Raw genomic sequence first — 1,153,433 nt, 5'->3', positions numbered from 1 at the left:
TACATTGTTTGGCACAGTATGATATTGGACCTACCAGGAGGAGGGTCAGCACTGATGTCAACACCTGTGAGTCCGTCTGGTTCGCCAAGCTGCATGGGCTGTGGAGGGGCTGAGATCCGTGCTACAGATGAACAAATTGCAGGTTGGGGAAAACAAAAAAAGGACAATTGGAAGGGCAAGTATCACATTCTCTTAATGTCACACATAGGATAGTAGTTAATCTTTTCCAAACAACTCACACAATTGACATCCAAGATAATATCCTACCTCGGTGCAAAGCATCCGAATCTAAGTCCTCTCTGGGAAAGATGGTATCGGGTCCTATGATGTTCAAGAAAGGTAATTGATAATCCCAGAGAGAACTTCGTGCACGTTCATCCAGCCGACCTTGACGGTCATAAAGACCCTCCGCAGCCCATGCAATTAGCTTCTTCCGAACGGACCCACAGATGTCGTTGACCTTCTTCCGCACACTGTCACGGTGGCGAGGTGCTTCACCCAGTGCATTTACAGCATCCCGGATTTCATCCCACAATCTGTTCTTCTCTGTTACTGAGTAAGACGCGGCCCTGGTCCCATGTATCGCCTGATATCTGGCCATATAGGCGTGGACCAGGGCACAGCACTGATTGTGGGTGAAACGGGGAAGCCGGGGTAATGTGGACAAGCTGACTCTGGTGGACGGACCCGCTCCAGGACTACTGTCAGAAGAGCCAGCTTGTCCACTTGGTGTGTTAACACCTCCCCCGGCTTCCTCCTCCGGGATGGGGATGGTGGACTCCCTCATGGATACAGCTGGAGCCTCCCTCACACCAGAGCCAGACGATCTGCCCACCCTGCCCCCCCTGCCCCCCCTGCCCCCCCTGGCCCCCCTGGCCCCCCTGGCCCTTCTCATCCTTCCAGTGGGTGGGGCCATGGGAGCACGAGGTGGGCAGAGAATCTGGCTGTCCAGCAGCAGCAAAGAGCCCCAAACTCCTAAATCTGAAATGACAAAAGAGAAAACAGAAAAAACAGGATTTGCAGATTGCTCTTCATATACAGTATAATTAGTGAACAGTTACAGAACACACTTACCTAATGGCACAAACAGACTTGGTGGTGGTGGTGGTGGTAGTAGTGGGCAAAGAGCAGAAGAGGCTGCAAAGAAAAAGGAAAAAAAAAAACACATAAGAGATCGCATATGGGTACAAATCACACAAGGCCCTCCAAACACTTACCTAATGGCACAAACACAGTGGTGGTGGTGGTGGTGGTGGTGGTGGCAAAGAGCAGAAGAGGCTGCAAAGAAATGGAAAAAAAAAACACATAAGAAAACGCATATGGGTACAAATCACACAAGGCCCTCCAAACACTTACCTAATGGCACAAACAGACTTGGTGGAGGGGGGGTGGTGTAATCCTTTATAGGCAAAAGGAGGCTGCAAACATTAAACATACATGAGAAATCGCATGACCTACATACGTGCACATAATAAATTACAGTTATCAGGAAAGCAAAAATGGTGTCTTTGGAAGCTGGGAAGGTAAGGGGGCAGGTTTAGATGCCAAATCTAGACTGCACACCTTTAACAAACATGAGAAAACACATGTCCAAACCACATGCACATGGGGCCAACTGCCAATGATTAAAAGACACTTGAGGGGTTCCCAAACTATTGTGGGTTGGAGGGGATTCACCATAGACAACTTAAGCACACCCAAGATAAGTACAAATTCTCTCCTTCCTTTTTTTTGGGAGAGAGAGATACAATTGTCTTACCTCCAGATAATGTAGGTTGTGGGTCACAGGGTCTTGCTAGCACATAAGAAACATCGATCTATAACATCCAGCAGCCATATTGGCCATGTGCTCCTTTTATAGCTGGCTCACAGGTGTGATAATTAGCGGCCGTTTCTATATATATCTGCGCATTCGCGAATTTGCGCGTTCAAAATGGAGGACGATATCCCAGACGCATTAGATGGTGCAATGCTGGCATTTATCGGTGCCTTGTTTGAGGAGGCCCTGGCACAGGAGGCAGCAGAAGGTGGGGAAGCTGCAGCTGCAGCAGCAGCACCTCCAGCAGCAGCACCTCCAGTCCGTGTGCCCTTACCTCGCCAGCCACGCATTTTTGCTCCAAGGATCTATTTGGACAAGCTGCGGGATTCTGATGTCAGGAGGAAGTTCCGGCTCGAGCGAGGAACTATTCTACACCTCTACCAGCTCATAGCAGAGAAAATTGACCCGGACACACAGCGCGGCCATGCGGTGCCCGGCATGGCCAGATTGCTGGCCACTTTGTATATTTTAGGGCGTGGCAGCTTCCAAGCCACTTCGGGAAGTATCATGGGCATTAGCCAGCCCACAGTTTCAAGGGTGTTCATGTTGGTCATTAATGCCATAGTGGATATAGTGCCCAATTTTATCCACTGGCCACAGAATGAAAATGAGTGGAATGAAGTCAAGTTGGGTTTCTACCGGCGGGCACACATGCCGCAAATCCTAGGGGCAATCGATGGCACCCACATAGCCATTAGGCCCCCAAGGAGCCACGAAAGTGAATACCGGAACCGCAAGCAGTACCACTCCGTGAACGTCCAATTAGTGTGTGACGCCAAACAGCGCATCATGAGTGTCAACACTGGTCACCCAGGGTCGTGCCATGATTCCAGTATGTTAAGAACAAGTACTCTGTACGAGGTGTTTGAAAGTGGACAAATGCCCGAAGGGTGGCTTATTGGTAAAGTATTTTGTCTTAACAACATAAACTGTAAGATTACATAGACATAGGAATAAGCTACATCGGTGTACACCCTGATTTAAGCAAAGCCTACCTAAAATGGATGTGTTAGGAGTTGTCAGGCTGTTCACACACAACCAGATCAGCAGCTTAGCAGCTCACAAAAGAAAGATTTGCAAAGTTGTCTTTGAGTCCAATGAAGGTGGTTAACCAATGTGTAAATTGTGTCCTCTAGCCACCCAAAGAAAACCTACAAATGATTCCAATGGTATTGCCATATCCCCAAAGTACTTTGCATAAGTGAGTCAATATTGGTTTCCTCACTCTAGTTGCAGATATATTCCAGAAGTAAGACCTAGGCTAATGTAATAGGAACAAAATAGGGGCCAAGTTGGAACTTGCAAGAGAAACCCACCACTTTGTGTGTCCTTTTTCCCATTTGTATTAGTGATTTAGGCAGTTAGACAGAGTTGAGATGTTTCATATGATTTTTTGCAAACAGACGAGCAGGTTGTTTAGTAAAATGCCTAATTGTCTCCCATTTTGAGGAGTCATCTAAAGTCACATGATATGAATAACTAATGTATATTTTTCTTATTTTTCAGGGGATGCTGGTTACCCGCAGCTGACGTGGCTGATGGCTCCAATCAGGTACCCCCAGGGCCCAGCAGAGAGGAATTACAACAGGGCCTTGCGGAGAAGCCGGAGTATCATTGAGTTGACCATAGGTCTTCTCAAGTCCCGGTTTCTCTGCTTGGCCCGGCCTGGGGGTGAACTCCTGTACTCTCCTACAAAGGCTTCCAAGATCATCCTGGCGTGCTGCGTGTTGCACAACATGTGCGTTGCCCGGGATGATTCTTGGGAGCTGACGGAGGAGAGGGAGCCAGAGGTCCGTCAGCCGGCGGCCCCCAGGCGGCGGAGCACCGCTGCCGGTATGGCCACCCGGAATACCCTGGTTGCTAGCCACTTTACATGTAAGTACTGTAACCGGTCAAGATAGGGCATGTGTATTAATTAGCTAGTTAGCAGAGGTGCCACTCACAGGGAGACAGAGGGTGATTATCATCTGCCAATGACACTTGCCATTGTAGATAAAGTGTAGTCAACATTGGTAAAATTGTGTTACTTGAGCAAAAACATGCACCTCTAACCATAAACATGTTGGTATTGTGAATAGTGTAAAGGGCTGAGAAGAGCTGGCAGGTGTTTATTTGTGTCTATGCCACCTGTGTAGTTATTGATAACATGAACGGCTGCTTGGTATCTTATGGTGTTGTAATTTTCCAGAACATCAACATCTTGGAATCATGGCACGTACCATGGGAAGCCTGTGGTGATGGGCTGTCTGGCGTCACAGGTGTGTATTCAAATGTTTACATTAATGATTTCTGGTTTGTGTAAGTTGGCATAAAATGTGTTATTTCACTCGTGATGTCGAAATTAAATGAAGTTCAGAATGAAGCAAACAGGCATTAAGATGTGATTTTCATTATGAAATGTCTTATCCTTTGTTTTATTTTTCCAGGAGTGGTACTGCTTGCGGGTGTAGGTGGTAGAAACCCACCTTGATGGACTCCACTCATTTTCTTTTGTGGTCAGTGGATATTTGGTAAGGCACATGGCCAATGACCAACATGAACACCCTGGAACTTCGAAAGTGGCTTGGAAGCTGCCCAGCAACCTTGCCATGCCTGTCCCCTATGAGCTGGTAGAGGTGCAGAATGGATTCTGAACTCTGCCGGAAGTTGTGGAAGACATCAGAATCCCGTAGCCATGGAGCAAAGATCGTGGTCTGGCGCTGTAAAGGCACACGGACTGGAGAGTGACAATATTCTTTTGCTGCATCCCTCCTTCTGCTGTCATTCTCAAATAAATAAATACATTAGAATTGAACATGTGTTTTTTTGTTTTGTGTGGGTGCCTACAGACAAAAGGGCCATCCACACTGTAAGATTTAGAGAAGACTTTATCCTTCCGATTGACATTTTCTATGTAGTGCAAGGGCCTGCCTGATTGCATCCAAATTGAAAGTGTTGAGGTTTGAGCTTCTATTATATGGTTTGGTTAAGTCTACAGGAAAAAGTCTAGACAAATTGTTAGTGTATGGCCCATTAAGCTGCCAAGGCCGGAGTTTTGCACTTTGCATGCTGCTTGTACTGGTGATGTGAGGGGTTGTAATGTAGAGTAGGGATGTGACAGTGTTGTGTTGAGGTGTGAGGCAAATGTAGTGTTGGACTATGAGGGCCTGTGTTGTTGAAATATGGAGAGAGTCCAATATCAGACACCTATGTTTATTGGTCAAGAAATTGTAAGAACCATGGTAAATATGTAAAGAATTGCATCTCGATAAAACTAGGACCACACTCATAAAATCAAAATTGTGTTGTTTCCATTGATGTGCTTGAAATTTGGGTAGGACACCCCCCTCCCCCCCCAAATTCAAGATAGTTTAAAAAAACTGTTTAAAAAAATGAGAGTGAAAAGAGATCCCAAGTGTAGTGATGTGATTTGAACCCATGACGTTGTGAACTGCAGTGAAGTTGCAAAGCACTTAGCTATTGTGCAGAATAAAGCTGTATGGTGGAAAAAATGGAGTGTGTTAAGGCTAAAAAGCACATATAGCTAAAGAACTAAACATTGTATGGAATGTGGGAAGAAGACCATGGTAAAATTGTGAGGTTTCATCTTGCCCTGAAGTAGGGTAGGGGTTTGGTCACTTGCCTTTGGTACTTTCCTTCATAAGATCGATTCGACACACAGACAAGATCAAAAAAACACTTAAAATGGTGTAAGCTTGCAAGCGCTTCTGAGTGTAACATTATTTAGCAATATATATGATGTAATCCGTTACATTTTAGCAATATAAACAAAAAAAGAAAATAAAAAAAGTAGGTGGAGATGGTAAGCCTCGAACCTACAGCAGAGGGAGATGAATTACAGACATGTGATGTGTGCACTAATCCACTAGCCCACATCACTATGTGAAACTGCTATAAGCACGAAGACATAAGTTTGCGAATTGGCGAAGCCGCGATCGTAAGTGAATCCCGCTGACGGCGGAATTCATTATTGCTGTTTTACTCGCCAATTCGCCGCAGCGCCAGTTAATTGATTTGAACGCGGCGAAACTGAAACACGTCATAGATGTTTGAAGCTGCAGTTTCTTTAAATCCGGCCCCCCGAGACCAAAATACAGTCATTTTGACCCAAAAATTTTTTTCAGACCTTTGTTGACCAAATGCAGTTATTTCGACTAAAAAAGGCTTTTCATACACCTGGAGACCAAAATACAGTCATTTTGACCCCAAAAAAATTTCCGGCCATTGGAGACCAAATGCAGTTATCTTGTCTAAAACCGGCTTTTTAAGACTAAAAGACAAATATACAGTCATTTTGACTTAAAATTTTTTTTCATACCTTTAGTTACCAAATGCAGTTATTTCAAATAAAAAGGCTTTTCATACACCTGGAGACCAAAATACAGTCATTTTGACCCCCAAAAATTTCCGGCCATTGGAGACAAAATGCATTTATCTTGTCTAAAACCGGCCTTTTAAGACTCTAAAAGCCAAAAATAGTCACTTTGACTAAAAAAAATTCAGACCTTTGGTGGCCAAATGCAGTTATTTTGACTAAAAAAAGGCTTTTTAGACACTTGAAGACCAAAATACAGTCATTGTGACCCAAATAGTTTTTTCAGGCCATTGAAGACAAAATGCAGTTATCTTGTCTAAACCGGCTTTTTAAGAATCTAAAAGACAAAAATAGTCACTTTGACTAAAAAAAATTCAGACCTTTGGTGGCCAAATGCAGTTATTTTGACTAAAAAAGGCTTTTTAGATACTTGGAGACCAAAACAGAGTTATTTTGGCCAAAAAATAACATTTCAGGCCATTGGAGACCAAATGCAGTTATATTGTCTAATACAAGCGTTTTAAGACTCTAAAAGACAAAAATACAGTCATTTTGACTAATAAAGGCTTTTTAGACACTTGGAGACCAAAATAGAGTCATTTTGACCAAAAATATTTTTTCAGGCTATTGGTTACCAAATGCAGTTATCGTCTAAAACCGGCTTTTTAAGACTGTAAAAGACAAAAATACAGTCATTTTGACTAAATTTTTTTCCAGACCTTTGGCGACCAAATGCAGTTATTTTGACTAAAAAGGCTTTTTAGACAATTGGAGACCAAAATACAGTCATTTTGACCCCAAAAAATTTCTGGCCATTGGAGACAAAATGTAGTTATCTTGTCTAAAACCGGCTTTTTAAGACTCTAAAAGCCAAAAATATAGTCATTTTGACTAAAAAATGTTTTCAGACCTTTGGTGACCAAATGCAGTTCTTTTGACCAAAAAAGGCTTTTTAGACACTTGAAGATCAAAATACAGTCATTTTGACCCAAATAGTTTTTTCAGGCCATTGAAGACAAAATGCAGTTATCTTGTCTAAACCGGCTTTTTAAGAATCTAAAAGACAAAAATAGTTATTTTGACTAAATTTTTTTCAGACCTTTGGTGACCAAATGCAGTTATTTTGACTAAAAAATGCTTTTTAGACACTTGAAGACCAAAATACAGTCATTTTGACCCAAAAAATTTTCAGGCCATTGTAGACAAAATGCAGTTATCTTGTCTAAAACCGGCTTTTTAAGACTCTAAAAGCCAAAAATGCAGTCATTTTGACTAAAAAATGTTTTCAGACCTTTGGTGACCAAATGCAGTTCTTTTGACTAAAAAAGGCTTTTTAGACACTTGAAGACCAAAATACAATCATTTTGACCCAAAAAATTTGTTCAGGCCATTGGAGACAAACTGCAGATTTCTTGTCTAAAACCGGCTTTTTAAGACTGTAAAAGACAAAAATACAGTCATTTAGACAAAAAACAATTTTCAGACCTTTGGTGACCAAATGCAGCTATTTTGACTAAAAAAGGCTTTTTTTGATACTTGGAGACCAAAACAGAGTCATTTTGACCAAAAAATAAAATTTCAGGCCATTGGAGAGCAAATGCAGTTATCATGTCTAATACAAGCGTTTTAAGACTCTAAAAGACAAAAATACAGTCATTTTGACTAAAAGTTTTTTCACACCTTTGGTGATCAAATAAAGTTATTTTGACTAAAAAAAGGCTTTTTAGACACTTGGAGACCAAAATAGAGTCATTTTGACCAAAAACATTTTTTCAGGCCATTGGTTACCAAATGCAGTTATCGTCTAAAACCGGCTTTTTAAGACTGTAAAAGACAAAAATACAGTTATTTTGACTAAATTTTTTCCAGACCTTTGGTGACCAAATGCAGTTATTTTGACTAAAAAAGGCCTTTTAGACAATTGGAGACCAAAATACAGTCATTTTGACCCAAAAAATTTTTTCAGGCAATTGGAGACCAAATGCAGTTATCTTGTCTAAAACGGGCTTTTTAAGACTAAAAGACAAAAATACAGTCATTTTGACATAAAATTTTTTTTCAGACCTTTGGTAACAAAATGCAGTTATTTTGACTAAAAAGGCTTTTTAGACACTTGAAGACCAAAATACAATCATTTTGACCCAAATAGTTTTTTTCAGGCCATTGAAGACAAAATGCAGTTATCTTGTCTAAACCGACTTTTTAAGAATCTAAAAGACAAAAATAGTCACTTTGACTAAAAAAATTCAGACCTTTGGTGGCCAAATGCAGTTATTTTGACTAAAAAAGGCTTTTTAGATACTTGGAGACCAAAACAGAGTTATTTTGGCCAAAAAATAACATTTCAGGCCATTGGAGACCAAATGCAGTTATCTTGTCTAATACAAGCGTTTTAAGACTCTAAAAGACAAAAATAGTCATTTTGACTAATAAAGGCTTTTTAGACACTTGGAGACCAAAATAGAGTCATTTTGACCAAAAATATTTTTTCAGGCTATTGGTTACCAAATGCAGTTATCGTCTAAAACCGGCTTTTTAAGACTGTAAAAGACAAAAATACAGTCATTTTGACTACATTTTTTTCCAGACCTTTGGCGACCAAATGCAGTTATTTTGACTAAAAAGGCTTTTTAGACAATTGGAGACCAAAATACAGTCATTTTGACCCCAAAAAATTTATGGCCATTGGAGACAAAATTTAGTTATCTTGTCTAAAACCGGCTTTTTAAGACTCTAAAAGCCAAAAATATAGTCATTTTGACTAAAAAATGTTTTCAGACCTTTGGTGACCAAATGCAGTTCTTTTGACCAAAAAAGGCTTTTTAGACACTTGAAGATCAAAATACAGTCATTTTGACCCAAAAAAATTTTCAGGCCATTGTAGACAAAATGCAGTTATCTTGTCTAAACCGGCTTTTTAAGAATCTAAAAGACAAAAATAGTCATTTTGACTAAATTGTTTTCAGACCTTTGGTGACCAAATGCAGTTATTTTGACTAAAAAAGGCTTTTTAGACACTTGAAGACCAAAATACAGTCATTTTGACCCAAAAAAATTTTCAGGCCATTGTAGACAAAATGCAGTTATCTTGTCTAAAACCGGCTTTTTAAGACTCTAAAAGCCAAAAATACAGTCATTTTGACTAAAAAATGTTTTCAGACCTTTGGTGACCAAATGCAGTTCTTTTGACTAAAAAAGGCTTTTTAGACACTTGAAGACCAAAATACAATCATTTTGACCCAAAAAATTTGTTCAGGCCATTGGAGACAAACTGCAGATTTCTTGTCTAAAACCGTCTTTTTAAGACTGTAAAAGACAAAAATACAGTCATTTAGACAAAAAACAATTTTCAGACCTTTGGTGACCAAATGCAGCTATTTTGACTAAAAAAGGCTTTTTTTGATACTTGGTGACCAAAACAGAGTCATTTTGACCAAAAAATAAAATTTCAGGCCATTGGAGAGCAAATGCAGTTATCATGTCTAATACAAGCGTTTTAAGACTCTAAAAGACAAAAATAAAGTCATTTTGACTAAAAGTTTTTTCACACCTTTGGTGATCAAATAAAGTTATTTTGACTAAAAAATGGCTTTTTAGACACTTGGAGACCAAAATAGAGTCATTTTGACCAAAAACATTTTTTCAGGCCATTGGTTACCAAATGCAGTTATCGTCTAAAACCGGCTTTTTAAGACTGTAAAAGACAAAAATACAGTTATTTTGACTAAATTTTTTCCAGACCTTTGGTGACCAAATGCAGTTATTTTGACTAAAAAAGGCTTTTTAGACAATTGGAGACCAAAATACAGTCATTTCGACCCAAAATTTTTTTTCAGGCCATTGGAGACCAAATGCAGTTATCTTGTCTAAAACGGGCTTTTTAAGACTAAAAGACAAAAATACAGTCATTTTGACATAAAATTTTTTTTCAGACCTTTGGTAACCAAATGCAGTTATTTTGACTAAAAAGGCTTTTTAGACACTTGAAGACCAAAATACAATCATTTTGACCCAAATAGTTTTTTTCAGGCCATTGAAGACAAAATGCAGTTATCTTGTCTAAACCGTCTTTTTAAGAATCTAAAAGACAAAAATAGTCATTTTGACTACATTTTTTTTCAGACCTTTTGTGACCAAATGCAGTTATTTTGACTAAAAAAAGGCTTTTTAGACACTTAGAGACCAAAATACAGTCATTTTGACCGAAGAAAATATTTTCAGGCCATTGGAGACCAAATGCAGTTATCTTGTCTAAAACCCTCTTTTTAAGACTAAAAGACAAAAATACAGTCATTTTGACTTAAAATTTTTTTTCAGACCTTTGGTGACCAAATGCAGTTATTTTGAATGAAAAATGCTTTTTATACACCTGGAGACCAAAATACAGTAATTTTGACCCAAAAAATGTCAGGCCATTGGAGACAAAATGCTGTTATCTTGTCTAAAACCGGCTTTTTAAGACTCTAAAAGCCAAAAATGCAGTCATTTTGACTAAAAAATGTTTTCAGACCTTTGGTGACCAAATGCAGTTCTTTTGACTAAAAAAGGCTTTTTAGACACTTGAAGACCAAAATACAATCATTTTGACCCAAAACAATTTTCAGGCCGTTGTAGAAAAAATGCAGTTATCTTGTCTAAAACCGGCTTTTTAGGACTCTAAAAAACAAAAATACAGTCATTTTGACTAAATTTTTTTTCCAGACCTTTGGTGACCAAATGCAGTTATTTTGACCAAAAAAGGCTTTTTAGACCTTTGGAGACCAAAATACAGTCATTTTGACCCAAAAAATTTTTTCAGACCTTTGTTGACCAAATGCAGTTATTTCGACTAAAAAAGGCTTTTCATACACCTGGAGACCAAAATACAGTCATTTTGACCCCAAAAAAATTTCCGGCCATTGGAGACCAAATGCAGTTATCTTGTCTAAAACCGGCTTTTTAAGACTAAAAGACAAATATACAGTCATTTTGACTTAAAATTTTTTTTCATACCTTTAGTTACCAAATGCAGTTATTTCAAATAAAAAGGCTTTTCATACACCTGGAGACCAAAATACAGTCATTTTGACCCCCAAAAATTTCCGGCCATTGGAGACAAAATGCATTTATCTTGTCTAAAACCGGCCTTTTAAGACTCTAAAAGCCAAAAATAGTCACTTTGACTAAAAAAAATTCAGACCTTTGGTGGCCAAATGCAGTTATTTTGACTAAAAAAAGGCTTTTTAGACACTTGAAGACCAAAATACAGTCATTGTGACCCAAATAGTTTTTTCAGGCCATTGAAGACAAAATGCAGTTATCTTGTCTAAACCGGCTTTTTAAGAATCTAAAAGACAAAAATAGTCACTTTGACTAAAAAAAATTCAGACCTTTGGTGGCCAAATGCAGTTATTTTGACTAAAAAAGGCTTTTTAGATACTTGGAGACCAAAACAGAGTTATTTTGGCCAAAAAATAACATTTCAGGCCATTGGAGACCAAATGCAGTTATCTTGTCTAATACAAGCGTTTTAAGACTCTAAAAGACAAAAATACAGTCATTTTGACTAATAAAGGCTTTTTAGACACTTGGAGACCAAAATAGAGTCATTTTGACCAAAAATATTTTTTCAGGCTATTGGTTACCAAATGCAGTTATCGTCTAAAACCGGCTTTTTAAGACTGTAAAAGACAAAAATACAGTCATTTTGACTAAATTTTTTTCCAGACCTTTGGCGACCAAATGCAGCTATTTTGACTAAAAAGGCTTTTTAGACAATTGGAGACCAAAATACAGTCATTTTGACCCCAAAAAATTTCTGGCCATTGGAGACAAAATGTAGTTATCTTGTCTAAAACCGGCTTTTTAAGACTCTAAAAGCCAAAAATATAGTCATTTTGACTAAAAAATGTTTTCAGACCTTTGGTGACCAAATGCAGTTCTTTTGACCAAAAAAGGCTTTTTAGACACTTGAAGATCAAAATACAGTCATTTTGACCCAAATAGTTTTTTCAGGCCATTGAAGACAAAATGCAGTTATCTTGTCTAAACCGGCTTTTTAAGAATCTAAAAGACAAAAATAGTTATTTTGACTAAATTTTTTTCAGACCTTTGGTGACCAAATGCAGTTATTTTGACTAAAAAATGCTTTTTAGACACTTGAAGACCAAAATACAGTCATTTTGACCCAAAAAATTTTCAGGCCATTGTAGACAAAATGCAGTTATCTTGTCTAAAACCGGCTTTTTAAGACTCTAAAAGCCAAAAATGCAGTCATTTTGACTAAAAAATGTTTTCAGACCTTTGGTGACCAAATGCAGTTCTTTTGACTAAAAAAGGCTTTTTAGACACTTGAAGACCAAAATACAATCATTTTGACCCAAAAAATTTGTTCAGGCCATTGGAGACAAACTGCAGATTTCTTGTCTAAAACCGGCTTTTTAAGACTGTAAAAGACAAAAATACAGTCATTTAGACAAAAAACAATTTTCAGACCTTTGGTGACCAAATGCAGCTATTTTGACTAAAAAAGGCTTTTTTTGATACTTGGAGACCAAAACAGAGTCATTTTGACCAAAAAATAAAATTTCAGGCCATTGGAGAGCAAATGCAGTTATCATGTCTAATACAAGCGTTTTAAGACTCTAAAAGACAAAAATACAGTCATTTTGACTAAAAGTTTTTTCACACCTTTGGTGATCAAATAAAGTTATTTTGACTAAAAAAAGGCTTTTTAGACACTTGGAGACCAAAATAGAGTCATTTTGACCAAAAACATTTTTTCAGGCCATTGGTTACCAAATGAAGTTATCGTCTAAAACCGGCTTTTTAAGACTGTAAAAGACAAAAATACAGTTATTTTGACTAAATTTTTTCCAGACCTTTGGTGACCAAATGCAGTTATTTTGACTAAAAAAGGCCTTTTAGACAATTGGAGACCAAAATACAGTCATTTTGACCCAAAAATTTTTTTCAGGCCATTGGAGACCAAATGCAGTTATCTTGTCTAAAACGGGCTTTTTAAGACTAAAAGACAAAAATACAGTCATTTTGACATAAAAAATTTTTTCAGACCTTTGGTAACAAAATGCAGTTATTTTGACTAAAAAGGCTTTTTAGACACTTGAAGACCAAAATACAATCATTTTGACCCAAATAGTTTTTTTCAGGCCATTGAAGACAAAATGCAGTTATCTTGTCTAAACCGACTTTTTAAGAATCTAAAAGACAATAATAGTCACTTTGACTAAAAAAAATTCAGACCTTTGGTGGCCAAATGCAGTTATTTTGACTAAAAAAGGCTTTTTAGATACTTGGAGACCAAAACAGAGTTATTTTGGCCAAAAAATAACATTTCAGGCCATTGGAGACCAAATGCAGTTATCTTGTCTAATACAAGCGTTTTAAGACTCTAAAAGACAAAAATAGTCATTTTGACTAATAAAGGCTTTTTAGACACTTGGAGACCAAAATAGAGTCATTTTGACCAAAAATATTTTTTCAGGCTATTGGTTACCAAATGCAGTTATCGTCTAAAACCGGCTTTTTAAGACTGTAAAAGACAAAAATACAGTCATTTTGACTACATTTTTTTCCAGACCTTTGGCGACCAAATGCAGTTATTTTGACTAAAAAGGCTTTTTAGACAATTGGAGACCAAAATACAGTCATTTTGACCCCAAAAAATTTATGGCCATTGGAGACAAAATGTAGTTATCTTGTCTAAAACCGGCTTTTTAAGACTCTAAAAGCCAAAAATATAGTCATTTTGACTAAAAAATGTTTTCAGACCTTTGGTGACCAAATGCAGTTCTTTTGACCAAAAAAGGCTTTTTAGACACTTGAAGATCAAAATACAGTCATTTTGACCCAAAAAAATTTTCAGGCCATTGTAGACAAAATGCAGTTATCTTGTCTAAACCGGCTTTTTAAGAATCTAAAAGACAAAAATAGTCATTTTGACTAAATTGTTTTCAGACCTTTGGTGACCAAATGCAGTTATTTTGACTAAAAAAGGCTTTTTAGACACTTGAAGACCAAAATACAGTCATTTTGACCCAAAAAAATTTTCAGGCCATTGTAGACAAAATGCAGTTATCTTGTCTAAAACCGGCTTTTTAAGACTCTAAAAGCCAAAAATACAGTCATTTTGACTAAAAAATGTTTTCAGACCTTTGGTGACCAAATGCAGTTCTTTTGACTAAAAAAGGCTTTTTAGACACTTGAAGACCAAAATACAATCATTTTGACCCAAAAAATTTGTTCAGGCCATTGGAGACAAACTGCAGATTTCTTGTCTAAAACCGTCTTTTTAAGACTGTAAAAGACAAAAATACAGTCATTTAGACAAAAAACAATTTTCAGACCTTTGGTGACCAAATGCAGCTATTTTGACTAAAAAAGGCTTTTTTTGATACTTGGTGACCAAAACAGAGTCATTTTGACCAAAAAATAAAATTTCAGGCCATTGGAGAGCAAATGCAGTTATCATGTCTAATACAAGCGTTTTAAGACTCTAAAAGACAAAAATACAGTCATTTTGACTAAAAGTTTTTTCACACCTTTGGTGATCAAATAAAGTTATTTTGACTAAAAAAAGGCTTTTTAGACACTTGGAGACCAAAATAGAGTCATTTTGACCAAAAACATTTTTTCAGGCCATTGGTTACCAAATGCAGTTATCGTCTAAAACCGGCTTTTTAAGACTGTAAAAGACAAAAATACAGTTATTTTGACTAAATTTTTTCCAGACCTTTGGTGACCAAATGCAGTTATTTTGACTAAAAAAGGCTTTTTAGACAATTGGAGACCAAAATACAGTCATTTCGACCCAAAATTTTTTTTCAGGCCATTGGAGACCAAATGCAGTTATCTTGTCTAAAACGGGCTTTTTAAGACTAAAAGACAAAAATACAGTCATTTTGACATAAAATTTTTTTTCAGACCTTTGGTAACCAAATGCAGTTATTTTGACTAAAAAGGCTTTTTAGACACTTGAAGACCAAAATACAATCATTTTGACCCAAATAGTTTTTTTCAGGCCATTGAAGACAAAATGCAGTTATCTTGTCTAAACCGTCTTTTTAAGAATCTAAAAGACAAAAATAGTCATTTTGACTACATTTTTTTTTCAGACCTTTTGTGACCAAATGCAGTTATTTTGACTAAAAAAAGGCTTTTTAGACACTTAGAGACCAAAATACAGTCATTTTGACCGAAGAAAATATTTTCAGGCCATTGGAGACCAAATGCAGTTATCTTGTCTAAAACCCTCTTTTTAAGACTAAAAGACAAAAATACAGTCATTTTGACTTAAAATTTTTTTTCAGACCTTTGGTGACCAAATGCAGTTATTTTGACTGAAAAATGCTTTTTATACACCTGGAGACCAAAATACAGTAATTTTGACCCAAAAAATGTCAGGCCATTGGAGACAAAATGCAGTTATCTTGTCTAAAACCGGCTTTTTAAGACTCTAAAAGCCAAAAATACAGTCATTTTGACTAAAAAATGTTTTCAGACCTTTGGTGACCAAATGCAGTTCTTTTGACTAAAAAAGGCTTTATATACACTTGGAGACCAAAATACAGTCATTTTGACCCAAAAAAATTTTCAGGCCGTTGTAGACAAAATGCAGTTGTCTAAAACCGGCTTTTTAGGACTCTAAAAGACAAAAATACAGTCATTTTGACTAAATTTTTTTTCCAGACCTTTGGTGACCAAATGCAGTTATTTTGACCAAAAAAGGCTTTTTAGACACTTGGAGACCAAAATACAGTCATTTTGACCCAAAAAAATTTTTTCAGACCTTTGTTGACCAAATGCAGTTATTTCGACTAAAAAAGGCTTTTCATACACCTGGAGACCAAAATACAGTCATTTTGACCCCCAAAAATTTCCGGCCATTGGAGACAAAAAGCATTTATCTTGTCTAAAACCGGCCTTTTAAGACTCTAAAAGCCAAAAATACAGTCATTTTGACTAAAAAATGTTTTCAGACCTTTGGTGACCAAAAGCAGTTCTTTTGACTAAAAAAGGATTTTTAGACTCTTGGAGACCAAAATACAATGATTTTGACCCAAATAATTTGTTCAGGCCATTGGAGACAAAATGCAGTTTTCTTGTCTAAAACCGGCTTTTTAAGACTGTAAAAGACAAAAATACAGTCATTTAGACAAAAAAACAATTTTCAGACCTTTGGTGACCAAATGCAGCTATTTTGACTAAAAAAGGCTTTTTTTGATACTTGGAGACCAAAACAGAGTCATTTTGACCAAAAAATAAAATTTCAGGCCATTGGAGAGCAAATGCAGTTATCGTGTCTAGTGTTGAGCGAACACGGACTGTATTATTCGTGTTCGTACCGAATAATTGGATTTTTGTTACCCGAACACGAGCACGGACACTTTACTGTATATTCGGGTAAAAATCCGTGTTCGGTCGTTTTATTTCCGGGTTTTGCATGCTTTGGCGCTCTTTTCATGGCGGGCTTTTAACAGCCAATCAACAATCGTTTAACTGGTGTGCCTTAAGCCATCCCAGCCATGCCTGCAAATGTCTCAGTAGCTGTGATTGGCCGTCTGAAGCATGTGACCAAGTCTTTATAAGTTCGAGGCAGCCGCAGCGGCGTCATTATGCTGCTTAGATCAGGGACAGAGCACACATCAACGTGCTGGCTGCTGATTAGGGAAAGATAGGCAGGAAAAAACCATTTGTGTCCGGATAGAATTGAGGGACAGGTCGGAGTGTTTAGGCAGGGCGAGTTGTAGGCATTTTAGGGATAGAGTCTGCTGAATTATAGGGTCAGTGTGTTCTACAAACTACAATCGATATTGCTGTGTGGGGGGTGGGGTCTGCACTCAATCCTGATCTACGATCTCTTCTCAATCCTGTTAGGGACAGAGTCTGCTGAATTTTAGGGAAAGTGTGTTCTACAAACTACAATCGATATTGCTGTGTGGTGTGGGATAGGAGATAGGCAGGTGTCAGTGATCCACATCCATTTTTCTGTGTGTGGGCTGCAGTGAACACAATCTTTTTGGGGTGCAGTGAACACAATCCTTTTGGAGTGCAGTGAACAAAATCTTTGTGGGGTGCAGTGAACAAAACCTTTGTGGGGGTACAGTGAACACAATCTTTGTGGGGTGCAGTGAAGACAATCCTTGTGGGGTGCAGTGAAGACAATCCTTGTGGGGTGCAGTGAACAAAATCTTTGGGGGGTACAGTGAACACAATCTTTGTGGGGTGCAGAGAAGACAATCCTTGTGGGGTGCAGTGAACAAAATCTTTGGGGGGTACAGTGAACACAATCTTTGTGGGGTGCAGTGAACAAAACCTTTGTGGGGTGCAGTGAACACAATCTTTGTGGGGTGCAGTGAAGACAATCCTTGTGGGGTGCAGTGAACAAAATCTTTGGGGGGTACAGTGAACACAATCTTTGTGGGGTGCAGTGAACAAAACCTTTGTGGGGTACAGTGAACACAATCTTTGTGGGGTGCAGTGAACAAAACCTTTGTGGGGTACAGTGAACACAATCTTTGTGGGGTGCAGTGAAGACAATCCTTTTGGAGTGCAGTGAACACAATCTTTGTGGGGTACAGTGAACACAATCTTTGTGGGGTGCAGTGAACAAAACCTTTGTGGGGTACAGTGAACACAATCTTTGTGGGGTGCAGTGAACACAATCTTTGTGGGGTGCAGTGAACAAAACCTTTGTGGGGTGCAGTGAACACAACCTTTGTGGGGTACAGTGAACACAATCTTTGTGGGGTGCAGTGAACAAAACCTTTGTGGGGTACAGTGAACACAATCTTTGTGGGGTACAGTGAACACAATCTTTGTGGGGTGCAGTGAACAAAACCTTTGTGGGGTACAGTGAACACAATCTTTGTGGGGTGCAGTGAACAAAACCTTTGTGGGGTACAGTGAACACAATCTTTGTGGGGTGCAGTGAAGACAATCCTTTTGGAGTGCAGTGAACAAAATCTTTGTGGGGTACAGTGAACACAATCTTTGTGGGGTGCAGTGAACAAAATCTTTGTGGGGTACAGTGAACACAATCTTTGTGGGGTGCAGTGAAGACAATCCTTGTGGGGTGCAGTGAAGACAATCCTTGTGGGGTGCAGTGAACAAAATCTTTGGGGGGTACAGTGAACACAATCTTTGTGGGGTGCAGTGAACACAATCTTTGTGGGGTGCAGTGAAGACAATCCTTTTGGAGTGCAGTGAACACAATCTTTGTGGGGTACAGTGAACACAATCTTTGTGGGGTGCAGTGAAGACAATCCTTGTGGGGTGCAGTGAAGACAATCCTTGTGGGGTGCAGTGAACAAAATCTTTGGGGGGTACAGTGAACACAATCTTTGTGGGGTGCAGTGAACAAAACCTTTGTGGGGTACAGTGAACACAATCTTTGTGGGGTGCAGTGAAGACAATCCTTTTGGAGTGCAGTGAACACAATCTTTGTGGGGTACAGTGAACACAATCTTTGTGGGGTGCAGTGAACAAAACCTTTGTGGGGTGCAGTGAACAAAACCTTTGTGGGGTACAGTGAACACAATCTTTGTGGGGTGCAGTGAACACAATCTTTGTGGGGTGCAGTGAACACAACCTTTGTGGGGTACAGTGAACACAATCTTTGTGGGGTGCAGTGAACAAAACCTTTGTGGGGTACAGTGAACACAATCTTTGTGGGGTACAGTGAACACAATCTTTGTGGGGTGCAGTGAACAAAACCTTTGTGGGGTACAGTGAACACAATCTTTGTGGGGTGCAGTGAACAAAACCTTTGTGGGGTACAGTGAACACAATCTTTGTGGGGTGCAGAGAAGACAATCCTTTTGGGGTGCAGTGAACACAATCTTTGTGGGGTACAGTGAACACAATCTTTGTGGGGTGCAGTGAACACAATCTTTGTGGGGTGCAGTGAACAAAACCTTTGTGGGGTGCAGTGAACACAATCTTTGTGGGGTGCAGTGAAGACAATCCTTGTGGGGTGCAGTGAAGACAATCCTTGTGGGGTGCAGTGAAGACAAACAATCCTTGTGGGGTGCAGTGAACAAAATCTTTGGGGGGTACAGTGAACACAATCTTTGTGGGGTGCAGTGAACAAAACCTTTGTGGGGTACAGTGAACACAATCTTTGTGGGGTGCAGTGAACAAAACCTTTGTGGGGTACAGTGAACACAATCTTTGTGGGGTGCAGTGAAGAAAATCCTTTTGGAGTGCAGTGAACACAATCTTTGTGGGGTACAGTGAACAAAACCATTGTGGGGTACAGTGAACACAATCTTTGTGGGGTGCAGAGAAGACAATCCTTTTGGGGTGCAGTGAACACAATCTTTGTGGGTAACAGTGAACACAATCTTTGTGGGGTGCAGTGAACAAAACCTTTGTGGGGTACAGTGAACACAATCTTTGTGGGGTGCAGTGAACAAAACCTTTGTGGGGTACAGTGAACACAATCTTTGTGGGGTACAGTGAACACAATCTTTGTGGGGTACAGTGAACACAATCTCATACTTCTGAAGCTTTGAGGGTGCTGCCTGTTCTATACTCCTCCTCCTCATCCATCCTTTTAGGTGTACAAACAATAGTAATTGGGGCCTAGTGTGCTTCTGTACGTGTGAAAAACATACACTTTTTTTGATCATATTTCCTATTCCGTTATTCAATAAAAACCTTTGGGGCTCAATTAAATTGCGGAATAGTCTGTGTCGGTACGTGTGAGATCCACCTTTCCAAGTTTTGGGGTTCATCTCATACTTCTGAAGCTTTGAGGGTGCTGCCTGTTCTATACTCCTCCTCCTCCTCTTCCTCATCCATCCTTTTAGGTGTACAAACAATAGTAATTGGGGCCTAGTGTGCTTCTGTACGTGTGAAAAACATACACTTTTTTTTGATCATATTTCCTATTCCGCTATTCAATAAAAACCTTTGGGGCTCAATTAGATTGCGGAATAGTCTGTGTCGGTACGTGTGAGATCCACCTTTCCAAGTTTTTGGGGTTCATCTCATACTTCTGAAGCTTTGAGGGTGCTGCCTGTTCTATACTCCTCCTCCTCCTCCTCCTCATCCATCCTTTTAGGTGTACAAACAATAGTAATTGGGGCCTAGTGTGCTTCTGTACGTGAGAAAAAAATACACTTTTTTTTGATCATATTTCCTATTCCGCTATACAATAAAAACCTTTGGGGCTCAATTAAATTGCGGAATAGTCTGTGTCGGTACGTGTGAGATCCACCTTTCCAAGTTTTTGGGGTTCATCTCATACTTCTGAAGCTTTGAGGGTGCTGCCTGTTCTATACTCCTCCTCCTCCTCTTCCTCATCCATCCTTTTAGGTGTACAAACAATAGTAATTGGGGCCTAGTGTGCTTCTGTACGTGTGAAAAACATACACTTTTTTTTGATCATATTTCCTATTCCGCTATTCAATAAAAACCTTTGGGGCTCAATTAAATTGCGGAATAGTCTGTGTCGGTACGTGTGAGATCCACCTTTCCAAGTTTTTGGGGTTCATCTTATACTTCTGAAGCTTTGAGGGTGCTGCCTGTTCTATACTCCTCCTCCTCCTCCTCCTCATCCATCCTTTTAGGTGTACAAACAATAGTAATTGGGGCCTAGTGTGCTTCTGTACGTGTGAAAAACATACACTTTTTTTGATCATATTTCCTATTCCGTTATTCAATAAAAACCTTTGGGGCTCAATTCAATTGCGGAATAGTCTGTGTCGGTACGTGTGAGATCCACCTTTCCAAGTTTTTGGGGTTCATCTCATACTTCTGAAGCTTTGAGGGTGCTGCCTGTTCTATACTCCTCCTCCTCCTCTTCCTCATCCATCCTTTTAGTTGTACAAACAATAGTAATTGGGGCCTAGTGTGCTTCTGTACGTGTGAAAAACATACACTTTTTTTTGATCATATTTCCTATTCCGCTATTCAATAAAAACCTTTGGGGCTCAATTAAATTGCGGAATAGTCTGTGTCGGTACGTGTGAGATCCACCTTTCCAAGTTTTTGGGGTTCATCTCATACTTCTGAAGCTTTGAGGGTGCTGCCTGTTCTATACTCCTCCTCCTCCTTATCCATCCTTTTAGGTGTACAAACAATAGTAATTGGGGCCTAGTGTGCTTCTGTACGTGTGAAAAACATACACTTTTTTTGATCATATTTCCTATTCCGCTATTCCATAAAAACCTTTGGGGCTCAATTAAATTGCGGAATAGTCTGTGTCGGTACGTGTGAGATCCACCTTTCCAAGTTTTTGGGGTTCATCTCATACTTCTGAAGCTTTGAGGGTGCTGCCTTTTCTATACTCCTCCTCCTCCTCTTCCTCATCCATCCTTTTAGGTGTACAAACAATAGTAATTGGGGCCTAGTGTGCTTCTGTACGTGTGAAAAACATACACTTTTTTTTGATCATATTTCCTATTCCGCTATTCAATAAAAACCTTTGGGGCTCAATTAAATTGCGGAATAGTCTGTGTCGGTACGTGTGAGATCCACCTTTCCAAGTTTTTGGGGTTCATCTCATACTTCTGAAGCTTTGAGGGTGCTGCCTGTTCTATACTCCTCCTCCTCCTCTTCCTCATCCATCCTTTTAGGTGTACAAACAATAGTAATTGGGGCCTAGTGTGCTTCTGTACGTGTGAAAAACATACACTTTTTTTTGATCATATTTCCTATTCCGCTATTCAATAAAAACCTTTGGGGCTCAATTAAATTGCGGAATAGTCTGTGTCGGTACGTGTGAGATCCACCTTTCCAAGTTTTTGGAGTTCATCTCATACTTCTGAAGCTTTGAGGGTGCTGCCTGTTCTATACTCCTCCTCCTCCTCTTCCTCATCCATCCTTTTAGGTGTACAAACAATAGTAATTGGGGCCTAGTGTGCTTCTGTACGTGTGAAAAACATACACTTTTTTTGATCATATTTCCTATTCCGCTATTCAATAAAAACCTTTGGGGCTCAATTAAATTGCGGAATAGTCTGTGTCGGTACGTGTGAGATCCACCTTTCCAAGTTTTTGGGGTTCATCTCATACTTCTGAAGCTTTGAGGGTGCTGCCTGTTCTATACTCCTCCTCCTCCTCCTCCTCATCCATCCTTTTAGGTGTACAAACAATAGTAATTGGGGCCTAGTGTGCTTCTGTACGTGTGAAAAACATACACTTTTTTTTGATCATATTTCCTATTCCGCTACTCAATAAAAACCTTTGTGGCTCAATTAAATTGCGGAATAGTCTGTGTCGGTACGTGTGAGATCCACCTTTCCAAGTTTTTGGGGTTCATCTCATACTTCTGAAGATTTGAGGGTGCTGCCTGTTCCATACTCCTCTTCCTCATCCTCCCTTTAGGGTAGGAAAAAATTTTATCGGGCCTAGTCTGTGTTTGTACGTGTGAGATACACAGTTTTTTATCCTATTCTGCTATTCAATACACACCCTTTTGGTGTAAAAAACATTAAATTGCGGCATAGTTTGCATATTTGACTGTGAGATACACCCGTGCGATACTGTTGTTCTTTTGTTCCGCTATTCAATAAAGACCTTTCTAGGTCAAGATCTTAAATTTCAGAAATATGAGGAGAGCGTCAAATAGGGGCCGTGGCCTGGGTCGTGGTGGTGCTGCTGCTAGAGCTCCTGTTGCAAGGAGAGGACGTGGTCGATCTGTGCCAGCTACACGCACAAGTGAAACACCTTCCTCAAGTGTGAGTAGGCGACAGAACCTGCATCAGTATTTTCTAGGGCATCATACGCCTCTAGAAGTGATGAGGCCAGAACACAGAGAGGCGATAGTAGATTGGTTTGCTGCTGACAGTGCCTCCAGTTCCTTCACATTGTCTCCCACCCAGTCTACTGCAGAAAGGTCAGAGTTGGCACCTGCAGCCAATGTCCAATCGTCTTTCACCTCACCCCCTTGCAAATCAGGCAAGCAGTCTGAGCCCCAAGCCATAGAGCAGTCTCTTATTCTTTTTGAGGACTCTGTCAGCAGGGTTTCCCAGGGCCATCCACCTAGCCCTGCCCCAGAAGTGGAAGAGATTGAGTGCAGCGATGCCCAACCACTTATTTCTCAAGATGAGTACATGGAAGGACCATCACAGCACGTCTCCGATGATGACGAAACGCAGGTGCCAACTGCTGCGGCGTTCAGCATTGTGGAGACCGACAGGGAGGGCAGGGGTGAAGACTGGGTGGAAGATGATGTGGAGGACGATGAGGTCCTCGACCCCACATGGAATGAAGGTCATGCAGGTGACCTGAGTAGTATGGAGGAAGAGGCGGTGGTCGCACAGAGCCACCAGCACAGCAGAAGAGGGAGCAGGGTGCAGAAGCGGAGCGGCCGTGCCCTAGACACTACGCCTGCTACTGCCGAACGCAGCAAGGGAACGAGCGCACCAAAGTCAGCTCAAAAGAGTTCTCTAGCGTGGAAGTTCTTTAGAAAATGTGCTGATGACAGGACACGAGTGGTTTGCACCCTGTGCAATCAGAGCCTGAAGCGAGGCATAAACCTTCTCAACCTGAGCACAACCTGCATGATCAGGCATCTAAGTGCAAAGCACGAGCTGCAGTGGAGTACACACCTTCAAAACCAAGAAACGTCTCTGGCTCATCCTGCTTCCTCTTCTGCTGCAGTCTCGGCTGCTCCAGCCACCTCTGTAGTCATACCGGCACCTGCCACCCCGCAAACAGACGATCTGTCAGCAACACCACCACCTGGGTCACCAACAACCATCTCCACAATGTCCCGTGGAAGCGTTCAGCTTTCCATCTCCCAAACACTTGAGAGGAAGAGGAAGTACCCCCCTACCCACCCGCGATCCCTGGCCCTGAATGCCAGCATTTCACAATTATTGGCCTTTGAAATGCTGTCATTCCGTCTGGTGGAGACGCCCAGTTTTAAAAAGCTTATGTCGGTGGCTGTCCCACAGTACGTCGTGCCCAGCCGCCACTACTTTTCCAGGCAAGCCATCCCTTCCCTGCACAACCAAGTGGGGGAAAAAATCAGGTGTGCACTGCGCAACGCCATCTGTGCCAAGGTCCACCTAACTACCGATACGTGGACCAGTAAGCACGGTCAGGGGCGTTATATCTCCCTAACGGCACACTGGGTAAATGCAGTGGCGGATGGGCCTGAGGCGGATAGCAATTTGGCACATGTCCTTCCACCACCGAGGATTGCAGGGCGCTTCAGTTTGCCTCCTGTTCCTAACTCATCCTACTCCGCTACCTCATCCTCTACCGCCTCCTCATCCGGACAGCGTAATACCTTCACCACCAACTTCAGCACGGCCAGGGCTAAACGACAGCAGGCAGTTTTACAACTTGCCTGTTTGGGGGACAAACCACACACCGCGCAGGAGTTGTGGAGGAGCATGGAACAGCAGACAAATGAGTGGTTGCTGCCAGCGAGCCTCAAGCCCGGCCTGGTGGTGTGCGATAACGGGTGAAATCTCATAGCAGCTCTGGGCCTAGCCGGTTTGACGCACATCCCTTGCCTGGCGCATGTGCTGAATTTGGTGGTGCAGAGGTTCCTTAAAAACTACCCCGATATGTCAGAGCTGCTGCAGAAAGTGCGGGCCGTCTGTGCGCACTTTCGGCGTTCTCACTCTGCTGCTGCTCGCCTGGCAGGGCTGCAGCGTAACTTCGGCCTTCCCGCTCACCGCCTCATATGTGACGTGCCCACAAGGTGGAACTCCACCTTGCACATGCTGCAAAGACTGTGCGAGCAGCAGCAGGCCATAGTGGAGTTTCAGCTGCAGCACGCACGCGTGAGTCGCTCTGCGGAACAGCACCACTTCACCACCAATAACTGGGCCTCCATGCGAGACCTGTGTGCCTTGTTGCGCTGTTTTGAGTACTCCACCAACATGGCCAGTGGCAATGACGCCGTTCTCAGCTTAACTATCCCACTTCTATGCCTCCTTGAAAAAACAATTCGGGCGATGATGGAAGAGGATGTGCCACAGGATGAGGAGGAGGAGGAGGAGGATGAAGAGGTAACATTTCAAAGGCTTTCAGGGCAGTCATTCGCAAGGGGCTCCGAGGGTGGGTCCCTGCACACACAAACGCCAGGGACACAATTGTCCAGCAGGGGCACAGTTCTGGAGGATGAGGAGGATGAGGAGGAGGAGGAGCTGGAGGAGGAGATGGAACCATGTTCACAGCAGGGTGGCACCCAGGCCAGCTCATGGCCATCACTGGTGCGTGGCTGGGGGGATACAGAGGACACGGACGATACACCTCCCACAGAGGACAGCCTTTCGTCGCCTCTGGGCAGCCTGGCACACATGAGCGATTACATGCTGCAGTGTCTCCACAACGACCGCCGAGTTGCCCACATTCTGACTTGTGCTGATTACTGGGTGGCCATGCTGCTGGATCCCCGTTACAAGGACAACGTACCGTCCTTAATTCACTCACTGGAGCGCGATCGCAAGATGCGCGAGTACAAGCGCACGCTGGTAGACGCGATGCTGCTGGCATTCCCATCTGACAGCGGGGCCACAGTGGAAGCACAAGGCAGAGGAGGAGGAGGAGGAGGTCGCCAACTCAACCAGGGCACCGCCAGCACCTCAGAAGGCAGGGTTAGCATGGCCGAAATGTGGAAAAACTTTGTCAGCACGCCACAACAAACAGCAGCACCAGCAGCTCAGATGGAACGTCTTAGCAGGAGGCAGCATTTTACCAACATGGTGGAGCAGTATGTGTGCACACGCCTACATGTAGTGAATGAGGGGTCTGCCCCCTTCAACTTCTGGGTCTCCAAATTGGGCACATGGCCTGAGCTTGCCCTTTACGCCTTGGAGGTGCTGGCGTGCCCTGCAGCCAGTGTATTATCTGAACGGGTATTTAGCACGGCTGGGGGTGTTATAACAGACAAGCGCAGCCGCCTGTCCAGAGACAATGTGGACAAGCTCACGTTCATTAAAATGAACCAGGCATGGATCCCACGGGACTTTTCCGTACCTTGTGCAGAATAGCAATGGATACTGACCTTACCCAGCCATTGTTCCATTTTTGCTCTTTCTCACTCTTTTGGGGTGTACCCTCATTTAAAATTTGTGAAAAGAAGCAGTGTTGGCTACCTCGTCCTCCTCCTCAGGGCCAGATTAACGTAGGGGCTATTGGAGCTGCAGCTCCATGCAGGCCCCTACCTTTTATATAGGCCCCGGGTTGGCCATATTCACTGTGACCGCTCTTCTGTCACTTGTAAACACAGAAGTCTGGCTTCTATGCTCGCTTCCCCAGGCAGCACCCTCAGAACCTCCCCACACAGCGCGAAGGCCGGACAAGGAGGGACAGTTGCCAATGCATGGATGTGTTTATGGGCTTCAGAGACAGCATCCCATGTTGAATTAGGCATGCATGGCTGCACCCTTCCTCCTCTGGGTGCATGCCAAGGCACGGCCCTTAAGGCTCTTCAAAATCCTCAGCACCAAGACCATGATGCTCTTAATCCGGCCCTGGTCCTCCTCCACCGCCACTTCCACCTACACCGCCCATAGGTGTGCGCAGCCTATTGCATTAGGGTGTGCACCCCAAAGTTGAAATACACATGCATGTGTTTGCCTACATGTACATGGCCCCGATACATTACTCTCCCTGCTGGCAAAGAGAAATAGAGCAGAGCAGGTGCGAGGGAGATCTTTCCCATCTCCTCACTGGCAAACAGAGCGATAATGCTATGTGCCCTAGGTGATTAGGGTGTGCCCAGGTACACCAGGCACACCCTGTGCGCACGCCTATGACACCGCCACATCCACCACCACCTCAACCTCCCTCCTACTCCATATGGGCCTCGTCCTTCAGAGATGAAGAACATTGTTTTATTTTTCTGTTTTTTTTTGTTGTTTTAAGTTATTTCCCTATCCACATTTGTTTGCAGAGCACTTGCCATGCTCTTAACTACGTTTTGCTGCCATTTGCAGCACTCTAGCCCTTTCCATTGGTGTTTTAGAGCCATTTTAGTGCCTTAAAGTTCGGGTCCCCATTGACTTCAATGGGGTTCGGTGTCCGGGAAAAGTTCGGTAAAAGTCCGGGACACGGACCCGGACTTTTTTTTAAAGTTCGGCCGAACCCGTCGAACACGGACATCTAGGTGTCCGCTCAACCCTAATCGTGTCTAATACAAGCGTTTTAAGACTCTAAAAGACAAAAATACAGTCATTTTGACTAAAAGTTTTTTCACACCTTTGGTGATCAAATAAAGTTATTTTGACTAAAAAAAGGCTTTTTAGACACTTGGAGACCAAAATAGAGTCATTTTGACCCAAAACATTTTTTCAGGCCATTGGAGACCAAATGCAGTTATCTTGTCTAAAACCGTCTTTTTAAGACTTAAAGACAAAAATACAGTCATTTTGACTTAAAAAAACTTTTTTCAGACCTTTGGTGACCAAATGCAGTTATTTTGACTAAAAAGGCTTTTTAGACACTTGAAGAACAAAATACAATCCTTATGACCCAAATAGTTTTTTCAGGCCATTGAAGACAAAATGCAGTTATCTTGTCTAAACCGGCTTTTTAAGAATCTAAAAGACAAAAATAGTCATTTTGACTACTTTTTTTTTTCAGACCTTTGGTGACCAAATGCAGTTATTTTGACTGAAAAAAGGCTTTTTAGACACTTAGAGACAAAAATACAGTCATTTTGACCGAAGAAAATATTTTCAGGCCATTGGAGACCAAATGCAGTTATCTTGTCTAAAACCAGCTTTTTAAGACTAAAAGACAAAAATACAGTCATTTTGACTTAAAATTTTTTTTTCAGACCTTTGGTGACCAAATGCAGTTATGTTGACTAAAAAAGGCTTTTTAGACACTTGAAGACCCAAAATACAGTCATTTTGACCCAAAAAAATTTTCAGGCCATTGTAGACAAAATGTTGTTATCTTGTCTATAACCGGCTTTTTAAGACTCTAAAAGACAAAAATAAAGTCATTTTGACAAATTCTTTTTTTCCAGGCCTTTGGTGACCAGATGCAGTTATTTTGACTAAAAAAGGCTTTTTAGACACTTGGAGACCAAAATAGTCATTTTGACCCAAATTTGTTTTCAGGCCATTGGAGACCAAATGCAGTTATCTTGTCTAAAACCGGCTTTTTAAGACTAAAAGACAAAAATACAGTCATTTTGACTTAACTTTTTTTAGACCTTTGGTGACCAAAAGCAGTTATTTTGACTAGAAAGGCTTTGTATACACCTGGAGAACAAAATATAGTCATTTTGACCCAAAACATTTTTTTAGGCCATTGGAGACAAAATGCAGTTATCTTGTCTAAAACCGGCTTTTTAAGACTCTAAAAGCCAAAAATACAGTCATTTTGACTAAAAAATGTTTTCAGACCTTTGGTGACCAAATGCAGTTCTTTTGACTAAAAAAGGCTTTTTAGACACTTGAAGACCAAAATACAATCATTTTGACCCAAAAAATATTTTTTAGGCCATTGGAGACAAGCTGCAGTTATCTTGTCTAAAACCGTCTTTATAAGACCCTAAAAAACAAAAATACAGTCATTTTGACTAAAAAATGTTTTCAGACCTTTGGTGACCAAATGCAGTTCTTTTGACTAAAAAAGGCTTTTTAGACACTTGAAGACCAAAATACAATCATTTTGACCCAAAAAATTTGTTCAGGCCATTGGAGACAAAATGCAGATTTCTTGTCTAAAACCGGCTTTTTAAGACTGTAAAAGACAAAAATACAGTCATTTAGACAAAAAACAATTTTCAGACCTTTGGTGACCAAATGCAGCTATTTTGACTAAAAAAAGGCTTTTTTTGATACTTGGAGACCAAAACAGAGTCATTTTGACCAAAAAATAAAATTTCAGGCCATTGGAGAGCAAATGCAGTTATCGTGTCTAATACAAGCGTTTTAAGACTCTAAAAGACAAAAATACAGTCATTTTGACTAAAAGTTTTTTCACACCTTTGGTGATCAAATAAAGTTATTTTGACTAAAAAAAGGCTTTTTAGACACTTGGAGACCAAAATAGAGTAATTTTGACCAAAAACATTTTTTCAGGCCATTGGAGACCAAATGCAGTTATCTTGTCTAAAACCGTCCTTTTAAGACTTAAAGACAAAAATACAGTCATTTTGACTTAAAAAAACTTTTTTCAGACCTTTGGTGACCAAATGCAGTTATTTTGACTAAAAAGGCTTTTTAGACACTTGAAGACCAAAATACAATCATTTTGACCCAAATAGTTTTTTCAGGCCATTGAAGACAAAATGCAGTTATCTTGTCTAAACCGGCTTTTTAAGAATCTAAAAGACAAAAATAGTCATTTTGACTACATTTTTTTTCAGACCTTTGGTGACCAAATGCAGTTATTTTGACTGAAAAAAGGCTTTTTAGACACTTAGAGACAAAAATACAGTCATTTTGACCGAAGAAAATATTTTCAGGCCATTGGAGACCAAATGCAGTTATCTTGTCTAAAACCAGCTTTTTAAGACTAAAAGACAAAAATACAGTCATTTTGACTTAAAAAATTTTTTTCAGACCTTTGGTGACCAAATGCAGTTATTTTGACTGAAAATGCTTTTTATACACCTGGAGACCAAAATACAGTAATTTTGACCCAAAAAAATGTCAGGCCATTGGAGACAAAATGCAGTTATCTTGTCTAAAACCGGCTTTTTAAGACTCTAAAAGCCAAAAATACAGTCATTTTGACTAAAAAATGTTTTCAGACCTTTGGTGACCAAAGGCAGTTCTTTTGACTAAAAAAGGCTTTTTAGACACTTGAAGACCAAAATACAGTCATTGTGACCCAAATAGTTTTTTCAGGCCATTGAAGACAAAATGCAGTTATCTTCTCTAAACCGGCTTTTTAAGAATCTAAAAGACAAAAATAGTCACTTTGACTAAAAAAAATTCAGACCTTTGGTGGCCAAATGCAGTTATTTTGACTAAAAAAGGCTTTTTAGATACTTGGAGACCAAAACAGAGTTATTTTGGCCAAAAAATAACATTTCAGGCCATTGGAGACCAAATGCAGTTATCTTGTCTAATACAAGCGTTTTAAGACTCTAAAAGACAAAAATACAGTCATTTTGACTAATAAAGGCTTTTTAGACACTTGGAGACCAAAATAGAGTCATTTTGACCAAAAATATTTTTTCAGGCTATTGGTTACCAAATGCAGTTATCGTCTAAAACCGGCTTTTTAAGACTGTAAAAGACAAAAATACAGTCATTTTGACTAAATTTTTTTCCAGACCTTTGGCGACCAAATGCAGTTATTTTGACTAAAAAGGCTTTTTAGACAATTGGAGACCAAAATACAGTCATTTTGACCCCAAAAAATTTCTGGCCATTGGAGACAAAATGTAGTTATCTTGTCAAAAACCGGCTTTTTAAGACTCTAAAAGCCAAAAATATAGTCATTTTGACTAAAAAATGTTTTCAGACCTTTGGTGACCAAATGCAGTTCTTTTGACCAAAAAAGGCTTTTTAGACACTTGAAGATCAAAATACAGTCATTTTGACCCAAATAGTTTTTTCAGGCCATTGAAGACAAAATGCAGTTATCTTGTCTAAACCGGCTTTTTAAGAATCTAAAAGACAAAAATAGTTATTTTGACTAAATTTTTTTCAGACCTTTGGTGACCAAATGCAGTTATTTTGACTAAAAAAGGCTTTTTAGACACTTGAAGACCAAAATACAGTCATTTTGACCCCAAAAAATTTTCAGGCCATTGTAGACAAAATGCAGTTATCTTGTCTAAAACCGGCTTTTTAAGACTCTAAAAGCCAAAAATGCAGTCATTTTGACTAAAAAATGTTTTCAGACCTTTGGTGACCAAATGCAGTTCTTTTGACTAAAAAAGGCTTTTTAGACACTTGAAGACCAAAATACAATCATTTTGACCCAAAAAATTTGTTCAGGCCATTGGAGACAAACTGCAGATTTCTTGTCTAAAACCGGCTTTTTAAGACTGTAAAAGACAAAAATACAGTCATTTAGACAAAAAACAATTTTCAGACCTTTGGTGACCAAATGCAGCTATTTTGACTAAAAAAGGCTTTTTTTGATACTTGGAGACCAAAACAGAGTCATTTTGACCAAAAAAATAAAATTTCAGGCCATTGGAGAGCAAATGCAGTTATCATGTCTAATACAAGCGTTTTAAGACTCTAAAAGACAAAAATACAGTCATTTTGACTAAAAGTTTTTTCACACCTTTGGTGATCAAATAAAGTTATTTTGACTAAAAAAAGGCTTTTTAGACACTTGGAGACCAAAATAGAGTCATTTTGACCAAAAACATTTTTTCAGGCCATTGGTTACCAAATGCAGTTATCGTCTAAAACCGGCTTTTTAAGACTGTAAAAGACAAAAATACAGTTATTTTGACTAAATTTTTTCCAGACCTTTGGTGACCAAATGCAGTTATTTTGACTAAAAAAGGCTTTTTAGACAATTGGAGACCAAAATACAGTCATTTTGACCCAAAATTTTTTTTCAGGCCATTGGAGACCAAATGCAGTTATCTTGTCTAAAACGGGCTTTTTAAGACTAAAAGACAAAAATACAGTCATTTTGACATAAATTTTTTTTTCAGACCTTTGGTAACAAAATGCAGTTATTTTGACTAAAAAGGCTTTTTAGACACTTGAAGACCAAAATACAATCATTTTGACCCAAATAGTTTTTTTCAGGCCATTGAAGACAAAATGCAGTTATCTTGTCTAAACCGGCTTTTTAAGAATCTAAAAGACAAAAATAGTCGCTTTGACTAAAAAAAATTCAGACCTTTGGTGGCCAAATGCAGTTATTTTGACTAAAAAAGGCTTTTTAGATACTTGGAGACCAAAACAGAGTTATTTTGGCCAAAAAATAACATTTCAGGCCATTGGAGACCAAATGCAGTTATCTTGTCTAATACAAGCGTTTTAAGACTCTAAAAGACAAAAATACAGTCATTTTGACTAATAAAGGCTTTTTAGACACTTGGAGACCAAAATAGAGTCATTTTGACCAAAAATATTTTTTCAGGCTATTGGTTACCAAATGCAGTTATCGTCTAAAACCGGCTTTTTAAGACTGTAAAAGACAAAAATACAGTCATTTTGACTAAATTTTTTTCCAGACCTTTGGCGACCAAATGCAGTTATTTTGACTAAAAAGGCTTTTTAGACAATTGGAGACCAAAATACAGTCATTTTGACCCCAAAAAATTTCTGGCCATTGGAGACAAAATGTAGTTATCTTGTCTAAAACCGGCTTTTTAAGACTCTAAAAGCCAAAAATATAGTCATTCTGACTAAAAAATGTTTTCAGACCTTTGGTGACCAAATGCAGTTCTTTTGACCAAAAAAGGCTTTTTAGACACTTGAAGATCAAAATACAGTCATTTTGACCCAGAAAATTTTTCAGGCCATTGTAGACAAAATGCAGTTATCTTGTCTAAACCGGCTTTTTAAGAATCTAAAAGACAAAAATAGTCATTTTGACTAAATTGTTTTCAGACCTTTGGTGACCAAATGCAGTTATTTTGACTAAAAAAGGCTTTATAGACACTTGAAGACCAAAATACAGTCATTTTGACCCAAAAAAATTTTCAGGCCATTGTAGACAAAATGCAGTTATCTTGTCTAAAACCGGCTTTTTAAGACTCTAAAAGCCAAAAATACAGTCATTTTGACTAAAAAATGTTTTCAGACCTTTGGTGACCAAATGCAGTTCTTTTGACTAAAAAAGGCTTTTTAGACACTTGAAGACCAAAATACAATCATTTTGACCCAAAAAATTTGTTCAGGCCATTGGAGACAAACTGCAGATTTCTTGTCTAAAACCGGCTTTTTAAGACTGTAAAAGACAAAAATACAGTCATTTAGACAAAAAACAATTTTCAGACCTTTGGTGACCAAATGCAGCTATTTTGACTAAAAAAGGCTTTTTTTGATACTTGGTGACCAAAACAGAGTCATTTTGACCAAAAAATAAAATTTCAGGCCATTGGAGAGCAAATGCAGTTATCATGTCTAATACAAGCGTTTTAAGACTCTAAAAGACAAAAATACAGTCATTTTGACTAAAAGTTTTTTCACACCTTTGGTGATCAAATAAAGTTATTTTGACTAAAAAAAGGCTTTTTAGACACTTGGAGACCAAAATAGAGTCATTTTGACCAAAAACATTTTTTCAGGCCATTGGTTACCAAATGCAGTTATCGTCTAAAACCGGCTTTTTAAGACTGTAAAAGACAAAAATACAGTTATTTTGACTAAATTTTTTCCAGACCTTTGGTGACCAAATGCAGTTATTTTGACTAAAAAAGGCTTTTTAGACAATTGGAGACCAAAATACAGTCATTTCGACCCAAACATTTTTTTCAGGCCATTGGAGACCAAATGCAGTTATCTTGTCTAAAACGGGCTTTTTAAGACTAAAAGACAAAAATACAGTCATTTTGACATAAAATTTTTTTTCAGACCTTTGGTAACCAAATGCAGTTATTTTGACTAAAAAGGCTTTTTAGACACTTGAAGACCAAAATACAATCATTTTGACCCAAATAGTTTTTTTCAGGCCATTGAAGACAAAATGCAGTTATCTTGTCTAAACCGTCTTTTTAAGAATCTAAAAGACAAAAATAGTAATTTTGACTACATTTTTTTTTCAGACCTTTTGTGACCAAATGCAGTTATTTTGACTAAAAAAAGGCTTTTTAGACACTTAGAGACCAAAATACAGTCATTTTGACCGAAGAAAATATTTTCAGGCCATTGGAGACCAAATGCAGTTATCTTGTCTAAAACCCTCTTTTTAAGACTAAAAGACAAAAATACAGTCATTTTGACTTAAAAATTTTTTTCAGACCTTTGGTGACCAAATGCAGTTATTTTGACTGAAAAATGCTTTTTATACACCTGGAGACCAAAATACAGTAATTTTGACCCAAAAAATGTCAGGCCATTGGAGACAAAATGCAGTTATCTTGTCTAAAACCGGCTTTTTAAGACTCTAAAAGCCAAAAATACAGTCATTTTGACTAAAAAATGTTTTCAGACCTTTGGTGACCAAATGCAGTTCTTTTGACTAAAAAAGGCTTTATATACACTTGGAGACCAAAATACAGTCATTTTGACCCAAAAAAATTTTCAGGCCGTTGTAGACAAAATGCAGTTATCTTGTCTAAAACCGGCTTTTTAGGACTCTAAAAAACAAAAATACAGTCATTTTGACTAAATTTTTTTTCCAGACCTTTGGTGACCAAATGCAGTTATTTTGACCAAAAAAGGCTTTTTAGACACTTGGAGACCAAAATACAGTCATTTTGACCCAAAAATTTTTTTCAGACCTTTGTTGACCAAATGCAGTTATTTCGACTAAAAAAGGCTTTTCATACACCTGGAGACCAAAATACAGTCATTTTGACCCCAAAAAAATTTCCGGCCATTGGAGACCAAATGCAGTTATCTTGTCTAAAACCGGCTTTTTAAGACTAAAAGACAAATATACAGTCATTTTGACTTAAAATTTTTTTTCATACCTTTAGTTACCAAATGCAGTTATTTCAAATAAAAAGGCTTTTCATACACCTGGAGACCAAAATACAGTCATTTTGACCCCCAAAAATTTCCGGCCATTGGAGACAAAATGCATTTATCTTGTCTAAAACCGGCCTTTTAAGACTCTAAAAGCCAAAAATAGTCACTTTGACTAAAAAAAATTCAGACCTTTGGTGGCCAAATGCAGTTATTTTGACTAAAAAAAGGCTTTTTAGACACTTGAAGACCAAAATACAGTCATTGTGACCCAAATAGTTTTTTCAGGCCATTGAAGACAAAATGCAGTTATCTTCTCTAAACCGGCTTTTTAAGAATCTAAAAGACAAAAATAGTCACTTTGACTAAAAAAAATTCAGACCTTTGGTGGCCAAATGCAGTTATTTTGACTAAAAAAGGCTTTTTAGATACTTGGAGACCAAAACAGAGTTATTTTGGCCAAAAAATAACATTTCAGGCCATTGGAGACCAAATGCAGTTATCTTGTCTAATACAAGCGTTTTAAGACTCTAAAAGACAAAAATACAGTCATTTTGACTAATAAAGGCTTTTTAGACACTTGGAGACCAAAATAGAGTCATTTTGACCAAAAATATTTTTTCAGGCTATTGGTTACCAAATGCAGTTATCGTCTAAAACCGGCTTTTTAAGACTGTAAAAGACAAAAATACAGTCATTTTGACTACATTTTTTTCCAGACCTTTGGCGACCAAATGCAGTTATTTTGACTAAAAAGGCTTTTTAGACAATTGGAGACCAAAATACAGTCATTTTGACCCCAAAAAATTTCTGGCCATTGGAGACAAAATGTAGTTATCTTGTCTAAAACCGGCTTTTTAAGACTCTAAAAGCCAAAAATATAGTCATTTTGACTAAAAAATGTTTTCAGACCTTTGGTGACCAAATGCAGTTCTTTTGACCAAAAAAGGCTTTTTAGACACTTGAAGATCAAAATACAGTCATTTTGACCCAAATAGTTTTTTCAGGCCATTGAAGACAAAATGCAGTTATCTTGTCTAAACCGGCTTTTTAAGAATCTAAAAGACAAAAATAGTTATTTTGACTAAATTTTTTTCAGACCTTTGGTGACCAAATGCAGTTATTTTGACTAAAAAAGGCTTTTTAGACACTTGAAGACCAAAATACAGTCATTTTGACCCAAAAAATTTTTCAGGCCATTGTAGACAAAATGCAGTTATCTTGTCTAAAACCGGCTTTTTAAGACTCTAAAAGCCAAAAATGCAGTCATTTTGACTAAAAAATGTTTTCAGACCTTTGGTGACCAAATGCAGTTCTTTTGACTAAAAAAGGCTTTTTAGACACTTGAAGACCAAAATACAGTCATTGTGACCCAAATAGTTTTTTCAGGCCATTGAAGACAAAATGCAGTTATCTTGTCTAAACCGACTTTTTAAGAATCTAAAAGACAAAAATAGTCACTTTGACTAAAAAAAATTCAGACCTTTGGTGGCCAAATGCAGTTATTTTGACTAAAAAAGGCTTTTTAGAAACTTGGAGACCAAAACAGAGTTATTTTGGCCAAAAAATAACATTTCAGGCCATTGGAGACCAAATGCAGTTATCTTGTCTAATACAAGCGTTTTAAGACTCTAAAAGACAAAAATACAGTCATTTTGACTAATAAAGGCTTTTTAGACACTTGGAGACCAAAATAGAGTCATTTTGACCAAAAATATTTTTTCAGGCTATTGGTTACCAAATGCAGTTATCGTCTAAAACCGGCTTTTTAAGACTGTAAAAGACAAAAATACAGTCATTTTGACTACATTTTTTTCCAGACCTTTGGCGACCAAATGCAGTTATTTTGATTAAAAAGGCTTTTTAGACAATTGGAGACCAAAATACAGTCATTTTGACCCCAAAAAATTTCTGGCCATTGGAGACAAAATGTAGTTATCTTGTCTAAAACCGGCTTTTTAAGACTCTAAAAGCCAAAAATATAGTCATTTTGACTAAAAAATGTTTTCAGACCTTTGGTGACCAAATGCAGTTCTTTTGACCAAAAAAGGCTTTTTAGACACTTGAAGATCAAAATACAGTCATTTTGACCCAAATAGTTTTTTCAGGCCATTGAAGACAAAATGCAGTTATCTTGTCTAAACCGGCTTTTTTAGAATCTAAAAGACAAAAATAGTTATTTTGACTAAATTTTTTTCAGACCTTTGGTCACCAAATGCAGTTATTTTGACTAAAAAAGGCTTTTTAGACACTTGAAGACCAAAATACAGTCATTTTGACCCCAAAAAATTTTCAGGCCATTGTAGACAAAATGCAGTTATCTTGTCTAAAACCGGCTTTTTAAGACTCTAAAAGCCAAAAATGCAGTCATTTTGACTAAAAAATGTTTTCAGACCTTTGGTGACCAAATGCAGTTCTTTTGACTAAAAAAGGCTTTTTAGACACTTGAAGACCAAAATACAATCATTTTGACCCAAAAAATTTGTTCAGGCCATTGGAGACAAACTGCAGATTTCTTGTCTAAAACCGGCTTTTTAAGACTGTAAAAGACAAAAATACAGTCATTTAGACAAAAAACAATTTTCAGACCTTTGGTGACCAAATGCAGCTATTTTGACTAAAAAACTCTTTTTTGATACTTGGAGACCAAAACAGAGTCATTTTGACCAAAAAAAATAAAATTTCAGGCCATTGGAGAGCAAATGCAGTTATCATGTCTAATACAAGCGTTTTAAGACTCTAAAAGACAAAAATACAGTCATTTTGACTAAAAGTTTTTTCACACCTTTGGTGATCAAATAAAGTTATTTTGACTAAAAAAAGGCTTTTTAGACACTTGGAGACCAAAATAGAGTCATTTTGACCAAAAACATTTTTTCAGGCCATTGGTTACCAAATGCAGTTATCGTCTAAAACCGGCTTTTTAAGACTGTAAAAGACAAAAATACAGTTATTTTGACTAAATTTTTTCCAGACCTTTGGTGACCAAATGCAGTTATTTTGACTAAAAAAGGCTTTTTAGACAATTGGAGACCAAAATACAGTCATTTTGACCCAAAATTTTTTTTCAGGCCATTGGAGACCAAATGCAGTTATCTTGTCTAAAACGGGCTTTTTAAGACTAAAAGACAAAAATACAGTCATTTTGACATAAATTTTTTTTTCAGACCTTTGGTAACAAAATGCAGTTATTTTGACTAAAAAGGCTTTTTAGACACTTGAAGACCAAAATACAATCATTTTGACCCAAATAGTTTTTTTTAAGCCATTGAAGACAAAATGCAGTTATCTAGTCTAAACCGGCTTTTTAAGAATCTAAAAGACAAAAATAGTCACTTTGACTAAAAAAAATTCAGACCTTTTGTGGCCAAATGCAGTTATTTTGACTAAAAAAGGCTTTCTAGATACTTGGAGACCAAAACAGAGTTATTTTGGCCAAAAAATAACATTTCAGGCCATTGGAGACCAAATGTAGTTATCTTGTCTAATACAAGCGTTTTAAGACTCTAAAAGACAAAAATACAGTCATTTTGACTAATAAAGGCTTTTTAGACACTTGGAGACCAAAATAGAGTCATTTTGACCAAAAATATTTTTTCAGGCTATTGGTTACCAAATGCAGTTATCGTCTAAAACCGGCTTTTTAAGACTGTAAAAGACAAAAATACAGTCATTTTGACTAAATTTTTTTCCAGACCTTTGGCGACCAAATGCAGTTATTTTGACTAAAAAGGCTTTTTAGACAATTGGAGACCAAAATACAGTCATTTTGACCCCAAAAAATTTCTGGCCATTGGAGACAAAATGTAGTTATCTTGTCTAAAACCGGCTTTTTAAGACTCTAAAAGCCAAAAATATAGTCATTTTGACTAAAAAATGTTTTCAGACCTTTGGTGACCAAATGCAGTTCTTTTGACCAAAAAAGGCTTTGAAGATCAAAATACAGTCATTTTGACCCAGAAAATTTTTCAGGCCATTGTAGACAAAATGCAGTTATCTTGTCTAAACCGGCTTTTTAAGAATCTAAAAGACAAAAATAGTCATTTTGACTAAATTGTTTTCAGACCTTTGGTGACCAAATGCAGTTATTTTGACTAAAAAAGGCTTTATAGACACTTGAAGACCAAAATACAGTCATTTTGACCCAAAAAAATTTTCAGGCCATTGTAGACAAAATGCAGTTATCTTGTCTAAAACCGGCTTTTTAAGACTCTAAAAGCCAAAAATACAGTCATTTTGACTAAAAAATGTTTTCAGACCTTTGGTGACCAAATGCAGTTCTTTTGACTAAAAAAGGCTTTTTAGACACTTGAAGACCAAAATACAATCATTTTGACCCAAAAAATTTGTTCAGGCCATTGGAGACAAACTGCAGATTTCTTGTCTAAAACCGGCTTTTTAAGACTGTAAAAGACAAAAATACAGTCATTTAGACAAAAAACAATTTTCAGACCTTTGGTGACCAAATGCAGCTATTTTGACTAAAAAAGGCTTTTTTTGATACTTGGTGACCAAAACAGAGTCATTTTGACCAAAAAATAAAATTTCAGGCCATTGGAGAGCAAATGCAGTTATCATGTCTAATACAAGCGTTTTAAGACTCTAAAAGACAAAAATACAGTCATTTTGACTAAAAGTTTTTTCACACCTTTGGTGATCAAATAAAGTTATTTTGACTAAAAAAAGGCTTTTTAGACACTTGGAGACCAAAATAGTCATTTTGACCAAAAACATTTTTTCAGGCCATTGGTTACCAAATGCAGTTATCGTCTAAAACCGGCTTTTTAAGACTGTAAAAGACAAAAATACAGTTATTTTGACTAAATTTTTTCCAGACCTTTGGTGACCAAATGCAGTTATTTTGACTAAAAAAGGCTTTTTAGACAATTGGAGACCAAAATACAGTCATTTCGACCCAAAAATTTTTTTCAGGCCATTGGAGACCAAATGCAGTTATCTTGTCTAAAACGGGCTTTTTAAGACTAAAAGACAAAAATACAGTCATTTTGACATAAAAATTTTTTTCAGACCTTTGGTAACCAAATGCAGTTATTTTGACTAAAAAGGCTTTTTAGACACTTGAAGACCAAAATACAATCATTTTGACCCAAATAGTTTTTTTCAGGCCATTGAAGACAAAATGCAGTTATCTTGTCTAAACCGTCTTTTTAAGAATCTAAAAGACAAAAATAGTCATTTTGACTACATTTTTTTTTCAGACCTTTTGTGACCAAATGCAGTTATTTTGACTAAAAAAAGGCTTTTTAGACACTTAGAGACCAAAATACAGTCATTTTGACCGAAGAAAATATTTTCAGGCCATTGGAGACCAAATGCAGTTATCTTGTCTAAAACCCTCTTTTTAAGACTAAAAGACAAAAATACAGTCATTTTGACTTAAAATTTTTTTCAGACCTTTGGTGACCAAATGCAGTTATTTTGACTGAAAAATGCTTTTTATACACCTGGAGACCAAAATACAGTAATTTTGACCCAAAAAATGTCAGGCCATTGGAGACAAAATGCAGTTATCTTGTCTAAAACCGGCTTTTTAAGACTCTAAAAGCCAAAAATACAGTCATTTTGACTAAAAAATGTTTTCAGACCTTTGGTGACCAAATGCAGTTCTTTTGACTAAAAAAGGCTTTATATACACTTGAAGACCAAAATACAGTCATTTTGACCCAAAAAAATTTTCAGGCCGTTGTAGACAAAATGCAGTTATCTTGTCTAAAACCGGCTTTTTAGGACTCTAAAAAACAAAAATACAGTCATTTTGACTAAATTTTTTTTCCAGACCTTTGGTGACCAAATGCAGTTATTTTGACCAAAAAAGGCTTTTTAGACACTTGGAGACCAAAATACAGTCATTTTGACCCAAAATTTTTTTTCAGACCTTTGTTGACCAAATGCAGTTATTTCGACTAAAAAAGGCTTTTCATACACTTGGAGACCAAAATACAGTCATTTTGACCCCAAAAAAATTTCCGGCCATTGGAGACCAAATGCAGTTATCTTGTCTAAAACCGGCCTTTTAAGACTCTAAAAGCCAAAAATAGTCACTTTGACTAAAAAAAATTCAGACCTTTGGTGGCCAAATGCAGTTATTTTGACTAAAAAAAGGCTTTTTAGACACTTGAAGACCAAAATACAGTCATTGTGACCCAAATAGTTTTTTCAGGCCATTGAAGACAAAATGCAGTTATCTTGTCTAAACCGGCTTTTTAAGAATCTAAAAGACAAAAATAGTCACTTTGACTAAAAAAAATTCAGACCTTTGGTGGCCAAATGCAGTTATTTTGACTAAAAAAGGCTTTTTAGATACTTGGAGACCAAAACAGAGTTATTTTGGCCAAAAAATAACATTTCAGGCCATTGGAGACCAAATGCAGTTATCTTGTCTAAAACCGGCTTTTTAAGACTAAAAGACAAATATACAGTCATTTTGACTTAAAAATTTTTTTCATACCTTTAGTTACCAAATGCAGTTATTTCAAATAAAAAGGCTTTTCATACACCTGGAGACCAAAATACAGTCATTTTGACCCCCAAAAATTTCCGGCCATTGGAGACAAAATGCATTTATCTTGTCTAAAACCGGCCTTTTAAGACTCTAAAAGCCAAAAATAGTCACTTTGACTAAAAAAAATTCAGACCTTTGGTGGCCAAATGCAGTTATTTTGACTAAAAAAAGGCTTTTTAGACACTTGAAGACCAAAATACAGTCATTGTGACCCAAATAGTTTTTTCAGGCCATTGAAGACAAAATGCAGTTATCTTGTCTAAACCGGCTTTTTAAGAATCTAAAAGACAAAAATAGTCACTTTGACTAAAAAAAATTCAGACCTTTGGTGGCCAAATGCAGTTATTTTGACTAAAAAAGGCTTTTTAGATACTTGGAGACCAAAACAGAGTTATTTTGGCCAAAAAATAACATTTCAGGCCATTGGAGACCAAATGCAGTTATCTTGTCTAATACAAGCGTTTTAAGACTCTAAAAGACAAAAATACAGTCATTTTGACTAATAAAGGCTTTTTAGACACTTGGAGACCAAAATAGAGTCATTTTGACCAAAAATATTTTTTCAGGCTATTGGTTACCAAATGCAGTTATAGTCTAAAACCGGCTTTTTAAGACTGTAAAAGACAAAAATACAGTCATTTTGACTAAATTTTTTTCCAGACCTTTGGCGACCAAATGCAGTTATTTTGACTAAAAAGGCTTTTTAGACAATTGGAGACCAAAATACAGTCATTTTGACCCCAAAAAATTTCTGGCCATTGGAGACAAAATGTAGTTATCTTGTCTAAAACCGGCTTTTTAAGACTCTAAAAGCCAAAAATATAGTCATTTTGACTAAAAAATGTTTTCAGACCTTTGGTGACCAAATGCAGTTCTTTTGACCAAAAAAGGCTTTTTAGACACTTGAAGATCAAAATACAGTCATTTTGACCCAAATAGTTTTTTCAGGCCATTGAAGACAAAATGCAGTTATCTTGTCTAAACCGGCTTTTTAAGAATCTAAAAGACAAAAATAGTTATTTTGACTAAATTTTTTTCAGACCTTTGGTGACCAAATGCAGTTATTTTGACTAAAAAATGCTTTTTAGACACTTGAAGACCAAAATACAGTCATTTTGACCCAAAAAAATTTTCAGGCCATTGTAGACAAAATGCAGTTATCTTGTCTAAAACCGGCTTTTTAAGACTCTAAAAGCCAAAAATGCAGTCATTTTGACTAAAAAATGTTTTCAGACCTTTGGTGACCAAATGCAGTTCTTTTGACTAAAAAAGGCTTTTTAGACACTTGAAGACCAAAATACAATCATTTTGACCCAAAAAATTTGTTCAGGCCATTGGAGACAAACTGCAGATTTCTTGTCTAAAACCGGCTTTTTAAGACTGTAAAAGACAAAAATACAGTCATTTAGACAAAAAACAATTTTCAGACCTTTGGTGACCAAATGCAGCTATTTTGACTAAAAAAGGCTTTTTTTGATACTTGGAGACCAAAACAGAGTCATTTTGACCAAAAAATAAAATTTCAGGCCATTGGAGAGCAAATGCAGTTATCATGTCTAATACAAGCGTTTTAAGACTCTAAAAGACAAAAATACAGTCATTTTGACTAAAAGTTTTTTCACACCTTTGGTGATCAAATAAAGTTATTTTGACTAAAAAAAGGCTTTTTAGACACTTGGAGACCAAAATAGAGTCATTTTGACCAAAAACATTTTTTCAGGCCATTGGTTACCAAATGCAGTTATCGTCTAAAACCGGCTTTTTAAGACTGTAAAAGACAAAAATACAGTTATTTTGACTAAATTTTTTCCAGACCTTTGGTGACCAAATGCAGTTATTTTGACTAAAAAAGGCCTTTTAGACAATTGGAGACCAAAATACAGTCATTTTGACCCAAAAATTTTTTTCAGGCCATTGGAGACCAAATGCAGTTATCTTGTCTAAAACGGGCTTTTTAAGACTAAAAGACAAAAATACAGTCATTTTGACATAAAATTTTTTTTCAGACCTTTGGTAACAAAATGCAGTTATTTTGACTAAAAAGGCTTTTTAGACACTCGAAGACCAAAATACAATCATTTTGACCCAAATAGTTTTTTTCAGGCCATTGAAGACAAAATGCAGTTATCTTGTCTAAACCGACTTTTTAAGAATCTAAAAGACAAAAATAGTCACTTTGACTAAAAAAATTCAGACCTTTGGTGGCCAAATGCAGTTATTTTGACTAAAAAAGGCTTTTTAGATACTTGGAGACCAAAACAGAGTTATTTTGGCCAAAAAATAACATTTCAGGCCATTGGAGACCAAATGCAGTTATCTTGTCTAATACAAGCGTTTTAAGACTCTAAAAGACAAAAATAGTCATTTTGACTAATAAAGGCTTTTTAGACACTTGGAGACCAAAATAGAGTCATTTTGACCAAAAATATTTTTTCAGGCTATTGGTTACCAAATGCAGTTATCGTCTAAAACCGGCCTTTTAAGACTGTAAAAGACAAAAATACAGTCATTTTGACTACATTTTTTTCCAGACCTTTGGCGACCAAATGCAGTTATTTTGACTAAAAAGGCTTTTTAGACAATTGGAGACCAAAATACAGTCATTTTGACCCCAAAAAATTTATGGCCATTGGAGACAAAATGTAGTTATCTTGTCTAAAACCGGCTTTTTAAGACTCTAAAAGCCAAAAATATAGTCATTTTGACTAAAAAATGTTTTCAGACCTTTGGTGACCAAATGCAGTTCTTTTGACCAAAAAAGGCTTTTTAGACACTTGAAGATCAAAATACAGTCATTTTGACCCAAAAAAATTTTCAGGCCATTGTAGACAAAATGCAGTTATCTTGTCTAAACCGGCTTTTTAAGAATCTAAAAGACAAAAATAGTCATTTTGACTAAATTGTTTTCAGACCTTTGGTGACCAAATGCAGTTATTTTGACTAAAAAAGGCTTTTTAGACACTTGAAGACCAAAATACAGTCATTTTGACCCAAAAAATTTTCAGGCCATTGTAGACAAAATGCAGTTATCTTGTCTAAAACCGGCTTTTTAAGACTCTAAAAGCCAAAAATACAGTCATTTTGACTAAAAAATGTTTTCAGACCTTTGGTGACCAAATGCAGTTCTTTTGACTAAAAAAGGCTTTTTAGACACTTGAAGACCAAAATACAATCATTTTGACCCAAAAAATTTGTTCAGGCCATTGGAGACAAACTGCAGATTTCTTGTCTAAAACCGTCTTTTTAAGACTGTAAAAGACAAAAATACAGTCATTTAGACAAAAAACAATTTTCAGACCTTTGGTGACCAAATGCAGCTATTTTGACTAAAAAAGGCTTTTTTTGATACTTGGTGACCAAAACAGAGTCATTTTGACCAAAAAATAAAATTTCAGGCCATTGGAGAGCAAATGCAGTTATCATGTCTAATACAAGCGTTTTAAGACTCTAAAAGACAAAAATACAGTCATTTTGACTAAAAGTTTTTTCACACCTTTGGTGATCAAATAAAGTTATTTTGACTAAAAAAAGGCTTTTTAGACACTTGGAGACCAAAATAGAGTCATTTTGACCAAAAACATTTTTTCAGGCCATTGGTTACCAAATGCAGTTATCGTCTAAAACCGGCTTTTTAAGACTGTAAAAGACAAAAATACAGTTATTTTGACTAAATTTTTTCCAGACCTTTGGTGACCAAATGCAGTTATTTTGACTAAAAAAGGCCTTTTAGACAATTGGAGACCAAAATACAGTCATTTTGACCCAAAAAATTTTTTCAGGCCATTGGAGACCAAATGCAGTTATCTTGTCTAAAACGGGCTTTTTAAGACTAAAAGACAAAAATACAGTCATTTTGACATAAAATTTTTTTTCAGACCTTTGGTAACAAAATGCAGTTATTTTGACTAAAAAGGCTTTTTAGACACTCGAAGACCAAAATACAATCATTTTGACCCAAATAGTTTTTTTCAGGCCATTGAAGACAAAATGCAGTTATCTTGTCTAAACCGACTTTTTAAGAATCTAAAAGACAAAAATAGTCACTTTGACTAAAAAAAATTCAGACCTTTGGTGGCCAAATGCAGTTATTTTGACTAAAAAAGGCTTTTTAGATACTTGGAGACCAAAACAGAGTTATTTTGGCCAAAAAATAACATTTCAGGCCATTGGAGACCAAATGCAGTTATCTTGTCTAATACAAGCGTTTTAAGACTCTAAAAGACAAAAATAGTCATTTTGACTAATAAAGGCTTTTTAGACACTTGGAGACCAAAATAGAGTCATTTTGACCAAAAATATTTTTTCAGGCTATTGGTTACCAAATGCAGTTATCGTCTAAAACCGGCCTTTTAAGACTGTAAAAGACAAAAATACAGTCATTTTGACTACATTTTTTTCCAGACCTTTGGCGACCAAATGCAGTTATTTTGACTAAAAAGGCTTTTTAGACAATTGGAGACCAAAATACAGTCATTTTGACCCCAAAAAATTTATGGCCATTGGAGACAAAATGTAGTTATCTTGTCTAAAACCGGCTTTTTAAGACTCTAAAAGCCAAAAATATAGTCATTTTGACTAAAAAATGTTTTCAGACCTTTGGTGACCAAATGCAGTTCTTTTGACCAAAAAAGGCTTTTTAGACACTTGAAGATCAAAATACAGTCATTTTGACCCAAAAAAATTTTCAGGCCATTGTAGACAAAATGCAGTTATCTTGTCTAAACCGGCTTTTTAAGAATCTAAAAGACAAAAATAGTCATTTTGACTAAATTGTTTTCAGACCTTTGGTGACCAAATGCAGTTATTTTGACTAAAAAAGGCTTTTTAGACACTTGAAGACCAAAATACAGTCATTTTGACCCAAAAAATTTTCAGGCCATTGTAGACAAAATGCAGTTATCTTGTCTAAAACCGGCTTTTTAAGACTCTAAAAGCCAAAAATACAGTCATTTTGACTAAAAAATGTTTTCAGACCTTTGGTGACCAAATGCAGTTCTTTTGACTAAAAAAGGCTTTTTAGACACTTGAAGACCAAAATACAATCATTTTGACCCAAAAAATTTGTTCAGGCCATTGGAGACAAACTGCAGATTTCTTGTCTAAAACCGTCTTTTTAAGACTGTAAAAGACAAAAATACAGTCATTTAGACAAAAAACAATTTTCAGACCTTTGGTGACCAAATGCAGCTATTTTGACTAAAAAAGGCTTTTTTTGATACTTGGTGACCAAAACAGAGTCATTTTGACCAAAAAATAAAATTTCAGGCCATTGGAGAGCAAATGCAGTTATCATGTCTAATACAAGCGTTTTAAGACTCTAAAAGACAAAAATACAGTCATTTTGACTAAAAGTTTTTTCACACCTTTGGTGATCAAATAAAGTTATTTTGACTAAAAAAAGGCTTTTTAGACACTTGGAGACCAAAATAGAGTCATTTTGACCAAAAACATTTTTTCAGGCCATTGGTTACCAAATGCAGTTATCGTCTAAAACCGGCTTTTTAAGACTGTAAAAGACAAAAATACAGTTATTTTGACTAAATTTTTTCCAGACCTTTGGTGACCAAATGCAGTTATTTTGACTAAAAAAGGCTTTTTAGACAATTGGAGACCAAAATACAGTCATTTCGACCCAAAATTTTTTTTCAGGCCATTGGAGACCAAATGCAGTTATCTTGTCTAAAACGGGCTTTTTAAGACTAAAAGACAAAAATACAGTCATTTTGACATAAAATTTTTTTCAGACCTTTGGTAACCAAATGCAGTTATTTTGACTAAAAAGGCTTTTTAGACACTTGAAGACCAAAATACAATCATTTTGACCCAAATAGTTTTTTTCAGGCCATTGAAGACAAAATGCAGTTATCTTGTCTAAACCGTCTTTTTAAGAATCTAAAAGACAAAAATAGTCATTTTGACTACATTTTTTTTTCAGACCTTTTGTGACCAAATGCAGTTATTTTGACTAAAAAAAGGCTTTTTAGACACTTAGAGACCAAAATACAGTCATTTTGACCGAAGAAAATATTTTCAGGCCATTGGAGACCAAATGCAGTTATCTTGTCTAAAACCCTCTTTTTAAGACTAAAAGACAAAAATACAGTCATTTTGACTTAAAAATTTTTTTCAGACCTTTGGTGACCAAATGCAGTTATTTTGACTGAAAAATGCTTTTTATACACCTGGAGACCAAAATACAGTAATTTTGACCCAAAAAATGTCAGGCCATTGGAGACAAAATGCAGTTATCTTGTCTAAAACCGGCTTTTTAAGACTCTAAAAGCCAAAAATACAGTCATTTTGACTAAAAAATGTTTTCAGACCTTTGGTGACCAAATGCAGTTCTTTTGACTAAAAAAGGCTTTATATACACTTGGAGACCAAAATACAGTCATTTTGACCCAAAAAAATTTTCAGGCCGTTGTAGACAAAATGCAGTTATCTTGTCTAAAACCGGCTTTTTAGGACTCTAAAAGACAAAAATACAGTCATTTTGACTAAATTTTTTTTCCAGACCTTTGGTGACCAAATGCAGTTATTTTGACCAAAAAAGGCTTTTTAGACACTTGGAGACCAAAATACAGTCATTTTGACCCAAAAATTTTTTTTCAGACCTTTGTTGACCAAATGCAGTTATTTCGACTAAAAAAGGCTTTTCATACACCTGGAGACCAAAATACAGTCATTTTGACCCCCAAAAATTTCCGGCCATTGGAGACAAAATGCATTTATCTTGTCTAAAACCGGCCTTTTAAGACTCTAAAAGCCAAAAATACAGTCATTTTGACTAAAAAATGTTTTCAGACCTTTGGTGACCAAAGGCAGTTCTTTTGACTAAAAAAGGCTTTTTAGACACTTGAAGACCAAAATACAGTCATTGTGACCCAAATAGTTTTTTCAGGCCATTGAAGACAAAATGCAGTTATCTTGTCTAAACCGGCTTTTTAAGAATCTAAAAGACAAAAATAGTCACTTTGACTAAAAAAAATTCAGACCTTTGGTGGCCAAATGCAGTTATTTTGACTAAAAAAGGCTTTTTAGATACTTGGAGACCAAAACAGAGTTATTTTGGCCAAAAAATAACATTTCAGGCCATTGGAGACCAAATGCAGTTATCTTGTCTAATACAAGCGTTTTAAGACTCTAAAAGACAAAAATACAGTCATTTTGACTAATAAAGGCTTTTTAGACACTTGAAGACCAAAATACAGTCATTTTGACCCAAATAGTTTTTTCAGGCCATTGAAGACAAAATGCAGTTATCTTGTCTAAACCGGCTTTTTAAGAATCTAAAAGACAAAAATAGTTATTTTGACTAAATTTTTTTCAGACCTTTGGTGACCAAATGCAGTTATTTTGACTAAAAAAGGCTTTTTAGACACTTGAAGACCAAAATACAGTCATTTTGACCCCAAAAAATTTTCAGGCCATTGTAGACAAAATGCAGTTATCTTGTCTAAAACCGGCTTTTTAAGACTCTAAAAGCCAAAAATGCAGTCATTTTGACTAAAAAATGTTTTCAGACCTTTGGTGACCAAATGCAGTTCTTTTGACTAAAAAAGGCTTTTTAGACACTTGAAGACCAAAATACAATCATTTTGACCCAAAAAATTTGTTCAGGCCATTGGAGACAAACTGCAGATTTCTTGTCTAAAACCGGCTTTTTAAGACTGTAAAAGACAAAAATACAGTCATTTAGACAAAAAACAATTTTCAGACCTTTGGTGACCAAATGCAGCTATTTTGACTAAAAAAGGCTTTTTTTGATACTTGGAGACCAAAACAGAGTCATTTTGACCAAAAAAATAAAATTTCAGGCCATTGGAGAGCAAATGCAGTTATCATGTCTAATACAAGCGTTTTAAGACTCTAAAAGACAAAAATACAGTCATTTTGACTAAAAGTTTTTTCACACCTTTGGTGATCAAATAAAGTTATTTTGACTAAAAAAAGGCTTTTTAGACACTTGGAGACCAAAATAGAGTCATTTTGACCAAAAACATTTTTTCAGGCCATTGGTTACCAAATGCAGTTATCGTCTAAAACCGGCTTTTTAAGACTGTAAAAGACAAAAATACAGTTATTTTGACTAAATTTTTTCCAGACCTTTGGTGACCAAATGCAGTTATTTTGACTAAAAAAGGCTTTTTAGACAATTGGAGACCAAAATACAGTCATTTTGACCCAAAATTTTTTTTCAGGCCATTGGAGACCAAATGCAGTTATCTTGTCTAAAACGGGCTTTTTAAGACTAAAAGACAAAAATACAGTCATTTTGACATAAAATTTTTTTTCAGACCTTTGGTAACAAAATGCAGTTATTTTGACTAAAAAGGCTTTTTAGACACTTGAAGACCAAAATACAATCATTTTGACCCAAATAGTTTTTTTCAGGCCATTGAAGACAAAATGCAGTTATCTTGTCTAAACCGGCTTTTTAAGAATCTAAAAGACAAAAATAGTCACTTTGACTAAAAAAAATTCAGACCTTTGGTGGCCAAATGCAGTTATTTTGACTAAAAAATGGCTTTTTAGATACTTGGAGACCAAAACAGAGTTATTTTGGCCAAAAAATAACATTTCAGGCCATTGGAGACCAAATGCAGTTATCTTGTCTAATACAAGCGTTTTAAGACTCTAAAAGACAAAAATACAGTCATTTTGACTAATAAAGGCTTTTTAGACAATTGGAGACCAAAATAGAGTCATTTTGACCCAAAATATTTTTTCAGGCTATTGGTTACCAAATGCAGTTATCGTCTAAAACCGGCTTTTTAAGACTGTAAAAGACAAAAATACAGTCATTTTGACTAAATTTTTTTCCAGACCTTTGGCGACCAAATGCAGTTATTTTGACTAAAAAGGCTTTTTAGACAATTGGAGACCAAAATACAGTCATTTTGACCCCAAAAAATTTCTGGCCATTGGAGACAAAATGTAGTTATCTTGTCTAAAACCGGCTTTTTAAGACTCTAAAAGCCAAAAATATAGTCATTTTGACTAAAAAATGTTTTCAGACCTTTGGTGACCAAATGCAGTTCTTTTGACCAAAAAAGGCTTTTTAGACACTTGAAGATCAAAATACAGTCATTTTGACCCAGAAAATTTTTCAGGCCATTGTAGACAAAATGCAGTTATCTTGTCTAAACCGGCTTTTTAAGAATCTAAAAGACAAAAATAGTCATTTTGACTAAATTGTTTTCAGACCTTTGGTGACCAAATGCAGTTATTTTGACTAAAAAAGGCTTTATAGACAAAATGTAGTTATCTTGTCTAAAACCGGCTTTTTAAGACTCTAAAAGCCAAAAATATAGTCATTTTGACTAAAAAATGTTTTCAGACCTTTGGTGACCAAATGCAGTTCTTTTGACCAAAAAAGGCTTTTTAGACACTTGAAGATCAAAATACAGTCATTTTGACCCAAATAGTTTTTTCAGGCCATTGAAGACAAAATGCAGTTATCTTGTCTAAACCGGCTTTTTAAGAATCTAAAAGACAAAAATAGTTATTTTGACTAAATTTTTTTCAGACCTTTGGTGACCAAATGCAGTTATTTTGAGTAAAAAAGGCTTTTTAGACACTTGAAGACCAAAATACAGTCATTTTGACCCAAAAAAATTTTCAGGCCATTGTAGACAAAATGCAGTTATCTTGTCTAAAACCGGCTTTTTAAGACTCTAAAAGCCAAAAATGCAGTCATTTTGACTAAAAAATGTTTTCAGACCTTTGGTGACCAAATGCAGTTCTTTTGACTAAAAAAGGCTTTTTAGACACTTGAAGACCAAAATACAGTCATTGTGACCCAAATAGTTTTTTCAGGCCATTGAAGACAAAATGCAGTTATCTTGTCTAAACCGGCTTTTTAAGAATCTAAAAGACAAAAATAGTCACTTTGACTAAAAAAAATTCAGACCTTTGGTGGCCAAATGCAGTTATTTTGACTAAAAAAGGCTTTTTAGATACTTGGAGACCAAAACAGAGTTATTTTGGCCAAAAAATAACATTTCAGGCCATTGGAGACCAAATGCAGTTATCTTGTCTAATACAAGCGTTTTAAGACTCTAAAAGACAAAAATACAGTCATTTTGACTAATAAAGGCTTTTTAGACAATTGGAGACCAAAATAGAGTAATTTTGACCAAAAATATTTTTTCAGGCTATTGGTTACCAAATGCAGTTATCGTCTAAAACCGGCTTTTTAAGACTGTAAAAGACAAAAATACAGTCATTTTGACTAAATTTTTTTCCAGACCTTTGGCGACCAAATGCAGTTATTTTGACTAAAAAGGCTTTTTTAGACAATTGGAGACCAAAATACAGTCATTTTGACCCCAAAAAATTTCTGGCCATTGGAGACAAAATGTAGTTATCTTGTCTAAAACCGGCTTTTTAAGACTCTAAAAGCCAAAAATATAGTCATTTTGACTAAAAAATGTTTTCAGACCTTTGGTGACCAAATGCAGTTCTTTTGACCAAAAAAGGCTTTTTAGACACTTGAAGATCAAAATACAGTCATTTTGACCCAGAAAATTTTTCAGGCCATTGTAGACAAAATGCAGTTATCTTGTCTAAACCGGCTTTTTAAGAATCTAAAAGACAAAAATAGTCATTTTGACTAAATTGTTTTCAGACCTTTGGTGACCAAATGCAGTTATTTTGACTAAAAAAGGCTTTATAGACACTTGAAGACCAAAATACAGTCATTTTGACCCAAAAAAATTTTCAGGCCATTGTAGACAAAATGCAGTTATCTTGTCTAAAACCGGCTTTTTAAGACTCTAAAAGCCAAAAATACAGTCATTTTGACTAAAAAATGTTTTCAGACCTTTGGTGACCAAATGCAGTTATTTTGACTAAAAAAGGCTTTTTAGACACTTGAAGACCAAAATACAATCATTTTGACCCAAAAAATTTGTTCAGGCCATTGGAGACAAACTGCAGATTTCTTGTCTAAAACCGGCTTTTTAAGACTGTAAAAGACAAAAATACAGTCATTTAGACAAAAAACAATTTTCAGACCTTTGGTGACCAAATGCAGCTATTTTGACTAAAAAAGGCTTTTTTTGATACTTGGTGACCAAAACAGAGTCATTTTGACCAAAAAATAAAATTTCAGGCCATTGGAGAGCAAATGCAGTTATCATGTCTAATACAAGCGTTTTAAGACTCTAAAAGACAAAAATACAGTCATTTTGACTAAAAGTTTTTTCACACCTTTGGTGACCAAATAAAGTTATTTTGACTAAAAAAAGGCTTTTTAGACACTTGGAGACCAAAATAGAGTCATTTTGACCAAAAACATTTTTTCAGGCCATTGGTTACCAAATGCAGTTATCGTCTAAAACCGGCTTTTTAAGACTGTAAAAGACAAAAATACAGTTATTTTGACTAAATTTTTTCCAGACCTTTGGTGACCAAATGCAGTTATTTTGACTAAAAAAGGCTTTTTAGACAATTGGAGACCAAAATACAGTAATTTTGACCCAAAATTTTTTTTCAGGCCATTGGAGACCAAATGCAGTTATCTTGTCTAAAACGGGCTTTTTAAGACTAAAAGACAAAAATACAGTCATTTTGACATAAAATTTTTTTTCAGACCTTTGGTAACAAAATGCAGTTATTTTGACTAAAAAGGCTTTTTAGACACTTGAAGACCAAAATACAATCATTTTGACCCAAATAGTTTTTTTCAGGTCATTGAAGACAAAATGCAGTTATCTTGTCTAAACCGGCTTTTTAAGAATCTAAAAGACAAAAATAGTCACTTTGACTAAAAAAAATTCAGACCTTTGGTGGCCAAATGCAGTTATTTTGACTAAAAAAGGCTTTTTAGATACTTGGAGACCAAAACAGAGTTATTTTGGCCAAAAAATAACATTTCAGGCCATTGGAGACCAAATGCAGTTATCTTGTCTAATACAAGCGTTTTAAGACTCTAAAAGACAAAAATACAGTCATTTTGACTAATAAAGGCTTTTTAGACACTTGGAGACCAAAATAGAGTCATTTTGACCAAAAATATTTTTTCAGGCTATTGGTTACCAAATGCAGTTATCGTCTAAAACCGGCTTTTTAAGACTGTAAAAGACAAAAATACAGTCATTTTGACTAAATTTTTTTCCAGACCTTTGGCGACCGAATGCAGTTATTTTGACTAAAAAGGCTTTTTAGACAATTGGAGACCAAAATACAGTCATTTTGACCCCAAAAAATTTCTGGCCATTGGAGACAAAATGTAGTTATCTTGTCTAAAACCGGCTTTTTAAGACTCTAAAAGCCAAAAATATAGTCATTCTGACTAAAAAATGTTTTCAGACCTTTGGTGACCAAATGCAGTTCTTTTGACCAAAAAAGGCTTTTTAGACACTTGAAGATCAAAATACAGTCATTTTGACCCAGAAAATTTTTCAGGCCATTGTAGACAAAATGCAGTTATCTTGTCTAAACCAGCTTTTTAAGAATCTAAAAGACAAAAATAGTCATTTTGACTAAATTGTTTTCAGACCTTTGGTGACCAAATGCAGTTATTTTGACTAAAAAAGGCTTTATAGACACTTGAAGACCAAAATACAGTCATTTTGACCCAAAAAAATTTTCAGGCCATTGTAGACAAAATGCAGTTATCTTGTCTAAAACCGGCTTTTTAAGACTCTAAAAGCCAAAAATGCAGTCATTTTGACTAAAAAATGTTTTCAGACCTTTGGTGACCAAATGCAGTTCTTTTGACTAAAAAAGGCTTTTTAGACACTTGAAGACCAAAATACAATCATTTTGACCCAAAAAATTTGTTCAGGCCATTGGAGACAAACTGCAGATTTCTTGTCTAAAACCGGCTTTTTAAGACTGTAAAAGACAAAAATACAGTCATTTAGACAAAAAACAATTTTCAGACCTTTGGTGACCAAATGCAGCTATTTTGACTAAAAAAGGCTTTTTTTGATACTTGGTGACCAAAACAGAGTCATTTTGACCAAAAAATAAAATTTCAGGCCATTGGAGAGCAAATGCAGTTATCATGTCTAATACAAGCGTTTTAAGACTCTAAAAGACAAAAATACAGTCATTTTGACTAAAAGTTTTTTCACACCTTTGGTGATCAAATAAAGTTATTTTGACTAAAAAAAAGGCTTTTTAGACACTTGGAGACCAAAATAGAGTCATTTTGACCAAAAACATTTTTTCAGGCCATTGGTTACCAAATGCAGTTATCGTCTAAAACCGGCTTTTTAAGACTGTAAAAGACAAAAATACAGTTATTTTGACTAAATTTTTTCCAGACCTTTGGTGACCAAATGCAGTTATTTTGACTAAAAAAGGCTTTTTAGACAATTGGAGACCAAAATACAGTCATTTCGACCCAAAATTTTTTTTCAGGCCATTGGAGACCAAATGCAGTTATCTTGTCTAAAACGGGCTTTTTAAGACTAAAAGACAAAAATACAGTCATTTTGACATAAAATTTTTTTTCAGACCTTTGGTAACCAAATGCAGTTATTTTGACTAAAAAGGCTTTTTAGACACTTGAAGACCAAAATACAATCATTTTGACCCAAATAGTTTTTTTCAGGCCATTGAAGACAAAATGCAGTTATCTTGTCTAAACCGTCTTTTTAAGAATCTAAAAGACAAAAATAGTCATTTTGACTACATTTTTTTTTCAGACCTTTTGTGACCAAATGCAGTTATTTTGACTAAAAAAAGGCTTTTTAGACACTTAGAGACCAAAATACAGTCATTTTGACCGAAGAAAATATTTTCAGGCCATTGGAGACCAAATGCAGTTATCTTGTCTAAAACCCTCTTTTTAAGACTAAAAGACAAAAATACAGTCATTTTGACTTAAAATTTTTTTTCAGACCTTTGGTGACCAAATGCAGTTATTTTGACTGAAAAATGCTTTTTATACACCTGGAGACCAAAATACAGTAATTTTGACCCAAAAAATGTCAGGCCATTGGAGACAAAATGCAGTTATCTTGTCTAAAACCGGCTTTTTAAGACTCTAAAAGCCAAAAATACAGTCATTTTGACTAAAAAATGTTTTCAGACCTTTGGTGACCAAATGCAGTTCTTTTGACTAAAAAAGGCTTTATATACACTTGGAGACCAAAATACAGTCATTTTGACCCAAAAAAATTTTCAGGCCGTTGTAGACAAAATGCAGTTATCTTGTCTAAAACCGGCTTTTTAGGACTCTAAAAAACAAAAATACAGTCATTTTGACTAAATTTTTTTTCCAGACCTTTGGTGACCAAATGCAGTTATTTTGACCAAAAAAGGCTTTTTAGACACTTGGAGACCAAAATACAGTCATTTTGACCCAAAAATTTTTTTCAGACCTTTGTTGACCAAATGCAGTTATTTCGACTAAAAAAGGCTTTTCATACACCTGGAGACCAAAATACAGTCATTTTGACCCCAAAAAAATTTCCGGCCATTGGAGACCAAATGCAGTTATCTTGTCTAAAACCGGCTTTTTAAGACTAAAAGACAAATATACAGTCATTTTGACTTAAAAATTTTTTTCATACCTTTAGTTACCAAATGCAGCTATTTCAAATAAAAAGGCTTTTCATACACCTGGAGACCAAAATACAGTCATTTTGACCCCCAAAAATTTCCGGCCATTGGAGACAAAATGCATTTATCTTGTCTAAAACCGGCCTTTTAAGACTCTAAAAGCCAAAAATAGTCACTTTGACTAAAAAAAATTCAGACCTTTGGTGGCCAAATGCAGTTATTTTGACTAAAAAAAGGCTTTTTAGACACTTGAAGACCAAAATACAGTCATTGTGACCCAAATAGTTTTTTCAGGCCATTGAAGACAAAATGCAGTTATCTTGTCTAAACCGGCTTTTTAAGAATCTAAAAGACAAAAATAGTCACTTTGACTAAAAAAATTCAGACCTTTGGTGGCCAAATGCAGTTATTTTGACTAAAAAAGGCTTTTTAGATACTTGGAGACCAAAACAGAGTTATTTTGGCCAAAAAATAACATTTCAGGCCATTGGAGACCAAATGCAGTTATCTTGTCTAATACAAGCGTTTTAAGACTCTAAAAGACAAAAATACAGTCATTTTGACTAATAAAGGCTTTTTAGACACTTGGAGACCAAAATAGAGTCATTTTGACCAAAAATATTTTTTCAGGCTATTGGTTACCAAATGCAGTTATCGTCTAAAACCGGCTTTTTAAGACTGTAAAAGACAAAAATACAGTCATTTTGACTAAATTTTTTTCCAGACCTTTGGCGACCAAATGCAGTTATTTTGACTAAAAAGGCTTTTTAGACAATTGGAGACCAAAATACAGTCATTTTGACCCCAAAAAATTTCTGGCCATTGGAGACAAAATGTAGTTATCTTGTCTAAAACCGGCTTTTAAGACTCTAAAAGCCAAAAATATAGTCATTTTGACTAAAAAATGTTTTCAGACCTTTGGTGACCAAATGCAGTTCTTTTGACCAAAAAAGGCTTTTTAGACACTTGAAGATCAAAATACAGTCATTTTGACCCAAATAGTTTTTTCAGGCCATTGAAGACAAAATGCAGTTATCTTGTCTAAACCGGCTTTTTAAGAATCTAAAAGACAAAAATAGTTATTTTGACTAAATTTTTTTCAGACCTTTGGTGACCAAATGCAGTTATTTTGACTAAAAAAGGCTTTTTAGACACTTGAAGACCAAAATACAGTCATTTTGACCCAAAAAAATTTTCAGGCCATTGTAGACAAAATGCAGTTATCTTGTCTAAAACCGGCTTTTTAAGACTCTAAAAGCCAAAAATGCAGTCATTTTGACTAAAAAATGTTTTCAGACCTTTGGTGACCAAATGCAGTTCTTTTGACTAAAAAAGGCTTTTTAGACACTTGAAGACCAAAATACAGTCATTGTGACCCAAATAGTTTTTTCAGGCCATTGAAGACAAAATGCAGTTATCTTGTCTAAACCGGCTTTTTAAGAATCTAAAAGACAAAAATAGTCACTTTGACTAAAAAAATTCAGACCTTTGGTGGCCAAATGCAGTTATTTTAACTAAAAAAGGCTTTTTAGATACTTGGAGACCAAAACAGAGTTATTTTGGCCAAAAAATAACATTTCAGGCCATTGGAGACCAAATGCAGTTATCTTGTCTAATACAAGCGTTTTAAGACTCTAAAAGACAAAAATACAGTCATTTTGACTAATAAAGGCTTTTTAGACACTTGGAGACCAAAATAGAGTCATTTTGACCAAAAATATTTTTTCAGGCTATTGGTTACCAAATGCAGTTATCGTCTAAAACCGGCTTTTTAAGACTGTAAAAGACAAAAATACAGTCATTTTGACTAAATTTTTTTCCAGACCTTTGGCGACCAAATGCAGTTATTTTGACTAAAAAGGCTTTTTAGACAATTGGAGACCAAAATACAGTCATTTTGACCCCAAAAAATTTCTGGCCATTGGAGACAAAATGTAGTTATCTTGTCTAAAACCGGCTTTTTAAGACTCTAAAAGCCAAAAATATAGTCATTTTGACTAAAAAATGTTTTCAGACCTTTGGTGACCAAATGCAGTTCTTTTGACCAAAAAAGGCTTTTTAGACACTTGAAGATCAAAATACAGTCATTTTGACCCAAATAGTTTTTTCAGGCCATTGAAGACAAAATGCAGTTATCTTGTCTAAACCGGCTTTTTAAGAATCTAAAAGACAAAAATAGTTATTTTGACTAAATTTTTTTCATACCTTTGGTGACCAAATGCAGTTATTTTGACTAAAAAAGGCTTTTTAGACACTTGAAGACCAAAATACAGTCATTTTGACCCCAAAAAATTTTCAGGCCATTGTAGACAAAATGCAGTTATCTTGTCTAAAACCGGCTTTTTAAGACTCTAAAAGCCAAAAATGCAGTCATTTTGACTAAAAAATGTTTTCAGACCTTTGGTGACCAAATGCAGTTCTTTTGACTAAAAAAGGCTTTTTAGACACTTGAAGACCAAAATACAATCATTTTGACCCAAAAAATTTGTTCAGGCCATTGGAGACAAACTGCAGATTTCTTGTCTAAAACCGGCTTTTTAAGACTGTAAAAGACAAAAATACAGTCATTTAGACAAAAAACAATTTTCAGACCTTTGGTGACCAAATGCAGCTATTTTGACTAAAAAAGGCTTTTTTTGATACTTGGAGACCAAAACAGAGTCATTTTGACCAAAAAAATAAAATTTCAGGCCATTGGAGAGCAAATGCAGTTATCATGTCTAATACAAGCGTTTTAAGACTCTAAAAGACAAAAATACAGTCATTTTGACTAAAAGTTTTTTCACACCTTTGGTGATCAAATAAAGTTATTTTGACTAAAAAAAGGCTTTTTAGACACTTGGAGACCAAAATAGAGTCATTTTGACCAAAAACATTTTTTCAGGCCATTGGTTACCAAATGCAGTTATCGTCTAATACCGGCTTTTTAAGACTGTAAAAGACAAAAATACAGTTATTTTGACTAAATTTTTTCCAGACCTTTGGTGACCAAATGCAGTTATTTTGACTAAAAAAGGCTTTTTAGACAATTGGAGACCAAAATACAGTCATTTTGACCCAAAATTTTTTTTCAGGCCATTGGAGACCAAATGCAGTTATCTTGTCTAAAACGGGCTTTTTAAGACTAAAAGACAAAAATACAGTCATTTTGACATAAAATTTTTTTTCAGACCTTTGGTAACAAAATGCAGTTATTTTGACTAAAAAGGCTTTTTAGACACTTGAAGACCAAAATACAATCATTTTGACCCAAATAGTTTTTTTCAGGCCATTGAAGACAAAATGCAGTTATCTAGTCTAAACCGGCTTTTTAAGAATCTAAAAGACAAAAATAGTCACTTTGACTAAAAAAAATTCAGACCTTTGGTGGCCAAATGCAGTTATTTTGACTAAAAAAGGCTTTCTAGATACTTGGAGACCAAAACAGAGTTATTTTGGCCAAAAAATAACATTTCAGGCCATTGGAGACCAAATGCAGTTATCTTGTCTAATACAAGCGTTTTAAGACTCTAAAAGACAAAAATACAGTCATTTTGACTAATAAAGGCTTTTTAGACACTTGGAGACCAAAATAGAGTCATTTTGATCAAAAATATTTTTTCAGGCTATTGGTTACCAAATGCAGTTATCGTCTAAAACCGGCTTTTTAAGACTGTAAAAGACAAAAATACAGTCATTTTGACTAAATTTTTTTCCAGACCTTTGGCGACCAAATGCAGTTATTTTGACTAAAAAGGCTTTTTAGACAATTGGAGACCAAAATACAGTCATTTTGACCCCAAAAAATTTCTGGCCATTGGAGACAAAATGTAGTTATCTTGTCTAAAACCGGCTTTTTAAGACTCTAAAAGCCAAAAATATAGTCATTTTGACTAAAAAATGTTTTCAGACCTTTGGTGACCAAATGCAGTTCTTTTGACCAAAAAAGGCTTTTTAGACACTTGAAGATCAAAATACAGTCATTTTGACCAGGAAAATTTTTCAGGCCATTGTAGACAAAATGCAGTTATCTTGTCTAAACCGGCTTTTTAAGAATCTAAAAGACAAAAATAGTCATTTTGACTAAATTGTTTTCAGACCTTTGGTGACCAAATGCAGTTATTTTGACTAAAAAAGGCTTTATAGACACTTGAAGACCAAAATACAGTCATTTTGACCCAAAAAAATTTTCAGGCCATTGTAGACAAAATGCAGTTATCTTGTCTAAAACCGGCTTTTTAAGACTCTAAAAGCCAAAAATACAGTCATTTTGACTAAAAAATGTTTTCAGACCTTTGGTGACCAAATGCAGTTATTTTGACTAAAAAAGGCTTTTTAGACACTTGAAGACCAAAATACAATCATTTTGACCCAAAAAATTTGTTCAGGCCATTGGAGACAAACTGCAGATTTCTTGTCTAAAACCGGCTTTTTAAGACTGTAAAAGACAAAAATACAGTCATTTAGACAAAAAACAATTTTCAGACCTTTGGTGACCAAATGCAGCTATTTTGACTAAAAAAGGCTTTTTTTGATACTTGGTGACCAAAACAGAGTCATTTTGACCAAAAAATAAAATTTCAGGCCATTGGAGAGCAAATGCAGTTATCATGTCTAATACAAGCGTTTTAAACTCTAAAAGACAAAAATACAGTCATTTTGACTAAAAGTTTTTTCACACCTTTGGTGATCAAATAAAGTTATTTTGACTAAAAAAAGGCTTTTTAGACACTTGGAGACCAAAATAGAGTCATTTTGACCAAAAACATTTTTTCAGGCCATTGGTTACCAAATGCAGTTATCGTCTAAAACCGGCTTTTTAAGACTGTAAAAGACAAAAATACAGTTATTTTGACTAAATTTTTTCCAGACCTTTGGTGACCAAATGCAGTTATTTTGACTAAAAAAGGCTTTTTAGACAATTGGAGACCAAAATACAGTCATTTCGACCCAAAATTTTTTTTCAGGCCATTGGAGACCAAATGCAGTTATCTTGTCTAAAACGGGCTTTTTAAGACTAAAAGACAAAAATACAGTCATTTTGACATAAAAATGTTTTTCAGACCTTTGGTAACCAAATGCAGTTATTTTGACTAAAAAGGCTTTTTAGACACTTGAAGACCAAAATACAATCATTTTGACCCAAATAGTTTTTTTCAGGCCATTGAAGACAAAATGCAGTTATCTTGTCTAAACCGTCTTTTTAAGAATCTAAAAGACAAAAATAGTCATTTTGACTACATTTTTTTTTCAGACCTTTTGTGACCAAATGCAGTTATTTTGACTAAAAAAAGGCTTTTTAGACACTTAGAGACCAAAATACAGTCATTTTGACCGAAGAAAATATTTTCAGGCCATTGGAGACCAAATGCAGTTATCTTGTCTAAAACCCTCTTTTTAAGACTAAAAGACAAAAATACAGTCATTTTGACTTAAAATTTTTTTCAGACCTTTGGTGACCAAATGCAGTTATTTTGACTGAAAAATGCTTTTTATACACCTGGAGACCAAAATACAGTAATTTTGACCCAAAAAATGTCAGGCCATTGGAGACAAAATGCAGTTATCTTGTCTAAAACCGGCTTTTTAAGACTCTAAAAGCCAAAAATACAGTCATTTTGACTAAAAAATGTTTTCAGACCTTTGGTGACCAAATGCAGTTCTTTTGACTAAAAAAGGCTTTATATACACTTGGAGACCAAAATACAGTCATTTTGACCCAAAAAAATTTTCAGGCCGTTGTAGACAAAATGCAGTTATCTTGTCTAAAACCGGCTTTTTAGGACTCTAAAAAACAAAAATACAGTCATTTTGACTAAATTTTTTTTCCAGACCTTTGGTGACCAAATGCAGTTATTTTGACCAAAAAAGGCTTTTTAGACACTTGGAGACCAAAATACAGTCATTTTGACCCAAAAATTTTTTTCAGACCTTTGTTGACCAAATGCAGTTATTTCGACTAAAAAAGGCTTTTCATACACTTGGAGACCAAAATACAGTCATTTTGACCCCAAAAAAATTTCCGGCCATTGGAGACCAAATGCAGTTATCTTGTCTAAAACCGGCTTTTTAAGACTAAAAGACAAATATACAGTCATTTTGACTTAAAAATTTTTTTCATACCTTTAGTTACCAAATGCAGTTATTTCAAATAAAAAGGCTTTTCATACACCTGGAGACCAAAATACAGTCATTTTGACCCCCAAAAATTTCCGGCCATTGGAGACAAAATGCATTTATCTTGTCTAAAACCGGCCTTTTAAGACTCTAAAAGCCAAAAATAGTCACTTTGACTAAAAAAATTCAGACCTTTGGTGGCCAAATGCAGTTATTTTGACTAAAAAAAGGCTTTTTAGACACTTGAAGACCAAAATACAGTCATTGTGACCCAAATAGTTTTTTCAGGCCATTGAAGACAAAATGCAGTTATCTTGTCTAAACCGGCTTTTTAAGAATCTAAAAGACAAAAATAGTCACTTTGACTAAAAAAAATTCAGACCTTTGGTGGCCAAATGCAGTTATTTTGACTAAAAAAGGCTTTTTAGATACTTGGAGACCAAAACAGAGTTATTTTGGCCAAAAAATAACATTTCAGGCCATTGGAGACCAAATGCAGTTATCTTGTCTAATACAAGCGTTTTAAGACTCTAAAAGACAAAAATACAGTCATTTTGACTAATAAAGGCTTTTTAGACACTTGGAGACCAAAATAGAGTCATTTTGACCAAAAATATTTTTTCAGGCTATTGGTTACCAAATGCAGTTATAGTCTAAAACCGGCTTTTTAAGACTGTAAAAGACAAAAATACAGTCATTTTGACTAAATTTTTTTCCAGACCTTTGGCGACCAAATGCAGTTATTTTGACTAAAAAGGCTTTTTAGACAATTGGAGACCAAAATACAGTCATTTTGACCCCAAAAAATTTCTGGCCATTGGAGACAAAATGTAGTTATCTTGTCTAAAACCGGCTTTTTAAGACTCTAAAAGCCAAAAATATAGTCATTTTGACTAAAAAATGTTTTCAGACCTTTGGTGACCAAATGCAGTTCTTTTGACCAAAAAAGGCTTTTTAGACACTTGAAGATCAAAATACAGTCATTTTGACCCAAATAGTTTTTTCAGGCCATTGAAGACAAAATGCAGTTATCTTGTCTAAACCGGCTTTTTAAGAATCTAAAAGACAAAAATAGTTATTTTGACTAAATTTTTTTCAGACCTTTGGTGACCAAATGCAGTTATTTTGACTAAAAAAGGCTTTTTAGACACTTGAAGACCAAAATACAGTCATTTTGACCCCAAAAAATTTTCAGGCCATTGTAGACAAAATGCAGTTATCTTGTCTAAAACCGGCTTTTTAAGACTCTAAAAGCCAAAAATGCAGTCATTTTGACTAAAAAATGTTTTCAGACCTTTGGTGACCAAATGCAGTTCTTTTGACTAAAAAAGGCTTTTTAGACACTTGAAGACCAAAATACAATCATTTTGACCCAAAAAATTTGTTCAGGCCATTGGAGACAAACTGCAGATTTCTTGTCTAAAACCGGCTTTTTAAGACTGTAAAAGACAAAAATACAGTCATTTAGACAAAAAACAATTTTCAGACCTTTGGTGACCAAATGCAGCTATTTTGACTAAAAAAGGCTTTTTTTGATACTTGGAGACCAAAACAGAGTCATTTTGACCAAAAAAATAAAATTTCAGGCCATTGGAGAGCAAATGCAGTTATCATGTCTAATACAAGCGTTTTAAGACTCTAAAAGACAAAAATACAGTCATTTTGACTAAAAGTTTTTTCACACCTTTGGTGATCAAATAAAGTTATTTTGACTAAAAAAAGGCTTTTTAGACACTTGGAGACCAAAATAGAGTCATTTTGACCAAAAACATTTTTTCAGGCCATTGGTTACCAAATGCAGTTATCGTCTAAAACCAGCTTTTTAAGACTGTAAAAGACAAAAATACAGTTATTTTGACTAAATTTTTTCCAGACCTTTGGTGACCAAATGCAGTTATTTTGACTAAAAAAGGCTTTTTAGACAATTGGAGACCAAAATACAGTCATTTTGACCCAAAATTTTTTTTCAGGCCATTGGAGACCAAATGCAGTTATCTTGTCTAAAACGGGCTTTTTAAGACTAAAAGACAAAAATACAGTCATTTTGACATAAAATTTTTTTTCAGACCTTTGGTAACAAAATGCAGTTATTTTGACTAAAAAGGCTTTTTAGACACTTGAAGACCAAAATACAATCATTTTGACCCAAATAGTTTTTTTCAGGCCATTGAAGACAAAATGCAGTTATCTAGTCTAAACCGGCTTTTTAAGAATCTAAAAGACAAAAATAGTCACTTTGACTAAAAAAAATTCAGACCTTTGGTGGCCAAATGCAGTTATTTTGACTAAAAAAGGCTTTCTAGATACTTGGAGACCAAAACAGAGTTATTTTGGCCAAAAAATAACATTTCAGGCCATTGGAGACCAAATGCAGTTATCTTGTCTAATACAAGCGTTTTAAGACTCTAAAAGACAAAAATACAGTCATTTTGACTAATAAAGGCTTTTTAGACACTTGGAGACCAAAATAGAGTCATTTTGATCAAAAATATTTTTTCAGGCTATTGGTTACCAAATGCAGTTATCGTCTAAAACCGGCTTTTTAAGACTGTAAAAGACAAAAATACAGTCATTTTGACTAAATTTTTTTCCAGACCTTTGGCGACCAAATGCAGTTATTTTGACTAAAAAGGCTTTTTAGACAATTGGAGACCAAAATACAGTCATTTTGACCCCAAAAAATTTCTGGCCATTGGAGACAAAATGTAGTTATCTTGTCTAAAACCGGCTTTTTAAGACTCTAAAAGCCAAAAATATAGTCATTTTGACTAAAAAATGTTTTCAGACCTTTGGTGACCAAATGCAGTTCTTTTGACCAAAAAAGGCTTTTTAGACACTTGAAGATCAAAATACAGTCATTTTGACCAGGAAAATTTTTCAGGCCATTGTAGACAAAATGCAGTTATCTTGTCTAAACCGGCTTTTTAAGAATCTAAAAGACAAAAATAGTCATTTTGACTAAATTGTTTTCAGACCTTTGGTGACCAAATGCAGTTATTTTGACTAAAAAGGCTTTATAGACACTTGAAGACCAAAATACAGTCATTTTGACCCAAAAAAATTTTCAGGCCATTGTAGACAAAATGCAGTTATCTTGTCTAAAACCGGCTTTTTAAGACTCTAAAAGCCAAAAATACAGTCATTTTGACTAAAAAATGTTTTCAGACCTTTGGTGACCAAATGCAGTTATTTTGACTAAAAAAGGCTTTTTAGACACTTGAAGACCAAAATACAATCATTTTGACCCAAAAAATTTGTTCAGGGCATTGGAGACAAACTGCAGATTTCTTGTCTAAAACCGGCTTTTTAAGACTGTAAAAGACAAAAATACAGTCATTTAGACAAAAAACAATTTTCAGACCTTTGGTGACCAAATGCAGCTATTTTGACTAAAAAAGGCTTTTTTTGATACTTGGTGACCAAAACAGAGTCATTTTGACCAAAAAATAAAATTTCAGGCCATTGGAGAGCAAATGCAGTTATCATGTCTAATACAAGCGTTTTAAACTCTAAAAGACAAAAATACAGTCATTTTGACTAAAAGTTTTTTCACACCTTTGGTGATCAAATAAAGTTATTTTGACTAAAAAAAGGCTTTTTAGACACTTGGAGACCAAAATAGAGTCATTTTGACCAAAAACATTTTTTCAGGCCATTGGTTACCAAATGCAGTTATCGTCTAAAACCGGCTTTTTAAGACTGTAAAAGACAAAAATACAGTTATTTTGACTAAATTTTTTCCAGACCTTTGGTGACCAAATGCAGTTATTTTGACTAAAAAAGGCTTTTTAGACAATTGGAGACCAAAATACAGTCATTTCGACCCAAAATTTTTTTTCAGGCCATTGGAGACCAAATGCAGTTATCTTGTCTAAAACGGGCTTTTTAAGACTAAAAGACAAAAATACAGTCATTTTGACATAAAAATGTTTTTCAGACCTTTGGTAACCAAATGCAGTTATTTTGACTAAAAAGGCTTTTTAGACACTTGAAGACCAAAATACAATCATTTTGACCCAAATAGTTTTTTTCAGGCCATTGAAGACAAAATGCAGTTATCTTGTCTAAACCGTCTTTTTAAGAATCTAAAAGACAAAAATAGTCATTTTGACTACATTTTTTTTTCAGACCTTTTGTGACCAAATGCAGTTATTTTGACTAAAAAAAGGCTTTTTAGACACTTAGAGACCAAAATACAGTCATTTTGACCGAAGAAAATATTTTCAGGCCATTGGAGACCAAATGCAGTTATCTTGTCTAAAACCCTCTTTTTAAGACTAAAAGACAAAAATACAGTCATTTTGACTTAAAAATTTTTTTCAGACCTTTGGTGACCAAATGCAGTTATTTTGACTGAAAAATGCTTTTTATACACCTGGAGACCAAAATACAGTAATTTTGACCCAAAAAATGTCAGGCCATTGGAGACAAAATGCAGTTATCTTGTCTAAAACCGGCTTTTTAAGACTCTAAAAGCCAAAAATACAGTCATTTTGACTAAAAAAATGTTTTCAGACCTTTGGTGACCAAATGCAGTTCTTTTGACTAAAAAAGGCTTTATATACACTTGGAGACCAAAATACAGTCATTTTGACCCAAAAAAATTTTCAGGCCGTTGTAGACAAAATGCAGTTATCTTGTCTAAAACCGGCTTTTTAGGACTCTAAAAGACAAAAATACAGTCATTTTGACTAAATTTTTTTTCCAGACCTTTGGTGACCAAATGCAGTTATTTTGACCAAAAAAGGCTTTTTAGACACTTGGAGACCAAAATACAGTCATTTTGACCCAAAAAATTTTTTTCAGACCTTTGTTGACCAAATGCAGTTATTTCGACTAAAAAAGGCTTTTCATACACCTGGAGACCAAAATACAGTCATTTTGACCCCCAAAAATTTCCGGCCATTGGAGACAAAATGCATTTATCTTGTCTAAAACCGGCCTTTTAAGACTCTAAAAGCCAAAAATACAGTCATTTTGACTAAAAAATGTTTTCAGACCTTTGGTGACCAAAGGCAGTTCTTTTGACTAAAAAAGGCTTTTTAGACACTTGAAGACCAAAATACAGTCATTGTGACCCAAATAGTTTTTTTCAGGCCATTGAAGACAAAATGCAGTTATCTTGTCTAAACCGGCTTTTTAAGAATCTAAAAGACAAAAATAGTCACTTTGACTAAAAAAAATTCAGACCTTTGGTGGCCAAATGCAGTTATTTTGACTAAAAAAGGCTTTTTAGATACTTGGAGACCAAAACAGAGTTATTTTGGCCAAAAAATAACATTTCAGGCCATTGGAGACCAAATGCAGTTATCTTGTCTAATACAAGCGTTTTAAGACTCTAAAAGACAAAAATACAGTCATTTTGACTAATAAAGGCTTTTTAGACACTTGGAGACCAAAATAGAGTCATTTTGACCAAAAATATTTTTTCAGGCTATTGGTTACCAAATGCAGTTATCGTCTAAAACCGGCTTTTTAAGACTGTAAAAGACAAAAATACAGTCATTTTGACTAAATTTTTTTCCAGACCTTTGGCGACCAAATGCAGTTATTTTGACTAAAAAGGCTTTTTAGACAATTGGAGACCAAAATACAGTCATTTTGACCCCAAAAAATTTCTGGCCATTGGAGACAAAATGTAGTTATCTTGTCTAAAACCGGCTTTTTAAGACTCTAAAAGCCAAAAATATAGTCATTTTGACTAAAAAATGTTTTCAGACCTTTGGTGACCAAATGCAGTTCTTTTGACCAAAAAAGGCTTTTTAGACACTTGAAGATCAAAATACAGTCATTTTGACCCAAATAGTTTTTTCAGGCCATTGAAGACAAAATGCAGTTATCTTGTCTAAACCGGCTTTTTAAGAATCTAAAAGACAAAAATAGTTATTTTGACTAAATTTTTTTCAGACCTTTGGTGACCAAATGCAGTTATTTTGACTAAAAAAGGCTTTTTAGACACTTGAAGACCAAAATACAGTCATTTTGACCCCAAAAAATTTTCAGGCCATTGTAGACAAAATGCAGTTATCTTGTCTAAAACCGGCTTTTTAAGACTCTAAAAGCCAAAAATGCAGTCATTTTGACTAAAAAATGTTTTCAGACCTTTGGTGACCAAATGCAGTTCTTTTGACTAAAAAAGGCTTTTTAGACACTTGAAGACCAAAATACAATCATTTTGACCCAAAAAATTTGTTCAGGCCATTGGAGACAAACTGCAGATTTCTTGTCTAAAACCGGCTTTTTAAGACTGTAAAAGACAAAAATACAGTCATTTAGACAAAAAACAATTTTCAGACCTTTGGTGACCAAATGCAGCTATTTTGACTAAAAAAGGCTTTTTTTGATACTTGGAGACCAAAACAGAGTCATTTTGACCAAAAAAACAAAATTTCAGGCCATTGGAGAGCAAATGCAGTTATCATGTCTAATACAAGCGTTTTAAGACTCTAAAAGACAAAAATACAGTCATTTTGACTAAAAGTTTTTTCACACCTTTGGTGATCAAATAAAGTTATTTTGACTAAAAAAAGGCTTTTTAGACACTTGGAGACCAAAATAGAGTCATTTTGACCAAAAATATTTTTTCAGGCTATTGGTTACCAAATGCAGTTATCGTCTAAAACCGGCTTTTTAAGACTGTAAAAGACAAAAATACAGTCATTTTGACTAAATTTTTTTCCAGACCTTTGGCGACCAAATGCAGTTATTTTGACTAAAAAGGCTTTTTAGACAATTGGAGACCAAAATACAGTCATTTTGACCCCAAAAAATTTCTGGCCATTGGAGACAAAATGTAGTTATCTTGTCTAAAACCGGCTTTTTAAGACTCTAAAAGCCAAAAATATAGTCATTTTGACTAAAAAATGTTTTCAGACCTTTGGTGACCAAATGCAGTTCTTTTGACCAAAAAAGGCTTTTTAGACACTTGAAGATCAAAATACAGTCATTTTGACCCAAATAGTTTTTTCAGGCCATTGAAGACAAAATGCAGTTATCTTGTCTAAACCGGCTTTTTAAGAATCTAAAAGACAAAAATAGTTATTTTGACTAAATTTTTTTCAGACCTTTGGTGACCAAATGCAGTTATTTTGACTAAAAAAGGCTTTTTAGACACTTGAAGACCAAAATACAGTCATTTTGACCCAAAAAAATTTTCAGGCCATTGTAGACAAAATGCAGTTATCTTGTCTAAAACCGGCTTTTTAAGACTCTAAAAGCCAAAAATGCAGTCATTTTGACTAAAAAATGTTTTCAGACCTTTGGTGACCAAATGCAGTTCTTTTGACTAAAAAAGGCTTTTTAGACACTTGAAGACCAAAATACAGTCATTGTGACCCAAATAGTTTTTTCAGGCCATTGAAGACAAAATGCAGTTATCTTGTCTAAACCGGCTTTTTAAGAATCTAAAAGACAAAAATAGTCACTTTGACTAAAAAAAATTCAGACCTTTGGTGGCCAAATGCAGTTATTTTGACTAAAAAAGGCTTTTTAGATACTTGGAGACCAAAACAGAGTTATTTTGGCCAAAAAATAACATTTCAGGCCATTGGAGACCAAATGCAGTTATCTTGTCTAATACAAGCGTTTTAAGACTCTAAAAGACAAAAATACAGTCATTTTGACTAATAAAGGCTTTTTAGACACTTGGAGACCAAAATAGAGTCATTTTGACCAAAAATATTTTTTCAGGCTATTGGTTACCAAATGCAGTTATCGTCTAAAACTGGCTTTTTAAGACTGTAAAAGACAAAAATACAGTCATTTTGACTAAATTTTTTTCCAGACCTTTGGCGACCAAATGCAGTTATTTTGACTAAAAAGGCTTTTTAGACAATTGGAGACCAAAATACAGTCATTTTGACCCCAAAAAATTTCTGGCCATTGGAGACAAAATGTAGTTATCTTGTCTAAAACCGGCTTTTTAAGACTCTAAAAGCCAAAAATATAGTCATTTTGACTAAAATATGTTTTCAGACCTTTGGTGACCAAATGCAGTTCTTTTGACCAAAAAAGGCTTTTTAGACACTTGAAGATCAAAATACAGTCATTTTGACCCAAATAGTTTTTTCAGGCCATTGAAGACAAAATGCAGTTATCTTGTCTAAACCGGCTTTTTAAGAATCTAAAAGACAAAAATAGTTATTTTGACTAAATTTTTTTCAGACCTTTGGTGACCAAATGCAGTTATTTTGACTAAAAAAGGCTTTTTAGACACTTGAAGACCAAAATACAGTCATTTTGACCCCAAAAAATTTTCAGGCCATTGTAGACAAAATGCAGTTATCTTGTCTAAAACCGGCTTTTTAAGACTCTAAAAGCCAAAAATGCAGTCATTTTGACTAAAAAATGTTTTCAGACCTTTGGTGACCAAATGCAGTTCTTTTGACTAAAAAAGGCTTTTTAGACACTTGAAGACCAAAATACAATCATTTTGACCCAAAAAATTTGTTCAGGCCATTGGAGACAAACTGCAGTTATCTTGTCTAAACCGGCTTTTTAAGAATCTAAAAGACAAAAATAGTTATTTTGACTAAATTTTTTTCAGACCTTTGGTGACCAAATGCAGTTATTTTGACTAAAAAAGGCTTTTTAGACACTTGAAGACCAAAATACAGTCATTTTGACCCCAAAAAATTTTCAGGCCATTGTAGACAAAATGCAGTTATCTTGTCTAAAACCGGCTTTTTAAGACTCTAAAAGACAAAAATACAGTCATTTAGACAAAAAACAATTTTCAGACCTTTGGTGACCAAATGCAGCTATTTTGACTAAAAAAGGCTTTTTTTGATACTTGGAGACCAAAACAGAGTCATTTTGACCAAAAAAAATAAAATTTCAGGCCATTGGAGAGCAAATGCAGTTATCATGTCTAATACAAGCGTTTTAAGACTCTAAAAGACAAAAATACAGTCATTTTGACTAAAAGTTTTTTCACACCTTTGGTGATCAAATAAAGTTATTTTGACTAAAAAAAGGCTTTTTAGACACTTGGAGACCAAAATAGAGTCATTTTGACCAAAAACATTTTTTCAGGCCATTGGTTACCAAATGCAGTTATCGTCTAAAACCGGCTTTTTAAGACTGTAAAAGACAAAAATACAGTTATTTTGACTAAATTTTTTCCAGACCTTTGGTGACCAAATGCAGTTATTTTGACTAAAAAAGGCTTTTTAGACAATTGGAGACCAAAATACAGTCATTTTGACCCAAAAATTTTTTTCAGGCCATTGGAGACCAAATGCAGTTATCTTGTCTAAAACGGGCTTTTTAAGACTAAAAGACAAAAATACAGTCATTTTGACATAAAAAATTTTTTCAGACCTTTGGTAACAAAATGCAGTTATTTTGACTAAAAAGGCTTTTTAGACACTTGAAGACCAAAATACAATCATTTTGACCCAAATAGTTTTTTTCAGGCCATTGAAGACAAAATGCAGTTATCTAGTCTAAACCGGCTTTTTAAGAATCTAAAAGACAAAAATAGTCACTTTGACTAAAAAAAATTCAGACCTTTGGTGGCCAAATGCAGTTATTTTGACTAAAAAAGGCTTTTTAGATACTTGGAGACCAAAACAGAGTTATTTTGGCCAAAAAATAACATTTCAGGCCATTGGAGACCAAATGCAGTTATCTTGTCTAATACAAGCGTTTTAAGACTCTAAAAGACAAAAATACAGTCATTTTGACTAATAAAGGCTTTTTAGACACTTGGAGACCAAAATAGAGTCATTTTGACCAAAAATATTTTTTCAGGCTATTGGTTACCAAATGCAGTTATCGTCTAAAACAGGCTTTTTAAGACTGTAAAAGACAAAAATACAGTCATTTTGACTAAATTTTTTTCCAGACCTTTGGCGACCAAATGCAGTTATTTTGACTAAAAAGGCTTTTTAGACAATTGGAGACCAAAATACAGTCATTTTGACCCCAAAAAATTTCTGGCCATTGGAGACAAAATGTAGTTATCTTGTCTAAAACCGGCTTTTTAAGACTCTAAAAGCCAAAAATATAGTCATTTTGACTAAAAAATGTTTTCAGACCTTTGGTGACCAAATGCAGTTCTTTTGACCAAAAAAGGCTTTTTAGACACTTGAAGATCAAAATACAGTCATTTTGACCCAAATAGTTTTTTCAGGCCATTGAAGACAAAATGCAGTTATCTTGTCTAAACCGGCTTTTTAAGAATCTAAAAGACAAAAATAGTTATTTTGACTAAATTTTTTTCAGACCTTTGGTGACCAAATGCAGTTATTTTGACTAAAAAAGGCTTTTTAGACACTTGAAGACCAAAATACAGTCATTTTGACCCCAAAAAATTTTCAGGCCATTGTAGACAAAATGCAGTTATCTTGTCTAAAACCGGCTTTTTAAGACTCTAAAAGCCAAAAATGCAGTCATTTTGACTAAAAAATGTTTTCAGACCTTTGGTGACCAAATGCAGTTCTTTTGACTAAAAAAGGCTTTTTAGACACTTGAAGACCAAAATACAATCATTTTGACCCAAAAAATTTGTTCAGGCCATTGGAGACAAACTGCAGATTTCTTGTCTAAAACCGGCTTTTTAAGACTGTAAAAGACAAAAATACAGTCATTTAGACAAAAAACAATTTTCAGACCTTTGGTGACCAAATGCAGCTATTTTGACTAAAAAAGGCTTTTTTTGATACTTGGAGACCAAAACAGAGTCATTTTGACCAAAAAAATAAAATTTCAGGCCATTGGAGAGCAAATGCAGTTATCATGTCTAATATAAGCGTTTTAAGACTCTAAAAGACAAAAATACAGTCATTTTGACTAAAAGTTTTTTCACACCTTTGGTGATCAAATAAAGTTATTTTGACTAAAAAAAGGCTTTTTAGACACTTGGAGACCAAAATAGAGTCATTTTGACCAAAAACATTTTTTCAGGCCATTGGTTACCAAATGCAGTTATCGTCTAAAACCGGATTTTTAAGACTGTAAAAGACAAAAATACAGTTATTTTGACTAAATTTTTTCCAGACCTTTGGCGACCAAATGCAGTTATTTTGACTAAAAAAGGCTTTTTAGACAATTGGAGACCAAAATACAGTCATTTTGACCCCAAAAAATTTCTGGCCATTGGAGACAAAATGTAGTTATCTTGTCTAAAACCGGCTTTTTAAGACTCTAAAAGCCAAAAATATAGTCATTTTGACTAAAAAATGTTTTCAGACCTTTGGTGACCAAATGCAGTTCTTTTGACCAAAAAAGGCTTTTTAGACACTTGAAGATCAAAATACAGTCATTTTGACCCAGAAAATTTTTCAGGCCATTGTAGACAAAATGCAGTTATCTTGTCTAAACCGGCTTTTTAAGAATCTAAAAGACAAAAATAGTCATTTTGACTAAATTGTTTTCAGACCTTTGGTGACCAAATGCAGTTATTTTGACTAAAAAAGGCTTTATAGACACTTGAAGACCAAAATACAGTCATTTTGACCCAAAAAATTTTTCAGGCCATTGTAGACAAAATGCAGTTATCTTGTCTAAAACCGGCTTTTTAAGACTCTAAAAGCCAAAAATACAGTCATTTTGACTAAAAAATGTTTTCAGACCTTTGGTGACCAAATGCAGTTCTTTTGACTAAAAAAGGCTTTTTAGACACTTGAAGACCAAAATACAATCATTTTGACCCAAAAAATTTGTTCAGGCCATTGGAGACAAACTGCAGATTTCTTGTCTAAAACCGGCTTTTTAAGACTGTAAAAGACAAAAATACAGTCATTTAGACAAAAAACAATTTTCAGACCTTTGGTGACCAAATGCAGCTATTTTGACTAAAAAAGGCTTTTTTTGATACTTGGTGACCAAAACAGAGTCATTTTGACCAAAAAATAAAATTTCAGGCCATTGGAGAGCAAATGCAGTTATCATGTCTAATACAAGCGTTTTAAACTCTAAAAGACAAAAATACAGTCATTTTGACTAAAAGTTTTTTCACACCTTTGGTGATCAAATAAAGTTATTTTGACTAAAAAAAGGCTTTTTAGACACTTGGAGACCAAAATAGAGTCATTTTGACCAAAAACATTTTTTCAGGCCATTGGTTACCAAATGCAGTTATCGTCTAAAACCGGCTTTTTAAGACTGTAAAAGACAAAAATACAGTTATTTTGACTAAATTTTTTCCAGACCTTTGGTGACCAAATGCAGTTATTTTGACTAAAAAAGGCTTTTTAGACAATTGGAGACCAAAATACAGTCATTTCGACCCAAAATTTTTTTTCAGGCCATTGGAGACCAAATGCAGTTATCTTGTCTAAAACGGGCTTTTTAAGACTAAAAGACAAAAATACAGTCATTTTGACATAAAAATGTTTTTCAGACCTTTGGTAACCAAATGCAGTTATTTTGACTAAAAAGGCTTTTTAGACACTTGAAGACCAAAATACAATCATTTTGACCCAAATAGTTTTTTTCAGGCCATTGAAGACAAAATGCAGTTATCTTGTCTAAACCGTCTTTTTAAGAATCTAAAAGACAAAAATAGTCATTTTGACTACATTTTTTTTTCAGACCTTTTGTGACCAAATGCAGTTATTTTGACTAAAAAAAGGCTTTTTAGACACTTAGAGACCAAAATACAGTCATTTTGACCGAAGAAAATATTTTCAGGCCATTGGAGACCAAATGCAGTTATCTTGTCTAAAACCCTCTTTTTAAGACTAAAAGACAAAAATACAGTCATTTTGACTTAAAATTTTTTTCAGACCTTTGGTGACCAAATGCAGTTATTTTGACTGAAAAATGCTTTTTATACACCTGGAGACCAAAATACAGTAATTTTGACCCAAAAAATGTCAGGCCATTGGAGACAAAATGCAGTTATCTTGTCTAAAACCGGCTTTTTAAGACTCTAAAAGCCAAAAATACAGTCATTTTGACTAAAAAATGTTTTCAGACCTTTGGTGACCAAATGCAGTTCTTTTGACTAAAAAAGGCTTTATATACACTTGGAGACCAAAATACAGTCATTTTGACCCAAAAAAATTTTCAGGCCGTTGTAGACAAAATGCAGTTATCTTGTCTAAAACCGGCTTTTTAGGACTCTAAAAAACAAAAATACAGTCATTTTGACTAAATTTTTTTTCCAGACCTTTGGTGACCAAATGCAGTTATTTTGACCAAAAAAGGCTTTTTAGACACTTGGAGACCAAAATACAGTCATTTTGACCCAAAAATTTTTTTCAGACCTTTGTTGACCAAATGCAGTTATTTCGACTAAAAAAGGCTTTTCATACACTTGGAGACCAAAATACAGTCATTTTGACCCCAAAAAAATTTCCGGCCATTGGAGACCAAATGCAGTTATCTTGTCTAAAACCGGCTTTTTAAGACTAAAAGACAAATATACAGTCATTTTGACTTAAAAATTTTTTTCATACCTTTAGTTACCAAATGCAGTTATTTCAAATAAAAAGGCTTTTCATACACCTGGAGACCAAAATACAGTCATTTTGACCCCCAAAAATTTCCGGCCATTGGAGACAAAATGCATTTATCTTGTCTAAAACCGGCCTTTTAAGACTCTAAAAGCCAAAAATAGTCACTTTGACTAAAAAAATTCAGACCTTTGGTGGCCAAATGCAGTTATTTTGACTAAAAAAAAGGCTTTTTAGACACTTGAAGACCAAAATACAGTCATTGTGACCCAAATAGTTTTTTCAGGCCATTGAAGACAAAATGCAGTTATCTTGTCTAAACCGGCTTTTTAAGAATCTAAAAGACAAAAATAGTCACTTTGACTAAAAAAAATTCAGACCTTTGGTGGCCAAATGCAGTTATTTTGACTAAAAAAGGCTTTTTAGATACTTGGAGACCAAAACAGAGTTATTTTGGCCAAAAAATAACATTTCAGGCCATTGGAGACCAAATGCAGTTATCTTGTCTAATACAAGCGTTTTAAGACTCTAAAAGACAAAAATACAGTCATTTTGACTAATAAAGGCTTTTTAGACACTTGGAGACCAAAATAGAGTCATTTTGACCAAAAATATTTTTTCAGGCTATTGGTTACCAAATGCAGTTATAGTCTAAAACCGGCTTTTTAAGACTGTAAAAGACAAAAATACAGTCATTTTGACTAAATTTTTTTCCAGACCTTTGGCGACCAAATGCAGTTATTTTGACTAAAAAGGCTTTTTAGACAATTGGAGACCAAAATACAGTCATTTTGACCCCAAAAAATTTCTGGCCATTGGAGACAAAATGTAGTTATCTTGTCTAAAACCGGCTTTTTAAGACTCTAAAAGCCAAAAATATAGTCATTTTGACTAAAAAATGTTTTCAGACCTTTGGTGACCAAATGCAGTTCTTTTGACCAAAAAAGGCTTTTTAGACACTTGAAGATCAAAATACAGTCATTTTGACCCAAATAGTTTTTTCAGGCCATTGAAGACAAAATGCAGTTATCTTGTCTAAACCGGCTTTTTAAGAATCTAAAAGACAAAAATAGTTATTTTGACTAAATTTTTTTCAGACCTTTGGTGACCAAATGCAGTTATTTTGACTAAAAAAGGCTTTTTAGACACTTGAAGACCAAAATACAGTCATTTTGACCCCAAAAAATTTTCAGGCCATTGTAGACAAAATGCAGTTATCTTGTCTAAAACCGGCTTTTTAAGACTCTAAAAGCCAAAAATGCAGTCATTTTGACTAAAAAATGTTTTCAGACCTTTGGTGACCAAATGCAGTTCTTTTGACTAAAAAAGGCTTTTTAGACACTTGAAGACCAAAATACAATCATTTTGACCCAAAAAATTTGTTCAGGCCATTGGAGACAAACTGCAGATTTCTTGTCTAAAACCGGCTTTTTAAGACTGTAAAAGACAAAAATACAGTCATTTAGACAAAAAACAATTTTCAGACCTTTGGTGACCAAATGCAGCTATTTTGACTAAAAAAGGCTTTTTTTGATACTTGGAGACCAAAACAGAGTCATTTTGACCAAAAAAATAAAATTTCAGGCCATTGGAGAGCAAATGCAGTTATCATGTCTAATACAAGCGTTTTAAGACTCTAAAAGACAAAAATACAGTCATTTTGACTAAAAGTTTTTTCACACCTTTGGTGATCAAATAAAGTTATTTTGACTAAAAAAAGGCTTTTTAGACACTTGGAGACCAAAATAGAGTCATTTTGACCAAAAACATTTTTTCAGGCCATTGGTTACCAAATGCAGTTATCGTCTAAAACCGGCTTTTTAAGACTGTAAAAGACAAAAATACAGTTATTTTGACTAAATTTTTTCCAGACCTTTGGTGACCAAATGCAGTTATTTTGACTAAAAAAGGCTTTTTAGACAATTGGAGACCAAAATACAGTCATTTTGACCCAAAATTTTTTTTCAGGCCATTGGAGACCAAATGCAGTTATCTTGTCTAAAACGGGCTTTTTAAGACTAAAAGACAAAAATACAGTCATTTTGACATAAAATTTTTTTTCAGACCTTTGGTAACAAAATGCAGTTATTTTGACTAAAAAGGCTTTTTAGACACTTGAAGACCAAAATACAATCATTTTGACCCAAATAGTTTTTTTCAGGCCATTGAAGACAAAATGCAGTTATCTAGTCTAAACCGGCTTTTTAAGAATCTAAAAGACAAAAATAGTCACTTTGACTAAAAAAAATTCAGACCTTTGGTGGCCAAATGCAGTTATTTTGACTAAAAAAGGCTTTCTAGATACTTGGAGACCAAAACAGAGTTATTTTGGCCAAAAAATAACATTTCAGGCCATTGGAGACCAAATGCAGTTATCTTGTCTAATACAAGCGTTTTAAGACTCTAAAAGACAAAAATACAGTCATTTTGACTAATAAAGGCTTTTTAGACACTTGGAGACCAAAATAGAGTCATTTTGATCAAAAATATTTTTTCAGGCTATTGGTTACCAAATGCAGTTATCGTCTAAAACCGGCTTTTTAAGACTGTAAAAGACAAAAATACAGTCATTTTGACTAAATTTTTTTCCAGACCTTTGGCGACCAAATGCAGTTATTTTGACTAAAAAGGCTTTTTAGACAATTGGAGACCAAAATACAGTCATTTTGACCCCAAAAAATTTCTGGCCATTGGAGACAAAATGTAGTTATCTTGTCTAAAACCGGCTTTTTAAGACTCTAAAAGCCAAAAATATAGTCATTTTGACTAAAAAATGTTTTCAGACCTTTGGTGACCAAATGCAGTTCTTTTGACCAAAAAAGGCTTTTTAGACACTTGAAGATCAAAATACAGTCATTTTGACCAGGAAAATTTTTCAGGCCATTGTAGACAAAATGCAGTTATCTTGTCTAAACCGGCTTTTTAAGAATCTAAAAGACAAAAATAGTCATTTTGACTAAATTGTTTTCAGACCTTTGGTGACCAAATGCAGTTATTTTGACTAAAAAAGGCTTTATAGACACTTGAAGACCAAAATACAGTCATTTTGACCCAAAAAAATTTTCAGGCCATTGTAGACAAAATGCAGTTATCTTGTCTAAAACCGGCTTTTTAAGACTCTAAAAGCCAAAAATACAGTCATTTTGACTAAAAAATGTTTTCAGACCTTTGGTGACCAAATGCAGTTATTTTGACTAAAAAAGGCTTTTTAGACACTTGAAGACCAAAATACAATCATTTTGACCCAAAAAATTTGTTCAGGCCATTGGAGACAAACTGCAGATTTCTTGTCTAAAACCGGCTTTTTAAGACTGTAAAAGACAAAAATACAGTCATTTAGACAAAAAACAATTTTCAGACCTTTGGTGACCAAATGCAGCTATTTTGACTAAAAAAGGCTTTTTTTGATACTTGGTGACCAAAACAGAGTCATTTTGACCAAAAAATAAAATTTCAGGCCATTGGAGAGCAAATGCAGTTATCATGTCTAATACAAGCGTTTTAAACTCTAAAAGACAAAAATACAGTCATTTTGACTAAAAGTTTTTTCACACCTTTGGTGATCAAATAAAGTTATTTTGACTAAAAAAAGGCTTTTTAGACACTTGGAGACCAAAATAGAGTCATTTTGACCAAAAACATTTTTTCAGGCCATTGGTTACCAAATGCAGTTATCGTCTAAAACCGGCTTTTTAAGACTGTAAAAGACAAAAATACAGTTATTTTGACTAAATTTTTTCCAGACCTTTGGTGACCAAATGCAGTTATTTTGACTAAAAAAGGCTTTTTAGACAATTGGAGACCAAAATACAGTCATTTCGACCCAAAATTTTTTTTCAGGCCATTGGAGACCAAATGCAGTTATCTTGTCTAAAACGGGCTTTTTAAGACTAAAAGACAAAAATACAGTCATTTTGACATAAAAATGTTTTTCAGACCTTTGGTAACCAAATGCAGTTATTTTGACTAAAAAGGCTTTTTAGACACTTGAAGACCAAAATACAATCATTTTGACCCAAATAGTTTTTTTCAGGCCATTGAAGACAAAATGCAGTTATCTTGTCTAAACCGTCTTTTTAAGAATCTAAAAGACAAAAATAGTCATTTTGACTACATTTTTTTTTCAGACCTTTTGTGACCAAATGCAGTTATTTTGACTAAAAAAAGGCTTTTTAGACACTTAGAGACCAAAATACAGTCATTTTGACCGAAGAAAATATTTTCAGGCCATTGGAGACCAAATGCAGTTATCTTGTCTAAAACCCTCTTTTTAAGACTAAAAGACAAAAATACAGTCATTTTGACTTAAAAATTTTTTTCAGACCTTTGGTGACCAAATGCAGTTATTTTGACTGAAAAATGCTTTTTATACACCTGGAGACCAAAATACAGTAATTTTGACCCAAAAAATGTCAGGCCATTGGAGACAAAATGCAGTTATCTTGTCTAAAACCGGCTTTTTAAGACTCTAAAAGCCAAAAATACAGTCATTTTGACTAAAAAAATGTTTTCAGACCTTTGGTGACCAAATGCAGTTCTTTTGACTAAAAAAGGCTTTATATACACTTGGAGACCAAAATACAGTCATTTTGACCCAAAAAAATTTTCAGGCCGTTGTAGACAAAATGCAGTTATCTTGTCTAAAACCGGCTTTTTAGGACTCTAAAAGACAAAAATACAGTCATTTTGACTAAATTTTTTTTCCAGACCTTTGGTGACCAAATGCAGTTATTTTGACCAAAAAAGGCTTTTTAGACACTTGGAGACCAAAATACAGTCATTTTGACCCAAAAAATTTTTTTCAGACCTTTGTTGACCAAATGCAGTTATTTCGACTAAAAAAGGCTTTTCATACACCTGGAGACCAAAATACAGTCATTTTGACCCCCAAAAATTTCCGGCCATTGGAGACAAAATGCATTTATCTTGTCTAAAACCGGCCTTTTAAGACTCTAAAAGCCAAAAATACAGTCATTTTGACTAAAAAATGTTTTCAGACCTTTGGTGACCAAAGGCAGTTCTTTTGACTAAAAAAGGCTTTTTAGACACTTGAAGACCAAAATACAGTCATTGTGACCCAAATAGTTTTTTTCAGGCCATTGAAGACAAAATGCAGTTATCTTGTCTAAACCGGCTTTTTAAGAATCTAAAAGACAAAAATAGTCACTTTGACTAAAAAAAATTCAGACCTTTGGTGGCCAAATGCAGTTATTTTGACTAAAAAAGGCTTTTTAGATACTTGGAGACCAAAACAGAGTTATTTTGGCCAAAAAATAACATTTCAGGCCATTGGAGACCAAATGCAGTTATCTTGTCTAATACAAGCGTTTTAAGACTCTAAAAGACAAAAATACAGTCATTTTGACTAATAAAGGCTTTTTAGACACTTGGAGACCAAAATAGAGTCATTTTGACCAAAAATATTTTTTCAGGCTATTGGTTACCAAATGCAGTTATCGTCTAAAACCGGCTTTTTAAGACTGTAAAAGACAAAAATACAGTCATTTTGACTAAATTTTTTTCCAGACCTTTGGCGACCAAATGCAGTTATTTTGACTAAAAAGGCTTTTTAGACAATTGGAGACCAAAATACAGTCATTTTGACCCCAAAAAATTTCTGGCCATTGGAGACAAAATGTAGTTATCTTGTCTAAAACCGGCTTTTTAAGACTCTAAAAGCCAAAAATATAGTCATTTTGACTAAAAAATGTTTTCAGACCTTTGGTGACCAAATGCAGTTCTTTTGACCAAAAAAGGCTTTTTAGACACTTGAAGATCAAAATACAGTCATTTTGACCCAAATAGTTTTTTCAGGCCATTGAAGACAAAATGCAGTTATCTTGTCTAAACCGGCTTTTTAAGAATCTAAAAGACAAAAATAGTTATTTTGACTAAATTTTTTTCAGACCTTTGGTGACCAAATGCAGTTATTTTGACTAAAAAAGGCTTTTTAGACACTTGAAGACCAAAATACAGTCATTTTGACCCCAAAAAATTTTCAGGCCATTGTAGACAAAATGCAGTTATCTTGTCTAAAACCGGCTTTTTAAGACTCTAAAAGCCAAAAATGCAGTCATTTTGACTAAAAAATGTTTTCAGACCTTTGGTGACCAAATGCAGTTCTTTTGACTAAAAAAGGCTTTTTAGACACTTGAAGACCAAAATACAATCATTTTGACCCAAAAAATTTGTTCAGGCCATTGGAGACAAACTGCAGATTTCTTGTCTAAAACCGGCTTTTTAAGACTGTAAAAGACAAAAATACAGTCATTTAGACAAAAAACAATTTTCAGACCTTTGGTGACCAAATGCAGCTATTTTGACTAAAAAAGGCTTTTTTTGATACTTGGAGACCAAAACAGAGTCATTTTGACCAAAAAAATAAAATTTCAGGCCATTGGAGAGCAAATGCAGTTATCATGTCTAATACAAGCGTTTTAAGACTCTAAAAGACAAAAATACAGTCATTTTGACTAAAAGTTTTTTCACACCTTTGGTGATCAAATAAAGTTATTTTGACTAAAAAAAGGCTTTTTAGACACTTGGAGACCAAAATAGAGTCATTTTGACCAAAAACATTTTTTCAGGCCATTGGTTACCAAATGCAGTTATCGTCTAAAACCGGCTTTTTAAGACTGTAAAAGACAAAAATACAGTTATTTTGACTAAATTTTTTCCAGACCTTTGGTGACCAAATGCAGTTATTTTGACTAAAAAAGGCTTTTTAGACAATTGGAGACCAAAATACAGTCATTTTGACCCAAAATTTTTTTTCAGGCCATTGGAGACCAAATGCAGTTATCTTGTCTAAAACGGGCTTTTTAAGACTAAAAGACAAAAATACAGTCATTTTGACATAAAATTTTTTTTCAGACCTTTGGTAACAAAATGCAGTTATTTTGACTAAAAAGGCTTTTTAGACACTTGAAGACCAAAATACAATCATTTTGACCCAAATAGTTTTTTTCAGGCCATTGAAGACAAAATGCAGTTATCTTGTCTAAACCGGCTTTTTAAGAATCTAAAAGACAAAAATAGTCACTTTGACTAAAAAAAATTCAGACCTTTGGTGGCCAAATGCAGTTATTTTGACTAAAAAAGGCTTTTTAGATACTTGGAGACCAAAACAGAGTTATTTTGGCCAAAAAATAACATTTCAGGCCATTGGAGACCAAATGCAGTTATCTTGTCTAATACAAGCGTTTTAAGACTCTAAAAGACAAAAATACAGTCATTTTGACTAATAAAGGCTTTTTAGACAATTGGAGACCAAAATAGAGTCATTTTGACCAAAAATATTTTTTCAGGCTATTGGTTACCAAATGCAGTTATCGTCTAAAACCGGCTTTTTAAGACTGTAAAAGACAAAAATACAGTCATTTTGACTAAATTTTTTTCCAGACCTTTGGCGACCAAATGCAGTTATTTTGACTAAAAAGGCTTTTTAGACAATTGGAGACCAAAATACAGTCATTTTGACACCAAAAAATTTCTGGCCATTGGAGACAAAATGTAGTTATCTTGTCTAAAACCGGCTTTTTAAGACTCTAAAAGCCAAAAATATAGTCATTTTGACTAAAAAATGTTTTCAGACCTTTGGTGACCAAATGCAGTTCTTTTGACCAAAAAAGGCTTTTTAGACACTTGAAGATCAAAATACAGTCATTTTGACCCAGAAAATTTTTCAGGCCATTGTAGACAAAATGCAGTTATCTTGTCTAAACCGGCTTTTTAAGAATCTAAAAGACAAAAATAGTCATTTTGACTAAATTGTTTTCAGACCTTTGGTGACCAAATGCAGTTATTTTGACTAAAAAAGGCTTTATAGACACTTGAAGACCAAAATACAGTCATTTTGACCCAAAAAAATTTTCAGGCCATTGTAGACAAAATGCAGTTATCTTGTCTAAAACCGGCTTTTTAAGACTCTAAAAGCCAAAAATACAGTCATTTTGACTAAAAAATGTTTTCAGACCTTTGGTGACCAAATGCAGTTCTTTTGACTAAAAAAGGCTTTTTAGACACTTGAAGACCAAAATACAATCATTTTGACCCAAAAAATTTGTTCAGGCCATTGGAGACAAACTGCAGATTTCTTGTCTAAAACCGGCTTTTTAAGACTGTAAAAGACAAAAATACAGTCATTTAGACAAAAAACAATTTTCAGACCTTTGGTGACCAAATGCAGCTATTTTGACTAAAAAAGGCTTTTTTTGATACTTGGTGACCAAAACAGAGTCATTTTGACCAAAAAATAAAATTTCAGGCCATTGGAGAGCAAATGCAGTTATCATGTCTAATACAAGCGTTTTAAGACTCTAAAAGACAAAAATACAGTCATTTTGACTAAAAGTTTTTTCACACCTTTGGTGATCAAATAAAGTTATTTTGACTAAAAAAAGGCTTTTTAGACACTTGGAGACCAAAATAGAGTCATTTTGACCAAAAACATTTTTTCAGGCCATTGGTTACCAAATGCAGTTATCGTCTAAAACCGGCTTTTTAAGACTGTAAAAGACAAAAATACAGTTATTTTGACTAAATTTTTTCCAGACCTCTGGTGACCAAATGCAGTTATTTTGACTAAAAAAGGCTTTTTAGACAATTGGAGACCAAAATACAGTCATTTCGACCCAAAAATTTTTTTTTCAGGCCATTGGAGACCAAATGCAGTTATCTTGTCTAAAACGGGCTTTTTAAGACTAAAAGACAAAAATACAGTCATTTTGACATAAAATTGTTTTTCAGACCTTTGGTAACCAAATGCAGTTATTTTGACTAAAAAGGCTTTTTAGACACTTGAAGACCAAAATACAATCATTTTGACCCAAATAGTTTTTTTCAGGCCATTGAAGACAAAATGCAGTTATCTTGTCTAAACCGTCTTTTTAAGAATCTAAAAGACACAAATAGTCATTTTGACTACATTTTTTTTTCAGACCTTTTGTGACCAAATGCAGTTATTTTGACTAAAAAAAGGCTTTTTAGACACTTAGAGACCAAAATACAGTCATTTTGACCGAAGAAAATATTTTCAGGCCATTGGAGACCAAATGCAGTTATCTTGTCTAAAACCCTCTTTTTAAGACTAAAAGACAAAAATACAGTCATTTTGACTTAAAATTTTTTTTCAGACCTTTGGTGACCAAATGCAGTTATTTTGACTGAAAAATGCTTTTTATACACCTGGAGACCAAAATACAGTAATTTTGACCCAAAAATGTCAGGCCATTGGAGACAAAATGCAGTTATCTTGTCTAAAACCGGCTTTTTAAGACTCTAAAAGCCAAAAATACAGTCATTTTGACTAAAAAATGTTTTCAGACCTTTGGTGACCAAATGCAGTTCTTTTGACTAAAAAAGGCTTTATATACACTTGGAGACCAAAATACAGTCATTTTGACCCAAAAAAATTTTCAGGCCGTTGTAGACAAAATGCAGTTATCTTGTCTAAAACCGGCTTTTTAGGACTCTAAAAAACAAAAATACAGTCATTTTGACTAAATTTTTTTTCCAGACCTTTGGTGACCAAATGCAGTTATTTTGACCAAAAAAGGCTTTTTAGACACTTGGAGACCAAAATACAGTCATTTTGACCCAAAAAATTTTTTCAGACCTTTGTTGACCAAATGCAGTTATTTCGACTAAAAAAGGCTTTTCATACACCTGGAGACCAAAATACAGTCATTTTGAGCCCAAAAAAAATTCCGGCCATTGGAGACCAAATGCAGTTATCTTGTCTAAAACCGGCTTTTTAAGACTAAAAGACAAATATACAGTCATTTTGACTTAAAATTTTTTTTCATACCTTTAGTTACCAAATGCAGTTATTTCAAATAAAAAGGCTTTTCATACACCTGGAGACCAAAATACAGTCATTTTGACCCCCAAAAATTTCCGGCCATTGGAGACAAAATGCATTTATCTTGTCTAAAACCGGCCTTTTAAGACTCTAAAAGCCAAAAATAGTCACTTTGACTAAAAAAAATTCAGACCTTTGGTGGCCAAATGCAGTTATTTTGACTAAAAAAAGGCTTTTTAGACACTTGAAGACCAAAATACAGTCATTGTGACCCAAATAGTTTTTTCAGGCCATTGAAGACAAAATGCAGTTATCTTGTCTAAACCGGCTTTTTAAGAATCTAAAAGACAAAAATAGTCACTTTGACTAAAAAAAATTCAGACCTTTGGTGGCCAAATGCAGTTATTTTGACTAAAAAAGGCTTTTTAGATACTTGGAGACCAAAACAGAGTTATTTTGGCCAAAAAATAACATTTCAGGCCATTGGAGACCAAATGCAGTTATCTTGTCTAATACAAGCGTTTTAAGACTCTAAAAGACAAAAATACAGTCATTTTGACTAATAAAGGCTTTTTAGACACTTGGAGACCAAAATAGAGTCATTTTGACCAAAAATATTTTTTCAGGCTATTGGTTACCAAATGCAGTTATCGTCTAAAACCGGCTTTTTAAGACTGTAAAAGACAAAAATACAGTCATTTTGACTAAATTTTTTTCCAGACCTTTGGCGACCAAATGCAGTTATTTTGACTAAAAAGGCTTTTTAGACAATTGGAGACCAAAATACAGTCATTTTGACCCCAAAAAATTTCTGGCCATTGGAGACAAAATGTAGTTATCTTGTCTAAAACCGGCTTTTTAAGACTCTAAAAGCCAAAAATATAGTCATTTTGACTAAAAAATGTTTTCAGACCTTTGGTGACCAAATGCAGTTCTTTTGACCAAAAAAGGCTTTTTAGACACTTGAAGATCAAAATACAGTCATTTTGACCCAAATAGTTTTTTCAGGCCATTGAAGACAAAATGCAGTTATCTTGTCTAAACCGGCTTTTTAAGAATCTAAAAGACAAAAATAGTTATTTTGACTAAATTTTTTTCAGACCTTTGGTGACCAAATGCAGTTATTTTGACTAAAAAAGGCTTTTTAGACACTTGAAGACCAAAATACAGTCATTTTGACCCAAAAAAATTTTCAGGCCATTGTAGACAAAATGCAGTTATCTTGTCTAAAACCGGCTTTTTAAGACTCTAAAAGCCAAAAATGCAGTCATTTTGACTAAAAAATGTTTTCAGACCTTTGGTGACCAAATGCAGTTCTTTTGACTAAAAAAGGCTTTTTAGACACTTGAAGACCAAAATACAGTCATTGTGACCCAAATAGTTTTTTCAGGCCATTGAAGACAAAATGCAGTTATCTTGTCTAAACCGGCTTTTTAAGAATCTAAAAGACAAAAATAGTCACTTTGACTAAAAAAAATTCAGACCTTTGGTGGCCAAATGCAGTTATTTTGACTAAAAAAGGCTTTTTAGATACTTGGAGACCAAAACAGAGTTATTTTGGCCAAAAAATAACATTTCAGGCCATTGGAGACCAAATGCAGTTATCTTGTCTAATACAAGCGTTTTAAGACTCTAAAAGACAAAAATACAGTCATTTTGACTAATAAAGGCTTTTTAGACACTTGGAGACCAAAATAGAGTCATTTTGACCAAAAATATTTTTTCAGGCTATTGGTTACCAAATGCAGTTATCGTCTAAAACTGGCTTTTTAAGACTGTAAAAGACAAAAATACAGTCATTTTGACTAAATTTTTTTCCAGACCTTTGGCGACCAAATGCAGTTATTTTGACTAAAAAGGCTTTTTAGACAATTGGAGACCAAAATACAGTCATTTTGACCCCAAAAAATTTCTGGCCATTGGAGACAAAATGTAGTTATCTTGTCTAAAACCGGCTTTTTAAGACTCTAAAAGCCAAAAATATAGTCATTTTGACTAAAATATGTTTTCAGACCTTTGGTGACCAAATGCAGTTCTTTTGACCAAAAAAGGCTTTTTAGACACTTGAAGATCAAAATACAGTCATTTTGACCCAAATAGTTTTTTCAGGCCATTGAAGACAAAATGCAGTTATCTTGTCTAAACCGGCTTTTTAAGAATCTAAAAGACAAAAATAGTTATTTTGACTAAATTTTTTTCAGACCTTTGGTGACCAAATGCAGTTATTTTGACTAAAAAAGGCTTTTTAGACACTTGAAGACCAAAATACAGTCATTTTGACCCCAAAAAATTTTCAGGCCATTGTAGACAAAATGCAGTTATCTTGTCTAAAACCGGCTTTTTAAGACTCTAAAAGCCAAAAATGCAGTCATTTTGACTAAAAAATGTTTTCAGACCTTTGGTGACCAAATGCAGTTCTTTTGACTAAAAAAGGCTTTTTAGACACTTGAAGACCAAAATACAATCATTTTGACCCAAAAAATTTGTTCAGGCCATTGGAGACAAACTGCAGTTATCTTGTCTAAACCGGCTTTTTAAGAATCTAAAAGACAAAAATAGTTATTTTGACTAAATTTTTTTCAGACCTTTGGTGACCAAATGCAGTTATTTTGACTAAAAAAGGCTTTTTAGACACTTGAAGACCAAAATACAGTCATTTTGACCCCAAAAAATTTTCAGGCCATTGTAGACAAAATGCAGTTATCTTGTCTAAAACCGGCTTTTTAAGACTCTAAAAGACAAAAATACAGTCATTTAGACAAAAAACAATTTTCAGACCTTTGGTGACCAAATGCAGCTATTTTGACTAAAAAAGGCTTTTTTTGATACTTGGAGACCAAAACAGAGTCATTTTGACCAAAAAAAATAAAATTTCAGGCCATTGGAGAGCAAATGCAGTTATCATGTCTAATACAAGCGTTTTAAGACTCTAAAAGACAAAAATACAGTCATTTTGACTAAAAGTTTTTTCACACCTTTGGTGATCAAATAAAGTTATTTTGACTAAAAAAAGGCTTTTTAGACACTTGGAGACCAAAATAGAGTCATTTTGACCAAAAACATTTTTTCAGGCCATTGGTTACCAAATGCAGTTATCGTCTAAAACCGGCTTTTTAAGACTGTAAAAGACAAAAATACAGTTATTTTGACTAAATTTTTTCCAGACCTTTGGTGACCAAATGCAGTTATTTTGACTAAAAAAGGCTTTTTAGACAATTGGAGACCAAAATACAGTCATTTTGACCCAAAATTTTTTTTCAGGCCATTGGAGACCAAATGCAGTTATCTTGTCTAAAACGGGCTTTTTAAGACTAAAAGACAAAAATACAGTCATTTTGACATAAAAAATTTTTTCAGACCTTTGGTAACAAAATGCAGTTATTTTGACTAAAAAGGCTTTTTAGACACTTGAAGACCAAAATACAATCATTTTGACCCAAATAGTTTTTTTCAGGCCATTGAAGACAAAATGCAGTTATCTAGTCTAAACCGGCTTTTTAAGAATCTAAAAGACAAAAATAGTCACTTTGACTAAAAAAAATTCAGACCTTTGGTGGCCAAATGCAGTTATTTTGACTAAAAAAGGCTTTTTAGATACTTGGAGACCAAAACAGAGTTATTTTGGCCAAAAAATAACATTTCAGGCCATTGGAGACCAAATGCAGTTATCTTGTCTAATACAAGCGTTTTAAGACTCTAAAAGACAAAAATACAGTCATTTTGACTAATAAAGGCTTTTTAGACACTTGGAGACCAAAATAGAGTCATTTTGACCAAAAATATTTTTTCAGGCTATTGGTTACCAAATGCAGTTATCGTCTAAAACAGGCTTTTTAAGACTGTAAAAGACAAAAATACAGTCATTTTGACTAAATTTTTTTCCAGACCTTTGGCGACCAAATGCAGTTATTTTGACTAAAAAGGCTTTTTAGACAATTGGAGACCAAAATACAGTCATTTTGACCCCAAAAAATTTCTGGCCATTGGAGACAAAATGTAGTTATCTTGTCTAAAACCGGCTTTTTAAGACTCTAAAAGCCAAAAATATAGTCATTTTGACTAAAAAATGTTTTCAGACCTTTGGTGACCAAATGCAGTTCTTTTGACCAAAAAAGGCTTTTTAGACACTTGAAGATCAAAATACAGTCATTTTGACCCAAATAGTTTTTTCAGGCCATTGAAGACAAAATGCAGTTATCTTGTCTAAACCGGCTTTTTAAGAATCTAAAAGACAAAAATAGTTATTTTGACTAAATTTTTTTCAGACCTTTGGTGACCAAATGCAGTTATTTTGACTAAAAAAGGCTTTTTAGACACTTGAAGACCAAAATACAGTCATTTTGACCCCAAAAAATTTTCAGGCCATTGTAGACAAAATGCAGTTATCTTGTCTAAAACCGGCTTTTTAAGACTCTAAAAGCCAAAAATGCAGTCATTTTGACTAAAAAATGTTTTCAGACCTTTGGTGACCAAATGCAGTTCTTTTGACTAAAAAAGGCTTTTTAGACACTTGAAGACCAAAATACAATCATTTTGACCCAAAAAATTTGTTCAGGCCATTGGAGACAAACTGCAGATTTCTTGTCTAAAACCGGCTTTTTAAGACTGTAAAAGACAAAAATACAGTCATTTAGACAAAAAACAATTTTCAGACCTTTGGTGACCAAATGCAGCTATTTTGACTAAAAAAGGCTTTTTTTGATACTTGGAGACCAAAACAGAGTCATTTTGACCAAAAAAATAAAATTTCAGGCCATTGGAGAGCAAATGCAGTTATCATGTCTAATACAAGCGTTTTAAGACTCTAAAAGACAAAAATACAGTCATTTTGACTAAAAGTTTTTTCACACCTTTGGTGATCAAATAAAGTTATTTTGACTAAAAAAAGGCTTTTTAGACACTTGGAGACCAAAATAGAGTCATTTTGACCAAAAACATTTTTTCAGGCCATTGGTTACCAAATGCAGTTATCGTCTAAAACCGGATTTTTAAGACTGTAAAAGACAAAAATACAGTTATTTTGACTAAATTTTTTCCAGACCTTTGGCGACCAAATGCAGTTATTTTGACTAAAAAAGGCTTTTTAGACAATTGGAGACCAAAATACAGTCATTTTGACCCCAAAAAATTTCTGGCCATTGGAGACAAAATGTAGTTATCTTGTCTAAAACCGGCTTTTTAAGACTCTAAAAGCCAAAAATATAGTCATTTTGACTAAAAAATGTTTTCAGACCTTTGGTGACCAAATGCAGTTCTTTTGACCAAAAAAGGCTTTTTAGACACTTGAAGATCAAAATACAGTCATTTTGACCCAGAAAATTTTTCAGGCCATTGTAGACAAAATGCAGTTATCTTGTCTAAACCGGCTTTTTAAGAATCTAAAAGACAAAAATAGTCATTTTGACTAAATTGTTTTCAGACCTTTGGTGACCAAATGCAGTTATTTTGACTAAAAAAGGCTTTATAGACACTTGAAGACCAAAATACAGTCATTTTGACCCAAAAAAATTTTCAGGCCATTGTAGACAAAATGCAGTTATCTTGTCTAAAACCGGCTTTTTAAGACTCTAAAAGCCAAAAATACAGTCATTTTGACTAAAAAATGTTTTCAGACCTTTGGTGACCAAATGCAGTTCTTTTGACTAAAAAAGGCTTTTTAGACACTTGAAGACCAAAATACAATCATTTTGACCCAAAAAATTTGTTCAGGCCATTGGAGACAAACTGCAGATTTCTTGTCTAAAACCGGCTTTTTAAGACTGTAAAAGACAAAAATACAGTCATTTAGACAAAAAACAATTTTCAGACCTTTGGTGACCAAATGCAGCTATTTTGACTAAAAAAGGCTTTTTTTGATACTTGGTGACCAAAACAGAGTCATTTTGACCAAAAAATAAAATTTCAGGCCATTGGAGAGCAAATGCAGTTATCATGTCTAATACAAGCGTTTTAAGACTCTAAAAGACAAAAATACAGTCATTTTGACTAAAAGTTTTTTCACACCTTTGGTGATCAAATAAAGTTATTTTGACTAAAAAAAGGCTTTTTAGACACTTGGAGACCAAAATAGTCATTTTGACCAAAAACATTTTTTCAGGCCATTGGTTACCAAATGCAGTTATCGTCTAAAACCGGCTTTTTAAGACTGTAAAAGACAAAAATACAGTCATTTTGACTAAAAAATGTTTTCAGACCTTTGGTGACCAAATGCAGTTCTTTTGACTAAAAAAGGCTTTTTAGACACTTGAAGACCAAAATACAATCATTTTGACCCAAAAAATTTGTTCAGGCCATTGGAGACAAACTGCAGATTTCTTGTCTAAAACCGGCTTTTTAAGACTGTAAAAGACAAAAATACAGTCATTTAGACAAAAAACAATTTTCAGACCTTTGGTGACCAAATGCAGCTATTTTGACTAAAAAAGGCTTTTTTTGATACTTGGTGACCAAAACAGAGTCATTTTGACCAAAAAATAAAATTTCAGGCCATTGGAGAGCAAATGCAGTTATCATGTCTAATACAAGCGTTTTAAGACTCTAAAAGACAAAAATACAGTCATTTTGACTAAAAGTTTTTTCACACCTTTGGTGATCAAATAAAGTTATTTTGACTAAAAAAAGGCTTTTTAGACACTTGGAGACCAAAATAGTCATTTTGACCAAAAACATTTTTTCAGGCCATTGGTTACCAAATGCAGTTATCGTCTAAAACCGGCTTTTTAAGACTGTAAAAGACAAAAATACAGTTATTTTGACTAAATTTTTTCCAGACCTTTGGTGACCAAATGCAGTTATTTTGACTAAAAAAGGCTTTTTAGACAATTGTAAACCAAAATACAGTCATTTCGACCCAAAATTTTTTTTCAGGCCATTGGAGACCAAATGCAGTTATCTTGTCTAAAACGGGCTTTTTAAGACTAAAAGACAAAAATACAGTCATTTTGACATAAAAATTTTTTTCAGACCTTTGGTAACCAAATGCAGTTATTTTGACTAAAAAGGCTTTTTAGACACTTGAAGACCAAAATACAATCATTTTGACCCAAATAGTTTTTTTCAGGCCATTGAAGACAAAATGCAGTTATCTTGTCTAAACCGTCTTTTTAAGAATCTAAAAGACAAAAATAGTCATTTTGACTACATTTTTTTTTCAGACCTTTTGTGACCAAATGCAGTTATTTTGACTAAAAAAAAGGCTTTTTAGACACTTAGAGACCAAAATACAGTCATTTTGACCGAAGAAAATATTTTCAGGCCATTGGAGACCAAATGCAGTTATCTTGTCTAAAACCCTCTTTTTAAGACTAAAAGACAAAAATACAGTCATTTTGACTTAAAAATTTTTTTCAGACCTTTGGTGACCAAATGCAGTTATTTTGACTGAAAAATGCTTTTTATACACCTGGAGACCAAAATACAGTAATTTTGACCCAAAAAATGTCAGGCCATTGGAGACAAAATGCAGTTATCTTGTCTAAAACCGGCTTTTTAAGACTCTAAAAGCCAAAAATACAGTCATTTTGACTAAAAAATGTTTTCAGACCTTTGGTGACCAAATGCAGTTCTTTTGACTAAAAAAGGCTTTATATACACTTGGAGACCAAAATACAGTCATTTTGACCCAAAAAAATTTTCAGGCCGTTGTAGACAAAATGCAGTTATCTTGTCTAAAACCGGCTTTTTAGGACTCTAAAAAACAAAAATACAGTCATTTTGACTAAATTTTTTTTCCAGACCTTTGGTGACCAAATGCAGTTATTTTGACCAAAAAAGGCTTTTTAGACACTTGGAGACCAAAATACAGTCATTTTGACCCAAAATTTTTTTTCAGACCTTTGTTGACCAAATGCAGTTATTTCGACTAAAAAAGGCTTTTCATACACCTGGAGACCAAAATACAGTCATTTTGACCCCAAAAAAATTTCCGACCATTGGAGACCAAATGCAGTTATCTTGTCTAAAACCGGCTTTTTAAGACTAAAAGACAAATATACAGTCATTTTGACTTAAAATTTTTTTTCATACCTTTAGTTACCAAATGCAGTTATTTCAAATAAAAAGGCTTTTCATACACCTGGAGACCAAAATACAGTCATTTTGACCCCCAAAAATTTCCGGCCATTGGAGACAAAATGCATTTATCTTGTCTAAAACCGGCCTTTTAAGACTCTAAAAGCCAAAAATAGTCACTTTGACTAAAAAAAATTCTGACCTTTGGTGGCCAAATGCAGTTATTTTGACTAAAAAAAGGCTTTTTAGACACTTGAAGACCAAAATACAGTCATTGTGACCCAAATAGTTTTTTCAGGCCATTGAAGACAAAATGCAGTTATCTTGTCTAAACCGGCTTTTTAAGAATCTAAAAGACAAAAATAGTCACTTTGACTAAAAAAAATTCAGACCTTTGGTGGCCAAATGCAGTTATTTTGACTAAAAAAGGCTTTTTAGATACTTGGAGACCAAAACAGAGTTATTTTGGCCAAAAAATAACATTTCAGGCCATTGGAGACCAAATGCAGTTATCTTGTCTAATACAAGCGTTTTAAGACTCTAAAAGACAAAAATACAGTCATTTTGACTAATAAAGGCTTTTTAGACACTTGGAGACCAAAATAGAGTCATTTTGACCAAAAATATTTTTTCAGGCTATTGGTTACCAAATGCAGTTATCGTCTAAAACCGGCTTTTTAAGACTGTAAAAGACAAAAATACAGTCATTTTGACTACATTTTTTTCCAGACCTTTGGCGACCAAATGCAGTTATTTTGACTAAAAAGGCTTTTTAGACAATTGGAGACCAAAATACAGTCATTTTGACCCCAAAAAATTTCTGGCCATTGGAGACAAAATGTGGTTATCTTGTCTAAAACCGGCTTTTTAAGACTCTAAAAGCCAAAAATATAGTCATTTTGACTAAAAAATGTTTTCAGACCTTTGGTGACCAAATGCAGTTCTTTTGACCAAAAAAGGCTTTTTAGACACTTGAAGATCAAAATACAGTCATTTTGACCCAAATAGTTTTTTCAGGCCATTGAAGACAAAATGCAGTTATCTTGTCTAAACCGGCTTTTTAAGAATCTAAAAGACAAAAATAGTTATTTTGACTAAATTTTTTTCAGACCTTTGGTGACCAAATGCAGTTATTTTGACTAAAAAATGCTTTTTAGACACTTGAAGACCAAAATACAGTCATTTTGACCCAAAAAAATTTTCAGGCCATTGTAGACAAAATGCAGTTATCTTGTCTAAAACCGGCTTTTTAAGACTCTAAAAGCCAAAAATGCAGTCATTTTGACTAAAAAATGTTTTCAGACCTTTGGTGACCAAATGCAGTTCTTTTGACTAAAAAAGGCTTTTTAGACACTTGAAGACCAAAATACAATCATTTTGACCCAAAAAATTTGTTCAGGCCATTGGAGACAAACTGCAGATTTCTTGTCTAAAACCGGCTTTTTAAGACTGTAAAAGACAAAAATACAGTCATTTAGACAAAAAACAATTTTCAGACCTTTGGTGACCAAATGCAGCTATTTTGACTAAAAAAGGCTTTTTTGATACTTGGAGACCAAAACAGAGTCATTTTGACCAAAAAATAAAATTTCAGGCCATTGGAGAGCAAATGCAGTTATCATGTCTAATACAAGCGTTTTAAGACTCTAAAAGACAAAAATACAGTCATTTTGACTAAAAGTTTTTTCACACCTTTGGTGATCAAATAAAGTTATTTTGACTAAAAAAAGGCTTTTTAGACACTTGGAGACCAAAATAGAGTCATTTTGACCAAAAACATTTTTTCAGGCCATTGGTTACCAAATGCAGTTATCGTCTAAAACCGGCTTTTTAAGACTGTAAAAGACAAAAATACAGTTATTTTGACTAAATTTTTTCCAGACCTTTGGTGACCAAATGCAGTTATTTTGACTAAAAAAGGCCTTTTAGACAATTGGAGACCAAAATACAGTCATTTTGACCCAAAAATTTTTTTCAGGCCATTGGAGACCAAATGCAGTTATCTTGTCTAAAACGGGCTTTTTAAGACTAAAAGACAAAAATACAGTCATTTTGACATAAAATTTTTTTTCAGACCTTTGGTAACAAAATGCAGTTATTTTGACTAAAAAGGCTTTTTAGACACTTGAAGACCAAAATACAATCATTTTGACCCAAATAGTTTTTTTCAGGCCATTGAAGACAAAATGCAGTTATCTTGTCTAAACCAACTTTTTAAGAATCTAAAAGACAAAAATAGTCACTTTGACTAAAAAAAATTCAGACCTTTGGTGGCCAAATGCAGTTATTTTGACTAAAAAAGGCTTTTTAGATACTTGGAGACCAAAACAGAGTTATTTTGGCCAAAAAATAACATTTCAGGCCATTGGAGACCAAATGCAGTTATCTTGTCTAATACAAGCGTTTTAAGACTCTAAAAGACAAAAATAGTCATTTTGACTAATAAAGGCTTTTTAGACACTTGGAGACCAAAATAGAGTCATTTTGACCAAAAATATTTTTTCAGGCTATTGGTTACCAAATGCAGTTATCGTCTAAAACCGGCTTTTTAAGACTGTAAAAGACAAAAATACAGTCATTTTGACTACATTTTTTTCCAGACCTTTGGCGACCAAATGCAGTTATTTTGACTAAAAAGGCTTTTTAGACAATTGGAGACCAAAATACAGTCATTTTGACCCCAAAAAATTTATGGCCATTGGAGACAAAATGTAGTTATCTTGTCTAAAACCGGCTTTTTAAGACTCTAAAAGCCAAAAATATAGTCATTTTGACTAAAAAATGTTTTCAGACCTTTGGTGACCAAATGCAGTTCTTTTGACCAAAAAAGGCTTTTTAGACACTTGAAGATCAAAATACAGTCATTTTGACCCAAAAAAATTTTCAGGCCATTGTAGACAAAATGCAGTTATCTTGTCTAAACCGGCTTTTTAAGAATCTAAAAGACAAAAATAGTCATTTTGACTAAATTGTTTTCAGACCTTTGGTGACCAAATGCAGTTATTTTGACTAAAAAAGGCTTTTTAGACACTTGAAGACCAAAATACAGTCATTTTGACCCAAAAAAATTTTCAGGCCATTGTAGACAAAATGCAGTTATCTTGTCTAAAACCGGCTTTTTAAGACTCTAAAAGCCAAAAATACAGTCATTTTGACTAAAAAATGTTTTCAGACCTTTGGTGACCAAATGCAGTTCTTTTGACTAAAAAAGGCTTTTTAGACACTTGAAGACCAAAATACAATCATTTTGACCCAAAAAATTTGTTCAGGCCATTGGAGACAAACTGCAGATTTCTTGTCTAAAACCGTCTTTTTAAGACTGTAAAAGACAAAAATACAGTCATTTAGACAAAAAACAATTTTCAGACCTTTGGTGACCAAATGCAGCTATTTTGACTAAAAAAGGCTTTTTTTGATACTTGGTGACCAAAACAGAGTCATTTTGACCAAAAAATAAAATTTCAGGCCATTGGAGAGCAAATTCAGTTATCATGTCTAATACAAGCGTTTTAAGACTCTAAAAGACAAAAATAAAGTCATTTTGACTAAAAGTTTTTTCACACCTTTGGTGATCAAATAAAGTTATTTTGACTAAAAAAAGGCTTTTTAGACACTTGGAGACCAAAATAGAGTCATTTTGACCAAAAACATTTTTTCAGGCCATTGGTTACCAAATGCAGTTATCGTCTAAAACCGGCTTTTTAAGACTGTAAAAGACAAAAATACAGTTATTTTGACTAAATTTTTTCCAGACCTTTGGTGACCAAATGCAGTTATTTTGACTAAAAAAGGCTTTTTAGACAATTGGAGACCAAAATACAGTCATTTCGACCCAAAATTTTTTTTCAGGCCATTGGAGACCAAATGCAGTTATCTTGTCTAAAACGGGCTTTTTAAGACTAAAAGACAAAAATACAGTCATTTTGACATAAAATTTTTTTTCAGACCTTTGGTAACCAAATGCAGTTATTTTGACTAAAAAGGCTTTTTAGACACTTGAAGACCAAAATACAATCATTTTGACCCAAATAGTTTTTTTCAGGCCATTGAAGACAAAATGCAGTTATCTTGTCTAAACCGTCTTTTTAAGAATCTAAAAGACAAAAATAGTCATTTTGACTACATTTTTTTTCAGACCTTTTGTGACCAAATGCAGTTATTTTGACTAAAAAAAGGCTTTTTAGACACTTAGAGACCAAAATACAGTCATTTTGACCGAAGAAAATATTTTCAGGCCATTGGAGACCAAATGCAGTTATCTTGTCTAAAACCCTCTTTTTAAGACTAAAAGACAAAAATACAGTCATTTTGACTTAAAATTTTTTTTCAGACCTTTGGTGACCAAATGCAGTTATTTTGACTGAAAAATGCTTTTTATACACCTGGAGACCAAAATACAGTAATTTTGACCCAAAAAATGTCAGGCCATTGGAGACAAAATGCAGTTATCTTGTCTAAAACCGGCTTTTTAAGACTCTAAAAGCCAAAAATACAGTCATTTTGACTAAAAAATGTTTTCAGACCTTTGGTGACCAAATGCAGTTCTTTTGACTAAAAAAGGCTTTATATACACTTGGAGACCAAAATACAGTCATTTTGACCCAAAACAATTTTCAGGCCGTTGTAGACAAAATGCAGTTATCTTGTCTAAAACCGGCTTTTTAGGACTCTAAAAAACAAAAATACAGTCATTTTGACTAAATTTTTTTTCCAGACCTTTGGTGACCAAATGCAGTTATTTTGACCAAAAAAGGCTTTTTAGACACTTGGAGACCAAAATACAGTCATTTTGACCCAAACATTTTTTTCAGACCTTTGTTGACCAAATGCAGTTATTTCGACTAAAAAAGGCTTTTCATACACCTGGAGACCAAAATACAGTCATTTTGACCCCAAAAAAATTTCCGGCCATTGGAGACCAAATGCAGTTATCTTGTCTAAAACCGGCTTTTTAAGACTAAAAGACAAATATACAGTCATTTTGACTTAAAATTTTTTTTCATACCTTTAGTTACCAAATGCAGTTATTTCAAATAAAAAGGCTTTTCATACACCTGGAGACCAAAATACAGTCATTTTGACCCCCAAAAATTTCCGGCCATTGGAGACAAAATGCATTTATCTTGTCTAAAACCGGCCTTTTAAGACTCTAAAAGCCAAAAATAGTCACTTTGACTAAAAAAAATTCAGACCTTTGGTGGCCAAATGCAGTTATTTTGACTAAAAAAAGGCTTTTTAGACACTTGAAGACCAAAATACAGTCATTGTGACCCAAATAGTTTTTTCAGGCCATTGAAGACAAAATGCAGTTATCTTGTCTAAACCGGCTTTTTAAGAATCTAAAAGACAAAAATAGTCACTTTGACTAAAAAAAATTCAGACCTTTGGTGGCCAAATGCAGTTATTTTGACTAAAAAAGGCTTTTTAGATACTTGGAGACCAAAACAGAGTTATTTTGGCCAAAAAATAACATTTCAGGCCATTGGAGACCAAATGCAGTTATCTTGTCTAATACAAGCGTTTTAAGACTCTAAAAGACAAAAATACAGTCATTTTGACTAATAAAGGCTTTTTAGACACTTGGAGACCAAAATAGAGTCATTTTGACCAAAAATATTTTTTCAGGCTATTGGTTACCAAATGCAGTTATCGTCTAAAACCGGCTTTTTAAGACTGTAAAAGACAAAAATACAGTCATTTTGACTAAATTTTTTTCCAGACCTTTGGCGACCAAATGCAGCTATTTTGACTAAAAAGGCTTTTTAGACAATTGGAGACCAAAATACAGTCATTTTGACCCCAAAAAATTTCTGGCCATTGGAGACAAAATGTAGTTATCTTGTCTAAAACCGGCTTTTTAAGACTCTAAAAGCCAAAAATATAGTCATTTTGACTAAAAAATGTTTTCAGACCTTTGGTGACCAAATGCAGTTCTTTTGACCAAAAAAGGCTTTTTAGACACTTGAAGATCAAAATACAGTCATTTTGACCCAAATAGTTTTTTCAGGCCATTGAAGACAAAATGCAGTTATCTTGTCTAAACCGGCTTTTTAAGAATCTAAAAGACAAAAATAGTTATTTTGACTAAATTTTTTTCAGACCTTTGGTGACCAAATGCAGTTATTTTGACTAAAAAAGGCTTTTTAGACACTTGAAGACCAAAATACAGTCATTTTGACCCAAAAAAATTTTCAGGCCATTGTAGACAAAATGCAGTTATCTTGTCTAAAACCGGCTTTTTAAGACTCTAAAAGCCAAAAATACAGTCATTTTGACTAAAAAATGTTTTCAGACCTTTGGTGACCAAATGCAGTTCTTTTGACTAAAAAAGGCTTTTTAGACACTTGAAGACCAAAATACAATCATTTTGACCCAAAAAATTTGTTCAGGCCATTGGAGACAAACTGCAGATTTCTTGTCTAAAACCGTCTTTTTAAGACTGTAAAAGACAAAAATACAGTCATTTAGACAAAAAACAATTTTCAGACCTTTGGTGACCAAATGCAGCTATTTTGACTAAAAAAGGCTTTTTTTGATACTTGGTGACCAAAACAGAGTCATTTTGACCAAAAAATAAAATTTCAGGCCATTGGAGAGCAAATTCAGTTATCATGTCTAATACAAGCGTTTTAAGACTCTAAAAGACAAAAATAAAGTCATTTTGACTAAAAGTTTTTTCACACCTTTGGTGATCAAATAAAGTTATTTTGACTAAAAAAAGGCTTTTTAGACACTTGGAGACCAAAATAGAGTCATTTTGACCAAAAACATTTTTTCAGGCCATTGGTTACCAAATGCAGTTATCGTCTAAAACCGGCTTTTTAAGACTGTAAAAGACAAAAATACAGTTATTTTGACTAAATTTTTTCCAGACCTTTGGTGACCAAATGCAGTTATTTTGACTAAAAAAGGCTTTTTAGACAATTGGAGACCAAAATACAGTCATTTCGACCCAAAATTTTTTTTCAGGCCATTGGAGACCAAATGCAGTTATCTTGTCTAAAACGGGCTTTTTAAGACTAAAAGACAAAAATACAGTCATTTTGACATAAAATTTTTTTTCAGACCTTTGGTAACCAAATGCAGTTATTTTGACTAAAAAGGCTTTTTAGACACTTGAAGACCAAAATACAATCATTTTGACCCAAATAGTTTTTTCAGGCCATTGAAGACAAAATGCAGTTATCTTGTCTAAACCGTCTTTTTAAGAATCTAAAAGACAAAAATAGTCATTTTGACTACATTTTTTTTTCAGACCTTTTGTGACCAAATGCAGTTATTTTGACTAAAAAAAGGCTTTTTAGACACTTAGAGACCAAAATACAGTCATTTTGACCGAAGAAAATATTTTCAGGCCATTGGAGACCAAATGCAGTTATCTTGTCTAAAACCCTCTTTTTAAGACTAAAAGACAAAAATACAGTCATTTTGACTTAAAATTCTTTTTCAGACCTTTGGTGACCAAATGCAGTTATTTTGACTGAAAAATGCTTTTTATACACCTGGAGACCAAAATACAGTAATTTTGACCCAAAAAATGTCAGGCCATTGGAGACAAAATGCAGTTATCTTGTCTAAAACCGGCTTTTTAAGACTCTAAAAGCCAAAAATACAGTCATTTTGACTAAAAAATGTTTTCAGACCTTTGGTGACCAAATGCAGTTCTTTTGACTAAAAAAGGCTTTATATACACTTGGAGACCAAAATACAGTCATTTTGACCCAAAACAATTTTCAGGCCGTTGTAGACAAAATGCAGTTATCTTGTCTAAAACCGGCTTTTTAGGACTCTAAAAAACAAAAATACAGTCATTTTGACTAAATTTTTTTTCCAGACCTTTGGTGACCAAATGCAGTTATTTTGACCAAAAAAGGCTTTTTAGACACTTGGAGACCAAAATACAGTCATTTTGACCCAAACATTTTTTTCAGACCTTTGTTGACCAAATGCAGTTATTTCGACTAAAAAAGGCTTTTCATACACCTGGAGACCAAAATACAGTCATTTTGACCCCAAAAAAATTTCCGGCCATTGGAGACCAAATGCAGTTATCTTGTCTAAAACCGGCTTTTTAAGACTAAAAGACAAATATACAGTCATTTTGACTTAAAATTTTTTTTCATACCTTTAGTTACCAAATGCAGTTATTTCAAATAAAAAGGCTTTTCATACACCTGGAGACCAAAATACAGTCATTTTGACCCCCAAAAATTTCCGGCCATTGGAGACAAAATGCATTTATCTTGTCTAAAACCGGCCTTTTAAGACTCTAAAAGCCAAAAATAGTCACTTTGACTAAAAAAAATTCAGACCTTTGGTGGCCAAATGCAGTTATTTTGACTAAAAAAAGGCTTTTTAGACACTTGAAGACCAAAATACAGTCATTGTGACCCAAATAGTTTTTTCAGGCCATTGAAGACAAAATGCAGTTATCTTGTCTAAACCGGCTTTTTAAGAATCTAAAAGACAAAAATAGTCACTTTGACTAAAAAAAATTCAGACCTTTGGTGGCCAAATGCAGTTATTTTGACTAAAAAAGGCTTTTTAGATACTTGGAGACCAAAACAGAGTTATTTTGGCCAAAAAATAACATTTCAGGCCATTGGAGACCAAATGCAGTTATCTTGTCTAATACAAGCGTTTTAAGACTCTAAAAGACAAAAATACAGTCATTTTGACTAATAAAGGCTTTTTAGACACTTGGAGACCAAAATAGAGTCATTTTGACCAAAAATATTTTTTCAGGCTATTGGTTACCAAATGCAGTTATCGTCTAAAACCGGCTTTTTAAGACTGTAAAAGACAAAAATACAGTCATTTTGACTAAATTTTTTTCCAGACCTTTGGCGACCAAATGCAGCTATTTTGACTAAAAAGGCTTTTTAGACAATTGGAGACCAAAATACAGTCATTTTGACCCCAAAAAATTTCTGGCCATTGGAGACAAAATGTAGTTATCTTGTCTAAAACCGGCTTTTTAAGACTCTAAAAGCCAAAAATATAGTCATTTTGACTAAAAAATGTTTTCAGACCTTTGGTGACCAAATGCAGTTCTTTTGACCAAAAAAGGCTTTTTAGACACTTGAAGATCAAAATACAGTCATTTTGACCCAAATAGTTTTTTCAGGCCATTGAAGACAAAATGCAGTTATCTTGTCTAAACCGGCTTTTTAAGAATCTAAAAGACAAAAATAGTTATTTTGACTAAATTTTTTTCAGACCTTTGGTGACCAAATGCAGTTATTTTGACTAAAAAATGCTTTTTAGACACTTGAAGACCAAAATACAGTCATTTTGACCCAAAAAAATTTTCAGGCCATTGTAGACAAAATGTAGTTATCTTGTCTAAAACCGGCTTTTTAAGACTCTAAAAGCCAAAAATGCAGTCATTTTGACTAAAAAATGTTTTCAGACCTTTGGTGACCAAATGCAGTTCTTTTGACTAAAAATGGCTTTTTAGACACTTGAAGACCAAAATACAATCATTTTGACCCAAAAAATTTGTTCAGGCCATTGGAGACAAACTGCAGATTTCTTGTCTAAAACCGGCTTTTTAAGACTGTAAAAGACAAAAATACAGTCATTTAGACAAAAAACAATTTTCAGACCTTTGGTGACCAAATGCAGCTATTTTGACTAAAAAAGGCTTTTTTTGATACTTGGAGACCAAAACAGAGTCATTTTGACCAAAAAATAAAATTTCAGGCCATTGGAGAGCAAATGCAGTTATCATGTCTAATACAAGCGTTTTAAGACTCTAAAAGACAAAAATACAGTCATTTTGACTAAAAGTTTTTTCACACCTTTGGTGATCAAATAAAGTTATTTTGACTAAAAAAAGGCTTTTTAGACACTTGGAGACCAAAATAGAGTCATTTTGACCAAAAACATTTTTTCAGGCCATTGGTTACCAAATGCAGTTATCGTCTAAAACCGGCTTTTTAAGACTGTAAAAGACAAAAATACAGTTATTTTGACTAAATTTTTTCCAGACCTTTGGTGACCAAATGCAGTTATTTTGACTAAAAAAGGCCTTTTAGACAATTGGAGACCAAAATACAGTCATTTTGACCCAAAAATTTTTTTCAGGCCATTGGAGACCAAATGCAGTTATCTTGTCTAAAACGGGCTTTTTAAGACTAAAAGACAAAAATACAGTCATTTTGACATAAAAATTTTTTTCAGACCTTTGGTAACAAAATGCAGTTATTTTGACTAAAAAGGCTTTTTAGACACTTGAAGACCAAAATACAATCATTTTGACCCAAATAGTTTTTTTCAGGCCATTGAAGACAAAATGCAGTTATCTTGTCTAAACCGACTTTTTAAGAATCTAAAAGACAAAAATAGTCACTTTGACTAAAAAAAATTCAGACCTTTGGTGGCCAAATGCAGTTATTTTGACTAAAAAAGGCTTTTTAGATACTTGGAGACCAAAACAGAGTTATTTTGGCCAAAAAATAACATTTCAGGCCATTGGAGACCAAATGCAGTTATCTTGTCTAATACAAGCGTTTTAAGACTCTAAAAGACAAAAATAGTCATTTTGACTAATAAAGGCTTTTTAGACACTTGGAGACCAAAATAGAGTCATTTTGACCAAAAATATTTTTTCAGGCTATTGGTTACCAAATGCAGTTATCGTCTAAAACCGGCTTTTTAAGACTGTAAAAGACAAAAATACAGTCATTTTGACTACATTTTTTTCCAGACCTTTGGCGACCAAATGCAGTTATTTTGACTAAAAAGGCTTTTTAGACAATTGGAGACCAAAATACAGTCATTTTGACCCCAAAAAATTTATGGCCATTGGAGACAAAATGTAGTTATCTTGTCTAAAACCGGCTTTTTAAGACTCTAAAAGCCAAAAATATAGTCATTTTGACTAAAAAATGTTTTCAGACCTTTGGTGACCAAATGCAGTTCTTTTGACCAAAAAAGGCTTTTTAGACACTTGAAGATCAAAATACAGTCATTTTGACCCAAAAAAATTTTCAGGCCATTGTAGACAAAATGCAGTTATCTTGTCTAAACCGGCTTTTTAAGAATCTAAAAGACAAAAATAGTCATTTTGACTAAATTGTTTTCAGACCTTTGGTGACCAAATGCAGTTATTTTGACTAAAAAAGGCTTTTTAGACACTTGAAGACCAAAATACAGTCATTTTGACCCAAAAAAATTTTCAGGCCATTGTAGACAAAATGCAGTTATCTTGTCTAAAACCGGCTTTTTAAGACTCTAAAAGCCAAAAATACAGTCATTTTGACTAAAAAATGTTTTCAGACCTTTGGTGACCAAATGCAGTTCTTTTGACTAAAAAAGGCTTTTTAGACACTTGAAGACCAAAATACAATCATTTTGACCCAAAAAATTTGTTCAGGCCATTGGAGACAAACTGCAGATTTCTTGTCTAAAACCGTCTTTTTAAGACTGTAAAAGACAAAAATACAGTCATTTAGACAAAAAACAATTTTCAGACCTTTGGTGACCAAATGCAGCTATTTTGACTAAAAAAGGCTTTTTTTGATACTTGGTGACCAAAACAGAGTCATTTTGACCAAAAAATAAAATTTCAGGCCATTGGAGAGCAAATGCAGTTATCATGTCTAATACAAGCGTTTTAAGACTCTAAAAGACAAAAATACAGTCATTTTGACTAAAAGTTTTTTCACACCTTTGGTGATCAAATAAAGTTATTTTGACAAAAAAAAGGCTTTTTAGACACTTGGAGACCAAAATAGAGTCATTTTGACCAAAAACATTTTTTCAGGCCATTGGTTACCAAATGCAGTTATCGTCTAAAACCGGCTTTTTAAGACTGTAAAAGACAAAAATACAGTTATTTTGACTAAATTTTTTCCAGACCTTTGGTGACCAAATGCAGTTATTTTGACTAAAAAAGGCTTTTTAGACAATTGGAGACCAAAATACAGTCATTTCGACCCAAAATTTTTTTTCAGGCCATTGGAGACCAAATGCAGTTATCTTGTCTAAAACGGGCTTTTTAAGACTAAAAGACAAAAATACAGTCATTTTGACATAAAAATTTTTTTCAGACCTTTGGTAACCAAATGCAGTTATTTTGACTAAAAAGGCTTTTTAGACACTTGAAGACCAAAATACAATCATTTTGACCCAAATAGTTTTTTTCAGGCCATTGAAGACAAAATGCAGTTATCTTGTCTAAACCGTCTTTTTAAGAATCTAAAAGACAAAAATAGTCATTTTGACTACATTTTTTTTTCAGACCTTTTGTGACCAAATGCAGTTATTTTGACTAAAAAAAGGCTTTTTAGACACTTAGAGACCAAAATACAGTCATTTTGACCGAAGAAAATATTTTCAGGCCATTGGAGACCAAATGCAGTTATCTTGTCTAAAACCCTCTTTTTAAGACTAAAAGACAAAAATACAGTCATTTTGACTTAAAATTTTTTTTCAGACCTTTGGTGACCAAATGCAGTTATTTTGACTGAAAAATGCTTTTTATACACCTGGAGACCAAAATACAGTAATTTTGACCCAAAAAATGTCAGGCCATTGGAGACAAAATGCAGTTATCTTGTCTAAAACCGGCTTTTTAAGACTCTAAAAGCCAAAAATACAGTCATTTTGACTAAAAAATGTTTTCAGACCTTTGGTGACCAAATGCAGTTCTTTTGACTAAAAAAGGCTTTATATACACTTGGAGACCAAAATACAGTCATTTTGACCCAAAAAAATTTTCAGGCCGTTGTAGACAAAATGCAGTTGTCTAAAACCGGCTTTTTAGGACTCTAAAAGACAAAAATACAGTCATTTTGACTAAATTTTTTTTCCAGACCTTTGGTGACCAAATGCAGTTATTTTGACCAAAAAAGGCTTTTTAGACACTTGGAGACCAAAATACAGTCATTTTGACCCAAAAAATTTTTTTCAGACCTTTGTTGACCAAATGCAGTTATTTCGACTAAAAAAGGCTTTTCATACACCTGGAGACCAAAATACAGTCATTTTGACCCCCAAAAATTTCCGGCCATTGGAGACAAAAAGCATTTATCTTGTCTAAAACCGGCCTTTTAAGACTCTAAAAGCCAAAAATACAGTCATTTTGACTAAAAAATGTTTTCAGACCTTTGGTGACCAAAAGCAGTTCTTTTGACTAAAAAAGGATTTTTAGACACTTGGAGACCAAAATACAATGATTTTGACCCAAATAATTTGTTCAGGCCATTGGAGACAAAATGCAGTTTTCTTGTCTAAAACCGGCTTTTTAAGACTGTAAAAGACAAAAATACAGTCATTTAGACAAAAAAACAATTTTCAGACCTTTGGTGACCAAATGCAGCTATTTTGACTAAAAAAGGCTTTTTTTGATACTTGGAGACCAAAACAGAGTCATTTTGACCAAAAAATAAAATTTCAGGCCATTGGAGAGCAAATGCAGTTATCGTGTCTAGTGTTGAGCGAACACGGACTGTATTATTCGTGTTCGTACCGAATAATTGGATTTTTGTTACCCGAACACGAGCACGGACACTTTACTGTATATTCGGGTAAAAATCCGTGTTCGGTCGTTTTATTTCCGGGTTTTGCATGCTTTGGCGCTCTTTTCATGGCGGGCTTTTAACAGCCAATCAACAATCGTTTAACTGGTGTGCCTTAAGCCATCCCAGCCATGCCTGCAAATGTCTCAGTAGCTGTGATTGGCCGTCTGAAGCATGTGACCAAGTCTTTATAAGTTCGAGGCAGCCGCAGCGGCGTCATTATGCTGCTTAGATCAGGGACAGAGCACACATCAACGTGCTGGCTGCTGATTAGGGAAAGATAGGCAGGAAAAAACCATTTGTGTCCGGATAGAATTGAGGGACAGGTCGGAGTGTTTAGGCAGGGCGAGTTGTAGGCATTTTAGGGATAGAGTCTGCTGAATTATAGGGTCAGTGTGTTCTACAAACTACAATCGATATTGCTGTGTGGGGGGTGGGGTCTGCACTCAATCCTGATCTACGATCTCTTCTCAATCCTGTTAGGGACAGAGTCTGCTGAATTTTAGGGAAAGTGTGTTCTACAAACTACAATCGATATTGCTGTGTGGTGTGGGATAGGAGATAGGCAGGTGTCAGTGATCCACATCCATTTTTCTGTGTGTGGGCTGCAGTGAACACAATCTTTTTGGGGTGCAGTGAACACAATCCTTTTGGAGTGCAGTGAACAAAATCTTTGTGGGGTGCAGTGAACAAAACCTTTGTGGGGGTACAGTGAACACAATCTTTGTGGGGTGCAGTGAAGACAATCCTTGTGGGGTGCAGTGAATACAATCCTTGTGGGGTGCAGTGAACAAAATCTTTGGGGGGTACAGTGAACACAATCTTTGTGGGGTGCAGAGAAGACAATCCTTGTGGGGTGCAGTGAACAAAATCTTTGGGGGGTACAGTGAACACAATCTTTGTGGGGTGCAGTGAACAAAACCTTTGTGGGGTGCAGTGAACACAATCTTTGTGGGGTGCAGTGAAGACAATCCTTGTGGGGTGCAGTGAACAAAATCTTTGGGGGGTACAGTGAACACAATCTTTGTGGGGTGCAGTGAACAAAACCTTTGTGGGGTACAGTGAACACAATCTTTGTGGGGTGCAGTGAACAAAACCTTTGTGGGGTACAGTGAACACAATCTTTGTGGGGTGCAGTGAAGACAATCCTTTTGGAGTGCAGTGAACACAATCTTTGTGGGGTACAGTGAACACAATCTTTGTGGGGTGCAGTGAACAAAACCTTTGTGGGGTACAGTGAACACAATCTTTGTGGGGTGCAGTGAACACAATCTTTGTGGGGTGCAGTGAACAAAACCTTTGTGGGGTGCAGTGAACACAACCTTTGTGGGGTACAGTGAACACAATCTTTGTGGGGTGCAGTGAACAAAACCTTTGTGGGGTACAGTGAACACAATCTTTGTGGGGTACAGTGAACACAATCTTTGTGGGGTGCAGTGAACAAAACCTTTGTGGGGTACAGTGAACACAATCTTTGTGGGGTGCAGTGAACAAAACCTTTGTGGGGTACAGTGAACACAATCTTTGTGGGGTGCAGTGAAGACAATCCTTTTGGAGTGCAGTGAACAAAATCTTTGTGGGGTACAGTGAACACAATCTTTGTGGGGTGCAGTGAACAAAATCTTTGTGGGGTACAGTGAACACAATCTTTGTGGGGTGCAGTGAAGACAATCCTTGTGGGGTGCAGTGAAGACAATCCTTGTGGGGTGCAGTGAACAAAATCTTTGGGGGGTACAGTGAACACAATCTTTGTGGGGTGCAGTGAACACAATCTTTGTGGGGTGCAGTGAAGACAATCCTTTTGGAGTGCAGTGAACACAATCTTTGTGGGGTACAGTGAACACAATCTTTGTGGGGTGCAGTGAAGACAATCCTTGTGGGGTGCAGTGAAGACAATCCTTGTGGGGTGCAGTGAACAAAATCTTTGGGGGGTACAGTGAACACAATCTTTGTGGGGTGCAGTGAACAAAACCTTTGTGGGGTACAGTGAACACAATCTTTGTGGGGTGCAGTGAAGACAATCCTTTTGGAGTGCAGTGAACACAATCTTTGTGGGGTACAGTGAACACAATCTTTGTGGGGTGCAGTGAACAAAACCTTTGTGGGGTGCAGTGAACAAAACCTTTGTGGGGTACAGTGAACACAATCTTTGTGGGGTGCAGTGAACACAATCTTTGTGGGGTGCAGTGAACACAACCTTTGTGGGGTACAGTGAACACAATCTTTGTGGGGTGCAGTGAACAAAACCTTTGTGGGGTACAGTGAACACAATCTTTGTGGGGTACAGTGAACACAATCTTTGTGGGGTGCAGTGAACAAAACCTTTGTGGGGTACAGTGAACACAATCTTTGTGGGGTGCAGTGAACAAAACCTTTGTGGGGTACAGTGAACACAATCTTTGTGGGGTGCAGAGAAGACAATCCTTTTGGGGTGCAGTGAACACAATCTTTGTGGGGTACAGTGAACACAATCTTTGTGGGGTGCAGTGAACACAATCTTTGTGGGGTGCAGTGAACAAAACCTTTGTGGGGTGCAGTGAACACAATCTTTGTGGGGTGCAGTGAAGACAATCCTTGTGGGGTGCAGTGAAGACAATCCTTGTGGGGTGCAGTGAAGACAAACAATCCTTGTGGGGTGCAGTGAACAAAATCTTTGGGGGGTACAGTGAACACAATCTTTGTGGGGTGCAGTGAACAAAACCTTTGTGGGGTACAGTGAACACAATCTTTGTGGGGTGCAGTGAACAAAACCTTTGTGGGGTACAGTGAACACAATCTTTGTGGGGTGCAGTGAAGAAAATCCTTTTGGAGTGCAGTGAACACAATCTTTGTGGGGTACAGTGAACAAAGCCATTGTGGGGTACAGTGAACACAATCTTTGTGGGGTGCAGAGAAGACAATCCTTTTGGGGTGCAGTGAACACAATCTTTGTGGGTAACAGTGAACACAATCTTTGTGGGGTGCAGTGAACAAAACCTTTGTGGGGTACAGTGAACACAATCTTTGTGGGGTGCAGTGAACAAAACCTTTGTGGGGTACAGTGAACACAATCTTTGTGGGGTACAGTGAACACAATCTTTGTGGGGTACAGTGAACACAATCTCATACTTCTGAAGCTTTGAGGGTGCTGCCTGTTCTATACTCCTCCTCCTCATCCATCCTTTTAGGTGTACAAACAATAGTAATTGGGGCCTAGTGTGCTTCTGTACGTGTGAAAAACATACACTTTTTTTGATCATATTTCCTATTCCGTTATTCAATAAAAACCTTTGGGGCTCAATTAAATTGCGGAATAGTCTGTGTCGGTACGTGTGAGATCCACCTTTCCAAGTTTTGGGGTTCATCTCATACTTCTGAAGCTTTGAGGGTGCTGCCTGTTCTATACTCCTCCTCCTCCTCTTCCTCATCCATCCTTTTAGGTGTACAAACAATAGTAATTGGGGCCTAGTGTGCTTCTGTACGTGTGAAAAACATACACTTTTTTTTGATCATATTTCCTATTCCGCTATTCAATAAAAACCTTTGGGGCTCAATTAGATTGCGGAATAGTCTGTGTCGGTACGTGTGAGATCCACCTTTCCAAGTTTTTGGGGTTCATCTCATACTTCTGAAGCTTTGAGGGTGCTGCCTGTTCTATACTCCTCCTCCTCCTCCTCCTCATCCATCCTTTTAGGTGTACAAACAATAGTAATTGGGGCCTAGTGTGCTTCTGTACGTGTGAAAAACATACACTTTTTTTTGATCATATTTCCTATTCCGCTATACAATAAAAACCTTTGGGGCTCAATTAAATTGCGGAATAGTCTGTGTCGGTACGTGTGAGATCCACCTTTCCAAGTTTTTGGGGTTCATCTCATACTTCTGAAGCTTTGAGGGTGCTGCCTGTTCTATACTCCTCCTCCTCCTCTTCCTCATCCATCCTTTTAGGTGTACAAACAATAGTAATTGGGGCCTAGTGTGCTTCTGTACGTGTGAAAAACATACACTTTTTTTTGATCATATTTCCTATTCCGCTATTCAATAAAAACCTTTGGGGCTCAATTAAATTGCGGAATAGTCTGTGTCGGTACGTGTGAGATCCACCTTTCCAAGTTTTTGGGGTTCATCTTATACTTCTGAAGCTTTGAGGGTGCTGCCTGTTCTATACTCCTCCTCCTCCTCCTCCTTATCCATCCTTTTAGGTGTACAAACAATAGTAATTGGGGCCTAGTGTGCTTCTGTACGTGTGAAAAACATACACTTTTTTTGATCATATTTCCTATTCCGCTATTCCATAAAAACCTTTGGGGCTCAATTAAATTGCGGAATAGTCTGTGTCGGTACGTGTGAGATCCACCTTTCCAAGTTTTTGGGGTTCATCTCATACTTCTGAAGCTTTGAGGGTGCTGCCTTTTCTATACTCCTCCTCCTCCTCTTCCTCATCCATCCTTTTAGGTGTACAAACAATAGTAATTGGGGCCTAGTGTGCTTCTGTACGTGTGAAAAACATACACTTTTTTTTGATCATATTTCCTATTCCGCTATTCAATAAAAACCTTTGGGGCTCAATTAAATTGCGGAATAGTCTGTGTCGGTACGTGTGAGATCCACCTTTCCAAGTTTTTGGGGTTCATCTCATACTTCTGAAGCTTTGAGGGTGCTGCCTGTTCTATACTCCTCCTCCTCCTCTTCCTCATCCATCCTTTTAGGTGTACAAACAATAGTAATTGGGGCCTAGTGTGCTTCTGTACGTGTGAAAAACATACACTTTTTTTTGATCATATTTCCTATTCCGCTATTCAATAAAAACCTTTGGGGCTCAATTAAATTGCGGAATAGTCTGTGTCGGTACGTGTGAGATCCACCTTTCCAAGTTTTTGGAGTTCATCTCATACTTCTGAAGCTTTGAGGGTGCTGCCTGTTCTATACTCCTCCTCCTCCTCTTCCTCATCCATCCTTTTAGGTGTACAAACAATAGTAATTGGGGCCTAGTGTGCTTCTGTACGTGTGAAAAACATACACTTTTTTTGATCATATTTCCTATTCCGCTATTCAATAAAAACCTTTGGGGCTCAATTAAATTGCGGAATAGTCTGTGTCGGTACGTGTGAGATCCACCTTTCCAAGTTTTTGGGGTTCATCTCATACTTCTGAAGCTTTGAGGGTGCTGCCTGTTCTATACTCCTCCTCCTCCTCCTCCTCATCCATCCTTTTAGGTGTACAAACAATAGTAATTGGGGCCTAGTGTGCTTCTGTACGTGTGAAAAACATACACTTTTTTTTGATCATATTTCCTATTCCGCTACTCAATAAAAACCTTTGTGGCTCAATTAAATTGCGGAATAGTCTGTGTCGGTACGTGTGAGATCCACCTTTCCAAGTTTTTGGGGTTCATCTCATACTTCTGAAGATTTGAGGGTGCTGCCTGTTCCATACTCCTCTTCCTCATCCTCCCTTTAGGGTAGGAAAAAATTTTATCGGGCCTAGTCTGTGTTTGTATGTGTGAGATACACAGTTTTTTATCCTATTCTGCTATTCAATACACACCCTTTTGGTGTAAAAAACATTAAATTGCGGCATAGTTTGCATATTTGACTGTGAGATACACCCGTGCGATACTGTTGTTCTTTTGTTCCGCTATTCAATAAAGACCTTTCTAGGTCAAGATCTTAAATTTCAGAAATATGAGGAGAGCGTCAAATAGGGGCCGTGGCCTGGGTCGTGGTGGTGCTGCTGCTAGAGCTCCTGTTGCAAGGAGAGGACGTGGTCGATCTGTGCCAGCTACACGCACAAGTGAAACACCTTCCTCAAGTGTGAGTAGGCGACAGAACCTGCATCAGTATTTTCTAGGGCATCATACGCCTCTAGAAGTGATGAGGCCAGAACACAGAGAGGCGATAGTAGATTGGTTTGCTGCTGACAGTGCCTCCAGTTCCTTCACATTGTCTCCCACCCAGTCTACTGCAGAAAGGTCAGAGTTGGCACCTGCAGCCAATGTCCAACCGTCTTTCACCTCACCCCCTTGCAAATCAGGCAAGCAGTCTGAGCCCCAAGCCATAGAGCAGTCTCTTATTCTTTTTGAGGACTCTGTCAGCAGGGTTTCCCAGGGCCATCCACCTAGCCCTGCCCCAGAAGTGGAAGAGATTGAGTGCAGCGATGCCCAACCACTTATTTCTCAAGATGAGTACATGGAAGGACCATCACAGCACGTCTCCGATGATGACGAAACGCAGGTGCCAACTGCTGCGGCGTTCAGCATTGTGGAGACCGACAGGGAGGGCAGGGGTGAAGACTGGGTGGAAGATGATGTGGAGGACGATGAGGTCCTCGACCCCACATGGAATGAAGGTCATGCAGGTGACCTGAGTAGTATGGAGGAAGAGGCGGTGGTCGCACAGAGCCACCAGCACAGCAGAAGAGGGAGCAGGGTGCAGAAGCGGAGCGGCCGTGCCCTAGACACTACGCCTGCTACTGCCGAACGCAGCAAGGGAACGAGCGCACCAAAGTCAGCTCAAAAGAGTTCTCTAGCGTGGAAGTTCTTTAGAAAATGTGCTGATGACAGGACACGAGTGGTTTGCACCCTGTGCAATCAGAGCCTGAAGCGAGGCATAAACCTTCTCAACCTGAGCACAACCTGCATGATCAGGCATCTAAGTGCAAAGCACGAGCTGCAGTGGAGTACACACCTTCAAAACCAAGAAACGTCTCTGGCTCATCCTGCTTCCTCTTCTGCTGCAGTCTCGGCTGCTCCAGCCACCTCTGTAGTCATACCGGCACCTGCCACCCCGCAAACAGACGATCTGTCAGCAACACCACCACCTGGGTCACCAACAACCATCTCCACAATGTCCCGTGGAAGCGTTCAGCTTTCCATCTCCCAAACACTTGAGAGGAAGAGGAAGTACCCCCCTACCCACCCGCGATCCCTGGCCCTGAATGCCAGCATTTCACAATTATTGGCCTTTGAAATGCTGTCATTCCGTCTGGTGGAGACGCCCAGTTTTAAAAAGCTTATGTCGGTGGCTGTCCCACAGTACGTCGTGCCCAGCCGCCACTACTTTTCCAGGCAAGCCATCCCTTCCCTGCACAACCAAGTGGGGGAAAAAATCAGGTGTGCACTGCGCAACGCCATCTGTGCCAAGGTCCACCTAACTACCGATACGTGGACCAGTAAGCACGGTCAGGGGCGTTATATCTCCCTAACGGCACACTGGGTAAATGCAGTGGCGGATGGGCCTGAGGCGGATAGCAATTTGGCACATGTCCTTCCACCACCGAGGATTGCAGGGCGCTTCAGTTTGCCTCCTGTTCCTAACTCATCCTACTCCGCTACCTCATCCTCTACCGCCTCCTCATCCGGACAGCGTAATACCTTCACCACCAACTTCAGCACGGCCAGGGCTAAACGACAGCAGGCAGTTTTACAACTTGCCTGTTTGGGGGACAAACCACACACCGCGCAGGAGTTGTGGAGGAGCATGGAACAGCAGACAAATGAGTGGTTGCTGCCAGCGAGCCTCAAGCCCGGCCTGGTGGTGTGCGATAACGGGTGAAATCTCATAGCAGCTCTGGGCCTAGCCGGTTTGACGCACATCCCTTGCCTGGCGCATGTGCTGAATTTGGTGGTGCAGAGGTTCCTTAAAAACTACCCCGATATGTCAGAGCTGCTGCAGAAAGTGCGGGCCGTCTGTGCGCACTTTCGGCGTTCTCACTCTGCTGCTGCTCGCCTGGCAGGGCTGCAGCGTAACTTCGGCCTTCCCGCTCACCGCCTCATATGTGACGTGCCCACAAGGTGGAACTCCACCTTGCACATGCTGCAAAGACTGTGCGAGCAGCAGCAGGCCATAGTGGAGTTTCAGCTGCAGCACGCACGCGTGAGTCGCTCTGCGGAACAGCACCACTTCACCACCAATAACTGGGCCTCCATGCGAGACCTGTGTGCCTTGTTGCGCTGTTTTGAGTACTCCACCAACATGGCCAGTGGCAATGACGCCGTTCTCAGCTTAACTATCCCACTTCTATGCCTCCTTGAAAAAACAATTCGGGCGATGATGGAAGAGGATGTGCCACAGGATGAGGAGGAGGAGGAGGAGGATGAAGAGGTAACATTTCAAAGGCTTTCAGGGCAGTCATTCGCAAGGGGCTCCGAGGGTGGGTCCCTGCACACACAAACGCCAGGGACACAATTGTCCAGCAGGGGCACAGTTCTGGAGGATGAGGAGGATGAGGAGGAGGAGGAGCTGGAGGAGGAGATGGAACCATGTTCACAGCAGGGTGGCACCCAGGCCAGCTCATGGCCATCACTGGTGCGTGGCTGGGGGGATACAGAGGACACGGACGATACACCTCCCACAGAGGACAGCCTTTCGTCACCTCTGGGCAGCCTGGCACACATGAGCGATTACATGCTGCAGTGTCTCCACAACGACCGCCGAGTTGCCCACATTCTGACTTGTGCTGATTACTGGGTGGCCATGCTGCTGGATCCCCGTTACAAGGACAACGTACCGTCCTTAATTCACTCACTGGAGCGCGATCGCAAGATGCGCGAGTACAAGCGCACGCTGGTAGACGCGATGCTGCTGGCATTCCCATCTGACAGCGGGGCCACAGTGGAAGCACAAGGCAGAGGAGGAGGAGGAGGAGGTCGCCAACTCAACCAGGGCACCGCCAGCACCTCAGAAGGCAGGGTTAGCATGGCCGAAATGTGGAAAAACTTTGTCAGCACGCCACAACAAACAGCAGCACCAGCAGCTCAGATGGAACGTCTTAGCAGGAGGCAGCATTTTACCAACATGGTGGAGCAGTATGTGTGCACACGCCTACATGTAGTGAATGAGGGGTCTGCCCCCTTCAACTTCTGGGTCTCCAAATTGGGCACATGGCCTGAGCTTGCCCTTTACGCCTTGGAGGTGCTGGCGTGCCCTGCAGCCAGTGTATTATCTGAACGGGTATTTAGCACGGCTGGGGGTGTTATAACAGACAAGCGCAGCCGCCTGTCCAGAGACAATGTGGACAAGCTCACGTTCATTAAAATGAACCAGGCATGGATCCCACGGGACTTTTCCGTACCTTGTGCAGAATAGCAATGGATACTGACCTTACCCAGCCATTGTTCCATTTTTGCTCTTTCTCACTCTTTTGGGGTGTACCCTCATTTAAAATTTGTGAAAAGAAGCAGTGTTGGCTACCTCGTCCTCCTCCTCAGGGCCAGATTAACGTAGGGGCTATTGGAGCTGCAGCTCCATGCAGGCCCCTACCTTTTATATAGGCCCCGGGTTGGCCATATTCACTGTGACTGCTCTTCTGTCACTTGTAAACACAGAAGTCTGGCTTCTATGCTCGCTTCCCCAGGCAGCACCCTCAGAACCTCCCCACACAGCGCGAAGGCCGGACAAGGAGGGACAGTTGCCAATGCATGGATGTGTTTATGGGCTTCAGAGACAGCATCCCATGTTGAATTAGGCATGCATGGCTGCACCCTTCCTCCTCTGGGTGCATGCCAAGGCACGGCCCTTAAGGCTCTTCAAAATCCTCAGCACCAAGACCATGATGCTCTTAATCCGGCCCTGGTCCTCCTCCACCGCCACTTCCACCTACACCGCCCATAGGTGTGCGCAGCCTATTGCATTAGGGTGTGCACCCCAAAGTTGAAATACACATGCATGTGTTTGCCTACATGTACATGGCCCCGATACATTACTCTCCCTGCTGGCAAAGAGAAATAGAGCAGAGCAGGTGCGAGGGAGATCTTTCCCATCTCCTCACTGGCAAACAGAGCGATAATGCTATGTGCCCTAGGTGATTAGGGTGTGCCCAGGTACACCAGGCACACCCTGTGCGCACGCCTATGACACCGCCACATCCACCACCACCTCAACCTCCCTCCTACTCCATATGGGCCTCGTCCTTCAGAGATGAAGAACATTGTTTTATTTTTCTGTTTTTTTTGTTGTTTTAAGTTATTTCCCTATCCACATTTGTTTGCAGAGCACTTGCCATGCTCTTAACTACGTTTTGCTGCCATTTGCAGCACTCTAGCCCTTTCCATTGGTGTTTTAGAGCCATTTTAGTGCCTTAAAGTTCGGGTCCCCATTGACTTCAATGGGGTTCGGTGTCCGGGAAAAGTTCGGTAAAAGTCCGGGACACGGACCCGGACTTTTTTTTAAAGTTCGGCCGAACCCGTCGAACACGGACATCTAGGTGTCCGCTCAACCCTAATCGTGTCTAATACAAGCGTTTTAAGACTCTAAAAGACAAAAATACAGTCATTTTGACTAAAAGTTTTTTCACACCTTTGGTGATCAAATAAAGTTATTTTGACTAAAAAAAGGCTTTTTAGACACTTGGAGACCAAAATAGAGTCATTTTGACCCAAAACATTTTTTCAGGCCATTGGAGACCAAATGCAGTTATCTTGTCTAAAACCGTCTTTTTAAGACTTAAAGACAAAAATACAGTCATTTTGACTTAAAAAAACTTTTTTCAGACCTTTGGTGACCAAATGCAGTTATTTTGACTAAAAAGGCTTTTTAGACACTTGAAGAACAAAATACAATCATTATGACCCAAATAGTTTTTTCAGGCCATTGAAGACAAAATGCAGTTATCTTGTCTAAACCGGCTTTTTAAGAATCTAAAAGACAAAAATAGTCATTTTGACTACTTTTTTTTTTCAGACCTTTGGTGACCAAATGCAGTTATTTTGACTGAAAAAAGGCTTTTTAGACACTTAGAGACAAAAATACAGTCATTTTGACCGAAGAAAATATTTTCAGGCCATTGGAGACCAAATGCAGTTATCTTGTCTAAAACCAGCTTTTTAAGACTAAAAGACAAAAATACAGTCATTTTGACTTAAAATTTTTTTTTCAGACCTTTGGTGACCAAATGCAGTTATTTTGACTAAAAAAGGCTTTTTAGACACTTGAAGACCCAAAATACAGTCATTTTGACCCAAAAAAATTTTCAGGCCATTGTAGACAAAATGTTGTTATCTTGTCTATAACCGGCTTTTTAAGACTCTAAAAGACAAAAATAAAGTCATTTTGACAAATTCTTTTTTTCCAGGCCTTTGGTGACCAGATGCAGTTATTTTGACTAAAAAAGGCTTTTTAGACACTTGGAGACCAAAATAGTCATTTTGACCCAAATTTGTTTTCAGGCCATTGGAGACCAAATGCAGTTATCTTGTCTAAAACCGGCTTTTTAAGACTAAAAGACAAAAATACAGTCATTTTGACTTAACTTTTTTTAGACCTTTGGTGACCAAAAGCAGTTATTTTGACTAGAAAGGCTTTGTATACACCTGGAGAACAAAATATAGTCATTTTGACCCAAAACATTTTTTTAGGCCATTGGAGACAAAATGCAGTTATCTTGTCTAAAACCGGCTTTTTAAGACTCTAAAAGCCAAAAATACAGTCATTTTGACTAAAAAATGTTTTCAGACCTTTGGTGACCAAATGCAGTTCTTTTGACTAAAAAAGGCTTTTTAGACACTTGAAGACCAAAATACAATCATTTTGACCCAAAAAATATTTTTTAGGCCATTGGAGACAAGCTGCAGTTATCTTGTCTAAAACCGTCTTTATAAGACCCTAAAAAACAAAAATACAGTCATTTTGACTAAAAAATGTTTTCAGACCTTTGGTGACCAAATGCAGTTCTTTTGACTAAAAAAGGCTTTTTAGACACTTGAAGACCAAAATACAATCATTTTGACCCAAAAAATTTGTTCAGGCCATTGGAGACAAAATGCAGATTTCTTGTCTAAAACCGGCTTTTTAAGACTGTAAAAGACAAAAATACAGTCATTTAGACAAAAAACAATTTTCAGACCTTTGGTGACCAAATGCAGCTATTTTGACTAAAAAAAGGCTTTTTTTGATACTTGGAGACCAAAACAGAGTCATTTTGACCAAAAAATAAAATTTCAGGCCATTGGAGAGCAAATGCAGTTATCGTGTCTAATACAAGCGTTTTAAGACTCTAAAAGACAAAAATACAGTCATTTTGACTAAAAGTTTTTTCACACCTTTGGTGATCAAATAAAGTTATTTTGACTAAAAAAAGGCTTTTTAGACACTTGGAGACCAAAATAGAGTAATTTTGACCAAAAACATTTTTTCAGGCCATTGGAGACCAAATGCAGTTATCTTGTCTAAAACCGTCCTTTTAAGACTTAAAGACAAAAATACAGTCATTTTGACTTAAAAAAACTTTTTTCAGACCTTTGGTGACCAAATGCAGTTATTTTGACTAAAAAGGCTTTTTAGACACTTGAAGACCAAAATACAATCATTTTGACCCAAATAGTTTTTTCAGGCCATTGAAGACAAAATGCAGTTATCTTGTCTAAACCGGCTTTTTAAGAATCTAAAAGACAAAAATAGTCATTTTGACTACATTTTTTTTCAGACCTTTGGTGACCAAATGCAGTTATTTTGACTGAAAAAAGGCTTTTTAGACACTTAGAGACAAAAATACAGTCATTTTGACCGAAGAAAATATTTTCAGGCCATTGGAGACCAAATGCAGTTATCTTGTCTAAAACCAGCTTTTTAAGACTAAAAGACAAAAATACAGTCATTTTGACTTAAAAAATTTTTTTCAGACCTTTGGTGACCAAATGCAGTTATTTTGACTGAAAATGCTTTTTATACACCTGGAGACCAAAATACAGTAATTTTGACCCAAAAAAATGTCAGGCCATTGGAGACAAAATGCAGTTATCTTGTCTAAAACCGGCTTTTTAAGACTCTAAAAGCCAAAAATACAGTCATTTTGACTAAAAAATGTTTTCAGACCTTTGGTGACCAAAGGCAGTTCTTTTGACTAAAAAAGGCTTTTTAGACACTTGAAGACCAAAATACAGTCATTGTGACCCAAATAGTTTTTTCAGGCCATTGAAGACAAAATGCAGTTATCTTGTCTAAACCGGCTTTTTAAGAATCTAAAAGACAAAAATAGTCACTTTGACTACTTTTTTTTTTCAGACCTTTGGTGACCAAATGCAGTTATTTTGACTGAAAAAAGGCTTTTTAGACACTTAGAGACAAAAATACAGTCATTTTGACCGAAGAAAATATTTTCAGGCCATTGGAGACCAAATGCAGTTATCTTGTCTAAAACCAGCTTTTTAAGACTAAAAGACAAAAATACAGTCATTTTGACTTAAAATTTTTTTTTCAGACCTTTGGTGACCAAATGCAGTTATTTTGACTAAAAAAGGCTTTTTAGACACTTGAAGACCCAAAATACAGTCATTTTGACCCAAAAAAATTTTCAGGCCATTGTAGACAAAATGTTGTTATCTTGTCTATAACCGGCTTTTTAAGACTCTAAAAGACAAAAATAAAGTCATTTTGACAAATTCTTTTTTTCCAGGCCTTTGGTGACCAGATGCAGTTATTTTGACTAAAAAAGGCTTTTTAGACACTTGGAGACCAAAATAGTCATTTTGACCCAAATTTGTTTTCAGGCCATTGGAGACCAAATGCAGTTATCTTGTCTAAAACCGGCTTTTTAAGACTAAAAGACAAAAATACAGTCATTTTGACTTAACTTTTTTTAGACCTTTGGTGACCAAAAGTAGTTATTTTGACTAGAAAGGCTTTGTATACACCTGGAGAACAAAATATAGTCATTTTGACCCAAAACATTTTTTTAGGCCATTGGAGACAAAATGCAGTTATCTTGTCTAAAACCGGCTTTTTAAGACTCTAAAAGCCAAAAATACAGTCATTTTGACTAAAAAATGTTTTCAGACCTTTGGTGACCAAATGCAGTTCTTTTGACTAAAAAAGGCTTTTTAGACACTTGAAGACCAAAATACAATCATTTTGACCCAAAAAATATTTTTTAGGCCATTGGAGACAAGCTGCAGTTATCTTGTCTAAAACCGTCTTTATAAGACCCTAAAAAACAAAAATACAGTCATTTTGACTAAAAAATGTTTTCAGACCTTTGGTGACCAAATGCAGTTCTTTTGACTAAAAAAGGCTTTTTAGACACTTGAAGACCAAAATACAATCATTTTGACCCAAAAAATTTGTTCAGGCCATTGGAGACAAAATGCAGATTTCTTGTCTAAAACCGGCTTTTTAAGACTGTAAAAGACAAAAATACAGTCATTTAGACAAAAAACAATTTTCAGACCTTTGGTGACCAAATGCAGCTATTTTGACTAAAAAAAGGCTTTTTTTGATACTTGGAGACCAAAACAGAGTCATTTTGACCAAAAAATAAAATTTCAGGCCATTGGAGAGCAAATGCAGTTATCGTGTCTAATACAAGCGTTTTAAGACTCTAAAAGACAAAAATACAGTCATTTTGACTAAAAGTTTTTTCACACCTTTGGTGATCAAATAAAGTTATTTTGACTAAAAAAAGGCTTTTTAGACACTTGGAGACCAAAATAGAGTAATTTTGACCAAAAACATTTTTTCAGGCCATTGGAGACCAAATGCAGTTATCTTGTCTAAAACCGTCCTTTTAAGACTTAAAGACAAAAATACAGTCATTTTGACTTAAAAAAACTTTTTTCAGACCTTTGGTGACCAAATGCAGTTATTTTGACTAAAAAGGCTTTTTAGACACTTGAAGACCAAAATACAATCATTTTGACCCAAATAGTTTTTTCAGGCCATTGAAGACAAAATGCAGTTATCTTGTCTAAACCGGCTTTTTAAGAATCTAAAAGACAAAAATAGTCATTTTGACTACATTTTTTTTCAGACCTTTGGTGACCAAATGCAGTTATTTTGACTGAAAAAAGGCTTTTTAGACACTTAGAGACAAAAATACAGTCATTTTGACCGAAGAAAATATTTTCAGGCCATTGGAGACCAAATGCAGTTATCTTGTCTAAAACCAGCTTTTTAAGACTAAAAGACAAAAATACAGTCATTTTGACTTAAAAAATTTTTTTCAGACCTTTGGTGACCAAATGCAGTTATTTTGACTGAAAATGCTTTTTATACACCTGGAGACCAAAATACAGTAATTTTGACCCAAAAAAATGTCAGGCCATTGGAGACAAAATGCAGTTATCTTGTCTAAAACCGGCTTTTTAAGACTCTAAAAGCCAAAAATACAGTCATTTTGACTAAAAAATGTTTTCAGACCTTTGGTGACCAAAGGCAGTTCTTTTGACTAAAAAAGGCTTTTTAGACACTTGAAGACCAAAATACAGTCATTGTGACCCAAATAGTTTTTTCAGGCCATTGAAGACAAAATGCAGTTATCTTGTCTAAACCGGCTTTTTAACCACTTAAGCCCCGGAGGATTTGGCTGCTAAACGACCAGAGGGCATTTTGCGATTCGGCACTGCGTGACTTTAACGGACAATTGCGCGGTCGTGCGACGCTGTACCGAAACGAATTTGGCGTCCTTTTTTTCCCACAAACAGAGCTTTCTTTTGGTGGTATTTGATCACCTGTGCGATTTTTTGATCACGCGCTATAAACAAAAAAAGAGCGTAAATTTTGCAAAAATAGCAATATTTTTCCCTTTTTTTTATATGAAATTCCCCCAAAAAAAAATGTAAAAATCAAAATTTTTTAATATTTTCGGCCAATTTGTTTTATGCTACCTATGTTTGGTAAAAAAAATCGCAAAAAGCGTATTTTGATTGGTTTGCGCAAAAGTTATTGCGTTTACTAACAAAGGGAAAGATTTTTGTCATTTTTGTTGTTTTTTTTTTTAACGCGTAATGGCGGCGATCTGCGATTTTTTTTGCGGTACTGCGACATTGCGGCGGACAGATCGGACCCTTGACTGACATTTCTGACACTTTTGGGGTTACCAGTGACATTTCTACAGTAATCAGTGCTATACATATGCACTGTTACTGTAAAAATGCACTGGTAGTGAAGGGGTTAACTTTATTTGAGAGGGAGGGGCTGTGTGTGTCCCTAGGGGCGTGATTCTAACTGTGATTGGCTGTGGCTTCAACTGTATGCAGAGTGATCAATGGATCTACATAGTAGATCCATGTGATCAGCTCTCATACAGAGAGGAGAATGACAGGCAGCTTGTTTACACAAGCTGCCTGACTATCTCCCTCTCCCCCGCCGATCGCAGAGTGGCCGGCGGCGATCGGGTCCGCCGGTCACACGCGCGGGGGGGTCCGTGACCACGCGGGAGCGGGAGCGCGCCTCCGGCGGCGCGCGCTCGCTCCCTAAACCCTCACAGGCGAGCGACGTAGACCTACGTCACTTTGCCTGTGAGGGGCTGACCGCCGCCGTAGATAGTCGTGCGGCGGTCGGCAAGTGGTTAAGAATCTAAAAGACAAAAATAGTCACTTTGACTAAAAAAAATTCAGACCTTTGGTGGCCAAATGCAGTTATTTTGACTAAAAAAGGCTTTTTAGATACTTGGAGACCAAAACAGAGTTATTTTGGCCAAAAAATAACATTTCAGGCCATTGGAGACCAAATGCAGTTATCTTGTCTAATACAAGCGTTTTAAGACTCTAAAAGACAAAAATACAGTCATTTTGACTAATAAAGGCTTTTTAGACACTTGGAGACCAAAATAGAGTCATTTTGACCAAAAATATTTTTTCAGGCTATTGGTTACCAAATGCAGTTATCGTCTAAAACCGGCTTTTTAAGACTGTAAAAGACAAAAATACAGTCATTTTGACTAAATTTTTTTCCAGACCTTTGGCGACCAAATGCAGTTATTTTGACTAAAAAGGCTTTTTAGACAATTGGAGACCAAAATACAGTCATTTTGACCCCAAAAAATTTCTGGCCATTGGAGACAAAATGTAGTTATCTTGTCAAAAACCGGCTTTTTAAGACTCTAAAAGCCAAAAATATAGTCATTTTGACTAAAAAATGTTTTCAGACCTTTGGTGACCAAATGCAGTTCTTTTGACCAAAAAAGGCTTTTTAGACACTTGAAGATCAAAATACAGTCATTTTGACCCAAATAGTTTTTTCAGGCCATTGAAGACAAAATGCAGTTATCTTGTCTAAACCGGCTTTTTAAGAATCTAAAAGACAAAAATAGTTATTTTGACTAAATTTTTTTCAGACCTTTGGTGACCAAATGCAGTTATTTTGACTAAAAAAGGCTTTTTAGACACTTGAAGACCAAAATACAGTCATTTTGACCCCAAAAAATTTTCAGGCCATTGTAGACAAAATGCAGTTATCTTGTCTAAAACCGGCTTTTTAAGACTCTAAAAGCCAAAAATGCAGTCATTTTGACTAAAAAATGTTTTCAGACCTTTGGTGACCAAATGCAGTTCTTTTGACTAAAAAAGGCTTTTTAGACACTTGAAGACCAAAATACAATCATTTTGACCCAAAAAATTTGTTCAGGCCATTGGAGACAAACTGCAGATTTCTTGTCTAAAACCGGCTTTTTAAGACTGTAAAAGACAAAAATACAGTCATTTAGACAAAAAACAATTTTCAGACCTTTGGTGACCAAATGCAGCTATTTTGACTAAAAAAGGCTTTTTTTGATACTTGGAGACCAAAACAGAGTCATTTTGACCAAAAAAATAAAATTTCAGGCCATTGGAGAGCAAATGCAGTTATCATGTCTAATACAAGCGTTTTAAGACTCTAAAAGACAAAAATACAGTCATTTTGACTAAAAGTTTTTTCACACCTTTGGTGATCAAATAAAGTTATTTTGACTAAAAAAAGGCTTTTTAGACACTTGGAGACCAAAATAGAGTCATTTTGACCAAAAACATTTTTTCAGGCCATTGGTTACCAAATGCAGTTATCGTCTAAAACCGGCTTTTTAAGACTGTAAAAGACAAAAATACAGTTATTTTGACTAAATTTTTTCCAGACCTTTGGTGACCAAATGCAGTTATTTTGACTAAAAAAGGCTTTTTAGACAATTGGAGACCAAAATACAGTCATTTTGACCCAAAATTTTTTTTCAGGCCATTGGAGACCAAATGCAGTTATCTTGTCTAAAACGGGCTTTTTAAGACTAAAAGACAAAAATACAGTCATTTTGACATAAAATTTTTTTTCAGACCTTTGGTAACAAAATGCAGTTATTTTGACTAAAAAGGCTTTTTAGACACTTGAAGACCAAAATACAATCATTTTGACCCAAATAGTTTTTTTCAGGCCATTGAAGACAAAATGCAGTTATCTTGTCTAAACCGGCTTTTTAAGAATCTAAAAGACAAAAATAGTCGCTTTGACTAAAAAAAATTCAGACCTTTGGTGGCCAAATGCAGTTATTTTGACTAAAAAAGGCTTTTTAGATACTTGGAGACCAAAACAGAGTTATTTTGGCCAAAAAATAACATTTCAGGCCATTGGAGACCAAATGCAGTTATCTTGTCTAATACAAGCGTTTTAAGACTCTAAAAGACAAAAATACAGTCATTTTGACTAATAAAGGCTTTTTAGACACTTGGAGACCAAAATAGAGTCATTTTGACCAAAAATATTTTTTCAGGCTATTGGTTACCAAATGCAGTTATCGTCTAAAACCGGCTTTTTAAGACTGTAAAAGACAAAAATACAGTCATTTTGACTAAATTTTTTTCCAGACCTTTGGCGACCAAATGCAGTTATTTTGACTAAAAAGGCTTTTTAGACAATTGGAGACCAAAATACAGTCATTTTGACCCCAAAAAATTTCTGGCCATTGGAGACAAAATGTAGTTATCTTGTCTAAAACCGGCTTTTTAAGACTCTAAAAGCCAAAAATATAGTCATTCTGACTAAAAAATGTTTTCAGACCTTTGGTGACCAAATGCAGTTCTTTTGACCAAAAAAGGCTTTTTAGACACTTGAAGATCAAAATACAGTCATTTTGACCCAGAAAATTTTTCAGGCCATTGTAGACAAAATGCAGTTATCTTGTCTAAACCGGCTTTTTAAGAATCTAAAAGACAAAAATAGTCATTTTGACTAAATTGTTTTCAGACCTTTGGTGACCAAATGCAGTTATTTTGACTAAAAAAGGCTTTATAGACACTTGAAGACCAAAATACAGTCATTTTGACCCAAAAAAATTTTCAGGCCATTGTAGACAAAATGCAGTTATCTTGTCTAAAACCGGCTTTTTAAGACTCTAAAAGCCAAAAATACAGTCATTTTGACTAAAAAATGTTTTCAGACCTTTGGTGACCAAATGCAGTTCTTTTGACTAAAAAAGGCTTTTTAGACACTTGAAGACCAAAATACAATCATTTTGACCCAAAAAATTTGTTCAGGCCATTGGAGACAAACTGCAGATTTCTTGTCTAAAACCGGCTTTTTAAGACTGTAAAAGACAAAAATACAGTCATTTAGACAAAAAACAATTTTCAGACCTTTGGTGACCAAATGCAGCTATTTTGACTAAAAAAGGCTTTTTTTGATACTTGGTGACCAAAACAGAGTCATTTTGACCAAAAAATAAAATTTCAGGCCATTGGAGAGCAAATGCAGTTATCATGTCTAATACAAGCGTTTTAAGACTCTAAAAGACAAAAATACAGTCATTTTGACTAAAAGTTTTTTCACACCTTTGGTGATCAAATAAAGTTATTTTGACTAAAAAAAGGCTTTTTAGACACTTGGAGACCAAAATAGAGTCATTTTGACCAAAAACATTTTTTCAGGCCATTGGTTACCAAATGCAGTTATCGTCTAAAACCGGCTTTTTAAGACTGTAAAAGACAAAAATACAGTTATTTTGACTAAATTTTTTCCAGACCTTTGGTGACCAAATGCAGTTATTTTGACTAAAAAAGGCTTTTTAGACAATTGGAGACCAAAATACAGTCATTTCGACCCAAAAATTTTTTTCAGGCCATTGGAGACCAAATGCAGTTATCTTGTCTAAAACGGGCTTTTTAAGACAAAAATACAGTCATTTTGACATAAATTTTTTTTTCAGACCTTTGGTAACCAAATGCAGTTATTTTGACTAAAAAGGCTTTTTAGACACTTGAAGACCAAAATACAATCATTTTGACCCAAATAGTTTTTTTCAGGCCATTGAAGACAAAATGCAGTTATCTTGTCTAAACCGTCTTTTTAAGAATCTAAAAGACAAAAATAGTCATTTTGACTACATTTTTTTTTTCAGACCTTTTGTGACCAAATGCAGTTATTTTGACTAAAAAAAGGCTTTTTAGACACTTAGAGACCAAAATACAGTCATTTTGACCGAAGAAAATATTTTCAGGCCATTGGAGACCAAATGCAGTTATCTTGTCTAAAACCCTCTTTTTAAGACTAAAAGACAAAAATACAGTCATTTTGACTTAAAAATTTTTTTCAGACCTTTGGTGACCAAATGCAGTTATTTTGACTGAAAAATGCTTTTTATACACCTGGAGACCAAAATACAGTAATTTTGACCCAAAAAATGTCAGGCCATTGGAGACAAAATGCAGTTATCTTGTCTAAAACCGGCTTTTTAAGACTCTAAAAGCCAAAAATACAGTCATTTTGACTAAAAAATGTTTTCAGACCTTTGGTGACCAAAGGCAGTTCTTTTGACTAAAAAAGGCTTTTTAGACACTTGAAGACCAAAATACAGTCATTGTGACCCAAATAGTTTTTTCAGGCCATTGAAGACAAAATGCAGTTATCTTGTCTAAACCGGCTTTTTAAGAATCTAAAAGACAAAAATAGTCACTTTGACTACTTTTTTTTTCAGACCTTTGGTGACCAAATGCAGTTATTTTGACTGAAAAAAGGCTTTTTAGACACTTAGAGACAAAAATACAGTCATTTTGACCGAAGAAAATATTTTCAGGCCATTGGAGACCAAATGCAGTTATCTTGTCTAAAACCAGCTTTTTAAGACTAAAAGACAAAAATACAGTCATTTTGACTTAAAATTTTTTTTTCAGACCTTTGGTGACCAAATGCAGTTATTTTGACTAAAAAAGGCTTTTTAGACACTTGAAGACCCAAAATACAGTCATTTTGACCCAAAAAAATTTTCAGGCCATTGTAGACAAAATGTTGTTATCTTGTCTATAACCGGCTTTTTAAGACTCTAAAAGACAAAAATAAAGTCATTTTGACAAATTCTTTTTTTCCAGGCCTTTGGTGACCAGATGCAGTTATTTTGACTAAAAAAGGCTTTTTAGACACTTGGAGACCAAAATAGTCATTTTGACCCAAATTTGTTTTCAGGCCATTGGAGACCAAATGCAGTTATCTTGTCTAAAACCGGCTTTTTAAGACTAAAAGACAAAAATACAGTCATTTTGACTTAACTTTTTTTAGACCTTTGGTGACCAAAAGCAGTTATTTTGACTAGAAAGGCTTTGTATACACCTGGAGAACAAAATATAGTCATTTTGACCCAAAACATTTTTTTAGGCCATTGGAGACAAAATGCAGTTATCTTGTCTAAAACCGGCTTTTTAAGACTCTAAAAGCCAAAAATACAGTCATTTTGACTAAAAAATGTTTTCAGACCTTTGGTGACCAAATGCAGTTCTTTTGACTAAAAAAGGCTTTTTAGACACTTGAAGACCAAAATACAATCATTTTGACCCAAAAAATATTTTTTAGGCCATTGGAGACAAGCTGCAGTTATCTTGTCTAAAACCGTCTTTATAAGACCCTAAAAAACAAAAATACAGTCATTTTGACTAAAAAATGTTTTCAGACCTTTGGTGACCAAATGCAGTTCTTTTGACTAAAAAAGGCTTTTTAGACACTTGAAGACCAAAATACAATCATTTTGACCCAAAAAATTTGTTCAGGCCATTGGAGACAAAATGCAGATTTCTTGTCTAAAACCGGCTTTTTAAGACTGTAAAAGACAAAAATACAGTCATTTAGACAAAAAACAATTTTCAGACCTTTGGTGACCAAATGCAGCTATTTTGACTAAAAAAAGGCTTTTTTTGATACTTGGAGACCAAAACAGAGTCATTTTGACCAAAAAATAAAATTTCAGGCCATTGGAGAGCAAATGCAGTTATCGTGTCTAATACAAGCGTTTTAAGACTCTAAAAGACAAAAATACAGTCATTTTGACTAAAAGTTTTTTCACACCTTTGGTGATCAAATAAAGTTATTTTGACTAAAAAAAAGGCTTTTTAGACACTTGGAGACCAAAATAGAGTAATTTTGACCAAAAACATTTTTTCAGGCCATTGGAGACCAAATGCAGTTATCTTGTCTAAAACCGTCCTTTTAAGACTTAAAGACAAAAATACAGTCATTTTGACTTAAAAAAACTTTTTTCAGACCTTTGGTGACCAAATGCAGTTATTTTGACTAAAAAGGCTTTTTAGACACTTGAAGACCAAAATACAATCATTTTGACCCAAATAGTTTTTTCAGGCCATTGAAGACAAAATGCAGTTATCTTGTCTAAACCGGCTTTTTAAGAATCTAAAAGACAAAAATAGTCATTTTGACTACATTTTTTTTCAGACCTTTGGTGACCAAATGCAGTTATTTTGACTGAAAAAAGGCTTTTTAGACACTTAGAGACAAAAATACAGTCATTTTGACCGAAGAAAATATTTTCAGGCCATTGGAGACCAAATGCAGTTATCTTGTCTAAAACCAGCTTTTTAAGACTAAAAGACAAAAATACAGTCATTTTGACTTAAAAAATTTTTTTCAGACCTTTGGTGACCAAATGCAGTTATTTTGACTGAAAATGCTTTTTATACACCTGGAGACCAAAATACAGTAATTTTGACCCAAAAAAATGTCAGGCCATTGGAGACAAAATGCAGTTATCTTGTCTAAAACCGGCTTTTTAAGACTCTAAAAGCCAAAAATACAGTCATTTTGACTAAAAAATGTTTTCAGACCTTTGGTGACCAAAGGCAGTTCTTTTGACTAAAAAAGGCTTTTTAGACACTTGAAGACCAAAATACAGTCATTGTGACCCAAATAGTTTTTTCAGGCCATTGAAGACAAAATGCAGTTATCTTGTCTAAACCGGCTTTTTAAGAATCTAAAAGACAAAAATAGTCACTTTGACTAAAAAAAATTCAGACCTTTGGTGGCCAAATGCAGTTATTTTGACTAAAAAAGGCTTTTTAGATACTTGGAGACCAAAACAGAGTTATTTTGGCCAAAAAATAACATTTCAGGCCATTGGAGACCAAATGCAGTTATCTTGTCTAATACAAGCGTTTTAAGACTCTAAAAGACAAAAATACAGTCATTTTGACTAATAAAGGCTTTTTAGACACTTGGAGACCAAAATAGAGTCATTTTGACCAAAAATATTTTTTCAGGCTATTGGTTACCAAATGCAGTTATCGTCTAAAACCGGCTTTTTAAGACTGTAAAAGACAAAAATACAGTCATTTTGACTAAATTTTTTTCCAGACCTTTGGCGACCAAATGCAGTTATTTTGACTAAAAAGGCTTTTTAGACAATTGGAGACCAAAATACAGTCATTTTGACCCCAAAAAATTTCTGGCCATTGGAGACAAAATGTAGTTATCTTGTCAAAAACCGGCTTTTTAAGACTCTAAAAGCCAAAAATATAGTCATTTTGACTAAAAAATGTTTTCAGACCTTTGGTAAACAAATGCAGTTCTTTTGACCAAAAAAGGCTTTTTAGACACTTGAAGATCAAAATACAGTCATTTTGACCCAAATAGTTTTTTCAGGCCATTGAAGACAAAATGCAGTTATCTTGTCTAAACCGGCTTTTTAAGAATCTAAAAGACAAAAATAGTTATTTTGACTAAATTTTTTTCAGACCTTTGGTGACCAAATGCAGTTATTTTGACTAAAAAAGGCTTTTTAGACACTTGAAGACCAAAATACAGTCATTTTGACCCCAAAAAATTTTCAGGCCATTGTAGACAAAATGCAGTTATCTTGTCTAAAACCGGCTTTTTAAGACTCTAAAAGCCAAAAATGCAGTCATTTTGACTAAAAAATGTTTTCAGACCTTTGGTGACCAAATGCAGTTCTTTTGACTAAAAAAGGCTTTTTAGACACTTGAAGACCAAAATACAATCATTTTGACCCAAAAAATTTGTTCAGGCCATTGGAGACAAACTGCAGATTTCTTGTCTAAAACCGGCTTTTTAAGACTGTAAAAGACAAAAATACAGTCATTTTGACTAAAAGTTTTTTCACACCTTTGGTGATCAAATAAAGTTATTTTGACTAAAAAAAGGCTTTTTAGACACTTGGAGACCAAAATAGAGTCATTTTGACCAAAAACATTTTTTCAGGCCATTGGTTACCAAATGCAGTTATCGTCTAAAACCGGCTTTTTAAGACTGTAAAAGACAAAAATACAGTTATTTTGACTAAATTTTTTCCAGACCTTTGGTGACCAAATGCAGTTATTTTGACTAAAAAAGGCTTTTTAGACAATTGGAGACCAAAATACAGTCATTTTGACCCAAAATTTTTTTTCAGGCCATTGGAGACCAAATGCAGTTATCTTGTCTAAAACGGGCTTTTTAAGACTAAAAGACAAAAATACAGTCATTTTGACATAAAATTTTTTTTCAGACCTTTGGTAACAAAATGCAGTTATTTTGACTAAAAAGGCTTTTTAGACACTTGAAGACCAAAATACAATCATTTTGACCCAAATAGTTTTTTTCAGGCCATTGAAGACAAAATGCAGTTATCTTGTCTAAACCGGCTTTTTAAGAATCTAAAAGACAAAAATAGTCGCTTTGACTAAAAAAAATTCAGACCTTTGGTGGCCAAATGCAGTTATTTTGACTAAAAAAGGCTTTTTAGATACTTGGAGACCAAAACAGAGTTATTTTGGCCAAAAAATAACATTTCAGGCCATTGGAGACCAAATGCAGTTATCTTGTCTAATACAAGCGTTTTAAGACTCTAAAAGACAAAAATACAGTCATTTTGACTAATAAAGGCTTTTTAGACACTTGGAGACCAAAATAGAGTCATTTTGACCAAAAATATTTTTTCAGGCTATTGGTTACCAAATGCAGTTATCGTCTAAAACCGGCTTTTTAAGACTGTAAAAGACAAAAATACAGTCATTTTGACTAAATTTTTTTCCAGACCTTTGGCGACCAAATGCAGTTATTTTGACTAAAAAGGCTTTTTAGACAATTGGAGACCAAAATACAGTCATTTTGACCCCAAAAAATTTCTGGCCATTGGAGACAAAATGTAGTTATCTTGTCTAAAACCGGCTTTTTAAGACTCTAAAAGCCAAAAATATAGTCATTCTGACTAAAAAATGTTTTCAGACCTTTGGTGACCAAATGCAGTTCTTTTGACCAAAAAAGGCTTTTTAGACACTTGAAGATCAAAATACAGTCATTTTGACCCAGAAAATTTTTCAGGCCATTGTAGACAAAATGCAGTTATCTTGTCTAAACCGGCTTTTTAAGAATCTAAAAGACAAAAATAGTCATTTTGACTAAATTGTTTTCAGACCTTTGGTGACCAAATGCAGTTATTTTGACTAAAAAAGGCTTTATAGACACTTGAAGACCAAAATACAGTCATTTTGACCCAAAAAAATTTTCAGGCCATTGTAGACAAAATGCAGTTATCTTGTCTAAAACCGGCTTTTTAAGACTCTAAAAGCCAAAAATACAGTCATTTTGACTAAAAAATGTTTTCAGACCTTTGGTGACCAAATGCAGTTCTTTTGACTAAAAAAGGCTTTTTAGACACTTGAAGACCAAAATACAATCATTTTGACCCAAAAAATTTGTTCAGGCCATTGGAGACAAACTGCAGATTTCTTGTCTAAAACCGGCTTTTTAAGACTGTAAAAGACAAAAATACAGTCATTTAGACAAAAAACAATTTTCAGACCTTTGGTGACCAAATGCAGCTATTTTGACTAAAAAAGGCTTTTTTTGATACTTGGTGACCAAAACAGAGTCATTTTGACCAAAAAATAAAATTTCAGGCCATTGGAGAGCAAATGCAGTTATCATGTCTAATACAAGCGTTTTAAGACTCTAAAAGACAAAAATACAGTCATTTTGACTAAAAGTTTTTTCACACCTTTGGTGATCAAATAAAGTTATTTTGACTAAAAAAAGGCTTTTTAGACACTTGGAGACCAAAATAGAGTCATTTTGACCAAAAACATTTTTTCAGGCCATTGGTTACCAAATGCAGTTATCGTCTAAAACCGGCTTTTTAAGACTGTAAAAGACAAAAATACAGTTATTTTGACTAAATTTTTTCCAGACCTTTGGTGACCAAATGCAGTTATTTTGACTAAAAAAGGCTTTTTAGACAATTGGAGACCAAAATACAGTCATTTCGACCCAAAAATTTTTTTCAGGCCATTGGAGACCAAATGCAGTTATCTTGTCTAAAACGGGCTTTTTAAGACAAAAATACAGTCATTTTGACATAAATTTTTTTTTCAGACCTTTGGTAACCAAATGCAGTTATTTTGACTAAAAAGGCTTTTTAGACACTTGAAGACCAAAATACAATCATTTTGACCCAAATAGTTTTTTTCAGGCCATTGAAGACAAAATGCAGTTATCTTGTCTAAACCGTCTTTTTAAGAATCTAAAAGACAAAAATAGTCATTTTGACTACATTTTTTTTTTCAGACCTTTTGTGACCAAATGCAGTTATTTTGACTAAAAAAAGGCTTTTTAGACACTTAGAGACCAAAATACAGTCATTTTGACCGAAGAAAATATTTTCAGGCCATTGGAGACCAAATGCAGTTATCTTGTCTAAAACCCTCTTTTTAAGACTAAAAGACAAAAATACAGTCATTTTGACTTAAAAATTTTTTTCAGACCTTTGGTGACCAAATGCAGTTATTTTGACTGAAAAATGCTTTTTATACACCTGGAGACCAAAATACAGTAATTTTGACCCAAAAAATGTCAGGCCATTGGAGACAAAATGCAGTTATCTTGTCTAAAACCGGCTTTTTAAGACTCTAAAAGCCAAAAATACAGTCATTTTGACTAAAAAATGTTTTCAGACCTTTGGTGACCAAATGCAGTTCTTTTGACTAAAAAAGGCTTTATATACACTTGGAGACCAAAATACAGTCATTTTGACCCAAAAAAATTTTCAGGCCGTTGTAGACAAAATGCAGTTATCTTGTCTAAAACCGGCTTTTTAGGACTCTAAAAAACAAAAATACAGTCATTTTGACTAAATTTTTTTTCCAGACCTTTGGTGACCAAATGCAGTTATTTTGACCAAAAAAGGCTTTTTAGACACTTGGAGACCAAAATACAGTCATTTTGACCCAAAATTTTTTTTCAGACCTTTGTTGACCAAATGCAGTTATTTCGACTAAAAAAGGCTTTTCATACACCTGGAGACCAAAATACAGTCATTTTGACCCCAAAAAAATTTCCGGCCATTGGAGACCAAATGCAGTTATCTTGTCTAAAACCGGCTTTTTAAGACTAAAAGACAAATATACAGTCATTTTGACTTAAAAATTTTTTTCATACCTTTAGTTACCAAATGCAGTTATTTCAAATAAAAAGGCTTTTCATACACCTGGAGACCAAAATACAGTCATTTTGACCCCCAAAAATTTCCGGCCATTGGAGACAAAATGCATTTATCTTGTCTAAAACCGGCCTTTTAAGACTCTAAAAGCCAAAAATAGTCACTTTGACTAAAAAAAATTCAGACCTTTGGTGGCCAAATGCAGTTATTTTGACTAAAAAAAGGCTTTTTAGACACTTGAAGACCAAAATACAGTCATTGTGACCCAAATAGTTTTTTCAGGCCATTGAAGACAAAATGCAGTTATCTTGTCTAAACCGGCTTTTTAAGAATCTAAAAGACAAAAATAGTCACTTTGACTAAAAAAAATTCAGACCTTTGGTGGCCAAATGCAGTTATTTTGACTAAAAAAGGCTTTTTAGATACTTGGAGACCAAAACAGAGTTATTTTGGCCAAAAAATAACATTTCAGGCCATTGGAGACCAAATGCAGTTATCTTGTCTAATACAAGCGTTTTAAGACTCTAAAAGACAAAAATACAGTCATTTTGACTAATAAAGGCTTTTTAGACACTTGGAGACCAAAATAGAGTCATTTTGACCAAAAATATTTTTTCAGGCTATTGGTTACCAAATGCAGTTATCGTCTAAAACCGGCTTTTTAAGACTGTAAAAGACAAAAATACAGTCATTTTGACTACATTTTTTTCCAGACCTTTGGCGACCAAATGCAGTTATTTTGACTAAAAAGGCTTTTTAGACAATTGGAGACCAAAATACAGTCATTTTGACCCCAAAAAATTTCTGGCCATTGGAGACAAAATGTAGTTATCTTGTCTAAAACCGGCTTTTTAAGACTCTAAAAGCCAAAAATATAGTCATTTTGACTAAAAAATGTTTTCAGACCTTTGGTGACCAAATGCAGTTCTTTTGACCAAAAAAGGCTTTTTAGACACTTGAAGATCAAAATACAGTCATTTTGACCCAAATAGTTTTTTCAGGCCATTGAAGACAAAATGCAGTTATCTTGTCTAAACCGGCTTTTTAAGAATCTAAAAGACAAAAATAGTTATTTTGACTAAATTTTTTTCAGACCTTTGGTGACCAAATGCAGTTATTTTGACTAAAAAAGGCTTTTTAGACACTTGAAGACCAAAATACAGTCATTTTGACCCAAAAAAATTTTCAGGCCATTGTAGACAAAATGCAGTTATCTTGTCTAAAACCGGCTTTTTAAGACTCTAAAAGCCAAAAATGCAGTCATTTTGACTAAAAAATGTTTTCAGACCTTTGGTGACCAAATGCAGTTCTTTTGACTAAAAAAGGCTTTTTAGACACTTGAAGACCAAAATACAGTCATTGTGACCCAAATAGTTTTTTCAGGCCATTGAAGACAAAATGCAGTTATCTTGTCTAAACCGACTTTTTAAGAATCTAAAAGACAAAAATAGTCACTTTGACTAAAAAAAATTCAGACCTTTGGTGGCCAAATGCAGTTATTTTGACTAAAAAAGGCTTTTTAGATACTTGGAGACCAAAACAGAGTTATTTTGGCCAAAAAATAACATTTCAGGCCATTGGAGACCAAATGCAGTTATCTTGTCTAATACAAGCGTTTTAAGACTCTAAAAGACAAAAATACAGTCATTTTGACTAATAAAGGCTTTTTAGACACTTGGAGACCAAAATAGAGTCATTTTGACCAAAAATATTTTTTCAGGCTATTGGTTACCAAATGCAGTTATCGTCTAAAACCGGCTTTTTAAGACTGTAAAAGACAAAAATACAGTCATTTTGACTAAATTTTTTTCCAGACCTTTGGCGACCAAATGCAGTTATTTTGACTAAAAAGGCTTTTTAGACAATTGGAGACCAAAATACAGTCATTTTGACCCCAAAAAATTTCTGGCCATTGGAGACAAAATGTAGTTATCTTGTCTAAAACCGGCTTTTTAAGACTCTAAAAGCCAAAAATATAGTCATTTTGACTAAAAAATGTTTTCAGACCTTTGGTGACCAAATGCAGTTCTTTTGACCAAAAAAGGCTTTTTAGACACTTGAAGATCAAAATACAGTCATTTTGACCCAAATAGTTTTTTCAGGCCATTGAAGACAAAATGCAGTTATCTTGTCTAAACCGGCTTTTTAAGAATCTAAAAGACAAAAATAGTTATTTTGACTAAATTTTTTTCAGACCTTTGGTGACCAAATGCAGTTATTTTGACTAAAAAAGGCTTTTTAGACACTTGAAGACCAAAATACAGTCATTTTGACCCCAAAAAATTTTCAGGCCATTGTAGACAAAATGCAGTTATCTTGTCTAAAACCGGCTTTTTAAGACTCTAAAAGCCAAAAATGCAGTCATTTTGACTAAAAAATGTTTTCAGACCTTTGGTGACCAAATGCAGTTCTTTTGACTAAAAAAGGCTTTTTAGACACTTGAAGACCAAAATACAATCATTTTGACCCAAAAAATTTGTTCAGGCCATTGGAGACAAACTGCAGATTTCTTGTCTAAAACCGGCTTTTTAAGACTGTAAAAGACAAAAATACAGTCATTTAGACAAAAAACAATTTTCAGACCTTTGGTGACCAAATGCAGCTATTTTGACTAAAAAAGGCTTTTTTTGATACTTGGAGACCAAAACAGAGTCATTTTGACCAAAAAAAATAAAATTTCAGGCCATTGGAGAGCAAATGCAGTTATCATGTCTAATACAAGCGTTTTAAGACTCTAAAAGACAAAAATACAGTCATTTTGACTAAAAGTTTTTTCACACCTTTGGTGATCAAATAAAGTTATTTTGACTAAAAAAAGGCTTTTTAGACACTTGGAGACCAAAATAGAGTCATTTTGACCAAAAACATTTTTTCAGGCCATTGGTTACCAAATGCAGTTATCGTCTAAAACCGGCTTTTTAAGACTGTAAAAGACAAAAATACAGTTATTTTGACTAAATTTTTTCCAGACCTTTGGTGACCAAATGCAGTTATTTTGACTAAAAAAGGCTTTTTAGACAATTGGAGACCAAAATACAGTCATTTTGACCCAAAATTTTTTTTCAGGCCATTGGAGACCAAATGCAGTTATCTTGTCTAAAACGGGCTTTTTAAGACTAAAAGACAAAAATACAGTCATTTTGACATAAAAATTTTTTTCAGACCTTTGGTAACAAAATGCAGTTATTTTGACTAAAAAGGCTTTTTAGACACTTGAAGACCAAAATACAATCATTTTGACCCAAATAGTTTTTTTCAGGCCATTGAAGACAAAATGCAGTTATCTAGTCTAAACCGGCTTTTTAAGAATCTAAAAGACAAAAATAGTCACTTTGACTAAAAAAAATTCAGACCTTTTGTGGCCAAATGCAGTTATTTTGACTAAAAAAGGCTTTCTAGATACTTGGAGACCAAAACAGAGTTATTTTGGCCAAAAAATAACATTTCAGGCCATTGGAGACCAAATGCAGTTATCTTGTCTAATACAAGCGTTTTAAGACTCTAAAAGACAAAAATACAGTCATTTTGACTAATAAAGGCTTTTTAGACACTTGGAGACCAAAATAGAGTCATTTTGACCAAAAATATTTTTTCAGGCTATTGGTTACCAAATGCAGTTATCGTCTAAAACCGGCTTTTTAAGACTGTAAAAGACAAAAATACAGTCATTTTGACTAAATTTTTTTCCAGACCTTTGGCGACCAAATGCAGTTATTTTGACTAAAAAGGCTTTTTAGACAATTGGAGACCAAAATACAGTCATTTTGACCCCAAAAAATGTAGTTATCTTGTCTAAAACCGGCTTTTTAAGACTCTAAAAGCCAAAAATATAGTCATTTTGACTAAAAAATGTTTTCAGACCTTTGGTGACCAAATGCAGTTCTTTTGACCAAAAAAGGCTTTGAAGATCAAAATACAGTCATTTTGACCCAGAAAATTTTTCAGGCCATTGTAGACAAAATGCAGTTATCTTGTCTAAACCGGCTTTTTAAGAATCTAAAAGACAAAAATAGTCATTTTGACTAAATTGTTTTCAGACCTTTGGTGACCAAATGCAGTTATTTTGACTAAAAAAGGCTTTATAGACACTTGAAGACCAAAATACAGTCATTTTGACCCAAAAAAATTTTCAGGCCATTGTAGACAAAATGCAGTTATCTTGTCTAAAACCGGCTTTTTAAGACTCTAAAAGCCAAAAATGCAGTCATTTTGACTAAAAAATGTTTTCAGACCTTTGGTGACCAAATGCAGTTCTTTTGACTAAAAAAGGCTTTTTAGACACTTGAAGACCAAAATACAATCATTTTGACCCAAAAAATTTGTTCAGGCCATTGGAGACAAACTGCAGATTTCTTGTCTAAAACCGGCTTTTTAAGACTGTAAAAGACAAAAATACAGTCATTTAGACAAAAAACAATTTTCAGACCTTTGGTGACCAAATGCAGCTATTTTGACTAAAAAAGGCTTTTTTTGATACTTGGTGACCAAAACAGAGTCATTTTGACCAAAAAATAAAATTTCAGGCCATTGGAGAGCAAATGCAGTTATCATGTCTAATACAAGAGTTTTAAGACTCTAAAAGTCAAAAATACAGTCATTTTGACTAAAAGTTTTTTCACACCTTTGGTGATCAAATAAAGTTATTTTGACTAAAAAAAGGCTTTTTAGACACTTGGAGACCAAAATAGAGTCATTTTGACCAAAAACATTTTTTCAGGCCATTGGTTACCAAATGCAGTTATCGTCTAAAACCGGCTTTTTAAGACTGTAAAAGACAAAAATACAGTTATTTTGACTAAATTTTTTCCAGACCTTTGGTGACCAAATGCAGTTATTTTGACTAAAAAAGGCTTTTTAGACAATTGGAGACCAAAATACAGTCATTTCGACCCAAAATTTTTTTTCAGGCCATTGGAGACCAAATGCAGTTATCTTGTCTAAAACGGGCTTTTTAAGACTAAAAGACAAAAATACAGTCATTTTGACATAAAATTTTTTTTCAGACCTTTGGTAACCAAATGCAGTTATTTTGACTAAAAAGGCTTTTTAGACACTTGAAGACCAAAATACAATCATTTTGACCCAAATAGTTTTTTTCAGGCCATTGAAGACAAAATGCAGTTATCTTGTCTAAACCGTCTTTTTAAGAATCTAAAAGACAAAAATAGTCATTTTGACTACATTTTTTTTTCAGACCTTTTGTGACCAAATGCAGTTATTTTGACTAAAAAAAGGCTTTTTAGACACTTAGAGACCAAAATACAGTCATTTTGACCGAAGAAAATATTTTCAGGCCATTGGAGACCAAATGCAGTTATCTTGTCTAAAACCCTCTTTTTAAGACTAAAAGACAAAAATACAGTCATTTTGACTTAAAATTTTTTTCAGACCTTTGGTGACCAAATGCAGTTATTTTGACTGAAAAATGCTTTTTATACACCTGGAGACCAAAATACAGTAATTTTGACCCAAAAAATGTCAGGCCATTGGAGGCAAAATGCAGTTATCTTGTCTAAAACCGGCTTTTTAAGACTCTAAAAGCCAAAAATACAGTCATTTTGACTAAAAAATGTTTTCAGACCTTTGGTGACCAAATGCAGTTCTTTTGACTAAAAAAGGCTTTATATACACTTGGAGACCAAAATACAGTCATTTTGACCCAAAAAAATTTTCAGGCCGTTGTAGACAAAATGCAGATATCTTGTCTAAAACCGGCTTTTTAGGACTCTAAAAAACAAAAATACAGTCATTTTGACTAAATTTTTTTCCAGACCTTTGGTGACCAAATGCAGTTATTTTGACCAAAAAAGGCTTTTTAGACACTTGGAGACCAAAATACAGTCATTTTGACCCAAAATTTTTTTTCAGACCTTTGTTGACCAAATGCAGTTATTTCGACTAAAAAAGGCTTTTCATACACTTGGAGACCAAAATACAGTCATTTTGACCCCAAAAAAATTTCCGGCCATTGGAGACCAAATGCAGTTATCTTGTCTAAAACCGGCTTTTTAAGACTAAAAGACAAATATACAGTCATTTTGACTTAAAAATTTTTTTCATACCTTTAGTTACCAAATGCAGTTATTTCAAATAAAAAGGCTTTTCATACACCTGGAGACCAAAATACAGTCATTTTGACCCCCAAAAATTTCCGGCCATTGGAGACAAAATGCATTTATCTTGTCTAAAACCGGCCTTTTAAGACTCTAAAAGCCAAAAATAGTCACTTTGACTAAAAAAAATTCAGACCTTTGGTGGCCAAATGCAGTTATTTTGACTAAAAAAAGGCTTTTTAGACACTTGAAGACCAAAATACAGTCATTGTGACCCAAATAGTTTTTTCAGGCCATTGAAGACAAAATGCAGTTATCTTGTCTAAACCGGCTTTTTAAGAATCTAAAAGACAAAAATAGTCACTTTGACTAAAAAAAATTCAGACCTTTGGTGGCCAAATGCAGTTATTTTGACTAAAAAAGGCTTTTTAGATACTTGGAGACCAAAACAGAGTTATTTTGGCCAAAAAATAACATTTCAGGCCATTGGAGACCAAATGCAGTTATCTTGTCTAATACAAGCGTTTTAAGACTCTAAAAGACAAAAATACAGTCATTTTGACTAATAAAGGCTTTTTAGACACTTGGAGACCAAAATAGAGTCATTTTGACCAAAAATATTTTTTCAGGCTATTGGTTACCAAATGCAGTTATAGTCTAAAACCGGCTTTTTAAGACTGTAAAAGACAAAAATACAGTCATTTTGACTAAATTTTTTTCCAGACCTTTGGCGACCAAATGCAGTTATTTTGACTAAAAAGGCTTTTTAGACAATTGGAGACCAAAATACAGTCATTTTGACCCCAAAAAATTTCTGGCCATTGGAGACAAAATGTAGTTATCTTGTCTAAAACCGGCTTTTTAAGACTCTAAAAGCCAAAAATATAGTCATTTTGACTAAAAAATGTTTTCAGACCTTTGGTGACCAAATGCAGTTCTTTTGACCAAAAAAGGCTTTTTAGACACTTGAAGATCAAAATACAGTCATTTTGACCCAAATAGTTTTTTCAGGCCATTGAAGACAAAATGCAGTTATCTTGTCTAAACCGGCTTTTTAAGAATCTAAAAGACAAAAATAGTTATTTTGACTAAATTTTTTTCAGACCTTTGGTGACCAAATGCAGTTATTTTGACTAAAAAATGCTTTTTAGACACTTGAAGACCAAAAAACAGTCATTTTGACCCAAAAAAATTTTCAGGCCATTGTAGACAAAATGCAGTTATCTTGTCTAAAACCGGCTTTTTAAGACTCTAAAAGCCAAAAATGCAGTCATTTTGACTAAAAAATGTTTTCAGACCTTTGGTGACCAAATGCAGTTCTTTTGACTAAAAAAGGCTTTTTAGACACTTGAAGACCAAAATACAATCATTTTGACCCAAAAAATTTGTTCAGGCCATTGGAGACAAACTGCAGATTTCTTGTCTAAAACCGGCTTTTTAAGACTGTAAAAGACAAAAATACAGTCATTTAGACAAAAAACAATTTTCAGACCTTTGGTGACCAAATGCAGCTATTTTGACTAAAAAAGGCTTTTTTGATACTTGGAGACCAAAACAGAGTCATTTTGACCAAAAAATAAAATTTCAGGCCATTGGAGAGCAAATGCAGTTATCATGTCTAATACAAGCGTTTTAAGACTCTAAAAGACAAAAATACAGTCATTTTGACTAAAAGTTTTTTCACACCTTTGGTGATCAAATAAAGTTATTTTGACTAAAAAAAGGCTTTTTAGACACTTGGAGACCAAAATAGAGTCATTTTGACCAAAAACATTTTTTCAGGCCATTGGTTACCAAATGCAGTTATCGTCTAAAACCGGCTTTTTAAGACTGTAAAAGACAAAAATACAGTTATTTTGACTAAATTTTTTCCAGACCTTTGGTGACCAAATGCAGTTATTTTGACTAAAAAAGGCTTTTTAGACAATTGGAGACCAAAATACAGTCATTTCGACCCAAAAATTTTTTTCAGGCCATTGGAGACCAAATGCAGTTATCTTGTCTAAAACGGGCTTTTTAAGACAAAAATACAGTCATTTTGACATAAATTTTTTTTTCAGACCTTTGGTAACCAAATGCAGTTATTTTGACTAAAAAGGCTTTTTAGACACTTGAAGACCAAAATACAATCATTTTGACCCAAATAGTTTTTTTCAGGCCATTGAAGACAAAATGCAGTTATCTTGTCTAAACCGTCTTTTTAAGAATCTAAAAGACAAAAATAGTCATTTTGACTACATTTTTTTTTTCAGACCTTTTGTGACCAAATGCAGTTATTTTGACTAAAAAAAGGCTTTTTAGACACTTAGAGACCAAAATACAGTCATTTTGACCGAAGAAAATATTTTCAGGCCATTGGAGACCAAATGCAGTTATCTTGTCTAAAACCCTCTTTTTAAGACTAAAAGACAAAAATACAGTCATTTTGACTTAAAAAATTTTTTCAGACCTTTGGTGACCAAATGCAGTTATTTTGACTGAAAAATGCTTTTTATACACCTGGAGACCAAAATACAGTAATTTTGACCCAAAAAATGTCAGGCCATTGGAGACAAAATGCAGTTATCTTGTCTAAAACCGGCTTTTTAAGACTCTAAAAGCCAAAAATACAGTCATTTTGACTAAAAAATGTTTTCAGACCTTTGGTGACCAAATGCAGTTCTTTTGACTAAAAAAGGCTTTATATACACTTGGAGACCAAAATACAGTCATTTTGACCCAAAAAAATTTTCAGGCCGTTGTAGACAAAATGCAGTTATCTTGTCTAAAACCGGCTTTTTAGGACTCTAAAAAACAAAAATACAGTCATTTTGACTAAATTTTTTTTCCAGACCTTTGGTGACCAAATGCAGTTATTTTGACCAAAAAAGGCTTTTTAGACACTTGGAGACCAAAATACAGTCATTTTGACCCAAAATTTTTTTTCAGACCTTTGTTGACCAAATGCAGTTATTTCGACTAAAAAAGGCTTTTCATACACCTGGAGACCAAAATACAGTCATTTTGACCCCAAAAAAATTTCCGGCCATTGGAGACCAAATGCAGTTATCTTGTCTAAAACCGGCTTTTTAAGACTAAAAGACAAATATACAGTCATTTTGACTTAAAAATTTTTTTCATACCTTTAGTTACCAAATGCAGTTATTTCAAATAAAAAGGCTTTTCATACACCTGGAGACCAAAATACAGTCATTTTGACCCCCAAAAATTTCCGGCCATTGGAGACAAAATGCATTTATCTTGTCTAAAACCGGCCTTTTAAGACTCTAAAAGCCAAAAATAGTCACTTTGACTAAAAAAAATTCAGACCTTTGGTGGCCAAATGCAGTTATTTTGACTAAAAAAAGGCTTTTTAGACACTTGAAGACCAAAATACAGTCATTGTGACCCAAATAGTTTTTTCAGGCCATTGAAGACAAAATGCAGTTATCTTGTCTAAACCGGCTTTTTAAGAATCTAAAAGACAAAAATAGTCACTTTGACTAAAAAAAATTCAGACCTTTGGTGGCCAAATGCAGTTATTTTGACTAAAAAAGGCTTTTTAGATACTTGGAGACCAAAACAGAGTTATTTTGGCCAAAAAATAACATTTCAGGCCATTGGAGACCAAATGCAGTTATCTTGTCTAATACAAGCGTTTTAAGACTCTAAAAGACAAAAATACAGTCATTTTGACTAATAAAGGCTTTTTAGACACTTGGAGACCAAAATAGAGTCATTTTGACCAAAAATATTTTTTCAGGCTATTGGTTACCAAATGCAGTTATCGTCTAAAACCGGCTTTTTAAGACTGTAAAAGACAAAAATACAGTCATTTTGACTAAATTTTTTTCCAGACCTTTGGCGACCAAATGCAGTTATTTTGACTAAAAAGGCTTTTTAGACAATTGGAGACCAAAATACAGTCATTTTGACCCCAAAAAATTTCTGGCCATTGGAGACAAAATGTAGTTATCTTGTCTAAAACCGGCTTTTTAAGACTCTAAAAGCCAAAAATATAGTCATTTTGACTAAAAAATGTTTTCAGACCTTTGGTGACCAAATGCAGTTCTTTTGACCAAAAAAGGCTTTTTAGACACTTGAAGATCAAAATACAGTCATTTTGACCCAAATAGTTTTTTCAGGCCATTGAAGACAAAATGCAGTTATCTTGTCTAAACCGGCTTTTTAAGAATCTAAAAGACAAAAATAGTTATTTTGACTAAATTTTTTTCAGACCTTTGGTGACCAAATGCAGTTATTTTGACTAAAAAAGGCTTTTTAGACACTTGAAGACCAAAATACAGTCATTTTGACCCCAAAAAATTTTCAGGCCATTGTAGACAAAATGCAGTTATCTTGTCTAAAACCGGCTTTTTAAGACTCTAAAAGCCAAAAATGCAGTCATTTTGACTAAAAAATGTTTTCAGACCTTTGGTGACCAAATGCAGTTCTTTTGACTAAAAAAGGCTTTTTAGACACTTGAAGACCAAAATACAATCATTTTGACCCAAAAAATTTGTTCAGGCCATTGGAGACAAACTGCAGATTTCTTGTCTAAAACCGGCTTTTTAAGACTGTAAAAGACAAAAATACAGTCATTTAGACAAAAAACAATTTTCAGACCTTTGGTGACCAAATGCAGCTATTTTGACTAAAAAAGGCTTTTTTTGATACTTGGAGACCAAAACAGAGTCATTTTGACCAAAAAAAATAAAATTTCAGGCCATTGGAGAGCAAATGCAGTTATCATGTCTAATACAAGCGTTTTAAGACTCTAAAAGACAAAAATACAGTCATTTTGACTAAAAGTTTTTTCACACCTTTGGTGATCAAATAAAGTTATTTTGACTAAAAAAAGGCTTTTTAGACACTTGGAGACCAAAATAGAGTCATTTTGACCAAAAACATTTTTTCAGGCCATTGGTTACCAAATGCAGTTATCGTCTAAAACCGGCTTTTTAAGACTGTAAAAGACAAAAATACAGTTATTTTGACTAAATTTTTTCCAGACCTTTGGTGACCAAATGCAGTTATTTTGACTAAAAAAGGCTTTTTAGACAATTGGAGACCAAAATACAGTCATTTTGACCCAAAATTTTTTTTCAGGCCATTGGAGACCAAATGCAGTTATCTTGTCTAAAACGGGCTTTTTAAGACTAAAAGACAAAAATACAGTCATTTTGACATAAAAATTTTTTTCAGACCTTTGGTAACAAAATGCAGTTATTTTGACTAAAAAGGCTTTTTAGACACTTGAAGACCAAAATACAATCATTTTGACCCAAATAGTTTTTTTCAGGCCATTGAAGACAAAATGCAGTTATCTAGTCTAAACCGGCTTTTTAAGAATCTAAAAGACAAAAATAGTCACTTTGACTAAAAAAAATTCAGACCTTTTGTGGCCAAATGCAGTTATTTTGACTAAAAAAGGCTTTCTAGATACTTGGAGACCAAAACAGAGTTATTTTGGCCAAAAAATAACATTTCAGGCCATTGGAGACCAAATGCAGTTATCTTGTCTAATACAAGCGTTTTAAGACTCTAAAAGACAAAAATACAGTCATTTTGACTAATAAAGGCTTTTTAGACACTTGGAGACCAAAATAGAGTCATTTTGACCAAAAATATTTTTTCAGGCTATTGGTTACCAAATGCAGTTATCGTCTAAAACCGGCTTTTTAAGACTGTAAAAGACAAAAATACAGTCATTTTGACTAAATTTTTTTCCAGACCTTTGGCGACCAAATGCAGTTATTTTGACTAAAAAGGCTTTTTAGACAATTGGAGACCAAAATACAGTCATTTTGACCCCAAAAAATGTAGTTATCTTGTCTAAAACCGGCTTTTTAAGACTCTAAAAGCCAAAAATATAGTCATTTTGACTAAAAAATGTTTTCAGACCTTTGGTGACCAAATGCAGTTCTTTTGACCAAAAAAGGCTTTGAAGATCAAAATACAGTCATTTTGACCCAGAAAATTTTTCAGGCCATTGTAGACAAAATGCAGTTATCTTGTCTAAACCGGCTTTTTAAGAATCTAAAAGACAAAAATAGTCATTTTGACTAAATTGTTTTCAGACCTTTGGTGACCAAATGCAGTTATTTTGACTAAAAAAGGCTTTATAGACACTTGAAGACCAAAATACAGTCATTTTGACCCAAAAAAATTTTCAGGCCATTGTAGACAAAATGCAGTTATCTTGTCTAAAACCGGCTTTTTAAGACTCTAAAAGCCAAAAATGCAGTCATTTTGACTAAAAAATGTTTTCAGACCTTTGGTGACCAAATGCAGTTCTTTTGACTAAAAAAGGCTTTTTAGACACTTGAAGACCAAAATACAATCATTTTGACCCAAAAAATTTGTTCAGGCCATTGGAGACAAACTGCAGATTTCTTGTCTAAAACCGGCTTTTTAAGACTGTAAAAGACAAAAATACAGTCATTTAGACAAAAAACAATTTTCAGACCTTTGGTGACCAAATGCAGCTATTTTGACTAAAAAAGGCTTTTTTTGATACTTGGTGACCAAAACAGAGTCATTTTGACCAAAAAATAAAATTTCAGGCCATTGGAGAGCAAATGCAGTTATCATGTCTAATACAAGAGTTTTAAGACTCTAAAAGTCAAAAATACAGTCATTTTGACTAAAAGTTTTTTCACACCTTTGGTGATCAAATAAAGTTATTTTGACTAAAAAAAGGCTTTTTAGACACTTGGAGACCAAAATAGAGTCATTTTGACCAAAAACATTTTTTCAGGCCATTGGTTACCAAATGCAGTTATCGTCTAAAACCGGCTTTTTAAGACTGTAAAAGACAAAAATACAGTTATTTTGACTAAATTTTTTCCAGACCTTTGGTGACCAAATGCAGTTATTTTGACTAAAAAAGGCTTTTTAGACAATTGGAGACCAAAATACAGTCATTTCGACCCAAAATTTTTTTTCAGGCCATTGGAGACCAAATGCAGTTATCTTGTCTAAAACGGGCTTTTTAAGACTAAAAGACAAAAATACAGTCATTTTGACATAAAATTTTTTTTCAGACCTTTGGTAACCAAATGCAGTTATTTTGACTAAAAAGGCTTTTTAGACACTTGAAGACCAAAATACAATCATTTTGACCCAAATAGTTTTTTTCAGGCCATTGAAGACAAAATGCAGTTATCTTGTCTAAACCGTCTTTTTAAGAATCTAAAAGACAAAAATAGTCATTTTGACTACATTTTTTTTTCAGACCTTTTGTGACCAAATGCAGTTATTTTGACTAAAAAAAGGCTTTTTAGACACTTAGAGACCAAAATACAGTCATTTTGACCGAAGAAAATATTTTCAGGCCATTGGAGACCAAATGCAGTTATCTTGTCTAAAACCCTCTTTTTAAGACTAAAAGACAAAAATACAGTCATTTTGACTTAAAATTTTTTTCAGACCTTTGGTGACCAAATGCAGTTATTTTGACTGAAAAATGCTTTTTATACACCTGGAGACCAAAATACAGTAATTTTGACCCAAAAAATGTCAGGCCATTGGAGGCAAAATGCAGTTATCTTGTCTAAAACCGGCTTTTTAAGACTCTAAAAGCCAAAAATACAGTCATTTTGACTAAAAAATGTTTTCAGACCTTTGGTGACCAAATGCAGTTCTTTTGACTAAAAAAGGCTTTATATACACTTGGAGACCAAAATACAGTCATTTTGACCCAAAAAAATTTTCAGGCCGTTGTAGACAAAATGCAGATATCTTGTCTAAAACCGGCTTTTTAGGACTCTAAAAAACAAAAATACAGTCATTTTGACTAAATTTTTTTCCAGACCTTTGGTGACCAAATGCAGTTATTTTGACCAAAAAAGGCTTTTTAGACACTTGGAGACCAAAATACAGTCATTTTGACCCAAAATTTTTTTTCAGACCTTTGTTGACCAAATGCAGTTATTTCGACTAAAAAAGGCTTTTCATACACTTGGAGACCAAAATACAGTCATTTTGACCCCAAAAAAATTTCCGGCCATTGGAGACCAAATGCAGTTATCTTGTCTAAAACCGGCTTTTTAAGACTAAAAGACAAATATACAGTCATTTTGACTTAAAAATTTTTTTCATACCTTTAGTTACCAAATGCAGTTATTTCAAATAAAAAGGCTTTTCATACACCTGGAGACCAAAATACAGTCATTTTGACCCCCAAAAATTTCCGGCCATTGGAGACAAAATGCATTTATCTTGTCTAAAACCGGCCTTTTAAGACTCTAAAAGCCAAAAATAGTCACTTTGACTAAAAAAAATTCAGACCTTTGGTGGCCAAATGCAGTTATTTTGACTAAAAAAAGGCTTTTTAGACACTTGAAGACCAAAATACAGTCATTGTGACCCAAATAGTTTTTTCAGGCCATTGAAGACAAAATGCAGTTATCTTGTCTAAACCGGCTTTTTAAGAATCTAAAAGACAAAAATAGTCACTTTGACTAAAAAAAATTCAGACCTTTGGTGGCCAAATGCAGTTATTTTGACTAAAAAAGGCTTTTTAGATACTTGGAGACCAAAACAGAGTTATTTTGGCCAAAAAATAACATTTCAGGCCATTGGAGACCAAATGCAGTTATCTTGTCTAATACAAGCGTTTTAAGACTCTAAAAGACAAAAATACAGTCATTTTGACTAATAAAGGCTTTTTAGACACTTGGAGACCAAAATAGAGTCATTTTGACCAAAAATATTTTTTCAGGCTATTGGTTACCAAATGCAGTTATAGTCTAAAACCGGCTTTTTAAGACTGTAAAAGACAAAAATACAGTCATTTTGACTAAATTTTTTTCCAGACCTTTGGCGACCAAATGCAGTTATTTTGACTAAAAAGGCTTTTTAGACAATTGGAGACCAAAATACAGTCATTTTGACCCCAAAAAATTTCTGGCCATTGGAGACAAAATGTAGTTATCTTGTCTAAAACCGGCTTTTTAAGACTCTAAAAGCCAAAAATATAGTCATTTTGACTAAAAAATGTTTTCAGACCTTTGGTGACCAAATGCAGTTCTTTTGACCAAAAAAGGCTTTTTAGACACTTGAAGATCAAAATACAGTCATTTTGACCCAAATAGTTTTTTCAGGCCATTGAAGACAAAATGCAGTTATCTTGTCTAAACCGGCTTTTTAAGAATCTAAAAGACAAAAATAGTTATTTTGACTAAATTTTTTTCAGACCTTTGGTGACCAAATGCAGTTATTTTGACTAAAAAATGCTTTTTAGACACTTGAAGACCAAAAAACAGTCATTTTGACCCAAAAAAATTTTCAGGCCATTGTAGACAAAATGCAGTTATCTTGTCTAAAACCGGCTTTTTAAGACTCTAAAAGCCAAAAATGCAGTCATTTTGACTAAAAAATGTTTTCAGACCTTTGGTGACCAAATGCAGTTCTTTTGACTAAAAAAGGCTTTTTAGACACTTGAAGACCAAAATACAATCATTTTGACCCAAAAAATTTGTTCAGGCCATTGGAGACAAACTGCAGATTTCTTGTCTAAAACCGGCTTTTTAAGACTGTAAAAGACAAAAATACAGTCATTTAGACAAAAAACAATTTTCAGACCTTTGGTGACCAAATGCAGCTATTTTGACTAAAAAAGGCTTTTTTGATACTTGGAGACCAAAACAGAGTCATTTTGACCAAAAAATAAAATTTCAGGCCATTGGAGAGCAAATGCAGTTATCATGTCTAATACAAGCGTTTTAAGACTCTAAAAGACAAAAATACAGTCATTTTGACTAAAAGTTTTTTCACACCTTTGGTGATCAAATAAAGTTATTTTGACTAAAAAAAAGGCTTTTTAGACACTTGGAGACCAAAATAGAGTCATTTTGACCAAAAATATTTTTTCAGGCCATTGGTTACCAAATGCAGTTATCGTCTAAAACCGGCTTTTTAAGACTGTAAAAGACAAAAATACAGTTATTTTGACTAAATTTTTTCCAGACCTTTGGTGACCAAATGCAGTTATTTTGACTAAAAAAGGCCTTTTAGACAATTGGAGACCAAAATACAGTCATTTTGACCCAAAATTTTTTTTCAGGCCATTGGAGACCAAATGCAGTTATCTTGTCTAAAACGGGCTTTTTAAGACTAAAAGACAAAAATAGTCATTTTGACATAAAATTTTTTTTCAGACCTTTGGTAACAAAATGCAGTTATTTTGACTAAAAAGGCTTTTTAGACACTTGAAGACCAAAATACAATCATTTTGACCCAAATAGTTTTTTTCAGGCCATTGAAGACAAAATGCAGTTATCTTGTCTAAACCGACTTTTTAAGAATCTAAAAGACAAAAATAGTCACTTTGACTAAAAAAAATTCAGACCTTTGGTGGCCAAATGCAGTTATTTTGACTAAAAAAGGCTTTTTAGATACTTGGAGACCAAAACAGAGTTATTTTGGCCAAAAAATAACATTTCAGGCCATTGGAGACCAAATGCAGTTATCTTGTCTAATACAAGCGTTTTAAGACTCTAAAAGACAAAAATAGTCATTTTGACTAATAAAGGCTTTTTAGACACTTGGAGACCAAAATAGAGTCATTTTGACCAAAAATATTTTTTCAGGCTATTGGTTACCAAATGCAGTTATCGTCTAAAACCGGCTTTTTAAGACTGTAAAAGACAAAAATACAGTCATTTTGACTACATTTTTTTCCAGACCTTTGGCGACCAAATGCAGTTATTTTGACTAAAAAGGCTTTTTAGACAATTGGAGACCAAAATACAGTCATTTTGACCCCAAAAAATTTATGGCCATTGGAGACAAAATGTAGTTATCTTGTCTAAAACCGGCTTTTTAAGACTCTAAAAGCCAAAAATATAGTCATTTTGACTAAAAAATGTTTTCAGACCTTTGGTGACCAAATGCAGTTCTTTTGACCAAAAAAGGCTTTTTAGACACTTGAAGATCAAAATACAGTCATTTTGACCCAAAAAAATTTTCAGGCCATTGTAGACAAAATGCAGTTATCTTGTCTAAACCGGCTTTTTAAGAATCTAAAAGACAAAAATAGTCATTTTGACTAAATTGTTTTCAGACCTTTGGTGACCAAATGCAGTTCTTTTGACCAAAAAAGGCTTTTTAGACACTTGAAGACCAAAATACAGTCATTTTGACCCAAAAAATTTTTCAGGCCATTGTAGACAAAATGCAGTTATCTTGTCTAAAACCGGCTTTTTAAGACTCTAAAAGCCAAAAATACAGTCATTTTGACTAAAAAATGTTTTCAGACCTTTGGTGACCAAATGCAGTTCTTTTGACTAAAAAAGGCTTTTTAGACACTTGAAGACCAAAATACAATCATTTTGACCCAAAAAATTTGTTCAGGCCATTGGAGACAAACTGCAGATTTCTTGTCTAAAACCGTCTTTTTAAGACTGTAAAAGACAAAAATACAGTCATTTAGACAAAAAACAATTTTCAGACCTTTGGTGACCAAATGCAGCTATTTTGACTAAAAAAGGCTTTTTTTGATACTTGGTGACCAAAACAGAGTCATTTTGACCAAAAAATAAAATTTCAGGCCATTGGAGAGCAAATGCAGTTATCATGTCTAATACAAGCGTTTTAAGACTCTAAAAGACAAAAATACAGTCATTTTGACTAAAAGTTTTTTCACACCTTTGGTGATCAAATAAAGTTATTTTGACTAAAAAAAGGCTTTTTAGACACTTGGAGACCAAAATAGAGTCATTTTGACCAAAAACATTTTTTCAGGCCATTGGTTACCAAATGCAGTTATCGTCTAAAACCGGCTTTTTAAGACTGTAAAAGACAAAAATACAGTTATTTTGACTAAATTTTTTCCAGACCTTTGGTGACCAAATGCAGTTATTTTGACTAAAAAAGGCTTTTTAGACAATTGGAGACCAAAATACAGTCATTTCGACCCAAAATTTTTTTTCAGGCCATTGGAGACCAAATGCAGTTATCTTGTCTAAAACGGGCTTTTTAAGACTAAAAGACAAAAATACAGTCATTTTGACATAAAATTTTTTTTCAGACCTTTGGTAACCAAATGCAGTTATTTTGACTAAAAAGGCTTTTTAGACACTTGAAGACCAAAATACAATCATTTTGACCCAAATAGTTTTTTTCAGGCCATTGAAGACAAAATGCAGTTATCTTGTCTAAACCGTCTTTTTAAGAATCTAAAAGACAAAAATAGTAATTTTGACTACATTTTTTTTTTCAGACCTTTTGTGACCAAATGCAGTTATTTTGACTAAAAAAAGGCTTTTTAGACACTTAGAGACCAAAATACAGTCATTTTGACCGAAGAAAATATTTTCAGGCCATTGGAGACCAAATGCAGTTATCTTGTCTAAAACCCTCTTTTTAAGACTAAAAGACAAAAATACAGTCATTTTGACTTAAAAATTTTTTTCAGACCTTTGGTGACCAAATGCAGTTATTTTGACTGAAAAATGCTTTTTATACACCTGGAGACCAAAATACAGTAATTTTGACCCAAAAAATGTCAGGCCATTGGAGACAAAATGCAGTTATCTTGTCTAAAACCAGCTTTTTAAGACTCTAAAAGCCAAAAATACAGTCATTTTGACTAAAAAATGTTTTCAGACCTTTGGTGACCAAATGCAGTTCTTTTGACTAAAAAAGGCTTTATATACACTTGGAGACCAAAATACAGTCATTTTGACCCAAAAAAATTTTCAGGCCGTTGTAGACAAAATGCAGTTATCTTGTCTAAAACCGGCTTTTTAGGACTCTAAAAGACAAAAATACAGTCATTTTGACTAAATTTTTTTTCCAGACCTTTGGTGACCAAATGCAGTTATTTTGACCAAAAAAGGCTTTTTAGACACTTGGAGACCAAAATACAGTCATTTTGACCCAAAAAATTTTTTTCAGACCTTTGTTGACCAAATGCAGTTATTTCGACTAAAAAAGGCTTTTCATACACCTGGAGACCAAAATACAGTCATTTTGACCCCCAAAAATTTCCGGCCATTGGAGACAAAATGCATTTATCTTGTCTAAAACCGGCCTTTTAAGACTCTAAAAGCCAAAAATACAGTCATTTTGACTAAAAAATGTTTTCAGACCTTTGGTGACCAAAGGCAGTTCTTTTGACTAAAAAAGGCTTTTTAGACACTTGAAGACCAAAATACAGTCATTGTGACCCAAATAGTTTTTTCAGGCCATTGAAGACAAAATGCAGTTATCTTGTCTAAACCGGCTTTTTAAGAATCTAAAAGACAAAAATAGTCACTTTGACTAAAAAAAATTCAGACCTTTGGTGGCCAAATGCAGTTATTTTGACTAAAAAAGGCTTTTTAGATACTTGGAGACCAAAACAGAGTTATTTTGGCCAAAAAATAACATTTCAGGCCATTGGAGACCAAATGCAGTTATCTTGTCTAATACAAGCGTTTTAAGACTCTAAAAGACAAAAATACAGTCATTTTGACTAATAAAGGCTTTTTAGACACTTGGAGACCAAAATAGAGTCATTTTGACCAAAAATATTTTTTCAGGCTATTGGTTACCAAATGCAGTTATCGTCTAAAACCGGCTTTTTAAGACTGTAAAAGACAAAAATACAGTCATTTTGACTAAATTTTTTTCCAGACCTTTGGCGACCAAATGCAGTTATTTTGACTAAAAAGGCTTTTTAGACAATTGGAGACCAAAATACAGTCATTTTGACCCCAAAAAATTTCTGGCCATTGGAGACAAAATGTAGTTATCTTGTCTAAAACCGGCTTTTTAAGACTCTAAAAGCCAAAAATATAGTCATTTTGACTAAAAAATGTTTTCAGACCTTTGGTGACCAAATGCAGTTCTTTTGACCAAAAAAGGCTTTTTAGACACTTGAAGATCAAAATACAGTCATTTTGACCCAAATAGTTTTTTCAGGCCATTGAAGACAAAATGCAGTTATCTTGTCTAAACCGGCTTTTTAAGAATCTAAAAGACAAAAATAGTTATTTTGACTAAATTTTTTTCAGACCTTTGGTGACCAAATGCAGTTATTTTGACTAAAAAAGGCTTTTTAGACACTTGAAGACCAAAATACAGTCATTTTGACCCCAAAAAATTTTCAGGCCATTGTAGACAAAATGCAGTTATCTTGTCTAAAACCGGCTTTTTAAGACTCTAAAAGCCAAAAATGCAGTCATTTTGACTAAAAAATGTTTTCAGACCTTTGGTGACCAAATGCAGTTCTTTTGACTAAAAAAGGCTTTTTAGACACTTGAAGACCAAAATACAATCATTTTGACCCAAAAAATTTGTTCAGGCCATTGGAGACAAACTGCAGATTTCTTGTCTAAAACCGGCTTTTTAAGACTGTAAAAGACAAAAATACAGTCATTTAGACAAAAAACAATTTTCAGACCTTTGGTGACCAAATGCAGCTATTTTGACTAAAAAAGGCTTTTTTTGATACTTGGAGACCAAAACAGAGTCATTTTGACCAAAAAAATAAAATTTCAGGCCATTGGAGAGCAAATGCAGTTATCATGTCTAATACAAGCGTTTTAAGACTCTAAAAGACAAAAATACAGTCATTTTGACTAAAAGTTTTTTCACACCTTTGGTGATCAAATAAAGTTATTTTGACTAAAAAAAGGCTTTTTAGACACTTGGAGACCAAAATAGAGTCATTTTGACCAAAAACATTTTTTCAGGCCATTGGTTACCAAATGCAGTTATCGTCTAAAACCGGCTTTTTAAGACTGTAAAAGACAAAAATACAGTTATTTTGACTAAATTTTTTCCAGACCTTTGGTGACCAAATGCAGTTATTTTGACTAAAAAAGGCTTTTTAGACAATTGGAGACCAAAATACAGTCATTTTGACCCAAAATTTTTTTTCAGGCCATTGGAGACCAAATGCAGTTATCTTGTCTAAAACGGGCTTTTTAAGACTAAAAGACAAAAATACAGTCATTTTGACATAAAATTTTTTTTCAGACCTTTGGTAACAAAATGCAGTTATTTTGACTAAAAAGGCTTTTTAGACACTTGAAGACCAAAATACAATCATTTTGACCCAAATAGTTTTTTTCAGGCCATTGAAGACAAAATGCAGTTATCTTGTCTAAACCGGCTTTTTAAGAATCTAAAAGACAAAAATAGTCACTTTGACTAAAAAAAATTCAGACCTTTGGTTGCCAAATGCAGTTATTTTGACTAAAAAAGGCTTTTTAGATACTTGGAGACCAAAACAGAGTTATTTTGGCCAAAAAATAACATTTCAGGCCATTGGAGACCAAATGCAGTTATCTTGTCTAATACAAGCGTTTTAAGACTCTAAAAGACAAAAATACAGTCATTTTGACTAATAAAGGCTTTTTAGACAATTGGAGACCAAAATAGAGTCATTTTGACCAAAAATATTTTTTCAGGCTATTGGTTACCAAATGCAGTTATCGTCTAAAACCGGCTTTTTAAGACTGTAAAAGACAAAAATACAGTCATTTTGACTAAATTTTTTTCCAGACCTTTGGCGACCAAATGCAGTTATTTTGACTAAAAAGGCTTTTTAGACAATTGGAGACCAAAATACAGTCATTTTGACCCCAAAAAAATTCTGGCCATTGGAGACAAAATGTAGTTATCTTGTCTAAAACCGGCTTTTTAAGACTCTAAAAGCCAAAAATATAGTCATTTTGACTAAAAAATGTTTTCAGACCTTTGGTGACCAAATGCAGTTCTTTTGACCAAAAAAGGCTTTTTAGACACTTGAAGATCAAAATACAGTCATTTTGACCCAGAAAATTTTTCAGGCCATTGTAGACAAAATGCAGTTATCTTGTCTAAACCGGCTTTTTAAGAATCTAAAAGACAAAAATAGTCATTTTGACTAAATTGTTTTCAGACCTTTGGTGACCAAATGCAGTTATTTTGACTAAAAAAGGCTTTATAGACACTTGAAGACCAAAATACAGTCATTTTGACACAAAAAAATTTTCAGGCCATTGTAGACAAAATGCAGTTATCTTGTCTAAAACCGGCTTTTTAAGACTCTAAAAGCCAAAAATACAGTCATTTTGACTAAAAAATGTTTTCAGACCTTTGGTGACCAAATGCAGTTCTTTTGACTAAAAAAGGCTTTTTAGACACTTGAAGACCAAAATACAATCATTTTGACCCAAAAAATTTGTTCAGGCCATTGGAGACAAACTGCAGATTTCTTGTCTAAAACCGGCTTTTTAAGACTGTAAAAGACAAAAATACAGTCATTTAGACAAAAAACAATTTTCAGACCTTTGGTGACCAAATGCAGCTATTTTGACTAAAAAAGGCTTTTTTTGATACTTGGTGACCAAAACAGAGTCATTTTGACCAAAAAATAAAATTTCAGGCCATTGGAGAGCAAATGCAGTTATCATGTCTAATACAAGCGTTTTAAGACTCTAAAAGACAAAAATACAGTCATTTTGACTAAAAGTTTTTTCACACCTTTGGTGATCAAATAAAGTTATTTTGACTAAAAAAAGGCTTTTTAGACACTTGGAGACCAAAATAGAGTCATTTTGACCAAAAACATTTTTTCAGGCCATTGGTTACCAAATGCAGTTATCGTCTAAAACCGGCTTTTTAAGACTGTAAAAGACAAAAATACAGTTATTTTGACTAAATTTTTTCCAGACCTTTGGTGACCAAATGCAGTTATTTTGACTAAAAAAGGCTTTTTAGACAATTGGAGACCAAAATACAGTCATTTCGACCCAAAATTTTTTTTCAGGCCATTGGAGACCAAATGCAGTTATCTTGTCTAAAACGGGCTTTTTAAGACTAAAAGACAAAAATACAGTCATTTTGACATAAAATTTTTTTTCAGACCTTTGGTAACCAAATGCAGTTATTTTGACTAAAAAGGCTTTTTAGACACTTGAAGACCAAAATACAATCATTTTGACCCAAATAGTTTTTTTCAGGCCATTGAAGACAAAATGCAGTTATCTTGTCTAAACCGTCTTTTTAAGAATCTAAAAGACACAAATAGTCATTTTGACTACATTTTTTTTCAGACCTTTTGTGACCAAATGCAGTTATTTTGACTAAAAAAAAGGCTTTTTAGACACTTAGAGACCAAAATACAGTCATTTTGACCGAAGAAAATATTTTCAGGCCATTGGAGACCAAATGCAGTTATCTTGTCTAAAACCCTCTTTTTAAGACTAAAAGACAAAAATACAGTCATTTTGACTTAAAATTTTTTTTCAGACCTTTGGTGACCAAATGCAGTTATTTTGACTGAAAAATGCTTTTTATACACCTGGAGACCAAAATACAGTAATTTTGACCCAAAAAATGTCAGGCCATTGGAGACAAAATGCAGTTATCTTGTCTAAAACCGGCTTTTTAAGACTCTAAAAGCCAAAAATACAGTCATTTTGACTAAAAAATGTTTTCAGACCTTTGGTGACCAAATGCAGTTCTTTTGACTAAAAAAGGCTTTATATACACTTGGAGACCAAAATACAGTCATTTTGACCCAAAAAAATTTTCAGGCCGTTGTAGACAAAATGCAGTTATCTTGTCTAAAACCGGCTTTTTAGGACTCTAAAAAACAAAAATACAGTCATTTTGACTAAATTTTTTTTCCAGACCTTTGGTGACCAAATGCAGTTATTTTGACCAAAAAAGGCTTTTTAGACACTTGGAGACCAAAATACAGTCATTTTGACCCAAAATTTTTTTTCAGACCTTTGTTGACCAAATGCAGTTATTTCGACTAAAAAAGGCTTTTCATACACCTGGAGACCAAAATACAGTCATTTTGACCCCAAAAAAATTTCCGGCCATTGGAGACCAAATGCAGTTATCTTGTCTAAAACCGGCTTTTTAAGACTAAAAGACAAATATACAGTCATTTTGACTTAAAAATTTTTTTCATACCTTTAGTTACCAAATGCAGTTATTTCAAATAAAAAGGCTTTTCATACACCTGGAGACCAAAATACAGTCATTTTGACCCCCAAAAATTTCCGGCCATTGGAGACAAAATGCATTTATCTTGTCTAAAACCGGCCTTTTAAGACTCTAAAAGCCAAAAATAGTCACTTTGACTAAAAAAAATTCAGACCTTTGGTGGCCAAATGCAGTTATTTTGACTAAAAAAAGGCTTTTTAGACACTTGAAGACCAAAATACAGTCATTGTGACCCAAATAGTTTTTTCAGGCCATTGAAGACAAAATGCAGTTATCTTGTCTAAACCGGCTTTTTAAGAATCTAAAAGACAAAAATAGTCACTTTGACTAAAAAAAATTCAGACCTTTGGTGGCCAAATGCAGTTATTTTGACTAAAAAAGGCTTTTTAGATACTTGGAGACCAAAACAGAGTTATTTTGGCCAAAAAATAACATTTCAGGCCATTGGAGACCAAATGCAGTTATCTTGTCTAATACAAGCGTTTTAAGACTCTAAAAGACAAAAATACAGTCATTTTGACTAATAAAGGCTTTTTAGACACTTGGAGACCAAAATAGAGTCATTTTGACCAAAAATATTTTTTCAGGCTATTGGTTACCAAATGCAGTTATCGTCTAAAACCGGCTTTTTAAGACTGTAAAAGACAAAAATACAGTCATTTTGACTAAATTTTTTTCCAGACCTTTGGCGACCAAATGCAGTTATTTTGACTAAAAAGGCTTTTTAGACAATTGGAGACCAAAATACAGTCATTTTGACCCCAAAAAATTTCTGGCCATTGGAGACAAAATGTAGTTATCTTGTCTAAAACCGGCTTTTTAAGACTCTAAAAGCCAAAAATATAGTCATTTTGACTAAAAAATGTTTTCAGACCTTTGGTGACCAAATGCAGTTCTTTTGACCAAAAAAGGCTTTTTAGACACTTGAAGATCAAAATACAGTCATTTTGACCCAAATAGTTTTTTCAGGCCATTGAAGACAAAATGCAGTTATCTTGTCTAAACCGGCTTTTTAAGAATCTAAAAGACAAAAATAGTTATTTTGACTAAATTTTTTTCAGACCTTTGGTGACCAAATGCAGTTATTTTGACTAAAAAAGGCTTTTTAGACACTTGAAGACCAAAATACAGTCATTTTGACCCCAAAAAATTTTCAGGCCATTGTAGACAAAATGCAGTTATCTTGTCTAAAACCGGCTTTTTAAGACTCTAAAAGCCAAAAATGCAGTCATTTTGACTAAAAAATGTTTTCAGACCTTTGGTGACCAAATGCAGTTCTTTTGACTAAAAAAGGCTTTTTAGACACTTGAAGACCAAAATACAATCATTTTGACCCAAAAAATTTGTTCAGGCCATTGGAGACAAACTGCAGATTTCTTGTCTAAAACCGGCTTTTTAAGACTGTAAAAGACAAAAATACAGTCATTTAGACAAAAAACAATTTTCAGACCTTTGGTGACCAAATGCAGCTATTTTGACTAAAAAAGGCTTTTTTTGATACTTGGAGACCAAAACAGAGTCATTTTGACCAAAAAAAATAAAATTTCAGGCCATTGGAGAGCAAATGCAGTTATCATGTCTAATACAAGCGTTTTAAGACTCTAAAAGACAAAAATACAGTCATTTTGACTAAAAGTTTTTTCACACCTTTGGTGATCAAATAAAGTTATTTTGACTAAAAAAAGGCTTTTTAGACACTTGGAGACCAAAATAGAGTCATTTTGACCAAAAACATTTTTTCAGGCCATTGGTTACCAAATGCAGTTATCGTCTAAAACCGGCTTTTTAAGACTGTAAAAGACAAAAATACAGTTATTTTGACTAAATTTTTTCCAGACCTTTGGTGACCAAATGCAGTTATTTTGACTAAAAAAGGCTTTTTAGACAATTGGAGACCAAAATACAGTCATTTTGACCCAAAATTTTTTTTCAGGCCATTGGAGACCAAATGCAGTTATCTTGTCTAAAACGGGCTTTTTAAGACTAAAAGACAAAAATACAGTCATTTTGACATAAAAATTTTTTTCAGACCTTTGGTAACAAAATGCAGTTATTTTGACTAAAAAGGCTTTTTAGACACTTGAAGACCAAAATACAATCATTTTGACCCAAATAGTTTTTTTCAGGCCATTGAAGACAAAATGCAGTTATCTAGTCTAAACCGGCTTTTTAAGAATCTAAAAGACAAAAATAGTCACTTTGACTAAAAAAAATTCAGACCTTTTGTGGCCAAATGCAGTTATTTTGACTAAAAAAGGCTTTCTAGATACTTGGAGACCAAAACAGAGTTATTTTGGCCAAAAAATAACATTTCAGGCCATTGGAGACCAAATGCAGTTATCTTGTCTAATACAAGCGTTTTAAGACTCTAAAAGACAAAAATACAGTCATTTTGACTAATAAAGGCTTTTTAGACACTTGGAGACCAAAATAGAGTCATTTTGACCAAAAATATTTTTTCAGGCTATTGGTTACCAAATGCAGTTATCGTCTAAAACCGGCTTTTTAAGACTGTAAAAGACAAAAATACAGTCATTTTGACTAAATTTTTTTCCAGACCTTTGGCGACCAAATGCAGTTATTTTGACTAAAAAGGCTTTTTAGACAATTGGAGACCAAAATACAGTCATTTTGACCCCAAAAAATGTAGTTATCTTGTCTAAAACCGGCTTTTTAAGACTCTAAAAGCCAAAAATATAGTCATTTTGACTAAAAAATGTTTTCAGACCTTTGGTGACCAAATGCAGTTCTTTTGACCAAAAAAGGCTTTGAAGATCAAAATACAGTCATTTTGACCCAGAAAATTTTTCAGGCCATTGTAGACAAAATGCAGTTATCTTGTCTAAACCGGCTTTTTAAGAATCTAAAAGACAAAAATAGTCATTTTGACTAAATTGTTTTCAGACCTTTGGTGACCAAATGCAGTTATTTTGACTAAAAAAGGCTTTATAGACACTTGAAGACCAAAATACAGTCATTTTGACCCAAAAAAATTTTCAGGCCATTGTAGACAAAATGCAGTTATCTTGTCTAAAACCGGCTTTTTAAGACTCTAAAAGCCAAAAATGCAGTCATTTTGACTAAAAAATGTTTTCAGACCTTTGGTGACCAAATGCAGTTCTTTTGACTAAAAAAGGCTTTTTAGACACTTGAAGACCAAAATACAATCATTTTGACCCAAAAAATTTGTTCAGGCCATTGGAGACAAACTGCAGATTTCTTGTCTAAAACCGGCTTTTTAAGACTGTAAAAGACAAAAATACAGTCATTTAGACAAAAAACAATTTTCAGACCTTTGGTGACCAAATGCAGCTATTTTGACTAAAAAAGGCTTTTTTTGATACTTGGTGACCAAAACAGAGTCATTTTGACCAAAAAATAAAATTTCAGGCCATTGGAGAGCAAATGCAGTTATCATGTCTAATACAAGAGTTTTAAGACTCTAAAAGTCAAAAATACAGTCATTTTGACTAAAAGTTTTTTCACACCTTTGGTGATCAAATAAAGTTATTTTGACTAAAAAAAGGCTTTTTAGACACTTGGAGACCAAAATAGAGTCATTTTGACCAAAAACATTTTTTCAGGCCATTGGTTACCAAATGCAGTTATCGTCTAAAACCGGCTTTTTAAGACTGTAAAAGACAAAAATACAGTTATTTTGACTAAATTTTTTCCAGACCTTTGGTGACCAAATGCAGTTATTTTGACTAAAAAAGGCTTTTTAGACAATTGGAGACCAAAATACAGTCATTTCGACCCAAAATTTTTTTTCAGGCCATTGGAGACCAAATGCAGTTATCTTGTCTAAAACGGGCTTTTTAAGACTAAAAGACAAAAATACAGTCATTTTGACATAAAATTTTTTTTCAGACCTTTGGTAACCAAATGCAGTTATTTTGACTAAAAAGGCTTTTTAGACACTTGAAGACCAAAATACAATCATTTTGACCCAAATAGTTTTTTTCAGGCCATTGAAGACAAAATGCAGTTATCTTGTCTAAACCGTCTTTTTAAGAATCTAAAAGACAAAAATAGTCATTTTGACTACATTTTTTTTTCAGACCTTTTGTGACCAAATGCAGTTATTTTGACTAAAAAAAGGCTTTTTAGACACTTAGAGACCAAAATACAGTCATTTTGACCGAAGAAAATATTTTCAGGCCATTGGAGACCAAATGCAGTTATCTTGTCTAAAACCCTCTTTTTAAGACTAAAAGACAAAAATACAGTCATTTTGACTTAAAATTTTTTTCAGACCTTTGGTGACCAAATGCAGTTATTTTGACTGAAAAATGCTTTTTATACACCTGGAGACCAAAATACAGTAATTTTGACCCAAAAAATGTCAGGCCATTGGAGGCAAAATGCAGTTATCTTGTCTAAAACCGGCTTTTTAAGACTCTAAAAGCCAAAAATACAGTCATTTTGACTAAAAAATGTTTTCAGACCTTTGGTGACCAAATGCAGTTCTTTTGACTAAAAAAGGCTTTATATACACTTGGAGACCAAAATACAGTCATTTTGACCCAAAAAAATTTTCAGGCCGTTGTAGACAAAATGCAGATATCTTGTCTAAAACCGGCTTTTTAGGACTCTAAAAAACAAAAATACAGTCATTTTGACTAAATTTTTTTCCAGACCTTTGGTGACCAAATGCAGTTATTTTGACCAAAAAAGGCTTTTTAGACACTTGGAGACCAAAATACAGTCATTTTGACCCAAAATTTTTTTTCAGACCTTTGTTGACCAAATGCAGTTATTTCGACTAAAAAAGGCTTTTCATACACTTGGAGACCAAAATACAGTCATTTTGACCCCAAAAAAATTTCCGGCCATTGGAGACCAAATGCAGTTATCTTGTCTAAAACCGGCTTTTTAAGACTAAAAGACAAATATACAGTCATTTTGACTTAAAAATTTTTTTCATACCTTTAGTTACCAAATGCAGTTATTTCAAATAAAAAGGCTTTTCATACACCTGGAGACCAAAATACAGTCATTTTGACCCCCAAAAATTTCCGGCCATTGGAGACAAAATGCATTTATCTTGTCTAAAACCGGCCTTTTAAGACTCTAAAAGCCAAAAATAGTCACTTTGACTAAAAAAAATTCAGACCTTTGGTGGCCAAATGCAGTTATTTTGACTAAAAAAAGGCTTTTTAGACACTTGAAGACCAAAATACAGTCATTGTGACCCAAATAGTTTTTTCAGGCCATTGAAGACAAAATGCAGTTATCTTGTCTAAACCGGCTTTTTAAGAATCTAAAAGACAAAAATAGTCACTTTGACTAAAAAAAATTCAGACCTTTGGTGGCCAAATGCAGTTATTTTGACTAAAAAAGGCTTTTTAGATACTTGGAGACCAAAACAGAGTTATTTTGGCCAAAAAATAACATTTCAGGCCATTGGAGACCAAATGCAGTTATCTTGTCTAATACAAGCGTTTTAAGACTCTAAAAGACAAAAATACAGTCATTTTGACTAATAAAGGCTTTTTAGACACTTGGAGACCAAAATAGAGTCATTTTGACCAAAAATATTTTTTCAGGCTATTGGTTACCAAATGCAGTTATAGTCTAAAACCGGCTTTTTAAGACTGTAAAAGACAAAAATACAGTCATTTTGACTAAATTTTTTTCCAGACCTTTGGCGACCAAATGCAGTTATTTTGACTAAAAAGGCTTTTTAGACAATTGGAGACCAAAATACAGTCATTTTGACCCCAAAAAATTTCTGGCCATTGGAGACAAAATGTAGTTATCTTGTCTAAAACCGGCTTTTTAAGACTCTAAAAGCCAAAAATATAGTCATTTTGACTAAAAAATGTTTTCAGACCTTTGGTGACCAAATGCAGTTCTTTTGACCAAAAAAGGCTTTTTAGACACTTGAAGATCAAAATACAGTCATTTTGACCCAAATAGTTTTTTCAGGCCATTGAAGACAAAATGCAGTTATCTTGTCTAAACCGGCTTTTTAAGAATCTAAAAGACAAAAATAGTTATTTTGACTAAATTTTTTTCAGACCTTTGGTGACCAAATGCAGTTATTTTGACTAAAAAATGCTTTTTAGACACTTGAAGACCAAAAAACAGTCATTTTGACCCAAAAAAATTTTCAGGCCATTGTAGACAAAATGCAGTTATCTTGTCTAAAACCGGCTTTTTAAGACTCTAAAAGCCAAAAATGCAGTCATTTTGACTAAAAAATGTTTTCAGACCTTTGGTGACCAAATGCAGTTCTTTTGACTAAAAAAGGCTTTTTAGACACTTGAAGACCAAAATACAATCATTTTGACCCAAAAAATTTGTTCAGGCCATTGGAGACAAACTGCAGATTTCTTGTCTAAAACCGGCTTTTTAAGACTGTAAAAGACAAAAATACAGTCATTTAGACAAAAAACAATTTTCAGACCTTTGGTGACCAAATGCAGCTATTTTGACTAAAAAAGGCTTTTTTGATACTTGGAGACCAAAACAGAGTCATTTTGACCAAAAAATAAAATTTCAGGCCATTGGAGAGCAAATGCAGTTATCATGTCTAATACAAGCGTTTTAAGACTCTAAAAGACAAAAATACAGTCATTTTGACTAAAAGTTTTTTCACACCTTTGGTGATCAAATAAAGTTATTTTGACTAAAAAAAAGGCTTTTTAGACACTTGGAGACCAAAATAGAGTCATTTTGACCAAAAATATTTTTTCAGGCCATTGGTTACCAAATGCAGTTATCGTCTAAAACCGGCTTTTTAAGACTGTAAAAGACAAAAATACAGTTATTTTGACTAAATTTTTTCCAGACCTTTGGTGACCAAATGCAGTTATTTTGACTAAAAAAGGCCTTTTAGACAATTGGAGACCAAAATACAGTCATTTTGACCCAAAATTTTTTTTCAGGCCATTGGAGACCAAATGCAGTTATCTTGTCTAAAACGGGCTTTTTAAGACTAAAAGACAAAAATAGTCATTTTGACATAAAATTTTTTTTCAGACCTTTGGTAACAAAATGCAGTTATTTTGACTAAAAAGGCTTTTTAGACACTTGAAGACCAAAATACAATCATTTTGACCCAAATAGTTTTTTTCAGGCCATTGAAGACAAAATGCAGTTATCTTGTCTAAACCGACTTTTTAAGAATCTAAAAGACAAAAATAGTCACTTTGACTAAAAAAAATTCAGACCTTTGGTGGCCAAATGCAGTTATTTTGACTAAAAAAGGCTTTTTAGATACTTGGAGACCAAAACAGAGTTATTTTGGCCAAAAAATAACATTTCAGGCCATTGGAGACCAAATGCAGTTATCTTGTCTAATACAAGCGTTTTAAGACTCTAAAAGACAAAAATAGTCATTTTGACTAATAAAGGCTTTTTAGACACTTGGAGACCAAAATAGAGTCATTTTGACCAAAAATATTTTTTCAGGCTATTGGTTACCAAATGCAGTTATCGTCTAAAACCGGCTTTTTAAGACTGTAAAAGACAAAAATACAGTCATTTTGACTACATTTTTTTCCAGACCTTTGGCGACCAAATGCAGTTATTTTGACTAAAAAGGCTTTTTAGACAATTGGAGACCAAAATACAGTCATTTTGACCCCAAAAAATTTATGGCCATTGGAGACAAAATGTAGTTATCTTGTCTAAAACCGGCTTTTTAAGACTCTAAAAGCCAAAAATATAGTCATTTTGACTAAAAAATGTTTTCAGACCTTTGGTGACCAAATGCAGTTCTTTTGACCAAAAAAGGCTTTTTAGACACTTGAAGATCAAAATACAGTCATTTTGACCCAAAAAAATTTTCAGGCCATTGTAGACAAAATGCAGTTATCTTGTCTAAACCGGCTTTTTAAGAATCTAAAAGACAAAAATAGTCATTTTGACTAAATTGTTTTCAGACCTTTGGTGACCAAATGCAGTTCTTTTGACCAAAAAAGGCTTTTTAGACACTTGAAGACCAAAATACAGTCATTTTGACCCAAAAAATTTTTCAGGCCATTGTAGACAAAATGCAGTTATCTTGTCTAAAACCGGCTTTTTAAGACTCTAAAAGCCAAAAATACAGTCATTTTGACTAAAAAATGTTTTCAGACCTTTGGTGACCAAATGCAGTTCTTTTGACTAAAAAAGGCTTTTTAGACACTTGAAGACCAAAATACAATCATTTTGACCCAAAAAATTTGTTCAGGCCATTGGAGACAAACTGCAGATTTCTTGTCTAAAACCGTCTTTTTAAGACTGTAAAAGACAAAAATACAGTCATTTAGACAAAAAACAATTTTCAGACCTTTGGTGACCAAATGCAGCTATTTTGACTAAAAAAGGCTTTTTTTGATACTTGGTGACCAAAACAGAGTCATTTTGACCAAAAAATAAAATTTCAGGCCATTGGAGAGCAAATGCAGTTATCATGTCTAATACAAGCGTTTTAAGACTCTAAAAGACAAAAATACAGTCATTTTGACTAAAAGTTTTTTCACACCTTTGGTGATCAAATAAAGTTATTTTGACTAAAAAAAGGCTTTTTAGACACTTGGAGACCAAAATAGAGTCATTTTGACCAAAAACATTTTTTCAGGCCATTGGTTACCAAATGCAGTTATCGTCTAAAACCGGCTTTTTAAGACTGTAAAAGACAAAAATACAGTTATTTTGACTAAATTTTTTCCAGACCTTTGGTGACCAAATGCAGTTATTTTGACTAAAAAAGGCTTTTTAGACAATTGGAGACCAAAATACAGTCATTTCGACCCAAAATTTTTTTTCAGGCCATTGGAGACCAAATGCAGTTATCTTGTCTAAAACGGGCTTTTTAAGACTAAAAGACAAAAATACAGTCATTTTGACATAAAATTTTTTTTCAGACCTTTGGTAACCAAATGCAGTTATTTTGACTAAAAAGGCTTTTTAGACACTTGAAGACCAAAATACAATCATTTTGACCCAAATAGTTTTTTTCAGGCCATTGAAGACAAAATGCAGTTATCTTGTCTAAACCGTCTTTTTAAGAATCTAAAAGACAAAAATAGTAATTTTGACTACATTTTTTTTTTCAGACCTTTTGTGACCAAATGCAGTTATTTTGACTAAAAAAAGGCTTTTTAGACACTTAGAGACCAAAATACAGTCATTTTGACCGAAGAAAATATTTTCAGGCCATTGGAGACCAAATGCAGTTATCTTGTCTAAAACCCTCTTTTTAAGACTAAAAGACAAAAATACAGTCATTTTGACTTAAAAATTTTTTTCAGACCTTTGGTGACCAAATGCAGTTATTTTGACTGAAAAATGCTTTTTATACACCTGGAGACCAAAATACAGTAATTTTGACCCAAAAAATGTCAGGCCATTGGAGACAAAATGCAGTTATCTTGTCTAAAACCAGCTTTTTAAGACTCTAAAAGCCAAAAATACAGTCATTTTGACTAAAAAATGTTTTCAGACCTTTGGTGACCAAATGCAGTTCTTTTGACTAAAAAAGGCTTTATATACACTTGGAGACCAAAATACAGTCATTTTGACCCAAAAAAATTTTCAGGCCGTTGTAGACAAAATGCAGTTATCTTGTCTAAAACCGGCTTTTTAGGACTCTAAAAGACAAAAATACAGTCATTTTGACTAAATTTTTTTTCCAGACCTTTGGTGACCAAATGCAGTTATTTTGACCAAAAAAGGCTTTTTAGACACTTGGAGACCAAAATACAGTCATTTTGACCCAAAAAATTTTTTTCAGACCTTTGTTGACCAAATGCAGTTATTTCGACTAAAAAAGGCTTTTCATACACCTGGAGACCAAAATACAGTCATTTTGACCCCCAAAAATTTCCGGCCATTGGAGACAAAATGCATTTATCTTGTCTAAAACCGGCCTTTTAAGACTCTAAAAGCCAAAAATACAGTCATTTTGACTAAAAAATGTTTTCAGACCTTTGGTGACCAAAGGCAGTTCTTTTGACTAAAAAAGGCTTTTTAGACACTTGAAGACCAAAATACAGTCATTGTGACCCAAATAGTTTTTTCAGGCCATTGAAGACAAAATGCAGTTATCTTGTCTAAACCGGCTTTTTAAGAATCTAAAAGACAAAAATAGTCACTTTGACTAAAAAAAATTCAGACCTTTGGTGGCCAAATGCAGTTATTTTGACTAAAAAAGGCTTTTTAGATACTTGGAGACCAAAACAGAGTTATTTTGGCCAAAAAATAACATTTCAGGCCATTGGAGACCAAATGCAGTTATCTTGTCTAATACAAGCGTTTTAAGACTCTAAAAGACAAAAATACAGTCATTTTGACTAATAAAGGCTTTTTAGACACTTGGAGACCAAAATAGAGTCATTTTGACCAAAAATATTTTTTCAGGCTATTGGTTACCAAATGCAGTTATCGTCTAAAACCGGCTTTTTAAGACTGTAAAAGACAAAAATACAGTCATTTTGACTAAATTTTTTTCCAGACCTTTGGCGACCAAATGCAGTTATTTTGACTAAAAAGGCTTTTTAGACAATTGGAGACCAAAATACAGTCATTTTGACCCCAAAAAATTTCTGGCCATTGGAGACAAAATGTAGTTATCTTGTCTAAAACCGGCTTTTTAAGACTCTAAAAGCCAAAAATATAGTCATTTTGACTAAAAAATGTTTTCAGACCTTTGGTGACCAAATGCAGTTCTTTTGACCAAAAAAGGCTTTTTAGACACTTGAAGATCAAAATACAGTCATTTTGACCCAAATAGTTTTTTCAGGCCATTGAAGACAAAATGCAGTTATCTTGTCTAAACCGGCTTTTTAAGAATCTAAAAGACAAAAATAGTTATTTTGACTAAATTTTTTTCAGACCTTTGGTGACCAAATGCAGTTATTTTGACTAAAAAAGGCTTTTTAGACACTTGAAGACCAAAATACAGTCATTTTGACCCCAAAAAATTTTCAGGCCATTGTAGACAAAATGCAGTTATCTTGTCTAAAACCGGCTTTTTAAGACTCTAAAAGCCAAAAATGCAGTCATTTTGACTAAAAAATGTTTTCAGACCTTTGGTGACCAAATGCAGTTCTTTTGACTAAAAAAGGCTTTTTAGACACTTGAAGACCAAAATACAATCATTTTGACCCAAAAAATTTGTTCAGGCCATTGGAGACAAACTGCAGATTTCTTGTCTAAAACCGGCTTTTTAAGACTGTAAAAGACAAAAATACAGTCATTTAGACAAAAAACAATTTTCAGACCTTTGGTGACCAAATGCAGCTATTTTGACTAAAAAAGGCTTTTTTTGATACTTGGAGACCAAAACAGAGTCATTTTGACCAAAAAAATAAAATTTCAGGCCATTGGAGAGCAAATGCAGTTATCATGTCTAATACAAGCGTTTTAAGACTCTAAAAGACAAAAATACAGTCATTTTGACTAAAAGTTTTTTCACACCTTTGGTGATCAAATAAAGTTATTTTGACTAAAAAAAGGCTTTTTAGACACTTGGAGACCAAAATAGAGTCATTTTGACCAAAAACATTTTTTCAGGCCATTGGTTACCAAATGCAGTTATCGTCTAAAACCGGCTTTTTAAGACTGTAAAAGACAAAAATACAGTTATTTTGACTAAATTTTTTCCAGACCTTTGGTGACCAAATGCAGTTATTTTGACTAAAAAAGGCTTTTTAGACAATTGGAGACCAAAATACAGTCATTTTGACCCAAAATTTTTTTTCAGGCCATTGGAGACCAAATGCAGTTATCTTGTCTAAAACGGGCTTTTTAAGACTAAAAGACAAAAATACAGTCATTTTGACATAAAATTTTTTTTCAGACCTTTGGTAACAAAATGCAGTTATTTTGACTAAAAAGGCTTTTTAGACACTTGAAGACCAAAATACAATCATTTTGACCCAAATAGTTTTTTTCAGGCCATTGAAGACAAAATGCAGTTATCTTGTCTAAACCGGCTTTTTAAGAATCTAAAAGACAAAAATAGTCACTTTGACTAAAAAAAATTCAGACCTTTGGTTGCCAAATGCAGTTATTTTGACTAAAAAAGGCTTTTTAGATACTTGGAGACCAAAACAGAGTTATTTTGGCCAAAAAATAACATTTCAGGCCATTGGAGACCAAATGCAGTTATCTTGTCTAATACAAGCGTTTTAAGACTCTAAAAGACAAAAATACAGTCATTTTGACTAATAAAGGCTTTTTAGACAATTGGAGACCAAAATAGAGTCATTTTGACCAAAAATATTTTTTCAGGCTATTGGTTACCAAATGCAGTTATCGTCTAAAACCGGCTTTTTAAGACTGTAAAAGACAAAAATACAGTCATTTTGACTAAATTTTTTTCCAGACCTTTGGCGACCAAATGCAGTTATTTTGACTAAAAAGGCTTTTTAGACAATTGGAGACCAAAATACAGTCATTTTGACCCCAAAAAAATTCTGGCCATTGGAGACAAAATGTAGTTATCTTGTCTAAAACCGGCTTTTTAAGACTCTAAAAGCCAAAAATATAGTCATTTTGACTAAAAAATGTTTTCAGACCTTTGGTGACCAAATGCAGTTCTTTTGACCAAAAAAGGCTTTTTAGACACTTGAAGATCAAAATACAGTCATTTTGACCCAGAAAATTTTTCAGGCCATTGTAGACAAAATGCAGTTATCTTGTCTAAACCGGCTTTTTAAGAATCTAAAAGACAAAAATAGTCATTTTGACTAAATTGTTTTCAGACCTTTGGTGACCAAATGCAGTTATTTTGACTAAAAAAGGCTTTATAGACACTTGAAGACCAAAATACAGTCATTTTGACACAAAAAAATTTTCAGGCCATTGTAGACAAAATGCAGTTATCTTGTCTAAAACCGGCTTTTTAAGACTCTAAAAGCCAAAAATACAGTCATTTTGACTAAAAAATGTTTTCAGACCTTTGGTGACCAAATGCAGTTCTTTTGACTAAAAAAGGCTTTTTAGACACTTGAAGACCAAAATACAATCATTTTGACCCAAAAAATTTGTTCAGGCCATTGGAGACAAACTGCAGATTTCTTGTCTAAAACCGGCTTTTTAAGACTGTAAAAGACAAAAATACAGTCATTTAGACAAAAAACAATTTTCAGACCTTTGGTGACCAAATGCAGCTATTTTGACTAAAAAAGGCTTTTTTTGATACTTGGTGACCAAAACAGAGTCATTTTGACCAAAAAATAAAATTTCAGGCCATTGGAGAGCAAATGCAGTTATCATGTCTAATACAAGCGTTTTAAGACTCTAAAAGACAAAAATACAGTCATTTTGACTAAAAGTTTTTTCACACCTTTGGTGATCAAATAAAGTTATTTTGACTAAAAAAAGGCTTTTTAGACACTTGGAGACCAAAATAGAGTCATTTTGACCAAAAACATTTTTTCAGGCCATTGGTTACCAAATGCAGTTATCGTCTAAAACCGGCTTTTTAAGACTGTAAAAGACAAAAATACAGTTATTTTGACTAAATTTTTTCCAGACCTTTGGTGACCAAATGCAGTTATTTTGACTAAAAAAGGCTTTTTAGACAATTGGAGACCAAAATACAGTCATTTCGACCCAAAATTTTTTTTCAGGCCATTGGAGACCAAATGCAGTTATCTTGTCTAAAACGGGCTTTTTAAGACTAAAAGACAAAAATACAGTCATTTTGACATAAAATTTTTTTTCAGACCTTTGGTAACCAAATGCAGTTATTTTGACTAAAAAGGCTTTTTAGACACTTGAAGACCAAAATACAATCATTTTGACCCAAATAGTTTTTTTCAGGCCATTGAAGACAAAATGCAGTTATCTTGTCTAAACCGTCTTTTTAAGAATCTAAAAGACACAAATAGTCATTTTGACTACATTTTTTTTCAGACCTTTTGTGACCAAATGCAGTTATTTTGACTAAAAAAAAGGCTTTTTAGACACTTAGAGACCAAAATACAGTCATTTTGACCGAAGAAAATATTTTCAGGCCATTGGAGACCAAATGCAGTTATCTTGTCTAAAACCCTCTTTTTAAGACTAAAAGACAAAAATACAGTCATTTTGACTTAAAATTTTTTTTCAGACCTTTGGTGACCAAATGCAGTTATTTTGACTGAAAAATGCTTTTTATACACCTGGAGACCAAAATACAGTAATTTTGACCCAAAAAATGTCAGGCCATTGGAGACAAAATGCAGTTATCTTGTCTAAAACCGGCTTTTTAAGACTCTAAAAGCCAAAAATACAGTCATTTTGACTAAAAAATGTTTTCAGACCTTTGGTGACCAAATGCAGTTCTTTTGACTAAAAAAGGCTTTATATACACTTGGAGACCAAAATACAGTCATTTTGACCCAAAAAAATTTTCAGGCCGTTGTAGACAAAATGCAGTTATCTTGTCTAAAACCGGCTTTTTAGGACTCTAAAAAACAAAAATACAGTCATTTTGACTAAATTTTTTTTCCATACCTTTGGTGACCAAATGCAGTTATTTTGACCAAAAAAGGCTTTTTAGACACTTGGAGACCAAAATATAGTCATTTTGACCCAAAAGTTTTTTTTCAGACCTTTGTTGACCAAATGCAGTTATTTCGACTAAAAAAGGCTTTTCATACACCTGGAGACCAAAATACAGTCATTTTGAGCCCAAAAAAATTTCCGGCCATTGGAGACCAAATGCAGTTATCTTGTCTAAAACCGGCTTTTTAAGACTAAAAGACAAATATACAGTCATTTTGACTTAAAAATTTTTTTCATACCTTTAGTTACCAAATGCAGTTATTTCAAATAAAAAGGCTTTTCATACACCTGGAGACCAAAATACAGTCATTTTGACCCCCAAAAATTTCCGGCCATTGGAGACAAAATGCATTTATCTTGTCTAAAACCGGCCTTTTAAGACTCTAAAAGCCAAAAATAGTCACTTTGACTAAAAAAAATTCAGACCTTTGGTGGCCAAATGCAGTTATTTTGACTAAAAAAAGGCTTTTTAGACACTTGAAGACCAAAATACAGTCATTGTGACCCAAATAGTTTTTCAGGCCATTGAAGACAAAATGCAGTTATCTTGTCTAAACCGGCTTTTTAAGAATCTAAAAGACAAAAATAGTCACTTTGACTAAAAAAAATTCAGACCTTTGGTGGCCAAATGCAGTTATTTTGACTAAAAAAGGCTTTTTAGATACTTGGAGACCAAAACAGAGTTATTTTGGCCAAAAAATAACATTTCAGGCCATTGGAGACCAAATGCAGTTATCTTGTCTAATACAAGCGTTTTAAGACTCTAAAAGACAAAAATACAGTCATTTTGACTAATAAAGGCTTTTTAGACACTTGTAGACCAAAATAGAGTCATTTTGACCAAAAATATTTTTTCAGGCTATTGGTTACCAAATGCAGTTATCGTCTAAAACCGGCTTTTTAAGACTGTAAAAGACAAAAATACAGTCATTTTGACTAAATTTTTTTCCAGACCTTTGGCGACCAAATGCAGTTATTTTGACTAAAAAGGCTTTTTAGACAATTGGAGACCAAAATACAGTCATTTTGACCCCAAAAAATTTCTGGCCATTGGAGACAAAATGTAGTTATCTTGTCTAAAACCGGCTTTTTAAGACTCTAAAAGCCAAAAATATAGTCATTTTGACTAAAAAATGTTTTCAGACCTTTGGTGACCAAATGCAGTTCTTTTGACCAAAAAAGGCTTTTTAGACACTTGAAGATCAAAATACAGTCATTTTGACCCAAATAGTTTTTTCAGGCCATTGAAGACAAAATGCAGTTATCTTGTCTAAACCGGCTTTTTAAGAATCTAAAAGACAAAAATAGTTATTTTGACTAAATTTTTTTCAGACCTTTGGTGACCAAATGCAGTTATTTTGACTAAAAAAGGCTTTTTAGACACTTGAAGACCAAAATACAGTCATTTTGACCCAAAAAAATTTTCAGGCCATTGTAGACAAAATGCAGTTATCTTGTCTAAAACCGGCTTTTTAAGACTCTAAAAGCCAAAAATGCAGTCATTTTGACTATAAAATGTTTTCAGACCTTTGGTGACCAAATGCAGTTCTTTTGACTAAAAAAGGCTTTTTAGACACTTGAAGACCAAAATACAGTCATTGTGACCCAAATAGTTTTTTCAGGCCATTGAAGACAAAATGCAGTTATCTTGTCTAAACCGGCTTTTTAAGAATCTAAAAGACAAAAATAGTCACTTTGACTAAAAAAATTCAGACCTTTGGTGGCCAAATGCAGTTATTTTGACTAAAAAGGGCTTTTTAGATACTTGGAGACCAAAACAGAGTTATTTTGGCCAAAAAATAACATTTCAGGCCATTGGAGACCAAATGCATTTATTTTGTCTAATACAAGCGTTTTAAGACTCTAAAAGACAAAAATACAGTCATTTTGACTAATAAAGGCTTTTTAGACACTTGGAGACCAAAATAGAGTCATTTTGACCAAAAATATTTTTTCAGGCTATTGGTTACCAAATGCAGTTATCGTCTAAAACCGGCTTTTTAAGACTGTAAAAGACAAAAATACAGTCATTTTGACTAAATTTTTTTCCAGACCTTTGGCGACCAAATGCAGTTATGTTGACTAAAAAGGCTTTTTAGACAATTGGAGACCAAAATACAGTCATTTTGACCCCAAAAAATTTCTGGCCATTGGAGACAAAATGTAGTTATCTTGTCTAAAACCGGCTTTTTAAGACTCTAAAAGCCAAAAATATAGTCATTTTGACTAAAAAATGTTTTCAGACCTTTGGTGACCAAATGCAGTTCTTTTGACCAAAAAAGGCTTTTTAGACACTTGAAGATCAAAATACAGTCATTTTGACCCAGAAAATTTTTCAGGCCATTGTAGACAAAATGCAGTTATCTTGTCTAAACCGGCTTTTTAAGAATCTAAAAGACAAAAATAGTTATTTTGACTAAATTTTTTTCAGACCTTTGGTGACCAAATGCAGTTATTTTGACTAAAAAATGCTTTTTAGACACTTGAAGACCAAAATACAGTCATTTTGACCCAAAAAAATTTTCAGGCCATTGTAGACAAAATGCAGTTATCTTGTCTAAAACCGGCTTTTTAAGACTCTAAAAGCCAAAAATGCAGTCATTTTGACTAAAAAATGTTTTCAGACCTTTGGTGACCAAATGCAGTTCTTTTGACTAAAAAAGGCTTTTTAGACACTTGAAGACCAAAATACAATCATTTTGACCCAAAAAATTTGTTCAGGCCATTGGAGACAAACTGCAGATTTCTTGTCTAAAACCGGCTTTTTAAGACTGTAAAAGACAAAAATACAGTCATTTAGACAAAAAACAATTTTCAGACCTTTGGTGACCAAATGCAGCTATTTTGACTAAAAAAGGCTTTTTTTGATACTTGGTGACCAAAACAGAGTCATTTTGACCAAAAAATAAAATTTCAGGCCATTGGAGAGCAAATGCAGTTATCATGTCTAATACAAGCGTTTTAAGACTCTAAAAGACAAAAATACAGTCATTTTGACTAAAAGTTTTTTCACACCTTTGGTGATCAAATAAAGTTATTTTGACTAAAAAAAGGCTTTTTAGACACTTGGAGACCAAAATAGAGTCATTTTGACCAAAAACATTTTTTCAGGCCATTGGTTACCAAATGCAGTTATCGTCTAAAACCGGCTTTTTAAGACTGTAAAAGACAAAAATACAGTTATTTTGACTAAATTTTTTCCAGACCTTTGGTGACCAAATGCAGTTATTTTGACTAAAAAAGGCTTTTTAGACAATTGGAGACCAAAATACAGTCATTTCGACCCAAAATTTTTTTTCAGGCCATTGGAGACCAAATGCAGTTATCTTGTCTAAAACGGGCTTTTTAAGACTAAAAGACAAAAATACAGTCATTTTGACATAAAAATTTTTTTCAGACCTTTGGTAACCAAATGCAGTTATTTTGACTAAAAAGGCTTTTTAGACACTTGAAGACCAAAATACAATCATTTTGACCCAAATAGTTTTTTTCAGGCCATTGAAGACAAAATGCAGTTATCTTGTCTAAACCGTCTTTTTAAGAATCTAAAAGACAAAAATAGTCATTTTGACTACATTTTTTTTTCAGACCTTTTGTGACCAAATGCAGTTATTTTGACTTAAAAAAGGCTTTTTAGACACTTAGAGACCAAAATACAGTCATTTTGACCGAAGAAAATATTTTCAGGCCATTGGAGACCAAATGCAGTTATCTTGTCTAAAACCCTCTTTTTAAGACTAAAAGACAAAAATACAGTCATTTTGACTTAAAATTTTTTTTCAGACCTTTGGTGACCAAATGCAGTTATTTTGACTGAAAAATGCTTTTTAAACACCTGGAGACCAAAATACAGTAATTTTGACCCAAAAAATGTCAGGCCATTGGAGACAAAATGCAGTTATCTTGTCTAAAACCGGCTTTTTAAGACTCTAAAAGCCAAAAATACAGTCATTTTGACTAAATTTTTTTTCCAGACCTTTGGTGACCAAATGCAGTTATTTTGACCAAAAAAGGCTTTTTAGACACTTGGAGACCAAAATACAGTCATTTTGACCCAAAAAATTTTTTCAGACCTTTGTTGACCAAATGCAGTTATTTCGACTAAAAAAGGCTTTTCATACACCTGGAGACCAAAATACAGTCATTTTGACCCCAAAAAAATTTCCGGCCATTGGAGACCAAATGCAGTTATCTTGTCTAAAACCGGCTTTTTAAGACTAAAAGACAAATATACAGTCATTTTGACTTAAAAATTTTTTTCATACCTTTAGTTACCAAATGCAGTTATTTCAAATAAAAAGGCTTTTCATACACCTGGAGACCAAAATACAGTCATTTTGACCCCCAAAAATTTCCGGCCATTGGAGACAAAATGCATTTATCTTGTCTAAAACCGGCCTTTTAAGACTCTAAAAGCCAAAAATAGTCACTTTGACTAAAAAAAATTCAGACCTTTGGTGGCCAAATGCAGTTATTTTGACTAAAAAAAGGCTTTTTAGACACTTGAAGACCAAAATACAGTCATTGTGACCCAAATAGTTTTTTCAGGCCATTGAAGACAAAATGCAGTTATCTTGTCTAAACCGGCTTTTTAAGAATCTAAAAGACAAAAATAGTCACTTTGACTAAAAAAAATCAGACCTTTGGTGGCCAAATGCAGTTATTTTGACTAAAAAAGGCTTTTTAGATACTTGGAGACCAAAACAGAGTTATTTTGGCCAAAAAATAACATTTCAGGCCATTGGAGACCAAATGCAGTTATCTTGTCTAATACAAGCGTTTTAAGACTCTAAAAGACAAAAATACAGTCATTTTGACTAATAAAGGCTTTTTAGACACTTGGAGACCAAAATAGAGTCATTTTGACCAAAAATATTTTTTCAGGCTATTGGTTACCAAATGCAGTTATCGTCTAAAACCGGCTTTTTAAGACTGTAAAAGACAAAAATACAGTCATTTTGACTAAATTTTTTTCCAGACCTTTGGCGACCAAATGCAGTTATTTTGACTAAAAAGGCTTTTTAGACAATTGGAGACCAAAATACAGTCATTTTGACCCCAAAAAATTTCTGGCCATTGGAGACAAAATGTAGTTATCTTGTCTAAAACCGGCTTTTTAAGACTCTAAAAGCCAAAAATATAGTCATTTTGACTAAAAAATGTTTTCAGACCTTTGGTGACCAAATGCAGTTCTTTTGACCAAAAAAGGCTTTTTAGACACTTGAAGATCAAAATACAGTCATTTTGACCCAAATAGTTTTTTCAGGCCATTGAAGACAAAATGCAGTTATCTTGTCTAAACCGGCTTTTTAAGAATCTAAAAGACAAAAATAGTTATTTTGACTAAATTTTTTTCAGACCTTTGGTGACCAAATGCAGTTATTTTGACTAAAAAATGCTTTTTAGACACTTGAAGACCAAAATACAGTCATTTTGACCCAAAAAAATTTTCAGGCCATTGTAGACAAAATGCAGTTATCTTGTCTAAAACCGGCTTTTTAAGACTCTAAAAGCCAAAAATGCAGTCATTTTGACTAAAAAATGTTTTCAGACCTTTGGTGACCAAATGCAGTTCTTTTGACTAAAAAAGGCTTTTTAGACACTTGAAGACCAAAATACAATCATTTTGACCCAAAAAATTTGTTCAGGCCATTGGAGACAAACTGCAGATTTCTTGTCTAAAACCGGCTTTTTAAGACTGTAAAAGACAAAAATACAGTCATTTAGACAAAAAACAATTTTCAGACCTTTGGTGACCAAATGCAGCTATTTTGACTAAAAAAGGCTTTTTTTGATACTTGGAGACCAAAACAGAGTCATTTTGACCAAAAAATAAAATTTCAGGCCATTGGAGAGCAAATGCAGTTATCATGTCTAATACAAGCGTTTTAAGACTCTAAAAGACAAAAATACAGTCATTTTGACTAAAAGTTTTTTCACACCTTTGGTGATCAAATAAAGTTATTTTGACTAAAAAAAGGCTTTTTAGACACTTGGAGACCAAAATAGAGTCATTTTGACCAAAAATATTTTTTCAGGCTATTGGTTACCAAATGCAGTTATCGTCTAAAACCGGCTTTTTAAGACTGTAAAAGACAAAAATACAGTCATTTTGACTACATTTTTTTCCAGACCTTTGGCGACCAAATGCAGTTATTTTGACTAAAAAGGCTTTTTAGACAATTGGAGACCAAAATACAGTCATTTTGACCCCAAAAAATTTATGGCCATTGGAGACAAAATGTAGTTATCTTTAGTGTTGAGCGAACACGGACTGTATTATTCGTGTTCGTACCGAATAATTGGATTTTTTGTACCCGAACACGGACACGGACACTTTACTGTATGTTCGGGTAAAAATCCGTGTTCGGTCGTTTTATTTCCGGGTTTTGCATGCTTTGGCGCTCTTTTCATGGCGGGCTTTCAACAGCCAATCAACAATCGTTTAACTGGTGTGCCTTAAGCCATCCCAGCCATGCCTGCAAATGTCTCAGTAGCTGTGATTGGCCGTCTGAAGCATGTGACCAAGTCTTTATAAGTTCGAGGCAGCCGCAGCGGCGTCATTATGCTGCTTAGATTCAGGGACAGAGCACACATCAACGTGCTGGCTGCTGATTAGGGAAAGATAGGCAGGAAAAAACCATTTGTGTCCGGATAGAATTGAGGGACAGGTCGGAGTGTTTAGGCAGGGCGAGTTGTAGGCATTTTAGGGATAGAGTCTGCTGAATTATATAGGGTCAGTGTCTTCTACAAACTACAATCGATATTGCTGTGTGGGGGGTGGGGTCTGCACTCAATCCTGATCTACGATCTCTCCTCAATCCTGTTAGGGACAGAGTCTGCTGAATTTTAGGGAAACTGTGTTCTACAAACTACAATCGATATTGCTGTGTGGTGTGGGATTGGAGATAGGCAGGTGTCAGTGATCCACATCCATTTTTCTGTGTGTGAGCTGCAGTGAACACAATCTTTTTGGGCTGCAGTGAACACAATCTTTTTGGGCTGCAGTGAACACAATCTTTTTGGGCTGCAGTGAACACAATCTTTTTGGGCTGCAGTGAACACAATCTTTTTGGGCTGCAGTGAACACAATCTTTTTGGGGTGCAGTGAACAAAATCTTTTTGGGGTGCAGTGAACACAATCCTTTTTGGTGTGCAGTGAACACAATCTTTGTGGGGTGCAGTGAACAAAATCCTTTGTGGGGTGCAGTGAACACAATCTTTTTGGGGTGCAGTGAACAAAATCCTTTTTGGGGTGCAGTGAACAACATCCTTTTTGGGGTGCAGTGAACACAATCTTTTTGGGGTGCAGTGAACAAAATCCTTTGTGGGGTGCAGTGAACACAATCTTTTTGGGGTGCAGTGAACACAATCTTTTTGGGGTGGAGTGAACAACATCCTTTTTGGGGTGCAGTGAACAAAATCCTTTTTGGGGTGCAGTGAACAAAATCATTTTTGGGGTGCAGTGAACACAATCTTTTTGGGGTGCAGTGAACACAATCTTTGTGGGGTGCAGTGAACACAATCTTTTTGGGGTGGAGTGAACAACATCCTTTTTGGGGTGCAGTGAACAACATCCTTTTTGGGGTGCAGTGAACACAATCTTTTTGGGGTGCAGTGAACACAATCTTTGTGGGGTACAGTGAACAGAATCTTTGTGGGGTGCAGTGAACACAATCTTTGGGGGGTACAGTGAACACAATCTTTGTGAGGTGCAGTGAACACAATCTTTGTGGGGTGCAGTGAACACAATCATTGTGGGGTGCAGTGAACTCAATCTTTGTGGGGTACAGTGAACACAATCTCATACTGAAGGTTTGAGGGTGCTGCCTGTTCCATACTCCCCCTACTCCTCATCTAGCCTTTTAGGGGTACAAACAATAGTAATTGGGGCCTAGTGTGGTTGTGTACGTGTGATATACATACACTTTTTTGGGATCATATTTTCTATTCCGCTATTTAATCAAAAACCTTTGGGGATCAGTTAAATTGGGGGATAGTCTGTGTTGGTACGTGTGAGAGAGATCCACCTTTCCAAGTTGTTGGGGTTCATCTCATACTTCTGAAGGTTTGAGGGTGCTGCCTGTTCCATACTCCCCCTACTCCTAGCCTTTTAGGGGTACAAACAATAGTAATTGGGGCCTAGTGTGGTTGTGTACGTGTGATATACATACACTTTTTTGGGATCATATTTTCTATTCCGCTATTTAATCAAAAACCTTTGGGGATCAGTTAAATTGGGGGATAGTCTGTGTTGGTACGTGTGAGAGAGATCCACCTTTCCAAGTTGTTGGGGTTCATCTCATACTTCTGAAGGTTTGAGGGTGCTGCCTGTTCCATACTCCCCCTACTCCTAGCCTTTTAGGGGTACAAACAATAGTAATTGGGGCCTAGTGTGGTTGTGTACGTGTGATATACATACACTTTTTTGGGATCATATTTTCTATTCCGCTATTTAATCAAAAACCTTTGGGGATCAGTTAAATTGGGGGATAGTCTGTGTTGGTACGTGTGAGAGAGATCCACCTTTCCAAGTTGTTGAGGTTCATCTCATACTTCTGAAGGTTTGAGGGTGCTGCCTGTTCCATACTCCCCCTACTCCTAGCCTTTTAGGGGTACAAACAATAGTAATTGGGGCCTAGTGTGGTTGTGTACGTGTGATATACATACACTTTTTTGGGATCATATTTTCTATTCCGCTATTTAATCAAAAACCTTTGGGGATCAGTTAAATTGGGGGATAGTCTGTGTTGGTACGTGTGAGAGAGATCCACCTTTCCAAGTTGTTGGGGTTCATCTCATACTTCTGAAGGTTTGAGGGTGCTGCCTGTTCCATACTCCCCCTACTCCTAGCCTTTTAGGGGTACAAACAATAGTAATTGGGGCCTAGTGTGGTTGTGTACGTGTGATATACATACACTTTTTTGGGATCATATTTTCTATTCCGCTATTTAATCAAAAACCTTTGGGGATCAGTTAAATTGGGGGATAGTCTGTGTTGGTACGTGTGAGAGAGATCCACCTTTCCAAGTTGTTGGGGTTCATCTCATACTTCTGAAGGTTTGAGGGTGCTGCCTGTTCCATACTCCCCCTACTCCTAGCCTTTTAGGGGTACAAACAATAGTAATTGGGGCCTAGTGTGGTTGTGTACGTGTGATATACATACACTTTTTTGGGATCATATTTTCTATTCCGCTATTTAATCAAAAACCTTTGGGGATCAGTTAAATTGGGGGATAGTCTGTGTTGGTACGTGTGAGAGAGATCCACCTTTCCAAGTTGTTGGGGTTCATCTCATACTTCTGAAGGTTTGAGGGTGCTGCCTGTTCCATACCCCCCCTACTCCTAGCCTTTTAGGGGTACAAACAATAGTAATTGGGGCCTAGTGTGGTTGTGTACGTGTGATATACATACACTTTTTTGGGATCATATTTTCTATTCCGCTATTTAATCAAAAACCTTTGGGGATCAGTTAAATTGGGGGATAGTCTGTGTTGGTACGTGTGAGAGAGATCCACCTTTCCAAGTTGTTGAGGTTCATCTCATACTTCTGAAGGTTTGAGGGTGCTGCCTGTTCCATACTCCCCCTACTCCTAGCCTTTTAGGGGTACAAACAATAGTAATTGGGGCCTAGTGTGGTTGTGTACGTGTGATATACATACACTTTTTTGGGATCATATTTTCTATTCCGCTATTTAATCAAAAACCTTTGGGGATCAGTTAAATTGGGGGATAGTCTGTGTTGGTACGTGTGAGAGAGATCCACCTTTCCAAGTTGTTGGGGTTCATCTCATACTTCTGAAGGTTTGAGGGTGCTGCCTGTTCCATACTCCCCCTACTCCTAGCCTTTTAGGGGTACAAACAATAGTAATTGGGGCCTAGTGTGGTTGTGTACGTGTGATATACATACACTTTTTTGGGATCATATTTTCTATTCCGCTATTTAATCAAAAACCTTTGGGGATCAGTTAAATTGGGGGATAGTCTGTGTTGGTACGTGTGAGAGAGATCCACCTTTCCAAGTTGTTGGGGTTCATCTCATACTTCTGAAGGTTTGAGGGTGCTGCCTGTTCCATACCCCCCCTACTCCTAGCCTTTTAGGGGTACAAACAATAGTAATTGGGGCCTAGTGTGGTTGTGTACGTGTGATATACATACACTTTTTTGGGATCATATTTTCTATTCCGCTATTTAATCAAAAACCTTTGGGGATCAGTTAAATTGGGGGATAGTCTGTGTTGGTACGTGTGAGAGAGATCCACCTTTCCAAGTTGTTGGGGTTCATCTCATACTTCTGAAGGTTTGAGGGTGCTGCCTGTTCCATACTCCCCCTACTCCTAGCCTTTTAGGGGTACAAACAATAGTAATTGGGGCCTAGTGTGGTTGTGTACGTGTGATATACATACACTTTTTTGGGATCATATTTTCTATTCCGCTATTTAATCAAAAACCTTTGGGGATCAGTTAAATTGGGGGATAGTCTGTGTTGGTACGTGTGAGAGAGATCCACCTTTCCAAGTTGTTGGGGTTCATCTCATACTTCTGAAGGTTTGAGGGTGCTGCCTGTTCCATACTCCCCCTACTCCTAGCCTTTTAGGGGTACAAACAATAGTAATTGGGGCCTAGTGTGGTTGTGTACGTGTGATATACATACACTTTTTTGGGATCATATTTTCTATTCCGCTATTTAATCAAAAACCTTTGGGGATCAGTTAAATTGGGGGATAGTCTGTGTTGGTACGTGTGAGAGAGATCCACCTTTCCAAGTTGTTGGGGTTCATCTCATACTTCTGAAGGTTTGAGGGTGCTGCCTGTTCCATACTCCCCCTACTCCTAGCCTTTTAGGGGTACAAACAATAGTAATTGGGGCCTAGTGTGGTTGTGTACGTGTGATATACATACACTTTTTTGGGATCATATTTTCTATTCCGCTATTTAATCAAAAACCTTTGGGGATCAGTTAAATTGGGGGATAGTCTGTGTTGGTACGTGTGAGAGAGATCCACCTTTCCAAGTTGTTGGGGTTCATCTCATACTTCTGAAGGTTTGAGGGTGCTGCCTGTTCCATACTCCCCCTACTCCTAGCCTTTTAGGGGTACAAACAATAGTAATTGGGGCCTAGTGTGGTTGTGTACGTGTGATATACATACACTTTTTTGGGATCATATTTTCTATTCCGCTATTTAATCAAAAACCTTTGGGGATCAGTTAAATTGGGGGATAGTCTGTGTTGGTACGTGTGAGAGAGATCCACCTTTCCAAGTTGTTGGGGTTCATCTCATACTTCTGAAGGTTTGAGGGTGCTGCCTGTTCCATACCCCCCCTACTCCTAGCCTTTTAGGGGTACAAACAATAGTAATTGGGGCCTAGTGTGGTTGTGTACGTGTGATATACATACACTTTTTTGGGATCATATTTTCTATTCCGCTATTTAATCAAAAACCTTTGGGGATCAGTTAAATTGGGGGATAGTCTGTGTTGGTACGTGTGAGAGAGATCCACCTTTCCAAGTTGTTGGGGTTCATCTCATACTTCTGAAGGTTTGAGGGTGCTGCCTGTTCCATACTCCCCCTACTCCTAGCCTTTTAGGGGTACAAACAATAGTAATTGGGGCCTAGTGTGGTTGTGTACGTGTGATATACATACACTTTTTTGGGATCATATTTTCTATTCCGCTATTTAATCAAAAACCTTTGGGGATCAGTTAAATTGGGGGATAGTCTGTGTTGGTACGTGTGAGAGAGATCCACCTTTCCAAGTTGTTGGGGTTCATCTCATACTTCTGAAGGTTTGAGGGTGCTGCCTGTTCCATACTCCCCCTACTCCTAGCCTTTTAGGGGTACAAACAATAGTAATTGGGGCCTAGTGTGGTTGTGTACGTGTGATATACATACACTTTTTTGGGATCATATTTTCTATTCCGCTATTTAATCAAAAACCTTTGGGGATCAGTTAAATTGGGGGATAGTCTGTGTTGGTACGTGTGAGAGAGATCCACCTTTCCAAGTTGTTGGGGTTCATCTCATACTTCTGAAGGTTTGAGGGTGCTGCCTGTTCCATACTCCCCCTACTCCTAGCCTTTTAGGGGTACAAACAATAGTAATTGGGGCCTAGTGTGGTTGTGTACGTGTGATATACATACACTTTTTTGGGATCATATTTTCTATTCCGCTATTTAATCAAAAACCTTTGGGGATCAGTTAAATTGGGGGATAGTCTGTGTTGGTACGTGTGAGAGAGATCCACCTTTCCAAGTTGTTGGGGTTCATCTCATACTTCTGAAGGTTTGAGGGTGCTGCCTGTTCCATACCCCCCCTACTCCTAGCCTTTTAGGGGTACAAACAATAGTAATTGGGGCCTAGTGTGGTTGTGTACGTGTGATATACATACACTTTTTTGGGATCATATTTTCTATTCCGCTATTTAATCAAAAACCTTTGGGGATCAGTTAAATTGGGGGATAGTCTGTGTTGGTACGTGTGAGAGAGATCCACCTTTCCAAGTTGTTGGGGTTCATCTCATACTTCTGAAGGTTTGAGGGTGCTGCCTGTTCCATACTCCCCCTACTCCTAGCCTTTTAGGGGTACAAACAATAGTAATTGGGGCCTAGTGTGGTTGTGTACGTGTGATATACATACACTTTTTTGGGATCATATTTTCTATTCCGCTATTTAATCAAAAACCTTTGGGGATCAGTTAAATTGGGGGATAGTCTGTGTTGGTACGTGTGAGAGAGATCCACCTTTCCAAGTTGTTGGGGTTCATCTCATACTTCTGAAGGTTTGAGGGTGCTGCCTGTTCCATACTCCCCCTACTCCTAGCCTTTTAGGGGTACAAACAATAGTAATTGGGGCCTAGTGTGGTTGTGTACGTGTGATATACATACACTTTTTTGGGATCATATTTTCTATTCCGCTATTTAATCAAAAACCTTTGGGGATCAGTTAAATTGGGGGATAGTCTGTGTTGGTACGTGTGAGAGAGATCCACCTTTCCAAGTTGTTGGGGTTCATCTCATACTTCTGAAGGTTTGAGGGTGCTGCCTGTTCCATACCCCCCCTACTCCTAGCCTTTTAGGGGTACAAACAATAGTAATTGGGGCCTAGTGTGGTTGTGTACGTGTGATATACATACACTTTTTTGGGATCATATTTTCTATTCCGCTATTTAATCAAAAACCTTTGGGGATCAGTTAAATTGGGGGATAGTCTGTGTTGGTACGTGTGAGAGAGATCCACCTTTCCAAGTTGTTGGGGTTCATCTCATACTTCTGAAGGTTTGAGGGTGCTGCCTGTTCCATACCCCCCCTACTCCTCATCTAGCCTTTTAGGGGTACAAACAATAGTAATTGGGGCCTAGTGTGGTTGTGTACGTGCGAGATACATACACTTTTTTTGATCATATTTCCTATTCCGCTATTCAATAAAAACCTTTGAGGATCAATTGAATTGCGGGATAGTCTGTGTCGGTACGTGTGAGAGAGATCCACCTTTCCAAGTTGTTGGGGTTCATCTCATACTTCTGAAGGTTTGAGGGTGCTGCCTGTTCCATACCCCCCCTACTCCTCATCTAGCCTTTTAGGGGTACAAACAATAGTAATTGGGGCCTAGTGTGGTTGTGTACGTGCGAGATACATACACTTTTTTTGATCATATTTCCTATTCCGCTATTCAATAAAAACCTTTGAGGATCAATTGAATTGCGGGATAGTCTGTGTCGGTACGTGTGAGAGAGATCCACCTTTCCAAGTTGTTGGGGTTCATCTCATACTTCTGAAGGTTTGAGGGTGCTGCCTGTTCCATACCCCCCCTACTCCTCATCTAGCCTTTTAGGGGTACAAACAATAGTAATTGGGGCCTAGTGTGGTTGTGTACGTGCGAGATACATACACTTTTTTTGATCATATTTCCTATTCCGCTATTCAATAAAAACCTTTGAGGATCAATTGAATTGCGGGATAGTCTGTGTCGGTACGTGTGAGAGAGATCCACCTTTCCAAGTTGTTGGGGTTCATCTCATACTTCTGAAGGTTTGAGGGTGCTGCCTGTTCCATACTCCCCCTACTCCTCATCTAGCCTTTTAGGGGTACAAACAATAGTAATTGGGGCCTAGTGTGGTTGTGTACGTGTGATATACATACACTTTTTTTGGATCATATTTTCTATTCCGCTATTCAATAAAAACCTTTCTAGGGCAAGATCTTAAATTACAGAAATATGAGGAGACCGTCAAATAAGGGCCGTGGCCTGGGTCGTGGTGCTGCTGGTAGAGCTCCTGTTGCAAGGAGAGGACATGGTCGATCTGTGCCAGCTACACGCACAAGTGAAACACCTTCCTCAAGTGTGAGTAGGCGACAGAACCTGCATCAGTATTTGGTAGGGCATCAAACGCCCCTAGAAGTGATGAGGCCAGAACAAGTTGAGGCGATAGTAGATTGGTTTGCTGCTGACAGTGCCTCCAGTTCCTTCACATTGTCTCCCACCCAGTCTACTGCAGAAAGGTCAGAGTTGGCACCTGCAGCCAATGTCCAACCGTCTTTCACCTCACCCCCTTGCAAATCAGGCCAGCAGTCTGAGCCCCAAGCCATACAGCAGTCTCTTATTCTTTTTGAGGACTCTGTCAGCAGGGTTTCCCAGGGCCATCCACCTAGCCCTGCCCCAGAAGTGGAAGAGATTGAGTGCAGCGATGCCCAACCACTTATTTCTCAAGATGAGTACATGCAAGGATCATCGCAGCACGTCTCCGATGATGACGAAACGCAGGTGCCAACTGCTGCGGCGTTCAGCATTGTGGAGACCGACAAGGAGGGCAGGGGTGAAGACTGGGTGGAAGATGATGTGGAGGACGATGAGGTCCTCGACCCCACATGGAATGAACGTCATGCAGGTGAACTGAGTAGTTTGGAGGAAGAGGCGGTGGTCGCACAGAGCCACCAGCACAGCAGAAGAGGGAGCAGGGTGCAGAAGCGGAGCGGCCGTGCCCTAGACACTACGCCCGCTACTGCCCAACGCAGCAAGGGAACGAGCGCACCAAAGTCAGCTCAAAGGAGTTCTCTAGCGTGGAAGTTCTTTAGAAAATGTGCTGATGACAGGACACGAGTGGTTTGCACCCTGTGCAATCAGAGCTTGAAGCGAGGCATGAACCTTCTCAACCTGAGCACAACCTGCATGATCAGGCATCTAAGTGCAAAGCACGAGCTGCAGTGGAGTACACACCTTCAAAACCAAGAAACGTCTCTGGCTCATCCTGCTTCCTCTTCTGCTGCAGTCTCGGCCGCTCCAGCCACATCTGTAGTGATACCGGCACCTGCCACCCCGCAAACAGACGATCTGTCAGCAACACCACCACCTGGGTCACCAACAACCATCTCCACAATGTCCCGTGGAAGCGTTCAGCTTTCCATCTCCCAAACACTTGAGAGGAAGAGGAAGTACCCCCCTACCCACCCGCGATCCCTGGCCCTGAATGCCAGCATTTCAAAATTATTGGCCTTTGAAATGCTGTCATTCCGTCTGGTGGAGACGCACAGTTTTAAAAACCTTATGTCGGTGGCTGTCCCACAGTACGTCGTGCCCAGCCGCCACTACTTTTCCAGGCAAGCCATCCCTTCCCTGCACAACCAAGTGGGGGAAAAAATCAGGTGTGCACTGCGCAACGCCATCTGTGCCAAGGTCCACCTAACTACGGATACGTGGACCAGTAAGCACGGTCAGGGGCGTTATATCTCCCTAACGGCACACTGGGTAAATGCAGTGGCGGATGGGCCTGAGGCGGATAGCAATTTGGCGCATGTCCTTCCACCACCGAGGATTGCAGGGCGCTTCAGTTTGCCTCCTGTTCCTAACTCCTCCTACTCCGCTTCCTCATCCTCTACCGCCTCCTCATCCGGACAGCGTAACACCTTCACCACCAACTTCAGCACGGCCAGGGGTAAACGACAGCAGGCAGTTTTACAACTTGCCTGTTTGGGGGACAAACCACACACCGCGCAGGAGTTGTGGAGGAGCATGGAACAGCAGACAAATGAGTGGTTGCTGCCAGCGAGCCTCAAGCCCGGCCTGGTGGTGTGCGATAACGGGCGAAATCTCATAGCAGCTCTGGGCCTAGCCGGTTTGACGCACATCCCTTGCCTGGCGCATGTGCTGAATTTGGTGGTGCAGAGGTTCCTTAAAAACTACCCCGATATGTCAGAGCTGCTGCAGAAAGTGCGGGCCGTTTGTGCGCACTTTCGGCGTTCTCACCCTGCTGCTGCTCGCCTGGCAGCGCTGCAGCGTAACTTCGGCCTTCCCGCTCACCGCCTCATATGTGACGTGCCCACAAGGTGGAACTCCACCTTGCACATGCTGGAAAGACTGTGCGAGCAGCAGCAGGCCATAGTGGAGTTTCAGCTGCAGCACGCACGCGTGAGTCGCTCTGCGGAACAGCACCACTTCACCACCAATAACTGGGCCTCCATGCGAGACCTGTGTGCCTTGTTGCGCTGTTTTGAGTACTCCACCAACATGGCCAGTGGCAATGACGCCGTTCTCAGCTTAACTATCCCACTTCTATGCCTCCTTGAAAAAACAATTCGGGCGATGATGGAAGAGGATGTGGCACAGGATGAGGAGGAGGAGGAGGATGAAGAGGTAACATTTCCAAGGCTTTCAGGGCAGTCATTCGCAAGGGGCTCCGAGGGTGGGTTCCTGCACACGCAAACGCCAGGGACGCAATTGTCCAGCAGGGGCACAGTTCTGGAGGATGAGGAGGATGAGGAGGAGGAGGAGCTGGAGGAGGAGATGGAACCATGTTCACAGCAGGGTGGCACCCAGGCCAGCTCATGGCCATCACTGGTGCGTGGCTGGGGGGATACAGAGGACACGGACCATACACCTCCCACAGAGGACAGCCTTTCGTTGCCTCTGGGCAGCCTGGCACACATGAGCGATTACATGCTGCAGTGTCTCCACAACGACCGCCGAGTTGCCCACATTCTAACTTGTGCTGATTACTGGGTGGCCACGCTGCTGGATCCCCGTTACAAGGACAACGTACCGTCCTTAATTCACTCACTGGAGCGCGATCGCAAGATGCGCGAGTACAAGCGCACGCTGGTAGACGCCATGCTGCTGGCATTCCCATCTGACAGCGGGGCCACAGTGGAAGCACAAGGCAGAGGAGGAGGAGGAGGAGGTCGCCAACGCAACCAGGGCACCGCCAGCACCTCAGAAGGCAGGGTTAGCATGGCCGAAATGTGGAAAAGCTTTGTCAGCACGCCACAACAAACAGCAGCACCAGCAGCTCAGATGGAACGTCTTAGCAGGAGGCAGCATTTTACCAACATGGTGGAGCAGTATGTGTGCACACGCCTACATGTAGTGAATGACGGGTCTGCCCCCTTCAACTTCTGGGTCTCCAAATTGGGCACATGGCCTGAGCTTGCCCTTTACGCCTTGGAGGTGCTGGCGTGCCCTGCAGCCAGTGTATTATCTGAACGGGTATTTAGCACGGCTGGGGGCGTTATAACAGACAAGCGCAGCCGCCTGTCCAGAGACAATGTGGACAAGCTCACGTTCATTAAAATGAACCAGGCATGGATCCCACGGGACTTTTCCGTACCTTGTGCAGAATAGCAATGGATACCGACCTTACCCACCCATTGTTCCATTTTTGCTCTTTCTCACTCTTTTGGGGTGTACCCTCATTTAAAATTTGTGAAAAGAAGCAGTGTTGGCTACCTCGTCCTCCTCCTCAGGGCCAGATTAATGTAGGGGCTATTGGAGCTGCAGCTCCAGGCCCCTACCTTTTATATAGGCCCCGGGTTGGCCATATTCACTGTTACCGCTCTTCTGTCACTTGTAAACACAGAAGTCTGGCTTCTATGCTCGCTTCCCCAGGCAGCACCCTCAGAACCTCCCCACACAGCGTGAAGGCCGGACAAGGAGGGACAGTTGGCGATGCATGGATGTGTTTATGGGCTTCAGAGACAGCATCCCATGTTGAATTAGGCATGCATGGCTGCACCCTTCCTCCTCTGGGTGCATGGCAAGGCACGGCCCTAAGGCCCTTCAAAATCCTCAGCACCAAGCCCATGATGCTGTTAATCCGGCCCTGGTCCTCCTCCACCGCCGCTTCCACCTACACCGCCCATAGGTGTGCGCAGCCTATTGCATTAAGGTGTGCACCCCAAAGTTGAAATACACATGCATGTGTTTGCCAGCAGGGAGAGTAATGTATCGGGGCCATGTACCTGTAGGCAAGGAGAAATAGAGCAGAGCAGGTCCCAGGGAGATCTTTCCCATCTCCTCACTGGCAATGCTATGTGCCCTAGGTGATTAGGGTGTGCCCAGGCACACCCAGCACACCCTGTGCGCACGCCTATGTCACCGCCACATCCACCACCACCTCAACCTCCCTCCTACTCCATATGGGCCTCGTCCTTCAGAGATGAAGAAGAACATTGTTTTATTTTTCTGTTTTTTTTGTTGTTTTAAGTTATTTCCCTATCCACATTTGTTTGCAGAGCACTTGCCATGCTCTTAATTACGTTTTGCTGCCATTTGCAGCACTCTAGCCCTTTCCTTTGGTGTTTTAGAGCCATTTTAGTGCCTTAAAGTTCGGGTCCCCATTGACTTCAATGGGGTTCGGTGTCCGGGAAAAGTTCGGTAAAAGTCCGGGACACGGACCCGGACTTTTTTTTAAAGTTCGGCCGAACCCGTCGAACACGGACATCTAGGTGTCCGCTCAACCCTAGTTATCTTGTCTAAAACCGGCTTTTTAAGACTCTAAAAGCCAAAAATATAGTCATTTTGACTAAAAAATGTTTTCAGACCTTTGGTGACCAAATGCAGTTCTTTTGACCAAAAAAGGCTTTTTAGACACTTGAAGATCAAAATACAGTCATTCTGACCCAAAAAAATTTTCAGGCCATTGTAGACAAAATGCAGTTATCTTGTCTAAACCGGCTTTTTAAGAATCTAAAAGACAAAAATAGTCATTTTGACTAAATTGTTTTCAGACCTTTGGTGACCAAATGCAGTTATTTTGACTAAAAAAGGCTTTTTAGACACTTGAAGACCAAAATACAGTCATTTTGACCCAAAAAAATTTTCAGGCCATTGTAGACAAAATGCAGTTATCTTGTCTAAAACCGGCTTTTTAAGACTCTAAAAGCCAAAAATACAGTCATTTTGACTAAAAAATGTTTTCAGACCTTTGGTGACCAAATGCAGTTCTTTTGACTAAAAAAGGCTTTTTAGACACTTGAAGACCAAAATACAATCATTTTGACCCAAAAAATTTGTTCAGGCCATTGGAGACAAACTGCAGATTTCTTGTCTAAAACCGTCTTTTTAAGACTGTAAAAGACAAAAATACAGTCATTTAGACAAAAAACAATTTTCAGACCTTTGGTGACCAAATGCAGCTATTTTGACTAAAAAAGGCTTTTTTTGATACTTGGTGACCAAAACAGAGTCATTTTGACCAAAAAAATAAAATTTCAGGCCATTGGAGAGCAAATGCAGTTATCGTGTCTAATACAAGCGTTTTAAGACTCTAAAAGACAAAAATACAGTCATTTTGACTAAAAGTTTTTTCACACCTTTGGTGATCAAATAAAGTTATTTTGACTAAAAAAAGGCTTTTTAGACACTTGGAGACCAAAATAGAGTCATTTTGACCAAAAACATTTTTTCAGGCCATTGGTTACCAAATGCAGTTATCGTCTAAAACCGGCTTTTTAAGACTGTAAAAGACAAAAATACAGTTATTTTGACTAAATTTTTTCCAGACCTCTGGTGACCAAATGCAGTTATTTTGACTAAAAAAGGCTTTTTAGACAATTGGAGACCAAAATACAGTCATTTCGACCCAAAATTTTTTTTCAGGCCATTGGAGACCAAATGCAGTTATCTTGTCTAAAACGGGCTTTTTAAGACTAAAAGACAAAAATACAGTCATTTTGACATAAAAATTTTTTTCAGACCTTTGGTAACCAAATGCAGTTATTTTGACTAAAAAGGCTTTTTAGACACTTGAAGACCAAAATACAATCATTTTGACCCAAATAGTTTTTTTCAGGCCATTGAAGACAAAATGCAGTTATCTTGTCTAAACCGTCTTTTTAAGAATCGAAAAGACAAAAATAGTCATTTTGACTACATTTTTTTTCAGACCTTTTGTGACCAAATGCAGTTATTTTGACTAAAAAAAAGGCTTTTTAGACACTTAGAGACCAAAATACAGTCATTTTGACCGAGGAAAATATTTTCAGGCCATTGGAGACCAAATGCAGTTATCTTGTCTAAAACCCTCTTTTTAAGACTAAAAGACAAAAATACAGTCATTTTGACTTAAAATTTTTTTTCAGACCTTTGGTGACCAAATGCAGTTATTTTGACTGAAAAATGCTTTTTATACACCTGGAGACCAAAATACAGTAATTTTGACCCAAAAAATGTCAGGCCATTGGAGACAAAATGCAGTTATCTTGTCTAAAACCGGCTTTTTAAGACTCTAAAAGCCAAAAATACAGTCATTTTGACTAAAAAATGTTTTCAGACCTTTGGTGACCAAATGCAGTTCTTTTGACTAAAAAAGGCTTTATATACACTTGGAGACCAAAATACAGTCATTTTGACCCAAAAAAATTTTCAGGCCGTTGTAGACAAAATGCAGTTGTCTAAAACCGGCTTTTTAGGACTCTAAAAGACAAAAATACAGTCATTTTGACTAAATTTTTTTTCCAGACCTTTGGTGACCAAATGCAGTAATTTTGACCAAAAAAGGCTTTTTAGACACTTGGAGACCAAAATACAGTCATTTTGACCCAAAAAATTTTTTTCAGACCTTTGTTGACCAAATGCAGTTATTTCGACTAAAAAAGGCTTTTCATACACCTGGAGACCAAAATACAGTCATTTTGACCCCCAAAAATTTCCGGCCATTGGAGACAAAAAGCATTTATCTTGTCTAAAACCGGCCTTTTAAGACTCTAAAAGCCAAAAATACAGTCATTTTGACTAAAAAATGTTTTCAGACCTTTGGTGACCAAAAGCAGTTCTTTTGACTAAAAAAGGATTTTTAGACACTTGGAGACCAAAATACAATGATTTTGACCCAAATAATTTGTTCAGGCCATTGGAGACAAAATGCAGTTTTCTTGTCTAAAACCGGCTTTTTAAGACTGTAAAAGACAAAAATACAGTCATTTAGACAAAAAAACAATTTTCAGACCTTTGGTGACCAAATGCAGCTATTTTGACTAAAAAAGGCTTTTTTTGATACTTGGAGACCAAAACAGAGTCATTTTGACCAAAAAATAAAATTTCAGGCCATTGGAGAGCAAATGCAGTTATCGTGTCTAGTGTTGAGCGAACACGGACTGTATTATTCGTGTTCGTACCGAATAATTGGATTTTTGTTACCCGAACACGAACACGGACACTTTACTGTATATTCGGGTAAAAATCCGTGTTCGGTCGTTTTATTTCCGGGTTTTGCATGCTTTGGCGCTCTTTTCATGGCGGGCTTTCAACAGCCAATCAACAATCGTTTAACTGGTGTGCCTTAAGCCATCCCAGCCATGCCTGCAAATGTCTCAGTAGCTGTGATTGGCCGTCTGAAGCATGTGACCAAGTCTTTATAAGTTCGAGGCAGCCGCAGCGGCGTCATTATGCTGCTTAGATCAGGGACAGAGCACACATCAACGTGCTGGCTGCTGATTAGGGAAAGATAGGCAGGAAAAAACCATTTGTGTCCGGATAGAATTGAGGGACAGGTCGGAGTGTTTAGGCAGGGCGAGTTGTAGGCATTTTAGGGATAGAGTCTGCTGAATTATAGGGTCAGTGTGTTCTACAAACTACAATCGATATTGCTGTGTGGGGGGTGGGGGGTGGGGTCTGCACTCAATCCTGATCTACGATCTCTTCTCAATCCTGTTAGGGACAGAGTCTGCTGAATTTTAGGGAAAGTGTGTTCTACAAACTACAATCGATATTGCTGTGTGGTGCGGGATAGGAGATAGGCAGGTGTCAGTGATCCACATCCATTTTTCTGTGTGTGGGCTGCAGTGAACACAATCTTTTTGGGGTGCAGTGAACACAATCCTTTTGGAGTGCAGTGAACAAAATCTTTGTGGGGTGCAGTGAACAAAACCTTTGTGGGGGTACAGTGAACACAATCTTTGTGGGGTGCAGTGAAGACAATCCTTGTGGGGTGCAGTGAAGATAATCCTTGTGGGGTGCAGTGAACAAAATCTTTGGGGGGTACAGTGAACACAATCTTTGTGGGGTGCAGAGAAGACAATCCTTGTGGGGTGCAGTGAACAAAATCTTTGGGGGGTACAGTGAACACAATCTTTGTGGGGTGCAGTGAACAAAACCTTTGTGGGGTGCAGTGAACACAATCTTTGTGGGGTGCAGTGAAGACAATCCTTGTGGGGTGCAGTGAACAAAATCTTTGGGGGGTACAGTGAACACAATCTTTGTGGGGTGCAGTGAACAAAACCTTTGTGGGGTACAGTGAACACAATCTTTGTGGGGTGCAGTGAACAAAACCTTTGTGGGGTACAGTGAACACAATCTTTGTGGGGTGCAGTGAAGACAATCCTTTTGAAGTGCAGTGAACACAATCTTTGTGGGGTACAGTGAACACAATCTTTGTGGGGTGCAGTGAACAAAACCTTTGTGGGGTACAGTGAACACAATCTTTGTGGGGTGCAGTGAACACAATCTTTGTGGGGTGCAGTGAACAAAACCTTTGTGGGGTACAGTGAACACAATCTTTGTGGGGTACAGTGAACACAATCTTTGTGGGGTGCAGTGAACAAAACCTTTGTGGGGTACAGTGAACACAATCTTTGTGGGGTGCAGTGAACAAAACCTTTGTGGGGTACAGTGAACACAATCTTTGTGGGGTGCAGTGAAGACAATCCTTTTGGAGTGCAGTGAACAAAATCTTTGTGGGGTACAGTGAACACAATCTTTGTGGGGTGCAGTGAACAAAATCTTTGTGGGGTACAGTGAACACAATCTTTGTGGGGTGCAGTGAAGACAATCCTTGTGGGGTGCAGTGAAGACAATCCTTGTGGGGTGCAGTGAAGACAATCCTTGTGGGGTGCAGTGAACAAAATCTTTGGGGGGTACAGTGAACACAATCTTTGTGGGGTGCAGTGAACACAATCTTTGTGGGGTGCAGTGAAGACAATCCTTTTGGAGTGCAGTGAACACAATCTTTGTGGGGTACAGTGAACACAATCTTTGTGGGGTGCAGTGAAGACAATCCTTGTGGGGTGCAGTGAAGACAATCCTTGTGGGGTGCAGTGAACAAAATCTTTGGGGGGTACAGTGAACACAATCTTTGTGGGGTGCAGTGAACAAAACCTTTGTGGGGTACAGTGAACACAATCTTTGTGGGGTGCAGTGAAGACAATCCTTTTGGAGTGCAGTGAACACAATCTTTGTGGGGTACAGTGAACACAATCTTTGTGGGGTGCAGTGAACAAAACCTTTGTGGGGTGCAGTGAACAAAACCTTTGTGGGGTACAGTGAACATAATCTTTGTGGGGTGCAGTGAACAAAACCTTTGTGGGGTGCAGTGAACAAAACCTTTGTGGGGTACAGTGAACACAATCTTTGTGGGGTGCAGTGAACACAATCTTTGTGGGGTGCAGTGAACACAACCTTTGTGGGGTACAGTGAACACAATCTTTGTGGGGTGCAGTGAACAAAACCTTTGTGGGGTACAGTGAACACAATCTTTGTGGGGTACAGTGAACACAATCTTTGTGGGGTGCAGTGAACAAAACCTTTGTGGGGTACAGTGAACACAATCTTTGTGGGGTGCAGTGAACAAAACCTTTGTGGGGTACAGTGAACACAATCTTTGTGGGGTGCAGAGAAGACAATCCTTTTGGGGTGCAGTGAACACAATCTTTGTGGGGTACAGTGAACACAATCTTTGTGGGGTGCAGTGAACACAATCTTTGTGGGGTGCAGTGAACAAAACCTTTGTGGGGTGCAGTGAACACAATATTTGTGGGGTGCAGTGAAGACAATCCTTGTGGGGTGCAGTGAAGACAATCCTTGTGGGGTGCAGTGAAGACAAACAATCCTTGTGGGGTGCAGTGAACAAAATCTTTGGGGGGTACAGTGAACACAATCTTTGTGGGGTGCAGTGAACAAAACCTTTGTGGGGTACAGTGAACACAATCTTTGTGGGGTGCAGTGAACAAAACCTTTGTGGGGTACAGTGAACACAATCTTTGTGGGGTGCAGTGAAGAAAATCCTTTTGGAGTGCAGTGAACACAATCTTTGTGGGGTACAGTGAACAAAACCATTGTGGGGTACAGTGAACACAATCTTTGTGGGGTGCAGAGAAGACAATCCTTTTGGGGTGCAGTGAACACAATCTTTGTGGGTAACAGTGAACACAATCTTTGTGGGGTGCAGTGAACAAAACCTTTGTGGGGTACAGTGAACACAATCTTTGTGGGGTGCAGTGAACAAAACCTTTGTGGGGTACAGTGAACACAATCTTTGTGGGGTACAGTGAACACAATCTTTGTGGGGTACAGTGAACACAATCTCATACTTCTGAAGCTTTGAGGGTGCTGCCTGTTCTATACTCCTCCTCCTCATCCATCCTTTTAGGTGTACAAACAATAGTAATTGGGGCCTAGTGTGCTTCTGTACGTGTGAAAAACATACACTTTTTTTGATCATATTTCCTATTCCGTTATTCAATAAAAACCTTTGGGGCTCAATTAAATTGCGGAATAGTCTGTGTCGGTACGTGTGAGATCCACCTTTCCAAGTTTTGGGGTTCATCTCATACTTCTGAAGCTTTGAGGGTGCTGCCTGTTCTATACTCCTCCTCCTCCTCTTCCTCATCCATCCTTTTAGGTGTACAAACAATAGTAATTGGGGCCTAGTGTGCTTCTGTACGTGTGAAAAACATACACTTTTTTTTGATCATATTTCCTATTCCGCTATTCAATAAAAACCTTTGGGGCTCAATTAGATTGCGGAATAGTCTGTGTCGGTACGTGTGAGATCCACCTTTCCAAGTTTTTGGGGTTCATCTCATACTTCTGAAGCTTTGAGGGTGCTGCCTGTTCTATACTCCTCCTCCTCCTCCTCCTCATCCATCCTTTTAGGTGTACAAACAATAGTAATTGGGGCCTAGTGTGCTTCTGTACGTGTGAAAAACATACACTTTTTTTTGATCATATTTCCTATTCCGCTATACAATAAAAACCTTTGGGGCTCAATTAAATTGCGGAATAGTCTGTGTCGGTACGTGTGAGATCCACCTTTCCAAGTTTTTGGGGTTCATCTCATACTTCTGAAGCTTTGAGGGTGCTGCCTGTTCTATACTCCTCCTCCTCCTCTTCCTCATCCATCCTTTTAGGTGTACAAACAATAGTAATTGGGGCCTAGTGTGCTTCTGTACGTGTGAAAAACATACACGTTTTTTGATCATATTTCCTATTCCGCTATTCAATAAAAACCTTTGGGGCTCAATTAAATTGCGGAATAGTCTGTTTCGGTACGTGTGAGATCCACCTTTCCAAGTTTTTGGGGTTCATCTTATACTTCTGAAGCTTTGAGGGTGCTGCCTGTTCTATACTCCTCCTCCTCCTCCTCCTCATCCATCCTTTTAGGTGTACAAACAATAGTAATTGGGGCCTAGTGTGCTTCTGTACGTGTAAAAAACATACACTTTTTTTGATCATATTTCCTATTCCGTTATTCAATAAAAACCTTTGGGGCTCAATTCAATTGCGGAATAGTCTGTGTCGGTACGTGTGAGATCCACCTTTCCAAGTTTTTGGGGTTCATCTCATACTTCTGAAGCTTTGAGGGTGCTGCCTGTTCTATACTCCTCCTCCTCCTCTTCCTCATCCATCCTTTTAGTTGTACAAACAATAGTAATTGGGGCCTAGTGTGCTTCTGTACGTGTGAAAAACATACACTTTTTTTTGATCATATTTCCTATTCCGCTATTCAATAAAAACCTTTGGGGCTCAATTAAATTGCGGAATAGTCTGTGTCGGTACGTGTGAGATCAACCTTTCCAAGTTTTTGGGGTTCATCTCATACTTCTGAAGCTTTGAGGGTGCTGCCTGTTCTATACTCCTCCTCCTCCTCCTCCTTATCCATCCTTTTAGGTGTACAAACAATAGTAATTGGGGCCTAGTGTGCTTCTGTACGTGTGAAAAACATACACTTTTTTTGATCATATTTCCTATTCCGCTATTCCATAAAAACCTTTGGGGCTCAATTAAATTGCGGAATAGTCTGTGTCGGTACGTGTGAGATCCACCTTTCCAAGTTTTTGGGGTTCATCTCATACTTCTGAAGCTTTGAGGGTGCTGCCTTTTCTATACTCCTCCTCCTCCTCTTCCTCATCCATCCTTTTAGGTGTACAAACAATAGTAATTGGGGCCTAGTGTGCTTCTGTACGTGTGAAAAACATACACTTTTTTTGATCATATTTCCTATTCCGCTATTCAATAAAAACCTTTGGGGCTCAATTAAATTGCGGAATAGTCTGTGTCGGTACGTGTGAGATCCACCTTTCCAAGTTTTTGGGGTTCATCTCATACTTCTGAAGCTTTGAGGGTGCTGCCTGTTCTATACTCCTCCTCCTCCTCTTCCTCATCCATCCTTTTAGGTGTACAAACAATAGTAATTGGGGCCTAGTGTGCTTCTGTACGTGTGAAAAACATACACTTTTTTTTGATCATATTTCCTATTCCGCTATTCAATAAAAACCTTTGGGGCTCAATTAAATTGCGGAATAGTCTGTGTCGGTACGTGTGAGATCCACCTTTCCAAGTTTTTGGGGTTCATCTCATACTTCTGAAGCTTTGAGGGTGCTGCCTGTTCTATACTCCTCCTCCTCCTCCTCCTCTTCCTCATCCATCCTTTTAGGTGTACAAACAATAGTAATTGGGGCCTAGTGTGCTTCTGTACGTGTGAAAAACATACACTTTTTTGATCATATTTCCTATTCCGCTATTCAATAAAAACCTTTGGGGCTCAATTAAATTGCGGAATAGTCTGTGTCGGTACGTGTGAGATCCACCTTTCCAAGTTTTTGGGGTTCATCTCATACTTCTGAAGCTTTGAGGGTGCTGCCTGTTCTATACTCCTCCTCCTCCTCCTCCTCATCCATCCTTTTAGGTGTACAAACAATAGTAATTGGGGCCTAGTGTGCTTCTGTACGTGTGAAAAACATACACTTTTTTTTGATCATATTTCCTATTCCGCTACTCAATAAAAACCTTTGTGGCTCAATTAAATTGCGGAATAGTCTGTGTCGGTACGTGTGAGATCCACCTTTCCAAGTTTTTGGGGTTCATCTCATACTTCTGAAGAGTTGAGGGTGCTGCCTGTTCCATACTCCTCTTCCTCATCCTCCCTTTAGGGTAGGAAAAAATTTTATCGGACCTAGTCTGTGTTTGTACGTGTGAGATACACAGTTTTTTATCCTATTCTGCTATTCAATACACACCCTTTTGGTGTAAAAAACATTAAATTGCGGCATAGTTTGCATATTTGACTGTGAGATACACCCGTGCGATACTGTTGTTCTTTTGTTCCGCTATTCAATAAAGACCTTTCTAGGTCAAGATCTTAAATTTCAGAAATATGAGGAGAGCGTCAAATAGGGGCCGTGGCCTGGGTCGTGGTGGTGCTGCTGCTAGAGCTCCTGTTGCAAGGAGAGGACGTGGTCGATCTGTGCCAGCTACACGCACAAGTGAAACACCTTCCTCAAGTGTGAGTAGGCGACAGAACCTGCATCAGTATTTTCTAGGGCATCATACGCCTCTAGAAGTGATGAGGCCAGAACACAGAGAGGCGATAGTAGATTGGTTTGCTGCTGACAGTGCCTCCAGTTCCTTCACATTGTCTCCCACCCAGTCTACTGCAGAAAGGTCAGAGTTGGCACCTGCAGCCAATGTCCAACCATCTTTCACCTCACCCCCTTGCAAATCAGGCAAGCAGTCTGAGCCCCAAGCCATAGAGCAGTCTCTTATTCTTTTTGAGGACTCTGTCAGCAGGGTTTCCCAGGGCCATCCACCTAGCCCTGCCCCAGAAGTGGAAGAGATTGAGTGCAGCGATGCCCAACCACTTATTTCTCAAGATGAGTACATGGAAGGACCATCACAGCACGTCTCCGATGATGACGAAACGCAGGTGCCAACTGCTGCGGCGTTCAGCATTGTGGAGACCGACAGGGAGGGCAGGGGTGAAGACTGGGTGGAAGATGATGTGGAGGACGATGAGGTCCTCGACCCCACATGGAATGAAGGTCATGCAGGTGACCTGAGTAGTATGGAGGAAGAGGCGGTGGTCGCACAGAGCCACCAGCACAGCAGAAGAGGGAGCAGGGTGCAGAAGCGGAGCGGCCGTGCCCTAGACACTACGCCTGCTACTGCCGAACGCAGCAAGGGAACGAGCGCACCAAAGTCAGCTCAAAAGAGTTCTCTAGCGTGGAAGTTCTTTAGAAAATGTGCTGATGACAGGACACGAGTGGTTTGCACCCTGTGCAATCAGAGCCTGAAGCGAGGCATAAACCTTCTCAACCTGAGCACAACCTGCATGATCAGGCATCTAAGTGCAAAGCACGAGCTGCAGTGGAGTACACACCTTCAAAACCAAGAAACGTCTCTGGCTCATCCTGCTTCCTCTTCTGCTGCAGTCTCGGCTGCTCCAGCCACCTCTGTAGTCATACCGGCACCTGCCACCCCGCAAACAGACGATCTGTCAGCAACACCACCACCTGGGTCACCAACAACCATCTCCACAATGTCCCGTGGAAGCGTTCAGCTTTCCATCTCCCAAACACTTGAGAGGAAGAGGAAGTACCCTTCTACCCACCCGCGATCCCTGGCCCTGAATGCCAGCATTTCACAATTATTGGCCTTTGAAATGCTGTCATTCCGTCTGGTGGAGACGCCCAGTTTTAAAAAGCTTATGTCGGTGGCTGTCCCACAGTACGTCGTGCCCAGCCGCCACTACTTTTCCAGGCAAGCCATCCCTTCCCTGCACAACCAAGTGGGGGAAAAAATCAGGTGTGCACTGCGCAACGCCATCTGTGCCAAGGTCCACCTAACTACCGATACGTGGACCAGTAAGCACGGTCAGGGGCGTTATATCTCCCTAACGGCACACTGGGTAAATGCAGTGGCGGATGGGCCTGAGGCGGATAGCAATTTGGCACATGTCCTTCCACCACCGAGGATTGCAGGGCGCTTCAGTTTGCCTCCTGTTCCTAACTCATCCTACTCCGCTACCTCATCCTCTACCGCCTCCTCATCCGGACAGCGTAATACCTTCACCACCAACTTCAGCACGGCCAGGGCTAAACGACAGCAGGCAGTTTTACAACTTGCCTGTTTGGGGGACAAACCACACACCGCGCAGGAGTTGTGGAGGAGCATGGAACAGCAGACAAATGAGTGGTTGCTGCCAGCGAGCCTCAAGCCCGGCCTGGTGGTGTGCGATAACGGGTGAAATCTCATAGCAGCTCTGGGCCTAGCCGGTTTGACGCACATCCCTTGCCTGGCGCATGTGCTGAATTTGGTGGTGCAGAGGTTCCTTAAAAACTACCCCGATATGTCAGAGCTGCTGCAGAAAGTGCGGGCCGTCTGTGCGCACTTTCGGCGTTCTCACTCTGCTGCTGCTCGCCTGGCAGGGCTGCAGCGTAACTTCGGCCTTCCCGCTCACCGCCTCATATGTGACGTGCCCACAAGGTGGAACTCCACCTTGCACATGCTGCAAAGACTGTGCGAGCAGCAGCAGGCCATAGTGGAGTTTCAGCTGCAGCACGCACGCGTGAGTCGCTCTGCGGAACAGCACCACTTCACCACCAATAACTGGGCCTCCATGCGAGACCTGTGTGCCTTGTTGCGCTGTTTTGAGTACTCCACCAACATGGCCAGTGGCAATGACGCCGTTCTCAGCTTAACTATCCCACTTCTATGCCTCCTTGAAAAAACAATTCGGGCGATGATGGAAGAGGATGTGCCACAGGATGAGGAGGAGGAGGAGGAGGATGAAGAGGTAACATTTCAAAGGCTTTCAGGGCAGTCATTCGCAAGGGGCTCCGAGGGTGGGTCCCTGCACACACAAACGCCAGGGACACAATTGTCCAGCAGGGGCACAGTTCTGGAGGATGAGGAGGATGAGGAGGAGGAGGAGCTGGAGGAGGAGATGGAACCATGTTCACAGCAGGGTGGCACCCAGGCCAGCTCATGGCCATCACTGGTGCGTGGCTGGGGGGATACAGAGGACACGGACGATACACCTCCCACAGAGGACAGCCTTTCGTCGCCTCTGGGCAGCCTGGCACACATGAGCGATTACATGCTGCAGTGTCTCCACAACGACCGCCGAGTTGCCCACATTCTGACTTGTGCTGATTACTGGGTGGCCATGCTGCTGGATCCCCGTTACAAGGACAACGTACCGTCCTTAATTCACTCACTGGAGCGCGATCGCAAGATGCGCGAGTACAAGCGCACGCTGGTAGACGCGATGCTGCTGGCATTCCCATCTGACAGCGGGGCCACAGTGGAAGCACAAGGCAGAGGAGGAGGAGGAGGAGGTCGCCAACTCAACCAGGGCACCGCCAGCACCTCAGAAGGCAGGGTTAGCATGGCCGAAATGTGGAAAAACTTTGTCAGCACGCCACAACAAACAGCAGCACCAGCAGCTCAGATGGAACGTCTTAGCAGGAGGCAGCATTTTACCAACATGGTGGAGCAGTATGTGTGCACACGCCTACATGTAGTGAATGAGGGGTCTGCCCCCTTCAACTTCTGGGTCTCCAAATTGGGCACATGGCCTGAGCTTGCCCTTTACGCCTTGGAGGTGCTGGCGTGCCCTGCAGCCAGTGTATTATCTGAACGGGTATTTAGCACGGCTGGGGGTGTTATAACAGACAAGCGCAGCCGCCTGTCCAGAGACAATGTGGACAAGCTCACGTTCATTAAAATGAACCAGGCATGGATCCCACGGGACTTTTCCGTACCTTGTGCAGAATAGCAATGGATACTGACCTTACCCAGCCATTGTTCCATTTTTGCTCTTTCTCACTCTTTTGGGGTGTACCCTCATTTAAAATTTGTGAAAAGAAGCAGTGTTGGCTACCTCGTCCTCCTCCTCAGGGCCAGATTAACGTAGGGGCTATTGGAGCTGCAGCTCCATGCAGGCCCCTACCTTTTATATAGGCCCCGGGTTGGCCATATTCACTGTGACCGCTCTTCTGTCACTTGTAAACACAGAAGTCTGGCTTCTATGCTCGCTTCCCCAGGCAGCACCCTCAGAACCTCCCCACACAGCGCGAAGGCCGGACAAGGAGGGACAGTTGCCGATGCATGGATGTGTTTATGGGCTTCAGAGACAGCATCCCATGTTGAATTAGGCATGCATGGCTGCACCCTTCCTCCTCTGGGTGCATGCCAAGGCACGGCCCTTAAGGCTCTTCAAAATCCTCAGCACCAAGACCATGATGCTCTTAATCCGGCCCTGGTCCTCCTCCACCGCCACTTCCACCTACACCGCCCATAGGTGTGCGCAGCCTATTGCATTAGGGTGTGCACCCCAAAGTTGAAATACACATGCATGTGTTTGCCTACATGTACATGGCCCCGATACATTACTCTCCCTGCTGGCAAAGAGAAATAGAGCAGAGCAGGTGCGAGGGAGATCTTTCCCATCTCCTCACTGGCAAACAGAGCGATAATGCTATGTGCCCTAGGTGATTAGGGTGTGCCCAGGTACACCAGGCACACCCTGTGCGCACGCCTATGACACCGCCACATCCACCACCACCTCAACCTCCCTCCTACTCCATATGGGCCTCGTCCTTCAGAGATGAAGAACATTGTTTTATTTTTCTGTTTTTTTTGTTGTTTTAAGTTATTTCCCTATCCACATTTGTTTGCAGAGCACTTGCCATGCTCTTAACTACGTTTTGCTGCCATTTGCAGCACTCTAGCCCTTTCCATTGGTGTTTTAGAGCCATTTTAGTGCCTTAAAGTTCGGGTCCCCATTGACTTCAATGGGGTTCGGTGTCCGGGAAAAGTTCGGTAAAAGTCCGGGACACGGACCCGGACTTTTTTTTAAAGTTCGGCCGAACCCGTCGAACACGGACATCTAGGTGTCCGCTCAACCCTAATCGTGTCTAATACAAGCGTTTTAAGACTCTAAAAGACAAAAATACAGTCATTTTGACTAAAAGTTTTTTCACACCTTTGGTGATCAAATAAAGTTATTTTGACTAAAAAAAGGCTTTTTAGACACTTGGAGACAAAAATAGAGTCATTTTGACCCAAAACATTTTTTCAGGCCATTGGAGACCAAATGCAGTTATCTTGTCTAAAACCGTCTTTTTAAGACTTAAAGACAAAAATACAGTCATTTTGACTTAAAAAAACTTTTTTCAGACCTTTGGTGACCAAATGCAGTTATTTTGACTAAAAAGGCTTTTTAGACACTTGAAGAACAAAATACAATCATTATGACCCAAATAGTTTTTTCAGGCCATTGAAGACAAAATGCAGTTATCTTGTCTAAACCGGCTTTTTAAGAATCTAAAAGACAAAAATAGTCATTTTGACTACTTTTTTTTTCAGACCTTTGGTGACCAAATGCAGTTATTTTGACTGAAAAAAGGCTTTTTAGACACTTAGAGACAAAAATACAGTCATTTTGACCGAAGAAAATATTTTCAGGCCATTGGAGACCAAATGCAGTTATCTTGTCTAAAACCAGCTATTTAAGACTAAAAGACAAAAATACAGTCATTTTGACTTAAAATTTTTTTTTCAGACCTTTGGTGACCAAATGCAGTTATTTTGACTAAAAAAGGCTTTTTAGACACTTGAAGACCCAAAATACAGTCATTTTGACCCAAAAAAATTTTCAGGCCATTGTAGACAAAATGTTGTTATCTTGTCTATAACCGGCTTTTTAAGACTCTAAAAGACAAAAATAAAGTCATTTTGACAAATTCTTTTTTTCCAGGCCTTTGGTGACCAGATGCAGTTATTTTGACTAAAAAAGGCTTTTTAGACACTTGGAGACCAAAATAGTCATTTTGACCCAAATTTGTTTTCAGGCCATTGGAGACCAAATGCAGTTATCTTGTCTAAAACCGGCTTTTTAAGACTAAAAGACAAAAATACAGTCATTTTGACTTAACTTTTTTTAGACCTTTGGTGACCAAAAGCAGTTATTTTGACTAGAAAGGCTTTGTATACACCTGGAGAACAAAATATAGTCATTTTGACCCAAAACATTTTTTTAGGCCATTGGAGACCAAATGCAGTTATCTTGTCTAAAACCGGCTTTTTAAGACTAAAAGACAAAAATACAGTCATTTTGACTTAACTTTTTTTAGACCTTTGGTGACCAAAAGCAGTTATTTTGACTAGAAAGGCTTTGTATACACCTGGAGAACAAAATATAGTCATTTTGACCCAAAACATTTTTTTAGGCCATTGGAGACAAAATGCAGTTATCTTGTCTAAAACCAGCTTTTTAAGACTAAAAGACAAAAATACAGTCATTTTGACTTAAAATTTTTTTTTCAGACCTTTGGTGACCAAATGCAGTTATTTTGACTAAAAAAGGCTTTTTAGACACTTGAAGACCCAAAATACAGTCATTTTGACCCAAAAAAATTTTCAGGCCATTGTAGACAAAATGTTGTTATCTTGTCTATAACCGGCTTTTTAAGACTCTAAAAGACAAAAATAAAGTCATTTTGACAAATTCTTTTTTTCCAGGCCTTTGGTGACCAGATGCAGTTATTTTGACTAAAAAAGGCTTTTTAGACACTTGGAGACCAAAATAGTCATTTTGACCCAAATTTGTTTTCAGGCCATTGGAGACCAAATGCAGTTATCTTGTCTAAAACCGGCTTTTTAAGACTAAAAGACAAAAATACAGTCATTTTGACTTAACTTTTTTTAGACCTTTGGTGACCAAAAGCAGTTATTTTGACTAGAAAGGCTTTGTATACACCTGGAGAACAAAATATAGTCATTTTGACCCAAAACATTTTTTTAGGCCATTGGAGACAAAATGCAGTTATCTTGTCTAAAACCGGCTTTTTAAGACTCTAAAAGCCAAAAATACAGTCATTTTGACTAAAAAATGTTTTCAGACCTTTGGTGACCAAATGCAGTTCTTTTGACTAAAAAAGGCTTTTTAGACACTTGAAGACCAAAATACAATCATTTTGACCCAAAAAATATTTTTTAGGCCATTGGAGACAAGCTGCAGTTATCTTGTCTAAAACCGTCTTTATAAGACCCTAAAAAACAAAAATACAGTCATTTTGACTAAAAAATGTTTTCAGACCTTTGGTGACCAAATGCAGTTCTTTTGACTAAAAAAGGCTTTTTAGACACTTGAAGACCAAAATACAATCATTTTGACCCAAAAAATTTGTTCAGGCCATTGGAGACAAAATGCAGATTTCTTGTCTAAAACCGGCTTTTTAAGACTGTAAAAGACAAAAATACAGTCATTTAGACAAAAAACAATTTTCAGACCTTTGGTGACCAAATGCAGCTATTTTGACTAAAAAAGGCTTTTTTTGATACTTGGAGACCAAAACAGAGTCATTTTGACCAAAAAATAAAATTTCAGGCCATTGGAGAGCAAATGCAGTTATCGTGTCTAATACAAGCGTTTTAAGACTCTAAAAGACAAAAATACAGTCATTTTGACTAAAAGTTTTTTCACACCTTTGGTGATCAAATAAAGTTATTTTGACTAAAAAAAGGCTTTTTAGACACTTGGAGACCAAAATAGAGTAATTTTGACCAAAAACATTTTTTCAGGCCATTGGAGACCAAATGCAGTTATCTTGTCTAAAACCGTCCTTTTAAGACTTAAAGACAAAAATACAGTCATTTTGACTTAAAAAAACTTTTTTCAGACCTTTGGTGACCAAATGCAGTTATTTTGACTAAAAAGGCTTTTTAGACACTTGAAGACCAAAATACAATCATTTTGACCCAAATAGTTTTTTCAGGCCATTGAAGACAAAATGCAGTTATCTTGTCTAAACCGGCTTTTTAAGAATCTAAAAGACAAAAATAGTCATTTTGACTACATTTTTTTTCAGACCTTTGGTGACCAAATGCAGTTATTTTGACTGAAAAAAGGCTTTTTAGACACTTAGAGACAAAAATACAGTCATTTTGACCGAAGAAAATATTTTCAGGCCATTGGAGACCAAATGCAGTTATCTTGTCTAAAACCAGCTTTTTAAGACTAAAAGACAAAAATACAGTCATTTTGACTTAAAAAATTTTTTTCAGACCTTTGGTGACCAAATGCAGTTATTTTGACTGAAAATGCTTTTTATACACCTGGAGACCAAAATACAGTAATTTTGACCCAAAAAAATGTCAGGCCATTGGAGACAAAATGCAGTTATCTTGTCTAAAACCGGCTTTTTAAGACTCTAAAAGCCAAAAATACAGTCATTTTGACTAAAAAATGTTTTCAGACCTTTGGTGACCAAAGGCAGTTCTTTTGACTAAAAAAGGCTTTTTAGACACTTGAAGACCAAAATACAGTCATTGTGACCCAAATAGTTTTTTCAGGCCATTGAAGACAAAATGCAGTTATCTTGTCTAAACCGGCTTTTTAAGAATCTAAAAGACAAAAATAGTCACTTTGACTAAAAAAAATTCAGACCTTTGGTGGCCAAATGCAGTTATTTTGACTAAAAAAGGCTTTTTAGATACTTGGAGACCAAAACAGAGTTATTTTGGCCAAAAAATAACATTTCAGGCCATTGGAGACCAAATGCAGTTATCTTGTCTAATACAAGCGTTTTAAGACTCTAAAAGACAAAAATACAGTCATTTTGACTAATAAAGGCTTTTTAGACACTTGGAGACCAAAATAGAGTCATTTTGACCAAAAATATTTTTTCAGGCTATTGGTTACCAAATGCAGTTATCGTCTAAAACCGGCTTTTTAAGACTGTAAAAGACAAAAATACAGTCATTTTGACTAAATTTTTTTCCAGACCTTTGGCGACCAAATGCAGTTATTTTGACTAAAAAGGCTTTTTAGACAATTGGAGACCAAAATACAGTCATTTTGACCCCAAAAAATTTCTGGCCATTGGAGACAAAATGTAGTTATCTTGTCAAAAACCGGCTTTTTAAGACTCTAAAAGCCAAAAATATAGTCATTTTGACTAAAAAATGTTTTCAGACCTTTGGTGACCAAATGCAGTTCTTTTGACCAAAAAAGGCTTTTTAGACACTTGAAGATCAAAATACAGTCATTTTGACCCAAATAGTTTTTTCAGGCCATTGAAGACAAAATGCAGTTATCTTGTCTAAACCGGCTTTTTAAGAATCTAAAAGACAAAAATAGTTATTTTGACTAAATTTTTTTCAGACCTTTGGTGACCAAATGCAGTTATTTTGACTAAAAAAGGCTTTTTAGACACTTGAAGACCAAAATACAGTCATTTTGACCCCCAAAAATTTTCAGGCCATTGTAGACAAAATGCAGTTATCTTGTCTAAAACCGGCTTTTTAAGACTCTAAAAGCCAAAAATGCAGTCATTTTGACTAAAAAATGTTTTCAGACCTTTGGTGACCAAATGCAGTTCTTTTGACTAAAAAAGGCTTTTTAGACACTTGAAGACCAAAATACAATCATTTTGACCCAAAAAATTTGTTCAGGCCATTGGAGACAAACTGCAGATTTCTTGTCTAAAACCGGCTTTTTAAGACTGTAAAAGACAAAAATACAGTCATTTAGACAAAAAACAATTTTCAGACCTTTGGTGACCAAATGCAGCTATTTTGACTAAAAAAGGCTTTTTTTGATACTTGGAGACCAAAACAGAGTCATTTTGACCAAAAAAATAAAATTTCAGGCCATTGGAGAGCAAATGCAGTTATCATGTCTAATACAAGCGTTTTAAGACTCTAAAGGCAAAAATACAGTCATTTTGACTAAAAGTTTTTTCACACCTTTGGTGATCAAATAAAGTTATTTTGACTAAAAAAAGGCTTTTTAGACACTTGGAGACCAAAATAGAGTCATTTTGACCAAAAACATTTTTTCAGGCCATTGGTTACCAAATGCAGTTATCGTCTAAAACCGGCTTTTTAAGACTGTAAAAGACAAAAATACAGTTATTTTGACTAAATTTTTTCCAGACCTTTGGTGACCAAATGCAGTTATTTTGACTAAAAAAGGCTTTTTAGACAATTGGAGACCAAAATACAGTCATTTTGACCCAAAAATTTTTTTCAGGCCATTGGAGACCAAATGCAGTTATCTTGTCTAAAACGGGCTTTTTAAGACTAAAAGACAAAAATACAGTCATTTTGACATAAAATTTTTTTTCAGACCTTTGGTAACAAAATGCAGTTATTTTGACTAAAAAGGCTTTTTAGACACTTGAAGACCAAAATACAATCATTTTGACCCAAATAGTTTTTTTCAGGCCATTGAAGACAAAATGCAGTTATCTTGTCTAAACCGGCTTTTTAAGAATCTAAAAGACAAAAATAGTCACTTTGACTAAAAAAAATTCAGACCTTTGGTGGCCAAATGCAGTTATTTTGACTAAAAAGGCTTTTTAGATACTTGGAGACCAAAACAGAGTTATTTTGGCCAAAAAATAACATTTCAGGCCATTGGAGACCAAATGCAGTTATCTTGTCTAATACAAGCGTTTTAAGACTCTAAAAGACAAAAATACAGTCATTTTGACTAATAAAGGCTTTTTAGACACTTGGAGACCAAAATAGAGTCATTTTGACCAAAAATATTTTTTCAGGCTATTGGTTACCAAATGCAGTTATCGTCTAAAACCGGCTTTTTAAGACTGTAAAAGACAAAAATACAGTCATTTTGACTAAATTTTTTTCCAGACCTTTGGCGACCAAATGCAGTTATTTTGACTAAAAAGGCTTTTTAGACAATTGGAGACCAAAATACAGTCATTTTGACCCCAAAAAATTTCTGGCCATTGGAGACAAAATGTAGTTATCTTGTCTAAAACCGGCTTTTTAAGACTCTAAAAGCCAAAAATGCAGTCATTTTGACTAAAAAATGTTTTCAGACCTTTGGTGACCAAATGCAGTTCTTTTGACTAAAAAAGGCTTTTTAGACACTTGAAGACCAAAATACAATCATTTTGACCCAAAAAATTTGTTCAGGCCATTGGAGACAAACTGCAGATTTCTTGTCTAAAACCGGCTTTTTAAGACTGTAAAAGACAAAAATACAGTCATTTAGACAAAAAACAATTTTCAGACCTTTGGTGACCAAATGCAGCTATTTTGACTAAAAAAGGCTTTTTTTGATACTTGGAGACCAAAACAGAGTCATTTTGACCAAAAAAATAAAATTTCAGGCCATTGGAGAGCAAATGCAGTTATCATGTCTAATACAAGCGTTTTAAGACTCTAAAAGACAAAAATACAGTCATTTTGACTAAAAGTTTTTTCACACCTTTGGTGATCAAATAAAGTTATTTTGACTAAAAAAAGGCCTTTTAGACACTTGGAGACCAAAATAGAGTCATTTTGACCAAAAACATTTTTTCAGGCCATTGGTTACCAAATGCAGTTATCGTCTAAAACCGGCTTTTTAAGACTGTAAAAGACAAAAATACAGTTATTTTGACTAAATTTTTTCCAGACCTTTGGTGACCAAATGCAGTTATTTTGACTAAAAAAGGCTTTTTAGACAATTGGAGACCAAAATACAGTCATTTTGACCCAAAATTTTTTTTCAGGCCATTGGAGACCAAATGCAGTTATCTTGTCTAAAACGGGCTTTTTAAGACTAAAAGACAAAAATACAGTCATTTTGACATAAAATTTTTTTTCAGACCTTTGGTAACAAAATGCAGTTATTTTGACTAAAAAGGCTTTTTAGACACTTGAAGACCAAAATACAATCATTTTGACCCAAATAGTTTTTTTCAGGCCATTGAAGACAAAATGCAGTTATCTTGTCTAAACCGGCTTTTTAAGAATCTAAAAGACAAAAATAGTCACTTTGACTAAAAAAAATTCAGACCTTTGGTGGCCAAATGCAGTTATTTTGACTAAAAAGGCTTTTTAGATACTTGGAGACCAAAACAGAGTTATTTTGGCCAAAAAATAACATTTCAGGCCATTGGAGACCAAATGCAGTTATCTTGTCTAATACAAGCGTTTTAAGACTCTAAAAGACAAAAATACAGTCATTTTGACTAATAAAGGCTTTTTAGACACTTGGAGACCAAAATAGAGTCATTTTGACCAAAAATATTTTTTCAGGCTATTGGTTACCAAATGCAGTTATCGTCTAAAACCGGCTTTTTAAGACTGTAAAAGACAAAAATACAGTCATTTTGACTAAATTTTTTTCCAGACCTTTGGCGACCAAATGCAGTTATTTTGACTAAAAAGGCTTTTTAGACAATTGGAGACCAAAATACAGTCATTTTGACCCCAAAAAATTTCTGGCCATTGGAGACAAAATGTAGTTATCTTGTCTAAAACCGGCTTTTTAAGACTCTAAAAGCCAAAAATATAGTCATTTTGACTAAAAAATGTTTTCAGACCTTTGGTGACCAAATGCAGTTCTTTTGAACAAAAAAGGCTTTTTAGACACTTGAAGATCAAAATACAGTCATTTTGACCCAGAAAAATTTTCAGGCCATTGTAGACAAAATGCAGTTATCTTGTCTAAACCGGCTTTTTAAGAATCTAAAAGACAAAAATAGTCATTTTGACTAAATTGTTTTCAGACCTTTGGTGACCAAATGCAGTTATTTTGACTAAAAAAGGCTTTATAGACACTTGAAGACCAAAATACAGTCATTTTGACCCAAAAAAATTTTCAGGCCATTGTAGACAAAATGCAGTTATCTTGTCTAAAACCGGCTTTTTAAGACTCTAAAAGCCAAAAATACAGTCATTTTGACTAAAAAATGTTTTCAGACCTTTGGTGACCAAATGCAGTTCTTTTGACTAAAAAAGGCTTTTTAGACACTTGAAGACCAAAATACAATCATTTTGACCCAAAAAATGTGTTCAGGCCATTGGAGACAAACTGCAGATTTCTTGTCTAAAACCGGCTTTTTAAGACTGTAAAAGACAAAAATACAGTCATTTAGACAAAAAACAATTTTCAGACCTTTGGTGACCAAATGCAGCTATTTTGACTAAAAAAGGCTTTTTTTGATACTTGGTGACCAAAACAGAGTCATTTTGACCAAAAAATAAAATTTCAGGCCATTGGAGAGCAAATGCAGTTATCATGTCTAATACAAGCGTTTTAAGACTCTAAAAGACAAAAATACAGTCATTTTGACTAAAAGTTTTTTCACACCTTTGGTGATCAAATAAAGTTATTTTGACTAAAAAAAGGCTTTTTAGACACTTGGAGACCAAAATAGAGTCATTTTGACCAAAAACATTTTTTCAGGCCATTGGTTACCAAATGCAGTTATCGTCTAAAACCGGCTTTTTAAGACTGTAAAAGACAAAAATACAGTTATTTTGACTAAATTTTTTCCAGACCTTTGGTGACCAAATGCAGTTATTTTGACTAAAAAAGGCTTTTTAGACAATTGGAGACCAAAATACAGTCATTTCGACCCAAAATTTTTTTTCAGGCCATTGGAGACCAAATGCAGTTATCTTGTCTAAAACGGGCTTTTTAAGACTAAAAGACAAAAATACAGTCATTTTGACATAAAAAAATTTTTCAGACCTTTGGTAACCAAATGCAGTTATTTTGACTAAAAAGGCTTTTTAGACACTTGAAGACCAAAATACAATCATTTTGACCCAAATAGTTTTTTTCAGGCCATTGAAGACAAAATGCAGTTATCTTGTCTAAACCGTCTTTTTAAGAATCTAAAAGACAAAAATAGTCATTTTGACTACATTTTTTTTCAGACCTTTTGTGACCAAATGCAGTTATTTTGACTAAAAAAAGGCTTTTTAGACACTTAGAGACCAAAATACAGTCATTTTGACCGAAGAAAATATTTTCAGGCCATTGGAGACCAAATGCAGTTATCTTGTCTAAAACCCTCTTTTTAAGACTAAAAGACAAAAATACAGTCATTTTGACTTAAAATTTTTTTTCAGACCTTTGGTGACCAAATGCAGTTATTTTGACTGAAAAATGCTTTTTATACACCTGGAGACCAAAATACAGTAATTTTGACCCAAAAAATGTCAGGCCATTGGAGACAAAATGCAGTTATCTTGTCTAAAACCGGCTTTTTAAGACTCTAAAAGCCAAAAATACAGTCATTTTGACTAAAAAATGTTTTCAGACCTTTGGTGACCAAATGCAGTTCTTTTGACTAAAAAAGGCTTTATATACACTTGGAGACCAAAATACAGTCATTTTGACCCCAAAAAATTTCCGGCCATTGGAGACCAAATGCAGTTATCTTGTCTAAAACCGGCTTTTTAAGACTAAAAGACAAATATACAGTCATTTTGACTTAAAATTTTTTTTCATACCTTTAGTTACCAAATGCAGTTATTTCAAATAAAAAGGCTTTTCATACACCTGGAGACCAAAATACAGTCATTTTGACCCCCAAAAATTTCCGGCCATTGGAGACAAAATGCATTTATCTTGTCTAAAACCGGCCTTTTAAGACTCTAAAAGCCAAAAATAGTCACTTTGACTAAAAAAATTCAGACCTTTGGTGGCCAAATGCAGTTATTTTGACTAAAAAAAGGCTTTTTAGACACTTGAAGACCAAAATACAGTCATTGTGACCCAAATAGTTTTTTCAGGCCATTGAAGACAAAATGCAGTTATCTTGTCTAAACCGCCTTTTTAAGAATCTAAAAGACAAAAATAGTCACTTTGACTAAAAAAAATTCAGACCTTTGGTGGCCAAATGCAGTTATTTTGACTAAAAAAGGCTTTTTAGATACTTGGAGACCAAAACAGAGTTATTTTGGCCAAAAAATAACATTTCAGGCCATTGGAGACCAAATGCAGTTATCTTGTCTAATACAAGCGTTTTAAGACTCTAAAAGACAAAAATACAGTCATTTTGACTAATAAAGGCTTTTTAGACACTTGGAGACCAAAATAGAGTCATTTTGACCAAAAATATTTTTTCAGGCTATTGGTTACCAAATGCAGTTATCGTCTAAAACCGGCTTTTTAAGACTGTAAAAGACAAAAATACAGTCATTTTGACTAAATTTTTTTCCAGACCTTTGGCGACCAAATGCAGTTATTTTGACTAAAAAGGCTTTTTAGACAATTGGAGACCAAAATACAGTCATTTTGACCCCAAAAAATTTCTGGCCATTGGAGACAAAATGTAGTTATCTTGTCTAAAACCGGCTTTTTAAGACTCTAAAAGCCAAAAATATAGTCATTTTGACTAAAAAATGTTTTCAGACCTTTGGTGACCAAATGCAGTTCTTTTGACCAAAAAAGGCTTTTTAGACACTTGAAGATCAAAATACAGTCATTTTGACCCAAAAAAATTTTCAGGCCATTGTAGACAAAATGCAGTTATCTTGTCTAAACCGGCTTTTTAAGAATCTAAAAGACAAAAATAGTCATTTTGACTAAATTGTTTTCAGACCTTTGGTGACCAAATGCAGTTATTTTGACTAAAAAAGGCTTTTTAGACACTTGAAGACCAAAATACAGTCATTTTGACCCAAAAAAATTTTCAGGCCATTGTAGACAAAATGCAGTTATCTTGTCTAAAACCGGTTTTTTAAGACTCTAAAAGCCAAAAATACAGTCATTTTGACTAAAAAATGTTTTCAGACCTTTGGTGACCAAATGCAGTTCTTTTGACTAAAAAAGGCTTTTTAGACACTTGAAGACCAAAATACAATCATTTTGACCCAAAAAATTTGTTCAGGCCATTGGAGACAAACTGCAGATTTCTTGTCTAAAACCGGCTTTTTAAGACTGTAAAAGACAAAAATACAGTCATTTAGACAAAAAACAATTTTCAGACCTTTGGTGACCAAATGCAGTTATTTTGACTAAAAAAGGCTTTTTAGACACTTGAAGAACAAAATACAGTCATTTTGACCCCAAAGAATTTTTCAGGCCATTGGAAACCAAATGCAGTTATCTTGTCTAAAACCGGCTTTTTAAGACTAAAAGACAAAAATACAGTCATTTTGACTTAAAAAAAATTTCAGACCTTTGGAAACCAAATGCAGTTATTTTGACTAAAAAAGGCTTTTTAGACACTTGGAGACCAAAATACAGTCATTTTACCCAAAAATTTTTTCAGGCCATTGGAGACAAACTGCAGTTATCTTGCCTAAAACCGTCTTTATAAGACTCTAAAAAACAAAATTCAGTTATTTTGACTAAAAAATGTTTTCAGACCTTTGGTGAACAAAATGCAGTTCTTTTGACTAAAAAAGGATTTTTAGACACTTGAAGGCCAAAATACAGTCGTTGTGACCCACATAGTTTTGTAGGCCATTAGAGACCAAATGCAGTTATCTTATCTAAAACCGGCTTTTTAAGACTCTAAAAGACAAAAATACAGTCATTTTGACTAAAAAATGTTTTCAGACCTTTGGTGACCAAATGCAGTTCTTTTGACTAAAAAAGGCTTTTTAGACAATTGGAGACCAAAATACTGAAAAAATATTTTCAGGCCATTAGAGACCAAATGCAGTTATCTTGTCTAAAACCGGCTTTTTAAGACTAAAAGACAAAAATACAGTCATTTTGACTTAAAATTTTTTTTCAGACCTTTGGTGACCAAATGCAGTAATTTTGACTAAAAAAAAGGCTTTTTAGACACTTGAAGACCAAAATACAGTGATTGTGACCCACATAGTTTTGTAGACCATTGGAGACCACATGCAGTTATCTTGTCTAAAACCGGCTTTTTAAGACTAAAAGACAAAAATACAGTCATTTTGACTTAAAAAAATTTTTCAGACCTTTGGTGACCAAATGCAGTTCTTTTGACTAAAAAAAAGGCTTTTTAGACACTTGAAGACCAAAATACAGTCATTGTGACCCACAGTTTTTCAGGCCATTGAAGACTAAATGCAGTTATCTTGTCTAAACCGACTTTTTAAAGAATCTAAAAGACAAAAATAGTAATTTTGAGTAAAAAACAAATTTCAGACCTTTGGTGACCAAATGCAGTTATTTTGACTAAAAAAGGCTTTTTAGACAATTGGAGACCAAAATACTGAAAAAATATTTTCAGGCCATTAGAGACCAAATGCAGTTATCTTGTCTAAAACCGGCTTTTTAAGACTAAAAGACAAAAATACAGTCATTTTGACTTAAAATTTTTTTTCAGACCTTTGGTGACCAAATGCAGTTATTTTGACTAAAAAATATAGAGAGACCAAAATACAGTCATTTTGACCCAAAACATTTTTTGAGGCCATTGGAGACAAAATGCAGATTTCTTGTCTAAAACCGGCTTTTTAAGACTGTAAAAGACAAAAATACAGTCATTTAGACAAAAAAAACAATTTTCAGACCTTTGGTGACCAAATGCAGCTATTTTGACTAAAAAATGCTTTTTTGATACTTGGAGACCAAAACAGAGTCATTTTGACCAAAAAATAAAATTTCAGGCCATTGGAGAGCAAATGCAGTTATCGTGTCTAATACAAGCGTTTTAAGACTTTAAAAGACATAAATATAGTCATTTTGACTAAAAGTTTTTTCACACCTTTGGTGATCAAATAAAGTTATTTTGACTAAAAAAAGGCTTTTTAGACACTTGGAGACCAAAATAGAGTCATTTTGACCCCAAAAAAATTTTCAGGCCATTAGTTACCAAATGCAGTTATCGTCTAAAACCGGCTTTTTAAGACTGTAAAAGACAAAAATACAGTTATTTTGACTAAATTTTTTCCAGACCTTTGGTGACCAAATGCAGTTATTTTGACGAAAAAAGGCTTTTTAGACAATTGGAGACCAAAATACAGTCATTTTGACTAAAAAAATTTTTTCAGGCCATTGGAGACCAAATGCAGTTATCTTGTCTAAAACCGGCTTTTTAAGACTAAAAGACAAAAATACATTAATTTTGACTTAAAAAAAATTTTCAGACCTTTGGTGACCAAATGCAGTTATTTTGACTATAAAATATAGAGAGACCAAAATACAGTCATTTTGACCCAAAATATTTTTTCAGGCCATTGCAGACAAAATGCAGATTTCTTGTCTAAAACCGGCTTTTTAAGACTGTAAAAGACAAAAATACAGTCATTTAGACAAAAAAACAATTTTCAGACCTTTGGTGACCAAATGCAGCTATTTTGACTATAAAAGGCTTTTTTCATACTTGGAGACCAAAACAGAGTCATTTTGACCAAAAAATAAAATTTCAGGCCATTGGAGAGCAAATGCAGTTATCGTGTCTAATACAAGCGTTTTAAGACTTTAAAAGACAAAAATACAGTCATTTTGACTAAAAGTTTTTTCACACCTTTGGTGATCAAATAAAGTTATTTTGACTAAAAAAAAAGCTTTTTAGACACTTGGAGACCAAAATAGAGTCATTTTGACCAAAAACATTTTTTTAGGCCATTGGTTACCAAATGCAGTTATTGTCTAAAACCGGCTTTTTAAGACTGTAAAAGACAAAAATAGTTATTTTGACTAAATTTTTTTCCCAACCTTTGGTGACCAAATGCAGTTATTTTGACTAAAAAAGGCTTTTTAGACAATTGGAGACCAAAATACAGTCATTTTGACCCCAAAAAATTTTTCAGGCCATTGGAGACCAAATGCAGTTATCTTGTCTAAAACCGGCTTTTTAAGACTAAAAGACAAAAATACAGTCATTTTGACTTAAAAAAATTTCAGACCTTTGGTGACCAAATGCAGTTATTTTGACAAAAAAAGGCTTTTTAGACACTTGAAGAATAAAATACAGTCATTTTGACCCAAATAGTTTTTTCAGGGCATTGAAGACAAAATGCAGTTATTTTGTCTAAACCGGCTTTATAAGAATCTAAAAGACAAAAATATTAATTTTGACTAAAAAAAATTTCAGACCTTTGGTGACCAAATGCAGTTATTTTGACTAAAAAGGCTTTTTAAACAATTGGAGACCAAAATACAGTCATTTTGACCCCAAATATTTTTTCAGGCCATTGGAGACCAAATGCAGTTATTTTGTCTAAACCGGCTTTATAAGAATCTAAAAGACAAAAATATTCATTTTGACTAAAAAAAATTTCAGACCTTTGGTGACCAAATGCAGTTATTTTGACTAAAAAGGCTTTTTAAACAATTGGAGACCAAAATACAGTCATTTTGACCCCAAATATTTTTTCAGGCCATTGGAGACCAAATGCAGTTATCTTGTCTAAAACCGGCTTTTTAAGACTCTAAAAGCCAAAAATACAGTCATTTTGACTAAAAAATGATTTCCGACCTTTGGTGACCAAATGCAGTTCTTTTGACTAAAAAAGGCTTTTTAGACACTTGGAGACCAAAATACAGTCATTTTACCCAAAAAGTTTTTTCAGGCCATTGGAGACAAACTGCAGTTATCTTGCCTAAAACCGTCTTTATAAGGCTCTAAAAAACAAAATTCAGTCATTTTGACTAAAAAAATGTTTTCAGACCTTTGGTGAACAAAATGCAGTTCTTTTGACTAAAAAAGGCTTTTTAGACACTTGAAGACCAAAATACAGTCATTGTGACCCACATAGTTTTGTAGGCCATTGGAGACCACATGCAGTTATCTTATCTAAAACCGGCTTTTTAAGACTGTAAAAGACAAAAATACAGTCATTTAGACAAAAAAATAATTTTCAGACCTTTGGTGACCAAATGCAGCTATTTTGACTAAAAAAATGCTTTTTTGATACTTGGAGACCAAAACAGAGTCATTTTGACCAAAAAATAAAATTTCAGGCCATTGGAGAGCAAATGCAGTTATCGTGTCTAATACAAGCGTTTTAAGACTTTAAAAGACATAAATACAGTCATTTTGACTAAAAGTTTTTTCACACCTTTGGTGATCAAATAAAGTTATTTTGACTAAAAAAAGGCTTTTTAGACACTTGGAGACCAAAATAGAGTCATTTTGACGCAAAAAAATTTTTCAGGCCATTAGTTACCAAATGCAGCTATCGTCTAAAACCGGCTTTTTAAGACTGTAAAAGACAAAAATACAGTTATTTTGACTAAATTTTTTCCAGACCTTTGGTGACCAAATGCAGTTATTTTGACGAAAAAAGGCTTTTTAGACAATTGGAGACCAAAATACAGTCATTTTGACTAAAAAAAATTTTTCAGGCCATTGGAGACCAAATGCAGTTATCTTGTCTAAAACCGGCTTTTTAAGACTAAAAGACAAAAATACATTAATTTTGACTTAAAAATTTTTTTTCAGACCTTTCGTGACCAAATGCAGTTATTTTGACTAAAAAATATAGAGACCAAAATACAGTCATTTTGACCCAAAACATTTTTTCAGGCCATTGGAGACAAAATGCAGATTTCTTGTCTAAAACCGGCTTTTTAAGACTGTAAAAGACAAAAATACAGTCATTTAGACAAAAAAAACTATTTTCAGACCTTTGGTGACCAAATGCAGCTATTTTGACTATAAAAGGCTTTTTTCATACTTGGAGACCAAAACAGAGTCATTTTGACCAAAAAATAAAATTTCAGGCCATTGGAGAGCAAATGCAGTTATCGTGTCTAATACAAGCGTTTTAAGACTTTAAAAGACAAAAATACAGTCATTTTGACTAAAAGTTTTTTCACACCTTTGGTGATCAAATAAAGTTATTTTGACTAAAAAAAGGCTTTTTAGACACTTGGAGACCAAAATAGAGTCATTTTGACAAAAAACATTTTTTCAGGCCATTGGTTACCAAATGCAGTTATTGTCTAAAACCGGCTTTTTAAGACTGTAAAAGACAAAAATATTTATTTTGACTAAATTTTTTCCAGACCTTTGGTGACCAAATGCAGTTATTTTGACTAAAAATGGCTTTTTAGACAATTGGAGACCAAAATACAGTCATTTTGACCCCAAAAATTTTTTCAGGCCATTGGAGACCAAATGCAGTTATCTTGTCTAAAACCGGCTTTTTAAGACTAAAAGACAAAAATACAGTCATTTTGACTTACAAAAAATTTCAGACCTTTGGTGACCAAATGCAGTTATTTTGACTAAAAAAGGCTTTTTAGACACTTGAAGAACAAAATACAGTCATTTTGACCCCAAAGATTTTTTCAGGCCATTGGAGACCAAATGCAGTTATCTTGTCTAAAACCGGCTTTTTAAGACTAAAAGACAAAAATACAGTCATTTTGACTTAAAAAAAATTTCAGACCTTTGGAAACCAAATGCAGTTATTTTGACTATAAAAGGCTTTTTAGACACTTGGAGACCAAAATACAGTCATTTTACCCAAAATTTTTTTCAGGCCATTGGAGACAAACTGCAGTTATCTTGCCTAAAACCGTCTTTATAAGACTCTAAAAAACAAAATTCAGTTATTTTGACTAAAAAATGTTTTCAGACCTTTGGTGAACAAAATGCAGTTCTTTTGACTAAAAAAGGATTTTTAGACACTTGAAGGCCAAAATACAGTCGTTGTGACCCACATAGTTTTGTAGGCCATTAGAGACCAAATGCAGTTATCTTATCTAAAACCGGCTTTTTAAGACTCTAAAAGACAAAAATACAGTCATTTTGACTAAAAAATGTTTTCAGACCTTTGGTGACCAAATGCAGTTCTTTTGACTAAAAAAGGCTTTTTAGACAATTGGAGACCAAAATACTGAAAAAATATTTTCAGGCCATTAGAGACCAAATGCAGTTATCTTGTCTAAAACCGGCTTTTTAAGACTAAAAGACAAAAATACAGTCATTTTGACTTAAAATTTTTTTTCAGACCTTTGGTGACCAAATGCAGTTCTTTTGACTAAAAAAAAGGCTTTTTAGACACTTGAAGACCAAAATACAGTGATTGTGACCCACATAGTTTTGTAGACCATTGGAGACCACATGCAGTTATCTTGTCTAAAACCGGCTTTTTAAGACTAAAAGACAAAAATACAGTAATTTTGACTTAAAAAAATTTTTCAGACCTTTGGTGACCAAATGCAGTTCTTTTGACTAAAAAAAAGGCTTTTTAGACACTTGAAGACCAAAATACAGTCATTGTGACCCACAGTTTTTCAGGCCATTGAAGACAAAATGCAGTTATCTTGTCTAAACCGACTTTTTAAAGAATCTAAAAGACAAAAATAGTAATTTTGAGTAAAAAACAAATTTCAGACCTTTGGTGACCAAATGCAGTTATTTTGACTAAAAAAGGCTTTTTAGACAATTGGAGACCAAAATACTGAAAAAATATTTTCAGGCCATTAGAGACCAAATGCAGTTATCTTGTCTAAAACCGGCTTTTTAAGACTAAAAGACAAAAATACAGTCATTTTGACTTAAAAATTTTTTTCAGACCTTTGGTGACCAAATGCAGTTATTTTGACTAAAAAATATAGAGAGACCAAAATACAGTCATTTTGACCCAAAACATTTTTTGAGGCCATTGGAGACAAAATGCAGATTTCTTGTCTAAAACCGGCTTTTTAAGACTGTAAAAGACAAAAATACAGTCATTTAGACAAAAAAACAATTTTCAGACCTTTGGTGACCAAATGCAGCTATTTTGACTAAAAAATGCTTTTTTGATACTTGGAGACCAAAACAGAGTCATTTTGACCAAAAAATAAAATTTCAGGCCATTGGAGAGCAAATGCAGTTATCGTGTCTAATACAAGCGTTTTAAGACTTTAAAAGACATAAATACAGTCATTTTGACTAAAAGTTTTTTCACACCTTTGGTGATCAAATAAAGTTATTTTGACTAAAAAAAGGCTTTTTAGACACTTGGAGACCAAAATAGAGTCATTTTGACCCAAAAAAAATTTTCAGGCCATTAGTTACCAAATGCAGTTATCGTCTAAAACCGGCTTTTTAAGACTGTAAAAGACAAAAATACAGTTATTTTGACTAAATTTTTTCCAGACCTTTGGTGACCAAATGCAGTTATTTTGACGAAAAAAGGCTTTTTAGACAATTGGAGACCAAAATACAGTCATTTTGACTAAAAAAATTTTTTCAGGCCATTGGAGACCAAATGCAGTTATCTTGTCTAAAACCGGCTTTTTAAGACTAAAAGACAAAAATACATTAATTTTGACTTAAAAAAAATTTTCAGACCTTTGGTGACCAAATGCAGTTATTTTGACTATAAAATATAGAGAGACCAAAATACAGTCATTTTGACCCAAAATATTTTTTCAGGCCATTGCAGACAAAATGCAGATTTCTTGTCTAAAACCGGCTTTTTAAGACTGTAAAAGACAAAAATACAGTCATTTAGACAAAAAAACAATTTTCAGACCTTTGGTGACCAAATGCAGCTATTTTGACTATAAAAGGCTTTTTTCATACTTGGAGACCAAAACAGAGTCATTTTGACCAAAAAATAAAATTTCAGGCCATTGGAGAGCAAATGCAGTTATCGTGTCTAATACAAGCGTTTTAAGACTTTAAAAGACAAAAATACAGTCATTTTGACTAAAAGTTTTTTCACACCTTTGGTGATCAAATAAAGTTATTTTGACTAAAAAAAAAGCTTTTTAGACACTTGGAGACCAAAATAGAGTCATTTTGACCAAAAACATTTTTTTAGGCCATTGGTTACCAAATGCAGTTATTGTCTAAAACCGGCTTTTTAAGACTGTAAAAGACAAAAATAGTTATTTTGACTAAATTTTTTCCAGACCTTTGGTGACCAAATGCAGTTATTTTGACTAAAAAAGGCTTTTTAGACAATTGGAGACCAAAATACAGTCATTTTGACCCCCAAAAATTTTTCAGGCAATTGGAGACCAAATGCAGTTATCTTTTCTAAAACTTGCTTTTTAAGACTAAAAGACAAAAATACAGTCATTTTGACTTAAAAAAAATTTCAGACCTTTGGTGACCAAATGCAGTTATTTTGACTAAAAAAGGCTTTTTAGACACTTGGAGACCAAAATACAGTCATTTACCCAAAAAGTTTTTTCAGGCCATTGGAGACAAACTGCAGTTATCTTGCCTAAAACCGTCTTTATAAGACTCTAAAAAACAAAATTCAGTTATTTTGACTAAAAAATGTTTTCAGACCTTTGGTGAACAAAATGCAGTTCTTTTGACTAAAAAAGGATTTTTAGACACTTGAAGACCAAAATACAGTCATTGTGACCCACATAGTTTTGTAGGCCATTGGAGACCAAATGCAGTTATCTTATCTAAAACCGGCTTTTTAAGACTCTAAAAGACAAAAATACAGTCATTTTGACTAAAAAATGTTTTCAGACCTTTGGTGACCAAATGCAGTTCTTTTGACTAAAAAAGGCTTTTTAGACACTTGAAGACCAAAATACAGTCATTGTGACCCACATAGTTTTGTAGGCCATTGGAGACCAAATGCAGTTATCTTATCTAAAACCGGCTTTTTAAGACTCTAAAAGACAAAAATACAGTCATTTTGACTAAAAAATGTTTTCAGACCTTTGGTGACCAAATGCAGTTCTTTTGACTAAAAAAGGCTTTTTAGACACTTGAAGACCAAAATACAGTCATTGTGACCCACATAGTTTTGTAGACCATTGGAGACCACATGCAGTTATCTTGTCTAAAACCGGCTTTTTAAGACTGTAAAAGACAAAAATATTTTTTTTTGACTAAATTTTTTTCCAGACCTTTGGTGACCAAATGCAGTTATTTTGACTAAAAAAGGCTTTTTAGACAATTGGAGACCAAAATACAGTCATTTTGACCCCAAAAATTTTTTCAGGCCATTGGAGACCAAATGCAGTTATCTTGTCTAAAACCGTTTTTTTAAGACTCTAAAAGCCAAAAATACAGTCATTTTGACTAAAAAATTATTTCCAACCTTTGGTGAACAAAATGCAGTTCTTTTGACTAAAAAAGGATTTTTAGACACTTGAAGACCAAAATACAGTCATTGTGACCCACATAGTTTTGTAGGCCATTGGAGACCAAATGCAGTTATCTTGTCTAAAACCGGCTTTTTAAGACTCTAAAAGACAAAAATACAGTCATTTTGACTAAAAAATGTTTTCAGACCTTTGGTGACCAAATGCAGTTCTTTTGACTAAAAAAGGCTTTATAGACACTTGAAGACCAAAATACAGTCATTGTGACCCACATAGTTTTGTAGGCCATTGGAGACCACATGCAGTTATCTTGTCTAAAACCGGCTTTTTAAGACTAAAAGACAAAAATACAGTCATTTTGACTTAAAAAAATTTTCAGACCTTTGGTGACCAAATGCAGTTCTTTTGACTAAAAAAAGGCTTTTTAGACACTTGAAGACCAAAATACAGTCATTGTGACCCACAGTTTTTCAGGCCATTGAAGACAAAATGCAGTTATCTTGTCTAAACCGACTTTTTTAAGAATCTAAAAGACAAAAATAGTCATTTTGACTAAATTTTTTTTCAGACCTTTGGTGACCAAATGCAGTTATTTTGACTAAAAAAGGCTTTTTAGACACTTGGAGACCAAAATACAGTCATTTTACCCAAAAAGTTTTTTCAGGCCATTGGAGACAAACTGCAGTTATCTTGCCTAAAACCGTCTTTATAAGACTCTAAAAAACAAAATTCAGTTATTTTGACTAAAAAATGTTTTCAGACCTTTGGTGAACAAAATGCAGTTCTTTTGACTAAAAAAGGATTTTTAGACACTTGAAGACCAAAATACAGTCATTGTGACCCACATAGTTTTGTAGGCCATTGGAGACCAAATGCAGTTATCTTATCTAAAACCGGCTTTTTAAGACTCTAAAAGACAAAAATACAGTCATTTTGACTAAAAAATGTTTTCAGACCTTTGGTGACCAAATGCAGTTCTTTTGACTAAAAAAGGCTTTATAGACACTTGAAGACCAAAATACAGTCATTGTGACCCACATAGTTTTGTAGGCCATTGGAGACCACATGCAGTTATCTTGTCTAAAACCGGCTTTTTAAGACTAAAAGACAAAAAAACATTAATTTTGACTTAAAAATTTTTTTCAGGCCTTTGGTGACCAAATGCAGTTATTTTGACTAAAAAATATAGAGACCAAAATACAGTCATTTTGACCCAAAACATTTTTTCAGGCCATTGGAGACAAAATGCAGATTTCTTGTCTAAAACCGGCTTTTTAAGACTGTAAAAGACAAAAATACAGTCATTTAGACAAAAAAACAATTTTCAGACCTTTGGTGACCAAATGCAGCTATTTTGACTAAAAACGGCTTTTTTGATACTTGGAGACTAAAACAGGCCATTGGAGACCAAATGCAGTTATCTTGTCTAAAACCGGCTTTTTAAGACTAAAAGACAAAAATATAGTCATTTTGACTTAAAAAACAATTTTCAGACCTTTGGTGACCAAATGCAGCTATTTTGACTAAAAACGGCTTTTTTGATACTTGGAGACTAAAACAGAGTAATTTTGACCAAAAAATAAAATTTCATTCTCTTGGGGAGCAAATGCAGATATCGTGTCTAATTCAAGCGTTTTAAGACTTTAAAAGACAAAAATACAGTCATTTTGACTAAAAGTTTTTTCACACCTTTGGTGATCAAATAAAGTTATTTTGACTAAAAAAAGGCTTTTTAGACACTTGGAGACCAAAATAGAGTCATTTTGACCAAAAACATTTTTTCAGGCCATTAGTTACCAAATGCAGTTATCGTCTAAAATCGGGTTTTTAAGACTGTAAAAGACAAAAATACAGTTATTTTGACTAAATTGTTTTCCAGACCTTTGGTGACCAAATGCAGTTATTTTGACTAAAAAAGGCTTTTTAGACAATAGGAGACCAAAATACAGTCATTTTGACCAAAATTTTTTTTTCAGGCCATTGGAGACCAAATGCAGTTATCTTGTCTAAAACCGGCTTTTTAAGACTGTAAAAGACAAAAATACAGTTATTTTGACTAAATTTTTTTCCAGACCTTTGGTGACCAAATGCAGTTATTTTGACAAAAAAAGTCTTTTTAGGCACTTGAAGAACAAAATACAGTCATTTTGACCCAAATAGTTTTTTCAGGGCATTGAAGACAAAATGCAGTTATTTTGTCTAAACCGGCTTTATAAGAATCTAAAAGACAAAAATATTCATTTTGACTAAAAAAAATTTCAGACCTTTGGTGACCAAATGCAGTTATATTGACTAAAAAGGCTTTTTAAACAATTGGAGACCAAAATACAGTAATTTTGACCCCAAATATTTTTTCAGGCCATTGGAGACCAAATGCAGTTATCTTGTCTAAAACCGTCTTTTAAGACTGTAAAAGACAAAAATATAGTCATTTAGACAAAAAAACAATTTTCAGACCTTTGGTGACCAAATGCAGCTATTTTGACTAAAAAAGGCTTTTTTGATACTTGGAGACCAAAACAGAGTCATTTTGACCAAAAAATAAAATTTCAGGCCATTGGAGAGCAAATGCAGTTATCGTGTCTAATACAAGGGTTTTAAGACTTTAAAAGACAAAAATACAGTCATTTTGACTAAAAGTTTTTTCACACCTTTGGTGATCAAATAAAGTTATTTTGACTAAAAAAGGCTTTTTAGACACTTGGAGACCAAAATAGAGTCATTTTGACCAAAAACATTTTTTCAGGCCATTAGTTACCAAATGCAGTTATCGTCTAAAATCGGGTTTTTAAGACTGTAAAAGACAAAAATACAGTTATTTTGACTAAATTTTTTTCCAGACCTTTGGTGACCAAATGCAGTTATTTTGACTAAAAAAGGCTTTTTAGACAATTGGAGACCAAAATACAGTCATTTTGACCAAAATTTTTTTTTCAGGCCATTGGAGACCAAATGCAGTTATCTTGTCTAAAACCGGCTTTTTAAGACTGTAAAAGACAAAAATACAGTTATTTTGACTAAATTTTTTTCCAGACCTTTGGTGACCAAATGCAGTTATTTTGACAAAAAAAGGCTTTTTAGGCACTTGAAGAACAAAATACAGTCATTTTGACCCAAATAGTTTTTTCAGGGCATTGAAGACAAAATGCAGTTATTTTGCCTAAACCGGCTTTATAAGAATCTAAAAGACAAAAATATTCATTTTGACTAAAAAAAATTTCAGACCTTTGGTGACCAAATGCAGTTATATTGACTAAAAAGGCTTTTTAAACAATTGGAGACCAAAATACAGTCATTTTGACCCCAAATATTTTTTCAGGCCATTGGAGACCAAATGCAGTTATCTTGTCTAAAACCGGCTTTTTAAGACTAAAAGACAAAAATACAGTCATTTTGACTTAAAAAAAATTTCAGACCTTTGGAAACCAAATGCAGTTATTTTGACTAAAAAAGGCTTTTTAGACACTTGGAGACCAAAATACAGTCATTTTACCCAAAATTTTTTTCAGGCCATTGGAGACAAACTGCAGTTATCTTGCCTAAAACCGTCTTTATAAGACTCTAAAAAACAAAATTCAGTTATTTTGACTAAAAAATGTTTTCAGACCTTTGGTGAACAAAATGCAGTTCTTTTGACTAAAAAAGGATTTTTAGACACTTGAAGGCCAAAATACAGTCGTTGTGACCCACATAGTTTTGTAGGCCATTAGAGACCAAATGCAGTTATCTTATCTAAAACCGGCTTTTTAAGACTCTAAAAGACAAAAATACAGTCATTTTGACTAAAAAATGTTTTCAGACCTTTGGTGACCAAATGCAGTTCTTTTGACTAAAAAAGGCTTTTTAGACAATTGGAGACCAAAATACTGAAAAAATATTTTCAGGCCATTAGAGACCAAATGCAGTTATCTTGTCTAAAACCGGCTTTTTAAGACTAAAAGACAAAAATACAGTCATTTTGACTTAAAATTTTTTTCAGACCTTTGGTGACCAAATGCAGTTCTTTTGACTAAAAAAAGGCTTTTTAGACACTTGAAGACCAAAATACATTGATTGTGACCCACATAGTTTTGTAGACCATTGGAGACCACATGCAGTTATCTTGTCTAAAACCGGCTTTTTAAGACTAAAAGACAAAAATACAGTCATTTTGACTTAAAAAAAATTTCAGACCTTTGGTGACCAAATGCAGTTCTTTTGACTAAAAAAAGGCTTTTTAGACACTTGAAGACCAAAATACAGTCATTGTGACCCACAGTTTTTCAGGCCATTGAAGACAAAATGCAGTTATCTTGTCTAAACCGACTTTTTAAAGAATCTAAAAGACAAAAATAGTAATTTTGACTAAAAAACAAATTTCAGACCTTTGGTGACCAAATGCAGTTATTTTGACTAAAAAAGGCTTTTTAGACAATTGGAGACCAAAATACTGAAAAAATATTTTCAGGCCATTAGAGACCAAATGCAGTTATCTTGTCTAAAACCGGCTTTTTAAGACTAAAAGACAAAAATACAGTCATTTTGACTTAAAAAAATGTTTCAGACCTTTGGTGACCAAATGCAGTTATTTTGACTAAAAAATATAGAGAAACCAAAATACAGTCATTTTGACCCAAAACATTTTTTGAGGCCATTGGAGACAAAATGCAGATTTCTTGTCTAAAACCGGCTTTTTAAGACTGTAAAAGACAAAAATACAGTCATTTAGACAAAAAAACTATTTTCAGACCTTTGGTGACCAAATGCAGCTATTTTGACTAAAAAATGCTTTTTTGATACTTGGAGACCAAAACAGAGTCATTTTGACCAAAAAATAAAATTTCAGGCCATTGGAGAGCAAATGCAGTTATCGTGTCTAATACAAGCGTTTTAAGACTTTAAAAGACATAAATACAGTCATTTTGACTAAAAGTTTTTTCACACCTTTGGTGATCAAATAAAGTTATTTTGACTAAAAAAAGGGCTTTTTAGACACTTGGAGACCAAAATAGAGTCATTTTGACCCAAAAAAAATTTTCAGGCCATTAGTTACCAAATGCAGTTATCGTCTAAAACCGGCTTTTTAAGACTGTAAAAGACAAAAATACAGTTATTTTGACTAAATTTTTTCCAGACCTTTGGTGACCAAATGCAGTTATTTTGACGAAAAAAGGCTTTTTAGACAATTGGAGACCAAAATACAGTCATTTTGACTAAAAAATTTTTTTCAGGCCATTGGAGACCAAATGCAGTTATCTTGTCTAAAACCGGCTTTTTAAGACTAAAAGACAAAAATACATTAATTTTGACTTAAAAAAAATTTTTCAGACCTTTGGTGACCAAATGCAGTTATTTTGACTATAAAATATAGAGAGACCAAAATACAGTCATTTTGACCCAAAATATTTTTTCAGGCCATTGCAGACAAAATGCAGATTTCTTGTCTAAAACCGGCTTTTTAAGACTGTAAAAAACAAAAATACAGTCATTTAGACAAAAAAACAATTTTCAGACCTTTGGTGACCAAATGCAGCTATTTTGACTATAAAAGGCTTTTTTCATACTTGGAGACCAAAACAGAGTCATTTTGACCAAAAAATAAAATTTCAGGCCATTGGAGAGCAAATGCAGTTATCGTGTCTAATACAAGCGTTTTAAGACTTTAAAAGACAAAAATACAGTCATTTTGACTAAAAGTTTTTTCACACCTTTGGTGATCAAATAAAGTTATTTTGACTAAAAAAAAAGCTTTTTAGACACTTGGAGACCAAAATAGAGTCATTTTGACCAAAAACATTTTTTTAGGCCATTGGTTACCAAATGCAGTTATTGTCTAAAACCGGCTTTTTAAGACTGTAAAAGACAAAAATAGTTATTTTGACTAAATTTTTTCCAGACCTTTGGTGACCAAATGCAGTTATTTTGACTAAAAAAGGCTTTTTAGACAATTGGAGACCAAAATACAGTCATTTTGACCCCAAAAAATTTTTCAGGCAATTGGAGACCAAATGCAGTTATCTTTTCTAAAACTTGCTTTTTAAGACTAAAAGACAAAAATACAGTCATTTTGACTTAAAAAAAATTTCAGACCTTTGGTGACCAAATGCAGTTATTTTGACTAAAAAAGGCTTTTTAGACACTTGGAGACCAAAATACAGTCATTTTACCCAAAAAGTTTTTTCAGGCCATTGGAGACAAACTGCAGTTATCTTGCCTAAAACCGTCTTTATAAGACTCTAAAAAACAAAATTCAGTTATTTTGACTAAAAAATTTTTTCAGACCTTTGGTGAACAAAATGCAGTTCTTTTGACTAAAAAAGGATTTTTAGACACTTGAAGACCAAAATACAGTCATTGTGACCCACATAGTTTTGTAGGCCATTGGAGACCAAATGCAGTTATCTTATCTAAAACCGGCTTTTTAAGACTCTAAAAGACAAAAATACAGTCATTTTGACTAAAAAATGTTTTCAGACCTTTGGTGACCAAATGCAGTTCTTTTGACTAAAAAAGGCTTTTTAGACACTTGAAGACCAAAATACAGTCATTGTGACCCACATAGTTTTGTAGGCCATTGGAGACCAAATGCAGTTATCTTATCTAAAACCGGCTTTTTAAGACTCTAAAAGACAAAAATACAGTCATTTTGACTAAAAAATGTTTTCAGACCTTTGGTGACCAAATGCAGTTCTTTTGACTAAAAAAGGCTTTTTAGACACTTGAAGACCAAAATACAGTCATTGTGACCCACATAGTTTTGTAGACCATTGGAGACCACATGCAGTTATCTTGTCTAAAACCGGCTTTTTAAGACTGTAAAAGACAAAAATATTTTTTTTTGACTAAATTTTTTTCCAGACCTTTGGTGACCAAATGCAGTTATTTTGACTAAAAAAGGCTTTTTAGACAATTGGAGACCAAAATACAGTCATTTTGACCCCAAAAATTTTTTCAGGCCATTGGAGACCAAATGCAGTTATCTTGTCTAAAACCGTTTTTTTAAGACTCTAAAAGCCAAAAATACAGTCATTTTGACTAAAAAATTATTTCCAACCTTTGGTGAACAAAATGCAGTTCTTTTGACTAAAAAAGGATTTTTAGACACTTGAAGACCAAAATACAGTCATTGTGACCCACATAGTTTTGTAGGCCATTGGAGACCAAATGCAGTTATCTTGTCTAAAACCGGCTTTTTAAGACTCTAAAAGACAAAAATACAGTCATTTTGACTAAAAAATGTTTTCAGACCTTTGGTGACCAAATGCAGTTCTTTTGACTAAAAAAGGCTTTATAGACACTTGAAGACCAAAATACAGTCATTGTGACCCACATAGTTTTGTAGGCCATTGGAGACCACATGCAGTTATCTTGTCTAAAACCGGCTTTTTAAGACTAAAAGACAAAAATACAGTCATTTTGACTTAAAAAAATTTTCAGACCTTTGGTGACCAAATGCAGTTCTTTTGACTAAAAAAAGGCTTTTTAGACACTTGAAGACCAAAATACAGTCATTGTGACCCACAGTTTTTCAGGCCATTGAAGACAAAATGCAGTTATCTTGTCTAAACCGACTTTTTTAAGAATCTAAAAGACAAAAATAGTCATTTTGACTAAATTTTTTTTCAGACCTTTGGTGACCAAATGCAGTTATTTTGACTAAAAAAGGCTTTTTAGACACTTGGAGACCAAAATACAGTCATTTTACCCAAAAAGTTTTTTCAGGCCATTGGAGACAAACTGCAGTTATCTTGCCTAAAACCGTCTTTATAAGACTCTAAAAAACAAAATTCAGTTATTTTGACTAAAAAATGTTTTCAGACCTTTGGTGAACAAAATGCAGTTCTTTTGACTAAAAAAGGATTTTTAGACACTTGAAGACCAAAATACAGTCATTGTGACCCACATAGTTTTGTAGGCCATTGGAGACCAAATGCAGTTATCTTATCTAAAACCGGCTTTTTAAGACTCTAAAAGACAAAAATACAGTCATTTTGACTAAAAAATGTTTTCAGACCTTTGGTGACCAAATGCAGTTCTTTTGACTAAAAAAGGCTTTTTAGACACTTGAAGACCAAAATACAGTCATTGTGACCCACATAGTTTTGTAGGCCATTGGAGACCAAATGCAGTTATCTTATCTAAAACCGGCTTTTTAAGACTCTAAAAGACAAAAATACAGTCATTTTGACTAAAAAATGTTTTCAGACCTTTGGTGACCAAATGCAGTTCTTTTGACTAAAAAAGGCTTTTTAGACACTTGAAGACCAAAATACAGTCATTGTGACCCACATAGTTTTGTAGACCATTGGAGACCACATGCAGTTATCTTGTCTAAAACCGGCTTTTTAAGACTGTAAAAGACAAAAATATTTTTTTTTGACTAAATTTTTTTCCAGACCTTTGGTGACCAAATGCAGTTATTTTGACTAAAAAAGGCTTTTTAGACAATTGGAGACCAAAATACAGTCATTTTGACCCCAAAAATTTTTTCAGGCCATTGGAGACCAAATGCAGTTATCTTGTCTAAAACCGTTTTTTTAAGACTCTAAAAGCCAAAAATACAGTCATTTTGACTAAAAAATTATTTCCAACCTTTGGTGAACAAAATGCAGTTCTTTTGACTAAAAAAGGATTTTTAGACACTTGAAGACCAAAATACAGTCATTGTGACCCACATAGTTTTGTAGGCCATTGGAGACCAAATGCAGTTATCTTGTCTAAAACCGGCTTTTTAAGACTCTAAAAGACAAAAATACAGTCATTTTGACTAAAAAATGTTTTCAGACCTTTGGTGACCAAATGCAGTTCTTTTGACTAAAAAAGGCTTTATAGACACTTGAAGACCAAAATACAGTCATTGTGACCCACATAGTTTTGTAGGCCATTGGAGACCACATGCAGTTATCTTGTCTAAAACCGGCTTTTTAAGACTAAAAGACAAAAATACAGTCATTTTGACTTAAAAAAATTTTCAGACCTTTGGTGACCAAATGCAGTTCTTTTGACTAAAAAAAGGCTTTTTAGACACTTGAAGACCAAAATACAGTCATTGTGACCCACAGTTTTTCAGGCCATTGAAGACAAAATGCAGTTATCTTGTCTAAACCGACTTTTTTAAGAATCTAAAAGACAAAAATAGTCATTTTGACTAAATTTTTTTTCAGACCTTTGGTGACCAAATGCAGTTATTTTGACTAAAAAAGGCTTTTTAGACACTTGGAGACCAAAATACAGTCATTTTACCCAAAAAGTTTTTTCAGGCCATTGGAGACAAACTGCAGTTATCTTGCCTAAAACCGTCTTTATAAGACTCTAAAAAACAAAATTCAGTTATTTTGACTAAAAAATGTTTTCAGACCTTTGGTGAACAAAATGCAGTTCTTTTGACTAAAAAAGGATTTTTAGACACTTGAAGACCAAAATACAGTCATTGTGACCCACATAGTTTTGTAGGCCATTGGAGACCAAATGCAGTTATCTTATCTAAAACCGGCTTTTTAAGACTCTAAAAGACAAAAATACAGTCATTTTGACTAAAAAATGTTTTCAGACCTTTGGTGACCAAATGCAGTTCTTTTGACTAAAAAAGGCTTTATAGACACTTGAAGACCAAAATACAGTCATTGTGACCCACATAGTTTTGTAGGCCATTGGAGACCACATGCAGTTATCTTGTCTAAAACCGGCTTTTTAAGACTCTAAAAGACAAAAATACAGTCATTTTGACTAAAAAATGTTTTCAGACCTTTGGTGACCAAATGCAGTTCTTTTGACTAAAAAAGGCTTTATAGACACTTGAAGACCAAAATACAGTCATTGTGACCCACATAGTTTTGTAGGCCATTGGAGACCACATGCAGTTATCTTGTCTAAAACCGGCTTTTTAAGACTAAAAGACAAAAATACAGTCATTTTGACTTAAAAAAATTTTCAGACCTTTGGTGACCAAATGCAGTTCTTTTGACTAAAAAAAGGCTTTTTAGACACTTGAAGACCAAAATACAGTCATTGTGACCCACAGTTTTTCAGGCCATTGAAGACAAAATGCAGTTATCTTGTCTAAACCGACTTTTTTAAGAATCTAAAAGACAAAAATAGTCATTTTGACTAAATTTTTTTTCAGACCTTTGGTGACCAAATGCAGTTATTTTGACTAAAAAAGGCTTTTTAGACACTTGGAGACCAAAATACAGTCATTTTACCCAAAAAGTTTTTTCAGGCCATTGGAGACAAACTGCAGTTATCTTGCCTAAAACCGTCTTTATAAGACTCTAAAAAACAAAATTCAGTTATTTTGACTAAAAAATGTTTTCAGACCTTTGGTGAACAAAATGCAGTTCTTTTGACTAAAAAAGGATTTTTAGACACTTGAAGACCAAAATACAGTCATTGTGACCCACATAGTTTTGTAGGCCATTGGAGACCAAATGCAGTTATCTTATCTAAAACCGGCTTTTTAAGACTCTAAAAGACAAAAATACAGTCATTTTGACTAAAAAATGTTTTCAGACCTTTGGTGACCAAATGCAGTTCTTTTGACTAAAAAAGGCTTTATAGACACTTGAAGACCAAAATACAGTCATTGTGACCCACATAGTTTTGTAGGCCATTGGAGACCACATGCAGTTATCTTGTCTAAAACCGGCTTTTTAAGACTAAAAGACAAAAAAACATTAATTTTGACTTAAAAATTTTTTTCAGGCCTTTGGTGACCAAATGCAGTTATTTTGACTAAAAAATATAGAGACCAAAATACAGTCATTTTGACCCAAAACATTTTTTCAGGCCATTGGAGACAAAATGCAGATTTCTTGTCTAAAACCGGCTTTTTAAGACTGTAAAAGACAAAAATACAGTCATTTAAACAAAAAAACAATTTTCAGACCTTTGGTGACCAAATGCAGCTATTTTGACTAAAAACGGCTTTTTTGATACTTGGAGACTAAAACAGGCCATTGGAGACCAAATGCAGTTATCTTGTCTAAAACCGGCTTTTTAAGACTAAAAGACAAAAATATAGTCATTTTGACTTAAAAAACAATTTTCAGACCTTTGGTGACCAAATGCAGCTATTTTGACTAAAAACGGCTTTTTTGATACTTGGAGACTAAAACAGAGTAATTTTGACCAAAAAATAAAATTTCATTCTATTGAGGAGCAAATGCAGATATCGTGTCTAATTCAAGCGTTTTAAGACTTTAAAAGACAAAAATACAGTCATTTTGACTAAAAGTTTTTTCACACCTTTGGTGATCAAATAAAGTTATTTTGACTAAAAAAAGGCTTTTTAGACACTTGGAGACCAAAATAGAGTCATTTTGACCAAAAACATTTTTTCAGGCCATAAGTTACCAAATGCAGTTATCGTCTAAAATCGGGTTTTTAAGACTGTAAAAGACAAAAATACAGTTATTTTGACTAAATTGTTTTCCAGACCTTTGGTGACCAAATGCAGTTATTTTGACTAAAAAAGGCTTTTTAGACAATTGGAGACCAAAATACAGTCATTTTGACCAAAATTTTTTTTTCAGGCCATTGGAGACCAAATGCAGTTATCTTGTCTAAAACCGGCTTTTTAAAACTGTAAAAGACAAAAATACAGTTATTTTGACTAAATTTTTTTCCAGACCTTTGGTGACCAAATGCAGTTATTTTGACAAAAAAAAGGCTTTTTAGGCACTTGAAGAACAAAATACAGTCATTTTGACCCAAATAGTCTTTTCAGGGCATTGAAGACAAAATGCAGTTATTTTGTCTAAACCGGCTTTATAAGAATCTAAAAGACAAAAATATTCATTTTGACTAAAAAAATTTCAGACCTTTGGTGACCAAATGCAGTTATATTGACTAAAAAGGCTTTTTAAACAATTGGAGACCAAAATACAGTCATTTTGACCCCAAATATTTTTTCAGGACATTGGAGACCAAATGCAGTTATCTTGTCTAAAACCGTCTTTTAAGACTGTAAAAGACAAAAATATAGTCATTTAGACAAAAAAACAATTTTCAGACCTTTGGTGACCAAATGCAGCTATTTTGACTAAAAAAGGCTTTTTTGATACTTGGAGACCAAAACAGAGTCATTTTGACCAAAAAATAAAATTTCAGGCCATTGGAGAGCAAATGCAGTTATCGTGTCTAATACAAGGGTTTTAAGACTTTAAAAGACAAAAATACAGTCATTTTGACTAAAAGTTTTTTCACACCTTTGGTGATCAAATAAAGTTATTTTGACTAAAAAAAGGCTTTTTAGACACTTGGAGACCAAAATAGAGTCATTTTGACCAAAAACATTTTTTCAGGCCATTAGTTACCAAATGCAGTTATCGTCTAAAATCGGGTTTTTAAGACTGTAAAAGACAAAAATACAGTTATTTTGACTAAATTTTTTTCCAGACCTTTGGTGACCAAATGCAGTTATTTTGACTAAAAAAGGCTTTTTAGACAATTGGAGACCAAAATACAGTCATTTTGACCAAAATTTTTTTTTCAGGCCATTGGAGACCAAATGCAGTTATCTTGTCTAAAACCGGCTTTTTAAGACTGTAAAAGACAAAAATACAGTTATTTTGACTAAATTTTTTTCCAGACCTTTGGTGACCAAATGCAGTTATTTTGACAAAAAAAGGCTTTTTAGGCACTTGAAGAACAAAATACAGTCATTTTGACCCAAATAGTTTTTTCAGGGCATTGAAGACAAAATGCAGTTATTTTGTCTAAACCGGCTTTATAAGAATCTAAAAGACAAAAATATTCATTTTGACTAAAAAAATTTCAGACCTTTGGTGACCAAATGCAGTTATATTGACTAAAAAGGCTTTTTAAACAATTGGAGACCAAAATACAGTCATTTTGACCCCAAATATTTTTTCAGGCCATTGGAGACCAAATGCAGTTATCTTGTCTAAAACCGGCTTTTTAAGACTGTAAAAGACAAAAATACAGTCATTTAGACAAAAAACAATTTTCAGACCTTTGGTGACCAAATGCAGCTATTTTGACTAAAAAAGGCTTTTTTGATACTTGGAGACCAAAACAGAGTCATTTTGACCAAAAAATAAAATTTCAGGCCATTGGAGAGCAAATGCAGTTATCGTGTCTAATACAAGCGTTTTAAGACTTTCAAAGACAAAAATACAGTCATTTTGACTAAAAGTTTTTTCACACCTTTGGTGATCAAATAAAGTTATTTTGACTAAAAAAAGGCTTTTTAGACACTTGGAGACCAAAATAGAGTCATTTTGGCCAAAAACATTTTTTTAGGCCATTAGTTACCAAATGCAGTTATCGTCTAAAACCGGCTTTTTAAGACTGTAAAAGACAAAAATACAGTTATTTTGACTAAATTTTTTTCCAGACCTTTGATGACCAAATGCAGTTATTTTGACAAAAAAGGCTTTTTAGACAATTGGAGACCAAAATACAGTCATTTTGACCAAAAAATTTTTTTCAGGCCATTGGAGACCAAATGCAGATTTCTTGTCTAAAACCGGCTTTTTAAGACAAAGACAAAAATACAGTCATTTTGACTTAAAAAACAATTTTCAGACCTTTGGTGACCAAATGCAGCTATTTTGACTAAAACGGCTTTTTTGATACTTGGAGACTAAAACAGAGTCATTTTGACCAAAAAATAAAATTTCAGGCCATTGGAGAGCAAATGCAGATATCGTGTCTAATTCAAGCGTTTTAAGACTTTAAAAGACAAAAATACAGTCATTTTGACTAAAAGTTTTTTCACACCTTTGGTGATCAAATAAAGTTATTTTGACTAAAAAAAGGCTTTTTAGACACTTTCAGACCAAAATAGAGTCATTTTGACCAAAAACATTTTTTCAGGCCATTAGTTACCAAATGCAGTTATCGTCTAAAACCGGCTTTTTAAGACTGTAAAAGACAAAAATACAGTTATTTTGACAAAATTTTTTTCCAGACCTTTGGTGACCAAATGCAGTTATTTTGACTAAAAAAGGCTTTTTAGACAATTGGAGACCAAAATACAGTCATTTTGACCAAAAAATTTTTTTCAGGCCATTGGAGACCAAATGCAGTTATCTTGTCTAAAACCGGCTTTTTAAGACTAAAAGACAAAAAAACATTAATTTTGACTTAAAAATTTTTTTCAGGCCTTTGGTGACCAAATGCAGTTATTTTGACTAAAAAATATAGAGAGACCAAAATACAGTCATTTTGACCCAAAACATTTTTTCAGGCCATTGGAGACAAAATGCAGATTTCTTGTCTAAAACCGGCTTTTTAAGACTGTAAAAGACAAAAATACAGTCATTTAGACAAAAAAACAATTTTCAGACCTTTGGTGACCAAATGCAGCTATTTTGACAATAAAAGGCTTTTTTCATACTTGGAGACCAAAACAGAGTCATTTTGACCAAAAAATAACATTTCAGGCCATTGGAGAGCAAATGCAGTTATCGTGTCTAATACAAGAGTTTTAAGACTTTGAAAGACAAAAATACAGTCATTTTGACTAAAAGTTTTTTCACACCTTTGGTGATCAAATAAAGTTATTTTGACTAAAAAAAGGCTTTTTAGACACTTAGAGACCAAAATAGAGTCATTTTGACCAAAAACATTTTTTCAGGCCATTGGTTACCAAATGCAGTTATTGTCTAAAACCGGCTTTTTAAGACTGTAAAAGACAAAAATAGTTATTTTGACTAAATTTTTTTCCCAACCTTTGGTGACCAAATGCAGTTATTTTGACTAAAAAAGGCTTTTTAGACAATTGGAGACCAAAATACAGTCATTTTGACCCCAAAAATTTTTTCAGGCCATTGGAGACCAAATGCAGTTATCTTGTCTAAAACCGGCTTTTTAAGACTAAAAGACAAAAATACAGTCATTTTGACTTAAAAAAATTTCAGACCTTTGGTGACCAAATGCAGTTATTTTGACAAAAAAAGGCTTTTTAGACACTTGAAGAATAAAATACAGTCATTTTGACCCAAATAGTTTTTTCAGGGCATTGAAGACAAAATGCAGTTATTTTGTCTAAACCGGCTTTATAAGAATCTAAAAGACAAAAATATTAATTTTGACTAAAAAAAATTTCAGACCTTTGGTGACCAAATGCAGTTATTTTGACTAAAAAGGCTTTTTAAACAATTGGAGACCAAAATACAGTTATTTTGACCCCAAATATTTTTTCAGGCCATTGGAGACCAAATGCAGTTATTTTGTCTAAACCGGCTTTATAAGAATCTAAAAGACAAAAATATTCATTTTGACTAAAAAAAATTTCAGACCTTTGGTGACCAAATGCAGTTATTTTGACTAAAAAGGCTTTTTAAACAATTGGAGACCAAAATACAGTCATTTTGACCCCAAATATTTTTTCAGGCCATTGGAGACCAAATGCAGTTATCTTGTCTAAAACCGGCTTTTTAAGACTCTAAAAGCCAAAAATACAGTCATTTTGACTAAAAAATGATTTCCGACCTTTGGTGACCAAATGCAGTTCTTTTGACTAAAAAAGGCTTTTTAGACACTTGGAGACCAAAATACAGTCATTTTACCCAAAAAGTTTTTTCAGGCCATTGGAGACAAACTGCAGTTATCTTGCCTAAAACCGTCTTTATAAGGCTCTAAAAAACAAAATTCAGTCATTTTGACTAAAAAAATGTTTTCAGACCTTTGGTGAACAAAATGCAGTTCTTTTGACTAAAAAAGGCTTTTTAGACACTTGAAGACCAAAATACAGTCATTGTGACCCACATAGTTTTGTAGGCCATTGGAGACCACATGCAGTTATCTTATCTAAAACCGGCTTTTTAAGACTGTAAAAGACAAAAATACAGTCATTTAGACAAAAAAATAATTTTCAGACCTTTGGTGACCAAATGCAGCTATTTTGACTAAAAAATGCTTTTTTGATACTTGGAGACCAAAACAGAGTCATTTTGATCAAAAAATAAAATTTCAGGCCATTGGAGAGCAAATGCAGTTATCGTGTCTAATACAAGCGTTTTAAGACTTTAAAAGACATAAATACAGTCATTTTGACTAAAAGTTTTTTCACACCTTTGGTGATCAAATAAAGTTATTTTGACTAAAAAAAGGCTTTTTAGACACTTGGAGACCAAAATAGAGTCATTTTGACCCTAAAAAATTTTTCAGGCCATTAGTTACCAAATGCAGTTATCGTCTAAAACCGGCTTTTTAAGACTGTAAAAGACAAAAATACAGTTATTTTGACTAAATTTTTTCCAGACCTTTGGTGACCAAATGCAGTTATTTTGACTAAAAAGGCTTTTTAGACAATTGGAGACCAAAATACAGTCATTTTGACTAAAAAATTTTTTTCAGGCCATTGGAGACCAAATGCAGTTATCTTGTCTAAAACCGGCTTTTTAAGACTAAAAGACAAAAATACATTAATTTTGACTTAAAAAATTTTTTTCAGACCTTTCGTGACCAAATGCAGTTATTTTGACTAAAAAATATAGAGACCAAAATACAGTCATTTTGACCCAAAACATTTTTTCAGGCCATTGGAGACAAAATGCAGATTTCTTGTCTAAAACCGGCTTTTTAAGACTGTAAAAGACAAAAATACAGTCATTTAGACAAAAAAACTATTTTCAGACCTTTGGTGACCAAATGCAGCTATTTTGACTATAAAAGGCTTTTTTCATACTTGGAGACCAAAACAGAGTCATTTTGACCAAAAAATAAAATTTCAGGCCATTGGAGAGCAAATGCAGTTATCGTGTCTAATACAAGCGTTTTAAGACTTTAAAAGACAAAAATACAGTCATTTTGACCAAAAGTTTTTTCACACCTTTGGTGATCAAATAAAGTTATTTTGACTAAAAAAAGGCTTTTTAGACACTTGGAGACCAAAATAGAGTCATTTTGACAAAAACATTTTTTCAGGCCATTGGTTACCAAATGCAGTTATTGTCTAAAACCGGCTTTTTAAGACTGTAAAAGACAAAAATATTTATTTTGACTAAATTTTTTCCAGACCTTTGGTGACCAAATGCAGTTATTTTGACTAAAAATGGCTTTTTAGACAATTGGAGACCAAAATACAGTCATTTTGACCCCAAAAATTTTTTCAGGCCATTGGAGACCAAATGCAGTTATCTTGTCTAAAACCGGCTTTTTAAGACTAAAAGACAAAAATATAGTCATTTTGACTTAAAAAAAATTTCAGACCTTTGGTGACCAAATGCAGTTATTTTGACTAAAAAAGGCTTTTTAGACACTTGAAGAACAAAATACAGTCATTTTCACCCCAAAGAATTTTTCAGGCCATTGGAAACCAAATGCAGTTATCTTGTCTAAAACCGGCTTTTTAAGACTAAAAGACAAAAATACAGTCATTTTGACTTAAAAAAATTTCAGACCTTTGGAAACCAAATGCAGTTATTTTGACTAAAAAAGGCTTTTTAGACACTTGGAGACCAAAATACAGTCATTTTACCCAAAATTTTTTTCAGGCCATTGGAGACAAACTGCAGTTATCTTGCCTAAAACCGTCTTTATAAGACTCTAAAAAACAAAATTCAGTTATTTTGACTAAAAAATGTTTTCAGACCTTTGGTGAACAAAATGCAGTTCTTTTGACTAAAAAAGGATTTTTAGACACTTGAAGACCAAAATACAGTCGTTGTGACCCACATAGTTTTGTAGGCCATTAGAGACCAAATGCAGTTATCTTATCTAAAACCGGCTTTTTAAGACTCTAAAAGACAAAAATACAGTCATTTTGACTAAAAAATGTTTCAGACCTTTGGTGACCAAATGCAGTTCTTTTGACTAAAAAAGGCTTTTTAGACAATTGGAGACCAAAATACTGAAAAAATATTTTCAGGCCATTAGAGACCAAATGCAGTTATCTTGTCTAAAACCGGCTTTTTAAGACTAAAAGACAAAAATACAGTCATTTTGACTTAAAATTTTTTTTCAGACCTTTGGTGACCAAATGCAGTTCTTTTGACTAAAAAAAAGGCTTTTTAGACACTTGAAGACCAAAATACAGTGATTGTGACCCACATAGTTTTGTAGACCATTGGAGACCACATGCAGTTATCTTGTCTAAAACCGGCTTTTTAAGACTAAAAGACAAAAATACAGTCATTTTGACTTAAAAAAAATTTTCAGACCTTTGGTGACCAAATGCAGTTCTTTTGACTAAAAAAAAGGCTTTTTAGACACTTCAAGACCAAAATACAGTCATTGTGACCCACAGTTTTTCAGGCCATTGAAGACAAAATGCAGTTATCTTGTCTAAACCGACTTTTTAAAGAATCTAAAAGACAAAAATAGTAATTTTGAGTAAAAAACAAATTTCAGACCTTTGGTGACCAAATGCAGTTATTTTGACTAAAAAAGGCTTTTTAGACAATTGGAGACCAAAATACTGAAAAAATATTTTCAGGCCATTAGAGACCAAATGCAGTTATCTTGTCTAAAACCGGCTTTTTAAGACTAAAAGACAAAAATACAGTCATTTTGACTTAAAAAATTTTTTCAGACCTTTGGTGACCAAATGCAGTTATTTTGACTAAAAAATATAGAGAGACCAAAATACAGTCATTTTGACCCAAAACATTTTTTGAGGCCATTGGAGACAAAATGCAGATTTCTTGTCTAAAACCGGCTTTTTAAGACTGTAAAAGACAAAAATACAGTCATTTAGACAAAAAAACAATTTTCAGACCTTTGGTGACCAAATGCAGCTATTTTGACTAAAAAATGCTTTTTCGATACTTGGAGACCAAAACAGAGTCATTTTGACCAAAAAATAAAATTTCAGGCCATTGGAGAGCAAATGCAGTTATCGTGTCTAATACAAGCGTTTTAAGACTTTAAAAGACATAAATACAGTCATTTTGACTAAAAGTTTTTTCACACCTTTGGTGATCAAATAAAGTTATTTTGACTAAAAAAAGGCTTTTTAGACACTTGGAGACCAAAATAGAGTCATTTTGACCCCAAAAAAATTTTCAGGCCATTAGTTACCAAATGCAGTTATCGTCTAAAACCGGCTTTTTAAGACTGTAAAAGACAAAAATACAGTTATTTTGACTAAATTTTTTCCAGACCTTTGGTGACCAAATGCAGTTATTTTGACGAAAAAAGGCTTTTTAGACAATTGGAGACCAAAATACAGTCATTTTGACTAAAAAATTTTTTTCAGGCCATTGGAGACCAAATGCAGTTATCTTGTCTAAAACCGGCTTTTTAAGACTAAAAGACAAAAATACATTAATTTTGACTTAAAAAATTTTTTTCAGACCTTTGGTGACCAAATGCAGTTATTTTGACTATAAAATATAGAGAGACCAAAATACAGTCATTTTGACCCAAAATATTTTTTCAGGCCATTGCAGACAAAATGCAGATTTCTTGTCTAAAACCGGCTTTTTAAGACTGTAAAAGACAAAAATACAGTCATTTAGACAAAAAAACAATTTTCAGACCTTTGGTGACCAAATGCAGCTATTTTGACTATAAAAGGCTTTTTTCATACTTGGAGACCAAAACAGAGTCATTTTGACCAAAAAATAAAATTTCAGGCCATTGGAGAGCAAATGCAGTTATCGTGTCTAATACAAGCGTTTTAAGACTTTAAAAGACAAAAATACAGTCATTTTGACTAAAAGTTTTTTCACACCTTTGGTGATCAAATAAAGTTATTTTGACTAAAAAAAAAGCTTTTTAGACACTTGGAGACCAAAATAGAGTCATTTTGACCAAAAACATTTTTTTAGGCCATTGGTTACCAAATGCAGTTATTGTCTAAAACCGGCTTTTTAAGACTGTAAAAGACAAAAATAGTTATTTTGACTAAATTTTTTCCAGACCTTTGGTGACCAAATGCAGTTATTTTGACTAAAAAAGGCTTTTTAGACAATTGGAGACCAAAATACAGTCATTTTGACCCCAAAAATTTTTTCAGGCCATTGGAGACCAAATGCAGTTATCTTGTCTAAAACCGGCTTTTTAAGACTAAAAGACAAAAATACAGTCATTTTGACTTAAAAAAATTTCAGACCTTTGGTGACCAAATGCAGTTATTTTGACAAAAAAAGGCTTTTTAGACACTTGAAGAATAAAATACAGTCATTTCGACCCAAATAGTTTTTTCAGGGCATTGAAGACAAAATGCAGTTATTTTGTCTAAACCGGCTTTATAAGAATCTAAAAGACAAAAATATTAATTTTGACTAAAAAAAATTTCAGACCTTTGGTGACCAAATGCAGTTATTTTGACTAAAAAGGCTTTTTAAACAATTGGAGACCAAAATACAGTCATTTTGACCCCAAATATTTTTTCAGGCCATTGGAGACCAAATGCAGTTATTTTGTCTAAACCGGCTTTATAAGAATCTAAAAGACAAAAATATTCATTTTGACTAAAAAAAATTTCAGACCTTTGGTGACCAAATGCAGTTATTTTGACTAAAAAGGCTTTTTAAACAATTGGAGACCAAAATACAGTCATTTTGACCCCAAATATTTTTTCAGGCCATTGGAGACCAAATGCAGTTATCTTGTCTAAAACCGGCTTTTTAAGACTCTAAAAGCCAAAAATACAGTCATTTTGACTAAGAAAAGATTTCCGACCTTTGGTGACCAAATGCAGTTCTTTTGACTAAAAAAGGCTTTTTAGACACTTGGAGACCAAAATACAGTCATTTTACCCAAAAAGTTTTTTCAGGCCATTGGAGACAAACTGCAGTTATCTTGCCTAAAACCGTCTTTATAAGGCTCTAAAAAACAAAATTCAGTCATTTTGACTAAAAAAATGTTTTCAGACCTTTGGTGAACAAAATGCAGTTCTTTTGACTAAAAAAGGATTTTTAGACACTTGAAGACCAAAATACAGTCATTGTGACCCACATAGTTTTGTAGGCCATTGGAGACCACATGCAGTTATCTTATCTAAAACCGGCTTTTTAAGACTGTAAAAGACAAAAATACAGTCATTTAGACAAAAAAATAATTTTCAGACCTTTGGTGACCAAATGCAGCTATTTTGACTAAAAAAATGCTTTTTTGATACTTGGAGACCAAAACAGAGTCATTTTGACCAAAAAATAAAATTTCAGGCCATTGGAGAGCAAATGCAGTTATCGTGTCTAATACAAGAGTTTTAAGACTTTAAAAGACATAAATACAGTCATTTTGACTAAAAGTTTTTTCACACCTTTGGTGATCAAATAAAGTTATTTTGACTAAAAAAAGGCTTTTTAGACACTTGGAGACCAAAATAGAGTCATTTTGACGCAAAAAAATTTTTCAGGCCATTAGTTACCAAATGCAGCTATCGTCTAAAACCGGCTTTTTAAGACTGTAAAAGACAAAAATACAGTTATTTTGACTAAATTTTTTCCAGACCTTTGGTGACCAAATGCAGTTATTTTGACGAAAAAAGGCTTTTTAGACAATTGGAGACCAAAATACAGTCATTTTGACTAAAAAAATTTTTTCAGGCCATTGGAGACCAAATGCAGTTATCTTGTCTAAAACCGGCTTTTTAAGACTAAAAGACAAAAATACATTAATTTTGACTTAAAAATTTTTTTTCAGACCTTTCGTGACCAAATGCAGTTATTTTGACTAAAAAATATAGAGACCAAAATACAGTCATTTTGACCCAAAACATTTTTTCAGGCCATTGGAGACAAAATGCAGATTTCTTGTCTAAAACCGGCTTTTTAAGACTGTAAAAGACAAAAATACAGTCATTTAGACAAAAAAACTATTTTCAGACCTTTGGTGACCAAATGCAGCTATTTTGACTATAAAAGGCTTTTTTCATACTTGGAGACCAAAACAGAGTCATTTTGACCAAAAAATAAAATTTCAGGCCATTGGAGAGCAAATGCAGTTATCGTGTCTAATACAAGCGTTTTAAGACTTTAAAAGACAAAAATACAGTCATTTTGACTAAAAGTTTTTTCACACCTTTGGTGATCAAATAAAGTTATTTTGACTACAAAAAGGCGTTTTAGACACTTGGAGACCAAAATAGAGTCATTTTGACAAAAAACATTTTTTCAGGCCATTGGTTACCAAATGCAGTTATTGTCTAAAACCGGCTTTTTAAGACTGTAAAAGACAAAAATATTTATTTTGACTAAATTTTTTCCAGACCTTTGGTGACCAAATGCAGTTATTTTGACTAAAAATGGCTTTTTAGACAATTGGAGACCAAAATACAGTCATTTTGACCCCAAAAATTTTTTCAGGCCATTGGAGACCAAATGCAGTTATCTTGTCTAAAACCGGCTTTTTAAGACTAAAAGACAAAAATACAGTCATTTTGACTTACAAAAAATTTCAGACCTTTGGTGACCAAATGCAGTTATTTTGACTAAAAAAGGCTTTTTAGACACTTGAAGAACAAAATACAGTCATTTTGACCCCAAAGATTTTTTCAGGCCATTGGAGACCAAATGCAGTTATCTTGTCTAAAACCGGCTTTTTAAGACTAAAAGACAAAAATACAGTCATTTTGACTTAAAAAAAATTTCAGACCTTTGGAAACCAAATGCAGTTATTTTGACTAAAAAAGGCTTTTTAGACACTTGGAGACCAAAATACAGTCATTTTACCCAAAATTTTTTTCAGGCCATTGGAGACAAACTGCAGTTATCTTGCCTAAAACCGTCTTTATAAGACTTTAAAAAACAAAATTCAGTTATTTTGACTAAAAAATGTTTTCAGACCTTTGGTGAACAAAATGCAGTTCTTTTGACTAAAAAAGGATTTTTAGACACTTGAAGGCCAAAATACAGTCGTTGTGACCCACATAGTTTTGTAGGCCATTAGAGACCAAATGCAGTTATCTTATCTAAAACCGGCTTTTTAAGACTCTAAAAGACAAAAATACAGTCATTTTGACTAAAAAATGTTTTCAGACCTTTGGTGACCAAATGCAGTTCTTTTGACTAAAAAAGGCTTTTTAGACAATTGGAGACCAAAATACTGAAAAAATATTTTCAGGCCATTAGAGACCAAATGCAGTTATCTTGTCTAAAACCGGCTTTTTAAGACTAAAAGACAAAAATACAGTCATTTTGACTTAAAATTTTTTTTCAGACCTTTGGTGACCAAATGCAGTTCTTTTGACTAAAAAAAAGGCTTTTTAGACACTTGAAGACCAAAATACAGTGATTGTGACCCACATAGTTTTGTAGACCATTGGAGACCACATGCAGTTATCTTGTCTAAAACCGGCTTTTTAAGACTAAAAGACAAAAATACAGTAATTTTGACTTAAAAAAATTTTTCAGACCTTTGGTGACCAAATGCAGTTCTTTTGACTAAAAAAAAGGCTTTTTAGACACTTGAAGACCAAAATACAGTCATTGTGACCCACAGTTTTTCAGGCCATTGAAGACAAAATGCAGTTATCTTGTCTAAACCGACTTTTTAAAGAATCTAAAAGACAAAAATAGTAATTTTGAGTAAAAAACAAATTTCAGACCTTTGGTGACCAAATGCAGTTATTTTGACTAAAAAAGGCTTTTTAGACAATTGGAGACCAAAATACTGAAAAAATATTTTCAGGCCATTAGAGACCAAATGCAGTTATCTTGTCTAAAACCGGCTTTTTAAGACTAAAAGACAAAAATACAGTCATTTTGACTTAAAAATTTTTTTCAGACCTTTGGTGACCAAATGCAGTTATTTTGACTAAAAAATATAGAGAGACCAAAATACAGTCATTTTGACCCAAAACATTTTTTGAGGCCATTGGAGACAAAATGCAGATTTCTTGTCTACAACCGGCTTTTTAAGACTGTAAAAGACAAAAATACAGTCATTTAGACAAAAAAAACAATTTTCAGACCTTTGGTGACCAAATGCAGCTATTTTGACTAAAAAATGCTTTTTTGATACTTGGAGACCAAAACAGAGTCATTTTGACCAAAAAATAAAATTTCAGGCCATTGGAGAGCAAATGCAGTTATCGTGTCTAATACAAGCGTTTTAAGACTTTAAAAGACATAAATACAGTCATTTTGACTAAAAGTTTTTTCACACCTTTGGTGATCAAATAAAGTTATTTTGACTAAAAAAAGGCTTTTTAGACACTTGGAGACCAAAATAGAGTCATTTTGACCCAAAAAAAATTTTCAGGCCATTAGTTACCAAATGCAGTTATCGTCTAAAACCGGCTTTTTAAGACTGTAAAAGACAAAAATACAGTTATTTTGACTAAATTTTTTCCAGACCTTTGGTGACCAAATGCAGTTATTTTGACGAAAAAAGGCTTTTTAGACAATTGGAGACCAAAATACAGTCATTTTGACTAAAAAAATTTTTTCAGGCCATTGGAGACCAAATGCAGTTATCTTGTCTAAAACCGGCTTTTTAAGACTAAAAGTCAAAAATACATTAATTTTGACTTAAAAAAAATTTTCAGACCTTTGGTGACCAAATGCAGTTATTTTGACTATAAAATATAGAGAGACCAAAATACAGTCATTTTGACCCAAAATATTTTTTCAGGCCATTGCAGACAAAATGCAGATTTCTTGTCTAAAACCGGCTTTTTAAGACTGTAAAAGACAAAAATACAGTCATTTAGACAAAAAAACAATTTTCAGACCTTTGGTGACCAAATGCAGCTATTTTGACTATAAAAGGCTTTTTTCATACTTGGAGACCAAAACAGAGTCATTTTGACCAAAAAATAAAATTTCAGGCCATTGGAGAGCAAATGCAGTTATCGTGTCTAATACAAGCGTTTTAAGACTTTAAAAGACAAAAATACAGTCATTTTGACTAAAAGTTTTTTCACACCTTTGGTGATCAAATAAAGTTATTTTGACTAAAAAAAAAGCTTTTTAGACACTTGGAGACCAAAATAGAGTCATTTTGACCAAAAACATTTTTTTAGGCCATTGGTTACCAAATGCAGTTATTGTCTAAAACCGGCTTTTTAAGACTGTAAAAGACAAAAATAGTTATTTTGACTAAATTTTTTCCAGACCTTTGGTGACCAAATGCAGTTATTTTGACTAAAAAAGGCTTTTTAGACAATTGGAGACCAAAATACAGTCATTTTGACCCCCAAAAATTTTTCAGGCAATTGGAGACCAAATGCAGTTATCTTTTCTAAAACTTGCTTTTTAAGACTAAAAGACAAAAATACAGTCATTTTGACTTAAAAAAAATTTCAGACCTTTGGTGACCAAATGCAGTTATTTTGACTAAAAAAGGCTTTTTAGACACTTGGAGACCAAAATACAGTCATTTTACCCAAAAAGTTTTTTCAGGCCATTGGAGACAAACTGCAGTTATCTTGCCTAAAACCGTCTTTATAAGACTCTAAAAAACAAAATTCAGTTATTTTGACTAAAAAATGTTTTCAGACCTTTGGTGAACAAAATGCAGTTCTTTTGACTAAAAAAGGATTTTTAGACACTTGAAGACCAAAATACAGTCATTGTGACCCACATAGTTTTGTAGGCCATTGGAGACCAAATGCAGTTATCTTATCTAAAACCGGCTTTTTAAGACTCTAAAAGACAAAAATACAGTCATTTTGACTAAAAAATGTTTTCAGACCTTTGGTGACCAAATGCAGTTCTTTTGACTAAAAAAGGCTTTTTAGACACTTGAAGACCAAAATACAGTCATTGTGACCCACATAGTTTTGTAGGCCATTGGAGACCAAATGCAGTTATCTTATCTAAAACCGGCTTTTTAAGACTCTAAAAGACAAAAATACAGTCATTTTGACTAAAAAATGTTTTCAGACCTTTGGTGACCAAATGCAGTTCTTTTGACTAAAAAAGGCTTTTTAGACACTTGAAGACCAAAATACAGTCATTGTGACCCACATAGTTTTGTAGACCATTGGAGACCACATGCAGTTATCTTGTCTAAAACCGGCTTTTTAAGACTGTAAAAGACAAAAATATTTTTTTTTGACTAAATTTTTTTCCAGACCTTTGGTGACCAAATGCAGTTATTTTGACTAAAAAAGGCTTTTTAGACAATTGGAGACCAAAATACAGTCATTTTGACCCCAAAAATTTTTTCAGGCCATTGGAGACCAAATGCAGTTATCTTGTCTAAAACCGTTTTTTTAAGACTCTAAAAGCCAAAAATACAGTCATTTTGACTAAAAAATTATTTCCAACCTTTGGTGAACAAAATGCAGTTCTTTTGACTAAAAAAGGATTTTTAGACACTTGAAGACCAAAATACAGTCATTGTGACCCACATAGTTTTGTAGGCCATTGGAGACCAAATGCAGTTATCTTGTCTAAAACCGGCTTTTTAAGACTCTAAAAGACAAAAATACAGTCATTTTGACTAAAAAATGTTTTCAGACCTTTGGTGACCAAATGCAGTTCTTTTGACTAAAAAAGGCTTTATAGACACTTGAAGACCAAAATACAGTCATTGTGACCCACATAGTTTTGTAGGCCATTGGAGACCACATGCAGTTATCTTGTCTAAAACCGGCTTTTTAAGACTAAAAGACAAAAATACAGTCATTTTGACTTAAAAAAATTTTCAGACCTTTGGTGACCAAATGCAGTTCTTTTGACTAAAAAAAGGCTTTTTAGACACTTGAAGACCAAAATACAGTCATTGTGACCCACAGTTTTTCAGGCCATTGAAGACAAAATGCAGTTATCTTGTCTAAACCGACTTTTTTAAGAATCTAAAAGACAAAAATAGTCATTTTGACTAAATTTTTTTTCAGACCTTTGGTGACCAAATGCAGTTATTTTGACTAAAAAAGGCTTTTTAGACACTTGGAGACCAAAATACAGTCATTTTACCCAAAAAGTTTTTTCAGGCCATTGGAGACAAACTGCAGTTATCTTGCCTAAAACCGTCTTTATAAGACTCTAAAAAACAAAATTTAGTTATTTTGACTAAAAAATGTTTTCAGACCTTTGGTGAACTAAATGCAGTTCTTTTGACTAAAAAAGGATTTTTAGACACTTGAAGACCAAAATACAGTCATTGTGACCCACATAGTTTTGTAGGCCATTGGAGACCAAATGCAGTTATCTTATCTAAAACCGGCTTTTTAAGACTCTAAAAGACAAAAATACAGTCATTTTGACTAAAAAATGTTTTCAGACCTTTGGTGACCAAATGCAGTTCTTTTGACTAAAAAAGGCTTTATAGACACTTGAAGACCAAAATACAGTCATTGTGACCCACATAGTTTTGTAGGCCATTGGAGACCACATGCAGTTATCTTGTCTAAAACCGGCTTTTTAAGACTAAAAGACAAAAAAACATTAATTTTGACTTAAAAAATTTTTTCAGGCCTTTGGTGACCAAATGCAGTTATTTTGACTAAAAAATATAGAGACCAAAATACAGTCATTTTGACCCAAAACATTTTTTCAGGCCATTGGAGACAAAATGCAGATTTCTTGTCTAAAACCGGCTTTTTAAGACTGTAAAAGACAAAAATACAGTCATTTAGACAAAAAAACAATTTTCAGACCTTTGGTGACCAAATGCAGCTATTTTGACTAAAAACGGCTTTTTTGATACTTGGAGACTAAAACAGGCCATTGGAGACCAAATGCAGTTATCTTGTCTAAAACCGGCTTTTTAAGACTAAAAGACAAAAATATAGTCATTTTGACTTAAAAAACAATTTTCAGACCTTTGGTGACCAAATGCAGCTATTTTGACTAAAAACGGCTTTTTTGATACTTGGAGACTAAAACAGAGTAATTTTGACCAAAAAATAAAATTTCATTCTCTTGGGGAGCAAATGCAGATATCGTGTCTAATTCAAGCGTTTTAAGACTTTAAAAGACAAAAATACAGTCATTTTGACTAAAAGTTTTTTCACACCTTTGGTGATCAAATAAAGTTATTTTGACTAAAAAAAGGCTTTTTAGACACTTGGAGACCAAAATAGAGTCATTTTGACCAAAAACATTTTTTCAGACCATTAGTTACCAAATGCAGTTATCGTCTAAAATCGGGTTTTTAAGACTGTAAAAGACAAAAATACAGTTATTTTGACTAAATTGTTTTCCAGACCTTTGGTGACCAAATGCAGTTATTTTGACTAAAAAAGGCTTTTTAGACAATAGGAGACCAAAATACAGTCATTTTGACCAAAATTTTTTTTTCAGGCCATTGGAGACCAAATGCAGTTATCTTGTCTAAAACCGGCTTTTTAAGACTGTAAAAGACAAAAATACAGTTATTTTGACTAAATTTTTTTCCAGACCTTTGGTGACCAAATGCAGTTATTTTGACAAAAAAAGGCTTTTTAGGCACTTGAAGAACAAAATACAGTCATTTTGACCCAAATAGTTTTTTCAGGGCATTGAAGACAAAATGCAGTTATTTTGTCTAAACCGGCTTTATAAGAATCTAAAAGACAAAAATATTCATTTTGACTAAAAAAAATTTCAGACCTTTGGTGACCAAATGCAGTTATATTGACTAAAAAGGCTTTTTAAACAATTGGAGACCAAAATACAGTAATTTTGACCCCAAATATTTTTTCAGGCCATTGGAGACCAAATGCAGTTATCTTGTCTAAAACCGTCTTTTAAGACTGTAAAAGACAAAAATATAGTCATTTAGACAAAAAAACAATTTTCAGACCTTTGGTGACCAAATGCAGCTATTTTGACTAAAAAAGGCTTTTTTGATACTTGGAGACCAAAACAGAGTCATTTTGACCAAAAAATAAAATTTCAGGCCATTGGAGAGCAAATGCAGTTATCGTGTCTAATACAAGGGTTTTAAGACTTTAAAAGACAAAAATACAGTCATTTTGACTAAAAGTTTTTTCACACCTTTGGTGATCAAATAAAGTTATTTTGACTAAAAAAAGGCTTTTTAGACACTTGGAGACCAAAATAGAGTCATTTTGACCAAAAACATTTTTTCAGGCCATTAGTTACCAAATGCAGTTATCGTCTAAAATCGGGTTTTTAAGACTGTAAAAGACAAAAATACAGTTATTTTGACTAAATTTTTTTCCAGACCTTTGGTGACCAAATGCAGTTATTTTGACTAAAAAAGGCTTTTTAGACAATTGGAGACCAAAATACAGTCATTTTGACCAAAATTTTTTTTTCAGGCCATTGGAGACCAAATGCAGTTATCTTGTCTAAAACCGGCTTTTTAAGACTGTAAAAGACAAAAATACAGTTATTTTGACTAAATTTTTTTCCAGACCTTTGGTGACCAAATGCAGTTATTTTGACAAAAAAAGGCTTTTTAGGCACTTGAAGAACAAAATACAGTCATTTTGACCCAAATAGTTTTTTCAGGGCATTGAAGACAAAATGCAGTTATTTTGTCTAAACCGGCTTTATAAGAATCTAAAAGACAAAAATATTCATTTTGACTAAAAAAAATTTCAGACCTTTGGTGACCAAATGCAGTTATATTGACTAAAAAGGCTTTTTAAACAATTGGAGACCAAAATACAGTCATTTTGACCCCAAATATTTTTTCAGGCCATTGGAGACCAAATGCAGTTATCTTGTCTAAAACCGGCTTTTTAAGACTAAAAGACAAAAATACAGTCATTTTGACTTAAAAAAAATTTCAGACCTTTGGAAACCAAATGCAGTTATTTTGACTAAAAAAGGCTTTTTAGACACTTGGAGACCAAAATACAGTCATTTTACCCAAAAATTTTTTCAGGCCATTGGAGACAAACTGCAGTTATCTTGCCTAAAACCATCTTTATAAGACTCTAAAAAACAAAATTCAGTTATTTTGACTAAAAAATGTTTTCAGACCTTTGGTGAACAAAATGCAGTTCTTTTGACTAAAAAAGGATTTTTAGACACTTGAAGGCCAAAATACAGTCGTTGTGACCCACATAGTTTTGTAGGCCATTAGAGACCAAATGCAGTTATCTTATCTAAAACCGGCTTTTTAAGACTCTAAAAGACAAAAATACAGTCATTTTGACTAAAAAATGTTTTCAGACCTTTGGTGACCAAATGCAGTTCTTTTGACTAAAAAAGGCTTTTTAGACAATTGGAGACCAAAATACTGAAAAAATATTTTCAGGCCATTAGAGACCAAATGCAGTTATCTTGTCTAAAACCGGCTTTTTAAGACTAAAAGACAAAAATACAGTCATTTTGACTTAAAATTTTTTTCAGACCTTTGGTGACCAAATGCAGTTCTTTTGACTAAAAAAAGGCTTTTTAGACACTTGAAGACCAAAATACATTGATTGTGACCCACATAGTTTTGTAGACCATTGGAGACCACATGCAGTTATCTTGTCTAAAACCGGCTTTTTAAGACTAAAAGACAAAAATACAGTCATTTTGACTTAAAAAAAATTTTCAGACCTTTGGTGACCAAATGCAGTTCTTTTGACTAAAAAAAAGGCTTTTTAGACACTTGAAGACCAAAATACAGTCATTGTGACCCACAGTTTTTCAGGCCATTGAAGACAAAATGCAGTTATCTTGTCTAAACCGACTTTTTAAAGAATCTAAAAGACAAAAATAGTAATTTTGACTAAAAAACAAATTTCAGACCTTTGGTGACCAAATGCAGTTATTTTGACTAAAAAAGGCTTTTTAGACAATTGGAGACCAAAATACTGAAAAAATATTTTCAGGCCATTAGAGACCAAATGCAGTTATCTTGTCTAAAACCGGCTTTTTAAGACTAAAAGACAAAAATACAGTCATTTTGACTTAAAAAAATGTTTCAGACCTTTGGTGACCAAATGCAGTTATTTTGACTAAAAAATATAGAGAAACCAAAATACAGTCATTTTGACCCAAAACATTTTTTGAGGCCATTGGAGACAAAATGCAGATTTCTTGTCTAAAACCGGCTTTTTAAGACTGTAAAAGACAAAAATACAGTCATTTAGACAAAAAAACAATTTTCAGACCTTTGGTGACCAAATGCAGCTATTTTGACTAAAAAATGCTTTTTTGATACTTGGAGACCAAAACAGAGTCATTTTGACCAAAAAATAAAATTTCAGGCCATTGGAGAGCAAATGCAGTTATCGTGTCTAATACAAGCGTTTTAAGACTTTAAAAGACATAAATACAGTCATTTTGACTAAAAGTTTTTTCACACCTTTGGTGATCAAATAAAGTTATTTTGACTAAAAAAAGGGCTTTTTAGACACTTGGAGACCAAAATAGAGTCATTTTGACCCAAAAAAAATTTTCAGGCCATTAGTTACCAAATGCAGTTATCGTCTAAAACCGGCTTTTTAAGACTGTAAAAGACAAAAATACAGTTATTTTGACTAAATTTTTTCCAGACCTTTGGTGACCAAATGCAGTTATTTTGACGAAAAAAGGCTTTTTAGACAATTGGAGACCAAAATACAGTCATTTTGACTAAAAAATTTTTTTCAGGCCATTGGAGACCAAATGCAGTTATCTTGTCTAAAACCGGCTTTTTAAGACTAAAAGACAAAAATACATTAATTTTGACTTAAAAAAAATTTTCAGACCTTTGGTGACCAAATGCAGTTATTTTGACTATGAAATATAGAGAGACCAAAATACAGTCATTTTGACCCAAAATATTTTTTCAGGCCATTGCAGACAAAATGCAGATTTCTTGTCTAAAACCGGCTTTTTAAGACTGTAAAAAACAAAAATACAGTCATTTAGACAAAAAAACAATTTTCAGACCTTTGGTGACCAAATGCAGCTATTTTGACTATAAAAGGCTTTTTTCATACTTGGAGACCAAAACAGAGTCATTTTGACCAAAAAATAAAATTTCAGGCCATTGGAGAGCAAATGCAGTTATCGTGTCTAATACAAGCGTTTTAAGACTTTAAAAGACAAAAATACAGTCATTTTGACTAAAAGTTTTTTCACACCTTTGGTGATCAAATAAAGTTATTTTGACTAAAAAAAAAGCTTTTTAGACACTTGGAGACCAAAATAGAGTCATTTTGACCAAAAACATTTTTTTAGGCCATTGGTTACCAAATGCAGTTATTGTCTAAAACCGGCTTTTTAAGACTGTAAAAGACAAAAATAGTTATTTTGACTAAATTTTTTCCAGACCTTTGGTGACCAAATGCAGTTATTTTGACTAAAAAAGGCTTTTTAGACAATTGGAGACCAAAATACAGTCATTTTGACCCCAAAAAATTTTTCAGGCAATTGGAGACCAAATGCAGTTATCTTTTCTAAAACTTGCTTTTTAAGACTAAAAGACAAAAATACAGTCATTTTGACTTAAAAAAAATTTCAGACCTTTGGTGACCAAATGCAGTTATTTTGACTAAAAAAGGCTTTTTAGACACTTGGAGACCAAAATACAGTCATTTTACCCAAAAAGTTTTTTCAGGCCATTGGAGACAAACTGCAGTTATCTTGCCTAAAACCGTCTTTATAAGACTCTAAAAAACAAAATTCAGTTATTTTGACTAAAAAATGTTTTCAGACCTTTGGTGAACAAAATGCAGTTCTTTTGACTAAAAAAGGATTTTTAGACACTTGAAGACCAAAATACAGTCATTGTGACCCACATAGTTTTGTAGGCCATTGGAGACCAAATGCAGTTATCTTATCTAAAACCGGCTTTTTAAGACTCTAAAAGACAAAAATACAGTCATTTTGACTAAAAAATGTTTTCAGACCTTTGGTGACCAAATGCAGTTCTTTTGACTAAAAAAGGCTTTTTAGACACTTGAAGACCAAAATACAGTCATTGTGACCCACATAGTTTTGTAGGCCATTGGAGACCAAATGCAGTTATCTTATCTAAAACCGGCTTTTTAAGACTCTAAAAGACAAAAATACAGTCATTTTGACTAAAAAATGTTTTCAGACCTTTGGTGACCAAATGCAGTTCTTTTGACTAAAAAAGGCTTTTTAGACACTTGAAGACCAAAATACAGTCATTGTGACCCACATAGTTTTGTAGACCATTGGAGACCACATGCAGTTATCTTGTCTAAAACCGGCTTTTTAAGACTGTAAAAGACAAAAATATTTTTTTTTGACTAAATTTTTTTCCAGACCTTTGGTGACCAAATGCAGTTATTTTGACTAAAAAAGGCTTTTTAGACAATTGGAGACCAAAATACAGTCATTTTGACCCCAAAAATTTTTTCAGGCCATTGGAGACCAAATGCAGTTATCTTGTCTAAAACCGTTTTTTTAAGACTCTAAAAGCCAAAAATACAGTCATTTTGACTAAAAAATTATTTCCAACCTTTGGTGAACAAAATGCAGTTCTTTTGACTAAAAAAGGATTTTTAGACACTTGAAGACCAAAATACAGTCATTGTGACCCACATAGTTTTGTAGGCCATTGGAGACCAAATGCAGTTATCTTGTCTAAAACCGGCTTTTTAAGACTCTAAAAGACAAAAATACAGTCATTTTGACTAAAAAATGTTTTCAGACCTTTGGTGACCAAATGCAGTTCTTTTGACTAAAAAAGGCTTTATAGACACTTGAAGACCAAAATACAGTCATTGTGACCCACATAGTTTTGTAGGCCATTGGAGACCACATGCAGTTATCTTGTCTAAAACCGGCTTTTTAAGACTAAAAGACAAAAATACAGTCATTTTGACTTAAAAAAATTTTCAGACCTTTGGTGACCAAATGCAGTTCTTTTGACTAAAAAAAGGCTTTTTAGACACTTGAAGACCAAAATACAGTCATTGTGACCCACAGTTTTTCAGGCCATTGAAGACAAAATGCAGTTATCTTGTCTAAACCGACTTTTTTAAGAATCTAAAAGACAAAAATAGTCATTTTGACTAAATTTTTTTTCAGACCTTTGGTGACCAAATGCAGTTATTTTGACTAAAAAAGGCTTTTTAGACACTTGGAGACCAAAATACAGTCATTTTACCCAAAAAGTTTTTTCAGGCCATTGGAGACAAACTGCAGTTATCTTGCCTAAAACCGTCTTTATAAGACTCTAAAAAACAAAATTCAGTTATTTTGACTAAAAAATGTTTTCAGACCTTTGGTGAACAAAATGCAGTTCTTTTGACTAAAAAAGGATTTTTAGACACTTGAAGACCAAAATACAGTCATTGTGACCCACATAGTTTTGTAGGCCATTGGAGACCAAATGCAGTTATCTTATCTAAAACCGGCTTTTTAAGACTCTAAAAGACAAAAATACAGTCATTTTGACTAAAAAATGTTTTCAGACCTTTGGTGACCAAATGCAGTTCTTTTGACTAAAAAAGGCTTTTTAGACACTTGAAGACCAAAATACAGTCATTGTGACCCACATAGTTTTGTAGGCCATTGGAGACCAAATGCAGTTATCTTATCTAAAACCGGCTTTTTAAGACTCTAAAAGACAAAAATACAGTCATTTTGACTAAAAAATGTTTTCAGACCTTTGGTGACCAAATGCAGTTCTTTTGACTAAAAAAGGCTTTTTAGACACTTGAAGACCAAAATACAGTCATTGTGACCCACATAGTTTTGTAGACCATTGGAGACCACATGCAGTTATCTTGTCTAAAACCGGCTTTTTAAGACTGTAAAAGACAAAAATATTTTTTTTTGACTAAATTTTTTTCCAGACCTTTGGTGACCAAATGCAGTTATTTTGACTAAAAAAGGCTTTTTAGACAATTGGAGACCAAAATACAGTCATTTTGACCCCAAAAATTTTTTCAGGCCATTGGAGACCAAATGCAGTTATCTTGTCTAAAACCGTTTTTTTAAGACTCTAAAAGCCAAAAATACAGTCATTTTGACTAAAAAATTATTTCCAACCTTTGGTGAACAAAATGCAGTTCTTTTGACTAAAAAAGGATTTTTAGACACTTGAAGACCAAAATACAGTCATTGTGACCCACATAGTTTTGTAGGCCATTGGAGACCAAATGCAGTTATCTTGTCTAAAACCGGCTTTTTAAGACTCTAAAAGACAAAAATACAGTCATTTTGACTAAAAAATGTTTTCAGACCTTTGGTGACCAAATGCAGTTCTTTTGACTAAAAAAGGCTTTATAGACACTTGAAGACCAAAATACAGTCATTGTGACCCACATAGTTTTGTAGGCCATTGGAGACCACATGCAGTTATCTTGTCTAAAACCGGCTTTTTAAGACTAAAAGACAAAAATACAGTCATTTTGACTTAAAAAAATTTTCAGACCTTTGGTGACCAAATGCAGTTCTTTTGACTAAAAAAAGGCTTTTTAGACACTTGAAGACCAAAATACAGTCATTGTGACCCACAGTTTTTCAGGCCATTGAAGACAAAATGCAGTTATCTTGTCTAAACCGACTTTTTTAAGAATCTAAAAGACAAAAATAGTCATTTTGACTAAATTTTTTTTCAGACCTTTGGTGACCAAATGCAGTTATTTTGACTAAAAAAGGCTTTTTAGACACTTGGAGACCAAAATACAGTCATTTTACCCAAAAAGTTTTTTCAGGCCATTGGAGACAAACTGCAGTTATCTTGCCTAAAACCGTCTTTATAAGACTCTAAAAAACAAAATTCAGTTATTTTGACTAAAAAATGTTTTCAGACCTTTGGTGAACAAAATGCAGTTCTTTTGACTAAAAAAGGATTTTTAGACACTTGAAGACCAAAATACAGTCATTGTGACCCACATAGTTTTGTAGGCCATTGGAGACCAAATGCAGTTATCTTATCTAAAACCGGCTTTTTAAGACTCTAAAAGACAAAAATACAGTCATTTTGACTAAAAAATGTTTTCAGACCTTTGGTGACCAAATGCAGTTCTTTTGACTAAAAAAGGCTTTATAGACACTTAAAGACCAAAATACAGTCATTGTGACCCACATAGTTTTGTAGGCCATTGGAGACCACATGCAGTTATCTTGTCTAAAACCGGCTTTTTAAGACTAAAAGACAAAAAAACATTAATTTTGACTTAAAAATTTTTTTCAGGCCTTTGGTGACCAAATGCAGTTATTTTGACTAAAAAATATAGAGACCAAAATACAGTCATTTTGACCCAAAACATTTTTTCAGGCCATTGGAGACAAAATGCAGATTTCTTGTCTAAAACCGGCTTTTTAAGACTGTAAAAGACAAAAATACAGTCATTTAAACAAAAAAACAATTTTCAGACCTTTGGTGACCAAATGCAGCTATTTTGACTAAAAACGGCTTTTTTGATACTTGGAGACTAAAACAGGCCATTGGAGACCAAATGCAGTTATCTTGTCTAAAACCGGCTTTTTAAGACTAAAAGACAAAAATATAGTCATTTTGACTTAAAAAACAATTTTCAGACCTTTGGTGACCAAATGCAGCTATTTTGACTAAAAACGGCTTTTTTGATACTTGGAGACTAAAACAGAGTAATTTTGACCAAAAAATAAAATTTCATTCTATTGAGGAGCAAATGCAGATATCGTGTCTAATTCAAGCGTTTTAAGACTTTAAAAGACAAAAATATAGTCATTTTGACTAAAAGTTTTTTCACACCTTTGGTGATCAAATAAAGTTATTTTGACTAAAAAAAGGCTTTTTAGACACTTGGAGACCAAAATAGAGTCATTTTGACCAAAAACATTTTTTCAGGCCATAAGTTACCAAATGCAGTTATCGTCTAAAATCGGGTTTTTAAGACTGTAAAAGACAAAAATACAGTTATTTTGACTAAATTGTTTTCCAGACCTTTGGTGACCAAATGCAGTTATTTTGACTAAAAAAGGCTTTTTAGACAATTGGAGACCAAAATACAGTCATTTTGACCAAAATTTTTTTTCAGGCCATTGGAGACCAAATGCAGTTATCTTGTCTAAAACCGGCTTTTTAAAACTGTAAAAGACAAAAATACAGTTATTTTGACTAAATTTTTTTCCAGACCTTTGGTGACCAAATGCAGTTATTTTGACAAAAAAAGGCTTTTTAGGCACTTGAAGAACAAAATACAGTCATTTTGACCCAAATAGTCTTTTCAGGGCATTGAAGACAAAATGCAGTTATTTTGTCTAAACCGGCTTTATAAGAATCTAAAAGACAAAAATATTCATTTTGACTAAAAAAATTTCAGACCTTTGGTGACCAAATGCAGTTATATTGACTAAAAAGGCTTTTTAAACAATTGGAGACCAAAATACAGTCATTTTGACCCCAAATATTTTTTCAGGACATTGGAAACCAAATGCAGTTATCTTGTCTAAAACCGTCTTTTAAGACTGTAAAAGACAAAAATATAGTCATTTAGACAAAAAAACAATTTTCAGACCTTTGGTGACCAAATGCAGCTATTTTGACTAAAAAAGGCTTTTTTGATACTTGGAGACCAAAACAGAGTCATTTTGACCAAAAAATAAAATTTCAGGCCATTGGAGAGCAAATGCAGTTATCGTGTCTAATACAAGGGTTTTAAGACTTTAAAAGACAAAAATACAGTCATTTTGACTAAAAGTTTTTTCACACCTTTGGTGATCAAATAAAGTTATTTTGACTAAAAAAAGGCTTTTTAGACACTTGGAGACCAAAATAGAGTCATTTTGACCAAAAACATTTTTTCAGGCCATTAGTTACCAAATGCAGTTATCGTCTAAAATCGGGTTTTTAAGACTGTAAAAGACAAAAATACAGTTATTTTGACTAAATTTTTTTCCAGACCTTTGGTGACCAAATGCAGTTATTTTGACTAAAAAAGGCTTTTTAGACAATTGGAGACCAAAATACAGTCATTTTGACCAAAATTTTTTTTTCAGGCCATTGGAGACCAAATGCAGTTATCTTGTCTAAAACCGGCTTTTTAAGACTGTAAAAGACAAAAATACAGTTATTTTGACTAAATTTTTTTCCAGACCTTTGGTGACCAAATGCAGTTATTTTGACAAAAAAAGGCTTTTTAGGCACTTGAAGAACAAAATACAGTCATTTTGACCCAAATAGTTTTTTCAGGGCATTGAAGACAAAATGCAGTTATTTTGTCTAAACCGGCTTTATAAGAATCTAAAAGACAAAAATATTCATTTTGACTAAAAAAATTTCAGACCTTTGGTGACCAAATGCAGTTATATTGACTAAAAAGGCTTTTTAAACAATTGGAGACCAAAATACAGTCATTTTGACCCCAAATATTTTTTCAGGCCATTGGAGACCAAATGCAGTTATCTTGTCTAAAACCGGCTTTTTAAGACTGTAAAAGACAAAAATACAGTCATTTAGACAAAAAACAATTTTCACACCTTTGGTGACCAAATGCAGCTATTTTGACTAAAAAAGGCTTTTTTGATACTTGGAGACCAAAACAGAGTCATTTTGACCAAAAAATAAAATTTCAGGCCATTGGAGAGCAAATGCAGTTATCGTGTCTAATACAAGCGTTTTAAGACTTTCAAAGACAAAAATACAGTCATTTTGACTAAAAGTTTTTTCACACCTTTGGTGATCAAATAAAGTTATTTTGACTAAAAAAAGGCTTTTTAGACACTTGGAGACCAAAATAGAGTCATTTTGGCCAAAAACATTTTTTTAGGCCATTAGTTACCAAATGCAGTTATCGTCTAAAACCGGCTTTTTAAGACTGTAAAAGACAAAAATACAGTTATTTTGACTAAATTTTTTTCCAGACCTTTGATGACCAAATGCAGTTATTTTGACAAAAAAGGCTTTTTAGACAATTGGAGACCAAAATACAGTCATTTTGACCAAAAAATTTTTTTCAGGCCATTGGAGACCAAATGCAGATTTCTTGTCTAAAACCGGCTTTTTAAGACAAAGACAAAAATACAGTCATTTTGACTTAAAAAACAATTTTCAGACCTTTGGTGACCAAATGCAGCTATTTTGACTAAAACGGCTTTTTTGATACTTGGAGACTAAAACAGAGTCATTTTGACCAAAAAATAAAATTTCAGGCCATTGGAGAGCAAATGCAGATATCGTGTCTAATTCAAGCGTTTTAAGACTTTAAAAGACAAAAATACAGTCATTTTGGCTAAAAGTTTTTTCACACCTTTGGTGATCAAATAAAGTTATTTTGACTAAAAAAAGGCTTTTTAGACACTTGGAGACCAAAATAGAGTCATTTTGACCAAAAACATTTTTTCAGGCCATTAGTTACCAAATGCAGTTATCGTCTAAAACCGGCTTTTTAAGACTGTAAAAGACAAAAATACAGTTATTTTGACAAAATTTTTTTCCAGACCTTTGGTGACCAAATGCAGTTATTTTGACTAAAAAAGGCTTTTTAGACAATTGGAGACCAAAATACAGTCATTTTGACCAAAAAATTTTTTTCAGGCCATTGGAGACCAAATGCAGTTATCTTGTCTAAAACCGGCTTTTTAAGACTAAAAGACAAAAAAACATTAATTTTGACTTAAAAATTTTTTTCAGGCCTTTGGTGACCAAATGCAGTTATTTTGACTAAAAAATATAGAGAGACCAAAATACAGTCATTTTGACCCAAAACATTTTTTCAGGCCATTGGAGACAAAATGCAGATTTCTTGTCTAAAACCGGCTTTTTAAGACTGTAAAAGACAAAAATACAGTCATTTAGACAAAAAAACAATTTTCAGACCTTTGGTGACCAAATGCAGCTATTTTGACAATAAAAGGCTTTTTTCATACTTGGAGACCAAAACAGAGTCATTTTGACCAAAAAATAACATTTCAGGCCATTGGAGAGCAAATGCAGTTATCGTGTCTAATACAAGAGTTTTAAGACTTTGAAAGACAAAAATACAGTCATTTTGACTAAAAGTTTTTTCACACCTTTGGTGATCAAATAAAGTTATTTTGACTAAAAAAAGGCTTTTTAGACACTTAGAGACCAAAATAGAGTCATTTTGACCAAAAACATTTTTTCAGGCCATTGGTTACCAAATGCAGTTATTGTCTAAAACCGGCTTTTTAAGACTGTAAAAGACAAAAATAGTTATTTTGACTAAATTTTTTTCCCAACCTTTGGTGACCAAATGCAGTTATTTTGACTAAAAAAGGCTTTTTAGACAATTGGAGACCAAAATACAGTCATTTTGACCCCAAAAAATTTTTCAGGCCATTGGAGACCAAATGCAGTTATCTTGTCTAAAACCGGCTTTTTAAGACTAAAAGACAAAAATACAGTCATTTTGACTTAAAAAAATTTCAGACCTTTGGTGACCAAATGCAGTTATTTTGACAAAAAAAGGCTTTTTAGACACTTGAAGAATAAAATACAGTCATTTTGACCCAAATAGTTTTTTCAGGGCATTGAAGACAAAATGCAGTTATTTTGTCTAAACCGGCTTTATAAGAATCTAAAAGACAAAAATATTAATTTTGACTAAAAAAAATTTCAGACCTTTGGTGACCAAATGCAGTTATTTTGACTAAAAAGGCTTTTTAAACAATTGGAGACCAAAATACAGTTATTTTGACCCCAAATATTTTTTCAGGCCATTGGAGACCAAATGCAGTTATTTTGTCTAAACCGGCTTTATAAGAATCTAAAAGACAAAAATATTCATTTTGACTAAAAAAAATTTCAGACCTTTGGTGACCAAATGCAGTTATTTTGACTAAAAAGGCTTTTTAAACAATTGGAGACCAAAATACAGTCATTTTGACCCCAAATATTTTTTCAGGCCATTGGAGACCAAATGCAGTTATCTTGTCTAAAACCGGCTTTTTAAGACTCTAAAAGCCAAAAATACAGTCATTTTGACTAAAAAATGATTTCCGACCTTTGGTGACCAAATGCAGTTCTTTTGACTAAAAAAGGCTTTTTAGACACTTGGAGACCAAAATACAGTCATTTTACCCAAAAAGTTTTTTCAGGCCATTGGAGACAAACTGCAGTTATCTTGCCTAAAACCGTCTTTATAAGGCTCTAAAAAACAAAATTCAGTCATTTTGACTAAAAAAATGTTTTCAGACCTTTGGTGAACAAAATGCAGTTCTTTTGACTAAAAAAGGCTTTTTAGACACTTGAAGACCAAAATACAGTCATTGTGACCCACATAGTTTTGTAGGCCATTGGAGACCACATGCAGTTATCTTATCTAAAACCGGCTTTTTAAGACTGTAAAAGACAAAAATACAGTCATTTAGACAAAAAAATAATTTTCAGACCTTTGGTGACCAAATGCAGCTATTTTGACTAAAAAATGCTTTTTTGATACTTGGAGACCAAAACAGAGTCATTTTGATCAAAAAATAAAATTTCAGGCCATTGGAGAGCAAATGCAGTTATCGTGTCTAATACAAGCGTTTTAAGACTTTAAAAGACATAAATACAGTCATTTTGACTAAAAGTTTTTTCACACCTTTGGTGATCAAATAAAGTTATTTTGACTAAAAAAAGGCTTTTTAGACACTTGGAGACCAAAATAGAGTCATTTTGACCCAAAAAAATTTTTCAGGCCATTAGTTACCAAATGCAGTTATCGTCTAAAACCGGCTTTTTAAGACTGTAAAAGACAAAAATACAGTTATTTTGACTAAATTTTTTCCAGACCTTTGGTGACCAAATGCAGTTATTTTGACTAAAAAGGCTTTTTAGACAATTGGAGACCAAAATACAGTCATTTTGACTAAAAAATTTTTTTCAGGCCATTGGAGACCAAATGCAGTTATCTTGTCTAAAACCGGCTTTTTAAGACTAAAAGACAAAAATACATTAATTTTGACTTAAAAATTTTTTTTCAGACCTTTCGTGACCAAATGCAGTTATTTTGACTAAAAAATATAGAGACCAAAATACAGTCATTTTGACCCAAAACATTTTTTCAGGCCATTGGAGACAAAATGCAGATTTCTTGTCTAAAACCGGCTTTTTAAGACTGTAAAAGACAAAAATACAGTCATTTAGACAAAAAAACTATTTTCAGACCTTTGGTGACCAAATGCAGCTATTTTGACTATAAAAGGCTTTTTTCATACTTGGAGACCAAAACAGAGTCATTTTGACCAAAAAATAAAATTTCAGGCCATTGGAGAGCAAATGCAGTTATCGTGTCTAATACAAGCGTTTTAAGACTTTAAAAGACAAAAATACAGTCATTTTGACCAAAAGTTTTTTCACACCTTTGGTGATCAAATAAAGTTATTTTGACTAAAAAAAGGCTTTTTAGACACTTGGAGACCAAAATAGAGTCATTTTGACAAAAACATTTTTTCAGGCCATTGGTTACCAAATGCAGTTATTGTCTAAAACCGGCTTTTTAAGACTGTAAAAGACAAAAATATTTATTTTGACTAAATTTTTTCCAGACCTTTGGTGACCAAATGCAGTTATTTTGACTAAAAATGGCTTTTTAGACAATTGGAGACCAAAATACAGTCATTTTGACCCCAAAAATTTTTTCAGGCCATTGGAGACCAAATGCAGTTATCTTGTCTAAAACCGGCTTTTTAAGACTAAAAGACAAAAATATAGTCATTTTGACTTAAAAAAAATTTCAGACCTTTGGTGACCAAATGCAGTTATTTTGACTAAAAAAGGCTTTTTAGACACTTGAAGAACAAAATACAGTCATTTTCACCCCAAAGAATTTTTCAGGCCATTGGAAACCAAATGCAGTTATCTTGTCTAAAACCGGCTTTTTAAGACTAAAAGACAAAAATACAGTCATTTTGACTTAAAAATAATTTCAGACCTTTGGAAACCAAATGCAGTTATTTTGACTAAAAAAGGCTTTTTAGACACTTGGAGACCAAAATACAGTCATTTTACCCAAAATTTTTTTCAGGCCATTGGAGACAAACTGCAGTTATCTTGCCTAAAACCGTCTTTATAAGACTCTAAAAAACAAAATTCAGTTATTTTGACTAAAAAATGTTTTCAGACCTTTGGTGAACAAAATGCAGTTCTTTTGACTAAAAAAGGATTTTTAGACACTTGAAGACCAAAATACAGTCGTTGTGACCCACATAGTTTTGTAGGCCATTAGAGACCAAATGCAGTTATCTTATCTAAAACCGGCTTTTTAAGACTCTAAAAGACAAAAATACAGTCATTTTGACTAAAAAATGTTTCAGACCTTTGGTGACCAAATGCAGTTCTTTTGACTAAAAAAGGCTTTTTAGACAATTGGAGACCAAAATACTGAAAAAATATTTTCAGGCCATTAGAGACCAAATGCAGTTATCTTGTCTAAAACCGGCTTTTTAAGACTAAAAGACAAAAATACAGTCATTTTGACTTAAAATTTTTTTTCAGACCTTTGGTGACCAAATGCAGTTCTTTTGACTAAAAAAAAGGCTTTTTAGACACTTGAAGACCAAAATACAGTGATTGTGACCCACATAGTTTTGTAGACCATTGGAGACCACATGCAGTTATCTTGTCTAAAACCGGCTTTTTAAGACTAAAAGACAAAAATACAGTCATTTTGACTTAAAAAAATTTTTCAGACCTTTGGTGACCAAATGCAGTTCTTTTGACTAAAAAAAAGGCTTTTTAGACACTTCAAGACCAAAATACAGTCATTGTGACCCACAGTTTTTCAGGCCATTGAAGACAAAATGCAGTTATCTTGTCTAAACCGACTTTTTAAAGAATCTAAAAGACAAAAATAGTAATTTTGACTAAAAAACAAATTTCAGACCTTTGGTGACCAAATGCAGTTATTTTGACTAAAAAAGGCTTTTTAGACAATTGGAGACCAAAATACTGAAAAAATATTTTCAGGCCATTAGAGACCAAATGCAGTTATCTTGTCTAAAACCGGCTTTTTAAGACTAAAAGACAAAAATACAGTCATTTTGACTTAAAAATTTTTTTCAGACCTTTGGTGACCAAATGCAGTTATTTTGACTAAAAAATATAGAGAGACCAAAATACAGTCATTTTGACCCAAAACATTTTTTGAGGCCATTGGAGACAAAATGCAGATTTCTTGTCTAAAACCGGCTTTTTAAGACTGTAAAAGACAAAAATACAGTCATTTAGACAAAAAAACAATTTTCAGACCTTTGGTGACCAAATGCAGCTATTTTGACTAAAAAATGCTTTTTTGATACTTGGAGACCAAAACAGAGTCATTTTGACCAAAAAATAAAATTTCAGGCCATTGGAGAGCAAATGCAGTTATCGTGTCTAATACAAGCGTTTTAAGACTTTAAAAGACATAAATACAGTCATTTTGACTAAAAGTTTTTTCACACCTTTGGTGATCAAATAAAGTTATTTTGACTAAAAAAAGGCTTTTTAGACACTTGGAGACCAAAATAGAGTCATTTTGACCCCAAAAAAATTTTCAGGCCATTAGTTACCAAATGCAGTTATCGTCTAAAACCGGCTGTTTAAGACTGTAAAAGACAAAAATACAGTTATTTTGACTAAATTTTTTCCAGACCTTTGGTGACCAAATGCAGTTATTTTGACGAAAAAAGGCTTTTTAGACAATTGGAGACCAAAATACAGTCATTTTGACTAAAAAATTTTTTTCAGGCCATTGGAGACCAAATGCAGTTATCTTGTCTAAAACCGGCTTTTTAAGACTAAAAGACAAAAATACATTAATTTTGACTTAAAAAAAATTTTTCAGACCTTTGGTGACCAAATGCAGTTATTTTGACTATAAAATATAGAGAGACCAAAATACAGTCATTTTGACCCAAAATATTTTTTCAGGCCATTGCAGACAAAATGCAGATTTCTTGTCTAAAACCGGCTTTTTAAGACTGTAAAAGACAAAAATACAGTCATTTAGACAAAAAAACAATTTTCAGACCTTTGGTGACCAAATGCAGCTATTTTGACTATAAAAGGCTTTTTTCATACTTGGAGACCAAAACAGAGTCATTTTGACCAAAAAATAAAATTTCAGGCCATTGGAGAGCAAATGCAGTTATCGTGTCTAATACAAGCGTTTTAAGACTTTAAAAGACAAAAATACAGTCATTTTGACTAAAAGTTTTTTCACACCTTTGGTGATCAAATAAAGTTATTTTGACTAAAAAAAAAGCTTTTTAGACACTTGGAGACCAAAATAGAGTCATTTTGACCAAAAACATTTTTTTAGGCCATTGGTTACCAAATGCAGTTATTGTCTAAAACCGGCTTTTTAAGACTGTAAAAGACAAAAATAGTTATTTTGACTAAATTTTTTCCAGACCTTTGGTGACCAAATGCAGTTATTTTGACTAAAAAAGGCTTTTTAGACAATTGGAGACCAAAATACAGTCATTTTGACCCCAAAAAATTTTTCAGGCAATTGGAGACCAAATGCAGTTATCTTTTCTAAAACTTGCTTTTTAAGACTAAAAGACAAAAATACAGTCATTTTGACTTAAAAAAAATTTCAGACCTTTGGTGACCAAATGCAGTTCTTTTGACTAAAAAAGGCTTTTTAGACACTTGGAGACCAAAATACAGTCATTTTACCCAAAAAGTTTTTTCAGGCCATTGGAGACAAACTGCAGTTATCTTGCCTAAAACCGTCTTTATAAGACTCTAAAAAACAAAATTCAGTTATTTTGACTAAAAAATGTTTTCAGACCTTTGGTGAACAAAATGCAGTTCTTTTGACTAAAAAAGGATTTTTAGACACTTGAAGACCAAAATACAGTCATTGTGACCCACATAGTTTTGTAGGCCATTGGAGACCAAATGCAGTTATCTTATCTAAAACCGGCTTTTTAAGACTCTAAAAGACAAAAATACAGTCATTTTGGCTAAAAAATGTTTTCAGACCTTTGGTGACCAAATGCAGTTCTTTTGACTAAAAAAGGCTTTTTAGACACTTGAAGACCAAAATACAGTCATTGTGACCCACATAGTTTTGTAGGCCATTGGAGACCAAATGCAGTTATCTTATCTAAAACCGGCTTTTTAAGACTCTAAAAGACAAAAATACAGTCATTTTGACTAAAAAATGTTTTCAGACCTTTGGTGACCAAATGCAGTTCTTTTGACTAAAAAAGGCTTTTTAGACACTTGAAGACCAAAATACAGTCATTGTGACCCACATAGTTTTGTAGACCATTGGAGACCACATGCAGTTATCTTGTCTAAAACCGGCTTTTTAACCTTCCTAGCGGTATTCCCGAGTGTGACTCGGGGTAAGATTTTAGTGCCAAAAGCGGTAACCCCGAGTCACACTCGGGGTAGCGCTAGGAAGATCGCTGGATGCTGGAGGAGGTTTTACTTACCTTTTCTCCGGGATCCAGCGATGTCTGCGAGCGGTGTGCGGCGGCGGAGCTTCCTCCCGATCGTCTGCGAGCCCCGGCTTCCGTCTCCGGCGACGTGACGTCCGCCGGGGGGTGGAACCGGCGGCAAATTCGAATGTAAAATGCACCAAACACACTGATATCGTTCAAAATAAAATAAAATCACATTACATTACCCCCCAGTGCCCTTTCCTGCAGTTTTACTGTACTTTTTATGTAAATATATGTATATATATATATATATATATATACATATATATACAGTATATATATATATATATATATATACATATATATACACAGTATATATATATATATATATACGTATATATATATACACATATATATATATATATATATATATATATATATATATATATATATATATATATATATATACACACACACATATTATATATATATATATATATATACATATATATGTATATATATATATATATATATATATATATATATATATACACACGTAATTCTTGTGAATGAGCAGCCCAAACCAACTGTATACATTATATATATATATATATATATATATATATATATATATATATATATATATACGTATATATATATATATATATAATATATGTATACATAATATATGTATACATATATATATATATATATATATATATATATATATATAATATGTATAATAAATGTATACAGTTGGTTTGGGCTGCTCATTCACAAGAATTACATGCTTTCAGCACCTAAAATAATGGTACCGCTTTCAGCACCTAAAATCCAAAAGAATCATACCGCCAGGAAGGTTAAGACTGTAAAAGACAAAAATATTTTTTTTTACTAAATTTTTTTCCAGACCTTTGGTGACCAAATGCAGTTATTTTGACTAAAAAAGGCTTTTTAGACAATTGGAGACCAAAATACAGTCATTTTGACCCCAAAAATTTTTTCAGGCCATTGGAGACCAAATGCAGTTATCTTGTCTAAAACCGTTTTTTTAAGACTCTAAAAGCCAAAAATACAGTCATTTTGACTAAAAAATTATTTCCAACCTTTGGTGAACAAAATGCAGTTCTTTTGACTAAAAAAGGATTTTTAGACACTTGAAGACCAAAATACAGTCATTGTGACCCACATAGTTTTGTAGGCCATTGGAGACCAAATGCAGTTATCTTGTCTAAAACCGGCTTTTTAAGACTCTAAAAGACAAAAATACAGTCATTTTGACTAAAAAATGTTTTCAGACCTTTGGTGACCAAATGCAGTTCTTTTGACTAAAAAAGGCTTTATAGACACTTGAAGACCAAAATACAGTCATTGTGACCCACATAGTTTTGTAGGCCATTGGAGACCACATGCAGTTATCTTGTCTAAAACCGGCTTTTTAAGACTAAAAGACAAAAATACAGTCATTTTGACTTAAAAAAATTTTCAGACCTTTGGTGACCAAATGCAGTTCTTTTGACTAAAAAAAGGCTTTTTAGACACTTGAAGACCAAAATACAGTCATTGTGACCCACAGTTTTTCAGGCCATTGAAGACAAAATGCAGTTATCTTGTCTAAACCGACTTTTTTAAGAATCTAAAAGACAAAAATAGTCATTTTGACTAAATTTTTTTTCAGACCTTTGGTGACCAAATGCAGTTATTTTGACTAAAAAAGGCTTTTTAGACACTTGGAGACCAAAATACAGTCATTTTACCCAAAAAGTTTTTTCAGGCCATTGGAGACAAACTGCAGTTATCTTGCCTAAAACCGTCTTTATAAGACTCTAAAAAACAAAATTCAGTTATTTTGACTAAAAAATGTTTTCAGACCTTTGGTGAACAAAATGCAGTTCTTTTGACTAAAAAAGGATTTTTAGACACTTGAAGACCAAAATACAGTCATTGTGACCCACATAGTTTTGTAGGCCATTGGAGACCAAATGCAGTTATCTTATCTAAAACCGGATTTTTAAGACTCTAAAAGACAAAAATAGTCATTTTGACTAAAAAATGTTTTCAGACCTTTGGTGACCAAATGCAGTTCTTTTGACTAAAAAAGGCTTTATAGACACTTGAAGACCAAAATACAGTCATTGTGACCCACATAGTTTTGTAGGCCATTGGAGACCACATGCAGTTATCTTGTCTAAAACCGGCATTAAAAGACTGTAAAAGACAAAAATACAGTCATTTAGACAAAAAAACTATTTTCAGACCTTTGGTGACCAAATGCAGCTATTTTGACTATAAAAGGCTTTTTTCATACTTGGAGACCAAAACAGAGTCATTTTGACCAAAAAATAAAATTTCAGGCCATTGGAGAGCAAATGCAGTTATCGTGTCTAATACAAGCGTTTTAAGACTTTAAAAGACAAAAATACAGTCATTTTGACTAAAAGTTTTTTCACACCTTTGGTGATCAAATAAAGTTATTTTGACTAAAAAAAGGCTTTTTAGACACTTGGAGACCAAAATAGAGTCATTTTGACAAAAAACATTTTTTCAGGCCATTGGTTACCAAATGCAGTTATTGTCTAAAACCGGCTTTTTAAGACTGTAAAAGACAAAAATATTTATTTTGACTAAATTTTTTCCAGACCTTTGGTGACCAAATGCAGTTATTTTGACTAAAAATGGCTTTTTAGACAATTGGAGACCAAAATACAGTCATTTTGACCCCAAAAATTTTTTCAGGCCATTGGAGACCAAATGCAGTTATCTTGTCTAAAACCGGCTTTTTAAGACTAAAAGACAAAAATACAGTCATTTTGACTTAAAAAAAATTTCAGACCTTTGGTGACCAAATGCAGTTATTTTGACTAAAAAAGGCTTTTTAGACACTTGAAGAACAAAATACAGTCATTTTCACCCCAAAGAATTTTTCAGGCCATTGGAAACCAAATGCAGTTATCTTGTCTAAAACCGGCTTTTTAAGACTAAAAGACAAAAATACAGTCATTTTGACTTAAAAAAAATTTCAGACCTTTGGAAACCAAATGCAGTTATTTTGACTAAAAAAGGCTTTTTAGACACTTGGAGACCAAAATACAGTCATTTTACCCAAAATTTTTTTCAGGCCATTGGAGACAAACTGCAGTTATCTTGCCTAAAACCGTCTTTATAAGACTCTAAAAAACAAAATTCAGTTATTTTGACTAAAAAATGTTTTCAGACCTTTGGTGAACAAAATGCAGTTCTTTTGACTAAAAAAGGATTTTTAGACACTTGAAGACCAAAATACAGTCGTTGTGACCCACATAGTTTTGTAGGCCATTAGAGACCAAATGCAGTTATCTTATCTAAAACCGGCTTTTTAAGACTCTAAAAGACAAAAATACAGTCATTTTGACTAAAAAATGTTTCAGACCTTTGGTGACCAAATGCAGTTCTTTTGACTAAAAAAGGCTTTTTAGACAATTGGAGACCAAAATACTGAAAAAATATTTTCAGGCCATTAGAGACCAAATGCAGTTATCTTGTCTAAAACCGGCTTTTTAAGACTAAAAGACAAAAATACAGTCATTTTGACTTAAAAATTTTTTTCAGACCTTTGGTGACCAAATGCAGTTCTTTTGACTAAAAAAAAGGCTTTTTAGACACTTGAAGACCAAAATACAGTGATTGTGACCCACATAGTTTTGTAGACCATTGGAGACCACATGCAGTTATCTTGTCTAAAACCGGCTTTTTAAGACTAAAAGAAAAAAATACAGTCATTTTGACTTAAAAAAAATTTTCAGACCTTTGGTGACCAAATGCAGTTCTTTTGACTAAAAAAAAGGCTTTTTAGACACTTCAAGACCAAAATACAGTCATTGTGACCCACAGTTTTTCAGGCCATTGAAGACAAAATGCAGTTATCTTGTCTAAACCGACTTTTTAAAGAATCTAAAAGACAAAAATAGTAATTTTGACTAAAAAACAAATTTCAGACCTTTGGTGACCAAATGCAGTTATTTTGACTAAAAAAGGCTTTTTAGACAATTGGAGACCAAAATACTGAAAAAATATTTTCAGGCCATTAGAGACCAAATGCAGTTATCTTGTCTAAAACCGGCTTTTTAAGACTAAAAGACAAAAATACAGTCATTTTGACTTAAAAAATTTTTTCAGACCTTTGGTGACCAAATGCAGTTATTTTGACTAAAAAATATAGAGAGACCAAAATACAGTCATTTTGACCCAAAACATTTTTTGAGGCCATTGGAGACAAAATGCAGATTTCTTGTCTAAAACCGGCTTTTTAAGACTGTAAAAGACAAAAATACAGTCATTTAGACAAAAAAACAATTTTCAGACCTTTGGTGACCAAATGCAGCTATTTTGACTAAAAAATGCTTTTTTGATACTTGGAGACCAAAACAGAGTCATTTTGACAAAAAAATAAAATTTCAGGCCATTGGAGAGCAAATGCAGTTATCGTGTCTAATACAAGCGTTTTAAGACTTTAAAAGACATAAATACAGTCATTTTGACTAAAAGTTTTTTCACACCTTTGGTGATCAAATAAAGTTATTTTGACTAAAAAAAGGCTTTTTAGACACTTGGAGACCAAAATAGAGTCATTTTGACCCCAAAAAAATTTTCAGGCCATTAGTTACCAAATGCAGTTATCGTCTAAAACCGGCTTTTTAAGACTGTAAAAGACAAAAATACAGTTATTTTGACTAAATTTTTTCCAGACCTTTGGTGACCAAATGCAGTTATTTTGACGAAAAAAGGCTTTTTAGACAATTGGAGACCAAAATACAGTCATTTTGACTAAAAAATTTTTTTCAGGCCATTGGAGACCAAATGCAGTTATCTTGTCTAAAACCGGCTTTTTAAGACTAAAAGACAAAAATACATTAATTTTGACTTAAAAATTTTTTTTCAGACCTTTGGTGACCAAATGCAGTTATTTTGACTAAAAAAGGCTTTTTAGACACTTGAAGACCAAAATACAGTCATTGTGACCCACATAGTTTTGTAGGCCATTGGAGACCACATGCAGTTATCTTATCTAAAACCGGCTTTTTAAGACTGTAAAAGACAAAAATACAGTCATTTAGACAAAAAAACAATTTTCAGACCTTTGGTGACCAAATGCAGCTATTTTGACTATAAAAGGCTTTTTTCATACTTGGAGACCAAAACAGAGTCATTTTGACCAAAAAATAAAATTTCAGGCCATTGGAGAGCAAATGCAGTTATCGTGTCTAATACAAGCGTTTTAAGACTTTAAAAGACAAAAATACAGTCATTTTGACTAAAAGTTTTTTCACACCTTTGGTGATCAAATAAAGTTATTTTGACTAAAAAAAAAGCTTTTTAGACACTTGGAGACCAAAATAGAGTCATTTTGACCAAAAACATTTTTTTAGGCCATTGGTTACCAAATGCAGTTATTGTCTAAAACCGGCTTTTTAAGACTGTAAAAGACAAAAATAGTTATTTTGACTAAATTTTTTCCAGACCTTTGGTGACCAAATGCAGTTATTTTGACTAAAAAAGGCTTTTTAGACAATTGGAGACCAAAATACAGTCATTTTGACCCCAAAAAATTTTTCAGGCAATTGGAGACCAAATGCAGTTATCTTTTCTAAAACTTGCTTTTTAAGACTAAAAGACAAAAATACAGTCATTTTGACTTAAAAAAAATTTCAGACCTTTGGTGACCAAATGCAGTTATTTTGACTAAAAAAGGCTTTTTAGACACTTGGAGACCAAAATACAGTCATTTTACCCAAAAAGTTTTTTCAGGCCATTGGAGACAAACTGCAGTTATCTTGCCTAAAACCGTCTTTATAAGACTCTAAAAAACAAAATTCAGTTATTTTGACTAAAAAATGTTTTCAGACCTTTGGTGAACAAAATGCAGTTCTTTTGACTAAAAAAGGATTTTTAGACACTTGAAGACCAAAATACAGTCATTGTGACCCACATAGTTTTGTAGGCCATTGGAGACCAAATGCAGTTATCTTATCTAAAACCGGCTTTTTAAGACTCTAAAAGACAAAAATACAGTCATTTTGACTAAAAAATGTTTTCAGACCTTTGGTGACCAAATGCAGTTCTTTTGACTAAAAAAGGCTTTTTAGACACTTGAAGACCAAAATACAGTCATTGTGACCCACATAGTTTTGTAGACCATTGGAGACCACATGCAGTTATCTTGTCTAAAACCGGCTTTTTAAGACTGTAAAAGACAAAAATATTTTTTTTTGACTAAATTTTTTTCCAGACCTTTGGTGACCAAATGCAGTTATTTTGACTAAAAAAGGCTTTTTAGACAATTGGAGACCAAAATACAGTCATTTTGACCCCAAAAATTTTTTCAGGCCATTGGAGACCAAATGCAGTTATCTTGTCTAAAACCGTTTTTTTAAGACTCTAAAAGCCAAAAATACAGTCATTTTGACTAAAAAATTATTTCCAACCTTTGGTGAACAAAATGCAGTTCTTTTGACTAAAAAAGGATTTTTAGACACTTGAAGACCAAAATACAGTCATTGTGACCCACATAGTTTTGTAGGCCATTGGAGACCAAATGCAGTTATCTTGTCTAAAACCGGCTTTTTAAGACTCTAAAAGACAAAAATACAGTCATTTTGACTAAAAAATGTTTTCAGACCTTTGGTGACCAAATGCAGTTCTTTTGACTAAAAAAGGCTTTATAGACACTTGAAGACCAAAATACAGTCATTGTGACCCACATAGTTTTGTAGGCCATTGGAGACCACATGCAGTTATCTTGTCTAAAACCGGCTTTTTAAGACTAAAAGACAAAAATACAGTCATTTTGACTTAAAAAAATTTTCAGACCTTTGGTGACCAAATGCAGTTCTTTTGACTAAAAAAAGGCTTTTTAGACACTTGAAGACCAAAATACAGTCATTGTGACCCACAGTTTTTCAGGCCATTGAAGACAAAATGCAGTTATCTTGTCTAAACCGACTTTTTTAAGAATCTAAAAGACAAAAATAGTCATTTTGACTAAATTTTTTTTCAGACCTTTGGTGACCAAATGCAGTTATTTTGACTAAAAAAGGCTTTTTAGACAATTGGAGATCAAAATACTGAAAAAATATTTTCAGGCCATTAGAGACCAAATGCAGTTATCTTGTCTAAAACCGGCTTTTTAAGACTAAAAGACAAAAATACAGTAATTTTGACTTAAAAAAATTTTTCAGACCTTTGGTGACCAAATGCAGTTATTTTGACTAAAAAATATAGAGAGACCAAAATACAGTCATTTTGACCCAAAACATTTTTTGAGGCCATTGGAGACAAAATGCAGATTTCTTGTCTAAAACCGGCTTTTTAAGACTGTAAAAGACAAAAATACAGTCATTTAGACAAAAAAACTATTTTCAGACCTTTGGTGACCAAATGCAGCTATTGTGACTAAAAAAGGCTTTTTTGATACTTGGAGACCAAAACAGAGTCATTTTGACCAAAAAATAAAATTTCAGGCCATTGGAGAGCAGATGCAGTTATCGTGTCTAATACAAGCGTTTTAAGACTTTAAAAGACATAAATACAGTCATTTTGACTAAAAGTTTTTTCACACCTTTGGTGATCAAATAAAGTTATTTTGACTAAAAAGGCTTTTTAGACACTTGGAGACCAAAATAGAGTCATTTTGACCCAAAAAAATTTTTCAGGCCATTAGTTACCAAATGCAGTTATTGTCTAAAACCGGCTTTTTAAGACTGTAAAAGACAAAAATACAGTTATTTTGACTAAATTTTTTCCAGACCTTTGGTGACCAAATGCAGTTATTTTGACGAAAAAAGGCTTTTTAGACAATTGGAGACCAAAATACAGTCATTTTGACTAAAAAAATTTTTTCAGGCCATTGGAGACCAAATGCAGTTATCTTGTCTAAAACCGGCTTTTTAAGACTAAAAGACAAAAATACATTAATTTTGACTTAAAAATTTTTTTTCAGACCTTTCGTGACCAAATGCAGTTATTTTGACTAAAAAATATAGAGAGACCAAAATACAGTCATTTTGACCCAAAACATTTTTTCAGGCCATTGGAGACAAAATGCAGATTTCTTGTCTAAAACCGGCTTTTTAAGACTGTAAAAGACAAAAATACAGTCATTTAGACAAAAAAACTATTTTCAGACCTTTGGTGACCAAATGCAGCTATTTTGACTATAAAAGGCTTTTTTCATACTTGGAGACCAAAACAGAGTAATTTTGACCAAAAAATAAAATTTCAGGCCATTGGAGAGCAAATGCAGTTATCGTGTCTAATACAAGCGTTTTAAGACTGTAAAAGACAAAAATATTTATTTTGACTAAATTTTTTCCAGACCTTTGGTGACCAAATGCAGTTATTTTGACTAAAAAAGGCTTTTTAGACAATTGGAGACCAAAATACAGTCATTTTGACCCCAAAAATTTTTTCAGGCCATTGGAGACCAAATGCAGTTATCTTGTCTAAAACCGGCTTTTTAAGACTAAAAGACAAAAATACCAGACCTTTGGTGACCAAATGCAGTTATTTTGACTAAAAAAGGCTTTTTAGACGCTTGAAGAACAAAATAAAGTCATTTTGACCAAAATAGTTTTTTCAGGCCATTGAAGACAAAATGCAGTTATTTTGTCTAAACCGGCTTTATAAGAATGTAAAAGACAAAAATATTCATTTTGACTAAATTTTTTTCCAGACCTTTGGTGACCAAATGCAGTTATTTTGACTAAAAAAGGCTTTTTAGACAATTGGAGTTCAAAATACAGTAATTTTGACCCCCAAAAATTTTTCAGGCCATTGGAGACCAAATGCAGTTATCTTGTCTAAAACCGGCTTTTTAAGACTAAAAGACAAAAATACAGTCATTTTGACTTAAAAAAAATTTCAGACCTTTGGTGACCAAATGCAGTTATTTTGACTAAAAAAGGCTTTTTAGACACTTGGAGACCAAAATACAGTCATTTTACCCAAAAAGTTTTTTCAGGCCATTGGAGACAAACTGCAGTTATCTTGCCTAAAACCGTCTTTATAAGACTCTAAAAAAACAAAATTCAGTTATTTTGACTAAAAAATGTTTTCAGACCTTTGGTGAACAAAATGCAGTTCTTTTGACTAAAAAAGGATTTTTAGACACTTGAAGACCAAAATACAGTCATTGTGACCCACATAGTTTTGTAGGCCATTGGAGACCAAATGCAGTTATCTTATCTAAAACCGGCTTTTTAAGACTCTAAAAGACAAAAATACAGTCATTTTGACTAAAAAATGTTTTCAGACCTTTGGTGACCAAATGCAGTTCTTTTGACTAAAAAAGGCTTTGTAGACACTTGAAGACCAAAATACAGTCATTGTGACCCACATAGTTTTGTAGGCCATTGGAGACCAAATGCAGTTATCTTATCTAAAACCGGCTTTTTAAGACTCTAAAAGACAAAAATACAGTCATTTTGACTAAAAAATGTTTTCAGACCTTTGGTGACCAAATGCAGTTCTTTTGACTAAAAAAGGCTTTTTAGACACTTGAAGACCAAAATACAGTCATTGTGACCCACATAGTTTTGTAGACCATTGGAGACCACATGCAGTTATCTTGTCTAAAACCGGCTTTTTAAGACTGTAAAAGACAAAAATATTTTTTTTTGACTAAATTTTTTCCAGACCTTTGGTGACCAAATGCAGTTATTTTGACTAAAAAAGGCTTTTTAGACAATTGGAGACCAAAATACAGTCATTTTGACCCCAAAAAATTTTTCAGGCCATTGGAGACCAAATGCAGTTATCTTGTCTAAAACCGTTTTTTTAAGACTCTAAAAGCCAAAAATACAGTCATTTTGACTAAAAAATTATTTCCAACCTTTGGTGAACAAAATGCAGTTCTTTTGACTAAAAAAGGATTTTTAGACACTTGAAGACCAAAATACAGTCATTGTGACCCACATAGTTTTGTAGGCCATTGGAGACCAAATGCAGTTATCTTGTCTAAAACCGACTTTTTAAGACTCTAAAAGACAAAAATACAGTCATTTTGACTAAAAAATGTTTTCAGACCTTTGGTGACCAAATGCAGTTCTTTTGACTAAAAAAGGCTTTATAGACACTTGAAGACCAAAATACAGTCATTGTGACCCACATAGTTTTGTAGGCCATTGGAGACCACATGCAGTTATCTTGTCTAAAACCGGCTTTTTAAGACTAAAAGACAAAAATACAGTCATTTTGACTTAAAAAAATTTTCAGACCTTTGGTGACCAAATGCAGTTCTTTTGACTAAAAAAAGGCTTTTTAGACACTTGAAGACCAAAATACAGTCATTGTGACCCACAGTTTTTCAGGCCATTGAAGACAAAATGCAGTTATCTTGTCTAAACCGACTTTTTTTAAGAATCTAAAAGACAAAAATAGTCATTTTGACTAAATTTTTTTTCAGACCTTTGGTGACCAAATGCAGTTATTTTGACTAAAAAAGGCTTTTTAGACAATTGGAGACCAAAATACTGAAAAAGTATTTTCAGGCCATTAGAGACCAAATGCAGTTATCTTGTCTAAAACCGGCTTTTTAAGACTAAAAGACAAAAATACAGTCATTTTGACTTAAAAAATTTTTTTTAGACCTGTGGTGACCAAATGCAGTTATTTTGACTAAAAAATATAGAGAGACCAAAACACAGTCATTTTGACCCAAAACATTTTTTGAGGCCATTGGAGACAAGATGCAGATTTCTTGTCTAAAACCGGCTTTTTAAGACTGTAGAAGACAAAAATACAGTCATTTAGACAAAAAAACAATTTTCAGACCTTTGGTGACCAAATGCAGCTATTTTGACTAAAAAAGGCTTTTTTGATACTTGGAGACCAAAACAGAGTCATTTTGACCAAAAAATAAAATTTCAGGCCATTGGAGAGCAAATGCAGTTATCGTGTCTAATACAAGCGTTTTAAGACTTTAAAAGACAAAAATACAGTCATTTTGACTAAAAGTTTTTTCACACCTTTGGTGATCAAATAAAGTTATTTTGACTAAAAAAAGGATTTTTAGACACTTGGAGACCAAAATAGAGTCATTTTGACCAAAAACATTTTTTCAGGCCATTAGTTACCAAATGCAGTTATCGTCTAAAACCGGCTTTTTAAGACTGTAAAAGACAAAAATACAGTTATTTTGACTAAATTTTTTCCAGACCTTTGGTGACCAAATGCAGTTATTTTGACGAAAAAAGGCTTTTTAGACAATTGGAGACCAAAATACAGTCATTTTGACTAAAAAATTTTTTTCAGGCCATTGGAGACCAAATGCAGTTATCTTGTCTAAAACCGGCTTTTTAAGACTAAAAGACAAAAATACATTAATTTTGACTTAAAAATTTTTTTTCAGACCTTTCATGACCAAATGCAGTTATTTTGACTAAAAAATATAGAGAGACCAAAATACAGTCATTTTGACCCAAAACATTTTTTCAGGCCATTGGAGACAAAATGCAGATTTCTTGTCTAAAACCGGCTTTTTAAGACTGTAAAAGACAAAAATACAGTCATTTAGACAAAAAAACAATTTTCAGACCTTTGGTTACCAAATGCAGCTATTTTGACTATAAAAGGCTTTTTTCATACTTGGAGACCAAAACAGAGTCATTTTGACCAAAAAATAAAATTTCAGGCCATTGGAGAGCAAATGCAGTTATCGTGTCTAATACAAGCGTTTTAAGACTTTAAAAGACAAAAATACAGTCATTTTGACTAAAAGTTTTTTCACACCTTTGGTGATCAAATAAAGTTATTTTGACTAAAAAAAGGCTTTTTAGACAATTGGAGACCAAAATACAGTCATTTTGACCCCAAAGAATTTTTCAGGCCATTGGAAACCAAATGCAGTTATTGTCTAAAACCGGCTTTTTAAGACTGTAAAAGACAAAAATATTTATTTTGACTAAATTTTTTCCAGACCTTTGGTGACCAAATGCAGTTATTTTGACTAAAAATGGCTTTTTAGACAATTGGAGACCAAAATACAGTCATTTTGACCCCAAAGAATTTTTCAGGCCATTGGAAACCAAATGCAGTTATCTTGTCTAAAACCGGCTTTTTAAGACTAAAAGACAAAAATACAGTCATTTTGACTTAAAAAAAATTTCAGACCTTTGGTGACCAAATGCAGTTATTTTGACTAAAAAAGGCTTTTTAGACACTTGGAAACCAAAATACAGTCATTTTACCCAAAAATTTTTTCAGGCCATTGGAGACAAACTGCAGTTATCTTGCCTAAAACCGTCTTTATAAGACTCTAAAAAACAAAATTCAGTTATTTTGACTAAAAAATGTTTTCAGACCTTTGGTGAACAAAATGCAGTTCTTTTGACTAAAAAGGGATTTTTAGACACTTGAAGACCAAAATACAGTCGTTGTGACCCACATAGTTTTGTAGGCCATTAGAGACCAAATGCAGTTATCTTATCTAAAACCGGCTTTTTAAGACTCTAAAAGACAAAAATACAGTCATTTTGACTAAAAAATGTTTTCAGACCTTTGGTGACCAAATGCAGTTCTTTTGACTAAAAAAGGCTTTTTAGACAATTGGAGACCAAAATACTGAAAAAATATTTTCAGGCCATTAGAGACCAAATGCAGTTATCTTGTCTAAAACCGGCTTTTTAAGACTAAAAGACAAAAATACAGTCATTTTGACTTAAAAATTTTTTTCAGACCTTTGGTGACCAAATGCAGTTCTTTTGACTAAAAAAAAGGCTTTTTAGACACTTGAAGACCAAAATACAGTCATTGTGACCCACATAGTTTTGTAGACCATTGGAGACCACATGCAGTTATCTTGTCTAAAACCGGCTTTTTAAGACTGTAAAAGACAAAAATATTTTTTTTTGACTAAATTTTTTCCAGACCTTTGGTGACCAAATGCAGTTATTTTGACTAAAAAAGGCTTTTTAGACAATTGGAGACCAAAATACAGTCATTTTGACCCCAAAAAATTTTTCAGGCCATTGGAGACCAAATGCAGTTATCTTGTCTAAAACCGTTTTTTTAAGACTCTAAAAGCCAAAAATACAGTCATTTTGACTAAAAAATTATTTCCAACCTTTGGTGAACAAAATGCAGTTCTTTTGACTAAAAAAGGATTTTTAGACACTTGAAGACCAAAATACAGTCATTGTGACCCACATAGTTTTGTAGGCCATTGGAGACCAAATGCAGTTATCTTGTCTAAAACCGACTTTTTAAGACTCTAAAAGACAAAAATACAGTCATTTTGACTAAAAAATGTTTTCAGACCTTTGGTGACCAAATGCAGTTCTTTTGACTAAAAAAGGCTTTATAGACACTTGAAGACCAAAATACAGTCATTGTGACCCACATAGTTTTGTAGGCCATTGGAGACCACATGCAGTTATCTTGTCTAAAACCGGCTTTTTAAGACTAAAAGACAAAAATACAGTCATTTTGACTTAAAAAAATTTTCAGACCTTTGGTGACCAAATGCAGTTCTTTTGACTAAAAAAAGGCTTTTTAGACACTTGAAGACCAAAATACAGTCATTGTGACCCACAGTTTTTCAGGCCATTGAAGACAAAATGCAGTTATCTTGTCTAAACCGACTTTTTTAAGAATCTAAAAGACAAAAATAGTCATTTTGACTAAATTTTTTTTCAGACCTTTGGTGACCAAATGCAGTTATTTTGACTAAAAAAGGCTTTTTAGACAATTGGAGACCAAAATACTGAAAAAATATTTTCAGGCCATTAGAGACCAAATGCAGTTATCTTGTCTAAAACCGGCTTTTTAAGACTAAAAGACAAAAATACAGTCATTTTGACTTAAAAAAAAATTTTCAGACCTGTGGTGACCAAATGCAGTTATTTTGACTAAAAAATATAGAGAGACCAAAACACAGTCATTTTGACCCAAAACATTTTTTGAGGCCATTGGAGACAAAATGCAGATTTCTTGTCTAAAACCGGCTTTTTAAGACTGTAGAAGACAAAAATACAGTCATTTAGACAAAAAAACAATTTTCAGACCTTTGGTGACCAAATGCAGCTATTTTGACTAAAAAAGGCTTTTTTGATACTTGGAGACCAAAACAGAGTCATTTTGACCAAAAAATAAAATTTCAGGCCATTGGAGAGCAAATGCAGTTATCGTGTCTAATACAAGCGTTTTAAGACTTTAAAAGACAAAAATACAGTCATTTTGACTAAAAGTTTTTTCACAGCTTTGGTGATCAAATAAAGTTATTTTGACTAAAAAAAGGATTTTTAGACACTTGGAGACCAAAATAGAGTCATTTTGACCAAAAACATTTTTTTCAGGCCATTAGTTACCAAATGCAGTTATCGTCTAAAACCGGCTTTTTAAGACTGTAAAAGACAAAAATACAGTTATTTTGACTAAATTTTTTCCAGACCTTTGGTGACCAAATGCAGTTATTTTGACGAAAAAAGGCTTTTTAGACAATTGGAGACCAAAATACAGTCATTTTGACTAAAAAATTTTTTTCAGGCCATTGGAGACCAAATGCAGTTATCTTGTCTAAAACCGGCTTTTTAAGACTAAAAGACAAAAATACATTAATTTTGACTTAAAAATTTTTTTTCAGACCTTTCGTGACCAAATGCAGTTATTTTGACTAAAAAATATAGAGAGACCAAAATACAGTCATTTTGACCCAAAACATTTTTTCAGGCCATTGGAGACAAAATGCAGATTTCTTGTCTAAAACCGGCTTTTTAAGACTGTAAAAGACAAAAATACAGTCATTTAGACAAAAAAACTATTTTCAGACCTTTGGTGACCAAATGCAGCTATTTTGACTATAAAAGGCTTTTTTCATACTTGGAGACCAAAACAGAGTCATTTTGACCAAAAAATAAAATTTCAGGCCATTGGAGAGCAAATGCAGTTATCGTGTCTAATACAAGCGTTTTAAGACTTTAAAAGACAAAAATACAGTCATTTTGACTAAAAGTTTTTTCACACCTTTGGTGATCAAATAAAGTTATTTTGACTAAAAAAAGGCTTTTTAGACACTTGGAGACCAAAATAGAGTCATTTTGACCAAAAACATTTTTTCAGGCCATTGGTTACCAAATGCAGTTATTGTCTAAAACCGGCTTTTTAAGACTGTAAAAGACAAAAATATTTATTTTGACTAAATTTTTTCCAGACCTTTGGTGACCAAATGCAGTTATTTTGACTAAAAATGGCTTTTTAGACAATTGGAGACCAAAATACAGTCATTTTGACCCCAAAAATTTTTTCAGGCCATTGGAGACCAAATGCAGTTATCTTGTCTAAAAGTGGCTTTTTAAGACTAAAAGACAAAAATACAGTCATTTTGACTTAAAAAAATATCAGACCTTTGGTGACCAAATGCAGTTATTTTGACTAAAAAAGGCTTTTTAGACACTTGAAGAACAAAATACAGTCATTTTGACCCCAAAGAATTTTTCAGGCCATTGGAAACCAAATGCAGTTATCTTATCTAAAACCGGCTTTTTAAGACTCTAAAAGACAAAAATACAGTCATTTTGACTAAAAAATGTTTTCAGACCTTTGGTGACCAAATGCAGTTATTTTGACTAAAAAAGGCTTTTTAGACACTTGGAGACCAAAATACTGAAAAAATATTTTCAAGCCATTAGAGACCAAATGCAGTTATCTTGTCTAAAACCGGCTTTTTAAGACTAAAAGACAAAAATACAGTCATTTTGACTTAAAATTTTTTTTCAGACCTTTGGTGACCAAATGCAGTTCTTTTGACTAAAAAAAAGGCTTTTTAGACACTTGAAGACCAAAATACAGTGATTGTGACCCACATAGTTTTGTAGACCATTGGAGACCACATGCAGTTATCTTGTCTAAAACCGGCTTTTTAAGACTAAAAGACAAAAATACAGTCATTTTGACTAAAAAATGTTTTCAGACCTTTGGTGACCAAATGCAGTTCTTTTGACTAAAAAAGGCTTTTTAGACACTTGAAGACCAAAATACAGTCATTGTGACCCACATAGTTTTGTAGGCCATTGGAGACCAAATGCAGTTATCTTATCTAAAACCGGCTTTTTAAGACTCTAAAAGACAAAAATACAGTCATTTTGACTAAAAAATGTTTTCAGACCTTTGGTGACCAAATGCAGTTATTTTGACTAAAAAAGGATTTTTAGACACTTGAAGACCAAAATACAGTCATTGTGACCCACAGTTTTTCAGGCCATTGAAGACAAAATGCAGTTATCTTGTCTAAACCGACTTTTTAAAGAATCTAAAAGACAAAAATAGTAATTTTGACTAAAAAACAAATTTCAGACCTTTGGTGACCAAATGCAGTTATTTTGACTAAAAAAGGCTTTTTAGACAATTGGAGACCAAAATACTGAAAAAATATTTTCAGGCCATTGGAGACCAAATGCAGTTATCTTGTCTAAAACCGGCTTTTTAAGACTAAAAGACAAAAATACAGTCATTTTGACTTAAAAAATTTTTTCAGACCTTTGGTGACCAAATGCAGTTATTTTGACTAAAAAATATAGAGAGACCAAAATACAGTCATTTTGACCCAAAACATTTTTTGAGGCCATTGGAGACAAAATGCAGATTTCTTGTCTAAAACCGGCTTTTTAAGACTGTAAAAGACAAAAATACAGTCATTTAGACAAAAAAACAATTTTCAGACCTTTGGTGACCAAATGCAGCTATTTTGACTAAAAAATGCTTTTTTGATACTTGGAGACCAAAACAGAGTCATTTTGACCAAAAAATAAAATTTCAGGCCATTGGAGAGCAAATGCAGTTATCGTGTCTAATACAAGCGTTTTAAGACTTTAAAAGACATAAATACAGTCATTTTGACTAAAAGTTTTTTCACACCTTTGGTGATCAAATAAAGTTATTTTGACTAAAAAAAGGCTTTTTAGACACTCGGAGACCAAAATAGAGTCATTTTGACCCAAAAAAATTTTTCAGGCCATTAGTTACGAAATGCAGTTATCGTCTAAAACCGGCTTTTTAAGACTGTAAAAGACAAAAATACAGTTATTTTGACTAAATTTTTTCCAGACCTTTGGTGACCAAATGCAGTTATTTTGACGAAAAAAGGCTTTTTAGACAATTGGAGACCAAAATACAGTCATTTTGACTAAAAAAATTTTTTCAGGCCATTGGAGACCAAATGCAGTTATCTTGTCTAAAACCGGCTTTTTAAGACTAAAAGACAAAAATACAGTCATTTTGACTTAAAAAAAATTCAGACCTTTGGTGACCAAATGCAGTTATTTTGACTAAAAAAGGCTTTTTAGACGCTTGAAGAACAAAATAAAGTCATTTTGACCAAAATAGTTTTTTCAGGCCATTGAAGACAAAATGCAGTTATTTTGTCTAAACCGGCTTTATAAGAATCTAAAAGACAAAAATATTCATTTTGACTAAATTTTTTTCCAGACCTTTGGTGACCAAATGCAGTTATTTTGACTAAAAAAGGCTTTTTAGACAATTGGAGACCAAAATACAGTAATTTTGACCCCCAAAAATTTTTCAGGCCATTGGAGACCAAATGCAGTTATCTTGTCTAAAATCGGCTTTTTAAGACTAAAAGACAAAAATACAGTCATTTTGACCTAAAAAAAATTTCAGACCTTTGGTGACCAAATGCAGTTATTTTGACTAAAAAAGGCTTTTTAGACACTTGGAGACCAAAATACAGTCATTTTACCCAAAAAGTTTTTTCAGGCCATTGGAGACAAACTGCAGTTATCTTGCCTAAAACCGTCTTTATAAGACTCTAAAAAACAAAATTCAGTTATTTTGACAAAAAAATGTTTTCAGACCTTTGGTGAACAAAATGCAGTTCTTTTGACTAAAAAAGGATTTTTAGACACTTGAAGACCAAAATACAGTCATTGTGACCCACATAGTTTTGTAGGCCATTGGAGACCAAATGCAGTTATCTTATCTAAAACTGGCTTTTTAAGACTCTAAAAGACAAAAATACAGTCATTTTGACTAAAAAATGTTTTCAGACCTTTGGTGACCAAATGCAGTTCTTTTGACTAAAAAAGGCTTTTTAGACAATTGGAGACCAAAATACTGAAAAAATATTTTCAGGCCATTAGAGACCAAATGCAGTTATCTTGTCTAAAACCGGCTTTTTAAGACTCTAAAAGACAAAAATACAGTCATTTTGACTAAATTTTTTCCAGACCTTTGGTGACCAAATGCAGTTATTTTGACGAAAAAAGGCTTTTTAGACAATTGGAGACCAAAATACAGTCATTTTGACTAAAAAATAAAATTTCAGGCCATTGGAGAGCAAATGCAGTTATCGTGTCTAATACAAGCGTTTTAAGACTTTAAAAGACAAAAATACAGTCATTTTGACTAAAAGTTTTTTCACACCTTTGGTGATCAAATAAAGTTATTTTGACTAAAAAAAGGCTTTTTAGACACTTGGAGACCAAAATAGAGTCATTTTGACCAAAAACATTTTTTCAGGCCATTGGTTACCAAATGCAGTTATTGTCTAAAACCGGCTTTTTAAGACTGTAAAAGACAAAAATATTTATTTTGACTAAATTTTTTCCAGACCTTTGGTGACCAAATGCAGTTATTTTGACTAAAAATGGCTTTTTAGACAATTGGAGACCAAAATACAGTCATTTTGACCCCAAAAATTTTTTCAGGCCATTGGAGACCAAATGCAGTTATCTTGTCTAAAACCGGCTTTTTAAGACTAAAAGACAAAAATACAGTCATTTTGACTTAAAAAAATATCAGACCTTTGGTGACCAAATGCAGTTATTTTGACTAAAAAAGGCTTTTTAGACACTTGAAGAACAAAATACAGTCATTTTGACCCCAAAGAATTTTTCAGGCCATTGGAAACCAAATGCAGTTATCTTGTCTAAAACCGGCCTTTTAAGACTAAAAGACAAAAATACAGTCATTTTGACTTAAAAAAAATTTCAGACCTTTGGTGACCAAATGCAGTTATTTTGACTAAAAAAGGCTTTTTAGACACTTGGAGACCAAAATACGGTCATTTTACCCAAAAAAATTTTCAGGCCATTGGAGACAAACTGCAGTTATCTTGCCTAAAACCGTCTTTATAAGACTCTAAAAAACAAAATTCAGTTATTTTGACTAAAAAATGTTTTCAGACCTTTGGTGAACAAAATGCAGTTCTTTTGACTAAAAAAGGATTTTTAGACACTTGAAGACCAAAATACAGTCGTTGTGACCCACATAGTTTTGTAGGCCATTAGAGACCAAATGCAGTTATCTTGTCTAAAACCGGCTTTTTAAGACTCTAAAAGACAAAAATACAGTCATTTTGACTAAAAAATGTTTTCAGACCTTTGGTGACCAAATGCAGTTCTTTTGACTAAAAAAGGCTTTTTAGACAATTGGAGACCAAAATACTGAAAAAATATTTTCAGGCCATTAGAGACCAAATGCAGTTATCTTGTCTAAAACCGGCTTTTTAAGACTAAAAGACAAAAATACAGTCATTTTGACTTAAAAATTTTTTTCGGACCTTTGGTGACCAAATGCAGTTCTTTTGACTAAAAAAAGGCTTTTTAGACACTTGAAGACCAAAATACAGTCATTGTGACCCACATAGTTTTGTAGACCATTGGAGACCACATGCAGTTATCTTGTCTAAAACCGGCTTTTTAAGACTAAAAGACAAAAATACAGTCATTTTGACTTAAAAAAATTTTTCAGACCTTTGGTGACCAAATGCAGTTCTTTTAACTAAAAAAAAAGGCTTTTTAGACACTTGAAGACCAAAATACAGTCATTGTGACCCACAGTTTTTCAGGCCATTGAAGACAAAATGCAGTTATCTTGTCTAAACCGACTTTTTAAAGAATCTAAAAGACAAAAATAGTAATTTTGACTAAAAAACAAATTTCAGACCTTTGGTGACCAAATGCAGTTATTTTGATTAAAAAAGGCTTTTTAGACAATTGGAGACCAAAATACTGAAAAAATATTTTCAGGCCATTAGAGACCAAATGCAGTTATCTTGTCTAAAACCGGCTTTTTAAGACTAAAAGACAAAAATACAGTCATTTTGACTTAAAAAATTTTTTCAGACCTTTGGTGACCAAATGCAGTTATTTTGACTAAAAAATACAGAGAGACCAAAATACAGTCATTTTGACCCAAAACATTTTTTGAGGCCATTGGAGACAAAATGCAGATTTCTTGTCTAAAACCGGCTTTTTAAGACTGTAAAAGACAAAAATACAGTCATTTAGACAAAAAAACAATTTTCAGACCTTTGGTGACCAAATGCAGCTATTTTGACTAAAAAATGCTTTTGATACTTGGAGACCAAAACAGAGTCATTTTGACCAAAAAATAAAATTTCAGGCCATTGGAGAGCAAATGCAGTTATCGTGTCTAATACAAGCGTTTTAAGACTTTAAAAGACATAAATACAGTCATTTTGACTAAAAGTTTTTTCACACCTTTGGTGATCAAATAAAGTTATTTTGACTAAAAAAAGGCTTTTTAGACACTTGGAGACCAAAATAGAGTCATTTTGACCCAAAAAAAATTTTCAGGCCATTAGTTACCAAATGCAGTTATCGTCTAAAACCGGCTTTTTAAGACTGTAAAAGACAAAAATACAGTTATTTTGACCAAATTTATTCCAGACCTTTGGTGACCAAATGCAGTTATTTTGACGAAAAAAGGCTTTTTAGACAATTGGAGACCAAAATACAGTCATTTTGACTAAAAAAATTTTTTCAGGCCATTGGAGACCAAATGCAGTTATCTTGTCTAAAACCGGCTTTTTAAGACTAAAAGACAAAAATACATTAATTTTGACTTAAAAATTTTTTTCAGACCTTTCGTGACCAAATGCAGTTATTTTGACTAAAAAATATAGAGAGACCAAAATACAGTCATTTTGACCCAAAACATTTTTTCAGGCCATTGGAGACAAAATGCAGATTTCTTGTCTAAAACCGGCTTTTTAAGACTGTAAAAGACAAAAATACAGTTATTTAGACAAAAAAACTATTTTCAGACCTTTGGTGAACAAAATGCAGTTCTTTTGACTAAAAAAGGATTTTTAGACACTTGAAGACCAAAATACAGTCGTTGTGACCCACATAGTTTTGTAGGCCATTAGAGACCAAATGCAGTTATCTTATCTAAAACCGGCTTTTTAAGACTCTAAAAGACAAAAATACAGTCATTTTGACTAAAAAATGTTTTCAGACCTTTGGTGACCAAATGCAGTTCTTTTGACTAAAAAAGGCTTTTTAGACAATTGGAGACCAAAATACTGAAAAAATATTTTCAGGCCATTAGAGACCAAATGCAGTTATCTTGTCTAAAACCGGCTTTTTAAGACTAAAAGACAAAAATACAGTCATTTTGACTTAAAATTTTTTTTCAGACCTTTGGTGACCAAATGCAGTTCTTTTGACTAAAAAAAAGGCTTTTTAGACACTTGAAGACCAAAATACAGTGATTGTGACCCACATAGTTTTGTAGACCATTGGAGACCACATGCAGTTATCTTGTCTAAAACCGGCTTTTTAAGACTAAAAGACAAAAATACAGTCATTTTGACTTAAAAAATTTTTTCAGACCTTTGGTGACCAAATGCAGTTATTTTGACTAAAAAAAGGCTTTTTAGACACTTGAAGACCAAAATACAGTCATTGTGACCCACAGTTTTTCAGGCCATTGAAGACAAAATGCAGTTATCTTGTCTAAACCGACTTTTTAAAGAATCTAAAAGACAAAAATAGTAATTTTGACTAAAAAACAAATTTCAGACCTTTGGTGACCAAATGCAGTTATTTTGACTAAAAAAGGCTTTTTAGACAATTGGAGACCAAAATACTGAAAAAATATTTTCAGGCCATTAGAGACCAAATGCAGTTATCTTGTCTAAAACCGGCTTTTTAAGACTAAAAGACAAAAATACAGTCATTTTGACTTAAAAAATTTTTTCAGACCTTTGGTGACCAAATGCAGTTATTTTGACTAAAAAATATAGAGAGACCAAAATACAGTCATTTTGACCCAAAACATTTTTTGAGGCCATTGGAGACAAAATGCAGATTTCTTGTCTAAAACCGGCTTTTTAAGACTGTAAAAGACAAAAATACAGTCATTTAGACAAAAAAACAATTTTCAGACCTTTGGTGACCAAATGCAGCTATTTTGACAAAAAAATGCTTTTTTGATACTTGGAGACCAAAACAGAGTCATTTTGACCAAAAAATAAAATTTCAGGCCATTGGAGAGCAAATGCAGTTATCGTGTCTAATACAAGCGTTTTAAGATTTTAAAAGACATAAATACAGTCATTTTGACTAAAAGTTTTTTCACACCTTTGGTGATCAAATAAAGTTATTTTGACTAAAAAAAGGCTTTTTAGACACTTGGAGACCAAAATAGAGTCATTTTGACCAAAAACATTTTTTCAGGCCATTGGTTACCAAATGCAGTTATTGTCTAAAACCGGCTTTTTAAGACTGTAAAAGACAAAAATATTTATTTTGACTAAATTTTTTCCAGACCTTTGGTGACCAAATGCAGTTATTTTGACGAAAAAAGGCTTTTTAGACAATTGGAGACCAAAATACAGTCATTTTGACTAAAAAAATTTTTTCAGGCCATTGGAGACCAAATGCAGTTATCTTGTCTAAAACCGGCTTTTTAAGACTAAAAGACAAAAATACAGTCATTTTGACTTAAAAAAAATTCAGACCTTTGGTGACCAAATGCAGTTATTTTGACTAAAAAAGGCTTTTTAGACGCTTGAAGAACAAAATAAAGTCATTTTGACCAAAATAGTTTTTTCAGGCCATTGAAGACAAAATGCAGTTATTTTGTCTAAACCGGCTTTATAAGAATCTTAAAGACAAAAATATCCATTTTGACTAAATTTTTTTCCAGACCTTTGGTGACCAAATGCAGTTATTTTGACTAAAAAAGGCTTTTTAGACAATTGGAGACCAAAATACAGTAATTTTGACCCCCAAAAATTTTTCAGGCCATTGGAGACCAAATGCAGTTATCTTGTCTAAAACCGGCTTTTTAAGACTAAAAGACAAAATACAGTCATTTTGACTTAAAAAAAATTTCAGACCTTTGGTGACCAAATGCAGTTATTTTGACTAAAAAAGGCTTTTTAGACACTTGGAGACCAAAATACAGTCATTTTACCCAAAAAGTTTTTTCAGGCCATTGGAGACAAACTGCAGTTATCTTGCCTAAAACCGTCTTTATAAGACTCTAAAAAACAAAATTCAGTTATTTTGACTAAAAAATGTTTTCAGACCTTTGGTGAACAAAATGCAGTTCTTTTGACTAAAAAAGGATTTTTAGACACTTGAAGACCAAAATACAGTCATTGTGACCCACATAGTTTTGTAGGCCATTGGAGACCAAATGCAGTTATCTTATCTAAAACCGGCTTTTTAAGACTCTAAAAGACAAAAATACAGTCATTTTGACTAAAAAATGATTTCAGATCTTTGGTGACCAAATGCAGTTCTTTTGACTAAAAAAGGCTTTTTAGACAATTGGAGACCAAAATACTGAAAAAATATTTTCAGGCCATTAGAGACCAAATGCAGTTATCTTGTCTAAAACCGGCTTTTTAAGACTCTAAAAGACAAAAATACAGTCATTTTGACTAAATTTTTTCCAGACCTTTGGTGACCAAATGCAGTTATTTTGACGAAAAAAGGCTTTTTAGACAATTGGAGACCAAAATACAGTAATTTTGACTAAAAAAATTTTTTCAAGCCATTGGAGACCAAATGCAGTTATCTTGTCTAAAACCGGCTTTTTAAGACTAAAAGACAACAATACAGTCATTTTGACTTAAAAAAAAATTCAGACCTTTGGTGACCAAATGCAGTTATTTTGACTAAAAAAGGCTTTTTAGACGCTTGAAGAACAAAATAAAGTCATTTTGACCAAAATAGTTTTTTCAGGCCATTGAAGACAAAATGCAGTTATTTTGTCTAAACCGGCTTTATAAGAATCTAAAAGACAAAAATATTCATTTTGACTAAATTTTTTTCCAGACCTTTTGTGACCAAATGCAGTTATTTTGACTAAAAAAGGCTTTTTAGACAATTGGAGACCAAAATACAGTAATTTTGACCCCCAAAAATTTTTCAGGCCATTGGAGACCAAATGCAGTTATCTTGTCTAAAACCGGCTTTTTAAGACTAAAAGACAAAAATACAGTCATTTTGACTTAAAAAAAATTTCAGACCTTTGGTGACCAAATGCAGTTATTTTGACTAAAAAAGGCTTTTTAGACACTTGGAGACCAAAATACAGTCATTTTACCCAAAAAGTTTTTTCAGGCCATTGGAGACAAACTGCAGTTATCTTGCCTAAAACCGTCTTTATAAGACTCTAAAAAACAAAATTCAGTTATTTTGACTAAAAAATGTTTTCAGACCTTTGGTGAACAAAATGCAGTTCTTTTGACTAAAAAAGGATTTTTAGACACTTGAAGACCAAAATACAGTCATTGTGACCCACATAGCTTTGTAGGCCATTGGAGACCAAATGCAGTTATCTTATCTAAAACCGGCTTTTTAAGACTCTAAAAGACAAAAATACAGTCATTTTGACTAAAAAATGTTTTCAGACCTTTGGTGACCAAATGCAGTTCTTTTGACTAAAAAAGGCTTTTTAGACACTTGAAGACCAAAATACAGTCATTGTGACCCACATAGTTTTGTAGGCCATTGGAGACCAAATGCAGTTATCTTATCTAAAACCGGCTTTTTAAGACTCTAAAAGACAAAAATACAGTCATTTTGACTAAAAAATGTTTTCAGACCTTTGGTGACCAAATGCAGTTCTTTTGACTAAAAAAGGCTTTTTAGACACTTGAAGACCAAAATACAGTCATTGTGACCCACATAGTTTTGTAGACCATTGGAGACCACATGCAGTTATCTTGTCTAAAACCGGCTTTTTAAGACTGTAAAAGACAAAAATATTTTTTTTTGACTAAATTTTTTTCCAGACCTTTGGTGACCAAATGCAGTTATTTTGACTAAAAAAGGCTTTTTAGACAATTGGAGACCAAAATACAGTCATTTTGACCCCAAAAAATTTTTCAGGCCATTGGAGACCAAATGCAGTTATCTTGTCTAAAACCGTTTTTTTAAGACTCTAAAAGCCAAAAATACAGTCATTTTGACTAAAAAATGTTTTCAGACCTTTGGTGACCAAATGCAGTTCTTTTGACTAAAAAAGGCTTTATAGACACTTGAAGACCAAAATACAGTCATTGTGACCCACATAGTTTTGCAGGCCATTGGAGACCACATGCAGTTATCTTGTCTAAAACCGGCTTTTTAAGACTAAAAGACAAAAATACAGTCATTTTGACTTAAAAAATTTTTCAGACCTTTGGTGACCAAATGCAGTTCTTTTGACTAAAAAAAGGCTTTTTAGACACTTGAAGACCAAAATACAGTCATTGTGACCCACAGTTTTTCAGGCCATTGAAGACAAAATGCAGTTATCTTGTCTAAACCGACTTTTTTAAGAATCTAAAAGACAAAAATAGTCATTTTGACTAAATTTTTTTTCAGACCTTTGGTGACCAAATGCAGTTATTTTGACTAAAAAAGGCTTTTTAGACAATTGGAGACCAAAATACTGAAAAAATATTTTCAGGCCATTAGAGACCAAATGCAGTTATCTTGTCTAAAACCGGCTTTTTAAGACTAAAAGACAAAAATACAGTCATTTTGACTTAAAAAAAGATTTTCAGACCTGTGGTGACCAAATGCAGTTATTTTGACTAAAAAATATAGAGAGACCAAAACACAGTCATTTTGACCCAAAACATTTTTTGAGGCCATTGGAGACAAAATGCAGATTTCTTGTCTAAAACCGGCTTTTTAAGACTGTAGAAGACAAAAATACAGTCATTTAGACAAAAAAACAATTTTCAGACCTTTGGTGACCAAATGCAGCTATTTTGACTAAAAAAGGCTTTTTTGATACTTGGAGACCAAAACAGAGTCATTTTGACCAAAAAATAAAATTTCAGGCCATTGGAGAGCAAATGCAGTTATCGTGTCTAATACAAGCGTTTTAAGACTTTAAAAGACAAAAATACAGTCATTTTGACTAAAAGTTTTTTCACACCTTTGGTGATCAAATAAAGTTATTTTGACTAAAAAAAGGATTTTTAGACACTTGGAGACCAAAATAGAGTCATTTTGACCAAAAACATTTTTTCAGGCCATTAGTTACCAAATGCAGTTATCGTCTAAAACCGGCTTTTTAAGACTGTAAAAGACAAAAATACAGTTATTTTGACTAAATTTTTTCCAGACCTTTGGTGACCAAATGCAGTTATTTTGACGAAAAAAGGCTTTTTAGACAATTGGAGACCAAAATACAGTCATTTTGACTAAAAAAAATTTTTCAGGCCATTGGAGACCAAATGCAGTTATCTTGTCTAAAACCGGCTTTTTAAGACTAAAAGACAAAAATACATTAATTTTGACTTAAAAATTTTTTTTCAGACCTTTCGTGACCAAATGCAGTTATTTTGACTAAAAAATATAGAGAGACCAAAATACAGTCATTTTGACCCAAAACATTTTTTCAGGCCATTGGAGACAAAATGCAGATTTCTTGTCTAAAACCGGCTTTTTAAGACTGTAAAAGACAAAAATACAGTCATTTAGACAAAAAAACTATTTTCAGACCTTTGGTGACCAAATGCAGCTATTTTGACTATAAAAGGCTTTTTTCATACTTGGAGACCAAAACAGAGTCATTTTGACCAAAAAATAAAATTTCAGGCCATTGGAGAGCAAATGCAGTTATCGTGTCTAATACAAGCGTTTTAAGACTTTAAAAGACAAAAATACAGTCATTTTGACTAAAAGTTTTTTCACACCTTTGGTGATCAAATAAAGTTATTTTGACTAAAAAAAAGGCTTTTTAGACACTTGGAGACCAAAATAGAGTCATTTTGACCAAAAACATTTTTTCAGGCCATTGGTTACCAAATGCAGTTATTGTCTAAAACCGGCTTTTTAAGACTGTAAAAGACAAAATATTTATTTTGACTTAATTTTTTCCAGACCTTTGGTGACCAAATGCAGTTATTTTGACTAAAAATGGCTTTTTAGACAATTGGAGACCAAAATACAGTCATTTTGACCCCAAAAATTTTTTCAGGCCATTGGAGACCAAATGCAGTTATCTTGTCTAAAACCGGCTTTTTAAGACTAAAAGACAAAAATACAGTCATTTTGACTTAAAAAAAATATCAGACCTTTGGTGACCAAATGCAGTTATTTTGACTAAAAAAGGCTTTTTAGACACTTGAAGAACAAAATACAGTCATTTTGACCCCAAAGAATTTTTCAGGCCATTGGAAACCAAATGCAGTTATCTTGTCTAAAACCGGCTTTTTAAGACTAAAAGACAAAAATACAGTCATTTTGACTTAAAAAAAATTTCAGACCTTTGGTGACCAAATGCAGTTATTTTGACTAAAAAAGGCTTTTTAGACACTTGGAGACCAAAATACAGTCATTTTACCCAAAAAAATTTTCAGGCCATTGGAGACAAACTGCAGTTATCTTGCCTAAAACCGTCTTTATAAGACTCTAAAAAACAAAATTCAGTCATTTTGACTAAAAAACAATTTTCAGACCTTTGGTGAACAAAATGCAGTTCTTTTGACTAAAAAAGGATTTTTAGACACTTGAAGACCAAAATACAGTCGTTGTGACCCACATAGTTTTGTAGGCCATTAGAGACCAAATGCAGTTATCTTATCTAAAACCGGCTTTTTAAGACTCTAAAAGACAAAAATACAGTCATTTTGACTAAAAAATGTTTTCAGACCTTTGGTGACCAAATGCAGTTCTTTTGACTAAAAAAGGCTTTTTAGACACTTGAAGACCAAAATACAGTCATTGTGACCTACAGTTTTTCAGGCCATTGAAGACAAAATGCAGTTATCTTGTCTAAACCGACTTTTTAAAGAATCTAAAAGACAAAAATAGTAATTTTGACTAAAAAACAAATTTCAGACCTTTGGTGACCAAATGCAGTTATTTTGACTAAAAAAGGCTTTTTAGACAATTGGAGACCAAAATACTGAAAAAATATTTTCAGGCCATTAGAGACCAAATGCAGTTATCTTGTCTAAAACCGGCTTTTTAAGACTAAAAGACAAAAATACAGTCATTTTGACTTAAAAAATTTTTTCAGACCTTTGGTGACCAAATGCAGTTATTTTGACTAAAAAATATAGAGAGACCAAAATACAGTCATTTTGACCCAAAACATTTTTTGAGGCCATTGGAGACAAAATGCAGATTTCTTGTCTAAAACCGGCTTTTTAAGACTGTAAAAGACAAAAATACAGTCATTTAGACAAAAAAACAATTTTCAGACCTTTGGTGACCAAATGCAGCTATTTTGACTAAAAAATGCTTTTTTGATACTTGGAGACCAAAACAGAGTCATTTTGACCAAAAAATAAATTTTCAGGCCATTGCAGTTATCGTGTCTAATACAAGCGTTTTAAGACTTTAAAAGACATAAATACAGTCATTTTGACTAAAAGTTTTTTCACACCTTTGGTGATCAAATAAAGTTATTTTGACTAAAAAAAGGCTTTTTAGACACTTGGAGACCAAAATAGAGTCATTTTGACCCAAAAAATTTTTTCAGGCCATTAGTTACCAAATGCAGTTATCGTCTAAAACCGGCTTTTTAAGACTGTAAAAGACAAAAATACAGTTATTTTGACTAAATTTTTTCCAGACCTTTGGTGACCAAATGCAGTTATTTTGACGAAAAAAGGCTTTTTAGACAAATGGAGACCAAAATACAGTCATTTTGACTAAAAAAATTTTTTCAGGCCATTGGAGACCAAATGCAGTTATCTTGTCTAAAACTGGCTTTTTAAGACTAAAAGACAAAAATACATTAATTTTGACTTAAAAATTTTTTTTCAGACCTTTCGTGACCAAATGCAGTTATTTTGACTAAAAAATATAGAGAGACCAAAATACAGTCATTTTGACCCAAAACATTTTTTCAGGCCATTGGAGACAAAATGCAGATTTCTTGTCTAAAACCGGCTTTTTAAGACTGTAAAAGACAAAAATACAGTCATTTAGACAAAAAAACAATTTTCAGACCTTTGGTGAACAAAATGCAGTTCTTTTGACTAAAAAAGGATTTTTAGACACTTGAAGACCAAAATACAGTCGTTGTGACCCACATAGTTTTGTAGGCCATTAGAGACCAAATGCAGTTATCTTATCTAAAACCGGCTTTTTAAGACTCTAAAAGACAAAAATACAGTCATTTTGACTAAAAAATGTTTTCAGACCTTTGGTGACCAAATGCAGTTCTTTTGACTAAAAAAGGCTTTTTAGACAATTGGAGACCAAAATACTGAAAAAATATTTTCAGGCCATTAGAGACCAAATGCAGTTATCTTGTCTAAAACCGGCTTTTTAAGACTAAAAGACAAAAATACAGTCATTTTGACTTAAAAATTTTTTTCAGACCTTTGGTGACCAAATGCAGTTCTTTTGACTAAAAAAAAGGCTTTTTAGACACTTGAAGACCAAAATACAGTCATTGTGACCCACATAGTTTTGTAGACCATTGGAGACCACATGCAGTTATCTTGTCTAAAACCGGCTTTTTAAGACTAAAAGACAAAAATACAGTCATTTTGACTTAAAAAAAATTTTCAGACCTTTGGTGACCAAATGCAGTTCTTTTGACTAAAAAAAAGGCTTTTTAGACACTTGAAGACCAAAATACAGTCATTGTGACCCACAGTTTTTCAGGCCATTGAAGACAAAATGCCGTTATCTTGTCTAAACCGACTTTTTAAAGAATCTAAAAGACAAAAATAGTAATTTTGACTAAAAAACAAATTTCAGACCTTTGGTGACCAAATGCAGTTATTTTGACTAAAAAAGGCTTTTTAGACAATTGGAGACCAAAATACTGAAAAAATATTTTCAGGCCATTAGAGACCAAATGCAGTTATCTTGTCTAAAACCGGCTTTTTAAGACTAAAAGACAAAAATACAGTCATTTTGACTTAAAAATTTTTTTCAGACCTTTGGTGACCAAATGCAGTTATTTTGACTAAAAAATATAGAGAGACCAAAATACAGTCATTTTGACCCAAAACATTTTTTGAGGCCATTGGAGACAAAATGCAGATTTCTTGTCTAAAACCGGCTTTTTAAGACTGTAAAAGACAAAAATACAGTCATTTAGACAAAAAAACAATTTTCAGACCTTTGGTGACCAAATGCAGCTATTTTGACTAAAAAATGCTTTTTTGATACTTGGAGACCAAAACAGAGTCATTTTGACCAAAAAATAAAATTTCAGGCCATTGGAGAGCAAATGCAGTTATCGTGTCTAATACAAGCGTTTTAAGACTTTAAAAGACATAAATACAGTCATTTTGACTAAAAGTTTTTTCACACCTTTGGTGATCAAATAAAGTTATTTTGACTAAAAAAAGGCTTTTTAGACACTTGGAGACCAAAATAGAGTCATTTTGACCCAAAAAAATTTTCAGGCCATTAGTTACCAAATGCAGTTATCGTCTAAAACCGGCTTTTTAAGACTGTAAAAGACAAAAATACAGTTATTTTGACTAAATTTTTTCCAGACCTTTGGTGACCAAATGCAGTTATTTTGACGAAAAAAGGCTTTTTAGACAATTGGAGACCAAAATACAGTCATTTTGACTAAAAAAATTTTTTCAGGCCATTGGAGACCAAATGCAGTTATCTTGTCTAAAACCGGCTTTTTAAGACTAAAAGACAAAAATACAGTCATTTTGACTTAAAAAAAAATTCAGACCTTTGGTGACCAAATGCAGTTATTTTGACTAAAAAAGGCTTTTTAGACGCTTGAAGAACAAAATAAAGTCATTTTGACCAAAATAGTTTTTTCAGGCCATTGAAGACAAAATGCAGTTATTTTGTCTAAACCGGCTTTATAAGAATCTAAAAGACAAAAATATTCATTTTGACTAAATTTTTTTCCAGACCTTTGGTGACCAAATGCAGTTATTTTGACTAAAAAAGGCTTTTTAGACAATTGGAGACCAAAATACAGTAATTTTGACCCCCAAAAATTTTTCAGGCCATTGGAGACCAAATGCAGTTATCTTGTCTAAAACCGGCTTTTTAAGACTAAAAGACAAAAATACAGTCATTTTGACTTAAAAAAAAATTCAGACCTTTGGTGACCAAATGCAGTTATTTTGACTAAAAAAGGCTTTTTAGACGCTTGAAGAACAAAATAAAGTCATTTTGACCAAAATAGTTTTTTCAGGCCATTGAAGACAAAATGCAGTTATTTTGTCTAAACCGGCTTTATAAGAATCTAAAAGACAAAAATATTCATTTTGACTAAATTTTTTTCCAGACCTTTGGTGACCAAATGCAGTTATTTTGACTAAAAAAGGCTTTTTAGACAATTGGAGACCAAAATACAGTAATTTTGACCCCCAAAAATTTTTCAGGCCATTGGAGACCAAATGCAGTTATCTTGTCTAAAACCGGCTTTTTAAGACTAAAAGACAAAAATACAGTCATTTTGACTTAAAAAAAATTTCAGACCTTTGGTGACCAAATGCAGTTATTTTGACTAAAAAAGGCTTTTTAGACACTTGGAGACCAAAATACAGTCATTTTACCCAAAAAGTTTTTTTAGGCCATTGGAGACAAACTGCAGTTATCTTGCCTAAAACCGTCTTTATAAGACTCTAAAAAACAAAATTCAGTTATTTTGACTAAAAAATGTTTTCAGACCTTTGGTGAACAAAATGCAGTTCTTTTGACTAAAAAAGGATTTTTAGACACTTGAAGACCAAAATACAGTCATTGTGACCCACATAGTTTTGTAGGCCATTGGAGACCAAATGCAGTTATCTTATCTAAAACCGGCTTTTTAAGACTCTAAAAGACAAAAATACAGTCATTTTGACTAAAAAATGTTTTCAGACCTTTGGTGACCAAATGCAGTTCTTTTGACTAAAAAAGGCTTTTTAGACAATTGGAGACCAAAATACTGAAAAAATATTTTCAGGCCATTAGAGACCAAATGCAGTTATCTTGTCTAAAACCGGCTTTTTAAGACTCTAAAAGACAAAAATACAGTCATTTTGACTAAATTTTTTCCAGACCTTTGGTGACCAAATGCAGTTATTTTGACGAAAAAAGGCTTTTTAGACAATTGGAGACCAAAATACAGTCATTTTGACTAAAAAATTTTTTTCAGGCCATTGGAGACCAAATGCAGTTATCTTGTCTAAAACCGGCTTTTTAAGACTAAAAGACAAAAATACAGTCATTTTGACTTAAAAAAAAATTCAGACCTTTGGTGACCAAATGCAGTTATTTTGACTAAAAAAGGCTTTTTAGACGCTTGAAGAACAAAATAAAGTCATTTTGACCAAAATAGTTTTTTCAGGCCATTGAAGACAAAATGCAGTTATTTTGTCTAAACCGGCTTTATAAGAATCTAAAAGACAAAAATATTCATTTTGACTAAATTTTTTTCCAGACCTTTGGTGACCAAATGCAGTTATTTTGACTAAAAAAGGCTTTTTAGACAATTGGAGACCAAAATACAGTAATTTTGACCCCCAAAAATTTTTCAGGCCATTGGAGACCAAATGCAGTTATCTTGTCTAAAACCGGCTTTTTAAGACTAAAAGACAAAAATACAGTCATTTTGACTTAAAAAAAATTTCAGACCTTTGGTGACCAAATGCAGTTATTTTGACTAAAAAAGGCTTTTTAGACACTTGGAGACCAAAATACAGTCATTTTACCCAAAAAGTTTTTTCAGGCCATTGGAGACAAACTGCAGTTATCTTGCCTAAAACCGTCTTTATAAGACTCTAAAAAACAAAATTCAGTTATTTTGACTAAAAAATGTTTTCAGACCTTTGGTGAACAAAATGCAGTTCTTTTGACTAAAAAAGGATTTTTAGACACTTGAAGACCAAAATACAGTCATTGTGACCCACATAGTTTTGTAGGCCATTGGAGACCAAATGCAGTTATCTTATCTAAAACCGGCTTTTTAAGACTCTAAAAGACAAAAATACAGTCATTTTGACTAAAAAATGTTTTCAGACCTTTGGTGACCAAATGCAGTTCTTTTGACTAAAAAAGGCTTTTTAGACACTTGAAGACCAAAATACAGTCATTGTGACCCACATAGTTTTGTAGGCCATTGGAGACCAAATGCAGTTATCTTATCTAAAACCGGCTTTTTAAGACTCTAAAAGACAAAAATACAGTCATTTTGACTAAAAAATGTTTTCAGACCTTTGGTGACCAAATGCAGTTCTTTTGACTAAAAAAGGCTTTTTAGACACTTGAAGACCAAAATACAGTCATTGTGACCCACATAGTTTTGTAGACCATTGGAGACCACATGCAGTTATCTTGTCTAAAACCGGCTTTTTAAGACTGTAAAAGACAAAAATATTTTTTTTTGACTAAATTTTTTTCCAGACCTTTGGTGACCAAATGCAGTTATTTTGACTAAAAAAGGCTTTTTAGACAATTGGAGACCAAAATACAGTCATTTTGACCCCAAAAAATTTTTCAGGCCATTGGAGACCAAATGCAGTTATCTTGTCTAAAACCGTTTTTTTAAGACTCTAAAAGCCAAAAATACAGTCATTTTGACTAAAAAATTATTTCCAACCTTTGGTGAACAAAATGCAGTTCTTTTGACTAAAAAAGGATTTTTAGACACTTGAAGACCAAAATACAGTCATTGTGACCCACATAGTTTTGTAGGCCATTGGAGACCAAATGCAGTTATCTTGTCTAAAACCGGCTTTTTAAGACTCTAAAAGACAAAAATACAGTCATTTTGACTAAAAAATGTTTTCAGACCTTTGGTGACCAAATGCAGTTCTTTTGACTAAAAAAGGCTTTATAGACACTTGAAGACCAAAATACAGTCATTGTGACCCACATAGTTTTGTAGGCCATTGGAGACCACATGCAGTTATCTTGTCTAAAACCGGCTTTTTAAGACTAAAAGACAAAAATACAGTCATTTTGACTTAAAAAAATTTTCAGACCTTTGGTGACCAAATGCAGTTCTTTTGACTAAAAAAAGGCTTTTTAGACACTTGAAGACCAAAATACAGTCATTGTGACCCACAGTTTTTCAGGCCATTGAAGACAAAATGCAGTTATCTTGTCTAAACCGACTTTTTTAAGAATCTAAAAGACAAAAATAGTCATTTTGACTAAATTTTTTTTCAGACCTTTGGTGACCAAATGCAGTTATTTTGACTAAAAAAGGCTTTTTAGACAATTGGAGACCAAAATACTGAAAAAATATTTTCAGGCCATTAGAGACCAAATGCAGTTATCTTGTCTAAAACCGGCTTTTTAAGACTAAAAGACAAAAATACAGTCATTTTGACTTAAAAAAAATTTTCAGACCTGTGGTGACCAAATGCAGTTATTTTGACTAAAAAATATAGAGAGACCAAAACACAGTCATTTTGACCCAAAACATTTTTTGAGGCCATTGGAGACAAAATGCAGATTTCTTGTCTAAAACCGGCTTTTTAAGACTGTAGAAGACAAAAATACAGTCATTTAGACAAAAAAACAATTTTCAGACCTTTGGTGACCAAATGCAGCTATTTTGACTAAAAAAGGCTTTTTTGATACTTGGAGACCAAAACAGAGTCATTTTGACCAAAAAATAAAATTTCAGGCCATTGGAGAGCAAATGCAGTTATCGTGTCTAATACAAGCGTTTTAAGACTTTAAAAGACAAAAACACAGTCATTTTGACTAAAAGTTTTTTCACACCTTTGGTGATCAAATAAAGTTATTTTGACTAAAAAAAGGATTTTTAGACACTTGGAGACCAAAATAGAGTCATTTTGACCAAAAACATTTTTTCAGGCCATTAGTTACCAAATGCAGTTATCGTCTAAAACCGGCTTTTTAACCGCTTCCAAACAGAGCAGTTAGACACCCTTCCTGCCCAGACCAATTTTCAGCTTTCAGCACTCTCACACTTTGAATGACAATTGCTCAGTCATGCTACACTATAACCAAACAAAATTTTTATCATTTTTTTCACACAAATAGAGCTTTCTTTTGGTGGTATTTGATCACAACTGGGGTTTTTTTTTCGTGATATATGCAAAAAAAGAGCAAAAATTTTGAAAAAAAAACACTTTTTTTAGTTTCAATTATGAAATTTTGCAAAAAATTAATTTTTCTTCATACATTTGGGCCAAAATGTATACTGCTACATGTCTCTGGTAAAATTAACCCAAATTAGTGTATATTATTTAGTCTGTGTGAAAGTTATTGAGTCTAGAAGCTATGGTACCAATTACTGAAAATTGATCACACCAGATGTACTGACTGCCTATCTCCTTTCTTGAGGCCCTGAAATGTCAGGACAGTACAAATACCGACCAAATGACCCCTTTTTGTAAAGTAGACAGTCCAAGGTATTTAGTAAGAGGCATGGTGAGTTTTTTGAAGTTGTAATTTTTTCCCACAATTCTTGGGAAAATGAAGAAAAAAATTTTTTTTTCTTTTTTTTCCCACAAAGTTGTCAATTTATAAGCTATTTCTAACACATAGCATGTACACAGCAAAAATTACACCCAAAAATACATTCTGCTACTCCTTCCGAGTATGGCGATACCACATGTGTGAGACTTTTACACAGCCTGGCCACAAAAAGAGACTCCACGTCCAAGAAGCACATTCAGGCGTTCTAGGAGCATAAATACACATAAAACTTTCTTACTACCTATCACACTTTTCAAGACCCTAGAGCACCAATACAATGGAAAAGTCCACAAAATGACCCCATTTTGGAAAGCAAACACTCCAACGTATATTCTATGAGGCATTATGGGTCGTTTGAACATATCATTTTTTTCCACAGGTTTTTGGAAAATGTGGGAAAAAAATGAAAACTTTTTTTTTTTACACAAAGTTGTCAATTTATAGGATATTCCTAACACATAGCATGTACACAGCAAAAATGACACCCCAAAATACATTCTGCCACTCCTCCTGAGTATGGCAATACCACATGTGTGAGACTTTTTCACAGCCTAGCCATATAGAGGGGCCGAACATCCAAGGAGCATCATCATGCATCCTAGCCACTTGCCTAGGCCTATTTTTGACATTTGGTGTTTACAAGCTAAAATCAGTTGTTTTGCTAGAAAACTGCTTAGAACCCCCAAACATTATATATTTTTTTTTAGCAGAGACCCTAGAGAATAAAATGGAGATTATTGCACTATTTTTTATCACACCGTATTTGCGTAGCGGTCTTCCAAACGCAATTTTTTTGGAAAAAATTCACTTTTTTTAATTAAAAAATAAGAAACCAGTAAAGTTAGCCCAATTTTTTTCCATAATGTGAAAGATAATGTTACGCCGAGTAAATAGATACCCAACATGTCATGTTTCAAAATTGCGCACGCTCACGGAATGGTGACAAACTTTGGTACTTAAAAATCCCCATAGGCGACAATTTAAAAATTTCTACAGGTTGCCATCTTTGAGTTACAGAGGAGGTCTAGGGCTCAAATTATTCCCCTTGCTCTAACGATCGCGGCGATACCTCACATGTGTGGTTTGAACACCGTTTACATATGTGGGCGGGGTTTCTGTATGCATTCGCTTCTGCGCTCGAGCTAACGGGGACAGGGCGCTTTAATTTTTTTTTTTTTTTTTTTTTACTATTTATTTTATTTATTATTTTTTATTTTTACACCGTTTAAAAAAAAAAAAAATTGATCATTTTTATTTCCATTAAAAGAAATGTAAATATTCCTCGTAATAGAAATAGGCACGACAGGACCTCTTTTTTGTGAGATCTGGGGTCAAAAAGTCCTCAGATCTCACAAGTACACTAAAAGATAGAAAAAAAAAAATAATAATTATAATATAAAATGAAAAAAAAAAAAAGGACCTTTAACCGGTTGCTAGGCAACAACATTTTCCGTAGCTCCGGTCCTCCAAGACCATAGAGTCAAGTGAGGGCAAGCTTGCCCTCACTCGACATCCTGTCTGTGAGGATTCAGGACCGGATCGTTTTCCCCGCTGCCGGCGGGTCCGGTAAGCGGGGAAAAGGACCGGAACGCGTCGGGAGGGGGGGGGCGCCTCTTCCGCCATCCCGGAAGGGTGATCCCACGGTGAATCCGCCGCTGGGACCACCCTTATAGGAAAGCCAACCGTCCACCGTTTAAAAAAATACCAGGGTTATGGCAGCTATCTGCTGCCATAACACCGGTATTTAGGTTTAAACGGACGACGTATATAAACCTTTTTGGACTTGGACATGGTGGCTGTATGAAGGGTGACAGGTACTCGGGTACTTTGTTGGGCAGGTGACAGGTACTCTGGTACTGATGAGCAGGTGGCAGGTACTCGGGTACTCCGATAGGCAGGTGACAGGTACTCGGGTACTCTGATGGGCAGGTGACAGGCAGGTGATAGGTACTGATGAGTAGTACTCACTGACTGATAGGTGATAGGTGATACTGTACTGATGGGTACTGATGATCAGTACTGATACGTGATAGGTACTGATGAGTACTGATGAGTAGTGATGGGTACTGATGAGCAGGCGGCAAGTACTTGGGTACTTCAGGCGTCAGGTACTCTGATGAGCAGGTGGAAGGTACTCGGGTACTCTGATGGGTAGGTGACAGGTACTCAGGTACTCTGATGACGGGTACTCCGTTGACAGGTACTCAAAGTACCCGAGTACCTGTCATCAGAGTACCCGAGTACCTGTCATCAGAGTACCCGAGTACCCGTCATCAGAGTACCCGAGTACCTGTCATCAGAGTACCCGAGTACCCGTCATCAGAGTACCCGAGTACCTGTCATCAGAGTACCCGAGTACCTGTCAGAGTACCCGAGTACCCGTCATCAGAGTACCCGAGTACCCGTCATCAGAGTACTCGAGTACCTGTCATCAGAGTACCCGAGTACCTGTCATCAGAGTACCCGAGTACCCGTCATCAGAGTACCCGAGTACCTGTCATCAGAGTACCCGAGTACCCGTCATCAGAGTACCCGAGTACCCGTCAGAGTACCCGAGTACCTGTCATCAGAGTATCCGTCATCAGAGTAACCGAGTACCTGTCATCAGAATACCCGAATACCTGTCACCAGCCCATCAGAGTACCCGAGTACCTGTCATCTGAGTACCTGATGACAGGTACTCGGGTACTTTGATGGGCTAGTGACAGGTGCTCTTTATTGGGGGGGGGCAATCAGTGTGGTTGGGGTGCACTGTAGTTGGTAACTAGCTGTTACCACAATCTCCTCCTCACACAGGATCAGTGTGTGAGGAGGAGAACACGGTGACAGCTAGTTACCGTGTTCTCTGTTGACATTTGTGACCGGCTGTGATTGGACACAGCCGGTCACGTGGTAAAGAGCCAATTTCATTGGCTCTTTACCTAGATCGGGGATCGACTCTGTCCGAGGGACGAGCCTCGTCCCCGATCGCTGCTCTGCGCGCCCCCGGGGGCGCGCATTGCAGAGAGAACGAGCGGCTCGTGCTGGAGCCGCTCATGTGATCGGCTGTGATTGACACAGCCGATCACGTGGTAAACAGCCAATTTCTATTGGCTGTTTACCTTGATCAGTGATGGGCTACGTCCGAGGGACGAGCCTCATCCCTGATCGCGCCGCTGCGCGCCGCCGGGGGCGCGCAGTAGCAGCTAGAACGGGCCGACGTCATATGACGGCGGCCCGGATCTAGACAACCACGTTGCCGACGTCATTTTACATGACTCGGTAAGGAAGTGGTTAAGACTGTAAAAGACAAAAATACAGTTATTTTGACTAAATTTTTTCCAGACCTTTGGTGACCAAATGCAGTTATTTTGACTAAAAAAGGCTTTTTAGACAATTGGAGACCAAAATACAGTCATTTTGACTAAAAAAAATTTTCAGGCCATTGGAGACCAAATGCAGTAATCTTGTCTAAAACCGGCTTTTAAAGACTAAAAGACAAAAATACATTAATTTTGACTTAAAAATTTTTTTTCAGACCTTTGGTGACCAAATGCAGTTATTTTGACTAAAAAATATAGAGAGACCAAAATACAGTCATTTTGACCCAAAACATTTTTTGAGGCCATTGGAGACAAAATGCAGATTTCTTGTCTAAAACCGGCTTTTTAAGACTGTAAAAGACAAAAATACAGTCATTTAGACAAAAAAACAATTTTCAGACCTTTGGTGACCAAATGCAGCTATTTTGACTATAAAAGGCTTTTTTCATACTTGGAGACCAAAACAGAGTCATTTTGACCAAAAAATAAAATTTCAGGCCATTGGAGAGCAAATGCAGTTATCGTGTCTAATACAAGCGTTTTAAGACTTTAAAAGACAAAAATACAGTCATTTTGACCCCAAATATTTTTTCAGGCCATTGGAGACCAAATGCAGTTATCTTGTCTAAAACCGGCTTTTTAAGACTGTAAAAGACAAAAATACAGTCATTTAGACAAAAAAACAATTTTCAGACCTTTGGTGACCAAATGCAGCTATTTTGACTAAAAAAGGCTTTTTTGATACTTGGAGACCAAAACAGAGTCATTTTGACCAAAAAATAAAATTTCAGGCCATTGGAGAGCAAATGCAGTTATCGTGTCTAATACAAGCGTTTTAAGACTTTCAAAGACAAAAATACAGTCATTTTGACTAAAAGTTTTTTCACACCTTTGGTGATCAAATAAAGATATTTTGACTAAAAAAAGGCTTTTTAGACACTTGGAGACCAAAATAGAGTCATTTTGACCAAAAACATTTTTTAGGCCATTGGTTACCAAATGCAGTTATTGTCTAAAACCGGCTTTTTAAGACTGTAAAAGACAAAAATAGTTATTTTGACTAAATTTTTTTCCAGACCTTTGGTGACCAAATGCAGTTATTTTGACTAAAAAAGGCTTTTTAGACAATTGGAGACCAAAATACAGTCATTTTGACCCCAAAGAATTTTTCAGGCCATTGGAAACCAAATGCAGTTATCTTGTCTAAAACCGGCTTTTTAAGACTAAAAGACAAAAATACAGTCATTTTGACTTAAAAAAAATTTCAGACCTTTGGTGACCAAATGCAGTTATTTTGACTAAAAAAGGCTTTTTAGACACTTGGAGACCAAAATACAGTCATTTTACCCAAAAAGTTTTTTCAGGCCATTGGAGACAAACTGCAGTTATCTTGCCTAAAACCGTCTTTATAAGACTCTAAAAAATAAAATTCAGTTATTTTGACTAAAAAATGTTTTCAGACCTTTGGTGAACAAAATGCAGTTCTTTTGACTAAAAAAGGATTTTTAGACACTTGAAGACCAAAATACAGTCATTGTGACCCACATAGTTTTGTAGGCCATTGGAGACCAAAATGCAGTTATCTTATCTAAAACCGGCTTTTTAAGACTCTAAAAGACAAAAATACAGTCATTTTGACTAAAAAATGTTTTCAGACCTTTGGTGACCAAATGCAGTTCTTTTGACTAAAAAAGGCTTTTTAGACAATTGGAGACCAAAATACTGAAAAAATATTTTCAGGCCATTAGAGACCAAATGCAGTTATCCTGTCTAAAACCGGCTTTTTAAGACTAAAAGACAAAAATACAGTCATTTTGACGTAAAAATTTTTTTCAGACCTTTGGTGACCAAATGCAGTTCTTTTGACTAAAAAAAAGGCTTTTTAGACACTTGAAGACCAAAATACAGTCATTGTGACCCACATAGTTTTGTAGACCATTGGAGACCACATGCAGTTATCTTGTCTAAAACCGGCTTTTTAAGACTAAAAGACAAAAATACAGTCATTTTGACTTAAAAAATTTTTTCAGACCTTTGGTGACCAAATGCAGTTCTTTTGACTAAAAAAAGGCTTTTTAGACACTTGAAGACCAAAATACAGTCATTGCGACCCACAGTTTTTCAGGCCATTGAAGACAAACTGCAGTTATCTTGCCTAAAACCGTCTTTATAAGACTCTGAAAAACAAAATTCAGTTATTTTGACTAAAAAATGTTTTCAGACCTTTGGTGAACAAAATGCAGTTCTTTTGACTAAAAAAGGATTTTTAGACACTTGAAGACCAAAATACAGTCATTGTGACCCACATAGTTTTGTAGGCCATTGGAGACCAAATGCAGTTATCTTATCTAAAACTGGCTTTTTAAGACTCTAAAAGACAAAAATACAGTCATTTTGACTAACAAATATTTTCAGACCTTTGGTGACCAAATGCAGTTCTTTTGACTAAAAAAGGCTTTTTAGACAATTGGAGACCAAAATACTGAAAAAATATTTTCAGGCCATTAAAGACCAAATGCAGTTATCTTGTCTAAAACCGGCTTTTTAAGACTAAAAGACAAAAATACAGTCATTTTGACTTAAAAATTTTTTTCAGACCTTTGGTGACCAAATGCAGTTCTTTTGACTAAAAAAAAGGCTTTTTAGACACTTGAAGACCAAAATGCAGTCATTGTGACCCACAGTTTTTCAGGCCATTGAAGACAAAATGCAGTTATCTTGTCTAAACCGACTTTTTTAAGAATCTAAAAGACAAAAATAGTCATTTTGACTAAAAAAAATTTCAGACCTTTGGTGACCAAATGCAGTTATTTTGACTAAAAAAGGCTTTTTAGACAATTGGAGACCAAAATACTGAAAAAATATTTTCAGGCCATTAGAGACCAAATGCAGTTATCTTGTCTAAAACCAGCTTTTTAAGACTAAAAGACAAAAATACAGTCATTTTGACTTAAAAAAATTTTTCAGACCTTTGGTGACCAAATGCAGTTATTTTGACTAAAAAATATAGAGAGACCAAAATACAGTCATTTTGACCCAAAACATTTTTTGAGGCCATTGGAGACAAAATGCAGATTTCTTGTCTAAAACCGGCTTTTTAAGACTGTAAAAGACAAAAATACAGTCATTTAGACAAAAAAACAATTTTCAGACCTTTGGTGACCAAATGCAGCTATTTTGACTAAAAAAGGCTTTTTTGATACTTGGAGACCAAAACAGAGTCATTTTGACCAAAAAATAAAATTTCAGGCCATTGGAGAGCAAATGCAGTTATCGTGTCTAATACAAGCGTTTTAAGACTTTAAAAGACATAAATACAGTCATTTTGACTAAAAGTTTTTTCACACCTTTGGTGATCAAATAAAGTTATTTTGACTAAAAAAAGGCTTTTTAGACACTTGGAGACCAAAATAGAGTCATTTTGACCCCAAAAAATTTTTCAGGCCATTAGTTACCAAATGCAGTTATCGTCTAAAACCGGCTTTTTAAGACTGTAAAAGACAAAAATACAGTTATTTTGACTAAATTTTTTCCAGACCTTTGGTGACCAAATGCAGTTATTTTGACGAAAAAAGGCTTTTTAGACAATTGGAGACCAAAATACAGTCATTTTGACTAAAAAAAATTTTTCAGGCCATTGGAGACCAAATGCAGTTATCTTGTCTAAAACCGGCTTTTTTAAGACTAAAAGACAAAAATACATTAATTTTGACTTAAAAATTTTTTTTCAGACCTTTGGTGACCAAATGCAGTTATTTTGACTAAAAAATATAGAGAGACCAAAATACAGTCATTTTGACCCAAAACATTTTTTCAGGCCATTGGAGACAAAATGCAGATTTCTTGTCTAAAACCGGCTTTTTAAGACTGTAAAAGACAAAAATATAGTCATTTAGACAAAAAAACAATTTTCAGACCTTTGGTGACCAAATGCAGCTATTTTGACTATAAACGGCTTTTTTCATACTTGGAGACCAAAACAGAGTCATTTTGACCAAAAAATTTAATTTCAGGCCATTGGAGAGCAAATGCAGGTATCGTGTCTAATACAAGTGTTTTAAGACTTTAAAAGACAAAAATACAGTCATTTTGACTAAAAGTTTTTTCACACCTTTGGTGATCAAATAAAGTTATTTTGACTAAAAAAAGGTTTTTAGACACTTGGAGACCAAAATAGAGTCATTTTGACCAAAAACATTTTTTCAGGCCATTGGTTACCAAATGCAGTTATTGTCTAAAACCGGCTTTTTAAGACTGTAAAAGACAAAAATATTTATTTTGACTAAATTTTTTTCCAGACCTTTGGTGACCAAATGCAGTTATTTTGACTAAAAAAGGCTTTTTAGACAATTGGAGACCAAAATACAGTCATTTTGACCCCAAAATTTTTTTCAGGCCATTGGAGACCAAATGCAGTTATCTTGTCTAAAACCGGCTTTTTAAGACTAAAAGACAAAAATACAGTCATTTTGACTTAAAAAAATTTCAGACCTTTGGTGACCAAATGCAGTTATTTTGACTAAAAAAGGCTTTTTAGACACTTGAAGAACAAAATACAGTCATTTTGACCCCAAAGAATTTTTCAGGCCATTGGAAACCAAATGCAGTTATCTTGTCTAAAACCGGCTTTTTAAGACTAAAAGACAAAAATACAGTCATTTTGACTTAAAAAAAATTTCAGACCTTTGGTGACCAAATGCAGTTATTTTGACTAAAAAAGGCTTTTTAGACACTTGGAGACCAAAATACAGTCATTTTACCCAAAAAGTTTTTTCAGGCCATTGGAGACAAACTGCAGTTATCTTGCCTAAAACCGTCTTTATAAGACTCTAAAAAACAAAATTCAGTTATTTTGACTAAAAAATGTTTTCAGACCTTTGGTGAACAAAATGCAGTTCTTTTGACTAAGAAAGGATTTTTGGACACTTGAAGACCAAAATACAGTCATTGTGACCCACATAGTTTTGTAGGCCATTGGAGACCAAATGCAGTTATCTTATCTAAAACCGGCTTTTTAAGACTCTAAAAGACAAAAATACAGTCATTTTGACTAAAAAATGTTTTCAGACCTTTGGTGACCAAATGCAGTTCTTTTGACTAAAAAAGGCTTTTTAGACAATTGGAGACCAAAATACTGAAAAAATATTTTCAGGCCATTAGAGACCAAATGCAGTTATCTTGTCTAAAACCGGCTTTTTAAGACTAAAAGACAAAAATACAGTCATTTTGACTTAAAAATTTTTTTCAGACCTTTGGTGACCAAATGCAGTTCTTTTGACTAAAAAAAGGCTTTTTAGACACTTGAAGACCAAAATACAGTCATTGTGACCCACATAGTTTTGTAGACCATTGGAGACCACATGCAGTTATCTTGTCTAAAACCGGCTTTTTAAGACTAAAAGACAAAAATACAGTCATTTTGACTTAAAAAATTTTTTCAGACCTTTGATGACCAAATGCAGTTCTTTTGACTAAAAAAAAAGGCTTTTTAGACACTTGAAGACCAAAATACAGTCATTGTGACCCACAGTTTTTCAGGCCATTGAAGACAAAATGCAGTTATCTTGTCTAAACCGACTTTTTAAAAAATCTAAAAGACAAAAATAGTCATTTTGACTAAAAAAATTTTCAGACCTTTGGTGACCAAATGCAGTTCTTTTGACTAAAAAAAAAGGCTTTTTAGACACTTGAAGACCAAAATACAGTCATTGTGACCCACAGTTTTTCAGGCCATTGAAGACAAAATGCAGTTATCTTGTCTAAACCGACTTTTTTAAGAATCTAAAAGACAAAAATAGTCATTTTGACTAAAAAAATTTTCAGACCTTTGGTGACCAAATGCAGTTATTTTGACTAAAAAAGGCTTTTTAGACAATTGGAGACTAAAATACTGAAAAAAATATTTTCAGGCCATTAGAGACCAAATGCAGTTATCTTGTCTAAAACCGGCTTTTTAAGACTAAAAGACAAAAATACAGTCATTTTGACTTAAAAAAATTTTTCAGACCTTTGGTGACCAAATGCAGTTATTTTGACTAAAAAACATAGAGAGACCAAAATACAGTCATTTTGACCCAAAACATTTTTTGAGGCCATTGGAGACAAAATGCAGATTTCTTGTCTAGAACCGGCTTTTTAAGACTGTAAAAGACAAAAATAGTCATTTAGACAAAAAAACAATTTTCAGACCTTTGGTGACCAAATGCAGCTATTTTGACTAAAAAAGGCTTTTTTGATACTTGGAGACCAAAACAGAGTCATTTTGACCTAAAAATAAAATTTCAGGCCAGTGGAGAGAAAATGCAGTTATCGTGTCTAATACAAGCGTTTTAAGACTTTAAAAGACATAAATACAGTCATTTTGACTAAAAGTTTTTTCACACCTTTGGTGATCAAATAAAGTTATTTTGACTAAAAAAAGGCTTTTTAGACACTTGGAGACCAAAATAGAGTTATTTTGACCCAAAAAATTTTTTCAGGCCATTAGTTACCAAATGCAATTATCGTCTAAAACCGGCTTTTTAAGACTGTAAAAGACAAAAATACAGTTATTTTGACTAAATTTTTTCCAGACCTTTGGTGACCAAATGCAGTTATTTTGACGAAAAAAGGCTTTTTAGACAATTGGAGACCAAAATACAGTCATTTTGACTAAAAAAAATTTTTCAGGCCATTGGAGACCAAATGCAGTTATCTTGTCTAAAACCGGCTTTTTAAGACTAAAAGACAAAAATACATTAATTTTGACTTAAAAATTTTTTTCAGACCTTTGGTGACCAAATGCAGTTATTTTGACTAAAAAATATAGAGAGACCAAAATACAGTCATTTTGACCCAAAACATTTTTTCAGGCCATTGGAGACAAAATGCAGATTTCTTGTCTAAAATCGGCTTTTTAAGACTGTAAAAGACAAAAATACAGTCATTTAGACAAAAAAACAATTTTCAGACCTTTGGTGACCAAATGCAGCTATTTTGACTATAAAAGGCTTTTTTCATACTTGGAGACCAAAACAGAGTCATTTTGACCAAAAAATAAAATTTCAGGCCATTGGAGAGCAAATGCAGTTATCGTGTCTAATACAAGCGTTTTAAGACTTTAAAAGACAAAAATACAGTCATTTTGACTAAAAGTTTTTTCACACCTTTGGTGATCAAATAAAGTTATTTTGACTAAAAAAAGGCTTTTTAGACACTTGGAGACCAAAATAGAGTCATTTTGACCAAAAACATTTTTTTAGGCCATTGGTTACCAAATGCAGTTATTGTCTAAAACCGGCTTTTTAAGACTGTAAAAGACAAAAATAGTTATTTTGACTAAATTTTTTCCAGACCTTTGGTGACCAAATGCAGTTATTTTGACTAAAAAAGGCTTTTTAGACAATTGGAGACCAAAATACAGTCATTTTGACCCCAAAAAAATTTTCAGGCAATTGGAGACCAAATGCAGTTATCTTTTCTAAAACTTGCTTTTTAAGACTAAAAGACAAAAATACAGTCATTTTGACTTAAAAAAAATTTCAGACCTTTGGTGACCAAATGCAGTTATTTTGACTAAAAAAGGCTTTTTAGACACTTGGAGACCAAAATACAGTCATTTTACCCAAAAAGTTTTTTCAGGCCATTGGAGACAAACTGCAGTTATCTTGCCTAAAACCGTCTTTATAAGACTCTAAAAAACAAAATTCAGTTATTTTGACTAAAAAATGTTTTCAGACCTTTGGTGAACAAAATGCAGTTCTTTTGACTAAAAAAGGATTTTTAGACACTTGAAGACCAAAATACAGTCATTGTGACCCACATAGTTTTGTAGGCCATTGGAGACCAAATGCAGTTATCTTATCTAAAACCGGCTTTTTAAGACTCTAAAAGACAAAAATACAGTCATTTTGACTAAAAAATGTTTTCAGACCTTTGGTGACCAAATGCAGTTCTTTTGACTAAAAAAGGCTTTTTAGACACTTGAAGACCAAAATACAGTCATTGTGACCCACATAGTTTTGTAGACCATTGGAGACCACATGCAGTTATCTTGTCTAAAACCGGCTTTTTAAGACTGTAAAAGACAAAAATATTTTTTTTTGACTAAATTTTTTTCCAGACCTTTGGTGACCAAATGCAGTTATTTTGACTAAAAAAGGCTTTTTAGACAATTGGAGACCAAAATACAGTCATTTTGACCGAAAAAATTTTTTTCAGGCCATTGGAGACCAAATGCAGTTATCTTGTCTAAAACCGTTTTTTTAAGACTCTAAAAGCCAAAAATACAGTCATTTTGACTAAAAAATTATTTCCAACCTTTGGTGAACAAAATGCAGTTCTTTTGACTAAAAAAGGATTTTTAGACACTTGAAGACCAAAATACAGTCATTGTGACCCACATAGTTTTGTAGGCCATTGGAGACCAAATGCAGTTATCTTGTCTAAAACCGGCTTTTTAAGACTCTAAAAGACAAAAATACAGTCATTTTGACTAAAAAATGTTTTCAGACCTTTGGTGACCAAATGCAGTTCTTTTGACTAAAAAAGGCTTTTTAGACACTTGAAGACCAAAATACAGTCATTGTGACCCACATAGTTTTGTAGGCCATTGGAGACCACATGCAGTTATCTTGTCTAAAACCGGCTTTTTAAGACTAAAAGACAAAAATACAGTCATTTTGACTTAAAAAAAATTTTCAGACCTTTGGTGACCAAATGCAGTTCTTTTGACTAAAAAAAAGGCTTTTTAGACACTTGAAGACCAAAATACAGTCATTGTGACCCACAGTTTTTCAGGCCATTGAAGACAAAATGCAGTTATCTTGTCTAAACTGACTTTTCTAAGAATCTAAAAGACAAAAATAGTCATTTTGACTAAATTTTTTTTCAGACCTTTGGTGACCAAATGCAGTTATTTTGACTAAAAAAGGCTTTTTAGACAATTGGAGACCAAAATACAGTCATTTTGACCAAAAACATTTTTTCAGGCCATTAGTTACCAAATGCAGTTATCGCCTAAAACCGGCTTTTTAAGACTGTAAAAGACAAAAATACAGTTATTTTGACTAAATTTTTTTCCAGACCTTTGGTGACCAAATGCAGTTATTTTGACTAAAAAAGGCTTTTTAGACAATTGGAGACCAAAATACAGTCATTTTGACCAAAACATTTTTTTCAGGCCATTGGAGACCAAATGCAGTTATCTTGTCTAAAACCGGCTTTTTAAGATTAAAAGACAAAAATACAGTCATTTTGACTTAAAAATTTTTTTTCAGACCTTTGTTGACCAAATGCAGTTATTTTGACTAAAAAATATAGAGACCAAAATACAGTCATTTTGACCCAAAACATTTTTTCAGGCCATTGGAGACAAAATGCAGATTTCTTGTCTAAAACCGGCTTTTTAAGACTGTAAAAGACAAAAATACAGTCATTTAGACAATAAACAATTTTCAGACCTTTGGTGACCAAATGCAGCTATTTTGACTATAAAAGGCTTTTTTCATACTTGGAGACCAAAACAGAGTCATTTTGACCAAAAAAATAAAATTTCAGGCCATTGGAGAGCAAATGCAGTTATCGTGTCTAATACAAGCGTTTTAAGACTTTAAAAGACAAAAATACAGTCATTTTGACTAAAAGTTTTTTCACACCTTTGGTGATCAAATACAGTTATTTTGACTAAAAAAGGCTTTTTAGACACTTGGAGACCAAAATAGAGTCATTTTGACAAAAAACATTTTTTCAGGCCATTGGTTACTAAATGCAGTTATCGTCTAAAACCGGCTTTTTAAGACTGTAAAAGACAAAAATACAGTTATTTTGACTAAATTTTTTTCCAGACCTTTGGTGACCAAATGCAGTTATTTTGACTAAAAAAGGCTTTTTAGACAATTGGAGACCAAAATACAGTCATTTTGACCAAAAAATTTTTTCAGGCCATTGGAGACCAAATGCAGTTATCTTGTCTAAAACCGGCTTTTTAAGACTCTAAAAGCCAAAAATACAGTCATTTTGACTAAAAAATGATTTTCGACCTTTGGTGACCATATGCAGTTCTTTTGACTAAAAAAGGCTTTTTAGACACTTGGAGACCAAAATACAGTCATTTTACCCAAAAAGTTTTTTCAGGCCATTGGAGACAAACTGCAGTTATCTTGCCTAAAACCGTCTTTATAAGACTCTAAAAAAACAAAATTCAGTCATTTTGACTAAAAAATGTTTTCAGACCTTTGGTGAACAAAATGCAGTTCTTTTGACTAAAAAAGGATTTTTAGACACTTGAAGACCAAAATACAGTCATTGTGACCCACATAGTTTTGTAGGCCATTGGAGACCAAATGCAGTTATCTTGTCTAAAACCGGCTTTTTAAGACTCTAAAAGACAAAAATACAGTCATTTTGACTAAAAAATGTTTTCAGACCTTTGGTGACCAAATGCAGTTCTTTTGACTAAAAAAGGCTTTTTAGACACTTGAAGACCAAAATACAGTCATTGTGACCCACATAGTTTTGTAGGCCATTGGAGACCACATGCAGTTATCTTGTCTAAAACCGGCTTTTTAAGACTAAAAGACAAAAATACAGTCATTTTGACTTAAAAAAAAATTTTCAGACCTTTGGTGACCAAATGCAGTTCTTTTGACTAAAAAAAAGGCTTTTTAGACACTTGAAGACCAAAATACAGTCATTGTGACCCACAGTTTTTCAGGCCATTGAAGACAAAATGCAGTTATCTTGTCTAAACTGACTTTTCTAAGAATCTAAAAGACAAAAATAGTCATTTTGACTAAATTTTTTTTCAGACCTTTGGTGACCAAATGCAGTTATTTTGACTAGAAAAGGCTTTTTAGACAGTTGGAGACCAAAATACAGTCATTTTGACCAAAAACATTTTTTCAGGCCATTAGTTACCAAATGCAGTTATCGCCTAAAACCGGCTTTTTAAGACTGTAAAAGACAAAAATACAGTTATTTTGACTAAATTTTTTTCCAGACCTTTGGTGACCAAATGCAGTTATTTTGACTAAAAAAGGCTTTTTAGACAATTGGAGACCAAAATACAGTCATTTTGACCAAAACATTTTTTTCAGGCCATTGGAGACCAAATGCAGTTATCTTGTCTAAAACCGGCTTTTTAAGACTAAAAGACAAAAATACAGTCATTTTGACTTAAAATTTTTTTTTCAGACCTTTGTTGACCAAATGCAGTTATTTTGACTAAAAAATATAGAGACCAAAATACAGTCATTTTGACCCAAAACATTTTTTCAGGCCATTGGAGACAAAATGCAGATTTCTTGTCTAAAACCGGCTTTTTAAGACTGTAAAAGACAAAAATACAGTCATTTAGACAAAAAACAATTTTCAGACCTTTGGTGACCAAATGCAGCTATTTTGACTATAAAAGGCTTTTTCATACTTGGAGACGAAACAGAGTCATTTTGACCAATAAATAAAATTTCAGGCCATTGGAGAGCAAAAGCAGTTATCGTGTCTAATACAAGCGTTTTAAGACTTTAAAAGACAAAAATACAGTCATTTTGACTAAAAGTTTTTTCACACCTTTGGTGATCAAATAAAGTTATTTTGACTAAAAAAAGGCTTTTTAGACACTTGGAGACCAAAATAGAGTCATTTTGACCAAAAACATTTTTTCAGGCCATTGGTTACTAAATGCAGTTATCGTCTAAAACCGGCTTTTTAAGACTGTAAAAGACAAAAATAGTTATTTTGACTAAATTTTTTTCCAGACCTTTGGTGACCAAATGCAGTTATTTTGTCTAAACCGGCTTTATAAGAATCTAAAAGACAAAAATATTCATTTTGACTAAATTTTTTTCAGACCTTTGGTGACCAAATGCAGTTATTTTGACTAAAAAGGCTTTTTAAACAATTGGAGACCAAAATACAGTCATTTTGACCACAAATTTTTTTTCAGGCCATTGGAGACCAAATGCAGTTATCTTGTCTAAAACCGGCTTTTTAAGACTCTAAAAGCCAAAAATACAGTCATTTTGACTAAAAAATGATTTTCGACCTTTGGTGACCATATGCAGTTCTTTTGACTAAAAAAGGCTTTTTAGACACTTGGAGACCAAAATACAGTCATTTTACCCAAAAAGTTTTTTCAGGCCATTGGAGACAAACTGCAGTTATCTTGCCTAAAACCGTCTTTATAAGACTCTAAAAAACAAAATTCAGTCATTTTGACTAAAAAATGTTTTCAGACCTTTGGTGACCAAATGCAGTTCTTTTGACTAAAAAAGGATTTTTAGACACTTGAAGACCAAAATACAGTCATTGTGACCCACATAGTTTTGTAGGCCATTGGAGACCAAATGCAGTTATCTTGTCTAAAACCGGCTTTTTAAGACTCTAAAAGACAAAAATACAGTCATTTTGACTAAAAAATGTTTTCAGACCTTTGGTGACCAAATGCAGTTCTTTTGACTAAAAAAGGCTTTTTAGACACTTGAAGACCAAAATACAGTCATTGTGACCCACATAGTTTTGTAGACCATTGGAGACCACATGCAGTTATCTTGTCTAAAACCGGCATTTTAAGACTAAAAGACAAAAATACAGTCATTTTGACTTAAACAATTTTTTTCAGACCTTTGGTGACCAAATGCAGTTCTTTTGACTAAAAAAAGGCTTTTTAGACACTTGAAGACCAAAATACAGTCATTGTGACCCACAGTTTTTCAGGCCATTGAAGACAAAATGCAGTTATCTTGTCTAAACCGACTTTTTTAAGAATCTAAAAGACAAAAATAGTCATTTTGACTAAAAAATTTTTTTAGACCTTTGGTGACCAAATGCAGTTATTTTGACTAAAAAAGGCTTTTTAGACAATTGGAGACCAAAATACTGAAAAAATATTTTAAGGCCATTAGAGACCAAATGCAGTTATCTTGTCTAAAACCGGCTTTTTAAGACTAAAAGACAAAAATACAGTCATTTTGACTTAAAAAATTTTTTTCAGACCTTTGGTGACCAAATGCAGTAGTTTTGATTAAAAAATATAGAGAGACCAAAATACAGTCATTTTGACCCAAAACATTTTTTTGAGGCCATTGGAGACAAAATGCAGATTTCTTGTCTAAAACTGGCTTTTTAAGACTGTAAAAGACAAAAATACAGTCATTTAGACAAAAAACAATTTTCAGACCTTTGGTGACCAAATGCAGCTATTTTGACTAAAAACGGCTTTTTTGATACTTGGAGACTAAAACAGGCCATTGGAGACCAAATGCAGTTATCTTGTCTAAAACCGGCTTTTTAAGACTAAAAGACAAAAATACAGTCATTTTGACTTAAAAAACAATTTTCAGACCTTTGGTGACCAAATGCAGCTATTTTGACTAAAAACGGCTTTTTTGATACTTGGAGACTAAAACAGAGTCATTTTGACCAAAAAAAAATTTCAGGCCATTGGAGAGCAAATGCAGATATCGTGTCTAATTCAAGCGTTTTAAGACTTTAAAAGACAAAAATACAGTCATTTTGACTAAAAGTTTTTTCACACCTTTGGTGATTAAATAAAGTTATTTTGACTAAAAAAGGCTTTTTAGACACTTGGAGACCAAAATAGAGTCATTTTGACCAAAAACATTTTTTCAGGCCATTAGTTACCAAATGCAGTTATCGTCTAAAATCGGCTTTTTAAGACTGTAAAAGACAAAAATACAGTTATTTTGACTAAATTTTTTTCCAGACCTTTGGTGACCAAATGCAGTTATTTTGACTTAAAAAAAGGCTTTTAAGACAATTGGAGACCAAAATACAGTCATTTTGACCAAAAAATTTTTTTCAGGCCATTGGAGACCAAATGCAGTTATCTTGTCTAAAACCGGCTTTTTAAGACTGTAAAAGACAAAAATACAGTTATTTTGACTAAATTTTTTTCCAGACCTTTGGTGACCAAATGCAGTTATTTTGACAAAAAAGGCTTTTTAGACACTTGAAGAACAAAATACAGTCATTTTGACCCAAATAGTTTTTTCAGGGCATTGAAGACAAAATGCAGTTATTTTGTCTAAACCGGCTTTATAAGAATCTAAAAGACAAAAATATTCATTTTGACTAAAAAAAATTTCAGACCTTTGGTGACCAAATGCAGTTATATTGACTAAAAAGGCTTTTTAAACAATTGGAGACCAAAATACAGTCATTTTGACCCCAAATATTTTTTCAGGCCATTGGAGACCAAATGCAGTTATCTTGTCTAAAACCGGCTTTTTAAGACTGTAAAAGACAAAAATACAGTTATTTTGACTAAATTTTTTTCCAGACCTTTGGTGACCAAATGCAGTTATTTTGACAAAAAAGGCTTTTTAGACAATTGGAGACCAAAATACAGTCATTTTCACCAAAAAATTTTTTTCAGGCCATTGGAGACCAAATGCAGATTTCTTGTCTAAAACCGGCTTTTTAAGACTTAAAGACAAAAATACAGTCATTTTGACTTAAAAAACAATTTTCAGACCTTTGGTGACCAAATGCAGCTATTTTGACTAAAACGGCTTTTTTGATACTTGGAGACTAAAACAGAGTCATTTTGACCAAAAAATAAAATTTCAGGCCATTGGAGAGCAAATGCAGATATCGTGTCTAATTCAAGCGTTTTAAGACTTTAAAAGACAAAAATACAGTCATTTTGACTAAAAGTTTTTTCACACCTTTGGTGATCAAATAAAGTTATTTTGACTAAAAAAAGGCTTTTTAGACACTTGGAGACCAAAATAGAGTCATTTTGACCAAAAACATTTTTTCAGGCCATTAGTTACCAAATGCAGTTATCGTCTAAAACCGGCTTTTTAAGACTGTAAAAGACAAAAATACAGTTATTTTGACAAAAAATTTTTTCCAGACCTTTGGTGACCAAATGCAGTTATTTTGACTAAAAAAGGCTTTTTAGACAATTGGAGACCAAAATACAGTCATTTTGACCCAAAAAATTTTTTCAGGCCATTGGAGACCAAATGCAGTTATCTTGTCTAAAACCGGCTTTTTAAGACTAAAAGACAAAAAAACATTAATTTTGACTTAAAATTTTTTTTCAGGCCTTTGGTGACCAAATGCAGTTATTTTGACTAAAAAATATAGAGAGACCAAAATACAGTCATTTTGACCCAAAACATTTTTTCAGGCCATTGGAGACAAAATGCAGATTTCTTGTCTAAAACCGGCTTTTTAAGACTGTAAAAGACAAAAATACAGTCATTTAGACAAAAAAACAATTTTCAGACCTTTGGTGACCAAATGCAGCTATTTTGACAATAAAAGGCTTTTTTCATACTTGGAGACCAAAACAGAGTCATTTTGACCAAAAAATAACATTTCAGGCCATTGGAGAGCAAATGCAGTTATCGTGTCTAATACAAGAGTTTTAAGACTTTAAAAGACAAAAATACAGTCATTTTGACTAAAAGTTTTTTCACACCTTTGGTGATCAAATAAAGTTATTTTGACTAAAAAAAGGCTTTTTAGACACTTAGAGACCAAAATAGAGTCATTTTGACCAAAAACATTTTTTCAGGCCATTGGTTACCAAATGCAGTTATTGTCTAAAACCGGCTTTTTAAGACTGTAAAAGACAAAAATAGTTATTTTGACTAAATTTTTTTCCCAACCTTTGGTGACCAAATGCAGTTATTTTGACTAAAAAAGGCTTTTTAGACAATTGGAGACCAAAATACAGTCATTTTGACCCCAAAAAATTTTTCAGGCCATTGGAGACCAAATGCAGTTATCTTGTCTAAAACCGGCTTTTTAAGACTAAAAGACAAAAATACAGTCATTTTGACTTAAAAAAATTTCAGACCTTTGGTGACCAAATGCAGTTATTTTGACAAAAAAAGGCTTTTTAGACACTTGAAGAATAAAATACAGTCATTTTGACCCAAATAGTTTTTTCAGGGCATTGAAGACAAAATGCAGTTATTTTGTCTAAACCGGCTTTATAAGAATCTAAAAGACAAAAATATTAATTTTGACTAAAAAAAATTTCAGACCTTTGGTGACCAAATGCAGTTATTTTGACTAAAAAGGCTTTTTAAACAATTGGAGACCAAAATACAGTCATTTTGACCCCAAATATTTTTTCAGGCCATTGGAGACCAAATGCAGTTATTTTGTCTAAACCGGCTTTATAAGAATCTAAAAGACAAAAATATTCATTTTGACTAAAAAAATTTCAGACCTTTGGTGACCAAATGCAGTTATTTTGACTAAAAAGGCTTTTTAAACAATTGGAGACCAAAATACAGTCATTTTGACCCCAAATATTTTTTCAGGCCATTGGAGACCAAATGCAGTTATCTTGTCTAAAACCGGCTTTTTAAGACTCTAAAAGCCTAAAATACAGTCATTTTGACTAAAAAATGATTTCCGACCTTTGGTGACCAAATGCAGTTCTTTTGACTAAAAAAGGCTTTTTAGACACTTGGAGACCAAAATACAGTCATTTTACCCAAAAAGTTTTTTCAGGCCATTGGAGACAAACTGCAGTTATCTTGCCTAAAACCGTCTTTATAAGGCTCTAAAAAACAAAATTCAGTCATTTTGACTAAAAAAATGTTTTCAGACCTTTGGTGAACAAAATGCAGTTCTTTTGACTAAAAAAGGCTTTTTAGACACTTGAAGACCAAAATACAGTCATTGTGACCCACATAGTTTTGTAGGCCATTGGAGACCACATGCAGTTATCTTATCTAAAACCGGCTTTTTAAGACTGTAAAAGACAAAAATACAGTCATTTAGACAAAAAAATTTTCAGACCTTTGGTGACCAAATGCAGCTATTTTGACTAAAAAATGCTTTTTTGATACTTAGAGACCAAAACAGAGTCATTTTGACCAAAAAATAAAATTTCAGGCCATTGGAGAGCAAATGCAGTTATCGTGTCTAATACAAGCGTTTTAAGACTTTAAGAGACATAAATACAGTCATTTTGACTAAAAGTTTTTTCACACCTTTGGTGATCAAATAAAGTTATTTTGACTAAAAAAAGGCTTTTTAGACACTTGGAGACCAAAATAGAGTCATTTTGACCCAAAAAATTTTTTCAGGCCATTAGTTACCAAATGCAGTTATCGTCTAAAACCGGCTTTTTAAGACTGTAAAAGACAAAAATACAGTTATTTTGACTAAATTTTTTCCAGACCTTTGGTGACCAAATGCAGTTATTTTGACGAAAAAAGGCTTTTTAGACAATTGGAGACCAAAATACAGTCATTTTGACTAAAAAATTTTTTTCAGGCCATTGGAGACCAAATGCAGTTATCTTGTCTAAAACCGGCTTTTTAAGACTAAAAGACAAAAATACATTAATTTTGACTTAAAAATTTTTTTCAGACCTTTCGTGACCAAATGCAGTTATTTTGACTAAAAAATATAGAAACCAAAATACAGTCATTTTGACCCAAAACATTTTTTCAGGCCATTGGAGACAAAATGCAGATTTCTTGTCTAAAACCGGCTTTTTAAGACTGTAAAAGACAAAAATACAGTCATTTAGACAAAAAAACTATTTTCAGACCTTTGGTGACCAAATGCAGCTATTTTGACTATAAAAGGCTTTTTTCATACTGGGAGACCAAAACAGAGTCATTTTGACCAAAAAATAAAATTTCAGGCCATTGGAGAGCAAATGCAGTTATCGTGTCTAATACAAGCGTTTTAAGACTTTAAAAGACAAAAATACAGTCATTTTGACTAAAAGTTTTTTCACACCTTTGGTGATCAAATAAAGTTATTTTGACTAAAAAAAGGCTTTTTAGACACTTGGAGACCAAAATAGAGTCATTTTGACAAAAAACATTTTTTCAGGCCATTGGTTACCAAATGCAGTTATTGTCTAAAACCGGCTTTTTAAGACTGTAAAAGACAAAAATATTTATTTTGACTAAATTTTTTCCAGACCTTTGGTGACCAAATGCAGTTATTTTGACTAAAAAAAGGCTTTTTAGACACTTGGAGACCAAAATAGAGTCATTTTGGCCAAAAACATTTTTTCAGGCCATTAGTTACCAAATGCAGTTATCGTCTAAAACCGGCTTTTTAAGACTGTAAAAGACAAAAATACAGTTATTTTGACTAAATTTTTTTCCAGACCTTTGGTGACCAAATGCAGTTATTTTGACAAAAAAGGCTTTTTAGACAATTGGAGACCAAAATACAGTCATTTTCACCAAAAAAATTTTTTCAGGCCATTGGAGACCAAATGCAGATTTCTTGTCTAAAACCGGCTTTTTAAGACTTAAAGACAAAAATACAGTCATTTTGACTTAAAAAACAATTTTCAGACCTTTGGTGACCAAATGCAGCTATTTTGACTAAAACGGCTTTTTTGATACTTGGAGACTAAAACAGAGTCATTTTGACCAAAAAATAAAATTTCAGGCCATTGGAGAGCAAATGCAGATATCGTGTCTAATTCAAGCGTTTTAAGACTTTAAAAGACAAAAATACAGTCATTTTGACTAAAAGTTTTTTCACACCTTTGGTGATCAAATAAAGTTATTTTGACTAAAAAAAGGCTTTTTAGACACTTGGAGACCAAAATAGAGTCATTTTGACCAAAAACATTTTTTCAGGCCATTAGTTACCAAATGCAGTTATCGTCTAAAACCGGCTTTTTAAGACTGTAAAAGACAAAAATACAGTTATTTTGACAAAAAAATTTTTCCAGACCTTTGGTGACCAAATGCAGTTATTTTGACTAAAAAAGGCTTTTTAGACAATTGGAGACCAAAATACAGTCATTTTGACCCAAAAAATTTTTTCAGGCCATTGGAGACCAAATGCAGTTATCTTGTCTAAAACCGGCTTTTTAAGACTAAAAGACAAAAAAACATTAATTTTGACTTAAAATTTTTTTTCAGGCCTTTGGTGACCAAATGCAGTTATTTTGACTAAAAAATATAGAGAGACCAAAATACAGTCATTTTGACCCAAAACATTTTTTCAGGCCATTGGAGACAAAATGCAGATTTCTTGTCTAAAACCGGCTTTTTAAGACTGTAAAAGACAAAAATACAGTCATTTAGACAAAAAAACAATTTTCAGACCTTTGGTGACCAAATGCAGCTATTTTGACAATAAAAGGCTTTTTTCATACTTGGAGACCAAAACAGAGTCATTTTGACCAAAAAATAACATTTCAGGCCATTGGAGAGCAAATGCAGTTATCGTGTCTAATACAAGAGTTTTAAGACTTTAAAAGACAAAAATACAGTCATTTTGACTAAAAGTTTTTTCACACCTTTGGTGATCAAATAAAGTTATTTTGACTAAAAAAAGGCTTTTTAGACACTTAGAGACCAAAATAGAGTCATTTTGACCAAAAACATTTTTTCAGGCCATTGGTTACCAAATGCAGTTATTGTCTAAAACCGGCTTTTTAAGACTGTAAAAGACAAAAATAGTTATTTTGACTAAATTTTTTTCCCAACCTTTGGTGACCAAATGCAGTTATTTTGACTAAAAAAGGCTTTTTAGACAATTGGAGACCAAAATACAGTCATTTTGACCCCAAAAAATTTTTCAGGCCATTGGAGACCAAATGCAGTTATCTTGTCTAAAACCGGCTTTTTAAGACTAAAAGACAAAAATACAGTCATTTTGACTTAAAAAAATTTCAGACCTTTGGTGACCAAATGCAGTTATTTTGACAAAAAAAGGCTTTTTAGACACTTGAAGAATAAAATACAGTCATTTTGACCCAAATAGTTTTTTCAGGGCATTGAAGACAAAATGCAGTTATTTTGTCTAAACCGGCTTTATAAGAATCTAAAAGACAAAAATATTAATTTTGACTAAAAAAAATTTCAGACCTTTGGTGACCAAATGCAGTTATTTTGACTAAAAAGGCTTTTTAAACAATTGGAGACCAAAATACAGTCATTTTGACCCCAAATATTTTTTCAGGCCATTGGAGACCAAATGCAGTTATTTTGTCTAAACCGGCTTTATAAGAATCTAAAAGACAAAAATATTCATTTTGACTAAAAAAAATTTCAGACCTTTGGTGACCAAATGCAGTTATTTTGGCTAAAAAGGCTTTTTAAACAATTGGAGACCAAAATACAGTCATTTTGACCCCAAATATTTTTTCAGGCCATTGGAGACCAAATGCAGTTATCTTGTCTAAAACCGGCTTTTTAAGACTCTAAAAGCCAAAAGTACAGTCATTTTGACTAAAAAATGATTTCCGACCTTTGGTGACCAAATGCAGTTCTTTTGACTAAAAAAGGCTTTTTAGACACTTGGAGACCAAAATACAGTCATTTTACCCAAAAAGTTTTTTCAGGCCATTGGAGACAAACTGCAGTTATCTTGCCTAAAACCGTCTTTATAAGGCTCTAAAAAACAAAATTCAGTCATTTTGACTAAAAAAATGTTTTCAGACCTTTGGTGAACAAAATGCAGTTCTTTTGACTAAAAAAGGCTTTTTAGACACTTGAAGACCAAAATACAGTCATTGTGACCCACATAGTTTTGTAGGCCATTGGAGACCACATGCAGTTATCTTATCTAAAACCGGCTTTTTAAGACTGTAAAAGACAAAAATACAGTCATTTAGACAAAAAAATTTTCAGACCTTTGGTGACCAAATGCAGCTATTTTGACTAAAAAATGCTTTTTTGATACTTGGAGACCAAAACAGAGTCATTTTGACCAAAAAATAAAATTTCAGGCCATTGGAGAGCAAATGCAGTTATCGTGTCTAATACAAGCGTTTTAAGACTTTAAGAGACATAAATACAGTCATTTTGACTAAAAGTTTTTTCACACCTTTGGTGATCAAATAAAGTTATTTTGACTAAAAAAAGGCTTTTTAGACACTTGGAGACCAAAATAGAGTCATTTTGACCCAAAAAATTTTTTCAGGCCATTAGTTACCAAATGCAGTTATCGTCTAAAACCGGCTTTTTAAGACTGTAAAAGACAAAAATACAGTTATTTTGACTAAATTTTTTCCAGACCTTTGGTGACCAAATGCAGTTATTTTGACGAAAAAAGGCTTTTTAGACAATTGGAGACCAAAATACAGTCATTTTGACTAAAAAAATTTTTTCAGGCCATTGGAGACCAAATGCAGTTATCTTGTCTAAAACCGGCTTTTTAAGACTAAAAGACAAAAATACATTAATTTTGACTTAAAAATTTTTTTCAGACCTTTCGTGACCAAATGCAGTTATTTTGACTAAAAAATATAGAGACCAAAATACAGTCATTTTGACCCAAAACATTTTTTCAGGCCATTGGAGACAAAATGCAGATTTCTTGTCTAAAACCGGCTTTTTAAGACTTTAAAAGACAAAAATACAGTCATTTTGACTAAAAGTTTTTTCACACCTTTGGTGATCAAATAAAGTTATTTTGACTAAAAAAAGGCTTTTTAGACACTTGGAGACCAAAATAGAGTCATTTTGACAAAAAACATTTTTTCAGGCCATTGGTTACCAAATGCAGTTATTGTCTAAAACCGGCTTTTTAAGACTGTAAAAGACAAAAATATTTATTTTGACTAAATTTTTTCCAGACCTTTGGTGACCAAATGCAGTTATTTTGACTAAAAATGGCTTTTTAGACAATTGGAGACCAAAATACAGTCATTTTGACCCCAAAAATTTTTTCAGGCCATTGGAGACCAAATGCAGTTATCTTGTCTAAAACCGGCTTTTTAAGACTAAAAGACAAAAATATAGTCATTTTGACTTAAAAAAAATTTCAGACCTTTGGTGACCAAATGCAGTTATTTTGACTAAAAAAGGCTTTTTAGACACTTGAAGAACAAAATACAGTCATTTTGACCCCAAAGAATTTTTCAGGCCATTGGAAACCAAATGCAGTTATCTTGTCTAAAACCGGCTTTTTAAGACTAAAAGACAAAAATACAGTCATTTTGACTTAAAAAAAATTTCAGACCTTTGGAAACCAAATGCAGTTATTTTGACTAAAAAAGGCTTTTTAGACACTTGGAGACCAAAATACAGTCATTTTACCCAAAATTTTTTTCAGGCCATTGGAGACAAACTGCAGTTATCTTGCCTAAAACCGTCTTTATAAGACTCTAAAAAACAAAATTCAGTTATTTTGACTAAAAAATGTTTTCAGACCTTTGGTGAACAAAATGCAGTTCTTTTGACTAAAAAAGGATTTTTAGACACTTGAAGACCAAAATACAGTCGTTGTGACCCACATAGTTTTGTAGGCCATTAGAGACCAAATGCAGTTATCTTATCTAAAACCGGCTTTTTAAGACTCTAAAAGACAAAAATACAGTCATTTTGACTAAAAAATGTTTTCAGACCTTTGGTGACCAAATGCAGTTCTTTTGACTAAAAAAGGCTTTTTAGACAATTGGAGACCAAAATACTGAAAAAATATTTCCAGGCCATTAGAGACCAAATGCAGTTATCTTGTCTAAAACCGGCTTTTTAAGACTAAAAGACAAAAATACAGTCATTTTGACTTAAAATTTTTTTTCAGACCTTTGGTGACAAAATGCAGTTCTTTTGACTAAAAAAAAGGCTTTTTAGACACTTGAAGACCAAAATACAGTGATTGTAACCCACATAGTTTTGTAGACCATTGGAGACCACATGCAGTTATCTTGTCTAAAACCGGCTTTTTAAGACTAAAAGACAAAAATACAGTCATTTTGACTTAAAAAAAATTTTCAGACCTTTGGTGACCAAATGCAGTTCTTTTGACTAAAAAAAAGGCTTTTTAGACACTTGAAGACCAAAATACAGTCATTGTGACCCACAGTTTTTCAGGCCATTGAAGACAAAATGCAGTTATCTTGTCTAAACCGACTTTTTAAAGAATCTAAAAGACAAAAATAGTAATTTTGACTAAAAAACAAATTTCAGACCTTTGGTGACCAAATGCAGTTATTTTGACTAAAAAAGGCTTTTTAGACAATTGGAGACCAAAATACTGAAAAAATATTTTCAGGCCATTAGAGACCAAATGCAGTTATCTTGTCTAAAACCGGCTTTTTAAGACTAAAAGACAAAAATACAGTCATTTTGACTTAAAAAATTTTTTCAGACCTTTGGTGACCAAATGCAGTTATTTTGACTAAAAAATATAGAGACCAAAATACAGTCATTTTGACCCAAAACATTTTTTGAGGCCATTGGAGACAAAATGCAGATTTCTTGTCTAAAACCGGCTTTTTAAGACTGTAAAAGACAAAAATACAGTCATTTAGACAAAAAAACAATGTTCAGACCTTTGGTGACCAAATGCAGCTATTTTGACTAAAAAATGCTTTTTTGATACTTGGAGACCAAAACAGAGTCATTTTGACCAAAAAATAAAATTTCAGGCCATTGGAGAGCAAATGCAGTTATCGTGTCTAATACAAGCGTTTTAAGACTTTAAAAGACATAAATACAGTCATTTTGACTAAAAGTTTTTTCACACCTTTGGTGATCAAATAAAGTTATTTTGACTAAAAAAAGGCTTTTTAGACACTTGGAGACCAAAATAGAGTCATTTTGACCCAAAAAAAATTTTCAGGCCATTAGTTACCAAATGCAGTTATCGTCTAAAACCGGCTTTTTAAGACTGTAAAAGACAAAAATACAGTTATTTTGACTAAATTTTTTCCAGACTTTGGTGACCAAATGCAGTTATTTTGACGAAAAAAGGCTTTTTAGACAATTGGAGACCAAAATACAGTTATTTTGACTAAAAAATTTTTTTCAGGCCATTGGAGACCAAATGCAGTTATCTTGTCTAAAACCGGCTTTTTAAGACTAAAAGACAAAAATACATTAATTTTGACTTAAAAATTTTTTTTCAGACCTTTCGTGACCAAATGCAGTTATTTTGACTAAAAAATATAGAGACCAAAATACAGTCATTTTGACCCAAAACATTTTTTCAGGCCATTGGAGACAAAATGCAGATTTCTTGTCTAAAACCGGCTTTTTAAGACTGTAAAAGACAAAAATACAGTCATTTAGACAAAAAAAACTATTTTCAGACCTTTGGTGACCAAATGCAGCTATTTTGACTATAAAAGGCTTTTTTCATACTGGGAGACCAAAACAGAGTCATTTTGACCAAAAAATAAAATTTCAGGCCATTGGAGAGCAAATGCAGTTATCGTGTCTAATACAAGCGTTTTAAGACTTTAAAAGACAAAAATACAGTCATTTTGACTAAAAGTTTTTTCACACCTTTGGTGATCAAATAAAGTTATTTTGACTAAAAAAAGGCTTTTTAGACACTTGGAGACCAAAATAGAGTCATTTTGACAAAAAACATTTTTTCAGGCCATTGGTTACCAAATGCAGTTATTGTCTAAAACCGGCTTTTTAAGACTGTAAAAGACAAAAATATTTATTTTGACTAAATTTTTTCCAGACCTTTGGTGACCAAATGCAGTTATTTTGACTAAAAATGGCTTTTTAGACAATTGGAGACCAAAATACAGTCATTTTGACCCCAAAAATTTTTTCAGGCCATTGGAGACCAAATGCAGTTATCTTGTCTAAAACCGGCTTTTTAAGACTAAAAGACAAAAATACAGTCATTTTGACTTAAAAAAAATTTCAGACCTTTGGTGACCAAATGCAGTTATTTTGACTAAAAAAGGCTTTTTAGACACTTGAAGAACAAAATACAGTCATTTTGACCCCAAAGAATTTTTCAGGCCATTGGAAACCAAATGCAGTTATCTTGTCTAAAACCGGCTTTTTAAGACTAAAAGACAAAAATACAGTCATTTTGACTTAAAAAAAATTTCAGACCTTTGGAAACCAAATGCAGTTATTTTGACTAAAAAAGGCTTTTTAGACACTTGGAGACCAAAATACAGTCATTTTACCCAAAATTTTTTTCAGGCCATTGGAGACAAACTGCAGTTATCTTGCCTAAAACCGTCTTTATAAGACTCTAAAAAACAAAATTCAGTTATTTTGACTAAAAAATGTTTTCAGACCTTTGGTGAACAAAATGCAGTTCTTTTGACTAAAAAAGGATTTTAGACACTTGAAGACCAAAATACAGTCGTTGTGACCCACATAGTTTTGTAGGCCATTAGAGACCAAATGCAGTTATCTTATCTAAAACCGGCTTTTTAAGACTCTAAAAGACAAAAATACAGTCATTTTGACTAAAAAATGTTTTCAGACCTTTGGTGACCAAATGCAGTTCTTTTGACTAAAAAAGGCTTTTTAGACAATTGGAGACCAAAATACTGAAAAAATATTTTCAGGCCATTAGAGACCAAATGCAGTTATCTTGTCTAAAACCGGCTTTTTAAGACTAAAAGACAAAAATACAGTCATTTTGACTTAAAATTTTTTTTCAGACCTTTGGTGACAAAATGCAGTTCTTTTGACTAAAAAAAAGGCTTTTTAGACACTTGAAGACCAAAATACAGTGATTGTAACCCACATAGTTTTGTAGACCATTGGAGACCACATGCAGTTATCTTGTCTAAAACCGGCTTTTTAAGACTAAAAGACAAAAATACAGTCATTTTGACTTAAAAAAAATTTTCAGACCTTTGGTGACCAAATGCAGTTCTTTTGACTAAAAAAAAGGCTTTTTAGACACTTGAAGACCAAAATACAGTCATTGTGACCCACAGTTTTTCAGGCCATTGAAGACAAAATGCAGTTATCTTGTCTAAACCGACTTTTTAAAGAATCTAAAAGACAAAAATAGTAATTTTGACTAAAAAACAAATTTCAGACCTTTGGTGACCAAATGCAGTTATTTTGACTAAAAAAGGCTTTTTAGACAATTGGAGACCAAAATACTGAAAAAATATTTTCAGGCCATTAGAGACCAAATGCAGTTATCTTGTCTAAAACCGGCTTTTTAAGACTAAAAGACAAAAATACAGTCATTTTGACTTAAAAAATTTTTTCAGACCTTTGGTGACCAAATGCAGTTATTTTGACTAAAAAATATAGAGACCAAAATACAGTCATTTTGACCCAAAACATTTTTTGAGGCCATTGGAGACAAAATGCAGATTTCTTGTCTAAAACCGGCTTTTTAAGACTGTAAAAGACAAAAATACAGTCATTTAGACAAAAAAACAATGTTCAGACCTTTGGTGACCAAATGCAGCTATTTTGACTAAAAAATGCTTTTTTGATACTTGGAGACCAAAACAGAGTCATTTTGACCAAAAAATAAAATTTCAGGCCATTGGAGAGCAAATGCAGTTATCGTGTCTAATACAAGCGTTTTAAGACTTTAAAAGACATAAATACAGTCATTTTGACTAAAAGTTTTTTCACACCTTTGGTGATCAAATAAAGTTATTTTGACTAAAAAAAGGCTTTTTAGACACTTGGAGACCAAAATAGAGTCATTTTGACCCAAAAAAAATTTTCAGGCCATTAGTTACCAAATGCAGTTATCGTCTAAAACCGGCTTTTTAAGACTGTAAAAGACAAAAATACAGTTATTTTGACTAAATTTTTTCCAGACTTTGGTGACCAAATGCAGTTATTTTGACGAAAAAAGGCTTTTTAGACAATTGGAGACCAAAATACAGTCATTTTGACTAAAAAATTTTTTTCAGGCCATTGGAGACCAAATGCAGTTATCTTGTCTAAAACCGGCTTTTTAAGACTAAAAGACAAAAATACATTAATTTTGAGTTAAAAAAATTTTTTCAGACCTTTGATGACCAAATGCAGTTATTTTGACTATAAAATATAGAGAGACCAAAATACAGTCATTTTGACCCAAAATATTTTTTCAGGCCATTGCAGACAAAATGCAGATTTCTTGTCTAAAACCGGCTTTTTAAGACTGTAAAAGACAAAAATACAGTCATTTAGACAAAAAAACAATTTTCAGACCTTTGGTGACCAAATGCAGCTATTTTGACTATAAAAGGCTTTTTTCATACTTGGAGACCAAAACAGAGTCATTTTGACCAAAAAATAAAATTTCAGGCCATTGGAGAGCAAATGCAGTTATCGTGTCTAATACAAGCGTTTTAAGACTTTAAAAGACAAAAATACAGTCATTTTGACTAAAAGTTTTTTCACACCTTTGGTGATCAAATAAAGTTATTTTGACTAAAAAAAAAGCTTTTTAGACACTTGGAGACCAAAATAGAGTCATTTTGACCAAAAACATTTTTTTAGGCCATTGGTTACCAAATGCAGTTATTGTCTAAAACCGGCTTTTTAAGACTGTAAAAGACAAAAATAGTTATTTTGACTAAATTTTTTCCAGACCTTTGGTGACCAAATGCAGTTATTTTGACTAAAAAAGGCTTTTTAGACAATTGGAGACCAAAATACAGTCATTTTGACCCCAAAAAATTTTTCAGGCAATTGGAGACCAAATGCAGTTATCTTTTCTAAAACTTGCTTTTTAAGACTAAAAGACAAAAATACAGTCATTTTGACTTAAAAAAAATTTCAGACCTTTGGTGACCAAATGCAGTTATTTTGACTAAAAAAGGCTTTTTAGACACTTGGAGACCAAAATACAGTCATTTTACCCAAAAAGTTTTTTCAATCCATTGGAGACAAACTGCAGTTATCTTGCCTAAAACCGTCTTTATAAGACTCTAAAAAACAAAATTCAGTTATTTTGACTAAAAAATGTTTTCAGACCTTTGGTGAACAAAATGCAGTTCTTTTGACTAAAAAAGGATTTTTAGACACTTGAAGACCAAAATACAGTCATTGTGACCCACATAGTTTTGTAGGCCATTGGAGACCAAATGCAGTTATCTTATCTAAAACCGGCTTTTTAAGACTCTAAAAGACAAAAATACAGTCATTTTGACTAAAAAATGTTTTCAGACCTTTGGTGACCAAATGCAGTTCTTTTGACTAAAAAAGGCTTTTTAGACACTTGAAGACCAAAATACAGTCATTGTGACCCACATAGTTTTGTAGGCCATTGGAGACCAAATGCAGTTATCTTATCTAAAACCGGCTTTTTAAGACTCTAAAAGACAAAAATACAGTCATTTTGACTAAAAAATGTTTTCAGACCTTTGGTGACCAAATGCAGTTCTTTTGACTAAAAAAGGCTTTTTAGACACTTGAAGACCAAAAATACAGTCATTGTGACCCACATAGTTTTGTAGACCATTGGAGACCACATGCAGTTATCTTGTCTAAAACCGGCTTTTTAAGACTGTAAAAGACAAAAATATTTTTTTTTTACTAAATTTTTTTCCAGACCTTTGGTGACCAAATGCAGTTATTTTGACTAAAAAAGGCTTTTTAGACAATTGGAGACCAAAATACAGTCATTTTGACCCCAAAAATTTTTTCAGGCCATTGGAGACCAAATGCAGTTATCTTGTCTAAAACCGTTTTTTTAAGACTCTAAAAGCCAAAAATACAGTCATTTTGACTAAAAAATTATTTCCAACCTTTGGTGAACAAAATGCAGTTCTTTTGACTAAAAAAGGATTTTTAGACACTTGAAGACCAAAATACAGTCATTGTGACCCACATAGTTTTGTAGGCCATTGGAGACCAAATGCAGTTATCTTGTCTAAAATCGGCTTTTTAAGACTCTAAAAGACAAAAATACAGTCATTTTGACTAAAAAATGTTTTCAGACCTTTGGTGACCAAATGCAGTTCTTTTGACTAAAAAAGGCTTTATAGACACTTGAAGACCAAAATACAGTCATTGTGACCCACATAGTTTTGTAGGCCATTGGAGACCACATGCAGTTATCTTGTCTAAAACCGGCTTTTTAAGACTAAAAGACAAAAATACAGTCATTTTGACTTAAAAATTTTTTCAGACCTTTGGTGACCAAATGCAGTTCTTTTGACTAAAAAAGGCTTTTTAGACACTTGGAGACCAAAATACAGTCATTTTACCCAAAAAGTTTTTTCAGGCCATTGGAGACAAACTGCAGTTATCTTGCCTAAAACCGTCTTTATAAGACTCTAAAAAACAAAATTCAGTTATTTTGACTAAAAAATGTTTTCAGACCTTTGGTGAACAAAATGCAGTTCTTTTGACTAAAAAAGGATTTTTAGACACTTGAAGACCAAATTACAGTCATTGTGACCCACATAGTTTTGTAGGCCATTGGAGACCAAATGCAGTTATCTTATCTAAAACCGGCTTTTTAAGACTCTAAAAGACAAAAATATAGTCATTTTGACTAAAAAATGTTTTCAGACCTTTGGTGACCAAATGCAGTTCTTTTGACTAAAAAAGGCTTTTTAGACACTTGAAGACCAAAATACAGTCATTGTGACCCACATAGTTTTGTAGGCCATTGGAGACCAAATGCAGTTATCTTATCTAAAACCGGCTTTTTAAGACTCTAAAAGACAAAAATACAGTCATTTTGACTAAAAAATGTTTTCAGACCTTTGGTGAACAAAATGCAGTTCTTTTGACTAAAAAAGGATTTTTAGACACTTGAAGACCAAATTACAGTCATTGTGACCCACATAGTTTTGTAGGCCATTGGAGACCAAATGCAGTTATCTTATCTAAAACCGGCTTTTTAAGACTCTAAAAGACAAAAATACAGTCATTTTGACTAAAAAATGTTTTCAGACCTTTGGTGACCAAATGCAGTTCTTTTGACTAAAAAAGGCTTTTTAGACACTTGAAGACCAAAATACAGTCATTGTGACCCACATAGTTTTGTAGACCATTGGAGACCACATGCAGTTATCTTGTCTAAAACCGGCTTTTTAAGACTGTAAAAGACAAAAATATTTTTTTTTTACTAAATTTTTTTCCAGACCTTTGGTGACCAAATGAAGTTATTTTGACTAAAAAAGGCTTTTTAGACAATTGGAGACCAAAATACAGTCATTTTGACCCCAAAAAATTTTTCAGGCCATTGGAGACCAAATGCAGTTATCTTGTCTAAAACCGTTTTTTTAAGACTCTAAAAGCCAAAAATACAGTCATTTTGACTAAAAAATTATTTCCAACCTTTGGTGAACAAAATGCAGTTCTTTTGACTAAAAAAGGATTTTTAGACACTTGAAGACCAAAATACAGTCATTGTGACCCACATAGTTTTGTAGGCCATTGGAGACCAAATGCAGTTATCTTGTCTAAAACCGGCTTTTTAAGACTCTAAAAGACAAAAATACAGTCATTTTGACTAAAAAATGTTTTCAGACCTTTGGTGACCAAATGCAGTTCTTTTGACTAAAAAAGGCTTTATAGACACTTGAAGACCAAAATACAGTCATTGTGACCCACATAGTTTTGTAGGCCATTGGAGACCAAATGCAGTTATCTTATCTAAAACCGGCTTTTTAAGACTAAAAGACAAAAATACAGTCATTTTGACTTAAAAAAATTTTCAGACCTTTGGTGACCAAATGCAGTTCTTTTGACTAAAAAAAGGCTTTTTAGACACTTGAAGACCAAAATACAGTCATTGTGACCCACAGTTTTTCAGGCCATTGAAGACAAAATGCAGTTATCTTGTCTAAACCGACTTTTTTAAGAATCTAAAAGACAAAAATAGTCATTTTGACTAAATTTTTTTTCAGACCTTTGGTGACCAAATGCAGTTATTTTGACTAAAAAAGGCTTTTTAGACAATTGGAGACCAAAATACTGAAAAAATATTTTCAGGCCATTAGAGACCAAATGCAGTTATCTTGTCTAAAACCGGCTTTTTAAGACTAAAAGACAAAAATACAGTCATTTTGACTTAAAAAAATTTTTCAGACCTTTGGTGACCAAATGCAGTTATTTTGACTAAAAAATATAGAGAGACCAAAATACAGTCATTTTGACCCAAAACATTTTTTGAGGCCATTGGAGACAAAATGCAGATTTCTTGACTAAAACCGGCTTTTTAAGACTGTAAAAGACAAAAATACAGTCATTTAGACAAAAAAACAATTTTCAGACCTTTGGTGACCAAATGCAGCTATTTTGACTAAAAAAGGCTTTTTTGATACTTGGAGACCAAAACAGAGTCATTTTGACCAAAAAATAAAATTTCAGGCCATTGGAGAGCAAATGCAGTTATCGTGTCTAATACAAGCGTTTTAAGACTTTAAAAGACATAAATACAGTCATTTTGACTAAAAGTTTTTTCACACCTTTGGTGATCAAATAAAGTTATTTTGACTAAAAAAAGGCTTTTTAGACACTTGGAGACCAAAATAGAGTCATTTTGACCCAAAAAAATTTTTCAGGCCATTAGTTACCAAATGCAGTTATCGTCTAAAACAGGCTTTTTAAGACAGTAAAAGACAAAAATACAGTTATTTTGACTAAATTTTTTCCAGACCTTTAGTGACCAAATGCAGTTATTTTGACGAAAAAAGGCTTTTTAGACAATTGGAGACCAAAATACAGTCATTTTGACTAAAAAAAATTTTTCAGGCCATTGGAGACCAAATGCAGTTATCTTGTCTAAAACCGGCTTTTTAAGAATGTAAAAGACAAAAATGCAGTTATTTTGACTAAATTTTTTTCCAGACCTTTGGTGACCAAATGCAGTTATTTTGACAAAAAAAGGCCTTTTAGACACTTGAAGAACAAAATACAGTCATTTTGTCCCAAATAGTTTTTTCAGGGCATTGAAGACAAAATGCAGTTATTTTGTCTAAACCGGCTTTATAAGAATCTAAAAGACAAAAATATTCATTTTGACTAAAAAAAATTTCAGACCTTTGGTGACCAAATGCAGTTATATTGACTAAAAAGGCTTTTTAAACAATTGGAGACCAAAATACAGTCATTTTGACCCCAAATATTTTTTCAGGCCATTGGAGACCAAATGCAGTTATCTTGTCTAAAACCGTCTTTTAAGACTGTAAAAGACAAAAATACAGTCATTTAGACAAAAAAACAATTTTCAGACCTTTGGTGACCAAATGCAGCTATTTTGACTAAAAAAAGGCTTTTTTGATACTTGGAGACCAAAACAGAGTCATTTTGACCAAAAAATAAAATTTCAGGCCATTGGAGAGCAAATGCAGTTATCGTGTCTAATACAAGGGTTTTAAGACTTTAAAAGACAAAAATACAGTCATTTTGACTAAAAGTTTTTTCACACCTTTGGTGATCAAATAAAGTTATTTTGACTAAAAAAGGCTTTTTAGACACTTGGAGACCAAAATAGAGTCATTTTGACCAAAAACATTTTTTCAGGCCATTAGTTACCAAATGCAGTTATCGTCTAAAACCGGCTTTTTAAGACTGTAAAAGACAAAAATACAGGTATTTTGAATAATTTTTTTTCCAGACCTTTGGTGACCAAATGCAGTTATTTTGACCAAAAAAGGCTTTTTAGACAATTGGAGACCAAAATACAGTCATTTTGACCAAAAAATTTTTTTCAGGCCATTGGAGACCAAATGCAGTTATCTTGTCTAAAACCGGCTTTTTAAGACTAAAAGACAAAAAAACATTAATTTTGACTTAAAAATTTTTTTTCAGGCCTTTGGTGACCAAATGCAGTTATTTTGACTAAAAAATATAGAGACCAAAATACAGTCATTTTGACCCAAAACATTTTTTCAGGCCATTGGAGACAAAATGCAGATTTCTTGTCTAAAACCGGCTTTTTAAGACTGTAAAAGACAAAAATACAGTCATTTAGACAAAAAAACAATTTTCAGACCTTTGGTGACCAAATGCAGCTATTTTGACTAAAAACGGCTTTTTTGATACTTGGAGACTAAAACAGGCCATTGGAGACCAAATGCAGTTATCTTGTCTAAAACCGGCTTTTTAAGACTAAAAGACAAAAATACAGTCATTTTGACTTAAAAAACAATTTTCAGACCTTTGGTGACCAAATGCAGCTATTTTGACTAAAAACGGCTTTTTTGATACTTGGAGACTAAAACAGAGTAATTTTGACCAAAAAATAAAATTTCATTCTATTGGGGAGCAAATGCAGATATCGTGTCTAATTCAAGCGTTTTAAGACTTTAAAAGACAAAAATACAGTCATTTTGACTAAAAGTTTTTTCACACCTTTGGTGATCAAATAAAGTTATTTTGACTAAAAAAAGGCTTTTTAGACACTTGGAGACCAAAATAGAGTCATTTTGACCAAAAACATTTTTTCAGGCCATTAGTTACCAAATGCAGTTATCGTCTAAAATCGGGTTTTTAAGACTGTAAAAGACAAAAATTCAGTTATTTTGACTAAATTTTTTTCCAGACCTTTGGTGACCAAATGCAGTTATTTTGACTAAAAAAGGCTTTTTAGACAATTGGAGACCAAAATACAGTCATTTTGACCAAAAAATTTTTTCAGGCCATTGGAGACCAAATGCAGTTATCTTGTCTAAAACCGGCTTTTTAAGACTGTAAAAGACAAAAATACAGTTATTTTGACTAAATTGTTTTCCAGACCTTTGGTGACCAAATGCAGTTATTTTGACCAAAAAAGGCTTTTTAGGCACTTGAAGAACAAAATACAGTCATTTTGACCCAAATAGTTTTTTCAGGGCATTGAAGACAAAATGCAGTTATTTTGTCTAAACCGGCTTTATAAGAATCTAAAAGACAAAAATATTCATTTTGACTAAAAAAAATTTCAGACCTTTGGTGACCAAATGCAGTTATATTGACTAAAAAGGCTTTTTAAACAATTGGAGACCAAAATACAGTCATTTTGACCCCAAATATTTTTTCAGGCCATTGGAGACCAAATGCAGTTATCTTGTCTAAAACCGGCTTTTTAAGACTGTAAAAGACAAAAATACAGTCATTTAGACAAAAAAACAATTTTCAGACCTTTGGTGACCAAATGCAGCTATTTTGACTAAAAAAGGCTTTTTTGATACTTGGAGACCAAAACAGAGTCATTTTGACCAAAAAATAAAATTTCAGGCCATTGGAGAGCAAATGCAGTTATCGTGTCTAATACAAGCGTTTTAAGACTTTAAAAGACAAAAATACAGTCATTTTGACTAAAAGTTTTTTCACACCTTTGGTGATCAAATAAAGTTATTTTGACTAAAAAAAGGATTTTTAGACACTTGGAGACCAAAATAGAGTCATTTTGACCAAAAACATTTTTTCAGGCCATTAGTTACCAAATGCAGTTATCGTCTAAAACCGGCTTTTTAAGACTGTAAAAGACAAAAATACAGTTATTTTGACTAAATTTTTTCCAGACCTTTGGTGACCAAATGCAGTTATTTTGACAAAAAAGGCTTTTTAGACAATTGGAGACCAAAATACAGTCATTTTGACCAAAAAAAATTTTTCAGGCCATTGGAGACCAAATGCAGATTTCTTGTCTAAAACCGGCTTTTTAAGACTTAAAGACAAAAATACAGTCATTTTGACTTAAAAAACAATTTTCAGACCTTTGGTGACCAAATGCAGCTATTTTGACTAAAACGGCTTTTTTGATACTTGGAGACTAAAACAGAGTCATTTTGACCAAAAAATAAAATTTCAGGCCATTGGAGAGCAAATGCAGATATCGTGTCTAATTCAAGCGTTTTAAGACTTTAAAAGACAAAAATACAGTCATTTTGACTAAAAGTTTTTTCACACCTTTGGTGATCAAATAAAGTTATTTTGACTAAAAAAAGGCTTTTTAGACACTTGGAGACCAAAATAGAGTCATTTTGACCAAAAACATTTTTTCAGGCCATTAGTTACCAAATGCAGTTATCGTCTAAAACCGGCTTTTTAAGACTGTAAAAGACAAAAATACAGTTATTTTGACACAATTTTTTTCCAGACCTTTGGTGACCAAATGCAGTTATTTTGACTAAAAAAGGCTTTTTAGACAATTGGAGACCAAAATACAGTCATTTTGACCAAAAAAATTTTTTTCAGGCCATTGGAGACCAAATGCAGTTATCTTGTCTAAAACCGGCTTTTTAAGACTAAAAGACAAAAAAACATTAGTTTTGACTTAAAAATTTTTTTCAGGCCTTTGGTGACCAAATGCAGTTATTTTGACTAAAAAATATAGAGAGACCAAAATACAGTCATTTTGACCCAAAACATTTTTTCAGGCCATTGGAGACAAAATGCAGATTTCTTGTCTAAAACCGGCTTTTTAAGACTGTAAAAGACAAAAATACAGTCATTTAGACAAAAAAACAATTTTCAGACCTTTGGTGACCAAATGCAGCTATTTTGACAATAAAAGGCTTTTTTCATACTTGGAGACCAAAACAGAGTCATTTTGACCAAAAAATAACATTTCAGGCCATTGGAGAGCAAATGCAGTTATCGTGTCTAATACAAGAGTTTTAAGACTTTAAAAGACAAAAATACAGTCATTTTGACTAAAAGTTTTTTCACACCTTTGGTGATCAAATAAAGTTATTTTGACTAAAAAAAGGCTTTTTAGACACTTAGAGACCAAAATAGAGTCATTTTGACCAAAAACATTTTTTCAGGCCATTGGTTACCAAATGCAGTTATTGTCTAAAACCGGCTTTTTAAGACTGTAAAAGACAAAAATAGTTATTTTGACTAAATTTTTTTCCCAACCTTTGGTGACCAAATGCAGTTATTTTGACTAAAAAAGGCTTTTTAGACAATTGGAGACCAAAATACAGTCATTTTGACCCCAAAAAATTTTTCAGGCCATTGGAGACCAAATGCAGTTATCTTGTCTAAAACCGGCTTTTTAAGACTAAAAGACAAAAATACAGTCATTTTGACTTAAAAAAATTTCAGACCTTTGGTGACCAAATGCAGTTATTTTGACAAAAAAAAGGCTTTTTAGACACTTGAAGAATAAAATACAGTCATTTTGACCCAAATAGTTTTTTCAGGGCATTGAAGACAAAATGCAGTTATTTTGTCTAAACCGGCTTTATAAGAATCTAAAAGACAAAAATATTAATTTTGACTAAAAAAAATTTCAGACCTTTGGTGACCAAATGCAGTTATTTTGACTAAAAAGGCTTTTTAAACAATTGGAGACCAAAATACAGTCATTTTGACCCCAAATATTTTTTCAGGCCATTGGAGACCAAATGCAGTTATTTTGTCTAAACCGGCTTTATAAGAATCTAAAAGACAAAAATATTCATTTTGACTAAAAAAAAATTTCCGACCTTTGGTGACCAAATGCAGTTATTTTGACTAAAAAGGCTTTTTAAACAATTGGAGACCAAAATACAGTCATTTTGACCCCAAATATTTTTTCAGGCCATTGGAGACCAAATGCAGTTATCTTGTCTAAAACCGGCTTTTTAAGACTCTAAAAGCCAAAAATACAGTCATTTTGACTAAAAAATGATTTCCGACCTTTGGTGACCAAATGCAGTTCTTTTGACTAAAAAAGGCTTTTTAGACACTTGGAGACCAAAATACAGTCATTTTACCCAAAAAGTTTTTTCAGGCCATTGGAGACAAACTGCAGTTATCTTGCCTAAAACCGTCTTTATAAGGCTCTAAAAAACAAAATTCAGTCATTTTGACTAAAAAAATGTTTTCAGACCTTTGGTGAACAAAATGCAGTTCTTTTGACTAAAAAAGGCTTTTTAGACACTTGAAGACCAAAATACAGTCATTGTGACCCACATAGTTTTGTAGGCCATTGGAGACCACATGCAGTTATCTTATCTAAAACCGGCTTTTTAAGACTGTAAAAGACAAAAATACAGTCATTTAGACAAAAAAATAATTTTCAGACCTTTGGTGACCAAATGCAGCTATTTTGACTAAAAAATGCTTTTTTGATACTTGGAGACCAAAACAGAGTCATTTTGACCAAAAAATAAAATTTCAGGCCATTGGAGAGCAAATGCAGTTATCGTGTCTAATACAAGCGTTTTAAGACTTTAAAAGACATAAATACAGTCATTTTGACTAAAAGTTTTTTCACACCTTTGGTGATCAAATAAAGTTATTTTGACTAAAAAAAGGCTTTTTAGACACTTGGAGACCAAAATAGAGTCATTTTGACCCAAAAAAAATTTTCAGGCCATTAGTTACCAAATGCAGTTATCGTCTAAAACCGGCTTTTTAAGACTGTAAAAGACAAAAATACAGTTATTTTGACTAAATTTTTTCCAGACCTTTGGTGACCAAATGCAGTTATTTTGACGAAAAAAGGCTTTTTAGACAATTGGAGACCAAAATACAGTCATTTTGACTAAAAAAATTTTTCAGGCCATTGGAGACCAAATGCAGTTATCTTGTCTAAAACCGGCTTTTTAAGACTAAAAGACAAAAATACATTAATTTTGACTTAAAAATTTTTTTTCAGACCTTTCGTGACCAAATGCAGTTATTTTGACTAAAACATATAGAGACCAAAATACAGTCATTTTGACCCATAACATTTTTTCAGGCCATTGGAGACAAAATGCAGATTTCTTGTCTAAAACCGGCTTTTTAAGACTGTAAAAGACAAAAATACAGTCATTTAGACAAAAAAACTATTTTCAGACCTTTGGTGACCAAATGCAGCTATTTTGACTATAAAAGGCTTTTTTCATACTTGGAGACCAAAACAGAGTCATTTTGACCAAAAAATAAAATTTCAGGCCATTGGAGAGCAAATGCAGTTATCGTGTCTAATACAAGCGTTTTAAGACTTTAAAAGACAAAAATACAGTCATTTTGACTAAAAGTTTTTTCACACCTTTGGTGATCAAATAAAGTTATTTTGACTAAAAAAAGGCATTTTAGACACTTGGAGACCAAAATAGAGTCATTTTGACAAAAAACATTTTTTCAGGCCATTGGTTACCAAATGCAGTTATTGTCTAAAACCGGCTTTTTAAGACTGTAAAAGACAAAAATATTTATTTTGACTAAATTTTTTCCAGACCTTTGGTGACCAAATGCAGTTATTTTGACTAAAAATGGCTTTTTAGACAATTGGAGACCAAAATACAGTCATTTTGACCCCAAAAATTTTTTCAGGCCATTGGAGACCAAATGCAGTTATCTTGTCTAAAACCGGCTTTTTAAGACTAAAAGACAAAAATACAGTCATTTTGACTTACAAAAAATTTCAGACCTTTGGTGACCAAATGCAGTTATTTTGACTAAAAAAGGCTTTTTAGACACTTGAAGAACAAAATACAGTCATTTTGACCCCAAAGAATTTTTCAGGCCATTGGAAACCAAATGCAGTTATCTTGTCTAAAACCGGCTTTTTAAGACTAAAAGACAAAAATACAGTCATTTTGACTTAAAAAAAATTTCAGACCTTTGGAAACCAAATGCAGTTATTTTGACTAAAAAAGGCTTTTTAGACACTTGGAGACCAAAATACAGTCATTTTACCCAAAAATTTTTTCAGGCCATTGGAGACAAACTGCAGTTATCTTGCCTAAAACCGTCTTTATAAGACTCTAAAAAACAAAATAAAGTTATTTTGACTAAAAAATGTTTTCAGACCTTTGGTGAACAAAATGCAGTTCTTTTGACTAAAAAAGGATTTTTAGACACTTGAAGGCCAAAATACAGTCGTTGTGACCCACATAGTTTTGTAGGCCATTAGAGACCAAATGCAGTTATCTTATCTAAAACCGGCTTTTTAAGACTCTAAAAGACAAAAATACAGTCATTTTGACTAGTGTTGAGCGAACACGGACTGTATTATTCGTGTTCGTACCGAATAATTGGATTTTTTGTACCCGAACACGGACACGGACACTTTACTGTATGTTCGGGTAAAAATCCGTGTTCGGTCGTTTTATTTCCGGGTTTTGCATGCTTTGGCGCTCTTTTCATGGCGGGCTTTCAACAGCCAATCAACAATCGTTTAACTGGTGTGCCTTAAGCCATCCCAGCCATGCCTGCAAATGTCTCAGTAGCTGTGATTGGCCGTCTGAAGCATGTGACCAAGTCTTTATAAGTTCGAGGCAGCCGCAGCGGCGTCATTATGCTGCTTAGATTCAGGGACAGAGCACACATCAACGTGCTGGCTGCTGATTAGGGAAAGATAGGCAGGAAAAAACCATTTGTGTCCGGATAGAATTGAGGGACAGGTCGGAGTGTTTAGGCAGGGCGAGTTGTAGGCATTTTAGGGATAGAGTCTGCTGAATTATAGGGTCAGTGTCTTCTACAAACTACAATCGATATTGCTGTGTGGGGGGTGGGGTGAATCTGCACTCAATCCTGATCTACGATCTCTTCTCAATCCTGTTAGGGACAGAGTCTGCTGAATTTTAGGGAAACTGTGTTCTACAAACTACAATCGATATTGCTGTGTGGTGTGGGATTGGAGATAGGCAGGTGTCAGTGATCCACATCCATTTTTCTGTGTGTGAGCTGCAGTGAACACAATCTTTTTGGGCTGCAGTGAACACAATCTTTTTGGGCTGCAGTGAACACAATCTTTTTGGGCTGCAGTGAACACAATCTTTTTGGGCTGCAGTGAACACAATCTTTTTGGGGTGCAGTGAACAAAATCTTTTTGGGGTGCAGTGAACACAATCCTTTTTGGTGTGCAGTGAACACAATCTTTGTGGGGTGCAGTGAACAAAATCCTTTGTGGGGTGCAGTGAACACAATCTTTTTGGGGTGCAGTGAACAAAATCCTTTTTGGGGTGCAGTGAACAACATCCTTTTTGGGGTGCAGTGAACACAATCTTTTTGGGGTGCAGTGAACAAAATCCTTTGTGGGGTGCAGTGAACACAATCTTTTTGGGGTGGAGTGAACAACATCCTTTTTGGGCTGCAGTGAACAAAATCCTTTTTGGGGTGCAGTGAACAAAATCATTTTTGGGGTGCAGTGAACACAATCTTTTTGGGGTGCAGTGAACACAATCTTTGTGGGGTGCAGTGAACACAATCTTTTTGGGGTGGAGTGAACAACATCCTTTTTGGGGTGCAGTGAACAACATCCTTTTTGGGGTGCAGTGAACACAATCTTTTTGGGGTGCAGTGAACACAATCTTTGTGGGGTACAGTGAACAGAATCTTTGTGGGGTGCAGTGAACACAATCTTTGGGGGGTACAGTGAACACAATCTTTGTGAGGTGCAGTGAACACAATCTTTGTGGGGTGCAGTGAACACAATCATTGTGGGGTGCAGTGAACTCAATCTTTGTGGGGTACAGTGAACACAATCTCATACTTCTGAAGGTTTGAGGGTGCTGCCTGTTCCATACTCCCCCTACTCCTCATCTAGCCTTTTAGGGGTACAAACAATAGTAATTGGGGCCTAGTGTGGTTGTGTACGTGTGATATACATACACTTTTTTGGGATCATATTTTCTATTCCGCTATTTAATCAAAAACCTTTGGGGATCAGTTAAATTGGGGGATAGTCTGTGTTGGTACGTGTGAGAGAGATCCACCTTTCCAAGTTGTTGGGGTTCATCTCATACTTCTGAAGGTTTGAGGGTGCTGCCTGTTCCATACTCCCCCTACTCCTAGCCTTTTAGGGGTACAAACAATAGTAATTGGGGCCTAGTGTGGTTGTGTACGTGTGATATACATACACTTTTTTGGGATCATATTTTCTATTCCGCTATTTAATCAAAAACCTTTGGGGATCAGTTAAATTGGGGGATAGTCTGTGTTGGTACGTGTGAGAGAGATCCACCTTTCCAAGTTGTTGGGGTTCATCTCATACTTCTGAAGGTTTGAGGGTGCTGCCTGTTCCATACTCCCCCTACTCCTAGCCTTTTAGGGGTACAAACAATAGTAATTGGGGCCTAGTGTGGTTGTGTACGTGTGATATACATACACTTTTTTGGGATCATATTTTCTATTCCGCTATTTAATCAAAAACCTTTGGGGATCAGTTAAATTGGGGGATAGTCTGTGTTGGTACGTGTGAGAGAGATCCACCTTTCCAAGTTGTTGGGGTTCATCTCATACTTCTGAAGGTTTGAGGGTGCTGCCTGTTTCATACTCCCCCCTACTCCTAGCCTTTTAGGGGTACAAACAATAGTAATTGGGGCCTAGTGTGGTTGTGTACGTGTGATATACATACACTTTTTTGGGATCATATTTTCTATTCCGCTATTTAATCAAAAACCTTTGGGGATCAGTTAAATTGGGGGATAGTCTGTGTTGGTACGTGTGAGAGAGATCCACCTTTCCAAGTTGTTGGGGTTCATCTCATACTTCTGAAGGTTTGAGGGTGCTGCCTGTTCCATACCCCCCCTACTCCTCATCTAGCCTTTTAGGGGTACAAACAATAGTAATTGGGGCCTAGTGTGGTTGTGTACGTGTGATATACATACACTTTTTTTGGATCATATTTTCTATTCCGCTATTTAATCAAAAACCTTTGGGGATCAGTTAAATTGGGGGATAGTCTGTGTTGGTACGTGTGAGAGAGATCCACCTTTCCAAGTTTTTGGGGTTCATCTCATACTTCTGAAGATTTGAGGGTGCTGCATGTTCCATACTCCTCTTCCTCATCCTCCCTTTAGGGTAGGAAAAAATTTAATCGGGCCTAGTCTGTGTTTGTACGTGTGAGATACACAGTTTTTTATCCTATTCCGCTATTCAATACACACCCTTTTGGTGTAAAAAACATTAAATTGCGGCATAGTTTGCATATTTGACATTTGCATATATTGTGCCTTGTTGCGCTGTTTTGGGTACTCCACCAACATGGCCAGTGGCAATGACGCCATTCTCAGCTTAACTATCCCACTTCTATGCCTCCTTGAAAAAACAATTTGGGCGATGATGGAAGAGGATGTGGCACAGGATGAGGAGGAGGAGGAGGAGGATGAAGAGGTAACATTTCAAAGGCTTTCAGGGCAGTCATTCGCAAGGGGCTCCGAGGGTGGGTTCCTGCACACACAAACGCCAGGGACACAATTGTCCAGCAGGGGCACAGTTCTGGAGGATGAGGAGGATGAGGAGGAGGAGGAGCTGGAGGAGGAGATGGAACCATGTTCACAGCAGGGTGGCACCCAGGCCAGCTCATGGCCATCACTGGTGCGTGGCTGGGGGGATACAGAGGACACGGACGATACACCTCCCACAGAGGACAGCCTTTCGTCGCCTCTGGGCAGCCTGGCACACATGAGCGATTACATGCTGCAGTGTCTCCACAACGACCGCCGAGTTGCCCACATTCTAACTTGTGCTGATTACTGGGTGGCCACGCTGCTGGATCCCCGTTACAAGGACAACGTACCGTCCTTAATTCACTCACTGGAGCGCGATCGCAAGATGCGCGAGTACAAGCGCACGCTGGTAGACGCCATGCTGCTGGCATTCCCATCTGACAGCGGGGCCACAGTGGAAGCACAAGGCAGAGGAGGAGGAGGAGGAGGTCGCCAACGCAACCAGGGCACCGCCAGCACCTCAGAAGGCAGGGTTAGCATGGCCGAAATGTGGAAAAGCTTTGTCAGCACGCCACAACAAACAGCAGCACCAGCAGCTCAGATGGAACGTCTTAGCAGGAGGCAGCATTTTACCAACATGGTGGAGCAGTATGTGTGCACACGCCTACATGTAGTGAATGACGGGTCTGCCCCCTTCAACTTCTGGGTCTCCAAATTGGGCACATGGCCTGAGCTTGCCCTTTACGCCTTGGAGGTGCTGGCGTGCCCTGCAGCCAGTGTATTATCTGAACGGGTATTTAGCACGGCTGGGGACGTTATAACAGACAAGCGCAGCCGCCTGTCCAGAGACAATGTGGACAAGCTCACGTTCATTAAAATGAACCAGGCATGGATCCCACGGGACTTTTCCGTACCTTATGCAGAATAGCAATGGATACCGACCTTACCCACCCATTGTTCCATTTTTGCTCTTTCTCACTCTTTTGGGGTGTACCCTCATTTAAAATTTTTGAAAAGAAGCAGTGTTGGCTACCTCGTCCTCCTCCTCAGGGCCAGATTAATGTAGGGGCTATTGGAGCTGCAGCTCCAGGCCCCTACCTTTTATATAGGCCCCGGGTTGGCCATATTCACTGTTACCGCTCTTCTGTCACTTGTAAACACAGAAGTCTGGCTTCTATGCTCGCTTCCCCAGGCAGCACCCTCAGAACCTCCCCACACAGCGTGAAGGCCGGACAAGGAGGGACAGTTGGCGATGCATGGATGTGTTTATGGGCTTCAGAGACAGCATCCCATGTTGAATTAGGCATGCATGGCTGCACCCTTCCTCCTCTGGGTGCATGGCAAGGCACGGCCCTTAAGGCCCTTCAAAATCCTCAGCACCAAGCCCATGATGCTGTTAATCCGGCCCTGGTCCTCCTCCACCGCCGCTTCCACCTACACCGCCCATAGGTGTGCGCAGCCTATTGCATTAAGGTGTGCACCCCAAAGTTGAAATACACATGCATGTGTTTGCCAGCAGGGAGAGTAATGTATCGGGGCCATGTACCTTTAGGCAAGGAGAAATAGAGCAGAGCAGGTCCCAGGGAGATCTTTCCCATCTCCTCACTGGCAATGCTATGTGCCCTAGGTGATTAGGGTGTGCCCAGGCACACCCAGCACACACTGTGCGCACGCCTATGTCACCGCCACATCCACCACCACCTCAACCTCCCTCCTACTCCATATGGGCCTCGTCCTTCAGAGATGAAGAAGAACATTGTTTTATTTTTCTGTTTTTTTTTGTTGTTTTAAGTTATTTCCCTATCCACATTTGTTTGCAGAGCACTTGCCATGCTCTTAATTACGTTTTGCTGCCATTTGCAGCACTCTAGCCCTTTCCTTTGGTGTTTTAGAGCCATTTTAGTGCCTTAAAGTTCGGGTCCCCATTGACTTCAATGGGGTTCGGTGTCCGGGAAAAGTTCGGTAAAAGTCCGGGACACGGACCCGGACTTTTTTTTAAAGTTCGGCCGAACCCGTCGAACACGGACATCTAGGTGTCCGCTCAACCCTAATTTTGACTAAAAGTTTTTTCACACCTTTGGTGATCAAATAAAGTTATTTTGACTAAAAAAAGGCTTTTTAGACACTTGGAGACCAAAATAGAGTCATTTTGACCCAAAAAAATTTTTCAGGCCATTAGTTACCAAATGCAGTTATCGTCTAAAACCGGCTTTTTAAGACAGTAAAAGACAAAAATACAGTTATTTTGACTAAATTTTTTCCAGACCTTTGGTGACCAAATGCAGTTATTTTGACGAAAAAAGGCTTTTTAGACAATTGGAGACCAAAATACAGTCATTTTGACTAAAAAAAATTTTTCAGGCCATTGGAGACCAAATGCAGTTATCTTGTCTAAAACCGGCTTTTTAAGACTAAAAGACAAAAATACATTAATTTTGACTTAAAAATTTTTTTTCAGACCTTTGGTGACCAAATGCAGTTATTTTGACTAAAAAATATAGAGAGACCAAAATACAGTCATTTTGACCCAAAACATTTTTTCAGGCCATTGGAGACAAAATGCAGATTTCTTGTCTAAAACCAGATTTTTAAGACTGTAAAAGACAAAAATACAGTCATTTAGACAAAAAAACAATTTTCAGACCTTTGGTGACCAAATGCAGCTATTTTGACTATAAAAGGCTTTTTTCATACTTGGAGACCAAAACAGAGTCATTTTGACCAAAAAATAAAATTTCAGGCCATTGGAGAGCAAATGCAGTTATCGTGTCTAATACAAGCGTTTTAAGACTTTAAAAGACAAAAATACAGTCATTTTGACTAAAAGTTTTTTCACACCTTTGGTGATCAAATAAAGTTATTTTGACTAAAAAAAGGCTTTTTAAACACTTGGAGACCAAAATAGAGTCATTTTGACCAAAAACATTTTTTCAGGCCATTGGTTACCAAATGCAATTATTGTCTAAAACCGGCTTTTTAAGACTGTAAAAGACAAAAATATTTATTTTGACTACATTTTTTTCCAGACCTTTGGTGACCAAATGCAGTTATTTTGACTAAAAAAGGCTTTTTAGACAATTGGAGACCAAAATACAGTCATTTTGACCCCAAAAAAATTTTCAGGCCATTGGAGACCAAATGCAGTTATCTTGTCTAAAACCGGCTTTTTAAGACTAAAAGACAAAAATACAGTCATTTTGACTTAAAAAAATTTCAGACCTTTGGTGACCAAATGCAGTTATTTTGACTAAAAAAGGCTTTTTAGACAATTGGAGACCAAAATACTGAAAAAATATTTTCAGGCCATTAGAGACCAAATGCAGTTATCTTGTCTAAAACCGGCTTTTTAAGACTAAAAGACAAAAATACAGTCATTTTGACTTAAAAAATTTTTTCAGACCTTTGGTGACCAAATGCAGTTCTTTTGACTAAAAAAAAAGGCTTTTTAGACACTTGAAGACCAAAATACAGTCATTGTGACCCACATAGTTTTGTAGACCATTTGAGACCACATGCAGTTATCTTGTCTAAAACCGGCTTTTTAAGACTAAAAGACAAAAATACAGTCATTTTGACTTAAAAACATTTTTCAGACCTTTGGTGACCAAATGCAGTTCTTTTGACTAAAAAAAGGCTTTTTAGACACTTGAAGACCAAAATACAGTCATTGTGACCCACAGTTTTTCAGGCCATTGAAGACAAAATGCAGTTATCTTGTCTAAACCGACTTTTTAAAGAATCTAAAAGACAAAAATAGTAATTTTGACTAAAAAAAATTTTCAGACCTTTGGTGACCAAATGCAGTTATTTTGACTAAAAAAGGCTTTTTAGACAATTGGAGATCAAAATACTGAAAAAATATTTTCAGGCCATTAGAGACCAAATGCAGTTATCTTGTCTAAAACCGGCTTTTTAAGACTAAAAGACAAAAATACAGTCATTTTGACTTAAAAAAATATTTTTCAGACCTTTGGTGACCAAATGCAGTTATTTTGACTAAAAAATATAGAGAGACCAAAATACAGTCATTTTGACCCAAAACATTTTTTTGAGGCCATTGGAGACAAAATGCAGATTTCTTGTCTAAAACCGGCTTTTTAAGACTGTAAAAGACAAAAATACAGTCATTTAGACAAAAAAATAATTTTCAGACCTTTGGTGACCAAATGCAGCTATTTTGACTAAAAAATGCTTTTTTGATACTTGGAGACCAAAACAGAGTCATTTTGACCAAAAAATAAAATTTCAGGCCATTGGAGAGCAAATGCAGTTATCGTGTCTAATACAAGCGTTTTAAGACTTTAAAAGACATAAATACAGTCATTTTGACTAAAAGTTTTTTCACACCTTTGGTGATCAAATAAAGTTATTTTGACTAAAAAAAGGCTTTTTAGACACTTGGAGACCAAAATAGAGTCATTTTGACCCAAAAATTTTTTTCAGGCCATTAGTTACCAAATGCAGTTATTGTCTAAAACCGGCTTTTTAAGACTGTAAAAGACAAAAATACAGTTATTTTGACTAAATTTTTTCCAGACCTTTGGTGACCAAATGCAGTTATTTTGACGAAAAAAGGCTTTTTAGACAATTGGAGACCAAAATACAGTCATTTTGACTAAAAAAATTTTTTCAGGCCATTGGAGACCAAATGCAGTTATCTTGTCTAAAACCGGCTTTTTAAGACTAAAAGACAAAAATACATTAATTTTGACTTAAAAAATTTTTTTCAGACCTTTCCTGACCAAATGCAGTTATTTTGACTAAAAAATATAGAGAGACCAAAATACAGTCATTTTGACCCAAAACATTTTTTCAGGCCATTGGAGACAAAATGCAGATTTCTTGTCTAAAACCGGCTTTTTAAGACTGTAAAAGACAAAAATACAGTCATTTAGACAAAAAAACTATTTTCAGACCTTTGGTGACCAAATGCAGCTATTTTGACTATAAAAGGCTTTTTTCATACTTGGAGACCAAAACAGAGTCATTTTGACCAAAAAATAAAATTTCAGGCCATTGGAGAGCAAATGCAGTTATCGTGTCTAATACAAGCGTTTTAAGACTTTAAAAGACAAAAATACAGTCATTTTGACTAAAAGTTTTTTCACACCTTTGGTGATCAAATAAAGTTATTTTGACTAAAAAAAGGCTTTTTAGACACTTGGAGACCAAAATAGAGTCATTTTGACCAAAAACATTTTTTCAGGCCATTGGTTACCAAATGCAGTTATTGTCTAAAACCGGCTTTTTAAGACTGTAAAAGACAAAAATATTTATTTTGACTAAATTTTTTCCAGACCTTTGGTGACCAAATGCAGTTATTTTGACTAAAAAAGGCTTTTTAGACAATTGGAGACCAAAATACAGTCATTTTGACCCCAAAAATTTTTTCAGGCCATTGGAGACCAAATGCAGTTATCTTGTCTAAAACCGGCTTTTTAAGACTAAAAGACAAAAATACCAGACCTTTGGTGACCAAATGCAGTTATTTTGACTAAAAAAGGCTTTTTAGACGCTTGAAGAACAAAATAAAGTCATTTTGACCAAAATAGTTTTTTCAGGCCATTGAAGACAAAATGCAGTTATTTTGTCTAAACCGGCTTTATAAGAATCTAAAAGACAAAAATATTCATTTTGACTAAATTTTTTTCCAGACCTTTGGTGACCAAATGCAGTTATTTTGACTAAAAAAGGCTTTTTAGACAATTGGAGACCAAAATACAGTAATTTTGACCCCCAAAAATTTTTCAGGCCATTGGAGACCAAATGCAGTTATCTTGTCTAAAACCGGCTTTTTAAGACTAAAAGACAAAAATACAGTCATTTTGACTTAAAAAAAATTTCAGACCTTTGGTGACCAAATGCAGTTATTTTGACTAAAAAAGGCTTTTTAGACACTTGGAGACCAAAATACAGTCATTTTACCCAAAAAGTTTTTTCAGGCCATTGGAGACAAACTGCAGTTATCTTGCCTAAAACCGTCTTTATAAGACTCTAAAAAACAAAATTCAGTTATTTTGACTAAAAAATGTTTTCAGACCTTTGGTGAACAAAATGCAGTTCTTTTGACTAAAAAAGGATTTTTAGACACTTGAAGACCAAAATACAGTCATTGTGACCCACATAGTTTTGTAGGCCATTGGAGACCAAATGCAGTTATCTTATCTAAAACCGGCTTTTTAAGACTCTAAAAGACAAAAATACAGTCATTTTGACTAAAAAATGTTTTCAGACCTTTGGTGACCAAATGCAGTTCTTTTGACTAAAAAAGGCTTTTTAGACACTTGAAGACCAAAATACAGTCATTGTGACCCACATAGTTTTGTAGGCCATTGGAGACCAAATGCAGTTATCTTATCTAAAACCGGCTTTTTAAGACTCTAAAAGACAAAAATACAGTCATTTTGACTAAAAAATGTTTTCAGACCTTTGGTGACCAAATGCAGTTCTTTTGACTAAAAAAGGCTTTTTAGACACTTGAAGACCAAAATACAGTCATTGTGACCCACATAGTTTTGTAGACCATTGGAGACCACATGCAGTTATCTTGTCTAAAACCGGCTTTTTAAGACTGTAAAAGACAAAAATATTTTTTTTTTACTAAATTTTTTCCAGACCTTTGGTGACCAAATGCAGTTATTTTGACTAAAAAAGGCTTTTTAGACAATTGGAGACCAAAATACAGTCATTTTGACCCCAAAAAATTTTTCAGGCCATTGGAGACCAAATGCAGTTATCTTGTCTAAAACCGTTTTTTTAAGACTCTAAAAGCCAAAAATACAGTCATTTTGACTAAAAAATTATTTCCAACCTTTGGTGAACAAAATGCAGTTCTTTTGACTAAAAAAGGATTTTTAGACACTTGAAGACCAAAATACAGTCATTGTGACCCACATAGTTTTGTAGGCCATTGGAGACCAAATGCAGTTATCTTGTCTAAAACCGACTTTTTAAGACTCTAAAAGACAAAAATACAGTCATTTTGACTAAAAAATGTTTTCAGACCTTTGGTGACCAAATGCAGTTCTTTTGACTAAAAAAGGCTTTATAGATAGTGTTGAGCGAACACGGACTGTATTATTCGTGTTCGTACCGAATAATTGGATTTTTTTTACCCGAACACGGACACGGACACTTTACTGTATGTTCGGGTAAAAATCCGTGTTCGGTCGTTTTATTTCCGGGTTTTGCATGCTTTGGCGCTCTTTTCATGGCGGGCTTTCAACAGCCAATCAACAATCGTTTAACTGGTGTGCCTTAAGCCATCCCAGCCATGCCTGCAAATGTCTTAGTAGCTGTGATTGGCCGTCTGAAGCATGTGACCAAGTCTTTATAAGTTCGAGGCAGCCGCCGCAGCAGCGTCATTCTGCTGCTTAGCTAAGGGACAGAGCACACATCAATGTGCTGGCTGCTGATTAGGGAAAGATAGGCAGGAAAAAACCATTTGTGTCCGGATAGAATTGAGGGACAGGTCGGAGTGTTTAGGCAGGGCGAGTTGTAGGCATTTTAGGGATAGAGTCTGCTGAATTATAGGGTCAGTGTCTTCTACAAACTACAATCGATATTGCTGTGTGGGGTGAATCTGCACTCAATCCTGATCTACGATCTCTTCTCAATCCTGTTAGGGACAGAGTCTGCTGAATTTTAGGGAAACTGTGTTCTACAAACTACAATCGATATTGCTGTGTGGTGTGGGATTGGAGATAGGCAGGTGTCAGTGATCCACATCCATTTTTCTGTGTGTGAGCTGCAGTGAACACAATCTTTTTGGGCTGCAGTGAACACAATCTTTTTGGGCTGCAGTGAACACAATCTTTTTGGGCTGCAGTGAACACAATCTTTTTGGGCTGCAGTGAACACAATCTTTTTGGGGTGCAGTGAACAAAATCTTTTTGGGGTGCAGTGAACACAATCCTTTTTGGTGTGCAGTGAACACAATCTTTGTGGGGTGCAGTGAACAAAATCCTTTGTGGGGTGCAGTGAACACAATCTTTTTGGGGTGCAGTGAACAAAATCCTTTTTGGGGTGCAGTGAACAACATCCTTTTTGGGGTGCAGTGAACACAATCTTTTTGGGGTGCAGTGAACAAAATCCTTTGTGGGGTGCAGTGAACACAATCTTTTTGGGGTGCAGTGAACACAATCTTTTTGGGGTGGAGTGAACAACATCCTTTTTGGGGTGCAGTGAACAAAATCCTTTTTGGGGTGCAGTGAACAAAATCATTTTTGGGGTGCAGTGAACACAATCTTTTTGGGGTGCAGTGAACACAATCTTTGTGGGGTGCAGTGAACACAATCTTTTTGGGGTGGAGTGAACAACATCCTTTTTGGGGTGCAGTGAACAACATCCTTTTTGGGGTGCAGTGAACACAATCTTTTTGGGGTGCAGTGAACACAATCTTTGTGGGGTACAGTGAACAGAATCTTTGTGGGGTGCAGTGAACACAATCTTTGGGGGGTACAGTGAACACAATCTTTTTGGGGTGCAGTGAACACAATCTTTGTGGGGTGCAGTGAACACAATCTTTTTGGGGTGGAGTGAACAAAATCATTTTTGGGGTGCAGTGAACAACATCCTTTTTGGGGTGCAGTGATCAAAATCCTTTTTGGGGTGCAGTGAACACAATCTTTTTGGGGTGCAGTGAACAAAATCCTTTGTGGGGTGCAGTGAACAGAATCTTTGTGGGGTGCAGTGAACACAATCTTTGGGGGGGTACAGTGAACACAATCTTTTTGGGGTGCAGTGAACACAATCTTTGTGGGGTACAGTGAACAGAATCTTTGTGGGGTGCAGTGAACACAATCTTTGGGGGGTACAGTGAACACAATCTTTTTGGGGTGCAGTGAACACAATCTTTGGGGGGTACAGTGAACACAATCTTTTTGGGGTGCAGTGAACACAATCTTTGTGGGGTGCAGTGAACACAATCTTTGGGGGGGTACAGTGAACACAATCTTTTTGGGGTGCAGTGAACAACATCCTTTTAGGGTGCAGTGAACACAATCTTTGTGGGGTGCAGTGAACAACATCCTTTAGGGTGCAGTGAACACAATCTTTGTGGGGTACAGTGAACAGAATCTTTGTGGGGTGCAGTGAACACAATCTTTGGGGGGTACAGTGAACACAATCTTTGTGAGGTGCAGTGAACACAATCTTTGTGGGGTGCAGTGAACAAAATCATTGTGGGGTGCAGTGAACTCAATCTTTGTGGGGTACAGTGAACACAATCTCATACTTCTGAAGATTTGAGAAAGCTGCCTGTTCCATACTCCCCCTACTCCTCATCTAGCCTTTTAGGGGTACAAACAATAGTAATTGGGGCCTAGTGTGGTTGTGTACGTGTGATATACATACACTTTTTTTGGATCATATTTTCTATTCCGCTATTTAATCAAAAACCTTTGGGGATCAGTTAAATTGGGGGATAGTCTGTGTTGGTACGTGTGAGAGAGATCCACCTTTCCAAGTTGTTGGGGTTCATCTCATACTTCTGAAGGTTTGAGGGTGCTGCCTGTTCCATACTCCCCCTACTCCTAGCCTTTTAGGGGTACAAACAATAGTAATTGGGGCCTAGTGTGGTTGTGTACGTGTGATATACATACACTTTTTTGGATCATATTTTCTATTCCGCTATTTAATCAAAAACCTTTGGGGATCAGTTAAATTGGGGGATAGTCTGTGTTGGTACGTGTGAGAGAGATCCACCTTTCCAAGTTGTTGGGGTTCATCTCATACTTCTGAAGGTTTGAGGGTGCTGCCTGTTCCATACCCCCCCTACTCCTCATCTAGCCTTTTAGGGGTACAAACAATAGTAATTGGGGCCTAGTGTGGTTGTGTACGTGTGATATACATACACTTTTTTTGGATCATATTTTCTATTCCGCTATTTAATCAAAAACCTTTGGGGATCAGTTAAATTGGGGGATAGTCTGTGTTGGTACGTGTGAGAGAGATCCACCTTTCCAAGTTGTTGGGGTTCATCTCATACTTCTGAAGGTTTGAGGGTGCTGCCTGTTCCATACCCCCCCTACTCCTCATCTAGCCTTTTAGGGGTACAAACAATAGTAATTGGGGCCCAGTGTGGTTGTGTACGTGTGATATACATACACTTTTTTTGGATCATATTTTCTATTCCGCTATTTAATCAAAAACCTTTGGGGATCAGTTAAATTGGGGGATAGTCTGTGTTGGTACGTGTGAGAGAGATCCACCTTTCCAAGTTGTTGGGGTTCATCTCATACTTCTGAAGGTTTGAGGGTGCTGCCTGTTCCAAACCCCCCCTACTCCTCATCTAGCCTTTTAGGGGTACAAACAATAGTAATTGGGGCCTAGTGTGGTTGTGTACGTGTGATATACATACACTTTTTTTGGATCATATTTTCTATTCCGCTATTTAATCAAAAACCTTTGGGGATCAGTTAAATTGGGGGATAGTCTGTGTTGGTACGTGTGAGAGAGATCCACCTTTCCAAGTTCTTGGGGTTCATCTCATACTTCTGAAGGTTTGAGGGTGCTGCCTGTTCCATACCCCCCCTACTCCTCATCTAGCCTTTTAGGGGTACAAACAATAGTAATTGGGGCCTAGTGTGGTTGTGTACGTGTGATATACATACACTTTTTTTGGATCATATTTTCTATTCCGCTATTTAATCAAAAACCTTTGGGGATCAGTTAAATTGGGGGATAGTCTGTGTTGGTACGTGTGAGAGAGATCCACCTTTCCAAGTTTTTGGGGTTCATCTCATACTTCTGAAGATTTGAGGGTGCTGCCTGTTCCATACCCCCCCTACTCCTCATCTAGCCTTTTAGGGGTACAAACAATAGTAATTGGGGCCTAGTGTGGTTGTGTACGTGTGATATACATACACTTTTTTTGGATCATATTTTCTATTCCGCTATTTAATCAAAAACCTTTGGGGATCAGTTAAAGTGGGGGATAGTCTGTGTTGGTACGTGTGAGAGAGATCCACCTTTCCAAGTTGTTGGGGTTCATCTCATACTTCTGAAGGTTTGAGGGTGCTGCCTGTTCCATACCCCCCCTACTCCTCATCTAGCCTTTTAGGGGTACAAACAATAGTAATTGGGGCCTAGTGTGGTTGTGTACGTGTGATATACATACACTTTTTTTGGATCATATTTTCTATTCCGCTATTTAATCAAAAACCTTTGGGGATCAGTTAAATTGGGGGATAGTCTGTGTTGGTACGTGTGAGAGAGATCCACCTTTCCAAGTTGTTGGGGTTCATCTCATACTTCTGAAGGTTTGAGGGTGCTGCCTGTTCCATACTCCCCCTACTCCTCATCTAGCCTTTTAGGGGTACAAACAATAGTAATTGGGGCCCAGTGTGGTTGTGTACGTGTGATATACATACACTTTTTTTGGATCATATTTTCTATTCCGCTATTTAATCAAAAACCTTTGGGGATCAGTTAAATTGGGGGATAGTCTGTGTTGGTACGTGTGAGAGAGATCCACCTTTCCAAGTTGTTGGGGTTCATCTCATACTTCTGAAGGTTTGAGGGTGCTGCCTGTTCCATACCCCCCCTACTCCTCATCTAGCCTTTTAGGGGTACAAACAATAGTAATTGGGGCCTAGTGTGGTTGTGTACGTGTGATATACATACACTTTTTTTGGATCATATTTTCTATTCCGCTATTTAATCAAAAACCTTTGGGGATCAGTTAAATTGGGGGATAGTCTGTGTTGGTACGTGTGAGAGAGATCCACCTTTCCAAGTTGTTGGGGTTCATCTCATACTTCTGAAGGTTTGAGGGTGCTGCCTGTTCCATACCCCCCCTACTCCTCATCTAGCCTTTTAGGGGTACAAACAATAGTAATTGGGGCCTAGTGTGGTTGTGTACGTGTGATATACATACACTTTTTTTGGATCATATTTTCTATTCCGCTATTTAATCAAAAACCTTTGGGGATCAGTTAAATTGGGGGATAGTCTGTGTTGGTACGTGTGAGAGAGATCCACCTTTCCAAGTTGTTGGGGTTCATCTCATACTTCTGAAGGTTTGAGGGTGCTGCCTGTTCCATACCCCCCCTACTCCTCATCTAGCCTTTTAGGGGTACAAACAATAGTAATTGGGGCCTAGTGTGGTTGTGTACGTGTGATATACATACACTTTTTTTGGATCATATTTTCTATTCCGCTATTTAATCAAAAACCTTTGGGGATCAGTTAAATTGGGGGATAGTCTGTGTTGGTACGTGTGAGAGAGATCCACCTTTCCAAGTTGTTGGGGTTCATCTCATACTTCTGAAGGTTTGAGGGTGCTGCCTGTTCCATACCCCCCCTACTCCTCATCTAGCCTTTTAGGGGTACAAACAATAGTAATTGGGGCCTAGTGTGGTTGTGTACGTGTGATATACATACACTTTTTTTGGATCATATTTTCTATTCCGCTATTTAATCAAAAACCTTTGGGGATCAGTTAAATTGGGGGATAGTCTGTGTTGGTACGTGTGAGAGAGATCCACCTTTCCAAGTTGTTGGGGTTCATCTCATACTTCTGAAGGTTTGAGGGTGCTGCCTGTTCCATACTCCCCCTACTCCTCATCTAGCCTTTTAGGGGTACAAACAATAGTAATTGGGGCCCAGTGTGGTTGTGTACGTGTGATATACATACACTTTTTTTGGATCATATTTTCTATTCCGCTATTTAATTTAACTGGGCCTCCATGCGAGACCTGTGTGCCTTGTTGCGCTGTTTTGAGTACTCCACCAACATGGCCAGTGGCAATGACGCCGTTCTCAGCTTAACTATCCCACTTCTATGCCTCCTTGAAAAAACAATTCGGGCGATGATGGAAGAGGATGTGGCACAGGATGAGGAGGAGGAGGAGGATGAAGAGGTAACATTTCCAAGGCTTTCAGGGCAGTCATTCGCAAGGGGCTCCGAGGGTGGGTTCCTGCACACGCAAACGCCAGGGACGCAATTGTCCAGCAGGGGCACAGTTCTGGAGGATGAGGAGGATGAGGAGGAGGAGGAGCTGGAGGAGGAGATGGAACCATGTTCACAGCAGGGTGGCACCCAGGCCAGCTCATGGCCATCACTGGTGCGTGGCTGGGGGGATACAGAGGACACGGACGATACACCTCTCACAGAGGACAGCCTTTCGTTGCCTCTGGGCAGCCTGGCACACATGAGCGATTACATGCTGCAGTGTCTCCACAACGACCGCCGAGTTGCCCACATTCTAACTTGTGCTGATTACTGGGTGGCCACGCTGCTGGATCCCCGTTACAAGGACAACGTACCGTCCTTAATTCACTCACTGGAGCGCGATCGCAAGATGCGCGAGTACAAGCGCACGCTGGTAGACGCCATGCTGCTGGCATTCCCATCTGACAGCGGGGCCACAGTGGAAGCACAAGGCAGAGGAGGAGGAGGTCGCCAACGCAACCAGGGCACCGCCAGCACCTCAGAAGGCAGGGTTAGCATGGCCGAAATGTGGAAAAGCTTTGTCAGCACGCCACAACAAACAGCAGCACCAGCAGCTCAGATGGAACGTCTTAGCAGGAGGCAGCATTTTACCAACATGGTGGAGCAGTATGTGTGCACACGCCTACATGTAGTGAATGACGGGTCTGCCCCCTTCAACTTCTGGGTCTCCAAATTGGGCACATGGCCTGAGCTTGCCCTTTACGCCTTGGAGGTGCTGGCGTGCCCTGCAGCCAGTGTATTATCTGAACGGGTATTTAGCACGGCTGGGGGCGTTATAACAGACAAGCGCAGCCGCCTGTCCAGAGACAATGTGGACAAGCTCACGTTCATTAAAATGAACCAGGCATGGATCCCACGGGACTTTTCCGTACCTTATGCAGAATAGCAATGGATACCGACCTTACCCACCCATTGTTCCATTTTTGCTCTTTCTCACTCTTTTGGGGTGTACCCTCATTTAAAATTTTTGAAAAGAAGCAGTGTTGGCTACCTCGTCCTCCTCCTCAGGGCCAGATTAATGTAGGGGCTATTGGAGCTGCAGCTCCAGGCCCCTACCTTTTATATAGGCCCCGGGTTGGCCATATTCACTGTTACCGCTCTTCTGTCACTTGTAAACACAGAAGTCTGGCTTCTATGCTCGCTTCCCCAGGCAGCACCCTCAGAACCTCCCCACACAGCGTGAAGGCCGGACAAGGAGGGACAGTTGGCGATGCATGGATGTGTTTATGGGCTTCAGAGACAGCATCCCATGTTGAATTAGGCATGCATGGCTGCACCCTTCCTCCTCTGGGTGCATGGCAAGGCACGGCCCTTAAGGCCCTTCAAAATCCTCAGCACCAAGCCCATGATGCTGTTAATCCGGCCCTGGTCCTCCTCCACCGCCGCTTCCACCTACACCGCCCATAGGTGTGCGCAGCCTATTGCATTAAGGTGTGCACCCCAAAGTTGAAATACACATGCATGTGTTTGCCAGCAGGGAGAGTAATGTATCGGGGCCATGTACCTGTAGGCAAGGAGAAATAGAGCAGAGCAGGTCCCAGGGAGATCTTTCCCATCTCCTCACTGGCAATGCTATGTGCCCTAGGTGATTAGGGTGTGCCCAGGCACACCCAGCACACCCTGTGCGCACGCCTATGTCACCGCCACATCCACCACCACCTCAACCTCCCTCCTACTCCATATGGGCCTCGTCCTTCAGAGATGAAGAAGAACATTGTTTTATTTTTCTGTTTTTTTTTGTTGTTTTAAGTTATTTCCCTATCCACATTTGTTTGCAGAGCACTTGCCATGCTCTTAATTACGTTTTGCTGCCATTTGCAGCACTCTAGCCCTTTCCTTTGGTGTTTTAGAGCCATTTTAGTGCCTTAAAGTTCGGGTCCCCATTGACTTCAATGGGGTTCGGTGTCCGGGAAAAGTTCGGTAAAAGTCCGGGACACGGACCCGGACTTTTTTTTAAAGTTCGGCCGAACCCGTCGAACACGGACATCTAGGTGTCCGCTCAACCCTATTTATAGACACTTGAAGACCAAAATACAGTCATTGTGACCCACATAGTTTTGTAGGCCATTGGAGACCACATGCAGTTATCTTGTCTAAAACCGGCTTTTTAAGACTAAAAGACAAAAATACAGTCATTTTGACTTAAAAAAATTTTCAGACCTTTGGTGACCAAATGCAGTTCTTTTGACTAAAAAAAGGCTTTTTAGACACTTGAAGACCAAAATACAGTCATTGTGACCCACAGTTTTTCAGGCCATTGAAGACAAAATGCAGTTATCTTGTCTAAACCGACTTTTTTAAGAATCTAAAAGACAAAAATAGTCATTTTGACTAAATTATTTTTCAGACCTTTGGTGACCAAATGCAGTTATTTTGACTAAAAAATGCTTTTTAGACAATTGGAGACCAAAATACTGAAAAAATATTTTCAGGCCATTAGAGACCAAATGCAGTTATCTTGTCTAAAACCGGCTTTTTAAGACTAAAAGACAAAAATACAGTCATTTTGACTTAAAAAAAATTTTTCAGACCTGTGGTGACCAAATGCAGTTATTTTGACTAAAAAATATAGAGAGACCAAAACACAGTCATTTTGACCCAAAACATTTTTTGAGGCCATTGGAGACAAAATGCAGATTTCTTGTCTAAAACCGGCTTTTTAAGACTGTAGAAGACAAAAATACAGTCATTTAGACAAAAAAACAATTTTCAGACCTTTGGTGACCAAATGCAGCTATTTTGACTATAAAAGGCTTTTTTCATACTTGGAGACCAAAACAGAGTCATTTTGACCAAAAAATAAAATTTCAGGCCATTAGAGAGCAAATGCAGTTATCGTGTCTAATACAAGCGTTTTAAGACTTTAAAAGACAAAAAAACAGTCATTTTGACTAAAAGTTTTTTCACACCTTTGGTGATCAAATAAAGTTATTTTGACTAACAAAAGGCTTTTTAGACACTTGGAGACCAAAATAGAGTCATTTTGACCAAAAACATTTTTTCAGGCCATTGGTTACCAAATGCAGTTATTGTCTAAAACCGGCTTTTTAAGACTGTAAAAGACAAAAATATTTATTTTGACTAAATTTTTTCCAGACCTTTGGTGACCAAATGCAGTTATTTTGACTAAAAAAGGCTTTTTAGACAATTGGAGACCAAATTACAGTCATTTTGACCCCAAAAATTTTTTCAGGCCATTGGAGACCAAATGCAGTTATCTTGTCTAAAACCGGCTTTTTAAGACTAAAAGACAAAAATACCAGACCTTTGGTGACCAAATGCAGTTATTTTGACTAAAAAAGGCTTTTTAGACGCTTGAAGAACAAAATAATGTCATTTTGACCAAAATAGTTTTTTCAGGCCATTGAAGACAAAATGCAGTTATTTTGTCTAAACCGGCTTTATAAGAATCTAAAAGACAAAAATATTCATTTTGACTAAATTTTTTTCCAGACCTTTGGTGACCAAATGCAGTTATTTTGACTAAAAAAGGCTTTTTAGACAATTGGAGACCAAAATACAGTAATTTTGACCCCCAAAAATTTTTCAGGCCATTGGAGACCAAATGCAGTTATCTTGTCTAAAACCGGCTTTTTAAGACTAAAAGACAAAAATACAGTCATTTTGACTTAAAAAAAATTTCAGACCTTTGGTGACCAAATGCAGTTATTTTGACTAAAAAAGGCTTTTTAGACACTTGGAGACCAAAATACAGTCATTTTACCCAAAAAGTTTTTTCAGGCCATTGGAGACAAACTGCAGTTATCTTGCCTAAAACCGTCTTTATAAGACTCTAAAAAACAAAATTCAGTTATTTTGACTAAAAAATGTTTTCAGACCTTTGGTGAACAAAATGCAGTTCTTTTGACTAAAAAAGGATTTTTAGACACTTGAAGACCAAAATACAGTCATTGTGACCCACATAGTTTTGTAGGCCATTGGAGACCAAATGCAGTTATCTTATCTAAAACCGGCTTTTTAAGACTCTAAAAGACAAAAATACAGTCATTTTGACTAAAAAATGTTTTCAGACCTTTGGTGACCAAATGCAGTTCTTTTGACTAAAAAAGGCTTTTTAGACACTTGAAGACCAAAATACAGTCATTGTGACCCACATAGTTTTGTAGGCCATTGGAGACCAAATGCAGTTATCTTATCTAAAACCGGCTTTTTAAGACTCTAAAAGACAAAAATACAGTCATTTTGACTAAAAAATGTTTTCAGACCTTTGGTGACCAAATGCAGTTCTTTTGACTAAAAAAGGCTTTTTAGACACTTGAAGACCAAAATACAGTCATTGTGACCCACATAGTTTTGTAGACCATTGGAGACCACATGCAGTTATCTTGTCTAAAACCGGCTTTTTAAGACTGTAAAAGACAAAAATATTTTTTTTTGACTAAATTTTTTCCAGACCTTTGGTGACCAAATGCAGTTATTTTGACTAAAAAAGGCTTTTTAGACAATTGGAGACCAAAATACAGTCATTTTGACCCCAAAAAATTTTTCAGGCCATTGGAGACCAAATGCAGTTATCTTGTCTAAAACCGTTTTTTTAAGACTCTAAAAGCCAAAAATACAGTCATTTTGACTAAAAAATTATTTCCAACCTTTGGTGAACAAAATGCAGTTCTTTTGACTAAAAAAGGATTTTTAGACACTTGAAGACCAAAATACAGTCATTGTGACCCACATAGTTTTGTAGGCCATTGGAGACCAAATGCAGTTATCTTGTCTAAAACCGACTTTTTAAGACTCTAAAAGACAAAAATACAGTCATTTTGACTAAAAAATGTTTTCAGACCTTTGGTGACCAAATGCAGTTCTTTTGACTAAAAAAGGCTTTATAGACACTTGAAGACCAAAATACAGTCATTGTGACCCACATAGTTTTGTAGGCCATTGGAGACCACATGCAGTTATCTTGTCTAAAACCGGCTTTTTAAGACTAAAAGACAAAAATACAGTCATTTTGACTTAAAAAAATTTTCAGACCTTTGGTGACCAAATGCAGTTCTTTTGACTAAAAAAAGGCTTTTTAGACACTTGAAGACCAAAATACAGTCATTGTGACCCACAGTTTTTCAGGCCATTGAAGACAAAATGCAGTTATCTTGTCTAAACCGACTTTTTTAAGAATCTAAAAGACAAAAATAGTCATTTTGACTAAATTTTTTTTCAGACCTTTGGTGACCAAATGCAGTTATTTTGACTAAAAAAGGCTTTTTAGACAATTGGAGACCAAAATACTGAAAAAATATTTTCAGGCCATTAGAGACCAAATGCAGTTATCTTGTCTAAAACCGGCTTTTTAAGACTAAAAGACAAAAATACAGTCATTTTGACTTAAAAAAAATTTTCAGACCTGTGGTGACCAAATGCAGTTATTTTGACTAAAAAATATAGAGAGACCAAAACACAGTCATTTTGACCCAAAACATTTTTGAGGCCATTGGAGACAAAATGCAGATTTCTTGTCTAAAACCGGCTTTTTAAGACTGTAGAAGACAAAAATACAGTCATTTAGACAAAAAAACAATTTTCAGACCTTTGGTGACCAAATGCAGCTATTTTGACTAAAAAAGGCTTTTTTGATACTTGGAGACCAAAACAGTCATTTTGACCAAAAAATAAAATTTCAGGCCATTGGAGAGCAAATGCAGTTATCGTGTCTAATACAAGCGTTTTAAGACTTTAAAAGACAAAAATACAGTCATTTTGACTAAAAGTTTTTTCACACCTTTGGTGATCAAATAAAGTTATTTTGACTAAAAAAAGGATTTTTAGACACTTGGAGACCAAAATAGAGTCATTTTGACCAAAAACATTTTTTCAGGCCATTAGTTACCAAATGCAGTTATCGTCTAAAACCGGCTTTTTAAGACTGTAAAAGACAAAAATACAGTTATTTTGACTAAATTTTTTCCAGACCTTTGGTGACCAAATGCAGTTATTTTGACGAAAAAAGGCTTTTTAGACAATTGGAGACCAAAATACAGTCATTTTGACTAAAAAAATTTTTTCAGGCCATTGGAGACCAAATGCAGTTATCTTGTCTAAAACCGGCTTTTTAAGACTAAAAGACAAAAATACATTAATTTTGACTTAAAAATTTTTTTTCAGACCTTTCGTGACCAAATGCAGTTATTTTGACTAAAAAATATAGAGAGACCAAAATACAGTCATTTTGACCCAAAACATTTTTTCAGGCCATTGGAGACAAAATGCAGATTTCTTGTCTAAAATCGGCTTTTTAAGACTGTAAAAGACAAAAATACAGTCATTTAGACAAAAAAACTATTTTCAGACCTTTGGTGACCAAATGCAGCTATTTTGACTATAAAAGGCTTTTTTCATACTTGGAGACCAAAACAGAGTCATTTTGACCAAAAAATAAAATTTCAGGCCATTGGAGAGCAAATGCAGTTATCGTGTCTAATACAAGCGTTTTAAGACTTTAAAAGACAAAAATACAGTCATTTTGACTAAAAGTTTTTTCACACCTTTGGTGATCAAATAAAGTTATTTTGACTAAAAAAAGGCTTTTTAGACACTTGGAGACCAAAATAGAGTCATTTTGACCAAAAACATTTTTTCAGGCCATTGGTTACCAAATGCAGTTATTGTCTAAAACCGGCTTTTTAAGACTGTAAAAGACAAAAATATTTATTTTGACTAAATTTTTTCCAGACCTTTGGTGACCAAATGCAGTTATTTTGACTAAAAATGGCTTTTTAGACAATTGGAGACCAAAATACAGTCATTTTGACCCCAAAAATTTTTTCAGGCCATTGGAGACCAAATGCAGTTATCTTGTCTAAAACCGGCTTTTTAAGACTAAAAGACAAAAATACAGTCATTTTGACTTAAAAAAATATCAGACCTTTGGTGACCAAATGCAGTTATTTTGACTAAAAAAGGCTTTTTAGACACTTGAAGAACAAAATACAGTCATTTTGACCCCAAAGAATTTTTCAGGCCATTGGAAACCAAATGCAGTTATCTTGTCTAAAACCGGCTTTTTAAGACTAAAAGACAAAAATACAGTCATTTTGACTTAAAAAAAATTTCAGACCTTTGGTGACCAAATGCAGTTATTTTGACTAAAAAAGGCTTTTTAGACACTTGGAGACCAAAATACAGTCATTTTACCCAAAAAATTTTTCAGGCCATTGGAGACAAACTGCAGTTATCTTGCCTAAAACCGTCTTTATAAGACTCTAAAAAACAAAATTCAGTTATTTTGACTAAAAAATGTTTTCAGACCTTTGGTGAACAAAATGCAGTTCTTTTGACTAAAAAAGGATTTTTAGACACTTGAAGACCAAAATACAGTCGTTGTGACCCACATAGTTTTGTAGGCCATTAGAGACCAAATGCAGTTATCTTATCTAAAACCGGCTTTTTAAGACTCTAAAAGACAAAAATACAGTCATTTTGACTAAAAAATGTTTTCAGACCTTTGGTGACCAAATGCAGTTCTTTTGACTAAAAAAGGCTTTTTAGACAATTGGAGACCAAAATACTGAAAAAATATTTTCAGGCCATTAGAGACCAAATGCAGTTATCTTGTCTAAAACCGGCTTTTTAAGACTAAAAGACAAAAATACAGTCATTTTGACTTAAAATTTTTTTTCAGACCTTTGGTGACCAAATGCAGTTCTTTTGACTAAAAAAAAGGCTTTTTAGACACTTGAAGACCAAAATACAGTCATTGTGACCCACATAGTTTTGTAGACCATTGGAGACCACATGCAGTTATCTTGTCTAAAACCGGCTTTTTAAGACTAAAAGACAAAAATACAGTCATTTTGACTTAAAAAAATTTTTCAGACCTTTGGTGACCAAATGCAGTTCTTTTGACTAAAAAAAAGGCTTTTTAGACACTTGAAGACCAAAATACAGTCATTGTGACCCACAGTTTTTCAGGCCATTGAAGACAAAATGCAGTTATCTTGTCTAAACCGACTTTTTAAAGAATCTAAAAGACAAAAATAGTAATTTTGACTAAAAAACAAATTTCAGACCTTTGGTGACCAAATGCAGTTATTTTGACTAAAAAAGGCTTTTTAGACAATTGGAGACCAAAATACTGAAAAAATATTTTCAGGCCATTAGAGACCAAATGCAGTTATCTTGTCTAAAACCGGCTTTTTAAGACTAAAAGACAAAAATACAGTCATTTTGACTTAAAAATTTTTTTCAGACCTTTGGTGACCAAATGCAGTTATTTTGACTAAAAAATATAGAGAGACCAAAATACAGTCATTTTGACCCAAAACATTTTTTGAGGCCATTGGAGACAAAATGCAGATTTCTTGTCTAAAACCGGCTTTTTAAGACTGTAAAAGACAAAAATACAGTCATTTAGACAAAAAAACAATTTTCAGACCTTTGGTGACCAAATGCAGCTATTTTGACTAAAAAATGCTTTTTTGATACTTGGAGACCAAAACAGAGTCATTTTGACCAAAAAATAAAATTTTAGGCCATTGGAGAGCAAATGCAGTTATCGTGTCTAATACAAGCGTTTTAAGACTTTAAAAGACATAAATACAGTCATTTTGACTAAAAGTTTTTTCACACCTTTGGTGATCAAATAAAGTTATTTTGACTAAAAAAAGGCTTTTTAGACACTTGGAGACCAAAATAGAGTCATTTTGACCCAAAAAAAATTTTCAGGCCATTAGTTACCAAATGCAGTTATCGTCTAAAACCGGCTTTTTAAGACTGTAAAAGACAAAAATACAGTTATTTTGACTAAATTTTTTCCAGACCTTTGGTGACCAAATGCAGTTATTTTGACGAAAAAAGGCTTTTTAGACAATTGGAGACCAAAATACAGTCATTTTGACTAAAAAAAATTTTTCAGGCCATTGGAGACCAAATGCAGTTATCTTGTCTAAAACCGGCTTTTTAAGACTAAAAGACAAAAATACATTAATTTTGACTTCAAAATTTTTTTCAGACCTTTCGTGACCAAATGCAGTTATTTTGACTAAAAAATATAGAGAGACCAAAATACAGTCATTTTGACCCAAAACATTTTTTCAGGCCATTGGAGACAAAATGCAGATTTCTTATCTAAAACCGGCTTTTTAAGACTCTAAAAGACAAAAATACAGTCATTTTGACTAAAAAATGTTTTCAGACCTTTGGTGACCAAATGCAGTTCTTTTGACTAAAAAAGGCTTTTTAGACAATTGGAGACCAAAATACTGAAAAAATATTTTCAGGCCATTAGAGACCAAATGCAGTTATCTTGTCTAAAACCGGCTTTTTAAGACTAAAAGACAAAAATACAGTCATTTTGACTTAAAATTTTTTTTCAGACCTTTGGTGACCAAATGCAGTTCTTTTGACTAAAAAAAAGGCTTTTTAGACACTTGAAGACCAAAATACAGTGATTGTGACCCACATAGTTTTGTAGACCATTGGAGACCACATGCAGTTATCTTGTCTAAAACCGGCTTTTTAAGACTAAAAGACAAAAATACAGTCATTTTGACTTAAAAAAAATTTTCAGACCTTTGGTGACCAAATGCAGTTCTTTTGACTAAAAAAAAGGCTTTTTAGACACTTGAAGACCAAAATACAGTCATTGTGACCCACAGTTTTTCAGGCCATTGAAGACAAAATGCAGTTATCTTGTCTAAACCGACTTTTTAAAGAATCTAAAAGACAATAATAGTAATTTTGACTAAAAAACAAATTTCAGACCTTTGGTGACCAAATGCAGTTATTTTGACTAAAAAAGGCTTTTTAGACAATTGGAGACCAAAATACTGAAAAAATATTTTCAGGCCATTAGAGACCAAATGCAGTTATCTTGTCTAAAACCGGCTTTTTAAGACTAAAAGACAAAAATACAGTCATTTTGACTTAAAAATTTTTTTCAGACCTTTGGTGACCAAATGCAGTTATTTTGACTAAAAAATATAGAGAGACCAAAATACAGTCATTTTGACCCAAAACATTTTTTGAGGCCATTGGAGACAAAATGCAGATTTCTTGTCTAAAACCGGCTTTTTAAGACTGTAAAAGACAAAAATACAGTCATTTAGACAAAAAAACAATTTTCAGACCTTTGGTGACCAAATGCAGCTATTTTGACTAAAAAATGCTTTTTTGATACTTGGAGACCAAAACAGAGTCATTTTGACCAAAAAATAAAATTTCAGGCCATTGGAGAGCAAATGCAGTTATCGTGTCTAATACAAGCGTTTTAAGACTTTAAAAGACATAAATACAGTCATTTTGACTAAAAGTTTTTTCACACCTTTGGTGATCAAATAAAGTTATTTTGACTAAAAAAAGGCTTTTTAGACACTTGGAGACCAAAATAGAGTCATTTTGACCCAAAAAGATTTTTCAGGCCATTAGTTACCAAATGCAGTTATCGTCTAAAACCGGCTTTTTAAGACTGTAAAAGACAAAAATACAGTTATTTTGACTAAATTTTTTCCAGACCTTTGGTGACCAAATGCAGTTATTTTGACGAAAAAAGGCTTTTTAGACAATTGGAGACCAAAATACAGTCATTTTGACTAAAAAAAATTTTTCAGGCCATTGGAGACCAAATGCAGTTATCTTGTCTAAAACCGGCTTTTTAAGACTAAAAGACAAAAATACAGTCATTTTGACTTAAAAAAAATTCAGACCTTTGGTGACCAAATGCAGTTATTTTGACTAAAAAAGGCTTTTTAGACGCTTGAAGAACAAAATAAAGTCATTTTGACCAAAATAGTTTTTTCAGGCCATTGAAGACAAAATGCAGTTATTTTGTCTAAACCGGCTTTATAAGAATCTAAAAGACAAAAATATTCATTTTGACTAAATTTTTTTCCAGACCTTTGGTGACCAAATGCAGTTATTTTGACTAAAAAAGGCTTTTTAGACAATTGGAGACCAAAATACAGTAATTTTGACCCCCAAAAATTTTTCAGGCCATTGGAGACCAAATGCAGTTATCTTGTCTAAAACCGGCTTTTTAAGACTAAAAGACAAAAATACAGTCATTTTGACTTAAAAAACATTTCAGACCTTTGGTGACCAAATGCAGTTATTTTGACTAAAAAAGGCTTTTTAGACACTTGGAGACCAAAATACAGTCATTTTACCCAAAAAGTTTTTTCAGGCCATTGGAGACAAACTGCAGTTATCTTGCCTAAAACCGTCTTTATAAGACTCTAAAAAACAAAATTCAGTTATTTTGACTAAAAAATGTTTTCAGACCTTTGGTGAACAAAATGCAGTTCTTTTGACTAAAAAAGGATTTTTAGACACTTGAAGACCAAAATACAGTCATTGTGACCCACATAGTTTTGTAGGCCATTGGAGACCAAATGCAGTTATCTTATCTAAAACCGGCTTTTTAAGACTCTAAAAGACAAAAATACAGTCATTTTGACTAAAAAATGTTTTCAGACCTTTGGTGACCAAATGCAGTTCTTTTGACTAAAAAAGGCTTTTTAGACAATTGGAGACCAAAATACTGAAAAAATATTTTCAGGCCATTAGAGACCAAATGCAGTTATCTTGTCTAAAACCGGCTTTTTAAGACTCTAAAAGACAAAAATACAGTCATTTTGACTAAATTTTTTCCAGACCATTGGTGACCAAATGCAGTTATTTTGACGAAAAAAGGCTTTTTAGACAATTGGAGACCAAAATACAGTCATTTTGACTAAAAAATAAAATTTCAGGCCATTGGAGAGCAAATGCAGTTATCGTGTCTAATACAAGCGTTTTAAGACTTTAAAAGACATAAATACAGTCATTTTGACTAAAAGTTTTTTCACACCTTTGGTGATCAAATAAAGTTATTTTGACTAAAAAAAGGCTTTTTAGACACTTGGAGACCAAAATAGAGTCATTTTGACCCAAAAAATTTTTTCAGGCCATTAGTTACCAAATGCAGTTATCGTCTAAAACCGGCTTTTTAAGACAGTAAAAGACAAAAATACAGTTATTTTGACTAAATTTTTTCCAGACCTTTGGTGACCAAATGCAGTTATTTTGACGAAAAAAGGCTTTTTAGACAATTGGAGACCAAAATACAGTCATTTTGACTAAAAAAAATTTTTCAGGCCATTGGAGACCAAATGCAGTTATCTTGTCTAAAACCGGCTTTTTAAGACTAAAAGACAAAAATACATTAATTTTGACTTAAAAATTTTTTTTCAGACCTTTGGTGACCAAATGCAGTTATTTTGACTAAAAAATATAGAGAGACCAAAATACAGTCATTTTGACCCAAAACATTTTTTCAGGCCATTGGAGACAAAATGAAGATTTCTTGGCTAAAACCGGATTTTTAAGACTGTAAAAGACAAAAATACAGTCATTTAGACAAAAAAACAATTTTCAGACCTTTGGTGACCAAATGCAGCTATTTTGACTATAAAAGGCTTTTTTCATACTTGGAGACCAAAACAGAGTCATTTTGACCAAAAAATAAAATTTCAGGCCATTGGAGAGCAAATGCAGTTATCGTGTCTAATACAAGCGTTTTAAGACTTTAAAAGACAAAAATACAGTCATTTTGACTAAAAGTTTTTTCACACCTTTGGTGATCAAATAAAGTTATTTCGACTAAAAAAAGGCTTTTTAGACACTTGGAGACCAAAATAGAGTCATTTTGACCAAAAACATTTTTTCAGGCCAAATGCAATTATTGTCTAAAACCGGCTTTTTAAGACTGTAAAAGACAAAAATATTTATTTTGACTACATTTTTTTCCAGACCTTTGGTGACCAAATGCAGTTATTTTGACTAAAAAAGGCTTTTTAGACAATTGGAGACCAAAATACAGTCATTTTGACCCCAAAAATTTTTTCAGGCCATTGGAGACCAAATGCAGTTATCTTGTCTAAAACCGGCTTTTTAAGACTAAAAGACAAAAATACAGTCATTTTGACTTAAAAAAATATCAGACCTTTGGTGACCAAATGCAGTTATTTTGACTAAAAAAGGCTTTTTAGACACTTGAAGAACAAAATACAGTCATTTTGACCCCAAAGAATATTTCAGGCCATTGGAAACCAAATGCAGTTATCTTGTCTAAAACCGTCTTTTTAAGACTAAAAGACAAAAATACAGTCATTTTGACTTAAAAAAAATTTCAGACCTTTGGTGACCAAATGCAGTTATTTTGACTAAAAAAGGCTTTTTAGACACTTGGAGACCAAAATACAGTCATTTTACCCAAAAAAAATTTCAGGCCATTGGAGACAAACTGCAGTTATCTTGCCTAAAACCGTCTTTATAAGACTCTAAAAAACAAAATTCAGTTATTTTGACTAAAAAATGTTTTCAGACCTTTGGTGAACAAAATGCAGTTCTTTTGACTAAAAAAGGATTTTTAGACACTTGAAGACCAAAATACAGTCGTTGTGACCCACATAGTTTTGTAGGCCATTAGAGACCAAATGCAGTTATCTTATCTAAAACCGGCTTTTTAAGACTCTAAAAGACAAAAATACAGTCATTTTGACTAAAAAATGTTTTCAGACCTTTGGTGACCAAATGCAGTTCTTTTGACTAAAAAAGGCTTTTTAGACAATTGGAGACCAAAATACTGAAAAAATATTTTCAGGCCATTAGAGACCAAATGCAGTTATCTTGTCTAAAACCGGCTTTTTAAGACTAAAAGACAAAAATACAGTCATTTTGACTTAAAAATTTTTTTCAGACCTTTGGTGACCAAATGCAGTTCTTTTGACTAAAAAAAAGGCTTTTTAGACACTTGAAGACCAAAATACAGTCATTGTGACCCACATAGTTTTGTAGACCATTGGAGACCACATGCAGTTATCTTGTCTAAAACCGGCTTTTTAAGACTAAAAGACAAAAATACAGTCATTTTGACTTAAAAAAATTTTTCAGACCTTTGGTGACCAAATGCAGTTCTTTTGACTAAAAAAAAGGCTTTTTAGACACTTGAAGACCAAAATACAGTCATTGTGACCCACAGTTTTTCAGGCCATTGAAGACAAAATGCAGTTATCTTGTCTAAACCGACTTTTTAAAGAATCTAAAAGACAAAAAGAGTAATTTTGACTAAAAAACAAATTTCAGACCTTTGGTGACCAAATGCAGTTATTTTGACTAAAAAAGGCTTTTTAGACAATTGGAGACCAAAATACTGAAAAAATATTTTCAGGCCATTAGAGACCAAATGCAGTTATCTTGTCTAAAACCGGCTTTTTAAGACTAAAAGACAAAAATACAGTCATTTTGACTTAAAAATTTTTTTCAGACCTTTGGTGACCAAATGCAGTTATTTTGACTAAAAAATATAGAGAGACCAAAATACAGTCATTTTGACCCAAAACATTTTTTGAGGCCATTGGAGACAAAATGCAGATTTCTTGTCTAAAACCGGCTTTTTAAGACTGTAAAAGACAAAAATACAGTCATTTAGACAAAAAAACAATTTTCAGACCTTTGGTGACCAAATGCAGCTATTTTGACTAAAAAATGCTTTTTTGATACTTGGAGACCAAAACAGAGTCATTTTGACCAAAAAATAAAATTTTAGGCCATTGGAGAGCAAATGCAGTTATCGTGTCTAATACAAGCGTTTTAAGACTTTAAAAGACATAAATACAGTCATTTTGACTAAAAGTTTTTTCACACCTTTGGTGATCAAATAAAGTTATTTTGACTAAAAAAAGGCTTTTTAGACACTTGGAGACCAAAATAGAGTCATTTTGACCCAAAAAAATTTTTCAGGCCATTAGTTACCAAATGCAGTTATCGTCTAAAACCGGCTTTTTAAGACTGTAAAAGACAAAAATACAGTTATTTTGACTAAATTTTTTCCAGACCTTTGGTGACCAAATGCAGTTATTTTGACGAAAAAAGGCTTTTTAGACAATTGGAGACCAAAATACAGTCATTTTGACTAAAAAAAAATTTTCAGGCCATTGGAGACCAAATGCAGTTATCTTGTCTAAAACCGGCTTTTTAAGACTAAAAGACAAAAATACATTAATTTTGACTTAAAAATTTTTTTCAGACCTTTCGTGACCAAATGCAGTTATTTTGACTAAAAAATATAGAGAGACCAAAATACAGTCATTTTGACCCAAAACATTTTTTCAGGCCATTGGAGACAAAATGCAGATTTCTTGTCTAAAACAAGAAAGACTTTTTAAGACTGTAAAAGACAAAAATACAGTCATTTAGACAAAAAAACAATTTTCAGACCTTTGGTGAACAAAATGCAGTTCTTTTGACTAAAAAAGGATTTTTAGACACTTGAAGACCAAAATACAGTCGTTGTGACCCACATAGTTTTGTAGGCCATTAGAGACCAAATGCAGTTATCTTATCTAAAACCGGCTTTTTAAGACTCTAAAAGACAAAAATACAGTCATTTTGACTAAAAAATGTTTTCAGACCTTTGGTGACCAAATGCAGTTCTTTTGACTAAAAAGGCTTTTTAGACAATTGGAGACCAAAATACTGAAAAAATATTTTCAGGCCATTAGAGACCAAATGCAGTTATCTTGTCTAAAACCGGCTTTTTAAGACTAAAAGACAAAAATACAGTCATTTTGACTTAAAAAAATTTTCAGACCTTTGGTGACCAAATGCAGTTCTTTTGACTAAAAAAAAGGCTTTTTAGACACTTGAAGACCAAAATACAGTCATTGTGACCCACAGTTTTTCAGGCCATTGAAGACAAAATGCAGTTATCTTGTCTAAACCGACTTTTTAAAGAATCTAAAAGACAAAAATAGTAATTTTGACTAAAAAACAAATTTCAGACCTTTGGTGACCAAATGCAGTTATTTTGACTAAAAAAGGCTTTTTAGACAATTGGAGACCAAAATACTGAAAAAATATTTTCAGGCCATTAGAGACCAAATGCAGTTATCTTGTCTAAAACCGGCTTTTTAAGACTAAAAGACAAAAATACAGTCATTTTGACTTAAAAAATTTTTTCAGACCTTTGGTGACCAAATGCAGTTATTTTGACTAAAAAATATAGAGAGACCAAAATACAGTCATTTTGACCCAAAACATTTTTTGAGGCCATTGGAGACAAAATGCAGATTTCTTGTCTAAAACCGGCTTTTTAAGACTGTAAAAGACAAAAATACAGTCATTTAGACAAAAAAACAATTTTCAGACCTTTGGTGACCAAATGCAGCTATGTTGACTAAAAAATGCTTTTTTGATACTTGGAGACCAAAACAGAGTCATTTTGACCAAAAAATAAAATTTCAGGCCATTGGAGAGCAAATGCAGTTATCGTGTCTAATACAAGCGTTTTAAGACTTTAAAAGACATAAATACAGTCATTTTGACTAAAAGTTTTTTCACACCTTTGGTGATCAAATAAAGTTATTTTGACTAAAAAAAGGCTTTTTAGACACTTGGAGACCAAAATAGAGTCATTTTGACCCAAAAAGATTTTTCAGGCCATTAGTTACCAAATGCAGTTATCGTCTAAAACCGGCTTTTTAAGACTGTAAAAGACAAAAATACAGTTATTTTGACTAAATTTTTTCCAGACCTTTGGTGACCAAATGCAGTTATTTTGACGAAAAAAGGCTTTTTAGACAATTGGAGACCAAAATACAGTCATTTTGACTAAAAAATTTTTTTCAGGCCATTGGAGACCAAATGCAGTTATCTTGTCTAAAACCGGCTTTTTAAGACTAAAAGACAAAAATACAGTCATTTTGACTTAAAAAAAATTCAGACCTTTGGTGACCAAATGCAGTTATTTTGACTAAAAAAGGCTTTTTAGACGCTTGAAGAACAAAATAAAGTCATTTTGACCAAAATAGTTTTTTCAGGCCATTGAAGACAAAATGCAGTTATTTTGTCTAAACCGGCTTTATAAGAATCTAAAAGACAAAAATATTCATTTTGACTAAATTTTTTTCCACACCTTTGGTGACCAAATGCAGTTATTTTGACTAAAAAAGGCTTTTTAGACAATTGGAGACCAAAATACAGTAATTTTGACCCCCAAAAATTTTTCAGGCCATTGGAGACCAAATGCAGTTATCTTGTCTAAAACCGGCTTTTTAAGACTAAAAGACAAAAATACAGTCATTTTGACTTAAAAAAAATTTCAGACCTTTGGTGACCAAATGCAGTTATTTTGACTAAAAAAGGCTTTTTAGACACTTGGAGACCAAAATACAGTCATTTTACCCAAAAAGTTTTTTCAGGCCATTGGAGACAAACTGCAGTTATCTTGCCTAAAACCGTCTTTATAAGACTCTAAAAAACAAAATTCAGTTATTTTGACTAAAAAATGTTTTCAGACCTTTGGTGAACAAAATGCAGTTCTTTTGACTAAAAAAGGATTTTTAGACACTTGAAGACCAAAATACAGTCATTGTGACCCACATAGTTTTGTAGGCCATTGGAGACCAAATGCAGTTATCTTATCTAAAACCGGCTTTTTAAGACTCTAAAAGACAAAAATACAGTCATTTTGACTAAAAAATGTTTTCAGACCTTTGGTGACCAAATGCAGTTCTTTTGACTAAAAAAGGCTTTTTAGACAATTGGAGACCAAAATACTGAAAAAATATTTTCAGGCCATTAGAGACCAAATGCAGTTATCTTGTCTAAAACCGGCTTTTTAAGACTCTAAAAGACAAAAATACAGTCATTTTGACTAAATTTTTTCCAGACCATTGGTGACCAAATGCAGTTATTTTGACGAAAAAAGGCTTTTTAGACAATTGGAGACCAAAATACAGTCATTTTGACTAAAAAATAAAATTTCAGGCCATTGGAGAGCAAATGCAGTTATCGTGTCTAATACAAGCGTTTTAAGACTTTAAAAGACATAAATACAGTCATTTTGACTAAAAGTTTTTTCACACCTTTGGTGATCAAATAAAGTTATTTTGACTAAAAAAAGGCTTTTTAGACACTTGGAGACCAAAATAGAGTCATTTTGACCCAAAAAAATTTTTCAGGCCATTAGTTACCAAATGCAGTTATCGTCTAAAACCGGCTTTTTAAGACAGTAAAAGACAAAAATACAGTTATTTTGACTAAATTTTTTCCAGACCTTTGGTGACCAAATGCAGTTATTTTGACGAAAAAAGGCTTTTTAGACAATTGGAGACCAAAATACAGTCATTTTGACTAAAAAAAATTTTTCAGGCCATTGGAGACCAAATGCAGTTATCTTGTCTAAAACCGGCTTTTTAAGACTAAAAGACAAAAATACATTAATTTTGACTTAAAAATTTTTTTTCAGACCTTTGGTGACCAAATGCAGTTATTTTGACTAAAAAATATAGAGAGACCAAAATACAGTCATTTTGACCCAAAACATTTTTTCAGGCCATTGGAGACAAAATGCAGATTTCTTGTCTAAAACCGGATTTTTAAGACTGTAAAAGACAAAAATACAGTCATTTAGACAAAAAAACAATTTTCAGACCTTTGGTGACCAAATGCAGCTATTTTGACTATAAAAGGCTTTTTTCATACTTGGAGACCAAAACAGAGTCATTTTGACCAAAAAATAAAATTTCAGGCCATTGGAGAGCAAATGCAGTTATCGTGTCTAATACAAGCGTTTTAAGACTTTAAAAGACAAAAATACAGTCATTTTGACTAAAAGTTTTTTCACACCTTTGGTGATCAAATAAAGTTATTTTGACTAAAAAAAGGCTTTTTAGACACTTGGAGACCAAAATAGAGTCATTTTGACCAAAAACATTTTTTCAGGCCATTGGTTACCAAATGCAATTATTGTCTAAAACCGGCTTTTTAAGACTGTAAAAGACAAAAATATTTATTTTGACTACATTTTTTTCCAGACCTTTGGTGACCAAATGCAGTTATTTTGACTAAAAAAGGCTTTTTAGACAATTGGAGACCAAAATACAGTCATTTTGACCCCAAAAAAATTTTCAGGCCATTGGAGACCAAATGCAGTTATCTTGTCTAAAACCGGCTTTTTAAGACTAAAAGACAAAAATACAGTCATTTTGACTTAAAAAAATTTCAGACCTTTGGTGACCAAATGCAGTTATTTTGACTAGGGTTGAGCGGACACCTAGATGTCCGTGTTCGACGGGTTCGGCCGAACTTTAAAAAAAAGTCCGGGTCCGTGTCCCGGACTTTTACCGAACTTTTCCCGGACACCGAACCCCATTGAAGTCAATGGGGACCCGAACTTTAAGGCACTAAAATGGCTCTAAAACACCAAAGGAAAGGGCTAGAGTGCTGCAAATGGCAGCAAAACGTAATTAAGAGCATGGCAAGTGCTCTGCAAACAAATGTGGATAGGGAAATAACTTAAAACAACAAAAAAAAACAGAAAAATAAAACAATGTTCTTCTTCATCTCTGAAGGACGAGGCCCATATGGAGTAGGAGGGAGGTTGAGGTGGTGGTGGATGTGGCGGTGACATAGGCGTGCGCACAGGGTGTGCTGGGTGTGCCTGGGCACACCCTAATCACCTAGGGCACATAGCATTGCCAGTGAGGAGATGGGAAAGATCTCCCTGGGACCTGCTCTGCTCTATTTCTCCTTGCCTACAGGTACATGGCCCCGATACATTACTCTCCCTGCTGGCAAACACATGCATGTGTATTTCAACTTTGGGGTGCACACCTTAATGCAATAGGCTGCGCACACCTATGGGCGGTGTAGGTGGAAGCGGCGGTGGAGGAGGACCAGGGCCGGATTAACAGCATCATGGGCTTGGTGCTGAGGATTTTGAAGGGCCTTAGGGCCGTGCCTTGCCATGCACCCAGAGGAGGAAGGGTGCAGCCATGCATGCCTAATTCAACATGGGATGCTGTCTCTGAAGCCCATAAACACATCCATGCATCGCCAACTGTCCCTCCTTGTCCGGCCTTCACGCTGTGTGGGGAGGTTCTGAGGGTGCTGCCTGGGGAAGCGAGCATAGAAGCCAGACTTCTGTGTTTACAAGTGACAGAAGAGCGGTAACAGTGAATATGGCCAACCCGGGGCCTATATAAAAGGTAGGGGCCTGGAGCTGCAGCTCCAATAGACCCTACATTAATCTGGCCCTGAGGAGGAGGACGAGGTAGCCAACACTGCTTCTTTTCACAAATTTTAAATGAGGGTACACCCCAAAAGAGTGAGAAAGAGCAAAAATGGAACAATGGGTGGGTAAGGTCGGTATCCATTGCTATTCTGCATAAGGTACGGAAAAGTCCAGTGGGATCCATGCCTGGTTCATTTTAATGAACGTGAGCTTGTCCACATTGTCTCTGGACAGGCGGCTGCGCTTGTCTGTTATAACGCCCCCAGCCGTGCTAAATACCCGTTCAGATAATACACTGGCTGCAGGGCACGCCAGCACCTCCAAGGCGTAAAGGGCAAGCTCAGGCCATGTGCCCAATTTGGAGACCCAGAAGTTGAAGGGGGCAGACCCGTCATTCACTACATGTAGGCGTGTGCACACATACTGCTCCACCATGTTGGTAAAATGCTGCCTCCTGCTAAGACGTTCCATCTGAGCTGCTGGTGCTGCTGTTTGTTGTGGCGTGCTGACAAAGCTTTTCCACATTTCGGCCATGCTAACCCTGCCTTCTGAGGTGCTGGCGGTGCCCTGGTTGCGTTGGCGACCTCCTCCTCCTCCTCCTCTGCCTTGTGCTTCCACTGTGGCCCCGCTGTCAGATGGGAATGCCAGCAGCATGGCGTCTACCAGCGTGCGCTTGTACTCGCGCATCTTGCGATCGCGCTCCAGTGAGTGAATTAAGGACGGTACGTTGTCCTTGTAACGGGGATCCAGCAGCGTGGCCACCCAGTAATCAGCACAAGTTAGAATGTGGGCAACTCGGCGGTCGTTGTGGAGACACTGCAGCATGTAATCGCTCATGTGTGCCAGGCTGCCCAGAGGCGACGAAAGGCTGTCCTCTGTGGGAGGTGTATGGTCCGTGTCCTCTGTATCCCCCCAGCCACGCACCAGTGATGGCCATGAGCTGGCCTGGGTGCCACCCTGCTGTGAACATGGTTCCATCTCCTCCTCCAGCTCCTCCTCCTCCTCATCCTCCTCATCCTCCAGAACTGTGCCCCTGCTGGACAATTGCGTCCCTGGCGTTTGCGTGTGCAGGAACCCACCCTCGGAGCCCCTTGCGAATGACTGCCCTGAAAGCCTTGGAAATGTTACCTCTTCATCCTCCTCCTCCTCCTCATCCTGTGCCACATCCTCTTCCATCATCGCCCGAATTGTTTTTTCAAGGAGGCATAGAAGTGGGATAGTTAAGCTGAGAACGGCGTCATTGCCACTGGCCATGTTGGTGGAGTACTCAAAACAGCGCAACAAGGCACACAGGTCTCGCATGGAGGCCCAGTTATTGGTGGTGAAGTGGTGCTGTTCCGCAGAGCGACTCACGCGTGCGTGCTGCAGCTGAAACTCCACTATGGCCTGCTGCTGCTCGCACAGTCTTTCCAGCATGTGCAAGGTGGAGTTCCACCTTGTGGGCACGTCACATATGAGGCGGTGAGCGGGAAGGCCGAAGTTACGCTGCAGCGCTGCCAGGCGAGCAGCAGCAGGGTGAGAACGCCGAAAGTGCGCACAAACGGCCCGCACTTTCTGCAGCAGCTCTGACATATCGGGGTAGTTTTTAAGGAACCTCTGCACCACCAAATTCAGCACATGCGCCAGGCAAGGGATGTGCGTCAAACCGGCTAGGCCCAGAGCTGCTATGAGATTTCGCCCGTTATCGCACACCACCAGGCCGGGCTTGAGGCTCGCTGGCAGCAACCACTCATTTGTCTGCTGTTCCATGCTCCTCCACAACTCCTGCGCGGTGTGTGGTTTGTCCCCCAAACAGGCAAGTTGTAAAACTGCCTGCTGTCGTTTACCCCTGGCCGTGCTGAAGTTGGTGGTGAAGGTGTTACGCTGTCCGGATGAGGAGGCGGTAGAGGATGAGGAAGCGGAGTAGGAGGAGTTAGGAACAGGAGGCAAACTGAAGCGCCCTGCAATCCTCGGTGGTGGAAGGACATGCGCCAAATTGCTATCCGCCTCAGGCCCATCCGCCACTGCATTTACCCAGTGTGCCGTTAGGGAGATATAACGCCCCTGACCGTGCTTACTGGTCCACGTATCCGTAGTTAGGTGGACCTTGGCACAGATGGCGTTGCGCAGTGCACACCTGATTTTTTCCCCCACTTGGTTGTGCAGGGAAGGGATGGCTTGCCTGGAAAAGTAGTGGCGGCTGGGCACGACGTACTGTGGGACAGCCACCGACATAAGGTTTTTAAAACTGTGCGTCTCCACCAGACGGAATGACAGCATTTCAAAGGCCAATAATTTTGAAATGCTGGCATTCAGGGCCAGGGATCGCGGGTGGGTAGGGGGGTACTTCCTCTTCCTCTCAAGTGTTTGGGAGATGGAAAGCTGAACGCTTCCACGGGACATTGTGGAGATGGTTGTTGGTGACCCAGGTGGTGGTGTTGCTGACAGATCGTCTGTTTGCGGGGTGGCAGGTGTCGGTATCACTACAGATGTGGCTGGAGCGGCCGAGACTGCAGCAGAAGAGGAAGCAGGATGAGCCAGAGACGTTTCTTGGTTTTGAAGGTGTGTACTCCACTGCAGCTCGTGCTTTGCACTTAGATGCCTGATCATGCAGGTTGTGCTCAGGTTGAGAAGGTTCATGCCTCGCTTCAAGCTCTGATTGCACAGGGTGCAAACCACTCGTGTCCTGTCATCAGCACATTTTCTAAAGAACTTCCACGCTAGAGAACTCCTTTGAGCTGACTTTGGTGCGCTCGTTCCCTTGCTGCGTTGGGCAGTAGCGGGCGTAGTGTCTAGGGCACGGCCGCTCCGCTTCTGCACCCTGCTCCCTCTTCTGCTGTGCTGGTGGCTCTGTGCGACCACCGCCTCTTCCTCCAAACTACTCAGTTCACCTGCATGACGTTCATTCCATGTGGGGTCGAGGACCTCATCGTCCTCCACATCATCTTCCACCCAGTCTTCACCCCTGCCCTCCTTGTCGGTCTCCACAATGCTGAACGCCGCAGCAGTTGGCACCTGCGTTTCGTCATCATCGGAGACGTGCTGCGATGATCCTTGCATGTACTCATCTTGAGGAATAAGTGGTTGGGCATCGCTGCACTCAATCTCTTCCACTTCTGGGGCAGGGCTAGGTGGATGGCCCTGGGAAACCCTGCTGACAGAGTCCTCAAAAAGAATAAGAGACTGCTGTATGGCTTGGGGCTCAGACTGCTGGCCTGATTTGCAAGGGGGTGAGGTGAAAGACGGTTGGACATTGGCTGCAGGTGCCAACTCTGACCTTTCTGCAGTAGACTGGGTGGGAGACAATGTGAAGGAACTGGAGGCACTGTCAGCAGCAAACCAATCTACTATCGCCTCAACTTGTTCTGGCCTCATCACTTCTAGGGGCGTTTGATGCCCTACCAAATACTGATGCAGGTTCTGTCGCCTACTCACACTTGAGGAAGGTGTTTCACTTGTGCGTGTAGCTGGCACAGATCGACCATGTCCTCTCCTTGCAACAGGAGCTCTACCAGCAGCACCACGACCCAGGCCACGGCCCTTATTTGACGGTCTCCTCATATTTCTGTAATTTAAGATCTTGCCCTAGAAAGGTTTTTATTGAATAGCGGAATAGAAAATATGATCCAAAAAAAGTGTATGTATATCACACGTACACAACCACACTAGGCCCCAATTACTATTGTTTGTACCCCTAAAAGGCTAGATGAGGAGTAGGGGGAGTATGGAACAGGCAGCACCCTCAAACCTTCAGAAGTATGAGATGAACCCCAACAACTTGGAAAGGTGGATCTCTCTCACACGTACCGACACAGACTATCCCGCAATTCAATTGATCCTCAAAGGTTTTTATTGAATAGCGGAATAGGAAATATGATCAAAAAAAGTGTATGTATCTCGCACGTACACAACCACACTAGGCCCCAATTACTATTGTTTGTACCCCTAAAAGGCTAGATGAGGAGTAGGGGGGGTATGGAACAGGCAGCACCCTCAAACCTTCAGAAGTATGAGATGAACCCCAACAACTTGGAAAGGTGGATCTCTCTCACACGTACCGACACAGACTATCCCGCAATTCAATTGATCCCCAAAGGTTTTTATTGAATAGCGGAATAGGAAATATGATCAAAAAAAGTGTATGTATCTCACACGTACAGAAACACACTAGGCCCCAATTACTATTGTTTGTACACCTAAAAGGATGGATGAGGAGGAGGAGGAGTATGGAACAGGCAGCACCCTCAAAGCTTCAGAAGTATGAGATGAACCCCAAAAACTTGGAAAGGTGGATCTCACACGTACCGACACAGACTATTCCGCAATTTAATTGATCCCCAAAGGTTTTTATTGAATAGCGGAATAGGAAATATGATCAAAAAATGTGTATGTATCTCACACGTACAGAAGCACACTAGGCCCCAATTACTATTGTTTGTACACCTAAAAGGATGGATGAGGAGGAGGAGGAGTATGGAACAGGCAGCACCCTCAAAGCTTCAGAAGTATGAGATGAACCCCAAAAACTTGGAAAGGTGGATCTCACACGTACCGACACAGACTATCCCGCAATTTAATTGATCCCCAAAGGTTTTTATTGAATAGCGGAATAGGAAATATGATCAAAAAAAGTGTATGTATCTCGCACGTACACAACCACACTAGGCCCCAATTACTATTGTTTGTACCCCTAAAAGGCTAGATGAGGAGTAGGGGGGGTATGGAACAGGCAGCACCCTCAAACCTTCAGAAGTATGAGATGAACCCCAACAACTTGGAAAGGTGGATCTCTCTCACACGTACCGACACAGACTATCCCGCAATTCAATTGATCCTCAAAGGTTTTTATTGAATAGCGGAATAGGAAATATGATCAAAAAAAGTGTATGTATCTCGCACGTACACAACCACACTAGGCCCCAATTACTATTGTTTGTACCCCTAAAAGGCTAGATGAGGAGTAGGGGGGGTATGGAACAGGCAGCACCCTCAAACCTTCAGAAGTATGAGATGAACCCCAACAACTTGGAAAGGTGGATCTCTCTCACACGTACCAACACAGACTATCCCCCAATTTAACTGATCCCCAAAGGTTTTTGATTAAATAGCGGAATAGAAAATATGATCCCAAAAAAGTGTATGTATATCACACGTACACAACCACACTAGGCCCCAATTACTATTGTTTGTACCCCTAAAAGGCTAGGAGTAGGGGGGAGTATGGAACAGGCAGCACCCTCAAACCTTCAGAAGTATGAGATGAACCCCAACAACTTGGAAAGGTGGATCTCTCTCACACGTACCAACACAGACTATCCCCCAATTTAACTGATCCCCAGAGGTTTTTGATTAAATAGCGGAATAGAAAATATGATCCCAAAAAAGTGTATGTATATCACACGTACACAACCACACTAGGCCCCAATTACTATTGTTTGTACCCCTAAAAGGCTAGGAGTAGGGGGAGTATGGAACAGGCAGCACCCTCAAACCTTCAGAAGTATGAGATGAACCCCAACAACTTGGAAAGGTGGATCTCTCTCACACGTACCAACACAGACTATCCCGCAATTCAATTGATCCCCAAAGGTTTTTATTGAATAGCGGAATAGGAAATATGATCAAAAAAAGTGTATGTATCTCACACGTACAGAAACACACTAGGCCCCAATTACTATTGTTTGTACACCTAAAAGGATGGATGAGGAGGAGGAGGAGTATGGAACAGGCAGCACCCTCAAAGCTTCAGAAGTATGAGATGAACCCCAAAAACTTGGAAAGGTGGATCTCACACGTACCGACACAGACTATTCCGCAATTTAATTGATCCCCAAAGGTTTTTATTGAATAGCGGAATAGGAAATATGATCAAAAAATGTGTATGTATCTCACACGTACAGAAGCACACTAGGCCCCAATTACTATTGTTTGTACACCTAAAAGGATGGATGAGGAGGAGGAGGAGTATGGAACAGGCAGCACCCTCAAAGCTTCAGAAGTATGAGATGAACCCCAAAAACTTGGAAAGGTGGATCTCACACGTACCGACACAGACTATCCCGCAATTTAATTGATCCCCAAAGGTTTTTATTGAATAGCGGAATAGGAAATATGATCAAAAAAAGTGTATGTATCTCGCACGTACACAACCACACTAGGCCCCAATTACTATTGTTTGTACCCCTAAAAGGCTAGATGAGGAGTAGGGGGGGTATGGAACAGGCAGCACCCTCAAACCTTCAGAAGTATGAGATGAACCCCAACAACTTGGAAAGGTGGATCTCTCTCACACGTACCGACACAGACTATCCCGCAATTCAATTGATCCTCAAAGGTTTTTATTGAATAGCGGAATAGGAAATATGATCAAAAAAAGTGTATGTATCTCGCACGTACACAACCACACTAGGCCCCAATTACTATTGTTTGTACCCCTAAAAGGCTAGATGAGGAGTAGGGGGGGTATGGAACAGGCAGCACCCTCAAACCTTCAGAAGTATGAGATGAACCCCAACAACTTGGAAAGGTGGATCTCTCTCACACGTACCAACACAGACTATCCCCCAATTTAACTGATCCCCAAAGGTTTTTGATTAAATAGCGGAATAGAAAATATGATCCCAAAAAAGTGTATGTATATCACACGTACACAACCACACTAGGCCCCAATTACTATTGTTTGTACCCCTAAAAGGCTAGGAGTAGGGGGGAGTATGGAACAGGCAGCACCCTCAAACCTTCAGAAGTATGAGATGTACCCCAACAACTTGGAAAGGTGGATCTCTCTCACACGTACCAACACAGACTATCCCCCAATTTAACTGATCCCCAGAGGTTTTTGATTAAATAGCGGAATAGAAAATATGATCCCAAAAAAGTGTATGTATATCACACGTACACAACCACACTAGGCCCCAATTACTATTGTTTGTACCCCTAAAAGGCTAGGAGTAGGGGGAGTATGGAACAGGCAGCACCCTCAAACCTTCAGAAGTATGAGATGAACCCCAACAACTTGGAAAGGTGGATCTCTCTCACACGTACCAACACAGACTATCCCCCAATTTAACTGATCCCCAAAGGTTTTTGATTAAATAGCGGAATAGAAAATATGATCCCAAAAAAGTGTATGTATATCACACGTACACAACCACACTAGGCCCCAATTACTATTGTTTGTACCCCTAAAAGGCTAGGAGTAGGGGGAGTATGGAACAGGCAGCACCCTCAAACCTTCAGAAGTATGAGATGAACCCCAACAACTTGGAAAGGTGGATCTCTCTCACACGTACCAACACAGACTATCCCCCAATTTAACTGATCCCCAGAGGTTTTTGATTAAATAGCGGAATAGAAAATATGATCCCAAAAAAGTGTATGTATATCACACGTACACAACCACACTAGGCCCCAATTACTATTGTTTGTACCCCTAAAAGGCTAGGAGTAGGGGGAGTATGGAACAGGCAGCACCCTCAAACCTTCAGAAGTATGAGATGAACCCCAACAACTTGGAAAGGTGGATCTCTCTCACACGTACCAACACAGACTATCCCCCAATTTAACTGATCCCCAGAGGTTTTTGATTAAATAGCGGAATAGAAAATATGATCCCAAAAAAGTGTATGTATATCACACGTACACAACCACACTAGGCCCCAATTACTATTGTTTGTACCCCTAAAAGGCTAGGAGTAGGGGGAGTATGGAACAGGCAGCACCCTCAAACCTTCAGAAGTATGAGATGAACCCCAACAACTTGGAAAGGTGGATCTCTCTCACACGTACCAACACAGACTATCCCCCAATTTAACTGATCCCCAAAGGTTTTTGATTAAATAGCGGAATAGAAAATATGATCCCAAAAAAGTGTATGTATATCACACGTACACAACCACACTAGGCCCCAATTACTATTGTTTGTACCCCTAAAAGGCTAGGAGTAGGGGGAGTATGGAACAGGCAGCACCCTCAAACCTTCAGAAGTATGAGATGAACCCCAACAACTTGGAAAGGTGGATCTCTCTCACACGTACCAACACAGACTATCCCCCAATTTAACTGATCCCCAGAGGTTTTTGATTAAATAGCGGAATAGAAAATATGATCCCAAAAAAGTGTATGTATATCACACGTACACAACCACACTAGGCCCCAATTACTATTGTTTGTACCCCTAAAAGGCTAGGAGTAGGGGGAGTATGGAACAGGCAGCACCCTCAAACCTTCAGAAGTATGAGATGAACCCCAACAACTTGGAAAGGTGGATCTCTCTCACACGTACCAACACAGACTATCCCCCAATTTAACTGATCCCCAGAGGTTTTTGATTAAATAGCGGAATAGAAAATATGATCCCAAAAAAGTGTATGTATATCACACGTACACAACCACACTAGGCCCCAATTACTATTGTTTGTACCCCTAAAAGGCTAGGAGTAGGGGGAGTATGGAACAGGCAGCACCCTCAAACCTTCAGAAGTATGAGATGAACCCCAACAACTTGGAAAGGTGGATCTCTCTCACACGTACCAACACAGACTATCCCCCAATTTAACTGATCCCCAAAGGTTTTTGATTAAATAGCGGAATAGAAAATATGATCCCAAAAAAGTGTATGTATATCACACGTACACAACCACACTAGGCCCCAATTACTATTGTTTGTACCCCTAAAAGGCTAGGAGTAGGGGGAGTATGGAACAGGCAGCACCCTCAAACCTTCAGAAGTATGAGATGAACCCCAACAACTTGGAAAGGTGGATCTCTCTCACACGTACCAACACAGACTATCCCCCAATTTAACTGATCCCCAGAGGTTTTTGATTAAATAGCGGAATAGAAAATATGATCCCAAAAAAGTGTATGTATATCACACGTACACAACCACACTAGGCCCCAATTACTATTGTTTGTACCCCTAAAAGGCTAGGAGTAGGGGGAGTATGGAACAGGCAGCACCCTCAAACCTTCAGAAGTATGAGATGAACCCCAACAACTTGGAAAGGTGGATCTCTCTCACACGTACCAACACAGACTATCCCCCAATTTAACTGATCCCCAGAGGTTTTTGATTAAATAGCGGAATAGAAAATATGATCCCAAAAAAGTGTATGTATATCACACGTACACAACCACACTAGGCCCCAATTACTATTGTTTGTACCCCTAAAAGGCTAGGAGTAGGGGGAGTATGGAACAGGCAGCACCCTCAAACCTTCAGAAGTATGAGATGAACCCCAACAACTTGGAAAGGTGGATCTCTCTCACACGTACCAACACAGACTATCCCCCAATTTAACTGATCCCCAGAGGTTTTTGATTAAATAGCGGAATAGAAAATATGATCCCAAAAAAGTGTATGTATATCACACGTACACAACCACACTAGGCCCCAATTACTATTGTTTGTACCCCTAAAAGGCTAGGAGTAGGGGGAGTATGGAACAGGCAGCACCCTCAAACCTTCAGAAGTATGAGATGAACCCCAACAACTTGGAAAGGTGGATCTCTCTCACACGTACCAACACAGACTATCCCCCAATTTAACTGATCCCCAGAGGTTTTTGATTAAATAGCGGAATAGAAAATATGATCCCAAAAAAGTGTATGTATATCACACGTACACAACCACACTAGGCCCCAATTACTATTGTTTGTACCCCTAAAAGGCTAGGAGTAGGGGGGAGTATGGAACAGGCAGCACCCTCAAACCTTCAGAAGTATGAGATGAACCCCAACAACTTGGAAAGGTGGATCTCTCTCACACGTACCAACACAGACTATCCCCCAATTTAACTGATCCCCAAAGGTTTTTGATTAAATAGCGGAATAGAAAATATGATCCCAAAAAAGTGTATGTATATCACACGTACACAACCACACTAGGCCCCAATTACTATTGTTTGTACCCCTAAAAGGCTAGGAGTAGGGGGAGTATGGAACAGGCAGCACCCTCAAACCTTCAGAAGTATGAGATGAACCCCAACAACTTGGAAAGGTGGATCTCTCTCACACGTACCAACACAGACTATCCCCCAATTTAACTGATCCCCAGAGGTTTTTGATTAAATAGCGGAATAGAAAATATGATCCCAAAAAAGTGTATGTATATCACACGTACACAACCACACTAGGCCCCAATTACTATTGTTTGTACCCCTAAAAGGCTAGGAGTAGGGGGAGTATGGAACAGGCAGCACCCTCAAACCTTCAGAAGTATGAGATGAACCCCAACAACTTGGAAAGGTGGATCTCTCTCACACGTACCAACACAGACTATCCCCCAATTTAACTGATCCCCAGAGGTTTTTGATTAAATAGCGGAATAGAAAATATGATCCCAAAAAAGTGTATGTATATCACACGTACACAACCACACTAGGCCCCAATTACTATTGTTTGTACCCCTAAAAGGCTAGGAGTAGGGGGAGTATGGAACAGGCAGCACCCTCAAACCTTCAGAAGTATGAGATGAACCCCAACAACTTGGAAAGGTGGATCTCTCTCACACGTACCAACACAGACTATCCCCCAATTTAACTGATCCCCAAAGGTTTTTGATTAAATAGCGGAATAGAAAATATGATCCCAAAAAAGTGTATGTATATCACACGTACACAACCACACTAGGCCCCAATTACTATTGTTTGTACCCCTAAAAGGCTAGGAGTAGGGGGGAGTATGGAACAGGCAGCACCCTCAAACCTTCAGAAGTATGAGATGAACCCCAACAACTTGGAAAGGTGGATCTCTCTCACACGTACCAACACAGACTATCCCCCAATTTAACTGATCCCCAGAGGTTTTTGATTAAATAGCGGAATAGAAAATATGATCCCAAAAAAGTGTATGTATATCACACGTACACAACCACACTAGGCCCCAATTACTATTGTTTGTACCCCTAAAAGGCTAGGAGTAGGGGGAGTATGGAACAGGCAGCACCCTCAAACCTTCAGAAGTATGAGATGAACCCCAACGACTTGGAAAGGTGGATCTCTCTCACACGTACCAACACAGACTATCCCCCAATTTAACTGATCCCCAAAGGTTTTTGATTAAATAGCGGAATAGAAAATATGATCCCAAAAAAGTGTATGTATATCACACGTACACAACCACACTAGGCCCCAATTACTATTGTTTGTACCCCTAAAAGGCTAGGAGTAGGGGGAGTATGGAACAGGCAGCACCCTCAAACCTTCAGAAGTATGAGATGAACCCCAACAACTTGGAAAGGTGGATCTCTCTCACACGTACCAACACAGACTATCCCCCAATTTAACTGATCCCCAAAGGTTTTTGATTAAATAGCGGAATAGAAAATATGATCCCAAAAAAGTGTATGTATATCACACGTACACAACCACACTAGGCCCCAATTACTATTGTTTGTACCCCTAAAAGGCTAGGAGTAGGGGGAGTATGGAACAGGCAGCACCCTCAAACCTTCAGAAGTATGAGATGAACCCCAACAACTTGGAAAGGTGGATCTCTCTCACACGTACCAACACAGACTATCCCCCAATTTAACTGATCCCCAGAGGTTTTTGATTAAATAGCGGAATAGAAAATATGATCCCAAAAAAGTGTATGTATATCACACGTACACAACCACACTAGGCCCCAATTACTATTGTTTGTACCCCTAAAAGGCTAGGAGTAGGGGGAGTATGGAACAGGCAGCACCCTCAAACCTTCAGAAGTATGAGATGAACCCCAACAACTTGGAAAGGTGGATCTCTCTCACACGTACCAACACAGACTATCCCCCAATTTAACTGATCCCCAGAGGTTTTTGATTAAATAGCGGAATAGAAAATATGATCCCAAAAAAGTGTATGTATATCACACGTACACAACCACACTAGGCCCCAATTACTATTGTTTGTACCCCTAAAAGGCTAGGAGTAGGGGGAGTATGGAACAGGCAGCACCCTCAAACCTTCAGAAGTATGAGATGAACCCCAACAACTTGGAAAGGTGGATCTCTCTCACACGTACCAACACAGACTATCCCCCAATTTAACTGATCCCCAAAGGTTTTTGATTAAATAGCGGAATAGAAAATATGATCCCAAAAAAGTGTATGTATATCACACGTACACAACCACACTAGGCCCCAATTACTATTGTTTGTACCCCTAAAAGGCTAGGAGTAGGGGGAGTATGGAACAGGCAGCACCCTCAAACCTTCAGAAGTATGAGATGAACCCCAACAACTTGGAAAGGTGGATCTCTCTCACACGTACCAACACAGACTATCCCCCAATTTAACTGATCCCCAGAGGTTTTTGATTAAATAGCGGAATAGAAAATATGATCCCAAAAAAGTGTATGTATATCACACGTACACAACCACACTAGGCCCCAATTACTATTGTTTGTACCCCTAAAAGGCTAGGAGTAGGGGGAGTATGGAACAGGCAGCACCCTCAAACCTTCAGAAGTATGAGATGAACCCCAACAACTTGGAAAGGTGGATCTCTCTCACACGTACCAACACAGACTATCCCCCAATTTAACTGATCCCCAGAGGTTTTTGATTAAATAGCGGAATAGAAAATATGATCCCAAAAAAGTGTATGTATATCACACGTACACAACCACACTAGGCCCCAATTACTATTGTTTGTACCCCTAAAAGGCTAGGAGTAGGGGGAGTATGGAACAGGCAGCACCCTCAAACCTTCAGAAGTATGAGATGAACCCCAACAACTTGGAAAGGTGGATCTCTCTCACACGTACCAACACAGACTATCCCCCAATTTAACTGATCCCCAGAGGTTTTTGATTAAATAGCGGAATAGAAAATATGATCCCAAAAAAGTGTATGTATATCACACGTACACAACCACACTAGGCCCCAATTACTATTGTTTGTACCCCTAAAAGGCTAGGAGTAGGGGGGAGTATGGAACAGGCAGCACCCTCAAACCTTCAGAAGTATGAGATGAACCCCAACAACTTGGAAAGGTGGATCTCTCTCACACGTACCAACACAGACTATCCCCCAATTTAACTGATCCCCAAAGGTTTTTGATTAAATAGCGGAATAGAAAATATGATCCCAAAAAAGTGTATGTATATCACACGTACACAACCACACTAGGCCCCAATTACTATTGTTTGTACCCCTAAAAGGCTAGATGAGGAGTAGGGGGAGTATGGAACAGGCAGCACCCTCAAACCTTCAGTATGAGATTGTGTTCACTGTACCCCACAAAGATTGAGTTCACTGCACCCCACAATGATTGTGTTCACTGCACCCCACAAAGATTGTGTTCACTGCACCTCACAAAGATTGTGTTCACTGTACCCCCCAAAGATTTTGTTCACTGCACCCCACAAAGATTCTGTTCACTGTACCCCACAAAGATTGTGTTCACTGCACCCCAAAAAGATTGTGTTCACTGCACCCCAAAAAGGATGTTGTTCACTGCACCCCAAAAAGGATGTTGTTCACTCCACCCCAAAAAGATTGTGTTCACTGCACCCCACAAAGATTGTGTTCACTGCACCCCAAAAATGATTTTGTTCACTGCACCCCAAAAAGGATTTTGTTCACTGCACCCCAAAAAGGATGTTGTTCACTCCACCCCAAAAAGATTGTGTTCACTGCACCCCAAAAAGATTGTGTTCACTGCACCCCACAAAGGATTTTGTTCACTGCACCCCAAAAAGATTGTGTTCACTGCACCCCAAAAAGGATGTTGTTCACTGCACCCCAAAAAGGATTTTGTTCACTGCACCCCAAAAAGATTGTGTTCACTGCACCCCACAAAGGATTTTGTTCACTGCACCCCACAAAGATTGTGTTCACTGCACACCAAAAAGGATTGTGTTCACTGCACCCCAAAAAGATTTTGTTCACTGCACCCCAAAAAGATTGTGTTCACTGCAGCCCAAAAAGATTGTGTTCACTGCAGCCCAAAAAGATTGTGTTCACTGCAGCCCAAAAAGATTGTGTTCACTGCAGCCCAAAAAGATTGTGTTCACTGCAGCCCAAAAAGATTGTGTTCACTGCAGCTCACACACAGAAAAATGGATGTGGATCACTGACACCTGCCTATCTCCAATCCCACACCACACAGCAATATCGATTGTAGTTTGTAGAACACAGTTTCCCTAAAATTCAGCAGACTCTGTCCCTAACAGGATTGAGAAGAGATCGTAGATCAGGATTGAGTGCAGATTCACCCCACCCCCCACACAGCAATATCGATTGTAGTTTGTAGAACACAGTTTCCCTAAAATTCAGCAGACTCTGTCCCTAACAGGATTGAGAAGAGATCGTAGATCAGGATTGAGTGCAGATTCACCCCACCCCCCACACAGCAATATCGATTGTAGTTTGTAGAACACAGTTTCCCTAAAATTCAGCAGACTCTGTCCCTAACAGGATTGAGAAGAGATCGTAGATCAGGATTGAGTGCAGATTCACCCCACCCCCCACACAGCAATATCGATTGTAGTTTGTAGAAGACACTGACCCTATATAATTCAGCAGACTCTATCCCTAAAATGCCTACAACTCGCCCTGCCTAAACACTCCGACCTGTCCCTCAATTCTATCCGGACACAAATGGTTTTTTCCTGCCTATCTTTCCCTAATCAGCAGCCAGCACGTTGATGTGTGCTCTCTGTCCCTGAATCTAAGCAGCATAATGACGCCGCTGCGGCTGCCTCGAACTTATAAAGACTTGGTCACATGCTTCAGACGGCCAATCACAGCTACTGAGACATTTGCAGGCATGGCTGGGATGGCTTAAGGCACACCAGTTAAACGATTGTTGATTGGCTGTTGAAAGCCCGCCATGAAAAGAGCGCCAAAGCATGCAAAACCCGGAAATAAAACGACCGAACACGGAGTTTTACCCGAACATACAGTAAAGTGTCCGTGTCCGTGTTCGGGTACAAAAAATCCAATTATTCGGTACGAACACGAATAATACAGTCCGTGTTCGCTCAACACTAATTTTGACTAAAAAAGGCTTTTTAGACAATTGGAGACCAAAATACTGAAAAAATATTTTCAGGCCATTAGAGACCAAATGCAGTTATCTTGTCTAAAACCGGCTTTTTAAGACTAAAAGACAAAAATACAGTCATTTTGACTTAAAAAAATTTTTTCAGACCTGTGGTGACCAAATGCAGTTATTTTGACTAAAAAATATAGAGAGACCAAAACACAGTCATTTTGACCCAAAACATTTTTTTGAGGCCATTGGAGACAAAATGCAGATTTCTTGTCTAAAACCGGCTTTTTAAGACTGTAGAAGACAAAAATACAGTCATTTAGACAAAAAAACAATTTTCAGACCTTTGGTGACCAAATGCAGCTATTTTGACTAAAAAAGGCTTTTTTGATACTTGGAGACCAAAACAGAGTCATTTTGACCAAAAAATAAAATTTCAGGCCATTGGAGAGCAAATGCAGTTATCGTGTCTAATACAAGCGTTTTAAGACTTTAAAAGACAAAAATACAGTCATTTTGACTAAAAGTTTTTTCACACCTTTGGTGATCAAATAAAGTTATTTTGACTAAAAAATAGGATTTTTAGACACTTGGAGACCAAAATAGAGTAATTTTGACCAAAAACATTTTTTCAGGCCATTAGTTACCAAATGCAGTTATCGTCTAAAACCGGCTTTTTAAGACTGTAAAAGACAAAAATACAGTTATTTTGACTAAATTTTTTCCAGACCTTTGGTGACCAAATGCAGTTATTTTGACGAAAAAAGGCTTTTTAGACAATTGGAGACCAAAATACAGTCATTTTGACTAAAAAAAATTTTTCAGGCCATTGGAGACCAAATGCAGTTATCTTGTCTAAAACCGGCTTTTTAAGACTAAAAGACAAAAATACATTAATTTTGACTTAAAAATTTTTTTTCAGACCTTTCGTGACCAAATGCAGTTATTTTGACTAAAAAATATAGAGAGACCAAAATACAGTCATTTTGACCCAAAACATTTTTTCAGGCCATTGGAGACAAAATGCAGATTTCTTGTCTAAAACCGGCTTTTTAAGACTGTAAAAGACAAAAATACAGTCATTTAGACAAAAAAACTATTTTCAGACCTTTGGTGACCAAATGCAGCTATTTTGACTATAAAAGGCTTTTTTCATACTTGGAGACCAAAACAGAGTCATTTTGACCAAAAAATAAAATTTCAGGCCATTGGAGAGCAAATGCAGTTATCGTGTCTAATACAAGCGTTTTAAGACTTTAAAAGACAAAAATACAGTCATTTTGACTAAAAGTTTTTTCACACCTTTGGTGATCAAATAAAGCTATTTTGACTATAAAAGGCTTTTTTCATACTTGGAGACCAAAACAGAGTCATTTTGACCAAAAAATAAAATTTCAGGCCATTGGAGAGCAAATGCAGTTATCGTGTCTAATACAAGCGTTTTAAGACTTTAAAAGACAAAAATACAGTCATTTTGACTAAAAGTTTTTTCACACCTTTGGTGATCAAATAAAGTTATTTTGACTAAAAAAAGGCTTTTTAGACACTTGGAGACCAAAATAGAGTCATTTTGACCAAAAACATTTTTTCAGGCCATTGGTTACCAAATGCAGTTATTGTCTAAAACCGGCTTTTTAAGACTGTAAAAGACAAAAATATTTATTTTGACTAAATTTTTTCCAGACCTTTGGTGACCAAATGCAGTTATTTTGACTAAAAAAGGCTTTTTAGACAATTGGAGACCAAAATACAGTCATTTTGACCCCAAAAATTTTTTCAGGCCATTGGAGACCAAATGCAGTTATCTTGTCTAAAACCGGCTTTTTAAGACTAAAAGACAAAAATACAGTCATTTTGACTTAAAAAAAAATTCAGACCTTTGGTGACCAAATGCAGTTATTTTGACTAAAAAAGGCTTTGTAGACGCTTGAAGAACAAAATAAAGTCATTTTGACCAAAATAGTTTTTTCAGGCCATTGAAGACAAAATGCAGTTATTTTGTCTAAACCGGCTTTATAAGAATCTAAAAGACAAAAATATTCATTTTGACTAAATTTTTTTCCAGACCTTTGGTGACCAAATGCAGTTATTTTGACTAAAAAAGGCTTTTTAGACAATTGGAGACCAAAATACAGTAATTTTGACCCCCAAAAATTTTTCAGGCCATTGGAGACCAAATGCAGTTATCTTGTCTAAAACCGGCTTTTTAAGACTAAAAGACAAAAATACAGTCATTTTGACTTAAAAAAAATTTCAGACCTTTGGTGACCAAATGCAGTTATTTTGACTAAAAAAGGCTTTTTAGACACTTGGAGACCAAAATACAGTCATTTTACCCAAAAAGTTTTTTCAGGCCATTGGAGACAAACTGCAGTTATCTTGCCTAAAACCGTCTTTATAAGACTCTAAAAAACAAAATTCAGTTATTTTGACTAAAAAATGTTTTCAGACCTTTGGTGAACAAAATGCAGTTCTTTTGACTAAAAAAGGATTTTTAGACACTTGAAGACCAAAATACAGTCATTGTGACCCACATAGTTTTGTAGGCCATTGGAGACCAAATGCAGTTATCTTATCTAAAACCGGCTTTTTAAGACTCTAAAAGACAAAAATACAGTCATTTTGACTAAAAAATGTTTTCAGACCTTTGGTGACCAAATGCAGTTCTTTTGACTAAAAAAGGCTTTTTAGACACTTGAAGACCAAAATACAGTCATTGTGACCCACATAGTTTTGTAGGCCATTGGAGACCAAATGCAGTTATCTTATCTAAAACCGGCTTTTTAAGACTCTAAAAGACAAAAATACAGTCATTTTGACTAAAAAATGTTTTCAGACCTTTGGTGACTAAATGCAGTTCTTTTGACTAAAAAAGGCTTTTTAGACACTTGAAGACCAAAATACAGTCATTGTGACCCACATAGTTTTGTAGACCATTGGAGACCACATGCAGTTATCTTGTCTAAAACCGGCTTTTTAAGACTGTAAAAGACAAAAATATTTTTTTTTTACTAAATTTTTTCCAGACCTTTGGTGACCAAATGCAGTTATTTTGACTAAAAAAGGCTTTTTAGACAATTGGAGACCAAAATACAGTCATTTTGACCCCAAAAAATTTTTCAGGCCATTGGAGACCAAATGCAGTTATCTTGTCTAAAACCGTTTTTTTAAGACTCTAAAAGCCAAAAATACAGTCATTTTGACTAAAAAATTATTTCCAACCTTTGGTGAACAAAATGCAGTTCTTTTGACTAAAAAAGGATTTTTAGACACTTGAAGACCAAAATACAGTCATTGTGACCCACATAGTTTTGTAGGCCATTGGAGACCAAATGCAGTTATCTTGTCTAAAACCGACTTTTTAAGACTCTAAAAGACAAAAATACAGTCATTTTGACTAAAAAATGTTTTCAGACCTTTGGTGACCAAATGCAGTTCTTTTGACTAAAAAAGGCTTTATAGACACTTGAAGACCAAAATACAGTCATTGTGACCCACATAGTTTTGTAGGCCATTGGAGACCACATGCAGTTATCTTGTCTAAAACCAGCTTTTTAAGACTAAAAGACAAAAATACAGTCATTTTGACTTAAAAAAATTTTCAGACCTTTGGTGACCAAATGCAGTTCTTTTGACTAAAAAAAGGCTTTTTAGACACTTGAAGACCAAAATACAGTCATTGTGACCCACAGTTTTTCAGGCCATTGAAGACAAAATGCAGTTATCTTGTCTAAACCGACTTTTTTAAGAATCTAAAAGACAAAAATAGTCATTTTGACTAAATTTTTTTTCAGACCTTTGGTGACCAAATGCAGTTATTTTGACTAAAAAAGGCTTTTTAGACAATTGGAGACCAAAATACTGAAAAAATATTTTCAGGCCATTAGAGACCAAATGCAGTTATCTTGTCTAAAACCGGCTTTTTAAGACTAAAAGACAAAAATACAGTCATTTTGACTTAAAAAAATTTTTTCAGACCTGTGGTGACCAAATGCAGTTATTTTGACTAAAAAATATAGAGAGACCAAAACACAGTCATTTTGACCCAAAACATTTTTTTGAGGCCATTGGAGACAAAATGCAGATTTCTTGTCTAAAACCGGCTTTTTAAGACTGTAGAAGACAAAAATACAGTCATTTAGACAAAAAAACAATTTTCAGACCTTTGGTGACCAAATGCAGCTATTTTGACTAAAAAAGGCTTTTTTGATACTTGGAGACCAAAACAGAGTCATTTTGACCAAAAAATAAAATTTCAGGCCATTGGAGAGCAAATGCAGTTATCGTGTCTAATACAAGCGTTTTAAGACTTTAAAAGACAAAAATACAGTCATTTTGACTAAAAGTTTTTTCACACCTTTGGTGATCAAATAAAGTTATTTTGACTAAAAAATAGGATTTTTAGACACTTGGAGACCAAAATAGAGTCATTTTGACCAAAAACATTTTTTCAGGCCATTAGTTACCAAATGCAGTTATCGTCTAAAACCGGCTTTTTAAGACTGTAAAAGACAAAAATACAGTTATTTTGACTAAATTTTTTCCAGACCTTTGGTGACCAAATGCAGTTATTTTGACGAAAAAAGGCTTTTTAGACAATTGGAGACCAAAATACAGTCATTTTGACTAAAAAAAATTTTTCAGGCCATTGGAGACCAAATGCAGTTATCTTGTCTAAAACCGGCTTTTTAAGACTAAAAGACAAAAATACATTAATTTTGACTTAAAAATTTTTTTTCAGACCTTTCGTGACCAAATGCAGTTATTTTGACTAAAAAATATAGAGAGACCAAAATACAGTCATTTTGACCCAAAACATTTTTTCAGGCCATTGGAGACAAAATGCAGATTTCTTGTCTAAAACCGGCTTTTTAAGACTGTAAAAGACAAAAATACAGTCATTTAGACAAAAAAACTATTTTCAGACCTTTGGTGACCAAATGCAGCTATTTTGACTATAAAAGGCTTTTTTCATACTTGGAGACCAAAACAGAGTCATTTTGACCAAAAAATAAAATTTCAGGCCATTGGAGAGCAAATGCAGTTATCGTGTCTAATACAAGCGTTTTAAGACTTTAAAAGACAAAAATACAGTCATTTTGACTAAAAGTTTTTTCACACCTTTGGTGATCAAATAAAGCTATTTTGACTATAAAAGGCTTTTTTCATACTTGGAGACCAAAACAGAGTCATTTTGACCAAAAAATAAAATTTCAGGCCATTGGAGAGCAAATGCAGTTATCGTGTCTAATACAAGCGTTTTAAGACTTTAAAAGACAAAAATACAGTCATTTTGACTAAAAGTTTTTTCACACCTTTGGTGATCAAATAAAGTTATTTTGACTAAAAAAAGGCTTTTTAGACACTTGGAGACCAAAATAGAGTCATTTTGACCAAAAACATTTTTTCAGGCCATTGGTTACCAAATGCAGTTATTGTCTAAAACCGGCTTTTTAAGACTGTAAAAGACAAAAATATTTATTTTGACTAAATTTTTTCCAGACCTTTGGTGACCAAATGCAGTTATTTTGACTAAAAAAGGCTTTTTAGACAATTGGAGACCAAAATACAGTCATTTTGACCCCAAAAATTTTTTCAGGCCATTGGAGACCAAATGCAGTTATCTTGTCTAAAACCGGCTTTTTAAGACTAAAAGACAAAAATACAGTCATTTTGACTTAAAAAAAAATTCAGACCTTTGGTGACCAAATGCAGTTATTTTGACTAAAAAAGGCTTTGTAGACGCTTGAAGAACAAAATAAAGTCATTTTGACCAAAATAGTTTTTTCAGGCCATTGAAGACAAAATGCAGTTATTTTGTCTAAACCGGCTTTATAAGAATCTAAAAGACAAAAATATTCATTTTGACTAAATTTTTTTCCAGACCTTTGGTGACCAAATGCAGTTATTTTGACTAAAAAAGGCTTTTTAGACAATTGGAGACCAAAATACAGTAATTTTGACCCCCAAAAATTTTTCAGGCCATTGGAGACCAAATGCAGTTATCTTGTCTAAAACCGGCTTTTTAAGACTAAAAGACAAAAATACAGTCATTTTGACTTAAAAAAAATTTCAGACCTTTGGTGACCAAATGCAGTTATTTTGACTAAAAAAGGCTTTTTAGACACTTGGAGACCAAAATACAGTCATTTTACCCAAAAAGTTTTTTCAGGCCATTGGAGACAAACTGCAGTTATCTTGCCTAAAACCGTCTTTATAAGACTCTAAAAAACAAAATTCAGTTATTTTGACTAAAAAATGTTTTCAGACCTTTGGTGAACAAAATGCAGTTCTTTTGACTAAAAAAGGATTTTTAGACACTTGAAGACCAAAATACAGTCATTGTGACCCACATAGTTTTGTAGGCCATTGGAGACCAAATGCAGTTATCTTATCTAAAACCGGCTTTTTAAGACTCTAAAAGACAAAAATACAGTCATTTTGACTAAAAAATGTTTTCAGACCTTTGGTGACCAAATGCAGTTCTTTTGACTAAAAAAGGCTTTTTAGACACTTGAAGACCAAAATACAGTCATTGTGACCCACATAGTTTTGTAGGCCATTGGAGACCAAATGCAGTTATCTTATCTAAAACCGGCTTTTTAAGACTCTAAAAGACAAAAATACAGTCATTTTGACTAAAAAATGTTTTCAGACCTTTGGTGACTAAATGCAGTTCTTTTGACTAAAAAAGGCTTTTTAGACACTTGAAGACCAAAATACAGTCATTGTGACCCACATAGTTTTGTAGACCATTGGAGACCACATGCAGTTATCTTGTCTAAAACCGGCTTTTTAAGACTGTAAAAGACAAAAATATTTTTTTTTTACTAAATTTTTTCCAGACCTTTGGTGACCAAATGCAGTTATTTTGACTAAAAAAGGCTTTTTAGACAATTGGAGACCAAAATACAGTCATTTTGACCCCAAAAAATTTTTCAGGCCATTGGAGACCACATGCAGTTATCTTGTCTAAAACCGGCTTTTTAAGACTCTAAAAGACAAAAATACAGTCATTTTGACTAAAAAATTATTTCCAACCTTTGGTGAACAAAATGCAGTTCTTTTGACTAAAAAAGGATTTTTAGACACTTGAAGACCAAAATACAGTCATTGTGACCCACATAGTTTTGTAGGCCATTGGAGACCAAATGCAGTTATCTTGTCTAAAACCGACTTTTTAAGACTCTAAAAGACAAAAATACAGTCATTTTGACTAAAAAATGTTTTCAGACCTTTGGTGACCAAATGCAGTTCTTTTGACTAAAAAAGGCTTTATAGACACTTGAAGACCAAAATACAGTCATTGTGACCCACATAGTTTTGTAGGCCATTGGAGACCACATGCAGTTATCTTGTCTAAAACCAGCTTTTTAAGACTAAAAGACAAAAATACAGTCATTTTGACTTAAAAAAATTTTCAGACCTTTGGTGACCAAATGCAGTTCTTTTGACTAAAAAAAGGCTTTTTAGACACTTGAAGACCAAAATACAGTCATTGTGACCCACAGTTTTTCAGGCCATTGAAGACAAAATGCAGTTATCTTGTCTAAACCGACTTTTTTAAGAATCTAAAAGACAAAAATAGTCATTTTGACTAAATTTTTTTTCAGACCTTTGGTGACCAAATGCAGTTATTTTGACTAAAAAAGGCTTTTTAGACAATTGGAGACCAAAATACTGAAAAAATATTTTCAGGCCATTAGAGACCAAATGCAGTTATCTTGTCTAAAACCGGCTTTTTAAGACTAAAAGACAAAAATACAGTCATTTTGACTTAAAAAAATTTTTTCAGACCTGTGGTGACCAAATGCAGTTATTTTGACTAAAAAATATAGAGAGACCAAAACACAGTCATTTTGACCCAAAACATTTTTTTGAGGCCATTGGAGACAAAATGCAGATTTCTTGTCTAAAACCGGCTTTTTAAGACTGTAGAAGACAAAAATACAGTCATTTAGACAAAAAAACAATTTTCAGACCTTTGGTGACCAAATGCAGCTATTTTGACTAAAAAAGGCTTTTTTGATACTTGGAGACCAAAACAGAGTCATTTTGACCAAAAAATAAAATTTCAGGCCATTGGAGAGCAAATGCAGTTATCGTGTCTAATACAAGCGTTTTAAGACTTTAAAAGACAAAAATACAGTCATTTTGACTAAAAGTTTTTTCACACCTTTGGTGATCAAATAAAGTTATTTTGACTAAAAAATAGGATTTTTAGACACTTGGAGACCAAAATAGAGTCATTTTGACCAAAAACATTTTTTCAGGCCATTAGTTACCAAATGCAGTTATCGTCTAAAACCGGCTTTTTAAGACTGTAAAAGACAAAAATACAGTTATTTTGACTAAATTTTTTCCAGACCTTTGGTGACCAAATGCAGTTATTTTGACGAAAAAAGGCTTTTTAGACAATTGGAGACCAAAATACAGTCATTTTGACTAAAAAAAATTTTTCAGGCCATTGGAGACCAAATGCAGTTATCTTGTCTAAAACCGGCTTTTTAAGACTAAAAGACAAAAATACATTAATTTTGACTTAAAAATTTTTTTTCAGACCTTTCGTGACCAAATGCAGTTATTTTGACTAAAAAATATAGAGAGACCAAAATACAGTCATTTTGACCCAAAACATTTTTTCAGGCCATTGGAGACAAAATGCAGATTTCTTGTCTAAAACCGGCTTTTTAAGACTGTAAAAGACAAAAATACAGTCATTTAGACAAAAAAACTATTTTCAGACCTTTGGTGACCAAATGCAGCTATTTTGACTATAAAAGGCTTTTTTCATACTTGGAGACCAAAACAGAGTCATTTTGACCAAAAAATAAAATTTCAGGCCATTGGAGAGCAAATGCAGTTATCGTGTCTAATACAAGCGTTTTAAGACTTTAAAAGACAAAAATACAGTCATTTTGACTAAAAGTTTTTTCACACCTTTGGTGATCAAATAAAGCTATTTTGACTATAAAAGGCTTTTTTCATACTTGGAGACCAAAACAGAGTCATTTTGACCAAAAAATAAAATTTCAGGCCATTGGAGAGCAAATGCAGTTATCGTGTCTAATACAAGCGTTTTAAGACTTTAAAAGACAAAAATACAGTCATTTTGACTAAAAGTTTTTTCACACCTTTGGTGATCAAATAAAGTTATTTTGACTAAAAAAAGGCTTTTTAGACACTTGGAGACCAAAATAGAGTCATTTTGACCAAAAACATTTTTTCAGGCCATTGGTTACCAAATGCAGTTATTGTCTAAAACCGGCTTTTTAAGACTGTAAAAGACAAAAATATTTATTTTGACTAAATTTTTTCCAGACCTTTGGTGACCAAATGCAGTTATTTTGACTAAAAAAGGCTTTTTAGACAATTGGAGACCAAAATACAGTCATTTTGACCCCAAAAATTTTTTCAGGCCATTGGAGACCAAATGCAGTTATCTTGTCTAAAACCGGCTTTTTAAGACTAAAAGACAAAAATACAGTCATTTTGACTTAAAAAAAAATTCAGACCTTTGGTGACCAAATGCAGTTATTTTGACTAAAAAAGGCTTTGTAGACGCTTGAAGAACAAAATAAAGTCATTTTGACCAAAATAGTTTTTTCAGGCCATTGAAGACAAAATGCAGTTATTTTGTCTAAACCGGCTTTATAAGAATCTAAAAGACAAAAATATTCATTTTGACTAAATTTTTTTCCAGACCTTTGGTGACCAAATGCAGTTATTTTGACTAAAAAAGGCTTTTTAGACAATTGGAGACCAAAATACAGTAATTTTGACCCCCAAAAATTTTTCAGGCCATTGGAGACCAAATGCAGTTATCTTGTCTAAAACCGGCTTTTTAAGACTAAAAGACAAAAATACAGTCATTTTGACTTAAAAAAAATTTCAGACCTTTGGTGACCAAATGCAGTTATTTTGACTAAAAAAGGCTTTTTAGACACTTGGAGACCAAAATACAGTCATTTTACCCAAAAAGTTTTTTCAGGCCATTGGAGACAAACTGCAGTTATCTTGCCTAAAACCGTCTTTATAAGACTCTAAAAAACAAAATTCAGTTATTTTGACTAAAAAATGTTTTCAGACCTTTGGTGAACAAAATGCAGTTCTTTTGACTAAAAAAGGATTTTTAGACACTTGAAGACCAAAATACAGTCATTGTGACCCACATAGTTTTGTAGGCCATTGGAGACCAAATGCAGTTATCTTATCTAAAACCGGCTTTTTAAGACTCTAAAAGACAAAAATACAGTCATTTTGACTAAAAAATGTTTTCAGACCTTTGGTGACCAAATGCAGTTCTTTTGACTAAAAAAGGCTTTTTAGACACTTGAAGACCAAAATACAGTCATTGTGACCCACATAGTTTTGTAGGCCATTGGAGACCAAATGCAGTTATCTTATCTAAAACCGGCTTTTTAAGACTCTAAAAGACAAAAATACAGTCATTTTGACTAAAAAATGTTTTCAGACCTTTGGTGACTAAATGCAGTTCTTTTGACTAAAAAAGGCTTTTTAGACACTTGAAGACCAAAATACAGTCATTGTGACCCACATAGTTTTGTAGACCATTGGAGACCACATGCAGTTATCTTGTCTAAAACCGGCTTTTTAAGACTGTAAAAGACAAAAATATTTTTTTTTTACTAAATTTTTTCCAGACCTTTGGTGACCAAATGCAGTTATTTTGACTAAAAAAGGCTTTTTAGACAATTGGAGACCAAAATACAGTCATTTTGACCCCAAAAAATTTTTCAGGCCATTGGAGACCAAATGCAGTTATCTTGTCTAAAACCGTTTTTTTAAGACTCTAAAAGCCAAAAATACAGTCATTTTGACTAAAAAATTATTTCCAACCTTTGGTGAACAAAATGCAGTTCTTTTGACTAAAAAAGGATTTTTAGACACTTGAAGACCAAAATACAGTCATTGTGACCCACATAGTTTTGTAGGCCATTGGAGACCAAATGCAGTTATCTTGTCTAAAACCGACTTTTTAAGACTCTAAAAGACAAAAATACAGTCATTTTGACTAAAAAATGTTTTCAGACCTTTGGTGACCAAATGCAGTTCTTTTGACTAAAAAAGGCTTTATAGACACTTGAAGACCAAAATACAGTCATTGTGACCCACATAGTTTTGTAGGCCATTGGAGACCACATGCAGTTATCTTGTCTAAAACCAGCTTTTTAAGACTAAAAGACAAAAATACAGTCATTTTGACTTAAAAAAATTTTCAGACCTTTGGTGACCAAATGCAGTTCTTTTGACTAAAAAAAGGCTTTTTAGACACTTGAAGACCAAAATACAGTCATTGTGACCCACAGTTTTTCAGGCCATTGAAGACAAAATGCAGTTATCTTGTCTAAACCGACTTTTTTAAGAATCTAAAAGACAAAAATAGTCATTTTGACTAAATTTTTTTTCAGACCTTTGGTGACCAAATGCAGTTATTTTGACTAAAAAAGGCTTTTTAGACAATTGGAGACCAAAATACTGAAAAAATATTTTCAGGCCATTAGAGACCAAATGCAGTTATCTTGTCTAAAACCGGCTTTTTAAGACTAAAAGACAAAAATACAGTCATTTTGACTTAAAAAAATTTTTTCAGACCTGTGGTGACCAAATGCAGTTATTTTGACTAAAAAATATAGAGAGACCAAAACACAGTCATTTTGACCCAAAACATTTTTTTGAGGCCATTGGAGACAAAATGCAGATTTCTTGTCTAAAACCGGCTTTTTAAGACTGTAGAAGACAAAAATACAGTCATTTAGACAAAAAAACAATTTTCAGACCTTTGGTGACCAAATGCAGCTATTTTGACTAAAAAAGGCTTTTTTGATACTTGGAGACCAAAACAGAGTCATTTTGACCAAAAAATAAAATTTCAGGCCATTGGAGAGCAAATGCAGTTATCGTGTCTAATACAAGCGTTTTAAGACTTTAAAAGACAAAAATACAGTCATTTTGACTAAAAGTTTTTTCACACCTTTGGTGATCAAATAAAGTTATTTTGACTAAAAAATAGGATTTTTAGACACTTGGAGACCAAAATAGAGTCATTTTGACCAAAAACATTTTTTCAGGCCATTAGTTACCAAATGCAGTTATCGTCTAAAACCGGCTTTTTAAGACTGTAAAAGACAAAAATACAGTTATTTTGACTAAATTTTTTCCAGACCTTTGGTGACCAAATGCAGTTATTTTGACGAAAAAAGGCTTTTTAGACAATTGGAGACCAAAATACAGTCATTTTGACTAAAAAAAATTTTTCAGGCCATTGGAGACCAAATGCAGTTATCTTGTCTAAAACCGGCTTTTTAAGACTAAAAGACAAAAATACATTAATTTTGACTTAAAAATTTTTTTTCAGACCTTTCGTGACCAAATGCAGTTATTTTGACTAAAAAATATAGAGAGACCAAAATACAGTCATTTTGACCCAAAACATTTTTTCAGGCCATTGGAGACAAAATGCAGATTTCTTGTCTAAAACCGGCTTTTTAAGACTGTAAAAGACAAAAATACAGTCATTTAGACAAAAAAACTATTTTCAGACCTTTGGTGACCAAATGCAGCTATTTTGACTATAAAAGGCTTTTTTCATACTTGGAGACCAAAACAGAGTCATTTTGACCAAAAAATAAAATTTCAGGCCATTGGAGAGCAAATGCAGTTATCGTGTCTAATACAAGCGTTTTAAGACTTTAAAAGACAAAAATACAGTCATTTTGACTAAAAGTTTTTTCACACCTTTGGTGATCAAATAAAGTTATTTTGACTAAAAAAAAGGCTTTTTAGACACTTGGAGACCAAAATAGAGTCATTTTGACCAAAAACATTTTTTCAGGCCATTGGTTACCAAATGCAGTTATTGTCTAAAACCGGCTTTTTAAGACTGTAAAAGACAAAATATTTATTTTGACTTAATTTTTTCCAGACCTTTGGTGACCAAATGCAGTTATTTTGACTAAAAATGGCTTTTTAGACAATTGGAGACCAAAATACAGTCATTTTGACCCCAAAAATTTTTTCAGGCCATTGGAGACCAAATGCAGTTATCTTGTCTAAAACCGGCTTTTTAAGACTAAAAGACAAAAATACAGTCATTTTGACTTAAAAAAAATATCAGACCTTTGGTGACCAAATGCAGTTATTTTGACTAAAAAAGGCTTTTTAGACACTTGAAGAACAAAATACAGTCATTTTGACCCCAAAGAATTTTTCAGGCCATTGGAAACCAAATGCAGTTATCTTGTCTAAAACCGGCTTTTTAAGACTAAAAGACAAAAATACAGTCATTTTGACTTAAAAAAAATTTCAGACCTTTGGTGACCAAATGCAGTTATTTTGACTAAAAAAGGCTTTTTAGACACTTGGAGACCAAAATACAGTCATTTTACCCAAAAATTTTTTCAGGCCATTGGAGACAAACTGCAGTTATCTTGCCTAAAACCGTCTTTATAAGACTCTAAAAAACAAAATTCAGTCATTTTGACTAAAAAACAATTTTCAGACCTTTGGTGAACAAAATGCAGTTCTTTTGACTAAAAAAGGATTTTTAGACATTTGAAGACCAAAATACAGTCGTTGTGACCCACATAGTTTTGTAGGCCATTAGAGACCAAATGCAGTTATCTTATCTAAAACCGGCTTTTTAAGACTCTAAAAGACAAAAATACAGTCATTTTGACTAAAAAATGTTTTCAGACCTTTGGTGACCAAATGCAGTTCTTTTGACTAAAAAAGGCTTTTTAGACACTTGAAGACCAAAATACAGTCATTGTGACCCACAGTTTTTCAGGCCATTGAAGACAAAATGCAGTTATCTTGTCTAAACCGACTTTTTAAAGAATCTAAAAGACAAAAATAGTAATTTTGACTAAAAAACAAATTTCAGACCTTTGGTGACCAAATGCAGTTATTTTGACTAAAAAAGGCTTTTTAGACAATTGGAGACCAAAATACTGAAAAAATATTTTCAGGCCATTAGAGACCAAATGCAGTTATCTTGTCTAAAACCGGCTTTTTAAGACTAAAAGACAAAAATACAGTCATTTTGACTTAAAAAATTTTTTCAGACCTTTGGTGACCAAATGCAGTTATTTTGACTAAAAAATATAGAGAGACCAAAATACAGTCATTTTGACCCAAAACATTTTTTGAGGCCATTGGAGACAAAATGCAGATTTCTTGTCTAAAACCGGCTTTTTAAGACTGTAAAAGACAAAAATACAGTCATTTAGACAAAAAAACAATTTTCAGACCTTTGGTGACCAAATGCAGCTATTTTGACTAAAAAATGCTTTTTTGATACTTGGAGACCAAAACAGAGTCATTTTGACCAAAAAATAAAATTTCAGGCCATTGCAGTTATCGTGTCTAATACAAGCGTTTTAAGACTTTAAAAGACATAAATACAGTCATTTTGACTAAAAGTTTTTTCACACCTTTGGTGATCAAATAAAGTTATTTTGACTAAAAAAAGGCTTTTTAGACACTTGGAGACCAAAATAGAGTCATTTTGACCCAAAAAATTTTTTCAGGCCATTAGTTACCAAATGCAGTTATCGTCTAAAACCGGCTTTTTAAGACTGTAAAAGACAAAAATACAGTTATTTTGACTAAATTTTTTCCAGACCTTTGGTGACCAAATGCAGTTATTTTGACGAAAAAAGGCTTTTTAGACAAATGGAGACCAAAATACAGTCATTTTGACTAAAAAAATTTTTTCAGGCCATTGGAGACCAAATGCAGTTATCTTGTCTAAAACTGGCTTTTTAAGACTAAAAGACAAAAATACATTAATTTTGACTTAAAAATTTTTTTTCAGACCTTTCGTGACCAAATGCAGTTATTTTGACTAAAAAATATAGAGAGACCAAAATACAGTCATTTTGACCCAAAACATTTTTTCAGGCCATTGGAGACAAAATGCAGATTTCTTGTCTAAAACCGGCTTTTTAAGACTGTAAAAGACAAAAATACAGTCATTTAGACAAAAAAACAATTTTCAGACCTTTGGTGAACAAAATGCAGTTCTTTTGACTAAAAAAGGATTTTTAGACACTTGAAGACCAAAATACAGTCGTTGTGACCCACATAGTTTTGTAGGCCATTAGAGACCAAATGCAGTTATCTTATCTAAAACCGGCTTTTTAAGACTCTAAAAGACAAAAATACAGTCATTTTGACTAAAAAATGTTTTCAGACCTTTGGTGACCAAATGCAGTTCTTTTGACTAAAAAAGGCTTTTTAGACAATTGGAGACCAAAATACTGAAAAAATATTTTCAGGCCATTAGAGACCAAATGCAGTTATCTTGTCTAAAACCGGCTTTTTAAGACTAAAAGACAAAAATACAGTCATTTTGACTTAAAAATTTTTTTCAGACCTTTGGTGACCAAATGCAGTTCTTTTGACTAAAAAAAAGGCTTTTTAGACACTTGAAGACCAAAATACAGTCATTGTGACCCACATAGTTTTGTAGACCATTGGAGACCACATGCAGTTATCTTGTCTAAAACCGGCTTTTTAAGACTAAAAGACAAAAATACAGTCATTTTGACTTAAAAAAAATTTTCAGACCTTTGGTGACCAAATGCAGTTCTTTTGACTAAAAAAAAGGCTTTTTAGACACTTGAAGACCAAAATACAGTCATTGTGACCCACAGTTTTTCAGGCCATTGAAGACAAAATGCCGTTATCTTGTCTAAACCGACTTTTTAAAGAATCTAAAAGACAAAAATAGTAATTTTGACTAAAAAACAAATTTCAGACCTTTGGTGACCAAATGCAGTTATTTTGACTAAAAAAGGCTTTTTAGACAATTGGAGACCAAAATACTGAAAAAATATTTTCAGGCCATTAGAGACCAAATGCAGTTATCTTGTCTAAAACCGGCTTTTTAAGACTAAAAGACAAAAATACAGTCATTTTGACTTAAAAATTTTTTTCAGACCTTTGGTGACCAAATGCAGTTATTTTGACTAAAAAATATAGAGAGACCAAAATACAGTCATTTTGACCCAAAACATTTTTTGAGGCCATTGGAGACAAAATGCAGATTTCTTGTCTAAAACCGGCTTTTTAAGACTGTAAAAGACAAAAATACAGTCATTTAGACAAAAAAACAATTTTCAGACCTTTGGTGACCAAATGCAGCTATTTTGACTAAAAAATGCTTTTTTGATACTTGGAGACCAAAACAGAGTCATTTTGACCAAAAAATAAAATTTCAGGCCATTGGAGAGCAAATGCAGTTATCGTGTCTAATACAAGCGTTTTAAGACTTTAAAAGACATAAATACAGTCATTTTGACTAAAAGTTTTTTCACACCTTTGGTGATCAAATAAAGTTATTTTGACTAAAAAAAGGCTTTTTAGACACTTGGAGACCAAAATAGAGTCATTTTGACCCAAAAAAATTTTTCAGGCCATTAGTTACCAAATGCAGTTATCGTCTAAAACCGGCTTTTTAAGACTGTAAAAGACAAAAATACAGTTATTTTGACTAAATTTTTTCCAGACCTTTGGTGACCAAATGCAGTTATTTTGACGAAAAAAGGCTTTTTAGACAATTGGAGACCAAAATACAGTCATTTTGACTAAAAAAAATTTTTCAGGCCATTGGAGACCAAATGCAGTTATCTTGTCTAAAACCGGCTTTTTAAGACTAAAAGACAAAAATACATTAATTTTGACTTAAAAATTTTTTTCAGACCTTTCGTGACCAAATGCAGTTATTTTGACTAAAAAATATAGAGAGACCAAAATACAGTCATTTTGACCCAAAACATTTTTTCAGGCCATTGGAGACAAAATGCAGATTTCTTGTCTAAAACAAGAAAGACTTTTTAAGACTGTAAAAGACAAAAATACAGTCATTTAGACAAAAAAACAATTTTCAGACCTTTGGTGAACAAAATGCAGTTCTTTTGACTAAAAAAGGATTTTTAGACACTTGAAGACCAAAATACAGTCGTTGTGACCCACATAGTTTTGTAGGCCATTAGAGACCAAATGCAGTTATCTTATCTAAAACCGGCTTTTTAAGACTCTAAAAGACAAAAATACAGTCATTTTGACTAAAAAATGTTTTCAGACCTTTGGTGACCAAATGCAGTTCTTTTGACTAAAAAGGCTTTTTAGACAATTGGAGACCAAAATACTGAAAAAATATTTTCAGGCCATTAGAGACCAAATGCAGTTATCTTGTCTAAAACCGGCTTTTTAAGACTAAAAGACAAAAATACAGTCATTTTGACTTAAAAAAAATTTTCAGACCTTTGGTGACCAAATGCAGTTCTTTTGACTAAAAAAAAGGCTTTTTAGACACTTGAAGACCAAAATACAGTCATTGTGACCCACAGTTTTTCAGGCCATTGAAGACAAAATGCAGTTATCTTGTCTAAACCGACTTTTTAAAGAATCTAAAAGACAAAAATAGTAATTTTGACTAAAAAACAAATTTCAGACCTTTGGTGACCAAATGCAGTTATTTTGACTAAAAAAGGCTTTTTAGACAATTGGAGACCAAAATACTGAAAAAATATTTTCAGGCCATTAGAGACCAAATGCAGTTATCTTGTCTAAAACCGGCTTTTTAAGACTAAAAGACAAAAATACAGTCATTTTGACTTAAAAAATTTTTTCAGACCTTTGGTGACCAAATGCAGTTATTTTGACTAAAAAATATAGAGAGACCAAAATACAGTCATTTTGACCCAAAACATTTTTTGAGGCCATTGGAGACAAAATGCAGATTTCTTGTCTAAAACCGGCTTTTTAAGACTGTAAAAGACAAAAATACAGTCATTTAGACAAAAAAACAATTTTCAGACCTTTGGTGACCAAATGCAGCTATGTTGACTAAAAAATGCTTTTTTGATACTTGGAGACCAAAACAGAGTCATTTTGACCAAAAAATAAAATTTCAGGCCATTGGAGAGCAAATGCAGTTATCGTGTCTAATACAAGCGTTTTAAGACTTTAAAAGACATAAATACAGTCATTTTGACTAAAAGTTTTTTCACACCTTTGGTGATCAAATAAAGTTATTTTGACTAAAAAAAGGCTTTTTAGACACTTGGAGACCAAAATAGAGTCATTTTGACCCAAAAAGATTTTTCAGGCCATTAGTTACCAAATGCAGTTATCGTCTAAAACCGGCTTTTTAAGACTGTAAAAGACAAAAATACAGTTATTTTGACTAAATTTTTTCCAGACCTTTGGTGACCAAATGCAGTTATTTTGACGAAAAAAGGCTTTTTAGACAATTGGAGACCAAAATACAGTCATTTTGACTAAAAAATTTTTTTCAGGCCATTGGAGACCAAATGCAGTTATCTTGTCTAAAACCGGCTTTTTAAGACTAAAAGACAAAAATACAGTCATTTTGACTTAAAAAAAATTCAGACCTTTGGTGACCAAATGCAGTTATTTTGACTAAAAAAGGCTTTTTAGACGCTTGAAGAACAAAATAAAGTCATTTTGACCAAAATAGTTTTTTCAGGCCATTGAAGACAAAATGCAGTTATTTTGTCTAAACCGGCTTTATAAGAATCTAAAAGACAAAAATATTCATTTTGACTAAATTTTTTTCCACACCTTTGGTGACCAAATGCAGTTATTTTGACTAAAAAAGGCTTTTTAGACAATTGGAGACCAAAATACAGTAATTTTGACCCCCAAAAATTTTTCAGGCCATTGGAGACCAAATGCAGTTATCTTGTCTAAAACCGGCTTTTTAAGACTAAAAGACAAAAATACAGTCATTTTGACTTAAAAAAAATTTCAGACCTTTGGTGACCAAATGCAGTTATTTTGACTAAAAAAGGCTTTTTAGACACTTGGAGACCAAAATACAGTCATTTTACCCAAAAAGTTTTTTCAGGCCATTGGAGACAAACTGCAGTTATCTTGCCTAAAACCGTCTTTATAAGACTCTAAAAAACAAAATTCAGTTATTTTGACTAAAAAATGTTTTCAGACCTTTGGTGAACAAAATGCAGTTCTTTTGACTAAAAAAGGATTTTTAGACACTTGAAGACCAAAATACAGTCATTGTGACCCACATAGTTTTGTAGGCCATTGGAGACCAAATGCAGTTATCTTATCTAAAACCGGCTTTTTAAGACTCTAAAAGACAAAAATACAGTCATTTTGACTAAAAAATGTTTTCAGACCTTTGGTGACCAAATGCAGTTCTTTTGACTAAAAAAGGCTTTTTAGACAATTGGAGACCAAAATACTGAAAAAATATTTTCAGGCCATTAGAGACCAAATGCAGTTATCTTGTCTAAAACCGGCTTTTTAAGACTCTAAAAGACAAAAATACAGTCATTTTGACTAAATTTTTTCCAGACCATTGGTGACCAAATGCAGTTATTTTGACGAAAAAAGGCTTTTTAGACAATTGGAGACCAAAATACAGTCATTTTGACTAAAAAATAAAATTTCAGGCCATTGGAGAGCAAATGCAGTTATCGTGTCTAATACAAGCGTTTTAAGACTTTAAAAGACATAAATACAGTCATTTTGACTAAAAGTTTTTTCACACCTTTGGTGATCAAATAAAGTTATTTTGACTAAAAAAAGGCTTTTTAGACACTTGGAGACCAAAATAGAGTCATTTTGACCCAAAAAAATTTTTCAGGCCATTAGTTACCAAATGCAGTTATCGTCTAAAACCGGCTTTTTAAGACAGTAAAAGACAAAAATACAGTTATTTTGACTAAATTTTTTCCAGACCTTTGGTGACCAAATGCAGTTATTTTGACGAAAAAAGGCTTTTTAGACAATTGGAGACCAAAATACAGTCATTTTGACTAAAAAAAATTTTTCAGGCCATTGGAGACCAAATGCAGTTATCTTGTCTAAAACCGGCTTTTTAAGACTAAAAGACAAAAATACATTAATTTTGACTTAAAAATTTTTTTTCAGACCTTTGGTGACCAAATGCAGTTATTTTGACTAAAAAATATAGAGAGACCAAAATACAGTCATTTTGACCCAAAACATTTTTTCAGGCCATTGGAGACAAAATGCAGATTTCTTGTCTAAAACCGGATTTTTAAGACTGTAAAAGACAAAAATACAGTCATTTAGACAAAAAAACAATTTTCAGACCTTTGGTGACCAAATGCAGCTATTTTGACTATAAAAGGCTTTTTTCATACTTGGAGACCAAAACAGAGTCATTTTGACCAAAAAATAAAATTTCAGGCCATTGGAGAGCAAATGCAGTTATCGTGTCTAATACAAGCGTTTTAAGACTTTAAAAGACAAAAATACAGTCATTTTGACTAAAAGTTTTTTCACACCTTTGGTGATCAAATAAAGTTATTTTGACTAAAAAAAGGCTTTTTAGACACTTGGAGACCAAAATAGAGTCATTTTGACCAAAAACATTTTTTCAGGCCATTGGTTACCAAATGCAATTATTGTCTAAAACCGGCTTTTTAAGACTGTAAAAGACAAAAATATTTATTTTGACTACATTTTTTTCCAGACCTTTGGTGACCAAATGCAGTTATTTTGACTAAAAAAGGCTTTTTAGACAATTGGAGACCAAAATACAGTCATTTTGACCCCAAAAAAATTTTCAGGCCATTGGAGACCAAATGCAGTTATCTTGTCTAAAACCGGCTTTTTAAGACTAAAAGACAAAAATACAGTCATTTTGACTTAAAAAAATTTCAGACCTTTGGTGACCAAATGCAGTTATTTTGACTAGGGTTGAGCGGACACCTAGATGTCCGTGTTCGACGGGTTCGGCCGAACTTTAAAAAAAAGTCCGGGTCCGTGTCCCGGACTTTTACCGAACTTTTCCCGGACACCGAACCCCATTGAAGTCAATGGGGACCCGAACTTTAAGGCACTAAAATGGCTCTAAAACACCAAAGGAAAGGGCTAGAGTGCTGCAAATGGCAGCAAAACGTAATTAAGAGCATGGCAAGTGCTCTGCAAACAAATGTGGATAGGGAAATAACTTAAAACAACAAAAAAAAACAGAAAAATAAAACAATGTTCTTCTTCATCTCTGAAGGACGAGGCCCATATGGAGTAGGAGGGAGGTTGAGGTGGTGGTGGATGTGGCGGTGACATAGGCGTGCGCACAGGGTGTGCTGGGTGTGCCTGGGCACACCCTAATCACCTAGGGCACATAGCATTGCCAGTGAGGAGATGGGAAAGATCTCCCTGGGACCTGCTCTGCTCTATTTCTCCTTGCCTACAGGTACATGGCCCCGATACATTACTCTCCCTGCTGGCAAACACATGCATGTGTATTTCAACTTTGGGGTGCACACCTTAATGCAATAGGCTGCGCACACCTATGGGCGGTGTAGGTGGAAGCGGCGGTGGAGGAGGACCAGGGCCGGATTAACAGCATCATGGGCTTGGTGCTGAGGATTTTGAAGGGCCTTAGGGCCGTGCCTTGCCATGCACCCAGAGGAGGAAGGGTGCAGCCATGCATGCCTAATTCAACATGGGATGCTGTCTCTGAAGCCCATAAACACATCCATGCATCGCCAACTGTCCCTCCTTGTCCGGCCTTCACGCTGTGTGGGGAGGTTCTGAGGGTGCTGCCTGGGGAAGCGAGCATAGAAGCCAGACTTCTGTGTTTACAAGTGACAGAAGAGCGGTAACAGTGAATATGGCCAACCCGGGGCCTATATAAAAGGTAGGGGCCTGGAGCTGCAGCTCCAATAGACCCTACATTAATCTGGCCCTGAGGAGGAGGACGAGGTAGCCAACACTGCTTCTTTTCACAAATTTTAAATGAGGGTACACCCCAAAAGAGTGAGAAAGAGCAAAAATGGAACAATGGGTGGGTAAGGTCGGTATCCATTGCTATTCTGCATAAGGTACGGAAAAGTCCAGTGGGATCCATGCCTGGTTCATTTTAATGAACGTGAGCTTGTCCACATTGTCTCTGGACAGGCGGCTGCGCTTGTCTGTTATAACGCCCCCAGCCGTGCTAAATACCCGTTCAGATAATACACTGGCTGCAGGGCACGCCAGCACCTCCAAGGCGTAAAGGGCAAGCTCAGGCCATGTGCCCAATTTGGAGACCCAGAAGTTGAAGGGGGCAGACCCGTCATTCACTACATGTAGGCGTGTGCACACATACTGCTCCACCATGTTGGTAAAATGCTGCCTCCTGCTAAGACGTTCCATCTGAGCTGCTGGTGCTGCTGTTTGTTGTGGCGTGCTGACAAAGCTTTTCCACATTTCGGCCATGCTAACCCTGCCTTCTGAGGTGCTGGCGGTGCCCTGGTTGCGTTGGCGACCTCCTCCTCCTCCTCCTCTGCCTTGTGCTTCCACTGTGGCCCCGCTGTCAGATGGGAATGCCAGCAGCATGGCGTCTACCAGCGTGCGCTTGTACTCGCGCATCTTGCGATCGCGCTCCAGTGAGTGAATTAAGGACGGTACGTTGTCCTTGTAACGGGGATCCAGCAGCGTGGCCACCCAGTAATCAGCACAAGTTAGAATGTGGGCAACTCGGCGGTCGTTGTGGAGACACTGCAGCATGTAATCGCTCATGTGTGCCAGGCTGCCCAGAGGCGACGAAAGGCTGTCCTCTGTGGGAGGTGTATGGTCCGTGTCCTCTGTATCCCCCCAGCCACGCACCAGTGATGGCCATGAGCTGGCCTGGGTGCCACCCTGCTGTGAACATGGTTCCATCTCCTCCTCCAGCTCCTCCTCCTCCTCATCCTCCTCATCCTCCAGAACTGTGCCCCTGCTGGACAATTGCGTCCCTGGCGTTTGCGTGTGCAGGAACCCACCCTCGGAGCCCCTTGCGAATGACTGCCCTGAAAGCCTTGGAAATGTTACCTCTTCATCCTCCTCCTCCTCCTCATCCTGTGCCACATCCTCTTCCATCATCGCCCGAATTGTTTTTTCAAGGAGGCATAGAAGTGGGATAGTTAAGCTGAGAACGGCGTCATTGCCACTGGCCATGTTGGTGGAGTACTCAAAACAGCGCAACAAGGCACACAGGTCTCGCATGGAGGCCCAGTTATTGGTGGTGAAGTGGTGCTGTTCCGCAGAGCGACTCACGCGTGCGTGCTGCAGCTGAAACTCCACTATGGCCTGCTGCTGCTCGCACAGTCTTTCCAGCATGTGCAAGGTGGAGTTCCACCTTGTGGGCACGTCACATATGAGGCGGTGAGCGGGAAGGCCGAAGTTACGCTGCAGCGCTGCCAGGCGAGCAGCAGCAGGGTGAGAACGCCGAAAGTGCGCACAAACGGCCCGCACTTTCTGCAGCAGCTCTGACATATCGGGGTAGTTTTTAAGGAACCTCTGCACCACCAAATTCAGCACATGCGCCAGGCAAGGGATGTGCGTCAAACCGGCTAGGCCCAGAGCTGCTATGAGATTTCGCCCGTTATCGCACACCACCAGGCCGGGCTTGAGGCTCGCTGGCAGCAACCACTCATTTGTCTGCTGTTCCATGCTCCTCCACAACTCCTGCGCGGTGTGTGGTTTGTCCCCCAAACAGGCAAGTTGTAAAACTGCCTGCTGTCGTTTACCCCTGGCCGTGCTGAAGTTGGTGGTGAAGGTGTTACGCTGTCCGGATGAGGAGGCGGTAGAGGATGAGGAAGCGGAGTAGGAGGAGTTAGGAACAGGAGGCAAACTGAAGCGCCCTGCAATCCTCGGTGGTGGAAGGACATGCGCCAAATTGCTATCCGCCTCAGGCCCATCCGCCACTGCATTTACCCAGTGTGCCGTTAGGGAGATATAACGCCCCTGACCGTGCTTACTGGTCCACGTATCCGTAGTTAGGTGGACCTTGGCACAGATGGCGTTGCGCAGTGCACACCTGATTTTTTCCCCCACTTGGTTGTGCAGGGAAGGGATGGCTTGCCTGGAAAAGTAGTGGCGGCTGGGCACGACGTACTGTGGGACAGCCACCGACATAAGGTTTTTAAAACTGTGCGTCTCCACCAGACGGAATGACAGCATTTCAAAGGCCAATAATTTTGAAATGCTGGCATTCAGGGCCAGGGATCGCGGGTGGGTAGGGGGGTACTTCCTCTTCCTCTCAAGTGTTTGGGAGATGGAAAGCTGAACGCTTCCACGGGACATTGTGGAGATGGTTGTTGGTGACCCAGGTGGTGGTGTTGCTGACAGATCGTCTGTTTGCGGGGTGGCAGGTGTCGGTATCACTACAGATGTGGCTGGAGCGGCCGAGACTGCAGCAGAAGAGGAAGCAGGATGAGCCAGAGACGTTTCTTGGTTTTGAAGGTGTGTACTCCACTGCAGCTCGTGCTTTGCACTTAGATGCCTGATCATGCAGGTTGTGCTCAGGTTGAGAAGGTTCATGCCTCGCTTCAAGCTCTGATTGCACAGGGTGCAAACCACTCGTGTCCTGTCATCAGCACATTTTCTAAAGAACTTCCACGCTAGAGAACTCCTTTGAGCTGACTTTGGTGCGCTCGTTCCCTTGCTGCGTTGGGCAGTAGCGGGCGTAGTGTCTAGGGCACGGCCGCTCCGCTTCTGCACCCTGCTCCCTCTTCTGCTGTGCTGGTGGCTCTGTGCGACCACCGCCTCTTCCTCCAAACTACTCAGTTCACCTGCATGACGTTCATTCCATGTGGGGTCGAGGACCTCATCGTCCTCCACATCATCTTCCACCCAGTCTTCACCCCTGCCCTCCTTGTCGGTCTCCACAATGCTGAACGCCGCAGCAGTTGGCACCTGCGTTTCGTCATCATCGGAGACGTGCTGCGATGATCCTTGCATGTACTCATCTTGAGGAATAAGTGGTTGGGCATCGCTGCACTCAATCTCTTCCACTTCTGGGGCAGGGCTAGGTGGATGGCCCTGGGAAACCCTGCTGACAGAGTCCTCAAAAAGAATAAGAGACTGCTGTATGGCTTGGGGCTCAGACTGCTGGCCTGATTTGCAAGGGGGTGAGGTGAAAGACGGTTGGACATTGGCTGCAGGTGCCAACTCTGACCTTTCTGCAGTAGACTGGGTGGGAGACAATGTGAAGGAACTGGAGGCACTGTCAGCAGCAAACCAATCTACTATCGCCTCAACTTGTTCTGGCCTCATCACTTCTAGGGGCGTTTGATGCCCTACCAAATACTGATGCAGGTTCTGTCGCCTACTCACACTTGAGGAAGGTGTTTCACTTGTGCGTGTAGCTGGCACAGATCGACCATGTCCTCTCCTTGCAACAGGAGCTCTACCAGCAGCACCACGACCCAGGCCACGGCCCTTATTTGACGGTCTCCTCATATTTCTGTAATTTAAGATCTTGCCCTAGAAAGGTTTTTATTGAATAGCGGAATAGAAAATATGATCCAAAAAAAGTGTATGTATATCACACGTACACAACCACACTAGGCCCCAATTACTATTGTTTGTACCCCTAAAAGGCTAGATGAGGAGTAGGGGGAGTATGGAACAGGCAGCACCCTCAAACCTTCAGAAGTATGAGATGAACCCCAACAACTTGGAAAGGTGGATCTCTCTCACACGTACCGACACAGACTATCCCGCAATTCAATTGATCCTCAAAGGTTTTTATTGAATAGCGGAATAGGAAATATGATCAAAAAAAGTGTATGTATCTCGCACGTACACAACCACACTAGGCCCCAATTACTATTGTTTGTACCCCTAAAAGGCTAGATGAGGAGTAGGGGGGGTATGGAACAGGCAGCACCCTCAAACCTTCAGAAGTATGAGATGAACCCCAACAACTTGGAAAGGTGGATCTCTCTCACACGTACCGACACAGACTATCCCGCAATTCAATTGATCCCCAAAGGTTTTTATTGAATAGCGGAATAGGAAATATGATCAAAAAAAGTGTATGTATCTCACACGTACAGAAACACACTAGGCCCCAATTACTATTGTTTGTACACCTAAAAGGATGGATGAGGAGGAGGAGGAGTATGGAACAGGCAGCACCCTCAAAGCTTCAGAAGTATGAGATGAACCCCAAAAACTTGGAAAGGTGGATCTCACACGTACCGACACAGACTATTCCGCAATTTAATTGATCCCCAAAGGTTTTTATTGAATAGCGGAATAGGAAATATGATCAAAAAATGTGTATGTATCTCACACGTACAGAAGCACACTAGGCCCCAATTACTATTGTTTGTACACCTAAAAGGATGGATGAGGAGGAGGAGGAGTATGGAACAGGCAGCACCCTCAAAGCTTCAGAAGTATGAGATGAACCCCAAAAACTTGGAAAGGTGGATCTCACACGTACCGACACAGACTATCCCGCAATTTAATTGATCCCCAAAGGTTTTTATTGAATAGCGGAATAGGAAATATGATCAAAAAAAGTGTATGTATCTCGCACGTACACAACCACACTAGGCCCCAATTACTATTGTTTGTACCCCTAAAAGGCTAGATGAGGAGTAGGGGGGGTATGGAACAGGCAGCACCCTCAAACCTTCAGAAGTATGAGATGAACCCCAACAACTTGGAAAGGTGGATCTCTCTCACACGTACCGACACAGACTATCCCGCAATTCAATTGATCCTCAAAGGTTTTTATTGAATAGCGGAATAGGAAATATGATCAAAAAAAGTGTATGTATCTCGCACGTACACAACCACACTAGGCCCCAATTACTATTGTTTGTACCCCTAAAAGGCTAGATGAGGAGTAGGGGGGGTATGGAACAGGCAGCACCCTCAAACCTTCAGAAGTATGAGATGAACCCCAACAACTTGGAAAGGTGGATCTCTCTCACACGTACCAACACAGACTATCCCCCAATTTAACTGATCCCCAAAGGTTTTTGATTAAATAGCGGAATAGAAAATATGATCCCAAAAAAGTGTATGTATATCACACGTACACAACCACACTAGGCCCCAATTACTATTGTTTGTACCCCTAAAAGGCTAGGAGTAGGGGGGAGTATGGAACAGGCAGCACCCTCAAACCTTCAGAAGTATGAGATGAACCCCAACAACTTGGAAAGGTGGATCTCTCTCACACGTACCAACACAGACTATCCCCCAATTTAACTGATCCCCAGAGGTTTTTGATTAAATAGCGGAATAGAAAATATGATCCCAAAAAAGTGTATGTATATCACACGTACACAACCACACTAGGCCCCAATTACTATTGTTTGTACCCCTAAAAGGCTAGGAGTAGGGGGAGTATGGAACAGGCAGCACCCTCAAACCTTCAGAAGTATGAGATGAACCCCAACAACTTGGAAAGGTGGATCTCTCTCACACGTACCAACACAGACTATCCCGCAATTCAATTGATCCCCAAAGGTTTTTATTGAATAGCGGAATAGGAAATATGATCAAAAAAAGTGTATGTATCTCACACGTACAGAAACACACTAGGCCCCAATTACTATTGTTTGTACACCTAAAAGGATGGATGAGGAGGAGGAGGAGTATGGAACAGGCAGCACCCTCAAAGCTTCAGAAGTATGAGATGAACCCCAAAAACTTGGAAAGGTGGATCTCACACGTACCGACACAGACTATTCCGCAATTTAATTGATCCCCAAAGGTTTTTATTGAATAGCGGAATAGGAAATATGATCAAAAAATGTGTATGTATCTCACACGTACAGAAGCACACTAGGCCCCAATTACTATTGTTTGTACACCTAAAAGGATGGATGAGGAGGAGGAGGAGTATGGAACAGGCAGCACCCTCAAAGCTTCAGAAGTATGAGATGAACCCCAAAAACTTGGAAAGGTGGATCTCACACGTACCGACACAGACTGTCGGGCCTGTTGGGGGTTATTAAAATAATAATAGGTAAAAAGAAAAATGATTTTAAAAGCCATGTATATTTCATATTATGCATATAAGAGATTCTGAACAGGATGGCGTCCATCTTGTTTTTAAGGTGAAACAAAGTTCATATATATATACTTGTTAAACAAATTGTCTCTCACAGGCTTACAAAGGGTCTATGGTTTCAACAGAGATCTTTGTATTTCTATGTAATCGTAAATAAGATTTCTTTTGACATCTCGATCAGATAAAACTTAGTCAGTCTGACGCTATGTTAAGGGGGGATATCTCAGTCTGTCTATAAGTATATAACAATGGACAATACCCCAGTATATTCTAGCAGACATTTAAAGATGAACCATATAAGTTTTTATAGATACATTATCATATGTGAGAAGATATTAGCCATAATTATGTCATTATATTATGTAAGGCATATACATATATATTTAGGAATGTTATATCACATTTTGGGTTTATATTCTCAGTAATAATCTTACTTAGAATTCTTTTTCTAATAAGTGTAAGGACATATGTATCTCGTCACTAGTTACCTCATTTCAGAGAAGTCTAGTCTAAGTGCTCAAGGTGTTGTAAATCCTACAGGCCAGACATCTTAATTGACAGTGTAAGACGTGGTCAAATAATTAATTGCTTCTCACTAGCCGACAGGTCAGTAGGTCATCAGATAACATGGTGGAAATTATGTTACATACAGAATCTAATGAACGGTACGATACTGCCCTCTGGAGGCGAAATACCAGGTGCAGTCTTGAGATAATTTTAGATATTCCAATATAAAAATATTATATTGTGTTAAATAATATAATTATTGGAATGGCATTACTTGCCCAGGTGAATTATGGAGATACAGGTGGACATTTATGTATGTACTGGGAGTCTAGACAAAGTTTTATGTTGTGTTATATGATTAATCTCACATATAGAGAAATCATTTAACTTTATTATCCAAATATGGGGTTAATTATCAAAAGAGGTGTGTCTATGATCTCACTAGTTTAGGTATAGAATATCCCGACCAATTGGGATAATGTTTCATCCCTCTGGGTTTTACTTATGGTAATTTTTATAGCTCTTTGTTCTTACCATACAAAAGACCAACCCAGATATGAGATAGGGACACATCACTTTACACTACTGACAACACACCTCACACTTACACCACACACGCTATTAGATTCCTTAACAGACTCATCCAGACATACTCCATATTTGTCCAATCATTCATCTGAAACTTGGAGGAAACTCCTCCCTCACTGGCATCCATCTTAGGACTCTGGTAACACCATCTTAAGTGTGGTAATTATGCCTTGCTGTATTATTTGATTTTATTCAACAATTGTTTATTCCTTCCTTATATGTTTTATATTGCATATTTAAAGGGTAATGAGATTACAATCCCAGCCGTATAAGCCATGGTAGATTTTTCTCTAAAAAGCTGATTTTTGTTTTTATACATTATTATTAATATCAGATTAAGTGCATTATTTGCAATTTTAAGTCTTCCGTTTTGCATGGCTTATTCTCATTCCTTCTGCAGTGGAATGACTTTGGGCCCTGTGATTCGCAGACCATTGTAGTCTGTTTATATAGAACATTAATTTATGGCTTATACTATACCTGGGAAGAAATGGTAATCTTGCTTTCGTTTTGCTTTCACTTTAACTTTGTTTTAGTTTCACTTTCATTATTGAGCTAAACATCACATTGCATTGATTATTTGAAGTTAGTATTTTCTGTAAGAGTTATCTTTTTGTGTCACTTCTTGTTTGATCATATATTGTGTTTACATGTCTGGCGAATAAATATTTTTATATATATTCCACACTGTAGACTGTACTCACTAAGATTGGTATATGCTTTTAAAAAGAAATTAATCAATTAAAAAGAATTCACGACATTGATTTATGGCAATAGGTGAAGACTCTCCTTTTTCACAGATCTTTGCTTATTAACCATAAATAAATACACTGCTATATTCAGAGCAGTATAAATATTCTGACATAAGTACGAGCGCGAGATATTTATTATTAAATATTCTTACATATAATGGAGGCCCCAGCGAGATAATTATTGATTTCTTACATATGCCAATCATAAATATTGATCAGGTGACATAATCAATAACTTAAAAAAAAAAAAAAAAGAATTTTTTTTTTGGATTTTTTTTTTATTAATTGTAATGTGATAGAAATGCCTTTAAAATGTCTACAGCAGGTAATGTTCATGCTGCCAACTCTGGCAAGGTGTCAGTCCCTAATGGTAATGCCACAACTCCAGTAGATTTGGCACATATCATAAATGTGTGGAAACACCTCTCTGAGTCTGAAATGGTGGAATATGTAAATGCTGGTTAGAGTCATATATCAAAATCCTCAGAAAGTCGGGCCAATAAAGGGCATCTGACATGGGTAGAGGACAACCTGTATGTATGAACTCACCAATAAGCTTATCTAACACCAAAAGACGTCAGGAAGTGTGGTCACATACTTTTAGAGTCATGGCCAATCTTACTATGTCTGTGTGAGGAACTGCACCACAAGGCTCAGCAAAAAGGAGTTTAGTAAAGTTTCAATCTCCACTCCAAATAAATGAGAGAATGAGATTAGGAACCTCCTTGAGCAGGTGAAAGTAACCTCTATTGGGACACCTCAGTTAAGAGAATGTAGCGTGAAACTGAAAAATGAAGTAGAACTGTGGCAGAAATTTTATCAAGGAAGCTGTAATGAAAGTAACCATGTGAAAGTGAAATGTAAATGATTAATGCAATAATTAGGAAGTTTTGAGCAAGGAAAAATGTTTTCTAGCAAAAAGTTGCCGAGTAACCAGCAGTGGAAAATTAAAAAAAAAAAAAATGTAACAGTTCAAATTCATGACAGGAACTCATAAGTAAATAAATAAGAGAGTTCCATAAAGGTCATGGTGTCCATGTAAAAGGGCAATGCTTAATTAGTCCTGCATTATAAATATGAAATAATTATTCACAGACCCAGATATGACTCCCAGTCTGTTGGTTATGACCCAGACAAAGGGGGGAGTCAGGCATAGAGTCCATGTCCTACCCCAGCCATCTTCTAATATAGGAGGGCAGAAATTGGGCAGCCATGCATAAATAGGTATGAGTCATATCAGGTCATTGCAAAAAGACTAGCACCCCTAAAAAGACACCATACACCTCCAGAATTTAAATAAGTTTTTAAAAAGAGCACTGTCCTGATTTTTGTTAAGAAAGGGTCCTTAAACATTATTGATTACCCTGAGGCCTATGAAAACAAGTTTCTGTGTTGTGCCTGCAGGATGAAAAAAAAAAAAAAATCAGCCCATATAAAACTTTACTGCTGCTAGAGCTGTTATCTACAATTTAAAATGTACACAGCACCAAAGCCATTAAATTTTTTCTGCTGTACTCAAAAGTGCCTAACACCCTTCAATGAAGGAGCCTGAGTACAATCACCTGCAATTTAAATCCCTGTGCTTTGAGGCATTGCCCATGCACATAAAAATAAAAAGTTTGGCAAAGGAGCAAGTTATGCCACCTAGGCCCCAAGGGGACACCGGATACCTTAAAGAGGACACCGGACATCCCATTAACAAGGGGGGGGGGACACCCACAAATAAATAGGGATTTGCCCCATCCTAGGGTTCCCCAAAATCCTCGGGAAGTTAAAGTGACATTAAGGCCCAGACCTCACGCCAGAACCGAGCCACTGGTTCTGATGGGGATCTGTCCCATATGTCTGAACCCGAGAGACATAGGCACCGCAGGAGGCGGAGCCAATAATTCAATTCTGTAAAAAGGTTTTCAGCTGAATAGAAGCCAAATTGATCGGCTGATCAATTGGTTCACTCAGGGCACTGCAGCCCAGAATTAAAATAATTCCTCTTTAGGAACAAATCCAATGGCCAGCCAAAGGCCACAAAATCTTTTAATGCCCAAGTGGCAGGAATCAAAGGGATACACTGAATAGAGGCATAGGATGCAGAGGTTCTAACACCCTTTTATCCCAGGTCACAGCATTGAGGATCCTGAAATCCCTGTCAGGGGGGGATCTTGGTTGTGAGATACTAACTACCCTCCTATTTTTCAGTGGTCACTTCATCCCTCTGACTCAAACAGGTCGCTTAAAGCGGACACATTTTGAAAAATCGCCAATGACGGTGATACCAAGGAGGATCAAACCCTTATGACGTAATGCAGTCAAGAGGTTAAAGGTTGTATACGGTAACCAAGAAGGAATCCTCAATGCCAGGTAGTTTTATTGCCTCCAATAAATTGCATTGATGCCCCATAGGGGGAGATATCATATTTTTTTTTCCTAAGTAGTAGGTAAACTTTAAACAAAGTATTGTATCATTGTATAATTGTCCAATGTGTAGTATCCATGGCGATGGATACATCTCCATGTTAATAAGCCCCAGAAGTCAGTCGCCCTAGGAAAGGTCGCATATATAGTTTCTTCTTCTATGGTCAGAAAAAGGACTGATCATACAGTGGATTAAAGGAGAACTCTGAGAAAGCTTAGGGTACCAACATCGCATTGAAATGTCAATTGATAAGAATGTATATTCATACTATATGTTTCATTCAATAGGAAGAGATTAACCTTCCATGCCAGGTCGTTGATTGGTACAGACGATGATGTTTGCCAAAAGACACAGCGATCGGATGGGTCATCTCTCCCTAGAGCACAGCTCTGGATGGAACACCTCATTGAATTGGATCCCTCTTCAGGAATCAAGCTGCGAGACGCCCCAGATTCTTGTTGACGGAGAGGAAGATTTGTTTCTACAGATCTTTGTGCATTTGATCCGAGGAAATCCATTGAGAGAAATCGCACTACCTCCTGTTTTCAGTTGGAGGAGATGTGAGAATGGTGCATTGCACATATGAGCAAACCTCAGTCTGGGTGTATGACACTCTAGACCATGCTGAAACCATTCATTATCCAACCAACATCCTAGGTTGAATGTCCAAACCGATTTCTCTGATTCCTGATTGCCAACATTGTTTTACTGCGCTTTGAATGGTAGTTGCCAATGCCATTGCAGCAGTTAATTTCTGTCTCCATCAAGACTTTACAAGCTGGAGATGCAGATTTCAAGGAACATTTGAGTTTCTTTACTAGGAGATCAGAAGTCAAAGAGACTAACAAGGAACAGTTGGTGACATAGCTAACATTGCAAAGTCGCTACGAACTGACATTTTGAACTGATTGTTTTTTTTTCTCTTCTCATTTTTTTTTTATTTTACCGATTTACTTAAAAGTTATGAGCAATTCCCAATATGAACTATTCTCTTACAAAATGAGAACAAGACATTTTTTTTTTTTTCCACTACTCCTTAAAAAGCTTTCTTTCCAGATAGGCCTAAGTTGCTCACTTGTCTACTGGGAAGAAAGGGGGGGGATATGTCGGGCCTGTTGGGGGTTATTAAAATAATAATAGGTAAAAAGAAAAATGATTTTAAAAGCCATGTATATTTCATATTATGCATATAAGAGATTCTGAACAGGATGGCGTCCATCTTGTTTTTAAGGTGAAACAAAGTTCATATATATATACTTGTTAAACAAATTGTCTCTCACAGGCTTACAAAGGGTCTATGGTTTCAACAGAGATCTTTGTATTTCTATGTAATCGTAAATAAGATTTCTTTTGACATCTCGATCAGATAAAACTTAGTCAGTCTGACGCTATGTTAAGGGGGGATATCTCAGTCTGTCTATAAGTATATAACAATGGACAATACCCCAGTATATTCTAGCAGACATTTAAAGATGAACCATATAAGTTTTTATAGATACATTATCATATGTGAGAAGATATTAGCCATAATTATGTCATTATATTATGTAAGGCATATACATATATATTTAGGAATGTTATATCACATTTTGGGTTTATATTCTCAGTAATAATCTTACTTAGAATTCTTTTTCTAATAAGTGTAAGGACATATGTATCTCGTCACTAGTTACCTCATTTCAGAGAAGTCTAGTCTAAGTGCTCAAGGTGTTGTAAATCCTACAGGCCAGACATCTTAATTGACAGTGTAAGACGTGGTCAAATAATTAATTGCTTCTCACTAGCCGACAGGTCAGTAGGTCATCAGATAACATGGTGGAAATTATGTTACATACAGAATCTAATGAACGGTACGATACTGCCCTCTGGAGGCGAAATACCAGGTGCAGTCTTGAGATAATTTTAGATATTCCAATATAAAAATATTATATTGTGTTAAATAATATAATTATTGGAATGGCATTACTTGCCCAGGTGAATTATGGAGATACAGGTGGACATTTATGTATGTACTGGGAGTCTAGACAAAGTTTTATGTTGTGTTATATGATTAATCTCACATATAGAGAAATCATTTAACTTTATTATCCAAATATGGGGTTAATTATCAAAAGAGGTGTGTCTATGATCTCACTAGTTTAGGTATAGAATATCCCGACCAATTGGGATAATGTTTCATCCCTCTGGGTTTTACTTATGGTAATTTTTATAGCTCTTTGTTCTTACCATACAAAAGACCAACCCAGATATGAGATAGGGACACATCACTTTACACTACTGACAACACACCTCACACTTACACCACACACGCTATTAGATTCCTTAACAGACTCATCCAGACATACTCCATATTTGTCCAATCATTCATCTGAAACTTGGAGGAAACTCCTCCCTCACTGGCATCCATCTTAGGACTCTGGTAACACCATCTTAAGTGTGGTAATTATGCCTTGCTGTATTATTTGATTTTATTCAACAATTGTTTATTCCTTCCTTATATGTTTTATATTGCATATTTAAAGGGTAATGAGATTACAATCCCAGCCGTATAAGCCATGGTAGATTTTTCTCTAAAAAGCTGATTTTTGTTTTTATACATTATTATTAATATCAGATTAAGTGCATTATTTGCAATTTTAAGTCTTCCGTTTTGCATGGCTTATTCTCATTCCTTCTGCAGTGGAATGACTTTGGGCCCTGTGATTCGCAGACCATTGTAGTCTGTTTATATAGAACATTAATTTATGGCTTATACTATACCTGGGAAGAAATGGTAATCTTGCTTTCGTTTTGCTTTCACTTTAACTTTGTTTTAGTTTCACTTTCATTATTGAGCTAAACATCACATTGCATTGATTATTTGAAGTTAGTATTTTCTGTAAGAGTTATCTTTTTGTGTCACTTCTTGTTTGATCATATATTGTGTTTACATGTCTGGCGAATAAATATTTTTATATATATTCCACACTGTAGACTGTACTCACTAAGATTGGTATATGCTTTTAAAAAGAAATTAATCAATTAAAAAGAATTCACGACATTGATTTATGGCAATAGGTGAAGACTCTCCTTTTTCACAGATCTTTGCTTATTAACCATAAATAAATACACTGCTATATTCAGAGCAGTATAAATATTCTGACATAAGTACGAGCGCGAGATATTTATTATTAAATATTCTTACAAGACTATCCCGCAATTTAATTGATCCCCAAAGGTTTTTATTGAATAGCGGAATAGGAAATATGATCAAAAAAAGTGTATGTATCTCGCACGTACACAACCACACTAGGCCCCAATTACTATTGTTTGTACCCCTAAAAGGCTAGATGAGGAGTAGGGGGGGTATGGAACAGGCAGCACCCTCAAACCTTCAGAAGTATGAGATGAACCCCAACAACTTGGAAAGGTGGATCTCTCTCACACGTACCGACACAGACTATCCCGCAATTCAATTGATCCTCAAAGGTTTTTATTGAATAGCGGAATAGGAAATATGATCAAAAAAAGTGTATGTATCTCGCACGTACACAACCACACTAGGCCCCAATTACTATTGTTTGTACCCCTAAAAGGCTAGATGAGGAGTAGGGGGGGTATGGAACAGGCAGCACCCTCAAACCTTCAGAAGTATGAGATGAACCCCAACAACTTGGAAAGGTGGATCTCTCTCACACGTACCAACACAGACTATCCCCCAATTTAACTGATCCCCAAAGGTTTTTGATTAAATAGCGGAATAGAAAATATGATCCCAAAAAAGTGTATGTATATCACACGTACACAACCACACTAGGCCCCAATTACTATTGTTTGTACCCCTAAAAGGCTAGGAGTAGGGGGGAGTATGGAACAGGCAGCACCCTCAAACCTTCAGAAGTATGAGATGTACCCCAACAACTTGGAAAGGTGGATCTCTCTCACACGTACCAACACAGACTATCCCCCAATTTAACTGATCCCCAGAGGTTTTTGATTAAATAGCGGAATAGAAAATATGATCCCAAAAAAGTGTATGTATATCACACGTACACAACCACACTAGGCCCCAATTACTATTGTTTGTACCCCTAAAAGGCTAGGAGTAGGGGGAGTATGGAACAGGCAGCACCCTCAAACCTTCAGAAGTATGAGATGAACCCCAACAACTTGGAAAGGTGGATCTCTCTCACACGTACCAACACAGACTATCCCCCAATTTAACTGATCCCCAAAGGTTTTTGATTAAATAGCGGAATAGAAAATATGATCCCAAAAAAGTGTATGTATATCACACGTACACAACCACACTAGGCCCCAATTACTATTGTTTGTACCCCTAAAAGGCTAGGAGTAGGGGGAGTATGGAACAGGCAGCACCCTCAAACCTTCAGAAGTATGAGATGAACCCCAACAACTTGGAAAGGTGGATCTCTCTCACACGTACCAACACAGACTATCCCCCAATTTAACTGATCCCCAGAGGTTTTTGATTAAATAGCGGAATAGAAAATATGATCCCAAAAAAGTGTATGTATATCACACGTACACAACCACACTAGGCCCCAATTACTATTGTTTGTACCCCTAAAAGGCTAGGAGTAGGGGGAGTATGGAACAGGCAGCACCCTCAAACCTTCAGAAGTATGAGATGAACCCCAACAACTTGGAAAGGTGGATCTCTCTCACACGTACCAACACAGACTATCCCCCAATTTAACTGATCCCCAGAGGTTTTTGATTAAATAGCGGAATAGAAAATATGATCCCAAAAAAGTGTATGTATATCACACGTACACAACCACACTAGGCCCCAATTACTATTGTTTGTACCCCTAAAAGGCTAGGAGTAGGGGGAGTATGGAACAGGCAGCACCCTCAAACCTTCAGAAGTATGAGATGAACCCCAACAACTTGGAAAGGTGGATCTCTCTCACACGTACCAACACAGACTATCCCCCAATTTAACTGATCCCCAAAGGTTTTTGATTAAATAGCGGAATAGAAAATATGATCCCAAAAAAGTGTATGTATATCACACGTACACAACCACACTAGGCCCCAATTACTATTGTTTGTACCCCTAAAAGGCTAGGAGTAGGGGGAGTATGGAACAGGCAGCACCCTCAAACCTTCAGAAGTATGAGATGAACCCCAACAACTTGGAAAGGTGGATCTCTCTCACACGTACCAACACAGACTATCCCCCAATTTAACTGATCCCCAGAGGTTTTTGATTAAATAGCGGAATAGAAAATATGATCCCAAAAAAGTGTATGTATATCACACGTACACAACCACACTAGGCCCCAATTACTATTGTTTGTACCCCTAAAAGGCTAGGAGTAGGGGGAGTATGGAACAGGCAGCACCCTCAAACCTTCAGAAGTATGAGATGAACCCCAACAACTTGGAAAGGTGGATCTCTCTCACACGTACCAACACAGACTATCCCCCAATTTAACTGATCCCCAGAGGTTTTTGATTAAATAGCGGAATAGAAAATATGATCCCAAAAAAGTGTATGTATATCACACGTACACAACCACACTAGGCCCCAATTACTATTGTTTGTACCCCTAAAAGGCTAGGAGTAGGGGGAGTATGGAACAGGCAGCACCCTCAAACCTTCAGAAGTATGAGATGAACCCCAACAACTTGGAAAGGTGGATCTCTCTCACACGTACCAACACAGACTATCCCCCAATTTAACTGATCCCCAAAGGTTTTTGATTAAATAGCGGAATAGAAAATATGATCCCAAAAAAGTGTATGTATATCACACGTACACAACCACACTAGGCCCCAATTACTATTGTTTGTACCCCTAAAAGGCTAGGAGTAGGGGGAGTATGGAACAGGCAGCACCCTCAAACCTTCAGAAGTATGAGATGAACCCCAACAACTTGGAAAGGTGGATCTCTCTCACACGTACCAACACAGACTATCCCCCAATTTAACTGATCCCCAGAGGTTTTTGATTAAATAGCGGAATAGAAAATATGATCCCAAAAAAGTGTATGTATATCACACGTACACAACCACACTAGGCCCCAATTACTATTGTTTGTACCCCTAAAAGGCTAGGAGTAGGGGGAGTATGGAACAGGCAGCACCCTCAAACCTTCAGAAGTATGAGATGAACCCCAACAACTTGGAAAGGTGGATCTCTCTCACACGTACCAACACAGACTATCCCCCAATTTAACTGATCCCCAGAGGTTTTTGATTAAATAGCGGAATAGAAAATATGATCCCAAAAAAGTGTATGTATATCACACGTACACAACCACACTAGGCCCCAATTACTATTGTTTGTACCCCTAAAAGGCTAGGAGTAGGGGGAGTATGGAACAGGCAGCACCCTCAAACCTTCAGAAGTATGAGATGAACCCCAACAACTTGGAAAGGTGGATCTCTCTCACACGTACCAACACAGACTATCCCCCAATTTAACTGATCCCCAGAGGTTTTTGATTAAATAGCGGAATAGAAAATATGATCCCAAAAAAGTGTATGTATATCACACGTACACAACCACACTAGGCCCCAATTACTATTGTTTGTACCCCTAAAAGGCTAGGAGTAGGGGGAGTATGGAACAGGCAGCACCCTCAAACCTTCAGAAGTATGAGATGAACCCCAACAACTTGGAAAGGTGGATCTCTCTCACACGTACCAACACAGACTATCCCCCAATTTAACTGATCCCCAGAGGTTTTTGATTAAATAGCGGAATAGAAAATATGATCCCAAAAAAGTGTATGTATATCACACGTACACAACCACACTAGGCCCCAATTACTATTGTTTGTACCCCTAAAAGGCTAGGAGTAGGGGGGAGTATGGAACAGGCAGCACCCTCAAACCTTCAGAAGTATGAGATGAACCCCAACAACTTGGAAAGGTGGATCTCTCTCACACGTACCAACACAGACTATCCCCCAATTTAACTGATCCCCAAAGGTTTTTGATTAAATAGCGGAATAGAAAATATGATCCCAAAAAAGTGTATGTATATCACACGTACACAACCACACTAGGCCCCAATTACTATTGTTTGTACCCCTAAAAGGCTAGGAGTAGGGGGAGTATGGAACAGGCAGCACCCTCAAACCTTCAGAAGTATGAGATGAACCCCAACAACTTGGAAAGGTGGATCTCTCTCACACGTACCAACACAGACTATCCCCCAATTTAACTGATCCCCAGAGGTTTTTGATTAAATAGCGGAATAGAAAATATGATCCCAAAAAAGTGTATGTATATCACACGTACACAACCACACTAGGCCCCAATTACTATTGTTTGTACCCCTAAAAGGCTAGGAGTAGGGGGAGTATGGAACAGGCAGCACCCTCAAACCTTCAGAAGTATGAGATGAACCCCAACAACTTGGAAAGGTGGATCTCTCTCACACGTACCAACACAGACTATCCCCCAATTTAACTGATCCCCAGAGGTTTTTGATTAAATAGCGGAATAGAAAATATGATCCCAAAAAAGTGTATGTATATCACACGTACACAACCACACTAGGCCCCAATTACTATTGTTTGTACCCCTAAAAGGCTAGGAGTAGGGGGAGTATGGAACAGGCAGCACCCTCAAACCTTCAGAAGTATGAGATGAACCCCAACAACTTGGAAAGGTGGATCTCTCTCACACGTACCAACACAGACTATCCCCCAATTTAACTGATCCCCAAAGGTTTTTGATTAAATAGCGGAATAGAAAATATGATCCCAAAAAAGTGTATGTATATCACACGTACACAACCACACTAGGCCCCAATTACTATTGTTTGTACCCCTAAAAGGCTAGGAGTAGGGGGGAGTATGGAACAGGCAGCACCCTCAAACCTTCAGAAGTATGAGATGAACCCCAACAACTTGGAAAGGTGGATCTCTCTCACACGTACCAACACAGACTATCCCCCAATTTAACTGATCCCCAGAGGTTTTTGATTAAATAGCGGAATAGAAAATATGATCCCAAAAAAGTGTATGTATATCACACGTACACAACCACACTAGGCCCCAATTACTATTGTTTGTACCCCTAAAAGGCTAGGAGTAGGGGGAGTATGGAACAGGCAGCACCCTCAAACCTTCAGAAGTATGAGATGAACCCCAACGACTTGGAAAGGTGGATCTCTCTCACACGTACCAACACAGACTATCCCCCAATTTAACTGATCCCCAAAGGTTTTTGATTAAATAGCGGAATAGAAAATATGATCCCAAAAAAGTGTATGTATATCACACGTACACAACCACACTAGGCCCCAATTACTATTGTTTGTACCCCTAAAAGGCTAGGAGTAGGGGGAGTATGGAACAGGCAGCACCCTCAAACCTTCAGAAGTATGAGATGAACCCCAACAACTTGGAAAGGTGGATCTCTCTCACACGTACCAACACAGACTATCCCCCAATTTAACTGATCCCCAAAGGTTTTTGATTAAATAGCGGAATAGAAAATATGATCCCAAAAAAGTGTATGTATATCACACGTACACAACCACACTAGGCCCCAATTACTATTGTTTGTACCCCTAAAAGGCTAGGAGTAGGGGGAGTATGGAACAGGCAGCACCCTCAAACCTTCAGAAGTATGAGATGAACCCCAACAACTTGGAAAGGTGGATCTCTCTCACACGTACCAACACAGACTATCCCCCAATTTAACTGATCCCCAGAGGTTTTTGATTAAATAGCGGAATAGAAAATATGATCCCAAAAAAGTGTATGTATATCACACGTACACAACCACACTAGGCCCCAATTACTATTGTTTGTACCCCTAAAAGGCTAGGAGTAGGGGGAGTATGGAACAGGCAGCACCCTCAAACCTTCAGAAGTATGAGATGAACCCCAACAACTTGGAAAGGTGGATCTCTCTCACACGTACCAACACAGACTATCCCCCAATTTAACTGATCCCCAGAGGTTTTTGATTAAATAGCGGAATAGAAAATATGATCCCAAAAAAGTGTATGTATATCACACGTACACAACCACACTAGGCCCCAATTACTATTGTTTGTACCCCTAAAAGGCTAGGAGTAGGGGGAGTATGGAACAGGCAGCACCCTCAAACCTTCAGAAGTATGAGATGAACCCCAACAACTTGGAAAGGTGGATCTCTCTCACACGTACCAACACAGACTATCCCCCAATTTAACTGATCCCCAAAGGTTTTTGATTAAATAGCGGAATAGAAAATATGATCCCAAAAAAGTGTATGTATATCACACGTACACAACCACACTAGGCCCCAATTACTATTGTTTGTACCCCTAAAAGGCTAGGAGTAGGGGGAGTATGGAACAGGCAGCACCCTCAAACCTTCAGAAGTATGAGATGAACCCCAACGACTTGGAAAGGTGGATCTCTCTCACACGTACCAACACAGACTATCCCCCAATTTAACTGATCCCCAAAGGTTTTTGATTAAATAGCGGAATAGAAAATATGATCCCAAAAAAGTGTATGTATATCACACGTACACAACCACACTAGGCCCCAATTACTATTGTTTGTACCCCTAAAAGGCTAGGAGTAGGGGGAGTATGGAACAGGCAGCACCCTCAAACCTTCAGAAGTATGAGATGAACCCCAACAACTTGGAAAGGTGGATCTCTCTCACACGTACCAACACAGACTATCCCCCAATTTAACTGATCCCCAAAGGTTTTTGATTAAATAGCGGAATAGAAAATATGATCCCAAAAAAGTGTATGTATATCACACGTACACAACCACACTAGGCCCCAATTACTATTGTTTGTACCCCTAAAAGGCTAGGAGTAGGGGGAGTATGGAACAGGCAGCACCCTCAAACCTTCAGAAGTATGAGATGAACCCCAACAACTTGGAAAGGTGGATCTCTCTCACACGTACCAACACAGACTATCCCCCAATTTAACTGATCCCCAGAGGTTTTTGATTAAATAGCGGAATAGAAAATATGATCCCAAAAAAGTGTATGTATATCACACGTACACAACCACACTAGGCCCCAATTACTATTGTTTGTACCCCTAAAAGGCTAGGAGTAGGGGGAGTATGGAACAGGCAGCACCCTCAAACCTTCAGAAGTATGAGATGAACCCCAACAACTTGGAAAGGTGGATCTCTCTCACACGTACCAACACAGACTATCCCCCAATTTAACTGATCCCCAGAGGTTTTTGATTAAATAGCGGAATAGAAAATATGATCCCAAAAAAGTGTATGTATATCACACGTACACAACCACACTAGGCCCCAATTACTATTGTTTGTACCCCTAAAAGGCTAGGAGTAGGGGGAGTATGGAACAGGCAGCACCCTCAAACCTTCAGAAGTATGAGATGAACCCCAACAACTTGGAAAGGTGGATCTCTCTCACACGTACCAACACAGACTATCCCCCAATTTAACTGATCCCCAAAGGTTTTTGATTAAATAGCGGAATAGAAAATATGATCCCAAAAAAGTGTATGTATATCACACGTACACAACCACACTAGGCCCCAATTACTATTGTTTGTACCCCTAAAAGGCTAGGAGTAGGGGGAGTATGGAACAGGCAGCACCCTCAAACCTTCAGAAGTATGAGATGAACCCCAACAACTTGGAAAGGTGGATCTCTCTCACACGTACCAACACAGACTATCCCCCAATTTAACTGATCCCCAGAGGTTTTTGATTAAATAGCGGAATAGAAAATATGATCCCAAAAAAGTGTATGTATATCACACGTACACAACCACACTAGGCCCCAATTACTATTGTTTGTACCCCTAAAAGGCTAGGAGTAGGGGGAGTATGGAACAGGCAGCACCCTCAAACCTTCAGAAGTATGAGATGAACCCCAACAACTTGGAAAGGTGGATCTCTCTCACACGTACCAACACAGACTATCCCCCAATTTAACTGATCCCCAGAGGTTTTTGATTAAATAGCGGAATAGAAAATATGATCCCAAAAAAGTGTATGTATATCACACGTACACAACCACACTAGGCCCCAATTACTATTGTTTGTACCCCTAAAAGGCTAGGAGTAGGGGGAGTATGGAACAGGCAGCACCCTCAAACCTTCAGAAGTATGAGATGAACCCCAACAACTTGGAAAGGTGGATCTCTCTCACACGTACCAACACAGACTATCCCCCAATTTAACTGATCCCCAGAGGTTTTTGATTAAATAGCGGAATAGAAAATATGATCCCAAAAAAGTGTATGTATATCACACGTACACAACCACACTAGGCCCCAATTACTATTGTTTGTACCCCTAAAAGGCTAGGAGTAGGGGGGAGTATGGAACAGGCAGCACCCTCAAACCTTCAGAAGTATGAGATGAACCCCAACAACTTGGAAAGGTGGATCTCTCTCACACGTACCAACACAGACTATCCCCCAATTTAACTGATCCCCAAAGGTTTTTGATTAAATAGCGGAATAGAAAATATGATCCCAAAAAAGTGTATGTATATCACACGTACACAACCACACTAGGCCCCAATTACTATTGTTTGTACCCCTAAAAGGCTAGATGAGGAGTAGGGGGAGTATGGAACAGGCAGCACCCTCAAACCTTCAGTATGAGATTGTGTTCACTGTACCCCACAAAGATTGAGTTCACTGCACCCCACAATGATTGTGTTCACTGCACCCCACAAAGATTGTGTTCACTGCACCTCACAAAGATTGTGTTCACTGTACCCCCCAAAGATTTTGTTCACTGCACCCCACAAAGATTCTGTTCACTGTACCCCACAAAGATTGTGTTCACTGCACCCCAAAAAGATTGTGTTCACTGCACCCCAAAAAGGATGTTGTTCACTGCACCCCAAAAAGGATGTTGTTCACTCCACCCCAAAAAGATTGTGTTCACTGCACCCCACAAAGATTGTGTTCACTGCACCCCAAAAATGATTTTGTTCACTGCACCCCAAAAAGGATTTTGTTCACTGCACCCCAAAAAGGATGTTGTTCACTCCACCCCAAAAAGATTGTGTTCACTGCACCCCAAAAAGATTGTGTTCACTGCACCCCACAAAGGATTTTGTTCACTGCACCCCAAAAAGATTGTGTTCACTGCACCCCAAAAAGGATGTTGTTCACTGCACCCCAAAAAGGATTTTGTTCACTGCACCCCAAAAAGATTGTGTTCACTGCACCCCACAAAGGATTTTGTTCACTGCACCCCACAAAGATTGTGTTCACTGCACACCAAAAAGGATTGTGTTCACTGCACCCCAAAAAGATTTTGTTCACTGCACCCCAAAAAGATTGTGTTCACTGCAGCCCAAAAAGATTGTGTTCACTGCAGCCCAAAAAGATTGTGTTCACTGCAGCCCAAAAAGATTGTGTTCACTGCAGCCCAAAAAGATTGTGTTCACTGCAGCCCAAAAAGATTGTGTTCACTGCAGCTCACACACAGAAAAATGGATGTGGATCACTGACACCTGCCTATCTCCAATCCCACACCACACAGCAATATCGATTGTAGTTTGTAGAACACAGTTTCCCTAAAATTCAGCAGACTCTGTCCCTAACAGGATTGAGAAGAGATCGTAGATCAGGATTGAGTGCAGATTCACCCCACCCCCCACACAGCAATATCGATTGTAGTTTGTAGAACACAGTTTCCCTAAAATTCAGCAGACTCTGTCCCTAACAGGATTGAGAAGAGATCGTAGATCAGGATTGAGTGCAGATTCACCCCACCCCCCACACAGCAATATCGATTGTAGTTTGTAGAACACAGTTTCCCTAAAATTCAGCAGACTCTGTCCCTAACAGGATTGAGAAGAGATCGTAGATCAGGATTGAGTGCAGATTCACCCCACCCCCCACACAGCAATATCGATTGTAGTTTGTAGAAGACACTGACCCTATATAATTCAGCAGACTCTATCCCTAAAATGCCTACAACTCGCCCTGCCTAAACACTCCGACCTGTCCCTCAATTCTATCCGGACACAAATGGTTTTTTCCTGCCTATCTTTCCCTAATCAGCAGCCAGCACGTTGATGTGTGCTCTCTGTCCCTGAATCTAAGCAGCATAATGACGCCGCTGCGGCTGCCTCGAACTTATAAAGACTTGGTCACATGCTTCAGACGGCCAATCACAGCTACTGAGACATTTGCAGGCATGGCTGGGATGGCTTAAGGCACACCAGTTAAACGATTGTTGATTGGCTGTTGAAAGCCCGCCATGAAAAGAGCGCCAAAGCATGCAAAACCCGGAAATAAAACGACCGAACACGGAGTTTTACCCGAACATACAGTAAAGTGTCCGTGTCCGTGTTCGGGTACAAAAAATCCAATTATTCGGTACGAACACGAATAATACAGTCCGTGTTCGCTCAACACTAATTTTGACTAAAAAAGGCTTTTTAGACAATTGGAGACCAAAATACTGAAAAAATATTTTCAGGCCATTAGAGACCAAATGCAGTTATCTTGTCTAAAACCGGCTTTTTAAGACTAAAAGACAAAAATACAGTCATTTTGACTTAAAAAATTTTTTCAGACCTTTGGTGACCAAATGCAGTTCTTTTGACTAAAAAAAAAGGCTTTTTAGACACTTGAAGACCAAAATACAGTCATTGTGACCCACATAGTTTTGTAGACCATTGGAGACCACATGCAGTTATCTTGTCTAAAACCGGCTTTTTAAGACTAAAAGACAAAAATACAGTCATTTTGACTTAAAAAAATTTTTCAGACCTTTGGTGACCAAATGCAGTTCTTTTGACTAAAAAAAGGCTTTTTAGACACTTGAAGACCAAAATACAGTCATTGTGACCCACAGTTTTTCAGGCCATTGAAGACAAAATGCAGTTATCTTGTCTAAACCGACTTTTTAAAGAATCTAAAAGACAAAAATAGTCATTTTGACTAAAAAAACATTTTCAGACCTTTGGTGACCAAATGCAGTTATTTTGACTAAAAAAGGCTTTTTAGACAATTGGAGATCAAAATACTGAAAAAATATTTTCAGGCCATTAGAGACCAAATGCAGTTATCTTGTCTAAAACCGGCTTTTTAAGACTAAAAGACAAAAATACAGTCATTTTGACTTAAAAAATTTTTTCAGACCTTTGGTGACCAAATGCAGTTATTTTGACTAAAAAATATAGAGAGACCAAAATACAGTCATTTTGACCCAAAACATTTTTTGAGGCCATTGGAGACAAAATGCAGATTTCTTGTCTAAAACCGGCTTTTTAAGACTGTAAAAGACAAAAATACAGTCATTTAGACAAAAAAATAATTTTCAGACCTTTGGTGACCAAATGCAGCTATTTTGACTAAAAAATGCTTTTTTGATACTTGGAGACCAAAACAGAGTCATTTTGACCAAAAAATAAAATTTCAGGCCATTGGAGAGCAAATGCAGTTATCGTGTCTAATACAAGCGTTTTAAGACTTTAAAAGACATAAATACAGTCATTTTGACTAAAAGTTTTTTCACACCTTTGGTGATCAAATAAAGTTATTTTGACTAAAAAAAGGCTTTTTAGACACTTGGAGACCAAAATAGAGTCATTTTGACCCAAAAAAATTTTTCAGGCCATTAGTTACCAAATGCAGTTATTGTCTAAAACCGGCTTTTTAAGACTGTAAAAGACAAAAATACAGTTATTTTGACTAAATTTTTTCCAGACCTTTGGTGACCAAATGCAGTTATTTTGACGAAAAAAGGCTTTTTAGACAATTGGAGACCAAAATACAGTCATTTTGACTAAAAAATTTTTTTCAGGCCATTGGAGACCAAATGCAGTTATCTTGTCTAAAACCGGCTTTTTAAGACTAAAAGACAAAAATACATTAATTTTGACTTAAAAATTTTTTTTCAGACCTTTCGTGACCAAATGCAGTTATTTTGACTAAAAAATATAGAGAGACCAAAATACAGTCATTTTGACCCAAAACATTTTTTCAGGCCATTGGAGACAAAATGCAGATTTCTTGTCTAAAACCGGCTTTTTAAGACTGTAAAAGACAAAAATACAGTCATTTAGACAAAAAAACTATTTTCAGACCTTTGGTGACCAAATGCAGCTATTTTGACTATAAAAGGCTTTTTTCATACTTGGAGACCAAAACAGAGTCATTTTGACCAAAAAATAAAATTTCAGGCCATTGGAGAGCAAATGCAGTTATCGTGTCTAATACAAGCGTTTTAAGACTTTAAAAGACAAAAATACAGTCATTTTGACTAAAAGTTTTTTCACACCTTTGGTGATCAAATAAAGCTATTTTGACTATAAAAGGCTTTTTTCATACTTGGAGACCAAAACAGAGTCATTTTGACCAAAAAATAAAATTTCAGGCCATTGGAGAGCAAATGCAGTTATCGTGTCTAATACAAGCGTTTTAAGACTTTAAAAGACAAAAATACAGTCATTTTGACTAAAAGTTTTTTCACACCTTTGGTGATCAAATAAAGTTATTTTGACTAAAAAAAGGCTTTTTAGACACTTGGAGACCAAAATAGAGTCATTTTGACCAAAAACATTTTTTCAGGCCATTGGTTACCAAATGCAGTTATTGTCTAAAACCGGCTTTTTAAGACTGTAAAAGACAAAAATATTTATTTTGACTAAATTTTTTCCAGACCTTTGGTGACCAAATGCAGTTATTTTGACTAAAAAAGGCTTTTTAGACAATTGGAGACCAAAATACAGTCATTTTGACCCCAAAAATTTTTTCAGGCCATTGGAGACCAAATGCAGTTATCTTGTCTAAAACCGGCTTTTTAAGACTAAAAGACAAAAATACAGTCATTTTGACTTAAAAAAAAATTCAGACCTTTGGTGACCAAATGCAGTTATTTTGACTAAAAAAGGCTTTGTAGACGCTTGAAGAACAAAATAAAGTCATTTTGACCAAAATAGTTTTTTCAGGCCATTGAAGACAAAATGCAGTTATTTTGTCTAAACCGGCTTTATAAGAATCTAAAAGACAAAAATATTCATTTTGACTAAATTTTTTTCCAGACCTTTGGTGACCAAATGCAGTTATTTTGACTAAAAAAGGCTTTTTAGACAATTGGAGACCAAAATACAGTAATTTTGACCCCCAAAAATTTTTCAGGCCATTGGAGACCAAATGCAGTTATCTTGTCTAAAACCGGCTTTTTAAGACTAAAAGACAAAAATACAGTCATTTTGACTTAAAAAAAATTTCAGACCTTTGGTGACCAAATGCAGTTATTTTGACTAAAAAAGGCTTTTTAGACACTTGGAGACCAAAATACAGTCATTTTACCCAAAAAGTTTTTTCAGGCCATTGGAGACAAACTGCAGTTATCTTGCCTAAAACCGTCTTTATAAGACTCTAAAAAACAAAATTCAGTTATTTTGACTAAAAAATGTTTTCAGACCTTTGGTGAACAAAATGCAGTTCTTTTGACTAAAAAAGGATTTTTAGACACTTGAAGACCAAAATACAGTCATTGTGACCCACATAGTTTTGTAGGCCATTGGAGACCAAATGCAGTTATCTTATCTAAAACCGGCTTTTTAAGACTCTAAAAGACAAAAATACAGTCATTTTGACTAAAAAATGTTTTCAGACCTTTGGTGACCAAATGCAGTTCTTTTGACTAAAAAAGGCTTTTTAGACACTTGAAGACCAAAATACAGTCATTGTGACCCACATAGTTTTGTAGGCCATTGGAGACCAAATGCAGTTATCTTATCTAAAACCGGCTTTTTAAGACTCTAAAAGACAAAAATACAGTCATTTTGACTAAAAAATGTTTTCAGACCTTTGGTGACTAAATGCAGTTCTTTTGACTAAAAAAGGCTTTTTAGACACTTGAAGACCAAAATACAGTCATTGTGACCCACATAGTTTTGTAGACCATTGGAGACCACATGCAGTTATCTTGTCTAAAACCGGCTTTTTAAGACTGTAAAAGACAAAAATATTTTTTTTTTACTAAATTTTTTCCAGACCTTTGGTGACCAAATGCAGTTATTTTGACTAAAAAAGGCTTTTTAGACAATTGGAGACCAAAATACAGTCATTTTGACCCCAAAAAATTTTTCAGGCCATTGGAGACCAAATGCAGTTATCTTGTCTAAAACCGTTTTTTTAAGACTCTAAAAGCCAAAAATACAGTCATTTTGACTAAAAAATTATTTCCAACCTTTGGTGAACAAAATGCAGTTCTTTTGACTAAAAAAGGATTTTTAGACACTTGAAGACCAAAATACAGTCATTGTGACCCACATAGTTTTGTAGGCCATTGGAGACCAAATGCAGTTATCTTGTCTAAAACCGACTTTTTAAGACTCTAAAAGACAAAAATACAGTCATTTTGACTAAAAAATGTTTTCAGACCTTTGGTGACCAAATGCAGTTCTTTTGACTAAAAAAGGCTTTATAGACACTTGAAGACCAAAATACAGTCATTGTGACCCACATAGTTTTGTAGGCCATTGGAGACCACATGCAGTTATCTTGTCTAAAACCAGCTTTTTAAGACTAAAAGACAAAAATACAGTCATTTTGACTTAAAAAAATTTTCAGACCTTTGGTGACCAAATGCAGTTCTTTTGACTAAAAAAAGGCTTTTTAGACACTTGAAGACCAAAATACAGTCATTGTGACCCACAGTTTTTCAGGCCATTGAAGACAAAATGCAGTTATCTTGTCTAAACCGACTTTTTTAAGAATCTAAAAGACAAAAATAGTCATTTTGACTAAATTTTTTTTCAGACCTTTGGTGACCAAATGCAGTTATTTTGACTAAAAAAGGCTTTTTAGACAATTGGAGACCAAAATACTGAAAAAATATTTTCAGGCCATTAGAGACCAAATGCAGTTATCTTGTCTAAAACCGGCTTTTTAAGACTAAAAGACAAAAATACAGTCATTTTGACTTAAAAAAATTTTTTCAGACCTGTGGTGACCAAATGCAGTTATTTTGACTAAAAAATATAGAGAGACCAAAACACAGTCATTTTGACCCAAAACATTTTTTTGAGGCCATTGGAGACAAAATGCAGATTTCTTGTCTAAAACCGGCTTTTTAAGACTGTAGAAGACAAAAATACAGTCATTTAGACAAAAAAACAATTTTCAGACCTTTGGTGACCAAATGCAGCTATTTTGACTAAAAAAGGCTTTTTTGATACTTGGAGACCAAAACAGAGTCATTTTGACCAAAAAATAAAATTTCAGGCCATTGGAGAGCAAATGCAGTTATCGTGTCTAATACAAGCGTTTTAAGACTTTAAAAGACAAAAATACAGTCATTTTGACTAAAAGTTTTTTCACACCTTTGGTGATCAAATAAAGTTATTTTGACTAAAAAATAGGATTTTTAGACACTTGGAGACCAAAATAGAGTCATTTTGACCAAAAACATTTTTTCAGGCCATTAGTTACCAAATGCAGTTATCGTCTAAAACCGGCTTTTTAAGACTGTAAAAGACAAAAATACAGTTATTTTGACTAAATTTTTTCCAGACCTTTGGTGACCAAATGCAGTTATTTTGACGAAAAAAGGCTTTTTAGACAATTGGAGACCAAAATAGTCATTTTGACTAAAAAAATTTTTTCAGGCCATTGGAGACCAAATGCAGTTATCTTGTCTAAAACCGGCTTTTTAAGACTAAAAGACAAAAATACATTAATTTTGACTTAAAAATTTTTTTTCAGACCTTTTGTGACCAAATGCAGTTATTTTGACTAAAAAATAGAGAGAGACCAAAATACAGTCATTTTGACCCAAAACATTTTTTCAGGCCATTGGAGACAAAATGCAGATTTCTTGTCTAAAACCGGCTTTTTAAGACTGTAAAAGACAAAAATACAGTCATTTAGACAAAAAAACTATTTTCAGACCTTTGGTGACCAAATGCAGCTATTTTGACTATAAAAGGCTTTTTTCATACTTGGAGACCAAAACAGAGTCATTTTGACCAAAAAATAAAATTTCAGGCCATTGGAGAGCAAATGCAGTTATCGTGTCTAATACAAGCGTTTTAAGACTTTAAAAGACAAAAATACAGTCATTTTGACTAAAAGTTTTTTCACACCTTTGGTGATCAAATAAAGTTATTTTGACTAAAAAAAGGCTTTTTAGACACTTGGAGACCAAAATAGAGTCATTTTGACCAAAAACATTTTTTCAGGCCATTGGTTACCAAATGCAGTTATTGTCTAAAACCGGCTTTTTAAGACTGTAAAAGACAAAAATATTTATTTTGACTAAATTTTTTCCAGACCTTTGGTGACCAAATGCAGTTATTTTGACTAAAAATGGCTTTTTAGACAATTGGAGACCAAAATACAGTCATTTTGACCCCAAAAATTTTTTCAGGCCATTGGAGACCAAATGCAGTTATCTTGTCTAAAACCGGCTTTTTAAGACTAAAAGACAAAAATACAGTCATTTTGACTTAAAAAAAATATCAGACCTTTGGTGACCAAATGCAGTTATTTTGACTAAAAAAGGCTTTTTAGACACTTGAAGAACAAAATACAGTCATTTTGACCCCAAAGAATTTTTCAGGCCATTGGAAACCAAATGCAGTTATCTTGTCTAAAACAGGCTTTTTAAGACTAAAAGACAAAAATACAGTCATTTTGACTTAAAAAAAATTTCAGACCTTTGGTGACCAAATGCAGTTATTTTGACTAAAAAAGGCTTTTTAGACACTTGGAGACCAAAATACGGTCATTTTACCCAAAAAAATTTTCAGGCCATTGGAGACAAACTGCAGTTATCTTGCCTAAAACCGTCTTTATAAGACTCTAAAAAACAAAATTCAGTTATTTTGACTAAAAAATGTTTTCAGACCTTTGGTGAACAAAATGCAGTTCTTTTGACTAAAAAAGGATTTTTAGACACTTGAAGACCAAAATACAGTCGTTGTGACCCACATAGTTTTGTAGGCCATTAGAGACCAAATGCAGTTATCTTATCTAAAACCGGCTTTTTAAGACTCTAAAAGACAAAAATACAGTCATTTTGACTAAAAAATGTTTTCAGACCTTTGGTGACCAAATGCAGTTCTTTTGACTAAAAAAGGATTTTTAGACACTTGAAGACCAAAATACAGTCATTGTGACCCACATAGTTTTGTAGACCATTGGAGACCACATGCAGTTATCTTGTCTAAAACCGGCTTTTTAAGACTAAAAGACAAAAATACAGTCATTTTGACTTAAAAAAATTTTTCAGACCTTTGGTGACCAAATGCAGTTCTTTTGACTAAAAAAAAGGCTTTTTAGACACTTGAAGACCAAAATACAGTCATTGTGACCCACAGTTTTTCAGGCCATTGAAGACAAAATGCAGTTATCTTGTCTAAACCGACTTTTTAAAGAATCTAAAAGACAAAAATAGTAATTTTGACTAAAAAACAAATTTCAGACCTTTGGTGACCAAATGCAGTTATTTTGATTAAAAAAGGCTTTTTAGACAATTGGAGACCAAAATACTGAAAAAATATTTTCAGGCCATTAGAGACCAAATGCAGTTATCTTGTCTAAAACCGGCTTTTTAAGACTAAAAGACAAAAATACAGTCATTTTGACTTAAAATTTTTTTTCAGACCTTTGGTGACCAAATGCAGTTATTTTGACTAAAAAATATAGAGAGACCAAAATACAGTCATTTTGACCCAAAACATTTTTTCAGGCCATTTTAAGACTGTAAAAGACAAAAATACAGTCATTTAGACAAAAAAACAATTTTCAGACCTTTGGTGACCAAATGCAGCTATTTTGACTAAAAAATGCTTTTTTGATACTTGGAGACCAAAACAGAGTCATTTTGACCAAAAAATAAAATTTCAGGCCATTGGAGAGCAAATGCAGTTATCGTGTCTAATACAAGCGTTTTAAGACTTTAAAAGGCATAAATACAGTCATTTTGACTAAAAGTTTTTTCACACCTTTGGTGATCAAATAAAGTTATTTTGACTAAAAAAAGGCTTTTTAGACACTTGGAGACCAAAATAGAGTCATTTTGACCCAAAAAAATTTTTCAGGCCATTAGTTACCAAATGCAGTTATCGTCTAAAACCGGCTTTTTAAGACTGTAAAAGACAAAAATACAGTTATTTTGACTAAATTTTTTCCAGACCTTTGGTGACCAAATGCAGTTATTTTGACGAAAAAAGGCTTTTTAGACAATTGGAGACCAAAATACAGTCATTTTGACTAAAAAAAATTTTTCAGGCCATTGGAGACCAAATGCAGTTATCTTGTCTAAAACCGGCTTTTTAAGACTAAAAGACAAAAATACATTAATTTTGACTTAAAAATTTTTTTCAGACCTTTCGTGACCAAATGCAGTTATTTTGACTAAAAAATATAGAGAGACCAAAATACAGTCATTTTGACCCAAAACATTTTTTCAGGCCATTGGAGACAAAATGCAGATTTCTTGTCTAAAACCGGCTTTTTAAGACTGTAAAAGACAAAAATACAGTCATTTAGACAAAAAAACAATTTTCAGACCTTTGGTGAACAAAATGCAGTTCTTTTGACTAAAAAAGGATTTTTAGACACTTGAAGACCAAAATACAGTCGTTGTGACCCACATAGTTTTGTAGGCCATTAGAGACCAAATGCAGTTATCTTATCTAAAACCGGCTTTTTAAGACTCTAAAAGACAAAAATACAGTCATTTTGACTAAAAAATGTTTTCAGACCTTTGGTGACCAAATGCAGTTCTTTTGACTAAAAAAGGCTTTTTAGACAATTGGAGACCAAAATACTGAAAAAATATTTTCAGGCCATTAGAGACCAAATGCAGTTATCTTGTCTAAAACCGGCTTTTTAAGACTAAAAGACAAAAATACAGTCATTTTGACTTAAAATTTTTTTTCAGACCTTTGGTGACCAAATGCAGTTCTTTTGACTAAAAAAAAGGCTTTTTAGACACTTGAAGACCAAAATACAGTGATTGTGACCCACATAGTTTTGTAGACCATTGGAGACCACATGCAGTTATCTTGTCTAAAACCGGCTTTTTAAGACTAAAAGACAAAAATACAGTCATTTTGACTTAAAAAATTTTTTCAGACCTTTGGTGACCAAATGCAGTTCTTTTGACTAAAAAAAAGGCTTTTTAGACACTTGAAGACCAAAATACAGTCATTGTGACCCACAGTTTTTCAGGCCATTGAAGACAAAATGCAGTTATCTTGTCTAAACCGACTTTTTAAAGAATCTAAAAGACAAAAATAGTAATTTTGACTAAAAAACAAATTTCAGACCTTTGGTGACCAAATGCAGTTATTTTGACTAAAAAAGGCTTTTTAGACAATTGGAGACCAAAATACTGAAAAAATATTTTCAGGCCATTAGAGACCAAATGCAGTTATCTTGTCTAAAACCGGCTTTTTAAGACTAAAAGACAAAAATACAGTCATTTTGACTTAAAAATTTTTTTCAGACCTTTGGTGACCAAATGCAGTTATTTTGACTAAAAAATATAGAGAGACCAAAATACAGTCATTTTGACCCAAAACATTTTTTCAGGCCATTGGAGACAAAATGCAGATTTCTTGTCTAAAACCGGCTTTTTAAGACTGTAAAAGACAAAAATACAGTCATTTAGACAAAAAAACAATTTTCAGACCTTTGGTGACCAAATGCAGCTATTTTGACTAAAAAATGCTTTTTTGATACTTGGAGACCAAAACAGAGTCATTTTGACCAAAAAATAAAATTTCAGGCCATTGGAGAGCAAATGCAGTTATCGTGTCTAATACAAGCGTTTTCAGACTTTAAAAGACATAAATACAGTCATTTTGACTAAAAGTTTTTTCACACCTTTGGTGATCAAATAAAGTTATTTTGACTAAAAAAAGGCTTTTTAGACACTTGGAGACCAAAATAGAGTCATTTTGACCAAAAACATTTTTTCAGGCCATTGGTTACCAAATGCAGTTATTGTCTAAAACCGGCTTTTTAAGACTGTAAAAGACAAAAATATTTATTTTGACTACATTTTTTCCAGACCTTTGGTGACCAAATGCAGTTATTTTGACGAAAAAAGGCTTTTTAGACAATTGGAGACCAAAATACAGTCATTTTGACTAAAAAATTTTTTTCAGGCCATTGGAGACCAAATGCAGTTATCTTGTCTAAAACCGGCTTTTTAAGACTAAAAGACAAAAATACAGTCATTTTGACTTAAAAAAAATTCAGACCTTTGGTGACCAAATGCAGTTATTTTGACTAAAAAAGGCTTTTTAGACGCTTGAAGAACAAAATAAAGTCATTTTGACCAAAATAGTTTTTTCAGGCCATTGAAGACAAAATGCAGTTATTTTGTCTAAACCGGCTTTATAAGAATCTTAAAGACAAAAATATTCATTTTGACTAAATTTTTTTCCAGACCTTTGGTGACCAAATGCAGTTATTTTGACTAAAAAAGGCTTTTTAGACAATTGGAGACCAAAATACAGTAATTTTGACCCCCAAAAATTTTTCAGGCCATTAGAGACCAAATGCAGTTATCTTGTCTAAAACCGGCTTTTTAAGACTAAAAGACAAAAATACAGTCATTTTGACTTAAAAAAAATTTCAGACCTTTGGTGACCAAATGCAGTTATTTTGACTAAAAAAGGCTTTTTAGACACTTGGAGACCAAAATACAGTCATTTTACCCAAAAAGTTTTTTCAGGCCATTGGAGACAAACTGCAGTTATCTTGCCTAAAACCGTCTTTATAAGACTCTAAAAAACAAAATTCAGTTATTTTGACTAAAAAATGTTTTCAGACCTTTGGTGAACAAAATGCAGTTCTTTTGACTAAAAAAGGATTTTTAGACACTTGAAGACCAAAATACAGTCATTGTGACCCACATAGTTTTGTAGGCCATTGGAGACCAAATGCAGTTATCTTATCTAAAACTGGCTTTTTAAGACTCTAAAAGACAAAAATACAGTCATTTTGACTAAAAAATGTTTTCAGATCTTTGGTGACCAAATGCAGTTCTTTTGACTAAAAAAGGCTTTTTAGACAATTGGAGACCAAAATACTGAAAAAATATTTTCAGGCCATTAGAGACCAAATGCAGTTATCTTGTCTAAAACCGGCTTTTTAAGACTCTAAAAGACAAAAATACAGTCATTTTGACTAAATTTTTTCCAGACCTTTGGTGACCAAATGCAGTTATTTTGACGAAAAAAGGCTTTTTAGACAATTGGAGACCAAAATACAGTCATTTTGACTAAAAAAAATTTTTCAGGCCATTGGAGACCAAATGCAGTTATCTTGTCTAAAACCGGCTTTTTAAGACTAAAAGACAAAAATACAGTCATTTTGACTTAAAAAAAAATTCAGACCTTTGGTGACCAAATGCAGTTATTTTGACTAAAAAAGGCTTTTTAGACGCTTGAAGAACAAAATAAAGTCATTTTGACCAAAATAGTTTTTTCAGGCCATTGAAGACAAAATGCAGTTATTTTGTCTAAACCGGCTTTATAAGAATCTAAAAGACAAAAATATTCATTTTGACTAAATTTTTTTCCAGACCTTTGGTGACCAAATGCAGTTATTTTGACTAAAAAAGGCTTTTTAGACAATTGGAGACCAAAATACAGTAATTTTGACCCCCAAAAATTTTTCAGGCCATTGGAGACCAAATGCAGTTATCTTGTCTAAAACCGGCTTTTTAAGACTAAAAGACAAAAATACAGTCATTTTGACTTAAAAAAAATTTCAGACCTTTGGTGACCAAATGCAGTTATTTTGACTAAAAAAGGCTTTTTAGACACTTGGAGACCAAAATACAGTCATTTTACCCAAAAAGTTTTTTCAGGCCATTGGAGACAAACTGCAGTTATCTTGCCTAAAACCGTCTTTATAAGACTCTAAAAAACAAAATTCAGTTATTTTGACTAAAAAATGTTTTCAGACCTTTGGTGAACAAAATGCAGTTCTTTTGACTAAAAAAGGATTTTTAGACACTTGAAGACCAAAATACAGTCATTGTGACCCACATAGTTTTGTAGGCCATTGGAGACCAAATGCAGTTATCTTATCTAAAACCGGCTTTTTAAGACTCTAAAAGACAAAAATACAGTCATTTTGACTAAAAAATGTTTTCAGACCTTTGGTGACCAAATGCAGTTCTTTTGACTAAAAAAGGCTTTTTAGACACTTGAAGACCAAAATACAGTCATTGTGACCCACATAGTTTTGTAGGCCATTGGAGACCAAATGCAGTTATCTTATCTAAAACCGGCTTTTTAAGACTCTAAAAGACAAAAATACAGTCATTTTGACTAAAAAATGTTTTCAGACCTTTGGTGACCAAATGCAGTTCTTTTGACTAAAAAAGGCTTTTTAGACACTTGAAGACCAAAATACAGTCATTGTGACCCACATAGTTTTGTAGACCATTGGAGACCACATGCAGTTATCTTGTCTAAAACCGGCTTTTTAAGACTCTAAAAGACAAAAATACAGTCATTTTGACTAAAAAATGTTTTCAGACCTTTGGTGACCAAATGCAGTTATTTTGACTAAAAAAGGATTTTTAGACAATTGGAGACCAAAATACAGTCATTGTGACCCAAATAGTTTTTTTTCAGGCCATTGAAGACAAAATGCAGTTATCTTGTCTAAACCGGCTTTTTAAGAATCTAAAAGACAAAAATAGTCATTTTGACTAAAAAAAATTTTTCAGACCTTTGGTGACCAAATGCAGTTATTTTGACTAAAAAAGGCTTTGTATACACCTGGAGACCAAAATACAGTCATTTTGACTGCAAAACTTTTTTCAGGCCATTGGAGACAAAATGCAGTTATCTTGTCTAAACCGGCTTTTTTAAGAATCTAAAAGACAAAAAGTCATTTTGACTAAATTTTTTTTCAGACCTTTGGTGACCAAATGCAGTTATTTTGACTAAAAAAGGCTTTTTAGACAATTGGAGACCAAAATACTGAAAAAATATTTTCAGGCCATTAGAGACCAAATGCAGTTATCTTGTCTAAAACCGGCTTTTTAAGACTAAAAGACAAAAATACAGCCATTTTGACCTAAAATTTGTTTTTTCAGACCTTTGGTGACCAAATGCAGTTATTTTGACTAAAAAAGGCTTTTTATACACCTGGAGACCAAAATACAGTAATTTAATTTTGACCCAACAAAAATTTCAGGCCATTGGAGACAAAATGCAGTTATCTTGTGTAAAACCGGCTTTTTAAGACTCCAAAAGACAAAAATAGTCATTTTGACTAAAAAATGTTTTCAGACCTTTGGTGACCAAATGCAGTTCTTTTGACTAAAAAAGGCTTTTTAGACACTTGAAGACCAAAATACAGTCATTATGACCCAAATAGTTTTTCAGGCCATTGAAGACAAAATGCAGTTATCTTGTCTAATCCGGCTTTTTAAGAATCTAAAATACAAAAATAGTCATTTTGACTAAAGTTTTTTTTCAGACCTTTGGTGACCAGATGCAGTTATTTTGACTAAAAAAGGCTTTTTAGACAATTGGAGACCAAAATACAGTCATTTTGACCCAAATGTTTTTTTTCAGGCCATTGGAGACCAAATGCAGTTATCTTATCTAAAACCGGCTTTTTAAGACTAAAAGACAAAAATACAGCCATTTTGACCAAAAATTTGTTTTTTTCAGACCTTTGGTGACCAAATGCAGTTATTTTGACTAAAAAAGGCTTTTTATACACCTGGAGACCAAAATACAGTAATTTTGACCCAAAAAATTCAGGCCATTGGAGAAAAAACACAGTTATCTTGTGTAAAACCGGCTTTTTAAGACTGTAAAAGACAAAAATAGTCATTTTGACTAAAAAAGGTTTTCAGACCTTTGGTGACCAAATGCAGTTCTTTTGACTAAAAAATATAGAGACCAAAACATTTTTTCAGGCCATTGGAGACAAAATGCAGATTTCTTGTATAAAACCGGCTTTTTTAAGACTAAAAGACAAAAATACAGTCATTTTGACTTAAAAAATTTTTTTCAGACCTTTGGTGACCAAATGCAGTTATTTTGACTAAAAAAGGCTTTTTAGACACTTGAAGACCAAAATACAGTCATTTTGACCCAAATAGTTTTTTCAGGACATTGAAGACAAAATGCAGTTATCTTGTCTAAACCGGCTTTTCTAAGAATCTAAAAGACAAAAATAGTAATTTTGACTAAAAAATGTTTTCAGACCTTTGGTGACCAAATACAGTTATTTTGACTAAAAAAGGCTTTTTATACACCTGGAGACCAGAATACAGTAATTTTGACCCAAAAAATTTCAGGCCATTAGAGACCAAATGCAGTTATCTTGTCTAAAACCAGCGTTTTAAGAATAAAAGACAAAAATACAGCCATTTTGACCTAAAATTTGTTTTTCAGACCTTTGGTGACCAAATACAGTTATTTTGACTAAAAAAGGCTTTTTATACACTTGAAGACCAAAATACAGTCATTGTGACCCACAGTTTTTCAGGCCATTGAAGACAAAATGCAGTTATCTTGTCTAAACCGACTTTTTTAAGAATCTAGAAGACAAAAATAGTCATTTTGACTACATTTTTTTTCAGACCTTTGGTGACCAAATGCAGTTATTTTGACTAAAAAAGGCTTTTTAGACAATTGGAGACCAAAATACTGAAAAAATATTTTCAGGCCATTAGAGACCAACTGCAGTTATCTTGTCTAAAACCGGCTTTTTAAGACTAAAAGACAAACATACAGTCATTTTGACTTAATAAATTTTTTTCAGACCTTTGGTGACCAAATGCAGTTATTTTGACTAAAAAATATAGAGACCAAAATACAGTCATTTTGACCTAAAACATTTTTTCAGGCCATTGGAGACCAAATGCAACTGCATTGTCTAAAACCGGCTTTTTAAGACTCTTAAAGACAAAAATACAGTCATTTTGACTTAAAAAAATTTTTCCAGACCTTTGGTGACCAAATACAGTTTTTTTGACTAAAAAGGCTTTTTAGACACTTGGAGACCAAAATACAGTCATTTTGACTTAAAATTTTTTTTCAGACCTTTGGTGACCAAATGCAGTTATTTTGACTAAAAAATATAGAGACCAAAATACAGTCATTTTGACACAAAACATTTTTTCAGGCCATTGGAGACAAAATGCAGATTTCTTGTCTAAAACTGGCTTTTTAAGACTGTAAAAGACAAAAATACAGTCATTTAGACAAAAAAACTATTTTCAGACCTTTGGTGACCAAATGCAGCTATTTTGACTATAAAAGGCTTTTTTCATACTTGGAGACCAAAACAGAGTCATTTTGACCAAAAAATTAAATTTCAGGCCATTGGAGAGCAAATGCAGTTATCGTGTCTAATTCAAGCGTTTTAAGACTTTAAAAGACAAAAATACAGACATTTTGACTAAAAGTTTTTTCACACCTTTGGTGATCAAATAAAGTTATTTTGACTAAAAAAGGCTTTTTAGACACTTGGAGACCAAAATAGAGTCATTTTGACCAAAAACATTTTTTCAGGCCATTGGTTACCAAATGCAGTTATCGTCTAAAACCGGCTTTTTAAGACTATAAAAGACAAAAATACAGTTATTTTGACTAAATTTTTTTCCAGACCTTTGGTGACCAAATGCAGTTATTTTGACTAAAAAAGGCTTTTTAGACAATTGGAGACCAAAATACAGTCATTTTGACCAAAACCTTTTTTTCAGGCCATTGGAGACCAAATGCAGTTATCTTGTCTAAAACCGGCTTTTTAAGACTAAAAGACAAAAATACAGTCATTTTGACTTAAAAATTTTTTTTCAGACCTTTGGTGACCAAATGCAGTTATTTTGACTAAAAAATATAGAGACCAAAATACAGTCATTTTGACCCAAAACATTTTTTCAGGCCATTGGAGACCAAATGCAACTGCATTGTCTAAAACCGGATTTTTAAGACTCTTAAAGACAAAAATACAGTCATTTTGACTTAAAAAATTTTTCCAGACCTTTGGTGACCAAATACAGTTTTTTTGACTAAAAAGGCTTTTTAGACACTTGGAGACCAAAATACAGTCATTTTACCCAAAAAGTTTTTTCAGGCCATTGGAGACAAACTGCAGTTATCTTGCCTAAAACCGTCTTTATAAGACTCTAAAAAACAAAATTCAGTCATTTTGACTAAAAAATGTTTTCAGACCTTTGGTGAACAAAATGCAGTTCTTTTGACTAAAAAAGGATTTTTAGACACTTGAAGACCAAAATACAGTCATTGTGACCCACATAGTTTTGTAGACCATTGGAGACCACATCCAGTTATCTTGTCTAAAACCGGCTTTTTAAGACTAAAAGACAAAAATACAGTCATTTTGACTTAAAAAATTTTTTCCAGACCTTTGGTGACCAAATACAGTTTTTTTGACTAAAAAGGCTTTTTAGACACTTGGAGACCAAAATACAGTCATTTTGACTTAAAATTTTTTTTCAGACCTTTGGTGACCAAATGCAGTTATTTTGACTAAAAAATATAGAGACCAAAATACAGTCATTTTGACACAAAACATTTTTTCAGGCCATTGGAGACAAAATGCAGATTTCTTGTCTAAAACTGGCTTTTTAAGACTGTAAAAGACAAAAATACAGTCATTTAGACAAAAAAACAATTTTCAGACCTTTGGTGACCAAATGCAGCTATTTTGACTATAAAAGGCTTTTTTCATACTTGGAGACCAAAACAGAGTCATTTTGACCAAAAAATTAAATTTCAGGCCATTGGAGAGCAAATGCAGTTATCGTGTCTAATTCAAGCGTTTTAAAACTTTAAAAGACAAAAATACAGTCATTTTGACTAAAAGTTTTTTCACACCTTTGGTGATCAAATAAAGTTATTTTGACTAAAAAAGGCTTTTAAGACACTTGGAGACCAAAATAGAGTCATTTTGACCAAAAACATTTTTTCAGGCCATTGGTTACCAAATGCAGTTATCGTCTAAAACCGGCTTTTTAAGACTATAAAAGACAAAAATACAGTTATTTTGACTAAATTTTTTTCCAGACCTTTGGTGACCAAATGCAGTTATTTTGACTAAAAAAGGCTTTTTAGACAATTGGAGACCAAAATACAGTCATTTTGACCAAAACCTTTTTTTCAGGCCATTGGAGACCAAATGCAGTTATCTTGTCTAAAACCGGCTTTTTAAGACTAAAAGACAAAAATACAGTCATTTTGACTTAAAAAATTTTTTTCAGACCTTTGGTGACCAAATGCAGTTATTTTGACTAAAAAATATAGAGACCAAAATACAGTCATTTTGACCCAAAACATTTTTTCAGGCCATTGGAGACCAAATGCAACTGCATTGTCTAAAACCGGATTTTTAAGACTCTTAAAGACTAAAATACAGTCATTTTGACTTAAAAAAATTTTCCAGACCTTTGGTGACCAAATACAGTTTTTTTGACTAAAAAGGCTTTTTAGACACTTGGAGACCAAAATACAGTCATTTTACCCAAAAAGTTTTTTCAGGCCATTGGAGACAAACTGCAGTTATCTTGCCTAAAACCGTCTTTATAAGACTCTAAAAAACAAAATTCAGTCATTTTGACTAAAAAATGTTTTCAGACCTTTGGTGAACAAAATGCAGTTCTTTTGACTAAAAAAGGATTTTTAGACACTTGAAGACCAAAATACAGTCATTGTGACCCACATAGTTTTGTAGACCATTGGAGACCACATGCAGTTATCTTGTCTAAAACCGGCTTTTTAAGACTAAAAGACAAAAATACAGTCATTTTGACTTAAAAATTTTTTTCAGACCTTTGGTGACCAAATGCAGTTCTTTTGACTAAAAAAAGGCTTTTTAGACACTTGAAGACCAAAATACAGTCATTGTGACCCACAGTTTTTCAGGCCATTGAAGACAAAATGCAGTTATCTTGTCTAAACCGACTTTTTTAAGAATCTAAAAGACAAAAATAGTCATTTTGACTAAATTTTTTTTCAGACCTTTGGTGACCAAATGCAGTTATTTTGACTAAAAAAAGGCTTTTTAGACACTTGGAGACCAAAATAGTCATTTTCACCAAAAACATTTTTTCAGGCCTTTGGTTACCAAATGCAGTTATCTTGTCTAAAACCGGCGTTTTAAGACTCTAAAAGACGAAAATACAGTCATTTTGACTAAAAAAATTCTCAGACCTTTGGTGACCAAATGCAGTTATTTTGACTAAAAAAGGCTTTTTAGACACTTGGAGACCAAAATAGAGTCATTTAGACCAAAATAGAGTCATTTTGACCAAAAAAACTCAGTATGTCATCTACGTCAATGTATGGTTAAGATACATTGACAATGTGTTTATTGTATGGTCCGGTTCTCCGGAGACCTTGACTGAGTTTATTGAGCGTCTCAATGTGAACAATTTCAATCTGAAATTCACGTTTTCATTTCACCCTTGTGAAGTCAATTTTTTAGATCTAACCATTATGAAGGATTCCGAGGGCCAGGTAACCACCAACCTATTTTGCAAACCAACGGCAGGCAATACGATCTTACACGCCTCTAGCGCACACCCACCAGCTTTACTGCGGAGCATACCTTACGCCCAGTATATCAGGCTGAGACTCAACTGTACATCCAATACTGATTTAGTTAAACAAGCTGTTTTTTTGTGAGACCGTCTCCTCCAGAGAGGCTACACTAAGAGCACTTTACGTAAGGCGTATAACCAAGCTCGCTTTAAGAGTAGAACCGATCTTCTCTATAAACCTAATCTTATTCCATCCAAACCGACGGTTAGACTCAGCACCCAGTTCTCCAGCCATCAGGGCCTTTTGAGAAATATATTAAACCGGCATTGGCATATGCTTTACGAGGATCCCATCATTCGTAAACATATAAGCAGTGCCCCACAAGTAACGTTTAAGCGGACGAGATCTCTGCATGACCGGTTAACAACCAGTTTTTACCAACCTAATAAATCCCCTCTCCCGAGATCTCGTGGCACATATAGATGTCACCAATGTGCGTTTTGTCCCTGGGTGGCGGAGGGCAAAAAATTCCATCTTCCTAATGGTGAGATCTTGTCTCCCACCTTTAGAGCTGACTGCAGCACTCAAGGGGTTATATACCTGATGTATTGTGACTGCTGGGTTTTTTACGTGGGGAAGACGATACGTCAATTTAGGCGTCTAATTAACGACCACGTCTATTACTCCTCTAAGGGTAAAATGATTACCCCAGTCACAAGGCATCTAGACTTGTATCATAGGTTCAACACAAAGTGTGCCCATTTTTTCATACTTGAAGTCATTCCTCAAGACACTCGCGGGGGGGACTGAAATAGGCACATTCTACAGAGGGAATCCCTCTGGATTATACGCCTTAATGCTAACAGTCGACCTGGCCTCAATGAGGCTCAATCCTTTAAATCATTTTTATAGGAGCCCCATTGGGGACTTAGGTGTCAGATCAAAAAAGGTAATAATGCGTGGACACCAAAGTGTAGGGCTTCCCCTCTGGGATACTCTCTTTTCTCCCTTCTCCTCCCCCCTCCCCCCTTTCCTCTTAATTTGCTCTTTTCTTCCTATTTCTCGATTTTCCTTTATGTCAACTCTGATTCAGACACTCCATCCTTCTTGAACTGCCTGTATATTGTGCTTGTAATAATCCATGTATAATGTATGACTTTGTTGTCTGCTTACTTTCAAATCTAGTTTTGCTATTATTGATGAACGGTCTGGCACATTATGTCTGGCCTTGGTGCAGCTCTGATGTGCCTCACTGCTCATCTACACCTATTCCCCGAGTACCCTCTGTGACTTTTTACTATGGGCTGAGTGTATACACCATATGGCTGACCCCACACGGTGGCGCTGTTGTGCTTCGACCCTTTGGCTGAGCATTGTTTCTGGGGACCGCTGTGCGGCCAGGTAGCCACATACGGCGCCTCCACCTCTGGATGGCGCTGTGTGCCCATCGGAGCACCCTTCGGTGTTCCTCCTGGGCTCCTCCTCTTCCACGTCTCACTGTCCGGGCGGTTCCTATCCCCTTGTGCGCCCGTGTTCGGCGCATGCGTGGAAGTGACGGCCGGGGTGAGTTTGACGTCACCTCCGGTGACTCACTACCCGGGAACGGTGGCCTTTAAAAGGGGCACTTCCTATGCCCATTTTATGGTGGTTTATCCCCATCCGGGGGAGTCAATCTGCTGACCTGTGAGCCTGATTTTCTGATGACACCTGCATGGTAAATATATCTATGTTCTCTGTTTGCCATTGGCAGCCTTTTTTTCTCTGTACCTGCCTAAATTACTAGCCGATACTAATATACCACCCACTGATAGTTTGTTTTTATCAGAGGGATCTGTTACATATCGGACTGAGCCATACATTTCTGGCTTTCTGCTCTGTATTGGTAAGTGCTTATTTAATGGCTGCACTGGCTGGCTCACACCTATGTCCTCTATCAACTCACAAGGTGTTACCTTTCATGCTATTAATTTCCTTCCTTGGTGTGGGATATTGGGCCTTGTACTGGTTCTTCTTCTTTTTATGTCTGAGGGCTTTGGTACCACTTACATGCCCCTGTAGGGCATACATTCCCCTCTGGGCTTTCCTGCATGCCTTTTACGCTTATACTTTCCCAAGAGGTGCCCCTGTCCGGCCTTTATTACCTGTAACCATCATTATTACACTTATTCTTTGCTACTGCTCTTTCTACCTTAGGTTACCGCCGTTTGGTCCCTGTTCTCATTAAGACAAGCATCTTGCCTAACCTGTCTACAGTGACATCAGTTATCAGACTCACTTCAGCAGAATATCCCCGTATTTGCTGTATATTTTTTTATCTCTCCTTTGTCTAAATTCTGGCTATTGTGATCACACATCCGCCTTTATAGGGGTAGGTATAACTTTATACATGATTTTTACTATGTTTTATCATATATATGCTTTTCCGTTCCCCACATCGGCCCCTGTATGCTCTTATGTCGCATTGTTGCATTCTTAGTCACCAGTTACTCTCTGGGTCCCTTTGGTGATAAACATCTCCCACTCTCCCCTCTCTCCCCCTTATTTTTGCCATTTTATTATACTTTGGTTTGTTTTGACTGAGTGTTTATGTCATCATTATCATTTTGTTTTAATTTTTGCCGAACTTTGAATATTTTGTGTTCTGTATGAAATATAATTGTTATTAAATCTACCCAAAAGATTTAGATTTGCGATAATTGCAGATATATGCTTTGTTATTAACAATGGTTCATTTTGCCACACAGAACTTGTATACCAGTAGCTCCGGAAGAAGCTTGAATTTTTAAGCGAAACATGTAGGGCATCTGGCTACATGAACCTCCCCTTACGTTTAGAGTTGTATTAACTACACTCTAGAGGACGTTCTACGTTATCCTTGACATCGTCCTCGAGTCATGTAGGATGTAACGTATAGTATCCTCATATCACCACTCTTCATGTGTCATGCAATTATTGTAAACCATTTTGTATGTCTATGCCTTATTGATAAGGAATATTTTGTTGTGTTTTTCTTTCTCTTTTATGTATTTTGTTAAACCACCATCCCCCTGTGATAGGGGGTTTCCTTCCCTTGATTTTATGTCAATCAATAAAAAAGTTTTTTACTCTATTCCAATTGTGCCTAGAAAGTCCATTCCATTTTTTCCAATTTTCGATAACTATTAGGATGTGGCACACTGTCCCTTTACCTTGTTGCGCTCCTATTTTGCTGCTATAGTGTTGGCGCAATAGACCTGTTTAACCAGAAAGTGCACTGTAGGCAAGTGGTTAAGGGGACAGGCCACCCGCAGCAGCTGGGCTTTTTGGCCAAGGTGAATGTCAGAAGAATCTTCATCCCTGCCCCATACCCCGCAACAGCTGGGGCTTATTGGAGAACTCAAGACCCGAATGGTCGAGACATCCATCTCCTGGGATACATCTTCAGGTAGGATACAGGTAATCCATTAGGACGACAAAAAAGGAACACGTGTGCCGAACAGGTGCAAAGATTTATGGGAGTGATGTCCTATGGGTAGGGTTGGAGACGGGGCCAAACCCAATACGTATGCTGCCATGGAGTCTGTCAGGAAATATATATTTTGGCGGTGTAAAATAGGCTTGGTGGATCAGGATGACCACTTTTTTTTAACTAAAATACACTGATGCACTATTTGATATCTGAAATGCAATATATGGTTTAGTGCATTGTATACACAAGTGCTCTGTTGTGCATTGTATACACAAGTGCTCTGTGGCACCACAGATCTCAGGCTAGTGATGTGCGGCAGTTTTTGACTCCAGCTTACAAAGAGGCTGGGTCACATGCTGCACTCAGCCAATCACAGCCATGCCATTAGTAGGCATGGCTGTGATGGCTTCTTAGGGCAAGAAGTAAAACGCTTGCTGATTGACTGCTGCGCAGCCCTTCAGAAAACCTGAAGAAATCGAACAACGGACCCGAACCCAAACGTTTTTGAAAATGTTCGGGTTTGGGTCTGTGTCCCTAACACTCCGAAATTAGGTACGAACCCGAACTATACAGTTCGGGTTCGCTCAACTCTAATTACAACTCATCTGTGTGATCTGTCATCCCATGTGTGAGAGTGCTAAAGATGCTTCTTCAAGAGGATGAAGGACCCAACACACGTGGCACTAAAACAGGTAGGAAAGCCATGAGGGATAGCCTCGCCAAACGTTTTGAGAAGCATGAGGAGAATAAAAATGTTGTGCTTGCATGTCTTTTGGATCCTTGATACAAGAACCATCCTTTCTATTCTGATGATGAATTGGCAAAGGCAAAACAAACAATGGCTGACAGAAGATCTTTAACAGGAGGTTCCTGCCAAAAAGTAAAGTCAAGAAGAGCAGGTTTCTAATGTGGAAGAGCAGGATTAGGGATGCACCGAAATGAAATTCTTGGCCGAAGCCGAATAATAATGAAATGCTTGGCCGAAGGCCGAATACCGAACGCGGTGTTTCGCATTTTTTCCATTTATTTTGCCAATTTTTTTCACCATTACAATAATTAAATGGTAAAAATTTGCTTTTTACTATTTTGTGTTGCTTTTCAGATAAATAAATCAAATAACAAAAATACAATTTCAAAATATTTATTTAACACTGAACATTTTTGAACATTCCAGCAAATATTAAAGCACAATATAACTTGAAATAAATAAATTAGTAAAAAAAAAAAAAAATTTCTGCCATCTTTGAAGCCCTTTTCTTGAATAGCCTACGTTAGGCCTATAACTGACTGCTGAAAGAATGTAACTCTGTATGTCTACAACAACAAATGTGCATTGAATAGTGCAAAAACTGTGGATGAACCCAAAACAAATGAATAACTGTCCTAGACATAAGCCTACTTAGCCTACTTCTTCAGGAAAAGTGGCAGGTTCTTCTTTATGAAAAGTAGTTTCTCTGCTTTCTCACATGAAAGTCGGTTCCTCTTCTCATCGATGACATGAGATGCAGCACTAAACAGTCTCTCACTGTCAGTGCTTGTGCATGGAGCAGACAAGTACCTGCAGAAATCAGAATAGTTGAAAATTTTATTGCAGTTTTCTGACAGTTGCTCATTTCAAAACGAACAATGTCTCCCATACAAGTAGCCTACCTGCGTGCCATCTTCGCCAAGTCGGGAAAGCGGCCTTGATTGGTCCTCCAAAATTCGAGAGGGTTATTGCTCCTGGGGATGGGGACTTCTGAGAGATACCCATCTAACTGTTGAGCGGTCGAGCTTGTCCTCTGTCTTGCAAATGGGTTATTCTCTTGGAGGATCTCATCGAACAGGTCAGACAGCGAGACTGTGCGCGGCTCATCTGTAGTACGAGCCTGTTTACTCTCTGCGCTGTTTTCATCTCCTGCACTGTGCATCACCTGACCGTCTCCATCACCTAGCGGCTTTCCCAAATCCAACTCGGCCTGGATCATTTCTCGTGTGCGCATCTTTTTCCCCACATCCAAGTAATGATCTTTATATCGTGGATCAAGCACAGTCGCGATGCAGTACAGGGGTTCTGAGTCCGCCTGACAGCTGTGCTGACAGCTTCTAAGAGCGCACTTTTAGTTGTTTTCACTCCGTGGTCTGTTTCAGCCTCTTTGTTTAAAAGACGCTTTAATTCCGCAAGTAAGGGTATGACGTCTGCCACAGATGCATCAGATGAGCTTATCTCTTTTGTTATCTGCTCAAAGGGGGCGAGAAGAGAGAGAACATTCTCGATTAACACCCACTGGTGTGCGGTGAATGTCGCGGGCAGGTCATGATCTGCTATGTATGTAGCCAAGACTCGCTTTTGCGCAAAAAGGCTTTCCAGCATATAATATGTACTGTTCCACCTTGTGCTCACATCTTGTTGGAAACGTTTTTGTGGCATTCCGAACTGTTCTTGGATAGATTGTAGGCGCGCATAGGCAAGCGGTGAATGTTTAAAATGGCCAACAATTTTCCTGCCTATCGCTATCACATCTGCTATACTGCGCTGACTCAACAATCCCTCGTTGACCGCCAGTTGAATTGTGTGTGCCATACACCGTATGCCTTTCAGATTGCTATCTTCCATGGCTTTAGCCATATTTCTTGCGTTGTCACTGACTACCGCATGCACTTTAGATCGGTCGATACGCCAAGTGTCAAACATGTTGGCGAATGCCTCGGATATGGCTACAGCTGTATGGGACCCTCTAAACTCTTGTGAGTGAAGCACAATCGTTTGTAGCTTGAAATCTGTGTCGATCCACTGTGCAGTTAAACTCAGCATACTAGTGGGGCTCATATCCGAGCTCCAAATATCAGTCGTGAAGCTGAGGGCTGCAATATCTGTGGCCAAAAGCTCATGGACGTTAGTTGAAACGACGTTATACATCTCAGGTAAGCACACGTCTGAGAAATGCCGTCTACTAGGGGTGGTGTAACGGGGCTCAATATGGTCTATAAGCCTGCGAAATCCAACATCCTCTACAACAGAGAATGGTTGATCATCCAATGCGATGAATTCCATTATCCTTGTAGTAATACCTTTAGCTTTGGCACTGTCATTGGCAAACTTTTTTGCCTTTTCTAAGAAGTCAGCCACAGATGGAGTGGGTGTCCTAGGACTGGGAGCTACTTTTCTTTTCGCTGCTGCTGTTGCCGTAGCCGCCGCCATGTCTTTCTCGTACTCTGCATGATGTTCGGGGTGTCTTGATTTTAAGTGATAAATTAAACTTGAAGTGCTGTACGTTTTTGCAGATGCACCCCCTCTGGACAATTCAGCAGAACAATGTCTGCAAACGGCCGTTTTTGCCTCTTTCTCTGACACTTTAAAGTGCTTCCACACTGCTGACATGTTTGCTGCATAAAGCGCGCGCCTCTCACTCTACGCGGGTTATTTGATTGCGTCCAGGGGTCAAGTCCTGGGAAATAAAGTGTGGGAAACTCACCCAAGATTACCACACCCAACCTCAAAAATAAAAAAAGTGTGTGTTCATGTATACCGTATATACCTCTCTGTCTCTCATGTCTCTCTCTCTCTCTCATGTCTCTCTCCTCTCGTGTCTCTCTCTCTTGTCCTGGTATGTCTCTCTCTTGTCCTCTCATGTCTCTCTCTCTCTTGTCCTCTCACTCTCTCTCTCTTGTCCTCTCACTCTCTCTCTCTCTTGTCCTCTCACTCTCTCTCTCTTGTCCTCTCTCTCTCTCTCTCTTGTCCTCTCATGTCTCTCTCTCTTGTCCTCTCATGTCTCTCTCTCTTGTCCTCTCACTCTCTTGTCCTCTCACTCTCTCTCTTGTCCTCTCACGTCTCTCTCTTGTCCTCTCACTCTCTCTCTTGTCCTCTCGTGTCTCTCTCTCTTGTCCTCTCGTGTCTCTCTCTCTTGTCCTCTCGTGTCTCTCTCTCTTGTCCTCTCACTCTCTTGTCCTCTCATGTCTCTCTCTCTCTCTTGTCCTCTCATGTCTCTCTCTCTCTTGTCCTCTCACTCTCTCTTTCTTGTCCTCTCATGTCTCTCTCTCTCTTGTCCTCTCATGTCTCTCTCTCTCTTGTCCTCTCTCTCTCTCTCTTGCCCCTTAACATAAAATGTGTCCATCAGCGTGACCCTTAGCATAAAATTTTCCCATCAGTGTGACCCTTAACATAAAATAAGGGGCACGCTGATGGGCACATTTTATGTTAGGGGCACTCTGATGGGCACATTTTATGTTAGGGGGCACGCTGATGGGCACATTTTATGTTAGGGGGCACGCTGATGGGCACATTTTATGTTAGGGGGCACTCTGATGGGCAAAACAAAACATTTAAATCAGCGTTGCTCTTAACATAAAATATGCCCATTAGCGTGCCCCTTAACATAAAATATGCCCATCAGAGTGCCCCTTAACATAAAATATGCTCATCAGCATGTCCCTTAGCATAAAATAAGGGGCACGCTGATGGCCACATTTTATGTCAAGGGAGCACTCTGTTGGGCACATTTTTTTTCTTTTTTTTTAAGGGGCACTTTATAGGGCACTCTAATGAGCATGGCAACATATGGCAAAATATGCCAGTCTGCACACTAATGCTTGTGCAGCTACCGTATTCTCCCCCAAATGTGCTCCACATACCTGAACTGCAGCCAGGTCGGAGCCAAAAGCCGCGAACAGGGGGGCGGGGCGTGCACATAGTGTCACGTCCTAGCTCGCTGGACCGAGTGTGAAGGAGCCGCGGTCAGGAGCAGGGGGCAGGACGCGCGCGTCACGTCACACCCCCTACTCGCGGCCGGACAGGACACCGGCGGCGTGTGAGCAGGGAGCCGCAGTGAGGAAGGGGACTGAAGGACTCCTAGGTAGCGGGCTCGCGGTCCGGGCGGAAGCATCGCGCGGGCCGCCATTTAGTGACCACCGCTGACATTGTTCGGCACAAATTTATTCAGCCTTTTTACTTATTCGGCCGAACACTGAAAGTGCGTTTTTTGCTATTTTCGGCCGAATAATGTTCGGTTGCCGAACATTCGGTGCATCCCTAAGCAGGATGTTTTTAAAAGAGAAAAATGTCCAAAAAGACAACAGACAGAAGAGAAACCTCATCGTGGTCAAATAGATGACATGTTCAGTGTTTTAATGGGTCCTTATGCGGAGGATTCTCCTGAATCTGCAATGAGTCTGGATGATGAGCTTCAACTCTATTTGAAGGAACCAGTAATTGACAGAAGAAGTGGTGATCCTCTTCAGCAGTGGAAAGAAAATGAGGCAGGCTACAAAAGACTTGCTTCTCATGCTAGAAGATACCTTTCTGCTCCTCCTTCCTCGGTACCAAGTGAGCCTGTTTTTAGTGAAGTGACAACAATTTATGAGAAAAAAAGAAGCCGTTTAACTGGTGAACATGCTAAAATGTTATGCTTTCTGCACTATAATATTGTTCTACTTAACTGGGAGTATTGAAAGTGTAGTAGTATAGTGCTAGTCCACTCCATTCCACTGTCTGGCTTTTTTTTTTTAAATCATTGCAGTGAGTGCACTACTGCAGCAGTAGTCCACTGACTCCTCCAATCCACTGTCTAGCTGTTTGTTGTTGTCTAGCTTTTTTTTCTAGCAGTTAAATTTGCACTGACTGCAGTAGTGAAAATCATTGCAGTGATTGCGCTACTGCAGCAGTAGTCCACTGACTCCTCCAATCCACTGTCTAGCTGTTTGTTGTTGTCTAGGTTTTTTTCTAGCAGTTTAATTTGCACTGACTGCAGTGTTAAAAATGTTAATAAACAAACAGTAACATGTTCAGTAACAGATTTGTGTCGAAAATAGTTTTTATTTTACAAAATTTTAAATGTTCAAAATATCGGCCCATATCGGCCGATACCGATATGCAATGGCCAAAATATCGGTATTGGTATCGGCAACGAAAAACCAATATTGGTCGATCACTACTAGATACCGTTCTAAAGGATATGCTAGTATCCCTAAGGAGCTCCTTGCAATCAGATATGATGTCATTTGTACATAGATTTGGCTTACAATTACAATGTTTCTTCTATAGTAGAACACATAGAAACAAAGATGGGAGAATATGTGTCCACTATAAATGATCTGGTAGATGCCAATGACAGTCATGAAGAAGATATGGAGAAGATAAAGGCCAAACTAGCACACATGGAGGATAGCTCTAGAAGGAACAATGTCAAAATCAGGGGGATCCCTGAAACTGTTCAGCAGCATGAGCTTCGGCAATATGCAGCTCAACTATTTGACTCACTTATGCCAGCCCTGTCTGCAATGGATATCACAGTGGATAGAATTCACAGTCTACCCTAACCCTCTTACCTTTCTGCTAGTGTACCCAGAAATGTTATTTTAAGGCTTAATTTCTTCCATGTCAAGGAGAGATTGATGGTGTTATCGCGACGCAAGGAACAGGTCCCCGCTCCCTACTCAGAGCTACAATTCTTTGCTGATTTGTCACAATACACACTCCAAAAACACAAAAAGGTCAACACTATATCTAAAACGCTAAGGAATCATAAAATGACCTATAAATGGGGATTCCTAACAAAACTGACCAAGAATGGTACAGACCACATAGTGGACTCTGTGGATAAGGGAATGGCTCTTTTAAAGATGTAGGGTATAATCCCTGGGACCCTTACTCACCCTAACAAACCGAGAAGCCCACATGCAGTAGATTCTGGATGGCGTACAGTAACAGCCAAAAATGCTCGCTCTCACATGTAGACATCCAGCGGGTATGAATAGTCCCTGCTTAGGAGGATTTCCTCTAATCCGAACCTTGGTTCTTCCTCCCCCCCCTCCCCAACTACACCTATCAGTGACAATGCATCGCACCCAATATAACCCCATTATAGCCCGGTAACTTGCCGTGGTTGAAGGTTATATATGTTGCGTTAACCTTTGTTTACTTTTGTCTACAGTCAGAAGTTTTTCTTTTTGCTTTTCTGCACTTGGATGCAGCAGAACATCATTGTCGCCAGACTGTGAATTGGGTCCACAAACAGACTTCATCTCTGAGGAGCACCCCAAGCTGACCGCAGTGAGTGATACTAACGCACCATACACTGAGCACCTTCACTTCTTCAATCCAAAATGGCAGTTGAAAAAAGGAAACCGCCTTCTCTGCTCCTAGCTTTGGATGCAGAGAAGGTGTTTGACAGGATTCATTGGGTATCCCTGGCGCAAGTACTCTCCAAATTTGGCTTTACATGTTCAATATACTGGGCCATTATGGCATTGTATTCTAAACCCTCAGCCCAAGTATATATAGCTGGTACCATGTCCACATCGTTTGAGATTTCCAATGGGATGCGTCAGGGGTGTCCTCTTCCACCACTAATTTTTAACTTGCTGATGGAACCTTTGGCAACGTATCTACGACCCCATCCCCTAGTGATCAATAATACAAACCATGTTATCAGGCTATTTGCGGATGATATCATACTGATACTTACTAAGATCAAGTCCACCCTGGCTTTGGTTCATAAGGCGTTGGACAGATTTAATGGTGTTTCATATTATAAAGTTAATGCAACACAAACCTACTTTCTCAATCTGGGTATCCCAAATATCACCAAACAGCGGTTAGAACAATAATTCCCATACAAATGGAAGGAGACTGGAATTGGCTATTTGGGTATTACTTTACCCTCTACAACCAAAGCCCTATTTATAGCAAACTTTATAACATTTAGGGATACCTTTGGGTCTAGATTAGACAACTTAGCCAAGGTAGAACTAAGATGAAAAAAAGCCTCATACCTATCTCCAAAAATAATCAAATAGTACAAAGACTTTTTTTCACTATTTGATTATTTTTGGAGATAGGTATGAGGCTTTTTTTCATCTTAGTTTATGTGACTTCCCTTGTGTGATATATGTCATTTGTTTTTATGTAGGCCTGGACTGTGACATCTATTGTTAATTACTGTTCTTGTTCCTCTGTTCATACTTTATCCATATCCACTTTCTGGTTTCATTTATAGAATGGAATATTTATTATTTTCTTATCTGTGTTTATTCAGAGTTGATCCCACCATTAATCAGTTTGTGACTCAAGCCCTCCATTTACATAAATATCTAGCAGTTGTTATGTGGGTGGATTAATGTATAATGATCGTCGTGTATCAACTTTCATGGTTACTTATTATCATGAGTCCTGGTTTCCATTACAGAAGGCTGGGGTAATATACTATATGTCTCCTGTTGGATTTCCGGTTTCTGTCTCTGAAAATGATGTGTGATATACAGCTTACAATTGTGTAAAGGTTTGGCTCCTCCCGGATGTTTTCCGAGCCGCATGTGTTATGTTCCGGCCGCACCGCTTCTGATTCTCGTTTCCGGAAGTGACGCTTGTGGTAAGGTTGGTTCCAGGTTGATATTGAAGCTTGAGCTGCACGCCGCCGCCATCTCGGATGACGCGGTGGTGTGTATTCAGGTGGGATCAATTCCTGAATATTTTACCCTCTATATATACACTGGTTATGATTATTTTACTTGGCAACTTCCTATGATTATGTCAACTGTGATAAAACACGTCAGAAACATTATAATTACCATCTGATTGCATTCCTTGTGCTGTTTCATGGATGTTTGTAAGTGTGCTTCTTCATTTTAATAACATTTTTTGAAGCGGTTTTACACTATGTTCGTGTTGTCTGGCTTATCCCTATACATGTACATCTGAGTGGGAGATCCGGGCATCCTCATTTAAGACTCCACGGCCACCCATTTGAACATCCGGTGATCCAGTTACATTTGGGGATATCTATGATCATTATCCAGTCTGTATGACCCATTTGCTATATGGTAACTTGGGTCCATACCCTCTGGTGAGCGCATTCATTTTTATTCTGCTGGAGTGGGGATCTATCTACAATCTACTATCACCTTTATGAATTTGGATGCTTCACCTTCCCTTGAGACTCACGTTATATGAACTTTAATCCATATATATTGCATTCATCTGCTTTCAACATATAGACAGAGGCCGTTTTGAATATATGTTAGCGGGTGGGAGACTGTCTGGAGTTCCGTGGCCGGTTGGCCACATAACCTGCGTTACCGCAGGTTGGACATGCCTGATCTAGATCCTCTCCTTAACCGATTAAAAAACAATCTGAAATTGGGGGCTAACCTCACATTCAACATACTGGGTAGAATCAATATTTTTTAAAATGATCTTCTTGCCACGTTTTCTTTATGTTCTGAGTAACTCTCCAGTGTATATTCCTAAACACAGATTTTGTGAGATTGATTCTATCCTTACATCTTTTATATGGGTGGGTAAGTCAGTTAGAATTGCCAAGAATACACTCCAGCTACAGGTTTGGGAAGGCGGCCTAGCAGCACCTAATCTCCATAAATACTACATTGCTTCCCAGTTGGCTCATGCTCATTGGTGGTTTTACCTGGAACAGAATAATGCAGCCGTTGCTTTGGAGGCAACAATTCTCACATCCTATGAATCTCATTCATCGTCAATCCACTCGGGGTAGAGACAGTACAAGCATCTTCTCCATGACACTACAGATCTTTAAAGCATCAAATCTGCTGTGGTCAAATACTACTCCGTCCCACTCTCCTAATGCCCCCTTATGGCACAACCCGCAGTTGCGAGAATTTTTCCGGCAAACAGATGGGGCACATTGGTCCAGGCGGAGAGTAAAGCTAATATCCCATTTATTTACCACAGAGACGTTTCACTCATTCACAGAGTTCAAGACAGAATATGGCTTCCCCCAAACTGCATACTTTAGATATCTTCAACTGCGACCTACAGCTGAAACTCAATTTAGCTTGCGTAATATCTCTATACAGCCCTCTCCTTTAGAGCATCTTCAATACTACACTCCAAAACTGACAGACTCAATCTCACTGAATCCAAATGGCGTACAGATATACCGGAGCTTATAGAGGAAATATGGCAAGACGTGCTTCCATTGCAAAAATCTACTGTTATTTCCTCCAGGGACAAGGTTATTCAAGCAACATTTTTATATAGAGCATATTACACTCCCTATCTTTTATTTAAGCTGAATAGACTATCATCGGCATTGTGCTCTTGATGCTCCATAGCTGATGGCACTTTTAGCATATAATATGGGAATGCCCACTTGTCATGGCGTTCTGGTAGGAGGTGACGGCACTTATTAGCTCTATTTCCCCGATGCCTAACATATGCAATCCCTTGAGATGCCTTCTAGGGTATATTTATGATAAATTATTATCTAAAAACGTTCAGCTTTTTTTTGTTTTGAGGCTAGTGTTATACTATGCTAAGAAATCCATACTTATGCAGTGGAAATCCTCTACTCCTCCTACCGTAGCCTTTTGGCTGACATTGGTCAATCAGGCAATTCCACTATACAAATTAAACGTATAAAGCTAGAGGTTGCCCTCGTAAATTCCATAAAGTTTGGGAACTCTGATCAGGGCTGTCTTTTCCAATGGGTATGCCCGACGGTTGGCCGGGGGCCCCACTTGCCAAGGGGCCCCACACACAGGGTGGTAATTACACTGTCCCCCCCAGGCCAGATTAGTTTACCTGGTGGTCTATGCCCCCCCCCCCCGTTGTCAGCCGGTGGTTCTGAGTCTCCACTGCACACTGGTTGCTAGGAAGGCCAGCCGATTGGCATCTAGCAACCAGTGACGTTCTGAGAGCAGACCCATCATACACAGCGGAGGAGGATCCTCCTTGTCGGTTCATCCTCCTCTCCGCGCCTAGAAGAATGGCTCCACCCACCTCCTCCCTTCATGTGCTGCAGCAGCCGTTGTGTAAGGCAAGGCAGGCTGCTTGCTTGATTTTCTTTTTTTCTCACTCTCTCTCCATCGACTGACTAGCTCTTCCATAAACATGAATTTGTGCTTCATGGGAAAGGAATGCACTGACACTACTGACACAGGCTTAATATATGAGTCACAGCAGCCACTGAAACAGGTTTCCTAAATTTTCTAATTGTTTGTGTAGCCTCATGGCCGGAATACACGATAAGAATATCGGACGAAAATTTCCGTTCAGCGAGCGATCGGCCGATATTCTACTCGTTAATGTCCAGCCATCAATGAGCGATATCGATATTGTGAACAAAAAATACCGTTTGAAAAACCCGAAAAATTCTGTCTCGTTTGCGAAAGAACGATATTCTATACGTTGATGTTGAGGTCGTTCAGTTTAACCTCATCACGCATGCCCGAAAATATTTTCCCGGAAATGTTTGTTGACCCGGAGGCATTGTACAATGTCAAGAAGTTTCGTAAACACTCATGAAAAAAAGCTAAAGAAGTTGCAGCAACACATGCTTTTTTTATCAGGCAGTACTAAGCCTGCTTTGACCGGCAAATGAAGCAACCCCAACAGATCTAAATGACAAAGAAAACTTGTCGCTTAAATAAATGACAATAAAACCAGATATAGCTTTACAAAACTTGGCCAGTAGCAGTTTTATGACATAGTTTGTAAGCTACTTTTTAATACAGCACCTCACTGCATTGTAGGGATGTAACGATATTACCGCTATCGCGGTGTTTTACATGGCCCGACATCGTCGTGGTGGGTGCACGGTCTGGCCGCCGTCTGTGTCTCGTCGGCTCCTGTCTGTCACTCACTCACCTCTATGCTGCAGTGCTGCTTGCTTACTGGCCGAGCCGAGGGGCTGTCAGTTGGTTTGGAGCAGTGTGGGGATGGGCAGGCTTGTGGGGCAGAGGCGGAGCCAGCGCACGAGAGCGGCGGACTCGGCGGAGCAGAGCCAGCTTCCACCAGGCAGGCACCACGGCAAGACAGTGACACCGGACCTCCGGTGAGTAATGTGTAAGAAATTAAATGAAAAAAAAAAAACACTGACGCCACTCATGTACTTTACTACTGGATTGGATTTACACAGAAAGAGAGGATAGTTCTCAGAGTAAGCACATTGAGAAGACACTGACAGTGCTAAGAGAAGAGGTATCATAGTAGGTGCTAGTGAGGACATTAGCATGAGGCCCAAAATGTGGTGTCTTCTTAGAGAGAAGGTAGTGAGTGACTGAGTAATGTATATATTTCAAAGTGATTTTTTATGTGGCTTTGCTTTCACATATTTGCAAACTTATTTCTTCAATACAGTATTAGAGATTTGTTCTAATAGTCCTGCAGGCCTCATTGATGATGATCCCTGCCCTCAGGCTGAATGTTTTCTCACTCTGGGCGTGGGCAACTCTGCAAAGTGAAAGTATAACTACTACTTTAAGGTGGGGCATTCTTCTCACTGACCATCAATGACGTTAGGGGCATTTTTGTCTGACACACAACTGTTGAGGGGGTCACTGAAGGCCCATAAAGGACAGAGAGAAGCCATTACACTCAAGCACTCTTTCAGTGAACTCAGCACATTTTATATTTGCTGCCTGCCTGGTGATGTTGGAGCCGAGACTTGGAGCCACATGCTGTTTCTGCCTAATCCATGAGTGTGGTCAGGCATGGTGGTGATCTGGTGAGCTTTTTGGCCATACCCAACCCCAGCAGTGCCAGCACTGGTGGTGGTGTTATCACTTATCAGACATATGGTGGTCCTATCAGCACGGATCCTCTACAGAGTGTGGTTTAATAGAGACTTTTTGATGACATTGATTTGATTAGACAGCACTTTGTTTGCACTCTCCTTTAGGAGGTTTATCCTTCTATTGCGCTACTAAAGTTCTATAGAAATACCTATGGACATCTATAGTATTTATATATTTTTACATTGGAATTAAATTGGAAGTAGCAGCATATCTTGATTTTATTGTATATTGTACATCCTGCCAGCGCAGAGGATCGCATTTACCTACTGAGAGGTTTTATTCTGTGTTATTTATTTATTTAAGGATTGCACGCTGCACGCTGTCCAGTCCACACAAGCTCACAGTCAGCAAGACAGCATGGCCAACAGCAATACAAGTTGTAAGGATGAAAACAACAACCCCGAATTTGAGATTGTGCCAGCCCCTGCAGCTTTTAAATCAGATGTCTGGAAACATTTTGGTTTCGCCGTGTCAAAAAACGCAAAAGGAGAGAAGGTGGTGGACAAACAATGGACTATGTGCAAGCACTGCCACAGTAAACTGCGATACAACACAGGAAACACAAGCAACATGCGAAGTCATCTGACGACCCATCATCCCGAAAAGTTTGCAGATTCTTCTCTCACAAAAAAAGTCCTGTCCGGCGGTCAAAAAACCCTGAAGGAGGCATTTTCAACAACTATGCCAATGCCACACAACAGCGCAAGGGCTCAAGAAATCATGAGGTACATCGCGGAATACATAGCGTGGGATTTACGTCCCTTTAGTGCAGTAGATGGCAAAGGATTTAAAAGGTTAGTGGCCAAGCTTGCGCTGAAGTATCAAATGCCGTCGCGGGCTCATTTTAGTCAAACTGTGTTCCCTGCTCTTTACCGTGAGACAAAAGAACGTGTCATGTTGAACCTTAAACAGTCTGAGTGCATTGCTATTACCACTGATGGGTGGACTTCCAGAGCGACTCACAGTTACATCACTATTACGGCACATGTTTTGACGAGTGAATGGGAAATGCAGTGTTACGTTTTACAAACTAGACAGCTTAGCGAATCACACACTGGCGTAAACATAGGCGAAGTCCTTAAACCTGCAGTCAAAGAGTGGGGGCTGGACAAAATTGGAACAAGGATCGCTGTTGTTACTGACAACGCAAGCAACATGCGAGTAGCAGTAAAGAAAGCCGAACTGTCCCCTCACATACGGTGCTTTGCGCACACACTAAACCTGGCCTCCCAAGCAGGTTTAAAGATCAACGCAGTGAGCCGCCTCCTCGGTAGAGTCAGACATGTAGCAAGTTTTTTTCACCGCAGTTCTACAGCCACAGCCGTGCTGACCACCAAACAAAAACTACTCAATCTCCCTGTACATAAACTCATTGATGTAGTGACAAGATGGAATAGCTCTCTGGACATGGTGGAGCGCTACCTTGAACAGCAACAAGCTGTTGCTGCAGCCCTACTGAGTGATGGACTGAGACACAAGTCACGTGAAATTGACACTTTGGACACATCTGACATTGCAAATGCAGAGGATCTTGTGAAGATACTTTTACCAATAAAAAAGGCCACAACTGTTCTCTGTGATGAGTTGCAACCAACAATATCTCTCATTTCACCACTAAAACAAATGATTCAAGACAGCATGGCCACAGATAATCATGACTCAAATGTCATTGCTCAGATGAAGGTAGCCATTCTGAAGGATCTTACTGACAGATACCAAGGAGAGGATGAAAAGTTCATGCAGGAGAGCAGTGCTTTGGATCCACGCTTTCGGACCTTGCAACATCTAGGCAGTGGAGAGAGAGAGGACGTCTTTGAAAGAATAAAGTTCAAAGCATCACAGATGGAACAACAGGTAAAAAATGTTAACGCTGTGCCATAGAGAAAATTGAGAGAAATACAATAAAATGTAACAAAATGCTGATATAATGTCTTTTTATCATTTATGAACCAGGACCAAGATGATGTGCTGCCCAGCAGCCCACATCCAGCACCAGCAGATCTGGACGACAGCAGCGCGAGCTATGTGCCTCCTCTTAAGAAGCATGCCCTTGAGGACCTCCTTGGCTCTTCTTTTAGCAGTAATCAAGTCACAGGTGGGATTCAGGCAGAAGTTGACTCTTACTGCAAAGAAGCATTAGTTTCTCTGTCTGCTTGCCCTCTTAAGTGGTGGAGAGACAATGCAGGGAGGTCTTCTGTCTTCATTAGCAAAGACCTACCTGTGTATACCCACTACCTCAGTGCCCAGTGAAAGGGTATTTTCAACAGCAGGGGATATTGTAAATGCCCAGAGGTCTCTTCTTCTCCCTTGCAATGTAGATCTTTTGATTTTTCTAAAGAAAAACTTGAACATTAGCTAAAGGATAGTTCAGTGTTTTTCAGAAGGCTTTTTGCCAGACAGTTTAAGGATTTTTTTACTGTTCTAATCTTTTTTCTAAAGGCTGCCTTTATTTGCCTTGCACATTTCCTGACTTAACTTGATCTTTGTTTGCACTTAAAGGGCATTGCCTAATGTTGTTTACTAGTTTACAATTGTTCTAGCTGCTTCTTAACTTGAACATTGCACAGAAGAATCAGTTATGCAACCAAATATTACTATAATATATTGATGTTCCTGACTACAACTTGCACTTTAAGCAAGCACTATGTGATCAGTGTTTTTGTTTTATGTTGTCATGGATCCATAAATACAAATAATAAATTGCCTGTTGACTGGCAAAAGCAGAATAAATGTCGGTATTTTTTCGCTATTATCATCACAAACACTATCGTGGGCTATTTAATAATACCGTGAGCTTTTCCACAATATCGCAATAAATATCGTACCGCGAGGTCAATATCGAAATTGTATCGTACCGTGAGATTTTGATATCGTTAAATCCCTACTGCATTGCATCTTGCTAATAAAATCAAGCCTAGTGATAGAAAAGCTGCTGCTTAAGCTACTTTTTTTTAACTAAACTGAATCAGACTCAAGAGCTGTTGCTGTTAGTGAGCGAAGATCATTGTACAAAAAAGAACAGATAAAGACAGCTAAAATTTCACTCTGTGCTGCAGTCCTTGGGGCAGTCCATTCAAATCATAATGTTCTGTAACATCAGACAACTCTGTGCTGCGGCACAGAGGGTGGACTTTAGCGCCAATATGCCACACATATCTGTATCAATGACCAAGGTTTCTGTGCCGAGATTGTGCTCACTGCATGCTCCTAGTGCAGTGACTGAGTTGTCATAGACAGCTCCCAGTCTCTAATACTGAGTGAGAACCAGCAGAACTCCCCTGGGTGTCACAACCGAGTTAAAGAGCTAGGTGAGAAGGGGTTAAAAAAAATGTCTATTTTCGTGGTCATCCTCTATTCCAATGTCTTTTATTTGCCACCATTCTGTTTAGCAGCCATGCAAATGGCCAGAACTGCATAACCAGATCTTCTCCCTGTATACTTCAAAAGGGTTCACCACAGAGTCTTTGTGAACGGCTTTGTAAATCTTTCTTGAAATTCAAACTCAACCCACCAAATGTTTGCCCATGCATTAGGGTGAAGTCAGACAGGCAATTGTGCCACTGGTGACATATTACCAGTGGTAAATTCACAAAGGCAAGGCAGGGCCATCTTACCGAATGGGCACACTGGGCAGTTGCCCGGGGGGCCCCACCTGCCCAGCCACCCAGCATTAGTCCCGATTCCCGTGTGCATCCCGCTGCCGAACTGTCGGCCCTACGCTACTGTCAAGCCACTTGGGCCGTAGGGGGGGAGCCGACAACTGCAGGAATGCCTGTCCGTCTCTATGGGAACAGGCGCGCACACAGGACTTTCAAGTCTGACTCCCATCCGTGTGTGTGTTCACCGGACCCTGCCGCCGAACTTGGAATTAGCCTGGCACTGCTGTACCAAAAAATATCGCCTTATTGATAATTTGCATTTTTATTCTCGTGAGTCATTGTGTATGCAGGGCCCCAGTGCACTGCATTGCCCGGGGCCCTTTAATGTCTTAAGATGGCACTGACTCTGATCACACTATATCTCATAGACAGCGCTGAGATACTATGAATAAAAGTATGACATTAGTTTTGCCATAATACTGTTAGTGCTGGACAACCTGTTCGCAGTTTACATGACCTTTGCTGTTATAAATGATTATTATGATGAATCCCTCACTTTCACATATGCACTGACTGGACTATTTGTTGTTCTTTTTCTATGCAATACTTTTGATGGTACGTTTTGTATTTCTTTATATTTGTCCAATAAAGTTAACCTTTAAAAAAAATATGGGCCCCTCGGACTCATTTGGGGTCCAAGCTGGGGTCCCCTCAAATTTCCAGACTAAGACCCTGCCATAGATTAACATAGCAGGCCAAGCTACTATAAATGTAGAGCCCAAACCACGGGGGTTCAGGGCGCCATACTTGGCAAACTTATACTAGAGGACCTTCAGTAGCCACACCAATTTTTGGGGGCAATGGCTAATTTTCACAGGGGCTGGCATGGTGATCGTCTTTGGCCAAATACTGCAGAACATAGGTAATGCAAAGCCCCACTTCACAGGTACTATCGGATAGCTAAGACTATTGGGATTAACTACTTGCCGACCAGGGCATAGCTCAATGACGGCTACAGCATGGTCAGCATATTCTGGGAGGGCATACAGGGAAGTTCTCCCAGAATCACATTTCCCACAGATTGTGGTAAAAGGCCAACAACAGGGGCCCTTTACTACGTGATCGCTTCATCTAATGTTTGTCAACAAACCGCTGCATGTACAGTTCAGCTCTCTCCTCGCACGCTGTACACCCTGATCGGCACCACCCCTGCCTCATTCATACTCATCTCTGCAACATCAGTGTGTCCCTCATCATCCAGCCCGTGTCCCCCGTCATGCACCCTGTCTCTGCGCTGTTCACAATTGTTTTTTTTTTGAGAAAGCATGTACTTTCTGGCTTAGCTCAGCTAACTCCCGCCTGTGTCTCTGCCCATTCAAACAGCGCATAGGGACGCTCACAATTGTAAAAGGAATGTGGGGTATAGCACTGTGCACTGGTTTTTATTTGCCAAAAGCTCCAAATGTCAGGCACTGTGGACCAGCGGGCGCATGCGCAATAGTATTGAATTGTGCTACCGAGAACCCCAACTCTCATGCACTGCGTTGGAGTTCTCTATGCACGGGCATTGTCTTTCACGCATGTGCAGTAGCGGCAATTTGACAAGCTCTCTGACCGGCAGTGACGTGGGTTGGAGTTCTCGGCGAGTTGGAACTTTCGGCAGAACACTGCGCTTCTGACTGATTGGGCGCCATCTTGGCTGTAGCATGGCATTTGTCTGAAGTAGCTTAAAAGAGTGATCAGGTCACTAGAACGGTAGCCGCCGCCCCTGGGGGGCTGAGAAGATGTGCTGACTCGCCCAGGGAGACAGTAAGAAAGGCCGCAGAAGCAATGTAATGCCAGGGGTAGAAGAAGCTCCAAGTCCAAGCATCTTCACTCCATTTGCGGTCAGGCCACGCCTCCCTTAATTGCTCATTTAATGCTACTGAATTGTCTAGCACAGTGGTTCTCAACTCCGGTCCTCGGGACCCACCAACAGGCCAGGTTTGCAAGATAACTAAATTACATCACAGGTGATCCCATTTGCTGCTCTGTGATTGCAGTATTCTAGTCTGCATCTCCCCACGGTAATACTTAAAATCTGGCCTGTTAGTGGGTCCCGAGGACCGGAATTGAGAACCACTGGTCTAGCATATGGTCCACCACCAAGTCTGCTTCTTCTAATGTTGTTGCTTTGGAAACTAACTTTAAGGTGCTAACCTGTTGGTATTTGGTCCCCCGCTAGAATATTGAAATATGCTTCTGATTACCCTGGAACTCGTTTTTGCGGCTGTTCAGAGTCTGGCACTCAGCTTCATATTTAGTGGGATTGCCCAATTGCCCAAAAATTCTGGAAGGCAGTTTTTGACTTTGCCTCCAAAATCTTTGGTACACCTATACATCCCCAATCCTGCTACAGCCCTATTAAACCTGAAACCTGATAGGAGCTCTAAAAGAAGGCAAAATTGATTCTGTGTGATCCCAACATAAACCATTGCTAAGGCATGGAAAACTCAATATTTAATTCTAGCTGAAAACAGAACGAATAAAGCTATTTTTCATGCTAAAATGGAAACAATTGAAAGCGATCGAATTGGTCAATTTGAGAAACTCTGGCTTTGCAGAAAAAATGGATTTTGTAAGAACTTACCGTAAAATCCTTTTCTCTTAAGCTCATTGACAGACGTAGTCTTCTTGATTCTCAAGAGCTGGGTTATGTTGTCTCCGCAGGAGTAGGACTAGGCAGAATGACAAAACGTTCTGGCTCCACCCTAGGGGGCAGTCCCTGAGGGTATATCCTCCCTCTCTCTGCTACAGGGAATCAGTTCTGTTTAAAGCAGTACAGAGAAATTAACCCAACCCAACTCAATGATAGAGGGGCGGGTACTACGTCTGTCAATGAGCTTAAGAGAAAAGGATTTTACGGTAAGTTCTTACAAAAATCCATTTTTCTCTATCGCTCATTGACAGACGTAGTCTTCTTGATTCTCAAGAGCTGGGACATCCAGAAGCAGTGCCACAAATGAGGGGTGGGATTGACAAAATCAAATCCAATCTAGTAGGCCCAACCGGTGCCAAACTAGAAGTTTTAAAGGCTCATTATAAACAAAGAATGAGACTAAAGAAAAATTTTCCAACGGAAAAAACCCTCGAGGTAGACCACTGGTCTCCTCAAATTGCGGCCTGCAAAACCTTGCGGCCAAATGAGGCATCAGACGATGCCATTACATCAACTTTATAATGTTTAGAGAAGGTATGCACCGACGACCAGGTAGCCGCCTTGCACACCTGGACCACTGACGCCTGATGGCGAAAGGCCCATGACGCACTAAGTGCCCGAGTGGAGTGCGCCTTAACAGGGAACGGGGGCTCCCGACCCTTAATAGAATAAGCCTGCACTACCGTCTGTCTGATCCATCTGGAAATGGTCGCGGCAGATGCAGGCAACCCCTTTTTGGGTCCATCTGGGATCACAAAAAATGAATCCGTCTTGCGAAACGAGTCTGACGTTTTCAAGTATACCCTGATCGCCCGGACCACATCCAAGGAGTGCAAAGCAAATTCCCGAGGATGACTGGGCTTAGGACACAGGGAAGGTAATACAATTTCTTCATTCAGATGAAATTCTGAAACTACTTTTGGTAGGAAGGATGGATTCGGACGAAGAACCACCTTATCTCTATGAACCACCAGATATGGTGAACGACAAGATAATGCGGCCAGTTCTGACACCCTGCGTGCAGAAGTAATAGCCACCAAGAAGGCCACCTTCTGGGACAACGTGGGTAGAGGAATCTCCCTAATATCTTCAAAGGGAGGTTTCTGAAGAACCGACAACACTAAATTAAGATCCCAGGGGGGTAACGGCGCGTGCACTGGCGGAGCCAGATGTCGCACCCCCTGGATGAAATTCCGCACCAAGGAATGAGTAGCCAAAGGCTTCTGAAAGAAGATGGCTAATGCTGAGACCTGACCCTTGATAGTACTCAAGGCCAGTTTCTGCTCAACCCCTTGTTGCAGAAAAGCCAATATTCGACTAATCGAATAAGACCGAGGACGGAACCCCAAAGGTTCACACCATGCAATGTAGGACTTCCATGTGTGATGATAAATCTTTCTGGAAGTCGCTTTCCTTGCTTCAACTAGAGTAGGAATAACTGAAGCTGACAAACCTTTGTCCTTCAGCACCTGGGTCTCAATAGCCAGGCCGTTAAAGCCAGCGATCGTAAAGCAGGATGGAAGATCAGTCCCTGAGACAGTAGATCCTCTCTGAGAGGAAGTCTCCACGGGACGTCCGCCACCAGTCTGACCATGTCGGCGTACCAAGCTCGACGAGGCCAGTCCGGAGCTACCAGGATTACTGGGATTCCTTCCTCCTCTACCCTGCGAAGAAGTCTTGGCAGTAACGCGAGAGGAGGGAAGGCATATATTAGCTGGTATTGCCCCCACGGGGCGATCAGTGCATCTGCGGTTTCTGCTAGAGGATCGCGGGAGCGAGCCACGAATCTCTGAACTTTCCTGTTGAATCGTGATGCCAACAGATCCACATCCGGGGTGCCCCACCGTAGGCACAACTGGTGGAAAACGTCTGGATGGAGGGACCATTCCCCCTGATCCAGGGTCTGACGGCTGAGATAATCTGCCTGCCAATTCTCCACCCCCGGAATGAACACCGCAGAGATTGCTGGAACAAATCGTTCCGCCCAGCGCAGAATGCAAGCCACTTCTTTGGCCGCTCGGACACTCTTGGTGCCCCCCTGATGATTGACATAAGCCACGGCCGTGGCATTGTCCGACTGGATCCGAACCGGGCTGCCCTGGAGCTGCTCGGTCCAGTGAATCAGACAAAGTCTGATCGCTCTCAGTTCCAATACATTTATCGGTAATCTGGATTCTTCCGGGAACCAAAGTCCCTGGGCAGATAATCGACCGAGAATTCCTCCCCATCCGGATAGACTGGCATCCGTGGTCACTATCGTCCAATATATTGGCAGAAATGACTTTCCCTGGCTGAGCATTGGAGACCGAAGCCACCAAACCAGAGACTCTCTGGTCTGTTTGCTCAATCGTATCTGATTGTCCAGGGATTCCAGATTCCGATTCCATCTGAGAAGAATCTCTTGCTGAAGAATTCGGGTATGGGACTGGGCAAATGGGACTGCTTCGAAGGAAGCCACCATCAATCCCAGAACCCTCATGCACGTCCGAAGGGAAGACCAGCTGTTGGACAGTAACAACTGGACTGCTGATTGAATCTTTCGAAGTTTCCCTACCGGAAGGAAAACTCTCGTCCTGACTGTGTCTAGAATTAGACCCAGATATTCGAGCCTCTGGGTGGGAACCAGAAATGACTTTTGCTGGTTCACCAGCCACCCGAATTCCTGTAAAGAAATCATAGTAATCTCTATGTTTTGTAGCAAGGTCTGAGGAGATTCTGCATGAAGCAGAAGATCGTCTAGGTAACCTAGAATCGATACACCTCTTTGGTGCAGAAGTGCCAACATAGGGGCCAACACCTTTGTGAAGACCCGCGGAGCCGTGGCGAGAACGAAAGGTAACGCCACAAACTGATAGTGGTTCTCCTCTACGGAAAAGCGTAGAAAACGCTGATGTCCTGCGAAAATGGGAATGTGAAGATAGGCGTCCTTGATGTCTATGGACGCTAGGACATCCCCTGGATGCAGGAAGGCTGCTACCGTGCGAATGGACTCCATTCTGAATCTTCTTATGTTGACGAAAGAATTGAGCGCTCTTAAGTCCAGAATTGGACGCACTTTGCCCTCTTTCCTGGGTATTGTAAACAGGTTTGAATAAAACCCTTGAAACCGTTCTGTCCCAAGGAACGTGGACTACCACTCCTTGTTGTTGTAGATCTGTGACTGCTCTCCGCAGATCTTCTAGACGATCCGGAGATAGTCGGATATTGGAAGGGAAGAATCGCGCCGGTGGGAGAGATCGAAACTCGATCTTGTACCCTGACTTTATGACTTCGCAAACCCATTTGTCCGGGATTCTGGAAAGCCATGGATCCGGGAACCGGCGAAGACGTCCCCCCACCCCAGTTATGGGTGGGGGCGCACCTTCAGGCTTTGGATGGTTTATCTTCAGGTCTGGAGGGGGCGGGCTTTTGCTTGCCCGACCAACGACCCCTGACGCCTCCTGCAGGAGCTTTGGAGGACTTAGTTTTTTCACCCGCTGGACGAAAAAACCTCTTGTGAGCAGAAAAAGAAGGCCCTCGTCTTTGACGAGTTCCTCTACCTTTAAAATTTTGCGGTAAAAAGGTGCTTTTTCCACCGGTGAGATCCTTAATGATCTCATCTAAGTTGGCTCCAAATAGACGTTCTCCTGAAAAGGGGATATTAGCCAATGCTTTTTTGGAACCTTGGTCGGCTATCCAACCTTTTAGCCACAGTGTACGCCTGAGAACCACTGCTGAGACAGATGCTCGCGCCATTAATGGAGTGGCGTCTAACGCCGCATCGCATACAAACTGTAACCCCTGTATCATTTGTTCCAACAAATCTGATACCGCCTGAGGGACTTCTTCTAAGTCCCGGCGTAACCACTTGGTCCATTCAGTTACAGCCTGCGAAACCAGACCAATAGCAATTATTGGCCTGAAAGCTGATCCAATCAAGGAAAACATGGTGCGAGACATAGCTTCTATCTTGCGATCCACTGGATCTTTAAAAGACGGAGCGTCTTCTAAAGGAATAACCGTGGCTTTATTCAATCTAGCAATTGGTGAATCCACCACAGGTGGTTCTGTCCATTTCTTAATAAGGGTTTCCTCAAACGGATAACGCCTGTCAATGCGTTTGGAAATATTAAAAGTGCGTTTTGGCAGACGCCATTCTTCATCGATTGGATTGCCAAAACATTTGGGCAATGGAAAAACCTTTGCCACTTTGATGCGCTTTTTAGTCCCAAAGGGGATCTCAGTTTCAGCTATTTCTGATGGAATACCCTGTAACCTTAAAGTCTCTTGAACAGATACAATGAGTGCGTTTACCAACGCTTCCTCTCGGGCTATGGCAGATGCCGAAACATCCTCCTCACTGTCTGAAGAGACAGGACCCGAGACACCAATACCAGATGAAGTACCTGCAACTGCGGAAATAGGCTCAGAGTCTGAATCCGAGGTTTCAGATAATAAGGGGTTAGGCGGGGGTCGCTTTCTTGCGCCCTGTCCCTGACAAGCCACTTCCACCCGGGACACAAAAGTTTCCATAATGGCTGACAAAGATTCAATTGTCAATGGGGTGCTGGAGGATCCCGCAGACCCCTCGAGGGGATCCGGAGGAGATACATGAGTGGCAGGGTCCATGTTAATACAGGACACTTTTGCCAGCAATAAACAAAAAAACTTTTTTTTTTTTTTTTTTTTGTGTGTCTCCCCCTAGCGCAATAGCGCCCCTCAGAGTACCTGCTTCTCGATCCCAGAGAGAGAGAGAGGGACCCCCAAGGCTCACCAACCGATGCAGTGCAGTTTCCAACAAACTGCAGCCAGCGTCTGTCTTACACAGACTGGAAGAAGCTGTTTGCTCTTTTCCCGGGCAGAAGGCGTGGCTCCGCCCCCTGTGTACGCCTTCCGGCATTCCCAGCCCTCCACGAGGAAGCTGGGCTCACAAAACATGGCCGCCCCCATAGAAGAGACAAAAGACTCCAAAAACATGGCGGCCGACGTGACCTGAGGACATACATGCATTCGGTCTACGGCAAAATGGCGGCGGACCGCCGATATCGTCTTCCCAGCACATCCACCTGCACTCTGCTGAGAGGTGACATATGGATCTACAGAGATACACTGCACATAAGGTAGGATTATACCTCCTATGTTTGCTGTAATGTTACAGTCTGCTGGGTAGAGTGTTAGCTCTTGAACCAAGTCCACTTCCCACAAACACATGCTGTATTACAAAGGGGACTTGTAAGTGTCAGATATATACTGACCATATATGGAGGGGCCCATAATATATACTGCCTCATAAATGAGGAAAAAAGGGAACGTTTTACTCACCATACCGAACCGACAGGCACCCTCTCTTCATAATACCCTCTCCACCGAGGTGGGGGTTTGTGGACGCCTCGACTCTCTGGTCCTGGCGTCCAAGCGAGCTTTTAACTCGTAAAGTCAGTCCCTTTACTGGGACTCCGTCGCTGGCCGACTCAGCGCACTGGTCTGCACGCGCTTTTAGGCAGAAACCGGGGTGACCACTGGATCTCACATCCAGCCCGTCGCCCGGCCCCGCATACTTACTTGAATATGTCGCGGCCGACCAAGCGCAATGCCTGGTCTGCACGCGCTCGTAGGCCGGCTGGGGTGACCACAAGTGTCGCCCAGTCCGGCATTTTTGCTTGAAGATCTCACAGGAAAAAAACACTGGAGAAAACTACCTAAAAAATGTCTTTTTCTTAAAGAAAAAAAGTCTTGCCAGGACCAAAAGATCCCAGCAAGGAACTTAGGTCCTTACTCCTGACTAGACAGAAAAAAACTGATTCCCTGTAGCAGAGAGAGGGAGGATATACCCTCAGGGACTGCCCCCTAGGGTGGAGCCAGAACGTTTTGTCATTCTGCCTAGTCCTACTCCTGCGGAGACAACATAACCCAGCTCTTGAGAATCAAGAAGACTACGTCTGTCAATGAGCGATAGAGAAAGCATTGTTTACCTCCAGGACACACTGTTATTGCCTTGGTAATTTTACTCTATTTGCCTTGAATATACTTTCTATTTGGGATCGCATCACCACTTGTAAACCCCCCCCCCACCCCCACCTTCCCCCCTTTTTTCTACCCTCTTCTATCTACTCCTATTTTTTGTTTTCTACCTTTCTTTTAATATTGTGTGGTAATTAAAAACAGATGAGATCATGTGTTTATAACATATACCTATTAGATTGATCTCTTCATTACTGCTCTTGCAAAATGAACCAAAAGGCACTAGCTCACTTTTTCCTTCTGATGGAATTTTCGAATACTTTCAATGTAATACGTATTGGTTTACTTGTTGCTCTACTCGTTACATTTTTACATTGGTATGTACTCATCCTGTTTATAAATCGATGTTTAACTTTATTGCTATTTGAATATTGTACCACCATCCTTGTATGTACTCAATCTGTAAATCTTTGTTATATTTAAAAAATAAAACAAATTTGATGAGGAATGGAAGAAGGTGGCCTGGTTTGAGGACTCCCGTTTGCCTTTACATCATTGTGGATGGCTGGGTGCATCGCTTACCTGGGGAAGTGATGGCACCAGGATACACTAGGCAAGCTAGCAAAGACAGTGTGATGTTTTGGACAATGTTCTGTTAGGAAACCTTGGGTCATGCCATTCATGTGGATGTTACTTTGGAATCCATGCCTCAACAGATCAAGGCTGTTTTTGTCAGAAAAGGGGGGACCTACTTATTATGAGTGTTCATAATGTTATGGTGGGTGGTCAAAATGTTACAGCTGATTAGTGTGTGCTGATCTTCAAGACCTTTTTTTGATCTATAACTGCCATGTTCAGTATTTTCTTAACTGGCATATCTTTACACCTATTTTTTACACTATAAATCAGGAAGAGTTTTAGATCATCGTACATACATATCAGCTGTATGTACATCTTGTAATCTATTGGTTGACTAGGAGCACTATCTAGCATAACCTTCACAATCTAACATCACACCAATCCCTTACCTGTTTCAAGCTTGCATTATAATTTCAGAAAATAAATATTGAGAAGGCGTGTATATGTAACATGGGAAAGCAGAACGCAGACACTATAGAGTGGCATGTATTAACAAAAGTTCACAATACAAGTATATTCTACAAATCAAACAAATCTCGAATCTCCAATTAATTGTGATCATCAGTATAAACACCAGCAGATGTAAAAATGACTTGCGTATTATGGATATTACATTATACCCTCAAAATCTCAATATCTCAGAACAGCAACAAATCTATTTTTAGGTACACACATTATGTTACTGAATTAAGAACTCAAAAGTATGAACATTAAGACAAAACGCTTAGTTGCCTCTGATATGAAACAAATAATGTCTTGCTGTGGGAAGGACTGGCAGATATAAATGAGACAACTAAAATGGTCAATGCAATTTCTGTGGCTAGTAACCACAAAGGGTGGTATATACTCAACTGTGCAATTATACCCTGAAGAGGTTCTTTTCACAACTACTGTCAAACATCTCCACAACAGCTAGTCTGGTTAACAGCCATCATATAATCATTTTCCTCAAAAGTCTCTAGTTTCATCAATGCATTGATTAAAAAGGAAGCAAACTCCCAACTCTGTTGATTCATCAGGCATTTGTTATTCTTTTCAGAGCTTGATCTTGAATGCAGTTGGTTGGACGACGGAAGAGGACCCTGAAGATTTAAACAGGGCTTTTAGGATAGTTTCTGGATCAACTTCAGCCACTGGGTTAGAATTACGGGAGGATGAAAAATTCCTTCTCATTTCCACATCCATCTTTGCTGATGATGGGGTATCACTTAATCGCCTAAAAATAATAGAAGTTACAAAAAAAAAATAAAATAGGTTAATACTACATCATGAGTTTCCCATACACTAAAGATATTGTTTGTGTAAACAGTAAACATATTTTTGGTCAGGCTCCAGCATCACATTAGGCAGTGAACCCTTGATAGTATTTTTAAAAAAGAAAAAAAAAAAAAAAAAAAAAAAAAAGGATTTTGGAGTATCAGTTACTTCCACACTAGTCCAACTTTTACAGTTACATAGTAACATAGTGAGGTTGATAAAAGACATCAGTCCATCGCACGACCGCGAGTTCAAGCTCTGGTTGGTGTGTGTGTGTGTGTGAAGTTACCCATACATTGTATACCCCTTTGTGTTGTGGTCTTTAAGGTGTCCATCTAATAGTTTTTTGAAACCATCGATGCTACCCATTGATATCACTGCTTGTGGAAGAGAATTCCACATCCCCACTGCTCTGACAGTAAAGAACCCCCTACGTGTTTCAACCTCCCTGGCAGTATTCCTGAGTGTGGCTCGGGGTGGAATTTCAGTGCCATTAGTGGTAACCCTGAGCCACACTCGGGGTACCGCCAGGGAGAAATCGCTGGATTCTGGAAGAGGTTACTTACCTTGTCCCTAGGATCCCGCGATGTATTCCGTTAGTGTGCGGCGGCCGGATCTTCCGCCTGACACACATATATATATATATATATACACACACACTGAAAATATATATATATATTTACTTTAACTTATTTATAGTTATTTATTATATTATAATTTATGATTTTGGGTTTCATACTTTATCATACCCAAGATGTTATAAAGAAGAACGCACAGTAAAAAAAAATCATATGTAAATAGTTGATTTGGGCTGCTCGTCCTTAAGAATTACATGCAAAATAATTGTACCGCTTTCAGCACCTAAAATCTGAAATAATCATACCGCAAGGGAGGTTAAGGTTAAACTATTTTTCCTCTAGTTTTAGTGAGTGGCCACGTGTCTTATTGTATTCCCTTTCTCTGAAAATGTTGTGCCTTATGCTTGGGTCACCGGTACAATATTTGTACATTGATATCATATCCCCTCTCAAGCGTCTCTTCTCCAGAGAGAACAAGTTCAATGCCTGCAATCTTTCCTCATAGTGGAGATCCTCCATTCCCCTAATTATTTTTGTTGCCCTTCTCTGGACTCTCTCCAGTTCCAGCACATCCTTCCTGAGGACCGGTGCCCAGAATTGGACAGCATACTCCAAGTGTAGGCAGACCAGTCTTGTAAAGTGGGAGAATAATTTCTTTATTTCTGGAGTGAATCCCCTTTTTTATACATGCCAGTATTCTGTTGGCTTTGCATGCCACTGCCAAGCTTGTTGTCCACTTGGACCCCCAGGTCCTTTTCCATCTTCGATTCACCAAGAGGTTCCCCCCCTAGTGAGTACCTTGCATTCGTATTTCTTACGCCCAAGTGTATTACCTTACATTTTTCAACATTAAACCTCATCTGCCATGTAGTTACCCACCCCATTATTTTGTTCAGGTCTGCTTGTAAGGTTTTCACATCCTGCATAGAAGTTATTGCCCTGCTTAGTTTAGTATAATCCGCAAATACAGAGGTTGTGCTGGATATCCCCTCCTCTAGATCCTTTATGAATAAATCAAACAGGATTGGTCCCAGGACAGAACCTTGGGGGACCCCACTTTCCACACCCACCCAATCCGAGTACTCCCCCATTTATCACCACCCTCTGGACTCTTCCCTGGAGCCAGTTCTCAATCCAGGTACTCACCTATGGTCCATACCTACCTACCTTAGTTTGTACAGTAAGCATTTGTGGGGAACTGTGTCAAATGCCTTTGCAAAGTCCAGATACACCACATCCACAGGCCTTCCTTTATATAGATGGCAACTCACTTCATTGTAGAAGGTTAATAGATTGGTCTGGCATGACTGATTTTTCATGAAACCATGCTGATTACTACGAATACCGTTTTCATTACTAAAGTCTTGTCTATAGTCCCTTAACATCCCCTCCAAAATCTTGCAGACTACAGATGTTAGACTGACCGGCCTATAGTTACCCGGGATACATGTCGGCCCTTTTTTAAATATTGGTACCACGTTGGCTTTTTTCCAATTAGCTGGCACCATTCCCGTCTGCAGACTATCCGTAAAGATCAAGAATAATGGTCTGGCTATCTCCTGGCTGAGTTCCTTAAGAACCCTCGGGTGCAAGCCATCCGGTCCTGGTGATTTATTTATGTTAAGTTTCTCTAGTTTAGTTCTAAGTCTATCTTCTGTTAACCATGGAGGTACTTCCTGAGGTGTATTATTTAATTTATCATTACAAGCTGGGTTGGTGTAGCCCCCCAATTCTTTTGTGAAGACTGAAGAGAAGAAATGATTTAACATTTTCACCTTCTCTGTCCTGTGGCCAGATTCCCTTTGTCATCTTTTATGGGGCCAATGTGTTCTGGCCTCGCTTTCTTACTCTTTATATACTTAAAAGAATTTCTTGGGTTTTTTTTTTTTTTTACTCTTTTCCGCTATATGTCTCTCATGCTCTATTTTAGCCACTTGGTTTCACCTTTACATTTCTTATTGCACTCTTTGTAATGTTGGAATGCTGCCAATGACCCCTCAGCCTTGTATTTTTTGAATGCCCTTTCTTTAACCACTTTCCGACTGCCTCACGACTATTTACGTCGGCAGTCAGCCCCTCACAGGCAGAGCGACGTAGTACTACGTCGCTAGCCTGTGAGGGTCAGGGAGTGACGCTCCCGCGCGCCCCCGGAGGCGCGCTCCCGCGCGGTCACGGACCCCCCCGCATGTGTGACCGCCGGTCACTCGGCAATCGTCGGTGCAGAGGGAGAAAGGCAGGCGGCTGATGTAAACAAGCCACCTGTCATTCTCCCCTGTGTAGGAATAGTGATCATACGGTTCTACTATGTAGGACCGTTGATCACTGTTCCTACACCTCACGCCACAGCCAATCACAGTTAGAATCACGCCCCTAGGGAAACACATAACCCTTCCCTCTCAAAAAAAGTTAACCCCTTCACTGACAGTGTAATTTTACAGTAACAGTGCATATGTATAGCACTGATTACTGTAGAAATGTCACTGGTAACCCCAAAAGTGTCAAAAATGTCAGTCAAGGGTCCGATCTGTCCGCCGCAATGTCGCAGTACCGTTTCCCTTTGTTAGTAAACGCGATAACTTTTGCGCAAACCAATCAAAATACGCTTTTTGCGATTTTTTTTACCAACCATATGCAGCAGAAAACAAATTGGCCGAAAATGTTTAAAAATTTTGATTTTTACATTTTTTGGGGGGGGGCGGGGGAATTTCATATAAAAAAATTTAAAAAATATTGTTATTTTTGCAAAATTGACGCTTTTTTTGTTTATAGCACATGATCAAAAAATCGCACAGGTGATCAAATACCACCAAAAGAAAGCTCTGTTTGTGGGGAAAAAAAGGACATCAATTTCATTTGGGTACAGCGTCACACGACCACGCAATTGTCCGTTTAAGTCACGCAGTGCCGAATCGCAAAATAGGCCCTGGTCAGGAAGGAGGTAAAATCTTCCGGGGCTTAAGTGGTTAATATTAATATGTCTATTTATGTTGAAGCTTAGCCACCCAGGGTTTGCTTTTGCTCTTTTAAATGTATTCCCTTTTGAAATGCACTGGCCAATCCCTTTGTTTAGTATGCTCTTGAAGCACTCCCATTTTTCCTCCATGTTCTTTGTTCCCAGGGTTCTATCCCATTTGATATTTTCTAGCAAAGAGCACAGTTTTGGGAAATTGGCTCTTTTGAAAATCAGTGTCCTTATATTATACCCTTGTGTTTACCATTACTATGATTTATACTGAAACTAATTGACCTATGGTCACTGTTTCCTAAGTTGCCCCGTATTTCTATTTACGTGAACAGGTTTGTATTGTTGGTAATCAGTAGGTCAAATACCGCATTGTTTCTTTTCGGGCATTTACCATCTGACCCATGAAATCATCCTGCAAAACATTTAGGAACTTCAGTGCCTTGGATGAATGCGCAGTTCCTTCTGCCCAGTCTATATCTGAATAACCAAAGTCCCCCATTATAATTACATTTCCCATCCGTGCTGCTATTCCAGTCTGTGAAAGGAGGTCCGCCTCCCCCTCCTCCCTCTGGTTTGGGGGCCTATAGCATATGCCCAATATTACTTTCCCCATAGTGCCTTCCCTTTGAAGTTCTACCCATAGGGATTCTACCTCCTCCTTAGCTACATTATTAATATTGTCCCTCCTATTTACCTGTACACTGTTCTTAATATACAGACATACCCCTCCCCCTTTCTTTTTTTACCTTCTCTATCTCTGCGATAAAGGGAATACCCCTGAATGGTCGCCAACCAATCATGAGAGCTGTCAAACCAAGTCTCTGAAATCCCCACAAAATCTAAGTCCTACTCATACATCAGCAGCGCCAGCTCTCCAATCTTGTTGGCCAGGCTTCTAGCATTGGTATACAAACCTCGTAATTTTGTCTGGTTGCCTACTATATCCCCGTTCTGTGTTTTTAGGCTGCTCTTGCGATTTTTCCCCATACCCAACTTGGGTTTATGAACTTAACACCCTACCGCTAATGTCCCCATTTGTGCCCGGTGAACCTTGCTCCCTGCTGGCTAATTCTACATCTGTACCTGTCCCCCCATCACCTAGTTTAAAAGCCCCTCTAACTTGTTGTCCATCTTCTCACCCAGTACGGTTGCACCCTCCCCATTTAGGTGCATTCTGTCCCTACTAAAGAGCCGGAAGCTGACTGAGAAGTCGGACCAGTTCTCCAGGAACCCTCCTTAATACACCAGCTCCTCAGCCACTTGTTAACTTCCCTAATCTTCTGCTGCCTCTCTGGTGTGGCTAGAGGTACAGGTAGTATTTCAGAAAATACTACCTTGGAGGTTCTACTCCTCAATTTAGCTCCTAAGTCCCGGAAATCATTTTTAAAGCCTCTCCCTCTGACTTTGTCATTGGTACCCACATGGACCATGACAGCTGAGTCTTCCCAAGCCCCACCCAATAATCTGTCCACCAGATCTGTGATGTGCCGAGCGCCCGGTAAACAACAGACAGTTCAGCACTTACGGTCTTTTTGACAGATTGCCCTCTCTGCAGTGGCGGCTGGTCAATAGGGGGCGCAGGGGCGCCGCCCCCCTCAGGCTAGTCATCGTAACATCAGCATTAAAAAAAAAAAAAAAAGTGCACCTTTAATGCAGCGGGGCGCCGGACACATTGCTGCTATGGAGAGGGGTGGAGATTTTCCTATCATGTGCCTGTTTTTGGTGTGCTGATTGGCGGCTCTTTAGAGTGTCCTCGGGGAGAAGATCGATGCGCCCGGAACACTACCACTCCGATTGCCATCCTGTGGTTGGATGCCTCCTGTGAATGGATGTCATAGGGGCGGTGCTTGGGCGTCACTGTCTGCTTCCTGCCTGAGTCCGCACAGACGTCTTTCCATCGTCTTCCTGCTGCCCTGATACACAGGAGGATACCATAGCTGTGTGAGGGAGGGAGAGAACTTTCTGTCTGGATCGGGACACTGCTGAGCTGACTGGCTGCGAGTATGAGAGGATCTGTGTGCTGTCTGGATCGGGACACTGCTGATACACAGGAGGATGCCATAGCTGTGTGAGAGGGAGAGAACTTTCTGACTGGACTGGGACACTGCTGAGCTGACTGGCTGTGAGTATTGAACTGGAGGATCTGTGTGCTGTCTGCATCGGGACACTGCTGATGAGACCTGAGTAAGGGTGGGGGGGGGGGGGGGGGTGAGAGTAAACAGAGGAGTTTGGCCATGCCTGCACACAGAGGAGGGGGAGGGAACAGGGATCACACTGAACAGAGAGGGAGGACATGTTCGCCCAGGTCCTAGAGCTGCCTGTGTACACTTATCTGCTAAACCTCCCCCTCTACAAAGATGTAAAGGGAGAAGCATCCATCAACACAGTGCCTGCACCATGTCTGCAGTCTCTGGCCATTTACTGATTTACTGTACCATCAGTGACTGTCTCCTGTGCCATGCCTGCAGTCTGATTGTCCCCTGTGCCACCATGCCTGCAGTCTAATTGTCCCCTGTGCCACCATGCCTGCAGTTTGACTGTCTACTGTGCCACCATGCCTGCAGTCTAACTGTCTCCTGTGCCACCATGCCTGCAGTCTGTCTCCTGTGCCACCATGCCTGCAGTCTAACTGTCTCCTGTGCCACCATGCCTGCAATTTGACTGTCTCCTGTGCCACCATGCCTTCAGTCTAACTGTCTCCTGTGCCACCATGCCTGCAGTTTGACTGTCTCCTGTGCCACCATGCCTGCAGTCTGTCTCCTGTGCCACCATGCCTGCAGTCTGTCTCCTGTGCCACCATGCCTGCAGTCTAACTGTCTCCTGTGCCACCATGCCTGCAGTCTAACTGTCTCCTGTGCCACCATGCCTGCAATTTGACTGTCTCCTGTGCCACCATGCCTGCAGTCTAACTGTCTCCTGTGCCACCATGCCTGCAGTTTGACTGTCTCCTGTGCCACCATGCCTGCAGTCTAACTGTCTCCTGTGCCACCATGCCTGCAGTCTAACAGTCTCCTGTGCCACCATGCCTGCAATTTGACTGTCTCCTGTGCCACCATGCCTGCAGTCTAACTGTCTCCTGTGCCACCATGCCTGCAGTTTGACTGTCTACTGTGCCACCATGCCTGCAGTCTAACTGTCTCCTGTGCCACCATGCCTGCAGTCTAACTGTCTCCTGTGCCACCATGCCTGCAATTTGACTGTCTCCTGTGCCACCATGCCTGCAGTTTGACTGTCTCCTGTGCCACCATGCCTGCAGTCTAACTGTTTCCTGTGCCACCATGCCTGCAGTCTGTCTCCTGTGCCACCATGCCTGCAATTTGACTGTCTCCTGTGCCACCATGCCTGCAGTCTAACTGTCTCCTGTGCCACCATGCCTGCAGTCTAACTGTCTCCTGTGCCACCATGCCTGCAATTTGACTGTCTCCTGTGCCACCATGCCTGCAGTCTAACTGTCTCCTGTGCCACCATGCCTGCAGTTTGACTGTCTCCTGTGCCACCATGCCTGCAGTCTAACTGTCTCCTCTGCCATTATGCCTGCAGTTTGACTGTCTCCTGTGCCACCATGCCTGCAGACTAACTGTCTCCTGTGCCACCATGCCTGCAGTCTAACTGTCTCCTGTGCCACCATGCCTGCAATTTGACTGTCTACTGTGCCACCATGCCTGCAGTCTAACTGTCTCCTGTGCCACCATGCCTGCAGTCTAACTGTCTCCTGTGCCACCATGCCTGCAATTTGACTGTCTCCTGTGCCACCATGCCTGCAGTCTGTGTCCTGTGCCACCATGCCTGCAGTTTGACTGTCTCCTGTGCCACCATGCCTGCAGTCTAACTGTTTCCTGTGCCACCATGCCTGCAGTCTAACTGTCTCCTGTGCCACCATGCCTGCAATTTGACTGTCTCCTGTGCCACCATGCCTGCAATTTGACTGTCTCCTGTGCCACCATGCCTGCAATTTGACTGTCTCCTGTGCCACCATGCCTGCAATTTGACTGTCTCCTGTGCCACCATGCCTGCAATTTGACTGTCTCCTGTGCCACCATGCCTGCAGTCTGTCTCCTGTGCCACCATGCCTGCAGTTTGACTGTCTCCTGTGCCACCATGCCTGCAGTCTAACTGTCTCCTGTGCCACCATGCCTGCAATTTGACTGTCTCCTGTGCCACCATGCCTGCAGTCTAACTGTCTCCTGTGCCACCATGCCTGCAGTCTAACTGTTTCCTGTGCCACCATGCCTGCAATTTGACTGTCTCCTGTGCCACCATGCCTGCAGTCTAACTGTCTCCTGTGCCACCATGCCTGCAGTCTAACTGTTTCCTGTGCCACCATGCCTGCAGTCTAACTGTCTCCTGTGCCACCATGCCTGCAATTTGACTGTCTCCTGTGCCACCATGCCTGCAATTTGACTGTCTCCTGTGCCACCATGCCTGCAGTCTAACTGTCTCCTGTGCCACCATGCCTGCAGTTTGACTGTCTACTGTGCCACCATGCCTGCAGTCTAACTGTCTCCTGTGCCACCATGCCTGCAATTTGACTGTCTCCTGTGCCACCATGCCTGCAGTTTGACTGTCTCCTGTGCCACCATGCCTGCAGTCTAACTGTTTCCTGTGCCACCATGCCTGCAGTCTAACTGTCTCCTGTGCCACCATGCCTGCAATTTGACTGTCTCCTGTGCCACCATGCCTGCAGTCTAACTGTCTCCTGTGCCACCATGCCTGCAGTCTAACTGTCTCCTGTGCCACCATGCCTGCAATTTGACTGTCTCCTGTGCCACCATGCCTGCAGTCTAACTGTCTCCTGTGCCACCATGCCTGCAGTTTGACTGTCTCCTGTGCCACCATGCCTGCAGTCTAACTGTCTCCTCTGCCATTATGCCTGCAGTTTGACTGTCTCCTGTGCCACCATGCCTGCAGACTAACTGTCTCCTGTGCCACCATGCCTGCAGTCTAACTGTCTCCTGTGCCACCATGCCTGCAATTTGACTGTCTCCTGTGCCACCATGCCTGCAATTTGACTGTCTACTGTGCCACCATGCCTGCAGTCTAACTGTCTCCTGTGCCACCATGCCTGCAGTCTAACTGTCTCCTGTGCCACCATGCCTGCAATTTGACTGTCTCCTGTGCCACCATGCCTGCAGTTTGACTGTCTCCTGTGCCACCATGCCTGCAGTTTGACTGTCTCCTGTGCCACCATGCCTGCAGTCTAACTGTCTCCTGTACCACCATGCCTGCAATTTGACTGTCTCCTGTGCCACCATGCCTGCAGTCTGTCTCCTGTGCCACCATGCCTGCAGTTTGACTGTCTCCTGTGCCACCATGCCTGCAGTCTAACTGTCTCCTGTGCCACCATGCCTGCAGTCTAACTGTCTCCTGTGCCACCATGCCTGCAATTTGACTGTCTCCTGTGCCACCATGCCTGCAGTCTAACTGTCTCCTGTGCCACCATGCCTGCAGTTTGACTGTCTCCTGTGCCACCATGCCTGCAGTCTAACTGTCTCCTCTGCCACCATGCCTGCAATTTGACTGTCTACTGTGCCACCATGCCTGCAGTCTAACTGTCTCCTGTGCCACCATGCCTGCAGTCTAACTGTCTCCTGTGCCACCATGCCTGCAATTTGACTGTCTCCTGTGCCACCATGCCTGCAGTTTGACTGTCTCCTGTGCCACCATGCCTGCAATTTGACTGTCTCCTGTGCCACCATGCCTGCAGTCTGTCTCCTGTGCCACCATGCCTGCAGTTTGACTGTCTCCTGTGCCACCATGCCTGCAGTCTAACTGTCTCCTGTGCCACCATGCCTGCAGTCTAACTGTCTCCTGTGCCACCATGCCTGCAATTTGACTGTCTCCTGTGCCACCATGCCTGCAGTCTAACTGTCTCCTGTGCCACCATGCCTGCAGTTTGACTGTCTCCTGTGCCACCATGCCTGCAGTCTAACTGTCTCCTCTGCCACCATGCCTGCAGTTTGACTGTCTCCTGTGCCACCATGCCTGCAGTCTAACTGTCTCCTGTGCCACCATGCCTGCAGACTAACTGTCTCCTGTGCCACCATGCCTGCAGTCTAACTGTCTCCTGTGCCACCATGCCTGCAATTTGACTGTCTACTGTGCCACCATGCCTGCAGTCTAACTGTCTCCTGTGCCACCATGCCTGCAGTCTAACTGTCTCCTGTGCCACCATGCCTGCAATTTGACTGTCTCCTGTGCCACCATGCCTGCAGTTTGACTGTCTCCTGTGCCACCATGCCTGCAGTCTAACTGTTTCCTGTGCCACCATGCCTGCAGTCTAACTGTCTCCTGTGCCACCATGCCTGCAGTCTGTCTCCTGTGCCACCATGCCTGCAGTTTGACTGTCTCCTGTGCCACCATGCCTGCAGTCTAACTGTCTCCTGTGCCACCATGCCTGCAGTCTAACTGTCTCCTGTGCCACCATGCCTGCAATTTGACTGTCTCCTGTGCCACCATGCCTGCAGTCTAACTGTCTCCTGTGCCACCATGCCTGCAGTTTGACTGTCTCCTGTGCCACCATGCCTGCAGTCTAACTGTCTCCTCTGCCACCATGCCTGCAGTTTGACTGTCTCCTGTGCCACCATGCCTGCAGTCTAACTGTCTCCTGTGCCACCATGCCTGCAGTCTAACTGTCTCCTGTGCCACCATGCCTGCAATTTGACTGTCTCCTGTGCCACCATGCCTGCAGTCTAACTGTCTCCTGTGCCACCATGCCTGCAGTTTGACTGTCTCCTGTGCCACCATGCCTGCAGTCTAACTGTTTCCTGTGCCACCATGCCTGCAGTCTAACTGTCTCCTGTGCCACCATGCCTGCAATTTGACTGTCTCCTGTGCCACCATGCCTGCAATTTGACTGTCTCCTGTGCCACCATGCCTGCAATTTGACTGTCTCCTGTGCCACCATGCCTGCAATTTGACTGTCTCCTGTGCCACCATGCCTGCAGTCTGTCTCCTGTGCCACCATGCCTGCAGTTTGACTGTCTCCTGTGCCACCATGCCTGCAGTCTAACTGTCTCCTGTGCCACCATGCCTGCAATTTGACTATCTCCTGTGCCACCATGCCTGCAGTCTGTCTCCTGTGCCACCATGCCTGCAGTCTAACTGTTTCCTGTGCCACCATGCCTGCAATTTGACTGTCTCCTGTGCCACCATGCCTGCAGTCTAACTGTCTCCTGTGCCACCATGCCTGCAGTCTAACTGTTTCCTGTGCCACCATGCCTGCAGTCTAACTGTCTCCTGTGCCACCATGCCTGCAATTTGACTGTCTCCTGTGCCACCATGCCTGCAATTTGACTGTCTCCTGTGCCACCATGCCTGCAATTTGACTGTCTCCTGTGCCACCATGCCTGCAGTCTAACTGTCTCCTGTGCCACCATGCCTGCAATTTGACTGTCTCCTGTGCCACCATGCCTGCAGTCTAACTGTTTCCTGTGCCACCATGCCTGCAGTCTAACTGTCTCCTGTGCCACCATGCCTGCAATTTGACTGTCTCCTGTGCCACCATGCCTGCAATTTGACTGTCTCCTGTGCCACCATGCCTGCAATTTGACTGTCTCCTGTGCCACCATGCCTGCAATTTGACTGTCTCCTGTGCCACCATGCCTGCAGTCTGTCTCCTGTGCCACCATGCCTGCAGTCTATCTATCCCCTGTGCCACCATGCCTGCAGTCTAACTGTCCCCTGTGCCACCATGCCTGCAATTTGGCTGTCTCCTGTGCCACCATGCCTGCAATTTGGCTGTCTCCTGTGCCACCATGCCTGCAGTCTGTCTCCTGTGCCACCATGCCTGCAGTCTGTCTCCTGTGCCACCATGCCTGCAATTTGACTGTCTCCTGTGCCACCATGCCTGCAGTCTAACTGTCTCCTGTGCCACCATGCCTGCAGTCTGACTGTCTCCTGTGCCACCATGCCTGCAGTTTGACTGTCTCCTGTGCCACCATGCCTGCAGTCTAACTGTCCCCTGTGCCACCATGCCTGCAGTCTAACTGTCCCCTGTGCCACCATGCCTGCAGTCTAACTGTCCCCTGTGCCACCATACCTGCAGTCTGTCCCCTGTGCCACCATGCCTGCAGTCTGTCCCCTGTGCCACCATGCCTGCAGTCTGTCTCCTGTGCCACCATGCCTGCAGTCTGTCTCCTGTGCCACCATGCCTGCAGTCTGTCTCCTGTGCCACCATGCCTGCAGTCTGTCTCCTGTGCCACCATGCCTGCAGTCTGTCTCCTGTGCCACCATGCCTGCAGTCTGTCTCCTGTGCCACCATGCCTGCAGTCTGTCTCCTGTGCCACCATACCTGCAATTTGCCTGTCTCCTGTGCCACCATGCCTGCAGTCTAACTGTCTCCTGTGCCACCATACCTGCAATTTGACTGTCTCCTGTGCCACCATGCCTGCAGTCTGACTGTCTCCTGTGCCACCATGCCTGCAGTTTGACTGTCTCCTGTGCCACCATGCCTGCAGTCTAACTGTCCCCTGTGCCACCATGCCTGCAGTCTAACTGTCCCCTGTGCCACCATGCCTGCAGTCTGTCCTGTGCCACCATGCCTGCAGTCTGTCCCCTGTGCCACCATGCCTGCAGTCTGTCTCCTGTGCCACCATGCCTGCAGTCTGTCTCCTGTGCCACCATGCCTGCAGTCTGTCTCCTGTGCCACCATGCCTGCAGTCTGTCTCCTGTGCCACCATGCCTGCAGTCTGTCTCCTGTGCCACCATGCCTGCAGTCTGTCTCCTGTGTCACCATGCCTGCATTCTAACTATCCCCTGTGCCACCATGCCTGCAGTCTAACTGTCCCCTGTGCCACCATGCCTGCAATTTGGCTGTCTCCTGTGCCACCATGCCTGCAGTCTAACTGTCCCCTGTGCCACCATGCCTGCAGTCTGTCTCCTGTGCCACCATGCCTGCAGTCTAACTGTCTCCTGTGCCACCATACCTGCAGTCTGACTGTCCCCTGTGCCACCATGCCTGCAATTTGGCTGTCTCCTGTGCCACCATGCCTGCAGTTTGTCTCCTGTGCCACCATGCCTGCAGTCTGTCTCCTGTGCCACCATACCTGCAGTCTGACTGTCCCCTGTGCCACCATGCCTGCAATTTGACTGTCTCCTGTGCCACCATGCCTGCAGTCTGACTGTCCCCTGTGCCACCATGCCTGCAGTCTGTCTCCTGTGCCACCATGCCTGCAGTCTGTCTCCTGTGCCACCATGCCTGCAGTCTGTCTCCTGTGCCACCATGCCTGCAGTTTGACTGTAACCTGTCCCACCATGCCTGCAGTCTGACTGTCCCCTGTGCCACCATGCCTGCAGTCTAACTGTCCCCTGTGCCACCATGCCTGCAGTCTGTCTCCTGTGCCACCATGCCTGCAGTCTGTCTCCTGTGCCACCATGCCTGCAGTCTAACTGTCCCCTGTGCCACCATGCCTGCAGTCTGTCCCCTGTGCCACCATGCCTGCAGTCTGTCTCCTGTGCCACCATGCCTGCAGTCTGACTGTCTCCTGTGCCACCATGCCTGCAATTTGACTGTCTCCTATGCCACCATGCCTGCAGTCTGACTGTCCCCTGTGCCACCATGCCTGCAGTCTGTCTCCTGTGCCACCATGCCTGCAGTCTAACTGTCCCCTGTGCCACCATGCCTGCAATTTGACTGTCTCCTGTGCCACCATGCCTGCAGTCTGTCTCATGTGCCACCATGCCTGCAGCCTGTCTCCTGTGCCACCATGCCTGCAGTCTAACTGTCCTCTGTGCCACCATGCCTGCAGTCTAACTGTCTCCTGTGCCACCATGCCTGCAGTCTAACTGTCCCCTGTGCCACCATGCCTGCAGTCTAACTGTCTCCTGTGCCACCATGCCTGCAGTCTAACTGTCTCCTGTGCCACCATGCCTGCAGTCTGTCTCCTGTGCCACCATGCCTGCAGTCTGTCTCCTGTGCCACCATGCCTGCAGTCTGTCTCCTGTGCCACCATGCCTGCAGTCTGTCTCCTGTGCCACCATGCCTGCAGTCTAACTGTAACCTGTCCCACCATGCCTGCAGTCTAACTGTCTCCTGTGGCACCATGCCTGCAGTCTGACTGTCCCTTGTGCCACCATGCCTGCAGTCTGACTGTCCCTTGTGCCACCATGCCTGCAGTCTAACTGTCCCCTGTGCCACCATGCCTGCAATTTGACTGTCTCCTGTGCCACCATGCCTGCAGTCTGACTGTCCCCTGTGCCACCATGCCTGCAGTCTGTCTCCTGTGCCACCATGCCTGCAGTCTAACTGTCTCCTGTGCCACCATGCCTGCAGTCTGTCTCCTGTGCCACCATGCCTGCAGTCTAACTGTCCCCTGTGCCACTATGCCTGCAGTCTGTCTCCTGTGCCACCATGCCTGCAATTTGACTGTCTCCTATGCCACCATGCCTGCAGTCTGTCTCCTGTGCCACCATGCCTGCTGTCTGTCTCCTGTGCCACCATGCCTGCTGTCTTGTCTCCTGTGCCACCATGCCTGCAGCCTGTCTCCTGTGTCACCATGCCTGCAGTCTAACTGTCTCCTGTGCCACCATGCCTGCAGTCTAACTGTCTCCTGTGCCACCATACCTGCAGTCTGACTGTCTCCTGTGCCACCATGCCTGCAGTCTAACTGTCTCCTGTGCCACCATGCCTGCAGTCTGTCTCCTGTGCCACCATGCCTGCAGTCTAACTGTCCCCTGTGCCACTATGCCTGCAGTCTGTCTCCTGTGCCACCATGCCTGCAATTTGACTGTCTCCTATGCCACCATGCCTGCAGTCTGTCTCCTGTGCCACCATGCCTGCAGTCTGTCTCCTGTGCCACCATGCCTGCAGTCTGTCTCCTGTGCCACCATGCCTGCAGTCTAACTGTCTCCTGTGCCACCATGCCTGCAGTCTGTCTCCTGTGCCACCATGCCTGCAGTCTAACTGTCCCCTGTGCCACTATGCCTGCAGTCTGTCTCCTGTGCCACCATGCCTGCAATTTGACTGTCTCCTATGCCACCATGCCTGCAGTCTGTCTCCTGTGCCACCATGCCTGCTGTCTTGTCTCCTGTGCCACCATGCCTGCAGCCTGTCTCCTGTGTCACCATGCCTGCAGTCTAACTGTCTCCTGTGCCACCATGCCTGCAGTCTAACTGTCTCCTGTGCCACCATACCTGCAGTCTGACTGTCTCCTGTGCCACCATGCCTGCAGTCTAACTGTTTCCTGTGCCACCATGCCTGCAGTCTAACTGTCTCCTGTGCCACCATGCCTGCAGTCTGACTGTCTCCTGTGCCACCATGCCTGCAGTCTAACTGTCCCCTGTGCCACCATGCCTGCAGTCTGTCTCCTGTGCCACCATGCCTGCAGTCTAACTGTCTTCTGTGCCACCATGCCTGCAGTCTGACTGTCCCCTGTGCCACCATGCCTGCAGTCTGTCTCCTGTGCCACCATGCCTGCAGTCTAACTGTCCCCTGTGCCACCATGCCTGCAATTTGACTGTCTACTGTGCCACCATGCCTGCAGTCTGTCTCCTGTGCCACCATGCCTGCAGTCTGTCTCATGTTCCACCATGCCTGCAGCCTGTCTCCTGTGATACCATGCCTGCAGTCTAACTGTCTCCTGTGCCACCATGCCTGCAGTCTAACTGTAACCTGTCCCACCATGCCTGCAGTCTAACTGTCTCCTGTGGCACCATGCCTGCAGTCTGACTGTCCCCTGTGCCACCATGCCTGCAGTCTAACTGTCCCCTGTGCCACCATGCCTGCAATTTGACTGTCTCCTGTGCCACCATGCCTGCAGTCTGACTGTCCCCTGTGCCACCATGCCTGCAGTCTGTCTCCTGTGCCACCATGCCTGCAGTCTAACTGTCCCCTGTGCCACCATGCCTGCAATTTGACTGTCTCCTGTGCCACCATGCCTGCAGTCTAACTGTCTCCTGTGCCACCATGCCTGCAGTCTAACTGTCTCCTGTGCCACCATGCCTGCAGTCTGACTGTCTCCTGTGCCACCATGCCTGCAGTTTGACTGTCTCCTGTGCCACCATGCCTGCAGTTTGACTGTCTCCTGTGCCACCATGCCTGCAGTTTGACTGTCTCCTGTGCCACCATGCCTGCAGTCTGTCTCCTGTGCCACCATGCCTGCAGTCTGTCTCCTGTGCCACCATGCCTACAGTCTAACTGTCTCCTGTGCCACCATGCCTGCAGTCTAACTGTCTCCTGTGGCACCATGCCTGCAGTCTGTCTCCTGTGGCACCATGCCTGCAGTCTGTCTCCTGTGCCACCATGCCTGCAGTCTGTCTCCTGTGCCACCATGCCTGCAGTCTGACTGTCCCCTGTGCCACCATGCCTGCAATCTGTCTCCTGTGCCACCATGCCTGCAGTCTGACTGTCTCCTGTGCCACCATGCCTGCAGTTTGACTGTCTCCTGTGCCACCATGCCTGCAGTCTGACTGTCTCCTGTGACACCATACCTGCAGTCTGACTGTCTCCTGTGCCACCATGCCTGCAGTTTGACTGTCTCCTGTGCCACCATGCCTGCAGTCTGATTGTCTCCTGTGCCACCATGCCAGCAAGTCTCTGACTGTCTGCCTGACACCCTTTCCATCCCAGATTACTTGTTATCTCTTCCAACAGTTCAGCAGCTCAGGTCATTTTCTGCAGTCATTTAAGGTGGCTGTAGCAGGAATGAAATAAAAGAGAATCATCTATTCCACACACACCTTAAGAGCCGGTTCACACATATGCGATGACAGACATCGCATGTGAGTCGGAGCACACTGCTCTGCAAATCAATCAATTTTTTTGGTCCTCACCAGAATCGAATCGCATGGGTGTTCACACCTATGTGATCCGATTAATGTCCGAATTGACAGTTCACACTGGGATATGCAAACTAATGTGGCGGTGTCATTAACTTGTATCGACACCCCCAGTGATTGGCATATGGCAGTGTGAACTGCCTGGGAGTCAAGTGCGATGCAGGAACCTGCAGTTGATTTGCAGGGTTTCCGCATCGCATATGTGTGTGTGAACCAACACTTAGTGACTGCAGATAATGAACTGAGCTGCTGAACAGTTGGAAGAGATGAATACTTTTTTAAGGCACTGTTCCTTGATTACTGAAGGCCCCTTTCACACTTGTGTGACCTCATAGTCACGCAATTTTTTACCGCGTTTTTTGCCACGAAGCAATGCCTATTACATTTTTCTGTTTGCTCCCCCCCAAAAATTTTGAGCACCAGCTGCCACTGCCTCTCTGTCCTTCTGATAATTGAGTCCCCTTTCCTTTCCCTTGCTCCCGTCCTCACTGGAGGAGTTCTTCTCCTGGCAGCAAGGGGCGTCCCTCTGCTCCAGCAATGCTGGTCCCTGACTGGTTTCCCCAACATCACGCAACAGGGTGTATTTATTGGGGTGCTCCAGCCCAGGACCAGCCTCCATGCTTTGTTCCCTTCTAGCCTTCCTGTCACCCAACTACTCTGTTCTGATGCCTGCACCCTTGTATCTCCACCCTCCTCTGTGCAGACCCCTGCCTGCACCTGACGGGTACGTTCCTAGCTCTCCTTCGGTATGGAGATTCTTCTCAGTGTTGCCAGTTGCTTCCCTAGATTCATAGTTACATAGTAGTTGAGGTTGAATAAAGACAATAGTCCATCCAGTTCAACCTGTGTAGGTGTGTGTGGCTGTAATCATCTCTCATATCCCTTAATGTTCTGATCCTTGAGATGTAGGTCCAAGAGTCTTTTGAAAGTAGCCATACTTCCCGCAGAAACTACCTCTTGTGGTAGAGAATGCCACAATCTTGTAACCCTAACAGTAAAGAACCTCCTGCGTTGCCTGAGGTTAAAATGCTTCTCCTCTAATTGCATTATATGCCCTTGCGTCCGCATGCAATCCTTGCGACTGAATAGCTTTTTTTCTATGCTGAGATCACCATTGAGGTAATTGTAAATTGCCATCATGTCCCCTCTCAGGCGTCTCTTCTCCAGGGAGAATAAATTAAGCGATTGTAGACACTCTTCGTAATTAAGGTCCTACAATCCCCTAATTAGTTTAGTTGCCCTTCTTTGGACTCTCTCTAGCTCCAACACATCCCTCTTGAGGACTGGCGACCAGAACTGGACAGAATACTCCAGATGCGGTCAGAGCAGAGTTTTATAAAGTGGTAGGATTATAATTTTATCTCTGGAATACATCCCCTTCTTTATGCATGCTAATATTCTGCCGGCTTTGGCAGCTGCCGCTTGACATTGCATGCTATTGCCTAGTCTATCCTCTATCAAGACTCCCAGATCTTTCTCCATTTTTGATTCCCCCAAAGGTTCCCCCCCCCCCTAAAATGTATTGTGCTTTTATGTTTTTAGTCCCCAAGTGCAAAACCTTACACTTCGCCACATTAGACCTCATTTGCCATGTCGTTGCCTACTCTGTTATTTTGTTCAGGTCATTTTGTAAGATATCTGCCTCATGCTGTGCAGTTATTGCCCTGCCCAATTTTGTGTCATCTGCAAAAACTGATATAGAACTAATGATCCCGTCCTCAATGCTGTTTATGAATAAATTGAACAAGGTTGGTCCCAGGACTGAGCCTTAGGGGACCCCACTTACCACCCCAGACCAGTCAGAGTATGCGCGGTTTATTACCACCCTTCAGACACGCCCTTTTAGCCAGTTCCGTATCCAAGAGCAAACCTTGTTGTCGATGCCTACAGACCTTATTTTATAAATGAAGCGCTTGTGGGGAACTGTATCAAATGCCTTAGCAAAATCCAGGTACACCACATCCACTGGTCTCCCCCTATCTAGCTCACCTCCTCGTAGAATGTTAACAGATTGGTTTGACAAGAACGCCCATTTGTAAACCTGTGCTGATTACTGCTGATGATGTTGTTGTCTTTAGCAAACTCTACGATATAGTCCCTTATCCCCTCCAGAAGCTTACATACTATCAATGTCAGGCTGAACGGCCTATAATTTCCTGGGACATGCCTCTGCCCTTTTGAATATCGGTATCACGTTCACTTTCTTCCACTCCCCTGGTACATTTCCTGTTATAATACTGTCAGCAAAGATCAGGAACAGTGGTGTAGATATAACCTTACTGAGTTCTTTGAGTACTCGCAGATGTACGCCATCCTGGTCTGGTGATTTATTTGAGTTAATTTTATCTAGCCTTTCCCTGATTTCACCCTCTGTTAGCCATAGCGGCAAGTCCTGTGAATTACTGCTAACCATGCAGTCATGGTCAGTGTACCCCTCCTTTTCCTGTGCAAAGACTGAGGAGAAAAAAAGCATTAAGCACAGTTGCCTTATCAGTGTCCTCTGTAATCATCCCCCCCTCATTGTTAATTATGTGTGCAACATGCTCTATCCTAGTTTTTTTTGCTGTTGATATATTTAAAGAATTTCTTAGGGTTGTTTTTACTACCCTTCGCTATTTTTCTCTCTAGGTTGCTTTTAGCCATTTTGATTTCTTATTTACTTTTCTTATTTGCCTCTTTGTATTGCTGGAAAGCCGATAATGTGCTCTCAGATTTATATTTCTTGAAGACCATTTTTTTCCCAATAACTTTTTTAACATCACGGTTTAGCCAGCCAGGTTTAGCTTTGTCTCTTCTAAATGTATTTCCCATAGGAATGCACTGCAAGATGCATTTGTTTAATATGTTCCTAAAGCATTACCATTTGTGGTCAGTGTTCCTAGGGTTTGGTCCCAGTTTACCTTTTCTATCATCGAGCACAATTTGGGAAAGTTTGCCCTTCTGAAGTTTAGGGTTCTTATGTACCCCTCTTCCCTTATTATATTGTTATTTACGTTAAATGTGATCATCCTGTGATCGCTAGAGCCCAGGTTGTCCTGGACTCCTAAATCTGAGATTAGGTCTGGTTCATTAGCGATCAATAGATCCAGCACTGCATTTTCTCTAGTAGGAGAATCCACCAACTGAGACATGTAGTTGTCCTGTAAGGTTTCCATGAAGAGACGGGCCTTCTGTGAGTGTGTAGTCCCCTCTTCCCAGTCAATGTCGGGATAATTGAAGTCCCCTAATATGATGACTGATCCCAGCTTTGCCACTTTACCCAACAGTGATATAAATTCCAGCTCTACCTCCTCCCTTTGGTTGGGTGGCCTATAACAAACCCCCACAATTACTTTTCCCTTTACTTGTTCCCTATGGAGTTCTACCCACACGGATTCTAACTCCGTACTCATCCCTTCCATAATATCACTCCTCTCTATCACCCTTACATTATTCTTGACAGAGACATACCCCTCCCCCTCTTTTTTCCTACCCTGTCCTTCCGGTACACAGAATACTCTTGAATATTGGCCAGCCAGTCATGTGAGGGGGTCAAACCAAGTTTCTGTTATTCCCACAAGGTCTATGTCCTCCTCATGTACCATCATTTCCAACTCATCCATTTTTTTCCTGGCATTTGTCTATACCCCTCTTAGATCTGTGGAAGTTGATAGTGGATGGTGATTATTTTTATTCCTGTTCAGTCTGAGCTTTGCCCGCACAGACCCCCCAATTGACGTTTGGGATCTACTGTCGCTGCTGACCCTAATAATACCTTCTGTCCTTTGCTCCCTCCTGACTGACTCTACTTCTTCTGAGCCCCCCCCCCCCCGTTTCCTAGTATAAAATCTCCTCCAACTTGGTGGCCATCTTTCTCCCCAAAAGAGCTGTACCGTCCCCATTAAGGTGCAGCCCGTCCTTACTAAAGAGCCAGTAGCCGACTGAGAAGTCAGCCCAGTTCTCCAGGAACCCAAACCCCTCCTTCCTACACCAGTTCCTCAGCCACTTGTTAAGTTGCCTAATCTCCTTCTGCCTCTCTTGTGTGGCGAGGTACCGGCAGTATTTCAGAGAAAACCACCTTGGAGGTCCTATTCCTCAATCTATTCCCCAAGTCCCTGAATTCTTTAGGATCTTTCACCTTCCTCTTACTTGGTCATTGGTGCCCACATGCACCATGACTGCTGGGTCGTCCCCAGCCCCCCCAATATTCGGTCTACCCGATCCGCGATGTGCCGAACTCGAGCGCTCCGTAAACAACATACTGTTCGGCTACCACGATCGTTTCCACAGATTGCCCTCTGTCCTCTTGATAATTGAGTCCCCCACTACCACAGCCTGTCTAACCTTTCCTGAGTCTCAGGCCCCCTCCTTCCTGGAGCCGCTGCTCCCCTGGCAGCTTGGGGAGGACGCATTCTCCAGCACTGCCACACTGAGCTGATATCCCCATCAACATGCAACTTGGCAAATTTGTTAGGATGTACCAACTCAGGAAGGGTAGAGGGAAGAGTGCCAGGGAGGCTCAGGTACTCACAGGTACTCAAGTACTCACCGACCCTCAGACACTCCGGTACTCACAGACCCTCAGGTACTCAAGTACTTACAGGCACTCACAGTCACTTAGGTACTCTCTGACACAGACCCTCAGGTACTCACAGACCCTCAGGCACTCAAGTACTCACAGACACTTAGGTACACACAGGTACTCAAGTACTCACAGCCACCCAGGTACTCCTCCACACACTCAGTCAGTTTTCAATCACAGTCACCAGTCTTTACTTACCAAGTGTGTGTCCCTTTAAACCGATGCTTGCAGATCCTGACAGCAATTCCTACCTCCTCCCTCAGTCGGTCAGTCTTCTTCTCTGCTCCTGCCTCCCTCCTCTGTCATAGAGATGATCGAACGGTTCGGGTCGACCATCGGTTCGACCCGAACATTGGCTGTTCGAGGTTCGGCCGAATTCCGAACTTTTTGCTGAAAAAGTTCGGAATTCAGCAACCAGAACCGACCAAAATGCAATGGGACAGAAAATGGGCTTTAAAAGCCCGTGATTGGACCAGAATCATCAGTAAAAGCCAATTGAGAGGGCAGGAGAATGCTAGGAATGTGATTGGAGTGACTAAGGGGTCCATAGGCCAATCATTAGTGAATACACCCCCCAGTATATAAGATAGCCCCCGCCAAATTCCTAGCATTGTAATACAGGGACGTGGAAGAGAGTGGAAGCAGTTCTGTGACTTCTGCTTCAAAGTGTCATTTAGCAATTTTTAGTGTGAGGAAAGGGATATCTAGTGTAGTTAGGGTGCTATTTTCCACTATAGTTAGATTTAATAATCTAGTTTCTGACTGACTGCTATGGCAGGGTGACAAAACCCTTCCATGTCAGGGTGACAGCTATAGAGAAAAGATTGTTTCTCTTAGGTCACTTACAGAACAGGGATATGGCTTCTCGCCTGTCTCCCTGCTTTTTGCTGCAGGCGTTTATAGGGCTTTTTTGAGGACATGTTTGGAGTCAGGCATGACATCTGAACTTCTGTGTAGGGGTATATATACATACACCCATTTATGTATATATATACACATACACATATATAGGTGTGAAAGTAGCAGAAACCTATGGTTGCTCTAATGAAATAATTAACACCCATATGGCTTCTCTGCTATCACACCTATATGTGTGTATGTGTATAAATACATATAAGTGTGTGTATATATACCCCTATACAGAAGTTCAGATGTTTTGCCTTCCTCCAAAGACCCACAAAAAATGCCCAAAAAAAAACCGCCTGCAACAACACACCTGGGCATTTTTTTGGGCATTTTTTGTGGGTCTTTGGAGGCAGGCAAAACATCTGAAATTCTGTATAGGGGTATATATACACACACTTATATGTATTTATACACATACACACATATAGGTGTGATAGGAGAGAAGCCATATGGGTGTTAATTATTTCATTAGCGCAAGCATAGGTATCTGCTATTTTCACACCTATATATGTGTATGTGTATATATACATACATGGGTGTATGTATATATACCCCTACACGGCAGCTTGCGATACATACCGGGCAATATGAGTAAGGAGACAAGTAGGGAACGTCCCGCTACGGCAACAGAACGTTTCAAGGAGTTTGTGCGGACCGAGAAGCAGGAAGTAGGTCGGAGCCCACCAAACACACGGAGTGGAGGAAGCAGCAGCAATACACAGAGCAACATGCAGGCGGAGAAACCAGCAAAACTCTCACTTGAACAGGTACATTCTCAACTTATGGCTGCTATAACTGCAAGTAATACTATGTTGACTGGTAAAATGGAGGAAATTAGAATGGATAATGATTTAATACACCAAGATCTGCAGGCTATGAGAGAGCGGATGGCAGAGGCTGAAAAAAGGATATCCTCATTAGAGGATAATTACACTCCAGTGCCAAATCGTATATTAGCAGCTGAAAAGCAAGTAACATACCTTAATCATACAGTTGATGAATTAGAAAACAGATGAAGATGCAATAATATCAGATTTGTGGGCTTACCGGAGAGGGCTGAGGGGAAGAATCCTGGAGAATTTGTGGAGACATGGATTAAAACCCTATTTCTTGATACTACTTTCTCCACAGCTATTTGCAGTAGAAAGAGCCCATAGAATTATTGCAAAACCACCAGCCCCTGGAGCCCCTGCAAGTCCTTTACTTGCACAATTTTTGAAATGTAAAGATCGGGATCTTATACTACGGAAAGCAAGACCGAAGGGCACCATTTAATATGAAAACGCACAAGTGTTTTTTTTCCCCTGATTTTTCAATAGATCTACAAAAATTAGAGCTACCTTTTTTGAAGTTAAAAAAAAAAATTAAGAGAAAGACACATTATCTACTCCATGGCATACCCTGCGAGGATGAGGGTGGAGGAAGATGGGAAAATATATTTCTTCAATACTCCGGAGAGTGTACAAGAATGGCTTTGCTCGAAAGGAACTATAAAGTGAAAGGAAAGAAGAATCTTGCCATTTTCCTTTGTTTTTCCTTGTAATGAAAACTATTTTTTCCTGGTGAAGGATAAAGAAAAAAAAAAAAGCATGTGGATGATGGAATGACGAGGTGGGGGGGAGTGAAGGGAAATGGGAGTCAAGGAACTATGGTTGTTTTTTTGTTTATATTTTTATTTTTTTGGTGCGTTTTTTTTTTTCGGGGTCCCTCTCCCCCTACCACCACTGGTAATTCTTTGAGCCATTTTTTTTTTTTTTTTTGATGGCTTAGCAAAATTCCTTTTTTATTCCTTAGAAGAAAACGTGACATTTTTCTGAGAGTAAGGTGGGAGCTTGAGTGGAGGCCGCAGCTATATTGTCCTTGCATGCAAATGATTGTATACTCTGGCAATGTCCCATTGGTTTTTTTTTTTGGAGTAAGACTTATTGTTCAAAATTTTGCTATATGTGCATGATGATTTTTCTTTTTAAAAAAATAAAACATTTTTTTGGTAATTTTGTTTGCGATTTTTTTTTTCTTCTCTTTTTCATATTTTTTCTTGTTACTTTTGAAGATCGCTGTGTCCTGGTGTGCCCAACTGACCTCAATAATTATATTGGTATAAAATATAAGGAGTGATAAATGTCATAGACAGTTAGATATATGGGATCCCTTTTGGGAAGTGAACCTGCAGCTATGTATAGAAAAAAACCTCTAAGATGACTACACTCTCACCTGTGCTACCAGCCCTGAGAATCCTCCAGCCTCTAACCTGTGTTACCAGCCCTGAGACTTCTCCAGCCTCTTGCCTGTGTTACCAGCCCTGAGACTCCTCCAGACTCTCGCCTGTGTTATCAGCCCTTAGACTCCTCCAGCTGCTCGCCTGTGTTAGCAGCTCTGAGACTCCTCCAGCCTCTCACCTGTGTTACCAGCTCTGAGACTCTTCCAGCCTCTCACCTGTGTTATCAGCTCTGAGAATCCTACAGCCTTTCCCCTGTGTTATCAGCCCTGACACCCCTCCAGCTGTTTGCTTGGCCTAGTTGATTACAGCATTTTCCTTTTGTTGGTAGGGGTGAGATCTTATCTGAAATATTACTGAATGTAGCACGTTGCTGAAAAAAGTTCAATAAAATGTGTTTGCAGAGAAAAAAAGATGACTACACAATGTAGGTTCCTATCATGGAATGTTAGGGGTCTAGGGACCCCCCAGAAGAGATTCCAGGTAATTACAAATATATTACAAGCTAAAGCACAAATTATATGCCTGCAAGAGGCACATATGATTCCAGATACAACAAACCAATTGTGTAAACCCTGGATCCAATGGTCAATGCACTCAAGCTATTCAACATATGCAAGGGGACTTTCACTGCTTGTCCATAGGTCGGTACCATGGAAGTGCTTTCAAAAAAAGGTAGACCCTGAAGGGCAATAAGTAATTGTACGAGCTCAAGTGCATGATATACCATTTGCTTTTTTAGGTATATATAATCCACCACCTGCTACATTAAGTGTAATTAAAGAAGCTATGCTATTTGCAAGTTTATACCCAGAGGCATTAGTGATATGCCTGGGAGACTTTAATCTTCTGTGGGACCCGCTGGTGGACAGGCATGGACCCCCCCTAAAAAACTCGAAAACCACTTATGTTTCGTGAGTTAGGGGAAGAATTTGGATGGAGAGATTTGTGGTGAATGCTTAATCCCAGGACCAGGGCTTATTTCTGGGCCATCCCAGGAAGGGGATGTCTGTCAAGAACAGATCTGGCGCTGGGATTATAAAATTATTTCTAGGGTTGTCTCTGTTGAATATTTGATTAGAGGAGTGTCTGATCACTCACCACTCCTGGTAAATATAGCAATAGGAATTGAGGGAATGAAGCAAAACTGGAAATTTCAGCCATATTGGTTATCACAGATTGGAACACACAATCGTATACCTGAACAATTGCAGATATTTTTAGAAATACATGGATCCCAAAGAGATTTGATCTTTTGGGATACCTTGAAAGCATATCTACAGGGGGCACTTAGATCAACAATATCATATATTAAAAGAGCCACCAGGCAGGAAACGGAAGATCTAGAAGAGCAATGTAGAGATACAGAAGCTGCGTTTTTATAATTGTATGGCTTTTTAACCAAGGCCATACAATTATATAGAGGCACCGGCAGGGATGCCCTCTATCACCACTCTTATTTTCAGTAGCTATTGAATCTTTGGCACTTTGACTTAGGCAAACCCCTTCTGTACGGGGCATTACATTGGCAGAAAGGATAGATATAGTGGGACTGTATGCTGATGATCTTGTTTTATATTTAAATGATGCACATGGATCATTGGAAGCAGCTATGCATATAATATAACTATTTGGTTCTTATTCAGGCCTTTAAATTAATTGGCAAAAATCCTCCCTTATGCCATTGCAACCACAACTACTCACACTAAGCAAGGATTCGAGTTTATTAAAGGTAGTGTCCAATTTCAAATACCTGGGAATAAATATTACAAGATTACCACAAGCAGCTTTACAGGCTAACCTTAATCCACGCATGACAACAATTAAAACTAAATTAGCTACTTGGGCTAAATTATCACTTTCAGTTGCAGGGAGAATAAATTTAATCAAGATGGTTCTATTACCGAAAAGTTTATACATTTTTTCACATGTCGGTTATAGTCCCTAAAATGATTTTTTAAAAAAAATAGATGCTCTATTTACCACATTTATTTGGGGAAAGGGTAGAAATAGAATAAAGTTAACCACACTTCAGAGAGCTAAAACAGAAGCAGTTATGGCACTTCCTAATATATACAGATACTATCTCGCTGGACAAATTAAACATCTTACAGGATGGATAGTACCAGTAACACCACAGATGGTAGAATCACACCTGGCTCATGTTTTACAAACCGATAATTTACTTATAGCCCTAGAAGCACCTTGGAATAAATTAAAATATAAGCAAATACCAATGTTGACATTAGCTCGTACAATATGGAGAGAGGCAAAACGTATAGAGGGAAACACACAAATAAACATGGATCTCCCACTATGGCGAAACCCAATGTTTAATCAACTGAAACAAATGGTAGAGTATCAGTTCTGGGAACAAAAAGGGATATCAGTCCTTGCAGACGTATATGACATAACACATATGTACTCTTTTTTAGATATGCAAATGAAATATGATATACCACATACCTCATTATATAGATACTTACAGTTGCGACATGCGTTACAAGCGCAATTTGGAGTTTTGGGACCTGGGATCTCTGGATATCCAATGATTGGTATTCTTAGGTCCCAGGGCCCTAAAGGATTAATCTCTAAAATATATGCACATTTAACCAGGATTAATTCAGGAATGAATCCCTTGGCAAATGAACAAAATGGCAGGAAATAATTCCCAATTTAACCAACGAAGATTGGGAAGATATGAAAGGGTTAAATACCAGCGCTATGGAGTTTTCAGTACCTTAACTGGACTAGGATAGTGGTTATTGTGGTGTAATCTGCCCCCAACCTACCTCTGAGGTAGTGAATTGGAAAAAAGTGCAAGAAATGTTGGGACCGGCGCTACCACTTTAAATCCAAAAATGTGTGTTTGTGCGGATTCATAAACTGTATAAATCATACGTATTTATAAAGTGCATATAGTGCGTTTATAAATACAAAGTGCTGCGTGCTAGTAAAAACTTCAGTAAAATAGCATGGGCTGTGCTCAGTGTACCATACCATATATCACATATACATATACAAAGTGCTGAGTGCTACTGATACCATTAACCACGTGAGTGATTATGTGCTTATAACAATATATGGCGCCAGTGGATCCCCACCGATTGCACCGCTGCTTACTGCACTTATAAGACAGGTGGCTCAGCACCTTTCTATATGTATATGTGATATATGGTATGGTACACTGAGCACAGCCCATGCTATTTTACTGAAGTTTTTACTAGCACGCAGCACTTTGTATTTATAAACGCACTATATGCACCATATGCACTTTATAAATACGTATGATTTATACAGTTTATGAATCCGCACAAACACACATTTTTGGATTTAAAGTGGTAGCGCCGGTCCCAACATTTCTTGCACTTTTTTCGAAGATTGGGAAGAAGCTTGCTCTTCCCATTTATATGTATCGCCAGCAGCAAACAATAGGTTAATACAATTATATATGCTACATCAATCGTAGCTCTCTCCAAGTAGACTTTATGCAATGCACAGCATTGTATCTCCTAAATGCTTGAGATGCAGTGCTAAGCGGGCAGACTTTATACATATTATGTGGTTTTGTCCAGTGATATCAAGATTCTGGCAGGAAATAATTAAAATATTATCCTCTGTTCTGAATATGCCTATACCTTTGACCCCAGAAACTGGTTTGCTGGGTATATTAGATGAAATAACATGGTCTAGATATCACAAGATAATGCTTAGAGAAACGCTGTTTATGGCAAGGAAAACAATCACAGTTAAGTGGATTCAAGTGAAGCCCCCTGCTATTAAGAACTGGATAAGAGCGGTAAATCAGATTTTACCATTTGAAAAAGTATTGTATATGCATAGAGGATGCTCAACGAAATATAATAAAATTTGGGATAATTGGTGTCAATCAACATTAACCAATCATTTCGAGCCGGAAGTGGGAGGAGCAAGCAGCAGCGAGCAGCCGGAGGAGTGTGTGTAGAGGAGAGCGTGGAGGAGAGCCGGGTGACACGTGCGGGGGAGCCGCACTAGGTCACCAGAAGCCGGCGCGAGTGCAGGGGACAGGGGACAGAGAGACCGGAACAGAGAGCGGGACCGGGACGTGAAGGACCGGGACTGGAAGCCGCGGCCGTAGACGGCGGAGCGGCGGCTGCGGCGGTGAACGGACACCACACAGTATTGAGGAGGGAGGTTCACGGAAGCAGGGGAGGAGGAGCAGCGGCGACTGGTGAGTATCTCCCTGCAGCTGTGTGACGTGCTTTGGGGACCTGTGACTGACGGACTGACAGACCATCCTGTGACTGACTGACCATAGGGATCTGTGACTGACTGACCATAGGGATCTGTGACTGACTGACCTTGCTTGCGACCGTCAACGACTGACAAGACTGTTCTGCGACTGACAAGACTGTTCTGCGACCGACAAGACTGTTCTGCGACCGACAAGACTGTTCTGCGACCGACAAGACTGTTCTGCGACCGACAAGACTGTTCTGCGACCGACAAGACTGTTCTGCGACCGACAAGACTCTTCTGCGACCGACAAGACTCTTCTGCGACCGACAAGACTCTTCTGCGACCGACAAGACTCTTCTGCGACCGACAAGACTCTTCTGCGACCGACAAGACTCTTCTGCGACCGACAAGACTCTTCTGCGACCGACAAGACTGTTCTGCGACTGACAAGACTGTTCTGCGACTGACAAGACTGTTCTGCGACCGACAAGACTGCTCTGCGACCGACAAGACCGTTCTGCGACCGACAAGACCGTTCTGCGACCGACAAGACCGTTCTGCGACCGACAAGACCGTTCTGCGACCGACAAGACCGTTCTGCGACCGACAAGACTGTTCTGCGACCGACAAGACTGTTCTGCGACCGACAAGACTGTTCTGCGACCGACAAGACTGTTCTGCGACCGACCGACGGCGCTCTTGACTGATCGACCGTGAGTATTTTAGAGACTGGTGAGTATCTTAGCGACTAGTGAGCATCTTGCGAGGGTTAGCATCTTGCGAGGGTTAGCATCTTGCGACTGGTGAGTATATTTGCAACTGGTGTGTATCGGGTGAGTATCTTGCGACTGGTGAGATTCTTTGCGACTGGTGAGTATCTTTGCGACTGGTGAGTATCCTTGCGACTGGTGAGTATCCTTGCGACTGGTGAGTATCTTTGCGACTGGTGAGTATCTTTGCGACTGGTGAGTATCTTTGCGACTGGTGAGTATCTTGTGTCTGTTGGATCTTTGCGACTGGTGAGTATCGTTGCGGTTAGTGAGTATCGTTGCGACTGGTGAGTATCGTTGCGACTGGTGAGTATCTTTGAGTCTGTTGGATCTTTGCGACTAGTGAGTATCTTTGCGTCTGTTGGATCTTTGCGACTGGTGAGTATCTTGCGTCTGTTGGATCTTTGCGACTGGTGAGTATCTTAGCGACTGGTTAGTATATTAGCGACTGGTGAGTACCCCAGGTTCAGTACCAGGGAAGTTAGAGGTAGTGTAGGTTAGGAAGAGCAGTTCGTTAATATTATCCCCATAGAGTAGTGGGTAATAATGTCCGACAGGATTGCGGATGCCACTCAGTGCACTTCTTGCTGCATGTATGCGTTCCTTGATGAACCATTCGAGGGCGAATACTGCTGTGCAAGATGTGAGCAACTTGTTGCTCTGGTAGACCAGATCCTGGACCTACAGAACACAGTGGCAACACTGCGTGGCATCAACAACCTGGAAAGGAGCTTGGACATTACCTATCAGGCGCTGGTAGGGGCCAGCATAGAGGAGGGAGGAACAGAGGAGACGCAAGAAGCAGAGGTACGCAGCTGGGTGACTGTTAGGAAGGGTAGAGGGAGGAGAGCCAGGGAGGCCAATCCTGAGTTGGTACACCCTAACAAATCTGTCGAGTTGCAGGTTGAGGGGGATATCAGCTCAGGGGTGGCAGAGCTGGAGCATGCACCCTCCCCCAGCTGCCAGGGGAGGGACGGCTCCAGGAAGAAGGGGGGCCGTAACTCAGGAAAGGTTAGAAAGGTTGTGGTAGTGGGGGACTCAATTATCAAGAGGACAGAGAGGGAAATCTGTAAAAAAGATCTCGTGAACCGAACAGTTTGCTGTTTACCGGGCGCCCGAGTTCGGCACATCGCAGATCTGGCAGACAGATTGTTGTGCGGGGCTGGGGATGACCCAGCGGTCATGGTGCACGTGGGCACTAATGACAAAGTTAAAGGTAGGTGGAGGATCCTTAAGAACGATTTCAGGGACTTAGGTAATAGATTGAGGAAAAGGACCTCCAAGGTGGTTTTCTCTGAAATACTGCCTGTACCTCGAGCCACACAGGAGAGGCAGAAGGAGCTTAGGGAAGTTAACAAGTGGCTGAGGAATTGGTGTAGGAAGGAGGGGTTTGGGTTCCTGGAGAACTGGGCTGACTTCTCAGTCGGCTACCGGCTCTTTAGTAAGGATGGGCTGCACCTTAATGGGGACGGTACAGCTCTTTTGGGGAGAAAGATGGCCACCAAGTTGGAGGGGCTTTTAAACTAGGAGGCGGGGGGGAGGGCTCAGAAGTAGAGTCAGTCAGGAGGAAGCAGAGGACTGAAGGCAGCTGTAGTGTCAGCAGCGACAGTAGGTCCACAAGGTCAATTGGCAGGTCTGTGCGGGAGAACCTCAGACCAAACAGGAATAAACATAGCCGCCAATTGCGCTTAACTTCCTTAAAACTAAGAGGTGTATATGCTAATGCCAGGAGCCTAGCTAATAAAATGGATGAGTTGGAAATGTTAGTACATGAGGAGGACATAGACCTTGTGGGAATAACAGAGACTTGGTTCGACCCCTCACATGACTGGCTGGCCAATATCCAAGGGTATTCGGTGTACCGGAAGGACAGGGTAGGAAAAAGAGGGGGAGGGGTATGTCTCTATGTCAAGAACAATATAAAGGTGACAGAAAGGAGTGACATTACGGATGGGATGAGCATGGATTTAGAATCTGTGTGGGTTGAACTCCATAGGGAAGGAGAAAAGGGGAAAGTAATTGTGGGGGTTTGCTATAGGCCACCTAACCAAGGGGAGGAGGTAGAGCTGGAATTTTTAGCACTAATGGGTAAAGTGGCAAAATTGGGATCAGTCATCGTATTGGGGGACTTCAATTACCCCGACATTGACTGGGAAGAGGGGACTGCACACTCACAGAAGGCCCGCCTATTCACGGAAACCTTACTGGATAATTACATGTCACAGTTGGTGGATTCCCCCACCAGAGAAAACGCAGTCCTGGATCTATTGCTCACTAATGACCCAGACATAATCTCGGAGGTAGGAGTCCAGGACAACCTGGGCTCTAGCGATCACAGGATGATCACATTTAGTGTAAATAACATCATAACAAGACAAGTGGGGAACATAAGAACCCTAAACTTCAGAAGGGCAAACTTTCCAAAATTGTACTCAATGATGGAAAAGGTAAACTGGGACCAAACCCTGGGATCCCTGACCACAGAGGAAAAATGGGAATGCTTTAGGAACATATTAGGCAAAGGCATCTTGCAGTGCATTCCTATGGGAAATAAATTTAGAAGAGACAAAGCCAAACCTGGCTGGCTAAACTGTAGCGTCATAAAACTTATTAGGGGGAAAAAATTGGCCTTCAAGAAGTATAAATCAGAGGGCACAGTATCGGCTTTCGAGCAATACAAGGAGGCAAATAAGAAAAGTAAACAAGAAATCAAGATGGCTAAAATCAACTTTGAGAGACAAATAGCGGAGGATAGTAAAAAAAACCCAAAGAAATTCTTTAAATATATCAACAGCAAAAAAACTAGGGCAGAGCATATTGCACACATAATTAACAATGATGGGAGGATGGTTACAGAGGACACTGAAAAAGCAACCGTGCTAAATGCTTTTTTCTCGTCAGTCTTTACACAGGAAAAGGAGGGGTACACTGACCATGACTGTATGGTTAGTAGTAATAAACAGGACTTGCCACCATGGCTAACAGAGGGGGAAATCAGGGAAAGGCTGGATAAACTTAACACAAACAAATCACCAGGACCGGATGGCATACATCCGAGAGTACTCAAGGAACTCAGTAAAGTTATATCGAGACCACTGTTCCTGATCTTTGCTGACAGTATTAGGACAGGAGATGTACCAGGGGATTGGAAGAAAGCTAACGTGATTCCAATATTCAAAAAGGGCCAGAGGCATATCCCGGGAAATTATAGGCCTGTCAGTTTGACATCAGTAGTATGTAAACTTCTGGAGGGGATGATAAGGGACTATATTGTAGAGTTTGCTAAGGACAACAACATCATCAGCAGTAATCAGCACGGGTTTACAAATGGGCGTTCTTGTCAAACCAATCTCCTTACATTCTACGAGGAGGTGAGCTGTGAGCTAGATAGGGGGAGACCAGTGGATGTGGTGTACTTGGATTTCGCTAAGGCGTTTGATACAGTTCCCCACAAGCGCTTAATTTATAAAATAAGGTCTGCAGGTAGGTCTGCAGGTATCGATAGCAGGGTTTGCTCTTGGATACGGAACTGGCTAAAAAGGCGGGTCCAAAGGGTAGTAATAAACAGCGCTTACTCAGACTGGTCTGAGGTGGTAAGCGGGGTCCCCCAAGGCTCAGTCCTGGGACCAACCTTGTTCAATTTATTCATAAACAACATTGAGGTCGGGATCAGTAGTTCGATATCAGTTTTTGCAGATGACACAAAATTGGGCAGGGCAATAACTTCACAACATGAAGCAGATATCCTGCAGAATGACCTGGACAAAATAACAGAGTGGGCAACGACATGGCAAATGAGGTTTAACGTAGAGAAGTGTAAGGTTTTGCACTTGGGGACTAAAAACATAAAATCACAATACACGTTAGGAGGGGAGCCCTTGGGGGAATCAAAAATGGAGAAGGATCTGGGAGTATTGGTTGATGATAGATTAGGAAACAGCATGCAATGTCAAGCAGCAGCTTCCAAAGCCAACAGAATATTAGCATGCATAAAGAAAGGGATGCATTCCAGAAATAAGACTATAATCCTTCCACTTTATAAAACTCTGGTCCGACCGCATCTGGAGTATTCCGTCCAGTTCTGGTCGCCAGTCCTCAGGAGGGATGTGTTGGAGCTGGAGAGAGTCCAGAGAAGGGCAACTAAACTAATTAGGGGATTGGAGGACCTTGACTATGAAGAGCGTCTACAATCGCTCGATTTATTCTCCCTGGAGAAGAGACGTCTGAGGGGGGACATGATAGCAATTTATAAATATCTTAATGGGGATCCCAGCTTAGAAAAAAAGCTGTTCATTCGAAGGGATTGCATGAGGACTCGAGGGCATACAATGCGATTAGAGGAGAAGCGTTTTAACCTCAGGCAACGCGGGGGGTTCTTTACTGTTAGGGCAACAAGATTGTGGAATTCTCTACCACAAGAGGTGGTTTCTGCGGGTAGTATGGTGGCTTTCAAAAGACTCTTAGACTTACATCTCAAGGATCAGAACATTCAGGGGTATGGGAGATGATTACAGCCACACATGCCTACACAGGTTGAACTGGATGGACTATTGTCTTTATTCAACCTCACCTACTATGTAACTATGTAATATAAGGAGATAACCAAGAGGATATAGAGGGATGCACATAAAATGATGAGGTAATAAATCTATGATTGCAATGGAGCAAGGGGTTGGGGCACACCAGGACAACGGCGATCAATTAAGCTAAATGGATATACATTGGCATAAAGAGATTATGAATACTAAGTAAACAGATAATTATTTGGATATTGTATAATTTTTTATTATTTAATATTGTTTTGTCCTTTTGTTGAAGGGACGTTTGGAATGCTCATTTTTATGCACATATTGGTGCTTCCCTCTGTGTATGACCTGCACATTATTGTATCTAGTCACTAGTGCACCATTCTCAAGCTCCATGTTTAACTCCCTCAGCACCAGAATGTTTCTTAATTTCCAAACAATGATGGCAAAAAACTGGATTTTTTTCTCTGATGTTCATTGATGAACACAGCTCAATATTTTCTTTGACCCTTGGGTTATATGCTGCTCTTCATAGGAGTAATGAGATAGGGGGGGGGAAGGGGGTGGGACTTTAAATGAGGCGCATGATGGGAAAGTCATGCGTCTCCATCCCTGTTGATTAGAAAATAAAATAGAGGTTGGGACTTTATATGAGAGACACGACACTACTGCCATGGTAATAATAACATATTTATTTACACATATGATATGAAACACATGACATGGCATGTACATTGTATAAAACAGTATAAGTAGCAGAGCTGGTACATGATCCCCAAATCCAGATGCATGACAATCACATAATGGAGTATAAAGGAGTAAATATTGATTAAATGAAATCATAACAACATCAAACTCGATGCGTTTCGTGGACTTAGTATTGCCACTTCTTCAGGCGTAGTTGTATGATATAAATCTATAAAAGATATATGTATATCAGTATAAGTAAATGACATCAAATGGAGATTGGTAGGAGCTGGAAGGGGAAGTAAAGGAGGAAAAAGGGGGAGAGAAAAAAACAAAAACCCCCAATATCCTAGAACTTACATGTCAGCTCTGACTGCAATTGGAACTGGAGGTAAGACCTGACCCTAGGTGTCTCCCACGGGAGCCGAGGGCGTACAGAGGCAGGCATACCGGGCAAACCACGCCGCACACCAGAGGGAGCATCAATGGAAATGCATGAAGTAAAGCTGGTATCAGCATGAAAGAGAATCTAAAATAAATAGAGGGGTTGTAGGGTAAATATATAATTAGATGTTATATGGGTATACGTATATGTTCAATATGTGATAGGAAATGTATGAGGTAAAGATGGTGGTCATGTAAAAATCTAGATTAGATAAGTAAGAATATTTACTGATTGTGTATATATATATATATATATATATATATATATATATATATATATAGTAGGTATACTACTTTTTTGGATGCATGGTATAAATGCCTAGAGTAAAACTAGTAAGAGTATATATAGTAAATGAGTATATATATATATATATATATATATATATATATATATATATATATATATATATATACACACACACTAAATAACGTTCATAATGATGAATTATATAGTGAATATTGTCTGAGTGTAAATATCTAGTCAATGTATGATAGAGGATATATGAGGTGAAGCTGAGTAAGCCACGTTTTTTCTCTCCCCCTTTTTCCTCCTTTACTTCCCCTTCCAGCTCCTACCAATCTCCATTTGATGTAATTTACTTATACTGATATACATATATCTTTTATAGATCTATATCATACAACTACTCCTGAAGAAGTGGCAATACTAAGTCCACGAAACGCGTCGAGTTTGATGTTATGATTTCATTTAATCAATGTATACTCCTTTATACTCCATTATGTGATTGTCATGAATCTGGATTTGGGGATCATGTACCAGCTCTGCTACTTATACTGTTTTATACAATGTACATGCCATGTCATGTGTTTCATATCATATGTGTAAATAAATATGTTATTGTTACCATGGCAGTAGTGTCGTGTCTCTCATATAAAGTCCCAACCTCTATTTTATTTTCTCTTCATAGGAGTAGGACACTAGGCAGTAAAAAGTTGGACTATGTTCATAGGGCAGTACCAGGGGGTATACTCCCACTTCCTGCTCTAGCTATTCAGTTTTGTAACAAGCAGTGTCAGAAGAACATAAACCCCAACTCATTAGAGGGGCGGGTGCTGTGTCTGTCAATGATCCGAGAAAAGGATATTACGTTAAGACATTAAAATGGATTTTTGTTTTACCGTAAAATCCTTTTCTCTGAGGTTCACTGATGGACACAGCTCCATATCTTCTTAGGTCCCAGCAAGGGATAAACATAGCCAACCAGGAGCTCACCACAAGGAAAAAATACACCCTCGATAGGCAGGAGCCTCTGCAACCGCAGTCTGCAAAACTTTACGGCTGAACGCGACATCTGAGGATGCAAGAACATCCACCTTATAAAACTTTGTAAATGTGCGCACAGACGACCATGAAGCCTCCTTGCACACCTGAACCAATGACGCCTGATGACAGAAGGCCCAGGAAGCACTAAATGCCCTCGTAGAATACGCCTTGACAGGAAAAGGAGGAACCTGACCCTTAATAGAAAATGCCTGCACCACCATCTGTCTGATCCATCTGGAAATGGTCACAGCAGATGCAGCCTGCCCCTTACGAGATCCATTCATAAGGACAAAGAATCTGATTTACGAATCAACTTAGTCGCCGCCAGATACACTCTGATTGCCCGAACCACATCCAAGGAGTGTAGGACAATTTTTTTAGGATGTTTAAGCTGAGGGACACAAAGACGGCAACACAATATTCTCATTTAAATTAAACCCTGAGACGACCTTAGAAAGGAACGCCTGACAAGGTTGTGACACCAGTTTGTCCCTGTGAACCACCAAGTAAGGTGACCGACAGGACAACGCAGCCAACTCTGACACCCTACGCGCAGAAGTAATAGCCACCAAAAAATGCCAACTTCTGTGACAAAGTGAGCAGAGGAAGTTCACAAATATTTTCAAAAGGAGGCTTTTGAAGTACTGACAGTACTGAATTGAGATCCCACGAAGGTACCAGGGATCTCACTGGAGGAGCCAGATGACGAACCCCCTGCACGAAAGTGTGAACCAAAGAATTCCCAGCCAATGGCCTTTGAAAAAATATGGCCAAGGTGGAAATCTGGCCCTTGATGGTGCCCAGAACAAAACATTGATATACACCTAGTTGTAGGAACACCAGCAGACGAGGGACAGAAAAGGAACGAGTAGAAACCCCCAGAGACTCACACCAAGTAATGCAGGGCTCAAAATTTAAAGTCCTGAGCTACTACCCAGGCCTTAAGGGTTACTTGCCACCAGTTGCCCCACCCAACTCCTACCCTGCCCCGCCCCTAAACACGCCCTCATAAATTATCTAAAAAAATTACACTGTTAAATGTTTTTCCATTAATGCAGAAGTTACAAAAATAAATATTAATAACAACGTTTTTCAGTGCCCATCAGTGCAGCCTAATCAGTGCCCATCAAGGGTCTGGAGGGCAGCGGGCTGAAGAGCACTGGGGGGCTGAAGGGGGGCTTAAGAGCACTGGGGGGCTGGAGGGGGGAGCTTAAGAGAACTGGGGGGCTGGAGAGGGGGACCTGAAGAGCACTGGGAGGGCTGAAGAGCACTAAGGGGCTGGAGGGGGGGGGGGCTGTACAGCACTGGGGGGCCAGCAAAAGAAAAAAAGAAGTTGGATAGGAGGAGCGGTGGGGCGGCTGCATATAGAGGAATTGATCTTTCCATATTACTCCTGCAGAGAGGAGAATCAGGCATCCAACAGCTGCAGGAGTAATATGGAAAGATCAATTCCTCTATATGCAGCCGCCCCACCGCTCCTCCTATCCAGTCACACAGGGAGGCTGCTAAATCCTTGGACACTCACCTGCTTCCAGCCCCTGCGAGCAGCGCAGCACAGACCGAGGGAGCAGCTGCCTTAACCAGAGCCGGGACAAGGCCATCCAGCGCCCAGGGCGAAGACACCAAACTGCCCCCCCCCCCCCCCCACAAGATGTAGGAGCATAATGTTTTATCAAAATAAAAAATAATAAAAAAAATTGAGCACCAATTGGCACACTTAGCCCTAAGCATACATTCCCTTTCCAAGCCAAATATTTCCACAAACAAAAATTCTCCCTCCTCCCTGTACACATCTCTCACTGCTGAAATCCCCCTCCCAGCACAAATCTCCCCCCCCCCATCCTCTCTAAACTCAAAGCCTCTCTCTTCCCAAATGTTCCCTGCTAGCACAACTATCCCTCCTCAAAAAAGCACCGTTGGCGCACATTCTCACCCCTCAAATTTCCCCTCCAAGCACAAATTCTCCCCTCTCCAAATCCCCCCTCCCAGCACAACTCTTCTCCTCCCCCAAATGTACCCATCAATTTTCCTACTACCACAAATCCTCTCCCCCAAATCCCCCCCGCAAGAAAATGTTTTCCCTTCTTGCACAAATCCCCCCTCCTAGCACAAATCCTCTTCCCCATCCCCCCAGCACAAACCCCCCAAATTCCTCCTCCTAGCAAATCCCACCAAATTCCCTCTCCTAGCACAAATACCCCCAATCATCTCTACTAGCATAAATCTCCCCATCCCCATTTCCAACAGTCCAAACATTCCCCATCCTGGCACAAATCCCCCCATCACCTCTTCTAAACACAACACCCCCCCAAATACCCTCCTAGCCCAAATCCCCCCATCCCACCAGCAAAAATCCCCCCTCCTGGCAAAAATCCTATTCCCTCCATCCCCAAAGCAAAAATCCCCCCTCCTGGCACAAATCCTCTCCCCCCCTTCCCACAACACAAATATCCCTCCTGGCACAAATTCTCTTACCTCCATCCATCCCCACAGAAAAAATCCCCCCTCCTGGCACAAATCCTCTCCCGCCCCCATATCCCAGCAGCACAAATCCCCCCTCCTAGCACAAATCCTCTTCCCCCATCTCCCCAGCACATATCCCCCCCTCCTGGCACAAATCCTCCCCCCCACCACCCCCCCCCAAATCACCCTCCTAGTACCCCCCCAAATTTCACCTCCTAGAACAAATCCTACCCGTCAAATCCTCCCCCCATCAAAATGTTTCCCCTAGCACAAAAAAACCCCATTATACCTACTGGCACAACCCCACCCCCCCAAATACCCCTTTTTAACAGCCCCAAGACTTCCTGTTCTGGCACAAATCCATCCCCTCACCCCATCCTAATAATCTCTTCTCTTCAAGGACGATCCCCAAATCCCCACTCCTGGCACAAATCCTCACCCCCCCCCCAGCACGAATCACTCCTCCTATAACCCTCCCCCCCAAATTGTCACCTCTCAAATTCCCCATCCCAGCACAACCCCCCCACATCGATCCCACCTAGAAGTAATCATCTTCACCCCACCCCTCCTAGTACAATAGTACAAATACTTTTTGGGGGATTGTCTTGGGGGGGGGGGGGCGGAATAAGAGAATTTTTAGTAGGAGGGGTGGGGAGAAGTTGATTACTTCTAGGTGGGATCAATATGGGAGGGGGGGGACTGTGCTGAGAGGGGGGGTTGTGCTAGGAGGGGGGGGGATTGTGCTGAGAGGGGGGGATTGTGCTAGGAGGGGGGGGATTGTGCTGAGATGGGAATTTGAGAGGTGACAGGATAAGAGTTGTGCCCCCAGTGCAGTTCTCCCTTTCCTCCAGCATGCAGACCTCAGATACAGCGCGGCACATCCCTCTGTGATCCTCCTCTTCTGAGGCTCCTTCTCCTCTTCATATGTCAGAGTGGAGGAGGAGCCTAAGAGAAGCCGATTCCTAAAGCTTTGCACGGACAGCTGGCGGGAGAGATGCGGCTGCAGAAGGGGAAGAAGATTGCGGCTCAGAAATGACAGTGGATGTCAGATCGGGACTATACAGAGTTTGTTACCCGCCCCCTTTCCACATTGCTTGCTTTGACTCGGAGGACAGGGGATAAACTCTGTATAGACCCGATCTGACATCCAGTGTCCTTCCTGAGCCGCAATCTTCTTCCACTTCTGCTTCTGCAGCCGCATCTCTCCCGCCAGCTGTCCATGCAAAGCTTTAGGAATTGTCTTCTCCTCTGCTCCACCTCCACTCTGACTCTTTAAGGTGAGAAGTCCCGATCTGACGACCACTATTGACATGAAGCATGGCGAGAAGAGAGAGCACATCCCGCTCTCTCCTGTCAATAGTCACAGAAACACTCCTGGCAGCGCCCCCTCCACCTCCCATGACAGACGCCCAGGGCAGCCGTCCCTCCCTCCCACCCACCCCTTGTACCCGGCAATCACAATTAAAGCTGTTACAGTGGGATGATCCGCCGCTCTGACATTATCCAGATAATGGCCGGCTTTCCTCTCCTCTCTTCCCCTGAGCTGCTCCCGGAGCTCACCTTCCATAATTTTCCACTCGCAAAATGCGAGCATGCGAGTGGAAAATTTGAGGGCTGAAGTAATGTATGCCCTCCAAACTCGATGATAAACCTTCCTCGAAGTAAAGTTCCTAGCTTTCAAGTGCGTAGGAATCACCGACTCCGACAGCCCTCTGTCCTTCAGCACCTGGCTTTCAATAGCAATGCCGTTAAAGCCAGTGACCGTAAAGCAGGATGGAGGATCAGTCCTTGAGACAGCAGATCAACTCTGAGAGGAAGTTTCCAAGGAGCATTGCCTTCCAGCCTTACTAGACCTGCGTACCAAGACCGGCGAGGCCAGTCTGGTGCCACCAGAATGACTGGAATCCCTTCCACCTTGATTCTGCGTAGCAGCCTGGACAGAGGTTGTATTGGGGAAAAGCGTAAATCAGACGATACTGACCCCAAGGGGCTACCAGGGCATCTGCAGTGTCGGCCAGAGAATATCCACCTTGACATGAACCTTTGCACCTTTCCGTTGAGACGGTTGGCCAACAGGTCCACATCAAGAGTCCCCCACCGGAGACACAGTTGATGAAACCCCTCCGGATGGAAAGACCATTCTTCCTGTTCCAACGTCTGCCAACTGAGGTAGTCCGCCTGCCAATTCTCTACCCCCGGAATGTGCACAGCAGAGAGGGCCGGAACAAATCGTTCTGCCCACCTTAGGATGCTACTTCCCTTGCCGCCAGGGCACTTCTTGTGCCCCCCTGATGATTGACATATGCCACAGCTGTGGCATTGTCCGATTATACCCTTACCAGGCACCCCTGCAGGCGATCCGTCCATTGGGACAGACAAAGCCAGATCGCCCGAATCTCCAGGATGTTGATCGGCAGTTTGGACTCCTCCCAAGTCCAAACTCCTTGAGCCGAGTAAATTCCCAAGACACCTCCCCATCCGGACAGGCTGGCATCAGTGGAAATTAATGTCCAATACAGGGGGAGAAAGGACTTCCCTTAACGAAGCGCCAGAGAGCAGAGCCACCAGATCAGAGAACCTCTCGTACCCCAGCTCAACAGGATCAGATTTTCTAGTGACTGTGGATCCTTGTTCCATTTCGCAAGAATCCCCCTTTGCAGAGGTCTGGTATGGACCTGAGGAAACGGGACCACTACAAAAAGGTGGAAACCATCAGGCCCAGCATTTGCATGCAAGTCCAGAGAGATGACTGACGGTTGGACAACAGGAGCCAAATCGCATCCTGCAACTTCAGCAGTTTTCCCTGCAGAAGAAACACCCAGGCGGAGGCTGAATCCAGCGTCAGGCCCAGGTCCAAATCGACTTCTAGAGCTGATGAAGACACTGCACGCAGAAGCAGATAGTCTAGGTATCCCAACACTGTGATGCCCTTCTGCCTGAGCAAGGCCAACACCGGGGCCAATACTTTCGTGAACACCCGAAAGGCTGAGGCAAGACCAAAGGGTAAATCCACGAATTGACAGTGCTCTTCTCCCACGACAAAGTGAAGAAAACGCTGATGCCCGACATACCGTATATAGGGATATGAAGGTAAGCATCCTTGATATCGATAGAGGCCAGAAAATCCCCTTGATGAAGGAATGCCACTACAATACAAATGGACTTTATCTGAAATTTCTGAACCCAAACAAAGTGGTTCAAAGCCTTGAGGTCCGAGATCAGGCGGACCTTGCCTTTCTTCCTGGGAACGGTAAACAGATTTGAATAAAAACCTTGAAAACATTCCGACTCTGGAACAAACACAATGACTCATTGTGCCAACAGGTCCTGCACTGCACCATAAAGGCCCTGCAGCTGATCCTGAGACAGGCGTAGGTTGGAAGGAAAGCAAGGACCGAAAAATCGATCTTGAAACCGGAACGAATCAACTCATGGACACATTTGTCCTGAACGAGCAAGGTACACGGGTCCAGAAAGAAGACCCCCCCCCCACATACAGGTGGGGGCACCCCTTCAGGTTGAGGAAAACTTGTCTGCTGAACCAACAGAGCTCGCTTTTGACTTACCAGTCCAGGGTCTCTTGGAGCCGCTCGCAAAGGTACGAGTGGATCTTGAACCCTTGTCCTGTGATCCAGTCGGAGGAAAGGGCTGCTTGTGAGCCAAGAAAAAAAGGACCATTTTTACGACGAGGTTCCTTGCCCTTAGCAACCTGGGGAAGCAAAGTACTCTTACCTCCCATGAGACCTTTGTTCGGTGCCTCTATGGAGGAGATCATTAAACGGTCTGACCAGTTCTTCAACAATATCATGCAGTGAAGGATCACCACCATCACAGATGCTCTGCCAGCCAAAGGGGCCGCATCCAAGGATGCATCACAGATGTACTGTAGTCCCTGAATCAACTGCTCCGCCAGCTAAGGAGTATGTTGATCCCCTTCCAGATCCTGGCATAAGATTTTTTCCCCATTACGTTTGGCCCAGTCTGGGATACCAAGGTGATAGCAAACTACAGCCTCAAAATTGAACCCGCCACGGTGAAAAGGTATCGGACCAGAGCCTCAGCTCTCTTGTCCACAGGGTCCTTAAAGGGTGGGGAATCCTCCACCGCTAAAAAGTTTGGCCTTATTCAACCTAAAACCTGAGTCCACAGTCGGTGGAACCTTTGGATTCTTCAAGAGAAACTCCTCAAAGGGATATTTCCTAGCGAAACGCTTAGGTATTCCAACCATGCATTTTGGGATCCCCCACTGACTAGTGAAAATCTCGTCAAAATAGGCAGGAAAGAGAAACACCTTTGTCACCTTGGATAACCTGCAGGTGCTTAACTGCACCAGTGTAACCGACTCCGCATCAGCGGAGTCCTCCAACTTTAAAGTTTCCCGCACTGACATAATCAGTGCCTCCACCAGCGCCGTTTCATGCGAGGCTGCGGTGGAAGAGGTTTAATCGTCACTACTAAAGCACTTAGGGTGCTTTGACGCAGACCCAGTGGGTTGACTCACGTCGGCGGCGGCCAAATTCACCTCAGACTCTGAGGTGGTGGTGGATGCAGGTGAAGGCGGGGGGCGCTTCTTGTTGGGCCGCTTTTGCAGGGCCAGATGAACCTTTGTCACAGGTGACTGCTGGGCCAGCTGTCAGGGCAGACTGAGACCCAGAGGGTCCCGCAGCTTCTGAGAGTGGGTGATACTCGCTCCAGGTGCTCCATGATTAAATTGCATTTTGTACAAAAAAAAAAAAACTTTTTTCTAGGCACATAAAACCCCCCTCACACCGCTACCGCTCCAGACTTCAAGAAAATGGCCGCCACATTGACTACAATGGGGAACTCTAAAAACATGGCCGCCGAGGCTGAATACAGCCGTCCACAACAAAATGGCTGCGTTGCACGGCAAACAGGACCCTACTGGACCCCGAGGTACTTATACACCAGGGGGGAGCCCCCACAGGGACCCCCTGCACAACCAGGCACACCAGAAAGGAGCCACCAGCAGCGCACTCCCACCATCCTCCAGCCCTTTACCAAAAAGGGACAACCCTCATCCAGAAACGCCCGTGCACCCCAACGGGGGGGGGGGGGGGAGGTGAGGGCGACCTTTACATGGGAACCCCCCCCCAGTGAGGGGGGGGGTCATGAGGGAAGGAAGGGCACAGAAGGGACCTACCAACCTGAGGAAGAGCCCACGTGCACCCCAGCATTCCCAGAGAAGAGAGGGGGACACTACTCACCACACCTAGGAACCAAGCGGGCACCACTCCTGGCAGCAATGGGGGTGCTGCGGCCAGAGGTGCGTTGCAACACTGGTCGTGGGGCTATGCGTCCTCGCGAGGTGTTTCATTCGCCGACCAGCCCCGTCCAGTGGTGATTTGTCACGGCCAACCAAGCGCGGAGCTAATAGTTGGGTCGTGCTCGCAGGCCAGACTGGAAAGACCGCAAGGATCTAGGATGTCCAGTGCGACGACCAGTCCAGCTGTTGATTGTAGTTCACACAGGAACGGGATTGTAGTTCACACAGGAACAGAAAAAAACAAAGGAAGAAAGAATACCCCTGTATGTTGTGGTCTTTAAGGTGCCCATTTAATAGTTTTTTGAAACTATCGATGCTCCCTGCTGATACGACTGCTTGTGGAAGAGAATTCCACCTCCTTACTGCTCTGACAGTGAAGAACCCCCTACGTATTTTAAGGTTAAACCGTTCCTCCTCTAGTTTTAGTGAGTGGCGACGTGTCTTATTATATTCACTTTCTCTAAAAAGTTTGTTCCCTATGCTAGGGTCATCACCAGTACAGTATTTGTACATTGATATCATATCCCCCCTCAATCGTCTCTTCTCCAGAGAGAATAAATTTAGTGCTTGTAGTCTTTCCTCATAGCCGATGCCCTCCATTCCCCAAATTATTTTTGTTGCCCTTCTCTGGACTCTCTCCAGTTCCAGCACATCCTTGTGTGCTGGAACTGTCTTGTAGAGTGGGAGAATAATCTCTTTACTTCTGGAGTGAATCCCCTTTTTTATACATGCCAGTATTCTGTTGGCTACTTTCGTGTTTGACGCCCAAGTGCATTACTTTAGATTTTTCAACATTAAACCTCATCTGCCATGTAGTTGCCCACCCCATTATTTTGTTCGGGTCCGCTTGTAAGTTTTCCACATCCTGCAAAGAAGATGTTGGCATGCTTAGTTTAGTATCATCCGCAAATACTGAGATTGTACAATACTGAGATTGTACTAGATATCCCCTCCTCTAGATCATTTATGAATAAATTAAACAGGATTGGTCCCAGGACAGAACCCTGGGGGACCCCACTTTCCACACCCGCCAAATCTGAGTACTCCCCATTTATCATCACCACCCTCTGGACTCTCCCCTGGAGCCAGTTCTCTATCCAGGTACTCACCCTATGGTCCATACCTACATTCCTTAGTTTGTACAGTAAGCGTTTGTGGGGAATGGTGTCAAAGGCCTTTGCAAAGTCCAGATACACCACATCCACAGGCTTACCTTTATCTAGGTGGCAGCTCACTTCATCGTAGAAGGTTAATAGATTGGTTTGGCAAGAACGATTATTCATGAATCCATGCTGATTACTACTAATACCGTTTTCATTACTAAAGTCTTGTATATAGTCCCTTAACATCCCCTCCAAAATCTTGCAGACTTCTGATGTTAGACTGACCAGCCTATAGTTACCCAGGATATATCTCGGCCCCTTTTTAAATATTGGTACCACGTTGGCTTTTTTTCCAATCAGCTGGCAACATACCCGTACCCATGGCTGGTAGCTTTCTATTATGCTTGATCCGCGTGATTGAAATACTGCTGCTATTTCCTTTTGAAGTCTCATTTACTGGAAAAATAGCATAATCACTATCAAATATGTTTTTTATGAACTATATTATATAGGATTTACTCTAACAGGTTATGACGGGAGTGCATGCGTATGTATTAGCAGGGGCCGCATTTATGAGAATCTATGCTAGTTCCATTGTATAGTGTTTAGCAGCCATTTTTAGCAATAGTGCATTGTTTTGCTTTCACTTGGCATTTGGGAACTCTTGTACACGGTCAGGTTTGTGCATAAGCATACACTCCCCTTTCCCATCGTACTTTTGAAAGTATTCGTGTCTGTGATTGGTTGTGTTGATGCCAACTCCCCTGCAAAACCCTTTTGTTCTCTGAGGGTGTGGAAGAGGTAAATGGCGCTGCCCAAAAATGTGTCTAATAAATGACTAGATGTATAAGGTGGAGGGAATTGGATCCAAGGTTCTATCACTTGAAATGCAAAATGAAATAAGTAAATGCAAAATAATAACACAATAAATAGGTAAGTAAATATCTAACATTAAATCTATCAAAAAGTGCTGCAGTGATAAATATACTGAGGTGCAGATCCCCAAAGGGATTTACATGAAAAAATTAAAGTGATGAAGTGCTGATGAGTCAAGTGGTTGGTGTGTCTACCAACATAAATAGGTAAAAATAAAAAATAAATAATTATGAAATAGTTCATGGCATTTTACTAATGCCATGAACTAGTGCTATAGCGCAAAATCAAGGTAAAAAATAGCCAATACAGTAGTGTAAATGATGGACAAAATGGCATATAAAGTGACTTTGTGCTCATAAAAAATGCATCGCGACTGAAGGGATGGAATCGCACAAACAGGACAGTTCTATCATCCAGGTCGCTTATAAAGGTGATCCAGTGCTGAAACTTGAATACAGTTCCAAGAGATGTATAATCAGGTGACAAAGTGCTGTGGACTGCCTCTAGGGTCTCCAAGGTTGGTCGGTGTGATGGGTCAAGGTGCTCCCCTCACTCCCAGGACAACACTGAACAGAAATGGTAACCCCTACAGGGGTAGCAAGCCTGCAATCCGGGCTGGATATAGCTCTCTGGGGCTCTCAGTACCCTATCCCCTGGTACCTTTTGGTAGCGTGGTCACTTTAAATCCAAGGGTACTCCGGTGTGTGTATATATATATATGTATATATATATATATATATATAAAAAATATATATAGGAAAAGTGTAGTACCGTTTTTAAAACAAATAACTTATTGAGAAAAAGTACTCACAAACAAATCTGATTAAAAAGAGATAAGGCAAGAACTCTCATGTGGATCCGCTGTAGCTGTACGCAGTGTGTTCCACGGAGGCCGGAAGTGACGCGGTGACACTCTACGCGTTTCGTCAGAATGACATCTTCAGGAGTCGCGTCACCACGCCATATGCGCGTTTAAGTACCAAAAGGTCACTAAGCAACAGTGAAACCAGCCAATGGTAGAAAGCGATCGAGTGGACAATAAGAAAAAACAGGTATGACATAAGTGGTTGCTAGGTAGAAAAAAGAGGGATGGCAGATGAATGTACGGTCTTTCCTTAGAACAAAATCGGACTTGGGACACATAATAACCCGGCAAGCAGGATAAAAATGCCAACACCCTTTTGTTCTCTGACCATAAAAAAAAAAAAAAAAAGAGTGCTGCCTTGGACAGGACTGCTTCTATGGACATCCAAACTGAAACAGTCTGTGTGCGTCTGTGTCTTTGGGGATGGTGAGAGCGCTAGGATTTCTTTATACAAAAGAGTTGTACATTGTACTTTTCAGTACAAGGGATTAATGGCGCTTGACGCATATTAATATTCGCAAGTGCGCTTTTTAGTGCAGCAAACAAATTTCTATGCTCCAAACCCCATTAATTTCCACCACACTCCCCATTTAGGTGCAGTCCATCTAAAGAATCAGTAGCCGACTGAGAAGTCTGTCCAGTTCTCCAGGAACCTGAACCACTTCATATTACGCCAGCTCCTCAGCCACTTGTAACTTCCCTAATCTCCCGCTGCCTCTCTGGCATGTCTCGAGGTACAGGTAAGTATTTTGGCGAATACTACCTTGGAGGTCCTACTCCTTAATTTAGCTCCTAAGTCCCTAAAATCGTTTTTAGGACTCTCCATCTCCCTCCAACTTTGTCATTGGTACCCACGTGTACCATGACAGCTGGGTCCTCCCCAGCCTCACCCAATAATCTGTCCACCAGATCCGTGAAGTGCAGAACCCGAGCGCCCGGTGAACAACAAACAGTTCTACGCTTACAATCTTTTTGACAGATAATTCCTTCTAATAATTGAGTCTCCTACCACCAGAACCTGTCTTTCCCTACCCTTAGCCTCGCTCCTTCCCTTACTGGAGGAGTTCTTCCCCTGGCAGCTAGGGGCGTCCCTCTGCTCTAGCTAATCTGGTCTTTGAATGGTTTCCCCATCATCATGGAACAAGGCGTATTTTTTGAGATGTTCCAGCCCAGGACCGGCCTCCTTGACTCTTTCCCCTCTACCCTTCCTGTCACCAAACTACTCTGCTCTGGTGCCTGCACCCTTGTATCTCCACCCGCCTCTGTGCTGGTCCTTGCTGGTTACGTTCCCAGCTCTCAAGCATGGAGATTCTTCTCAGTGTTGCCAGTTGCTTCCCTAGATTCAGGACCTGAGCTTCCAAGGAAGCAACAAGCTTACATTTTGTGCAGCTGTATTCGCCCTCGATCGAACGATCGAGGAACGCATACATGCCACAACATGTACACCGAGTCGCATCTCCACATCCGCTGGGCCTCATACCCACTAATCTAATGGGGATTAAGAATTTAACTCTTTCCAATTAGCGGTTTACTAGTTTTCTCACTCTTTCTCAGCACAGTTATTCCTCAGTCACACACAGTTACTCAGCAGTATACAACACTATACAGTCACTCGCAACATTCAGGTACTCCCTTACTCAGATATTTACACTAAAGTACTTACAACACCCAGCAACTCAGCAGGAACGAGTCACTACGCATAACCCAGTCACTCTGCAGTACCTAGTTACCCCGCACAGGTACACCCAGTTTCTAAGGTACTCCCAGCTTCAAAGCTGTATAGCAACAATGGGGTGTGGAAACATTTACCTCATTTTGCAAGTAGCTTGTTTGTGTAATATAGAGCAGTGCTAAAACTAGTTTGTCATTTTACATTGGGATTGCTTGGCAGAAAATACATTAGAAAAGGCTTCTATTTAATAACAGTGGCGGCTGGTGAAGTTTTAAGATGGGGGGGCGCAAGACCCCGCCCTTCCATTTTGACCCCTCCCATTTCTCAGAAGCCCCACCCCTTATAGACTCCACCCATTTTGTCCCCTGTATTTTTCTTGCGTGAACAAATTCTCCCAATATATCACATATTAAGGGGTCCATCAGTACTAGTATATCCCATAATAGGGAACAAGGGCCCTATTATGGGATATACTGTAAGAGACACCCTATTATGGGATACACTGACTGAGAGTGGCACAAACCCCACAGTACAGACCCCCCCAGCACAAACCCCACAGTACAGGCCCCCTAGCACTAATCCCAGAGTACAGACCTCTTTGTACACATACATACAATGCAGACTATCACTGCCACCATCAGTGGATCATGGGTACAATGCACAGGCTCCTGCAGACTATCACTTCATACTACACAGGCTCCTGCAGACTATCACTTCACAATACACAGGCTCCTGCAGACTATCACTTCACAATACACAGGCTCCTGCAGACTATCACTTCACAATACACAGGCTCCTGCAGACTATCACTTCACAATACATAGGCTCCTGCAAAACCATTCAAGCCACCATCAGTGGCTCATGGGTACAATGCACAGGCTCCTGCAGACTATCACTTCACAATACACAGGCTCCTGCAAACTATTACTGCCACTATCAGTGGATCATGGGTACAATGCACAGGCTTCTGCAGACTATTACTGCCACCATAAGTGGATCATGGGTATGATGCACAGGCTCCTGCAGACTATTACTGCCACCATCAGTGAACCATGGGTACAATGCACAGGCTTCTGCAGACTATTACTGCCACCATCAGTGAATCATGGGTACAATGCACAGGCTTCTGCAGACTATTGCTCCCTCATCACAGGTGAAACATGCTGCTCTTTAGCAGTTACAGGGTGTAACGCTCCTGCGTTTTCTGAAACAAGATGGATTTGCAGCTGCAGAAAAACTCCACTCAGCAGTCATGTAGAGATACGTTGAAATACGAATTCCAACTCCCAAGACTCATCACTGTGGTCTGTCTGATTCAGCATACGAATATACACACTCAATAAGATGTTCCTGGAGTGATAGATGTGTATAGCAGTATAGTGGTGATGAGCTGAAGAGACAGGTATGAACAGTGACAATAGGTGAATTTTGAAGAGATATTGCTAGAGATGAAGTAAGAGGCACCACATCCCATAAATTGAGTAACTACAATAGAGGGGGGCAAGTGGGACTTTAACGGTGCTAAATGATGGAGAAAAATCTGAATTCTCAAAAATTGTACATTTTATTACACATAGAAAGTGAGGACAAGACAATACATCAATATAAAATGATAAAATCAAGAAAATGCACTCGAAAATATCAACTCTACATGTTTCGCCATCTTCATAATAGCTTCTTCAGGAGTTTTCATAGACATTTCTCGAGAGTGAACATTTCTAGGTAACAAAGGGAAAAGACATAAAAAACATGACATGTGTATGTATATAGGGCTTATCTCAATGGTCCTAATATTGAGTGCCCAATTGATTTACATAAAGACAATGATACCAATAAAGTACCTTAAAATGACCTGAGCCCTTTCTTATGCCGAAGGTGGAGGTAATAGAGGTGACGCCACCAAAGCAAGCACAGAGGGGGAGGGGAGCCGAGACCCTCAGACTCCTAGAGTTGACCCATAGAGAGGGTGACAGCCAGGCTAGAGATGATAGATAGAGATAATAAAACCAGAGCATAGAAATACATTTCAACCCAAAATTTGCTATCTCTCCAATTGGTATGAGGCTAAATTTCAGGTAGGAAAAGTTACCAAAATAGTCACCTGATTATGAATAAATGTGCAGTTGATTCCCTAGGTACCTCAATGTAGCAAAGATAGGAAGGGAAAATGAAGTCCCCTTAATATCCCCCAAATGGGAGGTATCCCTTGAAACAAAAGGAAATGGAATTTGTTGAAGATAGTAATAACTATAATAAAGGTCTGTCAAATTTTGAGGGTATGAATACTTACCCAAAATTGACAAGATTCAGCGCATAAATTGTCATGCAGTATTCAAAAGTTCACCGCCATTTCAATTCAACAAGTTTTCCAATAGTACACAAAAATGAAGGAGACTGCACGGGAAGAAAGAGAAAAAGGCATGGAAGAACATCATCAGCGTTGGAATCTACCGGAAATGTATGGAGAGAAGCAGGGTTTAAAAGATTTCATTTACCGCAAATGGTCTCAAAAATCATGTATCGTTCCCCGGTGGTCTAGTGTAATACTGACCATGTGGTGCCGGCATTTATACACCCCCTCCACTCCCTCGGCGTCTGACGTCACCGAGGGAGTGAGAGCGAGGTACGCCCAGTGGTCCAATGGAGGCCGAGAAGGAAGTGCGTCATTAAGACGCGACCGCATCACGTGATTCCGCCGGAACCGGAAGGCCGGGGATGACAACATCCGGTCAGGACATGAATGTAAGCAGAGGAGGTAATAGGTTGCCGAGAGGCAATCTAAAAAGGATCCAAAATGAAACTGACAGCATCGCCGAAGACCGGATTTCAAGGAAATATATCCGCAATGCCTATACAATGGGGAAAGAATCCAAAGACACAAAAGGGTCATAAAAAAGAGAAAATTACCCCATCTAATAGATAAATCAGTATAGTGATACAGATGACAATTAAATAGAAAAGAGATGTTAATAAAAGCTCCATAAAAGGACAACTGGGCGTTTTGAAGCGGTGCTGCTACTAACCAGGTTGGACCATTTTCCCTGGAAAATAAATGTAGGGCACCGCGAGTGCCCATATGGGCAACCATAATAGAGGCTGAAAATAGGCTCGAATCCAAAAAGTCCCCCAATGTGCCTGCCCCGGGGTGTGCCACCTACAATCGCATCCACGTAACGGCGGGGGTCAGGAAAAAATATATGATGAACAATTCACAGAATATTCTTGTTCTTTAAACGGTAATTTAACCACATCCACAGAAATAAACAAATGTAGGCAATTTTGCCAAAATATATAGGATGTGCCAATAAAGGCACCTAAAAGGAGAGGACTTTGTAGCAAAAGTACAAGATCCAAAATGCTGACCAGCTACAGAGATCCTGTGCTGAATCAGCAATAAATACAAATGACATTATTTAGCCTAGAAAGGGTTTGAAACTAATGGATTCATTTATACCTGGATACTGAGTAGCTGATAGGTTAAATATCCACTTGGTTTCACGTTGCAATAGCAGTGGCGGCTGGTGAAGTTTTAAGATGGGGGGGCGCAAGACCCCGCCCTTCTATTTTGGCCCCTCCCATTTCTCAGAAGCCACACCCCTTATAGACCCCACCCATTTTGTCCCCTGTATTTTGCTTGCGTGAACCAATTCTCCCAATATATCACATATTAAGGGGTCCATCAGTACTAGTATATCCCATAATAGGGAGCAGGGGCCCTATTATGGGATACACTGACAGAGTGGCACAAACCCCACAGTACAGGCCCCTTGTACAAACCCCACAGTACAGACCCCCTAGCACAGACCACACAGTACATGCCCCCTTTCAATGCAGTGACCAGCGTACATGCCCCCTTTCAATGTAGTGACCAGTGTGCATGCCCCCTTTCAATGTAGTGACCAGCGTACATGCCCCCTTTCAATGTAGTGACCAGCGTACATGCCCCCTTTCAATGCAGTGACCAGCGTACATGCCCCCTTTCAATGTAGTGACCAGCGTACATGCCCCCTTTCAATGCAGTGACCAGCATACATGCCCCCTTTCAATGCAGTGACCAGTATACATGCCCCCTTTCAATGCAGTGACCAGCGTACATGCCCCCTTTCAATGCAGTGACCAGCGTACATGCCCCCTTTCAATGTAGTGACCAGTATACAGGCCCCCTTTCAATGTAGTGACCAGTATACATGCCCCCTTTCAATGCAGTGACCAGCGTACATGCCCCCTTTCAATGCAGTGACCAGCGTACATGCCCCCTTTCAATGCAGTGACCAGCATACATGCCCCCTTTCAATGTAGTGACCAGTATACATGCCCCCTTTCAATGTAGTGACCAGCGTACATGCCCCCTTTCAATGTAGTGACCAGCGTACATGCCCCCTTTCAATGCAGTGACCAGCATACATGCCCCCTTTCAATGTAGTGACCAGTATACATGCCCCCTTTCAATGTAGTGACCAGCGTACATGCCCCCATTCAATGTAGTGACCAGCGTACATGCCCCCTTTCAATGTAGTGACCAGCGTACATGCCCCCTTTCAATGTAGTGACCAGTATACATGCCCCCTTTCAATGTAGTGACCAGCGTACATGCCCCCTTTCAATGTAGTGACCAGTATACATGCCCCCTTTCAATGTAGTGACCAGCGTACATGCCCCCTTTCAATACAGTGACCAGCGTACATGCCCCCTGCAGAGGTATGGCAGTGGGAGAGATGGGATCAGGCAAAGGGATGGCGGTGGGAGGGATGGTCATGGGATGAGGCAGAGCAGAGGGGGATGGCGGTGGAAAGGCTGATGGATGGATGGATGGATGGTCATGGCCCATGATGACCATCCATACAGCCTTTCCACCGCCATCCCCCTCTGCTCTGCCTCATCCCATGACCATCCATCCATCCAGCCTTTCCACCGCCATCCCCCTCTGCTCTGCCTCATCCCATGACTCATGGGATGAGGCAGAGCATAGGGGGATGGCGGTGGAAAAGCTGGATGGATGGTCATGGACGACTGACAGGACAGGAGGACTCACCGGTGGTGATGTCTTCTTCCAGCAGATGACCTCCGGTGGTCTGGTCTCCTCTCCGGTGCCGCCGTCACTCCCGTCCGGTGTCCACCCGACTCCATCGCCCGCGGTCCGGTCCACTGCTGCGAGTGACGTCAGCGGGGTCAGCGTTGGATGTCCTGGATGCTGTGATTGGTCCAGGCTGGAGGCTGGACCAATCACAGCCAGGAATCCACGAAGTGGGGGTTTCCAAGGAATCTGCCTTGCGCCCAGGTTACGCCCCCCACGCCCCCCAGAAGGCAGCCAATCGGCGCCTCTTCTGGGTGGTAACCCCACCCCCCCACCCCCTCCACATCGGCTGGCGGCGGCGGCGGCGAACGCAATTTTTTTTTTTTTTCAAACTTTATTGCTCGTTTTGCAATCTTTTTTTTTTTTTTTATCTTTTTTTTTTTTCTTCCTTTTTTCAGGGGGGGCGGCGCCCTAGCGCCCCCTATGCACCGGCCGCCACTGTGCAATAGGTTTCTGTCTACACTTCCACCTCTTTCATTCAGTGGGATGTGTTCCAAGGCAAAAAAAGTCATCATCCTATCATCAAAGCCATGATATAAACCCATATGTCGACTAATGGGACTTACGAACTTTTTGTTTTTGACAAGTTTGACATGGTCACGAATTCGATTAAAGAAAGGCCTTTTTGTTTTACCTATATAAAAGGCTTTACAACTACAATACATTATATAGACAATTCCTACTGTTTGACAATTCGCATAGAAATTCGGTCTATACAGTTTTCCATTAGGGAGAATGATTTCACTTACATTAGGTAGATATCTGCAGAAATTACATTTTCTGCAGGAATATGCACCTGTGAGTGTTTTTTTGGATTTGTTTGAAGGAGCATAATGACTATGGACCAATTGGTCCCTTAAAGAACGAGACCTTTTAAACGTTTTCTGGGGGCGGAAATCAATAAATTTCGATACCTTTTTATCTGCCTCTAGGAGGTACCAAAATTTTTTAAGAATTGACCGTACCTGGTCATGTTGACCAGAATATCATGTAATTAGACGTACCCCGTCGGAATTAGTTTTATTCTTCTTTTTGCCAAAAATCAAATCAGTCCTGTTCCATTTTTTCGCTCTATGGTAAGATTTTTTCAAACAGGCCCTACTGTAGCCTCTTCCCAAGAGTCTCCTCTGTAAGCTCTTAGCTTCTCTCTCGAAATCTTTAGATTTCGTACAATTACGTCGTAATCTTAAATACTGGCTGTATGGTATACTGGATACTAAAGGTTGAGGGTGGGAGCTGTCTGCCCTCAATATAGTGTTACCTGCAGTGGTTTTGCGGAAGAGGGTGGAGCCCAAAATGCCATCTTCATCTACATAAATGGTAATATCCAAAAAGTCCAAAGACCTTTGGCTATAAGTGTGGGTAAATTTGAGATTGAAGTCGTTGACTTTCAAAACCTCAAAAAATCTCAAAAGCATACTCAAAGGGCCTGTCCAAATCATAAAAATGTCATCAATAAATCTTTTCCAAAGGAGTATATGAGATAAAAAGACTCCAGGTTAGCCCTGGAAAAAAGGTCACGCTCCCATCCCCCCAGGTGCAGGTTGGCATAAGAGGGGGCACACTTGGTCCCCATAGCCACACCCTGCACCTGGAGGTAATGGGAGCCATTAAACAAGAAGACATTATTGGACAAAATAAATCTAAGAAGTGAGATGACAAAGGCATTATATTCCACTGAGGAACCTCCTCTTTCTGATAAGAAGCCCTCCACAACTCGAACCCCACAGTGATGTGGGATGGAGTTGTAGAGGGCCTCTACATCAATGCCCACTAGCCACGCCTCCTCAGGGACCTGGATGCCATCAATACACAGGCTCCTGCAAACTATTAAAGCCACCATCAGTGGTTAATGGGTACAATGATTCAGCATACGAATATACACACTCAATAAGATGTTTCTGGAGTGATAGATGTATATAGCAGTATAGTGGTGATGAGCTGAAGAGACAGGTATGAACAGTGACATAGTGAGCAGCAGTTGAGAGAAATGTTCATGAGAGCATAGATGGTAACAGTTAGGATGCAGATAGGTTAGCAATCATGTATGGTAGTAGGTGGTAGGATAGCAGATGACATACAGGAGAGACTAACCCAGTGCAAGGATAGATGTTAGTAGGCTCAAGAGCTAGCAATCTAATTAGTGCAGATGATAGTAACAGTCCTTAATATGCAGAGCTAGATAGTGTAAGCTTAGTAGGAAGGTTATGGAGGATTCCCCTGCGGGGTATTTATCACTAATAGCAAGCAGTAGTAGAGAGGTTCGGTATGAGAAAGTGATCCGGTAGCGGGATACAGGGATCAGTAGCGAGGTTCCGACAGCGAGGTACGCTTGCAAGCATATGAGCTTCAAGGCAGGTCAGCAACAAGGCACATTGAACGAACATGTGAGTGAGAACGCCGGCGGTTGAAATAGCCGCTCTGCGGCGCTCAGTGATGACAGCATCGGTCTTAAAGGTGTATGCGCACCTACCAGAAGAGAATGGTGGGACGCATACACTGAAGTGGAAAGTGGAATAGGGGTACCAGAACATTACACAGGGGTGCCATTAATTGCATCACCATGCATAAGCAAAACACCTGTATGAAGCCACACGGTGTCATAGACACATGCAATTCCAGGCAGAGCAATTTATAATAAAAAAGCCTGTCACTTCTTTACCCATAATTCTCACAGGTGCAGGAGAACATTCAAATAAAGGGGCCACTGTGCTTATAACATGTGCATGCAGGTCTCTGTATCAGGGTAGTAGATGGGACTTGTAGTCTTCCCATTCACAGATTCTAAAAAGAAATAGTGGTGCGGAGTCACAACAATATACATAATGCTGCAGAGAGGAGAACCTCATGATTTCCTAAAAAAAGGGGGGGGGGGGGGCTGAGAACTGGCACTGTGTCACATGCTACACCCTAAAACTCTTTTTATAGAAGTAACATAAAACATGTTCTCCAAGGTGCCTAAATGCTTTCCTCTGCATCCCCCCCCCCTCCAAACGTGTGCCCCCACCATGTGTCCCAGGTTCTGCGTCCCCACAACCCCATGACACGTTCTGACTGTTCGAGGGGAGGGGACAAGTTATTGTTCATTTGCTGGTGATATAAAATAGAGTTTAATGAAACGCACACACGTCAGGGTTGCCTATATACAAAAATGTGGCCTGCACTACATGATACATATCGCTGCACACGCTGTACTGATTGTCCACAGTGAGTGAGGAGAAGACTCACTGGAGTGGAGGAGAGGAGGACTGACAGGACAGGAGGACCACGAGGACTCACTTACCGGTGGTGATGACCCGACTGCCTGGTGGTTCTTCTCTTCTTCCAGTTCCAGATGACCTCCGCTCCTCGAGCTGTGGCCTGGTGAGGTGACTGGTCCGGTCGTCTGGATCAGATGCTGGTGGTCTCCTCTCCGGTGCCGCCGTCACTCCCGTCCGGTGTCCACCCGACTCCATCATCCGTCCGGGTCCGGTCCACTGCTGAGAATGACGCACGCGAGTGACGTCAGCGGCGCTCAGCGGGGTCAGCGTCGGATGTCCTGGATGCTGTGATTGGTCCAGGCTGGAGGCTGGACCAATCACAGCCAGGAATCCACGAAGTGGGGGTTTCCAAGCTATGTGCCTTGCGCCCAGGTTACGCCCCCCAGAGGGCAGCCAATCGGCGCCTCTTCTGGGTGGTAACCCCACCCCCCCCCGCCTCCACATCGGCCGGCGGCGAACGCAATTTTTTTTTCAAACTTTATTGCTCGTTTTGTAATTTTTTTTTCTTTTTTTAGGGGGGACGGCCCCCTGGCGCCCCCTATGCACCGGCCGCCACTGTTTAATAATGAAAAGTGAAGTTTCACTTGAAAAGGTCAACTTCGCTTTTAATTTTCTGTACTTTCTAAACAGATTACAATACTTACAATAAGATGGGCTGGTCTGAAGTTATCACAGTGCCATTCAGATGAAGATTACATTTCATTGGCTGCCCTAAACAAATAAAAAAAAAAAAAAAAGAAAAAAAAGAATTATGTACAGAATGCAAATCTTTACCTTTATGTACTAGCAGGCATAGGGACAGTTTTATACAGTGTAAGCTTTAAAATAATCTCTCCATACCCTTTGTAGCTGCATACACAATGAAGCATTTATCCATCTTCAAATTTTAGAATACAGGCATTCAAACTGTTTAAATTGGCTCAGCTCACCCTATTCCCCCTTTCTAATTGGAGATTGACAGGTTTCTATCCATCTCATATTTAATGTCATAAGAGAGCATGTACTCTGGAAGAGGGGAGCAGATTGTGCTGAAACAGCCGTTTAGGACATTTACCAGTAATTTTAAAGGATGATTTACTTATGCCAAAACAGTGTCCAGTCTGATAGTCGAAAAACTAGTTGTATATCTCTGTATATAAAACTATAACTAAAAACTTTGCACTTAGTGTAACAAATTAACCAATTTTAGACCAAGCTTTTTCTAGCACTTTTTGTTTACATGCAACAACCAGTACTTTACTAGAAAACCGTGTTATTACAGGTTAAAGCACTTTTCCAGGACGGCTTACAGAGAAAAAGGCTCCTTCCACCCAGCACAGGATACACATGATCCACAGTATAAAAAAGGCCACAGCAAGTAACAGTTCAGTAATAAATAACCAAAGGCATAGATAAAGAATATGACCAATTAAAAAACAGTAGTGAAAAAATTAACAAATCCTAGACCCATAAGAAAAGGGAGAGAACTGGTGCGGTCCTGGTAGATTCTTGGATAGTGAGTTAACAGGTCATTACACTGCTTTCCCAAGTCATCTTCAAGAACTGCTTACAGAGATGACGAAATAAAACTACATGATCAGGGTAGGACCACAGCCGGCAGTACTTTCCTGCCGAAGGACTGGTCTTGACATGAGAGCAGGTCGAACCTGTAGTGTTTCACAAATGTTTGGAAACTGGATCAGGTTGCAGCTGTGCAGGTGGTGTTAAGGAAGATGCTGGATATGCTTTGATGATCGCTGACTTCATCCATCTGACGATAGTATTTTTTGATGCTCTCCTGCCCTTGTTGGGTCCAGAAAATAGCACAAACTAGCAGAGGATACAGACTTTTATGAGCTCGATGTAAGCAATCATGCATCTTCCAACAACTAGTTTGTTGAAACCAGCTTCTTTAGAATTTTGCAGATCTCAAAAAAATGAAGGAATTCTAATTTCTTTCGACTGATGAATATTTGAACCCACTTTGGGAAGGAAGGCTGGATCAAGTGAAAGCGTAAACTTGTCTTCTGAAATTATACAAAAAAGGTTTGGCAATAGAAAGAGCCTGAATCTCACCAACCCTCCTAGCTGCCACCAGGAGAACTGTTTTGAGGGTTAGTAATCTTTTGGGACAATCTTCCATAGGCTCAAAAGGTTCTTTACCAAAACTTTGCAAAACCGTGGATAAAATCCCAGGATGGGAACCTTCTGATCTTTGGAGCCTTCAACTTGCTATTTGCCATAAGGAATCTATTAAGGGTTCTTTTGCTAATCTCGGACTTAAGAAATTTGATGGGGCTGCCACCTACACCTGGAAAGTTTTGAGAGCTAGATTCAAATCCGCCCCTTCCCTAAGGAAATCCAGAACAACTGGAATAATAGGTCCTTTAACCGTGTTACCTTTACGCCATCCACAGAACCTTTTCCAAATGTTATTGTAAATAATGTTAGTAGAAGATTTTCTGCTACTGAGAATGGTGCATCACGTCTTCTGACAGACCTTTTTGCCCTAAAAGCTCCCTTTCAGAAGCCAGGCTGTCAGAGAAAGTTGGTTCACTGCAGGATGACTCGCTATATGATGATGAGGTCTGGCGCACAGGGTAGTCTCCAAGTATCAGTTATGCTGAATGTTAGCAACCCTGTGAACTAGGACCTTTTTGGCCAGTAAGTGGCGATTAGTATGATCTTTTCCATTGAGAATCTCATTTTCCTGATGATTTTTGGGATGAGCGCAAATGGTGGTAACGCATATACAACGGCCTCTCCCCAAAGATGGGATAGGGCATTTAGACCCAAACTGAGCGGGTCCCTCTGAAGTGAGAAGAACTCCCCACTTTTGAATACAATGATCCACCTTCCTGTTCTCTCTTGGGTCGAACAGATCTATCTAAGGATTCCTCCTATTTCGCCACAATCTGCTTGAATATGGTTGGTCTGATTTAAACACCATTTCGTCTTTGAGAGGTCTTTCCTGCTTAAAAAATCTGCCAGCGAGTTCAATTTTGCTTTTAGGTGTACGGCAGATAGGGACACCAGGTTTACTTTTGCCCAAACTTAGAACATCTTTCACATCATCAGGCCTGCTGCTATAGTCTCTCCCGGTTTGTTGATATAACTCACAGCTGTAATATGGGAGAATAAAACCCACCTTTCCTCCGACTTGGAGGAATGTAAATTATTATGTTTTCTTCCAGCATGTTATGAAGGAGGGATGACATTGCCACTGCCTTTTCTTTGCCTCTTGGTAATATTGTTGCAAGTTTTTCTGGGGGACTGCCTTCCAATTCTATCCTGTACCCGAACCTGATTAGATCCAGGATAAAATTGTTGCTGGTAATAGCCTGCCAACATGAGAGGCTTTTGATAGTGCCCAAAGCCAACCGCTGTTCAAATCCTTTCTGCAGAAAGGCCAAGACCCTAGCTATCAAAAACAAGCGAGGGTGCACCTTCAGTGATTTACACCATAAAATATACAATTTCCACGTAAGATGATACATCTTCCTAGAAGTCGACTTCCTAGCCTTCAAGAGTGTAGGAATCGGAGTCAGAAAGACCTCTATCTCTCAACACCTGGCTTTCAACAGCCACGCCATTAAAGCCAGCGACTGTAAAGCAGGATGGACCTTGAGACAACAGATCTTCCCTGAGGGGAAGTCTCCAAGGAGCATCGGCGACCAACCTTACTAGGTCTGCGTACCAAGACCGACGAGGCCAGTCCGGAGCCATCAGAATGATCGAAATCCCTTCCACCTCTATCCTGCGCAGAAGCCTTTAAGGGAGGAAAGGCATAAATTAGCCGATACTGACCCCAAGGAGCCACCAGAGTGTCTGTGGCGCCGGCCAGAGGATCTCAAGACCTGGCTACGAATCTCTGAACCTTCTTGTTGAGGCGAGAAGCAAATAGATTGACCTTGGGAGTGCCTCACCAAACACACAGGAGATGAAAGACCTCCGGGTGCAGGGACCACTCCCCTTGATCCAACACCTGACGACTCAGGCAATCCACTTGCCAGTTCGCCACACCTGGAATGTGTACAGCAGAGAGGGCAGGAATACATTTTTTCACCCAGGCCAGAATCTCGGCCACCTCTTTGGCTGCCAAGACACTCTTGGTGCCCCCCCTGGTGATTGATGTAAGCCACAGCCGTGGCATTGTCTGATTGAATCCGAACCAGACAGACAATCTTGCAGACGAGTCGTCCAATGGCTCAGACAAAGCTTTATTGCTCTTGTGCCATCGTCCAGGTAAGCTGGGCACAGAGCTTCTCCAGCACCCCGCCCCAGTTCGATAGGCTGGCGTCCGTGGTCACCACCGTCCAAAACAACGGAAGGAAGGACTTGCCCTGGCATAGTGCTGAATCCACCACAACAGAGCAGACTGTGTTGTTGCTTAAACAAATTAAAATGAGTCCAAAGACTTTGAAACCTTGTTCCATTTAACAAGAATCTCCCTTTGCAAAGGTCTGGTATGGAACTGAGCAAACGGGAAAAGCATCCGAGAAGAAAATGGTCGCACACTACCACAGAATCCAATGAAGAGAAGTTCCTTTATTCACATAAGTCGTACAGGTACAAGATACAGCAGGGTAGGAAAGTAGACGCGTTTCACACGACTGCTATGTGCTTGTTCACTACCTAGTCGTGTGAAAACCGTCTACTGTCCTACCCTGCTGTACCTTGTACCTGTACAACTTATGTGAATAAAGAAACTTCTCTTCGTTGGATTCTGTGGTGGTGTGCGACCATTTTCTTATCAGATGCTTCACCTTGTGGCGAACCGAGGTTCAGCACCTACCCTGGATTGTGGATTTTGATTTGCCTGAGCTGTGTCATCCCTATTTATTATTACTGAGCAAACGGAACCGCCTCGAAGGTTCATACCATCATACCCAAGGTCTGCATGCAAACTCGAAGAGAGGACAGATTGTTCAACAACCGAATCGCCTCCTGTAACTTTTGCAGCTTATCCGGGGGAAGAAACACCTTGGCCAAGGCTGAATCCAGAGTCAAGCCCAGATAATCCAGTCTCAAGACAGGCGTCAGCGTGGATTTCTTGAAAAACCAGAGTTAGACTTACCGGTAACTCGGTTTCTAGGAGTCGTCCAGGACAGCACAGGAGATATAGGCTCCACCTCCGGAGACAGGAAACACAAAGGATCAGGTGAATAAAGGGGCGGACACCCACCATCTTCCCCAGTCTTTATCCGAGAACTCCCCGGACATGGCATCTGCAACAAGACAAAAAACACTCGCCCATGGTTAAAACAGCATTATAGGGAGGGAATCCCTGCTGTCCTGGACGACTCCTAGAAACAGAGTTACCGGTAAGTCTAACTCTGGTTTTTCTCCAGTCGTCTGTCCAGGACAGCACAGGAGAGATCAACGAGAACTTACCAGATTAGGGTGGGACTACCGCCTGGAGGACCTTCCTTCCAAACGCTTGATCTTGCGCAGAGAGAAGGTCCAGTCTGTAGTGCTTGATGAATGTCAAGAAGCTAGACCAGGTGACTGCTTTGCAAATTTGTTCTGGTGTCGCCCCAGCCCGCTCCGCCCAAGAAGCAGATAATGCCCTCGTGGAGTGGGCCAACAGAGAAAAAGGGCACTCTATCTAAACTTCTATAAGCTTCTACTATCGCCTGTTTAATCCACCTGGCTATAGTATTCTTTGAAGCCTGCTGCCCCTTATTTTTCCCTGAATGCACTACAAATAAAGCATTGGATTTTCTAAAGCTCTTAGACAACTCTAGATAGCTCAACACACAGGCCCTGACATCTAAAAGATGAAACTCTGCTTCCCTTGGATTGGAAGGGGAGTTGCAGAAAGATGGTAACACCATTTCTTGGGCCCTGTGGAACCTGGAAGCCACTTTAGGTAGGAATCCTGGATCTGTACGTACGACCAACCTGTCTTCAAAAATTTGAAGAAAAGGTTCCCTAACTGAAAGCGCCTGAAGCTCACTAATGCGCCTGGCTGTAGAAATTGCTACCAGAAAGGCTGTCTTAAGGGTAATATACTTTGACAGGTCTACATCCTGCGAAAGTTTTATCCAACCCTGTAGTACTATTGACAAGTCCCATTTAGGAAGAACCTTAAATGGAACTGGTCTAATTCTGGATAGTCCCTTGAAGAACCTCACCACTAAAGGTTCTATCTAAAGCCAGGGATCTTTCCAGAAACACTGATAATGCCGCTACTTGCACCTTTAAAGTGCTAACGGCCAGTCCCTTGTCTGCACCTTCCTGCAGAAATTCAAGAATGGCTGGAATACCGACCTCCCTGTTATCTGTTTTTAACCAAGAACAAAAAATTTTCCAATACTTAAAATAAATTGCCTGGGTGACCTTCTTTCTACTAGAAAGAATTGTGCGGATCACCTTATCTGAAAGTCCTTTTGACTTCAAAAGACTTTCTTCAGATACCAGGCTGCCAACTTCATTCTCTGAATCTTTGGCAGTTGTATCGGCCCCTGAGATAGCAGGTCTTCCCTCTCTGGTAACATGAGGGGAGGACCCACTGCTAGATGCCTCAGGGATGAAAACCAAGGCCTGTTTGGCCAAAACGGGGCTATCAGGATTAAGGTGGTATCCTCCTGGATGAACTTCCTTCAAACGAGAGGAATCAACTTGAACGGGGGAAAGGCATAACTCAGCTGAGACGTCCATTCCTGAGCTAAGGCATCCAGCCCTATGGCTCCTCCGCCTTTCTCTAGGGAAAAGTACCTTGGTACTTGGTTGTTCATCCTGCTGGCGAACAGATCTATGTCTGGAACGCCCCATCTCTGGGTCACCAACTGGAAGACTTCCCTGTTTAGGGACCACTCTGCTTCTGATACCTGATGGCGACTTAGAAAGTCTGCCATCTCGTTGTCCACACCCCTTAGGTGGACTGCGGAAATAGAGCTCAGGTTTACTTCTGCCCAGGAAAAAAGGTTCGCTGTCAGCTGCATCAGGGATGGGCACCGAGTCCCTCCTTGTTTGTTGACAAAAGCGACCGCCACCACGTTGTCCGATAGGACTTGTACATTGTGTCCGTTCAGGTCTTTGGAGAACACTCTTAGGGCTTCCCAGATTGCCCGTAGTTCTCTCCAATTGGCCGATTCCCGAGATTCCCTTCTGGACCATGCTCCCTGAGCCATCCTCGTTCCCCAATGGGCTCCCCAGCCCCAGGTACTGGCGTCCGTAGTTATCCGGACGGATACTGGGAAGGACCACTGAAGGCCCCCCCAGAGGTTCTCTTCTTTTCTCCACCACCAGAGCGATTGCTTGGCTTTTGGAGATAAACGGATGGTCTTGTCCAGGGATTGTTGTCTCCCGTCCCAAACTCTCAGGATGTTGGCTTGGAGACACCGAAAGTGGGCCCTTGCCCAAGGAACAGCTGAGATTGTTGCTGCGAGGAACCCTAGGCCTGACATAGCTGTCCTGATGGACAGTGCCATGTTGGATTGCAGGGCGGCTGCTGTCGCCTTTACCTTTTCCCCCTTTTCTAGAGTGAGAAAAACTTTCTGCTCTATTGAATTTATCCTGTACCCCAGATAGCACAACTCTTATGTTGGGATCAGATTGGATTTGTCCTTGTTGATTAACCAACCCAGGTCCTCCAAGAACCGGGTGGCCACCCGCAAGTCTTCCTGTAACTGAGGAAAAGAATGGGCAAAAAATAAAAGGTCGTCCAGATACGGAATGACCGAGATTCCCCTTAGTCTTAAGGGAGCCAGTGCTTCTGCCAGGACCTTGGTGAAAATCCTGGGAGAAGAACTCAGTCCGAATGGCAGGGCTCTGAACTGCAGATGGCGAACAGCACTCCCCCATCTTTTTGCTATTCTTAAAAGTTTTTGAGACTTCTTGTGAATCGGGATATGAAGATAGGCATCCCTTAGATCCAGGGAAGCCATAAAGCAATTTGGGGGGAGCATTGCTTTCACCGTAAAGATGGTTTCCATCCGGAATTTTTTGTAGGTCACCCATCTGTTCAGAGGTTTTAGGTTCAGGATTAGCCGAAAACTCCCCGATGGCTTTTTCACCACAAAGACGTGCGAGTAGAAACCCATGTTTGTTTCTTCTTGGGGCACTGGAACAAGAACTTTCTGGTCCACAAGGTCGCCAATTTGCGACAACAGTGCCGACACCTTTAGGGGATCTTTGGGAGGGGAGGTCAGAACTGTTCTCGAGGGTGGAATACCCTGGAACTGAATCTGATAACCTTCCTTTATAATCCTCAATATGAACCTGTTTTGGGTCACACTTTCCCACTGTGGGAGGAATTGACCCAACCTTCCCCCCACCGGGACTCGGTCATTGGGGTTTAGAGGTTTTTTTAGGAGAGGAAAAGAGAATACCCTTCTTTTGTTGTCCTCTGCCCCACTGCTTTTTAGTGGCTGGCATTTTGGAAGTTTGCCCTTGTGGTCTTTGGGGACGAAAAAAAACGTCTCTCTGGAGCTTTCTTAGGTTTTGACGGAAAAGCTTTCTTCCTGTCAGCTGTTCGGTCCAGGACCTTCTCTAGGTCTGGACCGAATAAGAGGTCCCCTTCAAAGGGGATACCACAAAGCTTCGTCTTGGACGCTAAGTCCCCTGACCATGACTTCAACCACAAGGCCCTACGTGAAGAGTTCACCAGGGCTGCAGTTCTGGCGGACAACTTGACCGATTCTGCCAAAGCATCTGCCATATACCCGGCCGCTTTTGACAGCATAGGAATGGAATCCAGAATGTCTTTATGGGAAGTCCCTCCTTCCAGATGGGCTTTAAGTTGGTCCAGCCAAACCTCCAGATTTCTGGCCACCACTGTTGTGGCCATAGCTGGTTTTAGGTTAGCCATAACTGCCTCCCATGACCTTTTAAGGAGAACCTCTATTCTCTTATCCATAGGCTCCTTAAGGACACCCATATCCTCAAAGGCCAGGTCCGTAGATTTGCCGCATTGTGAGAAGGCCGCATCCAGCTTGGGAACCTTGTTCCAAATACAAGAGGGGTCCTCGTTAAAGGGAAACCTCCTCTTTAAGCTCTTTGGGAAAAACAGCTTCTTTTCAGGCTCCACCCACTCCTTTTTAATGGAGTCCGACAAGGTGTCATGTACCGGAAATACCCTAGACTGAGCTTCTTTCAGGGTTTGGTACATTTTGTCATGTAGGGACAGAGAGACCTGCTCTTCTTTAATTTCTAAGGTCTCATAAATCACTCCTAGTAAAGCATCAACTTCCTCCAGTGATAACTTATACCTAGGCGATTTAGTCCCTAACTCAAGGACCTCCCTGGAAGAAGCTGCCTCACTAAGCTCTTCAAGGGAATCTGAGTCCTCTGCCTCTGTTTCTACACCCTCCTCTGGGGCTGAAACTAGGGGGGCTTCTGCTGGCTGTTTGGGGGTCTCTATGTTAGTCAGCATAGACTTAATCGCTTTCATCTCCTTTTGGACTCCTGCGATTAACTCCTTGCATGCCCCTGTTGACTCCTTATAGACCAATTTGTCTATACAGGGTTTACAAAGGGGTTTACTCCAGCCCTCCTTAAACTTAGCAGCACAGGCCGGGCATCTTTTCTTCCCTGAAGGTTTCTCTGTGTCTTTGGGCTGAGCCTGAAGACGAGAAGAGGGGAAAAAACAAGGAAATATTGAGACCCTTAACAGAAAAAAACAAGGAGGGGGGATAAACTACAATAGCCACCCCCTCCCCCCTGCCAGAGAAGCTAAGCCAGAGTTCCTAGGCTCATTAGCCCGGACTCAGCTTTGAGGGGGGGGGAAAGAGTAAAGCAAACAGGGGAATCACAGCATTCTGAGGGTCCCTGTACTCACCCCCCCCCTCTCCCAGCTTAGTAGGTAGCCTACCCTTGTGACACCTACCTGAGCTGGGATGGCGCCACCACCGCTGGGTCCTGCAGTCTCCATGAGAGAGGCCTCTTCCTCCTGTAACATCCCGCCGCTGCGTTCTTGCACAGGGAAGCCTCGCCGACCTGTAGCGGTTTCAGCAGTTTAAATAAACCGCCATGGTTCCGGCGTCATCACCGCTGTGAGAGCCGGAACCGGAAGTGATGCGCCGGAAGCCCCGCCCTCCTCCGATGCGCTCCAAAGGCCGGAACTCGAGGCCTGCGCAAGCGCCCACTGCCCGTCGGAAGCCCTCGGAACATCGCTGCGGGCAGAAGACATAGCCCTCCCCGGGCTTCAGGAGGAGATGCGCCGGATACAGCCTCGCCGGCCACCGGGGGCCCCCATCGCTAACCTCCCTCTCTGATCAGGACAGGTACAGCAGAGCTCCACACCTTCCTCCTCCTCCGGGGAGGAAACACAAAAGACTGGGGAAGATGGTGGGTGTCCGCCCCTTTATTCACCTGATCCTTTGTGTTTCCTGTCTCCAGAGGTGGAGCCTATATCTCCTGTGCTGTCCTGGACAGACGACTGGAGAAAATGATGTTCCAACCGAAATTCTGCAGAGTTCTGACAGTGACCGTCAGATCCCCCAACAAGATTGAAGGAGAGTCCGCTCTCAACAGGAGATTGTCTAGGTACCCCAGTACCGCAAACCCCCTTGGGGCAGCAATGCCAATACCGGTGCTAAGACCTTGGTAAACACTTTGGGAGCTGAGGCAAGACCAAAAGGTAATGCCACAAATTGGGAATGCTCCTCTGCGGCCACAAAGCGAAGAAACCGCTGGTGTCCAGCGTAAATAGGGATGTGTAGATATGTGTCCCTGATATCTATGGAGGCTAAGAAGTCTCCCTGGTGCAGCGACGGGTACGGTGAAGAGGTTTGTATAAAACCCTTGAAAACGTTACTGAAAAGGAACCGGTACAATCACTCCATGTGACAGCAAATTAAGTACTGCCCCTCGCAAGTCCCTTAACCGGACTGGGGATAGTCGAAGATTTGACAGGAAGAACCTGTCCGACGGGCGAGACTGGAATTTGATCTCGTACCCAGATCGGATCAGTTCGTGAACCCATTTGTCCTGAATAAAGAAGGTCCAGGGCTCTAGAAAGAAACAGACGTCCCCCCCCCCACCCCAGAATCGAGTGAGGGCGCCCCTTTATGCAGACAAGGACTAGTCTGCAGGTCCAGATTGGCCAGTCTTTGCTTTACCCGACCACAGCTTCTTGGAACCCCCAGAAGACCTGAATGATTTCCTTTTTTTCTTGCGACCCGGAGGCATGAAAAAGACATTTATGAGCATAAAAGAAAGGCCTAGGATGTGGTGCCTTGCCCTTAGAGGATTGGGGAAGATAAGTGCTATTACTCCCAGTGATACCTTTGATCAACTCATCCAGAGAGGATCCAAACAACCTCTCCCCTAAGAAGGGAAGATCAGTCAAGGCCTTTTTAGAAGCCTGGTCCGCCGACCAGCTTTTCAGCCACACCATGCGCCTTGTCAGGACTATTGTAAGAAACAGGCATATGTTTCATATTGCATGTGAAGAATTATGAACTGCATGAACCCAAAGACAAGGGTCAACTCGTGGCCTTCACTACAAAATCCTCAAGGAGACTCATGTTTCTGTTTCAATTGTGGCATGAAAAGTGGTAAGCTGTTGACTAACCATGGAGATAAACTATATTCTATGGTCATTTGAAAGAGAATATATTTGAAGAGCCATGAGCATAGTGCCCTGACCATGGGGGGTTTTACACAAAGACATCTCCTAACAGACTTTACAAAGACAGCTATAAAATGGGTTACCTAACAGACCATTGTCTCAACTATTAAAAAGTAAACAACAGAGTAGCCATGGGAAGAAAGTTTATTTTTTAAATATTTTCTGGTCATTAACTTAGAACTATTCAAACAGTATTTTTAAATGAATTCAATATGATCATAAGCATCTACAACCTCCTTGTTCCATTATATACCAAGAGGGGATGTGGAAATGATTATATGAACAATCCTCCATTGAAAATTATATCAGTTATGTAGTTGTTGATGATTAAACTATATTCCATATTTTAGATCCTATACCATGTCATGATTATATTATTTACTAGCATAATAATTCTTTAGAAGATAACCTTCTGATTGAATATATCATGTGTCAAACAATTATAGTTCCAGGTTATTGTGTATCAAATTTAGATAATATATGGGTAAATCACTTATTCTTAACCAAGATATATATATGGTATTAGTATGCATACTCATTAAATGGCGTTACCAGAACTGAACTTTCCAAGAGATATAACAAATATCAGATGGCCATGCGGCCTGCATCATGAGAATATGGACAGATTTTCATTTTATTTTACTACAAATTAGTATAGTAATTTGTATCACATATTTTTGCTCCCTAACATACATGGTGGTTAGAAGAGGTAGTTGCATAATTACACAACCAGTTAATGGTTACCTACCCCAACCAATGGGAAGAAGTTCCACCTTCTGGGTTCGGCTTATTATAATTTTATGGCCTTTTTGTTCTATACAGTATATAGGAGAACCCAGACGAGAGATAGACACACACACAAACGCATCCACACACTCAATCTTATTTTCACACCCTCATTTTACACCTGACACTCTGAAAAACTTTAAGGACGCCAGACGCAAGCTCCTCCTTAACCAGCCACCATTTTTGGAAAGGCAGCCATCTTAGGACTTTGGTAACGACCATTGTGAGCCAGCAGCCATTTTGAAGTGGTAATTATGCCTTACTGATAACATTGATTTTTGTTTCTTTTGTAGGCTATAAATATCGTATGCTCAGGATATCCGTTTCTCTGATGTTAATTGACGGACACAGCTCTTCATCTTCATGACCATAGGGTTATACTGCCCCCTACAGGAGTAAGACACTAGGCAGGCAAAAAACTTGACCACGCCTATGGAGCAGTCCCTGGGTGTATAGTCCCACACTCTGCTATAGGTATTCAGTTTGTAACAAGCAGTGTCATAAGAAAAAACCCAACTCCATAGAGAGGCGGGTGCTGTGTCAGTCAATGAACATCAGAGAAATGGATTTTACAGTAAGTCAAAAATCTCATTTTCTCTTTCGTTCATTGAGGGACACGGTTCTTTATCTTCATGACCATAGGGATGTCCCAAAGTAGTGTCAAACATGAGAGGTGGGTACAGTAGAAAAAAACTTCCCTAAGGCTAAACATAGCCAACCAAGTAACTTGGAGCTCAATTAACAACTGGAGCTCACCTGAAAAAAAAAAAAAAAAAAAAAAAAAAACATAGAAAATCCCCCTCAAAGAGGACAAGTTCTCTAAACAGCAGCCTGCAAAACATTGCGGCCGAAAGATGAATCCTGCAGATGCCAACACATCCACTTTATAAAACTTTGTGAACGTGTGCACAGACGACCAGATGCCTGCCTTGCAAACCTGCATCGACGTCTGATGACGGAAGGCCCAGGAGGCACTAATTGCCCGAGTAGAATGCACCTTAACAGGGAAAGGAGGAACTTGCCCCTTAATAGAATAAGCCTGAACCACAGTGTGTCTGACCCATCTGGAAATGGTCGCAGCAGAAGCAGCCAGCCCCTTGCGAGGTCAATCCGTGAGGCCAAATAGTGAGTCCGACTTTCTAAAATACTCAGTAGCTGCCAAGTACACTCTTATTGCCCGTACCACAGCCAAGGAATGCAAAGCAATTTCTTTAGGATGCTTAGGCCTGGGACACAGGGAAGGAAACACAATGTCTTTATTCAGAACAAAATCAGAGACGACCTTTGGAAGGAAAGACGGACAGGGATGAAGAACCACCTTATCTCGGTGAACCACTAGATAAGGTGGACAAGACAGTGCCGCCAGTTCAGACACCCTGCCCGCAGAAGTAATCGCCACCAAAAAGGCCACCTTCTGGGATAACGTAAGCAGGGGAATCTCCCAAAAATTTTCAAGAGAGATGCTTCTGGAGAACGGACATCACTAAATTGAGGTCACGTGGCGGTAATGGAGACCACACTGGCGGAACAAAGTGTCTCACTCCCTAGACGCACCAAGAAGTGTGTAGCCGATGGATGTTGAAAGAAAACAGCCAAGGCCGAGATGGTACTTAAGGCCAGGCGCTGCTCAACCCCTTGTTAGAGGAAGGCCAAGATCAAAGTCTCCGAAAAGGAGCGAGGGTGAACCCTGATAGATTCACACCACGGAATGTACGTCTTCCAAGTACGATGGTAAATTTTCCTAGAAGTAGATTTCCTAGCTTTTAACAGTGTGGGAATCACCAAGTCAGGCAACCCTCTATCCTTCAGCACCTGGTTTTCAACAGCCAAGCTGTCAAGGCCACCGACTGTAAAGCAAGATGGAGGGTTGGCCCTTGGGACAGCAGATCTTCCCTGAGAGGAAGTCTCCAAGAAGCATCAGCGACCAGGCATACCAGATCGACGTACCAAGATCGGCGAGGCCAGTCTGAAGCCACTAGGATGACCAGAACCCCTTCTGCCTCGATCCTGCGCAGGAGTCTTGGCAGAAGCTCGAGAGGAGGAAAGGCGTAAATCAGACGATACTGACTCCAGCCACAAAAGCATCTGCGGCGTTGGCTAGAGGATCCAGAGACTGTGCCACAAACCTCTGTACTTTCCTGTTGAGGTGAGAGACCAACAGATCTACCTCAGAGTACCCCACCAGAGACAACTGATTGGACACCTCCGGATGAAGTGACCACCCCCCTTGGTTCAACGCCTGTCGGCTTTTCCACTCCTGGAATGTGCACAGCAGAGAGCTGGAATGAATCATTCTGCTCACCTTAGAATTCCGGCTACTTCCTAAGCTGCCAGGACACTTCTTGAGCCCCCTTGGTGATTGAAGTAGGCCATGGCCGTGGCATGTCTAATTGACTCCGCACCAGAAAACCCTGGAGAAGACTTGTCCAATGATCCAGACAAAGTCTGATCGCTCAGAGCTCCAGTAGATTGATCAGCAGCCTGGACTCCCAGAATCCAGACTTGCTGAGCGCATAATGTGCCGAGGACGCCTCCCCACCAGGACAGGCCAGCATTCGAGTTGACGACCGTCCATACAGGGGAATTAATGGTTTTCCCTGATGAAGTGCTGCAGAACGAAGCCACTAAACCAGGGACCCCCTCCTACTCCAGCTAAACTGGATCAGATTTTCTAGAGACTGAGGATCCTTGTTCCATTTCACCAGAATCTCCTTCTGCAGAGATCTCATGTGAAACTGTGCAAACGGAACCGCCTCAAAAAGGTAGACGCCATCAGGCCCAGCACCCGCATGCAAGTCCGAAGGGATGACCGTCACCTGGACAGCAGAAGCTGAATTGCCTCTTGCAACTTCTAAAGTGATTCCAGAGGAAGAAACACTCTGGCTGAGGCGGAGTCCAGAGTCAGACCCAGATAGTCCAGGCATATGGATGGAACCAGAGCAGACTTCTGAAGATTCAGAATCCAATCGATACCATTCAGAGTTTGCAAAGTAATTTTAAAGTAATGCTAGAACAGGAAAAATGGGGGGGGGGGGGGGGAGGAGGTGGCAGCTGCGCTTAGTTGTTAAAAGGCAGCCAGTACATAGGTAAATCAGACCAAATGAAAATAGCTAAAAAGGGTGTACAGTGCCAAATACAAATTAATACCAAATATTAAAAACATATTAAAAATCAATAAGACCAAAGCTGGTGATCAGCAGAGTCTGAAGGACTCCTTTCCTGCATTTTAAGTCTGCACTGTAGCCATCTTTCAGCTATAGCGCAGGTGGGAACAGGGGCAACCTAACCATCTATCAAAGGAACTTAGGGGACGTGAATACATTTGGAATTAACATCTTTAAGGACCGAATGTGACTGATCTGGTGCCAACCATCTTTGGAGATACCGCACTTTCTGGGTTTTTACCCTTCTTGATCTATGCCTGTTTGACCTCTCTTGACCGGGGGTCAAACATTCCGGTAAGGAGACATCTATTACTAGATCACGTGGTTCCACCGAGATTTGGGATTTCAGCTATATGGTGTTGGATTTCTTCTTTCCACTCATTTCTGATTTTATGCACCTGTTTTTGGACTTCATGGACTTTGGTCTTACTGAGTTTTAATATAGGTTATTAATTTTTATTTGGCGCTGTACACCTGTGACGGAATCCGGACACCACCGACTGGGTATCTCCGCCAGTAACCTGCTTCCTAAGCTCTGGGACACTGGATCCGTGATTCTGGCTATAGTTACCCCAATACCTTGACAGTACAAGCTTTGGAGCCATCCAGAATCAAACTGTTTATTCAAACACAAAGCACATGGAGATGAACAATTCAGGGACATTCCCTCCCCCTTAGTCAATCCACTCAACATACCCATCCCATAATAACAATATAACAATGGAATGCAGGTATTCAACAACAGCAAACCCCCACTAGCAAGAGTGTGATTAGTGCAGAGCCGGCTTGACTGGGGTTTTTGGTCACCCTGTGCCCCTTATAGACACAGGGTGATTTACACATAAGAGGCACCGGGGATGCTGGACAAGGAGTCTCCCAACCTCCCTAAAGCAATTGGGGTTCCACAAGCCCCCCAAACAAAGTGACTCGCGTCATAACACCCTTTTAGCTAATGCTAGAACAGAGGCCAATACTTTTGTGAAGACCGGAGGAGCAGAGGCTAGACCAAAGGGTAACTCTACAAACTGATAATGCTCCTCGTCCATGGCAAAGCGGAGGAAGTGGAGGAAGCGCTGGTGGGCAAAATATTGGGATATGAAGGTAGCCGTCCTTGATGTTGATGGAGGTGAGAAAATCCCCCTGATGTAGGAATGCCACTACCATGCGAATGGATACCATTTAAAACATCTGCACCCACACAAAGCAGTTTAGCGCCTTGAGGTTCAGAATTGGACATACCTTGCCTTCTTGACTTGGTTTGAGTAAAAACCTTGAAAATGATCAGATGTTGGAACCGAAACAATCACCCCTTGAAATAAGTCTTGCACCACCCCATAGAGATCCCCTAAGCGATCAGGGCATAAGTGTAGGTTGGAAGGGAATAACCTTTCCTGGGGACATGATCGAAACTTGATCTTGTAGCCAGAGCAAATTACTTTGGGGACCCACTTGTCCTGGATCAGGGATGTCCACGGATCCAGAAATCAGCAAAGACATCCCCCGACCACAGCTATAAGGTGAGGTCGCCTCTTCATGCGGAGGAATTCCTGTCCGCAGGTCTGGCAGAACCTGCTCGTGGTTTGCCGGGCCAAGACGTCTTAGAACCCCCAGTGGAGGCCCTGAAGGTCTTAGATCCCTTTTATTGAGACTCTGAGGCACGAAAAGGCCGCTTGTGAGCCGAGAAAATGGGTCACGTCTGCGCCAAGGTTTCTTACCCTTACCAGCCTGGGGAAGCAGAGTACTCTTTCTCCCTGTGAGCCCTTTGATGATGTCATCCAAGGAAGCGCCAAACAGGTGATCCCTCACAAAGGGAAGGTCCGAAAAGTCCTTCTTAGAAGCTTGGTCAGAAGACCAGCATTTCAGCCAGATAATGCGCCGCAGGACCACCGCTGAGACAGACAGCCTAGAAATCAGGGAAGCGGTATCTAAAGAGGCGTCACAAACTGTAGCCCTTGGACCAACTGTTTCGCCAGCTCCGCAAAGGCAAGAGGGAGCTGTTTCTACTCCAGGTCCCCGCGTAGAAGTTTTGCCCACTCTGTCATAGCTTGCGACACCAGGGCAATAGTAAATACTGGTCTAAGTGCCAAACTGGCCACAGTGAACATATGGCGGGTCATGGCCTCCGACCTCCTATCAGCCAGATCTGTGAAGACCGGGGACTCTTCAACCGGGATTACAGTGGCTTTATTCAACTTGGAAACTGGGGAGTCCACTACAGGAGGAACTGTCCATTTTATAAGGAGGGAATCCTCATCGGGGTACCTCACTGAAAATCGCTTAGGGATTGCAAAGGTGCATTTCGGGCACCCCCACTGTTTTAAAACAATATTGTCAAAGGAGGCAGGAAAGGGAAACACCTTCACCGTTTCTGAGGACCTGTGGGTGCCAAAGGAAACTCACGCCTCCGATGCTGCGTTCGCATCCTCCATATGTAATGGTTCCCCCACTGATATTTTGAGTGCATCCACTAGCACCTTTTCATGTGCGGCTAGGGGAGTAGAGGACTCATCCTCGCTATCTGAGCACGCAGGGTGCGCGGACGCAGACCCCAAAGGGTAACTCGCATCCACGGCGGCTGAATCAGATTCTGGATGTGATGAGACAGAGGAAACAGGTTAAGGTGTGGGACGCTTTTTGCTAGCCCGTCTGCCCAGCACCAAATCTACCTTGGACACCAAGGACTCCAGGACCGCCGTCAGTGCAGTCAGTTGTTGGGTTCCGGAGGGACCGACAGCCTCAGAGGGGATCAGGTGGTGAAACATGCTCCAGTGATTCCATGAATGGAGAGAAGGACCCACACACAAAATGCAAAACATTGTAAGGGACACCCCACTGCGCTGTCATAACTACAAGGCTCAGCACAGAGCACTACAGCTGCAATAGCAGAGAGAAGGAGAGAAAACGCCACAAAAGGACTCACCACAACCAGTCAGGCGCTCACAGCCCGAACTAATAGTACACTATGTGGCGATCAAGAAAAGGAATATCCAGGGATCATCACCAGAGGCCGAGGGGAGCCCGGGGGTCCGACCATCCAGGGGAGGGGCCCACGTCCATCTCAAAACCCTCCAAGGTAAAGGGGGGGGGCCGCAACTTACAACACCAGGAACAGGGTGGGCACCGCTCCGGACAGGACACCACTCCATCGCAACGTGGGTGCTGTCGGCCAGGAGAAAACGCTGCAACTCAGGCCAAAGCCAGTTCATATGCACCCTCGCAAGACTTTTAATCCGCAGTCCAGCACCCGTTCAGTGTGGCTATGTTGCGGCCAACCTAGTGCAGAGCTACAGTCTGCAAGCGCTCGCTGGCCAGACTGGGGGGATCCTAAGGGTCTATATTGTATTTTGCTCTTGATTGTAGATCTCACAGGAACAAAATAATAAAAAAGAAAAAAATTCCATTTAAAAAGAAAATTGCCAGGATCAGAGATCCCAGCAAGGAACTAGGTCTTTACTCCTGACTAGGCAGAAAAAAAACCTGAATACTTAAAGCAGAGAGTGGGAGTATACCCCAGAAACTGCCCCATAGGCATGGTCATAATTACGGTTATGAGTAAGCGGCCGTGTGTGCCGTGAAACGCGTTAACCTTGGATTACCTGTTCCCTGCACTGTCTGTCTACTTATGATTTCGAAGAATAAAGAAATCTTATTGCTTTCATTCACCTGAGTGCGGTTCCACTACTTCTCTTGCAAGTTTTTTGTCTGCCTAGTGTCCTACTCCTGTAGGGGGCTAAATAACCCTATGGTCAGGAAGATGAAGAGCTGTGTCTGTCAATGAACAAAAGAAATACCTATAGCTAGAAGCCCAGAAAGTCCCAGTAATATACCAGGTCCCTAAGGTACATAAACATAAAACCAAACCAACAAACAGATAGTGCAGCTAATCACAAAGATAAGAACACTGATTACGGAAATGGTAGTATATGTGATTAATGTACAAATCATAAAGAGTCCATATGAGTAGTCAAATCCAGGAGAGAAAGGGTAAACGACACTACCATTCCCAGGAGAACCACATACAGATAGTAAAAGAGGTTGACTGAGAAGCAAGGGAGGAAACTTCACACCCTATGTGATAAAAGTAATCCCCTTACCAGAATCAATTGACCACTAGATTATAGGTGGTCAAATCAGGCAAACAATCGATCATCCATCCATAGGCAATATAGTATACATGGTCATCTGTCCTCCAACGATACGTAGCTGCTCCCCACTGTCTCACACTCCAACTCAGAGAGTGAGGCAGAGGCAGGCAGATCGCTGCTGGCCTCCAGCGATCTTCGGCTAGACTGACAGGAGAGCCGTCTGGAATTTAAACAATGCAAGACGGCTTTCCTGTCAGAGAGGCAGGGAAAGATCGTGTGATTCAGCTAAGCTGAATCACCGATCTCTCTGTGCCTCTGTTGAATCCATCCCCCACACAGTTAGAAAGCACATATAGGGAACACATTTAACCCCTTGATTACCCCTAGTTATCCCCTTCCCTGCCAGTGTCATTTATACAGGAACAGTGCATTATTTAGCACTGATCACTGTATTAATGTCACTGGTCCCCAAAAAAAGTGTCACTTCATGTCAGATTTGTCCTTCGCAATGTCGCAGTCCCAATGAAAATCGCTGATCACCACCATTACTAATAAAAATAAATAAATAAAAAGTCCAAAAATCTATCCCATAGTTTGTAAAAGCTATAAATTTTGCGCAAACCAATTACACACTTTTTGCCACCTCCTTCGGATGTTTAGGCTTCGCGCAAAGCGAAGGCAAGACAATGTCCTCATTGAGGTGAAAGTCCGAGATCCTTTTCGGAAGAAAAGACTGGTTAGGTCGCAAGACCACCTTATCTAAGTGAATCACCAAGTATGGAGATCTGCAGGACAAAGCTGCCAGCTCCGACACTCTGCGAGCCGAAGTGATCGCCACCAAAAAGGCGACCTTCTTGGACAACATAGACAACGAGATCTCCCTGATCTTTTCAAAAGGAGCATGTTGCAACACGGACAGAACAAGGTTCAAGTCCCATGGAGGCAAAGGCTCCCTCCTAGGAGGGATCAGGTGTCGCACCCCTTGAACAAAGGTGCTAACCAAAGAATTAGACGCCACAGGGCGCTGAAAAAGAACGGCCAGCGCAGAAATCTGACCCTTAACCGTGGCCAACGCCAACTGCTGGTCCACTCCAGTTTGGAGGAAAGCCAACACTCTCGATACCGAGTACGAGCGAGGGGAATACCCCCTGGACTCACACCAGGCAAAATACACCTTCCAAGTACGGTAGTAAATCTTCCCCGAAGAGGCTTTTCTAGCCTTGATCAAAGTGGGAATGACCTCAGGGGAGAGACCCCTATCCTTCAGGACCTGGCTTTCAACAGCCAGGCCGTTAAAGCCAGCGACTGTAAAGCAGGATGGAAGATCGGCCCTTGAGACAGGAGATCTTCTCGAAGAGGCAGACGCCACGGAGCGTCGACCGCCAGATTCACGAGGTCTGCGTACCAAGACCGGCGAGGCCAGTCGGGTGCCACCAGAATCACCGTGCGCGGTTCCGAGGCCAACCTGCGAAGAAACCTGGATAGCAGCTGAATCAGTGGAAAGGCATACATCAGACGATACTGACTCCAGGACGTCACTATCGCGTCTGAGGCGTCTGCCCGAGGATCGCGCGTCCTTGTTACGAACCTTTCGACCTTGTTGTTTAGACGAGACGCGAACAGGTCCACATCTGGGGACCCCCACTTCGCGCACAGCATCTGAAAAACATCCGGGTGAAGGGACCATTCTCCCTGGTCCAGGGTCTGGCGACTCAGATAATCCGCCTGCCAGTTCTCCACTCCCGGAATGTGAACCGCCGTTATCGCCGGGACGTGTGTCTCGGCCCAAGACAGAATGTCGGCCACTTCCCGAGCCGCGCGGGCACTCCTGGTGCCCCCTTGGTGGTTGATGTAGGCCACCGCTGTGGCATTGTCTGTCTGCACCCGAACCGGACAGCCTTGAAGTCTGTCCGTCCAACGCAGAAGGCAGAGATGTATTGCTCACAATTCCAGAATGTTGATCGGAAGGGAGGATTCCTCCCCCGACCAAGTTCCCTGGGCGGACAGAACGCCCAGAACACCACCCCAGCCCGACAGGCTGGCATCCGTGGTGATCACCGTCCATGACAAAGGACGAAAAGACTTGCCCCCCGACACCGCTGGGGACTGGAGCCACCACAAAAGACCCCTTCGGGTGAGGCGGCTCAACGAAATCCGCAGATCCAGAGATTGCGGACGCCCGTCCCACTTGGCCAGGAACTCCGCCTGAAGATTCCGTGTGTGAAACTGGGCGAAGGGAATCGCCTCGAAAGCCGAGACCATCAATCCCAGACACCTCATACACGTCCGGAGGGACGAGTACTGATTGTCCCTGTGGGACCTGACCTCGCCCTGAAGTGTCCGGAGCTTGTCTTCCGGCAGGAAGACCTTCGCTTGAACAGAGTCCAGTATCATTCCCAGGTAGGGAAGACGAACGGACGGACACAACGTTGACTTTGGGTAATTTATCGTCCAACCGAACTCCTGCAGAGTCTGCATCGTGATGGACAGGTCGTTCACCAGGCCCTGACTGGTCGCTGACCGAATCAAGATATCGTCCAGATACCCCAAGACAGAGATGCCCTGGGCTCTCAGTAAAGCCAGGACCGGCGCAAGCACCTTGGTGAAAACCCGCGGAGCCGAAGCGAGACCGAAGGGTAACGCCACAAATTGGTAGTGATCTTCCGCAATGGCGAATCGAAGGTACCTCTGGTGACCCTCGAAAATTGGAATGTGAAGATACGCATCCTTCAAATCGATGGAGGCCATGAATTCCCCCGGAACCAGGGCAGCCACCACCGAGCGCAGGGATTCCATACGAAACTTGCGAACCCGCACAAAGTGGTTCAGAGCTTTCAAGTCCAGAATCGGACGTACCTTGCCCTCCTTTCTGGGCACAGTGAACAGATTGGAATAGAACCCCCGAAATCTGTCCCGATGAGGCACCAGAACAACCACTCCCTAGGCCCGCAGGTCCCGCACCGCCAGGTACAGATCCCGCAAGCGCTCCGGAGCCAGCTGAAGGTTTGAGGGGAAAAATCTGCCCGCCGGCCGAGAGAGAAACTCGATCTTGTAACCAGATCGAACGATTTCCTGAACCCACCTGTCCCGAATGCGGTCCAGCCAGGGTTGAAGAAAACCGAGCAAACGTCCCCCCACCCCAGAACCGGGTGAGGGCGCCCCTTCAGGCTGAATTGGTATGGGCAGCGGACCCGGACTGGCCGGACTTCTGCTTACCCGTCCACGGCTTCTTCTGGGAGCCTTGGCCCTTGAAGGGCTTGCCCTTATAGTGCGACCGAAAGGCACGAAAGGACCCCTGAGAGGGTCTAAACGAGGCATTCTTCTTACCACGAACAAACTTATTCTTGTGAGTCTGGGGCAGGAGAGTGCTCTTACCCCCAGAAATACCCTTTATCAGAGTATCCAAAGATTCATTAAAAAGGCGAGATCCCGCGTAGGGCAAATTAGCTAAAGTCTTGCGAGATGATCGGTCAACCGACCAACATTTCAGCCATATCAGGCGACGGTTCAATACCGCCTCACTAGAAAGACGCGCAGCCAAAGGGACAAAATACAAGTCCGCATCGCACAAATACATGACACCCTGATGAATCTGATCCACCATAGCCAAAATTGTCGGCGGGGCAGAGTCAGCCACCAGGGTGCGCCTGAGCACCTGCGTCCAATCCGCAATAGCCTGGGCTGCCATAATGGAAGCAAAAATTGGCTTCAGCATAGAGCCAGCAACCGTATAAGAATGACGGGCCAGAGACTCCAATCTCCTGTCCGTAGGGTCCCGGAACACCGGGGTATCCTCAGCCGGGATCGCAGTGGATTTATTTAAAATCGCCACTGCATGATCCACCTGAGGCGGCACACACCAGCGCTCATCCGTGGCGGGTGTAAATGGATAACGCAGCTTGAACCTACTCGGCACAGCAAAAGGCTTTTTTAAATTGCGCCATTGCTCATCAACCGCGCGCTGAAATTCCGCAGAGCAAGGAAAAACCTGCGATGTTTTGCGTTTCCTTTGCGTCCCATAAGAAGACATTAAAACAGGAGGACATGGTTCATCCTGCAAATGTAGCGTTTGCTTGATAGAAGCAACCAACTCATCCATGAGTGCAAGCTCTTCAGTAGAGCCAGGGGGAGAATTATCAACCCCCTCCACCTCAGCCTCCCCCTCAGACCCCACAAGGTCTAGAGATGAGTGAGACCCTGAGAAGGGCACTCCAGCCATAGCAGCCCCATCGCCCTCTGAATCAGAGGAAATAGACACTCTGGGCAGTTTTGTGGATCGATCAGCCACCAGCATCTGCACCTGAGCAGCCAAATTTGCCACAATAGCAGCCAGATCAGCCCCCACGGGTGAAGCAGCAGCCCTTTGGCCCCCCCACCAATGCGGGAGGAAACTTGCAATCCTGAGAATCCATGCCCCAGTAGTATTAGGAAAAAAGGAGTACTGCCCCTTTAAGATCGCGGCGAGCGTAGCCCACCGCACCCACTGACCCCCACAGGGATAAGAACACCAGGCAAGGAATACAGGAAAATGGAAAGGTAAAACCTGGAGAGATCACACAGGCTGCTGCACCGATCGCTGTCCCAGAGCAAAAGGAAGTGATGCAATGACTGACCGCCCCTGTAAAGCCTATGTAAGGCTACACAAACATGGCCGCTCGGCTGAGGACTTCATAGGCAAATAGAAAATGGCGCCGCACATGTGGCCTGATCGATCGCCGCTAAAATGGCGGCGTTTGGCGACAAAACGCCGCACCATAGCACACAGGACCGGCCACCATCATTCTGCCGCAAAAAAATGGCGGATCGCCGCACATCATGTCCAAAACCAGACTGCTTCATGTATGCACTCAGCAGAGCAGGAGAGCCCCCCCCTCGCAGCCCACACACAGGCAGGAATTCCACACAGGAACTGACAAGGAGCTCAGCAGCCACACAGACATGCAGGGTCACACAGTCCCAGACTGACACCCAATAGACAGGTCCCCACATAGAGATACACTTACCAGTCCGGATGGCGTGGGGAGCCTGCTCCAGCGATCAAACCGATGTACTGAGGACAGGGAGTTTTGCAGCCGTGACGCAATGGAACTGCGGTGCGAAACCGCAATGGCGTCCAGTGAGGTAGCCACCTCACAGATAGCATCCCTGTAGTGAACAGGGATGGGTCGTTCAATGTGCCAGGGAAACCTGTGCTGAACGCTCGATGGCAGGCTGGGAAGCCCCTGGCCCTGAGCCCTGGGATCCAGGGTGGCCAGTCCGAGACCCAGCTCCGCACGATCATCTTCATCAGAAGAAGCTAACTAATGCTGAAAATAAACAGCTAAGTAAAAGAAAGAGAAAAAAAACTCCAAATAAAATCAAAAAGAGAAAAGAAGCTGAGACAGAGCCCCAGCACAGGAACAGCCAGCCTACTCCTAAGCTAGGCATTAGAAACTGAGTTGGGAATGCAGGAAGCAGGGAGGTATTGACTGAGGGGACCACCCCCTAGGGGTGGGATATGCAAAAAGCTTTGATATTAACTATTTTGTTGCCTAGCTACTCCTGCGGAGCAAAGGTCAATAACCCCATTAGTGATGAATATGAAGTGGCGGCAACTGTCGGAGGACGTAAGAGAAACCACCTTATCCCGTGAACCACCAAGTACGGAGAACGGCAAGATAACGCTGCCAGTTCCGAAACCCTGTGAGCCAAAGTGATCGCCACCAAAAAGGCAACCGTCTTAGACAGCAGAGACAACGATATATCGTCGATTTGTTTTCAAAGGGAGCACGCTGTAACACGGACAGAACCAAGTTCAAGTCCCATGGAGGTAAGGGCTCCTTCCTGGGAGGAGCCAAATGTCGCACACCTTGAATGAAGGTGTGAACCAGAGAATGAGACGCCACAGGGCGTTGGAAAAGAATAGCCAGTGCGGACACCTGGCCCTTGATCGTGGCCAGCGCCAGGCACTGGTCCACACCAGACTTGAGGAAGGCAAACACTCTCGACACCGAGTACGAGCGAGGGGAGAACCCCCTGGACTCACACCAGGTGAAATAAGCCTTCCAAGTACGGTAATAGATATCACCAGAGGAGGTTTTCCTAGCCTTGACAAGGGTAGGGATGACCTCAGAGGAGAGACCCCTGTCCCTCAGGACCTGGGACTCAACAGCCAGGCCGTTAAAGCCAGCGACTGTAAAGCAGGATGGAAGATCGGACACTGAGACAGGAGATCTTCCCGCAGAGGCAGTCGCCACAGATGCGCCACTGCCAGGTGAACAACATGGGCGTACCAGGACCGGCGTGGCCAGTCCGGAGCCACCAGAATCACCAGGCGCGGTTCCGAGGCTAACCTGCGGAGGAACCTGGATAGCAACTGAATCGGAGGAAAGACATACATCAGACGATACTGATGCCAAGGGGCCACTAACGCATCCGAGGCGTCCACCAGCGGATCGCGCGTTCTTGCCACGAACCTTTCCACCTATCGGTTTAGCCGAGATGCGAACAGATCCACGTCCGGGGATCCCCACTTCGCACACAGCATTTGGAAGTCCTCCAGGTGTAGGGACCAGTCCCCCTGGTCCAGGGTCTGGCGGCTCAAATAGTCGGCCTGCCAATTTTCCACACCCGGCATGTGAACTGCTGAGATCGCCGAGACATGAGTCTCGGCCCAAACCAGAATGTCGGTCACTTCCCGGGCTGCCCGAGCACTCCTGGTGCCCCCTTGGTGGTTGATGTAAGCCACCTCGGTAGCATTGTCCGTCTGTACCTGGACAGGACTGCCCCAAAGACGGTCCGACCACTGGAAGAGAGAGTTTTATCGCTCCCAATTCCAGCACATTTATCGGAAGGGAGGACTCCTCCTCCGACCAAGTGCCCTGGGCAGACAGGTTGCCCAGGACTCCACCCCAGCCAGACAGGCTGGCATCCGTGGTAATCACCGTCCACACCAACGGACGGAAGGACTTGCCTTGCGCCACTGACGGGGACTGGAGCCACCACAGAAGAGCCAATCTGGTCCGACGACTCAATGAGACACTCAGATCCAGGGACTGAGGCAGTCTGTCCCACCTGGCCAGGATCTCCGCCTGGAGAGCGCGCGTGTGAAACTGAGCAAAGGGTATCGCCTCGAAGGCCGACACCATCAACCCCAGGCCCCGCATACAGGTCCTGAGTGACGAGGACGGGTGGTCCCTGAGGGACCTGAGCTCGTCCTGCACGGTCCGGAGCTTGTCCTCCGGCAGAACACCTTTGCCTGAGCAGAGTCCAGAATCATTCCCATATAGGGAATAGGACGCACTTTGCCCCCCTTCCTGGGCACCGCGAACAGATTGAAATAAAATCCCCGAAACCTGTCCCGACGAGGCACCGGGACAATCACCCCCTGAGCAAGAAGGTCCTACACCGCTTGATGCAGGTCCTGTCAACGCCCAGGAGGCAAGGGAAGCTTAGAGGTAAAGAATCTGCCCTCCAGCCAGGAAAGGAATTCGATCTCGTATCCCGATCGAATGATTTGCTGAAACCACCTGTCCGAAATCCGGAGCAGCTAAGGTTGGAGGAAACCGCGCAAGCGTCCCCCACCCCTGAAACAGGTGAGGGCGCCCCTTCAGGCAGAGTCGGACTGACCCGCCGAGCCGGCATTGCCCGACTCCTGCTTGCCCGCCCAGGGCTTCTTCTGGCTGCCCTGGGACTGAAAAGGGATTGCTCTTGGATTGGTTCCTAAAGGTAAGAAAGGACCAGAGTGGATCGAGACGCAGAACCCCGCTTGCCACGAAAGGACTTGTTCTTCGGGTTCTGGGGCAGCAAGGTGCTCTTGCCCCCCGTGACGCCCTTCACCAGGGTACCAAACGCCTCGCCAAAAAGGCGAGAACCAGCATATGGAAAATCAGCAACTGTTTTCCACAAGGACTGGTCAGCCGACCAGCTCTTCAGCCATATCAGTCGCCGGTTAAGTACCGAGACACTAGACAGGCGTGCTACTAAAGGGGCCTCATTTAAGGCCGCATCACAAAGATACATGATTCCTTGGTGAATTTGATCCACCATTTCCAGCCGGGCAGGCGGAACAGCATCAGACACGAGGTTGCTCCTAAGCACCTTAGTCCAATCAGCCACCGCCTGAGCCACCAAGACGGACGCGAAAACGGGTCTGAGCAACGAGCCCGCCACCGTATAGGAATGGCGGGCCAGAGACTCCAATCGCTGGTCCATGGCATCCCGGAAAACCGGGGTATCCTCAGAAGGAACCAAGGTAGCCTTGTTTAACATGGCCACAGTGTGATCTACCTGTGGAGGCACACACCATCGTGATTCTGTAGCCGGTGCAAAGGGATAAAGCAATTTGAACCGACTAGGTGCCAGGAATGGATGGTTTAACGTGCGCCACATTTCATTAACAGTGTAATGAAACTCAGCCGGGCAGGGAAAAACCTGCGCCGACTTGCGGGTCCTGTGCGTCCCAAATGAGGACACAACGCCCGGAGGACTGGGCTCATCCTCCAAATGTAGTGTTTCCTTAACAGAAACAATTAATTCATCCACGGTCGCCCGCTCTTCAGGCGACCCCGGGGAGGAGGTATCAACCCCTTCCACCTCTGCCTCCCCCTCAGACCCCAGCGGGTCCAAGGATGAGCAAGACCCTGAAAAGGGCACGCTCGCAGCAGTAGCAGCAGCCATATCACCATCTGAATCAGAGAGAGACAATCTGGGCCTCTTTTTAGCAGCACGTTCAGCCATCAGCATTTCCATATTTGACACCAAGGTCGCCACTACAGCGGCCAAATCAGGTCTCAGAGGGGCCACAGGAGAACTGGGGACCCCCACCAAGCTGGGGGGAATTTGCTGTCCTGAGAAGCCATCGCTCAAGGTGACAAAGTTTGTACTGCCCCTTTAAGACCGCTGCGGAGTGCGCAGCCCACCGCTACGGCTACAGTGACAAAGACCCCCAAACAGGAGAAGAAAAAACTGAGCCAGAAGCGACAATACAGAAAGATATTGAGAGAGATAACCTGCAGGCCCCGCAGAGCGTTGCCACCGATGTACTGCCTCAGAGGAAAAGGAAGTGCTGCTAGAGCAGGCTGAACTTATAGGCTGCATGACTCAGGGAAAATGGCTGCCCCATAGGATTGCATGGAAGGCTCCGCCAAAATGGCCGCCGGACATGCAGTCGGAACGATCGTTCTGCTACCGCAAAATGGCGGCGGATGGCGCCAAAACAGCATGTAGTATTGCCCATAGAGAAGCCAAACATGCCTGCCCATACTTAAAATGGCGGACCGCGCGGATTTACCCCGCTGAGGCCACCACACACACAGTCTGCACCCCCAACAAGCACCGAAGTGACACAGGGAAGGGGACCGCCTAAAACATACAGCACCGCAGCACATGCACAAGTGATCCCCGTAGGGACCGCATGGGGAATCACACAGGCACAGACATGGGGGACACACAGCAACACAGGACTGCCACCCCAGACAGAGGCCCCACACAGAAGTACTTACCTGTACCAGATGGCGTGGGGTGCCTCTATGAACGGAAAGCCGCTGTCCTCATCTGACAGGGAGTGCCGTTAGCCAGGGACCTGACACTGCAGCTTCGCAGATGTGTCCTGTGAAGTAGCCACCTCACGGCTGCATCCCTGCTGCGAGCAGGGATGGGTCGTTCATAGTGCCAGGACGAACCACGGCTGAACGCTCGATGGCGGGCTGGGGGTCCATCTGACCCTCTGCTCTGGAGAACCAGGGCGATCAGTCTGAATCCCAGCACCGCATGAATCCATCTTCATCCGAAGAATCGACTAAAACTAAAGCTGACAAAATAAACAGCTAGTAAAGTAAGAAAAAACTGACATTTTCAAAAGAAAATCAAATAAAAAAAGATTAGATAAGCTGAGACGGTCGCCCCAGCACAGGGAAGCCTAACTACTCCTGACGCTAGGCAGAATGAAACTGAGTTGGGAGTGGTCACTGCAGGAGGGTATTGACCAGATGGGACAGCCCCCATGGGTGTGTATATGCAAATGCCTTTGTTCTTTTGACTAAGTCTTTATGCCTAGCTACTCCTGCGGAGCAGAAGTCAATACCCAACAGTGATGACTTAGAGGCGGCGGCGACTGTCGGAGGACGTAAGAGAAAGTTATTTTCTTTATCACTAACCACCCCACACCGCCATGCTCTCTCTACCAAATGCTTGAGCTCTAGCTGGAAACCTGGAAATGGATCTACAGCCAAGTGTTGGTGTCGGCCAGAAGGCGACTAGCTTCATGAAGATAGTCAGTCCTATTTTGTACAACCAAACTGCCCCCCTTATCTGCTTGCTTTAGAATGATCTGTTTGTTATTGGTTAGGTCCTTCAAGGCCTGTTTCTCTTCTCTACTGAGATTGCCTCGGAAGGCATCCCTGGGCGTATTACAGAGCATCTTGAGGTCTTTGTATACCGCCTGGTTTCTATGTATGGACCCTAAGACTGAGTTGGATAAAAGGTAGATTTGGGTTTAAAATGGGTATGCATGGGGCGTGGTCTGGATGTAGAGCTGTGAGGACGTGTGCTCCGGGAGCTCCTGCCATCCTGCTGCTTTTACACCCATCCTGCTGGAATACATCGGCACGGACTCACCCTCGGGACTCCTCTTCAGCTGCGGCGATTCCTTGACCCTGCTCATGCCCTCCAAGCGCCGGTCTGTGGCTCCGCGGGCAAACTCTAAGGACTCGGCTCCCGCGGCCGCGTGCTCCGACGCCATCTTGGTGGAGCAGCTCCGCACGCTGCTCGCTGGCATGGCGGCGCCTCAGGTCTCCGACCCCTCTCCCAGTACATCGGACAGAGCGGTAGGTCCTGACACGGAGGTCATCCTGCACGCCATTGAACACAGCAAGACATCCCTGCTTGTGCGGATCGATCACCTGGCAGAGGAATGCAATTTGATCCGCAATGACTTAGACAAGTTCAGGGGGCGCCTCACCGAGGCTGAGCAGAGGGTCTCTGCCACTGAGGACGCCTCTGCTAGACACTCTGCCCTCCTTGATGGTCTACAGTCCAAAGTGGACCTCCTTATGGCAAAAGCGGACGATGCTGAGAATCGCATGAGGCGCAACAATGTGCGGGTCCTCGGCCTGCCGGAGGGTGCGGAGGGGGCTGCCCCGGCTGAGTTTGCGGAGCGCTTCTTTAAGGATCTCTTGGGTATGATGGAGGTGTCCCCCACCTACGTGGTGGAGAGGGCTCATCGAGTCCCCACTGTTAGGGGGATCCCGGGCGCCCCCCCCAAGACCCTTTTTAGTTCGCTTCCTGAACTACAGGGACAGGGACAGGATCCTTGGCGAGGCCCGCAAACATCCTGAACTGCGTTTTGAAAACACCACGGTGCACCTGTATGCGGACTTTTCGGCAAATCTGCAGAGGAAACGCAAATCCTTCACGGATGTCCGCCGCCGCCTGCGGGAGAAGGGAGTACAGTATGGCATGCTGTATCCAAGTCGCCTGCGGGTCACTCATGGCGGAGTGGTCCGCTTTTTCAACACGCCGGAGGATGCTGACGCCTGGCTCATGACGCTTCGCTGAGGCGCTGGAGGTACCCTGAGGAACCCGTGATCTTCCCCTTTCTTCTTTCCCCTGATGCCACTCTGCTTCATTCCTGGTCCTACTGCCTGGCTCTTCACCCTGAATTCTTTACCCTGGATGTGCTCCTGCTGGTTGTTGGATTCCGGATTTCCTTGGCTCTCCTTTTCTTTTTCACTGGCCGTGCTGTCCCATCCTGAACGCTGCACTCCTGTGATGTATCCTTCCAAATTGGAGCTCCCGTGGAGCGTACCCTAATTCTCGCCCCCCACTGTTTTGTGACTCTTTTTTGCCCCCCTTGAATCTTTTTTCTCCCCCCTCCCTTCCCCCCCCCCTTTTTTTTTTTCTCTTTTCCCTATCGTGGTGGCTGGTTTGCCCTACTCGGCTCGGACCTTGCTGCGGGGGGGCGGCTGCTCCCCGCTGACTGTATCTGGGCTGGTGGACTGCCCGCCTGCTGAGTGTCGATTCCTGGCTTGTGCCAGATGACTGCTGCCTAGTCTTTTTGTTTCCTCTCTAGTCGGTGGTGTGTTAAGTTGACTCTTTTTTCTGGGATGAAGTCGACCTGGAACATGGTTGCTTTCTGGTCGACAGGGGGTTCTGCATTTTTTCTATTCTTTTTTTCTTTTTTTGATTTTTCTCTGGCTGCACGCCCGTGCTACACCATGTATACTTGTATATTTCATGATGCTTCATTACCTCATAATGTTACACTGTGGGACATTTGCTTTACTGTGTTTGCTTTGGAGGGGTGGCGTGGTTGGTCCCTCACCTGGCTCCTGGCTTTACAGCTGCTGCGCTTCCCTCTCCTGCCCTGCGCTCCCTCTTTCCAATATGGCGTGTCAGGTTAAAGTGCTGTCTTGGAATGTACGGGGCCTGAATAATAAATTCAAACGAGCGCTTCTCTTTAAATATCTCCAGTCCTCCAAACCCCATGTGGTATTCCTCCAGGAGACCCATCTGACGGGGAGTGCCGTTTTGGCGCTACGCAGGCGCTGGGTGAGTCAGTCCTTCCACGCCACATACTCCTCCTACGCACGGGGGGTCTCAATATTGGTACATAGGGCCCTGCCATGTCGTGTTGAGAGGGTCATCACGGACCCCAAGGGTCAATATGTTATTATTGCGCTTGAGATTGAAGGCAAGTTGTTCCTTTTTGTAAATGTTTATGTCACTCCACCCTTCTCCAGTGCTGTTCTGTATCGTATCTCTGACCGCTTGGCCGAATTTTCGACCCAGCGTATCTTTGTAGCAGGTGACTTCAATAGCATACTGGACGGTGGCTTGGACACATCGAACTCGAACCGTCAGTCCTGCTTGGAGCTGTGTACCTGGGCCTCGACCCTACAGCTTACGGAGCTGTGGCGGTGGAAGCACCCGCAGGAACGGTCCTATTCCCATGTGTCCTCGGCGCATCGCTCCGGCTCACGGATTGACCTGGCGTTCTGCTCCCCGTTGGTCCTGCCCCTTGTGCAGGCGGCTAGCTACCGGCCCGCCGGCCTCTCTGATCACTCACCGCTTGAGATTTTGTTGCGGTTGGGCGATCGGGGGGAGCGGGGCAGCTGGAGGCTGGGCTGTGGATGGTTGCAGAACCAGAGGGTAGTGGAGGGGGTGGCTGGCAAAATTACTCAATATTGGGAGGTTAACGACCTCACCGCGTCCGCCTTGGTGTGCTGGGATGCTTTCAAAGCCACTGTCCGCGGTGACTACATCTCTGCTATCAAGGCTGCCCGGGTGGAGTGCGCCGCGGAGCGGACGGACTTGGAGGGGGCGGTTACGAAGGCTGAGGCGGAGTTTGCCTCGGATCCCTCCCCTGAGGCGTACTCCTCCCTGGCGCAGGCTAGGAGAGCCCTGCACCTGAACGTGTCGTCGGCCGCTGAGGCGGAGGTGGGGTCGTTGAGAGCTAGGATCTTTGAGTCTGGGGACAAAAATGGCCGGCTCCTGGCAAATCTTTCTGCAGACTCCAGATCTCAGACTGTGGTTCCTGTTATACACTCGGCGTCTGGCAGCATCCTTAGGGATCCTGCTGAGATTCTGCTGGAATTTCGCGGTTTCTATGAGCGTCTTTATGGGGCAGACCCTCCTCCGCCGGGTGGTAGGGACCTGGGGTCTCTCGGGGACTTGGCGTTGCCCACTTTATCGCAGGATGATGTTGCTCTCCTAGAGGCTGACTTCACCCTGGAAGAGGTAGAGCTAGCTATACGCTCCCTCCCTCCCGGGAAGACCCCTGGACCTGATGGCCTGCCGGGGGACTGGTACAAGATGTACATTTCGGATCTTGCCCCTAGGCTTTTGAAGACGTATGCCTCTTGCATGGAGTTGGGATCCCTCCCGGAATCCATGTCCCAGGCGCACATAGTTTTGATCCACAAGCCTGGCAAGGACCCTACACAGTGTTCGGCCTACAGGCCCATATCTCTCTTGAACTATGACCTAAAAATACTTACCAAAGTGCTTGCTACCAGATTGATGAGGGTACTGCCTGCCTTGATTAATATAGACCAGACTGGCTTTGTGCCTGGCAAATCCACTGACATTAACATACGTAGAGTGTTTACGCATTTGCAGGTTCCAGCGGAAGCTCAGAGCACACGCGTGATGGTGGCACTTGACTTAGAAAAGGCATTTGACTCCGTTGACTGGTCCTACATGCAGATGGTGTTGGGGGCGTTTGGCTTCGGCCCCGTCTTTCGCAAATGGGTGGCCATGCTTTATGACAGTCCTAGTGCACAGATTAAATTGGGAGGTAGGCTATCTTGTCCCTTTTCGATTGCGCGGGGCACGCGTCAGGGCTGCCCGCTCTCGCCGGCCCTGTTTTCCCTGGCGTTGGAACCTCTGGCGGCGGCTGTCCGGGGCTCCGGGGCGATCGGGGGGATCCGGGTGGGGTCCCTGGAGGAAAAGTTGGCACTGTATGCCGACGACATTGTTCTTTTCCTCCGGGACCCCGGCGGGTCGCTCCGGTCGGCTCTGGACCTGCTGGCAGCATTCTCTGCCCTGTCGGGCCTGCGCGTGAATTGGGGCAAGTCGCTTATTCTTCCGGTGGACGCCGGAGCCCGATCTCACGCTGACCCTTCTTTGCCCTTATGCTGGACTGACAAGATTAAATACCTCGGGATTGTGATCTCACCAGACATACGAGATTTTTGTGAACTTAACTTGACCCCTCTCCTGTCCAACTTTAAGGCTAAACTGCGTTCCTGGGCTAACCTACCTTTGACGCTGATAGGACGAATCAATCTGGTCAAAATGAAATTGCTTCCTCCTCTTCTATATGTGCTCCGCCATTCCCCAGTCTGGATCCCTAGAACAGTATTCCGTCGGCTAAACTCACACATTATTACTTTTCTATGGGGCTCCCGCCCTCCCAGACTGCGACTGACGATGCTGCAGCGACCCTGGACTCGAGGTGGGTTGGCGTGCCCGGATTTTTTCCGGTACTACGTTGCCGGCCTCCTGACTCACGCGCACAACTGGCTGATCTCGGACTCCTCCAACTCCGCGGTGGCTCTAGAGGCAGCTCTGGTCGGCTCCTATGAGGCACTGCGCAACCTGCTGCTCCGTGGGGTTAAGGCCCCGTACCCTCTCACTGTCTCGATGGTGACGGTGATAAGGGCGTGGGGGTTGCAGGCTCCGTATGTTCGGACGGGTCCTGGCCGACGTTCCCCCAACTCCCCGTTATGGATGAATCCGGAGCTTCCTGAGTTTTTCTCCATCCCGGATCCTTCTGTATGGGCCACCAGGGGAATTCTCTATCTGTCCCACATATGCCAGGGGGAGACGCTTAAGACATTTGACCAGCTGCAGGCTGCTTTTTCCCTGCCTAACTCATTTTTTCCGCTACTTACAGTTGCGCCATGCTTTCCACAAACAATTCGCTGACTCTCCTTGCGATTTCACTCTCGCTGACTTGGAAGCCATTCTTCGGAACGAGACGCTAAAGAAGCCTTTGTCCACCATCTACGGCACTCTGCTGCCTAGCGTGCACTCTGGACTGGAGGCACTACAGGCCTTCTGGGTGGCGGAGGCTCCTGGCCTAGACACGGAGGACTGGGAGGACGTTTGGGACTACCCTTTCCGCCACTTGGTGGCCGCCAGAGATCGCCTGGTGCAGTTCAAAATACTTCATAAATTCCATTTGACTCCGACTCGACTGCATAGGGCCTTCCCCAACTTACCGGCAACCTGCTGGCGCTGTGGTGCGGCGGATCCCGCATACACGCACATGATCTGGCATTGCCCTCCCTTGGCTGACTACTGGACCAAAATTCTGGACTTCATGACTAGAGTGACCACCATCCGCGTGCCTCTCAAGCTTGACCTGGCTCATTCCGTGGCGTCTCGCACTCTCTTGGGTCTTCTGCTGTTTTACGCGAGGAAATTGGTGGTGCTCGGATGGCGGAGGCCTGAGGCACCCACCCTTTCCGCGTGGAAATCGTTGGTGAACTCGGTGATTCCCCTGTATAAAGCCACCTATGCCAACAGAGGTTGCCCACAGAAATTTGCAAAAGTTTGGAACATCTGGCTGGAATCCAATGAAACTGCCAATGATGCTGAGGGCGCTGGGGGGGGGGGGGGCTGCGCGGCACTGATTGGTTTGGATTTTTCTCCTCAATGGTGTGGTGGGGTCCGACTCGGACCGCCCTTGTGGGCCCCTGGGTTTGTTCCGCAGTGCGGGGTACATAATTGTCTATGTAATCATTCATGGTGAAGCATACTTTGTTGTAGTAACTGGGTGCGGCCTTGTTTGGGGTTGTTTTTGCTTTTGTTTTTGCCCTTTTGATGTTCTGTTCTGTATTGTTGAGCCAGGGTAGGCCCAACGGCTCTGTTTTGTATGTTGCTACCTTTCTTTAAAACTAATAAAAATAATTTTCAAAAAAAAAATGGGTATGCATGACCTCAGGGTCCGTACATGGAGCGGTGGAGGCCTCCAGGACATTGTTCTCAGACCACAACTCTTCCAATATTTCAAGAGCGGGATCACCCATGCTAGTCGTAACCTCGTAATCCTGTGCCTCAGGCGGTGATGAAACTGTCTGAAAGGGAGCACCTTTAACTAAATGATCATTCGCATAAAGTCTCTTAATTGTTAGTAGTCGTATGAACTTGTTCAAATCCTTGAACATATTGAAATCATTTGGACCTACAGAGGGAGAAAATCCAAGACCCTTCCTGAGAAGAACTAATTCTGTCTCAGAGAGGGTATGGGAAGACATTTGGAGGTACATAATGTTGTATAAAGTTCATGTGGTCCTTGGCACTCTTAGGCAGTTAAGCATTTTATGATGTAGAATTTCAATGGTTTTACAATAATTTTTTATTACAAATAATTAAAAAAAAATCATTTTGGATCTTGCATAATCATTTGCATCACGGTTGCTTATTTTGTGCCCATAGATCTGTGAGTATGTATTGTAATTTTTATTCACATAAGTGTATTTCTCATATGTCCCCTATGTATAAAGCATACATATTTAATCACTATCAATATATACTTTTTATTGTTTTTAGATATATCATGATATTTTTATTCTCCATTGTATTGTGTCATTTGATCTCATGTGGCCTTCTCAATCCGTGGGGTTACTGTGGGGTTCCCTTTTCCCTGTCTTTTTTCTTTCCCCTGTTTGTCAGCCAGTTCTGGTTTCCATTGTTCCTTGTTCCATCCACTCCCTGCCCTCCTCGTTGGCATTAAATAGCTTCAGGTTGCCGATTGCCGTGACTTGACAAAGCGCATGCGCGCGAAACATGTAGTCAGGGCAACCTGAAGCTTGCGTTCCACGCCGGTCCGCCTCTGTCTTGTCCTCGGCTCTGTGTTTCCTGTGACGCTGCATAGTAGGAGGATCCCGGAAGTGGCGCAAGGTCTGGCACCTGAGTGTGTGTTACGGCCGATACACACGCCGGGCTGACTTCCTCCCTGATCTATGTGACCCATCTGATTCCAACTTTGGTCCCTCACCTGGTTTTGACACAGTTATTTCCCATGTGAAGTAGCGGGATCCCCACAATGTCCTCTTGTGATGCTGAGGACTTCCTGACCAATTTGTGGTTTTTATTGCAATTTCCTAATAAACTTCCATATTGTTATTATCCACTGGCTGTCCTATATCCAGAGGTACATTTACACAACATTGCTGTGTGCCAACCCCCCCCTCCCCTTTTAGAGTCTTCTTGTGCTACACATTTCAACCTGTGTTGGGGATCCGGCAGCACTGCATGTGTTATTCATCCCCCAGCTACACTCTCCACCACCACACTGTGGTGGATGTTGGCTCCTTTTAATCCTATAGCTGGTCGTCCGGAGGACCAGCGCGAGGACTTTTTTGGTTGTTTCGTCCAACCTGACAGACTGCCTCTGCACTGCAATGAGGGCGCTGTCTGCCAAGGAGCATGCTGTGACACTGGGCTGCCAGGTGTGTGCGTCCCGGCAGGGTGTTTCACCTGCAGGCCAGTCCCCGTCCGCGGGACTATAGTGGCTATTGAGACCCAGCACGGAGCTACGGACTGCAAGCGCTCGCTGGCACAAACTAGGAGACCGTAAGGCTCTCATATAGCCAGTCCAAAACCAAGCTGGCATTCCACAGGAACTGGACTCAGCAGCAACAAAAAATAAAATGAAAAAGGTTCCCTTTAAGCAGTTTAAAACAGAGCTAGGACAAAAGGTCAAAGCAGGGAGCTGTTAGGCCACTCCTAAGACCAGGCAGCTAAAACTGAAGATGCAACGGTGAGGCCAGGGGTAATAACCCAGGGACCCGACCCCCCGGGGCATGTCAAAGCCTTTGGCTTTACCTGGTCACTCCTAGTGGGAGGGGCTTCTTACCCATCTGTCTAGGATTTAAAAGCAGCAGCTACGTCCGTCGGTGGACAAAAGAGAAAATCCTATTTTCGCTTAGGACAGGCACAGCTAATCAGATTCTTGACCAAAAGGGACTAGCTGGACCACATCCAAGGAGTGCAAAGCCACCGCCTTGAGATGAGAAGGTAAAGGACACAAGAAAGCAAGTACAATATCATTCAGGTGGAAAATTTACACCACCTTTGGAAGAAAGGAAGGAGAAAGACGAAGAACCACCTTATCCTTACACAAAATCAAACAGGGAGGCTTCGAGGATAAGGCCACCAATTCTGAAACCCGTCAAGTGGAAGTGATGGCGACCAGGAAGTCGACTTTCTGAGAAAGCGCGAGCATGGAAATCTCCCAAATGCTCTTTAAGAGGTAGTTAGAGATATTCACTGGAATGCAAGTTGAGAGGTGGATGTGTAGTTTATTGACAGTAGCAATAAGTTATCAGGCCAACACGTTTTTAGAGGAAAATACTTCCCATTCATCAGGGCTATGTAGAATTTGGAAAAAGTGTGCACCGACGACCAAGTCGCAGCCTTGCACACCTGGGCCACCGAGGCCCGATGCCAATAGGCCCAGGACGCACTCACAGATCTGGTAGGTACAGGGAAGGGTGGAACCCGTTCCTTCAAAGCATAAGCCTGTTCAATGGTCTGTCTGATCCATTTGGCAATAGTCGCTGCGGATGCAGCCATGCCCTTCCGAGGTCCCTCAGGAAGGACAAAGAGGGAATCCGTCTTCCGAAAAGATTTCGTAGATGACAGGTAAACCCTAATCGCCCTGACAACATCCAAGGAATGCAGAGCAACCTCCTTAGGATGCTTAGGCTTCATAGAAAGCGAAGGTAGGACAATGTCCTCATTAATGTGGAACTCAGAGACCACCTTAGGAAGAAAGGAGGGATGCGGACACAAAACCACCTTATCCCGGTGAATCGCCAAGTATGGAGAACGGCAAGATAACGCTGCCAGTTCCGACACCCGGCAAGCCGAAGTGATCGCCACCAAAAAGGCAACCTTCTTAGACAGCAGAGGCAACGATATATCCCGAATGTTTTCAAAGGGAGCACGCTGCAACACGGACAGAACCAAGTTCAAGTCCCATGGAGGTAAAGGCTCCTTCCTGGGAGGAGCCAAATGTCGCACACCTTGAATGAAGGTGCGAACCAGAGAATGGAACGCCACAGGGCGTTGGAAAAGAATAGCCAGTGCGGACACCTGGCCCTTGATCGTGGCCAGCGGCAGGCGCTGGTCCACACCAGACTGGAGGAAGGCCAAAACTCTCGACACCGAGTACGAGCGAGGGGAGAACCCCCTGGACTCACACCAGGCGAAATAAGCCTTCCAGGTACGGTAATAGATTTTACCAGAGGAGGTTTTTCTAGCCCTGACAAGGGTAGGAATGACCTCAGAGGAGAGACCCCTGTCCCTCAGGACCTGGGTCTCAACAGCCAGGCCGTTAAAGCCAGCGACTGTAGGATGGAAGATCGGACCCTAAACCACGGGAGATCTTCCCGCATTGGCAGCCGCCACGGAGGCGCCACTGCCAGGTGAACAACGTCGGCGTACCAGGACCGGCGTGGCCAGTCCAGCGCCACCAGAATCACCAGGTGCGGTTCCGAGGCTAACCTGCGGAGGAACCTGGATAGCAACTGAATCGGAGGAAAGGCATACATCAGACGATACTGATGCCAAGGGGCCACTAATGCATCCGAGGCGTCCGCCAGCAGATCGCACGTTCTTGCCACGAACCTTTCCACCTTTCGGTTTAGCCGAGATGCGAACAGATCCACGTCCGGGGATCCCCACTTCGCACACAGCATTTGGAAGACCTCCGGGTGCAGGGACCATTGCCCCTGGTCCAGGGTCTGGCGGCTCAGATAGTCGGCCTGCCAATTCTCCACACCCGGAATGTGGATGCCGGGACATGAGTCTCGGCCCAAGATAAAATGTCGGTCACCTCCCGGGCTGCGCAAGCACACCTGGTGCCCCCTTGGTGGTTGATGCAAGCCACCGCGGTAGCATTGTCCGTCTGTATCCGGACAGGGCGGCCCCGAAGACGGTCCGACCACTGGAAGAGAAAGTTTTATCGCTCGCAATTCCAGCACATTTATCGGAAGGGAGGACTCCTCCTCCGACCAAATGCCCTGGGCAGACAGGTTGCCCAGGACTCCACCCCAGCCCGACAGGTTGGCATCCGTGGGAATCACCGTCCACACCAACGGACGGAAGGACTTGCTTTCCGCCACCGACGGGGACTGGAGCCACCACAGAAGATCCAATCTGGTCTGACGACTCAATGAGACATTCAGATCCAGGGACTGAGGTAGTCTGTCCCACCTGTCCAGGATCTCCGCTTGGAGAGCCCGCGTGTGAAACAGCAAAGGGTATCGTCTCGAAGGCCGAAATCATCAACCCCAGGCCCTGAGTGACGAGGACGGGCTGTCCCTGAGGGACCCGATCTCGTCCCGCAAAGTCCGGAGCTTGTCCTCCGGCAAGAACACCTTTGCCTGAGCAGAGTCCAGAATCATTCCCAGGTAGGGAAGACGAAGCGATGGAGACAACGTCGATATTTGAACGTTGATGGTCCATCGGAACTCCTGGAGCGTCTGTACCGTGGTGGACAGATCGCGCACTAGGTCCTGGCTGGCACGTGATCTCAGAAGTAGATCGTCCAGGTAACCCAAGACCGCAATGCCCTGAGCCCTCAGCAGGCCCAGAACCGGCGCCAACACTTTGGTAAAAACCCGCGGTGCCGAAGCGAGACCGAAAGGTAACGCCACAAACTGGTAGTGGTCCTCTGCGATAGCAAATCGAAGGTACTGCTGATGACCCTCGAAAATGGGGATGTGCAGGTACGCATCTTTTAGATCCATCGAGGCCAGGAATTCTCCTGGACTCAAGGAGGCCACCACCGAACGGAGAGACTCCATACGGAACTTTCGAACACGCACGAAGCGGTTCAGCGCTTTCAGGTCCAGAATAGGACGCACTTTGCCCTCCTTTCTGGGCACAGTGAACAGATTTGAATAAAACCCCCGAAACCTGTCCCGATGAGGCACCGGGACAATCACCCCCTGAGCCAGAAGGTCCTGTACCGCTTGGTGCAGGTCCTGCAGATGCCCTGGAGGCAAATGAAGATTTGAGGGAAAGAATCTGTCCGCCGGACGGGTAAGGAATTTGATCTTGTATCCCGATCAAACGATTTCCAGAACCCACCTGTCCGATATCCGGAGCAGCCAAGGTTGGAGGAAACCGAGCAAATGTCCCCCCACCCCTGAAACGGGTGAGGGCGCCCCTTTAGGCAGAGGCGGACTGACCCTCCGAGCCGGCATTGCCTGACTTCGGCTTACCCGCCCAGGGCTTCTTCTGACTGCCCTGGGCCTTTAAGGGGTTGCCCTTGGATTGGTTCTGAAAGGCACGAAAGGACCCCTGAGTGGATCTGGGCGCAGAACCCCGCTTGCCTTGAAAGGACTTGTTCTTCGGGTTCTGGGGCAGCAAAGTGCTCTTGCCCCCCGTGACGCCTTTTACCAGGGTATCCAACGCCTCGCCAAAAAAGGCGAGAGTCAGCATAGGGAAAATCAGCAACTGTTTTCCGCGAGGACTGGTCAGCCGACCAGCTCTTCAGCCATATCAGTCGCCGGCTAAGTACCGAGACACTAGAGAGGCGTGCTACTAAAGGGGCCTCATTCAAGGCCGCATTACACAGATACATGATTCCCTGGTGGATTTGATCCACCATTTTCAGCCGGGCAGGTGGAACATCATCAGACACGAGGTTGCTCCTAAGCACCTTCGTCCAATCAGCCAACGCCTGAGCCACCAAGACGGACGCGAAAATGGGTCTGAGCAACGAGCCCGCCACCGTATAGGAATGGCGGGCCAGAGACTCCAACCGCCGGTCCATGGGATCCCGGAAAACCGGGGTATCCTCAGAAGGAACCAAGGTAGCCTTGTTTAACACGGCCACAGTGTGATCTACCTGTGGAGGCACACACCATCGTGATTCCGTAGCCGGTGCAAAAGGATAAAGCAATTCGAACCGACTAGGCACCAGGAATGGACGTTTTAACGTGCGCCACATTTCATTAACAGTGTAATGAAACTCAGCTGGTCAGGGAAAAACCTGCGCCGACTTGCGGGTCCTGTGCTTCCCAAATGAGGACACAACGCCCGGAGGAGAGGGCTCATCCTCCAAATGTAGTGTTTCCTTAACAGAAACAAAGGGATATAAACCCCTTCCACCTCTGCCTCCCCCTCAGACCCCAGCAGGTTCAAGAATGAGCGAGATCCTGAAAACGGCACGCTCGCAGCAGCAGCAGCCATATCACCATCTGAATCAGAGGAGAGGGACAATCTGGGCCTCTTTTTAGCAGCACGTTCAGCCATCAGCATTTCCATATTTGACACCAAGGTTGCCACTGCAGCGGCCAAATCAGGTGCCAGAGGGGCCACAGGAGAACTGGGGACCCCCACCAGAGCTGGGGGGGAATTTACTGTCCTGAGAATCCATTGCTCAAGGTGACAAAAAACAACAGTGCAATAAAGTTTGTACTGTCCCTGTAAGGTCGCTGCGGAGTGCGCAGCCCACCGCTTCAGCTACAGTGAAAAAGACCCCCAAACAGGAGAAGAAAAAAACTGAGTCAGAAATGACAATACAGAAAGATATTGAGAGCAATAACCTGCAGAGCCCCGCAGAGTGCTGCCACCGATGTTCTGCTTCAGTGGAAAAGGAAGTGCTGCTAGAGTAGGCTGAACTGATAAGCTGCATGACTCAGTTGGGAGCTGAGTTGGGAGTGGTCACTGCAGGGGGGTATTGACCAGATGGGACAGCCCCCATGGGTGTGTATATGCAAATGCCTTTGTTCTTTTGACTAAGTCTTTATGCCTAGCTACTCCTGCGGAGCGGAAGTCAATACCCAACAGTGATGACTTAGAGGCGGCGGCGACTGTCGGAGGACGCAAGAGAAATGTATATTTTACACAGAACATGTATATAAATGGAAGTTACAAAGTGTCATTTGCATGATTATATATTATCGACACATCTGACACCTTCTGAAAAGGTAAATTGTGCAAAAGCTATATATAAAAACATACAAAGAAAAAAAAATCTAAAAAAATAGCTATATAAAAACATGCAATTTGAACAAGAACACATCCTGTCCAAAAACTCCTACCACAAACACATTCACCCTTTGGTCAATTTAAAGGACTTCGAAGTAATGTATGAATGTAAGTTAGGGACCTTAGATTATAAGCTCCTTGAGGGCAGGGACTGATGTGAATGTTCAATGTATGAGTAAAGAGCTGCGTAAATTGACATCGCTATATTAGAACCTGAAATAATAATAATAGTACAACCAATACATTTTTCCTTGCGCAATCACAGACCTTCAGATCCAGGTTTAAGGCCAAAGGATACCCTGACCAACTAATTGAGGGAGCATTCAAAGAGCTCTAAACACCTCACATGAAGACTGCCTAAAACCGTCCACCTCTATAATGTTCCAACAAATCTCTCCATACAGTGCAATTTCGTTACCAAGTACAACTCGGACCACACCCTCATCAGGGGCATCCTTTCTAAAGCCTGGTATACACGATCAGATTATCGGACAAATTTTTGTCCTTTTTTGTTGCATGCTAATCTCAAATAGAAAGTGAAGAAGTTACTCTTATTCTCGTACGACAGAATTCAACTTCAGAAGTTATGTCATGTGTTGAATTGTTTTGTATGCATTTCATTTGCGAGCATGCTTAGTCTTACAATTTTTTAAACTGTATTAAAAACAAAAATCGGACGTTGTGTTCCAGTATGATAAAAATTTTATAGTCTGCACATCCAGTTTTGGTTGTATGAAATTTCGTAATCAGCTGTTGAAAGCACCATACTAACGATCCGAAAATCAGCAGCTCATTCGTCAGACGAAAGTTTCCTTCAGATTTTCTTATTGTGTGTATGGCCCTAAACATTAGCACATTCTACAATCTGATCCCCTGCTCCAAACTACCCTGTCCTCAAAACCAAAAACTCGCCTTCCGGAGAGCCAAAACCATTAAAAACCACTTAGCCCCCAACAGACTACAACCCGTCCAACAGCACCACAAGTCCTCAGAGGATGCAGGATGCTACAGATGCAACAACTCCAGATGTCTCTCTAGCACCATTCTGATGACTAATGGGAACAAAAGCTTAAAATTGACCAGCCACTTGAAAACCTGGCCCATCACCTCCCACCTACACTGCTCCTCTCAGTTTATAATTTACCTAATTACTTGCCCATGCAATTTGAAATATGTTGGAAGGACAATTCAGAGATTGCGCCAGAGATTTAACAAACACAGATTCAACATCACGAATGCAGTCCCAAAACACAGTGTCTACCGCCACTTCTCTGCACATCATGACAGAAACCCAGACCTAATAACCTCTTCCATTATGGAACAGATCCCAGAATCCAATAACTACAACTGGTACACCAGACTATGACAAAGAGAATAATCCTGGATCTACCAGCTTAACATCCTTACTGTACATAAACTCAACACAATGAAAGAATCATACTAAAAACAAGTGCATAGTTCGAACCCTTTTGCCACTTCCAGGTACAAACACCATGCCCCCCCTTTTTTTCTCCTCATCCAATATCACATTGTTTCTCACTGCATGGAACATGCAGGAGCGTGTAATAAAGGCACGTGGACATTTCGAATGGGTGTGCATGTATATAGCTTGTATATTTACACATATGTATGGACACCCAGGGAGGTCTGTCTACAAACTCTTTGTTTTGATCCATTCGCTGAGTGCATTAATACTTTCAATACCAATACCGCCGGCATTGTTCCTATTTTGCATCTTTACAAAGAATACACATCTAATATGTTTATTTTTTTGCTGCTATGTGAGCTTCAGATCTCCTCCGTCAAGGTAAACACTCTTCCCTACACACGGTTCCATTCCAAACACTCCTCCTGGGAACCCAGCCAGCCTCCTCCACATCGGTCAATCCAAACCACGCTCACCTGTCATGACTAAACCCCAACTAAGCCAATTGCCTCTCTCCATGCTGCTACTGTTAACACAGATCCTAAAGGTCTGTATCCTCTCCCTCCAAATCTCCCCCATACCACCTTCTCCCTTCAATCCTCCCTCTTCCTCTCTCCTCACTGACAATCCATCTTCTGTTCACATCCTCACATAAACCCCCCCCCCCCGCTGTATAACCGCCCAGTCATTTCTCCCAACAAACATCGCTAACCACCCATCAAACCATCTCCCACCTGCTCCCCCCGCATTCACCGCTCCATCCTGCTCTACCCTCCCCCTCACACGTCCACACCAGCCAGCAGGCTTGTCTGACAGTTTGTTCCCTATTCAGCTTTAAGTACTGCCGATGTTCTCTGTGACTGTTATTTCCCCCATGCAGGTTCTTCCAATTCTTGTAATCCTTTGCCCGCCCCCGCCCCTTTCCCCTCTATGGTATTAGCCCTTGCCACAGACCTTCTCCCCATCCATTTTCAACCAGTTTTTTCTTCCTGTACTCCCCTCTCCCTGCCAATCTCCTCTCTCACACTCCCATCAAGCCAGGCTCTTCTGACAGCTCTTCCACAGAAAGCGGTTAATAATGCCCAATGCATCCCGCAGCAGCTTCTTCCTCACCCCCGCAGGTTCTTTCCACTCACACCAAAACACCCCCCACCTCAGCCAGTCTCCACCACCACACACCCCTCCCAGCCACCAATTCCAGGCCATCCAAACCCCACATCCCATGCAATCGTATCATATCAGAGGTCCCATGCAGCCCACCTAGCCCCCCCTTCCACTTCCTCCCTCCCCCATAGCCATTTCTTCCCCCCAGCCCTGCTATTCTCTATAATATAGTCAAATCTATTTTTATTACTATTTTTAACAATAATTTTTATTATTTTATTATAATTTTTATTATAAAATTATAAACATTCATTTATATCCCTCATATTTATCAGTTTCATTTTTCTTGTTTATTTTTGATATCTTTATAAGAGGTCATTAGATGTTTCGGTATATAATCATATATAATAATAATGCAAATGACACTTTAACTTCCATTCATGCATATTATGTGTACTTTATATATGTTTCTGTATACCCTTATTTTTTCTGATAACCCCGATGAAGGATGGGGGGGGAGTCTTTTCCCTGAAACGCGTAGGCTTGATCACTACGGTCAATAAACAACTACACATCCACCTCATGACTTGCATTCCATTGGATATTTGGCCCTCCCTCTCTTTCTACCTTCACTAGTACACACGGGAAAGGTCCTTAAGGTCGTACCCAGAGGCAGCAGCCCAAGACCCCAAAAAGGGCTCACCACCTCACCCCCCGGAGCTGGGCAGAATGCATCAGAAGAGAACCCTTCCATTCCGCACCCACCACCACCTAAACACTAACTCACCACTGATTGAGTCAGTCCTATGCGACCACCAAAAAATGCTATTAAAGGAATGTTTCTGGAGAACCTAAAGAACCAAATTCAAGTCTCACAAAAGCAATGGGGAACGTACATGGCTGCCAAATTACAAACCCCCTGGATAAAAGTGCAAATCAACGAGTGCGTGGCCAAGGAATGCAGAAAAAAAAAAAAACGACAACTAGGGCAGAAACCGTACCCTTAAAAGTGGAAGTTGACCCTAATATTAAAATCTCTAAAACTACTGACATCAACAATCTAAGACTAGCCTATCTAGCACTGGAAGGACAAAATCGCTATACATACCTTTTCTAAATCATGGTGATAAATTCTGGCAGAGAGAGCGTGTGTCTACCCCTTTCGAAAAAGTCAGTAAGTGACGAAACGTCAGGGAAGTGGCCATACGACGTGCCTGGTGATTGATCGGGTGAGCGGTGGTGTCTTACCGGAGAGTCCTGGACCCGAACGCTGGTACATCACGCGTCCGGAGCAAGTGAGCACCCTGATCCCCATTCTTGATTATGCATATTTATATCCCATGTACGTGCATATTAGTGGATTTTAAATGGAATAAACTAGTTCATACGTTATTGCACTAGTTGGCGCTCCTCTTTCTTTTATGGTTTATGTGGAGCGGCATCTTGAGAATCACCAAGGATCCATTATTCCCTATATCCTGTGCAGTGGTGCATATTCCAAAGCGTTATCAGCCCTATTCATGAGAGTGGAGGGCAAAAAGTGGGGTGAGTGTTCTAGCTGAGGGGAGTGGAGCACAAAGGTGGTGGACACTTTGTTGGTGTGTTTCTGTTCAGCTTACACTGGAATCTCACTGGATCATCACATATCACTATTCTCCTACTATTGAATTAGTTATACATTGATTTATCCATGTGTGTTTCACTGGAAATTTTCCACAGATTTTTTTCACTTGATTTATTGTCCACTAATTAATTTTGGGATTGGATTTTCAGTGATTATTTGAACACATGTATATATATCTATTTATTGATTTAATTGTTTTGTTCACATATATTGTGTGCACTTTTCTGAGTTGAGCGCTGCTAGGTGGGATTATTTTTATTTTTCACTTTTTTGGTATATTGTTTGTTTGTAATCAGCAGCACAATCATTTAAATATTTTTTTCTGATGCAGCATCAGCTCATTAGCGCAGGAGCTTGCTAAATATACCTTTTCTAAAGCCACACCGGTCTCCACCAGCGGAGGATCTACAGAAGAAAAAGCCAACAATGGCTGGGAAACGCTTGGGACGTGATGTCACCCATAGAACTATTATTGGGCTTCCGTTATCGGCTGCCTCCTCTGCACACATCTCCACAGAGAAGCTGCAACTGACAGCTCAGCGTGGGACCAAACCAGAGCACCTTCAGAAAAAGCTATGTATAGCGATTTCTTCTTTACAGGGCCAGATAGGTTAGTCTTAGATTGTAGATGCCAGTAGGTTTAGAGATTTTAGTATTAGGGTGATTTTTTTTTTTTTTTACTTTTTTTTCCTCTTACGTCCTCTGACAGTAGCCGCCCTCTCATACAATCTGCACGTCTGGGTATTGGCTTTCTCCATAGGAGTAAGCTAGGCAGAAGATTTTATTATATTCACAAAAACTTTGTATAGACACACCTACAGGGGGCTGTCCCTTCTGGTCAATACCCCCATCTAGCCTCATTTACAATTCAGATTGCTGCTGCCTAGCTTAGGAGTAGGCTGGCTTTTCCCTGGCTGGGGCTGCAGTCTCAGCCTTTTTTCTTTTTATTTTTTCTTTCTACAAAAGTATTTTTTCTTTTTAAAGATAGCTTTTTATTTGTTCCTGCGCTTAGTCAGACTTCGGAAGACTACAGCGTTTGCGGAGCTGGGAATCGCACTGGTTATTCTAGAGGCTTACGGAATCCCAGCCTGCCATTGAGCGTTAGCAGGTTCTTGGTACGCCCAGGCCTCGCAAACGACTATGTCCCTGTCCTCAGGGTCGAGCCTGCGAAGTTGATATCTTCGCCGGGATGTCTTAACTGCGGTACGCCCGCGTGTTGCTAGCGTTCCCTTCGGCTGACGGCACCACCACTCAGAGTGGGAGGCTTCCTGTCACAGAGCGGTACCCACGTTTTCGCTGGACCGGTGAGTACCATGCTACCCCTCTGTCTCTGGCATTGTCTGTCGGGGTGTGTATGTGGGCCCTCTGTTTTATGGGGATGGCAGTTCGTTATGGGTTCTGTGATGTCCCCCTCATGTCTGTAGGTGCGGTCCCTGTGTGTCCCTTCCTGGTCCCTGCGGGAGCGCTATGGCGGTTCCACCGCTGTATGGGGGGTTGCGGGGGTCTCCTATGTCCCTGAGGTGCTTGGGCAACTATTTGGGGAACAGTACATGGTGTGTGGGGGCCGCAATCGTCGTGAAACCGTGCGGCCACCATTTTAGGTGTGAGCAGGCTGTTTGGCCTCATAGTGAGGGCAGCAGCTATTTTCTACTATGCTGTTGGCGCCGATCGGGCGCCATCTTTAGTGTGGGCAACATGTCCTTACGTGGACAGCGGCCATTTTCCCAGAGCTTTTCCCATAGACTTGTATTGGCAACCATTTTTTTGAGGCTCAGGGCTGTCTCTGCCTCTAGAGGCGCGAGATCACTTCCTCTTTCTTCACCTTCAGATCGATTCAGCAGTGTGGCAAGTATAGCACACTGTGGGGGGCTTTTATTGTGTTTCCTGGCCTGCATTCCTGCTAGCATTCATTTTTAGCACAGATCTTGCTCTCCATTTGCGGTGGGGACCGCGGGAATCGCCGATTTAAAGGGCCAGCGTCATTTAAATTGAGATTGCTAATATGGAGTCCCAGGATAGCAAATTCCCCCCAGATCTGGTAGAGGGTTCAGGTACTCCTGGATCCTCTGCTATAGTCTCACTTACTGCTGCACTTGCGACTTTAGCGTCAAAAGTGGATTTGTTGATGTATGACCGGGCTTCTAAGAAAAGGCCTATGCCCTCTCAGTCTTCTGATTCAGAGCCAGATTTGGTTGCCACGGACAGCGTACCCCCTGAGGGGTCTCAGTCCCCTCCGGATCAGCACGGGACCGCGCTGCGGTGTCCACGCTTATTAGCTCTGTTAAAGACCCTTTAAATTTGGATGATGAGCCCCACCTGTCGGGTAAGCGGTCTTCCTTTGGGACCCGCAAAGCCCAAAAATCGGGTCAGGTTTTTCCTTGTCTCGCAGAGTTTCACGAAACGTGAATGAACAATGGCGTCATTTAAAACGGAATTTTGTGGTGCCAAAGAGATTTCAGTACCGTTATCCCTTTGCGGATCCGGTGGGTTCTCGCTGGACTGCAGCTCCTAAGGTGGACCACACTGTGTCTAGGTTAAATAAGGCCACTTTAATGCCCACGGAGGATTCTCCGGTGTTTAAAGACCCGGGGGATAGGCGGGTAGAAACTCTTTCCCGCCACATCTATCTGGTAGCGGGCTCCTTGCTGAATCCCGTGTTTGCTTCGGTAATGGTCTCTCAGGCTGTTGTGGAGTGGGCCAAGGCGCTTAAGCGCACTCTGATTGCTGACTCCGCCTCTCCTGCTGCTCTGGAGAAGTTGGATCAAATGGGTCAAGCGGTTTTATACCTGTGTGACGCGGCCTTAGATGAGGCCCCTTTGGTCGCACGACTTTCAGCGGTCGCAGTTGCGATTCGTCGCATCGTTTGGTTAAAAAGCTGGTCGGCCCGACCAATCTTCCAAGAAGACAGTGTCTGTCTGACATCCTTTGGGGACTCTCTGGATGAACTGGTCAAGGGGATCACTGGGGGCAAGAGCACTCTGTTGCCCCAGGTGTCCAGGGGAAAATCATTCCATGGCAAGCGGGGTCCCTTCCTTTAAACCTAACCAGGGGTCCTTTCGTGCCTTGAATAAACCTAACCAGGGGTCCTTTCGTGCCTTCAAGGCACAAGACAAAGGTAAGTCCTTCAAGGCTTCTAGTGGCCAGAAGAAGCCTTGGGCGGGCAAGTCAAAAGCCGCCCACACTGGCACAGCAGCTCAGTCCGCTTCGACCTGAAGGGACGCCCTCACCCGTTTCAGGGGTGGGGGGGATGTCTGCGCTATTTTCCCGAACCTTGGCTGGCCAAGATTAAGGACAGGTGGGTTCAAGAACTCATTCGGTCAGGGTACAAGATCGAGTTTCGATCACACCCAGCAGACGGATTCTTTCCCTCAAATCTTCATTTAACCCCTGATCGTTTCCGAGATTTCCATCGGGGCGGTTCAGGATCTCCTCGCCCAAGGGGTGGTTGTCCCTCAACAGTTGTTACTCTAATCTGTTCACAGTGCCCAGAAAGTAGGGTAAGGTGCGTCCGATTCTGGACTTGAAGTTTCTAAACCGCGGGTTCAGAAGTTCCGAATGGAGTCCCTCCGGTCGGTGAAGGCATCAGTCCAGGGGATTTCCTGGCTTCCATCGACCTCAAGGATGCGTATCTACACATCCCCATTTACGAGGGTCATCAGAGGTACCTCCGATTCACAATAGCGGAGGAGCACTATCAGTTCGTGGCTTTGCCTTTCGAGCCTCGCTTCGGCTCCAAGGGTTTTTACCAAAACCCTTTTTGGCTCCTGTTCTAGCTTTGTTGCGGGTACAGGGGATTGCCATCCTCGGTTACCTGGACAATCTCCAATTAAGGTCGAGCTCCAGTGCCACTCTGTTGTGCGATCTGTCGATCACTGTTCAGACGCTCCAGGAGTTTGGGTGGACCATCAATTTTCAGAAGTAGACTTTGTCCCCTTCTGTTCGCCTCCCTTACCTGGGGATGATTCTGGACTCTGCCCAGGCGAAGGTCTTTCTTCCGGAGGACAAGCTCTGGATCCTGCAGGATGAGGTCAGGTCCCTCAGGGACAACGAGTTCTCCTCGCTTTGGACCTGCATGCGGTCCCTGGGCTTGATGGTATCGGCTTTCAAGGCGATCCCATTTGCACAGTTTCACACGAGATCTCTTCAAGCGGAGATTCTGGTCCGGTGGGACAGACATCCTCAGTCCTTGGAAAGGAGGATTGCTTAGAGCCCCCAAGTCCGATTGGATCTCCTGTGGTGGCTCCAGTCTCTGGCTCTGAAGGAAGGAAAGCCCTTTTGTCTGTTGCAATGGACTGTGGTCACCACAGACGCCAGCCTGTCGGGCTGGGGTGGAGTTCTGGGCAAGTTGTCTGCCCAGGGCACTTGGTCGGAGGGGAATCCTCCCTGCCGATAAATGTCTTGGAACTGCGGGCAATCAGGCTCTGTTTGCTCTGTTGGTTGGATCGTTTTCGGGGCTGCCTAGTGCGTGTGCAGACAGACAACGCAATCACCAAGGGGGCACCAGGAGTGCCCGGGCGGCCAAGGAAGAGGCCGAGATTCTGTCCTAGGCCGAGACGCAGGTCCCGGCGATTTCGGCAGTTCACATTCCAGGTGTGGAGAACTGGCAGGCGGACTGAGTCGCCAGACCCTGGACCAAAGGGAATGGTCTATCCACCCAGAGGTGTTTCAGATGCTGTGTGTGCGGTGGGGATCCCCAGACATGGATCTGTTCGCGTCTCGTCTCAAACAACAAGGTGGGAAGGTTCGTGGCACGAACGCGTTGGTGGTGCCTTGGAATCGGTATCAGCTAATTTATGCCTTTCCCCCGATTCAGTTGTTGTCCAGATATCTTCGCAGGTTGGTCTCAGAACCGCGGTTGGTGATTCTGGTGACCCCAGACTGGCCGCGCCGGTCTTGGTACGTGGACATCATGCAACTGGTCGTCGAGCCTCCCTGGCGGCTCCCGCTAAGAGACGATCTTCTGTCTCAAGGGCCGATCTTCCATCCTGCTTTACAGTCACTGGCTTTGACGGCGAGGCTGTTGAAAGCCAGGTCTTGAGAGACAGAGGTCTCTCGTCGGCAGTCATTCCTACCTTGCTCAAGGCCAGGAAGGCCTCCTCAGGTAAGATTTATTATCGTACCTGGAAGGTTGATTTCGCCTGGTGCGAGTCGCAGGGTTTCCATCCACGCTCCTTTTGGTGGCGAGAGTGTTGGCTTTCCTGCAATAACTGGTGTGGAGCAGCGTCTTGCGCTGACCACTATTAAGGGCCAGTTGTCTGCGCTGGCCATTCTTTTTCAGTGCCCTTTGGCGTCGGATTCCTTGATCTGCACCTTCATTCAAGGGTTGCGTCACCTGGCTCCCCCTGAGAGGGAACCCTTGCCTCCTTGGGACCTGAATTTGGTTCTGTCCGTTTTGCAACGTCCTCCGTTTGAGAACATCCGGGAGATTCCTCTGCCGGTGCTGTCACGAAAAGTTGCCTTTCTGGTGGCGATCACATCTGCTCGCAGAGTGTCAGAGTTGGCGGCCCTGTCTTGCCGCTCCCCCTATCTGATTGTTCATAGGGATAAAGTGGTCTTGCGACCTCATCAGTCCTTTCTTCCGAAGGTGGTTTCGGACTTCCATCTTAACAAGGACATTGTCTTACCTTCGCTGTGTGCGAAGCCTAAGCATCCTAAGGAGTTTGCCTTGCATTCCTTGGATGTGGTACGGGCGATCAGGGTTTGCCTGTCCTCTACTGAATCCTTCAGACAGTCGGATTGTCTTTTTGTCCTTCATGAGGAACCTTGGAAGGGTACGGCTGCGTTTGCGGCAACCATTTCAAAATGGATCAGTGCAGGCCTATTCAATTAGGGATCAGGTTCCTCCTTACCTTGTTGCAGCGCACTCTACCAGAGCGATTAGTCCGTCTTGGGCCTTCCGCCATCAGGCGTCGGTGACTCAGGTGTGCAAAGCGGCGACCTGGTCGTCAATGCATACCTTTACAAAATTTTACAAACTTGATGTCTTGAAATCAGCAGGTGCCTCTTTTGGCCGCAAAGTTTTGAGTGCGGCAGTGCCTTTGGGGAGACAGGGTAGTTTTGACCTGTCTCCTGTTGGGGGTTTTCCCTTTTTTTCTGGTTTTGTTTTCCTGCGCTTTTGCTCCTGTTGAGCTTTCTTGTTGCCCAGTGTTTACCTTTCTGGTTCAGAAAAGGTTCTTTTCTCTGACCTGGGTGCTGCGTTGCCTTTCTTGACGGTTACGTTTTCCCACCCCTCACATCTACACTGCTTTAGGATGTCCCAGACGTGCAGATTGTATGAGTGGGCGGCGACTGTCAGAGGACTCAGAGAAAATAATTTTACGTTAAGTTCTTACAAAAATTCTATTTTTTACAAGACACAAAAGACAAATTAGTATAACAACCATTGCACTCAACATGAGCTGTCTCGAAGGTGGATACTATGAAACCAAGAGTCCACATGCAATTCAGCAGTGAGAGAACCACTTGTAGGACAGGAGCAGTTGGACTGCTGTCTGAAGCTTGTGGAGCTTGTCTCCTGGAACACCTTGGCCTGCATGAAATCTAGTATCGGGCCCAGATACTCCAGCTTTCCAGGTCAGGGACAGGGCAGAATTCTTGAAATTCAAGATCTTGCAGGGAACATATTGTGAGTTCAACACTGTCAACAAAGGCAAGACTATGGACGCAGCAGCAAGTTGTCCAGACAGCGGTTACTGAAAATTCCCCGTTGCCTCAGTAATGCCAGGACAAGAGCCAATACCTTAGTAAACACAGAGGGGCAAAGGCCAGGACAAAGGGAAGCAACACAAATTGATATTGTGCGTTTCTGCCCACGAAGCGCAAGAAATGCTCATGTCCCTCGCACATGGAAATGTGCAGGTATGCATCCTTGATGTCCAAGAATGGCAGGAAATCTCCCTGGTCAAGGGAGGCCAAAACAGGGCGAATGGATTCCATCTTGAACCTTTGCACCAGTAAAAAGAAATTCAAGACCTCGAGGTCCAGAATTGGGCCAACTCTGTCCTCCTTTGGTACCCTGAACAGGTTGGAGTAAAACCCCCAGAACTGTTCCCATTCGGGCACCGGAACAATCACTCCCTGCAGAAGCAGGTCACTAACAGGCCAGATTTTAATTATTACCTTGGGTAGATGCAGACTAGAATACTGCAATCACTGAGCAGCAAATTATATCACCTGTGATATATTTCAGTTTTCTTGCAAACCTGACCTGTTAGTGTGCTCTGAGGACTGGAGTTGAGGACACTGGTCCAGACTTCCGATGTGATGTCTTGCTCTATTTTAGCCTATGGGAGGAAGGCAGCCTTCCCACCCATAAGGTTCTTGCTGTAGTCCAGGGTAGCGCCTAAGAGGCATCCCATCTGAAAAGGAAAGTCTGCAGACCAACATTTGAGCCAAAGCACCCATTGGAGTAACATTGCTGAGACAGAGAGCTTGGAAAGGAGAGGCGCAGCATCAAAGGATGCATCACAAACTTATTTTAGGCTCTGGACAAGCTGGTCCACCATTCCACGTATGCCTAGGGCACCTGTCTAGGGGAAAACCCTTGCCGCAGAACCTTAGCCTGTTTGGTCAGTGTCTGGGAAACCAGGGCAGTGGCCAACACAGGACACAATGCCAACCCAGCAATGGTAAATGTAGAATGTGCGATTGCTTCCACCCTGTGGTCCACTCCCTCCTTAAAGGAGGGTTATCAGCCAATATAATCATAGTGCTTTATTTGGCCTAGAAATAAGGGGATCCACCACAAGAGGAGGTTCACTTATTTATAAGGGCCTCCTAAGTGGGGTGACCAACGCCCTCTACTGTGTGGCTGCGGAGGCAGAGGACTCGTCCTCACTATCTGAGGACATGGGGGATGCATCATCTGGACCTGCGGAATGCACAGAGCGAGAAGTGCTGGCGCACAACTCGGCCCTGAAGCATTTGAGGAAGATGCCGACGGCAGGGGGACACTTCTGCTTGCTTTGATAATTCAATTTCTCCGCAGGCAAAAATCCCACAAAAAAGGCAAATAGCTATGAGTTTTTTCTGCCTGATGTTCTACTCCTGTAGGTGGCCCTAAAAAAACCTAATGATCAAGAATCTGAAGGGGTGTGTTTAAATAATCGCAAGCAAAAAAAAAAAAAGGATTTTTTGTAAGAACTTACCGTAAAATCCTTTTCTCTGAAGTTCATTGACAGATGCAGCTCCATCTAGTCAGAGATTATAGGTTATGCTCCTCATATCAGGAATAGGCACTAGGCAGGAAAAAAGCTTAACCACACCTAAGGGGGCTGTCCGAGCAGGCATAACCCCACACACCCTGCCATCATCAAGCAGTTTAGTTGTAAGCAGTGTTTAAAATAGAAAAAAACTCATTCACTCAGAAGTAGAGGGACGGGTGCTGCGTCTGTCCAACTTCAGAGAAAAGGATTTTACGGTAAGCTCTTACAAAAATCTAGTTTTCTCTGACTAGATGGAGGGGTGGGAAGACAATGCAAATGGAAACGTAACTCCCTAAAAGCTAAACTTAACCAACTAGATAACATGGAGCTCAACCAGGAACAACTGTAGCTCACCCTGAAAACACAATACACCCTCAAAGAGAAACAAGAAAAACAGTTCACTTTAAACAGCAGCCTGCAAAACCTTGCAACCAAAGGAAGCATTCTAAGATCCCAACAAATCTACCTTGTAGAATTTTGTAAATGTATGCACAGATGAGTCGCGGCCTTACAAACTTGCGCTACTGAGGCCTGTTGGCAAAACGCCCAAGAGGCACTCAGCGCTCTAGTAGAATGCACCTACACAGGGAAAGTAGGAACCTGACCCTTCAATCAACAAGCCTGAAAACCGTCTGCCTAAGCCATTTGGATATAGTCGCAGCAGACGCAGCCAAACCTTTATGAGATTCCTCAATAAGGACAAAAAGAGCATCTGATCTCCTAAAAGACTCAGTGACCATCAGGTAAACCCTGATCGCCTGAACCACATCCAGAGAGTGCAAAGCAATTTCCTTGTGATGCCTAGACTTAGGACAGAGTGAAGTCAACACAATGTCTTCATTTAGATCAGCGGTTCTCAACTCTGGTACTCGGGACCCACCAACAGGCCAGGTTTGCAAGTTAACTAAATTAACTCACAGGTGATCTCATTTGCTGCTCAGTGATTGCAGTATTCTAGTTTGCCTCTCCCCAAGGTAATACTTAAAATCTGGCCTGTTAGTGGGTCCTGAGGACCGGAGTTGAGAACCACTGATTTAGATGTGTTGTGGAAATTTTATTGTGGACATTTCTTTAGGATGTATTTTTAGTTAAATTGCCACTATGTCTCCCAGTGTCAGTTTACCGGTAATCGCTATGCACAGCGAGGAGAAATCTATCGAACCAATATATACCCGCCATCCGGGGCCCCGTCCATTTACTGCGGAGATGTGTTTGTGATGTGGAATTCTTATAGTTTTACCAAGATTAATGGATGGCATCTTTCAGTCATATTTGATCCATATGATTGAAATATTGCTGCTATTGTCTTATGCAGATATAATAAAGTCCCATTCACTGGAACAAATAGCATGATCACTATCAAATATGGTTTTCTATGAACTATATTTGATGGGATCCACTAACCGGTAAGGAGTCCGTGTTTGTGAATTAATGTGGCTGAATCATAAGAAGCCATGTGCTTTGTCCTTTGTGGCAGTTGGGAGTCTCTAGATTCAGCCATGTTCATGCATAGGCATTCACTCCTCCTTTTCTATTGTACATTTTGAATGTATACATGTTCTGTGATTGGTGGTCTTGAAGCCACTCCCTGTAACACCCCCTTTTGTTCACTGACTATAAATAAAGCAATGAAGGTGATGGACTCCGCACTAAGGAATATATTATATGGATGTGTAAGCAGGCTGCAGCCTCCCTATAATATAGCCAAAGACTATATAAAAATGGAAAGGTAAAAGGTAAGGGAATGGCGCTGTCTACTGTAAATGTAAAGTAGTGTAGGTGGTGATAAATAGACAAGAAAAATGTGTACAAAAGGTATTAAAATATATAAATACACAAAGATGAACAATAAATAGCACAATGAATAAGAATACAATGGCCTAAAATTATGATGTGTGGTGAAATATAGGTGCAATAGATTCCAGTAAGGTGCTAAAATGAATAAGTAGTGGCAAAAATCAATTGATAAAAGTGACCAAGTGCACACGAAAAGTATATATATATATATATATATATATATATATATATATATATATATATCCAAAATTAGTAAGAAACAGTAAAGGTGCAGAGTACTCAAAGTGAGTGTGTGCAAATTAAATTGAACCAATGGATACGATAAAGTGACCTGTGCATATAAATAATTAAATTAAATGAAGTGACTGGGTGTCGGCAGACAAATATAGTTCATATAGTCGGTAAATACAAAATAAAGTGGCTAGGTGGCAAAATAGTAATCCCATAAAGTGGCTAAGTGGCGTAATTAGTCCATAAATGGGTAAAGGTGACAGATTCTTCGTGTAAAAATACTGGAGGTGACCCCGTGGTGGTTAATAAGGTGAGGTGCTCGGTGACCCCTAGGGTAGGTAGCCAACTCACCGGAAATACCCACCCCACACAGGGGTAAAAAGCGGGTATATTAGTAAAGGTAATGATCCCTCTGATGGATCCTGGTCCCCTCTGGTGGTCCTGGGATGAGGATGTATTAGGAATGGCCTGCAGGGCTCCAGAGTAAGCAGAGGTTCCTATAGGAAAGCCTGGGTCCCGAGGGGGTCTGCTCTCACATGGGGTATATGCTCCAGTATCAGCCAAACGTAGTGGGACAAGGTATGGACAGGTATATCATGTAGGGCAAGAAAAGGCCAACAGTGTGATACTGTATAAAAAAGCCTTTATTCATAAGTATACAGATGGGTACTCACATTCATACAATGTTCAACAAACGTTATTCAGATCCTTGGAACGAGGAGGCTTTTGTAGAACAGACAAAACCAAATTGAGATCCTACAGAGGCAACAGGGATCTCCTTGGGGGAGCCAGATGACGTATTCCCTGAATTTAAGTGTGAATCAAGGCATTAGCAGCCAATGGACTTTGGAAGTAAATAGCCAAGGCCGACACTTGGCCCTTAGTAGTGCCCAAGGCCAACCGTTGCTCAAACCCTTTTTGTAAAAAGGCCAAACCCTAGCTATAGATAACAAGCGAGGGTGCAGCTTCAGCGATTCACACATGAAATGTACAATTTCCACGTACGATGATAAATCTTCCTGGAAGTCACCTTCCTAGCCTTCAACAGGGTAGGAATCAGATTCAGAGAGACCCCCATCTCTCAACACATGCCCTTCAACAGCCATGCCGTTAAAGCCAGTGACTATAAAGCAGGATAGAAGATTGGTCCCTGGGACTGCAGATCCTCCCTCGATGGAAGTCTCCACGGAGGATCGGTGAACAATTTTTCTAGGTCTGCGTACCAAGACCGACGAGGCCAGACTGGGGCCACCATTACGGCCCGATACTGGCTCCAAGAAGCCACCAAGGTGTCTGTGGCATCGGCTTGAGGATCCCAAGACCTGGCCACAAACCTCTGGACTTTTTTGTTGAGACGAGATGCAAACCGGTCTACCGCCAGAGTTCCCCACCAGACACACAGGAAATGAAACACCTCCGGATGAAGGGATTATTCCCCTTGATCCAGCACCTGACTCAGGTAATCCGCTTGCCAATTCTCCACACCCGGTATGTGGACTGCGGAAAGCACCGGAACATTGTCTTCCGCCCATACAAGAATCTCGGCCACCAGGACACTCTTGGTGCCCCCTTGATGAATGATGTAAGCCATAGCCGTGGTATTGTCCAATTGGATCCGAACGGGAGAACCCCATAGCCGATTCGTCCAGAGGATCTGGCAAAGCTTGATTGCTCTGAGCACCAGAATATTGATCATTAAGGAAGACTCCTCTGTTGACCAGGTCCACTGGGCACAGTTTCCCCAGCACTCCACCCCAGCCTGACAGACTGGCGTTTGTGGTGACCACCGATAAAAACAGTGGTAGGAAGGACTTGCCCTGACACAATGCTGGCGACTGGATCCACCAGGATAGAGCAGACCTCGTGTGTCGGCTCAAGCGTATCATTTTGCCTAAAGACTGTGGATCCCTGTTCCATTTGGCAAGAATCTCTTTTTGCAGAGGTCTCGACTGGGACTGAGCAAACTAAAACCGCCTCGAAGGTTGATACCATCAGACCCAGGGCTCTCATGCAAATCCATAGTGAGGACAGATCGGTTTCCAACAGCAACCAGATCGCTCCCTGCAACTTCTGAAGTTTTTCCAGGGGAAGAAAGATCCTCGCCAAGGTGGAATCTAGAGTCAGCCCCAGACAATCCAACCTGACTGAAGGCGTCAGAGCAGATTTTTTTAAATCGATAGTCAACCCGAAGGGTCTGTACTGTAATTGACAGGTCGCTCAACAGAGCCGAGTGAGAGCCTGCTCTCAATAGGAGATCGTCCAGATATCCCTGGATCGCAATCCCTTTTTGGCGCAACAATGCCAATACCGGGCCAGTACCTTGGTAAAGACTCTGGGAGCGGGAGGCGAGACCAAAGGGTAACACCACAAATGGAAAATGCTCCCATGCCACCGCAGAGTGGAGAAATCGCTGGTGTCCCCCGTAGATGGGGGATGTATAGATACGCATCTTTGATATCGATGGAGGCCAGAAAATCCCCCTGATTTAAAGACGTTACCACTGACCAAATGCATTCCTTTCAAAACTTCTGAACCCACAGCAAATGGTGAATTCCTTTCAAAACTTCTGCACCCACACCAAATGGTTCAGAGCCTTGAGGTACAGGAGTGGACGTACCTTGCCTTCTTTCCTGGGCACAGTGAACAGGTGTGAATAGAAACCTTGAAAGCGTTCCTGTGGAGGAACCGGCACAATCACTCCTTGAACTGGGAGATCTTGCACTGCGTCCCAGAGATCCTTCAAACGATCCAGAGACAGGCAAAGATTTGACTGAAAGAACCTTTCCACCGGCTGGGACCGAAATTCGATCTTGTACCCGGAAAATATCAGTTAGTGAATCCATTTGTCTTGAATGAAGGAAATCCGGGGTTCCTGAAAGAAGCGTAGACATCCCCCCACCCCAGAAACTGGTGAGGGCACCCCTTCATGCTGAAGAGGACTTGTCCACAGAACCAGACTGGCTGGTCTTTCCTGACCATGGCTTTTTAGTCCCTCCAGAAGCCCTGAACGGCTTACCGATTTCTTGCGCCTCTGAGGCATGAAAAAAAAAACGAATGAAAAAACGAATGACCTCCAAATTCAGGAAAAGAAAACATACCACTTTTAAATCTGCTTTTAACGGTAAAACATATCAAATAAAAAAATTCATTACTTGTGCATCCACGCATGTGACATACCTCCTCTCATGCCCTTGCGGGTTACAGTATGTTGGTAGAACCACCAGAGAGCTGAGGATAAGACTTAGGGAACATGTTTCAAACATTAGAAAAGGGTTTAAAAACCACAGCCTTTCCCACCATTTTAAACTGGTCCACCAAAGTAATCCCACCTTATTATCCTTTTGTGCAATTGACAAAATTGAACTCCATTGGAGGGGTGGCAACCTAAAGCAAGCAGTGTCACAAAACGAAACACAATGGATCCACCGGTTGGAAACACTCCAGCCTAAAGGTTTGAATGTGGATGTAGATGTGAACTGCTTTCTATCTGATTGGTAGAATTATTATGTAAAATTATTAATTTCTCACCTTCCTTAAAATATTTTCTTAATATTTAATTTATTTTATATATTTTATATATTTTTAATAAAGCTCAACCAAAATATTTTAATTAGCTTGAAAATTATAATTTAATATATATACATTTTTTTTATGTCAATTCTAATAAAAATACATAAGACCAAAAACCTCCTCCAGCTCTGTAGAACCCTCCTTTAAAATAACAATAGTTATTTATATTTTTGTCTCCTATCTTTGGTTTTAACAAAATTTATGTTTTTATAATAATTTTAATATAAATAATTCTTAATAAAAGTGGATTTAAAATTATGGTAATTTATTATATCTCCGTTAATAAAATATAACAATATTATTGCTAATTATTTAACATATCCATATATCTATAATATAGCACGATATAATAATTAATCCAAACCCATCACCATAAATAACAAAATAGCTCTAGGAATTACAATAATTTGAGCTCTATAGGTTTTATTGTATATTAATATGAGGAATATTTACTGCGAGTGTATAATAGGATTTTATATTTGTAAACAGGAAGTTACGCCCGGATGTAGATATAGGGGGAAAGTTTCCGCGCTATTGGAGGAAATTAAGTAAATAAATGACTGCAGCCTACCTCAAAAATATAGGTAACTATATTTGGTAAATATGAGGAAAAGGGAGGTAATATGGCGCTGTCAGGCTAATAAATAGGAAAGATAAATAAATATGTCTTAAAGTGCACTGGTGATAAGGTGAATAAAAATCAAAGTATATAAAACTTCATATGGTGAATCCTTAAAAGGTGTAAGTAAGTTTAAAGAATTTGATAAAAAAAATGTGTATCTATATAATGATAAATAGATAGGAAAATTAAGATATAAGTGATAAATTATTAAAAATCAATTCAGTGTGTAATCTTAAAGGTATATGTATGACTATATAAAAGAATTATAAAGTGGTGTTATAAATATCCTTCATATATACTTAAGGTGCTAATTAATCAGATATATATTGTGCTAGTGGGCCAAACAATAAATAGCTTTGTATAAATCTGTGCACATACAACTCATAAATAGTGTCCCAGCAGTTTAAATAGCATAAATAAATGAATAAATATAAAGCGAATATATAGGAAAATTGTCCATATAAATAGCCAAATATTAAATGGTGCTGCAAATATAATTGAGTCCCAAGAGGGGTGATGAAGCAGGGATTTAACAGGATAAAATGGATTACAGGACTTCCAGACTGATGGGGGTGCTCAATACAGGAATCAGTGCTCCCCTCCTATTACTCCCGCACTCACCAGATGGTGGTACCCCCACAGGGGTAATCAGCGTTTGGGGTGACTCTCAAAGGTCCCTCCGAAGGCTGGCTAGTAATCCACTTAATCCCGACTTCGTATCTTACTCCAGGGGAAATTGATGAAAAATCCCTCCTCTTAGAGTACTCCTCTTAACTGATCAGAATTACTGGAGAACAGCTTTTTCTTACTAGAAAGTACAGCAGTGATGGCTTCTGAAGACAATGTCCAAGATTTCCAGAGCTGCAGTCTAAATACACGGTTTACAAGCATCCCAAAATTGGAGCGTGCGCATGCTCTATGCGTTCCAACATGGCCGCTTTGCGGTTCAATAGGTTTCCTAATCTGACAGATTAGGAAACCTATTGAACCGCAAAGCGGCCATGTTGGAACGCATAGAGCATGCGCACGCTCCAATTTTGGGATGCTTGTAAACCGTGTATTTAGACTGCAGCTCTGGAAATCTTGGACATTGTCTTCAGAAGCCATCACTGCTGTACTTTCTAGTAAGAAAAAGCTGTTCTCCAGTAATTCTGATCAGTTAAGAGGAGTACTCTAAGAGGAGGGATTTTTCATCAATTTCCCCTGGAGTAAGATACGAAGTCGGGATTAAGTGGATTACTAGCCAGCCTTCGGAGGGACCTTTGAGAGTCACCCCAAACGCTGATTACCCCTGTGGGGGTACCACCATCTGGTGAGTGCGGGAGTAATAGGAGGGGAGCACTGATTCCTGTATTGAGCACCCCCATCAGTCTGGAAGTCCTGTAATCCATTTTATCCTGTTAAATCCCTGCTTCATCACCCCTCTTGGGACTCAATTATATTTGCAGCACCATTTAATATTTGGCTATTTATATGGACAATTTTCCTATATATTCGCTTTATATTTATTTATTTATTTATGCTATTTAAACTGCTGGGACACTATTTATGAGTTGTATGTGCACAGATTTATACAAAGCTATTTATTGTTTGGCCCACTAGCACAATATATATCTGATTAATTAGCACCTTAAGTATATATGAAGGATATTTATAACACCACTTTATAATTCTTTTATATAGTCATACATATACCTTTAAGATTACACACTGAATTGATTTTTAATAATTTATCACTTATATCTTAATTTTCCTATCTATTTATCATTATATAGATACACATTTTTTTTATCAAATTCTTTAAACTTACTTACACCTTTTAAGGATTCACCATATGAAGTTTTATATACTTTGATTTTTATTCACCTTATCACCAGTGCACTTTAAGACATATTTATTTATCTTTCCTATTTATTAGCCTGACAGCGCCATATTACCTCCCTTTTCCTCATACGCCCGGATGTAGAAACGTCCATATATTTTCTAAAGTCATGAAATAAGCTTATTTTAAATTCTGGTATAGTTGATTAATATCGCTAGACCAACAATAGACATGTGACATATGAATTTTAAGATAAGTAAAGTTACGTTCCCTAAACAAATCTGGATATGATGTAGGAGAGGCTATGGTATAAAGAGCCTCTGTCAACAGGAAGTGATGTCCTTTGAAGACGCTGTGTGTGACGGCGAAACGCGTTGACGCACTTCCGGTTGCGGACGTAACGTCATTTCCGGTCGGGAACTTCCTGTATGTGGAACGCACGCCAAGAGTGGCGCCACTTGCTTTGTTTGCTATATGCCATTTTGTAAGTATTCAATCGTTTTTTGGGGAATAAAATTATAGCTTACGTACTTCACGATGTATGGCCCTCTCTTCTTTTAATGGTGTTATTGGGAACGATTTCAACACGGAGGACACATCGGAGGAATCCCACATCTGATCCTGGGCAAATGTGCAATAAAATCAAGGGCTTTTATACAATCTAATTCCGGTGAGTGGGGAACCAAGAGGGCACCTTCACCTCACAAGCACCTTTATTTACTTGGCACTTTGGCACCTTTTTGGATCATCAATAAGGACTTTATTCCACTATTTTTGCACTTTAAATCTTACACTTTGAATGTCTATTATTTTTTTAGTTTAATTATGCACTTTAATTTATTACTATAGGAATTTATGCACTTTAATGTGATTGATATATTTTATCATTACATATTGAATTTACATGATATAGATTGGTTTCATTTCAAACAATTTTTGTCACTAATTTGTTGCTAGCGCTGCATAAATTTGTTTTCATTCATTTATTCTAAGAATTTCTTAGTGTTTGCAGCAGCTGCACACTCTCACAGTTTTTTCACTGAATAATTTATCACTATTGTGCAGCGCGGGTTTAAATTTGTTTTTTCATGAAAAAAAAACGTCTATGAGCGGTGAAAAAAGGCCCCCGGTTACTATGGGGTGCCTTGCCTTTGGAGGATTGAGGAAGAAGAGTAATCTTCCCACCAGTTAGACCCTTGATCAACTCATCCACCGAGTCGCCAAATAATCGCTCTCCCAGGAAAGGGAGAACTGTTAAGGCCTTCTTGGAAGCCTGGTCTGCCGACCAGCTCTTCAGCCACACCATGCATCTTATGGCAATCCCCACAGCCGACACTCTGGCCACCAGGGGAGACACAGCCAAGGAAGCATCACGCAGGAACACCAGGGCCTGGGCCATCTGGTCCATAAGTTCCATCAGCTCCTGGGAAACTAAGCCAGCATCTAGGTTCCCCTTAAAAACGATTACCCATTTGGTAACCGTCGGATACCAAAACAGACACAAAAATCGGTTTCAGGATTGAACCCCGCCAACACATGAAGGTGGCGGGAAAAAGGATTCCACCCGCCTGTCCACCTGGTCAGTAAACACAAGGGAATCTTCCACAAACACTATAGTAGATTTGTTCAACCTGGCTACAGGATGATCCACCTTAGGCTGTACCATCCAAAGGTTCGAAACCCTCTCAGCAAAGGGATAACGGCGTTTAAAGCACTTAGGCACTACTAGCACGTACTTGATGAGCCGCCATTGTTCATTAACAATATTATAAAAATTCTCGGGACAAGGCAAAAATCTTTCCAGATTTTTGGGTTTTACGGGAGCCAAAGGACACCCGTGTCCCTGCCGGCTCATCTGCCATTTTTAAGGTTTCCCTTACTGTAACAATCAGGGCTATCACCAAAGCGCTTTCCCGTGCTGCAGCTGAGGAGGACAGATCCTCTTCATCATCCGATTGCGAGGACAGCGATACCTCAAGGAGGGGGGGGGGGGCGTCCGTAGCGACCATAACAGTCTCTGAATCAGAGGAACCCACCGATGACGGTGAAGGCAGTGGCCGTTTTCGGTTATTAACGTTTTTCATCACAAAATCGGCCTTGGTCACCAGGCTTTCCAGTGCTGCTGAAATCGCTACTGTGATCTAGAAGGTCCGGTAGTCGCACTAAGGGGGTATGAGGCTGAAACCACTGCCTGGGACTCCATAATTAGTTCAAAAGAAAACAGGTGTTTAAGAGCGCGGTCGCCACCGCCAATTACCGCAATGTGCGCAGTCCCCTTTAAATATATGCAAATAGAGTGCGCAGGGATATGCCCACAGAGACCCCAGTACTTTACCACCTCACAGAGAAAACTCCAGAGCCGATCTGTGCAGCAGGAAAGTAAAAGTGAAAGTCACAGGATATGACATCAGCCTGGATAGAATGTGAAAGGTCACGCTGCCTGTGTAGCTCCATAGGGCTACACAAAATGGCTGCCAATGCAAGTCAACGGGAAGCACAGGGAAAAAACAGAGTTAGCCTTACCGGTAACTCTGTTTCTAAGAATCGTCCAGGACAGCACAGGAGATATAGGCTCCACCTCCGGAGACAGGAAACACAAAGGATCAGGTGAATAAAGGGGTGGACACCCACCATCTTCCCCAGTCTTTATACGAGAACTCCCCGGACATGGCATCTGCAACAAGACAAAAACAAACACTCGCCCATGGTTATAACAGCATTATAGGGAGGGAATCCCTGCTGTCCTGGACGACTCCTAGAAACAGAGTTACCGGTAAGTCCAACTCTGGTTTTTCTCCAGTCGTCTGTCCAGGACAGCACAGGAGAGATCAACGAGAACTTAGATTAGGGTGGGACTACCGCCTGGAGGATCTTCCTTCCAAACGATTGATCTTGCGCAGAGAAGAGAGAAGGTCCAGTCTGTAGTGCTTGATAAATGTCGAGAAGCTAGACCAGGTGGCTGCTTTGCAAATTTGTTCTGGTGTCGCCCATGCCCGCACCGCCCAAGAGGCAGATAACGCCCTCGTGGAGTGGGCCAACAGAGAAAAAGGGCATTCTGTCTAAACTTCTATAAGCTTCTACTATCGCCTGTTTAATCCACCTGGTTATAGTATTCTTTAAAGCCTGCTGCCCCTTATTTTTTCCCTGAATGCACTACAAATAAAGCATTGGATTTCCAAAAGCTCTTGAAACAACTCTAGATAGCTTAACACACAGGCCCCGACATCTAAAAGATGAAACTCTGCTTCCCTTGGATTGGAAGGGGAGGAACAGAAGGATGGGCCCTGTGGAACCTGGAAGCCACTTTAGGTAGGAATCCTGGATCTGTCCGTACCACACCAACCTGTCTTCAAAAATTTGAAGAAAAGGTTCCCTAACTGAAAGCGCCTGTAACTCACTAATGTGCCTGGCTGTAGAAATTGCCACCAGAAAGGCTGTCTTAAGGGTAATATACTTTAACGAAAGGTCTACGTCCTGCGAAAGTTTTATCCAACCCTGTAGTACTATTGACAAATCCCATTTAGAAGAACCTTAAATGGAATTGGTCTCATTCTGGATAATCCCTTAAAGAATCTCACCACTAAAGGTTCTAAAGAAAGGGATTTTTCCAAAAACACTGACAATGCCGCTACTTGCACTTTTAAAGTGCTAATGGCCAGTCCCTTGTCTGCACCTTCCTGCAGAAATTCAAGAATGGCTGGATTACCGACCTCCCGGTTATCGGTTTTTAGCCAAGAACAAAAAATGTTCCAATACTTAAAATAAATTGCCTGGGTGACCTTTCTACTAGAAAGAATTGTGCGGATCACTTTATCTGAAAGTCCTTTTGACTTCAAAAGACCTTCTTCAGATACCAGGCCGCCAACTTCATTCTCTGGATTTTTGGCAGCTGAATCGGTCCCTGGGATAGCAGGTCTTCCCTCTCTGGGAACATGAGGAGGGGGGGGGGGTGGCCTACTGCTAGACGCCACAGGGATGAAAACCAAGGCCTGTTTGGCCAAAACGGGGCTACCAGGATTAAGGTGGTATCCTCCTGGATGAACTTCTTTAGGAACGAGAGGAATCAGCTTGAACAGGGGAAACGCATAACTCAGCTGAAACGTCCACTCCTGAGCTAAGGCATCCAGCCTTATGGCTCCTCCGCCTTTCTCCAAGGAAAAGTACCTTGGGACTTTGTTGTTTGTTCTGCTGGCGAACAGATATACAGTGGGTACGGAAAGTATTCAGACCCCCTTAAATTTTTCACTCTTTGTTATATTGCAGCCATTTGCTAAAAACTGAATTTTTGTAAAATCTTACCTGTAAAATTCCTTTCTCTGAGTCCTCCGACAGTCGCCACCACTTCATATTCATCACTAATGGGGTTATTGACCTTTGCTCCATAGGAGTAGCTAGGCAACAAAATTTGTTAATATCAAAAGCTTTTAGCATATCCCACCCCTAGGGGGTGGTCCCCTCAGTCAATACCTCCCCGCTTCCTGCATTCCCAACTCAGTTTCAGTAGCATAGCAGTAGAGTACATAAACAAACCCCAAAAGAGGGGCGGGGCAGCGACTGTCGGAGGACTCAGAGAAAGGAATTTTACAGGTAAGATTTTACAAAAATTCCGTTTTTTCTTACGTCCTCCGACAGTCGCCGCCACTTCATATTCATCACTAATGGGGACGTCCCATAGCAGTGTAGACATGAGGGGTGGGAAAAAACGCAGCCGCGCCTAAAGCAACGCAGTACCCACATCAGAAAAAGGAACCTTACCAAAGTAAGAAAATCAACTGGGCAACCTGAAAAAAACTTGCTCAACAGGAGCAACAACCCAGGAAAACAAGTAACCTAGGGATAAAAACATCCCAACAGCCAAGGGCCCAAAACAAGGGACCCTAAGTCACCACTGCCGCACTAAGAACTTTGCGGCCAAAGGAAGCATCTGCCGATGCCTGAACATCCACCTTGTAGAATTTGGAGAAGGTGTGAACGGACGACCAAGTCGCCGCCTTACACACCTGGGCCACAGAAGCCCGATGATGACAGGCCCAAGACGTACTCAGAGATCTGGTAGAGTGCGCCTTCACAGGCATGGGAGGAACTTGTCCCCTCAAAGCATATGCCTGCTCAATGGTCTGTCTGATCCATTTGGGGATGGTAGAAGCCGACACCACCATGCCCTTCCGAGGTCCCCCTGGAAGGACAAATAGAGAATCCGACTTGCGAAAGGATTTAGTCGATGACCGGTAAACCCTGATCGCCCGAACAACATCCAAGGAATGCAAAGCCACCTCCTTTGGATGTTTAGGCTTCGCGCAAAGCGAAGGCAAGACAATGTCCTCATTGAGGTGAAAGTCCGAGATCCTTTTCAGAAGAAAAGACGGGTTAGGTCGCAAGACCACCTTATCTAAGTGAATCACCAAATATGGAGATCTGCAGGACAAAGCTGCCAGCTCCGACACTCTGCGAGCCGAAGTGATCGCCACCAAAAAGGCGACCTTCTTGGACAACAGACAACGAGATCTCCCTGATCTTTTCAAAAGGAGCATGTTGCAACACGGACAGAACAAGGTTCAAGTCCCATGGAGGCAAAGGCTCCCTCCTAGGAGGGACCAGGTGTCGCACCCCTTGAACAAAGGTGCTAACCAAAGAGTTAGACGCCACAGGGCGCTGAAAGAGAACGGCCAGCGCAGAAATCTGACCCTTAATCGTGGCCAACGCCAAACGCTGGTCCACGCCTGTTTGAAGGAAAGCCAACACTCTCGACACCGAGTATGAACGAGGGGAATACCCCCTGGACTCACACCAGGCAAAATACGCCTTCCAAGTACGGTAGTAAACCTTCCCCGAAGAGGCTTTTCTAGCCTTGATCAAAGTGGGAATGACCTCAGGGGAGAGCCCCCTATCCTTCTGGACCTCGCTTTCAACAGCCAGGCCGTCAAAGCCAGTGACTGTAAAGCAGGATGGAATATCGGTCCTTGAGACAGGAGATCTTCTCGAAGAGGCAGACGCCACGGAGCGTCGACCACCAGATTCACGAGGTCTGCGTACCAAGACCGGCGAGACTAGTCTGGCGCCACCAGGATCACCGTGTGTGGTTCCGCGGTCAACCTGCGAAGGAACCTGGACAGCAGCTGAATCTCGCGTCTGCCCGAGGATCGCGCGTCCTTGCCACAAACTTTTCCACCTTGTTGTTTAGACGAGACGCGAACAGGTCCACATCCGGCGAACCCCACTTCGCGCACAACATCTGGAAGACATCTGGGTGAAGGGACCATTCTCCCTGATCCAAGGTCTGGCGACTCAGATAATCCGCCTGCCAGTTCTCCATCCCCGGAATGTGAACTGCCGTTATCGCCGGGACGTGTGTCTCGGCCCAAGACAGAATGTCGGCTACTTCCCGAGCCGCGCGGGCACTCCTGGTGCCCCCTTGGTGGTTGGTGTAGGCAACCGCTGTGGCATTGTCCGTCTGTACCCGAACCGGACGGCCCTGGAGCCTGTCCGTCCAACGCCGAAGGCAGAGATTTATCGCTCGCAATTCCAGAATGTTGATCGGAAGGGAGGATTCCTCCTCCGACCAAGTTCCCTGGGCAGACAGAACGCCCAGAACACCACCCCAGCCCGATAGGCTGGCATCCGTGGTGATCACCGTCCACGAGAAAAGGCGAAAAGACTTGCCCCCCGACACCGCCGGGGACTGAAGCCACCACAGAAGATCCCTTCTGGTGCAATGGCTCAATGAGATCCGGAGATCCAGAGATTGCGGTCGCCCGTCCCACTCGGACAGAATCTCCGCTTGGAGACCCCGCGTGTGAAACTGGGCGAAGGGAATCGCCTCGAAGGCCGAGACCATCAATCCCAGACACCGCATACACGTCCGAAAGGAACGAGCACTGATTGTCCCTGAGGGGCCTGACTTCGTCTTGAAGCATCAGGAGCTTGTCTTCCGGCAGGAAGACCCTCGCCTGAATAGAGTCCAGGATCATCCCCAGGTAGGGAAGACGAACCGACGGACACAGCGTTGACTTCGGAAAATTTATCGTCTAACCAAACTCCTGCAGAGTCTGCATCGTGATGGACAGGTCGTTCACCAGGCCCTGACTGGTCGCAGACCGAATCAGGATATCGTCCAGATACCCCAGGACAGAGATGCCCTGGGCTCTCAATAAAGCCAGAACCGGCGCATGCACCTTGGTGAAAACCCGCGGAGCCGAAGCGAGACCAAAGGGTAACGCCACGAATTGGTAATGATCCTCCGCAATGGCGAATCGAAGGTACCTCTGGTGACCCTCGAAAATGGGGATGTGAAGGTACGCATCCTTCAAATCGATGGAGGCCATGAATTCTCCCAGAACCAGGGCAGCCACCACTGACCGCAGGGATTCCATGCGGAACTTGCGAACCCGCACAAAGCGGTTCAGAGCTTTCAAGTCCAGAATCGGACGTACCTTGCCCTCCTTTCTGGGCACAGTGAACAGATTGGAATAGAACCCCCGAAATCTGTCCTGATGAGGCACCGGAACCACCACTCCTTGGGCCCGCAGGTCCCGCACCGCCAGGTGCAGATCCTGCAAGCGCTCCGGAGACAGCTGAAGATTTGAGGGAAAAAATCTGCTCGCCGGCCGAGAGAGAAACTCGATCTTGTATCCAGATCGAACGATTTCCTCAACCCACCTGTCCCGAATGCAGGCCAGCCAGGGTTGAAGAAAACCGAGCAAACGTCCCCCCACCCCAGAACCGGGTGAGGGCGCCCCTTCAGGCTGAATTGGTATGGGCAGCGGACCCGGACTGGCCGGACTTCTGCTTACCTGCCCACGGCTTATTCTGGGAACCTTGGCCCTTGAAGGGCTTGCCCTTATAGTGCGACCGAAAGGCACGAAAGGACCCCTGAGAGGACCTAAAGGAGGTATTCTTCTTACCACGAACAAACTTAGTCTTGTGAGATTGGGGCAAAAGCGTGCTCTTACCCCCGGAAATACCCTTTATCAGAGTATCCAAGGATTCGCCAAAAAGGCGAGATCCCGCGTAGGGCAAATTAGCTAAAGTCTTGCGAGAAGATTGGTCAACAGACCAACATTTCAGCCATATCAGGCGACGATTTAATACCGCCACACTCTGGAGACGCGCAGCCAAAGGGACTAAATCTAAGTCCGCATCACACAAATACATGACACCCTGATGAATTTGATCCACCATAGCCAATGTTGTCGGCGGGGCAGAGTCAGCCACCAGGATGCGCCTGAGCACCTGCGTCCAATCCGCAATAGCCTGGGCTGCCATAATGGAAGCAAAAATAGGTTTTAGCATAGAACCAGCAACCGTATAAGTATGACGGGCAAGAGACTCCAATCTCCTGTCCATAGGGTCCCGGAACACCGGGGTATCTTCAGCAGGAATCGCAGCAGACTTATTCAAAAAAGCCACCGCGTGATCCACCTGAGGCGGTACACACCACCGCTCATCAGTAGCTGGCGTAAAAGGATAACGCAGCTTGAACCTACTCAGCACAGCAAAAGGCTTCTTTAAATTGCGCCATTGCTCATCAACCGCGCGCTGAAATTCCGCAGAACAAGGAAAAACCTGCGTTGTTCTGCGTTTCCTTTGCGTCCCATAAGAAGACATCAAAGCAGGAGGACATGGTTCCTCCTCCAAATGCAGTGTTTGCTTGATAGAAGCAACCAACTCATCCATGAGTGCAAGCTCTTCAGACGAGCCAGGGGGAGAATTATCAACCCCTTCTACCTCAGCCTCCCCCTCAGACCCCGCAAGGTCTAGAGATGAGCGAGACCCTGAGAAAGGCACTCCAGCCATAGCAGCCCCATCGCCCTCTGAATCAGAGGAAATAGACACTCTGGGCCGTTTTGTGGATCGATCAGCCACTAGCATCTGCACCTGAGCAGCCAAGTTTGCCACAATAGTAGCCAGATCAGCCCCCTCGGGGGAAGCAGCAGCCCCTTGGCCCCCCACCAAGGTGGGAGGAAACTTGCAATCCTGAGAATCCATGCCCCAGGAATAGTTGAAAAAAGGAGTACTGCCCCTTTAAGACCGCGGCGAGCGTAGCCCACCGCACACTACTGAATACACTGACCCCCACAGGGATAAGAAAACACTGGGCAAGGAATACAGGAAAAAGAAAAGGTAAAAACCTGGAGAGATCACACAGGCTGCTGCACCGATCGCTGTCCCAGAGCCAAAGGAAGTGATGCAATAGCTGACCGCCCTATAAAGCCTATGCAGGCTACAGAAAAATGGCCGCTCGGCTGAGGATTCCTTGGGCAATTAGAACATGGCGCCGACATGTGGCTGTACGATCGATCGCCGCCAAAATGGCGGCGTTTGGCGCCAAAACGCCGCACCACACAGGACCGGCCACCATATTTTGCCGCAAAAAAATGGCAGGTCGCCGCAGCGACCGCCGCACAGCATGTCCAAGCTCAGACGGTCCCATACTGTCACACATCAGAGCGGGAGAGCCCCCCCCCCGTAGCCCACAGAAAGGCAGCTATTCCTCACAGGAACCTGACAGGGAGCTCAGCAGTAACACAGACATGCAGGGTCACACAGTCCCAGACTGACACCCAAAACAGACAGGTCCCCACATAGATTTTCACTTACCAATCCGGATGGCGTGGGGAGCCTGCTCCAGCGATCAAACCGCTGCACTGAGGACAGGGAGTGTCGCAGCCAGGACACAGAGGAACTGCGGTGCGAAACCGCATGGCGTCCAGTGAGGTAGCCACCTCACAGGTAACATCCCTGCAGCGAACAGGGATGGGTCGTTCAATTATGCCAGGGAAACCTGAGCTGAACGCTCGATGGCAGGCTGGGAAGCCCCTGGCCCTGAACCCTGGGATCCAGGGTGGCCAGTCCGAGACCCAGCTCCGCACGATCATCTTCATCCGAAGGAGCTAACTAACGCTAAAAAATAACAGCTAAGTGAAAGAAGGAGAAAAATACTGAAAATAAAATCAAAAAGAGAATAGAGGCTGAGACTGAAAGCCCCAGCACAGGATCAGCCTTGCTACCCTTGCTACTCCTAAGCTAGGCATTAGAAACTGAGTTGGGAATGCAGGAAGCAGGGAGGTATTGACTGAGGGGACCACCCCCTAGACGTGGGATATGCTAAAAGCTTTTGATATTAACAAATTTTGTTGCCTAGCTACTCCTACGGAGCAAAGGTCAATAACCCCATTAGTGATGAATATGAAGTGGCGGCGACTGTCGGAGGACGTAAGAGAAATCATTTAGGTTCATTCTTCCTCATGAATGTACACATAGAACCCCATACTGACAGAAAAACACAGAATTGTTGACATTGTTGCAGATTTATTAAAAAAGAAAAACTGAAATATCACATGGTCCTAAGTATTCAGACCCTTTGCTCAGTATTTAGTAGAAGCACCCTTTTGATCTAATACAGCCAGGAGTCTTTTTGGGAAAGATGCAACAAGTCTTTCACACCTAGATTTGGGGATCCTCTGCCATTCCTCCTTGCAGATCCTCTCCAGTTCTGTCAGGTTGGATGGTAAACGTTGGTGGACAGCCATTTTTAGGTCTCTCCAGAGATGCTCAATTGGGTTTAAATCAGGGCTCTGGCTGGGCCATTCAAGAACAGTCACGGAGTTGTTGTGAAGCCACTCCTTCGTTATTTTAGCTGTGTGCTTAGGGTCATTGTCTTGTTGTAAGGTAAACCTTCGGCCCAGTCTGAGGTCCAGAGCACTCTGGAGAAGGTTTTTGTCCAGGATATCCCTGTACTTGGCCGCATTCATCTTTCCCTCGATTGCAACCAGTCGCCCTGTCCCTGCAGCTGAAAAACACCCCCACAGCATGATGCTGCCACCACCATGCTTCACTGTTGGGACTGTATTAGACAGGTGATGAGCAGTGCCTGGTTTTCTCCACACAACGCTTAGAATTAAGGCCAAAAAGTTCTATTTTGGTCTCATCAGACCAGAAAATCTTATTTCTCAACATCTTGGAGTCCTTCAGGTGTTTTTTAGCAAACTCCATGCGGGCTTTCATACACTGAGGAGAGGCTTCCGTCGGGCCGCTCTGCCATAAAGCCCCGACTGGTGGAGGGCTGCAGTGATGGTTGACTTTCTACAACTTTCTCCCATCTCCTGACTGCATCTCTGGAGCTCAGCCACAGTGATCTTTGGGTTCTTCTTTACCTCTCTCACCAAGGCTCTTCTCCCCCGATAGCTCAGTTTGGCCGGACGGCCAGCTCTAGGAAGGGTTCTGGTCGTCCCAAACATCTTCCATTTGAGGATTATGGAGGCCACTGTGCTCTTAGGAACCTTAAGTGCAGCAGAAATCTTTTTGTAACCTAGGCCAGATCTGTGCCTTGCCACAATTCTGTCTCTGAGCTCTTCAGGCAGTTCCTTTGACCTCATGATTCTCATTTGCTCTGACATGCATTGTGATCTGGAAGGTCTTATATAGACAGGTGTGTGGCTTTCCTAATCAAGTCCAATCAGTATAATCAAACACAGCTGGACTCAAATGAAGGTGTAGAACCATCTAAAGGATGATCAGAAGAAATGGAAAGCACCTGAGTGTCACAGCAAAGGGTCTGAATACGTAGGACCATGTGATATTTCAGTTTTTCTTTTTTAATAAATCTGCAACAATGTCAACAATTCTGTGTTTTTCTGCCAGTATGGGGTGCTATGTGTACATTCACGAGGAAGAAGAATGAACCTAAATGATTTTAGCAAATGGCTGCAATATAACAAAGAGTGAAAAATTTAAGGGGGTCTGAATACTTTCCGTACCCACTGTATGTCTGGAAGGCCCCATCTCTGGGTCACCAACTGGAAGACTTCCCTGTTTGGGGATCCGATACCCGATGGCGACTTAGAAAATCTGCCATCTCATTGTCCACACCCCTTAGGTGGACTGCGGAAATAGCTCAGGTTTGCTTCTGCCCAGGAAAAAAGGTTCGCTGTCAGCTGCATCAGGGACGGGCACCGTGTCCCTCCTTGTTTGTTGACATAAGCGACCGCCACCACGTTGTCCGATAGGACTTGTACATGGTGTCCGTTCAGGTCTTTGGAAAAAAACTTAGGGCTTCCCAGATTGCCCGCAGTTCTCTCCACTTGGCCAATTCCTGAGACTCCCTTCTGGACCATGCTCCCTGGGCCATCCTCGTTCCCCAGTGGGCTCCCCAGCCCCAGGTACTGGCGTCCGTAGTTATCCAGACGGATATTGGGAAGGACCACTGAAGGCCCCCCCCAGAGGTTCTCTTTCCTCCACCACCAGAGCGATTGCTTGGCTTTTGGGGATAAATGGATGGTCCTGTCCAAGGATTGCTGTCTCCCGTCCCAAACTCTCAGGATGTTGGCCTGGAGACAACAAAAGTGGACCCTTGCCCAAGGAACAGCTGGGATTGTTGCCGCCAGGAACCCTAGGCCTGACATAGCTGTCCTGATGGACAGTGACAGGTTGGTTTGCAGGGCGGCCGCTGTCGCTTTTACCTTTTCCCCCTTTTCTAGAGTGAGAAAAACTTTCTGCTCTTTTGAATTTATCCTGTACCCCAGATAGCACAACTCTTGTGTTGGGATCAGGTTGGATTTGTCCTTGTTGATTAACCAACCCAGGTCCTCCAAGAACCGGGTAGCTACCCGTAAGTCTTCTTGCAACTGGGGAAAGGAGTGGGCAAAAAATAAAAGGTCGTCCAGATAAGAAATGACCAAGATTCCCCTTAGTCTTAAGGGAGCCAGTGCCTCTGCCAGAACTTTGGTGAAAATCCTGGGACAAGTACTCAGCCCGAATGGCAGGGCTCTGAACTGCAGATGGTGAACAGCACTCCCCCAGCTTATCGCTATTCTTAAAAGTTTTTGAGACTTCTTGTGAATCGGGGATATGAAGATAGGCATCCCTTAGATCCAGGGAAGCCATCCCTTAGATCCAGGGAAGCCATAAAGCAATTTGGGGGGAGCATGGCTTTCACCATAAAGATGGTTTCCATCCTGAATTTCTTGTAGGTCACCCATCTGTTCAGAGGTTTTAGGTTCAGGATTAGCCGAAAATTCCCGACGGCTTTTTCACCACAAAGACGTGCGAGTAGAAACCCATATTTGTTTCTTCTTGGGGCACTGGAACAAGAACCCTCTTGTCCATAAGGTCGCCAATTTGCGACAGCAGTGCCGACGCCTTTAGCTGATCTCTGGGAGGGGAGGTCAGAACTGTTCTTGTGGGTGGAGAACCCTGGAACTGAATCTGATAACCTTCCCTGATAATCCTCAGAATGAACCCACTTTGGGTCACGCTTTCCCACTGCAGGAGGAATTGACCCAACCTTCCCCCCACCGGGACCCGGTCATTGGGGTTTAGGGTTTTTTTTTTTTTTTTTTTTAGGAGAGGAAAAGAGAATACCCTTCTTTTGTTGTACTCTCCCCCACTGTTTTTTAGTGGCTGGCATTTTGGAAGCTTGCCCTTGGTCTTTGGGGACGAAAAAAATGTCGCTCTGGAGCTTTCTTGGACTTTGCCGGAAAAGCTTTCTTCCTATCAGCCGTTCGGTCCAAGACCTTCTCTAGGTCTTCAAAAGGGAATACCACAAAGCTTTGTCTTGGACACCAAGTCAAGTCCCCTGACCATGATTTCAACCACAAGGTCCTACGTGAAGAGTTCACCAGGGCTGCAGTTCTGGTGGACAACTTGACCGATTCTGCCGAATTGTCTGCCATATACCTGGCCGCTTTTGACAGCATAGGAAGGGAATCCAGAATCTCTTTACGGGAAGTCCCTCCTTCCAGATGGGCTTTAAGTTGGTCCAGCCAAACCTCCAGATTTCTGGCCACCACGGTTGTGGCCATAGCTGGCTTTAGGTTAGCCATAACTGCCTCCCATGACCTTTTGAGGAGAACCTCTATTCTCTTGTCCATAGGCTCTTTAAGGACACCCGTATCCTCAAAGGCCAGGTCTGTAGACTTGGCGCATTGTGAAAAGGCCGCATCCAGCTTGGGGACCTTGTACCAAATGCAAGAGGGATCCTCGTTAAAGGGAAACCTCCTCTTTAAGCTTTTTGGGAAAAACAGCTTCTTTTCAGTCTCCACCCACTCCTTCTTAATGGAGTCTGACAAAGTGCCATGTACCGGAAACACCCTAGACTGAGTCTCTTTCAGGGTTTGGTACATTTTGTCATGTAGGGACAGAGAGACCTGCTCTTCTTTAATTTCTAAGGTCTCACAAATCACTCCTAGTAAAGCATCAACTTCCTCTAGTGATAACTTGTACCTAAGCGATTTGGTCCCTAACTCAAGGACCTCCCTGGAAGAAGCTGCCTCACTAACTTCTTCAAGGGAATCCGAGTCCTCTGCCTCTGTTTCTACACCCTCCTCTGGGGCTGAAACTAGGGGGTCTTCTGCTGGCTGTTTGGGGGTCTCTATGTTAGACAGCACAGATTTAATTGCTTTCATTTCCTTTTGGACTCCTGCGATTAAATCCTTGCATGCCCCTGTTGACTCCTTATAGACCAACTTGTCTATACAGGGTTTACAAAGGGGTTTACTCCAGCCCTCCTTAAACTTAGCAGCACAGGCCGGGTATCTTTTCTTCCCTGAAGGTTTCTCTGTGTCTTGGTGCTGAGCCTGACGAGAAGAGGGGAAAAGACAAGGAAATAGTGAGACCCTTAACAGAAAAAAAAAAGGAGGGGGATAAACTACAATAGCCACCCCCTCCCCCTGTCAGAGAAGCTAAGCCAGAGTTCCTAGGCTCTTTAGCCCGGACTCAGCTTTGGGGGGGGGGGGGTCGGAGTAAAAACAAACAGGGGAATCACAGCATTCTGAGGGTCCCTGTATTCACCCCTCCCCCCTCTCCCAGCCTAGTAGGTAGCCTACCCTTGTGACACCTACCTGGGCTGAGATGGCGCCACCACCGCTGTGTCCTGCAGTCTCTATGAGAGAGGCCTCTTCTTCCTGCAGCATCCTGCCGCTGCGTTCTGCCCAGGGAAGCCTCGCGGACCTGGAGCGGCTTTAGCAGTTCAAATAAACCGCCATGGCTCCGGCGTCATCACCGCTGTGAGAGCCGGAAACGGAAGTGATGCGCCGGAAGCCCCGCCCTCCTCCGATGCGCTCCAAAGGTCGGAACTCAAGGCCTGCGCATGCGTCCCCCTGCTCTGAATGCGGAAGTCCTCGGTATGGAGACCGGACTCCCCCTCGTAGCAGGCATTAGACATAGCCCTCCCCGGGCTCAAGGAGGAGATGTGCCAGACACGGCCTCGTCGACCACCGGGGGCCCCCACTGCTGACCTCCTTTAAGGCCCTCTGACCAAGACAGGTACAGCAGAGCTCCACACCTGCCTCCTCCTCCGGGGAGGAAACACAAAAGACTGGGGAAGATGGTGGGTGCCCGCTCCTTTATTCACCTGATCCTTTGTGTTTCCTGTCTCCGGAGGTGGAGCCTATATCTCCTGTTCTGTCCTGGACAGACGACTGGAGAAAATGACTGCACCATGCAAGTCGATAGGGAGAAACTCTCCTACGCTTACACTAAAGATGGCAGCACCCACGGCGTGCTATGCGGTCAGGGGACCACAAATCTTCACCCCCCCCAGGGCGCCCCCGGGGTGAAAACTGCAACAAGGGCAGGGCCCACGTCCCCCCCCCCCCAAGACCACTAAGAGATATGGGGGGGGGGGTTGCATTTACGCACCATACCATGGACCGAGTGGGCTCTGCTCCAGACATACCACCTCCCACCCAGAGTGGGGATCGAGAGGCGCGCTGCGACTCAGGGCGTTCCAGGTCATCGCGTCCCAGCGAGACATCCACTCGCAGGCTCTTCCCCATCCAAAAAACAGGGCTCTGTCCTGGCGAGGCTGCCAAGACACTCTTGGTGGCCCCCCCTGGTGATTAATGTAAGCCACAGCCGTGGCGCTGTCTGATCGAATCCAAACAGGACAATCTTGCAGACGAGTCGCCCAATGGCTCAGACAAAGTTTTATTGCTCAGAGCGCCAAGACATTGATCAGTAGTTTTGTCTCTTCTATTGCCCAGATACCCTGGGCACAGAGCTTCCCTAGCAGCCCGCCCCAGCTCGATATGCTGGCGTTCGTGGTCACCACCGCCAAAACAATGGGAGGAAGGACTTACCCTGGCATAGTGCTGGAGACTAAATCCACCACAACAGAGCAGAATTTGTGTTGTGGCTTAACCAAATCAAAGAGTCCAAGGACTTTGGATACTTGTTTCATTTGACAATCTCCCCTTGCAAAGGTCTGGTATGGAACTTCGCAAATGGAACAGCGTTGCAGGTTGATACCATCAGACCCAAGGCCTTCATGCAAACTCGAAGAGAGGACAGATTGTTTACCAACAATGACCAAATTGCCTCCTGCAACTTTTGCAGCTTGTCCGGGGGAAGAAACACCTTGGCCAAGGCTGAATCCAATGTTAAGCACAGATAACCCAGTCTCAAGACAGGTGTCAGCACAGATTTCTTGAGATGTTCCAACTGAAATCCTGCAGAGTTCGGACAGTGACCATCAGATCGCCCAAAAAGACTGAAGTCAAGTCTGCTCTCAACAGGAGATCATCTAGGTACCCCAGTACTGCAATCCCGCGCTGGCGCAGCAATGCCAATACTGGTGCTAAGACCTTGGTAAACACTCTGGGAGCTGAGGCTAGACCAAAGGGTAACGCCACAAATTGATAATGCTCCTCTGTGACCGCAAGCAAAGAAACCGCTGGTGTCCAGCAGAAATAGGGATGTGTAGATAGATATGTGTCCTTGATATCTATGGAGGCTAAGAAATCTTCTTGGTGTAGTGGCGCCACTACCATGCGGATGGATTCAATCCGAAACTTATGTACCCGCACAAAGCGGTTCAGGGCCTTAAGATCCAGGATGGGACACACCTTGCCTTCCTTCCTGGGCACAGTGAAGAGGTTTGAATAAAACTCTTGAAAACTTTCCTGAACTTCTTGCGACAGCAAATCATGTACTGCCCCATGCAAGTCCCTTAAGCGGACTGGGGATAGTCGAAGAGTGGACGGAAAGAACCTGCCCGATGGGCGAGACCGGAATTCGATCTTATACTTAGATCGAATCAGTTTGTGAATCCATGTGTCCTGAATCAAGGAGGTCCAGGGTTCCCAGAAAAGAACGAAGTTGTGCCCCACCCATTCATGCAGACGAAGACTTGTTTGCAGGTCCAGACTGGCTAGTCTTTGCTTTCCCCAACCATGGCTTCTTGGAACCCCCAGAAGACCTGAATGATTTACCTTTTTCTTGCAACCCAGAGGCACAAAAAAGACGGTTATGAGCATTAAAAGGAAAGCACCCCCCCCCCCCCCAGGACGTGGCGTCTTGCCCTTAGATGTTGGGGGAGTGCATTTACCCCACGTGATACCTTTGATCAACTCATCCAGAGAGGATCCAAACAGCCTCTCCCCTGAGAAGGGAAGATCAGTCAAGGCCTTTTTAGAAGCCTGGTCCGCCGACCAGCTTTTTAACCACACCATGCGCATAATAGCAATCTCCACTGCTGACGCCCTGGCCACCAATGGGGCTGAATCCATGGACGTATCACACATGAACACCAGGGCTTGAGCCAACCTGTCTAGCAGTTTTAACACCACAGGGGGAGCCGTTCAGCTTCCATGTTACTTTTAAATAACTTCACCCAGTCTGCGCTACCAAAACATTCACAAAGGTAGTCTTTAATATGTGACCTGATACCACGTGTAAATGGCGGCACAAGGGTTCCACCCGTCAATCCACGCGGTCTGCAAAAGATGGAGACACTTCCACTGGTACCAGTCGCTTATTTCCACCTGGACGCCGGGGGATCCACTTTTGTACAGTCCACCTAGTGGACACTGCCTCAGCAAAGGGGTAACATCGTGCAAAACACTTAGGCACCACTAACACATGCTTAATGCGCCGCCATTGTTCATCCACAATAGTATTAAACAATTCTGGGCAAGGAAACACCTTGCCTGATTTACGGGATTTGCTGGAGCCAAAAGACACCTGCGTACTGGCGCTGTGGATTCATCAGACAATTTTAAAGTTTCCCGCACTGAAACTATCAGAGCTTCCACCAAAGCGCATTCCAGTGTGAGGAGGACAGGTCCTCTTAACCGTCAGAATGCGATGACACTGACCCCTCAGGGTGGTCTGCGGCGGCCATGTCTATCTCAGAGTCCGAAGACCCTGACTGATGGAGGCGGAAGGCGTTTGCGGCTGGCAGCACTAGCAATGACAAAATCTACCTTAGACATCAGATTTTGAAAAAAAAAGCAACCTCTGCTTGAGACTGTGAACCAGAAGGTCCCACAGTCACTCCCAGTGGGTCCGCAGGTGAAATAATATCCTGGGACTCCATGTTACACTTTTTAACATAATTAAGCAGTGTCTCTTTAAGACCGGCAAAAACGCGGTCCCACTGCTATAAGTGCGGGCTCACACTCCCTGGTTATTATAAGATAATAGAGTGAATGAAGAAAAACCGACAGGGAACCCCAGGAAAATGTTACCAGACCACATAGGAAACTTCCAGCACGATCTGTGCAAACCTGAAACTGACACTGACTATACAGGAAGAGAAAGCTCAGCCTCTATATTTAAAAAGCCATGCCGTATGCCTGTCCAGCCTATGGACCTCAGGGAAATGGCCACTTATGCATTCTCAATGGGGAATCATAGAAAATGGCTGCCCTTATAATCTAATGGGAATATAAAAATAATGATCTACAGCAAAATGGCGGCCCCCAGGGCACACCATGTGGTCTGCAGGACCCCCAAAAGGGGGTCCAAAACAATAGGCATTGTAAGGTCCCTGACCAGAGACCCACACAGGACAAGTCACCCCCTCAAATAAGCGCCACAACAGCCGCATTATTACCCCCCCCTCCCCCGAGGTAATACCTGCTAGGGGTAGAGGAATGCTGAGAGGTACACAGAACTAGTCCTCTGAGGTGCCAGGGGAACCGAGGAAGCCCTTAAGGTCCGACTATTCCAGGGAAAGGCCCACGTCTGCCCCTAGACCACCAGGGGTTTTTTGGGGGGACAACTTACTCACCATATCACGGTACCAGGTGGGCACCATTCTGAAACAGATAACCTCCCACCTGGAATGGGGGTCCTGTCAGCTAAGGGGAAGCTGTGACGTGTGCGTCCCAGCGAGACGGTCCACTTGCAGGCTCGTCCCCATCCGTCGGGGCACTGTCGTGGCGAGGCCTAGTTCTGGACTATAACCTGCTCATGCTCGCTGGCCAGGCTGGGAGACCTTAAGGATCTAGATTATCCAGTGCAAAACCTCAGCCGGCTGTTGCTAGTAGTTCCCCTGGATCTTGGTCCTCAGGAACTAACTAGTGAAAATTAAAAAAAAAAAAAAATCAGTAAACTAACAAAACTTTCCCATAATAGTGAAGACCGAAGTCCCAGCAGGAAACAAGGTCCTATTCCTTAAAACTAGGCAGAAACAAACTGCTTGATGATAGTAGGGTGTGTGGGGTTATGCCTGCAGGGACAGCCCCCATAGGTGTGGTTAAGCTTTTTTCCTGCCTAGTGCATATTCCTGATAGGATGAGCATAACCTTTGTCTCTGACTAGATGGAGCTGCTTCTGTCGGACAGAGAAATACATTTTTACCCTAAATGGGAATTTAATCATAAGTAAGGCCTTGAATCCATATCATCATCTAAGTGACTTTTCTTTCAGGAGCTGCAGGGAGAGTAATGTCTCAATGTTTAGTATCAAAAGCTTCCAATCTGTTCCCTAAATTATGTTTAGTTAACGGTGTTTCACTAAAGCATACAGTTTAAATATTACACTATCCAGACAGCTAATTTTATGTATGGTTTTGTTAACCTTTTAGCTGTTGGAAACAGATAAATACAATTAAAAATGTACACATGAAATACAACAATAAAAAAAAAAAAAAAGTCACATAACATTTTCAGGTAAGTGATACAACAAGAAATTCAATTCACTCCAAAGTTGAACTAAAACTAGTTCAGCAAGGAATCCTTCCATGAGCCATTGGAATTTATGTCTTTTATTACTTTTTTTTTTTTCTTTTTTTTTATAAATTATTTGAAGGAATCGGCATTGCAAAGCCATAAAAGATAAGCAGTTTGATTCCAGTTGTTACAACATGGTATCAGACAGATAACAAATAATCACAGCATATTGTAACCAGAGTCACAGAACTGAATATAACAAACATAAATCAAATGTTCTGATAGGACTCTTATCATTGTGTGAATAACCCAAAATAATAAAATTTTCCAATTCATGGATGGTCCTAAAAGCACCATAAACAGTGACAGAATACTACTTACCATCTAAGTATCTGTTGTTGTATTTTTTATATGCACCAACAGCATCCTCCTTTCTTACAAATACAACTTCAGCAACACCTGGGCTCAGCAAACGAGCACGTTTCAGGGCCCCACATACACAGAACAGCTCCTTTAACAACAATAAAAGCCATTACTAAAACAAAAAAAAAGATGAATTCTGACATACCTCTAAATAAAGTATCTTGGAGCACAGGACACATGAATTGATCCATTGATCATTGGGTATATGCAGCTACCTTTAAGCGCTTGGAAATTGTCAAAAAAAAAAAAGCTTTGCTGAGTCCACCCCTGGGTCCCCATATAACCCTATAAGCTCTTCAATACCCCAGTTTTGTTAGCAACTGATAACAGGGAAAGAGAGGAGAGGGACCTGTGTCTCTTACTGTACTCCAAGATATAAAATACACAGGTACGTCTAAATTTCTCTTAACTTTATAATCTCTTATCTTTATTGTACAGTACAGGACACGACACTGAAAAAGGAGGACAGATCCTGTGGAAGAGATAGCACATAGCCTAAAAAGTCATGCCTGATCCCTTAAAAAAAAGGGAAACATTGTGCAGTCCATCCGGTAGGGGAATGAATAAGGCTGTGTTTCCATCTGTATTTTTTATCTTTTATTAAAAAAAGGTTCAGCTTTTGAAAAAAATATCAATTTGGATTTTTGTAAGAACTTACCGTAAAATCCTTTTCTCTGAGTCCTCTGACAGCTCTCAATGCTTCTTCGCTTATGGGTAATGTGCCATCTACAGGAGTAGACTAGGCAGTGAAAAGCTTTCACAGTTTTCACTTGACACACCTATACGGGCCGTCCCTCACGACATTATCCCAGACACATTGTGCTCTAATTAGTTTCAAAGCAAGCAGTGAAAGAAGACACAACCAACCTCAAAAAGAGGGGCAGGAGCTACATCTGTCAGAGGACTCAGAAAAAAGGATTTTATGGTAAGTTCTTACAAAAATCAAATTTTCTCTTACGTCCTCTGACAAGACGCAGCTCTCAATGCTTCATCACTTATGGGACGTCCCAAAGCAGGGGTGGGAAGAACGCAATCAACTGTTCACGCCTTTCCAAGGCTAAAAACGTAGCCAACAGGGCAACAAAAGCTCAACCAACACAGGAGCTTTCCCCAAAAAAACAAATCTTCACCTCCGAAGAGAAACCATGGTCTCTTCGTCAGAAGACAGCAGCCTGCAAAACCTTGCAGCCAAAAGGAAGCATCTGAGGATGCCATCAAATCGATCTTGTAGAATTCTGTGAAAGTGTGTACAGACGACCAGGTCGCAGCTTTACACACCTGAGCCACAGATGCCTGATGCCGAAAAGTCCAAGAGGCACTCAGCGCTCTAGTACAATGCGCCCTCACAGGGAAAGGAGGCACCTGACCCTTTAACGAATAGGCCTGAACAATAGTCTTTCTGATCCACTTTGATATGGTTGCAGCAGACGCAGCTGAGCCCTTACGAGATCCCTAAGGAAGGATAAACAGAGAATCAGATGTCCAAAAGGACCCCGTGGCAGACAGGTAGACCCTGGCCGGCCTAACCACATCCAGCGAACGCAAGGCAAATTCCTTGGGATGCTTGGGCTTAGCACAGAGCGAAGGCAAAACATTATCTTCATTGACGTGGAAAGCTGACACCGATATATCGGGGGCCGATATGCACTTTCCCCGATATATCAGAATCGGCCTTTGGATTTACCGATATTTCCGTAACGTCATCGCATATGTTGCGCCACGCGCCTCCGCACACTGGGCAGCTCTTAGGCGGCCTCCCTCAGCCTCGTTACAGTGTCATTTACCCGCCGTGGCCACACTGGAGTCGGCTTGCTGCACAGGCAGTCGTTCGGGACAGTGAGTTCTTCTACATCTAGCGAGTGAACAGTGACCAACAGTCTGACACATGTTCTGTATTGGTTCTGTAACACAGCCGTCACGGCCACCCACCGCTTCCTGGGGCCAGCCAGAAACCCAGTCCCAAACACCCACTGTGTACCAGTCAGCCACAGGCCCTGCCTGAGTCCTGATTCCTGACTGTACAAGCTACCCAGCCACAGGCCCTGTGCCAGGCCCGCCACCACACAGGGTGCCAGCCAGCCAGACAGCCACCCACCACATTGCTCTTCTCCATCTCCAGGAAAATAAACAGCCCTGTGCAACACTTGCAAAAACAATGTGAGCATGGGATCAATAACTGCAAAAACCAAAAATACGTCTAATCTTTGGGCCCATCTAAGAGTTCATCATGTTGAATCGTATAAGGCAGCACAGAAAAAACGAAATTAATCGCAAGGTGAATCATCCCCCTCACAGGCAACAATAATAGATATGTTTCAGAAAATAAAAAGAAAAACAGGTGGCTAAAATCTGATGGAAGATGCCAACTGCTGGACAGAGTAATCACAGAGATGATGGTCACTGATAACCAGCCATTTACAATAGTGTCTGACTCTGGATTTAAACGGTTGATGTCCATAATTGAGCCACGGTACACACTGAAGAGTTACACATTTTATCAAACTGAAATGCTGCAAAAGATTCACCAAAAAGTTGTGAAAAGACAAAGTAAACACTATGCTGCAACCAGAGAATGCTGGCAACTCACTCATTCACGACTGATTGCTGGTCAGAACAAACCGAATCACTGAGTCTTACATGCCACTTCATTGACAGCGGATGGACAAGAAGGCATTTGGTGTTGAATACAAAAGTGATGCAAGGATCCCATACTGGGGAGTACATTAGAAAAACTTTATAGGCATGCTAGAAGAATGGGGGCTCACCAAAGACCGAGTGATGCTTGTGCTGCGAGACAGTGGAGCGAACATGGTTAAAGGTATGAGACTTGCATGGCACACACCCTCCAACTGGTGCTAAATGATGGTCTGTCAAACCAGAAAGCTTTGCTGGACATTATTACCATGCTGAAGAAATGTGCAGGCCATTTCCACCATTTTGTTCTTGCCAAGCAGCGATTAAGGGGCATTCAGGAAGACCTTGGCCTACCCAAAAACAACCTGATACAGGCTGTTCAAACACGATGGAACTCAACGCTACACATGTTACAAAGGATGCTGGAGCAGAAGCGAGCTCTCACTATATATTCTGGTGAATATGGACTTGGAGGACATTCTTGTCCTACTGCAGATCAGTGAGACATAGTAGGCAATATTATAGAGACGCTCGTACCCATTGAGAAAGTGACACTAGAGGTGAGTCATTACGACTCATCTGTTTTCTCTGTGAACCCATGTGTGAGTCCTGAAGATGCTTCTTCAACAGAATGAAGGACCCAACACACATGGCATCAAAGTATGTAGGCAGGCCATGAGGGACAGCCTTGCCAAAAGGTTTGAGAAGCATGAGAATAACAATGCTGTGCTTGCATGTCTTTTGGATCCTCGATACAAGAACCATGCTTTCTCTTCTGTTGCTGTATTGGCCAAGGCAAAGCAATGGCTAACAGAAGATATTCAACAGAAGGTGCAGGAGGTTCATCCTGACGAAAAGAATAGTCAGTGACAAGAAGAAAAGGTTTCTGATGTGGAAGAGCAGGATGCAGGACAAAAATGTCCCAAAAGACAACTGACAGAAGAGAAAATTGATCATGGTCAAATAGATGCAATGTTCAGCGTTTTATTGGGGCCTCATGCAGAGGATTCATCAGAATGGGCAATAATGAGCCCGGATGCTGAACTTCCTCTCTATTTGAAAGAACCAGTAATTGACAGAAGAAGTGATCCCCTTCAGTGTTGGAAAGAAAATGAGGCACGCTACAAAAGACTTGCTTCTCATGCTAAAAGATACCTTTCTGCTCCTCCTTTCTCAGTACCAAGTGAGTGTGTTTTTAGTGAAGTGGCAGCAATTTATGAAAAGAAAAGAAGTCGTTTAAAGCGGAGTTCCGGCCACAAAATCGACAATCGATTTTGGGCCATCCGCTTGCTTTTGGTCACCTGAAAAAGAAATGGATAGTTACGATTTTTTGTTCATGTTCAAGGTAATTATTTCTTCTAAAAAGGTAAGTGCGACCCGGGACAGTACAGAGGATATCCATTATGGAATGTACTAGCCCTGACTGACCCGGGGGTATTTTTATTGAAAAAAAAAAAAAATTGTGTGGCCAGAACTCCGCTTTAACTGGTGAACATGCTGCAATGTTATGCTTTCTGCACTATACTATTGGTCTACTTAACTGGGAGTATTGATTTGAAAGTATAGTAGTAGTGTCTGTCCACCAGTCCACTGAGTCTGTCCAATCCACTGTCTAGCTTGTGTCTATTTTTTTCTAGCAGTTTTGCACTGACTGCGCTGCAATCAGTTCATAACTGCTAGAAAAAAAATAGATATAGTAGACACTGGATTGGAGTCAGTGCCAGTGGACTACTGCTGCAGTAGAACGCCACTCACTACTGCAATAATTTAAAATCACTACTGCAGTAGTAGTCTATTGACTACAGTCCAATCCACTGTAGCTGTTGCCTTGCTTTTTTTCCAGCAGTACTGCACTGACTGCACGGGTTGCAGGGAGTGCTATATTGTGCAGAAGTAGTCCTCTACTGACTCCAGTCCAATCCACTGTGACGTTTAGCTGTTGCTTTGCTTTTTTTTTTTCTAGCAGTATTGCACTGATTGCAGTAGTTGCAGTGAGTGGCATACTGCAGAGGTAGTCCTCCACTTACTCCAGTCCAATCCACTGTAACGTGTAGCTGTTGCCTTGCTTTTTTTAGCAGTATTGCACTGACTGCAGTAGTTGCATTGAGTGGCATACTGCAGAGGTAGTCCTCCACTGACTCCAGTCCAATCCACTGTGTATGTGTATTTATTGTGTAGCTGATGTTGTTGCCTAGCTTTTTTCTAGCAGTTTTGCACCGACTGCACTGCAGTAGTTGCAGTGGGTGCCATACTCAGGTAGTCCTCCACTGACTCCAGTCCAATCCACTTTGACATATGTAGCTGTTGCCTTGCTTTTTTTTCTAGCAGTAATGCACTGACTGCAGTAGTTGCAGTGAGTGGCATACTGCGGTGCAGAGGTAGTCCTCCACTGACTCCAGTCCAATCCACTGTGACACGTGTAGCTGTTTGCTTGCTCTTTTTCTAGCAGTATTGCACTGACTGCAGTAGTTGCAGTGAGTAGCCTACTGCAGAGGTAGTCCTCCACTGACTCCATTCCAATCCACTGTGTATGTGTATTTATATTGTGTAGCTGTCGTTGCCTAGCTTTTTTTCCTAGCAGTTTTGCACTGACTGCACTGCAGTAGTGATTTAAAAATATTGCAGTGAGTCCACTACTGCAGCACTTTATTATGCATTAATGCACAATCAGAGGATGTTAAATGCAAATGTCCCTGCAAGTGCAGTTTTCCGATTAGTCTTCATGCAGTTAAGGTGTGAATAATGTTAAAAATGTTAATAAAGATTAACATGTTTATTAAGAGATTTGTGTCAAAATTTGTGGGGTTTTTTTTTTTGCAAACTTTTACATGTGTGAACATATTGGCCAATACCGATATGCGATCTGCAAAATATCGGCAATGAAAATCCGATATCGGTCAATAGTTAGGACGCAGAACAACCCTATCCCTATGAACGACCAGATAAGGCAAAAGGCAGGACAGACTTCCTGTGAGCAGAGGTGATCGCCACCAAAAAGGCAACCTTCTGAGACAACAAAGAGAAATATCCCTGATATTTTTAAAGGGAGGTCATAGAAGAATGGACAAAACCAAATTCAGATCCCATGGAGGTAAAGGGGCCCATCTGGGCGGAGCCAAATGACGCACCCCTTGAATAAAGGTGCGAATCAAGGAATTAGTCGCCAAGGGACGTTGGAAGTAAATGGCTAAGGCCGACACCTGACCTTTTATAGTGCCCAAAGCCAAAGGTTGCTCCACTCCCTTCTGTAAGAAGGCTAAGACCCTCGCCACCGAAAAGGAGCGAGGATGAAACTTTTGCGATACACCCCATATACATCTTCCAAGTATGATGATAAATCTTCCTGGAAGTCGTCTTCCTAGCTCTCAGCAAGGTAGGAATCCCAGAATCAGAGAGACCTCTGTCCCTCAACAGCAACGCAGTTAAAGCCAGAGACCGTAAAGCAGGATGGAAGATCGGCCCTTGAGAGAGCAGATCCTCTCGCAGAGGCAGCAGCAAGGGAGGCTCGATAACCATCTTTACCAGGTCGGCATACCACGACCGGAGAGGCCAGTCTGGGGCCAGCAGAATCACCTGCACCTCCTCCAACACCAACCTGCGGAGGAACCTCGACAACAGTTGTATTGGAGGGAAGGCAGAAATCAGCCGATTTCGGCTCCATGGCACCACCAATGCGTCTGTGGCGTAGGCCAGAGGATCTCGAGCCCTTGCCACAAACCACTCTACCTTTTTGTTTAGACGAGACGCATACAGGTCCACCTCCAGTGTCCCCCACTGGGCACACAGGAGATGAAAAACCTCCGTATGCAGGGACCATTCCCCCTGATCCAGAACCTTACGACTCAGGTAATATGACTGCAAGTTCTCCACACCTGGAATGTGAACTGCAGAAAGACGGGACATGGGCCTCGGCCCAAGTCAGAATCTCGGCAACTTCCTTGGCCGCCCGGGCACTCCTGGTGTCCCCTTGGTGATTAAAGTAAGCCACAGCCGTGGCATTGTCGGATTGCACCCGAACCGGAAAACCATGTAGCCGGGGCGTACAATGGAGCAGGCAGAGTTTGATCGCCCGGAGCTCCAGGACATTGATCGGCAAAGAAGGTTCCCCCCGCGACCACGTTCTTTGGGCACACAGGGTGTCCAGCACTCCACCCCAGCCTGTCAGGCTGGCATCTGTGGTGATCACAGTCCACAACAGCGGCAGAAACGACCTGCCCTGGCTCAGAGCCGGCGACTGAAGCTACCACAAGAGCTCCGACCTCGTGAGACAGCTGAGACATATCATCCTGTCAAAGGACTGCGGATCCTTATTCCACTTGGCAAGAATCTCTGCTTGTAGAGGCCTCCTGTGAAATTGGGCAAACGTGACTGCCTCGAAAGTCGACACCATCAGGCCCAGGGACCTCATACACATCCACAGGGAGGAGAGATCATTGTCCATCAGGACCCTGATCTCGCCCTGCGAGGTCTGGAGTTTGTCCTCTGGAAGAAAGACCCTCGCTTGAGAGGAGTCCAGGATCATGCCCAGAGAACCCAGACATACTGACGGGGTCAGCGCAGACTTCTGGAAGTTGATGGTCCTACCGAACTCCTGAAGCGTCTGAACTGTGAATGTCAGGTCACATGATAGGGTGGCACAAGAGCTCGCCCGCAACAGGAGATCGCCCAGATTGAAAGTGCCCCTCCACCACCGCAAATCGGAGAAACCGCAAACGACCCTCGTAAAAAAGGATGTGCAGATACGCATCTTTTAAATCGATTGAGGCCAGAAAATCCCCTTGATTTAAAGACGCCACCACAGACCGAATGGATTCCATCCAGAACTTCTGCAACCACAGAAAGCGGTTCAGCGATTTGAGGGCCAGAACTGGACGCACCTTGCCCTCCTTCCTCGGCACTGTGAACAGGTTTAAGTAAAAACCTTGAAACCTGTCCTGCTGAGGAACCGGGACGATTACACCCTGTGCAAGGAGATACTGCACTGCCTCCCTGTGATCTGTCAAACAATCCGGAGACAGACGGAGATTTGATGGAAAGAACCTGTCTGCTGGGCAAGACCGACATTCGATCTTGTACCCTGTATGAATTAATTTTCTGAACCCACTAGTCTTGAATCAGAGACGTCCAGGGTTCCCGAAAGTTACGCAGATGTCCCCCCACCCTTGAACCGGGTGAGTGCATCCCTTCATGCAAAGGAGGATTTTGCCGCCGCACCGGTAGGCCTTGGGCTTACCCGACCAGGCCTTCTTGTTCCCTCTGGAGTCTCTGAACGGTTTGCCTTTTTCCTGTGCCCCTGAGGTACCGAAAAGCCCCCTTTGAGCCTTGAAGGAAGGCCACCGCTTGCTGTAAGGTGCCTTATTCTTTGCAGATTGGAGGAGAAGAGTACTCTTACCCCCCCCCCCCCGTTAGACCCTTGATTAACTCATCCAAGGAGTCACCAAACAGACATTCCCCTAAAAAGGGGAGATCAGTTACGGCCTTCTTAGAAGCCTGGTCCGCCGACCAGCTCTTCAGCCACACCATGCGGCATAAGGCGATCCCCACCGCAGACACTCTGGCAGCCAGAGTAGCCATGTCCAGAAAGCATTACACGGGTACACCATGGCCTGGGCCTACTGATCCGTGAGCTCAATTAGAGTTGGAGGAACCGGCTCAGTGGTCAAGTTGCTCCTAAGCATCTTGACCCATTCCGTCACCGTCTGAGAAACCAGGATGGACGCGAACACAGATTTAGGAATCGAACCTGCAAACAAGTGCAGGTGGCGGGAAAGGGATTCCATTTCCCTGTCCACCGGGTCCTTAAACAGTAGGGATTTTTCAACAGGTACCACAGTAGATTTATTTTACCGTGAAACAGTGTGATCCATCTTAGGTGACACTGTCCAACGATTGGGAACGGAGTCTGCAAAGGGGTAACGGCGATGAAAGCATTTGGGAACCACCAGCATGTGCTTAATGTGCCTTCATTGCTCATTCACACTATCGTGAAAATCCTCGGGACAAGGAAGAACCTGACCCGACTTCTGGGCTTTGCGGGAGCCAAAGACAACCCGCTTTCCTGATTGTGAGGGCTCATCATCTAACTGCAATGTTTCCCTTACTGAACTAATCAGTGCTTCCATCAGAGCGCGTTCCCGCGCTGCAGCTGAGGACTCATTTATTTCAGGTTCTTATATAGCGCTGTCAATTTACGCAGCGCTTTACATATACATTGCACATTCACATCAGTCCCTGCCCTCAAGGCGCTTTACATATACATTGCACATTCACATCAGTCCCTGCCCTCAAGGAGCTCATCCTCCTCACCGTCTGACTGTGAGGACAGGGATCCCTCAGGGAGGGTGTGATCTGTGGCAACCACATCAGGCTCTGAATCAGAGGTCTGAGAGGGCATCGGCCGTTTGTGGGTAGAGACTTGTTTCATCACAAGATTCACCTTTGACGCCAGCGTATCTAAGGCAGCAGAAAAAGACACCAGAGAGGGTGATCCAGATGGCCCGGATGCACAAATAAACTCAGAGGGGAAGTTTTCACCTTGGGACTCCATATTGGTAGCAGAGAAAAAAATTAGTAGACTGCCTCTTTAAATAGCGATCGCGGTCCGCACCGCTATACCGCGCTAAAGCGGGAGTCCCCCTTTAATGCTAAAAAGTGTCCTGACAGGAGCGAAGTGTGTCCGAGGAATGCCCAAAGGACTAAAAATCCCCTTACTGTACCAGCACCCTGAGAAGCAGCCGCTCTGCAGTCAGTCTTCCAGCATGTGAAACTTCTGGGAGGAAGTGACCAAACATCACAAGAGGCCAAGCTCGCCTGTTGTAGCCTAAAAGCTACAACAAAATGGTGTCAATAGAAAAACCTAGGAGCAAAAGGGAAAAATGGCCGCTGCCCATTCAGTGCGGCCCATACCCACACAAAATGGCCTCCGAAAACGGCGCCAAACATTCAGGAGGCTAAGGGAAAACGGCTGCTGCCCTTACACTGATGCGGCCTAAGCCCACACCTAAAATGGCTGTGGAAAACAGCTTCAAATGCACAGGCAGCCCAGGGGAAAGGCCACCGCGGGAATCCACCTAAGGGGACCCCCCAGGACAAGTTAACATCTTCAAACCCCCCCCCCCCAGGTGTTAGACGCTTCCATAGCGCCCCCAGCGGGAGCGGGGAGGGTAGTGCCCGACCTGACAGGCCTGGGGGATCTTAGAGGGACGCAGCCCTGTTATCCCCAGGAGTGGGCCCACATCACCCCCACAAACATCTGTCCCAGGGATACGGGGGCGCTGCATCACTCACCCTGGACCGTGGGGCTCTGCTCCGAAACAGCTCGCCTCCCATCCTGGGGGTGCCGTCAGCCAAGAGGGGTACGCTGCCACTCAGGGAGTTCCAGGTTGATGTGACCTGGCGAAGCATCCGTTCGCAGGCTCATCGCCATCCACCGGGGCTCCGTCGTGGCGAGGCCTGGGCGGACCACAACCTGCTCAGTCTCGTTGGCCAGGCTGGGAGACCATAAAGATATAGATCATCCAGTGCGAAACCCCACCCCGGCTGTCGCTTGTAGTTCACCAGGAGGATCCCCCTGACACTAGCTAGCAATAGTAAGTAAAGAGAAATAAATATTAACATTTTCAAAAGAAAATAAAAAATGAGACCGAAGTCCCAGTAGGGAAACCTAGGTCCTACTCCTTCACTAGGCAGCGACAAACCCCGGGCGCCAGGTCGCATTTGCGACTAGAATTAGCGACCTGGCACCTGGGGTGCCCTGCAGGAGGTGTCCTGTCCCTTTTGTGCCCCCACCTCCTTCCCGAGTGCACGGACTTCCGCGCCGTCCAAAAATTGAGGCCCCGGCTTTTCGGCCTTCTGAGAGGAGAGGATTCCAATGGGGAACTGGCGCCCTCTTGTGGTGGCCGGGAGTAATGACTGTTTCCACTGCAAATGTTCTTCATGCCTTCCCATCTCCTTCCAAAGAGGAGATGAGAGGGAAGTTTTTGCAGGCTTCATCTCCCTGTCCAGTTACCTTTGCGTAAAGGTAAGTGGGAAGGGAGTGTGGTTATTAATTTATTTTTTTTTCTTTAATTCTTATTAAAAAAAATTTATATATATATAGATATATATATATATATATATATATATATATATATACACACATATATATATATATACATACACACACACACACACATATATATATATATATATATATATATATATATATATATATATATATATATATATATATATATATATATATATATATATATATATATATATATATATATATATATATATACACATATACACACACACACACACATATATATATATATATATATATATATATATATATATATATATATATATATATACACACACACACATATATATATATATATATATATATACACACACACACACACATATATATATATATACACACACACACATATATATATATATATATATATAAAATATATATATATAAAATATATATATATATATATATATATATATATATATATATATATATATAAATGTAATTTTTTTTTTCCCTCATCGCCGTGCCACAGCCGAAGGCCCCTTTCACACGGGCTGTCTGATCAGGTCCGCCTGTCAGTTTTTCAGGCAGACCTGATCGGACCCTTCATTCTCCTCTATGGAGCAGTAATCTGCCGCCATCTGATCCTGTCTGCCAAAAACAGACGGATGGTGGTTCTATTTTCTATCCATCCCGTGGATCGGATCAGATGGCGGCGGATGGAAAGAGACAGACAGTGTTTCCATCCAATTACGCTATAGAGGAGAGTGGGGTTCTAGTCGTATTTATGCGTAAATTTAGTATCCGTTTTATTAAATAAAGCTTGGTTGTTCGTTAAAAGAAAAAAAAACTGGCTCCTAACTTTTTTAGCTGGCTCCTAGATTTCTGGCAAATTTGTCAAGCCCTGGTCTGGGGTAATGTCGTGAGGTACAGCCCCTATAGGCATGTCAAGTGAAAACTGTGAAAACTTTTCACTGCCTAGTCTACTTCTGTAGATGGCGCATTACCCATAAGCGAAGAAGCATTAAGAGCAGCGTCTGTCAGAGGACGAAAAAGAAATAAAAAATGAGCATTTATTTATTTTTTCTAAAGGAGCCTGGAGAGCATTGCACCCTTTATCAGTAGATAGTGGGTTTAATCTTATGCCCAGTACACACGATCCGAAAATCGGATGACGTTCCGTCCGTTTTTTTTTGGTTGCTAGGAACTCTCAATTATATTCACAAACGGGAAAGGTTACGTACGATACGAATTTTCTCGGACGATGATTCAAAAGCTTCCGGTATGCGTAACCACGCTGTAGCGTGTGAGGGGAAATCATGTCTACTGCTCATGCGCTGTCTACTGCTCACCATTTTTTTCGGACGAACAACATACTGATAATATGATTATCGTACGATGTGTTATAATACGATCAAAATTTTTATGCTTTACGACAGGATAATATCGGGCGAACTGTCGTGATCGCCTCTCGTAAGCTGTGTACTAACGATCAGATTATCGTCCGATCTTTTCACAAGCGTTATTTTTCGCCCGATTTTCGGATCGTGTGTACGGGCCATTAGGGTCCTGCAGACTCTCTGATCCGTAGGCTAAGGAATAAGGCTAATCAAGGCAAGTGCCTAAGCTCCTATAAAATGCATCTGGAGAGGAGAGGGAACCGCCTAGGTTGCAATGCCCCTGGGAATAAGGGGATAGAAACCTTTAACAATACCAAAACTGGCAAAAAAAGTCATCTGGCACCAAGGTCAAGACCTTGAAAAGAGAAGGCACCCTATCTAGATAAGCGTCCTAGTCTAGAAATTAGCTAGATGGTGACCGCCAGTGAGGTGTCAAACTACGGTCCTCCAGCTGTTGCGGAACTACAAGTCCCATCATGCCTCTGACTGTGGGAGTCAGCCTCGCAACGTGTCATGGGACTTGTAGTTCCGCAATAGCTAGGGGGCTGCCAGTTTGACACCTGTTAGAGTAAGAAAGGGTATGCTGGAGCTCAGGACAAAGCCTAAAGGGGAGAACTCAGGGAGAACATTATGGTGGAAATTAGTGGGGTTTGGAGTATAGATATTCGCCCGGAGCACTGAAAATCGCACTTGCAGATATTAATACACGCCAAGTGCCATTAATCCCTTGTAATGAAAAGTATAATGTAAAGCTCTTTTGTATAAAGTTAGCCTAGCGCGCTCACCATCCCCAAAGACACAGACGCATACAGGTTGTTTCAGTTCGGATGTCCAAAGAACCAAAAAAGCCGTCATGCCCAAGGCAGCACTATTTTTTAAGTCAGAGAAAAAGGGGGTTTACAGGGGAGGTGGCGTCAACACAACCAATCAAGAAATGTATGCTTTCAAATGTACAATAGGAAAGGGGAGTGTATCCTTCTGCACAAACCTGACCATGTGCAAGACTTCCCAGCTGTCAAGTGAAAGCGAAACAATGCACTATTGCTAAAAATGGCTATACACTATTCCATATACTATGAAACTAGCGTGGATTCTCGCGAACGCTCCCCCCCCCCCAATACATACACATGCTTCCTAGCAACTAATTTAAAGACCCATTTTTTTCAAGATGGAAAAAAAAAAAACGGAATTTATGTAAAATCTTACCGTAAAATTCCTTTCTCTGAGTCATCTGACAGTCGCTGCCCCTCATACTCTTCACCAATGGGTATTGACCTCTTATCTATAGGAGCAAGCTAGGCATAAGACTTGTTAAAATACAAAACCATTTGCATAGACACACCTGTAGGGGCTGTCCCACCGGTCCAATACCCCCCTGCTATCAGCATTCCCAAATCAGTTTGGTAGCAAGCAGTAAATAATCCAAAAAACCCCAAAAAGAGGGGCGGGGGCAGCGACTGTCAGAGGACTCAGAGAAAGGAATTTTACAAATTTTACATTTTTACATTTTTTACAAAAATTCAGTTTTCTCTTACGTCCTCTGACAGTCGCCGCCCCTCATATAGTCTTCACCAATGGGATGTCCAAAGCAGTGTAGATATAAGGGGTGGGAAGCGCAACCGTCACAATGGCAACGCAGCACCCAGGTCAGAGAAAGGAACCTTATCTGAACCAGAAAGGTAAACTCTGGGTAACGAGAAAGCTCAACAGGAGCAACAAACCTAGGAAAGCAAACCAACAAAGGGGGAAACAACCCCAACAGACAGGGACAGGCAAAACGCCATGTCCCCCTCAAAGCACGGCCGCGCACAGAACTTTGCGGCCATAGGAGGTATCTGCCGATGCCAAAATGTCAAGTTTGTAAAATTTGGAAAAGGTGTGCACGGACGACCAAGTCGCCGCCTTGCACACCTGGGCTACCGAAGCTTGATGCCGGAAAGCCCAGGACGCACTCACTGCTCTGGTAGAGTGCGCTTTGACAGGGAAGGGCGGCACCCCATCCCTAATAGAATAGGCCTGTACAATCGTCTGATCCATTTCGAAATGGTCACCGCAGACGCAGCCATACCCTTCCGAGGGCCCTCGGGGAGGACAAAAAGGGAATCCGACTTCCTGAAGGATTCAGTAGACGACAGTTAAACCCTGATTGCCCGGACTACATCCAAGGAATGCAAGGCAAACTCCTTAGGATGCTTAGGATTCGCACATAGCAAAGGCAAGACAATATCCTCGTTAAGGTGCAACTCGGAAACCACCTTAGGAAGGAAAGCTTGGTTAGGTCGCAAGACCACCTTATCCCTATGAACAACCAGGTAAGGGGAGCGGCAAGACAGGGCCGCCAACTCCAACACTCTGCCGTCAGATGTGATCGCCACCAGAAAGGCAACCTTCCGTGACAGCACAGACAGAGGAATCTCCCTGATGTTCTCAAAGGGAGGACGTTGCAAAACCGACAGGACCAAACTCAAGTCCCAAGGAGGTAAAGGCGCTCTCCTAGGAGGAGCCAAATGATGCACCCCTTGAATAAAGGTGCGTATCAAAGAGTTTGACGCCAAAGGGCGCTGGAAAAGGATTGCCAGTGCAAACAACTGACCCTTAATCGTGGTCAGCGCAAGACGCTGATCCACACCAGATTGCAGGAAGGCTAACACCCTCGCCACCGAAAAAGAGCGAGGATGGACGCCCCTGGATTCACACCAGGCAAAATAAGCCTTTCAGGTACGGTAATAGATCTTACCGGACGAGGCCTTCCTAGCCTTGAGTAGGGTAGGAATGACCGCTAACGGGAGAACCTGATCTCTCAGGACCTGGCTTTCAACAGCCACGCCGTTAAAGCCAGCGACTTTAAAGCAGGATGGAAGATCAGCCCCCGAGAGCGTAGGTCGTCTCGCAACAGGAGCCGCCATGGAGGCTCGATGACCAGTTGCATGATGTCCACGTACCAAAACCGGCGCGGCCAGTCCGGGGCCACTAGAATCACCAACTTCGGGTTCCAAGAACAACCTGCGAAGGAACCTTGACAACAACTGAATCGGGGGGAAGGCATAAATCAGGCGATACCGATTCCAAGGCACCACCAGCGCATCCGAGGCGTCTGCCAGAGGATTGCACGTTCTTGCCACGAACCTTCCCACCTTGTTGTTTAGCCGGGATGCGAACAGATCCACATCCGGGGATCCCAATCACGCACACAGCATCTGAAACACCTCCAGGTGTAGGGACCATTCCCCCTGCTCCAGGGTCTGGCGGCTCAGGTAATCAGCCTGCCAATTTTCCACACCTGGAATGTGAACTGCCGAAATCGCCAGGACGTGCGTCTCGGCCCAAGACAGAATCTTGGTCACTTCCTGGGCCGCCCGGGCACTCCTGGTGCCCCCTTGGTGATTGATGTAAGCCACAGCAGTGGCGTTGTCCGTCTGCACCCCGAAGAAGATCCGACCAACGAAGCAAGCACAGCCTGATCGCTCGCAGCTCCAAGATGTTTATTGACAGGGAGGATTCCCCCTCCGACCAAGTGCCCTGGGCAGACAGAGTGCCCAGAACGCCACCCCAGCCCGACAAGCTGGCGTCCGTGGTGACCACCGTCCACAACAACGGCCGGAAGGATTTCCCCTCCGTCAGAGCCAGAGACTGGAGCCACCAGAGAAGATCCTCTTTGGCCTGGCGACTCAAAGATATCCTCCTTTCCAAGGAAAGGGGATGCCTGTCCCATCTGGCGAGGATCTCCGCTTGAAGAGATCGTGTGTGGAACTGTGCGAATGGTATCGCCTCGAAGGCCCACACCATCAACCCTAGGGACCACATGCAGGTCCTGAGTGATAAGGATTCATTGTCCCTGAGGGACCTGACCTCGTCCTGTATCATCCGGAGCTTGTCCTCCGGCAGAAAAACGTAGGCTTGGGCGGAATCCAGGACCATTCCCAAGTAAGGGAGTCGAACAGAAGGGGACAAAGTCGACTTCTGAACGTTGATGGTCCACCCGAACTCCTAGAGCGTCTGAACTGTAGTTGACAGATCCCGCAACAGGCTCGGACTGGCACTCGATCTTAACAGGAGATCGTCCAGATAACAAAAGATCGAAATTCCCTGCACCCATAACAGGGCCAGAACAGGTGCCAACACTTTGGTAAACACCGTTGGAGCTGAAGCGAGACTGAAAGGTAACCGATAGTGTTCCTCCGCGATTGCGAATCGGAGGTACCTCGGATGACCCTCGAATATGGGGATGTGTAAGTACGCATCCTTGAGGTCGATGCAAGCCAGGAAATCTCCCGGGCTCAGGGAGGCTACCACATAACGGAGGGATTCCATGCAGAATTTTTGAACCCGTACAAAACGGTTCAGAGCTTTCAAATCCACAATCGGACGTACCTTGCCCTCCTTTCTGGGCACAGTGAACAGATTCGATAAAACCCCTGAAATCTGTCCCGATGCGGCACCGGGGCGATTACCCCCTGGGCGAGGAGATCCTGAACCGCCCGGTGAAGATCTTGTAAACGATCTGGGGTAAAACAAAGATTTGAGGGAAAGAATCTGTCCGCCGGACGCGAAAGGAATTCGATCTTGTAACCTGATCGAATGATTTCCTGAACCCACCTGTCCGGGATCCGGAGCAGCCAAGGTTTGAGAAAATCGTGCAGACGTCCCCCCACCCCTGAAACGGGTGAGGGCGTCCCTTCAGGTCGAGGCGGCCTGGGCCGACGCACCAGCGTGGGCGGCTTTTGGCTTGCCAGCCCAAGGTTTTTTCTGGCCACCCTGGCCTTTAAAGAATTTTCCCTTATCCTGTGCCTTGAAGGCACGAAAGGACCCCTGATTTGGTTTAAAGGAAGGGCCCCGCTTACCGCGGAAAGACTTACCCTTGGGATTCTGGGGCAGCAGAGTGCTCTTGCCCCCAGTGACCCCCTTAACCAATTCGTTCAGGGAATCCCCAAAAAGGCGATTTTTTTTAATAAACTTTCCAAAACGTCTTCTGTCGTTATTTACATACACTGCCTTTTATGGGGTGAATGGGTAGGGGTACAGTGTACCCCATACCCATTCACATAGGGAGGGGGTCCGGGATCTAGGGGGGCCACTTGTTAAAGGGGGCTTCCAGATTCCGATGAGCCCCCTGCCCGCAGACCCCCACAACCACCGGCCAGGGTTGTGGGGATGAGGCCCTTGTCCTCATCAACATGGGGGCAAGGTGCTTTGGGGTGGAGGGTGCAGAGCTCCCCCTGCCCCAAAGCGCTCATCCCCTCCCCTTTCCTGGCCTGCCGGGCTGCATGCTCGGATAAGGGTCTGGTATGGATTTTGGGGGGGACCCCGCGCCGTTTCTTCGGCGTGGGGCTACCCTCAAATTCCATACCAGACCCGAAGGGCCTGGTTCGGAACCTGGGGGGGACCCCCACGCAGTTTTCTTCCCATTTTTGGCGTGGAGTTCCCCCTCAAGATTCTCACAGCACAAGTCGCGCCGCAAGTCGGATCATCCTGATCCGACTTACGGTGCGACTTCCATTCAAATCAATAGGCTCCCATAGAGAACCATTGATTTTGAATGGAGGCAGAAAAAATGCTGCTAAAAGCAACGTGGCCAAACGTGAAATAACACAAATGGAAAAAGCTACTGAAAGCACGTTTAACAGCTGCTTTTTCCCGGCGTCAGAACTAGATTTGCAGGACGTTTTTTCTAACGTTCTGTGTACATGGAGCCTAAGAGATTCTACCCGCCTATCCGTAGGGTCCCTACACACCGGAGAATCCTCCGCGGGAATTAGAGTGGCCTTTTTCAACTTTGACACCGTGTGATCCACCTTAAGGGCCACCGTCCAGCGCGAATCCGTAGGAGACGCAAAGGGACAACGGAATTGAAACCGTTTTAGTACCACAAAATTGCGCTTCAAATTGCGCCATTGTTCGTTCACCGTTTCGTGAAACTCAGCGGGACAAGGAAACACTTGCGCCGCCTTCTGGGTTCTACGGGTCCCAAAAGAAGACCGCTTACCTGGCGGGTTGGGCTCATCCTCTAAATGTAGTGTATCTTTAACAAAGGCAATAAGCTCAGACATAGCAGCGCGTTCTCTGGCCATCCCAGGGGGGAATCCTCCCCTTCCTCCGCCTCCCCTTCCGACTGAGACCCCGCAGGAGGTACACTGTCCGTGGCAACCATATCCAATTCTGAATCAGAAGAGTGAGAAAGCCTAGGCCTTTTTCTAGAAGCCCGTTCAGACATCAACAGATCCACTTTGGATGCCAAAGTCGCAAGTGCAGCAGTAATCGCAGATGATTCCGGCGTACCTGAATCTTCCACCAAAGCTGGGGGGAATCTGCGGTCCTGGGACTCCATAAAACTTTTTGGGCGCTGGCCCTTTAATTTGCGATAGCGGCGAAACCCACCGTAATGCACCGCAATAAGGACTAGACTGAGGTACTGAGATAACTGATAGCAAAGGAATATCCCCCGAAAAACAGCAGGAAAAGACCCCCAGAAGTGTAGCTGTACAGTTACCACGCTTGCTGGACGATCTGGCTGAATGAAGAAAGGAAGTGATGTCACACCGCTAGAGGCTGAATAGAACTCGGACTAAGGAAAAATGGTTGCCTATAGAAATCAATGGGAGGCTCTGGGAAAATGGCTGCCGAACACGTGTAGAAAACAACCTTGCCACACAAAAGATGGCACCCGAAAGGGCGCGATACACTACAGGGAAAATGGCTGCTGAAGTGCCTTTACTGAAGCCAGAGCAGCTGCCCACACCTAAAATGGCGGTCCGGCGGTTTTCCACCGCAGCGGCCCGCACATGCATGCCTGTACCCCCAATAAGCCACCTAAAACAGTGCCGAAGGGGACAGGGATGTCACCATTCTCAGACATTTGAATGGGTTTGCAACGAAAGTTCATTTTAAACAGACCGATCGTAACACTTATCTGTCCATCATGAGTGGACACCATCCCAAAATATACCTAGAGGCCAATTCATGAGGGTCAGACGTAATTGTACGTTTGACCATGATTTTATGTCACAATCCAAAATAATTAAGGACAGGTTTCTTCAGAAAGGTTACAAAGAGGAGATTTTGGATCAGGAACTCAAGAAAATTCTGGATATACCTAGGGCACATTGTTTGCAAAATAAAATTAAAACCACGGATAATACGAAGGAGTGGAGCTTCCTATCTGATTTTTCCAGTGACTACAAAAATGTAGAAGCCATTTTTAAAAAACATTGGCCTTTGCTCTTGAAGGATAGGGTTCTGGGCCCTGCACTACCTGTTAATCCGTCTTATATACCGAAAGGCCCCCAATTTTGGGGATAGGGTTGTCAAGAAAGTTCTAGACCCTCCAAATATAACTTTCTTTCCTGATAGAAAGGGTTTCCATACCTGTGGTCGCTGTCGGGCCTGTTTCTTTACAAGAACGAATTAAAGAAGATAATTGAATTCTCTGTTCCAGCAATAGGCAAGCAATTTAAAATCCAAATTCTGATCACTTGTGATACGACCCATGTGGTCTATGTCCTAATGTGTCCATGTAACAAGATTTACATCGGTCGAACAAAACGGACCGTAAAGAAAAGGGTGGGAGAACACATTTCAAACATTCTGAAGGGCTTCAAGGACCATAGTGTCTCGGAGCACTTTAGGAGACACCATAACCGTGATCCCCGTGGTCTGCACTTTTGGGGAATAGAAAGGGTTACCCCCTCTTGGAGGGGGGCAAACTGGGTGAGAGAATTATCCAAATGCGAGACTAAATGGATTTTCCTCACCCAGGCCCTTGACCCCAAAGGATTGAACATTGAGTTGGACCTCAATTGTTTCATCAGTGATTACTGATTACTTTTAATCATTTTAAATTAATTTAATGAATTAGGATTGATTTTAAATTAATTTTAGTCTCTTTTTTCTGAATAATGTCTGTGGAATTTTAGTCTGTATTTATTCTATGAATTTTATGATTTTATTTTTACCAAGCTCAGTTTTAACTGAGTTCATATGCAATACTAAGAAATGAGCTTTTAATTACAATATTTTAAAATGCTCTAATTTATTTATAGTAAATTTATATATGTTATATGTAATATTTTTAAATTCTCTCCAGTAATTGAGAGTTTTTATCCTGCTTGGCAGCATTTTTAGTATTGATTCGGTGTGAATATGTCATTATATGTATGTATTTATCACTCGCTGGTATTGCATGTAACATAGGAATGCTGACATAGTAAAGGGAATTAGCCGAAAGGGTTATTTCTTCTCACCCAGTATATGCAATATTATTATTCTCTGGTTTACACGAGCGATTTAGTTGCCGATTGGATATCAATCGGGAAATGATGTGTGGGCGGAAGTACCTTGAACCACGGCGGGATAGAGTAAGGGCGGAAGTGTTCCCTGCCTATCGGAAAGTCGGTTGATTTGCATAGATGGGCGTACTATCAAGGTGACGTCAGAATTGTCAGCATTCCTGTGTGTATATCTTGAATGCCGTGCCGTGAGGTTCACGCCCTTCGAAGAAGTCGGAAATGACGAAACGCGTCAGTGCGTGAACCTTACGGCAACCGGAAGTACTCGGGTGACACATTCGGAGGTGCTGGAGGTTTGGAATATCCGCGTGGAGAGGGTGAGCCTAACAACATCGCCTGCCGATGCATCCCTGTCACTTCCCAAATGATATATTAGAAGGCTTACTACTTTATTGCGTTTATGAGTGCATTTAGATTGGGGATTGTTGAAATAAAGTGTGAAGTGGTTTTTACAATATCACACTAGTGCGGTCTTTTCTTTTATGCTTTCCTTAACCGGTTGATGAGTGACTCGTGAGCAAAGGGGACGCTGATTTCTGTGGAAAGAGGTGCTTTGTTTAACAGCTGCAGCCGATCCAGGAAAGATTACAGTGTTCACGCTTGTTTGCCTTCTCTATGAGAATAGGAAGGCCATTTGGTCTGGTGAGTTGCCACCCTTTATCTGTGTCACAACGGTGGAGGATTGAATGTCGGGTGACCCCATAAAAATACACTGGTGACCCCAAATTGGTGAAAAGGATTGTTACAATGATGGACATTTAATGAGAAAGGACTAGTGCGTTTTAGCAATTCTTTGCATGCTTTGATTGATACAAGATATCTGCGCTACTATTACTTTGTGTATGACTCCAATAATGGATTATGTATTCAGAGTGATTTTTTAACACAGACTCCAGCAGACTGTCATCCCCAGACAGAGGCCCCACACAGAATGTACTCACCGATCCATGATGGCGTTGGTGCCGCTCTGCGACGGGAAGCCTCCCACCCCACGTTGTGGGGGTGCCGTCAGCCAAACAGGACTCTAGCAGCGCACAGTAAACCGCAGTTGAGGCATCCTAGCGAGGTGGCCACCTCGCGGGCTTTGTCCCTGAGGACGGGGACAGGTCGTTTGCGAGGCCAGGGCGTACGCATAGCCTGCTAAACGCTCGATGGCGGGCTGGGATTCCGTAAGGCTCTAGTACAACCAGTCCGATTCCCAGCTCCGCAAACGCTGTAGTCTTCCGAAGATCCGACTAACTAAGCGCAGTACAAATAAAAAGCTAGTAGTGCAAAGAAAAACACTTGGCATAAAATAAAAGTAATAAAACAGAAGAAAGGCTGAGACTGTAGCCCCAGCACAGGGAAGGCTATCTTACTCCTAACTAGGCAGAAGACAAACTGAGTTGGGAATGCTGATAGCAGGGGGGTATTGGACCGGTGGGACAGCCCCTACAGGTGTGTCTAATCAAATTGTTTTGTATTTTAACAAGTCTTATGCCTAGCTTGCTCCTTTGGATCAGAGGTCAATACCCATGGGTGAAGACTATATGAGGGGCGGCGACTGTCAGAGGACGTAAGAGAAAAAAAACAATTTTTTTTTCTTTTTTTTAGTGTAGATGTAAGATCTAACATTAAAGAGGTTGTAAATCCAAAATTTGTTTTTTTTTTTTTCAACCTGAAAGAGAAACACATTATGAAATACTTACCTTAGAACGAGCCCCCGCCGTGCTGCCCGTTTACCTCTATGATGGGCGACATGTTCAGTCGCCCGTCTTCTGGGATCGTGGCATCCGGCCATCTGATTGGCCGGAGCCGCGGTGACGTCACTCCCGCGCGCGGGAGCCGACGGTCACGGCATGGGGCTCTGAAGTAAAGGCACCAGCGGCCGTTCCTTCAGAGCCCATGCGCCAGTGATGTCACTGGCTGCATGTAAGGTAAATATCTCCTAAACGGTACATGTTTAGGAGATATTTACAGTACCTATAGGTATGCCTTATCATAGGCTTACCTATAGAAAAGTTGCAGAGGAGGGTTTACTTCCTCTTTAACCACTACAGCTCCAGAAGTTTTTACCCCCTAATGACCAGGCCATTTTTTGCGATTCAGCACTATGTTGCTTTAACTGACAATTGCGTGGTTGTGCGACGCCGTACCCAAATACAATTGATGTCCTATTTTTTCCCCACAAATAGAGCTTTTGTTTGGTGGCATTTGATCACCTCTTCAATGTTTTGATTTTGCGCTATAAACAAAAAAAAAAGCGACAATTTTGAAAAAAAAAAAAAAAACGCATTTTTTTATTTCATCTATAAAACATTCCCCATAAAAAAATTTAAAAAAATGACATTTTCTCATCAGTTTAGGCCAATTTGTATTCTGCTACATATTTTTTGGTAAAAAGAAAATCCTAAATAGTGTATTTTAATTGGTTTGCGCAAAAGTTATAGTGTTTACAAGTTACGGGATAGATTTGTGGACTTATTTATTTATATTTATTAGTAATGGTGGTGATCAGCAATTTTTAGCGGGACTGTGACATTGCGGCGCACAGATCGGATACTTTGAAATTTTTGACACTAATACAGTAATCAGTGCGAAATAATATGCACTGTTGCTGTCTGACAATGGCAGGGAAGGGGTTAACACCCGGGGAGAAAAAGGGGTTCATTGTATGCCTAATAGTGCTTACTGGCTGTGTGGGGGGGTGGGTTAGACAGAGGCAGGGAGAGATCGGTGATTCAGCTTAGCTGAATCACACAATCTTTCCCTGCCTTTCTGACAGAAGACCCGCCTGCTTTGTTTATATAAGCAGGCGGGTCTTCTGTCATTCTAGCCAAAGATTGTGGGAGGCCAGCTGCGATGGAGGCCGGCGGCGACTGAGCCCGCTCCTCCCACGGTCTGGCTCCCGATGTGTATCATCACGAAACCCGTGTGCTCATAATCATATAGATCTACAAGATTATACGCAGCCGGGCTGCCCTGCTGCAGTATATCTGCATGGGGAGACCGGCAAGCGTTTAAAGAGATCCTGTCATGCTTATTTCTATTACAAAGGATGTTTACATACCTTGTAATAGGAGTAAAAGTGATCAAAATGTTTTAAAGTGTAAAAATAAAAAAATAAAAGAAAATAAATAGGAAAAAAAAAATGAAAGCGCCCCGTTCCCGTTAGCTCGCGCACAGAAGCAAACACATACGCAAGTCGCACCCACATATGTAAACGGTGTTCAAACCACACATGTAAGGTATCCCCACGATCAGTCGAGCGAAAGCAATAATTTGAGTCCTAGACCTCCTCTGTAACTCTAAACTAGTAACCTGCAGAAATTTTTAAAATGTCGCCTATAGGGATTTTAAAGTAATGTTTGTCACCATTCCACGAGCGTGCGCAATTTTGAAGCATGACATGTTGGATATCTATTTACTCTATAACCTAACCTCTATAACCTTTACTCTATAACCTAACATTATCTATCACATTCTAAAAAAAAAATTGTGCTAACTTTACGGTTTTCTTATTTTATTAGAATTTATTATCTTTACAAATTTTTTCCAAACAAATTGCGTTTGTAAGACCGCTGCGCAAATACAGTGTGATAAAAAATATTGCAACGATCTCCATTTTATTCTCTATGGTCTCTGCTAAAAAAAAAAAAAAAATATATATATATATGAGAAAAAAAGAGGGGGAAAACCAATGCGCTACCAATGGGGCAAATGTGATGAGGTGTTTAGAAGATGAGATTATGAAGATGGTGGAACACCGAAATCAGCAGCTGATTGAGTAGTGTCACCACATACTTGCTAAACAGTAATAAAAGGAGGAAAATCAGCGCTCGATTTCTGAAATGGTGGACCACCGAAGTAGCAAAAAATATGCGAGATAAAAGAGATGAAGGTGAAAGAGATAAAAATCGAATAAGATACTAATAAAAAAACATCCAGTGCTAAGTGCAATATATTATATATATATGTGCACACATACATATATATATATATATATATAAAATGGCTTGGGGGTTCTAAGTAATTTTCTAGCAAAAAAAATTTAATTTTTGTAAAATCTTACCGTAAAATTCTTTTCTCTGAGTCCTCTGACAGTCGCCGCCCATTCATACAGTCTTCACGATTGGGTATTGGCCTTCTCCGCAGGAGCAAACTAGGCAGTCATTTTGTTAATACAACATTAACATCTAGACACACCCACATGGGGCCGTCCCTCTGGCCAATATCCTCCAGCCAGTAACACTCTAATCCAGTTATGTAGCAAGCAGTCTATGAAAAACCATCAAACCCAATGAGAGGGGCGGGCGGCAACTGTCAGAATTTTACGGTAAGATTTTACAAAAATTCTATTTTCTCTTACGTCCTCTGACAGTCGCAGCCCATTCATACAGTCTTCACGATTGGAACATCCCAAAGCAGTGTAGATGTGAGGGGTGGGAACACGCAACCTTAAAATAGGCAACGCAGCACCGAGGTCACAGAAAAAACAACTGAACCAAAACGGGGTAAGTAAAGCTCAACAGGAGCTAACCCAGGAAAAAATGAAATTAACCCCATGACTAAGAGACAGTAAAAAAAAAGGATGTCTTTGCCGCACTCAAAACCTTGTGGCCAAAAGAAGCATCAGAAAATGCCAACACTTCAAGTTTGTAAAACTTAGAAAAGGTGTGTACAAAGGACCAGGTTGCCGCTTTGCACACCTCAGCCATCGACGCCTGGTGGCGAAAAGCCCAAGAGTGCGCCTTAACAGGGAAGGGAGGAACCCGACCCTTAATCGAATAGGCCTGCACAATCGTCTGTCTGATCCATTTCGAAATGTTTGCCGCAGATGCCGCCGTACCCTTCCAAAGGTCCCTCAGGAAGGACAAACAGACAATCCGACTTCCGGAAAAAGTCCGCGGCAGAAAGGTAAACTCTGAAGTGAAGGCAACACAATATCCTCATTGAGGTGGAAGGCTGAAACCACCTTAGGAAGAAAAGACGGATTTGGTCGCAAGACCACTTTATCTTTATGAACAACCAGATAAGGGGAGCGGCAAGACAGAGCCGCCAACTCTGACACACTGCGAGCAAATGTGATTGCCACTAGAAAAGCAACCTTCTGTGACAACACAGGCAGAGGGATCTCTCTGATGTTCTCAAAAGGAGGTTGTTGTAAAACAGACAGAACCAGATTCAGGTCCCAGGGAGGTAAGGGAGCCTTCCTTGGGGAAGCCAGATGACGCACCCCCTGAATAAAGGTGTGACTCAAGGAATTCTACGCCAAAGGACGCTGGAAAAGAATGCCCAAGGCCGACAACTGGCCTTTGATCGTGGTCAGCGCCAGGTGCTGATCCACCCTAGTCTGTAGGAAGGCCAAAAGCCTCGCCACTGAAATGGTGCGGGGGTTACATAGTTTGTGAGGTTGAAAAAAAAGACATCAGTCCATCCAGTTCAACCTATGATGTGCGTGTGTGTTTGCTGTTAACCGTACATTGTATACCCCTGTATGTTGTGGTCTTTAAGGTGCCCATCTAATAGTTTTTTTAAACTATCGATGCTCCCTGCTGATACGACTGCTTGTGGAAGAGAATTCCACATCCTTACTGCGCTTACAGTGAAGAACCCCCTACGTATTTTAAGGTGAAGACCTTGTTACTCAAATCAGGCAAAGTATGCCTTCCAGGCGCGATGATAAATCTTCCTAGAGGAAGCTTTTCTAGCTTTTAGCAAGGCAGGAATGGCATCCGACGGAGTACCCCTGTCTCTCAAGACTTGGCTTTCAACAGCGAAGCCGTCAAAGCCAGTGACTGTAATGCTGGATGGAAGATCGGTCCTTGAGACATAAGATAATTTCTTAGTGGAAACCGCCAGGGAGGCTCGACAACCATCTGCATGATGTCCGCTTACCAAGACCGACGTGGCCAGTCTGGAGCTACCAGAATCACCAGCATCCATTCTGAAGCTAACCTGCGGAGGAACCTGGACAACATTTGAATCCGAGGGAAGGCATAGATCAGCCAATACCGATGCCACTGCACCATTAACGCGTACAAAGCATCCGCCAGAGGATCGCGAGATCGAGCCACAAACCTTTCCACTTTTTGTTGAGATGGGAAACGCTAACAGATCCATGTCCGGAGACCCTTACCGGACACATAGAAGGCAAAACTCCTACATAGTTACATAGTAGGTGAGGTTGAATAAAGACAATAGTCCATCCAGTTCAACCTGTGTAGGTGTGTGTGGCTGTAATCATCTTGCATACCCCTGAATGTTCTGATCCTTGAGATGGATATCTAATAGTCTTTTGAAAGCCACCATACTACCTGCAGAAACCTCCTCTTGTGGTAGAGAATTCCACAATCTTGTAGCCCTAACAGTAAAGAACCCCCCACGTTGTCTGAGGTTAAAACGCTTCTCCTCTAATCGCATTGTATGTCCCCGAGTCCTCATGCAATCCCTTCGACTGAACAGCTTTTTTTCTAAGCCTAGATCCCCATTGAGATATTTAAAAATTGCTATCATGTCCCCCCTCAGGCGCCTCTTCTCCAGGGAGAATAAATCAAGCGATTGCAGATGCTCCTCATAATCAAGGTCCTCCAATCCCCTAATTAGTTTAGTTGCCCTTCTATGGACCCTCTCCAGCTCCAACACATCCCTTCTGAGGACTGGCGACCAGAACTGGACAGAATACTCCAGATGCGGTCGGACCAGAGTTTAATAAAGTGGAAGGATTATAGTCTTATCTCTGGAGTACATCCCTTTCTTTATGCATGCTAATATTCTGCTAGCCTTGGCAGCTGCCGCTTGACATTGCATGCTGTTGCATAGTCTATCATCAACCAAGACTCCCAGATCCTTCTCCATTTTTGATTCTCCCAGGGGTTCCCCTCCTAACGTGTATTGTGCTTTTATGTTTCTAGTCCCTAAGTGCAAAACCTTACACTTCTCCATGTTAAACCTCATTTGCAAAGTCGTTGCCCACTCCGTTATTTTGTCTAGGTCATTCTGTAGGATATCTGCTTCATGCTGTGCTGTTATTGCCCTGCCTAATTTTGTGTCATCTGCAAAAACTGATATCGAACTACTGATCCCGTCCTCAATGCTGTTTATGAATAAATTGAACAAGGTTGGTCCTAGGACTGATCCTTGGGGGACCCCGCTTACTACCTCAGACCAGTCTGAGTATGCGCTGTTTATTACCACCCTTTGGACACGCCCTTTTAGCCAGTTCCGTATCAAAGAGCAAACCCTACTGTCGATACCTGCAGACCTTATTTTATAAATTAAGCGCTTATGGGGAACTGTATCAAACACCTTAGCAAAATCTAGGTACACCACATCCACTGGTCTGCCCCTATCTAGCTCACAGCTCACCTCCTCGTAGAATGTTAAGAGATTGGTTTGACAAGAGCGCCCATTTGTAAACCCGTGCTGGTTACTACTGATGATGCTGTTGTCCTTAGCAAACTCTACAATATAGTCCCTTATCATCCCCTCCAGAAGTTTACATACTACTGATGTCAGACTGACAGGCCTATAATTTCCCGGTATATGCCTCTGACCCTTTTTGAATATCGGAATCACATTTGCTTTCCTCCACTCCCCTGGTACATCTCCTGTCCTAATACTGTCCGCAAAGATCAGGAACAGTGGTCTGGATATAACCTTACTGAGTTCCTTGAGTATTCTCGGATGTACGCCATCCGGGCCTGGTGATTTGTTTGTGTTAAGTTTATCCAGCCTTTCCCCAATTTCACCCTCTGTTAGCCATAGTGGCAAGTCCTGTGTATTACTACTAACCATACAGTCATGGTCAGTGTACCCCTCCGTTTCTTGTGTAAAGACTGACGAGAAAAAAGCATTCAGCACGGTTGCTTTTTCAGTGTCCTCAGTAACCATCCTCCCATCATCGTTAATTATGTGTGCAATATGCTCTGCCCTAGTTTTTTCGCTGTTGATATACTTAAAGAATTTCTTTGGGTTTTTTTACTATCCTCCGCTATTTGTCTCTCAAAGTCTATTTTAGCCATCTTGATTTCGTGTTTACACTTCTTATTTGCCTCCTTGTATTGGTCGAAAGCCAATACTGTGCCTTCTGATTTATATTTCCTGAAGGCCAATTTTTTTTCCCCTAATAAGTTTAACGTTACGGTTTAGCCAGCCAGGTTTGGCTTTGTCTCTTCTAAATTTATTTCCCACAGGAATGCACTGCAAGATGCCTTTGCTTAATATGTTCCTAAAGCATTCCCATTTTTCCTCTGTGGTCAGGGATCCCAGGGTTCGGTCCCAGTTTACTCTTTCCATCAACGAGTACAATTTTGGAAAGTCTGCCCTTCTGAAGTTAAGGGTTCTTATGTTCCCCACTTGCCTTGCTATATTGTTATTTACGCTAAATGTGATCATCCTGTGATCGCTAGAGCCCAGGTTGTCCTGGACTCCTACCTCCGAGATTAGGTCTGGGTCATTAGTGATCAATAGATCCAGGATTGTGTTTTCTCTAGTAGGAGAATCCACCAACTGTGACATGTAATTATCCTGTAAGGTTTCCGTGAATAGACGGCCCTTATGTGAGTGTGTAGTCCCCTCTCCCCAGTCAATGTCGGGATAATTGAAGTCCCCCAATATGATGACTGATCCTAGCTTTGCCACTTAACCCAAAAGTGCTAAAAATTCCAGCTCTACCTCCTCCCCTTGTTTAGGTGGCCTATAGCAAACCCCCACAATTACTTTTCCCTTTTCTCCTTCCCTATGGAGTTCTACCCATACGGATTCTAACTCCATACTCATCCCTTCTGTAATGTCACTCCTCTCTATCACCTTTACATTGTTCTTGACATAGAGACATACCCCTCCCCCTCTTTTTCCTACCCTGTCCTTCCGGTACACTGAATACCCTTGGATATTTGCCAGCCAGTCATGTGAGGGGTCGAACCAAGTCTCCGTTATTCCCACTAGGTCTATGTCCTCCTCATGTACTAACATTTCCAACTCATCCATTTTATTAGCTAGGCTCCTGGCATAAGCATATACCCCTCTTAGTTTTACGGAAGTTAAACGTGATTGGTGGTTATGTTTATTCCTGTTTGGTCTAGGGTTCTCCCGCACAGACCTACCGATTGACGTTGTGGACCTACTGTCGCTGCTGACCCTACAACTGTCTTCAGTCCTTTGTTCCCTCCTGACTGATTCTACTTCTGAGCCCTCCCCCGTCTCCTAGTTTAAAAGCTCCTCCAACTTGGTGGCCATCTTTCTCCCCAAAAGAGCTGTACCGCCCCCATTAAGGTGCAGCCCATCCTTACTAAAGAGCCGGTAGCCGACTGAGAAGTCAGCCCAGTTCTCCAGGAACCCAAACCCCTCCTTCCTACACCAATTCCTCAGCCACTTGTTAAGTTCCCTAATCTCCTTCTGCCTCTCCTGTGTGGCTCGAGGTACAGGCAGTATTTCAGAGAAAACCACCTTGGAGGTCCTATTCCTCAATCTATTACCCAAGTCCCTGAAATCGTTCTTTTGGATCCTCCACCTACCTTTAACTTTGTCATTTGCGCCCACATGCACCATGACCGCTGGGTTATCCCCAGCCCCGCACAACAATCTGTCTGCCAGATCTGCGATATTTACCGGGCGCCCGGTAAAGAACAAACTGTTCGGTTAACGAGATCTTTTTTACAGATTGCCCTCTCTGTCCTCTTGATAATTGAGTCCCCAACTACCACAACCTTTCTAACCTTACCTGATTTACGGCCCCCCTTCTTCCTGGAGCCGTCCCTCCCCTGGCAGCTGGGGGAGGGCGCATGCTCCAGCTCTGCCACCCCTGAGTTGATATCCCCCTCAACCTGCAACTCGGCAAACATGTTAGGGTGTACAAACTCAGGACTGGCCTCCCTGACACTCCTCCCACTAACATTCCTAACAGTCACCCAGCTGCGTACCTCTGCTGCTTGCGTCTCCTCTATTCCTCCCTCCTCTATGCTGGCCCCTGCCAGCGCCTTATGGGTAATGTCCAAGCTCCAAGATACTCACCAGTCGCAAGATACTCACCAGTCGCAAGATACTCACCAGTCGCAGATATACTCCCCAGTCGCAGATATACTCCCCAGTCGCAGATATACTCCCCAGTCGCAGATATACTCACCAGTCGCAAGATGCGTCCCCTGGGCCACGTCCCCTGGGCACAAAGCATGCCCAGAACTCCATCCCAGCCCGACAGGCTGCCATCCGTGGTGAGCACCGTCTACAGTAACGGTCGGAAGGACTTGCCATGTTGCAGAAGCGGTGACTGGAGCCACCACAAAAGATCCAATCTCACCTGGTGGCTTAGAGAAATCCTCCTGTCCAATGACTGAGGATGCCTGTCCCACCTGGCAAGAATCTCCGCTTGCAGTTTTCTCGTGTGAACTGTGCAAAAGGGACCGCCTCGAAAACGGACACCATCAGACCCGGGGACCGCATGCAGGTCCGAAGTGAGGAGAGATTGTTGTCCCTAAGGGACCTGATCTCGTTCTGCAGAGTCTGGAGTTTGTCCTCCGGAAGGAAGACCTTCGCCTGAGCGGAGTCCAAGATCATCCCCAGGTAGGGGAGACGAACCGAAGGGGACAGAGCCGACTTCTGAAAATTGATGGTCCACCCGAATGCCTGGAGCTTCTGAACCGTGACCAACAGATCGCTCAACAGAGTGGCATTTGAGCTCGACCTTAACAGGAGATCGTCCAGATAACCGAGGATCGCAATCCCCTGCACCCGTAGCAGAGCCAACACTGGAGCCAAAACCTTGGTGAACACCCTTGGAGCCGAAGCGAGACGCCACAAACTGGTAATGCTCCTCTGCGATTGCGAAGCGGAGATACGGCTGATGACCCTCGTAAATAGGGATGTGCAGATACGCATCTTTTTGGACGATGGAGGCCATGAATTCCCCTGGAGATGCCACCACCGACCGGATGGATTCCATCCAAAACTTCTGTACCCGCACGAAGCGGTTCAGTAACTTTAGGTCCAAAATCGTACGCACCTTGCCCTCTTTTCTGGGCACCGTGAACAGATTGGAGTAAAACCCCCGAAACCTGTCCCGCGGAGGGACCGGCACAATGACCCCTTGGGCGAGAAGATCTTGAACTGCCCGGGAGTCAGATGGAGATTTGATGGAAAGAATCTGTCTGCGGGGGAGAATGAAACTATCTTGTACCCTGAACAAATAAGTTCATGAACCCACCTCTCCTAAATCGGACAACCAGGGCTCGGGAAAACAACACAGACGTCCCCTCACACTTGATACGGGTGAGGGCGTCCCTTCAGGAAGGGGTGGACTGGGTTGCCTGCCCAGCTTGACCCGTTTTGGGATTACCCGCCCAAGATATCTTGTGACCGCCGGAGGCCTTGAAGGACTTACCCTTTTCCTTTGCCCCGAAGGCACGAAAGGACCCAGGATTAGTCTTAAAGGAGGGACCCCACCTAGCGCGGGGAGATTTACCCTTCAAGACTTGAAGCAAGAGAGTGCTCTTACCCCCAGTAAGCCCCTTGATCAGCACATCGAGAGTCACCAAAAAAACGATCCCCACATAAGGGATGTCAAACACTTTTCTAAGGAGCGTGGTCTGCCGACCAGCTTTTCAGTCAAATAATGCGGCGGATCGCAAACCCCGACCGCAGATAGACCAAAGGAGCCTCGTCCAAAGCCGCATCACACAGGTACATCACCGCCTGGGCCATTTGATCCAACATGTACAGCGTAACAGCAGAAACCGACTCTGCTACCAGAGTGCACCTAAGCACCTTGGCCCATTCTGCGATAGCCTGAGAGACCATCACGGAGGCGAACAACGATTTCAGCAGGGAACCGGCCAACATATACGTGTGGTCCAGCGAGAATCAACCGAATCCGCAAAAGGATAACGGTTCTCAAATCTCTTAGGTACTACCAGCGTCTGCTTAATGCAACGCCATTGGTCATTTACAGTTTCCTGAAACTCCTCGGGACAAGGAAAACCCTGACCCGATTTCAGGGCCTTGTGGGCCCTGAAGGAAACCCGCTTACCTGACATGGAGGGCTCATCATCAAGATTTAAAGTCTCCTTAACGGAGCTAATAAGTGCGTTTACCGCAGCGCAGTCGCGTGCTATTCCAGGAGGATGATTCCACCTCCTCTACATCTGACTGAGAGGACAGGGACCCCTCAGGGGGGACGTCGTCCGTGGCAACCAATTCAGGCTCTGAGTCAGAAGACAGAGGGGGCATAGGCTGTTTCTTTGCAACTCGGTCAGACATCAGTAAATCAACTTTTGACACTAAAGTCGCAAGTGCAGATGATAAAGAGGCTAAGGAAGTGGAATCAGGAGTACCTGAACCACCAACCAGGTCTGTGGGGAATTTGCTATCCTGGGACTCAATTTTAGCAAAGTGCAAAAATAAAGACACTGGCCCTTTAAAACTGCGGTTCCCGCGGACCCCTATCGCAAACTGCACTACAGGTGGAGACCCTTCCCTTAAGAAAAGCCACACTGAGTGCTAGAAGGAATATAGCCATAGAAAAACAGTAAAATCCCCCCACAATGTCCCTGTACTTGCCATGCTGCTAAGAAGGCTGATGTAAAAGGAGGAAGTGACCTCATGCCCCTAGAGCCAAAAGTCCGCCCTGAGCCACAAAGAAATGGTGCCTGATAGAAGTCAATGGAGGAAAAGCACTCAGAAAATGGCCACTGCCCAGACAGGACATTGGCCCACACTAAAGATGGCGCCCACAATGATGATGGAAAATGGCCGCTGCCCTCACTCTAAGGCCAAACAGCCAGCCCTCACTAAACATGGTGGCTGTGCGAAACAGCGCCAAACACCGCAGTAAACGCCCGCACTGGCCCCCACCGAGATCTGCACAGAGCACACCCGGGGAGAAGGAAGCCCCCACATCCCCCCCGCATGGTGGTCCGCACCGCAGGAGTGCCCCCATAGGGGAAGGGAAGGTACGACACAGGGGGCCATCCCACGGCCATGAGGGGGATATTACAGCAAACTTTACATGTACCGCCATCCCCAGAGTGGGCCCACTCAATACCCCCTCAACCTGTTCCCGGGGACCGAGGGGCAATAGTACTCACCATCCAGTGACCGTGGGCACCGCTCAAACACGGGAAACCTCCCACCCTGGGTGGGGGTGCCAACAGCCAGGAAGAATGCTAGCAACACCCAGGCGTTCCGAAGTTGAGACATCCCAGCGAAAATAGGAAACTTCGCAGGCTCGTCCCCACTTCCAGGGGCAGTCGTTGCGAGGCCTGGGCGCACCAAAAGCCTGCGACGCTCGATGGCAGACTGGGACTCCATAAGGTTCTATATTAACCAGTGCGAGGCCCAGCTCTGCTGACACTTGTAGTGCTCCAAATTCTGACTAACTAGCGTAGATGAGAAAAAATAAAAAGCTATTTTTAAAAGAAAAAAAATAACTTTTCAGAAAGAAACAAAGAAAAAACTGAGACACTAGGTCCCAGCAGGGAAAACCTAGCCTACTCCTGACACTAGGCAGCAAAGAACTGGATTAGAGTTACTGGTTGGAGGATCTTGGCCAGAGGGACGGCCCCCTGTGGGTGTGTCTATATGTTAATGTTGTTGTATTAACAAAATGACTGCTTAGCTTGCTCCTGTGGAGAAGGCCAATACCCAATCGTGAACACTGTATGAATGGGCGGCGACTGTCAACGGGGGGCCATGACTCAGGAAAGGTTAGACAGGTTGTGGTAGTTGGGGACTCAATTATCAAGAGGACAGAGAGGGCAATCTGTAAAAAAGATCTCGGTAGCCGAACAGTATGTTGTTTATCGGCACATCGCAGATCTGGCAGACAGATTATTGTGCGGGGCTGGGGATGACCCAGCGGTCATGGTGCATGTGGGCACTAATGACAAAGTAAAAGGAAGGTGGAGGATCCTAAAGAACGATTTCAGGGACTTAGGTAAGAGATTGAGGAAAAGGACCTCCAAGGTGGTTTTCTCTAAAATACTGCCTGTACCTCGAGCCACACAAGAAAGGCAGAAGGAGATTAGGGAACTTAACAAGTGGCTGAGGAATTGGTGTAGGAAGGAGGGGTTTGGGTTCCTGGAGAACTGGGCTGACTTCTCAGTCGGCTACCGGCTCTTTAGCAAGGATGGGCTGCACCTTAATGGGGACGGTACAGCTCTTTTGGGGAGAAAGATGGCCACCAAGTTGGAGGGGTTTTTAAACTAGGAGACGGGGGGAGGGCTCAGATGTAGAGTCAGTCAGGAGGGAGCAAAGGACTGAAGGCAGTTGTAGAGTCAGCAGCGACAGTAGGGACATAACGTCAATTGGTAGGTCTGTGCGGGAAAAGCTCAGACTAAACAGGAATAAACATAACTAGGGATGCACCGAAATGAAATTCTTGGCCGAAGCCGAATAATAATGAAATGTTTGGCCGAAGGTCGAATACCGAACGCGGTGTTTCGCATTTTTTCCATTTATTTTGCCAATTTTTTGTCCTCTCTCGTCCTCTCATGTCTCTCTCTCTTGTCCTCTCACTCTCTCTCTCTTGTCCTCTCACTCTCTCTCTCTTGTCCTCTCACTCTCTCTCTCTTGTCCTCTCACTCTCTCTCGTCCTCTCACTCTCTCTCTCTCTTGTCCTCTCACTCTCTCTCTCTCTTGTCCTCTCACTCTCTCTCTCTCTTGTCCTCTCATGTCTCTCTCTCTCCCTAAATGTTACTGTAGGGAATGGGATTCAGTGCACACTGCAGCCTTGTACCATAGGGTTAATGTTAGTGACACTGTAGGGATTGGGAAGGATGCTGGGAATGGAAATCAGGAAGCATGCAGGCAGCCTTGTAAATTTTAATTGCAGATACAGGGCACTGGGCAGGTCAGGGTTAATATGGTAACATCAATTACTCAGTGACAGTCAGTCAGTGTCAGTGTGGACTCGATCAGATTATACAGTGACAGACAGTCTCTCATAGTGGTGGTAGTAGGAGGCTGGAGGTGGACTAGTAGGAGCCTGGAAAGGAGCACAGCCGCATACATACATTACTCACTCGTGCACTGCAGCCCGCCCCACACATTCAGTGAGTCTTACTCTCCTCTCTAGTTTTTTCAATGGCACATTCAGGAAGCCAATCACGCCGTGAGTAGCGGCACAGCGGAACCAATCAGGTGTGCAGGCACGCGTGATTGGTTCGCTGTGCAGCTAATCACGGCGTGATTGGCTTCCTGAATGTGCCATTGAAAAAACTAGGTAAAGCAAAGAACAAGCGGAGCGCCTCTAAGTGCAATACATTTAATGAAGAAAAAAACATACAGTGTAAAGTAACTCACTAGACGAAAGGAAGTGAAGGCTCAAGTGCAACGTCCTGGGGTCAAGCCGTCCAATAGCTGATGCCGAGAGAGGAGAAGTTGGTGCTATCCGGTGGATGGAATGGCGGGGAGATGCCGGCTCTCGCTTCGCCGGGACCGGACTCTCGAGGCAGGCTGTTACTCAGCGTCGACCATGTGACGTAGGCAGGGTCAAGGTGCACACGACGCGTTTCAGAGCGTGCGCCAAGCTCGTGGGGAGCATGCGCGCTCTTTCTTCAGGTGTAGATGCCGGGACCATTGCAAGCCAGGGAATTTATACACACGTAATGTGTGAATAGGAGTACACAAAGATTAAGTGACTAATGAGGTACTATGGCGGCCATATTTAAAGGCTCAAACCATGCAAGATTACACAGTAATAGATAAAACATACACTATTGGTGAAAATAAATAAATAAATAAAACAAAGCGAAATGTGAGGGGAATGTGTACATATATAAACAAAGAAGAGTACAATGTATATATAAACCCTGAGCTAATATCTCAGTATAAAATAAAATAATTAGAAATAAAAATAAAAATAATAATAAATTAATGAATAAAATATAAAATGGTAAATAATAATGAAGAATAATAACTAGAAAATGAATAAAAAATGAAAAATATATGAAGAAAAATAATGAGTGTAATGAAATATATATGGTGAGAGTGCCAAATGATGATGGGAAATACAACATTGATATTGAATTTGGGTGTAAAAGATACACGTACATGTACACACACATACACATATACATATGTATGCATATGCATACGCGTACCCGCCCACACCCATATGTACACATAAAAATGTATACAATAAATATTTAATAAAAATATTTGTTAAAAGATTTTCTCCAAAACGTATGTTTGAAGAATATGGGAATAGAATTAATACAAGATTATATAAAAGGATATAAAGGGATGTGAGAAAAAAGGACATCTACATGTACATACATATATATATATATATATATATATATATACACATACACATGTATATGGCAGGTGAGATGAATATATTAAAAAATATTATAAAATATTAAAAAGTCACAATATTTAATGGTATATATTTTATATAAAAGGACCTCTATAAAAGAAAAAATAATTATAAAATAGTACTGATTTCAAGTTCCTCATTTAGGCCATACGGTTTTAATGTGTTCAAAGAAAAAATCCAAAAAGTCTCACGTTCGCAGAGCCTAGAGAACCGCTGGGCCTCTGGTAATTTATTGGATATGGCCTCAATAATCCAAACTCTCAACCCCTCAGTAGATTTGTTGTGATATTCTAGGAAATGTCTGGGGACACTATGTTTATCGGACCCTTCCTCAATAAGCCACCGGTGTTTGCCAAACCGTTGGCGCAAAGGACATATGGTGCGGCCCACATATAATAATTTACAAGGGCAGGTCAGACAATATACCACATGATCTGTGGAACAATTGTAAAAATTGTCCAACGAATATGTGTGGCCTTCATGGGAAAAGGATTTTTGTCCATAAATAATAAAATCACATGTCTTACATAATTTTTTCTTACATGGGTACATTCCCTTGAGGGGAATGAGATTCAATGATGGGGCTTTGCAATGCTCAGGTAGTTTACTGGGGGCTATTTTATTCTTTAACCTCCCTGGCGGTATGATTCTGTCAGGAATTCTGTTCCAAAAGCGGTACAATTCTTTTCATGGAAATTTGGCGTTATGTATTATAGGCCTACAATTCTTAGTAATTACTGACTTAAACCTGACCAAAACAAGTCTCTAGTAGACATCCCAGATGTGATAAATTTGAAACACAAACAAGTGAATTATAATCGAATCAATAATATTATTTTATTATTTAATATATATAATAAAATTATATTATTGATTAGATTATAATTCATGCGTTATATATTATATGTGTGTGTGTGTGTGTGTGTGTGTGTGTGTGTGTGTGTGTGTGTGTGTGTGTGTGTGTGTATATATATATATATATATATATATATATATATATATATATATATATATATATATATATATATATATAACACGCATGAATTATAATCAAATCAATAATATTATATATATATATATATATATATATATATATATATATAATATGAAATGTGTTATGTGTTTTGTGCAACGTTTTTTTTTTTGAATTTCCCTCCCTAGTTCCGCTCCCATGCAGCATTGCTGCTGCAGGGAACGGAACTAGGAAGTCCTCCTACCGACAGACGAGTGGCGGAGATCTCACTGGCGGTCACAGCAATGAGAGCTCATCGCTGGATCGCCAGGATAAGGTAAGAGAAGCTCCGATGCCCTGTCTGCACGCTCTGCCCATTGAACCCGAGCGTGACTCGGGGATACCGCTAATAGCAGAAAATTCCTACCCCGAGTCACGCTCGGGGATACCGCTAAGGCGGTTAATGTTGGTGCTCTCCGATAGGTGACTATAGGACGTGGGTGTAAGATTGCTTTGAGGTGTGGGTCTTGCAACAAAATATTCCAATGTTTACGGAGTGTCCCCTCCATGTTTCTGAACTTGGTGTGGAATCTGGTAATGAAACGAACCAGTTTGTCCGCTTCCGGCTTGGGGACCTTGGGGGGCTTTCCTTTGGCATATGTATTGCAAGCTAGATCAACCAAGTCTGATGGGTAGCCCTTATCAAGAAATTAATTTTTTAGGTGGGAACTCAGACTGGTAGTCCTGGTCCCTGGTGCAGTTCTGCCGTAACCGGCAAAGCTGCCCTTTGGGTATGTTATTTATTCACGTAGACAAGATATTGAGGATTATCAGCACCAGAAGGTTTTTTCTTGGAAAAAAACCAAAAACATCCCACCTCTCATGTCTTTACAGCTTTTCGAACCATTGTCTCACCATAAGGGCCCCATTTCTCAGGCAGCTTTGAAAACATCACAGTATCCTCATATCCCCCCACACATTCATCACACACAGACTTTTTCCTACAATCACATCAAAAACAATAATAAGGCATCTGTTATATGTGGGGTGTCTTCCAAACTAGTCACCAAAAACAAACACGATCATACAAATAACAAGACTAATACTACTAGTATTGTTCCTCCTCCCTCTGAGTCTTCTATTCCTTTGACTGAATTGGTCTCAACCTCTCCCCCTGAGGTCTCTCCCATCTCTGATAATATTTCATCTTCTAATGGGGCTTCCCTGATTACATCTTGTATACCTCATAGGTCTAGTCAGAATCTTGTCCATCCCGGACCCACTGTTGGACTGGTTCCTTCCATTCCATTAGCTCATCGATTGTTATAGGCGATTTCCTTCCAGGTGACATCCCCTCTTTATCATCATCAGCTCCTTTTTTAGTGATGGGCCACCCACACAAATCCAAACGAAAAAGAAAAAAACACAGACGAGGATGTAGGGGAGGTAAAAAGGGAGTCAAAAAAGATAAAACCATCGAACCACACACTCTCCACAGTAAAGATCTTTAATCTATCTTCCCATTCCCTCTCTGCTGAGGATGTGGCTTTGCTTAGCAGAGGTTTGTCCTTCTCTCCCACTAATTTACCCAATTCATTTTTATTATTTAAAGATTTAAATAAATTTATACGAAACCTCACATTAAAGAGGTTTTTCCATATTCAATCGGAAAAAAATAAGACTATATACAATAATCAGCATCCTTTGCCTTCATCAATACCAGCTACTCCTTTTAGTCTCCCATCACAGTTATCATCCTCCTCTGCGCATAACATGGACTTATCCTTGGATAGCCTATACAGCACTCACGATGAAGCTTTGACACCACCTATTTATGCCACAACCTGTTGGGATCCTGAATTGGACCAAGATTTGTCATTATTTACTCAACACTTACCGTCATCTCCTATTATTCAACACACATCCCTTCAGCTCCCCTCTGTTTTTTATCCCTCCCCTTCTAAAGGACCCTATCTAGAGGCCTTTTATCAAGTTTTCTTCTCAGACTTCAAAAAATGATGTACCCCGTCTGGGTCCTCACAGCGGCGTGTTCATCACAATCTCACTCCTGGAGAAAGATCCGCTCTATCCAGTTTTACCAACAATCCCACTCTGGTCATCAAACCAGCAGATAAGGGTGGAGGGATTGTCATCCAAGACCGCTGTGACTACCTCTCAGAAGCTTATAGACTTTTGTCAGATGACACTACATATCTAAAACTAAATAAGGACCCCCTTCCCCTTTTTAAGCTGGAGGCAGAAGCACTTATCCGATCAGCCATCAGTGATAATATTCTCAATAAGAAAGAAGCTGAATTTCTTTTCAAAAAATATTTTAACACCCCATACTTTTATCACTTGCCGAAAGTGCATAAGAACTCATCTAACCCCCCAGGTCGACCTATCATCGCGTCTATGGATAGCATAACTAGTGGTTTTTCACTATATATTGACTCCTTTCTCCAACCCCTTGCCCAAGGTCTACATTCTTACATTAGAGATTCCATACATCTACTAAAAATACTTGAACCATATGTATGGGAGGACAGCTATACCTGGGTGTCACTCGATGTAAACTCCTTGTATACATCTATACCCCACGATATAGGTATAGCGGCCAAACACTTTTTATTCCAGGACACGTCACTTCATCCCGCACAAACCTCTTTTATTGTTGACTCAACCACTTTTTGTTTAACACACAATTATTTCCAGTTTGATGGTACATATTATCTCCAAACCAAGGGTACAGTGATGGGGGCTAATTTTGCCCCGTCGTATGCGAATTTGACCATGGGGTATTGGGAGAATTCCTTCATATGGAATAATAATCCCTTCTCTAAACATTTGGTATACTTTGGCAGGTATATTGATGATATTATCATTATCTGGGATGGCCAGACCGCCGAGATAGAGGCCTTTGTACATTATTGCAATAGCAACCAGCTGGGACTCTCCTTTACGTTTGTACACAATACTGATACTCTTCCTTTCCTGGACCTGGAGTTGGGCCATGTAGACCACAAGATTTTTGCCCGCAATTACACCAAGCCCACGGCTGGCAACTCCTATATACATTATAGGACTTGCCACCACCCCACGTGGATAAATAACATACCCAAAGGGCAGTTTTGCCGGTTACGGCAGAACTGCACCAGGGACCAGGACTACCAGTCTCAGAGTTCCCACCTAAAAAATACATTTCTTGATAAGGGCTACCCATCAGACTTGATCTAGCTTGCAATACATATGCCAAAGGAAAGCCCCCCAAGGTCCCCAAGCCGGAAGCGGACCAACTGGTTCGTTTCATTACCAGATTCCACACCACGTCCTATAGTCACCTATCGGAGAGCACCAACATTAAAGAATAAAATAGCCCCCAGTAAACTACCTGAGCATTGCAAAGCCCCATCATTGAATCTCATTCCCCTCAAGGAAATGTACCCATGTAAGAAAAAATTATGTAAGACGTGATTTTATTATTTATGGACAAAAATCCTTTTCCCATGAAGGCCACACATATTCGTTGGACAATTTTTACAATTGTTCCACAGATCATGTGGTATATTGTCTGACCTGCCCTTGTAAATTATTATATGTGGGCCGCACCATATGTCCTTTGCGCCAACGGTTTGGCAAACACCGGTGGCTTATTGAGGAAGGGTCCGATAAACATAGTGTCCCCAGACATTTCCTAGAATATCACAACAAATCTACTGAGGGGTTGAGAGTTTGGATTATTGAGGCCATATCCAATAAATTACCAGAGGCCCAGCGGTTCTCTAGGCTCTGCGAACGTGAGACTTTTTGGATTTTTTCTTTGAACACATTAAAACCGTATGGCCTAAATGAGGAACTTGAAATCAGTACTATTTTATAATTATTTTTTCTTTTATAGAGGTCCTTTTATATAAAATATATACCATTAAATATTGTGACTTTTTAATATTTTATAATATTTTTTAATATATTCATCTCACCTGCCATATACATGTGTATGTGTATGTGTATATATATATATATATATATATATATATATATATATGTATGTACATACATGTATATGTCCATTTTTCTCACATCCCTTTATATCCTTTTATATAATCTTGTATTAATTCTTTTCCCATATTCTTCAAACATACGTTTTGGAGAAAATATCTTTTAACAAATATTTTTATTAAATATTTATTGTATACATTTTTATGTGTACATATGGGTGTGGGCGGGTACGCGTATGCATATGCATACATATGTATATGTGTATGTGTGTGTACATTTACGTGTATCTTTTACACCCAAATTCAATATCAATGTAGTATTTCCCATCATCATTTGGCACTCTCACCATATATATTTCATTACACTCATTATTTTTCTTCATATATTTTTCATTTTTTATTCATTTTCTAGTTATTATTCTTCATTATTATTTACCATTTTATATTTTATTCATTCATTTATTATTATTTTTATTTCTAATTATTTTATTTTATTTTATACTGAGATATTAGCTCAGGGTTTATATATACATTGTACTCTTCTTTGTTTATATATGTACACATTCCCCTCACATTTCGCTTTGTTTTATTTATTTAATTATTTATTTTCACCAATAGTGTATGTTTTATCTATTACTGTGTAATCTTGCATGGTTTGAGCCTTTAAATATGGCCGCCATAGTACCTCATTGGTCACTTAATCTTTGTGTACTCCTATTCACACATTACGTGTGTATAAATTCCCTGGCTTACAATGGTCCCGGCATCTACACCTGAAGAAAAAGTGCGCATGCTCCCCACGAGGTTGGCGCACGCTCTGAAACGCGTCGTGTGCACCTTGACCCTGCCTACGTCACATGGTCGACGCTGACTAACAGCCTGCCTCGAGAGTCCGGTCCCGGCGAAGCGAGAGCCGGCATCTCCCCGCCATTCCATCCACCGGATAGCACCAACTTCTCCTCTCTCGGCATCAGCTATTGGACGGCTTGACCCCAGGACGTTGCACTTGAGCCTTCACTTCCTTTCGTCTAGTGAGTTACTTCACACTGTATGTTTTTTTCTTCATTAAACGTATTGCACTTAGAGGCGCTCCGCTTGTTCTTTGCTTTACCCTGTCTACAGATTGACTCCTGTGCAGCTGAGCCGGCCCTTCGTGCTTACTTCCATCCCACAGCTCATCTCCTTTACAATTTATGGACTTTGCCCCACATACCGTTATGTAGGTAATGCCTTTACATATACATTCCTTTTTTGCTATGTACTGGCCTGATATCTTGCTTCCACATTAGCTGTAACCCAGTGTATCAGAGCGCCAGCCGTTCTTTTATTTATTGAAAAAACTAGGGAGGAGAGTAAGACTCACTGAATGTGTGGGGCGGGCTGCAGTGCACGAGTGAGTAATGTATGTATGCTCACCGCTGAAGTGTCCCGGCTTCACGGAAGTCTGCGAGTCCTCCTCAGAGTCCCTTCCCCCTGCCTATGTAAATATCGCGACCTCGACGATATGAATATCGCCTACGGCCACAGAACGATAGTCGATATCATATAGACTATCGTTCAGCCCTATTGTTCGGCACAAAATTATTCGGCCTTTTGACTTATTCGGCCGAACACCGAAAGTGCTATTTTTTCTATTTTCGGCCGAATAATGTTCGGACGCCGAACATTCGGTGCATCCCTAAACATAACCACCAATCACGTTTAACTTCCGTAAAACTAAGAGGGGTGTATGCTAATGCCAGGAGCCTAGCTAATAAAATGGATGAGTTGGAAATGTTAGTACATGAGGATGACATAGACCTTGTGGGAATAACGGAGACTTGGTTCGACCCCTCACATGACTGGCTGGCCAATATCCAAGGGTATTCGGTGTACCGGAAGGACAGGGTAGGAAAAAGAGGGGGTATGTCTCTATGTCAAGAACAATATAAAGGTGATAGAGAAGAGCGACATTACGGAAGGGATGAGTATGGAGTTAGAATCTGTGTGGGTAGAACTCCATAGGGAAGGAGAAAAGGGAAAAAGTAATTGTGGGGGTTTGCTATAGGCCACCTAAACAAGGGGAGGAGGTAGAGCTGGAATTTTTAGCATTAATGGGTAAAGTGGCAAAACTGGGATCAGTCATCATATTGGGGACTTCAATTATCCTGACATTGACTGGGAAGAGGGGACTACACACTCACAGAAGGCCTGTCTATTCACGGAAACCTTACAGGATAATTACATGTCTCAGTTGGTGGATTCTCCGACTAGAGAAAACGCAATCCTGGATCTATTGATCACTAATGACCCAGACCTAATCTCGGAGGTAGGAGTCCAGGACAACCTAGGCTCTAGCGATCACAGGATGATCACATTTAGTATAAATAACAATATAACAAGGCAAGTTGGGAACATAAGAACCCTAAACTTCAGAAGGGCAGACTTTCCAAAATTGTACTCATTGATGGAAAGGGTAAACTGGCACCAAACCCTGGGATCCCTGACCACAGAGGAAAAATGGGAATGCTTTAGGACCGCATTAAGCAAATGCATCTTGCAGTGCATTCCTATGGGAAATAAATTTAGAAGAGACAAAGCCAAACCTGGCTGGCTAAACAGTAGCATTAAAAAACGTATTAGGGGAAAAAAATTGGCCTTCAAGAAATATAAATCAGAGGGCACAGTATCGGCTTTCATACAATACAAGGAGGCAAATAAGAAAAGTAAACACAAAATCAAGATGGCTAAAATTAACTTTGAGAGACAAATAGCGGAGGATAGTAAAAAAAAACCCCAAAGAAATTCTTTAAATATATCAACAGCAAAAAAACTAGGGCAGAGCATATTGCACACATAATTAACGATGGGAGGATGGTTACTGAGGACACTGAAAAAGCAACCGTGCTGAATGCTTTTTTCTCGTCAGTCTTTACACAGGAAAAGGAGGGGTACGCTGACCATGACTGTATGGTTAGTAGTAATACACAGGACTTGCCACTATGGCTAACAGAGGATGAAATCAGGGAAAGGCTGGATAAACTTAACACAAACAAATCACCAGGCCCGGATGGCGTACATCCGAGAGTATTTAAGGAACTCAGTAAGGTTATATCTAGACCACTGTTCCTGATCTTTGCTGACAGTATTAGGACAGGAGATGTACCAGGGGATTGGAGGAAAGCTAACATGATTCCGATATTCAAAAAGGGGCAGAGGCATATCCCAGGAAATTATAGGCCTGTCAGTTTGACATCAATAGTAAGTAAACTTCTGGAGGGGATGATAAGGAACTATATCGTACAGTTTGCTAAAGACAACAACATCATCAGCAGTAATCAGCACGGGTTTACAAATGGGCGTTCTTGTCAAACCAATCTCTTAACATTCTACGAGGAGGTGAGCTGTGAGCTAGATAGGGGCAGACCAGTGGATGTGGTGTACCTGGATTTCGCAAAGGCATTTGATACAGTTCCCCACAAGCGCTTAGTTTATAAAATAAGGTCTGCAGGTATCGACAGCAGGGTTTGCTCTTGGATACGGAACTGGCTAAAAGGGGATGTCCAAAGGGTGGTAATAAACAGCGCATACTCAGACTGGTCTGAGGTAGTAAGCATGGTCCCCCAAGGCTCAGTCCTGGGACCAACCTTGTTCAATTTATTCATAAACAGCATTGAGGTCGGCGTCAGTAGTTCGATATCAGTTTTTTTTTTTATCAGGCAAAAACTTCATTTAGGTTTACAAGCAAAACAGAACATAAAGAACGCCGAGTCCAGAACATACATATAATAGTCAAATATAGCAAAAGCATACGGCGATAGCATAGCAATTTCCCAGCAAACATCCCCACAATCAGTATGGAAATACATAGAAATCCGTCCCAGCTGCCCCCCCATCCCCACCAGAATAGACACGTATAAACAGGGCCGGCATTGACCGCTAACAGAACAATATTTAGCAGACCTCAACCCACCCCCGCCAGTATGTTATTGAGGACCAGATCCACCGGGGCAAGACCCGGTACAGACAGCCAGGGAGCCCAAAAGCGTTCAAATTTACCAGCGCTGCCCCTATGTTGGTATATGTACTTTTCCAGTCTAAGAGTGTCCCCCATAGCTGCAACCCATTCCTTGACCAGTGGGGCCCTCGGAGAAATCCAGTGCCTCAGAATTAGTTTTCTGGCCTGAAACAATGCTCGCCCAATAGCCTGCAGAGCCGGCTCAGGGGCCTGGACTCCACCAAGAACACCTAGCAGGCAAACTTTAGGGTCCTCAGGCACCAAAACCCCGAAGGCCCCCGAAAGCGTTGTGAGCACACCCCTCCAATAGACATGAAGCTTGGGGCAGCGCCAGAGAAGATGCAGTAAGTCCCCATGGTCCCTCATGCAGCGGCCACAGGTGGGAGAATCTCTCCTTCCCATCCTATACAGGGCCGGTGTGTAATGAGTCCTGTACAAAATGTAAAGCTGAGACAGTCTCTGAGCCACATTCAGAGAGCTCAGCTGCACAGCCTGTAGAGCCTCCTCCCATTGTTCATCCTCAAATGCTCCCACATCCTGCTCCCACTGGGGGACCATTCGAAGTGGGTGCCGGTCCATGAAGGAACTCATCAGTAGAGAATAGCAATGGGAAATAAATCCCTTAAAATCAGAGATAGTAGACATGAAATGAAATATCGGTGTGGGAGAGTGAGCCCAAAGATCCTCCCCCCCCCCCTGGGCCTTAACGGCATGTGCCAGCTGTACATAATAGAAATGCATGGACTGAGGGAGTCGGAACGCCTCTCGCAGTGCAGCAAAAGACTTAAGCACTCCACCGCGGAATATGTGAATCATATGAGAGATGCCATATCCCAACCACTTATCTCCATACGGCAGTCAAGCCAACTCAGGGTACCTGGCATTCTTCCATATAGGGCTAAAATCTGTATACCCCATTACTTGCTGCAGTTGGCGAGCCTTATTCCAGGTTTTTTGCATAAGAACATAGGTTGGATATTGTTTACTAGATTTCCCAAACCGCAAAGATTCCAAATGGGCCGCCACGTCCCCCCGGCCCACTATGTGGGCTAAAAGGCTCGCAATCGATCCCTCCCCCTTCTCACTCATGGCCCTAGCAAAATGTTGAAGCTGAGAGGCTAGGTAGTACAGCCAGGGATTAGGAAGCGCCAGTCCCCCCAAGCTCCTTAGGTCGCTGAAGGTGTTCCAGCTTTATGCAGGGACTCTTAGTCAGCCACAGAAAAGATCTAAAAATGGTGTTAAAAATTTGGAACAAACGTTAGGGGACTATCACTGGGGAGTTGTGTAGGGCAGTTGGGGAATAAGTATCATTTTTATGAGGTTGGCTCTACCCACCAGCGACATGCGCAGCCTAGACCAAATCTTAACCTTATCCCGGAATCGGGCGAGGAGGGGAGTTAAGTTAAGGCGGACATAATCCAAGGGCCGTGGAGTCACCTGCAACCCCAAATAACGGAACTCAGAGGAGACGGGGATCCCTGTCACCCCCACTTCCTGAGAACCCTGGGGATCGTCAAGCAGCATCAAGGAGGACTTAGACCAGTTAATAAGCAGGCCCGAAAAGGAGCCGATAGTAGTAACAACCTCCATAGCTTCCTTCAGGGAACCAGAGGTATCACCCAACAGAAGCATGGTGTCATCAGCGTATAGCATAATCTTTTCCTCCAAGGTGCCGTAGCGAAAGCCCACTATGCTCTGATTCGACCTAATCAGGGCCGCAAGAGGTTCTATCGCCAGGGCGAAAATTAAGGGGGACAGGGGGCACCCCTGCCTAGTGCCTCTAAACTGAGAGAAGGGACGGGACACCCTGCCACCCTCCCTAATAGCGGCCACAGGGGCCTGGTATAATAGCTTCACCCAGGAAATAAAATGCTCACCAAAACCAAACTTGGACATCACTACCCACAAGTAGTCCCACTCTACACTATCAAACGCTTTTTGCACGTCGAGAGAGCAGTGCCCTACTGCCCCCATTGTCCGCCGGGGATTGTAAACTCAGGAATAAGCGACGGAGGTTAATGGAAGTCGACTTGTGTGGCATAAAACCTGATTGATCAGCATGTACAATGGAAGCGACTACTCGATTGAGTCGCAGTGCCAGAGCCTTTGCCAGGATTTTAATGTCGCTCTGCAACAAGGAGATAGGATGGTAGGACCCAGGATCCAGACCGTCCTTCCCCGGCTTCAACAAGAGAACATTGGCCCTACACAGAGGGTGGCAACCTCATATTCTGTTTGGCCTCCAAAAAGATCTCAAGAAGATGCGGCAGCGTCTCCTCCGCATACTCCTTATACACCTCCATTGGTATCCCTTCCTCCCCCGGGGCCTTGCAATTGGGGAAGGAGACCGACGCACACTGAAGTTCCTCCAGAGTCAGGGGAGCCTCCAACTCTGCCCTCTCCGACAAAGAAGGCAGTGAGATGGCATCCACATATTCCGAAAGCTCCGCAGCAGAGTGACCCTGTCTGGATTGGTATAAGGCAGCATAGAACGATCTCAACACCTCCATGACCTGATCCGGGGTGTTCGCGACCCTGCCCTCACTACTCATAAGTGCCCCAATGGACGGCGACGTTTGATGAGAGTGGGGAATCCTGGCCAATAGTCTACCCGTGGATTCCCCCTCCTCATAGTATGCCTGCCGCTGGAAGAATCTCCTACGCTCAGCGCCAGTTGTATTAATACGTACCAGAGCCTCCTGGGCAGCCAGCCACCCCTCCCGGTTAGTCTCAGATGAGTCCGCTATGTATCGGGCCTCCAACCGAGCCACCAAACCATCAGCCTGCACCCCCTGAGCCGCCGTATTCTTCTTGAAGGCCTGCACCTCCCTGATAAACCCCGCAAATAGGCCTTGAAAGCCTCCCACTGGATACCACGCTCCCCGGCCACATTGTGTATCTGCCAGAACTCCCGCATAGCCTCTCTAAGCTTATCATGGGAAGGAAACAAGTGCAGCCAGAAAGCATTAAGTTTGCACGGTGCCCTCTGCATAGTAGCCGATGGGCGCACATCCAGGCACACCACTAACGGAGAATGATCCGAAACACCCCTGGGAGCATAATGAATATTATCAACATATCTAATAGTGGAGGAAGAGCCGAGGCACAGGTCAATAAGCGATAAAGAAGTGTGAGTTTTAGAAAAGCAGGAAAAGACCCTGGCACCCGGGTTACAGAGCTGCCAGAGGTCCGTCCATCCCAGTTCCTCAGCGAACTTCGCCAAGGCCGATCGACCTATGCCTCCAATCCCCAGCGCAGAAGAATGTCAATCCAGCTGAGCATCCAATACACAATTAAAATCCCCCATAACATAGACCAGGACCTCTGGATGGCTCATAAGGTACAACACCACGCGGCGAAGTACCTCACTATGAAACGGGGGAGGCACGTATATAAAGGCCAGGACACAGTGCAGTGTGTACAATTTACAGTAGATAAACACAAACCTTCCCTCACTGTCAACTAGTCTATGATGTTCCTGAAAGTCAAGAGACCGATGGACCAGCACACTCACCCCACGGGAGTACGAAGTGTGCGTGGAATGGTATTCCCAGCCCGCCCAGGCATAATGCAGCCAGGATCGCGACTCAGCATCAAGGTGGGTCTACTGCAATGAGCAGATGGCCGGAAAATGCCTGCGCAGGGCCGCAGAGACCATAGACCTCTTAAGTGGGTCCCTCAGTCCCCTAACATTCCAGGAAACAATCGGTACGGTACTCATGGTGGGTGGTAGAACAGCATAACCCTGGAGGAGTCAGGGGTACCGGGAGGCGGAAACCACACAGGGTGGGGTAGGGGATAGGGAACACAGCTACCGCTAGCTAGGTATATAAAATAAGCACATCTCGGACTCCAACTCAAGGAGGTCAACAGGACCTTCCAAATAAACAGTTTAGGAAACACAACTCCGGGCCGAGGGTGTCCCGACCAAACCCACCGTCTCCCACAGTCAGGGCCCCCGGACACCGGAGTCATACACATGGTCCCTGGGGAAAACCCCAACTCAGTTTCCTCACCCACACAGAGGACAACAGGCCCCATCCACAGTGGCGAGAAAACCGAATACCTTCCAAAGGAAGAAGAAAAAACCCAAAAAGAAAATAAGAAAAAAGGGGAATGAGTCACAAGCTCGTATGGGAACCCAAGTCTCTGCGGATTGGACAGATCCTTAAAGTTCCAAAACAGCGAGTAGAAGTTTGTGTCCCAACGATCTCCAGGGTAGTAGCACTTGCAAAACAGGAGAAAAGAAGGAGAAAAAATAAAAAGAGGGGGAAAAATTGCAGGTGTTTTCAAAACCAGGCTAGGGGGGGGACCCCCCAAACAGTACCTCAGGGGTCATCACCCCAGAAGGGCTCAGGATAAGGAACCTCAGGCAACACCATCATTCGGAGGCGGTTGGCGTGGACGAAGGGTATGTTCATTGTGGTCAATCCATGAAGAAGCTTCCGACGGATCCTCAAAGAAATGGTGTTGGCCCCCAGCAATGATCCGAAGCTTCGCAGGGTAAAGCATGGAATAGGAGGTTTGCAGTTTCTGCAGACGCTGCTTGACCGCGGAGAATTTCGCCCTGCTCCTCTGCACCTCGGCGGAGAAATCCGGGTAGAACGAAACCCGCACTCCGTTGTACTGTATGCCCCGACGCTCTCTCGCCAGCCGCAGGATGGTCTCCTTGTCTCGGTAGTTAAGTAAGCGGGCCAGCATGGTCCGTGGCGGGCGGCCCGGTTGCAGGGGGCGTGGGGGAACCCTGTGGGCCCTCTCCACAGCATAGAGAGGTGAGAAGGCATCCCCACCAAAAATATCCTTAAGCCAAGAGTCCAAAGTCCGTGGGGTCACTCCCCTCCACCTTTTCAGGCAGACCCACAATGCGGACATTATTCCGCCGGAGGCGGTTTTCCACATCCTCTGCACGCTGCTCCAGGGCCCTGGTCATGCCCGCGGTGTGACGGGACTCCCTGGTCAGAGGCTGTAGTTTGTCCTCTAGGTCACTAACTCTTCCCTCCACGGCCGTAGTGCGCTCCCTGACCTTCTGGAGGTCCTGCCGAAGAAGGGACACAGCCTCCGTCAGGCCCCCAAACTGCTTCTTGAGGTGGTCTACATTGGCATTGCATCTATTAATGGCCCGCAGGATGTCGGCAAGAGTAGGCTGTGTTTCTGTGTCCCCATCGCCCCGCTCCACCTCCTCCTCACATTCAGCAGCACAGTCCTCCACTCCAGGGCTGCTCTCACCCGGGCTGACAGGGCCAGGATCACTCATGCTAGAACTGGCGTCCGGAGGCTTCCCCTTCCCCACCGAACCAGGTGATTTTTGTGCATAATCGCGCATGTCGCACTGCGGCTCTTTTGGCGGATTCTTAGGGGGCTTGGTGGACTTACTGGAGGCAGCGGGCTTCTCAGAGCCTCTTGTCCTCTGAGGCAGGCCGTGCGCGGCGCCATCTTGGGGCCCAGACTTCCCGGATTACTCCCGAGGTTTGCGGCGGAGCATCGCCCGGATACAAGAAGAAAAGGGCTCCGGCGTGTACCCGGCGGTACAAGGAGTCTGCGGTGACCCGGTAAGTGCAATTGGAGACCGAGGAAAGGATCCAATCACGGATGTCGGTGGGAGCTCAGTGAGATGCGTCCTCTCACATGCCGCTCCTGGCCACAATCGATATCAGTTTTTGCAGATGACACAAAATTGGCCAGGGCAATAACGCAATAACTTCACAGCATGAAGCAGCTATCCTACAGAATGACCTGGACAAAACGGAGTGGGCAACGACATGGCAAATGAGGTTTAATGTGGAGAAGTGTAAGGTTTTGCACTTGGGGACTAAAAACATAAAATCACAATACAGGTTAGGAGGGGAACCCTTGGGGGAATCAAAAATGTAGAAAGATCTGGGAGTCTTGGTTGATGATAGATTAGGCAATAGCATGCAATGTCAAGCGGCAGCTGCCAAAGCCAGCAGAATATTAGCATGCATAAAGAAGGGGATGTATTCCAGAGAAGACTATGATCCTTCCACTTTATAAAACTCTGGTCCGACCGCATCTGGAGTATTCTGTCCAGTTCTGGTCGCCAGTCCTCAGGAGGGATGTGTTGGAGCTGGAGAGAGTCCAGAGAAGGGCAACTAAACTGATTAGGGGATTGGAGGACCTTAATTATGAAGAGCGTCTGCAATCGATTTATTCTCCCTGGAGAAGAGAAGCCTGAGGGGGGACATGATAGCAATTTACAAATATCTCAATGGGGATCTCAGCTTAGAAAAAAAGCTATTCAGTCTAAGGGATTGCACGAGGACTTGAGGGCATACAATGTGATTAGAGGAGAAGCGTTTTAACCTCAGGCGACGTGGGGGGTTCTTTACTGTGAGGGCTACAAGATTGTGGAATTCTCTACCACAAGAGGTGGTTTCTGCGATAAGTATGGTGGCTTTCAAAAGACTCTTAGACGTACATCTCAAGGATCAGAACATTCAGGGCTATGCGAGATGATTACAGCCACACACACCTACACAGGTTGAGCTGGATGAACTATTGTCTTTATTCAATCTCATCTACTATGTAACTATGTAACTATGACGCAAGAGAAAACTGATTTTAAATTGTAAACAAGTGTCAGAAAAAGGCCCAGTCCAGAAGTGGTTTAAACACTTCCTGAAAAATGTCCACACAAATATTAACAACATTTCCACAACAACATGCCATGGAAAAATGGAGTAGCAGGGGCCCTAGGTTGTGGAACTAACCTCTTCAAGTAGAAGGGATTAGGAACCTGGGACCTGACAGCAATAAACCCACCCCCTTTCACTTTAAAGCTAAGGCATGGGAAATTATCTAGTAGATCTACTTGGCAATGACTGAGGTGGAAAGACCCTTCTTAGGAACCTTAGATAAAATAAAAAGTGCATCTGATTTATAGACAGAAGTTGTGAGGTAAACCCGCATAATAGCCAGACCATGTGGGGTAGTCTCTTTGGAACGCTTAGGAGAAGGGCAAAGTGAAGGCAATACAATATCCTTATTGAAGTGCAATCCAGATACCACCTTAGGTTAAAGCTAAGTGTTGGGACTTCAGGTTCCGGCACCGCATGGAGTAGCAGGGCTCTCAGCAGCTCCCGGCATTAAATCCTGCCCAAAGCCTCTTTCCTGCCTCCGACCACTGCATCCAGCTTGTGAAGCCCCCTGGACCCGGCGGTGATCTCTTTTCCGCACGATGGACCGATACCTGGAAAAAGCGGCGCCGCGGCCGCCACCGGGCCCGGTGCAAATCGAGGCCACAGTCTCGGCCTACATCGGCACCCCGCCGGACGCTGTGGAGACGGACACTTCCAGGATGCCTGCGGATGATCCCCAGCTGCCTCGCACTGCATCCCCCTCTGCACAGGACCCCTCCACCGACAAGATCGCTCAGGCTGTGGTAGCCTTGCTGACCCCCACCATTGCGGCCTCGGGGGAGCGGGCCGCAGCTGCTGGCATGGCATGCATCAAAAAGGAGCTGGATTCCCACTCCCAACGCCTCAAAGAAGCATAAAGTCGCATCTCTAATGTGGAGGATGAACTTTACCAGCTTTAGGGCACGGAACAATCTCAAGACAAATAGAACCGCGTTATCATGGACAAGTTGGAAGACTTGGAAAATAGATCACGCCGGAGCAACCTGAGATTTATTGGGATCCCTGAAAGCGTTGTGCCCTCAGCCATTCCTAAATTGTGCGCGCGGAAGATTCCTGCCACTTTGGGCCTTCAGGGGACCTGCGTAGTGGAACGGGCTCACAGAATGGGTCTCTACTCGGAAGAACGCAAGACCCCTCGCCCCATTATCACAAAATACTTGAACTATGCGGACAAGTCTGCCATCTTGCAGAAATTCCACCAAACCCCCCCACTTCCAGATCGAAGGTATGAAAGTTCTTATATTTGCTGACTATTCGGTTGATGTCGCAAAAAGACGCAAAGCCTTCCAGACCGTTTGTTCCAAACTGCATGAGGAACGTTTAAAATTCACCTTGGCCTATCCTGCGACGCTACGCCTTCGTGCCCCGAACGGCAAACAATTATCCTTTCAAGACCCGGAAGAGGCAGGAAATGGACGGAATACTCGAATTCCAATGCGGCGCACTCCACCTCCCCCACCTGTTTTGGGAAGCAGGCAAAGCTTTCCTGAGAGGTCGTATCATCTCTTACGCGGCGGCTTACAAACGACATACGAACAGCGGATACAAATCGGCTAGCGAGCATTTACGACTGGCTCAGCGGAACTTGGTACTGACCGAATCCCCGGCAGATAGGGAAGAGTGGCTCCTAGCCAAGAAAAATTTTGATGACTGGGCTGACCAAGTGGAACGCATCCACAAAGCGCACCTTTCTGCTACTTTGCACAGGTTCGGTAATAAGGCTGGCAAGCTGTTGGCGAAAATGTGCAAGGGCCGGGCATCTCCTACTCATATCGGTTCTCTGCGAGATCCCACGGGTGCCGTCGATTCCACACCACATGGCTTGCAGCGCAATATGCGGGATTTTAACTCGTCTCTGTATGGCCCCGACGAGGTGGACAGCTCGGCGGACGGTTTGTTCTTATCGGGCATGGGACTCCCTGTCATTAGCACTAACCACCTAGCTATGTTGAATGCCCCAATTTCGGCGGAAGAAGTCACGCAAACGATTAGGCACCTCACATCTAATAAATCTCCAGGGCCTGACTGTCTCTCTGGCGAGTTCTACAAATCCATCACACCTAGCATAGTCCCCACACTCGGCGCGGTCTACTCGTACATCTGGGAAGGTGGGCCCTACTTGCCGACGGGTAATCAGGCTATAATAAAACTCCTTGCTAAAAAAGGCAAGGACCCACTAGAACCGGGATCGTATCGCCCTATCTCCTTGCTCAATCTCAACGTGAAAATCTTATCCAAAATCATTGCCTCTCGCCTGGCACTCATTATGCCCCATCTGATACACCCGGCCCAATCGGGTTTTACCAAAGGCCGATCGGCCACTGCCAACATCAGAAAGGCATTACTAGTTTTGGACCACGCACGGATACACCCTAAACAAGACCTGGCCATAGTTACCTTGGATGCCGAAAAGGCTTTTGATCATGTCAACTTTGTCTGGTTGCGCAAGGTCTTGACGACCATGGGGTTCCACGGCCCATTTGTCAATCTCATAACCTCCATGTATTCCTCCCCGACTGCTAGACTGTGCGTGGGTGGCTCCATGACCGATGACTTCAGACTGTACAAAAGGTACGCGCCAGGGCTGCCCCCTGTCCCCACTATTCAATTTGGCGATGGAGCCCCTGTCACGATATCTCTCTTGCAAAGCTCCCCTGCATGGGATACGATTGGGATCCCAGGACCTGCGGATTTCCCTGTTCGCAGACGACGTTCTTCTCTTTACCTCCCACCCTTCCGCCAATATACCCACGATCGTCTCCACCTTCGATGCATTTCGGAAATGCTCGGGCCTCAAAATTAATTATTCCAATAGTGAAATTCTCCCCCTGGGGTTAGCTACGGCCCGCGCATGGGAAACACACTCCCCGTTTAAAATCACATCTACGCACATCACGTACCTCGGTATCAAAATTGGGAGGACCCCCTCCTCTATCTATGCTCTCAACTATCCCCCGTTGTTTTCAAAAATTAAAGGGGAACTGGAGAATTGGATGGAACTGCCGTTCTCTCTTGGGGAGATGCCACCTGATAAAAATGGTCAGCTTTGCCCGCCTCCTGTATTTTCTTCAAACTCTACCTCTATTGATTAAGCATAAAGATGTTCAGGAGCTTTCTCGGACTTTCTCCAGTTTTCTGTGGAGAGGTAAAACTGAGCCTCCCCAGGCGTGACGCTGGCATTAATTTTCCTGATCTCTGATTGTACAACCTATCATGCCTCTTAAGGGTGGCCTTGGACTGGATATCTCAGACCTCGCAGTTTTCTAATCATGAGTTGGAGTCTCAGATGTCCAGTCCCTACTCCTTACCGGCTCTCCTGCATGTCAAATGGGCCCAAATGCAACCTGTTCTCCGCCATAACCTGCTCCTTAGGGACACGGTTATTGCATGGCGGGAAGTACATAAGCTTTTGAAATTGCCTCTCTACTTTACCAAGTACCTCCCGATCAGGGGTAACCCCGCCTTCCCCCCGGGCATAAATCATGCGGTATATAAGGTATGGGAAATTAAAGGACTGATCACTTTCGCTCAACTATGCGACCCCCACACAGGGACACTGCTCTCCAATTGTGGCTAAATTCAACTTGCGGGCATCAGACTCCTTTTACCTAAACCAATGTCTCCGTTTTGTACACACTATCTCAAGTCTGAGAACAGATTCCGGCTATCGCTCATTGACAATCTCCTGGACTCTGGCAAATTCACCATTTCGGTTATCTATAAACACCTATTGAAGTCGTGTCCACCTGCCTCCTTCACGTCCTCCGCCTCGAACTGGCTGAAAGATTTTCCTGGAGAAGATACCTTACCCAACATGATCAGCGGTCCCCAGACCACTCTCGGACTTACCCCTAACTCTACCTGGAAGGAAGCCCAGCTTAAAATCTTTCACAGAGATCACATTCCTTTCCTCTCTGACAAGACAACCGCGGACGCCCATAGGTGTCCTCTATGCTCTGCCGAGAGGCCCTCCCTCTTCTACAAATTTTGGGACTGTCAGTACATTTCGCTATTCTGGGATCAAGTCCTTGCCTTCATCAAAAGTGTCACTACTTTTTCTGCCCCAAAAGACCCTCTCCTACTATTGTTCGGCTACTGGGACAAGCGTTTACAGAAATGGTCGAGCACCTTGGCTGACTCTCCTCGTCTCTGGATCCTTACCAGCCTACTTGTTGCCAGACGAATGATCTTGAAGCATTGGATCTCTACCACTCCTCCCCCTATCTGTATGATAACGTCAGAGCTAACCACACTCCTGTCTATTGACCGCCTCAACACAGACTTTATCCATGCAACCTCTACATTCCCCAATCCCGCCCACGACTAGGTCATTGAGTTCTGATCATTCCTTCATCCCACCCCTCCTTCCCTTGCTCGCCACGGGCACGCCCTCTACCCCCTTCCCCTCCAATGTACTTGTGTTTTTACTGGTTCAATGCATCTGTCTATACAAGTTTTATATTTTGTTATACTTGAAAATTTAAAAAAAAAAAAAAAAAAAGCTAAGTGTTTGGGTCCTGTGAAGCACCAAAAAAGGTTTCCCTTACAAGACAAAGCAGACATCAATGATGTCCTTCTTGCAGAGGTAAATGCCACCAGCAAAGCCACTATACGTGTGGGTTCCGACAAAAGAATCTCCTAGACCGGTTCAAAAGGCGACTTTTGAAGGACTGAAAGTACCAGGGGAAGGTCATATGGCATCTGACGAAGATGTGCAATGTGAGCAACCGCTTTCACGAATACCATCAAAGAGTAATAGGTTAGAGGTCCCTGCAACAGAATGGCCAAAGTCAAAAACTGAGCCTTTCAAGGTTACTTAAAGCAAATTTCTAGACTAACAGGGACTGCAGAAATGCTACCGAGTGACTCAAGATATTAGCAAGGATTTAAATCTTTCTGCTCACAAGAAGGTAAGCACACCTTAAACAGAGAGGTGGTCTCAACTTTCTATCAACTCCCTTGATCACTTGGAATTGATCCCTCGGATTCACCAAAGCATCTACGGCAAAGGTTTGTGGATCTCTGTTTCTGGCCACATGTCGGTCCATTTTTTGTTGAATCCTTATGCAAAAGATCCATGTCCTAGATCAGACACTCTCCCAGAAATTGCCTGGATGCAGCAACCATTTCCCTGGTGTCAACATGTGGAGAGGATGCTGTGGAAATGAATGGGGTTTGGCTCATAGAAAATCACTCGGTGGGCAGAGAACTTCGCTGCACTGAAAAGCACACTTGTGTATATTAACCACTTCAGCCCCGGAAGGTTTTACCCCCTTCCTGACCAGGCCACATTTTTCAACTTGGCACTGTGTGAATTTAATTGACAATTGCGTGGTCATGCAGTCCTGTACCCAAATTAAATATATGTCCTTTTTTTCCCCCACACCCAGAGCTTTCTTTTGTTGTTATTTGATCACCTCTGCGCTTTTTATTGTTTGCAATATTAATAGAAAAATGTGCGAAAATTTTGTGCGAAAATTGGCATTTTCTACTTTATCTTTTGAAAAATGTCCAATATATTCAATTCTTGTCATACATTTAGGCCAAAATGTATTTAGCTACATGTCTGACATAAAAAAACAAAAAAATCTCAATAAGCGTACTTTTATTGGTTTGCGCAAAAGTTATAGCATCTACAAACAATGGTGTAAGTAAATACTAGAATTTACGCCGCTTTTACTTTCTGACTGCCTATCCCAAAATGCTAAAATGGCAGGGCAGTACAACCCCCCCCCCCCACACACACACACACAAATTACCACTTTTTGGAAAGTAGACTTCCTAGGAAATGTCCTGAGGCATGTTGAGCCTATTGAACATTTAATTTTTTTGTCACAGGTGTTTGAAAAATGACTAAAAAAAAATATATTTTTTTTTTTACAAAAAGTTGTCATTGAAATGATTATTGCTCACGCATGCCATAGGTATATGATTAATTACACCCCAAAATACATTCTGCTGCTTCCCCTAAGTACAGGGATACCACATGTGAGACTTTTTGAGAACCCAGCTGTGTACAGGACCCCGAAAACCAATCACTGCCTTCAGAATATCAAAGGGCGTAAATTGCTCATTGCACTTTCTCACTACCCATTATGGTTTCAGGGGCCCTGAAATGACAACATAGCACAAAACCCCCCAAAATTACCCCATTTTGCAAAGTAGAAACTCCAAGCTATTTGCTGAGAGGCATGGTGAGCCCATGGAATATTTTATATCGTGCCACAAGTTCCGGGAAAAACGGAATTTTTGTAAAATCTTACCTGTAAAATTCCTCTGAGTCCTCCGACAGTCGCCGCCTCTTCATATTCGTCACAATGGGGTAATTGACCTTTGCTCCGTAGGAGTAGCTAGGCAACAGAATATGTCAATATTAAAGCTTTTAGCATATCCCACCCCCAGGGGGTGGTCCCCTCAGTCAATACCCTCCTGCTTCCTGTATCCATACCTCAGTTTCAGTAGTATAGCAGTAGAGTACATAACAAACCCCAAAAGAGGGGCGGGGGCGGCGACTGTCAGAGGACTCAGAGAAAGGAATTTTACAGGTAAGATTTTACAAAAATTCCGTTTTCTCTTACGTCCTCCGACAGTCGCCGCCTCTTCATATTCGTCACAATGGGGACGTCCCAAAGCAGTGCAAACATGAGGGGTGGGAAACACAGCCGCGCCTAAGGCAACGCAGTATCCACAGCAGAAAAAACGGAACCTTACCAAAGGAAGGAAACCAGCTGGGCAGCATGAAAAAAGCTTGCTCAACAGGAGCAAACAACCCAGGAAAAACAAACAACCTAGGGATAAAAACATCCCAAACAGCCACAGGCCCAAAAATAAGGGACCCTAAGGCACTGCCGTACTAAGAACCTTGCGGCCAAAGGAAGCATCCGCCGATGCCTTAACATCCACTTGGTAGAACTTTGAGAAGGTGTGAACGGTCGCCGCCTTACACACCTGGGCCACAGAAGCCCGATGATGACAGGCCCAAGACGTACTCAGAGATCTGGTAGAGTGCGCCTTCACAGGCATAGGGGGAACTTTTCCCTTCAAAGCATATGCCTGTTCAATGGTCTGTCTGATCCATTTGGCGATGGTAGAAGCCGACGCCGCCAAGCCCTTCCGAGGTCCCTCTGGAAGGACAAATAGAGAATCCGTCTTACGAAAGGATTTAGTCGATGACAGGTAAACCCTGATCGCCCGAACAACATTCAGGGAGTGTAAATCCACCTCCTTCGGATGCCTAGGCTTCGCGCAAAGCGAAGGCAAGACAATGTCCTCATTGAGATGAAATTCCGAGATCCTCTTCGGAAGAAAAGAAGGGTTAGGTCGCAAGACCACCTTATCCAAGTGAAGCACCAAATACGGAGACCTGCAGGACAAGGCTGCCAGCTCCGACACTCTGCGAGCCGAAGTGATCGCCACCAAAAAAGCGACCTTCTCGGACAACAGAGGCAACGAAATCTCCCTGATCTTTTCAAAGGGAGCATGTTGCAACACGGACAGAACGAGGTTCAAGTCCCATGGAGGCAAAGGCTCCCTCCTAGGAGGGACCAGGTGTCGCACCCCTTGAACAAAAGTGCTAACCAAAGAGTTAGACGCCACAGGGCGTTGAAAGAACGGCCAGAGCAGAAATCTGACCCTTAATCGTGGCCAACGCCAAACGCTGGTCCACACCCGTTTGAAGGAAAGACAACACCCTAGACACCGAGTATGAGCGAGGGGAAAACCCCCTGGACTCACACCAGGCAAAATAGGCCTTCCAAGTACGGTAGTAAACCTTCCCCGAAGAGGTCTTTCTAGCGTTGATCAAAGTGTGAATGACCTCAGGGGAGAGACCCCTAACCTTCAGGACCTCGGTTTCAACAGCCAGGCCGTCAAAGCCAGCGACTGTAAAGTAGGATGGAATATCGGTCCTTGAGACAGAAGATCTTCTCGAAGAGGCAGACGCCATGGAGCGTCGACTGCCAGATTCACGAGGTCTGCATACCAAGACCGGCGAGGCCAGTCTGGCGCCACCAGAATCACCGTGAGCGGTTCCGAGGACAACCTGCGAAGGAACCTGGATAGTAGCTGAATCGGTGGGAATGCATACATCAGTCGATACTGATGCCACGGAGCCACCAACGCGTCCGACGCGTCTGCCCGAGGATCGTGCGTCCTTGCCACGAACCTTCCCACCTTGTTGTTCAGATGAGACGCGAACAGGTCCACATCTGGAAGACCCCACTTCGCGCACAACATCTGGAAGACATCCGGGTGGAGCGACCATTCCCCCTGGTCCAGGGACTGACGACTCAGATAATCCGCCTGCCAGTTCTCCACCCCCGGAATGTGAACTGCCGTGATCGCCGGGACGTGCGTCTCGGCCCAAGACAGAATGTCATACACCTGCCGAGCCGCTCGGGCACTCCTGGTGCCCCCTTGGTGGTTGATGTAGGCCACCGCTGTGGCATTGTCCGTCTGCACCCGAACCGGACGGCCCTGAAGCCTGTCCGTCCAACGTCGAAGGCAGAGATTTATCGCTCGCAAATCCAGAATGTTGATCGGAAGAGAGGATTCCCCCTCCGACCAAGTACCCTGGGCGGACAGAACGCCCAGAACACCACCCCAGCCCGACAGGCTGGCATCCGTGGTGATCACCGTCCACGAAAGAGGACGAAAAGACTTGCCCCCCGACACCGCCGGGGACTGTAGCCACCACAGAAGATCCCTTCTGGTGCGATGGCTCAACGAAATCTGGAGATCCAGAGATTGTGGTCGCCCGTCCCACCTGGACAGGATCTCCGCTTGGAGACCCCGCGTGTGAAACTGGGCGAAGGGAATCGCCTCGAAAGCCAAGACCATCAATCCCAGACACCTCATGCCCGTCCGAAGGGATGAGCACGGAACGTCCCTGAGGGACCTGACTTCTTCCTGAAGTGTCCTGAGCTTGTCGTCCGGCAGGAAGACTCTCACCTGGACCGAGTCCAGGATCATTCCCAGGTAGGGAAGACGAAACGACGGACACAGCGTAGATTTTGGAAAGTTTATCGTCCAACCAAACTCCTGTAGAGTTTGCATCGTGACGGACAGGTCTTTCACCAGACCCTGACTGGTCGCAGACCGAACCAGAATGTCGTGCAGATACCCCAGGACCGAGATGCCCTGGGCTCTCAATAAAGCCAGAACCGGCGCAAGCACCTTGGTGAACACCCGCGGAGCCGAAGCGAGACCAAAAGGCAGCGCCACGAATTGGTAATGATCCTCCGCAATGGCGAATCGAAGGTACCTCTGGTGACCCTCGAAAATGGGGATGTGAAGGTACGCATCCTTCAAATCGATGGATGCCATGAATTCTCCCGGAACTAGAGCAGCCACCACCGAGCGCAGGGATTCCATGCGGAACTTGCGAACCCGCACAAAGCGGTGCAGAGCTTTTAATTCCAGAATCCGACGTACCTTGCCCTTCTTTCTGGGCACAGTGAACAGATTTGAATAAAACCCCCGAAATCTGTCCCGATGAGGCACCGGAACCACCACTCCCTGAGCCCGTAGGTCCCGAACGCCAGGTGCAGATCTCACAAACGCTCCGGAGACAGTTGAAGATTTGAGGGAAAAAATCTACCCGCCGGCCGAGAAACTCGATCTTGTAACCAGACCGAACGATCTCCTGAACCCACCTGTCCCGAACGAAGGCCAGCCAGGGTTGAAGAAAACCGAGCAAACGTCCCCCCACCCCAGAACTGGGTGAGGGCGCCCCTTCAGGCCGCATTGTTATGGGCAGCGGACCCGGACTGGCCGGACTTCTGCTTACCTGTCCACGGCTTCTTTTGGGAGCTCTGACCTTTGAAGGGTTTGCCCTTATAGTGCGACCGAAAGGCACGAAAGGACCCCTGAGAGGGTCTAAACGAAGCATGCTTCTTACCTTGGAGCAACCTTAGCCTTGTGAGACTGGGGTAAGAGCGTGCTCTTACCCCCAGTGATCCCCTTTATCAGCGTATCCAAGGAGTCGCCAAAAAGGCGAGATCCCGTATAGGGTAGATTAGCTAAAGTTTTGCGAGAAGATTGGTCCACAGACCAACATTTCAGCCAAATCAAGCGGCGTGTCAATACTGCCACGCTGTGCACACGTGCAGCCAAAAGGGACTATATCCAAGTCCGCATCACACAAATACATGACACCCTAATGAATTTGATCCACCATAGCCAACGTTGTCGGCGGGGCAGAATCAGCCACCAGGACGCGCCTGAGCACCTGCGTCCAATCCGCGACAGCCTGAGCTGCCATAAGGGAAGCAAAAATAGCTTTTAGCATGGAACCGGTAACCGAGTATGGCGGGCAAGAGACTCCAGTCTCCTGTCTGTGGGGTCCCAGAACACCGGGGTATCCTCCGCCGGAATCGCAGTAGATCTATTCAAAACTGCCACCGCGTGATCCACCGGAGGCGGCACACACCAACGTTTATCAGTGGCGGGTGTGAAGGGATAACGCAGCTTGAACCTACTTGGCACAGCAAAAGGCTTCTTTATATTGCGCCATTGTTCACTAACAGCGCGCTGAAAATCCTCAGTGCAAGGAAAAACCTGCGATGATTTGCGTCTTCGCTGCATCCCATAAGAGGCCAGGACGGCAGAAGGACATGGTTCATCCTGCAAATGCAGTTTTTGATAGAAGCAACCAATTCATCCATGATTGCAAGCTCTCCAGACGAGCCAGGGGGAGAATCATCAACCCCTTCAACCTCTGCCTCCCCTTCCGACCCTACAAGGTCCAGGGACGAACGGGACCCCGAAAAAGGGACCCCAGCCATAGCAGCCCCATCACCATCGCCCTCTGAATCAGAGGAAATTGAAACTCTGGGCCGTTTTGTGGATTGAGCAGCTACAAGCATCTGCACCTGAGCAGGAAGGTTAGCCACAATGGTAGCCAAATCGCCCCCCTCGGGGGAAGCAGCAGACCCCTGGCCCCCCACTAAAGTGGGAGGAAATTTGCTTTCCTGAGAATCCATGCTCCTGGAAAAAAAGGGGTACTGCCCCTTTAAGACCGCGGCGAGCGTAGCCCACCGCACACACACAGCACACACCGACCCCCACAGGGAGAAGTACAAAACTTAGGCAAGGAATACAGGAATAAGGAAGGTAAACCTGGAGAGATCACTCAGGCTGCTGCATCGATCGCTGTTCTCAGGGCAAAGGAAGTGATGCAATACAGACCGCTCCAATAAAGCCTATGGAAGGCTCCACAAACATGGCCGCCGGTGGGGGACTGCAAAGGCAGAGCATGCAGCGCTGACATGTGGCCTGAGCGATCGCCGCCAAAATGGCGGCGCTTGGCGCCAAAAACGTCGCTCTCCTCATACAGTAATGGCCATCATACGCCTGCAGTAATAATAAAAAAAAGGCGGACCGCAGCAGCGGCCGCCGCATGTATGCACAACATGTCTCACATCATGCCCCACAGCATACAGCATGTCACACAGAAAGGCACACAGAACAGTGCAGGATAGCCCCCCTCCTTGCAGCCCACAGAAAGCAGCAAACCAGACAGGGAGCCCAACAGTGTGTACAGAATGCAGGGTTACACAGTACCAGACTGACACCCACTAAACAGACAGGTCCCCACACAGAGTACACTTACCTTCTGAACGGCGTGGGGAGCCCGCACAAGCGATCAAGCCGCTGCACAGAGGACAGGGAGAGTTGCAGCCAGGACGCAGTAGAACTGCGGTGCGAAACCGCATGGCGTCCAGTGAGGTAGCCACCTCACCGCAGCATCCCTGCAGCGAACAGGGATGGGTCGTTCACACATGCCAGAAAAAAACCTGACTGAACGCTCGATGGCAGGCTGGGAAGCCACTGGCCCACAACCAGGGGGGCCAGCCTGAGACCCAGCCCGCACGATCCTCTTCATCAGAAGAACTAACTAATGCTGAAAAAATTAACAGCTAAGAGAGAGAAAAACACTCAAATAAAATCAAAAAGAAGATAAAGGCTGAGACAAAAAGCCCCAGCACAGAAACAGCCTGCTACTCCTGATAGTTAGACAATGAAACTGAGGTATGGATACAGGAAGCAGGAGGGTATTGACTGAGGGGACCACCACCTGGGGGTGGGATATGCTAAAAGCTTTAATATTGACATATTCTGTTGCCTAGCTACTCCTACGGAGCAAAGGTCAATTACCCCATTGTGACGAATATGAAGAGGCGGTGACTGTCGGAGGACGTAAGAGAAATTATTATTTTTTTTTTGTTTTTTTACACAAAGTTGTCACTAAATGATAGATTGCTCACACATGCCATTGGTATATGTGAAATGACACCCCAAAATAAATTCTGCTGCTTCTCCTTAGTATGGGGATAACCCATGCGTGAGACTTTTTGGCAGTGTAGCCGCATACAGGACCCCGAAATACAATCACCGCCTTCAAGCTTTCCAAGGGTATAAATTGTTGATTTCACTCCTCACTACCTATCACAGTTTTGGAGACCATGAAATGTCAAGACAGCACAACCCCCCCCCCTCCACCCACATTTTTGGAAAGTAGACACCCTAAGCTATTTGCTGAGAGGCACTCAACAGTGCAGCTCTCACTTTTTGTCACAAAGTTTTGAGAATTTAAAAAAAGAGGAAAAAAAATGCATTTTCCTTTTTTTCTTAATTTTCCAAAATAAATGAGAGCTACAAAATACTCACCATGCATCTTAGCAAATACCCTGGGGTGTCTACTTTTCGAAAAAGGGTCATTTGGGGGGGGGGGGGGGGTGCTATCTTGGCATTTCATAGCATTCAAAACTGATAGGTAGTGAGGAGTAAAATCAACAATTTACGCCCTTAGAAAGCCTAAAGGCGGTGATTAGATTTCAGGGTCCTGCACATGGCTAGACTGCCAAAAAGTCTCACACATGGGGTATCCCATATTCAGGAGAAGCAGCGGAATGTATTTTGGGGTGTCATTTCAAATATATTCATGCCATGTGTGAGCAATATATCACTTAGTGACAACGGTGTGTAAAAAAATAAATAAAATAAAAAAATAATTTTCCCAAAATTTGTGGCAAAATATTCCATGGACTCACCATGCCTCACAGCAAATAGCTGAGATAGTGTCCACTTTGCGAAATTGGGTCATTTGGGGGGGTTTTGTGCTATCTTGAAATTTCAGAGCCTCCAAAACTCTGATAGGTAGTGAGGAAGTAAAATAAGCAATTTACGCCCTTAGAAAACCTGAAGGTGGTGATTGGTTTTCGGGGGTTCCGTACACAGCTAGGCTCCCAAAAAGTCTCACATGTGGTAACCCTGTACTCAGGAAAAGCAGAATTTATTTTGGGGTGTCATTTCACATATAACCATGGCTTGCGTGAGCAATACAGTGCATTGCAAAAGTATTCAGCCCCCTTGAACTTTGACCTTTTGCCACATTTCAGGCTTCCAACAAAGATATAAAACTAATTTTTTGTCAAGAATGAACAAGTGGGACACAATCATGAAGTGGAACGAAATTTATTGGATATTTCAAACTTTGTTAAAGAAAAAACTGAAAAATTGGGCGTGCAAAATTATTCAGCCCCTTTACTTTAAGTGCAGCAAACTCTCTCCAGAAGTTTAGCAAGGATCTCTGAATGATCCAATGTTGACCTAAATGACTAATGATGATAAATAGAATCCATCTGTGTTTAATCAAGTCTCCGTATAAATGCACCTGCACTGTGATAGTCTCAGAGGTCCGTTTAAAGCGCAGAGAGCATCATGAAGAACTAGGAACACACCAGGCAGGTCCGAGATACTGTTGTGGAGAAGATTAAAGCCGGATTTGGATACAAAAAAGATTTCCCAAGCTTTAAACATCCCAAGGAGCACTGTGCAAGCAATAATATTGAAATGGGAGTATCAGACCACTGCAAATCTACGAAGACCTGGCCGTCCCTCTAAACTTTCAGCTCATACAAGGAGAAGACTGATCAGAGATGCAGCCAAGAGGCCCATGATCACTCTGGATGAACTGCAGAGATCTACAGCTGAGGTGGGAGACTCTGTCCATAGGACAACAAGGAGGTCGTATACTGCACAAATCTGGCCTTTATGGAAGAGTGGCAAGAAGAAAGCCATTTATTAAAGATATCCATAAAAAGTGTCATTTAAAATTTGCCACAAGCCACCTGGGGAGACACACCAAACATGTGGAAGAAGGTGCTCTGGTCAGATGAAACCAAAATCGAACGTTTTGGCAACAATGCAAAACGTTATGTTTGGCTTAAAAGCAACACAGCTCATCACCCTGAACACACCATCCCCACTGTCAAACATGGGGGTGGCAGCATCATGGTTTGGGCCTGCTTTTCTTCAGCAGGGACAGGGAAGATGGTTAAAATTGATGGGAAGATGAATGGTTCCAAATACAGGACCATTCTGGAAGAAAACCTGATGGAGTCTGCAAAAGACCTGAGACTGGGACGGAGATTTGTCTTCCAACAATGATCCAAAACATAAAGCAAAATCTACAATGTAATGGTTCACAAATAAACATATCCAGGTGTTAGAATGGCCAAAAAAAAAAAAAAAGAATGGCCAAGTCAAAGTCCAGACCTGAATTCAATCGAGAATCTGTGGAAAGAACTGAAAACTGCTGTTCACAAACACTCTCCCATCCAACCTCACTGAGCTCGAGCTGTTTTGCAAGGAGGAATGGGCAAAAATTTCAGTCTCTCGATGTGCAAAACTGATAGAGACATACCCCAAGCGACTTACAGCTGTAATCGCAGCAAAAGGTGGCGCTACAAAGTATTAACTTAAGGGGGCTGAATAATTTTGCACGCCCAATTTTTCAGTTTTTTATTTGTTAAAAAAGTTTGAAATATCCAATAAATTTCGTTCCACTTCATGATTGTGTCCCACTTGTTGTTGATTCTTCACAAAAAATTACAGTTTTATATCTTTATGTTTGAAGCCTGAAATGTGGCAAAAGGTCGAAAGGTTCAAGGGGGCCGAATACTTTCACAAGGCACTGTATGACCTGTTAATGGTGTTGGCTCACTATATGCACCTTCCTCTACTCCTGGCAGGAGATTATAATGTTATTTTGGATGGAAATCTGGACAACTCTAATCCCTTGAAGTTCTCCTCACGTCTTGGTTTTCAGCTGCCCAATTCACTGAATTGTGGAGGTGGAAAAATCCAGGAGGAGTTATTTTGGTCTATCCCGTACCCACAAACGGCCTCCCGCATTGGATTTGGCATTTGCCAATAGTGCCTGTCTACTACTGGTACAGGCCGCCTCTTATCTGGCAGGCGGTCTCTCAGATCATGATCCCTCACTACTATCATTTACAATGGCAGCCAGAATTGGAGTTAGTGCTCTGGCGATTATCGCCAGGTTGGTTACAATCTGAGCCGGTGATACCAAAAGTCCAAACCCCTATGTCAGACTTTTGGATCGATAAAGACTCATCTGCAGAGGACACTGTGGTATGGGACACTTTTAAAGCGGTGATGAGGGGACAGTACATATCTGCCATTACGGCGGTTTGTGCGGAGCACAATACAACTAGAGAGACCCTGCAGATGGAGGAGCACAGATGTGAGGGGGAATATGCAGCAGGCCCTGGTAACTTGACCTTTGTGGCTCTGGAAAGTGCCAAGTGTCATCCTGCCTTACATGACACCACTCTGGCACATACAACCCTACAACATAGAGTAGAATAATTATTTGAGAAAGGGCATGAGAACAGCAAGCTTCTGGCGATGCTGGTGGTTGATTCAGGGACATCGGTTAGTGTCCCTGTATATGCTCTGAGTTGGGGGACATGATCACAGACCCTGAGGCCATTATGACTAGGTTTGTAGTAGGGATCGACCGATTATCGGCGACACCGATATATGGGGGGCCGATACGCACTTTCCCCGATATATCGGAATCTGCCTTTGGATTTACCGAACTTGCCGTGACGTCATCGTATATGTTGCGCCACGCGCCTTCGCGCACTGGGCAGCTCTTGGGTCGCCTCCCTCAGCCTCGTTACAGTGTGTTTTACCCGTCGCGGCTACACTGGAGACTGCATGCTGCACAGTCGGTCGGGACAGTGAGTGATCTAGTGCTTCAATATCATAATCACAGTGACCAGTCACAGACACGCGGCCACCCACCACCCACAGCTGCCAGGTGCCAGCCAGCCACCCAGTCCCACACACCCACTGGGTACCAGCCAGCCATCAAAAGGTGCCATCCACCCATTAAGGGGTGCCAGTCAGCCACCGACCAAAAGGCTGCCACCCACCCATTAGGGGTGCCAGTCAGCCACCCACCAAAAGGGTGCCAGCCACCCATTTTGTTTAAGCCTATATTAGTGTCTTTCGAGTTTCAATGGAGATGGATGGAGAATGGAGATAGAAAAATTAAAAGTGTGGTCTGGGACTATATCTCTTCTCCATCTCCAGGAAAATCAGCAGCACTGTGCAACACTTGCAAAAACAATGTAAGCATGGGATCAATAACTGCAAAAAACAAAAATACATCTAATCTTTGGGCCCATCTAAGAGTTAATCTAGTTGAATTGTATAATGCAGTACAGAAAAAAAACAAAATGAATCACAAGGTGAAACATCACTATCCCAGGCAACAATAACAGATATGTTTCAGAAAAAAAAAGCAGGTGGCTAAAATCTGATGGAAGATCCCAACTGCTGGACAGAGTAATCACAGAGATGATGGTCACTGATAACCAGCCATTTACAATAGTGTGACTCTGGATTTAAGCTGTTGATGTCCATAATTGAGCCAAGGTACACAATGAAGAGTGACACATTTTATCAATCTGAAATGCTGCAAAAGATTCACCAAAAAGTTGTTGACAAAGTAAACACTATGCTGCAACCAGAGAATGCTGGCAACTCATTCACGACTGATTGCTGGTCAGGGCAAACTAAATCACTAATGAGTCTTACATGCCACTTCATTGACAGCGGATGGACAAGAAGGCATTTGGTGTTGAATACAAAAGTGATGCAAGGATCCCATACTGGGGAGTACATTAGAAAATGTTTATAGGCATGCTAGAAGAATGGGGAATCACCAAAGACCGAGTGATGCTTGTGCTGCGAGACAGTGGAGCGAAGGTATGAGACTTGCTGAAGTGTCAGACCTCAGTTGCATGGCACACACCCTCCAACTGGTGCTAAATGATGGTCTGTCAAACCAGAAAGCTTTGCTGGACATTATTACAATGCTGAAGAAATGCGGAGGCCATTTACACCATTTTGTTCTCGTCAAGCAGCGACAGATGCATTCAGGAAGATCTTGGCCTACCCAAAAACAACCTGATACAGGCTGTTCCAACACGATGGAACTCAACGCTACACATGTTACAAAGGTTGCCTGAGCAGATGCGAGCTCTCACTGTATATTCTGGTGAATATGGACTTGGAGGACATTCTTGTCCTACTGCAGATCACTGAGACATAATAGGCAACATTATTGAGACGCTCGTACCCATTGAGGAAGTGACACTGGAGGTGAGTCATTACGATTCATCTGTTTCCTCTGTGATCCCATGTGTGAGAGTCCTGAAGATGCTTCTTCAACAGAATGAAGGACCCAACAAACGTGGCATCAAAGCATGTAGGCAGGCCATGAGGGCATGAGGGACAGCCTCGCCAAAAGGTTTGAGACGCATGAGGAGAATAAATGTTGGGCTTGCATGTCTTTTGGATCCTCTATACAAGAACAATCCTTTCTCTTCTAATGATGTATTGGCCAAGGCAAAACAATGGCTGACAGAAGATATTCAACAGAATGTGTAGGAGGTTCCTCCTGACGAAAATAAAAGTCAAGAAGAGAAGTTTTCTGATGTGGAAGAGCAGGATGCAGGAGAAAAATGTCCCAAAAGACAACAGACAGAAGAGAAAATTCATTGTGGTCAAATAGATGTAATGTTCAGCGTTTTATTGGGGTCTCATGCGGAGGATTCTTCAGAAATCGGCAATAATGAGCCTGGATGATGAACTTCATCTCTATTTGAAGGAACCAGTAATTGACAGAAGAAGTGATCCTCTTCAGTGGTGGAAAGAAAATGAGGCACGCTACAAAAGACTTGCTTCTCATGCTAGAAGATACCTTTCTGCTCCCTCCTTCCTCAGTAGCAATTGAGTGTATTTTAAGTGAAGTGGCAGCAATTTATGAAAACAAAAGCAGCCATTTAACTGGTTAACATGCTGAAATGTTATGCTTTCTGCACTATAATATTGTTCTACTTAACTGGGAGTATTGATTTAAAAGTGTAGTAGTAGTGTCTATCCACCAGTCCACTCCAATCCACTGTCTAGCTATTTTTTATCTAGCAGTTTTGCCCTGACTGTGCTGCACTACAGTGCAGTCAGTGCAAAACTGCTAGAAAAAAAGCTAGACAGTGTATTGGAGTCAGTGAACTACTGCTACAGTACTGGGCTACTCAGTGCTGCAATAATTTTAAATCACTACTGCAGTGGTGATTTAAAATGATTCCAGTGAGTGCCCTACTGCAGAGGTAGTCCACCGACGCCAGTCCAATCCACTGTCTAGCTGTTGCCTAGCTTTTTTTCTTCTAGCAGTTTTGCTCTGACTGCACTGCAGTAGTGAATCAAAATTATTGCAGTGAGTGAGTGCACTACTGCAGCAGTTTATTATGCATTAAAGCACAATCAGATGATGTGAATTTTGAAATGTCCATGCAATTGAAGTTTTCCTATCACTTTTCATGCAGTTAAGGTGTGAAGAACGAGCCCTTAATGTTAAAAATGTTTATAAAGATTTAAATGTTCAGTAACAGATTTGTGTTAAAATTTGTGTTTATTTTGCAAAATATGATCACTAGTTTGTAGAGTACTACCGTGAGGAAGTTAGTTCAGCTAATACTAGTTCTCGTACAGCTTATGCTAATCCTTGTGTAGCTAATGCTAACCCTTTTTAAGCTAATGCTCGTTCACATACACCTGCACACAGACAAGCTTAGGCTAATGTCCAACCTGAGCTGACACGTAGACGCATCTCTGTGCACCAACGCGCACTACTATCATGCACGTCTGTGCGCTTTGGCAACAAAGGGCCTATTTAAAATGGAGACCCTGATGGATGCTAGCTGCTGGATGTTTTCAGCTTCTCCTGATCCAAGTTCCTTTGTTCTTGCCTGTGCTGACTGATCTCGTATGCCTAACCTCGTATGACCCCAACTCACCTTGTCCCTGACTGTGGCAGTCACCTGCTATCAAGCTACAGGCACCCGAACTTCTTTCAGCCTTGTACCTCTGTTACCACCTTCAGTGGTGCTCAGACCAGAGCCGCAAGGGAATACATCTCGTCAACTCGTTCTTTAACCAAGGTACGTGACAATCATCCAGCCATGTCTGAGGCTGAAAGAGGTGCTTCCTCTCTAGAGAGACTGTGCCAACAAATGGCAGCTCTTCAATCTTCCAGCTAGAGGGACGGATAAAGGACCTGTCCACCACTGTCACCACCTCCGCTACTGGCTCAGCTACAGGTGCAACTCCACCAGCCTCTACTCAGGGAACTCTCAATCTGTAACTCCTACTGTGGTTATACCACCACCAGAACCCCAGGTGCTGACCTCAGAGCGCTTTTCAGGCAATCGCAGTAAATTTTGTGCGTTTAAAAAAATCCATGTGAACTGTACTTTGCTCTGCAACCTCTGACATTTTCATTGAATTAGTAAAGGTGGGGTTCATTATCTCCCTGCTGAACGATGAGGCCCAGACATGGGCATCTCACCTTCTGGGACAAGGAAATCCCATCCTTAACTCCGTAACAACGTTCTTTGAATCCATGGCTCAAATGTATGATGATCCACAATGCACAACTACAGCAGATGCTGCACTATATGCACTTCAACAGGGTCTATGGCCAGTGGAGGATTACACCAGTGAATTTTGCAGATGGGCCCCTGACACGGCCTGGAAAGATGCTGCTTTAAAGTATCAGTATTGCTTGGGCTTATCAGAGACCTTGAAAGATGAACATGCCCGGGTGGACATGCCTGACTCTTTGGAGGACCTGGTAAAACTTGCCACACGATTAGACCGTCGACTCCGAGAATAGAGAAATATTGTGCCTTCAGGCCCATGTGGTTAACCAACCCGCTTTGTCTACCAATCTTCCAGCCCAGCCAGCAACAACAGTTGTGTTCAAAATTATTCAACCCCCACTGAAATTGATTGTTTTGGCCAGTTTGACAGATTTTGATCATTCAGTCATCCTGCTTACAATTAAATCAAAGAGGCACGTGTAGGTCAGACAAATATAACATAACATTTATAATGAAATAACCACAAATGTAAAGGGAAAAGAAATAGGGCTCAAAGATTGAGGGGGACTTTGCAATAAGGGTGCTGGTAGAACAAATATAATGGTACAATAAGAATATCAAAAAATATTAATTTTATTAGGGGAAATAAATCATTAAAAATTCGCGTACTGTATTCAAACAGAAACACAGCATCAATAAAAAACATATACCATTTCAGACCATGTTCTTATATACAGTTTAAATACCATAAAGTGTACAACAATTTCTACAAAAGGGTAAACCGTGTAAGGATTTATCCTGTACCGCAGAATATTGATGTTTTGTGCGGAGATGTGGAGATATCCACACGTTCAACCCGACATGTTTCGCGGCCAGTAGCCGCTTCCTCAGGGGTATTGTTTTACGCACATAGAGAAGGAAATATTTGTTACACACAAATTTTATGGTAAGAACACTAAAGTGGAAAGAAGAGAAAAAAAACAACATTGGGTAAGTATAAATATTCAAATAATTTTCCATAATGTTAATGGTGTAGATATTAATACATTACATTACAACATAACATTAAATGTTTTACAAGTATGTCCTGCTGAGATACATTGATCAAATATGGAAAAAAAAAAATAGTGTATATCACACCTGTCTAGTATATGGTCAGTCACCAGAGTGGTATTATGTCAGGACCGCAAGGTAGAGGGGAAGACCCCCCCGGGGCGGATACGGGAGCGTAGCCAAAGAGGAGGGCAACACTGCTGGGGTAAGGACTTATATGTCTAGAATTGAAGAAAAATATATAAAGAAACAGATATTGGTATGGATCCCATATGGTATATAAGGTTCCATATATTGATTTGTACAAATATCTAAACATGAAACTTTACTCATAGTCTTACCCAAACTGCTCCCAAGAAATTGAATATGGGCAGGGGCGGGCAAAGATGTGGTAACCACCATACATATAGATGGTAAAACAGGCAGGTTCTTATATTTTTTGCCACCTGGAAATAAATAGGACGGGTAATGTCACATAGTAAAATAGTTCTATAAAATAGAACACACACCATGTGCTCAACCCATCATGCAGTAGTTGTAAACATAGTGAAAAAGTAGTCCAGATTAAGTGCTTGGTGGAACCCTTAATATGATATATAATCACGTGAAATATCAATATGGAATCATCCAATAACTTATATAAAGAATTGTGATAAAGTATTCAAAAGTAGGGATCCATCAAGCATACAGTATGAAAGAAAGGGGAGAAGATGTGACCATGAAGGTATCCCAGAAAGTATGGAAGAGCAAGGAGACAAGTAGACCTGGTAAGAAGGATAAGTAGACCAAACATCACAGAGAGTGGTGTCTTGGTCCAAATAGGTTTGAAGTCAATCGTAGAATTACCTGCAATGATGTGTCGACGAGGCGTCCCGACCCTGCAATGCAAGGAGAGACGCCCGCGTCGCCGCCTAAATGGGGAAAGCTCCACCCAGATGACGTATAATGCGAGCGTGTCGCCGAGTCATCTGGGCTGACGCCGGGAAGTGCGTGCGCGTCAATCGCGCCTGCGCACTGGCCAGCGGTCCAAACGTCATCGCCGCGCGACTGCAGGATCCATGGAAACAACAACGCCATGTCAGCAAGTCGGGGCGTGACGGAGACAGCCGGCACATCACTCCAAGAACATAGGGATGATGCCCGACGTCACGTACCCGCCATAGGGGGAGGCACCCAAAGCGATCCTAAAGACATGGATAACTGGCTTCTGGTGACAGGGACCAAAAACAAAGAAAAAATTCCCAAAACGATCAAATATCTCATGGGACAAAAATGTGTACAAGTCAATATTATTCATATTAAGTACAATTCCGGATGTCAAACACAACACATTTTTGAATATATACATACATAGTATACAAGAATAATTGCATGTACCACTGTATACAGAAATAAATTAATAAGCAGTGAGGAATACATCTCACTGAAAAAGAACCAAAAGTTTTATCCAGGCATAATATATCCTGGAAAATAAAACCCTAGGTATAAAGTTTTGTGGGTCTTTATAACATGGCTAGGTGAAGCCGGGCAGGAAGGGGAAAGAAAGACAGGGGGGAGGGGGAAAGAAGGGTTATTTGGAAGTCAGTGGCAGATAACATCACAAGAACGATTTATATGTGTGGGCTTCATTCAAACCCGGAGGGATGATGGCATTGAGTTTTTCAATCCATATAGTCTCGCGACGTAATATTTTCGTATCCCAGTCTCCTCCTCTAGGGTCCGGAGAAATAATCTCAAGGACCCTAAAGGAGACACAGGAATTATCAAACCTGTGATGCAGGCCGATATGTCGAGTAACCGGGGTGAGGATCTTGCCCCCCCCAGAGCAATAGACATGATCGCCCACCCTTTGTCCAAATTGCCTAATCGTTTTGCCAACGTAGAAGGCTGAGCATAGGCAGCTCATGAGATAAATTACTCCACGCGTGGAGCAATCGGCATATCCAGGAAGTTTATGGATAGAGCCGTTAGGTAGTCGTGTAATAGGGCCCTCCTCGATCCAGGGGCACCGGGGACAACCGCCACAGCGGTAGGTCCCCGAAATGCGCCTAGGTCGAGGGGGGTCACTGCAATAATGACTTTTGATTAAGAGATCACGAAGGGATGTCCCTCTTCTGAAGACCAACTCTGGATATTCCTTCACATATTTGGAGAGAGTTGTTTCTTCGCTCAGAAGGTGCCAGTGCTTCTGAAAGATGGCTCTTAGCTGTTTATTGTTGTCAGAGTATTGAGTTATTAGTTTTACAGTTTGATTAGAATCAGTTTTGATCTTTTTTTGTAGTATGTCCCTTCCACTCTGGTTTTTTGCCTTGTTGAAGGCCTTCCTAAGAGTAGTACGAGAATAGCCTCGTAAAAGTAGTCTTTTTTGGAGTTCTTTGGCCTCTCTCAGAAAGTCAATGTCTAATGAGCAGATTCTCCTTATGCGCAAGTATTGCGCATATGGGATGCTGTTTTTCAGTGGGATGGGATGGGCGCTGGATGCGTGCAGTAGCATATTTCCGGCGCTAGGTTTACGATAAAGGCTCGTAGTGACAAAGCCATTGGCATCTTTTTTTATCTCCACATCCAAGAATACAATAGATTCAGGATGGAAATTGTAAGTAAATTTTAAGTTAAAATGATTATTATTGAGTGAGTAGAGCATTTTTTCAAGCTCTAACTGTGGACCTGTCCAAATTATGAATAAGTCGTCGATATAGCGAAGCCAGTGTGTCACATATTTGAGCCAAGGGGCGTAAAAGTAGCTGGAGGAGACATGCCTTTCCCAATCTCCCAAAAACAGATTTGCATATGAGGGCGCGCAACACGTCCCCATAGCCACACCTTGTTTCTGCAGAAAAGTGGTTTCCATGAACGTAAAGAAATTATGTGTCAAAATAAATTTCAAGAGGGAAAGAATAAAGCCATTATGTGGCCAGGTTTGTTCATGTTGTTCATGTAGAAACAGGCTTACCGACCGGACGCCCGCCTCGTGCGGGATGCTCGAGTATAGTGCCTCGACATCTACCGCCACGAGGAGGGCGTCCGGGGGTATCTGAATCCCATCAATGCGTCTCAAAAGGTCCGGCGTATCCTGAACAAAGGAAGGTAAAGCCTGGACAAACGGGCGTAAAAAAAAGTCAACATATTTACTCGCATTTTCCGATATCGAGCCTATGCCGGAGACAATCGGTCTCCCCGGAGGTTTTTTTGAATTTTTATGTATCTTCGGCAGTGTGTATAGTGTTGGAGTCCTGGGATGTTTGACTATTAGGAAGTCTAGTATGTCTTTATCAATAATGCCTGCGAGATATGCTTCAAGGCATAAGTTTTGTAAATCATTCTGGAAATTAATTGTTGTCTCAGGGTGAATGGGAGTATACCAGTGAGGATTTTTTAATACGTCAAGACACATAGTCTGGTACTGATCATGTGACATAATCACCACGTTCCCCCCTTTGTCAGAGGGTTTTATGACGTAGTGGGGGTTGTTTTGTAATTGTTTGAGTGCAGTATTTTGAGCAGGTGTTAAGTTGTCAGATATCGGGTGCCAGCGTGTACGTTTTAATTCCCTTACTGTTTGGCATACGAATGACCAAATGTGAGGGCAAGTGGATAGATCAGGGAAGCGCTGGGATTTAGATTTGAATCTTTTGTCAGGGGGTCCGCTGAAAATCACAGACTCCGTGTCAAAAGATTCGGGTACCTCAGGATGTATGGACCCCTCTTCGTAGAGGAGCATGAGGTCCCTCAGAGCACGGAATTCTTCCATCGTGTAGTGTTTAAGTTGTTCAGTAAGGTCTATTTCGAGTTTCTTTTGTTGACGATTTTCATCAAAAATAAATTTGTAAGTGAGATTCCGGGCAAACAGGTAGACGTCCTTGATAGTCTCATAGACATCTACCTGTTGTGCTGGACAAAATCCCATGGGATTGGGATTTTGTCCAGCACAACAGGTAGATGTCTATGAGACTATCAAGGACGTCTACCTGTTTGCCCGGAATCTCACTTACAAATTTATTTTTGATGAAAATCGTCAACAAAAGAAACTCGAAATAGACCTTACTGAACAACTTAAACACTACACGATGGAAGAATTCCGCGCTCTGAGGGACCTCATGCTCCTCTACGAAGAGGGGTCCATACATCCTGAGGTACCCGAATCTTTTGACACGGAGTCTGTGATTTTCAGCGGACCCCCTGACAAAAGATTCAAATCTAAATCCCAGCGCTTCCCTGATCTATCCACTTGCCCTCACATTTGGTCATTCGTATGCCAAACAGTAAGGGAATTAAAACGTACACGCTGGCACCCGATATCTGACAACTTAACACCTGCTCAAAATACTGCACTCAAACAATTACAAAACAACCCCCACTACGTCATAAAACCCTCTGACAAAGGGGGGAACGTGGTGATTATGTCACATGATCAGTACCAGACTATGTGTCTTGACGTATTAAAAAATCCTCACTGGTATACTCCCATTCACCCTGAGACAACAATTAATTTCCAGAATGATTTACAAAACTTATGCCTTGAAGCATATCTCGCAGGCATTATTGATAAAGACATACTAGACTTCCTAATAGTCAAACATCCCAGGACTCCAACACTATACACACTGCCGAAGATACATAAAAATTCAAAAAAACCTCCGGGGAGACCGATGGTCTCCGGCATAGGCTCGATATCGGAAAATGCGAGTAAATATGTTGACTTTTTTTTACGCCCGTTTGTCCAGGCTTTACCTTCCTTTGTTCAGGATACGCCGGACCTTTTGAGACGCATTGATGGGATTCAGATACCCCCGGACGCCCTCCTCGTGGCGGTAGATGTCGAGGCACTATACTCGAGCATCCCGCACGAGGCGGGCGTCCGGTCGGTAAGCCTGTTTCTACATGAACAACATGAACAAACCTGGCCACATAATGGCTTTATTCTTTCCCTCTTGAAATTTATTTTGACACATAATTTCTTTACGTTCATGGAAACCACTTTTCTGCAGAAACAAGGTGTGGCTATGGGGACGTGTTGCGCGCCCTCATATGCAAATCTGTTTTTGGGAGATTGGGAAAGGCATGTCTCCTCCAGCTACTTTTACGCCCCTTGGCTCAAATATGTGACACACTGGCTTCGCTATATCGACGACTTATTCATCATTTGGACAGGTCCACAGTTAGAGCTTGAAAAAATGCTCTACTCACTCAATAATAATCATTTTAACTTAAAATTTACTTACAATTTCCATCCTGAATCTATTGTATTCTTGGATGTGGAGATAAAAAAAGATGCCAATGGCTTTGTCACTACGAGCCTTTATCGTAAACCTAGCGCCGGAAACATGCTACTGCACGCATCCAGCGCCCATCCCATCCCACTGAAAAACAGCATCCCATATGCGCAATACTTGCGCATAAGGAGAATCTGCTCATTAGACATTGACTTTCTGAGAGAGGCCAAAGAACTCCAAAAAAGACTACTTTTACGAGGCTATTCTCGTACTACTCTTAGGAAGGCCTTCAACAAGGCAAAAAACCAGAGTAGAAGGTACATACTACAAAAAAAGATCAAAACTGATTCTAATCAAACTGTAAAACTAATAACTCAATACTCTGACAACAACAAACAGCTAAGAGCCATCTTTCAGAAGCACTGGCACCTTCTGAGCGAAGAAACAACTCTCTCCAAATATGTGAAGGAATATCCAGAGTTGGTCTTCAGAAGAGGGACATCCCTTCGTGATCTCTTAATCAAAAGTCATTATTGCAGTGACCCCCCTCGACCTAGGCGCATTTCGGGGACCTACCGCTGTGGCGGTTGTCCCCGGTGCCCCTGGATCGAGGAGGGCCCTATTACACGACTACCTAACGGCTCTATCCATAAACTTCCTGGATATGCCGATTGCTCCACGCGTGGAGTAATTTATCTCATGAGCTGCCTATGCTCAGCCTTCTACGTTGGCAAAACGATTAGGCAATTTGGACAAAGGGTGGGCGATCATGTCTATTGCTCTGGGGGGGGCAAGATCCTCACCCCGGTTACTCGACATATCGGCCTGCATCACAGGTTTGATAATTCCTGTGTCTCCTTTAGGGTCCTTGAGATTATTTCTCCGGACCCTAGAGGAGGAGACTGGGATACGAAAATATTACGTCGCGAGACTATATGGATTGAAAAACTCAATGCCATCATCCCTCCGGGTTTGAATGACGCCCACACATATAAATCGTTCTTGTGATGTTATCTGCCACTGACTTCCAAATAACCCTTCTTTCCCCCTCCCCCCTGTCTTTCTTTCCCCTTCCTGCCCGGCTTCACCTAGCCATGTTATAAAGACCCACAAAACTTTATACCTAGGGTTTTATTTTCCAGGATATATTATGCCTGGATAAAACTTTTGGTTCTTTTTCAGTGAGATGTATTCCTCACTGCTTATTAATTTATTTCTGTATACAGTGGTACATGCAATTATTCTTGTATACTATGTATGTATATATTCAAAAATGTGTTGTGTTTGACATCCGGAATTGTACTTAATATGAATAATATTGACTTGTACACATTTTTGTCCCCTGAGATATTTGATCGTTTTGGGAATTTTTTCTTTGTTTTTGGTCCCTGTCACCAGAAGCCAGTTATCCATGTCTTTAGGATCGCTTTGGGTGCCTCCCCCTATGGCGGGTACGTGACGTCGGGCATCATCCCTATGTTCTTGGAGTGATGCGCCGGCTGTCTCCGTCACGCCCCGACTTGCTGACATGGCGTTGTTGTTTCCATGGATCCTGCAGTCGCGCGGCGATGACGTTTGGACCGCTGGCCAGTGCGCAGGCGCGATTGACGCGCACGCACTTCCCGGCGTCAGCCCAGATGACTCGGCGACACGCTCGCATTATACGTCATCTGGGTGGAGCTTTCCCCATTTAGGCGGCGACGCGGGCGTCTCTCCTTGCATTGCAGGGTCGGGACGCCTCGTCGACACATCATTGCAGGTAATTCTACGATTGACTTCAAACCTATTTGGACCAAGACACCACTCTCTGTGATGTTTGGTCTACTTATCCTTCTTACCAGGTCTACTTGTCTCCTTGCTCTTCCATACTTTCTGGGATACCTTCATGGTCACATCTTCTCCCCTTTCTTTCATACTGTATGCTTGATGGATCCCTACTTTTGAATACTTTATCACAATTCTTTATATAAGTTATTGGATGATTCCATATTGATATTTCACGTGATTATATATCATATTAAGGGTTCCACCAAGCACTTAATCTGGACTACTTTTTCACTATGTTTACAACTACTGCATGATGGGTTGAGCACATGGTGTGTGTTCTATTTTATAGAACTATTTTACTATGTGACATTACCCGTCCTATTTATTTCCAGGTGGCAAAAAATATAAGAACCTGCCTGTTTTACCATCTATATGTATGGTGGTTACCACATCTTTGCCCGCCCCTGCCCATATTCAATTTCTTGGGAGCAGTTTGGGTAAGACTGAGTAAAGTTTCATGTTTAGATATTTGTACAAATCAATATATGGAACCTTATATACCATATGGGATCCATACCAATATCTGTTTCTTTATATATTTTTCTTCAATTCTAGACATATAAGTCCTTACCCCAGCAGTGTTGCCCTCCTCTTTGGCTACGCTCCCGTATCCGCCCCGGGGGGGGTCTTCCCCTCTACCTTGCGGTCCTGACATAATACCACTCTGGTGACTGACCATATACTAGACAGGTGTGATATACACTATTTTTTTTTTTCCATATTTGATCAATGTATCTCAGCAGGACATACTTGTAAAACATTTAATGTTATGTTGTAATGTAATGTATTAATATCTACACCATTAACATTATGGAAAATTATTTGAATATTTATACTTACCCAATGTTGTTTTTTTTCTCTTCTTTCCACTTTAGTGTTCTTACCATAAAATTTGTGTGTAACAAATATTTCCTTCTCTATGTGCGTAAAACAATACCCCTGAGGAAGCGGCTACTGGCCGCGAAACATGTCGGGTTGAACGTGTGGATATCTCCACATCTCCGCACAAAACATCAATATTCTGCGGTGCAGGATAAATCCTTACACGGTTTACCCTTTTGTAGAAATTGTTGTACACTTTATGGTATTTAAACTGTATATAAGAACATGGTCTGAAATGGTATATGTTTTTTATTGATGCTGTGTTTCTGTTTGAATACAGTACGCGAATTTTTAATGATTTATTTCCCCTAATAAAATTAATATTTTTTGATATTCTTATTGTACCATTATATTTGTTCTACCAGCACCCTTATTGCAAAGTCCCCCTCAATCTTTGAGCCCTATTTCTTTTCCCTTTACATATTCAACTGGGACGTGGTGCTTTGACTATTTATACAATCTATGAGTCTGTCTCCCTTTGCTTGTAAATAACCACAAATGTCTTTTCTGTGCTCACATCATTATCAGTTTTATTCAACCCCCAAGTGACATTCAATCTTAGTACAACATCCTTTTACAGTTATAACAGCTTTTAAACGTGAAGCATAGCTTGACACAAGTGTCTTGCAGCGATCTACGGGTATCTTCGCCCATTCGTCATGGGCAAAAGCCTCCAGTTCAGTCACATTCTTAGGCTTGTGCACTGCAACTGCTTTCTTTAAGTCCCACCAGAGGTTCTCAATCGGATTTAAAAGTCTGGTGACTGTGATGGCCACTCCAAAATGTTCCAGCCTTTAATCTGCAACCATGCTCTAGTGGACTTGGAGGTATGCTTGGGATCATTGTCCTGTTGAAAGGTCCAACGTCTCCCAAGCCTCAGGTTTGTGACGGACTGAATCACATTGTCATCCAATATCTCCTGGTACTGAAGAGAATTCATGGTACCTTGCACACGCTGAAGCCTGTACCTGCAGAAGCAAAACAGCCCCAAAGCATGATTGCCCCCCCCCGCCATGCTTCACAGTAGGCAAGGTTTATTTTTCTTCATAGGCCTCCTCCAAACATAACGTTGATCCATGGGCCCAAACAGTTCTAATTTTGTTTCATCAGTCCACAGAACACTATCCCAAAACTTCTGTGGTTTGTCCACATGACTTTTGGCATACTGCAGTCGACTCTTCTTATTCTTTGGAGACAGCAAGGGGGTGCGCTTGGGAGTTCTGGCATGGAGGCCTTCAGTACGCAGTGTGTGCTGTATTGTCTGAGCAGAAAATTCAGTACCCACATCTAACAAATCTTTTCTCAGTTCCTCAGCAGTCACACGGGGACTTTTCTCCACTCTACGCTTCAGGTAGCGCACAGCAGTCGAAGTCAGCATCTTCTTTCTGCCACGACCAGGTAGCGTTTCAACAGTGCCCTTTGCCTTGAATTTGCGAATGATGCTTCCTATGGTGTCTCTTGGTATGTTTAACATCTTTGCAATCTTCTTATAGCCATTGCCCTTCCTGTGAAGAGTAATCACCTCTTCTCTTGTCTTCCTGGACCATTCTCTTGACTTCACCATGTTTGTAACCACACCAGTAAATGTCTAGAAGGAGCTGAGTATCAGTCATTTTAAAGCTGCCTAATTGGTGCTTTTTAGGCTTTATTGCTGCTCCCTGACATCCACAGGTGTTTTCAATACCTGATTGAAAACACTTCAATGAACCTCTGTTCTTCAGAGTGGTAGTCTTTAAGGGGTTGAATAATTGTGTCAATGAAGAATTCACAAAAGAAAAATGTACTACTGTATTACAAATGCATATGGTTCTTTAAGAAGTCCTTGTAGGATTTCATTCTGAATACAATTACAAATGTACACTAAATTCCCTAAAACCCTTTACAGCATTGGGGGTTGAATAATTTTGAACACCACTGTACATCTGAGGTTGAAGCAATGCAGATTGGCCGCCTTCGATGGGGGCGTGGCTGAATTTCTGGGATGTAAGCAGCAGTTCTTTAGATCTCTGTGCAATCCACCGCCATCCTGCACTAATTCTGCCTACCCAGCCTCAGCAAATTGCCAAGATTACCTCAAAAACATTCCTGATCGTGGCGAGCGGCATTTGAGATAGTGAAAATCGGGTTTACCAGTGCTGATGCCCCAGGCTTCAAGGCTCCCCTTTCCTCTGATGTCCGGACCCAATATGGTGCCGATTCTCCTCGTGGACCGGGGACACACAGACACAGCCCGTTCGCCCTGCACAAACTCCATCTATAATGGGTGATTCACCAGACATAACAGACTCTAGCTGAGCTGCCAGCATGCCTCCTCCCTGATCTGGAAACACATGAGTCACATACTAACACTGCTCATAATGGGGAACACGCTGAGCTCACCCTATCTCAAATAATGTAGGTTTTACAGCATTGCCAAGCGAGGTAGGAAAAAATCAGCGCTAAACCAAAATTAAAGTTAAGATTAGATGATTAAGATATTAAATAATAAATAAATACATGAAACCAATGGCTGCTCACATTAAGTGCTTTCACATAACACCGTGGACAATAAAATAAAAGAAATGTGGCGCCAAAGGAATAAAATGAAATACAAATCAATACCAATAAATATATATACCACTCTAAAGTGCAAATAGTGTGATGATTCAATACATAGCAAAGTATTGTAAAGAATTTTAGCCAGTAGGTGGAGTGTCACAAAGGACAAAAGTGCATGTGCTACAACACTGCGATAAGACTAATAACCAAGTGGTAAATAAATAATTGGATTTTTGTAAGAACTTACCGTAAAATCCTTTTCTCTTAAGCTCATTGACAGACGCAGTCCTCTTTGATTAATAACAGTAGGGTTATACTGCCCTCTACAGGAGTAGGACACTAGGCAGGAAAAACGTTCTGGCCACACCTTAGGGGCAGTCCCAGAGGGTATATCCTCTCTCTCCCTGCTACAGGATGTTATGTCACAAAGCAGTGTCAGAGAATTTAACCCAACCCAACTCAAAATAGAGGGGCGGGTACTGCGTCTGTCAATGAGCTTAAGAGAAAAGGATTTTACGGTAAGTTCTTACAAAAATCCAATTTTCTCTGTCGCTCATTGACAGACGCAGTCCTCTTTGATTAATAACAGTAGGGACGTCCCAAAGCAGTGCCACAAATGAGGGGTGGGATAACGGAAATCAAAATCCAATCCAGAAGGCCCAACCTGTGCCAACTATAAGTCTTAAAGGCTCATCAGACAAAAGGATGAGACTCAACTGAAAACCCAACAGAAAAAACCCTCGAGGTAGACCAACGGTCTCCTCAAATAGCGGCCTGCAGAACCTTGCGGCCAAAAGAAGCATCCGCCGATGCCATCACATCAACTTTAAAAATTTTTGTAAAGGTATGAACCGACGACCAAGTAGCCGCCTTGCAAACCTGAACCACTGACGCCTGATGGCAGAAGGCCCAGGAAGCACTAAGCGCCCGAGTGGAGTGCGCCTTAACAGGGAACGGGGGATCCAGACCCTTGATAGAATAAGCCTGTACCACCGTCTGTCTGATCCATCTAGAGATGGTCGCTGCAGAAGCAGGCAACCCCTTTTTAGGGCCATCCGTGATCACAAAAAGTGAATCCGTCTCACGAAACGAGTCCGTAGTATTCAAGTATACCCTGATCGACCGAACCACATCCAAGGAGTGTAATGCAAACTCCCGAGGATGGCTGGGCTTAGGACACAGGGAAGGTAACACAATATCCTCATTCAGATGAAACTCTGAAACCACTTTAGGAAGGAAGGATGGATTCGGACGAAGAACCACCTTATCCCTATGAACCACCAGGTATGGGGGAACGACAGGACAATGCGGCCAGTTCTGACAACCTGCGTGCAGAAGTCATAGCCACCAAAAAGGCCACCTTCTGGGATAAAGTAAGCAAGGGAATCTCCCTAATATTTTCAAAGGGAGGTTTCTGAAGAACCGACAACACCAAAATTAAGATCCCAGGGCGGCAAGGGCGCGCGCACCGGAGGAGCCAGGTGCGCACCCCCTGGATGAAATTCCGCACCAAGGAATGAGTAGCCAAAGGCTTCTGAAAGAAGATTGCTAATGCTGAAACCTGACCCCTGATAGTGCTCAAGGCCAGCTTCTGCTCAACCCCTGTTGCAGAAAAGCCAATATCCGGGCCACCGAGTAAGAACGTGGAGGAAACCCAAGGGACTCACACCACGCAATATAAGACTTCCATGTGTGATGATAGACTTTTCTGGAAGTCGCTTTCCTCGCTTTAGAGTAAGAATAACTGAAGCTGACAATCCCTTGTCCTTCAGCACCTGGGTCTCAATAGCCAGGCCGTTAAATGCAGCGATCGTAAAGCAGGATGGAAGATCGGTCCCTGAGACAGCAGATCCTCCCTGAGAGGAAGTCTCCAAGGAGCGTCCGCGACCAGCCTGACCAAGTCTGCGTACCAGGCCCGACGAGGCCAGTTCGGAGCCACCAGGATAACTGGAATTCCCTCCACCTCTATCCTGCGAAGAAGTTTCGGCAGCAACTTGAGAAGAGGGAAGGCATACAGTAGCTGATACTGCCCCCACGGAGCGACCAGCGCGTCTGCGGCGTCCGCCTGAGTATTGTGGGAGCGGGCTACAAACCTCTGCACATTTCTGTTGAGCCGAGATGCCAACAGATGTACATCCGGGGTGTCCCAATGAAGGCACAATTGGTGAAATACCTCTGGATGAAGAGACCATTCCCCTTGATCCAGAATCTGACGGCTGAGAAAATCTGCCTGCCACTTCTATGGCTGCCAGGACACTCTTGGTGCCCCCCTGGTGATTGACGTAAGCCACTGCCGTGGCATTGTCCGACTGGATCCGCACCGGGCTGCCCCAGAGTTGCTCGGTCCAGTGAATCAGACAAAGTCTGATCGCTCTCAGTTCCAATACATTTATCGGTAACCTGGATTCTTCCAGGGACCAGAGTCCCTGAGCAGATCGTCTGCCGAGAATTCCACCCCACCCGGATAGACTGGCATCCGTGGTGACAATCGTCCAATAGATTGGAAGAAATGACTTCCCCTGACTGAGCATTGGTGATCGAAGCCACCAAACCAGAGAATCCCTGGTTCGTTCGCTCAGCCGGATCCGATTGTCCAGGGAATCGGGATTCCGGTTCCATTTGAGAAGAATCTCCTTTTGGAGAATTCGGGTACGAGACTGGGCAAACTGTACTGCCTCGAAGGAGGCCACCATCAGTCCCAGAACTCTCATGCATGTCCGCAGGGAAGGCCAGTTGGCAGTCAATAATAACTGAGTCGCCGACTGAATCTTCCGGAGTTTCTCCACAGGGAGAAACACTTTTGCCAAGGATGTATCCAAAGTTAGGCCCAGATAGTTCAGTCTCCTGGTGGGAACCAGGGATGATTTTTGCCGGTTCACCAGCCATCCGAACTCTTCCAAAGAGATCATTCTGATCTCCAAGTTTAGCAACAGAGCCTGCGGAGACTCCGCACGGAGCCTAGGACCGAAATGCCCCTCTGTCGCAACAGTGCCAAAACTGGGGCCAAGACCTTTGTAAAGACCCGGGGAGCCGAGGCGAGACCAAAGGGTAACGCCGTGAACTGATAATGATCCTCTCCCACGGCAAAGCAAAGAAAACGCTGATGTCCTGCGTAAATGGGGATGTGAAGATAGGCATCCTTGATGTCTATGGACGCCAGAAAATCCCCCTGATGCAGGGAGGCCACTACTGTGCGAATGGACTCAGTCTTGAATTTTTGGACCCGGACAAAATGATTGAGTCCTCTTAAGTCCAGAATTGGACGCACCTTGCCCTCTTTTCTGGGTATTGTGAAAAGGTTCGAATAGAACCCCTGAAAACATTCTATCCAAGGAACGTGGACCACCACTCTTTGTTGCATCAAATCCATTACTGCCCCCCGCAAAGCTTCTAAGCGGTCCGGGGATAGTCGGATATTGGAAGGGAAGAACCGCACCGGTGGAAGTGATCGAAACTCGATCTTGTTTCCCGACCGTATGACCTCTTGAACCCATTTGTCTGGAATCCTGGAGAGCCATGGGTCCGGAAACCGGTGAAGACGTCCCCCCACCCCAGATATGGGTGGGGGGCGCATCTTCAGGCTGTATTGGTCTTATTTTCAGGTTTGGCTGAGCCGGACCTTTGTTTACCCGACCAGCGCCCTTTGAAACCCCCTGGAGGGGCTTTGGAGGACTTTGCCTTATCGCCCGCCCCAGAGGAGTGAAAGAATTTCTTATGAGCGGAAAAGGAAGGTCCCCGTCTACGATGAGGTCCTTTCCCCTTAGTAGTTTGTGGTAAAAAGGTGCTTTTGCCACCAGTGATACCCTTGATGATCTCATCCAAGGTGGCACCAAACAGGCGATCCCCTTGAAAGGGGAGATTAGCCAAGGCTTTTTTGGAAGCTTGATCCGCCGACCAGCATTTTAACCACAGCATACGCCTAAGGACCACCGCCGAGATCGATACGCGCCCCATTAATGGAGCGGCGTCCAGGGCGGCGTCACAGACAAACTGTAGCGCTTGTACCATCTGCTCCAGCAAGTCCGATACTGCCGGGGGGAGACTTCTCCCCTCTAGATCTCGGCGTAACAACTTGGTCCACTCTGTCAATGTTTGTGCAACCAGAGCAATGGTAAACACTGGCCTTAAGGCTGACGCTATCAGGGTAAATATAGAGCGGGATAAAGATTCCGCCTTTCGGTCCACTGGATCCGGAAAAGACGAAGCATCCTCCAACGGGATAACAGTAGCTTTATTTAGTCTGGAAACCGGCGAATCCACCGATGGTGGTACCGTCCATTTATTAAGGAGAGATTCTTCAAACGGATAGCGCCTAGCAATGCGTTTGGAAATACCAGGGGTTCGTCTTGGACGGACCCATTCTTCCTTAAACTTGAAAACATTTGGGCAAAGGAAACACCTTTGCCATCTTGGTAGGCTTGCGAGTACCAAAGGCAATTTCAGTATCAACTGCTTCAGTAGGTACAAGTTCAAGTCTTAAAGTTTCCCGCACAGACACAATCAGTGCATCTTCCAGCACTTCATCTTGCGCTATAGCGGAGGGAGAGATGTCCTCCTCACTCTCCGAGTAGATGGGACATGAGACACTAGCCCCAGAAGAGGGGCCTGCAGCTGCTGCGACAGGCTCAGAATCTGTATCTGAAATTTCAGATGAGATAGGGGTAGGCGGGGGTCGCTTTTTGCCCCCCGTCCCTGACAGGCCAACTCCACCCGGATACAAAAGACCCAAAAACCGCTGACAATGCATCAATAGTAAATGGGGAACTGGAGGGTCCTGCGGCCACCTCGAGGGGATCAGGTGGGGATACATGTGTGGCAGGGTCCATGATTAATCCAAGAACACTTGCCAGCAAACAAGAATTGAAAAAGAAAAAATTTTTTTTTTTTTGTGTAATCCCCCCAGCGCAACAGCGCCCCTCAGTGCTACCTGCTTCGGACCCCCACAGAGAGAGAGAGAGACCCCAAGGGCTCACCACCCGATGCACAGAAGCTTCTACCGAACTGCTCTCAGCGCTGTCCTTTACAGAACAGGAAGTCTTGTGGATCGTTTTCCCGGGAAAAGGAGGCGGCTCCGCCCCTTTACACGCCTTCCGCCACTCCCACTGCTACTCCTCGAGGTAGCTAAGTGTATCCAAAATGGTCGCCCCCATGCAGGAGACACCAGGCTATGCCAAAATGGCGGCCCCGCGCGGCCTGCGGGAGGCGGACGGCCTGTGGAAGGATGGCGGCGGCCTGCGGGAGGATGGCGGCGGCCTGCGGATTCCGTGCGGCCTGCAGGAGGATGGCGGCGGCCTGCGGATTCCGTGCGGCCTGCGGGAGGATGGCGGTAGTCCATGTAGCTGCATCGCTATGCATTAGGTAGGTGCTTGATCATATCACCCCTCTTACATGACTATTTCAAACAGTAACGCCAGCGGCGCCCTGTCTCCATCCCTGACTGACCTCAGTCATGGCTTCCCTCCTTTTACAGCGCCAGCTCTTTACAGTGACTATCAGATAGTCAGCTCCCAAACCAAGCCTCCTGGAGTGGTATATCTTATTCACCAAATCACACTAGCAAGAGGGAGATCTGTGAAGCATGTCATAGGACAGAAGGGGAACCCAGGATCAAGAGGGTCCGACCATCCACAGAGGGGCCCGTATCCATCCCCAAAACCCGACAGGGGAGAGGGGGAACATTCTACTCACCATACCGGAACAGGCGGGCACCCACTCCTAACAGAGCCCCTCTCCACCGAGGTGGGGGGGCTGTCAACCAATACGGACACCGCGACTCAGTTTCCGACTGGTCGTAGGCGTCCTGGCGAGACGTTTAACTCGCAGGGCCAGTCCCCGTCCAGTGGGACTATGTCGCGGCCGATCCAGCGTGGAGCTAGGGCCTGCACGCGCTCGTAGGCTGGCTGGGGTGACCACTGGATCTCAACATCCAGCCCGTCGCCCAGCTCCAGCGTAATTGCTTGAAGGTGTCGCGGCCGATCCAGCGCGGAGCTAGAACCTGCACGCGCTCGTAGGCTGGCGGTGGTGACCACTGGATCTCAACATCCAGCCCGTTGCCCAGCTCCAGCATAATTGCTTGAAGATCTCACAGGAACAAAAGCTGGAGAAAAAAAGCTAACTAAAAAAGATCTAAAAAAGCTTGCCAGGACCAAAGATCCCAGCAAGGAACTTAGGTCCTTACTCCTGACTAGACAGAAAAAAACTAACATCCTGTAGCAGGGAGAGAGAGGATATACCCTCTGGGACTGCCCCTAAGGTGTGGCCAGAACGTTTTTCCTGCCTAGTGTCCTACTCCTGTAGAGGGCAGTATAACCCTACTGTTATTAATCAAAGAGGACTGCGTCTGTCAATGAGCGATAGAGAAATTTTGATTATTTGCAAACTCTATATAACATATTCTGTGCAAAGTGATACTGTAGAGAAAGTGCACGTGCTCAAATGATCGTGACAATCAGAATAATGGATAACCTAGTGGTATTATAAAGAGATCCAATATATATTTATAATGATGAATGAATCCAAAAGTGAAATAATATGCAAAGTCCGTCTGTAATCTTCTTTGCAAATCAAGCAAACAAAAGTGCTGGTGCTCCAATCCCCATCCAAGTGACTCAAGGTGCTGGTTAAATGGATATATACTAGCCGCTCACCTCAAAGTCTGGCTCACAAGTTATGAGCCAGACTCACTTCGTGCACTCTCAGGTGCTAATAGGGCATGGGCTGAACACCTCTCCTATTCCTTTCACAGAGCAGGGGATCTGCTGGGTAATACAGGATACAGCCAGATCAACTGTGTCCACTCATACAGCAATCAGCTATGCTGGGACATCAACTCCTCTGACTACTCTCTCCCACGACAGGATGTCACCATAGGAGGAAAGACACAGAATCTAGTGCTCTCTGTATACAGCGTTTTATTAAAGCACATAAAAATATATAACACTCACATTTGGGGGCACTATCCAGTGCAGGCATACAAGCAGGTATGTGTATAGATTTCGGCGTGTGTACAGGCTCCTCCCCCCTTATCCATTATTCTGATTGTCACGATCAATTGAGCACATGCACTTTCTCTACTGTATCACTTTGCACAGAATAGGTTATATGGAGTTTGCAAATAATTTATTTATTAGTATATTTATTTACCACCTGGTTATTAGTCTTATCACAGTGTTGTAGCACATGCACTTTTGTCCTTTGTGACACTCCACCTACTGGCTAAAATTCTTTCCAATACTTTGCTATGTATTGAATCATCACACTATTTGCACTTTAGAGTGGTATATATTTATTGGTATTGATTAGTATTTAATTTTATTCCTTTGGCGCCACATTTTTCTTTATAGTATTGCCAAGCGGCCATCACTACACAAATTGACTCGGTACGCATGGATCTATCCTTTTAGGAAGCCGCGGTGGATAAACTGACTGATTTAGAGGATCACCTAAGGTGAACTAATCTGCCATTTGTGGGGTTCCCAGAGTTCTCTGAGGGGAGGCATCCGGAGGCCTTCAGGGAGAAATGGCTTGCTGATACTTTTGGTAAATCCACACTCTCACACCTATTTGCGATTGAACACGCACACATTGCGCCCCCCATTGAGTCCCATTGTGCCCCCCACGGTCCATGTTAATTAAGCTATTGCCAATTCTGGATAGGGAGATAATCCTAAAAGCTGCATGAGACAAGGGTCAAATATTATACAATGGAAACGCTATTGCTATTTTCCCAGACTTCTCGGCTGCCACACAAAAGCAGCGTGCAACATTTATTGCTGTTAAAAAACACCTGAGATGTGTAAATTTCATACAGTATGCTTTATCCGACTAGACTGCGTGTCATCTATCGAAGGAAAACGCATTTCTTAACAGATCCAAAAGAAGCGTCACACTGGATTGATGCCCTTGGGCTGTCCGTACCTCATCGCTCCAACTGTTGCACATCTCCTCCTCGCTGATAACAGACTGAGAATCACCATATCTCTGGATGTCATCAAAGTCATAATGCTTATATAACTGCCATTTCATCCAATTCATCATATCTCCCTGGCCTATACTACCTCCTTCTACAACTCGACAGATGATCTTAGAATGATATGGCAAACTACAAAGGAATTTTCACCCCCCTCTCCTTTCCCCTTTCCCTCCCCCCACTTTTTTTTCTCCTCTCTTCAAGCTGGGTTGGGAACAAATTGTTGCTCCGGAATTTAGGTTGAACTGGTTTTCTGATCTGCTGCCGTTTCCCTCTGCGTGACCAAACTAGAGGGTCTCTCTCTTGCTGGTCTGGAGTGGCTACACAATGCTTTCCCTGCACTGCAGTTTCTATTTTGGGAACAAAGCTCTCACATGTTTGGGATGGGGACCCGGGTGGGTTAGGGTGGTTTATGTGTTTTGGGACCTACTTGGTTACGGTTTTTTGCTCATTAGTAGTCCGGCGTCTGTAATTGTGATGCTTTATTATGCTTTTAATGACCACCTTTGGTCTAAAGGGATTATTTTCTTATGGATGTTTAGGATACCCCTCAAATGCCATATTCTGACGATCCTGCCTAATTTATATCTATGAATACGCTACAGGTAATCTCGCGGAATATTAGGGGACTTAATTCAAAAATAAAACACTCCCTAATGTTTGAATATCTGGCTAGACATGATCTGCATGTTGTCCTTCAGGAGACATATCTACATGGCTCCAGGGTCTTGGCACTTAAACGTGCTAGAATAGCCTATGCATTCCACTCAACATACTCTTCATATTCTCAGGGTACCTCTATCTTAATTTCCAAATCCGCACCCATTTCCTTTAAGCAGGTTAAAACGGACCCCGGAGGCTGCTTTATCATCTTTTTCTCGAAATTCTTGGTAAGCCTTATACCATAGTTAACCTATACATACCTCCACCATTTACCAAAGCGTTATTTGAACGCATAATGAGAGCAGTGATAGAAATCCCTGAGGGCATCTCTCCTGATAGTTGGTGATTTTAATACGGTCCTGAATAACTCCCTGGATCGACTCAGGAGGTCCACTGTACATTCCACTCCTCTCTCCTAATATCTAGATAAATTTGATTTGGTGGATGCTTGGAGATGGTAACATGAGGATTTAAGGGAATACTCATGCCATTCTGATACATATGGTACCTTGTACCGTATTGATTTATGCGTCACATCCCAAGTATTACTTGACAAGTTGTCTGTGATCAGATTTCTCCCTAAAGCGGTATACGATCATTCACCCCTATGGATTGAACTCATCTTGAAAATACCCACACCTCTTACAAAATCTGGAGACTTAGTCACCTTTGGTTGGCAGATCAGGCTGTGGTGGACCAAGGTGTGGTTCATATATATACGTACTGGGCTGTCAATCACCAAAGCATTGCCTTACCTATGGTCTGGGATGCTTTTAATGCCACCATGAGGGGCACGTCATATACGAGCAGCCAGACGGGCCACTCAGTCTAAATTGATGGATGCTGAAAAAGAAAATTATGATGCAGAAACTCGCTATTCTGACTCTCCCACCTCTGAAAACTACTCCTCATAGAGACAAAAAGCCAGGGACTTCGATATGGTTTTACTGGAACATACTCAAAAGAAATTGGTGTACCAAAACATAAGGATTTTTGAGTTGGGAGTTAATAGTTGTCTGCTGGCTATCGAGGCCTGACTTCCAGCCATGTAACATCCCTAGAATTATCAACTCCACGGGGGTAATAGTGGAACAAACCACTGAAATTGTAGAGGCATTTGTTTCCTTATATTCTGATTAATATACCTCTAAGGCACATTATACAATTGTGGAAATGGATGACTATCTCTGGGACATCCAGCTTCCCAAACTGTCCACAGAGCAGAATAAATTAATGGAGGAACCTCTGGAGGAAGAAAACAGTACTGCCATAAAATCATTTGCTCATAACAAAACGCCGGTCTTGGATGGCTTTCCTATAGAATTGTACTTACAGTACAAAGAAATTTTAATCCCTCACTTGCTGCAAGTTTAAAGGATGGTTGTTTGCCACCCTCCATGTCTGAGGCTTTAATTGTACTTATATCAAATCCTCATAAAGACCATCTATATTGTGAATCATATCATCCTATCTCTCTGATCAACTCTGATGTCCAGATCTTAGCCAAAGTTCTTGCTCGCAGATTAAATACAGTTATTACCTCAATTATAAAGTCGGACCAAACTGAATTTATCCCAGGTCGCTCTACTGGTCTCTGGATGATCTGTGGATACACAAAGCATTCGACTTGGTCGAATGGCAATACTTGAAAGTAGTATTTGGCAAAGTTTGGGTTTGGCGATAACTTCCTCAGATGGATTCAACTATTGCATTACAGTAAAAAAAGTAAATTCTGGTGCGCTAAATGATGAGATTTCACTCTCAAGTATATAATACACAATAATGAGCTAGATCAAAAACCTAAATGTTAATGATTAGCACTGAACAAACATAGGTGGATGTGCAAAGTGCCTTAGAAAATAACTAAAGTAAAACGTGTACAAAATAAACATGTGCAAAAATTTCAAGTTAAACTCTCTAAAGCCCAAAGAAGACTTTAGTGACAAATGTCTGTGAAATTCCAAATTGTGAGCGTAAATGAATCAGGAATAGTGCTTCAGGTAACAGCGGGAAGACAGATCTAATTGCCTGATGTCCCACCACCTGTGCAGGTTTGCTTCTTCCCAGCAGGAAAAATAAAAAGGGCGTAAAGACAGCCACATCCAAAGTACAATCCTCGTGTTAGAGAGGGGGATGTATATATATCTTCCCACACCTCCTAAGGGAGGTGGGTGAGCCTCTTACCAGATGACCAAGGTTCTTGGGCCTGTATATATTCCCTTGTTGGGATTCTGTCCTTCCTCTATTCCAGGTTCCCTCTGGGATGAATAGGCTGATGATCTTTTGTGGATCATAAAATAATCATAACATGGCTTTAGAAGTTTATTTGCTGCACTGGGACAATTTTTTAGCCTACAGCTTCACTTCATCTATTCACAAGACTATTTATATTTTGTGCACTTGATTTATTGCTTCATATTGTAAGAATTTATATATTGTGTGGCCGGCCACTCATCATTTGTGTATTTATAGGCACTAGCACTTTTTTTTCACGAATTTTATCGTCACTATACTATGCTAAGAAATCCATAAATTGTCTTTTTTGGAATGTAGGCTGTAATTTGCCAGCTTATTATTACCCTGTCCCAACTTTTAGACATATTGCTGCCATCAATTTCAAAATCAACTTCACCAGTTCACGTAAAATCATGTACCTGTTCGTCATTTTGTTTAAGTGGTTGTACCGGGGTGATACCTGCAGCTGCAGGCATCACCCTGGTACCAATTTTTTAAGCCAACGGTCGGCATTCTTGTAATGACAACCAATGAGGTTAATCAGCCAATCGGCTGTTATTACAAGCCAGAATCGGTTTTTATCGGGTCTCTGCTATAGTAACCCAGAGGTGACGTCGCTTTGTTTTATCGGCAGCCAACAGAGCCAGTTTTAAAAAATCCAAAGGATTAAAAAATGTGGATTTAGGTGCTTTGAATACTTTGAAGTGCAGAGGAGGGGTTTGGGGTCTTTTATGGGGTACTCCATAAAGAGTACCTGGCACTGTTTATTACTGTCACAAGGGATGTTTGCATTCCTTGTCACAGTAATAAAAGGTGATCAGGAATTTTCTTTTTTTTTGTCACTTCACCTCCGGAAGGTTCTACGCCCTTAATGACCAGGCCATTTTTTTTTTTTGAGATACGGCACTGCATTGCTTTAAATGACAACTGTGCGGTTGTGGGACGCTGTACCCAAATAAAATTGATATCTTTTTTTCCCACAAATAGAGCTTTCTTTTGATGGTATTTGATCACTTCTGCGGTTTTTATTTTTTGCGCTATAAACAAAAGAACAATTTTGGGGGAAAAAATAATACTTTTCCCTATAAAACATTCCCAACAACAAATGTTTTAAAAATCTATTTTTTTTTATCAATTTAGGCCAATATGTATTCTGCTACATATTTTTGGTAAAAAAAAAAAAAAAATCCTCAAGTGTATATTGATTGGTTTGCGCAAAAGTTATAGCGTCTACAATCTATGAGATACATTTATAGAATTTCTATTTTTTTAAATTGTTTTTACTAGTAATGGCGGGACTGCGACATTGCAGCAGACAAAATCTGACACCGACACTTTTTGGGGACCAGTGACACCAATAGTGATCAGTGCTAAAAAAAAAAAAAAAAAAAAAAAAAAATGCACTGGTACTGTATAAATGACACTGGCAGGGAAGGGGTTAACACTGGGGGCAATCAAGGGGTTAAATGTGCTCCTAGGGAGTGCTTTCTAATTGTAGGGGGAGTGGATGCACTAGAGGAAAAGAGATCTTGTGTTTTTAGCTCCTCCCTGATTTAACCGCTGTTTCCCTTCTTTACATAGGAATGACCATCGTTTGGTCATTCCGTCGAGCGATCGGCAGGTCCCATGGGCCATCAAACCCACTGATTGGCTTCCGCTGTGTGCGTGCGCTCCCGAAAAGCTTGTGCACAATACCACGTGCATAAGTAATTTTGCGTAGCCAGTCCGCCCTGCCGCAGTATAAAAGCGGCTGGCAGTCCGGAAGTGGTTAAAGGGACGGTGTAAAAAAAGAAATAAGAATTTTTTTTTTTTTTTAAAAAGACGCCCCATCCCTCTGGGTTTGCGTACCGAAGAAAATGTATATGTAAGTCAAGCCCCCAAAAAAACAGTGTTCAAACCACATGTGAGGTATCGCCACGATCACTAGGGCGAGTGCAATACTTCTAGCACAAGACCCCCTTTCTAACTCTAAACAGGTAACCGCTAAACATCTTTAAAGCGCCACCTATGGAGATTTTTAAGTGCTGTAGCTAGTCAACATTCCACAAGTGTGCGCAATTTTAGAACTTCACATGTTGGATATCTATTTAATCGGCGTAACATCTTTCACATTATAGAAAAAAAAAAATTGGGCTAACTTCACTGAATTTTTTTTTTTCATTCATTCATTTAAGTGTAATTTTTCCCAAAAAATTGCGTTTGAAAGAGCAGTGCGCAAATACAGTGCCACGAAAAAATATTGCAATGACCGCAATTTTATTCTCTAGAGCCTCTGCTAAAAAAATATATACAATGTTTGAGGGTTAAATGAAGGTGTGAGAAAAGTTGGTATCGGCGCTACCTGTTTATAAAAGGCGTAGTACTAGATCCTATAGGTATGCGTAAGTGGTGAATAAAATATAAGGAATGTAGATAAACTTCAAATAATAATAAAGTGCAAGTGCCAGGATCTGTATTGGGCTGAGAATATATGTATGCCCACTAAGTGCTCAGTGCTGTAAATAAACGTGTGGCGTATCAAATATAAGGTGCAAATCTATTTAATGAATAGGACGCTCCAGTAGAAATGCGTCGCAGGGAGCAAGCCGCACTGTCATATGTCACGGACTGTTCTGCAGGCAGCCGTGATTTTTTTAAAGAGCTACTGTTGCATCTGCTTAAGTAGGAGCTGTTGTAAGTGTTTAGCTTTTGTAAATAAATACAATTCTTTAAGGTTAGTGCACTATCAGCCCCTTTCTTCCCTCTTGGGAATTATCTCCTTGGCAATTTTGCCTTGACTTATACCAGACCCATATATTGTGGAGCGGATAGGTCCAGGAGAATTCCAGCCAGAGTGTCCTATACCATACTCCTCTGATATTGGATCTTCTGCCTAATAGTTACAAGCTCATACCTCCCTAACATCTGGTAAGAATCCATCTTTATCACCGGGTGTCACCATTTCATCTTATTGCCACTGTGAAACGCTGAAAGTCACTATTTAATTGTTTTGCGGTAAGAGGCCACCCAGCACAGCAAATATTTGAATGTTTCCTTTGAAGCACCAGTTGTCTCCATTCGTTGTCACGTTATCACTTCAGCACAGATTTGTCTGTCACATATGTTTTTGAAGTTGAAGCAGGCAGTTATTATTTGAGAGACTTTAACTATGTGTCTTTATTTATTGTTTTCAGCACATTGGTTTATGTTTCATGTTAATATTTTTTGAAGCGCACTATTGTCATTGCAGCTTTATTCTATAATTTTTTTTCTAGTGCTGCTTCTACCTTTTCTTATTGATTAGCGCACCCTTTCATTTCCATATTTATAACAACTGACATTGCAAATTAAATGCAGAGCAATGGGAACTTGGGTGTACTTGCTTAGAGAATTTTAGGACAGAGGTCAGATTGTTGTTGAGATACCTCTTGTTGGGTTTTGGTATCATGAACAGGTTTGAATAGAATCCTTTGAAACTGTCCTCCAAAAGAATGGGATAACCACTCCTTGGGACAAGAGATGGTTCAGAGCGGTCTGAAAATCTGCCTGATCTAAAATCGATTTTGGATTGTTTGAAAGAATAAACCAATAAGGGTGTAGTGTTTTAAACTCTGGGCCTCTGTGACCCAGGGAAAGAAACTGAAACAGATGTCCAAGCTTAGAATGATTTCTCTGTATAGAACAGGTCCCTGACCAAAAAACAAAAAACAAACAAACAAGGACTAACGGTGTGGGGTAGGGTATAAAGGGAAGCTCAGGAGTGTACACAGTAAAGCCTTGCCAGTATCCAATCACCTGAAGGTAGCAGTTCTTAACCCAGGATCTATGAATACCAAGCACATGTCCTGTACTGTATGATCAAGTTTGATTGCCATTGAACAATTTTTCATAGCCATTGCTGGTGAAATGTGAAATACGAGACAGTGCCTAAACCAGGCCTCAAACAGGAACTGCTAAAGAAGATAGCGAGAGTAATGCTTTATTTAAATATGTAAAAAAAAAAACAAGTGTCACTTACCACAATATCCTCCTCTGTGACCCTTGGATGCAAATTATTCACAGTCATTTTAGTGCCTTCTATAGGGCTAAAAGCAGGCTGAAAAAAAAAAAAAAAAAAAAAAAAAAAAAAAACTTACATTTAAAACAGAAACTTGTATAAGGTAATGGACAGATTTTACATAAAAAGATTACAAAAGACACAAAATTAAAATGTTGGTTTCCCCAAAGACAGTCATGTCAGGTATAGCTATGAAAAACATTAAAAAAAAAAAGTACCTATGCTGCTTAAAATCCAGATATACACTCACCCTGCTCTGAACATGCTCCGTTGCTCTCCATTTTAGCCATTTTTAGGCACTGCCGAGTTTGTAGAGGCCGATCTGCTGACAACCTTAAAGCAGAATTAAACCCTCTTATGCTTTACAGCCAAGTAGGCTTCTTCTGTTTGATCTGCAACTGCCATGGTGCTCGCCATGTGATCAGTTATGACACAAGCCATGTTATGGTTTGAGTTTGGTCGAGGACACAAGCAATTGTGAAAGTTTGCAATCCCAGCATTCTACGAATGTAATAGTTTTCCAGAACTGTTAAAAATCAATTCATTTAGTTCTGCCTTATGATTTACCGCTGGGATTCTGGGCATTAGCAAAAAAGAGCAGCCTCCACCAAGAAAAAACAGAAGCAACGCTGGAGGTATATTACAGAACACACTAAAGTTGGTAGCATAATTATTAATATGGAATGTATTTTACTTGCTAAAGATCACTCTTATCAAGCTGTTAAGGGTAAAGTTCCACTTTACCCCTTGATTTACACCTATGAGTTTTTTTGTGCGTTTTGCACTACAGGTCATTTAACCTCTTCAAGCTTGTGCTACAGCCAGTGCTACAGCCAAAAGACGGCTACGTCTTGCTGGGAGGGCATCCTCCCATGATCGGGCGGCGAGATCTGATTGCTGTGTCCTTAGGACACAGCTGATCACAGAATGGTGTTAAAGGCCGAACACAGGAGCCTTTTACCACATGATTAGCTGTATCCAATCAGAGCAGATCATGATGTAAATACAAGCGGTTATTGACATTCCTTTCCTCACACTGACAGCGTAAGGAGAGGAGAGCCAATAACAGGCTTGTGTGAAAGGGACATCTACACTGATAAATAGGGCACGGATTATTGGTGCCTACTAGTGCCGCTTCATTGGTGCCCACCAGTTCAGCCTCATTAGCGCACATCAGCGAAGGAGAAAAAATTACCTATTGGCAAAATTATATAACAAACTATGAAAAAACTGAATTTTTGTAAAATCTTATTGTAAAATTCCTTTCTCTGAGTCCTCCGACAGTCGCCGCCCACTCATACAGTCTTCACCAATGGGGGTATTGACTTCCTCTCCACAGAAGTAGCTAGGCATTAGACTTGTTAAAAAACAAAGCATTTACATAGACACACCCATGGGGGCTGTCCCACTGGTCCAATACCCCCCCAGCCATCCCAACTCAGTTTGGTAGCAAGCAGTTAAGTGTATAAGAACCCCAAAAGAGGGGCGGGGCAGCGACTGTCTGAGGACTCAGAGAATGGAATTTTACGGTAAGATTTTACAAAAATTCAGTTTTCCTCTTACGTTCTCCGACAGTCGCCGCCCACTCATACAGTCTTCACCAATGGGGATGTCCCAAAGCAGTGTAGACATGAGGGGTGGGAAACGCAACCGTCAGAAAAGGCAACGCAGTACCCACATCAGAGAAAGGAACCTTACATGAACAGCAAGGTAACCTTCTGGGTAACAAAAAAGCTCAACAGGAGCAACAACCCAGGAAAGCAAATAACCAAGGGGGTAAACAACTCCAACAGCCAGGGACCCGCAACAAAACCAGGGTCCCCTATGGTACTGCCACACAAAGAAATTTGCGGCCAAAGGAGGCACCCGCTGATAACAGAACATCAATTTTGTAGAATTTGGAAAAGGTGTGCACTGACAACCAAGTCGCAGCCTTGCACACCTGGGCCACCGAGGCCTGATGCCAGAAGGCCCAGGACACACTCACCAATCTGGTAGAATAACCCTTGACAGGGAAGGGCGGTACCCGTTCCTTCAACGAATAGGCCTGTACAATTGTCTGTCTGATCCATTTTGAAACGGTCGCCGCAGACGCAGCCATACCCTTCCGAGGTCCCTCAGGAAGGACAAAGAGAATCTGATTTCCAAAAGGATTCAGTCGACGACAGGTAAACCCTGATCGCCCTAACAACATCCAAAGAATGCAAGGCAACCTCCTTAGGATGCTTAGGATTAGCACAGAGCGAAGGTAAAACATTGTCCTCATTAAGGTGAATAATCCAAAACCACCTTTGGAAGAAAGGACATGTTAGGTCGCAAGACCAACTTATCCCTATGAGCCACCAGGTAAGGGGAGCGGCAAGACAATGCCACCAACTCCGACACTCTGCGAGCAGAAGTGATCGCCACCAGAAAGGCAACCTTTCTTGACAGCAGAGGTAACGAGATTTGCCTGATGTTTTCAAACGGGGAACGTTGTAACACGGACAGAACCAAGTTCAAGTCCCATGGAGGTAAGGGCTCCCTTCGAGGAGGGGCCAAGTGACGCACACCTTGAATGAAGGTGCGAATCAAAGAATTAGACACCACAGGGCGCTGGAAAAGAACAGCCAGTGCAGATACCTGGCCCTTAATCGTGGCCAACGCAAGGCGCTGGTCCACACCAGACTGAAAGAAAGCCCCTGGATTCACACCAGGCAAAATAAGCTTTTCATGTACGGTAATAAATCTTACCAGACGAGGCTTTTCTAGCCTTGATTAAAGTAGAAATGACCTCTGAGGGGAGACCCCTATCTCTCAGGACCTGGCTTTCAACAGCCATGCCGTTAAAGCCATCGACTGTAAAGCAGGATGGAAGATCGGTCCCTGAGACAGAAGATCTTCCCGCATTGGAAGCCGCATGGAGGCTTTACGGCCAGATGAACGATGTCCGCGTACCAAGACCGGCGTGACCAGTCCGGCGCCACCAGAATCACCGCAGTGGCATTGTCCGTCTGCACCCGTACAGGACGGCCCTGAAGACGATCCGACCAATGGAGCAGGCACAGCCTGATCGCTCTTAATTCCAATATGTTTATTGGAAGGGAGGATTCCTCCTCCGACCAAGTGCCCTGGGCAGACAGGTTGCCCAGGACGCCACCCCAGCCCGACAGGCTGGCATCCGTGGTAATCACCATCCACAGTAACGGTCGGAAGGATTTCCCTTCTGACACCCGGGGACTGAAGCCACCACAAGAGATCCATTCTGGTTTGGCGACTCAGACACTCTCAGGTCCAATGACTGAGGTAGTCTGTCCCAAATGGCCAGGATCTCCGCTTGGAGAGATCGCGTGTGAAACTGTGCAAATGGTATCGCCTCGAAGGCTGACACCATCAACCCCAGGTACCGCTTACAGGTCCTGAGTGACGAGGATTCGTTGTCCCTGAGGGATCTAACCTCAGACTGCATGATCCGGAGCTTGTCCTCCGGCAAGAACACCTTGGCTCGAGCAGAGTCCAGAACCATTCCCAAATATGGGAGACGAACCGAAGGAGACAAGGTCGACTTCTGAACGTTGATGGTCCATCCGAGCGTCTGGACCGTAGTGGACAGATCGCGCAACAGGTTCTGACTGGCACTCGATCTTAACAGGAGATCGTCCTGATATCCCAAGACCGCAATGCCCTGTGCCTGCAACAGGCCCAGAACAGGCGCCAACACTTTTGTAAAGACCCTTGGAGCTGAAGCGAAAGGTAACGCCACAAACTGATAATAATCCTCCGCGATAGCAAATCGGAGGTACCTCTGATGGCCCTCGAAAATGGGGATGTGTAGATACGCATCCTTCAGATCGATAGAGGCCAGGAATTCTCCTGGACTCAGGGAGGCCACCACTGAGCGGAGCGATTCCAAGCGGAACTTTCGAACGCGCACAAAGCGGTTCAAAGCTTTCAAGTCCAGAATCGGACGCACCTTGCCCTCCTTTCTGGGCACAGTGAACAGATTCGAATAAAACCCCCAAAATCTGTCCCGATGAGGCACCGGGACGATTACCCCCTGGGCGAGGAGATCCTGTACCGCTTGATGCAGGTCTTGTAACCGCCCTGGGGTCAAATGAAGATTTGAGGGAAAGAATCTGTCCGCCGGCATAAAATAGGGAATTCGTTCTTGTACCCTGATCGAATGATTTCCTGAACCCACCTGTCCGGGATTCGGAGCAGCCAAAGTTGGAGGAAACAGCGCAAACGTCCCCCCACCCCTGAAATGGGTGAGGGCGCCCCTTCAGGGAGAGGCAGACTGAGCCGCCGCACCGGCATGGCCGGATTTTGGTTTGCCCGCCCAGGGCTTTCTCTGGCCACTTTGGCCCTTGAAAGGTTTCCCCTTGTTCTGTGTCTTGAAGGCACGAAAGGACCCCCGATTTGGTTTAAAGGAAGGGCTCCGCTTACCGCGGAAAAACTTACCCTTAGGGTTCTGGGGCAACAGAGTGCTCTTGCCCCCAGTGACCCCTTTCACCAATTCATCCAGGGATTCACCAAAAAGCTGAGACCCCGCATAAGGGATGTCAGCCACCGTTTTCCTTTAAGTCTGGTCAGCCGACCAGCTTTTCAACCATATCAGGCAACGGTTAAGCACCGCGATACTAGACAGGCGCGCAGCCAATGGGGCCTCATTCAAGGCCACATCGCAGAAATACATGACCCCCTGATAAATCTGGTCCACCATTGCCAATGTAGCAGGGGGAGCAGAATCAGCCACGAGAGTGTGTAAGCATCTTCGTCCAATCCGCCACAGCCTGAGCTGCCATGACAGAGGCGAAAATAGGCTTCAGCATGTAACCGGCCACCATGTAAGCATGGCGGGCAAGTGATTCCATCCTCCTATCTGTAGGATCCCTAAATACCGGGTGATCTTCGGTGGGAACCAGAGTAGCCTTGTTCAATCTGTCCACAGTGTGATCCACTTGAGGAGCCACACACCAGCGTGAATCCATAGGAGACGCGAAAGGCTAAAGAAGTTGAAACCTCTTTGGAACCACAAACGTTCGTTTTAAACTGCGCCATTGCTCATTCACTGTAGCATGGAACTTAGCGGGGCAAGGGAAGACCTGCGCCGCCTTGCGGGTCCTGTGTGTACCAAAAGAGGACACAATGCCCAGAGGATTGGGCTCATCCTCTAAATGAAGTGCTTCTTTAATGGCAGAAATCAGCGCATCCAAAGCTGCTCGTTCCTCGGGCGTCCCAGGGGGGGAATCATCCACCTCTGCAACCTCCGCCTCCCCCTCAGACAGAGAAGAGCGAGACCCTGAAAGGGGCACACCACCCACGGCAACCAAGTCAGATTCAGAATCAGAAGAAAAGGAAATCCTAGGCCTTTTTCTATCAGCTCGTTCAGTCATCAGAATATCCACCTTTGACACCAAAGCCGCCACTGCAGCAAACAAAGTAGTCAGGGTAGAATATTCAGAGGAACCTGAATCACCCAGCAAGGCTGGAGATTCCATGTCAAAAGAAAACTTTTTTTTTTTTTTGAAAAGTACTGGCCCTTTAAGCGCGCCGCGGACCCCCCACAGCGCACCGCTACACTAACTGTGAACACAGACCCCTAAGCAGGATAAACTGATAGCCAGAAGGATAGCACAAGGAAAAAAGGACAGCAGACAGACCCCACAGGAGTGTTACCACCGCAGCCGATTTCTTCTGAGAGAAAGGAGGAAGTGATGTCACCGCAATAGACTGAACTGAGACAGTAATGGGAGGCTTCGGTAAAATGGCCGCCGACATGTGCTCGGAATGAACGTTTTGCCACACACAAGATGGCGCCAAAAACACACCATATACATGCTGTATAAGCGCCCATAGTGAAGCCAGACATGCAGCCCACACCTAAAATGGCGGACCAGCGGTGTTTAACCCCGCAGGGGTCGCCACACGTGTCTGTACCTCCAAAGCACTCTAAAGTGACACAGGAGAGGGACCCCAGAAAACCACACAGCGCACTGACTGTGACAGAAAACCCCCGCAGGGATTGGGATCAGTGAGCCCAAAAATGCACAGACATGAGGGGATAAGTCACATGTTCAGGTTAGGGTTAAGGTCTAGATGTAGTGTTACATGTTAGGGTCAAATATTAGTGGTAAATGTTAGAGTTAATGATTAAAAAGTTAGGGATAGCTTTCTAACCCTTAACTATAGCCATTAGAGAAATAGTTGGCTGTAATTCAAAGAGTTAGGTTTAGCTGTAATTAAACTCCCGGTGGAAAGAGTTGCACTCCTAAGAGGAAGGAAGGATTTTTCTTTCATACTGTGTTATGTTATCCATTGGAACAGTCGAATGGACATAGATGAATATTTAGTGGTTATATGAGAAGATTCTGATTATGGCATCAACTAAGTTGTTGATTCAATATGGTGGTTTTCTTAACCCCTCCCACTCTTTTTTGGTCTGCTTTATGTGTGCTTTTTCTGCTTTTAGACTCATATCTGTTTTTCTCCTGATGAAGCGAACTACTGATTTTGTGAAACGCGTTAAGATCGACACAGTACAGATTGATAATGACATAGTATTAGAATGCCAGAAATAGAGGAAGTTCTATTTTGTATGTACCTACGTTTAATTTTTCATTGATGATCATCATTGATACTGTTACGATTTTTTCATGATAAAATTTATTACATGAAAAAATACATATAAAAATAGATGTACTTTTAATGCCGTTGTTTGTCTCCTTAAAGTCCCGTGGGCCTCTAGTCTGTCTTTGTGTACATTTTTGGGACTGAGACACACTTTAGCTGTAATTGCTAGGGTTAGTGTTCTGACCCTAACAATTACCACTAATAACTCAAAAGTGTCATACTTTCTTATTGGCAAAAAATAAAACAAAATGTGCCAGAAAAAGCCATGAAGCGCAACCTGCATAGATGCAAAAAAAGTTCTAACTGACTGTCAAACCTCAGCGCACACATCCAAGACATCCTTGAGCACGGAAACTTCAAAAGCACTAAAAGCAGAAGAAAAGAACGCTCCCTGTAAAGGAGCACATTTCCCGAAATGCATCAGATTTCCAACCACAGATGTATGACCCTCATCACTGGAGTTGTATTTAACATGCTTTTTATTCTTTTATGCTGGGAGTATGCTTTCGGCTATTTTAATACATTTCCAAAGTAATGCACTAGGCGGTTGCGCCCTTTTTCTTTTTTTCTGCTTTTACTACATGGATATGAACCTAGGGTAAGAGATGCTCACTGACCATATCAGGGAGTTATCAGGTGAGGTAAATTACAAGTGGCTTCCTGAAGCTAGTTACATGTTCAGCGTAGAGGGTATTTAGCAGAGAATGTAATGACTTCAAGAAAAACTTCCACTGTGCTACGCTCCCTATTGCAGTTCCCTTTACTGTGTCTCTTGCTAACTCTCGGGCTGCCGAGCAATAGAAATGGAGAACCATGTCCCAACTGCCCCACAGCAGATTTACTGCCACGGGGAATCCGATCTATCCAGAATCACGTAAATATACGCACACGATTATACTTCTGGGTAGGGGGTGCACCACTCCTCTTGCGATTAGTCACAGCAGAAGCCGTAGTATGTATGGGAGCCACACAGGCTGCTAGGAAATGTAGTCTTGGGCCTGCTGCTGTGAATGCTGGCTGCGAAGGAGCCCACCCATGCTCCAGACAAGGACAAAAGAGTAGAAGATCCTGGGAGCCACACATCAGAACAAGACCTGCTGTATGTAGACAAGTGGCAGTCTAAGCCTGGACCCCCACCAGGCCACGCTCCAAGCGCATTTCACTACCACCACGCTTATTCATGGGGATGGAGTCTCCTGTTGGAGGGGACAATTTATATGCATCATTGGCCACCACTAGATAATAAAGTGTTCGGTGTCTGAGGTAACATATCAAATTGATCTGCAGCTTTTTAATTTTTTTATTTTTTTTAAGAAGATCTTTGGGCAAAGCAACTACAGAGAATCTATTTGCCTGACTGGCAAGCCTCCAGTTTAGTTTTGTCTGTGTGTGGATGAAGTAAAGTGCAAAGATATGTGGTGGTATAGCTAAAATATAAAAATACTTACCACCCTTCCACCCATAAAAGACCCAAAAACTTTACTAGTATGGTTCCTAAAAACTAAATTGAAAAAGGGAGAAACACCCTAGAAAATTCTGCTATAAAAAGGGGTTAAAGAACTCTAACAAGACACTCTACAGGCTACAGAGTAAAGTACAGAGATGGAAAAAGAGAATGAAAAAAATAAAAAATGAAAAACAGAAAAATGGAAATCGCATGGACATTGCAAAAAACTGGCCTGATCATTAAGGGGGTAAATCTTTCGAAGGGCAAGTGGTTAAAGCTCTCGAAGGGCAAGTGGTTAAAGCTCAACTTTGAGCAAATATGTTTTTAAAGATCTATAAAGATGTTCTGCTTAAATGAGAAAATATAATTTTTTAAGCACTTTACCATAAAATTATTTTCTCTGAGTCCTCTGAGAGACGCAGCCTCATCCAAATTACATCACTATTGGGTAATGGCACCTTCTGCAGGAGCAGGCTAGGTAGTGAAACTTCATTAAAAAGCTTTTACTAGACACCCCTTATGGGCTGTCCCTCTCTACATTACCCTCAGACACTTAGAGCTTAATAATCAGTTTCATAACAAGCAGTACAGGAAGACAAACAACCCCAAAATAGAGGGGCGAGGGCTACGTCTGCCATAGGACTCCGAAAAAATAATTTTATGGTAAGTTCTTACAAAAATTCTATTTTCTCTTACGTACTCTGACAGACGCAGCCTCTTCCAAGGTTCATCACTATTGAGATGTCCCAAAGCAGTGCAGGTGTGAGAAAAGGACGCAACCAACAGAACGGTAACGTGCCAACAAGGCCAGAACTAAACGTTGGCAACAGGGCAACAAAAGCTCAACCAACAGGAGCTAACCCCAGAACAATAAATCCAACCCAAGAAGAGAAAACATGCCTCTTCAACAAACCGCAGCACTCAAAACCTTGCAGCCAAAGGAAGCATCCAGAGATGCCATTACGTCAATCTTGTAGAATTTGGTAAAAATGTGCACAGACGACCAGGTCGCTGCTTAACACACCTGAGCCACAGAAGCCTGATGGCGAAAAGCCCAAGATGCCCTCACGGCTCTAGTAGAATGTGCCCTCATAGGGAAAGGAGGCACCTGACCCATGAGTGAATAGGGCCGAACAATAGTTTTTCTAATCCATTTCAAAATGGTTGCAGCGGACGCAGCCGAACCCTTCCGAGGTCCCTCAGGAAGGACAAACAGCGAATCAGACTTCCAAAAGGATTCTGTGGTCGAAAGGTAAACCCGGATTGCCCGAACCACATCCAACGAATGCAAGGCAAATTCCTTGGGATGCTTAGGCATTGCACAAAGTGAAGGCAAAACAATATCTTCATTGAGGTGGAAGGCAGACACCACCTTAGGGAGAAAAAATTGGTTGGAGTCGCAGAACAACCTTATCCCTATGAACGACCAGATGAGGCGAACAGCAGGACAGAGCCGCCAATTCAGACACTCTGCAAGCAGAAGTGATAGCCACCAGGAAAGCAGCTTTCTGGGACAACACAGGCAGAGGTAGGTCTCTGATGTTTTCAAAGGGAGGTATTTGCAAAACGGACAAAACCATATTCAAATCCCATGGAGGCAAGGGAGCCCTCCGTGGAGGAGCCAGATGACGGACTCCTTGAATAAAGCTGCGAATCGGAATTTGTCGCCAAGGGACTATGGAAGAAAATGGCCAAGGGCGACACCTGACCTTTAATAGCGCCAAACGCTGTTCCACACCTTTCTGCAAGAAAGCTAGGACCCTCGCCACCGAAAAGGAGCAGGGATGCAACCGTTGTGATTCACACCAGGCAATGTACGCCTTCCAGGTACGATGATAAATCTTCCTGGGAGGTAGCCTTCCAAGCTCTCCGCAAGGTAGGAATAACAGCAACAGAGAGACCCCTGTCTCTCCACACCTGGCCTTCAACCACCATGCCTTTAAAGACAGAGACCATAAAAAAGGATGGAAGATCTGCCCTTGAGACGGCAGATCTTCTCTCAGGAGGTAGCCGCCAGGGAGGCTCGATGACCATCTTGACGAGGTCTGCGTACCAAGACCGATGAGGCTAGTCCTGGGCCACCAGAATCCCCTGCACCTGTCCCAATGCCAACCTGCAGAGGAACCTGGACAACAGTTGAATCGGGGGAAAGGCATAAATCAGCTGATACTGGTGCCATGGCACCACCAACGCGTCCATGGCGTCTGCCAGAGGATCTCGAGCTCTGGATGAACCTTTCCACCTTGTTGAGACGAGACGCGAACAGATCCACGTCCAGAGTCCCCCACCGGGCACACAGGAGCCGAAACACCTCCGGATGCAGGGGCCATTCCCCCTGATCCAAGGACTGACTACTCAGATAGTCAGTTCTCCATTCCAGGAATGTGAACAGCAGAGATAGCTGGAACGTGCGCCTCGGCCCAAGAAAGTATCTCAGCCACTTCCTTGGCCGCCCGGGCACTCCTGGTGCCCCCTTGGTGAATTATGGAAGCCCCAGCCATGGCATTGTCGGTTTGAACCGAACCAGGCGACCGCGCAATCGAGTCGCCCAATGGAGCAGGCAAAGTTTCTTCGCCCTGAGCTCCAGAACATTGATCGACAAGGAGGATTCCTCCGATGACCACGTGCTCTGGGCACAAAGTGTCCAGTACTCCACCCCAGCCCATCAGGCTGGCATCCGTGGTGATCACCATCCACAACAGGGGCAGAAAGAACTTGCCCTGGGTCAGAGTGGGTTACAGAAGCCACCACAAAAGCTCTGTCCTCGTGAGACTGTTCAAACAAACCATTCTGTCCAAGGACAGGGGATTCCTGTTCCATTTGGCAAGAATCTCTGCTTGCAGAGTCCTTGTGTGAAACTGGGCAAACGGGATCGCCTCGAAGGCTGAAACCATCAGCCCCAGGGACCTCATGCAGGTCCGCAGGGAGGAGAGATCGTTGTCCCTGAGGGACCTGATCACGCCCTGCAACGTCTGGAGATTTTCCTCCAGGAGAAAAACCTTCGCCTGAGCGGAGTCCAGGACCATTCCCAGATACTGCAGACATACTGAAGGAGTCAGTGCCAACTTCTTGAAGTTGATGGTCCACCCAAACTCCTGCAGCGTCTGAACTGTGACCATCAGATCGCCCGACAGAGGCCCACAAGCTCGCCCTCAACAAGAGATCGTCCAGAAAACCGAAGATCACAATCCCCTTCTGGCGCAGCAGAGCCAGCACCGGGGTCAAAACCTTGGTTAAGACCCTGTGAGCCGAAGCTAGACCAAAGGGTAATGCCACAAATTGAAAGTGCTCCTCTGCCACAGCGAAACGGAGATGCTGCTGATGACCTTCGTAGATATGGATGTGCAGATACGCATCCTTTAATTCGATGGAGGCCAGAAAATCCCCTTTAATTAAAGAAGCCACCACCGACCGGATTGATTCCACCCGGAACTTCTGCACCCGCACGAAACGGTTCAGTGGGGCTTGTGGTCCAGAATCGGACGAACCTTGCCCTCCTTCCTGGGCCCCCGAAACCTCTCCTGCTGTAGACCCGGGACAATAACGCCATGAGCAAGAAGATCTTGCACTGCCCCCTTGAGAGCTGTCAGACGGAGATTTGATGGAAAGAACCTGTCTGCGGGGCGAGATTAAAATTTGATCTTGTACCCTGAACGAATCAGCTCGTGAACCCATCTGTCCTGAGTTAGGGACAAACAGGAATCCCGAAAGTAACGCAGATGTCCCCCCACCCTTGAGACAGGTGCAGAAGAGGACTGGGCCGCAGCACCGGACTGACTGGCCTTGGGCTTCCCAGACCAGGGCTTCCTGTTACCGCCGGAGGCCTTGAAGGATTTTCCCTTTTCCTGAGCCCCTGAGGCACAAAAGGGCCCCCAATGAGCCTTAAAGGAAGGACCCCGTCGCGTGCGGGGTGATTTACCCTTTTGCGGATTGGGGCAGGAGGATACTCTTACCCCCTGTGAGACCCTTGACAATCTCATCCAAGGAGTCCCCAAAAAGGCATTCCCCTAAATAGGGTATATCAGACACGGTCTTTTTTGACGCACGGTCTGCCGACCAGCTCTTCAGCCATACCATGCGGTGGAGTGCAACCCCCACTGCAGACAATCTTGTGACCAGGGGAGCCTCGTCCAGGGCCGCGTCACACAGATACACCATGGCCTGGGCCATTTGGTCCGTGAGCTCAATGAGATTCGGTGGAAACGACTCAGCCACCAAGTTGCGCCTAAGCACCCTAATCCATTCTGTAATCGTCTAAGAGACCAGCACGGAAGCAAACACCGCCTTGAGGAGTGAGCCTGCCACCAAGTACGTGAGGCGGGAAAGTGACTCCACGCGCCTATCCAGCGGGTCTTTAAACACCGGGGAGTCCTCCACGGGAACCACCGTGGATTTATTCAATCTGGAAACACCTTAGGTGACACTGTCCAGCGATTGCAAACAGGGTCCGCAAAGGGGTAATGGCGTTGAAAACACTTAGGCACTGCCAGGACATGCTTAACGCGATGCCACTGATCGTTCACGATATCGTGAAACCCATCGGGGCAGAGGAAAACCTGACCCAACTTCTGGGCTTTGCGGGACCCGAAGGAAACCCGCTTGCCTGACAGGGTGGGCGCATCGTCAAAGTTCAAAGTCTCCCTAGCGGAGCGAACAAGTGCTTCAACCAAAGCGCTTTCCCGCGCTGCAGCGGAGGACGACTCCTTCTCCTCCCAGTCTGAATGTGCGGACAGGGATCCCTCAGGGAGGGCAATGTCCATAGCAACCATGTCAGGCTCTGAATCACAAGAAAGAAGGGCATCGGCCGTTTTTGAACATTACCCTGTGACGCCAAAGTTTCAATGGCTGCAAATAAAGAAGCTAGGAAAGGTGATCAGGAAGTCCCGGCTGCACAAACAAGCTCTGGGGTGAAATTGTCACCCTGGGACTCCATATTAACAGAATATAAAAAAAAAAAAGAACACTGCCCCTTTAAATCGGCGATTGCAGTCTGCACCGCAATCCTGTGCTGCTGCTGGAGTCCCCCTTTATAATGTTAAATAACTGAGCAAGCATTGTGTCGGAGGAACAATGCCCAAAAGCAGTGAAAACCCCTTCTAGTGACAGAGATATAGTAAACAAACCGCTCTCCATGCTTCTCTGCAGCAAGTGAAAAGATGGCCAAACAGCGCCCTGAGCCATACAAACATGGACGCGAATAGAAGTATATGAAGAAAACACAGGGAAAATGGTCGCTGCCCTTACAAAGTAGCTGCAATTATCCAATATGGTGCCGAAAACGGCGCCAAAAGCACATGCTATGCAAAATTGGCTGCTGCCCTTATACTGATGCAGCCAGGCATGCCCTTACCCAAAATGGCAGCAGAAGATGGCGCCGACAGTCAGGAGCCCAGGAACCCTGGCCACCATGCAAATTCACTATAGGAAGTCCCCCAGGACAAGGTAAGAGCCTTACACCCCCCCCCCCACGCAGTGGACGTCAATAGAGCGCCCCCATAAGTAGCAGGGAGGCAGGATCCATCCAGACTGGCCAGGGGGGACACCACAGAGATCGCAGCACTGACATCCCCAGGAGTGGGCCCACATCACCCCCCCAGAGGTCCCCCCCAGAGGTCTGTCCGTCCCATGGACCACGGGCTCCGCTCCGATACAGCTCACCTCACACCCTGAGTGGGGGTGCTGTCAGCCAAGAGGGGGCACTGCAACACAGGGTGTTCCAGGGTTGATGCGCCCCGGCAAAGAAATTCCTCTGCAGGCTCCTCCCCATCCGTCGGGGCACCGTCGTGGTTAGGCCTGGGTGGACCACAACCTGCACATGCTCGTAGGCCAGGCTGGGGTACCATAAGGATCTAGATTATCCAGTGCGAAGACCAGCCCGGCTGTCGCTTGTAGTTCTCCAGGAGGATCCCCCTGACTAGCTAGCGTAGTGAGTGAGAAAACAAATTACAACATTTTTCACAGAAAAAAATAAAAACTGAGACCGGAGTCCCAGCAGGGTATCTTGGGTCCTACTCCTGAGCTAGGCAGCAAGAAACTGATTAGTAATCTCTAAGTGTCTGAGGGTAATGTTGAGAGGGACAGCCCCTAAGGTGTGTCTAGTTAAAGCTTATAAATGAAATTTCACTACCTAGCCTGCTCCTGCAGAGGGCGCCATTACCCAATAGTGATGAATCTTGGAAGAGGCTGAGTCTGTCAGAGGATGTAAGAGAAAATCACAGTTGTCTTTAGGTCCACAACAAATCCCCCTTCATATCCAGATTTGTAAACTCGTGGCCAAATAGGAAGCATTGCTTCGAATGTTTTAGCGAGAGCAATAATTCTAGCGCTAGACCTCCTCTGCAACTCTAAACTAGTAACCTGTAGAATTTTTTAAAGTGTCCACTATGGAGATTTTGAAGTACCGTAGTTTGGGGCTATTCCGTGAGTGTGCGCAATTTTAAAGTGTGACATGTTCAGAATCTATTTACTCTGCTTAAAATTAGCTTTTATATTTTAACAAAAATACCTCAATTTTATTCCCTAGGGTCTCTGCTAAAATATAAATATATATATATATTTATACAAATATATAAAAAAAAATATGTTTGGGGGTTCTATATAGATATAGTCAGAAATGATTGTTTAAAAGTATATACAGTATCTCACAAAAGTGAGTACACACCTCACATTTTAAATATTTTATTAGATCTTTTCATGCAACAACACTGAAGAAATTACACTTTGCTGCAAGGTAAAGTAGTGAGTGTACAGCTTGTAGAACAGTGTAAATTTGCTGTCCCCTCAGTATATCTCAACACACAGCCATTAAGGTCTAAACCGCTGGCAACAAAAGCAAGTACACCCCTAAGTGAAAATTTCCAAATTGGGCCCAATTAGCAATTTTCCCTCCCCGGTGTCATGTGACTTGTTAGTGTTACAAGGTCTCAGGTGTGTGAATGGGGAGCAGATGTGTTAAATTTGGCGTTAATCGCTCTCACGCTCTCCTACTGGTCACTGGACGTTCAACATGGCACCTCATGGCAAAGAACTCTCTAAGGATATGAAAAAAAGAATTGTTCCTCTACATAAAGATGACCTAGGCTATGAGAAAATTGCCAAGACCCTGAAACTGAGCTGCAGCAAGGTGGCCAAGACGGAAAAGCGATTTAAAAGGACAGGTTCCACTCAGAACAGGCCTCGCCATGGTCGATCAAAAAGGTAACGACCCCAAACACACCTCTAAGATGACTACTGCCTTGCTAAGGACGCTAAGGGTAACGGTGATGGACTGGCCAAGCATGTCTCCAGACCTAAACCCTATTGAGCATCTGTGGGGCATCCTCAAATGGAAGGTGGAGGAGTGCAAGGTCTCTAACATCCACCAGCTTTGTGATGTCATCATGGAGGAGTGGAAGGACTCCAGTGGCAACCTGTGAAGCTCTGATGAACTGCATTCCCAAGATGGTTAAGGCAGGGGTTAATAATGGTGGCCACACAAAATATTGACACTTTGAGCCCAATTTGGATATTTTCACTTAGGGGTGTACTCACTCTTGTTGCCAGCGGTTTAGACATTATTGGCTGTGGTCGAGCTATTTTGAGGGGACAGAAAAGTGTAATTTCTTCAGTGTTGTCACATGAAAAAGATACAATATTTACAAAAATGTGAGGGATGTACTCCCTTTTGTGAGATACTGTAGTAGTCTTTTAGTCCATTAGAGTGACTGAGATACCAGATCAAAAACAGAAGACAATGACATTTTTGTTCATTAATGTTCACAAATGTAAGCTCAATTGTTTGGAAACTTTATAGAATGTGAGGGAGTATTGTATGCGTGATTAGGGGAAGGGAGATGGACCATTTTCCAATTGAGGTTATAAAGAAGTCTATGTATAGTGGTTGTAAAGATTCCGGTGTTAAATGACCGGTGTTAGTTTGAGTAAATTGTAAGAAGCATGTGACAGCTCCCAAATTCTGCATAGTGTATGTACCGGTATCTTTCTAGAACTTTCAGAAACATTACTTAACGACATAAGGCTTTAACCCCAATATTTTCTAGTGTATCATGGATATTACATTACATTAGAAGCCTTAGTGATGTAGCCTTGATATTGTGCTGCTTATTATTAGTATTTTATAGGAGGATTTACACATCCGAGTTAGTTACAGGTTCTTTGTTGGGTTTCAGAGTTTGTGCTTCTTATATGGAAACAATTGAGTACTGTCCATAATACTTTATTTGCACTAACATACAATTTTTGAGGACAAGCTATCGGAGTATGTTCCTTTCTTCAAAGTCCAAGCAGTACTGCTTCTGGCAGTAAAATATCTGTAGGTATTATAGGGTCTTAAACTGAAAACAGGGTTTGTTTATTCTATGATCATAAGCCCCCTTTTCTTGCTGAAATACAGTATTAGGCATATGGTTAAAATCTGACAAATACCGACGTTTATAGTCATAAGATAAGAAGATTTGATGGTTCAGCTGACAGTCAATAACTTCCCCTGATAGGTTACCTAAATGCAATACACTTTGCATATTATGTATACAGTCCTGTAAAAAGTATTTGCCCCCCTCCCGATATTTTTTTGCATATTTGACACACTTAAATTATTCAGATGTTCAAATTTATTAACCACTCAAAAGAGAACCCACGTTATTATAAAATGCAGTTTTTAAATAATGATTTAATGTATTAAAGGGGGAAAAAAAAAAAAAAAAAAGCCAACCAAACCTGTCTGGTCCTATATGAAAGAGTCATTATTCCCTAAACCTAATAACTGGTTGCGCCACCCTTCGCGGCAACAACTTCAACCAAGCATTTGCGATAACTGGCAAGGAGTCTTTCATATCGCTGTGAAGAAATTTTGGTCTACTCTTCGCAGAAATTTTAATTCAGCCACAGTGAAGGGTTTGAGCATGAACAGCCTGTTTAAGGTCATCCCACAGCATCTCAATCAGATTTAAGTTCAGACTTTGACCAGGCCACTCCAAAACCTTAATTTCGTTTTATTTTTTGAGCCAGAGGTTGACTTGCTTGTGTGATTCGGATTATTGTCCTGTTGCATAACCCAAGTGTGCTTGAGCTCACAAACAGATAAACGGATCTTCTCCTTCAGGATTTTCTGGTAGAGCGCAAAATTCATGGTTTATCAATCATGGCAAGTCGTCCAGTTCCTGAAGCTGTAAAGTAGCCCCGGACCCATCACAATACCACCATGTCATACCAACCATGTTGGTATGATGTTCTTTTAATGAAGTGCTGTGTAAGTCTTACACCACAAATAGAATAGGAAGCACACCTTCAAAAAGTTCAACTTTGTCTCATCAATCCACAGAATATTTACCCATAAGTCTTGGGGATAATCCAGATGTTTTTTGGCAAATGTGAGATGAACCTTTGTGTTCTTTTTTGTCAGCCGTGTTATTTACCTTGGAACTAACCCATGGATGTCATTATGCCCAGTCTCATTGTTGAATCATGAACACTGACCTTAGCAGAGGCAAATGAGGCCTATAGTTCTTTATTTGTCTGGATTTACTTTATGACCTCCTGGATGAGTGGTCCTCGTGCATTTAGAGTCATTTTTGAAGCCCAGCCACCACTGGAAGGTTCACCACTGTTCCAAGTTTTCTCCATTTTTTTCATCTATTCTTACTTACATAGTTTGTGAGGTTAAAAAAAGACATCAGTCCATCCAGTTCAACCTATGTGTGTGTGTGTTTTCTGTTAACTGTACATTGAATACCCCTGTATGTTGTGGTCTTTAAGGTGCCCATCTAATAGTTTTTTGAAACTATCGATGCTCCCTGCTGATACGACTGCTTGTGGAAGAGAATTCCAAATCCTTACTGCTCTGACCGTGAAGAACCCCTTACATATTTTAAAGGTTAAACCGTTTTTCCTCTAATTTTAGTGAATGGCCATGTGTCTTATTGTATTCCCTTTCCCTAAAAAGTTTGTTCCTTATGCTAGGGTCATCACCAGTACAGTATTTGTACACTGATATCATATCCCCCCTCAATCGTCTCTTCTCCAGAGAGAATAAGTTCAGTGCTTGTAGTCTTTCCTCATCGCTGATGTCCTCCATTTCCTTAATTATTTTTGTTGCCCTTCTCTGGACTCTCTCAAGCTCCAGCACATCCTTCCTGAGGACCGGTGCCCAGAACTGGACAGCATACTCCAAATGTGGCTGGATCCGAGTCTTGTAGAGTGGGAGAATAATATCTTTATTTCTGGAGTGAATCCCCTTTTTTTATACATGCCAGTATTCTGTTGGCTTTGCTTGCAGCCGCTTGGCATTGCATGCCACTGCCAAGCCTGTTGTCCACCAGTACCCCCAGGTCCTTTTCCATCCTAGACTCACCCAGAGTTTTCCCCCCAGTGAGTAGCTTGCTTTCATGTTTCCGATGCCCAAGTGCATTACTTTAAATTTTTCAACATTAAACCTCATCTGCCATGTAGTTGCCCACCCCATTATTTTGTTCAGGTCCGCTTGTAAGGTTTCCACATCCTGCATCAAAGATATTGGCATGCTTAGTTTAGCATCATCTGCAAATAACGGAATTTTTGTAAAATCTTACCTGTAAAATTCCTTTCTCTGAGTCCTCCGACAGTCGCCGCCTCTTCATATTCGTCACATATGGGGTATTAGACTTTGCTCCGAAGGAGTAGCTAGGCAACAGAATGTTAATAAAGCTTTTAACATATCCAACATATCCCACCCTCAAGGGGTGGTCCCCTCAGTCAATACCCTCCTACTTCCTGCAACCATATCTCAGTTTTAGTGGAATAGCAGTAGAGTATACAACCAAACCCCAAAAGAGGGGTGGGGGCGGCGACTGTCGGAGGACTCAGAGAAAGGAATTTTACAGGTAAGATTTTACAAAAATTCAGTTTTCTCTTACGTCCTCCGACAGTCGCCGCCTCTTCATATTCGTCACATATGGGGACGTCCCAAAGCAGTGCAAACATGAGGGGTGGGAAACACATCCGCGCCGAAAGGCAACGCAGTTTCCACATCAAGAAAGGAACCTTACCAAAGGAAGGAAACCAGCTGGGCAACAGCAAAAAACAAGTGCTCAACAGGAGCAACAACCCAGGAAAAGGCAAAAACCAGGGGATACAAAACTTATCCCAACAGCCAGGAGTCCCCAACAAGGGACCCTAGGGAACAGCCGCACTAAGAACCTAGCGGCCAAAGGAAGCATCCGCCGATGCCCGAACATCTACTTTGTAGAATTTTGTGAAAGTGTGCACGGTCGACCAAGTCGCCGCCTTACACACCTGGGCTACAGAAGCCCCATGACGACAGGCCCAAGACGTACTCAGAGATCTAGTAGAGTGCGCCTTCACAGGCACAGGGGGAACCTTCCCCTGCAAGGCATAGGCCTGTTCAATGGTCTGTCTGATCCATTTAGCGATGGTAGAGGCCGAAGCCGCCATGCCCTTCCGAGGACCCTCTGGAAGAACAAACAAGGAGTCCGTTTTACGAAAAGACTCAGTCGATCGAAGGTAAACCCTGATCGCCCGAACAACATCCAAAGAGTGCAATCTCACCTCCTGTGGATGTTTAGGCTTCGTGCACAACGAAGGCAAGACAATGTCCTCATTAAGATGGAATTCCGAAACACGTTTCGGAAGAAAGGAAGGATTAGGTCGCAAGACCACCTTATCCAAATGAATAACCAAGTACGGAGACTTGCAGGACAAAGGCGCCAGTTCCGACACTCTGCGAGCCGAAGTGATCGCCACCAAAAAGACGACCTTTTTGGATAACATAGACAACGAGATCTCCCTGATCTGTTCAAAAGGAGCACGTTGTAACACAGATAGCACGAGATTCAAGTCCCAAGGGGGCAGAGGATCCCTCCTAGGAGGAACCAGATGCCGCACACCCTGAATAAAGGTGCCAACCAAAAGGTTGGATGCCACGGGACGTTGAAACAGAACAGCCAGAGCAGACACCTGACCCTTTATCGTAGCCAGCGCCAAGCGCTGATCAACACCCGCTTGAAGGAAAGACAGCACACGGGACACGAGTACCTGCGGGGTGAAAACCCCCTGGACTCACACCAGGCAAAATAGGCCTTCCAAGTACGGTAGTAAACCTTCCCAGAGGAAGACTTCCTCGCGTTGATTAAAGTATGAACGACCTCCGGAGAGAGACCCCTCTCCTTCAGGACCTCGGTTTCAACAGCCAGGCCGTCAAAGCCAGCGACTGTAAAGCAGGATGGTATATCGGTCCTTGAGACAGTAGATCGTCTCGAAGAGGCAGACGCCACGGGGCGTCGACCGCCAGATTCACGAGGTCTGCGTACCAGGACCGGCGAGGCCAGTCCGGTGCCACAAGAATCACCGTGTTGCGTTCCGATTGAAACCTGCGAAGGAACCTGGACAGCAACTGGATCGGTGGAAACGCATACATCAGTCTGTACTGATGCCACGGGGCCACTAACGCGTCCGACGCGTCTGCCCGAGGGTCGCGCGTCCGTGCCACGAACCTCCTCACCTTGTTGTTGAGACGTGACGCGAACAGGTCCACATCTGGAAGACCCCACTTCGCGCACAACATCTGGAAGACAGCCGGGTGGAGAGACCATTCCCCCTGATCCAGGGTCTGGCGACTCAGACAGTCCGCCTGCCAGTTCTCCACCCCCGGAATGTGAACCGCCGTCATCGCCGGGACATGAGTCTCGGCCCAAGACAGAATGTCGGCCACTTCCCGAGCCGCTCGGGCACTCCTGGTGCCCCCTTGGTGGTTGATGTAGGCCACCGCCGTGGCATTGTCCGTCTGCACCCGAACCGGGCAGCCCTGCAGCCGGTCCGTCCAGCGACGAAGACAGAGACTTATCGCACGCAATTCCAGAATGTTGATCGGAAGGGAGGACTTCCCCTCCGACCAAGTTCCCTGGGCGGACAGAACGCCCAGAACACCACCCCAGCCCGACAGGCTGGCATCCGTGGTGATTACCGTCCACGAGATAGGACGAAACGACTTGCCCCCGGACACCATCGGGGACTGGAGCCACCACAGAAGGTCTTTTCTGGTGCGATGACTCAACGAGATCTGAAGATCCAGAGATTGAGGTCGCCCGTCCCACTTGGACAGGATCTCCGCTTGGAGACCCCGCGTGTGAAACTGGGCGAAGGGAATCGCCTCGAAGGCCGAGACCATCAATCCCAGACATCTCATGCACGTCCGTAGAGACGATTGCGGAACATCCCGGAGGGACCTGACTTCCTCCTGAAGAGTTCTGAGTTTGTCGTCCGGCAGGAAGACCTTCGCCTGCACCGAGTCCAAAATCATTCCCAGGTAGGGAAGACGAACAGACGGACTCAGTGCCGACTTTGGAAAATTTATCGTCCAACCAAACTCCTGCAGAGTTTGCATCGTGACAGACAGGTCCTGCTCCAGACCCTGGCTGGTCGCAGACCGAACCAGAATGTCGTCCAGATACCCCAGGACAGAAATGCCCTGGGCCCTCAATAATGCCAGAACCGGTGCAAGCACCTTGGTGAAGACCCGCGGAGCCGAGGCGAGGCCAAAAGGCAACGCCACGAACTGGTAGTGATCCTCCGCAATGGCAAATCGAAGGTACCTCTGGTGACCCTCGAAGATGGGGATGTGAAGATACGCATCCTTCAAATCGATGGAGGCCATGAATTCCCCCGGAACCAGGGCAGCCACCACCGACCGCAGGGATTCCATGCGGAACTTGCGAACCCACACAGAGCAGTTCAGAGCCTTCAAGTCCAGAATCGGACGAACCTTGCCCTCCTTCCTGGGCACGGTGAACAGGTTTGAATAAAACCCCCGAAATCTGTCCCGATGAGGCACCGGAACCACCACTCCCTGAGCCCTCAGGTCCTGCACCGCCAGGTGTAGGTCCCGCAGGCGCTCCGGAGACAGTTGAAGTTTGGAAGGAAAAAATCTGCTCTCCGGCCGAGAGAGAAACTCGATCTTGTAACCAGACCGAACGATTTCCTGAACCCATCTGTCCCGCACACGGGCCAACCAGGGCTGAAGAAAACCGAGCAAGCGTCCCCCCACCCCAAAACTGGGTGAGGGCGCCCCTTCAGGCCGAACTGTTATGGGCTGCAGGTCCGGATTGGCCGGACTTCTGCTTACCAGACCAGGGCTTCTTCTGAGAGCCTTGACCTTTGAACGGCTTGCCCTTGTAGTGCGGCCGAAAGGCACGAAAGGACCCCTGAGGGGGCCGAAAATTAGCATGCTTCTTCCCAGAAGCCCCCTTAGCCTTGGGGAAATGGGGCAAGAGAGTGCTCTTACCCCCGGTGATTCCCTTAATCAACACATCCAGGGACTCCCCAAAAAGGCGAGACCCATCATAAGGCAGATTGGCTAAGGTCTTACGCGAAGATTGGTCCACCGACCAACATTTTAACCAAACCAGGCGGCGAGACAACACCGCCACACTGTGCACCCGTGCAGCCAACGGAATCAGGTCCAGGTCCGCATCACACAGATACATGACACCCTGGTGGATCTGATCCACCATATCCAGGGTCGCCGGCGAGGCCGAGTCGGCCACCAAGACGCGCCTAAGCATCTGCGTCCAACTTGCGATCGCCTGGGCCGCCATGAGAGAAGCAAACAGAGCTTTAAGCATAGAACCCGTAACAGAATACGTATGACGGGCCAGAGACTCCAGTCTCCTATCTGTGGCATCACGGAAAATGGGTGAACCCTCTGCAGGAATCGCAGTGGCCTTGTTCAAAACCGCAATCGCATGATCCACTGGTGGAGGCACGCACCACCTTTCATCAGTGGCAGGTGAAAAAGGATAACGCAGCTTGAATCTACTTGGTACCGCAAAAGGTTTGCGCAGATCGCGCCATTGATCCTTAACAGCGCGCTGAAAATCAGCATTGCAGGGGAAAACCTGTGGCGTCCTGCGTTTCCTCTGCGTCCCATAAGCCGCCAAGGCAGCGGGGGGACACACTTCGTCCTGCAAACGTAGCGTTTGCTTAATAGAAGCAATCAACTCATCCATGATTGCAAGCTCTTCAGGCGAGCCAGGGGGAGAATTATCAACCCCCTCAACTTCAGCCTCCACCTCAGACCCCACTAGATCAAGAGAGGAGCGGGACCCCGATAGGGAAGCCCCAGCTAGAACAGCCCCATCACCTTCACCCTCAGAATCAGAGGAGAGCACAACTCTGGGCCTTTTGGTAGATCGAGCAGCCACCAGCATTTGCACCTGAGCAGCAAGGTCAGCCACAATAGTGGCTAAATCCCCCCCTGGGAGGGAAGCAGCGGTCCCCTGGCTTTCCACCAATACTGTAGGAAATTTGCCCTCCTGAGAATCCATTGCCCCTGTAATGCCAGACAACCAAGGGTTAACTGCCCCTTTCAGCAAGCGCGGCAAGCGCAGCCCACCGCGTCACACTAAGCACAATGAGACCCCCACAGGGATATGTAAACTGAACACAGGCAATGGATAGCAAGAAACAGAAGGATAAAACCTGAGGAGACCCTCGCCGCTGCTGCTGCCTCGATCGGTGTTCCTGGGAAGAGGAAGTGATGCTGCTAGGGCGCTCTATGTAAACCTATGGAGGCTACAAGAAAATGGCCGCCATGCATGTAAAACATGCGGCCGGAGCGAGGGCAGGCAAAATGGCGTCTTTTGGCGCCGAAACCGTCGCTCCACAGTGCAGTAATGCACACATGTCTGTATGTAAAAAAAACAGAACCGATCGCCGCAGCGATCGCTGTAAGTGCCCAAACATGCCATAAAACATGCCCCACAGCACACAGCTTTCCACACTGATCATGCTGACACCCATAGTGCCACACAACTCCCCCCCCCCCTTGCAGCCCACAGCATGCAGCCGAGAGATAGGGAGACAAACAGTGTGCATAGAGACAGGTTACACAGTCCCAGACTGACACCCCTCCAGACAGACAGGTCCCCACATAAATACACTTACCTCACCACGGTGTGGGGGACCCGCACAGGCGAACAAGCCGCTACACATGAGGCAGGGAGAGTCGCATACAAGACGCTCCGAACGTGGGTTAAGAAACCGCACAGCGTCCAGTGAGGTAGCCACCTCACCAAGCATCCCTGCACCGAACAGGGATGGGTCGTTCACTATGCCAGGAGCGTTACCTGGCTGAACGCTCGATGGCAGACTGGGAAGCCACTGACCCACGACCTGCGACCAGGGGGATCAGCCCGAGACCCAGTCCGCATGATCCTCTTCGTCCGAAGAACTAACTAACGCTGATAAAACAACAGCTAAGTAAAGGTAGAGAGAAAAAACTCAAAACAAAATATTAAAAAGAAGAAAGAGTCTGGGACATAAAGTCCCAGCACAGAGAGAGCCAGCCACTCCTGACAAGCTAGACATTAAAACTGAGATATGGTTGCAGGAAGTAGGAGGGTATTGACTGAGGGGACCACCCCTTGAGGGTGGGATATGTTGGATATGTTAAAAGCTTTATTAACATATTCTGTTGCCTAGCTACTCCTTCGGAGCAAAGTCTAATACCCCATATGTGACGAATATGAAGAGGCGGCGACTGTCGGAGGACGTAAGAGAAACTGAGATTGTACTAGATATCCCCTCCTCTAGATCATTTACGAATAAATTAAACAGGATTGGTCCCAGGACAGAACCTTGGGGGACCCCACTTTCCAGACACGCCCAATCCGAGTACTCCCCCCCCCCCCCCCCCATTTATCACCACCCTCTTCTTCACCCTATTTTTCAAGGTGTGTGTGTGTGTGTGTGTCTGTCTCTCCTCGTAGTTGATGAATTTACTATTTGAGATCAGATTTTAGTCTAAACTAAGATACTTAGAAATGTTAATATTTTAGACAATGTGTGGTGGTGTTGTGAGCTTGGGTTATATTATGTAGTGGAAATTGTGAGTTGAAGGATATAATTTGGTTCATAATTTTGTATATAGCATGAGCTATATTATATTCTGTCATCACTGTTAACTACAATGTGAGATGAAAAAAATTCTACAGTGCGCTAAAGAACTATTCATACCCTTTGAAATTGTCCCCATTTTGTTATGTTAAAACCAAAAACGTAAAAGTATTTTATTGTAATTTTATGTGATAGACCAACACATCGTGGCACATAATTGTAAAGTGAAAGGAAAAATGATAAATGGTTTTCAAACTTTTTTTTACAAAAAATATGTGAAAGTATGGTGTGCATTTGTATTCAGCCCCCGAGTCAATACTTTGTAGAACCACCTTTCAAATATAAATTTTATTCAGAAAGTACAGCTTAAATACATTAACATTTCAACAAGTAATACAATATCAAATAAACCTTTATTGCTCCCATTCTTTCAATGTTTACTTGGTTTATATTCCTTCCTTATTTTCCTTTTCATCCTGTACCCCTTCCTCCCCCTTCCCTACCCCCCCCCTCCCCCCAAGAATAAAAAAGAGAGAGAAGAAAAAAAAAAAAGAAGAAAGTTTGGTTAATTGCTCCACTGCCGTCAGCATGGAGGACTTACTATCCCTCCTCTCCATTATCCTCCCATCTATCCTCCTATGAATTGTTTCCCTTCTTCAGAGACCATAAAAAGATTCCATGATTCCCATATCTTTTTATATTTCTCCTGTCTATCTTGGGAAAAAGCAATTAGCTCTTCCATTCTTCTAATATCCTCTACTCTGTGTATCCATTCTACCATCGAGGGGGTTGTGTTTTTTTCCAATTACCTGGAATACATGCCTTAGCTGCATTAACCAAATACGGGATGATAGAATTTTCATATCTCCTTACTGGTATCTCTGTCCCCTGTAGTAAGAAGAAAAGCGGATTTTCTTCAATTTTGTATTCCGTAAATTTTTGGATAGTATTTTTTATTCCCTCCCAAAATGGTTTTATATCTGTACAGGTCCAGAAAATATGGTACAATGTACCTTCCTCTTTTTTGCATCTCCAGCATAAACCTGATTCCCTCGGGAACCATCTATGTATTTTCTTAGGTGTAATATACCACCTCGTTATAAGCTTGTAATTCAGTTCTTGGATTTTGACGCATCCAGAAGGTTTAAAGGTAAATCTTAATATCCTCTGGACCTGTTCACTTGTCAAATTACATCCCAAATCCCTTCCCCATTTTCCCGGCCACGACAATTCCGGCTGATCCTCCGGATCTGTCAGTAGCCCGTAAGCGATTGATAATGTGTGTAGTAAGGTCCCTGGCTTCACACAGTGTTGTTCAAATCTCGTTAATGCTCTACAAAAGCTTTCTGGTCTTGGTATTGAGGCCAGATAGTGATGTATTTGAATTGCTTGCCAGAAAGGGATATTATATATTCCCCCTCTATCAATCAATTGGTTAATTGAAGGCCATCTTCTTTGTAACAGGAAAGACGAGGCCTGCTCAATTTTCTTCTCCCTCAAATCCCCGAACTGTCTTTTATCTAGACCTGGTGCAAACTGTGGGTTCCCCAAGATTGGAAATAACGGTGACTCGTTCGTTGTCAGTTTGGTGTATATATTTGGTTGTCTACATACCCGAAGTGTATTTCCTATTGTCAAATGGTTTTTCAAATACTTAGGTAACACCTGGTAGCAACATATCGCTCTCTTCAAGTCCACTTCTGTTTGTTCCTGCTCTATTTGTACCCACAGTTTATTTTCCGAGTGGTGCCACCAGTCCAAAATTCTGGCCACTTGAGTGGCCTGATAATATGCCCGTATATCTGGGAAGGCTAGACCCCCTTTTTTTTTTTGGTAATGTTAAAATTCGTCTTGCTATTCGTGGTTTTTTATAATTCCAGATATATTCCACAAACAGAGAGTGTATTACTTTGAAAAAGACACTGGGGATCTTGACAGGCAACGTTTGCAACAAGTACACAAATTTTGGCAAAACTGTCATCTTTAACAAATTACATTTACCAAACCATGAGTGCATCCCTTTACGCCATTGTTCTAATAAATTCCTCGTTTTTGCAATCAAGGGCAAGAAATTGAGGTCGTACACCCGCGTTAATTTTGCTGGTATGAATGTCCCCAGGTATCTCACCGCCTCTTCCTTCCATTTGAAACCAAAACTGCTTTTCAGTGCACTTACTTGGGAAATAGGTACCCCTATTCCCATCGCTTCTGACTTCCCAAAGTTAATTTTCAAATATGACATAGCACCAAATTTTTTAAACTCTTGTATTAAATTCGGCAATGATATACCTGGGTTAGTTAGTGAGAATAGTAAATCGTCCGAGTAAGCGGCAATTTTATATTGTTTCTCTTTTATCTTTACCCCCTCAATATCTTGATTTAGTCGAATTCTACATAGGAAAGGTTCTACAACCAAGGCAAAAAGTAAGGGCGATAATGGGCATCCCTGCCTTGTGCCGTTTCTGATTGGGAAGGCGTCTGATAGTATACCATTAGCTTTTACCCTAGCCGTTGGCTCTGTATAGACTCTGGTGATTTTTTCCAGTATCTCTTTCCCTAATCCAATATATTTGAGCACAGCAAACATGAAAGGCCATCCCACCCGATCAAATGCCTTCTCTGCGTCTGTGCTCAACACTACGCACGGAATCTTTTTTTCCTTTACTACTTGTATTAGGTTGAGAATTCGGGTAGTATTGTCTCTTGCTTCCCTTGATGACATGAATCCCACCTGATCTAAGTGTACTAAGCTTGGGAGGACCCTTGCCAGTCTATTTGCGAGAATTTTAGTAAATATTTTTAAGTCCACATTTAGTAAAGTTATTGGTCTGTAACTGCTGCATGAAGACGGGTCTTTACCTTCTTTTAGTATCAAAGATATATGGGCCGTAAGTGTATCTCTGGATAATTTCCCATCTATATCTGATGCATTAAATAATCTTGCTAGATATGGGCCTAGGATATGGAACAGCGTTTGATAATATTGAGTCGTTAGGCCATCTGGGCCCGGCGCTTTCCCAGGCTTCATAGACTTAAGTGCTTGCTTTAATTTCCCTCTCTAGATCCTCCCGATCCGCCTCTATCAATTTAGGGAGCTGTGACTGATCTATATATCTTTCAATATCTTCTAAAGATGGTGGGGTTTTTTTTAAATTGTACAATGAATTATAATATTTCTCAAAATCTGCTGTTATTTGTGTTGGTAACGTTTTCTTGGCCCCTTCTGTCGTGATGATGTGCGGTATGTACGACCTCAATTTCTGCTCTCTTACTGTACTGGCCAATAATTTCCCACATTACCTGATTCGTAATTCATTTTCCGACACCTTTGAATAGCTGCTTTAGCTTTGTATTGTAACAGGTCCGTTATCTGTTTGCTAATCAACTTCAATTCTCCCTCCACCGTCACTGATAAGGTTTGTTTATGTTCTATCTCTAGTAAGCTAAGTTTTTCTAGAAGTTGTAACATTTGCTCCCCCCTTTCCTTTTTTATACGTGCTCCATGCTTGATGAAGATACCTCTCATCACCGATTTATGAGCCTCCCAGAGAGTCCCCGTCCGGCACTCTGGTTGGTCATTGATCTCAAAGAAGGCCTTCATCTCCTCTGTAAGCTCCTTAACTACCTCCTCTCTCTGGAGTAAATCCTCGTTTAACCTCCAGAAACGTCTTCTCTGTGCCGAATTTGGTGTCAAGCTATATATTATTGATATTGGAGCATGATCTGACCATGTAATACTATCGATATCTGACCTTTTCACTGCCTGTAGCTGAGCATGAGGTATGAAAAAAAGGTCAATTCTAGAGTAATTCCTATGTGGAATTGAATAAAATGTATATTCTTTTTCCGAGGGGTGATGAAGGCGCCATACGTCTATCAACTGAGCTTTATGTAAAGCTCTTAAAATTCGTTTACTCATTCCAGGAGTGAGGGTAGTAGTCCCAGAGGATGTATCTACCGCTGATATCAGTGGTACATTAAGATAACCTCCCAGAATTAATTGGCCTTCTGTATTCCCCATCAGCTCAGCTAGAATCCTAGAAATAAATGCATCCTGTCGATTGTTAGGTGTGTATATCGTTGCGAGCGTTACCTGCGTTTCCCCTATTAATCCTTTAACAAATAAGAATCTTCCTTCTGAGTCGTGCCTACTATCTTGATAAGTCCATGGTACACCCTTTGCGATCAGTATAGAAACCCCGCGGGATTTTGCTTGCGTATATGTGGAGTGATATATGTGTGGGAAAAATCTATTTCTGATGAGGGATATTTTATCTGCCCTAAAATGCGTTTCTTGTATTAGTGCAATGTTAGTTTTTAATCGTCTCAATTCTGTTAACAATGTGTGCCTTTTTCCCGGGATATTTAATCCTTTGACATTGTAGGAAGTGATTTTTAAATCCTCCATCCCTGGTCAGCGGAACACAAGAAGAGAAAAAAAAAAAAGAGGAAAAGAAAAAAAGAAAACCCCCTACTCCCCTCCCTTCCCTCCCCCTCTGACGAATGAGAGAAGTCGGCCTCTATAAGAGGTCTAGTCTCTCCCTCGTCACTTCGGATAACTTTTTTTATCCTTATCTCACACGGCACTTTTTGGTGCCATTTGTGTGAATAACAAAAAAAGGGCTGTACCCCGGAGTGTCACTCCCCGTACTCTCCCACACCCCTCCATTTTATCTGATTTCTCATGTAGCTTCCTCCTATAACGCCATTCTAATTACTCCCCTCCTTCCCCTGCATCCCAGCCTATTGCTCTCCCTCTCCCCTCCTCTCTGGAGGGCCACCTCCAGCTCTTTACCATCTCCCCAAATGCACATCCAGAGGGGGATAGTGGAAGTGGAAAGATTATCTGTCCATATTCTTCAATTGTCTAACTATGAGGGGGGGGGGGGGGGGTCTCCTATTCCATGCCGAAATTTTGAGCCAAGGGGTGGGATCCTGTTCCTTCCTTCACTGTATCTATAATACACTGATAGCTTCCCTCTCCCCTTTCTCCCTCTCTCTCTTCCACCTTCCTCATCTTTCCATTCTTCCACCCTCCCCCCCTGTGAAACAGTCCGGACATTCACTGGTATAAATTCCTTCCATTGAAGTATTGTCATTTTACTCCCGCTTGGATTATCCTAGTTACCCACCCCCTCCCTACCTCCCCTCTCGGAGGGGTTACCTTTCACTCCCCATCATAAGCTCAGAATATATCTCCCTAGGGGGGCTAGGGGAAGTGGAAAGACTATCAATCCTTGCTTCTCATTTATCTGACTCTTTGTCTGGCCAATGAGAGGGGATCTTCCCTTCCGTAGCACTTTCTAAAACAAAGGGTGGGGGGTTTGACTCCTCCTCCATTATATTTTAATAATTCGTAGGTAACTTCACCCCCCCCCCCCTTTCTACCTCTTTCCCCCTCTCTTACTTTCCCTGTCTTTCCACTCTTCCCCTTTCCCCTCCCCATGGGGCAGTCAAACATACAGTACATATTTCTTTAATACCGGTATTATCATTTATCCATGCACTATTCACCTTAGTTACATGTCTCACAATCCCCCCTCCCCTCCTCCCCCTATGTAATGTCCTTTAAGAAAGGGAACATCCCTCCTCCCCGTAGAACCACCTTTCGACACAAATACAGCTGCAAGTCATTTTGAGCATATCTCAACCAGCTTTGCACATCTGGAGAGTGACATTTTTACCCATTCTTCTTTGCAAAATAGCTCAAGCTCTGTCAGATTAGATGGGAAGTGTCTATGAACAGCAATTTTCAATTCTTACCACAGATTCTCAATTGGATTTAGTTCTGGACTTCGACTGGGCCATTCAAACACATGAATATTCTATGATCAAAACCATTCAATTGTAGCTCTGGCTGGATGTTTAGGGTTGTTATCCTACTGGAAGGTGAACTTCTACCCCAGTCTCAAGTCTTTTGCAGAGTAACAGGTTTTCTTCTAGGACTCCCCATCATTTGGCTCCATCCATCTTCCCATCAACTCTGACCAGCTTCCCTGTCCCTGCTAAAGAAAGCATTTCCACAAAATGATGCGGCCACATGTTTCACAGTGGGGATGGTGTGTTCAGGGTGATGTGCAATGCTCGTTTTCCATCACACGTAGCATTTTGCTTTTAGGCCAAAATGTTCAATTTTGGTCTCACCTGACCAGAGTACCTTCTTCCACATGATTGCCATGTCCACCACATGGCTTCTCGCAAACGGAAAGGGGACTTCTTGTGGCTTTCTTCTTGCCACTCTCCCACCTGAGCTGTGGATCTCTGCAGCTCCTCCAGAGTTACCATGGGCCTCTTGGCTGCTTCTCTCATTAATGCTCTCCTTGACCAGCCAGTCAGTTTAGGTGAACGGCCATGTCGTGATAGGTTTGCAGTTATCCTGTACTCTTTGAATTTTCGGATGATAGATTGAACAGTGCTCCATGAGATGTTCAAAGCTTGGGATATTTTTTTTATAACATTACTGTCAGGGAAGAACTTGATAAAGAATGGCAAAATTGCCAATTTCCAAAATGGCCGCGCAGGACTGTCAGGAAATGACATATATGCCAATTCCAAAATGGCCATGTGGGACGTCCTAATTAGGGCCAATTATCAACACCCACTTCCTATATAAACTCAGCACTGGCTGCCATTCATTGCTGGATTATCTTCAGCTAGTACCCGTTTGCCTTGTGCTTTGAAACTCCTGCTTGATTGACTACCCGTTACCGACCCGGCTATCCTTGACCTGCTCTGGCTTTCTCCTGCTCTGACTCCGGCTTGCCTTACGGACTTCTCCCTGCCTGCTCCTGATTGACTACCCGTGTTTGATCCTCGGCCTGGCTTCTGACCTTGATTTGCACTAACCTGCCTGCACTTCCAGTGATCCAAGTGACTGTCTTTCCTACTGCGGATTCGAGTCCTGACACAGCTACACCTGCAGGCAACCCATGCACCTTTGGGCACAGCACCCTCTGTCACCATCTCCAGGGGTGCTCTGCACTCAGCCGCAAGGGGAGCCCTCTCGTCACCTCAGCCTTCAACCAGGTTCGTGACAATTACCCTGCTTTAAACTGCTCTGTAACTTTATCCCTGACCTGTCTGGTGTGTTCCTTGGCTTTCATTGTGCTGTTTGTTTACTATGGTTCTCTAACAAACTTCTGAGGGCTTCACAGAACAGCTATATTTATACAGAGATTAAATTACACACAGGTGTATTTACTAATTAGGTGGTGACTTCTGAAGGCAATTGGTTCCACTAGATTTTAGTTAGGGGTATCAGATTAAAGAGGGCTAAATACAAATGCACACCACACTTTTCAGATATTTGCAAAAAAGAATTGAAAAACAATAATTTTCCTTCCACTTTTGCTCACACTTTTGAGCCACTTTGTGTTGGTCTATCACATAAAAGCCCAATAAAATGCACTTACGTTTTTGGTTGTAACATGACAAAATGTGGAAAATGTCAAGGGGTATGAAAACGTTTACAAGGCACAGTAAATGACGTGATATGGATTTTAGGAAATTTCTTTTAGGTTGTGAGAGTAAATTATTTCTACCAATTCGTTAAAAACACAGTCACGATTATTTAATAGTCCATACACAAATAACGGAATTTTTGTAAAATATCTTACCTGTAAAATTCCTTTCTCTGAGTCCTCCGACAGTCGCCGCCACCTCTAAGTCATCACTATTGGGTATTGACTTCCGCTCCGCAGGAGTAGCTAGGCATAAGACTTAGTCAAAAGAACAAAAGCATTTGCATAGACATACCCATGGGGGCTGTCCCACTGGTCAATACCCCCCTGCAGTGATCACTTCCAACTCAGTTTGGTAGCATAGCTGTAAGTGTACAAGAAAAAACCCCAAAAGAGGGGCGGGGCGGCGACTGTTGGAGGACTCAAAGGAATTTTACAGGTAAGATTTTACAAAAATTCTGTTTTCTCTTACGTTCTCCAACAGTCGCCGCCCCCTCTAAGTCATCACTATTGGGATGTCCCAAAGCAGTGTAGACATGAGGGGTGGGAGACGCAACCGTAGAAAAGGCAACGCAGTACCCACATCAGAGAAAGGAATCTTACACGCACAGTAAGAGAACCTTCTGGGGAACAGAAAAAAGGCTCAACAGGAGCAACAGCCCAGGAAAGCAAATAACCCAGGGGTAAAACAACCCCAACAGTCAGGGACCCACAACAAAATGGCAATGCCGCACTGAGAACTTTGCGGCCAAAGGAAGCATCAGCTGATGCCAGAACATCCACCTTATAGAATTTGGAAAAGGTGTGCACCGACGACCAAGTTGCAGCCTTGCACACCTGGGTCACCGAGGCTCGATGCCAGTAAGCCCAGGACGCACTCAAAGATCTGGTAGAGTGCGCTTCAGAGGGAAGGGTGGAACCCGTTCCTTCAAAGCATAGGCCTGTTCAATGGTCTGTCTGATCCATTTGACAATGCTCGCTGCAGACGCAGCCATGTCCTTTCGAGGTCCCTCAGGAAGGACAAAGAGGGAATCCGTCTTCCGAAAGGACTCCGTAGACGACAGGTAAACCCTGATCGCCCTGACAACATCCAAGGAATGCAAAGCAACCTCCTTAGGATGCTTAAGCTTCGTACAAAGCGAAGGCAGGACAGTGTCCTCATTAAGGTGGAACTCAGAGACCAGCTAAGGAAGAAAAGACGAATGTGGTCGCAAGAATTATCAAGTAAGGAGAGCGGCAAGACAATGCCGCCAGTTCCGATATTCTGCGAGCCGAAGTGATCGCCACTAAAAAGGCAACCTTTTTAGACAGCAGAGGCAACGATATCTCCCGGATGTTTTCAAAGGGAGCACGCTGTAACACGGACAGAACCAAGTTCAAGTCCCATGGAGGTAAGGGCTCCTTCCTGGGAGGAGCCAAATGTTGCACACCTTGAATGAAGGTGCGAACCAGAGAATGGGATGCCACAGGGCGTTGAAAAAGAATAGCCAGTGCGGACACCTGGCCCTTGATCGTGGCCAGCGCCAGGCGCTGGTCCACACCAGACTGAAGGAAGGCCAACACTCGACACAGTACGAGCGAGAGGAGAACCCCCTGGACTCACACCACACAAGGCTCCCTCCTGGAAGGAGGTGGTGGGTAGGAAAGTGCGCTGATTCAATATAGGGTGTGCTGCTACCTTAGAGTGTATGTTGTAGAATAGGTAAAGAAATCAGGTGCGCTGCCCTGCCTTCATTCAAGGTGTGCGACATTTGGCTCCTTCCAGGAGGGATAGGTAAAGAAATCAGGTGCGCTGCCCTAGTGCATATGTGCAACATACAAAATGATGTAAACAAATAAACCAAAAATGCAATAATAATGCAAAAAAATGAAAACGTATGCAAATCGTGTAAAACAAAAAATGTCCAGAAGGTGACTAGTGATACACCAATGTGCAATAAACGTCCATATTATAAGTCCATAAATAAAGTGCAAAAAATGGTGACAAAAACTTCCAGCTTGGGGAAAGGTGAACTGTGATTGGAAGGTGCAAAGTCCCACCACCAGCTTGGCCTCTTACCAGAAGTTAAACGTTAAGGGCATATATGAATATGACCGCTCCAAAGGTCATGCAGCCAGGTAGAAAAGTTCCCAGAAATACAGAAGGCACTCTGACACACTCGTGCTGCCTAGACTCTTACCGGACAAAAGCCAAACAAGAAGCCTGGTTCTATGGTGATGAGTGGTCCTGCCGGGGGTTACTGGACTCTAGGATGGCTGATGTAGTTGCTTGTGTCCAAGAGGAACAGACCCAGTCAGAAAGCCTGACGAAAGAAGATCCTGCCAAAGGTGGCTAGACTCTGATTGGCTGCTGTAACTCCTTAGTCTGGTCGACCTCAATAATAGGGGACACAACAGAGGGGACCGCAATGGTGCATTACCAACAGTAGATTTTTATTAAAACAAATGGTTGCACTTACAGTTGTGAAGACAATAATAGCGAGTTCCCTCACGGAGGAGCTGTATGGCGGGGTCCGCCTGCAGTGCAGACCGCTGCCTGGTCTAGATGTGATGACGCGGCGCCTCCTCTCTGACGCGTTTCTCCCGATAGGGCATCCACTTAGATAGGAGGTAGAGCCAGCGCCATCACTACCGCCATTATATATGCCCTGTAGCAAGTACTTCCGGGGTTCGGGACCCTCCCCTTCTTACCTGTAGACTGGCCACTTATCATACTCTTTAATAGCAAAGTCCAAATCAACCAAAAGGGGATAAGGGGACTCTTGGGCATCACCAAATATTGTTATGATGTGTGGTTACAGTCTGGAAGGTCGGGATGTCCACCGGAAGTACTTGCTTTGTTTACTTCCTGTCGTCTCATATCTATGATGCTGCTTCCTGTGCTGATGACAAGGGCATTTCCTGTGTAAGCAGGAAATGATGCTGCTTCCTGTGCTGATGACAAGGGCATTTCCTGTGTAAGCAGGAAATGATGCTGCTTCCTGTGCTGATAAGGGCATTTCCTGTGTAAGCAGAGTATGTATTCCTCTCCCCCACAGGCATAACAGCCAATAGGAAGAGGAAGCGGACGATCTCCACCTACTACTTAATATACAGAATATTGTTATGCCGCATATCTTCTACAAACTTTCATATCATTGCAGCGAAATAGATAGGAGCTTTGAGGAACATTGAAACAACATTAAAACATACAAACTTTTAATTCCATTGAATTGACCGGGCTACTTAACCCTTTCTAGTGTATGATGGTGTATAATGCTTTTATAAAAAATCATAAAAAAGCTGTGGGGTAAGCCACAGCTTACAAAGGTGGGGGTACAGTCCTATTAAAGAAAGAGGACTACATGGAGGAAATGGACAATTTGTTGTCTGATAGAAGGACGTATGAAATCCTAAAGAAGGACCCTACCTGGAGCTATAAAAAGCAGTTAGAACGCATTGTGTCCAAAGGTCATAAGGATGGCATTTTAAGTAAAAAGGAGAAAGAACACCTAATACCTCTTGCACCTCGAATTCCTACCATATACTACCTACCAAAGGTCCACAAGAGCCTCATAAAGCCACCGGGGAGACCGATAGTTAGTGGCATTGACTCGGTTACATCCCGGATAGGGAAGTATGTGGACCATTTCCTCCAGCCGTTAGTTCAGGAGACACCGGCGTTCCTGAAGGATACCACCCAGTGTATCCAAGAGATCACTGAACTCCAAGTTCCAGGGAATGTGATAATGGTCACAGCCGACGTGGCCTCATTATATACCGTTATTCCCCACGAGTTAGGCTACGAGGCTGTCAGCACCTTTTTAGACCAAGATTATCACATCCCGTTAAATCAGAAGAAATTCATTTTAGAACTTCTCCAATTTGGTATGGAACACAACTATTTTTACCATAATCAACAATTTTACCTACAGCGGACTGGCGTGGCTATGGGGGCCAAATTTGCCCCCAGCCTCGCCAACCTGTTCATGGCTCTATGGGAAAATAGGAACATCTTCGCGGAGAAAACTAACGAGCTAGTGATGTGGCGGCGTTACATTGACGACGCCCTAATCATATGGAAAGGAGAGGAAGCAAGCTTACACCAGTTCATGGGGAAGCTAAATTGCAACAACTGGGGTATACGTTTCTCCTACCAATGGAGTACCACCTCTATAAGCTACCTTGACCTTGTGATATGGAGGAAAGGAGAAAGATTCATTACCAGCTCATACCAAAAACCGACAGACCAAAATGGCTTCATCTCCATCGACAGTTGCCATCACCCCATGTGGTTAAAATCTGTGCCCAAAGGGCAATTCAGGAGAATTAGACGCAACTGTACGGAAGATGAAGACTTCAAAACACAAGTTCAGCTTTTGAAGAATCGGTTTATTGAGAAGGGATATGACCGGAATGAATTAGAAGGAGAGATACGTGAAATTGCAACTCTCAAACAATCCGAATTATCTGTCCCTAGGGAGAAAGATAAATCAAAAGATGCTATGGGAAAATTTGAGTTTGCCTTCACAACTCAATTCTCCAGCCACTATCGATGGCTGAATCACATATTTCGGAAGCACTGGGGAATCTTACAACAAGATCCGTTATTGGGTCCTTCGCTTCCATCCAAACCAACAATGATCTACCGAAAGGCTAAGAACCTAAAACAAATTATAGCTAGGAATCCCGTTGAAAAACCTGCAACTCCTAAATTTTTCCCTAACCTTCAAGGATACTTCCCGTGCCGGAGGTGTAATATCTGTCTAAATGCTACTACCATTAAGACCAAGCAATTTACCTCTACCACCACAGGAAAGAGCTACCCCATTAGGGATTTTATCACCTGTCACACCAAAGGGGTAGTGTATCTGGTCACCTGTGAATGTGGGAAGCAATATGTGGGGAGGACGATTAGGACTGCCAACATCCGAATAGGTGAACATCTGGCCAATATTCGGAAAGGTTTCCCTGGTCACAGTCTTTCGAAACATTTTGCCACCCACCACCATAAAAATCCGGGCAAACTGAAGATTATTGTAATCGAGAAGTATCAACCCCACTGGCGGGGGAGTAATATGAAAAGAGCAATTTCCAGAAGGGAAACCTTCTGGATCTATGAGCTCAGAAGTTACAAGCCCCTAGGACACAACATTGAATGGGACATAAATGTGTTTATTAATAACAGCTGACATTTATGTCCCATGCTCCCTTTACTGGAAATTTGACCCATTTCCTTCATGTTTCCTCTATTAGTTAGAAGTGTGTGGGTCTCTGCATGGAGCTACAACATTTGTGACTAGGATCTTCTTCCACATTCTAATAGCTAGTTTTGAAGAAATTCAAATCAAAAAACTTTTTCCTCCTTTTTTAATTTTAATTTTATTTTATTTTTTGAGTATACTATTTTAATTCCAATTCCACTTTTGGTAGGAATTTTTATTCATTTTTCTTTCAGAATTTCGTGTTTTAATACACCCAAGCTGGCGGGAAGCTCAGTAGTTACCCCACAGCTTTCTTATGATTTTTTATAAAAGCATTATACACCATCATACACTAGAAAGGGTTAAGTAGCCCGGTCAATTCAATGGAATTAAAAGTTTGTATGTTTTAATGTTGTTTCAATGTTCCTCAAGGCTCCTATCTATTTTGCTGCAATGATATGAAAGTTTGTAGAAGATATGCGGCATAACAATATTCTGTATATTAAGTAGTAGGTGGAGATCGTCCGCTTCCTCTTCCTATTGGCTGTTATGCCTGTGGGGGAGAGGAATACATACTCTGCTTACACAGGAAATGCCCTTGTCATCAGCACAGGAAGCAGCATCATTTCCTGCTTACACAGGAAATGCCCTTGTCATCAGCACAGGAAGCAGCATCATTTCCTGCTTACACAGGAAATGCCCTTGTCATCAGCACAGGAAGCAGCATCATAGATATGAGACGACAGGAAGTAAACAAAGCAAGTACTTCCGGTGGACATCCCGACCTTCCAGACTGTAACCACACATCATAACAATATTTGGTGATGCCCAAGAGTCCCCTTATCCCCTTTTGGTTGATTTGGACTTTGCTATTAAAGAGTATGATAAGTGGCCAGTCTACAGGTAAGAAGGGGAGGGTCCCGAACCCCGGAAGTACTTGCTACAGGGCATATATAATGGCGGTAGTGATGGCGCTGGCTCTACCTCCTATCTAAGTGGATGCCCTATCGGGAGAAACGCGTCAGAGAGGAGGCGCCGCGTCATCACATCTAGACCAGGCAGCGGTCTGCACTGCAGGCGGACCCCGCCATACAGCTCCTCCGTGAGGGAACTCGCTATTATTGTCTTCACAACTGTAAGTGCAACCATTTGTTTTAATAAAAATCTACTGTTGGTAATGCACCATTGCGGTCCCCTCTGTTGTGTCCCCTATTATTGAGGTCGACCAGACTAAGGAGTTACAGCAGCCAATCAGAGTCTAGCCACCTTTGGCAGGATCTTCTTTCGTCAGGCTTTCTGACTGGGTCTGTTCCTCTTGGACACAAGCAACTACATCAGCCATCCTAGAGTCCAGTAACCCCCGGCAGGACCACTCATCACCATAGAACCAGGCTTCTTGTTTGGCTTTTGTCCGGTAAGAGTCTAGGCAGCACGAGTGTGTCAGAGTGCCTTCTGTATTTCTGGGAACTTTTCTACCTGGCTGCATGACCTTTGGAGCGGTCATATTCATATATGCCCTTAACGTTTAACTTCTGGTAAGAGGCCAAGCTGGTGGTGGGACTTTGCACCTTCCAATCACAGTTCACCTTTCCCCAAGCTGGAAGTTTTTGTCACCATTTTTTGCACTTTATTTATGGACTTATAATATGGACGTTTATTGCACATTGGTGTATCACTAGTCACCTTCTGGACATTTTTTGTTTTACACGATTTGCATACGTTTTCATTTTTTTGCATTATTATTGCATTTTTGGTTTATTTGTTTACATCATTTTGTATGTTGCACATATGCACTAGGGCAGCGCACCTGATTTCTTTACCTATCCCTCCTGGAAGGAGCCAAATGTCGCACACCTTGAATGAAGGTGCGAATTAAGGAATGAGACGCCACAGGGCGTTGGAAAAGAATAGCCAGTGCAGACACCTGGCCCTTTATCGTGGTCAGCGCCAGGCGCTGGTCCACCCCAGACTGGAGGAAAGCCAACACTCTCGACACCGAGAACGAGCGAGAGGAGAACCCCCTGGACTCACACCAGGCGAAAACGGAATTTTTGTAAAATCTTACCTGTAAAATTCCTTTCTCTGAGTCCTCCGATAGTCGCCGCCTCTTCATATTCGTCACATATGGGGTATTAGACTTTGCTCCGAAGGAGTAGCTAGGCAACAGAATATGTTAACATTAAAGCTTTTAACATATCCCACCCTCAAGGGGTGGTCCCCTCAGTCAATACCCTCCTACTTCCTGCAACCATATCTCAGTTTCAGTGGAATAGCAGTAGAGTATACAACCAAACCCCAAAAGAGGGGCGGGGGCGGCGACTGTCGGAGGACTCAGAGAAAGGAATTTTACAGGTAAGATTTTACAAAAATTCCGTTTTCTCTTACGTCCTCCGACAGTCGCCGCCTCTTCATATTCGTCACATATGGGGACGTCCCAAAGCAGTGCAAACATGAGGGGTGGGAAACGCATCCGCGCCGAAAGGCAACGCAGTCTCCGCATCAAAGAAAGGAACCTTACCAAAGGAAGGAAACCAGCTGGGCTACAGGAAAAATAATTGCTCAACAGGAGCAACAACCCAGGAAAAGACAAATAACCAGGGGATAAAAAACTTATCCCAACAGCCAGAGGTCCCCAACAAGGGACCCTAGGGAATTGCCGCACTAAGAACCTTGCGGCAAAAGGAAGCATCCGCCGATGCCTGAACATCTACTTTGTAGAATTTCGTGAAAGTGTGCACGGTCGACCAAGTCGCCGCCTTACACACCTGGGCTACAGAAGCCCCATGACGACAGGCCCAAGACGTACTCAGAGATCTAGTAGAGTGCGCCTTCACAGGCACAGGGGGAACCTTCCCCTGCAAAGCATAGGCCTGTTCAATGGTCTGCCTGATCCATTTGGCGATGGTAGAGGCCGACGCCGCCATGCCCTTCCGAGGACCCTCTGGAAGAACAAACAAGGAGTCCGTTTTTCGAAAAGACTCAGTCGATTTAAGGTAAACCCTTATCGCCCGAACAACATCCAAAGAATGTAATCTCACCTCCTTTGGATGTTTAGGCTTCGCGCACAGCGAAGGCAAGACAATATCCTCATTAAGATGGAATTCCGAAACTCACTTCGGAAGAAAAGAAGGATTAGGTCGCAAGACCACCTTATCCAAATGAACAACCAGATACGGAGACTTGCAGGACAAAGCCGCCAGCTCCGACACTCTGCGAGCCGAAGTGATCGCAACCAAAAAGGCGACCTTTTTGGACAACATAGACAACGAGATCTCCCTGATCTGTTCAAAAGGAGCACGTTGTAACACAGATAGAACGAGATTCAAGTCCCAAGGGGGCAGAGGATCCCTCCTAGGAGGAACCAGATGCCGCACTCCCTGAACAAAAGTGCCAACCAAGGAGTTGGAAGCCACGGGACGGCCAGCGCAGACACCTGACCCTTTATCGTAGCCAGCGCCAAACGCTGATCGACACCCGTTTGAAGGAAGGACAGCACTCGGGAAACCGAGTACGTGTGGGGTGAAAACCCCCTGGACTCACACCAGGCAAAATAGGCCTTCCAAGTACGGTAATAAACCTTCCCCGAGGAAGACTTCCTCGCGTTGATCAAGTTATGAACGACCTCTGGGGAGAGACCCTTCTCCTTCAGGACCTCGGTCTCAACAGCCAGGCCGTCAAAGCCAGTGACTGTAAAGCAGGATGGTATATCGGTCCTTGAGACAGGAGATCGTCTCGAAGAGGCAGACGCCACGGGGCGTCGACGGCCAGATTCACGAGGTCTGCGTACCAGGACCGGCGAGGCCAGTCCGGTGCCACAAGAATCACCGTGCTGCGCTCCGAGTGTAACCTGCGAAGGAACCTGGACAGCAACTGAATCGGTGGAAACGCGTACATCAGCCTGTACTGATGCCACGGAGCCACTAACGCGTCCGACGCGTCTGCCCGAGGGTCGCGCGTCCTTGCCACGAACCTTCTCACCTTGTTGTTGAGACAAGACACGAACAGGTCCACATCTGGAAGACCCCACTTCGCGCACAACATCTGGAAGACAGCCGGGTGGAGAGACCATTCCCCCTGATCCAGGGTCTGGCGACTCAGACAGTCCGCCTGCCAGTTCTCCACCCCCGGAATGTGAACCGCCGTTATCGCCAGGGACATGAGTCTCGGCCCAAGACAGAATGTCGGCCACTTCTCGAGCCGCTCGGGCACTCCTGGTGCCCCCTTGGTGGTTGATGTAGGCCACCGCCGTGGCATTGTCCGTCTGCACCCGAACCGGGCAGCCCTGCAGCCGGTCCGTCCAGCGATGAAGACAGAGATTTATCGCACGCAATTCCAGAATGTTGATCGGAAGGGAAGACTCCCCCTCCGACCAAGTTCCCTGGGCGGACAGAACGCCCAGAACACCACCCCAGCCCGACAGGCTGGCATCCGTGGTGATCACCGTCCACGAGATAGGACGAAAAGACTTGCCCCCCGACACCATCGGGGACTGGAGCCACCACAGAAGGTCTCTTCTGGTGCGATGACTCAACGAGATTTGAAGATCCAGAGATTGAGGTCGCCCGTCCCACATGGACAGGATCTCCGCTTGGAGGCCCCGCGTGTGAAACTGGGCGAAGGGAATCGCCTCGAAGGCCGAGACCATCAATCCCAGACATCTCATGCACGTCCGCAGAGACGAGTGCGGAACGTCCCTGAGGGACCTGACTTCCTCCTGAAGAGTTCTGAGTTTGTCTTCCGGCAGGAAGACCTTCGCCTGCACCGAGTCCAGAATCATTCCCAGGTAGGGAAGACGAACCGACGGACTCAGTGTCGACTTTGGAAAATTTATCGTCCAACCAAACTCCTGCAGAGTTTGCATCGTGACAGACAGGTCCTTCTCCAGACCCTGGCTGGTCGCAGACCGAACCAGAATGTCGTCCAGATACCCCAGGACAGAAATGCCCTGGGCCCTCAATAATGCCAGAACCGGTGCAAGCACCTTGGTGAAGACCCGCGGAGGCGAGACCAAAAGGCAACGCCACAAACTGGTAGTGATCCTCCGCAATGGCGAATCGAAGGTACCTCTGGTGACCCTCGAAAATGGGGATGTGAAGATACGCATCCTTCAAATCGATGGAGGCCATGAATTCCCCCGGAACCAGGGCAGCCACCACCGACCGCAGGGATTCCATGCGGAACTTGCGAACCCGCACAGAGGGGTTTAGAGCCTTCAAGTCCAGAATTGGACGAACCTTGCCCTCCTTTCTGGGCACGGTGAACAGATTGGAATAAAACCCCCGAAATCTGTCCCGATGAGGCACCGGAACTACCACACCCTGAGCCCTCAGGTCCCGCACCGCCAGGTGCAGGTCCCGTAAACGCTCTGGAGACAGTTGAAGATTTGAGGGGAAAAATCTGCTCTCCGTCCGAGAGAGAAACTCGATCTTGTAACCAGATCGAACGATCTCCTGAACCCATCTGTCCCGCACGCGGGCCAACCAGGGCTGAAGAAAACCGAGCAAGCGTCCCCCCACCCCAAAACTGGGTGAGGGCGCCCCTTCAGGCCGCACTGTTATGGGCTGCGGATCCGGATTGACCGGACTTCTGTTTTCCAGACCAGGGCTTCTTCTGAGAGCCTTGACCTTTGAACGGTTTGCCCTTGTAGTGCGACCGAAAGGCACGAAAGGACCCCTGAGGGGGCCGAAAATTAGCATGCTTCTTCCCAGAAGCCCCCTTAGCCTTGGGGAAATGGGGCAAGAGAGTGCTCTTACCTCCGGTGATCCCCTTAATCAACACATCCAAGGACTCCCCAAAAAGGCGAGACCCATCATAAGGCAGATTGGCTAAGGTCTTACGTGAAGACTGGTCCACCGACCAACATTTCAACCAAACCAGGCGGCGAGACAACACCGCCACGCTGTGCACACGTGCAGCCAACGGGACTAGGTCCAAGTCCGCATCACACAGATACATGACACCCTGGTGGATTTGATCCACCATATCCAGGGTCGCCGGCGAGGCCGAATCGGCCACTAGGACGCGCCTAAGCATCTGCGTCCAACTTGCGACCGCCTGGGCCGCCATGAGAGAGGCAAACAGAGCCTTAAGCATAGAACCCGTAACAGAATAAGTATGACGGGCAAGAGACTCCAATCTCCTATCCGTGGCATCACGGAACACAGGGGAATCCTCTGCAGGAATCGCAGTGGATTTGTTTAAAACCGCAATTGCGTGATCCACTGGGGGTGGCACACACCACCTTTCATCAGTGGAAGGCGAGAAAGGATAACGCAGCTTGAACCTACTTGGTACAGCAAAAGGTTTGCGCAGATTGCGCCATTGTTCCTTAACAGCGCGCTGAAAATCATCATTGCAGGGAAAAACCTGCGGCGTCCTGCGTTTTCTCTGCGTCCCATAAGCCGCCAAGGCAGCGGGGGGACACACTTCATCCTGCAAACGCAGCGTTTGTTTTATGGAAGCAATCAATTCATCCATGATTGCAAGCTCTTCAGGCGAGCCAGGGGGAGAATTATCAACCCCTTCAACTTCAGCCTCCACCTCGGACCCCACTAGATCCAGGGAGGAGCGGGACCCCGATAAGGAGGCCCCCGCCATAACAGCCCCATCACCTTCACCCTCAGAATCAGAGGAAAGAGAAACTCTGGGTCTTTTAGTAGATTGAGCAGCCACCAGCATCTGCACCTGAGCAGCAAGGCCAGCCACAATAGTGGCTAAATCCCCCCCTGGGGGGGAAACAGCGGTCCCCTGGCTTTCCACCAAGGCGGTAGGAAATTTGCCCTCCTGAGAATCCATTGCCCCTATTACAAATGCCGGATAAGAAAGGGTTAACTGCCCCTTTAACAAGCGCGGCGAGCGCAGCCCACCGCACCACACACAAGCACAATGAGACCCCCACAGGGACAATAAAACTGACACAGGCAATGGATAGGAAGGATATAACCTGAGGAGACCCTCGCCGCTGCTGCTGCCTCGATCGGTGTTCCTGGAGAAGAGGAAGTGATGCTGCCAGGGCGCTCTATGAAAGCCTATGGGAGGCTACAAGAAAATGGCCGCCATGCATGTAGAACATGCGGCCGGAGCGAGTGTAGTACAGTACAGTAATGCACACATGTCATCCATGTATAAAAAAACATGTCAGATCGCCGCAGTGATCGCTGTATAGTGCCCAAACATGCCCAAAACATGCCCCACAGCATACAGCTTCTCACACTGACAAGGCTGACACACACAGTGTCACACAGCTCCCCCCCCCCCCTTGCAGCCCACAGCATGCAGCCGAGTGATAGGGGGACAAACAGTGTGAACAGAGGCAGGTTACACAGTCCCAGACTGACACCCCCCCAGACAGACAGGTCCCCACATAGATACACTTACCTCACAATGGCGTGGGGGACCCGCACAGGCGAACAAGCCGCTGCACATGAGGCAGGGAGAGTCGCATACAAGACGCACAGAATGGGGGATAAGAAACCGCACAGCGTCCAGTGAGGTAGCCACCTCACCAATCATCCCTGCACCGAACAGGGATGGGTCGTTCACTGTGCCAGGAGCGTTACCTGGCTGAACGCTCGATGGCAGGCTGGGAAGCCACTGACCCACGACCTGCGACCAGGGGGATCAGCCCGAGACCCAGCCCGCATGATCCTCTTCATCCGAAGAACTAACGAACGCTGACAAAAAGAACAGCTAAGTAAAGGTAGAGAGAAAACTCAAACAAAAAATCAAAAAAGAAGAAAGAGTCTGGGGCACAAAGCCCCAGCACAGAGAGAGCCAGCCACTCCTGACAAGCTAGACATTGAAACTGAGATATGGTTGCAGGAAGTAGGAGGGTATTGACTGAGGGGACCACCCCTTGAGGGTGGGATATGTTAAAAGCTTTAATGTTAACATATTCTGTTGCCTAGCTACTCCTTCGGAGCAAAGTCTAATACCCCATATGTGACGAATATGAAGAGGCGGCGACTGTCGGAGGACGTAAGAGAAATAAGCTTTCCAGGCACGGTAATAGTTTTTACCAGACGAGGTTTTCCTAGCCTTGATCAGAGTAGGAATGACCTCAGGGGAGAGACCCCTGTCTCTCAGGACCTGGGTCTCAACAGCCAGGCTGTTAAAGCCAGCGACTGTAAAGCAGGATGGAAGATCGGTCCTTGAGACAGGAGATCTTCCCGCATTGGAAGCCGCCAAGGAGGCGCCACAGCTAGGTGAACGATGTCCGTGCACCAGGACCGGCGTGGCCAGTCCGGCGCCACCAGAATCACCAGGTGCGGTTCCGAGGCTAGCCTGCGAAGGAACCTGGATAACAACTGAATCGGAGGAAAGGCATACACATCAGACGATACTGATGCCAAGGGGCCACCAACATATCCGAGGCAGCTGCCAGAGGATCGTGCGTTCTTGCCACGAACCTTTCCACCCTTTAGCCGAGACGCGAACAGATCCACATCCGGGGATCCCCACTTCGCACACAGCATTTGGAAGACCTCCGGGTGCAGGGACCATTCCCCCTGGTCCAGGGTCTGGCGGCTCAGATAGTCGGCCTGCCAATTCTCCACACCCGGAATGTGAACTGCTGAAATCACCGGCACATGAGTCACCTCCCGGGCCGCCCGGCACTCCTGGTGCCCCCTTGGTGGTTGATGTAAGCCACCGCAGTAGCATTGTCCATCTGTACCCGTACAGGACGGCCCCGAAGTCGATCCGACCACTGGAACAGACAGAGTTTGATTGCTCTCAATTCCAATATGTTTATCGGAAGGGAGGCCTCCTCCCCTGACCAAGTGCCCTGGGCAGACAGGTTGCCCAGGACTCCACCCCAGCCCGACAGGCATCCGTGGTAATCACCGTCCACAGCAACGGACGGAAGAATTTTCCTTCTGACACAGCCAGGGACTGAAGCCACCACAGAAGATCCGTTCTGGTCCAGCGACTCAATGAGATACTCAGATCCAAGGACTGAGGTAGCCTGTCCCACCTGGCCAGGATCTCCGCTTGAAGAGACCGTGTGTGAAACTGAGCAAAGGGTATCGCCTCGAAGGCTGACACCATCAACCCCAGGGACCGCATGCAGGTCTTGAGTGACGAGGACGGCCTGTCCCTGAGGGACCTGATCTCGCCCTGCAAGGTCCGGAGCTTGTCCTCTGGCAAGAACACCTTCGCTTGAGCAGAGTCCAGAACCATTCCCAGCTAGGGAAGACGAACCGAAGGAGACAAAGTCGACTTCTGCACGTTGATGGTCCATCCGAACTCCTGGAGCGTCGGTACCGTAGTGGAAAGATCGCGCAGCAGGTCCTGGCGAACACTCGACCTTAAGAAGAGATCGTACAGATCTCCCAAGACCGCAATGCCCTGAACCCTTAGCAGGCCCAGAACAGGCGCCAGCACTTTGGTAAAGACCCTTGGAGCCGAAGCGAGACCAAAAGGTAACGCCACAAACTGATAGTGGTCCTCCGCTATTGCGAACCGAAGGTACCTCTGGTGACCCTCGAAAATGGGGATGTGTAGGTACGCATCCTTCAGGTCTATAGAGGCCAGGAATTCCCCAGGACTCAGGGAGGCCACCACCGAGCGGAGAGATTCCATACGGAACTTTCGAACGCGCACGAAGCGGTTCACAGCTGTCAGGTCCAGAATAGGACGCACCTTGCCCTCCATTCTGGGCACAGTGAACAGATTGGAATAAAACCCCCAAAATCTGTCCCGATGAGGCACTGGGACAATCACCCCCTGGGCAAGGAGGTCTGCACCGCTTGATGCAGGTCCTGCAGGCGCCCTGGGGTCAAATGAAGATTTGAGGGAAAAAATCTATCCGCCGGCCGAGAAAGGAATTCGATCTTGTACCCTGATCGAATGATTTCCTGAACCCACCTGTCCGGAATTCGGAGCAGCCAAGGTTGGAGGAAACCGCGCAAACGTCCCCCCACCCCAGAAACGGGTGAGGGTCCCCCTTCAGGCAGAGGCGGATTGACCCGCCGCACCAGCATTGCCGGACTTCTGCTTGCCCGCCCAGAGCTTCTTCTGGCTACCTTGGCCCTTGAAGGGCTTGCCCTTGGTTTGATTCCGAAAGGCACGAAAGGACCCCTGATTGGGTCGAGGGGCGGAACCCCGCTTGCCACGAAAGGACTTGTTCTTCGGGTTCTGGGGCAGCATGGTGCTCTTGCCCCCCGTGACACCTTTTTACCAAGGTATCCAACGCCTCGCCAAAAAGGCAAGAACCAGCATAGGGAAAATCGGCAACTGTTTTCCGTGATGTCTGGTCAGCCGACCAGCTCTTCAGCCAGATCAGTCGACGGTCAAGCACCGCAACACTAGATAGGCGTGCCACCAAAGGGGCCTCATTTAAGGCTGCATCGCACAAATACATGACTCCTTGGTGAATTTGATCCACCATAGCCAGCGTGGCATGGGGGGCAGAATCAGACGCGAGGTTGCATGTAAGCACCTTAGTCCAATCTGACACCGACTGAGCCACCAGAACGGAACGCGAAAACAGGTTTGAGCAAGGAACCGGCAACCGTGTAGGAATGGCGGGCCAGAGACCCCAACCTTCTGTCCGTGGGATCCCGGAAAACCAGGGTCTCCTCAGTAGGAATCAAGGTAGCCTTGTTTAACACGGTCACAGTGTGATCCACCTGCGGAGGCACACACCATCGCGATTCCGTAGCCGGCGCAAAGGGGTAAAGTAATTTAAACCGACTAGGAACCATGAATGGACGTTTTAAAGTGCGCCACAGTTCATTCACAGTGTAATGAAATTTAGCGGGGCAGGGAAAAACCTGCGCCGACTTGCAGGTCCTGTGTGTACCAAAAGAGGACACAATGCCCGGAGGACTGGGCTCATCCTCCAACAATTGTAGTGTTTCCTTACAGAAACAATCAATTCATCCATGGTCGCGCGTTCTTCAGGCGACCCCAGGGGAGAAACATCAACCCCCCTCCACCTCCCCCTCAGATCCCAGAGGGTCGAAGGATGAGCGAGACCCTGAAAAGGGCACGCCCGCCGCAGCAGTCACATCACCATCTGAATCAATGGAGATAGATAATCTGGGTCTCTTCCTAGCAGCACGTTCAGCCATCAGAACCTCCATTTTTGGACACTAAAGACGCAACTACGGCGGCCAAATCAGGTATAACAGGGGCCCCAGCAGGACTGGGGTCCCCCACCAGAGCTGGAGGGAATTTGCTGTCCTGAGATTCCATAGCCCAAGTTAGAAACCAACAGTGCAGTAAAAGGTACTGGCCCTTTAAAATCGCTGCGGAGTGCGCAGCCCACTGCTATATGTATAGTATACAAATAAAGAAAATATCAGCGCACAGAAACACACAAAATTTGAAGCTGCTGAACACTCAGGTCAAACTAGAACACCCGTATGCAGAAATATATAAGTTAATAGTGCAGCGCTAATGTTCAAATACAGATGAAATGCAGTAATGAAATATTGAAAGGTAAGTCCATGCAATGCCCATGTGGTAAGGGTGAAGAAAAGGGGTCCTAAATGGAACAGTTGGTGCTCTTAGTGCACTGAAATCCACCACCTTCTAAGTTGGCCTCTCACCTTTAGACCACTTAAATCAAGCATATACCTCCTTGTACACACAGCATTCCTAGAACGAACTTCCACTTAGGCAGAATACTACAGGAGAGCCCCAATCAGCAAACACTCCAAGTCAGTGTAAACTTTCTGGATCCGTAATCCCTTGATAGCTCCGCTCATACACATGTGATGGAGAAACCTAAAATGGGCAAATCCATAGCGTAATACTGATAACTTATTGAAGATACATAAAATAGACAGCCTCAGCTGAAGAAGTCTCCGCCCATTGGGAGACGCCACGCGTACGGGGGGAAGGTGGAGCTACTGACGTCACCCGCTGCCATCTGGAATCTGGTGAGGTCCGAGCAGGACTCGCCGAGATAAGATTATCTGTTACTATACCCGCCGTTTTAAAGCTACTTACAAGTAAGAGGCTGTATTTTATGCATCTTCAATAAGTTATCAGTATTACGCTATGGATTTGCCCATTTTATGTTTCCCCATCACATGTGTATGAGCGGAGCTATCAAGGGATTACGGATCCAGGAAGTTTATACTGACTTGGAGTGTTTGCTGATTGGGGCTCTCCTGTAGTATTCTGCCTAAGTGGAAGTTCGTTCTAGGAATGCTGTGTGTACAAGGAGGTATATGCTTGATTTAAGTGGTCTAAAGGTGAGAGGCCAACTTAGAAGGTGGTGGATTTCAGTGCACTAAGAGCACCAACTGTTCCATTTAGGACCCCTTTTCTTCACCCTTACCACATGGGCATTGCATGGGCTATATGTATAGTGACTAAAGACCCCCAAAAGGAGAAGAAACTGAGCCAGGAATGACACAACAAAAAGTTATGGAAGAGACAGCCTGCAGAGCCCCACAGAGTGTTACCACATCGATCGCTGCTTCAGAGGAAAAGGAAGTGAGGTCAGAAGAGGCTGAACTATAAGCTGCAATGACCCAGGGAAAATGGCTGCCCATAGAAATGAATGCGAGGCTTCGGGAAAATGGCCGCCGAACATGTGCTTGGAACGATCGGTCTGCCACACGCCGGATGGCACCAAAACAGCATGTACTGTAGCCCACAGTGAAGCCAGACATGCCTGTCCATATTAAAGATGGCGGACTGCGCGGTTTTACCCTGCTGCGGCCGCCACACACATCGTCTGCACCCCCAGTAAAAACACTGAAGTGACACAGGGGAAGGGGCCCCCAACAATACACAGCACCGCAGCACATGTACAAAAAAAGACCCCCCGCAGGGATCGCCACAGGGAGCCCCACACAGGCACAGACATGGGGGACACACAGCAACACAGGACTGCCACCCCAGACAGAGGCCCCACACAGAAGTACTTACCTGTACCAGATGGCGTGGGGTGCCTCTATGAACGGAAAGCTGCTGTCCTCATCTGACAGGGAATGCCGTTTGCCAAGGACAGGACACTGCAGCACCGCAGATGTGTCCAGTGAGGTAGCCACCTCACAGGCTGCATCCCGGCTGCGAGCAGGGATGGGTCGTTCATAATGCCAGGACAAACACATGGCTGAACACTCGATGGCGGGCTGGGGGTCCCTCTGCCCCTCTGCCCTGGAGAACCAGGGCGGTCAGTCCGATTCCCAGCTCCGCAAGAATCCATCTTCATCCGAAGAATCGACTAAAACTATAGCTGACAAAATAAACAGCTAGTATATCAAAGAAAAAACTGACATTTTCAAAGAAAAGCAAAGAAAAAAGATTAGAAAGGCTGAGACTGGAGCCCCAGCACAGGGAAAGCCTAACTACTCCTGAAGCTAGGCAGAAACAAAACTGAGTTAGGAGTGATCACTGCAGGGGGGTATTGACCAGTGGGACAGCCCCCATGGGTGTGTCTATGCAAATGCTTTTGTTCTTTTGACTAAGTCTTATGCCTAGCTACTCCTGTGGAGCGGAAGTGAATACCCAATAGTGATGACTTAGAGGTGGCGGCGACTGTCGGAGGACGTAAGAGAAAAAAAAGACTACTTAACGTGCAGATCTTCATCCCTTGCATTCCTTTGTTCTTAGATGCAAAACTCATTCAAAATGGGATAAAACAAACGCACCCACTGGGAAGGGGAAAAAAAAATCTGAACACAACAAAGAGAGCACAAGCTGCCCTAGTGAAATCCCGTTTATGGAACTTAGCTAAAAATAGACAGAACACTATGAACTCGCATGATAACGTAAGAGATGGTTCATCTATCATTAAATCCATTCCTCTACAATGGCTGCTATAAAGTTGAATGGTGGATAGCGTGCAGTAAAGTTTACCTACAGCTAGAGTGCCCCACAAGCTGCAGGAGCCTGTCCTCGGCATGCAGCGGCTACTGCGCATAAGAACAATCCAGCTGGTGCCGCTGTGTAATGAACATCCGCAACTCAAGCAAACACGCAACCAGGAAGAAACGTACCTCAAGGTGGCCAGGATGATGCGTGACCTCTGTCAAGTAACCACTGAAAGGTGTCGCCTTGGCAACCGTGATGTACATTGCTTCCTGGCTGCCTGTTGCCTTGTGTTGTAGAGTTTCATTTTTGGGCGCATTAGCCACTGCATGCCAAGGATCAGCTCTGGTGGCACTCCACCTTTCAGTCAGCTTCACTGGATGCTATCCATCAATCTATCTTACAGAGACCACTGCGAAGGAATGGCTTTAATGATACCTGCCTCATCTCTCACATTATCATATGAGTGCACTGAGTTATGTCTATTTTTAGCGAAGCTCAATAAACACAATTACACCATTATCCGATATGCCTCTATGTATGTACGCTATATGCAAATATTAAAATCACTTTTGTGACAGTTTATTCCAGTACTATGCATCCAAGCAGGGGGCACTGTAAGGAAGTCATGTCTGAAGTATATTCTCTTTATATACATTTTCTGTCTTTCAAAGTTGATGAGCTGAGGAGAGATATTCAAAAAAAAAAAAATTAACATTTGTTAAAGCTTTATTTACAACTTTTGGTATGGTGTCTTTGGGGTGATGTGCAGTGCCATTTGACCTTCAAACATGTGAATTATGGAATCCAAACAGTTCAATTTTAGGCTCATCTGACCAGACTATATTCTCCCAGTATTTTACAGGCTTGTATAAATGTTGTGCAATAAAACTTGAAACGAGTGTTGCGTGGTGAGCATGTATATGGGCCTTGGAGGTTGAGTGCATTACTTACTGTATTTTTTTCTTTGAAAAAATTGTACCTGCTAATTCCAGGTCTTTCTGAAGCTCCCCACAAGTGGTTATTAGCTCTTGGACAACTCTTCTGATAATTATTTTCACTCCACGAACAGGTGCTCCCTCCCCAGAAATTTTGCAAAGAGCGGCTGGTCATGGCCTGTTTATGGTGAAATTATATTTTCTCTTTTTCTGAATTATGGCCCCAACAGTGCTCAATGGAACATTCAGAAGTTTAGAAATCCTTCTGTAGCCTATGCTATTAGTATGTTTTGCAAAGGGCTGGAGAGCGCACTTTGCTTGTACCCATGAGATGCTTTTTGAGTGACACCTTGGTAACATAACACCATTTTATAGGTCATCCGTTGAGACTGAACCAGCTGATATTAATTTGCACTGGCAAGGGGCAGGATTGCTTTCTAATAACTGATCCATTTTAGCTGGTGTCTTGGCTTTTCATGTATTTTTGTACCTCACTTTCTGCATGTATTCAATACTTTTTCCCTGTGTCATTCCATTTTATTACTTGTATACTTATTTTATCCGCTGTGTGTACACACATGCATATACAGTGCTCAGCATACATGAGTACACCCCTTTTGAAAAGTAAGATTTTAATCAATATCTCACTCATGAATACACAAGAAGAATTTCCAAAATTTTGACAAAAACTGGATTTTTTTGTCTTACCGTAAAATCCTTTTCTCTGTAGTTCATTGACAGATGCAGCTCCATATAATTCTTGACCATTGGATTATGCTGCCCCCTACAGGGGTAAAACACTAGGCAGGAAAAAGCTTTACTACGCCTATGAGGCAGTCTCTGCAGGCATACACCCACATACTCTGCTATAGGATTCAGTTTCGTTGCAAGCAGTCTTAAGAGGAAAAAACCACAACCCACTCAAGATAGAGGGGCGGGTTCTGCGTCTGTCAATGAACTTCAGCGAAAAGGATGTTACGGTAAGACAAAAATAAGTTTTCTCTATCGTTCATTGACAAACGCAGCTCCATATAATTCTTGACATCCCAAAGCAGTATTTGCATGAGGGGTGAGAAAACAACGCAGAAAAGAACGTAATTCCCAACAAGGCTAAAACTTTAGCCAACCAGTGAATATGGAGCTCAGCCAGGAACAACAGGAGCTCACCTGGACAAACACCCTTAAAGAGACTAAGTCTCTTCCAAACAGCAGCCCGCAAAACCTTGTGGCCAAAAGAAGCATCCGAGGATGCCAACACATCTACTTTATAAATTTTTTTAAAAACCTTCGCTGAAGCAGAATCCAGAGTCAGACCCAGCTAGACCAGGCTTGATGATACCAGGGCTGATTTTGCAAAATTGATGGTCCAGCCGAACTCTTGCAGAGTCCTAACAGTGATTGCCAAATCCCCCAACAAAGCTATACGAGAATCTGCTCTTAACAGGAGATACCCCAGGACAGCAATCCCCCTCTGACGTAGAAGTGCCAATATCGGAGCCAACACTTTTGTGAAGACCCTGGGAGCAGAGGCGAGACCAAAGAGTAACGCCACAAATTGAAAGTGCTACTCTCCCACAGCGTAGCAAAGAAAACGCTGGTGCCCAGCATAGATAGGAATGTGTAGATATGCGTCCTTGATATCGATAGAGGCCAACAGGTCTCCCTGATGTAAGGACGCCACCACCATGCAAATAGACTCAATTAAAAACTTCTGTACCCACCTGAAGCGGTTCAGAGCTTTTAGATCCAGGATTGGACGCACTTTGCCACCCTTCCTGGGCACAGTGAACAGGTTTGAATAAAACCCCTGAAAGACTTTTGGTTCCGGCGCCGCATGGAGTAGGTGAGCCTTCCAGCAGCTCCCGCAGCGGGTCTCCCTAAAATCGGCTTAAAATAAAACCCAGCACACCCTACCTGCCTCCATCGATCCCCACCTGCCTACCACATTTCAGGGACCCGGCAGCACTTAATCCCGACCTTCCCGATGGAGCAGTTCCTGAAAAAGGTCACCCCACGTCCTCCGCCGGGCACCTCACAAATCGAGGCCGCGGTCTCGGCCTACCCCGCCGCCCCAACAGATGCGGCGGCTATGGACATTGTTCAATCGCAACCTGGCGCCCCCCAGCAGCAGCCCGCTGTCACTCCTTCACTACATGACCCCTCCAAAGAGAAGATCGCTCAAGCGGTTGTGGCCTAATTAACCCCTTCTATTGCGGCCTCTGTGGAAAGAGCAGTCGCTGCTGGCATGGCCAGCATAAAGAAGGAGCTGGATGTGCATTCCCACAGGATAGCTGAGGTGGAATCTCGCAAACAACAAACACAGGGGCGCACGGGCCTAGTGCATTATCCTTTGATTGGTTTATTTAAAAGAAAACAGATTAAAAATACTCACAAATGAGTTCTTGGTTAATAGCATATCACATAAGGAGCGCAGTCCTCAGTTGTGTGATCCGAGGGTAAGTTGTCCCTTGAATTCGTAATGGCTAACGCGTTTCGAGGCTTAGCCTCTTCCTCAGAGCCTAGAGAGGCATGTCTAAGCCCTTGCTTAAATACTATACAATGACATTTGAAACAGACACATATTGGGGTCAGACCCTCTTCCTGTGGGGCGTGTGCAAAAAACGCCCGCCCACCTCATAATGGGCCATGTAGAAATCATGTGCATTGTGATCATCTAGAGACATTTTTGGGTCAAAGCAATACACAATGTATATATTAAAAAATGTATATATTAAAAACAACAATGATAATACAAAATAATAGTGGTAATAAAACCATATAGTGATTTTTAAGAGGTTCAATGAGAAAGTGGAGAAGGATGCAGAAGTATAACACAAAGATGACCAGCGCTATGGAGTAATTCAAATATGACAAATATGAATAAAATATGAAAACAGGTGTAAGCTGCCACAAACCCAACCCTGAAGACAGGGGTGTAATATATGTAACAAGAAAAGATGTTTGTATAGGGCGCTACCTGTTGGAGCAGTTGTTTCCAAAGGAAAGAAAAGGGTGCAAAACCCCTACACAAGCTATATGTGCACAAAGATCCAGTGATAGGTGAAGTGCTAAACTAGCTCGTGCAAGGGGTGGGTTAACAACAACCCATTTAAGGATAAATGGATTTTTGTAAGATCTTACCGTAAAATCCTTTTCTCTTAAGCTCATTGACAGACGTAGTCTTCTTGATTCTCAAGAGCTGGGTTATGTTGTCTCCGCAGGAGTAGGACTAGGAAGAAAGACAAAACGTTCTGGCTCCACCCTAGGGGCAGTCCCTGAGGGTATATCCTCCCTCTCTCTGCTACAGGGAATCAGTTCTGTTTTAAAGCAGTACAGAGAATTTAACCCAACCCAACTCAATGATAGAGGGGCGGGTACTACGTCTGTCAATGAGCTTAAGAGAAAAGGATTTTACGGTAAGATCTTACAAAAATCCATTTTTCTCTATCGCTCATTGACAGACGTAGTCTTCTTGATTCTCAAGAGCTGGGACATCCAGAAGCAGTGCCACAAAATGAGGGGTGGGATTGACAGAATCAAAATCCAATCTAGAAGGCCCAACCGGAGCCAACCAGAAGTATCAAAGGACTCATCGAGTAAACAGATGAGACCTACCCCACAAATCCTCGAGGTAGACCAACAGTCTCCTCAAACAGTGGCCTGCAGGAACCTTGCAGCCAGAAGAGGCATCTGACGATGCCATCACATAAACCTTATACAATATTGTAAAGGTATGAACCGACTACTAAACAGTCGCCTTGAAAACCTGAACCACTGACGCCTGATGGCGGAAGGTCCAGGAAACTCTAAGCGCCCGAGTAGAATGCGCCTTAACAGGGAACGGGGGATCCCGACCCTTAGATAAAATAAGCCTATACCACCGTCTGTCTGATCCATCTAAAGATGGTCGCAGCAGAACAGGCAACCCCTTCTTAGGGCCATCCGTGATCACAAACAGTGAATCAGTCTTACAAATTGAATCCGTAGTATTCAAGTATATCCTGATCGCCCGAACTACATCCAAGGAATGCCATGCAAATTCTCGAGGATGATTGGGCTAAGGACATAGGAAGGACAATACACTGTCCTTAATCAATGAAACTTTGAAACCACCTTAGAAGGAAGGATGGATTCGGATGAAGAACAACCTTATCCCTATGAACCACCAGATCTGGGGAACAACAGGATAATGCAGCCAGTTCTGACACCCTGCGTGCAGAAGTGATAGCCACCAAGAAGACCACCTTCTGGGATAAAGTAAGCAAGGGAATCTCCCTGATATTTTCAAAGGGAGGTGTCTGAAGAACCGACAGCACCAAATTAAGATCCCAGGATGGTAACGGCGCGTGCACTGGCAGAGCCAGGTGTCGCACCCCCTGGATGAAATTCCGCACCAAGGAATGAGTAGACAAAAGCTTCTGAAAGAAGATAGCAAAATGCTGAAACCAGACCCTTGATAACACTCAAGGCCAGCTTCTGCTCAACTCCCTGTTGCAGAAAGCCAATATTAGGACTACCGAATAAAGATGTAGATGGAACCCAAGGGATTCACATCACACAATATAAGACTTCCATGTACGATGATAATCTTTCTGGAAGTCGCTTTCCTTGTTTTAACTAGAGTAGGAATAACTGAAGCTGACAATCCCTTGTCCTTCAGCACCTGGGTCTCAATAACCAGGCCGTTAAAAACCAGCGATCGTAAAGCAGGATGGAAGATCGGTCCCTGAGACAGTAGATCCTTCCTGAGAGGAAGTCTCCACGGGACGTCCGCCATCAGTCTGACCAAGTCGGCGTAACAAGCTTGACGAGGCCAATCCGGAGCTGCCAGGATTACTGGAATTCCTTCCTCCTCTATCCTGCGAAGAAGTCTTGGCAGTAACCCAAGAGGAGGGAAGGCATACATTAGCTGGTATTGCCCCCACGGGGCGATCAGTGCGTCTGCGGTTTCTGCTAGAGGATCGCGGGAGCGAGCCACGAATCTCTGAACTTTCCTGTTGAATCGAGATGCCAACAGATCCATATCCGGGGTGCCCCATCGTAGGCACAACTGGTGGAAAACGTCTGGATGGAGGGACCATTCCCCCTGATCCAGAGTCTGACGGCTGAGATAATCTGCCTGCCAATTTTCCACCCCCGGAATGAACACCGCAGAGATTGCTGGAACAAATCGTTCCGCCCAGCGAAGAATGCAAGCCACTTCTTTGGCCGCTCGGACACTCTTGGTGCCCCCCTGGTGATTGACATAAGCCACGGCCGTGGCGTTGTCCGACTGGATCCGAACCGGGCTGCCCTGGAGCTGCTCGGTCCAGTGAATCAGACAAAGTCTGATCGCTCTCAGTTCCAATACATTTATCGGTAACCTGGATTCTTCCGGGGACCAAAGTCCCTGGACAGATAACTGACCGAGAATTCCTCCCCATCCGGATAGACTGGCATCCGTGGTCACTGTCGTCCAATATATTGGCAGAAATGACTTTCCCTGGCTGAGCATCGGAGACCAAAGCCACCAGACCAGAGACTCTCTGGTCTGTTTGCTCAATCGGATCTGATTGTCCAGGGATTCCGGATTCCGATTCCATCTGAGAAGAATCTCTTGCTGAAGAATTCGGGTATGGGACTGGCCAAATGGGACTGCTTCGAAGGAAGCCACCATCAACCCCAGACCCCTCATGCAAGTCCGAAGGGAAGACCAGCTGTTGGTGGACTGCTGATTGAATCTTTCGGAGTTTCCCTACCGGAAGAAAAACTCTTGTCCTGACTGTGTCTAGAATTAGACCCAGATATTCGAGCCTCTGGGTGGGAACCAGAAATGACTTTTGCTGGTTCACCAGCCACCCGAATTCCTGTAAAGAAATCATAGTAATTTCTACGTCTTGTAGCAAGGTCTGAGGAGACTCTGCATAAAGCAGAAGATCGTCTAGGTAACCTAGAATCGATATGCCTCTTTGGCGCAGAAGTGCCAACATTGGGGCCAACACCTTCGTGAAGACCCGCTGAGCCGTGGCGAGACCGAAAGGTAACGCCACAAACTGATAGTGGTTCTCTTCTACGGAAAAACGTAGAAACCGCTGATGTCCTGCGAAAATGGGAATGTGAAGATATGCGTCCTAGATGTCTATGGACGCTAGGACATCCCCTGGATGCAGAAAGGCTGCTACTGTGCGAATGGACTCCATTCTGAATCTTCTTATGAAGACAAAAGAATTGAGTGCCCCTAAGTCCAGAATTGGACGCACTTTGCCCTCTTATTGTAAATAGGTTTGAATAAAACCCTAGAAACCGTTCTGTCCAAGGAACGTGGACTACCACTCCTTGTTGTAGTAAATCTGTGACTGCTCTCCGCAGATCTTCTAAACGATCTGAGGATAGTCGGATATTGGAAGGGAAGAATCGCGCCGCTGGGAGAGATCGAAACTCGATCTTGTACCCTGACCTTATGACTTCGCAGACCCATTTGTCCGGGATTCTGGAAAGCCATGGATCCGGGACCCGGCGAAGACGTCCCCCCACCCCAGTTATGGGTGGGGGCGCACCTTCAGGCTTTGGACGGTTTATCTTCAGGTCTGGAGGGGGCGGGCTTTTGCTTGCCCGACCAACGACCCCTGACGCCTCCTGCAGGAGCTTTGGAGGACTTAGTTTTTTCACCCGCGGGACGAAAAAACCTCTTGTGAGCAGAAAAAGAAGGCCCTCGTCTTTGACGAGTTCCTCTACCTTTAAAATTTGCGGTAAAAAGGTGCTCTTTCCACCCGTGAGATCCTTAATGATCTCATCTAAGTTGGCTCCAAATAGACGCTCTCCTAAAAAGGGGATATTAGCCAATGCTTTTTTGGAACCTTGGTCGGCTAACCAACCTTTTAGCCACAGTGTACGCCTGAGAACCACTGCTGAGACTGATGCTCGCGCCAATAATGGAGTGGCGTCTAACGCCGCATCACACACAAACTGTAACCCCTGTATCATTTGTTCCAACAAATCTGATACCGCCTGAGGGACCTCTTCTAAGTCCCGGCGTAACCACTAGGTCCAATCAGTTACAGCCTGCGAAAACAGACCAATAGCTATTATAGGTCTGAAAGCTGATCCAATCAAGGCAAACATGGTGCGAGACATAGCTTCTATCTTGCGATCCACTGGATCTTTAAAAGATGGAGCGTTTTCTAAAGGAATAACCGTGGCTTTATTCAATCTAGCAATTGGTGAATCCACCACAGGTGGTTCTGTCCATTTCTTAATGAGGGTTTCCTCAAACGGATAACGCCTGTTAATGCGTTTAGAAATAGTAGAAATGTGTTTTGGCAGACTCCATTCTTCTTTGATTGGATTGCCAAAACATTTGGGCAATGGAAAAACCTTCGCCACTAGATGCGTTTTTAGACCCAAAAGGGATCTCAGTTTCAGCTATTTCTGACGGAATACCCTGTAATCTTAAGGTCTCTAGAACAGATACCATGAGTGCGTTTACCAACGCTTCCTCTCTGGCTATGGCTGATGCCGAAACATCCTCCTCACTGTCTGAAAAGACAGTACACGAGACACCAATACCTGATGAAGTACCTGCAACTGCAGAAATAGGCTCAGAGTCTGAATCCGAGGTTTCAGATAATAAGGGGTTAGGCGGGGGTCGCTTACTTGCGCCCTGTCCCTGACAAGCCACTTCCACCCGGGACACAAGCTTCCATAATAGCGGACAATGATTTAATCGTCAGTGGGGTGCTGGAGGATCCTGCAGACCCCTCGAGGGGATCCGGAGGAGATACATGAGTGGCAGGGTCCATGATAATTCAGGACACCTTTGCCAGAAAACACAAAAAAACTTTTTTTTTTTTTTCTTTAAATAAAAAATACCTCTTTTTTTTTTTTTTTAATTTTTTTTTTTTTTTTTTTTTAGGTGTCTCCCCCTAGCGCAATAGCGCCCCTCAGAGTACCTGCTTCTCGATCCCACAGAGAGAGAGAGGGACCCCCAAGGCTCACCAACCGATGCAGTGAAGTTTCCAACCAACTGCAGTCAGCGTCTGTCTTTACAGACTGGAAGGAGCTGTTCCTTTTTCCCGTGTAGAAGGACGTGGCTCCGCCCCCTGTGTACGCCTTCCGGCGTTTCCCAGCTCTCCACGAGGTAGCTGGGCTCACAAAACATGGCCGCCCCCATAGAAGAGACCTAAGACTCCTAAAACATGGCGGCCGGTGTGACCTGAGGACATACATGCATTCGGTCTACGGCAAAATGGCGGCGGACCGCCGAAATCGTTTTCCCAGCACATCCACCTGCATCTCTGCTAAGAGGCGATATATGGATCTACAGAAGATACACTACACATAAGGTAGGATTATACCTCCTATGTCTGCTGTAATGTTACAGTCTGCTGGGTAGAGTGTTAGCTCTTAAACCAAGTCCACTTCCCACAAACACATGCTGTATTACAAGAGGGACTTGTAAGTATCAGATATATACTGACCATATAAGGAGGGGCCCATAATACATACTGCCTCATAACGAGGAAAAAAGGGAACGTTTACTCACCATACCGAACCGACAGGCACCCTCTCTTCACAATACCCTCTCCACCGGGGTGGGGGTTTGTGGACGCCTCGACTCTCTGGTACCTGGCGTCCAAGCGAGACTTTTAACTCGCAAAGTCAGTCCCTTCACTGGGACTCCGTCGCGGCCGACCCATCGCGGAGCTCTGGTCTGCACGCGCTCGTAGGCAGAAACCGGGGTGACCACTGGATCTCAACATCCAGCCCGTCGCCCGGCCCCGCATACTTACTTGAATATGTCGCGGCCGACCAAGCGCAATGCCATGGTCTGCGCGCGCTCGTAGGCCGGCTGGGGTGACCACAAGTGTCGCCCAGTCCGGCATTTTTGCTTGAAGATCTCACAGGAAAAAAACACTGGAGAAAACTACCTAAAAAATGTCTTTTTCTTAAAGAAAAAAAGTCTTGCCAGGACCAAAAGATCCCAGCAAGGAACTTAGGTCCTTACTCCTGACTAGACAGAAAAAAACTGATTCCCTGTAGCAGAGAGAGGGAGGATATACCCTCAGGGACTGCCCCTAGGGTGGAGCCAGAACGTTTTGTCTTTCTGCCTAGTCCTACTCCTGCGGAGACAACATAACCCAGCTCTTGAGAATCAAGAAGACTACGTCTGTCAATGAGCGATAGAGAAAAAGTGCTCTGTGCGAATTAAATAAATAACTGCTCTATTTTTCTATGTATATGAGCAGTTATTTATTTATTCGCAGAGAGCACTTTATCCTTAAAGGGGTGGTTGTTAACCCACCCCTTGCACGAGCTAGTTTAGCACTTCACCTATCACTGGATCTTTGTGCACATATAGCTTGTGTAGGGGTTTTGCACCCTTTTCTTTCCTTTGGAAACAACTGCTCCAAAAGGTAGCACCCTATACAAACATCTTTTCTTGTTACAAGGATGCAGAGGGTTTCTTTCCGAGATGTATATGGATACAGTCATACATTACGTAAACCCAAAAGGTTTATGATCTTAGATTTTAGATTCAGACAAATGTAGTCGTGAAAAAGGTGTATGGTCATGGAGGTTCATACTCTAAGATGCAATCAAAAATATATGCAGCCACAGGGATTTAGGATCTTACTTTCTAGATGCAAACAGGTGCGTGCAGTCAAGGAAGGGGGGAGAATGGGGAAAAGGGGGGGGTTTATATCCTCCAGGATAAAAAGGGGGAGGTGGAATCTTGCCTCTCCAATGTGGAGGACGAATTATACCAATTCCAGGGCACTGAACAATCCCAGAACAAGTTGAATCGCATAATCATGGACAATTGGAGGACTTAGAAAACAGGTCGCACCGGAGTAACCTTAGATTTATTGGGGTTCCTAAAAACATTGCCCCATCCGCCATACCTGAACTTTGTGCGAAGAAAATCCCAGCTGCCCTGGGTTTACAGGGAACATGTGTAGTGGAACGGGCTCACAGAATGGGTCTCTTCTCGGAAGAACGAAAGACCACCCGCCCCCCCATCATAGCCAAATACCTAAACTATGCAGACAAGTCTGCTATCCTACAAAAATTCCGCCAAACTTCGAACTTTCAGATTGAGGACATGAAAATTCTTATCTTTGCGGACTATTTAGTTGATGTCGCAAAAAGACGTAAAGCTTTTCAGACCGTTTGTTCCAAACTGCATCAGGAACGTATAAAATTTACCTTGGCCTACCCGGCGACACTGCACCTTCGTGCACCTGATGGCAACCAATTATCTTTTCAGGATCCTGAGGAAGCGGAGACTTTTGTATGTACACTCCATCACGGCGTTTAGGGTCCCCCTGCCTCTGCCAAATCCCTTCCCTTTTCTAGGCCACTGGTCCAACGGAGCCCCAGGAAGGAATCCCCCAAACGACAAGAGGATGAAAGTCTTGCGCCATCTTAAGTATCTTAAGTGTCTAAAGGCGGACATCGCTCTTATCCAGGAATCACACCTATCTACACCAAATTATGGGTAGGCAAGGTCATTGGCTGGGCAGCTTCTGGCCGCAAGGCTGGGGTGCTGATTCTGTTTCACAAATGCCTCCCTGTGGAAATCCTTTCCACGGACACAGACTCTAATTGTCGTTAGGTGTCAGCTCATTTGCGTCTTCACAATACAGAATTTATTATCTCTAATGTATATGCCCCTAATGTATTTGACCAATCCTTTTATGCGGTGATTTCGGCGTGCCTCTTGACTCTTCCCCACGTCACCCGCCTTGTTGACACAGATTTCAATGGCGTTATGGACCCTGTCCTAGACAAATCCTCCTCTCGTGCTTTGCCATTCCCCCGGAACCCCGATGGCCTCACTCCTTTGGCGTCGGTAATCGACACCCTCTCATTGACGGATGTTTGGCGACACTCTCACCCCACGGATCGTGAATACTCCTACTCCCACCCCCATAAACTATTTACAAGAATCGACTATCTCTTTTGCACCGACTCCCTTCTCCCCTTTTTACATGACGCCACCATACATGACATAGCAGTCTCGGACCACTCCCCAGTTTCAGTCTCCCTGACGTTCTCTTATACCCCCGTCACCCCCCTTATTTGGAGATTTCCCTCCTACCTCAAGAACAATACTGACTTTATCTCACACTTACAACGTGCATGGGAAGAATACTCGGTGTCTAATTCACAGCACTGCAACTCCCCTCACCTTGTCTGGGAGGCGGGCAAGGCCTTTTTGAGAGGCTGCATCATTTCTTATGCGGCGGCCTTTAAGCGTCACGCTAATGGCGGTTATAAAACTGCTAGTAAACGGCTGCGGGTAGCACAGCGCACACTTATTCAGTCGGACACACTTGATGCTCGTGCCTCATGGTTGGCGGCAAAACGAAACTTTGTCGCTTGGGCTGACAAGCTAGAGAGCGTCCACAGGGCACACTTATCTGCGACTTTGCACAAGTTCAGCAATAAGGCTGGGAGACTGTTGGCGAAGTTGTGCAAAGGTCCGTTATCCCCCACACACATTGGCTCATTGCACGACAAAACAGGAGCGATTGATTCCACTCTCCAAGGGGTCCAGCAGATTATGCAGGATTTTTACTCTACTTTGTATGCTCCAGACGAGGTGGACAGCTCTGTGGCTGACCTCTTTGTCCGGTACTGGGCTTCCCACGATCTCTAGAGACCATCTCGACGCGTTGAACGCCCCTATTACAGCTAAGGAAGTATTACTGACGATCAAACAACTTGCTTCGAGTAAGGCCCCCGGCCCCGATGGTCTTTCTGGGGATTTCTATAAAGCCATTGCACCTAGCATAGTCCCCACACTCGTCGAAGTTTACTCCTCCATTTGGCAAGGCGGCTCCTACCTCCCGACGGAAAACCAAGCCATTATTAAATTGTTAGCCAAAAAAGGGAAGGATCCCTTGGAACCGGGTTCCTATCGTCCTATCTCATTGGTAAACCTAGACGTAAAAATTCTCTCAAAAATAGCAGCCTCTCGTCTAGCTAATATAATGCCTCACCTTATACATCCGGCACAATCGGGGTTCACTAAGGGTCGCTCAGCTACCGCAAATATTAGGAAAGTGCTGGTGGCACTGGACCAGGCTCGCATACACTCTGACCGAGACATGGTCATAGTGACACTTGATGCCTGAGAAGGCCTTTGATAATGTGAACTTCGCCTGGCTCCGCAGAGTCCTGTCAACCATGGGCTTCCACTGACCCTTCGTTAACCTCATAAACTCGATGTATACTTCCCCAACTGCTAGACTGTGTGTGGGGGGTTCCCTTACTGCTGACTTCCGGTTATATAAAAAGGTACTCGCCAGGGATGCGCTCTCTCACCGCTCCTGTTCAACCTAGCGATTGAACCCCTCTCCCGTTATCTATTGACTAAAGCCCCCCTCCACGGAATATGTGTGGGCTCTCAAGAGCTACGCTTATTCTTATTTGCTGATGATGTCCTGCTGTTTACTGCCAACCCCTCAGCCGATATACCTGGGATAGTCTCTACTTTTGATAGTTTTAAAAAATACTCGGCCTTAAAAATGAATTACTCTAAAAGTGAGATACTCCCACTGGGGGGGGGAATGCAACCCGTTTATGGGAGGGTGACTCCCCGTTTATGATAGCGTCTAAACATATCACATATCTGGGCATTAAAATAGGGAGGACCCCTGCCTCTATCTATACTCTAAACTATCCTCCTTTATTCTCCAAAATAACAAGTGAACTGGAAAATTGGATGGAATTGCCGTTGTCGCTTTTGGGGAGATGTCACCTAATTAAGATGGTTAGCTTCGCTCTGCTTCTGTACTTTCTTCAGACTCTCCCCCTGCTGATTAGACATAAAGACGCTAAAAGATATTGATCGGGCTTTCTCCCGTTTCCTTTGGCGGTGGAAGAGGCCCAGAATCTCTTTAAAAAACTGCATCTCCCCAAGAGCAACGCGGGCACTAATTTCCCAGACTTGAGACTGTATAACTTGTCCTGTTTACTCAGGGTGGCCTTGGACTGGATATCTCGGACCTCTCATTCTAACTATGATCTGGAGTACCAGATGTCCAGTCCTTTATCCATCTCGGCTCTCCTGCATACTAAATGGGTCCAGCTATGCCCCGATCTCCGTCATAACCTACTCCTTAAAGACACCGCTATTGCATGGAGGGAGGTGCGCAAGTTCCTGAAGTTACCTCTGTACTTTTCCAAGTTTCTTCCGATCCGTGGAAATCCTACTTTTCCCCCAGGCCTGGAGCACGCAGCTTATCAATCCTGGGAAAGGAAGGGTCTGGTGAACTTTGCTCAACTGAGCGACCTGCAATCCGGGAACTCCCTACGCGCACCACACCACTATGGCTAAATATGACCTCCAGGCTCCGGATTCCTTCTACCTGGCACAATGCCTTCACTTCCTTGCTAACGTCGCCGGTAAACACGCAGATAGATTCCGGCCATCCATCATGGATACCTTATTGCACTCTGCTAACTTTACGATTTCGGGCATCTACAAACCTCTGCTGAAGATGTGTCCCCCTGCTCTTTTTACTTCCACCGCCTCCAATTGGCTCAAGTATTTCCCTGGCGAGGATACCCTACCTAATATGATCAGTGGCCTCCGCACCACCCTCAGACTGCTGTCTGGAAAATGACTCATATAAAAAAAAGGTTCCACCGAGCTCCTATCCCGTTCCTCTCTGATAAAACGGTTCCGGACGCCCATAAATGTCCTGTGTGCAGCTGAGAGGCCTTCTCTTTGCCATAAGTTTTGGTCCTGCCCATCCATCTCTCTGTTCTGGGATCAAGTCCTGTCTTTCATCAAGGATGTGACGCATCTTCTTGTACCTTAAGACCGTCTACTGCTTTTGTTCGGATATTGGAACAAACGCCTACAAAAACGGTCAAGCACCTCGGCCACGACACATCGTCTGTGGATCCTACTCTGCCTCCTTGTAGCCAGACGAACAATCCTTGCCAACTGTATTTCCACAACCCCCCTTTCAGTTTCCCGGGTTAGGTCAGAGCTTTCCACACTTCTTTCTATTGATCGCCTCAACATGGACTTCACGGCCTCCTCTTCACGAAAGTCATTTCTGCAGAAATAAGACACCTACCTAACCTTCACCTCACAAACAGACCCATCTATGGACGATTACACGTTTACCTTTCACGATCCATTCAAGAACACTTCCCTACTGGCCCACTCCCTTTCCGTGGTCATAGATCTCTGATCCTATATCCCTCCCTACCCCTCCCGCCTTGCCCTTCCTCAGTTCGGTTCACCTTTTACCAGAGTGAATCTGTTTCTATCATGATTATATGTACTTTCTCTGACGACGTTTGTTATGCTATAAAATTAAAAAAAAAAAAAAACCCTGAAAATATTCCCGGGAGGGAACAGGCACAATCACTCCCCTTGACAGCACATCCTTCACTTCCTCTCATAGGTCCATTAACCGATCTGGAGATAGATTATTTCCGTCCAACCTCAGCCTGTCTAACGGTCGGGACCGGATTTTGATCGAATCAGTTTGTGAACCCATTTGTCCTGAATCAAGGAACTCTATGGTTCCGAAAGAAGCAAAGGCGTCCCCCCAACCCAAAAGCGGATGAGGGCGTCCCTTCTAGCAGACTAAGATTTGTCTGGAGATCCAGATTGGCCTATTCTCAGCTTACCTGACCATGTCTTCTTGGAACCCCCAGAAGACCTGAATGGCTTCGCTCCTTTCTCCTGTTATCTGGAGGTAAAAAATGCCTTCCTATGAGCAGGAAATTAAGGCCCCCATTACGCAGTGATTTGCCCTTGGTGGATTGGAGAAGAGTACTCTTCCCACCCGTAAGGCCTTTGATCAACTCATCCAGGGAGGATCCAAACAACCTGGCAGGGAAGGTCAGAAAGAGCCTTTTTTGGAAGCCTGGTCCGCAGACCAGCTTTTTAGCCACACCATGCGTCTAATAGCAACCCCTACTACAGACACTCTGGCCACCAGTGGAGCCGCATCCAGCAACACAACAAATATACAGAAGGCTTGGGCCATTTGGTCCATTAACTATCAGGCCCGTCGAGAGCGGCTCCATTTCCAAGTCAACTTTCAGAAACTTCGCCCATTCCATTATGGTCTGTGACACCAGAGTGATCACAAAGACCGGTTTCAGTATTGAGCACGCTATCACATGCAAACGGTGGGACAGAGACTCAATTTGTCTATCCACGGGGTCAGTAAATACCGGGGACTCCTCCACCGGAACCACAGACTTTAGTCTGGAAACCAGATCCACCTTTGGTGGTACGGTCCATCTAGCGGATACCGCGTCCGCGCAGGAGTAGCGCCTTTAAAGTGCTTAGGCACCACTAACATTTGTTTGATGCGCCCCCACTGTTCATTGACAATGTTGTCAAAAAGTTCCAGACCATGGCGACCGCCAAAGCTATTGGCCGCATGAGCTCGGAGCTCCCTGCAAGGACCGGGAATCGCCGCTTACCGAGGAGACTGCCCGAACATCCACAGACCTCACCACACAGCGGAACACAGCCTGCCGCGGAGACGGAGAGAGACTCCGATGCCTCAGAAGCTCACAGGCTTCTATCATACAGTGCCCGCCGGGCTCCGCCAAAATAGTGGCCGCTGCTCTCCTCCAGACGATCCCTGCATGGAAGGTATAGAACAGCCACCTGATCCCAGCACACCAAAACTCTGGACATAACTCACCCTTGTTAAGGAGCCCAGCCAAATCCAAACCCAGAAGGGAGGACACAGAATTCTTAGCTGACCCTCCGATAACTGACAACCCTAAAGATGCCCTCCCTCACTCCATGGACACAGGCACAGTAGATTCCATATCCCCCTTCCCCACTTCTGGTCAGCCCATCTCGGATACCACTCTTAAAGAGATGCTTAAAGAGAGAGCATCTCTTCAGGCAGACCTATTTGCAGGCCTGAGACAATGCAGAGCTGAAGTGCAAGCTCTTGGGGACAGAACAAAACAAATTGAAGAACAAACGACTGAATATACAACTTCATTCAACACAATGGTGGATGCACACAGCGCATGCAGAGATGATTTCCTGGTTAAAAGCCAAACTAGCGGATTTAGAAAATAAATCCCGCAGGAAGAACCTTAAAATAAAAAAAGGGGTATACCCGAGTCCGTGACATCATCTCAACTACCTCTTTACGTCAGAGATACTTGCCTCCCTGCGGTACCCAATCTCACATCGGCTGACCTAACAATCGACCGAGAACACTGCATCCCAAAACCGCCTCACCTTCCCTTTGACGTACCGCGTGATCTTCTACGGGTGCATTTTTTATCAAGCCAAAGAGAAAATTCTCGAAGCATTCAGAAAAGCGGATTTACTACCAGAACAGATACGACATCTCCAAATCTTTCCAGAAAGATACACAATATATAAAGTAATGGGTGCAGCACTAGAGAACAAGCGTATAAAAGGTTCCAAAAAATCTGTGTGTAGTCCTATTCGGTTTAAATCAGCATGTCTGATTCTAAGATGGGATTGCTGGGTTAAACATATCGCCACCACCAGATGTCACCAAACACACTGACCCTTACCGTCAGACTGATAAGACTGCACCAGATAAATAATCTCCACGCTGGTTCATCCAAACTTAACCACAGATCTCCATAAGTTCTCAGGAACATGAATGACAGATGAGTCACAGATCCTCATATGGCCCCAAAAATAATGAAAAGTGCAGCAAGTTAAATTAAAGTAGTGCTTATAGTGTCATCTCTAATCCGCTTCCGCACCCTCGAAGGTGGGCCATTATGCAGCACATTGGACTTCGATGGTCCATCATTTACTACACTGCAACAAACGTCGGATCTCCATGGATACTTCCACGCCGAGCGACACTATACGTTCTTCTCGGCGAGACACAATTCCTATTCTAGAATCAACCTATTTGTGGTGGACAAGTGGCTGCTCCAAAATGTCTCCTCCTCAAGGATACATGACATCACGTGGTCCGACCATGCAGCAGTCACTGTCACGCTACAAAAGGGCAGTTCTCCCAATCGTTCCTTCAACTGGCGCTGCAACAATGCGATTACACAATCCCCCAAACACATGTCCTATCTAACCTAACATATTCAGACTTCCTTCATCACCAATGACAACAGAAGTAATGCATAAAGTGAAAGGTGCGTTGACTGAAAGTAAAGTTGCTACCAAAGATCCAATAAACTGATTGGAAAAAGTAAATGTGTATATTAATCTGGTACGCTAAAAAACAAAAAGCATAAAATGATATCCTTGTGTAACATCCTGGAAGGTGCATTTCCCTACTACATACTCATTACCCACCTGCCATGGACCCCCCTCTCTGGTTTGCTATCCCATTGGGACCCTTCAGCTCCCGGGTCAGATACGATATACCGCTGCCACACAGGAGTCTAATTTTTCCATTTGAGTCTCATTGATCTGTGAGTATTTAGTACTCCTTTGAGTCCTCACTATTTGATTGAACTTTCTTCTATTCAAATTCTTTTATCCCACACTGCATACTCCAACATATTGTTCTTTTGTAGATATATCTTGAATACATTGATCTCTGAAGAAGGGAGATGTTGCTCCTAAAACGAGTCAGTTCACGATGTTATATATTCTACTGCTATGGAATTCTAATATACTATTCAGGCTATTTTTGAAACCAAGTGGTTACACCAAGATGTTTGCCAATATGTGATGTAATATTGTTCATGTTGTATATCATTTATATTTTAGCTATTGAGCTACGTCATGTGCTACTGAGTACGTTACTATTTTTACTCTTACAACCTGTTCACATAATGCAATAAAAAATCAAATATTGCTTTACTTATCTATTGTGTATTTTATTGATCTCCAGCCACTAAGCACATACCTCATATAAAGTCCCACAGGCCAATCTTTTTTGTTTCTATAGGTATACAACTATGAGAGACAAAATGAGAAAAAAAAATCCAGGAAATCACATTGTAGGATTTCTAATGAATTGGCAAATTCCTCTGTAAAATAAGTATTGGGTCACCTACAAACAAGCAAGATTTCTGGCTCTCACAGACCTGTAACTTCTTTAACAGGTTCCTCTGTCCTCCACTCGTTACCTGTATTAATGGCACCTGTTTGAACTTGTTATCAGTATAAAAGACACCTGCTTACAACCTCAGTCACACTCCAAACTCCACTATGGCCAAGACCAAAGAGCTGTCGAAGGACACCAGAAACAAAAAATTGTAGACCTGCACCAGGCTGGGAAGACTGAATCTGCAATAGGCAAGCAGCTTGGTGTGAAGTAATCAACTGTGGGAGCAATTATTAGAAAATGGAAGACATACAAGACCACTGATCATCTCCCTCGATCTGGGGCTCCACGCAAGATCTTTTCCCATGGGGTCAAAATGATCACAAGAACAGTGAGCAAAAATCCCAGAACCACACAGGGGGGCAAATGAATGACCTGCAGAGAGCTGGGACCAAAGTAACAAAGGCTACCATCAGTAACACGCTACCAGCGGCATTAGGTGGGCACCACTCCCAACAGACTACCTCTCCACCCCAGGTCGTATGCGTCCCGGTGAGGTGTTTCACTCGCAGGCCAGCCCCCCGCCCATTGGGGCTCTGTCGTGCCGAGGACTTTAACCTGTGCACAGGGCTGGGAGACCTTAACCACTTCTGGACCGGAAGGATTTGCCCCCTTAATGACCAGCCCATTTTTTTCGAATCGGTACTGCGTTACTTTAACGGAAAATTGTGCGGTCGTGCAGCGCTGTACCCAAATAGAATTTGTGTCCTTTTTTTCCCACAAACACAGCTTTCTTTCGATGGTATTTGATCACCTTTGCGGTTTTCAGATTTTGCGCTAGAAATAAAAAAAAAAGCTACAATTTTGAAAAAAAAACAAAAAAGCCATTTTTTTTACTTTCTGCTATAAAACATTCCCAATAAAATGTTAAAAAAAAAAAAAAAACACGGAATTTTTGTCAAATCTTACCTGTAAAATTCCTTTCTCTGAGTCCTCCGACAGTCGCCGCAGCCTCTAAGTCATCACTGTTGGGTATTGACTTCTGCTCCGCAGGAGTAGCTAGGCATAAAGACTTAGTCAAAAGAACAAAGGCATTTGCATATACACACCCATGGGGGCTGTTCCATCAGGTCAATACCCACCTGCAGTGAACACTCCCAACTCAGTTTGGTAGCATAGCAGTAGGTAATAAGAACACAACCCCAAAAGAGGGGCGGGGGCGGCGACTGTCGGAGGACTCAGAAAGGAATTTTACGGTAAGATTTTACAAAAATTCCGTTTTCTCTTACGTCCTCCGACAGTCGCCGCCGCCTATAAGTCATCACTGTTGGGATGTCCCAAAGCAGTATAGACACGAGGGGTGGGAGACGCAACCGTAGAAAAGGCAACGCAGCACCCACATCAGAGAAAGGAACCTTACATGCACCGTAAGAGAACCTTCTGGGCAACAGAAAACAATGCTCAACAGGAGCAACAGCCCAGGAAAGCAAACACCAACAGCCAGGGACCCATAAAAAAAACAAGGGTCCTTCATGGCACTGCAGCACCTTGCGGCCAAAGGAGGCATCAGCTGATGCCAGAACATCTACTTTGTAGAATTTGGAAAAAGTGTGCACCGACGACCAAGTCGCAGCTTTGCACACCTGGGCCGCCGAGGCCCGATGACAATAGGCCCAGGACGCACTCACAGATCTGGTAGAGTGCGCCTTAACAGGGAAGGGTGGAACCCAATCCTTCAAAGCATAAGCCTGTTCAATGGTCTGTCTGATCCATTTGGCAATAGTCGCTGCGGACGCAGCCATGCCCTTCCGAGGTCCCTCAGGAAGGACAAAGAGGGAATCCGTCTTCCGAAAAGATTCCGTAGACAGGTAAACCCTGATCGCCCTCACAACATCCAAGCAATGCAGAGCAACCTCCTTAGGATGCTTAGGCTTCGTACAAAGCGAAGGCAGGACAATGTCCTCATTAATGTGGAACTCAGACCACCTTAGGAAGAAAGGAGGGATGCGGACGCAAAACCACCTTATCCCGGTGAATCACCAAGTACGGAGAACGTCAAGATAAACGCTGCCAGTTCTGACACCCTGCGAGCCTAAGTGATCGCCACCAAAAAGGTAACCTTCTTAGACAGCAGAGGCAATGATATATCCTGAATGTTTTCAAAAGGAGCACGCTGTAACACGGACAGAAACAAGTTCAAGTCCCATGGAGGTAAGGGCTCCTTCCTGGGAGGAGCCAAATGTTGCACACCTTGAATGAAGGTGCGAACCAGAGAATGGGACGCCACAGGGCGTTGAAAAAGAATAGCCAGTGCGGACACCTGGCCCTTGATCGTGGCCAGCGCCAGGCGCTGGTCCACACCAGACTGAAGGAAGGCCAACACTCGACACAGTACGAGCGAGAGGCGAACCCCCTGGACTCACACCAGGCAAAATAGGCCTTCCAGGTACGGTAATAGATTTTACCAGAGGAGGTCTTCCTAGCCTTGACAAGGGTAGGGATGACCTCAGAGGAGAGACCCCTGTCCCTCAGGACCTGGGTCTCAACAGCCAGGCCGTTAAAGCCAGCGACTGTAAAGCAGGATGGAAGATCGGACCCTGAGACAGGAGATCTTCCCGCAGAGGCAGTCGCCACGGAGGCGCCACTGCCAGGTGAACAACGTCGGCGTACCAGGACCGGCGTGGCCAGTCTGTAGCCACCAGAATCACCAGGTGTGGTTCCGAGACTAACCTGCGGAGGAAACTGGATAGCAACTGAATCGGAGGAAAGGCATACAACAGACGATACTAATGCCAAGGAGCTACCAATGCATCCGAGGCGTCCGTCAGCGGATCGCACGATCTTGCCACAAACCTTTCCACCTTTCGGTTTAGCCAAGATGCGAACAGATCCACGTCCGGGGATCCCCACCTTGCACACAGCATTTGGAAGACCTCCGGGTGTAGGGACAATTCCCCCTGGTCCAAAGTCTGGCGGCTCAGATAGTCGGCCTGCCAATTCTTCACACCCGGAATGTGAACTGCTGAGATCGCCGGGACATGAGTCTCGGCCCAAGACAGAATGTCGGTCACCTCCCGGGCTGCCCGGGCACTCCTTGTGCCCCCTTGGTGGTTGATGTAAGCCACCGCAGTAGCATTGTCCGTCTGTACCCAGACCGGACGGCCCCGAAGACGGTCCGACCACTGCAAGAGACCGTTTTATCGCTCGCAATTCCAGCACATTTATCGGGAAGGAGAACTCCTCCTCCGACCAAGTGCCCTGGGCAGACAGGTTGCCCAGGACTCCACCCCAGCCCGACAGGCTGGCATCCGTGGTAATCACCGTCCACACCAACGGCCTTCCGCCACCGACGGGGACTGGAGCCACCACAGAAGAGCCAATCTGGTCTGACTCCTCGAGGAGACACTCAGATCCAGGGACTGAGGCAGTCTGTCCCACCAGGCCAGGATCTCCACCTGGAGAGCCCGCGTGTGAAACTGAGCAAAGGGTATCGCCTCGAATGCCGATACCATCAACCCCAGGCCCCGCATACAGGTCCTGAGTGACGAGGACGGGTTGTCCCTGAGGGACCTGATCTCGTCCCGCAAAGTCCGGAGCTTGTCCTCCGGCAAGAACACCTTTGCCTGAGCAGAGTCCAGAATCATTCCCAGATAGGGAAGACGAATCGATGGAGACAACGTCGATTTCTGAACGTTGATGGTCCATCCGAACTCTTGGAGCGTCTGTACCGTGGTGGACAGATCGCGCACTAGGTCCTGGCTGGCAGGTGGTCTCAGAAGTAGATCGTCCAGGTAACCCAAGACCGCAATGCCCTGTGCCCTCAGCAGGCCCAGAACCGGCGCCAACACTTTGGTAAAAACCCTTGGTGCCGAAGTGAGACCGAAAGGTAACGCCACAAACTGGTAGTGGTCCTCTGCGATAGCAAACCGAAGGTACCGCCGATGACCCTCGAAAATGGGGATGTGCAGGTACGCATCTTTTAGATCTATCGAGGCCAGGAATTCTCCTGGACTCAAGGAGGGACTCCATACGGAACTACCGAACACGCACGAAGCGGTTCAGTGCTTTCAGGTCCAGAATAGGACGTACTTTGCCCTCTTTTCTGGGCACAGTGAACAGATTTGAATAAAACACCCGAAACCTGTCCTGATGAGGCACCGGGACAATCACCCCCTGAGCAAGAAGGTCCTGCACCGCTTGGTGCAGGTCCTGCAGACGCCCCGGAGGCAAATTAAGATTTGAGGGAAAAATCTGTCCGCCGGCCGGGAAAGGAATTCGATCTTGTACCCCGATCGAATGATTTCCAGAACCCACCTGTCCGATATCCGGAGCAGCCAAGGTTGGAGGAAACCGCGCAAACGTCCCCCCACCCCTGAAACGGTTGAGGACGCCCCTTCAGGCAGAGGCGGACTGACCCGCCGAGCCGGCATTGCCTGACTTCTGTTTACCCGCCCAGGGCTTCTTCTGACTGCCCTGGGCCTTGAAGGGCTTGCCCTTGGATTGGTTCCGAAAGGCACGAAAGGACCCCTGAGTGGATCTAGGCGCAGAACCTCACTTGCCCCAAAAGGACTTGTTCTTCGGGTTCTGGGGCAGCAAAGTGCTCTTGCCCCCTGTGACGCCTTTTACCAGGGTATCCAACGCCTCGCCAAAAAGGCGAGAGCCAGCATAGGGAAAATCAGCAACTGTTTTCCGCGAGGACTGGTCAGCCGACCAGCTCTTCAGCCATATCAGTCGCCGGTTAAACACCGAGACACTAGAGAGGCGTGCCTTTAAAGGGGCCTCATTTAAGGCCGCATCACACAAATACATGATTCCTTGGTGGATTTGATCCACCATTTGCAGCCGGGCAGGCGGAACATTATCAGACACAAGGTTGTTCCTAAGCACCTTTGTCCAATCAGCCAACGCCTGAGCCACCAAAACGGACGCGAAAATGGTTCTGAGCAACGAGCCCGCCACCATATAGGAATGGCGGGCTAGAGACTCCAACCGCCAGTTCGTGGGATCCCGGAAAACCAGGGTATACTCAGAAGGAACCAAGGTAGCCTTGTTTAACAAGGCCAAAGTGTGATCTACCTGTGGAGGCACACACCATTGTGATTCCGTAGCCGGTGCAAAGGGATAAAGCAATTTGAACCGACTAGGCACCAGGAATGGACGTTTTAACATGCGCCACATTTCATTAACAGTGAAATTAAACTCAGCTGGGCAGGGAAAAACCAGCGCCGACTTGCGAGTCCTGTGCGTCCCAAATGAGGACACAACGCCCGGAGGACAGGGCTCATCCTCCAAATGCAGTGTTTCCTTAACAGAAACAATTAATTCATCCATGGTCGCCCGCTCTTCAGGCGACCCCAGGGAGGAAGTATCAACCCCTTCCACCTCTGCCTCCCCCTCAGACCCCAGCGGGTCCAAGGATGAGCGAGACCCTGAAAAGGGCACGCTCGCAGCAGCCATATCACCATCTGAATCAGAGGAGAGAGACAATCTGGGCCTCTTTTTAGCAGCACGTTCAGCCATCAGCATTTCCATATTTGACACCAAGGTCACCACGACAGTGGCCAAATCAGGTCTCAGAGGGGCCACAGGAGAACTGGGCACCCCCACCAGAGCTGGGGGGAATTTGCTGTCCTGAGAATCCATTGCTCAAGGTGAAAAACAACAGTGCAATAAAGTAGTACTGCACCTTTAAGATCGCTGCGGAGTGCGCAGCCCACCGCTACAGCTACAGTGACAAAGACCCCCAAACAGGAGAAGAAAAACTGAGCCAGAAATGACAATACAGAAAGATATTGAGAGCAATAACCTGCAGAGCCCCGCAGAGTGTTGCCACCCATGTCCTGCTTCAGAGGAAAAGGAAGTGCTGCTAGAGTAGGCTGAACTTATAGGCTGCATGACTCAGGGAAAATGGCTGCCCCATAGGATTGCATGGAAGGCTCCGCCAAAATGGCCGCCGGACATGCGGTCGGAACGATCGTTCTGCTACCGCAAAATGGCGGCGGATGGAGCCAAAAACAGCATGTAGATTGCCCAGAGAGAAGCCAAACATGTCTGCCCATACTTAAAATGGCGGACCGCGCGGATCTTCCCCGCTGCGGCCGCCACACACACAGTCTGCACCCCCAACAAGCACCGAAGTGACACAGGGAAGGGAACCCCCAAAAACATACAGCACCGCAGCGCATGCACAAGCGATCCTCACAGGGACCGCATCAGGGAGTCACACAGGCACAGACATGGGGGACACACAGCAACACAGGACTGCCACTCCAGACAGAGGCCCCACACAGAAGTACTTACCTGTACCAGATGGCGTGGGGTGCCTCTATGAACGGAAAGCCGTTGTCCTCATCTGACAGGGAGTGCCGTTAGCCAGGGACATGACACTGCATCATCGCAGATGTGTCCTGTGAGGTAGCCACCTCACGGCTGCATCCCTGCTGCGAACAGGGATGGGTCGTTCATAGTGCCAGGATGAACCACGGCTGAACGCTCGATGGCGGGCTGGGGGTCCATCTGACCTTCTGACCTGGAGAACTCAGGGAGGTCAGTCCGAATCCCAGCACCGCATGAATCCATCTTCTTCCGAAGAATCGACTAAAACTAAAGCTGACAAAATAAACAGCTAGTAAAGTAAGAGAAAAAACTGACATTTTCAAAAGAAAATCAACTAAAAAAAGATTAGATAGGCTGAGACTGTAGCCCAGCACAGGGAAGCGTAACTACTCCTGACGCTAGGCCGAATGAAACTGAGTTGGGAGTGGTCACTGCAGGGGGGTATTGACCAGATGGAACAGCCCCCATGGGTGTGTATATGCAAATGCCTTTGTTCTTTTGACTAAGTCTTTATGCCTAGCTACTCCTGCGGAGCGGAAGTCAATACCCAACAGTGATGACTTAGAGGCGGCGGCGACTGACGGAGGACCAAGAGAAATTTAATTTTATCAGTTTAGGCCAATTTGTATTCTGCTACACATTTTTGGTAAAAAAAATCCCAAAAAATGTATTTTAATTGGTATGCGCAAAAGTTATAGCATTTACCAACTACGGGATAGATTTTTGGACTTTATTTTTTTTTTTATTAGTAATGGTGGCGATCTGGGATTTTTAGCGGACTACGACATTGCGGCAGACCGATCGGACCCCTAACTGACATTTGACACTTTTTGGTGACCAATGGCACTAATACAGTAATCAGTGCTAAATAATATGCACTGTTACTGTATAAATGACACTGGCAGGGAAGGGGTTAATACTGGGGGTATTACTACGTGACTGGACGCAGCCGCGGCCCTGCCGCAGTAAAAAGGAGGCGGGCGGTCAGCAAGTGGTTAAGGATCTAGCATATCCAGTCTGAAACCTTCGGATGTGGCTTCTAGTTCTCTCAGGAACCAAACTAACTAAAATGTAAAGTCCTACAAAAAACAGCCAAGACTGAAGTCCCAGCAGGGAACTAGCTCCTACTCCTAAATCAGGCAAAAACAAACTGAAGCCATTAGCAGAGTGTGTGGGTGTATGCCTGCAGGGACGGCCCCATAGGCGTGGTAAAGCTTTTTCCTGCCTAGTGTTCTACTCCTGTATGGGGCAGCATAACCCATTAGTCAAGAATTATATGGAGCTGCGTCTGTCAATGAACGATAGAGACAACTGGATTTTTGTCTTACAGTAAAATCCTTTTCTCTTGATGTTGACGGACACCGCTCCATATCTGCTTGACCCTTGGGTTTATGCTGCCCCTACAGGAGTAGAACACTAGACTACTTCCTGCTATAGGTCTTCAGTTTTTTTCTGCCTAGGCAGGAGTAAGGACCTAGTTCCTTGCCGAGATCTCTGGCCCTAGCATTTTTTCCTTTTTAAACTGAACTTTTTCTTTTATTTTCTGTTCCTGTGAGAACTACAATCAACTGCCAGGCTGGGCGACGGACTGGATATCCTAGATCCTTGGTCTTCCCAGTCTGGCCAGCAAGCACAACCCGACCTTAGCTCCACGCTAGGTTGGCCGTGACATAGCCCCACTGAACAGGGGCTGGCCGGCGAGTTAAACGCCTCGTGAGGATGCATAGCCCTGGTCCCAACCTGTGTGTCAGCGTGCCTCTGGCCCACAGCACCCCCATTCCAAGATGGTGTGGTGGCCTGCCTGGAGTGGTGCCCACCCGGTTCCATGGTGTGGCAAGTAGTGTCCTCCTCTCCCTTGGTGGTCTTTCGGGGTGGACGTGGACCTGGAATGGTCGGACCCCCTGGTCCCCCCCAGCCCCTTTAACAGTCACAGTGGGTCTTTTTCTTTCCTTCCATCCGGCGAAGTCTCCTCAGAGCGGTGCAAGACTTGTTACTACAAGGGGTGATTGTTCTGGTCTCAGAATCATAACGTTTGTTTCATGGGTTTTACTTAAACATGTTTGCAAGTCCCAGGAAGGAAGGAAAACGAGGTATGTCCAATCATGGACCTCAAGCTCTGAACTGCTTTGTGTGGATAAAGATGTTTTGAATGGAGTCCATTTGTATGGTAGTGATATCCCTACATCAGGGGGCTCTTCTGGCCTCTATCGATATTAAGGACGCTTACCTTCATAGTGTGATATGCAAGTCAACCACACTTCCTCTGCTTGCCATGGGCAAGGAGCATTATCAAGAGGTCGCATCTAAACCCCTCCAGTTTCTCAAGTGTTGGCATTCTTTTTCCTCCGGAGGTGTTTCATCAGTGGTGTCTCCGGTATGGAACTCCCCAGGTGGTCCTGTTTGCCTCTAGTCTCAACAGGAAGGTGCTTGGGTTTGTGGCATGGTCTCGGGATCCTCTGGCCGATGCCACAGACGCACTGGTGGTTCCTTTGGAACTGGTATGGTGTGATAAGTTTTTCCTCTTCTAGAACTTCTGGAAAGACTCCTGTGTAGGCTCAAGGCAGAAGGGATTACAGCCATCCTAGTGGCAATGCAAGCTCCTTAGGATGCAAGGCTGTAGGCACAAGGAAAGGCAGGCCAAAAAGGACAACCCTCAAGAAAGTTAAGCAGGGGAACATCCTCCATACTCTCTAAAGGAAAGCTTCTAGAAAACCAAAACCCCAAATATAAACCCCATAGGGATAACAGAAGGAGCACGGGGACATCAAATAATGAACCCCTAGAAAACCATCCAGAGCGGTAAACTAGACCCTAGGAATGAAACCTTCCGAGTAGACAAGCGACAGGGAGCATCCAAGACCAGCAGCACCATGTCAGAGTACTACAGGCTAGTCTGTAGCCACCAGAAGGACCGGAATCCCAACAAGTTGCTGTCCCATGAACCCTACAGCAGACAAGGGAGCAGCCTGAGAAGAGGAAAACAGAAGGAGATGACACTGGTCCCACAATGGCACCAGCGCACACTAATGCATCCGCCGATTGCACCCACAGGCTTGCCCCAATAGTTGCACATCCTTGTGAGGCAGGAGGTCAAAACAACCACTAACCGGATTACCCACTGTAGGCAGAGCTGACGGAAAGAAAAAAAAAAAAACACGTCTGGATGCCGAACTCACTTTCCATGCCAATTCTCAACCCCGGGAACGTGCACAGCGGAGAAAGTCAGAACATGATGCGCCAACCCCCACAAAAAAGGCAGAAAGCCTTCAATGCTGCAGCCACAAGGAACGTGCCATCCAGGCTGAAGACACAGGCCGCAGTGATGGTAGCGTCTGGTCAGCCCCAGACAGAAAGATCACGGAGAAGGGCAAACCAACAACCAAGACAACCTGAACGCTAGCAGCCTGAGGACAGTGATGAGCAGACGAATCTATCGCCCCCCAAAGGCCATGGTCTCATTTTGACCTCGAACCAAGAGGTGGCGCTGCTCTTCTTCTCCCTTCCCTGCTTGTCTATTACAGAGTTTAATCTAGCGCTGTCTGGAGCCAGCAGCCACCACATCTATTTTATACAACAGTGACTGAATATCCCCCATGGTCATGCACTAGGATGCATGCACAGACTGTACATGAACATTCATCCAGAACAAAAAAAAGTGTTGGGTGCTTTTGCCGAGGGATGGGTCCCCAATTTGATGGAAGAGGGCAGTCTATGTGGGTGGCCAGGACTTCTAGAGTATGCGATGTTGCTGTGCAATCACAAAGGGCAGCTCTGACAGGCAGAAGCAAGGGTCCCGCAGGCGAACAGAAAAGGAAAAACAGATGCCGCTGAGTGTAGCAATAAACTTTATTTGCATGACATTAATGCAGACTCACATGGAGGTGGATGCTTTTCCTCATAGCTCACGGAACCCTTCCTAAGCGTGGTGCTTCCGCCCTCAGGCTGACCAGCAGCCGGGAGGACGACACCAGGCGAGGCCAATAGGAGGAGCTGGATCAAACAAAGGCAGCGGTGAACCGCAAGCCTTCCAAGTGATGACGCAACACGTTTCGGAGCATGCGCACAAAGCTCCTTCCTCAGACGAATAGGGAGACCCGCATAACGCTGGACATATAAAAGACCAGCAGCGGAAATAGCAGCAAGGGATACCAGAGGGCGGGGCGCTTGGTACCAGAAGGGGTTCCGATGCCATGGTCATTGCAAAACTGGTATATACAAAACTTATTACTGCTACATTACTATTCATTACATTACAAGTGTCAAGATTCGCCACGCCGATTAGCTAACCGAGACGTGGTTTAGTGACTGGGATTTATAAGGGAGTAAGGGAAATTCCTACTGAGTAATAAGACTAGCTGTGATACTTTCACAGCCCGCACTGCCTTTGGTCACCACTAGAGGGAGACTCCACTCCAATCCAGCTGGCTGACCACACACAAGCAGATACAAATCTTACATACAATCTGGTGCACTCTAAAGCTGGATACACACTATCCAACTTTTGTGGTTAGATTTCCTTCAGATTTACCTTTCTATGTAGTGCAAGGGCCTGCCAGATTGCATACAAATTGAAAGTGTTTAGGTTTGACCTCATATTATATGGTTTTGGTAAGTCTAAAGGAAAAAGTCTTCAGAAAATCTTATAGTGTGTATGGCCCATAAGGGTTAGGGAGCAGTCTAGCAATTATCACACACTACTAGGATTCCTCCAGCTATCCTACAAGCTAGAACCCCTGTGTTAAATCACTCTTCCCACACACCACAAACGATAGCCTGCCACCACCCAACAGTTTGTCTGCAGACTGGTCTGCTGGGACACCACACACACGCAGATCTGTCTGGTTTACAATCTGCATGCAATCTGCCAACACACAGTGCAATTGCATACAGATTGGCATGTAGCGTAGACTAAGCAATTAGGCACTAAAATGCAACAATCTCTTCAGAGATATGAGCCCTAGCTTAGTACACAGAAGTCACTTATTTTATAATTTAATATCCCTAAAGTGGGCAGTCCATAAGAAATATATACAAAGCAAAAGGAGTTACAAAAAATATACAAAAAGATAAAGACACAATTTGCTATGAAAGTAAAAAGGAATAAAACACAAATAAACTTTACCAAAGCTTATCCCGCGGCAGAAGCATACCATAAACCGCGTGGGAACTCCCCAGTTCAGAACTGGCGTCAAGGAAGAACAATGAACATATCTCAGGTTTCCCAATCTATTGGAATATGAATGTGGGCTGGACTTTAGCCCTTGACCAATCAACCCCAGGGGATGTCCCCAACTCAACCCACACGATGTTCTGTGTACTGAACTGACCAGAGTTGAATTGGCCCAGAACGGCGCTGACCGCTGGGTCAGGGATAGGCGTTCTGACACCAGTGCATCGGTCTGATCGCCACAGTACCAAACACTGCCTGCCTGCCACAATCAGGCGCCATACAACGGTTTTGTGCATTTCTCCAGGGCCCCACATGCCACAGACACAGAGTTACATGTACTTGTAGCCCAACACGTGAATCATAAGGAGGAATTATTTTCATCCCTCTGCCACTAATATTTTAACTTTTATGAGAGATAAAAAACATTCCTTTCATCTGATGATATCCATCCATGCTGGCAGACTGTTAGGAGCCTCTCACTGACCCCCTGCGGATTTCCGCAGCCAAAATGACTAGCAGTCTTCTTTTGAAGCTTCAGGGAGGTGACAATTCTCTTGTTTACTGGTATGGGAGACTAATTGGCACCCAGGTGTCAACTCTATCCCACAGAGCAGCTCTGTCCTTTCAAATGCTAATAAAAGGACATATTGACTGATAATACTACTAATAGCCCAAAATGACACTACGTACAATTATACTATTTCTACAGATCACTTCATATCTCACTAATGCAAAGCTACCCTACTTTGACATTTATGTTACAACAAGTCATTACTAATAAGAGGACTTTACTAATACAAGGTCATTACTAATATATAAAAATAGGACAGGTATATAAAAGACTATTTTAAAAGAAACAATACTAATATGTGACAATGTCACAAATATATAAACGCACAGTGCAATCTATAAATAGCTCATCAGGGGAAAATAGGAAGTAAAAAAAAATCAATAAATTATAACATTATTATAGACTATTGGAGCAATAAAGAGCAATGCATCAACATAGCACATTTCATAGGAAAAAAAAGTGTGTGTGTGTGTGTGTGTGTGTGTGTGTGTGTGTGTGTGTGTGTGGGGGGGGGGGAGTTTATATATAAATAAATAATAAAAAAGAAAAAATAAATAAATGGTAAATAGAAAATAATAGAGTGAAATGACAAAACACACACACCCCACAGAATAGACCCCTACAGAATGGTATTAATGTCAAGTTCTTCATTAAGTCCCCCTGGTGAGAGGACGTCCAAGGCATATATCCAGTACGTTTCTCTCTGGCAGAGCCGCTTGAACCCCTCTGCCACAGGGAGACCCTTCCTGATAGATTCAATCACCCACACACGTAGGCCATTGGTGGACTTGGCATGATGGAGAAAGTGTCTCAGGACGCTATGTATGTCCTTGCCCTCTTGTATATACCGTCTGTGCTGATCAAAGCGTGCCCGCAACGCACGTATGGTTCTGCCTACATAGTGTAGACCACATGGGCACAACAAACAGTACTGTTTGTCGTGCCCATGTGGTCTACACTATGTAGGCAGAACCATACGTGCGTTGCGGGCACGCTTTGGTCAGCACAGACAGTATATACAAGAGGGCAAGGACATACATAGCGTCCTGAGACACTTTATCATCATGCCAAGTCCACCAATGGCCTACGTGTGTGGGTGATTGAATCTTTCCAGAAGGGTCTCCTTGCGGCAGAGAGGTTCAAGCGGCTCTGCCAGAGAGAAACGTACTGAATATATGCCTTGAATGTCCTCTCACCTGTGGGACTTAAGAACTTGACATTAATACCATTCAGTAGGGTCTATTCTGCGGCGTGCGTTTTGTTATTCCCCTCTATTATTATTATCCATTTTCTATTTATTAATTAATATGCATTGTTTATTTTTTCATTTTTATTATTTATTTATATCTAAAACGCCCCCAACCACCCGCTTTTTTTTCCCCTGAAATGTGCCATGTTGGCGCATTGCTCTTTATTGCTCCAATAGTCTATAATAAGGTTATAATTTATTGATTTTTTACTTCCTATTTTTCACTGATCAGCTATTTATACATTGCACTGTGTGTTTATATATTTGTGACATTGTCACATACAAGTAATGTTTCTTGATTTGTCTTTAATATATGAGTAGTGTGCTTTTATATACCTGTCATATTTTTATACATTAGTAATGACCTGCATTAGTAATGTCCTCTTATTAGGAATGACTTTTTAATAGTAATGCATCAGTAATACGTTTGTATATACCAGTTTTGCAATGACCATGGCATCGGAACCCCTCCTGGTGCCGAGCCCCCCGCCCTCTGGTATCCCTTGCTGCTATTTCTGCTGCTGGTCTTTATATGTCCAGCGTTATGCAGGTCTCCCTAATCGTCTGAGGAAAGAGCTTTGTGCGCATGCTCTGAAACGCGTTACATCATCACTTGGAAGGCTTGCGGTTCACCGCTGCCTCAGCTTGATCCGGCTCCTCCTATTGGCCTCCCATGGTGTCGTCATCTCCCAGCTGCTGGTCGGCCTGAGGGCGGAAGCGCCACGCATAGGAAGGGATCCGGGATCTATGAGGAAAAGCCTCCACCTCTGTGTGAGTCTGCATTAATGTCATGCAAGTAATGTTTATTGCTACACTCAGCGGCGCCCGTTTTTCCTTTTATGAACATTCACCCATGTACCATTAACCTCACAAGCGCTGGTAAAAGTTTTTTTTGTTTATTTTTGAACCAAGAGTTCTGCCTACAGCTGGATAGACTGGTGTACTGTAATAATGACCGTCCAGAAGGGGGGAAGAAAAAAAAAAAACATTCCGGCTCTTTGGACAGGGGACTATAACCACCATAAGAGGAAAGCCCTCGTCAATCATTCCAGAAAAAAACAGTCAGCTAAGTAACTGCAGGTTCCCCCCCCCTGTATGGACAAAATTAACCACTGCAGAATGCCCACATGGAGCTGCACAACCAAACCAATTCAAAAAAGTAGGTACCATAGGATCCAGAGTCCACAGGCAAGGTTGCTGGGAGGATCACCCATGGGACAAAGTAGTTGGACCGCAGTCTGTCAGAGTCTAAATTCAGGCCCAGGGACTCCAGTTTCCTGGTCAAGGCAGTCCTCGGGATGTTCCGTAACCAGCCCAAGCCCTGCAGGGAGAGCCTTGAGCCCCCTTAAGTCAACCATCACAGACACCTAGGAGTGCGCCCGCCAAAGAAACCACAGTAATTTCCAGCTGTCTCAGCAACACCAGGACTGGAACCAGCACCTCAGAACACTGGGTGCGACAAGGCATGCTGGAAAAAGCCACAAATGGATCGGGTGCATCCCCAACTGCAAGGCGCAGGAAACAGACATCCGGGATGCCTACCTGCACATTCCTATGGAAGTGGGATATGGGTATGGATGTAAGGGAAAAACCCAAAGGGCACTGAATGGATGGATTCCAGCTTGGCCGCTGAACCCAGCCTCTGTCTCCATGTCAGAACCATGACGCAATGGAGGCACCCTCAAAACCTGTGCCAACCCGGGCCCAGGGACAAATACCCCCTAGCACAGCAGATTCAGCATAAGGCACCGTTCAGTGACAGACACAAAACCTGCACCACCCCAAACTTGGCCCGCAGACGGGGAGGGGCGAACAGCAGAATGAAGAAAACAACAAGACAGGAAGAGCAGAGTGAGGGGGTAAAGTGGGACTTTAAATGAGACGCACGATGGGATGTGTCCTGTGCCTCCATCCCTATTCAGTGAAAATAAGATAAAGGTCGGGACTTTGAGTGAGAGACATGGCACAGCTTTCAGGGAAAAAAAAAAAAACTTTTATTGACATGTACATGCAGATAAAAACCATAACATAGAATGGAAAGTAGTAGATATATTGCATGAACAGAGTAAAAACTAGTAAATAATCCCAATTCCAGTGTTCAAAAAAAAAAAAAAAACCTAAACATAGCAAATTTCCTAGAGTATTGAGGTTCACAACATCCATAGACTAATGATCAACAGTACTGAAGTAAATTAATATAGTCACAACATCATTGAACTCGACGCGTATCGTGGACTAACTGTGCCACTTCATCAGGAGTAAATGTCTGATCTATAAAAAATATGTATAAGTAAGGAAATGGCTGATGAGGATAAATGAAGACTGGGAGGGAAGGGGGGAGAGAAAGACAAAGACCTCAATTACCCAAAACTTACATGGTAATAAGATGGCTGCTGACATTGGGAAAAAGACATGGCCAAATTGATGATTTTAACATTGTTATGTTCGTTTAAATGTATAGCTATGTTTGACAGGATTAGGATAGATCGATATATATATATCTATCTATCTATCTCTATCTCTATCTATCTATCAGTTTTTATTTTCGTAAAAATTTTTTTAGGCTCCTTTCACACGGCCGCTCCGTGTGAAAGGTCCGCTGCGGGACTTTTTTTTTTTCCACGGAGCGGATGACATTTCTGTCATCCGCTCCGTGTGCCCGCATATCATCCCATTCGTTTGCGGATGATATGCGGACATAATGTAAGTATATGGCACTGCGGATGTCAGCGGATGACACCGCTGACATCCGATTTTCCTTCCTTTCCGTTTTTTACACGGAAGGAAAAATGGGGTTCTGTTCCATTCGTAAAAACGGAACAGAACTGACAGGAGGAAAATCGAGTGTCAGCGGATGGTATTCCGCTGACACCCGCAGTGCCATTCACTTACATTATGTCCGCTAATCATCCGCAAACGGATTGGATGATTTGCGGACACACGGAGCGGCCGTGTGAAAGAACCCTTATGAAGAACAGGTTATTTACATTTGTTATTTTATGTGTCTTTGTATATTTAAAGTTCTGAGAGGTGTTCTTGGAGAGTGAGGTGTGAGGCGTGGCTGAGCTTCACCTGGCCAATTCATTTTAGTCATTTACCTTCTATAATTTTGATTTGGTTTAATTACCTTGGTATCCATTCTTGGAATACCGTAATGAACCTTTGTTATATTGGCCATAATTTGCCATCCTAACATCAATATCATTTTGGGCAGTTTTGGTACATCTGGTATGCACTGGATGTCTCGTATACTTGGGTTTCCAAATATTGGGATTTTTCCTATATTTGGTTGTGAAGGAATATAGGTATATATTTTTTATGCTTTTTTGATAGCCTTTTTAATGTTCTCTTTGTTGTCTTATTAGTGCTACATTGGGGCGATCATTGGAGTTTGGTATTAGTTTCTGCGAATGACTAGTGAGCCCCATCTGCTGCTTACTTATATTGTTTTTTTTTCTCACCTTCTTTGGATTTAAATTATAATAGCGCTGCATTTAGTGGATGGTTGTGACCTGAGATTCATCTTCCAGTGAAATAGTGGACCCGATTTGCCGCTTAGTTTAATTTGGGAAAGTTCTGTTAAAATTTACACATGTCCCCGAGTTGTTTTCATGAACGATAAAGCACTTCCTGGTTGTGGTTAAAGCTGTGGATAGAGTCACTGGGGGAGGAGGAGCCGGCTGGAACGCATGCTGCAACTTCTTCCTGGTTTTCTGGCCAATAAAAGGGAGCTGATTGCGGAGGTTAGCCACACCCCCTGAAGACATCACTCTTTGACAAAACCTGTATCTCGTGCATCTCCACGGCTTGTATCTCACTTAAAGGGAACACCTCTGCAGGACAGCTGTTGCGCTGGCTATGCTACAATTACATGTGAGTGTAATATTTTTAATTCCTTAAACTGATTGTCTCTGCATACTTCACCATGAGGAGTTTCTCTTTCTTCATTCTTGTTAAACCTAAACGTTATCTGCCCTGGTGTGACTACCTATGAGGGTCTAAAGTGATATACTTTGGAAAGCATTTTTTCACTGGTATCCCTGGAGAGTGAGCTGGTCTGAGGATAGACACCATCCATACTGTTTATCATTATGCCCTGGGGCTAATTATCATTGGAGCTGGTGTGGTTCTCTGTCATGGGGGATCTACACATTCTGGTAAGCTGCCACACTATTGGGTGATCAGTGAAGGCTTCTCTGATGTTCCACCAGCACACATTTATGGGACTTTGACTGGTTCATTATTTATGGACTTTTATTATATGTAGTTAGGCGGCTTCATTTCATTATTGGATCCTATGTGTATATGATCTAATAAGTCACTCCTTAAAGCTTGACTAACTTTTCTGGGGTTTTTTTGGTTTGGTTTTATATATTGAGCGCTGGACACTGTCAGTATTTTTAGTGTTTAGTTGGGATTCAACAACTTTATGTGCTGGCTGCTTATCTGTGGTAAAACCATTTATACTTTTAGATATTGATTAAGCATAGTTATTTATTGTTTTCTGTAAGTCCCAACCTTTTTCTTCTTAACAAGACAGGAAGAGGGACATCTATCAAGTAGACTGGTAGAACATGCCACAAACTTGCTAGTGGAAGGCGAAGAGGGCCATGGTCTTTTAAACCAGCAAGGCAAACACCCCACCCTGAAAACGAGGGGGGGCAAGCCCACATGCCGAGGAGGGTGTGTACACGAACTGATCAGGCTCAGAAACCAGGAGTGTAATGAAGACTGACTCTCAGTGCCTGTGAATGGCCGGTGTAGAGCAACCTGGACAAAGCAGTATCTCAATACTGAAAAAATGGTATGAAGTGTGCGCTGATATATTTAAAAGCTGCAACCAAAGATCCTAGGTACCTAATGTGGAATATAAATGTGAATGAAAGTCTGTTGCGCTAAAAAATAAAATAAATCTCTTGTATAAACACAAACTTGTGTGTGTGTATAAGTGTCGGGACAATGAATAAAAATTCAAAACAATGTTCAATTATACATATAAAACGTGACTAGTGTCCATAAATCCATATTGTCCAAAGTGCAGATTGCAAAAAAAAATGATGGATCCAAGATGGGAAACAAGTGATGCTTAATGCAATTCCAAAAAGAAGTGTCTGTGAATCCCACCCCCTGTAGGGTTATTCCTCCTTACCAGACGTATGAAGGCAAGTGCAAAAAACTCCCCAAAATTAATATCTGTGTGGAGAAAAACATCCAGTGCTTTAAATCACCGCGTGCTAGGAACAAATGATCCAAGCCTCTTACCAGATAAGTATACCAATGTGCATGGATGTATCACTTTAAGGCTTCCCTTCCTCCAAAACAAGCATATCAATATGGGTATTCTCATATATGGACACCTTTGGCTCCTGCACTCTTCCGTGGTATTCCACCAATGTTCACCTCCTCTGCTGCCTCTTCCAGCAAAGTCTTCTCTCTACTTCCTCCCGACTCACCTCTCACCCAGAACTTCCTGTATGTACCTGACCCTAGGCTGTCCCGTGCACGCAGGGTGGTGGAAAGGCCTTTGGAATACTAATCAACAGTTTACGCATTTTCCAAACTGTGATTAACTTGGCAATGTATAAAGTAGACACGATAGTTTTGGTATGCTGTGTCCTTCACAACTACCTCCGTCGACATGTACAGGGGTATGTTGCTGCAGCACCAGATTGGGAAGCTGAGAGACCTGGCAGATATAACCATGAGGAAGGGCAGGAGCGCCTTGCTAGACTGACATCTCTTGACCGAGAACATTCCAGGCTACCGACAAAAAGTGCTCGGCAAAGCAGGCTGGATTACATGTATTATTTTACTGGAATTGGTGCAGTGAGCTGGCAGAATTACATAATTTGCTGCTGTCAAAGTTTTATTTGTATACTTTTGTGTTTGAAAAACCTGTTTGCAATAAAAACAAGTAAATTTGTTCATTATTAATATTATTACATATGCTTTTGTACTTGCATTTTCAAATACTTTGGAATAGGAAATATTTTTCGGACTGGTTTGAACCAACTACTTCCGTGGTTTGTAAGGTCTGCCAAAAATTAGGATAGCATGGATAAAAATAAAAGGGGATCTTGAAACTGCACAAGTGTCTTTTGCATAGCGGGTACATTTGGGAAGTAACAGTCACAACTACCACATTTCAATGACAAAGGGTTTTATTGCAGTGAAGTAGAGTCATTGCATTTTTTAAACACTTTTATTCAAACGCTTATGAAAAAATACAGGTTACATACATTACTTGGATTTTTTATGAATTCTAGCATCAAAGAATTTACATAATAAGAACATTATAAAAACAATTTAACATTGAACATGTACTTTTCATACATTATTTTTTAACAAAGGCTCCACTCTATCTTTTGATATTATGAACCTATTTTGTTTGGGACAGCTTGGATCACCTGCACTTTGTCCCTCACCATCATGATGGATGTCCTTTTGAACATCTAGTTAGGTGTGGCTGCATATAGCATACTGCACAGTCTGGAGGTGCATGATGATGTCATATGCTCTGACTCATACAATCATGTTGCAGCCAGTTTGATCAAACCTAGGAAGACGGAAATTTGGAGCTTTTTATTTACTTCAGAGATAACAGATATTATTACTTTACATTAGTAAACAGGACATGATAGGCTGATGTGTTGTATCATGTATATAATACATAACAAAAGGTTAGAAATTTAGAAACCACCCTTGTGCATTGTATGTTAGTGAGATATGGGGACAAGACACTATAAAGCAGGCCATAGACAGTGCAATTTTATTTACTACAAAAGAAAAATCGCATGATTCCCCCATCATCACTGACTATTGCATCTTTCCCACAGAGCCATTGTGTTCTCCCAGAGGGAGGAGCGGGAAGCTGTCCCTGCCACCAGGATAACACACAGTTATTATTGCTAGATGCTATCGCCACTGGCAATAAATCACATAAAAAACCTGACATGCTGATTGTACCCAATTTCATCAATCAACCAACTTGTGTACAATCAGACTACCCATACATGATTTAAATGTTGGCTGGTACCTGCTGAACAGGCCAAAATTCAAACCCTCAACGTCCAGCTTAATGTAGACTTGTAAGTCTGACAAGGTAGTCAAATGGTGCACATGCAAACAGTCCTTAAACATTCTTTAATGCTGCACCCCCACCCACCAAAAAAAAACAAGCACCTAACTTCCGATGCAAGGCCACTCTCCATTGTTGCATTTCCCTCTGCACAATATATGAAGCAACCTCATATGCTGGGCAGTATTGCATGGAGACCTTGTTATTCTTGAAAATTATTACTGCAAGTAACAAAATGATTACCTTAATGTTATCAACACATTAAAGTTGAATTCAAAACTAGATCTACTAAGCTTGGAACTGCTCCCACCCCCTTTATAACTCCTAATCTGACTGCCCTGTAGGCCTACAACTTAGCAAATCGATCAATGAAATTTTGCAGTAAACAGTACAGAACTTGTTGCTTCTTGAATTTTATCAAGTTGAGTGCAGCAGTGAAGCAAATCAGCAGATAGATGGGCAATGGTTGTTGGATTCAAACTGTGTTCTGTGTAGGAAGTAATATTAATTAATGGACTTAATATGCTCGATAAAACCTAACCAAAAAAAAAAAAAAAAAAAAACAACAAACAAGACATGACCATGTGACTTACGGGAGGATAATACTGGCTCTGCAATGTCCACAACTGTTGGCTTCATGACATCTGTACCCACAATCTTCTTCCAAGATATCTGATTTGCAGTCATAACTGGTCATTACCTGAACCTCCATATGCTCTTTTGGTGTAGCATCTGCATTTCCTAATATAAGTTAACAAGTCGATCTCATTTTCAGTCATATGTATGCTAGAACACTACACAAAATAGACAGGTTGGAACAAACCAATGTGAAGCTTACGCAAATGTGAGAAAATACAGCCTCTGCAGTGCTCCATCAATGTGAGCATGTATTCTCAGAATACTCACCTCTTGAGTTGGTAATACTTACTAGATTGCTGCTTAAAATGTGTGAAACTCCTGATTGGAGACCATACTAGAATCTATATCCACCCCACTATAGTACACCCCCATGTACATACATTATGGTCGGATAGGTACAGTATAAAAAGAAAAAAAAAAAACCTTTAACACAAGACTATGGCGTAGATTGATCTACCACAGTTATGCCACTGTCCTCATCAGTGTGTTCACCTGTTGATTTTTCATAGCTGGAATCACCCATATGTAGTCTTCTCTTCTTGAGTTTTTCTTAACTAAAAAAAAAAAAAAAAAAAAACGTGTTTAAACTTTTTGAGATTTGAATAAACAATGTGTTGATATATGCTAGGGTACCTACTTGATTTAGTTGTTGTGCAAATATCTTCTGTGTGGTTCTCATTATCTTTACTTGTCAGGTTAGCATAGCTTCTTTTTTGTCTCTCTCCGTTTGGTTCCATCTATATTTCCTGTAATAAGAGAAAATAAAAGAATCATTTAGAGGTCCATACATGCATAAACACAATATACCATTGCTCCATAGTTTTCACATTATATACCCCTAAAATAAATACTCACTTTTTTAAGAGCGAGATGGATTTGTTCCAAATGTTCGCGCAGTTTTAAATCTGACCATTTTTTCCTGACTTGGTCTTTGGATCTTTCTACTCCATGCTTGCTTCTTAAGCATTCCCAAACTTTGTCCAAAATTGCATCTTTTCTGCTGTTGGGCCTCTCATAAATTTGGAGCTTGCTGTCATAATCATGCTTCTCCAGCAGATATACAAGATGGACCATTTCACCTCGGGACATAGCTGTTGCCTTCATCTTTCTTCCACATGTCCCTCTGGCCTTTAGTCTGGTCTGGGCTCTCCTTCGTTCTCCTCGTCCGCCATTTCGTACACCTGATGTCTTCCTCGTGTGTCACCAACAGGTACTACGCACATACACACCGCTGCGTGAGTCAACAGAGTGAGGCGGAGCGACGGGGGCATGCTCACTGTGTAATAACATAAGCGGCAGACCAGAACGATCTAACATACAGGAGGCATCGACCCTGATTGATCTGCCACACAATCGACCTGTTCAACGAACAAAGTGAACCTTTTCATATGCAAACATTTCATATTTTATGTTGACACACTGGTGGTGCTGCTGCAGCTAGTAGGCCTCACGAATTATCGTTGTCTATTGGCCAGGAGTTCTGGATTATACTCTGGTTTATGTTTGTTCAGGTTTCACCAAGTAACGTAACTTTGAATTGAACTTCAGTATGTCCCAACATGCATGCTACATGTCTGAAGAATTCCAATTTTACTTTGCAGTTAACATGACAGACAAGTTCACCAACCCTGAATTCCTCCAACGTTTCAATGAGATGTACAGGCAAATGCCTTGCCTATGGAAAGTTAAATCCAAGGATTACTCAGACCGCAACAAGAAGCATGAGGCCCTCAGCAAGCTAGCGGAACTCTGCAAAGAGGTTTGCCCTAATCTTACCGTGCAATATGTGTGGAATAAAATTGAAAATCTGGGAACTGTATTCAAAAAGGAGCTCAAAAAAGTAAGGGCATCACAGAAGTCAGGAGCAGGAGGTTCAGATGTTTATGTTCCATGGCTGTGGTACTATGAAAGCCTCTTCTTGCTTCTTGACAGAGCAAGTAGATGCTAGAGCTTCCCTTTGTAGCCTTGCAAACCCTTCCCCAGCCTCAGCAGATTCACCAACATCTGACATTGATCTTGACAATTCTCAGGACATTCCACCCTCTCAGGTAAGTGATGGATAGTTTGGTACTTTTGCCTTGTATGAAATTCTTTTTAGAGGTGTCTTTTTGAAAAATATTTCTTAAATTTTATGGCCTTCAGCAGTTTGTAAACATTTTGAAAAAAATTGGGTTTTTACTTTAATGGTCTTATTTTACAATCATAGGAACTTGAGGATGTCATTTCATCAACTTCTTTTGCACCAACACCCAAGAGGAGAAAAAGGAGAAGCCTGGAGGATGCCACATCATCCTTCTTATCAAAGGCATCTTCAGCTCTTGAAGGAAAGCCTGATGATTACGATGGGTTTGGAATTGTCACAGCCAACAAATTACATAAAATGTCTGATGAGCAACGCAATTTGGCTGAAAATTTACTCCTACAAGTCCTGACTAAGGGTGTTAGTGGGCAATTGTCTACATACACACATTTGTCTGACAATCAAGTCTCAACACCGCCACCAAAGCCATCGCAACAGTATTCTCCACCCATGCCATCCCATCAGCAGACAAGTTGGCAATACCCTCAAAAAGGAAAGGCAACATTCCAACTGGTCGCAGGAGTTTAGTTTTACCCAACTGTAAAGTTTTGGTTACCCAACTGTAAAGTTTTGGTTACCCAACTGTAAAGTTTTGGTTACCCAACTGTAAAGTTTTGGTTTAACATGTAGCATTTGCAAGTAAATGTGTTAAGCTGGGATAATGCCTTTAAGTATTTTAATGCACAATGTTTGATGTTGTTGTTCATGTAAATGATTTGTATTTTATTCACTAATAAAAACATTTTTGGTTACTAAATATGACTGCTTCTTCACTAAAAATAACTTTGCAGTTTTCAGTACTGCCACACCATGAATGCAAATTACGTAGTCATGCTGCACTGTACTCCAACAAAATTGACATTTTTTATGGACAAATACAGCTTTTCATTTGTGGTAAACCAAAAATTGGCAAAAATTACGATTATTATCATACTTTTGTATTTTTTTTTTTTCTTGAGTGTGTTTTTGATTAGCTAATTAATCCTGTAATTAATACAGACCCCTCAGTAAGCCCCCTCCCAGTACAGACCTCACAGTAAGCCCTTCCACCTAGTACAGACCACTTAGTAAGCCCCCCTCCCAGTACAGACCCCTCAGTAAGCCCTCCCACCTAGTACAGACCACTTGGTAGGCCCCCCCTCCTCCCAGTGCAGACCCCTCAGTAAGCCCTTCCACCTAGTACAGACCACTTAGTAAGCCCCCCCCCTCCCAGTACAGACCCCTTAGTAAGCCCCCCTCCCAGTACAGACCCCTCAGTAAGCCCTCCCACCTAGTACAGACCATTACAAGCCGGTGTAGCGCCGCACATGTGACATCTCCAAGTACCTGGGTGATCGGGGAGGATGGCGAATGTGTTGCGGCAGAAGCTGTGGCAGAGTACGGGGGTGCTGGAGACGGTCAACGGTGTGGACAGAGCCCGGAGGGGGGATTTCACCCGGCCGGCAACGCTTCAGCGGCGCTGCGGCCGCCCAGGGGGGCGTGTGACGTCACGCGTTGCCGCGTCAATGCCTTTCACGCACGTCGACGATTTTTTTGTAGTCGACTACATCGACGCGTCGTGGCAGCCCTAACTCCTTTAAAATGTCGCTTTGTGATTTAAACCTATTTTTCTAATTTCCCTGGTTTTTGTTCTGGGTCGTTCTTTCGTTTCCGCTCATGCGCTGTTTACTACTCAGCATTTTTTTTTCCGTACGAACAACATACTGATATGATTATCGTACGATGTGTTATAATACGATCAAAATTTTCTTGCTTGCACGACCGGATAATATCAGGCGAACTGTCGTGATCACCTCTCATAAGCTGTGTACTAACGATCCGATAATCGTCCGATCTTTTCCAAAGCGTTTTTTCTCTTACGTCCTCCGACAGTCGTCTCCTCCAAGTCATCACTATAGGGTATTGACTTCCGCTCCGCAGGAGTAGCTAGGCATAAGACTTAGTCAAAAGAACAAAAGCATTTATCATAGACACACCCATGGGGGCTGTCCCACTGGTCAATACCCCCCTGCAGTTATCCCTCCCAACTCAGTTTGTTTCTGCCTAGCGTCAGGAGTAGTTAGGCTTCCCTGTGCTGGGGCTACAGTCTCAGCCTTTCTAATCTTTTTTCTTTGATTTACTAGCCGTTTATTTTGTCAGCTTTTAGTTTTTAGTCGGATCTTCGGATGAAGATGGATTTTTGCGGAGCTGGCAATCGGACTGACTGCCCTGGTTCTCCAGGGCAGAGGGTCAGAGGGACCCCCAGCCCGCCATCGAGCGTTCAGCCATGTGTTCGTCCTGGCATCATGAACGACCCATCCCTGCTTGAAGCAGGGATGCAGCCTGTGAGGTGGCTACCTCACTGGACACATCTGCGGTGCTGCAGTGTCCTGTCCTTAGCTAACGGCACTCCCTGTCAGATGAGGACAGCGGCTTTCTGTTCATAGAGGCACCCCACGCCGTCATGTACAGGTAAGTACTTTGTGTGGGGCCTCTGTCTGGTGTGGCAGTCCTGTGTTGCTGTGTATTCCCCATGTCTGTGCCTGTGTGCGATCCCTGCGGGGGTCTCCTATTTACATGCGCTGCGGTGCTGTGTGGTTTTGGGGGCCCCTTCCCCTGTGTCACTGCGGTGTTTTGGGGGTGCAGACTGTGTGTGGCGGCAGCAGCGAGTAAAAACCGTGCGGTCCGCCATTTTAGGTATGGGCAAGCATGTCTGGCTTCACTGTGGGCTTAACTACATGCTGTTTTGGCGCCATCCGATGCCATCTTGTGTGTGGCAGAACGATCGTTCCGAGCACATGTTCGGCGGCCCTCTTGCCGAAGTCTCCCATTCAGTTCTATGGGCAGCCATTTTCCCTGGGTCTTGCAGCTTATAGTTCAGCCTCTGATGACCTCACTTCCTTTTCCTTTTGTGGGGGCTCTGCAGACTGTCTCTTCCATAGCTCCTTGTTTTGTCCTTCCTGGCTCAGTTTTGTCTCCTTTTGGGGGTCTGTGTTCACTGTGCATATAGCGGTGGGCTGCGCACTCCACAACGATCTTAAAGGGCCAGTACCTTGTCTTGTACTTTTTTACTGTAACTTGGGCAATGGAATCTCAGGACAGCAAATTCCCTCCAGCCCTGGTGGGGGACCCCAGTCCTGCTGTACCCCCTGTTATACCTGATTTGGCCGCCGTAGTGGCGTCTTTAGTGTCCAAAATTGAGGTGCTGATGTCTGAACAAGCTGCTAGGAAAAGGCCTAGATTATCTATCTCCTCTGATTCAGATGGTAATGTGGCTGCTGTGGCGGGCGTGAACTTTTCAGGGTCTCGCTCATCCCTGGACCCACTGGGGTCTGAGGAGGAGGCGGAGGTGGAGGAGATTGATGATTCTCCCCCGGAGTCGCCTGAAGAACGCGCAACTATGGATGAGTTGATCTCTTCTGTGAAAGTGACACTACATTTGGAGGATGAGCCCACTCCTCCGGGCATTGTGTCATCCTTTGGTACACATAGGACCCGCAAGTTGGCGCAGGTTTTTCCCTGCCCCGCTGAATATCATTACACTGTGAATGAACTGTGGCGCAATTTAAAACGTCCATTCACGGTACCTAGTCGGTTTAAACTGCTTTATCCCTTTGCACCGGCTACGGACACGTGCTGGTGTGTGCCTCCACAGGTGGATCACACTGTGGCCATCTTAAACAAGGCTACCTTGATTCCCACTGAGGACACCCCGGTGTTCCGGGATCCCACGGAAAGGAGGTTGGAGTCTCTTGCCCGCCATTCCTACACGGTGGCGGGTTCCTTGCTCAAACCTATTTTCGCATCCGTCCTGGTGGCTCAAGCGGGGGCGGATTGGACAAAGGTGCTTAGACGCAACCTCGCGTCTGATTCTGCCCCACCTGCCACGCTGGCTATGGTGGATCAAATTAAACAAGGAGTCATGTATTTGTGCGATGCGGCCTTAAATGAGGCCCCTCTGGCCGCACGCCTGTCGACTGATCTGGCTGAAGAGCTGGTCGGCTGACCAGACATCATGGAAGACAGTTGCTGTTTTTCCCTATGCAGGTGCTCGCCTTTTTGGCGAGGTGTTGGATACCTTGGTAAAAGGCGTCACGGGGGGCAAGAGCACGATGATGCCCCAGAACCCGAAAAACAAGTCCTTTCGTGGTAAGCGGGGTTCCGCCTCTAGACCCAATCAGGGGTCCTTTCATGCCTTTAGGAATCAAACCAAGGGCAAGCCCTTCAAGGGCCAAGGTAGCCAGAAGAAGCCCTGGGCGGACAAGCATAAGTCAGGCAATGTCGGTGCGGCGGGTCAATCCGCCTCTGCCTGAAGGGACGCCCTCACCCGTTTCAGGGGTTCCGCCTCTAGACCCAATCAGGGGTCCTTTCATGCCTTTAGGAATCAAACCAAGGGCAAGCCCTTCAAGGGCCAAGGTAGCCAGAAGAAGCCCTGGGCGGACAAGCATAAGTCAGGCAATGTCGGTGCGGCGGGTCAATCCGCCTCTGCCTGAAGGGACGCCCTCACCCGTTTCAGGGGTGGGGGGACATTTGCACGGTTTCCTCCAACCTTGGCTGCTCCGAATTCCGGACAGGTGGGTTTCGGAAAACATTCGATCAGGGTACAAGATCGAATTCCTTTCCCAGCCGGCGGACAGATTTTTCCCTCAAATCTTCATTTGACCCCAGGGCGCCTGCAGGAACTGCATCAAGCGGTGCAGGACCTCCTTGCCCAGGGAGTGTTTGTCCCGGTGCTTCATCGGGACAGGTTTCGGGGGTTTTATTCCAATCTGTTCACTGCCCAGAAAGGAGGGCAAGGTACGTCCTATTCTGGACCAGAAAGCGCTGAACCGCTTCGTGCGCGTTCGGAAGTTCCGTATGGAATCTCTCCGCTCGGTGGTGGCCTCCCTGAGCCCAGGGGAATTCCTGGCCTCTATAGACCTGAAGGATGCGTATCTACACATCCCCATTTTCTAGGGTCACCAGACGTACCTTCGGTTCGCTATCGCGAAGGACCACTATCAGTTTGTGGTGTTACCTTTCAGTCTCGCTTCGGCTCCAAGGGTCTTTACCAAAGTGCTGGCGCCTGTTCTGGGCCTGCTAAGGGTTCAGGGCATTGCGGTCTTGGGGTATCTGGACGATCTCTTAAGATCAAGTGTCAGCCAGAACCTGTTGCGCGATCTGTCCACCACGGTACAGACGCTCCAGGAGTTCGGATGGACCATCAACGTACGAAAGTCGTCCTTGTCTCCTTCGGTTCGTCTTCCCTATCAGGGAATGATCCTAGACTCTGCTCAGGCAAAGGTGTTCTTGCCGGAGGACAAGCTCCGGACCTTACAGGACGAGATCAGGTCCCTCAGGGACAAACCCTCCTCGTCACTCAGGACCTGCATGCGGTCCCTAGGGTTGATGGTATCGGCCTTCGAGGCGATACCCTTCGCTCAGTTTCAGACAAGGTCTCTTCAAGCGGAGATCCTGGCCAGGTGGGACAGACTACCTCAGTCTCTTTGAGTCGCCAGACCAGAATGGATCTTCTGTGGTGGCTCCAGTCCCCGGCAGTGTCAGAAGGCAAATCCTTCCGTACGTTACTGTGGACAGTGATTACCACGGATGCCAGCCTGTCGGGCTGGGGTGGAGTCCTGGTCAACCTGTCTGCCCAGGGCACTTGGTCGAAGGAGGAATCCTCCCTTCCGATCAACATCTTTTGAATTGAGAGCGATCAAGCTCTGTCTCTTGCAGTGGTCGGACCGACTTCAGGGCCGTCCTGTTCGGGTACGGACGGACAATGCTACCGCGGTGGCTTACATCAACCACCAAGGGGGCACCAGGAGTGCCCGGGCGGCCAGGGAGGTGACCGACATTCTGTCTTGGGCCAAGACTTATGTCCCGGCGATTTCAGCAGTTCACATTCCGGGTGTGGAGAATTGGCAGGCCAACTATCTGAGCCGCCAGACCCTGGACCAGGGGGGAATGGTCCCTGCACCCGTAGGTCTTTAAAATGCGGTGTGCGAAGTGGGGATCCCGGGACATGGATCTGTTCGCGTCTCGGCTAAACCACAAGGTGGAAAGGTTCGTGGCAAGAACGCGCGATCCTCTGGCAGACTCCTCGGATGCGTTGGTGGCCCCTTGGCATCAGTATCGTCTGATGTATGCCTTTCCTCCGATTCAGTTGCTATTCAGGTTCCTCCGCAGGTTAGTCTCGGAACCGCACCTGGTGATTCTGGTGGCTCCGGACTGGCCACGCCGGTCCTGGTATGCCGACGTTGTTCACCTGGCAGTAGCGCCTCCTTGGCGGCTGCCAATGCAGGAAGATCTACTGTCTCAGGGACCGATTTTACATCCTGCTTTACAGTGGCTGGCTTTAACAGCCTGGCTGTTGAGACCCAGGTCCTGAGAGACAGGGGTCTCTCCCCAGAGGTCATTCCTACTCTAATCAAGGCTAGGAAAACCTCTTCTGGTAAAATCTAGTACCGTACCTGGAAAGCCTATTTCGCCTGGTGTGAGTCCAGGGGGTTCTCCCCTCGCTCGTACTCTGTCGAGAGTGTTGGCTTTTCTCCAGACTGGTTTGGACCAGCGCCTGGCGCTGGCCACGATAAAGGGTCAGGTATCTTCACTGGCTATTTCTTTTCCAACGCCCTGTGGCGTCTCATTCCTTGATTCGCACCTTTATTCAAGGTGTGCGACATTTGGCCCCTCCCCGGAGGGAGCCTTTACCTCCATGGGACTTGAACTTAGTTCTGTCCGCGTTACAGCATTCTCCCATTGAAAACATCCGGGAGATATCGTTACCTCTGCTGTCTAAGAAAGTTGCTTTTCTAGTGGCGATCACTTCGGCTCGCAGGGTGTCGGAGTTTGCGGCGTTGTCTTGCCGCTCTCCTTACTTGGTGACTCACAAGGATAAGGTGGTCTTGCGACCTCATTCCTCTTTTCTCCCTAAGGTGGTCTCTGAGTTCCACCTTAATGAGGACATTGTTTTGCCTTCGCTCTGTGCGAAGCCGAAGCATCCTAAGGAGGTTGCATTGGATTCCTTGGATGTTGTCCGGGCGATCAGGGTTTACCTGTCGTCCACTGAATCCTTTCGGAAATCGGATTCCCTCTTTGTCCTTCCTGAGGGACCTCGGAAGGGCATGGCTGCGTCGGCAGCAACCATTGCCAAATGGATCAGACAGACCATTGAACAGGCCTATGCTTTGAAGGAACGGGTTCCACCCTCCCCTGTTAAGGCGCACTCTACCAGATCTTTGAGTACGTCCTGGGCCTACTGGCATCAAGCCTCAGTGGCCCAGGTGTGCAAGGCTGCGACTTGGTCGTCGGTGCACACCTTTTCCAAATTCTATAAGGTGGATGTTCTGGCGTCAGCTGATGCCTCCTTTGGCCGCAAGGTTCTCAGTGCGGCAGTGCCATAGGGAACCCTTGTTTTTTTGTGGGTCCCTGGCTGTTGGGGTGTTTATTCCCTGGATATTTGTTTTCCTGGATTGTTGCTCCTGTTGAGCCTTTTCTATTGCCCAGAAGGTTCTCTTACTATGCGTGTAAGGTTCCTTTCTCTGATGTGGGTACTGCGTTGCCTTTTCTACGGTTGCGTCTCCCACCCCTCATGTCTACACTGCTTTGGGACACCCCAATAGTGATGACTTAGAGGAGGCGGCAACTGTCAGAGGACGTAAGAGAACTGAATTTTTGTAAAATCTTAACGTAAAATTCCTTTCTCCGAGTCCTCCGACAGTCGCCGCCCCCGCCCCTCTTTTGGGGTTTTTTCCTTGTACACCTACTGCTATTCTACCAAACTAAGTTGGGAGGGATCACTGCAGGGGGGTATTGACCAGTGGGACAGCCCCCATGGGTGTGTCTATGCTAAATGCTTTTGTTCTTTTGACCAAGTCTTATGCCTAGCTACTCCTGCGGAGCAGAAGTAAATACCCAATAGTGATGACTTAGAGGAGGCGGCGACTGTCGGAGGGCTCAGAGAAAGGAATTTTACGGTAAGATTTTACAAAAATTCATTTTTTTTTTCATCCGATTTTCGGATCGTGTGTACGGGCCATAAGAACTATTTGTCTGTGTCCCTGCTGGGGAGATTACTCCTGTCATAGCGGTCAATGGGAAAACATTCTTAAATTTTAGGGTTATGAAGAGATTTCTCTTCACGAGTGGATTCAAAGGGAAATACTCCTGGATGCTGCCAGTGTCAAGGTTTTTAACAAATCGCTACTCTAGACACCTAGATAAAGGTAGACTGCTTATAACAAACAAAATCTTACTTCGGTTAGAGCAGGCTGCATATTTGGGGTTGTCTTGGCAATAAGTGTACGTGAAACACCAGTTAAGGACTTTACATGCTGTGAAGATGCTGTGGTCACAGGGTGTGTAGCAATAGAAGCCGCGTAAGTATCATTTTGCACCACTTTAGTGAGAGGTAACGACATTCCTGTCTGTAAGAAAGAAAATAAACAATGCAACAAATGAAGTTAACTAGTTATCCAAAGCGGATAAGAAAACGGATAAGATAAAATGAGTAAAATGTCAGGCTTAAAGGGTATCAATATCCATCATAATATTTTGTACAGAGTAGCAAACGATGTGACCCATACAGTGTTTTGTTTTTTTTTCTATGTCCAGTTGGAGAGATTCCCCTCCCGGTGACAAGTAACAGCTGTAACATTTTTGATTATCCCATTATTTTGTCCCAATGACAATGGTTACCAGGACCAATAGAGAATTTAAATATGCTCAGCGTGGGTGCAGACCATAAGTCAAACCCATGTTCAATATTCAAACAAAAAGAATAGAAACTGCAACACTCCATCATGGATATCCATCCTCATGGTATAATTCAATTCAGTTACCCATTCCCCCAATTGTGGGGACAGTGGAGGATTTCCAAAACCTAGAAAGCAAGGCACAGCTTGCTAAGATGAGAAATCTAAACAGGCTTGTCTTGATTTTTTTGATGGATCCTAGGATCATGGATAGAAGAGCTACGTCTGCCAATTCCAGCCATGTCCTTCTGCCAATAGCCAATTCCAGCCATGTCCTACCCATGACTAAGTGTCTTAAGTGAAATACAGATGAACAAGACAGGACCAACACAAATGGAGATGCATACCACCTCGCTCTCTGCCTCGTGTCTGAGAGGCTCTGGTCAGTTTGAAGTTAAAGAAAAAAACCTTTGGACCGATCTTTGGGGGGGGGGGGGGGGTGACATAGCTCAGTTCCCAGTGTCAAATGTAAAAAGGACGATTGGGGAAGGCACTGAAAAGCAATATGAATTAAAAGTTTTGAGATGGCATGTGAGCAGTCTGAGTCAAGATGGAAGTCCTCAAACGGGGTCTATTATGGAGCGCAGTCTTCTCTTGCTTTTAGGAAAAGTACCGAAGCTGGAAATAGCATAGCCAATGCCCACGGTGTTGCATGAAAGGATTTGTGAGCTCACATATGGTTTTAAACCCGTTGAGGCCAAGTGCATGTCAGATGTTGGAGGAAGTCCAGGCCTGCTATTGTAGGGAATATACACCCTGGGGGGGAATTCCAGACTTTCCATGATAGAAATTAATGGGGCCAGGGGAGAAAGATAACCTATCCTCTAATCATGGAGTGCCAAACATGGAGAAGAGAAAGAGCGAGGCTGAGATGTTAGGGATGGGCAATTAATTGGGTGGACCCACTGGGGCGAGGTTAACGGTACCAATAAGATGCCTCATTCTAGGCCAACCCATTGTTTTGATTTGTCATGGTGATACCAATCTAGGATACTGCATAGTACAGCTACAGCTTACAAAAGTTGAAGATGGGGCAATCCTACGCCACCCTCGGTTTTACATGCCACCAGAATGTCTTAGCACAATTCGGATGGGGAGCATATTTTCAGTTCTGCTACACAAAAAAATTGGATTTTTGTAAGAACTTACAGTAAAACCCTTTTCTCTTGAGTCCATTGACAGGCGCAGCTCTCACTTCTTAGCCTTTGGATTATGCTGCCCCTTGCAGGAGTAGTACTAGGCAGGAAAAAAAGCAATTCACCACGCCCATTGGGCTGTCCCTATAGGTATAACCCCACATACCCTGCTCCAGCACAACAGTTTGTTTCTGCCTAGTAAAGGAGTAGGACCCTAGGTGTCCTGCTAGGATTTCGGTCTCAGTTTTTTTTATTCTTTTCAGAGTATTTTGTTTTATTTATCTTTACTCACTTCATAGTTAAGTGTTCAGGGGGATCCTCCTGGTGATCTACAAGCAATGCTGGCTGAGGTTTCGCACTGGATAATCTAGATCTTTAACCTCCTTGACGGTATGATTATGTTCAGATTTCTACGCTTAAAGCTGTATATTGTTTTGCACGGAAATCCGTTTTACATTTTTAAAACTCCCCTTCCCCTGCGATCCCCCGCTGTCCTCCCCCGCCATCCTTCCGCTGTGCTCCTGCTGCGTGCTCAGCCAATGCCGGCACCTGTCTTCTGGTTCCCTTCCCTGTGAGCGTTGCGACGCAGGTGGGTGGAACCGGCAGCAATTTCAAAAATTTAAATACAATAAATGACATGATACAAAGTTGTGATGCTAACGGATTACACTGTATCATGCCATTTCACCACAGAATTGCACCTGGTGACTTTTCCAGTGTCCTGCCTGTGCTTTTCCAGTTCTTTGTGCCTGGAAAATTGAGAATGACCATGGCGTCCAAAAAGTGTTTTTTGTACAAAAGCGCTTTTAGACGAACGGGAAAACCGCGACAGCGAAATGGAGTTACGTGAACAACTGAGCGATAGCGATTCGTGGGAAAATTCGTCATCAGGTACGGAAAGTGACAGCGACGATTCTGATGTCTTTCTGGCACAAAGCTCTGTTGGAAATTGTGAAGAACCATTTGATATACTTCCCAAATTACACAAACTATGTGCCAGAAAGACATCAGATTCGTCGCTGTCGTCACTTTCTGTACCTGACGACTTATTTTCCCACCAATCGCTGTCGCTAAGTTCTTCAAGTAACTACCATTTCGCTGTCGCTCTTTTCCAGTTCGTCTAAAAGCGCTTTTGCGCAAAAAAAAAAAAAAGAAAATGGATTTTCGACTAAAATCCTTTTCTCTTAAGATCATTGATGGAAGCAGTTCTCTCTGATTCATATCAGTAGGGTAATACTGCCCCCTACAGGAGTAGGACACTAGGCAGAAAAAAGTTCTGGCTAGCTACGTCTATGGGCAGTCCCGGAGGGTACACCCTCTCTCTTCCTGCATAGGATGCCAGTTTTGTATCAAAGCAGTGTCAGAAAAGTAACACCAACCCAACTCAAAATAGAGGGGAGGGTACTGCGTCCGTCAATGAACTAAAGAGAAAAGGATTTTACGGTTAAGTCAAAAATCCAGTTTTCTCCATCGTTCATTGACAAACACAGTTCTCTCTGAATCATATCAGTAGGGACGTCCCAAAGCAGTGCCATAAAATGAGGGGTGGGAACAGCAGAAAAGAACAAGTCCCCAAGGCCAAACCTAGCCGACCAGGCAACATAAGACTGAGCACAAAAGATGAGGCCCACCTGCAAACAGTAAACATCCTCAAGGAAGGCCAAAAGCCCTCCAAACAGCAGCCAGCAAAAAACCTTGTGGCCGAAAAGAGGCATCTGCAGATGCCAGCACATCCACCTTATAAAATGTGGTAAAGGTGTGAACAGACTACCAGGTAGCCATCTTGCAACCTGGAGCACAGATGCCTATAAGGCGAAAAGCCCAGGAAGCACTAGGCGCCCGAGTAGAACGCGCCGAAACAGGGATAGGTAGGACCCGACCCTTAATTGAATAAACCTGCACCACCGTCTGTCTGTCTGTCCCATTCACGGGCCATCCGTAAGTACAGAGAGCCAGCCTTACTCGCGAAAAGTCTCAGTAGATGCCAAGTACACCTTGAATGCCTGCACTCTTACACTCTAAGCAATGCACATTCCTTAGGACGTAAGGGCTCAGGACACAAGATGGGAATACAATGACCCCATGCAAGTGAACACCAGAAACCACCTTCGGAGGGAAGGACAATCGGAGGGAAGGACAATCCGAGCGAAGTACCACTTGGCCCCATGATTAACATATAGGGAGAATGACAGGACAATGTCGCCAGTGCCGACACCTGCACGCAGAGTGACAGCAACCAAGAATGCCACCTTCTGCAATAAGGTAGGCAGGGGAAACCCTCGAATACTTCCAAACAGAGGGTCTAAAAGAACTGACTGCACCAAATCAAGGTCCCCAGTGTGTGACAGAGGTTGCACCGGAAGCACCAAGGGCCACACCCCCTGGAAGAAGTCATGCACCAGGGCACAGGCGGCCAACGGCCTTCGGAATAAATTTGCCAAAACCGAAACCATTTAATTGACAGAACTCAAGACCAACTTGTGATCAACTCCGCATTGAAGGAAGCCAAGATCTGGGCCACCAAGTAAGAGCGAGGGGGGAGCCCATGCAATATACAACTGTCTCGTATGATAAACAAAAATCACCCTAGAAAATTCTTGGCAGTAACTTGGAAGGAGGAAAGGCAGACTGCAACTGACACTGATCTTGGCCCATCCGTGAGCACGCACACACGACCATGACGGCAGCAACCGTGCACAGGTGACCATGCTAAACTCCACGGCATTGTTCAAGTTGAACCTATAAAATGTTCTTGCCCATGACAGAACCCATGGTGCCACCATTGCACCCACCAGAGGGTCCCGGGAGCGGGCCACAAACTGCAGCACTATCCTGTAAAAGCAACGCCAACAGGTCCACGTCTGGAGTGCCCCCAACAAAGGCACAACTGCAGAAATACCTATAGATGAAGGGACCATTCCCCTGCATCCAAAGCCTGTCGAATGAGGCAATTCGCCCGCCAAGGTTTCCACACCTGAAAAGGGAACAGTGGAGGAGCTGGAACAAGGCGCACTGCCCAACTAAGAATTGTAACATCCAAAGCTGCAAGGACACCCTTGGTGCCCCCTTGGTGAATGACATAAGCCACGGCCGTGGCGTAGTCGACTGAACGTGCAGCGGGCAACTCCAGGTGCCTGATCCAGTGAACCAGGCAAAGCCAGATCACTCTAAGCCCCCGGACATTGAACAGTAACCAGGGACCATACTCCCGAAACAGAGAACCTGACGAGGACTCCTTCCCACCCAGACAGGCTTGCATCTGCAGTGATAAGTGTTCAGGAAAAAGGGGAGGAAGGATTCCACCTCAAGACTCCCTGGTCAGCCAGCTCAACCAGATCCGAAAGTCCAGAGAGGTTGGATTCTAGTCCCATTCGAGAAGATTCACCATCTAGGGGATCCCCAAGAGGGATTGAGCGAAAGGGACAGTCTCGAAAGACGGCACCATCAGTCCCAGAACTTGCATACAGGTTCGAAGGGATGACCATGTGCGGGACATGAACCGCAGTCTGAAGAACCAAGAGTTTTTTCCCCGGAGGGAAAAAAACACCCTGACTGAGGGCGAGTCCAATGTCAGACCCAGATAGTCCAGTCTCATGGAAGGGACCATGGATGACTTCTGAAGGTTCAGAACCCATCTGAACTCATCCAGAGTTCTCGGGGCTTCCAAATTCGTTTGTCAGCAACGTAGGAGACTCCACACGGAGAAGCAGATCGGCCAGAAACCCAGGACTGATACGCCCTGCTGCCTCAACAGCGCCAGGACCAGAGCCACACCTTTGTGAAGACCCTAGTAGCATAAGCGAGACCCAAGGGCAATGCCAAAAACACAGATCCTTCCCCACGGCTAAAAACTGAGAACCCGTAGGTGTCCCGAACATAACAGAATGTGAAGGTAGGCAGCTTGATGTCTATGGAGGCCAGGAATCCCACTGATGCAGGGAAGCCTCCGCCGTGCGAACCGATACCAGCTTGAATTTTTGATTTGTACGGAACCATCAAAGTACCAGTTGGTCCAGCTTGTTGAACCAGAGCCTGAACTGCCCCGCAGAGCACCAGTAAGCCATCTGGGGGGTGGTGGAGAGGAGGAGGGGGGTCACAACCGGACAGAGGGAACCCTGGAGTGTGAGGGTCCGACCATCCCAGAGAGAGGGACTGCGTCCACCCCAAAATCTGCCAGGGAAAGGGCGGGGAACGTTTACTCACCATACTGGGAACACAGGCAGGCGCCATCTCATGACAGGACCCCACGCTACCGAAGTAGGGGTGCTGTCGGCCAAATAGGAATGCTGTGACATCAGCTTAGACCCTGCCGAGTGCGTCCGGGTGAGGCACAGGGAAGGTGAGTAACATTGCAGGGTAATCCCAAGTGTGGCTCGGGGTTACCGCTTTTGGTACTGAAAATTAACCCCGAGCAACACTCGGGAATACCGCCAGGAAGGTTAAGGTCTCCCAGCCTGGCCTACGAGCATGAGCAGGTTATAGTCCCGCACTAGGCCTCACCATGACGGAGCTCCATGGTATGGTGAGTAAATGCAGCCCCCCCCCTTGTCGTCTGGTTGTCTTGGGGGGGGGGGGTGGGGGGTGTAGGACCTCTCCTAGGGATAATGGGACCTGGACTTCCTTAAAGATCCCCCTGGCATGTCAGGCTACCCGGCCCTGTGCCCCTCTCCCGCCCCCTAGGGGGGGGGGGGGGGAGGGGGCGCTACTGTTGCGGCGTAATTTCCTGTGACTCTCACTTTCCTGCTGCAGATCGATTCAGGAGGTTTTCTCTGAAAGTGGTACAGTACTGGGGTCTTTGTGGGCATATCCCTGCGCACTCTGCTATCTGTATACAGCTGCAAGAAAAAGTATGTGAGCCCTTTGGAATGATATGGATTTCTGCACAAATTGATCATAAAATGTGATCTGATCATCATCCAAGTCACAACAGACAATCGCAGTCTGCTTAAACTAATAACACACAAAGAATGAAATGTTGCCATGTTTTTATTGAACACACCATGTAAACATTCACAGTGCAGGTGGAAAAAGTATGTGAACCCCTAGACTAATGACATCTCCAAGAGCTAATTGGCGTGAGATGTCAGCCAACTGGAGTCCAATCAATGAGATGAGATTGGAGGTGTTGGTTACAGCTGCCCTGCACTATAAAAAACACACACCAGTTCTGGGTTTGCTTTTCACAAGAAGCATTGCCTGATGTGAATGATGCATCGCACAAAAGAGCTCTCAGAAGACCTACAATTAAGAATTGTTGACTTGCATAAAGCTGGAAAGGGTTATAAAAGTATCTCCAAAAGCCTTGCTGTTCATCAGCCCACGGTAAGACAAATTGTCTATAAATGGAGAAAGTTCAGCACTGCTGCTACTTTCCCTAGGATTGGCCATCCTGTAAAGATGACTGCAAGAGCACAGCGCAGACTGCTCAATGAGGTGAATCCTAGAGTGTCAGCTAAAGACTTACAAAAGTCACTGGCAAATGCTAACATCCCTATTAGCGAATCTAGAATACGTAAAACACTAAACAAGAATGGATTTCATGGGAGGATACCACAGAGGAAGCCACTGCTGTCCAAACAAAACATTGCTGCACGTTTACAGTTTGCACAAGAGCACCTGGATGTTCCACAACAGTACTGGCAAAATATTCTGTGGACAGATGAAACCAAAGTTGAGTTGTTTGGAAGAAACACACAACACTATGTGTGGCGAAAAAGAGGCACAGCACACCAACATCAAAACCTCGTCCCAACTGTGAAGAATGGTGGTGGGGGCATCATGGTTTGGGGCTGCTTTGCTGCGTCAGGGCCTGGACCGATTGCCATCATCGAAGGAAAAATTAATTCCCAAGTTTATCAAGACATTTTGCAGGAGAACTTAAGGACATCTGTCTACCAATTTTCAGGTCCAATGACTTAGGATCTCTGTTCCATTTTGACAGAATCTTTCCGCAACTGTCTCGTTTGAGACTGAGCAAATGGGACCGATTCGAAAGGTCGAAAACCATAAAACCCAGGGCCCTCGTAGAAGCCCACAAGGAGGACTGATCGGCCTCCATCAGCAACCGGACCGCACTCTGCAACTTCTGAAGCTTGTCCAAGGAAAGGAAGACCCTCGCCAGAGAAGAGTCGAGGATCTGCCCCAGACAAGTGATCTGACACGGACGGTGTCAGGGCAGATTTGGTGACATTGATCGTACACCCGAATTCCTGAAGGGTCTGAATGGTGATAGAAACTTTGTCCAGCAGATCCGAATGGGAAACTGCTCACAACAGGATATCGTCCAGATATCCCACAATAGAGATACCTTGCCAACGTAACAAGGCCAGCACGGGGGCCAGGATCTTGCTAAAAACTCTGGGAGCCATAGCGAAATCAAAGGGTAATGCCACAAATTGAAAGTGCCCCTCTGCCACCTCAAAGCGGAGAACGCTGATGTCCCCTGAATATGGGAACGTGAAGATGCGCATCTTTGAGATCGATGGAAGCCAGAAAATGCCTGATACAGAGATGCCACCACTGACTGAATGGACTCCATTCAAAACTTCTGCACTGCACAAAGCAGTTCAGAGCCTTGAGGTCCAGGATTGGACTCACTTTGGCCCCATATTCTGGAAACAGTGAACAGGTTTGAAAAACATTGAGAGCATTCCTGCGGAGGAACCGACACAATCACCCCTTGAGCCAGCCTCCCGGAGATCCTTCAAACGCTCCGGACATAGGTGAAGATTCGACTGAAAGAACCTGTCCCCTGGCCGGGACCAGAATTCCATCTTGTAACCAGAGCAAACCAGTTTGCGAACCCAACCTGAATTAAGGAAGTGCAGGGTTCCTGAAATAAGCGCAGACGTCACCCCTACCCGAGACAGGTGAGGGCACCCCTTCATGCTGATGAGGACTTGTCTGCAGCACCGGACTGGCTGGCCTCGGGCTTGCCCCAGGGCTTCTTAGTACCTCCAGACGTTCTCAACGGCTTACATTTTTCTTGCGCCCTGGAGACACGAGTAAAACGTTTATGAGCAGGATTAGGGCGCTTAGGACGGGGTGTCTTACCCTTGGAGGATTGAGGAAGAAGAGAACTCTTCCCGCCAGTCAGGCTCTTGATTAAATCCAATGAGGCGCCAAACAACTGGTCTCCAAGAAAACAGAGATCAGCTAAGGCTTTCTTAGAAGCTTGGTTAGCCGACCAGCTCTTCAACCAAACCATAAGCCTTAAAACAATGCCCACAGCCAAGAACCTGGCCACCAGGGAAGTCGCATCACACAGGAACACCAGGGCCTGGATCACCTGGTCCAACAGTTCTAGTTGTTTCGGAGGAACAGTCTCTGGGTCCAAGAACTCCCGCAAACCCCTAATCCATTCCGTCATCGTCTGTGACACCAACACAAAAACAAAAACCGGTTTCAAAATGGAACCGGCCAGCACATAAAGATGGCGGGAAAGGGATTCCACCCGCCTGTCCATTGGATCCGTAAAAACTGGGGAATCATCCACAGGCACAAGGGTAGATTTGTTCAAACTGGAAAAAGAATGGTCCACTTTAGGTGGCACCGTCCAACGGTTGGAGACCTTTTCAGCAAAAGGGTACTGGCCTTTAAAGCATTTTTGCACCACTAACACGTGCGTAACAAGCCTCCATGTGTCATTTTCAATATCTTGAGAGGTGTCGGGACAAGGGAAAACCCTGTCAGCTTTTGGAGACTTCTGAGAGCCAAAAGAGCACAGAGTGGGTCTGAATTTGATTTCAGAGTTTGGGACTCCATATCGCAATTTTCAAAAAACGATGTACGTTGTTTTAAGAGCGCCAATCGTGGTATTCACCACCGATCGCTGCAGTCTGCAGGGAACCCCTTTAAATAAAACTCACAGCAGAAAGTGCAAGGATATGCGCGCAGAGACCCCATCATGGATCTTTCATCAGCATGGAGAAAGACAGGAAGTGACCTCGGCTCAGCAGCAGGAAATGACTGCACAGGAAGTGATGTCACCTAAATAAGGTTACACTGCTTAGTATAGCACAAGGGCTACACAAAGATGGATGCCCATACAAAACAATAGGAAGCTACAGGGAAAATGGCTGCCCCATACAAGTCTATGTGGAAAAAAAAAAATCACATTGACCCCACTTAAGATGGCGACGCCCACAGAGAACCATGCGGCTAGGGACCGACACATGAAGGCCTCAGGAACCACAACAGGTACCAGCAAGCCCAAGGTACCATGTCACCCCCCCCCCCCAGAGTTCCAGGGCACTCCAGACACACAGCCACCACAGGGACAGGGAGGGGGGGGTACACACAGACCAGGCACCGGGCAAGCCAGGGGGATCTTTTAGCACAAATCCCATTATCCCCAGGAGAGGGCCCACAAAATCTCCCAAGGCCAGCAGGGGCAAAGGGGGTACATTTACTCACCATACCATGGACCAGGTGCGCTCTGCTCCGGGCAGGCTGCCTCCCACCCGAAGTGGGAGTACTGCCAGCCGAAAGGTACGCAGTGACTCAGGGCATTCCAGGTCGTCGCGTCCCGACGAGGGATCCGCTCACAGGCTCGTCCCCCTCTGGAAAAGGGGGACCGTCGTGGCAAGGCATAGGTCAAGGCTATAACCTGCTTACGCTTGTAGGCCAGACTGGGGGGACCATAAGGATCTAGATTATCTAGTGCGAAGCCCCAGCCGGCATAGTTGCTTGCACCAGGAAAATTCTTCCCTGAACACTAGCTAGCAAGTGAAATTATGCATGTTGCCCACACTTAAGATGGCGGCGCCCACGGCGTGCCATGCTGCCAGGGCCCCCTACAAAGGCAGCCTCAAGGATCTAAAACCAAACCCAGAAAGAACAAGGTACTACTGCCACCCCCCTTAGGATGCCAGGCACCCCAGTGACATGGCCCGTGGGGGCAGGAGAGAGAGACAGGGCGCAGAGGCTGACAGGGCGCAGAGGCTGGGTACCTGACAGGCCAGGGGGATCTTTTAGGAGATACTGCTCCTATTATCCCCAAGAGAGGGTCCACATCCCCCCAAGGCCACCAGGGGCAAAGAGGGTCATATTTACTCGCAATACCATGGACCGGGTGGGATCCGCTTCAGGCAGACCTTCTCCCACCCGAAGTGGGGGTGCTGCCAGTCGAGGGCGACTCAGGGCTTTTCAGGTTGTCGCGTCCCGGCGAGGCATCTGCTCGCAGGCTCATCCCCATCCGGAAAGGGGCAATGTTGTGGATTATAACCTGCTCACACTCGTAGGCCAGGCTGGGGGGGACCATAAGATTCTAGATTATCCACTGTGAAGCCCCAGCTGCTATTGCTTGTAGGAGGATCCCCCTGAACACTAGCTAGCAAAAGTGAGTAAAGAGAAATAAAACAAAATATTCTGAAAAGAATAAAAAACTGAGACTGAAGTCCCAGCAGGAAACCTAGGTCCTACTCCTTCTCTAGGCAGACACCAACTGGTTTGCTGAGCAGAGGGTGTGTGGGTTATCCATGTGGGACGGCCTGCAGGCGTGTACATTTTAAATTTTTCCTGCCTAGACTACTCCTGCAGGGGGCAGCATAACCCATTCAGCTAATGAAGATGGCAAAACTTTTTTTTTTGAGAAAAAAACAGGAGGCCTCTGCCCCTTGTGCACCGCTGGGGCACCATAAGATTCTGTGCACCCGCTGCGCTGTATACAGCAGAGGAAGTATATATACCCCCAGAGACTCACCCGAGCTGGAGAGCGCCAAAACGGTCTACCACACTGCAGGAAGAAGAAAAGGAAATGCTGACCTGACACTACAGGCCCCCACAGCCTCAGCCCTTCAGGAAAATGGCCACCATTGAAACCCTATAGGGATACCAAAATCATGGCCGCTGGACTACACAAACATGGCCGCCGAAGTCGGGAATACAGAGACCACGTCACAATGGCAGCACAACGCAGCCCTGAATGGGACCCCGGACCCCAGGGAAAAGTTTAAAGACCCCAGGAGGGGAACCCCCAGGGGGGCCGACGGAGGCATCACCCACCGCTCCTCCAGCCCAGCAACATGCAGTCCCCCTATCCAATTTCTCCAATTCCCCAAAAAGTGTTCGGGGGGGACAGAGGGCACCAACTTAGTGGGGAACCCCGCAAAATGAAAAGGGGGGAAGCACAAGGGAGAGGAAGGACACAGAAGAGACCTACCATCCCGGTGAGGGGGGGGGGTGTCCGACCACCCCAGCACTTCGGCAGGAAATGGGGGAAGGAACACTATTCACCATACCACAGTCACCAGACGGGCATCACTCCTAGCAGTCCGCATCATCTTGGAATGGGAGTGCTGCAGCCTAAGGCATGTTGCGACTTTGGTCGTGACTGTTGTTGTGACCAGGACTCTGCGAACTCTTGAGGGGTTTCCCTTGCCGGTCGACCCCCATCCAGTGGGGCTATGTCGTGGCCAACCTAGCGAGGAGCTAATACTTGGGTGGCACTCGTAAGCCAGACTGGGAAAAACGTATGGATCTAGGATGTGCATCGACCAGTCCAGTTGTTGATTGTAGTTCACATTGAAACAAAAATAAATAAGGAAAAAAGTAAAAAATTCCATTTAAATAGGAAATAATTACAGGACCGCAGATCCCAGCAAAATGCCAGGTCCTTACTCCTGGCTAGGCAGAAAAAGCTGGAGTCATACAGCAGGAAGTGATGGTATACCCTCTGGGACTGCCTCAGGGGCGTAACCAAAAAGGATTCCGCCTACTACTGCAGCATAATACTCAATGGTCTGAAGAATTGAAGCTGTGTGTAAGTGAACAAAAAGAGAAAAAGCCATTAGAACAAGCACATGATAATCCTTCTCACCCTATGAGTATTTCCTGCCAAAGTCTGGAAAAGGGTTCCCAGTATAATAACAGCCCAAAAGCAAGTAGCAGTGTGACAAGCCCCAATGACGCAAGTCATAAATTTGGGGTGGGGGGGGAATCACCTGACAAAGCCCACACTGTATGTTCATTTTAGCACTCAAACAAACTCTCACAAACAAGGTATAGAAACTGCCATGTCTATGAACCTTGAAAAGGCACTGCATTCAATTTAAAGATCAAAACCTTGGGCATGACATGCTAAGCAGGGCCCGTTAGACGACACATACAGGTCACAATGGGGCATGACATGCTAAGCAGGGCTCGTTAGACGACACATACAGGTCACAATGGGGCATGACATGCTAAGCAGGGCTCGTTAGACGACACATACAGGTCACAATGAGACATAAGCCCACTGCCTGAAGGGAAATGCAAAACAAAAAAAAGAAAAACTATGGGTATGGTAAGCCCTTACTTTATTTTACAATGCTTCCATTCAAAACTGGATTTTTGACTTACCGTAAAATCGTTTTCTCTTAAGTTCATTGACGGACGCAGTTCTCTCCGATTCATATCAGTAGGGTAATTCTGCCCCCTACAGGAGTAGGACACTAGGCAGAAAAAAGTCTGGCTACGCCTATGGGCAGTCCCGGAGGGTACACCCTCTCTCTTCCTGCATAGGATGTCCGTTTTGTATCAAAGCAGTGTCAGAAAAGTAACACCAACCCAACTCAAAATAGAGGAGCGGGTACTGCATCCGTCAATGAACTTAAGAGAAAAGGATTTTACGGCAAGTCAAAAATCCAGTTCTCTATCCTTCATTGACGGACGCAGTTCTCTCTGATCCATACCAGTAGGGACGTCCCAAAGCAGTGCCATAAAATGAGGAGTGGGAACAGCAGAAAAGTCCCCAAGGCCAAACATAGCCGACCAAGCAACATAGGACTCATAAGCACAAAAGATGAGGCCCACCAGAAAACAAACAGTAAACACCCTCAAGAAAGGCCAAAAGCCCTCCAAACAGCAGCCAGCAAAAAACCTTGTGGCCGAAAAGAGGCATCTGCAGATGCCAGCACATCCACCTTATAAAACGTGGTAAAGGTTTGAACATACTACCAGGTAGCCGTCTTGCAACTTGGAGCACAGATGCCTACAAGGCGAAAAGCCCAGAAAGCACTAGGCACCCGAGTAGAACACGCCAAAACAGGGAAAGGTAGGACCCGACCCTTAATTGAAAAAACCTGCACCACCATCTGTCCATCCATCCGGTAATAGATGCAGCAGACGCAGGCAGTCCCATTCATGGGCCATCCGTAAGTACAGAGAGCGAGCCTGACTTACGAAAAGACACTGTAGTCGCCAAGTATACCTCGAGTGCCTGCACTCTAAACAGACTAAGAAATGCACATTCCTTAGGATGTGAGAGCTCATGACACAAGATGGGAATACAATGACCCCGTGCAACTGACCACCAGAAAAAACCTTCGGAGGGCAGGACGGATCCGGACGAAGTACCACTTGGCCCCATGATCAATATATAGGGAGAACTGCAGGACAATGTTGCCAGTGCCGACACCTGCGCGCAGAGAGACAGCAACCAAGAACACCACCTTCTGTAATAAGGTAGGCAGGGGAAACCTGCACCAAATCAACACCCCCAGTGGGTGATGGAGGTCGCACCGGAAGTACCAAGTGTCACACCCCCTGGAAGTAGTAATGCACCAAGGCACAGGCAGCAAACAGCCTTTGGAAGAAATTTGCCAAAATCCAAAACCTGACCCTTGACAGTACAAAGCCAGGACCAGAGATCCCAGCAAGGAACTAGGTTCTTACTCCAGACCAGAGAGATTAAAAACGGACATCCTATGCAGGAAGAGAGTAGGTGTACCCTCCAGGACTGCCCATAGGCGTAGCCAAAACTTTTTTCTGCCTAGTGTCCTACTCCTGTAGGGGGCAGTATTACCCTTCTGATATGGATCAGAGAGAATTGCGTATGTCAATGAACGATAGAGAAAACTGAATTTTTGTAAGATCTTACCTGTAAAATTCCTTTCTCTGAGTCCTCCGACAGACACTTCATATTCATCACTAATGGGGTTATTGACCTTTGCTCCACAGGAGTAGCTAGGCAACAAAATTTGTTAATATCAAAGCTTTTAGCATATCCCACCCCTAGGGGGTGGTCCCCTCAGTCAATACCTCCCTGCTTCCTGCATTCCCAACTCAGTTTCAGTAGCATAGAAGTAGAGTACATAAACAAACCCCAAAAGAGGGGCGGGGGCAGCGACTGTCGGAGGACTCAGAGAAAGGAATTTTACAGGTAAGATTTTACAAAAAAATGGATTTTTGTAAAATCTTACCGTAAAATCCTTTTCTCTTAGCTCATTGACAGACGTAGTCCTCGGTGATACACCACCTTCGGGTTATGTTGCCTCCACAGGAGCAGGACTAGACAGGAAATTAAAAAGCTCTGGCCACACCCCAGGGGCAGTCCCAGAGGGTATATCCTCTCTCTCTCTGCCTCAGCAAATCAGTTATGTGAAAAAGCAGTCTTTAGAGATTTTAACCCAACTCAAAAAAACAGAGGGGCGGGGACTACGTCTGTCAATGAGCTAAGAGAAAAGGATTTTACGGTAAGATTTTACAAAAATCCATTTTTCTCTAGCGCTCATTGACAGACGTAGTCCTCGGTGATACACCACCTTCGGGACGTCCCAGAGCAGTATCACAACTGAGGGGTGGGAAAATGGAAATCAAATCCCAATCTAGAAGGCCCAACCGGTGCCAACTAGAAGTTTACAATGCTCATCCTTAATGATGAGACTCAACAAAAAAAGAGAAAACAAAATTTATTTATTTTTTTTTTTTTTTTCAAACAGAAAAAAACCCTCGAGGTAGACCACCGGTCTCCTCAAATTGCGGCCTGCAAAACCTTGCGGGCAAATGAGGCATCCGCCGATGCCGTCACATCAATTTTATAGAATTTTGTAAAGGTATGTACTGACGACCAGGTGGCCGCCTTACATACCTGGACCACTGACGCCTGATGGCGAAAGGCCCAGGAAGTACTGAGCGCTCGAGTGGAGTGCGCCCTAACAGGGAACGGAGGACTCTGACCCTTAATAGAATAAGCCTGTACCACCGTTTGTCTAATCCATTTGGCAATGGTCGCGGCAGATGCAGGCAAACCCTTTCTGGGGCCATCCGTGATCACAAAAAGTGAATCCGTCTTACGGAATGATTCCGTAGCTTTCAGGTATACCCTGATTGCCCGAACCACATCTAAGGAATGCAACGCATGTTCCCGATGATGCTTGGGCTGAGGACACAAGGAAGGTAGTACAATATCTTCATTCAGATGAAAATCTGAAACCACCTTGGGAAGAAAAGATGGCTTAGGATGAAGTACTACCTTATCCCTATGAATCACTAGGTATGGGGACTGGCATGATAATGCAGCCAGTTCTGACACCCTGCGAGCAGAAGTAATAGCCACCAAGAAGGCCACCTTCTGGGATAAAGTAAGCAAGGGAATCTCCCTGACCGACAAAACCAAATTAAGATCCCAAGGCGGTAAGGGCGCGCGGACTGGAGGAGCCAGGTGCCGCACCCCCTGGATGAAATTCCGCACCAAGGATTTGGTAGCTAAAGGCTTCTGAAAGAAGATTGCTAATGCTGAAACTTGACCCTTGATGGTGCTCAAGGCTAGCTTCTGCTCAACCCCCTGTTGCAAAAAGGCCAATATTCGAGACACCGAATAGGTACGTGGAGGAAATCCTAAAGATTCGCACCACGCAATATAAGTTTTCCATGTGTGATAATAGACTCTGCTGGAAGTCTCTTTCCTTGCTTTAATAAGGGTAGGAATGACTGAAGCTGACAAACCTCTGTCCTTCAGTACTTGGGTCTCAATGGCCAGGCCATTAAACCCAGCGACTGTAAAGCATGATGGTAAATTGGTCCTTGAGACCACAGACACTCCCTGAGACGAAGTTCCCACGGAACGTCTATGACCAACATGTCCAAGTCGGCCAGGCCGGCTTGAGGAGGCCAGCCTAGAATTTCTAGGACCACTGGCGCTGATTGGATCTGAACCAGGCGTCCCTAAAGGTATCTGGCCCCGACCATCCGAGAAAGTCTGGTCGTTTTCTGTTCCCACACATTTATCAGTTACCTGATAGTTATCAGGAAAGGTGATCTTTTCTGGTTGAACCTCAGGGACCGAAGTCACCCGACTAGAGGCTACTTGGCCTATCTGGTCAACCAGATCCGATTCCTGTGAGGTATCGGGACTAATCTTAGGAAAAGGTAAAGGAAAAGATCTATTCAGGGAACGGTAATTACCGCTTCCTGTAGTACTTAAATGTTGGAAGGGAAGAATCGCACCGGTAGTAGTGGTAGATGCTCGATCTAATGTCCTGAATACCGGTGAAAACGTCCCCCCACCCTGAAACCGGGTGGGGGCGCACCTTCAGGCTGTGTACTCCTTTGCTTCGGGTTTGGCTGGGTTGGTCCTTTGCTTGTCCGACCAGCCCTTCTTGAACCCTCCTGGAGGAGTCTTGCCTTTCCCGCTAGTATCAGCCGGGTGCCCTTTATGGGCGGTAAAGAAAGGTCCTCGCTTGTTGCGAGGTCCCTTAGCTTTAGCAGCCTGTGGCAAAAAAGTGCTCTTGCCCCCAGTGGCATCCTTAATGATTTCATCTAGGTTGGCCCCAAATAGACGATTCCCCTGAAAGGGGAGATTTGTCAAGGTCTTCTTGGAACCTAGGTCAGCTGACCAGCATTTTAACCATAGCACACGTCTGAGGATCACCGCTGTCTTAGATGCATACCCTAATAAGGGAGTAGTGTCCAAGGCTGCGTCACAGATAAACTGTAGCCCTTGTATAATCTGTTTCATCAAATCAGATGTCTCCTGGGGAATATCTTTTCCCCTAAGATCTTGGCGTACCATTCTCGCCCATTCCGTAAGTGTCTGGGAAACTAGACCAATAACAATTACTGGTCTAAAAGCTGACCCTATCAGAGAGAAGATGGTGCGGGACTCTGCTTCCATCTTTCGATCCACCGGATCCTTAAAGGACGAAGTGTCCTCCACTGGAATAACCGTGGCTTTATTTAGCCTGGAAATAGGCGGATCCACGACTGGTGGTACCGTCCATTTCTTAATGATGGATTCCTCAAACGGATAGCGTCTAGCAATACGCTTGGAAATAGTAAAGGTACGTTTAGAATGCTCCCATTCTCCTTTAATCTGATTACCGAAACAATTAGGTACAGGAAAAGCCTTCATCGTCTTGATGGGCTTATTAGTACCAAAGGAATCTCTGTTTCAGTTGCCTCTGCCGGTAAAGCCTCAAGTTTTAAGGTTTCCTGCACTGCCACAACTAGTGCGTCCACCAATGCTTCTTCCTGAATAATAGCAGGAGAAGAAGCGTCCTCCTCACTGTCTGAGGGGGCTTTACCTGGGATAACAGCCCTTGCAGAGGAACCTGCAACTGCCGTGACCACCTCTGAATCTGAGTCAGAGGTGTCAGATGGTATAGGGGTAGGCGGGGGTCGCTTCCTTGACCCCCGTCCCTGACAGGCCGCCTCCACCCGAGCCACCATAGACTCCAAAATTGCTGTAAATGACTCTATACTCTGTGCACCGGCGGGTCCCGTGGCCCCCTCGAGGGAAACAGGTGGGGGAATATGTGTGGCAGGGTCCATAACTCCAGTTACTTCCTGGATAATATAATTCAAAAATAAAACTTTTCTTTTTTTTTTTTTTTTTTTTTGACCCCCAGCGCCACAAAAAGCCCCTTAGTGTTACCTGCTAGGGATCCCTATCGATCGAGAGAAAGAGAGAGAGATAGACCCCCAGGCTCACCACTTGATGCTCAGAGTTTAACTGCAACAGGTTACAGCGCTGTCTTAACAAACAGGAAGTCTTTTGGCTGGCTGCCCAGGAAGAAAGGAGGCGGCTCCGCCCCTCTGTACGCCTTCCGGCGCCTCCCCCAAGCTCCACGAGGTGTTTGGATCACCTCAAACATGGCCGCCCCCATGCTGGAGACACGAGGCTACGCCAAAATGGCGGCTCGTGCGATCCAGCAAAAAAAAAAAATGGCGGCGGCCCGTACTGAATAGCGGTGTGCTGCAGGGCACACAACACTCTCACTGCATGGGGATATGGCGTGGTTGGCGGTACCGGCCCTGGCGGACCGCATGGCCGTTCGGGAGGCCTGCTAATAGCTGGAGATCTGATTAGGAAGGCAGTCTACATGTCCGTGGCTTCTGACTGGTAGGTAGCTTATTCTTAACCCATAAGATTCCCAGAATGCCACAGATTACATCTTTAAAACATGTATACAATTAGATTGTTAGCTCCCAAACCAAGCCTCCTGGCTTTTTGCACACATAAAATCACACTCAAAGTAGGAGGATCTGTGTCATGTTGTAGGATAGAAAGGGACTCTCTTACCATACAGAGAGGGGCCCGCGTTCACCACAAAACCCGTCAGGGGGAAAGGGGGAACATACTACTCACCATACCGGAACCAGGCGGGCACCAACTCCTGACAGTACCCCTCTCCACCGGGGCGGGAGGGCTGTCGACCGATACGGACGCCGTGACTCATGGTCTTTGGCGTTTCAGCGAGACGTTTAACTCGCGTGGTCAGTCCTTTAATGGGACTTTGTCGCGGCCGACCCAGCGCGGAGCTATGGCCTGCACGCGCTCGTAGGCTGAACTGGGGTGACCACCGGATCTCAACATCCAGCCCGTCGCCCAGTTCAGCTTTCTTGCTTGAAGATCTCACAGGAACACTGGAGAAAAAAAGCTGTCTAAAAAAATTCTTTAAGAAAAAATTCTTGCCAGGACCTAAGATCCCAGCAAGGTGTCTAGGTCCTTACTCCTAACTAGACAGAAAATAACTGATTTGCTGAGGCAGAGAGAGAGAGGATATACCCTCTGGGACTGCCCCTGGGGTGTGGCCAGAGCTTTTTAATTTCCTGTCTAGTCCTGCTCCTGTGGAGGCAACATAACCCAAAGGTGGTGTATCACCGAGGACTACGTCTGTCAATGAGCGCTAGAGAAATTCCGTTTTCTCTTACGTCCTCCGACAGTCGCCGCCACTTCATATTCATCACTAATGGGGACGTCCCATAGCAGTGTAGACATGAGGGGTGGGAAAAAACGCAGCCGCGCCTAAAGCAACGCAGTACCCACATCAGAGAAAGGAACCTTACCAAGGTAAGAGAACCAACTGGGCAAACAGGAAAAAAAAAAAAAAAAAAAACGTGCTCAACAGGAGCAACAACCCAGGAAAACAAATAACCTAGGGATAAAGACATCCCATCAGCCAAAGACCCAAAACAAGGGGCCCTAAGGCACTGCCGTACTAAGAACTTTGCGGCCAAAGGACGCATCCGCCGATGCCTGAACATCCACCTTGTAGAATTTGGAGAAGGTGTGAACTGACGACCAAGTCGCTGCCTTACACACCTGGGCCACAGAAGCCTGATGACGATAGGCCCAAGACGTACTCAGAGACCTGGTAGAGTGCACCTTCACAGGGAAAGGGGGAACCTTCCCCTTCAAAGCATAGGCTTGCACAATGGTCTGTCTGATCCATTTGGCGATGGTCGCAGCCGACGCCGCCATGCCCTTCCGAGGACCCTCTGGAAGAAAAAAAAGAGAATCCGACTTGTGAAAGGATTTTGTCGATGACCGGTAAACCCTGATCGCCCGAACAACATCCAAGGAATGCAAAGCCACCTCCCTTGGATGCTTAGGCTTCGCGCAGAGCGAAGACAAGACAATGTCCTCATTGAGGTGAAATTCCGAGATCCTCTTCGGAAGAAAAGAAGGGTTAGGTCGTAAGACCACCTTATCCAAGTGAATCACCAAGTAGGGAGAGCTGCAGGACAAGGCCGCCAGCTCCGAAACCCTGCGAGCCGAAGTGATTGCCACCAAAAAAGCAACCTTCTTGGACAAGAGAGACAACGAGATCTCCCTGATCTTCTCAAAGGAAGCATGTTGCAACACGGACAGAACAAGGTTCAAGTCCCATGGAGGTAAAGGGTCCCTCCGAGGAGGAGCCAAGTGACGCACCCCTTGAACAAAGGTGCTAACCAAAGAATTAGACGCCACAGGTCGTTGAAAAAGAACGGCCAGCATAGAAATCGGACCCTTAATCGTGGCCAACGCCAAACGCTGGTCCACTCCAGTTTGGAGGAAAGCCAACACTCTCGATACCGAGGACGAGCGAGGGGAATACACCCTTGACTCACACCAGGCAAAATACGCCTTCCAAGTACGGTAGTAAATCTTCCCCGAAAAGGCTTTTCTAGCCTTGATCAAAGTGGGAATGACCTCAGGGGAGAGACCCCTATCCTTCATGACCTGGCTTCCAACAGCCAGGCCGTTAAAGCCAGCGACTGTAAAGCAGGATGGAAGATCGGTCCTTGAGACAGGAGATCTTCTCGAAGAGGCAGACGCCACGGAGCGTCGACCGCCAGATTCACGAGGTCTGCGTACCAAGACCGGCGAGGCCAGTCTGGCGCCACCAGAATCACTGTGTGCGGTTCCGAGGCCAACCTGCGAAGGAGCCTGGACAGCAGCTGAATCGGTGGAAAGGCATACAGCAGACGATACTGATGCCAGGGCGCCACCAACGCGTCTGAGGCGTCTCCCCGAGGATCGCGCATCCTTGCCACGAACCTTTCCACCTTGTTGTTTAGACGAGACGCGAACAGGTCCACATCTGGGGACCCCCACTTCGCGCACAACATCTGGAAGACATCCGGGTGAAGGGACCATTCTCCCTGGTCCAGGGTCTGGCGACTCAGATAATCCGCCTGCCAGCTCTCCACCCCCGGAATGTGAACTGCAGATATCGCCGGGACGTGCGTCTCGGCCCAAGACAGAATGTCGGCTACTTCCCGAGCTGCTCGGGCACTCCTGGTGCCCCCTTGGTGGTTGATGTGGCATTGTCTGTCTGCACCCGAACCGGACGGCCCTGAAGCCTGTCCGTCCAACGCAGAAGACAGATTTATCGCTCGTAATTCCAGAATGTTGATCGGAAGGGAGGATTCCTCCTCCTACCAAGTTCCTTGGGCGGACAGAACGCCCAGGACATCACCCCAGCCCGACAGGCTGGCATCCGTGGTGATCACCGTCCACGACAAAGGACGAAAGGACTTGCCCCCCGACACCGCCGGGGACTGGAGCCACCACAAAAGACCCCTTCGGGTGAGGCGGCCCAACGAAATCCGCAGATCCAGAGATTGCGGACGCCCGTCCCACTTGGCCAGGACCTCCGCCTGAAGAACCCGCGTGTGAAACTGGGCGAAGGGAATCGCCTCGAAAGCCGAGACCATCAATCCCAGACACCTCATACACGTCCGGAGGGACGAGCACTGATTGTCCCTGAGGGACCCGACTTCGTTCTGAAGTGTCCGGAGCTTGTCTTCCGGCAGGAAGACCTTCGCTTGAACAGAGTCCAGTATCATCCCCAGGTAGGGAAGACGAACAGACGGACACAACGTTGACTTTGGTAAATTTATCGTCCAACCGAACTCCTGCAGAGTCTGCATCGTGATGGACAGGTCGTTCACCAGGCCCTGACTGGTCGCAGACCGAATCAAGATATCGTCCAGATACCCCAAGACAGAGATGCCCTGGGCTCTCAAAGCCAGGACCGGCGCAAGCACCTTGGTGAAAACCCGCGGAGCCGAAGCGAGACCGAAGGGTAACGCCACGAATTGGTAGTGATCCTCCGCAATGGCGAATCGAAGGTACCTCTGGTGACCCTCGAAAATTGGAATGTGAAGATACGCATCCTTCAAATCGATGGAGGCCATGAATTCCCCCGGAACCAGGGCAGCCACCACCGAGCGCAGGGATTCCATGCGAAACTTGCGAACCCACACAAAGTGGTTCAGAGCTTTAAAGTCCAGAATCTGACGCACCTTGCCCTCCTTTCTGGGCACAGTGAACAGATTGGAATAGAACCCCCGAAATCTGTCCCGGTGAGGCACCGGAACCACCACTCCCTGGGCCCGCAGGTCCCGCACCGCCAGGTGCAGATCCTGCAAGCGTCAGCTGAAGGTTGGAGGGGAAAAATCTGCCCGCCGGCCGAGAGAGAAACTCGATCTTGTATCCAGATCGAACGATTTCCTGAACCCACCTGTCCCGAATGCGGTCCAGCCAGGGTTGAAGAAAACCGAGCAAACGTCCCCCCCACCCCAGAATTGGGTGAGGGCGTCCCTTCAGGCCGTATTGTTAAGGGCAGCGGACCCGGACTGGCCGGACTTCTGCTTACCTGGCTTCTTCTGGGAGCCTTGGCCCTTGAAGGGCTTGCCCTTATAGTGCGACCGAAAGGCACGAAAGGACCCCTGAGAGGGTCTAAACGAGGTATTCTTCTTACCACGAACAAACTTATTCTTGTGAGTTTGGGGCAAGAGAGTGCTCTTACCCCCAGAAATTCCCTTTATCAGAGTATCCAAAGATTTGCCAAAAAGGCGAGATCCCGCGTAGGGCAAATTAGCTAAAGTCTTGTGAGAAGATTGGTCAACAGACCAACATTTCAGCCATATCAGGCGACGGTTCAACACCGCCACACTTGAGAGGCGTGCAGCCAAAGGGACTAAATCCAAGTCCGCATCACACAAATACATGACACCCTGATGAATTTGATCCACCATCGCCAAAGTTGTCGGCGGGGCAGAGTCAGCCACCAGGGTGCGCCTGAGCACCTGCGTCCAATCGGCAATAGCCTGGGCTGCCATAATGGAAGCAAAAATAGGCTTCCGCATAGAACCAGCAACCGTATAAGCATGACGGGCCAGAGACTCCAGTCTCCTGTCCGTCGGGTCCCGGAACACCGGGGTATCCTCAGCAGGGATCGCAGTGGATTTATTCAAAATCGCCACCGCGTGATCCACCTGAGGCGGCACACACCAACGCTCATCAGTGGTGGGTGTAAATGGATAACGCAGTTTGAACCTACTCGGCACAGCAAAAGGCTTCTTTAAATTGCGCCAAAGGTGGTGTTCATCAATCGTGCGCTGAAATTCCGTAGAACAAGGAAAAACCTGCGATGTTTTGCGTTTCCTGAGTGAGACCCTGAGAAGGGCACTCCAGCCATAGCAGCCCCATCGCCCTCTGAATCAGAGGAAATAGACACCCTGGGCCGTTTTGTGCACCTGAGCAGCCAAGTTTGCCACAATAGTAGCCAGATCAGCCCCCTCGGGGGGAAGCCGCAGCCCCTTGGCCCCCCACCAAGGTGGGAGGAAACTTGCAATCCTGAGAATCCATGCCCCAGTAATAATAGGAAAAAAGGAGTACTGCCCCTTTAAGATCGCGGCGAGCGTAGCCCACCGCACCCACTGAATACACCGACCCCACAGGGATAAGAACACTGGGCAAGGAATACAGGAAAATGGAAAGGTAAAAACCTGGAGAGATCACACAGGCTGCTGGCACCGATCGCTGTCCCAGAGCAAAAAGGAAGTGATGCAATGACTGACCGCCCCTATAAAGCCTATGTAAGGCTACACAAACTTGGCCGCTCGGCTGAGGATTCCTTAGGCAAATAGAAAATGGCGCCGACATGTGGCCTGATCGATCGCCGCCAAAATGGCGGCGTTTGGCGCCAAAACTCCGTGCCTCACCACACAGGACCGGCCACCATAATCCTGCCGCAAAAAAATGGCGGGTCGCCGCAGCGATTGCCGCACAGCATGCCTAAACCCAGACTGCTTCATACATTCACCCAGCAGAGCGGGAGAGCCCCCCCCCCTCGCAGCCCACACACAGGCAGCAATTCCACACAGGAATCTGACAGGGAGCTCAGCAGCCACACAGACATGCAGGGTCACACAGTCCCAGACTGATACCCAAAAGACAGGTCCCCACAGAGTTACACTTAACAGTCCGGATGGCGTGGGGAGCCTTCTCCAGCGACCAAACCGCTGCACTGAGGACAGGGAGTGTCGCAGCCATGACGGAGTGGAACTGCGGTGCGAAACCGCAATGGCGTCCAGTGAGGTAGCCACCTCACAGATAGCATCCCTGCAGCAAACAGGGATGGGTAGTTCAATGTGCCAGGGAAACCTGCGCTGAACGCTCGATGGCAGGCTGGGAAGCCCCTGGCCTTGAGCCCTGGGATCCAGGGTGGCCAGTCCGAGACCCAGCTCCGCACGATCATCTTCATCAGAAGAAGCTAACTAATGTTGAAAATCAACAGCTAAGTAAAAGAAAGAGAAAAAGACTGAAAATAAAATCAAAAGAGAATAGAGGCTGAGACAGAGTCCCAGCACAGGAACAGCCAGCCTACTCCTAAGCTAGGCTTTAGAAACTGAGTTGGGAATGCAGGAAGCAGGGAGGTATTGACTGAGGGGATCACCCCCTAGGGGTGGGATATGCTAAAAGCTTTGATATTAACAAATTTTGTTGCCTAGCTACTCCTGCGGAGCAAAGGTCAATAACCCCATTAGTGATGAATATGAAGTGGCGGCGACTGTCGGAGGACGTAAGAGAAACAACGTTTTTTTTACTAAGACCATGGGTGGGGGTGTGACAGACAGAATTACAATATTGAATATGCTTTAAACCGGTATATGTCCTACAACATGGTGTGCCCTGAGGTAAAAGCCTACATATTTACAAGAAATAAACATCAACATGCTTTTAAAAACTTTACATGGTTTAACCCAGGGGGTGTCCAAACTAGGGCCCTCCAGCTGTTAATGCCTATGTCTGTGAAAGTCAGAGTTACCATGCCTCATCGGAATTGTAGTTCTTATCCGGTTGCCAACCGCCGCAAGTACATATACTGCGGCGGTCAGCCCCGGCCAGGCAAAGTGACGTATCGGTACGTCACTAGCCTGGGAGCCAATAGCGGGCGAGCGTGCGGCACCGGAGGCGAGTTCCCGCCTCGGCTCGTTCACGGACACCTCCGTGAGTGTGACCGGCGGACCCGATGTCCTCACTCACGATCATCCGCTGTGAAGGGAGAAAGTCATTCTTCCCTGTGTAAAAGCACAGATCTAACGGTCCTGCTATGTAGGACCGTTGATTTGTGCTGTTACACACACAGCCACATCCCTGCACAGTTAGAAACACGCCCCTAGGGACACACTTAACCCCTCCTTCTCCAATCAAGTTAACCCCTTCCCTGCCTGTGTCATTTTTACAGTAACAGTGCATATGTATCGCACCGATTACTGTAATGTCACTGGTACCCCCAAAAGTGTAAAAAATGTCAGTCAAGGGTCCGATCTGTCCGCCGCAATGTCGCAGTCCCGCAAAAAAAAAAAAAAAAAAAAAAAAAAAACGCAGATCGCCGCCATTCCTCGTTAGAAAAAAAAGACAAAAATCTTTCCCTTAGTTAGTAAACGCAATAACTTTTGCGCAAACCAATCAAAATACGCTTATGATTTTTTTTTTACCAAACATAGGTAGCAGGAAACAAATAGGCCAAAAAGGTAAAAAAAATTAGATTTTTACATTTTTTGGGGAATTTCACATAAAAAAATTTGAAAAAAATGGATTTTTGTAAAATCTTACCGTAAAATCTTTTTCTCTTAGCTCATCGACAGACGTAGTCCTCGGTGATACACCACCTTCGGGTTATGTTACCTCCGCAGGAGCAGGACTAGACAGGAAATTAAAAAGCTCTGGCCACACCCTAGGGGCAGTCCCAGAGGGTATATCCTCTCTCTCTCTGCCTCAGCAAATCAGTTATGTGAAAAAGCAGTGCTTAGAGAATTTAACCCAACCCAACTCCAAAACAGAGGGGCGGGGACTACGTCTGTCGATGAGCTAAGAGAAAAGGATTTTACGGTAAGATTTTACAAAAATCCATTTTTCTCTAGCGCTCATCGACAGACGTAGTCCTCGGTGATACACCACCTTCGGGACGTCCCAGAGCAGTATCACAACTGAGGGGTGGGAAAATGGAAATCAAATCCCAATCTAGAAGGCCCAACCGGTGCCAACTAGAAGTTTACAATGCTCATCCTTAATGATGAGACTCAACCAAAAAAAAAGAGAAAACAATTTTTTTTTTTTTTTTTTTTCAAACAGAAAAAAACCCTCGAGGTAGACCACCGGTCTCCTCAAATTGCGGCCTGCAAAACCTTGCGGCCAAATGAGGCATCCGCCGATGCCGTCACATCAATTTTATAGAATTTTGTAAAGGTATGTACCGACGACCAGGTGGCCGCCTTACATACCTGGACCACTGACGCCTGATGGCGAAAGGCCCAGGAAGTACTGAGCGCTCGAGTGGAGTGCGCCCTAACAGGGAACGGAGGACTCTGACCCTTAATAGAATAAGCCTGTACCACCGTTTGTCTAATCCATTTGGCAATGGTCGCGGCAGATGCAGGCAAACCCTTTCTGGGGCCATCCGTGATCACAAAGTGAATCCGTCTTACGGAATGATTCCGTAGCTTTCAGGTATACCCTGATTGCCCGAACCACATCTAAGGAATGCAACGCATGTTCCCGATGATGCTTGGGCTGAGGACACAAGGAAGGTAGTACAATATCTTCATTCAGATGAAAATCTGAAACCACCTTGGGAAGAAAAGATGGCTTAGGATGAAGTACTACCTTATCCCTATGAATCACTAGGTATGGTGACTGGAATGATAATGCAGCCAGTTCTGACACCCTGCGAGCAGAAGTAATAGCCACCAAGAAGGCCACCTTCTGGGATAGAGTAAGCAAGGGAATCTCCCTGATGTTTTCAAAAGGAGGTTTCTGTAGAACCGACAAAACCAAAGAAAAAATTCTTGCCAGGACCTAAGATCCCAGCAAGGTGTCTAGGTCCTTACTCCTAACTAGACAGAAAATAACTGATTTGCTGAGGCAGAGAGAGAGAGGATATACCCTCTGGGACTGCCCCTAGGGTGTGGCCAGAGCTTTTTAATTTCCTGTCTAGTCCTGCTCCTGCGGAGGTAACATAACCCGAAGGTGGTGTATCACCGAGGACTACGTCTGTCGATGAGCGCTAGAGAAATATTGTTATTTTTGCAAAATTGTCGCTCTTTTTTTGATTATAGCGCATGATCAAAAAATCCCACAGGTGATGAAATACCACCAAAAGAAAGCTATTTGTGGGGAAAAAAAGGACGTCAAATTAGTTTAGGTGCAGTGTCGCACGAACGCGCAATTGTCCGTTAAAGTCACGCAGTGCCGAATCGCAAAATACCCCCTGGTCAGGAAGGGGGTAAAATCTTCCGGGGCTTAAGTGGTTAACAGCTGGAGGGCCATAGTTTGGACACCCCTGTTTTAACCTGTTCTCGCCAGCCACAAACATATATGTGGCCGCAGGGTGGGTGAGCTTCAAACGCCAAGTGGCTGCATATATTTCCATTGGGAATGGTTTCCTGTACCAAGAGCGTGCTCACAGCACAGTATGATGTCCCAGGCAGCTCCCGATGCATTTTTGTGATCGGGAGCTTATGTGACCGCTGTGACAGCCAATTACATCAGTCACGACCAGAAAGCCCCCTCCCGACATTTAGGATCTTTATATATGGTCAGCGAAGGTAGCAGCAAGGGGTTTAATTAGGGGATGAGGTCAGCTCTCTGACAGCAATAATAATTCCCTGCATGCTTTTAAACAGATTGTTTGCAAACCAAGCCCCCATAATTCACTAGATTTCAGTGGCTACCTTGTGATCATAAACAGTTTAATCTCAAATATGTGATCATTAAGGCATTACACTCAGGCCCCATGCACACTGGGCATCAAAAAACAAAAACGAGCTGCAGAGCCACTTCGAACGCCAGGACAAAGCAGCTGTAAAAACGTGCTTTTAGTAGCTTTTTCCATTGGTGTTATTGCACATTTGGCCGTGTTGGCTTTTAGCAGCGTTTTTCTGCCTCTATTCAAAATCAATGGTTGCCTATGAGCAGTCTTTGATACGACTTTCAGCCCATTGATTTGAATTGAAGTCGCATCACAAGTCAAGTCAGGATGATCCGACTTGTGGTGCGACTTGCGCTCTGAGAATCTTGAGGGGGAAATCCATGCCAAAATGGGGGAAAAAAAACAAAACAAAACCGGTGTGGGGGGCCCCCTCCAAACCAGGCCCTTAGGGTCTGGTATGGATTTTTAAGGGAGCCCCATGCCAAAAAAAAAAACCGGTGTGTTGTCCCCCCCAACATAGGGGTACAGATTGTTCCCCTACCCATTCACCCCCATAAAAATCAGTGTATGTATATGACGAGACTGAGAAGTTTATTAAAAATGGTCATCCAGTCTGCTCGCATCTGGTCTTCTCCTTCCTTTGTGGCATCATAAGGGGTGGGGTCTCCGGATATCGTCACCTGGAGGCCACGCCCCTAATGGCTATATAACAAACTGCATAGACCAAAGACAGCATAATCACCAGAGACATCGCCGGAAGGGAGAAGAGCGGAAGGGAGAAGAGCGGAAGGGAGAAGAGCGAAGGGGAGATATTTAATAAACTTCTCAAAACATCTCCTGTCATTATTTACATACACTGCCTTTAATGGGGTGAATGGGTAGGGGTACAATGTACCCCATACCCATTCACATAGGGAGGGGGTCCGTGATCTGGGGGGCCCCCTTGTTAAAGGGGAATTCCAGATTCCGATAAGCCCCCTGCCCGCAGACCCCCACAATCACCGCCCAGGGTTGTCGGGAAGAGGCCCTTGTCATCAACATGGGGGCAAGGTGCTTTGAGGTGGGGGGTGCAGAGCTGCTCGCTCATCCCCTCCCCTTTTCTGGCCTGCTGGGCTGCATGCTCGGATAAGGGCCTGGTTTGGAACCTGCGGGGGGACCCCCACGTCGTTTTTTCCCCTCAAGATCCTTAGAATGCAAGTCACACCTGATCCGATTTGTGATGCGACTTCCATTCAAATCAATGGGCTCCCGCAGGGAACCATTAATTTTCACATTAAAAAAAAAAAAAACTTATAACGTGGCTGAACGCTGTATAAGCAACGTCAGACGTTTTTACAGCTCTGACGCTAGTCCTCAGAATGCGCAAACCCTGGGGTTTTTTTTGCAGCTTAAAAATGCCTATGCCACTTGGAGCTCCTAAGAGCCTGTGTGTGTATGAGGCCATAGAATAACATGGAGGGGCGTTTTTAAGCTGCAAAAAAAAAAAAAAAAGACGCTCCTAGCAGCAGCTGCAAAAATGCCCTGTGTGCATGGGGCCGTAGGAACTTCAGCGTAATGTTTAAAGCAGATATGGAAATTCCACCATGTGACCATCACACCCTTCTGAACATGCTTACCCCAAGAGACCATGTTTGCTTGCCTGCCTTCTCTTGTGCATGTGCGACTGCCCAAACAGTCTCTGCTCTCTGAATAAGGGGTGACAGTCTTCACTATCTAGGAATGCAGCAAAAGGGGAAGGATGCAGACAAAAAGGAAAATAATACACTGCTGGTAGGGAAAAAGGTGGGTGGCAGATGGAGAACAATGAAAGGTGATACATTAATTAGGACAAAAAAGCCTCCAGGTCTGCAAGCAGGGAATGCTTGCGTGCAAAAGAAAACTATTACAGGCGTAAACAGAGCAGACAGGGTGTTGGGGCATGCTCACTGGGCAGCAATAATGCTGGATGGGTTCAGGCAGCCCCCAAGACTTCTGAAACCAAACAGGAAAAGCACTTCTCATTTTATATTATAGGAAACTTTCTAATATGAAAAAAATTGCATGGTTTTATTTTCATTATTTACCTGTTCCTTCTGCTTGTTAGTTGCTGTAATCTTTATTTGTTTACTGGGAATATGACCCAATTCCATATCCTCTTCATTGTTAGCATCTTGCTGTGAAGAGATCTAAAAAGGCATACAAATTATAAAACACAGAAAGAGGCTTTAATCCCTCACAAGGTTAGCCAATGTAAAATTAATATGCACCTGGTCAGTTGATACACACACACACACACACACCACACACATACAGTACAGACCAAAAGTTTGGACACACCTCATTCAAAGAGTTTTCTTTGTTTTCATGACTATGAAAATTGTAGAGTCACACTTCAAGAGGTAGTCACCTGAAATGGTCTTCCAACAGTCTTGAAGGAGTTCCCAGAGATGCTTAGCACTTGTTGGCCCTTTTGCCTTCACTCTGCGGTCCAGCTCACCCAAACCATCTCGATTGGGTTCAGGTCCGGTGACTGTGAAGGCCAGGTCATCTGGCGCAGCACTCACTCTCCTTCTTGGTCAAATAGCCCTTACACAGCCTGGAGGTGTGTTTGGGGTCATTGTCCTCTTGAAAAATAAATGATGATTCAACTAAACGCAAACCGGATGGAATAGCATGCCGCTGCAAGATGCTGTGGTAGCCATGCTGGTTCAGTATGCCTTCAATTTTGAATAAATCCCCAACAGTGTAACCAGCAAAGCACCTCCACACCATCACACCTCCTCCTCCATGCTTCACGGTGGGAACCAGGCATGTAGAGTCCATCCGTTCACCTTTTCTGCGTCGCACAAAGACACGGTGGTTGGAACCAAAGATCTCAAATCTGGACTCATCAGACCAAAGCACAGATTTTCACTGGTCTAATGTCTATTCCTTGTGTTCTTTAACCCAAACAAGTCTCTTCTGCTTGTTGCCCTTCTTTAGCAGTGGTTTCCTAGCAGATATTCTACCATGAAGGCCTGATTCACACAGTCTCCTCTTAACAGTTGTTCTAGAGATGTGTCTGCTGCTAGAACTCAGTGTGATATTGACCTGGTCTCTAATCGGAGCTGCTGTTAACCTGGGATTTCTGAGGCTGGTGACTCGGATGAACTTATCCTCAGCAGCAGAGGTGACTCTTGGTCTTCCTTTCCTGGGGCGGTCACCATGTGAGCCAGTTTCTTTGTAGCGCTTGATGGTTTTTGTGACTGCACTTGGGGACACATTCAAAGTTTTCCCAATTTTTTGTACTGACTGACCTTCATTTCTTAAAGTAATGATGGCCACTCGTTTTCCTGTACTTAGAATTTGTATTATGGCAAGAAAAAAGCAGCTAACAGTCTATTCAGTAGGACTATCAGCTGAGTATCCACCTGACTTCTGCACAACACAAGTGATGGTCCCAACCCCATTTATAAGGCAAGAAAAAACGCATTAAACCTGACAGGTCACACCTGTGAAGTGAAAAGCATTTCAGGTGACTACCTCTTGAAGTGTGACTACCATTTTCATAGTCATGAAAATAAAGAAAGAATTCTTTGAATGAGAAGGGGTGTCCAAACTTTTGGTCTGTACTGTATACACACACACACACTATATATACACAGTGCCTTGCGAAAGTATTCGGCCCCCTTGAACTTTGCGACCTTTTGCCACATTTCAGGCTTCAAACAAAGATATAAAACTGTAATTTTTTTGTGAAGAATCAACAACAAGTGGGACACAATCATGAAGTGGAACCAAATTTATTGGATATTTCAAACTTTTTTAACAAATAAAAAACTGAAAAATTGGGCGTTCAAAATTATTCAGCCCCTTTACTTTCAGTGCAGCAAACTCTCTCCAGAAGTTCAGTGAGGATCTCTTAATGATCCAATGTTGACCTAAATGACTAATTATGATAAATAGATTCCACCTGTGTGTAATCAAATGCACCTGCACTGTGATAGTCTCAGAGGTCCGTTTAAAGCGCAGAGAGCATCATGAAGAACAAGAAACACCAGGCAGGTCCGAGATACTGTTGTGGAGAAGTTTAAAGCCGGATTTGGATACAAAAAGATTTCCCGAGCTTTAAACATCCCAAGGAGCACTGTGCAAGCGATAATATTGAAATGGGAGTATCAGACCACTGCAAATCTACGAAGACCTGGCCGTCCCTCTAAACTTTCAGCTCATACAAGGAGAAGACTGATCAGAGATGCAGCCAAGAGGCCCATGATCACTCTGGATGAACTGCAGAGATCTAAAGCTGAGGTGGGAGACTCTGTCCATAGGACAACAATCAGTCGTATTACCACACAAATCTGGCCTTTATTTAACCCCTTCCTTACCGCGTCATGTCAAATGACGTCGGCACAAATCCTTTCTCGATCCGGGCGGACGTCATATGACGGCGCCCGGATCTCCCCGCTACTGCGCGCCCCCGGGGGCGCGCAGCGCGGCGATCGGGGGTGAGGCTCGTCCCTCGGACTGAGCCCAACCCCGATCAAGGTAAACAGCCAATGAAATTGGCTGTTTACCACGTGATCGGCTGTGTCAATCACAGCCGATCACATGAGCGGCTCCAGCGCGAGCCGCTCGTTCCTTCCTTAATGCGCGCCCCCGGGGGCGCGCAGCGCGGCGATCGGGGACGAGGCTTGTCCCTCGGACAGAGTCGATCCCCGATCTAGGTAAAGAGCCAATGAAATTGGCTCTTTACCACGTGACCGGCTGTGTCCAATCACAGCCGGTCACAAATGTCATCAGAGAACACGGTAACTAGCTGTCACCGTGTTCTCCTCCTCACACTGATCCTGTGTGAGGAGGAGATTGTGGTAACAGCTAGTTACCAAGTACAGTGCACCCCAAACACACTGATTGCCCCCCCCCCAATAAAGAGCACCTGTCACTAGCCCATCAAAGTACCCGAGTACCTGTCACCAGCCCATCGGGTACTCTGATGACAGGTACTCGGGTACTCTGATGACAGGTACTCGGGTACTCTGATGACAGGTACTCGGGTACTCTGATGACAGGTACTCGGGTACTCTGATGACAGGTACTCGGGTACTCTGATGACAGGTACTCGGGTACTCTGATGACAGGTACTCGGGTACTCTGATGACAGGTACTCTGATGGGCTGGTGACAGGTACTCGGGTACTCTGATGACAGGTACTCTGATGGGCTGGTGACAGGTACTCGGGTACTCTGATGACAGGTACTCGGGGACTCTGATGACAGGTACGCGGGGACTCTGATGACAGGTACTCGGGGACTCTGATGACGGGTACTCGGGGACTCTGATGACGGGTACTCGGGGACTCTGATGACGGGTACTCGGGGACTCTGATGACGGGTACTCGGGGACTCTGACGACAGGTACTCGGGTACTCTGACGACAGGTACTCGGGTACTCTGACGACAGGTACTCTGGTACTTTGAGTACCCGTCATCGGAGTACCCGAGTACCTGTCACCTACCCATCAGAGTACCCAAGTACCTGTCACCTACCCAACAGAGTACCCAAGTACCTTCCACCTGCTCATCAGAGTACCTGACACCTGAAGTACCCGAGTACTTGCCACCTGCTCATCATTACCCATCACTACTCATCAGTACTCATCAGTACCCATCAGTACCCATCAGTACCTATCACCTATTAGTATCAGTACTGATCATCCGTACCCATCATCAGTACAGTATCAGTATCACCTATCAGTATCAGTACTACTCATCAGTACCTATCACCTGCCTGTCACCTGCCCATAAGAGTACCCGAGTACCTGTCACCTGCCTATCGGAGTACTCGAGTACCTGCCACTTGCTCATCAGTACCAGAGTACCTGTCACCTGCCCAGCAAAGTACCCGAGTACCTGTCACCCTTCATACAGCCACCATGTCCAAGTCCAAAAAGGTTTATATAAGTCGTCCGTTTAAACCTAAATACCGGTGTTATGGCAGCAGATAGCTGCCATAACCCTGGTATTTTTTTAAACGGTGGATGGTTGGCTTTCCGATAAGGGTGGTCCCAGCGGCGGATTCACCGCGGGATCACCCTTCCGGGGTGGCGGAAGAGGTGCCCCCCCCCCCCTCCCGCTGCATTCTGGTCCTTTTCCCCGCTTACCGGACCCGCCGGCAGCGGGGAAAACGATCCGGTCCCAGATCCTCACAGACAGGATGTCGAGTGAGGGCAAGCTTGCCCTCACTTGACTCTATGGTCTTGGAGGACCGGAGCTACGGCAAACGTCATTGCCTAGCAACCAGTTTAAAGGTCCCTTTTTTTTTCATTTTATTTAATTTTTTTTTTTTTTTTCTATCTTTTAGTGTACTTGTGAGATCTGAGGACTTTTTGACCCCAGATCTCACAAAAAAGAGGTCCTGTCATGCCTATTTCTATTACAAGTAATGTTTACATTTCTTGTAATAGAAATAAAAATGATCAATTTTTTTTTTTTTTTTTAAATAGTGTAAAAATAAAAAATAATAAATAAAATAAATAGTAAAAAAAAAAAAAAAAAAATTAAAGCGCCCTGTCCCCGCGAGCTCGCGCGCAGAAGCGAACGCATACGGAAACCCCGCCCACATATGTAAACCGTGTTCAAACTACACATGTGAGGTATCGTCGCGATCGTTCGAGCAAGAGCAATAATTTGAGCCCTAGACCTCCTCTGTAACTCTAAGATAGCAACCTGTAGAAATTTTTAAAATGTCGCCTATGGGGATTTTTAAGTACCAAAGTTTGTCACCATTCTGTGAGCGTGCGCAATTTTGAAGCATGACATGTTGGGTATCTATTTACTCGGCGTAACATTATCTTTTACATTATGGAAAACAATTGGGCTAACTTTACTGTTTTCTTATTTTTTTATTAAAAAAAGTGTTTTTTTTCCCAAAAAATTGCGTTTGGAAGACTGCTGCGCAAATACGGTGTGATAAAAAATATTGCAATAATCTCCATTTTATTCTCTAGGGTCTCTGCTAAAAAAAAATATATAATGTTTTGGGGTTCTAAGTAGTTTTCTAGCAAAAACAACTGATTTTAGCTTGTAAACACCAAATGTCAAAAATAGGCCTAGGCAAGTGGCTAGGATGCATGATGATGCTCCTTGGATGTTTAGGCCCCTCTATATGGCTAGGCTGTGAAAAAGTCTCACACATGTGGTATTGCCATACTCAGGAGTGGCAGAATGTATTTTGGGGTGTCATTTTTGCTATGTACATGCTATGTGTTAGGAATATTCTATAAATTTACAACTTTGTGTAAAAAAAAAAGTTTATTTTTTTCCCACATTTTCCAAAAACTTGTGGAAAAAAATGACATGTTCAAAGGACCCATAATGCCTCATAGAATATACGTTGGAGTGTTTGCTTTCCAAAATGGGGTCATTTTGTGGACTTTTCCATTGTATTGGTGCTCTAGGGCCTTGAAAAGTGTGATAGGTAGTAAGAAAGTTTTATGTGTATTTATGCTCCTAAAACGCCTTATGGTGCTACTTGGACGTGGAGTCTCTTTTTGTGGCCAGGCTGTGTAAAAGTCTCACACATGTGGTATCACCATACTAGTAGCAGAATGAATTTTGGGGTGTCATTTTTGCTGTGTACATGCTATGTGTTAGAAATAGCTTATAAATTGACAACGTTTTGGGAAAAAAAAAAGAAAAAAAAATGTTTTCTTCATTTTCCCAAGAATTGTGGGAAAAAATTATAACTTCAAAAAACTCACCATGCCTCTTACTAAATACCTTGGACTGTCTACTTTACAAAAAAGGGTCATTTGGGGGGTATTTGTACTGTCCTGACATTTCAGGGCCTCAAGAAAGGAGATAGGCCATCAGTACATCTGGTGTGATCAATTTTCAGTAATTGGTACCATAGCTTCTAGACTCAATAACTTTCACACAGACTAAATAATATACACTAATTTGGGTTAATTTTACCAGAGATATGTAGCAGTATAAATTTTGGCCCAAATGTATGAAGAAAAATTAATTTTTTGCAAAATTTTATAATAGAAACTAAAAAAAAGTGGTTTTTTTGCAAAATTTTTGCTCTTTTTTTGCTTATATCACGGAAAAAAAAAACCCCAGTTGTGATCAAATACCACCAAAAGAAAGCTCTATTTGTGTGAAAAAAATGATAAAAATTTTGTTTGGTTACAGTGTAGCATGACTGAGCAATTGTCATTCAAAGTGTGAGAGTGCTGAAAGCTGAAAATTGGTCTGGGCAGGAAGGGGGTCTAACTGCTCTGTATGGAAGCGGTTAAGAGTGGCAAGAAGAAAGCCATTTCTTAAAAGATATCCATTAAAAAGTGTCGTTTAAAGTTTGCCACAAGCCACCTGGGAGACACAAACATGTGGAAGAAGGTGCTCTGGTCAGATGAAACCAAAATCGAACGTTTTAGCAACAATGCAAAACGTTATGTTTGGCGTAAAAGCAACACAGCTCATCACCCTTAACACACCATCCCCACTGTCAAACATGGTGGTGGCAGCATCATGGTTTGGGCCTGCTTTTCTTCAGCAGGGACAGGGAAAATGGTTAAAATTGATGGGAAGATGGATGGAGCCAAATACAGGACCATTCTGGAAGAAAACCTGATGGAGTCTGCAAAAGAACTGAGACTGGGACGGAGATTTGTCTTCCAACAAGACAATGATCCAAAATATAAAGCAAAATCTACAATGGAATGGTTCACAAATAAACATATCCAGGTGTTAGAATGGCCAAGTCAAAGTCCAGACCTGAATCCAATCGAGAATTTGTGGAAAGAACTGAAAACTGCTGTTCACAAACGCTCTCCATCCAACCTCACTGAGCTCGAGCTGTTTTGCAAGGAGGAATGGGCAAAAATTTCAGTCTCTCAATGTGCAAAACTGATAGAGACATACCCCAAGTGACTTACAGCAAAAGGTGGCGCTACAAAGTATTAACTTAAGGGGGCTGAATAATTTTGCACGCCCAATTTTTCAGTTTTTTATTTGTTAAAAAAGTTTGAAATATCCAATAAATTTCGTTCCACTTTATGATTGTGTCCCACTTGATTCTTCACAAAAAAAAATTGATTTTTGTAAGATCTTACCATAAAATCCTTTTCTCTTAGCTCATTGACAGACGTAGTCCTCTTGATTAATATCAGATTGGGAAGGAAGGAAGGATGGATTCGGACGAAGAACAATCTTATCCCTATGAACCACCAGATATGGGGAACAACAGGATAATGCGGCCAGTTCTGACACCCTGCGTGCAGAAGTGATAGCCACCAAGAAGACCACCTTCTGGGAAAAAGTAAGCAAGGGAATCTCCCTGATATTTTAAAAGGGAGGTTTCTGAAGAACCGACAGTACCAAATTAAGATCCCAGGGTGGTAAAGGCGCGCGCACTGGCAGAGCCAGGTGTCGCACCCCCTGGATGAAATTCCGCACCAAGGAATGAATAGCCAAAAAGCTTCTGAAAGAAGATTGCTAATGCTGAAACCTGACCCTTGATAGCACTCAAGGCCAGCTTCTACTCAACCCCCTGTTGCAGAAAGGCCAATATTCGGCCCACCGAATAACAACGTGGAGGGAACCCAAGGGATTCACACCACGCAATCTAAGACTTCCATGTGCGATGATAAATCTTTCTGGAAGTCGCTCTTCTAGCTTTAACTAGAGTAGGAATAACTGAAGCTGACAATCCCTTGTCCTTCAGCACCTGGGTTTCAAAAGCCAGGCCGTTAAAGCCAGCGATCGTAAAGCAGGATGGAAGATCGGTCCCTGCGATAGCAGATCCTTCCTAAGAGGAAGTCGCCAAGGAACGTCTGCGACGAGCCTGACCAGGTCGGCGTACCAAGCCCGACTAGGCCAGTCCTGATCTACCAGGATAACTGGGATTCCCTCCACCTCTATCCTGCGAAGAAGCTTTGGCAGTAACTTGAGAGGAGGGAAGGCATACAGTAGCTGATACTGCCCCCACGGGGCGATCAGCATGTCTGCGGTGTCTGCTAGAGGATCGTGGGAGCGAGCCACAAACCTCCGCACTTTCCTGTTGAGCCGAGATGCCAACAGATCCCATTCGGGGTGCCCCAACGGAGGCACAGTTGGTGGGATACCTCTTGATGAAGAGATCATTCCCCTTGATCCAGAATCTGACGGCTGAGATAATCTGCCTGCCAATTCATCCCCGGAATGAATACCGCAGAGAGAGCTGGAACAATCGTTCCGCCCAACGAAGAATGCTGGCCACATCTATGACCGCCAGGACACTCCTGGTGCCCCCTAAATGATTGACATAAGCCACTGCTGTGGCATTGTCCGACTGGATCCGCACCGGGCTGCCCCGGGGCTGCTCGATCCAATGCATCAGACAAAGTCTGATTGCTCTTAGTTCCAATACATTTATCGGTAACCTGGACTCTTCCAGGGACCAAAGCCCCTGAGCAGATAATTGACCGAGAATTTCTCCCCACCCGGATAGACTGGCATCCGTGGTGACAATTGTCCAGTATATTGGAAGAATGACTTCCCCTGGCTGAGCATCGGAGACCGAAGCCACCAGACCAGAGACTCCCTGGTCCGCTCGCTCAATCGGATCCGATTGTCTAGAGATTCTGGATTCCGATTCCATTTGAGAAGAATCTCTTCCTTGAAGGATTCGGGTATGGGACTGGGCAAATGGTACTGCTTCGAAGGAAGCCACCCTCAAGCCCAGGACCCTCATGCAAGTCCGAAGAGAAGGCCAGTTGTCGGATAGTAACAACTGAATTGCTGATTGAATCTTCCTGAGTTTCCCTGCCGGAAGGAATACTTTGCCCTGGATGTGTCTAGAATTCGACCCAGATATTCGAGCCTTCTGGTGGGAACCAGAGAAGACTTCTGCTGGTTCACCAGCCACCCGAACTCTTGCAAAGAGATAATGGTGATCTCTAAGTTTTGTAACAAGATCTGCAGAGACTCCGCACGGCGCAGAAGATCGTCTAGGTAACCTAGAATCGATATGCCTCGTTGACGCAACAGCGCCAACACTGGGGCCAACACCTTTGGGAAGACCCGAGAAGCTGAGGCGAGACCAAAGGGTAACGCCGCGAACTGATAATGGTTATCTTCTACGGAAAAACGCAGGAAACGCTGATGTCCTGCGTAAATGGGAATGTGAAGATAGGCATCCTTGATGTCTATGGACGCTAGAAAATCCCCTTGATGCAGGGAGGCTGCTACTGTGCGAATGGATTCCATTTTGAATTTTTGTATCTTGACAAAAAAGATTTGAGTGCTCTTAAGTCCAGAATTGGACGCACCTTACCCTCTTTCCTGGGTATTGTAAACGGGTTTGAATAAAACCTTTGAAAACGCTCTGTCCAAGGAACGTGGACTACCACTCCTTGTTGCAGTAAATCCGTGACCGCTCCCCGCAGAGCTTCTAAGCGATTTGGGGACAGTCGGATATTGGAAGGGAAGAATCGCACCGGTGGGAGAGATCGAAACTCGATCTTGTAACCTGACCTTATGACTTCGCGAACCCACTTGTCCGGGATCCTGGAAAGCCATGGATCCGGAAACCGGCGAAGACGTCCCCCCACCCCAGCTATGGGTGGGGGCGCACCTTCAGGCTTTAGTAGTCTTATCTTCAGATCTGGAGGATCCGGGCTTTTGCTTGCCCGACCAGAGCCCCTTAAAACCTCCCGAAGGAGTTTTGGAGGGCTTTGCTTTTTCGCCCATGGGGCGAAAAAACTTCTTATGGGCGGAAAAGGAAGGCCCCCGTCTCTGACGAGGTCCTTTACCCTTAGTACTTTGTGGCAAGAAAGTGCTCTTGCCTCCAGTGAGATCCTTGATAATCTCATCTAAGTTGGCCCCAAATAGGCGCTCACCCTGAAAAGGGAGATTAGCCAAAGCCTTCTTAGAACCTTGGTCTGCCGACCAACATTTTAGCCACAGTGTACGCCTGAGAACCACTGCTGAGACTGATGCTCGCCCCAATAATGGAGTGGCGTCTAGCGCAGCGTCGCAGATAAACTGTAACCCTTGTATTATCTGTTCTAACAGATCTGATACCGCCTGAGGGATATCACTCCCTTCTAAGTCCCGGCGTAACCAATTGGTCCATACTGTTACAGTTTGAGAAACCAGAACAATAGCAATTACTGGTCTGAAAGCTGACCCAATCAGGGAAAAGATGGCGCGAGACACGGATTCCACCTTACGATCCACTGGATCCTTAAAGGACGGAGCATCCTCCAATGGGATAACCGTCGATTTGTTTAATCTGGAGATTGGAGAATCCACCATAGATGGTACTGTCCACTTCTTGAGGAGGGATTCCTCGAACGGATAACGCCTATTAATGCGTTTGGAAATAGTAGGGGCTCGTTTTGGATGACCCCATTCTTCCTTAATTACATTACCGAAACACTTGGGTAAGGGAAATACTTTCGACATTATGGCGCGTTTATTAGTACCAAATGGAATCTCAGTATCAGCTACTTCTGATGGTGTAACCTGTAGTCCTAAGGTTTCCCGAACGGCTACAATTAATGCGTTTACCAACGCTTCCTCTCGGGCTATGGTAGAGTTTGAAACATCCTCCTCACTGTCTGAAGAGACAGTACCCGAGACACAAACCCCAGATGAGGTACCTGCAACTGCAGGGATAGGCTCAGACTCTGAATCTGAAGTTTCAGATGAAATGGGGGTAGGCGGGGGTCGCTTCCTTGCGCCCTGTCCCTGACAAGCCACTTCCACCCGGGATACAAAAGTTTCCAAAAGTTCCAAAACTGCTGACAATGACTCAATAGTCAGTGGGGAACTGGAGGGTCCTGCAGCCACCTCGAGGGGATCAGGTGGCGATACATGTGTGGCAGGGTCCATGTTAATCCAGGACACTTTGCCAGTGAAAAAATTTTAAAAAATAAAAAATACCTTTTTTTTTTTTTTTCCATCTGAAATCCACCAGCGCAATAGCGCCCCTCAGGGTACCTGCTTTGGACCCCCACAGAGAGAGAGAGAGACCCCAAGGGCTCACCACCTGATGCAGAGAAGTTTCCTTATCAAACTGTTGTCAGCGTTGTCCTATGCAGACTGGGAAGTCCTGTACTAGGTTTCCCGGGTGAAAGGAAGTGGCTCCGCCCCCTGTGCACGCCTTCCGGCGTTCCCAGCTACTCCTCGAGGTCGGCTGGGCACATCAAACATGGCCGCCCCCATGTAGAAGACAATAGACTTCGAAAAAATGGCGGCCTGCGTGACCTGCGGGCGGCCTGTGTAGGCAATGCAGACATGCGGTCTACAACAAAATGGTGGCGGACTGCCGATCTAGCGTGGCTCCTCCAGTGCAGCGGCCTGTGACCGGCTCTGGAACAGCTGATGGCGGCCTGTCGGCCTGCGGGAGCCTGGCGATAGCTACAGTCTAAGGTAGGCTATACCTCCTTTGCTCTGGATGCTTATATGTTTACTAGGCTTGTGACGGTATCAGATTTTCATGCTGCGATTAATTGATTAAGGTTTTGCCACGGTATACGGTATTATCACGGTATTCTAATATTAAATTTAAATTATTAAATTTCCACCTCACTTCAATTTCATTGCTGAATTTAGGGGCTTTGGTTCACTTATGCACATTATTATATAGTCAGTCAGTACAGACTCTGTGAACCAGGCCTAAAATAGGTCAGCAAGCAGGGTCTGGCCTAACTGGTGATAACTGGTCCTGGCGCTCGGCCCCAATCCGATGGCCTGGTCATTAAGAGGGCAAATCCTTGTGGTCAAAAAGTGGTTAAACCTGAAGGAGGTGTTGTTTATAAATTACTTTACTATTGCTTTAGGCCTGGTTCACATGTATGCGGGTTGGTGGTTCACATGTATGCGGGTTGGTGGTTCACATGTATGCGGGTTGGTGGTTCACATGTATGCGGGTTGGCGGCCCACATTTGCACAGGCATAGAAGCCCATTGATTTGAACGGGCTGCTATGCCCTCATTTTCTGCAGAAAAAAGGTGCATGCAGCATTTTTTTAAAATTCAGTGGCCTTGAAATCCATCCTGCTTTTGCACCATGCGACTAACCTGCAGTTCCTGCTCTGGCAAGCTTTCTGCATTTTTTGTATACGTGGGCACGGCATTTAAAAACAGTTTGCGTGTGCAGCAACGGCAGGTAAGTCGCATGGTGCAAAAGAAGGATGGATTTCATGGCCACTGCATTTTTTTAAATTCTGCATGCACCTTTTTTCAGCTGAAAACGCAGGCATAGCAGCCCAAGCCCATTCACATCAATGGGCTGCTATGCCTGTGCAAATGTGGGCCCCCAACCCCCATACATGTGAACCAGGCCTAAAGCAATAGTAAAGTCATTAATAGATAAAAACACCGGTCCTCCTGCAGGTTTAACCACTTCTGGATCGCAAGGATTTGCCCCTTTAAAGACCAGGCCATCGGATCAGAGCGCCAGGACCAGTCATCACCAGGTAGGCCAGACACTGCTTGATGGCTATATAATAATGTAATGTGGGCTGCTATGCGTGTGTAAATGTGTATATATATATATATATATATATATATATATATATATATATATATATATATATATATATATATATATATATATATATATATATATATATATATATATATATATATTAGAGCTGCACGATTCTGGCCAAAATGAGAATCACAATTTTTTTAGCTTGGAATAAAGATCACGATTCTCTGTGTAACAAAAAAAAAATTGGGATAACTTTACTGTTACGGTTTTTTTTTTTTTTTTTTTATTCATTAAAGTCTATTAATTGCGTTCGAAAGACTGCTGCGCAAATACAGTGTGACATAAAATATTACAACAATCGCCATTTTTTTCTGTAGGGTCTCTGCTAAAAAAATATATATAATGTTTGGGGGTTCTAAGTACTTTTCTAGCAAAAAAAACTGATTTTAACTTGCAAGCAACAAATGTCAGAAAAAGATCCAGTCTTTAAGAGGTTAAACTTCCTTTCTCCCTGGCAGAGGGAAGGAAAAGATACAAATGTAATCATTTTTGTTTATAGTTACTGGGAGACTTAAGGCTACATTCACACCTGAGCGTAGCGTTTTTCGCGCGTTTTTTACCGCGATTTTACCGCGATTTTTGCAGCGTTTTTTACCGCGATTTTACCGCGATTTTTGTGCAGGCGTTTTTAGATTGAATAGAGATCAATGGAAAACGCCTGTAATCTGCCCAAAAAGAAGCTCATGTACTTTTTTGAGCGTTGGGCGTTTTGTATACAGCCTCAAAACGCTCAGATGTGAACAGGGGCCATTGAAATGAATAGGATTTGTCTTGTTGGGCGTTTTGAGAGCTGATCCTAGAGCAGAAAAACGCCCCAAAAACGCCCCAAAACGCCTAGATGTGAACGGAGCCTAATGCTGAAAGGCTTAGCTGTGTGAGTGAATGAGTCATCCACCTCACTGAAATGTATCAATTCACAAGTTAGACCCAGGAGCAGATAAACTCGGTATTTTAAAAATGCCACAATAACAATACCGTGGCTATGCAATACCGCGATATATCGAATTACCGAAAACCGGCATATGTCTAATGTTTACTATGGTAAATCGAACCAGGCTTCCTTGGATCAATCTGCTGGAGAAACCAAGGCTGCTGAAGTGTCAGCTCCCAAACTCAGGTTGTTAGAGTGTTAGCTCCCAAACCAAGGTTGCTTTTAGAGTGTTAGCTCCCAAACCAAGCCAGCTGAAGTGTCAGCTCCTAAATCAAGCCTGCTGGAGTGTCAGCTCCTAAACCAAGGTTGCTAGAGTGTCAGCTCCTAAACCAAGGTTTGCTTAGAGTGTTAGTTCCCAAACCAAGCCTGCTGGAGTATCAGCTCCCAAACCAGATCACACTATCCAGGGGATAGGTGAATTTGTCATAGGCTAAAGGGGGAACCTTAATGTCAGAAAGGATCCGACCATACACAGAGGGGCCCGTATCCCAAAAACCCCACAGGGGGGAAGGGGGAATATTTACTCACCATATCGGAACTGACGGGCACCCTCTCTTCACAGTACCCTCTCCACCGAGATGGGGGGCTGTCGACCAATACGGACGCCGTGACTCTGCTGGTTCCTGGCGTTCAAGCGAGACGTTCAACTCGCAGGGTCAGTCCACGTCCAATGGGACTATGTTGCGGCCGACCCAGCGCAGAGCTATGGTCTGCACGCGCTCGTAGGCCGGCTGGGGTGACCACTGGATCTCAACATCCAGCCCGTCGCCCAGATCCGGCGTGATTTGCTTGAAGATCTCACAGGAAAACTGGAGAAAACAACTACCTAAAAAAAAGAAAAAAGTTTTTCTAAAAAAAAATCTTGCCAGGACCAAAAGATCCCAGCAAGGAGCTTAGGTCCTTACTCCTGACTAGACAGAAAAAATGGATTTTTGTAAAATCTTACCGTAAAATCCTTTTCTCTTAGCTCATCGACAGACGTAGTCCTCGGTGAAACACCACCTTCGGGTTATGTTACCTCCGCAGGAGCAGGACTAGACAGGAAATTAAAAAGCTCTGGCCACACCCTAGGGGCAGTCCCAGAGGGTATATCCTCTCTCTCTCTGCCTCAGCAAATCAGTTATGTGAAAAAGCAGTGCTTAGAGAATTTAACCCAACCCAACTCCAAAACAGAGGGGCGGGGACTACGTCTGTCGATGAGCTAAGAGAAAAGGATTTTACGGTAAGATTTTACAAAAATCCATTTTTCTCTAGCGCTCATCGACAGACGTAGTCCTCGGTGATACACCACCTTAGGGACGTCCCAGAGCAGTATCACAACTGAGGGGTGGGAAAATGGAAATCAAATCCCAATCTAGAAGGCCCAACCGGTGCCAACTAGAAGTTTACAATGCTCATCCTTAATGATGAGACTCAACCAAAAAAAAAAAGAGAAAACAATTTTTTTTTTTTTTTTTTCAAACAGAAAAAAACCCTCGAGGTAGACCACCGGTCTCCTCAAATTGCGGCCTGCAAAACCTTGCGGCCAAATGAGGCATCCGCCGATGCCGTCACATCAATTTTATAGAATCTTGTAAAGGTATGTACCGACGACCAGGTGGCCGCCTTACATACCTGGACCACTGACGCCTGATGGCGAAAGGCCCAGGAAGTACTGAGCGCTCGAGTGGAGTGCGCCCTAACAGGGAACGGAGGACTCTGACCCTTAATAGAATAAGCCTGTACCACCGTTTGTCTAATCCATTTGGCAATGGTCGCGGCAGATGCAGGCAAACCCTTTCTGGGGCCATCCGTGATCACAAAAAGTGAATCCCTTTAAGAAAAAATTCTTGCCAGGACCTAAGATCCCAGCAAGGTGTCTAGGTCCTTACTCCTAACTAGACAGAAAATAACTGATTTGCTGAGGCAGAGAGAGAGAGGATATACCCTCTGGGACTGCCCCTAGGGTGTGGCCAGAGCTTTTTAATTTCCTGTCTAGTCCTGCTCCTGCGGAGGTAACATAACCCGAAGGTGGTGTATCACCGAGGACTACGTCTGTCGATGAGCGCTAGAGAAAAAACTGATTTCCTGCAGCAGACAGGAAGAGGATATACCCTCTGGGACTGCCCCTAAGGTGTGGCCAGAACGTTTTTCCTTCTGCCTAGTCCTACTCCTGTAGAGGGCAGCATAACCCAATCTGATATTAATCAAGAGGACTGCGTCTGTCAATGAGCGACAGAGAAATTACAGTTTTATATCTTTATGTTTGAAACCTGAAATGTAGCAAAAGGTTGCAAAGTTCAAGGGGGCCGAATACTTTCGCAAGGCACTGTATATATACACACATACATACAACACACACACACACACACACAAAATCATATATACCCAATCCTATACCCTCGATTGATCTAGAGCAGGGGTGTCCAAACTATGGCCCTCAAGGTGTTGCGGAACTACACATCCCATGAGGCATTGTAAATCTCTGACGTTCACAGACATAGCTAGGCATGATGGGAATTGTAGTTCCAAAACAGCTGGAGGGCCGTAGTTTGGACAGCCCTGATCTAGAGGAAGGCAAAAAAAGAAAACTAGCAAAGCATGATCCAATTTGGTCGAGCAGGTGAAAAAATATCCTTCCTAATCCCCCAAGAGGCAATCACATATTACCTAGATCAACTTTACTTCTAAATGCTAGTATCCAGTTATATTCTTTACATTTAGGGAAAGAATCCAAGCCTTTTTATTTATTTTTTTTAAAGCAACCTACTGAGCTGGACAGTACCAGCTCTTGAGGGAGTCTATTCTACATTTTCACAGCTTACTGTGAGGAAACCTGTTTTTAGGGATTAAATCTCTTTTTTTTTGCTCCAAAGTGTTCTCCCCTTATCCTCTATGATGACCTTAAAGTGAATAACTCAACATCGTCACTATATGGACCCCTTATGTATTTGTACATGTTTATCATATCCCCCCTTAATCTCCTCTTCTCAAGAGAGAATAAATTCAGCCCCTCTAATCTTTCCTGAGCTTCTCCATGCCTCATCAGTTTGGTTGCTTTTCTCTGCTCTTCCTCCAGTTCCCAGATATCCATTTGAACTAGTACCCAAAAACAAAAATGTGTATTCCAGATGAAGTCTTACTAATGATTTGTAGAGGGGTAAAATAATATCTCACTCTCGGGAGTCTATACCTCTCAAGAACAAGAAATTATTTTGTTTGCTTTAGAAACTACAGCTTAGCATTGCATGCCATTACCATTATGATCTACCAGAACACCCAGATCCTTCACCAATGATTCCCCCAGTTGCACCCGCCCCCCCCCCCCCCCCACCTCCCAGTATGTATGATGTACGCATATTTTTAGCCCCCACGTTCGGTGTCCCCCACCGGGCGCATAGCCGGCGAAATACCTCCGGATGCAGGGACCATTCCCCCTGGTCCAAAGACTGGCGACTCAGATAGTCTGCCTGCCAGTTTTCCACACCCGGAATGTTAACAGCCGAGATCTCCGGTACATGCGATTCGGCCCAAGACAGGATCTCGGCCACTTCCTTGGCCGCCCGGGCACTGCTGGTGACCCCTTGGTGATTGATATAGGCCACGGCCGTGGCATTGTCCGTCTGTACCTGGACCGGACACCCCTGTAGCTGAGATGACCACCGGAACAGACAAAGCTTTATCGCTCGGAGCGCCAAGATGTCGATCAGCAACGAGGTCTCCCCCGCCAACCAAGTCCCCTGGGCACAAAGCGTGCCCAGAACTCCTCCCCAGCCCAACAGGCTGGCATCAGTGGTGAGAATCGTCCACAACAGAGGCCGGAAGTTCTGGCCCTGCATCAAGGACGGCTACTGGAGCCACCACAAGAGATCCGACCTTACTGGACAACTCAAGGGAATTTTCCTTTCCAAGGACTGTGGCGTCCTGTCCCACCTGTCCAGGATCTCTGCTTGCAGAGTCCTGGTGTGAAATTGAGAAAATGGAACTGCTTCGAAGGCCGAAATCATCAGGCCCAGAACCTGCATGCAGGTCCGCAAGGAGGAGAGATCATTGTGCCTGAGAGCCCTGATCTCTTCCCGTAAAGTCCTGAGTTTGTCCTCCGGAAGGAATACCCGAGAGTGAGCGGAATCCAGCACCATCCCCAGGTACTGGGGACGAGTTGAGGGAGTCAGTGCTGACTTCAGACGATACGGGATTTCGGGTGGACCATCAATTTTCAGAACAGTCACAGCCAGATAGCTCGCCAAGGTCACACGAGTCAGACCTCAACAAGAGGTCGCCCAGGTAACCGAGGACCGCAATGCCCCGTAAACCCAGTAAAGCTAGAACCGGAGCCAAGACCTTGGTGAAAACACTGGGAGCCGAAGCGAGACCGAAAGGTAACGCCACGAATTGGTAATGCTCCCCAGCCACCGTGAAGCGGAGATATTTCTGATGAGCCTCGAAAATAGGGATGTGCAGATACTCATCCTTCAAGTCGATGGACGCCAGGAAGTCCCCGGGCCTCAACGATGTCACCACCGACCAGATGGATTCCATCCTGAACTTCTGTACCCGCACAAAGCGGTTCAGAGATTTCAAGTCCAGAATCAGACGTACCTTGCCCTCTTTTCTGGGCACCGTTAATAAGTTGGAGTAAAACCTGCAAAACCATTCCCGTGATGGAATGGGTACAATGACTCCTTGGGCAAGCAGATCGTGCACCGCCCCCCATGAGGTCTCTGAGACGATCGGGGGACAGCTGGAGATTGGAAGAACCTGTCTGCAGGGCGAGATTGAAACTCGATCTTGTACCCTGAACGAATCAGTTCTTGAACCCCCCCCCCCCCCGAATGCGGGACAATCAGGGTTCCTGAAAGCAACGCAGATGTCCCCCCGCCCCAACAACGGGTGAGGGCGCCCCTTCAGGAAGAGGTGGACTGGGCCGCCGAGCCAGACTGACCAGCTTTTGGCTTACCCGTCCACGGTTTCTTGTGACCACCAGGGGGTCAGAAGGACTTGCGCTTCTCCTGTGACCCAAAGGCTCGAAAGGAATTACGTTGAGTCTTAAAGGGTCCCCTTCGCGTACGGGGGGACTTACACTTAGTGACCTGGGGCAACAGAGTACCCTTACCTCCCATGAGCCCCTTAACTCATCTAGAGTCTCCCCGAAAAAGACAACCCCCCGCATAGGGGATTTCAGACAGTCTTTTTGGACGTGTGGTCAGCTGACCAGCTCTTCAACCAGGTAATGCGGCGGATCACAAACCCCACCGCTGACAACCGGGCGACCAAAGGAGCCTCGTCCAAGGCCGCGTCACATAGATACATCCCAGTTTGGATGAGTTGATCCACCATGGCAAGGGCAGTCGGAGAGGCCGACTCCGCCACCAGGCTGCTACGAAGCCCCTTGCACCATACCGTGAGTGCCTGAGAGGCCATCACCGAAGCAAAAACAGGTTTCAACAGGGAACCTGCCACCATATAAATGTGACGGGAGAGCGCCTCTACCCGCCGGATCCCTGAAAACCAGGGAATCCTCCACTGGCATCAAGGTGGACTTATTCAGCCTAGAGACAGTGTGATCCACTGGCGGGGACACAGTCCAACGTTTGTTCTCCGCCTCCGCGAAAGGATAGCGGATGGAAAAACGCTTAGGCACCACCAATATGAGCTTAATGTGCCGCCACTGGTCATTCAAAATCTTGTGAAATTCCTCAGGGCAGGAATAAGCCTGACCAGACTTCTTGGGTCTGCTGAACCCAAAAGCAGACCGCTTACGGAACTGGGATGCCTCATCATCAATAACGAGAGCTTCTTTAACCACTTAAGCCCTGGAGGATTTGGCTGCTCAAAGACCAGGGCCCTTTTTTCAACTTGGCACTGCGTGACTTTAAATGACAATTGCACGGTCATGCAATGCTGTACCCAAACAAAATTTACATTCTTTTTTCCCCACAAACCGCTTTCTTTTGGTGGTGTTTGATCACCTCTGCGTTTTTTATTTTTTGCGATATTAAAAACAAAAAGCGAAAATTTTGAGAAAAAAAATTACATTTTCAACTTGTCTTTTAAAAAATATCCAATATACTCAATTTATGTCATATATTTTGGCCAAAATGTATTTAGCTACATGTCTTTGACAAATAAAATCTCAATGAGCGAATTTTTATTGGTTTGTGCAAAAGTTATAGCGTCTACAATCTATGGTGTAAATACTGGAATTTAGGCAGCTTTAATTTCTGACTGCCCATCTCATTTCATGCAGTGCTAAAATGGCAGGGCAGTACAACCCCCCCCCCCCCCCCCCAAATTACCACTTTTTGGAAAGTAGACATCTTAAGGAATGTCATGAGAGACATGTTCAGCTCATTGAATATTTCATTTGTCACAGGTGTTTGAAAAATAACTTTAAAATGTTTTTTTTTCACAAAGTTGTCATTGAAATGCTATATTTCTCACACATGCCATTGGTATATGTGTAATTACACCCCAAAATCTATTCTGCTGCTTCTCCTGAGTACAGGGATACCACATATGTGAGACTTTTTGGGAGCCTAGCTGTGTACGGGACCCTGAAACCAATTCCCACCATCAGAATTTCAAAGGGCGTACATTTTCATTGCATTTTCTCAGTACCTATAACGGTTTAGGAGGCCCTGAAATTTCAAGATACCACAAACCCCCCCCCCCCCCCAATAACCCAATTTTGGAAAGTAGAAACCCTAAGCTGTTTGCTGAGAGGCATGGGGAGTCCATGGAATATTTTATATTTTGCCACAAATTTGTTTTTTTTAACACAAAGTTGTCACTAAGAGCCGGTTCACACTGGGGCGACTTGTCAGGCGACCTGGTCGCCTGACAAGTCGCCTGCCATAGATTAGCACAGGACCTGTTCTAATAGGAGCGACACAAGTCGCTCCGACTTAGAAAAAGGGTCCTGTACTACTTTGGGGCGACCTGCATTGACTTCAATGATATGAAGTCCGTGCTTGTCTCCCCGAGGTCGCGGTGCGCGCTGTGCACCGCGACTTCACGGGTCGCCCCTATGTGAACCGGCTCTAAAAGATAAATGTCTCACACATGACATGGGTATATGTGGAATGACACCCAAAAATACAGACTTTTGGGAGCCTAGCTGTGTACGGGACCCCGAAAATCATGGCGTAAATTGTACATTTCACCTCCGCACTACCTATCACAGTTTCTGAGGCCCTGAAATTTCAAGATAGCACAAACCCACCCCCCCCCCAAATGACCCCATTTTGGAAAGCAGACAACCCAAGCTATTTGCTGAGAGGCATGGTGAGTCCATGGAATATTTAATATTTTGCCACAAGTTCCGGGAAATATAATTTTTTTTTTGTTTTGTTTTTTTAAACAAAGTTGTCACTAAATGATATATTGCTCACACATGCCATGGGTATATGTGGAATGACACCCATTCTGCTGCTTCTCCTGAGTACAGGGATACCCCATGTGTGAGACTTTTTTGCAGTCTAGCCGAGTACAGGCCCCCGAAAATCAATCAACACTTTCAGGCTTTCCAAGGGCGTAAATTGTTGCTTTCACACCTGACTACCCATCACAGTTTCGGAGGCCGTGAAATGCCAAGACAGCAGAACCCCCCCAATGACCCCTTTTCGGAAAGTAGACACCCTAAGCTAGCTATTTGCAGAGAGGCACGTTGAGTGTCTTGCTGGTTTCACATTTTGTCACAAAGTTTTTCAAATTGAAAAAAAAAAAAAAAAGGAGGAAAAAAAATGCATTTTCCTGTTTTATCTTCATTTTCCCAAAAAAATGAGAGAGCTGCAAAATACTGACCATGCCTCTCAGCAAATAGCTTGGAGTGTCTACTTTGCGAAATGGGGTCATTTGGGGGGTTTTGTGCCAACTTGAAGTTTCAGGGCCTCTGAAACTGACGGGTAGTGTGGAGGTAAAATAACGGAATTTTTGTAAAATCTTACCTGTAAACTTCCTTTCTCCGAGTCCTCCGACAGTCGCCGCCTCTTCATATTCGTCACAATGGGGTATTAGACTTTGCTCCGAAGGAGTAGCTAGGCAACAGAATATGTTAACATTAAAGCTTTTAACATATCCCACCCTCAAGGGGTGGTCCCCTCAGTCAATACCCTCCTATTTCCTGCAACCATATCTCAGTTTCAGTGGAATAGCAGTAGAGTATACAACCAAACCCCAAAAGAGGGGCGGGGGCGGCGACTGTCGGAGGACTCAGAGAAAGGAATTTTACAGGTAAGATTTTACAAAAATTCAGTTTTCTCTTACGTCCTCCGACAGTCGCCGCCATCTTCATATTCGTCACAATGGGGACGTCCCAAAGCAGTGCAAACATGAGGGGTGGGAAACGCATCCTCGCCGTAAGGCAACGCTGTCTCCGCATCAAAGAAAGGAACCTTACCAAAGGAAGGAAACCAGCTGGGCAACAGGAAAAAAACTTGCTCAACAGGAGCAACAACCCAGGAAAAAACAAAGAACCAGGGGATAAAAAACTTATCCCAACAGCCAGAGGTCCCAACAAGGGACCCTAGGGAACTGCCGCACTAAGAACCTTGCGGCCAAAGGAAGCATCCGCCGATGCCTGAACATCTACCTTGTAGAATTTTGTGAAAGTGTGCACGGTCGACCAGGTCGCCGCCTTACACACCTGGGCTACAGAAGCCCCATGACGACAGGCCCAAGACGTACTCAGAGATCTAGTGGAGTGCGCCTTCACAGAACCTTCCCCTGCAAAGCATATGCCTGTTCAATGGTCTGCCGGATCCATTTGGCGATGGTAGAGGCCGACGCCGCCATGCCCTTCCCAGAACCCTCTGGAAGAACAAACAAGGAATCCGTCTTTCGAAAAGACCCAGTCGATTTAAGGTAAACCCTTATCGCCCGAACAACATCCAAAGAATGTAGTCTCACCTCTTTCGGATGTTTAGGCTTCGCGCACAGCGAAGGCAAGACAATATCCTCATTGAGATGGAATTCCGAAACTCGCTTCGGAAGAAAAGAAGGATTAGGTCACAAGACCACCTTATCCAAGTGAATAACCAGATACGGAGACTTGCAGGACAAAGCCGCCAGCTCCGACACTCTGCGAGCCGAAGTGATCGCAACCAAAAAGGCGACCTTTTTGGACAACATAGACAACGAGATCTCCCTGATCTGTTCAAAAGGAGCACGTTGTAACACAGATAGAACGAGATTCAAGTCCCAAGGGGGCAGAGGATCCCTCCTAGGAGGAACCAGATGCCGCACTCCCTGAACAAAAGTGCCAACCAAGGAGTTGGAAGCCACAGGACGTTGAAAAAGAACGGCCAGCGCAGACACCTGACCCTTTATCGTAGCCAGCGCCAAACGCTGATCGACACCTGTTTGAAGGAAGGACAGCACTCGGGAAACCGAGTACGTGTGGGGTGAAAACCCCCTGGACTCACACCAGGCAAAATAGGCCTTCCAAGTACGGTAGTAAACCTTCCCCGAGGAAGACTTCCTCGCGTTGATCAAGGTATGAACGACCTCAGGGGAGAGACCCCTCTCCTTCAGGACCTCGGTCTCAACAGCCAGGCCGTCAAAGCCAGCGACTGTAAAGCAGGATGGTATATCGGCCCTTGAGACCGGAGATCGTCTCGAAGAGGCAGACGCCACGGGGCGTCGACCGCCAGATTCATGAGGTCTGCGTACCAGGACTGGCGTGACCAATCCGGCGCCACATGAATCACCGTGCTGCGTTCCGAGTGTAACCTGCGAAGGAACCTGGACAGCAACTGAATCGGTGGAAACGCGTACATCAGCTTGTACTGATGCCACGGGGCCACTAACGCGTCCGACGCGTCTGCCCGAGGGTCGCGCGTCCTTGCCACGAACCTTCTCACCTTGTTGTTGAGACGAGACGTGAACAGGTCCACATCTGGAAGACCCCACTTCGCGCACAACATCTGGAAGACAGCCGGGTGGAGAGACCATTCCCCCTGATCCAGGGTCTGGCGACTCCGATAGTCCGCCTGCCAGTTCTCCACCCCCGGAATGTGAACCGCCGTTATCGCCGGGACATGAGTCTCGGCCCAGGACAGAAGGTCGGCCACTTCTCGAGCCGCTCGGGCACTCCTGGTGCCCCCTTGGCGGTTGATGTAGGCCACCGCCGTGGCATTGTCCGTCTGCACCCGAACCAGGCAGCCCTGCAGCCGGTCCGTCCAACGATGAAGACAGAGATTTATCGCACGCAATTCCAGAATGTTGATCGGAAGGGAGGACTCCCCCTCCAACCAAGTTCCCTGGGCGGACAGAACGCCCAGAACACCACCCCAGCCCAACAGGCTGGCATCCGTGGTGATCACCGTCCACGAGATAGGACGAAAAGACTTGCCCCCCGACACCATCGGGGACTGGAGCCACCACAGAAGGTCCCTTCTGGTGCGATGGCCCAACGAGATTTGAAGATCCAGAGATTGAGGTCGCTCGTCCCACCTGGACAGGATCTCCGCTTGGAGACCCCGCGTGTGAAACTGGGCGAAGGGAATCACCTCGAAGGCCGAGACCATCAATCCCAGACATCTCATGCACGTCCGCAGAGACGAGTGCGGAACGTCCCTGAGGGACCTGACTTCCTCCTGAAGAGTTCTGAGTTTGTCTTCCGGCAGGAAGACCTTCGCCTGAACCGAGTCCAGGATCATTCCCAGGTAGGGAAGACGAACCGACGGACTCAGTGTCGACATTGGAAAATTTATCGTCCAACCAAACTCCTGCAGAGTTTGCATCGTGACAGACAGGTCCTTCTCCAGACCCTGGCTGGTCGCAGACCGAACCAGAATGTCGTTTAGATACCCCAGGACAGAGATGCCCTGGGCTCTCAATAATGCCAGAACCGGTGCAAGCACCTTGGTGAAAACCCGCGGAGCCGAGGCGAGACCAAAAGGTAACGCCACAAACTGGTAGTGATCCTCCGCAATGGCGAATCGAAGGTACCTCTGGTGACCCTCGAAAATGGGGATGTGAAGATACGCATCCTTTAAATCGATGGAGGCCATGAATTCCCCTGGAACCAGGGCAGCCACCACCGACCGCACCGACCGCAGGGATTCCATGCGGAACTTGCGAACCCGCACAGAGCGGTTTAGAGCCTTCAAGTCCAGAATTGGACGAACCTTGCCCTCCTTCCTGGGCACGGTGAACAGACTGGAATAAAACCCCTGAAATCTGTCCCGATGAGGCACCGGAACCACCACTCCCTGAGCCCTCTCCAGTAAACGCTCTGGAGACAGTTTAAGATTTGAGGGAAAAAATCTGCTCTCCGGCCGAGAGAGAAACTCGATCTTGTAACCAGATCGAACGATCTCCTGAACCCACCTGTCCCGCACGCGGGCCAACCAGGGTCGAAGAAAACCGAGCAAGCGTCCCCCCACCCCAAAACTGGGTGAGGGAGCCCCTTCAGGCCGCACTGTTATGGGCAGCGGGTCCGGACTGACCGGACTTCTGTTTACCAGACCAGGGCTTCTTTTGAGAGCCTTGTCCCTTGAACGGTTTGCCCTTGTAGTGCGACCGAAAGGCACGAAAGGACCCCTGAGGGGGCTGAAAATTAGCATGCTTCTTCCCAGAAGCCCCCTTAGCCTTGGGGAACTGGGGCAAGAGAGTGCTCTTACCTCCGGTGATCCCCTTAATCAACACATCCAAGGACTCCCCAAAAAGGCGAGACCCATCATAAGGCAGATTGGCTAAGGTCTTACGTGAAGATTGGTCCACCGACCAACACTTCAACCAAACCAGGCGGCGAGACAACACCGCCACGCTGTGTACACGTGCAGCCAACGGGACTAAGTCCAAGTCCGCATCACACAGATACATGACACCCTGGTGGATTTGATCCACCATATCCAGGGTCGCCGGCGAGGCCGAATCGGCCACTAGGACGCGCCTAAGCATCTGCGTCCAACTTGCGACAGCCTGGGCCGCCATGAGAGGCGCAAACAGAGCTTTAAGCATAGAACCCGTAACAGAATAAGTATGACGGGCAAGAGACTCCATTCTTCTATCCGTGGCATCACGGAACACCGGGGAATCCTCTGCAGGAATCGCCGTGGATTTGTTCAAAACCGCAATTGCGTGATCCACCGGGGGTGGTACACACCACCGTTCATCAGTGGAAGGCGAAAAAGTATAACGCAGCTTGAACCTACTAGGCACAGCAAAAGGTTTGCGTAAATTGCGCCATTGTTCCTTAACAGCGCGCTGAAAATCATCATTGCAGGGAAAAACCTGCGACGTCCTGCGTTTTCTCTGCGTCCCATAAGCCACCAAGGCAGCGGGGGGACACACTTCATCCTGCAAACGCAGCGTTTGTTTTATGGAAGCAATCAATTCATCCATGATTGCAAGCTCTTCAGGCGAGCCAGGGGGAGAATTATCAAGCCCCTCAACCTCAGCCTCCACCTCGGACCCCACTAGATCCAGGGAGGAGCGGGACCCCGATAAGGAGACCCCCGCCATAACAGCCCCATCACCTTCACCCTCAGAATCAGAGGAAATAGAAACTCTGGGTCTTTTAGTAGATTGAGCAGCCACCAGCATCTGCACCTGAGCAGCAAGGCCAGCCACAATAGTGGCCAAATCCCCCCCTGGGGGGGAAACAGCGGTCCGCTGGCTTTCCACCAAGGTGGCAGGAAATTTGCCCTCCTGAGAATCCATTGCCCCAATATGATATGCCGGAGAATAAAGGGTTAACTGCCCCTTTAACAAGCGCGGCGAGCGCAGCCCACCGCACCACACACAAGCACAATGAGACCCCCACAGGGACAATAAACTGACACAGGCAATGGATATAGCAAGAACAGAAGGATAAAACCTGAGGAGACCCTCGCCGCTCCTGCTGCCTCGATCGGTGTACCCAGGAGAAGAGGAAGTGATGAGACCAGGGCGCTCTATTAAAGCCTATGGGAGGCTACAAGAAAATGGCCGCCATGCATGTAGAACATGCGGCCGGAGCGAGTGCAGGCAAAATGGCGCCGTTTGGCGCCGAAACCGCCGCTCCTACAGTACAGTAATACACATAACACCATCCATATAAAAAAACATGGCAGATCGCCGCAGCGATCGCTGTATTGTGCCCAAACATGCCACAAAACATGCCCCACAGCACACAGCTTCTCACACTGAACAAGGCTGACACAGACAATGTCACACAGCTCCCCCCCCCTCTTGCAGCCCGCAGCATGCAGCAGAGTGATAGGGAGACAAACAGTGAGAACAGAGGCAGGTTACACAGTCCCAGACTGACACCCCCCCAGACAGACAGGTCCCCACATAGATACACTTACCTCTCAATGGCGTGGGGGACCCGCACAGGCAAACAAGCCGCTGCACATGAGGCAGGGAGAGTCGCATACAAGACGCACAAAATGGGGGTTAAGAAACCGCACAGCGTCCAGTGAGGTAGCCACCTCACCAATCATCCCTGCACCGAACAGGGATGGGTCGTTCACTGTGCCAGGAGCGTTACCTGGCTGAACGCTCGATGGCAGGCTGGGAAGCCACTGACCCACGACCTGCGACCAGGGGGATCAGCCCGAGACCCAGCCCGCATGATCCTCTTCGTCAGAAGAACTAACTAATGCTGACAAAAAGAACAGCTAAGTAAAAGGTAGAGAAAAAACTCAAACAAAAATCAAAAAAGAAGAAAGAGGCTGGGGCACAAAGCCCCAGCACAGAGAGAACCAGCTACTCCTGACAAGCTAGACATTGAAACTGAGATATGGTTGCAGGAAGTAGGAGGGTATTGACTGAGGGGACCACCCCTTGAGGGTGGGATATGTTAAAAGCTTTAATGTTAACATATTCTGTTGCCTAGCTACTCCTTCGGAGCAAAGTCTAATACCCCATTGTGACGAATATGAAGAGGCGGCGACTGTCGGAGGACGTAAGAGAAACACAATTTACGCCATTAGAAAACCTGAAGGTAGGGATTGGTTTTCATAGTTACATAGTAGGTGAGGTTGAATAAAGACAATAGTCCATCCAGTTTTAAACTGTGTAGGTGTGTGTGGCTGTAATCATCTTGCATACCCCTGAATGTTCTGATCCTTGAGATGTACGTCTAGTAGTCTTTTGAAAGCCACCATACTACCTGCAGAAACCACCTCTTGTGGTAGAGAATTCCACAATCTTGTAGCCCTAACAGTAAAGAACCCCCCACGTTGCCTGAGGTTAAAACGCTTCTCCTCTAATCGCATTGTATGCCCCCGAGTCCTCATGCAATCCCTTCGACTGAGCAGCTTTTTTTCTAGACCTAGATCCCCATTGAGATATTTAAAAATTGCTATCATGTCCCCCCTCAGGTGTCTTCTCCAGGGAGAATAACAGTGTCTTCTGTAACCATCCTCCCATCATCGATGATTATGTGTGCAATATGCTCTGCCCTAGTTTTTTTGCTGTTGATATATTTAAGGAATTTCTTTGGATTTTTTTTTACTATCCTCCGCTATTTGTCTCTCAAAGTCTATTTTAGCCATCTTGATTTCTTGTTTACACTTCCTATTTGCCTCCTTGTATTGGTCGAAAGCCAATACTGTGCCCTCTGATTTATATTTCCTGAAGGCCAATTTTTTTCCCCTAATAAGTTTTTTAACGCTACAGTTTAGCCAGCCAGGTTTGGCTTTGTCTCTTCTAAATTTATTTCCCATAGGAATGCACTGCAAGATGCCTTTGCTTAATATGTTCCTAAAGCATTCCCATTTTTCCTCTGTGGTCAGGGATCCCAGGGTTCGGTCCCAGTTTACCCTTTCCATCAACGAGTACAATTTTGGAAAGTCCGCCCTTCTGAAGTTAAGGGTTCTTATGTTCCCCACTTGCCTTGCTATATTGTTATTTACGCTAAATGTGATCATCCTGTGATCGCTAGAGCCCAGGTAGTCCTGGACCCCTACCTCCGAGATTAGGTCTGGGTCATTAGTGATCAATAGATCCAGGATTGCGTTTTCTCTAGTAGGAGAATCCACCAACTGTGACATGTAATTATCCTGTAAGGTTTCCGTGAATAGACGGCCCTTATGCGAGTGTGTAGTCCCCTCTCCCCAGTCAATGTCGGGATAATTGAAGTCCCCCAATATGATGACTGATCCTAGCTTTGCCACTTTACCCAAAAGTGCTAAAAATTCCTGCTCTACCTCCTCCCCTTGTTTAGGTGGCCTATAGCAAACCCCCACAATTACTTTTCCCTTTTCTCCTTCCCTATGGAGTTCTACCCATACGGATTCTAACGCCATACTCATCCCTTCTGTAATGTCACTCCTCTCAATCACCTTTACATTATTCTTGACGTAGAGACATACTCCTCCCCCTCTTTTTCCTACCCTGTCCTTTCCGGTACACTGAATACCCTTGGATATTTGCCTGCCAGTCACGTGAGGGGGTCGAACCAAATCTCCGTTATTCCCACTAGGTCTATGTCCTCCTCATGTACTAACATTTCCAACTCATCCATTTTATTAGCTAGGCTCCTGGCATTGGCATATACCCCTCTTAGTTTTACGGAAGTTAAACGTGATTGGTGGTTATGTTTATTCCTGTTTGGTCTGTGGTTCTACCACACAGACGTACCGATTGGCGTTGTGGACCTACTGTCACTGCTGACCCTACAACTGTCTTCAGTCCTTTGTTCCCTCCTAACTGACTCTACTTCTGAGCCCTCCTAGTCTCCTAGTTTAAAAGCTCCTCCAACTTGGTGGCCATCTTTCTCCCCAAAAGAGCTGTACCGCCCCCATTAAGGTGCAGCCCATCCTTACTAAAGAGCCGGTAGCCTACTGAGAAGTCGGCCCAGTTCTCCAGGAACCCAAACCCCTCCTTCCTACACCAATTCCTCAGCCACTTGTTAAGTTCCCTAATCTCCTTCTGCCTCTCCTGTGTGGCTCGAGGTACAGGCAGTATTTCAGAGAAAACCACCTTGGAGGTCCTTTTCCTCAATTACCTAAGTCCCCGAAATCGTTCTTTAGGATCCTCCACCTACCTTTAACTTTGTCATTAGTGCCCACATGCACCATGACCACTGGGTCATCCCCAGCCCCGCACAACAATCTGTCTGCCAGATCTGCGATCGGCATCCTGTACACAGCTAGGCTCCCAAAAAAAGTCTCATGTGGTATCCCTGTACTCAGGAGAAGCAGCAGAATGAATTTTGGGGTGTCATTTCACATATACCAATGGCATGCGTGAGCAATATATCGTTTTAGGGACAACTTTGTGTAAAAAACAAAACAAATTGTCACCTTCCCGAAACTTAGGGCAAAATATAAAATACTCCACGGACTCAATATGCCTCTCAGCAAATAGCTTTGGGTGTCTACTTTTCAAAAAGGGGTCATTTGGGGGAGTATGAACTGTCCCAGCATTTTATGCTCAATCTTAGCCACACATTACCCACTCTTCCAACCACTTGAAAACCAAGCCTTTGCTTCGACTTTGTTTACATGAAAAAATATATTTATTTTTTACTAGAAAATTACTTTGAACCCCCAAACATTATATATTTCTTTAAAGCGGAGGCCCTACAGAACAAAACGGTGGATGTTGCAAATTTTTTTGTCACACGGTACTTGTGCACAGATTTTCCAAATGCAATTTCTGCAGAAAAAAAAAACATTTTTTTTAGTTTAATGCACAAATACACTATACAATTCCAAATTGTTTGGTAAAATTTAAAAAAGATGATCTTATGCAGAGTACATAGACACCAAACATGACATGCTTTACAAATTGCGCACACCTGTGCAGCGGCAACAAACTACGTACATTTTTAAAAGCCTTTAAAAGTCTTTATAGGTTACCGCTTTAGACTTACAGGAGGTGGTCTACTGCAAGAATTACTGCCCTTGACATGGCGTTCGCAGAGATACCTCACATGCATGGTGCAATTGCGGTTTACATATGACACTAGACCAACGATTGCGTGCGCCTTTGCGCGCAAGCACGGGGGGACAGGTGGGGCTTGATTTTTTTTTTCTTTTTTTGCTATGTTATTTTGACACCTTCCTTTTTTTTTTTTAATAATTTTTAATGTTATCACAGTGAATTTAACTACATAACGTCTGCTCACGTTGCTGCTACTGCAGCAACGTGGCTCGTTATCGTCTAGCGACGTACTACTACGTCGCTAGGCACGCTCCCGCTGTTTTCAGTCACAGCGGGAGTCGGGCCAGGGGAGGAGCAGAGGCGATCGGCGCTGCTCTTCCCTGATAGTCGGGGAATCTAGTTTGGAGATCCGCCCGCCTGTGTAAACAGAGCGGGCAGATCTCCTAAGTGACAGGGGGTGACAGATTGCAGTGTTCAACATAGCTGAACATCCGATCTGTCCCTGACTCCCTCAGTCACCTCCCCCCACACACGTCAGTAAGCACAAGGCATACATTAACCCCTCCCTCTCCAATAAAATTAACCCCTTCCCTGCCAGTGTCATTTTTACAGTAACAGTGCATATATATAGCACTGATTACTGCAGTAATTTCACTTTTACCCCCAAAAGTGTCAAAAATGTCAGACAAGGGTCCGATCTGTGAGCCGCAATGTCGCAGTCCCGAAAAAAAAAAAAATAAAATCGCAGATCGCCGCCATTACTCGTTAAAAAAAAAATCACACCAAAAATGACAAAAATCTTTCCCTTAGTTAGTAAATGCAATAACTTTTGCGCAAACCAATCAAAATACACTTCTTGTGATTTTTTTTACCAAACATAGGTAGCAGAAAACAAAATTGGCCAAAAATTCAAAAAAAAAAATTTGATTTTTACTTTTTTTTTTGGGGGGGGGGGGATTTCATATAAAAAAAAATGTTAAAAACATTGATATTTTTTCAAAATAAACACTCTTTTTTGTTTATAGCGCAAAAAAAAAAAAAAAAAAAACGCACAGGTGATCAAATACCACCAAAAGAAAGCTCTGTTTGTGGGAAAAAAGGACGCAAATTTTGTTTGGGTACAGCGTCGCACAATGGAGCTTATTTATGGCAAAACATAAGTCATGAAATGCTCGTAGCTTCCGGTATCTTAGGCCATAGAGATGATTGGAGCCATTCTCCCACTGCATGTAAAAGCAGGCTAGCGGCCAATTATCCGCTAGGATTGCTTTTACATGCAAACCGACCGCTGGCTGTAAAAAACGATACCAAGGTGATGCCTAAATCGGCAGGCATCATCCTGGTATAACCACTCAAAGTCCAGCAACGTACCAGTACATTGCTGGTCCTTGTTTGGCATATAGTGTAGGGTTTTTTTTTTTCATGTAGCCTGTGGGCTGAGCGAAAAAAGAGAACCTAACAGAAATCACCACAGGAATATTGTGTAGTATTACACACCATTAACCGCCCAAAAACCAAACCCACTGATTTAATGGTGGGTATACATGACAATATTCCACGTATACCTAAAAAGGTAATTTAACTGCAGTGGTAAAATCAACCTACCACAGCTGCTGCCATCAGAGGTATCCATATATGCTGAGCGCAAACGCTCTTTGTGTCAGAATATATAATATCAGTGTGGCAGCCGGCGGGTACCTGCAAGAGAAACCGGTTAAGAAAAGAATGAAAAATAAAAGTACAGTAAAAGTACAGTAGGAAGAGTAAAGAACATAAAAATAACTGACACGACAACTGTTTTTGGCTTATTTTATATTTTTTTTGTATATTTTTTTAACACTTTTTTTTGTGAACTGCAATTTTCAAGCTTGGGTCTCAAAATGTCGATAGCCATCGAACATCTTTCGAGATCCTGTGTTTGTGTTCCCTACACTATGTCGTGCTGTACCCTACACTTAAACTCTACTAGTGTATGGTAGCGCTCAAAACATTCCCCGATGCAAAGACCAGGTTGGTCAGGACATTTGGGACAATAATAGCAGGTGTCACACCTAAATCCACGCCTGCTACAGACACAACATTTTCTTTGGGGGCGTCTTTGGGTAGGGGTACTCGGGAGGACATGTGAAAAAATTCCTCTATTGCAGCAGGCTCACTGCATCTGGAAGGGGAAGGGGACAGGAACACCTCCTGGGTACGGGTAGTCATTGATGATCGCTTCCTGGAATTCTAGGAAGGATCCGGTTCGTCTTGACGCCCTGTATATGACAAAGGCGTTCAGCATAGCCAATTGGAATAAATAGACAGACACTTTTTTGTACCAGCGTCTGGCTTTACGGGCAACTAAATACGGTGCCAAAAGCTGGTCGTTAAGGTCCACCCCTCCCAGATTAAGGTTGTAGTCATGGACACAGAGGGGTTTCTCCATAACGCCAGTTGCTGTAGTAATTTGGACCGTCGTGTCTGCGTGAAGGGTGGACAGAACGAAACCATTCCGTGTATCCCTCCACTTTACTGCAAGCAATTTATCAGTTTTCAAGCAGGCTCTCTCCCACCGACTAAGACGGGAATTTACAAGCCGTTGGGGGAAGCCCCGGCGATTAGGTCGCACGGTGCCACATGCGCCAATTTGTAATTCGAGCAGGTGACTAAATAGTGGCTGTGACGGTTTGCACCATCACTGACAGTGAAAAAACTATGTGACAGATAAATTGATGGTTTGGACTGCTTCAGTTGGTCAGACTTGTAACAGATGCATGTCATCAGCTCAAACACCTGTCTTCCACGCATTGTAAATCATGCTGATTTGCTCCCCTTTTGTTACGATGTGTTCTCAGTATTTACACTATGATATGTGTATTTGTATCTTGTTTTAGCTTTGGTGCCGGTGTCGTGTCGGATTGTGCCCCTCGTCGGATAGTGCCTCCGACGGACTGACGTCACCGCAGCCGACTGCTCAAATCAGCTGTGCTGGCGGTGTCGAGACAGACATGCGCAGTCCATCGGAAGCACTATCCGACGGTAGACAGAGAGCGGAGGAGGGGAGAGAATCTATTGTCAAGATTCTGCCTCGCTCTGCACTATGGGGACGGATCGGATTACAGTGCAGCCTGTGCTTATGTGAGGAACACAAAAACACAGCTCTGATCGGGACACATTAAAGGGGAACTCTGACCAAATGAATTACAGTACAGTACTCATATTGGGGGCACAATCCGACACGACACTCATATTTGTGATTCATATTGGCAACCACACTAGATGTAAAGTGGCACTCCGATGGGGACACCGATGTAAGGGGGCGACTCCGATGGGGACACTGATGTAAGGGGGCAACTCCGATGGGGACACTGATGTAAGGGGGCAACTCCGATGGGGACACTGATGTAAGGGGGCAACTCCGATGGGGACACTGATGTAAGGGGGCAACTCCGATGGGGACACTGATGTAAGGGGGCAACTCCGATGGGGACACTGATGTAAGGGGGCAACTCCGATGGGGACACTGATGTAAGGGGGCAACTCCGATGGGGACACTGATGTAAGGGATGCACTCCGATGGGGACACTGATGTAAGGGATGCACTCCGATGGGGAAACTGATGTAAGGGATGCACTCCGATGGGGAAACTGATGTAAGGGATGCACTCCGATGGGGAAACTGATGTAAGGGATGCACTCCGTTGGGGAAACTGATGTAGGGATGCACTCCGATGGGGCACTCTGGAATACTAAAGGGGCACTCTGACTGCCATAATAAAGGGGCACTCTGACTGCCATAATAAAGGGGCACTCTGACTGCCATAATAAAGGGGCACTCTGACTGCCATAATAAAGGGGCACTCTGACTGCCATAATAAAGGGGCACTCTGACTGCCATAATAAAGGGGCACTCTGACTGCCATAATAAAGGGGCACTCTGACTGCCATAATAAAGGGGCACTCTGACTGCCATAATAAAGGGGCACTCTGACCGTGGGTCATAAAGGAGCTCTGTGACCGGGACACAAAGGGGCACTCTGATGGGGACACGGATGTAAAATAGGACTCCGATAGGGAAACACTGGATGTAAAGGACGACAAGTCCAGGGGGTCCAAATTTTGCAGGGAGGTAGGGGAGGTTTACCATTACCATCCCAAAAAGTCATTAGCCCAAGATATCTTTGTCAAATATTTATGGGGTCATTTAGGAGCATATGGCTGCCAGTTAATACCACAAAGCGGGGAGTGCTGGGTAGCATATTAACCCCCATAGTCTTAGTTATCCGTGAAGTGGGGCTTTGCATTACCTATGTTCTGCAGTATTTGGCTAAAGTCGATCCCCATACAAGCCCATGTAAAAATGAAGCATTGGCCAAAAAAAATTTGTGTGGCTCCTAGATTTCCTTTAGTATAAGTATGCCAAGTATGGTGCCCTTAACCCCCGTGGTTAAGCACCCTATATTTATAGTAGCTTGCCCGCTAAGTTAAACTTTGGCACTGTCATAGTCTGGACATTTGAGAGACTGCAGCTCGGGCCCCAAATGAGTCTGGGGGGCCATATTTGGCACGGAGGTAGGGGAGGTCTCCCTTTACCAAGCATTTTGGAGTCGCTAGCCCAAAATGTCCTGGTCAACTATTTCCAGGGCCACTTGAGATAGTTTGCGGCCCTCGTCCCGTACCATGCAGCGGGGAGTGCTGGGTATCGCAGGAATCCCTGGACTCTTAGCTATTCAGCAGTATCTGTATAGCGCTGCTCTGCAGTTCCTGTGTTCCATAGTGGTTAGCCAAATCGACCCCTATGCAGGTCCCTGTAACAATTAAGCATTGGTCCTGAAAAAAGCATGTGGCCCCTGCCACGTTTGAGGCCCCTAGCCACCAGGGTTCAGGTACCACTAGGCCCATAATTTAGGTCAGCTTGGTGCAGGGCCCCAGCTCGGGCACCAAACAAGTCCAGGGGACCATATTTGGCACAGTGGTAGGGGAGATCTTCCTTTACCACTCTGAAAATGTTGGAGTAGCTAGCCTGAAATATTCTGGTCAACTTTTTCAGGGGCCTCTTGGGAGTGTGTGGCCCTGGGGCAGTACTGTGGTATTAATCTCAATATTCTTAGCTATCCAATGTTACCTGCGGAGTAGGGCTCACTGGTACCTATGTTCTACAGTATTTGTGTCAATTTGACGCCCATGCCAGTCCTCGTGAAAATTAGGCAACGTCCACACAGAAAATGTGTGTGACCCTGGGTGTCAGCGAGTATCCCTGTACCAAGTTTGGTGACCATATCCCCCCGTGATTTGGGTACCACAGGGCACTAAATTTATGGTATATTGGCCCGCTATGTTAATCCATGACTCGGTTGCGGGTGGGAATTTGAGGGGCCACAGCCCAGGCCCTGAAAGAGTCCAGGTTCCCACAGCTTAAGCCCCTTAACATGTTTGGGGCCCAAGCTGTGGCCCCTCCAAAATTCCCTACTGCGCCATATATTACCATAGACTAGGCCAAACTAGCCTAAATCTAGGGCCCCACGGTAGCGGAACGATGTTGCCCAGGGGCACCAAACTTGGTATAGGGTTACTAGAGGACCCCCAGGGGCCACAACATTTTTTTGGGGCCAATGCTTAATTTTCATGAGGACCTTCATGGGGGTGGAATTTGCCCAACCACCGCAGGACATAGGAACTGCAGAACCAGGCTCTGCAAATATTGTTAAATAGCTAAGAGTCCAGAGATTCCTGCAGTACTCGCCAATCCCCACTCCGCATTAGCGCCCGAGGGCCACACACTCCCAAGGGGCCCCTAAAAAGCTGACCATAAAACTTCAGGCTAGCGACCTCAAAAATGTAGAGGTGGTAAAGGAAGACCTTCCCTACCTGTGTTCCTCTGGACTAATTCAGGGCCCGATCTGTGGCCCCTTAAATTCCTGATCGCGGCTGCACCATAGATTAACATAACGGGCCAGGCTAGCCTAAATGTAGGGCCCTGTGGTAGCCGAACCACGGTGCTCAGGGGCACCAAATTTGACACAGGGATACTATATGATCCCCAGGGGCCACAAACATTTGTTTGGGGCAAATGCTTTATTTTCACAGGGACCTGCATTGGGGTAGACTTTAGCTGACCACCGCAGAATAGTCCTACGGTATCCAGCACTCCCTGCTGTGCCGTATGGCCCAGGGGCCACATACTCTCAAGGGGCCCTAGAAAAAGTTGATCAGGAAATTTTGAGCTAACAAACCCCAAAATGTTTGGGGTGGTAAAGGAAGGACCCCCCTACCTCTGTGCCAAATATGCCCCCCGGGCTCATTTGGGGTCCTAGCTGTAGCCCCTCAAATTTCCAGACTAAGACTCTGCCATAGATTAACATAGCAGGCCAAGCTACTATAAATGAAGAGCACAAACCACGGTGGTTCAGGGCACCATACTTGGCAAACTTATACTAGGGGACCTCCAGTAGCCACACACATTTTTTGGGGGCAACGCCTAATTTTCACAGAGACTGTTATGGTGATCGAGTTTGGCCAAATATTGCAGAACATAAGTAATGCAAAGCCCCACTTTATATCGGATATATCGTTAATATCGGATAGCTAAGACTATGGGGATTAACTACTTTTCGACCAGGGCATAGCCCAATGATGGATACAGCGTGGTCGGCCTATTCTGGGAGGGTGTACAGATACATCCTCCCCGAATCGCGCTTCCCACGGATTGTGTTAAAGGGCCAACGACAGCGGCCATTTACCATGTGATCGCTCCATCCAATGACTGAGCGATCATTTGTCAACAGATCGCTGCATGTCTGGTTTAGCTCTCTCCTCGCACGCTGTACACACCGATGGGTACCACCCCTACCTCATCCATTCCCATCTCTGCCTCATTCATGCCCATCTCTGCCTCATTCATGCCCACCTGTACCTCATTCATGCCAATGAGTGCCTCCTCATTTGTGCCTCATCATCAGTGTGTCCCTCATCATGCAGCCTATTTACCCCTGTCATTCAGCCTCTGTCCCTGCCGTCATCCACCCTGTGTCCCCGCCGTCATGCAGTTCATGTCCCCCCGCCGTAATTCGGCCTGTGTCTGTGCCTCCGTCAGAGTCCTCCTTTACATCCAGTGTGTCCCTGTCAGAGTCCTCCTTTACATCCGTGTCCCCATTAGAGTGCCCCTTTACATCCAGTGTCCCCATCAGAGTCCCCCTTTACATCAGTGTCCCCATCAGAGTGCCCCTTTACATCAGTGTCCCTATCAGAGTGCCCCTTTATGTGTCCCGGTCATATAGCTCCTTTATGACCCACGGTCAGAGTGCCCCTTTATTACTGCAGTCAGCGTGCCTCTTTAGTATTCCAGAGTGCCCCTTTATTATGGCAGTCAGCGTGCCTCTTTAGTATTCCAGAGTGCCCCTTTATTATGGCAGTCAGCGTGCCTCTTAGTATTCCAGAGTGCCCCTTTATTATGGCAGTCAGCGTGCCTCTTTAGTATTCCAGAGTGCCCCTTTATTATGGCAGTCGGCGTGCCCCTTTATTGCAGTCAAGAGTGCCCCTTTATAGTATTCCAGAGTGCCCCTTTATAGTATTCCAGAGTGCCCCTTTATAGTATTCCAGAGTGCCCCTTTAATGTGTCCCGCTACGAGCTGTGTGACTGTGTTCTGTAATCATACAATATTCCCGCTATTTGCCAATATGAATCGCAAATATTAGTACTGATCGTACAGAGCAAGTCAGAATCTGACATTAGATTCTTCCCGCTCTGTCTCTTGTCGGATAGTGTCCCCGACGGACTGCGCACACGCTAATGTCAACCCCAGCTGATTGGAGAAATCAGCTGGAGTGACGTCACTTACGGAGCATGCGCAGTCCGTCGGGGGCACTATCCGACGAGTCAATATTCGATAAGACACCGGCAGTCTGTTCTTCCAGGCTGGCTTAAGTGTAATGAGTTAATTAGCATGTTAATTGGGATTAGCCATGAGTCAGCTGTACCTCGTTAGCTATTCATTGTGTGATGTTTTGGGTAAATATTCATGTAGTGACCGACCTACTTCTAAAGTGTTTAAAAGTCTGTTTCTTTTTTAACCACTTTACCACCGGAGGATTTTGATGTCTTCCGTCCAGGCCACTTTTTGCGATTCGGCACTGTGCGACTTCAACTGACAATTGCGCGGTCGTGCGACGCCGTACCCAAACGAAATTTACGTCCTTTTTTTCCCACAAACAGAGCTTTCATTTGGTGGTATTTGATCACCTGTGCGATTTTTACTTTTTGCGCTATAAACAAAAAAAGCGTTTATTTTGAAAAAATAACAATATTTTTAACATTTTTTTATATGAAATTCCCCCCAAAAAAGATGTAAAAACCAATTTTTAAAAAAATTTTTGGCCAATTTGTTTTCTGCTACCTAGGTTTGGTAAAAAAAAAAAATCGCAATAAGCGTATTTTGATTGGTTTGCGCAAAAGTTATTGCGTTTACTAACAAAGGGAAAGATTTCTGTCATTTTTGGTGTTTTTTTTTTTTAACGCGTAATGGCGGCGATCTGCGATTTTTTTTGTGGGACTGCGACATTGCGGCGGACAGATCGGACCCTTGACTGACATTTTTGACACTTTTGGGGGTACCAGTGACATTACTGCAGTAATCAGTGCTATATATATGCACCTTTTACTGTAAAAATGACACTGGCAGGGAAGGGGTTAATTTTATTGGAGAGGGAGGGGTTAATGTATGCCTGGTGCTTACTGACGTGTAGGGGGGAGGTGACTGAGTGAGTCATGGACAGATCGGATGTCCAGCTATGCTGAACAGTCCGATCTGTCACTCCCTGTCACTATGGAGATCCGTCCGCTTGCGTTTACACAGGCGGGCGGATCTCCACACTAGATCTCCGGCGATCGGGGCAGAGCAGCGGCGATCGCCGATGCTCCTCCCCTGGCCCGACTCCCGCTGTGAATGAAAACAGCGGGAGCGAGCCTCCGGCGGCGCGCAAGCGCCGCCCAGAAGGGGGAGTGTCTGACGACGTTAATACTACGTCGTCAGACGATAACGAGCCACTCTGCCGCAGTAGTATTACTGTGAGCGGACGTAAAGTGGTTAAGGCTCCATGTACACGGGACATTAGAAAAAACGTGCTGCAAAGCGAGTTCTGACGCCGGGAAAAAGGAGCTGTTAAACATGCTTTCCGTAGCTTTTCCATTTGTGTTATTGAACGTTTGGCCACGTTGCTTTTAGCAGCGTTTTTTCTGCCTCCATTCAAAATCAATGGTTCCCTAAGGGAGCCTATTGATTTGAATGGAAGTCGCACCGCAAGTTGGATCAAGATGATCCGACTTGCGACGCGACTTGCAATGTGAGAATCTTGAGGGGGAACTCCAAGCCAAAAATGGGGGAAAAAAAAAAACTGGGCCCCCCCCCCCCCCAGGTTCGGGTCTGGTATGGAATTTGAGGGTAGCACCACGCCGAAAAAACGGCGTGGGGTCCCCCCCTAAATCCATACCAGACCCTTATCCGAGCATGCAGCCCGGTAGGGCAGGAAGGGGGAGGGGACGAGCGAGCGCCCCCCCCTCGGACCATACCAGGCCACATGTCCTCAACATAGGGGTGTGTTGGTGCTTTGGGGCAGGGGGAGCTCTGCACCCCCCCACCCCAAAGCACCTTGCCCCCATGTTGAGGAGGACAAGGGCCTCATCCCCACAACCCTGGCCGGTGGTTGTGGGGGTCTGCGGGCAGGGGGCTCATCGGAATCTGGAAGCCCCCTTTAACAAGGAGGCCCCCCAGATCCCGGACCCCCTCCCTATGTGAATGGGTATGGGGTACACTGTACCCCTACCCATTCACCCCATAAAAGTATGTAAATAACGACAGGAGACGTTTTGAAAAGTTTATTAAAAATCTTCATCTGTTCTTCTCTGCTCTGGTCTTCTCCCTTCTCCTGGTCTTCTCCTCTTTTGCTGTTTGCTCTTTTGCCCTCGGCTCATCTCTTCTTCTTCCTCCGGTCCTCCTCCGATGTCTCCGGTAATTATGCCGGTCTCTGCAGCTTGTTATATAGCGATTGTGGGCGTGGCCCCCGATGACGTCATCGGGGGCCACGCCCACAATGACTATATAACAAGCTGCAGAGACCGGCATAATTACCGGAGACATCGGAGGAGGACCGGAGGAAGAAGAAGAGAAGAGTCGAGGGCAAAAGAGCAGAAGACCAGGAGAGGGAGAAGACCAGAGCAGAGAAGAACAGATGAAGATTTTTAATAAACTTTCCAAAACGTCTCCTGTCGTTATTTACATACACTGCCTTTTATGGGGTGAATGGGTAGGGGTACAGTGTACCCCATACCCATTCACATAGGGAGGGGGTCCGGGATCTGGGGGGCCCCCTTGTTAAAGGGGGCTTCCAGATTCAGATGAGCCCCCTGCCCACAGACCCCCAAAACCACCGGCCAGGGTTGTGGGGATGAGGCCCACTCAAGTGACATGCTAATATTCTGCCGGCTTTGGCAGCTGCTGCTTGACATTGCATGCTATTGCCTAGTCTATCCTCTACCAAGACTCCCAGATCTTTCTCCATTTTTGATTCCCCCCCAAAGGTTCCCCCTAAAGTGTATTGTGCTTTTTATGTTTCTAGTCCCCAAGTGCAAAACCTTACACTTCTCCACATTAAACCTCATTTGCCATGTCGTTGCCCACTCTGTTATTTTGTTCAGGTCATTCTGTAGGATATCTGCTTCATGCTGTGCAGTTATTGCCCTGCCCAATTTTGTGTCATCTGCAAAAACTGATATAGAACTACTGATCCCGTCCTCATTGCTGTTTATGAATAAATTGAACAAGGTTGGTCCCAGTACTGAGCCTTGGGGGGGCCCCACTTACCACCTCAGTCCAGTCTAAGTATGCGCTATTACCACCCTTTGGACATGCCCTTTTAGCCAGTTCTGTATCCAAGAGCAAACCTTGCTGTTGATGCCTGCAGACCTTATTTTATAAATTAAGCGCTTGTGGGGAACTGTATCAAACGCCTTAGTGAAATCCAGGTACACCACATCCACTGGTCTCCCCTATCTAGCTCACAGCTCACCTCCTCGTAGAATGTTAAGAGATTGGTTTGACAAGAATGCCCATTTGCACATCTTTCCCAGCAAGGAGTATTATCTCCAAGGGTTAGAAAGGCTGGATTCATCTTTTTCATGGATATGGTGGGACCAAATCCACATTTTTATTTATGGATTGTCTTCAAATTTGGTAATTTCTTTTGCATGTGTGCGCTATTCTTTTTTAATAAGAATGCCCATTTGTAAATCCATGCTGATTACTGCTGATGATGTTGTTGTCTTTAGTAAACTCTACGATTATAGTCCCTCATCATCCCCTCCAGAAGTTTACCTACTATCTTTGTCAGACTGACAGGCCTATAATTTCCCCAGGACATGCCTCTTATATGCTTGTACTTTGTGGTGATATCACGCAGTAGAGTTGCTGCTTTGCTTAAACACATGCTGTGTTTTGTTCACTCCTATCATGTTTAGCGCAGTTATTTCTTTAATAAATTTATTGAATGATAGTGGTCGTCCCTCAGGCATGATAAGCTGTAACTTCTTGATGTTGTACCTGGCCCAGAGACTAGGGTCCAGAATGGATTGGCAATGAGGCAGTTGAGGATTGCCTCAAAGAGGGGTGTGAGGAGAGATAGTTGTAGCCTCCCTCACTATCACTGATACCTGTCCACACACCCTGACTGTTGTGCGCCTCGATGTTGTCATGATGGGATGTGCCCTTGGACCCCTAAACGCAAGATTGCTTAATGCAGAGTAGGAACCCAACATGGCTGCTTCCACATTCACCGCTGATTCAGTTTGATACTGGGCAAATCACCAACGTACCATTACCAGTACAGCTGCCCAATAATACTGATGAAAAATGGTAGCGCCAGATCATCAAGAGTGGTAGCTGCAAGGTAGATTTACAAATTCTAGGGGTGGATCCCGTCCAGATAAAGGTTGTCACAATTTGGTGAATTTTGAAAAATGAGTTAGGGGTTTGAACCAGGGTATTACGGAAAACATAAAAATGTAGGAAGGAATGTAATTTTGAGCAAATTGACTGACGACGGCTGAGAGTGGCAGGGACCACTATGACTGACATCTGAGAGCTAACTTTTGTAATAGAGGGTATACATTATCAGTTAAGTATAGTAAGGGATCCCTATGACTCTCAATCCCCAAGCACTGGAATTTAAAGACCGAGGCCAGGTAGTGGGGAGGTGTTTGTGAGAGAGAAAATAGAAGCGATTTTCTCCAAATAATTCGGACACCCGAGAAATACCCAAATTGATCCATGGTCTCAAAAACAGCAGCCAGGGACACCGATGCGTTTGGTAAGTACAGCAGAGCATGGTCTGCATATAACGGAATTTTGTAAAATCTTACCTGTAAAATTCCTTTCTCTGAGTCCTCCGACAGTCGCCGCCTCCTCCAAGTCATCACTATTGGGTATGGTCTTCCTATCCATAGGAATAGCTAGGCATTAGCATATACACACCCATGGGGGCTGTCCCATCCAGTCAATACCCCCCCTGCATCACCACTCCCAACTCAGTTTGGTAGCATAGCAGTAGGTAATAAGAACCCCAAAAGAGGGGCGGGGGCGGCGACTGTCGGAGGACTCAGAGAAAGGAATTTTACAGGTAAGATTTTACAAAAATTCAGTTCTCTTACGTCCTCCGACAGTCGCCGCCTCCTCTAAGTCATCACTATTGGGATGTCCAAAAGCAGTATAGACATGAGGGGTGGGAGACACAACCGTAGAAAAGGCAACGCAGTACCCACATCAGAGAAAGGAATCTTACATGCACCGTAAGAACCAACTGGGCAACAGAAAAAAACAATGCTCAACAGGAGCAACAGCCCAGGAAAGCAAATGCCAACAGCCAGGGACCCAGAGAAAAATTCAAGGGTCCATCATGGCACAGCCGCACTGAGAACTTTGCGGCCAAAAGAAGCATCAGCTGATGCCAGAACGTCTACTTTGTAGAACTTGGAAAAAGTGTGCACCGACGACCAAGTCGCCGCCTTGCACACCTGGGCCACCGAGGCCCGATGCCAATAGGCCCAGGAAGTACTCAAAGACCTGGTAGCGTGCGCCTTAACAGGGAAGGGCGGAACCCGTTCCTTCAAGGCGTAAGCCTGCTCAATGGTCTGTCTGATCCATTTGGCAATAGTCGCTGCGGACGCAGCCATGCCCTTCCGAGGTCCCTCAGGAAGGACAAAGATGGAATCCGTCTTCCGAAAGGACTCCGTAGACGACAAGTAAACTCTGATCGCCCTGACAACATCCAAGGAATGCAAAGCAATCTCCTTAGGATGTTTAGGCTTCATACAAAGAGAAGGCAGGACAATGTCCTCATTAAGATGATATTCAGAGATCACCTTGGGAAGGAAGGATGGGGGTGGTCGCAAAAACCACCTTATCCTTGTGAATTATCAAGTAAGGGGAGCGGCAAGACAACGCCGCCAGCTCCAACACCCTGCGAGCCGACGTGATCGCCACCAGAAAGGCAACCTTCTTCGACAGCAGAGGCAACAATGTCTCCCTGATATTTTCAAAAGGAGCATGCTGCAACGCGGACAGAACCAAGTTCAAGTCCCACAAAGGTAAGGGCTCCTTCCTGGGAGGAGCCAAATGTCGCACACCTTGAATGAAGGTGCGCACCAAGGAATGAGACACCACAGGGCGTTGGAAAAGGACAGCCAGTGCGGACACCTGGCCCTTTATCGTGGCCAGCGCCAAGCGCTGATCCACTCCAGACTGGAGGAAAGCCAAGATTCGACACCGAGTAAGAACGAGGTGAGAACCCCTGGACTCACACCAGGCGAAATAGGCTTTCCAGGTACGGTAATAGATTTTACCAGAGGAGGTTTTCCTAGCCTTGATCAGGGTAGGGATAACCTCAGGGGATAGACCCTTGTCCTTCAGGACCTGGGTCTCAACAGCCAGGCCATTAAAGCCAGCGACTGTAAAGCAGGATGGAAGATCAGACCTTGAGACAGGAGATCTTCCCGCAGAGGCAGGCGCCACAAAGGTGCCACTGCCAGGTGAACAATGTCGGCGTACCAGGACCGGCGTGGTCAGTCCGGTGCCACCAGAATCACCATGTGCGGTTCCGAGGCCAATCTGCGAAGGAACCGGGATAGCAACTGAATCGGAGGAAAGGCTTACATCAGACGATACCGATGCCAAGGGGCCACCATTGCATCCGAGGCGTCCGCCAACGGATCGCGCGTTCTTGCCACGAACCTTTCCACCCTTCGATTTAGCCGAGATGCGAACAGATCCACATCTGGGGATCCCCACCTCGCACACAGCATCTGAAAGACCTCCGGGTGTAGGGACCATTCCCCCTGGTCCAGGGTCTGGCGGCTCAGATAGTCGGCCTGCCAATTTTCCACACCCGGAATGTGAACTGCCGAGATCGCCGGGACATGAGTCTCGACCCAAGACAGAATGTCGGACACCTCCCGGGCCGCACGAGCATTCTTGGTGCCCCCCTGGTGGTTGATGTAAGCCACCGCGGTAGCATTGTCCGTCTGTACGCGAACAGGCAGGCCCTGGAGACGTTCCGACCACTGGAAGAGAGAGTTTTATCGCTCGTAGCTCCAGTACATTTATCGGGAGGGAGGACTCCTCCTCCGCCCAAGTGCCCTGGGCAGACAGGTTGCCCAGGACCCCACCCCAGCCCGACAGGCTGGCATCCGTGATAACTACTGTCCACACCAACGGACGGAAGGACTTGCATTCCGCCACCGACAGGATCTGGATCCATCATAGAAGAGCGAATCTGGTCTGGTGACTCAGGGAGACATCCAGATCCAAGGACTGAGGAAGTCTGTCCCACCTGGCCAGGATCTCCGCCTCAAAGGCCGACACCATCAACCCCAGGCCCCGCATACAGGTCCTGAGTGACGAGGACGGATTGTCCCTGAGGGACCTGAGTTCGTCCCACAAAGTCCGGAGCTTGTCCTCCGGCAAGAACACCTTTGCCTGAGCAGATAGGGAAGGCGAAGCGACGGAGACAACGCTGATTTTTGAACGTTGATGGTCCATCCGAACTCCTGGAGCATCTGTACCGTGATGGACAGGTCGCGCACAAGGTCCTGACTGGCATGCGATCTCAGAAGCAGATCGCCCAGGTAACCCAGGACCGCAATGCCCTGGGCCCGCAGTAGGCCCAGGACCGGTGCCAACACCTTGGTAAACACCCTGGGTGCCGAAGCGAGACCGAAAGGTAACGCCACAAACTGGTAGTGGTCCTCTGCGATAGCAAACCGAAGGTACCGCTGATGACCTTCGAAGATAGGGATGTGCAGGGATGTGCAGGTATGCATCCTTCAGATCTATCGAAGCCAGGAATTCTCCTGGACTCAAGGAGGCCACCACCGAACGGAGGGACTCCATTCGAAATTTCCGAACACGCGCAAAGCGGTTCAGCACTTTCAGGTCCAGAATAGGATGCACTTTGCCCTCCTTCCTGGGCACAGTGAACAGATTTGAATAAAACCCCCGAAACCTGTCCTGATGAGGTACCGGGACAATCACTCCCTGAGCAAGCAGGTCCTGCACCGCTTGATGCAAGTCCTGCAGACGCCCTGGAAGCAGATGGAGATTGGAGGGAAAAAATCTGTCCGCCGGCCGGGAAAGGAATTCGATCTTGTAACCTGATCGAACGATTTCCTGAACCCACCTGTCCGATATCCGGAGCAGCCAAGGTTGGAGGAAACCGCGCAGATGCCCCCCCACCCCGGAAACAGGTGAGGGCGCCCCTTCAGGCAGAGGCGGATTGTCCCGCCGAGCCGGCATTGCCGGCCTTCTGCTTACCCGCCCAGGGCTTCTTCTGGTTGCCCTGGGCCTTGAAGGGCTTGCCCTTGGATTGGTTCCGAAAGGCACGAAAAGATCCCCGAGTGGATCTAGGCGCAGAACCCCGCTTGCCTCGGAAAGACTTGTTCTTCGGGTTCTGGGGCAGCATGGTGCTCTTGCCCCCCGTGACGCCCTTCACCAAGGTATCCAACACCTTGCCAAAAAGGCGAGAGCCAGCATAGGGAAAATCAGCAACTGTTTTCCGTGAGGACTGGTCGGCCGACCAGCTCTTCAGCCATATCAGTCGCCGGTTAAGTACCGCGACACTAGAGAGGCGAGCCACCAAGGGGGCCTCATTCAAGGCTGCATCACACAAATACATGACTACTTGGTGGATCTGATCCACCATTTCCAGCCGGGCAGGCGGAACACCATCAGGCACAAGATTGCTCCTAAGCATCTTAGTCCCATCAGCCACCGCCTGAGCCACCAGAACGGACGCGAAAATGGGTTTGAGCAACGAACCCGCCACCGTATAAGAATGGCGGGCTAGAGACTCCAACCGCCAGTCCGTGGGATCCCGGAAAACCGGGGTATCCTCAGTAGCCTTGTTCAACACGGCCACAGTGTGATCTACCTGTGGAGGCACACACCATCGTGATTCCGTAGCCGGCGCAAAAGGATAAAGCAATTTGAACCGACTAGGTACCAGGAATGGACGTTTTAACGTGCGCCACACTTCATTAACAGTGTAATGAAATTCCGCTGGGCAGGGAAAAACCTGCGCAAACTTGCGGGTCCTGTGCGTTCCAAATGAGGACACAACGCCCGGAGGACTGGGCTCATCCTCCAAATGTAAGGTTTCTTTTACAGAAACAATCAACTCATCCATGGTCGCCCGTTCTTCAGGTGACCCTGGGGAGGAAGTATCAACACCCTCCAGTTCAGCCTCCCCCTCAGACCCCGGGGGGTCCAAGGATGAGCGGGACCCTGAGAAGGGCACGCTCGCAGCAGCAGCAGCCAAATCCCCATCTGAATCAGAAGAGAGACAACCTGGGCCTCTTTCTCGCAGCCCGTTCAGCCATCAGCATTTCCATTTTGCCACCAAGGTCGCCACTACAGCAGCCAGATCAGGACGCAGCGGGGCCACAGGAGAACTGGGGCCCCCCACTAAAGCTGGAGGAAACTTGCTTTCCTGAGAATCCATGGCTCGAGTTACCAGAACAAACTACAGTGCAAAAACGGTGTACTGTCCCCTTTAAGAGCGCTGCGGCGTGCGCAGCCCACCGCTACTGTCACAGCTATGAAAGACCCCCAAAGGAGAAAAGAAACTGAGCCAGAAGCGATATACAGAGGGAAATTGACAGCGATAACCTGCAGATCCCGCAGAGCGTTGCTACCAGTGTCCTTGCTGCTGATGGAAAAGGAAGTGCTGCTGGAGAGGGCTGGACTATAAGCCAGACCCCGGGAAAATGGCTGCCCCATAGGAATGTATTGGAGGCTACGCCAAAATGGCCGCCGACATGCGGTCGGACCGATCGTTCCACGGCCCACAAAATGGCGGCGGATGGCGCCAAAATGACATGTACAATCGCCCCAGAGGAGCAATACACGTGTGCCCACAGTAAAGATGGCGGACCGCACGAAACTGCCCCGCAGCGGTCACCGCACAAGCACAGACGTCTGCACCCCCAAACATGCACCTAAGGTGACACAGGGACAGGGACCCCCGGCAAACATACAGATCTGCACAAGCGCACCCCGCAGAGATTGCACAGGGAGTCACACAGACATGAGGACACACAGCAACACAGACTGCCACCCCAGACAGAGGCCCCACACAGAAGTACTTACCAGTGTTAATTTTGGCAGCAAATTTCAATTTAGTTTTAGTCTTAGGACTAAAATGGCATTTTAGTTTTAGTCCCATTTTAGTCTTCTGCAAGTGTTTTAGTTTTAGTGGTATTTAGTCGACTAAAACTCCAGTACATTTTAGTCGACTAAAACTCCAGTACATTTTAGTCGACTAAAACTCATTTTAGTCATCTATAATCAAATGGGTGTAGTTCAATTGTAAGTTGTAATGCATTATTTAAGCATTTCTCTACAATTTCCAAACTCATTATATACTACTGCTGGTCCTGGAGTGAAAAATGTAATATGTTATTATTTATGGTATTAAGCTTTGAGCATGCACCAGTGTTAATTTGGGCAGCAAATTTCGATTTAGTTATAGTCTTTTGACTAAAATGCCATTTTAGTTTTAGTCGTATTTTAGTAGACTAAAATTGTGTTAATTTAGTCGACCAAAACGTTTTAGTCGGTTTTAGGCGACGAAATTAACACTGGTACTTACCTGTACCAGATGGCGTGGGGGAGCCTCCATGCACGGATAAACCTCTGTCCTCATCTGACGGAGTGCCGTGAGCCAGGGACATGACGCTGCAGCATCGCAGACGAGTCCTGTGAGGTAGCCACCTCACGGCTGCATCCCTGCAGCGAACAGGGATGGGTCGTTCGTAATGCCAGGGCGAACCATAGCTGAACGCTCGATGGCGGGCTGGGGGTCCATCTGACCCTCAGTGCCCTGGAAAACCAGGGCGGTCAGTCCGAATCCCAGCCCCGCATGATCCATCTTCATCCGAAGAGAAGACTAACACTAGAAGCTGACAAAATAAACAGCTAGTAAAGTAAGAGAAAAAAAACTGACTTTTTTAAAGAAAATCAAATAAAAGATTAGGAAGGCTGAGACTGAAGCCCCAGCACAAGGTAGCCTGACTATTCCTGACGCTAGGCAGATTAAAACTGAGTTGGGAGTGGTGATGCAGGGGGGACATTGACCGGATGGGACAGCCCCCATGGGTGTGTATATGCTAATGCCTTTTGTCTTTTGACTAAGTCTATATGCCTAGCTATTCCTATGGATAGGAAGACAATACCCAATAGTGATGACTTAGAGGAGGCGGCGACTGTCGGAGGACGTAAGAGAAAAGGAGATTTTTTCTATTAATAAGCTTACCCGAAGACACCTAATTGCAGGGAATGATCGAAACCAGAATAACCAGAGCCTTTATCGCTAGAGCAAAGAGACCAGGGGACAACAGGCATCCCTGTCTAGTGCCTCTCCGCAAGCTAAAAATTGGGGATAGAATATCATTGGTTTGCACCCTAGCTGTGGGACCCCTGTATAGCAGCTGTATTCAGGAGATAAAGTTAGGCCCAAAACCAAACTTAAAGAGCACCTTCCACAGGAACTGCCACTACAGAGTCGAAGGCCTTCTCCGCATCGAGAGGCCAAGACTTGTACATTGGTCTTTTAGAATTCCACCGGTTCTCCATCTGGACCTGGGGTTTTACTCGGCTGAAGTGAGGCAATTGCCACCTGAACTTCCTTAAATGTGATAGGGCAATCTAACCTTCTAGCTGAGTCCAAGAGAACTGGAAAGTCAATGGATTCCAGAAATGTAGTCAGCCTTTCTTAGAAGTAGTCTAATTTAGAACCATATAGGTTCTTTTAGTACTGTGCAAATTGGGCAATATGTGATGTGTTAGAATGTTCCCTCGCAAGCCAGGCCAGGAGCCAACCCTTTCTCTCGCCCCGTTCAAAAATCCACTGGGATTGGGACAGGAGGAGCTTCCTGCAGGCTGTAGTGCGCATCAAAGCCATCTCTGTATACAACATTTGCAAGTCCCTGTAAGTTCCTTCCTGTTTGTCATTTACATACTGGAATTATAAATCTTGCACCCTTGTTTCGGCTTCCTCTAAAGCAAGCCGATTCTTTACGAGCTTTACCAATAGCAGCTTGATATTAACCACAGGTATGTGCCTTTAAGGCATCCCAGGTATGAACCCAAAAATCTGAAAGTTCTGTTGTCATCCCTCCTGCCACACTTTCATCATCCACCCAGAATTGGGACAGCTTCCAGAGACGAGGACCTGGAGCCATGTCCGCCCTGAGCTGGAGAAGCACCGAGGCATGATCTTATATGTCGCGGGGCAGTATGGAGAGGGGGGTCACTCCCTTAAATTGGGTCTATCCTGGAGTATGTAGCATAGGTTGCAGAGTGGCACATAAGCTTCTTCTCCTGTGGATGCTTCAACCGCCACACATCACATAGACCAAGAGTCTCAGCTCGTTGGGACAAGGGAGAGTCAGTAGCTGGATCTGGGTTGAGTGTATCTAAACCAGGGTCTGGGAGCATATTAAAATCACCAGCCACAAGGACATTTTCCCTGGGGTACAACGCCAGAGTTTGTCAATTTTTGCAGTAGGACAACATTACCAGCTTGTTACTGTCACAAGTGGCATGCATGAAAATCTAGCGACCCTTGGGTTCCAGGTGAATATCCAAGAGAATTAATTGTAGAGACCTATAAATCAATACTGACCCCCTTGAGTAGGAGGCGTGGGTTAAATGGTAGTATGTGCCTACCCAGGGTTTTTTTGAGGGCCAGCACTCTGCTCCTTGTAAGGTGTGTTTCTTCCAAAATAAATGTTTGTGGATGATACTTTTTCAGAAAATTGAACGTGAGAGCTCTTTAGCTTAGTTCAATCCCTGAACATTCTAGGAGATTATTGAGAGGGGGGCATTTGGGATGTACGTCTCCAAAAGCCTCAGGATCTTAACCTGTAAAATTATAAAGAGAACAATCAGCATTCCCCAGTACCCAAACAGAGCAGAAACTGTATGTGCAAGCAAAAAATAAAAATTCTCATTGACCAAGAGGAATGGAGCAATACCATGTGCCTCAGAAAAGAAAACCAATAGAACAATACTTCCCTCCCCACCTCGCACCACCCCCCAAACCCGCGTGTGACTCCCATCGCCCAGAACTGCCGAATGGGGTTGTGAACAGTGAAGCACAAAATAAGTTTATCGGTGTATTAACACTTTAGTCTGTACATTGATAAGTCTGCCTAAAAAAGAGGAAGGATTAATGATCCCTGCAAATCTAAATTCACCCAGTGTGTTCTAGGGGCATAGAACTGAAGCACATTACAAACTAGAAACTGTGCTCTCTCAGCAAATCCTGGTGTCAGCGACACCATTAATATTGTGGGCTACATAGGCTCAGGTAGAGACCTGTAGAGGTGCACAGAGTTATGTGATAAGACTAGGAATGTCAGTAGTCACCAGGGTACAAAGAGATCCAGCAGACATCTAAGTAGGCTATACAGCGTAACCCAGAGTTTAGCAAGTTCAAGTCAGTGAGCCCAAAAGGTGTATGGTTTCTAGTATACATTACGGACACCTGAAGCGGAGATGTAACTGGCAAAGATAGTTCCAACCAAACAGGAATCATATAAGGCTTTTAGAGACCCCTAGCTCAGGTGCTTAACCTCCCTGGCGGTATGATTCTTTCAGATTTTAGGTGCTGAAAGCGGTACCATTATTTTGCATGTAATTCTTAAGAATGAGCAGCCCAAACCAACTATTTACATATGATTTTTTTTTTATTTTTTTTTTTCTACTGTGCGTTCTTCTTTATAACATCTCGGGTATGATAAAGTTTGAAACCCAAAATCATAAATTATAATATAATAAATGACTATATATATATATATATATATATATATATATATATATATATATATATATATATATATATATATATATATATATATATATATAGTGCATTGCGAAAGTATTCGGCCCCCTTGAACTTTGACCTTTTGCCACATTTCAGGCTTCAAACCTAAAGATATAAAACTTTTTTTTTTTTTTTTTTTTTGTGAAGAACCAACAAGTGGGACACAATCATGAAGTGTAACGAAATTTATTGGATATTTCAAACTTTAACAAATAAAAAACTGAAAAATTGGGCGTGCAAAAATTATTCAGCCCCTTTACTTTCAGTGCAGCAAACTCTCTCCAGAAGTTCAGTGAGGTTCTCTGAATGATCCAATGTTGACCTAAATGACTAATGATAAATAGAATCCACCTGTGTGTAATCAAGTCTCCGTATAAATGCACCTGCACTGCGATAGCCTCAGAGGTCCGTTTAAAGCACAGAGAACATCATGAAGAACAAGGAACACACCAGGCAGGTCCGAGATACTGTTGTGGACAGATGAAACCAAAATCGAACTTTTTGGCAACAATGCAAAACTTTATGTTTGGCGTAAAAGCAACACAGCTCATCACCCTGAACACACCATCCCCACTGTCAAACATGGTGGTGGCAGCATCATGGTTTGGGCCTGCTATTCTTCAGCAGGGACAGGGAAGATAGTTAAAATTGATGGGAAGATGGATAGAGCCAAATACAGGACCATTCTGGAAGAAAACCTCATGGAGTCTGCAAAAGACCTGAGACTGGGACGGAGATTGGTCTTCCAACAAGACAATGATCCAAAACAAAGCAAAATCTACAATGGAATGGTTCAAAAATAAACATATCCAGGTGTTCGAATGGCCAAGTCAAAGTCCAGACCTGAATCCAATCGAGAATCTGTGGAAAGAACTGAAAACTGCTGTTCACAAACGCTCTCCATCCAACCTCACTGGGCTCGAGCTGTTTGGCAAGGAGGAATGGGTAAAAATCTCAGTCTCTCTATGTGCAAAACGGATAGAGACATACCCCGAGCGACTTACAGCTGTAATCGCAGCAAAAGGTGGCGCTACAAAGTATTAACTTAAGGGGGCTGAATAATTTTGCACACCCAATTTTTCAGTTTTTCATTTGTTAAAGTTTGAAATATCCAATAAAATTCGTTCCACTTGTTGATTCTTCACAAAAAATTACAGTTTTATATCTTTGTTTGAAGCCTGAAATGTGGCAAAAGGTCAAAGTTCAAGGGGGCCGAATACTTTCGCAAGGCACTGTATATATAAAAAAGTACAGTAAGACTGCAGGATAGGGCACTGGGGGGCAATCTAATGTGAATTTTTTTTATTTTGCAATGTATCAGTGTTTGGTGTGTTACTTTTGAATTTGCCGCCGGTTCCACCCCCCTGCGAGCGTCAACGCTGGAGACGGAAGCCAGGGGGAAAGAGGGCATCGGGAGGAAGATCCGCCACCACACACCGCCCGCATACATCGCTGGATCCCGGTGACAAGGTAAGTAACCCCTCTACCAAGATCCAGCGATGCTTCTGGCGGTACCCTGAGTGTGGCTTGGGATTACCGCTTTTGGTACTGAAATTTAACCCCGAGCCACACTCTGGAATACCGCTGGGAAGGTTAAGACTTCTAGAGATTGCAAAATGCTTACTAATTCAGCAGGCATAGCTTTCAAACTAAAATGATAGGTTTATCTCCCTTTTAGGCAAGGTCCCGAGCATTGCAAGGCTTCTCCGGGGAAGTGAAGAATCTTAATGACTTCCCGTCCTTGTACCTGCTGCTGGGCGGGGAGAAGCATACTATACTTGATCTTCCTATTGCAGAGGTTGAGCTTGAGATGATTGAAGGATCGTTGGAGCCGTTGGGTGTGCACCGAGTAGTCAGGGAATATCTTCATCTTTGCCGCCTCGTATCGTACAGTATTTATCTTCCTTCAGGCTAGCCTCTTGCCTACTGATAATGGACCCTGGCTTTTAAGGTAACATTACTCCAAGGGTCCCCCCAGCATGCACCTCCAAAAGAGTAGTTTTCCCTTAACCACTTAAGGACCAGTAGGTTTTACCCCAGACCATTTTTTTTGCAATTTGGCACTGCGTGAATTTTAATGGTAATTGCGCAGTCATGCAATGCTGTACCCAAACAAAATGCATGGGGAGGGGGGGGAATTGGATCGAGGATGTTGCTGGCCTTCATATAGTTCAGGGGAGCTGGGCCTTGCTGGTGGTCCCGTGTCTGCACCCGGGTCCCAGTAGTTGGGCCGGTTTTCTAATTTGAATTTCCCGGCATGTGGGTCCCAGCTTGTGAGGGCGCTGGCACGGTGGAGGGGACCTTCGGTGAGGGCAGGTGGCGTGGTTCTGGCGGCTGAAAACACGGGGTCAGCGGCGGGTCAATGGCTGGTGCTTCCGGTCCTCGGGGGGTGAGGACACCAGTGGCAGTATTTCTTAATCTGACCGGTTCACTGTTCTCTCGCTGCGTTCTCCATAGGGATGGAAGAAAAGATGGAAGAAAATCGGCAGCAACGGCGGATGCAGGTGCCTCCAGTACCAGCCAGGCCCAGGTAAGAGGGCAGGGGACCCTCTAACTTTACTATTGGGCTTTCTATGGTAGTTTTCTTTGCCTCTATTTGAGCCTGCCACTGTTTAGGATGGTTTCTAAATGCTCCAGCCTTACAGTTTTATGTTGTGGAGTCTGTTTTTCTGCGGTGGGTGCGCCTTTTTTCCGTTAGGGTTAAGTTGTTCACCTGAGTGTTAAGTTACAGAGGTGTCTGTTTATTTTGGTAGATAAGGAATTTTTGTTTGGTTTTCAGGGGAAAGCCACGGTTAAGTCCCCAGGTCCCCTTGAGTGAAAAAGGAAGTGTCCTTCCTGCAAGTCTCCTTTAAAGGATACATGGCCTAAGCCATTATGCAAGACCTGTATTGCAGACTTGGTAAAAAGAATCTGCACAGAAGTGCAAGGATTTATTTTCTTCTGTGAAAGGTGACAGATACACTGAGTTCAATTAAATCCTTGTTAATTAAAGCCCCACCTGCACAGACAGACTCCCAGAAGAGTGCTTTGTCAAGCTCCTATGCATCCACCTCAAAGTCTGCTGGGTGTAGTGACTCAGGAGGTGAAGGAGCAAGCACACTTCCCTCCCTCAAGGATTCAGAGGAAGACTTGGAAAGGCCTTCCAAGTATAAATTGTCCTTAGAAGAAGTGCAAGATCTATTTAAAAGCTATATATATACTACCCTGGGTATCCAGGAGGAAAAAGTGCAACTGTCAGTTCATGACAAACTGTATGAGGGACTGGATGAGACTAAGCATAGAGTCTTTCCTGTACACAAGACCCTTACAGAGATGGTGAAAAAGGAATGTAAAGATCCTGAAAAGGCTCCCTTTTTTGCTAATAGTCTTAGAAGGTTTCCTTTTTGAAGAGGAGTCTAAGGTCTGGAACAAAAAACCCAAAGTGGATGCGGCCTTTTCCCTTAGTATCTCGCTGCACAGACCTAGCTTTTAAAAGACATGGGGGTACTAAAAGATCCCATGGACAAAAGAGCGGATATACTCCTTAAAAAAGGCTTGGGATTCTGCCTCATCTAGCCTGAAACCAGCTATGGCATCCACGGTAGTAGCTAGAAACCTGGAATGCTGGTTGGAACAGTTAAACACACGATGAAGCGGGAACTGCTGGAGAGGACTTATTAGAATCCTTTCCTCTGCTGCTCAAAGCAGTAAAGTACATGGCTGATGCCTCGGCAGAGTCAATTAAAATGTCTGCAAGGTCCTCAGCATTGGTCAATTCTGCCAGGTGAGCAATTTGGCTAAAGACTTGGACTGGGGACTCGGCCCCCAAGTCAAAATTGTGTGGGCTGCCATTTTCAGGCCATCTTTTGTTCGGCCCAGAACTTGAATCTGTCCTAGATAGGACAGCAGATAAAAAGGCCTTCCCCCTCAAAGAAAAAACAACCCGCAAAGGGTAATTTTCTTTTTCCACAGTCCCACAGGGGTAGGGAACAAGGAAACAAGTCCAGGTGGTCTGGTCAAAAAACCAAAGGCAGAGGGTGGGGGCGGGGGGCGCTATTTAAGGCCCCAGAGCAGCCCTCTAAGGCTAAATGACAGTACCCCTCCAGTGGGAGGAAGGTTAAGTCTGTTCCTCCTTCAATGGGAACAAATGCCAGCGAGTCCTTTCATCTGAAACAGTGTCATCAGGATACAACCTGGAGTTCTCAAGAACACCCCCAAACAGGTTCTTTGTCACCCCCCTTCCAAAGGATCAGGAGATGGCTGCGGCTATGAGGTCTCTTTTACAGGAGCTGATGCAAGAAGTAGTCATACAGGTCCCCGAGGAACAAGACGGCTGGGGATTTTATTCTCATGTCTTCTAGGTAAATAAACCATCAGGGAAGTTGTGTTTGATCCTAAATCTGAAGGTTTTGAGCAAATCAATAACAATAAGATACAAGAGTTTTCGGATGGACACAATCTATACAGTGACAAAACTGCTATCTCTGGGTTGTTTCATGACTATAGAGCTGAGGGATGCTTATCTACATATCCCAATAGCTTGGTCCAGCCAAAAGTTCCTCAGACTAGCAGTCAATCTGGTAAAGTCAATTTGGCACCTTCAATTCAGAACTCTCCCCTTCGGACTGTCATCCTCCCCCAGGGTGTTTAGAAGCCCTGGAACCTCTGAGGTTGAGGGGGATCTCTGTGGTTCCATATCTGGACGACTTGCTCCTTTTCACAGATTCCAACGCAAGGATGATAGTGATTCTTCAGGAGACTCGGTTACATCTCGAGAGCCTAGGGTGGCTTTTAGTCCTGGAGAAGTCCAATCTGACTCCTTCGCAGGAGTTTCGGTTTCTGGGTTACAACATCCATTCTGTTCTCCAAAAAGTTTTTCTGCCTCAAGAAAAAAATAATAAAAAGTTCAGTCTGCAGTAGTTTAGTTACAGACCTACCGCAAACTGTCAATTTCGGACAGCAATGGCGGCTCTGGGCCTTCTCACCTCATCTATTCCAGCAGTACAGTTGGCCAGGTTACACTCTCGCCCTCTGCAGATGGAGATCCTGCAAAAGTGGTCTCACCTAGAGTCACTAGGAAAGCCTATCAAGATCTCGGCAAGGGTAAAAAGGGCCCTATGGTGGTGGCGAAACCCAGACAGACAATCTAACAAAGGGCCTAGGTTGGTCCTTTCCTCTGAACAAGAGACTGACCACTGATGCAAGTGCTTGGGGGTGGGGAGCCCACCTGGAAGGTCAGACTGTTCAAGGCACTTGGTCCAAGGCAGAGGCCAGGAAGTCTTCAAATTGGCGAGAACTAAAGGCCATATCTCTGGCTCTTATGTCCTTCCATCAAAACATAAGAGATCAGCATATTCAAGTCCTGTCAGACAACATGAAGGCAGTAGCCTATGTCTCAAGGCAAGAGGGAACAAGAAGCAGAAGCCTCTTAGAGCTGGCCATGCAGTTCCTGGAATGGGCAGAACAGAATGTGGCATCCTTGACGGCAGTCCACCTGAAGGGTTCCCAGAATCTCCTGGCAGATCTTCTGAGCAGGAAGAAGGTTCTGGAATCAGAGTGGAGTCTGAATCAGGAAATTTTCCTTATGATCTCAGAGACTTGGGGGTATCCCCAGATCGACCTGTTTGCAAACCAACAAAACACCAAGATGCCAGTATTCTTTTCCCTCCACAGGGAGCATCAACCGCTGGGCCTAGACTTATATGCTCATCCTTGGGACTTCCTCCTCGTGCTATGCGTTTCCCCCCCTTCCATCTGATTCCTCTGGTTCTCAGGAAGTTCAGGGAGGAATCTACCAGTTTAATCCTGATCACACCCCTTTTGGCCAAAAAGACCTTGGTTTGCAACTCTCCTGAATTTGGCAGTGAAACCACCCTGGAAACTCCCGGTCAGGGAAGATCTTCTGACACAAGGGACCCTGAATCATCCAGAGCCAGAGCAGCTGCAGTTGACGGCGTGGTTTCTGAGGAAGATCTCTTGAGGGCCAGAGGCCTTTCAGAAAAACCAATTTCCACACTGATGTTCAGTAGGAAAAAAGTGACCAGGGCCATTTATATGAAAGTTTGGAAAAAGTATAACTCCTGGTGTTTAACAAATTTCAAGTAAAAGATATAGTTCGTTTTAGAGTTCCTCCATGAAGGAATGAAGAAAGGATTAGCTGCAAGTACCCTGAAAACACAGGTGGCGGCTCTTTCAGTTTTATTTGAAAAGACCTTATCACAAGAGACTTTAATTATAAATTTAGCTAGAAGCAGTCCAACAAGTATTAATAATTTTTCCAAATGGGATCTATCTTTAGTTTTACAAGGACTTACTAAGGCTCCGTTTGAACCTTTAGCAGAGTCATCTCTGAAACATTTGGTCTTGAAGACACTTTTTTTGGTGGCAATTACTTCTGCCAGAAGAGTGAGGTAGATTTAGGCCCTGTCTATTACAGACCCCTTATTGATTTTTCCCAGACCGAGTTGTTCTTCGGACAGATCCAGCTTTTCTCCCTAAAATAACTACATCCTTTCACCGCACTCAAATTGTGCTGCCTACCTTTGCTTCACGCTAAACGCTAACGCTAAAGAGGAAGCCTTTAATTCCCTGGATGTGAGAAGGCGTCTAATACACTACAGGTCTGTCACCAAAGAGTTCAGAAGGACAAATGCCCTGTTTATAATCTTCACAGGAACTCATAAGGCTGAAAAGGCATCAAAGGGCACCTTAGGAAGGTGGCTCAAATGGGCAATTGAAGTAGCTTATGTGGCTCAAGGAGAGACTCCTCCTGAAGGTATTGTACCCCATTCTACTAGGTCAGTGGCTACGTCCTGGGCTGCAAGGGCTGATGCTTTGCTTGAACAAATTTGCAAGGCAGCTACCTGGTCCAGTTATTCCACTTTTCTCAAGCACTATAGGCTGGACTTCGTGTCAGCTGCAGATTAATCCTTCATGAGGAAGGTACTGCAGGCAGTGGTCCCGCCCTAGGGTAAGTTACTCTGATATCCTCTCCAGGTGCTGTCCTGAAAAGCGATTTGAGAAAACCTTAGACTTACCAGTGATGGTATTTCTAAGAGCCTTTCAGGACAGCAGCCTACTACCCTCTCTAGAATGATGTACTTTATAAAAGTTATCACCTATGTGTTGGTGGTTCTGTTATGTGCTCTGTTTTTCAGCATGTTGGAGGATACTTTATAACTGAAGGCATGGTGGAAGAGGAGGGATTTAAAGACTACTGTGTTTCCTGATTTTGGGTGGAGCTGCGCGCTCTGCAGGTGCTGTCCTGAAAGGCTCTTAGAAATACCATCACCGGTAAGTCTTACGAAGGTTTTTTTGGTGAGAATTGATCACTTCTGCATTTTTCTATTTTTTGCGATAACGAAAAAGGCCTGAAAATTGTGAGAAAAAAATTACGTTTTCTTTTGTTCATTGACTGACACATCTCCTTATCTTCTTGACCATTGGGTTAATCTGCCCCTTACAGGAGTAGGACACTAGGCTGGGAAAAAAAAAAAAAAAAAGAGTAGACAATCGTCTTTTGGGAGGGGGGCTTTACCTAGTGGGGACTCCTACCACGGCCCCCCCTTCCTGCTGGGATCGTGTTTAGATCTCCTTGGGTCCCCTCTGAGCACCTGGGAGCCACGTGGGGCCACTATTTTACATAGTTACATAGTAGGTGAGGTTGAATAAATACAATAGTCCATCCAGTTCAACCTGTGTAGGTGTGTGTGACCGCAATAATCTCACATACCCCTGAATGATCTGATTCTTGAGATGTACATCGAAGAGTCTTTTGAAAGCCACCATACTTCCTGCAGAAACCACCTCTTGTGGTAGAGAAATCCACAATCTTGTAGCCCTAACAGTAAAGAACCCCCCACGTTGCCTGAGGTTAAAACACTTCTCCACTAATCGGATTGTATGCCCTCGAGTCCTCATGCAATCCCTTCGACTGAATAGCTGTTTTTCTAAGCCGAGATCAACATTGAGATATTTATAAATTGCTATCATGTCCCCTCTCAGGCGTCTCTTCTCCAGGGAGAATAAATCAAGCGATTGCAGATGCTCTTCATAATTAAGGTCCTCCAATCCCCTAATCAGTTTAGTTGCCCTTCTCTGGATTCTCTCCAGCTCCAACACATCCCTCCTGAGGATTGGCGACCAGAACTGGACAGAATACTCCAGATGTGGTCGGACCAGAGTTTTATAAAGTGGAAGGATTATAGTCTTATCTTATCTTATATTTCTTGAAGGCCATTTTTTTTCACCCAATAAGTTTAACATAACGGTTTAGCCAGCCAGGTTTGGCTTTGTCTCTTCTAAAATTTCTTCCCATCGGAATGCACTGCGAGATGCATTTGTTTAATATGTTCCTAAAGCATTCCCATTTTTCCTCCGTGGTCAGTGTTCCTAGGGTTTGGTCCCAGTTTACCCTTTCCATCATTGAGCACAATTTGGGAAAGTTTGCCCTCCTGAAGTTTAGGGTTCTTATGTTCCCCTCTTGCCTTGTTATATTGTTATTTACGCTAAATGCGTTCATCCTGTGATCGCTAGAGCCCAGGTTGTCCTTCAGGACCAAGCTACCTGCTAGGATCTTTGGTTCCAGCATTTTTCTTTTTTAAACTGAACTTTTTTCCTTTTTGTTTTTTTCTCCACAATCAAGTCTGTTCCTGTGAGAACTACAATCAACTGCTGGACTCGGTGATGCACTGGATATTCTAGATCCTTACGGTCTCCCCAGTCTGGCCTGCGAGAGCGTGCAGACCGCAGCTCCACACTAGGTTGGCCGCGACAAAGCCCCACTGGACGGGGGCTGGCGAGTGAAACACCTCGCGAGGACACACACAACCTGGTCGCGGCGTACCTCTGGCCCGCAACAACCCCCCATTCCAAGTTAGAGAGGTAAGCTGCCCGTCTGGTTCCAAGGTGTGGTGAGTAGTGTTCTCTCCTCTCCCTTTGCGGTTCCTTGAGGTGGATGTGGGCTCCTCCCTGGGATTGTCGGACCCCTGGGTTCCCTTCCATGCCCTGAGCCCTTCTAAACAGTCACGGTGGGTTTTTTGGCCCATCCCACCCCCACTCTCCCTTCCTGAGTGAGGTAGGAGCTGGCTTTGCCACAAGCTCCAGAAGGTGGTGGTGGATGTGGTTGCTGACTGGGTTGTCCGGATCGCATGTGAGTTTTATGAGCTGGTTCCTAGTCTCCTGGGGGTAAGTGACAGTGATAGGAATGTCCTTTGGGCTCCCGGTAGCCATTATTGGGCTGGGGGTAGTGGATGTTTCATCATTCGTGGGTACGTGCCTCACGTGGCCGGATCAGGCTGAAAATTTAGGCCGCAGCTTTGCTGCCTACTCATGGTTGTTTGAGTGACTATTCGAGTAGGCCCTTATCCCCCAATTAGATTAGTTGCCCTTCTCTGGACTCTCTCCAGCTCCAACACATCCCTCCTGAGGACTGGCGACCAGAACTGGACAGAATACTCCAAATGTGGTTGGACCAGAGTTTTATAAAGTGGAAGGATTATAGTCTTATCTCTGAAATACATCCCTTTCTTTATGCATGCTAATATTCTGCCGGCTTTGGCAGCTGCCGCTTGACATTGCATGCTATTGCCTAGTCTATCATCTACCAAGACTCCCAGATCATTCTCCATTTTTGATTCCCCTAAAGGTTCCCCCCCTAACGTGTATTGTGCTTTTATGTTTTTAGTCCCCAAGTGCAAAACCTTACACTTCTCCACATTAAACTTCATTTGCCATGTCGTTGCCCACTCTGTAATTTTGTCCAGGTCATTCTGTAGGATATCTGCTTCATGCTGTGCAGTTATTACCCTGCCCAATTTTGTGTCGTCTGCAAAAACTGATATCGAACTACTGATGCCGTCCTCAATGCCGTTTATGAATAAATTGAACAGGGTTGGTCCCAGGACTGAGCCTTGGGGGACCCCGCTTACCACCTCAGACCAGTCCGAGTATGCGCTGTTTAGTACCACCCTTTGGACACGCCCTTTTAGTCAGTTCCGTATCCAAGAGCAAACCCTACGGTCGATACCTGCAGACCTTATTTTATAAATTAAGCGCTTGTGGGGAACTGTATCAAACGCCTTAGCGAAATCCAGGTACACCACATCCACTGGTCTGCCCCTATCTAGCTCACAGCTCACCTCCTCGTAGAATGTTAAGAGATTGGTTTGACAAGAACGCCCATTCGTAAACCCGTGCTGAATACTGCTGATGTTGTCTTTAGCAAACTCTACGATATAGTCCCTTATCATCCCCTCCAGAAGTTTAAATACTATTGATGTCAGGCTGACCGGCCTATAATTTCCCGGGATATGCCTCTGCCCCTTTTTGAATATCGGAATCACGTTAGCTTTCCTCCAATCCCCTGGTACATTTCCTGTCATAATACTGTCAGCAAAGATCAGGAACAGTGGTCTAGATATAATCTTACTGAGTTCTTTGAGTACTCTCGGATGTACGCCATCCGAGCCTGGTGATTTGTTTGTGTTAATTTTATCCAGCCTTTCCCTGATTTCACCCTCTGTTAGCCATAGCGGCAAGACCTGTGTATTACTACTAACCATATAGTCCATGTACCCCTCCTTTTCCTGTGTAAAGACTGACGAGAAAAAAGCGTTCAGAACGGTTGCTTTTTCAGTGTCCTCTGTAACCATCCTCCCATCATCGTTAATTATGTGTGCAATATGCTCTGCCCTAGCTTTTTTGCTGTTGATACATTTAAAGAATTTCTTTGGATTCTTTTTACTATCCTCCGCTATTTGTCTCTCAAAGTTGATTTTAGCCATTTTGATTTCGTATTTACTTTTCTTATTTGCCTCCTTGTATTGCTTGAAAGCCGATACTGTGCCCTCTGATTTATATTTCTTGAAGGCCATTTTTTCCCCCTAATAAGTTTAAGGCTCCGTTTCCACTTGTGCGACTTGCGGTGCGACTTGACACATGTCAAGTCGCACAGCAAGTCAAAACCCATTGTTTTCAATGGGGCCCGTTTCCACTGCCGCGGCTTCAGTTGCGGCGACTTCAAAAGTAGATCGTGCACTACTTTTGAGCCGCCTTCAGTGCGACTTCCCTCTATATATGAGGGACAAGCCTCACTGAAGCCGCAGTTTACTTTCGCTACGAAGTTGTGCTAGAAGTAGCACGACTTCGTAGCCGCACTAGTGGAAACCGAGGCTAACATTACGGTTTAGCCAGCCAGGTTTGGCTTTGTCTCTTCTAAATTTATTTCCCATAGGAAAGCACTGCAAGATGCATTGGTTTAACCACTTGCCTACAGTGCACTTTCACCCACTTCCTGCCCAGACCGATTTTCAGCTTTCAGCGCTCTCACTTTGAATGACAATTACTCATGCAACACTGTACCCATAAAAATTTATGTCTTTTTTCTTTGTTCCTGTAAAAATTTTGCAAATTAGTAATTTTTCTTCACAAATTTTGGCCAAAATTTATACTGCTACTTATCTTTGGTAAAAATAACCCAAATAAGTGTATATTATTTGGTCTTTGTGAAAGTTATAGAGTCCACAAGCTATGGTGCGAATCATTAAAAATTTATCACACTTGATAACACCCGATGTACTGAAAGGCTATCATTTCTTGAGAAACTAAAAAAGGAAAGTACAAATACCCCCCAAATGACCCTTTTTTGGAAAGTAGACATTCCAAGGTATTTAATAAGGGGCATGGTGAGTTTTTTGAAGTTTTAATTTTTTCCCACAATTCTTTGCAAAATGAAGATTTTTTTGATTTTTTTTACAAATTGACGTATTAACCACTTAAGCCCCGGAGGATTTGGCTGCTAAACGACCAGGGGGTATTTTGCGATTCGGCACTGCGTGACTTTAGCAGACAATTGCGCGGTCGTGCAACGATGTACCTAAACAAATTTGGCGTCCTTTTTTCCCCACAAACAGAGCTTTCTTTTGGTGGTATTTGATCACCTGTGCGATTTTTTGATCACGCGCTATAAACAAAAAAAGAGCATCAATTTTGCAAAAATAACAATATTTTTCACATTTTTTTATATGAAATTCCCCAAAAAAAAATGTAAAAATCAAAATTTTAACATTTTCGGCCAATTTGTTTTATGCTACCTATGTTTGGTAAAAAAAAAAAAAAAATCGCAAAAAGCGTATTTTTATTGGTTTGCGCAAAAGTTATCGCGTTTACTAACAAAGGGAAAGGTTTGTCATTTTTGTTGTTTTTTTTTTTTTTTAACACGTAATGGCGGCGATCTGCGATTTTTTTTGCAGTACTGCGACATTGGGGCGGACAGATCGGACCCTTGACTGACATTTTTGACACTTTTGGGGTTACCAGTGACATTTCTACAGTAATCAGTGTTATACATATGCACTGTTACTGTAAAAATACACTGGTAGTGAAGGGGTTAACTTTATTTGGGAGGGAGGGGCTGTGTGTGTCCCTAGGGGCGTGCTTTCTACTGTGATTGGCTGTGGCTTGAGCTGTAAGGACACTGATCAACGGAGCTACATACTAGATCCGTGTGATCAGTGTCTTTACACCGAGGAGAATGACAGGCAGCTTGTTTACACAAGCTGCCTGACTTTCTCCCTCTCCCCCGCCGATCGCAGAGTGGCCGGCGGACGGACATCGGGTCCGCCGGTCACACGCGCGGGGGGGGTCCGTGACACGCTCGCTCCCCAGACCCTCCCAGGCTAGTAACGTACCGCTACGTCACTCTGCCTGTGAGGGGCTGACCGCCGCAGTATATAGTCGTGCGGCGGTCGGCAAGCGGTTAACAGGTTATTTCTCTCACACAGCATATGTATACTTGCAACTTCACCCCAAAACACATTCTACTACTCCTCCTGAGTATGGCGTTACCACATGTGAGACTTTTTCACAGCCTAGCCACATACAGAGGCCCAACATCCAAGTAGTACCGTCCGGCATTCTAGGAGCATAAATGACACATAAATTTCCTGACAACCTATCGCACTTTTGAAGGCCCTGGAGCACCAGGACAATGGAAACCCCCATAAAATGACCCCATTTTGGAAAGCAAACACCCCAACGTATAATTTTTGAAGCATAATGAGTCTTTTGAACATGTCATTTTTTTCCACAAGTTTTTGGAAACTGAAAAGAAAATGAAAATGCATTTTTTTTACACAACGTTGTCCATTTATGAAATATTTTCAACACATAGCATGTACATAGCAAAAATAGCACCCCAAAATACATTCTGCTATTCCTCCCGAATATGGCGATACCACATGTGTAACTCCTCTAAGTCATCACTATTGGGTATTGTCCACCTATCCGTAGGAATAGCTAGGCATATAGACTTAGTCAAAAGACAAAAAGCATTAGCATATACACACCCATGGGGGCTGTCCCATCTGGTCAATACCCCCCCTGCATCACCACTCCCAACTCAGTTTGGAAGCATAGCAGTAGGTAATAAGAACCCCAGAAGAGGGGCGGGGGCGGCGACTGTCGGAGGACTCAGAGAAAGGAATTTTACAGGTAAGATTTTACAAAAATTCAGTTCTCTTACGTCCTCCGACAGTCGCCGCCTCCTCCAAGTATCACTATTGGGATGTCCCAAAGCAGTATAGACATGAGGGGTGGGAGACGCAACCGTAGAAAAGGCAACGCAGTACCCACATCAGAGAAAGGAAACTTGCATGCACCGTAAGAACCAACTGGGCAACAGAAAAAAACAATGCTCAACAGGAGCAACAGCCCAGGAAAGCAAATGCCAACAGCCAGGGACCCAGAGAAAAAAATCCAAGGGTCCATCATGGCACAGCCGCACTGAGAACTGTGCGGCAAAAAGAAGCATCAGCTGATGCCAGAACGTCTACTTCGCAGAACTTGGAAAAAGTGTGCACCGATGACCAAGTCGCCGCCTTGCACACCTGGGCCACTGAGGCCCGATGCCAACAGGCCCAGGAAGTACTCAAAGACCTGGTAGAGTGCACCTTAACAGGGAGGGGCGGAACCCGTTCCTTCAAGGCGTAAGCCTGCTCAATGGTCTGTCTGATCCACTTGGCAATAGTCGCTGCTGATGCAGCCATGCCCTTCCGAGGTCCTTCAGGAAGGACAAAGAGAGAATCCGTCTTCCGAAAGGATTCCGTAGACTTCAGGTAAACCCTGATCGCCCTGACAACATCCAAGGAATGCAAAGCAATCTCCTTTGGATGCTTAGGCTTCGTACAAAGCGAAGGCAGGACAATGTCCTCATTAAGGTGAAATTCAGAGATCACCTTGGGAAGAAAGGATGGGGGTGGTTGCAAAACCACCTTATCCTTGTGAATAACCAAATAATGGGAGCGGCAAGACAACGCTGCCAGCTCCGACACTCTGCGAGCCGAAGTGATCGCCACCAGAAAAGCAACCTTTTTCGACAGCAGAGGCAACGATATCTCCCTGATATTTTCAAAGGGAGCACGCTGCAATGCGGACAGGACCAAGTTCAAGTCCCATGGAGGTAAAGGCTCCTTCCTGGGGGGAGCCAAATGTTGCACACCTTGAATGAAGGTGCGCACCAAGGAATGAGACGCCACAGGGCGTTGGAAAAAGACAGCCAGTGCTGACACCTGGCCCTTTATCGTGGCCAGCGCCAGGCACTGATCCACTCCAGACTGGTGGAAATCCAAGATTCTCGACACCGAGTAAGAACGAGGGGGAAAACCCCCTGGACTCACACCAGGTGAAATAGGCTTTCCAGGTACGGTAATAGATCTTACCAGAGGAAGATTTCCTAGCCTTGATCAGGGTAGGGACAACCTCAGGGGATAGACCCTTGTCCTTCAAGACCTGGATCTCAACAGCCAGGCCGTTAAAGCCAGCGACTGTAAAGCAGGATGGAAGATCGGACCTTGAGACAGGAGATCTTCTCGCAGAGGCAGGCGCCACTGCCAGGTGAACAACGTCGGCGTACCAGGACCGGCATGGCCAGTGCGGTGCCACCAGAATCACCATGTGCGGTTTCAAGGCCAATCTGCGGAGGAATCGGGATAACAACTGAATCGGAGGAAAGGCGTACATCAGGCGATATGATGCCAAGGGGCTACCAACGCATCCGAGGCGTCCGCCAACGGATCGCGCGTTCTTGCCACAAACTTTCCCACCTTTCGACTTAGCCGGGATGCGAACAGATCCACGTCTGGGGATCCCCACCTCACACACGGCATCTGAAATACCTCCGGGTGTAGGGACCATTCCCCCTGGTCCAGGGTCTGACGGCTCAGATAGTCTGCCTGCCAATTCTCCACACCCGGAATGTGAACTGCCGAGATCGCCGGAACATGAGTCTCGGCCCAAGATAGAATATCGGTCACCTCCCGGGCTGCCTGAGCACTCATGGTGCCCCCCTGGTGGTTGATGTAAGCCCATCTGTACGCGAACAGGCAGGCCCTGGAGACGGTCCGACCACTGGAAGAGACAGAGTTTTATCGCCCATAGTTCCAGTACATTTATCGGGAGGGAGGATTCCTCCTCCGACCAAGTGCCCTGGGCAGACAGGTTGCCCAGGACTCCACCCCAGCCAGACAGGCTGGCGTCCGTGGTAACCACCGTCCACACCAATGGGCGGAAAGACTTGCCTTCTGCCACCGACGGGGACTGGATCCACCACAGAAGAGCCAATCTGGTCTGGCGACTCAAGGAGACATCCAGATCCAAGGACTGAGGAAGTCTGTCCCACCTGGCCAGGATCTCCGCCTGGAGAGCCCGCGTGTGGAACTGGGCAAAGGGAATCGCCTCGAAGGCCGACACCATCAACCCCAGGCCCCGCATGCAGGTCCTGAGTGACGAGGACGGATTGTCCCTGAGGGACCTGAGTTTGTCCCGCAAAATCCGTAGCTTGTCCTCCGGCAAGAACACCTTTGCCTGAGCAGAGTCCAGAACCATTCCCAGATAGGGAAGGCGAAGCGACGGAGACAACGCTGATTTTTGAACATTGATGGTCCACTCGAACCCCTGGAGCGTCTGCACCGTGATGGACAGATCGCGCACAAGGTACTGACTGGCACGCAATCTCAGAAGTAGATCGTCCAGGTACCCCAGGACCGCAATGCCCTGGGCCCGCAGCAGGCCCAGAACCGGCGCCAACACCTTGGTAAACACCCTGGGTGCCGAAGCGAGACCGAACGGTAATGCCACAAACTGGTAGTGGTCCTCTGCGATAGCGAACCGAAGGTACCGCTGATGACCCTCGAAAATGGGGATGTGCAGGTACGCATCCTTCAGATCTATCGAAGCTAGAAATTCTCCTGGACTCAAGGAGGCCACTACCGAACGGAGAGACTCCATTCGAAACTTCCCAACACGCACCAAGCAGATCAGTGCTTTCAAGTCCAGAATAGGACGCACTTTGCCCTCCTTTCTGGGCACAGTGAACAGATTCGAATAAAACCCCCGAAACCTGTCCCGATGAGGCACTGGGACAATCACCCCCTGAGCAAGCAGGACCTGCACCGCTTGATGCAAGTCCTGCAAATGCCCCGGAAGCAGATGGAGATTGGAGGGAAAGAATCTGTCCGCCGGCCGGGAAAGGAATTCGATCTTGTAACCTGATCGAACGATTTCCTGGACCCACCTGTCCGAGATCTGGAGCAGCCAAGGCTGGAGGAAACCGTGCAAACGTCCCCCCACCCCAGAAACGGGTGAGGGCGCCCCTTCAGGCAGAGGCGGAGTGTCCCGCCGAGCCGGCATTGCCGGTTTTCTGCTTACCCGCCCAGGGTTTCTTCTGGTTGCCCTGGGCCTTGAAGGGCTTGCTGTCACGGAACCATGAACCAGACGTACAACAACAGATAAGTGAAAATAAGAAGGCTTTATTGAAAATCAAGCAGTAAAGCAAAAGTCCAAACGGATGGCAAAACCGAAGCAGAGTCTTGCGAAGCCAGAGGTCAGGAGCCAGGAGGGTAGTCAGACGAAGCCGGGATCAGGAACCAGCAGGGTAGTCAGACGAAGCCAGGATCAGGGACCAGCAGGGTAGTCAGACGAAGCCAGGATCAGGAACCAGCAGGGTAATCAGACGAAGCCAGGATCAGGAACCAGAAGCAGCAGCAGTCTTAGAAGCATGTGAACACAGGAGGACCAAGCAAGGAACTGAAGCCACAGACCTCCTATATATATGAGCTAGGAATCCAGCTCCTCCCAGTGGGAAGGAGGAGCCGCAGAGTGGGAGGCTACAAGAAACCCAGAAACCAAGATGGCCGCCAGCACATGTCAAACGAAGGAGAACAGCAAGAAGGTAAGACCATGACACTTGCCCTTGGATTGGTTCCGAAAGGCACGAAAGGACCCCTGATTGGATCTAGGCGCAGAACCCTGCTTGCCTCGGAAAGACTTGTTCTTCGGGTTCTGGGGTAGCATAGTGCTCTTGCCCCCCGTGACGCCTTTTACCAGGGTATCCAACGCCTCGCCAAAAAGGCGAGAGCCAGCATAGGGAAAATCAGCAACAGTTTTCCGCGAGGACTGGTCGGCCGACCAGCTCTTCAGCCATATCAGTCGCCGGTTAAGTACCGTGACACTCGAGAGGCGAGCCACCAAGGGGGCCTCATTCAGGGCTGCATCACACAGATACATGACTCCTTGGTGGATCTGGTCCACCATTTCCAGTCGCGCAGGCGGCACGTCATCAGACACTAGGTTGCTTCTAAGCATCTTGATCCAATCAGCCACTGCCTGAGCCACCATAACGGACGCGAAAACGGGTTTGAGCAACGAACCCACCACCGTATAGGAATGGCGGGCTAGAGACTCCAACCGCCGGTCCGTGGGATCCCGGAAAACCGGGGTATCCTCAGTAGGAACCAAGGTAGCCTTGTTCAGCAGGGCCACAGTGTGATCTACCTGTGGAGGCACACACCATCGCGATTCCGTAGCCGGCGCAAAAGGATAAAGCAATTTGAACCGACTAGTAGGGATGTAACGATATCAAAGATATCGCGATATCGTATCGTCGTGGTCGGGTTACAATATTAAAAGGACAGGTGTCCATCAAAAAGCAAGAGGAATAAACACAGTCCCGCAGAACAAATCATTGTTAACTACATAGACCAGAGTTTAAGGATTTTTTTTACTGTTTTTTTTTTTTTCTTGCAATGTAGATATTTTGATCTTTCTGATGAAAAACGTGAACATAAGCTAAATGATAGGTCAGTGTTTTTTTTAAAGGCTTTTTGACTGACTATTTTATTTAAGTTTAAGTTATGTTCCTAAATACCAGTTTTAAAAGGCTGCCTTTATTTGCCTTGCACATTTAAACCTGACTTAACTTGATCTTTGTTTGCACTTAAAGGGAATTGCCTATTGTTTGTTTACAATTGTTCTAGCTGCTTCTTAACTTGAACATTGCACAGAAGAATCAGTTATGCAACCAAATATTACTATACAGAATATTGATGTTCCTGACTACAACTTGCACTTTAAAAGCACTATGTGATCAGTGTTTTATGTTGTCATGGATCCATAAATACAACAATAAATTGCCTGTTGACTGGCAAAAGCAGAATAAATGTCGGTATTTTTTCGCTATTATCATCACAAACACTATCATGAGCTATTTAACAATACCATGAGCTTTTCCACAATATCGCAATAAATATCGTACCTTGAGGTCAATATCGAAATTGTATCGTACCGTGAGATTTTGATATCGTTACATCCCTACCGACTAGGTACCAGGAATGGACGTTTTAACGTGCGCCACATTTCATTAACAGTGTAATGAAATTCAGCTGGGCAGGGAAAAACCTGCACAGACTTGCGGGCCCTGTGCATCCCAAAAGAGGACACAACGCCCGGAGGACTGGGCTCGCCCTCCAAATGTAAGGTATCCTTAACTGAAATAATCAATTCATCCATGGTCGCCCGTTCTTCAGGTGACCCTGGGGAGGACGTATCAACACCCTCCACCTCAGCCTCCCCCTCAGACCCCGGGGGGTCCAAGGATGAGCGGGACCCTGAAAAGGGCACGCTCGCAACAGCAGCAGCAGCCATATCCCCATCTGAATCAGAAGAGAGAGACAGCCTGGGCCGTTTTCTCGCAGCCCGTTCAGACATCAGCATTTCCATATTTGCCACTAAAGTCGCAACTACAGCAGCCAGATCAGGTCGCAGCGGGGCCACAGGAGAACTGGGGCCCCCCACTAAAGCTGGAGGAAACTTGCTTTCCTGAGAATCCATGGCTCAAGATAGTAAAAAACTACAGTGCAAAAAAGTAGAGTACTGTCCCCTTAAATAGCGCTGCGGAGTGCGCAGCCCACCGCTACTGTCACAGCTATGAAGACCCCAAAAAGGAGAAAGAAACTGAGCCAGAAGCAGTATACAGAAGAAGACAGAGATAAACTGCAGAGCCCGCAGAGCGTTGCTACCTGTGTCCTTGCTGCCTGAGAGGAAAAGGAAATGCTGCTGGAGGGGAATGGCTATAAGCCAGAACCCAGGGAAAATGGCCGCCCCATAGGGATGCATAGGAGGCTACACCAAGATGGCCGCCGAAATGCGGCCGGACCGATCGTTCTACCACCCACTAAATGGCGGCGGATGGCGCCAAAATGACCTGTATACTCGCCCCAGAGGGGCCATACACGTGTGCACAGTAAAACATGGCGGACCGCGAGATTTTACCACCGCAGCGGTCGCCGCACAACACATAAGTCTGTACCCCCAAACATGCACCTAAGGTGACACAGGGACCCCCGGCAAACATACAGATGTGCAAAAAAACGAACCCCGCATGGGTCGCACAGGGAGTCACACAGGCACAGACATGGGGACACACAGCAACACAGACTGCCACCCCAGAGGCCCCACACAGAAAGTACTTACCTGTACCAGACGGCGTGGGGAAACCTCTACGCACGGATAAACCTCTGTCCTCATCTGACAGGGAGTGCCGTGAGCCAGGGACATGATGCTGCAGCATCGCAGACGAGTCCTGTGAGGTAGCCACCTCACGGCTGCATCCCTGCAGCGAACAGGGATGGGTCGTTTGTAGTGCCAGGGCGAACCATAGCTGAACGCTCGATGGCGGGCTGTCCTGTCTCTGTGAATGGATTCACAGCCGATCACATAGTAAACAGCCACTGTCAGTGACTGTTTACTACCGCCGGTGACTAGCTGTGTTCCTAGGGAACACAGAGCCACCGACATGACCGAGCGCGCATGCGTGGTCTTCTTCTGGGCTTTGCTATTGTGATCGGCTGTGTGATTGGAACACAGCCGATCACGTGGGAAACAGCCATGCCCATTGAGAAAAAAAAACTGACTTTTTTAAAGAAAATCAAATAAAAGATTAGGAAGGCTGAGACTGAAGCCCTAGCAGAAGGTAGCCTGACTATACCTGACGCTAGGCAAAGTAAAACTGAGTTGGGAGTGGTGATGCAGGGGAGGTATTGACCAGATGGGACAGCCCCCATGGGTGTGTATATGCTAATGCCTTTTGTCTTTTGACTAAGTCTATATGCCTAGCTATTCCTACGGATAGGTGGACAATACCCAATAGTGATGACTTAGAGGAGGCGGCGACTGTCGGAGGACGTAAGAGAAAAATGTTTTGATCATTTTTATTCCCTATTACAAGGAATGTAAAAATCCCTTGTAATAGAAATAGGCATGACAGGTCCTCTTTATTGTGAGATCTTGGGTCAAAAAGACCTCACACCTCACAACTACACTAAAAACGAAAAAAAAAAAAAAAAAAAAGCGGCCCTTTAAACCGGTTGCTAGGCAACGACTTTTGACATAGCTCCAGTCCTCCAAGACCATAGAGTCGAGTGAGGGCCATCTTGCCCTCACTCGACTTCCTGTCTCTGAGGATCCGGGACTGGATAGTTTTCCCCGCTGCCGGTGGGTCCGGTAAGCTGGGAAAACGTCTGGGACGCAGCGGGAGGGGGGAGGCACCTCTTCCCCTGCACCGCAAGGGTAATTCCGCGGCCAATCCGCTACTGGGGCCAACCCTTATCTGAAAGCCGACCGCCCGCCGTTTAAAAAAAATACCAGGGTTATGGGGGCTATCTGCTGCCATAACCCCAGCATTTAGCTTTAAATGGCCGACGTATATAGTCGTTAGGCGGTCGGTAAGTGGTTGCATGTATATAGCAAAAATTGCACCCCAGAATACATTCTGCTATTCCTCCCGAATATAAAGGAAAGTGTACAGGAATAGTCCGAGTCCATCTCCGATCCGCTACTATTAGCGATTTCAAATAACGAATCGGATTCGGGATTGGATTCGGATACTGATGAGAGCTCCCCGGTGCTCTCATCAGTCATGGAGAGGACCTGAAGGGCCTCCCCGCTGCTGTACATCTTTTTCACATGCTGGCTGTGATGGGCTGTGCGACGGGTGACTGTTGACTGCGGATGATCACTGATGGGGTGACAGGTGACGATGACTGATGGGGTGACAGGTGACGGGCGATGGTCACCGATGGATGACAGGTGACGGGCGATGGTGCACGGCGGTACTGATGGCAGTCTCTGGTGACAGGTGAACTTTAGGCTACGTTCACAGGTGAGGGGCAGAATCACCGCGATTCTGCCCGCGATCTGGAAATCATTGCAATTCGCGGGGTGCCTGTGCATTGCCCGTTATTTGCAATAGCACCCCAAACGCTGTGCGATGTTGCCGCAATTTCCGCCTGCCGAATCGCTGTAACATCGCGCAAACAACGCATGACGCCCCAAAGAAGCTCTTGTACATTTTTTGGGCGTCATGCGTTGTTTGCGCGATTCGGCAGGCGGAAATCGCGGCAACATCGCACAGCGTTTGGAGTGCTATTGCAAATCACGGGCAACGCACAGGCGTCCTGCGATTTCAATGATTTCCAGATCGCGGGCAGAATCGCGGCGATTCTGCCCATGATCGCTATGCTCGCATGTGAATGTAGCCTTATGGGTGGCAATTTCTGGGCACTGATGAGGTGACTGTTGGGTGACAATTGGGGGGGGGGGCTGAGGACTGTGTGGGGACCTTTATTTTTGTGCTTTTACTTTTACAGGTGTACAGAGCAGTAACTCACTGTTTCTGGCTCTGCTCTCCTCACACTGGAAACTGTGTGAGGGGAGAAGAGCTAGTAACAGTCAGTTACTGCTCTGTGTTAACATTTTGTGATCGGCTGTGAATGGATTCACACCTGATCACATAGTAAACAGCCACTGTCAGTGACTGTTTACTACCGCCGGTGACTAGCTGTGTTCCTAGGGAACACAGAGCCACCGACATGACCGAGCGCGCATGCGTGGTCTTCTTCTGGGCTTTGCTATTGTGATCGGCTGTGTGATTGGAACACAGCCGATCACGTGGGAAACAGCCATGCCCATTGGCTGTTTCCCCCCTGCCGATGACGGGCTGTGTCCCGGGGACAGGCCGCCGACAGTGCAGGGCGGCGCGCACACAATCGTGTGCCTGCCCTGCCTGAATGGGCGGACGTCATATGACGTCCGCCCAGAACAATGGCCGCACCATCCCGCCGTCATTTGATTGTGAGCGGGCAGCAAGTGGTTAATATGTTCCTAAAGCATTCCCATTTTTCCTCCGTGGTCAGTGATTCCAGGGTTTGGTCCCAGTTTACCCTTTCCATCAATGAGCACAATTTTGGAAAGTTTGCCCTTCTGAAGTTTAGGGTTCTTATGTTCCCCACTTGTCTTGTTATATTGTTATTTACACTAAGGCTCCGTTCACATGTCAGCGTATGGATCGCGGGCAGAACCGCCGCGGTTCCGCCCGCGATCCGGACATTATTGCAAATCGGGGGACGCCTGTGCGTTGCCCGTTGATTTGCAATAGCCCCCCAAACGCTGAGCGATGTTGCCGCGATTTCCGCCTGCCGAATCGCGGTAAGATCGCGCAAACAAAATCGCGGGACGCAATATGCTCCAAAAAAGTACAAGAGCTTCTTTGGAGCATATTGCGTCCCGCGATTTTGTTTGCGCGATGTTACCGCAATTCGGCAGGCGGAAATCGCGGCAACATCGCTCAGCGTTTGGGGGGCTATTGCAAATCAACGGGCAACGCACAGGCGTCCCGCGATTTGCAATAATCTCCGGATCGCGGGCGGAACCGCAGCGGTTCAGCCCGCGACCCATACGCTGACATGTGAACGGAGCCTTAATGTGATCATCCTGTGATCGCTAGAGCCCAGGTTGTCCTGGACTCCTACCTCCGAGATTAGGTCTGGGTCATTAGTGATCAATAGATCCCGGACTGCATTTTCTCTAGTAGGAGAATCCAATAACTGCGACATGTAGTTGTCCTTTAAGGTTTCCGTGAATAGACGGGCCTTCTGCGAGTGTGTAGTCCACTCTACCCAGTCAATGTCGGGATAATTGAAGTCCCCCAATATGATGACTGATCCCAATTTTGCCACTTTACCCAACAGTGATATAAATTCCAGCTCTACTTCCTCCCTTTGGTTGGGTGACCTATTGCAAACCCCCACAATTATTTTTCCCTTTTCTTCTTCCCTGTGGAGTTCTACCCATACGGATTCTAACTCCATACTCATCCCTTCTGTAATATCACTCCTCTCTATCACCCTTACATTGTTCTTGACATAGAGACATACCCCTCCCCCTCTTTTTCCTACCCTGTCCTTCCGGTACACCGAATACCCCTGGATATTGGCCAGCCAGTCATGTGAGGGGTCGAACTAAGTTTCCGTTATTCCCACAAGGTCTATGTCTTCCTCATGTACTAACATTTCCAACTCATCCATTTTATTAGCTAAGCTCCTGGCATTAGCATATACCCCTCTTAGTTTTGTGGAAGTTAATCGTGAATGGTGATTATGCTTATTCCTGTTTGGTCTGAGGTTTTCCCCACACAGACCCCCCAATTGACGTTATGGAACTACTGTCGCTGCTGACTCTACTAATGCCTTCTGTCCTTAGCTCCCTCCTGACTGACTTTACTTCTGAGCCCCCCCCCCCCCCCCATCTCCTAGTTTAAAAGTCCCTTCAACTTGGTGGCCATCTTACTCCCCAAAAGAGCTGTACCGTCCCCATTAAGGTGCAGCCCATCCTTGCTAAAGAGCCGCTAGACGACTGAGAAGTCAGCCCAGTTCTCCAGGAACCCAAACCCCTCCTTCCTACACCAATTTCTCAGCCACTTGTTAAGTTCCCTAAGCTCCTTCCGCCTCTCTTGTGTGGCTCGAGGTATCGGCAGTATTTCAGAGAAAACCACCTTGGAGGTCCTATTCCTCAATATATTCCCCAAGTCCCTGAAATCATTCTTTAGGATCCTCCACCTTCCTTTTACTTGGTCATTAGTGCCCACATGCACCATGACTGCTGGGTCATCCCAGCCGCGTCCAATAATCTGTCTACCCGATCCGCGATGTGCCGAACTCGAGCGCCCGGCAAACAACATGCTACCGCGATCTTTTCAACAGATTGCCCTCTCAGTCCTCTTGATGATCGAGTCCCCAACTACCACAACCTGTCTAACCTTTGCTGAATCTAGGCCACCCTTCTTCCTGGAGCCGTAGAGTGTGTTTTTTTTTTTTTTTTTTTAAGTTCTATTCCTAATTACCTTCTTGCACAGGACCGATGTGACTTTCCACTTTAAAGATCACTTCTACATTATTGCCAAGAGGCATCCCATCAAGGTCACCCTCACAGCCATGATGCTAGACTTCTTTACAGTACCTTACACTTGCCAGACAATGGTAAAGGATAACCCAATGTCCTGGCATCATACACGCCAATACAAGTATGTTCTACTTAACAGTGGACATGAAATTTGAATCAAAATCTACAATTTTCACTTAAAAAAAACTAGACAAAGATAATTAAACAAGTATGAACCTAACCTGTTTGGCAGGAGGATGATTGACAACATTTATTCTCATTCCTTTCATGGGACGAGTTACAACGGAGTGGCTTGATTTCTGTTGTGGGACCTGGATGGAAAAAAAAAAAAAGGACTTGCCATAACCAATTTCAGTAGTCTTCCACAAAAACATTAGACAGAAAGATAGACCTCTGCCACCAGGGCAGGAAACCAGTGGACAAGTCAAAGTTTAAGGCTCTGTTCACATGTTAGCGTATGGATCACGGGCAGAACCGCCGCGGTTCCGCCCACGATCCGGAGATTATTGCAAATCGCGGGACGCCTGTGCGTTGCCCGTTGATTTGCAATAGACCACCAAACGCTGAGCGATGTTGCCACGATTTCCGCCTGCCGAATCGTGGTAACATCGCGCAAAAAAAAAAATCGCGGGACGCATTACGACCAAAAAAGTACAAGAGCTTCATTGGATCGTATTGCGTCCCGCGATTTTTTTTGCGCGATGTTACCGCGATTCGGCAGGCGGAAATCGCGGCAACATCGCTCGGCGTTTGGGGGGCTATTGCAAATCAACGGGCAACGCTAGGCGTCCCGCGATTTGCAATAATCTCCGGATCGCGGGCGGAACCGCGGCGGTTCTGCCTGCGATCCAAACGCTGACATGTGAATGCAGCCTTAAAGAAACCATTTCATGGTCTTCAGTATAGCAGAGAATCAAAAGAAAAACAAAGCATAAAAATACAAACATTAGGGGCCGCACGCATGGCACAATGCAAGATAGTCACCGGTTTGCTAGCTATCTAAAACTCAGAGGACCGCCAGTTTCACGGGGCTAGCAAGCTTTAATTTTTGGCACCCCGACACGGTCACTAGCCTTGTGCCTGCAGGTGAGCAGTCAATTGTGTGGAAGGCCCTCTCAGAAATCCCTTACCACCCAAATTCTTAGAGCCAGGGAGAATGTAGACATGTCCCAAGACTGAAGCTGGGCACTGCAAGGCTTCCCAGACCAACACACAAACTTTGCAACATACATCACCTGCTCTGTATGGGAAGTCGTATATGAGAAAACGCAGTCAATTTCAGAGTAGGCTTTGTAAAATCGCTAATACACTCACATAAGAACTGGCATTGCTGGGGCATAAAACAGACATGCCAAAAAATAAACGTGACAAGCTTAGACTGGCATAGGATTTTTCATTTATTTAATTATTTTTTTATTTTACAAAGAACAAGTTTATTGAAATTTTCAACAATACAGAGTACACAGCACATAAGTGATACAGTAACAAAGTACAAAAATAACTAGATTGTCATACTGTAAAATCCTTTTCTCTGATGTTCATTGACGGACACAGCTCCATATCTTCTTGACCCTTGGGTTTATGCTGCCCCCTACAGGAATAGAACACTAGGTGGAAAAATGTTTGACTACACCTAAAAGGGCAGCCCAAGGGGGTATACTCGCAATTCCTGCTATAGGACTTCCAGTTTTGTAACCAGCAGTGTCAGAACAACATAACCCAACTCAATAGAGGGACGGGTGCTGTGTCAATCTATAAACAGAGAAAAAGGATTTTACGGTAACACAAATATCCAGTTTGCTTTCGTTCATTGACCATATCAGTTCCATATCTTCTTGACACTTTGGATGTCCCAAAGCAGTGTCAACATGAGGGTTGGGAAGAACACCGCAATAAATACTTCCCCAAAGGCTAAAACTTAGCCAAGCAGGTAGAGCAGGAGTTCAACCAGGAACCACTGGAGCTCACCTGACAAAAAATACACCCTCAAAGACAACGAATCCTCACCAATAGCGGCCTGCAAAACCTTGCAGCCAAACGCAGCATCCGCAGATGCCAACACATCCACCTTATAGATTTTTGTAAAAGTGTGCGCAGACGACCAGGTGGCCGCCTTGCAAACCTGCACCACCGACACCTGATTACTGAAGGCCCAAGAGGCACTAAGCACCCTCATACAATGCGCCTTAACAGGGAAAGGAGAATCCGGCCCCTAATGGAGTAGGCCTGCACCACCATCTGCCTGTTTCTTCTGGAAATGGTCACAGCATACGGGGTCAACTGGTAAGGACAAATAGGAAATCCGATTTTGGGAACAACTCAGTCGCCGCCATGCACACCCTGATTGCACGAAGCACAACCAAAGAATGTAAGGCAATTTCTTTAGGGTGTTTAGGCTTAGGATACAAGGAAGGTAACCCAATGTCTTCATTTAAATAGAAACCAGAGAGGACCTTAGGATGGAACAACTGGCAGGGACAAAGCATCACTTTGTCTCTGAGAACCAACCAACTTCTGTGACAGTAAGACCTTGCATGCAGATAAAGACCAGAATGTATAGGCGCTTGAGGATATAGGTGGTGATATAGCAACATAAATGATAATAACTTATTACAACAAATTAGTATAAATGCAGTTGCTTGTTAAAGGGGGAGGGGGAAGCATAGGGGGGATTTTAAGTCCATGTGCATATGATTGAGTGTGGGGTAGAGGATAAATCTTTGGGAAGGTCCGTAGGCAGGATCAAGACCAGTACCTTGCATGGATGACAGCAGCTCAGGGCTGGCTCTCAAGAAGTGTGAAGTCAGCTCTAGACAACAGATGAAGAAAGAGGAAGAGCGCCTCTGAGTGCAGGGTAATGATAAATTTCAGCGATAAAAACAAAAACGTACACAGCAGTAAGGTTATTTGCATGTGTCCTGGTATCACGTACCTGCTGAAGACTGGAATGTTGTGGAGGCCTTTCTTGCTCCTCCCGCCTGACACTCCTGAAGGTGGGAACAGAGAGTGTAAGGCAAGGAGTGGCACAAGTGCCGTAGCAGCTAGCTAGTGGTTGTTCATTCCGTAGGTGGGAACAGCTGGTAGTCACAGTCCTTGGAACAGGGTGCAGTGGCAGCTTAGCACCAGAGTGTGGGAGCAATAGCCAGCGGAAACGGGGCATAGAGGTACCGAATCAGCAAGCAAGTCCAGAAGATAAGCCAAGGTCGATAACAGCCGGGCAGCGGGGTACAGGGTAAACAGGCAGATCAGATCCGTTTAAGCAAGCCAAGGTCAGGGTAGTAAGCAACAGAGCAGAAGTAAAGTCCAAAGGCAGGCCGGGTCATACACAGGTGAGTAGTAACAACAGATCAGGTCTCAGAACCATGGGAACAAGCTGAAGACCATTTAGCAACTGCTCACAGTACTAGAGCAGTTTAAATAGGCCACTGGGAGCCAAATGCTAATTGGTGAGTGCAGGTGTGCAATGTGCACGGGCATGAGCGAAAGTCCGTACTGGCCTTTTGGTGGAGGAAATCCGGTTTACCTTACACCTGGCGTGGCAGATCCGAGGTGGAACGGTGGGGGCCCGCAGGGTCCTGAGGAGCCTTGGGTGCAGACAGCTGTGCCGGCTGGCTGTGTGTATCTGGGCAGATGGAGGACCGCGAGGCGGAAACTGCACGGCGTCTGACGTCAGGACTGGAATTGGCAAGATGGCGGAAATGGCTTCACAACGTGTTTCAGAGTCTGCGCTAAACTCGGACGGGGCATGCGCACTCCTTTTTTAAGTGAACAGACCATAGAGAAGGAGAGGTCTTATATAGGACGCTGCAGGGGGCGTGTAATAGTGTTTTAAAGCAGCAAGAGTCTTAAAAAGGCAATGCAGAGTCTTATAGATGGCAACATATGTGGGACAAATGCATACAAGTGCTGTAAGCGACTTGAAAAGAAGGGCATCTTATATAAAAGTGATGTTTACAGTATTAATCTTGCCGATAATGGTGTAAGAGATATGAACAGAGGAATTTAAGGACCTATAATCCGATATACAATCAAAACAATATGGGTAATCATAGTGTAAAGCAAACCTGAACGTTACAATGAGTACAGGTACAGGTGACGATGGTGATACAGATATAGGAGATAAATGATAATAAAATATTAAGATATTAATATGAAGTTGAGGAGTATTACCAAGGATGGTGGTTAGGTAACAATAATAATGGTGGTGGAGACCAGATGCAATAGAATGGAACTAGCCTGGGGTCTTTGTGGATACAGATAGAACTGGTATACACGGGAGGTACATAAGGCTCGAAATCAAAGTAAAATATGCATTATAGGAATCAACACTACAATACAAAAAAGTGCAATGAAAAAGTAGTAATATTAGTTTTGAATAAAGTGCATGTGCATGTGCACTTAGTATGTGGCATATTGGGAGTTGGTGGTGTCTGGATTATGTAAAATCATGACAACTATATAGTCAATAGTATGGCAGAGGTGTTATGGAATTATGTGAAAATTATATCAAATATATAATCATGGTATGGCGAGGAAATATTAGATTATGTAAAAAATATATATGTAAAAATTATTGTGACAAATATTGGAACATAGTGTGGCGGAAGATGACACTAGGGGGAATGGGGGGGGGGGGGGGAGGGGGGGGAGGGAAGGGAAGGGAATGAAAAAAATCTAACACACTTACTACGTGTAGTCTTGATGGGGAGAATGATAAAATAGACATCTCCCAGAGTAACCACCTTAAGACCAAAATTTTCAGAAAAGGGATACCCCAACACACTTATCGAACAGGCTTACAATACTTATCTCCCTGGAAAACCCCCAAAGAACAAGACCCATTCAAATTCAACATCCGCTATATAACCAGATTCCACGGACAATATAAAAGTATGGAAAACCTATCCAAACACTGGGATATCAAATAGTACCCCCTTCTTTCCTCCAGTATCTGAAAAACCCAGCGTCACTTATAGAGCTCCGTCACTCACAAATAAAAATCGCCCCCAGCCAGCTTAAGTCCCAAAAACCCAATCGACTATGCCTTATACCCCTTAAAGGCATGTTTCAGTGCAAAAAAAACACTTTGCAAAACATGTGAATTCATCCAGCACGGTCAAAAGTCCTTTACACAAAAAAGGTAGGACCTATCAGCTCGACAACTTTCACAACTGCTCAACAGATCATGTGGTCTACTGCCTCTCCTTCCCATGCAAGCTTTTGTACGTTGGGCGTACCATCTGCCCTCTCAGACAACGGCTCTGTCGACATGGACGCTTCATTGAGACTGGTTCTAACAAGCACAGCGTGCCTCGACACTTTTTAGAATTCCACCAGCAATCCACCACAGGCCTACGGGTCTGGGTCATAGAATCCATTCCCAAACATCTACCTGAAGCCAACGTTTCACACTATTATGTGAGCGAGAAACCTACTGGATCTACACCTTAGATTCTCAGTCCTAATGGGTTAAACGAAGAACGAGACAAACACCATCCTATAAATATCTATTTTTCCTGTGTTCCTTTCCATCTCGAATTTTGCATTATTACCATTTCAGGTTTTGTTTCCTTATCTTCTGTAACACATATCCATTTTAAAATTCTCCCCATCAAGTATGTGTTTTCCCTCCCCCCATGTTTTCATTTTCTCCCCCCCCCCCCCCATTCCCCCTAGTGTCATCTTCTGCCACACTATAATCCAATATTTGTCACAATAATTTTTACATATATATTTTTTACATAGTCTAAAATTTCCACGCCATACCATGATTATATAGTTGATATAATTTTCACGTAATTCCATAACACCTCTGCCATACTATGACTATATATGTTTTAACATAATCCAGACACTACCAATTCCCCATATGCCACATACTAAGTGCATACACATGCACTTTATTCAAAACTAATATTACTACTTTTTCATTGCATTGTTTTGTATTGTAGTCTTGATTCCTATTATGCATATTTTGCTTTGATTTAGAGCCTTATGTACCTCCCATATATACCAGTTCTATCTGTATCCACAAAGACCCCGGCTAGTTCCATTCTATTAAATTTGGTCTCCACCACCATTATTATTGTTTCCACCATCATTGGTAATACTTCTCACCTTCATATTAATATCTTAATATTTTATTATCATTTATCTCATATGTTTTTTTTTTTACATAGTTTGTGAGGTTGAAAAAAGACATCAGTCCATCCAGTTCAACCTATGATGTGTGTGTGTGTGTGTTTGCTGTTATCCTTACATTGAATACCCCTGTATGATGTGGTCTTTAGAGTGCCCATCTAATAGTTTTTTGAAACCATCGATCCTCCCTGCTGATACGACTGCTTGTGGAAGAGAATTCCACATCCTTACTGCTCTGACAGTGAAGAACCCCTTACGTATTTTAAAGGTTAAATCGTTTCTCCTCTAGTTTTAGTGAGTGGCCACGTGTCTTATATTCCCTGTCTCTAAAAAGTTTGTTCCTTATGCTAGGGTCATCACGAGTACAGTATTTGTACATTGATATATCTCCCCTCAATCGTCTCTTCTACAGAGAGAATAAGTTCAGTGCTTTTAGTCTTTCCTCATAGCCGATGCCCTCCATTCCCCTAATTATTTTTGTTGCCGTTCTCTGGACTCTCTCCAGTTCCAGAACATCCTTCCTGAGGACCGGTGCCCAGAACTGGACAGCATACTACAGATGTGGCCGGGACCAGAGTCTTGTAGAGTGGGAGAATAATCTCTTTATTTCTGGAGAAAATCCCCTTTTTTATACATGCCAGTATTCTATTGGCTGTGCTTGCAGCGGCTTGGCATTGCATGCCACTGCCAAGCCGGTTGTCCACCCTTTTTGGGCATGCTCTCACCCAATACGGCTGCACCCTCCCCATTTAGGTGCAACCCGTCCCTACCAAAGAGCCGGTGGCCGACCGATAAGTCGGCCCAGTTCTCCAGGAACCCGAAACCCTCCTTACTACAACAGCTCCTCAGCCACTTGTTAACTTCCCTAATCTCCCGCTGCCTCTGTGGTGTGGCTCGAGGTACAGGTAGTATTTCTGAAAATACTACCTTGGAGGTCCTACTCCTCAACTTAGCGCCCAAGTCCCTGAAATCGTTTAGGACTCTCCATCTTCCTCTGCCTATGTCATTGGTACCCACGTGTACCATGACAGCTGGGTCATCCCCAGCCCCACCCAGTAATCTGTCCACACGATCCGTGAAGTGCCGAACCCGAGCGCCCGGTAAACAGACTGTTCGGCGTTCACAGACTTTGTGACAGATTGCACTGTCTGTCCTTCTAATGATTGAGTCACCTACCACCAGCACCTGTTTTTCCTTTCCCTATCTCCCGGCCTCACTGGAGGAGTTCTTCCCCTGGCAGCTAGGGGTGTCGCTCTGCTCCAGCAATGCTGGTCCCTGACTGGTTTACCCAACATCACGCAATGGGGCGTATTTATTGGGGTGCTCCAGCCCAGGACCGGCCGCCTTGCCTTGTTCCCTTCTACCCCTCCTGTCACCCATCTACTCTGCTCTGATGCCTTCACCTCCGTTTCTCCGCCCTTCTCTGTGCAGGCCCCGGCCTGCACCTGTCGGGTGTACGATCCCAGCTCTCCTTCGGTATGGAAAGTCTTCTCAGTGTTGCCAGCTGCTTCCCTAGATTCAGGACCTGAGCTTCCAGGGAAGCAATCTGCTTACATTTTGTGCATTTGTATTCGCCCTCGATCGCATGATCGAGGAACGTATACATACCACAAGATGTACACCGAATCGCATCTCCACATCCGCCGGACATTGTACCTACTAATCTCATGTAATGGGGATTCAGTAATTTAAGTGTGTCCTGTGTGGCTGTTTCCTTTCTTCCTAACTACTTTCTCACCCTCTGGTACTCCGCTACACTCCCAGACACTCAAGTACTCACAGGTACTCCCAGACTCCCACAGGTACTCGCCATCAGTCGCCGGCACAGTCAGTCTAAGGTATTTTTCCTGGTTGCTAAGGTGCTACTCCCAGTACCAAGGTACTTGCAGGTATCAAGGTACTAGGTACTGTCAAATCTACTGCTTGTCTGCCCTGGTCTGTCCTCGCCTGATGGAAGATCCTGCAGCCTCCCCCTGTCAGTCTCTCTACACGCTGCCTGTGCCTGTCTGTATGATCCCCCTCCACCACACTCAGCCAAACAGCTGATTTAGCACACTGACGTTTCTGCTGTCTCCTGTTCGTCAGTCAGTCCGCGCACGCCTCCAGTACTGTTCCCGCCGCCTGGTGTCTGTCACGTTGTGTCTGCAGTCCCCCTTCAGTCACTGGCTTCTGTTCGCATCTCCCTCAGCTGTCCCCCCGAACGTCTGCTCCCCTGTACAGCACTGCAATCACGGCTCCTATCCTCTCCAAGTGGTGCTCTCCTCTGCCTCTGTATCACCATCATAACCTGTACTCATTGTAACGTTCAGGTTTGCTTTACACTATGATTACGGATTATATGTCCTTAAATTCCTCTGTTCAGATCTCTTACACCATCATCCGCAAGAATAATACTGTAAACATCACTTTTATATAAGATGCCCTTTTCAAGTCGTTTACAGCACTTGTATGCATTTGTCCCACATATGTTGCCATCTTTAAGACTCCGCATTGCCTTTGTAAGACTCTATTGCCACTTTAAAAGACTATTACATGCCCCCTGCAGCAGCCTATATTAGACCTCTCCTTCCCTATGGTCTGTTCACTTGAAAAAGGAATGCGCATGCCCCGTTCGGGTTTAGCGCAGACTCTGAAATGCGTTGTGAAGCCATTTCCACCATCTTGCCAATTCCAGTCCTGACGTCAGACGCCATGCAGTCTCCGCCTCTTATTCACTGCAATAAATCATTACCCTGCACTCAGAGGCGTTCTTCCCTCTTTCTTTTTCCAGCACTTGCATGCAAGTCCTGAAAGAGGATCGCCGGTTGGACAACAGGAGCCGAATCTCAACCTGCAACTTCTGGAGTTTCACCTCCGGAAGAAACGCCCAGGCTGAGGCAGAGTCAGCCCAGGTAGCCCAGTTTGGTGGAAATTCAGTTTCCATCTGAACTCTTCCAAAGTTCACACCAAAATGTCCAGATTGTCTTTTAGGGCATTTGGCGACTCTGCTCACACAAGGTTGTCTAGGTACCCCAGTACTGCCATCTCCTTCTGCTGTAACAGTGCCAACACCAGGGCCAAAACTGGTGAACACAAGAGGAGCCGAGGCGAGACCAAAGGGTAATGCTACGAATTGTTAGTGCTCCTCACTCACAGCAAAGCAAAGGAAACGCTGATGCCTGACATATATTGGGACATGAAGGTAAGCGTCCTTGATGTCGATAGAGGCCAGAAAATCCCCTTGATGAAGGGATGCCACTATTGTGCTAATGGACTCCATTCAAAATTTCTGAACCCGCACAAAGCAATTCAAGGACTTGAGGTCCAAGATTGAACGAAACTTGCCTGGGAAAAGTAAAAAGGCTTGAATAAAACCCCCGAAAGCGTTCAGATTCTGGAACTGGTACAATGATCCCTTGTGAGAGCAGATCCTGTACCACCACAAGAAGACTTCATAGGGGATCTGGGGACAAGCACAGATCCTTGCTGCAGGAAAGGACCAAAACTCGCCTTGTAAGCAGACCAAATGAACTTGTGGACCATTTGTCTTGAATCAAGGAGGTCAATGGATCTGGAAAGAAGCAAAGATATCCCCCCCCCACCCCCCCCCCCCCAGATACAGATGAGAGCGCCCCTTCAGGCAGAAGTCGACTTGTCAGCGATCCCGGAGGAAACCGTTCTTGGCATGCCAGGCCCTCTTGGAACTTCCTGCGGTGTTATGGTCAGCTTTTGATCCCTGGTCCTTAGATCCCAAGGGATGAAAGGACTGTGTATGGGCTGAGAAGATAGGGCCACGTTTGCAATGAGACCCTTTGCTTCCGCAGACCACCTGGGTCAGAGTAATCTTACCTTTTGGAGGGCCAAATCTCACGTGGACACTATTGACTGCAGGAAGGCCTTCATAGCAGACGAGTATTGGGGCCCAAATGGCCCCCCCAGCCACAGAGGAGGTCAGGTGGTGACACATGCTCCAGAGACTCCATGGGTTAACCTGGGGACCGCCAAAATAAATTTGGAAAATTGCTGTTCAAGTACCCCCCACCACTGCACTAGTGTCACCTCAAGTTCCAGCGCACCAAGTTACCGCTATAGCAGAAAGAGCGAGCCGTTTAGCACCCACAGGGACTCATCTCCCTCTATTCAGGTACAGAGGGAGAGTGCCAAGCTGCACGCAGTTCAGCGATTAGAAAGCAAGAAAAAGTGCAGAACACTAGAGGCCCACCGCTCCATAGGCTTAAAAGAAAAAAAAAAAAAAAAAAACGCCGTGTGATGGCCATTTTCTTGTAATGTCCCATTGCTAACAGCTGCACAAACATGGCCGCCAATATATACGGCAGCCATCCACGGCAAAAGGGCGGCTCCCGGGACCCCAAGGTACATTTGGATAGCAAGGGGGGGGCTCCACCAGGACCATCCCCCCAAAAAACGCATTTTGATCAGCTAGTAGCGTCCCCCAGCCTCCAATCCCTGCTCAACGCCTCCAGACATAACCACCTCAGGGGGAAGGGGGGAGCTAGGCATGGGTGAATGGACCGCTGAGAGACCCCAATAGTGAGGTGGAGCGTTATGTGGGAAGGGCACTCAGGGGTTCGACCAATCCAGGGAAGGGCCCACATCCACCCCGGAAAAACAACCAGAAGTGAGGGGGGGGCCACTACTCACCACACCTTAGAACCAGACGGGCACCGCTCCAGACAGACCACCGCACCATCTTAGAATGCGGGTGCTGCGAGCCAGAGGCACACTGCGACCCAGGTCGTGACCAGGGCTATGCGTCCTCGTGAGGCATTTAACTCGCCGACCAGCCCCCGTCCAATGGGGCTATGTCGCAGCCAACTTAACACGGAGCTAAGGTCGGGTCGGGTTGCGCTCGCTGACCAGGCTGGGAATTAGGATCTAGGATATCCAGTCCATCGCCCAGTCCAGCAGTTGATTGTAGTTCTCACAGAAACAGAAAAGAAATAAAAAAAATTAAAAAATTAGATTTTACGGTAAGATCTTACAAAAATCTTATTTCTCCATCGTCCATCGACAGACGCAGCCTCACCTTCATGAGCTGAGTGGGTTATGCTGCCACCTGCAGGAGTAGTCTAGGCAGTACGTTAGTAAAAAGCTTTTAACATATCCACGCCCACGGGGCTGTCCCCCCAGGCATAACTCACTGCCACAGCCCAGCACATCCGTTTGTTTCTGCCTAGAGAAGGAGTAAGACCCAAGTTGCTGGGACTCCGGTCTGTTATTTATTTTAAGAAAATGTTACTTTTATTTATTTCTCTCTACTCACTTGCTAGCTAGTTTCAGGGAAGAATTTTCCTGGTGATCTACAAGCAATGATGCCGACTGGGGCTTTACACTGGATAATCTAGATCCTTATGGTCCCCCAAGTCTGGCCTATGAGCGTGAGCAGGTTATAGTTCTGACCTAGGCCTAGCCATGATGGTGCCCCTTTTCCGGATGGGGATAAGCCTGCGAGCGGACGCAACCGGGTTTGGCGACTCATTGGATGAATTGATCAAGGGCCTGACTGGTGGGAAGAGTACTCTTCTTCCTCAATCCTCCAAGGGTAAGACGCCCCGTACTAAGCGGGGTCCCTCCTTTTCTGTTCACATTCGTTTTTTTTGTGCCTCCAGGGCACAAGAAAAAGGTAAGCTATTAAGAGCTTCTGGAGGGGCTAAAAAGCATTGGGGCAAGCCCAAGGCAGGTCGGTTCGGTGCTGCTGACAAGTTCAGCATGAAGGGGCACCCTCACCCGTTTCAGGGGTGAGGGGACGGCTGCGCTTCCTTCAGGAACCCTGGACTTCCTTAATACAGGACGTTTGGGTTCGGGAACTGATTTGCTCCGGATACAAGATTGAATTCAGGTCCCGGACAGGGGGCAGGTTCTTTCAGTCAAATCTTCACCTGTCTCTGGAGTGCTTGAAAGATTTGCAGGAGGTTGTGCGAGATCTCCTGGCTCAAAGGGTGAATGTACCGGTTCCTCTGCAGGAACGCGCTCAAAGATTCTATTCAAACTTGCACACGGTGCCCAGAAAGAGGGCAAGGTGCGTCCAATCCTGGACCTCAAAGCTCTGAACCATTTGTGCGGGTGCAGAAGTTTCAAATGGAATCCATTCGGTCAGAGGTGGCATCATTGAATCAGGAGGATTTTCTGGCCTCCATCAATCTCAAGGATGCGTATCTCCACGTCCCCATATTCGAGGGACACCAGCGATTCCTCCGCTTTGCAGTGGCAAAGGAGCACTTTCAATTTGTGGCGTTACCATTTGGTCTCAGCTCTGAGTTTTTACCAAGGTCCTAGCCCCTGTGCTGGCCTTGTTGCGTCGACGAGGTATCTCCATTGTGGGATATCTGGACGATCTCCTGTTGCGAGCAATCCCCCAGTCGGATTTGCTGGACGTCTTTATCACCGTTCAGACCCTTCAAGAATTCAGGTGGACGATTAATTTAAAAATCTGCCCTGACACCGTCCGTGTGGGTCACTTATCTGGGGCTGATCCTCTACTCTGGCGAGGGTCTTCCTTCCCCTGGACAAGCTTCAGAAGTTGCAATGGACGGCCCAGTTGCCGATGGAGACCGATCAGTCAGCCTTGCGGGACTGCATCAGGGCTCTGGGTCTGATGGTTTCGAACTTCAAAGCAGTCCAGTTTGCTCAGTCTCGCACGAGACAGCTGCAGAAGGATATTCTGACAAAATGGAACAGGGATTCTCGGTCGTTGGACCTGAAGATTTGGTTGAGCCGTCTCAAACTTGGCTCTTGGTGGCTCCAGGTGCTTGTCCTGTGCCAGGGCAAGTCCTTTCTGCCGGTGTTTTGAATGGTCATCACCACGGATGCCAGCCTGTCAGGCTGGGGTGGAGTGCTGGGAAGGCTCTGTGCCCAGGGGACTTGGAGGCCAGAAGAGTCTTCTTTGCCGATTAATATTCTAGAGCCGAGAGTGATCAAGCTCTGCCTGCTTCACTGGACGGGTCGGCTACGCAGGTCTCCAGCTTACATTAATCATCAAAGGGGCACAAGTATTACCCCTGGCGGCCAAGGAGGTGGCCGAGATTCCAGTGTGGGGGGAACACAATGTTCAGGCTCTCCGCAGTTCACATCCCAGGTGTGTAGAATTGGCAGGAGGATTACCTGAGTCGTCGGGTATTGGATTAAGGGGAATGGTTCCTTCATCCAGAGGTATTGCATCTCCTGTGTTTCTGGTGGGGGACTCTGGAAGTGGATCTGTTTGCATCTTAATTCAACAGGAAAGTTCAGAGGTTTTTGGCTAGGTCTCGGGATCCTCTGGCCGATGCCACAGACGCTCTAGTGGCTCCTTGGAGTCCGTATCACCTGATCTATGCCTTCCCTCTGCTAGTTGTCCTGCCGAGGTTTCTTCGCTGGGTGGCGATGGAAGGCGCTCTGGTCCTTCTGGTGGCACCAGACTGGCCTTGGCGGTCCTGGTACACAGAGCTGGTACAAATGGTCGTGGATCCTCCATGGAGTATTCCTCTGCGGAAAGATCTACTATCTCAAGGATCGATCTTCCATCCTGCTTTACGGTCCCTGGCTTTAAGGGCTTGGCTGTTGAAAGCAAGGTTTGAGGGATAGAGGTCTGATTCGGTGATTCCTACCCTTTGAAGGCAAGGAAGTTGACATCTAGGAAGATTGATCATCGTACATTTCAAGGTGTGAATCGCAGCAGCTGCACCCTCGCTTGTTCTCTGTAGCAAGGGTTTTGGCCTTCTTACAAAACAGGGTTGAGCAGTGCCTGGCTTTGGGCACTATCGGGGGCCAGGTGCCAGCCTTGGCTATTCACTTCCAAGGTCCGTTGGCTACTCCTAGTTTGATTCCCACTTTCATTCAGGGGGTGCGTCATCTGGCTCCTTCGAGCAGATCCCTGTTACCCCCGCGGGATCTTCATCAGGTTTTGCCTTTTCTTCAAAAGCCTCCTTTTAAGAGGTTCAAGTAAACGACCCTCTAAGAGAATAAGAAAAAACATTCTCTTATGAAACAGCAGCCTGCAAAACCTTGCTGCCAAAAGGAGGCATCTGAAGAAGCCAACAAATCCACCTGGCAAAATTTGGTAAAGATGTGCACAGGCGACCAAGTCACTGCCTTTCAAACCTGTACGACCGAGGCCTGATGGCTAAAAGCCCAACAGGCAGTCAGTGCTTTAGTATGAGCCTTCAAAAAGGGAAAGGAACCTGACCCTTGAGTAAATAAGCCTGAACAACCGTTTGCCTGATCCATTTCAAAATGGTCGCAGTGGACGCAGCCAAAGCTTTGCGAGAACCGTTCTTAAGGACAAAGAGAGTATGATTTCCTAAAGTACTCAGTAACCGTCAGATGGACCCTTATCGACCAAACCACATCCAGAGAGTGCAAGGCAATTTCTTTGGAATGTTTAGGCTTAGGACACAAGGAAGGCATCACAATGTCTTCATTAAAAGGTGAAAATCTGACACCACCTTAGGGAGAAAACAGTTTTGGCTGGAGGACCACTTTCTCCCCTGTGGACCACCAAATAAGGCGGACAGGATAGCGCCGTCAACTCACTCTGCAAGCAGAAGTAAAAGCCACTAGTAAGGCAACCTTCTGTGACAAGGAAAGCAGAGAAATCTCCCTGATATTCTCAAAGGGAGGCCTTTGAAGAACAGACAAATCCAGATTAATATCCCACGGAGGCAACGGAGATCTCCTCGGAGGAGCCAGATGACACACCCCCTGGATGAAAGTGCCAATCAAGCTATTTGCCAACAGACATTGGAAATAAAATAGCCAGGACCAACACCTGGCCCGATGGTACCCAATGCCAAGCGCTGCTCAACCCCTTTTTGTAAAAAGGTCAAAACCCTAGCTATAGAAAACAAGCTAGGGTGCAGCTGCAGTGATTCCCACCATGAAATGCACGATTTCCACGTATGAGGATATACCTTCCTGGAAGTCAACTTCCAACTCTTCAAAAGGGTAGGAATCGCTGAGTCAGACAGACCTCCCTCAACACCTTGCTTTCAACAGCCAACCTGTTAAAGCCAGCGACCGTAAAGCAGGATGGAAGATCGGTCCTGGAGACAGTAGATCTTCCCACAGAGGAAGTCTCCATTGAGAGTCTATGACCATTTGTACCAGGTCTGCGTACCAAGACCGCCGAGGCTAGTCTGGTGCCACCAGAATGACCGGAATGCCTTCCATCGCCACTCTGCGAAGAAACCTCGGCAGGAGCACGAGAAGATGGAAGCCATGAAATCAGGCAGTACTGGCTCCAAGGCTCGTCTGTGGCGTTGGCCAGAGGATCCCGAGACCTGGCCACAAACGTCTGAACTTTCCTGTTGAGGCGAGACCCAAACAGATCCACCTCCAGGGTCCCCCACTGGGCACACAGGAGATCAAACACTTCCGGATGAAGGGACCAATCCCCTTGATACAACACCTGCCGGCTCAGGTAATCGGCTTGCCAGTTCTCCACACCCGGAATGTGGACTGCGGAAAGAGCTGGGACATGTTATTCCGCCCAAAGCAATCTCGGCCACCTCCTTGGCAGCCAGGACACTCTTGATGCCCCCTTGAGGATTGATGCGAGCCACGGTAGTGGCATGGTCCGACTATCTGAACCGGAGAGCCGTGTAGCCGACCCGTCCAGTGAAGCAGGCAGAGCTTGATCGCTCTCAGCGCCAGAATATTTAAATCGGCACGGAAGACTCCTCCATTGCCCAAGTTCCCTAGCACTCCATCCCAGCCTGACAGGCTGGCGTCCGTGGTGGCCACCGTCCAAAACACCGGCCGGAAGAACTTGCCCAGGCACAGGGCAGGTGACCGGAGCCACCAAGAGCCAACTTTGTAAGATGGCTCAAGCAAATCTTCTGGTCCAATGACCGAGGATCTCTGTTCCATTTCACCAGAATCTCGTTTTGCAGAGGTCTCGAGTGAGACTGAGCAAACAGGACTGCTTCGAAGTTCGAAACCATCAGACCCAGGGCCCTCATGCACACCCGCTGGGAGGACTGATGGTCTCCCATCAGCAACCTTACTGCTTTTTGCAGCTTCTGAAGTTTGTCCAGGGGGAGAAAGTCCCTCGCCAGTGCAGAGTCGAGAGAGTCAACCCCAGATAAGTGACCCCGTACTGATGGCGTCAGAGCAGATTTTTTTAAAATTGATCGTTCACCCGAATTCTTGAAGGGTCTAAATCGCGATAGAGAGGTTGCCCAAAAGATCCAAGTGGGAGACTGCTCACAAAAGGAGATCATCCAGATATCCCACAATAGAGATACCTCACCGACATAAGGCCAGCACAAGGGCCAATACCTTGGTAAATACTCTGGGAGCCAAGGCGAGACCAAAGGGTAACGCCACAAATTGAAAGTGCTCTTCTGCCACCACAAAGTGGAGGAATCGCTTGTGCCCCTCGAAAATGGGGACATGGAGATACGCATCCTTGAGATCGACGGAAGCCAGAAAATCCCCCTGATTTAAAGATACCACCACTGACCGAATGGACTCCATTTGAAACTTCTGCACCCGAACAAAGCGGTTCAGAGCCTTAAGATCCAGAATTGGACGCACCTTGCCCTTCTTTCTGGGCAGGTTTGAATAAAAACCTCGAGAGTTCCCGCATAATCACCCCTTGAGCCAGGAGATCTTGCACAGCCTCCCACAGATCCTTCAAATGCTCTGGAGACAGGCGAAGATTTGACTGAAAAACACCTGTCCCCTGGCTGGGACCAGAATTCGATCTTGTACCTGAAACAAATCAGTTTGTGAACCCAATCGTCCTGAATGAAGTCCAGAGTTCCTGGAAGAAGCCAGATGTCTCCACACCCCTGAGCCGGGTGAGGGCGCCCCTTCATCCTGAAGAGGACTTGTCTGCAGCATCTGACTGATCAGCCTTGGGCTTGCCCTTATGCTTTTTAGCCACTCTAGAAGCTCTGAACTGCTTACCTTTTTCCTGCGCCCCGGAGGCACGAAAAAAACGCTTGGGAGCAGAAAAGGAGGGACCACGCTTAGTACAGAGAGTCTTACCCTTGGAGAATTGAGGAAAAAGATGAATCTTCGTGCCAGTCAAGCCCTTAATCAACTCATCCAATGAGTCGCCAAGCACTCTCCCAGAAAAGGGAAGTCAGCTAGGGCTTTCTTAGAAGCTTGGTCAGCCGACCAGCTCTTCAGCCAAACCATGCGTCTCGAGGCAATGCCCACGGCCAAAACCCTGGCCACCAGGGGAGTTGCATCCATTGACACATCACACAGGAACACCAGTGTCTGGATCATCAGGTCCAACAGTTCCAGCTGTTCTGGAGGAACAGTCTTGGGGGCCAAACACTCCCGCAATCCCCCAAGTCATTCCGTCACCGTCTGGGAGACTAAAACAAGCACAAACACCAGTTTCAAAATGGAAACCGCCAACACAAAGATGGCAGGAAAGGGATTCCACCTGCCTGTCCACCTGATCCGTAAAGCCTGGGGAATCTTCCACAGGCACAAGAGTAGATTTGTTTAATCTGGAGACAGGATGGTCCATTTTAAGTGGCACCGTCCAACGGTTGGAGACCTTTCCAGCAAAAGGATACTGGCATTTAAAGCGTTTTGGCACAACCAACACGTGCTTAATAGTGATGTCGCGAACATAAAATTTAATGTTCGCGAACGGCGAACTTTTCGCAAATGTTCGCGAAATGGCAAACATTGCGAACCGCCATAGACTTCAATAGGCAGGCGAATTTTAAAACCCACAGGGACTCTTTCTGGCCACAATAGTTTTGGAAAAAGTTGTTTCAAGGGGACTAACGCCTGGACTGTGGCATGCCGGAGGGGGATCCATGGCAAAAATCCCATGGAAAATTACGTAGTTGACGCAGAGTCGGGTTTTAATCCATAAAGGGCATAAATCACCTAACATTCCTAAATTGTTTGGAATAACGTGCTTTAAAACATCCAGTGTGTGTATACGATCAGGTATGATGTTGTATCGATCAGGTAGTGTAAGGGTTACGCCTGCTTCACAGTGACAGACCAAACTCCTGTTTAACGCACTGCAAACATCCGCAAACAGACCAGAACCGACCAAAATGGGACAGGAACTGGGCTTTAAGGGTTAGGGGATAGGGTTATTTTTATGGCTAGGCTTAGAGGGTTAGGTTTAGTGTTAGGGGATAGGGTTAGGGTTACGGTGAGATACTTAGGGTTAGAGTTAGTAACCCTACCCCTACAACCCTAACCCTAAGCACTAAAAATAACCCTAACCTTAGCCCTGACCCTAACCCTAACTTTTTTTCTGGTTCTTGACATGCTACAGAAAATTGGTTCCAGATGATTAGTGCCTCCAATTGCCATCATCCAAATTAGTCAATGCATAAAACTAACACTAAAAAGTGTTAACTCCTCTGAAAAGAAAAGGGGGGATTTTTAAGGCAATAATACATGAAAAAAACAATATAATCATCGGAGGAAAGAAAGGTCCTATCTTTGGGCCTATCCTTTTGCCCAACTAGGTCGTTCGACAAGTTCGAACTCACCAAAGATATCCATCTATTTGCGAGACGTCTCTTGTTCAAAACTATGTTTGACAAATCTGCAAATCAGGAACCCACGGTCCAATCGGGACTCAGGGCGGCGGATTTCAGGGCCCTCAAGGACCTGAATCTCCTACTTTTGGAGCATGGTTCAGAGGATTGGGATGAGGATGAGATGGGGGCCTCTGGCCCTGCGGACCCCATTTCTACCGGTCCCTCCCTTTCCAGTCTCCGTAGAGGGTCCTCGAAATTTCCCTCCTTTGATTCGAACCCCGCTCTGGCATTGTTTGTCAAACGGGTCACCAAAGACCTACAGACGATGCATGCCAGCAAATCTACCAACAATTTGAGTCCCACTTTACAGACGGCTCTCAGGGCCCTTCAGGACAATACAAGCATCACCATCAAGCCCTCCGACAAGGGGGGCAATATTGTCCTGATGGACAATGAGAAATACGTCTCTATGTGTCTCAAGATTCTTCAGGACCCGAGGTGGTACCGCCGGGTGTCCGCCTCCCTGGTGGGTAAGTCCAATGACACTTTTTATCGCCTTTTGGATGAAGCCGGGATGGCTGGCACGATCACCAAAGAAATTTGGGATTTTGCCCGTACTCGCCATCCCAGGATTCCCACCATGTATGCGCTCCCAAAAGGTGCATAAAAATTTGGACGACCCACCAGGGAGGCCGATTATCTCGGGTAACGGTAGCATCTCGGAGAGTATAAGTAGAGTCATTGACGCCTACCTCCGTCCATATGTCCTTAGCCTAACCTCATACACCAGGGATACCCTGCACCTCCTGCAGATTTTGGAGAACGTGCAGGTTCCCGAATCAGCTCTGCTTGCATCGATTGATGTGGAGTGTTTATACAACAGTATCCCGCACAATTTGGGTATACAGGCCATCAGCAAAATTTTGGCCCAGAAGGGCATGGACAACTGGGCGTTTGACCAGTTTGTCCTTTCTATGTTACAATTCATTCTCGACAACAATATTTTTGTTTTCCAGGGCTCCCACTACCTCCAGGTACAGGGGGTGGCAATGGGGACCTGTTGTGCCCCAACCTATGCCAACCTGTATCTGGGGGAGTGGGAGCGGGCGGTCTTCTCAGGCGAGGCCTTGTCTATGTACACCTGCCACATACTTATGTGGCAGAGGTACATAGACAACGTTTTTCTTGTCTGGGAGGACTTTTTTGGATTGTTTGAACCAGAATGTTTTCAATCTGTTTTTCACCATGGTGGCCAGTGAGACGGATTGATTTCCTGGATGTCACAATCTTCAAGGGGGGAGGATGGCCTTTTGCATACTAAGCTCTTTCGGAAAAAGACAGCTGGCAGCAGCGTTCTGCATGCTGCCAGCTTCCACCCGGAGTCGCTCAAGAGGTCGATTCCCTACAGCCATTTCCTGAGGGCCCGACGGAACTGTTCGACCCTTGACGACTTCCGGGTGGAGGCTGATGGCTTGACCGAGCGTTTTCTAGCGAGAGGTTACAGCAAGTCGTGCTTGCGAAAATCCTTCAATAAGGTCAAGGACCTGGAACGCAGGGATTTAATCTTTAAGTCCAAAAAGCAACAAGAAGATCACATAGTTCGCGTAATTACACACTATTCGAAAGAACACGAGACCATACTCAAAGTTCTTGGTAGGCATTGGGACATCTTAACAGATGATTCCTCATTGTCCAAATTTGTCTCCAGTAAACCGTCTGTTACATACAGTAGAGCTGGGTCCATTGGCCAAAAACTGGTCCAGAGCGAATACAAGGGGGATCGCAGACGCGACCCCTGTCGCACATGGGGCACCTTCCCCTGTGGCTCCTGCTCCTTCTGCCCCTTTGTGCAGAGGAGACGTTCCTTTACCCTCCCCAATGGTGACAGGTTCCACCTGCGCCATTTTGCGAATTGTAAGACCAAGGGGGTCGTCTACTTGGTGGAGTGTGGATGCGGTTCATTTTATGTTGGTAAGACCAAGCAGGAGTTTCAGGCTCGCTGCACTAAACATCTAGCGGGCATGCGTATTGGTGACCTATATCTGCCCTTGGGCAGACATGTGGCATGGGATCACCAGTATCGCATGCCTCAAGTCAACTTTACCATCTTGGACCGCATCCACATTCCACCAAGGGGCGGCGATTGGAACAAACAGCTGCTCCAGAGGGAGGCACGCTAGATCCAGACTCTGAATGCTACTACGCGTCCGGGTTTAAATGAGATAAAGAGCTATAGACCCTTTTTAGAGGGGTTTAGTTCAGGCAAGACCGATTGAACCTCCTCCAGCTCATTTTAGTTTTGTTTTTATTCTTTCTGGGTTTTTTTATTTTTTTTTTCTTCCCTCTCCCCTTATCCCTTCCCCCTCTTTCACTATTTGATATGCTTCTTTAAACAACAGAGCGATAACCTATATAGTTTGTATATATTTTTGTGGTGCTTTAACAATTTTTTTGATGTTGCCAATAATTGTTATCTGCACGATTGTGATTGTGGTTGTTTGTTGGGATTCCTTTGTTAAGATATTTTGTTTTTCATGTTTTGACACATTGTGGCATGTATTATTGTTGCGTGACCACCGGCATTTGGACACCATGACCTAGGGATGTTCACTATAACGACGGGCGTGTTGATAGCCTGTCATGAAGGGATATTCACCTCCCCCTTTCCTTTTAAGGGGGGGTTCTTTATCCCTCTTGCTTCCTCTTTATATCCTCCTTTTTGGTGGGATCCGAGCTTTATATGCATTTGTTTCATATTTTTATTCCTCCCTTTTTTTGAATATTTTTTGCCCTCAATACACTGTTATGCCTTCATAGGATTTACAGTGTAACAAGGTTTGGCCTCCATTCCTCTGCTCTTCTGGTCCGGCACATGTGGGCCCCCATACTTGGATTGATTCCAGTAGGGGGCCAGAGTACGCTGCCTGGTGAGGTTTAGGTTTCCTCTGCCACCTTGTGCGGCGCTCCAACCTGTGTCGGTGGTGATTGAGTCCTTTGTTTCCATCTCCCTCTGTAACCGGATGTTGACGATCGCGTCACTTCCGTTGCGCCGGATGCGTCATTTCCGGTCCAGACGCGGGAACGCAGCTACTTCTGGGTAGCGCGAACCCGCGGGAATGTAAGGAGGGCGTGACCACGCCTCTCCTTGAAATAGAGGACGCCAAGGCTCACCGCGGTGCCTTACTTCCCTGCTCCTCCATGCTGTAGGAGGCAGCCAGGGATCTGGGAGCTGCCTTATATTTATTACTTGTTGGCTTTTCTGCAATTCCATTGGGATTTGTCCGGGCTGAACCTGTATCCTTTCAGGATCTCTATTTTTGGATGCCTGTAAGTAATGATTTGGTGACCTTTTTCCTTGGGGGATCCGCTTTACTTTCGGCCAGACATCATGGTTTACCGGCTGAACTTATAGGCATATGTCCCCAGCTGTGTCCTCGCCCCTTTCCCCTTTTCTCCCCCATTTTCCCTTTACTGGAACTTTCTCATTTGGGTTAATTGGGCTATAGGCACTATCCCATTTTTTAACCACCATTTATTTTTAATTTTTTTTGGTCCATTTTTTGGTTTGTTTTCGCTCCCAATAATGTATATACTTTTTACTGTTTTCAGGCACCATATGTTAAGGGGTACTCCTTTTTTGTTATATACCCCGTGAGTCTACTGGAAGGGCAGATGAGGGGTGCCGGACCCTACATCCAGGACAATTTGTGAGCCACTTTGGTCTTTCTGTGGATCAACAGTGATACACTTTTTTGCTGAAGCGCGGATCATTATAGCAACTACAACATTCGTTGCCATGAGGAGGTAATGGTGGGTATCTATATACATATATACACTTTTTTTTTTTTTATTTCTGTCCACCCATTACATCCATGATCTTGGATTTCAGGTGTTGGGTGGGTAACGTATTCATGCCTCAAATGTAGTCTTACATTGTTTTCTTGTTTGTTTGTTGGTATTTTTTCTTTAGGTAAGAAAATAAAGGGACTAGTACATATATCCCTGACGAAGACTGGAACTAAAAGTTCGTTTAATCACTCGAAACGCGTTGGATTGACGCTCTCCTTCACCCAGGGTTGCACCCTGGTGTGGAAGGGGTACTATATCCCTTGCTTTCTTACATATCTTCACAATTTTGATTTCTATTTCTGCACAATAAGATATAGGTCACATGCTTTTGTGATCCATGGCCTGCTGTGGTTTTCCACATTCGGCCAGGGAATTTGTATATCTATGTATCCATGATATGATATGTTGTTTTTAATCAATAAATTTCATACATTTTATTTATATATTTTTTTCATGTATTATTGCCTTAAAAATCCCCTTTTCTTTTCAGAGGAGTTTAACACTTTTTAGTGTTAGTTTTATGCCTTGACATGCTAGAGAGCTGAAACTTCACAGGTACACTTTTTAGACCCCCGCAGACAATAAATCCAAATAAATTTTTTTTTTTTTAATTTTTCCAATAATTGGCTCTCTATCAAAAATGACTTAAGAACTTTTTTTTGTGTGATTTAGTGTCTGGGGGGTCTAAAAAGTGTACCTGTGAAGTTTCAGCTCTGTAGCATGTCCAGAACAAGAAGAAAAGATCATTTTTCAGTAGAGCAGGGATGGTGGGACCCTCCTTTTACACCTATAAGATCTTTTTTTTTCTGGTTCTGGGCATGCTACAGAGCTAAAACTTCACAGGTACACTTTTTAGACCCCCCCCCCCCCCCCCGACACTAATCCCAAAAAAGTCATGCCTGCCTCCAAAAATGCCTGATAAATATATAGAAAAAATAAAAGCAGACTGAAATACCAGCCCTAAAAAGGGCTTTTGGGGGTGCTGTCAGGATGCTGTCCTTACAGCAGGAGTGGACACAGAACACTGGCCTAGCTAATGATTTCCCTATCAATTCAGCAGCAACAGCAGCCCTCTCCCTGCTCTAACTAACTCTGCAGCTTCAGAATGAATCTAAGATGGATGCTGCCCTTGCTTTTTTATAGGAGGTAGGAGGGTCTGGGAGGGTATGCTGATTGGCTGGAATGAGTCTGCTGACTGCGAGGTACAGGGTCAAAGTTTGCTCAATGATGATGTATAGGAGGCGGACCGAACATTGCATATGTTCACCCGCCGAGGCGAACATGCAAAGTTCGCCGGGAACTGTTCGGGACATCTCTAGTGCTTAACACACTGCCATTGGTCATTTACAACATCGTGAAAAGTGTCGGGACAAGGAAAAACCTTGCCAGCTTTCTGAGACTTCTGGGAGCCAAAAGCCCCCCATGTCCCTGCCGGCGTGGGCTCATCAGCCAATTTTACTGAAATAATCAGGGCTTCAACTAAAGCGCATTTCTGCGCTGCGGCTTAAGAGGACAGGTCCTCTTCACCATCTGACTGCGAGGACAGACACCCCTCAGGAAGGAGAACATCCGGGGCAACCTCATCCTCTGAATCAGAGGACACCTCCATAGACTGAGAAAGCAGCGGCCGTTTTCGGCTATCAACCTTTTTCATGACTAAATCTACTTTTGTCGCCAGGCTTTCTAGAGCTGCTGAAATTGTGGCCAGCGCCCGCAATCCGGACTGTCTGGGAGTCAAATAGAGTGGGTCTGAGGGAGAATTCACTGTTTGGGACTCCATATTGTAAGTTGCAAAAACGGAGTAATGTCGCTTTAAGAAGCGCTGATCGCAGATCCCACTACCGATTGCAGTGGTCTGCAAAGATCCCCTTTAAACTAAACAGCAGAGCGTGCAGGGATATGTCCGCAGGGACCCCAGTACTGTACCACCTCAGAAAACGTCATCCTGATCATTGCAGCAGCATGCTGAAAGACAGGAAATGACCTCGCCCAGCAGCAGGAAACCGAGCACAGGAAGTGATCTCGCCTGAATTTAAGGTCACGCTGCTCAGTGCAGCACAAAGGCTACACAAACATGGTTTGCCCATACTGTTCCCATAGGAAGCTCAGGGAAAATGTCTGCCCCATGCAAGTCTATGGGAAAAAAAAAAACTGAATTTTTGTAAAATCTTACCCGTATGAACGAGGAGAGAAACCCCTGGACTCACACCAGGCAAAATAAGCTTTCCGTGTACAGTAAAAAAAAAAAAACCATACCAGACGAGGCTTTTCTAGCCTTGATTAAAGTAGGAATGACCTCCGAGGAGAGACCCCTGTCTCTCAGGACCTGGCTTTCAACAGCCATGCCGTTAAAGCCAGCAACTGTAAAGCAGGATGAAAGATCGGTCCCTGAGACAGGAGATCTTCTCGCATCGGCAGCCGCCATGGAGGTTTGACGGCTAGGTGAACGATTTCCGCGTACCAGGACCGGCGCCACCAGAATCACCAGTGTTTGTTCCGAGGCCAACCTGCGAAGGAACCTGGACAACAGGCAGGAGGCCTGGAGGAAAGGCATATCAGATGATACTGATGCCAAGGCACCACCAGCGCATCCGAGGCGTCTGCCAGAGGATCGCGTGTTCTTGCCACAAACCTTTACACCTTGTGATTTAGCCGAGACGCGAACAGATCCACATCCGGGGATCCCCACTTCGCACACAGCATTTGAAACAATTCCGGGTGCAGGGACCATTGCCCCTGGTCCAGAGTCTGGCGGCTAAGATAAATCGGCCTGCCAATTCTCCACACCCGGAATGTGAACTGCCGATATCGCCGGGACCTGAGTCTCGGCCCAAGACAGAACACTGGTCACCTCCTGGGCCGCCCGGGCACTCCTGGTGCCCCCTTGGTGGTTGATGTACGCCACCGCAGTGGCTTTGTCCGTCTGCACCCGTACAGGACGGCCCTGAAGACGATCCGACCAGTGGAGCAGGCACGCTCGCAATTCCAATATGTTTATCGGAAGGGAGCATTCCTCCTCTGACCAAGTGCCCTGGGCAGACAGGTTGCCCAGGACGCCACCCCAGCCCAACAGGCTGGCATCCGTGGTAATCACCGTCCATAGTAAAGGCCGGAAGGATTTTCCTTCCAAAACAGCCGGGGACTGAAGCCACCATAAGAGATCCATTCTGGTTTGGCGACTCAAGAGACACTCTCAGGTCCAAAGGACTGAGGCAGTCTGTCCCACCGGGCCAGGATCTCGGCTTGGAGAGATCGCGTGTGTAACTGTGCAAATGGTATCGCCTCGAAGGCTGACACCATCAACCCCAGGGACCGCATACAGGTCCTGAGTGACGAGGATTCGTTGTCCCTGAGGGACCTGACCTCGGACTGCAGGGTCCGGAGCTTGTCCTCTGGCAAGAACCCCTTTGCTTCAGCAGAGTCCAGGACCATTCCCAAATACGGGAGACGAACCGAAGGAGACCAGGTCGACTTCTGAACATTGATGGTCCAACCGAACTCCTGGACTGTAGTGGACAGATCGCCCAACAGGCTCTGACTGGCACTCGATCTTAACAGGAGATCGTCCAGATATCCCAAGACCGCAATGCCCTGTGCCCGCAACAGGCCCAGAACCGGCGCCAACACTTTGGTAAAGACCCGTGGAGCCGAACCGAGACCGAAAGTCAACGCCACAAATTGATAATGATCCTCCGTGATAGCGAATCAGAGGTACCTCTGATGACCCTCGAAAATGGCCATCCTTCAGATCGATAGAGGCCAGAAATTCTCCTGGACTCAGGCAGGCCACCACCGAGCGGAGTGATTCCATGCAGAATTTCCGAACGCGCACGAAGCGGTTCAGAGCTTTTAAGTCCAAAATCGGACGTACCTTGCCCTCCTTTCTGGGCACAGTGAAGAGATTTGAGTAAAACCCCCGAAATCTGTCACGATGATGCCCTGGGACGATTACCCCCTGGGCAAGGAGATCCTGCACCGCTTGATGCAGGTCGTGTAACCACCCTGGGGTCAAATGAAGATTTGAGGGAAAGAATCTGTCTGCCGGCCGTGAAAGAAATTCGATCCTGTACCCTGATCGAATGATTTCCTGAACCCACCTGTCCGGAATTTGGAGCAGCCAAGGTTGGAGGAAACCGCGCAAACGTCCCCCACCCCCAAAATGGGTGAGGGCGCCCCTTCAGGCAGAGGTGGACTGACCCGCCGCACCCGCGTGGCCGGATTTTTGTTTGCTGGCCCAGGGCTTCTTCTGGCCACCCTGGCCCTTGAAGGGCTTTCCCTTGTACTGCGCCTTGAAGGCACGAAAGGACCCCTGATTAGGTTTAAAGGCGGAACCCCGCTTGCCGTGGAAAAACTTGCCCTTAGGATTCTGGGGCAGCAGAGTGCTCTTGCCCCCACTGACTTCCTTAACCAATTCATCCAGGGAGTTTCCAAAAAGGCGAGACCCCGCATAGGGAATATCAGCCACCGTCTTTCTGGATTTCTGGTCAGCCGAACCAGCTTTTCAACCATATCAGTCAACGGTTAAGCACCGCGACACTGGACAGGCGCGCAGCCAATGGGGCCTCATTCAAGGCCGCATCGCACAAATACATGACCCCTTGATAAATCTGGTCTACCATCTCCACGGTAGTGGGGGGGGGGGGGCAGAATCAGCCACGAGAGTGCATCTCAGTACCTTGGTCCAATCCGCCACAGCCTGAGACGCCATGACAGAGGCGAAAATAGGTTTCAGCATGGAACCCGCCACCACGTAGGTATGGCGGGCAAGAGATTCCAGCCTCCTATCCGTAGGATCCCTAAATACCAGAGAATCTTTGGTGGGAACGAGAGTAGCCTTGTTCAATCTGGCTACATTGTGATCCACTTGAGGAGCCATACACCAGCGTACAACCTTAGTAGACGCAAAAGGGTAGAGAAGTTGAAACCTTTTAGGCACCGTGAAGGTGTGTTTCAAATTGGGCCATTGCTCATTCACAGTGTGATGAAACTCAGCGGGGCAAGGAAAAACCTGCGCTGTCTTGCGGGTCCTGTGTGTACCAAGAGAGGACACAATGCCCGGAGGATTGGGCTCATCCTCTAAATGTAGTGTTTCTTTAACGGCAGAAATCAGCGCGTCCATAGCTGCGCGTTCCTCGGGCGTCCCAGGGGGGGAATCATCCACCCCTGTAACCTCCGCCTCCCCCTCAGACTCTTGCGGGTCCTGAGAAGAGTGGGACCCTGAAAGGGGCACGCTACCTACAGCAACCATGTCACATTCAGAATCAGAAGAAAAAGAAATCCTAGACCTTTTTCTAGCAGCACGTTCAGTCAATCAGCACATCCATTTTGGACACCAAAGTCGCCACTACAGCAGCCAAATTAGTCAGGGTGGAGGATTCAGAGGAACTAGAATCCCCCACCAAGGCTGGAGGGAATTTGCTGTCCTGGGATTCCATTGCAAACATTTTTAAAAGGTACTGGCCCTTTAAGCGCGCCGCGGACCCCGCAGCACACCTCTACAATGACTGTGGAACACAGACCCCCCCACGCAGGGACAAACTGAAGCCAGGAAGATTGCACAAGGGAGGAAAAGAAGGACAGCAGAACAGAGCCCCACAGGTGTGTTTTCACCGCCGTCGGTCGCTCCTGAGTGAAGGAAGGAAGGGATGTCACCGCAGAGACTGAACTGAGGCTGCAGGCTAAGGAAACATGGATGCCTATGTAAAATAATGGGAGACTTCGGCAAAATGGCCGCCGACACGTGCTCGGAATGATCGTTAGCCACACACAAGATGGCGCCGCAAGGTACCAAAATACACTACATACAATGCTGTATAAGCGCCCATAGTGAAGCCAGACATGCTGCCCATACCTAAAATGGCAGACCGGCGGTTTTTAACCCCGCAGCGGTCGCCGCACGTGTCTGTACCTCCAAGCACCCTAAGTGACACAGGAGAGGGATCCCCCAAAACCCCACATAGCGCTGGCTGTGAGAGAAAACACCCCCGCAGGGACCGGGATCAGGGAGCCCAAAATGCACAGACACAGGGGACACCACAGACACACAAGACTGCCGACCCCAGACAGAGGCCCCACACAGAGTGTACTCACCTGTACCCAATGGCGTGGGGTGCCTCATATCAAACGGGAATCCACCCGCCCTCAGATGGCAGGGGAGTGCTGTCAGCCAGAAAAAACGCAGGACACCAGCAGTACACGGACGAACCGTGAATGTGTCCGGTGAGGTAGCCACCTCACAGGCTGCATCCCTGAGGACATGGAAGGGTCATTTGCGAGGCCAGGGCGAACACATAGCCTGCTAAACACTCAATGGCAGGCTGGGATTCCATCTGATCCTCTGTCCCGAAGCACCAGGACGACCAGTCCGATTCCCAGCTCTGTAAACGCCGTCTTCATCCGAAGATCCAACTAACTAACGGGACAGCCCCCATGGGTGTGTCTCTGTAAATGCTTTTGTTTAACAAGTCTTTTGCCTAGCTACACCTAAGGAGAGAAAGTCAATACCCCATTGGTAATGACTGTATGAGTGTGCGGCGACTGTCGGGAGGACGTAAGAGAAATATAGTTTTATCTCTGGAGTGAAGCCCCCTTTTTATATATGCTAGTATTCTGTTGGTTTTGCTTGCAGCAGCTTAGCATTGCATGCCATTGCTGAGCTTGTCATCTACTATGACCCCCAATGTCCTTTTCCATCTTCAATTCCCCAAAATGCTCTCCCCCTACTGAGTAACTTGCATTTGTATTTTTGGCACCCAAATGCATTACCTTACATTTGCCATGTAGATGCCCACCCCATTTTTTTGTTCAGGTCTTCTTGTAAGCTTCTTGTAAAGTTATTGCCCTGCTTAGTTTATTATTGTCCGCAAATACGGAGATTGAGCTGTTAATCCCATCCTCTAGATCAGTGTTTCGCAACTCCAGTCCTCAGGGCACACTAACCGGCCAGATTTTAAGCATTACCTTGGGGAGATGCAGACTACAATACTGCAATCACTGAGCAGCAAATTATATCAACATTGATGTTTTTCAGTTTTCTTGCAAACCTAGCCTGTTAGTGTGCATTGAGGACCGGAGTTGAGAAATACTGCTCTAGATCATTTATGAAAAAATTAAACAGGATTGATCCCAGGACAGCTCATTGGGGGACACCACTTTCTACACCAGACCACTCTGAGTACTCTCCATTTATCACCACTCTTTGGACTCGCCCCTGAAGCCAGTTTTCAATCCAGGTAATCACCCTATGGTCCATACCTACCTACCTTAGTTTGTACAGTCAACGTTTGTGGGAACTTTAACAAATGCTTTTGCAAAATCAGGATACATTACATTTACAGGCCTTACTTTATCTAGATGGCAGCTCAATTCTTCATAGAAGGTTAAAAGATTGGTATGGCAAGAGCGATTTTTCATGAATTCATGCTGAATACTACTAATGATACCGTTTTCATTACTTAAGTCTTGTATAAAGTCCTTTATTAATCCCTCCAATAGTTTGCAAACTATCAATATTAGGCTGACCAGCTTATAGTTCCCAGGGATATCTCTCGGCCCCATTTTAAACATTGGTACCAGGTTGGCTTTTTCCAATCAGTGGGTTCCATTTCCATCAGTAGACTATCCATAAAAATTAGGAACAATGGTCTGGCTATCACCTGGTTGACGTACAGGCACAGGTACAACAGATACACTAAATAGGAAACCGATCCTCTAAACAGCAGCCTGCAAGACAAAAGGAAGCATCCGCAGATGCCAACACATCCACCTTGTAGAATCTAGTAAAAAAGTGTGCACCAACCACCAAGTGGCCGCCTTACAAATCTGCACCACTGACACCGGATGACTTAAGGCCACAGAATCACTATGCGTCCCGAGTAGAGTGCGCTGTGACAGGGAAAGGAGGAACCTGACCCCTGATCTAATAGGCCTGAGTCACCATCTGATCTATCTTGAAATGGTCGCAGAATAAACTGACAGACCTTTTCTTGGCCCATCCATGAACACAGTGAGTCTGACCTCCAAAAAGACGTCGTTGCTGCCAGATAAACCCCAATCGCCTGAACCACATCCTGGGCATGCAACGCAAATTCCTTAGGATGTTTAGGCCTGGGACACAGTTAAGGTAACAATGTCTTTGTTCAAATGGAAATCAGAGACTACTTTAGGAAGGAACGACTGACATGGGCAAAGAACCCCCTTCTCTTTGTGGACAACCAAGTAGGGAGTATGACAAGAAAATGCTGCCAGCTCAGACACCCTGCGGGCAGATGCGATAGCTACCAAAAAAGCCACCTTCTGGGACAGCGAAAGCAGGGGAATCTCCCGAATATTTTCAAAGGGAGGCTTCTGGAGAACTGAAAGCACAAAGTTCAGATCCCAGGGCGGTAGAGGAGACTGCACCGGTGGAGTCAGATGTCGAACCCCTTGAATAAAAAAAAGGTACGCACCAGGAAGTTCACTGCCGGGGGTTGCTGAAAGAACACTGCCAAGGCTGACACCTGGCCCTTGATGGTACTCAAGGCAAATTTCTGCTCAACCCCCTTTTAAAGGAAGGTCAAAATCCGAGCCAGCGAAAAAGAACAAGGGTGAACACTTATCGATTCACACCACGAAATGTACCCTTTGCACGTATGACGGTAGATACAACGGTATCTTCCTAGCTTACAGCAGTGTCAAAATCACTGATCCAGGTAAACCTCTATCCTACAGCATCTGGCTTTCAACAGTCAAGCTGTCAAAGCTAGCGACTGTAAAGCAGGATGGAAGATTGGCCCTTGGGACAAGAAATCCTCCCTGAGAAGAAGTCTCCAGTGGGTGTCGGCAACTAGGCACACCAGATCAGCGTACCAAGACGGATGAGACTAGTCCAGGGTCGCTAGAATGATTGGAATAATTTCGGCCCCTATCCTGCCCAAGATCCTCGGCTGAAGCTTCAAAGGAGGGAAACCATAGATCAGACGATACTAGCCCCACGGGGCCACAAGAGCGCCTGTGGCGTCCGCCAGAGGATCCCAAGACCTTGCCACAAACCTCGGAATTGTGCTGATGAGCCACCAATCAAATTACCTTAGGAGTGCCTCACTAGAAACAGATAGAAACAGATAGATCGATCTGTTGAAACATATTAGGGTGAAGGGACAACTCCTCTTTGTACAATCCCTTCCAACTGAGATAATCCGCCTGCCAATTTTCTACTCCTGGAATGTGTACGGCGGAGAGGGCCCGAAAGAAGCGTTCTGCCCAACAGAGAATGCCAGCTACTCCCAGGACTGCCAAATCACTTTTCGTCCTGCCCTGGTAATTGACATAAGCCACCGCTGTGGCATTGTCTGACTGAATCCGCAAAGGAAACCCCTTGGAGTCGACCTTTTAAGTGATCCAGGCACAGCCTGATTGCCCGGAGTTCCAGGACATTTATTTGTAATCTGGACTCTTCCATTGTCCAAACACCCTGAGCAGAGCTCTGAGCCAGGACACCTGACCATCCGGACAGACTGGCATCAAAAAGGTGACCACTGTCCAATATGAGGGAAGAAAAAATTTGCCCTGTTGAAAAGCTGGAAAGTGAAGACACCAGACCAGAGACCCTTTGGTTTCAGCCTTATCGGATGGTCCAGAGACTTCAGACACTTGTCCCATTTGACCAAGATCTCCCTTTGCAGGGACCTCGTATGGAACTGTGCTAACGGAACCACCTGAAAGGTAGATACCATCAGGCCCAGCACCCGCACCAAGTCCAGAGGGATGACCCATCTGAAGGATAGCAGGAGATGAATCGCAGCATTCAACTTCTGGAGCTTGTCCAGAGGAAGGAACACTAGAACTGGCTGGAACTAGATCCAGAGTAAGACCGAGATAATCTAACTTTCTGGATGGAATCAGAGCAGACTTTTGTAATTCAGAAGCCTACCGAACTCCCTTTAGGGTCTGTATAGTGACCTCCATGTTGTCCTTCAGAAGAGCAGAAGACTCCACTCACAAGAGGAGGTCGTCCAGACAGCCCAGTACTGCAATCCTCCGCAGACATAGCAGCGCCAGAACCAGGGTCCAAAACTGTTGTTTAGACCGGAGGAGCGGAGGCGAGACCAAAAGGGTAACGCCAAAAATGAATAATGCCCCTCTACTACAGCAAAAGTGCTGGTGCAGGGCACATATTCGAATTTGCAAGTAAGCATCTTTGATTTTGATAGAGGCAAGAAAATCCCCCTGATGTAGGGATGCTACCACCATGCAAATTTACTCCATTCTGAACTTTTGTACCAACAACAAATCAGGGCCTTGAGATCCAGAATTGGACATTACCTTGCCCTCTTTCTTTGGAACCATGAACAGGTTTAAAAAAAAAAAACCCTGGAACGAGGACAATCACACCCTTAAGCAACAGGTCTTGTACCGCCAAAAGAGAGCTTGCAATTAGCCGGGGATAGACCCACAATGGAAGGAAAACCTTTCCGTAGGGTAAGAACGAAACTCTCTTATAACTGGACCATATAGCATGTTGGATCCATTTGTCATGTACCAAGGAGGTCCACGGGCCCGGAGACTAGCGAAGACTTTCCGATGAGTCAGGGAGCGTGGCTGCAGACCCCACAGGGTGGTCCATGTCCACGAAAGGTCAAATCAAATTCAGGATCTGAGGAGACCGAGGACTCTAGGACCGCCGTCAGTGCATAAATGAATGGTTGAGACCCGGAGGGACCTGCAACCTCTGAGAGGGAGTCAGGTGGGGAAATGTGCTCCAGAGACCATTTGGTAATATGGGGGACCCGGGGGACACCCCCCCCAAAAAAAAAAATGTCTAGCACTGCAAAAAAAACAGAATTTTTGTAAAATCTTACCTGTAAAATTCCTTTCTCCGAGTCCTCCGACAGTCGCCGCCATCTTCATATTCGTCACAATGAGGTATTAGACTTTGCTCCGAAGGAGTAGCTAGGCAACAGAATATGTCAATATAAAGGCTTTTAACATATCCCACCCCCAGGGGGTGGTCCCCTCAGTCAATACCCTCCTACTTCCTGTATCCATACTTCAGTTTCAGTGGAATAGCAGTAGAGTATAAAACCAAACCCCAGAAGAGGGGCGGGGGCGGCGACTGTCGGAGGACTCAGAGAAAGGAATTTTACAGGTAAGATTTTACAAAAATTCCGTTTTCTCTTACGTCCTCCGACAGTCGCCGCCATCTTCATATTCGTCACAATGGGGACGTCCCAAATCAGTGCAAACATGAGGGGTGGGAAACGCAGCCGCGCCTAAAGGCAACGCAGTCTCCACATCAGAGAAAGGAACCTTACCAAAGGAAGGAAACCAGCTGGGCACAGTAGAAAAAAACTTGCTCAACAGAAGCAATGACCCAGGAAAAACAAATAACCTAGGGATAACAACATGTATCCCAAACAGCCAAGGAGCCCATACAAAGAGCTCTAAGGAACTGCCGCACTTGCGGCCAAAGGAAGCATCTGCCGATGCCTGAACATCCACTCTGTAGAATTTTGTGAAAGTGTGCACGGTCGACCAAGTCGCCGCCTTACACACCTGGGCCACAGAAGCCCCATGCCGACAGGCCCAAGATGTACTCAGAGATCTCGTAGAGTGCGCCTTCACAGGCACAGGGGGAACTTTCCCCTTCAAAGCATAGGCCTGTTCAACAGTCTGTCTGATCCATTTGGCGATGGTAGAGGCCGACGCAGCCATGCCCTTCCGAGGTCCCTCAGGAAGGACAAACAAGGAATCCGACTTGCGGAAAGATTCAGTCGATTTCAGGTAAACCTTATCGCCCGAACAACATCCAAGGAATGCAGCTCCACCTTCGGATGTTTGGGCTTCGCGCAGAGCGAAGGCAGGACAATGTCCTCATTGATGTGAAACTCCGAAACTCTCTTCGGAAGAAAAGAAGGGTTAGGTCGCAAGACCACCTTATCCAGATGAATGACCAGATACGGAGACTTGCAGGACAAAGCTGCCAGCTCCGAAACCCTACGAGCCGAAGTGATCGCCACCAAAAAGGCGATTTTTTGGACAACATGGGCAACGAGATCTTCCTGATCCGTTCAAAGGGAGCATGTTGTAGCACGGACAGAACAAGATTCAAGTCCCAAGGGGGTAAAGGATCCCTCCTAGGAGGGACCAGATGTCGCACCCCTTGAACAAAGGTACTAACCAAAGAGTTAGACGCCACAGGACGTTGAAAGAGAACGGCCAGCGCAGATACCTGACCCTTGACCGTAGCCAGCGCCAGACGCTGGTCGACACCCGTCTGAAGGAAGGACAACACCCTAGACACAGTATGTGCGAGGCGAAAACCCCCTGGACTCACACCAGGCAAAATAGGCCTTCCAAACACGGTGATATACCTTCCCCAAGGAAGACTTCCTCGCGTTAATCAAAGTGTGTATGACCTCCGGAGAAAGACCCCTATCTTTCAGGACCTCAGTCTCAACAGCCAGGCCGTCAAAGCCAGCGACTGTAAAGCAGGATGGAATATCGGCCCTTGAGGCAGGAGATCTTCTCGAAGAGGCAGACGCCAAGGAGCGTCGACCGCCAGGTTCACGAGGTCCGCGTACCAGGACCGGCGAGGCCAGTCCGGTGCCACAAGAATCACTGTGTGGTTCTGAGTACAACCTGCGAAGGAACCTGGGCAGCAATTGAATCGGCGGGAACGCATACAGCAGCCGATACTGATGCCACGGGGCTACTAACGCGTCTGACGCGTCTGCCCGAGGATCGGGCGTTCTTGCCACGAACCTTTTCACCTTGTTGTTCAGACGAGACGCGAACAGGTCCACATCCGGGAGACCCCACTTCGCGCACAACATCCGGAAGACATCCGGGAGTAGAGACCATTCCCCCTGATCCAGGGTCTGGCGGCTCAAATAATCCGCCTGCCAGTTCTCCACCCCCGGAATGTGCACCGCCGATATCGCCGGGACATGAGTCTCGGCCCAAGAAAGAATGGCGGCCACTTCCCGAGCCGCTCGGGCACTCCTGGTGCCCCCTTGGTAATTGACATAAGCCACCGCCGTGGCATTGTCCGTCTGCACCCGAACCGGACAGCCGCGCAACCTGTCCGTCCAACGTTGAAGGCAGAGATTTATCGCACGCAACTCCAGAATGTTTATTGGAAGGGAGGATTCCTCCTCCGACCAAGTACCCTGGGCAGACAGAACGCCCAGAACACCACCCCAGCCCGACAGGCTGGCATCCGTGGTGATCACCGTCCACGAGATAGGACGAAAAGACTTTCCCCCCCCCCGACACCGCCGGGGACTGGAGCCACCACAGAAGATCTCTTCTGGTGCGAAGGCTCAACGAAATCTGGATATCCAGGGATTGCGGACGCCCGTCCCACCTGGACAGGATCTCCGCTTGGAGACTCCTCGTGTGGAACTGGGCGAAGGGAATCGCCTCGAAAGGCGAGACCATCAGTCCCAGACACCGCATGCACTTCCGCAGGGATGAGCACGGAACGTCCCTGAGGGACTGGACTTCTCCCTGAAGAATCTTGATCTTGTCGTCCGGCAGGAAGACCTTCGCCTGGACCGAATCCAGGATCATCCCCAAATAGGGAAGACGAACCGACAAACACAGCGTCGACTTTGGATAATTTATCGTCCAACCAAACTCCTGTAGAGTCTGCACCGTGACGGATAGGTCCGTCTCCAGACCCTGGCTGGTCGCAGACCGAACCAGAATATCGTCCAGATACCCCAGGACAGAAATGCCCTGGGCCCTTAACAAGGCCAGCAGTGGTGCAAGCACCTTGGTGAAAACCCGCGGAGCCGAAGCGAGGCCAAAAGGTAACGCCACAAATTGGTAGTGATCCTCCGCAATGGCGAATCGAAGGTACCTCTGGTGACCCTCGAAAATCGGGATGTGAAGGTACGCATCCTTCAAGTCGATGGAGGCCATGAATTCCCCCGGAACCAGGGCAGCCACCACCGACCGCAGAGATTCCATGCGGAATTTGCGAACCCGCACAAAGCGGTTCAGAGCCTTTAAGTCCAGAATTGGACGTACCTTGCCCTCCTTCCTGGGCACGGTGAACCGATTGGAATAGAACCCCCGAAATCTGTCCCGATGAGGCACCGGAACCACCACTCCCTGAGCCCTCAGGTCCCGCACCGCTAGGTGCAGATCCCGCAAACGCTCCGGAGACAGTTGAAGATTTGAGGGAAAAAATCTGCTCTCCGGCCGAGAAAGAAACTCGATCTTGTAACCAGATCGAACGATTTCCTGAACCCACCTGTCCCGAACACGGGTCAGCCATGGTTGTGGAAAACCGAGCAAGCGTCCCCCCACCCCAGAACCGGGTGAGGGCGCCCCTTCAGGCCGCACTGTTGTGGGCAGCGGATCCGGACTGGCCGGACTTCTGCTTACCTGTCCACGGCTTCTTTTGGGAGCCCTGACCTTTGAACGGCTTGCCCTTATAATGCGGCCGAAAGGCACGAAAGGACCCCTGAGAGGGCCGAAAGGAAGCATGTTTCTTACCAGGAGCCGCCTTAGCCTTTTGGGACTGGGGCAAGAACGTACTCTTACCCCCTGTGATCCCCTTTATCAGAGTATCCAAGGATTCGCCAAAAAGGCGAGAACCGTCATAGGGTAGATTGGCTAAGGTCTTGCGCGAAGATTGGTCCACCGACCAACACTTTAATCAAACCAAACGGCGAGACAGCACCGCCACACCGTGTACCCGTGCGGCCAACGGGACCATATCCAAGTCCGCATCGCACAAATACATGACACCCTGATGGATTTGATCCACCATGTCCAATGTCGCCTGTGGGGCGGAATCAGCCACCAAAACGCGTCTAAGCACCTGCGTCCAACTCGCGACCGCCTGGGCCGCCATAAGGGAAGCAGAGCTTTCAACATAGAACCCATAATAGAATAGGTATGACGGGCAAGAGACTCCAGCCTCTTGTCCGTGGCATCCCGGAACACCGGGGTATCCTCAGCAGGAATCGCAGTGGACTTATTCAAAACCGCGATCGCTTGATCCACCGGAGGTGGTACACACCAACGCTCGTCAGTAGCGGGCGCGAAAGGATAACGCAATTTGAACCTACTGGGTACAGCAAAAGGCTTGCGGATATTACGCCATTGTTCCTTAACAGCGTTTTGAAAATCAGCCGTGCAGGGAAAAACCTGCAACGTTTTTCGCCGTCTCTTTGTCCCATAAGCTGCCAAGGCAGCAGGTGGACACGGTTCATCCTGCAAGCGCAGCGTATGCTTAATAGAAGCAACCATTTCATCCATGAGTGCAAGCTCTTCAGACGAGCCAGAGGGAGAATCATCCACCCCTTCAACCTCAGCCTCCACCTCGGACCCCACAAGATCCAGGGAGGAACGGGACCCTGATAAGGAGACCCCGGCCTTACCAGCCCCTGCACCATCACCCTCTGAACCAGAGGAAATTGAATCTCTGGACCTTTTAGTGGATTGAGCAGCCACCAGCATTTGCACCTGTGCTGCCAGATTAGCCACAATCGCAGCCAAATCTCCCCCTGGGGGGGAAACAGCAGTCCCCTGACTACCCATCAATGTGGTAGGAAATTTGCCCTCCTGAGAATCCATTGCCCAAAAATTATTGCTGGCCAAGAAGGGGTTAACTGCCCCTTTAAGAAGCGCGGCGAGCGCAGCCCACCGCACACACACCCAGCACAATTGAGACCCCCACAGGGAAGACACAGAACCCAGGCAATGGATAAAGGAAGATTAGAAAGGGTAAAAACCTGAAGGAGACCTCGCTGTAGCTGCCGCCTCGATCGTGCACATCAGGAAGGAGGAAGTGATGCAATCAGGGCGCTCTGTTAAAGCCTATGGAAGGCTACAAGAAAATGGCCGCCCGCAGTTAAAACATGCGGCTGGGCGAGTGCAGGCAAAATGGCGCCGTTTGGCGCCGAAACCGCCGCTCCCCCACTACAGTGATGCATGTAGCACCACCCATGCAAAGAAACATGGCGGATCGACGCAGCGATCGCTGTAAAGTGCCCCAACATGGTCAAAAGCATGTCCCACAGCACACAGCCTTCACACATACACAGGCTGACACAGACAGTGCAGCACAGCCCCCCCTCCTCATAGCCCACAGCATGCAGCCAGAGAGACAGGGACAAATAAATCCACAGTGTGAACACAGGCAGGGTAACACAGTCCCAGACTGACAGCCCTCCCAAAACAGACAGGTCCCCACGTAAATATCACTTACCTCCACGGATGGCGTGGGGAACCCGCACAGGCGAACAAACCGCTGCACACAAGGCAAGGAGAGTCGCATCCAGGACGCAGCACAATGGTGGGTTAAGAAACCGCACAGCGTCCAGTGAGGTAGCCACCTCACCAAGCATCCCTGCACCGAACAGGGATGGGTCGTTCACTGCGCCAGGAGCGATACCTGGCTGAACGCTCGATGGCAGGCTGGGAAGCCACCGACCCACAACCTGCGACCAGGGGGATCAGCCCGAGACCCAGCCCGCATGATCCTCTTCATCAGAAGAACGCTGAAAAAATAACAGCTAAGTAAAGCAAGAGAAAAAAACTCAAAGAAAATCAAAGAGAAAATAAAAGCTGAGACAAAATGCCCCAGCATAGAGAGAACCAGCTACTCCTGACAAGCTAGACATTGAAACTGAAGTATGGATACAGGAAGTAGGAGGGTATTGACTGAGGGGACCACCCCCTGGGGGTGGGATATGTTAAAAGCCTTTATATTGACATATTCTGTTGCCTAGCTACTCCTTCGGAGCAAAGTCTAATACCCCATTGTGACGAATATGAAGATGGCGGCGACTGTCGGAGGACGTAAGAGAAACTGAATTTTTGTAAAATCTTACCGTAAAATTCCTTTCTCTGAGTCCTCCGACAGTCGCTGCCCCCACCCCTCTTTTGGGGTTTGTTTATGTACTCTACTGCTATGCTACCAAACTGAGTTGAGAATGCTGGAAGCAGGGAGGTATTGACTGAAGGGACCGCCCCCTAGTGGTGTGATATGCTAAAAGCTTTTATATTAACAAATCTTGTTGCCTAGCTACTCCTACGGAGCAAAGGTCAATACCCATTGGTGAAGATTATGAAGGGGCGGCGACTGTCGGAGGACTCAGAGAAAGGAACCTTACCAAAGTAAGAGAACCAACCGGTCAACAGGAAAAAACGTGCTCAACAGGAGCAACAACCCAGAAAAAACAAGTAACCCAGGGTTAAAAACACCCCAACAGCCAAGGACCCAACAAGGGACCCTAAGGCACTGCCGCACTGAGAACTTTACGGCCAAAAGGAAGCATCAGCCGATGCCTGAACATCCACTTTGTAAAATTTGGAGAAGGTGTGAACGGACAACCAAGTCGCCGCCATACACACCTGGGCCACAGAAGCCTGATGACTATAGGCCCAAGACGTATTCAGAGATCTGGTAGAGTGCGCCTTCACAGGGAAAGGAGGAACCTTCCCTCTTAAAGCATAGGCTTGCACAATTGTCTGTCGGATCCATTTGGCGATGGTAGCAGCCGACGCCGCCATGCCCTTCCGAGGTCCCTCTGGAAGGACGAATAGGGAATCCGACATGCGATAAGACTTAGTCGACGACAGGTACACCCTGATCGCCCGAACAACATCCAAGGAATGCAAGGCCACCTCCTTCGGATGCTTAGGCTTCGCGCAAAGCGAAGGCAAGACAATGTCCACATTGAGGTGAAATTCCGAGATCTTCGGAAGAAAGGAAGGGTTAGGTCGTAAGACCACCTTATCCAGGTGAAGCACCAAGTAGGGAGAGCTGCAGGACAAAGCCTCCAGCTCCGACACCCTGCGAGCCGAAATGATCGCCACCAAAAAGGCAACCTTTTTGGACAACAGAGACAACGAGATCTCCCTGATCTTTTCAAACGGAGCATGTTGCAACACGGACAGAACAAGGTTCAAGTCCCATGGAGGTAAAGGATCCCTCCTAGGAGGGACCAAATGTCGCACCCCCTGAACAAAAGTGCGAATCAATGAATTAGACGCCACTGGGCGATGAAAAAGAACGGCCAGCGCAGAAATCTGACCCTTAATCGTGGCCAGCGCCAAACGCTGGTCCACTCCAGTTTGGAGGAAAGCCAACACTCTCGACACCGAGTATGAGCGAGGGGAATACCCCCTGGACTCACACCAGGCAAAGTACGCTTTCCAAGTACGGTAGTAAATTTTTCCGGAAGAGGCTTTTCTAGCCTTAATCAAAGTAGGGATGACCTCAGGGGAGAGACCCCTATCCTTCAGGACCTGGCCCTCAACAGCCAGGCCGTTAAAGCCAGCGACTGTAAAGCAGGATGGAATATCGGCCCTTGAGACAGAAGGTCTTCTCGGAGCGGCAGACGCCACGGAGCGTCGACTGCCAGATTGACGATGTCCGCTTACCAAGACCGGCGAGGCCAGTCTGGTGCCACCAGAATCACCGTGTGCGGTTCCGAGGCTAACCTGTGAAGAAGCCTGGACAGTAGCTGAATCGGTGGAAAGGCATACAGACGATACTGATGCCAGGGCGCCACTAACGCGTCCGAGGCGTCTGCCTGAGGATCGCGCGTCCTTACCACGAACCTTTTCACCTTGTTGTTTAGACGAGACGCGAACAGGTCCACATCTGGGGACCCCCACTTTGCGCACAACATCTGGAAAACATCCGGGTGAAGGGACCATTCCCCCTGGTCCAGGGTCTGGCGATAATCCGCCTGCCAGTTCTCCACTCGGAATGTGAACAGCCGTTATCGCCGGGACGTGCGTCTCGGCCCAAGACAGAATGTCGGCTACTTCCCGAGCCGCTCGGGCACTCCTGGTGCCCCCTCGGTGGTTGATGTAGGCCACCGCGGTGGCATTGTCCGTCTGAACCCGAACTGGACGGCCCCGAAGCCGGTCCGTCCATCTCAGAAGGCAGAGCTTTATCGCTCTCAATTCCAGAATGTTGAACGGAAGGGAGGACTCCTCCTCCGACCAAGTTCCCTGGGCGGACAGAGCGCCCAGAACACCACCCCAGCCCCACAGGCTGGCATCTGTGGTGATCACTGTCCACAACAATGGACGAAAAGATTTGCCCCACGACACCGCCGGGGACTGGAGCCACCACAGAAGATCCCTTCTGGTGCGTTTGCTCAATGAGATCCTCAGATCCAGGGACTGCGGACGCCCGTCCCACTCGGCCAGAATCTCCGCCTGGAGACCCCGCGTGTGAAACTGGGCAAAAGGGATCGCCTCGAAAGCCGAGACCATTAAACCTAGACATCTCATGCACATCCGGAGAGACTAGTGTCGGTTGTCCCTGAGGGACCTGACCTCGTCCTGAAGTGTCCGGAGCTTGTTTTCCGGCAGGAAGACCCTCGCTTGAACAGAGTCCAGTACCATCCCCAGGTAAGGAAGACGAACCGACGGACACAGTGTTGACTTCGGAAAGTTTATCGTCCAACCGAACTCCTGCAGAGTCCGTATCGTGGTGGACAGGTCGGTCACCAGGGCCTGACTGGATGCCGACCGTAGTAGGATATCGTCCAGATACCCCAAGACAGATGCCCTGGGCTCGCAACAGAGCCAGGACCGGCGCAAGCACCTTGGTGAAAACCCGCGGAGCCGAAGCGAGACCGAAAGGCAACGCCACGAATGGATAGTGATCCTCCGCAATGGCGAATCAAAGGTACCTCTGGTGACCCTCGAAAATGGGGATGTGAAGGTACGCATCCTTCAAGTCGATGGAGGCCATGAATTCCCCCGGAACCAGGGCAGCCACCACTGATCGCAGGGATTGCATGCGGAACTTGCGAACCCGCACAAAGCGTTCCAGAGCTTTCAAGTCCAAAATCGGACGTACCTTGCCCTCCTTTCTGGGCACAGTGAACAGATTGGAGTAAAACCCTCGAAATCTGTCCCGATGAGGCACCGGAACCACCACTCCTTGGGCCCGCAGGTCCCGCACCGCCAGGTGCAGATCCTGCAAGCACTCCGGAGATAGCTGAAGGTTTGAGAGGAAAAATCTGCCCGCCGGCCGAGAGAGAAACTCGATCTTGTAACCAGATCGAACGATTTCCTGAACCCATCTGTCCCGAATAAGGATCAGCCAGGGTTGAAGAAAACCGAACAAACGTCCACCCACCCCAGAATCGGGTGAGGGCGCCCCTTCAGGCCGAATTGACGTGGGCAGCGGACCCGGACTGGCCGGACTTCTGTTTCCCCGTACACAGCTTCTTCTGGGAGCCTTGGCCCTTGAAGGGCTTGCCCCTGTATTGCGACCGAAAGGCAGGAAAGGACCCCTGAGGGGGCTTAGATGAGGAATTCCTCTTACCGCGAAAAGACTTAATCTTGTGAGTGTGGGGTAAGAGAGTGCTCTTACCACCGGAAACCCCTTTTATCAGAGCATCCAAAGATTCGCCAAAAAGGCGAGATCCCGCGTAGGGAAAATTAGCCAGAGTCTTGCGAGAAGTTTGGTCAACCGACCAACACTTCAGCCATATCAGGCGACGGTTCAACACCGCTACACTGGATAGGCGCGCAGCCAAAGGGACCAAATCCAAGTCCGCATCACACAAATACATGACACCCTGATGAATCTGATCCACCATAGCCAAAGTTGTCGGCGGGGCAGAGTCAGCCACCAGGGTGCGCCTGAGCATCTGCGTCCAATCTGCAATAGCTTGGGCTGCCATAAGGGAAGCAAAAATAGGCTTCAGCATACAACCAGCAACCGTATAAGCATGACGGGCAAGAGACTCCAATCTCCTGTCCGTAGGGTCCCGGAACACCGGGGTATCCTCAGCAGGAATCGCAGTAGAGTTATTTAAAACTGCAACCGCGTGATCCACCTGAGGCGGTACACACCAACGCTCATCGGTGGTGGGCGTAAATGGATAACGCAGTTTGAACCTACTTGGCACAGTAAAAGGCTTCTTTAAATTGCGCCATTGCTCATCAACAGCGAGCTGGAATTCCGCAGGGCAGGGGAAAACCTGCGCTGTTTTGCGTTTCCTTTGCGTCCCATAAGAGGACAGTAAGGCAGGAGGACTCTGTTCATCCTGCAGACGAAGCGTTTCCTTGATAGAAGTAATAAACTCATCCATGAGTGCAAGCTCTTCAGGCGAGCCAGGGGGGGGGGGGGGGGGGAAGTATCAACCACTTCTACCTCAGCCTCCCCCTCAGACCCCACAAGGTCCAGAGATGAGCGAGACCCTGAGAAGGGCACTCCAGCCATAGCAGCCCCATCGCCCTCCGATCCGCAAAACGGCCCAGATTATCCATTTCCTCGGATTCAGTCAGCCATTAGCATCTGCACCTGAGAAGCCAAGTTCGCTACAATAGCAACCAGATCAGCCCCCTCGGGGGGTGCAGCAGCCCCTTGGCCCCCCACCAGGGCGGGGGGAAACTTGCAATCCTGAGAATCCATGCCCCAGTATTAAACTGATATAAAGGAACTGCCCCTTTAACACCGCGGCGAGCGCAGCCCACCGCACACACCACTGAATGTACCGACCCCCACAGGGATAAGGAACACTGAGCAAGGAAATACAGGATAGGGAAGGTAAAAACCTGGAGAGACCACACAGGCTGCTGCCACCGATCGCTGTTCCAGTGAAAAAGGAAGTGATGCAATGACTGACCGACCTATATAGCCTATGGAGGCTTCACAAACATGGCCGCTCGGCTGAGGAATTAAGGCAACAAGAAAATGGCGCCGACATGTGCTCGCATGATCGATCGCCGCTAAAATGGCGGCGTTTGGCACCAAAACACAGCACTGCATTAGACAGGGCCGGTTACCACAGTTTTGCCGAAAAAAATGCGGGCCGCATTAGCGGCCGCTGCACGGCATGTCTGAGCCCATTCTGCCCCATACATACACAGAGCGGGAGAGCACCCCCCCCCCGCAGCCCACAGAGAGGCAGCTATTCCACACAGGAATCTGACAGGGCGCACTAACACAGACATGTGGGCCACACAGCCATCAGACTGACACCCATACAGACAGGTCCCCACATAGAAAGTAACTTACCATTCCGGATGGCGTGGGGAGCCTTCTCCAGCGACCAAACCGCTGTACTGAGGACAGGGAGTGTCGCAGCCAGGACGCAGTGGACTACCTCACAGGCAGCATCCCTGCAGCGAACAGGGATGGGTCGTTCAATATGCCAGGGTAAAACCTAAGCTGAACGCTCGATGGCAGGCTGGGGAAACCCCTGGCACTCAGCCCTGGGATCCAGGGAGACCAGTCCGAGACCCAGCTCCGCATAATCCTCTTCATCCGAAGAAAACTAAACTAAGGCTGATAAAATAACAGCTAAGTAAAAGAAAGAAAAATACTTGAAATAAAATCAAAAAAGGATAGAAGGCTGAGACTGAAAAGCCCCAGCACAGGAACAGCCAGCTACTCCTAAGCTAGGCAAGATCAAACTGAGTTGAGAATGCTGGAAGCAGGGAGGTATTGACTGAGGGGACCGCCCCCTAGGGGTGTGATATGCTAAAAGCTTTTATATTAACAAATCTTGTTGCCTAGCTACTCCTACGGAGCAAAGGTCAATACCCATTTGTGAAGATTATGAAGGGGCGGCGACTGTCGGAGGACGTAAGAGAAATTGATTTTGCCTTACCGTAAAATCCTTTTCTCTTAGGTTCATTGACGGACGCAGTCCTCTGATGCATATCAGTAGGATAATACCGCCCCCTACAGGAGTAGGACACTAGCCAGAAATAATTTCTGGCTACGCCTATGGCCAGTCCCTGGGGGTATACCCTCTCTCTACCTACATAAAATGTCTGTTTTGTATCAAAGCAGTGTCAGAGAAAAGGGGAGGAAACTGCATCCATCAATGAACCTAAGAGAATAGGATTTCACGGTAAGTCAAAAATCCATTTTTCTCTATCGTTCATTGACAGACGCAGTCCTCTGATGCCCATCAGTAGGGACGTCCCAAAGCAGTATCAAAAATGAGGGGCGGGAACCAGAACAAAGAGAAAAACAGTCCCCCAAGACCAACATGGCCAACCAGGCAACACAGGACACCTCAGAACAACCAGATGAGGTCCACCTGAAAACAAACAGAAAAAAACACCCTCAAGGAAGGCCAAGAGGCCCCCTTAACCGCAGCGTGCAAAACCTTGCGGCCAAAGGAGGCATCGGCAGATGCCATCCCATCCACCTTATAAAATTTGGTAAAGGTGTAAACTGACGACCAAGTCCCCGCCTTGCACATCTGAAGCACAGACGCCTGATGGCAAAAAGCACTAAGCGCCCGAGTAGAGTGCGCCTTGACAGGGAAGTCCGGAACCTGACCCCTAATGGAATAAGCCTGCACCACAGTCAGTCTGATCCATCTGGAAATAGTCACAGCAGTTGCAAGCAGCCCCTTCTTTGGGCCATCCATTAGCACAAAGAGCAAGTCAGACTTGCGAAAAGACTCAGATGCCAAATACACCTTGAGCGCCCGAACATCATCCAGGGTATGCAGGGCAAATTCCTTAGGATGTTTTGGCTTAAGACATAAATGAGGACTTTGTGTTACCTTCCTTAAGTGAAAACTGGAAACCACCTTCGGCAGGAAAGACGGATCCAGCCAAAGTACCACCTTGTCCCTGTGAACCACCAGATAAGGAGAATGACAGGATAGCGGCGCCAGTTCCGACACCCTGCGCACAGAAGTGATAGCCACCAAGAAGGCCACCTTCTGAGACAAGGTAAGCAGGGGGACCTCCTGAATATTCTCAAAGGGAGGCCTCTGGAGAACCGACAGCACCAAATTAAGATCCCATGGTGGTCGCACCGGATCTATGCATATAGGAAAAGGGGGGGCGTGGCCGGCGGCTGAAGGAGACGGCCACTTGAGAGGAGAGCTCCGTGCCAATCCGCAACATCAGCGACGAAGGACAGCAATCAACGACCTGGTGAGGCAGCCCTTTACCCCCTACACCTTTTCGGATCATGGGGGGGGGGGGGGGGAGAAAAACGGGCGGCGGCCCCGCAAGTTAACTGAGTTTTTTTTACTCCGCCAGCACACCGGCATCCCAAGATGGCGCCGCGGCTTCTCCACGGTGCCGCGGCTCCACCAGTCCGGAGGGATGACAGAGGTGCGGACTACAGATCCCAGCATGGTAGCCCCAACTCCTCGATGAGCCGTACTCCCCAGAGCCCCCAGAAATTGGCCCCTAAGTGCTCTGAGGCCCATACCTATGCCGGGGACAGAGCAGGCCTCAACCTCTCAGATAGCACCCTGGAGTTTCACGACAACATTCAGGACTTCCCTACTACCGGCCAACCGCTGAAAGATACTGTCATGAAAGACATGCTGATCCCCTTCCAAGGCTCCATACAGAGGGCTCTGCTGGAGTGTGTGTCCCGCATGAAGTTAGAACTTGGGGAGATGGGGAGTCGGGTGGACCAGGTGGAGCACAAGATGGCGGAAATTCAGCTATGCCCATAATGAGCTTGTGGATGCCCACAATGATGATAGGGATGAAGAGATAGTCTTAAAAGCAAACTGGCGGACCTGGAGGACAGGTCCCACAGGAATAATGTTAGGCTGCGGGGGTTGGCGGAGTCCATCCCGCCATCAGAACTGCGGGACTATGTCCAGCGCTTCATCCAAGACTTACTACCTGATACCCCAGCTGGGGAAATCACAGTGGATCGTGCCCACAGGCTCCCAAAGCCGAGCTTCCTCCCTGACAAGGTACCCCGCGATGTGATCGCAAGAATACACTTCTTTCATGTCAAAGACGATTTGATGCGCATTGCTAGACAGACTCCCGCCCTCCCTGAACCCTACACTGGCATTGCTGCTTATGCTGACCTTTCACAACATACCATGCAAGCCCGCAAGAAACTTCTTTCCTTAACTAAAAACTTTTACGCAACAACCAACAGACATACTATTGGGGCTTCCCAACTAAGCTCTTGGTGACTAAAGATGGCAGAACCTATGCCATCAGATGACTGGAGGAAGGTCTTCTGCTGGCTAGGAAGTGGGGACTTCTTCCCCCGGATGGCAACCTCCCTGCTGAACCAGCAAGACCCAGCCGGGTCGCTCCGGAATGGCGACAAGTTAAGCCAGATTGACATTGCTTTGCTGCCCTGCCTTAGGCCCTCAAGGCCGCGTGGATATCCTTTCCCTGCAGTGATTGCAGGCTTGGCTGTGGAGAATTTACCCCCACCACTGTTATGCGGACTGTTTCGCATAAGGAGGTTTACCTCCGCCATCTTTTTAACTGTTTTTGTCCCTTTTTTTTTCTGTCCCTTTTCTTTCACCACCACATTCCTACATCGTTGGAATTGATGTCGCTACTGGATGTAAGATTCTGGTACCTTCGGTACCCTTCCAGCCCATTTCTTCTGCATTGCGTCCCACCTTTTCAGCTAGGTGGAACGCATATAGCTACCTGTCCCTTTAAATCTCATGACGTCATCACTAGGCGCCGCTCTGAGCGGCTATTTCAATTGCCGGCTTTCACTCACAAGGTGTTCGTGCAAACCGCTTGTTACACAGCCTTGTCTGACGCTGCCGAAGCCTCCAGCTATTTCCTGTATCTTGCTACTGATCCTGTACCTCGCTATCTGATCCTTATCTCATTACCGGACCCCTCATCTCTCTAAACCAACTAGTGATAAGTACCCCACAGGGGATTCCTTCCTATCAACTTACACTATCTACTCTTGCATACTAAAGACTGTTGCTATCTATGCATTACTATTTCTATCATCTGCACTGTTACATAGATTGCTAGCTCTTGAGTCTACTACCATCTATATCCTTGCACTGAGTTAACAATTCCTGTACACTTCATCTGCTGTCCCCTACCACCTGTTATTGTACATGATTGCTAACCTATCTGCATACTATCTATCACCATCTGCTAACACTCCAGAACATTACTATTGAGTGCCTATCATTGCTATCACTACTCACGCCTGTCCTTTCAGCACATCACCTCTATACTATCGTATAAAACCTATCACTCCAGGAACATCTTATCCGAGTGTCTGTATATTTGCATGGTGAGGCAGGCTGGGCCACAATGATGAGTCTGGAGAGTTGGATATGGTAATTCAACACATCTCTACACGACTACTGAGTGGAAATTCTGCAGCTGCAAATCCAGTTCACTAAACAAACGCCAGAGCGTTACACTGGAACGTCACATCACTCGTGGCTGCTTTGCCGATATGAACCTCGTAGTACACGTCTCCGGCCCGGAACTGGCACAGCAAGTATATTGTTTGTACCCTTTTATGGTTTATGCAAGTCATGGCTACTAGTACCCATCTCTCTCATACTATGTCCCTATGGTGCTTAATTTTGTCTCTCTAAATGTACATGGCTTGAACAGTCCCTTTCACAGGTGGGCTATGTAGCGGGATGCTAGGACTTTGAAAGGGGACGTCCTCTTTATTTAAAGAGACGCATTTTATTGCCACAAAGCACCCCCGCTGTACGGATAAAAGTTTCCCCCGTGTCTTTACAGCTTCAGGTCCTAAAAAACAAGGAGGGGTACTTATTGCTGTTAACAGCACAGTTGATTTTCAGTTGCAGGACTCCTATGAGGGCCCTAAAGGAAGATTATTGATCCTGAACTGTACTTTAAACAATGCTAAATATACTTTAGTTAAGGTGTACGCCCCAAATTCGGGGCAAGTCTCGTACCTGCGTTCACTCTTAAAAAAGGTTAATACATGCAAACTGGGCTCAGTACTACTGGGTGGAGACTTTAATTGCATAACTGACTCTGTCCTAGACAGCGTCCGAGACCAGAACTCCGCCCATTGCTCCATGAGTATGACATGCATGACCTGTGGAGATGCCTGAATCCTACGGACCGGGACTATACCTATTATTCGGCTCCCCACAGGTCATATTCTAGAATTGATTTGTTTTTGTCTGATGTTACCTTGGTCCCACATGCTATTTCGGTGACTGTACATACCATGACATGGTCTGACCATGCTCCGATCTCTCTTCAATTGGAGGAGCGTGTTAAAACTACCCCTGTTCATCTTTGGCGCAATAACACGTCCGTTTTCTCCAAACCTGACCTGAGAGATCGATTGCATCGTCAACTGGTGGACTATTTTTCGTTGAATGATCTGCCTGACACAGACGTGTTCTCCCTGTGGAACGCCCACAAGGCCTTCAGCAGGGGAATACAGCTGCAAATGGCCACTAGAGAAAAAAGCGCAAGCTGCAGGCCCTCAATACGCTGTGGTCAACGCTTAAAACCCTAGAAAGGCAAAATAAGTTAGACCCTACTCCTTTGAATACGTCGGAGCTACTCCAATGTAGACAAAACCTTAAGACACACCTCATGGAAGAACACCAACTCCATCTTAGGAGGACGCGAGCTACTTCTTATTCCCATAGTAATAAAGCTGGGAAGTTCCTGGCCAACTATCTCCGTAAAAAACAGGCAAGCACTAGACTAGCCAATATCAAAGATCCCTCCATGGACACATTAGTTTATCACCCTAATGAAATTGCCAATGCGTTCAGTAAATATTACACTGATCTTTATAATCTACAAACGGACCCTGACACTACACAGCCCTCCAGGAGCTCCATTTTGGAGTTTGAGACCCCTGAATCTTCCAGTCCTTTCGGAGGAGGTTCTGCGCGGGTTGAACGAGCCGATTACCGTGACTGAAATCTCTGCGGTGATCCGTTCCTTGCCCGCGCACAAGTCTCCAGGAGCAGATGGTATATCAACAGAGTACTACAAAACATTAGAAGATATCTTGGTCCCACATATGCTCCCTATGTTCAATGCAGTTTTTTCCTCCACGCCGTTTCCGGCAGAGATGCTGGAAGCAGTTATAGTTGCCCTGCAAAAACCTGGTAAGAAACCAGACACTCCTGCCAATTTCCGCCCCATTTCGCTGCTTAATAGCGATATTAAAATATATGCGAAAATTCTTGCCAATAGACTAGCCCCCATCACTCCTTAATTAATCAACCCAAATCAGGTCAGATTTGTGAAGGGCTGCCAAGCCCCTGAAGGCACTCGTAGGGTGCTTAGCTTGCTTAAACTTGCTCAACAGAGGGGGACACCAACGGCCTTTTTGACACTTTATGCCGAAAAAGCTTTCAACCGCATACACTGGGGTTACTTAAAGACTACTCTCCAGCGGTTTGGTTTTACTGGCCCCATCTTGTCAGCAATCACAGCTCTTTATACCACCCCCTCAGCTTATGTCAATACGTCAGCGGCAATGTCCACGAAATCCCATATCACCAATAGCACACGCCAGAGGTGCCCCTTGTCTCCCATCCTCTTTACGTTAATGATGGAGCCCCTGGTGGAGGCCATTAGGCAACATGAAGGTGTCAAGGGCATCTCTGTGGGTGCCAAGGAGCACAAGTTGGGATTGTTTGCCGACGATGTAGTCCTCACCCTTACATCCCCAGCCACTTCACTCAATTTCGCATCTGAACTCTTGGAATCCTTTGGTCGTATCTCCTATTACAAGCTTAATGTCGCCAAATCCTCACACGTACCCGCCTCCACTTCAAGTTCGCTTAAAACCTCATTCCCCTTTAACTGGGTTAAAAAAAACGCTAACTTACCCCGTGATGACTCTCACTTCCCCATCAAAAGACACATTCAAGCAGAACTATCTCACTCTATTGAATAAGATCAAATTGGATCTGGAACACATTGCTAATCATGAACTTAGCTGGCTAGGCAGAGTAGCTGGCTTTAAAATGCAAACTTTGCCAAAATTGCTTTATTACTTTCGTACGGTACCAGTCCATATCCGGATGTCCTACTTTAACTCTCTAAACAGTATGCTCCGTCATCTTCTCTGGAAGGGCAAGTTGGCCAAAATCCCATTTTCAATAATGATTCGTTCGAAAACAATGGGGGGTCCTGGCCTTCCCAACTTGCGCAATTACTATCAAGCAGCCCTTCTGGATCAATTACAAGCCTGGTTCGAGCCCTCCACGGATAAGCTGTGGGTTTCCATCGAAAAGGTGATTCTCCTGGGAAGAGATGTCCCCTCCTTACTGATGGCTACTACCCTAAATAGACCAATATATCACCCCAGTTTCCCATCCATAGATGCTACTCTGGATGCCTGGAGGGCTGTGTCCTCCCGCCTCCAAAGTCACATCACTACTCATAATGTAGAGCTTTCCCTAGCCATGTATGAGTTCCCAATTCCGTCCTTGAAAATCCCCAGAGGGACTGACCTTAAAACACCCCCTACCGACTCTACCTTGCACAAGCTAATAGGTCCCACTACTATGCAAATGCTCAACTTAAATACTATCATGTTAGCTATCCTGAGACTACCTGCACCTTGCCATCTGCGGTATGGCAATACCTTACCTCACGACTACACAAACCAAAAAGGTATTTCGTGGTTTTACACCTACTTACAAACCCGGTCTAAATCCAATAAAATCGCGAGTATGCTTAACTGGGAAAAGGATCCTCAGGCTACCTATACCCCTAAAGAGTGGGGTCTAGCCTCGCTTTCTATTCTCAAAACATCCCACTGCACGAATCCTTGGGAACTGGCCATGAAACTTCTTCATAGGAGTTAATTAACCCCTGTACGCTTGAACCGCATGTTAACTCAGTCCTCTGACTTGTGCTGGAGAGGCTGTAACGGCACAGGCACCTTACTACATATAATGTTAAGCTGCGAACGCTGTGGCCAGACTGATAGCCCAAGTCACAGGTTTGATTTTCTCACTTTAAGCAGATCTTGCGATCTTGAACTTACAAATTGATAGTTTTCCCAAACAATACAGACCAATTATAACCCATATTCTAATAGCAGCGTGGCTAGCTATCACATCTAAATGGAACTCACTTGAGGCACCAAATGTCACAGATGTAATTAGTAGAGTGCAGACACATTGCACCTATGAGGAACTCTTTGCCTTTCGCAATGGTTCGCTTAAACGGTTCTCGAACGTATGTTCAGTTCCCGAAAACACACCCTAAATAGGGTACAGCCCGAGTTCATAATGTTCTCTTGATGATGATCTATCGTTGACAGGTTTGGTGTTTTTTTGTACTTTTCTTTTTTTTTGGTTTCATCCCCCCTTTTTCTTTTTATTGTCTGTCTGAACCCTTTCTCCACACTTATTGTTATTTTTGCTCCTCGTGCTCTCCAATGGTCAACTACTGCCTAGGTGTTCACAACTCTCACCCTTGACCACCATTGGGTCATCACGTTCCTATTGGCAATACTCCTTAGCACCTAGATGGGACCTGGACAGGGACACAGTTATTGCTCCCATTGGGGGTGTCCAAATCCAGGTCTCACCATGAACTATACTCAGAGAAAGCTATGGGATGCATTTGTACCTTGCTGCTCCGGGTGGCGGCTTGTTTGTCACTCTGTTGCCTTATTGATCTTATGTTATTTATGATTAACTGCACTAGACAAATGTCTCTACTAATGCATCTTATCTTGTTATTGCATTGTCCAACTGTTGGACACTCTGAATGTTTGTAAGCTTTTACTGACCTTGTTTTAAATTTAATAACAACTAAATGAACGAAAAAGGGGGGGGGGGGGCGTTTGGGACTTTAAATGAGACGCACGGTGGGATGTGCCCTGCGTCTCCATCCCTGTTCAATTTTCTATATGCATTAGGGATGGGGACATATGACCTCGGTAAAAAGGCACTAAAAATGTAACCGCATGCAACTGGCGTATATATTTTCCAGCCTCAATGTGCTATGTCAAACAGGTCCCCCTCAGACCAGTTAGGGGGTTCTGTGCGTTCTTTTTGTATGCTGTAATTATATATATATATATTATATTATATATATCTCAATTATTAAATCCCCCTTAGATCAATTAGGGGGCTTTATGCATTCATCTTGTATGGTTTACTAATTGTACCCTGTAGTATTTTAATTTTTGCATCTGTTCTTCTGTTGCAATTTGGTATGGGCTGCCTTGGGGGATGGGCTGGCTGCTGCCAGTTTATTCTTACCAGGAGCTGCGATGTGCGCTTTCCCCTTCGCCCTCTGTGGCGCGGGGGATCTGGTGGGCGGCGGCACGCCCGGCACGTGACGTCATTTTGGCGCCATTGTGCAGACAGCCTTACTGCACTCCCAGTGTATAAAGGTTGCTTGCGGGTTGGTCTGCCTTTGCGTATATTACCCTAAAGATCGGGTTTACCCATTACCCGATGTTTACACAGTTGTGACGCTGGGACCACAGCGTGGGTTGGTGTCTGACGGATGGGGGCACAGCTGGCTGTAGTCTGGTCTATGGCTCTGGTATTGCTTTTTATACTTGTCTCCCGATACTCACCCTAAATACCTTTTCACACCCATGGCTTTCAGTTTGGTTCTTCCCTCTTCCTTAGAGTGTTATTTATGCCTGCACCGTGTCACACTTTTCATGTGTGCTTCCATGTTTGCGGCTCTTTCTCCCTCACTTGGTTTTATTTACATTGGACTACTGAGCCCCATACATTTCTGTTCCATTTCTCTTATTCTCACTTGGTGTCACCTCTATTACTCTCATGGATCCTTTTCTTTATATTTGCACTTTGCAAGCAGCACTATGATATATCCTTATCTCATTCACATATTTTTACTAAGTATATATTTTTACATATATTTTTGGACATCCTCTTTTGCTGCTTACATACATATACCGTATTTTCCGGCGTATAAGACGACTGGGCGTATAAGACGACCCCCCTATTACACGGTCTACCAGTAATACTTATACTTAGGTTAAATTGGAGATATTATACTCGGCGTATAAGACGACCTCCCATTTTTGGGGGATTTTTTTGAGGTTCAAAAGTAGTCTTATACGCCAGAAAATACAGTATTTTAATATATATTTTTATTCCATTTAGTTTAGGCCACACTCTCTGGTGTGAGGTGTTTCCGTCTTTGCCCACCTGCCCTGTGAGCCCTCAGCTCCCGTGGGAGACCCCTGGTGCCATGTCCTACCTCCTATGCCAATACCTACTCAATTTGCAACGTAAGCTTTGGTATATTGGGGGATTCACTCTCCCCCCTTCGTTTGTCCAGCCTTCATTTTATATAATTTTTGCTGATCCTCACACATTTATACATATACATTTTCTTGGTATGAACTAAACATCTACTCCTGATGAAGTGGTACAGTTGGTCCACGATACGCGTCAAGTCCATTGATGTTATGATCAACTATTCTACCATTGATGCAACTTTGAGTCCAATAATTTTGTGATTTTTATCCAACCACCAAACTTTCAATACCCATATTATCTTTATGAACACTGGATTTGAGGATGATTTACCAGTTTTTCCATTTCTCTGAGGAATTTCGTTCTACCATTATTTTGAACAATTTTAATGATTATGTTCACCATTTGTTACATCAATAAATTTTATTTTATTGTCCCCGACAGCCTGGTCATGTTTTTAATTTTAAGTCCCGACCCTCCTCTTCTATTCAATTGAACAGGAGATGCACGGCACATCCCACCGTGCCTCTCATGTAAAGTCCCAAACTTCCCCACTTTTTCTATTAAAAAAGAGCAACAATTCAGAAAAAAAAAAAAAATAATATTTTTCACTTTCTGCTACTGTATATAACATTCTCAAAAAAAAAAAAAAAAGTTTACATTTTAGGCCAATTTGTTTTCTGCTACATATTTTTGGTATAAAAAAAAAATTAAATCGTAATAAGCGTATTTTGGTTGGTTTGCGCAAAAGTTATCGCATCTACTAACTACAGGAAAGATTTTTTATTTTATTTTTATTTTGTTACTACTAATGGCGGCGATCTGCGATTTTTAGCAGGACTGCGACATTGCCGCGGATAGATCAGACCCCTGACATTGACACTTTTTGGGGGACCAGTGACATTACTACAGTAATCAGTGTTAAAAATATTCACTATTACTGTAATAATGACACTGGCAGGGAAGGGGTTAAAATTGTGGGTGATCAAGGGGTTAAATGTGAGCCTAGGGGATTGATTCTAACAGTGGGGGGGCGTGGCTTGTTAAATGATCATTGAGACCTGTGATCCTATATAGAAGGGTCACAGGGGCTCTGATCATTCCAGGGAGAAGAAAGGTCAGCTGTGTTTACAACAGCTGACCATTCTCTTAGCGGGGAGAGATCACGGGTGTGAGGCGGCAATCGGCATGCCCTGAGCATCGGAGTCCCCGCTTCCGAGGGGGGGTGGGAGAGCACCCCCTAGCTGCAGGCGCAGTAAAAAAGGCAGCGGGCGGTCGGGAAGAGGTTAAAAAAAGTTTCACTTTTGAATTGAACAGAAATAAATTAACTTTTTAATGATGATCTAGTTTTATGAGATGCACCTGTATACCCTAAATCTCTTTATGCTTTAAAGGTTAAGTTGACCTTTGGGCCATGTTAGGCGTTACACCCATATTAAGGGTGTAGCATGTTCCTTTACATGCAAAGCTCAACCCCCATTCCCCCCCCCACACACATTGCTGGTGCAATGCTCTGCAGGCTCCTATGAAAAAATTGCACATTTTTTTCCTGCAAAAAACAAGTGCAAAAAATATGTTAACTTATCCTTTAATGCTCTTGTCTAGAGGAGATGCAATAATGCTATAGAACATGTCCATGGGAGAGAAAATAATGTAGAAGTAAAAAAAGGTAAGTTATTTTTGTTTTTACCTACTATAAAACTGCAATAATCTCAGGTTAAACATATCACTAGGGAACAATAAAATAAAACTATTGTAGCTGACCAATTATGACCCAAAATGCTGCATTTTTCCACTTGCCTGGATGGTCTTGGTGAGGCTTATTGCAGAGGAGACCAAAAAAGTTGGAGGGTGAAGGGCCACTGCTGGTGCACTCCTCTTAAGACTTATTTTCTCTCGTGCATCCATCCTGGAATTCAGCTTTTGCCGGGCATCCTGCAATTTACCCTTTATACGGAAGCGAGCATCTTTGGCTATCAGTTTTTCTCTGGCATCTTTTATTCCTAGTTTGAGACGTGCATCCATTACACCAATTTTCTGTCGAGCATCAAAAGGTCTCGGGAAACTAGTGACAAGTGGACGGCTACTTACTGAAGTATGCAATTTGGATCTCACAGTTACTCTGTTACTAACCCTAGAAAATCAAAGAAAAAAAAAAATTATAAAAAAACAAAAATCAGCTGTAAACACCTTCCCCACCACCAAATAAAGCTCTCAAAAGTAAAGTATTCAGACCCCTTCACTTTTTTCAATTTTGTAATGTAGCCTGATACTACAGTTATTTACGTAAATTTTTTTTTTCCTATCTATGCATGGATATACACTCAGTACCCCATAATGACAAGGTGAAAACGGTTTTAGAAGTGTCTGGATGTATTAGGAAGAAAAAAAAAAAAAAATCTTAAAATATCATGTACTTAAAGTGTTACTAAACCCTCCAAGTCCTCTGTGAATGGAAAACTGCAAGGTCTGGTGGCCTTTGCACCTGTCAACTTGTAGTTTCTATTAAACCACCACAGCACTGTAAGCGCTGTGGTAGTCCATTCATTCTTCCTGTCAGCATGCATTGGCTTCCTCGTACGAGATACAAGCAGGCCAATACACTGACAGATCTGCAGGGGACCTGCATGGCACCAGCGATCTACTGATCGCTGGTGCAATGCTTTACATGCTCCTGCAACAAAAGTTAATGTAATTTTTTTTATCTGCAAAAAAAAAAAAAAAAAAAATATGTGCTTTTATTTTTTTCTTCATAGTGAACTTACCATTGTGCTTATAAGTTTACATACTCTTGACAAAATTTATGATTTCTTAGCCATTTTTCCAAAAATATGAACACAATCTTTTTCACTCATGGTTAGGGTTTGGCTGAAACCATTATCAATCAACTGTGTTTACTCTTTTAAAATTATAATAACGGAAACTATCCAAATGACCCTGATCAAAAGTTTACATACCCTGGTGATTTTGGCCTGATAACAGGTAATTGAACTGTATAAAAAACAGGAAAGGAATATAAAAAGAGATCCAAGGAATTGAGAATGCCAATCAGCAGTGTTCAAACTCTAATCAAGAAGTGGAAAATGAGGGGTTCTGTTGAAACAAAACCACGGTCAGGTAGATCAACTAAAATTTCAGCCACAACTGCCAGAAAAATTTATCAAGATGCAAAGTAAAAAAAAAAAAAAAAAAAAAAACTTCCGGTGAAATACAGGGACTCTCTGAAAACATGAGGTGTGGTTGTTTCAAGATGCACAATAAAGGAGGCACTTTAAGAAAGATGGGCTGCATGGATCGCCAGAAGAAAAACTACTACGCAAATGCCACAAAGTATCCGCATACAATACGCCAAACAGCACAGACACAAGCTTCAAACCTTCTGGCATAAAGCCATTTGGCGTGAAGAGACCAAAATTGATCTTTTTGGCCACAACCATAAACGCTACATTTTGAGAGGAGTCAAAAAGGCCTATGATGAAAAGGTACACCATTCCTACCGTGAAACATGCAGGTGGATCGCTGATGTTTTTGGGAGGTGTGAGCTACAAAAAAGGCACAGGAAATTTGGTCAGAATTGATGGCAAGATGAATGCAGTAGGTTATCAAAAAATACCAGAGGAAAACTGGCATTCATCAGCTTGAAAGCTGCGCATGGGACGTACTTGGACATTCAAACATGACAATGATCCTAAACACAAGGCCAAGTCGACTTGTCATTGGCTACAGCAGAATAAAGTGAAGGTTCTGGAGTGGCCATCTCAGTCTCCTGACCTCAATATCATTGAGAAACTCTGGGTAGATCTCAAGCGTGCAGTTCATGCAAGACAGCCCAAGAAATTACAGGAACTGGAGGCTTTTTCCCCAGTAAGAATGGGCAGCTTTACCATCTGAGAAGATAAAGAGCCTCATCCACAAATCCCACAAGAGACTTCAAGCGGTCATTGATGTTAAAGGGGTGTAGTACGGGTCTATGTTCTTAATTGATTTACAAAGAACTTGGCATTAGTTATTAACTATGATAGTTTAAGAGCCCATTCACACTAGCACAACTTGTTTGTGAGGCGACTTGTGTAGCCCCAGGTCGCTTGACATAAAAAGCAAAGTTAAATCAATCAGTGCCGTCTTAATTGGCACTACTGAAGTCGCTCTGACTTCAGAAAAGGGTCCTGTACTACTTTGAGGCGACCTGTGATCTGACTGTCCCATATACTTCAATGGGAGTCGCCTCATCTTAATTGAAGCGACTTATCAGACTTTCCAGGAAGAAGAAAGATTAGCCAGGCATTCCCCACAGACAAAGTCGCCAGTCTCTCTTCACAAGTCTCTTCACAAGTCTCTTCACAAGTCTCTTCACAAGTCTCTTCACAAGTCTCTTCACAAGTCTCTTCACAAGTCTCTTCACAAGTCTCTTCACAAGTCTCTTCACAAGTCTCTTCACAAGTCTCTTCACAAGTCTCTTCACAAGTCTCTTCAAGTCACGGGGCGACTTTCTGGTCGTGGTAGTGTGAACCGGCTCTTAAGGTCATCACGTGTGTGTGTGTATATATACACATATATATTGCAATGTTTGGGGAATCAGCTGGATCACAGGACACAGGTGTTGCAACCAAAGAAATGTTTATTAACTTAAACAGGCTTCATAACAGCAAAAAAACAAGGAAAAAAACAGTCTCACCGACTTGAAGAGTTCAGAGCTGCCTTTGCAGTCAAACAGTCCCAACTTTTGAAGAGGGTAACTTTTCCTGGCAACAGGTTCCCAGTCAGCACACTTGACATGCACCCTCTGGGCTGTACAAAAGTCCACCATCCACAGTCTCCTCTATGCTCCACAACACCCAATCTACAACTTCCTGTCCTTCTTAAACCCACTTCCTCTGATAATGATTTAACCCCTTTTGTTCCCTTAAAAGGGACCAGAGCCCAAACAGAGGGGAAATATAGCGTCCTTCACGGACCCACCCTCGAAGACCTGTACAACATATATACACACACTTCTGTATACTGAATGGCTCTCCCATTCCTGCATACATTGATCTTTCTGACCTCGCAGATGGTCACATTGTCTCTGGATCATTATAGCCATTCTTTTGTTAGAACTGGATAAAACCAGCTTATTAGCACCTTTTTCACATATAAAATACCTTACCAGCTAAATATTAGAAGAGCCTCGCCCAGGACATACATGTGAATAAGTGCCTGGAGATATAAAGATTGTCGATTCCAGAACTTTGATGACTTCAGAAGTTAAGGGGTTCCCTGGATTGGAACTGAATTTGATTCATCATCTGTATTCCATATTTAATCAAAGCTAAGTAAATCTTATTACTATACTTCTTGTATGTGGTCTTAATTGTACTTCATCCACAAACCTGAAACGGTAAAAATATGAACCTACCAATAAATGAATATGTTACAAGGGGGCAGTACAAGGTATTAGGAACTAGGGTATGTAAACCTTTGATCAGGGCCATTTGGGTAGTTTCTGTTGTCATTATGATTTAAAAAGAGTAAAACAAAGTAGATTGATAATAAATGGCTTCAGCCAAACACAAACTGAGTGAAAGAAAAGTTTGTGCGTTATTCATATTCTCTGAAAAATGGCCAAGAAATCAAATTCTGCCAGGGTATGTAAACTTATGAGCACAACTGTATTCTTTTAAGTATTTTGAGTCTTTACCCGGTACATTGCTGAAGCATCTTTGACAGCAATTACAACCAAGTCTTTTTGGGTGTGATGTGACAAGCTTGGCACACCTGGGATAGGGGGATTTTTCACCTTTCTTTGAAAATCCTCTCAATCAGGTTAGATGGAACAAATCGGTGGACAGGCATTTTCAGGTCTCTCCAGAAATTTTCAATAGGGTTTAAGTCATGGCTCTGGCTTGGCCACTCTAGGAAATTCAGAGTTGTCCCTAAGCCCCTCCTGTGTGGTCATGACTGTGTGCTTAGGATTATTATGTTGGAAGTTGAACCTTTGGACCAGTCTGAGGGGTCCCGAGTGCTGTGGAACAGGTTTTCATTGAAGAAATTTCTGGACTTTGCTATATTTAGCTTTCCCTCAACCCTGACCAGTCTCAGTCCCTGCTGCTGAACAACACCACCACAGCATGATGCTGCCACCATGCTTCACTTGTAGAATGGTATTGGGCAGGTAACAGTGTCTGGTTTCCTTCAGACATAACATTTAGAATCAAGGCCAAACCGTTCAATCTTGGTTTTATCAGACCAGAGAATGTTGTTCTTCGCAGCTGGAGACCTTCAGGTGCTTTTTTGGCTAACTTTCACTCAGCACTTAGACTGCCATCTATCCACTCTGCAACAATGCCCAGATTGGTGGAGGGCGCTGAAGTAATTGTTGTCTTTCTGGAAATTTGTCCCATCGCCACAAAAGATCTCTGGAGCTCATTAAGGGTGACCATCAGGTTCTTGGTCACCTCTTACTAAGGCCCTTATCCAGATATAGTTTAGTCAGGCGAACAGCTCTTGGAAGAGTCCTGGTTGTGCCAAACATCTTCCATTTGAGCATTATGGAGGCCACAGTGCTCTTGGGAACCTTCAGTGCAGAATTTTCTTTTTTTTCATAGTCTTTCCTAGATCAACACCTTGCAATAATCCAGTTTCTGGCAGGCAGTTAATATGACCTTATGGCTTTTGCCCTGATGCAGTACGCATTTTAGAGGAGGTGTCTGCCTTTCCAAATCGTGTCTAATCAACCTACATAAATTTACCACAGGTGGACTCTAATGAAGATGTAGAAATATCTCAGTAACGATCAAGAACAATGGGAGGCAACTGAGATATATATTCAAGTGTTCTTGCCAAGGGTCTTAATACTTATGCCAGTGTGAATTTTTAGCTTTTCCTCTTTTCATAAATTTGCCAGCATTTCTAAAATTCTGGTTTCACTTTGTAATTATGGGGAAAGAAGAAAGAAGAAGAAAAAAGAAAGAAGAAGAAAAAAGAAGAATTGAAATGACTGCAGTATAAAGCTGCTACAAAATTGAAAAAAGTGAAGGGGGTCTGAATACCTCATAAATACACTGTTTTATATATATATATATATATATATATATATATATATATATATATATATATATATATACATATATACACACACACACATACATACATACATACATACATACATATACATATATATATATATATATACATATACATATATATACATATATATACATATATATATATATATATATATATATATATATATATATATATATATATATATATATATATATATATATATATATACATACATACACACACATACATACAATTTTTTTTTTGTTTTTTTTTTTTATTTCATTCTATCATACACACACATACAAATATAAATCTTTTCATGTGACAACAATGAAGAAATTACACTTTGCTACAATGTACAGCTTGTATAACAGTGTAAATTTGTGGTCCCCTCAAAATAACTCAACACAGCCATTAATGTCTAAACTGCTGGCAACAAAAGTGAGTACAGCCACAAGTGAAAATGTCCAAATTGGGCCCAATTAGCCATTTTCCCTCCCGGTGTCATGTGACTCAGGGCCCAATTCACTATATCGCGTCTACGCGATCGACTCAAATATAGCGATGTGGCGAACGTGAGAGGGCGAGATCGAATTTCACTAGAACGCCGGAGGAAAGATTATTGCAATTCTGAATTCACTAATGTCGAATAACGTCAGAGAGCGAAAAAAGTTGCGCTAAAAGCACGACTGTTTTGTTCTAAATCAAGTTTTCAGCATGAAAAAAATAGCACAAATTTTTCTGAAAGATGTGGTATATCATTTGGAGATCACCTGCTTTTAAAAACTGTACAAAAAAAAAAAAAAAAAAAAAAAGTGAAATCTAAAAAGATTTTCACAAAAAAGTGAAAAAAAAATCTCCCACAGTCTACGGCTGGGAGGCAGCACATGTGCGCGTGCTCAACGCCAGAATAAACCTGAAAAATAACGTTTTTCAAATCGCAAGCTGCCGATATAGTAAATTCGGTACCGCGCATTCGCTAAATTGGTTAAAACCAGGCGATAAAAGAGGCGAGCAGTACAGAAATAAAATGTTTAAAATGCACACATTTGATATTCCTATCAATTGCTGAATTCTTAAAACCATTATCCTTTCTATATTTTTAGGGTTCACTACTCAATCATTTTTGTTGTAACAGTGTTAGAAATTGCTTCAAACTTTTACAAATGTAATTTTTTTTTTTTTGGGGGGGGGGGGGTAACAATTATTCTTGCTCGCTATGTATCAAGCAAGACTATCTCTTCCCGCCCCCCCCCCCCAAAAACAAAAATATATTATTTCTTTTTTTTAAATCAGAAACAAAGTTTATTGAACAAAACAGAAAATTCACAGGCTTCACACAACAAGCTCTCTTGCAAAGAGCATAAGCAGTCAAATATAAGAAACATAACATCCCCAGAAGAATGCATTCCCATCAAAACAGAGCACATCTATGCACCCCGGAATGGTTACACCATAGAGCATACAATACCCTCCCCACATCCACAATCAAAACACAAAGGGCGCTATTGCAATAAGCGATCCATGATGAGATCAGCAGGGGCCAGGCCCGGTTGTGCCAACCACCCAGCCCAGATTTTGTCATATTGTAGTGGGACACCTCTATGCTGATAAATTAGGCGTTCATATCGTAGAGTAGTGCCAACTGCCCTCACCCACATCTCCAGCGAGGGAGGGGATGGAGACGTCCAGTGCTGCAAAATAAGTTTCCGGGCCTGAAAAAAAGACCTTGACAACGCTAATCGCACGTTGACATCAGGCGAGTAGTCCACCATGCCAAGGAGGCACGGCTTTGGATCCACCGGCACAGATAAGGAGAATGCAGCGTTAACAGGCTGGACCACCGCCGTCCAATACCTGTGAAGCTTGGGGCAACGCCACAGAAGGTGAATGAGGTCTCCACAATCCCTACTACACCTGGTGCACAAGGAGTCAGTTCTAAGACCCATCCTATAAAGGCGGAGGGGGTGCGGTGCACCCAGGGGAGTATGTAAAGTTAGGAGAGTCGCTGCGCAACGCCAAGGGAGCATGTACGCACCGACTCCAAGGCCTCATCCCACTGATCATCGCTGCTAACTTTAACATCTGCCTCCCAATGAGATTTAGCAGGGCTAGGAAATTTCTCCAAGTAGTCAGTCAGCGTCAGTCAGCAGCACAGAATAACATTCCGAAATAAACCCTTTAGTCGTAACGCAGTGCCTCATCATAGTAAAAACTGGAGTCGGGGACAGTTCCGGGCACAGCAAGGAGGGCTGAGCTCGGACTGCGTGCCTCAGTTGCAAATATTAAAACAGCATGCTCGGAGGTAAGTCATAGTCTGCACTAAGCTGGGCAAAGTCCAGAAAGCGTCCCCGGAGGAACACCTGCTTAAGGTGAGTAATTCCCCGCGCTTGCCAACGCGCCGCACATGGCAGTTTGGCCAGCTCTGGATAGGTCAAGTTGTCCCAAAGTAAACTATATTCAGTAGAGCCAGTAGCCCCCTGCAACTGTTTCGCCTTAGTCCATATTTTGTGCATTAATCTATAGGTGGGAAAAACGGAATTTTTGTAAAATCTTACCTGTAAAATTCCTTTCTCTGAGTCCTCCGACAGTCGCCGCCCACTTCATATTCATCACCAATGGGGTTATGTCCTTTATTCCGTAGGAGTAGCTAGGCAATAGAATATGTTAGTACAAAGACTTTTAACATATCCCACCCCCAGGGGGTGGTCCCCTCAGTACATAACCCTCCACTTCCTGTATCCAACTCAGTTTCAGTGGAATAGCAGTAGAGAGTACATCAAAACCCCAAAAGAGGGGCGGGGGCGGCGACTGTCGGAGGACTCAGAGAAGGGAATTTTACAGGTAAGATTTTACAAAAATTCCGTTTTCTCTTACGTCCTCCGACAGTCGCCGCCCACTTCATATTCATCACCAATGGGGATGTCCCAAAGCAGTGTAAATATGAGGGGTGGGAAGAACTCAGCCGCGCCCAAGGCAACGCCGTCTCCCCATCAGAGAAAGGAACCTTACCAAAGGAAGGAAACCAGTTGGGCATAAGAACAAAACACTCGCTCAACAGGAGCAAGAAAACCCAGGGAAAAAACAAAAATCCCAAAAAGCCAAAGAACCCGTAACAAGGGCTCTAGGAAACTGCCGCACTAAGAACCTTGCGGCCAAAGGAAGCAACAGCCGATGCCTGAACATCTACTCTGTAGAATATCGTGAAAGTGTGTACAGTCGACAAGTCGCCGCCTCACACACCTGGGCCACAGAGGCCCCATGACGACAGGCCCAAGACGTACTCAGAGATCTGGTAGAGTGCGCCTTCACAGGTACAGGGGGAACTTTCCCCCTCAAAGCATAGGCCTGATCAATGGTCCGTCAGATCCATATGGCGATTGTAGAAGCCGACGCCGCCATGCCCTTCCGAGAACCTCCCGGAAGGACAAACAAGGCATCCGACTTACGAGAAGACTCAGTCGATCTGAGATAGACTCTAATCGCCCGGACAACATCCAAGGAGTGAATCAACACCTCCGTCGGAAGCTTTGGCTTCGCGCAAAGCGAAGGTTTGACAATGTCCACATTGAGATGAAAGTCCGAAACCCTTTTTGGAAGAAAAGAAGGGTTAGGTCGCAAGACCACCTTGTCCAAATGCACAACCAGACACGGAGACTTGCAGGACAAGGCTGCCAGCCCCGACACTCGACGAGTCGAGGTGATAGCCACCAAAAAGGCGACCTTCTTGGATAACAAAGACAGCGAGATCTCCCTGAACCTTTCAAAAGGAGCACGCTGCAATACTGATAGAACTAGATTCAAGTCCCAAGGGGGAAGAGGGTCCCTCCTAGGAGGGATCAGATGACGTACCCCCCGCACAAAAGTGCCAACCAAAGAATCAGATACCACAGGCCGTTGAAAAAGAACGGCCAAAGCAGACACCTGACCCTTGATCGTGGCCAGCGCCAGACGCTGGTCAACACCCGTCTGAAGGAAGGGCAACACCCTAGACACCGAATAAGTGTCAGGAGAGAAACCCCTGGATTCGCACCAGGCAAAATACGCCTTCCAAGTACGGTAATAAACCTTCCCCGAGGAAGACTTCCTCGCATTTATTAAGGTGTGAATGAACTCAGGGGAAAGACCCCTGTTCTGCAGGACCTCGGATTTAACAGCCAGGCCGTCAAGACCAGCGACTGTAAAGCAGGATGGAAGATCGGTCCTTGCGACAGAAGATCTTCTCGAAGAGGCAGACGCCACGGGGCGTCGATTGCCAGATATACGAGGTCTGCGTACCAGGACCGGCGAGGCCAGTCCGGTGCCACAAGAATCACCGTGGTCGGTTCCGCGAAGGAACCTGGACAGCAATTGAATCGGTGGGAACGCATACATCAGTTGGTGCTGATGCCACGGGGCAACCAACGCGTCCGACGCGTCTGCCCGAGGATCGCGCGTCCTTGCCATGAACCGTGGTACTTTGTCGTTCAGACGAGACGCGAACAGGTCTACCTCCGGAAGACCCCACCTCGCGCACAACATCTGGAAGACAGCCGGGTGAAGGGACCATTCCCCCTGGTCCAGGGTCTGGCGGCTCAGATAATCCGCCTGCCAAACTTCCTCCCCCGGAATGTGAACTGCCGATATTGCCGGGACATGCGTCTCGGCCCAAGACAGAATCGCGGCCACGTCGCGCGCCGCCCAGGCACTCCTGGTGCCCCCTTGGTGAATGATGTAAGCCACCGCCGTGGCATTGTCCGTCTGCACCCGAACCGGGTAGCCGTGAAGATTGTCCGTCCAACGACAAAGACAGAGGAGTATCGCTCGCAGTTCCAGAACGTTGATCGGAAGGGAGGATTCCTCCGTCGACCAAACACCCTGGGCGGACAGAACGCCCAGAACACCACCCCAGCCCGACAGGCTGGCGTCCGTGGTGATCACCGTCCACGAAAGGGGACGAAAAGACTCGCCCCCCCGATACAGAGGGGGATTGAAGCCACCACAGAAGAGCCCTTCTGGTCCGAGAACTCAATGACATCTGGAGATCCAGAGACTGCGGACGCCCATCCCACTTGGACAATATCTCCGCTCGGAGATCCCGTGTGTGAAACTGGGCGAAGGGAATCGCCTCGAAAGCCGAGACCATCAATCCCAGACACCGCATGCACGTCCTAATGGACGAAGATGGAACGTCCCTGAGGGACCTGACTGCCTCCTGAAGAGCTGCGAGTTTTTCTTCCGGCAGGAAGACCTTCGCCTGGACAGAGTCCAGAATCATACCCAGGTAAGAAAACCGAACCGATGGGCACAATGTCGACTTTGGAAAATTGATCGTCCAACCAAACTCCTGCAGAGTCTGCAACGTGACGGACAGATCCTTCTCCAGACTCTGGCTGGTCGCAGACCGAACCAGAATATCGTCCAGATACCCCAGAACCGAAATGCCCTGGGCCCTCAACAAAGCCAGAACCGGTGCCAGCACTTTGGCGAACACCCTCGGAGCCGAGGCGAGATCAAAAGGCAACGCCACAAATTGGCAATGATCTTCCGCTATGGCGAATCGAAGGTACCTCTGGTGACCCTCGAAAATCGGGATGTGAAGATACGCATCCTTCAAATCGATGGAAGCCATGAACTCCCCCGGAACCAGGGCAGCCACCACCGACCGCAGGGATGCCATGCAGAACTTGCGCACCCGCACAAAGCGGTTCAGCGCCTTCAAGTCCAGAATCGGACGCACCTAGCCCTCCTTCCTGGGCACGGTGAGCAGATTGGAATAGAACCCTCGAAATCTGTCCCGATGAGGCACCGGGACCACCACTCCCTGAGCCCTCAGGTCCTGCACCGCTAGATGCAGGTCCCGCAAACGCTCCGGGGATAAGAGAAGACTTGAGGGAAAAAATCTGCTCTCCGGCCGAGAGAGAAACTCGATCTAGCAGCCAGATCGAACGATTTCCTGTGAATTGGGTGAGGGCGCCCCTTCAGGCCGCACTGTTGTGGGCCGCAGAACCGGATTGGCCGGACTTCTGCTTACCTGCCCCCGGCTTCCTGCGGGAGCCTTGACCCTTGGACGGCTTGCCCCAAAGTGTGACCGAAAAGGCACGAAAAGGACCCCTGAGGGGGCCGAAAGAAAGCATTCTTTTTTCCAGGAGCCGTCTCAGTCTTGTGGGATTGAGGTAAGAGCGTGCTCTTACCCCCCGTGACCCCTTTAATTAGGGCATCCAGGGATTCGCCAAAAAGGCGAGATCCATCAAAAGGCAGATTGGCCAAGGTCTTACGTGAAGATTGATCCACAGACCAACACTTCAACCAAACCAGGCGGCGAGATAACACCGCCACACTGTGTACACGTGCAGCCAACGGAACCATATCCAGGTCCGCATCACACAAATACATGACACCCTGGTGGATTTGATCCACCATATCCAAAGTCGCCTGGGGGGCAGAATCAGCCACCAGGACACGCCTAAGCACCTGCGTCCAGCTCGCGACCGCCTGGGCCGCCATAAGTGAAGCAATTAAAGCTTTTAACATAGAACCCATAATAGAATAGGTACGACGGGCAAGGGACTCCATCCTCTTGTCCGTGGCATCCCGGAACACCGGGGTGTCTTCAGCAGGAATCGCAGTGGACATGTTCAAAACTGCTAACGCATGGTCCACCGGAGGTGGGACACACCAACGCCCATCAGTAGCGGGCGTAAAAGGATAGCGCAGCTTAAACCTACTTGGTACAGCAAAAGGTTTGCGTATATTACGCCATCGTTCTTTCACAGCGCGCTGAAAATCATCAGTGCATGGAAACAACTGCGATGATTTGCGCCATTTCTGCGTCCCATAAGCCGCCAAGGCAGCTGGAGGACATGTGTCGTCCTCCAAACGCAGAGTTTGCTTGATAGAAGCAACCAATTCATCCATGATTGCAAGCTCTTCAGACGAGCCAGGGGGAGAATTATCAACCCCCTCTACCTCAGCCTCCATTTCTGACCCTATAAGGTCCAGGGAGGAACGAGACCCCGATAAGGAGATCTCTGCCACAGCAGCCCCAGTACCATCACCCTCTGAAACAGAGGAAATTGAAAACTCTGGGCCTTTTAGAGGATTGAGCAACCACCAGCATTTGCACCTGAGTCGCAAGGCTAGCCACAATCGCAGCCAAATCCCCCCCCGGGGGGGGGAAACCGCAGTCCCCTGGCTTCCCACTAATTTGGCAGGAAACTAGTATTCCTGAGAATCCATGCCCTTGTAGCAGCAAAAATAAAAGGGTGACCGCCCCTTTAAGAGAGCGCTGCGATCGTAGCCCACTCACACTAGGCATCCCACACAAGGGACCCCCACAGGGACAAGTATACCAAGGCAGGATACAGGGAATAAAAAGAAATGAACCTGGAGAGATCGGTGCTGCTGCTGCTGCCTGCGGTGCTCCCGAAGGAAAGGAAATGCTGATATGCAGGGCGCTCTATGAAAGCCTATGGAGGCTACAAGAAAATGGCCGCCATGCACGTGTACCATGCGGCCGGAGCGAGCACAGCCAAAATGGCGCCGTTTGGCGCCGAAAACGCCGCTCCCTCACCTCATGAAGGTGAAATGAAAATACACCATAAGTCATGAATAACATGGTGGACCGCCGCAGCGGCGCTGTAATGTGCCCCAAGCATGATAGCATCAAGCCCCACAGCACACAGCCGTTCACACAGTCAGACTGACACAGAGTGCAGCACAGCCCCCCCTCCATGCAGCCCACAGCATGCAGTGTGAGAGATAGGGAAACATCAATAGTGTGAACACAGGGCAAGGTAACACAGTCCCAGACTGACACCCCCCAGACAGACAGGTCCCCACATAGATACACTTACCTCTGACATGGCGTGGGGGACCCGCACAGGCGAACAAGCCGCTGTACATGAGACAGGGAGAGTCGCATCCAGGACGCAGCAGAAGGTGGGTTGAGAAACCGCACAGCGTCCAGTGAGGTAGCCACCTCACCCTAGCATCCCTGCACGGAACAGGAATGGGTCGTTCAGAAAACTCAGGAGCGGTACCTGACTGAACGCTCGATGGCGGGCTGAGAAGCCACTGACCCACAGCCTGCTACCAGGGGGGTCAGCCCGAGACGCAGCCCGCATGATCCTCTTCTTCCGAAGAACTAACTAACGCTGGTAAAATAACAGCTAACAAGAAAGAGAGAAAAAACTGAAATAAAATCCAAAGAAAGGAAAGAGCTGAGACAAGGTGCCCCAGCACAGAAACTTCCAGCTACTCCTGACAGCTAGACAAATGAAACTGAGTTGGATACAGGAAGTGGAGGGTTATGTACTGAGGGGACCACCCCCTGGGGGTGGGATATGTTAAAAGTCTTTGTACTAACATATTCTATTGCCTAGCTACTCCTACGGAATAAAGGACATAACCCCATTGGTGATGAATATGAAGTGGGCGGCGACTGTCGGGGGACGTAAGAGAAATATATTATTTCAAACACATACACGTACCATTTCTCAGAGTTCACCATGTCTACCAACATCACTAATCCAATCAAAAATGTCATGACTAACAAGTGGTTAAATTATTAAACATTCTACCTTACAGCAATGGCGTTGTGGGTTCGAAACCCCTACCTAAAACTTTCTCTGTGGTTCTACTTGCACAAAGACAGATATTGCTGTTGTCGGTTTTCCTTTTTTTTTTTTACAAACACTATCATTGTATGTTCGTTGACTAATGAATGAATTACTCTACTGGGCGTTTGCTTTACTGGGTGGGTGTAGGATAACCTATGTTATATCAAGGCATTGGACTAGAGTGGATTGGTTTGCCTGTGAAAAGGCCACCATGTCTTTGTCTGAATTTTGGGAGGTGGGGTGTTTGCTGGTAAGGCTTTTTTTGGATAAATACTTTGCCTCTCTAAAGGTTTGGTATGGTTTTTGATTTGATAGTGGTTTAAAATGGAAAGGCAGGATCATGCAAACACTAACCATAAAATGTATGTTCGGTATGTATTATGCTTAATGCTAAGGTGTGTACAACTTATTGGGCCTGACCCTTGTAGATTGCAAGCTCTATATCCATTTAGCAAACGTTTATCTTTGCACTGTAATTTAAATAAAAGTAGCCTTGATTGGGGGGGGTAATTTCACATGACTGCTACAGTGATTCATTATGTCTATACATATTCATTAAAGCGGAGTTCCGGCCACGAAAATTTATTTTTAATAAAAATACCCCCGGGACAGTCAGGGCTAGTACATTCCACAATGGATAGCCTCTTATCTGTCCCAGGTCGCACTTGACTTTTAGAAGAAATACTTACCTTGAAAATTTCTTCTCCATCGCTGCAATCTCGGATGTGGGCAGCTGAAGCCAGCGCGTCTCTTCCGTGTCCTCTTCTCCCAGAATGAGCCTGCACCGGCCCCGCTCATCACTTCCAGTGCGGGCGAGTCATCCCTCCACAGCTTCTGGGCATGCCCAGAAGCTGTTTAGCAGGGAATGAGGCGCCCGCGCCGAAAGGGACGAGCGGGGCTGATGCAGGCGCATTGATTCCTGGGAGCGATGACGTTCAGCTCCCAGGAATCAATGCAAAGAGGAAGTGATGGTGCGGGCCACGGCCACAGAGGGAGGAAGTGGAAGAAAGGAGAGTATATTTTTCTTCAATAACAAGGTAAGTAAACAAAAATTGTAACTGTCCATTTGTTGGAGGAGCTTTTAAACTAGGAGACGTGGGGGGAGGGCTCAGAAGTAGAGTAAGTTAGGAGGGAGCAAAGGACTGAAGGCAGTTGTAGGGTCAGCAGCGACAGTAGGTCCACAACGTCAATCGGTAGGTCTGTGCGGGAAAACCTCAGACCAAACAGGAATAAACATAACCAATCACGTTTAACTTCCGTAAAACTAAGAGGGGTATATGCTAATGCCAGGAGCCTAGCAAATAAAATGGATGAGTTGGAAATGTTAGTTCATGGGGAGGACATAGACCTTGTGGGAATAGCGGAGGACATAGACCTTGTGGGAATAGCGGAGACTTGGTTCGACCCCTCACATGACTGGCGGGCAAATATCCAAGGGTATTCGGTGTACCGGAAGGACAGGGTAGGAAAAAGAGGGGGAGGGGTATGTCTCTACGTCAAGAACAATGTAAGGGTGATTGAGAGGAGTGACATTACGGAAGGGATGAGTATGGAGTTAGAATCCGTGTGGGTAGAACTCCTTAGGGAAGGAGTAAAGGGAAAAAGTAATTGTGGGGGTTTGCTATAGGTCACCTAAACAAGGGGAGGAGGTAGAGCTGGAATTTTTAGCACTTTTGGGTAAAGTGGCAAAGCTAGGATCAGTCATCATATTGGGGGACTTCAATTATCCCGACATTGACTGGGGAGAGGGGATTACACACTCACATAAGGCCTGTCTATTCACGGAAACCTTACAGGATAATTACATGTCACAGCTGGTGGATTCTCCTACTAGAGAAAACGCAATCCTGGATCTATTGATCACTAATGACCCAGACAATCTCGGAGGTAGGAGTCCAGGACTACCTGGGCTCTAGCGATCACAGATGATCACATTTAGTGTAAATAACAATAGAACAAGGCAAGTGGGGAACATAAGAACCCTTAACTTCAGAAGGGCAGACTTTCCAAAATTGTACTCATTGATGGAAAAGGTAAACTGGGACCGAACCCTAGGATCCCTGACCACAGAGGAAAAATGGGAATGCTTTAGAAACATTAAGCAAAGGCATCTTGCAGTGCATTCCTATGGGAAATAAATTTAGAAGAGACAAGGCCAAACCTGGCTGGCTAAACCGTAGCGTTAAAAACCTTATTAGGGGGAAAAAATTGGCCTTCAGGAAATATAAATCAGAAGGCACAGTATTGGCTTTCGACCAATACAAGGAGGCAAATAAGAAGTGTAAACACGAAATCAAGATGGCTAAAATAGACTTTGAGAGACAAATAGCGGAGGATAGTAAAAAAAACCCAAAGAAATTCTTTAAGTATATCAACAGCAAAAAAACTAGGGCAGAGCATATTGCACACATAATTAGCGATGATGGGGGGGATGGTTACTGTTATACCTGAAGGGTTTCACATGTACTGTCACTTTAAGGCTGGCTCCACCCAGGAGTGATGACAAGGGTCAAGGGGCAGAGTGGCCATCTTGGAGACACATGTAGAGATGTATTGATATGCAGAGCTGTCCTGTAATGCATGCTGGAGTGTACAGAGGGTCCTGAATAAACTACCGTTGTTCCAGACCAGAGTCCTGTGTCTCTCACAACACGAAGAATATAACAGTGGCGACGAGGATGGGATTTACAAGGTTACTATCCGTGTGAGAAAGGAAAGGAAGAAAAAAAAAAACTCTGGATTGTCAGCTGAATACAGAGCCCAGCAGGAAAATGTCATTGATCGGGACATTAAGTGAATTTGATGGAGAACAGACATCGTGGAGCTCCTGGATTGAAAGATTAGAACAATATTTCTGTGCAAATGCCATTCCAGACGACAGGCAAGTAGCAGTATTTCTGACAGTGGTTGATGCTAGGACATATGACACTCTTAGGGATCTCCTTTTCCCTGAAAAACCAGCAACTAAGACTTTGGCAGAGCTCCTGACACTGTTAGGAAATCACTTCCAGCCTAAACCACTAGAGATTGCAGAAAGATTCAGGTTCTATCAGCGGCAGCAGCAGCCGGGTGAAGATATTAAGGCTTATGTGCTCGCCCTTCGCAGACTAGCCTCAACCTGTTCTTTTGGGGAGTATTTACCAACTGCACTGAGGGATAAGTTTGTCATGGGACTAAATAGTGAGTCTAGCCAAAAGAGACTGTTAACAGAGAAAGACCTTACCCTTACAAAGGCAATTGAGATAGCTTCAGTGATGGAAATGGCTGTGAAAGATGTAGAGGCATTGAACCCCCAGAGCAGATTGAACCCCCAGGTTAAAGAGGAAGTTTTCAGAACAGCAGTCAAGCAAACTGCAGCTAACGGTAAATATAGACTCTCACCAAGCCGGGAGTCAGCTTGCTACGGTTGTGGGAATACAGACCATGATCACAAAGTCTGCCGGTTTAAGGATCAGCTCTGTCATAATTGTGGAAAGGCAGGCCATCTGAAACTAGTCTGCCGTAGTAAGAAGGTGCGAAATAAACAACCTCTGAACACCAGGACAAAGGCATATATGGTGGGAAGATATACATCGTCATCTGAATCAGAGGATGAGGAAGTGCTCCACAGATTGGACATACATCATATGCATTCAGCACCCTCAGCAATGACTGTAGAGGTAACCGTGGAAGGAAAGAAACTCAAGATGGATGTAGACACAGGAGCAGCAGTTTCAGTTATCACCCAGAAGCAATGGAGAAAACTTCTGATCCGAACAACTGTCTGTCCAACACCAATCAAACTGCAGACATACTCAAAGCAGATACTCCACCCACTGGGTTACGTGAAAGTACAGGTATCCTACAAGGGTCAGACAAAGAGAATGCCATTGTATATCCTAGAACATGGGGGACCCCCTCTCTTTGGGAGAGACTGGATTGCTCACTTTGGCATGCCAGACATCGCCATTAACCCCTGCAGCACTGTGACCATCACATCAAGAGATAACGAGGGATGGGTGGAATCCATGAAACAGCGATTCCCGCAAGTCTTTGATCACCATTTGGGAAAAATAAAGCATGACTGTGTGAGACTCAGGCTGAAACCCAATGCCCAGCGCCTAGGTTCTTCAAAGCTCGGACGGTACCTTTTCGCTCTCTGAGCAGGTGTGGAAGCTGAACTAAGCCGGCTGGAGGAACAAGGTGTTATCTCAAAGGTAGAGCACAGCGAGTGGGCATCACCAGTTGTACCAGTAAAGAAAGCGAATGGGGACTTACGCATTTGTGGCGATTTCCGCATGGCACTAAATTCTCAACTGGAGATAGACCAGTATCCCCTACCCAGAGTAGATGACATTTTTGCCTCTCTTGCAGGAGGTCAAAAGTTCACCAAGCTTGATCTCAGGCAAGCTTATTTACAGTTTGAGGTCCACCCTTCGTCCCGTAAGTTTCTAACCATCAACACTCACAAGGGACTGTATGAATACAATCGGATGGTGTTTGGGGTAGCCTCCGCCCCAGCCATTTGGCAACGCAAAATGGATGAGATTTTGGCAGACATTCCTTTCACACAGTGCCTGTTAGATGACATGCTCATCACGGGCCTGACGGACCAGGAACACAAGCGTAACGTGGAGCTTGTGTTGGCCAGACTCCAAGAGCAGGGTCTAAAAGTGAACTTAGCGAAATGCCAATTCATGGTACCTAAATTGGAGTTTTTGTGGCCACCTTGTGGATGCAGAGGATATACACACCACGGAAAGCCAAAGTTGATGCTTTAGTAAAAGCTCCAGCCCCAACCAACGTCCAACAGCTGCGATCATACCTGGGCTTGCTGAACTATTACCACAAATTCCTGCCGGATCTAGCACACACTTTGTTTCCGTTGAACAAGCTTTTGGAGAAACACTCCAGATGGAACTGGTCGGCTGCATGCCAACGTGCTTTTGAAGTTTCTAAGCGAAAGCTGTTGGCGTCACGCATGCTCGTGCACTATGACCTCCAAAGGCCTCTCACCTTGGCTTGTGATGCCTCACCCTATGGTCTAGGGGCTGTACTATCTTACGTTTTACCAGATGGGTCAGAGAAACCTGTGGCATTCGCCTCCAGGTCCTTGACAAAAGCAGAAAGCAATTACTCTCACATTGACAAAGAGGCTCTGGTGCTCATATGGGCAATTAAGAAGTTTCATCTTTACCTGTATGGTAGGGAATTCACCATACTGACTGATCATAAACCACTCCTTCAGATCTTTAGCCCTGACAAAGGCATCTCCCAGACGACTGTGGCCCGTCTTCAACGCTATGCCCTATTCTTGGGAGCATATAGCTACAAAATCCAGTATCGCAGCTATGATGCCAATGCTAATGCGGACGCCATGTCCCGGCTGACAAGGACATTAACAGACTCTTCTCCACCTGTCAAGAGTTGTCGTTACACCAGCCTGTCCTTTCTGTCTTCCGGTAGCAGTAGCAGCCCATACAGCCAAGGATACCTTCCTTCAGACAATACTCTCCTGGGTACGGTACGGTTGGCCTGCAACTGTCGCACTGGATTATGAACCTTACTTCCGTAGGCGTCTGGAATTAACTGTGGCTGGCAACTGTGTTTTATGGGGAGACCGAGTGATCGTTCCACAGACCCTCCGGAGACACATTCTGGACTTGCTACATACTGGTCATCCCGGGGGCACACGTATGTAACAAAAGGTCAGAGGCTATGTGTGGTGGCCGAACCTCGACTGCGATATCACGACATATGTGAATGCGTGTGTTGGATGTGCACAAACTGCAAGAGACCCTCCGAGGGTGCGTCCAGCCCTGGACTTGGCCCACGGTCCCCTGGTTTCGCCTACACTTGGACTTTGCAGGCCCGATCAGAGGACACACCTTTTTGATCATTATTGATGCCCATTCAAAGTGGCCTGAGGTCATTCCTGTTACCCAGCCAACAACTAAGGCGACAATTTCCATACTGTTACATCTCGCTGCTACGTTTGGATACCCCAGAGAAATTGTCACAGACAACGGTGCACAATTCACAAGCCAGGAGTTTCAGAGTTTCCTGACTGCCCACAACATAAAACACAAGTTGACCGCACCTTACCACCCGGCTACAAATGGTCAAGCAGAAAGGTTTGTACAGACCTTCAAACGCTATTTCAAAGCTACTGTGGCTACAAGTAAACAACAGTCCCTGTCACCCCAGCAGCTGGACTCCTTCCTTTCTGCTTACAGAACCACACCACATGCAACTACTGGGAAAACTCCAGCTGAACTTCTTTTGGGTCGGCAGCCATGGACTGTTTTGGATATGCTCCGCCCTCAAACTGTCCAGGAACATGTACGGCAGTCCCAAGACAAGAGGGTCGAACACGACGAGATTCCCCGGTTTACAGCCCAGCAAAAGGTATGGGCTCAATCTTATGGCGCTTCCAACACTCGTTGGCTTCCTGCTATAGTCGCAGAGACTTTGGGACCCAAAATGTATCGGGTCTGCCTGGAAGATGGTTCCATTTGCAGAAGGCATGCGGACCAATTGAGTCCTCGTTCTCAGCTGCCCGAATCCCTGACATCGGCTGCACCTCCAGTGTCTCAAGGATCTACTCCTACCGGATCAGGAGGCATTGAGACTGATGCTTGGGAGGACTCTGAACTTTTGAACTCAGCTCCAACAGAGCCCTCCAGCCCTGGTCCAGAGGTCTGCTCACCCTCTGAGCTAGGGGATCCCCTCTTGGCCCCGCCGGTGTCCATTCGCTGGGTGCCCGTCCTCAACGACACTGTCGCCCTCCTGACCGGTTTCAAATGCAAGACCGGTTACGAGACTTTCGACGAGCCCGCCGAAAGTGATCCGCTGCCATTTTCTCCCCGGAGCGTCCCTGGAAGTTGTTCTCACATCCGGACGTGGAAGAAACCATGTAAATCTCCTGAGTTGGAGGAGGACTGTATTGGACAATTATGAGTTACTGTTTTATGCCTGTTCTTGTTTTGTTTTTTTAGGTATGGATGGAAGGTGTTATACCTGAAGGGTTTCACATGTACTGTCACTTTAAGGCTGGCTCCACCCAGGAGTGATGACAAGGGTCAAGGGGCAGAGTGGCCATCTTGGAGACACATGTAGAGCTGTATTGATATGCAGAGCTGTCCTGTAATGCATGCTGGAGTGTACAGAGGGTCCTGAATAAACTACCGTTGTTCCAGACCAGAGTCCTGTGTCTCTCACAACACGGAGAATATAACAGTTACAGAGGACACTGAAAAAGCAACCGTGCTGAATGCTTTTTTCTCGTCAGTCTTTACACAGGAAAAGGAGGGGTACACTGACCATGACTGTTTGGTTAGTAGTAATACACAGGACTTGCCACTATGGCTAACAGAGGGTGAAATCAGGGAAAGGCTGGATAAACTTAACACAAACAAATCACCAGGCCCGGATGGCGTACATCCGAGAGTACTCAAGGAACTCAGTAAGGTTATATCCAGACCACTGTTCCTGATCTTTGCGGACAGTATTAGGACAGGAGATGTACCAGGAGATTGGAGGAACGCTAACGTGATTCCGATATTCAAAAAGGGTCAGAGGCATGTCCCGGGAAATTATAGGCCTGTCAGTTTGACATCGATAGTATGTAAACTTCTAGAGGGGATGATAAGGGACTATATCGTAGAGTTTGCTAAAGACAACAGCATCATCAGTAATAACCAGCACGGGTTTACAAATGGGCGTTCTTGTCAAACCAATCTATTAGCATTCTACGAGGAGGTGAGCTGTGAGCTAGATAGGGACAGACCAGTGGATGTGGTGTACCTAGATTTCGCTAAGGCGTTTGATACAGTTCCCCATAAGTGCTTAATTTATAAAATAAGGTCTGCAGGCATCGACAGCAGGGTTTGCTTTTGGATACGGAACTGGCTAAAAGGGCGTGTCCAAAGGGTGGAAATAAACAGCGCATACTCAGACTGGTCTGAGGTAGTAAGCGGGGTCCCCCAAAGCTCAGTCCTGGGACCAACCTTGTTCAATTTATTCATAAACAGCATTGAGGTCGGGGTCAGTAGTTCAATAGCAGTTTTTGCAGATGACACAAAATTGGGCAGGGCAATAACTGCACAGCATGAAGCAGATATCCTACAGGATGACCTGGACAAAATAACGGAGTGGGCAACGACTTGGCAAATGAGGTTTAACGTAGAGAAGTGTAAGGTTTTGCACTTGGGGACTAGAAACATAAAAGCACAATACACGTTAGGAGGGGAGCCCTTGGGGGAATCAAAAGTGGAGAAGGATCTGGGAGTCTTGGTTGATGATAGACTAGGCAACAGCATGCAATGTCAAGCGGCAGCTGCCAAAGCTAGCAGAATATTAGCATGCATAAAGAAAGGGATGTATTCCAGAGAGAAGACTATAATCCTTCCACTTTATAAAACTCTGGTCCGACCGCATCTGGAGTATTCTGTCCAGTTCTGGTCTCCAGTCCTCAGAAGGGATGTGTTGGAGCTGGAGAAAGTCCAGAGAAGGGCAACTAAACTAATTAGGGGATTGGAGGACCTTGATTATGAAAAGCGTCTGCAATCGCTTGATTTATTCTCCCTGGAGAAGAGACGCCTGAGGGGGGACATGATAGCAATTTTTAAATATCTCAATGGGGATCTCAACTTAGAAAAAAAGCTGTTCAGTCGAAGGGATTGCATGAGGACTCGGGGGCATACAATGCGATTAGAGAAGAGTTTTAACCTCAGGCAACGTGGGGGGTTCTTTACTGTTAGGGCTACAAGATTGTGGAATTCTCTACCACAAGAGGTGGTTTCTGCGGGTAGTATGGTGGCTTTCAAAAGACTATTGGACGTGCATCTCAAGGATCAGAACATTCAGGGGTATGTGAGATGATTACAGCCACACACACCTACACAGGTTGAACTGGATGGACTATTGTCTTTATTCAACATCACCTACTATGTAACTATGTAAGGTGACCAAAAGCAAGCGGATGGCCCAAAATCGATTATGTCGATTTTGTGGCCGGAACTGCGCTTTAAAGCTTTTTTGTTTCTACACAGCTTATGTTTTTTGTTTTTTTTTTTCTCTATATGCAATTGCGTATTTTGAACTTTATCCATTTCACTGCAATCTCTCAATCACCACAGGCGACTGGAAATGACACTATTTGAGGGTGCACACATTGACGGAACTTGTACAGCTGCTCGCACGATACAGACAAACAGAACAGCTTGCGTGCATTTGCAGGGTAAGTCAGGGAGGGGTAATTTTGTCACTTAGGCATGGAGGGATCTGTCAGTCAGTTAGCTGGTGGGGGGGTGGAATGTCTTTTAGTGCACCACATCACACATGGTAGTTCCTAATTCTAGCCACATTACACTTCCTGCATGTGAACATGGTTCGGGAGATTATATATACAAACATACACACACACACACACACATACAGTACAGACCAAAAGTTTGGACACACCTTCTCATTCAAAGAGTTTTCTTTATTTTCATGACTATGAAAATTGTAGTCACACTTCAAGAGGTAGTCACCTGAAATGGTCTTCCAACAATCTTGAAGGAGTTCCCAGAGATGCTTAGCACCCGTTGGCCCTTTTGCCTACACTCTGCGGTCCAGCTCACCCCAAACCATCTCGATTGGGTTCAGGTCCTGTGACTGTGGAGGCCAGGTCATCTGGCGCAGCACCCCATCACTCTCCTTGGTCAAATAGCCCTTAAACAGCCTGGAGGTGTGTTTGGGGTCATTGTCCTGTTGAAAAATAAAGGATGTTCCAACTAAACGCAAACTGTATGGAATAGCATGCCGCTGCAAAATGCTGTGGTAGCCATGCTGGTTCAGTATGCCTTCAATTTTGAATAAATCCCCAACAGTGTCACCAGCACAGCACCTCCACACCATCACACCTCCTCCTCCATGCTTCACGGTGGGAACCAGGCATGTAGAGTCCATCCGCTCACCTTTTCTGCGTCGCACAATGACACGGTGGTTGGAACCAAAGATCTCAAATTTGGACTCATCAGACCAAAGCACAGATTTTCACTGGTCTAATGTCCATTTCTTGTGTTCTTTAGCCCAAACAAGTCTCTTCTGCTTGTTGCCTTTCTTTAGCAGTGGTTTCCTAGCAGATATTCTACCATGAAGGCCTGATTCACACAGTCTCCTCTTAACAGTTGTTCTAGAGATATGTCTGCTGCTAGAACTCCGTGTGCCATTGACCTGGTCTCTAATCTGAGCTGCTGTTAACCTGCAATTTCTGAGGCTGGTGACTCAGATGAACTTATCCTCAGCAGCAGAGGTGACTCTTGGTCTTCCTTTCCTGGGGCGGTCCGCATGTGAGCCAGTTTCTTTGTAGCGCTTGATGGTGTTTGTGACTGCAATTGGGGACACTTTCAAAGTTTTCCCACTTTTTCGGACTGACTGACCTTCATTTCTTGAAGTAATGATGGCCATTCGTTTTCCTGTACTTAGCTGCCTTTTTTTGCCATAATACACATTCTAACAGTCTACTCAGTAGGACTATCATCTGTATATCCACCCCACTTCTGCACAACACAACTGATGGTCCCAACCCCATTTATAAGGCAAGAAATCACACTTATTAAACCTGACAGGGCACACCTGTGAAGTGAAAACCATTTCAGGTGACTACCTCTTGAAGTGTGACTCTACAATTTTCATAGTCATGAAAATAAAGAAAACTCTTTGAATGAGAAGGTGTGTCCAAACTGTTGGTCTGTACTGTACATATACATACACACAGCTGCAAGAAAAAGTATGTGAACCCTTTGGAATATGGATTTCTGCACAAATTGGTCATAAAATGTGATCTGATCATCATCATCCAAGTCACAACAATAGACAGACAATCAAAGTCTGCTTAAACTAAAACACACAAAGAATGAAATGTTGCCATGTTTTTATTGAACACACCATGTAAACATTCACAGTGCAGGTGGAAAAAGTATGTGAAGCCCTAGACTAATGACATCTCCAAGAGCTAATTGGACTCCAGTTGGCTGACATCTCACTCCAATCAATGAGATGAGATTGGAGGTGTTGGTTACAGCTGCCCTACCTATAAAAAACACATACCAGTTCTGGGTTTGCTTTTCCCAAAAAGCATTGCCTGATGTGAATGATGCCTTGCACAAAAGAGCTTTCAGAAGACCTACGATTAAGAATTGTTGACCTGCATAAAGCTGGAAAGGGTTATAAAAGTATCTCCAAAAGCCTTGCTGTTCATCAGTCCACGGTAAGACAAATTGTCTATGAAAGGAGAAAGTTCAGCACTGCTGCTACTCTCCCTAGGAGTGGCCATCCTGTAAAGATTACTGCGAGAGCACAGCGCAGACTGCTCAATGAGGTGAAGAAGAATCCTACAGTGTCAGCTAAAGACTTACAAAAGTCACTGGCAAATGCTAACATCCCTGTTGGCGAATCTACAATACGTACAACACTAAACAAGAATAGATTTCATGGGAGGATACCACAAAAGAAGCCATTGCTGTCCAAACAAAACATTGCTGCATGTTTACAGTTTGCACAAGAGCACCTGGATGTTCCACAGCAGTACTGGCAAAATATTCTGTGGACAGATGAAACCAAAGTTGAGTTGTTTGGAAGAAACACACAACACTATGGGCCCTTTCACACGGGCGCTCCGTATGTCCGCAAATCATCCTATTTTTTTGCGGATGATTTACGTACATAATGTAAGTCAATGGCATTGCGGATGTCAGCGGAATACCATCCACTGACATCCGTTTTTCTTCCTTTCAGTTCTGTTCCGTTATTTGGAACGGAACCCCATTTTTCCTCCGTTCAAAAAACGGAAAGGAAGCAAAATCGGATGTCAGCGGTGTCAACCGCTGACATCCGCAATGCCCATAGACTTACATTATGTTCGTATATCATCCGAAAACGGATGGGATGATATGCGGACATACGGAGCGGATGACACACGTGTCATCCGTTCGTTAAAAAAAAAAAAAAGTCCCGCAGCAGAGCAAAAAACCAGAGCGGCCGTGTGAAAGAGGCATAAGTGTGGCGAAAAAGAGGCACAGCACACCAACATCAAAATCTCATCTCAACTGTGAAGTATGGTGGTGGGGGCATCATGGTTTGGGGCTGCTTTGCTGCGTCAGCGCCTGGACGGATTGCTACCATCTAAGGAAAAATGAATTCCCAAGTTTATCAAGACATTTTGCAGGAGAACTTAAGGCCATCTGTCTACCAGCTGAAGCTCAACAGAAGATGGGTGTTGCAACAGGACAATGACCCAAAGCATAGAAGTAAATCAACAGAATGGCTTTAACAGAAGAAAATGAAGCACAGATGCCTGTATGGCAAAAAGCCCAGGAAGCACTAGGCGCCCAAGTAGAAAGCGCCGAAACAGGGAAAGTTAAGACTTAACCCATAAATTAAGATGCCTGCTACACCGACTGTCCGATTCACCTGGAAATAGTCGCAGCAGACAAAAGGCAGCCCTGTCCTTGGGCCATACGTGAGCACAGAGAGCGAACCTGAATACGGGAAGACTCCGTAGTCGCCAAGTACCCCTCGAGTGCCCGAACTCCATCCAGAGTATGCAGCGCACATTCCGTAGGATGAGGGGGCTTAGGACACAAGATGGCAACACAATGGCCTCAGCAAGTGAACACTAGAAGCCACCTTTGGAGGAAAGGACAGATCTGGATGAAGTACCTCCTGACCCCATGAACCAACATATAGGGAGAACGACAGGACAATGTCACCAGTGCCGACACCCTGCGTGCAAAGTGACAACCAAGGCGGCTACCTTCTGTAATAAAGGTAAGCAGGGGATACCCTCGATACTCGCAAAGGAGGGTCTGGAAGAACCGACTGCAGCAACCAAGGTCTCCAGCTGGCAATGGAGGTCGCACCGGAAGAACCAAGTGTCGCACCCCCTGGAAAAAGTTAGGCACCAGGGAACAGGGGGCCAACGGCCTGTGGAATAAAAATTACCAAAGCCGAAACCTGACCCTTGACAGTACTCAAGGCTAACTTTTGATCAACCCCCCGTTGAAGGAAGCCAGGATCCTGCCACTGAGTAAGAGCAAGGGGGAGCCCAAGAAGACTCAGTGTATATTTGTATGGCCCTTTAGGCTGATTTAGACAGGTTTATTACAAGGGTGGAAACTGCATTTAAGGAGGACATTGCACAGCTCAAAACAGATACATCCCACTTGGGGTCCCGCATGGAAACCCTGGAACAGAGATTAGATGAGACTATCCCTGTTATCTCTCAGCTCCAGGCCCGGTGTGTAGACCAGGACAGGAGGATTGAGGCCCTGTTATGCCAGCTTGATGACTTTGAGAATCGCAGCAGGCATGGTAATATACGCATTTGCGGCCTGCCAGAGGCCACAGCACTGAGGGACATCATCCCCACTCCGGTTGATGTATTCCGGGCAATCCTGGAACTCCCTGCTACTGCCCCGATAGAAATGGACAGGGCTCATAGGGCCCTGCAGCCTCCATCACAGGATGCAGATAACCCACATGATGTCATTTGCAAGCTCCACAAATTCACTCTCAAGGACAGCATCACGTGGAAAATGCTCAATAAACCTCTTTGACTTTGATGGTGCCCGCCTTTATTTCTATCAAGATCTATCACGCCGTATGCCGACGCAGCGCAGGGCCCTGCGTCCCCTTCTGGAATCCCTCCATGTTGCAGATCTCACCTACCGCTGGGGTTTCCCCTTCCATCTCCAAGCCTCTAGGAATGGGGTTTCAGCTACCCTTCGCACCGAAGATAATCTCCCCGAGTTCCTGTCTACCCTGGACCTGGACCCTGTGGACATTCCCCGACTAGAGAAACATTTCTGACCTCCCTGCAGTGTCTCTTCCTCAGCCCTGGCAGTCCGCCTCTCGCAAACGGAATTGCCCACGCTCCTCGGGTGTCCCGACTCCAGCGGCTCCGGCTGAAGATCTCTGACCGCTTGAACTGTTGGCCCTCTGCACTTTCCCCTCTGCCCCACAGTTGGTGATCGAGGCTCCCTGTCTCCGCTGGTCCCCCCCTAGCCCCCCCCCCCCCGTTATGACCCCTATGCTTGGTGCTTTGGACTGTTGCTGGGAAGGACTGGTTGGGACTTTGGTCTAGTTGGCCTGGGCTCTCCCTATGGCCCCGGGTTTGGCCGCACTTTATCCATGGGCTAGGTTGACGGGTGCAGGGTGGGTGTCCCTCCTTGTTCCCCTCCTTTATCTTTAGGAACCGTGACTCCCCCCCTCCTTTATCTTTGGGAACCGTGACTCTCCCCCCCCCTCCCCCCGGTGACTAGCCCACGATACCACCCAGTAGGCCCTACCTTTACGGGTTATTTTGGTCCCCTTTGTTGGACCATGGCTCCGGCTCAGGGTGTGTCCCCTCCTTAAGCGTGCACCCTTGGCTGGAACCTTAGATATATGGTCACCTAATGGTGAGCAGTGTTTGCCACCTATTGTGGCTTATGTACTTTTTCTCTGTTATGCATATTTGTTTCCATGTATTAACCTCCTATTATTTTCCCCTTCCTGACTCCTGTCGTGCCTGCCAGTCTGGATAAGCCCTCTGTGTCGAGCCTGCCGCCTCCTGATGATCCTCTCCCCCCACTTACCTGCTGATGGCTTTGTTTAAGGTAATATCTTACAATGTCTGTTCTCCTCACAAGTGTAACCGCCTGTGGTGGGAGCTGAAAAAGCTTAAGGCACAGGTGGTCCTCCTGCAGGAGACCCACTTCACCCCCCCCCAGTCTCTCCCGAAGCTCCCCACCCACCTTTTTACTCCACAGCCCCTCCCCAATCAGCAAATCCCCGGGCACGGCTATTGCTACCCATAGAGTATGTCCCTTTCAGCCTACGGATCACCTGGTGAACCCTCATGGTCGCTATGTGTTTCTGAAAGGCACGATTATGGGTAAGATGTACACGTTCGCTTCTGTTTATGCCCCTAACACGGGTCAGCTCACTTTAACAGACGCGACACTTGAGCGCCTGGCTTCATTCAGTTAAGGATCCCTGATTGTTGGGGGCGACTTCAATGTCTGCTCTGATCCCCTCATAGATACTGAGAATGGCTGCAATGAGGGATGCTCACACCTGCTTCTTTTCAAAAAATTGTCAAAAAACTTTATTAAAGAACATATGACACTCTGTTTAAAAATACCCCGACATGGGGAACAATGTTCAAATGCATGAATGCAAACTGTTATGAACCATTAACATATATGACATAAACAGTGTCATATGTTCTTTAATAAAGTTTTTTGACAATTTTGAAAAGAAGCAGGTGTGAGCATCTCTCATTGCAGCCATTCTCAGGGGCTAGTCTATGGCCCCTTTCCTCTTTCTATACCAGTATATTTTAGGCTGCGGTGGCTCCCTACTCATTAATGGAGACCATTAGACTATATTAGTGGGTCTCTTGACGGTCTGTGTACAGCCCCATTGCTAGACACTACAGTCTCTGACATAGGTGCCTCTCTTTTTGCCTGCCCCTCATAGATACCTCCCATGGTCGATCCTCCCACTCACTCATTCTCCTTCCTTAAGCACTACCGTAAAACTATCCAGTCCCATCTCCTTGAAGATTCTTGGCGGATCTTACACCCCCAGGAGAAGGACTTTAGTTACTATTACTCCCTGCATGAGGTGTATACGAGGATAGACGTCATCTACATTGACCACCCTGCCCTGTAGTTCCTACTGCTGTCATCCATTGGTAATATCACGATCTCTGATCATGCTCCGATTGTGTTGGAGCTTGCCTTGCCTCCTCCAGGTCCTGAACCTGACGGCAATGTTCCCTTTAAGCTGCGCGCATGCACGGACGCGCAGTCCAATTGACAGTCCTGCGCAAGCACAGTTACAGACCGTGCAGCCGCAGATGTGGCGGCCGGGGAGCAGAGCAGTGCGCCCCAAGCCCACCCATTGTGCGACAATAGAGAATGAAAATTTGCTATTGTCACACGGATCCTCCTCCTGGCCAATCAGGGAGCGGGTCCTCCAGCTGCCTGTTTGACCGAAAAGAAAAACCCATGACATTGGCCGAGGAGGAGACAGGAGGACTGAGGACTCGAGGAGACACGGGGAGTCGGGACTGAAGAGAAGCTGCCGTCAGGCAAGTACACTGGTCTCTCGCAAGGGGGGGGGGGGGGGGGGGAGGGGAACACTGGCATCTCTGCATTGATTGGGGGCAATGCTGTGGGCACTCTGCATTGATTGGGGGCAGTGCTGTGGGCACTCTGCATTGATTGGGGGCAGTGCTGTGGGCACTCTGCATTGATTGGGGGCAGTGCTGTGGGCACTCTGCATTGACGTCCCCCCCCCCCCCCCAGCAGGCCACAGAAAAATGATCAACCGTTGCACGGTCCGCGGCGATAAAAAGGTTGGGGAGCACTGCGCTCTGAAATTTTTTTATTTGCTCAGCACAGTAAAAAATTTGAGGTAACATTGCCTGGCGGCTGAATGAAAATTTGTTGGATGACTTGCAGGTGGTCTCCAGGGTTTCGGAGGTCCTGCGGTGCTATTTTGCGGAGAATGCGTCAGAGGATCTGAGTGAGGGACTTATATGGGAAGCGCATAAAGCGGTTGTACGAGGGGGAACTCCTCTCCCTGAGGCCTAAGCTTAAACGTGAGCGACAGGCGGACTTCTATCGAGTGCTGACTTCCCTACAGCAGGCTGAACTTTCCCACAAGCAGACTGGCGACCCTGACGCACTGACGTGGCTGATCGACTTGTGCCTCCTTTTTTCTCACCTCTTAGACATACATACCCGGGGCTTATTTGCGCCACGTGTCTCATAAGTTTTATGAGACAGGGCAATAAATGTGGCCGCATGCTTGCCCGAGCCCTGCGCCGAAAGTGTGCCCATATGTGTGTGCACAAACTACGCTCACCCTCAGGCGGTCCGGCTTTTAAGCCCTCGGAGATGGCTTACCAGTTGCGCACCTATTACGCTGGCCATTACGACCTGTCAGGTTCAGCCACGACGGACTCCCAGACTGCTAAACTGACTGCAATCCGGGACTATCTCTGACCATGTCTTCCGCTCCCTGTCCGTGGACCAACGCTTTGAATTAAACTCTCCAATCACGTCGGCCTAACTGGAACGCATGATACTCTCTCTGCCTAATGGCAAGAGCCCTGGCCCTGACGGCTACACGAAAGCCTATTACAAAACATTCCACCCTCTTCTACAGCAGCCCATGTGTGACTACTTTAATTCGTTGGCCACGGGTGAGGAGATACCCTCGGAGGCCTTGTTGGCCCATATTACGGTGATTGCGAAGGCCAATAAAGACCCGATGGTAACACAAAGCTACCGTCCCATCTCTTTGCTTAACACCGATATCAAAATCCTGGCTAAGATCCTCACAAATCGCCTGAAACACATTATGCCCCAGATTATCCACCTCAACCAGACCGGCTTTATTACCAGCAGGGAGGCTCGAGATAATGCCATTCGGGCGATACAGCTAATCCACTGGGCCACCTCCCATCCAGACTCACCGCCTTACCTGATCCTCTCAACTGACGCCGAAAAGGCGTTCGATCGGGTGGACTGGACCTATCTGCGGGGTGTTTTGGAGTCACTGGGACTGGGTCCACATATGCTAACCTGGATCATGGCGTTATATAGGGACCCCAGCACCAGGGTCCTCGTTAATGAATGCCTATCCGCAAACTTCCGGATCCGCACCAGACAGGGATGCCCACTTTTGCCCCTCCTCTTCGCCCTGGTCTTGGAGCCCTTTTTGACCTAGGTCAGGGTGAATGGGGATATTAGAGGTGTGCGATTGGGTACGACGGAACATAAACTCTCGGCTTATGCCGATGACATCTTGTTCCACCTTGCCGACCCCCTGCTTTATCTGCCAGTTCCGAGAGTTTGAGCGCTTTGGCTATGTCTCTAAATTTTAAAATTAACCTTGCCAAATCCGAGATTCTCCCCATCTGTGTGCCCGCGTCCTTGTCTGGTTCCCTGCGTGCCGCTTTCCCCTTCACTTGGGCTACCTCCACCCTGACATACCTCTGAGTCCAACTTACAGACCGTTTTGACGCACTTTATGTGGCCAACTACCCCCGCCTCTTAGCAGACATCAAACAGGACCTCCTGCACTGGACCAAGATGGCCTTTACTTGGTTAGGGAGGGTTAATATAAAGATGAATGTCCTCCCCAGCGTGTTCTACCTGCAGATGCTCCCTATCCCCCTGCCCCGCAGTTTTTTCCGACTTCTGGACAGCCTGATTACGGGCTTTGTCTGGAACGATTAACGTCCCTGAATAGCCCTGGCAACCCTGAAGCGCCCTAAACACCTGGGGGTGTCAGCCTACCGGACGTCCAACGCTACTATCGCGCAATTTTCCTTCAGCGCATCCTCAACTGGCGCTTCCACACCCACTCCAATCTTTGGGTCTCGCTCGAAAAGTTTATGAAGGGTGGGAATCCATCATATGTCCCTTGGCTTTACCGGGAATAAAGGGGGCTGTCAGACAATGTCTCTCCCCTTACGGTCCATGCGCTTGCTGTGTGGGACCGGGTGAACAAGCTCCTGGATCCTCCAGTGAGGCCGGGAGAAAGGGAAAGGAAAGACAGGTGCTGGTGGTAGGGGACTCAATTATTAGAACGACAGAGTGTAATCTGTCCCAAAGACCGTGTGCGCAGAACAGTCTGTTGTTCGCCAGGCGCTTGGGTTCGGCACATCGCGGATCGGGTGGACAGATTATTGGGTGGGGCTGGGGGAAGACCCAGCTGTCATGGTACACGTGGGTAGCAATGACATAGGCAGAGGAAGATGGAGAGTCCTAAAGGATTCCAGGGACTTAGGAGCCAAGTTGAGGAGTAGGACCTCCAAGGTAGTTTTTTTCCGAAATACTACCTGTACCTTGAGCCACACCAGAGAGGCAGCGGGAGATTAGGGAAGTTAGCAAGTGGCTGAGGAGCTGGTGTAGTAAGGAGGGTTTTGGGTTCCTGGAGAACTGGGCCGACTTCTCAGTCGGCCACCGGCTCTTTGGTAGGGACGGATTGCACCTAAATGGGGAGGGTGCCGCCGTACTGGGGGAGAGGATGGCCACAAAGTTAGAGGGCCTTTTAAACTAGGTGACGGGGGGGGGGGAGGTACAGATGTAGAATTAGCCAGTGGAAAGCAAGATTCAGAGGGCACAAATGGGGGCATTAGCGGTAGGGTGTTCGGAGCTCCTAAAACCAGGGTGGGTATGGGGAAAAATCAAGAGAGCAGCCTAAAAACATCAAATGAGGATATATGTAACCGGTCAAAATTAAGAGGTTTGTATACCAATGCCAAAAGCCTGGCCAACAAGATGGGAGAGCTGGAGATACTGATGTTTGAGAAGGACTTAGATTTTGTGGGGATAACTGAGACTTGGTTTGACAGCTCTCATGACTGGATGGCGACCATTCAGGGGTATTCCCTTTATCGCAGAGATAGAGAAGGTAAAAAAGGGGGAGGGGTATGTCTGTATATTAACCACTTAAGCCCCGGAGGATTTGGCTGCTAAAGGTCCAGACCCCTTTTTTCAACTTGGCACTTCGTGACTTTAACTGATAATTGCGCGGTCATGCAATGCAGTACCTAAACGAAATTTACGTCCTTTTTTTCCCACAAACAGAGCTTTCTTTTGGTGGTATTTGATCACCTCTGCGCTTTTTATTTTTTGCGATATTAATAAAAAAAAGAGCGAAAATTTTGCAAAAAAATGACATTTTCAACTTTGTCTTTTAAAAAATATCCAATATACTCAATTTATGTCATTTTTTTTGGCCAAAATATATTTAGCTACATGTCTTTGACAAAAAAAAAATCAATGAGCGTATTTTTATTGGTTTGCGCAAAAGTTATAGCGTCTACAAACTATGGTGTAAATACTGAAATTTACGAAGCTTTAATTTCTGACTGCCTATCTCATTTCATGAAGTGCTAAAATGGCGGGGCAGTACAAAACCCCCCCAAACTACCACTTTTTGGAAAGTAGACATCCTAAGGAATGTTCTGAGGGGCATGTTGAGCTCATTGAATATTTTATTTTTTTGTCACAGGTGTTTGAAAAATGACAAAAATAATTTTTTTTTTTTTTTTTTTTACACAAAGTTGTCATTGAAATGATATATTGCTCACACATGCCATGGGTATATGTGTAATTACACCCCAAAATATATTCTGCTGCTTCTCCTGAGTACAGGGATACCACATATGTGAGACTTTTTGGGAGCGTAGCTGTGTACGGGAGCCGGAAAACAAATCACCACCATCAGAATTTCAAAGGGCGTACATTTTTCATTGCATTTTCTCACTACCTATAACGGTTTTGGAGGCCCTGAAATGTCAAGATACCACAAAACCCCCCCAAATGACCCCATTTTGGAAAGTAGACACCCCAAGCTGTTTGCTGAGAGGCATGGTGAGTCCATGGAATATTTTATATTTTGCCACAAGTTTCGGGAAAATTACAATTTTTTTTTTTAATTTTTTTTTTTACACAACGTTGTCACTAAAAGATAAATTTCTCACACATGACATGGGTATATGTGGAATGACACCCCAAAATACATTCTGCCACTTCTCCTGAGTATGGGGATGCCCCATGTGTGAGACTTTTTGGGAGCCTAGCTGTGTACAGGACCGCGAAAACCAATCAACACTCTCAGGTTTTCTAATGGCGTAAATTGTTCATGTCACCTCTGCACTACCTGTCGCAGTTTCGGAGGCCCTAAAATTCCAAAATAGCACAAAACCCCCCCAAATGACCCCATTTTGCAAAGTAGACACCCCAAGCTATTTGCTGAGAGGCATGGTGAGTCCATGGAATATTTTATATTTTGCCACAAGTTCCGGGAAATATATATATATATATTTTTTTTTTTTTTTACACAAAGTTGTCAGTAAATGATATATTGCTCACACATGCCATGGGTATATGTGAAATGACACCCCAAAATACATTCTGCTGCTTCTCCTGAGTACAAGGATACCCCATGTGTAAGACTTTTTTGCAGTCTAGCCGCGTACAGGACCCGGAAAACCAATCTGCACCTTCTGGCTTTCTAAGGGCGTAAATTGTTGATCTCACTCCTTACTACCTATCACACTTTTGAAGTCCATAAAAGGCCAAGATGGCACAAAACCCCCCCAAATGACCCCATTTTGCAAAGTAGACACTCCAATCTATTTGCTGAGAGGCATGGTGAGTATTTTGCAGCTCTCAATTTTTTTGGAAAATGAAGAAAAAACAGGAAAATGCATTTTTTTTCCTCTTTTTTCAATTTCCAAAACTTTGTGACAAAAAGTGAGATCTGCAAAACACTCAACATGCCTCTCTGCAAATAGCTCAGGGTGTCTACTTTCCAAAATGGGGTCATTTGGGGGGGGTTTTGTGCTATCTTAGAATTTTAGGGCCTCCGAAACTGTGATAGGTAGTCAGGAGTGAAATCAACAATTTACGCCCTTGGAAAGCCTGAAAGTGGAGGTTGGATTTCGGGGTCCTGTACTCGGCTAGACTGCAAAAAAGTCTCACACATGGGGTATCCCTGTACTCAGGAGAAGCAGCAGAATGTATTTTGGGGTGTCATTTCACATATACCCGTGGCATGTGTGAGCAATATATCATTTACTGACAGCTTTGTGTAAAAAAAAAAAAAATATATATATATATATATTTCCCGGAACTTGTGGTAAAATATAAAATATTCCATGGACTCACCATGCCTCTCAGCAAACAGCTTGGGGTGTCTACTTTCCAAAATGGGGTCATTTGGGGGGGTTTTGTGCTATCTTAGAATTTTAGGGCCTCCGAAACTGTGATAGGTAGTCAGGAGTGAAATCAACAATTTACGCCCTTGGAAAGCCTGAAAGTGGAGGTTGGATTTCGGGGTCCTGTACTCGGCTAGACTGCAAAAAAGTCTCACACATGGGGTATCCCTGTACTCAGGAGAAGCAGCAGAATGTATATTGGGGTGTCATTTCACATATACCCATGGCATGTGTGAGCAATATATCATTTACTGACAGCTTTTTGTAAAAAAAAAAAAAAATATATATATATATATATATATATATATATATATATATATATATATATATATATATATATATATATATATATATATATATATATATATATATTTCCCGGAACTTGTGGCAAAATATAAAATATTCCATGGACTCACCATGCCTCTCAGCAAACAGCTTGGGGTGTCTACTTTCCAAAATGGGGTCATTTGGGGGGGTTTTGTGCTATCTTGGAATTTTAGGGCCTCCGAAACTGTGATAGGTAGTCAGGAGTGAAATCAACAATTTACGCCTTTGGAAAGCCTGAAAGTGGGGACTGGTTTTCGGGGACCTGTACTCGGCTAGACTGCAAAAAAGTTTCACACATGGGGTATCCCTGTACTCAGGATAAGCAGCAGAATGTATTTTGGGGTGTCATTTCACATATACACATGGCATGTGTGAGCAATATATCATTTAGTGACAACTTTCTGTAAAAAAACAACAAAAAAAAAAGAAATAATAATTTTCCCGACACTTGTAGCAAAATATAAAATATTCCATGGACTCACCATGCCTCTCAGCAAATAGCTTTGGGTGTCTACTTTTCAAAAAGGGGTCATTTGGGGGGTGTTTGAACAGTCCCGGCATTTTACGCTCAATCTTAGCCACACATCACCCACTCTTCTAACCACTTGAAAACCAAGCCTTTTCTGTACCTTTTTGTTTACATGAAAAAATATTTTTTTTTTACTAGAAAATTACTTTGAACCCCCAAACATTATATATTTCTTTAAAGCAGAGGCCCTATAGAATAAAATGGTGGATGTTGCAATTTTTTTTGTCACACGGTATTTGCGCACAGATTTTCCAAACGCAATTTTTGCGAAAAAAATACATTTTTTTTAAATTTATTGCACAAATACACTATATAATTCCAATTTGTTTGGTAAAATTTAAAAGATGATCTTATGCCGAGTTCATAGACACCTGACATGACATGCTTTAAAAATTGCGCACACCTGCGCAGCGGCAAAAACGTACGTACATTTTTAAAAACCTTTAAAAGTCTCTACAGGTTACCACTTTAGACTTACAGAGGAGGTCTACTGCAAGAATTACTGCACTCGATCTGGCGATCGCGGCGATACCTCACATGCATGCTGAAATTGCGGTTTACATATGACACTAGACCAACGCGTGCGTGTGCCATTGCGCGCAAGCACGGGGGAAAGGGGGCGGAGCTCGATTTTTTTTTTTTTTTTGCTCTTTTATGTTATTTTGACACCTTTCCTTTAATTTTTTTTTTTTTAAAATCATTTTTATTGCTATCACAGTGAATTTAGATATCCCCTATGATAGCAATCGGTAGTGACAGGTACTCTTTTTTTTAAAAATTGGGGTCTTTTATACTCTAGATCTCTCCTCTGACCTTAATGCTTCTGACCACGCCAAAATTGGTGTGATAAAATACTTTCCCAATTTCCCAATGGCCCTGTTTATTTCTGGCGAAAAAGAAGTCATGAAATGCTCGTAGCCTCCGGCATCTTAGGCCATAGAGATGATTGGAGCCATTCTAATCTTCAATTAGCTCTATGGTTAGATAACTGAACCACCGGCTGCACTCTCGGGTTAACCGGTGGGACAGGAGAGCCCGAGAAAAACCACGGAAGGCTGCGGAAGGCGGCGGTGGGGGGGGGGAGGCCCCTCCCACTGCATGTAAAAGCAGTCTAGCGGCCAATTACCTGCTAGGATTGCTTTTACATGTAAGCCGACCGCTGGCTGTAAAAAACGATACCAAGATGATGCCTAAATCTGCAGGCATCATCCTGGTATAACCACTCAAAGTCCAGCAACGTACCAGTACATTGCTAGTCCTTGTTTGGCATATAGGTTTTTTTTTTTTTTCATGCAGCCTGTGGGCTGAACGGAAAAAAAGAGAACCTATCAGAAATCAGCACAAGAATAATGCGTAGTATTACTCATCATTAACCGCCCAAACAACCACCCACTGAATTTAATGATGGGTATACACGGCGCTATCCACGTATACCAAAATAGGATTTTAACTGCAGTGCTGAAATCAGAAAATCACCACAGCTGCTATCAGCAAAGGTATCCATATATGCTGAGCGCAAACACTGTTTGTGTCAGAATATATAAAATCAATGCGTGGTAGCCGACAAGTACCTGCAAGAGAAACAGGTCACAAAAGAATGAAAAAACAAAGTACATTAAAAAAAAGTACATTAGGAAGAGTAGGACATATAAAATGACTGACAACAACAAAAGTTTTTGGATTCTCATCATTAACCGCCCAAACAACCACCCACTGAATTTAATGATGGGTATACACGGCGCTATCCACGTATACCAAAATAGGATTTTAACTGCAGTGCTGAAATCAGAAAATCACCACAGCTGCTATCAGCAAAGGTATCCATATATGCTGAGCGCAAACACTGTTTGTGTCAGAATATATAAAATCAATGCGTGGTAGCCGACGAGTACCTGCAGGAGAAACAGGTCACAAAAGAATGAAAAAACAAACAAAGGACATTTAAATGTACAGTAAGAAGAGTAGAAGGACATATAAAATGACTGACACAACAACAGTTTTTGGATCCTTTTATTTTTCTTTCTAACTGTTTCTTCATGTCTTGATTTGGGAGGGACTGCGATCTTCTGCGATCTTCTCTTCCAGCTTGGGTCTCTCAAAATGTCGATGGACATCCAACATCCTTCGAGACCCTGTGTTTGTGTGCCCTACACTGTGTCGTGCTGTACCCTACACTAAAACTCCACTAGTGTATGGTAGCGCTCAAAACATTCCCCGATGCAGAGACCAGGTTGGTCAGGACATTTGGGACAATAATAACGGGTGTCACGCCTAAATCCGCGCCTGCTACAGACACGACATCTTCTTTGGGGCCATCTTTGGGTAGGGGTACTCGGGAGGGCATAAGGAAAATGCCTCTCATGCAGCCGGCTCACTGCATCTGGAAGGGGAAGTTGGGCAGGCATGCCTCCTGGGTACAGGTAGGCAAGGATGATCTCTTCCTGGAATTCCCGGAAAGATCCAGTTCGTCCTGACGCCTTGTATAGGACAAAGGCGTTCAGCATCGCCAATTGGAATAAATAAACAGACACTTTTTTGTACCAGCGTCTGGCTTTACGGGCAACTAAATACGGCGCCAAAATCTGGTCGTTAAGGTCCACCCCTCCCATGTTAAGGTTATATTCGTGGACACAGAGGGGTTTCTCCACAACGCCAGTTGCCGTAGTGATTTGGATTGTCGTGTCTGCGTGAAGGGAGGACAGAACATAAACATCCCGTGTATCCTTCCACTTCACCGCAAGCAATTTGTCCGTTTGCCCCCCGACTAAGACGGGAATCTACAAGCCGTTGGGGGAAGCCCCGGCGATTAGGTCGCACGGTGCCACATGCGCCAATTTGTAATTCGAGCAGGTGACTAAATAGTGGCACGCTTGTATAAAAGTTGTCCACGTACAAATGGTACCCCTTTCCGGATAAGGGTGACACCAAGTCCCAAACGATCTTACCGCTGCTCCCTATGTAGTCTGGGCAGTTGGGGGGCTCCACACAGCTATCTTTTCCCTCATAGACCCGGAAACTAACTGTATAGCCTGTGGCCCTGTCACACAATTTATACAGTTTGACCCCGTATCTGGCACGCTTGCTGGGGAGGTACTGTTTCATAGCAAGGCGGCCAGTAAATTTAATCAGGGACTCGTCAACGCAGACAACTTGTTCGGGGGTAAACAAGGCTGCAAACCGCTGATTGAAGTGGTCTATGAGGGGCCGAATTTTGTGGAGCCGATCGTATGCAGGGTCTCCCCGAGGACGACAGATTTCATTGTCGCTGAAATGCATAAATCGCAGAATTTGCTCATATCTCGCCCTGGACATGGAGGCAGAGTACATGCGCATATGGTGAAGTGGGCTAGTGGACCAATATAGCCGCAATTCACTCTGTTTAGTTATGCCCATGTGGAGGGAAAGGCCCAGAAAGATCTTAAATTCGGAAACCGTTAAAGGTTTCCAGCCGAATTGTCTGGCAAGGGGCGAATTTGGGTTGGCGGCGATAAATTGTTGAGCATATAAATTTGATTGATCCACAATAGATCTGAAAAGATCTTCCGTGAAGAACAGCTCATAAAAGTTCAGGGGCGTAAAACCAGCTGTCTCCACGTGGATTCCAGGTTGGGCGGTGAATGGGGGAAGTACTGGCGCTGTAGTATCAGTGGGTTGCCAATTAGGAAATGCCAGCGCATCAGGGAGGGCACTATGGGCTCTACGGGCCTGTCTTCGAATACGCGGTGGCTGCGGGCCACTACTTGTGCTAGCCACCGCACCAGCTTCAACTGCACTTAGGGGACTCGCCACGTCACCAGGTCTTACTGCAGTGCTGGTTGTACTAGGTCCAGGGTGTACTAGGCCGCTGGCGCTTGCCAGGTCGCCAGAAGGATGAGCGGCACTAGTACCCACACTCTGCTCCATACGAGCACCCTGCGATTCCTGCATCTCAACAACACCAGAATGGGGTCGGGTACGCCTGGGTCTAACAGGGACCCATCTGTCGTCGGAGCTATCTGTCAGGGAGCCGCTGCTGTCATTTGGTTCGTATACTGACCCTGATTCTGCCGGTGAGGCTTCCCCATCGCTCTCACCTGGCATGGTCATTATACTGTAAATAGCTTCATCACTGTACGAACGTTTAGACATTTTGGTAACTAAATTTACCCGTACAGTGATGCGACTCACAGGTAATAAAAGCACCTGGTTGTCGAAGACTATTTCAAGCGCTACCAAAAAAACTGCTAATGCTAGCAGGGATCAGGCCTGACTCTGCTAACACAGCGGTTTTGGGTCTTGTGTTTTTTTGTAAGTGACAGTAATCTGTTGATTACTACACTTACCTGGGTGAAAGGGTTAAACGCAGGTGCTGGCAGGAATCAGTGCTGATCGTGCAAACACTGCGTTTTGGGAACCCTAAACTATGGGGGCGCTAGTATAGCTCTGATCAGATCAGATATTGATCTGTTCAAACACTATACTAGAAATGGAAGTGTAGGTGCGTGCGTGTGTGTGTGTGTGGCAATCAAGGGGTTATTTCTAAACTATGCGCTGGGGATCTGGGGGGGGTGGCGGGGACCCTAAACCTCCTTTGGGAAAGAAACTAGCTAGCTAGCACAACCTCAAGTCACAATGACACCAATACAAAATACAGTAAAAACAGTATATTATGTGTGTATTAGTGCTAATGTGACAGAGGGTGTAGGGGTTAACGGGATGTGATCAGGGGGGGATCAGGGGTTTAAATCTTTATTGGAAGGGGCTGGCGGGTATCCTAAGGATAAAAGGAACGGTGGCAAGCGCTAAACCTGGTCACAAGTCACACTTATACAGGTATATAGAAAATGCTATATACTGTATACAGTGTGCGTTGTGGCAGGGGGTGTAGGGGTGATCAGGGGGGGATCAGGGGATTAAATCTTTATTGGGCGGGTGGCGGGGACCCTAAACCTGCTTGGGACACAAACTTAGTCGCCTGCGCTAATTCTGATCACAATCACACTAATACAAAAATACAAAAACACAGTATATTACGTTTGTATTAGTGCTGATGTGACAGAGGGTGTAGGGGTTAACTAGCGGTGATCAGGAGGGGATCAGGGGGGATCAGGGGCTCAAATCTTTATTAGGGGGGGGTGGCGGGTAATTCAAGTGGAAAAGGGGGGGTCGCAAGCGCTAGACCTGACCACAAATCACACTTATACGGGTATATAGCAAAATGCTATATACTGTATACGGTGTGTGTTATGGCAGGGGGTGTAGGGGTGATCAGGGGGGGGGGTCAGGGGCTTAAATCTTTATTGGGCGGGTGGCGGGGACCCTAAACCTTCTTGGGACAGAAACTTAGTCGCCTGCGCTAATTCTGATCACAATGACACTAATACAAAAATACAATAACACCGTATATTGCGTTTGTATTAGTGCTGATGTGACAGAGGGTGTAGGGGTTAACGGCGGTGATCAGGGGGGGTTCAGGGGGGATCAGTGGGTTAAATCTTTATTAGGGGGGGGTGGGGGGTAATTTGAGTGGAAAAGGGGGGGTCGCAAGGGCTACACCTGTTCACAAATCACACTTATACAGGTATATAGGTATATGCTATATGCTGTATATAGTGTATGTTGTGTCAGGTGCTGTAGGGGTTAATTGGGGGGGCGATCGGGGGTGAAATGTGCCTATCTAGCTGTGTGTGATGTGCTTGGTGCAATTACTCACAGTAAGATGTGCTCTCCTCTCACGCTGGATCCGAAAAGACCGTTGGGAGGGGAGGGCACATCTCCTCTAAGCCTGTGTTTACATTTCACAGGCTTAGAGGGAGATCTGATTGGGCAGGACCGATCAACAGGTCCAGACCAAAAATGATTGGCCTGGACCTGATGACTGATCGGTTCTGAACCCAATCGAGTCATCGGCGGCGGCGGCGGGGCGCGGGAGCGCGCACAGGGCCGGCAAAAAGTGCTGACGTAGGCCTACGTCAGTTTGCCTGGCCGGGGCTGAGCGCCGACGTAGATCGTCGTGCGCCGGTCGTTAAGTGGTTAAGAACAGTATACAGGTAAATATGAGGGATGATAATAATGGAGCTATGGACGAGGCAGAATCCCTATGGGTAGAGCTTCAAAGGGAAGGCACGATGGGGAAGGTAATATTGGGCGTATGCTATAGGCCCCCCAACCAGAGGGAGGAGGGGGAGGCTGACCTCATTTTACAGATAGGATTCGAAGCAAGGATGGGAAATGTCATTATAATGGGGGGACTTTAATTATTCTGATATAGACTAGGCAGAGGGAACCGCACACTCAGCCAAGGCTAGGCAGTTCCTAAATGTTTTGCAGGACAATTTCATGGGTCAGATGGTGAATGCACCAACAAACAATGCAGTACTTGACCTACTGATTACCAACAATACAGACCTGATCACGGATATAGAAATACGGGACAACTTAGGAAACAGTGACCATAGGTCAATAAGTTTCAGTATTAATTACAGTAATAGGAAACACAAGGGTAATATTAGGACACTGAATTTCAAAAGAGCCAATTTCCCTAAACTGCGCTCGCTAGAAAATATCAAATGGGATAGAACCCTGGGAACAAAGAACACGGAGGAAAAAACTGAATTTTTGTAAAATCCCTTTCTCCGAGTCCTCCGACAGTCGCCACCCACTCACACAGTCTTCACCAATGGGTATTGACCTTTGCTCCGCAGGAGTAGCTAGGCACAAAATTTGTTAGTAACAAAGGCTTTTAGCATAGACACACCCCTAGGGGCTGTCCCACTAGTCAATACCTCCCTGCACCAGCATTCCCAACTCAGTTTGGTAGCATAGCAGTAAGAGTACACAAAAACCCCAAAAGAGGGGCGGGGGGCGGCGACTGTCGGAGGACTCAGAGAAAGGAATTTTACGGTAAGATTTTACAAAAATTCAGTTTTCTCTTACGTCCTCCGACAGTCGCCGCCCACTCACACAGTCTTCACCAATGGGCTGTCCCAAAGCAGTGTAGACATGAGGGGTGGGAGACGCAGCAGCAGAAAGAGCAACGCAGTACCCACATCAGAGAAAGGAACCTTACACACAGTTAGAGAACCAGCTGGGCAACAGGAACGTGCTCAACAGGAGCAACAACGCAGGAAAACAAGTAACCCAGGGGTAAAACACCCCAACAGCCAAAGACCCAAAAACAAGGGTCCCTATGGCACTGCCGCACTGAGAACTTTACGGCCAAAGGAGGCATAGGCCGATGCCTGAACATCCACCTTTTAAAACTTGGAGAAGGTGTGCATGGACGACCAAGTCGCCGCCTTACACATCTGGGCCACTGAAGCCTGATGCCGGAAGGCCCAAGACGCACTCAAAGACCTGGTAGAGTGCGCCTTAACAGGGAAGGGCGGAACCCTTTCCTTCAAGGCATAAGCCTGCACAATGGTTTATCTGATCCATTTGGCGATGGTCGCTGCCGACGCCGCCATGCCCTTCCAAGGTCCCTCAGGAAGGACAAAGAGGGAATCCGACTTGCGAAAAGATGCGTGGACGACAGATAAATCCTGATCGCCCGAACAACATCCAAGGAAGGCAAGGCAACTTCCTTAGGATGCTTGGGCTTCGCACAAAGCGAAGGCAAGACAATGTCTTCATTAAGGTGAAAATCAGAACTCATTTTTGGAAGAAAGGACGGGTTAGGTCGCAAGACCACCTTATCCTTGTGGAGCACCAAATAGGGAGAGCGGCAGGACAATGCCGCCAGCTCCGACACTCTGCGAGCCGAAGTGATCGCCACCAAAAAGGCAACCTTTTTGGACAGCAGAGGTAACGAGATCTCCCTGATCTTTTCAAAGGGAGTGCGCTGTAACACGGACAGAACCAAGTTCAGGTCCCACGGAGGCAAGGGCTCCCTCCGAGGAGGGGGGCCAAAATGACGCACCCCTTGAACAAAGTTGCGAATTAAGGAATGAGACGCCACAGGGCGCTGAAAAAAACAGCCAGTGCAGAAATCTGGCCTTTTATTGTGGCCAGCGCCAAACGCTGGTCCACCCCAGTTTGGAGGAAAGCCAGCACTCTCGACAGAGTATGAGCGAGGGGAGAACCCCCTGGACTCACACCAGGCAAAGTACGCTTTCCAAGTACGGTAATAAATTTTTCCCGAAGAGGCTTTTCTAGCCTTGATCAAGATAGGAATGACCTCTGGGGAGAGACCCTCGTCTCTCAGGACCTGGCTTTCAACAGCCAGGCCGTTAAAGCCAGCGACTGTAAAGCAGGATGGAATATCGGCCCTTGAGACAGAAGGTCTTCCCGGATCGGCAGGCGCCACGGGGGCTCGACTGCCAGATGAACAAGGTCTGCGTACCAAGACCAGCGAGGCCAGTCCGGTGCCACCAGAATCACCGTGTGCGGTTCCGAGGCCAACCTGCGAAGGAGCCTGGACAGCAGCTGAATTGGAGGAAAGGCATACATCAGGCGATACCGATGCAAAGGCACCACCAACGCGTCCGAGGCGTCCGCCCGAGGATCGCGCGTCCTTGCCACAAACCTTTCCACCTTGTTAATTAGACGAGACACGAACAGGTCCACATCTGGTGAACCCCACCTCACGCACAACATCTGGAAGACATCCGGGTGTAAGGACCATCCCTCCTGGTCCAGGGTCTGGCGGCTCAGATAATCTGCCTGCTCAGATAATCTGCCTGCTCAGATAATCTGCCTGCTCAGATAATCTGCCTGCCAGTTCACCCCCGGTATGTGTACCGCCGTGATCGCCGGGACATGAGTCTTGGCCCAAGACAGAATTTCGGTCACTTCCCGGGCCGCTCGGGCACTCCTGGTGCCCACTTGGTGGTTGATGTAGGCCACCGCGGTGGCATTGTCCGTCTGAACCCGAACCGGGCGGCCCTGAAGACTTAATGACCACCGGAGAAGGCAAAGCTTTATCGCTCTCAATTCCAGGATGTTGATCGGAAGGGAGGATTCCTCCTCCGACCAAGTTCCCTAGGCAGACAGGGTGCCCAGAACACCACCCCAGCCCGACAGACTGGCATCCGTGGTGACCACCGTCCAATGCAACGGACGAAAAGACTTGCCCCCCGACACCGCCGGGGACTGGAGCCACCACAGAAGGTCCCTTCTGGTGCAGCGGCTCAGTGACATCCACAGATCCAGAGACTGAGTTTGCCCGTCCCACTTGGCAAGAATCTCCGCTTGGAGACACCGCGTGTGAAACTGAGCAAAGGGGATCGCCTCCAAGGCCGAGACCATTAACCCCAGGCACCTCATACAGGTCCTGAGTGACGAGGATCGGTTGTCCCTGAGGGACCTGACTTCGTCCTGAAGCGTCCGGAGCTTGTCCTCCAGCAGAAAGATCTTTGCCTGAGCAGAGTCCAGAACCATCCCCAGGTAGGGAAGGCGAACCGAAGGAGACAGTGTCGACTTCGGAAACATTGATGGTCCAACCGAACTCCTGAAGTGTCTGTACCGTAGTGGACAGGTCGCTCAGTAGGCTCTGACTGGCACTCGATCTTAACAGGAGATCGTCCAGATATCCCAAGACCGCAATGCCCTGGACTCGCAACAGGGCCAGAACAGGCGCCAGAACCTTGGTAAAAACCCGAGGAGCCGAAGCGAGACCGAAGGGTAACGCCACGAACTGGTAATGGTCCTCCGCAATGGCGAACCAAAGGTACCTCTGGTGGCCTTCGAAAATGGGGATGTGTAGGTACGCATCCTTCAAGTCGATGGAGGCCATGAATTCCCCCAGGCTCAGGGCAGCCACCACTGAACGCAGGGATTCCATGCGAAACTTCCGAACACGCACGAAGCGGTTCAGAGCTTTTAAGTCCAGGATCGGACGTACCTTGCCCTCCTTTCTGGGCACAGTGAATAGATTGGAGTAAAACCCACGAAATCTGTCCCGATGAGGCACCAGAACTACTACCCCCTGGGCCCGCAGATCCAGCACCGCTAGGTGCAGATCCCGCAAACGCTCCGGAGGCAGTTGAAGATTCGAGGGAAAAAATCTGCCCGCCGGCCGAGAAAGGAATTTGATCTTGTAACCTGATCGAACGATTTTCTGAACCCATCTGTCCTGAATGCGGCACAGCCAAGGTTGGAGGAAACCGCGCAAACGTCCCCCCACCCCAGAAACGGGTGAGGGCGTCCCTTCAGGCGGACGTGGAGTGGGTCGCAGAACCGGCTTGTCCGGACTTCTGCTTACCTGCCCAAGGCTTCTTCTGGCTACCTTGGCCTTTGAAAGGCTTGCCCTTGGACTGCGACCTAAAGGCACGAAAGGACCCCTGAGAGGGCCTAAAAGTGGAGCCCCTCTTGCCGCGAAAGGACTTGTTCTTCGGATTCTGGGGTAATAGAGTACTCTTGCCCCCAGTGACTCCTTTTACCAGAGTATCCAAAGCCTCGCCAAAAAGGCGAGATCCAGCATAGGGAAAATCCGCCACCGTTTTGCGAGATGATTGGTCAGCCGACCAACTCTTCAGCTAGATGAGTCGACGGTTGAGCACCGCGACACTAGACAGGCGTGCAGCTAAAGGGGCCTCATTCAAGGCCGCATCGCACAAATACATGTCCCCCTGATGGATCTGGTCCACCATAGCCAGCGTAGCCGGTGGGGCAGAATCAGCCACCAGGGTGCGTCTAAGCACCTTAGTCCAGTCTGCCACCACCTGCGCCGCCATAACTGAAGCAAAAATAGGTTTGAGCATAGAGCCGCCACCATATACGCGTGACGGGCAAGAGACTCCAACCTCCTGTCCGTAGGACCCCGGAAAACCGGGGTATCTTCAGTGGGAACCAGGGTAGCCTTGTTCAAAACAGCCACAGCGTGATCCACCTGGGGCGCTACGCACCAGCGCTCGTCAGTGGAAGGCGCAAAAGGATAAAGCAGTTTAAACCGACTGGGCACTGTAAAGGGCTTCTTTAAAGTGCGCCATTGCTCATTTACAGTGTGATGAAAGGGGAAAACCTGCGCCGATTTGCGGGTTCTGTGTGTCCCAAAGGAGGACACCCTGGCTGGAGGAGTGGGCTCATCCTCCAGGTGCAGCGTGTCTTTTATAGAAGCGATTAGTTCATCCATGAGCGCAAGCTCTTCAGGCGAGCCAGGGGGAGAAGTATCAACCCCTTCCACCTCCGCCTCCCCCTCAGACCCCAAAAGGTCCAGAGATGAGCGAGACCCTGAAAAGGGCACTCCAGCCACATCGCCCTCTGAATCAGAGGAGATAGATAACCTGGCTCTCTTTTTTGCAGAACGTTCAGCCATCAGCACCTGCATCTGTGACACCAAAGATGCCACTACAGCGGCCAAATCAGACCCCTGGTCCCCCACCAGGGCCGGGGGGGAACTTGCAATCCTGGGAATCCATGCCAAACCAAGTATGGGGGGGGAAAAAAAGGCACTGGCCATTTAAAAACCGCGGCGAGCGCAGCCCACCGTATACTCACTGTATGCACCGACCCCCACAGGGACAGAAAATATTGAGTTAGGAAGGATAGCCCAGAGAAAACCTGGAGAGAGCACTGCAGACTGCTGCCACCGATCGCTGTCCAGAGAAAGGAAGTGAGGCGAGGGAGGCTGAACTTATAACCTAGGAGGCTCAGGGAAAACGGCTGCCCGGCTGAAGTGAATGGAGGCTACAGGAAAATGGCCGCCGACATGTGCTCAGATCGAGACAGCATGCCACCCGCAAAAATGGCGCCGACTGGCGCCAAAAGCACACCGCACTGCGCCCTGTACAAGGCTCAGGGAAAAGCCGCAATCGGCCCACAGTAACAAAAAAATGGCAGACCGGGCGGCGCATATCCGTAGCGGTCGCCGCCACACATGTCTGCACTCACATCACCCAAAAGGTAATACCGGAGAGAGAGGGGTCCCCAACACAGTAGTGAAGACATTAACCCCCGCAGGGATCACATCAGGGAGCCCGCACACAGACATGGGGTGAACACGCAGCCACACATAGAAGGTGCTTACCGTACCGGATGGCGTGGGGAACCGTCACAAACGACAAACCGCTGTCCTCATATGACAGGGAGTGCCGTAGCCGGGATGCAGGACACCGCAGCACACGACTGCAGAAGGCGTCCAGTGAGGTAGCGAGCAGGGATGGGTCGTTCATGGCGCCAGGGCGAACCGTAGCTGAAAGCTCGATGGCAGGCTGGGGATCCATTTGACCCTCAGCCCTGGAGACCCAGGGCGGCCAGTCCGACACCCAGCTCCGCATGATGTTTCTTCATCCGAAGATCCCCATCTAAGAGCTGGTAAAATAACAGCTAGTAAAGTAAAGAAAAAACACTTTGAAATAAAATCAAAAAAAGGGTAGAAGGCTGAGACTGAAGCCCCAGCACAGGAAAGCCTGACTACTCCTGAGCTAGACAAAAATCAAACTGAGTTGGGAATGCTGGTACAGGGAGGTATTGACTAGTGGGACAGCCCCTAGGGGTGTGTCTATGCTAAAAGCCTTTGTTACTAACACATTTTGTGCCTAGCTACTCCTGCGGAGCAAAGGTCAATACCCATTGGTGAAGACTGTGTGAGTGGGCAGCGACTGTCGGAGGACGTAAGAGAAATGGGAGTGCTTCAAGAGCATACTTAACAAGGGGATTGGCCAGTGCATTCCAAAGGGAAATAAATTTAAAAGAGCAAAACTAAACCCTGGGTGGCTAAACTCCAACATAAAAATGCATATTATTGCTAAAGAAAAGGCCTTCAAAAAATACAAGACTGAGGGGTCATTGGCAGCATTTAAGCATTACAAAAGAGTGTAATAAGAAATGTAAAGATGAAATCAGGGCGGCTAAAATAGAACACGAGAGACATATAGCGAAGGAGAGTAAAAAGAACCCCAAGAAATTCTTTAAGTTTATAAACAGTAAGAAAGCGAGGCCAGAACACATTGGCCCCATAAAAGATGGCAAAGGAAATATGGCCACTGAGGACAGAGAAAAGGCAGAAGTGTTAAATAATTTCTTCTCTTCAGTCTTCACAAAAGAATCAGGGGGCTACACGAACCTAGCTTGTAAGGCCGAACTAAACAACACACCTCAGGAAGTGTGGCCATGGCTAACAGAAGATAGACTTAAAACTAGAGAAACTGAACATAAATAAACCCCCGGGACCGGATGGCTTGCACCCGAGGGTTCTTAAAGAGCTCAGCCAGGTGATTGCCAGACCATTATTCTTGATCTTTAAGGATAGCTTACAGACGGGTATGGTGCCAGCTGATTGGAAAAAAGCCAACCTGGTACCAATATTTAAAAAGGGGCCGAGATGTATCCCGGGTAACTATAGGCCGGTCAGCCTAACATCTTTAGTCTGCAAGATTTTGTAGGGGATGTTAGGGACCACATTCAAGACTTTAGTAATGAAAATGGTATTATTAGTAGTAATCAGCATGGATTCATGAAAAATCGTTCTTGCCAAACCAATCTATTAACCTTCTACGATGAAGTGAGCTGCCACCTAAATAAAGGAAAGCCTGTGGATGTGGTGTATCTGGACTTTGCAAAGGCCTTTGACACCGTTCCCCACAAACGCTTACTGTACAAACTAAGGAAGGTAGGTATGGACCATAAGGTGAGTACCTGGATAGAGAACTAGCTCCAGAGGAGAGTCCAGAGGGTGATGATTAATGGGGAGTACTCAGATTGGGCGGGTGTGGAAAGTGGGGTCCCCCAGGGTTCTGTCCTGGGACCAATCCTGTTCATAAATGATCTAGAGGAGGGGATATCTAGTACAATCTCAGTATTTGCAGATACTAAACTAGGCTTAAAAATAGGGGAAGAAACTGAGCGAATATCTAAATGTGGTAGCAGCAACTTAGCATGTGACAAACATCAAAAACATATAAAGGGAGGGAAGCTGCACTAAGTGACACAAACATATATCATGAGTCCAAAAAGTCCCAATGTTTGGTATGAAATAAATATTGAATCAGAAAGTCCAAAAAATATTCAACCGAATATCCACCCGTGCAGGAAAATGAGTAAATTTACTTACCAGAAGTAGCAGTAAAGTATGCCTTGAATAAGGGTTAGCCGAGCCAGATGAAAATCTGCGAAGGATTCCTCCCCAGCGATGGCCGTCCCAGGATCACGATAAATTAGGTGTATGGGTAAAAAACAAATATAACATCGTGTGATACTGTATAATATTCAAGTGAATCACTCCCGAGTGTGTCAGAAGGAAAAAGGAAGGTGCTATTACAACCCACCACCAACACAGGCTGCTTACCAGATATTGATATAAATGAGCAAATAAATAGCAATCCAAAAGATGATAAAGGCTATGAATAAACCACCACCTTAGCGTATTGTAATTACCAGATAAATAAGTGAAGGCAAATCAATATGCAACTCAAAGAAGGCCGTAGGATAAGCCACCACCTTGATCTTAGTGCAATTACCAGATATTAAAAGTAGATGAGCATAGAGGGTAACTTCAAATGAGCTGAGGACCCGCTGAGAAGCTTCACCAAAACAGTCTGCTTACCAGAGATAAGCCAAATGAATGCCAAATCTTAGATCCGGATGTCCCCGGGAAATATCCAATCTCCTATAGACAAACGGTCCCTGGTGGTGTAGAGGCCGACCCACAGATATGGCTCCAGTGATCATATAAAAATAATGATGGAGATATCCATAGTGTAAACCCATTTTATTAAAAATAAAGAATAAGGTATTGCACTTACATAAAAGAACTTAAAATTGCGCTGAATCGGAGCTGCCGGCCGGACAGTTCCAAACACCCACCTGAGCGTCTCAACGAGGTGACGTCAGCACGCCGCGACCGACGTACGTTTCATCCTTTGACGAAACGTACGCCGGTCGCGGCGTGCTGACGTCACCTCGTTGAGACGCTCAGGCGGGTGTTTGGAACTGTCCGGCCGGCAGCTCCGATTCAGCGCAATTTTAAGTTCTTTTATGCAAGTGAAATACCTTATTCTTTATTTTTAATAAAACGGGTTTACACTATGGATATCTCCATCATTATTTTTATATGATCACTGGAGCCATATCTGTGGGTCGGCCTCTACACCACCAGGGACCGTTTGTCTATAGGAGATTGGATATTTCCCGGGGACATCCGGATCTAAGATTTGGCATTCATTTGGCTTATCTCTGGCAAGCAGACTGTTTTGGTGAAGCTTCTCAGCGGGTCCTCAGCTCATTTGAAGTTACCCTCTATGCTCATCTACTTTTAATATCTGGTAATTGCACTAAGATCAAGGTGGTGGCTTATCCTACGGCCTTCTTTGAGTTGCATATTGATTTGCCTTCACTTATCATTTATCTGGTAATTACAATACGCTAAGGTGGTGGTTTATTCATAGCCTTTATCATCTTTTGGATTGCGGTTTATTTGCTCATTTATATCAATATCTGGTAAGCAGCCTGTGTTGGTGGTGGGTTGTAATAGCACCTTCCTTTTTCCTTCTGACACACTCGGGAGTGATTCACTTGAATATTATACAGTATCACGCTATGTTATATTTGTTTTTTATCCATACACCTAATTTATCGTGATCCTGGGACGGCCATCGCTGGGGAGGAATCCTTCGCAGATTTTCATCTGGCTCGGCTAACCCTTATTCAAGGCATACTTTACTGCTACTTCTGGTAAGCAGTAAATTTACTAATTTTCCTGCACGGGTGGATATTCGGTTGAATATTTTTTGGACTTTCTGATTCAATATTTATTTCATACCAAACATTGGGACTTTTTGGACTCATGATATAGGTTTGTGTCACTTAACTAAACTAGGCTTACCAATATCTTCTATGCAGGATGTGGAAACCTTGCAAGCGGACCTGAACAAAATAACGGAGTGGGCAACTACATGGCAGATGAGGTTTAATGTTGAAAAATGTAAAGTAATGCACTTGGGGGCCAGAAACCAAGCTACTCACTAGGGGGGAACCTCTGGGTGAGTCTAGGATGGAAAAAGGACCTGGGGGTACTGGTAGACAACAGGCTTGGCAGTGGCATGCAATGCCAAGCCGCAAGCAAAGCCAACAGAATACTGGGATGTATAAAAAAGGGGATTCACTCCAGAAATAGAGATTATTCTCCCACTCTACAAGACTCTGGTTTGGCCACATCTGGAGTATGCTGTCCAGTTCTGGGCACCGGTCCTCAGGAAGGATGTGCTGGAACTGGAAAGAGTCCAGAGAAGGGCAACAAAAATAATTAGGGGAATGGAGGACATCAGCTATGAGGAAAGACTACAAGCACTGAACCTATTCTCTCTGGAGAAGAGACGATTGAGGGGGGAGATGATCTCAATGTACAAATACTGTACTGGCGACCCTAGCATAAGGAACAAACTATTCAGAGAAAGGAGATACAATAAGACACGTGGCCACTCACTAAAATTAGAGGAAAGGTGGTTTAACCTTAAAGTGCGTAAGAGGTTCTTCACTGTAAGAGCGGTAAGGATGTGGAATTCTCTTCCACAAGCAGTCGTATCAGCAGGGAGCATTGATAGTTATTTGAAACTATTAGATGGGCACCTTAGAGACCACAACATACAGGGGTATACAATGTACGGTTAAAAGCAAACCACACACGCACATCATAGGTTGAACTGGATGGACTGATGTCTTTTTTCAACCTCACTATGTAACTATATGTAATTATGGATCTGGCACCCTCTGTCTCCCTGTTGGCCCTGCTGGGGGGCTACCTTTAGTTCCCTCCAGGAGAACAGATGGCCTTTTTTGACCCATGGGTGGACGATGGCAACGCCAGCTGCGGAAAGCTGATGGAGCGGGGTAAGCTCTTGTATTATAAAAAAAAACTTTAAAAAACACGCCATGGCGGGTCCCCTATGAATTTTTGGAAATATAGGCAGCTCCATCATTTCTTCGTGGTTCATGGCCCCACCATCCGTCCCCAGGATGCCCCCATCCCTCATATGGTTCCGAGTTATATTGTTAGGTGCAGCTTCCTCCGCTTCCGCGCCCGTCTGTGTTCGGCTATGGGAACGGGATCTAGGAATACAGCTTTCCGATGCCCAGCTTTCCCATCTTTACCAAATCACCCACTCAAGCTCGGTTGACTCTAAGATGCAAGAAACAAAAATTACAAGCTTCTGACGCACTGGTACCGGCGGACTTGGCCCACATTTATCCCTCGGCCTCCTCTGCATGTTGGCGGAACTGTGGCAGCACTGGCACCCTACTTCACCTGTGGTGTGAATGCCCAGTCATTGCCCCCTTTTGGCGCGACATCCAGGAGCAGGTCAAGTCCATCCTCGACCTGGATGTGCCCTTTAGCCCCCTAAACTTTCTCCTGCACGTACCCTGTATGCCGTTTAGACGCTATAGACAAAGCTTACTGCTTCACCTCCTTAATGCTGCTAGGAGGTTGATCCCGATTTATTGGAAGCGGCCGCAGGTTCCGGGCAGGTCGGAGTGGTGGCGGATGGTAGACCGCTTAAGAGATGCAGAGGACTGGGTGGCTAAATGTAGAGGGACACGGGAACACAATGACACAAGGTGGAGACCGTGGCTCGATTACTCAGGTAACCCAGCTGTAATCCCCTCGAACCTTGATCAGGCCCTGTTGGTGCTGGCTGACCCGTCCAACAGCCCTCCCCAACCCTTAGCCCCTATTCCGTAGAGTGTCTTTGGCTTTCGGATGGACGGGGGGACCTCATGGGGGCGTGGTGCAGGATGCGCTCCAGATCCCGGCAGGTACGACATTCCTTCGGTCTTTTCCCCTACCTTACCATTTCTCCTCCTTTTTTATTTTCTCCTCCTTTTTTCCCTTCTTCTTTTCTCTCTCTGCTTCCCCTTTCTCTTTTTCCTTCCCCGATTATTTTCTTCTCCCACATGCAGCCCAGCCTACCTCTGGTGGGAGGCTTTAAGAATGTGTTGGGCAGACTGCCGGAGCTAGCTGTGTTGTTTCTTCTTCTCCTCTGGCCCTCTTTAGGCCACTGGGCTGGCTCAGGGGCTACGCTGTTCTCCCGTGGGGGCCTGAACTGCTTTCGCTTACCCCTTCTGCCCGCTTTGGGTGGACGGATGTGCTGGGGGGGGGCACCGGGTCGGGGCGCCGCGTTGGGGGGGAGGTCTGATGGAGGCAGTCGGCCCCCCTGCGGTGCGCTTCGGCTTAAGGGAGCCCTCAGGCCGAGCTCTGCACCTCATGGAGACTTGAGGATGTCAATGGTCAACTGTAGTTCATGGCCTCCGGCAGCCTGCCAGCTATCGAATTTGGTTTATTTGCATTGCACTATGCTGACATTTTTTGCTACTTTTTCTTTGTGTTCTGTACCACATTGCACTTTTGTACACCCTGAGCTGTGGCACTGTTTGGCTACAACCCCCCCCCCCCTCCCCCCTTACACCTTTGACGTTGTTGTCTCATTTTTTATGTTTCTCTGTTAAAACTAAATAAAGATTCATTAAAATCAAAGGACCAGTAGGTCCAGCTTGTTGAACCAGAGCCTGAACTGCCCCACAGAGCGCTTGTAAGCGATCCGGAGACAACCGTACATTGGAAGGGACAAACCTTACCGAAAATAAAACGGATCGAAACTCGATCTTGCAACTGGATCGCATGACCTCCTGAACCCAGTCAGCCTGGGATCCAGGCCCGCCACAGGTCCTCGACCGGCAAGAACTTCCCCTAATCCCACAGATGGGAGAGGAAGCACCTTCAGGCCGAGTAGGCCTTATCTGCAGGTCTGGAAAAAAAAAAAAAAAAAAAAAAACACACCACAACAAACAATCTCATGTACGCCAGACCAGGGTCGTCTGGAACCCACGTGGAAGTCTGGAAGTATTTCACCACATTGACTGTCCCAGAGGGACGAAGAAACTGTTTGTGAGCCAAAAGGAAGGAACCCCGACTGCGACGAAGGCCCTCACCCTTGACTGCCTGTGGAAGAAAAAACACTCTGCCCCCGTGAGACTCTTACATCATAATATCCAGGGAAGCACCAAACAGGCGATCTCCTTGAAAAGGGAGATCCATTTAAACCTTATTAGATTGACCTGCAGACCAACACTACAGTCAAGTAGACTGAAAACGACAAGGTGACTATACAAGGGATGCTGAGCGTGAGTGTCTGCGCTGCTGTATATAGTCAAATTAAATAGATAGGATAAACAAATAAAAAATGAGCAATCCTCTAAAATTAATATGCGCTGTTAAGCACCCAGTGCAAATATACGTTCCTGTTAATAAAATCGTATCAATGTCCTTATACAAAGTATTAATGTCCTTCAAAAATCACTCCATTAAAAAATCCAATAGAAGTGCAATGGTGCCGGTATAAGTGCTTCAGTGCTCCACTCCCACACAAAGTGCTAATGCTCCCCCTTAAACACCCTTGGAGAAGATGAGAGGCCAAAGGAGAGGGCCCTGAACTGTAGATGCCAGACCGATTCCCCCAGATTGACAGCCAGCCTTAGGAATTTCTGGCACTCCTGATTTATTGGGATGTGCAGGTAAGCGTCCCTCAGATCCAAGGATGCCATGAAACAGTTTGGGGACAACAGTTTGGTCACTGAATAGATGGTGTCCATCCTGAAGTGCTTGTACCGAATTGATCTGTTCAGGATCTTTAAATTTAGGATCATTCGGTACTTGCCTGAGGGTTTTTTCACTAGAAAGATCTGAGAATAAAACCCACGGCCTTGTTGCCCCTCGGGGACTTGGATAATCACTTCCTGTTGAATCAGCTCTTGTAAAAGAGACATCATTGAGGAAGCCTCTTCTGGATCCCTTGGAAGGGGAGTAACATGGAATCTGCTTGGAGGTGTCTCCGAAAATTCCAGTTTGTATCCTTGAGCCACTATATTCCTCACAAAGGGGCTTGCGGATACCTGTTCCCAATGTGGGAGGAACCATAACAGTCTTCCTCCCACTGGAAGACTGTTGTCACTTGCTTTTATTGGCCTGGTCAGGTGGTCTGAAGAGGACTCCACCTTTCACTTTTTGGGAGGCCCATCTTGATCTCTGATCTTGTTCACGACCTCTGTTGGTTTGCTGAACAGAACGAAATCTCTTTTAAGGGGGCGATCTCTTTTTTGACGGAAAGGCCTTCTTATCCGCCGTTCTGTCAAGGATTGCTTCCAAATCTGGCCCAAAAAGCAAGTCACCGGCAAAAGGTAAACCACAGAGTTTCACCTTAGAAGCTGAATCACCTGACCAGGTTTTCAACCAGACCGCCCTCCTGGCAGAGTTGACAAGGGCTGCTGACCTGGCGGACATTTTAATAGATTCAGCAGAAGCATCGGCCATATACTTCACTGCCTTTAGGAGCAGCGGAAACGAATCCAGGAGATCTTTCCTTGCTGTTCCAGCCTCCACATGCCCTTTAAGTTGTTCGAGCCAGCACTCAAGATTTCTGGCTACCACAGTGGAGGCCATGGCCGGCTTAAGGCTGGACGTAGAGGAATCCCAAGCCTTTTTAAGGAGAGAATCTGCCCATTTATCCATGGCGTCTTTCAGAACACCCATCTCTTCGAACGCCAAATCCGTTCGGCGAGACACCTGAGAAAAAGCAGCATCCACTCCGGGCTTCTTGTTCCACAGATGCGCCGTATCCTCTTCAAACGGAAATCTCCTTTTCAGGGATTTAGAGAAAAAAGGGGCCCTTTCTGGGTCCTTCCACTCTTTTTCAATAGATTCCGTAAGGACTTTATGAACAGGAAAAACCCTGCGTTTTGTCTGTTCAAGGCCCTGGTACATCTTGTCATGAACTGAAACTTGCACCTTTTCTTCTGCGATTTCTACTGTGGTGTAAATCGCCTTCAGCAAATAATCAACTTCTTCCAAGGATAATTTGTATCTGGAAGATGTAGCCACCTCTTCCTTCTCTTCCTCCTCTGAATCCCTGAGGGAACAGAGAGCACTCTCCCCCTCATCTTCTGAATCACTTGACACTGCAGACTTAGAAGTAGACGGCTGGGAGGATGTTCCACCCGTTTGTGAATCTGATAGAACTGGTGGCGTCCTGGATAACAGGGAACAAACTGAGGACAGGGAGTCTGAGTTCTTTGAATGAGGATATGAAGTCACTATTCTGCTGACTAGACTCTTCCTTCACAAGATCAGCAATACAGGATTTACAAAGTGGCTTCACCCAGGAATCTCTGAGTGGATTTTTGCATGAAGGGCATTTCCTTGATGCTGGGGCTCTTGTCTTCACTGTGGCTTTAACCTGGTAAAGAAAAGGCCACCATGAATCCCTAATAACCACTAATAAAAACCACCTAGTGATTTTTTGCAAGGGAGAAAATAGTGACCAACACCAAAAAGGATCAGAAGAAAAAGACTCCCAGATGCATATATATCCTGTTAGACTGGGAACAGTTACTCAGTCTACAGGGCAGGTTCCAAAGGAGGGAAGGAAGAAAACCCCAAAATAAAAGCTCACATGGTAAAGAAGAAGAAAGAGGCACCACTGCACCTCTCCTACCTGAGCTTGGCCGGCGCTGGCGGTGCCTGCTTCCACCGTTGCTGCAGACCTTTTCTCCATGCTCGTTTGAAAGCGCAGCTTGCTGGCAGATCTCTCCAATTTAAATACCGCTTCCCGCGTCCTCCTCTGTGGACCGGAAGCGCCGACCTTGCGACCTGCCTCTGACCCCTGCGTGCATTGCGGTTGGAGCTAACGCCGCCACGCCCCCACCGGAAGTCACGTCCACCGGAAGTGACGCCACGCGTCCCCGGGATCAGAGTCCGAAAGTGCGGGAGTTTCGAATGCCAAATGCGGCTCCCCGCCTGCCGACCGGCCGAAGCGCGGACCTCTGACACCCGGACCGGATCCTCCGATGGGACTCAGCTCCCCTGAGCGAGCAAGGTGAGAGGCTCCGGAGCGTACCCACTTTGAAAACTCCAGGGAGGGGAGCCGGGATGGTCTCCATATAGACAAGCATAAAAAAAATGGGCAATTACTCATTCTCCCCCTGGAGAGCGCAGCCCTTCCACACAGCTCCTGCAATGCTTCCACCATGGAGGAGGAAACACAAATGACTGAGGCATGGTGGAAGAGGAGGAGTTTTTATTTGCAGTGTTTCCTGTGGATTGGGTGGAGCTGCGCTCTCTCCAGGTGCTGTCCTAAAGGCGACCTGAGAAAATATACCGTATTTTCCGGCGTATAAGACGACCCCCCAACTTTTCCAGTTAAAATATAGAGTATGCATAAAGCAGTGCAAGTGGATTAAACTTTTCCAAATTCACGCTAAGGCTGAAAGGAAGTATAAAACAATAAATCCATGGGAGCTCCTTGCACCTCCTTGCATCCCAGTCCCCTCCACAGTACCCCTACTTGTATCCCAATCCCCTCCACAGTCACCCTCCTTGTATCCCAGTCTCTTCTACAGTTGTCCCCCCTTACTTGCACGTTACTCCCTTTCACAGTCCCCTTTACAGCCCCCCCTTACCTTACACAGAAGATAGAGGATGCAGCATGTCCGAGCATAAGGCAGGAAGAGTCCAACTTTCCATTTAACAGGCAGATTGGTTGCTAGGACCGCCCTAGCAACAACAAATCACAGGCATTTTAACTTAGACAGCGGTGGAGGTAGGGGCGGGGGAGCCTGGATGGGAGTTCTGTCAGCTTAGGCAGTCTGTGTGGCAGCATAGCTGAAGTGCTCCACTCCCCCACCGCCTATTCTCCAGTTCGGCTCCAGCATCCGCCGTATAAGACGATACCCGGCGTACAAGACGACCCCCGACTTTTGAGAAGATTTTCCTGGGTTAAAAAGTCGTCTTATACGCCAAAAAATACAGTAAATATAAATCTTATGCATAAAACAGTGCTCTGCGCTTGATATGTTGATAATAGTATCAAAATGTGTACAGAAAAAAAAAAATGTTCAATTATCAAATCTTCTTCCTTATTCAGGGCTCAGTGCTAGTCTGTGAATACACAATTTCCAAAGTGCTGGTGCACTCCTTTCTTGGTCCCCTACTCACCAGACAATCAATGGAAAACCAACTTAAGCAATCTTATCCTCCCTGATTGCCAGCAACAGACTGCAGCACCATACACTGCTTCTTCCTCCTATTGCACCGTATTGCAGCCGCACACAACTAGAAGCATCCACGACCGATTTCCCCATGTGGGTTTAATAGACAAAGAGAATCCTCATCGTGCAGTATATCCATAAACTATTAAAAATTCAATGAAATTGCACTTACAATTTACAGCATGTAAACGAGCGAGATAGTGTTCCTAAGCCGGGACGCCAAACATGTCTCTGCGTTCCACCCGTGCTATCCGGAAGTGACGTGTTAAGTGAGGTTGACGGCTGGACGCGTTTCGCTCTGCCAATCAGAGCATTCTCAAAAAACAGACATGTTTGGCGTCCCGGCTTAGGAAAAATATCTCGCTCATTTACATTCTGTAACTTGTAAGTGCAATTTCATTGAATTTTTAATAAAGTTTATGGATATACTGCACGATGAGGATTCTCTTTGTCTATTAAACCCACATGGGGAAATCGGTCGTGGATGCTTCTAGTTGTATGCTGCTGTAATACGGTGCAATAGGAGGAAGTTGCGGTGTATGGTGCTGCAGTCGGTGTCTGGCGATCAAGGGAAGGATAAGATTGCTTAAGGCGGGGTTACATTGATTGTCTGGTGAGTAGGGGACCAAGAGGGGAGCACCCGAACGCACCAGTAGGCACCAGCACTTTGGAAATTGTGTATTCACAGACAAGCACTGAATAAGGAAGAAGATTTGATAATTGAACTTTTTTTTCTGTACACATTTTGATACTATTATCACATATCAAGCACTGAGCACTGTTTTATGCATAAGATAATATGTAATGTATGATTAATTTACACTATGTGTTTATATGTATTTATTAATTTGATAAGCACAGTGAAGCACTTTATTTTCATAGCACTTTATATTACTAGACATTAAGCTGTAAATTAACGGGCGCTAGAAAATATGGCTGACTGAGCGGCTCTCGCTTATCTCTTTTTTCTAACAACGCGAGAGCCGCATGACATAGCCAGCTCTGCACATAGCGTCCCTGTTGCCCTAGCAACAGAGACATGCGCAGAGCTGACAGAGTGGCTCTTGAGTGCGAGCGCGTACCCGCCGCGTGCCAGCGCACACCCGCCGCTTCAAGAGTTTGGGCCGGCCGCCCGATTGGGGTGTTTGTAGGATATCTATTCTATATTAATAATATGCAAGTGTCTCTGCGTCCGCCTGTGTCTGTGGGATTGCGCAACTGCGCATGTGCCCCACGGACAGCCGTTGGGACTGAGGGCGGGCACCATGTCAGGGGCCCCAGAAGTAAGTCACACTGACCTGTGTAGGATGGGGAGCTCCTCGGTGTTGGGGGGTTATCCCGATAATGGTGCTCTTCAGGGAAGTTCCTCTGAGCAGGCAGCTCCGGACCAGATCCATATTCCCCGGAGAGTATACACTCACCCGCATGCTGGAGCCGGGCAGGAGCACCCCGTCATGGGTCAGGAGAAGAGGCAGGCGCCGGGGGATCTGGATAGAGCCGCTAGAGGCCATGACCGGCCACACACACAATCCGCACACTGACCGACCAAACTCACTGACAGCTCCGAGTCCGGGCAAAGAGCAGCAAGACTACAACTACGGAGAGGGGCCGGAGACAAATCATCTCCGCCTGAGGAAACCACCGCCATTGTGTGATATCCTACATACACCCCAGTATTATCACCTCATCACATACTATACACCCCAATATAATCACCTCATCATCTACTATACACCCCAGTATCATCACCTCATTAGATTTCCTGATGATACTGGGGTGTATAGTATATGACGAGGTGATTATATTGGGGTGTATAGTATGTAGGATATCACAATATATGATGAGGCGATTTCTGTCCTCAGCCCTGTGAGGTGAATTCCCAGTTGTAATACTCACAGTTGGCCAGTAGATAGCGGTGGTTTCCTCAGGCGGAGATGATTCGTCTCCGGCCGCTCTCCGTAGTTGTAGTCTTGCTGCTCTTTGCCCGGAATCGGAGCCGTCAGTGAGTTTGGTCGGTCGGTGTGCAATCGGATTGTGTGTGTGGCCAGTCATGGCCTCTGGTGGCTCTATCCAGGTCCCCGGGCGCCTGCCTCTTCTCCTGTCCCATGACGGGGTGCTCCTGCCCAGCTCCAGCATGTGGGTGAGTGTAGACTCTCTGGCAGGGCCAGAGTGCGACTCATTTTCAGCCCTGGAGTTTCAGGCCTTAGACCAGCCCACTTTAGTTCACGACTGGCTATATTAAAATAATGCAATTAAAACCTCAGAATATAAGTTTGCAATGGCTGTGGACATAGCTCAGGAGAATGCGGGGCTGCGGACATGGTACAGGGGAATGCGGGGCTGCGGACATGGTACAGGGGAATGCGGGGCTGCGGACATGGTACAGGGGAATGCGGGGCTGCGGACATTGTACAGGGGAATGCGGGGCTGCGGACATTGTACAGGGGAATGCGGGGCTGCGGACATTGTACAGGGGAATGCGGGGCTGCGGACATACTACAGGAGATGCAGTGCTGCGGGCATGGTACAGGAGTACCATGCCTGCAGCACTGCATCTCTTGTAGTATGCCTGCAGTCCCGCATTATGGCAGGCAGTGCGGCAGTGGAGGAGTCTCACTTACCTGTTCCTGATATGTGCTGGGAAAGCGGGAGGCAGAGTTCCCATCAGTTGGCTTAGATTTAAAAATGGCGCCACCTGGCGCCAACATGTCATTGCGCATTCGCCGCCGCTCGGGAAAGCTTGAATACTTTCGGCTATTCCCGGGAATAGCCGAACGTGTACGGCTTTTACCGAGCAGCGGCGCATGCGCAGTGACATGTTGGCGCCGGGTGGCGCCATTTTTAAATCTAAGGCAACTAATCGGAACTCCGCCTCCTGCCTCCCCAGCACATACGAATTCAGAACGGCCCTCACACGGCACCATTATCGGGGGTGACCCAACACCCGGGACCCGGCCTCTGACACCCCGAGGAGCTCCCCCATCCTACACAGGTCAGACTTACTTCTGCTCGCCCCCAGTCCCAACGGCTGTCCGTGCGGTACATGCGCAGTAGCGCATTTCAACAGACACAGGGACACTTGGTTTTTATTAATATAGATTGCGGTAAATATTCTGCATTATATATTTTATTTATTGAGCAGCGCTGATACATACTATTCAATCCAAGTTCCTGTTTGCTACTTGTATTTGGGACTTTGTAGATCATAAGATGGCAAATCATGCTGGGCACATGTCCATAAGCACCGCCTCCCAGAAAAAACAATCCTAAGGTGGTTACCTCTTCCCTTAAAACAGTGGTTCTAAACTCCAGTCCTCAGGACCCACTTAGGGCTCTTTCACACGGAGCAGACCGTATTGCGATCCGCTCCGGCACTTTTTTATTTTTTTTTACACTGCTCCGTATATCCGCATATCATCCCATCCATTTGCGGATGATATACAGACAGAATGTATGTCTATGGGCATTCCGGATGTCAGCGGATGACACCGCTGACATCCGATTTTGCATCCGTTCTGTTTTTTAAAAACGGAACCAAAATAGAGTTCTGTTCCGTTCCAAAATAACGGAACAGAACTGAAAAGGACGAAAATCGGATGACAATCCGCTGACATCCACAATCCCATAGACATTCATTATGTCCGTATATCACCCGCAAACGGATGGGGTGATTTACGGACATACGGAACGTCCGTGTGAAAGAGCCCTAACAGACCAGATTTTAAGTATTACTTTGGGGAGATGCAGACTAGAGTACTGCAATCACTGAGCAGCAAACTATATCACCTATGATGTATTTCAGTTATCTTGCAAACCTGGCCTGTTAGCAGGCCCCGAAGAACTGAGTGGAGAACCACTGCTATAAAAAACATAGCAATTACACCCAGAGGAAAATGGATTGCAGATCCGGCATCAAGGGAGGTTCATTAACACAGGAATTTGCCACAGAACCTGTGTCATTAATATGTGGAGGTTTTTAAAGGGATACAGTGCAAACCCCTTAAAGTAAAATTGGTAGTCTATGTCAAGGGGTGTTGCGTCAAAACAGAAAAGCCAACATTTGCATTGCAAAGAGTGTCTGGGTGTTTGCCTTAGTCTGCTTAGAAAATACTACAGTATCTTTACCCTGAGGCAAGCAAAATCGCATAGAAAAAGATTAATCAATTTTGAAAGAGTGGTTATTTCATGACAGTGTAAAAAAAAAAAAAAAAAAAAAAAAAAAAAACACACAACACACACTGCATCTCTCCAACCCACTACCCCCACCAATGAAGATGGTGGCCTTTGTTGCTTGTCTAGCTTTCAAGGGAAACCCAATGCCAAAAAGGTAGCCTAAAACAATGTCATGTTTGCCCCCCCCCCCCCCCCCACAAATCCAGAGCAGACCTGCCATCACTACCCCAAAGCACCTTGTCCATAAGTTGATGGGGACATGGGCCTCTTACCTAGAAGCCAGGTCAGTGGTTATGTCAGCTCCGCACCCAGGAGACTTTCTGATGTCTAAATGCCTCCTTTAACAAATGTGCTCCCAGATCATAGCCCCTCCCTCCCGTGAATGAATATGGGTTATGTTAAGCAACAACTAACTAAAGAAGTTATTACACATATGGGTTGGTTGGTTGGGTGGAGGAAAGGAAACGGGTGACACCTTGTAAAGGGGACTGAACCATCCATGAAAACACCCTGCACACAGCCCCCCCCCCCCCACCCCCCAAACACTGCCCAGAGTCATGTGGATAAGCCTCCACATGGGGACAAGATACTTTGAGGTGGGTGTTTAGGGCCCACTTTTCCCAATGCAAACCCCATGTTGAGATCATCACCACTGTGTGGCAACATAAGGCATGAAGATAGATGTACATAGATTGCAAAAAAGTATTAAACTGCGCTAACTGATCAAAAAAAAAAGCCTATATAACTATATAGCCTATATAACTATATAGCCTATATAACTATATAGCCTATATTACTATATATAGTAAAGAAAGTCCCATGTGTGCAGGTGAAATGTTAACATCCAAGCATATGGGTCAAATGAGGCTCACATATTGGATCTTGTATTCCTCTAAAAGACTGTAACCGCGGAGACTGTCTTGTAAAAGAATGTTCCAATGCTTTTGGATAAGGTTTTCCATGAGGCGATATTTTGGATGATATTGTGTTCTAAAGCGGAGCCGGGCCATAATCCGGTTGTGTGCTCTTTGGTCTTATGAAGGCTTTGCCAAAGAAATGCGCACAAAAACTATAATATATATATACATATACATACATACATATATATACATACATAGTGCCTTGTGAAATTATTCAACCCCCTTGAACTTTTGCCACATTTCAGGCTTCAAACAAAAGATATAAAACTGTAATTTTTTGTGAAGAATGAACAAGTGGGACACAATCATGAAGTGGAACGAAACTTATTGGATATTTCAAACTTTGTTAACAAATAAACTGAAAAATTGGGCGTGCAAAATTATTCAGCCCCTTTACTTTCAGTGCAGCAAACTCTCTCCAGAAGTTCAGTGAGGATCTCTGAATGTTTCAATGTTGATCTAAATGACTAATGATGATAAATAGAATCCACCTGTGTGTAATCAAGTCTCCATATAAATGCACCTGCACTGTGATAGTCTCAGGAGGTCCGTTTAAAGCGCAGAGAGCATCATGAAGAACCAGGAACATAACAGGCAGGTCCAAGATACTGTTGGAGAAGTTTAAAGCTGGATTTGGATACAAAAAGATTTCCCAAGCTTTTAACATCCCAAGGAGCACTGTGCAAGCGATAATATTCAAAAAAATGGAAGGAGTATCAGACCACTGCAAATCTACAAAGACCTGGCCATCCCTCTAAACTTTCAGCTCATACAAGGAGAAGACTGATCAGAGATGCAGCCAAGAGGCCCATGATCACTCTGGATGAACTGCAGAGATCTACAGCTGAGGTGGGAGACTCTGTCCATAGGACAACAATCAGTCGTATACTGCACAAATCTGGCCTTTATGGAAGAGTGGCAAGAAGAAAGCCATTTCTTAAAGATAGCCATTAAAAAGTGTCATTTAAAGTTTGCCACAAGCCACCTGGGAGACACACCAAACATGTGGAAGAAGGTGCTCTGGTCAGATGAAACCAAAATCGAACTTCTTGGCAACAATGCAAAAACGGAATTTTTGTAAAATCTTACCTGTAAAATTTCTTTTTCTCTGAGTCCTCCGACAGTCGCCGCCATCTTCATATTCGTCACAATGGGGTATTAGACTTTGCTCCGTAGGAGTAGCTAGGCAACAGAATATGTCAATATTAAAGCTTTTAACATATCCCCACGCCAGGGGGTGGTCCCCTCAGTCTATACCCTCCTGCTTCCTGTTTCCTGCTTCAGTTTCAGTGGAATAGCAGTAGAGTACCTAAACCCCAAAAGAGGGGCGGGGGCGGCGACTGTCGGAGGACTCAGAGAAAGGAATTTTACAGGTAAGATTTTACAAAAATTCCGTTTTCTCTTACGTCCTCCGACAGTCGCCGCCATCTTCATATTCGTCACAATGGGGACGTCCCAAAGCAGTGCAAACATGAGGGGTGGGAAACGCAGCCGCGCCTAAAGGCAACGCAGTCTCCACATCAAGAAAGTAACCTTACCAAAGGAAGGAAACCAGCTGGGCAACACGAGAAAAAATTTGCTCAACGGGAGCAATAACCCAGGAGAAAAACAAATAACCCAGGGATACAAAGAAATCCCAAACAGCCCAAAGGACCAAAACCAGGGACCCTAAGGGACCGCCGCACTAAGAACCTTGCGGCCAAAGGAAGCATCTGCCGATGCTTGAACATCCACTCTGTGGAACAGAGTGAAGGTGTGCACGGTCGACCAAGTCGCCGCCCTACACACCTGGGCCACAGAAGCCCCATGACGACAGGCCCAAGATGTACTCAGAGATCTGGTAGAGTGCGCCCTCACAGGCATAAGGGAAACTTTTCCCCGCAAAGCATAGGCCTGTTCAACGGCCTGTCTGAACCAATTGGCGACGGCAGAAGCCGACGCCGCTACGCCCTTCCGAGGACCCCCGGAAGGACAAACAAAGAATCCGACTTGTGAAAAGATTCAGACGATTTTAGGTAAACCCCAATCGCCATGAACAGCATCCAAGGAGTGCAACACCACCTCCTCCGAATGTTTAGACTTCGCGCAAGGCGAAGGCAAGACAATGTCCTCATTGAGGTGAAATTCCGAAACCCTCTTCGGAAAAAAAGAAGAAGGGTTAGGTCGCAAGACCACCTTAACCAAGTGATTGACCAGATACGGACAATGGCAGGACAAGCTGCCAGCTCCGACACTCTGCGAGCCGAATTGATCGCCACCAAAAAAAAGGTGACCTTCTAGGACAACATAGACAACGAGATCTACCCGATCCGTTCAAAAAAGAACCATGTTGTAACACGGACAGAACAAGATTCCAGTCCCAAGGAGGCAGAGGCACCCTCCTAGGAGGGACCAGATGCCCCCGAACAAAAGTGCCAATCAAGGAGATAGATGCCATAGGACGTTGAAAAAAGAACGGCCATCGCAGACACCTAACCCTTGATCATAGCCAGCGCCAAACGCTGTCAACACCCTTTCGAAGGAAGGACAACACCCCAGACACCGACCACGGGCGAGGTGAAGACCCCCTGAACTCACACCAGGCAAAATAGGCCTCCGAAATACGGTAAAAGACCTACCCCGAGGAAAAATTCCTCGCGTCGATCAATGTGTGAATGACCTCAGGGGAGAGACCCCTATCCCTCAGGACCTCGGTTTCAACAGCCAGGCCGGCAAAGCCAGCGACTGCAAGGCAGGATGAAATATCAGCCCTTGAGACCGGAGGAGATCTTCCCGAAGAGGCAGACGCCACGGGGCGTCGACCGCCAAATGCACGAGGTCTGCGTACCAGGACCGGCGAGGCCAGTCCGGTGTCACAAGAATCACCGTGTTTTGGTTCCGAGACCAACCTGCGAAGGAACCTGGGCAGCAATTGAAACGGTGAAAACGCATACATCAGTCGGTACTGATGCCACGGAGCTACCAACGCGTCTGACGCGTCTGCCCGAGGAACGCGTGGCCTTGCCACGAACCTGTACACCTTGCTGTACAGACGAGACGCGAACAGGTCCACCTCCGGAAGACCCCACGTCGCGCACAACATCTGGAGAACACCCGGACGGAGGGGCCATTCCCCCTGGTCCAGGGACTGGCGGCATCAGATAATCCGCCCGCCAGTTCTCCAACCCCTGGAATGTGAACCGCCGATATCGCCGGGACATGCGTCTCGGCCCAAGACAGAATGTCGGCCACTTCCCGAGCCACCCGGGCCCTCTTGGTGTCCCCTTGGCGAATGACGTAAGCCGTCGCCGTGGCAATGTCCGTCTGCACCCGAACCGGACAGCCCTGCAGCCTGTCCGGCCAACGTTGAAGGCAGAGAATCATCGCACGCAATTCCAGAATGCTGACCGGAAGGGAGGATTCCTCCTCCGACCAAGTTCCCTGGGCGGACAGAACGCCCAGAACACCACCCCAGCCCGACAGGCTGGCATCCGTGGTGACCACCGTCCATGAGAGAGGACGAAAAGACTTGCCCCCTGACACCGGCGGGGACAGGAGCCACCACAGAAGAACCCTTCTGGTGCGATGGCCAGACGAAATCCGGATCCAGAGATCGCGGTCGCCCGTCCCACCTGGACAGGATCTCTGCTTGGAGACCCCGCGTGTGAAACTGGGCGAAGGGAATCGCCTCGAAAGCAGAGACCATCAATCCCAGACATCTCATGCACGTCCGAGTGGACGAGGACGGAGCGTCCCTGAGGGACCTGACTTCCTGAAGAGTCCTGAGTTTGTCGTCCGGTAGGAAGACTTTCGCCTGGACAGAGTCCAGAACCATTCCCAGGTAAGGGAGACGAACCGATGGGCACAGTGCTGACTTTGGAAAAGTTATCGTCCAACCAAACTCCTGCAGAGACTGCATCGGAACGGACAGAGCCTTCTCCAGACCCTGGCTGGTCGCAGACCGAACCAGAATATCGTCCAGATACCCTAGGACAGAGACGCCCTGGGCTCTCAACAAAGCCAAAACCGGTGCCCGCACCTTGGTGAACACCCGTGGAGCCGAGGCGAGACCAAAGGGCAACGCCACAAATTGGTAGTGATCCTCCGCTATGGCGAATCGAAGGTACCTCTGGTGACCCTCGAAATTCGGGATGTGAAGATACGCATCCTTCAAGTCGATGGAAGCCATGAACTCCCCCGGAACCAGGGCAGCCACCACCGACCGCAGAGATTCCATGTGGAACTTGCGCACCCGCACAAAGCGGTTCAGCGTCTTTAAGTCCAGAATCGGACGTACCTTGCCCTCCTTCCCGGGCACGGTGAACAGATTGGAATAGAACCCCCGAAACCTGTCCCAATGAGGCACCGGGACCACCACTCCCTGAGCCCTCAGGTCCTGCACCGCTAGATGCAGATCCCGCAAACGCTCCGGGGACAGTAGAAGATTTGAGGTTAAAAATCTGCGCTCCGGCCTATAGAGAAACTCGATCTCGTAGCCAGATCGAACGATTTCCTGAACCCACCTGTCCCGAACCCGGGACAGCCATGGCTGAAGGAAACCGATCAAGCGTCCCCCCACCCCAGAGTCGAGTGAGGGCGCCCCTTCAGGCCGCACTGTTGTGGGCCGCTGAACCGGACTGGCCGGACTTTTGCTTACCAGTCCACGGCTTCTTACCAGGAGCCGTCTTAGCCTTGTGGGATTAGGGTAAGAGCGTGCTCTTACCACCCGTGATCCCCCTAATTAACATATCTAGGGACTCACCAAAAAAGGCGAGAACCATCATAGGGCAGATTAGCCAAGGTCTTACGCGAAGATTGGTCCACCGACCAACACTTCAACCAAACCAAAACGGCGAGACAATACCGCCACACCATGTACACGTGCAGCCAACGGAACTTTGACGGTACTCGCCGTCACTGAGACTGAAAAAACTATGTGACAGATAAATTGATGATTTGGACTGCTTAAGTTGATCAGACTTGTAACAGATGCATGTCATCAGCCCAAACACCTGTCTTCCATGGATTGTAAATCGTGTTGATTTGATCATCTATTGTTTACTGTGGGTTCTCAGTATTTACACTATAATATGTGTACTTGTATCTGTTTTACTTTTGGTGCCGGTGTTCCGTGAGAATTACCTACCCGTGAGAAAAACCTACCCCTCGTCACTTCCGTTTCACGGCACTGTATGGAATGCAGCGGTTACATTAAAACAGCGGGGCTGCAATACGAATCATCTCCGCTCCTATCCCTGTAACTTCCCTGCTCTCGGCAAGTAAATATAAAAGCGGCGGCGGGTGTATGTAAACATAAATCACGGAGACGCCAGCCGCTTTTATATTTACTTGCCGTTAGCAGGGAAGTGACAGGCACAGGAGCGGAGATGATTTGTATTGCAGCCCCGCTGTTTTATTTAACCGCCGCGTGGGTAGGTTTTTTCCACGGTACACCGTGCCATTTCCATACTAGTGCGCATGCGCACTAGTCTGCGCCTCTGTTGTCCCTTTAGGTATCCGGCCCTGTGAGCATGCGCACTGCTGCGCTGCTCAGCTGTTCCTGGCCGGAAGTGACGAGGGGTAGGTAATTCTCACGGGGTAGGTAATTCTCACGTTACACCGGCAGTCTGGGCTTCCAGGCTGACTTAAGTATGCTGAGCTAATTAGCATGTGAATGATAACCTTGTCTAGATGGGATTAGCCATGAGTCAGCTCTACCTCATTATCTATTCATTATGTGATGCTTTTATGTAAATATTCAGGCCATTGTTCATGTAGTGACTGTCATGCTTCTCAAGTGTATAAAAGTCTACTGCTTGTTTTAATAAAGGAGTTAGTTGTTTCCAGACACATACAAGCTAAGTTCAGGCTAGTTTTTGTATGGGGGGGGCGGCTGGAATATCTCTATATGTCCAGACTGGAGGAAGCCTTATACTGACGGAAGACCACAAGCACGGTGTGGGTCGACGGTTCCGTCACAGGAACCATATCCAGGTCCGCATCACACAAATACATGACACCCTGGTGGATTTGATCCACCATATCCAAAGTCGCCTGGAGGGCAGAATCAGCCACCAGGACGCGATTAAGCACCTGCGTCCAGCTCGCGACTGCCTGGGCCGCTATAAGTGAAGCAAATAAAGCTTTCAGCATAGAACCCATAATAGAATAGGCATGACGGGCAAGGGACTCCGTCCATTTGTCCGTGGCATCCCGGAACACCGGGATATCCTCAGCAGGAATCGCAGTGGGCTTATTCAGAACCGCTATCGCGTGATCCACCGGAGGTGGGACACACCAACGCTCATCAGTAGCGGGCGTAAAAGGATAGTGCAGCTTAAACCTACTTGGTATAGCAAAAGGCTTGCGTATATTACGCCAATGTTCCTTTACAGCGCATTGAAAATCATCAGTGCAGGGAAATACCTGCGATGTTTTGCGTCTTTTCTGCGTCCCATAAGCCGCCAAGGCAGCAGGAGGACAAGGTTCATCCTGTAAACGCAGTGTTTGCTTGATAGAAGCAACCAATTCATCCATGAGTGCAAGCTCTTCAGACGAGCCAGGGGGAGAAATATCAACCCCCTCAACCTCAGCCTCCATTTCTGACCCTACAAGGTCCAGGGAGGAACGGGACCCCGACAAGGAGACCCCAGCAACAGCAGCCCCATCACCAACACCCTCTGAATCAGAGGAAATTGAAAACTCTGGGCCTTTTTGAGGATTGAGCAGCCATCAGCAATTGCACCTGAGTCGCAAGGCTAGCCACAATCGCAGCCAAATCCCCCCCCCCCCCCGAGGGGGAAAACCGCAGTCCCCTGGCTTCCCACCAATGTGACAGGAAATTTGCTTTCCTGAGAATCCATGCCCCAAAATGAGTAAAATAAAATGGGTGACCGCCCCTTTAAATAAGGCGCTGCGAACGTAGCCCACCGCCACACAAGCACACCCACACCAGGGACCCCCACAGGGAGAAGTTATACTCAGGCAAGGATACAGAGAATAGAGGGGAAAAACCTGGAGAGACCGCTGCTGCTGGCCAGATCGGTGCTCCTGTAGAAAAAGGAATTGCTGATATTCAGGGCGCTCCATTAAAGCCTATGGGAGGCTACAAGAAAATGGCCACCATGCATGTGTACCATGCGGCCGGAGCGAGTACAGCCAAAATGGCGCCGTTTGGCGCCGAAACCGCCGCTCCCCCACCTCATGAAGGTGGAATAAAAATACACCACACAGTTATAAAGAACATGGTGGACCGCCGCAGCGGCGCTGTAATGTGCCCCAAACATGATAGCATCAAGTTCCACAGCACACAGCCGTTCGCACACTCAGACTGACACAGAAGTGCAGCACAGCCCCCCCTCCTTGCAGCCTACAGCATGCAGTGTGAGAGATAGGGAAACATCAATAGTGTGAACACAGGGCAAGGTAACACAGTCCCAGACTGACACCCCCCAGACAGACAGGTCCCCACATGAATACACTTACCTCTTACATGGCGTGGGGGACCCGCACAGGCGAACAAGCCGCTGTACATGAGACAGGGAGAGTCGCATCCAGGACGCAGCAGAAGGTGGGTTGAGAAACCGCACAGCGTCCAGTGAGGTAGCCACCTCACCCTAGCATCCCTGCACGGAACAGGGATGGGTCGTTCAGAAAACTCAGGAGCGGTACCTGACTGAACGCTCGATGGCGGGCTGAGAAGCCACTGACCCACAACCTGCGACCAGGGGAGTCAGCCCGAGACGCAGCCCGCATTATCCTCTTCATCCGAAGATCTAACTAATGCTGGTAAAAATAACAGCTAAATAAAGAAAGAGAAAAAACTCAAATCAAAAAAGAGAGAAGGCTGAGACAAAATGCCCCAGCATAGAGACATCCAGCTACTCCTGACAAGCTAGACATTGAAACTGAAGCAGGAGGGTATAGACTGAAGGGACCACCCCCCCTGGGGTGGGGATATGTTAAAAGCTTTAATATTGACATATTCTGTTGCCTAGCTACTCCTACGGAGCAAAGTCTAATACCCCATTGTGACGAATATGAAAATGGCGGCGACTGTCGGAGGACGTAAGAGAAATGTTATGTTATGTTTGGCGTAAAAGCAACACAGCTCATCACCCTGAACACACCATCACCACTGTCAAATATGGTGGTGGCAGCATCATGGTTTGGACCTGCTTTTCTTCAGCAGGGACAGGGAAGATGGTTATAATTGATGGGAAGATGGATGCAGCCAAATACAGGACCATTCTGGAAGAAAACCTGATGGAGTCTGCAAAAGACCTGAGACTGGGACGGAGATTTGTCTTCCAACAAGACAATGATCCAAAACCTAAAGCAAAATCTACAATTGAATGGTTCACAAATAAACATATCCAGGTGTTTGACTTGGCCATTCTAAGTCCAGACCTGAATCCAATCAAGAATCTGTGGAAAGAACTGAAAACTGTGTTCACAAACGCTCTCCATCCAACCTCACTGAGCTCGAGCTGTTGTGCAAGGAGGAATGGGCAAATATTTCAGACTCCCAGTGTGCAAAACTGATAGAGACATACCCCAAGCGACTTACAGCTGTAATCGCAGCAAAAGGTGGCGCTACAAAGTATTAACTTAAGGGGGCTGAATAAATTTTGCACACCCAATTTTCCAGTTTTTCATTTGTTAAAAAAAGTTTGAAATATCCAATAAATTTCGTTCCACTTCATGACTTTGTCCCACTTGTTGATTCGTCACAAAAAAATAGTTTTATATCTTTAGGTTTAAAGCCTGAAAAAGGCAAAAGGTCGAAAAGTTCAAGGCGGTCGAATACTTTGCAAGGCACTGTATATATAGACAAAAACATGGTAGAAGCTGAAGAAAGAACTTTCCACCATTTTACATAGAAACATAGCAAAAAGGACAGCGGAAAAGAGTAGTCCAGCTAATTTTTTTTTTTTTTTTTTTGTTTTGCTTTATTTTTTTTCGTTTAATTTGTAGTCTTTGTTTTAGGCTCTGTTCACATACTGGCCTATCAGGTCATGGGCAGGATCGCCGCGATTCTGCCCATAATCCTGAATCATTGCAAATCATGGGACACCCGTGCGATTCCCGTCGCGGCGCGATTTTTGTGATGAATTGCGGGACGCCTGTCGCCCAAAAGGAGTTCTTGTATTTTTTTTGGGGTGACAGGAATCCCTCAATTGTTTGTGCAATTTTTACCGTAATTCGTCAGGTTGACAATTGCAGCAAAATCTGCACCGCGTTTGGGGGGAACCATTGCAAGTCCCACGATTTGCAAAGATTTGGAATCACCGTGATTCTGCCTGCGATCAGATACGCCAGTATGTGAACAGAGCCTTATAGACCCTCAAAACACTGTTCAAAAACAGTTATTTTGAACATGAATAAAACATGAAAGTGGCTTAACCTTCAGTTAAAGCGAAGATCCAGTCTCTGAAATAAAATTTAAAAAAGTCAGCAGCTAGTCACCTATCCCAAGGTCCAGCAGTGTGCTCACCCCTGTCGTTTTCCCCCTCGCTGGCATCTTTACTGTGGGCACCCGGCTGCCACAGCTTGTGGCTTCACAGCCGGATGCCCACTGCGCTCTGTGACTGGTCCCGAAGTCTTCTGAAACCGGTCATGTGTCCCTTAAGGCAATCTAAGCGGAAGTGGGGGGGGTAAGTTTCGAAAATAGGAAACCAGCCCCTCCTTCCCACAAGCTCCATTTCACAAACAGGAGCTAGGGTGAAGGCCTTAAAGTGGAACTTCCGCTAATGGGTGGAGCTCCTCTTTAAAAATGCGAACTTTGCATTAAGGCTGTTTGAATCGGTGTAAAAAAAAAAATAATGGACATTATGTGAAAACTGTAGTGACCAGCAGATAAGAACAACCAGGTATATTAAAAAGAGAATCTCTACCTGTGCAGGTAAGCTGCAGCACCTTCAAGCTTGTAATGGACATAAAATTATGCATCCATTTTCCTGACAACCGATCTAATTTTTTGAGGTCCTGGAGTAACAGACAGTAGAAATACCCATAAAATGACCACAATTTGAAGAGTACACATCCCAAGATATTTCTTCCCACATATGGAGATACCACATATGCGAGACAATTTTTTTTTTAATGTATGGACTATTAATCTACCAGACGTTACATCTCGTGGATCACAAACCTAAAGCAACATTGTATCAAAAAGTGTACCAAAGTGTACTGTAATACTTACATCTGTATCACATCTCAGGGAAGAGAAATCAAAGTAGCATCCTAATTCCTAAAGGCCAAACCTAGTGGCATATTGTTGAAATCAGGAATGCCATGTTCAATGTCCAGGTAAAACAGGATGTTAAAACACAAGAGATCCTGTGGTTCTAGGAGTGCAGGTGTCCTCAGAGGACGGCCGAGACTGGCGCCTGGCAGAACATAGTGGGACAGGTAGAGGAGTCAGGCAGAGACAAAATGTTGCACTTGTGTAAAGGTAGGAAGCCGGAAGCTGCGAGTGATCCGTGCACAGCGAGGGGAGCTGTGTGTATGTGTGGAGGAGGAGCCGGAAGCCGGGGGTCGGGTGCAGGAGTCTCGGAGGGTGACCGGAGAGCCTCGGAGGGTGACCGGGGAGTGACCGAGTGACCAGGGAGACAGAGACAGAGCAGGACAGAGCAGCGGTGGCGGAGACAAGGACCTGACAGGAACTGACCGAGACCGGGGACGTAAGTAGGAAGCAAATGATCAGCTGGTAGGGGGGGGGGGTGGGCTGGTGGGGGACTACAAGTACAAAACTACATACAAGTACAAAAACTACAAAGCAATACAGGTTACTAAGGGGCTACTATAGACAGAGGGGTAGCTGTGGAACGATCTGCACTGAGCTGATCTATCTGCTCACTCTAAAACTACTCTGCGACTGCTCTGCGACTGACCGACAGTGCTCTGCGAGAGCGGCGGTGCAGGTCGGAAACCGCCGCACTGTACCGTACTGAGGAGGAGAGGAGCAGAGGAGAGAGGGTGCCAGGAGGAGGAGGAGGAGACGACCGTCCGTTAACAGTGAGGAGGAGGAGAGCATCCGTTCTCAGTGAGTATGGCAGCAGCTGTGAGTAAGGCAGCAGCTGCAAACAAGAAGAGGGAGAAAGCTGTGTGACTGTGCTGCGACTGACTGCTGTGTGACTGTCTCTACTTGGGAAGACTGGTGAGTATCTTTGCGACTGGTGAGTACCCCAGGTTTAGGACCAGGGGAGTTAGAGGTAGTGTAGGTAAGGAATAGCAGGTCGTTAACATTATCCCTATAGAGTAGTGGGTAATAATGTCCAACAGGATTGCGGATGCCACTCAGGGCACTTCTTGCGCCATGTACGAGTTCCTTGATGAACCAATCGAGGGCGAATACTGCTGTGCAAGATGTGAGCGACTTATTGCTCTGGAAGACCAGATCCTGGATCTAGAGAATACAGTGGCAAGACTGCGTTGCATCAACAACCTGGAAAGGAGCTTGGACATGATCCATCAGGCGCTGGCAGGGGCCAGCATAGAGGAGGGAGGAGTAGAGGAGACTCAAGCATCAGTGGTACGCAGCTGGGTGACCGTTCGGAAGGGTATTGGGAAGAGTGTCAGGGAGGCCAGTCCTGAGTTGGTACACCCTAACAAATTTGTCAAGTTGCAGGTTGAGGGGGATATGAACTCAGGGGTGGCAGAGCTGGAGCAGGCGCTCTCCCCCAGCTGCCAGCGGAGTGGTGACTCCAGGAAGAAGGGGGGCCGTGACTCAGGAAAGGTTAGACAGGTTGTGGTAGTTGAGGACTCAATTATCAAGAGGATAGAGAGGGCAATCTGTCAAAAAGATCTCGGTAGCCGAACAGTATGTTGTTTACCGGGCGCCCGAGTTCGGCACATCGCAGATCTGGCAGACAGATTATTGTGCGGGGCTGGGGATGACCCAGCAGTCATGGTGCATGTGGGCACTAATGACAAAATAAAAGGAAGGTGGAGGATCCTAAAGAACGATTTCAGGGACTTGGGTAATAGATTGAGGAATAGGACCTCCAAGGTGGTTTTCTCTGAAATACTGCTTGCACCTGGAGACACACAAGAGAGGCAGAAGGAGATTAGGGAACATAACAAGTGGCTGAGGAATTGGTGTAGGAAGGAGGGGTTTGGGTTCCTGGAGAACTGGGCTGACTTCTCAGACGGCTACCGGCTCTTTAGTAAGGATGAGCTGCACCTTAACGGTGATGGTACAGCTCTTTTGGGGAGAAATATGGCCACCAAGTTGGAGAGGCTTTTAAACTAGGAGACGGGGGGGGTGGGGGGCTCAGAAGTAGAGTCAGTCAGGAGGGAGCAAAGGACTGAAGGCAGTTGTAGAGTCAGCAGCGACAGTAGGTCCATAACGTCAATTGGTAGGTCTGTGCGGGAAATCCTCAGACCAAACAGGAATAAACATAACCACCAATCACGTTTAACTTCCGTAAAACTAAGAGGGGTATATGCTAATGCCAGGAGCCTAGCTAATAAAATAGAGGAGTTGGAAAGGTTAGTACATGAGGATGACAGACCTTGTGGGAATAACGGAGACTTGGTTCGACCCCTCACATGACTGGCTGGCCAATATCCAAGGGTATTTGGTGTACCGGAAGGACAGGGTAGGAAAAAGAGGGGGAGGGGTATGTCTATGTCAAGAACAATGTTAAGGGTGATAGAGAGGAGTGACATTACAGAAGGGATGAGCATGGATTTAGAATCTGTGTGGGTAGAACTCCATAGGGAAGGAGAAAAAGGGAAAAGTAATTGTGGGGGTTTGCTATAGGCCACCTAAACAAGGGGGAGGAGGTAGAGCTGGAATTTTTAGCACTATTGGGTAAAGTGGCAAAACCGGGATCAGTCATCATATTGGGGGACTTCAATTATCCCGACATTGACTGGGTAGAGGGGACTACACACTCACAGAAGGCCCGTCTATTCACGGAAATCTTACAGGATAATTACATGTCACAGTTGGTGGACTCTCCGACTAGGGAAAACGCAGTCCTGATCTATTGATCACTAATGACCCAGACCTAATCTCGGAGGTAGGAGTCCAGGACTGTAAAAAAACAAAGAATCTGCGCTCAGAAAACAGATTATCAATACAGATCAATGAAGATCAAACAAAACAAATGCATAGAGGCAGCCAACTAAATGGTAGCTTACAAACCAATTGAGCATATGAAAAAGGTGTAGTAGCGCCAAGCATAAATGATAAATTTCTATATAATCAATGTGAAGTGTCCACAGAAAGTCCCAACAGTCCAAAAAGGTAAAGGAATAGTGGAGACCAGTTCCCAGCTTCCAGTCGTGTAGATGAAAAAGGAGCCAACACCCAAAAGTGTACTAATATCAACCGCTTACCAGATGTTAGTGGATATGAGCGATGAAATAGACTCAGGTCGGGCCGTCAATGGACAGTACCAACAGTATAGTCTCGTCAATTCTCATCAATTCCAAAGCAACAAAAGCATCAGCAAATCATGGATAGGTATGATATAGGCTCCGATTTATATCACCAGAACAAGCATAGGGTCTTGGCAAATCCAGTTCACCTCAATATAAGAAGGCAGGACATAGTGTAGACTGTACAAACATTGATTTATTGATGATGCAAAATTAAACTCACACAACGGTGGATGTATATAGGCATTTCAAAGTTAAAACCGCGGTAAAGGATGGCGTGCTGCTCGTATTCCCGGTCGCCTAGTTAAAACCGCGGTAAAGGATGGCGTGCTGATCGTATTCCCGGTCGCCTGACGTCAAAGTAATGACATCATCAGAGGCGGACCGGACTTGTATGGCAGCACGCATTAAGAAGTACTAAAACGGAAGTGACATATGCGGAAATCAACCGCCGGTGCGTTCCACCTGATCCACAACCGGAACCGGAAGTGACGCACGCGGAACAATCCGTCAGTGCGTTCCATCGCGTCCTGCAGTAAAACCCGATATACTATAGAGGGGCAGTAGTAAATCATAAAACCAAAGAATGAAACTACTTAACCGCTCATAAACCGGCAAGACAAATATGAAATGCCAGTACTCTCGAAATCCGACATTGACAGAAAAAAAGAAAAAGAAAAGAAAATCTGTGAAAGATTGTATTAACATGCCTTATGATATTTCAGATATATATTTCAGTTTATGCCCATCCTGTGATGAAATGTGGGCCCTTGCATTTACATCGTAACGAGCTAGTCGGACAACCATTCATAACAACCTTGGACAGCAGACAGCTGTATTTTGCATATAGATGAAAAGACATTGACATGTTCAACACTTTTCCATTCATTCAGACACTTAACGAGTTAAGGCTTAGCATTTAGATTACAAGACATTTTGCATAGAGACTGACACCACCATAAACAATTGACAATTGCTTACATTAACACAGACAAGCTGAACACAAGACGGACCGATACTACAACAAAACACCTCATATTGACACAAATGCATGGCAAAAGCAAAGGCCCTTTTATGTACTAGTCTGTCTGATATGTGCTATTGACTGATGAATCGTAAACCAGTTTGGAGCAGTCTTTCCTGCTCAAAACATGCCTTAAATATGAGCTTCACGTGCAATAAAATTAGTTGTGATTGCACTACGTTTGAGTGCTATGTGTTGTCATAACTCCCGGCCGGAAGGGGGTGAATTCACTATCTAGAAAGGGGGGTTAGCAACTGAAGGGCTGTAATATCATCGTGATTGCCTACTGACAAGATTTGAGCTAACAATCTGTCACTACAAATAAAACAGAGATCAGGTGAAAAACATAGTAAACATAACAAAAGTACAGCATTTCTGGGCATAAAGATAACCGTCTTAAGGTCACATCAAAACCCATAAATAAATGAAATGGCAGGAATAAGGGTGCTAATAAGCAATATATAAATATACCAAAAAAAAGTATAAAATTGACCCTCATAAAGCCGAACAAATGACATATAAATTGCAAAGGATCTCAAGGAAATGAGAGGGTATTGATGTAACCATAGACGGATATACAGTATATACATCAACCCCCCACATCATACAAATATTAAAAACTCCATAAAATACATATAAAAAAAAACATATAAAAACCTACGAAACTCACAATGTGATCACAAAAAATGTGCCACATAAAATTATAAAATATAAAAATAAGATATATGAAAGGTACAGCACTATAACATCCTCAAAGGTGGTGTTTAAATATCTAGCCATTGTTAATGTAGCAATTCACATCCCACTCGACGTTCAACCCCCATGGAGTGTAAGTCCTCATATTGAAAATCCACCGAGTCTCCAGTCGGGAAATTTCTCGGTGAACATGGCTCCCTCTCCAATGGGGGGTGAACCTGTCGATCCCCCAAATCTTAGTGCCCACAGGATTTTTGTCATGGCAATTGGCATAATGCCTTGAAACGCTGTGGTTGGGGAAACCCTTTCTAATATTTTTAATGTGCTCCCTCACCCTCACCGTCAATGTCCTCTTAGTGCGGCCAATGTACTGTAGGCCACAGGGACATTGTAGGAGAAACTACGTTGGTGGAGGAGCAGCCAATAAAGGGTTTAATGGGGTGAATCTTAGAAGTGGCCGTGGACGTGACTTCACCAAATTTTCTACCAATGAGGGAATTTACCTTACAGACTGAACACCTTTTGCAAGGATAATAGCCAGATAGGGTATGGAAAAAGGGTAGCTGCTCCGGTTTGTCCAGAAAATTTGGAGCAATCTGGAGACGTAAAGGTTCAACGCCCTTAAACACCACTGGTGGAACTTCAGGTAGTAAAGGACCCAACACTTTGTCATTTTGGAGAATATTCCAATGTTTTTTAAATATACGTTTAACGTCTCCAAACTGTTTCGAATAGGTGGTGAAACAGGACTTGATTCAAGCTGAGGTAGCAGGTCAATCGACTGCATCAGCCCCTGTTCCCCTTTCCCAACCTGTTTTTCCCACAGTCTTATCACCTCGCACACCCAGGACACCTGTTCAACGGGAATGGGTACAAATACCGGGTAGAGGTAGAGGACGGGGTAAGAACAAAAGGGGCAAAGGTACCAGACCCGCTAATAATCCCCATTTTGGAGATTATCAACGTGATGGTAACTACCAGGAGTGGAATAATTACCATCAGGGCCGTAATTACGGTACACCTAGAAGGGATGATTGGTCATCACATAAATCGGTTCGCCCCTTTGGATCGTGATGATGACTACTATGACGATAGGTACATCACTAACCACCCACAGTACACCAACCAGTGGAACGGTGGTGGACGGGGGGCACAACAACAGGGTTTCCAGGGGGATTTTCACAACCCCAATCAAAATGGGAAACGAGATGGAAAACAAAGAGAGGGACCAGAGAGGGGAGGCGGGCCAGACAAAAAGAAAGAAGGCAGCGAGAGATGCCGGTATTTTTAATCTGAGCTCTGCCACCCTTACTGATAACGTAATGGCAAGGCATTATGCCAATTGCCATGACAAAAATCCTGTGGGCACTAAGATTTGGGGGATCGACAGGTTCACCCCCCATTGCAGAGGGAGCCATGTTCACCGAGAAATTTCCCGACTGGAGACTCGGTGGATTTATAATATGAGGACTTACACTCCATGGGGGTTGAACGTCGAGTGGGATGTGAATTGCTACATTAACAATAGCTAGATATTTAAACACCACCTTTGAGGATGTTATAGTGCTGTACCCTTCATATATCTTATTTTTATATTTTATAATTTTATGTGGCACATTTTTTGTGATCACATTGTGAGTTTCGTAGGTTTTTATATGTTTTTTTTTTTTTTTTATATGTATTTTATGGAGTTTTTAATATTTGTATGATGTGGGGGGTTGATGTATATACTGTATATCCTTCTATGGTTACATCAATACCCTCTGTCTTATTTCCTTGAGATCCTTTGCAATTTATATGTGTCATTTGTTCGGCTTTATGAGGGTCAATTTTATACTTTTTTTGGTATATTTATATATTGCTTATTAGCACCCTTATTCCTGCCATTTCATTTATTTATGGGTTTTGATGTGACCTTAAGACGGTTATCTTTATGCCCAGAAATGCTGTACTTTTGTTATGTTTACTATGTGTTTTTCACCTGATCTCTGTTTTATTTGTAGGGACAGATTTTCTTTTCTTTTTTTCTGTCAATGTAGGATTTCGAGAGTACTGGCATGTCATATTTGTCTTGCCGGTTTATGAGCGGTTAAGTAGTTTCATTCTTTGGTTTTAGGATTTACTACTGCCCCTCTATAGTATATCCGGTTTTACTGCAGGACCCGATGGAACGCACTGACGGATTGTTCCGCGTGCGTCACTTCCGGTTGTGGATCAGGTGGAACGCACCGGCGGTTGATTTCCGCATATGTCACTTCCGTTTTAGTACTTCTTAATGCGTGCTGCCATACAAGTCCGGTCCGCCTCTGATGATGTCATTACTTTGACGACACGCGTCAGGCGACCGGGAATACGAGCAGCACGCCATCCTTTACCGCGGTTTTAACTTTGAAATGCCTATATACATCCACCGTTGTGTGAGTATAATTTTGCATCATCAATAAATCAATGTTTTACAGTCTACACTATGTCCTGCCTTCTTATATTGAGGTGAACTGGATTTGCCAAGACCCTATGCTTGTTCTGGTGATATAAATTGGAGCCTATATCATACCTATCCATGATTTGCTGATGCTTTTGTTGCTTTGGAATTGATGAGAATTTACGAGACTATACTGTTGGTACTCTCCATTGACGGCCCGACCTGAGTCTATTTCATCACTCATATCCACTAACATCTGGTAAGCGGTTGATATTACTACACTTTTGGGTGTTTGCTTCTTTTTCATCTACACGACTGGAAGCTGGGAACTGGTCTCCACTATTCCTTTACCTTTTTGAACTGTTGGGACTTTCTGTGGACACTCCACATTGATTATATAGAAATTCATCATTTATGCTTGGCGCTACTACACCTTTTTCAGGAGTCCAGGACTACCTGGGCTCTAGCGATCACAGGATGATCACATTTAGTGTAAATAACAATATAACAAGGCAAGTGGGGAACATAAGAACCCTAAACTTCAGAAGGGCAAACTTTCCAAAATTGTACTCATTGATGGAAAGGGTAAACTGGGACAAAAACCCTGGGATCACTGACCACGGAGGAAAAATGGGAATGCTTTAGGAACATATTAAGCAAATGCATCTTGCAGTGCATTCCTATGGGAAATAAATTTAGAAGAGACAAAGCCAAACCTGGCTGGCTAAACCGTAGCGTTAAAAAACTTATTAGGGGAAAAAAATTGGCCTTCAAAAAATATAAAGCAGAGGGCACATTATCGGCTTTCGAGCAATACAAGGAGGCAAATAAGAAAAGTAAACACGAAATCAAGATGGCTAAAATCAACTTTGAGAGACAAATAGCGGAGGATAGTAAAAAAAAAACCCCAAAGAAATTCTTTAAATATATCAACAGCAAAAAAACTAGGGCAGAGCATATTGCACACATAATTAACGATGATGGGAGGATGGTTACAGAGGACACTGAAAAAGCAACCGTGCTGAATGCTTTTTTCTCGTCAGTCTTTACACAGGAAATGGAGGGGTACACTGACCATGACTATGGTTAGTAGTAATACACTGGACTTGCCACTATGGCTAACAGAGTGTGAAATCAGGGAATGGCTGGATAAACTTAACACAAACAAATCACCAGGCCCGGATGACGTACATCCGAGAGTACTCAAGGAATTCAGTAAGGTTATATCTAGACCACTGTTGCTGATCTTTGCAGACAGTATTAGGACAGGAGATGTACCAGGGGATTGGAGGAAAGCTTACATGATCCCGATATTCAAAAAGGGTCAGAGGCATACACCAGGAAATTATAGGCCTGTCAGTTTGACATCAATAGTATGTAAACTTCTGGAGGGGATGATAAGGGACTGTATCGTAGAGTTTGCTAAAGACAACAACACCATCAGCAGCAGTAATCAGCACGGGTTTACAAATGGGCATTCTTGTCACACCAATCTCTTAACATTCTACGAGGAGGTGAGCTGTGAGCTAGATAGGGGCAGACCAGTGGATGTGGTGTACTTTGATTTCGCTAAGGCGTTTGATACAGTTCCCCATAAGCGCTTAATTTATAAAATAAGGTCTGCAGGTATCGAAAGCAGGGTTTGCTCTTGGATACAGAACTGGCTAAAAGGGCGTGTCCAAAGGGTGGTAATAAACAGCGCATACTCAGACTGGTCTGAGGTAGTATGCGGGGTCCCCCAAGGCTCAGTCCTGGGACCAACCTTGTTCAATTTATTCATAAACAGCATTGAGGTCGGGATCAGGAGTTCGATATCAGTTTTTGCAGACGACACAAAATTGGCCAGGGCAATAACTGCACAGCATGAAGCAGATATCCTACAGAATGACCTGGACAAAATAACAGAGTGGGCAACGACTTGGCAAATGAGGTTTAATGTGGAGAAGTGTAAGGTTTTGCACTTGGGGACTAGAAACATAAAAGCACAATACACGTTAGGAGGGGAACCCTTAGGGGAATCAAAAATGGAGAAAGATCTGGGAGTCTTGGTTGATAGATTAGGCAATAGCATGCAATGTCAAGCGGCAGCTGCCGAAGCCAGCAGAATATTAGCATGCATAAAGAAAGGGATGTATTCCAGAGAGAAGACTATAATCCTTCCACTTTATAAAACTCTGGTCCGACCGCATCTGGAGTATTCTGTCCAGTTCTGGTCGCCAGTCCTCAGGAGGGATGTTTTGGAGCTGGAGAGAGTCCAGAGAAGGGCAACTAAACTGATTAGGGGATTGGAGGACCTTAACTATGGAGAGCGTCTGCAATCACTTGATTTATTCTCCCTGGAGAAGAGACGCCTGAGGGGGGGACATGATAGCAATTTATAAATATCTCATTGGGGATCTCAGCTTAGAAAAAAAGCTGTTCAGTCGAAGGGATAGCATGAGGACTCGAGGGCATACAATGCGATTAGAGGAGAAGCGTTTTAACCTCAGGCAACGTGGGGGGGTTCTTTACTGTTAGGGCTACAAGATTGTGGAATTCTCTACCACAAGAGGTGGTTTCTGCAGGTAGTATGGTGGCTTTCAAAAGACTCCTAGACGTACATCTCAAGGATCAGAACATTCAGGGCTATGTGAGATGATTACAGCCACACACACCTACACAGGTTGAACTGGATGGACTATTGTCTTTATTCAACCTCACCTACTATGCAACTATGATCAGAAACAAGGTTAATGGCATTGACTGGTGACACTGAACTAATGTGGCAACAATCAGGAACACGGGGGAAGGTGTGGGGATAAATACTGGTGCAGGCTTAAACTGGTGGCAGCAACTGGAGAAGTTAAGGGAAGGAAGTAACCCTCTCTTACACGAGCCACACAGTTTTTTACCTCAAGGCAGCAAATGCATACAAATATTCCCTAAACCCCCTTGGATTTTTGTTCTACCGTAAAATACTTTTCTCTGCTAGTCATTGACAGACACAGCTCCAGTATCTTCTTGACCATTGGGTTATGCTGTCCCCTACAGGAGTAGAACTAGGCAGGAAAAAGCTTTACCACGTCTATGGAGCAGTCCCAGGGGATAAAATTCCACTTCCTGCTATAGCCACTGTTTTGTTGCAATATAGGGGTGGGTGCCGTGTCCGTCAATTAACATAGGAGACAAGGATTTTACAGGAGGAAAAATCCTATTTTCTCTTTCATTCATTGACGGACACTGCTCCAGAATCTTCTTGACCATTGGAATGTCCCAAAGCAGTGCCAAACATGAGGGATGGGGGGGGGGGGGGGGGGGGGGAAGTAGAAATCCAAAAAAGCTAAACATAGCCAACCAGGTAACTCGGAGCTCAACCAGTAACAACTGGAGTGCACCTGAAATATACACCCTCAAAGCAGACTAGTCCTCTCAAACAGCAGCCAGAAAACCCTTGCCGCCAAAACAGCATCTGCAGATGCCAGCACATCCACTTAGTAAAAAGGTTGTGAAAGCGTGCACTGATGACCAGTGGCCACTTGCAAACCTGCATCACTGACTCCTGATGGCAGAAGGCCCAGGAGGCACTAAGCACCCACGTAAAATATGCCTCAACAGGGAAAGGAGAACCTGACCCTTGTTTGAATAAGCCTGCACCACGGTCTGATCCATCTGGAAATGGTTGCAGCAAATGTGGCCAAACCCTTGCAAGTAGAGGTGCACCAAAATTTCGGGCACCAATAATGTCGGCCGAAAATGTGACTATCCAATTTCGGCCGATAAGGGGTTAAGGATGCCGAAAGTGTATGGCCGCTGATATCAGTAAAAAGTGAGCCCTTCACTTCCCTGTCATTTGCGGGTATCTCTGCTGACCGCTGCAATCCTAAGCCAGCGCTTCATTGTGACCTACAGGGGTTGCTAGACGGCCAGCCGACTAGTGTCTAGCAACCAGTGACATCTCGGGGGAGAGGGACCCAGAATGCACAGCGCATCCTCCTCCGACCCTATTGCTGAATCAGTCCACCCACCTCCTCCCTTCATGTGCTGTTCGCTGCAGAGAAAGGCAAGGTGGATGTCTGCTTGTGTAAAGAACAGCTTGTCTCCTTTTCTCCTCCAAGAGCGTCGGTAGTTAGAATGGATGAAATGTATAATCACAGCCTAGTGCAGCTTGCCATTGGAGAGAGATCTCTGTCATTGCTTGCAGTTGTGCCTCCACAGAGTCCAGCAATAACTCTTCAATGCAATTTCCCATTAAAGCGCTCTCTTTCTAAAATGACGTGAATCGCATACTCCACGCAGCGGTATGTGATGCAAATCCCAAAAAGTTGATAATAATCAAATGAAATATAACAAGCATGATTCCCATACTACACAATGCTCAAAAAAATGTGCAAATTATTCAACAGATTCAGGAATACATTCCTAACCTTAAAGCGGAATTCCGGCATATTTTGCAACTTTAGTGATTCCTGGAGTGCTCGCTATGCTGATCAACAATTGGGCATTTTAAATTTTTTTCCGGGGTCCCTTACCTTATTTTCAGGGCATTTTTGATTGTACTTCCTCCTTCTCCCCCCTCTGTGGCCACGGCCACTGACATCATTTCCGCCTTTGCATTGCATCCTGGGAGCTGTTTGTCATCACTCCCAGGAGGCTGGAATGAGGAAGAACTCCCAGAACTCTCCCTGGAATCAGGAAGAAGGACACCGCAGATTACACTGCGGCTTCAGATGCCCACGTCTAAGATGGCCGCGCCCAGACAGCGTTTTTAAAAGTAAGATTTTGACTAAAAACCAATACTGTACACCTTGTAAGTATGAGAATAGCGGTTCTGTAAAGGACGATGGATTATTATTATAGGGGTATTTTTAGTTAAAAAGGGTATTTGAGGCTGGAACTCCGCTTTAACATGTGCACATTTGACAATAAGTGCTGAAAAATGGGTATCAAATTATTAAACCCATTTTTCAGCACTTATTGTCATATTTGAACATCTATTAAGATTTTTTTTTCTTGATCTGTTGCATTATTTGCACATTTTTTTTGAGCATTGTCTAGTATGCGAATCATGCTGTTATATTTCATTTGAATATTGCTATTCACATTTTATTACTATCTACTTCTTGGAATTTGCACCACACACCGCTGTGTGGAGTATGCGATTCACAGCATTTTCTGTTACAATAAATGTACAATTCAAGACTTGCGTGGGTGTAAGAAAACGTCCGCCGCTGCTACGTGTTCTGTCACATTAGGAAACCTATTGCAATGCATTACGGCCATGTTGGAACACATGGCACATGCGCAGTAAGTTTGTTTTTGGCTGAAAGTCCCTTTAGGTTGCAGAATCTGATAGGTCTGTCCAACAGAAGTCAGACGAGCATGCTGGAAAACCAGCAACCGACTGACTCCCATTCAGCTCTCTTAGCCAATGGCGGAGATAGCTGATTGGAGTGTTCTGGTAGGGGCGGCATCCCACTGACACAACACAACAAACATTTTTGCAGCATTGCTCCAGCCATACAGGCATACACAATTCTTTTCCTGCAGGCTGCACAGGACGCCGTCATCTGAACTAGCTTGCCCACTATGTATGTGGAGCGGTTAGATCAGGGGTCTTCAAACTATGGCCCTCGAGTGGTTTGGGAACTACAATTCCCATCATGCCTAGTCATGTTTGTGAATATCAGAATTTTACAATTTCTCATGGGAAGTGTAGTTCCGCAACAGCTGGAGGGCCGTAGTTTGAGCATCCCTGTGTTAGATGAATGACAGGCAACTCATCACTGCTGATCCAATTTAAAATCATTTGGGGGAAAAAGCTAGAGTTATTACCTGATAACTCCTTTTCCAGGAATCCTCCAGGACGGTCACATGAGAGATAGGCTCCACCTCCTGCAGGAAGAGCCTCCTGCAGGAAACACAAGCACACAATTTTAAAACAGGCCGCCCTAGGCTGCCCCCTCAGTTGTACAAAGATTGCCTCGTTATCAGACACGAGTGTGCTGACATACTGACTTATTAGGTTATATCAATGAGGGTGGGGGTCTACCGTCCTGGAGGATTCCTGGAAAAGGAGTTATCAGGTAATAACTCTAGCTTTACCTAGTCATCCTCCAAGACGGTCACACGAGACCCCAAAGATTTATACCTAGGGTGGGACTACCGCCTGCAGGACCTTTCGCCCAAAGGTCAGATCTTGGGCGGAGACCAAGTCGATCCTGTAATGCTTTGCAAAAGTAGAATCACTGGACCAGATGGCTGCTCGACTAATTTGCTGAATGGAGGCCCCAGCTCTCTCTGCCCAGGGCGTGGCTATGAAGCGTGTAGAGTGTGCCTTCATGTGTGTTGGTACAGCTTGTTTTTGATTGTCGTAAACCATTTTTATTGCGTTTATCCGTCTGGCAATGGAGTTTTTGGACGCTGGTTTTCCTTTATGTATCCCTCCGTACAGTACGAATAGATTCGGGGCTTTTCTGAATTGTTTGGTGGTTTCCAAATAGGTTAGGGTGCACCTTCTAACGTCCAGGGTTGCAAACATAGCCTCTCCTTGATTAGCCGAATTTTGGCAAAAGGATGGCAAGATGATTTCCTGAGATCTGTGAAACTGATGAGTTTTTAGGAAGAAACAGTAGGTCAGTCCCGAGTAGGATTTTGTCCGGAAAGACGGTGAGGAAAGGTGCTTTATTGAGAGTGCTTGGAGTTCACTGACCCTTCTGGCTGAAGTAATTGCTATCAAAAAAGCCGTCTTGAGTGTCAGGTTTTCTACCGAGGCTTCCGAGATGGGCTCAAAAAGGTGTTTGAGTCAAAGCCTTGAGTACCCAGGAGAGGTTCCATGGTGCCCCATTCATGGTCTCGATTGGGCGTGATCTCGCTATAGATTTGAAAAACCATGTAATTAGCGCGTTTGCACTAAGCTGGGTATCCAGAAAGACAGAAAGTGCAGCAGTGTGTACCTTGAGGGTGCTTACTGTCAACCCTGCTTCTTCTCCGTCCAGTAAAAACTCCAGCACTGTTGCTATGTCTTGTAGGTCTCTGTTTTTCTGGCGCATGTTTGCCGAGTACCTATTCCAGATTTTCCCGTATATTTTCTGTGTAACGGGTTTTCTGCTATTTAAAAAGGTATCTATCACTCTTGCAGTGAGGCCTTTTCCTCGTAGAACGCCCCGTTCAACCTCCACGCTGTTAATTTTAGGGTTTGAAGTTGAGGGTGATGGGCTCCTGACTGGTGAAGAAGGTCGTTCTGTAGTGGCAAGGTCTAGGGTCCTGACTCAGGGCCGAGAACCAGGATCTTTTTGCCCAGAGTGGTGCTATGAGAATCACTCTTGCTTTTTCTATCCAAACCTTCCTGATTGTTCTGGGGAGTAATTGTATGGATGGGAAAGCATACCCCAGCCTGAATGGCCATGGGAACCCTAGAGAGTCTATCCCTATTCAGAGAGAAGTATTTCTCCACCTTCTTGGGGTTCGCCGAGGCGAAGAGATCCACCTCTGGGACTCCCCATTTCCTGATGATTTTGGCAAAGATTTGGTCGTTCAGTTGCCATTCTGTTGGGTCTAGCGGTTTTCTGCTCAGTGTGTCCGCTAGTGTATTGAGCAAACCTTTTATATGTATCGCTGATAGGGATTGAATGTGCGTTTCTGCCCAGGAGAGGAGCGCATGTGCTGTCCTCATAAGGGTCTTTGATCTTGTACCTCCCTGTCGATTGATGTGTGCTACTGGCGTCACGTTGTCTGACAGTATCTGCACATGTTTTCCCGTTACTGTTTCTTGGAACGCTAGTAGAGCACTCCATACAGTTGTTAGTTCACTTAAGTTGGAAGATGCTTTTGTCAGAGTGGGGTCCCATGTCCCTTGCCTGACCTGCTGTCCGATGTGCGCACCCCATCCGGATGCACTTGCGTCCGTGGTGACCCGGACTTGTGTCTGTGGTAACCAGGGTTTGCCTTCCCCGAGAGTGGTCTTGTGCGTCCACCAGGTTAGGGTTTCTCTCCATCTAATAAGTGGTGTTGTAGTGCCCTCATGTGTAGTTGGCTCCCCTTGACCACTGGTATGGCTGTGGACATGCGTCCTAAGAGACATTACAGCTCTCCTGGTCCCCTGTCTTGCTGTCTTCAGCTGGCTTGGATCTTTTGCTTTGTTGAGTTGATGATGTAGCCCAAAAATAACATTTCCTGGGAAGGGATCCTGATTGATTTTTTGAAGTTGATTTTCCAACCTATGTGGGTGAGAAATAGTTCGGACTCCTGTAGACCAGCCATGGCCTCTTCTTGGGAGGCTCAATAGATTAGGAAGTCGTCCAGATAAGGGATAATCTGGACCCCTCTTAATCTGGGTTCCTGTATTGCCTCCGCTATAATTTTTGTAAATATGCGCGGGGTTGAAGAGATGCCGAAGGGGAGGGCTTGATATTGAAAGTGTCGCGCCCTTGACCCCTCCTGGATGGCAAACCTCAGGAATTTTTGGTGGTATCGAGACATGTAGGTAGGCGTCCTTCAGGTCGAGCGTTACTAAAAGTGCTGCCTTCAGGAGGATCGTTCGAATTGAAAAAATCATTTCCATTTTGAATTTTCTGTAGGTTATCGTTTTGTTCAAATTCTTTAGGTTCAGAATCAATCGGGGTTTGCCGGAGGGTTTTACTCTCAGAAAGATGTGTGAGTAATGCCCCTGGGAGAAGAGGGATGGGTTTATTTCCATTATTACTTCTTCCCTTAGTAGCTCTCCGATTGTGGATTTCATGATCTTTTTGTGGTCTGATCCGGCTTGTACTTTCGTAGCCCTGAAGCCCTGTTTGATGGTTTTGAATCGAATTCCATTTTGTAGCCTTGGGCTATTGTTTGTAGAATGAAGTGGTTTGAGCAGAATGCTTTCCACTGCGGAAGAAAATGACGCAGTCTGCCTCTCACTGCCTGGCTGGCGTCATTGTGTCTTGCTGGAAGAAGCCGTATTTTGGAACAGGACATTGGGTTTAGCTTTGTTCCTGTTGAAGGTCCATCTGCGTTGTGTCTGAGGTCTCTCGTTTTTCGTCTGTTTCACGTCTTGGGTGACGAAAAAAAATTTTGTTTTGGTTTTTTTAAACGGAAATCCTTTCGTTAGGTCTGCTGATCTTTCTAGAACTTTTTTGAGTTCTGCCCCAAACAGCAGGTTACCATCGAATGGGATGTTGCATAATTTATTTTTGGAGGCATAATCCCCCTCCCAGGTCTTCAACCATACAGCTCTTCTGGCTGCGTTGATAAGACCTGTGTTGCGGGCGGAAAATCTTATTGCTTCCGCTCAGGCATCTGCCATATAGGCCCCCCTCTACGAGGACTAGGGAATCCAGAGCTTCTTCGGTTCCCGGGATTTTGCGCTGATGATTTTTGAGCTGCTCCACCCAAAAAGCGACATTTCTAGCAACACATGTATTTGCGATGTTGTGCCCTGGGTTTTCCCTTTGTTTTAGGGGTTTTTCCCTGGGATGAAGTGTTTGCTCTGTCCTGTCCCTTCATCGTGTTGATAGTGGATTATAAACTCTTTAGCGTAGACATTTCTTTTTTGAAGTCCATGAAATCTTTCGCTAAGGGTTTACTTTCTTCCTCATCTTTTTAATGCATTTTTCGCATAACAGTTTGTCACTTTCCGGTGTCAGTTTTGCACTGCATGTGCGACGATATTTCCTCTTTTTTTGTTTTTTCCGTGGCTTCCGCCATTTCCTGGCTTTTGGGCTAAGAGAAATCACAGAGCCCAGATAGTGAGTGACAAAACAGAGGAAGGTGGGGGGAGGGGGGGGGGAAGAGAGAGAGAAAGTTAGTTACAACCCTTGAACACCTCTCCCCCCTTGCCCAAAAAAAAAACTCCCCCCCCCCCCTATAAAGAGTGAGGGTAAGCCGTATGCAGGGCATCCCATCCATCCCCCCCTGCATCCTTACTGTGAGAGAGCTGGGGTTAAGTCCCGCAGTCTCTGGCAGTTTTGTCCGGTCCTCCGACCGTCCTGGAGGGGGGTCACTTCAAGGTCTGAAGTGATAACCACGCTGCTGCGTCTATGGTGCCTTTTTATGTATAAAATTTGCATCAGATTGCGATTGGGACCCGCCCCTAGAAGAAAGGGCATCCCCTTGGTTATTTGCTGCATTTTGCCCATATCCAAGATGGCCGCTTGGCCACTTCCTGTGGGGGGCCATCTTGCTGATGCTACTTCCTGTGCGACACTCCTGCCACATGGATGGAAATGTTTGCAGTGTGATGACAGCAGCGTGATGGAGGAAAAGCAAGAAAGGAACCCGTCCATCCGCTCCCCCGTGAGCCTGCCCGGAGGCATTGGAGGGCGGTCAAACTACGTGCTACACCTGGTGCCATAGTGAGTACTCCTGGCTTGGTCTTCTCCCATTCCTACTTAGCCTAAAGCAGGGATGGGAGGCAAGAAATAGAGTTTCCTATATCCCTTGCAGCAGCCACTTACATTTTCAGTGGGGGGTTTCGGTCCGATGCTGTGGTCTTTCTCCCCCCTTTCTCTTTCCCCTCCTTCACCCCATAACCTGTGACTGACTGCCTCGTCAGCTGTATCGCAGGGGGGTGCAGGGGGTACCCAGGGACACCTGCCGTGGGTAAAAAGGACCTGTTTACAGGCCAAAAATAACAAACTGGGGAATTATCCCCTCTTGTGCCGGTGTTTGCAGGACGCCGGAAACACAAGAACTGAGGGGGCAGCCTATGGCGGCCTGTTTTAAACTTGTGTGCTTGTGTTTCCTGCAGGAGGTGGAGCCTATCTCTCATGTGACTAGGGCTGCAACTAACGATTATTTTAATAATCGATTAGTTGCCGATTTCGATTTTCGATTAAAATTTTTCGGATAAAAAAATAAAAAAAACTCAATATGCCTTTTTTTTCATTTATTTAAAATAATAATGAGCAAACAGAGTGTAAGTGCCGGTTCACACTTGTGCGATGCTGGAAGGCTGCGTATTCGCAGCCTGTTCCCGCATCGCATCCGCACAAGAGGCAGTTCACACTGCCATATGCGATACGCAGGGGTGTCAATTAAATGTTAACGACACCCCCAGTTTGATCGCATATCGCAGTGCAATCTGACAGTTCACACAGGATCGGATCGCACAAGTGTGAACCACTGCGCGATCCGATCCTGATGCGGCTGAAAAAAAAAGGGTCATGTGCGACTTTTGTGCGGGTGCAGTGCGAATCAGCGCACCCGCAGTAGTGTGAACCAGCATTTAGTGCTGGTTCACACTTGTGCGGTTTGCGAGATCTCATGTAATACGGAGCGCACTGCTCCTAAATTACATGCGATCTCCTGTGCGGATGAGAGTTCAGCCATACATTTTGTATGGCTGAATTGGCAGCGCATCCGCAGCAAACTCGCACATGAGGCATTTTTTGAGCCGCCTCAGGATCGGATCGCACAGTGGTTCACACTTGTGCGATCCGATCCTGTGCGAACTGTCAGATCGCACTGCGATATGCGATCAAACTGGGGGTGTCGTTAACATTTAATTGACACCCCCTGCGTATCGCATATGGCAGTGTGAACTGCCTCTTGTGCGGATGCGGGAACACGCTGCATATTTGCAGCCTTCCAGCATCGCACAAATGTGAACCGGGACTTATACCAAAACTTTTTTTTTTTTCTTAATTAAGCTCCTATATACTGTAAATAATATAATAAATGCTTATCTAGATAAAAGAGTTAATATTCCTTATAAGGTGCAATATTAGAATAGAAAAATAAGTGAATAAAAACAACCATGTCAGCCATAGATATGAAATAGGCAGCATAGAAAGACCCCCTATATGTGCTATATGGCCGTTTTTAATCACTTATTTTTCTATTAGAATATTGCACTTTATAAGGAATATTAACTCTTATCTGGAGAAGCTTTTATTATATTTTTTGCAGGCTGCATTGCATGGACAGGACACTGTAGCTCTAATCTCGGCACTCACGTTAACTTCTGCTGCTTCTGTGCTCTTTTCTGCCTCCCCTCGATCTGACTCACTGACTCCCTCACTGACCTCAGCAAGAGGGCGGAGAGGAAAGGAGGGGGGAGGAGGGAGGAGAAGGGAGGGGGAAAGTCACGGAAGTGCAGAGCTGTGAGAGAGAAATAGCCGTCGGCTTCACACTGCAGACAGCTCGCTGACAAGCGGGGAAAGTTCACAATGCAGCACAACTAATCGACGGAGCAACTAATCGATAATGACAATCGTTGACAACGATTGTCATTATCGATTATTATCGATTTAGTCGATTAGTTGTTTCAGCCCTACATGTGACCGTCCTGGAGGATGACTAGGGAAAAATTTACGGTTTCAGTTTTCGGCCAAGGGCATCCTGAATTTTCAGTTAACGTTTTGGCCCAGAATTTTCATTTCGGTGCATACATAAGGATAAATAGCGAGTTTGATTTCTTAATCAACACAGTAGCCGCCAGGTACACCCTGAAGAATGCCCAAACCACAGCCAGAGAATGCAATACAATCTCCTTAGGATGCCTAGGCTTAGGAAACAAGGAAGGCAACACCAGGTCTTCATTCAGATGGAAACCAGAAACAACCTTAGGAAAGAACGACTGACAAAGACAAAGCACCACTTTATCTCTGTGAACCACCAGTAAGGTGAACGATGAGACAAAGCTGCCAGCTCTGACACCCTACATACAGATGAAAGCCACCAAGAAGGCTACCTTCTGGGTCAATCTAAGCAGAGGAATCTCGCAAATATTTACCAACGGCCGTTACTGAAGAACCGACAGCACCAAGTCAAGATTCAAAAGTGCAATGGAGAGCGCACTGGGGGAGCCAAGTGGCAAACCCCCTAAACAAAGAGGTGGGAACCAAAGAATGTTGAAAGAAAACCACCAAGGCCGAACCTAGTTCTTGATGGTACCTGAGGCCAGGCGCTGCTCAAAAGCTTGGAGGAAAGCCAAAACTCTGAGACATCGAAAAGGAGCTTTCGACAGCCAAGCCGTTAAGCCAGCAACTGGAAGGAAAGATGGAAGATTGGCCCTTGGGTAAAGTGGAAGTCACCAAGAAGCATCGGCGACCAACCATATCAGATCAGCGTACCAAGACCAGCAAGGGAAGTCTGGAGCCACTAGGATGGCCGTAATCCCTTCTGCCTCCAACCTACGCAGGGATCTTGGCAGAAGTTCTAGAAGAGGAAAGACGTATAGCACACGATACCGGCCCCAAAAGGAGCCACTAGTTCTTCTGTGGCATTGACCGGAGGATCCTGAGACCGTGCCACAAACCCAAGCACCTTTCTGTTGAGACAAAAGACCAACAGGACTACTTCAGGAGTAGGAGTTCCCCACCGGAGACAACTGATGGAACACCTTCAGAGGAAAATGTCCAGTATATCGATCGGTAGTCTGGATTCTTCCAGAGTCCAGACCCCCTTAAGCATAATCCATGCCAAAATCACTATCCCACTCAGACAGGCTGGCATCCATGTTGACCACTGTCCAGTACAGGGAAAGTAAGATTTTCCCTGTCGAAACGCCGGAGAGCGAAGCCACCTAATCAGAGACCCTCTAGCATCCCAGCTAAAAAAGGATCAGATCGTCTAGAGACTAGATTCTTGTCCCACCTAGAAAGAATCTCTTTGCAGTAGTCTTGTGAGGAACTTTGCAAAATGGAACCGCCTTGAAGGTAGACCCCCATCAGACCCAGCACCCACATGCCAGTCCTGAAAGACGACCGACTGCTGGACAACAGCAACCAAATTCATCCTGCAGATTTTGGAGCTTGGAGGAACACACTGGTTGAGGACAAGTCCAGAGCAGACCCAAATAGTCCCACTAGTTGGACGGAACCAGAGCCAATACCTAGAAATCTATTCTCCAACCAAATTCATGCAGAGTCCGCAAAGTAATCTCCTGGTTGTCAGTCAGAGACTCTGCTCATAGAAGATCATCCAGGTACTCTAGTACCGCAATCCCCCGCTGGCACAACAATGCCAACACCGGGGCCAAAAATTTGGCGAGGAGCCGAGGCAAGACCTCTTAATAATGCTCCTCGCCTACGGCAAGCGGAGAAGGTGCGGATGATAGACATATCAGAATATGAAGGTAAGCTTCCTCGATATCGGTAGAAGCCAGAAAATCCACCTGATGTAGGGATGCCACTACTGTACAAATAGACTCCATTTGGAACAACTGTACCCGCACAAGCGATTCAGAACTTTGAGGTCCAATATTGAACATGGCTCGCTTACCTTCCTGGGACCTGTAAACATATTTGAATAAAACCAATGAAAACTGTTCCGATTCTGAGACCGAAACCATCACCCCTTGTAGTAACAAGTCTGGCATGGCTCCGAAGAAATCTTGCAGGCGGTCTGGGTGCTTATTAAAGGCTTACCTATAGGTACAAGTTATGAGAGAGGGTTTACAATCTCTTTAAGGTGCACTTAATAGATTCCCCTATGTTACATGAAGTCATGTGCCCTAGTGTATATTCTATATAAAAAATGTGTAGTTGTATACCCAAGTTCAGAGCGTAGCTTGGTGCTCACGTGACTGCCCGCCGCTCCCCCCCCCCCCCCCCCGAATCTGACAAATTCAGAGGAAGGGACTGAGAATCCCCCGCTGAAGTTAACCGGGAGGAAGGGAGGAGGAGAGCAGCAGGCGGTGATGTGAACGCCACTCTGAAATAAAGTATACAGCTAAATATTTTTTTTCTGTAGAATATACGCTGGGGCACCAACTTAATTGAACACAGGGCAATCTATTGAGTACAAAGTTTTTTTTTTTTCCAGCAACAAGGGAAGGGGTGGGCACTGACGCTAGATGAAAAGCAAGGAAGGAGGAGAGACGTAGCCACGTAAACTGACCATAGTATCATGACTTGGCAGCCATGATAAACGTGGTCAGTTTACAGAGAGAAAGGCAGCACCAGTCAGTTATTTTTTAATGACAGAAAAAAACAAAAATTACAAAGCACAAGCACTTTAAAGCACGCGGCTAGCCAGGCCAATTAATGTGCCCCTCGCACCTCTACTTCAGCTGCGGCACCTCCCTCATCTCAACCCCTACCTTGTCTCAGTATCCAGCAGCAAAGATGATGACTGAACTCCTCCACCAAATCCTGAACCTCTGTTCAGCCACAGCACCCCCTTTTCTCCTCCTCCCCCTCAGCATTCAGCAGACTGGCAACAAATTCCAGCCCCTGCACTGTCTGCTTTCCAGCTCTGCCCCCAGTTTCTTTGCAGCAGAAGTTAAGGGGGTGCGCTGTGATGTGAGGGTGAGTGGGGGGGGACTCGACTTCTGATGAGGGGCTCTTGACATCTGATGCCTGAGTGCAACCGTAATGCTGATGCACCCGAGATGAAATTCAGTTTGACACCCCTGCTTTCAAGGAACAGAATCAATTTAAAGAGCTCAACCAGGCGATTGCCAGACCATTATTCTAGATCTTTAAGGATAGTTTACAGACGGGTATGGTGCCAGCTGATTGGAAAAAAGCCAATGTGGTACCAATTAGGGCTGGGCGATAAAACGATACCGATATGTATCGCGATAGTCACGTGATCGATAGCAATAAAAGACTGAACGATAAAACGAAAAGTCCGCTCCGACGGGTTTAAGCTTTAAAAATGGCGCCGCCCGTCGCATACATGTCACCGCGCACGCGCCGCCGCTCGGGAGAGGCCGGGAATAGCCGAAATTACACGAGCGGCGGCGCGTGCGCAATGACGTGGCGGCGCCATTTTTAAAATGAAGGCGCCTCTGGAACAGGTAAGTGAAACAGCTTCACTACCTGCCATTATGCAGGGCTGCGGGCACACTACAAGGGATGCAGTGCTGCGGGCATGGTCTACCTGTACCATGCCCACAGCACTGCATCTCCTGTAGTATGCCCACAACCCCGGATCCTCCTGTACCATGCCAGTGCCCTGCATTCTCCTGCACCATGCCAGTGCCCTGCACCATGCCAGTGCCCTGCATTCTCCTGCACCATGCCAGTCACCCTGCATTCTCCTGCACCATGCCCGCCGCCCTGCATTCTCACCCTGGGTCCTTATTTTAAATAGGTAATAAAGATCAATAATTATCTATCGACCGATATGAAACACTGATATCGTGATACAGTTTTCAGCCATATCGCTCAGCCCTAGTACCAATATTTAAGATGGGGCCGAGATATATCCCGGGTAACTATAGGCCGGTCAGTCTAACATCAGTAGTCTGCAAGATTTTGGAGGGGATGTTAAGGGACCACATAAAAAAAGACTTTAGTAATGAAAACGGTATTAGTAGTAATCAGCATAGATTCATGAAAAATCGTTCTTGCCAAACCAATCTATTAACCTTCTATGATGAAGTGAGCTGCCACCTAGATAAAGGCAAGCCTGTGGATGTGGTGTATCTGGACTTTGCAAAGGCCTTTGACACCGTTCCCCACAAACGCTTACTGTTCAAACTAAGGAAGGTAGGTATGGACCATAAGGCGAGTACCTGGATAGAGAACTGGCTCCAGGGGAGGTTGCAAAGGGTGGTGATTAAAGGGCAGTACTCGGATTGGGCGGATGTGGAAAGCAGGGTCCCCCAGGGTTCTGTCCTGGGTCCAATCCTGTTTAATTTATTCATAAATGATCTAGAGGAAGGGATATCTAGTACAATCTCGGTATTTGCGGATGATACTAAACTAAGCATGCCAATATCTTCGATGCAGGATGTGGAAACCTTACAAGCAGACCTGAACAAAATAATGGGGTGGGCAACTACATGGCAGATGAGGTTTAATGTTGAAAAATGTAAAGTAATGCACCTGGGTGCCAGAAACCAAGCTACTCCCTAAGGGGGGAACCTCTGGGTGAGTCTAGGATGGAAAAGGACCTGGGGGTACTGGTAGACAACAGGCTTGGCAGTGGCAAGCAATGCCAAGCCGCTGCAAGCAAAGCCAACAGAATAATGGGGATGTATAAAAAAAGGGGATTCACTCCAGAAATAAAGAGATTATTCTCCCACTCTACAAGACTCTGGTCCGGCCACATCTGGAGCATGCTGTCCAGTTCTGGGCACCGGTCCTCAGGAAGAATGTGCTGGAACTGGAGAAAGTCCAGAGAAGGGCAACAAAAATAATTAGGGGAATGGAGTAGGGATGCACCGATCTGACTTTTTTGGAGCCGATACCGATATCTGGCGTTGTGAAATCGCCAATACTTAACCGATCCGGAGCTACACACAAAGCAAGCGGCTGCAGTACAGAGCAAAGCCGCTGCTTCATGTGTGTGGCTCCTCCATTCACAAGCGGAGTGCATCTGATATCACTCCGCCAGTGAGCCGGACCTATACAGGAAGTAGCGGCTCCCATCCCATACTATTACTGCACCTAGTAAGGGATGGCTGAGCCGTTGCTCAGCAAAAACCGTATCGGCCCATGGGACGGCTAAATTTTACCGATCTCCGATCCAGCTCTTTTGTCCGGATCGGGGCGGATTTCCGATCCAAATATCGGATCAGTGCATCCCTAGAATGGAGGACATCAGCTATGAGGAAAGACTACAAGCACTGAACATATTCTCTCTGGAGAAGAGACGATTGAGGGGGTATATGATATCAATGTACAAATACTGTACTGGCACCCCTAGCATATGGAAAAACCCATTCAGAGAAAGGGAATACAATAATGCACGTGGCCACTCACTAAAACTAGAGGAAAGGCGGTTTAACCTTAAAATACGCAAAGGTTCTTCACTGTAAGAGCAGTAAGATGTGGAATTCTCTTCCGCAAACAGTCGTGTATCAGCAGGGAGCATTGATAGTTTCAAAAAACTACTAGATGGGCACCTTAAAGACCACAACATACAGGGGATGTCTTTTTTCAACCTCATTAACTATGCAATTTTTTTTTTAGGGTTACAACTGCTTAAAGGTTTTTTTTTTTTTTTTTAAATTATCACTTTATGGAAGCCACTCTGCACAAAAAAGTGGGCTTGCACCGTTTTTTTTTTTTTTTTTCTCAAAGCACATAGTGTACTAAATTACACATGCATTACGATTGGTGATGGATAGATAGAGATTATATTTATTAGGGCTGAACAATATCCGATGTTTACATCGATATCGTGCTGTGAGCGTGGGTGAGTCACATCGCCAGAACATGCGATGTAAGGCAGAGAAGTCGGGACTCACAGCCTGACATCCGTCCCCTGACATGTTCAGTCTGCCCTCGGGTTCATCTCACTGAACTGACTAGGTAGGAAACAGTTCATTTGTGAGTCACTGAATAGAAGAGATAGGCCTGGTGTTCCGTGAGAATTACCTACCCCGTGAGAAAAACCTACACTCGTCACTTCCGGTTCACGGCAGTGTGTATAACGCGGCGGTTACATTAAAACAGCTGTGCTGCAATATGAATAATCTCCGCTCCTGTCCCTGTCACTTCCCTGATCTGGCCTAGTAAATATAAAAGCGGCAGCATGAAAAGATAAATCACAGAGCCGAGAGCCGCTTTTATATTTACTAGCCAAGATCAGGGAAGTAACAGGGACAGGAGCGGAGATGACTCATATTGCAGCACAGCTGCTTTAATGTAACCACCGCGTGGGTAGGTTTTTTTCACGGACACCGTGATCATTTCATACTAGTGCGCATGCGCACTAGTCAGCTCCTCAGCTCTTCCATTACGTATCCGGGGCTGGGAGCATGCGCACTGCTGCGCTGCTCAGCTCTTCCTGGCCGGAAGTGACTAGGGTAGGTTTTTCTCACGGAACACCGGTAATCTGATCCTAGAGTGACAGAGTTTAGCCCCGCCCTGCAACCAATCAGACGCTCCTAGCATAATTACATGCTGGAAACTAGTGAAAAGAAGCCTACAACAGTTCAGAGTACTCACTCCAGACCAGTTACTAAGTCAAAGACTCGGTTAGAAGAACCGAACATTCTAAAAGAATCGTTTGACCGAGTACAGTAAAATCACCACCAGAAAAATACCCCAAAGAAATCATGCAGCAGCAGTGCTAAAGCAGATTGCGGGGACAGACAAAGGGTTAATTAACCCTTTGTAAATGTTTCTAAAGACTAAACAGGATTTAGAAAAAAAATAAAAAATGTTAACAATATTATAATGGCTTTATTAGAATGTCAGCTCTGTGGGTTAATTCTATGTTTATTGTATACACTGCATGGTTGTTGTATTGATTCTTCAGTTCACTTGCTGAGTCTGCAAACAAGCAAGTGAACCGAAGCCCTACATTAACATTAACCATGTATGGTCAGAAGGCGTGCCTCAATATTGCAATATATATTGTTGGGAAAAAAATATTGCAATGTAATTGTTCTCCAATATCGTACAGCCTATATACAATATATATATATATATATATATACATACATACATACATACATACATACACACATATATACATACATACACATACAATGGGATGCAATAGCACCAGAACGCACTTCATGTGTACCGTAGCATCATGAAGTTAAGTGTGTGTTACTGGGTGTTCCTGCAATGCATCAGTGTGAAGGGGCCCTATCTGGAATGATTAGGAATTTGTTGGGTGCTTCTATAAACATTATGTTTAAGTCCCCGTTCACACTGGGGCAACCTGTGAGGCGACCTGGTCGACCTCACAGGTCGCCGTAGGTCGCCTTCCATAGAGAAGCTGCGGACCTGTTCTAATAGGAGCGACACAAGTTGCTCCGACTTAGAAAAAGGGTCCGGAGCTTCTTTGGGGCGACCCGGAGCGACCGTCATAGACTTCAATGTTATGAAATCCGTGCCAGCCGCTCCGAGGTCGCGGCGCGCTGCTCGCACCGCGACCTCGGAGGTCGCCCCGGGAAGTCGGATCGCCCCAGTGTGAACGGGGCCTCAAGGTCTAGTCACAAGGATACGCTGCACTAGTAAGAGTGATTCACTTTTAACATTGCATAGGAGCCTCTTAAACTTGTACCGGTCACAGAAGCATGCTTTCCTATTAGACACTAATGTGCCATATTTTGTGGAATAATGTACAGTAGAGTGGACTGCCCATGCAAAGCCATCATAAAATATTTAAAATTCCTTAAAATAGCCCTATTCGCACAGGGTCACCTGTATACAAACCTGCTAAAAGAAGGGAAAATATACTTCATCACTTTCTAGCATCCCAAAAACACCACAGCATCATCGCCATTCCTAGTAGTTGACCGGCTGGGTGGGTTACATGTCTATCAAGCCCTTCTGCTTTAAAGGTCAGAGAGAAACCACACCATGCATCAGGAGCAGAAGATATTCATACACACACCTGGAAGTGTGCAATACCTTCAGTGACCAGGAAGCTAAAAGCTATAGTGTTTCAACAAACAAATGAGAAAAGCAAGTACATTGCCTTTTTCTTTTAGCAGGTAAGCTTTCGAATACATGTGAACCTGTGCCAAATGGTAGCAATGCACAACAGTGTCTCCACTTGAGGTGGGGGGGGAAAAAAAAAAAAAAAAAAAAAAAAAAAAAAAAAAAAAAAGAGGATTGAGGACACATACAGTTAAATTCATAAAACTTGTTTAGAAGTCCGCTGCACCACAAATGTCAGTGCAAGCAACAAAACTCAAATTTTACATCCTTTTTTCCCACAAATAGAGCTTTCTTTTGGTGGGATTTGCTCACCTGTGCGATTTTTATTTTTTGCGCTATAAACAAAAAAACAGCGCCAGTTTTGAAAAAAAAAAAAATAAAAAATAATAATATTTTATAGGGATGCACCGAAATGAAAATTCTGGGCCGAAACCGAAAATGCAGGATGCCCTTGGCCGAAAACCGAAAATGACTGTTTTCCCCCAAATGATTTTAAAATAGATAGAACAGGGGCATACACCAAAAACAGGCAGCGACGTACACCTGTAGCTGCCACCCTGTCGCAGTATATGTACTGTGACGGGTTGGCAAGTGGTTAATTTAATTACCAATGGTATTTGTATTATGCAGCATGAGGGGGTTAATGTATTGCCACTGCTGGTCACTGATGCATTAGTGATCGACCAGTGGCAATTAACCCCTTTGTGCTGCATTAGTGCAACCAGTATCAGTGTTAATTAACACTGGCTTCACTGATACTGGTTGCACTAATGCAGCACAAAGTGGTTAATTAACTGCCACTGGTCGGTCACTAATGCATCAGTGACAATACATTAACCCCCTCATGCTGTATAATACTAATACCATTGGAAAGCTCGCCTCAGCTTCCCCCCCACTGCCTCAGCATCCCTCCCCATCCCAAGGATGCAATCTCCTTACTCTCAGCTTCTCCTGTGTCCTTCCTTTCAAAAGACCCGCCTCTGGCCGGCGGCCCACCTCCCTGTGATGTCACTACTACTACTATGATGTGCATGAATAATCTAACACACCAGGCGGGCAGGAGAGCGGCTGCTAATAGCTATAACTATGTGAGCGCTTCCCTTCCCTGTCAGAGGAGATACCTGCCTGATAGGGAAGTGAAGCGCTTACTTAGTTACAGCCATTAGCGGCCGCTCGCCTGCCCACCCGGTGTGTTAGTTCATTCATGCACATCGTAGTAGTAGTGACATCACTGGGAGGTGACCCGGCCAGAGGCGGGTCTTTTGAAACCTGAGCTGCGCCCGCGTCGACCATCTTTAACCCATTTTCGGCCGAAATGGAATAAGCCCATTTTCGGCCGAAATTTTGGTGAACCACTAATATTTTTCACATTCTGCTATATGACATTCTCCAAAAAAAAAAAAAAAAAAAAAAAAAATATCAAAATTTAACATTTTAGGCCAATTTATCTTCTGCTACATATTTGTGAAAATAAAAAAAAAAATTATGCCTATTTTGATTAGTTTGCGCAAAAAAGTTATTGCGTCTACTAACTACGGGAAAGATTTGTCATTTTTAATGTGTTTTTTTTTTTTCCCCTTACTAGTAATGGCGGCGATCTGCAATTTTTTGCAGGACTGCGACATTGCGGCGGACCGATCAGACCCCAATTGACATTTGACACTTTTGGGGGTACCAGTGACATTACTACAGTAATCAGTACTAAAAATATGCAGTTACTGTAATAATGACACTGCCAGGGAAGGGGTTGACAGTATAGGTGATCAAGGGGTTATATGTGACCTAGGGGAGTGTTTCTAACTGTGGGGTGGGGGTTTGGACTTGTGAAATGATCAGAGACATGTGATCCTATATAGCAGGATCACATGAGCTCTGTGATCATTGCAGGGAGAAGGACAGTCGGCTGTGTTTTAAAACAGCCGACCATCCTCTCAGCGAGGAGAGATCAGGGCTATCAGGTGGCAATTGGAGCCACCTGACACCAGCACCAGCTTTCGCGTTGACGATCGGGAGCGGACACACACGCCTCCTAGCGGCCTTTAGGAGAGCGATGTAGAGCTACCTCGCTTTGCCTGTCCGTGCCACCCTGCCGCAGTAAAAAGGCAACTGGTGGTTCAGAATTGGTTAAAATGATCACCTTGTAAAACAATCCATTCAGTTTAAAATAGAATTGAAAGGCAAATTATTTTTGTATAGGACATTAAAAAAAAAAAATAAATAAAAATAATACCTTTTTGCTTCTTCTTTATAAAAAAAAAAGTGTAGCACCCTGCTAGGTAGGTAGGTGCATCTATTGCTCCTTCTTGCCAGGGGAGCCTGATCTATTAGGTTGCCTGTTACATGTTTTCAGGTGTAATTCACTGGGTCTGAGGGAGTGTCCCCACTATATCTAATGGGAGAGCTTGTTGGGACAGTGGAGGAAACCCAGCCAGTGACACATTGGCTTTTGTGGGAGTCCCAGTGGGAGGGCATTCTTGCAATGTGTCCTGGGATTGCCCATAAAAGCTGGGGGGACATGTGACAGGGCATCTTTGGTGGGAAGCAGAGTCCCAGGAGGAGGCTGACGCCTGTCTCTCCTCCTGCTGTGTGAGGAAGGTGGTCTTAGGCGGCTGGCCTAGTGTACCAAGTGTGGAGCTGAGCTGCAGAGGATCCAGTCTAGCTGACAGAGGAGCTGCTGGCAGAGTCTCTCAGGAAAAACAGTGTCTGGGAGTACTAAGGGACTTGTTAAAGGGTCAGCCCAGGAAAGGAGACCACCCCAATAAAGTCGGGATCAAGGAGCTGGCTCACACAGCAAGAGTTACAATAAAGGGGGTGCCGTGTAGAACCCTGAAGAATAGGGACAAAGGGGGTGCCAAGTAGGGCCCTGAAGCGCGATTCAAATAGAAATACAGTTCATTAAGTTCTTCTTCACTGTAAGTGACAAGGTGAAGCAGCAGCCTTGCCGCACTTGGCAATATCTAGTCGTCCCAGCAAACTTTGCATAGTTATTCAAGTTGGAATATCCCACTCATTCCTTCTATCCAAGTTCTCAAATAAAACCACAAAAAAAAAAAAAAAAAAAAAACCCTAGACTGTTTCTTGACTGAGCCAAGCACTTTAGAAATGCTGAACTGTCGTTTTGTTATGGGTAACCCAGGGGAATCTGTAACCAGTAGCTCCCAAGGGAGTAGTGCTACATAAGTGACCACATTCCCTCTGTTCTTTGTTGCATAAGAGCTGGGGGGAAGGAGAAGCAGCATCACACCAAGCTTCCCAGTGAATGGCTGTTCAGCAAGGGTGTGTCAAGTCTGATCATTGGAGAGTACTCATGGTTCCCAGCATTGCTAGAGAACTGACCATGCTTTGCTTTCCTGCTTAGTGTGGTCAGTTTTTAATAGCAAAGCAGGGGGACTGTCAGGAACACCAGTGATTTCATTTAAAGAGGCAGTAAACCCTCCTCTGACACTTGTACCTATAGGTAAGCTTATGATAAGGCTTACCTATAGGTACTGTAAATATCTCCTAAACATGTACCGTTTAGGAGATATTTACCTTAGATGCATCCAGTGACGTCACTGGTGCATGCGCTCTGAAGGAACGGCCGCTCGTGCCGTGACTGTCAGCTCCCGCACACCGTCACCACAGCTCCGGACAATCAGATGGCAGGATGCCGCGATCCCGGAAGACGGCGACTGGACATGTCGCCCGTCATGCAGGTAAGCGGGCGGCACGGCGGGGGCTCGTTCTAAGTAAGTATTTCATAATGATGCATACTGGCTCATTATGTGTTTCTCTTGCAGGGTAAAAAAAAAAAAAAAAAAAAAAAAGAGTTTACAACCTCTTTAAAGAGAGCAATACAAAGATTACAGGATACTTCATCATACAAGTACACGGTACAGCAGGCAAATATCAGGAATATAAAGTGTTGGGGTCATAAACACTTTAAATGTACTATGTGAAAACACGTTTTTCTAGTTAGTGAACAAAAACATAATGAATCCCTTTGTGCAATTAACTATCACGAGTACAAGCATACAATAACGTACATAAAAGCTCTTACAATAATGTGCATGTGTACAGTGATCTTTTTCTCCAGTGATCCAATGTATACATTCCACTGGCACAGTCGCTTCTATTTTCCACCAGTCTGAAGTCTTCATGGTTGGCTGGAATGATGCAGTTCCCATGAATATGTACATGACTTACTTTGTCCCCACCATACACAAGATGAGCAGAGCCTGTACACATAGGTCTCTGTGTATAATAAGAGCAAAGAAGCTTTTGTGGCATAATCCGCATACAGACTGAACAGCCAAAAAACGACCCGTTAAGGTTTTTTTTCCCCTTAAAAGTATAACTTGTTCATTTATAATAAAATGGATTGCTGGCAGGTAGGCTCTCAACTTACTTAGGGACCTATTCCATTTGTGAACTTTTTTTTCACATGCTTATTGACGTGAATGAATGGCAGGACACACACCCTATGAGTACTATTTCTTACTCAATTTAGTATAGAACTCTAAACAAACGATAAATAAAAACACCAGCAAAAATCTTGACCCCCATTCAGTGGTTTAATACACAAACCCTACATCACCACTACGGCCTGTAGAGACATAAAACCATGGAGAAGAAAAGACAGCATGCAACAGTGGAGCAGATTCCGTTCACTCCTGGAAATTACAATCCAAGAGGGCAGGCGAGACTATGTTCCCAATTATAAAATGTGATTTAAGCATTCGGTTTAATTACTGAACTTTAGCAAAATGCTTTGCTATGGTAAGCCAGGTAAATAATTCGTTGTAAACTTTAAGGTTTGCAAGGTTCCCACAGATAAAAACGAAAGTGTCAAAATAACAATAAAATGAGTTTATGTAGACAAGTATGTGATTCGAATAGCTCACCTAAAAACAACGCATTAAGAAAACAGCTACTAAAAACAACGCGGAGAACCTCTAACGTACCTTTTATTCACTCCTGACACAAACCTTCGCCTCCTGATCAGTTCATCCAACGACACGTCCTCCATATTGTCAAAAAAATTAACGCACGCCCCTTCCGCTATGAAAGCCTACGTTATAGCAAGTGACGGCATGACGCAACAACGCGTACAGAATACTAGGGACCACATTTCACTATGTAATGTGCGTACTTTCTACTTCAAAAATATTAGGCGCTGTCTTTTTTTCTGTAATTCTGTGCTCTTGGCAAACATTGGAAAACTATACTTTCTGAGCAATAATTGATGAAAACATAGCTTGTAATTATGTGTTTTTCTCCATAATTTTATAAAGGGGTCGGAGATCACATCAGTATCTCCCAGTTGTCTCATGTGGATAGACGTACGTTTTCTTTTTAAGCCAAATCCTTCTGTTTCTCCTGTTCTAATGTTTTCAACTATATAAAATATGTGTATTGTACTACTTATGTGCTGCCACTCAGCAGTTCCTAATACCAAACAACTTCATGGAGAGCTGCTGCTACCATTTACATATGGCTCCACACAGGGCTGCTGATAGAAATCACGGGGCCCCATACAACCTACCTGTCTGGTCCCCCCTCCTATATATCAAAACAACATTTTTTACAAAAAAATATACTAAATTCGTTCTTAGAGGACACAAAGATAACAAAGAAGCTGTGTGAATTTGCCCTTTTTTTAAATCGCTTTTTCACATTTTTTTAAAAAAAATTTATAATAAAAAAATGTTTAAATGTTTTAAAACTATTTTATTTTACATTATTTTTTACATTTTTTTTGGGGGGGGGGGCAGGGAAGCCAGCAGCTTCTGTGGCGGGCCTGTGTCTGTGTCTCTATCTGCAGCAGCTGAAAGCCGGTGGGAGAGAAATCAGTTTTCAGCTGCTGCAGAGCCGCACAGGGCATCCTGTAATTGCCCCTCTGTCCGACCACACTGATTTCCCTCTGCTGCTCGGGCCCCCCTGTGTGCCCGGTCCCCCTACAGGAGGACTGGTGGTCCCCCCCATCAGCGGCCCTGGCTCCACATATGTCAAACAAATATGTAAATAAATAGTGTAGCAATATTCCTGATATTTTCCTTATTATGAGTCAGTGTTGTACAAATAAAAAATATAAGTGAATAAAAAAACAATCTCCACTATAATGTGTGTATGTAACCACAATCGCAGTGCTGCAAGTCAATGTGTATCATTTATATTCCAATATATACCCCCAACAAAAACTATAAGTTATGACAGAAATAGCCTCCTGAAAATAAATACAAATCATAAAGTATAATGAAAAATTGAAACCTGCGCCTTTATAGCAGCAAACTCAAAACACCTGGAATGTAGAAACAAATTATATACAACAAGAGTCGCGCTAAATATGCAAACTGTGAACTCATATGGAAACTGCAGTCCATAAACCATATGTGGCATTAAAGGTTTATGACAAAAAGGATGAAACCATCAATACAGTTCCAAAGCAGTGACTAGTTCATATAATGGTGCTCATATGGTCATCCACCCATGTGTATGTTAAAGACACAGACAATCTGTGAAACCTCCACCACAAGAAGCCTCTTACCAGAGGAAGGAAGGATTAAAGCAGTAAGTAGTTATGGGACTATTACCACCCATATCCTGCACAGCAGCTCCTGTGTAGTCCAAAAACGAACTTGTTCAAAGGAAGCGGACCATCTGGGATGGATTCCATATCAGCTGGAATGGGCTGGATCCTCTTTTAGCAAAGTTTGCATAAAATACAAAACGGAAACAAGCCCATAGCGTAATAACGTTTTAAACCATTTAATAAAAAATTAAAAGGACATGCACTCACCCTGAGGTGAACATAATACAGCCAAAGTAAGGAAAGATGACACCAAGGCACAGGGCGGGCAATTCCGGTATTCGGGCGTGATAAGGGATGTAGACACAGGGAGGTGCTGTGTCTACATCCCTTATCACGCCCGAATACCGGAATTGCCTGCCCTGTGCCTTGGTGTCATCTTTCCTTACTTTGGCTGTATTATGTTCACCTCAGGGTGAGTGCATGTCCTTTTAATTTTCTTATTAAATGGTTTAAAACGTTATTACGCTATGGGCTTGTTTCCGCTTTGTATTTTATGCAAACTTTGCTAAAAGAGGATCCAGCCCATTCCAGCTGATTTGGAATCCATCCCAGATGGTCCGCTTCCTTTGAACAAGTTCGTTTTTGGACTACACAGGAGCTGCTGTGCAGGATATGGGTGGTAGTAGTCCCATAACTACTTACTGCTTTAATCCTTCCTTCCTCTGGTAAGAGGCTTCTTGTGGTGGAGGTTTCACGGATTGTCTGTGTCTTTAACATACACCTGGGTGGATGACCATATGAGCACCATTATATGAACTTGTCACTGCTTTGGAACTGTATTGATGGTTTCATCCTTTTTGTCATAAACCTTTGATGCCACATATGGTTTATGGACTGCAGTTTCCATATGAGTTCACAGTTTACAAATCATAAAGTGACATTTCAAATTGTGAGAGATTGCATCACACCACAATAAATTGAGTGTCATTCCAAATTCAAGTAATATAAACACCCAAAGTCAAACCTTGTGCTGTAAATATTGCAAATAAAACTTATTGTGAAAAAAAAACTTTAGAAAAAAAAATTTAAAAGCATATCTCCAAATCTATATACACTAGTTTTTTAAAGCGGAGTTCCGGGCACAGATGTCATTTTTTACTAAACATACCCCCGGGACAGTCAGGGCTAGCACATTCCACAATGGCTAGCCTCTGATCTGTCCCGGTTCGCACTTACCTTTTAAAAGAAATACTTACTTATAAAATTTCTTCCACAGCGTTTCCATCTCTCTTGTGGGCAGCTGAAGCCGGCGCGGTCTGTGTCTTCTTCCGCGTCTTCTTGTCCCAGAATGCGCCTGCACCGGCCCCTCTCGTCACTTCCGGTGCGGCGCCGCATTCCTCCACAGCTTCTGGGCATGCCCAGAAGCTGTTTAGCAGGGGAATGCAGCATCGCCCGGAAATGACGAGCGGGGCCGGTGCCGTCGCATTGATTCCTGGGAGCTATGACGTTCAGCTCCCAGGAATCATAGCGAGACAGGAAGTGACGGGGTGAGCCGCGGCTCCGAGGGAGGAAGTACTCTGAGGTGAGTATCTTCGATCTTCAATTACAAGGTAAGTAAACAAAAAAAAATAAAAAATAACTATCCAATTCCTTTTCAGGTGAGGTCTACCTAGCGGAGGGGCACAAAAAAAAAATATAGTTTTTGTGCCCGGAACTCCGCTTTAAGTCCACAATCACAGTGCTACAAAGCATTGAAAAGTTCACCTTGTGATAAATCAACAAATAAAGTTCATATAACTAGCTTCACACAGTTAAAGTATCTGTTACCCTAAAAAAAAAAAAAAAAAAATAGATCCTGTTTCCTTATAGCAGGTTAAACAGCAAAGTGATTGTGCTGTCTAACCTGCCCCTCTGGAAACTGTAACAAACCTGGCTGATCCTGCCACTTCCTGTGTCCACCTCTCTGGGCTGACCACGATAATCATGGCTAATAAGCCCTGACCACTGTGGTCAGCCTGCATGCCTCCGTCACCCGTAGCTCTCTTCTCTGCTCTCCCCCCTCCCTGCCTGTCAGCTCCATGTGTCTGTGTCTCTGTTTCTGCCCCCCCCCCCCCCCGCTGATAATAAACCATTTAAGTGCCTTTAGGTCAGTCATGTGACTCCCGGCCGCTCTGATAACACAATCAAGGGCTACAGCAGCAGGAGACGAGCGGCTAGCTCGGCGGTCACGTGACTCCCGGCTGACATCAGAGGGAGTGCTCGGCTTTTCACGTTGTAGCCCTGGATTGTGTTATCAGAGTGGCCAGAAGTCATGTGATAGACCTAAAAGACACTTTTCAAAAAGGTATTTAGAGGCATTGTTTCATACAAACAGTTACTGTATACAATGCAGGATAGGAGGTTAATAGAGAGGGACTGGCAGTAAGGCAATGGTTTAGGGTTACAAACCCTTTAATGCATACTAATATGCTGGTTATCCACCACTCTTTGCTTAGAAATACCCTATCTCTGGTGCTTCACCCCACACAGTGTATCCACTCACCTCAATTATTGACCAGGATCCCTTTATACTGTAGATCTCACTTGTTGCTTTTGTAAAGAGCCAGTTTTTTCACCATCTCCGTCCACATGATATCTAAAGTGGGGTGCGGGTCCCTTTAAGATCACCTCTCTTCTATTGAATAGCAGTTGTTATCATAAAAGTAAAAGAACTGCTCATAGTGCATTACCATTTAAAATAATATTTATTTTACTAAATAAAATAACAATAATTACAATACACTCAAAGTGTGTAAGTGCCGGTTCACACTTGTGCGATGCGGGAACGATGCGAATATGCAGCGTGATCCCGCATCGCATCCGCACCTCTGGCAGTTCACACTGCCATATGCGATACGCAGGGGGTGTCAATTAAATGTTAATGACACCCCCAGTTTGATCACATATCGCAGTGCGATCTGACAGTTCGCACAGTATCGGATCGCACAAGTGTGAACCACTGTGCGATCCGATCCTGATGCGGCTGAAAAAAAGGGTCCTGTGCGTGTTTGGTGCGGATACAGTGCGAATAACAAAGTGTATGGCTGAATTCGCATCCGCAGATGAGATCGCATGTAATGAAGGAGCAGTGCGCTCCGAATTAAATGCGATCTGGCAAGCCGCACAAATGTGAACTGGCACTAAGACCAGGTTCAAACATGTAGATTGCGAATTTCAGGTCCGTTTTCACTGCAAATTTACAAAGCAGCTGTTCAACGGTTGAGCTGTGATTTAGACACGGTTCTAGTGCGAATTCTAGTAGCAGGCTGCCGTCGGCTTTATTAATAATAGCCGGTTGTTAAGGAGCTGGTTGGCAAGCCAGCCGCTGCGCCCTTAACAACCGATGACTCATCAGCTGTCAGTAGGGTTTCCCGCTGACAGCTGAAAGTAAACAAAAGAATTGTCAGCAATAAAACTGGAGAACAAAAACAGCAAAGGATCCCCTTCAAATCCATACAAGACATCTGGTATAGATTTGGAGCCGAACCCCACGTCAACATCTCTTTAAAAAATGGCGTGGGTGTCCCTTGAAAAAACATACCAAACTCTTATACGAAGGATGCAACCTTGGCAGCCCAGGAAAGGGGGGGGCAAGCGAACGCCACCCCCCCAAACCATACCAGGCCACATGCCCTCAACATAGGGGGGTACTTTGACGTGAATGGGCTCCCCCCATAAGGGTTAATTTCAGTCAAGATCCACTCGTTCTCCCATCCAACCTGAGGTACTTTACCAAACAGGTACCCAGGAACAGATCGGAAACACACACTTAAAGGGGTGCGCAGTGCAGCAATCGCGGGCGTGCCCTGTCCCCAGGAAACGGTGCAACTCCGATCTCGTAAATAGCCGATGATGCGGCTCTTTATCCATGTGATCAGCTGTGTCAAATAACAGCCAATCAAATGTAAATGCAGAAGTGCCATTTATTGGCTCTCCTTACCTCACACTGACAGAGTGTGAGGAGAGAAGAGCCAATCAGCAGCATCTCCTCGCAGAGGAGACTGTACAGGTAATCAGGGCACTGATCATCAGTGCCCTGATTACACTGCAGCCCCAACAGTGCCCAAGCCAGTCTGTGCCCCCCATCAGTGACACCAATCAGTGCCCATCAGCCATTTATACCATGCTTCTCCAGAACTCGACAGTAAAATCCATGATATCTTCAATCAGGTGGGAACGAGATCTCTCCATTGATCTCACTGAATATGATTAGGAAACTGTATACACCAACATCCACAAAGGAACGGTCAACATCGCTACACAAGAAAACGGCTTCAAAATAGTCTCCAATTGGTATAGGATGCCACTTATATTACACAGAATTTATCTGAATACCCCACCTAAATGTTGGAGATAGCAGGATCCAGAAGGCAATCTCATCCATATATTCTGCGCCTGCCCCAAACTTCATAACTTTTGGAAGACAGTACACAACATTATTAACCACTTCTGGACCAGAAGGATTTGCCCCCCTTAATGACCAGGCCACTTTTTTTAACTTGGGACTGCGTGAATTTAACTGACAATTGCCCGGTCATGCAATGCTGTACCCAAACAAAATTTATGTCCTTTTTTTCCCACAAACAGATCTTTCTTTTGGTGGTATTTGATCACCTCTGCGCTTTTTATTTTTTGGGATATTAATAAAAAAAAGAGCGAAAATTTTGAGAAAAATTTACATTTTGTACTTTGTCTTTTTAAAAATTTCCAATATACTCAATTTTAGTCATATATTTTGGCCAAAATGTATTTAGCTATATATCTTTGACAAAAAAAATCTGAAAAAGCGTATTTTTATTGGTTTGTGCAAAAGTTATAGCGTCTAAAAACTATGGTGTAAATACTGGAATTTATCTAATTTCTTGAAGTGATAAAATGGCAGGGCGTCAGGGTTTACCTGATCCGAGGCTGAGGTGCTGACAGGGCTCCCCTTGCGGCTCAGTGCAGCGCACCCCTGGAGATGGTACACAGGGTGTGGCGCCCCAAGTGGCACGGGTTACCAGCTGCAGGCAGGTAGGTAGAACCAGGAGCAATCTGAGAGCAAACTGGAACAGGCTGGAATCACAGCAGGGTATAAGTCTTTCAAGGGCTCTGAAGCAGCTGGGCTACCTTGTGCCGAAGAATAGTCTCTAGTAGCGGAGACAGATACTGGCCGAGGTCTGGGACTGGAGCAGGCAGCGGGAACCGTGGTACAAGCTGAGGTCATGCACAGGAGACAACCAGAATAGCCGAGGTCTTGAAGTAAGCCGGGGTCATACACGGTAGGTAACGGAAGCAAGGTCAGTGGGAGAAGCCAAGGGTCAAACCAGGAGCAGGAGATCAAACGGAATCGGGAACAAGCCGAGGTCACAACAGGAAATCCAAACAGGAAGCACAGGAACACAGGAAGCTGAGAGATAATCCAGCAATGAATCTGATCCTATGGCATCCTTTTATAGGCCATTTCCCTGACAGGCCAGCAGAGGGCTATGTCAGTTGAGTCAGGAATGTCCATTGCTATTACTGGCAGTTCTCCTACGGCCATTTCCCTGACACAGGGCAGTACAACCCCCCCCCCCCCCAATTACCACATTTTGGAAAGTAGACATCCTAAGGGATGTCCTGAGAGGCATGTTGAGCCCATTGAGTATTTGAGTATTTAATTTTTTGTCACAGGTTTTTTGCACAAAGTTACATAGATACGTACATAGTAGGTGAGGTTGAATAAAGACAATAGTCCATCCAGTTCAACCTGTGTAGGTGTGTGTGGCTGTAATCATCTCACATAGCCCTGAATGTTCTGATCCTTGAGATATACTTCTAAGAGTCTTTTGGAAGCCACCATACTACCTGCAGAAACCACCTCTTGTGGTAGAGAATTCCACAATCTTGTAGCCCTAACAGTAAAGAACCCCCCACGTTGCCTGAGGTTAAAACGCTTCTCCTCTAATCTCATTGTATGCCCTCGAGTCCTCATGCAATCCCTTCGACTGAACAGCTTTTTTTCTAAGCTGAGATCCCCATTGAGATATTTATAAATTGCTATCATGTCCCCCCTCAGGCGTCTCTTCTCCAGGGAGAATAAATCAAGCGATTGCAGACGCTCTTCATAATTAAGGTCCTCCAATCCCCTAATCAGTTTAGTTGTCCTTCTCTGGACTCTCTCCAGCTCCAACACATCCCTCCTGAGGACTGGCAACCAGAACTGGACAGAATACTCCAGATGTGGTCTTACCAGAGTTTTATAAAGTGGAAGGATTATATCTTATCTCTGGAATACATCCCTTTCTTTATGCATGCTAATATTCTGTTGGCTTTGGCAGCTGCCGCTTGACATTGCATGCTATTTCCTAATCTATCATCAACCAAGACTCCCAAGGGTTCCCCTCCTAACGTGTATTGTGTTTTTATGTTTCTAGTCCCCAAGTGCAAAACCTTACACTTCTCCACATTAAACCTCATTTGCCAAGTCGTTGCCCACTCTGTTATTTTGTCCAGGTCATTCTGTAGGATATCTGCTTCATGCTGTGCAGTTATTGCCCTGGCCAATTTTGTGTCATCTGCAAAAACTGATATCGAACTCCTGATCCTGACCTCAATGCTGTTTATGAATAAATTGAACAAGGTTGGTCCCAGGACTGAGCCTTGGGGGACCCCGCTTACTACCTCAGACCAGTCTGAGTATGCGTTGTTTATGACCACCCTTTGGACACGCCCTTTTAGCCAGTTCTGTATCCAAGAGCAAACTCTGCTGTCGATACCTGCAGACCCTCTTTTGTAGGGACGGATTGCACCTAAATGGGGAGGGTGCAGCCGTACTGGGTGCGAGGATGGCCAAAAAGCTAGAGGGGCTTTTAAACTAGGTGATGGGGGGGAGGGTACAGATGTAGAATTAGCCAGGGGAAAGCAAGTTGCAGAGGGCAGAAATGGGGGCACTAGTGGTAGGGTGTACGGAGCTCCTATACCCAGGATGGGTATGGGGGAAAAATCAGGAGAGCAGCCTAAAAACATCAAATGAGGATATATGTAGCCGCTCAAAATTAAGAGGTTTGTATACCAATGCCAGAAGCCTGGCCAACAAGATGGGAGAGCTAGAGCTGCTGATGTTTGAGGAGGACTTAGATTTTGTGGGGATAACTGAGACTTGGTTTGACAGCTCTCATGACTGGATGGCGACCATTCAGGGGTATTCCCTATATCGCAGGGATAGAGAAGGTAAAAAAGGAGGAGGGGTATGTCTGTATATTAAGAACAGTATACAGGTAAATATGAGGGATGATATTAATAATGGAGCTAAGGACGAGGCAGAATCCCTATGGGTAGAGCTTCAAAGGGAAAGCACAGTGGGGAAGGTAATATTGGGCGTATGCTATAGGCCCCCCAACCTGAGGGAGAAGGCAGAGGCGGACCTCATTTTACAGATAGGATTGGCAGCAAGGATGGGAAATGTCATTATAATGGGGGACTTTAATTATCCAGATATAAACTGGGCAGATGGAACCGCGCATTCAGCCAAGGCTAGGCTAAATATCTTGCAGGACAATTTCATGGGTCAGATGGTGAATGCACCGACGAGAAACAATGCGGTACTTGACCTACTGATTACCAACAATATAGACCTGCTCACGGATATAGAAATATGGGGCAACTTAGGAAACAGTGACCATAGGTCAATAAGTTTCAGTATTAATTTCAGGAATAGGAAGCAGAGGGGTAATATAAGGACACTGAATTTCAAAAGAGCCAACTTCCCAAAACTGCGCTCTCTGCTAGAAAATATCAATTGGGATAGAACCCTGGGAACAAAGAACACGGAGGAAAAATGGGAGTGCTTCAAGAGCATACTTAACAAGGGGATTGACCAGTGCATTCCAAAGGGAAATAAATTTAATAGAGAAAAATTAAACCCTGGGTGGCTAAACTCCAACATAAAAATGCATATTAGTGCTAAAGGAAAGGCTTTCAAAAAATACAAGGCTGAGGGGTCATTGGCAGCATTTAAGCATTACAAAGAGTGTTATAAGAAATGTAAAGATGAAATCAGGGCGGCTAAAATAGAACATGAGAGACATATAGCGGAAGAGAGTAAAAAGAACCCCAAGAAGTTCTTTAAGTATATAAACAGTAAGAAAGCGAGGTCAGAACACATTGGCCCCATAAAAGATGACAAAGGAAATATGTTCACTGAGGACAGGGAAAAGGCTGAAGTGTTAAATAATTTCTTCTCTTCAGTCTTCACAAAAGAATCGGGGGGCTACACAAACCCAGCTTGTAAGGCCAAACCAAACAACACACCTCAGGAAGTGCCGCCATGGCTAACAGAAGATAGACTTAGAACTAAACTTGAAAAACTTAACATAAATAAATCACCGGGACCGGATGGCTTGCACCCGAGTGTTCTTAAAGAGCTCAGCCAGGTGATTGCCAGACCATTATTCTTGATCTTTAAGGATAGTTTACAGACGGGTATGGTGCCAGCAGATTGTAAAAAGGCCAACGTAGTACCAATATTTAAAAAGGGGCCGAGGTGTATCCCGAGTAACTATAGACCTGTCAGCCTAACATCTGTAGTCTGCAAGATTTTGGAGGGGATGTTAAGGGACCACATACAAGATTTTAGTAATGAAAACAGTATAATTAGTGGTAATCAGCATGGATTTATGAAAAATCGTTCTTGCCAAACCAATCTATTAACCTTCTACGATGAAGTGAGCTGCCACCTAGATAAAGGTAAGCCTGTGGATGTGGTGTATCTGGACTTTGCAAAGGCCTTTGACACCGTTCCCCACAAACGCTTACTGTACAAACTAAGGAAGGTAGGTATGGACCAGAAGGTGAGTACCTTGATAGAGAACTGGCTCCAGGGGAGAGTCCAGAGGGTGATGATTAATGGGGAATACTCGGATTGGGCGGGTGTGGAAAGTGGGGTCCCCCAGGGTTCGGTCCTGGGACCAATCCTGTTTAATTTATTCATAAATGATCTAGAGGAGGGGATATCTAGTACAATCTCAGTATTTACGGATGATACTAAACTAAGCATGCCAATATCTTCTATGCAGGATGTGGAAACCTTACAAGCGGACCTGAACAAAATAACGGGGTGGGCAACTACATGGCAGATGAGGTTTAATGTTGATAAATGTAAAGTAATGTACTTGGGGGCCAGAAACCAGAAAGCAAGCTACTCACTAGGGGGGGAACCTCTGGGGGAGTCTAGGATGGAAAAAGACTTGGGGGTACTGGTAGACAACAGGCTTGGCAGTGGCATGCAATGCCAAGCAGCTGCAAGCAAAGCCAACAGAATATTGGGATGTATAAAAAAGGGGATTCACTCCAGAAATAAAGAGATTATTCTCCCGCTCTACAAAACTCTGGTCCGGCCACATCTGGAGTATGCTGTCCAGTTCTGGGCACCGGTCCTCAGGAAGGATGTGCTGGAATTGGAAAGAGTCCAGAGAAGGGCAACAAAAATAATTAGGGGAATGGAGGACATCAGCTATGAGGAAAGACTACAAGCACTGAACCTATTCTCTCTAGAGAAGAGACGTTTGAGGGGGGATATGATATCAATGTACAAATACTGTACTGGCGACCCTAGTATAAGGAACAAACTATTCAGAGTAAGGAAATACAACAAGACACGTGGCCACTCACTAAAACTAGAGGAAAGGCTGTTTAACCTTAAAATGCGTAAGGGGTTCTTCACTGTAAGAGCGGTAAGGATGTGGAATTCTCTTCCACAAGCAGTCGTATCAGCAGGGAGCATTGATAGTTTAAAAAAACTATTAAATGGGCACCTTAAAGACCACAACATACAGGGGAATACAATGTACGGTTAAAAGCAAACACACACACACACATCATAGGTTGAACTGGATGGACTGATGTCTTTTTTCAACCTCACTAACTATGTAACTATGTAACCTTATTGTATAAATTAAGCGCTTATGGGGAACTGTATCAAACTCCTTAGCGAAATCCAAGTACACCACATCCACTGGTCTGCCCCTATCTAGCTCACAGCTCACCTCCTCGTAGAATGTTAAGAGATTGGTTTGACAAGAACGCCCATTTGTAAACCCGTGCTGATTACTGCTGCTGATGATGTTGTTGTCTTTAGCAAACTCTACGATATAGTCCCTTATCATCCCCTCCAGAAGTTTACATACAATTGATGTCAAACTGACAGGCCTATAATTTCCCGGGATATGCCTCTGACCCTTTTTGAATATCGGAATCACGTTAGCTTTCCTCCAATCCCCTGGTACATCTCCTGTCCTAATACTGTCAGCAAAGATAAGAAACAGTGGTCTAGATATAACCTTACTGAGTTCCTTGAGTACTCTCGGATGTACGCCATCCGGGCCCAGTGATTTCTTTGTGTTAAGTTTATCCAGCCTTTCCCTGATTTCACCCTCTGTTAGCCATAGTGGCAAGTCCTGTGTCTTACTACTAACCATACAGTCATGGTCAGTGTACCCCTCCGTTTCCTGTGTAAAGACTGACGAAAAAAAAGCATTCAGCATGGTTGCTTTTTCAGTGTCCTCTGTAACCATCCTCCCATCATCGTTAATTATGTGTGCAATATGCTCTGCCCTAGTTTTTTTGCTGTTGATATATTTAAAGAATTTCTTTGGGGTTTTTTTACTATCCTCCGCTATTTGTCTCTCAAAGTTGATTTTAGCCATCTTGATTTCGTGTTTACTTTTCTTATTCGCCTCCTTGTATTGCTCGAAAGCCGATACTGTGCCCTCTGCTTTATATTTCTTGAAGGCCAATTTTTTTCCCCTAATAAGTTTTTTAACGCTACGGTTTAGCCAGCCAGGTTTGGCTTTGTCTCTTCTAAATTTATTTCCCATAGGAATGCACTGCAATATGCATTTGCTTAATATGTTCCTAAAGCATTCCCATTTTTCCTCTGTGGTCAGTGATCCCAGGGTTTGGTCCCAGTTTACCCTTTCCATCAATGAGTACAATTTTGGAAAGTTTGCCCTTCTGAAGTTTAGGGTTCTTATGTTCCCCACTTGCCTTGTTATATTGTTTTTTACACTAAATGTGATCATCCTGTGATCGCTAGAGCCCAGGTAGTCCTGGACTCCTACCTCCAAGATTAGGTCTGGGTCATTAGTGATCAATAGATCCAGGACTGCGTTTTCCCTAATCGGAGAGCCCACCAACTGTGACATGTAATTATCCTGGATATTTCCAAAGAAGGGGAGAGATGTGAAGATCCTCAGCAAGGGAAACCACCACCAGGCACCCGCACACACTGATCCTTACCAGATCCCAATGACCCTCATTACAAAGGTCAAAAGCGCTAATGGCACAAGCCCTGGAAAGCCGGGATCCTTCACTCCTCCTCATTAGATATTATCCATCAAGCGGGCAGTCGTTAAGTCTGGTTGACTTTGGCCGTTATTAGCAGTTTCCTCAGACTCTGGTGAAGTCGTTTCACTGCCAGCCTGTTCTAAAAATATTACTAGTCATTGGAGAACGGCAATAGTTTATAAGACGTCGTATGACATTACAACTTCACTATGGATGGTCACGAAACGGTAATCAGACAATCCAGCCTTCTTGGGTTGTTCCAGGTTTTTTTCAGTGTTGGGCAGCTTATGAATGTCTGGTCTTGAATCAGGTTTGGTAATTCCTGTAGAGGTCTAGTGATGACCGGTATTCCTTGATGACCTGAGCTGAGCTGTTCCTGGGGATTGCACATTTCATTCACAGTCCTGTGTGTGGAGTTTGCAGAGTGCTGATCATTGCTGTGCCTCCTCCTCCAGTCTGCATAGAGCCGGAGCTCAGGGCTTGTGCCATTAGCGCTTTTGACCTTTGTAATGAGGGTCATTGGGATCTGGTAAGGATCAGTGTGTGCGGGTGCCTGGTGGTGGTTTCCCTTGCTGAGGATCTTCACATCTCTCCCCTTCTTTGGAAGTTTTTATTTATCCATGGGAAAGAATTGGAACTGTTGCTTATTATCCACTAATATCAAAGATTTCTTTGATTAATCTTACAAGATTAGCGCCACATTTGTATTTCTATTGCTATTGATCTTTCTGTTTCCAAAGATTTGTGTTGGCTGCTTTTCGCATATTGAATGTTTTATATTATATTCTAGCGCAGCAATATTAGGTTTTATGTAATTATCCTGGAAGAGTTCCGTGAATAGACGGGCCTTCTGTGAGTGTGTAGTCCCCTCTTCCCAGTCAATGTCGGGATAATTGAAGTCCCCCAATATGATGACTGATCCCAGTTTTGTGCAAAAAGGTAAATCAGCGCAATTAAATATAAAGTGGTATAGTGTTAAGACCCAATAATTTGGGACACATAAAGAAAATACAGCAGCTATATAGAACCTCCTTCACTAACGGGAGAAATTAACTATAGACAAATATGTATACAGCGCTATATAACATCAAATAAAGTGACAATGTGCATCATATAAATCAATAAACTCGCTTACAATGCAATATATATTCCTCTTAGGTGCAATATATAATGTCCATAAAGTACATTCAAAGTAAAGTGCATAAGAGTCCACTAAAATATAAATATAACCGTGGTTTAAAATTCAATAAAGTGCTTGATAGAAGTTTCCATATAAAAGTGCAAGTGACACCACCACCGTTTAGCCACCAGATGGCCTCTCACCTCACTGAAGCATTAAACCAGCATTGAATCCTCAATAAAAAATGCCACTTCCTTGATCGTTCTCTCACCATTAGAGTTGAGCAGACACCTGGATGTCTGTGTTCGGCTGACTTTTTCCGAACTTTACCCGGACACCGAACCCCATTGAAGTCAATGGGGACCCGAACTTTCAGGCACTAAAATGGCTCTAAAAAAACAATGGAAAGGGCTAGAGTGCTGCAAATGGCAGCAAAATGTAGTTAAGAGCATGGCAAGTGCTCTGCAAACAAATGTGGATAGGGAAATGACTTAAAACAACAAGAAAAACAGAAAATAAAACAATTTTCTTCATCTGTGAAGGACGAGGCCCATATGGAGTAGGAGGGAGGTTGAGGTGGCGGTGGATGTGGCGGTGTAGGTGGAAGCGGTGGTGGAGAGGGATGAGGTAGCCAACACTGCTTTTTTTTAGTCATTTTAAATTAGAGTACACCCCAAAAGAGTGAGAAAGATCAAAAATATAACAATGGCTGGGTAAGGTCGGTATCCATTTCTATTCTGCACAAGGTACGGAAAAGTCCTGTGGGATCCATGCCTGGTTCATTTTAATGAATGTGAGCTTGTCCACATTGTCTCTGGACAGGCGGCTGCGCTTGTCTGTGATAACGCCCCCAGCCGTGCTAAATACACGTTCAGATAATACACTGGCTGCAGGGCACGCCAGCACCTCCAAGGCGTAAAGGGCAAGCTCAGGCCATGTGTCCAATTTGGAGACCCAGAAGTTAAAGGGGGCAGACCCGTCATTCACTACATGTAGGCGTGTGCACACATACTGCTCTACCATGTTGGTGAAATGCTGCCTCCTGCTAAGACGTTCCATATGAGCTGCTGGTGCTGCTGTTTGTTGTGGCGTGCTGACAAAGCTTTTCCACTTTTCGGCCATGCTAACCCTGCCTTCTGAGGTGCTGGCGGTGCCCTGGTTGCATTGGCGACCTCTTCCTCCTCCTCCTCTGCCTTGGCCTTGTGCTTCCACGGTGGCCCCGCTATCAGGTGGGAATGCCAGCAGCATCGCGTCTACCAGCGTGCACTTGTACTCGCGCATCTTGCGATCATGCTCCAGTGAGTGAATTAAGGACGGTACGTTGTCCTTGTAACGGGGATCCAGCAGCGTGGCCACCCAGTAATCAGCACAAGTTTGAATGTGGGCAACTCGGCGGTCGTTGTGGAGACACTGCAGCATGTAATCGCTCATGTGTGCCAGGCAACGAAAGGCTGTCCTCTGTGGGAGGTGTATCGTCTGTGTCCTCTGTATCCCCCCAGCCACACACCAGTGATGGCCATGAGCTGGCCTGGGTGCCACCCTGCTGTGAACATGGTTCCATCTCCTCCTCCATCTCCTCCTCCTCATCCTCCAGAACTGTGCCCCTGCTGGACAATTGTGTACCTGGCGTTTGTGGGTGCAGGAACCCACCCTCAGAGCCACTTGTGAATGACTGCCCTGAAAGCCTTGGAAATGATCCCTCTTCCTCCTCCTCCTCCTATGCCACATCCTCTTCCATCATCGCCCGAATCGTTTTTTGAAGGAGGCATAGAAGTGGGATAGTTAAGCTGACAACGGCGTCATCGGCACTGGCCATGTTGGTGGAGTACTCAAAACAGCGCAACAAGGCACACAGGTCTCGCATGGAGGCCCAGTTATTGGTGGTGAAGTGGTGCTGTTCTGCAGAGCGACTCGCGTGCGTGCTGCAGCTGAAACTCCACTATGGCCCGCTGCTGCTCGCACAGTCTTTCCAGCATGTGCAAGGTGGAGTTCCACCTTGTGGGCACGTCACATATGAGGTGGCGAGCGGGAAAGCCGAAGTTACGCTGCAGCGCTGACAGGCGAGCAGCAGCAGGGTGAGAACGCCGAAAGTGCGCACAGACGGCCCGCACTTTCTGCAGCAGCTCTGACATATCGGGGTAATTTTTAAGGAACCTCTGCACCACCAAATTCAGCACATGCGTCAGGCAAGGGATGTGCGTCAAACCGGCTAGGCCCAGAGCTGCTATGAGATTTCGCCCGTTATCGCACACCACCAGGCCGGGCTTGAGGCTAGCTGGCAGCAACCACTCATCGGTCTGCTGTTCCATGCTCCTCCACAACTCCTGCGCAGTGTGTGGTTTTTCCCCCAAACAGGCAAGTTTTAAAACTGCCTGCTGTCGTTTACCCCTGGCTGTGCTGAAGTTGGTGGTGAAGGTGTTACGCTGACCGGATGAGGAGGCGGTAGAGGATGAGGAAGCGGAGTAGGAGGAGTTAGGAACAGGAGGCAAACTGAAGCACCCTGCAATCCTCGGTGGTGGAAGGACATGTGCCAAATTGCTATCCGCCTCAGGCCCAGCCGCCGTTTTTAAACTGTGCGTCTCCACCAGACGGAATGACAGCATTTCAAAGGCCAAGAATTTTGAAATGCTGGCATTCAGGGCCAGGGATCACGGGTGGGTAGGGGGGTACTTCCTCTTCCTCTGAAGTGTTTGGGAGATGGAAAGCTGAACGCTTCCACGGGACATTATGGAGATGGTTGGTGACCCAGGTGGTGGTGTTGCTGACAGATCCTCTGTTTGCGGGGTGGCAGGTGCCGGTATCACTACAGAAGTGGATGAAGAGGCCAAGACTGCAGCAGAAGAGGAAGCAGGAGGTGCCAGAGACCTTTCTTGGTTTTTTAAGGGGTCTACTCCACTGCAGCTCATGCTTTGCACTTAGATGCCTGATCACGCAGGTTGTGCTCAGGTTGAGAAGGTTTATGCCTGGCTTCAGGCTCTGATTGCACAGGGTGCAAGCCACTCGTGTCCTGTCATCAGCACATTGTCTGAAGAACTTCCATGCTAGAGAACTCCTTTGAGCTGGCTTTGGTGCGCTCGGTCCCTTGCTGCATTGGGCAGTAGCAGGCGTAGTGTCTAGGGCACGGCCGCTCCGCTTCTGCACCCTGCTCCCTCTTCTGCTGTGCTGGTGGCTCTGTGCGACCACCGCCTCTTCCTCCAAACTACTCAGGTCATCTGCATGACCTTCATTCCATGTGGGGTCGAGGACCTCATCGTCCTCCACATCATCTTCCACCCAGTCTTCACCCCTGCCCTCCTTGTCGCTCTCCACAATTCTGAGTGCCGCAGCAGTTGGCACCTGCGTTTCGTCATCATCGGAGATGTGCTGCGATGGTCCTTCCATGTACTCATCTTGAGAAATAAGTGGTTGGGCATCGCTGCACTCAATCTCTTCCACTTCTGGGGCAGGGCTAGGTGGATGGCCCTGGGAAACCCTGCTGACAGAGTCATCAAAAAGAGACTGCTGCATGACTTGGGGCTCAGACTGCTTGCCTGATTTGCAAGGGGGTCAGGTGAAAGACAGTTGGACATCGGCTGCAGGTGCCAACTCTGACCTTTCTGCAGTAGACTGGGTGGGAGACAATGTGAAGGAACTGGAGGCACTATCAGCAACCCAATCTACTATCGCCTGTACTTGTTCTTGCCTCAACACTTGTAGAGGCGCATGATGCCCTACCAAATACTGCTGCAGGTTCTGTCACCTACTCTCACTTGAGGAAGGTGTTTCACTTGTGCGTGTAGCTGGCAGAGATCGACCACGTCCTCTCCTTGCAACAGGAGCTCTACCAGCAGCACCACGACCCAGGCCACGGCCCCTATTTGACGTTCTCCTCACATTTCTGTAATTTATGATCTTGCCCTAGAAAGGTGTTTATTGAATAGCGGAACAAAACAACAACAGCACGGGTGTATCTCACAGTCAAATATGCAAACTATGCCGCAATTTATTTATTTTTACCCCAAAAGGGTGTTTATTAAATAGCGTAATAGAAAAACAGTATACAAATACAACGGGTGTATCTCACAGTCAAATATGCAAAGTATGCCGCAATTTAATTTTTTTCACCCCAAAAGGGTGTATATTGAATAGCGGAATAGAAAAAATTATATAAAACGGTGTATCTCACACGTACAAACACAGACTAGGCCCCGATTACAATTTTTTTGTACCCTAAAGGCAGGATGAGGATGAGGAGTATTCTGTCGACCGCATCTGCAGTATTCTGTCCAGTTCTGGTCGCCAGTCCTCAGGAGGGATGTGTTGGAGCTGGAGAGAGTCCAGAGAAGGGCAACTAAACTGATTAGGGGATTGGAGGACCTTAACTATGAAGAGCGTCCGCAATCTCTCGATTTATTCTCCCTGGAGAAGAGACGTCTTAGGGGGGACATGATAGCAATTTATAAATATACATAAAAAATAAAAACAAGAGTGTGGGACTTTAAATGAGGTTAACTGGACAAGGAAATTTATTAAAAAATGCAAAAACATATAAGAAAATATTTTTGCAAAGACACACACAGAGATATAACAACCAATCAAGGTACAATATTGATACAGGTAAGTACAAATAAATTATACAATACATTTCTCGGATCATAACGGATCTCTCTGGAATATATAGGTACAATGAAAACTCATAATCTCTGTGTGGACATAATGTAAGTATATCATGATACTTTGGACTAATTGAGTAATTGTAGGCTCGACGCGTTTCATGGACCTCCGTCCATTCATCAGGAGCTTAAAGATTTGTCTATGAAATGAAAATATGGAATAAATTAGTGTATAAGTTAAAACCTGAATTAATTTGAAAGGTATAAAGAAAAAGACACTACCTTATGCAGTGTCAGAAATCATGAGCTGTCCAGTCCAGGGATGAGGGATCAACTGAAACCCGGGAAAAAGCCTGATCCGGGGCTGAGGCGTGGAATATGTCACAGCAGGGGGACAACAGGAGGGGAGGGAATAGGACCATGATCATAGCTACTGGTACGTTGCTGAAATTTGTATTGGTAAAGGCACGTTGTAGGCCAAAAGGCAGGGTCTGTAAGTATGTATAAAAACCTTCAATAAATATACTGGAAAAAAATTAATAAGATATACTGAGAAGACATCTCAGGGACACATTTGTCAGCGGTATTGAATACATGTACTAAAATGAATAGACCCAAAACAAATTGGTGCCAGTAAGAAAAATTGGATAGGGCTTAATAGGGAAGCCCATCACGAAAAAGTGCCAAAAGAGAACCAATGGAGAACCACCAAGGGGATGTGAGTGTGGTAAGGATGAAGTAAACAGGACTTACTAGTGAAGTCCATAACAGGATCCAAATGCAAGAGAAAATAGGAGGAGAAAAGAAGAGAGAGACCCAAGAAAAGAGAGAGGGAAAAACCTCTGTGGCGAAGGGAGGGGAAATATGAGAAAAGTGAGTAAGCGAAAATATGCCAAAAGAAAACCACAGTGACAGAAGTGCTACTGATTAGCTTAGTGAGAAGTGAAAAAGTGATCCATGCATAAGAGATAATCCTGGCCGAAAAAAGGGGGAGCGCCAGGGAAATGGAGAGACTGTGAAAAGAAATGAGGTGCAAGGACAAGCCCGATGTAACAAAAATATAGTGCGCTAGAGAGCCAGTGTGATGAGGATGTGCTGCAGGGCAAGTATAGACCGAAATGGTGTGGAGGTAAGGAGCTTGTGTAAGATAGAGTTGTACCTGTTAGCCCAAGGTTGGTGGTGGATGTAGTAAACCTAGAGGAGTGAGGGTTGGTCCGGTCCCGTCCGTGTCCACAATTGCTGGGATAATGCCACGCCAGCGCCATGCTGGCGTCAGTCTAAATAGGCGGCCAGGGAGCCTCCCACATCCGGTTAAGTAAACCGGACATGAGTCGGCACGGCCCGCCACTGACGCTTGAGGATGGAAGTCACCTTGGCAACGGGACGCACAAGGGCCGTCACGTACCAGGTGTGATAGGCATGGCGCCGATGGGGGGCGTGACGCCGCGCCCCCAACCCGGATGCTTGTGCAGAGACAGGCACAGGGGGGGAGGCGGCTGGCCATCCATCGCAGCCCTGGACCAGGAAGTCCGGATCAGCTGGGTCCCCCACACCTGGTCTGGAGGAGGGAAGCTCAGAATTCAAAACTTAGGATTTATTGAATCAAATTAAAAAATCATGTAAGGTTCCATGATCACCTGTGCAATGAAAATTGGACAAGGGGGGGCATAGCAACCTTAGAATATATAAATATATGAATAATCATGTTTGTAATAATATAATATAAATGGTAATATATAGCTAAATATTTCCTAAAGGACAGTGGCTAAAGCATAAGACAGAAATATGGGTGTCTTCCACCCTAATCGTATATGCAAAAGGAATAAATCGTCTATGCTTTGCCACGTGTCATGTCCAGTGTCCTCCATCCCTGTAATCATATACATAAAAAATAAAAACAAGAGTGTGGGACTTTAAATGAGGTTAACTGGACAAGGAAATTTATTAAAAAATGCAAAAACATATAAGAAAATATTTTTGCATAGACACACACAGAGATATAACAACCAATCAAGGTACAATATTGATAGAGGTAAGTACAAATAAATTATACAATACATTTCTCGGATCATAACGGATCTCTCTGGAATATATAGGTACAATGAAAACTCATAATCTCTGTGTGGACATAATGTAAGTATATCATGATACTTTGGACTAATTGAGTAATTGTAGGCTCGACGCGTTTCATGGACCTCCGTCCATTCATCAGGAGCTTCAAGATTTGTCTATGAAATGAAAATATACTTATTAACTTATTTAATTAATATACTTAATTAACTTATACACTAATTTATTCCATATTTTCATTTTTTTTTCATATATTTTCATATATTCTAAGGTTGCTATGCCCCCCCTTGTCCAATTTTCATTGCACAGGTGATCATGGAACCTTACATCATTTTTTAATTTGATTCAATATATCCTAAGTTTTGAATTCTGAGCTTCCCTCCTCCAGACCAGGTGTGGGGGACCCAGCTGATCCGGACTTCCTGGTCCGGAGCTGCGATGGATGGCCAGCCGCCTCCCCCCCTGTGCCTGTCTCTGCACAAGCATCCGGGTTGGGGGCGCGGCGTCACGCCCCCCATCGGCGCCATGCCTATCACACCTGGTACGTGACGGCCCTTGTGCGTCCAGTTGCCAAGGTGACTTCCATCCTCAAGCGTCAGTGGCGGGCCGTGCCGACTCATGTCCGGTTTACTTAACCGGATGTGGGAGGCTCCCTGGCCGCCTATTTAGACTGATGCCAGCATGGCGCTGGCGTGGCATTATCCCAGCAATTGTGGACACGGACGGGACCGGACCAACCCTCACTCCTCTAGGTTTACTACATCCACCACCAACCTCGGGCTAACAGGTACAACTCTATCTTACACAAGCTCCTTACCTCCACACCATTTCGGTCTATACTTGCCCTGCAGCACATCCTCATCACACTGGCTCTCTAGCGCACTATATTTTTGTTACATCGGGCTTGTCCTTGCACCTCATTTCTTTTCACAGTCTCTCCATTTCCCTGGCACTCCCCCTTTTTTCGGCCAGGATTATCTCTTATGCATGGATCAATTTTTCACTTCTCACTAAGCTAATCAGTAGCACTTCTGTCACTGTGGTTTTCTTTTGGCACATTTTCGCTTACTCACTTTTCTAATATTTCCCCTCCCTTCGCCACAGAGGTTTTTCCCTCTCTCTTTTCTTGGGTCTCTCTCTTCTTTTCTCCTCCTATTTTCTCTTGCATTTGGATCCTGTTATGGACTTCACTAGTAAGTCCTGTTTACTTCATCCTTACCACACTCACATCCCCTTGGTGGTTCTCCATTGGTTCTCTTTTGGCACTTTTTCGTGATGGGCTTCCCTATTAAGCCCTATCCAATTTTTCTTACTGGCACCAATTTGTTTTGGGTCTATTCATTTTAGTACATGTATTCAATACCGCTGACAAATGTGTCCCTGAGATGTCTTCTCAGTATATCTTATTAATTTTTTTCCAGTATATTTATTGAAGGTTTTTATACATACTTACAGACCCTGCCTTTTGGCCTACAACGTGCCTTTACCAATACAAATTTCAGCAACGTACCAGTAGCTATGATCATGGTCCTATTCCCTCCCCTCCTGTTGTCCCCCTGCTGTGACATATTCCACGCCTCAGCCCCGGATCAGGCTTTTTCCCGGGTTTCAGTTGATCCCTCATCCCTGGACTGGACAGCTCATGATTTCTGACACTGCATAAGGTAGTGTCTTTTTCTTTATACCTTTCAAATTAATTCAGGTTTTAACTTGTACACTAATTTATTCCATATTTTCATTTCATAGACAAATCTTTAAGCTCCTGATGAATGGACGGAGGTCCATGAAACGCGTCGAGCCGACAATTACTCAATTAGTCCAAAGTATCATGATATACTTACATTATGTCCACACAGAGATTATGAGATTTCATTGTACCTATATATTCCAGAGAGATCCGTTATGATCCGAGAAATGTATTGTATAATTTATTTGTACTTACCTGTATCAATATTGTACCTTGATTGGTTGTTATATCTCTGTGTGTGTCTTTGCAAAAATATTTTCTTATATGCTTTTGCATTTTTTAATAAATTTCCTTGTCCAGTTAACCTCATTTAAAGTCCCACACTCTTGTTTTTATTTTTTATGTATATGATTACAGGGATGGAGGACACTGGACATGATACGTGGCAAAGCATAGACGATTTATTCCTTTAGCAATTTATAAATATCTTAATGGGGATCTCATCTTAGAAAAAAAGCTGTTCATTCGAAGGGATTGCATGAGGACTCGAGGACATACAATGCGATTAGAGGAGAAGCGTTTTAACCTCAGGCAACGAGGGGGGTTCTTTACTGTTAGGGCTACAAGATTGTGGAATTCTCTACCACAAGAGGTGGTTTCTGCGGGAAGTATGGTGGCTTTCAAAAGACTCTTAGACTTACATCTCAAGGATCAGGACATTAAGGGCTATGTGCAATGATTACAGCCACACACACCTACACAGGTTGAACTGGATGGACTATTGTCTGTATTCAACCTCACCTACTATGTAACTATGTATGTAGGAGGAGTTCGGAACAGGAGGCAAACTGAAGCGCCCTGCAATCCTCGGCGGTGGAAGATGCGCCAAAAAAAATTGAAAGGTGTATCTCACACGTACCGATACAGACTATGCCGCAATTTAATTTTTTTCACCCCAAAAGGGTGTATATTGAATAGCGGAATAGAAAAAAGTATATAAAACGGAAAATTCCTATCAGATACTTACCGTAATTTTCCTTTCCTGATGGTCTCCATGGCAGCCTACGTGTGGGTTAACCCCGCCTCCTCTACAATGGTATAGGACCCCCCTCTATAAATTTCAGCTTGCAGGTACAGCCAGTGTTCCAAATCTTAGCCGAATCCAAGACCAGAGGGTGGGAACTCCGGCTGCCATGGAGACCATCAGGAAAGGAAAATTACAGTAAGTATCTGATAGGAATTTTCCGTTTTCCTGACAGTCTCCATGGCAGCCTACGTGTGGGAAATAACTAAACCAAGCCACACGGGTGGAAATGTTTCAAATCAAATTTTACTTCAAATTATTAGCAGACAAAACAGTCAAGCCAAAATTAACAGAAGTTAAGGAGGCTGGCTCCACACAATAATGTGTCATAAATGTATTTACAGAAGACCAGGAAGCCGCTTTGCAGATTACTTCTGGTGCAACATGATGCGAAGCCGCCCAGGACGTTGAGATGCTTCTCGTTGAGTGGGCTGTCACCGCCTCCGGAGGAGCCAGACCCTCTACACAGTAAGCTCGTTGAATAGCAGACACAATCCAGGCTGCAATGGACCTTGACGAGGCCCGCTTCCCTCTATTTTTGCCTGAGAAGAGGACGAAGAGGTTATCTGATTGTCTGAAGGAAGATGTTGACTGGAGATATTCCATTAGAGTCTTCCCTACATCCAAGGGATGAGATTCATTATCCTCAGAAGATCGAAAAGTAGGAAGCACAATCTCCTGGTTTTCATGAAAAACCGATGATACCTTCGGATTAGAATTGAGCATCGGAATTAGGACCACTCGATCCGGAAAGAACGTGAGGAAAGGTTCTTTATGACCAAGGGAACTGATCTCAGAGACCCTTTTGGCTGAAGTGATTGCCACTAAAAAGGCTGTCTTAATGGTAAGTTCTCTGATAGAGATGGAGTCCGTCAAACTGGTTCTTGAAAGGACGTTAAGGACAAGAGGAAGGTCCCGTTTTGGAAACCTTGGTTTCCTCTGAGGTCTGAGTCTGACCGCACCTTTGAAAAATTGTTGTACATGCTTGGCCCAGGGGAACCCTGAGAACACCGATAAGGCTGATATTTGCACCCTGAGAGTCCCAACTGAGAGAGATTTATCCAGTCCCGCTTGAAGGAACTTCAGAACTTCTTGAACTGCAAAATTCGAGGAAGGATTTCCCTCCGGGTACGTGTATTCTAAGAATCTAGACCAGACTCTGCAGTAAACTCTGTTCGTGCTAGGTCTCCTGGAGTTCATTAAAGTAGGGATTGCCCCAGGAGGGCATCCAAGTGACTCCAACCTCTCCCTCTCAAGAACCAGACCGTTAACCTGAGCAGAGCAGGGCATGGGTGTAATGTTGTTCCCTGCGAGAGAAGGTCTGGTCTGAGAGGTAGGGGAATCGGGCTCCAATAACTGAGCTGCAGGAGAAGTGGGAACCAGGGCCTGTTTGGCCATTGAGGGGCCACCATGACGATCTCCACATCTTCTGCTTGGAGTCTTTGAAGAAATCTGTGGATGATGGGAAACGGGGGGGAAAAGCATATGCCCTGCTGAATTCCCATCTGTCGGTCAGAGCATCTGTCCCGCAGGATTGGTGACACCTGCTGCGTGTGAAGTACCGGTCCAGCTTGTGGTTGCATGGAGATGCAAACAGGTCTACTTCGGGTGAGACCCCTAGTGACAGAATCCACTTGAATGAGTCGATGTGGAGAGACCACTCGTTGTGATTCAACTTGACTCTGGAAAGGAAATCTGCCTGGACATTCTGTGGCCCCGGAATGTAGGCCGCCGAGATGTTGGACAGATGAGCTTGGGCCCATGTCATGATTGGGTCTACCTCTTGAAGAAGGGAGAGACTTCTGGTTCCACCCTGTCTCTTCACATAAGCCACTGCCGTGGTGTTGTCCATTCGGAGAAGCACGGATTTGCCTTCTATCAGGTGGTGGAAATCTTGAAGAGCTAGAAAGGCCACACGGAGCTCCAGGATGTTGGAGACCAGGGAGTGGGCTTGTGGAGGCCATCTCTCTTGAGCCACCTCTGCCAAGCAATGGGCTCCCCAACCAGAGTTGCTGGCGTCGGTTGTAATGATGACCCAAGGGATGGGAACTAGGGGATGGCAATTGAGCAGGTTCTTGCGTTGGAGCCACCATAATAAGCTGTTTCTCATGCTGTGGGAAACAAAAATACGCTGCTCGTGTTCCTCCAGGTTCCACTGAAGAAGAAAGCCCCTTTGAGACGGCCGTAGATGCCACAGTGCCCACTTGACCATAGGGGCCATTGAGACCATAGTGCCGATAATCTTGAGACACTGGGATGCCGTCAGAAAGGAGGAGGAAAGGGCTGGACAGATCCTCTCCCGCACCACCGGAATTTTCTCTAGAGGAAGAGAAAGTGTATTCTGGACGGTGTTGAACGGAGCCCCTAGATAAACCAGATGTTGAGAGGGCTCCAGATGGCTTTTTTGTAGATTCAACAACCATCCGAACTCCATGAGAGTTGAGGTGACCAGGTCCCTGTGGGACTGTAACGTTCATGCGTTTTTGTTAATGGATGGATTTTCAGCTGCAGAATGATCACACTCAGTAACCTTGTAGAGATACTGTTGAATAAACCTATCCAACTCTCAGGACTTGATCACGGTGTACAGCCTGTTATGCAATATACATATACTCAATCCGATGTTTTAGTGGAGGGATAGAACATATGAGAATGTATAGATGAGAGACAGGTTGTATGGTGATTACTAGGAGTAATATTAGGAGAGTTGCAGGTGATGGTAAAGCAGATAGGTTCTGATGTCTAGTATAGTGCAGATGGTTAGAGGACACAGATGGAGTATACTTAGACAGAGTAACCTAGTGCAAGGATAGTTGAAGGTAGTCCCAAGAGCTAACAGTCTATGCAGATGGTATGGAATAGATAGATAGATAGTCCTGGTAATTGCAGTAGATGACAGTAGGAGATTGGTTAGTAAGGAACCCCCTGTGGGGTACTTATCACTTAGATAGGTTAGTAGTAACAATGTCCATAGATAGAGAGGTGATCCCGTAGCGAGATACGGATCAGCGGCGAGGTTCCGGCGTCAGTTCAGCAAAGGAAATGTCAGCAGCTCCGACTTCACAGGAGAAGGTGCGGTGAACATGTGGTTTGAACGAGCGATGAGTGAGAGAAAGCCGGCGATTGAAATAGCCGCTCATAGCGGCGCTCGGCAATGATGTCATCCGGTCTTAAAGGTATATGCGTCTCTTGTTACACAAGATGGGACGCAATTAGCAAAGGAGAAATATGGAACAAGGGTACCAGAGGTACCAGAACATTACAGGGACAGAAGTTGATCCTTGTCTTGTGATAACAGTAGAAGATCGTCTAAGTAGTGGTGAAGACGCACACCTTTCATTCTAAATAGAGCTACCACAGCCAGAAGGACCTTGGAGAACACCCTTGGGGATGTGGACAGGCCAAAAGGACTGAACTGGAAGTGTCGAAGCTCTATCGCGAAACGAAGATACTTGTGGAAGTTCTCTGCTATAGGCACGTGGAAATATGCATCTTTGAGATCTATTGACACTAGCCAATCTTCTGGAAGCACTGCTTTCTGAATGGTAGATACGTTTTCTGTAACGCTGAGCGCTCCGGTCCCTGCTCCTGGACCGGAGCGCTCGCAGCGTTCGTTCCAGATCCACTCACCTGTGCCCGCTCCGGCTCTCTCCTCCGCTCCCCGCTCACGTGGTTCCCGGCGCGCTCCCTGCACCATAGGGCGCGCGCGCGCCGGCTGTTTGAAATTTAAAGGGCCAGTGCACCTGTAATTGGTGCCTGGTCCAAACCTCCCTTCCTGTTTCCTGTTTCATATATAAGTGACCTGCCCCTTCCTGCCCTTGCCAGATGTTTGTTGCCTCAGTGCCCTAGTGAAAGCGTTATTTGTGTAATCCCTTGCCTGTTGCCGAACCCTTTGCTAACGATTACCGCCTCTGAACCTGTGCTGCCTGCCCTGACCTTTGCTACGTCTGACTATGCCTCTGCCTGTCCCTTTTGTACTATGCCTATCTCAGCAGTCAGTGAGGTTGAGCCGCTACCGGAGGACACGACCTGGTAGTTATCGCCGCAGCAAGACCATCCCGCCTTGCGGCGGGCTCTGGTGAAAACCAGTAACTACTTAGAACCGATCCTCCGGTACGGTCCACGCCATTCCCTCACTGACACGGCGGATCCACTCCCTGCTCCGCTCCTGCTACCAGTCTGGAACCTGACAGTAAGATCTGGCCATGGATCCCGCTGATGTGCCTCTGCCTAGTCTCGCGAACCTTACTACAGTTGTGGCCCAGCAGTCGCAGCAGATCGCCCAGCAAGGTCAACAGCTGGCACAGTTGACCGCCATGCTGCAGCAGCTTTTTCCAGCACAGCAGCAGCCGCCTCATCCGCCTGCACCTGCTTCACCACTGCAGCCTGTGGCCGCCGCCACTTCTAGAGTCCATCTGTCCATGCCGGCCAAGTACGACGGTGATCCCAAGTTGTGCCGCGGATTCTTATCCCAATGCTCCCTTAACCTGGAGATGTCGGCTGACCAGTTCCCCTCGGAGCGAGCCAAGGTGGCATTTGTCGTTAGCCTGTTTTTCGGTGAAGGCCCTGGCCTGGGCTACACCGATTTAGGACCGCAACGATCCTGCCACTGCAAGTGTCCAGAGTTTCTTTCAGGAATTCCAGAGTGTCTTTGAGGAGCCAGCCTGGGCTGCCTCAGCAGAGACTGCGTTATTGAACTTGTCCCAGGGGAGTTTCTCTGTCGGAGACTATGTTATCCGTTTCCGCACCCTTGCTTCGGAACTCTCCTGGAATAACGAGGCGCTAGAGTGACCTCATCCATTTGGCCACCAGGATTGACCTGCGTTTTGCTGAGCGACGAGAGGAACTGCTACAGGAAAAGGGAAGTGCTCGCCCCAGACGCTTTCCTCGTCTGGCTCCTATCTTCCAGCATCCCCCGCAACCCTCTTCTGGGCCTCCCGCCGAGGAAGCCATGCAGGTGGATCGGTCTCGCCTGACCACACAAGAAAGGAACCGCCGTAGAGACAAGAACCTCTGTTTGTACTGTGCCAGTACTGAGCACTTTCTAAAGGACTGTCCTCTCCGTCCACTGCGTCAGGGAAACGCCCACACCTAGTCAACGTGGGAGAGGCGTTGCTAGGTGTGAATACCTCCTCTCCACGCCTTACTGTATCCGTGCGGATTTCCGTGTCCGCCAAGATCTCCTTTGCTGCCTCTGCCTTTCTGGATTCCGGTTCAGCCGGTAACTTCATCGACGCCTCGCTGGTGAACAAGTTCAACATCCCTGTGGTTCGTTTGCTGAAGTCCATCTTCATCTCCACAGTTAATGGAGAGAGACTCGACGGCATGGTGCAGTTCCGTACAGAACCCCTCCAGATGGACATCGGAGTCCTGCATTCCGAGCGATTGGAGTTTTTTGTGTTATCCCATTGCACCTCAGAACTCCTCTTGGGTCTGCCCTGGCTCCAGCGCCATTGTCCCGTTCTGGATTGGACCTCCGGAGAGGTTCGAAGCTGGGGTCCGGCTTGTTTCGGCAGATGTCTCAAGCCGGTACGAGGCAAGTCTGCACCAGTTATTTCTCCTCTTCCCGATCTGCCTGAACCATATGCGGATTTTTCAGACGTTTTTTGCAAGAAACAAGCGGAGGTGTTACCCCCACATAGGCCATATGACTGCCCCATTGACTTGCAACCTGGCACTACGCCACCTAGGGGTAGAATCTATCCTCTCTCCCCTCCAGAGACTCTAGCCATGTCTGAGTATATCCAGGAGAACCTGCAGAGAGGGTTTATCAGGAAATCTTCTTCTCCTGCCGGAGCAGGATTCTTCTTTGTTGCTAAGAAGGACGGCACCGTTAGGCCTTGCATAGACTTTCGGGGTCTCAACAGCATTACTGTAAAGAACCGTTACCCTCTTCCCCTGATTACGGAACTCTTTGACCGGTTACAAGGCGCCAAGTACTTCACCAAGTTGGATCTCAGAGGGGCCTATAACCTTATTCGCATCCGAGAGGGTGATGAGTGGAAGACGGCTTTTAACACCCGAGACGGGCATTTTGAGTACTTAGTCATGCCTTTCGGACTCTGTAACGCTCCAGCGGTCTTCCAGGATTTCGTTAACGACATTTTCCGAGATCTGCTCTATACCTGTGTCATGGTCTATTTGGATGACATCCTCATCTTCTCTACTAACTTGGATCAACAACGTGCTCATGTCCGCTTAGTACTCTCCCGTCTCAGGAAGAACCGCCTCTACGCTAAATTTGAAAAGTGCTTGTTCGACCGTACCAGTCTTTCCTTCCTGGGCTACATCATTTCCGCCAAGGGACTACAAATGGATCCTGCCAAACTGTCTGCCATCCTGGACTGGTCTTGTCCCTCTGGCCTTAAGGCCATCCAGCGATTCCTTGGATTCGCGAACTATTATAGACAGTTCATCCCGCATTACTCCACCCTTGTGGCACCAATTGTAGCCCTAACCAAGAGTCGGTTACTTGCGGGTTTTTTTCTAAGACTTTCTCTCCTGCTGAAAGAAATTATTCTATTGGGGATAGAGAATTACTCGCCATCAAGCTGGCCTTGGAGGAGTGGCGGCACTTACTAGAAGGATCGCTACATCCCGTGAACATCTACACGGATCATAAAAATTTATCATACCTCCAGTCTGCTCAGACACTAAATCCCCGCCAAGCTCGCTGGTCTCTATTTTTTGCCAGATTTAACTTCCGGATCCACTTTCGTCCAGCGAGCAAGAACTTCTCATTCTTCTGATGTCACAGGAGAGGAAGTCAAGCCACAGCACATTGTGCCCCCGGAATGTCTGGTCACTGTGGCACCTGTAGACTTGCGTAACCTCCCTCCCGGAAAAACCTATGTTTCTCCCCGTCTTCGCCTAAAAGTTCTTAAGTGGGGACATTCTTCTCTTCTCGCAGGACATCCTGGCGTCCGAAAGACTGTACAACTTATCTCCAGGAGATATTGGTGGCCATCCTTGGAGAAGGACATCTCTGAATTTGTGCAGTCCTGCTCTGTATGTGCCAGAGACAAAACCCCTCGCCAAAGACCCGCCGGCTTTCTCCAGCCACTTCCCATACCAGAGACCCCTTGGTCCAATATCGCGATGGACTTCGTTACGGACCTACCACCATCTCACGGTAAAACTATAATTTGGGTCGTCGTAGATCGCTTCTCGAAGATGGCGCACTTCATCCCGTTGCGAGTCTTACCATCCGCGCCTCAGTTGGCTAAGCATTTCCTCCGACACATCTTCCGGTTACACGGCCTGCCTTCACATATTGTCTCCGATAGAGGAGTCCAGTTTGTGTCCAAATTCTGGAGGGCTCTTTGTGGACGGCTCAAAATCAAGCTGGATTTCTCTTCTTCATACCTCCCCCAAACCAACAGACAAGTGGAGTGGGTCAATCAAATCTTGGGCGACTACCTTCGCCACTTCGTTTCCTCCCGTCAAGATGATTGGGTCGACCTCCTCCCGTGGGCGGAGTTTTCCTATAACCACAAAGACTCTTCCGCCACTAACAAGTCTCCCTTCTTCGTGGTTTACGGTCGTCATCCTCTGCCTCCTCTGCCGTTATCCTCCTCCTCCGGAGTACCTGCAGTGGATGACCTGGTGCAAGACTTTTCTGCCATCTGGGGTGAGACGCGCCTGTCCCTCTTACAGGCCTCATCCCGCATGAAAATCCAAGCGGACAAGAAACGTCGGCCTCCTCCTGTCCTGGTTCCCAGGTACATCCGCTTCAGGGTTCCTAGTTACAAGCTTGGTCCTCGTTACTTGGGACCCTACAAGGTCAAGAAGAGGATCAATCCGGTGTGTTACCAACTCCATCTCCCTTCCTCCCTTAAAATTCCCAACTGTTTTCATGTCTCTCTCCTCAAGCCTGCGGTCTTTAATCGCTTTTCCCCCAAGAATCTTCCTCCCACGCCTGTATCCGGTACCTCAGATGTCTTCTCCGTTCAGGAGATATTGGCCTCTAAATTGGTCAGGGGGAGAAGATATTTTTTGGTGGACTGGGAGGGCTGCGGTCCTGAAGAGAGATCCTGGGAGCCAGAGGAGAATATCTTGGACCGTAACCTCATCCTTCGGTTTCTGGGTACCAAAAAGAGGGGGAGACCAAAGGGGGGGGTACTGTAACGCTGAGCGCTCCGGTCCCTGCTCCTGGACCAGAGCGCTCGCGGCGTTCGTTCCAGATCCACTCACCTGTGCCCGCTCCGGCTCTCTCCTCCGCTCCCCACTCACGTGGTTCCCGGCGCGCGCGTCCCTGCACCATAGGGCGAGCGCGCACCGGCTGTTTGAAATTTAAAGGGCCAGTGCACCAGTAATTGGTGCCTGGTCCAAACCTCCCTTCTGTAACGCTCCGGCGTTTGTTTAGTGAACTGGATTTGCAGCTGCAGAATTTCCACTCAGTAGTCGTGTAGAGATGTGTTGAATTACCATATCTAACTCTCCAGACTCATCATTGTGGCCCAGCCTGCCTCACCATGCAAATATACAGACACTCAGATAAGATGTTACTGGAGTGATAGGTTGTATACGATAGTATAGAGGTGATGTGCTGAAAGGACAGGCGTGAGTAGTGATAGCAATGATAGGCACTCAATAGTAATGTTCTGGAGTGTTAGCAGATGGTGATAGATAGTATGCAGATAGGTTAGCAATCATGTACAATAACAGGTGGTAGGGGACAGCAGATGAATTGTACAGGAATTGCTAACTCAGTGCAAGGATATAGATGGTAGTAGACTCAATAGCTAGCAATCTATGTAACAGTGCAGATGATAGAAATAGTAATGCATAGATAGCAACAGTCTTTAGTATGCAAGAGTAGATAGTGTAAGTTGATAGGAAGGAATCCCCTGTGGGGTACTTATCACTAGTTGGTTTAGAGAGATGAGGGGTCCGGTAATGAGATAAGGATCAGGTAGCGAGATACAGGATCAGTAGCGAGATACAGGAAATAGCTGGAGGCTTCGGCAGCGTCAGACAAGGCTGTGTAACAAGCGGTAGGATCAGGTAGCGAGATACAAGATCAGAAAGTGAGATACAGGTTCAGGTAGCGAGATACAAGATCAAGTAGCGTCAGGTATAGCTGCATACAGGTGGCTTGCACGAACAACTTGTGAGTGAAAGCCGGCGATTGAAATAGCCGCTCAGAGCAGCGCCTAGTGATGACGTCATGAGAGTTAAAGGGACAGCAGCTATATGCGGAAGAAATGGGCTGGAAGGGTACCGAAGGTACCAGAATCTTACACCTTCCTGTTTCCTGTTTCATATATAAGTGACCTGCCCCTTCCTGCCCTTGCCGGATCTTTGTTGCCTCAGTGCCCTAGTGAAAGCGTTATTTGTGTAATCCCTTGCCTGTTGCCAAACCCTTTGCTAACGATTATCTCCTCTGAACCTGTGCTGCCTGCCCTGACCTTTGCTACGTCTGACTACGCCTCTGCCTGTCCCTTTTGTACTACGCCTATCTCAGCAGTCAGTGAGGTTGAGCCGCTACCGGAGGACACGACCTGGTAGTTACCGCCGCAGCAAGACCATCCCGCCTTGTGGCGGGCTCTGGTGAAAACCAGTAACTACTTAGAACCGATCCTCCGGTACGGTCCACGCCATTCCCTCACTGACACGGCGGATCCACTCCCTGCACCGCTCCTGCTACCAATCTGGAACCTGACCTTTTCTATTTTGAACTTTTCATTCTTTATGAATCCGTTGAGATAGGTGAGATCTATCACAGGACGCCATGATCCATTTTTCTTCTGTACTAGAAAGAGGGGCGAATATACGCCTTGGAATCTTTCTTGCATGGGCACCGGAACTATTGCGCCCTGAGCCGCCAAAGTGTTTACATGGTCGAGCAAAACACTTCTTCTCTCGTCCTGAGAAGGCAAGCAAGTGGGGATGAACCTGGAAACGGGATCTGTCGAGAAGGTCCATGTGTGTCCTATGGACACTGTCTTAATGGTCCAGAAGTCTGAGATTGAGGCCGCCCAGACACGCTGAAAGTGGAGCAGGCGCGCCTCCACCTGGCATGTCTGAACGGGCCCTATCTCAAAAAGACTTTGAGGTTTCTTGCTGAAGGTGCTGAGCCTCTGACCGTCTTACGAGAGGATGCTTGGCTTCCTTTCCAATTTCTCCTATAATCTCGCCCAGGCCTGTATGAGCGGGCATCTCTTGAACGCTCTGCAAACTGCTTTCTTGGTTGCTGCTTCTTAGGGCCAAAGAGGCGCCTATCTTGGGGAAGGAAACCTGACTTTCCACCCGTCACTTTAGTAATTGCATTATCCAATTTGTTTCCGAATAATGAAGATCCTTCAAAAGGGATTTTGCACCAAGCCTGCTTGGAGGCTGGGTCTGCCAGCCAGGGGGGCAACCACAGGGCCCGTTTGGCTGTGACAGAAGCCAACATGGATCTGGATAAGAGACGTAACACATCAATGGAAGCTTCTCCAAGAAACACAGAAGCTAACTTCAGTTCCTGAACAGGAGAGTTTTCTACTGCATCTTCAGACACACTCCTTAATTTCAGTTCGACATCAGAAACCCAGGTTTCCATGGCCTTAGACATAGCTGCTAATGCTAGCACAGGTTTACAAGCCGCACCGGCCGTGATATAGATTCTCTTTAAATCTAGATCCATTTTCCTGTCCAGAGGGTCTTTAAAGGAAACCGCATCGTCCAGCGGCAGGGTAACATGTTTTGCTAGTCTGGAGACTCCGGCATCCACCAGAGGAGCTGATTCCAGGTGACTGACCTCTTCTGGTTTAAAGGGATACAATTTAGCCAATTTAGAGGATAAGGAGGCTTTGCCATTCCCTCTACTCCATTCTTCCAGAATGACATCCTTTGATTCCGAAAGGAGGGGAAAGTTTAGCCGCTCTTTCCCCAGGTGTTTGAAAAACCTTCTCTGTTTCGTTTGTAGGGTAATGGGATCTTCCCATTTCAGAGCCTCTTTGACTGCTCTTATGAGAGGTGAAACAAAGGCAAAATCAAAGCCCCCAACTGCACCTTCCTCTTCATCCGAATCACTTTCTGAGGATTTTCCGGAAGTGAAGCTTGGTTGAGAGGGACCTTGTTCTTCAGGAGCCTCAGCAGGAGAGCTGGAAGTAGCAGGCCCAGGTGTGGGACTAGCACCCCGCTCTTTCATGGATTGTTGGACAATCCGTTTCACCAGGGATTCCAATCTCTGATCTTCAGACTCTCTCTCACCAGAAGCACGAGCAAAACAGGGCTCGCAAAGGGACTTGTCCTCCGGGACATGCGCCCCACAACCCCTGCAGACTCTCTGGGCCATATGGCTACTGTGGCGGTGTGTGCGGTGTCTGGAGGAGGAATTTGAGCGTCTCCTTTCATGCCTGCTCCCTGATGGAAACTCATGGCTTCTTGACCTTGAAGAAAATTCTCTTTGTGGCCTGACAGGGTCTCTTTCTTGACCAGACCTGGAGGAGCTGGGAGAAAGAGAAATCCAGGGAGACACAGGATTTAGCCATGAATCATGAGCCAGCATCCCCAGTGGCGGAGCCAGAGGGTTAGCTGGGGTGGCAATTGTCACCCCAGAAGAAGTCCTTGCCACCCCTGTTGCCACCCCAATCCTGGGCGGGTGGCCGGGTGCATGGCAGCGGAGGAATCACAGGGCAGGGGATCGCCATAAGGCCGGGAGCTGCGGAGGGAGGCGGATGGAGAGCAGGGAAGACCGGACTCCTGCTACTTACACAGCAAGTGGTGTCGGCAGGGGGGGCTGAACGGAGCTTCAGCCCCGAGTGTGCCAACCAAAAAGTCCCGGGTCTCGTGTGTGGATCGTCATCGTTTTAAGTTATTTGCCTGCCCCCGCCCCGAGTGTCAAATATGCCATTGCATTGCTCCTACTTCCTTCGGCTCGTCATGTGACAGCAGAAGAGGTTCTCGGAGCGGAGGAGGATTTCAAATTCCTCCCCTTGCCGCCTAGCATTGGCTCCGCCTCCACCCCCTCCGTCTTCTGGCTGCAGCGCTGCTCAGCTCAGCTGAGAGCCGAAGGAAGAAAAATGTGAGTGCCCGAGGGGGGAGGGGGGGGGAAAGAAGGAAGAATGTGAGTGCCCGAGGGGGGGGGGAATGTGAGTGCCTGAGGGGGAGGGAGGAGGAAGAATGTGAGTGCCCGAGGGGGGGGGGAGAATGTGAGTGCCTGAGGGGGAGGGAGGAGGAAGAATGTGAGTGCCCGAGGGGGGGGGAGAATGTGAGTGCCTGAGGGGGGGGGGAATGTGAGTGCCTGAGGGGGAGGGAGGAGGAAGAATGTGAGTGCCCGAGGGGGGGGGGAGAATGTGAGTGCCTGAGGGGGAGGGAGGAGGAAGAAGGTGAGTGCCCGAGGGGGGGGAGGAAGAAGGTGAGTGCCTGATGGGGGGGAGGAAGAAGGTGAGTGCCTGAGGGGGGGGGAGGAGTAAGAAGGTGAGTGCCTGAGGGGGGGGAGGAGGAAGAAGGTGAGTGCCTGAGAGGGGGGGGAAGAAGAAGGTGAGTGCCTGAGGGGGGGGGGGAAGGAGGAGGAAGAAGGTTAGTGCCTGAGGGGGGGGGGGTGGAAGAAGGTTAGTGCCTGAGGGGGGAGGAGGAAGAAGGTTAGTGCCTGAGGGGGGCGCAGCCCCCCCATCCATGCGTCCAGCCCCCTAATCTGCATGCAGGGGCGTTCAATGGGATTTTTTTTTTTTTGCATCACCTGATTAGAGCCAGAGGCTCTAATAGGGCGATGCAAAGGGTGGACCCGGGGCGCAGAGCAGTGCATCCCGAGCCCACCCATTGCGTGACAATAGCGAATGAATATTCGCTATTGTCACACCGATCCAACTCCTGGCCAATCAGGAAGCGCTTCCGATACGCGCTTCTTGATTGGCCACAAGACAAACCCCTTGCCATTAGCCGAGGAGGAGGCGGAAGGACTCGTGGAGACGCGCCGCCGGTCACCGGTACTCAGAAGAAGCCGCTGCTGCTGGAAGGACTCGTGGAGACGCGCCGCCGGTCACCGGGACTGAGAAGAAGCCGCCCGCTGCCGCTCCAGGTAGGTAAGGGGGCACGCACGCTGATCTCTGCATTGGGGGCATGTACGCTGGTCACTGCATTGGGGGCATGTATGCTGGTCACTGCATTGGGGGCATGTATGCTGGTCTCTGCATTGGGGGCATGTATGCTGATCTCTGCATTGAAGGGGGCATGTACACTGATCTCTGCATTGAAGGGGGCATGTACGCTGGTCACTGCATTGAAGGGGGAATGTACGCTGGTCACTGCATTGAAGGGGGAATGTACGCTGGTCACTGCATTGAAGGGGGCATGTACGCTGGTAACTGCATTGAAGGGGGAATGTACGCTGGTCACTGCATTGAAGGGGGCATGTACGCTGATCTCTGCATTGAAGGGGGCATGTACGCTGATCTCTGCATTGAAGGGGGCATGTACGCTGATCTCTGCATTGAAGGGGGAATGTACGCTGGTCACTGCATTGAAGGGGGCATGTACGCTGGTCACTGCATTGGGGGCATGTATGCTGGTCTCTGCATTGGGGGCATGTATGCTGGTCACTGCATTCAGGGCATGTATGCTGATCTCTGCATTGAAGGGGGCATGTACACTGATCTCTGCATTGAAGGGGGCATATACGCTGATCTCTGCATTGAAGGGGGCATGTACGCTGGTCTCTGCATTGAAGGGGGCATGTACGCTGGTCACTGCATTGAAGGGGGCATGTACGCTGGTCACTGCATTGAAGGGGGCATGTACGCTGGTCACTGCATTGAAGGGGGCACGCTGGTCACTCTGCATTGAAGGGGGCACATACCTTAATTACTGAAGGCCCGTTTCTCACTTTTGCGACCTCAAAGTCACGCAATTTTTTACAGCGTTTTTTGCCGCAAAGCAATGCCTATTACATTTTTCTGTTTGCGCCCCCCTAACATTTTTGAGCACCAGCCGCCACTGTCCCCAATATACCTAGAACATTGTGCACATATTAATCTGCAAGTGTTCACAGATATTTATAGGTCAGAGTGTTTAACTGACAAAGAATGATGTGCCATAGAACTGCTGATGTGGATGTATTTTTCTGCTCTGTATCTAATAAATGCATACTTTACACCCCCCCTTTCCAGTACCCCCCAGAGCTCTTCAGGCCCCCCCCCACCAGTGCTCTTTAGTCCCCCCCTCCCCCAGGACTCTTCAGCTCCCCACAGTGCTTTACAGCTCCCCCCTATTTTCATAGATTTAGGCTAATATGTATTCTGCCACATATTTTTTGTAAAAGTGTATTTTGATTGGTTTGCAAAAAAGTTATTACATCTACAAACTGGAACTTTTTATTTTTTAATTGTTTTTACTAGTAATGGCAGCGATCAGCGATTATTAGAGGGACTGCGACATTGCGGTGGACAAATCTGACACTAAATGACACTTTATATATTGACCCCCCAAAATAATACCTTGCCCCCCCTTTGCCACCCCTGTTTTAAAAGTCTAGCTCCGCCACTGAGCATCCCTCCTCCATATCCCCCTAAAATGTACCAGCACTCACCTGTTGTGAGAGGGCTGGCCACAAGTTGCTTCAGGGCGGTGAAGCAAGATCCATGTTTCAGGCAAAATCAAAACTGACAAGGAAATAGAGAGCATACAGCGGATCACTATAAGGTAATAAGGAACACTCAGGTGTCATCTTAATATGCATTCAACCGCTTCCCCCCCTGCACACCGCCAAAAAGTATACAGCATCCGGCCCCACATACCTGGATTCACAACGGACAAGGTACCGGGAAGATGTCGCTATGCCCACAGTGCTTCCCATTCGCACTGGAGCTGACAGGCATTTAAATTTTCACGCCAGGATGACGTCAGTGATGGCCGGCCGCAATCGCAAGTGTGCATGCGCGGACCAGGCCTCGCTTCCTGAATGGAGGGGGAGCAGGAAGGAGATGGCTGGAACGCAAGGAGCGTTCCAGCCGCCATTGGGCCACCAGGGATAGCAAAGAAGTACAATTAAGACACACAAACAAAACAAATACGCTGCCATGGAGGAAGATAAATCTTCAGACCCTGTCAGGATATCCTTTGGTCATCCGAAGCACCGCACAGTTTATCAGCCAGAGGGGATTTTGAATGTCACTCACCCGCCTGTGGCTGGGCCCTGGACATATACACCGACTTTCATTCTGAGGTAAGCCGACCAAATTTCAACAGGAAATAATCCAAATAGGGTCCTTGGAGGAGGACAAAAAAGGAACACTGGCTGTACCTGCAAGCTGAAATTTATAGAGGGGGGTCCTATACCATTGGAGAGGAGGCGGGGTTAACCCACACGTAGGCTGCCATGGAGACTGTCAGGAAAACGGTGTATCTCACATGTACAAACACAGACTAGGCCCCGATTACAATTTTTTGCACCATAAAGGCAGGATGAGGAAGAGGAGTAGGAGGAGTTCGGAACAGGAGGCAAACTGAAGCGCCCTGCAATCCTCGGCGGTGGAAGATGCGCCAAAAAAATTTGAAAGGTGTATCTCACACGTACCGATACAGACTATGCCACAATTTAATTTTTTTCTCCCCAAAAGGGTGTATATTGAATAGCGGAATAGAAAAAAAGTATATAAAAAGGTCTATCTCATACAAACCGATACAGACTATGCCGCAATTTAATTTTTTTTACCCCAAAAGGGTGTATATTGAATAGCGGAATAGAAAAAAGTATATAAAACGGTGTATCTCACATGTACCGATACAGACTATGCCGCAATTTAATTTTTTTTACCCCAAAAGGGTGTATATTGAATAGCGGAATAGAAAAAAGTATATAAAATTGGTGATTTTTCAATAGCACATGTGAACACAGCAGTGTCTTATGTTTTATGTCACGGTCAGCAGCAGGCTATGAAGGGGAAAAAAAAAAAATTCCCCTTGAACTTTGTAATTTTTAAATAGCAGATTAGAACAGCACTCTGTAGTAAAATATAGCTGAACGCTGCACACAACAGACTGATAGAAATATTTTTTTTTCTCCCTCCTCCTCCTCAGTGGGCTCAAGTGAGGGCAAAAAGATCGTTCACTGCACCACCCCCCACACAGCAAAATCGATGTAGATCGCTAACGGATGATTGTTCTGTCCTGTGTCTCCTAATCTCTCCCTGCCTACTCTTTCCAGCCTGTCCCTAAAATGCTCAAATATCTTTCCCTGCCTACACTCTGACCTGTCCCTGCATTCTTTTCGGGCACAATGCTGTTTTTCCCTGTCTGTCCCTAATCAGCAGCAGCCAGCACCGTTATGTGTGCTCTCTCCCTACACTACAGCAGACTGACGCACAGCGCGCTGTGTCTCTAGCTTATAAAGACCTGGGTCACATGCTTCATCTGGCCAATCACAGCCATGCCATTAGTAGGCATGGCTGTGATGGCTTCTATGGCACACCAGTTAAATGCTTGTTGATTGGCTGTTGAAAGCCCGCCATTAAAAGCACGCCATTACATACAATACAGGAAATAAAATTACCAAACCCGGATTTTAAACCCGAACATACAGTAAAGTTTTCGGGTCCGTGTCCGGGTAACAAAAATCCAATTATCTGGTACGGACCCGAATAATACAGTCCGTGTTCGCTCAACACTACTCACCATCCCATGGACATATGTGAATAAAGATAAAGAGGCATCTAAGTGTACACTGCTATTAACCTTTAATTGATTCACATTCAAAGTGGAATTGCACTCGCATGAATCGGCACAATGGGCTTGTGTGGCGTCTTATGCTTTTGCATCACGACTTCCTCAGTAGGGGGTGGAGCTAATGACGGACCAGCATGCTTATATACACTACACTCCTCCTCTAAAGGCGCGGTCTCCGGGTGTCCCCGGAAGCCGGAAATCAGTGGCGTCACTAGGGCGGGGCCAGAGGGGGCCAGCGCCTCTAACACACAGCAGGACGGCGAGCAGGCTGGGCGGACTGGCGTCCCAATGAGCGAGTGGAGGGGCGGTGCTCAGCGGAGCGGCATGATGTCAGGGAGATATGCGTGGCGCGCGTCTGCGCAGTGCGCACCAGCCCCCCCAGCCTGGCCGAAAGCGCGCGCGGGAGTGGCGTGACTGGCGGCAGGCGCGGGCTGTCCAGTGTGTGTCCACAGTCCACAGTGTGTCTGTCCTGTCGGGGATCGGGAGTCACTGTCCGGGACGGGGATGGTCGGGAGTCGGGACTCGGGACCACTGACCAGACGGTGAGGCCGCGAGGCGGCCGAAGGCAAGACACACTGGCGCCAGGCGTCTCTCTGGAGTCTGAGTGGAGTGGACTGGCAGCCAGCAAGCATAGGCCTTAAGGCCTAAGACCAGCCCAGCAGCAGTGAGTCAGCAAGAGCAAGCCAAGGCCAAGCGCTGCAGAGGAGGAGTGGAGGACTCAGACTGAGGAGCAGTGGCGCACGCAGGAGAAGTGACTGAGGAGCCAGCCAGGCCAGCAGCCATCAGCACTGCAGCAGCAGGAGGACACCAGGAGCAGCCATAGGCTGGCATCGGCTTAGAGGTGGCACTCTGCCTGGGAGGTGAGTCAATGCCCAGCCCAGCCATTTGTAATGCATCATACCACCCTCAAGCACATCCAACAATTGTCAATGTGGAGGGACAGTGCTTGACTTGCCAAGCTGACAGAATTTTACAGCTGAACAATGCTGTAAAATTCTGTCAGCATGTCAGCCCACATTGTCATTTTCAGGGGTATTGAGTCCACTGCACATTTGCATCTCATACCACCCTCACCCCTGAAAATGACAATGTGGGCTGACATGCTGACAGAATTTATTTTACAGTTGAGCTGAACTGCTCCACTAGTGCGAGTGCCACCTCTAAAACCGATGTCCCCGGGCCTGCTTCTTGTGTTCTGGGTCACTGTGTCTGGTTCCATTGCTGCGTACTGCTGCCTCGCCTTACAGGTGACTCCGCTAATCCTGTCCGCATGCTCTGGGCCTTCAGATATATAAACATGAAATATTCGTGACTGATGCCCATTGTCATGAATATTTCATGTTTGTCTTTATTTGGCCAATTTTTCACAAATGTTTCATGTTTTATGCTATTGAAGGCCCAGAGTGTGTGGACGACATCAGTGGAGTCACCGGTAAGGCGAGACAGCAGCACGCAGCAGAGGAGCTAGACACAGCCAGCACGCAAGGAGCAGGCCCGGGGACATCGGTTTTAGAGGTGGCAGGTAAGTGGAGCAGTGAGTCCACTGCACATTTCCTTTCTCGTACCACCCTCATGCCCCTGAAAATGACAATGTGGACTGATCCGCTGACAGAACTTTACAGTTGAACATGGCAAACATGTATAATACATGTCCGTAAGTTTGCTATGTCCAGCTGTAAAATTCTGTCAGCGTGTCAGTCCACATTGTCATTTAATGTTTATGCTTTTATTATCCATTGTCAGTAATATTTCATGTTTATGCATTTGATGCCCATTGTCAGGAATATTTCATGTTTATGTGTTTTGATGTCCACTGTCGGGAATATTTCAGGTTTATGCTTTTGATGCCCATATTGGGGGGTCTATATATATATATATATATATATATATATATATATATATATATATATATATATATATATATATATATATATATATATGTATGTGTGTGTGTGTGTGTGTGTATATGTATATATATATATGATGTGTGTGTGTGTATGTATATATATATATATATATATATATATATATATATATATATATGTATATATATATATATATATAATGTGTGTGTATATATATATGTGTGTGTGTGTGTGTGTGTGTGTGTATATATATATATATATATATATATATATATATATATATATATATATATGTATATATATGTGTGTGTATATATATATATATATATATATATATATATATATATATATATATATATATATATGTATATATGTGTGTGTGTGTGTACCTTAGATTGTAAACTCCTTGCGGGCAAGGACTGATAATAATGTGCAATGTAGATATAAATTGACAGCGCCATATAAGAACCTGAAATAAATAAATAAAATGTGTATGTATGTGTATATGAGAAATAAAAACAATATGAGAGATATTTGATAAAAACCACCAGAAAAATGTGACTTGCACATTATCGCAAATCCCTATACACATTTTGATAACTGGAGGTTTTGTAGCATCACTACATTAACACTAAGGCTACGTTCACATCTAGGCGTTGCTATTTTATAGGCATTTTTTATTTTTTTATTTTTTTCTTCAGGCGTTTTTGTGCAGGCGTTTTTAGGTTGACAAGTGACCAATGGAAAAAAAACAAAAAATGCCTGTAATTCAGGGCTGTGGAGTCGGTAGATAAATGTTCCGACTCCTCAGTTTTTTGTACTTCCGACTCCGACTCCTCTGTATTAATATGTATTAATCTTTCGACACTGACTTGGGTGGGTGGCATTGCAGTAACTATTCTGGCCACATCACTAACTATCTCTGGATAAACAAGGATGGCTTCTTCAACAGTAAGTTTTGATGAGCGATCATACTTTTCAACTTCTTTTAGTGCTTTATAAAACTCCTTTTGGAATTTTTTTATTTGGACATTTACTGGTTGTTTAATGCTTATGCGACGTCGCTTTCCTTTAGCAACTTCCATTTTGTCTAAGAAGGAATCAAAGTCTAATTCTTCGAAGAAGATGATCCTGAGCTACCACTATTGCTTAAAAGAACTTAATCATGTGGAGGTATTTCAGGTCGTTACCCCTTCATACGAACTGCTACATCATAGAGGGCCTTTTTCCCAGTAGCAGTCTGTTCACTGTTTAACAAAAGTCGGCTCATTGGGTCAACATAAATAGCCGCTAACAAGATTTCATTTTCCAGCAAAAGACTCTCTCTTTTCATCATTGAAGATGCAATGCCCTCAGCTATTAACCCTTCATTTTTGTTAAGGCGATATAACAGGCTCTTCCATTCCAAGAGGAATTTACCCGGGGTTAGATCGTCACATTGCAACCTCTTGGTGACAGTGATGACAGTGAAGGGGTGAGAAAGAAGGTTCTCCAGCTCTTTTGTTTGTGTCCACTGGCTTTCAGTTAATGCAAGATTTTCTTTGTCCATTTCTTCTATGAAGTCTTTAAGTTCAAGCAAACGCTTCGCCATTAAATAAGTGCTTCCCCCAGCGAGTTGTTTGATCCAAAATGACTCCTTTTCCTGCACGTCTTTTCAAAATTGCATCTGTTTTCGGGGCCCTGGCTGCAACAGTTACTTGCCGTAATTTGCATATTAGTGTAGCTGCATGGCGATCTTTTAATCCATCTCTTATGGCAAGTTGCAGTGTATGAACAGCACATCGCATATGATGAATAGTAGCAAGCTTCAATGCTTCTTCAACAAAGTTGTCTAAAAAAATGTCAGCATTCTCTTCAGTTTCTAAACTTTCTCCAATACTTGCAGAGCTATCTTCCTCTAACTCTAATATCTGTTTGTTGCCTTCTTCATCTGCGTTCATCTTCTCAATTGTGCTCAACATGTTAGAAGCGTTATCTGTCACAACCCATAAAATCTGTTCCTTTTGTAATTTCAAAATCTTCTAGAACACCCTCCACTTATTTCTGAAGATAATCACTGGTGTGATGTGCCTGAGTGTCCTTTAATCCTATGGTCCGTGTTATTGTTTTGTTATTTTCATCCACAAATCTTACATTATTAGCAAAACAATTGACTTTGTGACGTGTGCATGCATCCATTTTAAGGAAGACAAAACGTCCTTTCAGTACTTTCTGTAGTTCTTCCTTTTTACATTTGGCCTCCTAAATTATAAGTTTCCTTATACTAAGTCATTAATTATAACTTTTTGTGAATTGGGACATTTAAACTTGCTTTTTTTTTTTTTTTTAATTCCAATCTCAATTTATTAGGAGTCGGAGTCGGTGCATTGTTTTCCGACTCCAGGTACCCAAAATTTCCTCCGACTCCTCGATTCCGACTCCACAGCCCTGCTGTAATCTGCCAAAAAAAAGAAGCTCATGTACTTTTTTGAGCTTCAGGTACTTTGCTTCAGGCGACAAAATTCTCATATGTGAACAGGGGCTATTGAAATGAATAGGATTTTGGTTGTTGGGTGTTTTGAGACTTCAGAGATGAGCGCTTTACGAGCTGAAAAATGCTCAGGTGTGAACAGGGCCCTAATGGCCATTGGAGCGATACTAAAAAAGCATCCAGTTATTAAAATAGAAGGATTTGGGATAGTGCGCAGGTAACTTTTTCCTTTTTTGTTTTTTTATTGTATGTATTGTGGCATTGTTGCAGGCCAAGAGTAGTGTGAGTTTGAGCACAGGGCTTAATATTGTATATTTGAATACATTTGATACCCATTGTCAGGATATATAAAGTTTATGCATTTATTGCTCATTGGCAAGTTATACCAAGCTAATGCAACTGCTGCTCTTTGGCATGTTTATTTGTTGGTATCTGATGTGTGTGCATGTAGCGCACACACATACACCATATATCCTATTATACTTATAGTATTTTACCATTTTGTTTTTTGGTAATTGTTCTTATTTATGAATGGTCGTGGACCTCGTGTGTATACAACGATTATTTTTTTTATGGTGACATTTTGATAATGCACATTTATTAAGTTGTGTGATAATGCGGTTTCCAATTGAGTTATTTTAATTAATTGCTGGTTGGTAGTGCAACTACATTTATCAATTAAATATTTAATAAAACAAATATTATTAATTTATGTTTAATTGTTCCATAAGAACAACATGCATCATTTATTTTTCCAGATTCAATTCAACTCAAAAATGGATATCCGTTCATTTTATTCAGTAGTAAATGTTAAAGCCCAGAAGGCTGATACCTCAAAAGAGCAGCAACAAGAACAATGTGAGCCTGGTCCATCTTCTTCCTTTGAAGAGCTTGAGAAGGATGACGTGGAATATGACACTGCTGAAATATCAGATGGTGATGAACCTTTGCAGATTGAAGAAGCAAGCACCTCCTCACCAAGCAATATTCAACACAGTGCTTATGAGGAGGAATTCAGTGAAGCTGAACACCCACAGAGTGCACAAACATCTGCTAATATTGAAAAAACAAAGGTACAAGGACCAGATGATATCAGCCAGTGTGCAAGTGAAGGGCCTATATTAAAAAAATACCCACAGAAACAAATGGGAGCACGCTTAAGGTCATTCCGCCCACAGTGGTTTCAATCATTTGAATGGTTGGAATATTCTGTATCCCAGGATGAAGCATACTGTTTTCCTTGCCGATTTTTTTCAACATCAAAATATCTCCATGGGCATGTTAAGCAAGTACCATTTGTCAACACAGGGTACAAAAACTGGAAAAATGCACTCGAAACTGGTAAAGGAATACTACAGCATGAGAAGTCTGCTTCACACAAGGATTCCTATGTCAGATGGCAGGATTTCAAAAAGAGTGTAAGCCAGGATACATCGATCATGAAAGATCTAACTAAAGCTTACACACGAGAGGTCAATGAAAATAGACATTACATAAAAACCATTGCAGAAGTTTTGTTGCTAACAGCCAAGACTAAAATTGCCCAGAGAGAGCATCGGTTCACCTCTGATCATGTCAACCATGGAAATGTACGCGAAATTCTCTATTTAATGGCAGAAAAAGACAGCATTGTAAAGAAAAAAAAATTAGAGGACCTAGAAATGCAAGATATCTACATCCATCTATCCAAAATGAACTTCTGTCAATTATGGCCGCTCTTGTTAGAGAAGGCATTGCACAGAGCATTAAAGGAAGTCCCTTTGCCATCATTGCAGATGAAACAAAAGACCTAAGTAAATCGGAACAACTGTCTGTCGTACTACGTTTTTTCCATGAACAGATGGTCCATGAACGGTTCTTAAAATTCTACCGAGCAGATAGCCTTGATGCCGAATTTCTAACAGGATACATATTCCAGGTCCTAGCATCTCTAGGCATTGATAAAAATTATTGTGTGGGACAAGGCTATGATGGAGCCTCTGTAATGAGTGGACAGCTTAATGGTGTACAAGCACGCATTAAAAAGCATGTGCCTTGTGCACTGTACATTTATTGCATGAGTCACCGCCTCAACCTGGTCATCATGGACACTGTGAAGAATGTACAGGCAGCAAATGAATTTTTTGTGAAACTGGAAAAGCTGTATGTGTTTTGCAGTAATTCTGTTGGTTACTCAGTGTTTGCTAAAGTGCAACAAGAAATGTCAAACAAACCAGCTATCCAGCTTAAACAATTAAGTGACACAAGATGGACATGCCAACATGCAGCCTGCAATGCTGTTCTTAAAACACTTGACCCTCTGTTGGAAACTCTTAATATTTTGGCAGAAGGGAACCATACTGAGAGAGCAGTTGAGGCAAAATCTATTCGCCAGTTCATTGATTTTGGCTTCATTCTGGCACTTGTGTTTTTTGAGAACATACTAAAAAGGACCCAGACACTCTGGGCCTAATTCATAGTACTGCTATTTGGCTAACGCCGGGATTTTTGCGAACCGGCGAAACTTTACGTCTGAAATCAGTATTCAAAGTACGGCGGGCGGCCAATAACGCCTAGTGTTAGATTCACGAAGATGCTACAAGGTCAGAGCGTGACTTAAAAACAGGTCAGCTAAAAGCTCGACTAATGTTTAGCCAAATTTTTCCCTGTACCCCAAAAATCCCAAATCACTGTGGAAGGTGTGGAGATGAATTTGGAGATGACTAGCTTTTGAAAAATGTCAAAAACTGACCTAGAAAGAGAGATATCTGCAAAAGTGTAGAAAGTAAAAACAGCTCCTCAAGTCCCGAGCTGCAAGAGCGCGAATGTGCGCATGCGCAACGCCAACTAGGCTCAAAAAGTTCCGCTAGCGCGAATTTGGGCAATCTCTTTTTTGAATGCGAACTAAAAATCCGCTGTATCGCCCATATAAAAGTGGAAAGAACCGGCGGATTTGAAAAACATGCACACTTCTACCAAGGGATCCCTTAGTAAACACCATCACATTCCATACACCTTTCCTGCTAACTCTGAAATAATAACAGTGAAATCTACCGTGTTTATATAGAACCTCCACATTATCTAAGTTATCCCACAAAATATTACATTGGGGAATGGGTACTCAGATAGAAGAAAAATAGATGTAAAACATATTTCAAATAAAGATTCTTAACATTTCACAAATATACAGGAAAACTCACAATTTTGCCAATATTCTATATGTTTCAAAAGAATGTTTCTCTAAATATATTGCAAATACAGTTTCTTCCATATGGGTATGGCCAAGTGTTAGCATTTGAGTACACATTTAACTGCAGGTATATATCCCCATACTTGGCTAATTAGCAAAGTATGGCCAACAAACAAATATAGCTTTACCTCTCAATATTGCTAGATATTGACTTTATGTGGCATCTTTTGTATTTAGTTAATGTCTTTATATTAAAAGTTTGGTGATACATATGCCTTTTTCAAACATGAGCAAAATTATTGATGCTAACATTTGGAGGGTTGGAGACCTCCAATTGTTGCCCATACAGAGGGCTCATTCTGGATTCGAACTTACAAACCTACAGCAGGAAGGCAGACTCCCTAATCATTGTGCTATTTCTCAGTCCTTACTGGCATTAACTACTTGCCTTCTGTGCACTTAAACCCCCTTCCCATCCAGACCAATTTTTAGCTTTCAGTGCTCTCACACTTTGACTGACAATTGCGCGGTCATGCTACACTGTACCCATATGAAATTTTTATCATTTTTTTCACACAAATAGAGCTTTCTTTTGGTGGTATGTAATCACCTCTGGGTTTTTTATTTTTTACAAAAAAAAAGAAAAAATACAGAAAATTTTGAAAAAAAAAAAAAAAAAGTTTTTCTTATTTTCTGCGAGTAAATTTTGAAAATAAATTTTTCTCCTTCACTGATGTGCGCTGATGAGGCGGCACTGATGGGCACTGATAGGCTGCACTGATGGGCACTGGTGAGGTGGCACTTATGGGCACTGATGAGGTGGCACTTATGGGCACTGATGAGGAGGTACTAATATGCCACACTGATGAGCACTGATAGGCAGCACTGATAGGCGGCACTGATGAGCACTGATAGGCGGCACTGCTGGGCACTGAGAGGTGGCACTGAGAGGTGGCACTGCTGGGCACTGAGAGGCGGCACTGACGGGCGGCACTGATGGGCACTGATAGGCGGCACTGATGGGCACTGGCGGATGGCACTGATGGACACTGACGGGTGGCACTGATGAGCACTGATGGGCGGCACTGATGGGCAGCACCATCAGTGCCCATAATGCTGCCAGTCAGTGCTCATCAGTGCCTAGATGAGCAGGCACTGATGGGCACTGACTGACAGCACTATGGGCACTGATTGTGGGCATTGAAGGGGGGCATTGTTTGTTTTGTTTTCTTTTGTGGTTGATGTAGCTTCAGCAAGAGAGGAGCCTCGGCAGTCAGGGCCCAGTTGTTTAGACCAGGAGGAAGTCGGTGGCCAGGAACAGGCCGATTTGGCCCTCAGCGAGGAGGACCTCGGCTCTCCTCAAATGGGAAGTAAGTATTCTACATGTGTTTGTGTGTTGAATGTGTCCTGGGAAATATAAGGGCTGTAATATATAAATTTTGCCATTGGGGTTATGTAGCAGCTGACATTGAGGATGTTTGTTGTGGAGGACTGGGGAAGAGGGGCCGCTGCTTACCCAGTCCACTGTAACTACTACCTTCAATGTTTAGGGACTACTTTCTGTGTGCCTTTATCAAATCGCTGTTGTTCAAGGATTGTATTCTTGTCTTTGTGTTTCTAGGAGCTCCAACACCATCACCCCATGCAGGGTCTCCCCCATCCTCCCCCACTCCAGGGGTGGAGGCGGATTACTCCACCGTTGTGTGTGGCTCCCCTGAACTAGACTGTAAGTACATAAAATGTGATTATCACATGTATTGTGTGTGCTAGCATGATGTGTATCTGTGATAATCTAAGTTGGAGTCAAAGAAAGTGCAGTTTTGCTACATGTGACAGGAAGGTTGGTCATGAAACACTCTTGCTTAACCTTCATGTTTGGAAGGTGGTATTGGGGAGCATTACAGGACATGTTATTATTTTTAAGCTTTCTCAAGCCACCCTCTTCTAAATTTGTGTTAGTTTCCCTACGTTGGAAATGGTGTGCTTTGTACTTCTAAATTATTTGGGGCCATGTTAATTAACTCATGTCCCGATTTAGTCAACACTGAAAATGCGTGTGGCTTGGCTTGAACATTGTGTGTGTTTCAAACCTTTCAAAAATACTCTTCCCCGGTTATGTCCCACATTCCAGTTCACAATTTGTATTATTTTTGTGCAGCTTCTCATGACCCAATGCCATCAGGCTCTGTGGGCCCACAAAACATTGTTGATGGTAAGTTATGTGTGCTTTTGCAGTAATGTTTCTACTTAGTAAGTGGAGAAATGCTACATGTGTATGTCCCCGATCAGGCTTCAAGTTGTTCTAAAGGCAGCAGGTTCTTTATGTGAATGCATTCTATGCATTAGTATTCCAAGTGATAGGTGTGCATATTCCTCCTTAGACTTACCGGGACCATTTTATTACTGGCCAAAATTTTGCCCAAATACTTGTCTGGTCCGGACTCCCCCTCCTCCTTAGCTGAGGTGAAAGCATGCCAATATTGCCTCCTGATGCTGTCACTCCTAATCATTGAGACCATCGGAAGGGAGGGGGGCAAGGCTGGCTCACAGCCTAGCGCCTGAACAGGCACAGGGTGCTTGGCTTCATCTCATGTGCCTCCATAGCAAGCTGCCTGCTGTGGGGTCAACCAACAGGAGGGAGGTGCCTAGAGGGGTGTACAGGGGCGATTTTAAGAGGAGGATTGTGATTTCTCTCGTCCCAAAAAAGCTAGAGCGGGTAAGTCTAACCTGATTAGTTTTGCCCAGGCATCCAAAAAGGAGATGTTCCCAACACTTTGAACAGGCAGGGCTTAGGCACAAAAAACATCTGAGAAACACAATCGGCACAAAAGCATGGAGTACGTATCCTTAACGCTAGAAGCTTCACCCAGAAGAATGAAGCTTACACTGTACAAATCAGCATCACCACCGTATCAATGTCTAAATGAAACTTTCAGGGAAGTGTGGAGGGGGAAGGAGTGGGTGTTAGAGTGTTTTCATGACTGCCTAACCTACAGTTAGCGTGAGTCTATTCCTTGAGTAAAATTTTATTCTCTCTTAACACAACTGGGATGGAGCAAAGGGGATTGGAGGTGCAGAAGGATCAACCCCTGCCAGCAGTCGTGGTCAAAGTTACAAGTGGTGAGTCTCTACTATGTGTCTGTTTCAATCTATAGACAGTAAGAGGGAGAGAGAACTCTCCACAAATTCCAATTGTGATAGAGATAGATGTGTGCACATGATATGTGTTGACCCATTGAACACATTCTTCAAAATGATGGTTGTGTTGACATGTAAAGCCTTTTACTTAGCTTTGGTGGAACTGCTACTAACATTCCAAGCCATCTTGTGTA

General features: G+C 42.6%; 2 protein-coding genes and 1 pseudogene across 5 annotated transcripts; 2 read left to right on the top strand and 1 right to left on the bottom strand.

Annotated features, from left to right (window-relative positions):
- Positions 1–472,858: 472,858 nt before the first annotated feature.
- Positions 472,859–480,556, top strand: LOC309562171 (E3 SUMO-protein ligase ZBED1-like; the record flags this gene model as incomplete). The annotated part of the gene is made up of 3 exons (XM_082266293.1): positions 472,859–472,936; positions 478,610–480,160; positions 480,260–480,556. 3 exons carry the CDS (start codon positions 472,859–472,861, stop codon positions 480,554–480,556), a joined length of 1,926 nt encoding a protein of 641 aa, XP_082122419.1.
- Positions 480,557–491,807: 11,251 nt separating this feature from the next.
- POLDIP3 (DNA polymerase delta interacting protein 3) lies at positions 491,808–1,102,596 on the bottom strand. Of its 3 annotated transcripts, none has more exons than XM_082265704.1 (9): positions 1,102,505–1,102,596; positions 995,264–995,597; positions 939,327–939,416; positions 862,978–863,079; positions 832,813–832,983; positions 731,151–731,228; positions 632,730–632,859; positions 549,613–549,679; positions 491,809–492,398 (listed from the first exon to the last, which is right to left on the bottom strand). In XM_082265704.1, exons 1-9 carry the CDS (start codon positions 1,102,543–1,102,545, stop codon positions 492,218–492,220), a joined length of 1,194 nt encoding a protein of 397 aa, XP_082121830.1. In that variant the 5' UTR covers positions 1,102,546–1,102,596; the 3' UTR covers positions 491,809–492,217. The 3 variants fall into 3 exon arrangements, with proteins under 3 accessions (XP_082121831.1, XP_082121830.1, XP_082121829.1); XM_082265703.1 differs by having other exon boundaries at positions 1,102,481–1,102,584; XM_082265705.1 differs by lacking the exon at positions 832,813–832,983 and having other exon boundaries at positions 491,808–492,398; positions 1,102,481–1,102,584.
- Positions 1,102,597–1,147,708: 45,112 nt separating this feature from the next.
- LOC309562170 (zinc finger MYM-type protein 1-like) lies at positions 1,147,709–1,149,384 on the top strand (annotated as a pseudogene). Its single transcript has one exon. The product of its transcript is annotated as a zinc finger MYM-type protein 1-like (transcript).
- Positions 1,149,385–1,153,433: the final 4,049 nt, after the last annotated feature.

This window comes from Pelophylax lessonae (assembly GCF_965119305.1).
Source record: "Pelophylax lessonae genome assembly, chromosome: 8".
NCBI lineage: Eukaryota > Metazoa > Chordata > Amphibia > Anura > Ranidae > Pelophylax > Pelophylax lessonae.
This window is presented reverse-complemented; position numbering and strand designations above follow the sequence as displayed.

Bases quoted from the DNA above. Each gene is read 5' to 3' on its own strand.
- POLDIP3 (XM_082265703.1), bottom strand. From the start codon at position 1,102,545: ATGGAGGACGTGTCGTTGGATGAACTGATCAGGAGGCGAAGGTTTGTG. The intron at 939,417-995,263 runs GCAAGTGGAAAA...TTTTCCATCCAG, and splicing joins GCCTCACCAAGACCATCCAG to GTCCCACAACAGAAATCAAG. The intron at 632,860-731,150 runs GTAAGTGACACT...TTGTTGTTAAAG, and splicing joins TCACAGAGGAGGATATTGTG to GAGCTGTTCTGTGTATGTGG.